Raw genomic sequence first — 1,153,433 nt, 5'->3', positions numbered from 1 at the left:
TTTGGAAATGATCAGAGGCAAGAGCCCCTTTGGATTGACAGATTTGTAAAAGATGGATTTCCATCTCCTTTCTACACCCTGCCAGTCTAGAGGAGGATCTCCCAGGCTGCATAGAGCAGGGTGGGCGTCAGTGTCAGAATGGCTGCCAGCCCTGAGTTTTCAAGGCTTGCTTGCTTTCAATAATCACCTAGTTAAATTGTTTTGTTTTGTATTTTTTTTTAAAAAAAAAAAAAACCATATAGCTTCTTTGGGGATTATGAATAAACTAGCTTTTGTATCTATCATTTTAAAGTGTATATGAGGAGGTTGTTATGATTAGAGAAAGGCCCCCTCCATGAGGAGCTTTCACCAGTTGATATAGTTCCACGTTGCCTACCAAGGACCAAAGCCTGCCTAGGACCCCCTTTTTAAACACCTGAAACTCAGCAGGGAAACACAGACACAGAGTGTCTGGAGGGCAAAGGTCATACACTGGTGAGTTGTGGTGTTAGCCACTGTTGACACACAATCATGGGACTTGAACCAAGAGGTCTTCTCTTGCTGCTTAATACGGTTCACATACGACCTTCAAGGGAAGCTTTAGCCTGGGCCTGTCTGAGGCTTATGAAAAGTCCTATTCTGGGAAGTCCTCAGGCAAGACAGGACACTGGTCACCCCATCTGAAGTACTTGGTTTATACTGTTTGTACCTCTCTTGGACAGTTCTGCAAAACCATCTCTATCTAGACTTACCATTAATTAGATAGGGGGTGACACATCTTGAGATCCCCTACATACAGCTTAGCATCATGTCCTCAATTTACCTTTCCAGAGACCTGGAACTGGCTGAACAGTAGGCTATTCTCTCTCAGACTCCAATCATTTTGTGCCCTGTGTAATAGTCTCAGATGTCTGAAAGCCCCTGTTCTGCAAATTAAGATTCTCCCTTGACTTTCACAGGCCCTTTTAAGTCCACCAGTTGGGCTGGCCTGTGATTAAATCATCTTTGTAATTACATTTTATTTGCATTTCTAATGTACAATTTGCATGTCAATTGCTTATGCCCAAATCGTATTGGCTCCTTTTATCCATATTATCTGGAAGTGGGGGTGGGATGGGGATGGGGGACTGACTTCTTGTTCTGACCTTGTCATTTATGTATGTGTTTTTGTTTTCTAAAGGATGGAGATAGTATGCTGGGTTGAATTGTGTTCTTTGAAAATTATTCAGTGAGGCCTTAACCTCCAGTACCCCAGAATGTAGCCTTATTTGGAAATAAGTTAATTGAAAACACAATTGGTTAAGTTAGGATCAGGCTATTCTCTTCCAGCTCAAATTCATCATCTTGAATGAAGGTGCACACCTAGCTCAAAATGGCATCCTCCTTATGAAAAAGGAACTCTGAAGATGGACACACATACAGAGAGACTGCCTGGGAAGACTTGGGTCAATAAGTCAAAAAACTATCAGAAGATTGTCCCCTAAGGCAGTGAGAGAGAAATCACAATAAAAGATCATTTTTTAATACCCACAAAGGCAGAATGGCCCTCCTAGAGCCTTGAGCTTGTATTTTCAGTTTTCAGATTGAGACTTCTATGCACAAATGATTTCCGCTAAGCCATTCTGTTGCAATATTATTAATATATAATAACATTATATATTAACTATACATATTAATTACATAGTAACATTGATTATATAATCATAACACTTGTTGGGAGCATGAAGGTCCTTGTGCCCACAGATATCCAGGGAACCCAGTAATATTAACCACACAGGATTGTTCTTTCAAAGGGAAAATATATAGCCTGTTTTTCCAGAAAGCTAGGAGTCAGATGTGATTAATAGCCTAGCAATCTGTGTTATCTGTTGGGCCAGGCCACATCAAGCTCCTACAACCAGGACCAGAGGTGGCTAGTAATCTTAATGACCCTTACAGCCAGGGTCTCCCCCAAATTCCCACAACTAGGGCTGGAGATACCTAACTGTTGTAATGACCCTTACCTTATCTGTATACCCAACCACAAGAGTTTTCTCCAACCACAACCAGGAGCAGAGAAGGCTAATAGCCCAAATGACATCTATGCTACCTATATGGACAGATCCTTCCCTGGACCCGTAAGCAAGTACAGATAGCCTATCCGTAGAACCCATCTTCTTGGAAGAAATGACATGGACCCTGAGTTGAGGTTGAATAATGACGCTTCCTTGTGCACAAAGGATTGTGTTACACCAGGAAACATTTTTTTCCCAAAATTGTACTGTGTCTTAAATATGCTTACAATAAACCACCTGGTATGAGACTCTTTAGAAGTCTCTATCCAGGCTGAGGAAGTAAACCTGACCTGCGTTTTCATTCTCTTCATTCATCTCTTCGAAGTTTGCTTCCCTGCCTGACACCTGTGAAGGAGACCCCCTCAAACACTGACTTCAGAAGACTTTCCTGATGAATAAACAATTAAGGGTTTTAGTTTTTTTGTTTTTTGCTTTTGTTTTGTTTTGTTTTTGTAGATGTGAAAGTATCTGGTGGTACTTAGGAATCATTGATGGATAATGGGGAAAATAGTAGAGGGATCAGTGGGTTGTCAGAATAACTGACTATGATGGCTAATCTTGATTGACAGCTAGATTGGAGACTTGTAAAGCACACTGGATATGTCTCTGAGGGTGATTTCAGACAACACTAAAGGGTAAAGACTTGTCGTATTGTAAGTGACATAGTCATCTTGTAGGTTGGGGGTCAGCTGCAACACAAGAAAAAATGAAAAAGTTCTCAGCCATCCCTGCCTCACCCTCACCCCACCTCCTGCTTCTCTTCTTTTTAGACACCAAGTTTTGAACTGCTCTTTCAGCACACCCTCCCAACCAAAATGGTCGGCGACCATGAGCTCAAATAAAGCTTTCCTCTTTCAAACTGTTTCTCTTGGGCATTTGTCACAGCCAAAGAAACTGTAATACCCAACCAGATAGTGGTGGTGAATGCCTTTAATCCCTGCACTTGGGAGGCAGAGAGATATGGATCTCTGTGTTCGAGGTCAGCTTGATCTGCAGATGGAGTTCCAGGACAGCCAGAGTTACACAGGCTAAACCCAGTCTTAACACTCCACACTGCACAACCCCTACCCCCCAAAAAAATTAAGAAAAAAGAAAAGTCTAACACCCAGAATGAGGAGTCAGACTCTTCTCTGCTCTAATCTATATGACAACTGCAAATCACATCAAACTTTCTTCTCTTTGATCCTCATTTCATCCCAAATAAATGGACTTAGTAGTAAAACTCAGTAAGATGACTGAATAAGAGAAGGGAGGGAAGCACAATGGGCAGCCGTGTAACCTGGATCCACGTAGCCTTTACCTTGCATCACAGAAGGCACTAAATATAAACCCTGTCTTTCAGTTTCCTCACCTTTCTTCTGGCTGTCATCTGAGACCTAGAGCAGAGAGAGTTGACAGATTGGATTGGGGTTGGGGTCTTGCCATCTCTTTGCTGGGGAACAGGGGCCATTCAAACCACCTCCTCCCGTTATTGCTCACAAACATTCCTAATTCAGAGCAAGTTCCTTGCTGGTTTTCCTAAAGACTAACAGCAGAGCTGACTCCAGTAGTTCTTAGTTTAAAGTCTCATTCTTTTGTTTTGCATAAGAAACTATTTGATAGCTATAATTATTCCCGTAAACCCAATTATTTTCACAGAAATTAAATATGTCTGTAGTTGTATTTCAATTGGATCAATGTATTTGCTACACTATCACAACCACTTTTCCCCCTTTCCATGTTGAAGAAAGGAACGATGAAGTGCCAGATTGCAGAGTTGAGGTTTTGGTTAAAATTTACTGTGAGCAGGCAAATTTGGTTTTGAAAAAGCATAGGATTGAACTAATTCCACCCAGGAAGACTCACAATTCCAATTACCATTCAACCATCCTCCAAGATTGAGCATATGCTCATTGAAATATTTGCTTGAAAATGAGAATCTACAGCCTTAAACTATGAATGCCCTTTACCCAATGACTCTATTTATAGACATTCATCTTAAGGAAATACTCAAGTGCACAGTAATGTAATGATTTGCATAGCAAGCGTATTCTGCAGAGATTATTTATAGTTATTCTTTTTAGCAAAATCTTAAATTTCAATAATAGACAATTAATTCAGTGAAATATGGCTCATCTCTATAATTACACAGGGCTGGTGACCATTTAGCTGAGGCTTCCCTGCCACATTATGAAAGCCCAGTGAGTTACAGCAGCAGATTCGTGAGTAATTTGCCATCTCTCCATCTCTGCCCATCTTCCTCTGTTTTCTACTGTGTCCTGTGTTACAATGGACTCCATGGTATGGAATTACCTGGAAGGAGCAACGAGCTAACAGAAAAATGAAGGCTTCCAAGGGACATTCCCTGTCTTAGTAGTAAAACTGAGTAAGATGACTGAATAAGAGAAGGCGGGGAAGCACAACAGGCAAGTTCCTTGCTGTTCCTTGGCTTAGCTTTTTTCACTCACTTGTATCTCATCAATCAAGTCGAATCTGCTTCCAGTGTGGGTATTTAATCACCAGGAGGAATTGTGCTGAGATTTTGTTGGAAATCTTAGAAATAGAATTTCAACCAACCCTCCTTTTTAAAAAAAGTTTGATGAATGTTCTCCTAAAAATGCATCCACATTATACCTGTAAAGCACACCTCAAAGGACCCAGGAACTGTCTGCTAATGACTATGTATGCTGTGTACACGGAAGCATGGTACTCTTGCATGTATGTTCTTAAAATGTTGTTAACAATTGGTCATCATCCCGGAACAGAATTTTTTAATCTTGACACGTTGGACCAAATAATTCTAGGTTGTGGTCAGCTGATCTCAACAATTTAAGATGTTATCCATTGTTCCTGATTTCTGCCTGTGAATGCCAGTTTCTCCCTTATAGTTGAAGCAGCCAAACTATGTCATAGCCAAATGCTGTGTAGGAGATGATATTTTCCCAGGGAGAAATCATTCCACTAGGTTTTTTTTTTTTTTTTTTTTTTTTTTTTTTTTTTTTGTAGTTGCATTGTGTTTTCTCAACTTAGAAAAACTGAGGCTAATTCTCCCCAGAATCTTCTTCCTTGGATGGTACCAGGTTACAAATGGGCATGAGATTTGGGATTTTGGATGAAGCTCCCATTGGTTGTGCTCTGAGTTTGTTCAGTGCAGAATACAAAGTACCATGACAAACCAAACCATGCTCATTGTTGTTGGTTATGGGCTTACCTTGTAGACATGTGTGGCACACAAACGTAGCTCCTAATATCTATTCCTTATCCAAGAACTCAGTCATGTGTAAAGTGCACCATATTTATTTCTCAATCACTGGTCTAGCTGTCTCTTCATGCTCAGCAGAAGATGCAGAGCCCACAGCTTGCATGGGTGGCGTTGTGAGCCCCCATGACTGAATAAGTTCTAGTCATCATCTAAATGAATGCTTTAGTCTATGTCATTAATGGCAGTATTCCTTCAAATACACCCACAAGTGGGAATTTCAGGCTATAGCAACATTTTGGAAGAATACCAGGAGACTTCCCAACATTTATTCGTCTGTAGATAATCTAGGACAAACTTGGTGTCTCCTCTCTTGTCAAAGGCTGCTTTAGAGCTGGGTAGAATGAAGTAAGCCTAAGCCAATGAGATGTAAGAAGAGGTTTGCTTATTGTTCTTGAAAATAAGGGGTCAGTCCGTCCCTATGCCACTCACAGTAAGTACAAACTTGTGTCCTTTCCGTTCGTGCTGGTAGTTATCATGTGACAATGTGAAGAAATAGCTTTAGGATAAAACAAGGTCAAAAGAGGACAGAACTCAGCCCCGGAAATGTCTGCATTGTAGAATCAGTCATCCCTGACGTTTTCCTGGTTGCTTGAGATAATCAAATTTCCTTTTGCATAAGATAACAACTGTCCCTTGGTTTAAGCCAGTCTGGCTGAAATTGTTATATTCTTTAATTAATTTATTATTTGTATTTGTTTCGGGGCATGTGAGTGTGGGTGTATGCATGCCATGATACACATGTGCAAGTCAGGGGACACTTCTTGAAAACTGCTCCCCTACCATCTTACAGGTCCTGGAGACTGTATTCAGGTTATCAGGTCCATGCACAAGTGCCTTTACCCACAGAGCCATCTTGCTGGTTCTTGTTATAGTTTTGAAGTAACTTTAGAGTCTGATTTAGACCCTGGAAGAAAATCATAATTACATATTAAATGTGTCTTATATGCATATACATATTAAAGATGATTTGTCTTGATTACTCTGAGATGAATCTATTCATTTTTCAACTGTACTAGATGGTGCCTACTCATCCCAGAATTATAAGGTTGATTGGTCTTACTTTGCTATCTGAAAAGTAAGAAAGAGAGGCCAGCCAGGTCTGCCTGAGCTTATTCAGTTCCTAACTTATAATGCTTCTGAGTTAAAAGTGAAAGCCACAGAAAACTCAGCAGAAGTGTTGCTGAGGTAAATATTGTTTTTTCCACTAGGGCCAGGAGCTATCCATAGTCCTGGGCCACCATGGGAACAAGCATTCAATAATAGAGGTAGCCAGTGAAAAACCTTCTTAGGAAATTCAGGGAATTCTCCTACCTGTGTCTAGGCTCTTTGAGAGTCTACATTCTTGCATACAGAGTGGGTATGCCCATATTTGGCTTTTCAGGCTAGGAGAAGGAAGGTTGGAATGGCAAAGACACAGAGGGGCTACTGCTGACAAAGCATGCCTGTCTCCGAGATGAGTGAGGTGGTGAGGAGACGAAATCCTGGCTGGATTTTATCTTCATTTGCTCTGTCTGCCCAGAACATTTACACTGGGACACAATGGTCACGGCCCTCAACAGTGGCCTGATCAAGAATCTCAGAGTCAGACAAAGCCTTGCACTTTAGTAGAAAGTAGGTATGGAATGCAAAGTCTTATTGTCTTCTCAATCAAGTGAGAATAACAGCTCTCAGCACGCATGGTCCATGGCAGAAACTAAGTAAGGACTTTTTTTTCCCTGTCTTCTCTTCCACCTTACTGGCTTCAGCTGACCTGTTCAGCCCATTACTTCTTCCTTATAGCCATTGATCAGATAAGTCTTTAGTTTAGCTAGAAGGCCAATGCTATCTGAAACTGCTCACACTCTTGAAAAATGAATGCACTCATATCAGGAAAGGCCTGTGGTCCAGTTCCTGGAGAAACTATGAATACTTCATAACTCTCTAGGTAGAGGGAGAGACACAGGCTTCTGTAGGTCCCTTGATCTGGAGGGTATCCCACGACGATCTCCCGGCTGGGGACTGTCTCCGCTACTGTCTCCACGCTGCCTCGGGCCTGCATCACCACTGTCTGTAGGTCTCCGGCCCGGCCTGATGCGGGAGTTCTGAGCCAAAGGACACAGAATGTGAGCAAGAGGGGAGATTGCCGCTGTGCTGCACCTGTCTCTCCACGATGAGCCGGTCCATGCCTGGGCTGGGCCGATAAAAAGCCAGCTAGCTGGCAAGGAGGCAGCTTGGTGTCCCAGGCAGGTTCCAGGAGAGCAGAGCTCTCCCCAAGTGTTACAGCTCTTGTGACAGAAACTCTCGGACACCAGGATGATTCTTGAGCGCTTTACTTCCCCTAAATAGAGCCCTTATATACAGTTTCAGGGTGGGTTAGGGTCTGGCAGCAGATAATGCTTGTTGGCTTGGTCTGAGAGCTTGGAGATACCTGATCTGCATGTGGGAGAGCCTGAGGCACTGTTCCTCGAGACTGATGGTCATAGACCTCTCTGTGGGAGGGGTTGTTGGAGGACTGATGCTAAATGAAAAGAACCAGGGCCTGGGAGCAGAGCTGAACTCCTGCCTTCCAATAAAATTCCCGGGTTCTAAGCTCAAGCTCGACCAAGCACCCAGCTGCTTCTCACAGCCCACTGCCCCACAGGCTGCCATGTCAGGATGTCTCATTCTCAAGGAAGAAACAGAGCAATGGGGAGAGCTTCCTTCCCATGCATCACCTGTGCCTTTCCCATGGTTTCATGCCATGCCTGACTCAGACACCTAAGCCTTATGTTTCAACCCTGGTCATACCAATGATTGTCAAGTTCACTCACAGACTAATGGCTTTAAAGAAGTATAATACACACATGGCTGTGATCCAGCAGCCCTGGGCTTAATCCCGCTCTTGTGTTGATTAACTGTGTGACTTCAGATAAACCATTTCAGCTCAGTTTCCTTCAGCACCTAATTGGGGGATTATCTCACACTGATTCAGATCCAGTATCATCTTCAGGCAGAGGTAAAATGAGAACATTATGATAAGTGCCCTCCTCTGGCCCGTTTTAAAGATTCAACATCTTTTAGACCAGATAATCCCACGAAAGCCTCAGTTTCCTCCAGAGCCAGATGAGTGTGCTAACCCACATGGCTGAGGCGGAGCCTATATTTAGCTAATTGAATATCATTATGTGCTTTGAAACTGTCCCTGCATTTCAATAAACCTGTTTCTTATTAAGAAAAAAAATGTATATAATCATTCGAAAATGCACTGTACGAAAGCAGCTGCCTTAAGAATATTTCTGCAGAGACACTAATTGTTTGGGAGTTGGGATACATGTTTGCCACTTGAGAAAAGAAGCAAAAAAAGAGAGAGATGAGAGATACAAATATATTGACAGATGAAAAAGAACAAATGTTTTTGTTGCGTGCAGCTCACAGAGGTGTCACAGGCACCAAATTATGACATAACTGCTGGGGTAATAGCTACAGCTGCTGCCTTTGTAAAGTGATCCACAACACCCCACTTAATGGCCACAGCAATGTGTCCACGTCACTTCATACAATGAGGATGGCCTAGTCCTGTGCCACATGAGCTCTGAGCCAAACATGTCACAGCAGCAGGACTAGGCTCAAATAATCAAGGGGGGGAAAAAAAATTCCTGTGCAACATACCAAAATCCCTCTTAAATAAAGCAAGCATGCGAATCTGCCAGTGGACAGGGAAGTTCCTTGATGAATTGTCAAGCAAGGGCACAGGGTAAACATTCCAAATGTTGCCCAAGTTTCCACGGGGTCATAAACCACTAGTGGGAAATTGGATTTTGGTGAACAAGGAAGATGCAGCTGGGCTTGATGCATTCACCCACGTCCTCATTCATTTGTCCCACAAATATTTCTTGTGTGCCAGGCATGGGGCATGCACAGAAATAGCGCAGAGAGCCCAGCAAGGGAGGCAGACACTGAACAAATAAAAGAACAACTACTTCATTGCAAACGTAAAAACGTCTTTGACAAAGAACTGGCTGCTACAAATGTACATTACATAGTATATTTTCTCTTTGAAAGCAGGCTGAAATATACAAGCCTGCAACCACTGTATGCTTACTTTGAATAATAACAAGAGACTCAGGAGCTTGTACCCAGAAAGCTAGGAGTTCCACTGAGGATTTCTAAAACTCATCTTTTAATGATGCATTTGATAGCATGTTCCTGTCATTGGGTATTCAGAGTGTGTCAAGGAAAATGCCAAAACCGTCTTCTCCTCGATTCAGCAAGCCATACAAGCTAAAGGTAATTGTAGATAAGGTAGGAAATCCCTTTCAATATAGACTAGTGCACATACCTCTGTATTAGAGAAGGTTCATGGCTAAGACCATGAGCTCTAAGACCATCCAATCTGGGTTCAAGTTGGTTTTTATCACTCCCTAGCTACAGAAGACAACTTGCCCAAACTCTCTGAGCTACCACTATAAGGTGAAAATGACTCTATCAGTTCCCTTGCAGGTCATTGTAAAGATGCCGTAATTAGGTACAAGTGAAGCTTCAAACAGCATCAGAGTCATACTAAATGCTATGGGAGTGCTTTTGTCCCTGCTAGCCTTATTAGTGGGCCCTACATCTTATTATTCCTCCAGCTAAAATATTGTGACCTAAGTACTCATTTTTTTTTTATTATCTGGAAAACACACACACATCCTTGTCTTCAATCTCAGATCTCTTCTGCTTCTAGATAAGAAAATCTCTTGACACTTGTACTTTTGATTGGTCAAATTTTTCTGGTACCAAAGGTACCTTGGGATATTGTGTAAGTGTCATTTACCTGGTTGAAGAGGTAAACTCAAACAGGAGACTACACCAGCTAGACCTTGCCCCATTTCTTAGCCATGGGGTAACTTTCAAAGAAGAGAAACTGTGGAAAGGTCAAGTATGAACATATGCATCCTTTGTCCCTGAGGACTAAACTGTCCTCAGGTGCATTAAGCATCCAAACTGAAAAGGTAACCCTCAGAAAGTCAGAGAGGTGGTCAGTTATTTGGCCCTTAGCTTTTCTTGTTCATGGGAGCTCAAGAGCATCTTTGGCATCTTGAAGGCATTTAAAAGAGCCAGTAAGTAGATTTCTGGGATGTGGGTAGAGTCCGTTTTGCTGAGTTTGCTGATTTGTGTATTCTCCAGATCCTCTAAACAAGCAGGCTGTGAATGAAAACAACTCTAAAGATGGTTAATTGTGTATGCAGTAAATATAGTTTATTCCTGAAGAAACAGTTTACCACTTAGTCACTGGGGGGACAGAACTGGGAGATCGAGGGTTAGGTCCAAGGAAATTTCGTTCAAGTACTCAAAGGGCAAATAGAAGCAACGTTAGTTTTGCTTGCTTTTCGTAAATCCACACTCTCCCCCAACCCCTGCATGTCCTTCTGCACTGTTGCAACGAACTCTTCCCAACAAGAACATCTTACAGCTTGTCAGCTGGTTAGCTATTTTTCAACATTGTTTCTAAAGCTGACCTCTGACCTCCTGGCAACCCTACAAAATGAGTGGGTAGATTCGTCACCTGCTCAAGGAAAATTCCAGGAAGAAGTGATTAGCTGAAAAATGGGGGGATAACTACGCTCTATTCAGACTCAAGTTCTCCAATGCCTTGCAATTTCCCTTCCAAGTACATGAGCCCTGGGAGAGTCTGCTATGTCTTGTGACTCAGCAGGAAGCCTCCAGTGGGAACCAGCAGCAAGCAAAAACTGTTTCCCACCCATGTGCTGCATGCTAATATTCACCTTTCTCTTTCATCACTTTTGCTCTTGGCTGCCTAAAACAAAGGCACGCATGCCCAGCAGCCTCCTACTTCCCTATGGCTGAGATGCCTGCTTCTTGCGTATCAGTGATGGTATAAATTACCTCTAACTGGTATTCTGGAGATGGTGCCAGCTGTTTTCCATTGGGGATCGGAGACTTGTCTTACAAAACACCGCCTTCGCCCCTTTCCGGCACTTGTTTAGAAAATATCTGATTGGCTGTGCTCCCTCTGTTTTAGAATACTGTACACTGGATGCTTTCCTAGTTTTCCTTTGATAATACAATTGATGTGAGATAGCTGTTACTCCGATTAAGGGAAGGTTGATAATTTCCTTTACAAGAATGAAAAAAAAAAAAAAAAAAAACTTACAGGAAGTGGTGTCTTTTTCCAGTAAAACAGAACACCCTGAGCACTGTGGATAGACTAGACCACCAGAGAGAGAAAAGCAAGACAGGTCACTCTGCCCTCTGCATTTGCCTTCCAAGACCACATTCTGTTGTAGAGATAACGTTCCTTGCTGTGATTGTCTGCCATGACCCAAATTCATCCCAGGGTTAGGAAACTGGGGTCTTGTTTGCTGTGAGTCAAATTCTATAGCAACCGTTTCTCATGCAGATCCAGCATAAGACTGTCTACACCTGCCCAATTGGACCAGAATACCCTGGGCGGCACAAACACAGCTCTTAGCATAACAAGAGGCAGAAGCATCAGAGGGAGCAGGCATGGCACCCTTCCACATAATCTCATGTCCACTCAAAGCAGGGCGTTTCTCATTACAGTATTATGAAATGGGAATCTTTTCTCTCTTATGAATAATAAATAGAAGCCTGGAAACTAGAAGACTATGATAGGATTCTGCCAGTGGAGCTGACATTTAGAGAGCAGAAGTAGCAGAAGCAAAATTATTTTTTAAAAAATCAGTATGCTTTGTGAAACTTTCCATATTTTTAATTCACTTGCAACAGATAATTAGCTCATATATTTAAATTGGCCTGCTGAATTTTATTCAGCGATTTTTAAAGAGATCGCAGGCTATTTTATTTGTGCATTAGTTAAGCTGCTCTACAGTATACATAGACAACCCCCAACCCCCACAACTCTGGTGTCTCCTTAAGAGACTGCTTAGGGCTCCATTGCTTGGCAAATGATCCAGATAGCGTTCTCTCAATGCAGACGCATCATTTTTCCAGCAAATTTTAAACTTATTTGAAGGAAGAGAGGGGGCGGGGATGTGGTTGAAAGATAAGGGGTCAAGGGGACGTGCTGCGGAATGCAGAATTTTTGTTAACCGGGCTCAGATAGAAAGTGGGTGGTGGTTTAAGGTGCCTGAGCTGAGCAAGAGAGACAGAGGACTTTCTGGGCGGGAACTCTATTAGGAATAGAGCATCCTGAGATCATTGGAAGCAGCGATCTGCCCTTACTATCCAGTTTCAAACTCAGTGCTTTATTTAACTTAAACCATAGCATCTTTGTAGGGGAAGAGAGAAAGGTAAATTTCTTCAGCTCGCTTGATTTGCTTATCTGAGCTCTTCGGGTGGGAAAGGGTCCTTCTCCCTGAGGTGTGAGGCTTGCTTTGCAGTGTTGCCTTTGGTTAAGGGGTGCAGGGAACCAATCCTGGGGAGTCACAGACACTGTCCATCGTTTTATTCTTATCCAGGCCCCTTTCTTTCTCATTCCCACCTCTTCCCTTTTCCCCATCAACTATCTGGGCCTTATTTTCAGGGCTTTTTGCTCTGCCGCCCTAAGCCGGCTTGCTGCCTGGCCTTTCTTTTACTTTCGGGTCACTGTTTCCAGAGCCCCTCCCCTTCCGCGTCCCTTCCCCCACCGCATGACTGCCTTGCCTGACACATTTTAGCAGGCCGAGCACATCGTGAGGATGTCTGTATTAAGGGAGGGAGGGCAAGATTGTTTACTTTCTCAGAAGGCTAAACATCTCAGCTGGGAGTCCTTGACTGTGTGCTTAAGGACACAGACAGAAAGTTCAAAGGGCAGCCGAGAGTGCTCCTGCCACTGTGATTTGCATCTGAGTTCAATTCAACTCTGCTTTAAAGGATCTCATTTGAATACACAGTACATTAGCGCCATCCCTGCTTCCTCTCCAATATGGGAAATACATTCATAGCTCAGTAACCTCTCCCCTGTCTAGTCCAGACAGCTGGGGAGAGGGTGGGCAAGGGGATCCAACAACTGCAGAGAAATTGTATTTCAAATGAATGTCTTGTCATCAGCTGCCTATGTATCCCTCAGCTGCACTCCAGGAAGAGATTTGCATATTTTTTCCCTAATGGAAATACATATAGGATGAAGATTTTGTTTTGTCCATTTAAAAATATTGCTTTGCCCCGTTTGCTTGAGGGATTTCTAAATTCGTGATTGGAAGAAATGACTTTCTAGACTTAGGAAACTCAGAAGAATTTAGATGGCATGTCTGCCATTATCACCCATGTGAAGAATTCCGAGTAGAAATTGCCTCCAGAATAGTTTCCTGCAAAAATTAATAAGTAGATTTATAATGTAAGGATACATGAATGTAGCTATGTGAAGGACCACTGATCTAAACCGAATCAGCCTGCAGAGAGCCCTAAATTATGCAGAAGGCTGAAATGACATTACTCAAATTGTCTATTCCCTTTCTTTCCCATCTTCATGGGGATTCATATATGCTTGGGGATCACTGTATGTTTTCTTAACTCCTTGTTTGCATTTTAGTTTGGGAGAGGTTCGCCAAAGACTAGTGTGTATGAGAAGCGTTATTATACAGATGTTTAAAACCTACATAGTCATTTCCAAATTAATGACTTAGTAATAATTAATAATAATAATAACAGTACACTAACACTATTAATCCTCTAAGAACAAACAGGACAGATCTTGTATATGAAATCTAGCCTTTTAGATATTAGTGAATTGAAAGTGGGCACCTTAAGAGACTAAAGTATTCTTTTGTCTTTTAATTTCTTTGTTTTCAATACTGGTATATATTCTTAATTCTGTTTCACTACAACACTCTTGTAGTATATATAGTAGTTGCTATTAAAACCTGTAGCATCTTCTACTGACAATTGTCAAGTGTAACTTTTATCATCTGAGGGAAGATTTGACTTTTGTAAATAGTTAACTATCTGAAACCAAGATAATTAGCCAACAGCAGCTAAGGTTTAGTAAGACCTCCCACAACGTAGCTACAGCAATGTGAAATGCGTTCTGAACTTAGTTGATTTCCTGCTGTAAGCCACTAAATATGTAGAAATTCATACTGTATCTCATACAATCCACACAATCCTCTTTGTCCTTAATTAAGTGTAGGCTTAGAAAAATTTTTTAGAAGTTACAAAATCTAATCACTCAGTTGTGGAAAATAAAAAATAATGAAATTTTACTTACTATTCTTGACTATAGAAGTTTAAGTAATTCAGTTTTTATTTAAGTACTACTACTACTGGGATTATGTGGATAGTATGGTGTGTGTGTGTGTGTGAGAGAGAGAGAGAGAGAGAGAGAGAGAGAGAGAGAGAGAGAGAAAGGAAGGGGGAGCGAGAGACCGCACAAACATGTGAGTACCTCAGTGTATATGGTAGCCAGTATGATTATGTATATGCTCACAGGATATATTTACAGCATTTCTTCTTAGCTTTCAACTAATTCCCTTACTTTGAGACCATCTCTTCTACCTGATATGAAGTTGTTAAAAATCATAGGTATGAAGCCCTATAGCCATGTTGAGAGGCTGACATCTTCCTCTGGAGATGTCAATGGATCATTGGTGCCATATGAGGCATGGTATAACAACACAGTTGTCCCCTGGTGAATTTGCAGGTGGCACCTAAGCAATTTTTCAATATTAATCTGTTAGCAGAAGAAGTTGAAAACTAATGCTTTCTGCAGGCATTCTTCATGAACTGGGGTGCCAAGAAATCTTGTCTATAAAGAAAAACTAGTAATACTACAGAAAGCATGAACACTGATAAAAATCAAATAAGAGAATTCCCTGTGGGCAATGATTAGCTCACACGTGGTGGAGGGCATGGGATCCTGTTGGGCTGTGTTGTTTCCATGGCTCCGAAGAGACTGGAGCTCAGGATGCTTGACTGAGTTCACTCCACACCTGGCTGGGCAAGCGCTGCAGGGACCCCGCCTGCGTGTGGAGAGGCACACAGGGAGATCTCAGTCTGAGGTCCCGTGGGGGGCAGAGCTCTTGGATGGGAACCCTTGCACAAGAAGGCTTGCAGGGATCTCGACTGGTTTCAGACTCCTGGGCTCCTGGGTGCTGCTGAAAGCTGCGGAAAGAGTTGAGACTGGAGGAGTGCAGGCTGGACCTGCCGGCAAGCAGAGAAGAGCAAGAGGGAGAGCTCCAGAGGTGCCCCACAGGGTGAGAGACTCTTGGTTACCTTACTCACTTGGCAGGTTCAGCTATCTTGGTTGAATAGGAGGTCCCCGTGGCTGGAACGCAGAGAAATCCTCCACAAGAGATTAGATGATGGCTTGATAGTTGAGACCTTCTCCACAGTTCCCCACGGTGGGCCCCAAAAACTCGAGGAAGTCCAGGGTTCTAAAAGGCTCTTTTTTCTTGGCTGATGGTAGATGAATCTGGATGCGCCCCCACTTAGGTCAGGGTGGGCTTCACTTAAATAGGGAGGGAGAAGGAAGAAGGGCCTAGGGGTCTGGGAAAAAGAATACGTAATTGGCTACGCCCTCTAGGCTTTAGGTAACTCATTAATATGGAAATCTCTCCGGGGCTGAGGCCTGTAGTTACACCTTCTACCTGTGCTCTTTGGGAGGGGCTGCATTGTCCTACATGACTGAACTGCACAGGTTAATGGAGATCTTTGCCATTGTCGGGAGCCTGGATTCTGGGAGTGCATCGGAATAGATGCCCGTCCCTCACAAGCAATGGACACCTGTTGGGTCTCCCGGCTACTTCCAGCCAGTGCTTCTACCAAAACCCAAGTCATCCTATCACGGTCCCACACTCACTTAGAAGTAGCTCCCTCATTACCTAGGCTACAAGATGAAAATGCTAGCTGTGAGTGGAGACACTAGGATCAGTACCGCATCCTCAGACTCACCCTTATCCTCCAGCTCATCCAGTGTCACACGCTATGGCCTCTCCTACCACAGACATACATGCCTTTTGCAAGTCCTTCTGCATAGAAGGCCCTTCACACGCTACCTCTTTCCCTACTCCATCTTAGACTCCCAACCGCTGGATCTAAAAATAGTCTGTCTGATTTTTGAGATCAGTTTCCAGAGCATTCTTCTGAAAGAGCCTTTGCCTGGCTTTTTTCTATCCCAAATGTTATTCTCTTGTTTCTCTGTGCAGTCTTACACTTTATAAATATTTGCATCTCACTGTCTCCACTGTCCTAGTTTTCCCAACATAATACTTTTATTGATTGTTTGGGAATCTCACATAATACACCCCAATCACACTCACTTTCAGTCCTCCCAGGTCTGCCCTCCACTCTTGTTATACTCCTCCAAATAAAACAGGAAAAAAGAAAAGAAAAGAAAAGAAAAGAAAACAAAACAACAACAAAAAAAAAAAAAAAAAAAAAAAAAAAAAAACCTTCTAGGAAACACAAGTTCAATTTGTGTTGCCCATATACTCATATGATCAAATCCCCACTGGCCAGCCCCTTAAAAACAAAACAACAAAAAACCTGAATCCTTCCCCACCCACACCCGGCCAGAAGCCACCAATTAGAGAGAGCCACACTTCATACATATCACAATTTTTAAGAATTTTCTTAGATGGCTTCCTGTCTACGCTGTTACTTTTTTGGGTGGGGTGCTTTCTTATAATGAGTCAAGCATATGAATCATATGAAGGCAAGAACCCCATCTGTCATCTTTGAATGTCTAGCTGCCCAATTACTGATCTGTACCAGATGCTGTCAGAGGTAGACCGTGGATATGTTGATAAATGTAGAAAGAAGTGAACTGGAACTATAAAACGATTTTGTTTACTTGCATTTTAATTATATTGTCTTTTGCTTCCCTAGAAGGCTAAGCACATGTCACATACAGGAGAGTAACTTAAAACTGTTCTGCCAGGACATTTATACATGAGTGGTGAGTTCTTTCTGATTGAGAACCTTAATAGTAAATGGAAATGTTATTTCCCTCCACCCCTCTGTTTCATCTATTTTTTTTTTAATATGACTGGACAAGGTTTTGCACTGGGTTAAAAGCTCACAAACTGTTTGAGATAGGGCAAACATCAGCTTTGTTGTTGTTGTTGTTGTTGACTAGTGTACACACAGCATCTGACTACAGCCAGCAACATGTGTGACGATAGAGAAAAAAAGAAGGGAGCAAAAACAGAAGGAAGGAAGACTAATAACATGTTTTAAATGTTTTTTTTTCCATATATTTAATAATGTGTGTGAGTGTATGTGTGTCTGTGTGTGTGTGTATGTGTCTGTGTGTGTCTGTGTCTGTGTGTGTCTGTGTGTGTACGTGAATGCCATGAATGCATTTGCCCACTGGGACTGGAAGAGATTCTCAGATCCTCTAGAACTGTATTTATAGGCTATTGTGAACTGCCTGACTTGGGTACTGAGACCCAAACTCAGGTCCTCTACAAGAGCATAATATACTCTTTACTTCTGAGATATTTTTCCAGCCCCAACGACAATTTTTTAAATTACTTGTGAAATACTATTTACCCTCTTAAGTAAATTACACACAGCCAAACCACAGGTAAGTATGAACACACTCAGTGAGATATCAGTGAGATCAAGTGTGGTTCATCGCTCACTATCCATCATCCCTTATCAATGTGTTGGTGAAGGTCATAGCTTAGTTGTTGGTATTAGGTCATAATATAACCACTATGGATGACGGCTCTTTACTTCCAACATGGCTCCCATTCTTGAAGACACTACCCTGGAATTGATGCTTTGATGTTGATTTCCAAGGCTTTTTTAGTTACTAAGTCTGAGTAACAGTCAACTCTGAAGTTTGCCTTTCTTCTTGGAGGACATAGAGTTCAATAATGTTACTTCTGTTACTCTGACAATAGCTGGCTTATTCATAGCTGTTTTCATACACAGCCTTGTAACACAGGAGCAGTGGGATTCCAACAGAGCTATGTATTTGTGAAAGAGCTTTCTGCTCTCAAAATATCTTCCACTTTTGTACCAGACTGGTATGACATTCCTTGGAACATATACCTACAAAGGATATCTTTGAGGTTGAGACCATCCTCTTCACTGATACTCTTTAATCTATAATTGTTCCTACCTCACTTTTCGATTCTATATTGGCTTTGGAGCAAAGATTTGAAAGTGGAAACTGCTCAATAAAATGTCACCACTAGACTTTTTTTTTTTTCAATTAAGAAGTTTGTGGCAACTACAGGCACATTAAATCATGAAAAAGAATAATGTAAGTCTTAAGCTATGAAAGCAATGTGGAAGAAAATATATTCTAAAAGCCTTAATTTTACAATCAACTCTGTCCTCGAGAAGCAAAGGGGCTTGTCTAAAATCACATGTGAAAGCTAAGAAAAACAAAAAACAAAAATAAAAGGCTGCCAGTCATTTTTCCAGGCTGTGTCCTTACTATATACTATGTAGGGAAACATAGGTAAGTGTAAATAGTATATGGCATATTCACAGATGAGTCTAAGGTCACATTCTTCTTATTCCTTACACTGAAGAGACTTAAGGTAAGAGCTGAAAATACTTTCAAGTGGTAGAGTCAAGCCTTTGAATCTACTTGATTTTCCATTCTGGGATTTATTTACAACCTTTGGAAAATGGACTTCTGATCTTCGGTGTTCTTTTCCCTGAAAAAAAAAAAATGTTGCCTATGTCAGACAGCTAGTTTGGAAATAATGGTATATACCACTTGCATGTACATGTGCATAATGAGTACCCAAGAGAGTATACTTAAACACCATTAACATGGGTGGATTCAGCTCAGTATATGTCTCCAACAGATCAGGAGAGCAAAAATAAATAAATAAATAAATAAATAAATAAATAAATAAATAAATAAATGCAGTAAATGAGTGCATGGGTTAGTGTGAGCATGGGTAAAGTGCTATGAATTTGGGGGTCCCTTGGTCAGCCTCAGCTCCCACATGACTTTCGTACTGTGAGCATCTCCTAAGCCCCAGGAGAGCTATAAAGTATGTGCTTGTTATACATTATGTCCTTTAAATAGAAGCCAGCTAGTTCATCTGGCACACACATGAAGAAGCACCAATCTCCTCTAATGTAAGAAAAACTCAAGAAGTTCAGCCTATGAAAAGCTGTGAGTTTGATCCTCTGTTGTATTTTTGCTTGAGGTTTTGTTTGTTTTGCTTCCAGCATGGATTTCTAAGATATTAAGGAAAATTTTGACGAAACATTACTTTCACCTCAAGCTCTGGCTTAATGTTTTAATTCCTCTATTAGATACCATGACACTTTAAATACCATGATTGTCAACACCATCATCATTAACATCATCTGCTCTAATGGCTTGTCACAAATGCCTTCCTCTGGCATTGTGCTCAGATTTCCTCCTAAAGACCAAACTTAGAAAATCTGTCTTCTTTGCACACCATGTGGTTAGAACCATCCCCAGAACATCTTTTTGGGAGATACGGCAGGTCTCCCAGACCCTCTCAGGAGATCCCTCAGCACAAACTTACTGTTTCCTTTCAGGGTCCTAGGTCATTCTCCCAGGGATAAATAGATGGAGGAACTTTCTTTATATACAGAATTTAAGAGAGAAAAGAAACAAATGCTCAGCAATTTCAGAATGGCCGTACTTCAGAAATTTGCAAAAATCTATAGTAAATCAAAATAAAAAATACTAAGTAGGATTCTGGACTATCGGTGTGAGGTGATTGGCTAGCCTGTCTTGCCACCATGCTTCCCTGCTGTGATAGACTGTATCCACTCTGCAGCTGTTCCATCACCAATTCAGTGGAACCATTGCAAGCACCTACTATGTGCCAGCTCTCTGATGTCACCAGGGATTCCAGGGTGAATAGGACAGGTTCTGACTAAAAAAGCCAACCTTTCATTAAATTGTGAGCCAAAGTCTACAGACCAGTAACCTTGAAAAATAGGATACATGCTATGTAAATAAGTCATTCGAATAACTGTCATGTGGTATCTGCTCTGAGGATGGAGAAAACATCCACATGTTTGAGTCTTAAAAATATATGTATTTCTAACATTTTATATATTATAATTATATATATATATATATATATATATATATATACACATATATCATATACATGCACATATACACATACATGGTCATACATATATACCATATACATATACATCATATACATATACTACATATACCAATATCTATACATAAATACATATATATTTATATTTAAAGTAAATAGATGGTTCAGAGGTAAAAGCACCTGCTGTATAAACCTGGTGACTTGAGTCACCAATTTCTAAAACTTGTTTTCGGACATCTGCCTGTGCTTGATGACATGCCACCTCCCACTAGTAATACATTAATATTTTTTGAAAAATATAAATGCTCAATAAAAGTAAGATAAGTTTTTCTGACCGCTGTTGAATCAGCTCCCATATAGCTAGTTGTGCCATTGGCTTTGCCTTCTTCAAAATGTACCTCACAAACACCCAGCCCCTCAGAGCCCCTCAAGAGACAGTAGAAACACAGCCCAGCTTAAATTTCCACTTATTCTACAAACCAAATTATATATGCCAAGCACAACTGTAAGCACAAGCTGTATCACAGTGAATAATCAGAGAAACACTGCGCCTCCATGAAGATTGCATTTAAGTGTGAGAAACAGGCAACAAATAAGAGATTAAAAAACAACAGTTTTAGACCTGTTAAAAAAAAAGGAAAACACAGGCCTCAAAGGGTAGTTTGAATAACTGAGGCTATAAGTAGGGTAGTCAGGCAGTGATGGTCTCCCAAAGAATGTACCCACTGAACAGACTTGAAAGATCACGGAGGCAATGGATTACCTGGAGGGAAACAGTATGCAAAGATTAGCCAGGGAAGGGACAAGATGATGATTTTTTTTCCAAGACAGGCCACAAAAAATAGCATTTTCAAAGTCAGGGCAGATGAGTTCTTGAGATTGAATGTGTGGGCCCATGCCTGGCAGCATAGGCAGTAAAAATAGAAACCCCAATAAAGAGGGAAAGAAGGAAAGAGGGAAAGAGGGAAAGAGGGAAAGCCTGAGTTTGAGCGGATGGTTCCATAGCTGTAAAGAAAAAGGAAAGTTTGGTGGGTGGCCAAAAGTGTCAGCATTGGAAATTCATTCTTAGGAAGAGCACGAGTTGGATTCTTGGAAGAAAATGTTTCCATATGGAAGTGATAACACTGACAGGAATTGGGAAAGAGTGCAAGGCACCACTGAGTTTGGAGAAAACAGGAACTTATTTTTTTTTTCTTCTCTTCTTGGTGATTAGAAAGCAGATGTCAGGCCAAAGGATAAAACAGATAACTCCTGATTTACACTTGGGTTTCATTACAAGAAAACCATTCACTGTTCCAGTGACTAAGAGCACTTTTTCTCACCTTATAACACTGGCCACAGATCATGGTATAGAGTAATGGGGCATGTAATCCAATCTGAACATCTCAAACCTTATAGAAACAAACTGGCAAACAAAGGCATAGCTGTGTCTGTCGCTCAAGATTAGTAAACTGGCAAATGCTGAATTCTGAACATATGGATGATAACAGCACAACAGATACACAGCTATTGTTTCAGACTTCTTGATATGATGAGACTGTAGCATCCTTCTGATAATTAGCCTTTCTTCCGCTGCTTTCCAGTCAAGAAATACCCACTTGCATGCTACCAAAAACAGTAATGTAGGTACATGAAAGGTGTTGGGTTCTACCATATGTTCACACAAACAAACATTTACTCCACATCATTTCATAAGAAAATGGTCAACTTTCCAGATACAAGTGTTGGTCTCCAGCTTGGTCAAAGATTTGGAAGATATTTACAGCAGCAGTGGTGCTACCTAGCAGAGACAAGCTGGCCTCAGCCCCAGCTAGTCAGTAGGAGGGACCAGCAGGAACTCCAGAAGTTCTCAGCTGTGCCTCTCAGTGAATCAAATATCAGTGAAGATTCAAGATCCATAAGCATTGCACAGGTAGCGCTCCTTGGGAATCCCAAGATCTGTTTATACTCTCCAAACATTGTGTGTCCTCCATGTGCCTTGCCTCAGCACATGTTTTGTCTCAGCACAGGTCTGGCCTCAACATGTGCATTCAATCAGTCCATGAAAGTGGCAAGAAACTGCAGACAGCACATCACCAGAAGTGTTTTGGTGTATTTCTCTCTATAGTGTCCTGACAAATGCAACTCAACTACATAATGTAAGGTGGACCAATACATGTGTGTTGTTAGCAAAGAATCCTTCACCACCTGTCCTTTCACATGCTTGCTTTAGCAGAACATCCCCTCTCCCGTGTCTGCTTCAGGAAATGTTCCTTCACGAGTCTGCCTTAGCTTTTCACCTGTGTCCACTTCAGGAAAACATGCCTTCACGTGTTTGCCCCAGCAAAACACCATCTAACACAACTGACTCTCCAAAGAACCCATAAGTTTCTACTTTAATGGACGTTATGAAATGACAATACGAAAATCCTGCCAGCAATTAGCTGTCTGCCAGTACAGAATTAACAACTGAAAATTCAAAGACACACTTTAATACAATGTAAAAAAAAGTCACCCCAACAACCTCTTCTATTTCTCTTAACAACCATAACTAATAGAAGCCAATACCCCACACACACATAATAAATACATATATATTATATTATATTATATTATATTATATTATATTATATTATAGTGACTAACCTTTTCTCATAAAGGTCCTAGCCAAATAACCATATGCCTCATTTCACAGATTATAGAAGGTGGAAGTTTTTCTAAATGTTTCACCCCTGCATGACATAAAACCAAAAATTTTCCTGCCTCTAATAATAGTCTCTTCATGTCATGAGCACCCTATGTCAGAAAGATAAGATGGACGGAGTTGTGTTTGTACAATGTCAGAAATTCATTGCATAGAAGCATATTGGTTACTTTTTTTTTTATTACTGTCATAAAACACCATGACCAAGGCAACTCATAGAAGGAAGGGTGTATTTGTGCTTAGATTCCAGAGGAACAGAGTCCTTCACCATTATGGCGGGGAAGTATGGCAGCAGGCAGGCAAGGTTCTGGAACAGCTGAGAGCTCATATCTGCAACTAAAAACAAGGACCAGGGAATGGAATGTGTTTGAACCCTCAAAGCTCACCCTCAGTAACATAGGTCCTCCAATAAAGCCACATCTCCTAACCATATCCAAACATCACCACCAACTGGGGTCCAAGTATGCAGACATCTGGGCTTGTAGGTGGCATTATCCCTATTGAAACCACCACAAACAGTAAACTCATACCCCATAGCATGTTAATTGGCTGTAAGCTACCAAGTAATCCTGATTTTACTTGATGGTATGGCCATTGGCAGTCATGCGTTTTTTTTTATTTCAGTCTTAATTACCAACAGTGACTCTCAGACCATACATTATGCTTCACATGATAATTTATGTGTGTGTGCTACAAATGGCCTGGAAAGTGATAAAGAGGCTAGAGAATTCAGAAAAGCTGTCCTGGAGACAGAGTGCCTCAGAAAAAGCCTGTGAGGCATAAGAAAGGAAGTCTCATGGATCTCAGGTACAAAGTTATCTGGACGCTGTGTTGCCAAGTACCACGTCTTGATGGCAGGATATTCTGCAGGTCAGTTTGAATAATCTGGCAATTGTGAGAAACAGCACACAAACTGGATCTCAGGAATGAAAGTCAGACTCCTTCTCTGTGGCAATTTTCCTAACTGAAACTCTTGACAGGCAACTGAGTGAGGGGCCAGCGTGCCCAGTATGTCAGTCTTGGGAAGCTCTTTCCTTAAGAGTCACAAATTTGGGGTTTGTGCCTCATGTGATAATAAGCTCACATGTCTGATGTTTCTTATGTGATTTGATCTATACAGAAGTGTCATTGTTGACACAAATACATTATTTATTAGTTTGTGCCCCCGGTAAGATTGTGTTGTTTACTTATGTAAACAAGATGTAGTAGTCATTCTTGCTTGACAGGCATTCAAAATAAAGTAACTTGGGTCAAGATGTTTGCTTTACAAAATGGAATCATTCAAAACTAAACACAAACTGAAAGCTGCTATTCTATAGAACATAGCATAATTGTGAGTAGGCCTGACCTGTTCCCTTCACTTTATAACCTACTGGTTAGTCACTAATCCAATGTTATATATTAGTCCCCTGATTTTCCGGAATATAATAAAAAATAAACCAAAAATGTTATCTGGAGCAGTCAACTTCCCAGCCTACAGTGACTTTAAGAAAAACCTTATTTCCAACACAGCCAGTATGGAGTGCATGCCAGTTGGTGTCTCCCTGATGGCTGTGTTGTGTTGCATCCCTGGCTTCCAAGACTGCTAAGTTGGGGCCATAAGGACTAGAGAACCACACTGGACATTTTAGGGAGAGTCAGAAAATGGGGTAGTCCTCAATCCTCTGTTACATAGCTCCACCCTAACTGTATGAGATGTTGGGAAACATTATAGAGTACAGAGTTGCAGGGTCAGAATATGCAGTTTCTGCAACATATATTCTAAGAGTAACAATTCTAAGAATATCCACAAAACATATCTAAAGTTTTGTGTGATTTACTTTATCATTATCTCTCCATTTTCTCAATTATGAGATGAGCGTCATTTATCATAATAGGAAATGGTAGGTGTTTTGCTGTAGAGTGGTGTCAGTTTGCTTCTGTGATGCTGTGATAAAACACTGGTCAAAACAAATTGGGGGAGGAAAGGGTTTATTTGGCTTATAGGCTCAAAGTCCATCATCAAGGGAAGCCAGAGCAGACAGAACTCGAAGCTGAAACCTGGAGACAGGCACTGAAGCAGAGGCTACCGAGGAAGTCTGCTTATTGGCTTGCTCTCCATGGCTTACTTGCTCAGCCTGCTTTCTTGTACAACTCAATACTATCTGCCAAAGGGATGGCACCACTCAGAGTGTGCTGGGCCCTCCCACATCACCATTAACCAAGAAAGTTTCACATAGACATACCCACAGGCCAGTCAGGGGAGGCTATTCCTCAACTGAGATTGCCTTTTCCTAAATCACTCTAGTTTGTGTCAAGTTTACAAATAAACAATGCAAGCACTATCCACTGAGCGTAACAGCCATCATGATTCTCTAACAACCCTCTTCGCCTGCTTCTCCTGTGAGGGGCCCTCAACAGTCAGCAGGCCTGGTCTCCAGGAGCTCTTCCAAGTTGTCACAGCTGAAAGTGTTAATGGCTAGCACACATGGCTTGATTTGGTTGCCTACTAAAGAAGCAACTGGGACAAAGATTTCATTTCATGTAACTGACTTGGGAGGGACCCCCAGAAATACAATAAAGTGGGGGGGGGAATTGAGGCAAGGGAGAAAGGCAAGGAAACGAAAGATGGGTTAATAACTAATTTATCACTGTGGGCAGCTGGAAGTTTCTGGCAACTTTTAGGACACAGTGATAGGAGCATTTTATAACCATTCCGTAAGGGACTGGATATTTATCCAAAAACATCTGTCGCCGAATAGTGAAGATTCTTTCATGGTCTTTGTCCTCCAACACATTGTCTGGCTTCATACACAGAAAGTGTACCAGAGACCAGGCGACAGAAGTATGATGGCATTTGAATAGCTGGGAACTATCTAAAGGGGAGCTCTGCCAGGGGAGTGGAGACAGACAGGAGTGCAGTCAAAAGTATGGCTCCCATGTTAAAAACTATTCCCTTTAAAGTCTTTGAGTCCCTGAGACCCTGTATCTATGCTTCTTAATTGTCACCTCTTTTTTAAATTATCAATAGCTCCTAAAGATTCAAACATTTGCAGATTTTAGTTTCTCACAAGGAGGGAAAGCACTGTTTATTGGGGTCTTCTCTAACCACCCAGCTCCTTGTTTGGTATCTCTGTGTACTAGGTGCTACCTTACATTTCCTTCTTGAGACATACACAGATATACATGTATTATTCATGGTTGTGTTGGTCGTGCTGAGAGTTGAGCCTAGAGCTGCTTGCATGGTAGACTAGAGCTTGACTACTGAGCTACATCACAGTCTGCCTTTTACTCTTTATTTTGTGACAGCATCTCACTATGTTGCCCAGACTGACACTGAACCCAAATCTGTAGCTTGGACTGACCTTAAACTTGCAGTTCGTTTCCTTCTGCTCCCAAGGATCTGGAGACCAGGCCTGGACCATGTGTTCCAGTTTAGGCTATATTTTTAAAGTAGAAAATTCTCCTTATTTGACAGGAAAGTATGAAAAGACCCAGCATGCCTTAAGAAAAGCAAGGGACTTTTTCCAAAGCCAAACAGGTGGCTCTACTCAAGGTGGAGGCAGGGCTGAAAGCAGAGCAACAATCTAAGCATGATAGACAGAGGGCCAGGAGGACTCAGGAGGAGTCCCAATGCAACTGGGGAGGAAGGAGTCTTCTCCACAGAGAGAACACTCAGAAACCAGCCAGGCCAGGGTGAACAAGGGTTGTGTAGTGAAAGTGGAAAGATGCCCTTGGAAAGATGCCCTCACATAGAAATGCTGTCTTCTTCAGTTCCCTTATAAGAGTCAGTTGAGTTACAGAACAAGAATGAAGCCCAGTGTTGAAAGCCTGGGTTACAGAAGAGAGTAGAGTTGCTAACCTTTTATACATTTTCTTCATCCTTCCATCTCAGTTAGTCCTTTCCATTTGTCATCTTCATTATATCTTTGACTTATTTCTCTTTGCTTTGTTGTTTTTGGCTTAAAATATATCCCTGGGTTAGAGTTCCTTTTTTTATTCTGAATTAAAAGTTAGAATCTCCATAACTCAAACAACAACATTTTGGCAGAAAGTTAGCAGAAACATATGGGCTTCAGCATTCTGATGCCCAGACTGGCTTCTGCCAAAACATTTCTTTGCTGTCATATAGATAGCAGCAATGTTTGGGGCTGTTGGGGAATCAAACACAGCTCAGGCTAGGCAGGGCTGCCTGCCTCCAGCCCTGTGTTAACGAGGGACTTCCCAGCCCTGGGCCCGAGAGTTTCCAGGAGTGGCAGGCAAGTCAGGCAGCATCTGTTTTATACTGCTTGTGCACCAGGCAGTGTCCCTTCACTCCAGACAATGACCGGATGGCTGGGGACAGGAGTGAGAAAGCACTGGTCAGAATCCAAGCTGGAAATCGTTCTCTCCTGGAGAGAGTGCTCAGTAGTTAGGAGCTCATAATGTTCTTGCTGAGTTCAATTCCCACCCAGCACCTCTAGTTCCATGGGATTCAACATTCTCTTCTGGATTCCATGGGTTCTTGCAGTCACATGTACATATACTCTTACAAGGAATGCACACACATATGTACACATGGATGGACACACACATATACTTTTTTTTTAAAAAAAAAGAGGCAATTTAATGTTGAATTATTTGCATAAGTCATAGAAAAACTCAGTATCAGTTAGGAGACAAACAGAACTCAGGTCTTAGGTAGGTCAGAAATTCAGTAGAGCCTTAGATGGAGGAAAAAGGAAAGAGAAAGGCACAGTGGAGGTCAAAACATGGTGGGTTCATTTAGGGAGATCTGGAGCTGGAGAAGAGACACTTCCCAGTCAGCCAGGGAGGGGGAAGACTTGTGCTGGCTTTCTTACTCACAGATTCCGAATCTCTCATCAAATGAATCAGAAGAGAGTAGACAGGGGATCCTAGAATGTCGGCCTGCTGTACACAGCTGAACAGGAAAAAGTTGGGATGGATCTAAAAGCAAATAAGCGGGCATGGGATGGCAAGACTCAGTAGCATGGATTGACGACCGCCCCAACCTGCGATTTAAAGCAGGTACATTTGAATCTCCACCAATTTTCCTTGAGCCAACTCAGTACTGAAGTGTTGGCAAATACGAGACAGGTACTGAACTATGTGGCTAAGTATCTCATATTATAGCATCCTCATTCCATCTGGTATACCCTGATGAGCCCACTAAGCCTGTGAGAAAGCAGATGCGTGAAGATGTGAGATGTTTGTTCCTGATAATGGTAGAATCATTAAGGCATCCCGGTTTAGCCATGAGCACTTTCAGAATCACTAGCTGCAGCTCCACTCAGCACAGCCTTGGTCCCAAGTCCTACATATCACCCCTAATGCTCTGCTGCGTCCTGTCGCTGGGGTCCTGGCTCCCTCGACGACTTCCCATTGGCAGAGGGTTCTGAGCTTCTCACTGTAAATTAGAAGGTTTTTTTTTTTTTTTTTTTTTTTTTTTTTTTTTTTTTTTTTTTTTTTCTCTCAAAAGCTATTTCTAGGGCTCTCCTAGGCTGCAACTGTGTGTCTTGTTTCTTCTGTTTCCGGGCTACTGTTTTTTGTTGTTGTTTTATAGAGTTTTCATTGTTGGCTCTCTCCTTCCTTATAGAAAGGCACATGGTACATGTCTGGGCAGGGGTAGAGAGGGTGGGTATTCACTTTTTCCATTTGCTAGTTTGAAAGCTACATTGTTTTGTTGTTATTTACTTATACCAAGGATTTCTCCTCAGATAGTCAACTTCAGTTATAATTTTAAATGATACATCAGTAACTACCTAGCAATTCAAAACCCTTAGGTATCGATGATAATGATGGGTGATTTTTATTTATAGGCAGCTGAGAGTCTAAAAGTCAATTATGACTAAGATGGCAAGAAGGGCCAGGGCGTGAAGCAGAGGTTAGCTCCCTGGGCAGAAGCTGTCTCCCATTTTCAGCGTGTGGCCAGGAGGATTTCATTCTGAAATAAACTGGGTCTATAAAGGTCATAGGAGAAGGAGTACCATCTACAAGGAGCAGTCTACAGTCCAGTGTCTACAGCCTCAGAGACAGGAAGTCAGATGACAAGGACTGGGGTGATCACAGAACATCATATGTAGAAATAACACGAGGACTGTTTATATGTGGTGAAATCAAGCCACAGAGCAGCAAGGAGTTGGGATGTTACATTAGGTCAGAAATAAGCAGGAGGAAGTAGAAGAGCCAGTAGCAGCCATCATAGCTCAGTGTAAAAGCCCATTCAACTCCGTTTTTTTGAGAAAAAGCTCCATTTTGTGTGGGACATGACCAGGGCAAAACTCCATTTCCAGGAAGATAACCTAAACATCCTGTTTGTCAGGTGGTTTTGCCTCTGTGTTTGGTTCCTGCAGATTTCACCAGAATTGCAATTTTAAAAATATGAACTTGCTGACTCGTATGGAAATTCTCCAAACTTGCTGTAACCACAATAAATACCCCGCACCCCTAGACTCCAGGCTCTCACTTCTGACCCACTGTGATGGTGATGGTGAGAGTTCTTGCTCGGGAGCTTGTAATAAAGATCCTTGTGTGGTTGCATCAGAATTAGCTCTTCGGTGGTGTTCAGGGTCCCTGTGACTTGGACATAACACTCAGCACTCAAGAGATGTCCCCGTTTACTCATATCTCAAACGGGCAATGAACATGGACCTAGTGCCCGTTCCTATTTCCTCCACACATGCAGAGAAGTGCAGCTTGGTCTTCATGTGGGTCCCCCCAACAACTGGAGTGGAGGCTGTCCCTGACTTTGTTGCCTGCCTGTAGATCTTATTCCCTTAACTAGGCTGCCTTGTCCAGTTTGGGGGAGAGAATACACCTAGTCCTGCAGTGACCTGATGTGCCAGGGTGAGTTAGTACCAGTGTGTGTGTGTGTGTGTGTGTGTGTGTGTGTGAGTGTGTGTCCATTCTCAGATGAGAAGGGGAAGGAGGCATGGGGAGTATGTGAGGGGAGACTGGGAGGAGGGAGGGAGGGGCTGTGATCCTATATAAAGTGAATACATTAATTAATTAACTAATGAAAAGAAAAAGGTATTTCCGGCTTAAAACAACAATAATAAAACAGGCAAAAATCAGATCAGAGAGGCTGGGGAGGCTAAAGCCACATTGTGCTTGCCTCTACAGGCCACCTTGTCACTGGGAAGGACAACAATAAACACCTAATTACAGCAAAGCACAGTAAAGAGCACAGCATGAACTTATGGGGACATAAAAAGAACCATCTCATCCCCCCCCCGCCCCCAAAGACACAGCACAAAAGAAGGTTCTTAGGTGGAAGGCATGGGGCTCTTTCCCGAGAATGCAAATGAACCATAAGAAATAGTTCAGAGATGAACTAGGGTCTACCTTCTAAAAGAGTTAGATACCACATTAAAAGACACATTTTCTCTTCTCCAATGCCAGTAGGATGCCCTTTAGAGTTTTGAATAGGAGGGGCACATGAACAATGTGGATTTTTAGAGTGGCCTTCCTAACACTATGACAGATGAGGGATGGGAGAGGAATTGTGCTGGAGGCAGGAGCGAAGTTAGTGGATTCTTCCTGCCAATAAACAGGCAGGAAATGGGGACTATCTAGAAAGAAATGAATAAAAAGAATGTCAGAATTAAGACAGACTATTTGGAAGCCCAATGTTGATGCCTGAGAGCCTTCCAAATTCCTGTTGTTCTGCAAATAAGGTGGTATAACATGTAGGGCCAGTCCTGGGCAGTGGTGTTGGAGCTGTGGCAAACGTCAGGTGGAGACAGTGCTGCCTTCAAGTAAATATTAGGGTAATCATCAGTATCAATTTGGATCAAGGAATGACATAGAAATGTCACCACCTAGGGAAGACACTGGGGATAAAAGACTAAGGTCAAAAGTCTGGAGAACTCCAATAACCAAAGAGATGGGAGACCTGCACAGGAAGCCAGAGAGAAAAGAGAAAAGCCAGCGTCTGGGAGAGAGGACAGATGATTGGCAGGACTTCAGTTCACAATATAAAAATGTTTCTCGTGAGGTAAGAGTTAAAGTACTCCATCGATTCTGGTAACTAGGGGGTCACTGGTAATTTTTTTTTCCTAATTTATTCTGCATTAGTGGGAATTGAGCTGTGTGACCTTGAACAAGTAATTTAATAACAATCGCTACTTCACAGAGCTGTTATGAAAGGTCTGTGGTCTCTGCCCATCAGACAGGCCCTCTCTGGAATTTACTTCTGGATGTTTCTGTGCTTTAGTATGCATTCAAATACATGACCTTGGAGAAAAGATCATCGTTTCAACAGATGGTGTGGGGACAGCTAGACCACCACCATTCTTTTACAAAAGGATAAGGATGGCACTCAGTGGTAGAATGTTTACTTATAATATATGATTAGATTGACATACTGGAGGAAAAATATGTGCTAGATCTTATATCCTTCTCAAGAATTAACTCAAAGACTAAAATATAAAAGCAAACTGATAAAAAAAAAAACAGAGGATAACATAGGAGAAATAGGAGAAAACCTATAGAATAGATTATGGGGTTGACTTCTTATTTTAAAATTTTAATTACATTGTGTGATTTCGTATGTGTGTGTGCTCCAGTGTGTGTGTGCCTGCATGTGTATGTGCTCCTGTGTGTGAGGTGTGTGAGGTGTGTGTGTGTGTGTGTGTGTGTGTGTGTGTGTGCTTGAATGCCCTGTGAGCTAGCTTCCACCAAAGAATTTTAGGAGATCACAAACATTTAATCTATGGAAATAAGAAAATGAACAACTTAATTTAAAATGCACACTTGGACTAAAAAGACACCTCAGCAAGGAAGACTCACACGTGGTAAGCATGGAAACAATGATCAACGATGTATATCATTAGAGACTTGCAAGTGAATATAGTGAGAGAGTGCCTCACATGTACAAAAGCACTCTAGTGTGGGAGAGGACATTGCTATGTGAATGCAAGTTGAAAGACAGTTTGGTAGTTTTTCACAAAACTTTACAGTGCAATCTGACAGTTCTTTTTTTGTTGTTGTTGTTTTTGTTTTTTTTGTTTTTGTTTTTTCGAAACAGGGTTTCTCTGTGTAGCCCTTGGCTGGCCTGGAACTCACTCTGTAGACCAGGCTGGCCTCGAACTTAGAAATCCGCCTGCCTCTGCCTCCCAAGTGCTGGGATTAAAGGCGTGCGCCACCACTGCCCGGCCCGACAGTTCTTGAAAGAAGCAGCCCCTGGCTTCTCAGCCTGAATCAGCTGGAAACTTATGTGTGTATGAAATTGGTATATCAATGCTTACATCAGCTTTAATTATTGATTTTTTATTTTTACTTATTGTCATTGTAACGAGGGAGAACCAAGAACATGCCATTGGGTATCATTCATATGTCAATAGGCAAATAACTGTGATAAGTTCAACCAACAGATTTGGACTTAATGTCTGTATTACTCAGGGTTCTCTAGAGTCACAGAACTTATGGTAGTCTCTATATAGTAAGGGAATTTGTTGATGACTTACAGTCTGTAGTCCAACTCCCCAACAGTGGTCAGCAGCAGCTGTGAATGGAAGTCCAAGGATTTGCAGTTACTCAGTCCCACAAGGCAAGCAGGCCAAGAATGAGTCTTCCTACTTCCAATGTCCTTATGTAGGTCTCCAGCAGAAGGTGTGGTAAAGATTAAAAATGTGTAGCACCAAGCCTGGATCTGGGACTTACTTTGTCCCAGATAACCTTGAACTCAGAGATCTCCTTGCCTTAGTCTCCTGGGATTCATAGCCACTATGCCTCAAGATCTCCAAGCCAAGATCCAGGTCAGAAACTTGCATCTCCCAGCCTCATGATCAGGATCACAGGTGAGCCTTCCAATTCTGGATTGTAGTTCATTCCAGATATAGTCAAGTTGACAACCAGGAAAAGCCACTATAATGCCCAAATAAATGAGATATCGAGTCATAACACAACCAAGAGGAGATGTAAATGTATATTGCCAAGGGAACAAAATTTGTCTTAAAGAAAAACCAAGACTCAGTACCAAAATGAATGATGGGATTTGGTGGACAATAATGTTTCAATAGGGGTGTGTTAATTATTTAAAAAAAAAAAAGTACCCATGTTAGGCAGTTTTTTTGTCATTGTGACAAAATTCCTGAGAAAATCCACTTAAATAAAATTAACTTTAAAAAAAAATCACCAAGATTTATCTTGGCCTTTGTTTTTAAAAGATTTGGCTCATGGATTCTTTCATGCTGTTGCATTTGGGGTGTGGTGAGATAGTGCATTGTGGCAGGGAGATCAGGAAGGCTGAAAAGCAGGAAGAGAGTGCAAGGGATCCCCTTCTAGGCCACCCGCTAATGACTACACGTCCTTTCTCCAGGCCATTCCTCCTGAGAGTCCCACAAGTTCCAATGGTAAAATGGGCTGGAGACCAAGTCTTCAGCACAGGGGCTTTGACAGACATTTAAGACCAAATCATGACAGTACCACTTTGGTATACATGTTGATAGTGTAAAAGGCTGTGGATGTGTGTGTGTGTGTGTGTGTGTGTGTGTGTGTGTGTTTTCAGAAATTCAGAGTATGTGGAAACTCCCCGAACCTTCTGCTCAATTTTACTGAGGTCCTAAAATATCTCTAAAAATAATTCTATTAAAATATGTCTTCATTAAAGTTAATTTTTAATTTTAATTCTGGGAATAATGCACTGTAAAGATCTCCACCCCCACTGGAGGTATCTAGAAACCTAGATAGCATATGTCACATTTGGGACCATTCCTCTAAGCACTTTGCTAAATGATTCGGAGAGCTGATAGTTTTGCACATGTCCAGCACTTTCCCCCACAAAGTTAGGGAATGCAATCCCTTTATGGGTTGGTAAATCTAATAAAACTCTGAGTAAGGCAATGGAGTTCACTGCCTCTCCTGCCTTTCAGCACTATAGCCAGTGCTAAAAAACTGGATATAACTGGATATAGACCAGAAAGATGTAGAATTCATCTTGTTTGCATATAATATTACTGTGTACATAGTCAAAAGGAACCCATGATCTATCAAAACAATCTATTTGAATCATCAAATTTACCTATAGATTAATATAATCTATACCAAAATCCCAGCAAGATTTACTTATGCAAATTGACAACATGATTTTAGATTTTACATGGAAGTGTAGAGGACTTAGATTGGCCAAGGCAATCTCACAGGTGAAGGTATTAGTATTTGCTCTGTCAATTTTTTTAAGACTTTGCCCCTGAAACTATACAAAACTATACAATTGAAACAGTATGCTGTCTAGGATATGGAATACAAAGGAAGTTTTAGAAACAGATCCTCACTTAATTTTCAACAAAGACCCAAAGCATTTCCAAAAAACAAAAAAACAAAAAAAGGAAGGTTTTTACCATAAGCAATGCTGAAACAACACAATGTGCTCTATAGGGGCAAAGTAAACCCTGACCACTAACTCATACATATAAATTAACCTGGGCTGGATCATGAGCATACAGGGAAGAAGATAATCTCTCAAAAAGTTTCTAGAGAAAAGTATCCGTGACCTTGAGGTGAAGAAAGATTTCACAGGGAGAATGCAAAAGACACTAACCACAAAAATTATAATTGGACTTCATCAAAATTTAAAACTTCTCATCAAAAAGACATGTTTAAGAAAGTGAAAATATAAGCCTTAGGCTAAGAGATAATATTTGCAATACATATATCTGACAAAGGATTAATATCCTGAGTATATAATGAACTATAAACCAATAAGGAAAGGACAAAAATCATAATAAGACAATAGACAAGGTTGTTAATAGACATTTCATGAGATAAGATATCCACCTAGTCAACGATATATGAAAAGGCACCCAGCAGCAGGAGTCTTTAGGAACTGAAAAGTAGAAGCTGTTGCATATGCACAGAAATCACTAACATGCTTAAGCCTTGGATGAACTTGAGCACTGATCGAGACTGTGGTATGGAGGGTGTGGTTGCCAGAGGTATAAAATGACTGTTTGAAGAACCTCTTTGGTACTCCCTGGTAAAGGTAAACCCATGCCTTTCCTATGACCAGAGATACTTTTCCTAGCTGAATACCTAAAATATATACGAGGGCATACATGTGCACAAAAGATTTGCTCAAAGATGTCCAAAGAAGCATCATTCACAATCTCTCCAAACTCAACTCAGCCTACACAGCTTTTAGTAAGAGTTCACATAAACATGTTTTGGTGCACCCATGCATTGGGATGCCATGCCAGAAAAAAAAACTATGTAATATAACCTAGATGAATCTCAAAACATCATAGTGAGTAAAATAAGATCCAAAAGTTGGTGCTTCCATTTTGGTAAGAAGAGAGAGAGAGAGAGAGAGAGAGAGAGAGAGAGAGAGAGAGAGAGAGAGAGAAGACAAGCCATGTTGATATATAGTGATAGAATTAAGATGGTGGCACCTAGGGGCAAGTCAATGGCTGGCAAGGGCATGAGAAAAGTGTTTCCATCTGTGTCAGAACGTCTAGAACTCTTTCCCTTTTCTCTCTCACATATATATATGTATATGTATATGTATATGTATATGTATATGTATATGTATATGTATATGTATATGTATATGTATGTATATGTGTGTGTGTGTGTGTGTGTGTTTATATATGTATGTGCTGGGTAATGTATACATGTATTGGTACATTACTTACTATTCCATAAATATGTACACTTTCTTCTTCATATACCAATTAAAAACAAATTCAATTAGACATACCCCATCAAGTTATACAATTAAGTTTTTTTAATATATGCAAATTTTAACAAATAAAGACTCTAAAAGACCCATCTATTTCTTGGTGATAGAATGCTTAAGGTGAAATAACTGTCTTTTATATTGGGGGAGAATATCCTGGCACACCCCAGACAACAGCATCCATGTAAACACTACCCATGAGGGAACACCTTGGGGTTTCATTAAGATTCCTTTCTCACTCTGTGCTTGTGTGTTTGAGGGCATTTGGAGCAATGGTTATTTCTTGCTTGTTATATCTTCTTACCATGATAATGCTAATATGTTTGGCCAGCGTATTGTTCTTTAGAATACAGTAACACAGCCCTGAGACACACTGCGAGTGGATGAGCACTGTTGTCATGCCCTGGTGAGCTGGAACTCCTCTTATTCTCCCTCATGACAGGGACAGAAAAGAATGTATCTACCAGTCACCTGTGTTCCAAGTACCAAAGACTGTTTTCTTCTGTTTTGGCAAAGACACCTTATACATCTGGTACAGAAGGGGAACCTAGGAACTTCACACCCTAAAGTTTACCATAGTTCATGACCCTTCCACTCACCCAAATCCAGCGGCAGCATCTCAATTCTCTTTTGTTTACACGTTCCTCTTTCATTTGTAAGGACCTTTGTGTCTCCATTGAGCCAAGTAAATAAAATAAAATAAAATAAAATAACTCTATCTTATGGGCTGATGGTTAGTTCTATCTGTGATTTTAATTTTCTGTTGTAAAGTAACCTCACATTCTTGGAAGTAGGGCAGGAGCATTTTCAGGAGCTCTTACTCTGCTTACCACACTTCTGTTAACTTACTGCAACATTGCAAATCTGCAAAATCAGGTCATGAGTAAGTGTTCTGCCAACTTTAAGTAAAGCTATTCCACTAATACATTTATGTTCTGGAAAAAGTTTCACCAAGAGCGTAGGGCTAGAGATCCATTATAGTCATTGTGAGATGGCCTAGGGTGAGATGCCCTTTCTCACCTGCCTTTCACATTTGCATGCACGTTTTGGTTCTCTTTATTTACAAGTATCACCTGTAATCCAATACTCAGTAGCCCTTGAAAGATTCACTTTCTCCACGGTGATCTAGCAAATGACCTTCATTTTTTTGGGAGTGAGCTAGGGAAATGCTGTCCCTACATTCCTGTAGCATCATAGTAGAGTTATTCTCTCTCTCTCTCTCTCTCTCTCTCTCTCTCTCTCTCTCTCTCTCTCTTTCTTTCTCTCTCTCTTTATTTTTTTCAGAGACAGTGTTTCTCTGTGTAGCCCTGGCTGTCTTGGAACTCACTCTGTAGAACAGGCTGGCCTTGAACTCAGAAATCCGCCTGCCTCTGCCTTCCAAGTGCTGGGATTAAAGGCGTGCACCACCACTGCCCGGCTCATAGTAGAGTTCTTCAAAGGCAAACAGCCTTCTCTTCAATTGATGTGCTCTGAATCTGAAAGCAGTGTGAGAGATCACGATTTTCCAATATAGCATTAGATCCCAACATTTTGCTTGCCTCCAATTGGTTCTCTTTAGTTGTGTAAGTAAAACATTACCATCATCAGGCGCCCCAAATCCTTACTGCAAGTATGCCATAGAAATGCCATGGTCTATTAGATGCCTTAACAGACTTCCGCAGGTCAAGGGTTTCTTATTGTCATATCAGCTATGCTACCCATTATGGAAATTATATTCAACTTGTTTCTGATGGCTAAGTGCCACCCACTGGCCTCTTGCATGGCAGAATTTTTTCATGCCATTGATACTAAGGAGCCAAGGTCTATAACAACCTCCCATTACACCTCCTGGCCCATAAATGACAACCACCATTACTTTCCATCATTTTTACCATGTTAGTGAAGGGATCTCCTCTGGGTTCTCATAGGGAACAGAGCCGAGCTTTTAAATGTAATGTTATAAATCCATTTAAATATCTCTGATCCTTTTGGCCCTTTTCTTAATACTCTGCTAAGAGAGTTCTGGCTTCTCCAGTTTATATACTGGAGGCCTCCAGAAAATGGTAGGCTTGAGAATTAAGGACCTATCTGTGTAGCACATTAGGCTTGTCTCCAAAAGTCCTTGCCAGGATTTTGTATCTTGCCTGCACTCATATCAATGCTTTTCAGTATCTAACCTTATAATCAACTTTCACAGCAGTCTCAAGTTATGTGTCTAGTCATTTTGTCCTAAAACATATTGGGATATACTAAAAACAAAACTCTTGGAAAATAGTCTTTACTTACATAGTATGGAGAATGCTTAATATTTAACACTATGCTAGGTACTGGTACTAATTTTTCAGTACAGAAGAGTGTAGACCAAGACTTGGCAAATAAAATCCCATGGAAGGCCACCGAAAACAGTTGTAAAATTGAGCCACACCCATTTGTTTATGTATGGTTTAAAACAGCTTTCATAAGACCGTGGCAGAGTCAAGTAGTAGCCACAGGTAGAATTTACTACAAACACTATAAAGTCTCCTTCAAAAGGAGTTTGCTAATATCTACTCTAACTCAATCTGTCCCATTAGAACTTTCTGAAGTGAAAAGAGACATTCCACGATTTGCACCATCTAACATAAGAGCCACTGGCCACATGCACTTCATAACTACTTTAAATTCAGCTACTGAGACCAGAGAAAAGTCCTTTTTTATTCTATTTCATTGTAGTTGATTTATAGTTGCACATAGCTAATAGCCCAGAAGCAATAAAAAGACAAACTGAAGAACAGAGATCTCAGGGAGAACATTCGTCATCCCTGGATAGTTGTGGTCTCCCAGAAATGGAGGTTTACTTTTCAGTAGTCAGTGGGAGAGGACCAGCCTTTGTGTTCCACAGGGCTCAGGAATGTCTTTGGTCATGATAGTGTTCATGGATATCCAGCCAGAGGATCTCATCCTAGGTATCTGGGTCCTAATTTCAGCATAGGAGCCACTGGAGCTGAGAATTCAGCTTCCCATTAAACTCAGATTGAATCTTGGGACTGGTTTTCATCCTATCTTTCTAAATGCAGATGAAGTTGTCTTTGAATTCCACCACTGAGGAGTCATCACTATAGAACACTCTGTAGTGATAGGATACTGATTTAACACTTACGTTCCTCGTTCTTGTGGACACTAACAATTGCCAGTTAATCTGGCATTAAAGCCTTTAATTACCCCTGTTGCATATCTTTCAAATATCAGGTCTACTGTCTAAAGCAGTACATCTTCTTCCACATGTTCTCCATCTCCATCAGCCACAGATCAGGTAACGCATGCCCTACCAGCGATAAACATTGCCATATGCACTAGTACTGGAGCTGTCCCATCTCTCTAGTCGCCATCCAATTCTGAATGTATGCTGCCTGCTGTCACTATTGGATCAACGTCCTTAAATTCTCTCAGAAGCAGATCCTGACACAGAGATTTGACTTCATGTGATATATATTGGGAGATGATTCTAGGGAGGAAGATGGTTGAGGGAGTAGCAAGGGAAGATAGAAAAAGATCAGAAGGCAATGATAATAATTGTTTTAGAAGTGTATAAACAAACACATTGCCGTAGAGGAAATTGGTGCTCAAGTCTACAGAATATCCTGGAACATATGGGGTACAACTCAGACTGGTCTTGCTGTAGTTCCAGTGTGTCAGTACACTGGTGCTGTGAATAATGTGGATTAAAATGGTGGAGATGGTACTTATATTTTAAAATATATTATTATTAAAATTATTATTAAAATATATTATTATTATATATTTAAAATGGTACTTATATTTTCATATTCAGGAGTGGTGAGTCTTGAGATGATATTGGCAAAGCATAGACAGTGCCTACTATAACATTAAGAACATAAAACCAAATGAATATGAATCCATTATGGTATTCTGTTAAAGGAGGCCAAACCAATAAAAGATCAAACTAACACACACACACACACACACACACACACACAGCACCTCCCCTTTGGTCACCACAAGAAATAACTTGCTTGTAATATCTCACTCTGACAATTGACAGTTCTGGAGGCAATATTTAACTTAACTTTTCTATAATGATGTACTTACTATAGGGTAAGGGATTAATTCACGTTAGTGAAAGGAAGGTCTTCCTTAAAGAAAAAAAAAAGATCATTTTCCACCATCATTTTTTAAGGCTGAAATAACATGAAGTCTCTGATTTACTTGAGTAGACTTCAGAATGAAAAACGGAATAAGCAGAACACTGGAGAGGAAATTTCAGTGTTGAATCTGAATGGACCACTGTATGAATCTCACCATAGTTTTCTATCTTGGTTATATTTTTGAAATTTTTAGGGAGTTCTTTTTTTTCTTCCCCACTTTAGAACCATTATTGCCCTTGGGTTGTATGCACATTCTTATAATTCTGATTGTCTATTATTAAGATAAACAGACTATTAAATGATACAATTAAATTGCAGGTGACAGCATTTTCTCCTAGGTTGGAACTTCCAAATCATAGTTTCAGTTTCTGATTGGCTCTTATCATCTCCCTTGAATTTCCCTAATGAATTGATGCATGAATATGCTCACCAGAACTTCTTTTGCAATCATATGTCTGTACATACCACATAGTATTGTTGTGGGAATTTTTTTTTTTTTAAATAAAGGCATACCTGTTTCCTGTGGCACACAGGAAAGACACTGAGTGAAGACAATGTTTTAAATTTAAAAAATAATTATTTTCAGATTTGATATATACAGAGATGTGCTAAGATGGGTTTTGGGGGGCAGGGGGAAATATCCTTTAGGACCAGCCACCCATAGGAAGAGAAGCTGAAACAGGAGAGCCAAGGCTGCTTACAGGACAAAGAGGATTCTTCCTTTTATAACTTTAGAGGGGACGGGTCTCTGAGTCTAACAACTTAGCAAAGGTACTAGGCAGAATAAAACCATAATTTGAGTTGCCTTGGGCTGGGAAGGGAGAGAAGCTGCAGAGTGGGTGGGGCTAATTCTTTCTAAAAGGGCAGCATCTGCGACTCAACTGATTTGCTGCCATGTTCTCCTCCTCTTTCCAAACCTAATCAAGAAAAGATCCTTTCCATTGTCATGGAGTGTAAATATAGAACCTGACTTACTTAGAATTAAGTTAACTCAGCACATAAAGCAGGTAGCTTAGTAAGTGGACAAAGGGGTACAAGGTCCTGGGAGCAGGGAGCACCGGGTGCCTAAATATTGCCGTTGAGATAGTATGGACATGAAATGATATTCCATTTTACAATAGTTTGTGAGTACAAATGAGCCTTTCTGGATGGCATCTGTGGCCAGTCTCGTTTCCTTCTCACAGAAGAGGCTCAATAAGCTTCAAGCATGGATCCCACCTCAAGCGACTCAAAAATGGCAGAGCTGGGACTGGACTCTGATCCATGAAGTCTCCATAGCACAAATGAGGCTTGGCTGCCTGGGTGTCGGCACCAGAGAATGGGAGGGCAGCAGAGTAAGGATTTACCAAAGGGCTAGGAGTAGGAAGCTTTTCTCCTTCACAAGTAGGCCTTTAGTATAGTTTAGGGTGTCTGTATTTGTTCACACCATATTTACTTTGAAGCAAGGATAAGCCTTTTAGGGCTTAGAAAGGCTCAATGTTCAATTCCCAAATAATTCTCATTGTAGAACTAATAGAATAGTAAAGACTGAGTGTGTTTAATATTTATTTAGTTAGTTATGCATTGCATATGTGTGTATTCATATATGCATGTTTGGGCACACACATGTTATGATATATGAGTGCATCGGTAGAAGTTAGAGGACAGCTTCAGCTGTGGCTACTTTGTGCTTTGTTCTGAGATGGAGAGTCTTGGCGTATGCTATGTGCTCCAGGCCAGCTAGCCAGTAGTCTCTGCCACCCACCTTGCCACGAGAAGACTGGGATTACAGACCAGGGCTATCACATCTGGTTTTGAATATATTCTTGGAATTTGAGCTCAAATTTGAACTTGGAATTTGAACTCAGGTCTTTAACCTTACAAGCCAAATACTTTACTCAGTGAGATACCTCTGAAGTTCCAAGATTTTTTTTTTAACCCTAAGGTAAAAACACAATGAGATTTTTGTTTCAAGTGTTTTAAGGTGCAGTGTTAAAATAACTACAAGGGAAGGGGTATTGTTCAGTAACAGAGCAAGTGCTTAGCTGTTAACTACAAGTGTGCTCTGGTCATTGAAAATCTAGTATCATTTTCTTCTACTGCTTATATGATATTGAACCTTTTCCGTTGAAAAACTGTTGCTGACTACGCCTGCTCCAGAAGTTGGAATCAGTGTGGTGTAATGATAAACAGTAGACTATCATTACATTCTTTTTGTGTATGAAACACTCATTGAAAAAGGAAAAATCCTTATACGCTTTTCTTATTTTGTAAGTAAAACAGTGTTGTGGTTTTAATATTTCCAACTTCAAGAAAAGGAATGCTTGCTTCAGACAGACATGCCCAGTAATTTCCCCAGAACCTCACTCACCTGCATCCCATCCCCCCCCCACACACCCAGGCATACATACACACATAGGTAACAATAATAATTAAGAAGAGGGGTCAATAATTTGAGAGGGAGTCACGGGAATGCAGGATTAAGAGGGATAGAGAAAGGGGTGGAAATGGTGTGGATACAGCACTCATGTATGAAAGCAAGGAAAGAAAATAAAATGGACAGTGAATTCTTTCACCTCCCCGATCTTCAGTATGCAGCACAGTTGATAGCTATGCAGGTCTTCATTCAAACTTTGATTTTGCAGCATTTACAGGGCCTTTTCACATACTTCATCTCACTGAAACTTCACGACAGCAGTATTCAATTATAATGTGAGATTGGGGAAATTGTTTCCCAGTGAACTTTAATAACCTCCCCACAAAAGGGAGCTACCATGACTGACTACCTTCTATTCACAATTTTTTTTTTTTCCAAATTGATTCACTGTGACCTCTGTGCTCAAGTCATATAGCAAAGAGCAGACTGGGCTGTGGAGAATCAATCCCAAATCTGCTTCTAGTTCGGTTCTATCAGCTGCAGCCTTAGCTAAACACAAAACATTTGCATGGGTGACAGATAAAAAAGAAAGGGTCTCCTGAAACACCTAAAAGGTGCTTCCTCCAGTTCGCTAACAAAGAAACACGTTGGGCTAGCCAGGCTACGCTGTTAGACTATTGAGTCTACATGAAGGTGAATTACGGGTGTCTCCTCTCCTCTAAGTAGGTAGACAGAGGCTTATGCTGATAATGACTAGATGTAAAGTAGCAGCTATTTAAGGAATAGAAGAAAGCAGGCATCCCCTCACTTCCCCACCCCCACTCCCACAGCCTGGCCTAACAGCACTGGTTAATTACTGGGTTCTTTATTTTAAGAGATTTTAAAGCTTCAATCTTGAAATCAAGACATGGAGAGAAGAGTGCTAGAGTGAGGTTGGTGTCTTAGGTGAATCTGGTTTCCATATTTCCACCCTAGACTAATGGAAAGATAACAGCTTTGATTCTGAAGAGTGAAATCACTGTTATCTGTTGAATTGGTTTGTATTTAATGAACTGTTTATTTTGGCCAAGAGGTTGCTGCCAGGGACCCATTAGGATGCCAAAGACTGACTATGATTTTATTTCTCTCCCAGGACAAACTGAAGGGCCATTAACATTTTTCCAGTCTTCACTCAATTTCCAATTCATGGGGAAAAAAATCGCTAGGTAAATAGGCTGTGTTTCCCATTGTGACTTGAACATATGATGCTAGTGTTTCCTCTTAAGCTCTCTGGCCTCATCCCTGAACAGAGGAAGGAGTGGTACAGGCGGTATCATTTCCACAGAAACAAAGAAACAGGAACAAGTCTCTGGCTCCTTTTTCTGAGCAAAATGCAAAGTGATTTGGAGTACTGTGACCTAGCTTGAAGGGATGTAATGGTCCTGATAGTGATTCATGTCTTCACAAAACAAACAGCTATCTCTCTAACCCCTCATGGATTACACGGGACCTCCTCCACTGAGCTGCCTCTGGGAGCTGGCTTTGATGAGGAGACCCTGGCAGCCAGTCTGAGAGAGAAAAGAACATTCTGGGAATTTTAAGTGCTTTGGATCAGCGTTTGTCATGTACAATTGATGTTCATTTATATTTCACTAGCCAAAATCTAATGCTGCCCAAAATTGGGAAAGAAATATTTCAAATACTAATCAGGCTCAATCCGGCTTTAATGTAAAAAATGAGCTGTCCTACCTCTTTCGGTCTTGGTCTCAGAAGGGAGATTTAATACTTCCTGACAGTGCTTTAAATACTTGCCTGTGCAGACTTCAATGAATCCACAATAATTATATCAGTTAAACCAGCTCGGGGTTTCCAAAGCTGTTGCAAGCTTAGGGTACTTTGGAGTGCCTTATCACGGCCTTCATCCTTTGATAAGTTTAGTAGAGAAAGGACCACCGTACAGATGGATCACCACTTAACCATTTAACCCCTCTACCTGCTAATTATTGCTTCTGCTGTTGTTTTTTTGATCTATTCATCCCGAGGCCTATAGTCTCCCAATCCTCCCCCACACCCATACCCAGCCTTTCTAGGAAGTTTAATTACCACTCTGGGAGCCATGTGCTATTCCCAGCAGAGAGCTTCAAGGAGGGTATAGTGGATTTTAATTCTCAGAAGATCAAACCCCGAAGACGTCAGCAGATTATCATTAAGAACTGGCTTAATATTTAGTATCTAAATAAGCCTTTTATAGGCATACAGGATATTTGTTATTTTTAAAAAGAAAGGAGAAAAGAAATTATCTTTGTTTTACAGATGGGAAAAATCAAATATGAAGTTGACATCTTTTCTATTGAAGGGGGGAAATACAGTGAAGTGGTGGTTTCTATGGGTAGAAATTAATTCCATCTATCTCTCACCACGCCTTCAAGAATATTAAATAATTTTTGTGTAGCTTTGGCTTCAGTGTGTGCATTTTTAGTGAATTAAACTCTCCATTAAAGAAATCTCGATAATCTCTGCTGTAGTTTGAATAGTTTGTTTCCTATAAAATTCACATCGAAATTTAATTCCCATGTGAGATACTAAGATGCAATACCAGGTATGACCTATAATAGGTGATTAGGGGGATACACTCATGAATGGATCAATCCATTTGTACAGTTAATGGATTGATGAGAGATTCTCTTGAGAGAGAATCTGCTATAAAAGCCAGTTTGACTAGGTCTCCAGTGAGCTCCCCATTCGTGACATATGATCTCCACTGCCTCAAGACTCTGCCAGGCAGAGACTGTCACTAACTGTAGCCCTTCAGCCTCAGACCAGGCTCAAAAGTCAAAGTAAAACACTTTTATTTATAAATGACCTACTCCATGGTACTGAGTTATTAATGGCAGAAAATGGAGTAATGTATGCTGGGTTGAAAGTATTCAGACTCCACCGCTACAGCGACTTAACAAACACACGAGGACGGTTAGGAATGAGTTTCCATCAGAAGTCCAGCCAAGATGCACCAACCATATTTGCAAAGAGCCCTAAAGAAAAATTAGGAATGATCCAATTTCCTTCAGTGTATGGGTGTGCAGGTGTTCAGCCTTGCCCTCTGAGAAGTATGATGTGTGACATGTTTTGTAGCTAAACATCTCCTATAATCTCATTCTGGGTGTTGGTTCCCAACAGGACATATTACTTTGAGAGGCTGTGGAAAGCTTATGAAAGTGATATTGGGCTAGGAGAAGTTATCCACTGAACATGGATCCTTGGGACACAGTATTCATTTCCCCGTCCTGTCAGGCTCTTTTGCTTCTGGTTGGCCACAACATGAACATCTCTTTTCTACAATACATTTTGGTCTCTATGACCTTCTTGCCCCACGTGTATAGGGCCAAGCAGCCATGGATAAATTCTGGTCAAATTGTGAGCTAAAAAAAAAAAAAAAAAACCCTGTTCTTCATTAAGTTCTCGTAGATTTGTAGAAAAATAACCAATTCAGAGTGTGCTGAAACAGAGGCGTGGGGACTGTGGATGTAAAGTATTCTTCAGATGTTGACTATCTACTGAATCTGCCAGTCAGGACCTTAGTTTTTCTGAAAATCTTAGTAGTGCCACTACCATCTAGTTATCACATTTGATAATTCTTTGCCTTTTCATTGTTTCTTTTGTAAATTAAAAGCTATGGAGTTAATGCTAATTAATAAAAAAGTGAAATTATCAAAGAGAATTATTGGTTATGAAATCAATGCAAGCCTGAAAAACACAGTCATTGTGGAGTCAAAATAGAGGAAGGATGATAAGATATGGCTTGCTGTGAACTTCTTAGCCTACATTTATTGTGTTTTCCTCTTAGTTTTCTTTTTTAAACCATTTTATTGATTTTGTAAATTTTATAACATATACCCCATTCCCCCTCATCTCCTTGTCCTTCCATATCCACCTTCCATCCTTGTAACCTTCTCCCAAAAGAAAACAAACAAACAAACAAACAAACAAACAAACTTATTTTACTGATAACAAATATGTTTTACTGATAATAAATATATCTTATTGACATTCTGTGGGTCTCTGGGTTCATCTCATTGACACACCATGGTGTGTCAAGGTGTGTCACAGAATATACCCTTTTGTCCAAATAGTTTTTCTTGCAAATGGTCAGAGGTCTGGACTCTGGCTTCTACTACACTATCAGTCCTAGGTCCTCACTGGGACCCTTCTCAGATAGCCTGTTGTTGCCCTGTGTCATGGAGATCCTGCAGCTTCGGTTCTGGAGGAACAGCCTCTTCACATGCTCCAGTAGATCATATAGATAGGGTAGATGTTGGGGTGGGCCAACCCAAAGCCCTGGGTCTAGGCCTGGGTGGTAGGTGAACTGATGTGCTCAACAGCTCTTCATGTTTATGCCATTGGGGCCAGCTCTCCAGCACCCTCATCACCTGGGCCAGATGTCCAGAAATGCCTAGGCAAGGGATGGGGCCAACTCATTCATTCATATGCCCTCAGGGCCAGCTCACCCACACTGTCCAGGTGAGGGGGCAGAGACAGCTTTCCCTAGATCTAGCATGCTACCAGGGCAAGGTGGGAGCTGCTCTACAGAGTGCTACAACAGATGAGGGATGGAGCCATCTCTGTATAGCTCTCACACATCAACATAACCCCAAGCAGCAGCCCAGACCGGTGACATCTGCATGACTTTGGCGGTAAAAGACACCCTCATCCCCTCACTGCTGTAGGATCACTGACCCAGACATGGCACTCAGCAACAGCATGGCCCAGGGTCTCACCACAGCCTCAGGTGGCATCACAGGCTACTCGCATCAGGCTGATCCTCCCTACTTTCAAGTCTCCAGTTCTACCTCTCTTCACTGTACACACACCTTTCTGCTTCTTTTTCTCTTCCATCTCTCTAACACTTACTTGTTCATCTTAGTGGTGCCTGGAGCCTGTGGGTCTCTGGGGTCATCTCAGGGGTGCTATACCCTGCCTGAGCTGCTTGGCACTGGGCTGAGATTGTCTCCCTTCTTAGTTTTCTAATAACATTATTATTTTGCTTTTACTTCCTATGGATCCCCAACTTTCACCATTTGATGCTGTTTTTTTTTTAATCCTGCCCTTTTTGATTAACACACTGTTCAAGACAGACATCAGTAACTAAATTTGCTGTTTTTACTCAAGTGAAAACACTCGATATTAGTAGGCTGAGAAGTGCTCACCTCTTAAAGCAATAGCTTGGACACTTTTGGGGATTAATGCCAAGATTGGATGCTATAATAGTAAGAGTTTCAAATTTGCAAGTCATAAGATAAAAGGCTTACTTCTCATTTTGCATTTTATTAATGCATAGCCTACTTAATAGGATGTCTGCCATTTAAACCTCCCCTACAGTTTATAGAGAGTATAAAATTACATAAATGTTAGTTTGCTTAAACTACATTATAAGACTGCTCATTTGTCCTGGCCAAAAACACATACTCTAAGTGTCGTCAGTAAGCTTTCCAATTATAAACTTCTCCTTCCAGAGGTGCTTAGACTAGCTCAACCTCCCAAGAACATCAGAGGGTTCCTAATTAGCATAAATCATGTTAAAATAGATTTTCAATGGTAAAATTAATGGTTTGCCAAGTTGCATTAGTGATGCTACATGTGGAACTTATCAGGTGAAATGTGCTAGCTGTACAGTCTAGACTCTCCTTCTGCTTCTATGACTCAGAGTCATATAGACCATCCTGTAAACTTTGCACCTTTCAGCAAGTTGTCTGGAGGCTGCTTTCTGGACCAAACTGAGTTTGGTCATTGATTGAGTTATCAGTCCCCTAGGGCTGTGGTGGCTCCTCTAAGGTTAGTTGAAGACAGCCTCTAGAATTTGGTCATATGAATCTCAAGTCACTGTAGGTATCAATTGTTAGAATATCTAACGACCTAGAGATAGAATACCATCAAACGTGTAGAATAGATTGTACACACTGGATTGTGCTTGGTTTCTATTAAATTTTCAATATTTGCCTCTTCTGAAGCCAGATTTGCTTGGGGATTTAATTTTAATATAAACTAACAAAAGAGGTTATAGGGAGAGTTGACACTCATTGCCCATCTCCAATTACTGGTGATTACTGTTATTTGAAAAAGTTCATTACTACTCTTCATTCAGCACTTAATCTCTCTTTAGCCTTATCCCATATAAATAAATATATTTGTAGATATATGTTATAAACTCTCACAGGAATTTTTAATTGGAAAAGGAACAGGCTAAGGAAAAAGGAACAGAACTTGTTTTGGAAAACTCAGGCTGCCCAGGGATAGAGAAAAGAGCAGGCATTTTATTGAGTTCTTGGAGCGATATAGAAACATCTCTTTCTCTGGGTTTAAGGTGACTTTCTCATGTAAAATACAGATTAATGGGCAGTTTGTCTTTGGGGATATTCTGGCATTATCTTGTACCTGTTGAGTTTTTCCTTGTAATGATAAGAGATAGGCACAATCCTTACATGATTGAAGGAAGGAGAGAAACTGTCCCTTGATTGTCCTGATTACTATTTTACTTCCCTCTTGAGGATCTCTTCCTCCTTAAGAGGGAGAAGGTTCAACTTTCAGAACTGCTCCACAGCTGAATTGGGACTGTTCCAGCAACCTATTGGAGGAATGGGAATCCTTAAACATCTGATTGATTGGGAAGAAGCCTAATGCCATGGGCTCTCTCTTGCCCATTCCACATATTCTTTTTTTTTTTTAAAATGTATATGGATGTGTTTGCCTGCATGTATGTCTGTGCACTGTGTGTATGCATACCTGGTACCCACAAAAGCCAGAAGACAACAGAGCTCCTGGAACTGAATCGATAGATGGTTGTAAGATTGTGTGGATACCAAGAGTTGAACCCAGGTCTCCTGGAAGAACAGACAGTGCTCTTAATGGATGAGCTATCTTTCAGCCCCACTCCACTCCAGATATTGTTAATGGATCCTGTTATTAATTTTTAGATGATGCTAGACATAGATCTCTATATAACAGGTTCTGAGTGAATCTGTGTGATTCAACACATTTACATGTCTTACCAACATTAGCAATCAAATTAGGACCTTACAGCTTGATCTGACAAGTGCTTGCTTTTTCTCTTCTGGGGTTCTGAAGCTGTTAGGGCTTCTTCAATCCCCACAGGGGAACTGAAGATTCTATAAAATTTTGAGTATATCCTGCTAACTTTTTTCCATGAGCCAGAATCAAGCCATTTGTAAAGACCCATAAAAATAAAACACAGATATAGACAGCTGGGATATGTCATTGATAAGATTATGATAATGACAATGATGAATAAAATTTCCACATGGAAAAACCTTGGGTTCTCTTTGCAAGTACAGAACATCATATTCAATAATGGTAAAGGAACATTGGCATAAACCAATAAGGATGTTTTCCGCATCTAATAAACTTGAGTTAGGCATTCCAAAGCTCAGCAGTTCTATCAGATCACCAAGATCTATTGAATTGTACTTCACCATCTCTCAGTGGGTCTCATCCTCATTCTTTCAAGATGGCTGTAGTAGTTCTAGGTGAATAGTGGGGAAGGAGAGTGGGAAAATAGCTTTTGCAAAGTAAGGTTTTGCCCTTTTACTCTTAAAAAAAAACATTATTTAAAAAATAAATCCACTTATTTTGGACAGAATTTTGGCATCTCCTACTTTCATGGAAATTAGGAAGAAGTAGTTTTAGACAGATAGTTTACCATCTCAAGCAAAATGGAATCCTGACATTAAGCAAGAAGAAAATGGATATTGACAAGCAGCTATTATTGTTTGTCATATATATATATATATATATATATATATATATATATGCGCTAATCTCTTTTTCAGATAACTTACATGCCTAAGATATCTGCCTTTGTATAGTAACATCTATATATATAATAAAAATGAGTACTAAAGACTTTTAATAACCTGTTTTAAAAAGAGAGCAGTCAGACACTGTGGTGCATGGTGCATGCCTGTAATGATAATTCTTGAATTAATGCAATTTCAATGATTGAAGCAAGAAAATTATATATTTAGATCATTCTGCTACACATACTGAAATTCTATAAGAGAGAGGAAGAAGCAGTAAAGGAACAGGAAGGGGGGAGAGGAAGGGAGAGAGAAAGAGGGAGAGAAAGAAAGAAAAGAAGAAAGAAAATGACATTCATGACATTCATGATTTAAATCCAAGTAAGTTTGAGTAACATCATTAATAATGATGATGATAAAATATGTAATAGTAATAACTAATAATAATAAACATATGATCAACAGTGGTCAAATGCTTACCTTGGGTTAGATATTTCTCGAGGTACTTTATGTTTATTGATTCACTTCTGTTCAGAAACTTTCTGAGGAAGGTGTTTTTATATTCTTCATTTATCAGGCAAGAAGACCAAAGTTTGGATAAACTAAGAAACTCATTAAAGTTACATGAGTTATAGAAGTTAACCTCGTCTGAGCCTAATTCTATGTGACTCCTTGGCTCCTGAGTACTCTACTCCACAGCTTTTGTAAAAATCACCTGCTCAAACCGTATGCATTCTCATCAACAACGAGCAAGCCAGTGGCCAAATACCCACACGGCAGCTGTCTCTGGCCATTATAACAAAAGTATCAGACTGAGCAATTTGTACATAGTAGAAACTTACTTCTCACTACTTTGGAGGCTGAGAGTTTCAGGTTCAAGGTCCCCACAGGTTCTGTGTCTGGGGAAGATAACATTTTCTTCCTTCAGGATGGTACCACTGCTTGCAGCTTTGCCTGGCAGAAGGGATGGAAGAAAAGAGCTAGTTTATTTGAACTCTCTTAAAATAATAATGGTCTCTTCAATGAGAGTAGATTTCTCATGGTCTGATGACCTTCCAGGGCCCCAGTGCCAACACCATTACCTTAAGAGTTAAGTTTTGGTGTATAATTTTTATTCTGGATGAGGGCAAGATACAGCCCTCAAACCAGAAAAACATCTGACCAGTACTGCAAATTAAAAGAAAAAAATTAGTGAGACATGGGGCTGTGAATAATTTATGAAATGAGAACATGAACAGTGCCTAGCTGGTGTCTACTTTGTGTGGAATAGGGACTTGACATTTTTCTATGACACCAAGGCCTCTTTGCTTAGATCCCTTCATAGTCCTGGGTAAATCACAAGGACGTACCTATTAGAGAAGAGAAACCCTGCTTACTGCCTATGGACTGGCCATGCTCCCATTGTCTTTACTAAAGGGACCCTTATTTTGCTAATGCCAACATTAGACTCAGTAACAACAACTCAACTTTACAAACTTTTTTGGAGGTATAGCATGACCACGAAGCAAAGAGCTGATCAAGAGCATGTAACCAAACCCAGAGTTCAGTTGAAGCTACCTGCAAAGCAATGATTAGTTTCCCCAAAGAAACAAGCTTTTCCCCTCTTTGGCAGCATGAGTACTAAAATTTGAATGATACAGAAGAGATTCGGTATGGCCCCCATGGAAGAATGTAAATTTATGAAGTGTTCCATATTTTGTGCATTTCCTGGAGGTTGTTCAACACTTAGCTGATTAATCCCAAGTACAAAATGCTATATCCAAATGCAGTCTGTGGCAGCCAAGATTGAAATGATGTTTTCACTGTGGAAGCCGGGGGTGGGAGGATGTCAAAAAGCTCACGCGTTTGCCTCTTTCATTCTCTCAGCTCAGCCTGGAATGGGATTGTGATATGCAGGTGGGTAGCAAGTGTCATGAAAGTGAAGGTTATGGTATCAGGTTTAGCATAAAACAGTAGAAAGGCAATCAAAGTGAGTCACTGTTAGAACTGTGCAGCCTCCACACTGGCCTCAGCTGGTTTATCTTTGCACTTACAATGAGTCATGAAAAATAAACTCTATTTAGGTAAGTCGCTATGGTTACCATATCACTGTTGCATGGAGCTGAAAATTCCCAGTGATAGATGGCCGTGTCCCCTACAATTAGGCTAATTTTAGAAGAGTCATGTTCAGCACAGGGCACATCATTGTCGTGTCCCAGCGTCCACTGTACAAAGGACCAAGCTGATGTTTGGTTTAGAGATAATGGATTTATGGCGCTGGTATCGCACCCTAAGGGCTTCTACACTGTTAGGTAACAGCAAATCTTGCCTTCCAGGCTGGGTGTTTACACCCCTACTGCATTAAACCTTAGCTTTAATGCAATTATAATGTAGACTTTAAATAGAAATGCCTCGTGCAAATGATGTGTGTATAAACATTTCTTTTAGAAAAACAGAGCAAATAATCTCACGCTTCCCAACTTCATTTTGGGTGTAACCCCAAGTTTCTCGTAGATTGTCTTTTGAACAACACCTCTTTTCCCTGAATTTGGCCCAAATTTTGTCTTGCTCAAAATTTATGTGGTTTGAAAAAGCTTCCTGGGAAGAGTTGTCATGAGTGATTCTGCTCCCAGGAAGAAAGGAACTTACAGGGAGAGACCCGACCATCTCCTGTTCACAGGGTTTCCACTCAGTCCATGGCCATCTCTTTAGCCTCACAAATAGATCTGCATTTTTTAATTAGGATTTTCATTGAAAGCTAAGTCTTTTCACGGCATGCTCTTAGAATAAAGTCATAATCATCTCTACTGCACATTTATTATGTATATACATATATATACACACTGCATACATATTTATATATAACATTAGGCTTGTTGCTATAGAAACGATTACAGTACTAACAAATTAAGCATTGTGGCTTCACTGTAGTAAGAAACAAGAAATTCAAATGAAACACCAAGCAGTTGTTTAAGCACCAAAAGCTCTAGTAATTAAATACATCGAGACAATACAGAAAACCACAAATAATATTTAGGAGCCCTTTCCAGCATGAAAGTCGGCTTTGATGTTGTTTTCCTTTCCATGGCAGCAACAACCTACATCTTTATAAGTTAAGTTTGGCGCTGGGTTAAGAAGTCTCTATGTGCTGCACTAGAGCCTTGCACACCTATGATCTCAGCTCTCACTGTAAGCAGGCCCACCTCCCACAGTCAGAGAGAAGGATTTCACAACGCTTTATATTAATCAAAAGGAGGACTTTTTAAAAAAGAAAGCTCAAACGGTGAAGTTGCCCTAACATCCCGGTTTCATTCAGACAACATGTAGAAGCTACCCCTGGGGTTTTGAATATATTAACATTCTTTCACAATTAACCCTAATGGGACCAGTGCAGCTCTTCCCCCCAGCTTCTAGATTCAAAGCTGCAAAATGCATACATAGAGCTTAAATAGATCTCATTATATCAGCGACGCCAAATCTCTCCTCTTTATAGACAGAGAACTGTACCTCTTTCTCTGTCATGCAACACGAAAGTAGGAGCATACACAAGGATGACATAGATTTGACAAAAAATTAATGATTTGTACATCACTTTAATGCTTCAAATCTGCAATTCATGTATGCTAATTAGTTCATAATGGGCTGTTGAAGAACAGAATTGTCATCCTGCTGTTTCCCAGGTTTCTGGGAGCTCCCATGCAGCACAGCCTTGCTAGCATTGGTTTCTGGATCTTGGGCTGTAACATGGAAGATCTATGATAGCATTTCCTCCCCTTCCACCCCCCACCCCCACCCCCCCACACACAATTGTTTCCTGGATATGGTGCTTTAATCTATCAGAGTTATGATGGCATATCTCAAATAAGTGGTTCCTGGGTGCCGCAATACATCCTGGGAGCCACGGCATAGCGTCACTAAATCTAGATGATTGATTTCTGGATTTTAGGCTGTCAGGCTATACCTCAGAGGGCAGCTGTCAGCTTCTGAAATGTATGGAGTTGTATTATGCAGCACATTTTTGAGAATTCATCACAACTTTTAAAAATATTATTTACAGATAAAAATGGCTGTAATATTCAGAGAGGGAAAACAGAGTGGATGACAAAGAACAGCTCTTTCCTTACTGTACGACCATGTAGATGTCCCTATTTCAAGTGATTCAGTCGTCAGTCTTCTTGTCTGTTCTCAAGACAGAGACAAAGGCTGTCACAGTGTCAGGAGTCTGAGCTGTTTCACAGATCAGGGGAACACCAGTGCTTGCTAGATTTGAAAGCATGCTGCAGTTTATATTGGGAAGCAAACTGATTTTCCGTGATGCAGTGATACGGGCTTGATCTGATGTGGTCTTTATATCACACCTGCTCATCTGGAAACTCCAGCTGCCGCGCATGTGCAGAGGGAGGACCACACAAAGAACAGGCATCAAATTCGCTAACAGCTTAGGGAAAAGAATCTGATGGCTGAAATTCTTGTGCTGAAAATTTTTATATGGAAAAATATAGATGAGAGATCATCCGAGAAAAACTGAGCCAAGCCGGGGGTGGGAGGCTAGTCGAGTTGTTGAAAGATATTTGATATTGCCAGTAGTCATTTTACAAGCAGAGAGAGCAGAGATAAGATTGAAGGGAGTCTGGAAGTGCTTTAATCAGTAAGAATTTAGTTGCAATGTTTATTTAAAGTCTGTAAGCAAGCGTGGAGGAAGAGCTATTAATCATTATTGGTGTTTTTTAAAAGCTGAATGGACGCAAGGTGCTTTTTAAATGATTTGCCTTTCAAGACATAAAATGGTATTCCAACCTACAGTCCGTACATGGCTCTCCAACTGGAAAATGTACAGTCGATGTAATTGATAACATTTTCTAATTTATATTTGTTTTGCTCTAATTTTTCTTTCTAAAACCAAGTCTGATGTAGCTCAGTATTGCCCAGAACTTTCTAGGTAGTTGAGGTTAGCTTAAATTTCTGATCTTCCAGCCTCTACCTCTCAATTGCTGGGATTCTGACTAACACTTGAACCATATTTTCTTGTGAGGGAACTGAAGCCGCAAACTTGAGGCTCTATGCAATGGTTGGGTTAATCAAAGTAAGAGATTAAAATTGTGTCTTGGTAAACATTTAGGACTGTGATGTTGACTTATTTGGTCAGCTTAGATTCTGGAGAAAGTGTCAGACTATTTTCTAGAGAAATAGTAGCATTTTACATCACATAGCAGCTTGGGAGCAGCTTGCTTCCTTCATATTTTCACCCATACTTAATGTGTCCAGTCCTTTTACTTTAGATGTTTATTAATAATACATATGCTGTCTTGCCTGTTGAGGTTTTAACTTGAGTTTCCCTTATAACTATTTATTATTTATCATTTTATATATTCTTTATCACTATCTTAATATTTATATAAATATATATTTATATATTATTTATCACTATTGTTAATCATTTATTAATTCAGTGTTGTGTTCATATCATGCTACCTGCTCTTTTCGTTCAAAGCTGTTGCTCATTTCGATCTGCTGTTCTTTCTTGTTATTGATTTCTGAGTTATTTATATATTAAGGAAATGTGTTCTATCAGATATACAATCCTCCAGATCTGAGTCTTTAATTACATTGACTTACCATCTTTTTGGAGACAGGGTCTTGCTATGTGGTCCTGGCTGTTCTAGATCTCACTCTGTAGATCAAGGTGACCTTGAATTCATGAAAATCTGCCTGCCTCAGCCTCCTGAATGTCAGGATTAAAGGCGTGCACCACCATGCCAAGCTAGTATTATTTTTTTGAAGGAAAGAAAGTCTTAATTTTATTCTATGTTTACCTATATATCTACACTTATATCCTTACAGGTGGTATCTGCAAAATTCCAGGACTCCTACAAATAACAAAATCTGAAGGTTCTCAAGTTCCTATATAAAATGGCGTAGCACTTATACATAACCTGGGCTTATCCTCATTCATGCAATACATCAGCTCTAAGTTACTTAGAACATCTAATACAATGTAAGTGTAATTCTTGTAATTCTTGTCAGTTGGCTGTTTTGTGTGAGCTAGGTACACACTACCATGTTTCTGATTCCAGGTTGGTTAACTCTGAGGATATGGTATTCATAGACTCAGATTGCCTACTGTGTTTTCTGCTGTTTTCATTCCCTCATCATTCTCAGCTCATCTGCAGATTTTTCTTTATCCTACATTGACTTTGCTCCTCATTTTTTGCATCCTACAGTGGAGGCTGAGAGCCTGACCAGAAATGAAATCATCTGTGTATACAAAGACTTTATATACACACATACTCATAGATGCTGTGCTTTGAGCTTTGAGTGGCCAGACCTGGAACCCACCCACATGCTCATCCACAGGTGAGTAAATACATACATTGTGATATATGTGTCCAACTGTTCAGTCTTAGAAATAGAAGTGTTAGATGGGTGATGCATGTACATCTGAAAGTCATTCCACTGGTGGAAGAAGCCCAGCAAAAAGAGGACACACTGTATGATGTTATTCCTATGAAAGGGCAGGAAATACAAGGTAATTCTACGGTGATACAATGCAGATTATCAGAGTAGGAGAATGAAGTGGGAGAAAAGGAGAAATTTAGAAGGCACCAGCAAGCTGTGGGTGGCGATTGAGATGCCAACTCACTTGATTGGACTGAGTGTTTCATGAACGTGCACATATCTTAAAATGATTGTATTTTGAAAATTAATGTATACAGTTTATACAAGTTGATTATATCTCAAAAACACTATTAAAGTCTTCTCCTTATCATGTTCAGAGTCCTTGACTGCTGTGTCCAGAGTTCCCCATGACTGAATAATAATATAGAACAAGAAAGCTTTGTGTAAGATAGACTTCCCCCAGCAACTGTCTTATTCAGTTTCTAAGACACAGTCCCTCACTCTACTATCGCACCTTATTATAATAGTGCATAGCTTGTTTGCCAAGAAGGATGGAATGAGTGTAAAACTTTGGATACTAAGTTCAAGAGAAGAAAGCTGTAATGTTGTCAGAGCTAAAGTTTAGTAAGGGAAGAAAGACCCACCTGGTTCTTAGCTCAACAAGATTGTCATTACAAAATGACAGAAGAACAAAAAATATTTGCAATACATATATTTGACTCGTCTCTAGATTATACAAAGATTATTTGAAACTTGTTAGTAAGGAGGAAAATGCCCACAATTAAATATTCATATGTATGTATGCATGTATGTATGTATGTGTATAGTTATCTTTAGATATATCCATTCATATACTTACATGAATGCACAATAAGCCCATTCAAAAATACTTACCATCAGAGAAAAACAAACTAAAAACTACACTATACACTGAGACTAATAGACCCCCAGAAGGTTGCTGAAATTAAAAATAATAATAACAGCACAAAATCTCGGAGAGAATATTGATATTCAGAATTTTAATACATTGCTAGAGGGATTTTTAAAATGTTCATATCACTTTCAAAAGTTCTTTTAAGTGTTTCTTTTAAGAGTTAAGCATACAGCTGTGCAGAGGTGATATACGCCTTCAATGCCAGCAATTGGAAGACAGAGGCAGGCAAATCTCTGAGTTTGAGTTAAGCATGGTCTACAGAGTGAGTTCCAGGACAACCAGGACTACACAGAGAAAGCCTGTCTCAAAAGAAAAAGAAAGAAAAAGAAAAAGAAAGAGAGGTAAAGAAAAGAAGAGTTAGGCATATATGATCCCTAGGACCCAACAATTTCTCTTTGGAGTGCAAACTCAAGTGAATTGAAAGAACATGCCAACGCAAATATATGAATATTTGTTGTAGTTTTATTCAAGATTGCCCACAACTAAAAACTTTCTCTTCCCCTTTGGGAACACCCCCCATTATTTGCATTACTTGTGTGTCTGAGGTCTGAAGTTGTCCCTCAGCTCTGATGCTTTGCTCATTTGATTGTTTAAGTTTTGAAAAGCAATTCTCTCTGGGTTTTGTTTTATGCAGCTCCTATTACTATATATTCAAAATTACAGGTCTTTGTTTTCCATTATATAATATACTCTCTCCCTCTAAGAAAGTAGTTTACACTGCTAGAAGGGCCATTGGGTCTTTTAATGTTGTTCATAACTCCAAACATCATGAGCCATCTTTCTTCTTGTTTTTGAACTTATGAATACTGTTATTTTTAAAGTCGTGTTTATGAACTTTATGTCTGTATACTGAGTTTCAATTGATTGATTTTCCCCTCATTATAAGTTACACTTTCTTGCTTCAAATGGTAATTCTTTTAAGTTCAGAATAAATGTTTGACACCATGAATTTTATATTTGAGAGTAAATGTTGAACCCTTGTAAATATTCTTGAGCATGAATAAAGAATGCATTTGAACTATGGTCTGAACTTGCTTCTGATGACTGTTGCATGGAACCAGAGAAGCCTTTCTTCTAGAGGATACTTGCTTTCAACACTGCAGCCAAACCCATCTGCAAATTCTACCTCGTGTCCAATAGTGAGGTTCCCACAGGCTGGTGGAAACAGGGAATTCCTGGGTCTCTGGGAATACTTGATATGAGTTTTTCTAGTCTTTTCAGAGTTTTCCCCTCTAGACTTGTATAGTGTATATTCAAATATGTGCCAAAGTCATCTGCAGAGAAGAGTAAACCATGAAGGACTAGAGTTGAGACCCTCAGTTTATCTCTGTTCTCTCTTCCATAACCTCTAGCTCCACAAACATCGTTCTCTTTCCCACTCTCAGAGGCCACTGCACAATCATTCCCTTCTGCATCATAGCCAGAGACTGTCTAGGCAATGAATGTATTACAGGACCCATTGCCTCTGTCTCCCGTACATCCAAGCTCGCTGCTTTTCACTGCATGGTGCTCAAAATACTCACAATTTGCATCAAATCTTGTGTCAAATTTTGCTTATTTCAGAAATAACACAGTATTTGTTGTTCTAAGGTGCTATTAATTTAGAAAGAAATGGGAAGCTTGCAAATAATCCTTGGGTAAAAGATTTGGATATAAGATTGAGAGAAAAGAGAAAGAAGATTTAAGTATAGTACCAGCCAAAACCTTTTTGTTTGAAAACAGAAAATGTTTTTATTCTAGACAAAAGACTGTGCCCTGTGCCTGTGAACAATGCTGAATCCTGATCACAGAAACTTGGAATGCATTACCTTCCAGGGCAAAAGTGACTTTGCAGATTGACCTAAATATTGAATCATTGTAGACTATTGGGCGGATCCAGCAGAATCACTATGCTCCTTATAAGAGAAAGGTGGAGGAGGCAATGTCAGAGACGTGAACAGAGGATTGACCATGTAAATTGCCATTTTGCTACAAGACTAAGAGTTCTTGAAAAGCATATGAGAATGATGGTGGACTCATAGGCTGGTGTGGACCCAGAAACCAAGAACTGAAGGCAACACCAAGAGGCTGGAAAATGAAAACCAAAACCCAAAAATATGTTCCCTCACAGCTTCCAGAAGGAAAATATCTCTGTTAAAATCTTAAAGCCCTACCAAGACTCAATTTAGATATTAAAACTTCAGAACTGTGTGAAAAGATAAGGTTATGTTTTTAAAATTATTATTCTCTCACATATCACATCCTAACAGCGAGCGGTTTTCCTTCCCTCCTCTTCTCCCAGTCCTTCCCTTCCACCACCCCTCTTCCCCTGATCCACTCCACCTCTGTTTCTTTTCAGAAAAATGGCAGGCCCCATAGGGATATCAACCAAATATGGCATATCAAGTTACAATAAGACTAGGTACAAACACTCATATTAAGGCTGGATAAGGCAACCCAGTAGAAAGAAAAGGGTCCCCAAAGCAGACAAAAGAGTCAGAGCCAGCCCCTGCTCCCACTGTTAGGAGTCCCACAAAACATCAAGCTGTACAACCATAACATATATGCAGAGGACCTAGGTCAGACACAATACAGCTACCCTGATTATTGATTTAGTCTCTGTGAGCCCTGATTAGCTGATTCTGTGGGTTTTCTTGTGGTGTCCTTGACCCCTCTGGCTCTAATTCTTCATCTTCTGCAGGATTTCCTGAGCTCTGCTAGTGTTTGGCTGTGGGTCTCTGCATCTGCTCCCATCAGGTGTTAGATGACACCTCTCTGAGGATGATAATGCTAGGCTCCTGTCTACAAGTATAGCCAGAATATCATTAGGATTAAGGTTATGTTTTTGAGATTCCTTAGTGACACTGTTATGACAGTGATTAGATGCTAGCACAGCTAGTGGTTAGAAGGGCTTCCTTTAGCTCCTGTGTCAGCAAGAAGGTGGACAGGTAGTAAAGTTTTCATCTGCAGGCTTCCTTGCACACTACTGGATGTCATTTACTGTATGAAGGACTAAACTCCAAATGTGTTCCACTTTCTGTTAACCTCTCTTCATATACTAAATTGACTGCAATGAAGGGCAGCTCTTAGCCAGGTACTTATAGCAACACTGGTACCTGTGATGTCTTCAGCCCTCACCTGCCTCCAGAGGAATGCAGATTACACAAGGGCTAAAAGAAAGAAATGGATCTACATATCTAAGGTTAGTTATCACTATTTTCAGCATCAAAACCTTCCTTAAGAACATTTGTCTCTTCTTCATACATTTGTATTTAGAAATGTGGGCACATTGGCTACTTTTGTTACTGTGTTAAAACATCAGGACCCAAGGTGACTTCCAGAAAAGTTTATTTGGGCCTACAATTCCAGAGGGAGAGACTCACCAATGGTGGGAGAGAGTAGGCAGCCAACAGCTGGAGCAGGAAGTTGAGAGGTCACATCTCAACCACACATAGGAAACAGAGCATGAACTAGAACAAGGGGAGGCTATAAACTTTCAAAGCCCTCCCACAAGTGATGTACTTCCTCCAGCAAGGCTTCATATTCTGAAAATTCCATAATGTCCCCAGACAACAGCATCAACCGGGGATCAAGTGTTCTGATACCTGAACCTGTTGAAGGACAGATAGTTCTCATTTTAACTACCATAAAAGGTAATAATATTCAAAATAAGGGATTCTTTATATTTCACATTCTTGGCCTTAGTTTATTTCTAGTTGCTTTCCATCATTTAAAACAACTGAATAGTATTTATTCTATTATTAATAATTGAATTATCGACTTTTTATCATGATTCCTGGATACCTTTCCTATGAGTTAGTTTCAACCTATGAGTTAGTTTTTCATTACTGCAACAAAACACCTGAGGATAGGAACATAAAGCAAGGCAGATTCCTCTTGGCTCATGTCTCCAAAGGTTTCAATTTGTGTTTCTTTTTGCTTTGGGCTTGAGGTGAGGCTGTAGTAAATATTAAACAGCCAGCGCCTGCAGCTTCTTCCCCGCCTTAGATCATTGAGTCCCTGATAAAAAGCACACACACAGCCTTTATATTTTAAAATATGCCTTAGGCAGCACAATAACTGGGCAGCTACCTACCTTCATGCTGTTAGAATCCATTTTGCTATCGATAACACTGAATTATTACTTACTATTCACTATGTTTCATCCGGGCTGCTCTTAGCTCCAACTGGCCAACCCATAGGGCCACATTTTCTTTACTCCTACCCCATGGTGGATCTCTCTCTCTTCCTCCTGCATGTTCTTCTTCCATGGTGGCTTTTTCTTTCCTCCCCTCCTCATGGCCTCCTTGTCTAGGTTCAATACCCCACCTATTTCTTTTCTGCCTAACTATTAGCTGTTGGCATCTTTCTTCACCAATCACAATGAACTAGGAGTAGGGTCACTCAGTGTCTTAGGTATGGACTCTTTGGGACTTCTTTGGGGCAAACATTTTTAGGGGCCTCAAATTAGCATTAGAATACAAGCAGTATTAGGCTAACACACTACATAAGGCAGAATAAGAAAGGGAAGAAAGAAGGAAGGGGAGACAAGAGGGGAGAAAAAGAATGAGGGAGACAGATTGGAGAGATGGCTCAGTGATTAAGAGCACTGACTGCTCTTCCAGAGAACATGAGTTCAATTCCCAGCAACCACATGGTAGCTCACAACCATCTGTATTGGGATCTGATGCCCTTTTCTGATGTGTCTGAAGACAGCTATAGTGTATTTAAATACATAAAATAAATTAATCTTTAAAAAAAAAGAATGAGGGAGACAAAATAGAGAAGAGTGGTGGAAAGAGATAAGGGAAGGAAAAGAAAGCATCGAGGAGAGACAAGGACTTGAGGTATCTCTTTCAACTGTGTGTCCCCACTGATGATTCCTCCAAGGAGAGTCCTCCCTAAGAGCTCATTTGAATATGACCTCATCCATGGGCTAATCCACAGATCATGAGTCATTATGCAGTCAAGTCTCAGTAGTACCACTACCTAGGGACCAAGCTCTCAGTACTTGAGTCTTTTATGGCCATCAATGATCCAAACCACAACATTGAAGTTAAGTCATAACCATTCTTTATTGGTGAAAGTTTCTTAATAACACAGATAAACTGTTTGTATGAAATGCTCAAGTACACCCAGGTCCTCCATAGGGGATCAGCATCATGGAGATAAAATGCAGAGATCTGAACATCCTCCTGCTGGGCCCGGTGGGAGAAGAGCTGTGGGGAGATGGTTGTCTCTGAGCAAAGACAAGCAAGGAGCTGATCTGCACACGCATTGTGGTATAGGAGAGCTTTGCTCCTAGCTAACAGAAGGGCATATTGTTGGGGTAATTACAGCTCACTTGGCCTTTCCATGAGAAATAAGTAATGCTGCACAGCCTTCCCTGTCTCAGCATTGAGCTGCAAGTGCAGGCCAGGCAGAGTAGAGACAGCAGGCTTCTTTGTTTTCTATTTTAGTTTTCTTTTCATTTTCTCATCTTTTACCCCCTTTTCTTCTTTGCCTTCATAAAGCTCTTAATAAACAAGTCAAGACAAGATTTCCAGACAGACTAGCTGAGGCAAGATGTTGAGCAGCAGAATTAGGTTTAAGGAGTCCTAGGTTAGTTTGCTTAGTGGTATCCTGTTTACAAGATGGAGAAAACATACTCACTGTAATTGTGTCTGTATAGGAGCACAAACCCAATTTCTTCTAAATACCAGATACTCATTTTGTTCTTTATGAACAAATGGCATCAAAGAATAGAGCTTCCTTTTCTACATTTTTGCTTCACTCAATTGTAAGAATTCATTCATATATCTAAGAAATTTTTCACTTTGACACATATTAAGTATGAAGGGTTTTTTTGTTTGTTTGTTTCTCAAGTGTGTGCATATGCTCCTTTCATGTGTGCACATGCCCCTTTCACGACTCTTTTCTATATCCTAATTTGGCATATTCTCAAAATAACAAAATAAATGTTACTTGTATGGCAGAGTGACATTGTTTTTTGTTTGTTTGTTTGTCATGCTATCATTTATCTATCACAAAGCAGATATCAGGTTCTGCATTATAGAGCTACCAATGAAATAGTGGTGTTGAGGCTGGCAAAAGAGTTTGAAGAAATCGGGCTTGCAGAAGTGCTGGGGAAAACCTTCCTCCCTGGAGGGTGCAAACTGATTACATAAACTGTCAACCAGGTGAGAGCTCTTCGGAAGGGGAGCAGCATTCCTGAGAGTTTCCTGCTGGGTGTATGAGGATTAGGCAAGGAGAGTTCAACTCAGGAAAACCCAGCAGACAGAATTGGTGAATAACTGCATCACTTGTCAGGTAGTTTCTTAGAATAATTCTGACTTCTGAATGGAAAATCCAGGTATTAAGGTTGTTCCATCCTAAATAATAGTTGCAAAACAAGATTCAGCCTACAACTTGGGAATGAAAACAAAACAGCAACAAAATGTTATAAAATCAAAAGCATCTATACATACATGCCTCAATTCCCATACTTTATCTAGCAAACTAATTATTACATGTATACAAAGTGTCTGTGAGATATTCAGCTACCAGTGGTTAGCACAGACACTCCATATCTGTTGAGAACCACACTGGTCCCTCCGTGTTCAGGCGCCAAAAATGTTGGGACCTAGGCAGGCCCACTTTGGGCGGCCTAAAATGTTGAGGTCCTCTCCCCTCCATGCTTGGAGGCCACTGTATCCTGGCCCAAGCTGCCGCTCCAGTCCGTGGGTCGGGGTTCAGCAAGAGAGAGAGTGAAGACAGACTAGAAGAATGGAGACCAGAGTGTGTTTCAATCCTGTTTATTCTTCAGTCTCTCTTCCTAGTCCAAGTCCCAAGTCTAGCTGTACTCTCTAAAGAGTCTCCCTAAAGAGTATATCTCTCTGCTGTCTGCCTCTGCCTTTTATATGTCTCACTTCTAAGCCATGCCTCTAAGTTACACCTTTAATCAATCATGCCCTTAGGTCTTGTCTCTAAATCTGATCTCTAAGTCACACTCTTAAGTTCACACCTTTACTCTCACACACCCAAGGAAAGTCCTGGGCATCTAAAGCAAGATGATATCAGAGTGTGCTCAGCTGTTGTAGGCTATTGTAATACAAGTCTCATGTCAGGGTATATGGCTCAAGATGGCTGCAAAGCTGATAGCCACTTTCTGCTAAAAGTCGGCTCCCAACACATATCCTTCACAGAGTTGAAAATTTGGCCGAAGAAAGGTACATTAGGGTGGTGGTGTGGTAACGTACAACATTCTGGTTCGGAGCATGTGAATTTGTGACCTGACTCTGAAGATATGGTAATTAAAAAGCTTGAGACTAAGATATCTTGGGGGTAACCAAGAGTTCAGTATAATCACGTGTCCTTTTATATGAGGAAGACAAGAGGCTTGAAGTCAGAGATGAAGTGATGATGAAGCTAACATTGGAGGAGAACACTGCTCTGTAGTTGGTTTTGAAGACAGTGAAAAGGGTCAGGAGCCAGTGGAAGTAGGTGACCTTCTACAGTGGGAAAAGTAAGAAAACAGATCACCCTCTGGAACCCACAGACGAAGCAGAGATCTGAACCAGGCCACCACTGCAACAGGAGAGTCAAAGAAGAACAGATTCCAGGTGACTCTGTACACACCCAGCTTTTTAGATTTTTAGAGAAAGGCAGTCATTGAAGGATTGTATAAATGGTTGTTTTGTGGAGAATGCATTTGAGGAAGAAGAAGAAGGAGAAGGAGAAAGGAGGAAGATGAGGAGGAGGAAGAGAAGAAGAAGAAGAAGAAGAAGAAGGAGAAGCAGGACAAGAAGAAGAAGTAGAAGACGAAGGAGAAGAAGAAGAAGAAGCTAGAAGAAGCAGCAGCTAGAAGAAGCAGCTAGAAGAAACAGCAGCTAGAAGAAGAAGAAGCAACTAGAAGAATCTGATTAGCAGGTGATAATTGTGCAGATGTACACAAGACAGTGAAAAACAGGTTCAGGTCTCAAGGTAGCATTCACAGAACCCAGTCATTGGTTGCTTGGCTGATCCCATGATTGTTCTTAATTAATGATGAGAGGGCACTTCTCAATGTTAGACCATTTGTCTAAAAAGTATGGGCTTTGAGCCACATCCCTTGATGAAATAAATGCTTCTTGGTGTCTATTACAGGGTTGTATCATAATATATATCAGCTCTGGGGTATATCTACTTTGGGGCTAGCATGAAGAGTCTTGCTATGAGTATTCCTATAGCACTGTCATTATGAACCTATAATTTCATTTCTCTTGGATAAATACCTCTGAATGAAATTGCTGGATCCCAGAGGAGGTGGGTATATTTAACTTAAGAAACTGCCATGCTGCTTCACAAAGTGATGGTCTGATTCAGACTCTCCTTGGTGATGGCCTAGACAATGCAGATGGCAAGACAGTTAGTATATTTCTTTTCCCTTAAACCAAGGAACTACATGCCCATTTTCTTATCCCGCTCTATATTTAGTGTGTCAGACAAGAGGGGAAAGCAGGTTACTGTCCACTGAGCAGACTCTCTGGGACTTAGATACTTTAGGGAAGGAGGTAGACTCAAACATTCCTTGAATTGTCATTAACTCTAGGGGATGTTTTCCTTACATGCTTATATAGATGGTATTTACCAAATCAAGTCATAAGATAAAAGCAAACATTCGTACCTCAGGTGATATTTATTCTTAGACAATTTTAAAGTTTTTTAGATTTATTTATGTATTTATGAGTGTTTTTGCCTGCCTGTATGTATATGTGCCACATGTATGCCTGGTGTCGACCTAGGACAGAAGAGGGCATCAGAAGTCCTAGGTCAACACTGGCATGCATGTGAACTGCCATGTAGGTGCTGGGAATCAAACCCCAGTCCTCCACAAGAGCAGCAAATGCTAGTAACTACAAGCCACGGCTCCAGCCCCTTCTCTTAGATCATCTGAGATGAGGATTTGAGGCCTTAAGCTTAACAAATGATCATTCTTTTCCCAGCCTTCCCAGAAGATTTGTCTGAAACCACAGGGTACCATAGTTCTGAATACTCTCCCTTTCAGGTCTGTTCCACCCATGCCTTAGCCTCCAGTGTGCAAGTTCAGACAAGCTTCCCCCTTCTTACCACTAAGGAGAATCCTTCCTGTTATCCCTCAGATCCCCTCTCTAAAAGAGAAAGTGTCCTTGTAAGGGATAAAACATGAAGTGGGACTTTGGAAAGCTGGAAAAGTACCAACCAGAAAAGACCCCAGAACCAACGGCTTCATCCAGGACTCTGTCAATCCAGGATGTACAGCCACTGGCTACACAACCTATGTTCACCTACCTAGCAGAGCAAGGAAGGAAGTACCAGAGCAGTAAACCAGATAATGCACAGGATGCTCTAAGGTCAGCAGACTTAGGAAGGAGACACTTAGGAGGACAAGAGACCCATGGTCCTGAGCAACTTTGTGACTTTGGCTTTGACAAACACTGGGAGATGGATATAGGAGGGGTTCCTAATGCCTTGGTGAGTTAAAATTCACTCCTCCCTTGAGGACTCTTCCTTTGGGGGAACAACAAATTTCCATGTTTAAGAAAAGGGGAATATGGGTTTAAGGGTAGATCCTTCCAAACACATGTCTACAGGAACTTGTGAGTGTGATTTTGTTTTTAAAAAGTGGTCTCTTTGGCTATAATTAAGCTAAAAGTCTCAGGATGAGATCATCCTTCATTATGTAGGCGAGTCTTAAATTCAGTGACCAGTATCTCTGTAAGAGCCAGTAAAGGAACAGGAAGCCACAAGAAGATGGAAACAGAGACTGGAGTTCTATATGCACAAGCCAAAGAAGCCTGAGATACCAGAAGCTGGAGCGATAAAAAAAGGTTCTTCTTAGTTTGGGGAGAAAAAAAGTTTCAGTTGGCATCTTCCCTTCTGATTTCTGAGTTCAGAAGAGTGACCATTATCTGTGCTGCCTTGAAGTTGTGCCACATAGTGATATTTATTCCACAGCCTAGAAAACCAATATAGAATAGAAACTATTGATAAATATGGCAGATAAATATCATTTTTGTTCAATAAGTCTAGAGGTGGGGCCCAGGCAGTGAATATATTTAGAGATGTAGAAAGATGGACCTAGCATGAGTGGGCAAAGTTCCAGGCAAGTGCCATAGAGAACAATTTAAGGGCAGAAAACAAAAAGGCAAAATTGTATATGGGGCATCATATTGTGGAACCACTCCTGAGGCGGCCCCAAGATGGCATCTACACAGTGCTTCATACCACACACCTATCCTGGTCTGAAACAAGACCCAGCCAGAGATGGGGAGGCAACTACACTCCCCTCTGTCTCTTGCAGGTCCCATAAGTACATGTGACTTCTTCCTTCACTTCAGGCTCATTACTAGTAGGGGAATTTAGAATTTAGTTCTTTTAATCATTTTTCTTATTATTTTTCATTCTGTGTTTTAGTTGTCCCATATTTCTTCACTCCTGTCATACAGCCCCTTGGTTATACATTTTTCTTGTCACTTGCTTTAGAAAAACAGAACTAAACCGCATAATTAGCATTGCTTATATGAAGGATGTGACTTAGGGAGGGAACGTTGCTATTAATTGCTGACTCACTTGTAAGCATCTTTGAATCATTTGTACATAGTGCATTTCTGCTGGCCCGGGGGCCCTTCATGAGGTCCAGTGAAGCTCTGTTGTCAGAACATGGGTGACTCAGTCATGACTGTGCCACAGAAATCTAGGTGTGGGGTGTGTGTCTAAAGCCATGGCCACAGTAGACAAGAGCTCTATAGAGAAACACCTAATGTGTATTGTACAGAGAAGTCAACTCAGTTCTCTCTATACATTATGTCTTTAGGGGGTCCGTGCCAGCATTTTAAAGGGGGAACTGTTTACTTCTAAAAGACAGTGGCTCTATAATATAATAGAGAATTTCTTCATCAATGGCATTCCATGTTTCAGGGAGATTTTCTTCTGTAGAGTCCAAGGAGAAAAATGCCTCCTATGCTTGGTTTTTGACTTGCACGCCAGGTTTTAGGGAATGGATTTGATAGATTAAGCTCAAGTTTTAACTTGGGGATTGAATGGGCAAAGTTGGTACAAAGGGGATGGTGAGACAGTGAATTTTACATGTAGATATTCTGTGTTTATATGTACAAATGATCTCTGGCTTTATCTCTTGGTCTAGATGGTAGTAAGGATATTAGAAGGCTCTTCTGAGAAAGCATGATGTGTAGGTAGCAGCCATATAGTAACTGTTTACAAAATAGATAATTGTCAATACAACTGGAGTGGGAATTTATACACTGGGGATAAAAATCCACTCTTCTTTTCTCCCCTTTAAATTACTTGTGAATTTTACAGTTTAAGCAAAACCAAGCTGAAGTCATATGGCAGACCTAAGTTCTTCATCTGAAACCTTCTTGGTCCATGGGAGACACATGACTATGACCATGGGACCAGCCTAGGATTGTGGGACTCTTGGCTGTAATTTGAAGTATAGCAAGTAGTGCCCAGACTTTCCAGATTCATGTGTAGCTGACTTCTGAAAGTGTCCCTGCACCCATCCTAGACCCTCCTAGGGCCTGGAATAGCCTAACCTTGCAGATGCTCCAGTCCTGAGGGAAACCTTTAGCATCCCAGTCCTGTGGCTTTCAGGGTCTAGTGGATCAAATGTTATACCTTCTGGGTTCAAATCTCAAGCCATCACTTGCTAGAAGTATGTTCCCAGAGCTGAGAAGGCCAGATAAAATGTTGGATGTCTGGTTACATTTGAATTTCAAGTAAACAAATAATTTTAACTCAAGTATAATACAGATGTGACATAACAATACTTGGTTTGTTTTTTTTAAAAAAATATATAAACATGTGACATGTGAAACACATTCACTAGAGGACCATCTATTGCTATCAGAAATTCAACTTTAATAGGAATTCTTTATTTTTATTTGCCATACTGGTGATTCTATTTTGTACTTTTAATCTTTCTGGGCCTCATCTTCTTTATTTGAAAAATGAAAGCGCGCGCGCACACACACACACGCACACACACACGAATTCTTAATCTATCTCACAGAATTGTTACACAGATCCAAGAGTTTATAAAGTGCTTAAAACAGAACTTGGCAGATAACAAATGTGAATAAATAACTGTTAAATAAAATAAAAGAACAACCCACCTAATCATCTTTTCAAGCTGCCTATACATGCAGTACATTGACAATTGTAGGTGCTGTCTTGCAAAAGTGCAAGTTTCCAGAGTAAGAGGTTGACTTCTCTCTCCAACATAGTGATTTCAACTACCTCCTGACTCCTCTTTCTCCAAGCAGCCTCCAAATTACCCTCTACTATTCCCATAGTCATTTTGCTGTTACTTTAGATAATTACCTATGTGTGCCTCAATCCCATCCCTTCCATTGACTCAATGCTTTTGCAGAATAGAGTTTACTTTAGCAAAGACTAGATAAAGGGAATGGGAGGGTAGGACCTCAGCTGCATTCTTCCTCCACCTGATCAACTGTGATGTCCTACCCTTGTCTTTTGGATAAAACTCAGGTCCCAACCCATCAGTCTCCTTCCACAAACAAATACACATGCACAAGAAGGTGATGTTGAACAAAATGTCCACAGGCCAATTCCTTCCTCTCCTCTACATGTTCTTACAAGGAGGTGGGTGGTGTGGTGAGCAGGAAAGTACATGCAGTAGGATGGATGCCTTCTATCCCCTCTCAGGACATTATTCCCCACCGACATCTCTTCAAGCAAGATGGGCACTCAGATTCTCTCTGATCTCATTAGCATGTGCTATACTATAGGGTCTTCTGAATGATTCTCAAGGTTTCATGGGTCTGGACCATGTGTTAGGTTTGGGGGTCATGGGACTTCAGGAATAGACTCTTTCAGTCTTTCCTAAGAGTGAAAATCTGAAGCCAAGAAAACATCACATTGAATCAAAAACAGAAGCCAAGAGGGCTGATAGACAGTAAAGCAGGTGCCGCACCCTTACTGTGTGACCAAGCTGTGTCACAGGTTAGATTATAATAGGGCACAGCCAAGACTAAAGGGTAGTTCAGTGCACAGTAAAGAAGAACAAAGACATCTGTCAGCTACCAAGTTTTTCAAAAGATTAGAGAAAATACTCAGGTTCAAGTTCTAGAGAAGTCAAATGAGCAATGGTTTCACTGATCTTCTTCTGCTTAGTCATGTCTCTCAACCCTGAAAAACTCTTTCAGCATCACTCCTCAGTTGGAAAAGTAGAGATTTTTATGCTAGTTATCTCATTACTCTAACAAAGTATCTGGCAAAAGCAACTCAAGGAAAGACAGTTTTATTTTGACTCATAGTTTCACAGGGTCTTAGTCCATTGTAGTGGGAAAGTATGGTGCAGTGAGTCTATCTGTGGCAGAGAGAGGTACAGTGGTGACTGCTCATATGGTAGCAGACCAGAAAGCAGAGAATGGAACCAAAAGTGAGTTTAACCTCAAAGAACCATCCCTAGTAACCTGCTTCTACAAGCCAGGCTGTTAAACCTGAGTTTGTAGGAAACGGGTTTACAACTTCAAAAACCAGCATCAGTAGTATTGAACCAAGCATCAAAATATGAACAGTAAATAAACTTTTGATTCAAGCCATGAAAAACCTCTTAGAAAACTGATCTAAGCTTCAGGTGCCATTAAATAGTCTAGTGGGTGGCAGAGTATCTACCCCCTGACCCAGAACCCGTAGTGTCACTGACAGTACTTCATAAAGAAGAAATGCTCTCTCAGCCTGGTCTCCCTGAGCTGTAGATATACTCTATAACTGTCCTCCAGTTATCAACTGCTGCATAACAAACACTCCCAAACCTAGAAACTCAGAAACAATAAATGTTTCTTTGTAGGTGGTATCAGATGTGCAGACATCTGCAGGCTATACTAAAGTACTGAGCTGTTTGGGGGGCTCAGTCCTCCTCTAATTTGAATCTCTATGTGTAATTCCTGGGACTGCCTCCTTGGGTGGTGTAGTTCCAAAAGTCATATTCCCTTAGTAAGAGTCCCAAGATATGGGACTAGAAACATTGAGTCAGAACAAGGACGGTCCCAGCACCATTACATCAACGTTATCCAATTGGTTACAATAGTTATAGAGCCTGACCAGAACCAACAGGAGAGAGCTTACACAACTGCCCCAATTCCTGTAGTTCGTTAGGAATCAGTAGAATGTAGATGAGGGCCAATGAGATACACTTGACACAAAAAGACTGGAGACCTGAATGCCATCCCTTAAGCCCATGTGGTAGAAGGAGAAAAACAACATAGATTGTCCTATAACTTCCACAACTTGTGTTGTGGTACATGTATACACACACAAACACCAAATAAATCATTTCTTTAAATATGATTGGAGTCTTTGTAATGATCTTAAAGCAATACTTTGTCTCAGGAATCCTTTTTTAATTAAATATGGATTTATTGAGTACTTTTTAAAACATTCAATGCACTATGAGGACTGTGTGTGTGTATATAGGAGGCTTGTCTCTACTTGTACTTAAGTTCACAGTTGAACAAACAGAATGGATATGTAAATTCTAGTGAAAAGCATTACATAAATATTTGTCATTTAATTGGAAGAAAAAGACTGAATACAAAGCAAAACTTTTTTTAAGCTACAGAATTGCAGGGAAGGTTCATGAAAAATTGCTAAGAATGTTCTTTACACATTATAAACCACTTTGAAAATAAACAATAGTGCTCATTGGTGCTTCTCCTTGGAAGTCAATTTCATTTCTCCAGCCCACAATTTCTTTTATTTTAAAAATCAATCTCTCTCTCTCTCTCTCTCTCTCTCTCTCTCTCTCTCTCTCTCTCTCTCTCTCTCTCTCTCTCTCTCTGTGTGTGTGTCTTGGGGGGACATTTACATGTGCAAGTGTAGGTGCCCACAGAGTCCAGAAGACAATATCACAGGTGATTGTGAGCTAAGTGCTATATGTAGACTTAGATTTTTCAAACCCTACTTTCCTTTATTTATGGTTTCTTAATGCTTGAACCTCCCTTCTAGCTCACCACCCACCCATGGTAGGGGAAAAGAAAGGTTAATAGGAAACAGGGCTTGTGAACTTGTTAAGAAATAGTTGTTCTGGGGCAATTCCAATGTTCATTGTCAGCAGCACAGTCCACAAGCAAAACACCTAACACGAATCAGCAGAGCAGCTCATTCCAGAAGAAACTTCAAGGCTCTGTCAATTGCCACAAGTCCAAGGAAGCAGCAAGATACAGCCAGAACACCACCAGAAGTTCTTTGGTGTGTCTCTGTCTATAAAGTACACAAGCAAAGATCAGTGAAGAAAGCAAGAAGAACCATTGCAAGAGCATCCTTAGCAAAAACCAGTGTTAGCAAAGCCCAATGAAAAACCAACATGGAGTTGCAAGGTAAACCAATGCAAGAGATTTGTCCACTGTATGTTGGGTTATACTTTCACTCTTTGCAGACATCACAGGTGTCTCAAGCATCTACTCCAGCAGAACATCACATGCCCTTTCACTAGGCAACTCCCAGAAAAACACCACATGTCTGCTTCTGCAAAATGTACTCTCATAAGACAGTTTCCAGAAAAACATCAAATGACACAACTGAGTCTCTAACTAAACCAGAAATTCCTACTTCAGATGTAATACTTGAAACTGAACTTGGAATCTTTGAAGGAAAAGCACACCTTTTTAAATTATTTTTTTTTAATTAACTGTTTTACTTGTTTACATTTCAAATGCCATCCCCCTTCCTGGTCTCCCCATCTAAAACCCCCTACCTCTTTTTCTAAAACCCCTTCCCCCTTTTCTCTAAGAGGGTTCTCCTCCACTCACCCACCCACCCACTTCTGCCTCACCCTTCTAGCAACCCCCATTGCTGGGGCATCAAGCCTCCACAGGACCAAGCACCTCCTCTCCCACTGATGCCAGATGAGGCAGTCTTTTGTTACATATGTAGTGGGAGTCATGAACCAGCTTGTTTATACTCTTTGGTTGGTGGTTTAGTTCCTGGGAGCTCTGAGGGGTCCAATTAGTTGATACTATTCTTCTTATGGGGTTGCAATCCCCGTCAGCTTGCTTGGCTCTTTCCCAAGTCTTCTATTGTGGTCCCTGGGCTCAGTCCAGTGTGTGGCTGTGAGTATCTGCATCTGTCTTAGTCAGGTGCTGGCAGGGACTGTCAGAGGACATAACAGGCTCCTGTCTGCAAGTTCATCTTGGCATCAGCAATAGTGTTGGGGTTTGGTGTCTATGGATGGAAAGGATCACATGACGTGGCAGTCTCTGGATGGTCTTTCCTTCAGCCTCTGCTCCAGTTTTGTCCTTGCATTTCCTTTAGACATGGACAATTCTGGGTTAAAATTTTTTTAGATGAGTGGGTGGCCCCATCTCTCCTCTAGGGGCCATGTCTATCTATTGGAGGTAGTCTTTTCAGGTTCTATCTTTCTGACTCTGGGTTTTTCAGCTAATGCTATCCCCATTGGATCCTGAAAGCCTCTCACATCCTTAACATATGGATCTGTCTAGTGGTTCCTCAAGTACCCCATATCCCCACTGCTACTTATCTCCATTCATTCTCCTGGCCCTCAGGACTTCTCTCCTGTATCTTCTCATACCTGGTCCTGCCTCTCTTTTATCCTCTCCCTCCCTTCTCCATCCCAGGTTCCTCCCTCTCTCTGCCTCCTGTGAGTATTTTGTTCCCCATTCTAAATGGATCTGAAGCATCCACACTTTGACCTTCCTTCTTGTTTGGCTTCATATGATCTTTGAGTTGTATCATGGGTATTGTGACCTTTTGGGCTAATATCCACTTATCACCACATATGTCTTTTTAGGTGTGGGTTATCTTACTTGAGATGATATTTTCTGGTTCCATCCATTTGACTACAAAGTTTGTGAAGTCATAGTTTTTAGTAGCTGAGTAGTATTTCATTATGTAAATGTACCACATTTTCTGTATCCATCTTTCCATTGAGGGATATCTAGGTTGTTTCCAGCTTCTGGATATTATAAATAAGGCTGCTATGAACATAGTAGGGCATGTGTCCTTGTTATATGTTGGAGCATCTTTAGGGTAGTGGTATAGCTCGGTCTTCAGGTAGAACTATTTTCAATTTTCTGAGGAACTGTCAGATTGTTTTACAAAGTGGTTGTATCAGCTCACAATCCCACCAGCAATGGAGGAGTGTTTCTCTTTTCGAAACATCTTTGCCAGCACCTGCTGTCACCTGAGTTTTTGTTCTTAACCATTCTAATTGCTGTAAGGTGGAATCTCAGGGTCTTTTGATTTACATTTCCCTGATTACTAAGGGTGTTGAACATTTTTAAGGTGTTTCTTGGTCATTTGAGTTTCCTCAGTTGAGAATTCTTTGTTTAGCTCTGTTCGCCATTTTGGGTTATTTGGTTTACTCGAGTCTAACTTCTTGAGTTCTTTATTTATTTTGGATATTAGTTCTCTATCAGATGTTGGGTTGATAAAGATCTTTTCCCAATATGTAGATTGCTGTTTGGTCCTTTGCCTTACAGAAGCTTTTCAGTTTCATGAGCTCTCATTTGTCAATTGTTGATCTTAGAGCTTGAGCCATTGGTGTTCTGTTCAGAAAATTTTCCCCTGTGCTGATGTGTTCAAAGTTCTTTCCCACTTTTTCTTCTATTAAATTCCACGTATCTGGTTTTATGTGGAGGTTCTTGATCCACTTGGACTTGAGCTTTGTACAAAGAGATAAGAATGGATCAATTTAAATTCTTCTACATGCAGACCACCAGTTGAACCAGCATCATTTGTTGAAAATGCTGTCCTTTTTCCACTGGATGGTTTTAGCTCCTTTGTCAAAGATTAAGTGACCATAGGTGTGTGGGTTCATTTCTGGGTCTTCAATTCTATTCCATTGATCTTCCTGCCTGTCTCTGTACCAATACCATGCAGTTTTTATCACTATTGCTCTGTAGTACAGCTTGAGGTCAGGATGGTGATTCCCCAAGAAGTTCTTTTATTGTGGAGAACTGTTCTGCTATCCTGAGTTTTATGTTATTCCAGATGAAGTTGAAAGTTGCTCTTTCTATTTCTGAAAAATTGAGTTGGAATTTCAATCAAGATTGCATTGAATCTATAGATTACTTTTGGTAAGATGGACATTTTTACTATGTTAATTTTACCAATCCATGAGCATGGGAGATCTTTCCATCTTCTGAGGTCTTCTTCGATTTCTTCCCTCAGAGACTTGAAGTTCTTGTCATATGCATCTTTCACTTGCTTGGTTAGAATTACGCCAAGACATTTTATATTATTTGTGACTACTGAGAAGGTTGTTGTCTCCCTAATTTTTTTCTCAGCCTGTTTATCCTCTGTGTAGAGGATGGCTACTGATTTGTTTGACTTAATTTTATATCCAGCCACTTTGCTGAAATTGCTTATCAGGTGTAGAATTTCTCCGGTAGAATTTTTGGAGTTGCTTATGTATATACTATTATATCATCTGCAAATAGTGATACCTTGACTTCTTCCTTTCTAATTTGTATCCCTTTGACCTCCTTTTGTTGTCTAATTGCTCTATCTAGAACTTTGAGTACTATATTGAATAAATAGGGAGAGAGTGGGCAGCATTGTCTTATCCCTGCTTTTAGTGGGATTGCTTCAAATTTCTCTCCATTTAATTTGATGTTGGCTGTTGGTTTACTGTATATTGCTTTTATTATGTTTAGGTATATGCTAATATAGGATACCTCCAATTTCTTTATTAAGGTACTCAGTGCTAAGAAATTTCCTCTTAGCACTGCTTTCTTTGTGTTCCATAAGTTTAGGTATGCTATGCCTTCATTTTCCTTGAATTCTAGAAAGCCTTTAAATTTTTTATTCCTTCTTTGACCAAGCTATCACTGAGTAAGAGAGTAATTTAGTTTCCAAGAGTATGTGGGCTTTCTGTTGTTTTTGTTGTTACTTGGTTTTTGTCATAAAATATCTTGGTTTCTCCATCTATGATGCTTGAGAGTTTTGTTGGGCATAGTAGCCTGGGCAGGCATTTGTGTTCCCTTAGAGTCTGCACAAAATCTCTCCAAGATCTTCTGGCTTTTAGTGTCTCTGTTGAGAAGTCTGGTGTAATTCTGGTAGATCTGCCTTTACATTGCTACTTGACCCTTTTCCCTTACCACTTTTAATATTCTTTCTTTGTTCAGTGTATTTAGTGTTTTGATTATTATGTGACAGAAGAAATTTCTTTTTTGATCCAATCTATTCGGAATTCTGTAGGCTTCTTGTATGTTTGTGAGCAACTCTTTCTTCAGGTTAGGGAAGTTTTCTACTATGATTTTGTTGAACATGTTTCCTGGCCGTTTGCATTGGGAATCTTCTCTTTTTTCTATTCCTATTATTCTTAGGTTTGGTCTTTTCATTGTGTCCTGAAGTTTCTAGATTTTTGAAGTTGGTAGCTTTTTGATTTTTGCATTTCCTTTGACTATTGTGTCAATGTTTTCTATGGTATTTTCTACACCTGAAATTCTCTCTTCTATCTCTTGTATTCTATTGGTGATGCTTGTATCTGTAACTTCTGATCTTTTTCTGACGTTTTCTATCTCCAGGGCTGTCTCCCTTTGTGATTTCTTTATGGTTTCTATTTCCATTTTTAGATTCCAGATGTTTTTGTTCAATTGCTTCACCTGTTTTATTGTGCTTTTTTGTATTTCTTTAAGGGATTTATGTGTTTCCTCTTTATGGGCTTCTAGCTGTTTACCTGTATTCTCTTGTATTTCTTTAAGAGAATTATTTATGTTCTCCTTAATGTCCTCTATCATCTTTTTGAAATGGGATTTTAGGTCAGAATCTTGTTGGAGGTCAGACCCTGGAGTAACCAAAAAAAGGAGCTATGAGCTGAGGTATGCATATAGTCTTTCCAACCCAGAAAAGCAATACCAGATTCACTCCCAGAGCCCCTAGAAGAAACACACTCCTCTGGACCTGATCTACAGCATTGTAAAATAAGAAACCTGTGCTGTTTTTGCCCACTAACTTTTTGCTCAATTGTGATTAAAGCAGTAGAAACTAGTGCAAGGATGCTGGAGTTCTACTGCTGTTGATAATCTTAAAGCCAGCAATTCTTGTGTGTCATTGAAAAACCCTACTTTCAGCCCTAGGATGCTGTGTCAGTGTGTGGTTTTGATGACAATGAGGTGGCTCTGAGTGACAGCTTCAATCCTGACACCATGATTCTTTTTCTTTAGGTTTCCAAGCAACACTTTCAGACATCAAAACAATGCTAACTATGTATTTATATTTTATGACTTGTTTTTGAGCATTTTCATCAATATTTTATCATGGAGTTATGAGTTTTTCTTTAGTTATATATTTTGTAAGGCTCTTAGCATGCTTGAATATGACTTTCTTATATGTTGGGGCTTTTTTTGTTTTTGTTTTTTGGAGTCAAAGTTTTTATGTGTAGGAAACCTGACTGTCCTGGAATTCTCTTCATACACCAGGCTGACATTACACTCACAGAGATCCACCTACCACTGCTGGGATTGAAGGCTTGTGCTACCATGCCCAATTTTGTGTTGAGACCATTTTGAAATTATATTCTCCCAAAGTTGTAGCAGGTAAAGAGGAGAAGTACATAACATTCCTGAACTATGATAGCTCATGTGTGAAACACACTTTATAGTTTGCATAGTATTTTGTTAGTCTCATCCTACTTTGTTCTAGCAACATCTCGGTGAGCAAAATAGTAGACTTGGGTTCAGATGATTTAGGGAGAGACATAGAAAGTAAGACAGAGCCATAATCACACAGGCCTCTGGATTATATAGTACAAACTCATCAGAGAGACTGTTTCAGTTTTTTTTTTTCCCTACTGTTGTAATAAATGCCCTAAGAAAAAGCAAAATTCTACTTATGGTACCAATTTCTATTGTGCCTTTTTTTTTTTTTGATAAAATACTCCGACACCACCCCCAAGTAATAACAAAAACACACAAACAAACAAAACCACTAGGAGATAAAAAGTTTACTTACTTTGTAATTTCAAGTTATAGTCCATCTTTGCAGGGAGGTCAAGGCACAAACCCAAGGTACCTAGTCATGCTACATCCACAGTCAAGAGTGGAAAGAAATAAATACAGCTGTACATCATATCCAGCAAGTTTTCTCTACTCCAGCATAGCACAGGGCCCCAAATCATGCAATGCTAATTCTCACTTTCAGGCTGGTTCTTACCATTCCAATTAAGTCAATCAAAATCTTCCCTAACTAGCAAGGCCACGGGCCAAGCTGATTGACACTTCACTGAAACACTCTTCACAGGTTATGCTAAAATTTAAAACAAAACAAAAAACCAAATGGAAGACCAACTTCAAAACTGCAAGGATATACCTATTTGGGTAACAAAGATTTGCCTTTCTCTTTACTTTGTTTCTTCACTTTCTGCCCATTTGGGACATAAAGATCTAATGTTCTAAGTACAAAAATCCATGAAGCACATTTTTCAGTTCATCATTGGAAGTTCACATTTGAGTCTTTCCTGTTTCATTAAACCGTGTCTATTCTTACAATCAAAACCAAGACAGTAAATGCTAAGTTAAAACAAATTACTACAAATGGTAGTAAATGCTAAGTTAAAACAAATTATCAATAGGAGCAATGAACCTTAAGGACTCTAGGATGTGAATGAGGATTGTGAAGTGAAGGGATATGACTTCACAACCATATAAAGCTCACTTTTCATTTAGTAAGTCCAAACCTCTATATTGCTTAATATAAACAATGACCATGGGCTTTCAGTACACTCCCTTAGAAGGGACTCTGTTGTAGTTTGATCTTTTGTTGCTGTAAAAAGCTCCACGATCAAAAGTAGGTTGGGGAGGGAAGGGTTTATTTCAGCTTACACTTCTGGGTCATAGTCCATCTGACAAGTAGTCAGGGCAGGAACTCAAACAAAAACTGAAACAGAAACCACAGAGGAGTTTCTTACTGACTCCCTCTCAGCTCATTTAGCCCAGACCCACCTGCCTAGGTGTGCTTCTGCCCACAGGGAGATGGATCCTACTCCACCAATTATCAATAAGAAATGCCCCCACACATACATGCCCAGGCCAATCAGATCTAGACAATTCAACTGAAGTATCTTCTTCCCGGTTAGCCTAAGGTTGTATCAAGTTGACAATAAAAACTAATCAGGGAAGAATCTGAATTTAAGGTGTTTTTGTTTGCTTGCTTGCTTGCTTGTTTTGGGAATGAAAGAAAATTAATGCTGATGATACTTGGAAATGTTGGTCGCAATGTTTGTTTTTTCATATCACCCTTGGGAACAATCATGGAAAATTAATTAATAAATGCCTGAAATGAAATGGCAAAAAGTCTGAAGGACTCTAAGCAGCCTATCACTAAAAATTAAGAGACTTAAAGACATTGTCACCAAAAGAACTAGGTAGCATTGAATAATAGGGCCAATGACAACTCACTCACTCCGTGATGCTTGCTCCTTGACCCAGCGGAACTCCAACTTCAGAGTTCTGTGACGTCAAATTCTAGCATTCTCAGAGCTAAAATGAGATGCTTAAGAGCACCTGGAATAAATCAGATATCTATCCAGATAGCTGAATTTTTTTTTTTAAAAAATCAAAATTAATTCTAAAACTAGCTTTCCATAAGTTATTAAAAAATGAATTTGACATACAATACAGAAAATTTCCACTCCTAACAGTAAATGAAGATAGGATACCTACCAGTAAATCTGACAATAATGTGCAGGACCTTAGTCAATAAAATTAAAATCTACTGAAGGGTGACCTGAATAAATGGAGGGTTGTGCACTGTTCCTGGATGCAAGTCATTAAATTGTTAGATTTTGATTCTTCCTAAATTAATCCATAAATTCAACATTATCCTAATCAAAATTCTACTCATTTTCATGGAACCTAACAAGCATGCTTTAAAATTTACATGGAAGTAAGTAGGGACAAAAATAACTAAGACATGAGCAAAAAAGACCAAAGAGGTATTGCTTGGACAGATTGGGAACCATACTATTAATCTATAACAATCAAATGGTGTGATTTTTGCGCATAAAACTATTTTTGAAATCCGTGAGACAGCAGGGCTACAGAAAGAAACTCAAGTATGGATTGGAGTTTAGTACATGACAAAGAAGGGATTAAGCCTTGTAAATTGTGACTATTTTCTGTAGTAAATCCCAGTCATCTGAATCAATTAGCAAATGATTTTCTTCACATAACTAGAAGTAGAGCGGTTTAAGGCCTGGGTTGAGCAAAATCTTGGGTGATCTTTTCTTCCTTTGGCTTTTCAGTCTCATCTTCATGCACAGCGGTACTTACACATCAGGCTTCTGCCTCTAGTCTACTTTTTGTCGAAGAACAAGGAGGAGGTGGTATGTTTGGCAAGCAGGACCTCTCAAGAAATCAAAGCAGGACTAAGATTTCCACTTCCAGTTCAATGGTCAGAACTGTCATTCCATCCCTCAAGCCTCAAGAAAGGATGGGGTTGGGTGAAGCTGTGGAGGTGCTAATCCAAGCATAGGAAAGCATAGTTCTGTAGTGGTATAGGGTCAAGAAACCTATGACACAACTTGGTGACTATTGAATTCGGGAAAGTTAATGAGTATAGATTTTTAAGGGTTGTTAACCCAACATCTCCAAAAGTATGTAAAACAATGTATGTCTTAATTTGTTCAATGTGGTCATTCTTCAGTATATACATATTCTAACAACATTCTATATAGTAACAAATGTATTTAACTTTTATTTAAGCAAAAACAAAATACTAAAAGTAAATGAAACTTTGTGCAGAATTTTGCTCAACACATTGGCACAAATAAAGTAGCAAGTTTGTCTTCTCCATCAAAAAGAAATGGAACTAAGCTGGGTGAGCACTAAGCAGCATTCAGTCCAGAGGACCAGCTTCATGGGTGTGATGTCAATATAGTCATAAGGGACTTTATGGTTGGTTGAATTCCGTCCTAGGGATTTCCTAAAAATCTTAGTCCTTTATCATTGAAAGTTTTGTAATTAGAGGTAGTGAAGCCATGGAACAAATATATGATCAGAAGAGAAAAGTACAACATAATGTTCCATTTTAATGCATTATTCATGATGCTCTGTTTGCATAGAATGCTGGTGGGTTCTTGGTGGAGGGAAGTCAGTGAGATTTAAAGCCAGTTGCATCTAGATCTGAGTGGATGTGAACACTGGCAACCTTGAGAGACTTTGCTTCCTTTTCAAACCAGAACTTATTTTTTATTATCTTAGGGTTCTATTGCTGTAAAGAGACACTATGATCATGGCAACTCTTATAAAGGAAAACATCTAATTGGGAGCTGGCTTACAGTTCAGAGGTTTAGTCTATTGTCATCAAGGCAAGAAGCATATCAGCATCCAGGCAGACATGGTGCTAGAGGGGTAGCTGAGAGTACTACATCCAGATCGGCAGGCATCAGGAAGAGAGAGAGTGAGCAACTGGACTGAGGTTGAGCTTCTGAACCTTCAAATCCCACCCCTAGTGACACACGTCTTCCAACAAGACCACACCTATTCCAACAAGAACACACCTTCTAATCATGCCATACCTTATGTACTTATGCACCATTCAAACCACTACACTTACCGGCTTCCCCTTTCCTTGTTCTAAATTCTAAGGTTCTTTTTTTTTAAATTTTTAATAATCATTCCATTCATTTACATCTCAAAGGATATCCCGGTTACCCCCTCCACCAAATCCCCCATCCCATGATATCCCACTTCCCAGTTACTCTCCTCCACAAACCCCACATCCCACATCTGCCCTCCCCCTCCCTTTTGCCTATATGAAAGTGCTCCCCCACCTACCCACACTCTCCTGCCCCACTGCTCCAGGATCCCTCTACTCTGGGGCATCAAACCTCCCCCTCCCAGGACTAAGGGCCTCTCCGCCTGTTGCTGTTGGGTAAGGCCATTCTCTGCTACATATGTATCTGGAGCCAAAGATCCCTTGGTTGGTGGTCTAGACCACTCTTGGGCATATACCCAAAAGATGCTCCAACATATAACAAGGACACATGCTTCACTATGTTCATAGTAGCCTTATTTATAATAGCCAGAGGTTGGAAACAACCCAGATGTCCCTTAACAGAAAAATGGGTACAGAAAATGTGGTACATATACACAATGGAGTACTAAAAACAATGACTTCATGAAATCCACAGGCAAATTAATGGAACTAGAAAATATCACTCACATGGAAGAACAGGGACAAAAAAATAGAACAGAGACTGAAGGAAGGGCCAACTCGGGAATGGCCCCACCTGTGGATACAGCATGCCTGCAGACAGCAAACCCAACACTGTTGCTGTGGTCAAGAGGCGATTACTGACAGGAACCAAGTGTGGCAGTTCCTGGGGAGGTCAGGCCAGCAACTGACCAATGCAGAGGCAGATGCTTGGAGCCAACCATCAGGCTGAACTCAGGGAACCTGGTAGGGAAACTGGCAGAAGGACTGGAGGAGCAGAGGGGGACTGTAACCCCATTGGAAGAACAATATAGGCTGGCCTGACCAGAGACTAAGGTTCTTCTATTATAATCTGAAGTGGAAACTTAAGGGCTCTTTGGAAGTTCAGTTGAAAGGTATTTTGCTGGGGCAAAAATGTGAAGGAAGATTTCACTGAAGCAGACACAGTTGAAAGGATGTGCTGAAGCAAGCACCTGAAAGGACATATGACGAAGGATTCTTCACTAAGAACATACATGTAGTGATATATACATTATATCATTAATATACTGTAGCAGTAAATTAATTAAACCACTTTGGCTTCAGGTGGGTCACATGTGTGCTCTTCAGCTACCCAAGAGCTCTCTGGATTCCCAAATGAAAGACACACATATACCAGCTAATTTTGATATGCCTTGATTAGCTCAATGATTGGGCACTTCTAAAACCTCCCTGAGGCTTGTAAATACTCCCCTTCAGTATTCCTGAGTTAATTTTTTAAAAATCTATATTTGATCTCTGCTAACCCAGACTCAATTGAGAAAGTGGCCCTAGGGGATTCTTACATGCTGGTGGACCTTTAAGTTTCATCTTTCTGCTTTGCTGTCATGGTGATTTGTTGGGAGCCAAGTCCTAGCAGAATGCAGCTATCATCTTTGCAGACATCTCAGGCCATATACCCTGACAAGAGACTTGTTTTTCAACAGCCTACAACAGCTGAGCACACTCTGATAAACATCTTGTTTTTCTCACATATCTTGTTTTGTTGTTTAGTGCCCCCAGCTGCAAGGTGCACGTGGTAAAGTGTCTCCAGCTGTGTTCCCCTGCTTGTCCACGGATGCAAGGCACATGGTAAAATGTATATGTACCCATGATTTCCTTTCACTAAATGAGACTTGAACAGACTCTCTGTCTTGTCTCCATTCTTCTCATCTCTTGCCCCTTCATCCCTATTGTCTTTCTAGACCCTATTGACTGACCCCTGCGGATCGGGTCATCTGGCCCCAAATGTGGGGCAGTATGGATCAGCATGGGCTGGGACAGTGATTCTCTGTCTTTCCCTCTCCTTCAGTTCCTTGTCCTCATAATCTAAAAGTCCCACTCTATCTTCCTGCTCAGCCATTGGTTGTATAGCAATTTTTTATTATCCATTGAAGTCAGCTGGAGGCAGGAACCCTGAGGTCTGGAAGCACAGCTTTTGGGAGCTGAAATAAGACAGCATTAGAACCAATTCCCAACACTGGTCTGCCTCACATTGCATAGTTGAGCTGCATTTATTGGCACTTCATAGAGAGAAACACACCAAAAACCTTTTGGTGGTGTGCTGCAGTTTCTTGCCACTTCTGCAGACTTGGGCTGATTGGCAGAGAGATGTCAGCTGAGACAGATACACGTGCTGAGGCAAGTCCCAGGCTGAGGCACATAATAATTGGAGAGAGTATAAAAAAGACTCGATGAACAGTGATGGAGTCTGAGCTTGGCTTGCTTACAGAGCTAGCTGTGAACACTTGTGGGTCTTGAGTCTTCGATGATCTTCACTGAGAGAGGTACAGCTGAGAACTTCTAACATTACTCCTGGTCCCTCTTGCTGCCTTGCTGAGGCTGAGGCCTGGCTGTCTCTGCTAGATAGTACCACCACTGCTTTCCCATGCATGTTTGCTTTCCCAACTCTGCCAAACATGTAGACTGAGCTGCAGCTGTGAGCCTGTGAACTGAACTGCTGATTTCCAGACAGCAGAGACAGAAGTTAATCCAAAGAATCTTCCTAAACAGATCCATTTCCCCCAGTATCCTTTCTTTCCACTACATCTGGTGGGTGGTGGACTACAAGGAATGTTAAAGTGTTTAAGAACTATCATTAACAGTAGCTTTTGAAAAAATTAAAGTTACAATAATCCCATAAAGGTAGTATAAAGATAAGACAACCCCAATTCAATATTTCTCATCAGCAATCTATAAGTAAAGAGAGGTGGCAAAATGTTAATATATCAAAATGTGAGGTTAAAAGGGCAGATGAGATTAGTGATGGCACATCTGGATAGCAGTGTGAGGTCCCACGTTCAATCCCCAGTGCCCAAGTCAACCCAAACAAAATTAAACAACTGAGTTAACTTTATATAGGGCTTCTACTCCTTTGGTGAGAATGAAACATATCTGAATATAGAAGCTCTACCATATAGATTGTGTACTTAACAATGATTCTACATATAACATAAAGTTACAAGCATGCCTAGGACCATGCATATGATCAAAAAGGAATTGAGAGGACCCTCAGTTCTCCCTTTTGGCTAAAGCAATGCCTAACAAATAAGTAGCTAACCATAAATCTATCCCCAAAGACTATAATAATGTACAAAACCCCAGATATCTATGCTAAAGCATCAAACATACAAACAGGCATAACAGAAGCCACCAAAGAGAGGAAGAAATGTTGAGAAATAATGGCTGAAAAATACCCAAGTTTGATGCAAATAGTAATGTATACATCTAATATGCTCAATAAATCCCATGGAGAGAAAACTGAGATTCTAAAGTAGACACGGTGCAGTTAACCTATATGAATGCAAAAGAAAAGGAGAAGAAAATGAAGGTAGTTACTCTTCACATGCAAGGGGCCTTTAACAAAACTGAGTTTTAAAAATCAGAAACCAGAAAGGTTTCTAAAATAGTGGGAAAAGATTAATTCATCAAAAGTTTTGTAACAAACAAAACATTTTTTAACTATTTCTTTTATTTTCAAGAGTATACCATAATTATATCATTTCTCCCTTCCCTTCCCATCCTACAGAATCTACCACATATCCCTCCTTGCTTGCTCTCAAATTTATGGCCTCTTCTTTCATTAATTGGTGTTACAAACATATTTGTAATACATACATGTACATATATGTAGATACATACATTCCTAAATGCATAAATACAACCTGCTCAGTCTGTATAATGTTACCTGTATGTATGTATGTTATCAGGGCTGACCATTTGGTTATCAGATAACCAATTGGTGTGCTCTACCCTGGAGAAGACTATGTCTCCCGCTCTCAGCATTCCTTAGTTGCCTGTTCTTTATGTAGGGTTGAGCTCTCATGGTCTCAACCCTGTGCACGTCAACATGTCTATTGTTGTTGTCCTTGTTCAGTTCATGTTTATGTAGTCATGCTGGTAAGAATCTATGACAACCATAGAAGATAATGTCACAGAAAACTCCCTAATCCTCAGGGTCTTTCTGTCCTCTCCTCTACAGTGATCTCTGAGCCTTAGGTGCAAGAGTTGTTTTGTATATAAATCCATTGGGACTGGACCTCACAAGGCTGCATTTTAATTAGTCATTGGTTTGAGTAATGATTCCTGTCTGTTGCAAAGAAGAGTTTCCTTGATGAAGAATGAGGACTACACTTAACTGTGGGTATAAAGACAACTAATTAGTCTATAGTTAGGGAACTTGCTGGTTTAATAAAGTGGTGGTTCTAGGTTCTTCTCCAAGATCCTTGCCTTCACCAGCCCTGGGTAGTTGGCTAGATTTCTGGCACCAGGCATGATTTCCCTCTTGTTGAGTAGGTATTAAGTCCAATCAGAGAACTGTTGGTTAATACCAAGGTATATGTATCACTATTGCAGCCTTATTGTGCCATGCTGGTCATTGTTGTTCTTCATAGGCATTATAGCTGGGTAAGACTATTATTTCCCTCCTTTGGAAGCTCACCTGGTGCCTTCTGGTACCATACAGGGTAGTCCTTGGGGAGAAGGCCTTCAGGTTACTTCCAGCTCAAGGGCCTCTGTCTCCTGTGTCTGAAGAGCATGGTGTCTTCTACAGTAGAGATTTACCTTCCACCTCTAGGAGGAATTAAGGGAAATAGTAATAACCTATCATGTCTTGGGAATCTCAAGGACAATTCTGATTAACAACTCATAAGAGGGGTCTCATGCCTAGTTTTGGGGTTTGTTAGATGGTCTTTAACTTTTGGAGGGAGCATTGTCAGCCCAGAAGGGAGGTTTTCATAAAAAAGGCATAAGGAAGCACACTGTCAAATATCTACCTAAAAAATTCCTACAAAACAATTTTTAAAAATATTTTTGTTTATTTTGTGTGTACAGGTGTTTTGTCTGCATGTATGTTGTGTACCACATGAATTCAGTGCCCATGGAGGATACAAGAGGATGTCAGAGTTTTTAGAATTGCAGATTCACATGGTTGTTAGCTGCCATGTGGGTGCTAAAAACTGAATTTAGGTCCATCCTCTGTGAGAACAATAATGTAATAGAAGTCCCAGACTAAAAACCAACAACAAGGCATGGGTGTCAAGCTGGACCAGTCATTGGTTGGCCATTCTCCCAATTTCTGCTCCATCTTTACCTCTGCACATTTTGTAGGCAGAGAAGATTGTAGGTTTTGTGGCTGAGTTGGTATCCCAGTGCCTCCATTGCAAGTCTTGCCTGATTATGAGAGATGGGCAGTTCAGGCTCCATGTCTCCAATTGTTAGGAGTCTTAGCTAGGGTCACCCTCAGATTCCTAGGAGTTGCCATTGCCTTAGGTTTCTAGCTTATCCCAGAGATGGCTCCCAACCCCCAGTATTCCAGTTGTCTCTCCCTCCATCCTTACCCCACTGGATCCCTCCTGTTCCCATTGCCATCCCTATCCCCCATCTCCACCCCCATCCTCACTCCCATCCCACCTCTCATACCCTATCTAGTCCCCTCCCTCCCTCTACCCACAATATCTTTTCTATTTTCCCTTCTCAGTGAGCTTCATGTGAATCCCACATCCAACCCCCCAACCCTCCTTGTTACTTAGGTTCTTTGAGTCTTCATGTGGGACTCCTAAGAGCAGAAACAGAGGCTGTCTCTGACTATGTTGCCTGCCTTTGGGACCCTTTCTCTTAGGGCTTCAATAGGAAAAGATGCACTTAGTCTTACTACAACTTGATATGCCAAGGTTGGTTGCTATCTATGGGAGGCTTCCTCTTTTCTGAAGAGAAAGGAAGGAGGCGTGGATTGCAGGGGGTGGGGACTGGGAGGGGAAATTGCAATTGGGATGTAATTAATTAATTAATTAAAGATGTTAATTGTAGCTCTAAAGGCAACAGCTAAGAAAATAATCCCAAAATATATAGCAAAAAAAATGACAAGAAAATTTAAATGATACAAAGATAATATCCACTCAACACAGAAGAAAATTATGAAGGAACAGAGGAACAAAGAGACATGATGTACATGGAGAACAGTTGAAAAATGGTGGGTATAAGTCTTAATTTACCAATAATGTGTGCAAACACATAATCATTTCAATCAAAAAGCAATGATCAACAAAATGTGTTTTGAAAATAGCATGATTTAACTATATGCTGTCTACTAGAAATAGACTTTAGATTATGACATATGAAAGGTTTAACGTAAATGAATAAAAAATATGCCAGACAACATTAGTATAAAGCATCAGTAGCATGGTTATGGTCCCACCAGACTACACTTGAAGTAAGTAAGTAAATAAGTAAAGTTACAAGAAAGTATTTTACACTGATAAAGTCATAAAAGAACCATTTAATGAAGACTATATAATAATTAAAACCATACAGATGTGATGTGTGCCAAAAATAGATAAAACAAAACCTTGCAGAACTGAAAGGAAGAAATATACAATTTAGTAATAATAATAGAAGATTTCAATATACCACTTATGATAATGGATGGGGCAACTTGACAAATAACAAGAAAATAGAACACTTGACTAAACTTATAAAAGCTAGTCCTAACGAGGACTATAGGTCAGCTGACACAAAGCACTGTCGTTCTTAAGTGCTCAGGGAACAATCTTCAAAACAGAGCATACAGGCATTCATAGAACAAGCATCAGTGAACTTTACAGAGAATGTTCATCAGTTGCCATGAAACGAAATCAGAAACAAACATAGAAACTGGAGAAATTCACAAACATATGAAAATAATTGTTGTGTTCTACGAAACGAACAGATCAAAGAGAAAAACAACTACAAGGAAAATTAGAAAAATAGTTTCAGATTAACAGTAAAGAAAATATACCCAGATTTGTGTGATGCAGCAAAGGGCTTGAAAACCTTCATTTACCTGAATTGTTTGAAACTTCAAAAATGCATCAAGAGATAATTTGGGGGAAACTATTCCAATTTTCTTCCCTTTTGAAATTAAGAAAAAAGTATGTGTACATGTATGCCAGTATGGGGAAATATGCATGTGAGTGCAGGTCCCAGTGGAGGCCACCAGAGGGCATGGGATCTCCATGAATGGGAGTTACATGTAGTTATCTGTCTTATATGGATGCCAGAACCCAAACTCTGGTCTTAAGCAATGTGTTCTTAATCTCAGAGCCATTTCTCCAACCCATCTAATATTCTTCTTAATTGCTTCAAGAAACTCAGAAGTCCTCAAAAGCTGAGAACATTTCCCAGCCATATAAGTAACCACCAGGGACTCAATAAAGCCCACATCCAAATTCCTGTATTGTGAGAGCCATCAATATTCCTTAAAATAACAACGACAACAAACAGAAAAACAAACAAAAATAAACCTTCACATTTCTCAACAAACAATGTTCCTTTACTGCCACAAACTACAGTTACAAATTTATTTTATCAAATCCACCAGAACGTTAGCTCATAAAGTGTGAGAACTTTCTCTTAGTTCTCAGGAAGCATTGCCATGGTGCTTTGAATAGCTAATTATGAAAACACATTAGGCATCCATTACATTAAAGGCATCAGGCAGTAGAGATAAATGTCGAATAAGGAATTTTCTCTTCCACTGAGGAGGCAAGTCACAGTCTAATAGATGCTCAATAAATTCTTCACTGATTAAGTAAATGGATTGTGAACCAGAACAGGATAGTCTGTCTAGTTAACAGTACTGCAAGGATTTAGTTAAATACTCTAAAAGTCATATTTAAACTTGTAACTTGTAGTGAAAGCTAATCAGACACTGACATTTCTGGCTGTATATAGAAATCACTGATGGCCACCAGCAATGTTCATTCTTTTTTTTTTTTCAGAACAAATATTCAGAAATCACATTAAATACAACTTTAAACCCCTGCCCCTGGTAGTTTTCTACTGACGAGTGAGATCAAGTGTTTTCAAGTTCATGGAAACATGAACGTAAAAGAGATTGTAGTAATCTAGATAGATTCAGTCCCATAGATTTATGTGTTTGAATGCTTGGCCCAAGGGGAGTTGCATTATTAGGTATGGCCTTGTTGGGGTGGGTGTGGCTTTGTTGGAGGGAGTACGTCACTGTGGAGGCAGGCTGTGAGGATGTTCAAGCTATGCCTAGTATAGCACACAGTGTTAACAGTCTCCCCCTTGCCGCCTGTGGATCACAATGAAGAACTCTGAGCTCCCTCTTCAACACCATGTCTGCCTGAACTCTGTCATGCTTCCTGACGATAGTGGACTAAACCTCTGAAACCATAAGCCAGCCCCAATTAAATATTGTTCTTTATAAGTGTTGCCTTAATCATGCTCTCTGTTCACAGCAATGAAACCCTAAGACAGGGTTTATTATTCTACATAATGATAACAGCAGCAAAAAACCACTTCTGTAGTTTGTAAGGTAATTTCAGTGATGGACATATGCACATGTAGGAAGAAATTTATAGAAAACAAATCACTCCGTGGGAGAGATGAATCGAGTTCACATCTTTTCAAACATCAGTGGGAACTAGAGCTTTCTTATCTCTGTACATGAATGCACTCACGCACGCACGCACACACACACACACACACACACACACACACACACACCATTCTAGCAGAAGGAGTTGTGTATTGCATAGCTGGGAAACAAATGGTTTTGCTTCTCTGTGGTTTGTGATTAGGATGCTCCAATGAGATGCAGCTTTGAGAAGACCCCGTACATCATCTCTGCCTCTCGATGCTTCGTGAACCTCTCTGTTTAAAAAAAGAGGAAAAACTCAGAGGCAGAAATTGAAGGCTGGAGAAAAGGGTCCAAGAACCAATGCTTCATGTGGACAAGGCCTCAAGTTACTAAATTCAGATTATTTTCAAGTCTTTTTGTTCAAGTTTAACTTATATTTATTTTACGTGTATGAGTGGTTGCCTGCATGAATGTGTGTGTGTACCACATTCATTTAATGCCTACAGAGGACAAAAGAGGACAATGAGCCTCCCAGAGCTGGAGTCAGAGGCAGTTGTAAGCATCCCTGTGGATGAAGGGACCCAAACCCAGGTCCTCTGTAAGAACAGAGTATGCTGTAACAACTCAGTCACCTCTCAAGTTCTATCAAACCTCAAGCTTGTTCATGCTGAACAGGTTTCATGTCAACCTGGCACTCTAAAGTCCTCTGAAAGGAGGGAATCTCAATGAAGACAGTGCCTCCGTAAGATCTGGCAGTGCATAAGCCTGTCAGGCCTTTAACTAATTAGTGATTGATGGGGGAGGGCCACGCCACTGTGAATGATGCCGTCCCTGGGCTGGTGGTCCTGGGTTCTATAAAAAAGCAGGCTGAGTAAGTTGTAAGAAACAAGCCAGTAAGGACCACTCTTCTGTGGCCTCTGCCTCAGCTCCTGCCTTCAGGCTCCTGCCCTGTGTGAGCTCCTTTCCTGACTTCTGATGATGATGAAAAATGATATTGAAGCATAAGCCAAATAAACTATTTCCTCCCCAAGTTGCTTTTTGGTCATGGTGTTACATCACAGCAATAGAAACTCTAACAAAGATACTGTTTTAATTAGGAATGTAGCAGTTTTATTGCGAAGTTAAAAAAAATAATAAAACTTCCAAATATTTTAGCATGTTACAATAGCATGTTGTTTTCATTCATGAAACATATCTATCTGAGGTTGGCACAAATTTCTGCGCTGTGTGGTCAGATTTCTAGCTTGTGGAATGTCTGCTGACACTAGGTCAAGTTCTGCTAGCCCCATGTGGGAGGAAAGAATGTAGCCAGTAGTTCTCAATCTGTGGGTCGGGACCCCTTTGGGTATGAACAACTGTTTCACACCGGTCAAATAACAGATAATCTGCATATCATATATTTACATTATAAATCACAACAGTGGTAACATTATAGTTATGAAGTATCAACAAAAAGAATGTTATGGTTGGGGGTCACCACAACATGAGGAACTGTCTTCAAGGGTCACGCATTAGGAAGGTTGGGAACCTTGGGTCTGGAGGATCTCGCTCCTGAAATTCCATGACCCAACCCAAGGAGATCAGATCAGTTCTGATCACAACTTACCGAACAGAACTAGTCCCGTGACCCAGTGACTTCAAGGTCGCGAAGAGCCATCCTCTTGTGAGCCAGAAAGGCAGAAATCTTCAGTGAACAACATGCCCTTGGCGATAAGCAAGGTGAAAGCCCAGGCAGAACAGAAATCCCTGCAGCTTTGGTGGCTCTTTGCCTCAGCGTCATTAAAGCTGCAGCAGTAAATGTTTAACCCCTGCTATGTGCCCAGGCCCAAATCACCATGCTGCAGATACTGATCGGATCATTTTGTGATTTTGCTCGCTCCTGTCAATTCATACCATTCTTTCTCTATCAGGAGGCAGTTCAGAATCAGGGTTTTGGGCTCGGCTGATTGCAGAGCCCACCATGCAGATGAGCTGGGGCTGAATAATCAGCTCAAGTGGAAACTGCAGGAGCAGTCATTTGCGAATAGACTTTCTACAGTGGAATATGGCGTTTAATGTGATTTGAAGTTTAATGCGTGCAAAACGGGGTTGCAAGTGCGAACACCTTGAGGGGGCAGATAGAGGTAGCAGAATTGTCTGAAGAGACCAGCTGTATGTAAGAAGGCAGAGAGCACTGGGTGCAAAGTTGAACTCAGAGCATGGTCCCCACTGGTGCAATATCTCCTCCGGAGATATTCTTATGTAAAATCTTGGATTTGAATTTTCGTCCTTCGCCCCCACACCCCCGCCACCCCAAAAGAAAAATACATTTTTAAAAATCATGTCATAAACTTAAAATTACACCTTATGAACCAAATAAAGCGTCTCCATAAAGCGAAGTTCCGCCCACAGGCTACCAATTTGCACCCTCTGCTGAAAAGGTTTGAGTTATTAACGTCGCTCCCATGGGGCTGATTATTCCTGCCAAGCGTGGTACTCACGCTTCAGGTAGCTGCCACAGGGTTAAGACAGAAGGTTACAGGCTGTGAGCAGGGATGCTCTGCTGCGTTTGGATTACCGAAATAGATGAAAGCAGAGTGTAAAGCTTGCCTCCATGAACAAACACCTTCCAGAGAAACATCACTAACAAAGTGAAAGGCGCTTTTTTTTTCTAACGTCTAGTATCTCTCTCTAAACACCGGGCATTGAGGAAACGTACAGACAGGCAGCGCTCATCACCAAATCTCAGCTCCCCAGACCCCAGAGCCATGGTTTTGTCCCAGTCAACAGACTTCTTCATGGTTTCGCCTCAGCAATGTGTGAATAAAGCTTAGTGGCTTCAGACTACAGACTTTCGTGGCCAAACCCACATGTTATGGTTCCAATCTAAAAATCTAAAATCTACAGGCTCATTTTGAACCTTTGAGCTCTATCTGGTTGACCTTACTTGGGGAGATGGTGGGACTCCAGGAGGTGTAGCCTGGAACCCTGGAACGGTAGAAGTGGGGCGCTACAGCAAGGCCTTGGAAGCTTACAGCCTGGGTCTTGATCCAGCTTGATGCTCCCACTGCTATGTATGAGACAGTGCCCTTTGCAGTACATCACTATGACAGACTGAAACCTCCAAAATCAGAAGCCAAACTAAACCATTTCTTATGTCCTTTCTCCCAGATATTTTTGGGCATGGTTATGCACATTTTTGTTAATACACACCTTTCTACTAGCTATGTGACTATAGGCAAGTTACTCTATTTCTCTCTGGTTCCATTTCTTTAAGGAAAAAAAACACGGTAGCATTTTAATTAATTAGCTAATTAATTAATTTCATGTGTGTGGGAGAAGGCACTCACATGCCACCACATGCCTGTGGAGGTTGGAGGACAACCTAGGGGAGTCTATTCTTTGCTTCCCTCATGTGGAAGGCAGGGATGGAACGCAAGTCATTAGCACTGGTGGCCAAGGACCCACCCTTGGCCACCGAGCCATCTCACCTACCCATTCACAGTATGGTGACTAAGTTTGCCAGGAGGATGGAAGGCGCCAATCATCTGAGTGGAGAGCACTGCGCCGTGACTGGCAGCATGCAAACATTCAGAAATATTTTAAATTGTTCCCTAACACTTTCTTATGAACTCGGAGAACTCCTGTGGTGTTTATTCTTCGCTAAGAGAAAACATTTTCGTCCTTTCCACAGCAGACTCTGCCCCCCTGACAGCTATTGTTTGAGCATCACGCCATGTCTTTTGAAGCAGAGGAATGTCCTTCAGCAGCAGGCTTACTTTGCCAGGATGGCTCTTCCATTGCTCGGGACTTTCACTTCTATTTTACACTAAAGGCCAGTCCTTGGGGCACCCAGATTTTCCCACACCTCATTCCTCAGGAGACACCTGAAAATCCACTTGAGTGCTGCAGACAAATCATTGAGCGCGCAGCAAACAGTAATTCCTTTACAGGGGCCTCTGGAGACCTGTGGCATTTTGACCATCTGCAGTCATGGAAACGACAGATGAAGTGCAGGGGCCTTCGGAATGCTTTTAACTTGTGCTTCCAGAGGCTGTGACTGCTAATTGCTTCTCACTAGGCCTTTCCACAGTCTTTTTTAGAGAAAATTTGAGCTGGGCACTTTCCCTTACCCCTTAATGTTGGCACGCAAAGCTGGAATGTTGTGTGTGCCTTTCAGGAATTCTTAAAAGGAAGGTGGTACCAATGGCTCCGACTTTTCCTCTATCATAATACTTTGTTGGAGGTATGGTGGTTGGAGCTTCAGTAGCCTGTGAAACACATAGTAGCAATTCTGAAAGTCTAAGCTGAGAAAACACAGAGTCTTGCTCAGAAAATTCACAGAATTTCCCCCTTTCAAACACATATGCATTCTTTATGAATTCTTTAAGCTTTCATATATTTGAACCAAATAACACAATGCAACAGGGTATATTTAGTAGCAGATATAATATTCAAATCACTTTCTACTAAGCCAGATGGCCGTTGGTAAAAATGTAAAATAATGTTACTCATCTCAATAATTTCTTATTTAGTAAAATATAATTTTTTTGGTAAATCTATTATTGTTTCCATGCAATGGGTGCAAATTATTTTTAAGTGAATTAAACAAACATGCAAAAAATTCTCAGTTTCCATTTCTAATGTGTAAACTACATAAGGGAATGTTCTTTGTTGGGTAGGCTTGGTGATTTTTAAGGTAGGGAGAGCGTAAAATGAGCATAAAATCTAAAACCTTGAAAAGCAGCCTTCCCCCATACTCTAGAAACGAAGAGTTGGGGTACAGGGTACAAAAGGGTCCCATTAACCTCAACATTTTTCCTATGTGAAAATTCTAAGCTTTTATATGCAAGCCACCACCCTTAGGGTGTTCTGTAATATTAAACTAGACTACCCCTTTTAACAGATACTTTCCTGCCTTCTGTGAATTGCAATGAGGTCAGGCTAAGAACAAACAAAAACAATTAGAAGTTGAAGCTGTTTCCTGAGCCTCCCTCAGCTGAGGGCATCAATTTACACTGAAGTGTCTTCCCTGTCCCTTTTATGCCTGGACTGTCACAGAGGTCTCAATGGAGGCCATGCTGAGACCATTGCTAGTTAGCTCTTCCTGACTCCATACCTAGTTTTAAGGGGACAGAAGGGACTCTAGTGAGCTGTTCTGGTGCAGCCAGGGTAGCAGTTGGAGGTTCTTGTGTTTCTGAAAATTCAGCCCTGTCACTTGGCTACCAGGAGCCTCTTGGCAGAGCGCCCAAATGGAGCTGTGGGGAGTGGGCGGAGAGGGGCCATGTCGATGGGAAAGCCGGGCCCCTTGTCTCCTAGGCACCGCCTGTGTTTCCTGCATCACAAAAGATGCACTAGGATCCCAGCAGCTGATCACTGCCAGGAAGTAAGGGGCAGATTCTAGGGCTGTGGGAAAGGCAGGGGGCAGCCAATGGAACGCCTTCAATTCTCACCACAATCCTAGGGAGGATTTGAAGACAATAGCAAGAGCTTCCTGTGAGATGAAACCCACTTTCTGTACTTGCAACATGAGACAATGGGAAGCCATAGAAACCACACACAACACAGCAGAAGATGCCATCAAAGGCACTATGCACCTGTCAGGGGATGAACCTGCCAAGTGTAAAATCCAGTTTGCTTCTCAATCAAAACCTGGTTTTGTGTTAATTGCTCAACAAAGGTAATATGTGTATGACCCAATATGCAAGACTATTTTAAAGTTCCTCACTTTCAGCTACAAGCCTTCTGAGAACAATATGACTGTGTACCTCCTTATAAGACTCACCTTAAAATATATCACGTGACCATTGATCGTCCTCCAGTGAAGACTTCCTCTTTATATTTTTATAAAGAAATGACTGCCTCTACACTTCACTGCCGCACCTTCCAAACCTTCCCGCTCTCATACTGCGACAGGACAGAGCAACCTTGCGACTGGAGTCTCTCCATCCTTGTTTTGTCAAAGGAAAGAATTTTGTTGAGAAATGCAAGCAATTTGGGCAGAAGTTTCCTTATCAGTGCAAAGCACATATTCCTAAGAGAGATTGTCCTCTCAGGTTCTGCATTATAGATTTGAAAGGTGTTTTTGTAGATATTTGTGAGGTGAGTAGCATGTTTGTGGGGTCAGCTAATACTTGTCCTATCCAAAATCGTACTACCCATGGGCAAGTCGGCCTGCATTGTGTAAGAAACCTATCTGAACAAGCCATGAGGAACAAGCCAGTAAACAACATTCTCCATTCTCTGCTTCAGTTCCTGCCTCCAAGTTCCTGTCTTGAGTTTTTGCCTTGGCTTCCTTCAATGATACACTGAACTGTAAGACAAAAGAAACCTCCTCTTCTTTCCTCAAGTGACTTTTGATCATGGTTTTTATCAGAGTTAAAACAAAACAAAAAAACCAGTGAAGTAAAGTAAGACACACCTAACAAATCCCTCCCGCAGGTCCTAAGGTGTCTAGGACACAGGTGGCAAATATTTAGGCAAAATATATGTGTGTCAACAAGGGAAGAAGGGGAAGGGTAACCTCCAGCAAAGGGCAGGGAGTTGCATGAACTGTATTACAAGTTCTTCATTGAGCTCATCTTTTATATCTACATCTATCTCTTCCCTTTTTCAAAAAAAAAAAAAAATAAGAATTAACTCTGTGCCAGAGTGAAGTATCTTGGCCTAAGATCATGAAGACACAGAAATAAATTAAAAGGAGAGAGTACTCTCGAGCTACTGCTTGCTGAACTGGTCCTTGGTCCTTCTGGATGAGAAAGCACTCTCAGAGGCAACTCCTTTTACTGCTAGACTTTCAGATATGTGCATAGTTAAATGTGTTGATCTCAATGGTTGTAGTTGAACCTGGCAGATATTAGTAACCATGCTTCAGGCTAGATAAAATCTGATACTAAATCAGAGTAGCCACTGGGCAAAGGTGGAAGCTATTTTTTTATATTCGCAAAATCAAGCAAAAATAGCTACTTATTGTAGTTATATCATCAACTATTATAGCTTGTAGCTTTGTAGAGTTTTTTTTTAGTTATCAACTGATATTATAGAATGATTCTGTGACAAAAATTCATATCTTTTGACTATGGTAACTTTGAAAGAGTCTTAGTGCAGTTCAGAATTTATTTCTATAGAAATATAATAAATTTGAATAATTAACCCTTGACCGCAGTAAGGTCATGATGAGGCTAGGCTATGACTGTTATGAGGAGGGTGACATTCCAGCTGTTCTGACATTAGTGTTTACAGTGCTGATATGTACGGCAGGCTGTTGTCAGCTGCCTATTCACCCACTCTCTCTGTAGGTGAGCTCCCAGGACATTGGCTCAGCTTGCTTTCAAACAACTTCTGTACAATAGCAGCTGCTCACAAGAGAACCAGTGTGGGCAACACAGGGTGACTGGAGCAAAGTCTCAAAGGGGTCCAAGAATAAGAGGAAAACAAAAGCAGTGTTGTCTTCAACCAGTCGTTGGAGAAAGGCCAGAAGGTGGTATTCAAAAGGATACAGGCCATCCAGGATGCTGGAGAAAGCTGTGGAATACTCAGGAGGTAGCAATGAGAGATACCTCAATGAATGGTTGCCTAGGAAACCAGCAGTGATGGGGGAGCCACCTCCTATGGCACTATTAAGGAAATCCATTGCCATCCCTGGGTCAAAGAGTGGCAAACAAGGGGTTGTTTCTAGAACTCTGAGAAAGTCTCTGTGGCTTGAGGTAGAAGCTGAAGCTGTACTACTGTGACAGGTGACCTAACAGGTGACTAACTCTCCTCCATATGCTTTCTGCTTGTTGAGCCTAAGGTGAAGATGGAGACTGAAGTGTACAACTGATGAGTCCAGGCACAGGCAGAGATGGTTAGCATGAAAAATGGCATTCAGAAGTGCTGAGAGATGTTCTCACAACTCCTGTTGGGAAGGGTGCTGAAAGCAAAGGGCAAGCCAGGCAGAGGAAAGAACACAGGCCAAGACAAAAAGCAGTCTCACAGCTTGGAAATTGCTGAATGCATGTGCATACCCCCCACCCCCCTTTAATTTTAGTTTCTTGGAGGTAGCAATGAGGTCGGACCCATCTTGACACAAGGGAAAATATTCTGGTGAAATATGTAATGGTAGGTATTCAATGACTGGTTCATAGACAGGCTAAACTGCATTTGTGTTCTTCTATCAGAGAAACTTAGCCCTATTAGAAATAGCTGTGACTATAGGATGAAGAGATCCAAAGGTCAATTACAAAAGTGTGTGTGAGTGTGAGTGTGTGTGTGTGTGTGTGTGTGTGTGTATCTTTGTGAGCCTAGGTGTACACATGTGGAGGCCAGAGCATCCAAATATCTTCCTCTATCTTTTTTTTCCCCTGGTGCCTTGAGACAGGATGTATCAGCAAACAGGAAGCTCCCTGTTTTAGTTAGGCTGGCTGCCTAGCAAGCTCTTGGGTCTCTATCCCTTATTGCTGAGTTACAGGCACTAGCAGCCATGCCTGATTTTTATGTGAGCACTGGGGATTTGAACTTGAGTCCCTATGCTGGCAGAGCAAGTCGTTATCACCAATGAACCAACTCCATGGCCCCAAATAAAGGTATATGAAGTGATTTCAAATCTGCTCTGTGTGGATCTTTGGTTGTTATAGAACATCTTTAAGGAGTTAACATACTAATAGCTTTGATATGCACTAATTAAGTAATGACAAAAAGTTATTCTGAATTTACATCTATTTATAATTTATTAATGAAAGCATCTGCATTCATTCAAAATAGCTGTATGTATTACATGGTAATCATCGGATGCTTGGAGTCCATATGAATCTCAGAACTCTTTACAATAATTCTATAGTTAAAAGGCTCCAATTAATTATAAATGACAGATACTCTAGTTGGATTAGCATGAGCAAAAAGAGAGAGAGAGAGAATTAATTAATTAAGTAAGTAAGTTCAAGAGGTGGCACTGCTTTAAAATAAGGACTGAACTACTAGCCATTCAGATGGTGTCACCAGATCCATACATTTTTGCTCTTTCCTCTGCCTGCTGTCCCTCCAGGGGTTTCTCCTATAGGTAGGAGAGATGATTCCCAGTAACTGTGGAGAAGCTGTGTTCTCAAGCTACTGATCCAGGAACAAAAGCGGCCTCTTCCTGCCCAGTACTGACACTTCTCCTGCCTCTGGTTCGAAATGGCCCTGATCCATTCCAAAGTTCATTCCCAAGTAGTAACTAGGGAGAAAAACACTTGATTGGTCAATGAAGGTCACATGACAACTATATTAGCGAGGGTAGAGGTGAGGTAAATAATTAGAAATGGACAATTCAGAAAAGGCAAGATGCTGGCCACGTTAACAAGCTGCAAGTGGGTCCTGTTGCGATCCAGAGACTGCAAACAATAGTCTTCCTTCCCCTTCTTTTTCCTTGAGTCATTCATATATATTTCTTGGGTTGGAATAAACAGAACTGTAAAGCCTATGTGAGTCTTATAATCCGTTATGTAGTTGCTGTTTGCAGTGCTTACATATTCTTCCAAAAATAATAGACACATTATAACCAATGCTTTACCTGTCCAGCATACATCATTTGGTAAATATTTAGGTGATTATGAATATGAGTCCTTAAGTGATTTTTGTTTTTATTTTGCAATATCTAAGATTTAATTCTAAAACAATGAATAACATTTGCAACAACTAAAAAGAAACAACCATGCCTACAATTATCTGTTGATGTTACTGTTGTTGCAGACAAAATAATTCAATTTGTATAGAGGAATAAGGTGATCTTTATGTCTACTTTTAATAACTTTATGATTTTAAAAGAACTCTTAATTGTTCATAAAATATTGAAGAGATTATTTTAATAATTATTATTTTAATAAAATTATTTTAAATAATTTTAATAATAATTGTGCTTCATTTTTATCATAGTTATGAGGAAGTTTTAGAACAAGGTGATTCCTTACAACTATGGACTGAATATTTTGATTATAAGTTATAGTATTTTAATTTTAATGCCTTAATATATTTTTTGAATTTATAGAAAAGACTGTGTGGCTGACCTTTTTAATATTCTGTTTTCTCATTGGCTACCAGCCCCAACCTTTCTTCTAGATTCCTAGCAATTGTTTGAGGAGGAGGAAGAGTGGAAATGCCAGCCAGTCAGAAACCAGAATATTGAAAAGGTTAACATCCTACAGTTTTCAGCTATAATTCATAAAGACATTAAACTTCCAATATTTCATCTCAGAACCAAGATTGTAATGAGAGCAGAAAATGGCACAACACTAATTCATCTTCATGACAAATATTGTAATGAGAAAGGAAATACCGAAACTACAAATATTTGGTCACTGTTTTAAAACTATCGTATGTTCTTTATAACACCATGAGAGTAAATTTATACTTCCTAAAGTTGAGTCTGCGCACTAAATACTTATCGCCTTTTAAATTAATAAGGTTTTTTAGGAACGTCTTGCAATTAGGCTTAATCCTCCCGACACCTACTAATGTCACCAGGTTAGAGTAAATAAATATAAAAAGATTTTTATTACTGAAATATGAATGAGCTGAAACTTTATTTGGGGTAATGCTTCACTGTCATTAAGGTAGTAGATATGGTTACAATTTTCTTGCATGTTAAAGTGAATTATTCCTTTATGACTTTGATGTCAGTGGTAGCCCTCAAATAAAGTGGGGTTCTTCTGTGATGTTCTTCCACGTGTTGGCACTGTCATTGTACCAGTATTAGGAGCAGAAATGAGGTCTCAGGGACTCAGATGTGGAGTGCTCTCAGGCAGTGAATCTAATACCAAGCAGGAAAAGTGTAGGAGACAAGGTAAAGGAAACTCTAGCTGCATCTTGGCACCTGTGTCTGCTGGCAGTCAGAACAAACACTTGTGGTTAAACATCCCTGAAATTTCAGTTAGGTTGTTCCCAATATATCAGAAAGGAAGGTACAGGAAATTCTCCCCACACACATACTTATGAAGGGTCTGCAATCTCAAAAGAGGTACAACATGATTTAAGAGTAAAAAAAGTGTCATCAAAAGTGTTACCTTACTCCATGAATATCTTACTCACCTCTTAAATATTCATAAAACTTCTTGAAACTTCCACAATGCAGCCTTGCATAATGGCGTTTGCCTTTAATCTCAGCCCTCAGGAGTCTGAGACAGGTGGATCTTTACAAATCTGAGGCCAGCCTGATGTACATGGAGAGTTCTAGGACAGCCAGGGCTACACAGTGAAATGAGTGACAACACTCCCTACCTGGAGTTCATGTAAAGGTCGAAGGAGAGAACCAATCCACAGGTTGTCCACTGACCTCTCTCCCCCATAAAAATAATGCAAACAATTACATATATAAAGTTGACAACACAGAATGCACTTGGCTGTTCCCTGCCTTGGGGAGCCCATTCCAGTCTTTCTTGTGAGTATTCACTTGGTTAAATAGACTTTTGCTCTCACTGTCCATGCCTCTTGACTAAATTTTTTTTTCCTTCCGATAGATAAAAAGAGCCACCTCATAATGAATCCATTTAAATCAGGTAAAAAGCCTCACGGGCACTCAACATAATTATATATTTTCACTTTTGCTACTTTTTGCATGTGCCTGTGGGAAGTGGGAAGCAGGAAAACCAGAGTCTTGCAGAGATGCTGACACCAGCTAGGATGGTTTGATGGGAGAGAGAATTTGTAGAAGTATCAACAGAAAGAGAAAAAAAATACAGCCAGAGAGACCAGGAACAGCAGAAATTCAGTGTACCCTTGAGACAAAAGGGCAAAGAGAGATAAACTGCCACCAGGTCCAGAAGAGCTGAAGTTCTGGCTAAGGAGCAGACAGTAGGAGTCACAGTCAGTTAGGGGTAAATCTGCAGCAGAAGCATTGAGAGCAGGCAAGGAATGACAGTATGGAGCTCAGTCTGTCTGCCAAAGAAGCCTAGTTGAGCCAGGCACCAGGTCAACTTCCTCAGCCCAGAGCAGGATAGAGAAGGGAATGGAAGGGCAGGTTTACAGATGAATGATAAGAAACAATGTTACCAGTAGTTTGAAGGAGTGTTACTGGAGGCCATATTTAAAGACTCTCATAGCAGAAAGAGATAAGAATGGATGGGGCAAGAATTAAGAGGCAGAGTTGGAGGTGGCAGAAAAGGTAAACCAGTGTACCCTGAGATACTGTAGAAGTCTGACAAAGCCTTTCTCTTAGCAAATCATTAGCATGAGGTCCTTAAATGATGTTACAAAAGTAATAAACCTATTAAGCCCATCAGAGAACAGACTGTATAGAGAATCTTCTAGAATGTGAAGTGGGAGGTGATGCTGACAGAATGTGAACCACCACCCCTTACCCCCCCCCAGTTGTTTCTCAAAGCAACAACAAATACCCCTCCCCCCCCCCATGCCATTCCATGCTCTTTGCTTTTCAACCAGATCTTGGTACAGAGGGATCCAACTAGGGTGTTGAGTGACTACTTAACAAGAGTGTGATCACTGTCTGCCTTTTCCCATAGCTTATTTACTACTAACACATATCATCTTGTGATGTTAATGAGTGCCTTGCACCCACTGGATCTTGGAGTGCTTTATGAACTAGGAATGCAGGAGTAGCTGAAACAGAGCTCTCTCTGGGGTGGAATAAGACAGCTGTTCGCCTTGCAGAAACGCTGTACAACAGCGTGAGTGGAAATCAGGGAAGGGTGCTCAATCTAATTGAAACTGCAAGAAGAATTTAAACTGATGGACTAATTGCTGAGACTGGCATGTATTTAAAGCAGAGCTTGATCTACTCCTTTCGCTGCTTTCTGGCAGCGAGTGGCACATCAGCATCAGCTTAGTTCCAGTGAAAAGACTCTGTTGCTGCCATTTAAGAGATGAAGAATCTGAACTCAGGGGAACAAAGTGTACTTAAGAAATGGGATTGTATTGCTTGCCTTTTGAGTTTCTGGTTGCTATTTATCCTTTGAGTCAGTCACATTGAAATCAGAACATCCAGCTACAAATTAGTGTGAGAGAAAGGGCACACCCATGGTGTGCACGTATTTTGCAGAAATCGGGCTACCCTGGGAAGGTCGCCATGTGATCATGACTCAACTTGACTCTCCCTAGTTTGGGAACTCAGTCAAGTTACAAGAGCTGGTGGTGACAGAGATGCACCACATTTTCATGCCTTTAAGAAGCAGTAGATCAAGAGTCAATGAAACTTAAACTGATTAGTTTGCAGCAGGTTCCTTTTGCCTAACACTTCCTTCATGCTGGAATGTCACATTAATTGGTTCTTAATTGAACAATGTGCTTCCAATTTGCAAAACCCAGCAGTGTATAAAACAAAAAATGCCAGACTCTTGCTCTGTGGAATAGAAAGTCATATGGGCAGAGATGAAATGCTTAAGGATTAAACTCTTAGCCAGCTTGGAAGTTGATACAAACATTCACAGGGTCTTGTATGGCGTGGCTCTTGAGTTTTTAGATTTACAATGAAGGCAGATTAACACCACATATTTGGAAGACAACACAACTCTGAATCGAGAGACAATGAAAACTTCCCCAGCTCCTTGACTTCTGAAAATTGCTAAATGTGGCTGTGTTTTGTATATAGTTAATTATCCATTTCCTCTTCAAATACATAACCTGATCTTAATTTATATTCTTCAAACAAGACACTTTAGATGGTAGTTGGTTAAATCCTAGACAGGAAAGTTTCTTTCTTTTTTTTCTGCAATTAAATATAGGCCAAAGGGTCTACTTTCCACATGAAATTAAAAACCTGTTTGTTCTTGTTCTCTCTCTTCTCTCTCTGGAAAAGTTCCATGTACAGGCAAGTTCATTTGTCTGTTTTGATGGAATCTTAAGTACAGTCTGCATTCTAAATTCATGCCCAAAATTCAGAGATAGAAGGAAAGATGGTTTTTTGCAACATAAAGAATATGTCATGTTTCTGAGCTCCGCTTCCCCACTTATCTTGTGGTGTTTGTGATGGACAGAGGTAAGTGGATGTCTTTACATCAGGATACTGAAAGCTTGATTTCTATTTTCCTTCAGATGTATCTGTTTCATGCTTGCTTATCTCACAAGTGGAAGATAGGCTTTTTTTAATTGTGTGCCCAAACACGGAACATTCATCAAAGTTGGGCTGTTTCTTCCTCTTGCATCAGATGTAGAAATTACAGTCTGTCTCCTCCTTGCATCATAAAATATGGTCCCATGTAGCACTTGGTAATTGATATAGCAATAGACAGATAGTTACTGCTGCTTCTTCCAGGGATGACCTGATCCCATGGTTACTATAAAAGTAGATAGAAAGGAAGAGAAAAATCTGTGAGGCATGCCATTTTAACCACAGCATCTCTGATTATACAGCAAAGCATGATGGTAGTAACATATTTTGGATTATAATGCATTGATTGAGATTGTGATAAAAATACCCTTTATATCAACAATAAATCAGAACACGTATTGCTTCTCATTAATAAAGAGTCTTTGTGGAATTGCCTCTTTTGAAGATAGATTCTGGAATAAAGGTCAACCAGAGGTGTGGGTAAGAAAAACATGGGGCTGTCAAGCTATGGTGCTCTGGCAAACCCCAATCGTGAAGGCCTCTGCCTCTCAAACCTTGTGACAAGTTACCATGCTGACACTCTGATCACATGTCATCATGCTAATTATCCACATTCCCTCAGCTTCCATCCTTTCTGCTTTAACAAGACCTCCTTAAATATCCCTGGGACTGAACCTGGCATCAGAGCAAATATGGCAGCAGTACTTCCAAAAAAGATAAATGTTTCCCTGGGCATAAACTCAATAATAAACGAAACATTTGACAAAGAAGAATGCCTTTGGAAGCCCTGCTCAATTTCTCTAAGAAATTGACACTGTAAAATACAGAAGCAAAGTCCGGATAATGACAGCTATGAAAAGCTCTTGTAAGAAAAGTAATCAGGCCTGGGTCAGTTGGTCTCTTCTTTCATGGTCTCTTACCTGGACAGTTGGCAAAACCTGACTCATGAGATATTTTTCAACATGAATGACAAATAGTCAGTAGCACAAAGGACTGCTCAGTGGGAACACCTAAAGGAAGGATGAAAGGTGGGACAGAGTCTTCACTGTGAGGGGACTATTCATGGCATAAGGAATAGTAAAACGTGCAGGACTTTTGGCATAGTTGCTTGTCCAGGAAGAATTCTATCACTATTTTATGCAAATGGCTTAGCTCAGCTTAACTCTGCAGTTACATGAAACCATGGCATTTGTATCTGAGCTGCATTGGGAAAATGAAGAGGATCCAAAGATCCCTAGTTGGGTGACTTTTTCCATGCCCCAGTGTTAAACTTGTAAGACAGAAGTACACAACATCAGGTAAAAATTGTTACTATTCAATCTAGAAATCTACTCAATCCAGTCATTAATTTAGAAACCCTTCCTTTCATACTCACATTGGCACACTCTGTCTTGGCTACATCAAGTGATTATCACTGTGCTGTCCCCGATGAACACATCACATACGTGTCACTTGCTGCAATGAGGACATTGAGTTTGACAAAATTAGAACAAAGAATGAAGGCTCTCTTAGGAGGACTACAGCACTAGTGACAGAAAACAAAAGGAAGTAAAAGGACATCTCATGGGAGCTGGTGGCATTTGAGCCAGACCTAAAGGCTGTGGGATATTTGCACTTGAAAAGATGAAATATGCCGGGCGTGGTGGCGCACGCCTTTAATCCCAGCACTTGGGAGGCAGAGGCAGGCGGATTTCTGAGTTCGAGGCCAGCCTGGTCTACAGAGTGAGTTCCAGGACGGCCAGGACTACGCAGAGAAACCCTGTCTCGAAAAACCAAAAAAAAAAAAAAAAAAAAAAAAAAAAAAATTCATAATGCACAATGAAGAGGGTGTTTGATGGAATGTTTGGAGGGCTTGGGCCACAGTGAGCATTTCTGTGTGTGAATGAGAAGGTTGTTAACTGTCCACCTTTAACATTTATAAAGAGTTTATGGGGACTAAAGGCCTAGATTGATAGTCTAGTTCTGTCACTCATCAGCTGGTTAACCTTGGGGAATCACCCAAACCCTGTATCTCAGTTATTTCTGCTAAAAAAAAAAAAAAATGGGGTAATTATAGTTCCTACCACAGAAATGAATCATAAGAATTCAATAAATTCATTTATCACTGCATAGAATAGGGCCTAGAATATAGTTGGTGCCCAGTGAATATATTTCTATTATTATTCTCACATAATGCTATGGAGATAAGTGTTCATATGCTTCAGAAACTATGCCAGAGTCTGGCAAAGTTAGCAGTCACAGCAAGTCCCCTGCCTCAGTACATAACTTCAATACCTTGTGTTTCATCCACAGCACAGTGGTTCCCAAGTAAAGAGAATGTCACACACACACACACACACACACACACACACACACCTTTGCTTAAAGCCTTTTTAGTTATTATTTAGGTTGTAGTCTGGCAGCTGGTGGGTAAAGGTCAATCATGCTGCTAGATGTTTTTCTTTCTAATGCTGGGAAAAGCCCCCCAAACAAAGAAACACTCAGCCCAGAATCTCAAGAGGGCTGAGGCTGGGGACCTTGGTTCAGGGCTGTCTCTTGAAGGTATGTTTAGGTTTAAATTCTTCAGAAAAGATTCTTTTCTGAACACAACACTTTACAGAAAACAATGCAAACAAAGCAAAGGTGTAGGGGCAGGGGAGAAAAGGAAGGGGTTGAAAGGTGTTGAGATTTTTTTTCCTCCTGAAAAGAATGCCCATCTACATGAAAAATAAAAGCACATGCTGAAATATGGAGGAAAAAGGAATCAGCCTGCAAAGGCAAAACAAAACAAAACTCAAAAACAGCAATAAAAACCCATCCACAATGAACAAGTGACCAGATCAATCAATAAGTAGCATTTATCAGGTGTGTCCAGTGTTTTTATATGACATAGTTCAAACTTGAAAACAGCTCAATACATTCTTTTATGTCAAAAAAAAAATTATGCAGTTTTTGTGTTAGGCCACATTTGTAGCTACTCTTGGCTGCACATGGCCTAAGAGTTACAGGTTAAGTGTCGTCCGTAGAACTTTAAAGCTCTTCTCTCTCTCTCTCTCTCTCTCTCTCTCTCTCTCTCTCTCTCTCTCTCTCTCTCTCTCTCTCCCTTCCTTCCCCCCACCCCAGAGTCAAGAAGAAGTAAACTTATCTACCTAACTATTGGATGTGCTTGGACAAATGTGTCCCTCTTCGCTACTCAGTCATCATTCAACCTTTAAATATTACTTATTCCATTGATTGTGCTGTGATGACGTTTGTTTGTTCTCTTTACACGGCCAATAAAATCAGGTACAAAGACCCATTAGTTTCTACTATAAATAATCAAAGACATTAAATACTTCATTGTTTAAATTAGTCACTGCAGTTTACCCAGAAGAAATCTAGTCAAAGTGGTGGTTTTATGGCTTCTGTGGGCCGCTCTCATCTTCCACAGTCTCAGTGCTATAACTCAGTTTCCAAGTGCACTAAGTCTGTTGTGAAGTCCAGGCCTTCACAGTGCCATCTTGGTGAGTAGATGGACCTTGTTGATGTGTTACAAATGTGAAGTCATCTAATAAAAGCTGCTATGTACGTACAGTCTGGCATTTCTGAGTCATAGCAGGCAGTCCAGAAAAACATCTTGCTGTTCATCTCCCACCACCAGTCCTGTCTCTCCTGCTGGAAATGTACTGTAGCTGGACACTAATCACAATAAGAGCTGTAAAAGCAGCGTGGGTGTAATGCTTTCCCAGGTAGGAAACACATTGAAGTACATTACCTTACTGTGTTTCCATACACATACATCCCCCTTCTCAGAAGGCAAACTGGGTTTGGGTCTTAATTTACAGTGGTCCTGAAAGATAAAGTTATAGGCCTCCAATTTGGTCCACGTATAACTTAAGATTCTTAATCAGCTGGCAATTTTTAAACATGATAATTGTAACCTTCGATTTTAACTAAAAATGGATCTTTCAAGCTGTCCTAGTCAAAGCAAGTCGAGGACTTGGTGGAGTCAAGTGAAAGCTGCACCACCATCACCACCTTCACACACACACACACACACACACACACACACACACACACACACACACAGAGTCATCCTTTTCCAGTTGGCAACATCCCTTTCACCCAGCAGCTTTTCTCATTCCAGTTATCCCCTGCTTCTCCAGGTATCTTAGTCAGTTCTCTTTCCTGTGAAGAGACACCATGACCACAGCCACTAAAGAAAAACATTTAATTGAGACTGGTTTACAATTTATGAGGTTTAGTGCATTATCATCATGGTGGGAAGCATAGCACCACATGGGCAGACATGGTGCTGGAGAAGTAGCTGAGAGTTCTACATCTTGATCTACAGGAAGAAACAATACCATGCTTCCCCTGGTTTGAGATAAGAGACTTCAAAGTCCACCCCCCCCCCCAGTGACCTACTACCTCCTACAAAGCCACACTCACTCAAACAAGGCCACATCTCCTGATAGTGCATTTTCTATGGGCCAAGAACTCAAACACATGAGTCTATAGGGGTCATTCATATTCAAACCACCTCACCAGGCTTTTGAATTTATTATATATGATCTATAGCACACTAGAAAAGGGAGAGAAGATTTGTAGAGATTGTTGCCTTTAACTGCCATCCTCTGTCAGCGCTCCTGAAATTGTACTACCCAGCGTGTCATTATTCTTAGCACTTTCCCAACCTTCCACCTACGCAAGACAGTAAGACTTTCTAAGAGATCCTTGTATGAGAAGCGTCCTTGATAGCTAATATAAACTCACATTTACTCTTCAAAAAAATCGTCCTGGGTAGTATCTGAACTTTAAATCCTCTAAAAGGAGAAGAAACTCTGTATTTGAAATAGAAATTGCTAGAATAAAGAAGTGAGAAAACATTTAGATAATCTCGTCTGGGTGTGTGATAAGTCATAGCAAGATCTGTCTTTCCATTATCTCCAAGTTGGGAGCCACCTGTTTGTCTTGACTGTCTGACGGTTGGAATGAGAAGCTGAGTTTAATTAACGTCCATGTGTGGGAGGAAGATGCTGTGTAACAGCAGTTAGATTATTAATGGACTCCTATATTGAAGTGTTCACATTTTTGAAAGGCTAATTACAATATAATTTTAGTTTTAAAATATTGCTTTGCCAAGGGTGGGAGTTATGTCATGTATTATTAACTGCTAGTCTTTCCTTTCCAATCTTGAGGGAAATACTAGTTTGATTATGATGCTTGTTAATATGAAGTTGTTTTCCTCATTTTCATATTTGATATGTTAAACTCTCAGAAAAGAAAAATATGCCTCACAATTGTAAGATGCAAGAAGTTATGGTGAAATGTCCTTGCTTTTTCCTGAAACTTCCTAGGAAGAAAGTTGAATGATGTATATGGTTTTGGTAAGTCAGGTTTCATGATTTTCTGTGCTGCTTGAGGCCCTATGATCTTGTCAACATCTAATTCCAACATTTCCAGGAAAAAAATTAAACATTCTAATGAGCTAATTCTGGAATCCATTCTAGGCTTACATGGGTATAGATGCATAACTGGGGTGCTAGTTGATTGGAATGAGAATCACATGGTTTTTAGATTCAACAACCTAATTTAGAATTCTTGTGTCCAAAGCTTGTGTTTACAGCATATTCCAAGCTGAAATCAACACACATGTCTTCTACTCACAGGGCTTCCAGTGAAGCATCATGGTCATTTCAGTGACATTTCAGTTTTACCAAAGCAAAAAGAATGAAACTACAGAAGAGAAAATGAATACTGGGTGATTAGCATTTTCTCTGCACTGCAAAGGGTCTCAAAGAGAGCTGTCACTAAAGCTGCACTTGTTCAAAGCAGCCTTCCACTGTACCAGGGCTACTCCTGTAGCTGTGACCAGCAAGAGCTGTCATCTACTTCAGAGCTACCCAGGAGCCCTGGCAACTCTCTGTGCACCCCTAGGCCAGCATTGCAGTAGCCTTCTGCACACCATCCAATGACACAAGTCTCCATTTCCTACTCTTAAGTGGTGCTGCACTTGTTTATCTTAACCATTCTTCCTTAAGAAAATGCTAGAATAAGAAAGAAAGACCTTGGATGCCTAAAATAACAGTTTTCAACCTGTGGGTCACAACCATAAGGAACCACATTTTCAATTTGGAACCCCCAAGCATAAATGTATTTTTTGTTGCTATTTCCTAAGTGTAATTTTGCTATTGAGCATTGATTGTCTCAGTTCCCAGGACCACTGAAAATATGTATTTTCCAATGGTCATGACCCACAGGTTGAGAATTGCTGCACTAGAAGATGACCAGTTTCTCAAGCTAATTATCGCATTTGCCTAAATGCACATTTTGTCCTGCCATGTGAATAGGAAGATTGACATGTGCAGTGCCCAGCAATGAGCTCAAATCCTGCCAATTAATCCCTGTGTAGTGAGTTCTACCAAGTCCTATCACTGGGATCTAAAGAGGGCCCCATAGAATTCAAAAGAACAAGAGGGAATTTCCTAACTTGCTCAAGACTAAGGGGGCTTCTGTATGTATCTGAGCCTGTTGGAGAGGACCATTCTGTTTTCTCCTCGTCCCTAACATGCTCAGATGATACAGTTCATCACTTCCTCCACCACCAAGAGCTAGTGAATAGTAAGTACTTCATGGCACATCTTTCCTACAAGCTTACCCTGGATTTTGGCTGTAAGCCTGAGAGGTACAATCTTGAATGCTACAATCTCAAATGGTGACATGGTGACGTCCTGAAAGAGCAAAACGGCAGAAGTCTCAGATCCCAAAGGATTCCTGAAAGTATAACTCTAGGAAAAAGAAACCATTTAAAAATTCTTTAAAAGGCACTTTGTGAAGATATGGCAAGCGAACGGTTGCATGTTTCCTGCCTGCTGTAGTTTTGGCATAGAACCACAGTAAGAGAAGCAGTTTGTTTCTCTCTCTCTCTCTCTTTCTCTCTCTCTCTCTCTCTCATTCTTCTTGTGAGATTGTTTTGATCTTCGGCTACCTTTTCAGCTTTGTGGGAAACCTTCTCTTCAAAGGAGGTGCCTAGCACTGTTACCAACAAGACAGAGCCTCAAATCCCTGTGCATTCATTGGGAATTTCAACGCTCTTGTAGTCAAGAGGTCTGATGTGGAGGCCATTTTATCTAAGTATGGCAAAACTCTGAGTTGCTCTATGCATAACAGCTTTGGCTTTGCCCTGTAAGTTAACAAAGGAAATGTCTAGGCGTCTGTAACTGGAGAAGTTGGCAGAATGATTGCTGGCCAGGTTTTAATTATTAATCTGGCTTCAGAGCAAAAGTGAACCTAGAGGAAGCAGGTGGGAAATAATCTGTGGTGGAGACATACACAACGCCTAAGTCAGTACCAGAACACCCTTCCCTGTTCCTTCTACTCAGGTCCTCTTTTGACATGGACTATGACTTTTGTGGTGGTTTGAATAGGAATAGCCCCATAGACTAATGTGTTTGAATGCTTGGCCCATATGAAGTGGCACTATTAGGAGGCGTGGCCTTGTTGAAGTGGGTGTGGCCTTGTTGGTGGAAGTGTGTCACTGTGATGCAGGATAATGAAAACCTGGTACGTTTGCACAGAGGAAGTTTATTCATCTGTAAAAGAAAAACAAAATTGCAAAATTTGTAGGTGAATGTATGAAAATGGAAAAAACTATACGGAATGAGGTAATTGAGTCACAGAAAAACAAGTGTCTCATGTTCTCTACTTCATGTGTGGGTCTTGTCTTTGAATCTCTAATTTTATGTGTTCAACTTGGAGAACCAGTAGAAGCTAGGAGACAAGGAAATGACCTTTGTACTTTAAGGAAATGACCTAGTACTTTAAAGGAGGGGGAGAGTAGAAGGCAGGTGACATCAAGGTGGAGAAGAGAAAATCTTGAGCAGCAATCAAAAGGAAGAAATGACAGACAAGGAGGTAAGGTGGTAACCACAATGAGAAGTATATGAAAAGGCATATGGGCATCTACTACTACTACCATGTGACAGAATCTCAAAATATAATTTCTACTTAAAGGAAAAATATTGAAGGGAGCTGCCCTGCACACCTGAGAAGATGCATGAAGAATATTTGGGTTATCAAACAAAACTCAGGTGCTTGAGAGATTGTTCAGTGGTTGAAGTTACTGGCTGGTTTTCAAAGGGACCTAGATTTGATTCCCAGCACCAACATGGTGCCTTATAACCATGCATAACTTCAGTTCCAGGGGATCTGGTTCTCTCTTCTGGTTTCTGTAGGTACCAACGATGCACACAGTCCACAGATATACATACAGTCACTTATGTGCAAAAAATAATAAATAATAAATATTAAACATAAAAACAAAACCCTCAGTGGGATGCCTTCTTTGAGTTATTAGTCAGGGAGGCCCCAGGAGCTTCCCCAGATAACACAGGCTCTTGTTATCCCTACCAGTTGCCCATTGGAACTAGAAGATAAGACTTAATACTGAGGCCACCACATACCTTGTATACAAAGAAATTTATGTGGAAATGAGGTGGAAGCTTCCCTATACTAGTTAGCTTTCACAGTCCTGAAAGTTGCTGTGTAGGCTGCCAGGGGAGAAAAGACATCAACTGTCTCACTCAGCTATGAATCCTATGGTAGGCCCACTTATGCAATAATAGCACTGTTAGTGGGAACAAATAACACACATACGACTACACTTGAAGGCATATTTATACATACACACATATTTGCAAGCATGAACACTCAGGTATGCTAATGAGGGCCACAAAAATAGAGCAGCTATGAGCACAACCATGCAACCCATGTCTGTGTAGAAATATAGCCAAGGGACCATTGGGATAAGTCCTGGAATATAAAAGCCAGTTAGTTAAGACTTCTGAAGTCCAAGAAAGCAAGGAAAACTGTTACCATGCTCAGAAAAAAACAATCTACCATCAGTACTTGTTTGTTCTGGGCCTCGGCAGAATGGATGGTACCTGCCCAAACAGGGAGATGACTCTCGACCTGGCTCACTGGGATTCACACTATTCCCTCTGGAAAGACTCTGGCAGACTGATCTTCCCCCAAATCCTTTACTAGGATCCCAGGGCTTTATTCTGCCCTCTGTGAAGCTGAGCATGTACTCGGCCCTCTTCAGATTTGGGGTTCTACTTCTCTAACTCAGCTGCTATTTTTTCTTCCATGTTTTCTTTTACTTTTCTTGCTGAAAATTGCACGTTTTAGAATTTCAACATTTAAAATTTTATGTCTTTGTTTATTTATATCTATCTATTCAATCTTACTCTTTCAAAATAGGGTTTCCCTATGTAGCTCTGGCTGTCCTGGAACTTACTCTGTAGACCAGGCAGGCCTTGAGCTCAGAGATCTGCTTGCCCTTGCCTCCCCAGTGCTGGGAATAAAGCTGTACACCACCACCGCCCAGCTTGAACATTTGAATTTTTAATCTTTTGAAATTTAGAACTTGGAAATTGTAGACTTTACGAAATCTGGTCTTCTGAAGTTTCAGCATTTAGAATTTTGTCTTTTTGGTTTATCATCGGTACCGTATTGTCCCAACCAAAGCCTCTCAACACTTACTAACACTCTCTAACTCATGGCTGTGGGTCAGCATCCTGCCCTTGTATATTGCCACTTGTCATAACTGGGAATCTGAGACTCTGGAGCCATCAATTTCAGTTGCTCAATTGCTGAGAGTCAGAAAGGAATACTCCAAGAATGCTCATCCTATCTGCAGCACTAAGAGATCACAGAAGAATAGAGAAAGGGAAAAATCAATGTAGAACTCGAAAGAATTCCCCAAATATATGATGAGCCTCTGCTCTGGTTCTGGTCAGCCTTAAGAAGGTCTACAGTTAGCTAGAGTAAAGGTGGGCATTTGAAAGACAAGACTGACAGCTGGCTCAGAGAGATATGGAAGTCAGGATTTTGTATACCACAGGTGATAGAAAGAAAGTATAGCACTTGGCTCTCTTAGCCTGAGATGCCTGTGAGCCAATAAAGTGAGAAAGCTTGAGATAAAGGTTTCTTTGGAATTTTAGAGTTGCAGGGTTTTGACCAATGGTTCTCAACCTTCCTAATGCCGTGACCCTTTAATGCAGTTCTAATGCTATGGTGACTCCCAACCATAAAATTATTTGCTTGCTACGTTGTAACTGCAATTTTGCTTTAGTTAGGAAGTTTAATGCAAAAATATGATTTGCCAGATATATAATATGCAATGCTCAAAGGGGTAATGACCTATAGGTTAAGAACTGCTGGTTTGGAGGAAGAGAAAGCAAGGGTGAGATAAAAAGTCTTCTAAAGGCACCCTAGTTTTCAGTATGCCCCATTTTAACTCAGACTGCAAATTCTTTAAAATAAAGCTCCACAGTGGCAAAAACCTGACATTTGAGGTTCCCACAGACAACGTACCCCATACTTCAGGATTGTAGAGCATCTCATAAAGCATCCATCATCCAAAGCCCCTTTGTTCTGAGGGCAGGAATGCTCAAGATGAGCTTGAAGCCTTGCAACACCTATGGACCCTGGCACTACAGAAACAGGTGGTCTGGTTCTTCCTCTATCTCTCAAATTGAAGATCAATGAGTCTTTTGACATCATTGGTCCTGTCATTCCCAATCCTACTCCTATCTAGTGCAGTTTAGACCCCTACTTAACCTGCCTTGAGGAACTGTGATGTATTAACTATCCCTGGTAAGGGCCAAGGATATAGGGAAGCTTTGGGATACCAGCTTGCATATCAGAATGATATGTTCATCTTCTGGCTACTGTTTCTTGGTATAATCTTTGCCTGACATCGATAGCACAAAATCTATCTTCCCCGAGGCTATACTTGGTTGCCAGAATATGTGGAGTTGCTAGGTGATATCCTTCAACATGTAGAATGCATGGGGGAGCCATGGCCTCCCTCATTTGGCACAGCTCTGAATTAGTATTGAGCCAGGTGGTTCAGGTCAGAAGATAAGAGTCCTAGCTCCGGGTGCAGAGGTGTGGATGTTTGGCTGAGTGTAAAAGAGATGAGGTTAAAGAGATACGAGCTGTATATCAGTTACACATCACTGTGCCCTCTGGAACACCTACCTGCTCAGAAGACACTTCTGTGAGCTCAGATTCCCCTTTCAGTGCTGCTGGGCCTTTTGTGATTAATTTCCCTGTAGGCTCCTGCTTTGCCTGTCCCCCCACCCCCACCACTTTAACTGGAGGCTTCTGTGCTTTTTAAAAATTCTGCCGACTTTTTATTAGATCTTTCCCCATAGTGCTTTTAAAACCAATTTTCTTTCTTTTATTATTCTCCATCCGACACATTTATTTATTTATTTATTTACCTACTTATTTGTAAACAGAGTTTCATATAGCATGAGTTGGCTTTGAGCTTGTTATGTAGACAAAGATGGCCTTGAATTCCTGATTCTCTTGTCTCTGTTTCTTGGAGGCTAGGATTATAGATATGTACCACCATGACAGGTTGCCAGTTTACACATGAACCCATGTATTGAATTATTATATAAACTCTACAAATATATGCAATTATTATGTATACCGAGTGTATGTATTATGTATACAGACTATATGTATGTATGTATGTTTGTATGCATGCATGCATGTATCCAAGTTCAGGTGATTCTCAGGGCTCCCCTGTCCTTCTTCAGGTGCTTGGCCATCTCTTCTACCCAGTCCTTACCACCTCTAAATATTTTAATGTTCAGACTGATATACTCATTCTTTTACTGAAAAATTCTAAATTTTATTTGTGCACATATCCATACAGAGTATGCTTCAATTTACTAAGATCTTGACTTTCCTCTAGTTCAATTATTTTTGCATGCTTAGATAAAATAAATCTTTAAATAAGATTCTACTATGACACACCCACAATATTGTTCTAAGAACAAACATGCCTTTAATCCCAGCCCTTGGGAGTCAGAGGCAGGTGGATTTCTGAGTTTGAGGCCAGCCTGGTCTACAGAGTGAGTTCCAGGACAGCCAGGGCTACACAGAGAAACCCTGTCTCGGAAAAAAAAAAAAAAAAAAAAAAAAAAAAAAAAAAAAAAAAAAAAAAAAAAGACAACAACAAAAAACAAAAAAACAAAACAAGACAAAAGAGCAAACAAACAAAAACCCAAAAAGCTGTCAGACCTCTAGGTAAAAAACAAATATATATGTATCTGAAGAATCGAACAGCTGATGGTTTTAAAACCAGCATTTGTGGATGTGACACACAGTAGGCTGTCCCTTATCTTCTGATAGCCATCTAGCCACAGTGTCACTCCCTACTACTGTTTTTCTTCACTCACTGTGTGTACTTGCAAGAGTGTAGTGCATTCTCCCAGAGTACTGCTAATGAAGAACCATGTGTATGTGTTGGAGTTCAGATGAATACATCCACCCCCTTCACTATTTACTGTTTGTTTCACCAAGTTCTCACTGACCGGCTGGCACATATGCACCCTCCAAGGATTCTGTGGCTTGATTTAGTTTTGTAGGCTCTTATTTGTATGCACGACACCACCACTGTATATTATAGGGGCAGGGCTATGGCTTCTATAAATTATGAAATCGCCTGCAAAGCCTGATTGCCTGTTAGTGAATGTGAGCTCCCTCAACATTAATCCACACCAGGCTGCAGTCAACAAAGTCCTGGCGCAGAGCCAGGCACCGGCACTGGCTCACTTCTGCCTGCAAGTCAGGTTCGCTGAGTTCGACAAGTGTGGAAGATAGATCACAGAGCAGGGGACATCGCTCTAGTAGGATGCAGAGGACAAGGGTGACTTTAGTCTGAAGAAACCCAAGAGAGACTCAGCAGAATATCTTCAAGTGGACCTTGACAAATGAGAAGCAGAAACAAAGGCAGATCTTTCTGGCGTGGTGCAATGAGAGAGAGAATGGAGAGACACCATGAAAGGGAAGCAAGAGGTAAAGCACTGCCAGGCCTAGGAAGCATAGGATTCTGGGAGATTGAAACTGGCTGATTAAGGACAGTGTGGTGTGTGCATCCGACCCAAGAGTGGTGTGTGGTTGCATTCATGTGCATGCATTTTGTGGATGAACAGAAAACGCCTATCAGGAGTGAGGTCAACTTCTCTCCACAGTTAACCCATTTGTCATTACTTTTGAAGTCCTTCATAAATCTTAGGATTATGTTTTAAGTTTGTTATAGACATAGTGCCTAGCTTTTGCTTAAATTAAGTATAATAGTACTGAAATATATAGAGACATTAAGATCAAATGCATGGTCCACATGCCCATATCCTCCACTCTATCCCTTCTATGGAGCCACTGAAAACTATATGATCAGTAGAGTTTTCTGTGGACCTCCTTTGAAGAATTCCCCAAAGACCTCTTTGTTCTCTTTCTCCAACAAAAATGGTGTGAGTTAGGCCAGGGGCTGTATTTACTTACCAGGATCCCAAGCTGTTTTTCCTATAGTTCAACTCCCATTCAAAAGAGCCCCAGTGACTCCCCCAGTGTGTGCAGCCCCTCATCCTCAGCCATATTCCATACTGACACTTCCATGACGGAAGCCTGCTTCGGACATTCATCTCAACCATTCACTCTTGGCTCTGCCAAGAACATTGCTCTGTCTGGCATACCAGGCTATGCCTCAGCCACCAATCCCTCTGCACTCTTCTTGTCTTTTCACACCCTGATGCCCATCTTTCTCCCTGCATCCTTCGGGAACATCTATACTTCCCAACCCAGTAGCTCTCTCCTACTCCAGATGAACAGGGAGACACATGATTTATCACTTAGTATTTTTTTTAATTCTTTTGTTTATCTTACCTCTTTCCATTAGAGGAAAACCTCTTCAGCAGGGAGAGCTTGCTTTGAGGGCTGTTTGGCCCCATAGAAGGCAGCATTGGGTTGAATACTGTGGGGAAGGAAAAACTTTGTGAATAAATGCACAGGACATGGTCAGACATACAGAGCTTCACTTTTACTTAAGAACTTTTCTCACCGTTATTTGGTATATAGGGCTGATTCTTTGAGGGGGGGATTGTTTTATTATCCTATAATCATTTCCTTTTATGTGGTCATTAAAATAGAGGTGGAATTACCTCCAGGGCAAGGTAACTACCAGTCCTGGCAGATTAACTACACCTTTCCTTTCACATATAAGAGTTTTTTTTTTTTTTTTTTTAAATGTGGCTTGGGAATTTGGAAAGATACTCTCACCCTTAAAATTTTTTTTTTTAATTAAAAAAAATCTAGCTGCTGGAGGCATAACAGGTAATTAAATCCTACCTAAGATTTGAGGTCCCCTTGATTTTAACCTTAAACATTTAGCCCAAATGCCATTTTAACAAATCATGAAATGCACTTTTTTTTTTTTCTCATTTTAGGGTAGAAAAAAAAAAAAAAAAGCCAAGCAAAGGGTAAATGTACTGGTGTATAACAGATGGAGGCCAGGCTCCTACATAGATTTTCAACATTAAGACAGAACAAATGGCCTGCAAGATTACAAAGAAAACAAATTCAGAGCAGTAACCTTTTGAGAACTGCCAAATTGCTGGAGAGATGAAAATGGGGCTGCATTTGAGAAATTATGCAGTGTTGTGCCTTCTGGGAGACATGTACAGCACAGAGGGGTCTATGTGTTTTCTTTCCAGACTCTATTTTTAATATTCACAGTGACACCCAATGAAACAACTCAGACTATATGTAGAACATCCAGTAAATGGTAAACGGTAGTGGTGGGAAGAGGTTGGGGAGGAGGATGATGGAAATAGAGGCTCTGGTGAACCAAGTATATTTTTGAAATATCAAACAGACACATTCAGCCTGGATGCTGAAGATCACTAAGCGGGGTGAGAAGAAAATGGAAAATTTGCCCAGAAAAAGTCTGAGAGAAATCACAGCAAATGGCAGGCTGAGTTCTCAGTACTGTAAAAGAAGGGGATATATCAAAGAAAATGTCTTTCTGCATATCACAAAAACAGCAACATTCCAGCATATGCTGATATTTCACTTTTTCATTTGGCGGGCCATTTGCGGCTGGCTGTAGGCGGGGCTGCTTTCTATGCGTCTCTCAGCCAAGTATGTTGAATGCTCAGGCTATTTTTCCTGACCTTGTGTGCATTTACTTTTCCTTCCTTCCTCGGGCATCTTGGCCTGGTGTTTGCCGTCAGATGGTGTTCCCAGGCAGCTCCACACAGGGTCATGTTAGAGACACATCATAGAATTCCATTTAGAAGAAACATCTATTTCTGAAATGCTTTCCCTTGTTTCTTTCCTTTGTTTTGTCATACACAGGAGAGCAAGCTGACGACAGTATAAGTAGCATAAAACTAACAAAGAAGCAAACAGTGTCGCCAGTGAAGTCTCAATTCTAACATTTATAAGTTTTAGAGGCTTGAAAACATACATGTACACACAGACACACACAGACAGACATGCATATACAGGCACATACACACACCCATGTACACACATATATACCACATACATAGACACACACATGGGCACACAACACACACATGCACATATACACATGCACATATACACATGCACATACACACATGCATATACATACATGTACACCACATACATACATATATATATATATATATATATATATATATATATATATATACACATACATACATACATACACATACATAGACACATATGGGCACACTCATGTATGTATACACATGTACACATACCCCCCCCATATACACACACACTTCCCTCTAAGGTTTCTATAAGGGTTTTTATTATTTTAGAGGCTTTTTTTATTTTCAGAATCATTTTTTCCTATTCATATATTTCTACATTCAGATAACACTCCAGACTTATTTGATGTTCTGTGTTTTAGCAGACCATAGCTTATTTAACTGTTTTTCTTTTGTATTACAGTTATTATCCAATTTCCATTACTATCTATACCAACCTAATTCTCAACCTCTTTGTTGCAACCCTTTTGAGGTCAAACAACCCTTTCATCACAGGGTTACCTAAGACCATCAGAAAACACAGATATTTACATCAGGATCCATAACAGTAGTGAAATTACAGTTATTAAGTAATAATAAAAATAATTTTATGATTGAGGTTTTGAAATAATTAAAGTTACAAAATATAACTAGACCATTTATCCAAAATTGCTTGGAATTTGTTGATGGAAAGAGAGGTGAAATTACAAATGTTTAACAATTGCTTTGCAAGTAATTAAAATATTTAGTAGTTTGAAAGGATCAAAAAATCAGAACGAAACCCTCACTAATCTGGACAAATCAGAACTTAGAAGCCACCAATAAGAACACATTGATTAGCATCAAGGAAATGTATATTAATGCTACATTAGGATTATGCCTAATCCTTGTCAGAATGGCTATCATTAAAATGACCTAAGACTCTTGGATACACACCTAATGGGCTCTAAGTGAACATACCACAAAGATGCTTGCACATCCATGTTTACTGTGGTGTTATTTACCATAGCCAAATTATATAATCAGCTTAGTGTTTGTCAATAAATGAATGAACTCGCTGGGGAGATGGCTCACTGGGCAAGAGTGCTTGCTCTGAAGGCATGAGGATCTGAGTTCTCATCTCCAGCACCCACATGAAAAGCTGAACATGGTTGTATTTATGTGTATCCCCATTATTGAGGGGCAGAGATAGGTAGATACTGTATACTGAAAGCAGACTGGGTGGCCTGCCTAACTGAAACAATAATCAAACAACACACACACACACACACACACACACACACACACACACACACGGGAGAGAGAGAGAGAGAGAGAGAGAGAGAGAGAGAGAGAGAGAGAGCGTTAAGTGAAGTAAGCCAACCCCAGAAAGATAAATATTACAATTTTTTTCTAATTTGTGATCCTAGAATTTTTTTAAGAGACATGAAACCATTAATGTATATAAGTTTTATGGGAATAGAGGAAAATTGAAGAAAGGATGGAATGAAAGAGAAGGAGGTAAAGAAGGGGAAATACAGTGAACACGTATGATACACTTGAGGAAATTCTTTTTCTAGAACCCAACACTTCATGTAATGAACATATACCAATAAAGAAATTTAGAAATAAACAACAATTGAACAGAAGAAATGCTCAAAGGATTGTATGGAGAAACTAGATCTTTTATACACTGTGGGTGGGACAATAAATCAATGAAGATTCCTCAAAAAATAAAAGCAAAAACTAAAAACTTACTGATCATATGATCCTGCTGTATCACTCCTGGATGTATACACAAAGCTCGCCCTGTCAGCACTCCACAGAGAGACATGATTACTGACTGTTCACTGCAGCACTATATACAACAACCAAGGTTGAGAAACACATAGATACGCATTAACAGATTAACCAACAGATAAAGGAAACCTGGCATATATATTCAATGGAGTTTTATTCAAACATAAGGAAGAATAAAGCTATGTCATTTCCAGGAAAACAAATCAGATTGAAGATCTCCGTATGAAGCAAATTAAGTTAAATGCAGAAAGACTATGGTGCATGCTTTATGTGAAATTCAGAGTACACACGCACACACACACACACGCACACACACACACACGCACACACACACACACACACACACACACACACAAACACACCATGAAAATAGACTACTGGGAAAGAAGAAAGGGACTAGAGAGAGGATGGAGAGATGTGCAGGAGACAGTACTGGTGATTGAATAAGGTCCAAGTACTTGATATGCTTGAATAGAAATGTCACTACAAACTCCACTGCTTTGTACAAGGAATACACACTAGGACTGTCACAATCTCGTTCTTGAGTTTGTACTAATAATGAGAGTAATGCCAGAGATAAGCAAAGTTAAGGTTGTTGGAGAGATTTCAAATTGAGTGATTAATTGTAGGAACCACAAAATAAATATCAATTCAAACAGGACCTTTACAATATGAACTGCTTTTGCGAAAATATGAGGATGTCAGTGACCACCGCCCACACACATTACAATAAATATTGAGATACTGGGAAATCCCTAGATGCTGGAGAGGACTGCCATTGTCTAGGCACAGCCGCAGCATCAGGGTATCAGCAGAGCATTCATGAATGAAAAGATGCACCCACTGTTATTAACAGAATTCCACCACAGCAAGTACACATTCCATGCTATTGTTTCTCTCAAAGGAATAATTTCAAGTCATCTCTTTGACCATGTCCCTATTATTCTTCTACCTTCTAACTAGTCTTATACCAAATTTCAATTGCATGGCCTGAGCTGAGGTGGCTCAGTAGGTGATAGTACCTGTTGCCAAACCTGCAGACCTGGTTTCTATCCCCAGGATCTGCATGATAGAGGGAGAGAATGGCTTCCTGATCTCCTCCCACATGCACTTAAAATAAATGAGATACCAGTTACTTCTTCTTACGAGTCATGTGCCACTGACCATGATGCTCAGAAAAACAAAGAATAAGAGAGGCACTCATATGAGTCATACCAGCATAGTCCAGAGATATATAATGTAAAGAACGGGGTGGCTTTCGTTCACTAACCCCAACTTCTCTCTTATATTCATGCTTTTTGAGTTTTAAATGTTGTGTGTGTGCTCTGGAGGTATGGAGAAGTGAGCATAAATGCCCTGGTGCTCATGTGGAGGTCGGAGGGCGAATTTGTGGAATTGGTTCTCTCATTTCACCTTTATACAGATTCTAGGGATCTAACTCAGGTCCTCCAGGCTTGTGTGGCAACCTTCACCAGCTGGACTGTCTCACTGGCCAGGTATACCATATGAAAACCAGGGGAAGACTTTGGATTCCCTGGAACTGGAGTTACAGGTCATTGGGAGATGCCAGATGGACAATGAGAACCAATCCTGTGGTCCTCTGCAAGAGCAACAAGTACTCTTAACCCTGGAGTTAACATATTGAAAGAGAAGCACATGCTAACATTGTGGGATCCTCCGCCTAAGCCAAGAAAAAGGGCAACTAGAAAAGGAATGTGAGAAGCAATGTTTGGAGTCCCAGTTAATCATGTGGAAGGAGTGTCCCACTAATTAGTGTTTGCAAGCACATCATCCACAAGTAGCAGGCTGGATATACAAAAGCAGGGGCAGCCTGTTCCAGTTCCGGCATTACCATGCACTGGTGAATTCCGGAAATCGCACAACCCATTTGGCCCCGTTTATTCACTTACAAAATGAGATAATGAAAATGACACTGGCCTCATAGATAACAAAATTAAGTGAACATATACAAACCTTTAGAACAAACTGCTTCACACACAAGGACTCCAAGAGATGAAAATAAGAAAAGCTGGTAGAATGTGACAAACACATAGTAAGTACTCTGCAAATGCTAGCGATGCCTTCTTGGTGGTGTTAACCCTAACATGCTTCTGCTCTGATGACAAAGTGGTGAGCATGCACTTCCGGTTAGAAAGCATCATCCTTTGTAGGTTTACCTAATGGAACAAGACATGTGATCTAAGGGAATGGCAATTCAGTTTAAGAAGGTGCTTTGATTCTTCAAAACAAAACAAAATCTTCTGGTGTGTGCATCATTTTTTTGAGCTTGATTAGTGAGTGTTGTTCTTTCTGACTGACATGCTGGCGTTGGACAAAGGTGAGTCCGCCAAGATGCGTCATCTATGTACAGGTTTTGCAGATGATAAACTAGGAGCAAGTAGCAAACATGTCCTGGAGGAACTTACTCATGAAATGGAACCTGTTGCGTTCACATGAGAAAATCTTTACCAAGGCAAAAGGAGGTGACTTGGTTACTTAGTGTCTAAATCCTGCAGGTTATAACACTTGCAGACTGACATAAGGCTGATGCCACACAATATTGTCTTTCACACTGAGAACCAGATAAACATAGTGATGCACAGACCTGAAGCCTTCCTATTGGCATTAGCTGTAGCCTAAGAGAACTGTTTATTCCAGTAAATATATTATAGCCACAAAAATGCATATTGCTTTTTGCTCTATTAATACCATTTAAATAATTTATTTTGTGCATTATATATTATGTTCAATGAGTTGCAATAATTTGACAAGCATGGCAGTATGAATATATAGCAAGCACTCCATGGGTTGCCACAGCCCACTGAAAGGTCACTGAGTCTACTGGAGAGGTGCTGGGAACAATGAGGGATCATTTCAGAGACTCTTGTTGCGAACCCCCACTGGGCACTGTTTCTCCTGGTCTTATTAGTTTAAAATTTAATAATATTTCACAATTCATTGCTTTTACAAGAAGCTCCCACTTAAAAAGTTTCTCTATTATAATTCTTTTCTTTCTCCTCCTCCCCCTCTTCCCCCTCCTCCCCCTCCTCCTCCCCCTCCTCCCCCTCCTCCTCCTCCTTCACTGAATGCTATTGTTTGAGAGCAAATGGCAGGACAATAACATTGAAGCTAGGTTAAAGCTGCCAGACAGACTCCAGAAAAAGTGTTGAGTATTAACCCTGTTCTTCAATGAGCCTGGACCCAATTGTAGGTAATCAAAATCAGATCAAGGGGCTGAGGATATGTCATGATCCAAGGAGCCAAGGTACTGTTCTTATTGCATGTAAAGCAAGACCTGGCATTCTTCCAATCCGTTAAAGACAGCTGGCAGATCTCCCATGACTAGTTCTCCCTCCAAGCTAAACATCAGTAAGTCAATTATCCTTTTAGGAGATGGTTTTTAGGTTCTATCTGGGATTTGGTAAGATATACCTAGAAAATTCTCTGAGAAGGCTTAGTTTTAATCTCCAAATATGGCTCCCATGTTTTAAGTTATCTTGAGTTTGTTCAAGATCATGCAAGTAGTGTTGTGGATTCTTAAACCAATACAGGGCACTACAATCTTTAATACAGAGTCACCAAACACGGGGTCTTCCAAAATGGCTGTAGGAGTTCCCAGTGTTGACAGGTGACTGCTTTTCAACCACAGGGTTCTTAGAAAGGGACCCATGCCCTCGTGCAACATGCACAAGTCAAATTTCCCCAGGGACCTGCCATTCTGCGAATACAGCAGTGACTTGGGAGCACTTGTTAAAGCTGTCAGAATACAACAATTAAATTTGGAGGGTCATAAAAATAGGAAAATATATAACTGACAACACCTGTTTCCTTTTCAGAGCACATATAGCAAAATTCTGTTCATTCTTATGTCTGACATGAGGGCATAAGTAAACAAGAAGCAGGGCTTGTTAACTGAAGGAATTACTATAATGAAGTTTGAGTACAAAGCTGCATCATTCATAATTTTACACTTAAATGAAGTGCATTCCTGTTCACGCTTAGAAGGACATAGATTTTCCTTATGCCAGACACATCAGATATAATTGTCAAATACCAATAACCTTGTTGACAACAACACAGAAGAAGGCTGGATGAGTCTGAAAGCTTTTTTATTATCATGAGCATGAAGATTTGGCAAATAACATTGTTGCTTCATTATGTAGGTACCTAGGTGTGGGATAAATGATCAACACTTCTTAAAGTGCTACTGGAGGTAACAGCCACAAAAAAGAACATATGAATTCTCAGAAAGGTAAATATTCATGTCTCAGGGTTAAGATTTATGATCTAAAGAATATTAGATTATACAACAAACATTAGCTTAGTGAACCCAGGCATAGCTTGACAAAATTCACTATGGTGTATGCATTGTGACACACACAATATAGAATGTTATGATGAAGTTTTTACTAAAAACAGTGTGTGCTTAGTAATCTTTGCATCTTTAAGTCATTTGCAGATGTAATAATTTTAAATATTAATTCAAATTAATGTAATAAAAAAAATAACACCAGACTAGAAACACCAGGATTCTCTGATGCCACAGTCATGACTGCATAAAGCATGTGTGATGCGTGGATCCCATCAGTCTATGCTGCTTCTTCATAATAAATAATAAATAGCCTTTCTCAGCCACCTCTACATTCTTACTCAGTTTCTCCTATGGCAAATGACTTCTTGAAATTTTAATTTCAAGTGTGGTTATCAAAAATGTAGCAAAGATGTGCAATGGTTACTGTGTTACCCTAAACAGTCTCTAAGTCCGTGTCCTTCAAAGTACAGTTCTAGCCTACTTATATCAGTTATTTTGTTTTTGTTTTTGCTTTTCGAGACAGGGTTTTACTGTGTAGCTTTGGCTGTCCTGGAACACACTTGGTAGACTGGCCTTGAACTTACAAAGGTCCACATGCCTCTGCCTCCCTAGTGCTGGGATTAAAGGTGTGCACCACCACCATCCAGCTCACATCAAAGTTCTTAAAGCCTTTGTAAAGTCTCATGAAATCAGATATCTCCAGTCTGAGAATGGGATCTGGGTAGGTGTTCTCAAGGAGTCTTCAAAGTGTTAGTTCTGCATACTGGATTTAAAAAAATATTCCTAGATAAGTTTACACATGTATATAATGTATTTTGATTGTATCTTCCCCCTCTTTTCTTTCAACTTTTCTTGGATCTCACCATCACCACATTCATCTTCCAACCCTATTTCTCTTTTTCCTCCTCTCTTCTTCCTCATCTTCCTCTTCTTTCCCCTCTTCCTCTTTCTCTTTTTGTTGTTGGTGTTGGTGTTGTTGTTTATACAATACTGAATCCAGTTAGTGCTGCCTATGTGTACATGGGTGTAAGGCCATCTGCTGGAACATGGGCAACCTTTGATGGCTAATACCTTTAAAGAAAATTCTTCACCCCTCAGAAGGTGTCAACCACTAAGAGGTCCTTAGCTAAGGGTGAAACCTTGTGAGTCCCTCTCACATCTATGTTGATTCCACTGGTTAGCTTTGTCTTGTGCAGGGAATACAGATGTGATGGGTTTTCGAGTGCAATGGTCCTATCGTGTTCCAGAAGATAGTGTTTCTCAGCAGTCTTCCTGATGACCAATTGTTTTGCACTAAACCATAAAGGAATTCGCCCTGAAAGGAATTCACTTGAGCCATTCGAGACCCGTACTGGTATAATGCAAATATCTTCTGGCTTCCCAATTAGAATGATTTGGCAGAACTTTAAAGCCACAAAAATTATGTCTGAACATCCCCTCTGAGCCCAATTTTGTTAGCCTAAATTAAGGTCCATGTAGTACTAATTTCTAGTGTTCTCATATTCTAATCAATAAGTAGTAGGACAGATAGATGTTCAGAAAAGCATCCATCAACTATGTTATCCGAAGGTAGAAACAACTCAGAGTACATCAATAATAAATAAATGGATGAGCAACACACAGTTTATGCTGATAATAGAATATTAATTCAACCACAAAAAGGAGTGAAATTGTAATATGGGCTATGGTATGGATGAACTTAAAAATACAATGTTAGGTGAAATAAGCCATACACAAAAGGAGGAAAACTGTGATTTCACTTATGTAAATTATCTATAGCTACCAAACAGAAAGGAAAATACCAGAGCTGGAGATGTGGAGATTAGTGGCTAAGAATGCATGCGGTTCCTCCATAGGACGAGAGTTTGGTTCTCAACACCCACAGTGAGTAGCTCATAATCACCCATTATTCTAGTTCCGGGGGATCTGATGTCTCTAATCTCTGCAGACACCTGTACTCATCTACTTGTGCATAACACACACATGCATAATTAAAAAATAAAGTAGTCTTTAGAATACATATCTTTAGAAAACACAGTTATCATTGGCCCAGGCAGTTTCCTCTCTCATCACCTCCTGCCATAACTTCAAATAAAGTGACACCCAATTCCCTGAACACATCATTTGGATCCATACACCCATGTTTTTTCCCACATGCTGTTCTTCCTTTCTGCAAAGTAATCTCCCTTGCCAAGGATGCTTGCCAAGTTCCATCTCATCCTTGGAGGCTGGGGTGTCAATCCTGCTCGTGCAGTACAGTCGCTTGAAGAGGCTTTAAGAAATCAATATGTGGCACCTTCCTAGGCCAGTGAGGTTAGACTGTCTTAGAGGTGAGAATGTGGCAACTGCCATCTTTTTAGTGGCTGTGCAGTGGTAATGATGTGATGTGTGTGCTTGAGAATGACATCTTTGCTTGCTGCTTGAGTGATCAGTTGGCCCACAATCGTGTCATCATCTGGGAACTTAGATATCCCAAGTCTAGGGACTCACCTCCTGCTGCATTGGTTACCAGACCAGTAGGTAATTAGTTTGTTCAGAAGAATTTGAAGAACACTCTTAAGCCTTCTCCCAGGATCCTCTCTGAGCCACAGTCATCAGGAGTATGTTCTTGCATTAAAACAAATCTCTGGAGGTGGGGTTAAGGCTTGGTTAGTAACAAAGTTGGATTGCAAATGCTGGGACCTGAGTTCAATCCCTGGAACTCACATACAAAGTTTAGCATGGTGGCACACACACTTTTAATCCCAGCACTGTGGAAGTGGAGCCTGCAGATCTCTGGTGTTCAGTGACTAGCCATCCCCACCCACTAGGTCTGCTCTAGGCCAGTGAGATACCTGCCTCAAAACAAGTAACAAGGTGACCAGTGTCTGAGAAATGACACAGGGTTTTATTTTCCCACTAGGCTACACACAGACACATACAGACATACACATGCACACACTGAACACACCCCATCTCACCTCCACACACGGAGGACATTTGTGTCATATTTTAATAGAGTTTTGAGAATCTCAAGTTGGAAATAAGGCTTTTTTTTCCCCCTCTAATACCTTGCTGGGCAATAAATTCTCATAATTTCTTGAATTATATTAACTTTGAACAGCAAAAAGTCACCTTATGATTAGCATTTCAAAGCAAAAAAATAATGCATGGCTATCATAAAATAACCTTTTTGAGGAACACATTTATGTCAAGATCTTCATGCTTGACATGCCCAGTCCCAGACAGCCTCACTGGCTGATTCTAGTCATAAAGTCCCTGGAGCTCAGACATGAGAAGGGAGTTGGTTGCCCAGCTGGTACCCAGAGGACTGGATCCTTCTGTCTTGTCTTATAGCCAGCTTCACTGAACTTCTTAGTGTCCCCTCTCTCTGCCTTGTTTGTTGTTCTAGCCATTTCTTTCTCTCTGCCAGGGAAAGTTCGCCTTGCTCTGCCCCCATCGCTCCTCCTTCCTTCTATGACTCCACTTCCTCTCCTCTGGTGACTTACCTTAGCTATCAACACAAATTGAAGTACATCCTCACCCTTTGTCATACAGGTCAAATGTATTTACTCTTCTAAAGTTCACTTTCTTTGTTTTGTCCAGTCTTTTACAGGTACTTGAGGGTTTTGATCATCCTCTACTAATAGGTCTTGAAGCGGGGTGCAGGTTAAAATGTAACTTGAAAGTTTAAAAATAGTATATTTTGCCAGGTATGGTGAAGCACACCTTTAATTCCAGCACTCAGAGGAGGCAGAGGCAGGTGGAGCTCTGTAAGATCTAGGTCAGCGTGGTCTACCAGGGCAAGTTCCAGGACAGCCAGGGCTACAGAGATAAACACTGTCTCGAAAAGCAAGAAATCAATCAATCAAACAAACAATATTGTGGGTTTGTTCCTCTTTGGATTTATTTTGTGGAAAACAGGTTTTAAATGGAAATCAAGTGTTATTGTTGGACAGTTGGTATGTAATTGTAAACTTTGTCCTTCTTTGTCCTGAATGGAACATAGCCCTGAGCTTTGATTTCCCCTTTTGTCTCTGTGTGTCCAACAGCAAGACTAGAGGAACCATGGGGATCTAAGGAGAACCATCTCTTCCTGTCACCTGGATTCTCTGTATACTCATTTATGTTTTCTGAAACTATAGCAAAGTATATGTCCAGTTTACAAGTACATAATTTTCTTTTGAAAGTATATATATAATCAAAACTTTCTAAGAATAAACAATGGTAATATTAACCTAAGCAAAATTTCAAGACTGAAAAACTCCAAATTTAATATAGAACAATAATTCCTTTACTGAACTAGAATTTGAACAGAAAAAAAAAAAATAGCCCTGTGTTACATAGCCTGGTACACACAAGCAAAGATTACCACATTATTTTATGATAGCACTGTGAAGCCAACCAGAATAAACTTACTTCATGGTTGTGCATCCACAACATCAAAATAACAAACTGGGATGACAATTCTACCCCAAGCAGTAAGAGAAGTGCCGCAAAATGTTCCCTTTCAGGTGTCTCCTCAGCAGCCCTTCTCCTTCACAACCATATCCCACTGTGAAGAGCTAGCCTCCATGGTTTGGGAAATCACTTGCCGGATGTGTCTAGAACGTTCCTTGTTGAGCTCCACAAATTCCTCAGGCTCATGTGTTCTTGTTATGGCTGCCAAGTCCTTCTGGCAGTCATATTAAAAACATCACCACATTCATCTCCTTTAGAAGCAAGTATATGTGCTCGTTAGACCCACAGTGGATAAAATAGGTTTCCTCTCCTGCTTATTCTTCCCCTTCTACTCCAGGTTTGAATAGAGAGGATGTAAACCAGGGCTATAGCAACCACGACTCTCTGCACAGTAGAGCAGGTTATACACTACATAAGAGTGTTGCATCCCAAGGGAACACCATTCCCATTTCAGCTATTGGAGTTCGTATGCTCATTTTGACATTTTTCCAGCAGCAAGGAGTCTTGCTGCTCTGAACTCAATATATTATGACACTTTTCTGACTAATAGAGTCAAAGTACATTGAGGAAAGAAAGCCATATCTAAGTGACATCTATGGGCCACATAGACTGTCATTGGTCCTAAAGGCAGCCTGTTTGATGACAAGCATGAGGGGAATCTGAGCAATGCCACTTTGCTGGGAGAAGGATGAAGCCATGCAGTATGAGGAAATGTCTACACATCCACAAACAGTGGTGTCCAGTGGGATTCTCACTTCAGTCATTACCTGCAGAAACCTGACCATACACACAGGAGCATGTTCTAAGACTTGATAGCAGAATTTTTCTTGTAGATCACAGTGAGAGAATTCTTTAACTTAGAATCATCTGAAAGAACTGTTCAAATGTTACTATTTTTTTTTCCTGAAGTGACCAACTGAACAAAGCTAGTCTATGAGAAGTTATTCTCTGATCCTTGAAAGATGGCCCAGCCAGTGAAGTGCTTGCTGTGACAGTGTGGAGAAATGGGTTCAGATCCTCTGTATCACTATAAGAATTTGGCTGGGACCAGCAGAACACTCATAGTCCCATGACTGATGGTAGAGACAGGTGGCGCCTGAAGCTTCCTTGTCTACTAGTCTCAATGAATTGATGAACTCCAGGTTCACTGAGAGACCTTGTCTAAAGAAAACATAAGGTCAAGAAATAGTGAAGAAGACATCCAACATAGGCCTTGGCCATCCATACACACATACACACACACACACACACACACACACACACACACACACACACTTGTCTTTACAGGCACAAATGTGTGCACACAAACATAAGCCTGTACATACACATATACCCCTCCCCAAAACTTATAATTTTTTTTTGTTTTGTTTTGTTTTTGTTTTTTCGAGACAGGGTTTCTCTGTGTAGCCCTGGCTGTCCTGGAACTCATTCTGTAGACCAGGTTGGCCTCGAACTCAGAAATCCACCTGCCTCTGCCTCCCAAGTGCTGGGATTAAAGGCGTGCTCCACCACCGCCCGGCCTTAAAGTTATTCTTAGCATGTCAATCTACATAGACAAAGCCTCGGAAGAAAAGGGAGCTTATAGAAACCATAGCTGGGAAGAAATGTGGGTCATATATTGTCAACAGATTTATTGAAGGCTAACAGGAATGCGAGGAGTGGGAATTAGAGGAAAGTACCTTTTGGAGTGCTATGAATAGATATTAGTAAATCTTAGGATTTAACAAATTATGCAAGAGAACTTAGCCTGATGGGGTAAGGATGCTGTTACTGGTAAAGCGATTAAAAATGAGCATGAAATTTATCTCTCTCTTTCAATGATGGGCATATAATGCCATCCTTTAGATAGCAAAATAAAGGAAGTCTCCAATTAAATCTCTGATAAGAAACTGAGCAACACTGTGTGCTTCAAGTTCTTTTTATAATTATAGTCTCAGAGCTTTCCTAGACATATTGTTTGTGCTCAGTTGCATGTAATAGCCAGAGTTTACCAGGTGAATGCAATTCAGTTGCGGGATTGCAAGCTTCCTGTGCTGTAATAGTTCTCATAATAATAACTGCATATTTCTAGAGGGCTTTGCTTGAAAATCAAGTTCAGAGAATTCTCTCATTGTTCTTACTATTTGTGAGGTAAGTGCAGTGCCAATGTTGTGCATGGGAAAACAAAATCTTTCTAATGTATTGCAAAGGCAAGCCACTTCTTCCAACCTTTACTTACCAATACTATACACTTGCTGGCAGAGCCAAGTGAGCTCTGCATATCCTGGCATCATTGAAAAGCTTATTTTAAAATGCCATATGTTGCTATGATTCATGCTGTGTTTTTAATGATTATTGCACATGCAAGCAAAATGCTATATTAGTTTTATATTCATGTAATTCCTGATTATCACAAACACATGTGATGAGAGACAGGAACAGTATTAGGGTGCCAGAGATGCAAAGAATAGCAAAAAGGCTCACCAATCTAGAGTCTCATTTTTACACCCAATTGAACTTATGTCATTCAAGACAAATGGTAGCATTTACCTTTCAATTTAATAAGTATTAGATGGGGCTCCTAGAAGGACCTGCTCTGCAAAGAATCAAACCCAAGAGCCCACCTCTGACCCATCCTTAAAGAATTTATGGTGGTTTTTCAAAGAGCTGTGAGATAAATAAGAAATAATCAATGGCATATAAGAATCATGAGGGGCTGGAGAGATGGCTCAGTGGTTAAGAGCCCTGACTGCTCTTCTGGAGGTCCTGAGTTCAATTCTCAGCAACCACACGGTGGCTCACAACCATCTGTAATGGGATCCTATGCCCTCTTCTGGTGTGTCTGAAGACAGCTACAGTGTACTGATATACATAAAATAAATACATAATTCTTTTTTTTAAAAAAATAAAGAATTGTGAGTATTTTAAAGAGGCATCCAGGAGTTGTTCTCAAATGTAGCATACATTAGAATTTCTAGGAGGTCTTGTTAAAACACAGGTTCCTGGGGTTTGCCTGGTTTCTCATCCAGTGGGTCTAATATGAAGCCCAAGAATGGTCAGTTTCCACAACTTCCTGGGTGATGCTAATTGCTCTTGGTTCCTAGGACATGCTGAGAACTGCTTTAATGGACAGTAAGGATTAAATACATAGGGAGTGCAAGTGCTGGGCCCCAATCCTGTCTGTTCCTTGTTGGCTGTTAAACTTTGAACAAGACAACTTCTCCTAATTGCCTCAGCCTATTTACCTATAAACAGGAAGCAGTATCAGAGTTTACCCTGTGTGCTGTTGTATGAATTAGTACTTGTAGAGCATTGGTACAGTGTCTGGCACACAGGGAGGGTTAACCAGTCATGATGTTTTCTATTACCAGTTCCCAAATACCAGTCTTAAACCAGAAGTGCCACAAAAATCACACACTACACACACACACACACACACACACACACACACACACACATGCTCACGCACTCATGCACAGGTGACCAGGACTATTATATATAAGAATTATATTTAAATATATAAAATATAAAGCTTTAAAATGTCCTTTTGAGGGGACAAGTTAGCTTTACCACGAGAGAATATTCTCCCAATTTTTCGTTGCTGAAATACCCCGAGGCCTCTAAGAACCATGGTGTTAGGGATGGACAGTCATTTACTTCGGTGATCCACAGAACCATAATTGTTACCTTCTTCTACTAGTATTTGGAGGTAATAGGGGGTGTGATAATAGAGCAGAAGTGAGTTAGGATGGAGCTTCAAGAAAATCACCGTAGGCATGCCGTCTAGAGTCTAGTACTGGGAGCACTGTGGATCTCAGGAGAGCTCCAGAGCTCGGTAAGGGTGTAACTCATGTGTGGGAAGTGCCGCCACTGTGGGAAGGGGTAAATAGGGCCACACACAGGAATGAAGCACAGCTGCATTTGACCCAACACAGAGGAATAAGAAGTGCCTGGTGTCCCTTGTTCTCCCCTAATTGGTGGGTATATGATGTATTATCATCACCCACACTGTTATTACAACTGTCAGGCACATTATCTTTAGACCCAATCTGAGAATTTGGGGATGAATCAACCCCAATCCTGACCACTTGATTGATTTTGCTTTTTAAATAGAAGTTTCAAGATGAGTCAGAATTTAAAGCTCAAAAATCTATCTAGCTCTGACAGGGCAGGAAATGCACACTGTCCTCCAGGCTTTGGGGATAGGTCCTGAGTAGCAGCCCTATATCCTTCTCTTCACCACATTGGCCCAGGTCCTGTCACCAGGCTTAGCATACTTTTGCCCTGTATATTTCTCAAAGATAAACTTGAATATTCCTGTCAATAGTTTGGCATGGTTTTGTTAGCCTTAAGCATCCACTTTCTCATGTTATTAAAGTAGAAAAATAATTCCGAACATTTTGAAGAAGTATCTTAGGGACTATTCAAACATTTTTTGAGTTGGCTTCAAGAATCAGGACATTAAGACAATGGTGCAATTCAGGAGCAAATTGGAGCTAGGAAAATCCTGGTGTTAACCAACAGGTAATAGCTAACTGTTTTGATGATTCAGTACTGCTGTGTTGAGCACAGACAGAAATGGTGACCCAAATAAACCACAGAAGAACCTTCCTCAAGGTCGACACAGTTTCAGAAATTAACAAAGGCCTTGTCTTTCTGAAGGGCATCCTGGAAGGAGAACCTGACTGTGCATCATTTATTTGGGAGGTGACCCTAGAAAGCACAGTGACAGTATGATGTGAGAAGGGGAGGCCAACACAAGAAGATTGGAGCAATAGATCACTGGTACCCAGTCCTTCTCAGATCACATAAGCTGTGAGGAACACAGACCAGAAATGTCCCCTCATAGATCTTAGATTTCCATCTAGCATGGGATGAGAGACCACAGAGTGTGCATCAGAGAAGCAAATGTCAGGCCTGACCGCCAGCCCCCAGAACTCAGGGCAAGATTTGGGCTGGACCCACATCTCTGTTACTCTTTTCCTTGCCAATGACTGAGTGGGTCGAAGATACTAAGGTAGACCTCCTCTTGGAGATGAAGGACTGGTTGACCCATAAAGGTAAACCATAGCCTCTGTGACACATCCAACAAATCCCTTTTTCTTTACTTCCCTGAGGTGAGTCTTGTGTCTGAAGGCCCTCCTCACTCTTTTAACCACTGACTTATTTCCTTGAGTACAACAATTCCTCCCCCCCACCCACACACACCTTGTCTCTGTTTAATATCCTTCTTGTGTGTGCTTCTCAGAGAACCCAAACTAACAGCTCCATTGCCATCTATTACTTCTTGATGGATGGTACTCATTGGGCATAATCCTCTGCACATCAGTGTGACCCATGAACTGGTGCTATCAGCTTCCAGGAATAGCACCAGATGAAGAGAAGCTGGGGCTTCTATGAGGAAATTGTTCTTTGGTGGCTCCTGATAAGCATACAGAGTGATGATAGTGACAATGTCTATGACTTGGAGCCAAGTGTATAAACAGACTGTTGAGCTCTATGACTATGTCCAGAAATAAAGGAGGACCCTGGACAATGATGCTCTCAGGTTTCTGGCAGGAAAAGTAAACATTTTATATTATTATAGTTACTTTGATTTTTCCTTTCCTAGTGATCTGAATAAACAAAAAGATCTTATTTACTTTCACAGCACATCCTAATTTGATTGGTTCTTACGGATTAAGAGGTGAATCCTTTCATGTTCAGACCATGTACATATTCCAGCAACATCAAGATGTGAAGATTCGCTGAATAGAGCCTCTGAGTCCTGAGTCCTAAAATAGCTATCTGATCATGTTATTTCCCTTTCTACTCAGCATCCTGAGGACAAAGCACTGTATAAATAGGTGAGGTGCTGAGAGTTGGATTCCTTATGTACTCATAAACATTACTAGAATGATATAATTATGTGAAGGCACTATTTTAAACTATAGAGGGCAAAATGGAGTTATTCTGAATTCTTTTCAACCTGGTATTTACTGGTTCACATGGGCCTTGGGTCAAGGTAAGTCGTCAGATGCAGGAGACCTGGGAAGAAAAAAGCTCCCTAGGCTCTGTTTAGTATATGGTAGTGTATGTCTTCTGAATGTATGCCTCACGCTATTAGCTTACTTTAAATACAATTTAAAGCTTCTATGATATTTAGATGAAGAAAGCAGTCCTCACCTATTGAGAAAACATTGTCTTCCATATGTTAGATGATACACCATTTGTTGTGATTCCAGCATCCCTAAATATGCTACATGTATTCATAATTTAATAAAGTCAGTCTATTGCCTGTGGGATATTATAGTGCAATTTTCAAGTGTACCATTAAGAATACAGCTGATCTATTTGACAGCCGACTTAACTGCAAATGCAGAGAAATTATTGACGCTGCATGATAAAAATGAAGAAATGTGAAACCTTAAGAAAAATGGAGAATCTAATTTAAAAGAATGGAAAAGGCAGAGATAAAATCAGGACAGTGAGTGATCCAGCAGCATGCACTAATATATCTTTTGTACTTTCTCTTCTTAAACTGAATAATAGAGGTAGGTCAGAATTTGCATTGGTGTGAATCACACAGATGAAGGGATAAGAAGAAGGAGACACATATATTATCTGGTCAATTTTAACAGATACAGTTCTATTGCTCAGTGGTTCATCTGTCTTTTCTGTGCTAGAGTTGAACAAAGGTGACCCCCAGAACTCGTTACAAGGTCTTGTTATTTGAGAAATATTTTAGTGTGTGTGTGTGTGTGTGTGTGTGTTTCCTCAAGACAGTCTCAAAGATTAATGTCTAAAATAAGCTCAGCTGTTGAAAAATTGTTAAGATACCATCACAAAAGTAATTCAACATGTCCTCGATGCTTTTAATTCATGTGTTGAAATTCTAATCTGCAGCACACTTGAGAGAGAGCAACAGTGCCCAGGTTTCCAGAGGATGTGTTTTAGCTAACAATTTTAAATTCCTTTCCACCTTAGGAAATTAAATTAGTCTTTACAAGAATTCAACAAGCATCTTCCTTCTCCTCCTTATCCCAAGGAATATACTTGAAACAAGTAAAAATATTTTAAATATCACAGGTCTCTTAGAACAATAGAGTATTAGCAAAGCAAAGAAAAAAAAAACAAAACAAAAAAAAACAAAAAGGCGTGTGTGAAAGAGAAAGTGTGTGTGCACTTACATGTGCACAGGCATGTAAATGTTTTGACTACCCTGGGGGCTCTAAAAGACTATGTCTGTGCACACTACCCTTCATTTATTTATCTCATCTGTCTTACCACCAAAATCCTTTGTTCTTATATTGAATATAATTCCTAGCACATGGTAGGGACTCAATAAAATCTGTTGACTGAATGAATAATCACATATAAATAAACATAAATCTTTTTCTTTACTCTTGTGTATACTCGCCTAGGATTTATTCGCTGGCTGAAGGCGATAATGTGTCTAACTGATGGCTTGCCTGTGGATATGCAAAACTGCTTCCCACCCCAGGAAACAGTATGAAAACAAGAAGTGAAGGTATGCCTGGGTGTTTGGGTACTGGATCCTTTCTTTGTACGCACGATACATTTCAGAGACAGGTGGTAAAGAAACAAAAGAATTGTGTTTCCATAGTTCTGAGATTGGAACACTTACTACAGAGTGTAAACGGATAACCCTTCAAAATTCATAGAACTAATTCAGTACACTGAATTCATCAGATATTTAGAGTAGTATAATGCTTCCTAAAAGAAAAAAAAAAAGACAGCTTAGGTGCTATGTTGTGAATATTTAATTAGACATATTGTTGTAGCATCAGAATGTTGTAGTAAGCCACCATGTGCTCTTTTGGAATAATACATTGATAATGAGATTGGGTACCCCAATGGAATTTCAAAATTTTGTAGATGTCTATGGAAACTGTCAACTTAGACTCCCAAAATGAAAACTGAGGCCTTGTCTCTTCAGATCATATATTCTGACCTAAAAACAGATGTACTGGCCATGTATGTGCCAAGTTGAAATAGGTGGGCATATTTGGGGGATTTGTACAATGCAAGAACTTTTGTTTTGAATATGAATGAGTGAGCATCACACAAGGTGTTAGGAGATGATAAAAGAGGGGGTGCAGGAGGCATTCTACCTCCACCCAGGGCTGTGAAAATGCTCCCCAGGAGTTTTTTAATAGTAGATGCATTACATTGTGCATTTGAGAAAACACTGAGAACTGTAGAACCCAAGGAATGTACCCTAAAATAGACCATGCACTCCAGTTAATAATCATGTAGTATTATGGGCTCAACAATTATAGTAGACTTTCTATATGAAGAAAAAAACATTGTCAATAGAGAAAACTGGAAGAGAGAGTAGGAATATATGTACAATAATGTTATCGTGTGTACATATGTACAATCTGTACTGTCTGTTCAATTCTCTCAACATGCAGAGATGCTTCAAATATAGTCTTCTAATGAAAAAACTAAAAGCAAACACCCTAAGTTAACTTAAAAATCTGTAAGCTGACTATAGGTGAAATGTCTTATCATTGTTGTACCTGAGAGTGCTGGTGGAGAAAGCTGACTTTCCTGTTTTATTTTGTCATTGTATTTGGCTTTTCTTTGATTTTAGAGACAGGGTCTCCATCATATAGCTCAGGTTGACCTGGACTCAAAATTCTCCTGACTTATAGGTGTGTCTGCTACACCTGAATATAGTACATGAACAGTGCTTCACAGGCTAGCAAGATGGTTCAGCAATTAAAAGCACTCCCCACACAAGCCTGGTAACTTGAGTTTGAGTCCCAGAGCCTATGGTGAAAAGAACTGACTTCTCAAAGTTGTCCTCTGACTTTCACATATGTGCCCTGGAATATACTGTGCCTACACACACACACACACACACACACACACACACACAGACACACACACACACACACACACACACACCCTTGCATGTTCTCTCTTTCTCTCTCTTCCACATACAGACTCTCTCTCTCTCTCTCTCTCTCTCTCTCTCTCTCTCTCTTACACACACACACACACACACACAAACACACACATGTACACACACATGCATGCACACACACATTCTCACACATACAAACATGCACACACCATACACACACAATGATAACAACAACAAAAAAAATATTTTCCTCCTTCCAGATCCTTACTATAGAAGATGGCTTCAGAATGCTTAAACTGACTCATGCTACCATCAAAAAGGGGTCCACTCATTTTGTATCTTAGGTTTTCTAATAACCAAATATGAAAACCATGTGCTCACATTCTATGTCATATGACACAATCTCTGGGAAGGTAAACAGTAGGCCATAGGTCATCATAATACACCAAAATTTAGGAGCCTATGTGATTTGGAGGAAATCAAGGCGATGATCCAGATCAGCCCCTTTTTCTTAGCTGAGAAAAAACGAAGGCTCACACATCCAACTTCTGTGCCATGAAAAGCCCTATGGAAGCATTAGCCTTTGGTCAGGTTATAGACATTCTTGAGCTGTTTCCTGAGCAACCGATTAATATTTAACTTGTGAATACTGTGGGGTTCTTAGGGAATTGCTTTTCTCTCTTTTATTTGGCTGCAAGAAAACTCAGTACCTAAGTTGTAACCCATTTCCAGGAAGTTTATAGGTGACCTTTACTCCTGACTAATCTTGCTTTCTTCCTGAGCTATGCAGGGTTTTGACTCATTGCTTCTTACTGTATCAGATGTAAGGTAGATTACTTTAAAGAGTCCTGCTCCCAGTCCACCCTCTAACTTCTCTCCAATCAAGTGGGCAGAAATATGTGATTTTTGGTAAAATACTGAAGGAAAAGGTGTTGGAATGGAGATATTGCAGAATGATGCTTCGTATGCCTCCTAAAGAAACCAGAGGTGCCTGCTCTTCTCCGTCCACACAAGACCACTGTTACAGTATTTCAGGGAACAAGATCAGAATGGTATATAGCCTACCTGAAAAAATAGGCACTTCTTTCAAAATTAAATGCACTTTCTCTTGGGTAGGAGAAAAAAAAATCCATGGTAAGTGAAGAGAGATTTCTCCCGGCTTTTATTTTTCCTGTAATTTGCATTTAAGCCCTGGTTACTATCTAATGTGAAGATGACCATGGCGGTTCCATTTGTTTAAGATATCAATACTTTATTGTCACAGGAGGAGCCATGAGGACTTGAGTGCAGAGCAGGAATCCCACAATGCAGTCTTTACTGTTATCATGGCTTCCACGTGCCCTTCTCATTCAGCCGCTCTCATTAAAGGAACACTATCTTTAGCACAGGGATCCACTTGACATTGACAAGGACAGGCTCAGTAGCAAATGGGCCAAAACTATGAATAGGGGATTCACAGCAGAGTAAAATCCAATGACAGCAGACATAAAAAGAAGCTCAAAATGACAAACAAGCCAGACAAAAGCAAATTCAAGTAACAATGAAAAATTGGGCATTGGTTTGACACACACAAGCAAACAAACACAAACAAAACAAAAGGTTCATTACACCTGGGGCAAAAGAGTTCTCTTATGTATTGCAAAGTGTGAATGAGAACTCTGGGCAGGATGTGATTAAATAGCATCTTAGTCATAAGCCAACACCAAAGCCCCTTTGTGTATGGGGATGTGTTTACTATGTATGTGTTTAAGTGTATGTGATCATGGAAAGACACATGGAGGATGAACTGCTGACATGGATAACTGTGGAGGTCAGGGTAACTAAAGAAGATCCAGGAGGAAGGAATGTGGGGATCTAAAACCTGAGGGAAATCCATCACACTAAAATCAGCAAGTGCTACCTGAACACATTTTGAAATTATGTATAATTCTAGATAAATAAACAAAACTGAAATACACGCATTTCAACAGGTTCATTGTCTGTGTGTACTGGGAAATGACTAGGGCAGAGAAGTCATTTCTCTGCTGATTAATCTTAAGCAGAGATGTGTCCCAGAAAATTGATCAAACTTCATCCCGTGCAAGGGTAATGGTACGGGCCTTCACTTGAATTACCCATAAGCAACATGAAAAGCAGTAAGTCCCTCTAGGATCAAGTTGAGAACAAGGGCGAAGGACATGACTAACCCAGGCCACTAGGATAACACTTCCCAGCACCAACACTCCCAAATGGCTTCTCCTGCCAGTGACCTGAAATTATAAATGATCTCCAGGTCATGCAACCAAATCTCTGCTATATAGGCTACCAGAACTTTGCTGAATGTTAGCACTGTGTCCTGTTTGGACCACTTAGGACTTCCTTTTGACCAATCATAATTGTGTTTCATGAAGCCAAGTAGGTTCTCCTCTGAAGAGTCAAGGTAGAAAAAGTTACCTTCACTGCCCTTTCTTTCTCTGAATCAAAGATTTGGAAAGGCTGCTCCCCTGGCATGTTTTCCAGCCTCTACCAATGCTGGCTATTGCCTGAGAAGTACTCTACTGGGAACAAGCTTCTCAACTCAGGATCTCCAGAAGAAAACTGGGCTCTCTGCCACACTGATTTGTCCAGATAGTACAATGGGAACTGTGCCTCTGTTTCCATGAATACAGCCCACCTAAGAGAGCAGAGTACATAGTATTGATCTTCCTTCTCAGAAGCACACTGTTAGCTTGGTTTGAAGTTGTGATCAATTCCTGTTATTTCTGAATTAACTGTCTCATATTAGGAATTGAACTTGTGCAAAAGATTTTAGCTGTTTAGAACAGTAACTGCCTTAAAATTTTTTTCCTATTGATTTTGATGTAAGATTCCAGAGTGTTATGATCATTTCATATGTCAATTGTATTTTTATGTGTCCTGTGAGCTGCTATATTTTTGCAGAAGAAATTACTCCAAATCTTAACAGCTTAAATTAACAATTGACATTTAAAGTGTCACACAGTTATAAGGAATTTGTCATCAACCCAGCTAGGTTGTTCTGATTCAGCTTCTTTTACGAGGCCGTGACCAAGACATTATTCAAAAGGTTAATCTTGCTACAGTCACTCTGGGATGGGATATGTGCCTCCCTGGTTACTTAGTCATGATAGTTAAATTGGTGCTAGTTGCTGTCAGAGACATCAGGTCTTGTGGATCTCTTCTGGAATTCCACTGAGATCCCCCCACACAAGGGGTGGCTTTCAACTGGTGCTGAGCCAAGAAGAGCACAGGAGAAACAGCCATGCATCAGTTCCTCAAGAATGTGGGAGAGATGGGAATTGCCTCTATCTTTTGTGGGAAGAGATGTTTAAAAAAACGATCGACATATTTTAAAATCACAGTAGCTGATTTAGATACAGGGTAAAAATAGAAGTAAAAATTATCACAGAACAGTCGGGGTTTTGAATCCTACCTCTGCTGCTTACTGTCTTTGTAATTTTGGAATATTTATCAATCATTCTGAGCCTCTTTCTTGAACTGATACAAGATGATATGAAGAATGTTTCCCTTGTGAGGTCACAGCAGCAGTGAAATTGGGTGAAATGTAAGGGTAATAGGTGCTCATTAAACTGGTATATATTTTCACTCAGTTGACTCATATAAAGAGATGCTATAAGAACAGAACCCTGTTCTTTATACCAAACACCTTATCGTGGAAAGCCATTGACAGAATAAGCAATACAATTTTGTCTGTCTATGGTTGAAGATCAGGAATAAACAGACGAGAAACCTGGTTATCAACACCAAAGGAATAAGAATCAGGCAAAAGGCACACATTGAATTTATATACTAAGCAAAGTTTATATATATATATTAAGTAATTTATATTTAGATCTTACATGTTCTTTAAGTTTTCTCACTGGAAATTATCTTCAAAAGAATATTAGAAACACATCCATGTTCTTTACACATGTCAGGAGTATATTAAGGTGAATTTTTTTTTTTTAAAGAAATGGTGTGCCCTTGTCTTTGGAATCCACTGAAGCGCATAAATGATGATGTCGTCTTCTGGTTATATGAAGCATTTGGTACATTAACTTTATAGTATTTTTAATGTGGAAAAATATAAAGAAAGACATCTAATGAAATAAGTTTATAATTGAATTTTGTTGTCAAAATGAAGAGAGGGGAAGAGATAGGCTATGGCTTGTTTTTCTAGCTCCCACTTCATGCTTGGGATTTTTCTAGTCTCCCTTTAAGTAGGAACTAATCCTTAGTATACTTCAGGACACAAACACTATCTCTAGTTCCATTTTACAGAAGGAGAAGCTAAGCTACAAAATCCAAGTATGTCTCAATTTCCTGAGAAGTTAGAATTTGGAGCCTCATTGGAAATGTGTGTTTTCTACTGCTATGTTAACTGCGAGACTATGATAATGGCAGACACTGGGAAATAATTTTGTGTGTTCCTAGCTACTTTACAAATGAAAATGACGGCAATAACTCTTACATGCTCTGCAATATCCAACCTTACAGGCCATTACCCCATGGTTTAATAGGGAAAAAAAAAGAGTTCTACCATGAGATTTATGGAGGTTTTCTTAAGACTATGAAAAGACATCTTGTGTTCCAACCTTTGTGAAAGTGCATTTACTTTCTTCTGTGCAAGACTGATTTTAAGAGTGTCCCAACCATCTTGGGAGTTTGAGAGAGGCCTGTCAGCTGCCATGCCAGCATCCTACACTGTCTTTTATTTATTTCTGGCTCAGCATTTACTGTGGTAACAGATCATCAGGTACTCATGACAATATTTGGCAGTTCACAGTTCAAGACAGCAATGTTCTCTGAGTGATGGGGTTTACAGTATCTGCATGCTTATGATTATAAAATTGTGCATGGGCCAAGGAGAGAAAATAACCCAGCAGATTATAATTCAGTGCACCCATTAGAGGATCAGCATGAGATGCCATCAGGAGCAGAGGAATTCATCAACTTCATAGGCACCCAAGCAGCATTAAAAGCTTTAACTTTACCAGAAATGTAACAAGTAATAAAAACAGACAAGACTTGAAATGGTCTAATGGACCCAGTTCCAATGTGGCAGAAGATTAACAACGCTAAATTCTCCAGCATAGAAACATCCCCCAACATTCAGTAAGCAGTTCCTTCAAAGTCAGGGCCTGCAAGTACAAATATTTGTGTCAGCATAAATACATTTCTGGGTTGGACATGTATTAAAACACACTTTGGTCTATGTAGTCAGCCTGAGTTCATAGTCTTCAAACGTGTGTTTGAGCTCTAAACTAGTGCAGTTTGCTTTGCTACTCTGTAGTAATCCTTCTACACTTGTCAAGTCTTTACTGTCTATTGATGAAAATACTTTGTTCTTTTTGTAGTCATGCTTGTATTTAGCAGTGCCTATCTCAGTCTTCTAGAACATTAATTTTTTAAAAATTTTATCAGAATGAGTTTGAGATATACAGAAACATATGAAAATGACATGAGATTCTATTTTCTTCATTAACTAATATTACAATATATTCAGTACATTTGAAGCCCTGGGTTTTTTCTCAAGTGCAATTTATCTTCAACAATAATTTCTCTGCTGGGTTGTGGTTTCTCATTCTTAGTGCTCATCTAATATGTAGAGTGTGTGTGTGTGGGGGTGCTGGTGCATGTATTCACTGCGTCTGTGTTAAATGTCTATCTCCATAAAACATGTATTATTATTTGTATGTTTTAAATTTTCATATGACTAGAGTCATTTGCAAGTATGACAAATTTACCATCGCTTGCATATGTCTGATTTTTATGTGTGCTAATACATGTCCATGTAAAGGCCTGAAGAATCTTCCTCACTCTCCACCCTACTCACTGAGCAAGATCTCTCAGTTGAGCTCAGGGGTCACTGATGTGACCAGTCTAGCCACTCATCTAGCCCTGGGGACCCTCTGCCTCTATTTTCCAAGCACTAGAATTATGCTATACCCATATGGCCTTTATGGTTCATGGAATCAGAACTCTAATCCACATACCTGCATGGCAAGTGCTTTGCCAACATTTTCCCAGTACTCAAAGGTTACTTTTACAACATTTTCAACAGTGTTTTTATAAAATCCATCTACGTTCATATCCTGGGCTCTAGTGCACATCTTCATCACTGTTTAACACTACATGATGCTACTACAATTTGTCTATCTGTTCACCTAAAGATCTTGCCTACACAATTGTTTTCATTATATATAAACTACAAGCAATTTTAAGAGTGTTTCTATGTGTATATTAAAACTGTTGAGAGAAGGGAGCATGTGTGTATTTATAGCAAGTATTTGCTCATGGAAGAGTCATATATATATATATATATATATATATATATATATATATATATACTGTTTGCCATTCAATATTGTAGCTATATCACTTATTTTACTGAATAGATGGAATTATCACTGTAGGAATATGCTATTAAAATTTAAGGCATAAATAAAATAGGCCGTAGTTAGATTCATTGTCTTACTGTTATTATTGTTTGTTCCATAAAAGTAATATACATGTCAAAATTAGTAGCTGTCATTGCCTTGTTCTTCTATGTGTTCTTAGCAGCAGATTTGTTGCTTCATTGTACCCATTGAACAGTCACAGTGTTTTTCATGAAAAAATAGAATTAAAGCATTGTTAGACACATTTCTATCGACTAAAGATCGCTCTGAAAGGGAAGATGTGCTCTCCGTGACATATACCTTAACAGAGAAAATAACACGAAATATAAGGGAATAAACAAAATCCTGTGAAGGAAAAACAAAAAAGACAGAGTCAAGCTGCATTTGCAGGCTGACTATACTTCATTTTTGTATGTCAATCATTGGCAGTTGTTTGTTTGTTTTTTTTTTTTTAAAATACTTTAATATGATAACTGACAACAGTATTGCAATATGCCTTTGCTTAGGTATTTCAAAGTTAAAACAGTGCTTTTTGCAGGTGGTAAAGACAAAGAATAATCATAATTCTAATTCATAGTAAATAACCTAAACAAGTACAGTATGGTTGAAGCATAGCTCCATAGACAACAATGATTCTTCCTCAACAAGTTACTCACCTAAACTAAAATTCCGTTTTAAATCAGTAGATGAAGTGCATGCTGTCTCACAATGCCTCTGGGTATACAAAGAAAAAAATTGAAAGCAAGGGTGGGCAACCCAGTTTCCACACTGCTTGTTCTTGCTGCATTTGTTTCCTATATTTTTTTCTCAATAAAGTTGTGTTCCTCTACATGCAAAACAATTTTATTACAAAAGTAACACATGAACATTTTGAAAACTTGTGCAACTCCCACAAAATTACAAATAAATAAAAACTTCACTACTAATCTTATTTGTCACATATAACTGCTATTGATGTTTTAGCAAATGAACAATTTATCAGGGTATATAAATTCAATTTAAACAAAGAAACCTATATTAGAGATTTTGTGAACTTTACCACATGATATATATTGTATATATTTTCCACAGCATATATATTATGTAGGTAGGCCATAATTTACTCACCATAATATCAGGTTTAAAACTTTGTTTATAGTTTTTTTAAAAGGTTATCAGCAATGTCACAGTAAGCATTATGATTGATAAGCATTTCTTAGTATCCATAATGATTCATTCAGCTAGCATAATTTGCCCACAGTCAGATGCTACACCTATGTATGTTTTTGTGTGCTGTCAAGATGTTTCTCAAAGACATTTTACTCATTTTCACCCTCCTTATAACAGCTTGAGACATAGTATTTCCTCAAACAATAGCTCATACAATCCATTAAGGATTGGAAGTCTTCTCTATCCCTTGTCCCCACACCCACGCAACCTCTTGGTGGCTGTCTGCTATGATTGCTCCTGGTATTGATAATTATGCTTCCTTTATCTGAGAATCCTCAGAAATACTTTTTCTCTGTTCCTATACTATTGTCTAGGTTAACTCTAAGAAGAGAATAAAAATAGATACAGAAAAGTTAACTCTCCACTCAACCATGAAGTGTGTGACTGAACTCAGCAAAAACTAAATCTGCTTGATTGAATATAATCAAGATCAACTAATCTCCAGTTGAGCCAAAAAGTTAAGAATAAGAAATTGTTGGAGTTTGGACCACTTTGGAAGATAATTTATTATGTAGTAAATAGATAAATGTTATGTCCACAATACTGTTCTCTCCACCTAGCTTACTATTGAAGTTTCAGTACAAATTTACAGAATATAGAGCCGGAGAGATCATTTTACTCAGTGATCACTTTACTCAGCAAGTAAAGTGCAGGCCTTGCATGAATGAAGACTTGAGTTTGGATCTTCAATAATCACATAACAGACTGAGAGCAACAACATATGCCTTTTTTTTTTTTTTTTTAACCTCTGGAGAGGCAGATCCTTGAGCCTTCTGGTAGCACATGCAGCTGGAACAGTAAGCTTCAGCTTCAGTGAGAAAGTCCAATCTCAAAAATTATAGTGGATAACAATTGAGGAGGACACCAAACATTGACCTCTGGCCCACACATTTTTGCACATACATGCACATGTGCTCATACCAATGCAAATATGTACTTATACCATTCACGCATACACACACACGCATACAGACACATACATATATACATTCATATAATAACACAAATAATTATAGATTATAAGATATGTGAATTATACTTCCTCATTTATTCTTTTTTAAGATTTATTTATTTATTAAAGATTTATTTATTTAGTTTTATGTATATGAGTGTACTATAGCTGTCTTCAGACACACCAGAAGAGGGCATCAGGTCCCATTACTACTGGGCCTGTGGCAGCAGGTGGGGGATTAGAAACGCAACTAAACTGAGGGCACATTTAGAGTGTTGAGCAAATAATAAATGGAAGGGCACGCTACACACTAGCTGCAGGAGGCTTAGAAGAGCCTAGCCATTGTGCTACAAAGCATACTAAAAAATAATCTAATATGTGCATGTGTGTCTTTCCTCTGTTGATCTAGGGAACCAAGATGGTGGCTGGTAGTGCTGCATTCCCAGAGCTTAAAGTGGGGTAGTAGAAACTCCACGCTACATAGGTGTGATTGTATTCTGATGAATTTTCATCTTAGAATTCATCATGACCTCTTTGCCAGAAATGTTTATGGCCGACATGTTTAACAACTTAGTCAATGACTAACAACTTCTCCACCAGTGCCCACAAAAGTGCTGAAATTTGGTACTTCTGTTAGATAGAATGGTAAAGGTATTATATATGTATGCACATACACATGCACTCTGAGTACATGTGTATACGTGTGTGTGTGTGTGTGTTTCAATGACTATGTGTGTATACTAAGATTTCATAGATTAGGAAGTGACAAAGATCCATCTTGTTCAATTTCTTTTGAAAATTGTAGCTACCAGGAAACCTCAGTGAAAAACAAAAACAAAAGGCTCATAATATATCTCCCTGAAAGCAATCATGAGTCAAAGGCCTACTGCTGCAAAGAAGATGATGGTTGAAAAACATATAAATGGCTGCTGGTCAGTCATGAAAACAGAAAATAACTGAGGAGAATCCATCGAAATAGCTGTGGTGTGAAAATGAGAATTTCCCAACTTGGTTCACAAAGAAGAGATTTGAAATGAAAAGTCATGAATGTATGAATGAACGAATGAATGAATGAGCGATTTAGGAGGTGCTTAAGAAACTAATGTCAAGCCAACTGTAACTCAGTAAAAGTTAATTGAGATGAGGCCCCACCCTTGTGGAACTCATGAGTCTGTGGAGAAATAACAGGTAATTATGATAAAGTGTGGGCAGAGTGACAAGGGCATTCAGAAGAGGTCTTGGAGAAAAGACAGGAAACTGGCAAATCAGTTTTCTCTAGTGCATCAAAGGTACTGTATGCCTCTGTGTGTTTTATTAATAATAATTATTAACACTATTGTCGTCCAGTTACTGTGGCAATTAAGTGCAATCATTATATTGCCATCTCCTTTTGAGTTAATGATTACAGATTACCCTCCCCAGCATGGGCATTAGGGCGCAATCATGGTGTGATGAATATTTGTTAAATTAAAGCTTTTAGGAAAGAAAATGCTCACTTTGATTTTCAAGAAGTTGGAAATTATGATTCAAGATGGCAAGTAATCAAGTCTGCTAATCTACGGTCATATTCTACATTTTTGAGGCTTTATTGGGTGTATATGATGTGCTTGTTGGCAGTTTGGGGGTGAGTCAAATCTGAGTTTGTGTTTCCATTTCAGCCATTATACCACATTATCTTGGGCTCTAGGTAAGTGACTTAACCCCCTATGAAAATGTGTACAAGATGATGTTTGTAGGGTTTAGAGCATTGGTCCTACAGCAAGTGTTCCAGGATAAGCCCTGGTTTTCCAGAGGAACATGAGAGTGGGTGTAGGATATCTGGGAGGTAATCACAAAGAGCTCAAGGGAGAGAGTAGCAGAAGGAAGGGGCAGAAGGGGTTAAAACCCAAAGCAACATGCAGATAGATAGGTTACTACTGCTGGAGAGACGTGGGTCTCAGCTCCCTCCTACAAAGTTGCAATGTAAAACCTCAGGGTAGTTTCATTAAGTGAAAAGAAAGTGGGCATGCTCATGTACCAACTTGTCAGTTTCACTGACTGAGAGATGTTCCTGCAGGGTTTTAAACCCACAGCTCTTCCAGGCTGTTATTCAAGAGAAAAGTGAACTTTCATGGCTCTGGAAGAAGTTAACAGATCCTGCCAAACCTCCAAATACCCTCTCGCCTTTTTTCTGTGTACTAGTGCAAGAATAAAGTCTACAGAGGATCCTTTACAAATAAATGCAACAAATGATTTTTGGTTGGATATAATAATTTATTTTTAAAACACATTTATAAAATTCATTTGGATAATCAAAAAGTTGAAAATATAGTCAATATATTAGGTAATATTAGAGAACAATTCCATTTCTTGAATCTGACATAAAACTGTTTTTGCAAAGTCAGGGACCAAACCCAAGCCTCACTTCTGCTAGGCAAGTGCTCGACGACTGAGCTACACACACACCCTTAACAAAAAGGAACAGCACAGGATGACTTTCTTGAGTGTGATAAAGAACTTTGGCTACTTAGAGAAAGACCTTTATTTTTAGCAACTACATACTGATACATACATGGATAATGCTTACAACTTCATTTCAAATGTTTAACAATCACACACACACACACACACAGAGAGAGAGGGAGAGAGAGAAACAGGCAGGTAGGCAGACGGACAGACAGACAAAAGGGAGGAATATAGGCAGAGACAGAAAATAAATAGCAAAATTCAACAGTCTAGGTAAAGATATGCAGGTGTTCACAGTAGAAAGTTCTAGAAGTCTGAGTATGGATGTGGGTAATAGCTTAATGACCTTTGCACTATTCCGTGTAGCTAGACTACATTGGACTCTGTCCCCAAACTCTTATTATGAGCTTTTATCAGTCTATATAGCCTATCTTTGATATCACATGTAGTCAATCTATAAAACTCATCTTTATGGAAGATGTGACATGTGCTTTACAAAGAGTTTTGATATCTTAGGCTTTGTTTATACATGGAATTGAGTTTTTATCAGCAGATTTTTTTTTCACCAAATTGTGTTGTGCTTCAATATGCCTAACATAAACTTCATGGTGAGATTTCAGAAGTTTGAACCAACACTGTCTTCTTTGTCCTGTTGAACCAAACTATTTCCATGACTTCTGCAGATAGTTACTATGCTAGCCATAGTGGTCACAGAGAACCTAAGTCCTGCATACTTGTGTGCATATGCACGCACATGTGTGTGTCTGTGTCTGTGTGTGTGTGTGTGTGTGTGTGTGCGCGCGCGCGCACGCGTGTGTGCCCATGCATGTGTCTCCATATGTATGTCTTTGTGTGTGTGGATACATATGTGTGTGTTCAGGCCAGATGATAACCTTGGATGTTGTTTCTTATATGATCTTTCTTTTCTTTTCTTTTTTAGATAGGCTCTTTCATTTAGCCTGGAACTCATCGAGTAGGCCAGGCTGGCTGGTCGGTGATCCCCAGGAATCCACCCATTTACTCCTATCCGGAGTTTTGATTAATACAAGTGCAATCATGCCAATTTGTAAAAATATGGTTTCTGAGTATTGAATTCAAGTCCTCAAGCTTACAAGGCAAGCATGTCTGCAACTTAGCTATCTGCCCAACCTGCATTATATTTTACTTTTTATATAGAGGCTTTAAGTTTTTCAAAGAGAGTAGGAATTCATTTAAAATAAAAGAGGGAGTTCATTTCCACGGGGTTAATCTGCTGCGAGGATTAGCTGATAGCTTCAGGAAGAACAATGTATTTTGTGGCTGAGGGTAAGGACTTCCTTCAAGCTGCCTGGGCACCCTTTGCATTTTCTAATCACTGCTAGGGGAGTCTTGTTCAAGAGACTTAGGTTTTTACCTGCTAACCAGGGCTACTGAAAATCTTATTGTTATGAAACTGTTCTGAGGATAAGTGGGATGATGTATACACAGCATGGAGAATGGTACCAGAAAAATACATAAGCAATGTTCATCATCATTCTCCTCACTAGCAACACCACATCCTAATCTTTTCTAAAGTTCTCAGTTCAGGCGGTAAATGTTCTGATCACACTATCCCCTTATGACAGTGCTCAGATCTATTAAATAGATGTATACAAACACAGTAGCACTTCAAATCTGATGCTGTTATTTTGTCTTTATTTTTACTTTACTCTGTCTATCTAGGTCAGAAACCTGACAGTGCTAAATGAGGCAGCAGGCAGGAATCCAGTAAGAATATAAAGTATGGTTGAATCCAGCACTAGGCATGAGAAAAGGGATGGTTTCCCAGCGAATCAGAGAATAAGGTGCTAGCCATAAGGCATCAGATCCTGGGCCAATCTGGAGATGCTGGGCCATTGAGCAAAACCTAGGCATATGTCGAAGGAGAAAATGTGGGGCTTAGTTACTAGAAAGCAAGAAACTTAATGGCTCATGAAGAGCTGGAACAGAAAAATTTCTGAGGAAGTTTGCAAATGTTTTACCCTTGTCATGCTGAGGAAGCACTTAACCTAGAAGCCAGTATATGAAGCAAGAGCCCTCAAGCCCTAAGCTGGCTTTCAGTTTGGGCTAACCACTCATTGGAGAAGACAAATTCAAGTTCGCTTTCTCTCTTTTTTTTCTTTCATTTTGTTTGTGTGGTGAGCATGTATGTGATCAGACAGACCTATGGATGTGCTTGCATCCGGAGGCTAGAGATGATGCACATCCCCCTGCACATTATTTACTGGGGTCAGGTCCTTGCAGAATTTGGGGCTTGCTGGATGAGTCAATGTAGCTGGCTTGGTTGTTCTTGGGGCCCCTTCTCTCATAGGCAGGCCTCCACACCTGTGGAACTTTTCATGTCTATGCTGGAGATATACACAAAACACTTGTGCGACAAGCACTTTATACACAGAGCCATCTCCCCAGCCCCAAAATTCATTGTTTAAGCCTGAGTTTCCTTGTTCATGAAAATGGGCCTCAATGTTGAGAATCTTTAAAAAAAAAAAAAAAAAAAATCTGTCAAAACAGAACCCAGGTTAAGCACACTGACTCTGGAATTGGACAGCACTGGTTTCATTCCGTGTAATAATGGGTGACTTATTTGCCCATGTAGATGAATTGGGTCCTAGAAGTAGTCTCTTAAAAGAAGTAAAACATTCTCATTTAATAGCTAATGGCAGAATAATCCTATGTGATATTTAGGATTGGGATTAACAGAAACTCATTAGAACATCCCAGATAGCAGCTATCAATATGAAAGCATATTTCATGTCAATGAGCAAGAAGTCCATGAATGTCAACCCAGAAGTTGTGTGGCCTTGTATTCTTGTGAGGACTGAAAGGTTTCCTTTCTGGTCATTTTGTAATGGTCCCCATGGGTCGCGATGCAATGGTGAGAATGTTATCTTTATTATGAGTAGGAAACTAAAAAACCAGGAGACCTATTAAAACCTTCAATAACAGCTTTTCTTCAGACTGTTATTATTTTGGAATTCTTTATATGATTGTTATTAATGTTCCAATAATTTTGCAAGTGAGAATTAGATAGTATTGGCACCTTAAATTTACACTATTGATAATAACAACCAGGGCGGTTATTATAAAAACCTATTTCCATTAAGTTCCATTAAGAATTTTCTCACACCCCAGACACCAAAGGATAGAGAAATAAGTGTCATTCTGGCATCTCATTTCCCAATTCATAATAATGTGCAAAAGTGGATTATGTCCCCAAATGACTGAGAAGCCATGGTTTGGTTGATAAACTGAAGATGACACAGAAGAGAGGGTAAAGCAACCATAGGCCTTTTAATATCTAAGAACAGTACATTTTAATAGCACAAAATGGAAATCAATTTCAATGCCACATGAAGAAAATATATGTTAGAATTAAATGCTCCTAAAATGTTTACACTCTACTTTGACTCTAAAAGATGAGAAACATTAAGAACATGTGACAAATATATGTTAAAAAAAATAAACAAGAACCCATTCTGAAATAATGCATTTTCTAATTGACACCACACAGCCCAACATAATACAGACACCATCATAAACTAGAGAACTCAGAAATAGACTATAGAGTTATGTCCCCAGATACAATTTTTCAAAGGTGACCAAAGACAAAATGCATATATTCCATTTCCCTTCTCTCAAGCCCCATTTACTGTTATGTTTAACTCTTCATAGGAGGCTGCAATTGGAGGAAGGGACCCGGTGTTTCTTTTTCTTTCAATAACTTCAAGCCTGTGTTAGCCATGTACCACTTATGTTTCAGAGATGTTAAATCCCAATGCCAAAACTTGTGTGGAAAAATGCTGATGTATCCATGTAAACCAGATTTCAAGCTAGAAGACTGACAACAGAAGTTTCCAGAGAGTAATACATCCCTAGACTTTTTAGAATCCTATTGGAATTTCTTAACTTGCAACCCTCATGATCTAATTCTTTTGCATGCTTAATAATTCCTCCTCCATCTCTGCTCCTCTATGAGCTGGCTGAGCACACTTTGAATATTCTCAGGAAGCCACTCCCTCTGAGTCCTGCCATCTACCTGGCAAGACACTAACACCCTATTCACAGAACAACAGGAAGGCAGGGAAACATCAGCATAATTAAATAATGCCATCAGCCTCTGAAGTGTACTCCCAACTGTGCCTCTCCACAGGAAAGAGGTTTAAATATAGATCACCCAGGGGTCTCCTGTGCAAAGCTCACCTCTTCTTCCTTGCATTCCATCAGAGGAACTAAAATAGGCTGCAATTGGAAGAAGGGACCCGGTTGGTTGTTTCTTTCTCTTTCAATAACTTCAAGTCTATGTTAGCCAGGTACCACTTATGTTTCAGAGATTGAGCCAAAACTTGTGTGGAAAGATGCATAGACATTAGTTGAATAGTGAGTCTAATCACCTATAGGAGTCAGTATTTGATTTCTGCCTTGAGAAACAAGGAAGTTATTGTTTGACCCCATGTTAAATTCTCCCCAGTATAACTTCAGGTTCCCCTTTCTGTCACCTAGGAGCCATCTGAACATTGTCACAGCAGACTACAGCTTGAGCATTTTCTAGGGGGCAGATTTTTCAGTCTGTGTATGTGTGCTTGCACACGTGTGTGAATGTGTGTGTGTGTGTTAATTTTTCCCCAGAATCCTGTCTAGGTTGGTCAGACAATGAGCCCAGAGATAGATTATCTGTCTCCCCATTGCTGGGACTCCAGGCATGTGTTCTCTGTCTTGCTTTTAAACCTATGAGTTCTTTGGATCAAACTCAGGTCCTCAAGCTTGCACACAGGAACCTTATGGGTTAAACTGTCTCCTCCCCTTATTTTTTAAAATGCTTTGTGTCTTAGTGTCTATAGATGGTTTTTCTGCCTTTCCCTCTGTTTAATTCTTCTTACCAACTCTTCCTTCTTTTCTTCTCTGCTTTTGCCTTTCTCACTGCTTTATCTCTACAGAGTTCATTTTAGGATAGGTCATGTGGTCAGGGTTATTTTATAGAAAAGGAGCAGAGAGACATGCTCCTAAGGAGGAAGCAGTTTCCAGCTTGTTTCACTTTCTTTCCTTACACTGAGAAGTAATTGAAGTATCAGTCTGGGTTCTGTCAGGAAACAGATGGAAACTCCACAGGGGTGACTGAATAGAGTTGAGTGAAGGACTGTATACAAAGGCATAGGTATGGTCTCACAAACTAGAGCTGCTGCCATGAATGTCCTTAGCCTACAGAGGCCAAAGGAAGGAGAATAAGTCTAGTTGTAGAGGAGCTACAGTCTTTGTAACACAGGCAAAGTCAAACTAGAATGACCCAAAGCTAAAACAGTAAGTCTAACTTTTGGGTCTAACACTGGCCAACAGAGGACTGAGAAGCTGGTCCACCCAGGAGATGGGAACTACAGAGGATAGTTCAGGAGGGCATATATATGTGATAACCTGAGGCTTTACCAAGTTGACCTGGGCATATATGGCAGCCATTGCATAAATGATGGGAGGACAAATGCAACATCAGTGTTTTTAGTTGCAGTTAATTTATTGTTCTGAATTTCAAAGAACACTTTGTCTTCAAAGGGCGTGTTCACTCCTACCATTGGCACCAGGGACAAATGAACCAACCTTGAAGTGCTTACATTGCTTTGTCTATGGTTGTGTCTTGATGTCTATATAGTTGTTAGTTTAATGGTTTAGATGCAGTTGAAATGTTTGGTTTCCTTTTATTTTGGGGGCTTGATATTGAAAGGCTGGTAGATGTCAGGCTTCATGCTAGTGGTGAGAGATAGATCTGTCTCTTCTTGAAGTGCATTCACAATTTGTTCTAGGTTTTAAATGATTTCCCTGGAGAGAAAGAGATTCTGCCTGGTCCCGCTGAAAGCTATTGCTCCAACTCAGGGTTCAATTTAAGGTCTGTAGTGAACTTAGGGAGCTGGGCACACCTAATTCATACTTTTGGACTCTGCTGTGACCCTTACTGAGTTTCCAGCACTTTATCTCATGACTGGCTTAATGTCAACTGATTCGATATATGGAAACATCTTGCCAAAAGCAAATGCAGTTATTGCAGTCTCATCTTAATCTCTGGCAGAGACTGATAGCAGATTGTTTTATTTTGTTTTGCTTCCTGTGTTTCCAGTTTGTGGAAGACTTAGGCTATCTCTCTGCTGAGGCTGTGGCTTACTGGTTCAAAAAGAACATGGGGCTTCCATCCAGATCAGAGTTCTGAAACTTGGCCCTCTCACAGATTGGCTTTTGGCTATCAGACAAGTCATTTAGTTTTTCTGAGCTCCCAATTCTTCATCTCTCAAGCCAGAATACTAATACTAGCAGAGAAAGGCTGTAATGTGGATTAAATGATGGGATAGGTTTTGAAATGATTCCAAAGCCCTTAGTTATTGTTACACAACTTAGCAGGTAAATTCTCTGATTCATCCAAATATTTTGCTTCTGGAAATTTGGATATAGAAAAAGATTGAGTTAATTTTAGTTTTTACTTCACATGCTTGGCATCATGCTGAAATAATCATAAGAATATTTTTTGAATTTTCTATGTAACCATATTTCACTGTAAGTGTATGTGTGTGTGTAAGGATTATTTCTTTGAGTTTGTCTGAACTTAGCCTCTCTTTTTGATGAATCCAGCTATTACTTAGCCACAGGCTTCCCTGTCTAGATTCTATTCTTCTCACACTGTTAACAGAGGGGTTTGCTGCAGGATGCCTCTATAATAGGCCTCTTTTCTTGCAAATTTCTCCAGAGACAATGCTTTTGGTTTGAGTATTAAGGCATGATTCCTGGGCTTGTACTTCTAGCTGTGTGACCTTGAGAAAGTATTTGATTTCTTTTAGTCTTCGTGTCTTCATCTGTAAAGTAGAATGCACTGTTGGCTATTTTTCCTCCCACTTTCTATCTCCAGCCTCAAAGTCTATACTTCACAACACACACACACAGACACACAGACACAGACACACACACACACACACACACACACACACACACACACAGACACACACACACACACACACAGAGAGAGAGAGAGAGAGAGAGAGAGAGAGAGAGAGAGAGAGAGAGAGAGAGAGAGAGACTCCTCTTTTGTTTTCTCTACCCTGGGAATCCAATCCCTACTGAGAGTATTAGTGAAACTAAGGGAGTTCAGATTGTAGAAGAGAGAGTTTGGAGTATTCTCTAATTCTTATCCTACCATTCCACACAACAAAGCTGTTTGTAGCCACAGTCCTCCCCAAACCACCTGCCTTACTGCAGCCCTTCCTTCATGGTGCTAGTAATAGAAGGAATTTGGGGAAATCTCTTCCCATTGCTCCCCTGATCCTCCCTAGTGGTCGAAGAGCTCTGATATCTATATCTCTCTATCCATCCCTAGTAGTCCTTTACCCCACCCACACACTACAGCTAGTCCCTTTCCTACATTGTCCTCATGCTTATATCTGCATATGCTTCTGCATTCCACTGGGGCCATGAATGCAGCAGAGGTTTAATAACAGGTATTTCCAGAACTGTCCATTGAAGCCTAAGCAAATGATATGGGTAGGGGTACCTGGAACCAGGAATAAGACATGAAAGCTCAATGAATATCAGCCATTGTCACCCCACCCTCCTCCCATCTTCAAGCCTCAGTTTTCTGGCGTTCTTTCCATCCTCGGCCTAGAAATCAGCCCACAGATCCCTTACTTACCTCAGTTCCTGCTCTCACTACCACTCAAGCCCAGCTTCCAGGATCCAGGCTTCCAACTTTTTGATCATAGGGAATCAGGAAAAAAAATCAAATATTATTAGAAACAGTTAATTTACACTATTAAACAAAACCAATCTAAAGAAATTACTCCCACACAATTGCAAATACATTGAGTGATCATATCATTAACTCCCATTCATGAATTATAGCTTCCGCATATGTGTTCAGTGGAATAATTAGTGGAGAAATAGATGGAAAACTAATTGTTAACCTCTTAACAGGAGATGCATACTCAATAAATCATAAGGGAAGAAACAGACAGAGATAATAACATGGACTAGCCAAGGGGATGATTTTCAGCGTGTCTGATTAATTGAGGAGGCTCATAAAATGCCAACAGAATTCACTTTTTGTAACAGTGACTTCATGTTTTCTGTTTTTTTTGAGAAATTGATAAGCAAATATAAACTCCCATTTGACAATGTAAAGTCTGTCTTTAAGAGTTAGTATATAGTAGAGGATAGGGCAGTCAGTGGAGTGTTTGCCTAGTAAATATGAGAACTTGAGTTTGAATCTAGGGAATCACATTTTAGAAGGTCAGGTAAGGTGGTGTGTGCTTGTAATCCCATTGTTCGAAAGACATGACAAGTGGATCCCTTGGGTCATCCAGTGTAGCTTACTAGGAGAATTCTAGACCAGCAAGAGATGCTGCTTTGTTGTTGTTGTTGTGTTTGTGTGTTGTTTTCTTTTTAAAGTGAACCAGTGTCTTCAACAATAGAATCACTATTATCTAATTCTAGTGGGCAGCCAAGACGAAGGTAAGGTTTCAAGAGATAGAGAAAGCAAGCTGAAATGGAGCTGGTAGCTTCCTCTAGGCTGGCCAGCTTTCCTGGTGTAGAAGGGACTATGTGGGCTATGGGGGGAGATAGGTATCAGTGATTTTACCCAGCTGTGAACTCTAGGAACCACAATGCCAACCTGCCAGGCAACAGTGGTGCAACAAGTATAGGGCAACCAAGTACCCTTGGGTTGGGATTAGAGGCTCTCACACTGTAGAAGAAATTCTATTATTGTAAACCTCACTAAAAACCCATGACTGGGAGGTCATAGACCCTAAAAAGTCATTACTGTTCATTAGCCAAACTGACATGACACAAAACAGTGTTTTATATCTCATTTTGTACTTATTTCTATATACAAATGCTACTCTTATCCCTAAGAAGAGAGGCTTCTCTTTGTAGTGACTGAGTACAGAGACTTGCAGCTGTTAAATAAAAAATTGCTTAAAAGTGACAGTGTTTAGCCCTAAACAGGACACTTTTACTACCTGGTCTAAGGTCAGGGAACATTGTAGAAGAGAGAGTAGCAAGAATACATGAGGCAGAAGGTAGAGAGTAAAGTTGTAAATGCCCTTTAGGGCATGACACAATCACCTTAAACATCTCATAGAAGCTGCAATTGCTTATACTGGGCCTGTACAAGAATGGGCCTGTCAACAATCATGGAACAGAGTGAGTATAATTGGTCCCCTACCACTCTTTGCTGAACCATTAGTGACTGATACATTTCTGGAGGAGGCATAGTCATTGACTATTGTGTACCAAATACTGGGCCCATCAGAAACTAATAGATAATATAAACCCATGAACACAAAGACAGTTATGACTAATATCAGGAATCACAAAACAAAATGAATAGGCACGAATATGGAATGGGGGCCATAGGGAGGAAGGGGGACATAATATATTACACACATGCATAAAATGTCAATGAACTAATTTAATCAGTTTACAAAGGACTAAAATTAATGATGCTCCTGCAAAACCAACCAGGTTGATTCCCGACTTCAGCATGCACCTTTCCATACACTCACATGCACATAAACATATATATACACACCAAAAAATGTTAGTGAGAACAAGTTTGACATGTTGTAGAGCCAAACAAACTATTTTTTGTAAAGCAAAGATTAAATGTTTCTGAGTAAGATTATTTGAAAATATAGAGGTATATGCATTCAGGGGTAAGTCCCTAGAAGCTGAAGCATTTTGACACTGTACTAATCTAAGACGGGTTAAGAAAGTAAAACCCCTGTTGCTCAGAGATCAGGGAGTAGAAGCTTCCAACCATACAGCCAGGGTGTATCAGCTAGGAGCCACAGGCAATAGGATGCATGTAGAGATACAAAAGGAGATTTGCAAAAAATATAAAATTGGCTTATGCAATTTGATATGTTTTGTAAAGCATGGTATGATGCAGTGGAAAGGGATAACTTAGCAGCATACATGAGACATCCCATCCTGAGGTATCAGCCATATGATGGCTTTAGTATAAAATAAAGTTTATTTGGGGGCATGGAAAGGGGAGTTGAGAAGGGAGTAGAGGCAGAGAAAGAGAGGGAGAGTGTGAGAAGGACAGAGAGAGAGAGAGAGAAAGAGAGAGAGAGAGAGAGAAAGGAGGGAGGAAAGAGCACAGAGGAGAGAGGGAACAGATAGGAGAGAGGAGAAAAGAGGGAGCACAGAGGAGAGAGGAGAGAGGAGAGAGGAGAAAGAAAAGAAGAGGCCAGTCTGGAACATGTGTTGGGAAGGGGGGTTCAGGAGCAAAGCAAGGCCAGAGAAAGAGAGAGATCAGAGAGAAAGAAAAGAATCAGAGAGAAAAGGGTCAGAGAGCATTAGAGAGGCCAAACAGTCCTTTTATAGCAAGCCTGTCTGTTGCTAGGTAACTATTGAGCAGAGAGCCTAGAAGAATGTTAACATGCTAACACAATTACAAATATCAAGGGTTTCGAAAATCTGCTACCTAGAATCTGGATATTGCTTCCAAGTTTTAAGGTCTAAGTCTTAGAGGTTAGTTGAGTAATTCACAATCTGAGACCTAAAGGTTAATGTCTATGGGGATGAATCCGAGGATCTGAAGCTCTGAGGACTAGGGAAAGATGGATGTCTCAGATTAGGAAGGAAAGTTGGCTTGCTTTTCCTGCACCTTTTACTTCATTAGAGTTTTAGACAAATTGGATGATGACCACCCACAATCATGAAAGCAAATATTTTTCATCCTTGATTCAAGACATACCCAGAAATTATTTTTTATTACTGGAGTTGTTTGCTCTTATTGTTTTTTCAGTATTGGAAATAAAACCCAGTGGCTCGCATATGCTGTGATGGGGCTCTACCTCTGAGCCATATGCCTGCTCCCCCCCCCCCCTTTTTTTTTTTTCTATTTGTAAGACAAGTTTTGGACCTTGCGATTTAAGTTCAAACATAGGTTAGCTCCTCTGAGCTCGGAGCAAAATGAAGGGCTCCCTTTTCTTAGTGGGCTTCCTCTACTCTGTCTGATCTGGGGAACTCAACCCCCAATCTTCTACCCGAGGAATGTCACATAGTCCTTGGCAAAACCTACAAGTTCAACTTCCTCTCCCTCCAACCCATAAGAACCTGCCCAGCAAGTACCTGGGGTTTCTGAAATGCCTCTCCATGCAAATGAGGCATTCCCAGTAACTCTAGCCAATAAATTTTACATTCACCCTGAAAACCCCTTCCCACTTTTCAAGGTTCATATAGCCCTTGGTCACTCCAAATAAAGTGTATGAGCTCCAGCTGTTTCACTGAAGATTATCTTAGAGAGCTGTTTCATTGAATACTGTCTAAACGTGTCATACACAACACTAAAATCCTTGGGGAAGGTCTTCCTCAGAGAAGGTATCCTCCCCAACCTTACCCCCACCCCAACTCACCCCCAGCCAGATCAAGATCCTGCAGACTCCTCTCATTCTGGACTCTGCTTCATCCTTCCAGCCTCATGTGCACCTGGACACCCTGAGAAAATAGAGAACCCAGAACCACGGCTGGTCCCCAACAAACATACCATAGACAGAGTCTTACTGTGTTGTCCAGGCTATTTTCAGATTTGCAAACTTTATTGAGACTCATGAGGAGCTAGTATTATAGGCCTCTACTGTTAGATGTCTGCCCACAGCTTAGAATAGACCACACCAGATCAAATGGTTTGGGGGGGGGGGCAGTTATTCAGGAGATAGGGCAAAGGTGGGAGAGGGGAGAGAAGTAGAAGAACATGAAAGAAGAGAGAGAAGAGAGAGGAAGAAGAGAAGTAGAGGCCAGCCATGACCACTTGGAGAGAGGGGGAAGGGAAGGGGGAAGGGGGGAGGGGACAGAGAGAAGCCAGAGGCAAGAGATCAAGAGAGAGAGGAGGGGGCAAGCAGCCCCTTTTATAGTAGGCCAGGTCTACCTGGCTGTTGTCAGGTAACTGTGGGGAGGAACATACCTGGCTGTAGCCAGGTAACTGTGGAGGTGGAGTTTAGACAGAATACTAACATCCCCTCATTTTGGTTTAATTAAAAAAGAAAAATTAGAAAAAGGTGATGGTGAAGCAGGAATGGGGTTGTTGTGATATCTGGCTACTTCCTGCTGGCATTGGGGTGACATGTCTCTAGGGGGAACCTAGAAGAATGTGTATGGAGGATGTTTGTCCAGTCTTAGGAGAGTTGGCTGTTTCCTGCTGTCTAGATGGAGCCATCTGAGGACAGGTCAGAAAGAACAGGTCCAGTAGAAGCATCTGTGTGTGTGATAGGAGATGGAGCATCTGGAGGTTGCTTCTCTGGAGCTGTTTTGGATGTGCCTGGACTTGACAAGATGTAGGGAATAAGATTAAGTACATTTGGGAGAAAGAAACTTTTTTCTAAGATGTACATTTGAAAACCAGAGGGATCCCACCCTTTGGAATAGGTAGTAAGTGGGAACGTTAGGCAGATGTACTTATCTGAATGGAGTCTATTTGGTTTGTGGGAGGTAGATTTGAGTGGGTTTCCTATAGCTTATAAGTTTATAAAAGAGATAACAGCATGAGTTAATAACATGAGCAGTCTTTAAGATGAACTTTTGCTGGATTGTATAGTGGAATGTTTTATTAGAGTTAGGCAAGTTTATAGGAACTCAGATAATATTAGGACAGTGGCATAGCAAGAAGAGGAAATATTGAAGCATTTAATTGATGGTAATTGAATTAGGTAATGTGGTAACAGATATTATCTGTGAAAGCTTAGTTGTCAATGTAGTCAGAAGTCTGAAAGAGTAAATAATCTACCAGTTATATATTATTTTATTATTTTAAAAAATGACAGAGTCCACTAGCCAACAGTTCCCATGGTCTCCATAGTCTCTTGGGCAAAGCCAGTTTGGCTTCCAAGTGCAGAAGACACAGGGCTTTTTCTCTGTGGAATGGATACACGTGACATGAGAAATGATTTACCTTGATTTAGCCAAGTCATTTGACTCAGGGCATCCAGTTTGGTCTACTGCGTTTGTTAGTATATCATCACATACAATCCAGGTTGTATCTTCTAGGTGTCCAAGTCTTCTGAAACCATCTTTGGTCAACTGTTAGAGGCTTTGGGAATTCTGTCAGCCATAAACTTAAATATATTATTAGCAGACTTCTGACAAGATTGAGAGCCATAAGGTTTGGTTGTAACTGAATAGAATTTAATAGCAGTAGTAAAAATCTATTAAGACAGGATAGAAAGAGGTCTTAAGTAACTTTGGCAGGTTGTATAGGCAGAGAAAAGCACATTTTTGTACTAGCAAAGAAGCATTTGGCTAGAAACAGAATAAGAAGGCTGGCAACAGTGGCATAGGATCATATGGCTGGTGAGTTGAGGTTGTAGGCCACAGGTCATGACCTGGGATTGTGCTGTGGGCCTGCAGCTGAGGGCATAGGTGCTGCAGGTCAAGTCCAGGTGGCAGCAGGGCAGGACTTCCTACTAGCAGCTGGAAGTCACTGCCCAGTGCCTCTGGTGGCTAGAGTCTGCGGTGGGTAAGGAAAAGCAAATGTGTTCTGTATCACATCAACGTTCATGTTAGCTGTTCTTGTGGTGGAAGGCATCGCTAGCAATCACTTTATAGGTCCCGGGCAGAGAGGGAGAGAGAGAGAGCCTCCCTCAAGTGCGTGAGCAGCCAAGCCCTTTGAACAGGTGGTTGTGCACATGGAGAAGCAAGTCTCAGAGTGGGTCCCTTGCAGGGTGCAAGGAGCAGACCCAGAGAAGAGCAAAGGAACACAGAGGAGAAGGGAGCAAGCTGGGTCCCGGACATGGTGCTTCAGGCAAACCCACTGAACTAAATGTTTGCAGCTGGCTGCAAATGAAGGAGGAGCAGGGGAAAAGGCCTACATTAGCAGGATGACCCCTGGGGGAGACACGCTAAGGACTAGAGCTTGGAGCCTGTGCTCCTGCGAGAGAATAGTCTGTCCAGGCCTGGCCTGGGGTACTCAGCTCTGAGAAAGAAATTCTCTCAAGAGGAGAGGGGAAGGGTCTCACCCAAGGGGAGAAGTCCTAGAACGAGGGTCAGAAAAGAACAGGGTTAGCTTTGAGCTCAAGAAATCTTTCCTGGGACCATGTGGATGGTTATTCTGACCAGTGGGAGATGGCTAAAAGAACCTGGGGTGGAGAACAGGCAGAACACAGAGGTATTAAAGTGAAGGTAGATGAAGGCTTGGATATAGGAAACCTCTTTCCACTTACCAGACTGCTGGCAGTATGTATGAAGACCCTTTAAAATGATTGGGTCTAGCGTGCCATTAGGTGGCTATTTTGAACCATTATCTAGAGGGTACTGAATCCAGACCTTATTGCAGAGGTGTATCAGTTTGGAAGGCTCAAATCAGGCATTAATTTTAGAAATTTGAGGTTTTTCAGGAGACAACCCAGTGGGGTGTCTTGGGGTACAGTCAAAGACAATGTATTGCCCATTGGGTGACAGGGAGCTGTTACCAAACTATTCATATCACATCCCAAAGAAGAGTCGGTGAGGAATCAGGCAGGCAGCCTAGATATCAGGTCATCACAAGAATATCTAGGTGCCCCGGCTGTCGAACTCCTGGAGATTGCCAGAAAGCAGTTCAACCTGGTACCAGGATTTTCCTGTTGCAAGACCTTTGGGGGGGTGGTGGTCTGTGAACTGCTTTTGAGGAAGGAAGTCACCCAACAGCCAAAGTCCTAAGTCATAGGTCATCCAGGAGGCCAGTCATATGGACTGGGTCATTGAAACGTCAACCCCTCAGCCCAGGAAAGGTAGGCCAGAAGCTATCTGGGCATTTAAGGCCCCTCCTGCTAATTGGAAGCTCCTTACCAATCAATATGCTGGTGTGTGTTTGAGGGCTTATGCAGTCTGGTATCAGGAAATGTGGAACCATGAGTGTTGGGAGCTGACTTTAAGCAGAAAAAAAGCAGCTAGAAAGCAACTATCAACTTTGCAGCCATCTGGAACCATACACCCTGATAGAGACTTGTTTTTCAATAGCCTACAACAGCTGAAGCACACTCTGATAAATATCTTGTTTATCCCACATAGCTTGTTTTGCTGTTTAGTGACCCCAGCTGCATGGTCACATGGTAAAATGTTTTCACCTGTGTTCCCCTGCTTGTGCTTATAAATACCCAGGATTTCCTTGTAAGGGTGTGGGTTAGTAGTAGTAGGTGTAGTGGTGTGTGTGTGGTGGTCAGTAGGAGGTGTGAATATAGTCTGTGGGAGACAGTAAAGGAGACTTGACTATAGATCCTCTGGTTTGTTTCCATTCTTTGTGTCTCTCCCCCTTCTTTCCCCCAGTCTCTCTCTCTCTTGCTAAACCCCGACTGCAGAACAGAGTGGGCTGTTACATGTGAGGTCTGTGTAGGCCTGTCTGGCTGACTAGCCCAAGTGGCAGAGCACCACGTGGGGGACGACAGTGGCACTGCTCACATGGTGGAAGTTCTGTGAGCCTCGCCAAGGTGGGTGGAGTTGGTCTGCAGCAGTGGTGGAAATTCACGTGATCGGTGATGGCAGATAGCAGCAGATAGAGTCCACATGGTGTAGCAGTAGTGGCAGGGTGTAGTGGCAGGCCACAGCAGCCAGAGGCTGTGGCATCCGACAGCAATGCACCCTGTGGGGAGGAGCATACCTGGCTGTTGCCAGGTAACTGTGGGGGTGGAGTTTAGACAGAATACTAACATCTACCACTATGCCTACCTCAGCTATATCTTACCAGCTATCTTGGCAGCCAGCCTTTAAGGTAGTGAAATTGACACATAAAATTATCTGATATGTATAGATATTTTCTCAAATCACTGAAGTATCAGCACGAGGCATAATCAGAGTTCACAGAAGACTTTATTAGCCACCAAATTAGAACCATATCCAGAACTACAAAGCAGGATCCCAAAGAGTTCTTCAGAAAAAGAGTTGTCCGGTCTGATCCTCATTGACAAACTATAACTCAGAAGAGGTGTGTGTGTGTGTGTGTGTGTGTGTGTGTGTGTGTGTGTGTGTGTGTTCTGAGGCATATCTGAGAGAGGGCTCTTAGAAATGGTTCTCAGAATTTGGTGATGGTGGACATGATTTCTCAATAGAGAGTATGATAAAAACACCGTGCAGCACCATCCTTGCTGCTCTGCAGTACTGTTTTATATAATCTCAACAAGATTTATTATGTAGTAGATGGATTAATTCCCATTTCCTTGGGATGGCAATGATGTAAAAACTAGGTCAGAGCAATATAACTTTAAGGTCATGAGACAGGCTAGGCTGACTCCATGATAGGCTTCAAATTGGCAGTTCAGAAGACTTGGCCTAAATCTCTGTTTCTAAGAAGTGGGTTTAAGTCCAGGCAAGTCCAGGTAAGTCCTGGTCTCAGAAGCTGTCCTGCCACCTGGCCTGAGGCAAGGACAATGGGTTAGCAGTAGTTTCCAGACTTCCCCAGTAATAGTTTCCAGCCCCTGAAACAACAGCAAAGCAATGGTTTTGGAATGTCCCTAGAGATAGAGCCAAGGATTAAGACAGAAGTCACCTACCCCTCCCTGGAATTCCCCTAATGTGCTTTCACTTTGAGATCACTTCTGGAGGTCTTTATCTTGGTAATAGGAGACCCCAGAATGATGGTCTTCTGCAGAATAAAATGCTCTTTGCTTTTGGATACTATTTGAGCCTGGAATATCACTTTTTGGCGAATTATAGACCCTTACAGTGGCACAGAGACAAGAGATGGTCATTAATTTTGTTGCCCTCATAAACAACAGTGCATTTTAAATCTGCAATCTATTTACAGAGTATAAACTGGGTAGAAAAAAAAGAGTTAATGAAAAAGAAAATCAGTGGGGTAGGAGGCTAGAGATTGAGAGGCAGAGTCAAGGTCAAAGAGAAGTGGAAACAAGTGGAAGAAGGAATTGAAGGGGTAGAGGAATCCTGGCTGGAGGGGAATTTCAGGAACAAAGAGTTTTGAGAGTGAGCTGATTGAAATGACAGGCGGCTCAAGTGTGCAGATGAATGAACAAGGATTTAAGGTCAAGCTACATTGAAGGCCACTAGCAATTCAGAAACTCAGGAAATATATGGCAAGCCAGTGAATGATTGTAGTGAAGTATCTGTTGTTAATCATGTCAGCAACACTCTTCTTCAAGCCTTCTCTTCTTCATAGCTTTCTCACTCCCAGCCTAGTTTCTGAATGTCTCCTAGAGAGAACAGGATGGTTATCACCATGCCACTGGGTCTCTTGGAAATCTGTGGTGTTTAAATCTATTCACACTTAGAAATCTACAGGTGACACTAGACAGTCCCCACTCTTCTACTCATAATAGATTGTTCTTTTATTTCTTTGTGTTAGGTATCATCATGTTGCTCAGGCTGGCCTGGAAGTTGGGGTGATCCTCCTGCCTCTACCTGAGCAGTGTTTTTCAAACTTAAAAGTATACACTGCTCATGTTGCTGCCATTCATCTCAATACACAATCATAGCACCAACCTCATAAAATCGAAAATCAATTGGAAGGAATTTCTTTTAAAATCTTATATTTTTATAGCCCCTTATAAGTGGGACCACAGGCTAGTCATTTCATTCATCCTTACCTCTTTCTGTTATAGGTTTCATCTAGTCTTCTGACTTTCACAAATAATTGTATCTGCTTTTCTACTAGCTCTGTCTCTTACATCTGTAAATGTAAGTCTACTTCGCTGTAAAATGAATATTCTTTTGCCAAAGGTCACTTAAACTGCCACTAAGTCTTGTTCTTTTATCAACAGCTCCACTTGATGAATCTTTGCTTTATTAACTCACTACCAACCAACATTTGCTCTTGCAGTTCACTGAGACATGTAGCAGAGATAACAATAAAATCTGGTTTATGTATCTACCCGAACGTATCCCCCTAAAGAATGTCACGAGCTCATCTACCACACTGAGTTCTCATGGCTCTCATCTGTATTAGGTTTGACTACCACAGCATTCCTCATTGGAATCCTCCCCCACAGAAGCCTCAGAGAATGTTGACATTCTTGTCCAGCTATTCATTGGCTTACGGTTTTCTCCTCTCCTCCTTCCTCTCCACCTTTAAATATTCATACTCTCCAGTATCTATCTTTAGTCCTCTCCTGTTCCTGTTTTATACATTTATTTATTATATCAAGTCTCATGTACTGTTTAATACCCGTGATTCTAGAACCTTCATTTCATCTGAGTCTCTCCCGGGAGCCAACTTCTCAGTTGCCTACTACATATTTACATTTACCTGCCCTATAAACACCAAAGAGTCTTTTCATATGTGATTAGGTAAAGGATTTTGCAATAGAAAGATTATGCTGCATGATATAGGGAGAAGCAAGGCAGTCATTACTGGTCTATATGCACACCATCCCAGAGTATTTGTAGTGTAGATCTGGCTACAGTTCAGGACCTTCCTGTCACTCAGTGTACAAATTAGACATTGTACTTCTTTGTCCAACAATTTTTTTAAACTTTTTTTAATTTTTTAAAATTTATTTTTTGATAAAATACTTTTTCAGACTAACTCAGGTTGACTTGGGAACTTACTATTTAACCCAGGCTAACCTTGAACTTGTACTAAACCTGCTTTAGCCTCCAGAAATCTAGGATTATAGATGTGGGCCATCATCTCAGCTCTTCATACCATGTGCCAGTTTCCAGAGTCTGAGATGAATACACATTCCCTTGACTCCTCTCTAGCCTCTCTTCCCCTCCAGAACCACCATTTCTTCCTCCAGCCTGCTTTGCTACATTACATATTTAGGCTGTTTGGACAGTTTGATAACGTTGGAGACGGAGGGCTCAAAGGGATGGACACATCTAAAGGCTTCTGGCTACAGCTTGACTACTGCATTTTTATGAAAGACCTTGAAGTGTCAATAAAACGTTATATTGAGTAGACCTGTTAGTAAGACTTCTTCATTTGGAAATGGCCATATGACAACATTCATTTCAGCATCATATATGATATTAATGAATTAATCATGATATTAATGAATTAATAAGTTAATTCATATTACCTTAAATCTTAAAGTCATAACATAAATGTTAATTTAAAAACTCTCTTTACATAAATCTTAGTGTGGCCAAAGATGGACATCTAGACAGCCATTTAGGAATGGTGCTTTACATATCCTATTTGGTGTTGTGGGGAAATGCTCACAGTATCTTCTTAAATATAAAAAGCAAAATTCACAATTCTCCTATAGTATGTGATTAGTAGAATATTTGGATGACAGAATTTTGAGTTATTTTTAACTTTATTACACTAACCTACTTTTATAGATTTAAAATGTTTTTTTCATACATTAACAAATATTGCCTTTATAAGCAAGTTAGAGCCAGCCAATACAGTTTTTCTTAAAAAAGAATAATAAAGAAATTATGCTGATTAATCTGCTTGCCTTTCATTTCCTGTCTTCCCTGTGGAATGCTGTCTGCCATGGAGAACATCTCCAGGACTTACATTGCCCATGGATTCAAGCTGTGTTTGGCCTAAGAGGCTTTGATAGGAATAGAGAATTAGAGAACAGAAAAGTTGGGCAATCTTCACCAACCAGTCTAGTATATTTATCTCAGGAACTTCACAGCCTGGCATGGATATTCAGATTCTATGAAAGTTCCTGGCCACAGCTCTGCCTTTCTCCAAGTTCTGCCATTCTTCTTCTGTCTTCTTGCCTCCCTAGGGTACTGCTTAGTTGGCTTCTGGTGTACTAATCTCTGAATGCTACTCCTTGTTGGCTCCTTCTTCTCACTCCTGCAAATGGTCCCCTCATATAAACTCTTCTCAGTTAAGTTTTGAGTATGTCTGCCTCCCATCTGGTCTTTGGCTGGTGTGAGGTTTCAGAGTTTGTAGCAGTAGCAGTATGGCAGAAGCAGATGGTTGGTGTTTAAAGAGCCAAAAGCCTTGACTTCCCTGGAGATATTTCTTTTATTTATTTATTTATTTTCTCAGGAAAAGCCATGGTCTAGGTGGGCTAGTGTAAGATAGGAGATGTTGAGTTTACAGTATCCTGAATATAAATACTTGTAGTTTTGTGGCCTCTAGTGAGGCATTTAGAGTGCAGACTCCCAATTTAGAAGAGCTAATCACCCAGGTTTACAGTTGCAGAAGTAAACACATAGAAAGTGTTCACAGGGGCTGTGCCATTACTGCCTAGGAGTTGCTTTGGGTCCAGAGCACAGCTTCACAGAGCATCTTGCTACTCCCCCAGCACTGGGTGGCTTTCCTTGGAGATTAGACTTCAGCTCCTGCTTCTTGACTCTGTTCAAACTGGATACCAAGCCCTCATTCTCAGCCAGCACCACCCATTCATTGTTCCTATGGCAGACATTGATATCCTGCCTTAGTTTTCTGTCTGTGTTTTAAGTCAGATGACAAACACACCTTTATAAATAGCTTCCCCAAAAGTGGAAAAGCCATGAAATTCATGTCATCATTGGTCAAAGAGATTAAAGCAGTAGAACCTTCCATGTACAGTGTACCTTTCCCAAGAACTCTACACTGCCTTTTATTTGAGTGTGAGTTTCTCCTCTCACAGCAAGGACCAGGGAAACAGTCCAAAGTCAAAGAATGTACCTTCAGCCAGATTCAGGTTCCATATTACTCCAAGGTGGAAGTAATATTTTTCTTGGCCAGAAAGTCCCGGGAATCTGCTTTAGGTGTACAGTGCCCGTCTCAGCCCCTTCACTTTCTTACACACAACAGAATGGCACTATTGTCCAGAGGGACTTTCAGAGACTCTGTCAGTTAGGCAATCCTAGAAGCCACCCTAGGTGTCAGCCCAGAGACCATTTTCATTGTTGCCAAGTCAAGTCTTATGGGACTGGCTCTAAGAGCCCACTAAATTCACAAAAATATAAATAGAAATCAGATATTAGTTTTTATAACCAATAAAAACATAGGTTTTATTATTAGTATATTAAGATGAGTAAATGGAGGCCCAGAAAGGTTGAGCCACATACCCGACATCCCACAGGTAGTGAGGGGCAGAACCCAGCCGAGAACCTAGGTATCCAGCTCATGGCCTGGGCCTTCCACAGACGCTTCAGGCTTCAAAACACCGCTTACACTAGATGTTCATGAAGTGGTATTTGATCATGCGTTTCCTCCCTGAGGCAAACAGATGGAAATGCAACCTACAGTCAAGATTACTTGGTGAATATTAAGTACAAACAAAAAGGAATTAGTGTTTCTTAATGAAGAGTTCTTCAGCTAAGAGGGCTTGAGAGATTCTCCCCCCCACTGAGGAAAGCACTAGTCAGCGGTGACTAGAATTTTCTGATGAAGCTGATAGAACAGGTTCTGGTCCTTTCTTCCTCATTCTGCCACTCGGAGGATTTTCCATTAACCCTTTGCCTCCTCCTTGGTCATAATGTCACTATCTGTGGCCATGGTTTTAAATATGCTAACTGCAAGCACTGACTGCAACAGCACTCTAATCTCTTGATTATCTGGAAGCTCATTAGCCAGACTTCCCTGAAGGGGGCTTCTGCTTTAGCTTTCAACTGTTCTGGGCTCAGCCTTTTGTGTTAATTTTGCTTAGTTTAACTATAAACTCTGAGGTACTTTATCAAACTTCTTATGGATCTTCAAAGTCAGACTTAACCCCCCTGTTGATCTCTGAGGAGGGCAGGCAAGCAGGATAGGGGGATGCCTTCAGGTTAACAATTGTCTATCAAGTTCCTGGAATTTAGAGCCCTAATATGATATTTTATTCCAATTGTTTTATTCAAAGCTACCTAAAATCAACTATTCAAGGATTTTTCTCTTATATTTTCTTTCTTTTTTTAAAAAAAAAAGCTTTATTATACATAAACATTGCAAACTTAAAAGACAAACAGAACCCCAAACTACATCATACACAGAAACTAACCAGAGCCAAAGACTTTACAACGCAATGAATTTCTATACAGTGAGAGCAGCCATTTGTCACAGAAACGGTGGAGCTTCAAATGGGACTTCTACTTTCACTATTGAATGTGTTTGCAAGCGCTTGTCTACTACTAAACAAAAAATCCACAACAGAGTTAAAACTGGAAAAACCATTCTCCTCTTATCTTCTTCTGTGACTCATGTCATTACCTGCCCTCTGTCCTTCCTCATCCCCTGATAGTTAACTTTCCTTGTTCTCTTTGCTATATGTCATACTGTACCCACATATACATGCATTTTTACACACACACACACACACACACACACACACACACACCTGGCTAAATTCAGCATATGAGGGAGAATATGTGGAATATGTGTTTTGATAATTTGAAAATGATTCCTGGAGTCGCTTGGGAGCAGTGGGTATTATTCAAACGCTGGAGCTCTTCTGAACCAGAGAAAACCTAGACAGAAGCAATATGGCCACGAAAAGAGTGGTGCCTTTAAAAATGAGTCTGGTGCTGTTGTGAGGTATTAAGTCTACTGTTTAAAAACAATGCTCAGGAAAGAAACTGGAAATTGAGATCTGACTTGTCACATCTTTCTTCCCAACACCAGTTTGGACTTAGGAACGCAGACTTTAGATTCCCCAAAGTACCTTTTCAAAATTTATGGCATTCAAAACCTGCTCCAAAGTCTGAGACTGCTGGGATATTCTTTTCTGTGAAATATGCTGAGCATGCTAACGGTATTGCATTAGCTACTTGTCAATCGCTGTGATGAACACGATGATCACAGTAAGTATAAACAAGTGCTTGGGGCTGCAGAGAGAGCCCAGCTCTTCCAGAGGTAGCAAGTTCAAATCCCAGCAACCACATGATGGCTCACAACCATCTGTAATGAAATCTGATCTCTCCTTCTGGTATGTAGGTGTTCATACAGACACAAAAGTCATATACATAAATAAATCTCTTTTTAAAAAGTGTGTGATTGGTCATATGGCTTCAGTGGGTTAGAGTCCATGGGGGCAGAGTGAAGGCATAGGGGCAGGAATAGCTCAGGGCTCACATCTCAATCCACAGGCCAGAGGCAGAGAGTGCAATGGAAACAGCACAGTCCTCTTGAAACCTCAGAGTTTACCTTCAGTGAACCTTCTAATCCTTTCAAACAGTTCCACCAATGGGGAACAAGTATTCAAACACAGGAGCCTATGGGGGCCATTCTCACTCAAGCCTATATACAATATATAACACACTATATAACACACAACAGTGCGAAAATTACAGCCGTTTTATGGAAAATAATGGAAATGCCAAGCAGACTAGAAAAGCAGCAGTTTTAAGTTGACATGCTTATTCTAATATCCAGAAGACATTTGTATTAAAGCTTGGTTAATCCAAAATATAAGAACCCATCTCAAGTGAATAAGGAAATTATTTCAAGGAAGCCCTAGCTATTCTTAATAGTCTAGTAAAGAATTGTAGTGTCTAACTGGTTCACCAGTAATAAAAGGCTTTACTATCTAATGAAAGTCATGTGTATTGAGAGATTAAAGCTGTCCCAGAGAGACTCAGGAAACCATTGTCTCTAAAATAAGCCTAATGGATGGAAACAAGTCTAGGCTAGGTAAAACCAATAAGAAGGGAAGTTTCCAGTCCACACTACTGCACACACTGATGTGGTCTTTATGGTAAGTGTGTCACCTTAGGTCTGCTCTTGATTTTTGTTATAATGTAGATACAATAAGGTGAAAATAAAAATATTATATATGAAAAAATATATAACACATTACTTAGGGCCCTCTTGCTCCAGTCTCTACCTTTATTTGCTGTTGTAATAAATATGTAATCTCATTTGGGGGTTTCTACTCTGCCCTAGATCATTCAGTTCCCAGATAAAAGGCAGAGCTTTTATATTTAAAATGAGCCTTTAAAGCACTAGAACTGGGCAGCTATCTACTCTCTAAGCTGGTGTATCTACTTCCCTATCAACAACCCCTAGATCTAACTTGCCATGTTCCATCTGGGCTGCTCTTTACTCAGTCTGGCCACCCCTCAAGGCCAATTCTCATGATAGCTCATTTCCCCCATGGAGTCCTCTCCTCTCTCCACATTCTCTCTTCTCCCCCTGTGGTCTTCCTCAGACCTCAAGCCTGGGAACAGAAACTCTACCTACCTCTCTTCTGCCCAGCTCTAGGCTGTCAGCATATTTATTCAACAATAGTTTTACATTAAGGAGCAATGTCGCATAGTATCACTTGTATGTGAGGAATCTCTCATCCCTGAGGCAACCAGGGCCAGTAATTAGTATTACAATACATAGCAACAGACCACACCTCAACAACCTGCCTCAGTTGCTGCTCTAGGAGTTCATTGGACCCTCTACCTCTATCTTACAGTGGATTTGACCAGTGAAATGCATGTGTAGATCAGCTGTGGCTGAGTACCAGGCTGGCTCGTCCATTCTCTGAGCTCCCTTACTGTCTCTACAGACTGGCTGCCTCTTTATCTTTAACGTGTCAGGCAGTCATTTCAATGTCATGCTACAGCTGGTTTCCATACAACTACCCATACCTGTAAATAGTTCCTTGATTAAAGTTTAAATTCTTAAGAGTGTAAGTGGGTCATATGATTCAGACTAGAAACCTGACTGCTAAAAATATCAAAGCTAAAAAATGTTCATGTTGACCCCTGCCTGGGACTGGCATCCCAGGTAGGAAGAGAACCCAAGACAATCACCAACCATTCTGGTGCCCCAGAGCCCCAGGAAAGGAGTGAGCCCTAGCCAACCACCTATCTGGAGCCATGGGTCCTATACAGAGAGCTAGCCTGAGATGACCACCAGTCTGGGGCTGCTCAGGCCTGGGTAGGTAGAACATACCCTAGATGGCTCCTGCCAGTTCCACACTTGCCAGGGAGAGGAATGAACCAGACACAAGATGACCCAAGGTGCCATGGAGTAGACAGGGAGCTAGCATGAGATAACCACCAGTCTGATAACTTAAAGGCCCAGGTAAGTATACTACCCACACAGGAGATGAACCCTGCCCATGTCACACTGCATGGGTAGGGCATAGCACTCCTGAGACCATCACAGATACTCAGAAACCCTGGGTACTGCTAAGAGGAACAAGTAAGTGGTAGGAAAATGAAAGAGAAAGAGAAGCAGAAGGATGTGGGCACAATGAAGAGAGGCAGAACTGGAGACTCAAAGGTGGTTGGGAAACAGCCTGATGGGAGTAACTGGTGATGCCACATGGAAACATGGTGGGGTCCTGGCCTGTTCTGCTACTGAGGCCATGTCTAAGTCCATGGCCCTGCATCAATGAAAGTCTGTTACTACCAAAGGGCTGCCATCCTGGATCATGTTGATGTCTGAGGGCTATGCAGAAATGGTCCTAATTGTGTGAGAGCAGGAGAGCTGCCTCTGCCCCTTGACAGCTGCAGTACAGCTCCCTCCCCCAATACATAGCCCAGGAAGCACAGTAGAGCTGGCCCTGGTTGCAAGAGTTGTGGATGAGGGTGCGAGAGTGGTAGTGCTGGCCCCGTCATTTATCTCCTGTGTGGTGGCATGGCTGAGGGAGAGATACCCTCTCCCTTTCATCTCTTGCAACCTGCAACAGTTGGGAGAGCTGGCTATGAGGTGCTGAAAGCAGGAGAGTTGTTCCTGCCCCCCACTGGCTGCAGCACTCAGGAGTCCAGGCCTGAACCTTTTCTGGGCAGCTGTGAACATGGGAGAGATGGCTTTGTAACTTGCTGGCTGTATAGCAACATGGGCAAGGGAGAGATGCGCTTTTCTACTCTTTGCCCTTGCCACCTATGGCAGGTGGAAGAGCTGTCCTTGGGGTATGGTCATGGGAGTAAAAGAATTGTCCCTGTCCCTTACTGGCTGCAACACTTGGGAGAGTGGGCCCTAAACCTCACCTTGGCAGCACAGTAGAGCTGACCCTGATAGTCTGAGTAGATGAACTGGCCCATGTACATGAGAGTGCAGGAGAAAGGCAAAGCTGGCTTTGCCCATGGTTGGCTGCAGCAGGGCTGGAGAACTCCTCCAGTGGTGTGGGTATCAGAGACCTGGTGGGCTTACCAGATGATTGGCCCAGATCCAGGGCTTTGAATTGGCCCACCCTAACATCTACCATATCAATGAATTGCTGGAGCATGTGCTGGGGCTAGTTTTACAAATCCAAAAAACTGCAGGATGTCCATGACATAAGGTAACAACAGGATATTGAAGGAGAGTACTAGTAAGGTTCAGTACTGATAGTATAGCAGAAGCCAGAGGCCTCAAACTAGATCAATGACTCATTACAATGAACACTTGCAAGTAAAGAAGTGTGGACAAAAGGGTATACTGAGAGCTACACTGTGACACACTTCCACAACAAGATTTTTTTCTTTTGGGGAAGAGGTTGCCGGGGTGGAGAGTACAAGGGGAGGGGGAGATGAGTGCGATTGGGGTGCATGACATGAAATTCACAATAAACAACTAAAAAGATTTTTAAAAAAGAAAAGAAAATATCCATGTTAGGTTAGGTCATGTGTAAGAAGTAATCTTGAAATTTAGGCAGCTTTGCATATTCATGTTGATTTAGGTAGAAAAATGTAAAGGATGGTTTCCTCACGATATTATATTTTTACACATAGAGAGGCAAAGAGGAAAACGTATCAGAGTAAGAGGTATAGCCTTGAAGAATGAATCCATTGTCCAGCTATCTTAACCAGTTTAAGAAAAGAGTCAAAATGTTGGCTAGAGAAGCATATTTTATAGAGTTCTCACAATTAGAGCCTTGAAGACAAAATTATAGAAGCTTTCATTGTGTTCAGCAAAATAGCTAAACCAAAAAAAGTTTGAGAGAAAGAGTTTACTGTGATTGCCAGTCTACAACTTTGATGTAAATTATAGTCTTCGTCATAAAATAAGCACCATCCTCATCTGCTATCTCACATCACTCAAAATGTCCAGTGGATAATTCTCGAAGGGAAGAGCCTGAAGAAGTTAAAACTCTTCTTTGTCATCATATTTCAGAAGGATTATCATCTCATAGGAACAGAGATGTTCTTGAATTTTTTACCAACAGTAGTATAAAATTTTACATGAACTTCCTCTCTGGCTGTATTTTGAGAATCTCAGTCTTGAATGGAAACTTCAGAAGAAATAAAACAGTATTGCTTCTTTGGACTCTAGAAATCCAAAATTGAGCACATAATAGTCACTTCATAAATATTTGTTGATAAACTATTTCCTCTGTGATTCCTTTGGTTCAGTTTGTAAAGCTGTAGAGAAACTACAGTCATGAATGGACATACATTTGAGTGAGAGCAAATATGTGGACCCTGTTGAAGGACTAGTTGAATTAGCATCTCATGCTCTGGAACAGCAGTTCTCAACCTGTGGGTCATGACCCCTTTGGTGGGTGAATGACACTTTCACATGGGTCACATATCAGATACCCTGCATATCAAATATTTACATTATAATTCATAACACTAACAAATTACTGTTCTGAAGTAGTAATGAAATAATGTTATGGTTGGGGCACCACAACATGAGGAACTATATTAAAGAGTAACAGCATTAGAAAGGTTGAGAACCACTGCTCTAGACAAAGAGAGTGAAGAAAATTTTCTTCCTAATAATAAGTGATCTACAGCTTATTTTTTTTTTTATTTACTGCATTTTTGGCAAAAAAACAAACAAACAAACAAACAGTAGTTTGCTTCAAGGTTACTCTTTGGAAGTCTTATGAGATATGCTGTCTATATAAAACCCACTCATATTTTTTTACATTTGCATTTATCTATTTTTGGGCATGTGTGTGAGTACACATTGACACACCTGCATGTAGTGGTCAGAGGACAACTTGTGGGAGTCCATTCTCTCCTTCTCCTATGTAAATTCCAGGGTTTGAATTCAGATCATCGGGTTTGATGCCTTTACTCATCAGCTTCTCTAGCCAGCTCTCTATTCACATTCTTTATTTCATATTCTGGAGATGGGAGATCACTGTAAGAAAGTTGTAATAAGTATGTATAGTAACAATGGTGTACACTCTTGAAGGAAAAATACTAATTAAATCAAGCTTCCTGCTGGTATTGTAATAATAAAGCACTTATAATTAATGTACATACAAAGCAAAATGAATGGCTTTCTCAAATAATTTTATACAAAGAAATTATAGCATTAAACTCAGTCTTTTAAAGCTTCCATCATGAATTCATGGGTTATTATATAAAATTATAGCATATAAAATAAATGAAATATTATCTGATAGGACTGTACTTGGGTAATTTCTGTATTCAATATTAATAGGATTTTTTTCTGGATTTTCTGCTTATAGTACTATGCAATCATAGCTAAACAAAATGATTAATTTGGATTTGATGATTGAGAGTAGGAATTTTTTTATTTCTTAAATGATTATGGAAATTAATGGTTATTTTGGCAATCAAGGAAAAAGCTTGTAAATGTAGAAGTACTTTCTCCTGAGAAAAGCATCAGCTTAGCCTATGCTGTTAAAAAAATTCACTTTTCTGAATATATCAATTTGAATTGGAAATATTATGTGTGCTTTTCCTAAATTCTACATAATACTGAGACTTAATATTTCTATGAATTCCTGTAAAAGATTACTGACCTTAGGACTAGTATTACGTTTGGTCTCAAATATTCCCCTGTCATTGTCATTTTGAACTGGAATCCAGCCAGATTAGAAAGCAAGGCAAACTAGTGACTAGTGGACGATACCTCTCTCCCCACTCCATCTTCCCTACCTTCTTCTTTTTTCCTATTGATTCCTCCTTTCCACTCCCCCTTTCTTGTATTTTCCAGCCTTCCTCTTCTTTGGCAGCCCCTCCTCTGACCATGTTCCCAGTTTACAACAGTAGAGCCCACTATGGATTCAGTTTGTGCCTTGGCAACCCCACTTAAGAGTTCTCCTGGCTATGTTCTTCTATCTAGCTGGCCTTGAAGACAGAAACAGCTTCCTGCTGTGCTTCCGTCTATTTGCATTTCCATATTCCCTTTGACCTGTCAGATCTTTCACCATCAGTGTAATTAATTTTTTATATTCAGATTCCTCTGCTTGAGATATGGTATGTTTCTCAGTTCATTTGGATCTGAATCCTAAGACTCTTCCCTCTCTTCCCTACATCTCCTTTATGAAATCACAGAATATTAAAAACTGGGCGAGCAATAGTGACATAGTCTGATGGATTAGGTAAACTTGTATAAAGGCAGGGAACAGTTTACAAATATACATACAATTCAGGCTCGCATATATTTCTCCAATTCCATCTTGTGGATTTTTGACAACATCTGCTCACTTTCTATTTCCTGTGTTCTTATATGAAGCTGTCAAACTAAGTGATGTTAAGGCATGTTTTCTGTACATTATTTCTTTGCTCAAGCATATATAAGATTTCTCTTTGGTATATAAGAGCAAAGTCCTTACTCTGGTTCTCACAGCCCTTCCTCTGTCATTTCCCTTTTCCCATAACTTCCTAACCTTATGGCCTATGTTATGTTCCAACACAGACTATCTGGTCCTGCCAAATCATCTTGCTTTCTATTCTTAACATTCAATTTCCTGTTTTGTGCTTTGAGTCTTCTTTAGGGCAGTACCACCCTTTCCTGTCTTATCTTTGACGCTGAGGATGCTTAATGCAGAATAAGAATACCAACTTGTCATTCACAATCATCATCACCCACTCTTCTGACTTTCTTCGAGAGAGTAGCCCAAGCACAGTTTATTGCCTCTTCATTTTAAACTGCTTTGAATAATCTCTTATTGTCTGTTAAGTCAGACTCTAAATGGTCCCTAAATCAAATATCCAGTTTTCAGACTCCCCTTCGAGTCACAGATTTTGTTTCTACAGCTCATTGTAAACTTTATGTGGTTCCCGTACAGGTATCCAACTTATAATGTCCCAGTAGAAATTCTCATTCTCCACCACCCTCAGATCTCCCTATTTTTCAAGATGCCCTTTTAAAAAAGTTCTCCCAATTAGTTGCCTGAATTAGAAAATGGGTGATTTTTCTCTTTCCTCCAAATCTTACTTTACTCGGTTTATTGTAAATTCTGGATGATCTCACAATCCATCCTTCCTGTTCATCTATACTACCTTAGTCTTTGAGGAAAAGCTGCTGTAGACCATCTTGTCAATCTCATTTCTTTTATGTGGTTCCTTAATGATCCAGGAACCAAAATGATTGTATTGAATTAAATAAAGTAAGGACTTTGGGACTTATCTTGGATATATTCGCTGCTCTTTTCTTCTAGATTCTTCCTGCCACCATTCACCTGAATGGTTTCTTTTACCACATTGTTCTCTCCCATGCACTTTGTTGTTCGGACCTTTCATTATGCCGCATTGCATCCTACAATGTCTTGTTCGTTTGGGTAGTCAATTATTATTTGTCTTTGCCACTGGAGCCAAAGCTCCATAATCACCTTGAGTACAGTTGATTGTAAGTGTTGAATGAATAGCATTGCATAAAGGAATGAATGGCATAAGGAATGGAATAAACAGGGTTTTTTGTCTGTCTCCTAGGTTTTCTGCATTCCACCAAGCACTAATCTGAGTATGTCATTGACCTGCTGGAAATACTTTCATATTTTCCCAGTTTTTATATTAGTCATTTTAACACCCAGCTAGTCTTTTCAAGAACTGCAATTGTGTGAGAATGAAAGTGCAGAATGTCAAGCTGAAATTGAAACTGTAGGCATAGGCAGAAGAATGAGCTCTTTATCAGCATAGCCTTGCTCGTGATGGTGAAGAACCCATTGTTTTAACAAGAAAGCTATGAGCGCACTAGACTGTGAGCCAGACAGTCTGGGCTCAGAGTGAGTTTGGACCTCATCTATGCACCAGAATACTGTGGGTTAGGTAATTTCACTAGCTCTCAATTTCCCTATCTACAAAACAAGAATGTAGCAAATAAATTCAAGGCTCTTTTCAGTTCTATCTTTTTATAGTTCTCAGGTAATAGAGAATTATTGCAGGATTCATTTGTGAGCATCAGACAAAATAATGAATAGACTGTGGGGAAGTACAGTACAGATCTGATTATTAGTTTTGCTGTGAGCCTGGTGCCAGAGTTATTTCTGTTTGAGCTTTGGAAATTGTTGAGGGCAGTGGTGATGTATATGAATTGAAATATCAGGTGTGCTATTTCTCTGTAGAAGAGGTATTTCAATACTCATGAAAATAAATAATAAGCTGGGCAGGGTGGTGCATTCTAGTAATCCCCAGTGCTCTGGATGTAGAGGCAGAAGGATCAGTCACTCGAGGTCATTGTCAGCCTGGCTAACAGGAGACATTGTCTCAAGAAGAAAGGAGTAAATAAGCAGTAAAGAAATCTTGGTTCTCAAAGTGGAAAAAAAGGTGAGGTAGGATGATATTGTTTGTCTACTATGTTCTAGAAACCTTACTCATGTTATACACTATAGTTAGATTATCACTACATTTGACCCAGTGGGACAGTACCCCTGGACTACAATCACATAGCAGGAAATCTGAAACATAGTTCAACACAGCTCTAGTCTACTATCTCTGCTTGACTCCCAATTACACACAGATACAACCAAGGCCCAATCTCACATCTCTCTATCCTCTGCTGATAGCGGAAACACCAGCCAACTTCAATGCCATGTAGAACAACAAAAATGACCCACAGATGGAGTTCTTCAAGAAAGCAAGCATAGTCGAAGTGAGAATTTGTGTGGTACATTACCTTAGTTTACATCCTCGGATAACTGAGCTTGTGTGAGAGCATCCCTGACCCCTGTAATTAGATCATTCTCACCAACTTCCAATCAAGAGGTCAAGTGGTTGGAGGATTTGGTGCATGTGTCCAGTGGACAGCATTCATGGTTCCTAAGAAGCTTCACAGAAGATCATATGCTAAGGAAAGACATTTAATGATAACCAACTCTCAGCACAACATCTTCACAACACTGCCCTTGCTTTCACTTAACTTATTTTAATTTAAAGAGAAAGCATTCCATGATCCATGATCTTTTGAAATAAGAGAGGTAAAAGAAAATCTTAGTGTTTACAGAGTAGAATTCAGTCTAAAGAAGGGTAGTTGAGCTATATCCTTTGTGGAGGTTTTTGATCTGTTTACAGTTTATGTATGATGATGGACTGTCAGAAAAGCTGGCTGTTCCCAATGAGAGTAGTTCACTTTCCTCAAAATGTACAGGGCTTCTATTCCTACTTTCAGGAGAGCTTCAGAAACTTTCAGCAGAGATACAGTCAATGTACCAACACTGAGTCGTGCAGAAACAGAAAATTTGAGTAGAACGGAAAATCTAAAAAGTACAATTGAATAAGCAACAAAAAGCTTCCTACTAAAGAGAAGCAAGACCACACTGTTGAACTTTAGCAAACATCTATGGAAGAATTTACACCAGTTCTTCCCAAATTACTTCAAATAATTGAAGAAGACAAAATTCTTCCAAATGAATTCTGTGACATTAATATTACTTAGATACTAAACAATGACCCAATCAGTAAAATGTAGTTATATACCAACATTCTTGATAAATATAGATGCAGAAATCATCAATAAAATATTGCCAATCCACATCCAGTAGTACATTTATAACCAAGTAGAACTCATTTTGCTGATACAAGAATGGTTCAGTATATAGAAATAACAAATATGACATAATACGCCAACAGAATGAACAAAAATAGCATTTTAGTAGACACAGAAAATGCATTTGACAAAATTCAACTTTTTTTTTCATGATAAAAATAAACAATATGGAAAGACCAGAAACCTAAAGGGCTATTATAGGGAGTAGTTCTGATGCTTTGATTGGGAATTTGTGGGTGAATATTGAAGGTCCTCTTCCCCAGTTGGTTCTTAATTGATCAATAAAGATGCCAGTGGCTAATGGCTGGGTATAAGAGGCAGGACTTCCAGGTTCTTGTAGGCAGGCTAGAAAATGTAGGAGGAGGAAAGGGAATTTGACATGCTTCTGAGGGAGGGAGAGAGAACCATCAGACATGTGAGATCTCAGGTAGAGTGGCCATTGGCTGCTTTCCCAATTGGACCTGGGGTAGCATGCAGGAGATTAGAAACACAACTAAGCTGAGAGCAGATTTAAGGTGCTGAGCAGGAGAAGGTAACCAGGCAACTAAGTTGAGGGATGATTTAGAGTGTTGAGCAAGGAGTAAAGAGAAGGGCACGCTAGCTGAGGGAGGCTTGGAAAAGCCCAGCCACTGAGCAGTAAGGCAGATTAAAAATGAGCAAGTGTGTGTGTGTGTGTGTGTGTGTGTGTGTGTGTGTGTGTCTCATCCTCAGATCCAAGGGAATCAGGGCTGTGACTGGTAGAACAGTCTGCCTGGAGCTTAAAGCAGGGTAGTAGAAACTATATGCTACAGGCTATAGAGAAAGTCTATAGTTAAAGCATATTAAATAGAGGAAGCATGAAACCTTTCTTTCTAAGATCGAGGATGCTCGCTTATATTCAACATATACCAGAACTCCTACATAGAGCCATTAGGCAAGACAAAGGAACAATGGCCACTCAGACTGGAGAGGGCAAGTGTGCTCCTTAGTTTTTGTCAACTTGACACAAGCCAATGTCACCTGGGAAGAGGGACCTCAGTTAAGAAAAATCCTCTATCAGATTGACTGATGTCAATTCTGTGGGAGCGTTTTCTTGATTGAGGATTAATCCGCAGCACTCAGCCCATTGTGAGAGGTGCTACCCCAGGAAAGGCGGTCCTGGGTTGTATTAAAGTAAGCTTAACAAGCATAGGAAAACAAGCCAGAAAGCAGCATTCCTCTATAGCCTCTGCTTCAGTTCTTTCCGCCAGGTCCTGTCTTGGTTCCCCTCAGGCTGTAAGCTGGAACTTTCCTTCCCAAGCTGTTTTAGGTTATGGTGTTTATTACTAGGAACGTAAGTCAAATTGTCACTGTTCATAGGTAACCTGATCTTATATGTAGAAAATCCAAGATACCACCAGAAAACTATTAAAAAAAAAACATTAAATGAATTTAGTAGTGTCTTAGGACACAGAGTCATCATACAAAGATCAGTATCATTTTTAAAAACTGGTAGCAGATAATTTGACAAGTCAAGGGAGGGATTCAATTTAGAAGTGCTGCTAAAGATTATATAGAATGCATTTAGTCAGAAAGATGAAAGCTCTTCATGAGAAAACTAGTTTGATAAAGAATTTGAAGAGGACACACACACCCATAAGCAGAAAAGCAAACTGTGTTTTTGTGTTAGAAGAACAAATCCCATAAAGACACCCATAGAATAACCAAAACAGCAGGCTAGTGACATAAAAACAGATATGTAGACCAGTGGGACAGAAATAAACTCAAACATGCTCTGTCAACTTAATTTTGACAGCTAAGATCAGCCATTAGCAAAGGGCTGTGTCCTCAACAAATGGTGCTTGAAAAAGTAGATGTTCATTTGCAGAAAGATAAAACTAGACCTGTATTTCTACCTGTAAGGAGGAGGCCCTTAACAGGACTTACTCCATCTTGTAATAGGAAAGAAAACAAGTTTTGGAGTGAAGTTGTTTTGAAGTGCTGTAATAACCAGAAGTTGTTTGGAAACTTTATGAATCAAAATATTTGTGCACAAAAACAAGTTGTTTTGAATAAGTGTGATAGCCAGCTGTAATGAAGTCAGAACCCAGTGATAAACAGATGTGAATGGTTATCGGCTGCCCACGTCAGCAGTGATGTCAAATCAAGCATAAAAAGAGGAGCCCAACTGGAGCACACCATCACACACTGGTAGCCATGACTGCCTAAAGTGATCCTCCGACCAAGCCTCCTCAACACCCGATCTTTGAGATTCCACAACTGAGAGACCAACAGCATCAGTGACGCCTCCACCTTCGCAGTCAAGCACAGACATTGCAGTCAAGCACCCTATGAGGTTACATTAGCTGGAAGCTGTAGTCCTCGACCACCTTCCCGGACTCCGGACCAGAAACCGAAACCATCATAAAGACTCAGGTCGTATAACCCATGAATGAATGATGTACTTGTTGCTATGCTTATTTCTTTGGTAATAATCAACTTATTATTTGTGTTTGATAGAAACGATACGTGGAATGAATAAGAAATGTGGCAATACCTTGTTGTGGCAATAGCTTTAGCATTGGTGATAATATATTGTTTGCTGTGCATCATTAAAGAGCAATTGAATGTTAAACCGTCCGTCTCTGGTGTACTCTCTTCCCTCTCTTGGAGCTGATAATCTCATGGTCAATCCAGCATACGATCCCTGAGTGGAGAAGGATCTGTCGCTCCTCTCCCCTCGAGGATACTAAAACCTCACCGTGACCTGTTCGAGACAGGTCAGTTTAAAAAAAAAAAAATCAGTCAGTTTAAACTGATTAAAGATTTTGTGCTAAAGAACTATAAAGCAACTAGAAAAAAAACCAAAACAAAACAAAAACCAACCAACCAACCAAAAACAAAACCAATAGAGGACATTCTTCAAGATACTGGAACTGGGAGGGTTTACTTGAATAAGAGCACAAAGCACAGGTATGAAGAAGCAGGGCTGGTACATGGGCTCACATCTAATCAGCTTCTGCACAGCAAGCATCAGAAGAAAGATACTACCTACGAAGTGCTGGAGAGTGTTACAGACATTCTCTCTCTTTAGGAGTGAATAGATGGCATTTATGAGGAACTGAAAGAAAAAACCATTAATGGCAAAACCAACCCCCAGGCCCCAGACCCATGGATGATGGATGTCAATAGACAGCTCTCAAGAGAAGATATACAAACACTTAACATAATTATGAAAGAAACACAGCATTACTTGTTATCAGTAATGCAAATGTAAAGCACTTCACTTCAGGAAAAATGGTTACATTGACAACAAAAAGTAGCACTGTTGATGAGGACATGAGGGAGAGGAAACACTGGAATATCATGGGGACTGGAAACCACAGTGGAATTTCTACCTAATCCTATTGGCCCCTACCACCCTACCTGGCAAATATTCAAGGGATCCAAGTCAGTAGCCAAAGAAACTGTGCTCCTCTGCATCCTACAGCGTCAAGCCGAGACAGAGGATCTATGTGACACAGGGAAGTACGACTATCTCCAGTTCAATGAGTTTTCTATGATAAATACTGTTATAATGGATTCCTTGAAAGCCAGAAAGTATTTTTTTTTTTTTTTTTGGTCTTAATAGAATAAAAAATCGAGATGAATTACTGGTCAACTATAGATTAACAATTACTATTGTTTAGTCAATGTGCACTGCTGTTCTGGCTCCACCTCCCTGCCCCTGTTGGCCACTATCGAAGTCTGGTGGATCTTGAGAGGGCAAGTGGTACAGGAATGGCCAGGGGCAGAAGAGACCTTAAGCGGAGATGAGCCTGCTGAGAACAGACTCATGGGAGACAGCTCGTTTAATGGGGGTGGGTAACAAAGGTACCTGAACCTTTGAGGGGTGAGTAGGGGCTTTGGAGGTGAGTGAATATTACTGGCTGGGCCCAGGGTGCTAAGGATGCCTCATTTGCATAAGGAGGAATTCCAGGTGCTGCATGACATAATCTTATAATGGGAAAGGAAGGTTAACCTGACTACTAGGCTATGTGACTTCCTCTGGGGTAAAGGTAGGGGTTCTGGGCTACCTCTACTGGGTTATACAGGGCAGGGAGGGGGCAGTCCTACTCCTGCCAATCTCAGGATGAAAGACCTGCTTCAACCTCATTCTTGTTCTGGGCCAGGACCCTATAGCTCCATTGCTCCCCAGCCCCACAGTACCCCTTATGGTACCTGACATTTTCATCACACCTCCTAGAGTCTTGGCAGTTCAATAATAGTGGCCAGTGTGATTGCCTACTGAACTATTGGGAAACAAATGGGAAAATCTCACAACATAGGCAATGTTAATCCACCCAGCAGGCAAAAACAAGATAATGGAACCCAGGTCTAGACTCCTTCAGCATTACTCAATCAAGGCAAATTATTTATTGTCTCCTGCCTAGGAAGCCCACAGGGCATGAAATATTGATTTAGGTGTTTGTGGGGCATGGATGACTGTGTAGCTCTTCTTAATATATGATGAATTGTTTCTATGTGTGCTGTTATGAGGCTGAAAAGCAAATTAAATATGGTTATTTAATAAACATGAAATATAAACACTAAGCCCTATTTTCAGTTACTAGTATGGGGTCGTGACAGTACACTGGCTGTACTGCTCCAATCCGAGTGTAGCTGCAGGCTTCTCTTGTCTAATGCAGGCACGGAGTCTGCTGCATTCCATAAGACCTGCTTCTAATCTGTGAGTGGGATAGGGTGAGTCTGTATGTTCTTCATAGCTAACTTTGGGAATCTCAAAGCCAGGAAGGTGAAGGCTCTGGGTACCAGAGGAGAACTTATAGTAGGCTGTAAAAGCCTGGTCCACTGGTCCACTGGAGTAGAAGACCAGTTTGGGGACATGCTGAAGGACAGGGGAGCATGGAGGAAGAAGCATGTGCTTGTTTCTCAGCTGAGAATCTTTGCTTTGTGCCTTTCCAAACATCCATACAATTCTCAGTATACTGTGAGGTCACTCATTAATGCCTGGCTTTCGCATTCGCTTGATTTTTACTATCTCCTCTGGAAGACACAGCAGAGAAATGCCTGTGAGCCCACTTCCCTGCGAATAGAGACAACACTAGCAGTGCAGTTAATAGCTGGAGACAGTCCCTGAAGATACACTTCGTGGTCCTGCCTCCAACCTTGCCTCAGAGGGTTGCTCAATGGATCTTTTGTTTGGTTTTATGACAAAAATGATTCTGTCTTTGGTTTACCTAAATCAGTGTGTTAGATTCGCAATCGAACTAGACTGTCTACTGTGTGTTTCTTCCAAGTTGACTCAGTTTACAAGACCCTCTTTGTGGCCATTGACATGGAATAAGGTGCTTGCCTGGAACATAATCAACATATATTAAATATATATTTAATATGTATATTAAATATATATTTAATATGTATTTAACATATATATTAAATATATGAGCTTAAATTGATCAGAACTCCCAAATCTATAATTTAAGACCAAATCGTCTCAAGCATCTATGTCAATTTAAGTTGACATTGGAGTAACTAGATCCCTGGCGACCTTATTGGATGCACTACATTGCTATAAAAACTGCCAAGAGCCACTAGAAATTTAGAGAGGAGGACCCGCGCTCTCTGCACTGTCATCAGCTCCGTGACCCGCACAGTTTCTCAACACCAGTCTGTTTTGTTTTTGAATCCATCAGCGCTGAGGATCAAGTCCATGACTGGAGGGAAAAGTTCTAGACTGAACTACACCCAGCAGGCCAAGCACTATTCTTTCTGCATAGGATAGGGGGAAAGGATTTATCTTCCAGCTCAAAGGGGGCTGTTTACTTAAGAATTAAGCATACAGATGTTACTTGTTGGCCAGAACTTCTCCCCATACCTTGTGTTCAATTGTTCAAGGATAGGAACCTGCGAAATCATGACTCAAGGATGTTCTTTTCTTCATCAAATGTACAAAGGGAGTCCCCCTTCAAAAGGAGAGGTGTAAACTTTAACACCCTATCATATTTGGACTTCGGGTGTGATCTTTGGTGGAAAACTTGGCACCTGCAAAGTGGCCTCAGCTTACCTAGTTCTCTTGTGGCTCCAGGGGTAGCTGCGAAAGCTCTGCCCTCAGTCTCACCTCTCAATACCTCAGTTCTCCGGATATTTTAGAAGGAGTGGCAAGAAGCACCTGCTCCAGAGCTACCCTTGAACCTTCGCTCCAACTCTCATTTTAAGGGAGTTGCTCGGCCAGTTTCCTATCTATTCCAAGTGTGCTTTATGAGATCCGGTTTCAATTCCCCTGTGGTAGCTCCCAGATCCCGTTACAATTCCCGGAGCTCCACGTGCGCGTGAGGAAGAGAGAGAACCAAGTGTGGGCAACAGGCTATCCAAGTTCTAGTTACCGGGGCAACCCCGGGCCCGGTGCAACGCCTCGGAACGCTCTGTGGCCCGCGAGCGCGGCGGCCCCTTTAAGAGCCGGGCCCAGGCTGGCCCGCGGGTCGAGGGAGTCCAGAGCGCCGCGCGCGTTGGAGGAGTTGGGAGCCGGCGCAAAAGTTTCCTCCCAACTCTGGCCCCGCGCGCCGCCGCCGCCGCCCACTCCAGCCCGGGGCCTGGGGCCGGCCCTGCCACGGTCGCCAGGGCCACCGCCAGAGGCAGGGCCGGGCTGGGCCGCACCCGCAGTTTCACTTTGGCGCGTGGAGCCTCCGTCTGCTCCCGGCCGACCCTCCGCGTCCCCGCGTCCGCGTTCCCGCCCTCGGCCTCCTGTGGGGCTGCGGGCAGCAGCCGTGGGTCCCAGCCCCGGAGGCACGCGTGGGTCAGCGTCGTGTCCTCCCCAAGTCCCCGGACGGAGGGGCTGCGCCCGGGGGCCAGGCACCTGTTCGGCCCGGCCCAGCGCGGGAGCCCAGGGCCAGGATGAAAGTGACAGTGTGCTTCGGGAGGACCAGCATCGTGGTGCCTTGCAAGGACGGCCAGCTGCGCGTCCACGAGCTCACCCAGCAGGCGCTGCAGCGGTACCTGAAGACCCGGGACCAGGTGAGGGGCGCCGCAGGGGCGGGCGTGGGGCGCGACTGTCGCGGGGCTCTCTTAGTTTGTGTCCTAGGCCACGCACCTGCCCAGCGCCTTGGACCAGGTGGCGCTTTTTATGGGGCTCACGTCACCCCCAGCGGCTGGTGAGCGCTGCCTGCAGCCACAACTTTCACAGGCTAATTTAAGGGACCCAATTGGCCCTGTCTTGCCATTCAGAGTCTTGAGAAGAAATGGCGGCATCCCACTCACTTGAGGGGTCCCTACACCTCCGCCATCTGAGGCCTACTCCCAAGTCCACACACCCACTCTGTTCTGTAAGACAGCCCCAGGTGTTTGAGTAGCAGGGCTCCAGAACCTACTTGCAGGGACACTGTGACATTACCCGCCATGCTCACCTGAAGTGTTATTTCTGATCCTCTAAGTCCCGCCCTAAGGAGGCTCCTTGGAGTTAGAGCATTCATTGATTGGCTCAAGAAACACCTCGAAAGTTATGTCTATTGGCGCTTTTAGAGTTCTCAGTTTGATGGAAGATTTTCCAGTGACCTGGACAGGAGGAGCTCCAGTGGGGATGCTGCCCTTATACCAGCTAGTGCACTAGGGTGTTTTCAGCTGAATGCCGCAGTTTCTATGAGTCATAGCCAATGAGAATGGTTCTGTTGGGTTCTAGGTTACTCCCAAAATAAGGATGACCCACCGTTCTGCTGCTCAAGTTTGGATTAAGTAAAAGTCATAAGCTAGCACACAAATGGCAGGACTCCAGCACTCTTGTCAAGTGTCTGGGTGACTTGTGGGAGCTCTGTTTTCTTCTATGGAACCTCTAAATGAACGTTCTGAAAAGCACCTTTAAATTTGTTTCAGTTCTTACATGGCCTGTTTTGTATGCTTCAACTTCCTCTCAAACAGATAAGCTACAAATTCTTGCTTTAGTAGACAACAGTTCTTTTAATATTTGTTCACATGATGCATGTTGTAAACTATAGTCAACAACTTGGTCCAATCTTGAGATGAAAAACTGTAATGTTAATGTCATATATGTTATCTAAAGTATAGAAATCACTTTTCTTTTTCCAAGTACATAGTTTAAAAGTTTAAACTACATATATTCATTTACTGTGTGTGTGGAGGGTGCACATATAGTGCTGTGCTTATGTGGAGGTCAGAGGACGCCTTGCCCAAGTTGATGTCATGTGGATGAAGATCAACATAGGTCTTCAGGCTTGGCGGCAAGAACCATTACCCACTGAGCCGTTTTGCTACCCCGACGTGTTTAATTTCGAGATTTAAAGAATACCTATAACTCTATACTTCACTTTAGAATTAGTGCACAGAAGAAATACTTTTGATGGGTACATGTGTATTTTACTTTGAACAGTCAAGAATTGGAGGTTAGAGAGATGGCTCAGCAATTGAGAGTGCCATGTGGCTGGAGGACCAGCACCCACATCTGGTGGCCCACATATACCCTTAATCCAACTCTGAAAGGAGCCAGTCTAAAAGCACCTGCACTCATGTGTGCATCTGTGTGTGTACATCCCCACACCAAAAAAGAAGGGGATGGGAAGAGAGTGGAGTGGAAGTCCTAAAGAATTACATATACTCCCTAGATTGTATTCTTCACAACAGAAGTGAAGTAGGGGAACGACTGAAGATACATATAAGTCAAGGTATGAGTCTAACCCTATGAGGGTTTTGTTTAGGTTTGTTTTTTGCTATTGCTACATTGGTGTGCTGCTTATTTTGTACGATTCAGTTAAAAATTGGGATTTGACCAAGTAAACCGTTATCTTTGAAATCGTATTTCACTGGCTTGTGAAAATCGATTAAGGTTAGCAGTAACAATGTAATCTACACAAATTATTAAAGTAGATTTTATGGAAGAATTGTTTACTGAGATGATAGATTTATCTTTTAACTCATTAGCAATAATGTATGTCCTCAAATCTTATACATTGAGAAATTTACTGTAAGTGTAGAAATATGTTGTACAGAGGTAATCTACAAGCATATAAATAATCATTAGAAAATAACCACTGATCTTTAATGGATTGTAGTTAGACCTTAAAAAAGGTGTTAAAAAGCCATTGCTACTCTGAACTGGAAGCATAATTTATATCATAGAACTCAGTGTAATTGCTTCGATCAGGTTACTGTTATTTCAGGATATTACATTTTTCTGTGTTTGCATTTATATATTAGTAAATGTGACATTTAAAGGTCACCCAAAGCTTATGAAATCTTTCTCATTTTTGAGTTTTAAAATTTCAATTTATGTAGAAAATAATGTTTTTCTCTTCTCTAAATATTCAATTCTTTCATTTTAAGGAATAACATAAGAATAAAACTTAACTAATAGTTAGTGGTAAGAATATAATTCGAAATGTCAAGAAACACTGAAAAATTCTATGCATTTATCCATTGGATTTAAAAATAATGGAGGGAGAAGAGTAATATCAAAATACAATCTGTATAACAATTTGTGATGAATTCACTTTCTATAAGCTAGGAAGAGAGATTTAAAGGGCTCATTTTTTTTTTTCTGGATAGCATGCTTAAGCCCTGTTCCCAATAATGACAGCTAATATGTACCATGCTTACTCCATGCACTATGCTAGTAGTTTTCCATGTGTTATGTGACTTCTCACCTCAACATCAAGGCCTAGACTTCCCTATTTTACCAATAGACACATACGGCATAGAGATTACTAGGGAACTGTGGAATTGCGCTTGAACCCAGGGGCTACATTTCTTGGTTCTTACTCCTAGCATTAATCACATAGCCTCCTATTTTGCTATTTGCTCATCTTTTCCAGTTTGTTTTTATAAGATGTTTTTTGATAGCTACTCTAACAAAACATCAAGAAATTTTATTTTTCTTATAGAGCAGATAGGACCCAGGGTCTCTTGCATGCTAATGGAGTGTTCTAACCCTGAGCCATACCCCTTGCTGCAATGCAGTGGTCACATTCCTCCTCATTGATTCTTCTATGGAACAAGTCCACATGTTATGGGGAGAGGTTCTATTTATGAAGCAAATCCTACTGAGGTTGCAGACCATCTATGAAAGATGCTCCTCAGCCTAATGACAAACAAAAGATGGGCACAATCTTTTACAGATCCAGCTGGAGGGAGATGCAATGGAAGAGAAACCTGGTGGGAACATGAGTTTCTTCCAGAGTTCTGAATAATCTAGACTGGAGAGAGGCTTTAAGGCAGGATGGAAGTTGTAGTTTCTAAGGGACAAAGGGTGACTGGAGCCCAAGGAGGCCCTTCTAGATGTTGTACCCAGCATTACAGAAGGAACAGCAAAGCAAGCTGGAATTTGTGGTATGTTGGAACCAGCTGAGTCAACAAAGATAAGGCCAGAAGTAGGTGAGATGCTGAAAGAACAGAAGGAGCTTTGGGGGAAGGCTTTCATTATGCTCTGAACTTGGGAGCATTGAGTTTCCTGTTTCTACTGGGTAACTCCTACTCTGAAGTTGAAATTGATGGAGAGGATAGAATTATGGGATGGCTTATCTTTGGATCCTGGTACTATATCAGTGTCTTGGGTACTAAATCCAATTTAGTGAAGTAGTTTGCAGAGGTGATTGTCTCCTTAAGCAGTCAAGGTGTGGCTCAGTGAGTAATTAGTTAAATTTATCTTCAAAATTACATGTCACAGGTGAATGGATAACTGAACAGTAACCTGTAAGGCTGTCAACCCTGGCTGAATATCACTTCTGATTTTTACATTTAGCATTTTAAACAAGACAGGTATCTTAATTTTTTTGCCAAGATTTTAATGATTTGAGTGTGGCGTGAACCTTGGGCACAGGTATTGTGAAGAGCACCCCAATGCCTAGACTAATCTATCACTAATCTCTTGGAGCTGGTGAACTCAAGACACTGTGTTATAGATGTCTGTAGATAAACTTTAATTACAGCAAGGCAGCTTTCCTTCTGTCTCCACCCAGAATAAATTCTTCTCCTAGAAGATACTCGTTATTAAGGTCAACATATATGCATATGCTTGGTGAGTTGAATGAGTTGAAATGAATAAAACACCGTAGAACAAGGACAAAGAGTGGTGTGTGGTGAGGAGTTGAATTAAATAGACAGTTGGGTAGTGGGCATGTTGGGATTTTTTTTCTATGTATCTCCCTGTATATATGAATAACCCTTGTAAATCAAGGTAACTTTAGTAGGCTTTTCAAAATGAATTTTCTTTTTCTGTACTTAGACATTTTGAATAATTTGTTCTCTAAGTTAACATTTTCCCAGAGCTAGAAAGTTAGATAAGACTAATTCCATCCTCTGATTAATTGTGGCATCAGGATCTAAGTGAATTTATACAATCATGAGATCTGCAGTAACATTGTGTGACCAGCCTAGAGGAATGGCGAGAACACTTGAATTTCTGAACTTTTCTGCCTTTGATGCCTTTTTGTCTGAATTGATCTTATGGTTCTTGGATACACAGATTAGTCTCAGTCTGAATTGGTAAAGCATTTTCTAATTTGCAGGGTCTGATTTACTTGTGGTTTCTAACTTGTGTTCAGTTCCCTCCTTCTCTGATATGTGGATATGTGATATTCCAGAGAGGCTGCCTCATCAGCAGGGCACATGCTCTCAGTTAGCTTGGGTCCTACAAACAGGGCTTGGGGACTTCTATGAAGTTCCTCTTAGGGTTATATTTTCTTATTGGGAAAGAATTTTGAGATTTCCTGTACAATTCCAGATTTCTGTCTTCTCTTAGAGCAAACCAATAGAATTTCTGATAACACTGGGCTTTGCTTTTCCACCAGGCAGCCACCAGTTAGCAAACAGATACCCGTGTTCTCTTTAGAAGGAATTACTAATGCTCCAGGTTTTATTGCCATCTAGCCAATTGTAAGGCTCAGTTGTTATTATCATGCTTAAATATTTGTTTTTATTTTTGTTTATTTAAAACTTTGTACTATATCTTAATTTACTGTATACCCATACATGTATATGTATGTATGTGTATATGCATGGGTGCACATGTACCGCAGTACGTGTACTGTAAAAGTCAGAAGACCACATCCAGGGATTGATAGGCATGTGGGTTTTGTCTATGGGCTTTCTCATCCTTAACCATCTTTCTTCCTCATCTTTATCTATTTCCCATGTCCCTCTGTATCTTTTTTTTCTCTGTCTCTTCCCCTCTCTCAACACACACACACACACACACACACACACACACACACACCCCTCCTTTGTGTGTTAACTAGGGACTTTCCTATTCAGCTCATTAGTACTCATCTAATCACTGTGTGTGTGTATGTGTGTGTGTGTGTGAGAGAGAGAGAGAGAGAGAGAGAGAGAGAGAGAGAGAGAGAGAGAGAGAGAGAGAGAGACTGAGCTACAATCCCAGTTTGAAACACCCAGTGCTGAGTTCAGAAGGCTTAAATTAATCAGTGAAATATTCATTCTCAAGCTTTTTGTACCATAGATCCCCTGTGAGGAACTTGGGCAAATGGTAATGTCAGATTTTTATGAGACTGTTTTCCAAAGGGATTGATAGTTAATGTCTCAGAAATCTGTTGTTAATTAGAGCTTTAGACTTCCCTTGGAAAGTCTAAAGCAGGGCGGCCCAATAGAAATTTTGGGGGTTGTGGATGTTGTATATTTGTGTCTAATAGGGTCTTTCTAGGGCCATATGACTATAAAATACTTGCAATGTAGCTAGTGGAACTGGGAAACATGATTTTAAATGTTTATCAGCATTCAGTAGCCTCATGTGACATAACCAAGCAGACAGCTAAAGTTCCATGTTCCTTGGATGTTATCCCTGTGCTGTTTGAAAAACATGGTCAAAAGCTTAGAAGGCAAGTGTCCAAACCTCGCTGGTCTTACAGATGTGTCTGCTGCCTCATTCTGATGAGAATTGTACCATGAGGAAGGATTTACCTAACGAGGAAGAATCTTCACTTGCTCTTGGGTAATACCTGGTGGTAGATGAAGCTATGTATACTTTATTTCAGGTAACAGGTAATCCTGGGGCAGTAAGAAGCAATGAACAAAACATTTGGATCATTTTCACTGAAAGTTAGATCTTCCCTGCATTGAATACTTCCCATAGCTATTCTTAATAGGTATTGGCTATTCTCAATCCCTTGGCCTACCCCCTCTCCTTCCTGTTAACCTTAGTTTGCTACAGGACTGAGCTAGGAGAACTCCTCCTCTCTGTTTATCCCATGACAAGATCTTCCAGCCACATGGCTCCAGCCTCAACCCCTTTCTGCCTCTTTGATGTTTTTCATGTGGATGTTGGGTGACGTCACACACTGAATGCATGCCAGTCTGAATTTCCAATTTTCTGTTCATATTCATCTCTCCCATCGTTTAACCCAGTTGTTAAAGGACCATGCCACCTTCCCAGCTATGCCAGGCAGGAATTGTCTTCCTCGTTAGTTCTTTTCCTCTAATGACCATATCCTCTAGTGACATACCTGCAAGTTCAAGTGGCCAACCTGTAAGTTCTTTTGACTCTGACATCATAGAATACTCAGAATCTGATCTCTCTTTTCTATCATTCTTTTAGCATACTGATACTTGCTTTATATTTTTATTTTAATCTCTCTCTCTCTCTCTCTCTCTCTCTCTCTCTCTCTCTCTCTCTTTCTTTCTTTCTTTCTCGTGTGTGTGTTTCATCAGGATCCATCCATTTTATCTTTTGAGATAGGCCTCTTATTAGACTCTGGGCCTTGCTCATCAGGCTAGGCTGGCTGACCAATGAGCTTCCCTTTCTGCACTGGCATTACAAACATACATCTCTACATATACCTTTTATGTGTGGGTTCTGGGGATCAAACTCAAGTTCTCCCACTTGCTTGTGTCAAACACTTTTTACCAGCTGAGCTATTACTCCAGCTCTTATTTTTTTTTATAGTTTGCCATGTCACTACTGTAGCACCCTCTTCATTCTAAAGCTAAGCTCGTCATTTATAATTTTTTTTTCAGATTGGGCCAGTGTTTTATTTCAGTTTCATTGATGGCTTCCATGTCTCTCAGACAGCCTATAGGGTACTATGTGGCCTGGGTATCAATGCAGAAGAAATGCACTAGCACAGCAGGTATAAGATTGCTATTCTCAGAGGACTTGCTTGCAAAGTTGACCTTTGGCTTATATCTAGGCCCTTAGATTTGTGGAGTGGTCTCAACTGTTCACTGCAGAAATGGCCTAGTGGCTAAGATTATATAAAACTGTGCAGAATGCCTAGTCTTTGTTTTTTAAGTGGGGTATGTGTGCTGGAATTTTCAAATATGTTAAAGCAGAGGTTGTCTTTATGCTCAGCTCAATAGAGCCTTGAGTAATGAATGTCATTGGTAGTCAACACTTCATACATGTATGGTGAATTCCATGTTCATATTCATCTCTCCCATCGTTTAACCCAGTTGTTAAAGGACCATGCCACCTTTCCAGCTATGCCAGCCAGGAATTGTCTTCCTCGTTAGTTCTTTTCCTCTAATGACCATAGCCTCTAGTGACATACCTGCAAGTTCAAGTGGCCAACCTGTAAGTTCTTTAGTTACTGAAGGCACATCATCTCCATTGGAAAATCTTTGCAGCTTGCCCCTAGGCTCCTTCTGACTTCTTACTTTTTCTTTTGCTAATTTTTCTCAGTGTTCCTCACTGGTAAATCATAAGCATGTGTGTGACAACATGTGGAGTCCTTTTTGTGAATCACGGAACCTGGACATGCTGTGGACTCTGACATACATTCTTGTATTTCTCCATCACCATCCTCTATCACTTATCCATTTTTTACTCCGCCCCAGCTACACTGATCTTTTTACATGTTGCCAAGCTTTCCAGACAATCTTCCCCCTCAGGTGCTGCTTTCTCTGAAATACTTTCTCTTGGTTCCATATCTGTCTACTTTCATATTCACACAATTTCCCTTTGGGTCTATACAGAAAACTTCATTCCTTCCTATTCTATTTACCAAATGTATTATCTATTTGCAATGGAATATTCAGTTTGTAAGGCCCCCATAAAGGGAGGACCTCACCCAAGCCTCAGGAATTTGCGGCCACCCATTAACTCATAACACACCTAACTTGATGCAATCAGCAAGAGGTATATTTTGATCAACATGTTGAGGTCAAGACCTGAAGCCCACGCAGGGGCAATGGGGTTTGACCCCTGGGCTTTGGAGACAGAATTTAAAGCCAAAAATCACAACTGGGGGGGGGACAACCCAGGGGGAGTGAAGGACAGTTATTGGAAAGCACCTGTGGAAAGTACCAGCCCATTATTCAGTTTGTGACAGGGTCCAAGGAACAGTCATGGGGAACATTTTGTATAGGCTATTCTCTAAGAGCCTATTCGTAACCAACCATCTATCTTGTGGTCAGCCAAGTTCCTGAAACACAGAGCTCACGACCAAGCTGACCTGCACTCTTGGTTCTGCTCAGTCTGCTAGGAGTTTTTGAAAAATTTTAACCCTTTCAAGTTTAATAAATAGAAACCCTTGTCTATTTCATTCATTGCTGACCCTCCTATCTCCTAGAAGAATGCCAGGCACATAGCAAGCTGTTCATAAATTGTTTGATTTGTTGTTTTAGCATGGATCCATTACTATCCATTGTAGTTACCTCCTTCTTGATTTCCAATGCCCAAATACTCCAAAGCATAATTTGGTAGAGTAAAAATTTGGACCAAGCACATAATAAAGATCTGGTGTGATTGTTTTTTAGGTCTTGGATATTTAGGATTGTGTCTTCATTCATGTACTTAATTGCTTTGGCTAAGTAGATTGAGTAGCTGGCTGCTACTCACCTGCCTGGCTAATATGTCTTTGGCCTTGGTTCTTGTTACCCACTGAGTTTCTTGCATTTTTCTATGTAGTTATTCTCAAAACCTGATTATTCTTACAAGTTTTTCCTTATGATCTATATAGCAAAATGGCAACTGAAGGCTACAAGGAAACAATAGGTGGAAGCAATAGGGTATTCATAAAGCTTAAGCCTTCAATAGGCATATTCTTACTTCTGTACACTATCAGTTAAAGCAAATCATAGGTCCTGCCTCAAATCAAGAGAGAGAATTGCATCAGGAGCTAAATACTAGGACACATGCTCCATCAGATTGTTGTCACACCATATGATGATGGAGATGTGAGGATGAAGAGATATGAGGATCAGTTAGTCTTTCTGCCTGTATAAAATTTGCAGCCAGATTTGTCTGCCTAGAAACGGTATAGTTGAATGCTCATTGGAAGGGAAGATATTAAAGCTGCTTGGAAGGACGATGAAGAGGCAGCAAAATGGTTGAGGGAGTTATGAAAACTTGAGGGAAGGCCATGGAAGAAGTTTATTGTAAAAAGCTAACTTGGGCCAGGTTGTGAAAGACCTTAGGGACTGCCCTGAAGGATTCTAATGCTTTCACTTATCTTCTATATTAGAAATTTACACATATTTTACTTAATCTAATCAGTCTAAACTATTTGTTTGAGCTTAAAGTATGGCACTGTGATGCTTCAGTTTGGCAGTGATACTTGATGCAATCTAGAGTCACCTGGGTAGAGTCAGTCTCAGTGAAGGATTATGTAGCTTAGTTTAGTCCTTGGTCATATCTGTAGGGAATTATCTCGATTATGTTACTTGGAGTGGGAAGAACTGTTCTGACTGGGGAGGTGGGCACCGTTCTCTGGAAGGCATCTTAGATTGTATAGTAGTAGAGAAAGCGAGCTGAGTGCAGCCATGCATGTGGTAATTCATTGCTCTCTGCACTTGATCTTGGATGTAAGTAATGTGATTAGCTGCTTCAAGCTCATCCATCTTGTCTTCCCCTGCAATGATGGTGTATAACTTGAAATTGGGGATAAACCCTTCATCCCTTAAGTTGTTTTGTCAGGGTATGTTTTATCACAGCAACAGGAAATTAAACAGAAACAGGGGCTTTCAGATAATTATATAATGAATTAAATATCTGTGTTAAGAGTATATCACATGATTCGTTACATAGGTTTTCACACTTTCCCTAGATAAGCTATTCTCAATAAGGCCATCAAGACCTGGTAGCTAAAACTCAGGTAATTTTTAGTTCCTATTGATGATGCCCCACCCTTTCAGACTCCCCTTTAATTACATAGGATTTTGAAATTTTAATTTAGCCTTCATAGATACCCACCTTCTTACATGCTGCTGCCCACAAAACATTGTTCTCAGTCTCATTTATGCCATTACTTTACCTGATCACAAATATATACTTCTAGCTCTGAGGTTATTTTACACCTAACATCTCCATGTCTCCAGACTTTGATGAGTGTGCCACATTCAGTAGAAATCCATGCTCATCTCCAGGAATCTGCCCGCCACCAATCTGCTTTGTCCTGTTGTTCTACACGTGGTTTCATGGTTTACCTGCTTGGACTCTTCAGAAACCTTGAAATCTTTCATTTCAGGATGTATTAAACTCTTTCATCTTATATCATATGTTCATTGATTGCCATGTTCCTTTAGAGTGTGCCTCTTGGATTTGCTTTCTCTGCCATTCCATTTCACATTTCTTCTGTGGTTAATAACAACAGACCATTAACCATTCCCTCTATTTCTAGCCGCTCCTAAGCCCTTTAATCATTCTCCACCGAGGACTTTATTGTACAAAGTTAATGACCTCAGCAGCTCTGTTAGCAGTTTTTAATGGTTCTCTACTTTTCAGTAAATACTGACCATTCTGTCTACAGCCTTTTCTTTTCTAGGCCCCCCTCCTGCTGTTTTCCTTTTTGCTGTCACATGTCTGACTTTCCAGAACTTCCCATATTTATGATTTAATTTAGTAAAAAACCCAGATTCAGAGCAAGTTATGTCACTAAGGGATTCTCCTCCTGGGTGAAAGGATGTGGGTGCTGGTTCACACAATCCTTACTCACTGCTGCTTTTGCCTTCAGAGTTCCCCACAGAGCCTCTACCTGATGCCAAGTGATGAACACAGTCTCTGGAAACACTCTTGGAGGCTTGAGGCTTGGCTGTGTATTAGCGGACCTCACTTCTACTGGAAAGACTGGCCATGGGTACTGGGTGTGAGGGACATCCAGTATGGCTGTAGTTTGTAGCTAGGCAGGCTGTGCAGCATGCCTACTGTCTTTTTGGCTTTTCTTGCTCCCTTGTGGGTGAGACAAGAACAGGGAGTGTGTCTTGCTTATTTTCCTGTCTCTACATTTAGCACAGTATCTGATGCACAGAATGGACACTAAAAATGCTTACTATATTATACCAACCTTTACATTTCTTTCTTTTATAAAAGTGAGGTGACCTTGTCGTCAGCATAGTGTTTATAAGTTTGGAATTGTTATATGTAGTAGCCTTTTCCCCCCTGAAGTCCAAATGCAACTTTTCTCTTGATTATCTTCAAATGCCTCATCATATCCGCATTTGCTGTAGGCAGTCGTTTAGTGGCCCATTATATCTGCTGCACTGATTATCTTAAATAACAGCTTTCCATTCTCACAGGTTGACTCACTTCTCTGAGTTTTGAGGCTGAATGCTTTGCAGTTCTGATTTCTAGTGAAGCAACATTATAATGATTTTTCTTCACAAACACAGGTGTAATGCAATCTCATATTCAAGCAATGTTTGATTTTCAGCATTGTATCCATTAATTTCATGTTGATTTTTTGGAATGATACTAAATTTCATCAGTTTTGATGGTTTATCTTCAACAGGCATGATATCCTTGAGAGTTGCTAAAATTAGGTCTGTCTCCTGTTGCTGGGCTCAGCCAGCTTTCTGATTGCAGGACTCTCACTTTGTATTTCGCTATGATGCAATTGCTGGGTATCAAGAGACAGGCTGGTTAGAAAGGTTTTACTCTCAATTTGGTCTCTATCAGATTCAGTGCCAAGCATTGTTCAGATAAGAAAAGCCAATGCTGCTTTTTTTTCTTCTTCTCCTAGGTTAGGGTATTAAACTTCCATGGTGGTCTGGGACCAAGTTAGTGTGGAAGCAGTTGACAGAAGGGTACCTTCAAGTCTTGGCTTATCTCTCAGCAAGAAGTGAGGAGCCATGCTTAGAGCTGCCTCATTGCCTGGTTTGGAGTAGAATGAAAGGCTATAGGGAATTGCAACCATAGATGCTTATATTGGTATGACAGATATAAGTCATTATTCTTTCATAGCAGTATGAACCCTAGAAATGGTGACCTCTAAACAATAATGGGACCTGGCCTGCTTCTGCTGAGGACTGGAGAGTTATGGGGTCTGTACCTTTAGAATGAAGGGAAATAACTGTCATCTCTTAAGCCTGTATAATATAAAAGCTGTGTATTCACAAGGCCTCTGTTAGGTCTCCATGTAGGAGACGCTCAGTGACAGTGGGTTAGGAGAAGTCAAGAGAGAGAACATTGGGTCACACAAAAATATTTTGTGCTTGAGATAAAGGTTGATACAAGCCCTGGAAAGTTAATGGAAAGAAAGACCAGAGCCAGGAGTGTAAATAAAGAGTATTCTGTATGATTTAGGGGCTGGAGGAGTAGTGGGCAGAGGGAACTTGGCTTTGAGCAAAGGAAGTAGGGAGTTGAACATTTTTTGCTCTGGGAGCCTAAGGATTTTGAGGGATGATGAATACTTGGGCAGGGGAACAAAATGGAAAGATTACATGGGTAGCCTCCTCTGTCCCAGGGGAGTGTTTTTCTTTTTGAGATGGGATATCACTGTAGTCCACTGGCTTTGAAGTCATGACAGTCTTCCTGACTCAAACTCTTGGGTGCTCAGAATATAGGTATATATTACCTCCTGAAGAGGTGGGAATTTCTTGTTTGTTTTGGAGAAGTAGGAAAGAGGCCATTTTCTTAGGATGCTTGCCTGAGGGAGTAGTAAGCACTAGGCAGTACACAACCACGAGTCCTTTGTTGTGACCAGCAAAAGAGGAATCCACCCTTCTGTGCTGTGGATGGTTAGCTCTTTGGCTTACTTTTCTGTACTGATAGCTCTGGACTTGAGGAAGGAGCTGACACTGTGAGGGTAGAGGGGAAAGGGAGGGGGAAGACTGGCTCAGGTCTGGCCGTGGGAGTCCAGCTGAGTAGAAGTGACAGGTGAGCAGGTAAGATTTGATGCTCAGAGGAAGTGTGGAGTTCCCTGCTTCCCTGCATGTGGTCAGGGCAGCATGGGTGGACCTGGAGAGAAAACAGTCTTTCACACACTCAGGATTCAAAGACTTCCAGTGTGTGCACCTGTGCTGTAACCTGTGGGGCTGGAGGCACACAGATAAGAAAGATGTGGTTGGTGACCTTAAAGAGCCCTCTGTGTTGAGGAAAGGGAGACGGTTTATGAGAGCCAGCCTGAGATTGTAAATCACAGGCTCATAAAAATGCCAGTCTTGTGTATTTCTGTTTGGTATCATATTAGAGTGTTGCTTCAAGGTTGAGATTTGAGTACAGACGTGGGAAAAAGCAAAGTGGTATCCAGAAACAAAAATTATTAGATTAAGTTACTGGATATATAAACTGTTTTAGTGGCTTTCAGACTCTATCTAGTCTCAGTGACTGGAAAGCCTGGTCTCCACCTTTCTCCAGTTCTATCTCCAGCACAGGGGCTAGTCAGCTTGGGCCCTTGTCCTTTGACTTTTTACTGGGGTCAGCTATTAAAGAGAATCCAGCAAGAGAACAAAGGTCAGGATTCTCCCTCCCTGCCAGTTTACTGGGGGATGAGCCTGTCCTTTTCTTAAAGGCCATAGTTCATGTCAGGCCACTCACAGCTTGTCCCCTATGTATCATCTGTGTTCCTCAATATCCTTGGGTCCAAGACAATGGCAAGGGTTCACCACTATTCTGCATACTATCTCCTGAGAACTGATATCTGTGATCTCTGGCAACCTTTGTAAATTATTTCTTTGTTAAACTTCTAAGTGCCTAGTTTGAGAAAATCATCTGTTTTCTGCTAGAATTTGGACAGATGATCACATAAGAAGTAATGCGTTCCTTCAAGACTCAGTACTCACACCATCTACACCCACATGAGACAAAAAATAAGTTCCCTTACTATAAATTATACTGTTTGGTTTTTATTCTCTTTTGTTTGTTTGTTTGGTTTTGTTTCACTTAAATAGAAAAGTAGTTGGTAAATACATATTAAATCGATCCTACTGCATACTAATTGGTTAGGACATGTAGTTTAAAAGCCAGTAGATTCTTAACGTTTGATGTTTAGGTACATTAAATGGATCATCAGGCCAGCTGATTAGAAATTCTCACAGCTTTTAGTTCTAATTGTTTATAGATTAAATTGTTATGCTGGAGTTAAAATTTTAAAATGAAGTATTGAAATTATTTTCTCCATGGATTTTAATGCCAGTCCTTTATATTTAGAGGGGATACCTGTCTTCTGTGACATAGAAAGTGCTAGCATATGAACTATGAGCCATCTTAGCCAGTGCCCATATGGCTTGATAAACTCTTGGAGAAACTGAGTTCTCCTTGTCATCTCTGATCTCTTTTGTGTCACAGTAATAGTGATAGTGATAGTGATAGTGATAGTGATAGTAATAGTGATAGTAATAGTGATAGTAATAGTAACAACATTTTCAATGTTAGGTCTGGATTACTTCACCGTGTAGCAGAGAGTTAAGGAAACGTGAGCTAGCACTGACTTAGTTCCCTTGCTGCTCAGAAGAGGGAGAACCCAAAAAGGCTGGAATGGCTAAATGTGAGAACTGGATGGAGTTAGGATAGATGGAGTGTCTGTGTCTGAGATAAGAGGGAAGAGGAGGGAGTGCTGCCTGTGCTTCAGACTGCTGCTCCTAAATTCCCTTCACACTCACAAAGAGTATTTATGCGAAATATTTCAACTTACAAATAGAAATTAAGACAGAAATTAAAATTATACTTAATTGGGTTCAAATGACTCCATTATAAGTTAATCTCTCTCTCTCTTTAAAAATAAAAATAACTACTATCAGAATACAAAAAGACACTCAGAAGTATGGTCTGAGGTAACTTTTTTTTTTTTTTTTTTTTTTTTTTTTTTTTTTTTTTTTTTGCCTTTGATGTCTGGATTATTTTCATATATGCTTCTCACTCAATCCATTCAGTACGCTTCAGTTGAAATGTATGAAGCAAGTCCAGCCTCACAGCTCCATGTAGCTGGGGAAGAAGGGTGCATTGTAAAGGCATCCTCACATAATTAGACCAAGGATTTTTGTAGTAATTGATACTTTGATTTCTCATTCTAAAAACAAATATATGCAAGTTTATACAAGCCACAACTTTCCCAGACTGTTTTTGTTCAAAGTTTATGAACCTTCAAATGTCAAAATGAGGTTGCAAACTCATCTAGAGGCTTCACTGGAAAGACTGGCGCTCATGAAAGCCCTTGGCAGAACTCATTCCTGCAGCTGCAGAGCTGAGGGCCCTGGCTTCTGATGGCTTCAAGTTGGAGGCCAGCCTTAGTGTCAGAGGCCATCTTCCTTTCCTGGAGGCCACCTGTGTTTTCCTGTCATGCAGGCTCTCCCAACCCAACTCTTTTCTTCATCTTTAGAACTATTTGGCTAGCAGGATGGAATGTTAGCCAATAACAACCAAACTTAAAAGTTAGTTGCAGTATGGAACTGGAAATCATTGGAGGGTTATTTTCGTATTTTATTACAGTCCAGTACTATATATTATTATTTGATTAGATCTCTCTATATGTGGATTGTTTCATCGCCTATATTATTTGTACAACATAATAGTTTTCTTTGTGGTATTTTCATGCAAGTATGTAAGTACATATATGTGGTATTTTCACACATATTTACCTCATATATACACTTTTCCATACTTCCCCTTCACATTGGTCCCCTTGGTAGCCCCCATTTGGTTATCCCTCCTTCTAGTAAGATTTGCTCTTTTCTCTGTTTATCTTCATCTTCCATATACAGAATTCATATTCGTGTCTTCTCTGGCACTAGAACAGTGCTCAGCAATTTATCTATTTATTTATACCCGTGTTTATCAGGGGTGTTTTTCCTCCTTTGACTCTAACAAAGAAAGGCTTTGTTAGACATAGTTGTCTAGGTTGATAGTGCTGCTCTCTCAGGGCTCGAAGTATATAATTTCTAGTCTTCTTGGTTTGCAGTGCTTGTGCAAAGGAAGCTACTATTCTGATGAGTTTGCCTGTATTTGTAACACAGTGTATTTCTCCTGAAGCCTTCACTATTAACTTTGTCCTGCAGTCTTAGCACTGTAGCTATAATGTGATATAGAGAGGCTTGTCTCCCGCCATGTGTGTGTGGCATCCTAATGGCCTCTGGGACTAGATGTTCATCTTGTTCCCAGCACTTGGACCATTTTCTGTGACTATTTTGTTTGGTGTATTTTCTCTGGGTTTAGCTTATGCTTTATCTCTTTTTCTGTACTCCTAACTCACAAGTTGTTTTTGAATGTCATTCCAGAAGCTTGTGTGCTCCACTTACACTGTATTATTTTTACTGCTGTATGTATGAATGAATATCATAATTTGTCTGCTTCCCTACAAGCCTTGGTGTTCTGACTTTCAATCCAGAATATTGGTGAAGCTTTTGATTTAGTTCTGTTTTTTTTTTTTAACTTGCTGAGATTTTAATTTGCAAAATTTCAATTTGAGTTTTTGTTTATTCAGAATTCCATCTATCCATTGAGTTGAGTTCTTTTACATCCAGCATTGCGTTCCTTATTCAGTATGCTCCTCATTTGTATCCTCATAGGGTATTGATCTGTATCCACTCATTTTTTTCTCATTTTTGTAGTTATTCTTTTAAGTTCTCTGTAATTCCATCCATTCTTTACCATAATCATTTACTGGGAAATGGGTGCCTGTTGGAAAAATCATTTTGCTTTTATATTTGTGTGTGTGTGTGTTTCTGCATTGGAATTTGTTCATTTGAGGCCAAGTGCTGACTAAGAGTTTTAATTTCCTGGATTCTTTTAGTTGACAGAGATGCTGGCAAGGCTGAGGTGCAGGTTCTAGAATTTGGATGTAGCCAACTAAGTGCCCGCACACACTCATGGCATAAGTGGATTCCCAGTATCACTGAGAAGAGAACTAACTACAGTAGCAGCTGTAAGAATAGTAACCTTCCATGGAAGTCAGTAATAATCAATTAAAAATAGTTAATAACACTATAATAATAACACTATAATAACAGCAGAGAAAAAAGTGAGGATAATACTGAGTAAACTAAGAAGATATTGAGGACTAAGGACAGGAGTAGCAAAAAAGGAAGAAGGACACTAGAAAAAGAGACAATGGTGAAGGGGAGAAAAACATGAAAGAGGGGAATAGACAAAGACAGAGAAGATACAACTAGATGTAAACAGTGATTTCTATTGCTGCACAAGTCGGTTTACTAATACCTTAACTCTCATTGGCCTGTACACCATGTTTATTTAACAACAACAGAAATGATGAGTAACAATCCTGAAGATGAGGATGGGAAGGTTTGTCTTTAGCCAAAATCCCATGTAGGACAGACAACAGTAAATAGGAATAAAATGTAGTTTTCTCACAATGGAAATACTGTAAGTCTGTTCTTAAGCTTTCTTAATATTTGAGATAATCCTGATGAGAGGGTGCATATCAGTTTCCTAATTAAGATTTCTTTGAAGCAACAATTACAATTATTTAGAAGATTGAAAACGTATGGTTTAAATCTCAGCTGGCTTTTGGGGCATTCTATGAAGAATATGATTAGACAAGAAGCAGGAAATTGGTCTCCATTGAATTATTTGATCAGAGGAGATGATTGGAATTTTACTAATGAACATTTGCTTTCAAAGTTAGGCACATCATTTTATACTTTATAACTCTAACACACTATTATTTACAATGGCACACTAAAAATACGAAAAATGCACCAAGAAGATTTAATTTTTTTCTCATCATCTGTCCGTTGAACCCTGAGAGTGATAGATCTGAATTTTAACGACAGACAATGTGAGGGGCTGCCTTCTTTGTGTGCATTCACAGTTTACATATTTGGGTGTTCTTGTAAAGAGAAATTCTAACACTGTCTAAGTGTCTGCAAGTATGTAACTCATATCTGCTATCTTTTTAAAAGAAGCTAAGGGTTGTGATCACTTATCTTGTGACTATGTAGATATCTTACAACAGCACTGTATTTGTATAGTATAAATGTTTGCATAATATTGTATGTATATCATCGATGTGCAGGTTGGAATTACATGAGAAGATACATCGCACACAAGTGTAATAATTAATTGAATGACAGACACACATGTGATTACTGTCTGGAGATGTGACTGTGTCACTGTATTAACATCTATAGCAGGTATTCTTGCATGGTGCTGCCTGGCATTTTTGGTTCTGTTTTAGTAGATAGTGTTATGATACATTAGTATATGACTATGTAGATAAGTGTTTTTAAAGAGACATTTTAGTCTTAATTTCTGTTTTCTTTAACATCAGGAAGTATACAATTGTGGATTTTGTTTTGAATTGTTCTATGTAGTTACAATGAAGGTCAGTTAGGTCAGTTGGAGTGGCAGGGTGAGTGACATGAAAGAAGACTTCCCATTTGTATTAATAGAGGGTTTTCATGAGAACACATGTCTGCATTTGGCCATTGCTTTGGTAGCATCAAGGGTTAAACATCATCAAGATGGCACCAAATATAGACCTCTTCCTCAGTATTTCTTATTCTGACTCCTATTAGGAATTAAAATATTGGTTTGAGATTCTTAAAGGGTGTATTGTGGTGTTTAACATGGAATCCAGCATGATATAATAGTATTGCTGGAGACTTGTCGGGTGAGCCAAATATTGAGATCTTTTCTTAGAAGGAAAAACCTAAAAAGAGAGGAGATCTTCTAGATGAAATCTGTGGAGGCATGAAGTATGCAGAAAACAGTAAGCTCAATTCAGTGAGCAAGCAAGCATGTTGTCCTCTGGGGCCTATCTTGCTGCAGCTGGCATAGGCAAAGGTTAAAGGATTTTGCTATGTTTATGAAGGAGGGACCTTAAAGTCTCTAATGAAGGTGGTCTGTGCCTCACCTTCAAAAGTTGATGCCAATTTTAGAATTGATTAAATACATTGTTTTGAGCTTCCTGCTTACTTAATATGACAAACTTGAGCAGGCAGAATGAAACTTGTCAGTTTATCATGATTTCTGTGAGGATGGACTGAGGGGCTCAATCTCGGAGAAGAGAGAGTTGAATGACATTGTGATTTGGGGACCTCTACAGGATATTGGGAGTCTTGATTGGCTGGGCAGGAAGAGTAACTAGGAAAATGTCACCTAAGAGAAGGCTTTCAGATATATCACAGGGGCCCACAGAAAAGATGTGCTCAACATAGGAAAGCCAACTATTGAATAAATAAGCTGCCAAACTGAGCAAGCTTTGTACAACCTGCTGGTGTTAGTTCTGGCTTCTGTAAATTCCGCTTCTGTGACTTAGGCAGCAGGTATGACAGAAGGGCCACCGACATTCATTGCCTTTGCTGGCATAGGCAAAGAGCAGAAGTTAGGTAGACCTTGAAACTTCTGGGGAGAGCACTGGGCTTTGTCCTTGGAACCTGAGGCATTGCCCCAGCTTCTCTATGAATAAGAACTAGCTCTGGAGGTGCGGACAAGGTTCTTGAACTCTTAAGACCTAGGAATAGACACGCTTATCTCAAAGGTTCCTCCTCCCCAGCCATAAAAATGTTTTATATTGCCAGATTTATTACTTTCAAGTATTCATTCTAAGTGCTAACTTCCACCAGCTGCCAAGGAGTAGCCTTTCAGGGGCCTATTATGATGAAGTATGATAGATGGATGATTCATTTATAATTAACTGTGTGTGTCTCCATACAAATAACCTTGAGCTCCAAGCTTCTCATCAAAGCTTTTCTCCCTTACATAGGCTTACACACCTAGAATTTTGTTTGCAGCTTTAATTTATTTGGAAAATAAAGTTTGTATTATCTCAGTCTCACCAAAAGTTTATTATATCACCAAAAGGAAAATGCTTTACTTTGTTTAGTGGTTTGTTTTCACTCCACCACAGCATTTTAAGTAGCAGAATGTATGCTTAAATGTAAACTATATACAACTGGATGAGCAAGTAACCAGAGAAGTACTTAATTCACAGTAAGTTATTATGAACTGTGAAATATTATAACATGACCTAAATAAAGGGTTAGGATACTACTGTCCTATGGTTATTAGTCCTGTCCTATGTGAGCTGTGTCTGTGGTTGTGTGGATCTATGCAAGATGCAAGGATGGGCAGAGTGTTACGTGGTTGGTGTTAGGGTGAAGTAGGAGGGAAGGAACTGTGGAGAAATGCTTCTCAGAATACAGGGAGCCCTCGATTCTAGGAACAGTGTCCCTGGTGCTCTCAGATCTTAACCCAGAAAGTGAGTTGGTGGTTACAGTGAGAAGTCTCTCTGTCACTGTAAAGGGAGGCTGCTGTTTGACCTGTGCTGTAAGGCACTGCATCAAAGTCCAGTTAAGAGATAATTTGATGTTGATCAATTATAAATATTCGTACAAGCACAGTAAGTATATGTTCCCCTCCCCCTTACAGTTTGTTAGGTATTCTGCTCTCTGAAGAGATGGGCTGCACATGAAGATGCTACACAGATCCACTTACGTTTGAATAACTAAAATGCTTAGAGTTAGCTACTCTTTCACAGAGTCAGTATTCAGTCAGTTGGCAAATGTGTCTGAGACCTTGGAGCTGTAATAAGGATGGTAGTTGCTGCCCTCTTGGAGGAAGTTTAATTCTGACATACATGCCATTTAAAAAGGATCTTGTCAAGGAATGGCCTTGGAAATGAATGCCCACTGTGGGCTTTCTGAAGACCATCCACAGTAGATGAAGCAGGGACTCCTTTGCTTCATTAAGTTACTGGCTCAGAAGAGTCACAGAAACCAAATGTCAAATGGATGACCAAGGACAGCCTAAGGAGGCTGGCTAGTAGCTATGCTATTCCAGTCAGTTTATGCTTCCATTTCCAGTTCAAGGCATCCTGCTTCAAATAGGATGTTGTAATGAGAGGTTAAGGACATTGTAAAATAAGTCTGCTCTCCACACCACGAGGTCTCCATCCCTCCTCTTCTATACTGGTTTTCACTCACGATATATTTACTACTGGAATGACTTTTCTGTGGTGGAGATAACCATAATGATAATGGTAGCAGCAGTGGATTGATAGGACCTAACCTCCACAGAGCATACTGAACTTTAGGCAGTTTGTATGCATGATCTCATCTGATGCCTTGTGACAGGGTGGAGGGGTGCCGTCATTCTCTCCTTCCAGACTAATGATGTCATTAAGACTCAGGGAGGTTAGATGACTCTCCCAGGTCTGTCTGTAGTAGAGGAAGAGATGGTCACTTATCTGATCTTTTTTCTGTGTATGTGTGTGTGTGTGTGTGTGTGTGGATGTGTCGACAACCTCTGTTCTTGTCACCTGCCAGCTGATACAGGCTTTAGTTTATGGTAAATACTTGCTAAATAGAAGCTTCCACTCTGAAGGGCACTCATGGGCCCTGGTTTCTCCTTGTCCTGTTGGCATGCTGTCAGTACCTCTCCAACCCTTGGGTACTGAGGCATGACCGTGCAGGTCACGGTTTGTCCTTCAGCCTCTTTCTCTGCCTTTTACATTGTCATCCTTGGCTCTTTGTTTCTGCAGCTCAGCACTCTACTCAGCTTCTGCCCTTGGGCATCACTGTCTTCCTGATATTCCTGCCACTGTGGATGATCCCTAGGCCTTCCCTGTTCACTGCAGCTCTTCCCAGAACAGGGTTAGTTCCTCTCTTTATCCCTCTAGAGTCTCTTGTAAAGTTACCTGCTGTTGCAATGTCAGCTTCAAAGGGTTAGCCAACTGGGCATTTACATTATTTAAATTGCTCACTCATTTAGTAGCAGAAACCCTTTTTGGTAGATGTGTGGGCCCAAGACTGTTGTTATCTTGTTCTCAGGGTCGTTTTGCTATTGTATAAAGCATGACATCAGAAAAGTGCATTATTGCACAAGTGATTGTTGACTGCAAGCAAAATACCTTATTATTCTCCCAAATCTTTATTTCTATCTATATGCTGTCTTTTCCTGAAGGAATAATGCTAAAGTTCTCTAGGAAGCTGAGCTAGCAATACTTTGTAATTTACTGATACTATTTACTTAAACATTTATATTTTGTGTTTTTAAATTTAGTGGTTTTTAAAGAATTCCAAAAGAAAAATTGAACCTTCTGCTATCATATTGAAATAAGATTCATAAGAGAATAAGGGTCTCAGTTTTAGATTCCACCATGTATGGATAATACGTTGTTATAGACAGACAGATAGATGCAGTGGTTCTTTGTGTGGGCTTTATAGAGTATTGCTTAGATGTAAATAAATAGTCTTCCTTAATGTATACCCACTGTTTCTTTTTGTGTGATACGGAGCTATGGTGTTTGTATGAAAGAGTAAGAGATGCAATTCTGAAATCGTCAGACATTGTTGGCTGTATACTAGCAGCCCACATGTCTTCATGCCCCCAGTTCTTAAGAAGATTATGAATTGGTCTGGCTGTGAAGTAAGTCCTCAGAACCTGCTTAGAGTTCAATACTGACTTTTTCAGGAGACACTTTTTAGAAAATCTCAGTAGTTCTTTCCATTTGTTTATTTTTGTTGGAAGTTTTTTGTTCAAGCCTCTAGACTATGGAGGGCATTCTACTCTGCTTTAGTTACTAGATTTTCATGGATGACCATTCACTTGCTGATGTTGAACATCATTATAATGGTTACTCAATCAGAAGGAGGCTCAGCAATTTCCTATGAACTGGCTTTTAAGTCTGAGTCACCAAATATGACATCTAAGACAGTCATGCACATGACTTCATTATAATATATATATGTACATATATATATATATATACATACATATATATATATATATATATATATATATATATACACACACACACAGATTTGGAAGTTATGAAATGGGGAGCATACTTGTTCTTAGTTTTAAAGACATTTATGTTACAGTTGTGGTAAATTCTTAAAATAGTAATTACATCTTGTTTGATAAATTCTAGATATAAAACCACTGCCATGAAAACATTTACATACTACCATACAGAGCCTAAAAGTTATTTAAATAGTTTGGAAACTGGTATATTTGGCTACCTTTTTAGTTCAGGGAAATATAAATTATTCATCCCCTGACACTGATGCTAAACAAGCAATTTCAATTTATACTTCCAATTTAGACTCAGGTATTTTTCTTTTTCTCTTCTTTCCTTTTCTCTTTCTCTTTCTTTTCTTTCCTCCTCCTCCTCCTCCTCCTCCTCCTCCTCCTCCTCCTCCTCCTCCTCCTCCTCCTCCTCCTCCTCCCTTTTGAGTAAGATGGATGTACTCTGCAAATGTTTTGTGTGCTGCCATCTCTGCTGGGGACACAGTCACCTGCCTGCATCTCTCCAGGCTCAGCTATGGGGCTTACCAGAGTTTCGCACACCAGGTCTTACTGAGAATATGTGTTATTCTAATAACTTTTTCATGCATAGATCAGTCTCTGGTCTTCAGTTGTTTCTGGGGCAGCAGACTATCATCTTTTCTGGTTCCTTAGTGTAAAGGTCTGTAGAACTTCAAGCCTATTATTCATGTTCCCTGACTTGATCTTTTGGGTTGTCCGAACCTTGCTATGGGAAACCTTGGTATGTAGATCTTGAATTCTAAATATTGACTCTGCTACTCAAATATTGCACTCCTTAAATTTGAATGTCCACAAATTTAAATTTAAATTACACAGTCCAGATTAAAGACCTATTTCTTAAAGCTGAGTGTCATGGCTCATGCTTGTGCTCTCAACACTCAGGAGGCAGAGGCAGGCAGATCTGTGTGTTCAAAACTAAATTGTGCTACATAGCAAGCACAAGGACAGCTGGGTTTGCATAGTAAAACCTGTTATAAAGAAAGAAAGGAAGAAAAGGAAGAGAAAAAAAGCCAACCAAACAAACATAAATCTTATTTCTGAGACACCCTGTACTTGTATCCCCCATTCTCATTTTAGAGTCACTTAAGATGCGTCTAGATTCTAGTTTATACCTCTGTACTGACACTATCTAGCCTTTGGTCTGATTTTTAATTTTTTCTTTAAAAAAGATTTGGCTCTTACTAAAGTTAGATGTAGTAGCTTTAAGGTACTCTGAAGAGAATTACTTGCATCCCACCAGCAGCTAGGGCACCTTTGAAGACACAGGCCAGCCTTAATTTGTACCACATGAAGTTGTAGTAGATCCCCTGGAGCAATAAATTGGCTTGAATGTGTCGCTGTGTGATCTGAGGGAGAAAGGGTGGGCACAGGTAATGGTGGCTAGTGTCAAATCCACTTTTGATATGGTGTTATGTCTTGTAAACCAGTGTCTACCTGGATATGATTATATCAAACCTCTTTTCAAATGAAAAGTTCTTCACATATGAAGCTGATGTTATTTGCCTGTGGTTTATAACATGTCAGTAGTAGGTGTGTGTGTCTGTGTCTGTGTGTATATGCACATGCTTGCATATGTGTGGATGTATATAAATAGGTTAGATGATATAACATGCCACCTTTTCACAGTATACATATTTAGTTTCTATACCCCACCCCAAACCTGTTGGGTTTCTCAGGGATGGTTGGTGTTTGTGTCACCTGTAAGCTCCCACTTGCTTCTCTCACAGTGTATTTGGGATGTGGCTGTAGTCATTGGTCATGGATCATGACAACAATAAAAAAATACAGCTATGTTTGTTGGACACTTCTGTGCCAGGAATTCGGTGGCATTTTTAATGTCTAGTTTTCATTTCTTCTGAGCTAGAGCATTGACTTCCCATCATAATTTTGACACAATCATTTTAAAATAGGAAGTACATATTGGAAAATACATATTTAGATTATTAATCATACCCTTTCTTGGGTTTGGGTGCATATATTGATCAGCATGTATTGTTTTTATTTTTAATAGGGAAATATAAATTACGTATTAAAATATCCTTAAAATTCAAGCTACCTCTAGCAAATACTTTTGATCCAATGTGGCAGACTCTTACTATAGTATATGGCCTTATTCATACTGCTAATGATTGCTAAGTAGCGGATGAGGAAATCAAGACACAAATGGCTTACAGATGGGACACTGGTAGCAGCCAGCACTTACTGTACAGAAGACAGTTGTAAGGTTCATCTCTGCTAGCTGTTTTAAGCCTCTGTGATCACCATTGTTTTATAGGTAAAATGGGGTTCAGAGCTTATGCATGTAGTCAGCTGACAAGGGCAGATCTATGCTTCAGCCTCATATCCAGCTGTGTATTGCACTCTGGAGTAGGATATAGATTTAAATTGCTTCCTACTATTATAAAATATTCTCATTTTTAGATGATGATAAAAGAGTGATTTATTTAGGTTAGTGACCACTGTTTGGTGTTGGTTTCACCCTCTAAGACACTGAAGTGTCTAAAGTCATTTTTGCTTCTCATGAGGGATGAAACGGTCCTTTTGGTATATTAGAGAATGAGGGTAACCAAAAATCATCCTACAGTAAATTCTGCCTGTGGCCATGTTCTGAATAGTGTTGAGACCAAGAAACTATAATTTGGAGTACTTTGAACATTTTTAAGTTATGCCAATGCTTTATACTAAACAGTGAAAAGGAAATGGATTAGAGGTGTTACTATATTTGTTTAGAGAAGACCTTGTATTTGCACACTCTGCTCTGTAGGCTGGATTCATTTAATTTTAAATACTGTGCGTGGGGAGTACTCAGAACATCATGTAAATTCCAGGCAGAAAGAGCTTTCAGTTATTAAGGGGACATATCTTTAAGTCCATTCCTATAGCTGGGTTTGATGTACTGTGTAGAGCTGTGTCTGGGCTTCTGTGTGGTGAATATGTCTTTGTGTATAATACTTTCGTGTGAGTGGGCTATTAGAATTACCTCATAGGAGATGACTTCTGCCAGAATTGAGAACACAGCAGGTAATGTAGTCACAGGAGAGGTACAAGCATGAGTAATTCGTATCTCGTGAGAAAGATGTAAGCTGGTTTATGATGATGATGTAATATTTGGGTGCTTGATTTATCACCCCCATCTCCAAAGTGCAAAATCCCAGTAACTAAGCAGGTTATAAAAATTCAGAGTGTGTCTTGGAAGTCTGGTCTTCTCCTAAAGTAGGCAAAAGTGTTACCTTTGTTCTGAGATGTAGCTGCTTGTAGATGTTTCCAAATATTAAAGTCAAGAGTGTGACCTGTGTTCCTTACGGCAGAAAGTTTCCAGATGCTTATTCCACAGCAAAACAGAGCACACAAGTGTCATCATGAAGTAGGTACAAGAAGGTGATGCAAGGGAGTGCTGAGGTAAGGAAGAACACCAAAGGAGGTAGTCTTTGAACAGCAGCTCATTTGAAGAGAACCTTGGGGGGCTTCAAGTGTGATTCCATCATCAGTGCAGCAGCAATAGTCATGGTTGACTTATTGATTACCCCTATACAATGTCAGCCAGAGAGACTTTAGGATGAAGTCAGGTTCTTCTTATACTTATAACCTCCACAGATAGATAGCTTGGTCCAAGAAGGTTCCCGCCTGTCCATGGCTACAGGCCTCAGGCACCTCTCAGGCCTCAGAGCAGCACATATCGGCTTGATGTGTCCCCTGTGACCAGGGAGAACTATGAGCTTAATGGGCAAGGCAAATGAATCCCCGTGAGACATGCTCTTCTCCAACAGCGCATCAGAATCAAGCCACTTTGGAGTCTATGGCTTTGGATTAGCTGTGCGAATGTAAGAGCTGCTGCCCCTGTAGACACCATGTTGAGGAGGCAGCGTTCTTTATTGCCTATAATAACCTAAATTATTTGATTCTTAGTTCTTCAAGATTTTTCTAGCTTTCTCTCCAGTTCTCTTCATTGTGAATTCAAAGATAGGATTTGATTGGAAAAGTAATATTCTAATAAATAGCATGCATTAAAAAACCATTATTTGTGTATTTGACCTATTACTCAGAGGATCCATTCTATACCTTCCTCGGGAAGGCTTATATTCTAGATAGGAGATAAAAAACAAACATGGGAATGAAATATGGAGGAAGATATGACAATCAAAGACAGACAGTAGAAGACAAAGTTTATGAGGCAGGTAGAGAGGAGATGGTAGGACACAGCCCTGAGCTGAGTCTTTTCTGCATTTTGTCCCTCCATGTCAGTGATTCTTCTTCTCTCTTTCACAGTGGGCATGCCAGGAAGCCTAGCAGATGGTTACTACCTCTCTGCTTTCTTTTTAAGGAATATTTTCTTCCTTGTCATTCCTGTCCCCATCAAACCTCTAGTTCCAGTATTTCTGATATGAATTTTCCTCATGCCTTCTTTATTATCCCTTTCTTTTTCTTGTCATCTGACTTTACTCTTCCTTTTATCTGTTATGTTGGTGGCCAGAAACATGGAAGGCTGAAGAATTGTATAGGAAAATATGTAGTACAAAAATAAAATACAGATGATTACATTCAGGTGAAAGACCATTTATATGCTTATCTAAGGTCCAAAGTGCACCTATGTTATAAGTGTCATTTTGGAGCACTTGCTTTATTAAAAATATGCTATATTGGTATTGTTCACACCTGACCTCATTAATTAGAGAATATGACAGGGTTGTTAAGTCTTTGTAAAAGGGTTCTTCTATAAGAGAGGCTGTGGCCTTGCCAACCCTATAATAGCAATTTGTGTGACACACAGAGAAAATCAGATTGTTGGAAAGAGGAGTCAAGAGAATAAAAGAAGTATAAATTTGGAAGCACAATTATAATTTGTGAAAGTATATTTTTATATCTTGTGGAAAACAGGTGACATCTCTACCATAATTTAAAAGTCACCAAAGTATTTCATTTCCCATTGGAAAGCTTTCTTTCCTTTGTTAACTACTGGATTGCAGAGTAGAGATCAGAGTCCCCAAGCCTATGAGAATCAGTCTAACAGATATGTCATATTACATCTTATCAAATGATTGAGTGTTTGGACCTCAAACATTCACTTAATAGGTTAGAAACAGAAGGAGGCTGCCCATTAGTTTCCTGAACACTGACTTGGAGAACTGTGGAATCTACTTCTGGGCTTGCTCTACAGGAAGTCACTTAATTCTTCTGAAAGGGATTTTAGCTGTTGCCTTGCATTTCTAAGTAAATTATGTGTTCTCATTCTGCCTCCTTTAACATTTTATTCCGGTCATTAAGGCCTTGCTGTGTCCTTGTTATGTGTTGATGAATGTTTCCTAATTGCCCTACAACTAAAATTTGAACTTGAGTGGATATGTAGATTTTTATTTATTTATTTTATAAAACCTCAAAGGAGAAAGGCAAAATGGTGGAGAAAAGGAAAGCCAGGAGAGAAGTGTGGTGAACAGGAAGGAGGTACAGTATGGGGGACACAGTCTGCCAGGTGACTTGTATGGATTTACTGTATATCTCAGAGCTTTTAGAGTCTCCCAGTAGGTATTTTATGAAAATGTGATGCTATTTTAATATTACTTGTGTTTTAAAGATGCAAAGGCTGAAGCATAAAAATGTTTATTATTTTGCCCAAGGATACATGGGTAAGAAGTTGGAGATTGACTTTGAAGCCAGGCAATTGGTTTTATCCTATAAACTCACTACCTGAGCTCTAATTTTGGATTTGGCTACTCCAGCCCCACCTTGCAATTTCCTGGTTGCCTGAAACTTCTTTCCACATTGTATGTGTATTTCATGCCAGGCTGTAGTGTACGTTTGTAGAGAACTTTAAGGTTATGTGTGTACATACATGGTTTGGCTAGTAGAAGCTTGGTGACAATTGCTTCTGAGCCCTTCCAGTTTAGGACCCAAGGAATAAGTGGCAAGGGCAGACTATAGTTTCAACTCTTCCTTATTGCCTCTGAGTTTGAGGCACCTCTGACATATTGAGAGATTTGAAAATTATTTCAACAGAGCCAACTCAGCTAGGAGATTATCAAGCTAGCCTCCTGCTAGCTCAGATGATTTCAGAAGATTATGAAATATGAAGTATTCTATAAATATCCCAGAGAGAAAGTTTATTCCATAAATGTTTGTGTTTTGCCAAGGGCAGCCCTTGTTGTTGGTATGCTTATGTGTATACACAAATGGATAAGAACGGTTTCCCCTGTGATGTGAGAGAATGTTGCTAAGCACCCCGATTCCCTCTTAGGCTAAAGTAAGATTTATCTAATAAGTTTCTCTCTTGGTATTAGTATTTTCTTGACTATTAAGAAAGAGGAGAAACATTGTTGAGTAAAGAAGGTAGGCTATAATGTCTTTTAATTTTTTCCTGTGATTTCTGGATCTCCCACAAGTCACAATGGTAGGACATATCCAGACTCTTAGGCCTCTCACCCACAGCAGAGCAGGGCATGTAGTTGTGAATGTCCTTGATAGCCTGAGTCTGGTCCGGATTGTAAAGGGCCCTCCCTTTGCTTTTACTGCCTCCATAACTAGCCACGTCCTGCCTACAGTTGATCAGGGTCTCTATTTGTAGAGAAGCATTTAACAAAGATAGCTGAATGGGTACCATTTGCTTCTTAAAAATAACAATGCAAATCTGTGACATTCACTAGTATGGGCTGAAGACCACCTCACTGAGAATCCTCTGAGGTACTTATTTAATAATGGTTTTAGTACATCTGTTTGCACTGAGTTATAATTACAGAGCAACTGTTTTGTGGCTTTCATGTGTGTAATGAAAAGCAGCAGTGTATCTGTACTAAACCCTTTAACCTTGTTTAGATGGTGGTCCACAGGACTTTTTTTTTTTTTTTTTTTTTTTTAAACTCAGTGGTCTGTTGCTGCCAGTGAGGTGAGTCATTGGTGAGCTGTTCGGGGAGTGATTGTTGAGGGTGTCCTAGATAGGGATTTAGGAGAGGTGAGTCCTCAGAGCAAGAAAAGGCTGTAGGATGGGAACAGATTTCAGGAGTTAGATTCAAGACAGGTGCTTTGTGCTGAAGAAACTGAATTCAGGAATTCTGAGAGCAGTGGGGAGAGGACAAACTCATGTAGATGAAAGACAGAAACAGCAGAAAACTCAGTGAGAGAGGAATGCAGGGATGGTTAAAGGGTCAGATCGTGTACCAGGAGCTTTAGGAAGTCATTAATCACAGGCCTTTTCTTAAGCTTTGTTACACAGCTTGGCAGTCCGGCTACTGGTAATCTGATCAACTGAGTGCTTAGACACTGAGCACAGTGAGTTACTTGGACTGAGTGCATATATTCCTTATAATAAAAGAATAAGATAAGAATAAGCTTGGAGGAGAACAGTAAAGAATTTGCTAAAAACAAACTGAACTTATTCCTGCAACCATACCTATTCCTACTCTAAACCTATTGATCTAGAGAATTCTAGAAAACACAAGAACACACCAACACATACTTTAGAATTTTAATTCAATATTTACCAGACCAACTATAAATTAGGACCACTGCAGCAATGTCTGTCTGTCTGTCTGTCTGTCTGTCTGATGTCTGTCTGTCTGTCTATCTATCTATCTATCTATCTATCTATCTATCTATCTATCTGTTGGGAGCAGACTTTAATAGAAAGCGGCTAAATCAGCTTTGCAGCCATCTGGAACCATATACCCTGATGAAAGACTTGGTTTTCAAAAGCCTACAACAGCTGAAGCACACTCTGTTAAATATATTGTTTATCCCACATAGCTTGTTTTGCTGTTTAGTGACCTCAGCTGTATGGTGCACGTAGCATGAGTTCATGGGCTCCTGGCAGGGTTTATAAGCTGCGCCCAGGAAGGGATCGCGGGCTCGCCATCTTGACTACCAACTGCTAAGCATCCTGAGTAAACTGCTGTGAGAAGGAACCGGTTGTTCCGTGTCTTAATTCCTGCTGGTCAGGGTTGGCGCAGCACATCTATCTATCTGTCTGTCTGTCTGTCTGTCTGTCTGTCTATCTATCTATCTATCCATCCATCCATCCATCCATCTACCTACCTATCTACCTGTTTTGATGATGCCTAGATTCTACTGCAGTGCATTTGATATAATTGCTCTGGGATATGGTAGGGAGGATTAGGGTTTCAACATGTTTTTCTGTTTTATTTTTTGGGTGGGTGGGTGGGGGGTTGGGAATCCTTTATTATAAAGCTAAGGGAATCCAGGTCTGGAGAGGTTGTAAATTTTTCCAGAGTGAATTTGTATAGTTGTACAAACAGAATTGAATGAACCACCATCTCCTGATTCTTAGCTCAATGTGCAAACAAAGGAAATTTATCACTGGGCATTGTTGGCACAAGTCCAAATGATGCAAGTCTCGGGAAGGCAGACTCCTCAGGTAGCCCCCTAAAGACCAGCAGTGGGAAGTGGCTGTATTATCCTTAGTACTGGAGTGGTGACAGCTGTGGGGTTGTTTCTAGATACCTGAAGTTGGAGTTATTGTGGACTAAGGTGGAATCAACATAGGAAGCTGGAGATGGTGCTTGAAGCACAGGGGAAGGAGGAGAAATCCCTTTGCTTTTCTGCTCTTTCGTTAAGTTCTCTGATTGCTACCAGTACTTCCTATTTTACAGACCATTTAGAAAGAGTTACTGTTTTGGAGCAGGGAAGGACAGAGGAAGAAAGGAGAACAAAGTAGTGGGTGATTAGCGTTTGGTCTTTATAATGCCTGAGTTTTGTGTTTTAATGTTTTCAGAAGGGATGGTTAGACTGCAGTTTTTCAGTAAATCCTATGGTGCTGCTATAGCAAAAGAACACAAGTTGAGACATAAAGATTTAATTTTGACAGTTTGAGAAGCTGGGCAGTCCAAGATCCAAGATATATATGTATTTGGCTGACTGGTGGCCTTGTATCCTGTGAAAGAGAGGGGCTGCATGTTTTTTCATGGCAGAAGGCAGAAGTGCAAATAGCTAAAACCTGTAAGAGATTTTCATGAAGACTTTAATCCCATTCTTGAGGGCAGAGTGTTCTTGAATTAGAGCCTCATGAAAGCCCCTGCCTCTTTCTAGATCTCTTTCTCATTAGGTGTCAGCACTTAAAGTTGGGGGTTGGTGTTCAGTTCAGAACAAGGAGGGAGTACTCTGTTTATGAAGACTAGTTATATTAAAATGGACAACTTCCTATGCATTGGAATAAGTTGTGTGACTGAAAGGCTTATAGACCACTTTAATATAGGTGTGTAGTGTGTACCCTTGCTAATATCTTCTTTTTCTGATAATCAAGGGCTATATTTTTCAATTTATATGCTTACATTTTTATGACCTTTATATTTAAGATATGTATAAGTTTTTAAAGACCCATTAGTAATCTCTGTACTAAGTCTGAAACGGTTGCTCCATTGAGGAGTAGTTACTTTCTAGACATATGACCCAAAGCCGAACAGGCTGTGTGTACAAGTGAGATGGCAGGCCTTATTTCACTATCATGGAAGGTAAGTTTTTTCTTTTGAAAAGAAAATTGGAATTAAAATGTAGTGTTTTATTTATTCTGCCTAATGGCCAAGCGCTTTGCCCCCCGGCAGAGCAGAGTCTTGCTGTCCTGCTGTTCTCACAGTAGCTCCCTGTAGAGCACAGCATTCTTAAGACTTGGATAATGAGTCTGATGTCATCAAGGGAGCTTTATTAAAATAAATATTCTACCATATTTCCTTCCTAAGAGCACCCTGATTAATTCCATCGCAAATACTTACCTGACACTTTTTTTTTTCATCAGTAGAGGTAGCAAAGAGACTTCATTCAGCTAGTGACATTGACCAAGGGTGCTTTGAACAGTGTTCTGTTCTGACACCCACTCTGGTGTTTGCTAATTTGTTATCTGAAGACCTTTGTCTAACTTAGCCTATCACATCTTCTGTGAGAGTAATTAAATACTAATGCTTGTCCTCGTTTTGAGGCTGTAGCTACTTAAATAATAAGAGATTAAATGTTGCCTCAAGGCTGTAGAGTAGGGCTAGATTTGGTTCCTAATATCTAGCTTTGCATTTGACTTGCCAGCCACAGGTGCCAGTACTGGAGTTCCATCTGTATTTTCATTCTGCAGCTCATGCTAACATTCATAACCAAAGAGAACATGAAGTCTGGATGATGTGGGCATATGGCTCAGAGGTTAAGAGTACTGGCTGCTCTTCTAGAGGATATGAGTTCAATTCCCAGCACCAACATAACAGCTTACAACCAACCATCTGTATCTCTAGTCCCAGGAAATCTGATACCCTCTTCCAGCTTCTTCAGGTACTGTATCCATGTAGTGCACAGACACACATGAAGAAAAAGACCCATCTACATGAAAATGAAGAAATAATAAAAAATAAAATAGAACTCTGTGACTTTTCAGTTGACTCACAAAGATGGATATGCTGTTTATTATGCTTCTATTCTCCATTAGTTGACTGTACTATATTGAGTGTTTGAGCTATTTTATATTTTACCATGTCACAATAACTATTAATATGAAATACTAAATATAATAACTCTCAAACTTTAAGTGTCTTATGTCATTACCTAATATTGAAAATATATGAGTAAAACTAATAATGGTTATTTTCATTCTGTTGTTACCATCTAGCAAAGGAATTATTATCCAGGAAATGTAGTATTCAAGGTGTGAGGTAATGACCCCCAACTAGGTCCTCTAGATTATCTGAATGCAAATCATAAACAAAATAGAAATGAATCAGCAGTAAGCTAATGTCTCTTCACATTTTATAAATTGTGTGTGCGTGTGCAAGTGTGCATATGTGCTTGTGTCTATGTGTGTGTGTACTCACACTCATGCATATATATTTTTGGAGGTGAGCCATGGGGATTGGCGAGGACATGCACATGAGATAAAAAAGACTTGGCATATATGGGAACCAGAAATCTTCTTATAAGAGAGGTGTTTAAAGGATAAATCTCTTCTACAGGACATAAGGACAATAAAAAGCTATTTTATAATGGCCAATTCTGCTCAGATTACTGCATTATTTAAAACTCAAAGAAATTTTAATTTTTCTTAATTTTCTATTTCCCATCTACATTAATTAGTTTTAGGGGGCCACAATTATTCACTGCCCATAGATAAATAGAATTTTTTTGGATATTTTATTTACATTACAGATGCCATCCCCTTTCCCCATTCCCCCCCCCCCGCCCCTAGAAAACCCCTATCCCATGCCCCCTTTTCCTTTTTGCATTTATACACTTTTTAAAAATGTTAATCAAAGGCTTTATAAGTTTGGTAATGCTCAATCAGAAGTGTAACCCAATACCCAACCTAGATATATCAACTATCTTTGACTGATGGAGACACGTGAACATCTGCCTCAATACCCCCCCCCCCCCCTTTCTCTCTCTCTCTCTCATCACCTAGCTTCTCCTGTCCTCCTCCTCTCGGTACTCCTCCCACCTTAGCTCCTCCTACATATCACCCTTCCTGTTAAAATAAAACTTTTCTCTTAAAATACAATTAGAGCATAATTATGCCAATTTGTACCAGTGAGGTACAAGATAGTCCTAATACCCAGTCCATCATTTTGTTGAATAACCAGAACATCTGTCATCTCTCCTAACTAAAACATTTAGTTCTGAACCTGGCTTTTTCCTTGGCTTTAGAATGAATGTCAGCTGAAAACCATCCACTCAAATCTTTTCTCTCAAGGTAAATAGCCAGGATTGGCTATGAGAGTATAAGTTTTCAACCCCATCAGAAATCCAGAATGGCTGAGTTAACTAAAATTATGAGAAGCACAAAGTGTAGCTTCTAAACCTTAGCTAATTTATAGATACTGTTCAACACCTGGACACTGCCTATACTACAAAACGTTGGAGCATCTGATCTTCAGCCTTCTGGCCCAGGATCATCTGACAGACCTTAGTACTGCAGAATTATTAAGGGCCAATTACTCTGTCTAGGCAGATATAATTAGTCGACTATTCTGCAAGTGTGTCCTTTTTTGGACAGTAATTTTTCTGTAGATGGAAAGAGGCAATTCTTGCCTAGTGGCTGTCTCACCACAACTGGAGTAACTCCAAAGATGCTCAGATAAATAGAACTATTGATAGACACTTTTACTTTAGCACTGTTCTATAACTGAAATATAAAGAAATTTGGATTGCTTTATGAGGATATTTAAATATAAGAAATAGTTTTTTTATGTTTTGATTGAAAGGCACTTCATTCATTCTAAGTTCCTTCTGTAAAGCTTTTGATTACTAAAATTAGGTCCATTCAGCTCAAACATGTCTTGTTTTGTTCCCAGAAAGAAGAGGAGTCCATGGACCATTGGCATTTTATTTGTACAAGTTCCTTTCCTAACCCTCTAAAGGAGGTTATGTATTAGGATTGCCATGGGATAGAACAGAGACACCATAACAACTCATGGCATCTGATGTCAGAAACCACACCACTTGCTCATTCACTGTTGAGTCGACCCACTATAGTGAGTGGTCCCTGACCTCTTGGCCATGTCTGTTTTAGATTCTTTTATGAAGAAAGATAGAAACAGTGTGCTAACATCACAGGAACTCCCTTACATGTAGCAAGATAAAGGCTGGCTGTTATAACACTCTCTTTTCTTTGTTTCTAATATAAAGAATGATAAGTTCCCGGTGACAAGGTGACCTGTGAATATCATGCAAGGCTGAAGCATAGGAGCTGCTCTTGGGAAAGGTTCTTGCTATAATGTATCACTGGATTTTCCAACTGTTTGAGAGGAAATATTTTAATTGAACTTTTGTCCTGTTTTACAGATTTAGAGACGGAAATTTGCTAATTTCATTTACTTTTTGTAATGTAAGGTGTTCTGTATCTTTAAATGAAGTCTTATCCTAGATTGAAATGTACCTTTCTTTTCTGCTAGTATTCAGAACACTTTTCTTAAACTGAAACTCTATGCCACCACCCCAATCCCTAGGTTGAGAATAGTCCCTAGGAAATTTTTTTCTATCAATAATAGTGTTAAATTAGAAGATTATTAGCATCCACTTCATGGCCATGCAGAAGTCTTTGAAATTTGTTTTCTGTAGCATGAAGAAGAGGCTAAGGCAGTGTACTTCAATCTGGAAATCTCCAGTTTCTTTGACATCCCCCTAACATGTGGATTGTACATGGCTCATGGTCTTGACTTTCTTTTTCTTCTCAAACTTTTTAGGATGCCACATTCCACAAGTATAACATGTAGTAGAAATGGTTAATTTTGAACTATATTAAGACCTGAACAGCATTTATATGGAAAGCTTATTAGTATGCTTAAGGGTGACCCATCCATGTGAGACCAGTAGAGGCTGAGGAGAATATTCTGTGCTAAGGAGTGATATGTGTTGATAGTTGGAGTGACACTGCACATTCATGTGGAATAAGTAGGGCAGCATTCGAGTGGCTTCTGATTTGGCCGAGGAGGGAAAGGCATGAATTGTCAGAGGCAGAGTGGTTTGGAAATCATCAAAGAGTAGAAGGAAGTTGAACTTAACCTTGACTACAGATGGGAACTAAGGCTTGTGTGGGCATAGGTGTTAGAGTAGATGGTTTGTAAGGAAACTGAGCAGATCTGTGTTGTATCATAGGAGTAAGAAGATAGAAAAATCAGATAACAAGAGGCTTCAAACTTTGCTATGCTGACCTTGAACTTGAGTTGGAGTCACTGGAGAGCCAGTGTAGGCTTTCAGGGCACTGGTGTGATAAGATACAGATAGTGTATATTTTGCCGTTACCCATTTTAAACTGCTTAGACTATCCTGCAATGGGAAAAAAGAGAAAACTTCAAAGACTGAATATCATTATTACACAAAATTCTTGACAATAAAACCATACTTGGTTGATCCAAAGAGTTCTAGTTTAGAGTGTATTGAGCAGTACGGAAAGAGTCAACGTAAAGATCAAAGGGATTATTACGTATGGAGATGATCAAGGTTTGGAATCTATAGTGACTTGGACACTTGACTTTAGGCATCAAGGACTATGTTGGACTCTCTGACAAAATCAGAGAATTTATTTGGTTTCATATTTCAGAATTGAGATGTGGAAATTTACTAGATAATTCATATATTTTATTTTTCACGCAAAACTATACATGAGAGCTGTCAAGTCCAAAGAAAACTCTACTTATCTGAATTCCAAAAGCCTGAAGGGACATATAGCTCTTGGTGGGCCTATTAACATATGAAAGCACATGCCGACCTCCATGCTCCTCATATCACAAGTACCAGTTAAACAAATATAAGTCAGACACCTTAGTTCTCACTTCCTCCCCTACCCTAAGCTCCCTCAGATCCCACCCCCCCAATCAACCCATTCTCTATAACTCTGCTGTTTCCACTATGTTTTTGCTCTCTTTTATTCTCTCCTTGTCTTTTCCTCCACTCTGTCTCTCTCTCTCTCTCCTCCCTCTCCTCCCTCTTCTCTTCTCTTCTCTTCTCTTCTCTTCTCTTTTCTCTTCTCTTGTCTTGTCTCTTCTCTCTCCCTCCCTCCCTCCCTCCCCCCTCTCTCTTCTCTCCTCTGGTCCTGCTTCTATCATGGCCAGATCTTGGCTCTGGACTCATCTAGATGCCTTGGAGCTGTTGTGTTGGTTATGTCCTCAGTGTATTCAGTATTTACCCTTAAGATTAACATTGGGATAAAATAAAGATAGGAACATAACAGTCAAATCAAGCTCCAAAGGCAAAACTTTTGATAAGTACAAGGTAGTGGTGTTTCTAAAGGAAGTGTGATATTAGCCAAGGCAGAACTGAATCCAGTGTGATATAGAACATGGTCTTGTTCTCCAGCTCTGCTAGTTTGGCTGTGGGAACTGGATCATCTGCCCTCTTTCTCATGTCACTTTCCTCTCAGCATTGCTTTTAAGTTTTGTGTTCTGTTTTCATAACCTGAAACTCCTCTCAGCATTGCTTTTAAGTTCTGTACATTCTGGAATTAAATACTTTCCAAAATTTATATAAGAATGTTGTCAATTTCCCACTACATCTCAGGCACTATATTGTGGCTTTGGTAGTGTAGGGGACAAGAGCCAGTGGTGTCTTAGTGATCTCAGGATGTAGAGGGAGATGCAGGTCAGCATAGATGGAATAATGGAGGCCTCTGTGCAGAGAAGGACCTCATGTCTTATCCTCTGTACGAGTAGACAGTAGCTGAATATCAGGGAGAGGTTTCTCAAGGGGCTCCTAGCTGGGTTTCTGAGTAGCAAACAGCACATAAGAGTGAGGCCATGAAGGTTCTTAAGAAGTATATTTAATCATTCTGTTTCCTGTCATATAGATTTGCATTATAAAGAACTTCTGCCAAGCATATCTATCTTTGGCAATTTCTCTAGGAGAGTAAGGGAGCCTGACAGAATTGGATCCTGGGAGAAAGAGGGATGACTAAAACCAGGGCTCTTCCAGACAGTATGCATAGGGCAACCATGTAACTTATTACTCAGACTGGGGCTAGAGGACTTCTGTTAAAAATTAAGCCTGGATATTCTGGAGGCTCTGGACCTTTCATTGCCAGCAACAGAGATAATGTTCTGCTGTGGTTGTAGTATGTCAAAGCTACTCTTGACCCTAAGTTGTCCTTTAAACAGTTGTCTGTAGTTCCCTGTTTGAAAGAGCCACAGGATCCAATTCTGCAGAGTAGTAAACCTGAGAGAATTTTGGACTGGGTGTAGAGCTCAGGTAGAGATCCTCTTATATCCTGCAGCAGAATAGTATCATTCTGAGTGAGTGGTAGTGGCATGGGGGATGGGTGTGTAGCAAACATCTACATGATTTCTGATTCATCAGTTAAGGTTTGGGGCACAGGGCTGATGGAGGAGTGGTGATGGGAATCCTAATTCTGCTCTGCCTTGATTCATTTCTATCCTGATCAAGACTCTTCCTCGGCTCATTTTCCATATGTGAAATAGGAAGCAGAGTGGACTTGTGCTTAGTGAGGAGATACCTTCAGCATTTCTGATGTCTATACCAAATGTGCTGTAGTTAGAGGGCTTACCCAGCATGCACTTCTCATTGTCCTGGTGGTAGCAGACATGAGTTGAATGTACCAGGACAACTAGCGTGGGCCAACCTGAGGGTTTGCAGATGCCCATTCTTTGTATACTCACAAGGTGGGAAACAGAAATTGGGAGACAAACTTGCTGCTAGTAAAGGCACTACAACTACAATGTAGTCATGTTAATAAATAAATCTTTAAAAAGGCACTAATCCCGCCCTGAAGGCTCTGTCCTCCTGACCTGGTTAACCTCCTAATGCTAACCTCTTAGGGGTTGGAGTTTTGACATTTGAATTCTACATAAATGCAACCATAAAGTCACAACAGTGATGTAAAAGTTTTAGGGAATGCTGGTAAGTTGTCATGTAAATGCATCTTTTTACCTTTGTGCATCCATGGGTATTGGTGTAATGGGTCTGTCTGTCAACGAAGGAGCTTGCAGGTGAAATTTAGACTCTCATGGCTGGAATAGGAACAAGGGACTGGGAACTTGTGGTAAAGGACCTCTTTGTGACTGTTTTCTGCAGCAACAGAGATGGCATGATTTACAGCCAGAAGAATACAGCCTCTCTAGGAAAATGTTTATGCTTGCAAGGATTTCTTCTTAGAAGGAGTAGGAGTCAGTCTCTGAAATAAACTATCCAAGGCTAAAGGTCTCTCTCTATGTGTTGAAGTTAGTTAAAATATCCAACTTTATTTCTAGAAAGGATGGTATTTGTATATTTGTATATATTTATTCATGTGTAATATATACCTGAGCATTGAATGAAAGAATGAAAGCAAGACAGTATTTTCAACTTACATGTGACTTATAATAATAACAGGGTCTTGCTTTATAGGTAGTGAGGTTCTTTCTATTGTTTCTATTGTTTCTTCAGTATTTATAATAAATTTAATATCTCAAGTTGGGATGCAGTAACTTAAAAAGAGCAAACCCACAGTTTTAATAATAAGCACAGTTTGATTGCCTACTTTATCTTTTGGATTAAAATGAATGCTACAATTTTTGTGTGTTTAATACCTAAGAAACTCTGTTTCATTTTCATCTTCAACTATAAAAAGTATTACTTCAAGTAGGCACACTCAGTTTATCCTGGTAAATAATCTAATTCTAAGTATATGTTTGTTATGAAGCTATCTTTCAGAATACACCAAATGGAAGGAGAGGGAAGCTGATTGTCTTTTATTATGGGGCTGACAGAATGTTTATTAATGGCCATGGATTTGAAACGAGCATCTTACTAAATGGAAGTCTTTGGCCGACCTCTGACCCCCTTTGTTGCAAAGGTTTGCGAACAGATAATACGATAGAATACCAGCGTTTTTCCAGATGGCTGCATGCCTGAAGCTCCTTTATGTCTAGCTGTCATTCAAATATGAATGCCCAGTGATTATAAGTGTCTCTTTCTCTTTTCTGGACTGAAATGAAACCTTTTATGCATTGTGTGTTAAAACAGATTAACTGTTTGGCTCATCAGTAGGGAAATTATAACAATAGCTGCCAACTCGATGGCATAGTAAAAGAATGTCCTTTGGGGCTCTGGGGCAAATGGTGTGTCCAAGTGTCAGGCTTGCAAAGAACAGATGAGTTATAGAATAATTATTTTGCATTTTAATTTTATAACTATGTCTGGACCAGAATAGTCATATGTTTTTATAAGCATGCAACATTTGAATCAATTTTTATTAAACACACACACACACACACACACACACACACACACATATATATATATATATAATGGCTCATCAGTAATTTCTTTAAGTACCACTATGCAAGTAGAGTTAAAGTGCTGTGCATATATATATATAGTGTGTGTGTGTGTGTTTAATGAGATAATTGCTATGTGATATTTTCTACCTTTCATTGTGCTACAGTTTTAAATCTGTTTTACAGCTTTTAAATCTGTATGTTTCCTGAGGTTTCTATAACAGATCTGTTAAATGCCATTTCTCTAATCCTACTAATGTGGTTTTGTAGTTTGAAAAGCAACTAAAGATGGACAATTATCCTTTAAGCCTGGTTGAAGTGCAGACCTGCCTGGAGGGCAGAAAGGATCTGGTGACCCTTCTATGACCTTTGTGGTGACAGGGCAAGGGGTAGAGGGGTCAGCCACATTCATGTTATGGAACCAGGGTACTTTACAAAATGTTGGATAGAGTTACACACCCTGCAGGGAGCTGTAATTTGATTTTCCATTTTTCTGCCAATCCATGAAATGAATAAAGTACAACTTCTAATGACCAAGAGGAAGAAAAAGAACATCTCCATGTCCAGTGTTCCACGCCTACTTAACACGATGGTGATATGTATTGTGCATTTCAATAAAGCTACAAGACACTGAGTTTTTCCCTCATAGATGTGATACATTTCTGAGAACATTGATATGCTAGCTCTGATTTGAGCATTATGTAATTTATACAATTTATATATGCTTTGAAAATAAATAATACTAATTTATAAGCATATGTGCTTTTATATGTAAATTGAAAACGACAATTTGAAATAATCATTTTAAATAAAAGCGATTTTGTTGTGATGACAGCTCATGAAGCAGCATCCATGGAGGCCACCATGAATTTTTTTCCTTAATGACAATTGTATTTTCAAAAAGATAAAATCAACTTTATATAAGATAATCAGCTATTCTACTTCTTCAGTGTTTTAGGGTACATTCTCTATTTAAGTTTTTGTTTTGTGTCCACACTCTCCTCATGAGTATATGACCAGTTTAGTTTTGAAGCAGTTTCACTGAGATAAACTTTACAAACCATAAAATTTACTAATTCAACTTTGATCATTCTATTTTATTTACTTTTATTTTAGTGTTTTGAGGCAAGGTCTTCCTTATGTAGTCAATTCTGGTTTTGATATTGTCTGTTTGAGACAATATCTTGGTATATAGCCTAGGTTAGCCTCAAACTTGAAGTTCTCCTGCCTTAGCCTCTCTAATGCTGAGGTTATACACATGTGCTCCCTTACCTGGCGCACATTCATTTTAAACCAGTTTCAGCAATGTGTAGTCTGTCTACAGAGTTATATCTGTCACTACAGTCAACTGTTGGGTGTTTCACCACATCACAGAGAAATACTAACTTCTTTTAGCAACTGTCCCCTCATTTCTGTTGCCCAGAGCAACCAGTGGTCTACCTTGTTTGTGTGTGTATTGTAGACTTTTCAAATATTTGAGTCATATGCTTGTTTGTGATTAGCTTATTTCATTTGACATATTCTCACGGTTTACCCATATTGTAGCTTGTATCACTATTTCAAATGTTCTGAAAACATTTCTACATAGACCAAGACTGCATAAACTTTCTACTTGCAACATAGTTTTTCCTGTATGCTTATGCAACTTTACCTATATAAATTAGACATTTACTACTAATAATTATAAGTTTATTTTAAAATACTTTGGTATAAATATAAGTTAACCATTTATTAAAGTTAAAATCAGATTTGCATATTTATGAGATAGATGTGTGATCGGGATGTGGGTGATAGCTGACTTCCTTCCCCAGTATAGGTGAAATATTGAGTGTAATACCAAAATGTTGCAAGACAACAAAAAGTCCTGGATAAAGTGTCTTTAACCTAGCTTTAAAGCAGTTGAAAGCATTAATGTTTTATGTAAGCAGATGGTTAATGTTTAAAAGAAAACTATAGAATCTGAGGCTGCTGTTTTTGATGATGACAAATGTGCTTAAGATCCAAGTAGTGCGAGGCTCTACAGTGTAGACAAACGCTAAAGGTTAGCAGTGTGTGTGCGAGAAGTGGGCAGGGAACAATGCAACACATACTATATAAATGCTTTCTGCTTACACTTGATGGTTTAGGCATTCCAACGTTATGCTCCAAATTTTCTCTTAGTTTGCAGAGTCTGAATTTCTCAGAGACAAGCTAAGCCCCTTAAATTTAAATATGGCTGATATCTTGGCAAAGATTACAGACTGAATGTGCAGCTGATCATAATTTTTTTTATGTTTTAATATTTATTTACTTTTGTGTTTTTGAGACAGCATCTCTCTATGTATTTCTGACTGTCCTGGAACTATCTATGTATATCAGACTGGCCTCGAACTCACAGAGATTTTCCTGCATCTGCCTCTAGAGTTCTGGAATTAAAGGTAATAATTTTTTGCTAGGAAAATACTGAGTAGAATAAGAAAGCTGAAGAATCAGGTAGAACAAAGGAAGATCTCATTTCTACCTCACCAACAGGTTCAAACTAAACCTTAAGTCTCCTATCTGGACTCTTCCCTGTTATCCTGTTTCTAACACACTTTTCTACCTCCTGATTCTCTTTCCCTTCTCTCCCTTGTATTAGTCACAATCATAATATGCTCAGACTTTCATGGTGGCATCTGAATGTTTTAGTATGATATAAACTTTACCGAAAACATTTGACTTGATGAGTTATACATTTATAATTTATAATTTCTTGATTTTGAAACTTCATCAATACTAATGTTATGGTGATCATAGCACTCCAATGTAGCACATAGTGGTCCAATTCATACTTGCTCTCTGAAATCAAAGCCCAGAGGTGAGTAAGTAAAAAGCAGTCTGAGATTAAGGACTTGTAAAGCAGATAATAGGTCAGAGCAATTTGTATGGTTATTTCCTTGATACCTCTAGGTGAGGTAGGATGCTAGTGCCAAGTGATTCAGAACTTGACTCAGGCATGCACAGCTCAATCACTAAACCATTGATTTGTTCTTTCATTCATTATCATGACATCTTGAGCATTTTAGCACATACTGTATTGATCTTCTATAGTGATCTTTTATAGTGTTTGATAAGAAATAGGTAATGTATGGTACCTATTGAGTCTACAAACATGTGTTCTCATTGTAATAATGAAGAATTAAGATAGTCATCACTCTGAGGAAGATTTGAAAGAAATTCAGAGAGGTGAACACCACGTGTTCAGGATCAGGATTGTACTGTGACTTAGAAGCGTTTAGTGAGGCAGATGCTATGATCGCTCATCTAGATGAGCAAGTAAGAAGTTATTTTGCCCAAGATCAAACATAACAGCCTGTGGTAGAGCTTCCATGCCTCTGCTCTGAATGGTTATTATCTGTGCTTGAGGCTCCAGTGTTGAACTACTGCTAAGCAGCCATAGTTTCACATCGCTCCTTCACTGAGCACTGTGCACATGCTTATAAAACGCTAGTGACCGATTGCTCTGTCTCTCGTCTCTAGCTATTTTATTATCTGAGCTACCAAAGTCGTGTAAATTCTTTGGAGAAAGAAGTCACAAAACAAAGTACCTTTCCTTTTGTTCATATTTTAATTCCTGCATTGCAAATAGCAGAAAATTAGGAAACAAAGGTGTTGGCTATGATGAGTTTTAGAAAGTAGGGTGACAGGTGTTTCCCTCCTTGTATCTTACTATCAGTAAATCTCAAAATCTCAGTTTTTTTACTTAGGGTCATGAGTCTACCTTATAAATATAGCTCCTTCTAAGAGGTTAGTTGTGTGCAAGATTGTTCTTTGGTTCATAGGATAGTCAGATGTGACATCAATTCAGAAATTCTTGTTTGGTTTTAGTTTGTCTGCATAGACTAAGAATATTTCTGTAGAGAAGTTCACTCAGAAGGTTTGACACCTTGCACAGGCTCTACAGGAGAATAAAGGAGTTTCCTGGGACAGCTCCTGTTTTCACCACACTGCCTGAGTGGCAGAGGGGCAGTTCCCTGACCACATTGCTGATGGAGGATCTCATGAAGGAAGTATTGAGAGACCTAAAGCCGAGGTGGAGTTTGGGAAGCCCGTAAGGAGTGTTGGCACTGCAGGAAAGAATTGATGGCTCCACTCTTCTTCCCGTCTTCATGTTGTTCCACCATGGGCCAGGACTGATGATAACAGGGTGCTGTCAGTACTAGTGACAGGAATCGAGAAGGCACGTAAGGAAGAAGCTGGGTGGAGAAAAACCTTTAGGTAAGCATATCAAATGTTGTTAACTGTCTTGTAAGAGATGGGAGTTCTATCATTTACCCAAATTAAACTGTCATTGTGGGAGGTCATTTCAGTTGTCATCAAGGTTGTTATCCTTTCCTCCTGTGGAGATGAAAATACAATCAAGTTTATTTGTGCAAAGAGAGTTGTGCAGATAAAATGAGAGACTATTTCCTCCTCCTCCTCCTCCTCCTCCTCCTCCTCCTCCTCCTCCTCCTCCTCCTCCTCCTCCTCTTTTTCTTCTTCCTCCTCCTCCTCTTCCTCCTCCTCTTCCTCCTCTTTTTCTTCCTCCTCTTCCTCCTCTTTTTCTTCTTCCTCCTCCTCCTCTTCCTCCTCTTTTTCTTCTTCTTCCTCCTCCTCTTCATCCTCTTTCTCTTCTTCCTCCTCATCCTCCTCTTCTGTCTTGCTTCATGTCAAATTAGGGCACTAGTCAAAGTAGAAACTTAGAATTTCAAAGTAAATGAGAGAATGTTGTGCTTTTGATCTTAGCTGGAGTTCTCAAGTGAAGCAAAGAAGTGGGATTTTGTTCATTTAGCAAACTTTTTTTCTGTACCCCTCCCCCCTTTTTGAGTAACTGATTAGTTGCAGGTGCGAGGCTAGATGCTCCAAGTGAGACATGCACTTTTCTGTCACGCAGCTCGCTGACAGACTGCTGGGCAGAACGACAATGACGAAAAACAATAGAGCACTCTAATGAGTCTTGTGATAAGTTTTTTGATAGAGAATGAATTTAATAAATAATTATACTCAGAATTATGAAATGAGATAAACGAATATAATGCCTTGTGTTATTGTCTAAAAACCATGATTGCCTCCTATTTTTCTTTGAGAATTCTTTTTATTGTAGAAAATATTCAAGCTTACACAAATGTAGTCAGAATATATTATGATCCCCTTTCTCCACAAATCTCCATCATTCAGCTTCTGAATCACCAACCATGGTCAGTGTGGCTTTGCTTTTTTTCTTTTAATCTCTGCTTTTCTAATGATTTTGTTGCCTGTTTTCTTTTTTCAGATTCTGAGCATTTCATAGTGAACAGGGCTTTCTTTGTGACATGGGGCTATGTTGAACATTGTTTAATTTTTTGTACTTATATATTTATATCTAGTGTATGAATATATGTGTGTGCATGCATGTGGGGTGTGTGTGTGTGTGTGTGTGTGTGTGTGTGTGTGTGTATAAAGAGACTACTCTGGAGCTGGAATTACATGTTGTTGTGTGCCACCTGTTCTGCGTTCTGGGAAGCTAGTTCAGATCTTCTTTAAGACGAGAAGTGCTCTTAACTACTAACCCATCTCTTCAGAAAATAATCCTGAGCATCATTTTCCAAGTAATTTTTATCCTTTTTATTAGGACAATCTGAAAGAGAATGCATGAATGTGGCTATGTCTTGAATTGTTGAACAGAAAGACCATATGAGATGGAAACTCAGTTTGGGTTCAAGTTTGAATCACACTGCTCATAAAGATGCTGGCTTCTGTTAGTACGGTGGAAAATGTGTGGAATGTAGGGTGAGGTGAAAAGAAAAGGGAAGAGAAAAAACTCTTCATTATGTGTAAATATCAAATTATCTCTAAATATAATTCAGCTTAGTTAAGCTTAGTAAGAAAAACAATTGGAGTAAACATTTCTGTCCATGATACATACATGTATGTGTGCATGTGTATAAAGGCAGCAGCCTCAGGCTTTTAAGGAAGTGAACTGATTGCAGAATTGGATGTAGGAAATAAACCTGCCTAATCTATTGGCTCTGTCTTTGACATGCTCACAGTGTGCGATGAGAACATTGTATTCCATGGTACTGTGTCATGCTCCTAGTTCATGTCTGAAAATGGAATAATTTTCCTCTTGTAGCAGGAGCCGAGGTGGATTCTTTCTGGGCTAGATCTGACACATTCATCCTATAGAACAAGTGAGGGCTGCTATGAATCAGTCCTGACTAATGCACACAGTTGTGTTCACAGTTTACTGCTGAGAGCCCCCTGTGAGATGCTATGATTGCCTTATTCCAGGCAGAACAGTGGCAACCAGGGGAAAGCAGTGCAAGTGGTGTTAGCCCAAGAATATCAAGGGAAGGCAGTTGTTTGCATAGGATTATACTGCTAACATTTGAATGTGCTCTGCAAACTCATTTCAGTTCTTAAACATCTCTGTTAGAAGCTCTGGGAGCAGGCAGTTTTGACCATCTTTACTTACAGACAGCCCAGTCAGTGGGGCAGCTGGGCCTGGTGCTGCCATTTTCAAGTATGGCTAACTCTGTGGTATTATTAGTACAAATGACCCCGGGGATGTCTCCAAAATCAACCTTTGCAGAGCATGCTTTCTGGATTGCTGGAGTTTTGAGGGCTTTGGAAAGGTGTTTGATGAGAAGGTGTTTGGGAGAGTGGGTGGAAGTCAAATATGTCCTCCAGCAATAGAACCTCTGTTGGGAGCCGACTCCTAGCAGAAAGCGGCTATCATCTTTGCAGCCATCTCGAGCCATATACCCTGACAAGAGACTTGTTTTCAACAGCCTACAACACCTGAGCACACACTGATAAACATCCTGTTTATCCCACAAATCTTGTTTTGCTGTTTAGTGACTCCAGCTGCAAGGCGCAAGTGATACCCACGCCTACAAGACACGTGGCAAATCGTATAAATACCCTGATTTCCTTTCAATAAACTAGACTAGGGACTTGAAGACACGCCCTGTCTTGTCTCCATTCTTGGCATCTCTTGTCCCTCCATCCCCACTCTCTCTTGCTAGACCCTGTTGTCTGATCCCCTAGGACAAGAACATTTAGCCCCAAAGTGTGGGGCAGAACTTTCTGCAACAAACCTCCTTGCTTTTGTTTACTCAGAGGAAGTGGTTGTTGTGCCCTCCTCATTGATCACACCTACTAATGTCCTGTGTCATTGCTATGGATAAAAGTCCTCTGCCGACTATCTGCAGATTACTAGCTTTCCAGAGCATGAGCATTTAGCAGTTAGGACTATGAAGTTAAAAGTGAGGCTCAGGTACGAGCTATAGCTTCTGTCTCTTAAGCACATTCCTTTGCTGTTATCTGAAGCAGGGACAAGTTTACAACTTGATGATCTGGACTTTATATTTTTTTAGCTTTTCAGTTTCCTGACTTGATTTTTAGTCTGTTCATTTAATAAAGTAAAAATAAAATACCTTTCCTATATGTAAGTTAGAAATTATAAGATAGAATTTTATTATCATACGGAAAATCTGCAAGGAGCCTGGCTGCATTCACACATCAGTTTCTCCTATGGCTGTGCAACAGGTGACATCATTATCCTGCAGTCTCAACTCCCTCGCCTATAGTGGGGTAACTAGAGTGTTTGTGTAATAGGCCATTAGAAGAACTTGCTGAAACAGCATTTATTAAATGCTTGGAGTAATACCTGCATAAATAATTGTTGTAAGAGCCAAGTTAAATATCATCACCTTTTTCAACTATCATGGATCAATGATGGATTTCTTATAAGATTATGGACCTAGGGCATGATAATGAAATTGAAAGATTCTCATCTCTTGGTACTTCCAGTGTATCTTTACAATGGTTAGCGACGTTTAGCTACACAAGTACTTGCTATTGCATCACGGCTGATTACAGTCCTCAGTCTAGTCATATGACTCTATCTTTATAGCTCGGAAGCAATAGGCTGTACCATATGGTGTCAATATGTAGTAGGTCAGACCACAGAGAAATATGTAAGTACATTTTACAGTGTTTCCACAACAAGGAAATTTGCCACTGGCTGACTCATTTCTTAGAATGTATCTCCACTGTGAGTGATTCATGTGTACAACGTTACATCATTGTGTGTACATATCACTTTGTTTAAATGGTACCCCATTAGGTATTTAGGTTATTACACATTTTTCACAATGGCAAGTATTTCTGTTTTAAAGACTTTTTCCCAAGTTTTTAAAGTATTCCTAATATTTTTTCTATGATTAACTTCTTAAATTGCCATTTCTGGCTGCATGGTATGTGTATGCTTTAAAGACGTTGTTATCGTTTAAGTAGACAACTCGGCAAGTGATCCAAAGTTGCTCCCACCCATGTTTTAGGAATATTTTAATTTTTGCAATATGGAGAATATGAAGACTTCCACACTTTAAAAAGCATTACTATCATAATAAAGTTAATTTCAGTTGCAGGATGGATTGGTCATTTTTATTTCTGTTTTGGTTATTTCTATTTAAAATTGGAATGTATAGACTATTTTCTTTGTGTAAATACTTGGTTTAAACCACTTTTGTTTTATTTCCTACCCCAGCTCTGCTTTGCTCCTACTGTTTTCTTCTAACTGTCTCATTTGCTGTGTTTGCTATATTTGTTTTATTATCCAAATTAAATCTCTCTACCTCTTACGTTTTCTTCCATCTACATTATAGTGTAACAAAGGTGAATATTTATAAACTACCACAACTAAAACATCCATAGCATCTTTAACAAAACAAGAAGTGGACAGGGGAGTCAGCTTAGTATTGGAAATTATGCTTAGTATGCTTGAAGCCCTGTGTTCAGTCCCTAAACACATGTGCCCCTGGTACAGCATAAGAAATTAAGTGGAGTTTATCAAGAAAAGAAATACCTTGCATTTTATGTTTTTGTCCTTGAGCTGAAGTAATAAGATTTATTTTAAGCTTATATTTAATCAAAGAGGGTACTTTTGTTATGCTGACTGATATATTCTATTTTTTTCTCGCATTTTGACTAACCTCTCTTTTGATTTACTTGCAACACTTGAGTCTTCCTCTTCAATCATCTGGGCTTATAGAAGATAGTATTTTTCTCTCTGAGTGTACATCTATTTATTATGAACTTTAGGTCTTTGTGTGTCAGTCAGTTGGTTAAGAATAGAGTACAGAGTCTTCTTTGAGGACTGGTCTTTAAGCACCGTTCCAGCATATAGACCTGACGACCTGTACTTTATGATAATGGAAGTAAAACATTACATGCATTGAATCTTCTCATGCATATAACCTCGTTTTCTACTCCATTTATTTGATAATTGTTTCATCATTTGAGATTCAATTTGTAATAGCAATGAACACTCTTTAATATTTTTCTAATAAGGATTAGTTGGAGAGGTTAATATGGTCAGAAATTTAAAGAAGCTCAGAGTCATCTTAATGAGTGTCAGGTAATTAACCTACATGAATAGATTAAAGAAATCGAGCGGGTACGCTGATGGGTTTTCCTTTCAAGTTCAAATTTAGAACATCATCTTTGCAGTGGTTAGGTCTTGCACATTAGATGGTGATTGCTATATTGTTTCTTAATATATAAAAGGCTTAATTGTGGAACCTTATTAGAATTCCTCATCAAATTTGATTAATGGAAGAATGATTATGATGTGTGATATGAATTTTGAATTCTTAGTTACAAATTATATTTTTAAGATAAATAGACTCCCTTAAATGAATTTATTTGTGAACTAATCATCAGTGATTAAATATATAGGTCTCTTGTTACTAGAAGAAATCATAATGTCAAATTTTAGTGTTCATGAACTTTTTAAACAGGCCTAAGAAAATAGAGAGTAGATGAATGTGAGAATTCCAACCTTAGGGTCTTGTGTTGTTCAAACTAGCTGAAAGCCCATCAATGTCTGTGGCCACTCTAAGTCACAAGGGCATGATCTGTAAATTCCAAGTGGCATGCAGGCAAAACTTCAGGAATTTATTCAAACATCTGAGTTTATCTTTTCCTTGAGGAATTCTAGATTATTGGAGAGGTTTATCCATATTTAACTATTGCAGTGAAGCTAGCATGACTATTGGTTTTGCTCGCCTGTGTAGTTAGTTAGTGATCTTATCCTCAAAAAATATTAGTAGTTTTAGACCAGGAACAGCTCAAACCAGAGTTATTCTGGTTTGATGACCTCACTAAAGGGCAGGTGGCACCATTTTGGAGAATTAGACCAAATCTGGATTTGTATCACAGCTCTGCCACTTGGCATTGACTCTTTGACACTAGTACTTGTTTTGTGCAATGACATCACCGACTACCTCTTTCACCTGTGCCCACTAAATAAGACATTTGTGAAAACACATCATCCTGCTACTTGATACAAATACCAGATTCTCTGTATGCATTTTACATGAAATTTTCATCACTCCTACATAAGTCTCATCTAAGCTGAGTGAACTCATTTTGATTGTGACTTTTAGTATTAAAAATTTCATCTTACTTAAAGTCTGTCTTAGTTACTATTCTGTTGTGAAAAGACACCAATGCCAAGGCAACTTATAAATGAAATCACTTAATTGGGTCTTGCTTACAGTTTCTGAGGGTAAGTCCATGCTCATCCTGGCAGGGACCGTGGCGGCAGACAGGCAGGCATGCTGCTGAAGCAGTAGCTCGGAGCTTGTGTTATGATCTGCAAGACAGAAGCAGAGAGAGAGAGAGAGGGTTGGGACTGGGCCTGGAATGGGCTTTTGATACCTCAAAGCCCACACCTAGTGATGCAGCTTCTCCAACAGGACGGCATCTCCTAAGCCTTCCTGAGCAGCCCACAGATGGGAATGAAGCATTGAAGTCTGTGAGTCTATGAGGGCCATTCTCACTCAAACCACCCAAGTGCCCAAGGACCCTAGTAAATAACAGCATAAAGAAGCATGATGAAAATTTGACTGGTACTGAGTTCGAGGGAAGGCAAAGTGTTATTGTTAGATCTGCACGTACATGTCTTAATCTGTGGTTAATCAAAATGCCAAGTTATGTCAGAGTGTGGGCGGTGATGTGCATTATAGCTTGTGTCTTCATTCTATTGCCACAGACTACAGCATGGCCTTTAATCAATGAAAGTATTCAAGAGACTAAATAGTATAAAAGAGACTAAGTCAGTATATTATGTCCTCTTTCAGTGTGCTAAGCTCTATGCTGATTGCTGGTGTGGGGGGAAGTGAAGTATGTAACATTGCAGTAGTCCTTATCTCTCTTGCTATGGTCAGAAGACAGCACATTACACAGTATGGTTGATATTCCAAGTAATGTTTTGTCATTTAGATTTTAAAAAATAGATTCAATAAAGAACTGTTTCAATTTGTCATATTAGTGGACACGGTTATTTCCTTAGCAGATAGTCAATAAATATTTTTAATCAAGCTCTAGAAGGAGGATAATTGCTCTAAACTCCTACCACATTTAGATTACACTAGATACTAGGTATATCATCGCCTAATGACAATACATTTGCTTCTCTGAATTCTAGAGCTGTTTGTTACTTCATTTTAGGTTCTCTTGTTTATTCTTTGAAGAAGTCTATGAAAGTTCCTGTTTAGTATAGGAACAGGAAAGTACAGATGGAATAGTCTGTAAATCAGAAAAGTTAAAAATACTGTATTCTTATCACATATCCTGAGGCAACTAATTTAATTTTCTTTTATGCCTTTTTGACTTCTGTTTTATTAAATTTTCAGTCTGTCAGCATCGTGGAGAATTTTCTTAATTTTTCTGGATTGACTTTGTGATAGCATGCTTCATATTAAAGACAGTATTTTAGCTGTGGTTGAAATAATTTATAGGTTGTCATTAATTCCTCAGTAGTATTTCAGAAACCTTCTTAAAACTTTGCTTACTGCTTATTGTTTGTCTGTTTCTTGGTTGGGGCAAGGTAAGTGCTAGGCAGGAAGCTAAAGTCTCATAGAGAATTGTTCACCTCCCTGAGGACTATGTGAGACCAAGAATGAAAGCTTGGCAAACTGAATCTACCAATTTTGATGTTATTTTTCCTAAATTAGGACATAGGATATTTTTTCATATCTTTATAATCATGTTAGGAAAAAAGGAGAATCTTTCCTGTCAACTACAACCTCATGAAAAACTGCACTTCCACACTGCATTTGGTTTACTCTGGTCATAAAATGCATTTGGCAGAGGGAATGAGAAGACCAGTAAAAGCATGTGCACTATCACATAAACCTGATGGGACTGTCTGGAGAAGTCTTCAAACTACACAGAGTGCTTCAGATTTTCACTTTAGGAAAGAATTTTCTATCTTTGAAGGGTTGTCCCCCTGGATGCTTACATAAGACTAGTTAGTATGTTCTGTGTTGAATCCTTTGGGAAATCCCCCTTATTCATCCTCTACTGACTGACACATACTGGGTAGGTACTGTTTGCTCTGGAGTGGAGTAATTTCATCATTTCTATGTAGGCTTGAGCAGCTGAGGCAGAGGAGACAACCGTTGAGATGATGATGTCTATCATTAATGGCTTCATCTTCTAATCTTTGAATGTTAACAGTTAGGAAAGCATGTGTGTAAAGAGTATGATGACCAGCTCTCCTGTGTCTCTGATATCCTGTTTGTCCTCTCCACATAGAACTGAACAGTGGGTCTGAGGTTATTAACATGCTTTAGATTCTGTTCCTCAGTGTTGTTTTATTTTTGTCTTAGAATAAAGTTTTAGTGTGGTAGCTCAGTAACAAAATACAGTCTCAGAACTGACATATGTCCTGTCATGCAAATTAAACTTTTAAATAATTGCCCTTATATATGTTGAAGGAAGAAATATGCATCTGAATATATATTCAGCAGTTTCCCTAAACTATTTTGAGATTAAAAAAAAATCAGTATGTATTTAAAATAATTTGGGGCCAAAATGATTTATATATGCAAGTCATTTCCAATGTCTTTTAAAAAAGAACTTCTATTTCAGGCCTGTCTTTCTCATGTAGTGACAAGATTATCTCTGTTTTGGAGAACCAAGCCAAAACATTTTCTTTTCTCTTCTGAGTGCCTCTTTTCAAAGTCTGTTGGTATATTTTCTGCTCATAAAACAGTAAAAATTCATGTAGCTGTAGATCAATGGCTTCCAAGACTGGTTCCCCATTAAAATTACCCAACTGCTATTTCCAATGACTAGTTTGGAACTACTGGAGCCCCACTAGTTTAGTGGGGCTCAGAACCATGGCAACTTAAAAAATTCCTCAGGCTGTTTGATGGCAGCCAGAATACCGAGCAAAGGGGTAGTAGGAGACACATGACAGTGTAAGTCTTTTGCATGCTACTTATTTTGTGGTGAATTATCCCCCTTGGTTGCTTTTTTATTGTTGGGGTATGAGTAGGAGTCAAAGGTTGACTGCAAAGTAGTGTTTGGCCATTCTTCTAACCATGAAGTGTCAACTAGGGTCATTTGGTAGCTCTTCTGTAGCATCCATGATCAATTAATTCAAATGCTTGGCACTTTGGTAGTGACAGCTGGAAGGTGGGTCCAGTTAGGGACCTAGATTGGGGATATATTTGACAAAGCTCCTTCCCAAGACATTTATTTGTCATTTACATGGTAACTTGTGATTCCTAGAGACTCCAGGGGAATTAGGCACCAGTTACCGTAAGGCTTCTTACAACCTGGAGTTGGAAGCCTTGAACTTTGCTTCTACAATGATTGCTGGTACAGGAGGTCTGAAGGACAGCCTTGATGCCAGCAGAGGGGTAGTTATTTGTGAGAGGAATAGAAAAGAACTTGCAGCTGATTTTAAACTTCCACTCACTGAAGGAAAAAGGCCTGCTGCTAGAACCACATCACAACTTTCTGAACAGTTGATTCATGGGTTAAGTTTCCTAGTATAGAAGCTCATTGTCTTTTACTTGATTACTTTCAGAACTCTCTAAAATTGTGTCTGCCTACGTACCAAGCTTCTTTTCTTTGACCTGCATTTTTGAAGTGCAATGGTGGTTATGGAATTATTCTCTAAAACTATAGATGAAACTGATCCACCCCTTTTATGAAAGACTCTTAGTGTCATAAAGTTCTTTGTGTGAAAGTATGGCACTGTGATTATTACTTGTGTTGGTTTGAATGAGAACGGCCCCCTTAGGCTCATCTATTTGGATGCTTGGTTCCCCGTTGATGAACTATTTAGGAAGGATTAGGAAATGTGGCTTTGTTGGAGGCGGTGTGCTAGTGGGGGGAGACTGTTTTCATGCCAGATCCATTCTCACTTTCTTGCTTTTTCTATCATGTGGATCAGATGTTAGCTCTCAGCTATTGCTCCAACATCATTTCTGCCTGCCTGCTGCCATGCAGGAATAATGACCACAGACTAACCCTTCAAACCATAAGCAAGCCCCCAATTAAATGATTTTCTTTTATAAGTTGCCTTGGTCATGGTGTCTCCTCATAGCAATAGAAGAATAACTAAGATACCCCCACAGACTCCAGAGAGACAGTTTGGGCTCAAGCCTTGGTGCTGCTACTTTCTTGTGTGGCAGCCGTAGGCAGTGCACTCTCTCCATATCTTTCACCATATGTAAATGAGAATTACCTATTTCAGTGGGTGGTTCTGAGAATCAAATGTATAAGGGTTTGGTTTTTGTTTTTGTTTTTCGAGACAGGGTTTCTCTGTGTAGTCCTGGCTGTCCTGGAACTCACTCTGTAGACCAGGCTGGCCTCGAACTCAGAAATCCACCTGCCTCTGCCTCCCAAGTGCTGGGATTAAAGGCGTGCACCACCACAGCCCGGCTCAAATGTATAATCTACAGAAAAGGTCCCTAGAATATGCTGCAACACTGGTTGTAGATATTGTTCTTGTTAAAGTTTTGTGGGATGGTGTAGAATTCATAGCCTGTTGTCATGCCAGTTGTACCTCAGAATTCCAGGCTCATTTGCCATGACTGCTCTTGTACTCATGCTACAGCCTCACTCTGCTGTCTTCCATGTTCTCTGGATATTTGTGGTCATCCTTTATTTACACTGGTTCCTCTCTGTGGAAGTAGACTCCTCTCTCTGCCAGTCTAGGAAGTGCTGTTATCTCAAAGTATGTTAGAGAAGTCTGCATTTGGGGAATTTCCATAAGGCCAAATTTTGTCCCTTAAAACCCACTATATGTATTTTGTCAGGACAATATGTTGTGTCTGGCTTTGAGTTTCCCATACATACAGCATGGTGCTCACATGTTGACGCTGAGCATTAGTCACAGTACAGGGTAGGCAAGGCTAAGCTGTGCCCCACGTACATCTGCAAACCTCAGTGGCTCCTGTAGCAGCAACTTCTCAGTTCTGCTTTCTCAGCTATGAATTCACGGTGAGCTAGCAGGAGAAGCTGATCATTTGCTCACTGGGGCCTGTGGCTGGTGACGGATCCATCTAAAACCCTGCTTTCATGTAACAGCTGCAGAGAGAAGTAATAGGAATGCATGCTTCGGCTCTTACAAAACACACAGACGAAGGCCCATGTTACTTTAGTTCCCCTGTCATTAGTCAGATAGATAAATGGTCATACTTGATGTTTGAATGGGTGAAAAAATATGATCCTCTCATGCTATCAGCCACACAGAATCAACTATTTATGAACAACATCTAGTGGCTACTGCAGATGACTCTCTGGTCTCATTAACTATTCCCATAAGATGCATTTTGGTTAATAGGTCCACACTGCTGTAAAGTTTGCACCTGTGGGCACCTCGTTAAGTTGTAACATTCAATTCAGCTGAGACCATAGATCCTTTTTTATGGCCCATTTGGAGGCATGACTGTTCAACTCCAGGAAAACAAGTCATAATCATGCAGTGAGCAATCACATCTGTGTGAGTATGTGGTTTTGTTCTTAGAAATAGTGATGCTCTCAGATTTCTCATCTTTTCATGTTTGTAATGCAAAAATACATGGCTTTTGTGTCAGTAACATCCCATTTGTGTAAGGTAATAAAGTAAATGCTGGGGAGTAAGAGATAAGATATGATACTACATCAGAGCTATCATTGAGTGAGTGTGAAATGGAGGCCTGGGTGAGGGCACTGAGATTATGACTTAGCCAAACAGCGTGTTGAATAATTTAAAGTAATAGTGATCATGGTCAGTTTGAAAGTTATCCAATATGCATATGATAATCTTGAGTGTCTCAGCTTAAGACAGTAAACAAAAGGAAATGACAGAATACACTTCCTATATATGAAAGATTCAGCTAACTTAGTATAAGAATTCGGGAGATCTTTGTTTTATGGAATAACCTGTATCTAGGGTCATGACAGAATCATGACATTGTGAGTTCTAAGAAATAAAGTATAGACATCTGTGATGGTTTGAATGAAAATGGCTCTCAAAGGCTCATAGAGAGTGGCACTATTAGGAGGTGTGGCCTTGTGGGAGTAGGTGTGGTTTGTTAGAGGAAGTATGTCACTGGAAGTGGACTTTGAGGTTTCAAATGCTCAGACGAGGCCCAGTGTCACTCTCTCTTCCTGCTGCCTGCCAATCCAGATGTAGAACTCTGAGGTACCTCTCCAGCCTCATATCTACCCACATAGTGCCATGCTTCTCACCATGATGAGATTGACCTATAAACGGTAAGCCAGCCATGTTTTCCTTTATAAGTGTTGCTGTGGTCATGGTGTCTCTTAATAATAAATCCTAACTAAGATGACATTTATGGATATACAGGAGATATGGGCTTAGTGTGGGAATGAGTAGCTTGTCATTGATACATGGCAAATAGAAGATGCAAAGTAATTAGCGATTGAATGTGTTAGCAAAGTAAGGCTTATGCTAATTTTCTTATGTTGGCAATATATATATATGTTATATATATATATATATATATAGTTGTATGTACATAATGTGGGAGTGGGAACAGGCATGCCATGATACATTGTGAAAGTCAGATGACCACTCTATAAAGTCAGTTTTCTCCTTCTGATTTTGCATGGGATCTGAGTATCTAGCTTTCTAGCAAGTCTTTTAGCCACAGAGCCATTTGGCAGGCCAACATGATATATTTAAATGGATCTTGCAAAGGATGTAATCAGTGCTTATTCTATCTCCTTGTCTCTTTTCTATAGTGTGAAGGAATGATTCAGAGGTTAATAAGGGTCGGCAAGTTGTTAATAAAAGCACCCATACAATGGGAACAAAGATTAGGGAGTCAATAAAGGAGAGTGGATGGTTCTAACTCTCCAGGGAGCTCCAGTTAGGATATAGTCTGCATTCCTAACAGAAACTTCTTTGAAAGGATTTCAGATGGGCTCTTTCTTAAACATACATAGGGTTCCATTCTGTGGACAGTTTAGGCGAGTGGGCAAGGATGGCTGGAAGAGTCGACCAGTGAGTATGAACAATAATCCTGTTACAGCTGTGATGATTTTCGAAGGATTTGGATTCTTTTGGCAATGTTGACATTTTCAAACCATCTGCCTAGAACCCTACGCATGTGTACCCTGTGTTGTGTTTAATTTGTTTATGGGACTGCTGCTTCAGAATCCTGATAGAGAAAGCAAGTAAAGGTGTAAAACCTGGCTTATAGGTAGCAATAGCTTCTTAGTAAGTGACTGTGGTGATAAGGGGAGATACGTCAGTGGCTTGGTCGGCAAATGGTTTTTAGTCTTAGGCAGCTGCATGTACTTGGGGATTCTAACAGTGTTTGCTCTAATTCAGTATTAAATATTGTAAGGGCCAAAGAGAGTTCATAGCAGAGCATATTTGCTTGGGAAAGGTTTCATGGCTCTCCACTGTCTGTTGTATGTTTTTGTCTTCAGAACTTTCACACTGGCTTTTTTTCCCCAGGACAGAGATATTTGCTCCTTCCCACACATCTCTCCCTGCTGTGTGTGGGTGGCTGTGTATCTCCACTGGAAGGGGACAGAGTCTGAAGCCAAATGGAATGTTTCTGAATTGGCTGATTCTTACTCTGTGAGGGCTATGGCCTGTACGGAGGTGGGGCTATGGTGCTGTGGGGCTGTGGTACACGCGTGGGCATGGGTCCTGTTGGGCTGATTTGTGGATCTCATGTGGCAAAATGCATGCTGTCCATTGCAGGGAAACCTGTTGGGTCACTGGCCATCTCTAGCCAGTGCTCAACCAGAAACCATGCTCCTTTCACAGTCTTACAGGATGCAATGTGCCCCAAGATCTTGAACTGGTTGGTTGGTAACACAAATTAATTCACTGGCCCAGGAGACCTTTGGGAATGCTGGTCACATTTATTGGTAAGAATCTGAATTACCCAGGAAATAGTGTTTTCCCTTTGTATCTGGGGAATTTATTCTAGATCTTCCCAGAGACACACAAATCTGTGGATATTTAAATCTTTCATAAATAGGTAGTATGTGCATAGGATCTATATCCTGTGGTATGCTGAAAATCATCTTGATTTCTTATTTTCCTGAATACTGTGGAAGCATTTGCAGATTGTTACATTATTTAGGAAATAATCATAGGGGAAAAGGTCTATCTATATTCAGTAAAACACATACTTTGAGTGTTTTGATCTGTTTTTGGCTAAATCCATGGATGCTCAACTCAGATTCACAGGACAACTCTGCTCACAGGAGTAATGGGTTTGGTGGGGTCAAGATCTTTGCTTCTCTCTGCTTTTTCTGTTCTACATATACACAAACAGTGCTTGCCTGTTTGTGTGGTAGTAGACATGCTGGGAAGAGTGAAAGATTCTCAAAATATTTTATGACAACTTCGTACATATAGGCATGCGTGTGCGTGCACACACACATGTATGTGAATTAAGGATGTTCTGTAGATGTTCTCTATAGGGCTAAGCACTCAACAGTGCTTTGACCAGTCATGAAGCTCAATGCTGTGGGCAAGGAGTGAGTTTGAAAGCCTGATTCAAAAATGAATGTATGGGACTATATATACTTTCTATTATCCAACGTTTGTCATTGCAAATCATTAGTGATTGCAATTTTATTGCCATGGGCTGCCTTAGGATTCTACTGTTATGATAAAACACTCTGACCAATAGCAACTTATTGAGTGAAGGGTATATTTCACCTTAGAAGTCCATCACTGAGGGAGGCGAGGACAGGAACTTAGGGCAGTAACTGGTGCCAGAAATGGAGTAGAAGCCTTGGAGGAGTGCTGCTTACTGACCTGCTCTTCATGACTTTCTCAACTTGCTTTGTTATACAACTCAGAACCACCAGCCCAGAGGTGGTATTATCTATGATGGTTTGGGCCTTCCCATATAAATCACTAAGTGAGAAAATGACCTATAGGCTTGACCACAGGTCAGTCTTATAGAGGCATTTTCTCAATTATGGTTCCCTCTTCTCAAATGATTTTAGCTTGTATTGATTTGAGAAAAACAAACAAAAAGCCCAAAACAATAACAACAGCAGCAGCAGCAGCAGCAGCAGCAACAACAACAAAAACAATGACAACAACAATAAAAACAACAGAATCACCCAGGACATGGATCTTCAAGTAATATAGTTATTGCTTTAGAGTTACTGCACTTTTAGTGTATGCTAGTCAAAAGTTGTAAATCCAATCACACTTTATTTAAGTTTGAAGGTATTTTGTTCTCTATTACGCTTTTGGATCTTTATAGTCACACACAATTTATATGCACACACATGCATATTTATATACTTACATACCTATAGCTATATTCTGAATTGTTTGGCATGGGAACATGGCATCTTGGCAGGATTAAACAGCCACATTGAAGGATTTTCCAACTGGACCTTTTTGTTTGACAAAACAGTTCACAGTTCTCAGTGATTAGTCAAGCAGTTTGCTGGCATAGTTTTGCTTCTTGTCCTTGCAGAGACTCCTGATATCTCAGAGTGCTTCACTCAAAACTTCTCTCCAGACAGTATGGGAAACAGCATTTTTCTATCTCAGAGGATTCTGAGAATAAAGTGGCCTGTTGGTCACACCCATCGTTGCTGCCACTCAGCTGTCATTTGTGTAGCAGCATCTCTGTCATGTAAAATTCAGTTTATAAATGCTTCAAAAAAGTTTGAGCATTTAAAGACCTCAAAGATATTTTACAAATTATACTTTACATGGTTTTTAAAAAGCTACATTTTCTGTTCCTTCAAACTGCCTCCTCAACGCCATCTCTCCAGCAGCAGTCAGTGGGTAGGTAGAATAACACCTTGTTGACAGAATAATTCTGTCACAGGGCAGGAAGGTCTGCAGCAAGAGCTCTCTTTATCATACTTTGATGTTTTGTAAAACAACAGAATGAAATTCTCATTTTGGTACCAGTCCTGCTAAGGCAATGGTTAGCTCAGCAGGAGCCCAAATACAAGGATTTAAAGGGACGATATGGATATGGGAGTTTGCTCTTGGGTCAGGTGACCAGTAACTCTGTCATTCCCATGCTTGTACTCTCCCATGCAACCAATTTCTAAACATCTTATTAAGATTTGATACATGGTTCAAACTGACATTTTCAACCCCGTCTGAGAAAGTGGGGAGCCTTGTTATGAATAATGCTGTACAAAGTAGCAGCCTAGGATGGTCACCTTTCATGTTGCTTTCAGTTCTAATGCAGTGTTCCATGCCACTTTAGCTAAAATGTTACTTTGGAAGACCAAGGTCATTGGGAAACTGTCTTATGATGTGTAAATGAAAACAGAGAAGGGTTTAAAGTTGTGCTGCTCTCTTCATTTCATTTGTAATGTTTCTACCCTCTAGATATCCAGCTGGACTGGGATTATGTCTGTATATCTACTAAAAAACAAAATGAAGAAATATTGCATCTGTCCTACATTTCTATGTTAATATATAACAATATCTATAACTATTTAAAATGTCCTGAAAGCATATCTAGTACGAATTTCCTTCATTTGTGCAGTTATCCGTGACAATTGTGATTTTTCTTGAAATATGAGGTCTTCTATTTTCTCTTTACTTTCAGGAGTGTGCAGAAAAACAGCTCCTATTAGATGCAGGAGGTGATCAGCTAGTGAGATGCTGTGTTGCTCATTTGTAGGGAAATGCAAACTATGCTTGGCAGGTGTTTGCTTTCATAAAAAAAACCATGGTGATCTGAGTTTTTCTGCAGTCAGCTCCAGCAACAGGCTGTATGTTCCAACAGCATGGTCTGTATGCTGTAGATGTGGGACCCTGGTGACATAAAATTTATTTACAGAAAAGCATTATATATATATATATATATATATATATATATATATAATATTTTTTCTCATATATTGGTTCCTTAGTCAATAAATGTGTATGATCGCTGGATTTCCTTGCAAATGTATAGTTTTCTTAATAAATGCATTGCTTTTATGAAGTGGTATATGCATTCCTGTGCTTATTCATTTTGTGATTTGTCATAATTTTATTTTTTCTTACTTTGAAACAATTGAACATAATGATGTATATTATGCTCTTAAACCAATGCCAGCGACTCCATGCTGCTCGCTTCCTCCTCAGAGAAAACCTCCTTCAACTTCCTTAGGTGTTTGTTCTCCTGTATGAGCGACCTTCTTGATCACATCCTATATTGCTTGATATAAAATTCAGGCATTTAAACTTGTTCTATTATAGTTAAGAATTTAGTACCTTTTAACTTCTTCCTCCCAGGCCTCACTTTCTGTTCCTCTCTTTATTTCTCTGCTTAAAAATTATCATTTTGAGAAGTCGACATTTGACCTAAATTTATGCTAGTTTGATGGTAAAGGCTGATTAAAGCTGATCACAAAATTATAAATGTCTTTGTTGTGTTAATTTCATAATGTATTTCTATACATGCATTTAAAACATAGCTGGTAGTTTTCTGGGAAGGAAAGTTTCTTTGAATATAGGTTTTTGGCATTTATGTCCTAAGATGTCAGGGTTTGTGTGTGTGTGTGTGTGTGTGTGTGTGTGTGTGTGTGTGTGTGTTTACTAAGACTTGAGTCATAGCATCTGAAAGTTAGGTGGAAGGCTTTCAGCATGTTGAAAGCAATGTCTGTTGTTCAGAAGACCTTTTTACCTCTATATCCTGAATCCTTTCCATTTTTTCTCCAGTTACCTGAACTTTCATGATGTATGTAGATTATTAAGACTTTTATAATGTTGTGCAGCTTGAAAATTTATAAGAGCTTTAAATGTGTAGACCTATCTTGTTTGGAGAGACATCCTTTCTCTCTATGTCTGCTCAGTACGTATAACTTTCAGGCTGGCCATTTGTTGATTATTCCAAATTGTATTTTACACTGAAGTTCTCTTCTATTTTTTCCTTCATCTCCTCCCCGTTTTCTTCTTTTTGTGCTACTTTATTCTAATATTTTTGTGAGGTATTTTCATGTTTATATTAACTGTTTATTGGTCTGTATTTCTTCCTCCACTTTTAGGTTTCTAAGTCCCTCATTATTCCTCAGGTTGTTTCCTTATTTTAAGTACTGTCTGGTCTTTCTGAGAATATATTTGTTAGACCTTTAGGTCTTGTGACAATTTCCTGTTATTGGCACTCTTCTCCCACAGTGCTGTTTAGTTTCAGTTTATGTTGGTCTCTGACTTCCATGTTACAGAATTTCTAAGAATGTCTGTTGTACTGAGCCCACGGTTACTTCAGTGGATCCTTGTCTGGTCTGACTGGCTGTAGATGCTTCTCCCTTAGGGCTCTTCTACCTTTCCCTCATTCCTTCACAGTGTATATTTTCCTTTAAGTGTAGAAAGGAAATCTTGCCCACATAGATGCCCAGCAGTCATTAAAAACAAGCATGCTATTTTAATATATTTTAAAATAAATGACATTTTTTGATACTATGCCCAAACCTAACAAATGGTCCTTGAAGGTTAGTTGAAGACTAGAGCACACAGTCCAATCTCATGACTTTTCATATTTTATTACATCATAACCCACAAACCTTTTGAAGTTGACTTTTTACCTGTTTATGGTCTGAAACACTTAGTAACATACATCGGTCATTTTGAAGATACTAGCTGACTGAATCTGAAACTGTTACAGAATTTTGAAAGATCACATTTATTTAGTCATCATCAATCTTATCAGGGAAACCCTTGAAGACTGAGAACATGTCACTCTCATGGTAAGTGACAGAGTGTCTCCAAACTCTAACTTTTGCATGAAAGTGAAAATTTTATCATTAACAGTAAGCATTCAGTTGTCATCCTCGATGTGAAGGGATCACCATGTTCTCACTTTCATAGCAATTATCTGTCAAATACCTAAGTATGCATAATGGTTGTTTTTCTGTCAGTCAATATCTAAAGTAAAAGTGGTCATGAAAAAGCCACTAGATCAGTTTGTCAACAGTATGCATCTTTCCCTTGAAGATAACTGACTTTGTCTTCATAAAAAGAGTTTATATGTAAACCTAACTTCATCACACAGAGTATTAAAATGATGTAAAATCAAACACTGAGCTTTAGTAAAACTAATTATTTTAATGCTTTGTCAAGATCTTTAAGTGAAGGCATATTTATATAATAAAATGGCCATTTTCAAAATTTAATTCTAACTGCATTATAGATGTATTATAGACTTAGATGTAAATGCTAAACTGTAAAACTTTAAGCAGAAAACCTAAAACACCTTTGGCATGTCAGAGACCATTTTTAGATATACTGTCAATGATACGAACCATGTAGTAAATATTCCATAACCTAGTCTTTCTTTATTTCATATTTACTTACATCATTATCAATTTTATCAGGAAAACTCTTGAAAAATGAGAAAGTTTCATACATATGACAGATGATATTTTTGGCCAAACTTGCATGAAAGTGAAAATTTTATCATTAACAACAAACATTCAGTTGTCATTCTTGAAGTGAATTCTGTAAGATTGTACTTTCACAGTTTACTTAATTTTTTTGAGATAGGGTCTCATGTGGCCCAGGCTGAGCTCAAATTCTTATGTTGATGAGGGTGGCCTTGAACTCCTCACTTGGTTCTACCTTCTAAGTTCTAGAATTATATTTACATATACAAACTCTTAGAGTTCATCTAAATTAAACAGTTCTGCCTTGAGGGTCTCTGTGATTTTGAGGCCAGCCTGGTCTATAAAGTGAGTTCTAGGACAGCCAAGACCACACAGAGAAACCTTGTTTTGAAAAACAAAACAAACAAAATTTCTGCCTTTAAAAATATGTTGAGAAGTGTATGAATATAATATAAAGACTGGAATAAGGGCTTCCCCTAAAAATTTTAAATGACATTTTATTTATTTATAGTGTATGGAGAGAGATGGGGGTACACTTTTGTTGTAGAAGTTGCAGAAGTTGAAGGATAATTTGCAACTAACAAAATTGACTTTCTTCTTTAACCCTGCATCCCAGACTGTCAGGATCACTCAATGGCTTGGAATAAATGCTCTCAAAGAAAACATTTTATAAAGACTTTTACCCAAAACTTATAAGTAACTCTGAAAAATCACAAGGAAACTAATGAATAACTTGACTAATGAGCCACATATCTACAAACAATTCACTGAAGAATACATACATATGACAAATAAATGTATGAGAGGATGTCTCTTATCCTGGGTCGTCATCATTAAGAAAATACAAATCAAAGCTTCAAAGACACACTGGTACACACTAGTCCAAAACAAACTCCAACAATACCCAATACTGGCGAGGGAGGGTGTGGACTGACCTCCAGTTTGTTACTGAAAGGTATGAAACTAGATTAACCACTTAGGAAGACGACTGGGTATTTTCTTCTAAAACTAACAATACCTTTTCAATAAAGTCAGTAATTACATTTTTTTCACTAGTTACTCAGAGTTGAAAAATATGTCCACCTAAAAGTCTGAACATGCATCTGCAAGTGTAACTTATTGACAGAGCCCTTACTTAGAATGGTGAAGGCTCTGGTTTCAGTTTCCAATCTGTAAAGTTCCTATTTAAAAACAACAACAACAACAACAACAACACACACACACACAATCACATAATCTCTTCATGAGTATTAATAGTAGTTACAGCCATAATTACTAAAATACTGAAGCAGCCATATGTCCCTCAGTGTGTGGCTGGATAAATAAATAGCAGACTGTTAGACAATGAGATGTCATTACATACTAGAAGATATACTCTTTTGAGCAGGGACTATGACTTGCTGTGTAAGTGTGAGGACCTGAATTCAGATGTACAGCAGTCATGTAAAAGATAGGTGTGGTGTTGCTCATCTATAACCTGATTTCCTGGCAGGAAGATACAGGAGGATCCCTGGAGCCCACTTGCCAGTGATCCTAGAAAAAATCCAATGAATGCCAATAAGGAAGAGATACTTTCTCAAAAAATCAGTTGGACGGTGATTGAGGAAGATACCAGATATAAACCTTTAGTCTGTATACACATATGTACACACATGAACACATATGTACCATACATACACAGAGAAAATCAGAACATGAGCTCTCAAGAGAGCAAGAGACACAGGTCCTCCATGGCCAGAGAGATTATGGAAGAAATCTGAATACATATCACCAAGTATAAGCAGTCGATCTTAAAGGACAGCATGCTTTACTTAGTCTGCTCTGTGCTGTTCTGGAGAATAAAAAAACCACGTTGCCCGAATCAGTGGAGTTGGGCACAGACAGAGCACCAGACCTTTGGGTCATTGAAAATGTTCCACCTAACACTATGGCAGTAGATGTATGCCATTGTATTTTTGCTCAGACTCATTGGATGTACACCAAAAGTGAATTCATGGGTTTTAGAGGATGATGAGGACATCATGAAGGTTGATCATTTGTAACTAATGCATCAGAAGATCTTGATAACTGGGGTATGTGTGTGTGATAATGCATCAGAAGATCTTGATAACTGGGGTATGTGTGTGTGATGAGAAGTATGTGGCCAATCTCAGTACTTTGTTCTTTATATCAGAAGAGTTCTTAAAATGTTTCAAAAATTGATTAAAAAGAAAACTCAAAGCACTTACAATGCAAGGACTTCCAGTTTAGTTTTATGACTCCTACTGCCTACCTTCCTGGTAAGGTGCCAGCAGCCTCCCTATTTTTACCTTATATCTTATTTCTTTCCCTTAAGAAAATCATGGCAAGTTTTCTAATTGTGGCCTTTCAGAATTCTCAACTGTGCCATCCTCTGTTAAGTGCTGCAGCATCCTTCTAGAGGACTGTGGGCTCTCATGCTGGAGATGAACTCATTCTACCTTGCTAGCCTTTTGTGGAAACAAGCTGGTCTCATACTAGCACCTTTTATTTTGTTTCATCCCAATTCTCCTAGACCTCCTTCAGCTGGTGGCTGGCTGCACATGTCCTCAAATCACAGCAGCAATGATGGCATGTCTTTTTCTTCCTGGTGACTCATCTTTGAAACACTGTTCAAGTGCCACCTGTTTTCTGGTCAAAATGCAGACATTCCCCCTTGGATAGTGTCGTCTAGGTCTTTGCGGGGAGATGTGCAGGCTAGTATGAGATCAATGTGAGCCAAGCATCTTAAATGAGTTTTTACTAGGACTGGCCTTACTTCTTCAAATGTCCCTTACCTACTGTCTAAGGACAAAGGATAGAGTAGTTTTTCATCTGCTTACTAAAATATTTCTTGTCTTCACTATAATGCTTGCCTTTCTGGACCATATTTGTTATTCACTTTACATCCCAATCACTGTCCTCCTTCCTGGTCACTCCCTCCCAAGTCCTTCCCACATCTCCCTCTCCTTCTCTTTTGAGACAGGGGAGGCCCCTCCCTCCCCTGAGTATCCTTCCGGCATGCAATGGAGAATCACAGTGGTCTGGCTTGCACACTATCACTATTTGGGTGACTGTGGCAATTTGTGTACATTCTGTCTTTATAGAAAGGTACTTTATTAAAGTTGTAGTAATGACTTAAACCAATGAATTAACATAGTTAAAATGTGTATAGAGTGCTAGAGACCCCCATAGTGGACACAACTATATCTAGAATGATGAGGATAACATATCTGAAAGTAGAGATGGGGAACCTATTTCATACAGAAGTGCCTTTGGATGAAATCTCTCCCTCTCTCTTCCCCTCTCTTCCTCTCTCTCTCTCTCTCTCTCTCTCTCTCTCTCTCTCTCTCTCTCTCTCTCCCTCCCTCCCTCCCTCCCTCCCTCCCTCCGTCTGTCTATCTGTGTGACTTTCTCTGGATGTGTATGTTTTGTTCATGTATGTGTACATGTGTGTCAGTGTACATGCATATGTTTGGAAGCCAGAGGTCCACTATAGCTGTTTTTCTCAATCATGCCCTCCATTATTTTTGAGACTGAGTTTCTCCCCGAGTTTGGAGCTCTTTGATGCTGCTCAACTGATTGGCCAGTGAGCTCTGGGAATTTACTTGTTCCCATGTGGGCATTTCAAATGGACTTTACTGGCCTTTATGCAGATCATGGGGATCCAAATTCAGGTTCTCATGCTGTGTGCCAGACATTTTACTTGCCGAGCCACCTCACCAGTCCTAAGGAGTCTTTTTTAATAAGTCAACTTCTTTTTAAATTAGGTTAAGAATAAGACAAATAGGGTCAGTGCCTTGCTTAGACATGATTGTAGAAGCTTCCCTATACAGCAAACGAGAAAAAATAGAGACTCACAGTAGACATTAATGCAGAGAGTGAGAAAACTTGTAATATTTAGCCCTAAATGGGATGTGTTCATCAAATCCCTCCTGTTAGGGCTCAGAGAACCCTGCAGAAGAGGAGACAGAAAGAGTGTAAGAGGTAGAGGGGGTAGAAGACACCAAGAAGGCAAGGTCATCTAAATCAGTAGAACCAATGCACGTAGGAATTCATAGAGACTGAGGGAGCAAGCAAAAGGTCTGCACCAGATAGGGTCCTAGAGCTAGAAGGAGGAGTGGATACACGCCTTCATTCTTAACTCACAACAGTCTCCAAATGATAACCACATGCAAATAAAAATTTAGTTTTCCCCAGGGGTGTTTCACTGGGGAAACAAACTACTCTTAAGAGGGCAGGCATGCCCAGTAATTGATGGCCAGTCGTGAATGGGCTCAGTGCGTCTTTGGAGGGTTTTTGTCTCATAATGTTGTGTTAGGACTGTCTTTCTGTCTCTCTCATTATTTATTCATATTTATTTTCTCTCCTTCGTTACTTTATGTATTTTTTGTGTATATATATTATGGTTTCCAGTTTTGTGGTTTTAAGGGATTCCAGAGTGTATGAACGAAAGGGTTTCTGTGTCTATGCCTGTTTCTTATTCCTTTCAGGGGGCTCTTTTTCTTCTGTTTGTTTGTTTTGTTCTATTCCAACATGCTTGTTTTTATTTATCTTTTTATATTACATTTTATTATCCCTTAGAAACCCATTTTCTGATGAGAGTGAGAAAGGAGGTGGTCCAGATGGGTGGGATGAAGTTGGGAGAAATAAAAGTAAGGGAAACCATGATCAGGTTATATTAAATGAGAAAAAGTACTTTCAACAAAGGAAAAATTAAAAAAATGGTCATGTAAAGTTTCATTTCCTTTCTGGAACATATTGGAGTATTTTCTACATTGAAGGTAGCCAGTGACACTGACACTTGACCTAGAAGAGTCTCCTGGAGTGAATGACAACACACAAGAAATGGAACAGAGCCTTTAGTTTTATCTCAAAGTTCTTGTGCTGCAGACTGCAGATTTGTATTTAATTCCTACCCATATGGCTTAGAGCACTTTGAGGACCTGATTTTCTTTGCTGCTTTATTGCACTTTTGAAATTATTGTTTCTTATTTTGTGTTCTGAAGTAGTTACACTGTAAATACTTTTCTCAAATAAAGAATTCACTTGGTTTTCTCTACTTCCACTCCACATTAGCTCCCTGTTTTCTTTCCCAGAACCCCTATGGGTTTGGTCACTGCCTGTGCCTCACTTTACTTTACAATAAGCCTCTGCCTTTCTTCTTTCTGTCTTCTTGTTGGGATGTGGCTCTTCATCAGGGTTGCAATGCTGAGAATGGAGAAGGTCAGCACTTGAGCACCCCTTTGCATTCCATGTGAGTGCTGTTCGATGGCCTCACTGCATGACCAGGGCTGAGTTCATGTCTTCAGCTTCTTAATGTAAGCAGAGAGATGTTCCCCAGAGAATTAGTTGTCAGGCATTTCATTATCAGCAGCTCCCAGTGGCAGATACAGACCTGTCCTCTGCTTTGCAAAAGTACAAAATGTCTTGAGAATATCTCAAATATGTCACTATTATCAAACAGTTGTATTTATAGTATCCTTCTTCACAGAGTGAGTGACATGACAAAGACATGAGCAAAGAGCACTTTACGTCATGACGTCATGACTCACTGTTAGAGAGGAATATACCAAAATTCTCAAATTTGGTTGTATTGCTTTGTTTCCATGTGAAATGCAAACTACTACCAGAGTGTGACTTCTGGACATTCATTTTTAAGGTTGTTTGAACCAAACTTATTGCCACATCAATCATGCACTGCAAAAGCAATATGCCATCCCCTTAAAATTTATCTACCTTTGAAGTCCTTAAGTTGATGATAAAAGCAATAAAACTCAATCACGCTTGATATACTTACTACCTTATAGAGATAGTTGGATTTTTCTTAGTATCAGAAACTACTGTTGAGTTGCTTAATGAGTTAATAAAGCATGGGACTTAGTACTTTGTACTACAAATAGTTTTCTTGTTAGGGAAAGGTTTTAACATAAAAATTCTTTATTATAATATGATTTATGTCAAAGAAAAGTAAATGTTTGATGTATACAGTTTGTGTTTGGAGCTAAGTATGCACTGAAACCCACATAGCTGTCAATGACATAAGTATATCCACCACTTCTCTTGCCTTTTCTTTCTATTTTTTTAAAATAAGAATACGTACAGTAAGGGGTTCCTCTTTAGCAATGTAGAATTGTTTGCTATGTAGACATCATGCTGTAAATTCATCTCAAGGACTTATTCATCTTACAAAAGCGAAACTTTGTACCTGACTATCACTTCCTCCCTTATCGCTGGCAACAGTCATTCTAATATCTCTTATGACTATACTAAAAATAACCATCCATTGCTTGTAGTCATTGCAAAGTTCCCAGGGTAGCCAGCAGTACTGTGTGTGCTGTCCTGCTCGGTGGAGGTAATACACAGATTGATTGCTTGTGGGCATTCAATTAAGTGTGGCTTTAAAATTAGCCTGCAAAGATAATGTGCTTTGATTTTCCATTAGATTAATTTGGTACAGGGTTTTTATGTGATAATTACCTTAGTGTACAATTATATTTATCAATTGTTTTCCCTGAGATTCATCAGGATTCTTAAAGGTGAATTTTATTTTAGACCCTCAGGTTTTTGTTTATTGTTTATTCATTTTTTTTGGTGCTAGAGTCATTTCTGACTATTCACAGAGAAAGGGAAACTTGACTAAACTCCCTCAGAGCTGCCAGCAACAGAACTTCACAACAACTTATTTACTTGTGTTTCAATTTGCCTATCACTCCATGTCCTGGGGACAAACCGAACACCAGAGATCATAGAGCAGCTATCTGACTATGTGACAGGCTTTCTGGACTTCTGTAAACTGTGACTCTTGCACTTGTTACACACTCCCTGCTCTGTATTCTGGAACACCGAGCAGGGCACATCATGTGATTGCCAGGTAAATCCAAAACTAGGCGTCTAGGGGCTAAACTGCTTCTGATGTTGACCATTCATCCATCTACTACGGTGAACATTTTTGTCCAGTCATCCCCATGTAATTTCTCAGGGTTGATGTTCTTACTATATCCCAGACATCATTTGACATGGAACAAATCTTAGATTTCCCTTGGTCAGTGTTGTTCAACATGACCAGTTGTTGATGTTTTTTTTGTTCAACCCCACAGTTTTCACTACTTAGATGAGGAGGAAGCAGTGTATAAATATAAACTTCACTCTTGTTTGTCAGTATTAGCTCTCTTCCATTGCACATGCTCCTTGTTAGTAATATATGATAAGAATTTCTGGAAGCCAGAGAATTTGGTCATTCTGTAAGAACAAACTGTCACAACTGAGGAAGGGAAGCTGGAGAGAAGCAGAGAATTGTCTTTCATTTGGGCTTAATGCTCGATTTGCTGAAGGCTGCTGGACATACCTCATGAACCTGTGCGCATGGTTGGTTGAACTCTTTTTTCACTTTCAAAGGCATCTGATCCTCCTCTAGTGTGGAAGATACTTGCCCTCCTGCAGAAGCCTGGCAGAATGTACCTTGAACTCTTAAATAGGTTCATAACTTCTGGAGTCACACACTTCATCTCGTCACCTGCTTACCTCTGTTCTGTTTACACTCATTTATTCTGCCTCTTTGCCCTTCCATTGTCTCTTTTAAAATAGCAGCAGCAACAACATAAAACTGGGCATCTATAGCACTGTGGTACAGAGAGAATGAAAGTGCACATGCTGTACCCATCCATTCTGACAGGTTAAGTACTTGCAGCAGGAAAAAACTGTCCTTTGCCTTGTTAGCAGTTCTGATAAAGAAGTAGCCAAACATTTTTTTTGTTACTGATAAAGAAGTAGACAAACAGGAGACCTGGATAAGAAGACTTAAAGCTTTCAGAGACAATAAAACTCTAGGCCTATGAGATAGCTTTGCAGGTAAAGGCACCTGCTATCAAGCCTAATGATCCATGTTCAATACCTAGCACCCACACAACAGAAAGAGAAAAACCAGTTACTATAAGTTGTCCTCTGACCTTCACATGCCTTTCCTGGTGTTTATGCCCTATGCAGTCAAATAAATAAATGCATACAAAGAATTTCAGTATCCAGAAACAGGCCCAAGGTAATACAAGTTATTTTCATGTAGTTATCCAATGGCTTGACAGCATGGATTCTTTCTTACTTATGCTAACTGTTCAGTGTAAGGTTGGTAGGTGCCGTATTGACTGTTACCTGACTCCTACTTGTCATCAGACTGAGGTCTCAGACTGATAGAGCTCCACATTAGCATAACTTTCACCAACACCAAGCAAAGGAAGAGTACCCTGTAAATGATTTAGCCTCTCTGAAATGGTGCAGACCAGTAGTCACATATATTATCCCTATTCAAGATTTATTGGCCTGAGTAAGTCACAGCACTGTGTTGTAAATTCTGATGTTTCATAAGTAGCTGGACTGTGTGCCTGGAAGGAGCAGACCATGAATTTTAGTGAACAGTGCTGGCATTGGCTGGAGCTGATGTGCTGCGATAACTCTGGGTTGTATAGAAAGTACAGAAGATGTTCCAGACAACTCTGAACCAAGAGGCTATTATATATAAAAGTTCGAATTATATACTAAATTCTGCATGACTGACTGTGACACAGGGGCTTTTTAGTCTAGAAGGTTCAGTGGAAAATAAGTTCACCTGGCAATGGAGGCTTGCTATGCAAGGATCTTTATTTTAGTATTCTGAAATTAGTAAGTGAATGGAGAAAGGAGTATACAGAATTTGAGGAAATTTTGTAGTTTATTCTGAATGCCATTTTGCTTGAGATGCCTTCATCTGTATTTATAACAAATTATACACAAAGGGCATTTTTGATAATTTATAAATGTGAGTATTGTGGCTTTAAAGTCACTTTTGTGTTCTGTATATTTAAAAGGAATTGCAAACTTGTATCACCTTGTGTTTGGGTTATGTTTGGGGATGGGAGTGGTGGTGGTGGCAGGGTTTGAAATGACTTCAAAGGTTGCTAGCACAAACATTCAATACGTATTTAAATGAGTGAGTTGTAAAAGGTATCAATACTACAGTGTGAAAGGTGTGGTATCAAAAGTTAGCTCAAGAAATATTGACACTTAAAGGGACTATTAGTCACCAAAAAGTTGAGTTAGAAGAACAGCATCTAATTCAATGAAGGCATCTATGGAAGAGGTGTCTGTTTGCCTTTGTGCTAAGTCAGTTCCACTTAAGTCCTTGCTTACACATTCTCTCCCAAGCCTTGAGTCCTGGTGCTAGTCTTACCTTGGTCATGATGATGCTTCTAATGTTTCTAGTCTTAGTAATCAACTGATGCTCTCCATTTGTCTTATACAAAACCTTTTGAAAGAATATTTTCTTCAATGCAGTAGTCTTACCTATTTTTAATCTGTAATATTACCCCTCTATAGTTTATAAACACAGAAAATATTTCACTTTCTAGTTAGGTTTTGAACTGTGATAAACATGTGTAGATGCCTCTGATCTAGTATTTCTGTGAGTCTCCATTGTTTCAGGCTTGGGTTTTGGTTAATTTTAGGGTGAATGGGTTCAGCATACACTGCAGTAAGTATGGTGGTATATTTACTGCCTTTCCCTGTTTTGGTGCTACAGTATGTAACTGGACGTTGTCCGCTTTGTAAGTTCCTCTTTATTCTGTCCTTCTCCACTGTTTTTGACCCTTTCAACCCCTAACACTAGATAGGAGAGGAAAAGAAGGACAGAGGAGAATGGAGGTAATGTTATTGTTAGACTACTCCCTGCTAATTAAGGGCATCGAGTGTCTTGGGCAAGTTCATTATTTCTTCTTCCTCCTCCTCCTCCTCTGTTTGTGCACCACTAATTAACAAACCATGGCCAATAACAATCTACAGCCTCCAACCAACAACCTACCAACCACTGCCTCTCAGGGACCCTAACACTTATATACCCTCTCAAAATTTCCAGAATTCTAAACATCACATAATCACAGAAACTATCTGCAGCTGGCAAAATCATGCCCCTGCATGGGGCAAGTCATCGTCAGCCGTAGTGGACAATCTGAAGCAGCCCCATATCCCACACCTGGGATTAAATGAAAACATATTTGTATTTCTGAGTTTTTTAAAGAAACTAAAATTCTCTTTACAATGGTATATCTCTTTCAGCTACTTAGGTGGGGATTTTCAAAGATAGTAGATTATAGATTGCTGTCCAAAGAAGATATACAGGTGGCTAAAATTGTGTGTAAGTGGTTCTCATCAAAACCATAAAGAGATATTGTCTTACAGCTATTAAAAGGCTATTGTCACCAAAACAAAATAGTCAAGGTGATAGAAATTCTTAAATGTTGTTGGTGAGACTGTTTGATAGTATAGCCACCATGGAAATGTTATAGTAGCAAATATTAAAAATATCAGAATTATTATAAATTCCTCTTCTAAGTGTGTAGCCAAAGGAATTTAGATGAAGATCCTGAAGCGGCATTTGCATTCCTATGCTCATTCTAGCATCATTTGGAAGGAACAGCTTCAGTAACAGCCAGATGTTTCTTTTCTCTTTTCCGCGTGATGATTATAGACTGTAATTCTTTTAATCACTTACCTGTTATAGGATATTTTGCTTGTGCCTAGCTTTTGCTCAGCACAACACATGGTTATGAACAACCACAGATTAACCCTCAGGCAAGGAGAAGTGGCCATTGCTGTAGGGAAGAATATAGCCTGCTATTGGTGGGGGCACTTTTGCATTACAAAATAACCCCATCAGAATCAGAGCTGGCGACCTCTCACAAACCATATCCCAAGTTACAGAATCACATACTTTTCTAATTACTGCCCCACTTTAACTGAGAACAGTACCAACGACTGCTATTTAAATTTATGTTCGTCCATTGCATGATGAAGCTTGTGTTTGGTTTCCATCAACTTAAGGTCTGCGGATGATTGAGAAATGATCATCTTTCAGGGTATCCATACAGATGCTTAGATTGCATGCATTTGGAGCTGGGAAATGTCATCTTTCCATTTTTTTCCTTGTGGGTTTTCATCTAGAGATACTAGCAATAACCAAGCAGTATAATTATTGTACTAGCTTTCCCACAACTGTTCCAAAGTTTTGCATGTAGAGTCACTAAATTCCTTGCTCTTCACAAAGGGTGAATTATGTATAACAAATGCACGTATATAGTTCTTATATAGTTCATGGACTCTTCAGTCTATGTTGGAAGACCAAAGAAGTTGGGTTCTGATGCCAGTGAAGGGTTGGCAGTATCAAGAGTTGTTTCCCTGTATGATATAAGGAAATTTGTCTGTAACATAAAGAACATCTCTTTTTGTGGAAGTATGTAGGTTTCCTAAGAGGTCACTTACAGCAGTTTTCATCTTATGTTTTTTATTTGTTGTTATGTTTTGCTATTTCAATGATTGCATATATGTTTAAAAATTATAAAAGATAATTTGAGATTGATTTGGGTAGATATTCAAAATTTGATATTTTAGTTATCACACATTAGAAAAACTTAGTTTTATGTTTATGAGGTAAATGACAACTTTAATATCTGTCTCATGAATAATTGATAATTATTTCCTAGAAAATTACTTTTACTTTTGCTTTATAAGTCACCATCAGAAGTAGTAATCCTCTTGATAGACAATTTGAGAGAGTTTGATTAAATATCTCTTTTTGTTTAAGACATTCTCATGGAAATGGAGAAAAACCTGCCATCATATTATGTTTATCAAATGAGTTATTTGATGAGTATCCCCACCAAATTAAAAGTAAGTATAATTATAATTGTTTCTGCTTTTTCAGGGGACTTGTTTCCAAGACCTCCTTAAGGATACTCAAGGCCCTCCTATACAATGGCATAACATTTGCATATTATCTACATACTCCCTCTTGTTCACCTTGAGTCATCAGAAGACCACATGTGACTTTACAGAATAAACACAGTGCCATTGCTAAGTGTATAGTTGAATTATGTTGTTTGAAAATTAGTGGTAAGAAAAAGACTTGTGCTTACTCAATGCAGAAGCTCCATTTCTCTTTTCAGAATATCTATCTCTGGTCCACATTCTGTAGGATTCTTAGGGTTGTAGAATTCATAGTTTTGGGAAACTGAAGGTATATTTCTTTATTAAGTCATAACCTTCTTTTCTTTTCATGATCCAATTAGCTGATAAATGTGTGTAACTCTCATTCTCACTTGGCTGGCATGGGAATAAAGTTTTCCCTAATAACACTTTCTGTTGACATGATGCTGTTTGAAGTACCTGAAGCCAAGGGATGTGGATGTCCACATACTTTCTTTCTTTAGCGACAAGTAGGAGGTAAATATAACTAAAAATTTTCTTTCTCCATATTTTAGAAATAGGTCTGGGCGAAAAGCAAGCCTGTTAGAAATGTGAAACTCTGGAAGAAAACTTAGCAATTTTGGAATAAATGAAACTATTTTCTTCTTTGTATTTTGAATTATTACATTCTAGTCTTCCAAAGTTTTAATAAGTCTGACTTCTTTTTAGTGAAGTGCAGTGTGTCTGGGTTCTATTGTCTAGCCTCCCCAACCTTATACTTTAGGAAGATAAAAATCTACTCTCCTGCAACATTTACTGTGAAATTTTGCAAAAGCAGAGTGAAGGTAACGTGTTAGAGAAATACCTTTATGTTCAACACTTAGTTTCTACCAATGTATTTGTATTTTGTTATATTTTAAATTATTACCAAATGGTTTTTATTATGATCATTAGGTATACATCAACATTTTCATATTTAATTTTATTAGTAATAGAATGCACATTTTTTGTTATATTAACTAAGTTTTGACAAATCTACACACCTTTTTACCTTACTTCTATCAAGGGGAGAGCATTGCTGTTACTCCAGAGACCCGACATCTCCCTTCACACACGTTTACCTGTTCCTGATGCTCACATTAAAGGCACCTTGCAGGGCACACTGTTCACTGCTTCTTTCACTGAACTAATGCCTTTTGATTGTTCCCTGCCATCACATGCATTTGTATTATCTTTCCCCTTTATTGACAGGTAGCATTTTCTTCATGACTATGCTGTAGTTGATTTCTTCCTGTTGGAGAGGACCAGAGATTCCACACTTTTAATCCTAAGAGGCTATTTTTTATGATTTGGTTATGATTTATGTTAATCACTCATTTTTATGTAGTTATTTCCTAACATGTAATAAATTAACTATTACATATATGTTTATAGTCTATACTATTGTGCCTATGCATTAGTTGTTTTGAATGAAATTCTGTAACCTTTAACTGGTAACCACCCTTCTAAAGACAGGGATGTTTGTACCCGGCTTCACACTTCCCCTTCCCATCCAAGGAAGTTCATCTGTGGTAATGCCACTGGGAAGTGTGTAGATGGTCCTGTAAACCAACTTCTAAATTCTGCTCATTTGCTTTTACTGTAGGAAAATAATGTAAGTCGTCTTTATATTATGAAATAATTTTGTTGTGACAATTCATGGTGATGTTTGGGGCTGAGAGATTAGCCAATATTGTAGGTACAATTTCTCACGTGCTATAAGGAAAATCTATAAATGCCTAAATTTACAGGAATGAAAACGGATAGTTTTTTGGAAATTTTAATGATTTAAATTGTTTTCTGCTGAGTCTTTCTATAATATCAAAGTCATTTTATTAGCCACTACTCATGGACTAGGCGACCATTGTTTAAAACTTCAAATAAGTTGTGGGGCACATGTATTCTCAGCGTTTGCATGGTTGAGCCAGGAGTATCAGGAGTTCAAGGCCAGCCTGATTATATGAGTTCTAATGAGACTCTTCTCTTTAAAAACAACAACAATAACAACAAAAAACCAACAACAAGAACAACAGCAGCAACAACAAGTGAATTGTAATGTCTATGTGACAGTTGAAGTTAGGGAAAGTTGAACTTATAAAATGTATTAAATCATGAAAGTGTTATGAATAATGGAGGCTCATGTTTTCAGTCCAGAAGGATCAATTCATTTTTTGGAGCAGAGCTATAGAATATAGTTCTGTAATTTAAAAGTTTGGTCATGTTAACTATACACAGGAACATAATGGCACATAGTATCTTGACATCCCAATTCGGACACACTTGCCTAGAGAAAAAAGAAATGTATGATTGAAAAATCATGTTTCTCATGTGACAGGCTGGGGAGCATTCTCTGGGGTGCAGTAGTCAGAGGGTTACATGATCAATGTGTTTGGGCATTTATCTCATCAATGACATATGCTCACTAGTAAAGTCTGGGGTAGATGCAATTGGGAAATGGTCACTCCATTTGCTCCAACAAGGCATATGTGTCCTAGTGCCTGAACTTACTTCCAAAAAGGTGTCCTGGAATAGATTACCTTCAACTCCTTTACAGAGGAAAAAAAATCAATGATTCAGCTGCTCAAAGAGAGGAGTAAATTTGAAATCTCATTGAAAATGTTTAGTGAAGATAATTGTGTCAAAAATTTTGACTTTCTAAGAATTAGAAATTTGTCCTGATTCCTACATGTTTGGGATTTCTGCATATCATACCTGATGTGGGCTTTGCTGTTCCTTTAAACAAAAAAAAAATATTTTTTTGTTTTAAATTTTTCTCTGGAAAGGAGATAACTAATATATCTAGTATTTTTATTTTTGATTGTGAGCCTAGCCTTTAATGGCTCAGTCATCTCTCCTGCCCTCATCTAATATTTTTAATGAAATGATATAGTCCTTTTCCTGTTCAGGAAGTATTTAATAAAGACCCCAAACTGTTTCTGATATGTATGTGTATGGGGGTGTTACAGACAGATCTCAGGAGCTGGGATGGAGGCCTGGCTCTGCCACCACTCCCATTATTTGATGCCTTGTCATGTAAAGTGGGGGTGATTATGAGCCTCTTCCCAGGCTTCTTATGGAAGATAATATTTATGAAACACTGTATAAATTATGAATGTATCATAATAGACATCATTTCCCCAGCTTATTAAAAGATAATGAGATCATCTGTGAGCCACTGGACTTTGATTAGTTTCTTTCCTTAAGATTTGTTTACTCTTGTTAGGCACATTTTCCTTTTTGTTAAGCTGCAAAGATGGCCTTTCTAATTATCTTCTTTAGTTGATCTCCTCTGTAGTTCAATGTATATAAGTGTTTTGAGGTAGACACTCTCTAGATTAAATATTTGTTTGGCTTAAGGATTAATTAACTATGCTTATATTAATTTGATCACTAAAAATCATAGGACAGATCAAAGTATGATGGACATTTAAACACTTTCCCTCAGTGTCATAGAGGACTGGTGCCTATAGACTTTCTTCTCTAAGGATGTGAATGTTTCATTTATATTATACATGAAAACTAATATTTCCCTTTGAAATTATGTAGGACATAATTTCAGAGTGCTGACTTTATAACTTGGAGACATATGGCAAGTGGTTGTCAAGTTAGCTAGAGGATGCCATGTTGGCAATTGGCATTTCTAGGTTTGTTATCATCCTTCTTTGCCATGTAGGCCTTTCTTAGCTGACTCTGAAAGCCTGGGCAACTTTAGTGTGAATGTTAATGTATTTGAGCTCTAATTATAAAAATGAGCCAGTTTTTTCTACCTCTCTCTCCTTACACATTTCTGACCTCCACCTTTAGACGTCCCATTTCTATTACTCTCCTACTCCCCTGTGTACTTGGCAGTCTGAATTTAGCCTTCTCTCTGTTCTCATAGCCTCAGGTTAACCTAGCTTGGGCTTCCTCCTGTGACAAAGATAATGTGGTAAAATCATACGTTAAAGTGGTTAAAGTGTTAACATTGCATTCTGTCCTTCTCAGAAAGTTTTAGGAACCTTTTGTAGGTCTTTTCTATAGAGCCAGGGCTTTCAAATCAATTTCACAATAGCTCTATCTGTACATTCATAGTGTTCTATACACCCTTCTGTCCTGATCACTACCCTTCCTCTTAAGGCCTCTCACAGCCCCAAAGCAGCAAAATGGGGTTTTATGGCAGATGGTGTCCTTACATGGAAGTGAGATTGTTTCTCTTCCCTGAGTGTTTCTTGTATGAAGGGAAACTGTGGTGTAAATTCTACCATTCTTTCAAACCACAATTACTCTTCTTCCTGTTGCTTTATCCCCAGCAGTTCTTTGTGGGTTTCCTAGAGTACATTTGCTTAGATTTATTTTAACTCTTATGCTTCTGTATAATCAAGAGTTTATTGGAAGAATTATGTGTGTTTGGTCATTGGATTTACAATTAACATTGAAAGATTTTAATAATGTTGTCTGTTGTCACATTAAAATGTACTAATAGTTTTTAAAGATATATTATTCAAAGTTAAATCCATCCCCAAGTTATTGCACTTCTGTCCTAATTGTATGTCTTCAAGATTTAATATAACCCCAATTTTAATATAACTCTTGATTTAATATAGGAATCAGCTTGATGAACATATAATATCCAAGATATATTGATAACATGCTTTATTATTCACTGTTATTTGACATATACTGAATTCTAATATGTACACTATCATAAATATGGAAAATGCCTTTTTGAACATAGATTTTAAAACTTAAAGTTAGAAGAGAATCCTAGAAGTTAAATAACCAGGCTAAAGTAATACTTTCTGTATAAGTTTTTTATTCCTGATTTTTAACAGTTCATGCAGTGAACAAATTAGTCACTACTTCCTTTATTAGGCAGTCTTCTCACACCTCTCTACATAGTCAGGGCATTTCTTTGTTGTAGCTTTATTGAATAGGCCCCCAAAGCTGGAACAGTTAAGGCTTTTTTTTTTTTTTTTGAAACTTTTTGGTTCTGTGAAAACAGAAACCCATATTGCTGCTGTGGGGGCCTAGAAGGGTTCAGAGGAGATGGGGCTATAAGAGGTCTTAAGATGGAAGGGTGCAAGATTAATTAATTTTCTAGGTTTTGCTGATATCACCCTGAGTACCAGTGTCCTATGTTAAAGGGTAAGCCTGTGACAAGATGTTTAAAAAAAACGATAGCTAAATTTTTGGTAACCAAGAAAAATGTACATAAACAATGAAATGTACCCTGAAGGCTTATAAGGAAGGGTGTGAGTCTGGAGCTTTGCTGTGGGTACTGTAACTGGGTTGGCTAGTTAGGAAGCTAAGGCAAATCTGGCAGGTGTGAAAATAGATGTTTACACTTCTGTGGAAAATCAGTGAAGAGCCTACATTGCTCAGCAACTGCCAAGTTTATTGAGGTGATTTAGAGACGCTGTCTACTGCCCTGTGTAATAGTCATTGGTGCCGCAGTTGGCTAAATGAATGTGCTTCTTTCTGTGCTGAGAAAGAACCAAAGAGCTGTGATCTCTCACTGTGTCATGGTGAGGTGACTTTCACATACTGAGGGTATAGCACACTGTATGTTTAAGTTGGTTTTAGCAAGATGTAATTTTGTTATCTGGAGTGAACTTTGCTGTGGTATTGCATTTAGCTACTCATGACCACAGAAAGCACATTTATAGAGTCTGAATAAAGCAGACATAATGAACATTACACTAAGCCATTTTATGACTGTCCATTGGTTATGCCACTGGCAAGTTTGCTGAGTTTTTTTCCCTTCAATAGTAATTGTACATCATGGTTGGCACTTTTCATGTTCTCATATAGCACTCACCCTGTAAGGAGATGGAAATGAAAACATGTGGCTCATAACAAGTCATTTTTACAGAAATTTAGACTCCTTTGGGAATCATCACAGCATCCTTTAATTCTCCACTGCACTTTCCCCTTCTTTACATCTGCAGAGTTAGTCTCCATGGCCAAGCATTCATCCCTAGCATGCATGGTTGTTACCATATGTACTTGGCCAGTGTCTTTTAATTCTTCTGTTCCTTTATGATTAGTAAATTATAAATGTCCATAATCACAGCAAATGAAAGCCTATTTTCCCTGGCAGATTGGTGCCAGTACCACTGAACTACACTCAACATTGGGCAGATACCCTGAAAAACCATTATAGGCCCCAGAGGTTTTGGTAGAAATCAGAAGGCAACATCTCGAATGTAGATTTGTAATTCAGGTTTATAAGGGGAACTGGCACAGAAAATAAAATTCAAATAGTCCAGGTGTTCTGGAATACAGTTTTTATGAATGGAACTTCTAGAAACGTATGTTTTAAAAATTATTTATTTAAGAATTATTTTATTTATTATGTATGTGTCTGTTTGGGTGTGTTATGTATATTTATCTGCTTATTCATAGCTGTGTGTACCTGTGTGCACATAAAGGCCATACGAGGGTGTTAGATCTTTGAGCTGGAATTATAGGCATGTATAGGTTGCCTGGCGTGTTCTATGGGTCTAGAGTCTGAGCTCCCACCCTCTCGATTATTCAGTTAGAGTACTTAACTGCACAGCAGTCTCTCTTGCTCTGTTGCTTTTTCACTTCATCACATATTCTATCATCAGACACCTGCTGACAGATCAACAGCACAAGGGAGAGAACCTGTTGATGTCACCTGATCTAGTGCTTGAATTAATTTCTTTTTTTCTTTTTTTTCTTTATTTCTTTCTTTCTTTATTTATTTCTTTTTTTTTTTTTTTTTTTCAAGACAGGGTCTCTCTGTATAGCCTTGGCTGTCCTGGAACTCACTCTGTAGACCAGGCTGGCCTCGAACTCAGAAATCTGCCTTTCTCTGCCTCCCAAGTGCTGGGATCAAAGGCGTGCGCCACCACCGCCTGGCTAGTGCTTGAATTTCTAAGAAATCAGCACCTATTGTACCACAAAAGAAATCTGATGTTTAATAAAATTCCTTTTGAGATGGTAGCACTTTGTAGAACCTGAAAAAGGAAAACTTGATATCAAGAATATTAAAAAATATTTTGTTTAGAAGAAAGGGGAAATTATAAAACTATCTCAGGAAAAAGTATCCTTGCAATTGATAGGAATATACTTTGCCTTGTGTCTTTGTAGAGTTATTTCTAGCCAAGGCTGGAATTAATCCTGTGGACAGAATGCATGTGTACAGGACTAGGCTCAGTCTGTTTGATCTTCAGAATTCTCCTGTTTCACATGTGTCTTAGAAAGCTGAGGTAGTTCTTTCTGAGCTTCCTTTACTGAGAATTCTGTGATGCACTGCTCTCTGCCTTAGAATACTTAGGTCACAACTATTTGACAGTCTAAGAACACAAGAGTAGCCTCAAAAGAGTAATGACATCAGGATGTCAGCAGTGGTAAACATGGTGCTTGGATGGGATTTTTCAGGTCATTGCCTCAGATAGAAATTGGCCAGACTGTTGTGTGAAGTGGAAATTTCTGGTTGTGTCATTTGATATGTTCATGAAGATGAAAACACACAAAAGATGAATTGAATTTTAATATGTACTAATTTGTTTGTAAAAGGAAGTCTATGTGTGGAAAGGTAAAATTTTGTGAATGTACTGACTCTCCCTGATGCTTAACTATACACACGATACACAGTTGACAAGAACAGTTGAGCTGCATGTCTTTGCTGTATATCCTGGTGATACCTTTTCACTTGTGTTCACAAAATAGGGTTTGAGTCCAGGGTCTAGGACACACTAGACAAGTGCTCCACCAATAAGCCACTTTAGTCAGCCCCTCATGATACTTTATGAAATTTTTTAAATAATAAGAGAACAAATGAATTTTTGGTTGTGTCTGTTGGTGGTGTTTTCCTTGGGAACAGCTGCTCAGGCAAAGCTGTTACCAACTACAATTTCAAGTCTTGGGTGTCTTAGTCAAGATTTACACAGATGTGCTGGGCTTGTGCTCCTTAAGAGGATTCTAGAGAAGTTTTATTTCATAATAAAGCCCTGATAATGTAAATGGAGAACAGTCACTCTGGGTCAGTTTGCAAATCATCCACACTGTGTCAGTCAGGATGAGCGTAAAGAGACAGATTGTCTACATTTGCATCACTGTATTAAACAAACACTGAGGGGTAACTGCAGGCTCTCAGTTACAAAATGTGTAATACCTCAAGTACAATAGTTTATTAGAAAAACAATAGTAAAATGTGTTCAATTCATGTGCCACACAGAATTTACTTGACTTGATTATGGCTTATTTGGTAACTACAGTTATTCAGGAGGGGCATTCACACAACTCTGTTTTCTTCCTCAAGTGGTTCACTAATTATGTGAAGGACAAAACTGTTTTCAGCCTCCTGAGATCCTCCAGAACTAGCCTATAATTTACTTACTATAACCTGCTAAGTCATTTTTCTGAACATGAGAACTCTGGACATTTTTAAAAATTTATATTTTGAGATCATAATATATTCTTGAATTTCTCCCTTCTCTTTCTTCCCCCAAACCCTCCTATATACCCATCTTAGATCCCTTTCAAATTCATGGCTTTTCTCATTAGTTTTGGTTACATATATGCAAATATATGTATATAAATATATATGCCTAAATATAACCTGCTCAGTCCTTACAATGTTACTTTTATTATTTGTATTTTCAGAGCTGATCATTTGATACTGAGTAATGAATTGGTGTGATCATACATATATGCATATAAATATATATCATCAGGATTAGTCACTTCTACTGAAGTCTTTTTCTTTATTCTAGATGAAGAGAGGGCTCTGAATTTACAATTGGTCTTCCTTGTTTTTCTTCACTGTCTGAAGAATGTTCAGTCATTTGTTTTAGTTTTACACATTTTTTTGAGCTGTACATGTACATAAATGAAAAATTATGTTTGGAGCTTCATTCAACAATATATTGGAAGCTGAGCCTGGAGATACAATGTTATAGGCCTACAATCATAGCTACTCTGGAGGCTGAGGCAGGAGGGTGATGAGTTCAAAGTCTGTCTGGATAACTTCTTGAGACTCTGAAAGTAAAATTATAAAAAGAAGAACAAATAGCTTATTAGGGGAATGCTTGCTAGGATGCCTGAGGCCCTTGGGACAACACTGAAGGGGAAAAAAGCTTAAAATGTACTCAAATCTGTTTGAGATTCATCCATGATACAGCATGGAGCTTTAATTGTTACAGAATCCTTCATGTCAATATACCAAATTTTATGTATTTTTCTTGATGACTATTAGTGATGTATCTAGGTTGAGGCTTTTATGGCCAGGGGCTCATGGACAAAATGTACTTTTACAAGTATTCTAGTATAAAATACCATCCTTTCATGTACAGATGGGTAGATTGTAACATCAGACTCATTTTCAAGCATTGGGTTTTAAATTTGGGGAAAAGTGATGATGACAGTTGTACTAACTCCCCGTAAAAGCTCACTTATTGGCAAATCTGCACACGTATTTGCTCAGGTTCTCAGTTGAAAAACTTGTGCAAAATAGATTGGTCTTTTTATTGTTTTTGTCTGTGGGACACTATGGTGGGAGTTCTGTTTTTGAAAGTTCAGCATCCTTTTTATACATTTTTATACATTTGACAGCAATACTTTATTGATATGAAAACGATCTTATAAAATACCCTTAAGGAAGGTGAGCCCATGCTCAGGTTTCTGTTTCTTGCTTAGTTTGTGGCTGTTTATTCATTCTGTCCTTTATAGCAGGCCAGGTGAATGAAAGAGTAATGGTGCTTAAGCAGACAGGATTAGTCCCTAACTTTGAAGTGCAATCATAAATAAGGATAAGCTACACAAGGAATGTGTGCTTCTGCTGTGGAGTGTGCGTCAGTGAGGAGGCCTGAATGCTGTGCTGGGTACCTCTGGTTAGCATCTGACTGAGGAGTTGGTGGGGGGTAAGCAATGTGGTGACATTGGCTAATTCTGCCTCATCAGCTGGCTGGAGGGGATGGCCTTTCTACAGACTGGAAACCTTTGTACCATGATGGTTAGGATGTTATGGCTGTGTATTGTAGTATTGTATATCCATACATTGAGTTGTTTGGTTTTTTTTTTTTTTTTTTTTTCTGTAAAATTGAGTAATGGGGCATTTACTTTAAAAAGTATCTCTGTGACTGGGATTTTAGAAGGCACCTCCTGAGGGAAGAGATTTTTTTTTTAAGTGAGACATTAGTATTTTTGTATATTCTTCCCTTTTGAATTTTTATTTTGATAGAGAACTACCATTTGAATAGGAATAAATCTTTAATTTCATGTTTATCTGTGGGCACAGTGCCAGTTTATTGGTGGGCAGGAGTTCACCATTTTATTTTGTTCCCTAAATGACTTAATTTCTAAAATGGTATATTTATCTCTAGTGGACTAAACTGATCTCTTGGAAGCCTGTGACACCAGAGGATCTTAAACCCCAAAGTGAGGTGGCAACTTTCTGGGAAACAGCACCCCTTCCCCTAGAAACCATTAGATTTGGGGTTTTTACTTTGGCTTATACACAAAATGGCACTTGCCAGAAAGTATGAGCAACTGTCGTGACTTTAGAGACTTGTCATTTGGTTTGCTGGAACTACATATCTCCTGCGGTGATCCTGCCATTAGATTGTGCTGTAGCCACATCCCTGGTCCAGTTATTGCCATGCTTTCCCTTTTGTAGAGCTCTGGCTTAAGCAATGCCTTTGTTGAAGGCTGTAGATCACTCAGTGCTTCTGTCACTCGTTAGTGCTGCCTTGAGTCATGTAATAATACTGTCTGAGCTTCCACATAGTAGCTGTGGTCTTTTCTGTTCTTCAGACTCCTGCTGCTCTCTGCCCAACTGTGCTTGTTGTTCAGGGCAAGATCACGTTTCTGTAACCTGCATTCCTCACTACATTTGTCTCTTACTGTGAAACGAGAAGGCAAATCATTTGGCTTTGCTCAAGTTTTAAGCAGTTTTTCTTTATTGATAATTAAGACATTTTCTGTATTTATACTTGCTGGCTTCCTTTCAACATGTGCTAAGCATCTCATGCTACCCCTACATTATCATCTCCATCTGAATCTTTGGAGGCAATGGTGAATGTGACAAGGTATTTGAGTTGTTCGCAGCACAGGACATAGTGTGCTTAGGTATAGCATGACATGGTTAGCATTAGCTATATAGACATGCACGATGGGGGATGGGGATACTACAAAGTTACAAAGACTCAGATCGTTGCATTCACCTGCATTGCCTAATAGAGTACCACACATTCCAGCATGCAGTCATGAGTGTTTACTGTTGTCCGTCTGCCTATAGTTAGCTGGGGAGGGGGGGGGTATTCTGGGTTTGACTGTATTTGCCACTTGTTAATTTAGTTTGTCTCTGCAGTCCTTGTCTAGGTTCTTTCATTAGCATTGGGGAATATAGCAAGCTGTAGGATGCTGTATTGGTCATATTTCTATTGCCGTGATAAAATTCTATAAGCCATGTAACTTATAAAAGAAAGGGTTGGATTGGGTATATTATGTCAGAGGGCTTGAGTTCCTGATGGGAGAATTAGGGCAAGGAGGTGCGAGGCAGGGGCATCATCAGCTGAGTTCTCACATCTTGATCCACAAGCAGGAAGCCAAGAGTACCCTGGGGATGGCATGAGTCTTTTGAAGCCCCCACTGACATACATCCTCCAACATAGGTATACCTCCCAATGCTTCTCTAACACTTTTACCAACTGGGTACCAGGTATTCAAACATAAGAGCCTATGGTGGCCATTCTCATTCAATACCCCCAGGCTTAAAAAGGGACTCAGAGGAATTGTTTTTCCCTGGTGATTCATTTTCCTCCAGCATGCTGCCATGGCTTTTTCTTAGGGTAAAGCAAATTAGCAAGGAACAATTAGAAGTAAAAGCCATCACTCTCTAGGCTCAAAAACTGGGCATAGAAGAGGAAAATACAATGTTACAATCAACTATCAGACTAGATAGAAAATTACATTTGAATTAGGAGTTTGACATGTAAGTAACCAAACCTTGTGAGAAAGAAAAGTGGGCAGAAATACAGTATGAGCTACTTTAGTTGCAGGTTGCTCCTGGTGTAGTGCTCCCAGTACTCTGTTAGTCTTAATGCTTTAGATAGTAGGTCGATCCCTCATTAAGAGAGACCTAGCCAGTTGTCAGATCATGTTATCAGCTGAAGTGGAGTAGTTGAGTCAGGTCTCCTTTCCCCATGACATTCCTCTCTCCATCTGCACTACCCATTCCAATTTTACATTATTGAAAGGTAGGTATGCTTCCAGAACTATTTCCCAGTTTTACCTGCCTTCTATAATGTAAATATTATGTCTTAGCATTCCTTACTGTGGACTCATCAGAGAGGCTTGTGCAAATATTGAGGGCAGAACCTAACTCCCATGGGCTGCCTTCTCTTGTTGAAGATTTTATGAGTTTTAAATAATTTAGAATGTAGCATCCCTTGGGGTGTGCCAATTGGACATTAGTACTTTTGTGTTGTAGATAGTTATAAAGCCCTGAGGTCACAGTGTACTATCATTAGTTATTTTAAAACTGCATCTTCTGGGGACCAAGGAATCAAGGGATTATAGTGGACCCAGAGTGAGTTATAGGTCATACTGTTTGACCCCAAAATTTCATCCCACTGACTCATTACCTGTTTTTTTCCTCTCTCTCTAGAAATATAGCAAGATCTGGAGCAGACACAGGAAACTACTTGTGTTTTTTGATATTACACACTTGCTTACATATAACCATATATTAAGATTTGGGATTCATAACTTTCTTGCTGCTGGAGAACAATGAAAAAATGAGGTAGAACTACATTAATTTCTCCAAGGCTATGTGGTTAGTTGTTCTATTTTATTTTATTTAGCATGGATTTTTTTTGATTGTACACTTTCAAGTGATCATATAAAAGCATAATGAGACTCTGTTTGTCCAATGCATATTTGCTTGAAGACTATACTCATAACAAGAAGAGTATATGAACCACCTTTCTTCATCTTATTTGTTCAAAGCTGAAAATCAGAGTCTTCCCTGTAGCTAAGCACATATTTTTCTGCTGAGTAGACACTCATCTCTCTATAAGTCATGTTGATAGTAGTTTTTCTTTATTTAATTATTTAATTTTGGTGTGTGTATATGTATGTGTGTGTGTGTGTATGTGTGTGTATTTGGTGTAGACAGATAAGTAATGATGGTTGTACTCAGTAAGGCTTAAAGTGCTCTTCAAAATACTACTTAATATTAAAAATTTAAACCTTTTGTTGATATGTATATATACTTGATTATCATATTTGTAATGTTTTATGGGTACTTAATTGTTTACTGATACCCTCTGGGTTTGAAGCTCTGTGTTAGCTGCTGTGGATAATAGGCAGGTGACTATGGCATGCCCTAGATGTATCAGGTCAAGAAAGACAAATTGTACAGCTCCCATAAAGGGCTCTACTAGGGCAGATCATATTTCTGATTACTATGTGTCATTAATTTTCATTTTGCATTTGGGATATGTGAGAAGTTTATACTATGACCTTTACTTAAAAGGCATTCTGAATATTGAAAGTTATGAGGGAAACAGAAAGCTTCATCTTGGACACTTGCAGTCAAAGCATTACATGTACCAGGTAAAGGGAAGTGACAGAACGTTAGGAATGAGCAGCAAATACAGTGTTTCTTCTACTTTCTCATAGATGTACCATCTTGGTTGGATTCCACAGATACTCTCATAAATGTGTGGCAATTGGCTGTACATTTTGGAGATACTTCTGGGGCTTAGTGAATAAGATAACCTGAGAAAGGGGCTCTGGAGACAACTGTCTTTATCATTTTCAGACATACATATCTCTTGAAAAATTCTGTTGATTATTCTTTTGTTTTTTTACTTTTTTTTTTTTACTTACCTCAAAGCTGAGGATTGGTAGAATGCCAAATTTTTATAATTCTAACACAGTTACTTAACATATAGATGCTATTTTCATCATTAGATAGATTTCCAGAAATTATGGGTAATGTTCTTATGGGTCTCAAGTCATTTCTATTCATTTGTCTGTATCTCCTTCCTTCCTTCCTTCCTTCCTTCCTTCCTTCCTTCCTTCCTTCCTTCCTTCCTTCCCCATCCCTTTCTTCCATCTATTTCTCCATCTGTTTTTCTTTCTTCCTTCCCTTCCCTCCTTCCCTCCCTCGCCCCATCCTTCCTTCCTTTCTTTCTTTCTTTCTTTCTTTCTTTCTTTCTTTCTTTCTTTCTTTCATCTATCTGAATCCAACAGAGGTCATTGCTGTGGTAATAACTTTTTAAAAAGTACCTCTTGTCTTTGAAGAAACTCAATTTTTGACAAACCTTGCAGCCAAGTTAATAATATGCCTTGAGATCATTTAAAACTCTGGTCTCAATCTGCTTTCCTGCTGTGTACTCAACCCATTAAAGTTTAACCTGCCCTTAGGAAGACAGTAACCAGCTTTACTATACCTTGCACTTCTCATGTAATCAGCTTTTTACAGACTAAGATTAATGCACACCTTTCATCTTTAAGTATTTACCCTTCCCCAGAATAAATGTGTGTGTGTGTGTGTCTGTGTGTGTGTGTGTGTGTGTGTGTGTGTGTGAGAGAGAGAGAGAGAGAGAGAATGAATGAATCATATATCAAGGCCACTCAGGGCCACTAAAATGTTATCATTGTGGAGTTTTGGTCCACTTTTGACAGATGGCTGATTTCTATGTAGATTTCTCATCTTTATTATCCTAGGCAGTGCAAATACTACAATTGAAAGGGTCAGATGTGATTTGCAACACAGTCTGTGCTTTTCAACATGTATGTGGTAGTGTCTGAAAGCATTTAATCACCATCTTAAACACTTTCATACATTATTCAACAGCGGCTTCAAAATGACATGAATCTGTCTTTATAAACAATGGGCACTATTTACCAAGAAGATTATAGTATGGCTATGTAGGGGCAAGCCATAGTTTATTTTTACACTGAACGCAAATTGACCATGGGTACTGCGCAATGTGATCTTGCATTAATGCTATTCTTTCTAAGGTTTCAGTCTCTGTAAGAGATTCAGAGCAACATGACCACAGAGGAAAGCCTCCACAGATAACTTAGCCTTAGAGGTATGCCTGAGCTGAGAAGGCGAGGTGAAGGAACTGTTGATAACCCTGAGTGAGAACTGGAGAGTGTGCCTCCTTCTTTGCTGCCTCCCTTGGGAAGAAGCAATTCAAAATATTTGTTGAGCATTGGGCCATCTCCTGCCTCAGGCCTCCATGTCTCGAGGTTTTCTCCTGCAGTCACCACTTTCTGTTTTAACCATGTTACTATTGCAATTAGCCATTATCTTGCAACTGCTCTTTGAAACTTCCTAGGAAATCAACAGTCAGATTCATTTAGTTTCCCTTTCTTATCACAGCTATTAAACATAAAACCAAAATTACTTATTGCTTATCTGTAGTTTCCCAGGAGGATATGGTATGTTGTGTGGACGACTGATGAAAATATATAACATAGGGAATCATACACCTTTAAAAAAGGATGCTAACTTACTGGCGTGTCAATATTATCTTTGGAAACAGTTCAGCTAATATAGAATAAAGTATTGGTGGACAATGCCAAATCTTGCTAAGCACTGATCTGGGTTTTGCCAGGTTGTAGAGTTGCATTTCTAAAGTGACTCTGGAACTAAATTTTAATCTTTTAAACAAGTTGCTACTTTAATTGCCTAATTTTTTAACTCCCTTCTCCTGTGAAGTTTTTCTTTGTATTTCATGTTTTGAAGAATATAGCATGAATTGCTGCAATAATAGCAATTGTGTTTCTTGTAATCCTGGAAAGGTGTTGCCAAAAATCTAGTATAATGTATCTTTCTATAACTTTAATTTTACAGGACTAATGAGTGAATTTATAGATCAGGTAATAGGCTTTGTGAGTTGAGCCCACTATGAAGCCATTAACTTCCAATGTATGTTTACCTAATATACATTTATGCCAGACCTGGCACTTGCATATCTGGCATGTAGGTAGGTATTGATGTTCTACCCAGGGAGAAGCACAGGCCTATTGCACCATGATTCCTCTGGGTTGGGACTCCCTTTAAATCATATTTGTAATCCATAAGCTGCTTTCTTCATAGCAACAGCAATTATTTCCAAATAAATGGGGACCTTTGGTTTTTCTGCTGCCATGCCTATTTGTTGTGGTGTCTCTAAGGAGCAGGTGTTAATTCTCCTTTCACCTCACCCTCAGAAGCATGCCTCTGCAGAGATTACCCAGTGATATGATTCATGCTGGGTGGAGTTTGCTTTCCACAATCCTTACCCTCTTCCAACCTCTAATTCTTGGTGAAGTACTGAGAAGGTTCTGCTCTTGTAGGCTATAGAGTCTCCTCAGATCAGAGGAATGATCACAAACTCTCACCTAGTTTCCCTTGAATAATCCTTAAGTAAAACCCTTAGTAGTCAGAGTACCTCTTGCTTAGATTCAGCTGTGATAACAAAGAAACATTTCTTCTTCATGTTGAATGTAGAAATTAAAAAAATAACTGTATATTCTTATAGAGTTCTTTAATGTGTAATTTAGTGGAAAACATCTAAATTCTCAACCTTTCTCTCTTTAGTTTGTTGTATATGATATTTTGGTTCATTTATATTTCAAACAGTTGGACCTCACACAAACATGTAGTAGGAAAAAAAGAGTCATTTTAATAGCATATTTAAGTAATAGAGAATTACTTTAACAGCACCCAAAGTGGACAAGGGCTGCTTTCAAAAGACATTTTTGGAGGGCCTAAAAAATATCAAAAATAATATCAAAATAATAATTTTTGTGCCCCATTATAATAAAATACAATGCTCTGTCTTCCATTCTGGATTCATCCTTTACCTGTATGAAATTTTGTGATATCATATATTTAGTAAATTTATAGATGCATCTCTCTCAGATAATTACACATCGTATGTCATCAGAATTATCTCACTCCTTCTAAAACTAACCATATTACCAGAAAGGTCTTTAAATATTTGGGAAATACAACACTCACTGAAGTAAATATAAGTTCTTCAGAATTCTAGTTTTCTTTGGTAAGCTGCAAATTTCTTACTTGTAATAAACATTATAATTTGATTTCCTTTAGGAGATGGTCTTTATCTTCAAGAGCATTTCATTCAAATACCAAAGTTTAGAATGATAGTAGTTGTCAGTCATTTGTTCAAGAAGAAGTAGCATGGCCTTCAAACAGCAGAGAGTTCTCAAAGAACAATTGTACAGGTCTTTTCTTTTGAGAACCATCTTGTATCAGGTACTTTATGTATACTTCCTGGTCTGTCACACAGAACAGTAAAAAGATGTAACTCCAAGGGTGGAGGTTTAATAAGCTTTATAGTCCTATTGCCTCAAGAGAACGCTTCGTTGTTGTTGTTCTCCTTGTCCAGAGCTAGGAAGCAGCTGGTGGTGTGAGTGTCAGCACAGTGTGGTGGTGTTGACAGCACAGTGCCAGCCTCCAAAGGAGAGCACAGTAAATAAAGTGAATATCAATTATTGTGGCCTTTTAAGTGCCCTGAGAAGATCTGGAGACTCTCAAGACCCAGTTGAACAACTGTGAGAACTGTTGTTCATGCTCTGAATCCCTCCATCTCCCTGTGACCAACACTGAGAACTGTTGGTCATGCTCTGAATCCCTCCATCTCCCTGTGACCAACACTGAGAACTGTTGGTCATGCTCTGAATCCCTCCATCTCACTGTTAGTTTTATCCCCATACTACACAACATCATGCTTACTTGGAAGGATGGTTATGCTGATTTCCCTCTTCTTCAAACCTCAAAAGTAAGCAAATTGATACCTGTGTGTTTGTTATTTACTTATTTACTTACTTATTTACTTTTAAATATTTATCATTAAGAACAGGTCAGCTTTTTCCCCCCAATACTTAACTCTACTGGCTGCTGTGTTCTCTGCATTGTTCCCACTTATGGGAGGCCTCAGGGGACTCATACATTCCCTCTCATATCTCTCTGCCTGTCTTGGCATGTTGTTACAGTCAGATTTCTAGGCTGCCATAGCTTTTGCTTAGTTGTGCATTGACATCTTTTCTGAGTTGTAATGTTTTCTTGATGAGAATGTTTTTCTATTTTTTATTATTATTTTGCCAGTACTTAAGGGTATTTTCTGAATTTGGATTATTTGCCTTGCATGCAAGAAGCCTTGATCTTGATGATGAACACACACACACACACACACACGCACGCACGCACGCACGCACGCACATGCACACCCCCCCCCACATAGGTACACACAAAGAGAGAGAGAAAGAGAGAGAGAGAGAAAGAGAGAGAGAGTGAAAAAGAGAGAGAGAGAAAAAATGAAAATGAGTATGAATAAATCTACCAAATTTACTAATTCACACTTCTGGAAGCTAAACTCATATCTGTTTTACAGATTTTATCAAATGAAAAAAATTATTTTATTTGTTTAATTGGTCTTGACTCCAAAAATATAAACATGCTGTCGAAGGGAGCAAGAGAGATAGCTCAGTGGTTCAGAGCACTTCTGCTCTTGCAGAGGACCAGATTTGATTCCTAACACCCACACTGCAGCTCATGACCATTAGTTATTCCAGCGTCAGGGGATCTGATGCCCTCTTCTGGCCTCTGTGGGCCCTAGGCACATGTGTTGTAGATTGATACACATGCAGACAAAGCACTCATACACATTTTAAAAAATAAAATAAAAATACTTAAGAAAATTTTAGTGAAGACAGATTCATTGGGTTAGAAATATTTGATACATGGCCTTGGCCTTGCAAACTTGAGGCTTGATTTTCTTTGACTTTCTCTGAGACATACTGTCTCCTCTACTTCTCACATCTCTGCAAGGGTATTCGTATTGTTTATCTGTAGACAGCGTGATGGATAGCAATTTTTTGAAATCATCACAATTTATAAATTTGGTAATTAGGCACTTACTGATTCTATCATATATAGTTGCATTATTTTAGAATAAAATTGTGCCCTTGTGATTCATAAAAGTGTTTTTCTGGCATGTGTGTGCTGCCACGATTGTGAAACACATATTTTAAGTGTGCATGTAATGGATAGCAGATGAGAAACAAATGCAAGAAATCTTTTTTCAATATCCAAACATGACAGCAAATAAACTTGTTTTGCTCAACGAATAGGATCCTTAATTGGATGGAATTTTTATTTCATTCTTGATCTGAGGCTAATATTGTGGTTTGGATGTATTCTAACCCCATTATTGTCTAATAGCTTACTTACACAATGGTTAGACATGAGAGTAGATATGCTTTATTTTGAAATATTTGTTCTTAATTCAAATATCAAAAGTAAATGACAAGGGCCATCTGCGAAGAATGAACTGAATATGAACCGAAGCACCTGTTGCTTGTTCCTTTGTGTTACAATCCTTTCCTGTAATGCAGCAATATCTAGGTGCTTTCTATCCTTAGCATGAGTCATGTTTGTCTGTAGTAAGTGCGCTATAGAGTGATTGTCTGCAAGCAACAGAAATAAAATTTGTGCCCACTGGGGCATGAATATCCACCCATCTTCCTTCCAAGTCGGTTCTTTGTCATTATGAGTCTCACCTATTGGTACTTGATCTTCCTGTTGTCATAAGGTTGTGAATGGGAGTGGGTCCTGGAAAAGCAGTTACCAAGAAATGATATTTCTTATTTCCACATTTAAAAATTGATCTTGGGTTTTAAGGAAGTTTCCTTATAAGCACATTTGGCTCTGGTCAAATCTATCCTAAAACAGGCAATAGCTTTTGAGGACTTGGTCTCATTAGTGGGGTGTTTTCCTTTGGCTATGCTTCCTGATTATAGTTTTCTATTAGGGATGTGAATGTCAGGGAGCAGAAGTGGTAAGAATTTCTCTCCGGTGCTCATTAGTGAATATACACAGGAAGGGAAGCATGGGCAGTCTCAGGAATGGCCACTCCCTTCTACTTCTTTCATTTCTTATCATTTTTTAAAAAATTTATTTATTGTGCATTAGCTTAAAAAACTCTGCTCTTAATGGGAACTTTGGCAAATGTAAATATTTGATGCAAGTATTATCTTTGTTCAGTTTTAGCAAATCCATTGCCCCCCTGAAGACTGCCAAGGTAAAGTTTTGGAATGTTAAGATTTGGATGATTGGCTTCTTAGAATCCTGCAATATGTTAATCATGTTTATATGTTTGGGACTATGGTTTCCTTGATACATATTTTGTACTTTAGTCTTTAAAAATTCTTTAGAAAGAACAAAATGCCTCCATTTTAGGCTTCTTAAAAATGACTCTCTCTCTCTCTCACACACACACACACACACACACACACACACACACACACACACACACACACACACATTGGTATAAGAAGTGCTGGCATAGTCTTGAAGAAGGAACAGTCAGTGTTTTTTCAACCATATGAAAGAAAGTGTCTTAGCCTGGCAATGTCCAGCCCACCAGCTGTTTGGCTCTTGTTTAAAGGGCTACATGGCTCAGCCAGAGCAACAAAGATGCTCTTCTGGCAATGCTCTTCTGTGCCATCTGGTTCAGGGCTGTGGCCTCACACCCAAATGCAGATTTCCTTGTTTTAGATGAGTGAGCCACATTCCTTAACTCCTAGATGAAGAGCTCAGCATGTGACTCATTCTGTTTTACACAGATATTCAGTACCAGTTCACTAGGAAAATTGTGCTCCCATCTCTGCCACTAACCTGAGTGCTCAGGGAGTATGGTTAATCTGGCTTCACTGTCCTCATCTAAGGAATAAAGTAGATGGAAGGCTTCAATGAAATAGTCTATGATCTCTAGCTGGTAAATTTCACATGTGTTCCCACACGGAAGCTATGTTGAAAAGAAGTGGAAATTATGAGGATGAATAAGTAGAGCATTGGCATTGATTACTTCCAAAGTTTTAGAAATCTCAAATGGCATCCTGGCTCTATCTCGAGCAATATATGTAAGCTTACAAACTAAGAGTTCTTATGTCCTCACAGAATGTAAAGCTGGCCCATAACTTCTAATGGGAAGAAGACTGAGCGATTACTACTGCCACTGATATGGCTTTCCTTAAATTTTACATGAATTTTAACCAATCTTCTCAATATGAGTAAAATGATAGCCATGAGATAAGAGCTACATGATATGATTTTTAAAAATGTGTATGTGCATGCATGAGTGTGGGACCAAGTGTGTTATGCTATGCTTGTGGAGGTCAGGACAACTCTCAAGAGTCAGTTCTCTCTTTCCACCATGAGTCCAGCAGTCAACTTCAGACTAAAGGCTTTACCTCCTTCTTATAGACCCATATTGTGATAATCTTAAAATGTGGAAATCATTACTCATGTGTTAGGATCAATTTGCCTTTTAAATACTGTTTTGCGATCTCTTAGTATTGGAAACATACAAAGTTGATGAGGGCATCTCTTTACACTTAAGGGAGAGGAAATTCAGCTAATAAGGGCAAGTAAAATATAAAAGTAGACAAATATGGGGAATGTGATAAAAGAAATTAATATTGACTGGAGAACTTAGGATAATACTCCACACAAAGTGTTATATGAGTTGTCTTTGTAGAGATTTGGCTAGTGTTAGGACTATAACAGTTAACAATCAATTTAGCCATGTAGCCAAGGAAGAAGGACTGTTAGGACACAGCACATAGGATATGATGCACCTATGGAGTAGACATGGAACATAGGGAGAAAGACTATAGGTGCCTATTATAGTGTATACAAAGGTCAGAGGCTACTGTGCTTAGTGGAATAGCTGACACAGTAAAGAAAATTGAGACATAGAATGGATAGTGGACAGCCTTTTTGTGGGCTTGAGGGAGAGATGATGATGATGAAGATATAGATGAATCCTGGAATTATGGCTTATACAACTGGAAAAATATTGCCATATATCAGGAAAAGTAATGTCTCTGTGTTAGGAGGAAGGCCCTATCTGGACATTTTTGTTGAGATCCTGTAGGGTAGAGTTCATTAATAAGGCTCAGTAGATACACCTTTGATAGCCAAAGGTACTTTGATATGAAACATGAAGGCATGGATCTGGATGAGCTTATCATGGAGAAAGATATATATGAAAGGTATCTAAGATTCAATGTATATTGCAAGAGATGGCTCTAAAATAAAAGCAGAAGCTACAGATTGGCCATAGAGACTATGAACTTGGCATATGCAGTTAGTGCTGTGAGTATGACAGGAAGTGGTATACACACCAGGTAGAGAACGATGTACTCAAGCTAGAGAGTGAATGAAGATGATGAAAGCTAGCTAGGTAACAGCTTAAAATATTGGCAACTGTCTCTGCTTAGAGTCTGTTTTGATTTGCATGTAACACTGGCTCCCAGCTCCTGGGAGTGAATGTTTTGTCCTGATCTGGTAATGTTATTTTGAGAGCTTGTAGAAGCTTTGGGTCTGTGGCTGAGATAGTAGAAAGTGATACCAACTTCCAGATCCAAATGTACTGTTTTCTGCTGCCTGTGATGTGACCTCCTGCCTCCACCTCACAGGGCCATGCCTTCCCTGCCATTGTGCACTGACATCCACTGAAACCAATAGCCAAAATAAACTCTATACCTTAACTTTGTCATGCATTCTTTCACAGCACTGAGAAAAAAAAAAAAAACATATAATGACTAGACAGAAGTCTTCATAAAAGCCGGGACTACATTTTATTCTTAACTACTATCACCTAAGTAAGATCTATGGATATAATGGAACCAATAAATCTTGAAAGATGCTTTGATACTTGTTGTTTTACTTTAAATTTTCTTAGATATGATTTATAAATTGCCATGCCATAGGTCTACCTTCTCCTTAAGTTTTTTTCTTACACTTTTATCTACATCATTGCATGAAGTACTTGAAGGCATCTTAAATTTATCATTTTTTGCCTTTCTGTTCTTTCACCATGGTTTCATATTTGTTATAGATTTTAACAAATATCCCTTTTCATGAGAGAGGAGGATGGAGCAGGGGAAGGGGATGGTGGGAGGAAGATGAGGGGAAGTCGGGGAGAGTGATAGAATGGACCATTTATCTGCAGCCCTGTTCTTTATGGGTTGTTACTATTATAGTGAATGCAGTGGCTTAATAGACTCCTCTGCAACCTTTCAGTTGTGCATTCAGATGCAGGCTTATCATGTGTTCATACTACAGAAGACTAGAAAACTTTGGGATTACTTGGGGTATTTTTACAAATTGTAAAATTTTGCATTCTGGCTTTTTCTCATGTAAAAGGATAATGAATCTTTTTAGAGACAAGTAAAATGATGTTTAATGAGGTGAGTTTAAAGAGAGCTAAAACTTCAGTTATTACCTTATAGAAAAAGAAAGAAAACAGGTAGTTAGTCATTTGATGATGAAGTTGTATATCCATCCTAGAAGGAGGTAGATGAAATCATGGAAGGTTTCTTTGAAGCTGGAAAATCTTATGCACTATAGCATCAATCTAGTCACTTTCCCACCTAAGAGAGCTGATTGAACAAGGAATGGAGTCTGATTTCCACTGATGAACATGACACTGTGGGAGACACAGCCAAGGATCTGCTGATGTCCTCTCATGCCAGCCTCACTGGCCTTTGTCAATTGTCAGCCCTTCTAGTTGATTGATGCCTCTATGTTTTAGGTTACAAGCTGTGGTTAAATAAAATTTGATTTTCTTTTGAATGCTTTTTAACTCAATGATTTAAAGCCTTATTTTAATTATAATATTCTATATTTCAATGTCTCTTGAACTATTTAAAATAAATAATTTTCTTGGGTAGAATTTTCTGGAATATCAGTGGAAAAATTGAATTTGATTTCATATTTTATGAATGTTGGACTTCTAAATTAATATTAAACTTTTAAGTCTGCTTAAAGGCTCAAAAGTTTATTTTATTTTTTATTATCATGGTGTGCATGCCAGGTGGGAGTGTGGGACAAGACAACTTCAGGATTTATTTTTCTGATTTCCCAGTGGGTTCCTGAGAATGAACTCAGGTCATCAAGCTTATTTGGCATGCGCTTTTATCTGGTGAGCCATCTTGTTTGCCTAATATGAAAAATTTAAAGATACATTCTAAGTTTCATCTTCAAGCTTGATATATAAAGCTTTGTCACTGCCAGCATTACTAGAATATTTAAATTGGATGGTTATTTTCTGTAGACTTGACACAGTCAACTGAATTTAGAATCACTAGGAAAGTCTCGATGAAGGATTAGAAAGTTTGTTCTGGCTTGTAAGCATGCTACGGGGAGTATATTGGTATTATTCATTGAGTTGGGAGGACTTGTCCTCTGTAAGTGGCATCATTCCCCAGGCAGGAATCCTGAACTATGCAAGCTGAGTACACTATACATGCATTCATTCTCTCTCTGCTCTTTATTGTGTATTTATATCTATGTTCATATCTATATCCATATCCATATCCATATCTATCTCTATCTTTTTCTTCCAGTTGCCTTGACTTTTCCAAAATGATGGTCTATTACCTGAAATTGTGAGCCAAATACACTTTTTTCTTTCTTAAGTTGTTCTTATTGATGTGGTTTATTACAACAGGAAATAAAATTGTGACAACCATCTAAATAATTGGTTTTCACTCATATTTAATAGAAAATGATTATAGCTGTTAAAATATCTTTTCAAAAAAAATCCCCAGGGAAATATGTTACATTTGATCTCATAAGTATGTCCAAGTCCCAGCCCTTAGCACCTCTGTACGTGTTCTGTTCAGTAGCAAATGAGAAAATAACTTCCAGAATTCTAGTAGATGATTATGAGGTAGGAAGATTGCTTTACTTAACCTGGTTGGATACAATTTCAACACAAGTACCTTCCTGTGAGAACCAGGCTGCATGAAGGAAGGTCAGATTTGATTTGCCACTGATGACTGTGAAGAGAAAGGGAAGGCATGAGGCAAGGAATGTGGGCAGTGTCTAAAACTTGTAAAAGCTATTAGATTGTCCTCTGAGGCCTCCAATAAGGAGTTTACTTCTGTTCACCATCATTTTAATCTTACCCGTCCTTGGTTTCTGCCAGCAGAACTAGTAGATAATACTAGCTTGTAACCTGTGATAGTTTAGGCCTCTAAGTTTGTAAGTAATTTATTACAGGAGTGGCAGGAAATGAGTATAAACCTTTAGTGCTAGTTGTATTTGGCTACCATTGCTGCTGCTTGTTTTCTCAGTGACAGGAGTCTGTCTTTTTTTTCTTAAGAAAAATTAACATAATTTTACTTTTCGTGGTAAAAGAAAACCATAATTGCTCTCATAAAGAGTATTTCTTACCTAAACAAAACTGGGCATATTTTATTTTATTTGTGTGTAACTATATAGATTTTGGTGAATCAATAGATTATAAAAGTGAATGTTTGGGGCTGGAGAAATGAATCAGTGGGGAAGAGCATTAACTGTTCTTCTAGAGGACCAGGGTTCAATTTCCAGCACAAAGGGCAACTCAAAACTACCTGTCACTCCGTTTTTTCGGTGTGCACCAGACATGCATGTAAGTGGTGCACAGACCAACATGCTGACAAAATAACCACATAAAACAAAACAAAAATTGGTTGTTTGGATTATTCATATATTTTGATCCTAAGATAAACTCTTATAGATAGCATATTAAAAGTAAACTAACATAGTTATGACTAAAGAGTCATTGACAGAAAAGAGAGGGAGGAATCGGGACCTGAATGATGCATTGGATGACAAAATTATTTATCTTCAAGCATATTTATATAGTGTTCTAGCATAAAGGAACACTCTTTAATTGGTATATTAGTGTCAGTACTCTCTATTGGTTTTCAACATTTGGAATCAAATTGCAGTGAGAGTATAGTCATCATTACAGAAAAGAATGTAAATGTTTGCAACTTGGATGATAGATTCAGAAGAAAAAGGTCAAAAGGATAGGGTTAAGGATGTAACATGCATTTTTTTTTCTTTTTTTCTAAAGAATAAAGAGATTGTCATTAAATGATAAAGTCTCAATTCTAAGTTATTCATTAAAGATTTAAGTATTCATTCACAGAATACTTTAGGAACCTTGGACAGGAGGATGGAAAGGTTGTAGAGCCCTGAATTCACTAACATCCTGGCTGATACTTCATATGGTCAAAATACTGTTTCTGAAGTTATTATATTCAGACAACAAGACCTTCATATTTACAAAGATATTACTATTCAACAAGATTAAAGAAGATATGTAAAATAATTGTCTCTATCATATGATGAAATCATCTTTCTGTTTTATTTACTTTTTAAAATCAACACAAGACTCATACATGGCTTATATCAGGACTGTCAAACTTTTTTGTAAAGAGACAAATAGGAATAGTTTGGTCTCTATTACAGCTATTTTCTGTAGAAATGGAAATATAGCTGTACTGTATACTTGAGTAATTGAGCTTGGATGTGCTGCAGTATACAGGGATCAACAAGAACAGCCCTTCCTCCACCATATCTAGGGAGAGATGACTCTCAACCCTTTACATAAAAGTTATTTTCTACTTAATCCTAAAGAACAGTGAACCAAGGATACTAGTGTGCTTTTATTTCTAAATAAGAATCTGTTTTCTTTTAATCCATCAATTTTGGACATTATCTATAGTTTCCATTCTATTAAGGTGGTTAGAAGAACTAGCTTTCTGACCTTTCACCCATTTAACAGTCCCTGTGGTTCCTACTGGATTATTAGAATATTTATTCAAATATACACTCTGTGCTTTCAGTCATGTTCACTCTTGAGCTAGTAATTGGTTGATTTCTATCTTGTGCAAATTTTTGATTTCTCTGGAGCTTATAGTATCTTTTATTTGATTAGTTTCCCTGGAATCTCATTCTTTCTTTTTTTATCCCTCATGGTTATATAAAATGACTATCAATAAAGTATCCACAGAGTTAAAGCCTAAAAATCTATGGATATGAGGTTTTATCTTAGAGCGTGCCATTGTCCTGATGTGATCAGAAGTGAGTTCATGCAGAAGGCCTGCATGGCCAGCATGTCATCATGTATTTGAGAATTTCTGGCCTTCACTGTGTGTTCCTCTGTAGGCCTATGCTTAACCCCTGTTTGTACCCCATCTCTTGGAGTCAAGACTTGGTTCTGGTTCACCTTCTCCATAGAGTTGACTTCTTGAATCCTGACAGATGAGACAGGCGGGATGTAGAGATTCCAGTATTCCTTCAAGGAATTTTCAATAAGTTTAGTTCATCCTTTTAATCCCTCACCTCTACTTTCTATGAAACTTAGTCTCTCTGGTCTTTGTAGGAATGATTGGTTTTTATTTTGTGGTGCCTAACCTGTCTACAGGCAGTTGGGTTTGACATTTCTGAGAGGTGATTAACTTTCTTGTTTTTCCTTTTCTGACACATTGTACTGTGAGTTACTCATATCTTCTGCTGTCATAAAAATGGACTTTGAGTTCTGTATTGCTCTTCTCCTTCTCATTCTATTGTTTGGATATGATTTTCAGAGAAGCAGCGAAATAAGCAGGATCTCTATAGTCTATCCAGTAGAGTTCATTAGGAGATGTATTAAAATAATTTTGTAATGATTTTCAAAACAAAAAGAATTTATCTTTTAGTATAAGGTAAAACTGAAACAACCCAATCAAAAAATGGGGAATAGAACTAAACCGAGAATTCACAACAGAGGAATCTTGAATGGCTAAGAAGCACTTAAAGAAAAGAAATGTTCAAAGTCCTTAGTGATCAGAGAAATGCAAGTCAAAATGACCCTGAGATTCTACCTTAAACCAATCAGAATGGCTAAGGTCAAAACCTCAGGTAACAGCACATGTTGGTGAGGATGTGGAGAAAGGAACACTCCTCTCTTGCTGGTGGGATTGCAAACTGGTACAACCTCTCTGGAAATCAATCTGGAGGTTCATCAGAAAATTGGAAATAGTTCTACCTGAAGACCCAGCCATACCACTCTTGAGAATATACCTAAAAGATGCCCCATCATGCCACAGGAGCATGTATTCTACTATGCTCATAGTGGCCTTGTTTGTGATAGCCAGAAGATGGAAACAACCTAGATGTCCCATGACAGAAGAATGGATACTGAAAATGTGGTTTATTTACACAATGGAATACTATTCAGCTATTAAGAACAAGGACATCCTGAGTTTTGCAAGAAAATGGATGGAACTAGAAAATATCATCCTGATTGAGGTAACTCAGACCCAAAAGGAAAAGCATGGTATGTACTCACAAATAAGTGGATATTAGCCAATAAAAAAAGTATGGAATACAGTCCACAGAACTTAAAAATGTCAACAAGCTGAAGGGTCCAAATGAGGATGCCTCAGTCTTACTTGGGAAGGAGAAGAAAGCAATCACAAGTGGGGAGCAAGGGAGTGTCCTGGGAGGGAAAGTGGACAGGGGTAGGAGGGAAATTTGAATCTGATCTGGTATTGGGTGAGGGAAAAGGACTGAAGCCCTGAGGATCAGCAGAAAGAATGGAAACAGTCAACTTTGGGAAGTAGGAGGTTAGGGGTCTCTCTAGAATTCACCAGAGACCTGGAAGGTGAGAGACTCTCAAGACTCCAAGGGAGGGACCTTAAGTAAAATGCTGAACAGTAGGAAGAGTGAAGTTATAGAGCCCACGTCCAACAGGAAGACAGGAAGACAGGGTATCAAGTGAGGGAGGGGGTTGCCATCCCATAGTCAAAATTCTGACCCATAATTGTTCCTGTCTGAAAGAACTGCAGGGATGGAAATGGAGAGGAGCCTGAGGAAAAGAAGGTCCAGTGACAGGCCCAAAGTGGGATCCAGCTCAAGGGGAAGTCCCAAGGCCTGACACTATTACTGAGGCTATGGAGCACTCACAAAAAGGGACCTATCATGACTTCATTCCAAAAGACCCAACAAGCAGCTGAAAGAGTCAGATGCAGATATTTACACCCAATCAATGAATAGAAGCTGTTGACCCCTTTGATTGAACTAGGGAAAAGCTAGAAGAAGCTGAAGAGGAGGGCGACCCTGTAGGAGGACCAGCAGTCTCAACTATCCTGGACCCCCGAGATCTCTCAAACACTGGACCACCAACCAGGCAGCATACACCAGCTGATATGAAGCTCCCAACACATTTTACATTTTACAGCAGAGGACTGCTGGGTCTGGGTTCAGTCGAAAAAGATGCACCTAACTCTAACTCTCAAGAGACTGGAGGCCCCAGGGAGTTTAGAGGTCACGTGGGGTGGGGGTCAGGGATGGGGAGGAGGTATGGGATGTGGAGCAGTTGGAGGGTGGACCATGAGGGGAATAAAATCTGGAGTTTAAAATAAATTAAAATTTTTTTCTATAATCATCCCAGCTTTTTTGTATTGATTGCATATATTGCTTAATATGTATAATATAGATGATATATGCAAAGAATACTGTGATATAAACCCCCCCCCCTTTTTTTGTTTTTTCCAGACAGGATTTTTCTGTGTATCCCTGGCTGTCCTGGAACTCACTCTGTAGACCAGGCTGACCTCCAACTCAGAAATCTGCCTGCCTCTGCCTCCCAAGTGCTGGGATTAAGGCGTGTGCCACCACTGCCCGGCGTGATATAACTATTAAGATTTATTTTCCTGTACATTGTCTTTTTCTAAAGTTTTCGCTATCTTTCCTAATAAGGCATAATTTGTGGTCTTATTTTTTGTTATTTGCCTCCTTCCAATTAGCATTTCTCTACAGAATTTTCTCCCCTCTGTAGTGGCTTAATGATATAATGACAATATAGCAATGTGGTGACTTATATAATAATATTAGCTAATACTATGGTTATCTTGGTCTACATTATTGTATCCAGTGACTAAAGGTGGATGGCCACTTTCCCCAGTGATCCTGGAACCATTGTGCATTGTGGTTGCCTGCCAGATTGTTTTTTTATTTTTCTATAGCAAACATATTTTATTTAAGTTCAATGTCATGTCCATAGATGTAACTTTAATAAATGGTTGCAATAATATTTTAGTAGTTTTTTTCAATCTCCCTCCCTTTCTTCTTCCTTCCCTCCCTCCCTCCCTCCCTCCCTCCCTCCCTCCCTCCCTCTCTCCTGCTCTCCTGCTCTCTCTCTCTCTCTCACTCTCTCTCTTTCTCTCTCTCTCTCTGTGTGTGTGTGTGTGTGTATGTATGTAGGTGTATACATATGCTTGCTTAGGTTTGCACATGAGAAGCAAGCAGTCTAAGGACCACATTGTCTGTCTTTTGATCACAGAGATTGTTTTCCTTTCAGTCTGAATTTGGCATAGGAAAACTTGTTCTGCATCTGGATAATTTTCTTAACATGCTTTGCTCATACCTCTTTGGCTTTCCTTCTCAGGCTTCCCAGGTATTTAGCTCTCTTTACCCTTCCAAATGCTCTGTTCTGAGGTCTGGCAAAGGGTGATAGATAAGGTCTTGCCAATGTTGATAGGAAGGTAAGGAGAAGGCTGTGCTTCATTCTGGGTTCACTACAGTACAGCACAAGTCAAAAATACCTCTGCCCTCTGGACACTGAGACTAAGAAGCTGAAAGTAAAACTCCACATGTAGATAAATCATGAGTGCCTGTGGGCAGATATGTCATGAATTATTCTCAGTCATGCAGGGATTGAATATAGTGTCCCTATTCTATGTGGATTGTAGAGTCTGGATTTCATTCTCTGTTTTTAAAGCTGTGTATTTTTCACTAGAAGCTTTCATTTTGGTGAGTTTGCTAGAATACTCTTATGAGACAAGCCATGTATCAGCAGTTTGGAAAGACACATCGGTAATTCCTTTCTTTTACCATCCTTGGGGTATTTTCATCTAACAGATAACCTATTTTAGTACACTGAGTGATGGTGTCCAATTTGCAGATTTTTTTTTTTTTTTTTTTTTGCTCATTTTACAGAGTAAAATTCTTACTGAGTTTGCTAGAGTGCTAGAGTGCAGTCAGTGAAGAGGTGTTCACTACTCTGGTGTTCTCACAGTTTCACATGTAAGCGAGCCCGTCCTCCCACTCATGAGGGTTTCTTATGTGAGCTTTAATTTCTGGTTCATGTATGTGTGGGATTGGCCTTGGCCTTAGCCGTGACTCAGTAGACTGGAATCCTCTTCACAGGTCTGTCATTGACTTGCATCAGATGTCACCCTATCAGTTTCCCTCTTGGCCTCTGTTGCTGCTTCTATTGTTGTCATAAAACACCATGACAAAAATCAGCTTGGAAAGGAAAGAGTTGATTTTGCTTCCTCATCACTTCTGCATCCTAGCCCATCATCTAATGAAGTCAGGCAGGAGTTTGAGGCAGGAGCTGATGCAGAGGTTATTGAGGGGTGCTGCTTACTGGCTTGCCCCTCATGGTTTGCTCAGCCTGCTATCTTATAGTTCCCAGGACCACCAGCTCTGTGGTGCTACCACCCACATTGAGATGAGCTCTTCAGTAACAATCAAGAAAATATACCACAGGTGGGTTCTACTATTTCAATCATCAATCAAGAAAATGTACTATAGACTGGCCTACAGGCCAATTGGTTAGAGATGTTTTCTCAATCTGAGTTTCCTTTTCCCAAATAGCTTGTGTCAAGGTGATGCAAAGTAGATAGTGCACCCCCATGTTCAAAAGTACAATGCCCATTCCCACTTTTCTCACCCTTTTCTGTTCTTCCCTAAGTTGCGTAATTTGCTTGTGATGTTTAATAGTTGTGGTCTCCCCTTACTTTTTTTAAGCTTCATTTAGCCCAAGAACTAGTTTTTCTCACCCTGTTTTATTCATAGATGTCAAGATCCTCACATGTACTTACTGCATTCCTGGAACCCCCTTTGTGTGGTGCAGAGTGCTTGCCATTCTTTCATGCTTCCAGTGACAGTATGAAAAGCTCTAGGTCATGCTACCTGAGCTTGCACAAGGTATAGAGAGATGGCTTTCTGCACAGTTCCCTCATGCTGTTGGCCTGTTAGCTCTCTTCTGTTTTCTCTATGATAAGTACACAGGATCAGACATAGGTTTGGGGCTGGAATAAGGGAGTGAAGGGGATGATTGAGATTTCTGAATCAAAGAAGCCCGTGTTCTAGTTTGGGGAGTTGGAAACGTAAAAGTGACCAGGTAAGGAAAGGAGAATAACTGCTCTTAGGGTGCCGGCTGTAGACTGGGAAGTGTCTGAGAATGGATGGTTGAACTCAGCTCTACCTGCTCCCTCTTCTGTGCTTGTTGGTCCCCCTTAGCTATACCTGTGAACAGTCTGGAACATTCTAGGGAAATGACCTTGTCCCAGGAGAAATAAGCTAACAGTAGCAAGCAATGTTATCCTTAATACAGACAACCCTCACTTTCTTTATTGATGGCGTGCTAAAAAGATTGTTTATAAACAGAGTTCAAGAGGCTAAAAGTTGGGATTTGTTTGTTTGTCTTCAGTTAACCTACTGTATAACACAGTCAGAACTACCTCTGCTGTTACAGAGGAAAGCTCTGTATTCTAGGTTTTAATCTCTCCAGAGCTGTGGGTATAAAGCTGTTTCCAAATAGAAAGCCAGAGGCCTGGGCTGTTGCCTATTGAATGTTTTAAACCATCGTATTCATTAGTGTGTACAGAGATACAAACACATGTGGGAAGCAGTATCATTCAAAGGTATTCTTTGGAGTTAGTGTATGAAGTTGTTATTCCCAGATCAGAAACTTTGTGTTTAAGTGGCTACCTGAAATAAACTATGAGTTGTATGGATTTGTATCTTCAAATTCATTGTTAAAATTCATTATTGATCAGATACTCTTTAGGGTTTTATGTTGGGTGCACTATTTTAAAACTTACTCTTCTCTTCCTTTCATTGGTGGGATGGCTGCTTTCATTCCATGGCTATAGACTTCACATTCCTCTGGACCACACACGTTTCTAAAACTTGGCACTCATAGCTCTGGACTATAAAACTTCATTGGAAACAAACAATGGGAACCATGTTTTTTTTTTTGTTTTTTAAGAATCAGCTGTTTTCTTTCAAATTATTTTGAGTTGTTGATTTTCAGTGTTAGTAAGTTAGTAATGTTTTAAAAACTGTTCCTATTGGAAATAAAAAGTGTATTAATTAAATACATATGAATTTTGTTAATTTCAGATGTTCTAGGTTTGAATTTTGTTTTATAACTTTGGCTTTAAGATTACACTGTATTTAAACTTGTTGGCTTATAGAAAACCCATACATTTATGTGTTGAGAATGACCGTCTTTTCAGGATCTATAGGGAAAGGCATTTCAGAATTCTTATGAAGATTCTGAATGCGTATGAAGTTATGGGGAGTAGATTTGTAAATAATTAGAAATGTTCTTTATTTTACAAAAATGTGCCATCTATATATTTAGATCTCTAATTCCTCACATATGCTTAGGTTAATCACAGATAAAACAAAACTATTCAGCAACAGTATAAAACTCCTGATTTTATTAATATAAAGTTGAATTTAAAAAAGACATGAAATAGTTGATATTTTTCTTAATATTTACTGAATATATGAACTAAAATACAAATTATATATCTTGAATTTTAAAGCATTTTCCTTTCTAATTAAAAATAAAATAAGAAAAACTTATTTTATGAGATAAGATAAGGTTCCCCGGAATTGTTATTGTTATATTGAAATCATTTTTGTTTAAAATTATATATCACAAGGTAACGCCTACCATTTCTGTGGCTTAAACCTTGTGTATTCTATATTCCTGTTAGGTGAGAGGCTAGAAGGGCCTTTTAATGTTCAGTAGCCAGTGATTCCTACGTTTTGAACTGAGGAATTTATTAGTTGAATTTTGCAAGCCTGTAGCTGCAGGGGGATGATTTGGTTCTTCTAGAGTGAGAAACAATCACATATAAAATGAATCTCTAACCAGCAAAATTCTCAAATTCTCTTAAATTTGTATATAGATTAATGAAATTTTAGGGCTTTTAGTAAGACACTTGAATAACTGACAGATTGACAATTTTGAAGTATGTTGTGCTTCCAGATTTCCTCCTTAAAGATACACTTGTGAGTCTGCCGTTAGCCTGATCTACTGAATCCATTAGATTTTTATTACAGAGATTGCTTATTTCAAGAAATTTCTCTAACTGTGGATTCAAAGCCCTTTCTGGTGTTTTAGGAGCTGTAGGGATGAAAATTGGAAGAGATATTGATTCACACATATCCTCTCACACCCCCCCCCTTTTACTCTGTTCTCCACCATAATCCCAACAATCTGGTGCACATCTGAACAAAATGATGAGTAATATCCTCCAATCCTGGATAAAGGGAATTACAATCTTTGTCTTATTGAGAGAAAGTGTGTTTTCAATACGGCATCTCCTTCAGGGATATTCAGAAGTAATTTTAGTAAGCATTTCCGCCTTACCTATCCTGTAAACACCCAGAGCCTCATAAAGCTACTTTTATTTTCAAAATAACAAAGTATTTCCCTTTTTGTCTTCTAATTTAAGTGAACTTTGTTCAGCTTGTTCATTATAAATGTATTTACAGGCTTTTAATCACCATGATTACTGTCATGTTCGCTGGTTAGTGATCGTTTCTTAAAATTTCTTAAAATTTGACAAAATATTTTAAGTGTAGTGTGGCCATATCATCACCTGCTTAGACTGGTCCTTGCTGTATTCTGGAAATAGTACTAATGTCGTAGTCTGAGACAGTACAGTAGCTATAATCATTTTAACAGATTTATTTAAAGGATGGCTCATTTAAGTGTTTTGTTGTCTGATCTAGCTTTGTATATGCTAGGTATCTGAGGGACCTGGTGGTCAGTGAGCCACATGTTTTGTTGGTAGGATCACCGAGCCTTCCATCTTCCACAATGTCTACATTCCTATGGTTTGTTTAAGATTCTTTTCCTGGAAATTTAAACTGCCATTCTGAACAGCCTTCTGATTTTTATTTTTTTAATCAGCAGAAGTGTAATCTGTGAAGGGATCCATTAAATATGTCATTTGAAAAAAGAAGGCACAGTTTTGAAGCACAAAAAATTGTTTATATTTTATTCAGATCTCTTAGAAATGTAGCACACCTGTAGGAAAATGTACAAGTAAATGAAGAGTAACACAGAGATCAAAAAAATAGCATGTGGTCCATGAAGCCCCTTGTTTCTCTTTTCACGACTGTCCTTCAGCTTGTTTTGTGTTGCGAAATAATTATGACAACCTTGAACATACTGTGCATAAAATCATACAGAAGCACTTTCAAAAAGTGATTTGCCTACATCTGCATGGCCCTATTTTGTGTTGATCATTCATGCTGTTGAATGAGCTTGTGGTTTGTCATTCTTGCTCATGTATAGGAATCCTTTGAAGTGCATCCTGCTATCTGTTCTGCTGTGAGGAGTATTGGCTTTACATCTTGAGTTTTAAGAGCAGGAATAGTTCTGCTCAGAGCCTGAATACATGGCTTTTGACAACTTTGTATTCTCATTTTGGTTTGAGAAATAGAATGGCTAAAGTAATTGGTAATTTTATGTGATGGCTGATTTTAATTCTTTATATTATTTATTTAGTTTGGGTGTTTGAGACAGGGTCTCTACATGATTCAAGCTATCTTGGAACTCACTATCTGTAGCAGGAAGGCCTTGAACTCAAAGATCTGCCTGCTTCTGTCTCCCAAATTCTGAGATAAAAGGCATGTGCCAACCATTCCTGGCTGATTTTAAATTTCAACCTGATATACTTTAGGAGCTTGGAAAGAAGTTTGGAAAGAAGTTTCAGTGATGGATTATCTAGATTAGGTTGGCCTGTGTTCATGCCTGGATTCTCTTAATTGGCTTATTTGAGAGGGATGACCCACCCTGAAAGTGGACCATGGTATTTCCTGGGCTGAGCCCTGCATTAAATGAAGAGAACAAACTGGGCACTGGCATGCATGGCTTGGCTCATGCTTCTCTGCCCTTGACTAGGGATGTGATGTGACTGATTCTGACTGCCTGGAATTCCCTACAATGGTGGATTGTCACCTGGAATTGTGAGCAAGATTATTTCTCTCTCAAATTGCCTTTGCAGGGTATTTTATCACAATGGTAGGCAACAAAACTAAGCCAGTGTATGTTCAGCTTAATGGAACATTTATGTTTATATGCCACCTTTCCAGGGTAACTACACATGGGCACTTCAATGGGCTATACTTCTAGTAGTTCTGTTTCCTCAGATTCCAGACCTTAACCCTAACTTTGCCTAATTTGAGCAAAATTATCTTAGTTTTTTTCCTAGTTTATGAGAGTTTTATTTATTTTGTCCTAAAGTTTTATAATCTTAAGCAGAAATGTGTTGACATATAAGTTAGAATAATTTTAACATTTGATTTTTGATGTTATTATAAATGTTATTTAAATGTTTTGATACTATTATAAATACTATCATTAAAAATTCTGATGTTATTATAAATGCTATAATAAATATTTTTATATTTAATTATTTTTCCTTTACTGATTTTTTTGGTAACTGGTTTTCAATTTTGCTACAATATTTAAAGAATATTTTTATTAATTTTTCAAGAATTTTATTCACTGTATTTTGGTCATATTTATCTTCTCCCATCTCCTTTCAAATCCATCCTCCATTCCATACATACTTAACTTCCTGTCCTCATTCATTTTTTTTAAAGTGTATTTTGTCAAATCAGTGCTGTTAATGTCATCTTGGGTATGTGGCCATCCTCTGGAGCATGTTAGATCTACTAGGGCACACACTGTTAAAGAAAACGAATTTTCCTCCCCAACAATTGCCAGTAACCAACACATGGGACATCTATATCATGCAACCTCCTCCCAAGGCTCAGAAGATCACTGCTACAATATTTTGTTCTGAATCGTTGGGATATCTGAAAATTCTTTTTCTGAATTCATTGGGGGTGATCATTAGGGTTATACTAACTTTTACATATTAGTTATCTAAATGACCATGGTTGATATTTACATTTTTTTTTTTTTACTTTCATCTCTGTCTTTATTTTTTTTCTTTGTTTGTTTTTTTGTTTTTCTTATTGGATATTTTATTTACATTTCAGATGCCATCCCCTTTTCCCATTTCCCTTCCCTAGAAAACCCCTATCCCATACCCCCTTCTCCTTTTTGCTTTTATACAATGTTTTTAATGTTAACCAATGACTTTATAAATTTGGTAATGCTCAATATCAATCAGAAGTGTAACCTAATACCCAACCTAGATATATCAACTATCTTTGACTGGCGGAGGCATGTGAACATCTGTCTCCATGTCTGGCCCCCATCAGTCTTTATCTCTCATCACCTAGCTCCTCCTCTCCTTCTCCTCCTTCTCTCCTTACTCCTGCTCTCCGTACTCCTCCCACCTTAGCTCCTCCTACATATTACCCTTCCTGTTAAAATAAAACTTTTCTCTCAAAATACAGTTAGAGCATAACTATACCAATTTATGTCAGTAAGGTGCAAGATAGACCTAAGTTGACTAAGCAGAACCTCTGTCATCTCTCCTAAATAAAAGACTTAGTTCTGAACCTGGCTTTTTTTTTTCTTGGCTTTAGAATGAATGTCAGCTGAAAACCATCCTCTCAAATCTTTTCTCTCAAAATAAATAGCAAGGATTGGCTATGAGACCATAAGTTTTCAACCCCATCAGAAATCCAGAATGACTGAGTTAACTGAAATTATGGGAAGCACAAAGCATAGCTTCTAAATCATAGCCAATTTATAGAGACGGCTGAACACCTGGACAGTCCTTATACTACAGAACATTGGAGCATCTGATCTTCAGCCTTCTGGCCCAGGATCATCTGACAGACCTAGTGATGCAGAATTATTAAGGGCTGATTACTCTGTATTAGCAGATATAATCAGTCGACTATTCTGCAAGTGTGTCCTTTTCTGGACAGTGATTTGTCTGTGGATGAAAAGAGGCAATTCTTGCCTAGTGGCTGACTCACCACAATTGGAATAACTCCAAAGATGCTCAATTTCTTCTTAGAATCCAAGACAGGAAGCTGTCAGGAGCAGACAGGTCTCCAATCAAAATGAACATTAATACAGAAATGTTTATAATGTCAATTCTGTGGATTTCTGATGTTTTGAAAACCAACTATTTATGTAAGGCAATCTGAACTGTTTGTCTGTTAACTCCTCTCAGCTATTTCTAAAGAAAATTTAGAAAACACCCTAACAATAAACTCAAAGCCACGAATTTGCTATAGGCCCTTAACTCACAGGCTAACCATCTCAAAAAAGTTAAAAAAATTAAAGAAGGCCTGGGCCTAAGCCTTGTATTCCTAAATGTGTTATACAGGCGCAATGCCTATGATAGTAACAGTATTCATCTCACTTTCATTTTAATAAGAAGCTCGTACCAATAAAAACCTTAAATTTGAAATCAAAGTAAATTTTGTACCATTTAAGAAATTATAACTTCATCTTAATAACAATTATACATATTTCTACCAGTAGGTTATGGCTGTGCAATAAATCCTAGCTAATCCTCCCTGTTCCACCAAAACCACTACTTTTCCCTAGAAAGACAGCCCAATATTAACCACCTCAGTCCTCAAGCCCAGGGAATAGGGGCGCCGACTCTTCATTAACTTGTTCAAGCTGATTATGGGTGTTGAGATATTAGAAGAGGGGTTGGGGGAAGAGTAAATTGATAAGCCTCTGACACTGTGTCTTCACTGCATCCAGCTAGAATTCCAGGACATCAGAGATTTGAGCAGGTCTGCTCAGCTTGCCGGATGAGTAGATACACCAAGGCTATGTATTCTGCAATATACAATTCTCAAAACAAATTTTAGTATCAAGATAATTGTTTGTTTGAATTCTGGAATCTAGTCTTCTAGCGGCCTGCCTCTGTCATGTCTAATCCATATAATTCTGGGAGTTTCTATGAGGGTGTACTCCCACCATCCTCCCATTTTTGCCTTCCTGCTCTCAAATTTCCCAACATCAGGGAATCCAAACTTTCGGGCACCTAGGCCCTCCACTTCCACTGATGCCTAACCCCTTACCCCATTCCCCTACTCCAATTACTATGAGGGTGTGCTCCCACCATCCTCTCATTCCTGCCTCCCTGCTCTTGCAATTCCCCAACACTAGGGAATCCAAACTTTCGGGTACCAAGGCTGTCCACTTCCACTGATGCCTGGCAAGGCCACCCTCAACTACCTATACAGGTGGAGCCATGAGTCCCCCTCCCCTTTGTGTTCTCGGGCTGGAGATTTTAGAATGGCTACTCCAGATTGTTTCTTAGGACCATTTGCTTGAAAAATTGTTTTCCAGCCTTTTACTCTAAGGTATAGTCTATCTTTGCACTGAGGTGGGTTTCCTGTATGCAGCAAAATGCTGGGTCCTGTTTATGTATCCAGTCCATTAGCCTGACATTTACATTTTTTAAAACTCTTAAATTACGATAATAAATCCTATCTGATAAGATATGATTTTTATTTAAATCACTGAATTTGATTTTAATGTATTTAAGGCTTTTCCATATGTATCCAGGAGATAAAAACTACAATGAAGCCAATTAGTGACTGCTGGGAGTCACCTCTCCCAGGGATGAGCCACCTTGTTCGTTGTCCAGTGAAGAATGATGAGCCCTGAAACCATGTGCATACATATGTAGTTTTTGCATACACATACATACATACTTACTTACATATGTAGCAATAATCAAAGAAAAAGGCTATCAACTTGAGAATTGGGAGGCATGGATGGGGTTTGAGGGAGTATAACTGGGAAGGGCTGGAAGGAGGAGAGGGAATAATATCAATTAAAAAAATACAAATTTAATGAGTTTAGTGAATGTCCCATGAGCACTTGTCAAAATGTGTTTTCTGAGCTGTTTTGGTTTCATTATAATAGAAAATCATTTGATGTTATTATATATAAAATAAAGAATTGGGTTTAATATGTTAATTGTATTTAAACAATTCTCTGAGTTTTCTCATCTTCTATGAGGAGTTTCCAACTTTGCATGTATTGTGCATGGTATGATCTTTCTGTCCCTTGGCAGGATGTTCACTGCAGCAATGCTGTTGAGTATATACAGGGTAAGGGGCCTTATCTTCTTGCTGGATTGAATCTTTACACTAATGAAAAATCCTTCGCTGTCTTTAGTAACAATTCTTCCCTAGTGTCTCTTGTGCCTGATACTAGTAAGACTGTATCTCTTTTGATAAGATTATAGAATTTTGAGCTGAAAGTACGATCACTGAAGTACTTACTCACATGCTTCCTGTTTTTATAATGTGAGATTAAGTGTCTTGTTACATTCACCAGGTATTACTTTGAACCCATAATGAAACCCATTGCACCTTCATATTTGTGAATTCTTCAGAAGCATAGTGTATGAATATTGAGTCAGCACTGTCATTCTATTTGGCTTTCTTCTGAAGTTTGCAGTTGGATAATTTATTCTGGGAAAATAAAGGCATGCTTAGAAGGCAATTAGGGATGAATTACAACACAACACCCTTTGTATGCACTACTGCCTTGTGGATCACAGGATCTTCATATGCTCCACTTTTTTTTGTGCCTGAGCTCTACCCTGACAGATGTCAGTGCTTGGAGCCTGGGCTGCCTTCCTAAGCTTACATGGACCTGGTTTCTGGTTTCTCTTGCTCTGGGTTCATCCTCCTTCCCAGACCTGTCCCACCCTTTCTTTTCCCTGAGTGCCCTGCAAAGCAGCTTTCTCTCATCTGGCCTTTGAATGGAGAGGAGAATGACCTCAAAATGTTATGCTAGAAGTGCTGTTTTTGTATATATACATTTTCATAATTCTCCTCCCAATTTCTGATTCCCCAAACTCACTCTCTATACTTTCTTTACACAGTTGTCCAATTCCTGCATTCTCATGACTAGGAATTCTGTTTAAAAGCTTTTCCCACTTGCCTCTCTCACTTCTGTTCAGACAAACTGAAACAATGAATTTGGGGCCTTCTGTTAGTACCCACTGTCTCCTCTAGACTTTGACCTCTGCAATAGTACCTGGTACAAAAGACCTTGGAGCCGCCCTGGTTACTAAGGGTGGGTCGGCTGAAGTCCAGTGCAATAACTTTAGTCTATGCACGTATATTCAAATGGGGAAAGACCCATTTCTCCACCTGAGTCCTATGCAATTGTTTCTTGTAAAGTCGTTCTAAAACATACATTCTTTAAAAGATGCTTTTAAAATTGTCATACAAACATATATACTGAGTATATAACCTCATACATTTTCTACATATAAAGAAAAACATTTGATTCTTGTGTTTATGGAGTTGCTGACCTTGAATAAGGCAGTTCACTTCTGTTGCCTTATCTGTAAAATGGACTAATAAGTATTTTAGGAGGATAGTTGAGGCTAGATGAGTTAATCATATAAAACACCTGGTAACTATAGTGCCTAGCCACCAGTAACTGTGGCATTAAAACAGTGAAATTTCATTTGTGAATTCATGCCATGAAATCTGAAAAGTTCCACAAAGAGAATTTTGTTTCTTTTCTTTATTTTTCATTAACTTTAACCCTACAGTTGGCTTTGCATTCCATGGCTATGATAGTTCCAGTGACAATTTAAGCCACCAGAAGCCCAGGTGCATTGCTGAGCTTTGTCAGTAACACAGAGTTCAGGTTCAGTGTGGTCCTTCAGTTACTGGCTTTTCATTTGGGGCTTTTCTCCTTCAAACTTCATGTCACTGCAAACGGTTTTCTTTTCTTCTATTTCTAAGTCTTGACTTAGAGACCTGCATGTATCTCCTATATTTTGTTCCCTGGAACAATTTTCCAGAATTTCAGCACCTGGCTTGCCAATCTACTGCTGTAGGCATTGCACATTGGAAATTATAGGTCTTTTATTCTTAGATTAATATAGTTTTTAAAGCCTAAGTCAAATTTTATGTCATATATCCCCAGTGAACGTTCTTTATTAATGTCAATACATGTTTAAAACAATTTCTGTATTTGATTATTTTACTATCTTGTTCCTTTAATTAATATTTTTATCCAAGTTTCTCAAATTTATCCCTGTAGACTGTCTTATTTTAGTTTCAAATTCCAGGAAGATTTACATTAACTGTGTATTATTCGAAGTAAAGAAAGTACAACATATAATATGTTGGTTTTCATTACTTTAATGATCCCTGGAGGATAGATAATAAGATTTATTGGATTGCAAAATGAGCACATGCACAGAACTATTTTAAAATACTATTTATATTTGTTACAGATACATGTACTACATGAATGTAAACTAAATGTCATGATCATGAAAAAACTACATTAAAGTGACTCAAGGGATCAATTGTGAACCATGTGTGAATCTTTTTATATTTGATTGGTTTTTTCTGATGGTAATAAAACCATGCAAACAAAATACAAAACGTTGACTGCAATGTAATGGTTGAAATGTTGACATTCATAAAAGGGTCAGAGTGAATTACGATGGCTGTTGGCTGCTAATTCTGAATCCATACTCTTAAAGTGATCTATGGAAAGCAGAGATGAATGCCAGAGACAGACCCATGTTTGCTACGTTCCTGTTTATTGATTCTCCCACCTTGAATGTATTAAGTACTCACCTGAGACTGCTGTTTTATGGCTTGCCTGTTTTTCCCCAGGGTTAGATGTGGGAGCAGACAAGCTTACTCCTTTTTTTTTTTTTTTAAATTGTGTGTGTGTGTGTGTGTGTGTGTGTGTGTGTTAAAGAGAGATACATACAAAGTGAGGCGAGAGAGGCAGACAGAGAGAGAGAATGCTTGCCATGACACAGGTGTAGTCAGAAGACAGTTTCAGAATACAGTTCCCTCCTTTTACCATGTAAACATGGTAAAACTACCATGTTTACCATGTTACCATGAGCAGAACTAGGTTGTAACGCTTGCACAGCAAATGCTTTTACCTGATTGCCCCCCTCAGCAGCCTCATTTTTCTGTTGTTGTTGTGTATGTGTAAAATGACTGAATCAATGTGGGATAGTGATCTAAAATTGCATCTTTTCATTAAAAGTTCGGTACTATTTTTTCACATTGTTTTTGTTAAATGATAACAGATATATCCAACTACTTGAAAAATCTCAATTTATATCTATCCTCTCTCCATCAGTTGAAGTGTGTTAGTCCTATGTTTTGGTTTCCTGCTGGCCTTAGATTCTGTAACAGTTTCCATGGAAGGAGCACTGTGTGACTTTGCACCCTCTTCCTGCTGCCATTTGTCAGCCATTTTTGTTTTAATGATAAGAAATCCTACTTAATGGTTTTTTGCTTGTTTGATTGTTGTTGTTTAAATTTTTTCTTATTTTAAATCAGAACTTAGCTTTTTTTTTTTTTTGTATACCTCTCGCAAGAAGTAAGGTATACAAAAAAAAGGTATACTCGCAAGAAGTGTCTGGTAGTTGCTAAGGATGATTGTCTAGTTATGGGTTATATGGCCTACTCTTACAAACTGAACCCAAGGGAAAAGAAACCAATAGTCTTCTTTTAAGTAGTACTATTTAAAGAGACACTTTCAGAATGCTTCCCTTTTTACAATTATGGCACACTGGTTAGTTGTTGTTAACAACACAAACTAGAGACATCTAAGAAGAAGGAACCTTAACTGAGGATTGTTTAGATGAGATTGGCAGGTCTGGAGGGCATTTGAATGATTGCTAATTGAAGTCGGTTGGCCCAGCTCACTGTGCTCACTGCTAGTCTGGACAGATGTGCATGGGCTGTATAAGAAAGGTAGCTGCCTCTTCAATTCTATTCCACTGACCTTCTTGCCTGTCTCTGTACCAATACCATGCAGTTTTTATCACTATTGGTCTGTAGTACAGGTTGAAGTCAGGGATGGTGATTCCCCCAGATGTTCTTTTATTGTTGAGAATTTGAAAATTGTTCTTTCTACCTCTGAATAATTGAGTTGCAATTTTGATGGGGATTGTATTGGATCTGTAGATTGCTTTTGGCAAGATGGCCATTTTTACTATATTATTCCTGCCAATCCATGAGCATGGGAGATCTTTCCATCTTCTGAGATCTTCTTCAATTTCTTTCTTCAGAGACTTGAAGTTCTTGTCATACAGATCTTTCACTTGCTTGGTTAGATTCACACCAAGGTATTTTATATTATTTGTGACTATTGTGAAGAGTGTCATTTCCCTAATTTCTTTCTCAGCCTGTTTATCCTTTGAGTACAGGAAGGCTTTTTTTTTTTGAGATTTGTTTGAGTTAATTTTATATCCAACCACTTTGCTGAAGTTGTTTATCATATTTAGGAGTTCTCTGGTGGAAGTTTTGGGGTTACTTAAGTATATTACCATATCATCTAACAATAGTAATATTTGACTTTTTCCTTTCCTATTTGTATCCCTTTGACCTCCTTTTGTTGTCTAATTGCTCTGGCTAAGACTTTAAGTACTATATTGAATAGGTAGGGAGAGTGGGCAGCCTGGAGGAGGGGCTGTCTGGAGGCTGCTCTACCTGGGGATCCAGCCCATGTGCAGTCATCATATGTAGGCATGGTCGTGGATACCAGGATGTGCATGCTGACTGGAGCCTGATATATCTGTCTCCTGAGAGGCTCTGCCAGAGGCAGATGCTTGCAGCTAACCATTGATCATGGGGTCCCCAAAGGAGGAGGTAGAGAGAAGACTAAAGGGGCTGAAGTCTCTTCATTGGAAGAGTGACAACACCAACCAACCAGAGCTTCCAGGGTCTAAACCGCCAGCCTGAGGACATGCTTGGAGGGACCCATGGCTCCAGCTGTATATGCAGTGGAGGATGGCAGTGTCAGGCATTGGTAGGAGAGGAGGTCCTTGGTCCTGTGAAGGCTGGATGCCCCATGCCCCAGTGTGTGGAAATTCGAGGGCAGGAAGGGGGGAGTGGGTGGATAGGTGGGGGCACATTCTCATAGAAGTAGCAGGAGGGGGACGGGATAAGAGGTTTCTGGGGAAGGGAATGGGGAAAGGGGATAACATCTGAAATGTAAATAAATAAAATATTCAATTTAAAAAAGAAAGAAAGAAGAGAGAGAGAGAGAGAGAGAGAGAGAGAGGGGAGAGAGAGAGAGAGAGAGAGAGAGAGAGAGAGAGAGAGGGAGAGAGGTAGCTGCTTGTAAGTAGAGGAGCAAGCCAGTGAGCAGCATTCTTTCTTGACCTTGGCTTGCCTCCAGGTTCCTACCCCAGCTTCTCTAGATGATGAAGGCCTGTAAACCAGCTAAACTTTTCACTGTTCTAGGTTGCTTTTTGTCAAAGTCTATCATAGCAACAACAAGCAAACTAGACCACATAAGTATATTTCAACAATATAATATTTTTTAAAAAATCAACTTAGTGCAGTTAATTAACTTGGACTTTTTCCCTAAGCAGGCTGTATAAAACAGTTTCCTGGGTGGTGTGCCTAGGTGGAGAAGAGTGTTGGTTGTGGCCTAGCTGTATTAGTTTTTAACCTCTGCAGGTTTCTAGGGATCTGAAGTAGTCAGGTAGTATTGTATTGTGTTTACAGATCCGGAGTACTCTGTCTGGAGTCTGACTTTCTGCATTTAGCTTATTATTGCTAACACAATTGCTTTGAGCTGGCCCAAGTCTCTGGTTATGGGTTTGAGATATAGGTATTCTGTGCTTTGCTTAACTGACTGTGTTCTTACCGCTCATAACTTTGGCTTCTCATCTGGGCAGTGGAGGTAGGTATCTAATAAGTCATTAGCTTTTACACTGACAATCCTAGAATAGAAGCAAATGAAAGTCTTATTCTTCCTGGAATTGCCCTTCAGATACTCTATCTAAAAAATAACATAATTTTGAGATGGTTTAAGCTTAGGCAAGGAGAATTGCTTCAGATTTTTAAGTCTATCATTGAATTCTTTCATGCTGCATTGTTGTAAAGTTGTGTACTTAGGCCTCACCTCAGTCAACCTCCATATGGATGTCTTAAAGATTATTATTTGCTAGCAAGCCCAAGCTTTTCACCAGGGGTCACAGGGAAAGCTGTATTGCAGTCATTTCTATTAGCTTTTGTAAACTCACAATTGTATTCTGTGGGTTCTGTTAGCTCCTACTCTTAATAAAGATTCATTTGATAAGGCTTAAAGCTTCATCCTAGGAGGATTTTCATCTCTTTTTAGAAACTGGAATTTGTTACTTTACCAAGTTTTTCTTTTTTTCTTAGCTTAATGCCTTCTAAGAATCATAGAACCAAAGTTAGTTTTAGCTTGGCTATTCGTTAAGATCTCTACTGATACTTGAATTCACTTCATTCATTGGTTCATATTCTTTCCTCATTGCTAGCATTCTTTATTTTCTTTTTCTGGAATAGGCAGTACACAAATAATTGAAATAGCTAATATCATCATTGCATTTAATATCAGGCTGTTGTGTTTTAAACTAAGCATTTAAAAATAATTGTTGGAAATAATCTAAATCATAAGCTCAGTTTAGAAAATGCCATATTACTCTGGGCACAGCTACCCAGAGACTAGCATGTTGGGAGACCTGGGAACAGAGCTGGAGCTTTGCTCTGGGTTCCATTAGAGTGCTGAAGCTGAGGAGGCACACTGAGCATGGAAAGTTAAAAAGGCAAGGGATTTGTGTGGTGACCCCTTCCACACCCCCAATTCCACTATGATTTGCTGAAGTTATAGCTGGGAGAGTTTATATTACAGATTTAACTATCTAAAGTTGAGGAAATACTGTCACAATTATTCTGTAGAGTACTTTGGCATTACTTAAGTTGGGAGATGTTTTTCAAGTTAGTAGTTCATTTTTTGCATAGTAATTTAATTTCAGAAAAATGTATTAGATGGGTAGTCCTCAAGTTAAACAGTGTAAAAGTGGCAATTATTTATACAAAAGACCGTTGCTTTGTGTTAAAAATTTTATTGGTATTCCAACTTGACACAAACCTAGATATATGTAAGAAGAGAGACTTTTGATAGAGAAAAATGCCTCTGGCCTGTAGGGAAGCCAGTAGTACTTTTTCTTGATTATTGATTATTATAGGAGAGCCCCACTCACTGAGGGTACCTAACTCCTGGGCAGGTAGTACTGAGTGCCATAAGAAAGCAGGCTGAGCAAGTTATGGGGAGCATGCCAGTAAGCAGCACTCCTTCACAGTCTGCTTCCATTCCTGCTTCCAGATTCCTGTCCTGTTTCAGTTCCTGCCTTGACTCCCTTCAGTGACTGATTGTGTCCTGAGAGTTGTGAGACAAAATAAACAGTTTACTCCTCACATTGGTTGTGGCCATGGTATTTTATCACAGCAATAGAAACCATATCCATGACAATCATTATACCATATCTTTATTGAGATTAATTATCTTTCTTAAAATGTATCTTACTTTGGTAGAAATAGATTGACTCATCAGATTTACTTGTTCCACCACAGGATCCTGGATACTGGGTGAAGATTCATCACTTAGAATACACAGATGGAGGAATCCTGGATCCGGATGATGTCTTAGCAGATGTTGTTGAAGACAAAGATAAGGTAGATGACTCTGAACACTTTCTTCATTTTCCTAAACCAAGCAGCATATTTTCAAACCATCCGATTTCTTAACAAACTTGTATGTCAGTTATTATTAAAAGATACCATCTGTTTCGTTTTCACCTGGACAGCTCATAAATCAAAGTTCTTCATCAGATGTTTGCCTGAAATTTGTTGAAGTTTGGAAACTTGTTGTGGTGGCCTAATTAGCAGACTCTTCATTCTCAAGAGTTCCCAATACATCTCAATAAATTAGTGTCAGCTACAGAAGCTGTTGGAGCTGCTGCTGCTGTTGGCTCTAGAGTTTATTCCAGACAGTTGCTAAATATTCATCTTAATGCCTGAGGTTGGAATGTGTTTTGTGTTTTACACTGGATAATATAGTGAGGTATGGATGACTCATGAAGAGCTATGGTACAGATTTTTCTCAGAATAGATGGCACACTATATATATTCTGTGTATATATGTCTTTCATGCTAATCCTCACCCTGAAACAGAAGAAAAGCATTACACTTAGTGTGTTGAGTATTTAGGAAACTTTAAAACTATTCTGTTAATTATTTGGGAATAATTCATCACAAATGTAGCAGTTTAATGGAATTTTGCTTCTTCCTACTTTGATAAGGTATAAAAGGAAATTATACCATGACAATATCCTGGATTATTGCCATTGAAACACACTGTTTAATATGAACTGTGTTGTCCTCAGAAATGGAACTGCTGCCAAGATTTCTTCTCTATACCTTAGAACTGTTTATAGTAGGTTAATTTTTATTTGTGGTCTCTCTCTCTCTCTCTCTCTCTCTCTCTCTCTCTCTCTCTCTCTCTCTCTCTCGTGTGTGTGTGTTCAAACTTACATTAATCTTTGCAACATAGTTTTGTATTTGTATGTCTTTTGACACTTGGCTTGACTTACTTTATATGGTAGCCAGCCACTTGATAAGCAAATTGTGTTTCTAAGTAGATTGTCAGCTCCTAGACTTTCCTCCTTTGTGTGTGTGTGGTTTTTTTTTTTTTGTTGTTGTTGTTGTTGTTTTGTCTTGTTCTGTTTTTGTTTTGTTTTGTTTTGTTTTTTGTTTTTTGAGACAAGGTTTCTCTATATAGCCCCAGCTGTCCTGGAACTCACTCTGTAGAGCAGGCTGTCCTCGAATTCAGAAATCTACAGGCCTCTGCCTCCCAAGTGCTGGGATTAAACACATGCACCACCACTGCCTGGCTCTCCTCTGTGTTTTTTATGTTAAGATATCTGGTAAAGCATTTAATGACAGTTCTTTTGTTGTGGTTTCATTTTAGCTAGTTTGGTTGGCCATAAGATCAAGAGATTATTCCATCTCTGCCTTCAGAGTGCTGAGTTTACAGCCTGAGCCACAGTGCATAGCTACAGAGTATTTTATGATTTTCCCCTTATAACACCAAATGATGGCCATTCACTTGCCTTTTCCCAGTTCACTTTCTGCTTCTTCCCTGGGAGTTTCTTCCTTTGAGATAGTTGAGATATTTGGTTTGATTTTTAACAATGAAGGCAGCATGCATCTGAAGTTCTACTGCCAGTGTGTTCATACAAAAAAAAAAAGAAAGAAAGAAAGAAAGAAAGAAAGAAAAAACAAAACAAGAAAATGCTACATTTAAGAAAGGACAGAAGAAATCAGCTCATCCTGGCCTTCTTCCAAATCCCATTTCTGGAAGGGAAATTCTGTTAACAATACCTGCGGAGATCTGTCCAATGCAGCACTTTCCAATGATGCATTCTTTCAACTGTTTCTGCAAAGCTTTTTCAAATTGTAGCTTGTATCTTAGCCACAGAAAGAGCCTTATTATGTGTGTCTTTTTAAATGGGACTTAACACCATTATTAAATAAGGAGACAAGGAGACAATCAGTTAAAACCCTAGCAGAGGATCCATATATGTTAGCTACAGCTTCAGCTTTCCTCTTAATGCACTTTCATGCCTCTCCATGAAGCCTGCCATTGTTCTGTACAATCGATAAGGATTTGCACTTTTCATGTTGCCTGAAGAAGAATCACTCTATTTTCTTCCTTTTGTTAAAAAAGGGGAAAATCAGTGAAAAAGAAAACTTTCTTATTTTTCCCGGAAGCACAGCCCACCAAACTCGTTTCTCTTACTTTTAGTCAATTCACAGTAAGTAGTAATTTCAGCTGATGGTTTGTGATGTCCTGTGGCATATCAAACCTGCCCAAGAAGGCTGGAGGCACAGTTGGGCTTTTATGTGTAAATGACTTGGTAACTCCTTATTCACAGATAGAATATGGACAGACAACAGGCACAGAGAAGATTGGGTGGATGTGAAGAATCATGCTCAAGTCATAACACTTGCATTCCTGGAATAGGCTACCTGCAGGGGAACTGGCAACAAGGGCTATAGACAGCCTGGAACCAAGTAATGAAGCATCCAAGAGTCCAACAACAATTTCAACTTAAAAGCAGTGTTAGCTATAATCACTTTGCTTATGGAAAATAAGTTCAATAAAGACTAGAAACTAGAAGTGGAATGGTGTGATGTAAAATTGGAAAAAACTCTAATTGATTTACTTAGTTTGATAAAGAGGTGACTTCTAAATCCCATGGTCTTGTTACTCAATATTAAATTTTTAAAACAGTAACTCACATTGTGAATTCTTGGCATGGTTAAAGAAGACAACTACAATATAAAAATATGTAAATATGAAAGTACATAACTTTTATGAAAATTGAATTGCTTCTATAACCATACATACAAATGTATATACCCTAACCCTAATCCCTAACCTCTAACCCCTAACCCTAACCTAACCCTAACACACACACACACAGACACACACACACACACAGACACACACACAGACACACATAATAGTATACCAATACAGAAAATTATAGCTAGGTTTTACAGATGGGAAGGGATAAGCTTGGAGGCAGGCCAGGAGTTCTTGGCTTGGACAACTAGGCATTGACCCTTGAATGCCATGTGCTGTCTTGCATTCAAGTACTACACAATCAGCTCAGCTTTATCTCTTGTGTTTGGTATAGGTGCTTGTTAGACATAGTATAAGATTTTTGTCTGCCTTATCCGCAAGTTCAACAATTCGTTCAACAACAAAATGTTAGTGTAGAGTTAGTGTAAAAGAGTTATGTGCTAAATGTCCCTTGCTCTCCTTTAATATTATGATACTATTATTACTATATTTTTACATGCATGTCTTGATTTAAGTACTAAATTGTTTGAGATTAAGTAATGAAACACCAAAGAAACTAACTTGATGTACACTTTAATAGCTTTATACAAATCTTATGAAATTTGTTTTAAAGTTATTTAAATTGCTCAAAATAGTTTTATTAGAAGATACTTGGTTAATATGACACAACATTTGGATCAACATATTATTATGTGAGAAATGAATATTATGAATAGAAAATGCCAGCAGGACTAAATTTAGAATGAGAACACACTGTCTGCTAACATACTCAGCATTCGGGGATCTCATATCATATTCAAAGAGAGACTGGTGTGCACAGAGAATGAACTAGTGACCTAAAGCCAGACACACTGCCTCATTGCTTTCTGAGAGCACTCTTTTGCCCTCTAGTGGACGGCACAGTCACTTAGAAGCCAGTTCAGAAAACAATTTGAAATTTGACACTCCTACAGTTAGACTTTTTAGTCTCAATCCCAGATCTGAAGTGGATAGTAAAGTGAGAGTACATATCTGTGCTCTCTGAGTTTTTTTTAAATACATATCTGTGCTCTCTGAAGTTTTTATGAATGGCTAAGGACATTCTTTACATTCATAGACCTTGTTTATGTTTTTGGATTTCTCAACTTCCTTTTACTGACTGAAAAGTTGATGGCTCATGTATTAAGATATGTGTGACTTTAGAGTATGATTAGACAATTCCTGGTGTATGTTGTGTTTTGCTTGGGAAGTGTTGATGCTATATTAATCCTTTTTTAAAGATCCTGAATTATTATAATTTTTTTACAATCCTGAGTTATTTTTGAACACTTAGTGGTACTTCTACCTTAACATAAAGTATTGTATATTTTCTTAAATAATAATATAGTGAATTTAATTCTGAAAGTTTTACATTTTGAGGGAATCTTGAAGTTATGAAGTGCCTAGAGGTTTGAACAGTGCTTCAGAAAGAAATGCAAAAGCTTGTACAGAAGGAAAGAAAGACTTTTGCTTATGAAGGACCATGGTACATGTTTTAAGATGACTTTCTGCCTATAGAGTAATAAAATTATAGAATTTTAGATCCAGAGTATAATAATCCTATGGGCTAACTTTAACATCTTCCTAAACAGGAAGTATCTGAACCCAGGAAGTCTCTTGGACTCCATGTCTATGGCTGGTTTCTTTCCGGAGTCCATTTTTGCATTTCCTCTTTGGCATTCTGATCAAAGCTGCTGTTGCAGGCAAACTTCTGCCACAGACTTGCCCTGTGTTCTCTTGTCTCTCCTGTCAATAGAATATCCTTCTTCTAGTCTTTAAGATTTGAACACATCAGGTTTTTTCAAAATTTTAATCATATGAGCACAGTTTATTTTTTAAAATATTTTTCATATATTTATCTCCGTCTTTGCATTTCCAGAGATAACAATTTTAATAAATAAAATTCCAGACTAAAGTTGTGGCAACTGTTAGGGAATGATTTTCTCATGTTTAGTTGGCTTCTTAGCTCTAAACTGTGTCAACCCATTGGCTAAGAGATTGGATTCTGAACACATTTAGCTCTTTTCTTGGCTTTTTTACCTGCATGGCTTTCAGCAACTTAGCACCTTTCTTTGTGTCATGGCTTTCTCATGGGTAATTGAAGCTAAAAAATGCAGTAATCTTATGTTGTATTATATCATGTGTGATAAATAATCTAGCCACAATTTAAAGCCAAATACTCAGGACAGTAACTGTTAGGTGCTATTATGTTACATTGCATATTATATTTAGCATATAACTATCAAAGTAAAAAAATTGGATTTGCATTATTTTAAATGTATTGCTTAAAGCATATCCCATCTAGGAATGTGGTTTGCAATCTGTATTTACAGATTCTGAATTTCTGAATTCAACCTGCTGTGAATCAGAAGTACTCAGAAAAGAATTTGAGAGAGCATCACTTGACTTTACTTGTGTTTGCCTCATGGTGCCATACTGAATGTGTACGGATGAGGTAGGGTGTACGCAGACCCACCTCACAGGTCCTCAGTCTCTCTCCAACATTTGTTCTACTGTTGTTACCTGGAAGGCTAGGATAGTTGTCCCTGCTGTTGAGATGCACTGGCTTTACCTTCCCTTGGCATTATCACATGAGCAATACAATAGCTGCTTATGTAATAGTTATGGTCTCTTAGCTATGCTTAGTAATGTGCCTATGATTTAAAGTACACAGAAGCTATATATGACTCATGTGCAACTTCTTGTCCTGTTAGTGATGCAGGCATCTATCCATAGAAGTTGGGGTCTGAGGGCATCCTGGGACCAGCCCGTGTGAATGCTAATGGGCATCTGTACTGAATGAAGTGCAAGTCTCATAATCATAGGTTTTATTATGAGTTCCTGGAATACCTGCCTCCCCTAGCCATCTGAAGCATTATAAACGGCAACAGTAAGAAGGCTGTGGTTTCTTTCTTACATGTACCTCCTACCTGTTCCATATTTCCAGTGTTTTACTTGTTTAGTATTCCTGTTGATCCTTGTGTCTGGGCTCTGATAAGTTAGGATCATATATATATGTGTATATATATATATACACATATATATATATGTATATATATATGAATCATATATATATATCATATATATACGATCATATATATATACATATATATATATATATGTATATTCATGTATATATATGTATATATATATGAATGATATATATGTATATATATACACACATACATATATACACATACAAATATATATGTATATATACATATACACACATATATACTATTATATATATAATAGTGTATAGTATATAATATAGTGTATATTATATATAATTATATAATGTTTTGTCCATTGCTTGTTTCCAGTACCTGTAACTGTGCCTAGCCCTTTCTTATTATTCAGATAATTATAGAAAGAGTGAAGAAAGACTTTCCAATGTTAAATAATTTAATAACTCAGAATTTCAACTTTCTCACTGCTAAAAATTAGAGTGGCAAACAGTCTTAGTATCACAGGGAAATATAGAAGTTATGTATAAAAATTCAGTGAAAACATTAAAGGAGTATACACATATGAAGGATATGCTTGTATCACTTCCTTATTTTTTATTGATCTTTCAATATCCAGGATAAACTATTTTTTAATAGTCAATGTTTTGAGATCACCTCAATCCCAAGTGGCTTTTGGAACACTATAACTTCATATACATAATTAATAACTTAATATAAGCATTAATATTTGATCCTTGGTGTTTTGAAATTCTTAGGATATTATTATTTAGCTTACTTTCTAAAGCCTTAGTTTTGTCTCCTTAATTCCTTGTCTGCTTGCTTAGAACTGTGATGGTTTTTAAGTTAATTTTTAGCACCTTTACTTTGTATGGGTTTTGTTGCTGTTGTTGTTGATGATGTTTTGTTCTCTTGATTGGATCTCAATATGTAGTCCAGGTTGATATCTATATCTATATCTATATCTCAACCTGGACGACATATTGAGTCCAGAAATAAATATATATATACTAGGCTGGTCTTGAACTTATAGATATTTATTTGCCTCTGCTTCCTAAGTACTGAGACCAAAGGAATTTGCACCACACCATGTTTATACTTTGGTTTTAATAAACGTCTTTGGTTTTAGTCACTGATAAAGTTGAAACTAAAATTGAGAGTTTCTAATTCTCTACCTTTCTCTTCTAGGAAACTATATTGTCGCTTTAAATATTGTAGTGGGAAGCAGTGTGCAGGCATGTACCAAGCCCAGAGGAGCACTCTTCGCTAATAGTTTTGTGACCTTACTATGTCAAAGATAAATGGTTTTGAAAGATAGTAACTACAGCTACTGTAATCCTGATGATGCCTAAGTTAAATATGGAGTCCCTCATGCCTTCTGCAATTTATTTGGTTGACAACTATAGCATGTATGTATATGTACAAGTGAATGAGAGGCAAGGGAGGATCCTTGTGCAGAAGCATGTGGGTGTCTAAATGCTCTGATTCAGCCTGGTCATTGCTCATGTCAGTGAAACAAGAGTTTCCTCAGAGGCCAGAAGAAATCGTCAGGCCTGATAGTGCTGCTCATGCAGCTGCTTACTGTAGTACAGCAAAAACTAAATAAAAATGTTTGCAAGAATTCAAGTTTGACAAGGAAATAATCGAGTCACATTTGAGATCACAATAATGCTTTCTTTAGAGCCAAAAAGCAACTCAGAGAAAAAGTCAAGGAATCTACCCTTCACCTTATAGTGTGCTTTTAGCTATACGTTGTCTTGCTGGACACTGACCTACAAACATCTCACATTAGTTTCTCTTGAAGCTGTCTCCATAAGTAATATATCTGTGCCAGGATTAAGGGTCAATCAGTCTTTACAGAAACTCGTATGTTATGCAAGTTACAAATTTCAGTTGCACTATACTGTTTTAAATTACATCAAATAGAAGACTACAGGGTTTACAATACTTCCTCTTTTAAAAATACAAATACTTTCAGGTGCTAATTGGTAACCCATCAATTATACATTAATTAGATTGTGTTCCATTAACACCTAGCTGGATTTAACCTCATCAAAGCAAGAAGACTGGAAATTGGTAGAATGGTTCTAGGTTTTTCTTGATATTCTAGCATTCCTTCTTTACAAACTGTCTCTCTTATTAGGTCAACTATCACTGTCCCTACTGCACTGAACCGGGAGAAGGCCCAAGAGAAATGAAACAGTTTCTTTTAGGATATGTTGAGCCAAAGAAATCACTTTGTTCTTAGCAGCTCTATAAGTATTTATAGACACATTTCCTTGTAGACTAGAAGGGACTTGCCATGGTGATGCGAGCAAATTAAGTCATTTAGGAACTTGAGAGAGGCTTAGAAGGAAGGCTGCCTGTGTCAAAGGACCTCAGTCTCCTATCAAGGAGGAGTCAGAGTAGAGAAAGAAAGGATAGGATGCTCTCCTTAGAAACTGAAAGAGTAGGAAGAAATACTGTCAGTGTCACAGTCAAACAGGATGCTGCATACAGTGGTGGAAGGACAGTGCCTTTTGCTTTTGATGACTCATAATCTTGAAAAGTGTGTGTGTGAGTAAGGGTGTGTGTGTATGTGTGCATGTGTGCTACTTAATGAATAAAAGTAGGTTTTAAGAAATGGGCAGATGTGGTGCTTTTAAGAGGTGCCGAGTAGGAGAGGCATAAAGGATAACATCTGTTTTAGGAAAGAAGAGACCTCAAGGAATATATTAGGAAGTTATTAAAACAAGGCAGCTAAACACACTAAACCCACTGATCCAAGGAGGATCAGAGTGTCCTGAAACAGGCCAAAGAGGATGCTGTTCAATGGTGACAAATTCCTCATGGAGCCTAGCAAGCTGTCCACTTTTTTTTTGGAAGTTTCACAAAGAGGTGTGAGCTGTGTACCAGTCTAATGGGAGCATCATATGGTAGGCTTTCTACTTGACTGTGCTGGTTCTTTTGTTCCTAGGGCTTCGATATTCTCTATTATTAATAAGCTGCACTGAGACATACAGGCATTAAAGGCTGCCCTTGCAATTGAGCTAATATTTGTAACACTTCTATGAGGTACTTGTTTCAAATTTTGTATAAATGCCTTAATTTATAAATATATTTTAATAAGCAAGAATATTCAGTTCTCTTAGTCTCTTACATTATAGTTGTTTGAAGCTCTCTTAAGTGTATGATTTTTTTTCTTAAGAAGAGAGTATGTCTTTTTCATTATAGGAATCTAGACTCTTCACCTAGGGAATCATGACTCGATTTCTGAACTTAATACTGACAGTTTGAACATTTCAGTTTCTCTCTTTAGATTTCCTTCTTTGATGTTACCAATCAGTTTTGAAAGATCAAGTGACATTCCCTAAGCAATAAAGAAGAAAACCCTACTGTATAGACTTCAATTGGAGGAAAACAGCACAAAAGCAAGTTCAGTTACAATGCCTTTAATAATGTCAGCCTAAAGCATGTTATAGCTCAAATACAGGTATTTGTGCAATCTTAACTATAAGCTAATTAGAATGATTGAAAAAGAGTCTGATATAAGATGATTTTTCACAGCCAGAATCTCAGAAATATCTATACACACAAAACTTGAAGAATCTCATAGCTCTTAGTGGCTAATAGTGTTAGAACTTGCGGCTTCTAGACTGACAGCTTAGTGTGGCCACTGCATTCAATCTAAGAGGAAGCTGGTATATGATGGTATTATGCGATTTTCTAAATAGGTCACCTTTTAAATGGAAATTATACCAAGCCTGCGGTTGGCTTATGTGAAAATGAAAGTGTGTACTCCTGGTGATGATGAACAAAGGCAGGAGACATCTTAGTGCAGAACCTCAAAGCAAATGTCTCAGAAATGTCTTTGTGTGGCTCAGACTTCATTTAGACTGGTGGTTCTCAATCTGTGGGTAGCGACCCCTAGGGGAGATTAGAGGATCCTTTCACAGGGATTACGGAAAACCATCAGAAAATGTATATATGATGGAACCACAAAATAATCGTATGGTTGGGAGTCACTACAACATGAAGATCTGTATTAAAGAGTTGTAGCACTAGAAAGGATGGGAACCACTGCCTAGGGCCCTTGTTTCTTCTGGGGACCAGCTTTGCAACTACATTTCAAGATTTTCATAGTAGAAATGGGTTGTGCTTCCCCCGCCCTCACTTCTAGTCCTTCTCCTAAGTGGTTTAAGGTCTCCACTCTTGAGGGGAAAATGCTACAGTAGCCTTGATTAGGGTTCCATTGAGGTATTAAAGAAATATTATTTTCTCCTAGTGAAAAGAATGATATTTATTTCTGACCTTGAGTGAGGTCATAACATTTCTGTCTGTGTGTGTATGTGTACACATACATGTATATACATTTGCATGCTAGGTTCTGCTTGTAAAAGGAGCAGGTGTTTCTTCTCTTTCTCATTTCAGGTGGCCTTACTAAGAATTATATTTTACAGATCTATCCATTTTATTGAAAATTTCATTTTTCTCTATAGCTGAGTAAATTCTATTGTGTGTATGTGCCACATAATCATTATTCATTCAACAGTTGATAGACATCTAGAGTAGTTTTTTCTTGCTCTTGTGAATTGAGCAAGAGCACGTGCAGGTATATCTGTGGCAGGATATGAAGTCCTTTGGGTGTGTGTCCAGGGGTGTTATAGTTTGTCCATTTGAAGAAAGAACAATCTGGATCACCAGTGGTTGCTAATTAGTGCAGTCATTACAGAAACCAGTGTAGATTTTTATAAAAACAAAACTAAAACTATCTTTTTACCCAACTATACCTATGGGGTCCGTTCCCTGGACTTTGAAACTTCTATTTTAACATAGGTAAGATATTGGTGACTAACCTCAAACTGTTGAGATTTCTCTTTAAGTAGATTCAATCTTATTTATATGAAGAAACTGGAGACTGTTGGAAGCAAACAGTTTTTTCTTTAAAATAAACATTAAAAAAGCAAAAGTAAAGTACCTTAGTAATTTGCCAGAACCCAAAGGGATAGATGACAGTTTCACAATCTCTCTCCCTCCATTTGAGATGGCGACAGTTTTGGTGTTCCAGTGTCCCCTCAAAGGTGAGCATTTTGATTGATTGATTGATTGATTGATCATCTTAGAAAGGAGGACCCTTGACTTAATGGTTCTTTCTCTTACTATTTAGCTATGGAATCACGATGAAAAGTTGAGAGAAGAGATATCACAATGTCCCTGGTGTAGCAAGGGCAATTCAGGAGCTCCCAGGGAACAGTTGGCCCTGGATAGGGTGATTATAGAAAATTTCCTGTCTTCCAAGGAAGTGGGAAGGCAAATTCTTTAGACACTGAGAATATTTGTGTTTGTGTGTGACATAGTCAATGTGTCTCATACCCAAGTAATGTAAAAATATGTTATCCCATCTTACTATGACATCAAAATCATAATTGTTTTTTTTTATGAAGTGGCTACATAACAGTTAAACCTATGGTTCTTTGGAGTAGCTACAGAACTTCTTTTTTTTTTTTCCTCAAGGACAAAGTTTAATTTGGAACTGAGGTCAAGTGGATGAGACACCAGAAGAATTTGAAAAAATACCATGTAAATATTGAGGTGGGTAGATGGACTTGACTAGTGAGAAGAAGTAATTTTCAGATTCAATGACTTGATGTTTGACTATTTTTAAAGTGCTGTGATGAACATCAAGAAGTAACAGGGAATAATGTGCATGAGACAGTGATAGAAAAACGATAGGGTGGTGTTTCTTTAGGGAGACCTGATGGCAGTGGCATAAAGAAACCACACAAACGTCTCTTTCCCAAATAAGAACTTCTCTTTAAGTAAGTTAGGCATTCAGTTGTAATAACTGAACATAATAAAGGAAATATCCTCTGGTCAACAGAGACTTTAACCTGAAATAAACCGCGTGATCATATATAGTGAACACAAAAAACAACCCTACTTAGACAAATTAACTTTAAATATTAGAGTTGTATACACATTTTTATGTGTATAGATTGAAACATTGCAATTTTCCTACTTTAGTATTATAAATTAATATTCAAATAGAATTTTTAAAATCTTGAAGGTAGTATTCTTTAAACCTTTTCTTTTTTTTTTTTCTTAAACCTTTTCTATTGTTGGAAGTTGGAAGCTGAAAATGAATACCAGATTGATTGAAAAGAGTATTTGGCCAAAACATATTGCCTGATAAGTTTAATTTAACACACTGCTTTGGGGTTTCTAAACTAAATATTTCCCTCTTAAATGGAGAAATGTTTTTTTGTATGCAAGTACAGTATCTGATAGCCTAAGGTTGTCTATAGTAAATATGGGTAATTTAAGATTTAGACTGTTTTTTTAAATGTAGAACGTAGTTTTGAACAGTGAGAATGATTATGGAAATACGTTGGGTACTATTTTGACAGTAGTGTACTTCATAAGAAATAAACACTGCAAAGGCTTTAAAATTAGCCAGTGTCTCCATATAAGGAGAGGAATGCAATGCTGGATTGAGTTTTTGACACACAATCTTTTATTATGACATTAAGTTGATTAATATCTCAGCCAAATCATTGTTTTAAAATATCTTCGTTCTCTGTCCATTAGATGTGGAGCAGAAAGCACACATAAAAGCTGGCATCTGCATCGTGCTCCTGACCATTTACTTTGGGGCAATGCCAGTATCTTGGTTATAGTGTTTATAGTCTGAATAACTTAGGAATTCATCTCAGGCAAAACAGTTACAAAGCTGTCCTGCTGGAGCCAAACTGCACATGGAACATTGAATAACTTGTTAAGAATAATTGTGAAATGCCAGGGCTTTTGAGCAAAAGGTGCTTATCTAATTTTTTTCCTTTCTTTTTTTTTAACTTTAAAAATACTGTAAAATTATTACTTATTAAATGCCAAAATGCTTTAAATGTAAAACAATATAAAAGTGACTACTCAGCTCATCTAATGAAGCCCAGCAAAAGTAATCATTACCCAAAGATGGATATATAAATTTCTTTTATGTGCATAATGAAGTAAGTACATACATAATTAAATTAATACAATTTTTGAATTAACATAATTTTGTCATTGTTTATATTCAGATTTTATTACATACTATTTGTTGGTTTGTTTAGGGTGTGTGTATGTGTGTGTGTGTGTGTGTGCATGCCACATCATGCCTGTGGAGGTCAGAAGACATCTTGTTGAGGGAGTTGATTCTTTCCTTACCATGTAGGGCCTGGGGACTGAATCAACCATCAGGTTTGGTGATGAGCAGTCTTTGCCTGCTGACCATCTTGATGGCTTGTATCTATTGTTTGAAAGATGCTTTCATATATATACATTGCATTTCATTTCTGGTTAAAATGTTAGCATCCTTTGCTTTCTATTATGAAGACTTAATGTTATTTTTGAGAGTAGGATATTGGAGGGGTGTGAGGTGTTAGGGGGACAGCAGAGAGTGGCTGTGGTATGAATGGTTCCGTCCATGTATGAAATTAGAATAAATAAAACTCACCAAAGTGTAAATAAAAGTTTAAAAAACTTATAGGAAAGTACTTTTTTAATGTTGTTATTTTAGGCACTTTAAATTTGGCATGGACTCCTATCAAAACCCCAGTTAAATGAGGATAGAGGTGGTCACGCTGGGCAGGGATTGGATAGTTCTGATCACTGTTCTGATGCTTGGTAGAACAAATCCCATTTCTTCTACAGCATCATTAGTAAAATGTTAGCTATAGTTGCTTTTATAACATTTTCCCTTGAAATGCATGTGAGAGATTTAAAAGCAAACCTAACTTTATTTAATCTTGAAAATCTATTTTGTATAAAGGTGATTTTGTACACTTAATTTTTCCTTTAGTAATGACACAGTTTAAATCTCTTTTTACCTATATTTGTTATTTAATATAGTATTTTTAATTATCTGAGAGTTCATATAGTGGTCGTATTTACCCCTGCCCACTCCTCTCAGGGCCCCTCCCATTTTCTCAACTGCATGTCAATTGCATCATCATTTTCCTAATCTGAAAAGCCATGTGCAGGACACAACCTCCTCTGAAGTAGTAGTTTTAAAATGTATTTGTTGAGAATTTCATATATGTATACAATATATTTTTATTCCTGAGTCCAATTAGTGCCGTCCATGTGTGCATGGACATAGGGCTATGTACTGGAGCATGGGCAACTAGCACATCCCAAAGAAATCCCAGTCTCCTCCCTGAGCAGACACCAGCTGCCTGTGCCTTCTCTCTCACGATGCATATCGGTCCTCAGAAAGGGGTTGTTGACTGGCTTGATCTTGTGAGGGGCTTGTGTAGGCAGCCTGAGCTGTGCTGCTCATGGGGACTACAGCCCCGTTATGTTTTGAGGATAATGTTCTGAATCATGACTGAGTGTATGTAGAATGATACAGGTACTTCTTGTGAAAGAGATGGGAGGAGGGAAATGTCGGGCCGGGTGACCAAATACGTGACATCTAATTTATTTCTGTTGCCTTATGCTCTTGAAGAAAATTTTAATGTTATGAATTTCTTTACTTTTATGAATGTTTTAATTTCTGTAGAGTTGCCATGCATTATTCAAGATTATAAAATGATTTGAATTTCAGGAGCAGACAGATTTTCTGATGAGGATTTCAAGCTGTGTAATTATGAAACCCATATAGGTTAAAAGTTCAGAACTCGTTAGCTTAATCATTTTAAAAATAACCAATTTATAAGTGTGGCATTTCATTTTAGAGGGGCACAATTACAATATATCTGACTAGAGAACCCCTAGATCCTGCCTCATAGAGAGAATGTTCATCCTGCACACTGCACAGCTCATTCTATAACATTACATAATTTATAAAGGAAATCCATATTTTATGGAGGTAAATTGGATGTCATAATGTGAGGCAAACTTCTAGTAATCTCTTTAACACTTTTGTTGGCTCCTTAAAAACTCAAGGAAGTTAACGGAAGAGTGCAAGTATCAAAATGGCCTGCTGGAGCCAGCTGCATGTGTCCGAGTAGACAGTGGTCCTCTGGAGCCAGCTGCATGTGTCTGAGTGGACAGTGGTCCTCTGGAGCCAGCTGCATGTGTCCGAGAAGACAATGGCCTGCTGGAGCCAGCTGCATGTGTCCGAGCGGACAGTGGTCCTCTGGAGCCAGCTGCATGTGTCTGAGTGGACAGTGGTCCTCTGGAGCCAGCTGCATGTGTCCGAGAAGACAATGGCCTGCTGGAGCCAGCTGCATGTGTCCGAGCGGACAGTGGTCCTCTGGAGCCAGCTGCATGTGTCCGAGCAGACAATGGCCTGCTGGAGCCAGCTGCATGTGTCCGAGCGGACAGTGGTCCTCTAGAGCCAGCTGCATGTGTCCGAGCGGACAGTGGTCCTCTGGAGCCAGCTGCATGTGTCCAAGCGGACAGTGGCCTGCTGGAGCCAGCTGCATGTGTCCGAGCAGACAGTTCAGGAAATGACTTGTAAAGCACAGGTGTCTCTGACTGAATATGAGGAAATGAATGGTCAGACCTGAAGAGCTTGTTGGTAAAGGGGTGTTTGCCTACAATGTAGCAAAGTAGACACAGCATAAAGTTTACCATCAGCTACGTGTAGGGTAAGTCTGTGACTCAGTAGTATTAAATTTGTCCCCTGTTTTGACCCCAGTACTTCTGTCCATCTCCAGAACCTCTCACCACAAGAATATGCTTACAACTTGAGGTGAGCAGTGCAGCTGTCACCAAAGATGTTTAGATTACTAGAGATGCTTAGAAACTTTAAAGCTTTTGAACTTTCAAACCATGTAAAAATAAACTTTGAAATTATAGCTGAAGTTACTTCAGGTGAAGCCCATGACAGCCACCTTGCAGTGGAAACTCTTGCCTAGCCTTGTCAATCGGGGCATGCTATGTTTCTATGAGACCTGTTTCTATGAGATGTGATGATATTGAAAGGAAAACTGTATTCAGGTGAAAACAACCTTCATAAAGAATCGTTTGTGGTGATTAAAAATGCAACAATCATCAAACGGTTAAAGATGAAAAATAGAATGTGGTATTTATGAGAATTTTGACTGGCATGAAGGTTTAATGCATATTACCTTGCTTTGTTAATCAGCGTGATTGAGATGCACGTGTCTGTTAAATAGAACTTGCTCTTGGCTTTTGGTTATCAGAGATTTCACATTTATCTTCCCTTCATTTGAATGCTACATAAACCTCTCTGAACCTGAGGGGGTCACTCTTTTTTTTCTCTCTCAGTGTACTCTAGTTAGGTATGGAGAATAGTTTTTTTCTAATGCTTGGAGAATGATAACAAAAAGGAATCTTTTTATTGGTTCATTTCATGCTTGGTGAGATTCCAACTGTCAAAACATTATAAAAATTTGAACCCAGAGGCACATTTCATCACCAGAGTACTAATTACTGCAGAGAACCAGAGCGAGTCATTATGTAGCAGTATTTATTAATGCTGCCCAATTTTAATGTTTCTTTGGACCAGAGACACTTAAATAAAAGGTTAAGCTGTTTTGGCATAAAAGTAGGAGGAGAATCTGCACAGTTCATGAAACACCACAAAATGCAGTGCAGGAAGGTGGAGTTAATTGACAACTATGCGTTTACTTATACCACAACTGAACATTGTGTTTCTAGGGCTGAGCATGGAGGACAGATGCTATACTGGGTTTGTGCCCATACTATTTAAACACTGGCTATGAGGGAGGCCCTGGTGAGAGGAAGACCTCGGGGTACAAGTGGCTCTCTTCATGAAGAACAACATCAGCAGTCATGTGGGAAGTATGGGTCTTAGGATCAAGGTGGAATCTAATCCTCAGTCTCCAAAAGGTAGAAAAATAAGTTGTTGTGCGCGCCTCCCGTGTCCCCTCCGCCCGTGGAAGAGAGACACGTGAGACAGTATTCGGGTATCACCACAGTGAGGCTTTAATCTGCATCAGCAGACATGAAAGACCGCGGAAGGGCCAAAGACAGGAAGAGGCACAGCTTAAATACACCCTAGAGTGACGTGTTCACTTCTGATTGGCTGTTCACTCATTACCCATAATACGCCCCGGGATGGGCAGTGACTTTTGGCGCGCTTTTGCCTTTTTGCACCTGCGCAGTTAGTTATTTACTTGTGGAGGACACGATGTCCGCGCCATCTTGGAATGGCGGATACTGACACGCTCACTGCGGTTCCCAACAATAAGTCTCCTTTTGTACCTGGATAATTCTTTGGAGAGGAAAGGGGGGAAAGTGTGTGCTTGAGGACATTGGTGCTTTCAAGTACTTACAGGAGAGTCTTCTGAAGACATGACAGTTGAGAATGATAGGAAGTGAAGGGCATTTGAAATGTTCGTCACACACATATACTTTATGCATGTACTTTATTATATGAAATGTTATAAGTATTAAATGAATTTATACTATATAAATAAAATATTAAATGTAATAAAATTATGCTTATTAGATGCTTATTAGCACCTTTCATGTATAAAGCACTAAGTAGGTGGTAGACTAGGAACGAACAAAGATGAACGATGTGACTCTTCATAGAAGGATGGTAAAATCCAGTGCCAATCATTGGATTTTCCTAGTGTAGCTGAACTGCAGAGTCTTGCTGCTTTATCTTTTCCTTCTTTCTTCAGCCTTCAGCGCTGAATGTTTTACTATAGGGGCGCAATGTGCAGTGAGTTCTCAGAAAACCTCAGGCAGAGTGCATGATCAGGGAATGCAGTCAGAAGACAAGACTTTAAATACTTTTTGAAAAGCATACTATCGAAGAAAATGAGCTACTAGCCTTGGTAGGTATTTGTAAAGGCAACACTTTCTTTAAAAGTAGAGGACTGTCCGCTGGATTTGAGAAGAGAATGAAGACAGTGGAGAGGCAGAGCTGCCGTGCTGATGTGCTGATGAGATGGGCGAGAGGGGAAACCAGAAAGTCTGTGGCCTGGGCCTTCATCAGCACCAGTGCGCAGTGTCAACTTTGCAAACAGTTGAGTGACTTAAAAATTTTCTTCAAAGATAAGAGAAAATGATTGTGCTAAGTGGATGAAGAACGATTACAAGATGGAGAGAAATCTGGAATCTTAGAAGGAAAGGGCAACTTCCCAAGATAAAAATGACAGAAGCAGAAAGACAAGCTCCTAGAGACAGATTGTTCAAGAATTTGAGATTTCTGAAAAAAAAAATTTTAGGAAGGTAATAGTTACATCTCCTATGTACTAAGTGATGTACCACATATGGTGTGGGGCAATACCCCTGTGACCACAGACATTAATTTTTCCAGGCACAACATTAATATTTATTCTTAGTAGAATAGAGATGATAAATAGCCTCTAGTCAGTACAGTTTTTGCCAAACTAATGAAGAGAAAAAATGGGGAAAAAATATCTCGACTAGGTTTTTGGAGAACACTGGATGTTAGGATGATGGATAAGGGAGTGTCGACCTGTGCAATTTGCTTTCTCTGTTTCTGTTTGCAGGGATAATGGAGATAGATCAAGGTACTTAAGGTTTGAAAAACAGAAGGCTGCTTTGAGCAGGGAACACATAGGTTTGTGTTGTCTGCGATGGCTGTGTGTGTCCTTACTGATCACGAGCATGGTTCTCTGTGTCTCTTTGTACCCTTTCCATACTGTGAACACATGCTCTGATCACCTACATCCTGAAAGAAAGAACATCCAAAAACTGCCCTGAGAACAGTGGTGCATAATTGTTTTTGTTGTTACTGATCAGACTATGTTCTGGTGGTACTAAGAAATTTAAAGTGTAAGACAAAAATATGGCTCAAATCTAGGACTAAGGAAAGAAAGAAGTAACTAAAGTTTACATAGGAGAAAGTTTGAAGAAACCCCCATTATATCTCTATTACTGTATACTTATATTTATTTATAATGATATATAATATATGATTTTTCTAAAAAATAACACCATTCTTATATATTTTGTTTATGTATTTATCACATAGTGGTATGCCTAGAATTACTTACTAGGTGGTAGATAACTATATAAATTAATTTTATGAATTATAATTTTTAATTATAATAATTAGTTATTATAATTATGAACTATCTTTATGACTAAGTGCATGAATTATTAAATTGCTGTATATGTCTATATATGAAAACTTTTAGAATATGTTTTTCAGACTCATTTATGATGCTCCGTTTTTATTATTGATATATTCTCATATATACAAGACTTCTAAATCAATGAGGATTTGTTCTAACTGACCTCACATAATCTCAAGTGAACAAAATATCAATGCTAAGAAAGGGCCCTAATAGGAAATTTAAAAAATGGTAATGGGAAATGTTACACAGTATCATGCTGTAATTTTTTAGTTTTATATTTACTTTCACTATTGAATACTGTGCTCTAGCAAGCAGGGTCACGGAAGCTTGTAGTGGGAGTCTGAGGGATGGAGGAGACAGTATGCAGGATCATTTGGGGACCTGATTCCCCCTAGTCAGCATTTTCCTGATTATTTTCATGGCATGATCAGAATGGGATCTAATCCTCAGTTTTCAAAATGTAGAAAAATAAGTCTCCTTTTGTACCTGGAAAATTCTTTTTGAATATGTAAAAAGAAAAAAATTTAATTATAGACTAAATTTTATCTATATACCTGTATCTTTTATACAAATGATTTGTGACTATGGAAAGATTAAATACCTTTTATTTGAGGAAAATAACATGTTAGATATCATTTATGTTAAATATTTTTCTCATTAAACATTGGAAATGATATTCTACCATTGAAATTTAGACACAGATAAAGATATATCAGGCATGGCATTTTTTAAATATGATCATTACATCTCTGAAGTTATGTAGTATCTTGACTTACACAAGAATTTCTGAAATTGCTGTTTTTCTAAGAAATCTATATATTAATCATCTGAGATAATCTAGTTTGTGCATCTATTTCCAGGTATTTGTTTTAAAATCAAATGTAAATTCTTCTTAGAATGGGATCCGAGCAAGTTTCTATGATGAAGTGTTTCCTCATGGGGGTAGCATGTCCTTTATATCTCTAGTGTGGTTTTAGATTAGAAAATACAAATCCTTGCATCCTGGTAATTTCTCTCAAGAGGCTATCATCAAAATATCAGATCCATGTACAGTAGTACTATAAAATATTTTAAAGCGTTTTCTGTATGTTTGTATTTGTACTATTGAATAATAAAGGGAATAGTCTGGACTTCTGTGGTGTTATGAGAACAAATAAAGTTAAACAAAATCTTCTGATAGCTGAGATTTTCTGACACAGCTGTGCACGTGGTTGTAGAAGGAGGGTAAAGGTCAATGTAAAATGGAAACCAGATGTGAAGATATTCAATGCATTCTTTTCACTCTATTTGGTTATTCTTGAAGAGAAAAACCCATTTCCAGCAGGGTTAGCCAGGTCTGAAATTTTGGGATAGCCTAATTGTTCTGGGACAGAGATTTGATAGGAAAAGGTAAGACCATTTAGGGCTGGTGTTATACCATGTGCACACCCAATAAAATATTTTACTGGAAAAGTATTTTATGAAAGAAAAATATGAGCAAAGGGGAGGGTGTAAGTTCAGTTTTAGCTACTGTGAACTTTCTATGTGTCCTTGACCCACATGTGTGCTTTCTATTGACATTTTCTCATGTTACACGTGAACATGTGGGTATTTTCTTAGTCTGAAGCTCTGTCTGGTTCTGTCTGAGGCTCACTACCTTTGAACTCAGTGGAGGCGCACTGTTTGCTTAGTGTCTGGTGAGGCAGAGGGCTTCTCTGTGATAGTATCCAAGAGATGAGGTATTCAGTTACTGCATGTCTGTCTACATACTACATGTATGTCTACATATGTCTACATACACTAGGTCCCAATTGTGTCCAATTCAACTACAATGCATCTTAGTACAATTTCCTGATTGGAATACTCAGAGAATTATAGGCTAAATCATTACTCCCAGGGTCACATTACTTTTGCAGGCTCATAATTTTATATTTGCCTCAGGATTAATAACCTGCTAATAACTGTGGGATTATTAACTTAAAAGTATTTAAAATTTTTAGTGATTAAATAATAATAGAAATGTATTTTAAAAAAAATCTCAACTTTAAAAAAATTGAACAGGCTAAAGAAGTTATAATAATTAAATATTATTCATGTTAAAAAGTTAAAAACAGTCCTATTCAAAGAATATTTAAAAATTAAAATTGTCTATAGTTTTGACTTTCAAAGTGATCTATTTATTTGTACTTTTTTATTGTTAATGCATCAGGGTCTACAGGTATAGCTTATTTTGTTAAAAAACAAAAACAAAAAAAAACAACCCCCCCAAAAAACTCCCCCACAAAACAAAACAAAACAAAACAAACAACCCACTTGGTGTTCAAGCATCAGGACTTTAGTTAAGATCCCTAGTACCCAAATAAAAAAAGTCAACTGTGTGGTGCATGCCAGTAACCTTGGTGCTGGGAGATATGACAGGATGATCATGACACCTCACTGTCCCCTCAATGTAGCAAAATCTGTGAGCCCCATGCACTGTTAACAGATTCTGTTTCAAAGAATAAGGTGGAAAGTAAAAGAGAAAGACATCCCAACATTAACCTTTGGGCTCCATGGGTATTGTATAGTAGGTGCACCTGCACACATATGTATACTTGCAAACAGTATATACACATGCAGTTGAGGATGCGCACGTGCGCACGCACACACACACACATTGAAAACAGCTTGCTTTCTAAACTTGTAGATTCTGATTATGGATTTCCTCCCTCTACTCATCCCAGCAGACTCCCTTCATTTTTTAAGGTGACCTTAAAAGGTTCATTAGGATAGGATATATTTGGAAAGAAATTGCTTTACTGGAAAGATGTTTGGTTTAAGTCGTGAGGAAGAGCAGTAAGACAAAGTAATTTGTCACATGAATATCCTTATAGAATGGTGAATAACTGAATTTATTTTTAAATTTAAAAATGGGGACTTTTAAACATCATGAAATAATTTTAATTGTTCTCAAATGTTTTCAAATATTCTATAAAACTAAAGGATTATATTAAAAATTTATATTATATTATATTAAAATTTATATTAAAAATTTCTTAAGGAAAGAAATTGCAGTTTTGAAATTTTAGAAATGCATGGTTTCATCTAAAGTAGGTAAGGAATTCATCTTTCACCTTATGAAATGTGGAAAGGAGGAAACATAGGGATGGGAGCTTTAAGAGGGAAGAAGCTGTGTGGAGGATCAAATGGGGGAGAAGACCTACAGAAATAAAGCTTTGTTTGAAGTTACTGCAGTGAAAAAAAAACCTGAAAATAATAAAAATTGATTAAAGAAGCTTCTAGTTGATTAACAGATGCTGTTTAAGGTGATATAGCTATATTTAGAGACATACATACATACACACATTTAAACAGTCTCTCTATGGGTGTCTATCTTTTCTTATATATACCTATATTTATATATCTCTGCCTGCCTGTCTGTCTGCCTGCCTGTCTGTCTGTCTGCCTGCCTGTCCGTCTGTTTTATCTTTTCTCTGCTGTCATAGTAAAATACACTTGAGCCAAATGTAAAAGAAGTCATGTGAGATATAATCTACTGAAACATTACACTAAAGGATGTTCAGAAGAGACTTTGCAGGGATTTTGATGATGAAAAGGACAAAGCTTCTAAATTAGAGGAGTTTCTCTGCAACTATTATAAGTCCCTTTTATGTAGTTACAGAGTCAGGAGAATTATTTCTCTATACTTTTCAATCTAACATCCTGAGTGTGATAGGTTTTCCCAGTTTACTTGAATCAGTATGACTGGTTCCTCAGATTTCTTTGGGGCTGTAAGTAAAGTGATGTTATTATATTTGTGGTCTGATAACTTGGCTTGTGCAACTATTTGCTAATAATGATCTAAACACCTTCATGCCTTTGATTATACACTTTTCCTCATATTTGCAAAATCTAATAATGCTTGATTTTTTCCCTACAAAGAACTTTTATAAAATGATTGAGAGCTTTAAAGAGGACTCTAGATGGGTTTTCATTGCTTGTTCATTAGTGCATTGTGTATATGTAAATTATATGTTGAGCTTCATATAAAAGGTTGTGAAATTTTGCTAATCAGGTTTATACTACTAGTATTTAAGTTACTAAAATTATATGCATGTAATGGATATGTCTGATCTCTCTATTATACATTATAACTGTATGTGAAACTGCAATTATATTAGTTATGTGAAAATAAAAGGTTAAGAATGTATGTGCTGGTGTCATTCTTAGAATACTTGTATTGTCTCATCTGTTCTTCTAAAACTCATTGAAACAAGTGCTGTTTCCATTTTACAGGTGAGAAAATAGAGGTGAAAGGGGGTTAAGTAACTCCCAGGTTCTGATGGTTAGAAAGAGGATAACTGGGGTTTAGCTGAGGCAATCTGACTCCAGAGTCTGAGTTCATAGTGCCTGCAACTTGGGTAACACAGCCAGACCTGAACTTATGTGGCCAGTGAAGAAACTCAACTCTCCCTGGTCTGCATTCTATGACAATTTCTAGTTGAGCAATAAATAACCTATGATTCTTACATAGTATTTATATATTAATTACTAAAATTATGCTCATTAAAATTAGTATTAATAAGTTGTTTATAGCTTTATTATTTAAAGATGATTTGAAACGTCTGGTATAATCATTTTCATATGACTTTAATGTTTAGTCTTAGTTTACTATTACCAGGAACCTGTTAGACTTTCTGATATTAACTACAAATTAGAGGCAAATAGCCTAGAAATTACATTCAGAAGCAATTTCTGCATTTCCTTCTTTTAAGGCTCTAACTCCTCAGCTCTAGTCCATCTTCAAAGGTGGAATAAAACCTCCTTCATGATGTGAACCATAGAGTATGCAGATTAAGATTACTGGCATGGGAAAAGTGAAACAACCAGAAAAGACAGAAGGCTTTCTTGTCATTAGTAACTCTCTAAAGGAAGAACAGCCTCACAGTACTTTTTATTGATATGGACAAAGAAGACAGTACTCATTTAAAAGTATCTGTCACTTTCGTTATGTACTGAATAATCCATATATAGGGAAGTCATTTAATGGGATTGATCTACACAGTGATGGAATAAAGAAAAGAAATAGTGATGTGAGTTTGATATTCAGGTTAAAAATGAGCATAATATGTTTATTTCTAGAGTGTGTTTTTCCATTCCTACCAGTCTTCTTTCATATATGCATAGTCTCAAAGATATGTTATCATATCCTATAGTGTAGATAGTTTGGAGCTCTACATGCATTTTATTATGTTTAGTCTCCGAAGTTCCTTTGTGTTTTTTTTTTGTTTGTTTATTTATTTGTTTGTTTGAGACAGAGTTTCTTCATGTAGCCCTGGTTGTCCTAGAACTTGCTCTATAGACCAGACTGGCCTCAAACTCAAAGATCTACTTGTCACTGCCTGTCAAGTGCTGGGATAAGAGTTATGCACCACCACTGCCAGGCCTCATTTTTGTTTTAATTGATAATTGTGATGGTTAAATTGGTACCCTGACATAATCTAGGAGATGATGGAAAGCAGAGCCTTTGAGAATGCCTGTGGGTGATTATTTTAATTACATTAATTAGGATGGGAGGATATACCCACTATAGGCAGCACCATCCCCTAGGCTTAGGCTTCGGCAATGTATAAGAGTTGAGAAAGTGAGCTAAGCTCTAGCATGTGTGAATTCATTTATTTATCTTAAATATGGATGTGAGATGACTATCTCTGTAAGTTCTTGCTTTCTTGACTTCCTGGCAACAATGGCACTAACTTGGAATTTATAAGCTGAGTAAACCTTTTCTCCTTAAGTTGCTTTTGCCAAGGTATTTTATCACAGTAAAGGAAGGCAAAACTAGGACAATTGTTTTTAATTTCATCCACATACATATACATAAGTAAGTTTCATTACTTTCATTGCTCTAGTGGGTCTATAATAAGACTTACTGATCTTGGTTTTGTTTTTCTTTCAAAGGGAATTTGGATTATATGTAATTTTTTTACATGTGAATATGTATTTTGTTCAAGCACATAAGCAAGCAGCACACATAGAAGAATAAGAGGAAGCATGCTGTGGTATTTATTGACATATGTACTATCTTTGTTAATAAGATAAAGCCAAACTGGTGTTTGAAGTCAGTGCACTGTTTCCCATTGCCTACATAGTTTTACTAATATTTTATAGTAAAATATATACAATGTAGAATTTATAATTTTGAGTGTACAGTTCATCCATGTTCATTCATGTTGTTATGCACCCATCTCCACCATCTATTTTGGGATCCTTTCTTTTTTTTTTTCTCTAACAGGTTCCTTGTGTCTAAACACAATAATTTCCCATTCTATCTATAAAATTTATTTATTTACTTTGGCCCTGTCACTCTGACCATTCTAGGCACCTCACATAATTGGAATCAAACAATATTAGCATTAGTTTATTTCACTTAGCTCCTGTCATTAAGACTCATTCACTTGTTCTGTTTGTCAGAATAATTATTTATTTCTTTTCCATTCCTTAGTTTAAAGGTTGAAATATGTTCTTCTTTATGTGCAACACCACATTTTGCTCGTTACTCATGCATTGATGTTGTTTGAAGATTGTCTTGTATTTTCCTCAGTGTATCCCTGGAGTCAGCTCTTTGTCTGAAAGTCAATATCCTTTTTATTGGTAGCTTTTGTAAAAGTCTTAGTGTTGTCCCATGTCTGTCACTGGTGACCTGGTATTGTTGATGGAACTGCTCTGTGTACAGATATGAGAAATACCCTGACCCCAACACATATGCATATGCATATTTGTATTTGACTTTTATAATTGCTCCCCTGCATCATCTGTTAAACTTCACTGTCATAGATGTGATTCTAGTCCAGTATTTTGAAGTTAATTCTGTTTCTCCTACTCTTCTTATTTACAGTAGAATTTTCAGAGAAGGAAAAGCTGGTTATTAGCCACTCAGGATCCAAGGCAGACATGCTCAACCATTAGCACTAAGCTCACCAACCCACTGGGGAAACCCTCCTCCATTCTCATTCTTATTTGGCCTCTCTAGTGAATGACTGGAAGAGGTCTAAAGTTTAGAGCCTGAAAGCTGGCTGGAAGCAAAGAATCACTTTGTCATATTTTGTTCATAGTATATGTTACTTTACTTTTCCAAGCCTTATTTTAATGATGGTTCTTAAACACTTTAACCTCTCTTGTAGCCCACTACTCACCATAGGTAGTGGGGGAAAAAGAATATGGGGGAAGAGGACTTGTTTACAAAGGGTTTCTGTCATTTGTCACCATATTGCCCTCACAAAAATATCCTGAGTGGTGTGTCATTGCTGCCATTCTTTAGAAAACAATACTTGGTCTGCTTCTGCATTAAGAAAATTATTTTATAAAATACAAATATTTTGTGAGGTGCACATAAGAACTACAAGTTACTTCCAAACACTCAGCTTACATCTACTCATCTCGGTGCTATCAAATCATCAGAAAGGAAAACCTTGCTAACTGAATTCTTCCCTCAATTAACAAACACACAGAGGACCTTGGATGACCTCCTAGTGACTCCTCAGGCTGCGCTTGCTAATCACCTTGCTTGTGGGGTTTCCATTCATTCTCCAGCTCGACAATCACTATAGTGATTCGTTATAATTTTCATTTGAGGCTATACAACAGCAATGATATTGCATTTAATGGCTGAATGGCTTCCATGTTACAATTAGAGATATCCTGAGCAATGAAAGATGACAAATTGCCCTTTTAAAAGCAAAATTGCAGGACCACTGCAAAGATTCATATTGAGAAGGCTTACCAACAAGGCATCTGCAAGTGAGATGAAGTATTCATTAATAGTTGCTGCTAAGATGTTTGAATTAAGGTGTTGTGGGTTTTGAAAGAAGTGTTCTTAGAAATATCTACATTCAGAGATCAAGAGTAAAGAAGTGTTCTGAGATAATAAAATAATTAAGATAGATTAGAAGTTACCACCTAATAGTTTTAATAAATGTCTCTAATAAGGACTTTGTGTGTAATCCAAATAACATTTAATTTTCTATAACACTGACAAATTTTAACATCAGACTTCTTTGTAAATTAATTAAAAAACAGTTTTATTTTTTAAAGAGGGTGTGTTCTTTTTCCTGTAGATTTCACCAGACAAGAATTTTAGTTGTAAATTTTTAAAATCTGCTTTTTAAGCCATTTCAGCATATTCAACTCTTTTTTAAAGCAGATGCTGTTTTTCTTTTTGCTGCTGCTGACTATGAAATTGAGTATTTCTGGCACTTGATTAATTAAATCATAAATTGTAACCCAGACTACTTTGTTTTGTAACCAAACTTCTGTACAAAACATATGGGAAGACCTTACTCATGCTCCCTGGTATGAAGTTTGGAAGATATTTTAAATAAGATAGTCTTTGAAAGAGGGAAGCTTTGGGAATGTTCTGTTCTTTGCAGCCTAATTAAGGCACTCCGATAACTCTTTTGTCTCCTTTGATTAGTTCCCAAGAGCTCAATGGATTAAATTCAAAGTCATAGGTCTTCTGTACATGGCCTCAGCAGCATTTCCTAAAGTACTTTCTGTCATGGTCTCCACCACAGCTGACTCCCCTAACCTGTAATACTATTAAGAGCTGCCTTTGATTCTTTCCATGGGACCCTGCTGCTCATAGCTGATCTCTTATATGGCTGCATACAGCCATCCTCTGTGAATCTGCCCCTGATACAGTCCATTCCTCTGAACACCATTCTACACCACACTGATATAATTGCAGCCTATTGTAGTTTGGTAACCATCAAACTATTCCACCAGTGCAATAGTCTTTAGAGGGGATTAGAAGGAATTGGCATACCAAATTATGGACTCCATTGTAACAAAAGCAAGATATATCAACATCAGGAAAACATAGATTTACATGTGTAATAAACATTCCGAAGATTTCTTAGATTTGCCAATATTTGAAGATTGCTCAATTTGTAGTCATAATGACTACTTTAACAATGGAGGCCAGTTCTTAATTGTATGTTCCTATCTTAGAGTTTCATATTTATTCACAAGGTGATCAATAAATGCTTTAAGAATAAGTATTAAGTGAGATGTGGAGCCCTATTCTATACTTAAGAGATAATCACTGTCTGAAACTTGGTTAATGTTAACCTGCCTATATTTGATACTGAGTTAAGGCTGTAGTCCTTCATGTTCAAAGTGTTACTCACAAGCCAGTAACAAGAACATCACCCAGAAATATGGAAACACAGATGCTACTCTGAATCCACCATGTCAGAATCTCTGTCCTAAAAAGAACCCAAGTGACTGGTATAGTCATTGAAGTTTAAGAAGGACTGACTTAGATGGCTGGCGTGATGATACTTTTGTTTAGTGTAATGGGTGGGATTTTAGTCCATTAGACAAGGAGGAAGAGACTCCTTGATAAGAGCATAAACTTCAATCATTAAAAGGTGTACTTTGAGAAGCTGAGTTCTTTTGGGGAGGAATGGAGATGGGCTATTATATAAAGCTAGGTTACACTCTGAAAAAAGCATGAATAAATTTCCCCACTATGTTTTTATATTGTGATACATGTCCACATTTTCTCCCATGTTTGTCACAGTGGACTTGGTATACTTCTTTCTCAGAGTTGCATTGAGCTAGCTGATAGCCATTGCAGGTTAAATAAGGTGATCTGAGGTTTAGTAGTATAAAGTAAATATCTTTTTATAAGGCCCAAACCTTATTTAATTCTGTACTTGAAATAAATTCAGATGTACCTGAGACTTGAGTATACAGATCCAAGACACTGGTTTAATATTACAATGCCTCTGACTTCTTCAAGCCCAATCAGGATACACGAGTCATTAAAAATTATTAATGACTTCCATAGGGTTTTGTTCTTAATTAAATCTTACATGATAAGAAAAAAAAAAAACTTTCCAAGTCTACTTCACCATATCTGCAAACCCTTACCCCATCTTCTTTCCCATCTGTGGTATTTCTTTTCTCTCAGATTTGTGTAAGTCTGATTGAGGAAGAAAGGAAGAATGGTGCAGGGAGTAGGAAATAGGCAGCAGTTTAAATATGTCCGTGCTGCCACATGGGCATTGAGAAGAGTGATAATTCCGCTATGGACTGAAAGCAGATGGGCAGGTAGCCAGCGAGGCAAACTGGGAGCCAGATGGAGGACTCGGGGTAATGAGAGCATCGGGAGAGATGACTACGGTGGTGAAGTGGCAGAGATGCCATGTGCTCCAGGTTCAGAATGAGCAGTACCACAGATGTGGCTGCTTGTATGTCTGTCAGTCACTGACAACTAGAGACACATCTTCAGTTCATAGGTTAGTGTTCTGTGTGCTCCATGGCCAGGGTGATTGATGTTTGTGATGACACTTTTGCTGAATCATCTCAGGCAGAGCAAATTTGCATGTTTGCACATCTTGTAATGTTATATGAGAACTCTTTAGTTTGACTTCATGTATAAAGTCTTAAGTATTATACTTTTTAGACATGCAAAGGCAGAAAGGCAGCACCATCTTTTTGTCTCTGTCCCTGTTTCTTTGTCTCTGTTCCTCTGTCTCTGAGTCTCTCTCTCGGTACAGGGGTTGTCTTTTTTTTTTTTTTTTTTTTCTTCACTTAGTGGCATTTTCTTCCTCCCTTTGAGTAGTTGCTACTGTTTACTGACCTTCCCACAGACTGCATTTTCATGACACACAGTGTTCAACATCCTTCACACAGAAGGAGAACATGACTCTCCTTGGTTTGTCTCTATCAGCCAAATAAGTTCTCAGTTACGTTTGGAATATGGACATTCCTGGTCAACTGTATTAGTTTTGTTAAATCATATGATGTGTATATCTGATCTGCTCATGAATATGCATTGATGAATTAGGCACTAAGGAATGTGTATGGGGTATGTGTATAGCATGTGTGTATATCATTTGACTTAATCATGATTACTCATGGTATGTTCATTTAAACAACAGTTATAAAGTTTACTCTGATTAAGACATTTTGGTTAGGTATATAGCCATGAATAAAATATAGATTGGAAACTTTTTTTGGTCCAGTAGAGAGACAATAGTTAATTAACTGAGAGAGTTCACTAACAGCTTTAAAAGGGGTCTATTTATAGTCTCATCTTATACTGTTGATCTCCATTCTTAATATCTGGCTTTATTTTTAAGACATGTTTCTAATGAATCTTCTAAAAGGCACATCTATGGATTACTTTAGTTGGAAGAAGTCTGTTATAATAGTTATAATGGAGCAATTATTTCATAGCAAGCAAAGCTAATGGAGAATACATGTAGACTGTGGGATGTTTTCAAAGCCTCGTGGATTAACAAATAGTTGAGGAATTAAGGCCAAGTGCCTTCAAATGCTCGTCTGTTCGTATTTTAAATTAAAGCTCTTATTTGAAGACAGAGAAATATGAGTGATGAAAATCTTTGATCATCTTATTAGTAGATATCTTTAAAGTGTAAATTAACTGCTAATTTAATTCACTGTAATGCTGTGTGAAATAATGTGTTTTTACTTAAAAACTTGTAATTTTGATAAAAAATATGCAGAGTTTTAATGACATCTAACCTTCTGGTTACTTCATTTTCTTTCCTTTTTCTTACAGTTATTGCATGTTAGCAAACTTAATTTAGGGAAGTATTTGACTCATTATTTTCAATTATACTGAAATAATAACTAAGAAAACCAGAGGTGGTATATTGACTTTTTATTTTAATGTACTTTCAAATAAGTAAAAACTTACCTTTTTATAGGGGTAGTTATATGGAATAAGTAGTCATCTGACCTTTTTTTCTATATAAAATAACAGATAACAAGAATATTTAAGAATGATTCTGTAGTCGTAAATAAGTCCTAATGCTGAATCCACTCATATAGCCCCTCTTTTTCTCCCTTAATAAGTACTAAAATGCAGTGTATGTTATTATGTATTGCCTCCAAAAGTTCCTTTTATTCTAGATTTTACTTTTTCTTGGTCAGTTTCTATCTTATTCTGTACAAGAGTTTATAAAGATTTCTGTGTTTACAATCAGATTAATTGCTGCTTGTCTTAATTGTGCTAATTTAAAACTAATACATATTTCTTTCTTAAAATTTTAAACTTATGTGAGCAGCAATAAAAATGCATGCGTTGTTTTCTTGGAGCTGGTTGATAACTAACACAATACTGCTAATCATGGTCCATTGTCATGTGGACATTCCCAGTGTTCTTGACAATTCTTCCCATTTTCCTATTCATGTCTGTGAGGTGGTTTTCTTTGCATTTGGCTTGTAAAATGTTGCATAATAAGATGTGTGTCTTTTAAATTTTAAATGTGATAAAAATGGCCCAGAGTAAAATAGTGAAATCGAGGTAAAAACTACATATTCTAATAGTGACTGAACATATCAGCTAATCAGAAAAAAGGTCCCATTCAGTAACTTGCATTATTGACAAGGAATCAGGTAGTTCATGACTGCAAAGGAAAAACAATGAATTAACTTTTTTGTTCTTAGTAAGTTATTGATGGAGAACAAGAAGCTGAAGTGAAACTTGAAACAGGAAAAAACAAACAAACAAGCAAACACATTGTCTATTAACCTTGATCAGACAATCCTGACAGAAGACAATAGAACTGAAACCTCATCTGGGGCCCCAAGTCAATGGCAAGCAATTGGTGTATTTTAGTCTTATCTTTTAGATAAGATTTGCATATATATATATATATATATATATATATATAATTTTCTTATATTGTTTTGCCTTCACAGAGGACAAATAACTGGCTGAAAGAAGTTAAAACTTATGGTTTTATATAATATAGAAGTCTGAGAAGAAGATAGCATTAGAAATAGAAGCCAGTATCCTAATTTTAGATGCCTTTATCATTACTATATTATGTGTTAGTTATAATTCCTAGTTACTACTATTATTTAATAAATTCATGTTTACAATGTATCAAAACAGGCTTTGGCTCTCTACCCAGCTTGAGTTCTACAACCTCTAGACAGTATGCCACACTAGGCATACTTGAGTCAGAATCAGCAGCCCAGTCTGCCTGAAAGTATGTAGCTGCAAGGGAGGCTATGAACAAAATGATAGTTCCTAACTATAGTCAAGTGCACAGCTAAAACTTTGTTGGTTTCATTAATATTAAACCAGAATAGAAACTTGGAGGATAATGATTTCTGCTTACAATTAAAATTTGGCACACATGTATAATCTGCATATTGAATGTCTCCCAAACATCCATGTATTAAAGCTATGGTACTTTAATGTAATTTGTAGAAACTTTAGAATACAAGGCCTAATACTCATGAGATGAGTATTTTTTCCTATACTGCACATTTTTGTTACAATACAACACCATCACATAAAAAGGAACCCCCCCCCCCAAAAAAAAAAGGTTTTGGTTTGAAACCTTTAGAGGCAGAAACCAAAATAAACTTTCCTCTGCATAAATATTTTATTATGGTAACAAATTCTGTGATTCATGCTAAAAATGGTTTAGTATAAATTAACAGCAAAGAGAAGGTAGAAATGGAGCAGGAAACTATTTAGCATCAAGTTAGAAATACCTGCAGCAGGCACGTATTAAATAAAGCTTCTAAGAGTCAGGTAGTGTCTCAAGGGAGTTAAAAATGGAGGACTTATTACAGAGACTGAAAGGGCTGCTATGAGGGGCATCTCTCTTGGTTGTTGTCATATAGAAAAATATAGTACCTTTTAGATCTGTTTAGACAGTTACATTTTACTAGAAATGTGAGTCGACTTTAACACAAACCTAAGCTGACTATAAAGTAACACCTCTCATTTACAGTTCTATCTCTGAATCTATGTATGACATAGAACTTACAATGCAAAGAGAATATTTTATTGGTATCAAAACTAATTTTCACTAAAATTCATCGTAGCATTTAAAAACATTAAAAAGGAAATTCATTAAAGTTGACAAACACATTTTGACAACTGTAATGTTTTAATTATTTGGAGTAAAATATGTAGCATTGTATTAATTCTACATTGTTGGTAGTCCTTGTAAAATTCTTGTTGTAGATGATACTTTGATATTTGACCACTGTTCATTGGGACTTTGAGCTATGTGTGACTCTCTTCTTTCCATCCACTGTATTAACAGCTCCATAAGAACTACTTCTGGGTGCAGAGTGACTGCCAACTCTAGGGAACCACACTGACATTTCTACTATCTTACACAAGCACACAAAGAACAAATATGTCTTCCATTGTCTGGATATTAGCATTTAAATCCTATGGCATTAGTTGAAATTGGAGAAACAGATGTACTTCCAATATCATTATTTTCTCAATTGTATAAATTAAGTAGGTTTAAATAATCTTTAAATCCTATGAGAAATTATTAGAACTTATATTTACTTGGTAGAAAGTTAATTCTTTTGCTTTGTTGGTTAAGACATTGTTTTATGAAGTGGAAATTGTCATGAGTAATAGCACAAAATAAAATTTTAAGAATGTCTAATTTGCATCTTGGGAGTAATGTAATCTAGTCATATTTGGCTGACAAATGTTTTCTCAGTGACAACTTCTTGTGCAATAGTACTAACTTGTGCTATAATTTAAACACAGGAGGCTCTCAGATGCTTTCTTGGATAGTCATGTTGTTTATCATGTCCTTTGGAAACATTTTTCTCTATGTGAAGGCAGCATCATTGGCTTCCATGTCTGTGATGCTTGATGAGCAAGGAGCCCAAATCAGTGCAGGTTGATGGAGGCTTTAACCCACAGGTCAGTTATTGGAATACCTTGCTTTTTGTAATATTTTTCATTCATCTATTGTAAATGGTATTATTTTGGGTCTTAATAAAGATGGAGAAATAGCAACACTTCCATGAACTCTGAAATTGTGCACACTAACAGGCTTATGATGCACTAACTATGTGATGGTCAGTTGAAGCATCCTTTGAATGTGGACAGAAAACTGTCTAGCTGCTTCTTGGTTACTTGAGAATGTACAGACTTCATGATGTCCACTTCCCCTGTTTCTTTTTATTCTGTTTGGTTGAAACTAGTGGGTCAAGGAGAGCCCTTGGGAATTAGCACTGAAATAGGAGGTATTCACCAAAATGTGACAATTGGAATACGAAATTTCTTGTTTAAATTTTTAACATTTTTCCTATTTATGATAAGTGAATAGTTGGTATTTTTCACTTAATCATTTAGCCAATTCTTAAAATGCAAGAACATACTTCTTGTATCAGCTACTTTAATTTTCTTGAAAGAATTTTTAGTTATAGATTAATCATTTTACATTACAAAATCTTTTAGCATATTTTCATAGTAGAATCTGAGTTGATTCATTTTACACTAACTCAGCTGGTGTTAATTATTGGCTTTGCTTATGAAACTTTTATTAATATAAGTATAATCCATTTGTGAAGAATTTATATGCTGCTCTGAATCAATCAAATATCATCCCATTTGTCCATCATTATCAGATTTTCATGATTTTACAGTTTTAGAAAATGAGTTAGATTAAGTTATATTTCTGAGTAAAGTGAAAATTTTGATATACATTCATATATTTTCAAGTTTTCTAAAGGACAAGCAGGAAGATGTTGCCATTTGGTTTGATAGATTTTTTTCATCCTCCACTATACCAGGCAAAAAATTCTTATCATTTTATGTTTTGAGGACTGTACTTTTATGCCAAATTTAGCCTTTATACAGAACTGTATGGTTTGAGGCTACTTTTTTCTACTAAGGGAAATCACAGGTGGTCTTGTCTTTAATGCTATCAGTGATGTGTGAACATCAGTCATGGTAAAGAGTGGTCCATGAAAAGCAGCTCGCTGGATAAGTGCATGAAGCAGCAAGAGGCAATGTTGAGGTATAGGGTGGTAATCATGGTGGAAACCAGCCGAGGTGACCATGAACCACACTGACCAGCTAAAACGCTGCAAAGGAGGCTAACATAACATGATTGACGTGTTAATGTGACCTGAGAACCAATTCCAAATTTCTTCAGGCAAGAAATACTGGTTTTGTTTTGGTTTTTTTTTCCTATGCAAGAAACAAATTTGCTGATATTGAGTTCGTATATGCCTTCTGGGCACAAAACAAGAACATGAAAAATGTTGTTCTTAAAATTACCAACCTTATGGCTAATGCTTTTTTTAATACTGGTCTCATTATTTTCTGCTCCTGGTGAGAAACCCCACATGTGTTACTTTCGTTGGAGTCCGTGGCAGTGCCTTTGATAATCCAAAGCACTTTTCATTATATGTTGCCTTCATTCTCCTCAAAAGAGCAGCAGCTATAGTTGTTTTTATTAAGAAAATTCTGATTGGCAATCATTCATATTTTTCAAGTACTGTTGCTAATCAAAATCCTAATATTTAGCTTCTTTTCATCTCTTTTGCATTTTAGCTTGCCTTTTCCTAAGAAGACACTGACAAGTAATTAATATGATGTTTTAAAAACACAATTGTTTCTAAATGTTATGGCTGATTCGTGCTGAAGTCTTTTATGGATTCCAGGCCCCTCATGGAGCAATCGTCAGTAATGTATTCACAGCAAGAATGTACTTTAGAATTAATTATTTGTGTCATTCATTCAGGTATTCCCTAACTATAAATTATTGCTTTCTTAGTCAGTATAAATTTGATTTTCACTGTTTAGGGTGACCTCTGTCATCACTGAATAGTTAAAATTTCCTTCCAGGAATTCCCCCGATTGTCTAAAACATTTGGGGTTGCATAATAGACATGCAGTATATCTTGGCGAGGTGGTCCTTAGATAATCAGGCTATTAATTATTTATGAAGTAATTGTGTGGAACTAGAATAGGATAAGATATAAATTAACAGAAAATACTGTCCTGTCTTCAAATTGTTCATGATCCTGTTATGGAGACTAGCTGTACTTGGAAGTCCATTTGTGTCTGAATAAGTTTCATAGGTCATTTATGCTGTAGGAGAGGAAGAAAGCAGATGGTGGGTGTGTGATAGCAAGAGAAGAAGGCACAGAGCTCTGGGCCTCATCAAGTCTATTTACAGTTACTCGATTTGTAGCTTCTAGGTAGGACAAGGAGAAATTTTAAGTAGGAAAATAGCAAGAAATCATAAATAATAGAGCAGATATATGAGTGACAGGAATTTCTGTATTGAATTAGAGTAGGATTTTTAAAATATTATAGTTGATTAATTATAAGAAAAGGCAAAGAAATCTAGAATTTTTCCCCTTGGAGGCTTCCATCTTCTGTTTGAATGATGGCTTTTGGAATAATCAATTAAAAAAAAAAAAAACTGATTCCTCCCTAGGAAAGAGAATTCCTGTAGGAAACAAGGATTTCAAACTTTGGTTATAACCCTTTGCTATGTAATTTTAATAAGAATGTGACCTTTAACATAAAGAATTGCCTACCTACCACTAACTAACAGGGTATTAACTTAAACCATATTTCCAGTTCTGTCCCTGGCTCATCCACATTCATCCATGATTTCCTGTATTTTCAAGATAGCAGCTGAGATGCTGCAGTATGTTTTAGGCTCTGGAGCAAAGGCTGATAAACTTATGGCCAGTTAACCTGCTGCTATTATCTCATTGTCTTTTCTCTGGCAGCAGAACACTCAGAGAAAACAAACTAGCTCCTTCTATTGTCCATGTTAGTGGCAGTTTTCAAACCGTATTGTTTTTGCTAAGCCCAGATTTTTTCTTACCCAATGAACTCTTAGTTGATGGTCTTATCTACCTCATAGAAACAACAAGACAACACAACCAAAGACCAGAGCCTGAGAAGTGTTCTCAGTTCCTCACTCAGTGTGTTGCTCCACTGTCCTCAGAGAAGCTTCTTTCAGTGAATGATAATTTAACAGGACCCACAACTGGACAATGTACCTTGAGTGAGACACTTTGAAGTGCTCTTTCCTAAATGGGATGTCTTTATCAAACATTGCTCTCAAGGCTCAGGGATCAGTGCAGAAGTGGAGGCAGAACAATTGTAAGAACAAAAGGTGGTGGATGACTTCAAGGAAGCAGTGTCTTCAAAACCTAACATGTGAACTGATAGAGACTGTGACAGCACACACAGGGCTTGCACAGGTTCAGCCAGACAGGATCCAGCATTGAACAGAGGAGCTGGATCCAAAGTCCCACTTCTAAGGATGCTGTGTGCAATTAATACCTGCTAGGAAGGGGAAAGCCAGTTTCCTCCAGTGGAGTGTCAGTGTTTATATCAGCCACACTCCAGGTCTGACCCCAAGTGTAGGAGTATTTGGCCAACATTAAAGGGACCATATGGCTTGTTTGTTTTGGTGGTTGTTTGTTTTGTTTGTTTGTTTGTTTCTTGGTTATTTTTGTGACTTTTGATCTCTTTCTTTTTTTATTTCTTAATTTTTAATTTTTTTATTTTGAGAGAGAGCATGCAGTCGGGTTGATATGAGTATGTAAAGGATCTGAGAGGAGTTGAAGCAAAGAAAGAATATGATAAAATATATTTTATAAGGAATTTTGTGGAAAAACACTCATACACATAACAGAAAAATTAAAGTCTAAATAAAGTAAAAGAATATAGAGTCTGAGATGCTTCTTTCTGTGCAGTCACAGGTAACTCAAGCCTGAGAGAAAGCCTCTGTGATTATCTTTTGAGAATACGTACCACATGAAGGTGGTGATACCATAGTCATGCCAATGTTACTTTGTTATTTCACTGTCTTCATTGCGTGGGACCATAAAAAGCAACCTCTCATTGCCAGGCTTTCCACCATTGACCCTTGCATCTTTTTCAGAATTGCCCCTTGGCAATATAAAGAGACTAGCAATATCCTGGTGTTATTGTTTTGAAGAACTAGGCATTGACTCTAAGGCTTCACACATGTTAGATAAGTGTTCTATCCCATGGCTACATCTCCAGCCCTGTTTTACTTTTTGTTTTGAGAGAGAATCTTACTAAGTAGCCTAGATTGTGTTTGAAGTCATCTGTGGTGGAGGCAAGCCTTAAACTTGTCATCCCAGGTCTTCAGCCTCCCGAGTGGCTCTCATTACAGGCCCGTGTCATCAGAATTTAGAGAGATTTACCCCTCTTCTCCAGTTCCCTCTCTCCTGTCTTCTTTGGTTCTGTTGGCTTATTTGAAACAGAGTCTTTTACTCTTCAGGCTAGATGGCCTCAAACTCTTGGCAGTCTTTGAGCTTCTCCTTTTCCACATGCTGGTGTCACATGCCTGTGACCCCAGAGGTGATATGTCCCTAGAGATTTCTTAACACTTACCCTGGCCCAATAGTTTCTCCTCAAGGAGCAAAATGTGCTTCCTGGGGTGCTTACTACTTTCTTCCCTAGAATCTCATTTGCATAATGCTAATCAGCCTGTTAAGTTATAATACACAATACTCCACATCTTGATGGATGCGTGAGGTGGAGTTTGAATGGTATAATCTTGAAATATGACCCCTCCTAAGAATTTTCTGTATCTCAGGATATTAATGGGTGTGGGGAATGATTAGCTCACATGTGGGTGTGGGCATGGATCTTTACTGAGTGGTGTTGATTCCCCCCCTCCCAATCCCCCACATCTGTCAGAGCTTAGTGGCTGGAATGAGACTCAGAGTGGCAGAAGCAGGAATTTGACTGAATTGGTTCCTTGAGGCACCAGGTGGCTATGTCGGGGTCCCACACTGCTTGTGGAGTTCTCGTTCAGTCTGAAGTTCCGTGGGTGTGGCAGGGCTCTCGAGTGTGCTCGGAGGCCAGTGGTCTCTATTGGGGCTCCCAGACGCCTCTGAGGGGCCACAGACAAACAAAGACGCAAGAAAAATGAAGGGGAAGAGGGATGCCTGGACCGTGCCAGTGGGAAAGGAATTCTTTGGTTACTCGCTTGGCTGAAGAGGCAGGCCTCTGTGGTGAAACACAGAGGGGCTCTCCACAGGAGATTAGACATGGCTTGGTAGTTGAGACCTTCTCTGTGTTTCTCCCACGGCGGGCCCCCAAAAGAAGAAGTCCATGGGTTTTACAGGTTTCGTTTTCATGATGAATGGTAGTTGAATCTGGATGCTGCCCCCCTTAGGTCAGGGCAAAACTATGTCATTCACAAGTCTCAGATTGCTGCAAGACCTCACAATGGAAGAGTGCTTAGCTTTGTTCCTTACACTTATGTGATCCACCCTCCCCCCAAAAGTTATTGAGTAGACAGATGAACAGAGTTAAAACAAAGTCAGTAATAAAGGCTGCTATCTCTCAGAAGAAAAACAATTGTGTGGTCATATTCAAAAAGGCTCTCCCCAGACAATAAAGGGTGTCTTCTCTGTGTCAAACAAACATTGAACAGTTCAGTCTCAGCTGCCACCAAGAGTTTCTACATTAGTTGGCACCTTTGTGCACCTTTGGGGGTGTGTATAAAGGAGAGTGGTACAGCTATGTAATTGCTAAGCTGGAGAGCCCGGCATCTCTTTGTGCCATTTGGTGCTATAGAGGATGGCAAGTTCTACTTTATTGTGAGTTTTCCTTCTTCATGGCTATAATTTAACAGGAATTCAAATCAGACTTCCCACAGACTTCAATGACTCTAATCTGATGAGTGATATGGAATTAAGATAAGAGACTGGAAGTCAGCAAGGAGGCAAGGACATTGATGCGCTGTAGGGCATTTTGAAAGGTGTTGTTTGGTTATAGCATGATGTACTGTATGAGCCCTGTCCATCATCCCTCGTGACGTCTGCTCATCATCCCTTTACAGTTTTCCCTGGCTTATGGAAGACCATTAAGATGTCATTGATACTCCAGTCCTTTCTTGTTGACCCAGATATTGTTTTTCTACTTGGTGCATCTTACCTCATCATGGTTTCCACAGATTAGTATATAATGCTTCATTTTCACTTATTAAATTTACTTAAGATCAAACAAAAGCTTTATCGATGATTGAATCTTCCAGTTATACATGTCTCTCTATGGTCTACCACTGTCTATGATTAAAATAAAAATGAAGTTGGATGGCCCTTGACTAATATAAGAGCAATGGTTTCTCCAATGAGTTACATATTAATGATAGATTTATAAATTATTACATGTTTAGTTTTCACTCTCATGTGACTTAGGTTATATAAAATCAATCTAGAATCTTTGGGGTTTCATCTGTGGTCATAAAGTATAGATGCATGAGATAACTACTCCCTGGGTTATCTTGGAAATGCATTTAATAAAAATCTTAGAGGTGCTCTAAACAGAAGCACCTGGAATTGACCGAATCCAGATTACACTCATGAGAAATGTGATTGAATTTTTTAATCAAATAAAATTCAGAGTTTTTTAAAACTTATAACTTTATAACATTACGTTGTCTATATTTAGGCCAACTGTATAATTATTTGTGGTCTAGATAAAAATTACATTATTTTTATTTTTATTTTTTCGAGTTCTTGGACAGTGTGATGTGGGAGCCTCTTCCATGCAGATTGGTTGCAGTTAACTACAGCAGCCTCCTTAGATGTGAGCATCTGCTGTGGCTTTCCTGATGCTGATGTCCTCCTCAGCACCTTGTTACCTTTTTCTTTATGTTAGCAAAGAACTCACTGAGCCACAGGCCTTTCTGATCTCCACTTCCAGCAAGGTGGCTCGATTTCCAGGGGAGTAATTTACCTGTGAGCCACTCTCCTGTCTTTATCCAGAAAATGTTTGCTGTTTGTAAGGAATTGCTTTCAGAAACACACACACCAAGAACAACAACTTTGAGTTTTCATAGCTGAAAACATACAACCTGAGGTAAAGCTAAGCAATCATTGCCTTTCCTTATGTGCCCTACGCTCCATTGCTGTCCGCAGAAGCCATGGGAGGGATGCAGCCTGGCTTCAGAAAGCTAATGTTCAGATAGCACTGCTTCAAGGGAGAGTGAATGAATAAGCAAAAGCAGGAAGATGACCCGAGCAGGAGCTGAAATATTAAACGGCAGTGTTTTATCCAAGCTGTGGTCTTCTGCGTGTGTCTCTATTGCTCTGATATGAAATATTTTGCTACTGGGTAGCAAAGTATTAGTAGACTATTAATTTGTTACCTTTTTATTTGGTTGAAGGTTTTAATAGTCGCCAAAGAAAGAAGTAAGGGTACTTTCTTTCTTCCTTCCCAGCCTCCTTCTCTTCCAGGTAGAAGCTTGAGACTATACTTGGTTTAGATAAAACTGCGTCTTTTTAGAAATACCTGTTTTAATTATGGATACCTGTACTAAATTGATATTACTATTAATATATAGATGACATCTTCCCACACCAGAGCAAGACTCTTTGGAGGATAGAATATTGGAGACAATGCCTGGTTTGATACAGAAGTAGGGTTTTTATTTTGTTTTGTTTTGTCTTGTTTTGTTTTATGTAGAAGCACCTAAATTCTGCCTTTTCGCCAGACTTTACAACAAGGAAACAAAGTCTCCTCACAGTGAGCCACTCTATCTTGGTCCTAGGATACCACCTGACACCATGATACCAGGCTCAATAATTATTATTTTCATTCATGAGAAGTATTTATATAACACCACTCAAATGAGATCATCTCAAAAGTCAACAGAAGTCCACTGGATGGAGGCCTTGGAATTGGAACATTAAAGACAAATAGATTATAACATTGAATATATATATATATATATATATATATATATATATATATATATATATATATAACAATGCCATTATAGTCTGTATCTAAAGTCATAGAAAAAAGCAAAATGGAACTGCAACAATGTATTTTAGTGAAATAGCTAAAATTAAAATGAATGACTAAAATAATAATAATAATGTGAAGTAGGGAATTACCTGTACTACTAGGCAGTTCAGAATGGTCCAATCACTTTGGATAAATTATTTTTCTTTTCCCTTTTCCCTTTTTTTCCCTTTTCCCTTTTCTTTTTTCTTTTCCTCCTCCTCCTCCTCCTCCTCCTTCTCCTCCTCCTCCTCCTCCTCCTCCTCCTCCTCCTCCTTCTCCTCCTTCTTCTTTTTTTTTGGTACATGGCCTTATTATACATCTCAAGGTGGCTTTAAGCTTAACATTTTCTACATTAACATTTTGAGTTCTGTCATTGCTAGACATTGATAGTCTATGATTTAACATATGTGTTTATTCAGTAGTTCTACTATTAATCCACAGATAATTGTTCACACAGAAGCAATAAAACACAGTTACAGGATACAAAGATGTAAATATTATTGTGATATTATAATAACTTTAAATAAATTTAAATAACTTCTGTCCACTGGCTATTAAATAAAAATGAGTAAATGTGTGATACACAGTGGTGATGGCCTCATAACTGTATATCTGTGCCAGAGGTCACCATTTACCATTGGACTCAGTAAGAACTTTATGCATGCTAATTAGCCATTAATTGAATGCTTTAAACATATGACCATGGTAGATATGAGGGAAGAAAGATTTGGGGTACATTTTAAAAGAACAGAAGTTCACAAAACAAAAGAAACTTTTAGCAGTTTACCAGCTAATAAATTGAAGAAGATTTTACAAGTTTGCCATCTTCAAAATCTTTAAAGTAGTAGGTGATACAATCTGTAGCTTTCAGTGACCAAGGGGTACCACCTGAGGGGTAATCGGAAAGAAAGATAATCATGTTATAGGCTACTGGAGGCATTCTCTGGATAAAATGTTTCCTTCCCATGGTACCCATGCCTTACCAGCAGTGTGTGTTACCAGCAGTAGGCAGCTTGATACATATGTATCTTGCTTTGAGTTCCTCTGTTATGTTTATGTCCAGAGTTTTAACTTGAGTCTAAACTCAAGCAAGATATAAATTTATGCTTCAGTTTACAGAAATATAAGAGTAGAGGAACATGTTTAGTCATACAGCAAATTAATGATTAACTATATCCTTAAAAGAGAACGTTCTCCAAGATAATTAGGCTGGACTTGTCAAAATGTTATATAATAAACCAAAAACAAAACTAAGAAAATTAGGGAGACTTCTTTAGATTTGAAGTCCTGATTGAATGGGGGGCGAGCAAGGGCATTGGATTCTGGTAGGTAGAAAAGGAGCAAGTGACATCTTGGGACACATGCAAGTGGGTAACAACCTGGATCTTGTGTTGGACAAAAGCATTTCATTGTTTTTAACCTAATGTCATTCTGAAAAGACTGTCCTTATGTCCAGGAGAGGTATAATGGGGTCTCATGCTCTCTGCTCTCACTTTGGTTAAGAAGCAGAAAACAATAAACATTTGCCCATAGATAAAGCATCAAGGGCAGAATATTAATTGTTAAATCTAGGCAAAAGATATATGAACATTTATTTTTAATTTTTTCCCTTAATGTCATGCTAAAAACTGTTGTGATACAAAGTAGAAGACCTACATTTGTACTGTTGTGAAAAGGTCATTTCTGGACAGCATTCAAGCACCTCTATAACATTCAATTTGTTTACAAGGTGACCACTTAATAAGGCATGGTCTTTATTTCTTTTATATTCCAAATATGTCCTCAGCTGTAAAATGGAGGATGTGATAGAAAGGAAGGGAAGGGATCTGTAGGTATTCTAATCTTCTGTTAAAAAAAAAAAGGTCAGCTGACATTTTAATTAAGATTAATTTAAATAGAAAAAACATAGCTAGTTTAAACACAAAATTAAAACTTTCATTCTTATTTTTAATGTAGATCCAAGAAGATAAGGATATAGACTAATTTGTTAGATTTACACAGCTGAATAATGTATTTCCATAAACTTAGCTTCTAAAAAAAAAGCAGTTTTTTGCAGTGTCCTGTAGGTTAGCAGACTGGGCAGATAGAACTGTGTTTGTATTTGGACTGCAAAGGGCTAAAAATTTGAGTCAAGCTGGGCAAGAGACTTCAGAAGAGACCAACTTTGCAGAGGTAAGCACACTAGAGAAGTAGTTTTGTAATCATAGAAACATCTTTTTTAAAAGAAAGTATTTTGTGTTCTTAAAATCAATACAAATAATAATTGTCTTTAATTTATAACCCAGTCCCTTAGTTTTACTTCTCTGTCACAGTTGTTTAAATTGTATATTATATCATACTATGTATAACTTTCCTGTGGCAATTTCAGTTCTTTATACCTATTTCCAGATCAGTCCAGGTGGCATAAAACAAATAGCATTTCCAAGACTATGGGATTCTGAGGCAGAGAGAGTCAGGATGCTTTGCCTCTGCCTGGTGACACCTGCAGCCTCAGCTGAGAGGTGTACCCTTCTGGGATGATCATAGCATCTGAGACCTTGACTTCTTCTGAGGCATCTTTACTGTCCTGGCTATGTCTAGGTAGGGTGACTAACAGGCTAGGCTCAACTGGAGCAGTCACCACCATGTCTATACATGATATGTCTTGGGCTTCCTTGTAGCATGGAGACTTCAGGCTACTCTAATTTTATACATGACAGCTCAAGGCTCCTGATGGAAAAGAGATATTGACCTCCAGATTTTTTATTGTGTGTAAGGTGGAGCATGTCCTCAAACACAATATTCCATGTTTGACAGTTGACATTTTACGTATCTGTCTTAGGTTTGCACTGATATTCTAAGTTACAGTTTCATCTACAGAGGAAAAGATGTCTTTTAAGTCATGAAATTGAGGCACTTGGTTGGGTTGAAAAACATATTATTCATAGCTAACTAGTATTTTTTTCTTCATTTCAAAATAATTGACATCAGTTTGAATAATGCATTGTTTTACTTTAGGCACATTGTAATATAATGAAATATAGCAGGATTTCTGTGTTGCTGTGTCATTGATAATGAACCACTGGAAATCTGTAAGGCAAGCAACAGCCAAGGAGTTAAGAGAAGCTGCTAAGATGAGAGGATAATGGCATTTGTTAATTTTCTTTTGGCTTTGACAAAATAAACAAAATCAAGTTAAGGAAGCTGAGTTCCTCTTCACTCTGTTTGAGGGTACAATACACTGTAACACGGAAACCCTGGGGTAGGAACATGAAGCAGCAGATATGCATAGAGAGAGAAGCAGAGCTGGGGTGGGCAGCTGATCCTCCAGTGTTCATTCTCTGTTATTCAGTCCGGGTGCCAGCCTGCAAACTGGTATTGCTGACATCCTACTAGTGTCTCTCTACCTCCATTAAACCTACCAGTGACACCTTTCACAAGACATGCCCAGAGATTTATTTCCCAGGTGAATTTATGTCCTATTAAGTTGACAATGATGGTTAACTACCACAATGAACCTTTTAAAGGAAAAAAAAAGGTAAATAAGATTTATTATTTACTTATTCGGTTGATTTGTTTTATGTTTTGAGCTGGAGTCACATGTAGCCCAAGATGGACTCAAACTGGCCGTTTAGAAAATGACCTTGCACTACTGATCCTCTGACCTCTACTTCCCAAGGGCTGAGACCATTTGCATGTACTGCCCTGCCAGGCTTAATGAGGCTTTATAAAATCCAATTATATTTGCCCTGTTGTTGGCATTTACACTGAGAGAGAAGAACTTGCTGTTGCCTGAAATAAAATCTGATGGTGCTCATTCCGATTTGTTCTCTTACTGGGGCCATCTTTGCAAACTTCTTGAACCAGCAGGAGAGTGTTAAGTATACCCTGACAATTCTCTCTTCACAGAACTTATTTTTAGATCAGAATTCAGTGCTTCCTCAGCTTCCTAGTATTTTGTTTAAATGCAGAGCCCCATGGTATTCTCCTGGTGCTTCGAGTTTATTAAGATTGTGTTTGGTCTTTAATGGTTTAAGTGAGATAGTCTTAAATAATCTAGGTTGGTCCTTTATGCCCTACAGAAAACACCACCACTTTGTTTATACTTTATGTATTGTTAGTGTTTAAATATAGCAAAGTTTTACATATGGATCCTAGCATTGTGAGACAGGGTATAAATTCAGTTTAGGGGTCTGTCCTCTGGAGGTGTAAGCTGTCTAACCTGGAACAATAGGATTAAGTGGCCCTGATAGTGAAGTCCAGTGTGTCTGTGAAAGCTACATGTATATAACCAGGGAATATGTTATGAAGAGATTTTCTTAGGTCCTGCTATATACGTACTGACTTGAGAGCATTGAAGCTAGTGTCTAGCCACCTGCTTATTCTACAAGCTCCTCACAGGATTGTGATACATGCCAAGTCTGTGAATCTATTTCTAAGACTTTGCTTTTGTTCCAAAACTTGCAGTATATACATTATACTTTCTTGTCCTTTCAAGTAAGTAAAACTTATTTATAGTGGACAATTTTTAACATCTATTAGATATGAATGATATATGTAGATATATGGCATGTACATGTGTCCATATTCTATATTAATTTATATCAGAATTGTCTTTGTGTCTGTCTCCACCAGACACTCACATTGAAATGTAGAAACTCATATATCAGTGAAGAAGTGATATATATATCAGTGAGAAGAGAAGAATTAGCACATAGGGAGGAGCTCAGCTCATAGCTTGACCTGGCATTCCAGTACTCAGCAACATCTGGGAAACTTTGTGGACCAGCATGAAAGATGACCCATGGTGTGCATTTATTCAGAGCTGTTCCTTTCAAGGACTGGGGAAGGTTAGAGCAATCTCCTCTTTTCCTGAGTCCTTTAAAAGCTACTCCTGTTGCCTTCAGCCTGGTGTAAATTTGCTCCTACAGTAAAATTAGATGACTCCTCTGATGATCATGCACTTGTCACCACATCGATTTGCATGGGCACAAACTTGACTCTAAAAGGATTCTCCTGTTGAAAGGTACAAACAACTCTATTTCTCTTTGTTGAACTGCATGGTGATTGGATGTTATTGTAATAGACAAGGGGTGGTTGTGCTTTTACTGTGCTATGGAGGAGTTCTGTAAAGGGACGTCAATTGCTTCCTCAAGAAGAGTATTCACGTCCTTCAACGATCAAAATATTTCATATACATTGTTTCCACTGACAAAGCCTCTTTGAGCCCTTGCTTTGTGGGAATGCTACACTTCTTGTTCAGCTGTAGCCTGACAAGCATCTTGGCATGGAGTAAGTTCACTCTAATTCATTTCTTTACTTTCAAAATCTTCTTTAAAGTGTAATCTTTAGTTTAGTCTGATACATTTATAACAGGTACCTGCTAAATATTAGTTAAGTTATTGATACTGGCTTTGATACATATTTAATATTTTTCTAAAAGAGCTATTTCTGTATCAGACTGACTTTGCCCTTGCTCTGGTTTGATTTTTTGTATAACATTTTGGTGGTTAAATATGAATCTGCTTTTTGAAATTCTTGATTGTACATATATTTTTAAGTTGATCTTTATTTTATGGGTTTTTCCTATAAGATTTTCACTTAATTTTGTCTGGGAAAGATTTAAAACAGGCTGTAACCTTAGATAGACTATATTAATTAATATATCTTGAAAATGAACTATTATAAGAACATATTCCATGGCATTTCTGAGTAAGCATGCACATGGAAGGAGAAATTTGTGTGCCATAATGCTTTAATGGTACAAAAAAATGAAAGAACTTGCTGGGTCTCTACTAGCTGACATGTTTTGGCTTCTGACTTACTACTGTTTCTCCTCCACAGAGCTTCCGTCTCTTTAGTTTCCTCACATTGTAACTTCACCATGTTAGTGATAGTTACTCTCATGGTTACTACACCCTGATGGTCCCTGCAAAAAGCTGAGACTCCTCCTGGCTGCTGAGACCCATAAGGGGAGAGGCAGCAGTGAGAAAGCTTCTTTGCAGAAACTGAGAATTTTTTCTTCTTCAATGATAACAACTTGGACTGTTTTGAGCAAACCTGACTTCAGAGTCCAACATTAACCAATGATCAACAGTCAGAATTTCATAGTCTCCTGAGTCCAAATGAAGACCTGTGGGGAGGCTGAGTGAATCCATTTCCTGTCTGCTCAGTGAGTCTCTGTCTTACAGTTGCTTTCAGTACAGATGGCTGAGTAGGAGAGAGCTTCCATAACTTCCCTCCAGCTCAAGGCCTTTTCTATTCAAGCTGGACCAAAGCAAGCAAAGAAAAAAAAAAAAAAAAAAAAAAAAAAAGAACATATTTTTTGTTGATGACACTTTTAATATTGTATCAGATTTTCCTAAAGTAATTGCCAGTTTAAAAAAATGGAAAGCTATTTATTTTTCAGGGTGCAAAGACAAATGAATGGTTTTTTTATTGGTTATTTTGTTTATTTACATTTCAATTGTCTTCCTTCCTGTTTTCCCCTCTGCAAACCCCATCCAATCCCCCCTCTGCCTGCAAAAATGAGGGTGCTCCCTCACTCACCCACGCACCCACTCCCACCTCACTACCCTTCATCCCCCTACTCAGGGGCATTGAACCTCCACAGGACCAAGGGCCTCCTTTCCCACTGATGCCAGATAAGGCCATCCTCTGCTACATATGGAGCTGGAGCCATGGGTCCCTTCATATGCACTCTTTGGTTGATGGTTTAGTCCCTGGGAGCTCTGGGGGTGTCTTGTTGGTTGTTATTGTTGTTCTTCCTATGGGGTTGCAAACCCCTTCAACTCCTTCAGTCTTTCCCCTAACTCTTCCATTGCAGTCCCAGTGCTCAGTCCAGTGGTTGGTTGTGAATATCCACATCTGTATTGGTTAAGTGCTGGCAGAGACTCTCAGTGTTCCTGTCAGCAAGTGCTTCTTGGCATTGGCAATAGTGTCTGGGTTTGGAGTCTGCAGGTTAAGATGGATCCCTAGGTGGGGCAGTCTCTGGATGGCCTTTCCTTCCGTTTCTGCTCTACTCTTTGTCCCTGCATTTCCTTTAGACAGGAACAATTCTGGCTTAAATTTTTTGAGGTGAGTGGGTGGCTCCATCTCTCAACTGGAGGCCTTGCCTATCCACTGAATATTGGTCTTTACAGGTTCTATCTTCCGTTTGTTGGGTATTTTGGCTAATGTCATCCCTATTGGGTCCTGGGAACCTCTTAGGTACCTGGCATCTGGGACTTTCTAGTGGCTACCCCAGTTCCCCCACTACTACACACCTCTATTCAATTTCTTGACCATCTGTACTTCTCCCCCATTTCCTCTCATACCTGATCTTGCCCACTTTCCCTCCCCCTCTTTTCTCTCTCCTCAATCCCTCCCATCCTCTACCTCTCCCAGTTTTCCCCTTCTTCTAAGTTGAACTGAAGCATCCACACTTTGGTCTTCCTTCTGCTTGAGCTTTATATGGTCAAGCAGTTGTATCTTGAGTATTCTGAGCTTTTGGGCTAATAGCCACTTATCAGTGAGTACATACCATGTGTGTTCTTTTGTGATTGGGTTACCCTACTCAGGTTGGTATTTTTTAGTTGTATCTATTTGCCTGTGAATTTCATGAAGTCATTGTTTTTAATAGCTATGTACACTGTGTAAATGTACCACGTTTTTTGTATCTATTCTATTGAGGGACATCTGGGTTCTTTCCAGCTTCTGGCTGTTATAAAGAAGGCTTCTATGAACATAGTGGAGCATGTGTCCTTGTTATATGTTGGAGCATCTTTTGGTATATGCCCAGGAGTAGTATAGCTAGGTCCTCAGGTAGAACTATTTCCAATATTCCTAGGGATTGCCAGACTGATTTCCAAAATGGTTTTTACCAGTTTGCAATCCCACCAGCAATGGAGGTGTGTTCCTCTTTCTCTACGTCCTCGCCAGCATCTATTGTTGTCTTAGTTTTTGATCTTAGCCATTCTGACTGTGTGAGGTGGAATCTCAGGGTTGTTTGATTTGAATTTCCCTGATGACTAAGAACACTGAACATTTCTTTAAGTGCTTTTCAGCCATTCGAGATTTCTCAGGTGAGAATTCTTTGTTTAGCTTTGTACCCCATTTTTAATAGGGTCATTTGGTTCTCTGGAGTTTAAGTCCTTGTAAAGTCTGGGAGGAAGCAGCTGAAAGGTTGAGAGGGAGAATGTATCACTATGAATGTGAATCTTGAATGGCTGAAATAAAACCAAGAGAAATAGAAGATAAAGACCTCTAGGTCCAGTCTCATCTAACCTTGGACTATATTGAAGAGATACATTGTTTCCTGAACAGTGCTGTATTAGTATGGCTGTCCTGGATCGGAACTTTAGAAACTTCCTGAGTAGGAGAAAGATTGCCATCTGACACTAGGACTATGTAAGATTCTGGAAGAACACTGGAGTTAATGGTAAGCTTATGAGTGAATGAACTTCTGAGGTAAGATTGAAGTTAAAAATCTGGGATTTTTACCAAGATTTCTACTGTGATCCATTTTATCCAAATTGTACATTCATTTTAAGGGTTGCAAAGGCATACTATGCTCTTTAACAGAAAATTCAAGGGAAAGTCATTGAAGAATGATGGCTGTCAAGAGAGAGAATACAATTGTGTGACATGGGTCCCTAGTCTGAGAGGGGGTTGATGAAGACAGGGAGGATCATCATTCTAAAAACCATAAATGCTTCAAAGAAGTTCAGGTCTCTATTCCAAACTCCCATTTAGGACACAGAGGTGCAGTCCAGGGGTTGGGTTTCTATATAAGCTGATGTCAGAGGTGAGTCCATGTTATTCCAGGATCTAGATTGTTGCACTAACATGTACCCTGGTGGGGAAGATGACAGAACTTGCCTTTCAGACAAGGTCCACTGGACATGGTCCACTGGACATGGCTAGCAGTAGCTGTTTTCATGGCCATCTGTTCTATGCCAAGTACTGTTATCAATTTTCCATACAATAGTTCTAATAATTATAATACTCCTTCAAGGCAGGTGCAGTAACGTCAACTTTCGTTTGGAAGAATGATGAGCACATCAGTGAATTATCTCAGACCATTCCCTTCGGAAACACCAGGCGTGGAGTGCACACTCACATATGGAGTGTCTCCTTCTAAGCTCTATCAACACTTAACTTTTCCTGAGGGCAGTTGTCACTTCCATGAACCCATCCTCTACCTCTCTCTGTTCTCCCTCCTCTCAGGCTATGCTTTTCTTCATTTTTTAACAGGGACTTAAACATGAAATAAAAATTAGGAAAAAATTTACGAAAGTAACTCTGTCTGAAGGGGCTCCCCCTGGAAAGCATCCAGATATCCTTACAAAGACTCTAGAAAAGATGAGCCTGTAGAGGCTTTTGACTCTGATACACATGGGTGCAAGAGAGAGTCGCTGCCTTCACTTTTCATATTCTAAATGAAAAAAGGTTTGAAATTTCCCAGACTTCCATGTACCCCAACCCCCTGAGCATGGTTAACTTGTGGCACAATCTGTAGTTGGATTGTGGAGAGGATGCCATTGTTCTGAGCTTGGCGTCTTGTGTGATCTGATGAAGTTGCTCACTTCCTTGTCCCTCAGACCACTCACTTGTGCATTGACTCTCATGAAATCACTCCGAGGATCCAGGGAGATGACACAATTAGGGCCCGGGTTCTTGCTCATCCTGTGTGCTTGCAGCCTGGAGCTGACTTCTCACAGGTGAGAATAGCTGGACCATCTCATGCCTCATTTATAGGATCGAGAGAAGCCTGCAGATAGAGGCCTATGGGCCATGTATATGAATGGCAAGAAGTTATGGTTTATGTTTAATCAGCGTCATTGTTTAATTGTATGACTTTAGGACAGAGGTTCTGAAGACATCCTAGCCATTGGAATCATGTAAAACTTTTTAAGATGCAGGGTGCTGGGCTTTCATGAGACTATTCTGTGCTGTGGAGCAAGGCCTGGGGGCACAATTCCATGTTCCCAAGTGATTCTGAGTGCTAGCTGCTGGTCATAGTTCACACTTTGAGATTCATCATTCAAAAGTCAGGATGTCAGATATAATTGCAAGATAACATAAAATATTAATGTTATTTGTCTAAAATAGGAGAAAACCTGATATTTGTTTTAAAAAGTTTTCCAAATAGGTATATATTTGAAATATATGTGTACACATACACACACACACACACACACACACACACACATTCTTATGGGTAAGCTAATGATTGACGGTGGGTGCTAAGGTAAATCTGGTAGGACTTTTTCACTTTGTTCCTAGAGTTTTATAATTTTGTATTTGACTCAACCCCTTCTCTCTGATCATATCAAGAGTGAATTTTATATAATCTATTCAAGTTTACAATTAATTGAAATTTGGGGACTTTAAAAAATTCCCCCAAATGATCTTTTTTTTTATTGGATATTTTATTTACATTTCAGATGTTATCCCCTTACCCCATTCCCCACCTTGGCCCAGGAACCCCCTATCCCATTCCCCTTCCTCTTGCTTCTATGAAGGTGTGCCCCCAACCACACCCCTACTCCCACCTCTCCACCCTTGAATTCCCCCACACTGGGCATCCAGCCTTCATGGGACCAAGGACCTCCTCTCCCACCTATGCCCAACAAGGCCATCCTCCTCTACATATACAGCTTGAGTCATGGGTTCCTCCTTATGTGCTCCTAGGCTGATGGTTTAGACCCTGGGGAGCTCTGGCTGGTTGGTATTGTTGCTCTCCTCATGGGGCCACAAACCCTTTCAGCTTTTTCAGTCTTCTCTCTCACTCCTCCATTGGGAACCCCAGGATCAGTTCAAATGATCTTTTAAGTATTTGAACTGCAAAAGTGCAACAGTTGGAGAACCTACTGCCCAGGGCTATTGGAATAAAAGCGACTTTCTATAAAATTGTGGCTAACATTTTAAAACAATGAGTTCTGAGGTCACTTTAGTGTCACTTTAATGAGTTCATTTTAATGTCTTTATCCCACGAGTATAGAATGTGTTCCATACGACTTTTTGTGTCTTAGAAGAAAAATGCTGGTATATTGTTCTTACAGTCTTTCAAGGTACTACTCTCTAGGAGTGCTGCATGTATTTTTCTGTTTTCATTTTTAGGATATCACAAAATAATACAAAGGAAATCTTTCTTGTTCCCTGATATTCCAGTTTATGGAGAAGATGAGTGAGCACACAGATGGTTAAGCATTCTGTTTTGCCAGCTTCTCCCAACTTAGAGAGTCCAAGGAAATGATACAATAAAAATATAAATTGGGCTTAATCTTTTCTTTGTTCAAAATTTATTTATTTAGCTATAGAAAACTTACTGCAAATAAAGAAGAGGAATATCATTTAAAAAAATTTTTTTTGTTCCAGTATAAGTGAGAATGTATTTTGAACAAATAACTCCAAGAACCTCAGGTTTAGTAGTATTTTGGTTTCTTTAAAACACATAGATATTATCAGAGTATGTTTTTGTTTTAATCCCAGGTAAGGCTGGTTCAGATTGTCCATAGCAGCTAACTATGATTTGCCTCATGCTCTAGCAGGGCATGATTTTGCAGGCTGCAGATAGTTTCTTCCTGTGTGTGACATTTGGAATTCTGAGGACTCTTCAAAAGGGTATGTAAATGCCAGAGCCCCAAGAGGCAGTGTGGATTGTTGGTTGTTTGCTGTTGTTTGAAGTTTGTTAAGTAGTCATGTGCAAGGAAGAAACAACCAAGAGAAAAATAAATTAGATATTCTAACAGTGGAAATCAAACTTGTCTCAAGGAATCAGCAGGAAGCAGTCTAATGATAGCTCCGCCCCCTTTCACCTCTATCCTTGTTTCTCTCCTATGTAGTGTTAGGGGTTGAAATGGTGGGAGAGGGATGGAGAATGGTTGAAGACAAAAGAACCCACAAAGTACCAAAAGTCTGCTGACACTCAGGCTGTTATCAGAGAAAAACATGTGGGCAAACAGTGCTGGATAAGAGCCTCAGAGACTTTCTATGCAAACACAAACAGTGGTAGACAGTGCAAGAACTAAGTATTAATTTGTGTCCAACAGATCATTTCACCTGAAATGCTGATGGATCTTGGTGGTTTTTTTCCTTTTTAGACATTGTTGTAATGTCTAATGAGATAAAATTCTACATGTGGAAAATATTAAAGTAATTAAAAACATTTGGCTTTTTTGCATATATTTTCTAAAATTAACTCTCATGTTAGCACTCATCTGTCTCATCTCTAATTGGGTTGAAATGTGTGAAAGAAAAAGTGCTTTGATATGGAACTATTTTTTGTATGTCTTGACTATGATATGCACAAAGGAACCAATATGTAGATGGAGCTCTGAAAAAGTTTCTGCTGTCTGTGTCTTTCCATGGGTGGCACAAAATTTGATAAATTTGCTACATCTTAGTAGAGCTTAAAATTCAAAGAGGATATGCCACAATCAGATTCTAAAGGCGTGGTCTCTCTTATTTCTCTAAAACGTGCACTGTATATCTAATTTTCTAATAAGGAAGGGGGTTGTCTGTGATTTGCTTTTCTGTGGGCAAAGAACTGCTACTACTACTGCCTCATTTCAGTTTCCTATAACTGACTAGTTTTGAGTTACTTTAAAATTATTTTAATTGGGAAAATGATTTTTGTATACTATCCATATCCTGGTAAAGTAATGCAATTTGAGTAATTTTTAGAAAATCTTTACATTAAAAGTAATTGTAAACCATTCTTATTTTGTATTTTCACAATAGGCAAACATTTAGTGTACTGACAGCTCTTAACCACTTTTTGAATGCCAAGTTTTACATAAAAACAAGGTTATATTGTGTGCCTGTGGAAGAAGCTAATATTCGTTTCTTTCCTCTCAATTTTGAATTTTATTGAAATTATAATCATCTGTCAGCAGAAGGAGAAGGGACCTTAATAAAAGGAATACCAGAGTTTTATTTGTAAACAAAAACAAAAGTCCTGGTTTTAGTTTGTTTTTGAGTTGTGGTATTTGTGGTCTTCACTAATCACTATTGCTGAAATCTGGGATGATTCTAGTCTCCAGGATGGCAACTGGGCCATAATCAATGTTGACTGTGTCCTGAAGCACATATAATCTGAGGAGGGTATACTTTTCATGAGAAAATAAAACAAAAACAATTAGCATTGGACATTCATAAAACTTCTAAGAGGAAATATTAGTTTCACTCTAAGAACCCCCAAATGGTTTTAGTAGGAAAGTCTTAAATTAAATAGTTGCCCACTTCAAGGTGAAAGAAGGGAACCTCAGTTCTACCTGTGGGTGTGACGGGACCAAAGTTCCCATACTCTTGGCCAGGGTTTCAGCCCCCAGCCAACTGACAAGCAGTGTTATTTTCCAGTAGAGATTCTACTTCATCTTCATTCCTTATGTTCAAAGCATCTCTTTATAAGTTGATGCTTTCAAATGAGGCACTGAATACTTAGATATTCAATAAATAAGAATAGTTTAGTTGGTAGGTTATGAGCTGAGCAAATGCAGCAAGGCCAAAGTTGTTGATACTTTAGAGTACCTCAGTGTAGATGTGACTAGCCTTTCATTGAGGTTTCCCATGTTTTACTACAGAACCAGCAAGAAAGCATCTCACTCATATTATTCTAGTTAGTCTCTGACTCACAACCAAGGTCCTAGCCACACTGCACACTGTTCATCCTACCTGGATAGTTCAAGGGTTAATTTCTATGTTGCTAACCCCATTTCAGGTTGTCACAATAGGTATTTGCAATAAAGGCAAAAGAAGGGTTATGTTAAAAAGTACAGAATTTAGAATTTGCAATTTTAATTTCTTACTTGTGTGTATGCATGCATGCACATTCTTGAGCATGTGTCACAGAACTTTATAGAAGTCAGACCACATTTGAAGGCAGTGGTCTGCCTTCAGTGGATTTTCATGTATGGGGATTAGGTTGTCAGTCTCAGTGGCAAGCATCCCCACCCACTGAGCTACCTCCCTGGTGCTGAATTATGTTTAAAAGTGTGAAGTTTAGAGATTGGCCTACTTGCCTTGAGCTTAAGTAGGCCAGGTACCACAGGAAAACTGTCCTGTCCAAAGCCAGTGTTTCTTCCTCTAATGATTAAGGACTGTAAGCATGGGATTCTTGGTATAGTGCCGGGCATAGAGCAGCCTTCTGCACTATGGACCCATACCTGAAGCTGTTGCTTAGTCATTGATCCAAATTTATACTGTGCCCCTCAGTTATGATGGCAACTTTAGTGAACAGAAGAGGTGTTTAAATTAATTTGAATATTCTCCCTTGTCTGAATTTTAAAACTGTGGAGACCAACCAATTTTTATTTTGATTTACATATCAGTAAGCTTAGAGCTAAATTCATTATTCAGTTGCATAGTCTGCCCAATTCAAATCTTGGAATAGCTACAGTGTTTTCTTTAGTTAAATCCTAGTCTCTTTGATCCTTTAATTTCTAATTTTATTCTATCTCAATCTATAAATCACTGCCATACTTTTGGCATGAATCTGAATTATATCAAATGCTCTTCCTCTGATTCTCGACTAATCTGTATTATGTTCAGTTGCTTTCACTATGAATCTGAGCTATTTCCCTCATGGGATTTTCCTAGACCTAAATGGAAGCATGGGCAGTCCTCAAAAGTACTCATAGTGTGCTATGCACACAGTATGCACATAAAGAGCCTATTTTGTGCCACTTTTTTTTTTTTTTAAGCTTCTTTGCTTTTTTTGTGGTTTGTTTGGGGGCAGGAGTTTGCTGTGGCACTCCTGTTGATCTGGACTATATATATATGTCAGGGTGGCTTCAAACTTGCAGTGAGCTTCTGCCATCCACACAGTATGGTGGTAGGGATCAACCATCATCTGTCTGTAACACCAGCTTGCAGAGCAAAATGCAGGTCTGTGTCTGGTTGAAAGAGATATATTTGACATTTTGTTAAATTTTTAGGTAAGTTTAAGTAAAACTAAAAATGCTATCCAGTATTTAAAGCACTAACCTGCATGGTGTACAAATTGGTCCCATCAAGCACCAAGAAAGTGACTTGCTTTCCAGTTTGTCAATTATAATCAAGAGAAAAATTACCATTAAGTGAGACTTTAGTTCTTCTTTACAGTGAAAAATGTTCACTAAAAGATATTCATGTCATAATTTTATTGTCTAAGATTTTATAAGCTTTGAATTGTTGCCCTTTTAAAGAATTATCTTAAAATTTTCTTCCACACTATAGCTAGGTGGCCCCAAAAACCTGTTGAACGTTTTCTACCAGTATGTGGTATTGTGCATGATTCATGAATTGAAAATAGGATGTTCTATGAAACTGAAGATGATAATATTATATGAGGGCATTAGGAAAAAATTGTAAGACTACACTGAAGCATCTATTATTTCTACAAGGTATTGGTGCTGTCCAGGGGTGTGTGGTTAATAAGACCCAGAGATCTGTTACTGATATTTGCATAGAAGCCCCTTCTACAGCACTGGCCTGACTCTATGATTGTTGTACAAAAGTGTTAACCTCTTCATGACTTGATTTTCTCATTTGTAAACTGAGAGTTCAGCTAAGTGGATTGCTTATACTCCATTTATGTATACTAGTCTTTAATTTTGTCCTCAGAAAATAACACAAAGTAAAATGCTTTATTTAAAACCAGATGATATTATAGTATGAAGAATTGGTCTCTGGATGAGTGTGTGTGTGTGTGTGTGTGTGTGTGTGTGTGTGTGTGTGTGTGTGTGTATGTACTGGTGAGGAAGAAAAGAAAGAGTTCTGTGTAATGTGAGTTATACTTGGGCATCAAGTGGAGTTTCTTTCTTCCTGTAGAACTTTACTTCATTTTGTATGAGAGATTTAGTGAGGATACAATCACCACTGACAAACTTTCAACCCACAGTGCAGATATCTTTATGCCTACTGTGTCTTTCTGCTTACCAGAGTGCTAGGCCTATGGTTGTGCTCAAAGGCTCTGAGAAAGAATACCACTAAGAGATAATTTGTTTATTTTGATTGAAAAGTGATTTGAGATCATCAAAATGGGATTTTTGGACTTCTGCACTCTACCAGGGTGCTTAAATGTACCAGAGTTGGTGGGAAGGAAAGGCTTAACACATCTTTGTTCACATTAATCCACAAATAATTTGAGATGCTTAACTATTAATCATGAGAGAAAAAAGCATATATAATCATGACTGATTGTAAGGTGAAGTCATTCCCACAGAGGGAATTTAGAGGCCATCTTGCCAATGGATGCTGTCTCTCAATAGTCATGAGAATTTGAACAAATCACTGAATTCCTTTGTTCCCTCTGATGCAAAGTAAGTGTAGTAACTGGGCCTATTTTATAAGTCTAGTGTAAAAGTAAGTTCATTGATAAATGGGGAACACTTGTAATAGTGCCTGAAATTCAGCAAGTTCTATGAAGGAGTTAGTTATCAAGCCCCATTGTAACTTTTATTCAACTATTATTGAATCCTATTTTTAGTATCAAGAATATATATATAAGGTATAAATAAGTGATAGTTGTAAAAACTGTATTAGTAACAGCAGAAATTTTGGGGAAGAATCTTTTATCAGGGCCTGGATGCATGGTTAGTGGTTCAGAGTGCTGTCTGCTCTTTGGAAAGATCTGGGTTTTATTCTCCAAACCCACATGGTGGGTCACAAGCATCTGTAACTCCAGTTCCTGGGATCTGAAACCCTCTTCTGGCCTCCACATGCACCAGGCACACACACACACTTACAGGCACAGATATGCAGACAAAATACTCATAAACAAAAAAGAAAATTAAGCCAATGTCTGATTTTAGGGACCCAGTAGTTTCATTTTGACTTTACTGATCTAGGTAAGTTTCATCTACCTCATGATCTGAGACAGCTGCTGTCACTATTTTGAGTCTGTCAAGACCAGGATAAAAGAAAGGGGAGGCAAGGCTTCCCTTCAAGCACAGAGGTTGTACAAGACCATAGGATTGTGTTGTTTACCATAATTTTGTGGATTAGCAGAGATTCAAAGTGGGACAGAATATGCACTGAGCAACCGCTAGGCTGATTTGATTACACCAGGGTCATGGGTTTCTTATTGATGAGTAGTGAGTGAATATTGGAAAACAACCAGCATGTAACCACAATATCATTATATTCTAAAGACTGGGTTCCTCGGTTTTCCCAATTATGTTTCAGGTCCTTTGCCAAAACATTTTGTGCTATTTGCATGTGATTTACATGTTTAAATATTCAATGTCTGTCATAGCTTTTGTGTTATTTTAATTCCCATGTGTGTGTGTGCGCACACACACACACAAATGGAATGATGTCTCTGAAGTGATTAATTAAATGGTAAAAAGTAGAATTAACATATTAGCCTCAGAACTGTGGTTCAGGTAGTGAGTTTAAATTGATGTAAGTGGGTGTAGACTCTGCTAGTGTCTCAATTTAGTGGGAGCCTCTGAATATTGAAAATGTGTGAACAGCAGTGCACAGCAGTGTTCCAGGCATTCCTGGGATGGGGACCCATTGGTTCTGAATCACCTGTTATGAAACTGTCACAATAAGTCTTTCCAATAGGAAATTGATTATCTTTCTTTTTTCCCCTAAATGTAGAGATTGAAACCTTAGAGACATCATTCAGAATTCAATCTTGTATGTGACAGAAGTCACACTACTTTACTGAGAAGCTTGTCAACCAGTCCAAACACTAGTGAGAAATGGTCCTTGAGGGGAAGTAGATTAATTACTGTCAAACCTGTGGTGAGATGACACCTACTACACAGTAGTGACCACAGGGTGAAGACATAGTCTCTGCTTGGTGGGCAAATGTTTTCTTCCCAGTGGGGTAGGAGAACCAAAGTGTTGAGGCAGAGTTATATTTTCATTTATTTAAGACATATTTTCAGGATCAATCTCTATTCATGAGTTCTTTCAAAAATGAAAATAATGAAACCATTGCTGTTAAGACAGAAATAGCTCTTCTCTAATAGAACTTATATTTTAATAAGGCCAAAATGTTTAATATTAACATTGCTAATCGCCTGATATCTTAAGTGATAGGGTGAAAGGAGACTGTTTGGTCAGGATTTGTTGAGAGCTGTGGTAGCTTGCTTTGTGTGGAATGCTTGTCCATCTTCATCCTGGAACAGCTGCATACTGCCCCTTGCTTATAAATCAGGAAGGAAGGAAGGAGTGATCAGGAAAGATTTAAATTGCAGTCACTAAGCTTGTGGCTTAGTGTTTTAGGTAGAGAAACCCAGCACTGCATCCCCCATCCCAGGAGTGCTAGCTGGCTGGCCAGTTGCAGATTCCAGTGGATCTGAAATGCAGAATGAATGCGCTGCAGGTTCCCTTATATATGTTCTCCAAAGAGGCTTGCTAGCTTCACTGTGAAGTTCAATGTCTTAAATTGGATGAAAGCAGAACGTTTAAAAATTAGTCCAAAGGCTGCAGCAGAGTGTAGAAATACATGTATTGATGTTGAAATAAATTGTCAGTTGTTTTTCACATGATGGATTTTAAATGGAACTACATATAAATGTGAACTATATCCACCATTTCTAGGTCTATATTGTTACAGGTATCCTTCTGTCTCAGAAGTCTACTTAATTCTTATTGCTATTCTCAAGGTCCCAATAATAGGAAGGAAGGACTTTTAAACTAAAGGAAAGGAAGTAATGCAACACACAAAGTGGACGGGGCGATCTAGTCTTTAGTTGTGTCAGGTATGGATATCATAGGTTACAAGCAGCAGACGTGACTCTCACTGACATGAAACTATTATTTAGTTGGAAACCTTTTAACTTTTTGTATAATTTTGATATTCATAATTTTTCTAATGTGTGTGTGTGTGTGCGCGCATGTGTGCATGTGTGTGTGTGTGTATTGGTGATTGGTAAGTATTTCTCTGAACCCTTAAGGTGGAGAACTATGGCTTCAGGCAGAGGAGCAAACAGAAAAAGCATAAAAAGTACCATGTAAACCCTGAGCAAACCCAGAGTTGGGTATGTGATACTTCAGAGCAGTGGGCAGGTATGGATGCTGCTGAAAGACTCAAGGTGATAACTTACGTACTACAAGACTTCATCATTGACTGCGTCACTAACTGCTTACGAACATAGCTAGTTAGGAAAGCAGCTGGGGTTGTGCCTCTGCTCTGTGTCCTTCCATTGACACTAGTCCATCTTCAAGTAGCCTTCCATAGCTGGGGTGCTTGGTTTCACACCATGTGCTGGTTGTTCTGGAGCTACTGCAATTGCCTTTTCTCTCTAACCAGACTGATCTTTAAACCTTGTCATCCAGGCACCAAATTGAGGCATTCCAAGAGCCCAGCCTCAAAGCCTAAGTTCTGGATCATTAATGCCCCCTGGTCATGTGGCCACTCCACTAGAGTCAGTGTGACAGTATGTAGAGTTCACTGCACAAAGGTATCAGTCCTTAGGATGGGCTTCATTAGAACTATCATGAATGCTTTCTACCATAGAGTGTAAAGAACAGAGCCTTGATCAAAATGTGTATTTATATACCTGCTCACATCTGAAGGAACTGGTATCTTGAAAAACTGGCTAAGCTTACACCATGATGGTTTGAATTACTCTAAACATGAGAATCTGAATGCTGTAAAGTTCCATCTCTCAACTGGCTGCTCAGTATATTTCCTTGGGTGAACTGAAAATTTCATATTATGTATGTTGCATTATATTTCAAGAAAATTAAATGAGGATTCCTAGGGACTATCAAAGGCACAGGTGTATATTCGGCCCTTTGATCAGATCCCAATGTGTCATTAAGGCTGGTGATGATTACTTTAGAAGCATTGCTGGTGAACTTGGTAATGGTCGCCTTTCCTAACAGTCTTGTTTTCTTGCAAAATTCTTTTCCAGATTATTGTTTACAATTACAGATATTCAAATGTTTTCTGTGAACTTAACTATATATTTGATTTCTCGTTGGGAAGCAAAATCCTATATGACATTTAATCCTTTCTGTTTAAGTATCATTTCTGACATACTCATAAAAATATATAAATTACTAGCAGGGCATATAGCTTGTACACTTAAATTTCAGTAGCTATGCCTTATTACATATAAAATATGTCTTTTGGCATATTTTATATTCCTATGGTACTTTATAAACATACCTTTTCTTCTATATTCTAATCCTCACTGCATTTTAATCCTTTTTTTACTTTAATTTGGGACCCCATCATCTCTTGTATGACCCACAGGAATCACCAATTTAACCAACTTGACATGTGCAGGTTTTTTGGTTTTTGTTTTTGTTTTTTTCAGAAGGTACACCTGGGAGATTGCCTGTAACTCTTAGAATGATAAACTTCCATCACCTGGGAACAGATCAGGACAGTTCTGTTCATCTTTTTGAGTTGAAGTATCCAATCTAATAAAAATACCCTGTGATACTACTTTGAAAACAGACAGCATTCTAAACAATGCAGCTAAGTAGTCTGTATTAAATCTTGCATTTACTTGTTTGTCTGTCTGTCTGTTTGTTTGTTGTGTGTGTGATGTGAGGAGATGGGTAGATGCATGTTCCATGGTGCATATGTCCAGGCTGGAGAACCACTTTGTTGTGTTGATTCTCTCCTTCAGCCTTTATGTGAGTTCTAGGGTTTGAACTCAGAGTACAAGGTTTGTGTATTAAGTGCGTTTAGTCACTGAGCCATTTTGTCAGGTCACACATATTTGTAAACTGTTTGTAAATGATGTTTGTATGATATTTTCCAATTCAGTAACTTACATGGCATTTGAAAATTATATGAATCTGTATTAGAAAACATGACATGGGCTAACAGTGTTTTAGTAGAGTGTTAGAAACCCTGTGTTTGATCCTCAGACTTAAATAAGTCCAGGTGTGTTTGTATAGGCCTGTAATCATAGAAGTAAGGAAATTGCGAGGGTGAAGGTTATCTTTATATGTGTTAAGTTTGAGACCAGCCTGAGCTACATGAAACCCTGTCTTAAAATGAAAGTATTATGAAGTCTGTGTACATGGAATTAATATCTCTTTTTTGAGCTATAATGAAAGACTTTGTTTGGACTGATTTTTTGAGGATTTCCCTTTGTGTGCAAGCAATCAAATAAATGACTAATAAGAACATTTCCTGTGAATATTTAGAAAATTCAGAAGAAATTGAAGCTTATTCTGTGAAAAAGTGGTGTGGAACAGTATATTATTATACTGTCATTAAAAAATCATGACTTTATGAATTACATTTCATTTCTAGCCCTGTAGTTTTTTCTTTTAATATATTGGAACTGTTTTATTAATAAGGGAATTTCAACTTTGTTGGAAACTTTTACTTTGGGCAAATAAAATTTCCCTAGTTCCTGACCAAACTAATCTCTCTCTTATAAACCCTGCTATTGTTGAGAATGATGGAAGATAAGGGTGAGTCCATAATCCTTTAAGGCACGGGAATAATTACTGTATTGGGGTATACCTATAGGAGAATTTTACTTTTAATGGATGAAAGAATGTCATGGATTGTAAAACAATTCTCCATTACACATGTGCACCATTCATTTCATGTAGGTAAAGTCAGAGTTTTAGAATGGAATCATGAGACTGAAGGTATCCTATAACTTTCTTTACATTAAGAGGTCCTTCCTATGTTTTGAGGTCACTTTATTTTACCTGTTAGAATCAAGCTTCTACCTAACCACAAAATTTATCAACTACGTATTATACTACACATTTTCATATTTTCTTTCATGTAACCTTAAAGGACCCTTAAAGTATTATTGTTATACTTTCTGGTTTATAAGAGGAAGCTTCCTACAGAATGGGTAAGTTGGCCAAGGCACCCAACATATAGTACGCAAAACCACTCTGCAGCCTGCAATTATTGAACAACCAACAGTAGCTTCTTGAGCTTGAATTTTGGCCAATAGATCAGTTCTAAGGAATTTATCTTAGTATTCTGTTGTCTTATGTGATTCTTTTTTTTTGAGTTCAAGATGTTCTAGTAGGTAAAATAGAGACAAACTCTGTATTATGTATTATGTTCTTATTGGAGTAATAGCATCTTCTTAGAATAATGATTTTTGTATGTATGTATTTTAAATTTGTGTAGTGTGTGTGCTTGTGTGTGTTGGTATGTGTTTGAAGTTGTGTTCACACCAAGGCTAGAGGACAACCTCAGGTGTAGTCATTTACCTTGTCTCTGCCTGTTAGGTACTGGCATTACAAGTGTACACTACACACCCAGCATTTTTATGTGGATTTTGAGAATTGAACACCTGTCTTCATACTTGCCAGGCAAGAGCCTATTGACTGAGCTATCTGCCAGCCTAAGAATTATAATGCTTTGTTCACTCAAAAGCACAGTATCCAGGTTACATGCTGAAAAAGTAGCCACCAGGATAAACTCACCCAAGCTGAGAGCTGAGGCAGCTTTTCAAAGTGGTAAATCCTTAAGATTGGACTGTTTTTCAGAGAGAATTCATTTGTGTGGTTAGTTCCTAAGGTGGCTAGAGTCTCATATTTATTAAGCCAATTCATAGCTTTAATGATGGAAGCTACATTTACACCTAAGAGCCCCCAAAGAGACTTTTATTGCCTTCTTTAACATGTAATGCTTTGTCAAGATGTGTTAAATTACTTCACCACAGTTTAGACCATATACAAAGTTTTGCTGGAGAATCTGAATGCTTATCTGGTGTCTATATTCAATTAAAGGAAGTACACTAAACTCAACTTTAATGAAAGACTATGTCAAGTTTTGTCTTGATTAATCAAGATTTATCTCACAAGTAAATAACTGCAAGCTTTGTTTTAGATTTTCTGATGGTTTGAAGCATACACATATAATATGGCATAGCTGTAATATACACAGATCTATTGTTCTAATGTCATGATATGTTCGTGAGACAGATTATATCTTGAGTCTTGTTTTAAGATGCACTGACTTAGTAGTCTCTTATGCTCCTGCTGTGGGTGTTGTTACTGTTTTTAATATCTGAGGGAAGCTTGTCCTCTCATCTCTGATCCCCTAATTTTCTTTGATTTTTCAGTCAGATAATGCATATATATTAAACAATAAAGGTTTTCTGAAACCAGATCAAATAAATTTGCAGAAACTCAAGAAGCAGATCTTACATTATGGTAGAAGTAAATTTAAAATGAAGCCTGTCTCATCTGTAGGTAAATATTAGCATTAGATTAAGAATAAGATGTACATTGATTTGTTTTCTTTGTTTCCAAAGCAACAATGGAGCTTAGGTTTCAGTTTATTTCTTTGAAATTTCCAGTCAGGTAATGAAGTTTCATATTGTTTTGTGTGTGAGGTACTTTCTTCACTGTGCTGATGGGGGCAGGGGACATAGGAATCCAATCCTCCTCTTGGTTGACAATGGTTTCTTGCATAGCTGTTGTCTTCTTTATTGTATAACCTGACAGAACTGTGTGATTTCTTCCTAAATATTCGTTTCTTTGTTCCACCTACCAGACCCATCATGAATTGTAAATTACTCAGTGTGGATAGCACAGGTACTGTCCTAGCAACTACATTTGATAAGGACAAACCAAAAGCAAAAGTGTGCTCTACACAAATGAAGCGCTCTCTCTCTCTCTCTCTCTCTCTCTCTCTCTCTCTCTCTCTCTCCCTCTCCCTCTCCCTCTCCCTCTCCCTCTCCCTCTCCCTCTCCCTCTCCCTCTCCCTCCTCCCTCTCTCTCTCTGTCTCACACACACGCACACACATGCACTCTTACACACACACACACACACACACACACACACAGGTTGCCTTGTATTTGTTCATTTGATTTAGTTTTACAGATTAAAGTTTTGACTCAATCCAAATATTTTGTGCCAATGCATTTTTCAGGTCTGACACATCGACAACTTAGCCTGAATAAATTGTCTTCCTGGCTGGATTAACAAGAGACCCAAATCTCTTAAAAATCTAGGAGTTACACTTTTCCAAACAAGAACTAAAGTGATTTCCATTGAACAGGGAAAAAAAAATGTATCTTAAAAGAAGCAAAACTGATTTAGAAAAGATTGTAGAAATTTATAAACTTATTTCTTAAAGGTGATAAATAATACATTTTTACTTTCAACACTAGACTAATTGATGTACAACCTATACTTTTCCTAAAAGATATTTCAAGAGCACATAATTCCACATGAAGACCACCAATGAATATTTAGAGCATGTCAGGGATAACATTCTGGCTTCAGTATCAAGTCCACAGAGTAATCTTGTTCAACACAAGTGTATTTTTATTATGAAATGATAATATGTATTGATTGATTAGATCAACTTTTCTTCTATGGTTTGGATGATTTGATGTGTGTGTATGTGTTAAATTGTTAATTTGTATTTCTAATATTTGGGACTAGACAGATATATGTCATCTCGTTGTTATACCTGTCTTTAGTAAATTTATACCCCAGGAGTATAATGCTCTTAGACTCACTTTAACTTTCACAATGTTTTTCTTTAATTGACCCAGAGAGTCCAACGAAAAATTGGGGAAAGTTTGTCTTATGTAGAAAAGCAAATTTGGTTGCTGTGGCACATAACTGAATCAATCCAGAGACAGCAAAATTGTTTCTGGTTACTGTGTCAGAGACATCAGTGCACAGTCACTTGGTATAATGGCTGTGAACCTGTGGTAAGGCAGAGCATTATGGCAGAGAGGGTACCTTCCTGCAGAACTAGTGACCACATGGCAGCCAGGAAGCAGGGGAAGACCAGAAGCATTGGGGGCAGTTGGCAGGCATGGCTGGGTGACCTGCTTCTCCAAACTCTCTTAAACTTTCACTGCCTTCCTATATTGCCTTCAAATTATGAATCTATTAATGGATTAGTCTGTTGATGAAATCTTATTATCCATCCCCTTTTCAACAATTCCTCTAGCAGGAAATACCAAGCCTTCAACACATGGTTTTTGAGAGGAAAGACATTTCATATTCCAAGTGCAGCACAAATCATGCATTGAAAGTTTATCTGCATCATCTTCTAAGTAACAGAGAGTGTGTGGTGGTTTGAATAGGTATGGTCCCATAGATACATGTGTTTAAATGCTTGGCCATACAGACTAGCACTATTAGGAGGTGTGGCCTTGGTAGAGGAAGTGGTCACTGCCATAATAATGGGCTAAATCCCTGAAACTGTAAGCCAGCCCCAATTAAGTGTTTTCTTTTATAAGAATTGCCATAGTCATAATGTCTCTTATAGCAATAAAACCCTAACTAAGACATAATGAGACTTACATGGTGACATTCTATCCACTACATCATTTTGAAGGAGCAAACTGCAATCATGTTAACTTGGGGAAGTACCTTCTCTGCAGTATTTAGATTTCCTTGCTGTGTGGGAAGAAAGTACCCTTTCCCTTTGAATGGATGGTGATTGTGTAGAGATTATGATTATGGTTGCTAGGGCAAACATTAGAGTCACATATGTACTTGCTTGGAAGAAAAATACTAAGCGCCAGATGAGACCTTCTAAACTGGAAATTCATTGGAGTGAATATTCACAGTCTTTCAGGGTTAAACATCAGCATGTTAAAGTTTAAAAAAGTCTTCAGCATGACTCGGAGGACAGTTTTTATGGTATCTAGAACTTAAGTGTTAGTGGAATGTTGAATCAGCACTACAGGATAAATAATGAAGTGGGGTGGTGTCCATCTTCAAGTGTGCATTTGTGTGTGTGTGTGTGTGTGTAAGCAGGAGAGAGAGAGAGGAAGAGAGTGAAAGTGAGAGAGAGTGAAAGATAAAGCGAGATGGATTTTAATTAGTTTGATCACATGAGCATTGCTGGTACTAGAGTTATTCACTAGAGCATGAACAAATTATTAGTTGCTACAACATTGAGGAAAATTAGATTACCTTCTCCAAGCAATCATCAACTGTCAATGATCTCTCATAAACATGTCTGACATCAATGATAAGCTGTTGACTGGCCCAGACTTATACAGGGTTGAACATACAATATTCATTTACTTTTTGTTCATTGACAAGTTATAGGTCTGCTTTAACCACCGACCACTGCAATAAGGAGTTTTTCTGATGGAGGAAGAGAGCTGCTCTAGTTATGTGCATAAATATGTGTATTTAGAAGGCATGTTGACAGCATGGCCGTGCAGCTAAACAACAGTACTAGGTTCTCTCTTAGGGTCTATCACCTTCCAGCCACAGGCTCATCACCATGTTTACTGTACTAAGCATGAGTTCCTTCTTCTGGAGTTTGACTCAAATCTAATAAAAAAGGTGCTGAATTACCCAATTACATTTATGGCACTGTCACCAGTGGGAACATATTGCCTGGAAAAGTTGGTATAGTAGTTTTAAGGGTTTATAGCTCAGTAACACTTGTAATAACTTCTCTAGCCCAGCAGTCTTCATCTCACCTTCCAATACTATATATTATAGACAGGGAGAAAGTGTCAAAGTTGGATGTATATCTAGCAATCTAATCCTCTGATGTCTTCAGCAGCAGAAATTTTCCCATTAGTTCTGGTGGGCATCTAAGACCAATGCTGATAGTGTACTTTATGTGGGGGATTTTATTGAGAGAGAGTGTTGACTTTTGGTGATATCCTGAGGAATACAAAGTGTTTGGAGGCATCTCTGGCCTCTACTCAATGGATACCAATTATCAATACTTTCAGACATTGCCACATATCCTCTAGAAGATCGGTTTTCCTGGACTCATAGTTACTGTTTTTTCATATTATTTAAGATTTCTAGTAATTTTCCAGAGACAGGGTTTCTTAAAAAGCACATCTAATAAATGACATTATTATGAATTTATTATCAGCAGCCAAGTGAGGTAGATGCATGGAAGAGCAATCTCTGCATTAACATATTTTCAAAGTGCCCTTTCTTTGGTTTGCAGCAAAATCATCTTCTTCTCCTTCCTCCTTCCTCGTTTTTCTTTCCTCTTCTTCTGTTGTTGTTGGTGGTGATCTTCCTCTTCCTCCTCTTCCTCCTCTTCCTCCTCTTCCTCCTCTTCCTCTTCCTCCTCCTCCTCCTGTCATATGTGACTGGAAGCATTCTGGCCTGCTGTTTCTTGCTTTTGAATACCTTCTTTGTGACTTTGATATAAGCATGAGCCACACTTTGCACAGAATGTATTTACCATGTTCCCTTTTAGAACTGTCACCTAATACTGAGAATATTCAGATCAGAATATATATATATATATATATATATATATATATATATATATATATATATATATTTGAACATGATCAGGAATTCATAGTGTCCCCTCATGCTTGTTCTAAAATGAATATATTTGTTCTGTGGATTAAAATCTTCACACCCATGGGAGCACTACTTTGTAAATAACCTCTGTGTTCTCCTTAGCTGCTGTAGATAAGATACCTTTATCCATTCTTTTATCTTGATTGTACTTATTGGCTTTGTGCTCACTGAAAGGAGAACCCATTATGTTTGGATACATTATCCATATATTTGGATGTCTGTGACTTCCTTGCCAATGTTTGTGATGACTTTGGGGAGGACAATGAGGGCTTTGGGAATAGGCTGTTTTTACTCTGTTACCTTGGGAGTAGTTCAGTATATAGAGTGTCACCAGGGACTCATAATAATAGTGGGTCTAGCCTATCAGGGGCTGAGATGCCCAGAAGGCAGACAATAGCCACACAAATAGCTCAGAGGGATGACTATATTTCATGTCTTCTGTCTACCTTGATGAGTTGGTAGTCCTAAAATCCCAAGATGAGGTCCCAAAATAATGAAGTCTACCAAAAAAATCCTGGAAACACCCCTCCACAGCCCCCCAAATGATGCAATCTGGGCATCTTGATTGGGATGTTTTCTCTGCCAGTTAAAGAACTTAAAGGCAGCTGGGCAGTGGTGGTGGTGCACGCCTTTAATCCCAGCACTTGGGAGGCAGAGGCAGGTGGATTTCTGAGTTTGAGGCCAGCCTGGTCTACAGAGTGAGTTCCAGGACAGCTAGGACTACACAGAGAAACCCTGTTTCAAACAAAACAAAACAAACAAAAAAAAAAACTAAAAGGAAAATTCTGAAGCGCAACAAGTACCAGCAGAGAAATCTCATATACCACAGACAGAATTAGCAATTTTAAAAAGTGTTTATTGGGGGCGAGGAAACACACATCCAGCAGACAGATAAAAAGACCCTTTATGAAGCAGAGCAGGGACTAGGGTAGTCAAGAAATATTATTTTCTCATTCTTACAAAGCCTTCTCTTAGCTATGAGACCATGACCCCTTTATACCGATAGTTCTTGACTGTAAAAAAATGAGGAAATTATGGTCTCTGGATTGATTCCATAGGGTCCAAGCCTTCACAATTTTAGAAATCTATCAGTTTTATTATTTCTTTAAGACAGCTTATTTTGGTTTTACTATTATATCCCCCTTTACTATGCAATAAGGGAAAATAGCCTGAAAGAATCTCCATTTAATTTTTTTTTTGTTGTTTAAGAGCTGTGGGAAATAGACTTTTAGTGGAACATTCTTCAGATGCCCCTAGGCTGCAAACTAATAATGGAGGAAGCAGCCCAGATCCTCACATCACCTATAGGCCTGCTGAAGACACTTGACAAGTCAGTGAAAATATTCAGTGGCACTTGATGTGTTGAAGTATGAATCCAAGTGTAATATAAGCCACTTATACCTCATTGAACTTGTGAGAGAGTACAATTGGTATAGCCATCAAATGCTAGTACAATTGGTATAGCCATCAAATGCTCGTGAAGCAAGCAGCTAATATTGATGGTTCCCTGTACTCATTGGGATGTTTTGAAAATAAATGAAATGTAAAATTCTAGTCTCAATTAAAACGTGTATGTTTGTGTTGTGCTTTATCTTACAAACTACTCTATATATTTATTAAATAGTATTGAGAACAGTAGCTAGACAGTAATTATGATTATTTGGGAAGGGAAAGACAGTCAAGAGGTCTACTTTATGTGATCAAAGTCTCACCAATCCTATATATCATTGACCAGTTTATCTATTTTAATTAGTCCTGCGTACTTACCCTTCCTAAATCTAATTTTGTGTTATAAAAAGGAATAACTGCTCAGTATTAAGAATTCATGATTATAGAGGCACATAATATGGCAACTAAAGGCCCAAGGTCATTGCTTTGAAGTTAGTTGTATGTTTCTTCCTGTTTTCTACATTGCCCTTTTAAAATATCAGTGCATTGCTTCTTTAAAGTGCAGTAGTTACTGTTTATTTCACATTATGTTCATTATGAATACTTTTATTTTTGACCAATTAGGCTAAACTGTGTTGTCAGAATTTTGAGTTTATCTTAATATTCAGAAGACTGAAGTTGCCATTTCAAAACCATCAAGAATCTGGTATTTGTATCAAAGCACTCACAGTTTAAAAGCTTCGAGGTTGGCAGGCAGAAGTGTGGCCTTCTTGCCTCAATAAAGCTCTGAATTAAAACAAACAAATAAAAAAACAAAAAACTTAGCAACTAATCAACACACTGATTTGTTTCTGAAATATATGAAACAGAAATGTGCCTTATGAAAAATGGTATATACTGTATTTTTGGATTCTAATAAGAGATGTATAAGTAAATGTTTTTAGAGCTGATTTTGATTTTAAGTTCATGGCAATATTACTATAGAGAATGATGTGCAGGAATGTTCTATGTTACTGATTTTATTCCCATGATATGGCTGTGGCATTTGAAAGTGGGTTGGGTTACCTCTCTCAAAAAATCCCCTCTCATTAAGCTCGGTAACAGATATGGCATGTCAATTAGCAGATTTGCAAAGCATGCAAGTGAGAGATTTGTGCAGAAATTTCTATGCCTGACCATTTGAAGAAAGCGCTCCACTCAGATGTGCATGTAGCTTCTGGATCTTGGCAGAACCAGCTTGCACCTACTCTCCTCACACCGCCCCTCCCACCTGCCTTTGCCCTGATCGGCACTTATTTCCCTGTTAAAGGTCCCTGTACTTGTTTTGCCATTGACCAAGATATGTTTAGAAAAAAAAATTAATCTCTTATGCAGTTTTGGAAAACAGCAGCCTGAGCTGTTCTTTTCCTAACAAATAACTTGCAGATTGTCGTGTTTCTCTTGGGAAAGGGAAAAACGTCCAATCAGACCAGAATTGAAATGATATAAATTAGGCTCATTGTTTAGCAAATCGCTGGCTTTAGGTAAGAATTGTAGATAAGAATAGCCTGGGCCCTCTCAAGGATCAGAGCAGGCATGTGTGCCTGCAGGAAGAAACCAGGCCTTTGTTAGGATCCTTTCTGCAATGGCTATTAAAGTAATTACAGTAATTTATAGATTTTTCCCCCTTCCATTTCAAAATGGGTTCCATTTTTCCTCTTTTGTCTTGAGATCCTCAGTTGAAAATGTCTGTGTGTGAGCATGTGCCCGTAGCACTGTATTGCCTGTGGATCATCTGCCTCCAAGCTGATGAGGTGTGATGCTCACAGAAGTCTAGAGATGGTTTGGCAGCTCTGCAGACAGGAAACACTGGTCCTTGGAGATGCTAAGAGAATTATACTGTATAATCATGTACCTTAATGGTTAATTATGATTTTCTGTGAAGGCATTAAAAATTTTTGTGTTTGATTAAAGATACACTATTTGTGATGTCTTACAACATACCCCTTCAGAACAATGAAATTTTGTGGTTATACTTTGTTATAGTTTTATGTCAGGGATGCCTGGGTATAAAAACTATAATACTTTATGCCTCTTCCTTCAGGGAACTTTAAAAGTCTATTGACTGCTGTAGTTCCATGTGCTCATGATGTAAGATGTAATTTTAGTATGCAAGGAAAAAAAAGGATTTTAAGCAGCCCCCTTTTCTATATTAGATGTTTGATAAAGTAACTTTAAAGATTAGAAATACCAAGCATTCCTTTTAAACTTTTATGATTATTTTCCTTGTCTTCACCTGAACAAAGCAAATTAGTAAGGGTGACTTTCTAAAAAGTTCAAATTGATATAGAGACAGAACAATTTCTCAGTTTGTCCTGGAATCATTTAATGATTATGAGCATAATGATTGATTACATATAACTTAGTTTTGAATTATGCCCAATGAGATATTTGCCCATAGAAGAATATTTCCCAAGGCCTAGATTATGGGCCTCTATTTACCTTCCTTGAATGAAGTCAGTACTGAAAGAGTTAAGGTTTCCTTCTTCTGTAGATCAAGCTTTGTAACCACAGTACCCAATTTCCTGTTATTTGCTTATGCCTGGTAAAGTGGGAAATTTCTTGTTTGGAAAAATGTATTTATTCACAGACATAGTTATAATTTATATTAAGAGTGTTAAGATTGTGAGGTGTGATTAACTATTTGAGTTTTTTAAGGCTTATGATTTATAACCAGTTTGTATTTTATTTTCCAGGCAGCTTATGTTCTCAACAGCCAATCAAGTTTAATGTGAAGAGAGTAGAATGCACTTTATATTTCACATTTTCATAAGGGATCAGTTGCCAAGCACATTCTCCTGAAAGCAGAGGCAAATAAGATTTAGGATAAATAATAGAAAAGTTAAATGTAAATTAGAGAAACTTCACTATCTCTGCACATTATAGTAATATTGAATTTTATAAAGGATATGAATGGTGTATTGTGACTATTCCCATTGAAACACAGCAAAGATATTGTTGCATTTTGAATGATTTACATGAAAATAAAATGTATTATAGCTGTTTCTAAGAACTCTTGCAAATAAAGATGGGTGTGTGCTAGCTAACTGGAGGACTTTCTGCTATTTAGAGGAAATATAACTTAATATATAATCTGTGCAAACCATTGCCTTTTCTTTCATAGTTCTCTGCTGTTCCTTGTGTTCATCATGAAGAGGGAATTCCACTGTTTGGTGCTGTGTATACATAATGGTTAAGGAAGTTATCTTAGCTCTGGGAGAATCTGCAATATATGACAGGGTCAGATTTATCAGAGATAAATTTAAAATAACATTCTGAAATGCTACAAGAAGATAGAGGGTAACTGACTTTTTGATGAAATTAAAGCATTTAATTATTGATATTTTAAAACTTTTTCCCATACTTTCCAAAATTGATTCTTTATGAATTTCACATCATGAAATTCACAAACAATCCCATTCATTTTCCAGTCCTTCCATATCTGCCCTCCATTTCCTCCAAAAGAAAGTGGAAAACAAAGTCTTTCCATGGAAGCTTCAGTGTATCATGGTGTGTCTCTTAATACTCTTGTTCAGACAGCCTTGCTTTCCAATGTTTATTGCAGTGAGTCATTGGTCTGGTTTGATGCCTTTGACTTCTGGTGCACTATCAATACTGGATCTTCCCCTGGACTCCGTATAAATACTCTGATGTTGCTCTGATTTGTGGAAGTTCTACAGCTTTGGTTCAGCAGGACAGGCTCTATCACATGCTCCAGTTCATAGATGGGGTAAATGTTGGGGTAGGCCAACTCAAAGCCCCATATCTGGGTCTGAATAGTAGCTGAGTTGGTCAGCTTGCCAGCTCTCCACTGGGACTTCAGTCCAGACCAAGAAGATACACATGGCCTTTGGTGGTGACATGGGCAGTGACCATTGACACAGACCCCTCCTGCAGAAGATCCACATACAACATGGATCCAAATAGCACCATGGCCTCGGATTGCAGAGCAGGCTTCACATCAAACTGCTCCTCACTGCCTTTTCTCTTCATAGTGTCCAAACCCCTCTTGCTCCTCTTTCTCCCCCTTCCCTCCACCACATACTTATTCATTTCAGTAATGCCTGCCCTGGTTAGTGCAGATACAGATAACTTTAAAGTAAAGAAGTGCTTATTAATTATTTTTGCTATACTTTGAAATGTGTCCATGTGCTTTCCCACACAGAACTTAATTCTGGATGCAGGTTATTAATGAGGCCATGCTACCCACCAAATCTATTAGAGTTTCTCTAAGTTTTTAAAACTTTTTCTTCCTGGTGTTATATTATATATTTACACACATGCATGTGCACACGAGCGTGCATACACACATACTCAACCCCACATATATAATTCTGCTTTCTTCTTGGGAATGCAAATTCTATCATCTTAATAATGGCCTCTTCTGGTTTCTCAGTATCAATTTTGACAAATATTGGCTGATATTATTGTTTATAAAATACATATTCATACTAAAATTGACAGGAACCATATTTTCAAACAGATGTTAAGGACATAATTGGAACACAGGCAGGAGGGAGTGTGTGTTTGTTGTCTATCCTGAAGCCAATTCGCCCCTTGCTGCCCGAGCATCCTGTCTCTCATGACTCCTTCCCACTCTTGCTCCAATGCTCCACTTTACATTTTAATTGCTTGTTTCTGAAAGTCTCCTCTTAGAAAAACACATTATGATTTGGAACATGTAAAATATGAAGAATATCTTCACATAAGCATGGCTATGAAAATGTTGTGATGTTCCATGGTGAACATTTAAAAATCCTCCTACCACAAAACTCGCTCAACACATATATTTCCTGTCTTATTGTTTCGACTTCAGTATTAATCTTTCATCATTTACACTGGGAATTAGAGGATCTTTCCAATAAAAGTTGTATATTTCTAGACAGTTTCAAATATCAGTAACTCTTGCAGTTCACAACAATATTTTAGGAAGTATTTCAACATGTGCTCTCTAGGGACTAAACATGACAAAGTTTATCCCCATAGCAGGTAACTCCTTTTCATGTTGTCAACAGAAATGTGAACCATGTGAATTTCTGTAATCCCTAAACTGAGAACTTCTCAAATCTGCCTAATTTATTAGCGATAATTTAGTTGGTGCTCTTAAAAATCCATTGGTGAATATAACATGGTTGCCAATGCTGATTTAAAAAACTAAGCTTCACACGTGAATTGAGAGCAGTGAGGTATACTGAAAAAGCAGCTGCAGCAACAGCAGCAATAAACAACACACACAAACAAGCAAGACACCTTTTGGCCATCAGAACTTAAAGGGCCAAACTCAGACAGCTTTATAAAAGTTCTACTCTTTGATGAAGTCTTATCTATTAAATCCTGAGCCTCATGGATATAGCTAATACTAATATTGTCAATAACAAGAATTATTGAATGCTCATATGACAGAAAGGATCTCAAAACTTAACATAGTGTTATCCTTGTCTAATGTTCACAATATTTTATCAAGAAAATCTTCATAACATTATTTTGGGAGGAGGAAATGAAGATGTAAGGTTACTTAAGTTGTATTTGGTTAATTAACTTAGTGGAAGTCCTCAGGATTTTAATGTAGGAATGTGTAAGCCTCAACTCAGGATCTCAATCAAAGAAAACATGTGATTTATCTGAGGCTTTTATCATAGTGATAAACTCATTTCCCATCACGGGGTGGGCGGGTCCTCATAGTCTAAAGTCTGCAAGCCTCTGTTCATGACACAATTTAAAGCCTTCGGTATGGGTCTCTGCTTGCTTAGCTATCTATTGGTTATTTCCGAGGGCTTCAGTTTCTGGCAGATGCCCTCAATGCATATACTCTGTTAGCACCCTGTCATCTAAGGAGAGAAATCAAGTAAGCAACATGGCTAAATTAGTAAGACTAATTGTGTTATATAAAATCTTCCTGGCTAGCACATTTTTCTTCTCTTAGAAGAGGTGTAATGACAGCATTTTCTCAGAAGCCCAAATGATGGAGTGCAAAGAATTCTTCAACTCTTTCCTCAGAGATTTACTAATCATTCACTGTTTATGTCAGCAGAGACTCTGGACTATCTGAGGCTGGTCAGCTAGAATATACAAGTAACCACATATGTTGTCCAATGATCTCCTAATACACAATTCTGTCCTTAATTGAATTCTTCTTTAAGAAATATTCTTGAATGATGTAGACCCTTGAGAAATTGTGCTGAAATGCTGAAACAGTTCTTCATAGGACAGTAGCTGTTGCTGGTGTTCATGAGCTTTGGGACTTGCACGGTGATTTAGCACAGTAGCTGAAATCCAGGAGAGCTTGCAAAAGAGGTTGGTAGGATGACAAGCATTAATTAAGGTCTGCAGTATGTAGGTGATATATTGAAAAATAGATTCTGGGTGAGACTTTTGGCATCAGAGGTAAGGCAATAGAATAGCTTCTTCCTTACATGTGACTTCAGAATAGATGGTTAGTGATAGAATGCCTTTAGCATTTATCTGGTAGTCTCATTACCAATTGTGTTATCTTACTATGCTATCTAGTTCTTAAGCAGGTATGAAGCCATTTCTCAGAAATAGATGTGTATGTAATATTATGCTTCCTTTTCTAAACTGAAATGCCTCCATCACAAAACATACTCATACAATTCTGCCTTTTGTATAATAAAACTTGCCTAGTCCTCTACAGTGAGCATGAGGATGGGCAGTTAGCTATTTCTTGCCTGGAATTGAACAGATGAAGCTCAGGTCCACAGAGGTTGAAATTCAAGTTGATCCAAAAGTGGTAGATAGAGTTAGAAATTTAGGGTGTGTGATCATGGTCAACAATAACTTCATTTATATTCTCCTCATGTGTGTGGGTTGGGAGGAAATAGGATTCCTAGCTCAGGAGAGCCATATGATTATGGCTGGCCTATGTCCTGAGATTCCACTCAGGAGTTGGGATAGTGAAGGAGGTAAAATAAGAGTGATATAATGTAAAAAAAAAAAAGCAAAGATGATAGTATCTCTGTGAACTTGAGAAGTCAGTTAGAAAACCCCTAGTGAGTCTTACATTTTGGGCTCTAGCCAGCAGCTTTGCCAACAGAGATGATAAATAAAACCAGTGATACATCTGTACCTGTTGTTGAACAATCAATGTTGAAACTTATATAGACAAAGAAGTCAATGTCCTGAACAATAACTGTAAATGAACTGTTCAGAATTTTACCACTTTACCCACAAGTGATTAAAGATATTTGCTTAGAAAACATTTGGAAAAGTAAATAGCTCTGCTTTTATTCTCTGGAGCCAGAACTCAACTCAACACTTAATATATGGTCCCCATACTGGTGCTCAGACCTCATTACAGGCTAAGTCACTGTGGCATACTCTGCCCTGAGTGTTGGTGAGAGAAGGCAAAGGGGAAATGAATGGAAAGAGACACCTGGCTAATAGGAATTTAAAGGAAGGCTAAAACCCCGTCTATTTCCACAACCTTGAGATTATCCTTTTCTTCCCATAAAGTTCACTTTCTATGGTTTTTACCGAAATGTGGCTCATAAGCTATTTCTTGCTAAGTTTGATGTTAGCAATGGGAATTAATTCTGTTGATAACTGGTTGCCGTTGAATGTATTTAGAAAAGAATCACCATGTATAGCATAGAGAGTGAACTCAAATTGACAAAGGTACAGATATGTGCAGCATTGAGGACAAGTACTGCTAAAGATTATGGCAGAGGCAGTGCCTGGGAGAACAGCCAGGAGTTTGGGGTAAAATGTTAAAAATGGGTAAAATATTGGGTGGATCTGATATTTCCAGTGTGATTGAATGCTCCCAGAAAAGAGAAAAATCAATATGATGTCTTCAGATCTCACCCACTTACAACTCTTAGCCAAACCCTATTTATTCTAAAATTTGGAATGGCTCTTATTACTGACACTAGGACATTGCGTTAGTCCAAACTTTCTCAGTCTTCACTGCTGCAGAATCAACTGCTCTATGTATCTTCTATTCCTTTTTTCTTTTTTCTCCTTTGGACAGTTGTGTCACATGTCTTTCTGGATATGTTCACGTTCCTCTTTCTATGTAAAAACCAAATTTGTTTTTAAAGATAAGATCTAACTATATAGCCCAGGTTGTCATAAGGCTGGTTTTGAATCCTCAGTGGCACTCCTTCCTCTGAGTCCCACATGCCGACTGCTAATTCTGTTACAATGCTATTTTTGTTATCATGCCCAAACAAAATCCAAATTATAACCTACAAAAAAAAAGCCTTCTAATTTGAAGCCCACTGACCTCTTTATCCACATTTATAGATTCTTTCCCCTGTGGTCAGTCGGTCAGATGTTCTGTCTTCAGTGCAGGGAGTCCAGCTCTCTCCAAAGTACACATTTTGAATATATCTTCTTCTTGCTGAAGATGTTTAACCTGCCCTCATTGTGGAGCCAATCCTTTGTCTGCTTCACGGCACTTATTATTAACTGTATCCCTAGCAATGCTTTTCTTGACAACCGTGAGCAATATTGCTCTTTTTCTTCTATTTATTTGCTCCCTTAAAAATTATTTGTTTAAAAATTTGTTTTTTCATAGGAGCATAACTATCATTACCTTTTAAATTGCTAACTCCTTGGTGCCATGTTGGATGCTGGTTTTAATGCTTTGATTCAATCAGGAATGTGCATGCTGAAATTCTAAAGGTTTTTGATTGATCAATAAGGATGCAAATGGCTAATAGCTGTGTAGGGGCCAGGACACTTAGAGTTGTGCAGGCTAGAATGAGAGAGGAACAGGAGAGAATCGCCATGACTCATGGTAGAAGGATGGGACACAGAAGCAGCAGGAAATAAAGCCAACTGATCATGTGAGACTTCCCCAGTTGGGCCTGGGATAGAATAGTAAGGTCTAGGAGTGCCCAGCCTTTGAGGTAGCCACAGCATTTTAAAAATAAGCTAATATATACATGTCTTTCATTTGCGGATCTAAAAATAGCTCCTGGACAGGTGCACATGTGATCTCTCAAGAGCCAAAGTGATGTAGCAAAAACTCCAGCTAGAGTGTCATGTGCCTGGTACATCACAATTGTCTTCTCCCAGTCTGATAGGAAACTTTCTATGATGTTTTTATTATATTTTTATTTTTAAGATTATATTATACTTACATAATTTCATACTACTTTTTAAGTACCTCCCAAGTACCACCCTCCTTTTCTCTTTCATATTAGTGGTCTTCTTTTTTTAAATTGTTGTTGTTGTTGGTGTGTGTGTGTGTGTGTGTGTGTATGTGTGTGTGCGCGTGCGTACACATGTGTGTGTGTGTTAGTGTGTGTGTGAGAGAGACATATATATAGAGAGAGACAGAGACAGAGAGACAGAGAGACAGACTGAGAAGGGAGCAAGGCAGGGAGAGAAAATACAATCTGATCTGCTTAGTCATTATATATATATATGTTTTCAGAGATAATTTGGTATAGAATAACAAATTCATGTGCTCTTCCCCTAGAAAAGATTATTTTTCCCACTTAGTTCACTTAGTTCTTTGTCTAGGGTTGAGACCTCATAAGCTTCTTTTATTTGCATATTAGAAAGTCTATTTGATCAGTTCATGTTTGGATAACATTGCTAATAAGACTTCATGAATGCAGCATCTATAACATTTTTAGGAGACACAATCACACATCAAACTTCCTACTGCCCTGGCTTTTACAGTCTTTCTGCCCCACTTCTGCAATAATTCATGAACTTTAGATGTAGGCGTTGTAAATTTATTACTTGGGACTGGGTTCTATAACTCTACCATTTAATTGGTTGAGGTTTTATGTAATGGTCTCTTGTCTATTGCAAACATATTTTTTTTCATAATGAATGAGAACTGCACTTATCTATGGGTATAAGGATAAGTGTTTAGAATGTAGTTGGGGATTATGCTTTTTTAGTAAAGTGGCAGTTGTAGGTTCTCTGCCTAATTCCATGACTTAACTAAGTTTGCATAGTTGGCTAGTTTTCCAGTCCCTGACATGGTTTTGCTCTTATTGAGCAGGTCTTAAGTTCAATTGGGGAGCTGTTAGTTATCCCCAAGGTATGTGTGTCACTACTGCAGCCCTAGATTTATGATGCCATGCTGGCCATAGTTGTTATTCCTAGGCAGCATAGCTAGATAGGCCTATTGTTCCCACCCCCTTGGAAGATTGCATGGAATCTTCTGGTACCATGAAAGCTAGCATGCTACCATGGAGGAGACATGGTAGGTCAGATCCAACTCAACTCCTTTGGATCCTGTGTCTGAAGTACATGGTACCTTCAGCAATAAGAACTTACCTTCTACCTCAAGGAGACAAACAAGTGCAATAACAATAACCTGTAAATGAAGTGAGGGCTTCTTATTCCTGGTGTTGGGATTTCTGTTAGGTACCTTCTAGGAGGACATTGTTAACCCAACTTGGGAAATTTTATTTAAAAAACATATATGCATATACTTAGTTACATATATTTATTATAGGTAATTTTTAGCTAGATAATTAATAGTATGATTCCTCATGGCTTTAAAAAATATCTTTACTGTTATTTTATTCTCTACCCTTCTTGATCTGTATTTATCTCCCTTTTCTCCCTAATTGAAGCCACATTCCTTATCGCCCTTTCACAATTATTTAATAAATTAATCCAGATTTAATAAATGACACCTTTGACAGTACTGATGTGTCATATGGTTATCGGATATTTGGTAACTTCTTTTAGCTAGCAGTGTCTTCTCTTAATGAAACAAATATACTAGAGAGAGGCATGTTTTTCTTTTTTTCTTCTCATGTTGCAATGAATTTTGTTAATAGGTCTATATATATTTTAAATACATTTATATATATATATATATATATATATATATATTCTATCTGTAGTATCTTATTAATTAAAGATACAAAAGAAAAATCAAATATATATTGAAAGTTATAAGGTAAATTGTTCATATTCTTTTGTATTTACTTTTATATTAACTCTATCATTAATTTGTCAGTTTATTGTGTGATGCAGTGCATTGAAGTCATAGTCACTCTGTTACCCTTTCCTCTCCCAATCCCCCTAACACACTTCAACTATGTCTCTTCCTACTGTTCTTTCTTGATATGTATCTGTGTAGTCAGCCACTGCTCTAGTGTATTCACGGTTGCAACAACCAAGTCATATCCATAGGAGAGCATTGCACAGAAGACCTTCTCATCCTCTACCCTTTTCAATCTTTCCAACCCTACTTCCACACTGCTCCTTGAGCCTTGCTCCTGGTGGTGATAAAGATGTGCCATTTACAGCTGAGGTCTGAACAGTCACTCATTCTCAATACATTGACCAGTTAGGAGTCTACGAATCAGCATTAACCATTGCCCTCTATAAAAAGAAACTTCTCTGATTAAAGCTGGAGCTGCTCATATACATAAACATATACATGCATACATACACTCTATCTATCTATCTATATGGTCAAAATAAGGTAGTCAAATATGGCACCATTCTGATGGCATGGCACAGAAGTATAGCTCAGAAGCTCAAAAGACAAATTCAACATGCCTAGGACTCTGACTTTTCTTATTTCCTGCCAATTGTCATATTTAATAACCATGGCACTTAATGAGAACACTATTAAGTATTGTATGGAATGACTTTAAGCAAAGTCAGGTCTAATGTATTTTCTCAAATGAAAGAGGGCAAGATGTGAATTTTATACAAAAAGCAGCATTGAATGCATCTGCTTGAGCTGTTTAGCAGAGGCTTCATTTTGATAGTGTGGCTGTATTTCCCAAGCAAAGAATTCCTCATTTTCTCTGCTGTGAGACCCCCAAGGAGACATTTATATTACTAATTCCAGATTTGCAAACCTGCATTTTAAAATTTAGCTTTCTTTGTATTCCATGTCTCTCTGGGAGGTGTTCAGTACATTGAATCCTGTTCCTTTACCTCCTGCTAAGGATCTGAGTCCTTTCTCTAATTAATCATTAAGTGTTGTCAGTCTATCATGATGTGGCTAATTATCAGAGAAGAGTGTGTGTATTTCAGCCAGTCATGACCCTTTCCTGGGTAACTATAGAAACCTTAGTAGCACTGGTTATTAAAAACGTTATAAAGTTTGTTTTTAAAAGCATTTTTAGTCTTTCATAGTTATGGGGAAATAATTGGTTATCATCTAGAAAGAATGGGAAGCTAGCACAAAACTAAGATTTTTAAATAATTTATGCATAGTAAAAATGTGTCCTAAATAATTTATAAATAACAGAAATGTGTTCTATAAAATATTTCTGACTGCTACTAAAATGAACCCTTGCCCCAGACCTCCAGCTTCATATGTTACAGGGATCTCCCACAATCTCATTTCCCCCAAATATGGAAAATTCTTCTAATACAAGCCTGGGGAGACTCCTAATAATCTATTTGGCACAGCGATATCAGAGTGTGGGGAATTTGCCCCTCTGGATACAAAACAGCAGTGTTCCGGGTTTGTGCGTACTGGTGTTCACCTGCAGACAATGTTGACAGTGCAAAGTGTCATTGGTGCATTCTACAGCCAGGGCTCTACAAAGAAGGGATTAGAAGAAAAACGTCTTTTTTTCTTCCTATTCTGAGCAATCCATCTGAGTCAGAAGGAGGGATGATCTTTTATTGTACCTTTTAATACGAAGCTCTGGCAAGGATTCCATCCAGAATGGCAGTGCCCATCAATGTGGAAATGAAAATTGGCTGCGTTTTTCAGGATGTTCCATATCCTACATCACTCAGAGAGCAGATGACATCCCTTTTGCAGGAGGCAGTGCTTCAAGTAAGCTTTCCGCATTCACTGGCAGAGCAATGTTAGTGGTATGTAATTGTAGTGGTTTTTTTTTTCCTGTTACATGTGACCAGTTTATTTATAGATCACAGTCTTCATGGATATTTTTTCTCCTGTACTCATTTTCTTTGAATCAGAATATGGTGACTAGAATTTGAGTCTTTTTCTAGTTTAATGCCAGATTCTTAGAAACTCATTATACTAGATTGAATGATATTAAACCAAATGTACATAATATACAAATGCAAATACTTGAAGCAGAATCATCATAATGCAAAATGTAAATTTAAGGTTCAATTTAACTCTGTTTTAAAGTATTGCAATAATATAGTATTGTAAACATCTACATTTAACTGTTTTATCTTCTCATTTATCATATACAAGGTTAATTCTTAACATGTGTTTATTTCCATAATTGACTACATCATAGAATAAAAGTGAGTTTTAATGTTGTCATTTACTTTTCTGATGAAAACATAAAGGTTTTAGCCATAGGGACTTTGGTTACAAGTCTAGTCAATATAAAACAATGGAGACAATCCCTTTTCATTGCTGATCTTCTACAAAAAGTTAAATTCAAACTACCATTTGACCTGAATACAAGTAGTTCCAGTAATTAATGAATTATTGGTGTGAAGAAAAGATGCTTTAAAAAGTTTTGACCATATACTAAAGTCCAGTAAGATAGTTCAGTTGGTAAACCTAACTCAAGTCTCATATTTGCTCATTAGTAATATATTTGTTGGTCATAGAAAGCACTTAATAGACTGTTTGGTTGCTAATATGATGACATTATGAATTGCTTTACTTAAAATCTTTCACTGAGTATTAATAGCTTTTGCAGTTTTTTATAACCAGACTCATTTTTAATATTTACTCCTTTTTAATACTGTAAGTTTGCAGGCTAAAAATGCTGTTGAAAGTTTGCTTGATGTGAAACAATGAAAATTAAATCTTGTACTAAAACAGCTGAAGTCACAAGTCTTGTGAACTAAGAGGTGTGAGACTCAGTATGGAGAGTATAATATCACTGGTTTCCCGTATGCAGAAACGCAGTTCAACCTAATTATCCAAGGATCTTCTGGTTCTCTGTCATGTTACAGCTGTGCCATTCCCTTTGTCTCTTGAATAACTGTATTCTACACTGCGTATGCATGAGAGAATGTTTTCTCTTATTAGTAAATCACTGAAGAATTCCATTCCTTGTTAAAAAGATACGGTTTGCAAAATAGACGTTAAGATACTCTCGGTTGTTAATCTGCTTGACAAAGTCACATCAATTTATAAAATATTTTAGATCAGCCATTTAAAAATGAAATTCTATGTAACTAAAACTATTGGTAATATTTTTAAGTGTATTTTTCCAAGGAAGTTAGGCAATTAAGCAATGCATTATTTTTGCAATTCTGGTAGTGTTTTAATTTTTGTTTAATTTTCATATTATTGGTTTCTGGTTATTTCCATTTCAACTGACAAGAAGAAGCCCAGCTTTTCTTGATTTCTGACTTGTTTTCACATTCAAAGAGTACTTGCCCTTGAAAATTTCTGAGTCACTTACCTATTGTAGTATTTTCCTTTAGTCCAGTAGGACAGTGTCTGTCTCACAGACTTCATTTTTTCATGCTGAGCTGATGTCAGTAAAATAGTTTGAACTGATTTAGCAACTTGATGTGCTTCTCACTGGCTTCTCTGTGCTCTTTTTACAAAGGAGTCATTGAGAGCGACATCATGCTTGTAACACTATAGATAAAAACCGGCCTCGTGGAGAGAATCTGGAATAGCTGTAAGCCCATATTAGTCAGATTGTATTTGTGTGAGTCTTCTCTTTCTGGTGTTCAGACAGCTTCCTTTCTTCTGTGGCCTCTTTGGCCTCTTCCCTCTGTGCTACAAAAAGAAAAGATCTTCACTGACTCTGACTCTTATAAAGGCCTCACCCCATAGTCATTGGGTCCCACCATTATGATGTCATCTATCTTAAATCTCTATTGCCATGCCTCCAAATACCACTGGGACTTTTTGAACTACACAGTTGAGAGTTGAGCCTGTATCATGATGCTATGCCTGATAGTCACCTTCAGTCTATGTTACAGATTGCAAACCTAGGATGCAAGGCAGGAGTGTCTACCTGTATAGATGTGATTAGCTTACCTAGAGTCCATATCCTCACCTAGTAATGAGCTATTTTGCTTCGAAAAAGTAGTGATGCTCTTAGAACTTTTCATACTAACTTAGCAACTGTTTTAAAAATGTAGCTCTTATGTCCAACTCAATTTGATGCCAAATAGTGATTGTCACTCTAGGAGCTTTTGTACTTTTTGTCCTCTGACTAGAAGCATGTAACTTGGATTAAGGGACCAGTGACCACAAAATTGAGTCATTCTACAGAGTTTACTTGACAAATCCAACTTTCAACCTTGTAGCAACCAATTCTTCAGTTACTATAATCATAAAAGTCTAAGAGTTAATGGTGATCCCTCATGAAGTAAGTGTCAAAACAAATACAAGGATAGAGTATTCTTTGAATATGCTGACAGCATGAGCAGGCTTACCTACTGTTTATGCCAAGAGAAATTGTGTTTCTACAAGCATAATCAGATTTTACTGACAACTTTCCATCAATGTAATGGAAACTGATGATTTCTTAACAGTTGTCATTCTTTGCCATCAATAATACCTTTTTCTGCCTTTTTCCTCCTAAAATTTGTTTGAATGCTGTTGACATCAGAGCAATCTGCCCCCTCTTCATCTCTGCAGCATAGGTTGTCGTTAGCCACATCTTTGAATGCTACATGGAATTTAGTGGCAGGAGTTTCTCAGATGGGTCAGGCTGTCTTACCTCTACTCTTTTTTATAGTACTAGTGTTGTTTACATTGGTAACTCAGTAAGTCATGTCTCCTTTGTTGTTTTTATATAGCTTGATACATTAAAGCTAGATAGATATTCTTGCAGTGCTGCATTAAATATGCAAAAAAATTAAGTAATATTTGCATTTATTAGGCTCTTATTGTTATGAAGTTATTCCTATCAATTTCTTCACCTAGAACATCAGAAGACTTTTTATCAGTTACTTGATTCTAATAGTTCATTGCCTGACATGCAGCAAGCACCTAATATGTATGCGTATGTTTACATTGAATTAATTATTAGGCTCTATTTATTTTTATTCCCTTTTTTATGAACTGTTTCAACTATTGGTTTGATATCAAGAGACTTTACTGGGTGGTGTTAATATGTCAAAATATTGTAGAACTAAAATGAAAATTGCTACTTTTTAATTTGGGGCTTAGCCTGAATTATATGGGAGGGTGTTTAAAAAACAAAAAACAAAATGGTGACAGACACTTGCCTGATTCTAATGGAATTTTACCTTCAGGAAATTAAGGGATATAGTTTTCTAAGACCTGATTTGTTATTCCTTTCTATTCTGGGATATGCTTTGCTTAGATTCTGTTTCCTTCTATAAAACATGTCCCAGTCAAACAATGTGTGACTCTCCTGTGCTATGAAGCTTTGAATTTGCCACTTTTGTTTGCTATTGTTCTTTTTGTGAATTACTGGAACTTAGAGATTCTGTGACCTGTCTGCCCTTCAGCCTCCACACAGTGGCCTGAATTTACTGTCATTTCCTTCGATGGCAATAAGCTAAACAGTTGAAAAATCACCACATTGCAGGGTACCTGAGGAGGTCACTGGAACTTACTCTAGCTAATAAGTTTTGTGTCCTATCCGTTTTCTCTTGTCACTATTCCTCAGTACTCCTGATGACTTCATAACAAATATGAACTTTTTAAACTCAAGAAATAATGTACATTGATGTTTTTTTAGCAAGCAAACAACAGAACCCCACAACTAAAACAAGAGTTATCTTAGAGATGGTCCATGACAGTCTGAGCAACACAATGAACAACTACATCCATCATAACAGCACTCAGCATACCAGATCCTGGAAAAATTACAAGTGTTTGCTCTCATTCTCAGTGCAATAAAGACAAAAAATCAATAAAACTAAAACCCATGTGCCAGACATGCACTTGAAGATGATTGTGACTTAGAGAGTAGCTTGGTTCTCTGGGCACATATGATGTTAGTGTTTTATTTTTTTAGAGTTGACATCAACTAAACACACCTGGGCTTCTCACTTGTTAATGGAGCTCTTTGCATCTTTTCATCAAAGTTGAAGGAAAAATTCATTTTTATGGCACTCTATGAGTTACTGAATGCATCTTTTCAAGTCCATACTATGATGGAGTTAGGAACAAGGCTTTCCCACTCCAGAGCACTGCGATTCCTCATCCTTAGGTACAACTTCTCCAGGGGCTGTTTGATTTGCTGCCTCTGGGCTGATTCTACCAGGAATGCACCTTGTGCTGTATTTCACTTTGTATCCACCCTTCTTGCTTATTAGATAACTCCAGCTTTTCTCAGGTTGTTGTATATTAGAATTTCCTCCCTAAACAGTGTTATGTATTGATGCACAGACATTGAGGGGTGGTACATTTCCATCCCAGTTGTGAAATTACGTTTGGTAAATCTACACTCTCACCAGAACCATTACCATTAGAGGGACAGTTGTGAAGGCAACTTGTAACTGCCTCCTGGGTTTTATCCAATTATATTTACAGCCTCTTCCTAAGTAGAAATTTTACAGTTTATAAATGCTAGCAAGATACAAGAAAGAGTAGCCCTTACTTGTCCTTGACCATAGGATGGAAAGGGTTTTGATGTTTTGTTCTGTCTTGCTTTGTTTTTAGTGTGTATGTGGGTATCTAGACAGTTCAAATTCACACACTAGGATCTTGACCCAGCAATGCATTTTTAAATTGGTAAACATTATGCCTCTTGTACCAAAAAAATTATTCATATTTTATTTTATGAATATATGACTGCATGTCTGTGTGCATTATACATGTGTTTCATGTATGTGGAAGCCAGAAGAGGGACCTGAGGTGACTGGCAGCTGACACCCAAACCAAAGGCCTCTCCAAGGGCAACAGTTGCTTTGCACCACTGAGCCAACTCATCTAGCCCAGCTTTACCACTTTTAAGTTGAAAATACAGTTTTCGACTGCCATTAAAGGAAAAGGGGTTTGGGGAAGATGCCCAGTACCAATGTTACAGGATGAATATGTAGGTAGTGGCATTCTCAGTTCTCTGTGCCCTTCCCATTGACTATAGGTAGATAGCCTATCCTGTGCCTTGGCAGAATGTCACTATTGAACTGGATTTGTGCATTGATTTCCTAGCTTGAGCTCCTTGTGGCATTATGAATATCATCTTTGAACTTCAATGATAGTGTCTGGTCGAGCTAGATGTTTAATCCATGTTTCATGAATAAATTTGCCTCTATAATAACTCTTGACTGATTTGCTTGTCAGATCCACTAGTAGCCATCTTTTATAATGGGCATGTTATGAGAATCTTGTGTACTAGCTGAATTCCTAGTTACATTTTATTAGGAGTGCTTACTCTGGAGAAAGCATACATATTAAAGGACTCTGTTACATATCATTGAGATGGTGACTGAGGTAGGCTTAGATTTATTGATGAGAAGTCCAGCCTCTCAGCAGCCTGACCATATACCAAAGCATAATCCATAGGATGAGTCCTTCCTTAAAACCATGTGTTATTGCTCATGTGACAAGTTACTTATTACTCTGAGAGTGATTTTTTTGTCATAGTATAATTATTAATCTGTCTTGGACTCATTGGATCCATCAGAAAACATTTAGATGTAGAAGCTATTTTCTCCTTGTACAACAATTTTGGCCCCAATATTTTTAGCTTAAATTTATTTTTAAATTTCCTACAAGGCCACAAAATTATACATATTGATGTATTCTCATGTGATATCTAAACATACATATATGTTGCTTGATATTTAAACAAAAATAGACATGTCTGAGGAGATTAAGCGGCTTTTAATAGATTTTGGATGCCCCATCATTTTTGACAGCAAAAAAAGTTTTAAATGATTGCATGATATATGAGTTTTCAATAAGTAGTCCTTTTGGTTAGCTCCACGTGTTCCACTGATGGTTAGATGAAGACCGTTGGAAGGGTCTGCATACTAGTTTTGTTGTTAAAGATAATGGCATAAAATTGTGAATATAAAGATATTATAAGAAGGATGAAAATATATAAATTATGATGTAAGTTATAAATATAGGAAAGTATATATATTTTATGATATTAAAGAATATAATGCACTTCATACAATCTTTTTCTGTTACTTAGTATAGTGTTATATATATGGCATGATTGTTCTAAAGGACATTTTTTCTATTAACTGTGTCCCATCTATTTTAATATTTACTTTAGAATTTAGTCAGTATATTCACCTTCATTTTTTTCCCAATGGTTCTGTTAAGTAAATGTCATACTTATATTGCTGTGTGAGTGATGTGTGTGTGTGTGCTTATGCTAGTATAATTGTTTTATTTTGAGACTATATTAATATTTGGGATAAAATATTAGAAATAAAACATCCTTATTAAAATCAGATGCTTTATGGTCCTTAAATGACCTAATGTAGGGAAAGGCTTTCAAGTTACATACAGGAAATAACTCTATTATTTAGAGCTGTGACATCATGAAGATTAAGAATTGGTGACCATCAACTTTCTACATACTTGGGAGCTCGTAGATCATCTACATTTCTTGATCACAACTTTCAGCTCCACTCCAGGATTTTGAATTGGTTGATTGTGACTAGAATCAATTAGGCAGTACTGTTCTAAAAGCTTCCACAATTCTTTGGAGGCGTAGAGTTCTGCTTAACATCTTAAGAATGTTTAATTTTAGAGTCATTTCTATTTAAAGAACTGGAATCATGTCCCTGATTTTGACAATTCCACAAAGTCTTTTAGCCATGGGATGAATCTTTGTGTTAGGAATAACATGATCTGCAGACAAGGTTCAGGAAAGCGACATGGACCAAGTGTCATCTAAGAAGTCCTCGGGATGTTGTATTTGTGACTCAGCTGCAGGGACTGAGTGGGCTCTCCTGTGTGAGCTGACATTCCCTATTCCCAACTCATTCACCATCGTGTCTGCCACTGTAGAAGCTCAGAGGAAGAAGAACTGTCCAAAAGCCTTAAAGAGAGAAAAGTCCTTTCAAGCCAAGGCTCTAAATTGACAGGTTTTATTTTAATTTAGTCTTTGTCCATATTCTGAGGGGTTGAGCAAATGGGACATTATTCTTCACTTTTAGGTTTAAGTCCAAGTATAAAAGAGAATGTTTGCCCTTCCTCTATTAAACAGTCTTCTATAGCCACTCAAGGGTTCAGAGCAGTTTTGATGATATGGATGCTGGGTCCCACAACAATAAGATCTGTTTGCCCTTTGGTCAGAATTAAAGGTTCATCGTAATTTACCTTAGTTTTAAATTCAGTCCTCCTTTTTCTAAGTACAGTTTCCCATCCACAGTATCTTATAATTTTATCAGTCTCCTCTTTAGACTCATGACTGAGCTGCCAATCCTAAGAACAAGCTCATGGCAGTAGTAAGAAGTATTGACTGAAGATAGTTGATATATCTAGGTTGGGTACTAGGTTACACTTCTGATTGAGCATTACCAAACTTATAAAGCCTTTGATTAACATTTTCAAATAATTGTATGAAAGCAAAAAGGAAAAGGGGGCATGGGATAGGGCTTTTCTAGGGAGGGGAAATGGGTAAAGGGGAAGGCATCTGAAATGTAAATAAAATATCCAATAAAAAAATAAAATATAAGAATTTTTTTTAAAAGTAGTATTGACTGATTTGTGGATGAATGTCTAAACCGTGCCTATTTTGATTTGGTTTGATTATTTAGTTTTCATTTATGACATGGTCTGATATGTTGTCCAGTTTTGTCTGTCCAGGTAATTGTCCTTCTGTTGCCTCCCAGAGAGGTGGGACTGCAGATATATGCCTCCATGTCCTTCTAAGCCTCACTCCTTGCCTTGCTTTTCAGAGGAGTAGTTTTGATGAACCAGAGTTTGTGGAAGTAGAACAGATTCGTGGGGCTTTTCTTGTGGATTGTAAGGCTAACTTTATAACTGAAGAAAGCTTGACTCAGATTCACTGGCCAATCTGCAGTGAGTTGTTCAAGTTCAGTGAAGTCTGAACTGTGCATCCAGCATTCTGATTACTATTTATTAACTTGCTGTTTTAGAATTGCTTCTCTTGTATAGCATAAAGCTTGTGCCAATTATCAGAATTTTTTACCCTAGACCAAAGCCATTATTTTCATAACATTTTCTGAATACCTTTTTTTTTTTTTTTACCAGTTTTGAGTATAGAGTTGAAATGCTTAAATGCTTATGAACTTGATTTTAATTACTTCATTTACTATACCACATAACTTCTGCCCTTTAGAGCTGAAAATCTCACCCTTTGTTCTTGGGTGCTTTTAAAGGATTTTTAATGTTCATAATCTTTGGTAGTGCCTTACTGTATCTAAAATTTATTTTTATGTTGTATATGGGATTATGGGTTCAGGAGAAACAAGAGACTCTATCTTTTTTTAAATAATTTATTCATTTATTTTTACTGCACATGCGTTGGTGTTTTGCCTGCATGTATGTCTGAGTGTGAGGGTGCCGAATCTTGGAGTTACAGACAGTTGTGAGCTGCCATGTGGTTGCTGGGATTTGAACTCAGGACCTCTGGAAGAGCAGTCAGTGCTCTTAACCGCTGAGCCATCTCTCCAGCCCCCGAGACTCTATCTTTTACATTTAACGAAAAGTTCTTTGAAGATAATGCCCTTGTGAAATCTGATAATGAAAGTTGGAAGGGTGTTAAAAATCTAATTTAGAAAGACTTCTCCAATTTGGTAAATAGAAAAATTTTGAATACTGAATCTGGTAGCAAATATACATTTATTAGTCTTTTGATTGTTATGGATATGTGCTGAACTTTATGGGTGAAAGCACAAATATCAGAACATATTGTATTTCTACAATCTTACCTTTCTTAAAATACTTAAAATATTATCCCTTTAGATCTACTTCACCGTTTTTGCCTGTTAAAGAATTCAGCAATAATGGTTTTAAGGTTGAAATCTTTAAACAAATCACTGGGACAAGGACCTTTGGACTTTTCAGAATCATACTGTGTTGACTGAGGAGCAGTAATATATACTCTTTCTGTTCAAGGGGCTGTGTGATAAAGCAAAGCTGGCAAGGCTTAAGTTCCATTTGGAAATAATGTTGATTTTTTTTTTTTAAGAGCTAGGGATCTAGAGAAGCTAAAGAAGTAGAAGGAAAAAAAAAAGAAAAAAAAAAGAAAGCTCTTGGCATTTTAGACTTCCCAGCATATAATTGCATATTCTGCGTTCATTGCAATCTTTCTACTCAAGACACCACTAAAACCTTGTATTTCATAAATTGCATGTAAAATGTAACTACAGCCTATATGAAAGTTAGATATTTCTAAAGTGACTAATTAGAAAGTGCTATGGCTTCTAATGTAGAGAGTTTACAACATGGTTTGCACTTATTCTTTTAGAAAGGCATGTGCACAAGGTGCTTGGTTACTTCCTATGTCTCTCTTACTCTGGCTTACTGATGATGATGAAGATGACGAAGACAACGATGACGACAAGAACAATGTAGTTTTGAGGGTTTTGTTTAGATTCTTTCATCACTAAGATCTGTAGCATATCACAGACAGCTGGTGGCTAGCAGCCTTTCTGACATTCTTCGAGAGTTCATTTTGGTTTTATATTTCCCTGATTGTCATATGCACGAATAAAAAAGGAAAAAGGAGGATCAGTTTTTGTTTAATCCAAGATGATCAAAAGAAGTCCCCAATAACAGTGCAGGCTGATTTTGACAGTGACGGGTATTTGCAAGATATATGAGCCTTATTCTATTTTACGTTTTCTTTCTCATTCTTTTTTCTCTTTGATGTAACAAAGTTTTAGTTTTATTCAGAATACTTCATTCATATTTTAGACCACTATTCCCTTGCTCCTCCGTCATGAGAAGAAGCCCCCAAATGTCTATTACCCACTTTGATTAAAAAACAAAATCTTTCTTTCTCTGTAAATAGCCATTTTACCTGGTCACCAATGATTTTTGGTTTTGTTTCACTGCTTGCATTTTGTGTGAGTGCTGCAGTTCCATGGTTATGGATCTGAGCAGTAGCTCAAGAGAGTACAGTTCAAATAAACCCCACGGGTGGTTGTCTTTCAGAGATTCACACTTTCCATGCTTACTACCCACATATTTACTTAACATTCTTTCCTTTCCTCCTTTTATCATCACACATGTCAAAATCTATTCTGGATGCTGCATATTTCATTATTATTGCATTGGTGAATATTTAGATGTAGCAGGAGGAAGTAAGAGTTTTCTGGTACTTTATTATAAGGCTTTGGGAACATCCTTGATTTGTCAAATTGCAAACTGGTATGTTTAAAAGCGACAGAACTTATTCCAGACTTGGAAAATAGAAAGGATCCTGAGTCATTAGTAAATAAGGGCTGTGGGTTAGTAGATATGGATTAAAGCATCCAGGGCACTTTGGTTATTATTACTACTTTTCTGTTAGCTTGGGCTTTCTTTCTTGTATACACTTTTAAAGATTCATGTGTATGTGTATGTTTGTGGCTTTATTCAGGTATAGATTTGCTCATGGGGCCAGAAAAAGGTGTTAGGGCTTTGTAGCTGAGACTGGTGCTGGGATCTGAACTGTTTCTCAGAGCAGTAAGAACTTTAAAATCCTAAGTCATCTCTCTGCCCCTTCCCCACCTGTTAAAAACTGAATTAGTTTTGATGTGAAATCTTAAGTTTCATGTTATGGTGACATACTATTACTTATTTGTATTTGCAAAATAAATGAGAGTTGGTGGTTTAAATGATGACTGTCCCCCATTACCCCCAATTCTCTGGTGTTAGCCTCCAGTTGGTGCTGTTTGCTAAAACTTAGTAGGTCACCATGGGTGGGACAGTGTGAAAACGCATGATATTTCAAGTCTACTCTCAGCTTCCTTCTTGTGATCTGAGATATGAGTGAGCACTCAGCTCTCATGTTCTAGTTCCAGCCACTGTGTCTGTTGCCTGTTATCCTCAACCACTAGGGACCCTAATCCTCTGAAACTGTAAGCCCAACATAACTCTTCTATAAGTTGCTTGGGTCCAAATGTTGTGTCACACTAATAGAGACCCTAACTTAGATACTATTGTAACCTGTTTGCTCACATTTACTATTTGTGACTCTGTTATGAAGGTGATGCCATCCTTTGTTCATTGTGAATGTGTTTAGCTCTTTGTGCTTAAGGTCTACAGTAGTATGTTGTTGATGGTCCATGCATCAATTGACTTTCAGGACCAGCATGAGATGAGAGATTTGTAGCATTTGCTTATTACCATGGTGAAAATACTTTGGCTACAGACAGTTCCAACCTACTTGTGTGATGTTTCTAGGAAGAAGACTGGATCGTGTGTGCAGATAACCATATAAATAACTTCAAATGAGGATGACAATAAGATGCAGTCAAATATTTAGAAACCGTTTAAAGTTCTTACTAGAATTGTTTTTTAACAATTCACTGAATTATAATTTTACATAATTAGGTGGTTAATATTAGGTAGGCTTTAGCAGTCTTTCCAGAAAAAATGCCTGAAATCAAACAGCAGGCTGTCCCAAGCTTGCCCATGCCAGCTTTGCACACAGTTGGAGATGTATTATGGCACTGAATCTGTACCTGGCGTCTGTTTCCTTGATTATTGTCCTTGCCTTGCAACATGGTGATGTTTATTTCTAGACATACTCTCATTCTCGCCATCATCATCATTTTTAATAAACAGCTTAAGTTTGATAGAATGCTTGTTTTATATAAGAGCTTAAAAATTGTTATTTATTGTTCCTGTGTAAAAAGAATAGTGAATACAAGTTATGGGAAGAAAATAGATTAAACCCATGGAAGCTGCAAAAAATGTCTTAGCAGTTAAGATCATGTGCTAGTCTTGTGGAGGACCAGTGTTTGGTTCCCACATCTCATGCTGTCCTGTTCATAGCCACCTCCAACTCCTGGGGCTCTAACACACTTTTATTGACTCCTTGAGCTCGACTATTCATGTGCATATATCCACATAAAGACATGCACATACACATATAATTAAAAATAATAAAAATAATGTTTATAGAAACAATCAAAATGTAAACATTTAACAATAACAAGGTTAAAATTCTATATATGTGCAAGTTAAGAAAAATGATGTCCCATTTTATTATTTGTTTAATAATACCTCTGACTGATGAGCTAACATGACTTGCTTCAGTCTTTCAAGTTCCACTTTCAATGTTTGAATCAATAAGGTGGTGGTTGCTTCAGATAATTTGCATGTGAGGTTTTTCTTTGCCACAGCACATAGGAAAGCTGTGTTTATCATATTGTTATAAACCAAAGTAACTTCAGAGAACAAGGGCCTTTTCCATACTCCATACAAAATGGACTCCAAGCCAGTGGGCACTGACTTGTGAAGGGAAGGAAGTCTCAAGAGCCCAGTCTAGGCTGACAATAGATACTGGGTTGCCACTTGACACCATGACTTATAAGTTTCTTTTCTCTTAGGAACAAAGAATAATACTTGGAAACAACCTAAGCTTTTTTTTCCGAGGCAGACATTCTATGATCTGACTTTTCTATGTTTAGGTTAGTAGAGTGTGCTAGCTGAGCGTACCCAAAAATGCATTTCCTGAATTCCATTCTAGAGCTGTCAAAGATACAAGGACAATAAGCATCAGCTCACTAAAGATCCTTCCTCTAAGAAATGTGAAGAATGGGCTGGTGGAGAGTCTCAGCAGGTACAGGCATGTAGCCTCCAGCAGGACCTTCATTCTGCAGAATCCCCATGGGAGGAGAGAAGCAACTACTATAAATTGTCCTCACACAGCCACAGGAAGCCTGTGTCATTTGTGGGCCTACAGTGTACACACATTCAAAATAAACAAATTTAATAATAATGTTGAAAAATGTTTAAAATGCCTTTAGACATATTCACAAGTTATTCCTTTGCCCTCTGTTTTCAGGTAGAGATCCCATATAATACACGGCTTGGCTGATCTTTACCTTGATCGTGAAGAGAAAGTCAAATTTCACAAGTCTTTGTTAGCAACCATGAGTGGTATTTATTTCCCATTCCTTTACATCTATGATGTTTTATTCATTTTGAATAGAACATCATCATTTCTGAGCAGCCTCTAAGAAAAAATAGGGCATAAGCCATCAACTACTTAAGTGCAAAGAAATGTTAATAGAGACAGTATTATTTGTACATAATGTCTTCTCTGCTTCTCAGTATGCTGGTGGTAAGCCTTGCTGCTATTCGTACTTTTTATCTCTGTGTTTGTTTGTTTCTTTGTTTGTTTTTACTTCTTTGCATATATATAAAAGAAGTTAATGACTTCTTTTTATTTAGTTAATATTGTTAATATGTTTGTGCATGTATACACACATACACTCACACAAGCATGTATACAACTGCTGAGTCTGTTTCTTGTTGTTTGGATGTATATATATACTTAGAGCTCATTACTTGTGGTTGGGTAACCTACCCTTGGAGAAGAATCATTCTCTATTTTTTATAACTTTCTTTTTTGAGTGCAATATTGTGATATGGCTTAGTGGTTCAATTAAGTAGCTACTGGTGCCTGAATTTTCATGGGAAATCATGTTGCTAGGGGGTGTTCTATAGCAAACTATTGGGATTCCATCCTATCACCATGATGTGGAAGAGGAACAGTGGTACCCCAGGCCACAGAAAGAAATTTCACCATCCTGAAGCCTCTGGAACTGATAATTGGCTTTGGAGCTGAGTGCTCACAGAATCCCTGTTAACCTTATGACTGTCTCAGCAGCCCATGCAGGTGGGTGACTTTGTATCCACAGTCAGTGATGCACAGAAAACTTGAGTATGGGTGAAAAATCCGCCAGAGCCCTGCCAGAGACTAACTTAGTCTAATAACTCTGCAGGCAGAACTAGATGCATATCTCCTGGTCTACTCTAGATTCAGTCAATTTGATAATTAAGTACTGCCCCCTACACAGGCCTTGTGAAGCTCAAAGAACTTATAGTTAGTATATGAATATTGCTGGTCCAGGGACGTTAGTTTCTGTCCCGACAATAAGTTCTATCTGCATCTGGCTATGATATATGCAGATATTTGCAATGTGCTTTTAATATTCTTTTAAACTAGTTATTAGATTAAGAACTTTATAATGTAGAAGCTGAAGCTTTCTTAAAAAATAAACTAGTTGCATATTATTAATAATTAAAAACTTTCATGGAGTTATAGCATATAGGACAATTTTTCTCAATTATAAATAATTTTGTTACAAGAGTCCAGGGAAAGCATTCTACTCCGTTTTATATTTAAATGCATTACTGAAATAAATTCTTACTTTATTGATAAGTTTATTGCTTGAAAGAAAATTTAACCAGATTAAAATACAAAACAAAACAAAGTATTTTATGCCATATGTGCTATAAGTTTCCTGTTTCTTTTGTTGTTACTGTATTGTGTTACTTTAATAAAGGGAAGTTATTAAATGATTTTACCCAAAATATTAACCTGTGACTAATACTAGCTTACAGGGAAGTTATATTAAAAGTGGTATAAAGAAGAAAAGCTGTCACTCACCTCCTAGGTCTCTGATACTTCCTGAGGTTCCTCTCACATCCACCCTCCAAGGCTGCTTATCTCTATCCATTCTCTTGGCCCTCTATACTTTTCTCCTGCATACCCATACCTAATCACATTCTCTTTTTCCATATCCCCTCCCCTCTCCCACCCAGTTTCCTCCTTCCTTCTGCTTCCCACGATTATTCTTTCTGCTTGTTACACTTCTTACAGTCTGTGGGTTGTGTTCTACATATTCTGTACTTTTTGGCTAATAGCCACTAATCAGTGAGTACATACTATATATGTACTTTTGGGTCTGAGTTACCTCACTCAGGATGATATTTTCTAGTTCCATCCATTTGCCTGCAAAATTCATGATGTCCTCATTTTTTTATAGCTTAACATGATTCCATCATGTTAATAAACCACATTCATTATTTCTCTATTCATTTCTGTATTTCATTTCTGTATTCATTCTTCAGTTGAGGGACATCTGTGTTGTTTTTAGCTTCTAGTTATTATAAATAAGGCTGCTATAAACATGGTGGAGCATGTGACCTTGTGGTAATATGGAGCTTCTTTGGAATATATGCCCAAGAGTGGTGTAGCTGGGTCCTCGGGTAGAACTATTTCCAATTTTCTGAGGAACCTGCAGATTGATTTCCAGAGTGGTTGTACCAGCTTGTAATTCTACCAGCAGTGGAGGAATATTTGTCTTGCTCCACATCCTCGCCAGCATGTGCTGTCACTTGAGTTTTTTATCTTAGCCATTCTGATTGGTGTGAGGTGGAATCTCAGGGTCATTTTGATTTCTGATGACTAAGGGTGTTGAACAATTCTTTAGATGCTTCTCGGCCATTCGATATTCCCCAGTTGAGAATTCTTTGTTGAGCTCTGTACCCCATGTTTTAATAGGGCTATTTGGTTCTCTGGAGTCTAACTTTTTGAGTTCTTTATATATTTTGGATATTAGTCCTCTGTCAGATGTGGGGTTAGTGAAGATTTTTTCTAATCTGTAGGTTGCTGATTTGTCCTACTGAAGGTGTTCTTTGCCTTACAGAAGCTTTTCAGTTTCATGAGGTCCCATTTATCAGTTGTTGATCTTAGAGCCTGAGCCATTGGTGTTCTGTTCAGAAAATTTCCCCCTGTGCCAATGAGTTTGAGGCTCTTTTCCACTTTCTGTTCTATTAGATTCAGTGCATCTGGTTTTATGTTGAGGTCCTTTATCCATTTTGACTTGAGCTTTCTGCAGGGTAATAAATATGGATCTATCTTCATTCTCCTACATACAGACTGCCAGTGAGACCAGCACCATTTATTAAAGAAGCTTTCTTTTTTCCACTGTATGGTTTTGGCTTCTTTGTCAAAGATCAAGTGTTCATAAATGTGTGGATTTACTTTTGGGTCTTAAATTCTATTATATTGATCTACATGTCTGTCTCTTTACAATACCATGTAGTTTTTATCATTATTGCTTTGTAGTACAACTTGCGGTCTAGGATGGTGATTCCCCTGGAAGTTCTTTCATTGTTGAGGATTGTTTTGCCTATCCTGTGTTTTTTGTTTTTCCATATGAAGTTGAGAATTACTCTTTTCATGTCTGTGAAGAATTGTGTTAGAATTTTGATGCGGATTTCATTGAATATGTAGATTACTTTTGGTCAGATGGCCATTTTTACTATGTTAATCCTGCTGATCCATGAGCATGGGAGATCATTCCATCATCTGAGGTCTTCTTCAGTTTTTTTCTTCAGGGACTTGAAATTCTTGTCATACAGATCCTTCACTTGCTTGGTAAGAGTTACACCAAGGCATTTTATACTGTTTGTGGCTATTATGAAGAGTATTGTTTCCCTAATTTCTTGCTCAGCCTGTTTATCATTTGTGTAAAGGAAGGCTATTAATTTTATATCTGGCCACTTTGCTGAAGTTGTTTATCAGCTGTAGGAGTTCTGTGGTAGAATTTTGGGGCTCACTTTCTGTGGTAGAATTTTGGGACTCACTTATGCATGCATATTATCATATAATCTGGAAATAGTGATACTTTAACTTCTTCCTTTCCAAATTGTATCTACTTGATCTCCTTTTGTTGTCTAGTTACTCTGGCTAGAACTTCAAGTACTATATTGAATAGATATGTGGAGAACAGGCAATTTTGTCTTGTCCTGGACTTTAGTGGATTGCTTCTAGTTTCTCTCCATTTAATTTGATGTTGGCTGTTGATTTGCTATATGTTGTTTTTATTATGTTTAGGTTTGAGACATGAATTCCTGATCTCTCTAAGACTTTTAATATAAAGTGGTGTTGTGCCATGAATTCCTGATCTATCCAAGACTTTTAATATAAAGTGGTGTTGTATTTTGTTGAAGGCTTTTTCAGTATCTCATGAGATGATCACGTGGCTTTTTTCCTTGAGTTATATAGTGTATTACATTGAGGGACTTTTCATATATTGAACCAGCCCTGCATCCCTGGGATGAAGCCTACTTGATAGTGGTTGAATGATGTTTTTGATGTGTTCTTGGATTCAGTTTGTGAGAATTTCATTGAGTATTTTTGCATTGATATTCATAAGCAAGATTGGCCTGAAGTTCTCTTTCTTTTTGGAGCTGCATGGTTTAGGTATCAGAGTAACTGTGGCTTGTGAATTAGCCACTGTTTCTTCTGTTTCTGTTTCATGTAATAGTTTGAGGAGTATTGATATTAGCTCTTCTTTTGAAGATCTGGTAGAAATTTGCACTAAAGCCATCTGACTCTGGCCATTCTTTTTTTGGGGGGGGGGTTGTTTTGGTTTTTTTTGTTTGTTTGTTTGTTTTTTGTTTTTTTTTTTTTTTTTCGAGACAGGGGTTTCTTTGTGTAGCCCTGGCTGTCCTGGAACTCACTCTGTAGACCAGGCTGGCCTCCAACTCAGAAATCCACCTGCCTCTGCCTTCCAAGTACTGGGATTAAAGGCGTGTACCACCACTGCCTGGCTGGGGGGGGGGAAGGTTTTTGATGACTATTTCTCTTTCCTTAGGGGTTATAGGACTGTTTAGATAGTTTACCTGATCTTGATTTAACTTTGATACATAGTATCTTTCTAGAAAGCCATCGGTTTCATCTAGATTTTCCAGTTTTGTAGAGTATAGAATTTTGTAGTGGGTTCTGATGATATTTTGAATTACCTCAATTTCTGTTGTTATATCTCCCTTTTCATTTCTGATTTTGTTAATTTCGATACTGTCTCTGTGCCAAGGTTTATTCATCTTGTTGATTTTATCAAAGAACCACCTCTTGGTTTTGTTAATGGGGGTGAGCATAGCCAAAATGCCCAAAACTGGGGAGAGGGAAGTACAAAAGTCCACCTCCAGTGGATAGTTAGTGCCTCAAGTGGAGGGACAGGTTACTAACCCACAGTCAAAATTTCTGAACCAGAACTGTTGTTGTCTAAAAGAACTGCAGAGAGAAAAATGGAGAACAGACTGAAGGAAAGGTGGTCCAATGACTAGCCTAGCTTGGAATCTATCTCATAGGAGGATACCAAGGCCTGACACTATTATTGATGGTATGATGTACTTACACATGGGAGCCTGGCATGGGTGTTTTATGAGAAGCCCTACCAGCAGCTGACTGAGACAGAAGCATATATTTACACCCAACCATTGAACTGAAGTCAGGGACCCCTATGGTTGAATTAGGAGACAGACTGAAGAAGCCGAAGGGAAGAGCAGCCCCATAGGAAGACCAGCAGTCAACTAACCCAGACCCCAGGGAGCTCCCAGAAATGGAGCCACCATTCATGAACATACATAGGCCAGCAGAAGGTCCTGGCACAAATAAAGCCTAGTTTGTCCTCAGTGGGAGAAGATGTGCTTAATCCTTGAAAGACTTGAGGCCTCAGGGAAGGGAGAGGCTAGGTTGGGGGGAGCACCCTCTTGGAGGGAAATGGGAAGAGAAATGGGATGAGGAATTGTGGGAGAGGAGACTGAAAAGGGGTTGCAAATACTAGAATGTAAATAAAAAAAAAGAAGGAAAGCTGGTTAAGTAAATGCAATAAAAATTAATATATAAGTATATATATTTGTAAGTTAACTTTTTACTTGTTAAACAAATTTCATATTACATTTTAAGGTCTAATAAATTTTAAAACTTTAAGATGATGTTTGATTCAAAATTCATATTTCTATATCAACTGGTGATAATAATAATAACTTATTATAATTTTGAGAAATGACATTGGCTCAATGAGAGAAGAACTGTTCTGTGTAACTTCAAGCCATTCTTGTTTAGGCAATTTAAAAAGATAAGAAGGTCATTCACTGTAAAATTAAGATAGCTCTGGTTTCTGGTTTGGTCTACATTGAATGTGGTTTTCCTGGTTCAGATCTATAGTATTAAAGGGAATGAAGCTGCCTGTGCACATGCTGGCTTACTGACTTTGTGAGTCGTGTCCTGTCATGTCACCTTTACATCCACGTTATGCATCTGTATTCATCGGGCTCTGCCTATGGTTCTCTGAGCTCCTTGTTGGGTAAAGGTGGAATCTTTGTGTCTGATGCTGTTATAGAATATTTTGAAGTATTTAGCATAAATCAACCATTTTATTACTCTTGCCCGTTATGTCTCATTCTTTTGGCCTGTAGATAATCTGTGTTGGAGTCTTGATTTTATTTCCCACAGTATCTAAGACAGTGTTTTGGGCAAATACTAGAAAGAAAAGTTGTCTTGCAGACTTTTAAGAAGATCTGCACCCCATGGTGTGCAATGGGTGCTGTGTGAGGTAGATATTAGGGCCTGCAAGGTTTGCAATGGAGGAGTTGGAAACATTCCTGAAAGGCAACTGGGTGGCGTGCACTCAGTCTGTTATCTGGAATGTAATACCTGTATTTAGTCTAAGTGAGTAGAAATATTTGCTTTGCTGCCAACTTTATGATTTACAGTTGTAGGTGGTTAGATTCCTATTTTATTACAATTGAGATTTTTTCATCCCCCACCCCCTTTAAGCTGTCAAGAAATCAACTTAACAACTTTATTAATTAAAGCTGAAGTCTAAAATTATGTTAGTATGTACCATAGTTCTGGTTCTTGTCTTTTACTTCTTCTACTTGAATTGATTACCTTCTAAATATACTGACTAATTTTTGCCTTTGCTATTAGTTTTTCTATATATTTCCCTCCAAGTTAAACCATGTATTGAAAACTTCCAACTCTGAATAACTACACTATTTTTTCTTTACTCTGTTCTTTAACTTCTCTTTATGTTTGTGTTTATTCATCCCATTGATGCTCAAGTCTGTCTTTAATTGATGCCAATCAGTGAACACTCCAAACTGATTTGATAACAGTTTGATTTTATAACCTAAAAAATCTTGTTAACTGTATGATCAAGCGTGTAAAGTGTCCTTTAGGTTATGAGCTCCCATCATAGAGCAAAACAGATTTGTTGAATTTGAATGGAGCAACACAGTAGCTGCAGCATCCTCACACCCACAGTCCACAGGGAGCTTTCAATCCCTGAACCTTGAATGGGCTGAGACACTCTCTTCCAGCCCCAAACTGCCTTCACCTCTATCAGTAAAGCCTGCTGTCTCCATGACCCTTGCCCCTCTGTTTCTATAATGCTTCCTATTGTTTCTTTGGGGAACAGTTACTTTGGAAATACTGTTTTTGTTGGTGTGGGGTTTTTGTTGTTGTTGTTTACTGAATATTTGAAAAGATGTCTATACGACTGTCATCAGAATGAAGATAATGATTTTATCTGTTTTCCCCAGTATGGTGATGAGCTATTTGTGAACCATTCTCTCATATATCAGGTTTCTCATTCACTCTGCTGTGACCACTGTTCCATATTTTGCAGATTCTGTACTCGTATATAAGTAGAAGCACATAGCTTTTGTGTCCTCCTTCCTGGGCTCAGTTTAATTATTTTGATGGTACAGTGTGCATACTTCATTTTATTTTTATGTCTGAGTAGTATTCCTTGTATTGACATACCTTTACCTATTGATGGTCATTTATTTGATACCATTGATTTGCATGCTTCTAGGTCTTTACACTTAATGCTGCTCTAAACCTTTGTGCAAAAGCCCTTTGATTAAGGATATGTTTCTACTGCATCAGTGCAAATACCTGGCAGTAAATAACTGTATCACATACCAAGTCTGAACTGAAACTAAGACTGTTTCCAGATATGGCTATCAATTGACTCTCCAGGATAGCATTTGAGATCCAAATTTTATTCTTTATCTTTACCAGCATTTAATGTGGTTAATATTTTTAGTCTTTGTGACTTAAATTGTGGGTTACAATTGTAAGCCTTCATTATGAGAGTGGGGAGCACCTTCTTATATAATTTTTTTGACATTCATGTAGGCTTTGGCTGAAGTTTTCACCCATTTATTTCATTGGTTGTTTCATACTGAATTTCTATAGTTCTTTACATACTGTGGGCACAAATCATTCTTTGCCATATTACTTGGCAGTATTTCAGGCTGTAACTTATATTTTTATTTTCTTAAATATGTGACACAAAGAATGGAATCGCTGTTTTTTATTAAAATCAATTTCCTTTTTGAATTTCAGATCATGCTTTTGACATTATATTTAAGAAATATTTACTTCAGATTTTAGGTTGTATAATTAAATCAGTAATCTGTTTTAAATAGATATCTCTCTCTTTCTAACTATCTATCTATCTATCTATCTATCTATCATCTATCTATCATCTATCTATCTGTCTATCAATCATCTATCTATGTATCTATCTAAAAAGAAAGTGACATAAGTTAAAGTCAATTTTAAATTTTTTTTTTAATATTTACCTCACATATATGGGTGTTTTCCTTCATGTCTGACTATATCATGCACATACAGTGTAGTACCGTCAGAGGGCAAAATGAAACCATCACATCTCCTGGAAGTAGAATGATGGCTGTGAGCCACCATGTGAGTGACAGAAATCAAGTCTGATTCTCTGGAAAGGCAGCCAGTATTCTTAGTCTTGACTGTTAAGCCATTTCTCTAGTCCCTCATGTCTTTTTTTTTTTTTAATACAATCTTTGTTTATTTTGACATACTTTTTATAAAATAATATCTTTTCAATAATGCATTGCCTTTGACACATTTTTTTTTTGTAAAATTTCTGTGGTATTGTAGATTTTTTTACATTTCAAAGTATTAGCTTATTAATTTCTGCAAAGGAGCTTTTAAAAATTTTGATGGGATTATGTTAGTCCATTGTAGGGGGAATTTACATCATCTTATTCACAAAGAATAAGTATTTCTCCAGCTTTGAAATCTTCCTCTAAGACTTTCAGAGTCTTGTGATTTTACTATATCAATCTTTAATATCACTTGCTTGATAGGTGCTAATGTTGCTTATAATTTTAAATTTGAGTATTAATGTTACTGTTTTAAAAGATCAAGTCTGAATATTATATCAGCTTTTGGAAATACAATTTTATGATGATTATGCAGCCATGGACAAATGGTGTTCAATTAACTATATATCAGCAATATGCTACTGTCTATATGTATATATAAATATTGTGCTAAATATGGGATTTTTATTGCATTTTCTGTCTTTTTTGCCTCCTAAAGCATAAAGAGTTTTATTTACTTTTTCATTATCAAAATGATTTTATTTGCTTTTCTTGATTTCTCTGGTTAAACTCTCCATTTCAGAAGTTGAACTGAAGTATCGTGAGTGAATACTTTAAGAGGAAACTATCTTACCATTAAAGCTACCAGCTCTGGGCTTTCTGTATATCTCTTTGCTATTGGAGAATGGCTCCTTCTATTTCCAGGTTTCTGACCTTGGGCTCTTTTCTGAGCTTCTCACTGTAGTAATCCAGTGGACTTGGGTGTGTTTTCTTTGTCCTTATCTAATCCTGGGGTATCACTGTTTGGTGCTAAGAGCAGGGATACACATTAGACACGTTAAGTGACCTTTTCTGTTGTGATTATTGTATGATTTTCTTTCCTGTTGGTAAGATGATAAGTTATAATAATTAACTTCTTAATGCTAAATTATTCTCCATTGAAAATGGATATTGTGGTTCAGTGTCCTTTCTGTGGATTCCTGGATCAAATTTGTAAAATTAAAATTTTGTTTAGGAGGGCTAGAGAAATGGTTCAGTGGTTAAGAGCACTGGCTGCTCTTCCAGAGGTCCTGAATTCAATCCCCAGCAAACGAAAAGTGGCTCACAACCATCTGTAATGAGATCCCATGCCGTCACCTGGTGTGTCCTAAGACAGCAACAGTGTACTCATATACATTAAATAAATAAATAAATAAATCTTAAAAATATTTTGTTTAGGGACTTTTGTTTATTTTTTGCTTTTTGTTGTTGTTGTTCTTAAGGTTGTCTAATCAGCCAGGTTTCCCCCTAAACTCATTTTGAAACACCTCTTAGTTCTCTTTCTAAAGGATCTGACTCAGATTTCTTATCATTACTCTTTCATTGTGTGGGCCTTGAATTTTTTTCTAACCAAGTTTTTTTCTCTTTAATTAAATTCTAATTGGAAATATATTATTTATTGTTTTCATATTAAGTAACATTGATAGTTTGTATAGTTCATAAAAATTGTATATTTAATTTGAATTATTGATCATTCTGGCACAAAGTTTTGAATAATAGTTTCTTGTTCTGTTTGTAATCTATAAGTCCTACCATTCTATTAGTTCTTCTGTATTTCTATTGATAATTTTGAATTAATTTGGGTTTTCTCTCTTTTTTTGTTTTTGATCAATCTGTTAAGAAAGTTGTATCTTAAATATAAACTCAAAATAATCAACTTTTGGTTTAATTGATTTTTTCTGAGTTATTTCTGTATCTGGTTCATTGATTCCCACTTTGTACTTTATTGTTTCCATTATTATACATTGTGTCACTAATTTTCAATTCCTTGGCTGTTTTCTTAAGTTTGAAGCTGGGGTGATTAATTTTGTGGCCTGTCTTTATTTCTAGTATAGACATTTATCCAGTGCTATTAATTCACTTGAGTGTTGCTCAAACAGCATCCTTCCAAATTTTGATAGTTTGATTGATTTTGACTCAATTCAGTGTACTTAGTATTTTTATATCTTAATTGAATCTGAATTATTTAGAAGTATATTGTTACCCCCAAAATTATATTATTTGTAGCTCTTTCATTAGTGATTTTTAAGTCAGAGAGTATAATTTGTATCATTTAAATGCTTTTCAGTTTATTGAGAGTTATGTATATTTTGCTATCATTGGATAAATGATTCTGTAGATAGCAAATAGATTAAGTTGGTTGATAATGTTTTCTAACTATGTTTTTAAGAATGGATGTGGTGTTTTGTTCTGTTTTGTTGTTTTGATGACACTCTGCATGTTGTATGAGCTATTGCAATGGGCCCTGCAGTCCTTTACTGTGGGTTTGCTCATTTCTATCACACTATGTAATAACTATGCCATCAGTTGTAGAGCTCAGCTACTGGGCGCATGGAGTTTCCAAATACAATGTTTATGTACATTTGGTGATCTAACTCCTTTTCATGACAAAATGCTCTTGAAAGTGTGGGTAACAACTCATTGTTTGATGGTTACTTTATCTGAGTGGGCATAAGAAAGTTTGCTGTTATTTGACTGGTGCTGGCACAACCTGTCCCTTCATCCTTCTTTTAAGTTCTCTCTGCACACATATGTGATGAGTTTCATGTGGGTAGCACACAGCAGGGTCTGCCAGTGGCTGCTTTTCTCTGGGACATTTAAGCTGTTTTCATTTCATGTTATTTGCTCGTTATCTTCCAGTGCAACAGGTAAGAGTGAGCCATACTTGCCCATGCTTTACCCTTGTGTTCCTCTGCATCATGTTTTCAGAGTAGTTCTGCTGCTTGTAGTTCTTCATCTTGTAGCTAACACATGTCTCCTGGTGCTTTTATTTTGTCTTTTAAAAAGTCTTAAGTTGTATACAGAAGCTTAGATTAAGTATAACTCTTCTTTTAGCACCCTCAAAATGTCATCTCTGAAGTTCTCCTCACTTGCACTGTTAGTAAAGGGGTGGTGCCATCTCTGCCCCAATGTCTTTGTTTTCCCCTGACTCCTTTCTAGATTCTGAACAAATCTGACCATTGTGCCAAAATACACCAGAGAACAATAGAAGAGTAGTAGCATTTATTTTGGCATATAGTTTCTTAGATTTGAGTCTGCAGTCTGTGAGCATGCTAATTTTCGTTCCATGATGAGACTGAATCAAGAGACAGAACATAGGCAATGGGTACTTATCTTACAAAGGAGAGGAAACTGAGAATTAGGCAGTGACTGGGACCAGGCATAATGTTCCAAGACAAACTCCTTTTGTCTCTAGCTGGGCCCCATCCACAGTGTTCTAAATACCTCCCAAAATTGAACCATTAGCTGTTGATTATCAAATATAGTCAGTCTGTCTATCTATCTATCTATCTATCTATCTATCTATCTATCTATCCATGTAAATATATTCTATTCTTAAGTTTTTAAATAACACATAAAAGATAACCATGCTCACTGTTTAAGTGCTGATTCTAATGAGTTTTCAGTGCTTAGTGCACACACATTGCTTACTTATGTCCTTATTGTAAGTCATATTTTTCTTACACTGAGTGTACTTGGTATTTTTTTAAACTAGGTACCAGCCTTTGCTGTTTCTATCTTACTGGATGATAGATATAGTTTATTTTAACTTTATATCATGTGTATGTATCTTTTGCCTGCATGTATATCTGTGCATCACATGCTTGGCTGGTGCTGCCAGAAGTTGAAGTTGGATCCCTTAGAACTGGAATTCTAGATGGCTGGGCTCTACCCTCTGAGTGCTGAGGAACCCAGTTCCTCTAGAAGAACATCCAGTGTCAGTCTCTCCAGTCCCAGGATTTAATTTATTCCTGTTAATATTGTGTATTTTTATTCTGTGACATACCTACATTTCTTAGAAATAGTTCAGTCCTTCCAAGTGTTTAGGAATTTGTACATTGGCACCAGAGAATCACGTAGGCTGAGTTAAATGTCTCCTGTTCCTGAGCCGTGACCTGGCTGTGAACTATCTAAGCGTAATCAGTCAGGACTTCTCAGTCAGCCCCTTGAGAAGTAAAGCTATTCCTAAGTGTTCTTGGCAGTGTGTCTGCTGATGCAGCGATTTCCATTCTCCCAGGTAGTTTACCATAGGTATTTGCCAATTAATACTTAGCTGAGTATATGGGTCTCTGCTTTGAAGGCCTCTTGAGTCATTTCTGGAGCTGTATCCTGAGTCCTGTGACTCTGCCCACCTTGGGCTCTTTTCTGAGCTTCATTTCTCTCTGTAGTAATCCAGTGGACTTGGGTCTGTTTTCTTTTTCCTTATCTAATCCTGGAAAGAAGGCAAGTAAGCTAAAGGAATTCCAGGCTCTGGTTTTTTTTGTTTTTTTTTTTTTTATCTTCTTGACCATTATTCTTGGTTTTCTGATGTATATTTTTCAACATTTTGTCTGCATTTTTCTTTTGCTTGTTTATTTGTTTTTTTTTTCTTATTTTCATTGTTGATGTTCCCAGAAATACATCTATAAGTTGCTACTACTTTTTGACTGGAGCAAATGTTTGGGAGCTAGGAATACAGTTTAGTGGTAGAATCTATGCTTAGCATGGCAAAGCCCCTGGATATTTACTTTATTGATACAGAGCTGCTCAATAGCATGAGTTCCTTTTGACTAAGAATAGTTCTTAAGATAGATGTCTATCTCCTTGGCATTCCTTATTCTCTGGAGTGATTGTGAAAAGGTTTATGTGACAGAGGCATTGAAGTGACGATAAGTACAAAAAAAGTGGACTTGCAGTGGTTCACTAATAGTCATCGCATTGGAAAAAGGTCCACAAAAGAAGGGAAGAGGCATGAATCCTTGCCCTGGCTGGTGTATCAGGAGAGAGTGAACTTGGGACGCAATTGAAGATATTTTTGCCTTCCTTACATAGCAGTAAGTGGAAATGTTGGTTTAATAAGGCTATAAGTATACATGGATGTAGATTTTCATTATTCACACTCAGTTTTTATTTTGAAGATTTTAGGTTTATGGTAACTCAAAATATTTATTTTTAAAACAAAGATTATTAAAGCATTAGATTTTTTAGCCATCCAGAATACAGCAGTAACTTATTTTTATATTGGTCTGAAAGTGTTACTGTAATTTCAATGATTCCTTTGGGATGATCATACAGTAATTACAATTTTAAGTAGTTCACGTGTCTTAAAATGTTATCATTGCATATATTAGTGCTATTCAAAATGCAGTTGTAAAAAAGAAATACAAGGAAATTATTAAATAATTATCAGGATGAAGTTGAGTTAATAGGTGTGACATCCAATTATAACTTGCCCCAAGAGATATATTGAGTGAAGGTTGAACATATCCGCCTCAGCTAAGGCCAATACTTATGAGAACTTAGACTAAGCAGTGCTTATAATGAGGAAGGAAGTCTTTGTTCATACCTTCTGTTATTAACATCTTCATAGAACTTTTATCTGTAGATTGAACTGTCAATTTGGAAATGACTCTCCTTTTTAAAACCAAGACATTTCCATGGGAGAGTGTGTAGAAGACATTTTGAATGTCTTAAGTAATCTAGCATGAGAGGACAAAGACAAGTAAAAGAGACGAGAGTAATTGTAGCAGGCACATCAGTGTGAGCTCATGGTTAGTTCAATATAGATGGAGATATGTACATATCAATATATAAGGATAAACATTTCCATATATACACATGTCTGTACATTCACTTTCTAATACATAATTATGAATAGTATTTTCTGAGTGCCTAGATGTCCCTAGAAGGAGCCACACTACGATAGCAACAAATAAGCATCATTAGTTCTCTAATATTAGTTTCAAATCTTCAAGACTTCTATGATAGGAATGAACTGTTGAGTAAATAAATAAGTGATAAATATATTTTTATGCAGAAGAATTTCAAATTATTTATGTAGTTTCTCTGCTGTCAAAATGGTGAAACTTATTTCCTTGCTCACTGAGTACAAGCTATGCATAGTGAGTATCCTATGGGAAGAGCATGTAGGAAGGGCAGCCAGAGAGCTTCCAAGTGGAGCCAACACATTCCTATCAGGTGGTCAAGGTCAACATTTACAGTGATAAATCACCATGATAAGACATGACTTTGATAGTTGTAGTTACTACTGTGATTTCCCCAAACCTATAAACCTTGTCTGATTATAACAAAATTTAAGACATAGTCCAGAATAAAGGATATTCTATAAAATGCCTGACCAGTGCTCCTTAGAGCAGGCAAGGTCATCAAATGTGAGACCATCAGACAAGCTGTCACAGCCAAGGGAGCCAGTAGAGGTGGGGTTCAGGATTAGGAACAAAGTCTTGAAGAAAACCTGAGAACATAAATACAAATTTTGTTAATAATATTATACCAATATTTTAAATTAATTTTGACAGTTATACAATTCTCATGCCAGAAGTTAATAGCAGGGGAATGTGGCAATCTTGATAGTATCAGTAACCACTTTATAAGGAAACAAAACAGATGGAGCACACAAATGAATTTTGAAAGTTCAAATCAAATAAGTTTCCTTTAGCTCATTTATATCTATATAGTAAACATGTTTCTTGGATTGTTACACAACTTGTCCCCAGTTATTCTGGATTGAATGTGACTCCCATTGATGGCATTGAATAAATACCAAGAGATGAGAAATAGAGAAAACATAGTCAGCTCATTAAATGTGTCCCATGCTGTGTAATGGGGAGCATATTTTCCCCTAATCCCTTTCATTAAAAATGGGATCTTGAAGCAGTAGGGCCGCCTTTCAGAAAATCACTGTGCCACAGTGGAACTGCTTATTTGAAATGGCCTATGCATATTATGACTTTATCTTTAGGGTCAAAATATCAGTTAGTACATGTGGATAAAGTCTAACCTTCCGCTCTAGCTCTACCTAATCCTGTTCACATTTGCCTTCGGGACCGTCACTTCTGAAGGAACAGCCACCAGTCTTCACAGCTGTGGCTGGACTTCAGCTGTTTGTAGTTTTTATATTCATCTCAGTTCTTGTGCCATGAAATGCCATTTTCTTTGAAATTTTGTTATAGGACAATGGATGTCTTGTGCTCATATTTTAAGTGCTGATTATCAAACATAAAGAATTCTGTAATTCATGAGTAGTTGAATTTTTTTAAAGGTATGCATTAAGGCAAGAAGTTTAAGAGCCATTGTGGGTTGTTGCTTATTGTTTTACGAAAAAAATGAACATTGGAACTTATTTTATAACATGTAACAGTAAACACAGAGATGAAGAATATGATTTACTTATTCATGTTACTTATAGCCTGGTAGCTACATACATAAATATAATTAAATGCAGGATTAAAAATAATCTGAGCAATAGAATACTGATTTTTTAAGAAAAGCGTAGCTATGAGTCAAGACTCTGAATCCTGTTTACTGTGACTATAATTTCTTGTGTCTTTAATATTGAAGAAAACTAAGACATAGAAGAACAGTGGAGTTGATTAAAAATTACAAAGAGGAAATAAATACAATGAAAAAATTGAAATGGAGGAATGATGTTGTAGGATCAGCTTTCCTGGGGCTAAAGCATTTTGCTAGTTATCTGGCAAAGTACAAGTGTATTGAGCCAAAGTAGTGTACAGCTCTATTGTCTTCCCCTCGCTCCACTCTGTTCTTCATATCTACCCAGGTGCTTGGAAACTCCGCCTTCTGGTTCCCAGATGCATTGGGCCAATTGGAGACTTCCAGAAGGAGCCAAAAGAAAAGGGTTATCTTAACAAACATTTTCAAGAGTCACCTATTACAGCTGTAATATAAAATTGATTAAATATTGATAACACCCTTTTCTCTTAGAAACTAAATTATTTTATCCATCTGCTTAGTTCCACCTATGTGTATGAAAAACTCGTGAAAATTAAGGTTTTCTTTCACTTTGCTTTTACTAACTTGAACATTCTCTTTATTACCATTAGTTCTGCTGCGGGGACGCTCTCTGGCTTTCCTAGTGGTTGACTCCTGTGTCTGCTCTTTAATCAGATAAAAACTTAAAACTGTAGCTATCTGGGTAGAAAATGTAACTAAAGCCATGGTCCCTGTTAATAGATGCGGTGACACTATGTATTAAACCCATGTTAGCAATGACAGCATCCTTCCTTATTTACAGTTTTCTAAAAATCAGTTCAGTGGTAGAAATGCATGAAATTATAACACACAGGGAATTTCTTACAATAAGAAGAGAAGCCAGTGACAGAGGTGAGGATTTGTTCATGTATTACATGAGAATATTAATTTAATTGGTTTTCTTTAAGGCTTTTGTAAAAACGGCAGTGATAGTTACAGAAGAGGGAAGATGGCTCATGCTTAGTTAAAGAGATCTGGCCTTCTCTTTTGTTAATGAATGGCTTCAAAGCTGAAATTTGCATTAAGAACATTAATGTAATAATTTTAAAAGTACCCATTAGTCTGACACTTTTAGGATAACAAAACTAAATTCTAATGAGGTAGACACTTGCAGAAGTACTATGGGGGATATTGGAGGGGAAAAATAGTCTGCTCACAATAAAAATACGCTTTTTGCTTTAAAAAATCTGTCAAAATGAATTTCAAGTACTTCAAAAATACATGTTAAATATGCTGTACTACAGTTTTGAAACAGATTAAAATTATATGCAAATTAACACAAATCACATGACTTCAAGATTGTTTTGAAGAGCTATCTTCATTGCCTACAGTAAATGGCTGCTAAATGAATGGATGTAGAAATATCTGACTGGCTGGTTGAATGAATGAATGAATCAGTTATTCACTGTGAATGTTGTTACTTTTTTTCCTCTGGCAGAGGGCTAATTTTTGATCATATTCATGGGATGTGGAAGGTTGCAACTTCAAGCTTAGTCTAATCAATCCCATTCAACCCAGCAGAGACCATCTGCTTCTGGTCCAGCATAAGCTTCCTAGGCTGTCAGCGTATCTGAGCCCCAGAGAGAGGATGCCATTTTCCCAGTCCTTATCCATTCACAGGAATACACATAAATCAAGCCCCTACAGGAAACAGGCACTGTTACCACTGATCTCTATATGGTCACTGTGCTTATCACCACACTCTCTTGAAATCTCTTTTTGCACTGGATTCTGCCATATTTCATTTTCTGGCTTTTCCTTTCACTTCTGCAAACTCTGCTTCCTTTTCAATCTCTTTTTCCTACCTTGCCCCAGGAGTTCCCTGAGGCTCCTTTTTACCCTCTGTTCTTTCTCTGCTCCAGCTATGCTCAACCTCAGCCATGATCACAACCTCTGGGGTGAGGCCCGGAGCATGAGCAAAAGTTTAAAGCTGTGTAAGTAATTCAGATGCACAGCTAGAGTTCAGAGCTATTTTTTTACACTGTAGCCTGGGGAATTGTTTGTGTCTCAAAACTTCACTTGTGTCTCTGCTGATTAGTGTCACACACTGGCTCCTGTCACTTACAGACCTAGTCTCTGTGCTGACTAACCAAGAAGGTATTTCCATTTTGAAATGTCATCTTAGAATATCTTTGCCTTCTGATTTTTTATTTATTATTTACAATCTCCAAATTTTAATCTTTGACCTTCTTAATGTTTGGTTCGGACTCTGTTATTATACACATGGCCAATTCCTTCTATGATAAAGTTAATATTTTTTTCTTTTTTTCTCCAACTGTCTTTAGCTATCTATGTTTTATATAAATTAAAAATTCTTATTAGGAAATATAAAAGCTTTTAAAGACTCAGTTCAGTTTTTTTTTTACACAGTACATTTTAGCATTTGTAGAAAGGCCTATGCATTCAAATTTCTGTATAAACCCTTCCCCAACCTCTCAAAACTATGGTTCTCTTTTCTTTCTTAGTCTTATTGCTAATATGAAGCATTGAATCACAGAATTATTTTGTTGAAGTTTTGCTATTATCTACCAGAGAGAATCCTGACTGACTGTCTTGATCTGTGCCTCTGACTATGTACTAGTGAATTCGTACTAGCAGTTTTCCTTTTATCACTGATATTTTAATGAATTAAGAAAATCAGTGATACGTGAGTTATCTGTTATAGCACCAATGTAAGAAATATTCAAAGCAGATACGACCTATCTTATACAATATCTTCTAAATATGCAGTCATCCAACATCTACTGAAGGACTGTAATATGTTGAGAATTTACTCTATTACCTAATTACATTGTTATGTAAAATTATATTATCTCAATCTCAAGATGAGAAGACCCAGGTCATAAATATTAATCAACTCCCTTTTTGTTATAGGCATGACTATAATTCCGTTTGCATAGTCAGAGTTCAAATCTGGTGCTTTGTATTCCTGACTTTGTAAATTCTTGGCATCTGAGTGTATTTTAAAATTTTATTAGTATCTTGTTTAACTGAAACGCAGTGAACAAGATAGGTAGTTATGTAGGTAAATAAATTAAGCTGGAGAAAGATTTATCAGCTTTACCTCCAAAAGACCTCTTAAACCCACCTCTATTTAAAGTCACTGTAGCCCAAACAATGTAGCCTTGAATAGTAAAGTTATTTAAGTAATAGCTTGTTTATAGGGCTTATGCTAAGAAATATTTAAAAGCTAATCAAGCTTTGAAAAGTAGATTGATTAACACACTGTCTTTCAGTAGTTCTTCTCAAGAACTGGGGGAGGGAAGCTAAGATAGAATTGAAAAATGACAATGAACAATTAACAGCATTAGAGTCTTTATTAACACAGTATATGATCTTCAAAGAAACCCGTTTATGGACCTGGATTTAGACTCTGACATAAGAAAATTCAGTTAATGTTGGTCAAGATTATTTCCTTACAAAGGGAGGATGAGTTTCCCCAGCATTCTCTCAGATCTTAAACAAGGCCAGTGTTCTCAGGATGAGTTGTCCTGATGGGACTTAACTTTCCATATGAGTCTTAGGGCACAAACAGTCAAAGCTGCGTCCATCTTCACTGGCTGGAAAAGGATTTAGCCCAAGAAAGGGCACACATATGTCCTAATTGGGAATAGCTGAGTGAATAGACTTGAAAAAATATTTTTAAACCTCTGTTTATTGTAATTTACGTGTTATGCTATAACATAACTGCTTTTATTACCTAAAGAACTGGGCAAATGGATTGTTTATACTATTTCTTTTATTAATTGAATAATAGACTTTAGCTGGAAAGTCACCTTTCTTTGAACTCCCCTTCATTTTAGAAATTTATCTCTCAAGCTTTGTTTTCTGGGATGCTATTTTATTTAAAATTTTACTTAAACTTTGTAATGAATAGGGATTGGACTTCAAAGGGTAATATAATTTTACTCTTCTAACTATGTTGCTGAGATCAAACGCATTGAGAAGTGACCTAGGTGGCCATTCTGAGTAATTGGAGTAGAAGAACAGATTCTCATTATTGCATCTGAAAATGAGGACAACACTCTTTAACTCTCACATTTATATAAAAACTCCATTCACGTGTCCATAATTAGGAACTAACATAGAGACACTTCATTACTTTTATAAGTTTTCTCAGGAAAAAAACTCCTCATATTTAAGCCAACTGAGTAGAAATATTTAAATGAAATGTAAAGAAAAAGTCAAAATGATGATGTTCCAAGATACGCAAGAACAGAGTTTGATTACAATTAGAGGGAAACAGATTTTCTCCACTCTCAAAACATGTCTAGTGAATATATTTGGTTTATTTTTGGATGGATTTGGCAGCTGAAGAATGAAGTGCCTTTTAGACAAAAGATTTCTCAGTGCAGTGGCTCATCAGTATTTCCACTTTGGGTTAACGGGATTGTCTTATTTGAAAGGGGAACTACTCAACCAGAGTGTATTATATGAATTTTATGAAAGAAATTTCTAGATTTTGCTTTGATGCAATAGAAATAGTTGTCCTGTGTCCCATATGTTTTGGTATTGGGACTGTGATGACTTAGGGATGGAGATATATACATACATACAAACACCACATATACACACACACAGACACACACACACAAACAGCACGCACATATGCGCATGTATAAATGGTAGGTAGTTATTTAGGTAAATCAGTTAAGCTGGAGAAAGGTCATAGATTTACCAACCCTAGCTTCAAAAGTTCTCTTAAGCTCACCTCTATTTATGGCCACTGTAGCCCAAGCAGTGTAGCCTGGAATACCACAGTTATTTAAGTAATACCTTGTTTAAAGGGCTTATGCTAAAAAGTACTTGAAAGCCATTCAAGGTTTCTAAAAGTAGATTGACTAGCATGCTGTCTTTCAGTAGTTCTCATAAGATCCTAAACTGGGGGGAGAGAAGCTGACACAGAATTGAAAGAAATGGCTAAATACAGAAAACAGCATTAGAGTCTGAATCAGCACAGTGTATACATGTAGACATGAGCAAAAATATTTACTATTTTTTCTTATTTTAAAGTGAGCATGTGATATTATAGAATTATCACAGTGGATGTTTAAACTATATTTTCATATAATGTTTCAACATCCAATGTCGGTTTTATGCTTAGAACCAGTTGTAATGACAGTTGATATTTCTGTAGAGACAAGAATTTTAACTGTTTGGATCTGGGATCTTGAAGGAATGTTTAATCCCCTTACAGCACTCACCTGCCGGTGTAGTTGCTACATTTCACTGCAGAAAGAATGAACTCACACAACTAGGACAAAAGCACACATGAGTAATTTCCTGCCGCACACAGGAGTAGCTGTGTGTGAGAAGGTACAGCTGAAGGGACAGGTGACCAATGACAGAGATGAGCTAAGCTAAAAAGAGTAACTGGATTCTATGTTGTGTGTGAAGCCACACAGAGTCATCCAAGTTTGTGGTCCAACCTGATCATATCCCAGAAGTTGTTTTATAGTCTGTTTAGTGCACCTACTTTACAATGACATCTCCAACTAATAGTAATTAGTTGCTTAAAAATAAAAGCCCCTCTTGCACAGCACAGTATGCTGGTGCTTTGAAGGAAAGATGAACACCTGCTCCCTACCATTAGAGAACTAATATCCTCTGAAGCCAAAAACTATACAGATGTAAGTTGCCATTATTACTGTTGTAAACGACAAAAAGAATGTTCTAAGCAGGCAATTAAACACAAGAAGAAGATTTATATCACCAAGATGCCCTCAAACTCTATCCTGTTGCTAAACTATGCTTTCATTTATTGTGAAAAATAATTGACTGCAAATCTCACGCCTTCATAGGGTTCAATCACCAACAGTTTTGTTTCCTGGTTGGCATATCTTAACAGCTAGAGCTTCTTCAGGACTGTTTTCTGGAACTGTATTGGTGTGGCTTGACCTAACCAGTGCTTACCCCTTCTGTATGTGTGAACGTTCTGAATGATTTACTTGTAACAAAATAGGGTCACCTTGCCAAGCATGATGGTACATGCTTAAATCCAAGCAGTTGGGAGGTAAAGCAGGGAGATCCAGCCTTGTCTATGTATCAAGCTGCAGGACAGCTAAAGCAACATAATGAGGCCCTGTGTCAAGTGAAAAAAAATAGGGACTTCAACACAACTCATGAGTGCTCAGAGTTCTGCTCTGCCTGAGGTCTTTATCCTATTTCCATGATAAAAGACCTTGACAAATGCAACTTAAGGGAGAAAGTTTATTTTGGCTTGAATTCAAGTCAACTATATAAATTACATATAGTCAATTATGGCAAGAAAATAACAGCAAGAGGGTCTTGAGGCAGCTGATCATATCATACACACATTCATTCAAACAACAGCAATTTGACACTTTTGTTCAGCTCGCTTCCAGGACCCCAGGACTCCAGCCCGGAGAATGGTATTATTGCCCACAGAAAATGGGGCTTCCACCTCAATTAACCTAATTAGGAAAGTTTCTTATATGCATACACAGAAGCTAAGTTAACATGAGATATTACCTCTTATGGGCCTACGTGCTCGTCTTCTGGATTAGCTTTTGAGAATCATTGATAACCATCATACCTGCTTCTCCATATTAATCCCTGACACTCTGTCCCTACCTTAGTTCACTGACTACCATATCTGCTTAATGAAGCCACTGATGAATGTTTTACCCGTTTCAGCTCCCCAGATAATGACCACTACAGTCCTTGACCTTCTAAATCAAAGCCCTTCTCTCTACACGAGTAACCTGTAGACCATTTTCCTCTATGTTGCTCTTATTGTTTATATGTTTATCAGCATTTCTTTATCTGTTCAGAGAATCTTTTATCTTTCCAAGAAAATTTGTCATTTTTGTTTCCTGCTTTACACAGGATCCAGCAGCAAATAGACAGTCAGTAAATAGTAACTTCTTTTGAGAAGGGAGGGATGTGAAGGGAAGTTCTAAAGAAGCTAGAAGTAAATCCTTATTTTTAAACAATTTAAAGATTAAAGCAAATGTATATTACATCCAGTTAGAATCTTGTAGAGAAACTGGCTTATACATACACTGACCAGAATGTTTTTGGTGCAAGTAATACTGTGTCAACTGACCATTAAAAATGTAATCAGAAATATATATTAAATATAGTATTTAATACATATACAATGTTAAATATAAATATGTTAAATATTTTATATAAATACATATTGATATGTAGGTATATAATAAAATTATTTTGAGTAGCATATACATGCTTATTAATTACTGCCCTTATTAGCAATGCAAGACAGTGGATTAAGAGGGCAACACTTCCAAAACAGATATTTTTGTGAATTAGCAGGCCAGAAGTAGCAAAGGCAGATAAGAGGTAGAACATTAAAAACAAAAGGAAATATTCCAAACGTGTCTTCCCCCAATTCAGTAGCACCGTTTATTAAACCTACAGCTATCAAATCACTTTATGCCATCCAGGGCCTGAAAAAGGCACCTGCACTTCATGAATTGATGAGCAATTGTTTTTAGTCCTGATTCTAAGTACCCTGTTGATTGCAGCAGTGTGATGGGGATGAAAAGCACAAGGTTCAGAGCTAGAACACCTGGATCTCAGGCCCAGTGTCACCACTTACCTTGTTCATTAGATCTGGAGCAAGTCACTTAACCCCAAGGAAGGTGATTTCATTTGTGAAATGGTACCCTGCGGGATTCTTGCATGAATCAAATAAGGTAATTACAGGAAATCTCTTAGAACTGGATGCAATGCTAAAAGGAACTCTTAGGAGTTAGGGATTCAGCTTTGTCTCTGCGTAGTGCACACTGCACACAATGGGGGATGCAGATGCCCCTGGGATCTTGGATGCAGATCTGGGCACACAAGCACAACGAAGATGTGGGGTGATACAGAAACCCTCATGATGTAGATGGGAGACGTCACAGTGTGACAATACCAGTGGGAAGGAGACTCCTGCAGATGCATCAGTGACACATTTGTAGTAAGAGATCCTATGTAATGCAGACTTCAAAAGGGAGGTGATACCCATTGTGTCTCATAGACTCTGCTCATTCCATGGATCCTGGCTTGTCCCAACTCTCCTCCTGCCCTTTTACCTTCCTCCTCATTGCATTCATGTGTTTATCCTGGCCTCCTCTCCTTTGTTTGTGCTGGGACAGCAGAATGATAGATGAAAAATGTAATATGTGATGTAATGAGTGAGAAAATTGAGTTCGGAAATACAATATTCTTATTTCTGACACACACACACACACACACTCCTTAAAATATTTTGAAAAACAATAATCAAACTATCTGAAAGCAAGGTATAAGAAATATATGTGTTGATATATTTTGAAATTAGCATTTAGAATTTCTATTCACAGTTTTATGGAAAATAATTTTGGGCTTGTTGGAATAAGTATAGTAGTATATAGAGAATTTGTAATGAAACGAACTGTATTAAATCATATATTTTACTATGTTGGACAGAATATTTTTGTGCATAAGAAATTAGAGTTTTATATCTCTGCAATTTAATTATAAATATAATTATATTTATAAATTAGAGGGTTTTGTATTTTAGAAATGAGAACATTACATTTTTGTTAATCAGAAATACAATTACAGAAAATCTATCTAGTAAATATCTCAAGGACCACTTATAATAGAAAAAAACAATTATATGTATGCCCACAATATTTTAAGTTTTTGCAGAGGGCAACAGGATTATATAAGACATTGAAAGTATTAGCAAATAGACTTGTGCCCATACTTGTACAGCAAAGACATGTGAAGAAAATACATTTGGAAATTGAAGTATATGTAACTTTTTTACTAATAATTTTGTAAAAGTATTATATATGTATGTAGTGCATCCTGGTTACAATCCTACACTCTTTTCCCCTTGATCCTTTGCTATTTTGTCCCCCCCCCCTTCCTTAAAAGTATCATTCCCACATTCATGATTTTTTTTTTTTTTTTGGTTATGTGTTTCACATAAGTGTAATCAGGGGAGACAGTGGAACTGTGGATTTGGAACCATCCATCAGAGCCTGGCAGGATCACTAGCAGGTACACAACTAGGAACAATGAATCCCTCTCCCAGAATCGGCCACTTGCCAATAGTCAGCTATAGATAGTAGCACATTATGAACCTCTTCCTCATCTTCAGCCCTTGCTCAAATGCTGTGTGGGCCTGACTTACCAACCCCCGTATGTTGATGTGAAACATACTTCCTATTTTTTCCTCTAGCAGTTTTAGAAACATTTTGGCATATTTATTACTTTTTATGCTATAGAAAAACCTTAAAATCACAAGTAATTCTATGCCCTTTGAAATTCAAGGCTTCTAAAGCATTCCTCCTCTGATTTTATATTAGGCATTTGATACCCAGTGAGATGTTTCACCTTCAATAGCATGAGGTATTTAATTAGCATCCAGTGGTGTATGATTGGACTCCCCGGTGTGACATAGTTTCATATGAATTATTATAATGCAGTATACATTCTAGTGATAATGAAGTTATTCAGTAAGGTTCTGTGATCATTAGGACTGTATCCGAATCTTCACTTTCCCTCTAATTTTAGATGATAGATTGTTTAAATTTTACTTTTACAAGATACCTCATCTTTAAGATAACCCCATAATGATTCAACAAGAGCCATATCTGTAACAGTTTACCTTTCCTGCTTTCTCTCCCCTCCCTCCTTTTCTCTCTCTAACTTTTTCACATTCTCATGTTCAAGGTATGTGGGAAGAGGTGCTATGATCAAGAGGAAGAATGATAATCCCAAGAATAGATAATCAGAGTACGACTGTGTACACTCAGGAAATGTGCTGAGAATTCTAGAAGTTACAAATTGGAAAGGGAAGTGCTTGTCATGATAGGGTTAGCTTGTGAAGAGGCCTATTTCATGTAACCATCAATATTATGATTCTCCTAAAAGAGTGCTTACATAGTTTTCCTAAAAGCAAATCCCTTCCCTTTGACTCTGTATTCTCCTCTGTTCCCCAAATCACACATTAATGGAGTGAAAGGATAAGACCTTGCTTTTCTTTCTCTATATCAGAACATAAACAAGTTACCACATTTAATAGCAGTACAATTAAAATGCCAGTTATTTAGGTCAAAGAAAATATATCTGAATAACTGAAGGTCCAACATGAAAGGAAAAAAAAAGAAAAAGAAAAAGAAACAGGTAGAAGATTTAGCGCATTCTGAGTTCCAAATTTTTTGTAGTCCCTAGAGAAATGACTTAATGGTATTTACAGTAAAATGTTTTCCTAATGAAAGTTTTTTGTATGAAACACCTTCTTTCTCATAAAATGGGGGATGTCTTTACACCTAGTTTGCACCCTTTCCTTAGACATTTGATATGTAATGGAGTGTCACCTTCACTATGAGTGTTTCCTCCACTGCAGATGAGTGTCCCCTCCATTGCAGCTGAGTGTCCCCTTCACTGCAGCCGAGTGTCCCCTTTATACAGCAAAGTTCCAGTGTGTCCTCCCCCCCCCAACATTTATCTTTCTATAGAAGAAAAGAGCTGTCCAAGTGTAACTAGGAAATGAAAAGATACGTTTAACAGGAACATGACGAAGTCAGAGCTGAAAGCAAGGAACTTTGGGAGGTCTTTGTCCAACTCCTTGTCATGGGCAAAATTTGTCTGAGCAAAAACGTCCACTGTTTTCTTTTCAGTTGTACTTACTGATAAGGCAGAAGAATGTTGATAATGTACTTTAACTCATCCACAAATACAACAGGCAGCCTTCTAGAGTGGAGTCTGGTTAACTCTGGAGCCTGTGCAGCTGAGACAGCCACTATTTAGTATTTGGATGGTGTTCATTTCTGAATATACATTTGTTCAAATACATACAGATTTTATGTTGTATCAAAAAAACTGTCTTTACTTTATGATGAGGACAGATTTCCTCTGGTTTATTTCTCCATTTCAGTTGGTTTGTTTTCTATTTCTATTCTACTGTGTTCTTTCATTTCCTAGTTACACTTGGTCAGCTCTTTCCTTCTCTAGACGGACAAATGCTGGTGGGAAACACACTAGAACTTTACAGCTCCCAAACACTAGCAGAAGAGAACATTTTAGCCTCAGGGGTATTCACAAGGAGGAAGTCATATAAAAGGTACCTGCCAAAGTTGTCACAACTAGTGCAGAGGCAAGAAGAGCATATGCAGACAAAAGAGAGAGTCTGTCATCCTGACACTGGCCTGACTTTTCAGTCAAAGTTAGGTGGTACATGCCACCGCTTCTTTGTTAGATACTTTTATTTCTCTAGTATGGCTTTTAAATAGATCCTTATGTAAAATACATATTATTGGTATTATGTCACAGGTAAAACCAGGTGCAGTTTTATAAACATGAGTTCTTAATATCAATATAAAGTTAGGAGTTAAATCTAAAATAATGAAAGATATTTTTGCATAGTCAGATTATGTAAAATAAAATCCAAACTTGGGTGTGGATGAGTCTCAATCAATAACATAATTCAGGTTGGTAATACCATAGAAAATGTAACATCTGTTTTACAAAATAAATTTTGGAAAATCTTCAAATAAACTAAAGTCACCTAGAAAAACACTAACTTTTCTATTTTGGCTCACTGATGGCAAGATTGATTACGTGGAAAGGTTCTGAGTTTGTGGGTTTGTGTGTGAGTTTGCTTATAAGTATGTGCGTGTATGTGTGTTTATGTTCATTTGCATGCTTGTGTGGGTACATAATAGCAATTATTTTCCAATGTTGATTTTTAAAGCCATTCTCTAAACTCTCTAGCATCTAAGACTGAGTATATTAAAACTCTCTGGAGGCTACTGACATAGGTGTGTGGGGATAGTGGGAAGAAGAGAAATGAAGACGATCACACGGAATTTATATGCTGCAGAACTAAGATGGTCCCAGCTGCTTTCATTTCCTTTAAAGATTAATGCTTTCTCAAATGAAGGGAATTAAGTGTCTCTAAGAAAGAGAAGCAATATATTGACAGCATCTGGTATGAAGAATTATTATTAAAGATAGGGGGATCAGGCCAGAGGAAAAGGATGGAGCTGGAGAATCTAATCATTAAACTTGTTTAAACGCACCTGAAAAGTTATATGGCTTTTCCCATTTAAATTTACCTTTGAACACCTCTATAGAGAAGGGCTTCTGTGACAGCTGACTACTCTTCCTGAACAAAGGTCTGGAAATGATGATTTTTGAAACAGTGTATCTTGTAACTTCAGTGTAGTTTAGATCTTTGTTTAAGGCACACTTCTGAGGAAGGAGGTATGCTAGGCAGCCAGATGGCATCCTGCTTGGAGAGGGTTCACTGGCAAATTCTGCCATAGTGGCACTAAACAGTCCTTCACAGACAAGCCATTTCCTCAGTAAGGGTTGTTCTCCTGGAATGAAAGCAGGTCATTGGACTGTGTTTCTTGGTATTTTCTTTGGCTGTAGAAGGGTGAGAACTATGGATCAAACTTAAATCCCTCCCTCCATCACCTGGAGGGAGAGTTTATTGGCAATTTCTGCTTCTGACTAGGCATCATGCAATATTTCCGCTGGCAGTGGTCCTGTGCCCGCTCTTGAAAATCATTGCACAAGTACAAATTTGCAGGTATTTGCTGTAGCATCAGTTGAGCAGTAAGCTTCCAGCTCGATAGATGTGCAGACAACCCTCCATTGATGATTAGATATTGTTCCAAGCCTTCACCTTCAAATATTTGTTGAGCTCCATGCTGAAGTACAGTATGTATGCACTATAAAATATGTATACAGAATTCAGTTTTCTTTTGTTAACTTGTTCAGTTTTTAAAACCCAGTCCATGATTGTATCTGAATATCAGTCAGAAGTTTTGACTCTTTGCCCCATGGCAAAATGCTACGCTTGTTTGCAAAGTGCTATTTTTCTTCCTTTGTAATTCATATATGGTATTCTGAGGCTTATAAAATTCTTTATAATGTTACAAAGGATATTTGATTTTTAAATTGTTTTCTGACATGTCAGCCTCCACTTCTTGCCACAGTAACTCCTTTAATCACAACTTTGTGTGTTTGTGCAATGGCAGGCACAAAGACAGTGGAAGGCCTGTAGTTATGTCAAATGTCTTTTAGGAACTCATGGGCTGGGAACAGAACTGTTGGTGACTGGGAAGATTGCAGTGACCCATGGCAGGTACCCAGGAGCAAGCTTGTGATCATACTTCATTGCAAATGAGCCTTTCCCAGAAAACCCCTTGCTGCACATGCACTTAATTGTGTTTAATCTAAGCAAGTATTGAGCAATTGTGTAAACATTTCTGCATAAAAGTCATGTAATGTTTTTAGAGTAGTGAGATGATCTTAGTAACATAAGTGAATCTCAGGTAGGAAAAAGCAAAAAAAGCAAAAAAACATTTGAGAGGCTTCTTAAGAGCATGGCTTATAGCCATCTAAGATCAATTAGTTTAAAGTAGAAAGATGTTAAATGTAATTTTAATGCATTTTAATTCACATAGAAATGCAACTATGAAATTTGAAGTATTCTCAGCAACATGTCATTTCAATTAGTTGTGCTATTTTACTAAATTCAAGGGAGAACTATGAAGTTAACTGTGAGTGTGTGAGTGACAGGGCTGTGCTACACACTGTATACTTTCCATCCCTGTAGGCTTTACAAGTGTGTAGTTCTCCACAGTGGCAGGAGGTGGCAAATTGTTACAGAAGTATGCAGTTATCTTGATGATGCCTGAACCTGCTCACTTGGTGTGACCAACCTCTTAATTCTGTTTTATCTCACACATACAAAATTCTAAGGCATTTGTTTTCAGTAAAATGTTGAACAACTGGTAAATTTTATTTTATTTAAAAATTTATTGACATGCTACATTACTGGCTTGCCCTCTTAGGTATTTTCTGAAATATGGTGAAGCTGTTACTTTTCTATATGGCTTTACTAGAGTTTGGCCCCCATGCCTTTCCTCTTCTCACTGTAGGCCATGTTTCTAGGTGTAGGGGTTTCATGTCTCTTCCCTCCACCTCCCAGGAGGGCTGTTAGCTGCTGCACCTGGCTCTTTACATTGTTTCCAGGTTCTGAGCTCAGTTTCTTTCAGGCTTACATGGAAAGTGACATTACCCACTGACCATCTCTGTCCCTAGGACTGAGACAAAGCCTTTCTATTATGGCAAATTAAGAGGCAGATGTACATACCAACAAAGAAAAAGAGGCCATGGAATTGAAAGAGAGTGAGGAGGGGTATATGGGAAGGTTTGTAGGGAGGAAAAGGAAAAGACAGGTGATCTAATTATGTGATAATATTTAAAAATCAAAAGTATAACTTTTGGCCTTATACTTGAATGCTAAGTATCTATTTACAGAAATGGATATTACAAAATATTATAGGTAAAAGAAAAAAGAACAATTGCTGGTTATTCCTACAGAATGATAATATTCTGCTCCCAGTCTTCCAGTGTGTGGTTCTATTTGGAAACAGGAGGTAATTGAGGTAAAACGAAGTAGTAAGAGTGGGGCCCTGGTAAGATGGGGTTAGTGGCCTTGTCATCAGAGATGCCAGTGATCTGCCTTTCTCTTCTGCATGTGCTTTACTTGTCTTTTCCCTACCCACACAGGCACCAAGAGTATTAAATCTGCCGCAGAAAAGAGACAGAATGTTCCCAGTGCAGTGCTGGCTGACTACATGCTAGCCAGCCAGGCTGGAATCTAGATCTTGGGCTTCTAGCCTCTGTGATAAAGTAAATGTCTGTTCTTTGGGCCTTCGAGTCCATGAGAGTTTTCATGGCAGCCTGAGCTAAGGCAAACATTAAAATGTTTAATATTTTATGACAGTCATATTGTAGAATATAAGACAGTAGTTAAAGATGGCACTAAGGCTTTATGCACAGGCATTATTTCTTACCCATTTCCTCTATGTCCCTTTGGGTGAATGCATTTTCTCTTTGTTGATAGGAAATAATTCTTGCACCACCGATTCTGGCGGCCTGAAATGTGTTCAGTTTTCTTAAGCACAGAGCATGTGCCTAGGCCAGCTTCCTTCCCTTTTCATCTTGTTGCTTCAGGAGAATAAACTGCAGGGACTTACATTCTGGGATCAGTTCTATTGTATATAATAGTCATACTTTAAGGTTGTCATTTTTATTATAAGAGCCACCACCAGAAAGATTAAGAAATACACCATCATCCCATGGCTATGCCTCTATATTAGATAGTGCTTATATATGTTTGTGAGAATTTTCAGTATCTTTTTCCTTCTTTTTCTTTCCTTTCTTTTTTAAATTTACCTTTTTGCTTTACAGTGTGTTTTTAATTCAATCATATTGATAAGAGTATCTGTTGATCATCTATTCTCACTATTATCTAGCAGTGGTTTCTACAATACTTTGACGGAACGCTACTGTGTGGAGTGTTTTAGTTACATATCACTGTATATCAAATATTCACCACTGATGCAAAATTAAAAGATGAAACAGAATCCTTAAAAAACAGCTGAGTACTTTAGCATGCATAACTTGAGTAGTCTCAAACAATGTGTGTTCTATGATAAGTCTATTTCACCTCTGTATTTATAGGTTTGTCACAGCAGATACCAGGCTTTAAGTAGACAACAACAGCACATTGAAGAAAAAAGCGATTCCATTGTTCATTTTTATCTAAAACATCTCCTTTGCCTACTCAGTCACAGTGTAGGTATGTTCTTCTCTGGCTGTCTTAGGATCTACTGATCTACTCTTTCTTTCCTCCTAGGGTTTTACTCTTCCATGTACACATGGCATCTTTGTCTTTAATTTGTGTTTCTTAAGGTTTGTTAGCTATGAAATACATTTTGTAATAATTCAGGAAAACTTACTATAATTTAAATTAAATTTGTTTCACCATTCTTTCAGGCACACCAAATAGGTATAAATCTATCATCTATAATTTTTAATCATATATTTTTCTGACCCCTAACTCTGAATTTCTGTATTTTATTTTTTAAAATATAGTTTTGCTTTATTATTTTTTCAGTAGTGTCTAAAATATAATTAATCTACTTATTTTATTTTTAAGTTCTATTATTTTTATTGATCTCCTTAAGGCATGCTTGGTCATATGTATTCATTCTTATATATCATTTTTCAGTCTTTTCTTTCTTTTCTATTCTAGTCACTGCTTAGTTGCTGTGAAGAAACACTATGATTAAGGCAACTTTTATAAAGGAAAGCATGTAGCTGAGTGCTAGCTTATAGTTTCAGAAGCTTAGTCCACTATCATCAGAAGTAGCTGAGAGCTATATCTAGATCCATAGCATCAGGCAGAGAGAGATTGGGTCTGGCTTGGCATCTCAGTGCCCAAAGCTCATTCGTAGTGATACACTTCCTCCAATAAGGCCATGGCTCCTAATCCTTCTCAATAGTTCACCAACTGGAGACTAAGCACTCAATATTGGAAGCTATGAAGTCAACCTCATTCAAACCACTACATTTTCTTTTTAAATTTAATTTGTGTTTGAGTGTTTTTATACATGATTGTGTGTCATTCCTGCGCCTGGTGCCCTTGGATGTCAGTAGAGGACATCAGAGCTCTTGGAACTGGAGTTACAGATTTTGAGCCACTAAAACCTGGGTCCTCTGCAAGAAAAATGCTTTGAATCATTAGGCCATCTATCTCTCTAGCACACCCACCCATATATTTCTGTAAAAACACAAAACCAGCTGATTTTACAATATCTTCTTGAAACATGGAAATTCTTTTAAGAGTTGTTTCTGCACTGTTCTTTCTTGGGCACAGTACCTTCTGAGGTTTATTATTTTCTTAGGTTGCAGAAGTTAAGGAAGAATTAATACATATGTAACCCTGTCTTCCCGCAGTTTCACCTCTTGCCAACATCAAAATATTCGGGTGTACTTTTTGGTTTCTCCTGTAGTAGTTAAATTTCTCAACACTTGCTTAGAGAATATGGTTATCTGTTATATCTTAGCTCTTTCTGGCTCTCTACTACAAATTTTTATAATATACCTTTAGTATGCTATAGAGGTTATGTCTTTTCTTCCACACTCATTATAGGTGGGTAATGTCAAGATTACAAAATTTTGTCAAGTAGTCTCAGAGTAAAAGCTGGCCTGCAAGAGCTAACTCTCCAGTCCCTCTTCTACTTTGATTACAGTCGGTGCTTCATCTGATTTGACTCGTGACTTTAGTCTTTAATGGAACTGTTATCTGGCTTTATAAGTCCTTCACTGAGCACTGCTTTGATTGTGCCAGAAGCCAAAGATTGCAGCTCATCATTAACAACTCTTAAAAATCCATCTCTAACGTTCTTTTCAAAGTCCTTGGTGAGATTCTCTGCTGTTTTGTAATTGATCTCATGATTGTATCATGTAAATGCTTTGATTTGGAAGTTGTTGCTATATGAATCGACTTTATGAGAATTCCTGCAATACATCATTTTGGGGAGGAGGGTGTCAGAAATGTAAAGTTATTGGTGATTGGAAAAAGACATCCACTAAGATTTAAGAGTCAAATTTGGGATCTATTAACCTTGACAGAATAATTAGAATGCTGTCATTTTCAAGCAGATGGAAAAATGAATGCTCCATAGGACACCCAGGACACTCAGGATCTCCAGAGAACTGCAATTACTTCTAATTCATAAATTACTGTATGTGTATTCTTCACAACTAGACACTCTTGGTAAATATGTTTGTAATCAGGCTTCTGAAGGCAACACTCTGCCTTGCTGTTTCAGCACGTGCCTGGGCCTAATGACCTTCTTGCAACCTTTTAAATGAGTGTAGTTTGCAATGCTGAATTTTAACTAGTATAAGATGCATCTTGCATTTGGGAAATAGTGAAGTCCTGGTGTCTCTGCAGTCTAACGTCTGAACCTTTTTATGAAATTTAAATTTTAGTGCAATGTCATCATCTTCAAGTATCAACTTCCAGCATCCTTTAAAATCAGTATTCCCACACATTAAGTTTTTTACAGCCGTCCGATTAATGGAAGGTTAGAGACACATTGCTTATCATTTGTAGGTATGGAAAGAAGAAAATAATATTTTTTAAAATGATACAATCTTTTTAAAAAAACGTCCCAATAGTATCCATTAATTTATGGGTAGAAGTTGAGTTTAATACCACATAAAGACTTCTATTTCAGCTGAATAAAATAGTCATAAACACTAAGAGTAAAATAAATTTAAATAGAGTTCTTTATAGAAAGGTAAGGAAATGTTTAATGTTTTGCACAAGAGAGAAAGAAATAGTACCTCATGAATGAAGTATGAGAAAACCATCTTCTAGCTATTCATTAGCTTGGAATAAGATGTGTGCACATACACCTATGAGTGTCTTTTTTTGTAATGAGACGTGTGCACATATACTTATGAATGGCCTTCTTTATAACGAGAAATTTACTCATATGTCTATGAATGGCCATGGACACTTACAATACTTTTGGGTTGTTCTGTTTGTCCTGGTCTCACATGACAGTCAGTCTTTTCAAACAACTTGCTTGAGTCACCCTGGCAGAAGCTCAGTATTTGGTGTTTGTGACATGTCACTTGAAGCATAGCTTTTATTTTTTCTTCATTTTGCTTCACTGAAAACACTATGTGGTATGAGATTTACTGGTATGATATTCCTGTATTTTTTTTTTTTTTTGCTTGTCGTTTACTGATTTTCCTACCATAAGTAAATATAAGTAAACCTGAAGATCTGTTGAAAATATTTTTTAGTTATTTTTTGAGACTTTCATACATGAGTAATTTATTTCTGTCATTCCTGTCCCACATTCTTCCCCTTCCAGCCACTTCTTTGACTGTCCCCTCCAACCCTTTTTCAACTTCATGGTTTCTTTCTTAAATTGTTATTATTGTTGCACATCACACATACACACACACACACACACACACACACACACACACACACGTATGTATATATCCTGAACCCAATTATTGTTGCTCACATGTATATGTATTTAGGGAGGACCACTTGGGATTAGATAACCAGTCTTCCACTAGATAGGGAGTTATTGAAGTCATGGAGTCACAATAATATTTGCTGAAAGTAAGCCTTTCTGTGGCAGCTGAGTGTTTCTACTTATTGTAATTGGGACCTATAGGTTTTGAGGCATGAACCTGGGTGAACTTTCTCCATCAGTCAGAGTGTGTATTTAAGTACATATTAATGGGCTGGGATCGAAGGAAGCAGGTGGCATGCCTCTACCGATCTGCCATTAGTGAGATTGCTGATACATGAGTGTTGTGTCACGAGCTCAAGGCATTCGTTACACTATATTGCATCATTTGCTTCAATGGGCAGAGGCAAGGTTTGTTTTCAGAGTCTCTGATTCCTACTTAGAGCTGCTACTTTTTCATGCTTTATTGAACAATTCAAGCATGGAATGTGGAAGTTCAGGGCTACAGGACTGCCTATAGTTTGCATGCTTCCCAAGCCAGGGCAGGGTATGTGTTAATGTACCTTTTATGGTTTTACATAATGTCTTACAGTGTTCTACACATGGTATATGCTGTCTTCTTATTGGTGGCTTGATTATTATGACTCTTGCACAAATTGTACTGAATGCTGTACACAGAATCACATTGTTTCCATCTGGTGAACTAGGAGACAGCAGTGCAGAAGTACTCCTATGAAAATAATTGTGTGTGTGGGGGGGGTGTTCTATAACCCCTTTGTTTTCAAGTAATTTCTGGGTATTTCTATACATGGTCTACCCCATTTTAGCTCCTGAATAAAGAGTTGGTATTTTTATTAACAAGCTGCAAGCCTAATCTGGGAAAGTTCTGAGCTATTCTAACCTAACTAGCCTGTGAATACCAGACAAATGCCCCATCACTTGCATATCTGGTCCTACCCTGGCTCACTCTGGTCCATGTGTGTCCTCAAGTCTGCTCTGTCAACATGACTACATGGCAAATCCTCCTGATATCTCCAGATGGCCTCTCTACCATCCCTCTTGTGGTCCTTTTCTACTCTTTGTCTCTTTCTAGGAACCCCTCACTGGATGCAGATGCCCCACGTTCTCTGTCCTCTCCTGCCCAGTCATAGGGTGAACAGTTCTTTAGTGACTAATCAGAGATGATGGAAAACAATTTTTACATAACATTGAGACCAGAGATACTTGTGTATGCTATATTTAGCACTGCAATTTCTAGATCCTGGCATAGATATCAGCATCTGAATACACATTGCAAAACCATCTCCCAACATATTCCTGATTTCCTGACTTCTGAACTAAAGAATTTAAAGAAGGCTTGTGTTTAGTTACTAATTTAAACTTACTTTGTTAAGTTTACTTAGGAACTAATCTTAGAGCAGGGAGAATGTTCCCAAGGTCAGAAAAAAATGTGTTAAGATGAATTTTTACAGCAAGATGGACATTTTTACTATATTAATCCTGCCAATCCATGAGCATGGGAGATCTGTTCATCATCTGAGATCTTTGATTTCTTTCTTCAAAGACTTGAAGTTCTTGTCATACAGATATTTCACTTGCTTTATTAGAGTCACACAAAAGGCTGGAAAAAAATTTTCTAAGCAAATGGTCCCAAGAAAAAAAAGCTGAAGTGGCCATTCTAGTATCTAATAAAATGGACTTTCAACCAAAACTTATCAATAAAGATAAGGAAGGGCACTTCATACTCATCAGAAAAATCTACCAAGATGAACTCTCCATTCTGAACATCTATGCTCCAAATGCAGGGCACCCACATTCAAAAAGAAACTTTACTAAAGCTCAAAGCACACATTGTACCTCACACAATAATAGTGGGACAAGAATAGTGTACAAGAATTTGCCATCAAACACTTTTTGCTTTCTGCTCTTTGACACCATTGCCTGTTCTCTGTTTTTATATGTAAAATGTTTTACCCATCCTCATGGATATCAAATCACTCACATAATTTCATTGAATATTACTTTGTGCTAAGTGTAACTTGACAAATATATTTGGATACTATTAAGAGTCTGTGAGGATTTACTATAGATTTGGCAATGTTTAGTTGGAGATTACAGTACCATGTCAAACCTCCATAACAACAAACTAGTAAAAAGATTTGGAATTAAAACAGAGACCACCTCCACCCTAGGGACTTAGAAAAGCCCTGTTGGATGTCATAATCTGGGCTGAGTGTTCAGTAACTATGTAGTGCTGGCCAGATGGAGCCTGATGTGTGAAACCAGAGACATGATGGCAGGCAGGGTCAGACATTTGTGGCCAAGGGCTCTACAAGCTACAGTCATCATTTGGTCTCCATTCAGTTCTCTGCCTGCACTGCATGGGGATAAATCTGACTTAAGGAAGCTGGCAATGAGAGCCACTACTGGAATGCTTTCATACACAGGCTCAGCCACAAAAGGACATGCTGACAACCATAACAAATAACCAAATGAGTGATGAATGAACTCTGCTGAGGAGCAAAGAAATAAAACAGTTTGAGGATATGTCCAATCATATTTTTTTTCATAACTGGGAACTCAGTACTTTTTACACATGAAGCATGGTGCTGAATGCTAAGGAAGATGATACTGCTCAATCTAAGATAAGAATCACATTTTAATGAGTCCCTAACCAAGTAAATGTGACTCCAAGGTTTAGTAAATGCAAGGTAGATGAAGTACAGGATTCCAAGGAGTTGGATGGGGCAGTTTTAATTAAGTATAAGCAGAGAGCCAGTTAGCATTTCCAAGGAAAAAAAAAGCTTTGTTGAGCCTGAAAACAGAAAATGGTAGAACCTTCTCAGGAGTGAGATGTTAAGATGCTGAAATGGAATAGAGCTAAGCTTCAAAGACCCCAAGAAAACAAGAATGAGGAATAGAAAGAACAGAACAACTGTTACACAAGGAGGTTCAGAGGATGGTGGAAGGCATTTGGAGGGTTCAGTGAATTAATTAGTAAATTGAAAGAAGTGAGGAAGCAGCTCATGACTGTTTTCTGTGTCTGTGTGGAATTAACACAGGTCAGTAGGAGCCTGGGAACTTCAGTTTTCCTGACTTCAGTGCAGTCGGGATGTGAGTGGAGTGATGACACTTTTACACTAAGAGGACAAGTTAGAACTCATCACATTTCCTTTCTAGATATAGAATCACATAGCTTTAGTCCCAGCACTGAAGAAGCAGAGGCTGATAGAGCTCTGTGAAGCCAGTCTGGTCTACGTAGCAAATTCCCTATAGCCAAGGCTACAAAATAAGACCTTGTCTCAAATCAACAAGAACAAGAACAACAGATCCGAGATTAATGACAGTCTTCCCTGAAGTAAGGAAGAAAGCAGGAATCAGAAGATTGTAGATAATCTGAAAGACATCAATAACAAAACAGACAGATGTACCTGTAATTTAGGATGATGGAGGACTGTCATGATGATGATGGGCTGGACCACTGTTTCCATCTAAGACAAATGGAAGTGTTTCTAATGACTACTCCACCCTCATCCAGCATGACACTGGATACATAGCATACATCCAGCAGCTTCAAGAGTGATAGGCATCTTGGACCACAATACTCAGTTTCTCTTGTGCAAACCTTATTTTGTAATTAAATTCAAAAGAGGCTAAATTTGAAAAAGAGGAATATTATTCTGAAAAGTGTCAACCTAACATTTCAGATCTAGTCAAATAGACACACAGCAATGTATCTGTGGTGCTACAATCAGGTACTTTATTTCAGCAAGTTTTTACTTACCTTTCCTTTTAAATCTCAGAAAAGCTATTCTATCCATTACTAGTCACTGCTAGAGAGTTTTCAATAATATCCATTTTGCATGGTAAACTTCCAACATTTCTTCTTAAGTTCCTTCAGTTAATGGCATTGTCAGGATTCACAGCAACACCTTCTACTGGTTAATGAGTAAAAACCATGCATTTCTTGAGAGACCCTCCTGCTTTTTTTTTTTTTTTTTTTTTTTTTTGAGAATGTAGACTATTAGGTTCTGGTTAGCTACTGGTATTTTATGCAGTCAAACTATATGAAGAAAATGTAGTAAAAATGTCTTTCTTCACTCATTGCTAAGTTCATGGATGGGACGAAACAAAAAGATCCATGAACAAACTGGAAGTATATAAGTATATATCATTTATGTATGCTTGACGCAGTAGCCTGATAAGGACATAAAACCTCAAAGAAACAGGGAAACTTAAGTGTTTTCTCTGCTGAGTGTGCTCAAGAACTATATTATATGTTTGTGGAGAACTATAACTGGACAGATGCTGTAAAGCAAAGCTAGTGGTCCAGGGGAGTGGATAACCTATGAGAGAGCTGATCATCTCTCAGCAGCCATTCACTGTCTGTCATACTTCATACAGGTCTTGGACCTGGTAGTATTTCCCTTGTCCCCAATAGCATGTCAATTGCTGTCATTATGCAGGTTTTGTTTAGGTAATTATGTTGTTGATATTTCATGACTACCCCTTTCCTGCCACGTCTAAAAGACATTCTTGAGCAGCAGGGGACCTGGTCCTCTGATTCTTAGAAATTCTCTAAGTTTTTTCCCTGAGTCTTGTTCTGTAGATATATATCAGTTGGAGCTGAGTACCTCATAGTCTCCCATTCCCTGCCTTTGACCAATGTGAATCTCTGTAATAATAGTCTTTATCTGTTGCACAAAGAAGCATCCCTGATGAGTGGCAGACCTCCATTTGTCAGCCCGAGTCTGTGCAGGAGCTGCATGACCACAGCTATCCTGGGAATACACTCTGGTGTATGCACTTCATTAGGAACTTTCTTAATTCTAAAATTCACTGAGTTGTAATAAAAACATTTCATTTTTCTCTTACATTTCTTTACTTATTCTCATATCCCTTCATGTATGCATTAGTGTGGACATACATACCAAGGCACAAGTGTGGAGGTCAGCGAAAAACTTGTGAGAGTGGGTTTTCTCCTATTATATGGGTCCCAGAGATTGCACTGACGTTGCCAATCTTGGAGGCAAGGACTAAGCCATCTCACTAGCCGTTTAATATAAAATTGGATGTGTGACTTGAATACTGTTCTTAAATGGGTTATCTTCTAAATGATATATTTTGAGGCAAAAAAAAAAGTGACACTAAAAAACAAGGCTTAATACTTTTTTTTTTTATCCAAGTAGGCACAATAGAGATAATGACAATTGTTTAAATGTACTTAGTGATCTTCCTATACCAAGTATATACTGTTCCATTGTGAATAGAAATCTGGAATATAAATGTTAGAAGCTTTTGAGTATATATGTTTTACAGTCAAAATACATGTTAAAAATTTAGAGACTGATTTTAAATATATATACCTCCATATCCCTGGGTCAAGATATGTGGTTTACAAAGCTAACAAATTTAAAAGAACTGCATAGAGTAATACATTAAGAGCATTGTCCACCCATATAAAGATCGCATCTTCCTTTGGAGAAAATTACCAAGATAATGGAATACTGCTAGATGCTGCTGCTTAAAATAAGAATATTTTCTGGCATCTGGGAAGGCCAGTCAATTCTTCTGTGTGAACTTGATTCCACACACTCTGTTAAATGCTAATTTAATTTTGATACTGTGATAGTGAAGGCTTTCACAATTCATGGTACTTGCCTATCCTGGGATTTCTGATGAGTGATTGGGAATAAAAAGGGGCCTCCCTTCCAGGCTGGCAGTGATGGAGACATAAAATAAATCCCAGTAGTCACAACTCTAGAAAGAAAAGAGCCCGGGAGCATAATCCCACGAAAAGCCTGGCACTTCTTTGCTTTAAGGAATTTCCTGGTGGCCTTAGGGAGACATTAATGGAAGTCTTTAGGCTTAACCTCCCTAGGAGACTCTTCTGCAGCCCTGTTGTTGCTACTTTAAAGTCGGAATTTTAAGTAGATTACAATGAAGAACAGTGCAGAGCAGCATAAAGTTAACATTATACCCTTAATAACACTCAACTGAATTAGTCATTTCTGCCTGAAGTTAGCTTTTAAAATAACCGGGATTAACTGAAGAAATAAGGATTGTTTTTTCCCCTTTTTTTTCTTTATCTGAAAAATAATTCATTATAATTGAGCAAACCATATAAAACCAAAAATAGGAAACACAGGTCTACAAACGTATCATATTAGCAGTTGATTATATTACTGTTCTATAGCTGTCTAATAATCTATTCTAATAGGAAAAAAATTGAAGGTAGTTACTTAGTTCAAACTGTAATCTTTTGCAGTCCTTAGAGCTAGTCTTGCTAAAGGCCAGTGTTGGGGATGATGGCCAAGATTAGTTATGCAGAAAGGGGTTGTTTTGAGTGTTCTCAGCTCTCCTGTGGTAAAAGAGCCCTTTAAACAACACACAGGCTTATGGCCTGGGCTAGCCACAGAGGCTGGCAGATGGCCTTCAGGATAGAGACTGCTGGCAGATGGTGTAGATTATTTGAGCAACAAAGACACTTTGGCTACCAATGCTAAGCCTTGGAAAGAAAGAAGACAACTTCTCTGGCACTGCCAGCTTGTATTCAGAAAATGTTTTGGCAGAATGGAGACCTATGAAAAGATTCTCAGTTGTTAACTACAAGGAAAGAGGCAAGATTTTGTTAAGTTTCTTAAGTGTGCTCCTAGAGGTGTGATTGGAATCTGCTGTGTAAAAGCCCTGAGAGATCATGGACCAGTCCTCCGGCTGGACTGTTTGCACACTTTTGTTTTGTCTTTTGTGATGGAAAGGATAGAACTTCAAAACTTTATTTAAAAGAAGTTTTCTATATTTTTCTGTTTACAGTATAACAAACAAACAAACAAACAGTGTATTGATGGCTGAGTTTCCCTGGCATCATATAGTTAGACACAGCTTTACATTGTGGGGATGAAGTGTGGTTCAGTGTCTTTCCTCAGAATTCAGCATGCTACAGTGCTATACAGTGAAGTCAGGTTTTGTCATGCGATGCTGAGATTTTACTGGCGAAAGGTGCATATTCAAGACTCATTATATTCTGTGGGCCTATAGCCATAATTATGGGTATTCTATTTAGTTTCTTTAGCCCATGATGCTGCTTTAACAAAGAATCTTTATTTTCTAATGATTCTGTAGGTTTAAGGTAACTACAAATTTTTATTCGTTGCTTTTTCATGTGCTTCTAATATATTTCCCTCAAATGTTTCTTTGTTAGATGACTTGTTTTTAAACTTAATTAATTTAGTTTTCACCTACAAGTAGTTCTGGAAACTAGAGTTTATAAAGTTGCTCAGAAAAAATACATGAAGAACAGTGTTATCAAAAATAAATCAAAATGTTCAAATGGCATTTACAGTAGATAAACATTGACTTTATTTCCCATTATAATAGTAAAGGCTGAAGCTGCATCTCTGCTCCCTTCTAGAGTTAGCTGCCATTTGTGTCACTCTGTTTAATAAGACTCACTTCCTCATTTGTTCTTATTTTATGATATAGACATATAAATGGCCAGGATTGCCAACGGAGTTTATTTTTGTCTTTATTTAGAACTTGAGATTTATTCTTAATTGTTTTTTGCAATATACAAGGGTATAAAATTTTTTGTAAAATGTTATTATGGTATATATCTTAGGCTATACAGACATACACATACTATTTTGTGTATTTTACCCCTTTAAAAATTTGAAAACACAATTATTTAATTTACTTAATATATATAAACTTGAAAATAATAAAAAAGTAGATATACATTACCAGACATGAAAAAATACTATGTATACTGTATTTATTTTGTATGTATGTGTGTATGTATGTATGTATGTATGTATACGTGTAGTGCCTATGGCGGTCAGAAGAAGGCTTCGTATTTCCCTAGAACTGGAGTTATGCATGTCAGACTCCATGTGGGAGCTGAGAACTGAATCTGGGTCTTTTGCAAGAGCAGCAAGTGTTGTTACCCACTCTCTGTCTCTCCTCAATTCAATATTTTCTTAATAATTATTTTCTTTAGTTCATTGAATATAATAATTTTGGTATCCCTGAAAACACAGAGATTTTCAGATTTAATTGAAAATGCTATTAAATTGATAAGTGAGATATATTCACAAGAGTATCATTGTAATTGCCTCTGAGCCATCAAAATCACATAATATTGATTATTTAGCTTCAGGAATGTCTTTTCTTAGAGTGTCTCTAGTCCTATGTTACATGTGTTTCTTTCAGATTTAATGATCCAGATTTTCATAAACTAGTGAACATTAGAGGAACCTGACTAGAGAAAGACGCCAACAGTAGCAAGATGCCAACAGTGGCAAGATGCCAACAAAAGCAGAGATAGCAATCAAAAAGGACCCACAAAAACCAGGGTGGAGGACATTATAAGAGGAAAATAAATATAGCATAAAATAATTGTGACATTTGAAATTTTCTTTGGGCTAGAAGGAGAATGGTTAATAAGGTAGACTGATCTTGCAGAGGACCTGAGGTGGGTCCCAGCACCCACATTAGATAGCTCACAACTGTCTATAAATAAAGCTCTGAGCACCCAGCACCCTCTTTTAGCCTCTGTGGGCACTGTAATCGTGTGCATTTATATACGCTCAGGTATACATAGCTAAAATAATATCCTAAGCAAATGCTCAATCAATAGATAAAAGCATTAGGACTTAAAGGATAAATGTTAATGGTATACTTTTCTTGGAACACTTTGTATGTTGAGACCTTCAGATGGGCCAGTTGTACAATGGATAATCACTAAGACCTATTTAGAGACTTTTAGGTCATGTTACAGTATTAAATACAATATCTAAATAATATGATTAGCTTTTTTAAATCAATAATTTGCTGAAGTTGTAAATTGTAGTTGCAATCCTTGCTTAGCCTATGCCCTCATGGTCCCCCTCTGATGTCTCTCCCAGAGATACTATTCTCAGGACCACTTGATCCCTAAGCCAGGAAACTCTCCTTCCTTCTAAGCCTGTGGAAACTCACATTACTTTGTCAACTTGGACCATGTATTTTTTTTTCACCTACCAGAGAGAGACAGAGTGAGAGACAGAGTTGGCTTTTAAATGTCTTTCATTAATCTATAAATATTTTCATGATACTCCAAGTATTTGTTAAGAGTTAGCTTGATTGAAAACCCTGGTTTATTATGTATTTCCTGTTTTATTCCACATTAACAAACATGCTTGATATCCCATGCAGTTTCCACTTGTGTGTCTTGTGGTAGCTGTTTCAGCCAGGTGCATTCTACAGTGTGTAGTGTATCAAAGATGATTTCTGTTTGTCTTTTCTTTTCTTCTTTTGTAAAGCCACAGTTCCTTTCCTTCTATTCCTAAGAACGTCTCCTGAGGATGTTTTTCTCTGTGCTGGTGACCACAGCTCTTCTTCATCACCCCCGTTTGTGCCTTTGCCATTTTCTTCCTTTACCATTGAGACTAGGTTTAAGCCGGTTTGCCGTGCAGCAAGAGACACAGCATTTTATTCTCTCGGCGAATTCTCAGTTCAGGTATCTCCAGCCATACCTGACTTTCAGGGCCATCACTCTCAACACCCTCTGTCACCTTTCTTTCTGGACAAGATTTGTAATTCTTCCACAGGACCATGATGTCCCTGCTTGCATCAGACTGGGCTTTTGGATGTACAAAGCTTTCACTCTCATTATCAGACTATAGTTGGTATAAACAGCCATTTCCATCTGTTTTCCCAGAGAAGCATAGTTTAACATTGTCAGTTATAGGAGTTAATATATTTGTCATGTGAATTCAATAAACTTTCCTAGCCTGTTAACGAATCTGTAGTAATCACTACTTACATTTAGACTTGTTCCTCTGAAAATATGAATTCTAGGTGCTAGTAACTGATCTGTAAATTATTCACAGCTTTGAGAACAGCTTTTGGCTATAGGACTAGAAAGGTATACTGAGGGGAATAGGCATGTAGACATTCATAGAATTTGTAGTCCCTTGAAGACAAGGTTTTAGCATGTAACCCAAGAAGAATAATCCTTTATCAGCCACTAGCTTTACCCATGTGCACAGCTTTTCGGATTAAGCAAAACCTTGTCTTGTCTTGTCTTTTCTTTTTGTCTTTCTGTCTTTCTGTCTTTCTTTCTTTCTTTCTTTCTTTCTTTCTTTCTTTCTTTCTTTCTTTCTTTCTTTCTGTTTTTTTGTTTTGTATTGTTTTTGTTTTTGTTTTTTGAGACAGGGTTTCTCTGTGTAGCCCTGGCTGCCCTGGAACTCACTTTGTAGACCAGGGTGACTTCGAACTCAGAAATCTGCCTGCCTCTGCGTCCCAAGTGTTGGGATTAAAAGTGTGCACCACCACTGCCCAGCAGCAAAACCTTTTCATATCATGTCTACTAAAAGTGCAAATCTGAATTTTATGAAAATTGAAGCAAATCAGGGTATTACTGTTATAAGTCTTGCTACTCCCTACTATTTATAGCACCCAATAAATATTAAGTGGAAGATTCCAATTTCTGCTGTCACCCTCTTTTTTGATTTTCCATGGGCTCTTCCTTTCATCTTGATAGTGTTTCAGTGTGGGAATTGTCTGGCAGCAAATGGTTTGCTGTTCTCTCTCTATGCCTGTACTTTCCCATATCCGGGGTCACGTTCAACTTCTGTCTTGGCTTCTGCAAGTAGCTCCAGATCCTTCATACTTCCTTTCCTTGACATATCGTTCTGCGGAAGTCGGAGGTAGCTTTATGTTGTGTCCCATTTTGTGTTTTCATGATTAAACATTGTAGCTAGATCTGTTGGCTTTGGGTAAACTATAAAGATCTTCCTAAGACTTGAAAGGTCTTAGTTAGATGATACCATTCTACAAACTGCTGTAATTTATCTTGGGCCAGGACCCCTTCTGATGCAGTATGCTCTCCCTTTCCTGCCTTTACTTCTAGAACCTCTGATTTTTTTTCTGGTAATGGAACTTATACTCCGGCTGTGTCTTTCTTTAGGGCTCTCTGATATTATGTTTTCTTGGAAGCTACAACTTTCTGAGTTAAAATATTAGTACAAAGTCCTTCTTTCTATTCAAAGAAGTCTTTCCTGGCCATCCTGCCTAATGTAGTTCTAATAGTAGAGTCATGGCATTCCTCATGTGTTCAGGATCACCTTGGCATCCTGCATAGCCCCAAAGTTTTTTGATATGCTCAGCATATCATAAACAGTACTGTTTTATTTCACTCTTAAGTAATTAGTTGTTTGGTGGGAGAAGAATGGTTCCTATGAAGCAGCCTAGGAAGCATATGCTGGTTCCTTATTCTCTTTGGCTATGAATTATTATCATTGTTAAATGGGATTATTCATGAAACAGGAAGAGTTGGGCATGTAGCTAATACTTAATATGCGAGTTCTCTTTGCTTTGTTTCTTTAAATTCCTAATCCATAGGTACAATATATATGCAAGTGTGTGTGTGTGTGTGTGTGTGTGTGTGTGTGTGTATACCTATTTTAATAATCATGTAATAATTATTTACTAAAATGTTTATTCGGCACAAGTTTGGTTAGGTCCACCATTTTCTTGGAGCTGAAATTAGAACAGATTAAGAATAGAACAATACAGCAACTATTAACAGAGATGCTTTTGGATTATATTCTCTGGTGAGTCAGAATTTGAGATGTAGGTGTGTAAACTTTTGTTTGTGTATGCATATATGCAAATACCTACCTATATGTATATAAAAATGTATTTTCTATAGCTAGAGATCATTAATATTTATATATATGAAAATTATCCTATAAATAATCCAGGGTCATAATCATTTGAGATAGTTTATCATTAAAAGCAGAATTCTTGGCCTTGTCAAAACAGTGGTGCTCCACAAGTTGGAAACAGACTTGTTGACTTTTATAAACCATAAATTCAAATTACTGAAAGCCTGAAATTTTGATTTAATTATTTTTATATTTTGACACTGACAAATAAGAATGTTTTCAGGATTACGCACATGCATACAAATACATGCACACAAATAGATGCCCTTCTAACCACCCTTCCACTTTCAAGCTGGAGGGTTACATTTCTGCATTGTTTGGCAGTCTTTTGTGTGTCTTGTGGTCTGAACATTGGACTGAATCACCTTTCAGGGAGATAAGTGGAAATAAGTTTGCACACAACATGGCTGCTTTCCCCCTCAGCACCATTACAACATGCTTAATGGGCTGTAATAGTACTTTTATTATCTTATAACTTCAGCTCCCTTAACGTGTTTGAAGGTCTTTAAAATGCACCTTTGAGCATTGTTTTGTGTACATTGTGTCCCTTGAATAAATAATATACCCCTATTGACTTTTTAATTTTGGAATTTGATAACAGTAATGAAAAAGAAATCCCTGACCATTTTATATGTTTTGACACTTCATTTCCCATAGTGTCTTTTCCTTCCCAGGGATGCAAGTAACAGACATTTATTTCTTTTGAATGGATGTTCCTGCATTGTTTAAAAACTAATAATTCTAAAACCACTCTATTAATTTTTAATTGTTTCCCTGTTTTATTGTTGTAAGCCAGAATGGAACTGACTGAAACATTCCAGCTGGCCTACACTCTCCTTTGCCTTCAAAACCATAGGAAATGAAGGGCCATCCTAGGCAGCCAATCGTCTTATGCACTAGATCTTAGAGACTGATGGGGTTGGGTCTGTGGGCTGAACTGTCCTAGATGTCATTCTGCTTGAAGCATTGGGCATTTTGGAAAATGTTCCTCCATCTCATTCTCTTCTGGGGTATTTGGCAGACTTATATGATGACCTCATGAAGACCCAGGGGAGTCATGGGTCGTTTTCCATGACTTTGGCCAAATAGGGCCTCCAGTTGGGAATTAACTACCAATAAATCTATTTTGTTGAGCAAAAGGTCAAATGAAGCTATCTATAAACAACATATTATTTATTAGGGTTTGAGGGAGACCCAGTACTTTAAAGGCTTATTTCATTTTACCTTCGCAACAATTCTCCTAGATTAATATTAGTGCCATCATTTTCTTCACTTTATAAATGAGGAGACAGGTTTATGGGATTAAATAATTTACACACAGTGTCAGTGCCTGTAAATAGCAATGGTATGGTAGAAGGCTGAGGTACATAATGCATGAGGCTTAAAAACTGCCTGCCATCATGCCATGGTCATGGGATTTCAGCCTGTTTTTCTTTATGACTACTAGTAGTAATTGATCTGAGAACCCTGGAATTCTGAGAATTTTATATTACTTTCAAAACACCGTGTTCAGGGTCAGTCACTTCAGCAACTTCCAGAGAGATCTTTTATTGAATATCATAACAATACCAACTTTATCATAGTTTGAAATTTATACACAATCATGAATGGAGCTCATTTATACCTGATAATTTATAGTTTTTTGCTTCTTGATATAGGGAAGGTTACCTGTCACAGCAAGTGTGGCAGGCTAGGGGATTTTGGCTAATCTTTCTGGGTTCTGCCTTTATTCATGATGGTGAGCTCTCATCATAAGAACTCAATAGAAAAATAGTTGGCAGTGTTTAAAGCCAGCAACAGAAGGTCAGACAATGTGCCTACCAAATTTGTACCTTACTACTAGAGCAATCAAATAATGCTTTACTCTGCCTGATGACTACCATGCACACCTTGTGGGCTACTTGACATGTCTGTTGGTTTTCTTTGTAAGAGTTGTTGCTGCTACTGCTTGCCTAGATCTACATGATTGAATATGATTTGTGAGACCACGAGAGGCTATGTGATATGATTTGCATGGGGTTCTATCACCTGAATAGAGAGGGGTTCTTTCTCTCTCTGATTCCTTTCATTGCTTTCCAAAGTTATGTAGAAACTATACTGGGACCATGTTGAAGAGTCTTGTTTATACTCTAGGGCTGACATGGGCAGAAGTTACCTTTGCCTTCTGCCCTTTGCTAATAACTTTGAAGAGTGCAGAATTTTCAGTGGAACGGTGATTCTGATTTTGCTGAGATAATTTAGGCCACTAGCAATTTCTCTCCCTCCCCATATATAATTTGGAACCTTAAGGCTGAGTAGATTTGTCTGCACAGAAACTATATTTAGGAGTGTCTAAAACATAAGACAACAAAATAGTCTGGTAACTTCTTTGATGCAGTATGAGATCTTCTGTTTAATGTAGGGAGTTTGTTTATATTGGCTGTGATTCTTTTTATCCAGTCATGTAACATTGGAGTGAGCATAGAGGCGATTAACATTTTTCTTCCCTAGGATCAAAGAAGTCTGAAAATAGTGAGAATAACAAAACATGTGTAGATATTGAATCTTATTTCTACCCTGAACTTCTAGTCCCTTCCTGCTATACAAACAAGTATTGAAATATTTAAAGGTGTGTGTCTGTGAGTGTATAGGTGTGTGAGTGTGTGTGTGTGTTTGTGTGTGATTGCGAGTTTGTCTGTATGTGAGTGTGTAGGTGTGTGAGCGTGTGTGCCTATGTGTGTATGTGTGATATTCTCAATATAAACACCAGGCTGTGTTCTTGTTTCCATGAGGGCTATAAATGACTAGTCTCCCTTTGTCCCTTTTTCTATTCTATTCGCCATTGCTCAGCAGGATATGTACTGATAAGACTAAAGCTCAGATGAGAGTAGGTGCCCAGCCCTCCACCTCACCTTTCCAGCTCTTCCCACAGTTTCCTAGCCATGCTGTTGGAACAAGGCTTTTGGTTTCTGTCGGTGGCATCTTGTCATTTCTCTTTGTTTCCCTATTTCTTGTTCTCACTTGCAAGTCCCCTCAAATGAGCACCTTGGCTGGGGTGGCAGAGAAAGCCCTCTTACTTTGGGAAGCAAGGAAGTTAAGTATGTTGTTAGGCTCTGAGCCAAGTAAAGTGTAAAGCATGACAATTAACTGGATAACTACCAAAACACCTCTTACTGTAACTATAATTCAGAGCATCCCTAGATGTAGTTAAAAGATGGTGCTGCTTAATTCATCTGAATGCTTCTCAGGTTTTTCCTGGATGCATCTACAGGGCTAGCACAGTAGGCTTTGGCATACATAGTAGGACAGGGAAGGGCTGACATTCTGGAAAGACCTAGCCTAGAACTAGAATTTTGATCCTCTTATTAAGCCAGGAGGTATGTGGTCCTAACTCTGTCCCACATATGAGGGTACTGTAGGGATTTGGAACCACAGCCATCCTGGTTGGTGGAGTCATTTGGAGTCATTTGCTAAGTCTTGGGGGTTAACTGTAAGTTGAAGCATTTTCAAGAACAACAAACCAGGCAGCATGCTTCTGTGCTGTATGAGAGCAATGTGGAGCTACACTCCAGCTAAGGAAAAGGATGTCCAAAATGAATGTCTCAAAGGAAGGAAGGAAGGATGAAAATACAATGATTTCTTAATAGTTAACTGGAATCTACTTAAACTGAATTAAATATCCATTTGGGTTTTTGTTGTTACAGGGATTATGGGTGTTTGTTTTGATCTTTTCAACATCAAATGACATTTAGAGAAATGTAAAATTGACTTTCTACTATTAAAACATTTAAAAATGTTTAAAAACATTGTAATGAAACACAGGAATTATGTTGTTGTTTCATTTCATACTATCAGCTGTAAATCCCAATGCTCTATGTGCTGATACAGAATCTAATGGGAATTGACTTGGGTAAATTCTCTTTGGTAAGTATATATGCTTCCACTGTGTCTTAATTTTAGGCCCATGGTTACTTTCCTAGCTAATCATTTAATATCCTACTGTTTATTTTTGTATTTTCAGATTAAAGATGTATTTGTAGGTTTTTCATGAATTGTAATTATATTTTAAATTAGACCCCTTTAGAGCAATTTGTAAGACTTTCTGTTTGATTTACTGTAGGCTGTAAACAATGCAAAACAAGCCATTGTTCAAATTACAAAACACTAACCATGGCACATTTCTGTAACATCTCCTGGTTCATCCCATCACTTTCACTTTAAGAAGGTACTTTTTGGTTTTCTTGGGCTCCAGGCAGAACTCAGTGCTTAAAACAATGCGTGAGGCGGAATAACATTTCAATTGGAAGAAAATGTTCAGTTTGAATCCCGCCTCACATTATGGGTCCTATTTTTAAAAAATGAGATGCTAAAAAGGCAAGGAATGATGACAGGAGTGATTTCTTTATTTAGAAAAATCAACTGTCAATTAACTAATGAGTATTCTTTTTAATCAGTGTTAATTGACAAATTCCCTGCACTCACAAACTTCCTACTTGTGTAGTTTCTTGTTGGCCTGTCCTGATTTCCCTCCTCTTTCTGTTCACCCTGTAGGGTGTAATTCTATATTCCCTGAGTTCCGTCTGCTGGAGCTAGATGGAGCTACAAGATCTTCTGTAAATGCATACGATGCCTTCCTGTGGTGTTGGGAGACAAATGCCACTGAAAAGCCTTCTTGCCCTTTCCTTTCCAAGAGTGTGTAGACTTTTAACACAGTCATTAAAATGGACATATAATTGCAGTTCTATAATTATTTGTTTCAGAGCTGCTCAAAAAAGTTGAAAATGAAAATGAAAATTCTCCAGACCTAAACAAATCCAGAAAATTCTGTTGACTTCAAACCAGGTTAAATATTTTGTCATTAGAACTGCAGTTATTTTTGTTCTTTTTTTCAAACAGTAAAATTGTCTCAGATATCTAGACAACACAGCAAATTATCAAAAAGGAATGCATGGCAATTATTTCACAATCACCTGCAAAATTTTATACATATACATTATGATAGGTAGATATGGTTAGGTACATAATATCCATACAGCACATATATGTAACAATATGGAAAATGTATCTCAAAGATTCAAAAGTTGTGCCTGGAAGGTTTCGGTTAGAACGTGCAGGAAGACAGCATTCACTTTGCCTGTCTAGGGATGTTCCTTCCTCTAGTCTCTTTATGAGTCTTATACATGCCTTCAGAATACTTTGAGAGGAAATGCCATTATTGGTTTTGTGGATGGTTGTTTTCCTTCCCTCCCCAGCTCTGTACTAAGCCAGCTAACAGCATTGGTCCTTTGTCTTTCCATGTGTTTGAATTTTGTGGAATATGCCCAGACTGATGTCACCCTGCTTACTATCTGTTAGGACAGCTGGTAAAGGTCATATACTGACTTTGAGGAGGTCATTGTACTAACTTTGTAGGAATTTTGTAATTATGTACTGGATAAACAGAGATCTCTCACTCAGAAGACCTAGTGGATGAAGCACGGATAAGGAGCGTGTATCCACAAGCCGACACGCTTCAGAGCCCAGCTCTCACTGAAGCTGGTCTGCTTTTGCTTCACACACAATTTGACTGGGCTTCATGCTTTAACTTTTTCCCTAAAGAACACTTGGATGCCATTCCATCCGTGCAGCAATAAAATGCAGTTACAAGCTGTTAGACCCATTTTAGCAGACAAGGAAACTGGTGCAGAGGGCCAAGGCCCCTGGTCTGAGATCATGCAGCTAGGAAAGAGAGGAACTGTGTTTTCATCTGATTCTCAGATCTGTGTTTCTATTCATTCTTCACTCTTCAGAATATCTTACTACCTATACTCAGTGCATTTTCTTTCCTCTTTTAAAATTTCAATTATTTGTTTACTTATTTATTTACTTATTAGTGTGTGTGTGTGTGTGTTTGTGTGTGTGTGTGTGTGTGTGCATGGTCATGAAAGAAGACAAGCTGTTGGAGTTGGATCCTGGAGCTCAAACTCAGATTACCAGGTTTGGGCAATCAGTGCCTTAACCAAGTGAGCCATTTCTCTAGCCCTCAGAGTCCATTCTCCAGCACCTAGTTCATTCCAGATCCACTTTAAATCATTAAGCAGTGTACCCCTCTCTGTAAGTTACTGTTCAAGCAGGAGCCTCAGACCCACCAACAGTCATCCTCTGTTTCTAGGCATCATTTTTAAATGTTGTATAATGTTATGTCTTCTGTCTCTATCTACAATGGGCTTCAGGAGGGCACATATGCTCCTGGTGTTACCTTCCCAAATGTTCTCTTGGGGAAGTTTGGTTCACAGAGATATTCTTGATCCATTTAAAAGAGCTTTTGTTTAATTTAGGTTGGTTTTTATCAGTGTGTGGAACCCAGGTGCTTTACCACCAACCCATCACTCTCATTACAATTTGTACAAAGTTGATCACATCTTACTGGAAGTATACAAAAAGGGGATTGATTCTGACAGTTTTAAAGTGAGATTTAAAAAGGGGTGCCTTACATAAGCCACAGAGCACATCTTTAGCTTGTGGGTACCTCATTCACTAAGGACTCCCCTGAAGAGTGACCAGGAAATACTTGTCCAGAGAGAATCTGAAGATTCTCTCTGTCCAGAGGGTATCACTGGGGGTTGAGTGACCAGCTATAGTGTCTTCAAAGCCCTTGACAGGGTCTTCATTTAGTTTTTAGGACTATTCTTTCATTGGCCTCCAAAACTTTCTGAGGCCTAAAGTGAAGAGGAAAGTGCCCTCTCGCTTGGGGATAATTGCAGAAGGGCTGGTTGTAAGACACTGGCTTCAGTCTCAGAGGCAGTGGGTACTTTCCTGTCTCTTGTCAGGCAGAGCTTGTGAATGGAAACTGGAACAAAGTTTACTAAATAATTACATTAAAGACATTAAATGTAGCTTCAGCTGTTCGTCTCTTGACATACAATAACCCAGGGGATCTTTCACAGAGCCTTCTTTAAATACACAATAGCTACAGCTGAATCCAGTTGGTAAATGTTGCTTGCATCTAGTTTAAATGCAAATATTTTCTAAAAGTAGACTTATAGAACATTTTGTGGTGTAAACCAATTTTTTTTCCTTCTGCTTTTCATTGTGAAATTCGAAATGTGTTTCTGTAGATGAAGTATTCGTTGAATGAGTGAAGAGTTCTGCTTTCATGCAGGAAACTTACTGTTGGTTCTCTGTCTCATCCCACTTAAGGTCACACTAAGGCTTAACAGGCTTAATGGGTTACTGCCAGGCTAGCCCATCCATTTGACTTGCTTAGATCCTTCCGCAAGCTTCAACTTTGCCTCAGGGGAGCTGTTTCCTCATCTCTGGGTTGATCCTGCTCTCAAGGCCAGCGGCCTCTGGACACTCAGAGTCTGATTTCTCTCTGTGGTCCTCCCTCATGTCCTGTTCTTATTAAAATTTAAATTGTATTAAAATTTGTATTACCAGTAGAGGCCTCTGCCTGACATTGTCTGAAGACTAAAATGAAATGTCCTTAATTTGCAGACCCAAATATGAAAACCGAAGCTTGTGACTATAGACATTCTGCAGAGTGAGTTTATTTAAGGGAAACAGACTACACTCAGCTCTATCACCCACGATGCCTGCTTTCGTGAAGGCTCAATATACACCGAGTTTCTGAATTGACAGAATAAATAGTGGTCTTTTTTTTTTTTTTTTTAATTCCCTGAGAGGCAGGGACAGCAGTAGAGCATACACTTAGTAATGGGATAACTGGAGTCACTGTGCAGACAGAAAAGCTTCGTGCTGCCACCCATGCCTTGAAAATACTAAGTGTCAGTTCAGAGGCGCCAGTTAGGAGCCCTCCCCTGCCGCTTTGTTCATCTCAGTGAGAGTTACCCTGGCTACAGCAATTTAACTATGGCATGTTTGTTCTTAGAAGCGAGTAACTTCCTCAGACTGAGCATATTAAATTAGTTTCAATTTCCTGCCGAAATTTATAGACAGGTTGTAAATGAAAAAGCTGCCTCTGCTCTTCGTTATCACTGTGCATTATAGTTGTTTTAAATAAAAATGTTATTTAGTTGCACCTACTGTCAGATATAAAACTACAGAGGCACCCATCAATGGTTCTGTTGGCACCATAAAGAAAATGTCATGTGCCAGCACACCTGGCTCTGTGTTACAGCATAGAGTTAGTGTTGCAAGGTGACTTTGATATGTCAGAAAAGCTAATTACGCCCCATCAAAGGACTGAAGAAATTGCCTTTTTTAATGAAAAGTTTTTATAGGCACTGACAACGATCTTAGGCAAAGCAGTAAAACTTAGGTATATAATTATATAAATTCTTTAAATTCTTATTAGACTTTGTTAATTGACATGTTACTGTCCACTAATACAGAAAAAAAATGTTGAACATAAAAACTAAAACAGAGGTTAAGGCTACAGAAACAGTGAATTCTTAAATTGACTCTCTCTATTCTTCCTCCAAATATAGTCTCAACTTGTCCTGATATAAATTTGTTGAAATCATAACTGTGTATCTGTTCTGTTTGTATGTGTATGTATGTGTGTCTACATGTGTGCCATAGCACGCATAATTAGGTCAAAGTCTAACTTGTTGAAGTCAATTTTTGCCTTCTATAGTCTTACAATTGAACTCAGGTCGTCAGACTTGGTGGCAAACACTGTTACTCACTGAGTCATCTTTTGTTGACATGATTTATGATCATGTATGTTATTTTATGTTATCATAAGACTATAACAAATGTTATTAAAAATTACCTCTTAATAACATATATACATATTACAATAAAAATAAATTTCTTCCAATGGTGATTTATTGGTCACATCTCTTCTTATTTCTACTAATATATTCATATGTATATATGTATATTATTATATGTACATATACATGTACATATATATTTATGTGTGTGTATATATATATATATATGTTTGTCTATGTGTCTATGGCATATGCATACCCATATGTGAATTAATATTTATTTTTTATGAGGAGCCATATCCAGGAGAAACATGAAGTGAGTCCTGCTGTTCGTTATACCAGGATTAAGAGCAGAACTTTTATTGTTAGCTTTGACAGAATGTATGTGATTATTAGTGATGTCTTTTTTAGAAAATTGCAAATTACAGGAATGCTACTCAGGAAGAAAGAAATGAAGCATGCAGTAGTTATTTAGGGTTTACAAGATTGACAACGATTCTCCCCCCTTGCAGAAGGTTCAGTACTTAGAGCAGAAAGCTGTAATTGTTGGTTGCTTTGGATGCCCTTAGCTATTTGGGATGTGGAAAAATGTATGCTATAAATGTTTTACTCCTATAATTGTCGTCACTTCAGAAATGGTTCAATTATAAGTGCTTTGTAGGAAAGATGTACAAAGAAGTGATTTATAGCAGCATTCTCTGATGACGGCAGTTCAGTTTTTAAGTGTAAAAGTATAAAAGAAGTAAACCCATTTTTTTGTTACTAAATGTTGCCTAGGCCCCTGAATTCCTCTGCATCAGCATCTCAGACATTGGCTTAAAAGAAAGCCATGACAGAACACTCTGCAGAGTGGTTGACTTCTGATGCTTGAGTAAGGGAACTTCTCAAAGTGCTTAAGGCCATTGGGATCAAGGTGAACCTTTATGCAGTTGTCTGAGGCAGATCCATTGAGCTTTGTGAGTACGGAAGTTGATTTCTTGTGCTACTTTTTATCTTACGATCAATGACACTGGGAAAACCACCTTGCCTCTTAGAGGTCTAGGGATGATGCAATCAACATCAGCACCACTTAGCTTCTATAGCACTACCATGCTATTTAGGGAATAAGTATTAGACTGATGTCTTGTAGGTTATTTCCACAGCCATATGCTTTAATGGTTTGTGAGTATAGTACAGGATTCCCTGGTAATTCTCTCAGGTTTCCATTGCATCCTTTTGTCAACCTAACAAAGTTTGTCAATTATCATCATTAAAAGATTGGGGAATTGGGTTTTGGATTCGTGGCAATATGCTTGTTGTATACTTTCTTGTGCCTAATCAATTTGTGTACTACAGCTCATAGCTTAATTGTGAAATTAGGTTTGTAGAGCCTGAATATCACTGGGCTTATGCTTTCTGCCAAGGCTAGGTTGACTGGCCAACCAAAACCAGGTGCCAGACTCCCATCAGTTTGAAACAAATGGGCTATAACTGATCACTAGTGGAATTTGTATGGAAAAGAAAGGCGGGGCTCCTTCACTTTGATTGTTTTATTAAGTGTGAAATAGCCACACATCTTTTATATTGATCAGACAAAGTGTGACTGTTCTAAGGGATACGTTCCTTTGATGTCCTTGGATTGTGCTTCTTGAAAGGAAAAGATTTGATCTGTGATTTTCTTTTCCAGACTGCCAACTTTTAATACATGGAGATTGCTCTACCAAATGACCCTCTTTTCTGAAAGAAGGCTTGCAGTGTTTTCAGAGGGGCTGTCATTGCTCATGCAAAGAAAGGTTTGCTAGAGACTCCAAGACATTTGTGCCTTAGCATTGTTTAGCGTGTTGGACTTTATCAGTTGCTTGCCATCTGTTTTCACTGGTTGCTAGCAAATTTCATGTGTGTGTATGTTATATTACATATTATATATGAGATTATATATGTTGTATATGTGTGTCATACATATAGAGAGCGAGGACAGGGAAGACAGTGGTCAAGTACATAAACAGTTTGAATACAGCTGAGTGTGCCAAAGGATTGTTATCACCTAGAAAGATGTAACTTACATGGAGTTGCACACAAATGACTTTCCCATGGACAGGATATCTGGTCTAACTACTTTAAAAAATTGCATAACCCTACAGGGAGCCCTGGCTAACTAATGCAATAATTATCTAGGAGTGGAGCCAACATCCTGTGATTATATTAGAACAAACATGCTGCAGCATTTTGGCTGATGTATGTTTCTTTGCATCTTGATTCAATATTTTATTAAGGAAAAATTGGAGAAGCCTTCTAAAGAAAGTCATTGGAGTTACCTGTGGTATAAGGTTAGGATGTTTCTATAAATTTTTTTTCATCTTAAAAAATAATTTAAAACAATTGAGGTCTACTTCATAGTTAAACAGAGACACATATGTGTTATAGGAAAATATGACTTTGAATGTTAACTTTTTGCTTCTTAATTGAAAAATTTCTATTATTATTATTTAAGCTTGCCAATATGGTGAGCACTTTTGTTTAGTTGGTCATTCCATATGTGCATAGCTGTCTGTTTGTGTATTTGTGGAACAGATTAGCACCTCGACATCTATAAGTTGATAAATTTTATTTTGGCAGCTATTTCTTCACAGATGGTCTTATATTCTATACATAATTTTGTTGATACATTGACAAGATTGGACAATGAGAAATATTTAAACTGTCTTTTTTCTATATTCTATTTATCTCCCCACACCCACCATTGTTATCTCCAGTGGTTGAGGAAATCAGTTGCTTTAACCTGTGTGCCTTAATCTGTAAGATGAGAAGTGTTGAACTTTATAGACTGGCTTGACAGTGGCTTTGTGTCCCTGTGAAGTCTCTTTTGAAAAGAGAAATTCCCGGTGGCTTCCAAGCAAGATGAATGAAAGAAATTCTGGGACTGTGTGTATTTGACACAAGGGCCTTGTCTCTGGGCAGTGGGAAGGGAAGAATGGATTGCCTTTGCATGCACTCACTACTGGATTAGGAGACCTAAGGTTCCAGGGCATTCTTAGTTGTTCCTGTCTCTCTTCCTCTCCCAAAGCTTTGAAGGACACTTTTGTTCTATCCTCTTCTTCTGGAAAATATAACTCCAATGAGACTTCTCCATCACCTGTCAGTGTTTGAGTTATTTTATGAGCAGTTATTATTGTCTAGTATAGTGTTGCATTTCTTTAAATATTTTTTCTAGGTGTTGTCTCCCATGAGGAAAAGAATCAGATAAACCTGCTGTAATCCTCCTAATATTCAGAATGACTGGAAAATTATAAAATGTCTGAAGAATGCCTTAGCACAAGTATTGTTTGGTTTTTGGCAAAGAGTGCCTACAAATCTTTTTCTTTAGACTGCCTCTGTTTACCTCACTTCCTTAGTCTTCATGTAGGAAGGCTTGCATGTTAGTAACTGTCCATGTAGAAGGGAACACACTGATCTCACAAGTTCCAAGCTGGGGGCTCTGCCTGGGGAACTTTGAAAATCACTGTTTATTATATTGGCATCAAAACATAGAGTTTTGAAGTAGTAGGAAAATAGATTTAAATCTACTCTCAACTGAGAACTACATAGCTAGCTTTAATGTCTCATTTTGCTTTATTGTGTAAAGAGAGTCTGTGGAACCAGCCCTGTACATAATCTCTTCTTCGTTTTGGTTTGGTCCTTACCAGGGAAGTATCTGAGAAGATTGAAAATCTTATATGTGGCAGAGATCCAATAACTACTGAAAAATATCACATCACCAACATCTCTGTCTGCTCCTTCTCATCTTCCTCACTAACAGTGATTCTTATCCATAAATGTGTATCTTCTAAAATACTCTCAAGTCCTATTTAATCCCTTGTTGTTTCTGTATGGACAGCAATGCATGTTCTGTATTCATATAGATGACCTACATTTTCTTTGGGGAAACAAGATAATCACTAAGCCTTCCATCTCTCCTAAGGCTTGAAAAATAAGAGAAGTTGGTTCTGACCTTGTTTTGAACAATGTGGAGACCATAAATAATAACAATGTTGTTATACATATGTATCTGTTACTGTAACAATAATCTGAGATAATCAATATAAATAGAGAGAAAGTTGAACTTTAGAGCCTGAGGTGGAGCAAAGCTGCTCACCTCAGGTCAGCCCAGAAGTAAACATAAAGAGAAGGGAGAGGCCTAGTCCTAAAGCTCCTTCAAGGACACATTCCATAAGGCCTCCTGCTATGTCTCATCTTTTAGTTTTCACTAACTTTCAGTGCCAACTTGGTGCTGAGCCTTTAACACATGGGCTTTTTGGTGGGGGGGGGGGATTCCAGATGCAAAAATTTTAGTATATTTCAAAAAAATATATGAGAGAATTTTTAAAGTTTCAGAGCAAAGAAATGGCAAATGTTTGAGGGTATAGATATGCCTTTCCCGATTTGAACATCACACAGTGTTGGTGTTATCAGAACATCACATGTTCTTATACATATGTACAGTTTTAAGTGTTAGTTTCAGAAAGTTTAAAAGTGAGGTTTCTTGCCCTAGGCAGTTGCAGATTGAAGACATTTGAAAGTCCACTTAATCTTAGAAAATCATTGCAAATGAGATTATTACTAATGAGGGAAGAACCAATGAGGTGAAAAATATTAATAGATCATAACTACTTTTGAAATGCAGCTGTTGAAATGAATGAAACACACATACCATACTAAGGAAATGTGAAGTGAAAGTTTAATAATTTGAGTTCTTTCTAGAAGAATGAGGACTTTGTAAGCATCAGAGGAATGTTATTTAAAATATACAGACTTTTCCCAATGAAGTTGTAATACTATAAATAGAAAAGGAAAATTCCTTCTTCAAACCTGTGCATATTTTTAAAGTAATAGGGCTATGTATATGTGGAAGCAGATGTATTTTCTCAGAAAGAAGTGTTTATTGAACACTGTTTATTCTGGTCTTGGCCCATGTTTGTTCCATCCTCACAAAAGTCCCATGAGGTAGAATTTATTGTTTATATTTTAAAAATAAGATAACAGTCACTGTTAGCAAGTTGGGACATCATTGAGATATTCATTCTTATTGATGCTGTTCCTGACCTGCAGCTATGAATGAGCTCCGTTGCCTTGTCTCTGACTGTTGAGTAATCGGGGAGAGGCAGAGCTAGACTCACGGCCCAGATATTGTTGGGAATTGTAGCAGATTGAAAATCACTCCTGCCCTCAAGGAGAACAGAACACAACTGACTGTTGGAACTTAGCAACTGAGCTCCATAAAGGACATGGAGACTAGAAAGGTTGGCGAATCTGATTATTCTTTTACAGGACATATTATAGCAAGGCCCATGTATCTAATTAGTTTCATCTGTGTCTGATCTTAAAGTTAAAAATCTGTGGAGCATCAACTATGCCAGAACTGTAGTTTCACATCTCCAGTGGAGTTTAGCAAGCTCTGTGGCTTTCCAGGAAATGGCTGTGGGAGAGACCTTACAGAGCTCCTCCCAACTGCCTGCCATGTGCTGAAACAGCTTTTCAGCGCTCTCACTACCACCACGCCCACTTCACGTCACCCTCCCTTCAGTTTCTAAGTGGTCTTAGGATACCCTTGGCCGCCTGCAGAGAGGAACTGCATTGCAAACTCAGTTTTTCATAACTTGGTTTTGTCCACAGTCTGGAAAGCCTTAATGTTGTTTATAAAACCTACACAACATTACCTATATAATCAGTTCGTTGCAGACTGGCTAGGGCAGCTGAAGTGAAATGCTCTCTGAGGCTGAAGGATGCTCTGAGATGAGGACACTTATATATTCTTGTCCTTTGAGGCATTATAGACAGTTGGTTTGTTTAACTTTGGGGTGGCATACAACCCACAAACTGAACCAATGATCAAAGAATTTCTTACTTTGAGTCTTTAGCTGAGCTGTGCTTGCCTTCTGTCTCCCCAGAGGCCTATGAGGGAACAAAGCTGCTTGGGCTGTTCCATAAACAAGATACAAAATTAGGTTGTATGTTCTCAACCCATTTTATGAATTCTCATCATAGATCCTGCCATCCACCACAGAATAAGCATGTGTCTCCATATTATGGAACATCAAGAGAATTGTTACCATCACTCTTACTCCCATGCCCCTTGTTAGAATTGGAAACTCTTAGATCTCATTTACAGACATTCTGAGCATGGCTTGACTGGGCTCTGGCTCTCAGGCATTGAGCCTGCCCACTTCTCTCATTCCTGACTGTTCTGATTAATGGCCTTCAGACCAAATGCTGGTTTTTAACAAAAGAAAACACTCAATATTAAGAAAGGCCAGCTTGGTTCTGCTATGTGTACAGGATATAGCCATTAAAAGTATTTGAGATTGATGTGTATACTGCATATAAAATCAAGCAAATAAATATAATCAGTAATATTTCTACACTGCTGAGTGAGCTCTATAAAATCAGTTCATTGCAGACTAGCTGCCACAGCTAAAGAGAAATGTTCTCTGAGGCTGGAGAATGCTCTGAGATGCAGACACTTATATATTCTTGTCCTTTGAGGAATTGTAGACAGTTGGTCTGTTAAACATCGGGTGGCGTACAAAGGCAATGTATCCTAGATGAGGCTTTAGCCTAATGACTGTGACTGCCTAACAGTCACTACTGGTGTCTGGCAGGCAGTTGAGGTATTTCCAGAGGCCCATAGGGTACAGATCACCATTATGCATCAAATCCATTGGAGCTGAGTGGCATTATTTTTCCAATCCAGTTTTCAGTTCCATCTGTTCGAGAATAGGTAAACTGAATCTCTTCCTTTGTTTTGTTTAGAGAAAGTTATCTGTTCAATTTAGATGAATAGTAATTGGATTATATTACTATAATTCATTTATTAACAGAGCATTAGAATCCACAGTGGTGTGTTTCCATCTTAGAACCCACAAATTACCAATTAAACACAATCTTCTACTCTAAAACAATGTGATTATTTTTATTTAAGCCTATTTTAGAGGCTGAGTCACTCGCCGCCTGCATATATCTTTGTTTAAAATGCATTAGTGAAGTATTACTGAAGCTTGAGACATTACTTGTTTATGTGCAATTTGTGCAGGAAACTGGTGCTAGCTCTTCATCTAGATGATACCCCAGTCACCCCTGGGATGGCCTTTCTGCATGCAAGCTACTTATACCAACTTTTAAATACAAGACAGTTAAAGATCTACAAAATAATACATGCAAAATTACTTCATTTGATAATGACTGAATTGCAAATCAAAAGAATACACAATTGCAGTATATGAGAATCTAGTTTCTTTGGGTTTAACTCTGTGTATAGGCCACTGTTCTATATAGGGTTCCATTTTATATTCTCAGACACTGTGGCAGATTACAATTATTCTCTTGTTTTCAAGGAGAATATAATGTAACTGGATATGAAAGGAACACACATAGGAAAACTAATTAGAAATATGAGACCCTAAAGGAAAAATAAGGCAAGGCAGTGTATGTGACACGACAAAAGTAGGGGTAGCCATTGGGTTCAGTGATGGAAAGTGACGGTGGGGCACATAGCATAGTTGAGTAGCTAGAAAATTTTCCACTGAGGATGTGAATGTGCCAGATGTGAGGAGTGTTTGAGAACTCATGAGTACTCAGAGCCCAAAATTCTGCTTGGGGCGATGGCATGGGAAGAGCAGGGAGAACAGTGACACGGGCGAGAGGGAAAGCCAAAGTCAGTGATGGACAGAGCAAGCACTGGCTTTTCAGGAAGGCGGGTCTTACATGTGTTGAAAACCACTTTTCTAGGTAGGGCAGACATTATGTAAGGGAGTGTAATTTGGTCCACAACAGTAAAGCTGAGGAGAGCAAACTGGAAAGGGACCCAGCAGAGTTGTTGGGTGGTGATGTTGAGTAGGAGGTGTGATGGACCAGGGTGTCTAGAAGAGAAACAGAGGAAAGATACGGTCGAGGCCTTGGTGGTAGTTTCAGAGAGAACATGAAGCAGGTGTGGAATAAACAGGAAGATAGTTGAGAGACTCTAATAAGTCATGATAGAAACTCATGAGGTATCTGGGAGAACAGTAAGGAAACAAATGAAGGTTAGGAGTGAGAACATGCAGGTACTTTATGACGCTTTGAGGCTGGTAGATTCTATAGCATAAAATAAGAAATGAACTCACTAGTTTATTTCCAAGATAGTAAAACCTATGGAAGAAGATCATGCCAGTGAGAGCAGACAGTGCATGATACATCTCTAGACTCTCAGAGATCAGCACCTCTGCTTCCAGAAATGTCCCCCTGTTTAGGACAGTCCCGAGTCAGCCATGTTTCTCTTGCCTCCCAGTTACTGTAGATTTGCTTTTTAGAAGCTTCTGCTTTTCAGAACTCTGTAGCCCAGAGCTGAACACACCAGGGCTATTGTTCTACATTCTTTCTACCAACAAAGTTTGGCAGAAAGTTTCTTTTAAAGTTTTCATTTCTTCTTTATCATTTAACATTTCCTATGTTCCTAAGAACGAAACATGTAAGGGATTATACAGACTGATGAGTACCAAGTAGGGCAATTGCTGCTCTTTCTACCCCTCCAGGAGATGATGGGGATGTTTGCTGCCTCCTTTCATGATCAACACAAATGCATATCATGCAGGGGCCAGAGCACAACAGCAATGTGTATATTTTGTCTAAACATAGCCAGGGAACATCAAGGCAAGCAGAGCATGGGCACCCTGTGACTTGTAGTATCCATGAAGTCATTAGTCAATGTGACTGTTCAAGGCCACACAGATGGAAATATCATTCTGTTGTTTTACAAAGAAATACAATAGAAAGGAATATAATGAACAATTTGATCAGAATGTGAGTATCTGTTTACTAAAGGTCATCCCTCATGTCTAATGATTTCCAGTAGGGAGCTGGCCTGGCCAGGCATACCTGCAATAGTCGGTCATTCACAGCATCAGAATTCTGAAGCTTTTCCCAACCAACCCACTTCTGATCCCACAGAGTCAGCAGAGGTGGTGGAGGAGAGTTGAAGATGCTAGAACTCTAACATTAACACAGCTGAAAATCACTTTTCATGAGCAAACACATTGATTTCCTAACAGCCACACTCTGGCTTGGTGGGAAACATTTGGATCAGTTAACCCAGACTGCTGATCCTAAAGCCTTCTGGATCATGTGAATTTTTTTCTTCCTGTGGAAAGAAGTTCACACTGTATTCTCCTGAAGGTTCAATTTTGCCCTTCTATGTTCTCTGGTATGGTTTTTACTGCAGTTGAACCATACCAGACTGACTCTGCTGCCGCTACTTTTGCCTGTGCAGGTGGGCAAACTCAATCCACACACCTCCCAGCTGCCAGTCTAGACCTCTGCCTCCTGTGGTGGCACGGGATTATGCAGGCAGGTGGAACATTGTTCAGAACTGTGTAGTAGCTGGTACTTCACAGTTGTGAATGAGATGTTTAATTGGAAGGTAACACTACCCAGGCCAGCAGAATTTGGAGAACTCTTCTACTTTCCCTCAATAGGAAAAAACAGTTTTTAACTTGCAGTCAATATCTTTTGTTTGCTTCCTTCCTTACTCATCCAATGCAGGGAACATCTCAACTGATAGATGGAATGTGTGTACAGTAGACACATATTAAGCTCATTGGGTCAAATCTAAAGAATTTTAATGGGTTTTCCATGATTAGGGCACTGTCAGTGATTTTATCCTGTAATTATAGTCTGAGAATTCAGCTATAAACGAAATTAGCTGAAGAAAACCGGAAGACATGCCCAACTAAGGAGGACAGTAGAATCTGCTATGTGTATGGCCTCAGGCCTGCTAGCTGCAGTGAATCAGGTGTGTGTCCCTGCTCACCCTAGCACCCATCTCAGTCCCCTCCTTCACTGTTATTAAGGGATAGTGCTCTTTAATGCTGCCATCAGAGTATCTTTGCTCTTAGAGGACTTTGTTTTGGGTTAAGGATGTTGTGTTATATGGGAAACAATGTGACATTGATTCTTTTCAACAGGCAAGAGATATTATCTCTTGCCATCTTCCCTGGCCTCCACCGGGGTATTCTGTGAATCTGTATCTAATTACCTGTGCAGCTAATTACCTCTTCCATGTTAAGTGGCTGCAGTAATCTCATTTCCCTTTCAAGTCCATTTTATAGCATCAGACTGTATTATATTCCCCCTTCTAATGGCTGCTGACAAAATTACAGCATTACCACCCAGGACTGATGAGAAGTCAGCAGGCCCATGACACAGTTGCTCCTTGTGAGTTTTCTGTTGAGTCCTTTGCCTTTTTATAGTGTGCTATTAAATACCTATAGATCCGAATCATCTCTGCATGGCTCCATTTGTTTGATTAGCATTGTGATACTGTGACAAGACACTATATCAGTAGTAATCGATCTGATTAGCATGGAGATGATATGAACACAGATTGTATTGATGTTTAATAGTACAGGCATCCAGGTGCCGTAAACATTATAGATGTTTTTGTATGCTGTGTGCAAGGTCTCTGTAATGAAGACAGCAACCACAGCAGATTTTAGAGCTCCATGATTTATTTTCTGCCAAGTGCCACACTGAGTCCTGAATAGTATATAGCACTCCTGTGCTGGAGCCTGCACAAAATGTTTTAATCAGTGTTCAAAATAACGCAAATATTTTCAGCGGACAGACTCTAATATTGCTTTATTAAGAGATGCTTTCACAGTGCAGTAAAAAGCACCTATGGTCTCATTACAACCCAGCCACATGCTTCTAGGAACTATATCCCCAGGTTACCTTATCATTGTAACACATCCCATCTTCTTTCAAAGTCTGATGGAATTTTGTGTGACTCATCTTTCTGTCCGCACCATGTAGTCAAGTTTAAAGTGGAGCTATCATGTCCACTTCACTTGCGTTAACTGTTTTTGCTAGAGAGTGTATATTGATGGGCTCTAACATGGGAAGGGGGAATCAGCCAGACACCATGTGGAAACTGTCCCTTGACAGCCAGTGAAGAACAGGAGGGAGTTTCTGTCAAGGAGTGTTTTGTGTCTGTTGAGAGAAGCCTTTGCTGGGCTATAGGAAGAGAAGAAATTTCTAGAAATAGGTCTGCGTCCATATCAGTTACTGATTCTCATGTATGTAGATATAAACATATGACTTTTTGTCTTTTTGCTTTACAAACTATTCCCAAGGTGAGGTTAAAGGGGGAAAGTAAGCAGAGGTTAAAAATTATACCAGTTTTATGTAGCTTTGTAGACTTCTTGGTTTGGGGGGTTTTTGTGTGTTTTTTTTGTTTGTTTGTTTTTTTACTTTTTTTTCTTTCTTCTTCTTTTTTTAATTGTTTAGATTAGATTGTAAACTTGTTGTGGTGGCATACACCTTTAATCCCAGCATTCAGGAGGCAGGTAGATTTCTGAATTCCAGGTATGCCTGATCTACAGAGTGAGTTTCAGGGCAGCACAGCTACACAGAGAAACTGGATCTCAAAACAAAACAAAAACAAACAAACAAATAAATAAAACCTACACAAAAAGCTCCAACCAAATCATTAAGTGAATAGATACATAGATAAGTACATAAATACATAGATGCATAGATAGATAGAAAGATATAGATGATAGATAGATCGACTTACAGATAGATGATAGATGGATTATATATATGCATTTGCACTTACATTTGCATATGTATAATCTCAATTTAAACACATGCATTGTACATGTGTATATCTATGATTACACCTATATGTGCATATTGTTTCATCTCAATCCTCCCTCTGCCTCTCTTCTCTATTCCTCCCTGTATGTGCACCATTTCCATCTGGTATAGTAATGCAATTACTTGGGTTACATTGATGTTCTCATCACCCATCTCTCCAGGTTCAAGGCATATAGTTTCCTACTATCTTGACTATTCTTTACTATTTTTTCCACTGGTATATCAGGGATATGACCTTTAGTTAGGCAGTAGTAGGTTCCAGATCTTTCTGATGTCTAAGTTATTTTTAAGTATAGAGACAAGCTTGACAGGCAAAAGAATGACAAAGAAGATCTGGAAGAAAGAAGGGGATGTTCTAACAGCCTAAGGAGGAGCAGATTTTAAACAGAGAAGGGAGGGCTGACCATGAAAGATGAGGGTGTAGCAGTAACAGTTGGAAGATCTAATGGGACCAAGGTAACTGAATGATAGCTGTTTGTAGGATGGATCAATTAAGCAAGCAAGACCCAATTTGTACTCTCTGGAAGAAATAACATGTGCTATATAATTAAATTTTTTCTACAAGTTACATTAAAATATAAAAACAAATAGTCCAAATTGCTTATGATAATTACAAAACATTAATTTATGGTCATTCTAAAATTCATTGAGAAGATGTGTTCCTTTTCATATTGATTCTTGAAGATCTACGTGGGTTTTATGTCTACCTACAGTAGTCATGGTACATGTCCAACAGCCATGTGTGGCTAGTAGCTGCCAGAATGCATAGTTTAGCTCTTGAGACTTTTCTTCAGAAAATTATAGAAAAAAAATGTCGGTTCCAGAGTAAACTAGAATGTTTTAACAAATCATACAATTTTAAGGATATACAAGTTTGAATTCTAAATGAATGAGAAGCCAAGGTTCCATAATTAATTTGTTGCACTTATATGATCATATCAATAAAAACTTTAAATTAAAATCTGGCTGTGTTCCATTTGAAGAGACTAAGATTTTATCTCAAACTCCATTTCAGATTAAAAAAATGCTAATTGCCATTTTTGACTGTGTGGTTAGAAGTAAAAATTAAAATGGATTTAATGTTATTTATAAAGTGTTGGGTGATTTAAAGGGCATTAAGGTTTTTTTGATGAATTATACATGTTGGTACTCAAAGATTAATGGCATCCTTTGAAAAGGATGTGTGTATTCTATCTGAATCCGTTGAAATGGCAGTAATGGAATTGCATGTTTGCAAGGTAGTATGTTATGTGGACATTTCCTTTAAACAAACAGTTTGAGGTGATGAAAAGCAGAAAAAGTGAGTGCAAAGCAGAGGGAGGGATATGTGGTAGCAAGGTATTTGGAGGGTTGGGGAAAGATGGCTGTCAGCATGTGATGGTCACAGGCCCCTTTTGTTTTCTTTTTAACCAACATTGTTGTCAATATGCATGTCAAGCACCTTTGCCTGAATTGTCTCTTCACTGAAAAGACAGCTGGACTAAACATTATAGTCACAGAAAGTTGTAACACTCTGAGATAAAGAACTGGAATTTTCTATCACATTATAAACATTGAATACAAAAGTTTTCATCTAATATTGAAAAACTGTTTAAACTTCCAAGTACTTGGCAGCCATTCCTGGTGGGACATGTTGGTATTTTATAGGTGCTTCAAGTAATTACACAGAAATTACCCTTGTCAGGCTTCTTTCTTTCTTTGATATAAAATATATTTATAAAAACACATAGGTAAAATGAAGGAAGATGATGTAAATAGCATCTTTCAAATAACAATAATTAATATGTCTGGCTAATAAAAGAAAATGTTAAAAGAATCAGTTATGGAGAATTAAAGTGACTTTATTTTTAAGAGAAAATGAAACTATCTAAGTTAAAAACATTTTATACAAATTAGTAAGTTTTGGAATAAAATGACTGAAGAGATCATTACCAACAATGTTTTAGAGAAATGTAAAGAGGAGAATGTGAACACACATTCATGCTGGCTCAGATGAAGACATGCCTTGAATGAGTTTTTCATTTAAACAAAGAAAATAAGGGATCAGAAGGTGCTAGGTCATGTGATTAAAGCAGGTTATTTTTTTCTTTTAAAAATTGTAGATGAAATCCTTTTTAAATAATGATTTTAAATGTCTTTGCAATTTTAAACCAATGCATTTGTATGAAACTAATTAATCATGTTTTTATAGTTAGACATGTCTTCAGAGTTTAACATTTCTTGGGGTTTTAAAAAAATTCTGAATGTAATTGATAATTCTTGAAAACACTATGTTATAACTCAGGAAAGTTAGTCATCTATCCTATAAATCAATATGAAATAAATACTATGTATTATTGTGAAATCTTGAATTTACACTTATTCTATAAGTATTAATAATATAACAATATTTTATAACAGGCTAAGGAAGTATATTACTGTTATATTTTGTTCTTAGCCTAAATATTGCTATTTATAGAAACAAACATTCAAATCTAGTAAATATTTAAAGAAAATCATTAATATCAACTTTATAACATTATGTCTTATCCTCCAAATATTTTATACTTCTTGACAAATTTATTTATAGATTGAACTTAGATTTTCATGTAAACTCACTTTTTTCCTGATAGCCAATTTAGTGGAGGAATCAAAAGCCTGTCTGAATGGAAATAATCAATAGGAGAGGTGTTAAAACTATATTAGAGCTGGACAAGTTGGTTATACCTTTATTCTCAACACTCAGGAGGCAGAAGTGGGTGGGTGGGTATGAGTTCTAGGTCAGCCTGTTCTACATAGCCAACTTCAGGATGGTTAAGGCCATAGAGACCTTGTTCCAAAGGGGAAAATAACTACAGCAAAAACCAAACTGAAACAAACAAACAAACAAACAAACAAACAAAAAAGGAAATGAATGAAAAAATCTTTAGTGAAAACTCACAAGTGGTCAGAGTGCAGAGAGTAAAAGTCTATGGAATATTCAGCCATAAATGGAGCATCTATATCACACTCCCTTCCCACGGGGCTCATAGAACATTGCAGAGGGGTTGGGAAGATCATAAGAATCCAAGAGCAGGGAGGAATGCTGTAAAACAATGTCATCATAACAGTTCACAAGGTCTGCACAAGATGAAGCAAATCAACATTCAGTGAGAGAGGGGAACACAAGGCTCCACTTTTAGCAGAGGAGCTAGTGCAGACCAGTGCCTGCTGAGGACAGAGAGCCAATTTTCTTCAAGGTTATGGCTCCTGGTAAGTTGATCTTGCCCTAAAACAAAGCCTAAGCCCATGCATATATGCTAGGTGCTAATTGAACTCAGTGTATTATTAGTAAACAAATGCTGAAGAGTTAAAAGGGGTGTGGACAGTGGATGGAAGAATATGATGGAAGTCTGGGGTAAATACATCCAAAATACACATGTACAGATCTGACATGCCCCAAGGAAAAATATCAAATATTTTCGAACTACTTCAGGTAACAGAAGTGTTTTCTTGCTAATGGGGCCACTTGACAGTAATATTAATCTTGGTAATATATATCAGGAGTTTTATAGCGAAGAGTAACACTGCTGTTACCAGTGTGTTGTGACTACTCCTGCAAATCAAGTTTGAGAGTATATTATTGTATATGAATTTTCTTCTCCATGGGCACGCTGCTACTGTGCCACTCTGGCTGCCTACAACAGTTTGCTGCTGCTTCACTTTTGACACTGCCTTTTGAATAGATAGTTGTTTCTTCTGTGAAATTGGACCATTGTGAAATAATAACCAGTATTGCTATTAAAATTGTGCTTTGAGTAGCTAGCAAACAATTAAGAAAGGCAGAACTAGGCTTGCTAAAGGAGGTTAGGTAGATGCCTACAGAGAAAGGACTATTGCAATGAACAAATAGAAACTTGGGGGTGTGATTTTGGCCTCCACAGTGGATCTGAGTGTTCATTAATTAATGCTGGTGTACTGTTCAGGTGAGGAAGGGAAGCTCGGGCCTGTGGAGTCAGGTACAGGTACATGAACTAGAATTAGCAGCACAGTTGTAATGCTTGCATCTTGACCATGTCTGTCCCATCTATCTTAACTCTCCTTACATATAAATAGTACAAAGTTGACTCTTAGATCCAACCAGGCTGTAGATTTGAGAGGACACATTGAAAGCATTTATGTGCAGCTTCATGTGTTCCCAAAACATCATGAGAGTTTAGTAAATATTAGTCGTGCATAATCATCAATGTTTTTATTATTATTATTATTATTAATGCTTGTATTTGGTAAGAGAGACTAATGGCAGACAGCTTGACACGAAGTTACTGTGGACATATCTAAGACACTATTAGTAATTTTTTATAGAAGTTAAAAATATTTGTTCTTCCAGGTACAGCACATTAGATAAAGTTTTATAATGCTGTAGTCTTCCACTCAGAACATCTGAGACCGAAGCCGACCCTGTTGGTTCGTAAGCCATGCAATTAGCCAGACTTTACCTCTTTTATACATGTAAAAATTGCATGCATATGATTTGAAGCCCTTAGAAATGAAACTAGGAAGCACTCTGTTCCTCTAACCACAGCCATGATTCAGACAATTACATATGGAAAGTATTTAAGAAAAGCCATCTGAATTGAACAAACACAGACTATTTTCTTGACATTGTGTCCTGGACAATGCAGTATAAAAACAGTTTGCAGAGTGTTGAATTCATTCCAGTTATTGCAGGCTATCTAGGGATGGCTTAGAACATACAGAAGGATGTACAAAGGTCATGCGGCAATATTATAACATTTTACATAAGAGACATAAGTAACAGCAGATTTTGTGAGGTTCCAAACCAAAAGCTCCTATGATACTGAGGGAAGCTTGCACTATTAATATCTAATTGCACATATAAAGGCAGAAATTTAATAGATTTCTAACAAGTAAAGAATAATTAAGAAAAATTATTATACCTCAATACTAACATATATACAATGTCATAGTCATGTTTTTAAAACATTTGTCATATTACATATGTTTTATATTTTAACATAAAGATTTATAGCAGTGGCTCTCAACCAGTGGATGTGACCCCTTGGGGAAGGTCAAATGACTCTTTCACGGGGGTCATGTAAGATTATCAGAAAACATAGATATTTGTTTACATTATGATTCATAACAATAGCAAAATTACAGTTATAAAGTAGCAATGAAGATAATTTTATAGTTGGAGCTCACCACCACATAAGGAACTATATTACAGGATCTCAGAGTAAGGAAGGTTGAGAAGCACTGGTTTATAAGGTTTTCACAAGTTTGTTAAAGGTTAGTCTATTCAGCTTTACTCTTAAGCATAACTATTAGATTTATCAGAGTTCTTAGATGTTTAAAGAAGTCAAACTGAGGTTTCTATTTTACAAGTAGTTTCTCATTTAAATCCTAGGGAAATGATCCTGAATCTAAGAATTAATAGATAAGACCCTGTATATTCTATTTTCCTAGAATGGGGATATTTTTAAAAACATTGTGGTATTATCAGTGTATTTATACTAATAATGGCAAGGTGAGAAACAATCCCCTTAATATAAGCATTGTTATTAATATTTTATGTTATTTTAAGTCATATCAAAGGGATCAAATTAAGACTGAGATCAGTTCCAAGATGCATGGTGGGAATGTATGAAGAGAATATTGACCACTGCTTTCAGCATGATAATTGAAATGTTGTGGTAGTCACTCAAACTGTATCCAGGAATGGAGAGCAAAAGACTGCTAACATCCCTTTCAAGTCACAAACGCTTGAGATCTAAGAGATCTTCGATTAATCAACCAGAAAAATGTTTCTATAGATAATGAAACTCTAAATGAGGGACTTGATTAAGTAAAAAACAAAAACAAAAAAGACAAAAAAGAACATTATCAGTTTGAAATGATGTAAAGTTGTAGGAATGAGAATAAGTGGTAAATAGCCTCAGAACGCTATAGAGGTGCTTAATGTCATGGGATTTTATGTGTAAGCAAGGGTGAGGTGATACACTGTATGTTGATTGTATTGTATTTTTCAATAAAAAACATTAAAGGAAAGAAAAGCGAAAAGACCCTTGTCATCTAACCTCAATTCAGAAGCATATTTCAAGCAGTCTTTAATTCATTAATTCGTGTTTCACAATAAAAATGTGTGAATGCTAAGATATATAAGAGGTTCTGTACAATTACTAACTGATCAGTGTTCTTCACCTATGGAGTTAGAAATAAAACTCTACACTTGAGTTGTAAACATGGGTTATAAGACCCAGTGATAATGTTTGCATGGATAGATATTTTCAAATTATATAGACAAGCTCCTACGTGTTCCTGCAGCAGTCTCTCAGACAATCCTTTAAAGGGAATACCATTTCCTATCTCCCTCATTGAGAACGTAGATATGTCTTACTTACTTGCAGTCCATTTGGACCAGGTGAGGACATCTCACCACTGATGTCTTTAGCTCCCTGAGTTCCATGGCTTGTGTCTATTTGTACAGTGGGTGTAGGAGGTGATTTATGATTGGAAGGTTGAGGGTCCTGAGTGACAGTTCTACCACAAAAGCTAGAGAGATCTTTGTGGTCCTGTTCCATTCCTCTTATCTTAGAGACCTGAATAGACATGCTGGTAAAGACACTTGGAGAAATTTAAGTTTATAAACAAGAAGCAATCCGTTGAATTTAGTAGGTTTTCCTTTTTACCCAATAACAGAAATATAAATGAGAAGACAGGGTGACCAAAGTTTATCATCACAGTATCAAGGTTCTAAGGACATTACATGGATTTCTGCCCATCTGTAAGTTCCAACTCAGGCCTTATGATAATGCCATTTGCTACATTTAAATGTATTTTGTTTTATGTAATCACAGATTAGCTAAAATCATTATAATAGACTAAAACTGGACCAGTGAGATGGCTTATCCCATAAAGCGATTGCCTTCAGACCTGTATATGTATGTCCTATACCATATAAATTAATGAATGGCTGGAAACCCTACTGACTTGCCTTTTTCAAGTCTAACAACGTTGTTCATATCAATAACTTCTTGACGTTGTGAGTCACATTACCCAAGGCCACTCTAAATGCTGTCAGAGACACCATCCTAATTACTTCACAGTTTTTCTGTCCTTTAATTTCCTGGTTTCCTTATATTGATCTTTAATAAAATGAAGAGTTAATATGATTCCCAGTGTCTGCATCTCTTCCACTTTACCTTTTCATTAAAAAAGGCAATCACTGGAGTGGCCTTTTATATGTAAATTTGATTGTGCCTCTAACCATCATTTAGTTGTACAGAAGCTAAAGCTTTAAAGAACTATGGCAGATGGAAATTTACAGGGCTGTATTTTCAGTTTCTGTAGCACATTTCTTGCTATCAGGTGGCCAAGTTCTATGCAATGTGGAGGTTATTCATTACACTGTCCGTGGATAATTACACACACACTCTGTATACCATTTGTAATTTCTCTGTGCTAAAGCATTCTATTTACTGTTGAAGTTACATGAAAGAAAATCATTGATCTACACTGCACATGAGGGTGGGAATCTTCCCTTTAGACAATATTGCACCACTGCAATAAAATAGACATCTTTTTCTTATTGCTATTTATATTTTTATTTATTTTGCAAATAAGTATTTGGTACTTTAAGTTCAATAGTATGTTCAATTTTTAAGAAGATTTTCTTGCTTGCTTTGGTGAAACCATTTTAATATTTTTCTCATAATCTAGATGATTTACCCATTTAAATTGTTTTATTGTTATTAAACTAGTGGCAATAGAACATTTATTTTCTTGTTGTTGGTAAGCATGCTGATTTAAATATTGTTTTTTCCCATTTTTATTTTTATTGAACATGTTCTTTGACCATTTCATACTATGGCCACCTCCATCTCCACTCTCTCCTGCTGTCCTCCAACTTCTATCAATGTTCCCTTCTCTGTTGCTGTTGTCTTTTGTGTGTTTTATGACCCAGTGGGTTAATCAGGATTATCTGCATGCCCATGGGTTTAAAACTGTCTATTAAGGCCTGATGGGCTCACCTGTTGGTACTGGCTTTAAACCAGAAACCCCTTCCACATGTGTCCATTTTAACTACACTATTATGGAACCTTAGCAATAGACCTGATGTTTGCTTCTAAGAATGGAAAATGTAACTGGTTGAGTGTACATTCTAAGACACCACTAACCTTGGAGTTACTGCCCACCCTGCCCCCTTTATGTCTCTTTCAAAATGCCTTGTCAAGTATATATGGACCATGGTACCCGGAAAATTTTAATCTCATATTAACACTTCTATTTTGTTCTCATTTATTAGAATCAAGTTTTATGTTATCAGAGTTTATGTGTGTGTATATACATATGACAATATCTTTAACATCAACTCATTATTTAGAGATCTTTAAATGCGACAGTGTCTAAGCCAAGATTTCAATGTTAAATATATTACTTTTTATTTTTTAAATGCCACCCCATTTGATGACAGTTTTAAATGTTCCATGTTATTTATCTTCTGAACATTTATGATATTCATTACTGGTATATGGCCCACACATGTGAAGCTAAAAAAAATCATGGGAATTTTAAAAAAACTTTGCTCTAAGCTTGTGTATATGTGTCACTGAACCACCATGGATGTAATTTGCAGCCTGTATATTTTGCCAAAAGGCTAGAGAAGGAGTGTAGCACAGTGAGAAGTGCATGTTTTGTTTTTTAATGAGACAAACTTAGCATTGACTCCTGGCTTCTCATTTTCTCCATGTCCCTTAGAAAGATCCTATAAACCCTGAATTGCTGCATAATTGTGGGAGAATTCTTAGAAATAGTATAAAGAAACCCTATTATATACCAGTACTTAAATTTTTCTTCTTCCCTCACTGTCCCTGGTTGAGAGTGGGGATAAAGGTGAGCATGGTGCCAGAGCTATCTAAGGATGTGGCAAGCATGATGTTTCTAGCAGCCACAATTAAGCTGTGTTGAAGAGTGGATATTCAGGATGGGCCGTGAGGGCAGATAGGACCATGGTGGGATAGGAGGAAGGAACTGAACAGCAGGATTTCCACCATCTCTCACTGGGCTCTACTAGTGTTGCTTATGCATCAAGACCACTCTCTCCCTCTGCATGCTCAGGAGTCTAAATAGACTTCATAGGTTTTAGTTTGTCCTAAACTTTCTATTGAAAAAAAAAATGACTTCGACATTTATAGGAAAAGTATTTGAATATCCAAATATAAACATGCTTTATTATGTGTAGCTATTGAAAAACTTCATACATATGTGGTAATCCTTTGAGAGAGGGGTGTTACTTTCCAGGATGGTTTCTGAGGTGTGTTTCCTCAGGTTTGCAGAGGCGGAAAGCTCTGTTGCAGAAGGCAGGCTGTCTGTCCCCACATAGTGGGACAATTCCAGGAGCACATTAAACAGAAGAGGAGAGGGTGCTGAAATGAGATTTTATAGTTCTCCTTCCTTAGAATACAGGAAATGAATGGAGTCAGAGTATGACTTCAGCTGAATAATAGGAAAAAATACTGGAGCCCTTGTGTGGTAGTAGCAGCCACCTAGCAGTTTTTAACAGCTTAAAATATGACAGGAAATGAAGGGCATTTCAGTCAGTGGTGGGAGAAAGAAAGAGGGTGACAAATGTGAGCCTAAGCAGGGGTTCCAAGGAGGAGGCAAGAGCTAGGACTCATTCCAGAAGAAAGTCACACCAGGGGAAGAAGCTGGGGCAGTCAGGAGCCCCAGCTGCCTGGTGAAGGCTTCCTCATCACAGTAGTACCAGAGTAGTATGTTTCATTCCTTACCTGGACTGGGGACCTGGCTAAGTACCTCATGACTAAACTTACCATTTATTTGAAATGTGCTATTTGAAATATTGTATTGCTTCAATGTCTGCAGAATTCTTTGGAACAGAAAGGGAGAAAGGAGCCTGTTCCTTTCTTCTCAGTACATGGTTCTAGAGTTGGTGACCCATTGACTCCTCTCATTTAGACATAGACTTTCCGTGCCTTGGGGTAGTGTTCCTAGCCCCATTTTTACTTTCAAAATGAAAATGACAGAACCTTGTAGTCTCTCTTCTTCTTGTGTGTCTATGCATGCATGCATGCATGCATGCATGTGTGTGTGTGCATTTGTGAGTCTGTGTGTATATGTGTGTATGTCTGTGTCTGTGTGTGTCTGTGTGTGTCTGTGTGTACAAATTCATGGAAAATGGAAGAACTTCTCCCATGCCAATTGTTGATCTGGGAAGCTGACCTTGTTAACCAGAAAACACATGGTGTTTTCATTGTTATTGTAATTATTCCTTTTGCTCAGTGTGGCATCCAGGCTATAATTGTGGTGCCCTTGCTGAATGTTGGTAGTTTGGAAACCATTGTTCTGCTTAATAACCAAAGTTTGGCAGTTGTATTAGCTGTCTGACTAGTATTATAAAAGGAGGTAATTCAGCATGTACTGTCACCATGGAGGAACCTTGTTTTGTAAGTTGTTACCCAATTGTGTTTTCTTCAGTATTTATTGATATTAAACATTTTACATTGCATCTTCAGTTGGGTTGGTTAACCAAATCATTTGAATTGGGGCTCTAGGGTGGTACCTTGGAAACCTCATGATATTTATAAGCTAAAATGGAGGAACAAAGATGACACTTTGAAAAATTGAAAGTTTTAAAGCTTTCTGATAACTAAGAATGTATCTGTGGAAGACATAATGAGGTCCATTACAGGTCATTTGTATAGTGTGAATGTTGGTTTCTTTAAAAACACAGAAATGTTATGTGACTACATTTTTGTTTTAATCCCGGGTACAGGATATGGGACTGCTTCAGATTGTCCTCAATCTATGGTTTATCTCATGCTCTGGCAGAAGTGTGATTTTGCCAGCTGAAGACAGTTTTATGTTTGGAATTCTGGGGACTTTAAGGAGCATATGTAAATGCTAGGGCCCTAAAAGATGGTTGAAAGTTGTTGGTTGCTGTTGGTTGCAGTTTATTAAGTAGTTGTTCAGAAAAAAGAAAGAAAGAAACAAATAAAGAACTTAGATATCCTGACAGTGAGGACCCAACTTGCCCTTAATCAGCAGGAAGTAGACTAAGAAGACAGACACCTCTTTTCCCTCTAACCTACTTTCTCTCCTATCTAGTGTTGGGTGGTTGGAAGGGTGGAATAAGCGTTGGAAGGAAGGTGGGTAAAAGAACCCAGTAAAGTAGCCAAAAGTCCAGCTACACATCTGGAGCCACAGGACTATGATTGTAGATTTTGGCTTCAGAAGCTTTGGTTAGGTATACCTGTAACTTTTATGTTTTGTTTGAAATGTAAATCACGTTATGCCATAAAAATCTTTCTGGTAGAGAATTCCTAGGGCAGTTAATTTCTCTAAAGCACCTGCTACTAAAGCAGAAGAATTTTTCTTTCAGCAAATTTAACTGTGTCACTCTTGGTCATAGAGGAGAGATAATTTGGGATCAACTTGACTCAATGTCTTGTCAATTAAGCCTTTTATTGATATTGTGGGACTATATTGACTTATACTTTCCTCATACTTGTTTCTTTAAATAATTTTAACAGTTTTTCTTTTGTTTTTGACTATCATTGTACTCAAATAATATTACTCTGTTACTAGCTTGTTCATCTTAGTGAACTAAGGCATTACCTAGATCCCGTTCCAAACAGGTAAAACAGGTGAGTCTCTTTCTCTAGGTTTTTAGTTTTATGATATAATAATTTCTAAGGAAATTCAGACTGATGAATATTTGTTAAGACTTCTTAACCATTGAATCATAACAAAAATTTGATGTATAAGGAAATTTAAATCAATGTAAGTGTAATTATCATACTTGAAAAATGAAACTGAATTCCATAGAAGTGACTTTTTCAAGTTCTCACTAAAAGCAAGTAGAAGAAATTGAACTGAATTAAACAAAAATTGAATATTGAATGAGCCACTTCTATGACCACAGTTCTTCTATACTAGACTTTCAGGGTAATACAACATTAGCAATATGTTTAACCTTGTCTTCCAAGAGAGCGTAAAAATTTTGTTAAAATGGCTCCTGAAGATTTACATTGATGAAAAATCATCAAAGAAATCCCTTTTTATTTACTCACACAAGTTAGTTGAGCTATCTATAATGTTCTACAAATACAAAAAGTCCAAGAAATATAAAACAAGGCAAGAGGCTAGGCAAGGTGCCAAAGGCTTAAAATAGAAAATATTATATTATAACCTAAATTCTGTTGGTCTTACTGCAATCAGTCAAATGAATTTAATGCATGTCAAATGAATTTAAAAGAGTAGCTGAGACAGAGATGACTGTTGCTCTTTCCTGTAGGTTTACTGGACAAGGGATATTCATTAAGGTAGTGTATTTGACTTGAGTAAAGTATAGTAAGAAAATAACTAGTAGACTCTAATAAAAACATGTGACCTGGATAGAAGCATCCATGGATGACATAGTTGCAGTCTGTGTCACTGTGTCCTTCAGTAGAACGTCACTCTGTTGCACGGGAGTAAATGAGAACGAACGGGAGTTTTTACTACCAGCAAATGGGGGATGTTTAAACCCTATGCAGTTCCTTAAAATACAACGATGAACACTCATACATTTACCTCATAATTACAAATTGGAAAGTGGCAACACCATGGTGGGGCACACCTTTAATCCCACAACTTGAGGGCAGAAGCAGGTTGATATCTGAATTCAAGGCCAGCTTGGTGTACAGAGCAAGTTCCAAGACAGCTAGAGCCACATAGTGAAACTCTGTCTCAATAAAATAAAATAATTGTTAAAGTTGTTTGCCTATGCCATTAAAGCTGGAAATATATGTCATGAATATAGAAAAACCATGGTCAGGCATCTATTCTACACAAAGGAAATTTTATAAAGACACCCAGTTTTATAAATATGCCCCCAGATGTATATTACTGCGTCCTTGTTAGTAATATTTTAATAAGTGTCATCTCAATAATTTGTAGAATTATTTGTTCTCTATGCTGTGTGCTTGTTCTTTATCCCTCACAAAAATAAGTTGAATCTTTAAATGTGTCCACCATAAATGTAAATCTAGTACGCATTGCTAAGGAACAAGACTCTGAAGCTAGATTACTATATGTGATCCTTGAGCTTCTCCCCTTCATATCTCTCTGACATAAAGGAATGCAGGCTAATGCATGGCCTTTGTGTATGTAGTGTACAAGAGTGTGTCACCTCCAAAGTTGATGGAATTCATTAGCAGTGGTGATTAACAGGCTTGGTGTGAGGTTGCTCATGCTCCAAAGTCTGGGGATGAACATTTGTTAACTTTACATAATTATGCATTGTAATATGAATATGTGTGATTTTTGCTTTTAGGATCATCATTTTGTTGTTCATTATTCTGATATATGAATGAATTATAATTAACATCATATTTTTTTCTTCTTGTGCTGCCTAATTGTTTATTTTTGATGTTTACTTGTGATGGTTAATTGTTAACTTGATTGTTAACTTGACTTTATTGAGAAATGACTAGAATACTCAGCCATTCCTCTGGGTATGTCTCATATGGCATTTCAGGGTGATGAAAGTATAGGGTATTCTACCCCTGTGAGGGGCACCATCCAAAATCTCTGAGCCAAGCTGGGTAAAATAAAAAAAAATGGAGAGCAGTTTGCATAGTCATTCTTCAGCTGTTTGCTCTCTGTGATGTAAGCTACTGTGCTTCATCACAACCTCCATGCCAGGATGAACTGATTCCTCAGGACTGTGAGCCAAAATAACCTTTCCTCATGTGAATCCTTCATTACCTGGCAAAACTAACACATTGCAAGGCATCTAGAATCTTTAAGACTTCTTTCCTTGTGTAACAGAAGGGCTTGGGTATTTAAAATAGAATTGACAAATGGCATCTGTAAAACGTCCAAAGAGAAGAGAGCTATCTGAGCTGTAATGATCTCCTCTTGGATGGGAATGAGATTGAAGGTGGCCGAGCATCAATCAGAGTAGATGACTAGATGGTCCTGGGCAGGAAGATTGTGAACTTCTAGAATCACACCAATGAGGCATTATGTATAGACTGTTTGCAGAAAAAATGAATGGAGAATAAGTGAGAAAAATGTTTTAACAGTTGCCTATGATGGAAGGGAACTGGTTGGACAGTAGTCATGGTCAGATAATTTGAAGAGAAGCAAGCTTGCCAAGGGCTTTAAGGCTTGTTGTTTGTATCCTAGAAAACAAACAGGGAATTTTTATTTTGTTCTTAAATATAATACACAGATTTAGAATATTTTAAAAACCAGATCTTGGTGATTACTATTGTATTTTGTTTTAGAACAGAATTTTTGTTAGAGGAATAAAGGACATGTATCTGAAGAAGAACGTTTGGGAGTCAAGAAGTATGTTAGATCAGGAAAAAAAAAAAAGACTGGTACTTTTTTTGTTTTGTTTTGTTTTTTCATTTTTTGGTTCGAGACAGGGTTTCTTTGTGTAGCCTTGGCTGTCCTGGAACTCACTCTGTAGACCAGGCTGGCCTCGAACTCAGAAATCCGCCTGCCTCTGCCTCCCAAGTGCTGGGATTAAAGGCGTGTGCCACCCCTGCCCGGCTAAACCTGGTACTTTTAACCTTATACTTTTTAAGCTATTGGAGTAGTAGTCTGAAGGAGAGAAAAAGCAATTAAATATCAGCAGGAAATTTTAAAAAGAAAATAAAAATACTTTGATAAATCAGAATGTCCTTAAGATGTTTAGCTCCCAAGAGGCATATTAATATTTTCTCTGTGCCCATGAATAAAATATTTTTTCAATTAAGAAAAGGGTTTGCAAAAGGAATATACAACTAATAGTTTGTCAACAGTTTTAATAGCAATACTATACAGTACTTAAGGCTTCTCATTGTTTTATGGAGTATTTGCATTCACATTTTGTTGTTTATTTCTGTCTATAAGCTTTTAATCATCAAGCTTATACACTCCAGTAGCCCGTGACTTAGTGAGAGAGAAAGCCACAGGAGCTGTGGGATGGAGCATTTCAGCTGACTGTGGAAATGGAGGGAGTAGACCCTCAAGTGGTTCCATGCTAAGAAGAAAGCCTAAACAATCCATTTTAATCTCATATGTGAACCATCCAGCCTGGCCAGCTCCACTGCAATAGTGACTTTACCTACCTACAAGGAAATACGGAAAACAGCAACGGCCAAAAACCATGATAGTGCTGTATGTTTCAGTCCATGTGTCACTTTCAGAGTCAAAAACTCATCAGTTCAATTCCCAAAACAAGAGAACACCTTCTATTTATTGGCTGAATTTACAAGTAGTTTTCCTTTCATCAGTGAAGATTCTGACCAAGATTTGGTGGTGGGGTGAGAAACCTTCTCTTTTGTCTGCCATCATACTCCGTACCTTTCCATGATCCATTAAGGATGCATTTCAACTCCTGGTAGGGTATATGGGCTGCTTGCCAAGTCCAACAAAGTTCACAACTAAATAAAAAAAAAAAAAAAAAAGCATTTCTCAGCATACATCAATAATCTACTTGAAGAATTAAAATTGAAAATCTATTACTACTGAAAGTAGTAATAGATGAATTCATTTGCTTGACAGTGATAATTATTTCACATTTATACCCTGCTAAACATATTATATACCTTAAATGTGTACACTCTTTAGGTCTCCAGTGAGTGTGTATGTGTGTGCGTGCGCGTGTACGTCTGTATGTGTGTGTGTGTGTGTGCTCGTGTGTGTGTGTGTGTGTATGTGTGCGTGTGTGTGTGTGTGTATGTGTTTATGTGTGTGTGCGTGCGCGCGTGTGTGTGTGTGTGTGTGTGTATGTGTGTGTGTGTGTGTGCACGTGTGTGTGTGTGTGTGTATTTGTGTGTGTGTGTGTGCACGTGTGTGTGTGTGTGTGCACGCGTGTATGTGTGTGTGTGTGTGTGTGCGTGTGTGTTTATGTGTGCGCGCGCGCGTGTGTGTGTGTGTGTGTGTGTGTATGTGTGTGTGTGTGTGCGCACGTGTGTGTGTGTGTGTATGTGTGTGTGTGTGTGTGTGCACGCGTGTATGTGTGTGTGTGTGTGTGTGTGTGTGGTATGGCAGGAGAGGAGGACAGAGGTTGACTTTGGATATTTTCTTTTATCTTTCCACAGTACCTTTTAGACAGAGTTTCTTGGTGACTCTAGAGTTCGGTGAGAGTAGCTGATGAATGATCTTCAGAGATCCTACTGCCTCTGGTTTTCTGGTAGTTGTATTATAATGTGTATCACATAGATGAATTTTTATATGGGTCCTAGGACCCCAACTTACATCCTATTGTTTTGTTCTGCAGATACTTTTCCCACTAAGCCATCTTCCTAGGCTTTAAATTTATATAATTTTTATATGTCAGTTATATATACAACAAAATTGGAGGAAAAACTAAAACCATAATAACATATCAAATATATTTAAGTGGCATCTTAAATCTTTACACACATAATACTTTAAAAATAAAAGCGGGATGAACATTAAGAAGTGATTCCATTTCTTAATTTATATTTTTGGGGTCAAATTTATTGAAGCATTTAATCACTTTTTCATATTTTTTAATCTTCTACACATTGCTTTAAAAGACTAACTTATAAGAAGATTTAAAAAGCCATTTCAAATGTTTTTGCCTTTAAAATAGAGCTACCATCTGATTCAATGATCATACTACTGGCTGTTTATCCAAAGAAATTGAAATCACCATGTTAAAAATATGCCTCCCCTTCTATGTTTATTACAGTTCTGTTCCTACTGGCGATGAATTGGGAACAACTCAGGGGCCATCAGCTGAAGAATAGATAAAGAAACCATGGTGTATCTACACAGTGGAAAATTACTCACTCTCAAAAAAACAAATTCTTCCCACCTTGCACAACAGGGATGTAACTGGGGTCATGTTTTAAGGGAAATGCCCAAGATACTTCTGTGCTTTCTACATAGAATGTCATGACTTCACCCACACTGGGCATTTTTAGAAGTTGATTTCCTGGTAGTTGAGAATAGAATAGTGATTACCAGAGGCTGAGGAGAGTAAAGGTTGGAGGTGGAAGGTGACCACAGGTTGCTCTGTGGATATATTTTACAGTCAAAAGAAAGATGTTGTTTCCATGTGTCACTGCACAGTGGGGTGACCAGGAGTAAACATGTATAGTATGTAATTGATACAAGAAAGTTCTTTAAATCTTCTTATTATAGAGAAAGGACAAATATGAAGAACGTCACATAATATGTATACATATTGGGAACCTTATAAATATGCATTAATTTTGTGTCAATTAAAATTTCTTTAAAAGACACTGACAAGATAAACTGACTTTAAATTTGAATTTGTCATTATATTAAATATTCATAGTTCATGTGTATTTCTCCCTTGATTTTCATAGTGTGTTTGCATTGCAAGAAGGTATCTTTTATCAAAATGTATACTTTAGCAATTGTTTCACCAAATTCTAAACATATAAGTGTTAAATGCATTTTAAGAGAGATGCCCATGTAGAACAAGAACAATTAAAACTTTGATGTTGTCAGATACTTGAAGTGTCTTTGCTATTTAATATTGGCAAGTCCATCAAATTACTAAGCAGACATGGGAGGAAAGTTTAACTATTTCCTCTAGAATAGCTAACATACACACGCATGCATGCGCTCACACACACACACACACACACACACACACACACACACACTAAGATTAGTGAGGCTTGTTTGAGGCTTTTTAAATGTTTCTCTAACATCCTTTTAGATTCTATTTTATTTTAGGTATTATGTGTTCTCCAGCATCGTCTCAGTCCCTTTTATAGTTTTATTTTAGGCCTTGTTTGTTCCCCTCTTTTTGCATGTATCAGGATCTCTCCAGTTCACCTGGCTAATCTGAATACTAACCATAACAAATGGGTGTTTGGAAGCATTAGACTGATGACTTTCAAAGGGGCTATTATCATTTATCATGGAAATGAATTCAGCCCACTGATGGTAATTTAGTTGACAGGTAAAATGAGCATCATATGTTTATAAAATGAATTTTTCAAATGTTTAACTTTCTCAAAATAATATTTTCTAAAGATGCAGTATTACATTTAATACTGTGTTCACAGGAAAGACTTTAGCTCATCACTCTGCCTGACAGTCATAGAGCACTGACAGTTTTTATGTTAGTTCCTGGATTTGTTATCAAGAGAACAACCTAAAAAGGGCTGCATTTATAGTGAACCTGGTGACAGAGGGTTCAGTCATCATGGCAGGAACATGACTGAACATAGCAGTGCTCACCAGGGCAGTCATGAAGCAGAGAGGAAGGGGAAACAGGAAGGAGCTAGGACAAAATAAAGCTTCCCAAGCATTCTGCCACAGCAACTTACCCTCTCCAACAACGGCCCACCTTGTGCCTTTTACTACTTCCCAATAATGATCATGTTATTAAGGTCACAAATTTATCCATTCATTAGTCAGAGTGCTAGAGGTCTAACTGTTAAAAGACTCAACAGACACCCCAAAGGTGTGGGCTTTATAGAATCATATGGATATGTTCGACTGGGGGAGCTAGCCTGGAGCAAGAATGAGATTGATACATACCCCCAAACACAAGTACCATAGGAGTTAGGACCACCCTCTCCCTGATCTTAGCCTATAAGCTCCAGGGCAAACCCACCTCTGAGGACAGTCACTGAGTCTTTGGCCAAATTACAGGGTCAAATTTCTCTCTCCTAATTCAGAATTCCTCTTCATGTAAATGAAGTATTCCCAGCACCTCAGCCCCAACCAGTAATGTACACTCACCCTGAAAACTCCTACCCACTCCTCAAGGTTGATACAGCCCTTGTTTGTCTTGCTGAAGCTATTCCTGAAAGTCATTCCAGGAAGTCATTCTCATGACCATCCAAACCCTGCCAGCCCACTTATTTCTCTCACCCTCGTGGGCTGGTGGTGGATGACCTCTGAAGAAGGGGAAACACACAGAATCACATTCTCTGGGCTTGAATTTCTCTGGCCTTATTGCTTTAGAGTTATCTTTCTTCTAATGGTCACACTAACCTTCTGATTATCGAGAATTTTATGAGATAATCCATTTGCAAGTGCTCAGAACCAGGGCTGTTTAGTTTCCAAACTGTCAACTGTGATAAACAAGAACACTGCAGAAAACACAGAGGGGCACTGAAAAATAATCATTAGTAACAATTACTAATAATTATGGTTATAATCAGTTGGAAATATAATTTTGTTCAACTTATAGGTTTCATTTTTTCAAGTATGTAGAAGGTGTTAGAACATAAATCATTCAGACCTACCCACACTTATGGAATAAAACTGTTGGTTATATAATATGGCCTAAAGATAACCATGAAAAAGCTATAAAGACACAGATCTCCATGAATCCAAAAAGTTTGGGACTTCCAGCTCCAAGTTAGACTGTATCGAACACACAGTGTAGCTTGCACACAGTGAGGACAGACCCTAACTTTTGTTGGTGGTGATTATTAGAAAGTGGGAAGCCTTTTTCTGAAGTGTAGCTAAATCCCTCAACTATGTTTTAATCTTTTGTTCTATTTAATTATAGCCAACATGAGAATGAAAGAATAAAAGGGAAAAAGAAAATGTCCTTAGGAATTGGACTGAGTAGAAGGGTAGAAACAAATCCTCTTTAGATTTCTTCCTCCAATGAAACCAGTCTGGAAAAAAATATGACCTAGTTCTGCCTAGGTCAGAAACAGATGGGCAGAAAAAAGGCAGGAAACCCAGTAAGATAGAAAGGGTGACAGGAGAGAAACAGCCTGAGGCTGGGTTGAGGATCAGCCTGAGTTGTATTTAGCTGAGGGGGCCAAATATACCTCATGGAGGTGGCAGCTCCAATGGGCCTTGGATGCTTAGTTGTTGTAGCTTTAGCTCATAGCTACGGAAGTCTAAAAGGCAATGCAACCCTCACACAAGGCAATATTCCACCAAGAAGAGCCACACAGCCAGGAAAGATAAGGGAGAGAAACACCTGTGCAATTGCAGCTTCCCACTCTGTTTTCCAGTCTTGTTTTATGTAAATAGTACTGCTGACAGTATGTTCCTTTACAGTGTTTCTCAGTGCATGGTCAGGGGAAATAGCCACATTTGGAAAACCCTAGATTAACAGAAGGAGAAAATATTGCCTGCTAATTCCATTTAAATATCCCTATATGAATTTATATTCTTAAATTTTGAGTTGTGAGCCTACCATTTAATGACCGAGCCATCTCTCCATCCTGTGAATTTATATTCCTTTGGTTTCCTTGTCGCAGCCATTTTACTCCTGAGTTAAATTATGCTACTTTCTTTTCATGATATATTCTGTAAATGACCTAATTAATAAAATTCATTTTAATTTTAAAAATTTATTTTCTTTACAAAAACTTCTTCTTCCCAAATGAAACTACTTCATTTTAAGTTTAGGATTAATTTTTATTAATTTTTATTATTCCTTTGGTCATAATTACAACCCTCTACTTTGTTATGCATCATTTGAAGACATTTTAATATTATGGTTATTTCAATAATTATTTACTATTTAGTATTATAATTATTATTATATTATTAGTATTATAATTTCATATATACATTAAAAGGTAAGCTAAATTATGTAAAATTTCCAGAATTATGCAGGAGGAAATGTCACTAAAATTGCACTAAATAAAATGTGGTTTCTCTCATGGAAATAGCTACCAATAAATGTAAGAATACTGTGAACTTAATATTCAAAGACTCTCATGTTTGAAAATGTGTTAACTGACACTTCCTTAAGACTCCATTTTCAGAGATTTTTGGAAAGTCTTTAATTAATACTCAAGATACCATATTCACTAGGTTTTTCTGTGGTTTCATTCTCACTGATGCATATTAATGACATCAGACAAATAAAGTGCCTTTCATAATTGCTTGTCTCAAAGCATTGTAAAAATCAAATATGGAATAATTAAAAATTCATTTGTGGTTTGTGGCCATGAATTTGATTGTTGCAAGGTTGAGCGCTGGGCCCATAGTGTCCTTGATGGGACCCTATGGTTGGTTAAAAGTCCAGTAGCTGCCCTCCTCATGCTCGTAGATCTCGCAGTCAGAGGAGAGGAGAGTGGTTTGAAATGCTGTGTGATCACAATTAGCTGAGAAGAGAAGCTCTTAGGGTAACTGGGGAAGCAAAGACAGTTGACTGTTATTTTCTAAGATAAACACTGTGGTCATGCTTACATACTTTCAGTATCCATGGAAGACACTTTACAGATGTAAAAATACTTTATCAATTTGTGAGACAGAAAACCTTACTTGTATGGCCATATCACTTTTGAGAAACATACTGGGGATATCGGTCAGAAGGGCCAGTGCTTGCCTGGCATGCAGGGAACCTTGGACTTAATCCTCAGCGAGTTGGAAGTCAGCCAGAGATGTCTGTATCTCAAAGACAAAAAATTACATAAGAGACAGATGATTACATGGAGCTTTCTAGATTACTCCTACTAGTCACACCCTACTAAATTCTGTTTGTACCTAGGAGACATTGTGGTACATCCAAGGAATAGTAAAGAGATTATCTGAAAACGTGTAATATTTCAAAATTTCCTTGGTTAATTTAAGAAGGACCGAAGTAAGAGCAACCCTGTTTCTATGGAAGCATATTACACTTAAAATAAATTGGGGATTTATTAAAATTCACATTATTTTTCCATATATATAATTGTATTTTGTGTGATTAAAAAATTTCTGTTTGCATAATTGCATTTTGTATGATAAATAATCCAGAAAAAATAATTTTAAAAGCTAAATTAGAAAATGTTTTCACCATCTAAATCGTAAATGTTTTTCCAATAAAAAGATTCTATGTGGAGAGATTGTAATTACAACTAATTTATCCATTTGTCCATGGAGTTCTTTTAATGAGTGAGAATATCACATGTTCTCATTTGTAATTTTAGACCATATACATTAATAAACCTTTTAATATATTGTTAGGACTTATGATGTTGTTACTATTTTCTCTACTTTGATCATATTGTCTTAGGGTTACTATTGCTATGATAAAACAATAGACAAAAAGCAGGTTGGGGAGGAAAGGGTTTATTTGGCTTACACTACTATATTACTATTCATTATCAAAGGATGTCAGGACAGGAACATAAACAGGCCAGAAACCTGGAGACAGTTGCTGATGCAGAGGCCATGGAGGAGTAATACTTACTGGCTTGCTCCTCATGACTTGCTCAGTCTGCTTTCCTATAGAACCCAGGACAATTAGCCCAGTGATGCCACCACCCACAATGGGCTGGGCCCTTCTCCGTTGATCACTAATTAAGAAAATGCCCTACAGGGTTGCTACAGTCAGATCATATGTAGTCCTTTTATAAATTAAGGTTCTCTCCTCTTGAATGATTTGTTTGTGTCAAGTTAACATAAAGTTATCCAGCACACATATGCACCAAATTGTATTTTATTCATTTACTTGGTAACTTTTATTTGCAGCCAATGATTCTTTGACCATTTTTCTAGATATATAGGATGCAATGAATAATATAATAAATAGAGAAAATTCTTTTTCTCTTCCTTTTCACATCTTACCAGAGAAGTGCACTCTCTAACATTAGAAAAGTAAATATAGAATATGTCACATGGTGGAGAGACTAAGTATGGGGAGAGCAAAGAAAGAAAGAATAGCCATTTAAAACAAACTTAAAAGGGAAATACCTACTAAAGGATACTGATCAAAGCCTGAGATATAGTTCAGAGTTGGTGGGCGGGCTAATACTATAGATCCTGGCTGATAGCCTGAGAAATTAGGGTTTTATTGTTGGAGCCGTTCCAAAGGCATGTGGGAGTAACCTAGGGGCTATGGAAGGGTCGCTTCCATTTGTGGTGTTTAGAACTGATAGGTTGGATGTGTGACACTAGAGTAAAAGAGATGAAGGGTGACGCTATTACTTTGTGTTGATCAAGATGAGCCGATGAGTTGGTTTCCTGTGCTGGAAGCTGTGAACATGGTGAATGGTGGGAGTCTGCTTCAGATGCTTGCAGTAGAGGTCTTGACTGAGATATAAACTTGAGAGTTCTATTTCTTAGTAATCTGGGAATTGAACCACCATGCTTACACTGTTTCTGATGTGGATCAGAAGGCCATAGCTGAGATGTAGCCAGTTACAGGTATTTCAGTTTCAGTCAGAACATTTCATTTGCTATTCAAATAGAAACTAATTGTTTTAGCATCTGAAAACCCATTGGGGATTATAGTGATAGTGATTTGTGCAAGCTGGCTAATACAAGGTATTATTCTCCTTAATGGTGAACTTGGACAATGGGACTGACAGAGATTGTATTTTCATTCTCTTAATCCAATTAAATATTAGAATTTGCAGTTTGAATAATGAAAACATTTTTCTTAGATTAGTTTACAAGTTCTTTGCCTTACTGGCTAAAGAAATTAAAATAAAGTTTGTAGAATTAGAAAAAGCTTCTAGTGCTATGTATATATAGCCTGTTGTGTTTTGCTTTCTTTTGTTTTGTTTTTAGTTAAAATTTGATTAACATTCTGGCACAGGGAACGAGTTTTCGTAAATCAAGGTAAGCAGAAAGAGATAAATACCTAAATGGTGGAATAAAATGGAAAATGTGCACTTTGGAACTTCTCCTTTGAAAATGTTCCTAAGGAAAGTTGCGATCTGCCAGCTTGTTTATTAATCACTATAGTTCATCATGCTCTCACCTGAGGGAAGCACTTCCTTCTAGGCTTTTCTTGAAATTCTGCAGTTTTTTTTTTTTTTTTTTTTTTTTTTTTACTTTGTCTTTTGCTGAAGTAGAAATCACACACATTAAAAGATAATGTAGATGCTTCACAATCTGACATGAGCTTTCTGAAGTATGTGGTGATTTGCCCGCTCTCCTGATTCAGTTCTCTTTCAGGGTTTTCAGTATGTTCTGCTTCATCACCAAATGCTTAAGAGCTTCCCCACGTGCCTACGTCTGCTTCCTGAGTTACTGGTCCTTGGGAGCTATCCAAGCCATGTTAGGCTCCATCTTTTTATGAAAGTATACTCATTTCAATTTTATTGGAAAATTTCCTATATACTGTAAAGTTGTAATGATGATTGTGTGAAGTCTCCTTTCCTGGACACCCAGGCTTCACAGTTAACACATCACTACTTTGTATTTGTCACATATCTATTCATGTATTTCTTTCACCATCTTTTAATCTCTTATTTTTAAATGCATTTCCAAGTAATTGAAGCCATCAATACACATCGCCCGGAAACAATTTACCTACATGTGTATAACATTACCTGGAGTTCTGTATTGTTTATGGATCTTTCTAGAGTAAAATTTACATACTATAAAGTATAAAATATCTCAAGGGACTCATTGGAAGAGTTTGACAAATGTATATGTCTGTATCATGCTGAGCCATATAGAGACAAGAAGAATTGCCACCACCTCAGAAGATCATTTCCCCAATCACCCTCGAAGGTCTGGCAGCCGCTATACTTTTAGAGCTTGCTACCATGGATTGGTTTTCCCTGGCTTCAAAATTCATATAAGCGAAGCACTGTAGTATGTATTGGAGTAAGGCTTTGTTCTCTCAGCATGCTATTTCCTGACATTTGCTTTGTTGGCTGTGTTTGTAGTGAGTACCTTTTTAATGCTGGCCAATAGTCAACTATATAGAAGTACTACACAGAACATATATGGTATGTTAGTAGGCACCTCAGATGCCACCAGTTTGGCATTATTAATAAAGCAGTATGACTTCGTACTTTAAAAATACAGCATTTTTTTCCCAAAATAATTATCTTTTTTTCCCCAAAGGTATGTTATTAGATCTTATTTTCAGAAATCATATATATATATATATATATATATATATATATATATATATGATATATATATATATGATATATATATCAATGCTTGAAAAAAGCAACAAAACATATACAACATAAGTTCTTGTTTTTAAAATCCCTGCCAATAGCTCATTGGTACAACACTTACCCAGCATGACTGAGGCTATAGGTTTAGTTCCCAGGACAAAAGCACATTAATTAATGTTGCTGGGCTGGAGGGATGACTTGGTGATTAAGAACACTGCTCAATCATGAAAACTGGAGTTCAGATCCTGGCACACAAGTTGAATGGCTCATGAGTACATGTCATTCCAAGTCTAAGGGATCCAACGTTCTCTTCTGGCCTTTGTGGACACTCACACACGCATGTGTACATACAGTCACACAAATGTACACATACAGAAACAGACAGAAGTCCTATTTTTTTTTTATAAAGAAAAGTTTGCTTGACTAGTTAAGCTAAAAGCTCTGAGCGCCCTCTGGCCTTCTTCAGCTGCCACTTATTTTTCTAGGTCTTCTGTTTAGATGAGCACAAAATTGTTTCTGCAGACTATATTCTTTGATCACCTCTGTTCCCATAATCCTGGTATGAGGGGGAAAAGTGTCCTGTTTTCCAACATAGAGTAAGAAAGCTCTTCTTGGAACTATCTGAAAGAGCACCAGCAAGTCACAGCTTAACTCTGTGTCTAGTGCCCCCTTCAGGTTAGAACACAACAAAACCAAAGGTTCAGGCTTGCCTTTCTTCAGTGATTGGAAGCCATCTGCAGATGCGTATGTGGGGCCTCACATTTCTTAGTGCTGGGCTGTTGTACCTCTCTGTAACCACTTTGTACCAGAAGAAACCTGATGGGCTTTTGTGCTTTCCTTCTTAGAAACTTCTAAAAGCATAGCTTGGAGGTCATACTGAGCTGTTCTTTTGTTTAAATACCCTCAACACCTCAAAGCTAAGACCATCAAATGTCTTGAGGTTTTACAACTGTAAATATCAAGCCCGGAAAGAGGCTCATAAATGAAAATGGAATATGCATTATATATCCAGTTATAACAAATTCCTTTCAAAGGACTCTGTGTTACAGAGCAGATTAGTGTGTGTAATTAAAAGCAAGTCCAAGCACCCAGCTTCTGTCTCTTCTTTCTCTTGCTTGTGTTTTCCACTAATATTGCAGAGCCGTTTTATTTACTCAAGCAGATTGACAAGATTATAAATGAGAGCTGTGTGTGGAAGCCTCTAATTTTTCATAAGTAAATGAATTAATTTATCATTGCTGCGGTGTTTTATTGCTGTCTCCATGCCAGGCTGCCCTGCTCCTCTCTTCTCCCCCTTTGCCTCCTAAACACTGGATCCATGTCATCCTGTTTGACAGGTTTCTGATTCCCCTGTCAGATGCAATTTGGTGCTAATCACATTTCCTTTGCTCAGTGTCAATGATACAAGCCATGCATAATATCCCTGTATGTCCACTCACTCACTTGCAGTGCAGCTGGAATATCTCGGGCATTAATCTGATAGAATGCCACATTGAAATGCAAAAATGATGCTTGAGCAGTGAGATAATATGGCCAGGCAGATGTGCAGTGGATAAGTGAGAGTCGGCTGGTGATCTTTCCTAAGCTTTGATGAATTTTATTTCATTTCTGAATATCTCTTTACAAACCCAAGACTATGTAATCAGTGCTGGTTCACTAGACCTTCAGTGTTTTTAATAGCATCCATTCGTTGTCCATGTATGAAGGAATGAGGGTTCTTTTTCCATTAAAATGGAAGCTATAGGTTGTTACTTCTAATGTTGAAGAATGCTGCTAAGTTCATGTACTCTATCAAACACAGAAGAGAAGCTAACAACCTGAAGAATGCTGTATACAGAACAATAAGCCATTTTCTGGTAAAGTGGGGTCACAAACAATAAACCTCCAGTAAGATAATCTCAGATAGAGTCAAAGCAAGGGAGATTTCAGTAGATCTGCAAAGAAGGGGGCTGCTTCCCATCTAGGTGGTTGCTTAGACAGGGAGATGAGGTACAGAAGAGGCATGAGGAGGAGGAAGAAGAAGTAGGAAAGAGAATGATAAAGCAAATCAGCTTTATATAGGCCATTGTTTGTTTGGGGAAGTAGCAGTTTTCTGTTGTGGAAATAAGACCAGAACAGCAGTTTAGAAGCATCTGAGAAAAGTCTTCATCATGTGGACAGAAAGGATTTCTTTATTTTTTTTTTTCACATGTGTATGGGATTTGCAAGAGCCACAGCAGGCAAATGGAGCTCACAGGACAGTTGAGGGAGCTGGTCCTCCTTTTCCTTCAACCATGTGGGTTCTAAGAATTGAATTCAAGTTATTAGGCTTGGCAGTAGGTACCTTTATCCTCTTAGCTGTCTCACTGGCCTCAAAGGGATATAATTAAAGCAGAGATGTGCCATGGTTATATCTAAAACTTAGAATGAGAATTTTGCCAATAGTATGAAGAGAAGAGTGAAATGAGACATCAAAGGGTGCACAGTTTCCAACATGGCAGGTGGGGGATGAGGACAGTTGCCATGCAGATAGAAGGGATGAGTAATGTGTATAAACCATTTACTAGTTAAAACCTGAGCCTTGGATGAAGGTATGGCAGGCTGAGGAAGTAGCATAGGGAAAGGAAAAGGAGGAAACAAGGTACTTCCCATGTTTCTCTGCGAAGTGGGTTATGGATTGTGCTGCCTTCTAAGTGAGCTGAAGAACAGCAGATGTATGGTTAGTGTGAAGAAATGCTGACTATCGGGTCTTGTAAGTATCCAGTTACAATAATAGAGTGACCAGAGTAGAATATATTGAGTGGTCATTTTTTAAAGTGTATAGTCAATAGAAGGAATTATTGGGACACTTGTAGTTACCTCAGAAGAGTATATATACAGCAGAGAGAGGCATGTAAATCACAGGGCTAAGGTTCTATTTACTTCAGTACTTGATATTATAAATGTTATTCAGGTGGCTGGAGGAATGGCTCAGTGGTTAAGAGCATGGACTGCTCTTCCAAAGGTCCTGAGTTCAATTCCCAGTAACCACATGGTGGCTCACAACCATCTATAATGGGCTCTTATGCCCTCTTCTGGTGTGTATGAAGAGAATGACTGTGTACTCAAATACATTAAATAAATAGATCTAAAAAAAAATTTAAAAAAAAATAAATGTTATTCAATCAATAGTTATTTAAAGTAGAAGAAACAAGAATTTAGACAATATCTATATGATTGTCTAGTACTCAGTGAGATAAATTTTCTGATTATTGTGAAAAAGTTTAATTGCATTTATTTATGTATTTATGTGTATACACATGCATATGTATGTATGTATGTGTATTTATGTATGCTTGCATGTATGTGTGTGGATATGTGTGGATATATACCATGGAGTGTATGTAGAGGTCAAAGGACACTGTTTAAGCCAGTTTTCTCCTTCTACTATGTGTTCCTGGATCAAAATCAGGTAATCAAGCTTCTTGGCAAGTACCTGTAGCCATGGAGTAAGTTCACTGGCCCAAATAATTTTCTTATATTAAGCAAATTTTAAATGTTACACTCATTAAATATAAAAATATTTATTTAATTTTCAATATTTTTACTGGAAATATGGCACTTTGAATGATTTTTTTTAAATTGATTACATCCCATATGCACTTATGTAAATTGATTTGCCTATTAAATTTGATATATTAAAATTTATGTAAAGTAAAAACAAGTTTCTTTAATGTTTATTCACTAAGTAGTTATAAACCTAAGCTAAATATTAATAGGTTTGAAATTTTTAAATTAAATTTTATTTTAAATATCTAGTTACTCACTGAAAACATATATTTATATATTTTATGTATAAAGTACATATATGCAAATTGCATAGGTTATATGCCAACACATATAAGACATATTAAAATTTCTTTATGGAGGTGAATGTTACAAAAGTAATGTCTTAAAAAGGCTCCTGGTAGAGATGTGCAGCCTTCAGAAAGCTCATCTCCTACACCTCATCCCACTACAGGGAGAGGGGGGAGTGTACGGTTTGCCTAGGCAATGAAACATAATTCCCACTGAAGGGAAGGCTATTCAGGAACAGTCTGAAACAAAGCATCCTGACAGTGTGACATTGCCAAGAATGCTGGTAGATACTTAGAATTTGTTTGGTCTGAGCCTGTGGAGAATTTCAAACAATCCTCAAATAAGAAAGCACTAATTTTATAAGTGATGCTTTTTTATTTGTCTGCTTGCTGGTACAGGAGTTAAAGATAGAGTCTCATGAATACAAGGCAGAACCTCTGTGACTGAGCTTCGTTCCTAGCCCCACCCCTCTTTATTTTTTTAGTTGTCTTTTCTGATTTAGAGATATTGTTTCGCTAAGTTACCCAGACTGGCCTTGAACTCATCCTGTAGCCTAGATAGGCTTTAGATTTTAAATTTATAATCTTCTTGCTTAAACCTTCTAAGTTGTTCTGATAAACAGGCCTGTGTCACCAGTAACAGTTTCTGTTATATTTTAACATTGGGATAGAGAAGTTTGGTCTGGAGAAGAGAATCAAGTAGGCTTTCTCTCTTTCAGAGGGCCTGCACTCAATTCCCAGCACCCCCATCAGCTTAATATGTCTTATCAGGCCTGGAATTGCAGCTCCAGGGGATCTGATGGATTCCTGGCCTCTGCTGGCATGCTCAAACAGATAGCATACACTCAACACATGCAAGTATGAAAATAAATAGATATACAAATAAATATTAAAATAAAAGTAGAATGGGAAAGCTAATAGCATATACATTTATATTAAGTGATTCTATGTATTAGAAGTCTATAAAAATAACTAGCACTTCCTGAAGTTAATTTTGAACAAACAAACAATCAAACAAAACCCTGTTCTTTAAGACTGGGCTGTTTTTTAAAATACCTCCTGAAAATCTTTGAGAGAACAATCATTCAGAGGTGTCACCTGTGCACTCAATTTTATAACAGAAACACTGGGTTTATTTATTTATTTATTTGAAATCACTGTTTCTGGTTTGGAGAAGCTTTAAATTTAATGAAAAAGTTACCACACACACAAATCTGAAACTATTCACAAACTAAAATAAGTGAGAATGGAATGCAAAGGGGATGTGTAAGTGTTGGATGGAATTCACAGTGATGAAATAATCAGCCGGTGAGGTTAATAAAAGACAACTTCCCAGAAACTGAGTATGGAGCAGGATTTTCAATGAAGAGAACAGTGTAAATTGAAACAGAATGAAGAAACTATGCCAAACATGAGTGAGTGTGTGCACGTGAGTGTGTGTACGTGTGTGTGTGTGTGTGTGTGTGTGTGTAAACATAAAGGAAAGGATGCAGTCACAAGACCAGTAATAGGTTTTCTCTGAGCACATAGGAGATCATGGAAAGAAATGAAAAGGACAGCGTGGGGCTGCTCACTGTGTAAATTATCTAGCAAGAGATATTGGGTCTGAAGGGGGACTTTTATAAGATGTCTTCTGGTGACAATGTTACTTATAAAGAAAGAAATCGATATTGATTATTTTTTGAATACATTATTTACCTTTGCAGTTGTGATGGAAGCAAAGCCTCCAGCCCCCCCCCCCCCCCCGCAGATCCCTTTGACATTTAGCAGTCATGTGATTTGACATGATAATTACAACAGTTACAATTCTTTGTCTCCAAATAACAAGAGTAACTCTACCTCAAACAAGAAATTTATTGGAAAAACATGATGGCTCATAAGATCTAAAGAACTCAGAGCATGGGGAGTGGAGCACTGGGCAGGAGTCAAGGCCGGGTGACAAAGTAAGATGGCTGTTGGAGAAGTAATCATTTCAGGAGGTTATTCTGCACCAAGTAGAAGCCAGGCTTGACTTGTCCTTGTGGAACTTGAGTGAGGTCTAAAATCCCAAGATTTAGAATGCACTGGTCAAGCTTAGGTCTTACTAGACCTCTAAACAGACCAGACTATAAGTATTTTCTTCCACTTTCTTGTAGCCCCCTTTCTCCTTGTTTTGTTTTGTTTGAGACAGGGCTTCTCTATGTAGCCCTGGGAATCCTGGAACTCACTCTGTAGACTAGACTGGCATCCTAACTCAGAGATTCCAGAGATCTCTCTGCTTCTGCACCTCTCTGCCTCTCTCTCTCTCTCTCTCTCTCTCTCTCTCTCTCTCTCTCTCTCTCTCTCTCTCTCTCTCTCTGCCTCTGCCTCTGCCTCTGCCTCTGCCTCTGCCTCTGCCTCTGCCTCTGCCTCTGCCTCTGCCTCTGCCTCTGCCTCTGCCTCTGCCTCTGCCTCTGCCTCTGCCTCTGCCTCTGCCTCTGCCTCTGCCTCTGCCTCTGCCTCTCTAGTGCTGTGATTAAAAGTACCTATCACTAATGCCCATGTAGTGTTTTGCACCTTTAGTTAATGAACATGAAGCATCTGAATTTGTCACCCAGGCTACCAGTCCAGAAAAGAAGCTAGAAAAAATCAGGGAGCTGCTAGCAATGGCTCTTATCCTGCTGGGTATTAATAAAGGTGTCTTCTGTTACCTTTGGTCACTTAGTACTGGACAATAGCAGTTGATCTTAAGAGTCTGTAGGGTCCAAACAGCCTTTTCTGTCTATTCAAACACTTGTTGGATTTGTGAAGTCACTTCAAAAGATGCCCTAGGCGGAAATAGTTCTCCAAGGAAAATAGAGCACCCTTTAAAGTTAAGGGTAGAACCTGCATAGTACTAATTAAGTCTCATTCCAATCATGGTAATGAAGCTGCTAGGGGCCTCACAGTCAGGAGTCCTCACATAGTGGGGTGCCATGCTGAGCTCCAGCAGAATCTACTAACAGCAACTCAGCTTGATTTGTGACAGCTTTTCCTCTTTTCTGTCTAGAACAAGCAGGACTTAGAGTGGTTCTGCAGTTCCTTAAGTTTCTAATCTGTTTCCTACAAATAGCCAACCCTCTCAGTGCTACACAAAAACCTATAACCCAAGGATAAGCAAGAGACTGTTAAATAACCAGTTAAATATCATATTTGGAAGCTAGTTTTACAATTACATACACTGTCAATTTTTTTGATACTTTTAAAATATTCTTAACAGAATTTTAGGTGGTGTACCTATTCCTCTTCAGAATAGAAAAAAAAAAACACGTAATTTTTTGTGATACTGAAAGCATTCATAATTATAGGTTGTTTAATGAACCAAATGTTCAGATATCTTAAGAGTTTGCCTGGTGAACTCTTAATCACCAAATAGATTGTTAGTGGAGACAGGGCTTTGGGTGGTCATGAGATCAGCAGAGCAGAGTTCCCATAAATGGAATGAAATATCCCTCTGGGAGTGACCCCACTACCATGTGGATACAGAAAGTAGACCATAAGCCAGAAAGAAGGCTTCGCCAGACGGCAAAACTACCAGCACTCTGGTGTTAGACTTCTCAGTCTCTTGAACTGTGAGAAATAACTTTAGCTGATTATGAGTGTATTACTTCTGCTTTTTAATAATCTTTGTAATCTATTATAAAACTCTGGCTAGATATACATACATATGTAGATATACAGATAACATAATATCCACATTGTTATAGACACATGAGAAATAAAAGCACCTCTGTCATCCATTACTACAAAAATTTTATGAAAAAAATTAGCATAAAATTATATGACTTAAACTGAGAAGCACTAATTTACTACTCGAGTCTATGTGCTTTCTAGACTGTTCTGGCATACTTGTGTTTCTGTTGGTCTAGGCTCTGCTCTGTGTTGAGGACTACTTGTCTGTTAGATGGTTTGAGGCAGTTTTGGGCAGAACGCTATGCTCTTACTCTTGTGGGCTCTTTTAACAGCAGTGTAGCCATGTTCCTCCAGCAGTGTCAGTTTCTCTGAATATCTGGATTTGAAACTGCCAATATCAGTGCTACCATACTCTAGGGACAGAAGTAGAGAAAGAAATGCCATCTTTTATGGCACTTAAATTCCTTTATCAAATCAAAGGGCAGAAGGACAGCTTACAACAAACATGTGAAAAAATGTACATGCTTATAACTCTGAGATAATTTCATCATGTAGTTGGTGTTTAAGAAAGATGAATATGGTTCTTTAAATATTTATGATCCCCATAGACTTGTGATTGAAAGCTTGGCCATAGGGAATAGCACTATTTGGAGGTATGGCCGTGTTGGAGTAGGTGTGGCCTTGTTGGAGGAAGTGTGTCACTGTGGAAGCAGATTTTGAAGTTATTATCCGCTCAGGCTCTGCCTAGTCACACTGTCTCCTCCTGGCTGCCTGCAGATCAAGATGTAGACCTCTCAGCTCTTTCTCCAGCTCCGTGTCTGCCTGGATACTGCTATGCTTCCCATCATGATGGTAATGGATTAAACTTCTGAAACTGTAAGCCAGCCTCAATTAAGTGTTTTCCTTTACAAGAGTTACCACAGTCATGGTTTCTCTTCACAGCAATAAATCCCTAAGACAGTGGGGTTCTCACTCATTTGAGGGTATCAGACATTTTTTTCTAGAAAGACAGTTCACAGTCTATAGTCAGTATAGCTTAAGTAACATGGTTAGATGAAAATCTCGTACAAAACGGGACAAATGAAGATAACTTACCCTAACATTATTATGGATGGAGTTTGAACAAACTGACTCAGCAGATTACATAAACTTATTCCTAATATTTTTCTGTAAATAATTTGCCAACAAAATATCACCATGAATGTCGTTAAGAAGCTATACTATTGTTTCTGAAACCTAGCAGTCTAAATATTTTATCGAGTAGTCTAATAATCTGCTAATGGGCACAATAACTGTTAATTGACATTGAATCCTAAAGCTCCCTAGTTAATCTACGCTTTGGACTTGCCAATATTAGTGATTAAAAATTGGATCCATGAAACTCATTTGTTGTGATGTCACATTAAAGGAAAATTTAATATTGTTATGTTATAGTTGGCTAAATGCAATTAATATATTGATGATAAAGTGAGTTAGAAATGACTGATGGCAAGTTTTTAATTACAAATATGAAAAAATTCTCTTCTGTCCTTAAACTTTACAAGGAATTTTCCATTCTAGTAATAAGAGGGTAGCCATCAGTCTTTGAAGAGTAATCAGTAAGTGTGAATTAAATGAAAATTTAATTTACTAGATCATCCAAAATTCACTGAAATATTTATATAAATGTTTTGGTTCCTTGGAATCTTGGCAAAAGTGAAAACAAATATTGTTTCATAATGAAAAAAAGTATTCTTTTTATAATTTAAAAGGACATTCTTTTCTGGTTTGTGTGTTTCATTCACTCAGACAGTAATATCTCCCTGTCTTCAACTATAGCCCTAGTTCCATTTATATAAAGCATCTTTTGACTTTCACCTATTATAAGTTATAACTTACATTAAGTTGTATTCTTACATAAGAGCTTAGGGATATTATGATTATTTTACTTTTCCCATTGGGAAAAAAGAAAATCAACAACATTTCTAACCTTTGAAGGGCTTTAGGTACTACAGATCTGATTCATCTTCCAGACCCACAGTCTCTGGCCCAGTGACTGAATAATTTAGTTAAATCCTATTTGGACTTAGTTACTCCTAAATCAATAAAGATGCACTAAGTTAGGTTCAAGAGGCAAGGAAAACCAATATGGTTGATGAATTTCTAAAAAGGAGCATAACCATGTATAGGAAGGACACTTATGAATGCATGATTCTTAGATATAATCACCACTTGCTGGTTTCACTGTTATTATAATATATAAACAGTCTTAAATGGCACAGCTTCAAGAATCTCACGGTATTCCTTGTTGTAGAGATACAGCTTGAAGGATGGATGTATTGAGTATCCTTTCACCTGGATGTGCAACTTTGGTATCTAGTCTTGTCTATTTAAGCTGGAAGACTGGCTTCTTCTACAGTATCCATAGAACTTTTTGTAAACCCAGGCTTTCAGTGAATTGTGATGGGATGGCATTTCAGTTTCAATAGAGAGCATTCATGTAGAAATTGTTCATTTGGGCACTTTCAATGTCCCTTTAAAAAAATTAGAGCTTGGTTACATTTCAGATGTGGACTGTAAGTCTCTTGCCGTTCTCTATTCTTTAATGGTGGTATCATTGCCTCCTTCTTCCGTCCATAAAACCAACTTGATGTTCTCAATTTCCCACTTTCCCTTCGTGAAATAGTTCCACTTAAATTTCTCTCCAGATTTGTCAGTAATGGTCTCTGAGTTTTATGTTTGCTTGCTAGTTTGTTTTAAAGATAAAGTTACTGTGCTGGCCAGCCTATCTTCAAAGTAGGGATACCACCTACCTCAGTTTCCTGGGTGCTTAGATTCCACACATTGGCTAGTGTGTATGACGTCTTTTTAGATTTATTCTTAAGGTATTTCTCTCATGAGTAGCTACTGCTCCATTGTAAGGAAGGGGAGATGGAGTTATGCCTTGACTTTTGGTCATCCTGTATGTGGTCATCTCAGCCTTGACTGTAGTAGCTATTTCTGTGTGTGGTCATCTCAGGGTTTTCTGAAATGTGTTTGGCAAGTGAAACACCAAATAAATAATATTTCTTTGTACAAATAGCAGCAAATAGGAATTTGAAATAATTTGGTCAATAGAGAATATATTCCTTACTAACCTGAAATTCTCTAGAGATACATAAACATATAAAGAGTTAGATAATAGTGTTTAATACTATTAGATAATACTGTTAAATAGTGTCTATTTAACAGTAGGAAGAGAGGAAGGATGTTTATCATAGAAAACAGATTCAGTGAACTCAATGGAAGCCGTCTGTAATTATCCCCAAATTACTGTGATTCAACCTGGGTTCCCATATGTACACCAGTCAATGACAACTTGTTTAGAATGGCTGCATATCCTGTATCTGTATCTATCAACCCAGATGAACTCCAAGTTGGTGACAGCATTCTTGTGCCCACTTTATTGGGGTTGTAAGAAAAAAAAATTGATTGCAGACTATCTTATGTTAGTATAGAACCAAATGTCTTAAATCTTGAATAGCGAAGTTCAAGAACCTGTGAACCACTAAGTGACCCCTGGCTCATACCTGTTAGGAAAAGCTTGATTGGAAGACCAGTTGTGGTAAGATGTCTGCAAAGACAGTGTTGCAGATACAACAAATGTTCTCATTATGAACGTTAACATAATGTGGAGGCCTCTGTGCACACTTCACATATCTGCCTGCAACTAAATTACTTTGCAAGCTGTAGATAAATGAAACCTACCCAGGGACTCTCAAGGAGTACGATACCAACTGATGAAAACTGGATGGATGTAGGGATCCAAAGCCACGATTAATTTACATTTGATTTTAATTGATGACACTCCGATAGATCTGAGAAACTTTAATTAAGAAATAAAAGTGTAGGCAGATTAGAATATTGGTAATTGGAAATAGAGGAGACTTAACTAATGAAGTGTGGCTTTATTAAATGTTTTGTTCATTTTCTAGAAAATGCTTATGTAGGACTTATTAACAGTTATCTTGAAACTAATATTTGGAGGATTTAGGTTCCTTTCTTAGAAACATGAACTGTGATAGAAATAATGATGGCGACTGCAAACCCTAGATTGCTCTTAATGCTGTTGTTCAGGGGTTGCTAAGCTGCAGAGTGTATTAGAAGCTGTCAGAGTTCATCCTTTAGTGGCTTAGGTTCAAGCCTACATTTAATAAATGGCTCTGCGTCATGTGCTTTCCAATGCTGCTGTTCACATCTCTCACCTCTGCTCAGCATCTCACTTGAAGCTACTTTGCTTCTCTCTCTGCCTCTAATATGACTGTCTAAAATAAGTCTCAAAAGCAACACAGATCGTAATTTACAGCATTACCTTTGCCATGGTGGATTACTTTCTTTTATAATTGTAGCTTACACAAAAACCTACTTGCTAGTTCTGTATAATCAGAATAATCATACCTTGTATTTATGTGGTCTTTCTTTTGTGACCTCAAAGCACTTTTATAGGCACTCATGTTAATTGTTACAGAATTCCTAGTATAAGGCAGATAGATGAAAAAAGAGAGGCTTAAGTGTAACCAGGTTAAATGACTCGTTTTAGGTAAAGCCATAATGAGTGACACCTCTGGGAAAGAAGCCAGGCCTCCTGATTATGAACCATTTCTCCATCTTCAGAATCACTTTGTCTCCAAATTTTTTACTTATGACATCTGTTTCCATCCTTGCCATGCCGTTAATTAAACAACATCATTTTATTATAAGATTAGCTAAGAGGAAGGTATACAGCCTGAGCATATAGAAGTACATTTAGTGCACTGTCGAGGCAAGAAAAGGAGGTCTTTAAGGTAACAACATGTAGATTTGTTTTAATGGATTGTGGTTTTTGAATCAGTTTTGATAGGTTGTGAGGTTCTAGGGGTTCATGTTTTTGCCAACCTTGTAATTTTGAAATATGCATATATCTTAAAGTGTCTATTTTGAAAATAGTATCCAATAAAGCAAAACATGATAGGGTTTGGTTGTTATCAAACTATACTCAATAAAGTGTCCACTAATTAGTAAATGCCTCTTTTTAGTCAACTATTAAAATTTATATATTCTTATTAAAATATAGATGAAATTATTACTTAGTCTCAGTGCTGTTTTTATTTTGATGAATGTTTTCTGCCCTTTTTTATATGGAATGTGGTACAGGATCTCCTGTGTGGCCATCTTGTTTTTCTGAATCAATGAATTCTGGCTAGGATAAGGTGTGTGTGTGTGTGTGTGTGTGTGTGTGTCTGTCTGTCTGTCTGTCTGTCTATATTAAGTATACTTCATGGAAGACAAAAGACTTGAAAGGTATATCCATCAAAATTTTCCCATGATATTTGGTTCCAATATATATTTGTAACTCATTGATTTAATAATAGAAGGGGCTGATTCAATTGTTCTGACCACAGATTTATTGACAATGAAGTATAACTTGGTGACCAGTAGATCTTATTATTTTTGCCCTCTTGCCCTCATTTAGAAAGACTCATTTGTTTTATGTTGCTTAATTATAACTTGATATTCTGTCCTCAGTCACCTTCATCCAGTTTCACTGCCTTCCCCTTCTGGTCCACATTCACTATTTTATGCTCCCGTTTTCTTCACATTTTCTTTACCTGTAAGATCACCTGATCATCTGTGTTAGTTTTCTGAGCATGGATTAGGATTTCAGGTTTAATTTTGTCTTTTCCTTAAGGAGCTTTGGTTGTTGCTCTGACTGTCCGTGGTGCTGGATGTGACTAATGTGGCTGCAGTAGAAATCAGCTCTTCCTTGTCCTCACCCACGTCATCCAGAGCACAGAATCCACAGTGAGCTGCTGACTTCACTGGAGCCTCTAACTTCTTTATTTTAAAATAGCAGGACAACTATAGTGGATTTGGCCATTCCATAATTATAAACAGAAAATCGTATCTGATTTGGAAGTTTATTCTGAGATCTTTTTTAAAAATTGTATTTCATTAATGTAGCAATTAAAGTAGTTTCTATTTAATAATAGTTAAGGATGCATTGTACACTAAATTTTATGGATGCCTTAAGTGTTACTAAATATATACAGAGTAGATTATTGCTGAATATATTCTTGAAACCTGTGCAGGACACTATTTAATCACCTTGTTTCCCAGGGGCTCCTGTGGGATCTGGCTGATAGCTTTTTAGATGTCTAGCCTGAAGTTCCAGGACACACAGCTGTCTTCTGTGGCTGACACATTGTTTCCTGCATTGCCTCTGAGCTCTCTTCCCCAATATCCCTGATGGGCTTCTTGCAATGTGGTCACTGGAATTACTGGTGATTTCTCTGCCCATCACTATCAACAGTATCTGAAGATGTGCTCTTGTGTGCTTTTCTTCATACCTAGTTTTTAAACAATGCATTGCTTATACATAGAATGATAGGGCTCAACCATTACAGAGCATCTGTAAAATACCAGGTTATTACTTTCTTCTCATCCCCCTACCCTGATGCTAGATTTTATTTAGATAGCAGTCTCATTACAGATGGTTTAAGAACATTAAATAGTAACACAAATGAAATAAAATGTTGTTGGTCTTCAACATCATAGCCAACAATACCATATTTGCCAATGATCTCCCCAATATAAAACCATATCCACACTCAGTGGTCACCAAACCACTCACTGTATCTTCCTTAATTGTAAACTGATTGAAGCTACTTTAGCACTTTGAATTAATTTTTTCATGCTCTGAATAGCTGTAGGAGTTTAGCATGGATTGGGGGAACCATTTCGGCCTTGGCATAGTGCCAAAAGGTTGGCAGTTGGGGCCTTCAGCAAGGCATGTGGTGGTCACGAGCTCTGGAATCTTATCCAGGAAGTAACAGATGAAAGTGGCCAAGGTCCAAGGTAAAAAGTTGTCAGAATGTTACTTTTTTTATTCATAGACTTTGAAGTGTGTATTCTGCATCGTACCATGTCTTCTTCTTCATTTTAAAAATAGTGCAGTTAATAAGAAGGTGAAAATGTCCTTCTTTTTAAAATTATAATAGGATGGTGAAAATGTCCTTCTTTTTAAAATGATAAATATTTAAATTTAGGTCCTAACGTAAGTAGCTAATAAAGCCTAGGTCTTCTTTGTAATTATACAAAGCCATTTTATGAGTCTTACCCTTGATGGATGGTTAGGGAGGCAAAGTGTTCACAATGCAGGGTTTTGAAGGAAAAATTTAAGGAGTACAAAGGAATTATGCCTAGTGACCAGAAATGTGTCTGTTGTCTGTCCAGATTGCTTAAACTTGAGAGAGAGAGAGAGAGAGAGAGAGAGAGAGAGAGAGAGAGAGAGAGACAGACAGACTAATTGAAGGGGCAGAGAGCCTATGAATGTCACTTTTCTACAAAATTGTCATTCATCCACTAGTTCTCTATCGCTCTTGGAAGTTACAGAAGCCATAAGTGTTCTCTGGCCTCTTGTGGGCCAGTAAGGGCTGGCCCTGCTCACTCCCATCCTGCGGTGCTCATCTGACAAAGATCTCAGGCAAACTTGTGAAGAATAAGTGAACTTCCAGCTGGTGCTCATGAACTCTATAGATTTGGATAGTTTGTCATGCCTAGAGAATTAAAACTGAACCTAGCTCTAAAACATGATTGCATGTTCACATGATGGACAGCCTGAACTTTATGCAAAACACCATTAATGCCATCTTTAATGCTCATTATGAAAATTAATATTACTCTGCATGAATGTCTCGAAATGCTCTGCCTGTTTCTGTCACCACTGCAGAATTTCCCTTTATTTCTTACTTGTCTCCCAAGTTAACTAGACCTCATTCTGATGCATGATTTAAACATGTAAGTTCTATAAGATACTAATAAGTTCCCAACCAAATTTGATTCCCCACATGGAGAATTTGTGTAAGTATCATATTTTTTAGGTCCCTCATGTAAGATGTGGTCATTGCCTGATTCTTTCCCCCCAAGTGCAAGTTTTTAAAGGCATGATATATTGTTTACAAGAAGCAGCAGAATTGCTATTCAGAGACATTGCTATAGACTAGATAGCTGGGAGACAAGTGGTAGAATTTAGCATGCTGCTTGGCAGTATTTATATTCATGTCTCTGCTTCAAAATCTAGGAAATAGCAGGGTAATGAAGATTACACTGTAAAAACTCTATTCTAGTAGCCAAACAACTTAACGGTATTTAAATCATTTCAGAAATTGAAATATCTATTGCAACAAGATTTTATCCGTTTTTGTCTTTGGATAAGATACTAAGATGGGATTCTGAAAGTCATGTGTAACTTAACAGCTTGTGTACATGGGCTCAGTAATGTATTCCTTATGGCGTCTTTAGAAAGCAAGGGAAGGGTGTAGTTTCAGCATTATTCACATGTAAGATTTAAGTGAAATGTTATAAATAGAATCTTGTAGCTTATTGACAGTGACAAAGAACTTCTTCAGGGAAGCCCTGCCATTCATTGGAAATTTACAAAACATGAAAGTAACTTGCTACTTTTTGTCATGCCATCATTTCTAAACCAGCATGCTTTTCCCAGGCTGCTCGGGTCCCAAATGCCCATCAGCTGCTATTACAACCTGGTTTTCCAGTATTCATGATAAGAGTGTAACTATTTTACCTCATAAACAAGTAGAAACTGAAATATCAACCTTTTTTTTCTTTTTTTTTTTTTTTTTCTTTTCCAGAGCTCAAAAAGGCAAGCATTGCTTTTACACAGATCCTATGGAAAACACCAAAGGAGGGAGGGCTAACCAGCCTCTGTGGGGAGCTTACCAGACTCCATGGGCGGTTTTAATTCACAGCATGGTGTCCTTGTGAGGCAATAAGGGAAGATTGATGCTTCAAAGAACAGTTCATAGTGTTCAGTGTCTCTTACAGGTTCATCACCAGGCCAGCTGTAGGACAAAGCATTCTGCCTCCTCTCTCAGACTTGTTACTACATGTTCCTGTAAAGTACAGCCCGGTTTCCTTTCTAAGAAATGTGATAGGTTGTGATCTGAGAGTTGTGCAGGCCAGTTGAAAAGTAGTGACAGTTTTCTAGGGGGTGCACTGGGATCTCTAACCTGTAGCAGTGACAGATGACAGCAAAGTGACAGCAGAATGTGGGTTGTTCCATGATTTTAATTAAGTAACTTGAGAGTTGGTTTTCTTTTTCATACTATGTTGTTTTGTCTGGAAGTTTCCAGAACTGATTCCATGGTTCACATCCATGAATATCATTACAGTGATAGTCATTAGAGGCTACTTTGAGATTCAGAAAGATATTATCAGCAAGGCTAAGATGGCATCAGGTGGGAGTTTGGGAAACAGCTAATGTTTGAAGACATAAGTACATAGAACCCTTCATGACTAGATCATTTTCTAAAGGTGTAGAAATTAATCAGTAGGCCTGAGCTGCTGATAACTGTTAGGCGGCAAGTTAGCACAACGGCCATGTGTTCAGGAAGGTTCCCAGCTGCATTCAGGGTATATAACTCAATTATACATGGATGCTATGTAACAGTGTCTCAAGGAATCAGCCTCAAGGAATGTGTAACAGAGCAAAATAACCTCGTGGCGAAAAAAAATATGGAATAGCTCTAACACACCATACCAAATTAATCACCTCAAATAGTTGATCGAGTAGCAATTGTGTAGTGTCACACATTGTATTCAGTTAAGGAGGGAATTGAAAACTAACACCTTAGTCATTGATAAGCCTTAGGATTCCTATGTCTTTATTTCTAGAAGTTTGTCTTTGGTATGGAAGTCTATATTCCATAATATAGAGTGCATAGTGGGTGAATTAAAATCCATCCAGACTTGCAATTGGAAGGAAGAGTAAAGATTAAATATTCTAATTTACGGAAAAAGCAAACATACACACTCTTATAACTTTGTTTCTACCAATAACGATAGATAAAATATTATAATGCTTTAATTTATTAAGATAATAATTAATGCCCAGAGAAATTAATTACCTGCGCGGTTATTAGCATAAAACAGCTAATGCCCACATGGTTGGTGAGGTTTTGTTTTCGCCATTTAGACTTTCTAGAAGGACAAGATTTATTACAGCTGCACCTTTCCTACGGAAATCAGGTTTTCGAAATGGGTAAATTAAAGCTCATTGTAAATCGCTGAAGGTAATATTGGAGTCCTTTGTACTTCAGGGCTTCCAAAGTGGGTCTTTTAACCTTTGATTCCATTTAAAGGAAATTTTCTGGAAAGATTTATTCCCCACCCCATCAGTGGCATTTTAGACTCAATAGATGATGAGTGGGGACGGCGGAGAGTGTTGGGGAAATAATGTGCTCTTCCTGAACTGAATCCCATCGGTTATTCTAGAGTTCTCCTTACCCGCACTTCCTGCATCTATATATTTTTAAAACTTGCACTCTGGAGGATGTTCTAAATGTCAAATATAACACTGGACTATCTACTGTGACAGAACTTTAATGACTGCCTCTAGATGTCTATCAATAGGTTGATTTTGTTTGGTTCTCATTCAATTAATACTCTGTTGTTTATTTATTTATTTTTTGCTAATTTTAGGTACTATCTAAATACTCAAGGAAAAACACAAAGTAGTTAATCAGTAATTATTCCTTTGCACAGTTGAACTATGCCAAATTTTTAACACGCAGCTCAGTCTTTAACAAGCAAAGCAGTTGGGAGGCATGTATTGGGAGCTAGTTGCTGAAGCAGGCACTGAGGTTGAAATGGCTTCCTGTTGTGGTTTGTTCATGCTGACTATCTCTGGAAATGTAACTTTTACTTTTTCTGTTTTTGTTGCTACGCTGCATTAAGATGTCAGGCCAAGGTATTTTTTTTTTCTTTTCTCTCTCTCTCTGTTTTGATATTTCATTTGAGAACCAATATTTCAAATATGTAGTGATTTAGTACAAATTCCTTAGTTCCAGTCAGATAAATAAACACACCAGATTCTGTGTGCTGATTTATTGATAGTCCTCTGAGGGATCACAGGCCCTTTTTTGAGAACATCTGAATTATTTCTGAATTCAGAATTTTACTGACATTTTCCCCAAGAGAGCACCGGAATAGGAGGAAAGTCTTCTCCCCTCTCCACAGACTTGGATGTCTTGCCGACACTTTTAACTTTTTCTTCTAAAGGTCAGAATTTTCGGAAAGAAAAAGAAGACAAGAATCAAGAACAGGCTGGTCACCAGTGACTTATGGGGAATAATCCAGTGACCCACAGTGATGAGATTCAAGACTGGTAGAAAAGGTTCAGCCTGCAGAGAAAAATTCTTCCCTTATTCTCAGGGAGTGACTTTGGAGTTTCTGCTAATCCAAGTCTAAATCCTTTACTTTCAAAGAAAACATTTTGTGTAAATCTTCCTCCTTTAGAATTCCCTTCGGCATTATAAAAATATGTTTTAGAGATTTCTACAGATCTGTATGGCTTCTCTCCGCTTTTCTCAAACCCGAACATTTCTTAAAAATGAAGGTCAGTTGAAGATTCCCTCTATCAACACATACTTCTTGTGACCTTGGACAAGAAGCTTATAGGTTCTAGATGCACTGGCTGTTTCAGAAGATCCCAGCAACATGACCATTTTGTGCCTGGGACTGTGAGGCTCAGTGCAGCCTTCACTGTACCTGAGCTGGACTGTGCTCTTCAGCCTGGTGCCCCGTGTGCTAAAGTATGAGTTGTGTGTCTTAGTTGGGATTTCTATTGCTATGAACAGACACTATAACCATGGCAATTCTTTTAAAGGAAAACATTTATCTGGGACTGGCTTACAGTTTCAGAGGTTTAGTCTATTATCATCATGGCAGGAAGCCTGGCAGCACACAGGCAGACATGGTGCAAGAGAAGGAACCAAGAGTTCTACATCTAGACCAGGAATGGCGTCCACTGGGCCTGGTTTAGACATTTGAAACCCAAAAACCCATCCCCAGTGACACACTTCCTCCTACAAAGCCACACCTATTCTAACAAGGCCATGTCCCCCAATGCCACTCACTTCCTGGATCATTCTCATTCAAACTATTCACATTCTGGAAGCAGCACATAGAGTTCTGTGCCTCAAGAGAACGAACCAGGATCACCTATGGAAGGGTCCTTGAGTTTGCCAGTTTGGAATTTCATGCATTCTTTTCATTGTACTGCACATTAGTGAAATGTTCGGGGGCCATTAAAGAACATGAAATAGGCTGGTTCTGACACATGCATGGAAATTCTTCAAAGGGGGAAAGGAGCCACACATTCAACATCCTAAAACCTAAAGAAAATTAAGCAAAGAAGTGCTTATATGCCAGCTTTTATAAGACAAGAAGGAAACTAGACAATGAAACCAGAGAGGCTGCTCTGAGCATAAGAGAGGGAGTGAAAGACTCTACATAGCACAGTCAAATGGGACAACAGCAGTGGCACCACACAGCTAAAACCCAACTTTGGATGGAAATATTGGAGGAGGAAGCAGAATGCTTTTCACTGTTGTCCTCTGAAGAGAGGCTGTGCAGAAAGGGCTCCATGAAGGCAAGGGGGAGATTTTCTGTAGAGGGAGTGACTACCCCGGAGGCTTCTTCCAGGCCAAGAAGGCAAAGAGAGGTACACTTCAATAACAGGCAATTCATCAGGCTGCCAAGGAACAGCTTCCCACGCTGGCTGCTTATGAGATTGTGAGCTGATCCACCAATCCCACCTCCTTGCCACAGCCTCATTGAAGTGTCTGAGGAATACCTCGGATCTAGTCTGGTGGTTTCGATGAGCAACCAAAGCAACTTCTGGCTGATACTCCATTGCCTAATCAGCTAAATTTTTTTGTGTTATGCTTTGGAAATATAAGTCTTTGTTCTATTGTAAACATTTGGCACTCACTATTTTTTTAAACTAAAAATAGCCAAGAGCTTTATAATTTTTTTTTTTTAAAAAGCAAGTATTGTTTTGGAAAGTCCACATTTCCCAAGGTAATGTTGTACTATCTATCTGACATCACCAGTTGCAGCTGCCAACATCTTTCTCTTCCATAGCCAACCTTTTCCTTTATGTCTCCTACCCCTAAAAACACTTCTTGTGGGGTGATGCTTCAGTTATCTAAGACTGTAACTGAAGGAAAAGACTTCATAGGCTGTGCATGTCAGAAAACCCAAATATCAAGTTCCCAAAATAGGTATTTGTGTCTTTTAATACATACACTAGCTGAGGTGGTGTAGGAATGCTGGATACAGGAGACCATCTTGATACAATGTCTTTCATATAAATTTAGTCCAAAAAATGGGTAGCTTTCTTTGAAGACTTATTCTTAGGAACAAAGGTTTAGAAATTATAAGCATGGGTTATGTCAAATATTCAGAAATAGGCCCATGAGTCAGGAAACTCCTGGACATCTACTTCCTGTCTCTCTCCTCTCTGTTGGGTTGGGTTCTATTTCATTTCTACACAGCCTCCAGGAGCCTATATTCTAAATGTAACCAACAAGCTGGTTGGCATTGCACAGAGTTTACAGTTTGCTGTCCTTCTCTTGGTGTGCAGGCTGTTTTGTTTGTTTCCTGTCTTGAAGTGCTTCCCAGAACTTTAACTTTCTGAAATTATGCTAGCCAGGGCTCAGCTACAATGCTGTTTTCCCTCTATGCCTTGTGCATAGAGGATGTGATGTATAAGGTGAATCATGTACCTGTTTCCAGCCTTTGGACCATGCCTATATTCTGTCCATAGCAACCTGTATATTCATCTATTCTTTAGTTTCCTGTCTTGAAAGGATCTTGAGATGGTTCTTTAAGTCTTAATAAATATGTAGCATATACAGCAAAGTAATGTTCCTCAGCCAAAGAGATTTGAACATTTTACCCACATTCGCACTGAAAGCATATGAAGACAACTGACTGCTTTCACCCACACTCGAGGCTGGAGTGCCTGCTGTAATTCAGTACCAACTTTTATGTTCTGCTCTGCTTCCCATTAGCTCTCCTTTCTTTCTTTGTGTCTATAAAGTTTTAACTTTTTCAATTTTTTGTATAATCAACTCTACCCTGGAAATTCCATATTTCACCATTTTATAAATTTTACATAATTATGATGAACATTTAACTAACCTTTTTTTTCTACATATGAGGATCTTCTAAACCTCTAATTTTGCTAGTTGACTGGCTCCTGAATCATGTCATTATTATTAATATCTTAATCATCGTTCTCTAAAGAAATAGAATAAGAAGGAAGATGTTTATGTATGTACATCCATGTGTATTTGTGTGTGTATGTTGTATATTTGTGTATATTATTTGTGTGTCTGTGTACAGAGAGATGGATGGATAGATAACTATGGATAGATAGATAGATAGATAGATTAGATAGATAAATGACAGATATAAGAAGAGATTGGTTTATACAATTTTCAGGTCTCAAATCCCAAGATTTTCATCTAGGATGCTAGAGGTACAGAATAGTCAGTGTGTGGCTCTAGTACAAGCCCGAAGGCCTGAGGATAAAGGTGGCAAATATATAGATTCCAGCTTTCTTATAGCCAGAAAACTTGAGACCTAAAAAGCATGTTTCATCTGAGGCTAAAAGGTGCCAAAAGATGAATGTTCTGTCACATAATTACAGAAGAAAATTGCTGTTTCTGAATCTGATTTCTTATTCTCTTTAGGTTTTGGTAGCTTAGAAAATCTCTGGCTGGGGAGGTCAATGTGCTTTACTCAGTCTTTTCAGTCAAGTATTAATCTTGAAACAATTCATGAACATACTCAATAATATACTTTACTAAATGGATACCATGTAATCTACTCAAATTGACACATGAGGTGACTCATCCCAGAGTCATTGGCCAAATTGTTGGTTAAGGAAGGAATTTTTTTACCTTTTATAGTTGTGTAGTAATGAATTATAGTCCTCTTATTTAATTGTGCAGTATAGTCTCATTTGACAACCAAATTTTATTTATATTGGTACAGAGTAGAAAGGACCTGATAGATTCTAGTTGGACATAGAGGAGTCTCAACTGAGATTATGATAGTGATTTTGCAAATCAGTGAATAAGTGAATCATATCACATGCTGAGCATAGTTCAAGGCAGAATTAGTAAGAACTGTGGAGCATGGAAGACTCTGAATCTGCTTAAAAGTATGTGAATTATTTTTGCTTTGTTAAAGCTGTCAACCTGAGCCTGGGTTAAGAGAACAAGATGTATTTGATCTTTTAACATTAGGGTATAAAGTTATTTGCAGTGTTCATGGTCAAGAACTACTCAGTAGGACTACAGAAAATTATGAAAAAAAAAAACCTCACCATGTTTAAAGTAAATTTGCATCTTCATGTTGAGTTGGGTTTATAGCCATCTTGGGGACCATGCATATATGGAAACATCCCATTATTTAGTTTCATAATTAACTTACACATAATTTTTTAAACTTATTTCCAGACCCCCAGTTATTAGTTAGACTAGATGGTTAATCTTTTAATCTCTGTATATATTTTTATTTGCCTGTTAAGTTCGAAAGGTTCTGAAATGTCACCTTGGCTGATTGAAGTAGACCTGATGTAAGCTCTAACAATAAATAATGTGTGACTCTTAGAAATGACATAACTTGCCTTCTGCTGATGATATAATGAAGGTCTATTGTGTTGTGAATATAAAGAGAAAAATAATCATATTTTGTACAAAAAAACTGCTTTGTACTATAAGGTGCTTCATTCTGTTGTAACGTGAGCAAATCTCCTCAGAATTAAGAATCAAGGTCCCTACAGAAGGTGCAGAGCCTATATCTTGACCATACGTTCATTTGAGGAATTGAAGAATGTTTCTTGTTGTAGAGTAGGATACTTTGCTGAACATGTGTGTTGATCTTTCTTGTTCAAAGGCCTTTCATATAGTCTCAAACCTTCAAACTATAATTTAAAGCTAGACAGCCTCTGAGGATTTATAGAGTCATTTTCCCTTTGGCTAAAGCCCTAGATGGTCACAGACCACTAGATTTAAAAAGGCAGCCGAACCTGTCCAAAGACCAACATAAATTTTCACAGCCAGAGAAAATGGTGCCTGCTTATTAAATTAGTGAGAATATAGTATTTGGCAGCTACTAGTAAATGATGTTTCCTCCTTCAGTTGAAAGCAAGACTATTAGAGTCGTGTGATGCCTGACTCACATTTGTCAGGTTTAGCTACATTAATTGAGAGCAATTTGCATGTTTCATCACGTGCTTACTGTACACTTCCATTTGGATGTTTCTAGATAAATGGCCTCACCTTTGCCAAAGGTCCCCTGTTATGAACACATTTAAAACAATTTCCCCCAGCATCCAGAGACTAATCATGACTGGACATGGAAAGGAGATGAAGAAGGTGGGTAGATGGGACGGAGGGAGTGAGGGAAAAGATGGGGACAGACTTGTCTCAGAATGTTCTGCAATACTTCACTGTTTGTCATGATTTTTTCCAAGTCTATTGTTGAGCATGTACCTCAGGGTGCCTGTTTCACAGTCTACTTGGCTCAGAAATTTACAGAAGTTGTTCATTTTGGTCCAATAAAAACAGATTGTGTGTGTGTGTGTTTGTGTGTGTGTGTGTGTCCACACGTGCATATGTATGTGTGAGTATTTGTGTTTCCTTCTATGGAGCCATTTTCATTGACTTCAAGGATTTATGAAGAAAATGTAAAAATGTGTTTATTTTTAGCTGATCCTGGTATTCTTCCATGTCTTACAGAAACTTTTCCAAGTCTTTAATTTATTTGTTTTATCTTTGCCTATAAAAGAAAACTAAAGTACAGGTTGGAAGCTCTCTGAGGCTGACTAACTGTAGAAGCCTCCGACCATTTTCTGAGAGAGCACTGCATAGCTTTTCCAGCCAGGGTGGACATCTCTTCCAACTTCAGAGATGCTCTTATGAAATAATAGAGTTGAAAACAGGTTATATTTGGAGCTATATTATTATTAGCTGACTTTTCTGTGTTTCTAGTGAAAGGGAAGTTATTACCCCTAATCTCTATATTAATATCCCATGAGCAGAAGCTTGAGGTTCCAAATGAAGGAGGGTTCTGATTAGTGTCTAATCACTTTCTTGTCCAGTGAAACCAACATTCATGATTGTCTTCTCCTTGTCTATGTGATTTGAAGGTGTGCCTATGAATAGAGCACTATATATCTCTGTGTTTGATGAATTTGTGTACTATTGCTGGCTAAAAATTCTTTCAAATACTGTTCTCGACTGGGAGTTATTTATTTTTTAAAGTTAAATTTGTGTTGTTTTTTTTTTTTTTTTTTTTAACCAGAATGTTAGTAAATTCATTTACTAAATGGATGCTGGGAAGCACTGTTTAGAGTCTATATATTGTCCAGGAAACATATTAAATTGTGTCCTGAAAGTTGAATAAGATGTTGGTTCATAAAGATGATGCTGAGGATGGTGGCAATAAGCGTTTATAATGATAGCTAGTATTAAAGGGACACTTTCTGTGGGTGACTCTACTAAGCCATACATCATGTAACATATCACCCTTTGATTTAGGCACAAAATAATGAGTTGCTGAAAGGTGACTCATGCCTCCTGCTTTATCATTTACTGGCTATGTGAACTGTCTTATTTCTTAGCTCTCCCTGTTTCATTTTATAGAAATTGTTGTAAATACCTTCTGGTGGATGAATGGTAACATCATATGACAGATGCATATGTAAACAAAGACTCAAAGTTAGCTACTGTCATTCTCATTATTTTTTACATGAAGCAGCAGAAGCTAGGGGATGCTTAGTAACTTTCCTACAATGAGAGGGTGAAGCAAGCTAAAATTTGCCCTGAGATACTCAAGCACTGAGATCTAGATTCCCTGCCCCTGAGAGTTCTAGGAAATAGTCCTGGTAGATGCCAAGGCTTGGGGGTATTGAGTGGTAAAGGGTGGAAGGCAGTACTATAAATAAATGAAACTGTATTCCTAAGTTCATATGATACTGAATTTGAGTTTGAATGACTTGTTTAGGAACTATCCTAGAGACTAGCCTTTACATTTAAGTTTGAAACAAAACATCCCAGAATTCCCCTTTTATTCAAACAGTATTGTAATCCGGTGCAACATTTTCAGTGACTAAATATAATCAGACATGCAAATGGAAGACTAGAGTGTTTTCTGCCGAGATCTCAAAGGGTGTTTATATTGAAGATCTTTTTACAAGCCTCATCCCAGATCTCAGAACTGTTGCTTTCTCTACTCTTGCTTCTCTCTGCCCTGTACTTGTTTGATTCAAAGATTCTAACTTCACTGCAGTCAACTGAGGCTATAAATAGATATGGTAACCCAGCCACACTGATGGAATTTTCCATAACCAGTAGCCAGAATTCCTCTCCTTGTTGGGAGATTAATAAAGAAAGCCAAATTGCAAAGAAGGATTGGTTGGGAGAGCAGAAGAGTGTGCAATCGCATAGTTCATACAGGGAGGACATCATGGGCAGGTGTCCTGTGCAGTTGCTCAGGCTTCTATGCCCAAGCAAGCTTCACACTTGCCTTAATCCTCTACTGCTAACTGCCTTAAACTTCTTAACGTATTTGAACCTGGATTCTACATATTTCTGATGCCCTTGTCCTTAGATGTTATGTCCTCAGCACTTGATCCATGGATTTAACAATGTGTTACATGATCTGGCATGTAGCTATCACCTGTTTCACAGAAAATTATATTCATTGGCTGAAACTGAAGCTTTGTTATTCAATGAAGTGGATCCCTTCTATTTCACAGCACTTGAAATGGAACTGAAGCTAGGATACATCCTACTGAATTCTCCTTTTATTTTTATCTCTCAACTCAGTGTCACATTATCCTGTTAGGTCATATTGTCAGATCACAATGATTCTGGGTATACATGTTATAGTTCTCTTTCTGCACTTACAATCAAATCAGTAGTTGTTAATAGATTATATATACAGGAATTCATGTTTTCTGATTTGAGGGGTGAAGAAGCAACCTGTATATTACCTACATTTTGCATATCAAATTAATATTAACTTTGAAATTTATGGGAGACTAGAACGAAGTGGTAGACAGATTTGTTAATAAAACCAAAGCATTTCTATAAAACAGAGAAATTTGGCTTAAGCCCCAGTGGCCAGGCCCAGTTTCATCTAATCAGCAATGCAAAGACTTGGATGAGAGTTAAGGCCACAGGAGCCAATAGGCTTTTCCAGAAGTTATGATTCTTAGTAATTCAAAGTATTGGAATCTATTCACATAGGACAGCTGCATCAATAAGGGCTACAGCCTGGAAGCAGTTGCAGAAGGAATGCTAAATGTTATTAAATGCCCCACCTCAGGAGACACAAACAACTAACAAAAAAGATCTTCTACGAACTCAAAGATTTTTGAAATGAATTTTGTGGGCATCTTTGATGCATTTCAAGAGTATGCTGTGTGTAATTTCAGCTTAACAAATTTATAGAAAATAGTGGCAAACATTTGGATTAGGTCATCATTAAAATATCAGAATTCTGTGTGTGCAGGTCTTCCTTGTAATGCCCTTTATCCATCTGTATTTGTTTAGAATCTGAATGTATGATCTAAAAACCAAAGGCCCATCAATCAAATCGTTTCCCACCTGCTCACTCTTAAGGGACCATCAAAGTCATAAATTAAATGAAACCAACATTGTTTTAGTGCTTGACCATCATAAAATATTACTGGTTCCAGGTGAGTGGCTATTTACAAGGGACCTTTGAAGATTTAATGGGGATATTTAGTGAATAGAATGCCATGTAATGAAAATATGTAGATCATAAACAAAATTAAAAGGTAAACCAGCAAAGAAACATAAATTCACAAATATAAAAAAACTAAATAAAAATTCTATATGCATATTAATAAAAATGAGAAAGGATAAAGGGTATGGACAGATATTCCACTGCAAAAAATAAAAATAGCTCATAGTTATTTTTAATACCCATAGTAATCAAATAATTTAACTTTAAATAACATATAATTTCATCTGTAAAATGAGTAGTGATTGAAAATGGTATCACTCAATATCACCCAGTACAGGTACAGTGTAAAAACAGCCAGTACTTTCATATGTCTAGGATGGGAAAATAGCTAAATTATCTATGATATGCTTGAATACATTATGAAATATTCAGTCACAAATTCTGTTCATTTTTATAGATTATAATTAGAGAAAATTACTCATAAGAAAATTCTAATTGAAAATATCAGAATAAAATCCACGACTGATGCAGCAATGAATTATGTCATGGTATTACACTTGTGCGCGCGCACACACACACACACACACACACACACACACACACAAACAGGTGCAGCTAAAGTAAATGCAGGAGAGACCACTCTACCATTGATCCTTGTGAAGTTTGTTTTATTTTTGCTATGTCTAAAACACTCATACCTATTACCCAATTTTCGAGGAAATTGAGAGACTGTAATGTCAGGTATTGTTGCCTGTATATTTTTCCTCTTTGCTTAGAAACTATAGAAGCCACAAGTTGCGAAGTTCAACTTTTGCCAAAGTGGCCTTTGAGTTTGAAATATTCCCATGTGGACTGATGTTAGAAAGTCATCACTGCTGGTGGTCCTGCAGCATGACTCCAGGGATCTATCCCTAGCATCAGAGATGTTCCTTTATTTGCCATTAAGTATAGACAGTACATTTCAGTCTTAGAACTGGATCATGGTTTCTGTGCCTGTATAATATATTTTAGAACCTTCCAATTTACTACTACCTTTCAAAGACTACCATTGTGGAAGTAGATACAGAACCCAATATGCAACTACTGTTAGGGATAACAAACCACCTGTGACCGAGAGAGAGGCAGGGCTCCAGCCTGGTTGTCTGCGGCCCCAATTAGTGAGGCCTCATTCAACGTGAGTTTGATACACCCACAATCATAATTACAAATTGTGACATTTAGATGTTCCCTAAGTCAACAGCCATCCCAGCAGGGCTAGCCACGTCATCACCAGCAAAGGAGATGGAGGGCAATTAGAAGCTAGAGGAAAGGTTAGCTCCACTCAGACACAAGGAGTCCAGCAGCCAAACCCACCTGCAAATACAGTGTTAATTTGTTTAAATATCAGCTTCAAAGGCTTGTCACCCATGACAAGGAATGCCTGAGTCCATCTGGAATAAGAGGGAGAAGTGCCTCCTCGCCCCCCAGGCAGGCTCATGCTGACCTTTTCCATCTCTACCAGTAGCTCAGAAACGGTAGAGAGGGTAGAGAGGGTAGAACATCATCGGTAGAGAGGTAGAACATGAAACGGTAGAGAGGGTAGAACATCATCGGACCTGGATGTGTCATGATGCCAGTCAGCCAGTACTTGGGCAAATGTGCTAAAATATACACGCTAAAGAGTCAGTTCCCTGACTCTGTTGAACCTGTTGAAACACAGTATCAATTCATCACCAGTTGATTTTTAGGAGTTGTGACCATCTCTGTTTGGACTATGATCACTGCCTTGTCTGCCTAGAGGAATCCCAGGCCTAAGATACAGGGTTACAAAAAGGGCACAGAAAGCTGCCAAAATCTGTGTGTTTGGATACTAGGATGACAGACCTGGGGACAGGTATGCTCACTGCACCTGCCTCAGGCTAGCACTGAGCTATTTTCCTAGGATATTCCTAGTGGTGATGAGAATGTTCATTCACACAGCTCAAGTGTGTGTAAGGCATTTCTTAGATATGTCTGAGGATGTTGTAAGAATTCATTGGTTTTTATTCCCCCTAGGAGCTCTCAATTTATTGTCTTTAGAAGGTTCTGGGTTTGCCATAATTTTCTATAGAGGTTTATTTAAGAGTTGCTGGGTTGTCTTAAAGGCAGATGTTTCTTTTTTTCCCCCATTTTACAAAATTGGCTGCTGTATTTGTAGCCAAGTCTCATGAATTAAAATACTTGTCAAAATAAATGAATAGTATGTTTGTTATATTCATGACTTAAAATCACATTTGATTGCCTACTCATTAATCCAAAAACTTAAGCAATACACTGAGCATCGCAGTCATTAGGGAAATAAAGCTGAGTTCTCCTAACAGTCAGATGGTACAGGGAACACTGCACAGTTGTGCTTGTTTCTAAACTGGGCATGTGGTTGGACAAATTAGTTTTACCATTTCATAAAATTTGCTCTAGAAGAAAATCCAATACATAGATGCAGTCTATCAGGAAACAGAATTGGAACCATGATTTACTAAGTAAATTTTAGATGGAAAATGGTAAAATTCAATTTCCTCCTGAACCTCAAGGATGGACAGAGGCTGTTTTGCACACATGGTTGTGAGGGTGACCTAAGTGTTGAGAAGTCAGAACTGATGGAGCTGGTGTGTGCAGGAGAGAGAACAAAGCCTGTACTTGAGGTATTGTTCTCCCTCAGGGATTCGGGAGAGAACACTGATCAGTCCTCTGCCTGGGTGGTATTTTTCCATGCACAAAGCAGTGCAGTAGGAGTTCAGAATATGATGTCCAATTATGCTTCACCCCATTCTCTCACGTCTAAGTGTGTTTCATGAATACTAAATGTCTGACTATGGAAAGCAGTCCTAGCCACTAAGGGCTACAGTGGTAGCAGCCATGATGTCATCGGCAGAATGGCATCTTATAGTGTGCATTTGTCTCTGCTCTGACCTTTTCTGCCCACACTGCTTTCTTTTCCTTGTTTCTGTGAGCTAACCTGCATTCTCCTAAGAGACGTTCTTTCTGTTTTTTTTTTTGTAAATCAAAGTCTTCATTAAGTCTATTTTAGTGGTGTGACTCATGTTTTTAAGCTGAGTATCTATATTTAGATAGAAGCAGGTAAATGAAGATCCTCTGCTACATGACAGGTGGGCAAAGAGGCATGGACACAGTGTCGCAGGAAAACCAGAAAGTCTATAAAAGGCTCTGTAGTGAAAAATTCTAAATAGGCTACCATGAATTTGAAGCTGAACTGTGACCATACTCAGATCTGGTGACAGAAAGACCACTGCCACAGTATCTCTAGCATTGTGTTTAAATGCTAAAGGCTAGGATGGAAGGGTCATAGCTGTGGAGGCCCTTCTGAAGGTTAGAAGGCTAGGGTCGTGGCAGTGTCCTGTTCGACTGTAATGGAATGGTCCCTACACAGAGAACTCAGCCTATAGTTCTGCTTCTCCCAAGAGGGCTGTGCTCCACCTTGGCAATGAACTTTCTGAGGGCATATGTTTCTGAGACAGTGTTAATTTTATGTATTAGGTTAGCCAGAGAATACTCATTTTAGAATGCTATACAAAATAAAGCTAAGACAGCTGAACAATACTGAATCTGATCATTGCTTATATTGTAAATGCATGAGACACCTTCTAATTATGAGATGATTTTCCATGTACTATTTTCATTTCAAATGTTACATAGAGTCCTTTCAAAGTATGTGTATCTGTGTGTGTGTGTATCTGTGCATTTCCAACATGACACCATATTTCATGTCTTCATTTCTAATACTATATGCTTTCTGAAGACCTTCAAAGCCCTAGAGATTGAAAAAGATTGAGGAACTATGCAGTGCTCTATTGGGTAAATGGCAAGTGAAGCCAGCCAGTGGATTGGGATCATCTTTGAGAATTTTCTAGCTTTTTAAACTCAAGGACTTTGTCTTTCAGTTTTTTTGTATATCTGGTATTGTTAATATATTTGGTTCTGGAGCAAAAGAAATATTATTATTTCTTTTATTATAATTTTTATAATATTATAATTTCATTTTATAATATATGATATTTATATAATAACAATTATTATCATTATCATCATTATCATTATTATTATCATTATTATTATTATTATATGAGCAAATATATTGAGTTTTAAATTTTCTTGACATCTGTGTTGTCCTGGTGATGCTTGGTTTTTTTTTTTTTTTTTTTTTTTTGGTTTTGAATCTGCATCCACACACTTTCCCCATAGCTATGCCCCAGTTACCCCTGGATTAAGATTTTATGGTTGCTGCTTGGCCTCCCTGGGAGTCAGGATTCCCTTGTGCAGATTAAACATGAGTTGTGAATGCTGTGTAATAAATGGTGAGCTGTTTTCAAAAAGGAAGTTAAAAAATGCAGGGAAAACAAATTCAAGATTTGCTCAAACTTGTCAAGTGGTTACATACCACTTTAAAATTTTAATTCAAGTCATTCAGAGGAAGAAAATAATTCAATCTAATGTGTTTAACATATACCTGACTTCTTAGCAGCTTGCTACATAATTAAAGGAGGTAAGTGTATTTGGGGTTGAAATATGGATGGCTTCTCAATAGGCGTATTTCTTGTTATGGGACAATTTACACTGAAGCTCTTTCAAATGTGATAAGGATGAATAGCGCTCTTAAGCACAGCTAAAGAAATCATGTTATTTTTCTTTCACTTGAAGCTTAAAGCTACGAAGTTTAGGAAGGCCCCAGTTATGAATTTTCAGTTTGAGAAGGAAATGGAAATAGGATTGTCTCATTTACTGAGTGCAGATTGACATATTTGGCAAGGAAGCCATTTAGTACTGAGTCTGTGGGTACTAAGCTCGGTGCTCCTGTCTGAGGAGACACTACTGTGGAGCTGCTAAAGTCTAAGATGGGATGCAATGGTTTGAGATGTCAAGATGCTATAGAGAAGAACCTATTTTGAAACCTTTGTTCAAGTGGCATCAAATCAGCAGTTGTCTCTTAGTTCCAAGCAGAAGCCTGGATTTCAGTTTGATGCCAGCTGTCTTCAGGCCCCACTCACTGGCCATGTTGTGCTACCTTGACTTGTAAGTTCACAGTCTTGCTTAGAACTAATTGCATGTATTAAGATTTGAGATGAATGAGTCCAAACTTGTGTTATCGGATTCTGTTCTTTGTCTTTTAATTTTACTGTACAGTTTCTGGCTACATGGAATATGTAGAAAATAGTAAATGTGGCAATTTGTTAAGTTCAACACTTTAACCCAAAGAGCTCAGTATGGAAATTAAGCCTTTCTTTATATTAGTTCATTAGTTCATTTGACATGTAATTAAAATAGAATCACATGTTTCTTCATGCAATTACTAATAAAAATGCCTTTATAAGTACAGTTTATTATAGTCTGTGAGCATTTGGCTGGTTCTTTTTCATTCTCTACACAGGCTAAAGATAATAACATCAGATTATAAAAATACAGGCTATAAAAGTGACAGAATGTGCAGGTTGACAAGAGAATAAACCCCAGGATGAGTACTGAGGGAATCTGCAGTCGAAGCACTTGGTGGCTTTATTGTTAAAATGTTTACTTGTCAGTGTAGAAACTACAGACATCACTAAGGCACTTGGAGTTATGGCCATATGGAAGCAGTATACAAACTGTGCAGGGCTGGGCAGAGCAGCAGCCTTGCACCTCTACGGGTTGGATGTTCTTGTGTGATGAAAAGTAAGGAGAATAAAAAGAAGAATCAGAATTGCCCATTTGATGTGTTTGATCTTGGCAGTGCCTGTGTTCCTCTGTCAATACTGTGATGAACAGATTAAAGAGAACAGCAAAGAGAATGCAGGATGCGGATAAACAAGTCAAGTGGGACTCAGTCTGCAGGCCAGCAAATGATCTCTGTGTAAAGAAAGAAAAATTAAATGTAACCATCAATGTGTTCCAGATGCCATGCTATGTGCTCGGGATGCTGGGAATATTAGCAAGTCAATTAATATTGTCTCCTCACCCAGAAACACACATACCTTACTGGTTGGTGAGGAAGCAACATCTAACTGGTCATCATAGCCATTTGGTTCAAATATGAAAGCAGATCTGAGCCCATGGGTAATAGTGCTGGAATAAAATTGCCTTTTGATCATATCTGTTATTTAGGGGTGTAGTATGAATTATACCAAGTTGTTTTATTTGAGTCTTTGTGTTTACTATTGTTGACTTTTTCATTCTCTTTATCCCTACAAAGGACAAAATAAGTACAAGGCAGAAATAATCTCTACACTAAAGTCTCATTATTTCCATAGAGACTCTCAGATAATCATTTTAGATGTCTCAGGGAAAGGGACACTGTACTTTCCAAAACTTAGCCCTAATCATTAAATTTAGAACAACACTCATATTAGCAATTAAATCTGCCTTAAGAATAAGACTTTACATATAACATAGCAAGTTGCAATTTTCTTCTGTTTTCTTGACTTTTTTTTGTTTAGAATATATTATATTCTTGAGAGGTATACTACACCTGACTCCTCAAACAGTGATACAGAAACCATATAATCAAATACAGCTTCCAAAACTTATGCTTTGTGACTCTATATGAGGTCCTGTATCTAAATGTGGGAGGTAACAAAAATGGCAACATTAGAAGGTTCTCTAACATACAGTGACCAAAAGTTAAACCTAAATCAAGTGCACTGATTTAGTGAAATCAGGTGGTTTCTTGTAGTGCCTTCCTATAATGTACTCTGTGACATGAGTTCAGCCTTTGTGCTGAACACATCATGTCATGTGCACTCTGGCCTGGACATGGCATCCAAAGTGGTGCATGGAACACAAGCAAAAGCCACCTAAGACACCTTGGCTCATATTTGTGTGTTATAGGTTGCTGTGTTTTTTAGTATACATACAAAGATTTCTGCTCTAATAAAACCACAAAGATTTAGTTGTGGAAAACACACCCATTTGAGATGATATTTTCTAGTTCCATCCATCTGCCTGCAAGTCTTATAATATCCATGTTTTAATAGATGAGTAGTGTCACATTATGTAGAAGTACCACATTTTTTTAAAAAATGTATTCTCAAATTTAGGGACATCTAGGTTGTTTCAAGTTTCTGGCTATTACAATTAAAGCTGCTATGAACATAATTGATCCTATTCCATGGATGAACCTGTTTTTATCCCAATACCATATAGGTTTTTATTACTATTGCTCTGTAGTACAGCTTGAAATCAGGGAAGGTCATACTCAGATTGTTTTAACTGTCCTGAATTTTTAATTTTTTTACTTAAGAAGTTGGTTTTTCCAGGTCTATGAAGAATTGCATTATAATTTTGGTGATAATTGCACTGAATCTGTAGATTGCTTTTGGTAAGATAGACATTTTTACTGTTAATCCTACCCATCCATGACCATGGGAGATCTTTCCATCTTCTGATATCTTTGTTATTTTGTTTCTTCAGAGTCTAGAAGTTCTTGTCACACAGGTCTTTAAGTCCTTGGTCAGAGATATGTCAAAATATTTTGTATTATTTGTGGCTATTGTGAAGGCTGTTTTCCCTGAATTTCTTTCTCAACCCATTTTTTATTTGTATAAAGGGTGACTATAGATTTTTTTCAGTTAATTTTTTATTCAGCCACTTAACTGAAGGTGTTTACCAGCTATATGAGTTCTCTGATAGAATTTTGGGGGTCACTTATATATACTATCATATCATCTGTAGATATACTTTGACTTCTCCCTTTCCTATTTGTGTCCTGTTGATCTCCTTTAATTGTCTAATTGCTCTAGCTATAAGTTCAAGTATTATATAGAAGAGATAGGGAGAGAGTGAACAGTTTTTCTTATTCTGATTTTTGTATAATTGCTTTAAGTTTCTCTCCATTTATGTGGATGTGGGCTTTCTGTAAATTACCTTTATTGTGTTTAGATATGAGACTTGTATCTCTGATCTCCCCAAAACTTTTATTATTAAGGGATGTTGGAATTTGTCAAAGGCTTTTTCAACATCTAATGAGATGATCATGTAGGTTATTTTTCTTTCAGTTTGTTTATATTGCGAATTTCATTGATGGATTTTCATATATTGAACCAGCCCTGCAATCCCTATTGTGAAGCCTATTTGATCATGGCAGATGATGCTTTTATGTGTTCTAGGATTCAATTTGCAAATATTTTATTGAGCATTTTTGCATCAATATTCACAAGGGAAATTCATCTAAAATATTCTCTCTCTCTTTCTCTCTCTCTCTCTCTCTCTCTCTCTCTCTCTCTCTCTCTCTGCTTTTTTTCTCCCTTTGGTATTGAGTCTTTGTATAGTTTAGGTATCAGGGTGACTATGGCCTTATAGAGTGAGATTAGCAATGTTCCTTCGATTTCTACTTTGTGGAATACTTTGAGGCATATTGGAATTTTCTCTTCTTTGAAAGTATAGTAGAATTGTGCATTAAAACCATCTGGCCCAAAGCTTCTTTTGGTTGGAAGACTTTTAATGAATGCTTCTATTTCCTTAGGGGTTATAGGATTATTCAGATAGTTTACCTGATCTTGATTTTGGTTTGGTAATTGGTATCTATCTAGAAAATCATCCATTTCATTTGAATTTTCTAATTTTGTGGAGTACATGCTTTTAAAGTAAGACATAAACAATTCTTTGTATTTTCTCAGTGTTCTGTTATATCCCCCTTTTCATTTCTGATCTTGTTAATTTTGATACTGTCTCTCTGCCTTTTAGTTAGTTTGGCTAAGGGTTTTTCTATCTTGTTGATTTTCTCAAAGAAACAGCTCATGGTTTCATTATTTCTTTGTATTTTTCTCTTTGTTTCAAGCTTATTGATTTCATCCCTTAGTTTGATATCTCCTCTTGTGCATGTTCATTTATTTCTATTCTAGAGATTTCAGGTTTGTTGTTAAGCTGCTCATGGGAGATCTCTCCAATTTCCTTATGAAGGCATTTAGTGCTATGAATTTTCCTCTTAACACTACTTTCATTGTATCCCATTAGTTTGTGTCTGTTGTGCCTCCATTTTCTTCAAATTCTAGAAAGTCTTTGATTACTTTCTTTATTTCTTCTCTGACCCAGTGGTCATTGAATACAAAGCTGTTAATTTTCCATGAGGTCATAGGCTTTTTGTTGTTGAAATGCAGCTTTAATCATGGTGGTGGTCTGATTAGAGATACAAAGGGTTATTTAAATTTTCTTGTATGTGTTGAGACTTGCTTTGCAACTGAGAATATAGTCATCTTTGGAGAAGGTTTCCTAGGGTGCTGAGAAGAAGGTATATTCTTTTTTGTTTGGGTGAAATGTTCTAAAGTATTTGTTAGATCCATTTGCTTCATAACATCTGTTTGTTTCATTATTTCTCTATTATGTTTCTGTCTCTAGGATATGTACATTGGTGAGAGAGTGGTGTTGAAGTCTCCCACTACAAATCAGTAGGGTTTAGTGTGATACTTAATCTTTAGTAATGTTTCCTTTATGAATGTGGGTGCTCTTCCATTTCAGCATAAGCACTCATAATTGAGATGTCATCTTGGTGAATTTTTCTTTTGATGAGTGTGAAGTGTCCTTCTTCATCTATTTTGATTAATTTTGGTTGAAAGTTTATTTTATTAAAGATTAAAATTGTCTACTCCATCTTGTTTCTTGGGTCCATTTGCTTGAAAAACTTTTCCCCAGCCCTCGACTATGAGGTAATGTCTATCATTGTTGCTGAGGTGTGTTTCTTGTATACAGCAGAATGATGGGTCTTGTTTTGTATCCATTCTGTTAGCCTGTGTCTTTTTATTGGGGATTTTAGTTCATTGATGTTAAAAGATCTTAATTTACCAATAACTGTTAATTTCTATTATTTTGATGGTGCTGGAAGTGTGTGTGTGTGTGTGTGTTCCTTCTTTTGGTTTTGGTGGTATTTTCTGTGTTTTCTTGGGTGTAGTTATCCTCCTTGTTTTGAAGTTTTTCCTTCTACTATCTTTTGTAGGACTGGATTTGTGGATCAATAGTGTTTAAACTTGATTTTGTTTTAAAATATCTTGTTTTCTCTATATATGTTGATTAAAAATTTTGCTGGATATTGTAGTCTGGGCTGACATTTGTTCCTCTTGGTGTCTTAAACATGTCTGCCCAGGCCCTTATACCTTTTAGAGTCTGTTGAAAAATCAGATGTAATTCTGATAGATATGCCTTTATTTGCTACTGTACCTTTTCCCCAGTCTAGCTTTTAATATTCTTTTTTGTTCTATACATTTAGTGTTTTGATTATTATGTGGTTGGAGAGTTTTTTGTTTTTTTTTTTTCTGGTATAATCTATTTGGTGTTCTGTAGGTTTCTTGTATGTTTATAGGCATCTCTTTATGTTGGGAAAGTTTTCTATGGTTTTGTTGAAAATATTTTCATGGAGATGGAAGGCTTCTACTTTTATTCCTATTGTTCTTGGGTTTGGTCATAGCATCCAAGATTTTTTGAATGTTTTGTGTCAGGAACTTTTTAGATTTAACGTTTTCTTTAAGTCAATTATGATATTTTGATTTCTTCAAAAGCATCCTCTATGCCTGAGATTCTCTCTTCCATTTCCTCTATTCTGTTGGTGATGTATACATCTGTAGTTCTTCTTCTTTTTCCTAAATTTTTCATCTACAGGATTGCCTCAGTGTGTGTTTTCTTTATTGTTTCCATTTCCATTTTCAGATCTCGATCAGCTGTATTTATTCCCTTCACCAATTTGATTGCATTTCCTGTGTTTCTTTAAGGGATTTATTCATTTCCTCTATGAAGTCTTTTATCATCTTTATTAGATTGGATTTAAGGTCATCCTTTTGTGCTTCAGCTGTGTTTGAATATCCAAGGGCTTGCTGTAGTGGTATGGGACTTGCTGGGTAATTATGGTACCATATTGCCCTGGCTCTTCTTGCTTGTGTTCTTACACTGACCTTTAGCCATCTGGTTGTCCCTGGTGTTTCCTGGTGTTCCATGGATGGTCCTGATGCCAACAGGACTCCTCAGAGAGTCAGGCAGAGCCTAGGGCCTGATGATGGAGCTCAGGGAACAACATGCCACTCACCTCTGCTGACTGGGCCTCAGGTGGAACTGGATGTTCCTAGCACCCAGTAGAACTTTTAGAAAGAGGGCAGTCCTGTAAATGGAACTTAGGGGACAGAATACAGCTCACCTCTGCTGTGTCTCCCTCAGGTAGAGCCTAGGGGCAGGGGATAGTCAGGGCAGAATTTAACCTTGGTACTCCTGGGGCCAAACATGGCTTCTCAGGAGGGAAGGTGATAGAGCTCAGGGGGCCAATTTAATTCTTTATGTAAAAATAAACAACTTATGTATCTCATTAGTAACTAAAATTGCTTCATTCTCAATAAAGCATATGTATTTTAAAGAAATATATTAAAATAAATTCTTCCATCATGAGTTAATTGATATGTATAAATAACACTTTTATATACCTATGTGCCTACAGACAAAAGTTTCCCATTCAGAAGTGGTACTAGTAAAAAAAAAAAAAGATTGGGAAGGCCTGCAGTAAATAGCACTTTGATAAAGCACAGAGTTTGTGATTCCATAAGTAGAACAAAGCTGGCCCTTTACTTTGAGATGATGGCATGCTGCTTCAGTCTGTGTCTCTGCTTGCTCAGATTTACTCACATCTGTTCTTAAGATACTTTGGGTGGATAGTACATACCTCCACATTGAATAGTGCCTCCACACTGAAAAGTCCATGCCTCCACATTGAATGGGATGTCAGAAGAAAGTTCTCAAGGGAGTACTTAAGACCAAACTGCTACTGCTGTCCACCTAACTTTCCACCCTGCACACATATTTTAAACAAATATATATATATATATATATATATATATATATATATATATATATGCATTTTCTTACCTAAGAAATATTTTTAAGAGATAGCAACATGGGCTAGTGAGCAAAAGGTAAAGGAATGTGCCTTGCAAGTCTGATCTGAATTCATAGATTGATCGATATATCCTATGGAAACGATGAAAGGACAGAACTGACTCTACATAGGTTTTTTTAATCTCCACACAACACAAGCCACACAACACATTTGCACACATGTGTTCCCTTCACATTAAGAAATTTAAGATATTTTAGATTTTGAATATATAAATTTAAAATTGATGCATCAGATTTTAGCAGATTTTTTACCTTATCATTCACTGCAGTTATTCAGTAAATACTTGTGTTGTATTTATTGTTCTGACTCATTAAATACTTGTGTTGTATTTATTGTTCTGACTCATGTATCTTGAAAGCCACTGTCCTCTTGAAGTTTCAAGACTGATAAAGTAAGAATAGATAGTCAAGAATTTAGAAAAATGAGAAAATATAAATCATTGAGACTGTCCTAAATCCTCTAAGGAAGTCATAAAGGTAGGTTGGAAAAAGCCTGGCATTAAAGTAGAGATGTTGGAAGTTTATAATAAGCTTTGTAAGATGCAGTGGGTAACTATTCCAGGAAGATAACAGAACAGCCAGCAAGTTAGGTACAAACTGTTAGTCTAGCTTCATACAGTCCTGGGGACAAGAGAGAATACAATTCAAACATGTGGTCAGGAGCATAACAGGCCCTGGAACCTCAGAGCCTATAGCAAAAGTGTGTGCTTCCTCCATGTGAGGTGAGAAGGCACATGAGCATAGGACAGGCATGATCTCAGCATTCTCAAGATGTTCATTAATGTTGAGTTATTCACTCCACTAAAGGAAAGATGTCTAGGTAGAAAGAGAACAGCAAGAAGTCCCTTGTGGCAAATCTGGGAACTAGCTCCACATTGCTGATAGCAATGGTAATGAGAGCTGGGAAAAACCTGTTTGTCTGTTTGTTTGTTTTTTGTCATTGAGTCTTTGAGAAATTGACCATGTGTGGCTATAGGGGAGACAAAAGGTGAAGAATTGCTACACAGCTTTTGGCCTGACAATTGCTCTTAGTTTTGATATAAATGAGTATGGAAAGAAATTTGAAGGACTTTGTCGTATAGTTTTGGAGAGAATGGGCAGTTGATCACGTGAGCCTGAAGCTTGGTCAAAAAGTCTGATAAGTGTGGAATTTATTTGCCTGTACTATATATAGGTAAGTAGGAAACATGTGAGGCCATACCCAAATGTAGACATAGATCACTTAGCATCCTCAGAGATCAGACAAGGTAGTAAAGAGGAATAAGTGAAGAGAAATATAATTGAACACCTAGAGAATTGAAGGGGACACCTAGCCACTGTGATGTTTTCAAAACCACATGAGGAGGAGGCAGAGTGTGACAAAATGATCAGCAGCATCCTAACCTCAAGCAGGGAATTAGCCTGGATGTGGTTTTGACCTTCATAAGAGCAGATTCAGAATCAGAACCTCTCCAGAGTCTTCACAGTTTACTATACAGTGTCAAGAAATGGTGTGGTTCCTGTTTTCATAAATCTTCCTGTTTTTCCCAAGAAGGATTTTAGTTCTGTTGGGTAGATGAATTAATAACATTTCTGTGTACTGGCCTTCCTAAATCTATCTGGAAATTAGATGGCTAAAGACAGAAATCTGTGAGGGCAGAAGTTTGGGTTATAATCAGGCATGCAAACAGATCCCCTGAGCTTATGGGTATTTGAAAATGTCATGGCTACACTTGGTAACATGAGAACAATGGCACCACAGAAGGAGAACAGAAGGCATGCTGGCAGAGCATATGAGCAGAGAGAAGACATCAAGTGAAATATTTTGTATATGCATTTTGCACAGTTTGGGTTATAGTAGCCTCTAAAGTAACTTTGTGAAAATTTTAATGTGAAAATTTTAAATACATTTTTTTCTTCCAAATCTGACCTTTCTCTCTGGAAAGAGGTAACTCTGTATGTTTTAAGTGGAGGATGCAGGCAGCCTCTTCTATATGCTAGATACTGTCAAGCCAATATCTCTTCTGTTGAGAGAACAGCCGTAGTAGTTGATGGTAACCACTGTACCTCTCTTCGTAACAGGGTTTTCCTGAAACTCTGATACCTAGTAATGTTGATGTCTTGGTGAATCAAGTGATTTAGTTAACAAGGACCTCCAGCCTGTGATTTAAATGACTAACCAGTTTGAAAGCAAGTGTAAGTCTGTGTGCATGGTGGCTGTTGAGATAGAGACCAGCTGGTAGAGGCCCTCATCATCTGGTTCTACTGGGCTACTGATTTTTTTTGTTTGTTTGTTTTGTTTTTTGACATCAGAAAGTGGTTCTGGCTCTGTTCTTTCCAGGAGTAGTCTTTGTTTCATCAGTTGATCCAGATGAGGCTCTGCTGTGATAAATCCTGTCAAATATGAGACTAGGAGACAGAGTAAGCAATTAATTAACTGAAGAGATCATTCAATGTGAAGTCATCCAGATCCCACACTTATCATCTACAAAACAGCCATGTAATGCTGTATCTCCAAATAATGGAATTCAGTTGGCTTTTGTTTTGTTTATTTTGTTCTGCTTTGGTTTTTGTTTTTCTTTCTTTTTTTTTTAAAGAACATGGCATGCCCCAACTAGAGCCATTCTTTAATTTATCATTGATTTCCATAGTTTTCAAGGAGCTAAAATTCTGGGCTGAAAACTATTGATCCCATCACTAGAGACTGTTTGGTCCATAACCATTGCAAACAGAATCTCCAAAAAACTGTGTTTTTCCATTAGATGCGTGGTGTAGTAGTATAACTGTAGATTTTGTAAGGTTTTCTCAGTACAATGTATACGTAATAGCAATGTTTTTATAGAATAAGTATATATAATGATTTCTATTATGAGATACCAATTTTAACCTTTTTATTATATTTCTGATTGATGTTCTTTTTTTTAATCTATAATATTTAAAGCACATGGATGATATTCAAAGTTAAGGATGAAGGAAGCCTGAAAATAAGATACTACTTCTACGTAAAACTGCTCACAGTACCAATTCAATATCCCACTGCCTGGTTGATGAGCATGTCAGAATGAACATTCAGAATATATGTGAATTCGCAATATGCAAAATTGAAATTATAATTATCATAATTATGGCATAGAAGTCATGAAGAAAATAATTCAACCACATTTTAAAATTTTATTTTATTTTCTATGTTAAAATTGAAAATGTAAAACCTTTCATTTTAGCCAGATTATTACAAAGATCTAGTTTTGCTGATTATTTTTATACTAGAATAATCTTTCATTATTAATCTATTTAAGTCATATCTCAAGTCAGTTCATCAGTGCTAGCAATTAAAGATAGAAGATGCATGTGCTCAATTTCAAGAATTAAAATAATGCCTTGGGAGTAAGCATTTCTTTTCTGTGGTGAATGGATTGTTGGGTTTTCCAATTAAAAAAGTCTCCATACTGGAAATGAGTAGACAATTATGAAGATTATTTTTGAATAGCCAATTTACATATTCCTAATTGTGTTCATTTCTTTTGAAAAATGAAGATTGGTTACCCCTGCATTTTTGTTATTAATACTATTGCCAACAAGTTTCTTCTATGAATGGGGCTTTGAGTGCCTTTCTGGATAAATGTCTGAATCATAAGTAGACTTGACTTATTTAATGAATGAAAAATATCCAAAGATTTACTAGCAGTTTTCAAAATTATATACACTGTATTTCTTTGGATTGACAGTAGCAACCAAGAGCTGCCTCCTGAATTTGCATTTGGCCTTTGCTACCTTAGCCAACAAGTAACATTTAAAATTCTTTTATACGAGTACAGTCTCCTGCCATAAGCACAGCAGTCTGCCTTCTCTGTACTACAGTGCCATAGTGTCATGTGATTAGGAGAACATGTTGAATTTTTTGTGAAGAATGACTGGAAAATAACATTTCAGATTTTTTATATTAAAGATATATAAATATGTTCAAGGAAATGAGAATAGATATGCAGTTGGGAGTAATTAAGTAACTAACTGATGTTAGTGTCAGTGGACTTAGCATTCACTGGGCTTAAACCAGTCTATGAGTTCCATTATGAAGAAAAAAAATGATACCAAAGACATGTATAACAATGGGATGCTTGGGGCAGATAGGATTTATAACTATGAACATTCTTTATATTTGCAAGCATGTGTGGATTTCGATTGTGTTAGAAAGACAGATGCATAAGGAAATGCCTTACCCCTTTGTGACTGGAATATACATTTCTATAATGTATTCTGTTGTTCAGCTTTTGTGTATTAAACTTTTCTTTTTGTGACCTAGGAGCAGATACCTTTTAGGCATATTGGTTAAAGTCATAAGTGAGGCTATGTGTATAGCTCTGGGTATACACCTAGCATGGGTGAAGGTGTAAGTTAAATCCTTTGCAGGACAGAGAAACAGAGACAGTGAGAGACACAGTGAGAGATACAGAGACAATGAGAGAGACAGAGACTTACACTGAGACTGACAGAGAGACAGAGACACGGTGAAGGCATTCATGAGGAAAGAGGTTAAGAGGCAGCCATTTCATTCCTGTAATGAAACCTGGCCCAAACTGACTAGTTCAAGAATAGACAAAGAGCAAACCATTAATCATGTTCTGTTGCTGTGATTGTGGGGGTTGTATTACTGCAGATTTAAGGGTCTTGACATAATAATATTAAAACTTCCAAGATTTTTTTAAGGCGACATTTGCTTTAAGACCAAGTAAAGATCACAATCAACTAGACACAGTGTCTCTGTGATAAGCATGTCCTACAAAGTAATTAATGTTGTTGGACTTGTTTGCAGCTGATTGCTGTGTTTGACGAACAAGAGCCACTCCAAAAGATTGAGAGCCCCAGTGGAAACCCAGTGGATCAGCAGAGCCCAGAAGCTTTCGAGACAGAAGTGGCTGCCCAACTGGCTGCATTTAAACCAATCGGAGGGGAAATCATAGTAACCCCTTCTGCTCTGAAGTTAGGTAAGTGGATTTTCCAGATGATGCCTTCCACCGGGTTGCATATTGCATCAACTTACTGCCTTTCTTTTCTGTGAAATTCATCATATTAATATTGTTATTTATAAAGATATCTGGTTTGTCACCTAAGTTATTTTTCTAAGGCTCTTTTCTGCTGCTGGAACTCAGGTAAGGAGATGCAGTTTTCATCTTGAACTGACAGTGACTCCCAATTGCATGCCCAAGAACAATTACACTGGGAGTCAGACTGTGAGGAATGCGGCTTGTCTGTTTCCGAGAAGAATCACTGTTTTTATAAAGTTTGTCATTTGGAAAAAGCTAAGGATTACCTAGGAATCCACACTAGAGATAAGGTTCCATTTCTGTCTTAGTCATCCTGGTTTTCTTCACATATTTGGTAGACATTGGAGAAAACAGTTGGGGAGTTAGTTTTGAAATTTGAAATCTCCTGATTTTTGTTTTCCAAAAAGGAGAACAGTTTACCTGGTGGTTTTATCCAGAATTCTTTGGCTTAATATTTGTTTCAAAAGTATAGGAAAGGAAAATAAGCATTCTTCTGAAATTTCTGCCAAATCATGTATCTGTTCTTGTGGATACTTTTTAGAAATAAGTTGAGGTCCATCTAATAACATGTCACTTTCCACAACCCACTAATTGTCAGTGTTTAAAGTATATTCTGTTTGGGTCAATTGTGAACATAATAATCTGAGTGAACTTATTTAGACTAATTCTCATGTCACAGACACAATCCCCACTTCTCAAAATGAATAAATTTTTTCTTAATGTTGAGCATGCACTTAAATTTGTAAAAACTTAGCTAGCAAGAAGGTTGGGCTGATAAAACTCCTGTAATCACAATGACCAGAGGTATATCCCTAGGACCCACAAGGTGGAAGGAGAAAACCAACTCCTTCAAGTTGTCCTCTGATTTCCACTGGTATATCTTAGAATGCATGCACAAATGTACACACACACATACACACACACACACACACACACACACACACACACACACACATCAATAGGAAATATTTAAATTGTAAAAATAATCTTTCCCCTTCACTTGAAGTTCAATATTTGTTGTTGGCATCTATGTTAATATACGTTTTTAATTGCAGGACTCAGGACTTAGTGGCAGGCAGATATCTGTGAGATCAAAGCCAGTCTGTCTACCTAGTGAGTTCCAGGACAGCCAAAGCTACATAGTGAGATGTTGTTTCAAAAAATAAAATAAAATTACTGTTAAATTTATTATATATAGCTGAACCAAATAACCTTGTTTGGTCTTGATTTTCTGAAAAGCTTCTGTAGTATCTCTTTTAAAACAAACCAAATGGAAATTAATGACCTATGGTCTTTATAATTTCCCTGCATATTTTGGAATCAAAGCTCACAAAGCAGTCTGCATAGATAGTGAAGGGCTGGTTGGCGGCTGCTCCTCTTCTGGAGCCAGGCTTGTGGCTTCAGCAACCTTGCAGCCCCATCGCTCATTTGCATAATGGATGCCTTTTTATCCATTATGCAAATGGTATGAGAGGAAAATTAGGCAATAAGGGAAGACGAAAAGAGAAAATTGCTCTTGCTTGTTTTAATATTCTATTTATAAGCAAGTGCTGTGGGCTTCAAAAGACAGACTCAGGGTATCCCTGCCTTGGGAAGCCTGTTTCCACCTTTCTCTTGTGGGTTTCTCAGGGCAGAAAGCTTGCTTCCCTTTTTTATTTCACACCTTCTTTTGTTGGACCATCTGATCAAAATAAATAGTAGTGTTGAATCCAAGAAGAAAACCCAACTCACATTCTCTTTTTTTCAAAGTAGATTCTTTTTTATTTGTAAAAGACTTACTTTATTTTTATTCGTTTGTGTTTGTGTGTTTGTGTGTGTTATATTAGAGGCTAGAATAGGATGTTGAATTTCTTAGAGCTATAGGCTCACAGCCGTGAGCCACTGGATAAGGACATGGAAACCAAAATCAAGTCTACTACATAAAAACTTTCTTAACCTCTGAGCCATCTCTTATGAGCCCCTCTTTATTTGAAACTGACTTTTTTCATTAGATGGGAATAAAAATAATATTGTTTATTCAATAGAGTCCTTATCAGTCACTACTGTAAAGAGACTATATTGAGTGATTTCAACACTTACTTCTTTATTGGTCAAATTTTTTTAAGAATGAATGTTGTTTAGTCATGTTTTCATATTCTCTTTCTCCACAGATGAGGAGTTGGGACAGAGTTTAGTATCTCATCCAAGTCACACACTGAGTAGGTGGCAGAACCAGGATGTGAACTCTTGCTGGCTCAAATGTTAGGAACCAGTTCACTGTACTATTTCTAAGATGCTGTTCATAGAATAAATTATTGTTAAGACTTTCTTGGAGATTACTTTGAGGATATGAACTGAAGCACAAAAAAGGCTGAACATTTAAACTCACACATTCAATGTCATTGAGTTTAATGATGTCATAGATTAAAAATGACAGAAGCTAGCATTTTTTCATGTTGCTTGTTTTCTATAACAAAACAATTGACAAGAAGATTAGACATTTGGCCATAGTGAGCTAACAGTTAGGAAGCAGAGGCCTGTCTTCTAGGCATTTCCAAATCTGGTTAAGTTGACAGTGAAGACCAACTGTCACACATAACTTCTTAATTGAAACAACTTTAGAGAAATGGTTGTCTTTCAAATACTTTATTTTAGTTATAAAAAAAATCCTCAGAGTTTTATTCTGATAGAGAAGTTAAATACATAACACGAGTTCTGTCTCCACCCATTCCGTTTTCCTATTGGTGTTCTTACAATAGGAGGTAGTCTATACTGCATCAGCATGGGGCTGGGCAGTACATATCAGTGGCTCTTCTGGGCTGTGACTGCATTATGTTTTGAGGTGCACCCCAGCTTCTTCTTGTGTCAACCCAGGGAGGGGCTTGCCAGAAGAGAAATAGCACATCTGTTCCAGGAGCTTATCATGATGGATTCTTAGACAATGCCAGACTTGGAGCCTTAGGCCTTCATGGGCTCTTGCCCTGTGAGGCCTTCATCTCTGATCACATTTCATGGTTGCTTATCCTACCTGCAAGCCACTGTGAGCCATTTATTATTTAGCAATTTCTTTCAATTGTCTATGTGTTTGTTTAAATCCTGCTTCCTTTTCCTGACTCTCTTCTTTGCTTTTGTTTGTCTGATAAGCTCTCATGTGCTAGTTCTCTCTAATCTCAAATGCTTAAATTCTGTCTAAATCTTTGAGACAATGCTATATGCAAATGTACAGCAAGTAACTCCCAGTTTTTCACTCAATGAAAATATTGCTCTAACCTAAAAAGGTATGCAATTCCAAGTCTTATAAACTAATTGTGTGTGTGTGTGTGTGTGTGTGTGTGTACATTTATACTTAATTTGCAAGCTAGGTTTTAAACCAAAGGGCAATAACATAATTCTAATGTCATTTATCTAAATTATTTCTACCATGAATTTTTTTTTTTACTTGATTCTATAATGGCTAAGTAACTGGCCCAGTCTCAGTTCTAACAAATTACTAATTGACTATTATCTTTTATCACATCCTAGAAATAGCTAACACAACAGTCTACTTAGAAAAAAATCTGGGGATGAAACAGCAGGTAGAATTGTAGAGAGTTATAGAATCTACTTGGACTTCAAAGTTGTCTTGTTCAAGAATTTTCAACCCCCACAAATAGACCAACAGACTCAGCTAACCTGGACCCTTGGGGGCTCCCAGAGACTGAATCACCAATCAAAGAGCATATAAGGGCTGGAACCGAGACCCTCTTGTCATACAGCTTGGTCTTCATGTGGAGCCTCCAACTACTAGAGCTAACACTGAATCTGTTGCCTGCATGTGTATTCTGTTCTCCTAACTGAGTTGCCTTGTCTGGCCTCAGTGGGAGTAGATGTGCCTAGTCTTGCAGTAACTTGAGGTGCCAGGGTAGGTTAGTACCCACGGGGGCCTTCCCCTTCACAAAAGTGAAGGGGAGAAGGAAATGGGGAGGAGCCATGGGGGGGCTGTGATAGGGATGTAAAGTTAATAAATTTATTATTATTATTATTATTATTATTATTATTATTATTAAAGTAAATTAGTTGGAAAAAACTTTAGAGCCTGTTAGTACTTGTAAACAATTTCAGTGATTTGAAAAATTTGTGATTCTAGTTAACAATAACATTGTTGGTTGCTTACATTCTGGATGCTATTGCATTCTCCAACTCTCCAAAGTAGAGTTAGGTAAAAGGGAAGACAGGACTATAGGATTTTGTGAATAGATAGTAAGCAGAGTCCAGAAGCTTCTTAGAGGTCCCATAGCAAGGAGCTCTCCTCTATTGTTAGGAATTATGCACCCCTTAGAATAAATGTTATAAATACAGTTACATAGGCTTTTAGAATTAGCAGTTGTCTAAGTGACTGACACTACTTTACAAATGAATATGTGAAAACTTCAGTTCCTTGTGTGCTCTGAAGCTGAATGACTAGTTGGTTTAAAACTGCAATTAGAATTGGGTCTCTAACACCACACCTCTACATTTATGTGACATTTTTTAATGAACTGTATATTTCAATTATCCATGCCCTTTAAATACTCGATATGATAATAATAACACTTCATATCCTTTGGAATTGAGATAAAGTATAAATTAATAAAGAGATACTATGAATAATTATAAATTTAAAGCTAATGAAGGAACCAAGACTAGAAAGTTGAGGTGCCTCAAGTTGCTTTTTATTATGTTGCTGGCTATTGTCCTCTCACTTCATACATGCCGTGTGCTCTGTGTGTGTGTGTGTGTGTGTGTGTGTGTGTGTGTGTGTAGAGGGGAAGAGAGAAAGAAAGAGAGAGAGAGAGAGAGAGAGAGAGAGAGAGAGAGAGAGAGAGAGAGATTACATCAAGTCAGTATGTGAATGGAATCACGACAATACTTTTACTACAATGTAGGCATCTCTACATCTCTGCTGACACGTCATGTTTAGGGTCAAACTGAGGGCTTTCACTTTGAAGTTAGAAGAATAAGAGTCTTCTACCTTTTCTATGACTGTTCTTTATATCACCTTTTTGGTCAGTGGGCCCTGATACTCTGTTCTCCAAAATACATTGTATAGCTTCTTGGGACTTGGGAAAAAGTGACCTGGAGCTGGTACAAGTCCTGAGTTCCAGGTGTGTGTTCACACCCATTTAACTTGTCTCTCTAATGATTACAGCTTTCTACACAAAAGCAGATGAGGCCCCATCTGGATAAAAGCAAACATTTTAAATGAAGAACCCACAGATTGCTCCTGGTTATGTTACCATTATCTTCAGCTTCTCATCTATAATCGAAGCCTTTATTTTGCTTCTGAGAGCTGTTATTGTCTTTGGAGTATTTCACTGACACCTCACATCTCTGTGTCCCTGTCACTTTCCATCTCATGACCCCAATTAATCAGGAGTTTTATTTTGTGTCTTTTGATAATTTTCTCAGTACTTGATTGAAATTTGCAATTTGGAGTTCAAGCTTACATGAGAAGATAGTCCTTTAGTTATAAATTATTTTAGCAATGCAATTTAAATAGTGTTTCAGGATAAAATGTACTTTGGATTTGCCTGTTGCCACTCCTGTGACCTGTGTTACCTAGATGTAAAGAAATCTGATTAAAGTTGGGAGTTGAATTAATACTAGCTTTATTCTCTCTCCTTTAAACTTTGAAGATGAGGTAGTTTCTGTTGTGAGTGAGTTTTATTTCTGTGACATGAAAGGTGCCCTGGATGCTTTATTGTTTCCATGTGTGTTTGTGCTTCTTCAAAACAGAAATGGAAATTATGATTATATGTTTGCTATAATAGAATGATTTTCAAAACAGCCATTTCTCTCTTCTTTATTTTCTTTCAGTAGTTCTCAGAAAACACTGTGTAGCGCTGGATTATTGTTGGAAATCCCTACTATTTTCTATCTGAGTTTGAGTAATTCAGGGCACAAAGCAACATATGGGAACATTTTTCTCAGTTCTTAAGGAAACCAAATCCCGTTATGGCCCTGATCTTCGGGAAAACATAACGAAGAGGGAACCTTACTCTTTTAATTACGCTGTAGTGTGTAAGTAGCTGCTGTGCCCATAATGTGAGTTTAAGCCTTGGCATCTGATCCTAGACAAACACATTCACACCACACACATAGCAGAACTGAAGCTCATGGTTGGCTTGGGCTCCTGATGAAGCCTTTGAATCCCCACTACAAAGCACTTAAGCCTGTGAGGGCTCCTTGTTGCTAGAAGTTCTCTCCTGTAGGCTGGAAATCAAGAGTTAAAATTGCTGCAGAACTGAGGTCATTTGCTTGGGTGAATCCATAAGTCATAATTTGGTCATTGAGTTTCCTCCTATTTGTTTCTTTTGAGGCTGATTATTCAAAAGTTAGCAGCTATAGAAGGGCTTTTCTTTCTTTTCTTTTTTTCTTCCCTGGGAGCCTGGTATTTTTGCCCTGTGCAAGCCAGATGAATGATGCTGTAATTAGCTATGGTGACCTTGTTAGGCTATCATCCATCAGTCATGGCCACATAGTCAACAAAATGTGTGCTGCTTTTCTGGTATGATGGTAACTAAATCAGGACTGAGGAGCTGACAGCCTGTCTAACTAATTCTGGGCACCATTCTTCTTTTGCTATTGTTATTTTGGTTTTTATTTTAGTTTTTGTTTTCAGAATAGGTGAAATGTTGCCTGGGGTGAGAGGGGTTGGAAAGAGGCAGGGAGCAGGGACTAACAGGTTATTCACTAAAATATCTAAAATGTTTGTTGGAAATTTGCCAGATCCTACTAGTCAATTGAAAGAATCAAGTCAATACTAAGGCAGCCTAATCCTAAGAAATACTAAACACTAATTACTGCACAGGAGTAATTTTTGTTTGTATTCAGCTAAGCACAAAGCTGAATACTTTGCATATGGCTTGTACTTTGAATATGCAATTTAAAATACAACTAGCATTGCTTCTCTCACAGAGGAATGTTGGGTGTGTTCAGACTTCTACCCAAGCTGAGTCCCTACCTCTCTAGGAGTTTAACATGATGAGGTTTGCCTAAAAAACAGTCTTTATTCTTATAAATGGATTTTAGATAAGATATTGCTTATTAAATGATGTAATGGTATATTTTGGAAAGAATTTATGACCACCATATAAACTTCTCTTTTTATCTCTTTTATATTCATTTAGACTTAGATCTTAGTCTCATTTTTATTTTTCTGACTTATCTTTAGCTATCCTTTATCTCCTTTCCTTATTTTTGTACAGTATACTTGTATATATTTGTTTCACTAGTAGATGGTTTCATTTAACACCTAAGAGAATGCTGTTTGGTATATGCTAAATAGAAAATTGTTTGTACATGGCTTACATTTCACAAAACTATAAAAGAGTACCTAAAACACAGGCTTTTATACTTGGTCATTTCTAGGCGTATTTCGTAAGTTGATTATGTGACCTCTAAAAAACCAGTTTATCACCTCCCCTTTGGCCTCTTACCAATGCTGGACCCACACTGAGATGGAGCCTGCAGATCCTCTAATAAACAAACGGAATGAAAGGTCACCTTTCCCACTGTTCACTTGATATTAGACCCCTGGGTTTTAAGCCTCTTTTGCAGATTGCTTTTAATAGTAAGGGCAGTGAAGCCACATTTGCAAAGGCCTGGTCCCTAAGTACTGAAAAATATTCTCAGTGACTCTGTCATATTTTGCTTTGTTGAGCACCCTGGACCAATGATAAAAGTGATTTGTGATTTATAATTTTAATGGAAGGAAGAAATGATAAAAGGAAATATGTATGTGTGAGTTCTCCTCCTTCCTTTATTTTAACCCCAGTCTCCTTCCTTGGGAGCTCTGCAGCTCTGCTCAGTTCTAGCTATCGTAAGAAGCCAAGACAGTGCAGGCAGAGTTCCTTTGCTTTGGGAGCCTGCATTTAGCTTGACGATTACAATATGCTGTTAAACTACTTTATTATCCAGTCCTTTTCTCGAACAAGCATTCTGAACCACACAACTCAGATTTTGAAACATACCTTTTGTAGATATGTGTGTATTTGTGGTTTTCTCATTGCCCCTAGCCACAGTATCATAATCTACCTGATTTTCTCCTGCCATTTATATTTGGAGAATCTTGCTTGAAATTGTAAAAAAGCTTAAAATATGATAAAGCTTTTTTATGGATATTATAAAACAAGGCTTAGCCATTTGTATTTTTGTGTGTGTGTGTGTGTGTGTGTGTGTGTGTGTGTGTGTTTCCTCCATCTGCCCAGATGGGCAAAGATAAAAAAAAAAAAAAAACACTAATTTAATTATTTACAGAAGATCCATCTTAAGGACAAGTCACTCAGAGCTGGACACGCTTTCATGCCTGGCTCAGGACTTTCTCATTTGCTTTGACTGATAAAGCTATATGATGAATTATACTTCAGTATGTACACATTTGGTGATTTCCTTTCATGCTCTATTAGACATATTTCTAAAATACTGATGCGGCCCAATGAAAGTAAGAAATCCTGAAACAAGTTGATCTGCTGGTACTCACATGCACAGCAATAAGAACACCGCCTTTCCTGAGCCATGGCTGCATCAGGGAGTTGTCTCTCTTTTGTTTACCCTTTAACATTCAGTAGATAGAACACAGGACATCCTAGCTATTGCTGCCACAGCTTGTCACTTTGTCTTGGAACCATGCATTCATATGATGGAATACAAACAATGTCCCTCAGTCTGTCAAGGCATTGGCTTAATGAGAACATTTTACAAGGTATCAGAAAGTACCAATGCCTTACAAAAACATACTAGGATGATTCTGCTTACTAATCTGTGTGACTATTAAATGATATGAATTCCTCAGACCTCTACAGATGGAAGAGGTCTAGAACCTTGTTTCTATGTATAAAATTAGAGAAGAGGGAAGATACGATACATCTTATTCTCCTTGGTTTAGATGGACTACATAGCTATGGTGACTTAAAGGATGTGATCACGGAAACTGAGTAAGCATTTTGTATCACCCGGACTCATGCAAAATTACGACACTTCTGTTTCGGCTCTTAGATAATGTTGTCTAGGAGAAGCTGTGACTTTAATGCCCATATTTCTAAAAACTATGGGAGAAATGTTATCTCTGTCCTTTTAATGTACAACTTCTACTTTAAAAAGTAGCCTAGCCGTGCAAAGCTAGGTAGGTGGTTTGCTGTCATCTGCTGCTGGAAAACTATGAAGATCAATTAAACTTCACTTGTGTTTGTAAAATAAATAGACTTTCTACCCCAGAGATATGAATGCATGAGGCAAGCTCCTTCCTTTAGTCACAGTTCAGGAATAATGTCCTTTGACCTTGTGACTTTAGTTTGGTGTTGTAGTTAACTGCCCTTTTAGTAGGGGGCTCAGCATCTGCACAGCTAACATCTGCTCTTTGGAGAAGGCTAGGCTTAAGAATGTAACTATGGAAATCAGTGTATTGGGTGTCCATGCTAGAAAAAAAATGATGGCATGCCTGTCACCAGCTTCAGTTAATCAATAATTATTTATTGATGTCTCAGGAGATGAAAAGCATTATGCAAGGCTACCAGAGGAATATAAAATAACACAGTCATGAACTCCTTCCCAAGCAGCTTGCGATCTCTTTGACAGAAAATAAATTACTGTGTGATTCTCTTAACTTAGTTACAATTCCATTTTTATAATTTGTTGCTGTTCTAATAGAGAGGCTACAATTACCAAACCTTATAGGTGAAAAACGACTTTGCCTTGTAAGTTAGTTCAGATGCTCATGAGCTCCTCACAAGCCTGCTATTCGTCATGAACATGGCCTCCCCACAGCTTGGTTAATCGTTTTGACTTTTATTTGGCTCTCAGTTCCTAGTAAAGCAAAATAAGTTTTCAGTCTGTGTGTAGTTCCTCTGTCTTTGGTTTGGACAGTGGGCTATCTTAAAAACACCTCAGACCCCCAAGTCTTCCCATTGTATCCCATAATGCCCTTTGCTGCCCAAGGAGATCTCTCAGGATTTAATGGATTGATGGATGACTATCTGTTTTTCCTTTATCCATGTCTCCATTCATCCCTCTCCCTGAAGACAGACACTCCAGGCCAATATGCTTTTTTATTTCTAAACAACAAATACAGAGAGCATGTTGTTCCACTGGTGAACTCAGCAGGTAAACTTCTTGTAAGAATTACTTGTGCCTGAACAGAAAGAAGTCTAAGACCCACTGTTTCTCCCCTTCTCTGAGGATTTCCTAAATTGCTGGCTGGCCTTTTCCTTTCCACAGGTTTATGATACGTTACCCTGATTTATGTGTGAGACCCAGACATGTTTAAGTAAATTCATTTCTGCCTCACTCTTCTTTTAACTCAAAGCACTACTCTCTGGTTGTGAACTGTAGTGGATGTGATTACCGCCTCTTTAAAATTTATTACATTTTGGGCTGAAGAGGAGCATCATGGGAGATTTTCTTTGAGAAGATCAATGAATAGGTTTTGTGACTTTATGCTTTCTATAACAATCAAAATTAAATTTATCAAAATCAAAATTTAAAACATTAGGGATTTATCAAGTACAAGCAAAACAGCTCCATGAGTAACACATTGGCTGTGTAAGCTTGGGGGGGCCTGCATTTGGATGCACAGCATCAACCTAAAGTGGTTGTCTGTAATCTCGGCAGTCCAGTGGCAGTATGGGAAATACAGGAACATTTTCAGAAGCTTGTGGGCCATGCTAGCCTGGCACATGCACAATGAAGAGACCCTGATTCAAACAAGATGAAGACTAGTGCCTAAGGTTTTTAATCTAGCCTGCACATATTTTCCTTGGCACATGTATGCCCATTTTCATACACAAATATGTACACATGTGCCACAGCATCTGCCATACACATAGAACTTTTCAAGAATTGGTTTTCTCCAGAAGCACTTTCTTGACTGCCTTACTGCCCTATTTTAACAATAATGTTTAGCATATGTTTGATAGTACTCACTGAGTTGGTATCCTGATATTCTGCCATGTCAGCAAGGCAAAGTTCCTAGAGGCTGGCAAGATTCTTTTCTATAATTCATGTATCCACACTCAGAACCCAAAATATTTTACATTTTCCATATAAGGCAGTAATGAAACAATTAGGAATAAAGAAGTATTGAAATCATAGTACATACTTACTCCACAGTAGTAGGGCATTGAAATTAAAATCATAAACCCCAAAGCAAGTCTGACTAAATATGATTGTGCCCCCTACATGCTGTGGGAATTCAGGGAAGTCACTTAACCTCACTGTGTTTGTTACCCATGAACGGTAATGACCTGATTGTGTTATTGTGAGCAACAAGTGAGGGCATTTGCATGTATGCTTAGACTAGATCCTGTGAGGTAAGCAGTAGCAGAAAACTGTTAGACATTATTTTCATCAGATTTATTGGTTATTTTGAATTAAATCTCTTCACATTTATGCAAACATCTTTTCTTCTGATCCTGTCTTTTTTTTCTTATTTCCCATTTTCAATTTTCCCATCCATGAAACCATATTCTAAATATTTATATTCGGGCCTTTTATCACTTCCTTTAAGCCATGAATTTAAATCTTTGGTGTGCCTTTTCCTCAAGCACACATATTAGGTAAAATAGTTTCTCGAAGACAAAGCAGTAGCCAGGACATTAATCAGAATGGTGTGTGCTGTGGCTGCTGGGTTTGTGCAATACCTTCCAGCGTGTGTTTAGAGATTTGCAGGAGAGCAATTGCTGAGAGCCTTTTGATCTTTATTTAACTCCAATATTTACCCAATCCTTACTTAGCATACACTTTTTAAGACTTTTCCTCCACTGCTGTAATGTGTGGCTCTGGTCAGCTCCGAACATAACTTTAGAGCTCCCCTTAAACTCACTCTATTCTCAAGACACTCAAATAGTAGAAAGCCTCAATGGCCAGTCCACACAGATGCTAGCTTGCTACTTACCTAGCAATCCTATGAAATCCTGTGCCAACAAATTTTCTTGCAGTATTGTGAAAATGCTAGCTCCCATTTCACACTGACACCAACTTATTCCAGTACAGAGTATTCGAGATAAAACTGTGAGAGTTTAATTAAGTAGAAAATGCCTCAAAACATTTTCCAATTATGTATTTTGAAATGAGTAAGAAATTGTATTGGTGCAACTAAATGATAAAAAAAAAAACAGTTCACTGTTATTTTTTAAATCTACAAATTTACTTGGGGACTCAATTGGTACAGAATTGACAAGACAGGAACTGGCTACTGCATAAGAGGAAAATCGATCTGTTTTTAAAATTAGAATATATGTTGTATGACTTGTCTTTCTCTTTGTTTGTTTTTACTAAAGGGGAGAATTCTAGATTGCATATGTCCAAAGAGGAGAATTGATATAATTACCAAAATGTAGAAAAATTGAAAATGTTTGTCCCAAGGTATATAGATAATTGCATTAGTTTTTGTCATGTTTTGCTTAGATTATTTGGATAACTGCCTCCATTATCCACCAGATCTAATGTAAGTAGGCACAGCTTGAATTTTTGTGGGAGGCTGTTACAGATACTTTCTTAGCAGAGTCATTAAAACTCAAATGATTGATTCTATATAACTTTGGTATATAGCCAGTGCAATTGGGATTGTGCAACTGGTAGTGGAGCCTCATGTATTTCACACATGAGGTAAGAATTTCCTTATTTGGTAGTTGTATTCTGAAATAATTTTTGATTATTAAGCCCTTAAGATATGTTTGTTTACCTTTTTGGTTATAATTAACTGAGCATATTATTTGGAATAACACTCCAATTTTAAAATTGAGATCATAATATATAATTCCCCAAAAGTCTTCATGAGTGTGGTATTGGCTACTTTACTTATCACCATGATCAAATATCTAACTTTATGCATCGTTAAGGAATGAATAATTTATTTAGGTCCATAGTTTGAGATGATACAGTTCATCATTGCAGAGAAGGTTGGGACAGGATTTTGCTTGCATTTCATCTGCACTCAAGAAACAGAGAGAGATGAATGCAGATGCTCTTCAAGCTTTCTCTTGTGTGTTTCCCCTCTTCTCCACAATTAAGTCTAAGCCACAGCCTGTGAAATGCTGCCACTGTGTTTAGAGAAGGTCTCCATGCATAAGTTCATCTTCTTTGGAAATGCATTCTCAGACATGCCTAGACATGTGTCTTCCAGGAGTTTCTAAATCTATTCAATATGGCAATGAATATTAAAAGTTTGTTATCTATGTTGATTGGGAAAGGAGAGCACACTAGAGAATTTTCCTTAAAGAAATTGTAATGTTACATTATCAAATTCAATGAATGGGCTAGGTTGATAATTCACAGAGAATAATTCAATTTATGTGAAGAAAATTTAAAGCATATGTTAAGTAACTAAACCAGTGTCATCCAAAATTTCAAGATTTGAGAAAATTTTCATCTCATTTGTAATTTAGTAGTTAAATTGGCAAAAAAAATAAAAGCTGTATTTTTTAAAAGACTTGACTTGAATTATTTGACAAGTATTAATAGATTTTTGTTAAATATATTTGTAATAGTCAGGATTTTTCAATGTTCTCATTAGTCAATTGAAAATAATTAACACACTTTTCATATGAGTGGATGGATTTATTCTACTACTTTATCACTGAATTTTTTAGAGTTTCATATTGAGGTTAAAATTGAATTTGGCAAACTGGCTTTGTGGAATTTTAAAGTTGGAGCAATATCAGCCAGGGTTCCTAGGAACATACTTTTATTTCTCTATAATGAAAATGGCATTAGTATTAAAGGTAAGTTGATGTGTTTTAGCTAAGCTAAAGGGGATACCACTATTGTAAGTTATAGTTCATCTGGAGAAGCACTTAATTTAGCATCAAAGAATGCCCTGGGCCTGAGGTTTAGAAGTGGTGCCCACTCCTTTTATAAGACACAAATATTATGATTAAAATGAAAAAGACTATTTGAGTACTGCATGTGGGATACCTTAATCCCAACCTCTTGCCAGTCCCAGTACTTAAATAAGGAGGTAACAATGTGGATCTGTACTGTAAGATCCTCGAGTGACCACTGAGCTGTGTTAGGCAGGAGTAAAGCAGGAGATGGAGACACCATCTTGGGAAATAACAACCTTTCACCACACATCTGCTCCCACTCCTGATGTTCTCACAGTGTCTAAATTCATTACTCACTGCAGCTCTACAGGCATGGCCCTGTGCATCTGTGTTGTGTGTCGAGAACCTATCTGGGTCTTTTGCCCTCTCAAATGTTTCCTTACTATGTCTCCCTCATAGTCCATTTCCCCCTTCCTCTTATTATATCAAGTCCTTACCTCTTTCTTTCAATTCTTTTTTCTTGCAATTCTTCCTTTTTTACCATCTTTTTCTACTTTTCTGCCTCTGAATTATTTTGTCGTTAGAAACCAAACTATAAAATCACCTATCTGCTGGTGCCCATCTTTCTGAGAAATGTACTCTGTGTTATGTTGGACCGAGATTGGAAACTTAGATGATGAATATCAAAAGGGAGGATATTCTTTGTGTCATAGAAGAATTTTTGAAAAATGAGTAATAAATATAGAATGTGTATAATTACAATGCCATGATAACATGTGTAGTTCACAAAGATGTGGCCTGAAGAAAAAAAGAAGTGTGCCTTTGTGTCATTTTCCTGAACCACAGACATACACACAGATTTTGCCCAAATGGTCAGAGGGTCTTGCTTAGGCTATGTTGAGCAGCGAACTCCCAACCTGGCTTCAGTGGCAGAAGGCACTCCTATGCCAATGTAATTATATGTGAAGTCACACGGTAGCCTCATGAAGAATCTGAAATACCTGACAAGAGTTTTGAAACTGAAGAAGGAAACTAGGAGTGAGAGATCTCGATTAGTAGCAAAGGGCTTATCTCAGGATCTCTGTGAAGGTGTCAGACCTGCTGCTACATCTGCTGCCTTTGGAGGTAACATCTGTCAACCAAATAGAACTAGTTTCTCTCAGCTACCTTGCTTTGCCAGGTGCCAATGCTGGCTGACAGGATACCTCACAGCATACAGAGAAATACTCTATCCGGTGTTTCACAAATGCATGGGTAATAAAAGAATCAAAATAAACTGCCAAAACAGCCTTCCTTAAAACACGTCTATGGAACAAGACAGTGTTATGGGCAGAGCAAATCAAGACTCTGTGTGATTTATTTCAGCATTGGCAACTATTAATTTGTAATGATCATCACTTTCCCTCCATTAAATCACAGGCTTGCCTTGAGCTCTCCCATCAAGTTTTGCAATACATCACATTAGATGTAAAGGCCAGTATGACAGCCACTCTGATGGTGACTTTTGCTTTTTGTGGGGCTCATGTCCTTCCTAGGAAGAAACTATTCCACAATTAGCTATTACCTTAAGCACATTTATATTTCTGAAACATGCAAATGACTGTACATTGTGGGTGCATATCAGTACTCTGAAAAGACTCTTACATTGCCTAGGTGAAGGCGCTCTGTATTTCTCAGTCTGTTCTGGGGAGGATTAAAAATCTTGGACAAAAAAAAAAAAAAAAAAACCCTCCTAATATGATAGGAGCCAGAAGAATCAGTGTGATCAGAATGACCTTTTCAACAGATAATTTGACAGACACTTGATGGACAGCATTCTTCCATCTCTCAGCCAACCTTTTATCTCCTTGCCATAAAATGAAGGAATGAAATTTTAACTCAAGAGATAAGATTCTCAATAGTCATTTGTTGCATATCTCCCTCGGTGCAGTTCCTCAAAATTTGAAAGCTCCCTTTTTTTTTTTCAAGGTATTTTTCATTACCTGGAGAAAATGTTTCCTTTAGGGAGATATTCTAAAACAATAGTACAGGTGCTGAATCAAATTTCCCAGGTGTGTATGGGACTCTGTGGTTCCTTAATACCATTGGCTTGGTGTATTAAATGGTACTCTTGTGTCCAATAAGACTCAAGTCAACTTTCAAAGGTGCCTTTTCTTATACTATGAGAGTAGCTTTGACTTTGACAAAAAATGTGGACTGTGGAGCACCCAGTTAAAGCATCCTGAGGAAAAATAAAATAAAATTAAAGCATTTACTGGTGAAATGAAGGCAATCAATTTGCAAATAAATGTGTTTTTAAAATGTAGCCCTGGGGTGACATGCAAATTCAGAAGACTAATATTTTCTCTGGGAAAAGGGTATTTTCTCTTGAATTCTGAAAATGGCACCAGAATTGAAATGTTTGTTGATTGGTAACATATATACTTTCATTAAGAATGTTTTTGTAGTATTAGCTTTGTCAAAATATAAAAAAAGATTTTATGTAGTTCAGTGACACAAATTATAAGGGTGTACATTGTTATTTATATGTTTCTCAAAGTGTCTGCTTTCTACAATGTTTGCATCTGGGCTCTGGGACATTGTCATTTTTGAGTACTGTTCTATCTTTATCCCCTGGTAGAGTGACTGGTATAGAGCAGTTGGTCAATAAATATACACTCAATGTATGCATGATTGCATTGAAGTAAAAATAGCCTCCACATGGATTTTCATCTGTTTCTTTACAATTTGTCTTCAGTATTTTATACAGGAGCCTTTTGGTTAGCTTTTTTAGATTGGGATTCAATTTTATGTCACTACTTTTACACAACACTAAATACTAAGCATATGCCAAGAAATTTAGATACTGGATTTGTCAGTTCATCTGGGGAGGTGTTTAATTCCATTATTTTTTCCTCTGGGAGTTCACTATGTTCTTCCAGCTGACGAGGAGAATCCAAAAGGTGACATATATACCTGAGAAAGAAGAAGGGTTATTGAAGTATAAAAGGATAATCCGCAGAGAGACACTTAGATTAGATGTTGTCATAAAGAGGGAAGGAACAGGAGGAAGAGAATGCCCTGAGGTCAGATTAGGGTCTGCTACCTGTCAGAGGACAAGGAACAGGGTCTTTCATCTCTCAGAGGAGGAGGAAGACCCCAAAATCCTTAAAAGCAAAAGCGAACAAACAAACAACAACAAAAACAAACACCAGCTGACCCATGGAAAAGGAGATATAGAGTTGTGTAAGCAGAAGACAGTAATTGGTACATGTCACTCTCTGCCATCTTACAGCTTAAATTGGTTATGGACTCGAATCCCACAGGAGGAATAAATGATCAGTGCCTTTGTTTCCTCAGAATTGAATTTATTCCTGAAAATGATGCACATGACAGGAAAAAAGCAAGCAATAGCAAAATATTTTATGTGTAAAGGCAAGGGGACATGGGTTACAAGAAGAATTGGGACATGCTCTCTAACCCTAATGAAAAACTTGGGAGAGGAGGTTCAGGGAAGTTTTCTTATATCAAGTAAAACATTGTCTGTGGTCTTGGACATGGAAATAATAGTCCAGACAAAGTCAGTAGTGTTGCATGTTGAGGGAAATGAAGACAGCAGTGTGTGACTACAACAGAGAGCCAGAGGGGGTGGGATCTGGGGAGAAGTCTGAGGACAGATAGCTTGAAAGTAGGAGGGAATTGATCTGAGAGTTAGAATGGCCAACTTATGGATGGAGTTATGACACCTTCCTAGAAGCTATTGAGACATGTTTATATCTCAAATGTCAGCCAAATGCAAGTCTCTGCTAAAATTGCACCTTGGGTGTGAAAAGTGGCAGTTATGTGAGCATCTTTTTCCCATACTTTCATCAGCGTGGACATTACTGTTGCTTTTGAAGTCCCAAGTGTGCCCTTTGCAAATCCCTGTTTCCTTTTCCTAGGAGAGCAATTCCTTCACTTTTCTTTATACTTATACCATCTAGTGTTGTATTTCTGAGGATTATATGGTTCATAGTTTTATAAAATTTATTTGAACCTTAAGAACAGAATTATATTCCATGGACATTGTTTTACAAGAGAATCACCTCCATATTACCTGTTATGCTAGCATATGTTGCTGGCACTCATGTGTTTCACTGCTGTAAGTTTTACACTTTACTAGAGATGTACAGATGCATGCATTCCAAGGTTTTGCCTCATATTGATTTGTGTTAGTCGGATTTCTGTTGCTAGAACAAAGATTCCTGATCCAAACAGCTTAAAAGATGGGAGATTTATTTTGGAGCGTAGTGTCATTCCATGGTCAACTGTCTCAATTAATCCCTGACCTGGATTGAGACAGAATGTTGTGTGGTACATGGTGGAACAAAACCACTGCACCATTATGGTTACTATGGAGAAAGAGAGGAGTTTGGGGACAAGAACAAAATGCACCTTTAAAGGCCATAGTCTTCTACTTCTTCCATGAACAATCCACTTATGATGCTTCCATCACTTCCTGATAGGACCACACTTGCAGGTGACCCAAACACATTAGCATGTCATTCAGGAAAATTAATTTAGATATGAATCATAATAATTTAAAAATGTTCTTCCCTATATGTTGGTAACATGTTTAACAGTTTTCTCTAGGAGATAACCCTAGAAATGAAACCATTGTTTCATAGAATATCTTTCTTTCAAATGTATTAGATAGTGTAAAATTGCTTCTCACTGTAATTTTACTAATTTTTTTAAACCAGTAGGTGTAAAATAGGATTCCAGATGTTCTACATGGTCAGCAAAATTTAATGGAGCTATATTTTAAATTTTTGCACTTTATAGATATGAAATATTCCATTGTGCTTGGGCTTAAACATAGTAAATGTAGTCATTGACCATGCAGATTAGCTTGTCTGTGATATTCCTCTTAAGACTCTTGGCCACCTTTGCACATTTCCTTCCTGACTTATAGGAATTCTTTACATGTTTGAAATATTAACTATTTGTGGTTGGTGTACACTGCACATGTCTTCTCTGGCTTGGTAATTCATCTCTTTACTTCTATGTATCTTTCTATGAACAGAATTCTAAGCTTCAGTAGAGTCAAACATATTTCTTCTCTTTACGTTTGGAAATTTCATTTTTCTAGAGGTAATCAATTCTTCTTTTAGATAATTTAGGGCTGGGCTGTTGCTCAGTTAGTGGTGTACCAGCCTAGAATGCACAGAGCTTTGGATGGACTGACCAGGACATTGAGGTGTACACCTAATTCTAACACTCTGAAGTCAGGAGGGTGGAAAATTCATGTGCAGCTATATGGTAAATTTGGAACCAGCCTGAGATACAAAACTCTGCCTCAAAAACATATTATAACTTTGTCTCTTTAAACTTTTGACTTTATCCACAGATATCAGGGTCCATCATTTCCTCCTTAAGAGAGGTTACTTCCAGGTACCATTTATTATAAAGTCTGATTTCTCCACCAGTTTACAGAGCTATTTCTGTCAAATTCAAATTTCTTAATATTTCTGTGCCTGTTTCTGGATGCTCTAAATTATTTCATTTGTCATTCTGTCTCTGCGTATGCTAATGCTATGCTCACTTAATTACTGCAGCTCTGTAATAGTCTGAGGTATCTGTCACTGCAGGTCCCCTCTACTGTTCATCTACTTTAGGAATGGTTGGGTTATTCTTCACCCTTTGTTCTTCCACTTTTAGAACGAGCCTGTTGAATTTGATGGAAATGAAGGCGAATCAAAATTTCCTTGGGACAGTGACATCCCCACAATTGCAAATCTTCATACAAAGTACTATGTCTAAACTTTTTTTCTTCTGTTCTCTCATTTTCAATAAGGGGTGTATTCATTTGAAACTGTTTCACATTTCCCAATTTTTGTTGCTATTGTAAACAATACTTATTTAGTTTGACTATATTCTTTATTGGCATATGGAAGTCAATTTGTCTGTGTGTGTGTGTGTGTGTGTGTGTGTGTGTGTGTGTGTGTGTGTGTGTGTCTGTGTGTGCTTGTTCACATGTATGCTGGGGACTGAACTCAGGCCTTCATACATGTTAGGTTAGTGCTCTACCACTGGCCTTCCCTTCATACAGAGTATGCATTTGATTGTGTTTTTAAATGATTACTTTTAATGAGTCTGTTCTTCCTGCATATAGATTTGTGCACAGCATTCATTTAGGACTCATGGAGAGCAGAACAGATTGTTGAATCTCCCAGAACTGGCATTACAGATAGTTGTTAGCCAACATGAGAGTGATTGTAAGTAGACCTGAATCTTCTGCAAGAGGAGCAAATGCTCTTAACCTGTGAGCCATCGCTTCAGCCCCAGAAACAAACATTTCCTAAAGCATATTGAATTTCTGCTAGTGATTTTATACAAACATTCATGCCATACATGACTATTTATTTAAGCCTTTTGAACTACTTTATATTTTGTTAATCTTTATAGCTAGCTTTCTTGCCTGAGGATGCTAGAGCTCCAGTGTGAAGCAGAGGATATTGGATGCAGCTGACTCTACTGAGTATCTTAGTAAGAATCTGCTCAACACTTTTCAACTTCAGTTGTGATTTGGCTATGTATTTACACATTGTGTATGTAGAATTCTCATTGTTTTATGCCTGTATGTTACTTTGATATTTATAATTAATAGCTTGCAACATGGCTATGTACATTGCAACACACTGAAATACTAGAAGTATCTTATTATTCTGGGTCAGGGTTGAGAAGTTGATTGTATTCTCCTTTTCCTGTGATGAATTTTTGTAGGATCACTTGCTGTCCCCACTTCTGTCCAAGCACAGCAGTCTTAACACAGGGAGGCAAGAAGAGAGGTTCCAGGAGCAATGAGAAATGCCAGAAGGCTTTCAGACTGAGGAAGTTTCTGTTAATTTCTAGTCACTAGTATTTTGGGCACGATTAAAATTTTTTGCTTTATATTTTTATCTCTATATTTACTGAGATGATTAAATTTTTTCTGCTATCATATACTAATGTGATAAATTATTTTAATTTTAATTTTTACAAAACTTGCATTCCTGAGGTAATGCCCAGTTGTCAATAGTGTTGCAGTTTTAAGCATTGCTGGACTCCTTTTGCTGATTCTATCGTTCCCTGGGAGCATGGTCTCTGGGTTTTAGGTTTCTTCTTTCTTTATGCTACATATATGTGTGTGTGTGTGTGTGTGTGTATGTGTGTGTGTGTGTGTGTGTGTGTGTACATATATATGTGTGTATATATATATGTATACACATATATATGTGTATATATATGTGTGTGTATATATATATATTGGATATTTTATTTACATTTCAAATGTTATCCCCTTACCCCATACCCTCCCCCACTCAGGAACCCCCCCATCCCACCCCTCTCCTCCTGCTTCTATGAGGATATGCCTCCAACTACTCCCCCCCCCATCCCCACCTCCCCACCCTCAAATTTCCCCCCACTTGGTGTTCAGACTTCATAGGACCAAGGACCTCCTCCCCTACCTATGACTGACACTGTCATCCTCCCCTACATATACAGCTGGAGCCATGGGTTCATCCCTATGTGCTCCCAGGCTGGTGGTTTAGACCCTGGGGATCTCTGGTAGGTTGGTATTGTTGTTCTCCTCATGGGGCCACAAACCCTTTCAGCTCCTTCAGTCTTCTCTCTAACTCCTCCATTGGGAACTCCATGATCAGTTCAACAGTTAGCTGTGAGCATCTGCCTCTATATATGTCAGGCTCTGGCAGACCTCTAAGGAGACAGATATATCAGGCTTCTGTCAGCATGCACTTCCTGGCATCCACATCAGCGTTTACCTTCAGTGACTGCACATGGGATGGATAACCAGGTAGAATGGTCTCCAGAGGGCCTCTCCTTCAGTTTCTGTCCCACACTTTGTCTCCATATTTGCTCCCTTGAGTATTTTGTTACTCTTTCTAAGAAGGACTGAAGCACCCACACTTGGTCTTCCCTCTTCATGAGATTTATGTGGTATGTGAGTTGAATCTTGGGTATTTCAAGCTTCAGGGGAATCACCATCCCTGACATCAAACTGTACTACAGAGCAGTAGTAATAAAAACTGCATGGTATTAGTACAGAGACAAGCAGGAAGCTCAATGGAATAGAATTGAAGATCCAGAAGTGAACTCACACACCTATGGTCACTTGAACTTTGACAGAGGAGCTAAACACGTCCAGTGGATAAAGGACAGAATTTCCAACAAATGGTGCTGGTTCAACTGGAGGGCAGCATGTAGAAGAATGCAAATTGATCCATTCTTATCTCCTTGTACAAAGCTCAAGTCCAAGTGGATAAAGGACCTTCACATAAAACCAGATACACTGAAACTAATAGAAGAGAAGGTGGGGAAGACCCTCGAATACCTAGGCACAGGGGGAAAGTTCCTGAACAGAACACCAATGGCTTATGCTCTAAGATCAATAATTGACAAATGGGACCTCATAAAATTGCAAAGCTTCTGTAAGGTAAAGGACACTGTAAATAGGACAAAGCGGCAACCAACAGATTGAGAAAAGATCTTTACCAATCCTACATCTGATAGACGGCTAATATCTAATATATACAAAGAACTCAAGAAACTAGACTCCAGACAACCAAATTAAACCCTGCTTAAAATGGGGTACAGAGCTAAACAAAGAATTCTCAACTGAGGTATTTCAAATGGCCGAGAAGTGCCTAAAGACATGCTCAACATCCTTAGTCATCAGGGAAATGCAAATCAAAACAACCCTGAGATTCCACCTCACACCAGTCAGAATGGCTAAAATCAAAAACTCAGGTGATAGTAGATGCTGGTGAGGATGTGGAGAAAGAGGAACACTCCTCCATTGTTGGTGGTATTGCAAGCCTGTACAACAACTCTGGAAATCAATCTGGCGGTTCCTCAGAAAATTGGACATATCATTACCTGAGGACTCAGCTATTCCACTCCTGGGCATATACCCAGAAGATGCTCCAACATATAACAAGGACATATGCTCCACTATGTTCATAGCAACCTTATTTATAATAGTCAGAAGCTGGAAAGAACCCAGATGTCCTTCAGCAGAGGAATGGATACAAAAATTGTGGTATATTTACACAATGGACTATTACTCAGCTATTAAAAACAATGAATTCGAGAAATTCTTAGGTAAATGGATGGAACTAGAAAATATCATCCTGAGTGAGGTAATTCAATCACAAAAGAATACACATGGTGTTCACTCACTGATAATTGAATATTGTTTCTTTATTCTTCTCTTATACATCCTGACTACAGCCTACCTTCCCTCTTCTCCTCCCAGTACTTTCCTGTTTCCTGTCTCCCATCATCCACTGGTTTTCTACTTCCCTTCAGAATAGAGCATGCCTCCAAGTGATAGCAACTGAACAGGGCATAATTAGATGCAATAAGACTTGATGTAAACCCTTATATCAAGGCTGAAAGGGGTGAGAGGATATGGAGCCTGAGCTGGCCATCTTCTGTAACCAGGATAGGTGCCCAGAGATGGGACTAGGACACCAACCAACACACAACATTCCCTGCTTGTAAGATGCACTAGATCTCTGTTTTTTGTTTGGTTGGTTGGTTGGGTTCTTTTCAGTAAGATTATTCAATAATGCCCAGTATTGAGTTTAGTTGGAAGGTTTTCCATTTACCTTGTTGTAAGGTTAGTTCTAGCATTCAGCATAATCAGAAGTATAGTCAGGAATGTTGTTAGTTATAAGATATGTGTGTCTTCAATTCTATTTCATTGATTGATGTGTCTGTCTCTGTACTAATACCATGGCAGTTTTTAATCACTATTGCTCTATAGTATAGCTTGAGGTCAGGGATGGTGATTCCCTCAGAAGGTCTTATATTGTTAAGAATTTCTTTTTCACTATTCTGGGTGTTTTGCTTTTCCAGATAAATTTGAGAATTGCTCTTTCCATGTATTTGAAGAATTGTGTTGCGATGTTGATGGGTATTGTGCTGATTCTATAGATTGGCTTTGGTAGGATGGCCATTTTTACTGTTAATTCTGTCAATCTATGAACCTAGGAAATCTCTCCATTTTCTGAGATCTTCAATTTCTTTCTTGAGAGACTTGAAGTTATAGTCATAAAAATCTTTTACTTGTTTGTTAGAGTTACCCCCAAGGTATTTTATATAATTTGTGGCAATTGTAAAGCAAGTTGTTTCCCTAATTTCTTTCTCATCCTGGTTATCATTTGTATAAAGGAAGGCTACTGGTTTATTTGAGTTAATTTTATATCCAGCCATGTTGTTGAAGTTGTTTATCAGCTATAGAAGATATCTGGTAGAATTTTGAGGGTTGCTTATGTATACAAGCATATCATCTGTAAATAGGAATACCTTTACTTCTTCTTTGCTAATTTGTATTCCTTTGATCACTATTTGTTGTCTTATTGTTCTAACTAGAACTTTGAGTACTATATTTAATAGTTTTGGGGAGCGTGGGCATCCTTGTCTTGTCTCTGATTTTAATGGGACTGCTTCAAGTATTTCTCCATTTAATTTGATACTGGCTGTTGATTTGCAGTAATTTGCTTTTATTATGTTTAGGTATGAGCCTTGAATTCCTGATCTCTCCAATACTTTTAACGAGATGGGGTGTTGTATTTTGTCAAATGCTTTTTCAGCATCTAAGGAAATGATCATGTGACTTTTTTGAGTTTGTTTATATAGTGGATTATGTTAATGGACTTTCATATATTGAACCAATCCTGCATTTCTGGAATGAAGCCTATTTAATAGATAGTGATGATGGTTTTGATGTGCTCTTGGATTTGGCTTGCAAGAATTTTATTGAGTATTTTTTTATTGATATTCATAAGTAAAATTGATATGAGGTTCTCTTTTTTTGCATTCTTGTGTGGTTTAGGTATCAGAGTAATTGTAGCTTCGTAGAATGAATTAGGTAGTGTTCCTTCTATTTCTAATTTATGGAATAGTTTGAGGAATATTGATATTAGGTCTTCTTTGAAGGTCTGGTAGAATTCTACACTAAAGCCATCTGACCATGGACTTTGTTTGATTGGGAAGTTTTTAATGACTTTTTCTATTTCCTTAGGGGATATGGGACTGTTTAGATGTTTACTTGCTCTTGTTTTACCTTTGGTGTGTGGTATCTGTCTAGAAAATTATCCATTTCAACTAGATTTTCCAGTTTTGTTGAGTGTAAGCTTTTGTAGTGGGACCTGATGATTTTTTTAATTTCCTCAGTTTCTGTTGTTATGTCTTTCTTTTCATTTCTGATTTTGTTAATTTGGATACTGCCTCTGGGCCCTTTAGTTAGTTTGGCTTAGGGTTTATCTATCTTGTCGATTCTGTCTAAGAACTTTTAGGTTTATTGATTCTTTGTATAGTTCTTTTTGTTTCTATTTGGTTGATCTCAGCTGTGAGGTTGACTATTTCCTACCTTCTACTCCTTTTGGATGTGTTTGCTTTTTTTTGCTCTAGAGCTCTCAGGTGTGCTATCAAGTTGTTAGTATAAGATCTCTCCAATATCTTTACCAAGGCACTTAGTGCTATGAATTTTCCTCTTAGCACTGTTTTCATTGTGACTCATAAGTTTGGGTATGTTGTCTCATCATTTTCATTGAATTACAGGAAGTCTTTAATTTCTTTCTTTATTTCTTCCCTGACCAAGTTATCACTGAGTAGATAGTTGTTCAGTTTCTATGTGTATGTGGGCTTTCTGTTGTTTTTATTGTTATTGAAGACCAGCCTTAGGCCATGGTGATCTGAAAGGAAGCGTGGAATTATTTCATTGTTCTTGTATTGGTTGAGACTTCTTTTGTGACCAATTATATGGTCAATTTTGGAGAAGGTACCACAAGGTGATTAGAAGAAGGTGTATTCTTTTTTTAGGGTGAAATGTTCTGTAGACATCTGTTAAATCCATTTGGTTCATAATCTCCATTAGTTTCACTGTATCTCTGTCTAGTTTCTGTTTCAATGACCTGTCCAAGAACTTAAAAAAATGTTCAAAGTCCTTAGTGATCAGGAAAATGCAAATCAAAACAACCCTGAGTTTCCACCTTCCAATCAGAATTCCAATCAGAAACCCTGAGTTTCCAATCAGAATGGCTGCTATCAAAACCTCAGGTGACAGCACATGTGATAGAAGATGTGGAGAAAGAGGAATACTCTTCCACTGTTGGTGGGATTACAAACTGGTACAACCACTCTGGAAATCAATCTGGAGATTGCTCAGAAAATTGTAAACAGATGTACCTGAAGACCCAGCTATACCACTCTTAGGCGTATACCCAAAAAGAAACCCCACCATGCCACGAGGGCATGTGTTCCAATATGTTCATAGCAGCCTTGTTTGTGATAGCCAAAAGCTGGAAACAACCCAGATGTCCAACAACAGAATAATATATACAGAAAATGTGGTTCATTTACACAATGGAATACTACTCAGCTATTAAGAATGAGGACATTCTGAGTTTTGCAGGCAAATGGATGGAACTAGAAAATATTTTGAGTGAGTTAACTCAGACCCAAAAGGATATGCATGGTATGTACTCACTAATAAGTGGATATTAGCCAAATAAGTACAGAATAGCCAGGATACAATCCATAGAACTCAAAAAGGTTAACAAGCTGAAGAGCACAAGTGACGATGCCTCAATCCCACTTGGGAGGGAGAAGAAAGCAGTTTCAGGAGGGAGGGGGGAGGAATATGGGTGGGAAAGGTGACAGAGAGTGGAAGATGGGAACATGATCAGGTATTGGGTGGGGAGAACAGGACTGAAGCCCTGTGGGCCAGCAGAAAGAATGGAAACAGACAACTTTGGAGTTAGGATTTGGTGGGACTCTCTAGAATGTTCCAGAGACCTGGATGGAGGTGAGAGACACCCAGGACTCAAAGGGAGGAACCTTAGATGAAGTGCCCTATAGTGGGGAGAGGGAACTTATAGGACCATCCTCCAGTAGAAAGACAGGACATCAAGTGAGGGATGCGATTGCTATCCCACAGTCAAAAACGCTGACACATAATTGTTCCCTTCTGAAAAAGCTTCAGGAAAAGGAGACAAGCCTGAGGAAAAAGAAATCCAGCAACAGGCCCAAATTGGGATCCAGCTCAAGGGGAGGCCCCAAGCCCTAACACTATTACTGAAGCTATGGGGTGCTCACAAAAAGGGACATACCATGACTGCCCTCCGATAGACTCAACAAGCAGCTGAAAGAGTCAAATGCAGATATGTATGCCCAACCAATGGACAGAAGCTACTGACACCTGTGGTTGAATTAGTCCATTAGCACTTTCCAAAAGTCTCCAGTCCTGAAAGGGGAGTCTTTAGAATCCATATGCCTTCACTCACATCAATCCTACAGCGTGCTGGAGAACTCCAAGGGATGGGGAAGATGACTGATGTTGCCCTGTCAATGAGAAGGATACTTGGAAATGTGACTCTGATTCCCTTAATACCTCACTTTAAGAAATGAGAACATTCAGGAACATTTTTCCATAGTATGTACAAAGTAACCCACTACAGAATATACAGAGAAATGATTAAAAGTTGATCTTTGAACTTTGAAGTTATTCATTTTTTTCTCCCCTAATAAGTCCAAATGCACCACACCTGTTCTATCTACTAGAGCTGAGAACGTTTCTCTGTGATGTTTAAAGTTAATTCCAGAGTCCCAATGCCACTGATAATCATTCTCCTCTTCCCCATACAGTAAAGTGATTGCTCTCCTTAATTGCTATTATATTAACAAGGAAGCCTTTGGAAGTGAAGTACTCTCAGCTGAAGGATAGTATTGTAAGAGGGAAAAGTAAAGTGGTATTGAGAACTAACCAATTTACTTCAGTGAATTCAATATATCTTCAGAAGCACAGGCACATGGTACCTGAACTTTTCTAGTGATAAGGGAAAAGTTTGGTAAGCATTCAGAACAGAGAAACTACAAGGTTCTACTGCATTCACAAAACACTGTTCAGGAAAAATTTTCTATTTGCTTATGGTTTACAAGGGAAGTATACATTTTGAGCTCTTTCTACAGCTTTTCAGAATTGTTATCAATGAGAAATATAGGCGATGATCGTTTCAAAATTTTTTCCTATATTTCTTGTGCCTTTGTGGAAACACTCCGGCACTCTGTGTTAGTTACTTAAACTTTACTGAACGATATCATATAAATCATTGTCTGACCAGAGCAGATGCTGTAGAGGTGTCAGAGAAAGGCCAGCATTAACAACACTGCCTCCCTGGCACCAGGAAGAACCACCTCACAGTTTGGTTTCACTGCTTTAGGATTGTAAAACTGTGCTTTTAGAATGGCTGTGGCCTTGTGTTCTAGACCCTCTGAGTGGCTTAGGTGTCGCATATAAAAGCTGTTGTTGATGTTAATTAAACCTGTGTCATCTTTGGTGGAGTAGGTGAGGTGGTTCATGTTAGAGGATTAACTTCGCTTTCTCTGCTTTTGCTTAATTAGATTTCCTAAAACTTCCATGGGTGTTCTACTACAAACACTTCAATGTCTGAGTACAGGACATCATGGTTCTTCATGTAAAAACTTTTAAAAAGATGGGTGAAATAGCCTACTTCAAAATTGTACATTTTTGTAGTCAGACATATAAAAGATATTTGAGAAACATTGATATTCCTATGGTTACATGCTTCATTTAAACTTATTTATCAGTGAGAACAGCATTGTCCTATAATCATGGGAGGTGGTTGTTATTATTATTATTATTATTATTATTATTATTATTATTATTATTATTTTCTTTGCACAGATTGCCTGGGTCTCCCAGCCACATGGTTTGAGATTCTGACTTTTCAAAGCTCTGCATGATACTGTCATTAGAGGTGTTTTCCTTGAGTCATTTTATGTAGAACAATAGCTGTACACAGAGGTTTGGTTTTGTTCTCAGCATATGTTTGTAGCTTCTGCTTCATTATTTTACTTCTTATACTGCTTCACAGATGCTTATTTACAACTGTGGGAGCAAAGCCCAGGTGCAGTAACCATGCTAGATGCTTTTGCATTGTTAATCTATCATTAAGTTTGAGTTGGCTGAACTTCCATATCTTAATGACAAAATTCAACAGAATTGTTTTCCTTTTCTAATAGTCCATTGTAGATCCAGGTAACTTGACAGAACAGTGACTGCCACATTGTTACTCTGATCTAGGGAGACAATACTTTTATTTGGTTGTCTTGGGGCAACTTCTCAGGATGGTGCTACAAAGCTACTCAACACTGGATCAGAAATACACTGTGTAGTGTTGGTGTTTCTTCACTATGGTAAGGGATTTTGTTGTTGTTGTTGTTGTTGTTGTTGTTGTTGTTGTTGTTGTTGTTGTTGTGGCAGTGGTGTGTCAGAGTAGTGGATTTCTTTAGCCATAGTTCAAGCATGTTAAGTGGGAACATTTGTGTTTTTTTTACCTGATATATAAAAAGTATACAGACTAGTGGGGGTACCACTGATACTTCAATATCCATATAATATATAAATCGTTAGACACATCTAGTGCCTCATACAGGTATCATATTTTATAACAATAACATTTGAAAGCTTTTCTTTGAGTTTTTTGAGATATGCATTATGTTATTGTTACTAACAGTGTCCTCCTGTCAAACAGAATATTAGAACTTCTTATTCATATCTAACTACAACTGAGTTGAAGATTAGTTTAACTTTGAAGTTGACACAGCATATACTCACCTGGGAAAACAGAGTCAATGAAGGATTGTAGAGATTAGGTTGATTTGTGGACTTTCTTACCCGCTTTAATTAATATGGAAAAACAAAGCCTAACATCATCCCTTCGGCGTGGGTTGTGAAGTACTTAAGAGGAGAAAAATCAGCTGGGAAAGCTAGTGCATTCACTTCACTCTGTTCTTTGATTGTGCTGTGCTGTGACTAGCTGTTTGACTTGCCTTGACTTCCCTACAGTAATAGACTACCTTACATGGATGGTGAAATGAACCCATTTCTCTCCCCAAAATTACTTTCTCTTAGTGTATTTTGTCATAGCAACAGAAATGAAATAAAAATATCCAACAATCAACACTTATCAATGAGAAAAGTAGAATAGCACAATGCGTTCTTCCCAGGTACCAGGAATAAGAGTGTGCATTATCTGGCACACAACACAGTCTGTCTTTCTCTAAGACTTGTATTGGTTAAAAGTTGTATCAGGCTGATGTTAACTTATTAAAGTAATGAGGGAAATCCCAACTGTTAAGTGACAACTTGAGGAATACTCTTCTGTATTTCACATCTGGTAATTAATGAAAGCCAAGGCAAAAGCAGAATGAATTAAAATTTAATTGGACCCCCTCATGGATTAAGTTTCATAAGAAACCTTGAGAACCTCTCCCTAAACAAAAATAGTTTTACCCCACTTCCCAAGATAAGGCCTTATTAGTAACACTCATATTACACTTGTGAATATTTTAAAAAAGAAATTGCCCCTCGGTGCCCCCATAGAGCTTTTACTATCATATGATAAACAATGTCTATAGGTGGAAGTGTATGTTCCTATCCAAGGTGCCAGTTCTCTCAAGCAACTCTGACCTTCATGTAGTCTATAAACCATACTTATTGAATAGATTCTAAACCTAAATAAGTGATAGCCTGGCTCAGACAGCTCAGACAGGCCGCACCACTGAATATCTTAGGCTCTACACTGCTTTCCAGCCCAGTCCCCATAATATTTCTTAATAGTAAACATTCTCTGTCTTCATTCATTTCCTACCTCTTCTAATACCTACCCATCTTCCCTGCCAGTGACTGCCTTATATGAGGGTGAACATTTCCCTTTTCTCTTAGTTGAGGTCTCTTTTTATAGACCTGCCTTTGTCCATGACAATGATACATTGACCTACTTCTTACCTCCTACCACACCCACCTCAGTAACCTCATCCTAACTCTACTCAATCTAAGAGACAATGTAAATGTGCTGTCTTATACCCCTGCAGTCCTATTGGACTAACAATGGGGTGCTGAAGGAGCTATTTGGTATGTGATGGCTCTAGGGGAGATTCTGGTTTCTTGCCTTTCCCAACTTGTAGAGACAGCTTGTATTCCTTCAGATTAGGGCCTTTTTATCTTCAAATGCAGGAGTAATTGCTAGAGCTATTTTCCTGCATTGTCTCTATGTTATTGGCTCCCCTTCTTCCCTCTTTCACATTTAAGGTAAGGGTACCTGGGTTACAGCACTTTGGACAAGACTATATATATAGTCCATCACATTCTTCCTGTCTTAGGGTCAGCTGATGTAAATCATTGTTTAATCTACCCAGATAATCTCCATTTACCATGTAAGTAACAGTGTATTCACAGGCTCTAGGGCTTATGATTTAGGGGTTCAGGGCAATGTAATTCTGCTTCCCAAAGTAGATTCCAGGCCTTCAATATCAAATCCCTGTCCCTCCGCTCACATTAGCCATCTTATATTTTCATAGCCTTAGTTCTCTCGTTACTTCATAGCCTTAACCCTTTTGTTGTCTCAAAGCCTTAGACCTCTTGTTGTCTCATAGCCTTAATCCTCTTGTTGTCTCATAGCCTTAGACCTCTTGTTGTCTCATAGCCTTAGACCTCTTGTCTCATAGCCTTAACCCTTTTGTTGTCTCAAAGCCTTAGCCTTCTTGTTGCTTCATAGCCTTAGCCCTCTTATTGTCTCCTAGCCTTAGTCCTCTTGTCTCATATCCTTAGACCTCTTGTTGTCACAGGCTTAACTCTTGCTTCATGGCCTTAACTCTGTTTTCTCATATTTACTCCCACTACATTGCCTCACAGGCCTCCTTGTTGCTGCTCACAAATGACTCATTACCTTTTGTCTTTGTCACAGACCTATATCACTAACTATCTCACCCACCATTTAACCTGTTCCTCAGAAATCACCTTGCCACCTAGCCACATTTAAAACTGTCATCTAGACTCTGTTTTTATACTCTTGTCTTGTGTAAAAGTTCAAGAGCTCAGCTTTCCATTGGCTTTGCTTTTGTGGCATCCCCAATACCATGACTATTTTTTAGCACATAGCATACCAGTGATAAACAATCGTGGAAGGAGTACAATTTTGAGAGAGTTATAAATTACCATTTAATAAATAAAATCAGTTGTGTTCATCAACTCTTTCCCAAGCCTTCATGATGTAAACATGTTGTATATTGTGTCTTGTTTATTGGGGTCTTTTAAAGTGGCTCATTTGTGAAATAGTTTATAGTAGACCATTAATATTGTATATTAAAGGAATATCCAAACTAGAATCCCAGGAGGAAGGCATGAGACTTTCTCCTTTTATCATCTATACTGGACTTCAGAAACAGAGTTAAGGAGAATCCTAGGCAATTTCATAGTGAGGCTATCTCAGGGGTTGGGCACTGAAAGAGCTATATCCTTATTAAGACCCAGGATATCACTGGTTTTCCTCTTGGAATCGCCCCCATTAGGGATTCAGCCCTGGGGGCTCTTTTGTTCATCTCATGGAGAAAGCTAGGGCAGAGAATATTTAATCACATCCATATTGTCAGTGGGAATGATGAGATATGGCTTGCATGTTCTGGCTCCAGCTTCTGTAGTAGCTCTCCCTCTGAGTGGGTAAATTGAAGAGTGAGGATTTGGGAGGGTAGATGTTATTATTTTTTTAAAGGTTGTGTTATAAAAGTAAATGAAATCTATATTTTATCATTTCAATTCAGGCCCTAAGCATGCACAGTAGTTACCTTTCATGAAATGTTCTCTCAGTAATGCTGTTTCAGTGGGCTCTGTAATGAAGCTCTGATTTGCATTGCTATTCTGAGAACTTTCTGACAATGCTGAGGGAATGTGAAGGCAGAAGGAAATGAACTGATAGGTATGCATGTCCATTGTGAGAAATGGTGAGGTGTCAAAGCAATGATGGCACAGCCATAATAGTTTCACAAATTAAATTAAGATGCATGTGGCAAATAAATATCACATTTCTCTTTATTATTCCTCCAAATTCATGAGGACAACTATTAGGATTAAAAACAGAAATTGGCTACTGTGTACCTCGGCCTAAATAAGATGTGCTGTTCTTGGCTTCCATCAGATGTGCCCTTGACATTCCTGGTGCATGAACTTCAGCATTTGTTCTCTGTTTGATAAACTCAGGAGTCTTGGTGCTGCTCTCTTCTCTCCTTCCTGGGGTAAAATTTCCGTTGAGAGCTGGTCTAAGTCATTTAAACCTCACTGACTTGCTGTGTAGTCCTCTGTATTTAAGTTCAGTTCTTTCATAGCCAAGATTTGGTCTGCCCCATCCAACTCCTCTTTTTTTATTCTTTGTTTCTTTCCCTATTAACCTTTTCTTTCTTTTTTTCTTTTTGTATTTATTGTCAGACTATTAAGAATATTATTGGTGAAATTTTTCAAAGTAGGAAAGGCCATAAAACAGCCTTGCTAACATTAGGCAGTCGTCTTCTTTCTCCTCACATGCTTTGTTTATTGTTGTTTGATGATTTGAGTTGGGTCTTATTTTATAGCCTAGGCTAGCCTCAAACACATCATATTTAATCACCTCTTCCCTACTGCTTAGATTATGGAAATACATCATCATCTATATCTGGCAAAATTTAAGCTTACAAGAAAAAGAGAGAATATGTCTCTTTCTTTCTGTAAAATGAAGATAAAAATACATCCCAGGGGTTGGGGTCAGTGAGTGAGATGTGGCACAAATGCCAATGGAGTGAAGAAAGAGTAGCATTGACTTGGTCTGAGGGCATCAAGCTGCAAATGCTATCCCTTTTTTGTACCTGTTAAAAAATAGTAGATAATATGAGGTAATATGCGCTTACTGTAGGAGAATTTCAAGTAAAATCAACAACCCAAAGAAGAGAATAACTGTTACTATTATCTATGTTTACAACCAGAAGTCTAAGCACACTGTTTTGAATTTTTTCAGTGTTGCTGCAGGTCAGGTACAAGGTGTTGTGAATACCAGGCAAATGCTCTGCCACGAGCTTGTAGCCATTTCACAATGTTAAATTTTTAAATGCCACAAATGTTAACGTTACCTTAACCTATGAATATGAATGCCTGTGAATAACCCAAATGTCTCTGTTTCCTCAAAGAAGAATGTTACATCAAAGTAGAACTGAGTGTATATCTCTATCATTAAGATGTGACATGCATCTTCTCTAACCTGCTTTATATAAAAACTTTTTGCAACTATCATACTGTGTTCCAGGCACTGGCTTTTATTTAACTTACTGCCTTAGAAGTTTACTTTTTTCTACTTTATCTCCGTTATTTCGACTAGTCATTATGTCGCCTGGACAATTACTTTGATTTCTGAAATGTATGTCATGTCCTTTATCCTTGATTGTCACAGTAGCTATGCAGGCTGCTTTGAAGCCACAGTGATCTTTATCACCCTCTCTGACACAGAATTGTTATCTCTTACTCTGGGACTAATTGCTACATGAATCACATGAAGTGGCATAGCTAGAGTATTGTCACTAGTTCGTAATTCCTCATCTTCCCATCCTTTTCTTGTCCAGTGACGTCTGTACTTTTTCCCACATCTTTAATTTACTAGACATTTCTGTCCTGTACTGTGTTGGGAAATTGTTGCATTTTCTCTGTCTCTTTTATTTTTGTATATTTAGTCTAGGGATGTATAAAGTTGCTTTACATTTATCATTCAGCTTTACTAAGTTTGATAATAGAATAGGTAAATATAAAACATGAAAACTAAAAATGGGCTTTTCAAAAAATATCTGTCTTCAGTCTGTAATAGTGTAAAAGGCCTGTGGACAGAAGGCAGAAAAAGGTACAGTTCATAATTTGTAATGACCAAATAACAAGTTTGATCTGGAGACATGACTACCAGAAGCCTGAAACTTTCTAGCTAGAACTGATAATTCTTATGGGTACCATCTTTTCTACCAAAAATGGGAGGAGTATAAAACAGCTGTAGCAGTCCTTCACTGACGAGCATACTGTTAGTGTTTGTTGATTAGACAAACACAGAGAAAGTTGCCCAAATTTCCTTAATACTATCATTTGTCTCCAGATCTGAAGCCCCATCTCGTCCTTAGAAAGCCTGGGGTTGACTGTGGCATGGGAGGCACCATTCTGTCTTCTAATTTCATTTACTTGTTGTTACAGGATTGGTCATATGTTTTAAAGGCACCACGGTTTTGCTATGTATAAGTTCGAAATCACCGTGCCTGTATGGTGTTTTTATTTTGTTTTGTGAAGGGGAGAAATTTGTGTTCAGATCTTTCAGCTCAGTATTTACCTCTACACATATGAAGGACATTTTTATTTTCTTCTCTCTGTTTGCTTTGTATCTTTTCCAACATGTTTTTATCTACAAATTTGAAGTTTAATCAATAGACAATAGAAAAAAACCCAAAAAGGCCAATACTAGTTCAAAGGTGTAATGAAAATGTGTAGTATTCCTCCAAACTGCTTGTCAAGAAAGTTACTCACTATTTTTTGTTGTACTGGCCTATTTCCTTTGGGTGCTTCTTTTTTCCATTTCTAATCACAATTCCTTAAAAATGGAGGAAGACTATTTACAACCTCTGAAAGTAAGTGCCCTTAGCTTATACCCAGCACAGTATAAAGTAGATTCAATCCCTACTATATGTGCAATCCACATGTGTATATTAGTGTATGTTTACATGAGTGTGTATTCACAGTCTATAGCACACTAGAATCCATTCCCTTTCTTCACCACCATCTTGTACAAAGTTTGGCAATCCACACAAATCAAAGAAACATTTAAGTTTGAAATTTCCAACAGAAATATAAACAAGTCCAAGGGACAGTGAGGATATTTCTGCACAATCTGTTCTTTCCCCATCCTCCCGGCCCTCCCCATGTCATTCTCCAAGTTACAATGTTTGTTCCCTTGTCAGTGTCCAGCCACAATACTGAGAATTTTCTTTACGTTTCTCCAATATTGGGCCCTCCATTACTGAATACTCATATATTCTCATTCCTAGTTTTATTCCTTCAGTTTTGTGAAGCAAACTTTTCAGTAGCTTTCATAAAAATAGGTTACATGAGAGAAAAATATGTCATTCTGTCTTCACACTTCCGTTTATAGTTTGGCTGTTTTAGCTAATTCTAGGCTGGAGATCTTTGCTCCTCATCAAGGAGTGATGGATTTTCCTTCCAGGCCTCATGGATGCTCTCTTCCTCCTGTCTCATTCCATATGCTGCAAATGTGAAAATTTCTTTCACTCCAAAATGCTTTACAACCCTCCTTACCCAAGTGTTCTAGCAATTTTGCAGTGTACATATTATCATAGCTATGCAGTTTCAGTGTGGATATGCATAGAATAACATGCTTTGGGGCCTGTGACTCAATATCATCATATATTTTTATATCATCTACATAACTTGTAAATTCCCTCTTCAGAATCTTTTTTTCTTTTATTTTAGAGGTTTGCCTCAATTGCCTGTTATCCATACCAGTCTGTTCATATCTGAGAAAAATTCCTGATGATTTCAGGTATCTCAAGTATGAGTTTTGGCGTGGTATGGAAGTGGTATTCCCCTTGATCTGTATTTCAGTGAAAACACACAAAGTTGTTTTCTATAAGTTATATGTAGTTATCTACAAAGTACTCAAAACTCTAGAGATTTAAAAGAAAACCCTTTAATGAATTTTTCTTTTTGGTTTGGTTTGTTTTTGTTTTTGTTGTTGTTGTTGTTTTGGTAGCAGCAATGCAATGCCAAAAATGGATTAATGAATGGCTCAAGATTTCTCTCAAGAGTCTATTGAAGCAATGGGCTGAATGTGTCTTAAGCCTGGGCCAAGGATTCAAACTCAAAACCCAAGAAAATGTTGTGGATCTTTAGTTCCTCATTACCACGTTATACCTATGGGGCCACTAAAAGTCTGTCAGCTGAGTTTCCCCAGAACAGGATACTCAGCATGCTGCAAAAACAGCAATGCAGCCCATAGCTTAATATCCAAAGAGACATACCAGGATGTTATCTATCATACGTTATTTATCACACATATCAACCCTGGCCCTGTGTAGAAAATAACTCCAACCTATCAACCCTGGAGGTGGGATTATGAAGAACACAGTGTTAGAAGTAGACTCTGGTGAATTGTTTGTGTGTTTATAAGTAGCTTCCACAAAGAAATGTCCCTTGACTATCTTTGCCTGAAGTATTAAGAATATATATTAAAATTCTGGGAGTCCAGCTTGAGAGAGAGGAAGGAAGTTGTATTCGCCAGCATTCAGACATTGACTTAGTTCTTCAGTTCCCTCCTGCAGTGCTTCCTGCCCACGCTCTCCAGTATCCATGCCCTCTTAGAGCCATTGGGGCACACAGATTCTGCAGGAACATACAGACTGCTAGAAGGAAATGCAATGACCTCCACCATGGCATCTTAGAGGTTTTCTATCAATCCTTCAGCCAGTAATGCTTCATGGGTCTTCTAAGTCACCTTGTTTTTCTGACTTATAGGCTTGGTTGTATCTCTAGATCCTGGGTGGCCCCCAAACCTTACCTAGCGTCAGGCTCCATCTTTGTGGTTAAAAAAAAATATGGTAAACCCCTCTATTTTACCTTTTCAATATTTTGTCTATATCACTGTCTGCTGTGGTTTTCACTCTAGTTTTTAATCTTTTGGAAGGTTTAACTTCAGTCTGAATGACATGACTGGATTCCTGTGTTGGCCTACTACTTAGTATGTTTCCATTTTCTCTGCTTGCACAATCTCAATATATATCTTGTTAATGCTTTTCCCAAAGTGTATTTGGGAGGAGGAAGGCAGAATGTTAACAGAGAAGTCAGTTTATCCTGCCCAAAGCTTTGAGAAGAGGATAGAATGGATTTTGCTTTCTGCAACTCCTTTGGTATCCAGCCACTTTGGAATGTGCGTTTAGAAGAAGGAAAGTGCAGATGTTCAGGACTATAATGTCTAGAGTTAACTATAGAGATTTGGGTATTATCTTGGACTATTCTTTAAAGTGCCACTCACAGCAAACACTGTCTTATACAACCATGTTAACAAATAGCATTTTAACTGCACCAGTAACTTAAGTATAGCTGTATTCATTTGTATAAAACTAACAGTGCTGGAATCTTGAAAAGAAAAGTCATATATAAGTTGGAAATTTTTTCCACCATTCTTCATGGTTAAGCCCCTGCCGCCCTTCCATAGATGATCCACTACATTGCTAGATCTCAGACACCCAGGAACTGTTCCTGACCATCCATGTAAAATCCCTTCCAAAATACAGCTAGCTCTTCGAAAGCCAATACTCCCCTGCCTCCCAGCAGAAAGCAGATATAAATCAGATAGTGAGTTTTCAGTTGTTTTGCTGATGGACATCAAATGAACCTAATATTGATTCTTGCTCACATACATCTCCTACCCACCCAGACCATCTCTGCCTTTCCTGTCTTGATTTCAGCATGGGTTTCCAACCCAGTGTGTATCCATATCAGTAGGTGGCAGTTCTTCTGTGGCTTTCCTAGAAGGTAGAATGCACCCCAGATTTCATTTACCTCATTGTTTTTTTCTTGGAATTCCACTGTAAGTTTGTCTTTTCTTCCTCTGACTCCTTCTGTTCCTATTTCCTTTTCTAGAATTCATAATTGACAGTGGTAGCTTAATTATTCAAATAAGCATCTCTAGAGTAGTAAAGTTATTTTCTCCTCAGACTCTCTTATATATAAATGTCCATTGGGGCTGCCTGATTTGCAGCAGGAGAAAGTAACTTCTCTTTGTCCTTATGTGTCCTTGCTTAATCTCAGCATCACTGACATTTGTGCTGAAGACCACTATTGTGGCATGACAGTCCTGTGCAACTAGGAATAAAGAACACAGGGCAGGAGACTTAGCTGGCTGTATTATTTACATTCTGTGTAGTTGTAACAGAACCCCTGACAGAATCAATCTAAGGCAAGGGAAATGGAGGAGTGTTCAGTTCTGGATCAGACCTCAAAAGGTGCAGTCCATCATGACAGGGAAATGACAGAGTCATGATGGCTGATCTCACAGTGGTTATTAACCAGGAAGCAGAAAGACCAGACCTGGAAGTCTGGAAGTGGATGTTAATCCCAAAAATCTTGCCTCTAATGACTGAGGTCCTTAAGCAAGGGGGATAGTAGCCCCCAAAGGCTTGCTCCCAATAAATGAGATCCTTCAGCCAAGTCCTATCTCTTGAGAGTTACACAACCTCCTAGACAGCACCACTAGCTAGGTACCAAGTGTTCCAGTTTTTGGCCTATGCAAAGATATCTCTTATTTAAACTATAACTATTTCCATACACTAGATACTAGTAATACCCACACAAAAGCTACAACCAAAATGTGTTGGCCACTATCATATGTCCTAGAAGTTAGGATACAGATATGGAATCCCCCTGATATAATCAAACTGACCTTAAGAAATGATCTGAGCTTGCCTGTCAATCATTGTGGGTGGGAGTGGGACAGAGAGAGAAGAATAATGAATCTAAAACAATCTTGCTGAAAGATACAGAAGAGAGTAAGAGAGGGAGAAAAAAAGACTTCTTCTTGAGAGGTGATTGACAGCTCTGTGACTCAGTAGCTGCCAGTCTGTGGTCAGCATCAAAGGTTGAAAAACATTTTAAATGAGCAACTGCCAAGGCACCACTGGGCCAGGGGCAGAGCTCCTGTGGGGCAGTGGGAAGAGACATGACCTGTACTGTCAGAGTCATGGACCCATAGTTGATAGAAGTAAGCAGTGAACAATTTAGACACTTTGAGAACCATGTCACCCTACTGTGAAACCTGCAGGCCGAGGAACATTTCATCTGTCACTTTCTCTCTCAGTACTGTCTGTGTCTCTAAATTACCCTTTCTGATAGTCAGGCTGCAGACTCATTGATTTCAAGTGTCGTTCTAATCAACTTCCATCCTGGAATTTGGAAAGGGCTCAGGACAGCCTTTGGATATTCTCACCAGCATGCTGGGGGCTTTAAATAAAGTCAAAGTAAGACTCAAACTGTATCATAAAATAAAAATAAAAATAGTTCTTTTTTCATTCCATCGCTAATACCTAATGTCCTTTTCAAATAATACTGTAACACCAGAAATTCCCCGACTTTCGACTTACCCATAGCCACTTTAACGTCTCTGCAGGCGCAAGTCAATTTCTGTCATTCTGCATTTGTGATTCCGATGTCTGACTGTCACACATGTGGTTATTAAAGTCCACAGGGTAGAAGTTTATCCTTATCTGTAGGTCTCAGATAAAGAGCATGAGGAGGGGTTGCAGCAAAGAAAGTGAAATCTTAGTTCCAACCAGGGTCCCCTGGCGTGCAGGCTGAGGAGATGGCCCTGAGTAACACCGCTTGTTATATACTTTAAGGCTTTAACAAATGATGTTTCTGGTAGAGACCTTCACCATTCTACTCGTGTGTGCACACACTTAGAATTATGTTGGTTTTGTTTTGTTTTGTTGTTTTTTAAGTCACCTATTTATTGGATTTGCACTGAATGATATTTCTGAGGCAGGAAGGTGCTGGGCTTGGCATACTGGATACATCAGGGAGATGCAGTCCCTATGCTAGTTTTGCTCATAGCTTGATGGAGACACAGAACTTAACGTGATTAGCTGCAAGGTTGGGAAAGTGCAGGAGAGGCAAAGTATTGCGTATATCAAATGATGGGAAAGACCTCTCTGCAAAGGAACAACAGCCTTTTAAACAGAAACATTGTCACTGTTATGGTGTCCTATAGGCTCAGATGTCTCCTATTTCTGTTTATCATGAACAGTTCACTGTGTATCTATATTTTAACACCTTATAGTGTACTGCCTTATTAATTTGTAAAGTTCCTTGGCTAAGTAGAGGCTGAGTTTGTTGAGCATAAGATTGTGTCTTAACTGTTTTAATGTAATCTAGTTGAGCATCAAAACAGGTAGATGTTGACAAATATTGAAGGATGCAAGTGAACAGTTGAAGTGAGTAAATCAGTCAATGAATGAATTGAAAGATGCCATAATGCTTTTGTTGTCTCCTTTGTTCTTTGTATCTATAATTCTGCACCCCATAATGAGAACCTGTTGCATCTGCTTGACTTCTTAGTCCAAGTGAGGTGGTGTTTTCTCTTCACTCTTTCTATTGGACCATACATGCCCAGGATCAAGCATGCTGTCTGTCACAGAGCTGTCAAGAAATGATGAAAAATAGACAAAATAACAGAGAGAGAGAGAGAGAGAGAGAGAGAGAGAGAGAGAGAGAGAGAGAGAGAGAGAGAGAGATTGATTGATTCCCTGAAGGTGAGCCTTTCTATCTAAACCTGCTTGCCAATCATTACATCTTTGCCTCTCTACTGAGAGTGTTGCTCTGGTTCATCTGAGTTCCCTACTCCAAACAATCACACCTAACTTCATTTCCCTGGAAATGAAAAATAATGATTGTAATGTCTAAAATAAAGTTGTCTCTGTCAAGCCAACACTGTCTCATTAACACTAAGATAATACTCTTTTCTTTCATTTCTCAGCATGCTGTCCTCCTCTACAGAATTTAAGTTATCTCTTAAAGTAGACAATCATTACAGATGCCTTAACTATGCGTTATCTATAAATAGCAACATGAGGTGATTTCTTACCAAGGAAATTTTGTGTAGTTATTCAACATTTAAATCAAATGAAAATGTTGTAATTCTGTTTTTCATGGAAACAAGAATCTCAGCAAATTATAAAGGACTCCAGGGCTCCTAGAATGTTCTCCAAGGTGCTGCTGGAACCAAACAGTGCCTGCCTGACTACTTAGCTTACTCCCTCTGGCTTCTTTAAGCATCGCCACCATACACATTGATGTGTAGAATGTGCATCCTGTGTTGCTGAGCTTCAGACTTTCCCTGTAGCCTACTTTCGTTCTTGCATGGCTAAATTGTGTTCTTGAAAAGTTCAAATCATGTAGGTAAGCAAATGAGATGATCTATGAACGATAGAACAAAACATGCATTATTGACTTCAAGGTCATTCCTGTAGCCACTGTAGGAGTATGGAGAAACGAGTAAGTACTAGAGACAAGAGAGGCACTAGACTAATTTATGGTGGTTTGGGGAATTATGATGAGTTACAGAGAGTAAGTAGTAAATAGAGAAAATGTTTCAACTAATCCTACATTAATATTTAGCCAAAAGCTTATGGTATATCAGAAAGCTCTGGTAATAAATAGGGAGCCCATATGAACCTAGCTTGAATTATAAAATCAACCTGAAAATGTCATGCCACCCTTTTAGATTCCACATTCTGGAGGCTATACCCACTGTTAATGATTGGGAGTCATAAACGTATGTAAGGTCGCTTGAAAAGATAGTTTACAGCTAACTATATTATAGCCATATAACTATATTATAGTTTTTTGAAATACTTTTTTTGTGAATTGTGTGAATATACTTGAGTGAATTTATCTCCATAGCTCTTAACTCACAAGAATAATTAATAATACTTATTATTTAATGAGGAGGTATAGCAATGTTAATGTATTTGCTAAGAGTTACATATATTCTCCTAAGTGTGGCACAGAGGATTTGATTTCAGGTCTCTCTTAACAGTCTGCTCCAAGAATGCAGACTTGGAAAACCACTTAGACACTGGCTTGTGCAATTATTGTTAATTTTATGAAGAGGATTGAAGCAATGCTTATTACTGTGGACTTCTCACAAATCATTCACTGACTTGAAGTGAATGCCTCACTTCAAGATAGCTGATCCTGGGGTGCTGCTTCTAGAAACACATGGGTGTCTTTTCAAGAGATATAAACCTTATTATGACGTGGGATGAGTATGGAAATCCTTTGATCATTTGATATTCTAAGTAAAAAAGGCTGGCTTACTTTCAGAGACAAAACATGCAACTGTATTAATTTCCTCAAAGTTAAATAGGCTCCAAGGTCAAACTTCATGAAAAGCAGTTGTGGGGAAAATGTCAGCTTCAGGAAGTGGGCTCAGAGGCAGCCTGCTTGGGAAGTCTACTCAGGAGACCAAATCCTGGGGTCCAAGGTTACTCATTGCAAAGAAAATTAAACAAAAGCAATTGATTATTCATAAGGGATATTTTCATTAAGGTTGGGCAGCCTGATGAATTGTTCTACCCACTGAAAGTGTTTTCCTATCTAAATATCCTTGATTAGGTGTTTAGGAGCAAGCTTCTTCTCATCCCAAACAGACCTGTGCAAATAATCTGTGAATTCTTCCTCTCCTGTTTCCTACCTCCCAATCCTGCTCTCTCCTCTCCAGGGAGGCTGCATCTAGAAGCCCCTGTGATGAGAAAGAAGGGAGAGAATAAGTAACGGAGTTAAGCAGGCCTGACTACTTACACTCTTACCCTCTGCTCCCTGTGACCTTTGAATGTTTGCCAAGTTTCATCTGAGGGTCTCAGATTCCTCCTTTGTGAAGCTAACAGTCACATCTATATTAACCGAGGTCTGGGAATTGGCAGTTTGTCTACAAAGTACATAAAGGTGTGTCTAGCAATGATTATGCAATAGCAGGTTGCAAATGCTTATGTGTGCAGGGGCCATTCCATGGCAGACAGCACCATGTTCACTCCCAGATGTATGCCAGGCTCCATTGTGGCTGGACATATCATGTTATGCCAGGAAAGATGTATATGTCATTCAGTGAAGAAAAATATTTCCTAAACTTCAGTTCAATCCCAACCCTTGCTTGGGAAGATCCATCCAGGCTATTTTGGCAAGCTGGCTTGCTCATCTGGCACTTTTCTGGCCAAGGCTGTTTGAGAAGAAGGATGGACCCATCTGTTATGATTGTTTTCTTTCTTTCTCCTTTTCTTTTTTGTTTTCCTTGTAGAGTAGCATTTCTTGAGCTTTAATTGTGAGTTCCATCTGCTAAAGCCTCATGTGTATGGACTGTTTTCAGCTTCCAAAAGCCTCTGCCCTCATCTGGATTGTTCTCTTTTGAATGACACCAGTATTTTGCCTGTCTTTGCTCAGCGGGCATAACACAGGGTCTTTAATTTACAGAGTCTTCCTTTCCTATTTCATCTAAGCCAGTGATTTGGTAACCTCTTAAATTCTTGATAGCCTAAATGAAGCAGTCTCAGCCACTGGCATGCTATGCTAATCCAGGCCTTCTCACTGGGGGACGGATGCTCAGGAAGACAGGGCCATTGACATAAACAGTGAGGTCAAAAGGAGAACTGACAAGAGGAACAGATAAGTGTAATTTACTACACAGATAGTATATAGGCAGGAGTGATACTCCCTCATTACAGATAAGCAGCCTGTTTTCTTCTTTGGAAATCAATGCATTTTAATAATACCACAAGATTAAGTTTACTCCTCAGGTGTACCTTCTTCCGGTGTTTATTGAATGTAAGCTGTTGCCAGGCACTGCAGTCAGCTCCTAGTGTAAACAGAAGCATCTGGGATCTTTTAAGGCATCCTGGGCTGGCGTTATAAAAAGGTGTGATGTATGCAGGCACATAGAGTCTTCCATTTTACCCACAGCACCCCTCTTTGTAATGACCATCCAGTCTGAAATGTGATTTCTACATTCAGGAAGGATAGAAGTAAGGGACCTACTCACTGTATGAATATGGCAGAATCTCAGAGCCTTGGTTGAAAGTAACATACTGTACTCAGTGTATAGCTAATGCGTATGCTGCTTAATCAAATATCCATAAAACATTACTTTGTTCTGTTTCATTTATGTGTAGTATTTTGCCTGGCCATTGAGTTGTGCCGGTCAAGCCATTTACATTATAAGCTCTCCCCTACAATAACTGCAGCCCAAAGAAGCTGGGCACTCAGTATTCATGAATGGTTCTAGTTTACTAAACAGCTTAATGAGATATACTTGCTATTTGAAATATACAGTTCAGTGGGATTTAATATATTGTGAGATTTATGAAATGGCCATTACAATTATCTCTAAAACATTTTAACAGGAAATCTAAAGAAATGGTATTTCTCTTAGCTTGTCCCCCATCAAGTACTAATTTACTCTTAGGCTCTAGCATCTGCTTGTTCAGGACATGTCATGCAAATAAACTCATATAATTCATGACCTTTTCTGACTACCCTTGTTCACTTAACTTAAGAGCATTGACCATTTGTTGTACATGTTGATATTTCATTTTTTATTATTGATAAATCATAAGTTTAAACATAACCATCTTTTTATCCATATATCAGTTAAGGTACATTAGCCAGTTTTGACCACTTTTTAGCTGTTAAAATAGTGATGTTGCAAAGATTTATACACAGATTTTTTTTATGGATCCTGTTTTCTCTCATACATATGCATACACACAAACACACACACACACACACGAGAATGGAATGGAGTTGCCGTTTCACAAGGCAACTCTGCATTCAGTCGCTTGAGGAACTGGCATGCTGTTACTACAGCTTGGCACCACTTTAGCTTCAGTGAACTAACTCAGAGCCAGTCTTTCCATAGCTCTACCAGCAATTGTTACCATCTGCTATTCTAGCAGAAAGGAAGATACTACAGCTTTTTAACTCAGAATAGCATGAATGATTCTTGAAAGAAAAGTATTCAAGCAACACAAACAGAGACTTAGGGAAAGGCACAAAAGAGAGTGAGAAGGACATCAGACAGACATGTCAGAGTCTGAATTAGTTAGGAACCGTTCAAGAGAATAGATCTTAGCAGTCAGGATGAGTCTGCAGAGGTGCCCATTGTCTTCATTATAGCTGAGACACAGCATTAAGGTGTTCAACTGAGTAGTGTTCACAGGAAAGTCTGGGTGTGATTACAGATTACTCATCACCTGCACCCAGTTCTGGGAGTCCTCTTCAGTCTAATGAGAGTGGTTGGTGTAACCTTTATGTCACACCTTTACTGTTACTACTGTTGTATACATCCATTACCTATAATAGTTTTCTGCCTCTGCCATTGATTTTATAATTCACTTTATATTCAGTGGCTTCCATTTTCCATGTATCTAGATTCTGCTCTCAAGGATGATAGGTGGCATCAGGTCCTTGGGGCTACAGACAGAGTCAACAGAATCCTCTTCACTCTTGCATAGCACTTAGGAGATCCGTATTACTCTCCTGGTACTGGGTGACAAAATTATAACAGACTGGTTGTATTATTTTATATGTGGTTTCAAGTATCCCAGTGCATTCCTTGAGGAGAAGGAATGGGTTTATATTACTTAATGTTACCTATAAAACCAGAAATAGAACCAGTATACAGTACACAGTTGTTGAATTAAATTAAAGAGTTCTGTTTCTACATTTCTCTTAGAATTTCACAAATGAAGACACGTTCTCACTGGCATTTAGGGAAAAACCCACCATTCTCATGAATTCACTAGTATAAAAGGGAAGTGATTAATTCAATGCAGAATTTCATAAATGAGGACAGATTCTCACTGGCATTTTGAAAACAAAAAGACAAATCACTGCCATTCTTATGAATTCACTAGTACAAAAAGAAAAATAACTAATTTTATGTTTTTAAATTAAAATTAAGTTTTTGTCTAGATCAGTGTATATTGAAAATTATAGTAGTTTATATTTCTTGTAATCTATGCATGGAAATGTGTTGCATATAGGAGATTTATCTCGGAAATCTTTTATTTGTACAGTCAAAATTAGCTGAATATATTGACTTCAGTTGCCACTTTCCTTCCAGAGTTAAAGGAAAGGCTCACTGGGCGAGATGCTTCCCTTAAGAGCTTCACTGTGGGGCTGCCCCTGGGGTTAGCCTTCTGCAGCATTGTATTCCACTTCTGTCCCTAAACCCTCAACCTGAAATCAGAGATGGGCAAAGTCAAGCAAACAAGGCAAAGGTTAATACGAACAGCCTAATGGTAAACAGGTGGGAGCCATCAGCCTGAAGCAGGGTCCCCTGGAGGCCATCCCTTCAGAGATCCATAACCACTTGAACTGGAAATTTGACCAGGAAGAAATCCCTCAGTGGCCTCGTTTTTGGAGCACCTTAGCTGAAAGGTTGGCAGAGTTCAGAGGGAGGTGATAGGAGATGACGGGACAGTAGGGCACAGACAGCTCATTTACTTCTGCATTGCCTCCAATTTTTAAACCTTGTGTCACAAAGGAGGCAGATGTGAGCAGTTTCAAGTGCCTATCTACAACAGCGAAGTAGTTCAGAGAAGCAGAGTTGCCTATAGTCAGGAAGAGAATAGTCACGCCAGCTGAACTTCAGGTTTCTATCTCTCTTGAAGCATGAGCAGTTGAAAGGGAGAATAAATTATCCAGGCAGATCTATGGTGATTTAGTTTATTGTAGGCAGTAAGCAAGTTATTTATTATGGTGTTTTCCTGCATCTGCTCATGCTCTGAGTCCATAGATCCTTGTGACTCACATCCTAAATCTTCACTTCTTAGCAGCCCTCAGACTACTACTGGGAGGGATCACTTAAAGAACTGACCACACCCTGGAAGCAGCATGGGTTGTGGTTTGGAAAGTAGGAGAGGGCACTGCTTATTGAGCAGGAATTAGATTGAAAGTATTGTCTTGTATACTTTGGTACAATTTCTTGCTGACTTTTCAGTGACCTTGTCTGTCTGTCTGTCTGTCTTTTCTTTCTTTCTCTCTTTCTTTTTGTTTTATAATAACAAGAAACTGGAGCTCTAGTAAGTTAAAAGACTGCCCTAGTTAATTCATCAAGTAAATACCAAAAGCAAAAGGACCATAATCTTTTGACTCTACAGCACATATTTATTTTCATTTATTTTTTTCATATTTACTGTAGTATGTTCCTCTACTGTAAGATCACCATACCTAGTCAATTGTCTTTTACTATTTCACAAAACTAAAACAGAAAAGGATATCTAACCCATCAAAAATTAATTTTTCAAACAAATAATTTATAATTTCCTTATTTGCAAAATGTATTTCTTTTAGTCACTTCTTTTTTTCACTGATTTGGATTAATAAGTAAAAATGATAAAAATAATTATGGGTAAAAATTCTGTTTAAATCAGTTATATTTTAAATGTAAAATTATGATATCACAAAAGTAAATATAAATATATATATATATATATATATATATATATATATATAAAGAGAGAGAGAGAGACAGAGAGAGTCTAATATTACCTGTACATGTTGCTTTTTATACACGATTTTATGAGAAACTAATGTTTTCTTAAACCAACTATACATAGCTTCTGTGACTGGATTCTAACAGAACTTAGAATTTTCCAAATAGCATTAAATTAGAAATTGCCTTCATTCAAAATTTCCTGAAAATGATCTTTAGAAATGTATTTCAAATTTATTATAGCTAAACCAATTTAAAGTGAATTTTAGTGGGCTAGCCAAAATAGATTTCGAATTGATTTTTTTCAGTAAAATATGCAATGCTCCTTTAAATACATTTGTCTGCAATATTGCTCTTTTTCTCTGTTTAGCAATGAACTTTTCTAAAAGACTTCTATTTCAGGTTTTAATTAAATTACAATAGAATTAGCTTCTTACAGCTTCCAAGGTGGATGGAGAATGTAAAATCAGGATTCTACACTGGGCTGACTTCAAGTCAGCATTGTGCCTGAAGCCGCCCTGTAGAATCAAATGCATGTCTTAGTCAATAACCTGTTTCCAAGCTGCCTTCTTCAGTATGATCATTTGTTAAGCAATATAACATGCACAGTTGTAAGAAACCAGAATGGTGTTTGTTTGTGCCCTTCCCCCACACATAAGGCAACTAGGCAGGCTGTGTAGCAGACAACATTTATTCAAGGCATTTTTCAACATCTTTCTCTTTTGCTCGCTTCTTGTTAGCTACAAAGATACATACTGTGCCAGGCTCTAAGCTGGTTGCAACAGCTATTTATTTAGATTGTGTGAACTGGAGCTGAACTTGAACCCAATTAATAGCAACTGAACTTGAACAAACTGATATGAAATCATTACAGGCTCAGTTCCCTGGTCCATTATCCCTGAAGAGATCATCCGACAGCACTCCAGGTGCCTTTTCTATGCCAAATCTTGGTGCAATGCCCAATCAGAAGGTGTCGGGGGATTAGAAGTTCGGTTGCATCGGAGTTAGCTCATTACCACTTTTGCGATCGCTTTCACAGAGAGGAGAGGTGGTGATCCCACTGGGCGGGATTGCAGGGAAGGCTTTGTTTTCAACACCATCTGGCACATGGTTGGCACTCATTAACACAGCACAATGTCGATTAAAATAATAATTGTACACGGCAGCAATGCTGCTTCCATAGGTCCCCACCTTTGGCCTCCCAGCAAAGAAGTGGAAGAAAGGCAGGCTGAGCAGGAACTGCCTGTGATAATGGCGGTCTCTCTGTTGGAGCATCCTCAGTGCACATACTTTCCTCAGATCAGCTTCTGTAGTTTTGCTTTTGTGCTTTTATTTTTAGTAGAAGTGGCCTTTATTTGGAGGGGAGGTAGTAGAGCTTGGACAGGACATACCCTGTTCTCAATTCCCAAAGAATCTGGTGATGGAACTCCGGCCATGGCTTGAAGCCCTCTTTCATACAGCAGTCAGGAAATGTTTGCTTAAAAGAGATTGTATACAGCATGTCTGCTGCACAGTTGAGTTAAATACAATGAAAGCTTTTAGGCTTTGCCTTGCTGTAAGATGCATTAATAGCATCTTACAAGTGCTGAGTTGTGATGTCACTGTCCATTCTATTAAAAAAAAAATAAAAAAAAAAAAAACAAAACAAAAAAAAACAGATGTGGATTGTGTGAGCATCGCCAGGACTTTTGTTTGGTCTCAGGGTTCTTACTCTGAACTCTTTAGTATGTAGGGATAGGAGTTTAGGCTTTTCAAGGTATCTGCTTGGATTTGAGTCTTATTTCCCACCATATGATAGGCCAGGACAAACACATAAGCTTCCTTTAGTCTCCCTTTCTTTAGCAGCACAATGGGGTCCATCTTCATTTTTAGGATAGTTGTGAAGACTGACAAACACAGAGCCCATTTTCACTAAGACTTGTGCATGGTGAGCTTCTGATGAGTGTTGCCATTGACCATGTAGACATCAACATGGTTTTCCACATGGGTTAATTCTCCCTCAGAAACATGCCTCATATTTGTTTAATTTTCATCTTAGGATGATGAATTTATGGCTCTGATAATGGAAGTAAATGTTAAGCATAAGTTTGTTCAGTATGCTTGTCAATTCATTCTTGCAAGATATTAGCATTTAATCCCTTGCCCTAAACCAAGGTCAGAAGAAACCAGGTGGTTAGATGGCTCACAGTCTGCAAGATGGTCCAACAGGTAGACTTGACACCCGGCAACCTGAAGCTCTAGCTCTGAGTCTCCCATGGTAGAAGGAAAGAACAGACTCTACCAAGTGCCCATTGACCTTCACACATAGACCATGGCCTATTCACCCTTCTACACATACACACAAGAAGTAAATAAGTGTAACAAGTTTATTAAGAACCACTTGATATGGATAATTTCCATATATTTTATGTATATGTATGTGTATGCATATATGTATATGTATCCATAACACATACATGGCATATGTTTGCAGAAAAGACTGTTCATATCGTAAACAAGAAAAATAGTTGTATATCAACACCATCAGTATATGTTATATTCAATAATCATGGGGTTTTATCTGGTTGTGTAACCATAAATAGCATGCCCTCTGGCAACCTAGTGATGTGTGCCTGTGATACTAAATGTAACCAGGTTTTGCTTTGTTTTGCCTTTTTATTGTTTCCGATTTGGTTTTTGGAAACACCTTCCAGAAACCGGCTTTCTGCAACAGTGTTCAAGTATATTTCATCCCACCAAGAGATAATCACAGACATTTTAGATGATGAAGGAAGATTAAATGCATCCGTTTAACTAGCAGTACTAAAAGGCCTGCATCTTTGTATTGTTACTGTTTATCTTCTTTCTAGCAGTGGAATATTGAGCTCCCTCAGGCTGTGATTCAGGTATTAATGCTGAGTCGAGGTCAGGCAAGAGTGTGTTCAGTCTGCAACACTTAGATAGCAAAGGCAAACTGCTCATGGCTATTAGTCAGGAGGCTCTGTGTGCCAGTGATTGCATGCTGGTGGCTCATAATCAGGGTGATTCACAGCTACCTGAAATGGGCCATTGCGCTTGTGTTTTCCTTTTAGGCTGCTGTCATTGCCAAAAATGCTAGCCTTTCTTCTACAGATCTGCCCAAACGACAAGTGGATGGTGCCCTTTGGCATGCTGGGTGACTCGTTGCTAACACAGTAGACAGCTGTTATTTTCTTGGAGAAATTGCATCTCATAGTGAATTCTTGGAAGAATAATTACCTCTCTCTCTCTCTCTCTCTCTCTCTCTCTCTCTCTCTCTCTCTCTCTCACACACACACACACACACACACACACACACACACGGGGGGGGGGAGCTCCTCTAGGACATATTTCTGTGTCTAAATTCTGGACAGAATTTGTGCCACAGGTTTCTCCTGAGCAGTTTAGTTCACAGATCCTCTGTCTTGGTTTAACCATGCAGAATTTGAAAATCAGAAGGTATAGGCTGTTTTCTTATGTCTTCTGTGTACAGTGTTCTATGTTCCTGCTAAATGGTCATATAAAAGCCACAGGCCTGTGATTTAATGTCAGGCAGATTCTAAAGTACACGCCCTACCTTGACCATGGGTTCCTGTCCTCCAGCACACTGACCCGCTGTGCCTGATCTTGTAAATTGGGTCAGCATTCTACATTTCGCTTTCTTGGTTATGGCTCTATACACTGATTCAGATGCACCAGTATTTTTGCCTGGTTCTTCAACCTGCACTGATCTCAACTCTTATAGCTGTGGTTAGAGAGGACAACACAGAGAAGATTGATGGACTCTCTGCTCTCAAGTAGCTTTCTTCCAGCTGCTAGAAATTACATATGTGAGCAGGGACACAGAAAGATTTTCAGTGGTGGCACTGCAGAAAAAAAGAAAAACAATAAAACAGGACAATGGAGGAGGGGACTAGCAGAGTCCCACTCTGAACAGATAAAGAACTGTGGAGAAACACTGTAGACAGGATCAACTAGTTCTTCCACACAAAAGCAGTCTGAGTGAATTCAGAAAAATCCATAGTTCCAAACAAGGTGAGGAAATCAGGAATGGAAACAAGAAAGGCAGCCAGAGAGAACAAAGCCAGATCCTAAGGGCAAAGTTTTAGATATGATTTTATAAGACATTTAATCAGTTCACAAATACAAACTATGTGTAGTCCAGATGAACAAGGAGGTGGTGCAATATTTTGTACTGGTTACTCAGTTACCATCACTCTTCATTGATGTTCTGAGGTATGTATGTGCATCTGTAGTAATGATATTACTTTCTCTTACCTATCTCCAAGTAGATTGTACAATATTTTATCTTCACCATACCAAGCACTGGGTCTTCAAAACCTGTTCACACTATAACTGAACACTGACACTGTGATTAACCTAGTCATTTTCCTCACTCCTCACCCCAGACATTTCTATCCTACTTTCTGCTCCTGTGATTGAACTTATGTAAATTGTACACACAAGGGATGAACCATGATGTCATCTTTGCCTTTCTTTGTGTGGCTTATTTCACTTAGTGTAGTTCCCTTAGATTGATTTATCCATGTGGTTACACATGGCAGAATTTCCTCTTGTGGCTGAATAATATCTGTACATTATATTTTCTTCATTAATTCATCCATCAAACCTAGACTATCTCCATTGTAGTTACTGTAATAATGTTGGAAGGAGCACGAGAGTGCAAATATTTCTTTGCGATATTGAGTCAGGTTTCCTTGCATATATAATAAAGTTGAGTTGCTGGATTGATTATATGGTAATTATTAATTCTCATATTTTAAATTTTGGGTAATGTCCATACTACTATACATAATGTATATAATCAATTTTCATCTCTACTCTGCATAAGGATTTCTGGATCTCCATATCCTCCCCAGAGCCAACATATTGTAGCCATTATTCTTTTTGTAACAGCCATTTTAACATGTACGAAGTGACTTTACATTGTCATTATTGTTTGTACTTCCCTGTTAGTTACTAGGATAATGTTAGTTAACATGATTTTATGTACCTCTTGGTCATTTGTTTACCTTTGTAGAAAAATGAGGTAGTCTCTCCTCTGCTCTTCTTCAACCATGTTATCTATTTCTATTATGTTCCTTGGTGTTTTTTGCTTTGTTTTATTATGTTTGTTTGTTTCTTTTTTGAGATACGAGGGAACAAACCCTGAGTCTGTACAAGCTAGACAATTGTTCTACTACTGTGTTAAACCTTCACCTTGAGTTTTGTTATTGGATTATATGTATCTTAAACATTTTGACCACTAATTACTAATCAAATATTTAGTTGCAAATACTTTTTCAGCCTATAGGTGACCCCTTCATGTTCCATTTTGCTTTGTCATGGAGAAGGTTTAAGTCTGACCTGTACCTCTTTTGTTCCCGTTCTTTGTCTTTATGTGTCAGCTCTTAAAATCACTGCCAACATCATCATAAATGCATACTTACCCATATTCCCATTAACAACTTTAACCTTTCCAATGCTACACTTTCAGCTAATTTTTGTATCTTGTTAATTATTTAATTACTTTGTTCCTTTTGAAGTTTGTTATTTGGTTGGGTTTTGCTTACTTATTTTGTTATAAGTAATCCAATGACCTTGAACTCATTCTGTACCAGATCAGAGAAGGCCATAAAAAATACACATCATTTTCACAAGAGAAAATCCTGAAAAATTTTTTTGAGAGAGGGTCCTGTGTATCTCAGGCTGTCCTCAACTTCACTGGGTAGATGAAGGTATTCTTTCATTTCTGATGTCCCTGCCTCTGTCCACTGAGTTAAGTGCTAGCATTACATATATGCATCAGCATACCCTGTTCATGTGGCCCTATTATATACCAGAAAAATACCCTACCAACTAGTCTATACCTCCATCCTGAAATTCTATATCCCCATTATCAATAACTAATCAAGCATAGTCACTATTAGTACTTATATATGATATAATATATATCCTAGCCAAAGCAATTGGGTAAAAGAAAAAAAAAAGAAAGAAATGGTTTCCAAATTAGAAAATAATAAATCTGTGTTCTCTGGTCATAGCTAACATACCTTTTAATGTAGAAAACCTCAAGTAGTCTACCAATAAACTCTTAATTATTAACTCAATAAAGTTTCAGGACATAAAATCACATATGTGCTAAAATAAAAATCTAATCAATAAACATTTCTACTTCCAATGGTTCCAGAAAGAGTAAAATATCAATAAAGTACATAGAACTTTGGGACATCTTAAGAGGAGTTGATTCTGTTTTATTAGAGATATTCAAAATGAAGATTTGAAGCAGGAACTTGTTGAAATCAGATTTATATCTTTGTTTCAACCTGTGTGGTTGATGTGTTATCTCTCCTTTCACTGTATTGATATAGTTCACTCATACATTCACAAATATATATGTACATGGTTGCCTTGTTTTTGCTGTAATAAAACATGGGCCAGTTTTGTTTATGATATTAAAACCTTTTTCTGCTGTCCACCATCACTTATCTCCAGCTATACTTTCTTTAACTTCAACCTTTCCATTTCCGGGGCATCTTGTTGCCTGGTACCTATCACCATCTTTTCCTCGACTTGTCCTGTAAGCCTCTTTTTATGCTATAAATGAAGGTTTTCTTATATATTCTTACATAATATTCATGTAAATTTCTTTTGGTGCCTATATCAGTTCCTTGAACATAGTGGATGGATGGATGGATGGATGGATGGATGGATAGATATGTGTAAAATACAATATCCACTGTCCTATATAGTCACCTCCAATTTCTATAGCTATAGTTTTTCTTGCTCTTACAGAATTTTCTGTGACTTCATAGATATCTCTAGTGACATCATCGTACATATTATCTCTATCCTTGGAACCTTTGAAGGTCAAAGACTGTCATAGTAATCTTTGTTTTCCCAGTAATTAACACATTTCCTAGCAACTTAGCAGATTTCCAGTAAATGCCTAGGGAAAATAAATGTTAATCAGGACAGTAAATCTCCAAACGCAGAAAGGCTGTGGAGTATTGGACTGAATCTTGGACTAGGTATGTTTCCTTAAGTTGATGGTGATCTCTAGAGACTTCCTACCCAGTTTCCTATTGCAAAGCAGCTGTCGAGAATCCTCCAGGGAAGCTGCTCCTGAACTTCTCTTTTCTTTCTATTCTGTCATCTTTCCTGTATCATCCGTGCATTAGAATGCTAAGCCTCTTAGTTTATGTTCAAGATTCACAAATGGGTTGTGACTCAATTTTGAGAAACCCGCTATTAGGAGGAAGAGGTTTCACTGCAGTAAAATGCAAAGAAAACAGCCTAGACTCTCCTTGGAATCTGGGAGGATTCTGGCTATGTGTTATATGTACAATAAAGAAGTCATAGTGACTATGTAGTATATAAATGTAACAAACTATCAGACAGATGCAGTCATGAGATTGTTTAGCAAGGTTACTTTCCAATGTAAAATTGAAATTTTTGCTATAAAGTTGTTGGAGGCAAGTCCGCGAATCTTCTACCTTATTTATATATAACACTGCAAATATTTTAAGCAATTGTTTTGTGTTCCTTCTAAAATGAAACTGTGGGCCCAGTGAGATACAAGGATCCTTACATTTTCTTTGCCAATATGTTGACATAAATATTGCTGTTAAGCATGCACAAATAGCAGAACTATTTCAGTCTTTTTATCTCTTTAAAACTAATTTAAATCTGAGCATTAAAAGACTGCTTGATACCATATGTTTGTTTTAGATAGGAAACGAAATCTATTCTAAACATGAGGGCTTATGAAATCTGTATTCTAAACATAAGAGCTTATAAAATCAGAATATAGGGTACAAGCCACAGCAAATTGTTTCATGGTCATTAATTCCTCACATCCTAGTATACCCCTTTCTCGTGTGACTTTGTAACTCCCTTCTGTCCTCCTAGAGGGTCTTTTATCCTCACCCCAGATAAAATGTGTTGCTCATGTGCTTTGTTGGGTAGTAAATATTTTTGTAGTATGTAAATCTAGTTTGGAATTGCTGAGTTTTCTCTTTGAAGACTGTTTAAAGGCGTCTTCTGAGTGTGACCAGTGGCTATGGATAAGGGGCATTGGGAGACTTGGTACAAATATGAAACTTTAAGTACACATAGAAAGATTTTCACAAGCTAAAACAACATCCTCCATATGACCCACTTCATTGTGTACATGAAAATAATCTATAGAGAAGCATTACTGGCATGGCTGCTATCTCTGCTTCTTTTATTTGGAGAGCCATGTGTCATCCCTGTGGTGTGTGTATGTGTGTGTGTGTGTGTGTGTGTGTGTGTGTGTGTGTGTGTGTGTGTATGTGTATGTACCTGCACATGCACTTGTGCACCTTGATCTCTAGATGGGACAGGTACCATGGGAAAACAATTCCCACAGAACTCAGTGCTTCCTATAGAGCTCATAAGGATACCTCCTCCTTTCCTCTGATGGTCCTTATTGAAAGAAGCACTGCATGTTGGGTTTTTCTTTGTTTGTTTTGTTTTTTATTTCCAGGTCTGTGCCAACAAGACCTGAAAAATGAAATTGTGCTCCTTTGTCTCAAATTAAAGGACATCTCAGAAACCATTTGACAATGGTTGTCTGATGTACACTGTTGTACAAAAGTTGTCTGATGTAGACACTGGCTTCTTGTGAGCACCTTCAGTTTGATGTTTGTCATAGGTAGTGGGCCGGTGATGTCAGGGTTTGTCATCAGGCTCCCTTTCATCTCTGTAGATCTGCTATAATGTGTTACTTCATGACTTCTTAATTATATGGGCTTTTCCATGTTCTTCTGTTATAGTAAGCACTGACCTAGCACCATACAGTTCTCAGAAGCTGTGACATAGAAAAATAATAGACTGATGCCATAAGCTAGATAGGAGAGGTGTTGCTACAACCTCAATAGACATCTTCTGAATCACTTCGGTTTTCCTAACACCTATGGGAAAAACAGTAATAAAAATGTTCTTGTTCTGAGAATGATATTCTTTAAAATACCTTTAATTGTTCCAGTCATTTAGTTATTTAAAATGTTTATATTTAATACAAATCCAACTATTCTCCTGACTCTCAAAAATTCATCTGTGGATAATATTTTAATTTCTAACTGAATTGCTACCCTGTAATTCAGCATTAGTAGACATTCTTATGTCCAAATGTCTTCCCCTTAAAAGTTAGATCTCTAATAATGCTAATATCAGTAGTTTGTTTCTTCCTGAGTTGTATAAGTTGTGAAACCAGGTTTTGTACCTGTGGCCTTTGCACTTTGGTGCACATTGAATTTGAGGTGCTATTACATGGAAAGGCAATAATGATCTGTGTGCATCATTGCCTCTCTCTGCCACTGGGTGAATTAGTCAGCTGGGGTAATGTTCTGCAGCCTGGGTAATGGAGCTATTTAGTAGCAAAACAGCAGCCATATGAAACATCTGGGTGGTCTTGCAGAGTCCTTTAAAGTATATTAGATTTCATTTGTCTAATATGAGGTCACAAAGACTTGGACAGCTGGGTCATTTTGACATCATGGACAAAATATGACCTCTTCCTACTGGTCAGATGTATTCAGTAAAAGTGCCTGATGTTAAAGCTGAGCTGTGAGCTCCAGGAGCAGATATGAGTCAACAAATGAAGTCTCAAACCATGGTCACAAGTGTTGGAAATATCTCCATGGAGCAAAGAACCTGATTTCTCCTCTGGTCCTTTCAATAGATGTGTTCCCTGCTGAAGAGGCATGGGATACGTGTTTTTCTTCATTGAGCCACAGTTGATAAGCCTTGTTTAGAATTTTAAGCGTTGTTAAGCAGAAACTGTACCATCTATATTAACAGAAGAGAGTCTCTGAGGGGCCTTTGCTTTGCTACCACACAGTAGGCAACATGTGGACATACAGGCAGGAGAATAAAACCAAATTTTGAGTGTCTCCTAGAGGTAACAATGGCTCCATACCTCACTACTTCCTCTAGTTTTGTCAGGGAACCAAATGATCCAGTAAAATGTAATGATGAAAGGTTTTAAATGCAGCTGGTAAATCTTATATAGATTTGTGCCCAGGACACCTAGAATTGACTCAGGGATGTATCTATCTCATTTATGAAGGACTTGGTGATTTGAACTTAGTGCTCAAGGTAGCCAGTAACTGTTAGCAGGTACAGGTCAATGATCTAAGAGCATGGCTTATGTCTCCTTTATCTTCCCATGAAGATTCAGTGACATAATTTTTAGAAGGTGTTGTTAACTTACCGGGTGCTCTAGCCTAAAGTTTAAGATATATGAATTGTTCCATAAGACTTCGCTGTGGGCCAGCATCATTGTGTTGAGGAGTTATCCCAAATATGCTCTACTCTGAGTCAAGCAATCACCCCAAGACCATCTGCTTCTCTGAACATGGATCCATGTTCATTTCAGGGTGTTTGCAAGGGAATTATTAAATAAACCACAAAGATAACAACTCCTCCATGACTTCCTCAGCTGAAATGTTCATAAGGTACCAATTCCTTTCCAAAAATTATTTTAATCAGTGCCTAAAACGATGGTAGGCAATGTCTCATGTTAGAACATCACTGTTGTTTCAACTGGAAAAATTCCAACCTTTACATAAATAGTTTATCTGCTATTGTTCTTCTAATCACCCCTTAGACTTCTCAATTAGTTAGTTGGCTCCTAGTCATTGAGTCCATGTTTTTCCTCCAGCTGAGCAAATTGATATCCATGCCTGGATACCTGCTGCTACCCTCTAAACTAAAGTACCATTCTGCTTGCTACAAATATACTTCATACCATTGTGCTGTCTTTTGTTTAATCTATTTGACATAAGCTAAATATGAAAAGAAAAACTCTCAATTATCCCAATTAATATAATGTCCCTACCACATTGACCTACAGGCAACACTGTGAGGGATATTTTTGATTAATAATTAAATAGGGAGGGCCCATCCACTGTGGGTATCCCACCTTGGACAAGTAGTCCTGAGTTATAAAAGAATGTGAGATGAGCAACCCATGGGGAGCAAACTGGTATGCAGCATCTCTCCATGGCCTCTGCTTCAGTTCCTACCTCCAGGGCTCTGCCTTGAGTTTCTGCCCTGACTTCGGTCAGAGATAGAGCAGAGATTGAGAACTATAAGCTGAAATAAACCCTTTTTTTCCGCCCCAAGTTTCTTTTTCTCATGGTGTTTTATCACAGCAGTAGAAACTCTAACTAAAACGACTGTATCATTTTATGCATCTTCTTCATTTCAAATACCATTTAAAATTCAGTTGTTCCAAAGAATCTTTGCAAGTAAACTCAAGTATCATCTCTCTAGCTTTTTCATGGGTAACCATAAATCTTACGAATATAAATTTACCTCATAAATATCTAGCATCTGAGACTATAAATTATAGGAACCTGAAAGACCTAACTGCATGGCAATGGCTTCTGTCATAAAGCACAGTAATTGACAAGACTTTAGTCAGTATCCAAGAGTCTCCACCTGAGCTGTTTAACATGGGTGTTGATGTCACATTCCTGTTGATTTGCCATTAAGTCACATGGGTGATAACACATGCAGCACTGGTGTAAATGGTGTTTGTTTTAAAATAAACATTGATGCTAAAGAAAAAAGTGTTGGGTGAAGGGAAACAAATCTGACAGTAGCAATTTGTTTACTTATGGGGGCTCGAATACTTTTTGTTCTTAAAAAGATCCCTCTTTAAAGACATTTTAGAGTCCAGAAATTTTGGATTGGAAGCTTTATCACTGGGCCTGTATCTCTATTTGGCATGCATCCTATTAAGTGTCCATTTTGCTAGGTGCTTCAGAGTTTTAGATAGCCAGTAAGGAGTTAGCAATGTAGTCTTGCCTCATCTCCTCTACTTGCCTTTTCCTTTCCTTTCTTTTCTTTTCTTTTTTTTCTTTTCTTTTCTCTTTTCTTGTCTCTCTCTCTTTTTTGTATTCTTGGCTTAAATTTTTATAATTACACTTAAGTGTTTGTATCAATTCACTTGTTTTTTTTTTATTTTCTGTTTTCCTCTTTTCATGTATCTCTGGACACATCTTTGTTATTTTACAATTGATGTGAAAAGACTCCATGTCTGATGTCAAAGTGCTCTTTAGATCTCCAACTCCTTTTATTCTTGTTGGTAGATCTGGCATTCAGCAGTAACAAACTTCATTCTGGGAGGCTGGTTTCCACTCCCTGTTAGCAGCTTTTCTCATCAGTGTCCCATGGGTCTGACATCTCTAACAACTTGGGGTATCCAAGGCAACTTCAACTTTACGGATTCTTGTTTTATTGTGTGAGATTCACACAAGACCTTCTGGGCTCCTACAAAGGGCTTAGGTCACATGCCCAGATCTGCCCTCTGTAGCACTCTAGACTCTAGTTGATTCCACTCCACTGCTGCTACTGTTCTTGGTGATCATCTCATGGTACTGGCATCTTCAGTTCTCTGGAGTCTTCCGTTGCAACCAGGCTTCACCAATAGCCTCTCATAGCTTCCACTCATGGTGCCAAGCCTCAACCTCTTTACATGACCCCTTTAGTCCTGGATTGTCAATTACAACCGAGGCTGCACCTGTAACAATAGCCTTTCCTGGCCTCTCCCAGTGCCAAGTCACAGCTGCTCTCATGACCCCTTTATGCTTTTCAAACTAATATCAACTGAGTGATTTTTGTACATTACCAAGTCCAGCTACAGCATGAGGTACAACCTTGGATATCTCTGGAACACAGATTCTTCGTGCTCTCAGAAAACACTTCCCAGAAGATTTCACCTCAGTGATGCTGGTCTCTTCTTAGTCACCACTAATTTCTTAGCTCCAGCTAACCACCATCAGTTGTCCCAGTAATCTCTTCTATTCTTGACTCTAAAGCCAGAACCACAAGGTTGAAGCTGGTGAGTTCTGATGCTTGCTGGGGCTAGAACATGTCCCCCTTGTTCTATTAAACCATCACTAGCTTTCTGTTTTTTAACTTCTTTACTGCCTAAGCTTGGCTGTCCTGGAACTTGCTCTGTAGTTGACCTTAAACTCAGAGGCTCTGTCTCCTGAATGCTGGGATTAAAGGTGTGTACCACCATGCCTGGACTTACGCTTTTCTTCAACTAGAATTTGCTCTGTTCCAGACAGACTGGCCTTGAAATCAGAAATCTGCTGGCTTTTGTCTCCTGGAATTAAAGGAGTGTGCCACCAGGCCAGGGCCTAAGCTTTTCATGGCCACTATTCCTCAATATCTGGATCAAAAACCTATGTCTTCCAGCCTCAAGATCCGGACCAAAAGTATGCCCTCCATTTTTAGGTTGTAATTCATTCCAAATTAAAACTCCAAATGTAAACAACAACCAGGTAATAATACCTAACACAACATAACTATTGCTTGTTTAACTGCATAGACAAACAATAAGCTTAGCTGGGTGGAATCTTTCCTTGGGATTACCACTCCCCTGATTTGTTTATCTCCTTGAACAAAGGATTCAGCTCCATTTCATTCCCAGTACTCCTTTGCTATTTAAACCAAACATATTATATTTTTCCGTTCTGAGCTTGCTAAACTTGATCAAAACACTCTTCATAAGAGTAAGCCAGCAGGAATAGTCTAGGCTGGGCTTTTTGAGACTTCCTTTGTCAATATAATTAATCTGATATTCTTTACCTTATAGTTAGCCTCAGGTAGTAGGCTCTTTAGACAAGGGCAAAATGCAGCCACATTTTTTTTTTTTTTTTTTTTTACCAAAATACCACAAAAATCATCTCTAGGCCACATACTATCATTCTTCTCTGAAACTTCTTGGGCCAGGTCTGCACAATTTAAGTCCCACTTAAAGCATTGCACTGCTTTCCAAATCCAAAGTCTCAAAAGTCTACATTCTTCCAAACAAAATCATGGTCAGATCTATCACAGAAATACCCCAGTTCCTGGTACCAACTTCTCTCTTGGTTAGGATTTTCATTACTGTGAAGAGACACCATGATCAAGGTGACTCGTATAAAGGACAATATTTTCATCAAGGTGAGAAGCACAACAGGGTCCAGATATCCATGGCTCTGGAGAAGGAGCTGAGAATTCTACATCTTGTTCTGAAGGCAAGCATAAGACTGACCTCCATCAGCTAGGAGTGTGTGAGTGTGTGTGTGTGTGGGGGGGGGGTCTCTCAAAGCCAACACCCACAGTAACACTCTTCCTCTAACAAGGCTACACCTCCTAACATTGCCACTCCCTGGTTCAAGCATATTCAAACCACTATACTTGGCCACTCCAGTGTCAACCAATAGAAGGAAAGATATAAGAAGACATTGAAAATTAAAATCTCACACAGATGAATTAGACAAAATCATATAACCACATGACTCTGTTACAAAGATTTCTCTTTGATCTTTTAGGGACCTCATGCACATGAGGTCCTGAAGTTCTGGTATCTGAATATTGCAGAGAGTAGAATTGGTTTATTACTGTTGGGAACAGACCTGGAAATGGTGACAGGATTATATCAGATTACCATCTGATGTAATATTAGATGATGATTATTTAACATCAGAGGACATGGGGCAGTTTGAGGCAGTTATGGGTGGTCCTGTTCAGCGCTTAGCACATGACAGAGAACTCAGCATGCAGCGTAACTGGGAGGAGCGTTGGGGAAGCCCCTGCAGTCCTTGAAAACCAGAACAAAGAATTGAAGATCAACTACTGAAGTTATATTTGCCCTGTTGATTTAGTAGCCTTGATGATTTCGTAGATTTTATTTGAACTTATTAACTAATGTATCTTTATTTATGATTTTTGGTTTATGTCTTTTTAAGAGTGTTTACTTTTCAAACACCAGGACTTTTGTTTGCCTTGAAAATACTCTGGTTGACACTTTTGACCTAATCTATGATTGGAATTTGGAATTAACTGCCCTTATATAGAATGAGCAGATGAATACATAAAGTACTTTAAATAATTTTAAAAGACATAAATTTGTATATGTCAAGCAGATGGAATGTGGAAACTTCTGTAGTTGAAAGTGCCCAGACACTCAGGAATGTTGACAGCACACATGATATTGAAGGCACTGCCATCTTCAGATATACGTGTTAGTCCCAGTCAGTCTTCCAAACGCCTCCTGTGTTTTAACAGCAACAGCATTGCAACTGAAGCAGCTTTCCCACCTCCCAAACAGGCTTGAGCTTCGAGTCCCTTCTTATCCATTGTGGGGCCAGGAGGGATTCTGTGAATTGCTTGTGTTTGTTCCATCATGTATTGAACAAGTATAATCTTTGTAGTCAGAAATGAGAGATAAATGGCCCTAAATGTTAGTCATATTACACTTCTTCTCCCCTTTATAGTGATACTGGGAGTCTCCTTCCTAATGGAGTGATATTTAAGACTGAAGTTTCTAGCCTACCTAAAATCGGCCTTCATTTCTCTTGTGTGGTTTTTCCATCACAGAGTCTGTCTGAAAGCACATCACAGCTGCTGCATTCATCACAGGCCAGGCTCCAGGGCGGGTCAGTCACTCCTGAGGAGAAAGCGATCTCAGCTCAGTACTCAGCCATAAATTGTGCAGCTATTGATATCATTACCAATTTTTTATGGGTCTCCAGGTATCAGTGCTGTGGAGTTTGTTAGCCATAAGTTGAACAGCCCTTTCTGAGGCTCGTAAAAGTGCACACACAAAGATACCTAGTTGTCTCCAAAATAAATGATGTACTGCTTATACTGGGCTTCTTTCAGTAAAGTTTTGACAGGACGGGTAGGAATACGGGCAAGGCATGTAAATCACCTGCCAATAGACGCACCCCAGTATAGTGATGTGCAGGACACTGTGGGCAAATGTCTGCCTCATCCATACTGTATTTGCCCTCATTCCTTTTGTTTGTGTCTTTCAAACTCTTTCTCCTCTTCTTGAGATTAAAATAATTACTAATATTTTGAACCTATCTCATTTCCTGACTTCTATCCTCCTACCTACCAAGGGGATATGACCTACACTCACAAAATCACAAAATTAAAAATATTATAGAAATTCAACTTCTTTGGACTTCAGTTTCTCCATTGGCTATATAAATCATAGTGCTATCTATTTGTAACCAAGAACAGGACTTTGAAGAAGCTACCCAAATGCCAACCTGTTCATTTAATGCTGAGGTGATTGTAGCGAGGGAATGGATTCCAGGGGCTATACAATGCTACAGTAACCATTCAAAGGCAGGTTTCCTGAGCTTTATCCTTTTGAACCAAACTTCTGAAGGACAAACTCATATTTTAAGAGCAGATACATTCAGCACATTTGAAAGCCCTAGATAATGTCAATGTAACATTCTCGGTAGAGTACCTGTGGAGTCAGCTAAGGAAATGCAGTGTACAGATACCAAGATGCTGCCCATGTTGACTGACTGGCAATCCTGACTCTGTAATTTTTCCCATTTCTTTTACTATTTTTAAGGTTACAAATTTTCCTACCATTTGCAATTCCAATCATGGCAAATGTGAGAGACACACCAATTTAAAGGTATTTCTTATATTTAGGATTTTCCCCTATTTATTTTATCGTATCATAACAGGAATATTAGAATTTCTTTCCTTGTCTGTAAACTGCAAATGTTTCTTTTGGCAATTTTAATGAAACTGCAGGAACTAATTTTTCAGAATAGAAGTAACTAAAGACTCAGAACAGGCAGTGCTTACTGCCCGCTGTACACTTGTGGCCTATCATGGCAGTCTTTCCTTTCTCTTCTCTCCCACCACATGTTCTCCAAATTCTTCTGAGGTTTCACTAACAGCTCATGGTTCTGCTTGCCTTTCAATAGAGGATTCTAGAATAGTCTTGGATCCTTGTTCCTTAGCTTGTGAAAGGGACCCACACATGGCGCATGCCCTTTGCTCACGTCACATTGTCTCTGCCCTTTATTCTGTGCCCCAACATGATTTTCAATGACAACTCATTCTCATCTTTGTATATTGCCTGCATTGAAAATTCACCTTTGCATTTGGAAGCACACAGAAGCATTTCAGATTAAAATCAAATCATTAGGAGCAAATAGCCATTGCTCTTCCCCATGTGAGACACTGAAGGTTCACAGTTGTCCACCGTGTTCATGCTCATTAGAATGGAGTTATAGTTAGTTGCCAGAATCCTCCATTTTCTCCATCTTCTCCCAATTCCTGCCTCTGGCTGAAGACATTCTATTGAGCATCTTGGCATTGCCCCCCCTGCCTCCCAAGCAGGAGACCATCTTGTTCTTACAGAATGTCATGTCTGCACATTCACTGAAGCGGCCTAAGCATGAAACCTCACTAGTACTGACAAGCTGCCCTTCTGGCTTTGCTCCGGAGGATCATTAACCATCTTTAAATAAATAAATTGCTGTTGCTACTCCCTGCACAATTTACAACATGTGTCCTTGTGACTTGATGTGAGACTCATGTTTAAAACTCTTGTTTGTTTTCTCTGCTGCCAAGAGCTTCCTGTTATGATTCCTCTGATGCTTGATTTCCTTCTGTAATGGCCTGTCCTTCAAAGCCCTCCAGGTTCAATAGTAAATGACAGGACTTATCATTTAAGCAACTCCATCCAAAATAATCTTCAGATGTAAAACCTCTCTCTCTCTCTCTCTCTCTCTCTCTCTCTCTCTCTCTCTCTCTCTCTCTGTGTGTGTGTGTCTTTCTCTCTCAGTCTCTCTCTCTCTCTGTCTCTCTCTGCATTCTTACACACATATATAGAAAATATTCCCCACTTTCCATTCATGTTGCCTTCATACCATGCATGGTCCCTTAGTATAATAATTTGAGCTTTTAACCCATTGTTGCTTCTTTTAAAATTCTTTTTACAAAATGACTTAGGGACATTTAATGGGGGTGTTGCATGTTTAACTGCACCTCCTTTGTACACTAGTTTCACCATCATTAAACTGGTAATTGTTTAATAACTAGAAAATGTAACATCATTCATAGATGCCTAAAAACCAATTACACTTTTTTCCTCCCACAAGCATGGCATGTCTTTCAGGGCTCTCCAAATTCAGTATTAAATGACATCACTTATCATGAAAGCAAGCTCCATCCAAACATAGCCTGTGCTAACTGGCTCAGCCATCTTATATTTTGAAGACAGATGTCTTTCGTGAATATTTAACTTTTCTTTAGAGTGAAGCTTGGAGCACCCGTTGCCCCTACCCCAGTGGGAACTAAGCTTAATTAACAAGATCCTCTTTCATAGGAACATAACCACAGTCAGCTATGTATTCCATCATTGCTTCTTTTTGTTCCATATAGCATAGCGGGTTCCCATGGCCCCAGCTTATCTAGGTACACAATGGAGATTTACATAGTCCATGGCATGTGTGTACATTGCTATGCATTCTCCTGTTATCGCTATGTTGCCCACTTGTTATGGTTACCTACCTGTATATACACTGATACCCGATGGCATGTTCCTTATGCCCCATGTTTTCTTCTATGAAAAGTAAGCCAGAGTACTGTGGTTGTTCAGCTGGCTGCCAAGGCCTCCACCCACTGCATTGCTCCCATTGCACAGTTTAGTCTCAGATATTTAACTGTAGAGATAAGCATCATGCAATGTACCTTATCTTATCACTTTTGCCTTTACTGGCTTTTATACTCTGACTGCAAGGAGTCATGCTATCTATGAATTCTTGAGCTGAACTGAATACTTTTGCCTCTAAACTCTAAGAACCTCTAATTTAAGGTAGAAAATAATGGTTAGAAATTTTCCTGACTTCTGAGGGCCCTTTCTACTCCATCTTTAAAAAAAATACTTTCAATTCTAATTTTAAGGTTATACATTATTACTGTAGAATTACATTTTGCTAGTATTCATTTATATAATATTCCCTAAAAGTGAATTTGATCTTACAATCTTCTGGATAATCTAACATCATTAACAGCAAACATAAAGGGACTTCTCTTCCTTTGTGGAGAAGCTGAGGAGAGCAGAGTAATCTTCCTGTCTGAGGAATACACAATGGTCAGCCGTGCATTCTACATGCTTTAGTATCTCCTCCTTTCCCATCAGCTCCTTCAAGTTTTTATCACCGTGTTTTCAAGGGAGAGATTATGACAGAACAGTTTACTTTCAGTGTACCAGTCATATGACTTTCAAAGCCATTGCCTCATCCACTGGACCAGTGACGGCAGTTAGCAGTCTTAGCATCTGTAAGCTGTAGTGAGGTTACAAGGTCCTTCAGCACATGTGCATGTTTATTCCCTCCCCTCCCCACAAGGAAAAGAAACAGGCAGAGCCCCTCCCTCTGATTTAGTGTGCTTGAATTGTGAAGTGTGACTTTCGCTCTACTGTGTTCACAGATTGGCCTAAGCATTAACCCATCTCCTTGTTTGCCTCTACTGAACACAAGGATGTTCTCTCTGGCTTCGAGTGGCAAGTCAGACCCTCCTTGACAGAAGTCTGCTAATAGGGGTTGGCAGTTTGAAAAGTAATACAAGGAGGGTTAGTTTAAAACTGAGATAACAGTTCATATTTTGAGATGCTCATTATTAATTCCAGTATGAAATGATTTGCACTTGTTATTAACACATTAAGACAGCCAAGGAAAAATTAGAAGGTGACTCAACAGGAGACATTCAAATGTGGAAGGTAAAATAAAAAAAAAATAACCACAGAGGGAAACTTTTTCCTAATGATCTGAGTCCACATTTAAGAAAGATCCAACCATTTTAAAGGTTGATTAGTTGTTTGGGAGGGTATATTTATCAATTAAATTTGTTTTCAACAGATACATAAAAATATGAAGGCATACATAATAATGGAGTACCATACATGAATTGTTTGAATGTTCTAAATAGTCAATATAGTCGAATAAACTGAATTGTCATCTCTTGAGAAATATGTGACAATGTTATGGCATGTCGAAGGCATAAAGCTGAGCACGTATTTCAAGAGCACCTTTAGTAATTTAGCATTTTATCATAAAGCAGTAGATAAACTGCAATGAGGCATAGGTTCATATCCTCAAGTTTGAAGAGAAGCTATTTTCTATGGCTTGAGAAAAGACATTTATAATCTAAGAAAAAGCATATGGCACACATTCTGACCTGTGTGTGTATTTCTGTAAATCTGTGTGAATGTATCTGTTTGTATCTGTGTATGTGTATATGTATGTACATGTGTGTGGTACCAATATGTGTGACTATATGTGTGTATACATACATGTGCATATGTATGTGTATATGTATGTATATATGAAGTGTGCATGTGTTCATATGTTGTATATCATGTGTGTATGTGTTTGTATGTGTATGTGTGTGCACATATGTATGTAGGCATGTATGTATATAACTCAGCTGAAAAGTCATAATAATTAAAAAATAAAATTTTTTGAGATTGTTGATCACTATTCCTTTTCTCTGCTACATCATCACCTTGTTTTTGACAGTGAGGAAATAGCATGGTGAACCAGAACTCCCTGTTTCCTATTCATTTTTTTTCCCATTTGAGATTATTAAATTGTAGCACATTCACTTTATTAAATACTAGAAAGGAATTGAGAGTTTCAAGGCAGGTGTCTCTTTTCCTGTTCTCCGAGTTTCTTTGGGACTTCAATTATCATGAGCTGTTTCTGAGAACAGTGCATCCAGACCAACTCTTCTCTTAGTGCTACTGATCATTTAGGGGATTACCTGGAAGAAGTTTACCTAAAGTCAACTGAAGAATGAGAAAATTGATATGAGCCTGAGTTTTAAGGAAATTGTTGAGAACTGCTCTAGCACACGCTTGGGGGCCAGGATGTCAGAGACTGCTCTATCAATGTTGGAACCCACACTGCCCCAAGCTGCTCCAGTCTGCAGGTCGGGGTTCAGCAAGAGAGAGAGCAAGGATGGATGCGAACAATGAAGACCAGACAGAGTGTGATTCAATGCCATTTATTCTTCAGTCTCTCTTCTTCTCTCCAAGTCCCTAGTTCCTAGTACCAAGTCTCAGGTCCTAATCCTAGTTCCAGTTGCTAGTCTCTTTCCCAGTTCCAAGTTCTTTCTCCAAGTGCTAAGTGCCTAGCCCAAGTTCTCTTTCCAAATCTCAAGTGTCTAATAATTTCTTCTGTCTGCCTCTCGCCTTTTGTAAGTCTCACTTCTAAGCCACACCTTTAAGTCATGCCTTTAAGTCATGCCCTTAGGTCTTATCTCTAAATCACACCTTTAAGTCATGCCCTTAAGTCTCGGCTCTAAATCTCACCTTTAAGTCTCACACACCCAAGGGAAGATCCTGGGTGTCTAAAACAAGATGGTATCAGAGTGTGCTCAGCTGTTGTAGGCTATTGTAAATAAGTCTCTTGTCAGGGTATATAGCTCAAGATGGCTGCAAGGATGATAGCTGCCTTCTGCTCCCCACTTTCCTTCTAGTCTAGTTTATCTTTTAAGTTTCATTGAAGAAGAAATTGCCAACTGTATAGCTGAACCATTGTTTATAACACTGTGGAGATGGAGGAAGTAAAGTCTAATGTGGTGCTGTTTCTATTAAGTAAGGAGAAAGAAGGGAAGTAGGAGGGATTGCTAGTGCATTTGGTCACAGTGTTTCTATCTTGAACAGCAGCACATCAACACACTGTGGAAAGTTTTGTCTTCAAGAAAGTAGGAGAAAAAGGTTACAAAGTATTAGTGACTCTGTGTTGTGTAAAGAAAAAATGTTGTAGCACATATGAAATCTATTTGATAAATAACTTAAGGCAACACTGAAAATGTTCCTTCACGCTGAAACAGAGATTGCAGTTTTAGGATTATTTTCAGAATATTGATAAATGAGAAACTGCATTCAACTCCTTCTCACTCTTTCCCCCAAAGCATGCAAATAAAAAGCTTAATTTTTTCTGTGAGAGAGATTGTTAAACCATAGGCACGTTTTTTTTCTTTACATTCCTTTCTCCAATTTTGTATGAAGCAAATGATTCCAGGCCTAATTGCAGTGAGTGTGTATGGTTGGTTTGCTAGCTCTGGTGAGGTTGAATTGCATTTGAACTTTCTAATAGTATGTTTGTTTGTTTGTTTGTTTTTCAGAATTTAATAACTGACTAAAATATTTGATAATGGGAGCTTTTATTAAATTAAAATAAATGGCGATATATTTTTAGAAGAACTAACTTATTTTTATCAGTTTTGTCTACTTTGAGGGAAAGGGACAGAATGGAAGCAATCCCTTGTATTCTTATATAGACATTAATGCTATAAGCTCAGAGCATAATCTCATTCAGTGTGGATCATTGTTCAGAAGGTTTGGGACGCATCACATGGCAGTAATAACTATGCTTCTTGGTCTACAGAATAACAAATTACATTCAATGTTTTTGAACTTCTTCATCAGTCTTGTGCATAAATTAGTCTTTAAATTTCCACATGATTCTTAGAACAGTTCTTAGATTGCCCACTGCCCAATCTCACATCACCTAACACATCTGTTAAATGCAATGGTCTGGTTTTCAAATGCAGGTAGGAAAAGTGAGGGTTGAAAGACTGTATGTGTATGTATATGCATGCTGTTCTACCTAGAGGTGCCCAGAGAGCATCGGGTGGGCGCATTTACAAGCATCCTTAGAAACAGAATGGTAAGACATGAAAGCCTGTTATAAACCCTTTTAATTAAAACACATTGTGCCATATATTCTCCTCTCCATGGGTTTCGTCTGACCTCTCACCTCTTCCTTTGTCCTTCAGGCACTCCACTGCTGGTTAGGAGAAGCAGTGACCCAGCACCAGGGCCCCATGCTGATGCCCAGCCAAGCGCTGCAAGCTTGAGTGGCCAGAGCTTGAAACCTGTTGTTCTGGTAGGTATCTTACCATCCGAATCTCTGTGAGGGATCAAAGGCCTTGCCCACCCACTCCAAAGAGCTGATAATGAGATGCAGACCTTTTGATAAATGCAGGATAGTGATTATAACAATAGATAGCACGGTTTAATAGTAGGATACAGTTAGTGATGGCCATTACTTACATAATGCTGATTGTCTGTCAAACCCTCATTTAAACTTCTACATGTAAGTAAGGACAAGTCTCTATTCTCTGATTTTCTGATAAAGTGTGAGACAGGGAGAGATTCAGGACATACAGCTATTGTTCAGTGATGTAGGAGATTCAGAACTGAACCAAATGGTCTGGCTCCAAAGACTCTGTTTCCAGCCAGCATATGACCTTGCCGCACGCCTGCTGCCATTCTCCTTCAGAATGTCAGAGGGTACTTTCAGTGATTCAATGCAGTGCTTTGTACAGCAGAATGACAGTGACTGTTGATACAGTTTTGGCTCCCAATACCATGAATATATGAGGCCAACACTGGCTTTCTAGAATTCAGCATTGAAACTGGAGAAACTTAAACTACATAAGAAAAAAATGCTAATGAGACAACATATTTGTAACTGCTATTTTTATGACTGATAAGTAAGAAATTACTTCCAGGTCACAGGAAGGTATTTTCCATCTATCCACATAGACTGTAGATCCGATTCTTTAAATTCTCAGTTGCTTTGAAGAACTGTAATGGCGGTTTATCCCACCCCCCCAAATAATCTGCAAGTTAATTGTTGGTTAATGACCATACATGTCATCACTTAGCATGACACTCAATAATGTAACCATATTTAAACTCTCCGAAAAGCCCTTCCCTGTCTCATTACGAGCCTCACTATTTAGAGCACTTTATGAAAAATGTATATCCAGGTGACAAATGAACTAAGACAATTTTTACAATTTGGTATAATTTTGTTTTCAAGAACCATTGCCAAAGATTATAAAGTAGGAGCTGCTATGCTGTATTATTGACTATTTACCAGGTGATAGGTTTTTTTTCCCAATTTGTATACAATTTTTCCTAAAAGTAGTGCCTTTAAAACATTTTAGATATGTTTTCTCATTATCCTATTTAAAGCTTTAGGTTCTGGAAAGATGGCTTAGTCCTTAAGAGCACCTTCCCTTTTAAATATGTATTTTTTATTATTTCTTTTAATTTTTTAATATTATAATTACATCCTTTTTTCCCTTTCTTCCCTCCAAACCTCCTATATGCCTTTCTTTATTCTCCTTCAAATTCATGGTCATCTTTTTAAAATTGTTATATTCACATACATACATACAGATATGCATACATACATATACATATATACGCATACTTACATATATGTATATATGTGTATGTGTTTCCAAATATAGCCTGTTCAGTCTGTATAATATTACTTTTATATATGTGTATGTTTTCCAAGCTGACTATTCAGTATTAAATAGCCAATACATACATATATGCATTTATACATACATACATATACGTATATACACATACTTACATATATGTGTATATGTGTGTGTGTTTCCAAATATAGCCTGGTCAGTCTGTATAATATTACTTTTATATATGTGTATGTTTTCCAAGCTGACCATTCAGTATTAAATAGCCAATCATTGTGCTCGTCCTTGGGGAAGACTCTTTCTGCTGCATTCAGCATTCTTTGGTTGCCTATAGTACTTTTTGTAGGGTTGAGACCTCATGGTCCCCCTCACACACTCCCCCCATGCATGTCTCTCGATTTAGTCTGTGTGTAGCTCAAGTTTAGACATCATGTTGGAGAGCACCTACTTTCTTGCAGAGGACTCTCATTGGGAACTCCAGCTCCTGGAAATTGGGTGCTCTCTTTTGGCCTCTGCAGCACTTCACTCATGTGCCTAAATCAAGACGCATAGAACATAATTAAAAATAAAAATGAAATAAAATCTTTTAAAGACTTGGCTCTTTAGGGAAGCAGATTTACTAAAACATTAATAAAAATTGGGTATATCTGGTCTACTTGATTGATGGGTACAACAAAAGCCAGTGTTTGATGTTTTATGGAGTTTTTGTTTGTTTGTCTTTATTTCATTTTAAATATGCGGTGATTGAGACCAGGTTAAGTCTAAATATATTGAATTGGGAAAAGGAATAATATAAGTATAAGAAAATTTACATAAACAAGAGTAAGTACAATTTAATGCATATTTTATGATATCTATGTACCCTAAAATGAGTCTACCTGATTAATGTTGCCACTGTTTGCAAGCAGAAAGATCTTCCCACACCTATTTCTGTCTGTATCACATAGACTCAATGCTTAGAACAATCGAAATAACGTAAATAGTTCCTTGTTTTCGAGAAAATTCGGTCTCCCATCTTTCTAATACCTTTATCCAAATATGACCTCAGGGAATTCTGAGGCAGGGCATGTGGTTTGGTGACATAGTATTACTAGCAGAGATTTGTATTCTAATTTCAGGGGAAAAAAATACTGCCACTCAAAATGTTTGTACCTTGCCTTTATGTAAGTAATGTGGCTTAAGTGTTGGTATGTCAGAAGTAGAAAGGCAAACCCACACTTTTCCTTCCTCATAGTGGGCTATGTGCATGATGAGTTTACCTGAGATTTGAAGGATGTGGTCTTTGCCTTGGAACAGGACAGAAGCACTCAGGTTTTCCTTGCTTTATTTATTATTTATTTATTATTTATACAATAATCTCTGCTACTTGTGTAATTCCTAATGCACCAGGGACACACACTGTGTCATGCTTTTCTTCATCTAGAGCCAAGTAAATGGAAAACTCTCAGTGTATGCATGCTTTGGATCTAGAAATGAAAGATACATGTAAACCTAGTGGGAATGAATACTACAGCAGTTTTCATTAATAATTAACCCAGCCCAGCCATTCTACCCATTACATACTGCCATGCCCCCAAATTCTTTTCTTTTTTATAATATGTATTTAGTCTCCCTAAGTCAAGAAACAAATACATTAATTGTCATGCCATAAGATCTATAGACAGAATTATTGAGTAAAGATTCTTGAGAGGGTGTCCATTTTCACTTAGAAGAAAGGCATTGCTTTTGTGTGTGTCATAGTCTTATTAAGTAATTTTTTGTTGAACTTGTGTTCAAATACATTTGCAATCATGTGTTAAATAAACTATATATTAAATTATTTTAATTACTTTTTATTTCTAAATGTGGTCAATAGAAAACTATAAATTATACTTATGGTTCTATATGCATTTATATTGAATAGTGTTCCTGGAGACAGAAGTAAAATCAGGTGTAAATTAGTAAAATGATCTGAGAGCCCAGGAGGAGGGGGTCTCTGAGCCCTATGTTTCTTTTGGGTGTCAGTTCAGGAGGCATCCTGGCTCCTTTCTGTGGTCCAGTGCAGTGCATTCACTAACTCTACAGACATTCAGGTACAGATATAAATTATAGTGTCCTGTACGGGTGCATGTAGTTGCTGTCAGTATTTGCTCAGTGATAAGGGAGGGGAAGCATGGGTAAAAACAGCGCCACTGATCTTACCTGGGAGCACACAGTTGTTTCTTCATGACTAAGGCCATAGGAGTCCAGGAAGTCTGTACTGGTGACTCGTGCTCTTTTTCATGGCTCAGATAGCATAGTTATACTGAAAGTGTCACTAGGAGCAACTTGATTCCTCTGACTGGATAAGTTCTGGTGTGAATAGGGAATGTATGATAATGTTCCCCTTGCCATAAGCAATGTGAGAAACAATTGCTTTAAAGATAAATGTTCTGTTACTTCTCCTTCTGATATTCAGTGGGATGGGGGACAATTAAAATTATCACTTGCTAAAAAGTGTTCTCATGTAAGTAATTCACAGACAGCAGTACAAGTGGTTTATTCCCAGGAAAGTTAGTCATAACCTGCACCATAAGAATCTAAGAAATAAATACTTGACACATTTGACTGTGTTGAAGTACTGCCTTTAAAACCACTGTTGATGATAGTTATTTTAAACTGGACTTTATTAGACCCACTGTAGTTAAAATTGTTTCACTGATGCCCAGAAATGTGCACTTTGGAAAGGTTAGAAAATTTGCATCTTTGTTGAATTATTTCAAATTGGTTATTTCAGATGTACACTCACGGGCATGTTGGACTTCAAGACAGCACCAAATTAGAAAATTTAAATTTGCTGCAAGTTTCAAATTCTGAGTGCTGAAAACCCTCCAAATTTCACTTTGTTACTTAGAGTACCATCAGATAAACAGCATGAAGATTTGTTTCTCTGCCTTCTCTTCTACCAGCATAGTATAGCTATTAATGTTCAAGCAGCAATAGCTATTCATCTTCCAAGACAGTAGCAACCCTCATTCTTCTAAAACTTTTGTACTGAAGAAAGAGAACCCTGGGGACAGGATATTAGAGTAAGAGTTTTCTTTCAAGAAGCCTTACCTTCCTTCCCTTGATTGCAACCTGGTGTTCTCCTTTGGCTTAAGGGCATGCCATAAATCTGAGCGCCTTGAAATCAATGTTCCTGAATTTGCAAATGGAAGTCTAAACACATGTGATATTCCCCCCTTAATATCCGGTTAACTAATATAGGTGTTTGTGTTTTAATGACTGTTTGCATCTTGCATTCAATTCTTAACTCACATGGATCCTGCAGAGTGAGTAAATTAAAAAGTAGATTTCTGGAATGTATATGGTTGTTCTCTGAGAATAAAGATGCTCTAAACTTGTTACTTAAATGTTTTTATTACAAAAAAATAGTGTGTGTGGTGTGTGTGTGTGTGTGTGTGTGTGTGTGTGTGTTCATTTGTGGCCTTTAGAAGTTGATTTCTATTATTATATAAATTTTATTTTCAAAATTATGTGATCAGTTTGGGTGCTTGTTAAAGTCCAAGGCAATGCCTGGGTATGGGTATCAGGGGTGTGATATCTCTCTGGCGTTTTAGTATAAGGTGGGCAAGGGACTCATCACTCTCTACAGTTTAGAAGGAGAGCAAGAGATTAAGATGAGAAGCCTCATTTTTGAGAGTTAAATAATACAGGGAACCAATTCCTTGACTCCACAGACTATCTCTGCGTAAGAGGCAGAGAGGTTCACCCTCTGCCTGCAAAGGTCAGTAACTAAGACTATTCCAGTCTATTATCATCTTTCTTACCTACCATGTAGAGATACATGCAGGATTTTAAGATGAATATTTTTCATTTTTGCTCCTAGAGCCACATATACCTGTTTATTCAATAGCAACACAATTGTTCGATACTATCCAGTTAAGATTAGGGAAGAACTGAGGGCTGGCTCTGAAGGACGCCCTCAGAAATACTTCCGGTTGTCAGGAATGTTCTACTGGAGGATAGGTAGAAACCCAACCAGGTTTTAGAGTTTTGGATGTTTCATTGGCCAAGATCCTGCAGGCGGTACTGGTAAGGAGAAATATTTCCAGTGAGTAGCAGCATTTTTCTTGCCTAGGGATGAAGAAATGTCTTATTGGATGATATATCTCTTTCTGAGCATGTCATGTATATCAAAACTATTATGGATGTTTCCCCCAGATTAAACGGTCTCAAATCCATGAACAAAATCATTTGAGATATTACAATTAAAGTGTAATAGCTTGTCTGTTAGGTTTAAAATCAGAAGGCAATTGGTTGTGGGCTGCTGACCATATAGGCAAATCAGCTAACCATGATCTGCCTGTCTCTCTTGGTGATTATTCTAAGTCTGCACTTAATAAGGAAAATACAAGTGAGTTTATGCCAAAATTCAACTTAAGATTTAGTAAAATCTTAACAGTTTGGATGAACAAATGTTAATTTCTCTCCATTAGATATTACATCTTTACAGCTATAGAAGTTCAGACTGGATGACTGCTGAGGGATATCTGAAGGAAGGTGATAGCCACTGTAGTTCAGCCAGGAGAGTTGGGTGCTGTTCAACCAAAGAGAATTGCTTGTAACATACAATTGTATTATTTAGAGATACTGAATCCTACAAAAGGTTTCTCTTTCATTCTTTCCTTTTTTTCTGACAGTGATTTAATAATAGTCCTGTTGTTTGTAACTCCAGCTGTTCACGCTGTGTGCTGATAAGACCAGAGCTTGAAGACACATTGCAGCAATGGTTTTCATATGGCTTTGTTTTAAGAGATAAAGCTGCCAACCAGTATTTCAGGAAGCCAGATGTTTACTAAGTTTGGCAAGTTTAGGCAGCTTTGTTTCTAAAACATTGTGCTTAGAGACTTAGGTTCAGGTAGGGGAAGTGAGGAGCCTGGTTTATTCTGCAGCAGTTTTTCACTGCAGTTTTGCAGAAGTTGATTTAAACAAACAAACAAACAAACAAACAGCTTATCTGAATGTCCACAGCATAATACACCAGGAACCCTGGAAAATGTGACCCCTGTATAGGCCCACGTTTCTGCATCACTTATCCTGAGTCTAGTTTAGAACTGAAAAACAAAAAGAAAATTCACTATTCCAAGTCTTCTTTAGAAGTGAAAAGAAGTAACCATCTTTGTTGTTTTCAAGCAGGCTCTAAGCATAATATAAACTGAATGCATTGTGCTTTCATATGACATTTTAGAAATCCAGCCTTGTGCTGCAAACCATTAGGAAACCTTTAGACATTGCTCTTCTCCTAGGGAAGCATAGAGCCTGGTTAAGACAGACACCAAAGCAACTAAACAGCCCTATCAACCTAAGCATATATCAGATTACCAGAAGCTACATCTCAACCATCAGTATACCTGTTCTTTCCCTATACCTGCACTTTGGTTCTCAGCCTGAGTTTAGGTTTCCTTAAACCCTGAAGGAAGTGGCCATGTCTGGTGTCTCTGTTTTCCTGCAGTGTAACTGCCAGTTAGCATATTGCAAAGGCTGCAAGCACTTCAGTGGCCAGAGCTGGTATTCTCTTATTTGTGTTCAAGTCCCCAGGCATAGTGCCTGGCACATGGTAGAGCATCAGAGATGTATGAGGCTTAAAACTTTCCTTTCTGAGATGAATAAGGCAAAGTTCATTCAACAACCTTCAAGCAGCTTTAGCTCATGTTTTAAGTGTGTAATTGTGTATGTGTGCATATCTGTATTGCATACACACACATATATGAATGAATTGGATTAAGAAAGGGCCTGCCTTTCTTTATGAAAGGGCACACTGTTCTCTACCTGAAATAGCTTCAGTTGGGTTCTGAAAGTCAGTGAAATGTCCAAGCACGACTACTCTGCTGCATATTTAACTGAGAGCTGGTGGGTGAGAGCAGCACTTTGGCTGCTCAGACATTTCATTTTAGAATTTAAACAATGAGCTGGTTCAGAGAATTAGTAAAAATTATAGGGAGAGAACAAGCCATTATTATTCTGCTCATGAATTGTTATAGAGGCTAATTTTACAAGTAAACCGTGAAGAAAAACAGAATAGAAATTAATTCCAACATAGTAGATTCACTTATTTGGACTTCTTTTTCTGTCAACCAAATTGTGAATTCTATACTATAAATGTAGCAAGCTCATCAGTCATAATGTTACACTCTTCTAATAGCTGTGTGCAAAGACTTCAAAAACACCTCTGATTTTAATTTTGGGTTTGTTTCTTATTCCCCTGCATTTAAGATGTTCCTTTCCAGCACTTCTTTTATTCCATCTCTTCTTACTAGTGTTTTCTAGTTTTGACTGATGTAGGAGAAAATAAAAATGCTTCTAGCTAATGGATGGAACTAGAAAATATCATCCTGAGTGAGGTTACCCAATCACAAAAGAACACACATGGTAAGTACTCACTGATAAGTGGATATTAGCCCAAAAGCTTGCAATACCCAAGATACAACTCACAGACCACATGAAGCTCATGAAGAAGGAAGACCAAGTGTGGGTGCTTCTGTCCTTCTTAGAAGGAGTAACAAAATACTCATGAGAGCAAGTATGGAGACAAAGTGTGGGACAGAAACTGAAAGAGGTAGATGCTGATGTGGATGCTAGGAAGTGCATGCTGACAGGAGCCTGATATAGCTGTCTCCGTATACAGAGGCAGTTGCTCACAGCTAACCATTGAACTGATCATGGGGTTCCCAATGGGAGTTAGAGAGAAGACTGAAGGAGCTGAAAGGGTTTGCGGCCCCATGGGGAGAGCAACAATACCAACCAACCAGAGCTCCCAGGGTCTAAACTACCAGCCTCTAGCACACAGGGAGGAACCCATGGCTTCAGCTTTATTTGTAGGGGAAGATGGCCTTGTCAGGCATAGGTGGGAGAAAAGATCCTTGGTCCCATGAAGGCTGGATGCCCCAGTGTGGGAGAATTGGAGGTGGGAGTGGATGGGTGGGTGGGGGCACATCCTTATAGAAGCAGGAGGAGGGGGTGGGATAGAAGGTTTCTGAAGGGGGAAATGGGGAAAGGGGATGACATCTGAAATATAAAAAAATTGAAAATTATAAAATATTAAAAATAAATAAAATACTTCTGGTACATGAGTTAATTAGAGTATGGGAGACAAAGTGTGTCAAAATGTTACTGTAGTGCTCTGCTCAGATCCAGTTTTGACAGCATCGCTGAAGTTTATTTAGCTGAGTAGCTTTTCTGAAGATCAAGATCCCATACTCTGAATGGCTAGTACTAACCTTGGAAGAACGGATCATTTGTGAATGATTCTTTCCTAAAATGTGTGTAACTAAAAAAAAATTTTAAAAATAAAATAAATAAGAAAGCTACATAAACTCCAATTGCTACTATCCATTTAAACTTCATACTAATGGTTTGTAGGATTCTGGTAGGAGTTTTTAACCTTGGTGAGAATAGATACAATTTTAAATTTTATTCTAATGTCCTATGAATGTCTATGCATTCATAGAACAGCAGTGAAGTTTTTCATCTAAGATACTAGTTTTCTGTGTGTTTGCCAAGTAAATAATAAAGACGAACATTTAAAATAAAAGGCTGAATATCCATAGAGAGGCAGTATCATAACATGGTATTTATACAAACCCAAACACACATCAATCCATTCAATAAGCCCTCTGCCTTTAAAAATCTCATGTCTAAACCCAAGTAGGTAGGTATGTCCAAGATTAGAGTCAAGGTTGAAAACTGTGTGTTGTTGTTGTTGGTTGTCATTGTTGTTGTTCTCGTCCGTGAGGAGCTTCTGGGCTTCAGACAATTGATAAACATACATGGTGGAGACTGAAAGGGTTAACAAATGTTCTCCCTTGGGAAGCATCAGGATCCCAGCTTCTGAAAGGAATACAACTTTCTCTTCAGATGAGGCTCTTTTTCTCCCTCTGGAAACATACACCCTCCAGAAGTGTGTGTTTCATTCTGACCTCTGCTTACAAAGCAGAGTTAGTCAGAATGACAGTGGACAGACATTAAACAAGACTTGTCTTTCTTAGGAGGGAGTCTCTTTCCTAATATCCCTGTGCCATAAAGTTGAATTTTGATGTAGATGAATCACTTTTTAAAAGCCGCTACTGTGTGTGTTTTACACTTGTGGAAACGTGTAACATCCTCACAAGCAGCGTGTGGCTTGTCACAGTGCAGCTTTTGATGTCTGATTAGATGATCATGGAGACATCTGGAGTGAGTTAGGTTTGAAATGACTGTTGGGAACCAATGCAGGCCCCAAAGCCTTCAGACAGAGTCAGGCTTTATTATTTTTTTTTTTCCTAAATCACAAGTTTTTTGATCTTTAACTTATTTTTTTGAGCCTTCTCTCCAGACAGACCTCCATACTTTTAAAGTAAAGATGGATGAATGGCATTTGTTGAAAAAAAGAAATAATAAAGGGTTATTGCCGTGGGAAGAAACCAGCAGCTAATGCATCCAAAGTCAGAACTGACTAACTTATTACAGAGACTGATGTCTGTGTTACCTCTGTCTTTAATTTCACTCACTGCCAATCAAACCAACCTTCTCTATGTTAACATATAGATAAAATGTATTTGATTTTAGCTCCATTCTTACAATGATCCAAAGAAAAGCAAGCAGACAGGGATGCAGCTGATACTGGTTAGATTACAAGTCAGCTGTGTGTGCAAAGCACTCATTGAAAGGTTACTCATTAATACGGCAAATTGGATTTAAATGATCTCAAAATATGAGCATTGCATAGAGCTGTGTCATTTCCAGAGAAGTCCTTTACCCCACATGTTTGGGATTAGAAGTGTTTGGAATTTGGAATAATTCTGGATGTTGAAATATTTTCATATATACTATCTTAAGAACTAGGCCTAAATTTGTTTTCTAAGCACCTCAGATACACAACCTGGGGCAATTGTATACCACATTTAGATAATCTGATTTTTTGTTGTAGCCTACTCACAGGAATTGAGGGAAGAGTTTTTCTATTTGGGTTATCAGATTAGAGGAGCTCAGTCAATAAAACACAGCTCTTTATGAATTCATGAGTGAGACTATTATTTATCTATAATAAATGGGTAGGTAAACACACAAATACATACACACCACATGATCTTTTGCCTTAAAATCACTTTTCAGAGCCTCCAAAATGTCATGTTACATTTCTTATTATGACCACCTATGAAAACTCCTTTCCTTCTGAGGTTGTGGAAAGATGGGTGTGGTCTTTGTCAGCTGAAGCATTTCAGCTGCAGGTCAGGGTTTTAAGTACATTCACAGCCATGCCTCTATCATCACTTCCTCATATGCAAAAGTTTACACTAAGGTTCTTGATATAGCTTTTTGTAGGCTTATCTAGGATTTTCTACTAAGCATTAATTCTAGAAAACAGACATAAAGAACCCCATGTTTACCATCTTCTGTTTTCCATACACACTTCTTTCCCAATACCCTGGCTCAACTATTGTCTGAATGGCCAATATTGATTTCTCTTTTCTCCTCACATTTGCTTCTAGATTCACTTCTCTGACTAGACCAGTTCTTGCCCACCCCCTGTCTCTCATGATTCCCTCCACCCCATGTTACTTGTCTTGTTCATTACTTCCACTGAGAATCTTCCTTGCTATGCCCCGAGTGCCCTCTGATTTACTGAATTTCTTACATATTTAGAACATAATCCTGTAGCTAAAGAACAATGGTACTTAGAAAAGGTTTGCAGAAAGATTGAAATACATTTTGAGGACGCATCTATTTAAATTCCACTTTAGTTGCATTGAATTGACCTGCATTCTATTTCTGCCAACAAGAGACCATGTATTATCATCCCCAGGTACTGTGGAGAGGGGTTTCTCTTACTCAATACCAAGTTCAAACCTGGTGTAGAAACTATACTATGAAGGAACTCCTTGATATACAATGGTATTACAATTCAATTAACCCATAATGAATTGAAGATATTTGAGGGTAAAGTTTACCTAATATACTGAACTTCAGAACTTGATAGTTTAGTCCAGTCTGCTTTAAACATGCTCAAAGATTTACATGAGCCTACATGAGTTATGTATCACAAATCCAATAACAAATTGGTGAGTATTCCATGTATTTTGTTGGATGGCTATAATCCCACAAAACGTTTACAACACAGTGGAACAGAAAGTGTTGGTTGTTTTCCTGTAGTTGTGCAGTTGATGGAGCTAGAGCTTGCCACCCTTGCCCAAGAAACAACCACGACATGGGTCTCTAGGAATAAAGTACAAAGGTTTCTGTCAAATACTTTTCTCTTTCACAAAGTCAGATATAAAAATTCTGATTGGACATTTCATAAGTTGAGAGCATCTGTATCCCTTAGTTTATTACTCCACTCACAAAGGAGTCAGGTTGATTGCCTTGATTTTACAGATGAAGCATCTGAGGCTGAGACAGGATAGCACATTTGCTTGAGCAGTACCGCTGACAGCCAGCAACAGTAGGATCTGCCTTCAACTTGTGTTCATCTGAGCTACAGGAATTTTACAAAACTTCTGCCAGCCAACAAGTGGCCATGAATAGCATCTTCAGGTCTTAGGGGGAAGAGTTTAATATTTAGATAATATGTTACCTTAGAAGCACCGCTTGCCTCCACATGATACAGCCATGGGTTAAATGTTTTGGGAAATCTTCATTGGAAGCTGCCTTCAAAGCCAGGTATCATCCGTTAAAAAAAAAAAAAAAAAAAAAAAACAAAAAAAAAACAAAAAAAAAACTGTATTTTTATTATTCTATAGTTACACTTCATTTTTCTACCAAAAATGGTATTGTTCTGGCCAAAGCTTGTATTGTAGAGCTAGTCTCAAATGACTTGACTGTTTACACAGTTCGGATACCCCTGAGAAGTTCTAACCACCACAAAAGCATGTGATACAGACGTTAAACACATTTATGGAAAAAACGACTCAGCTGTACTTTCAGCAGAAGCGTTTTATTGCCATTCTTTGTTTATGGAATTGTCTGGTGGTTAAGACAAGTAGGTTTGCTCCCTGACTCATCCACTGGCTCACTGTCAGGCGAAGCAAGGATAATTTTGTACTCTATCTGGAAGGAAAAGATTGTCTTCCATCTTGGTCACAGTGGATTCGCAAGGTTAATGCCTTTTATCTTGAGTGCAGCATTTTACAGACTGTGGGTGTTTAATATATGTTAATAACAGTGATAATAATGAATGTTGATAATTAAAGGTCTTTTATAATTACTAAATTTCTAATGTGTGTTAAATATAATTAAAGGGAAATTATTTAAATTAATATGCATGCCTACCAAAACTAGAGCTAGCCACAGCTTTTATTTTTAGCATCTTAAATAGCATCATGAATGTCAATCCAGGATTAAGAAATCCAGTGATAATGGCAGTTCCACTAGGGTCATGTATAGAGGGAGAACCCATGTCTGATTTGGGTCTAGAAATGAAAAAAACATCTTTCTAAGCTGAGAAGCATAGTGAATGGGAAGCCACCAGGGACATTTGCAGTTGGAACTTCGCCACATAAAGCTGGGCATGCAACATCATTGCTAGATTTTTCTCTCTGAGATTGCTATTCATGTATTCTACACAAGGAGGGGAAAGGCTTTTATGGGAATAGGGTACCATCCCCCTTCCCTCATAAAAAAGGAAACAAAGGCATTGGAAGAAGTAGTTGAGATGCAGTAATAATAAATAATGACCCTGGGATTTAGTGTGGAGCATGGTTCCCCAAATTCGGATGAATCTATGTCGCATAGGATTATTGCTCCGTAACATGTTGGTGTGGCAGGGAAGACATCCTGAGAGGAGCAGCATTCATATGGTTAAGAGCCTGTATGCTCAGGGTGAGGGCTTGATGCAAATGGAGTCCTAGAGCTTCCAGCAGACTGATCTTCCTGGCACCTTCCCTTATTTTGGTTTTACTTTTCTCATCCGCAAACTTCATGTTATAATTACAGTTGCATCAGGGCATTGGCTTAGGAAACAAATGAAGTATCATCGGCAAAATTGTTAGAATGCATGGTATATTTGTTGGATATGTTATGTACATGAAAGGGATGGAGATTCTAGGATAAAATAGACAATAGAGGTAATTAGAGAGTTACACTGTCTTAAAGCTGAACTTAATCAGGCTTGATTTTACTTAAGCTAGGAATAGCACACGTCTAGAAAAAAAATACCAATTTCTGAAGTCACTCATTGAGTGCATGTTGAGTATTTTTGTTTATAAGGGTCTTTACAAACTCTAGTCATTTGAAGACGAAAGGTACCTACCTGAAGTTCAGGACTTACAGCAATATTGGAGCTGCCTCCATGAATCCAGCCTCACTTTTTTTTTTTTTTTTTTTTTTAATGTTAAACAATGATTTTCTTCATTGTAAACATTTAAGTGGAAAACCTAAGACGAAGAAGCTGGGTAGAAGGATTCTTTAGCAATACAATGGTTTCTAATGATCCTAACCCATGGCCCATCAAATTCCACAGCTCTCCACAAGTTCTCTGCCCTTCTGAACTTACCTGAGTTGTGCCTCTTAGTCCATCTGGAGTAGCCTACTGGGTTTGTCTGTGGCACAGATACCTTCTCTGCAAAGACAAGGCTAAGGTCTTTCTCCTTTCTAATGCTTGGACATCCACAGCACAAGTATACTTCTTTTGGGGGAATCTTTTGAGGACATATGCAATATGTTTGTTGAAATTATGATGGAATATGCCCTTAGAGGACATCAGCATTTAATGTGGCACCAAGTATCAGAGGTTAGTCTCCAGTCAGACAGCAATGTTAGTTCCCTGCTTAGGCAGGTCCCTACTTCAGGAAGGCTCTGCAGTGTTCACAGACAGAACCAACTGTCTCATGTTTACTTCCTACTGTGGGTCAAGCTCTTTCCTTTCAGTGGGAGTGGCTGGTCAAGAGTAGTCAGACCATATCCTCTGTGTGTGTTTGTGTGGAAGTGTACTGAGGCTACAGGGTATTTTTTTACCTCCATAGTTCAGCACTTAGTATGTGGCAGGTATTTTCTAAGTAATAACTGTCTGAATGACTGAATGGATGACAAAAACAACCAGCTGATCATCACAAGAGAAGGAGTGGGAAACAGAACAAGTTTCCAGATTCTAACATGATTATAAATTTGTAGAGAAAAGCCTTTAAAGTCAGCATTTAAATAAAAAAGGAAGGGTTTTGGAAGCAATGTAAACATTAGTTTTGCTCTGGCTTCTGTGCCTTTAGTTTTAATTAGAATACAAAAATAATAGGTTTCATTAGGATGCATTCGCTCCTGTATATCATGTATTGTTCATATTTATTACCCTCCCTAGTTCCATGCTTCTAACCTGAGCAGCCTCTTGTAACCTGTTCCCCTACCCAAATAGTGCATCTTTCTACTTCTATGTGATACACATTCCAGTGTCCTCATTAAGAGAAAACATGGAAGATTTGTCTTTCTGGAATTGGCGGATGTAGATGATCTCCATTTCTACTCATTTTGATAAAATGACATAATTTCATTTTAATATGTTTAAAGAAAACTCCACTAGTCATATATACCTATATTTCTTTTTCTGTTCTTCTACTGACCAACATCTAGACTGATTCCATCCCTTGGCTAGTCTCAATAACGCTACCATAAACATGGGTTGGCCGATGTATCTGTGATGTTCTGACTTACATTTCTTCAGGTTTTACACCCAGCAGTCATATAACTTAAACATATGGTAGATCTATTTTGAATTTTTGCATAAACTTCCATATGGATTTCTATAGTAGCCACTAATTTACATTCCCAAGACAATATATGAGTCTCCCTTTCCCTCTCTTTTTTCCAGAATTTAGCTTTTGCATACAATAATTGGGAACACTGAAGCAGATACATATGTGTAAATATATATGTGCATATTTGAGTATACATTTTTTCAGATTTTTAGTCTTACTGATATTTATACTTTCACATTTTTTAGCCTTTTAATAAATTCTTACCTGTCATGACCTGTGCTCCTAGTGCTTATACCTCCATTGTCTCATCGGTCGCTTTGTGTTGCATTCATTAATTTGTGTTTTATCCACTTGTATCATTGTTCAAACTGTTTATTTGCGAATGTAGGGCTAGAGCAAGAGGGAGAAGGGAAGGGGGTTAAAAGAAGAAAATGTCATAGAAAACTTTCAAGTCATGCTCTGACAACTACCCACTCATTAGGTGACTTTTCAACACTGTCTGCAACTTGGTTCATCTTGCAGTTCTCTATGCAGGCTTCCTCTGCAGTCTATGTCAGCTTCGGTGACTATACATACCTTTATCTTCTTGATAAGACTGTCCACAAGCATGGGGTCAGCTATAAACTCTATCGTACCTGAGCTGGACTCTGATTTAATCCTTGCTATGGAGGCAAGTTCTTTTGGCAAGCCACTGGATGTTACACCAGACCTTCCTACTTTAGCTTCTTCCTTTGATTCAGGAAGTGAGTCTTTTCACCTCTCTTTGTTTGCAATAACTTAATGTCTTGATATATTTGCTGGCTTGTGGCATATGCAGAATTCTTATTTGTTTTCTCAAGATAGCCATTCTTATGGGGCTAATATAGAATCTCAATATACTCTTGGTCTTCATTTCTCTGATATGTAATGATTTTTAACATGTATTTATTGGCCATTTGGATTTCTTTTGAGAACTGTCTATTCAGTTTATTTGCCCATTTATTGACTGAATAATTTGCTTTTTTGTTCAGTTTTGTAGTTTTTCATAGCTTTTATGATTCACATTTAAATTATGACAAATGTACTCTAAGAACTCTAGCATGAATTTATTTATTTATATTCAATATAAACAGGCATGGCTTTCTAAGGGGTTTCTTTGCTCAAGGAAAATCTATGAAAAACTAAAAAGGGGGATTTGAACTAATTCTTGTGGGGATAATTTTCTTTTCAGAAATGCTAAGACTTCAAGGATGACTGGAAGGACAAGAGGCCAAATCATGAAGAAATACATTTTAGCTGAAAAACAGAAAGTGATACATAGTAAAGACAGCAATATGAGAAGATAGTGTGGTTTCCCAGATAGTTATAAGTCCTTAAGTCTTCTTCACAGAATAAGACACAGGCGCCAAATCTTGGCCAGTCATCGGCAGCATATACAGGACTTCAACTTAGAGCTAGATGTAGAATCATTAAAGACTTTTAACAGAGATGCTGAAGCCTCAAATCTGCAAGGACCAAAGGGACAGATAGCAAAACTGGAGTTTATTATGATGAGGATTCCTTTGTCCATGTAAACTGTAGCATTGATTGAGTAGTAGTTCCAAACCATCAATCTCGATACATACTTTGCCTCTGTTACTATCTTAAGTAACTTCAATATTTTTTTTTTACCTAGTCCTAGAGAAACTTTGCAGAGTGGTTAGAATTTAACTGCTTTTTATTTTATTGATAAGGAAGTGAGGTGTGGGGCATGAAGAAATGAAGTAGATGCACAGATCTTTGGGCTGAGGTATTGCTCACTGGGAGAAAACTCGCTGAGCATATTGGAGGCATTGTGTTCCGTCCCAGTCACACACACACACACACACACACACACACACACACACACACACACAGGAGAGGACAGGGGTGAGTAGGAAGGATATACAAATGACAACTCCCTGCTTTACACACAGGTAGTCAGGTAGATGAATGTTCTACCATCTGACATACAGATCATTTTATAAACAAAGGTGCTTAGAAATCAAAGAAACTACTCTCCATTTTCATTTGATAACCTTGTAGGCAATTTCTGTACATAGGAATAAAGCAAATCAGAGGCAAAACATTGCAGGCAGGCCCAATGGAGCTCAAGTCACAGAAAACAAACACAAGTAACATTTTCAGAACTCTTTTATTTTCAAGATACAAATACACAATTTAGAAGAATTCAGTAAAAAAAATGAGGCATTTTTAAAATTTGTTTCACTTTCATTTGGGGTTTTGTTGTTTGTCTTATTGGCTCATATTTGGCTGCTTTTCTTCAGCTCTAGCAAAGGGAGGAAGGGAAGCAGACACCTGACCTGTGATGCTGGTGGAAGAACAGTAGCTCCTAGATGGATAAGGCTGGGCAGCTCTTCCTGTGCACACATACCCAGAGCCAGAGGCAGGCATGAGTACTCAACAGTGGCATGAATGAATGCTGCAAATTCAGAAAAGAATTTGATAATGGGCAGGTGAAGGGAGCGTCAAGCTAAAGCATGGCTTCTTGTGGGCCTTCAAGGAAAGCCAAACCATTGATAAGCATGGAGAATCAGAGAGCAAATTCTTGGCCACGAGGTGGCTAAGCATAATTATGTATTCTGGCAGAGTAGAATTGTAAAATTGCTGTTTTTCAAAGAGGCATGGAAAAACCTCTTCCTACAAAGCAAAGGGAACTTAAGAGAACACAAGACTGTGCTGTAACCCAGTCGGTTGAATCACAGTTTTAAAGAAGAGGGTCCAAAGAATCTGCGTCTTGAAATACGTTCTCCTTGTGGGAAATTTATAAGACATAAGAGCATGGTGCAAAATCAAGATATAAAGAATGACTGAGCCCAACTGTGAACAAGCTGCTTGGAAACAGGGCAGGCTCAATTATCTTTGTGTTGGTTTATCTATAACCCCAGGAGTAGCAGTTTTGTGTATACATTTGCAAATGTTGCAGATAGAGTAAAAAAAAGGGATATATTTAACAAATTAATAAATAAACCTGGAGTTACAAAAAAAAACAAGTTATCAGTATCATTTTGTGTGAAATTACACAGCTGTAAAAATCAGACACCAAACCCAACCCTCCAAATAGAAAGATGCAAAGAAGACAGGAAAATTCTGTTTAAGATAAAAGCAATGAAACACTAATGATTTTCATATCATATGATAATTTCCTGACATTAAAGAAGTCTCAACATGATGTATGACTTAAACCACAGACATATATCTTTATTTATTCCCATTCAATAAATCATATTTATCAGCAGCCACATTTTGGGGGTGGACAAACTCTCAACAACAACAAAGCAAACAAACCATTATCCTAGGAAAAGGGCCATGTCTCAGGCTGCAGAAGCAGTATTGCAGGACACAGACTCCCTCGGGTTTGGAAGAGTTCATCACTCTCAAGTTACTGACATTTTCCAAACGCAGGCATAGATTAAGTCCCACTACCCTGCCATGCAGAGTCCATTCATGTCAGTCTGCTCTCATTCAGCCGAGGCACTAATCTTAATCTGATTGTGTTGGCTGAACAAACAGTCCTTTCAGCATTTCACTGTCTGGCAGGAGTCCCAACGTTTGGTAGTAATATCCAGCATGAAGAGAATTTTTTTCTGGTACTGATCTTAAGGTACTTGGTTTTTCCAAGAATGCCTGCCATATTCCAGCTCTCCTGAAAGGCTGTGCTGATGGAAGAGTTAGTGAAGGGCCAACCCCTCCAGTACAAGTGACTCTGGTACTTGTCCCTGCATTTATACACAGGGTTCAACACCAGAAGCCATGTTCCTGTCCGTTCACACAAGAGAGAACCGCCTTCCCATCTAAGCTGAGAAACGGAAGTATGTGGCCTTGGAGAGTATGTGGCTATTTCATTACCAGGCAGAGTTTTTGCATCTGCGAGATAGGAACTAGGATGAGCCTGATCCTGGGCAAGCTGACAGAACTCCAAGTGGGTACAGCATATTGAGGATCATCAGTGATCTTTATTCTGTCTATAACAGGCCTCTACTTACCTTGTTACTTCTAAGTGTCCCTTCTAGTTCCAAATCATCTTATTTAAATAACTTATTTTCAGTTTTGTTTCTTGATTGTTTTTCAAGATAGGGTTTCTCTGTTGTCTTCTTGGCTGTCCTAGTACTAGCTCAGTAGACCAGGTTAGGCTCTAACTCAGAGAGAGTCACCAAGCTCTGCCTCCCTAGGGCAAAGATTAAAGGTGTGCACCCCCACTGGTAGGCTTTATTTCAGTTTTTTATTGTCTTTCTTAGAGTATCTATGTATGGTACTGGGGTTTGAACCTAGGGTATACCTCATCCTAGGTAAGCTATCTACCACCCAACTGTTTTGACAGCCTTCTCCCTCCATGTCTATTTTAAGACAAGGTTGTACAGGCTGACCTTAAATCCTCAGACTCCAGAGTGCTGAACTTACAGGCTTGCAGGAACCCTGTTAGCTCATTATGTCTTTCAGGTGGCAAAATTATAGGAGAAGGTTAAAAGTGGCTAGCAGTGGCTTTCAGTAAGTGAAATGTAGCTTACAAACTCAGGCCTCTAACAGGAAGAGAAAGAAGACAAAATAGGCTCAAGAGAAGGGCAACACACAGCCACCACACACAACAGTTCCAGTACTACTGCTGTAGAAGCTGAGGCAGGAGAATTGTGAGTTGCAGGCCAATGTTGGCTGCAAGATGAGCAATACATCCAAATTGCCAGGGGTGGGGAGAGCCAGGAAGGGGAGGAAGGAAGAAGGAAGGTAGGCTGGTTGGTTGTCTTGCTTCACTGTTGCATTTTCTTAATCTTGTTTTGAATTCTAGACTTTTTCATTGTCAGTCTCACAGACCTTGGCGATGCCATTTCTAATCTGTTATCTTTTATCTTTTATTTTTATCATATTTTATTTTTATTATATATATATTTTTAAGTTATGAGCTTCTCTTACCATGCTTTATGTATTTGAAGAAATGATTTTTTCATAAGTCATAATATTTCCCAATATTATTTTTATGTTAATGTTTTCAACTTTAGCCTTTACCTGTTTTTTTTTTTCTTGTGTTTTTAGGGATTTTGTTTTTATTTTTCTGTGAGTTTTAGATTTGAGTAATCACTTGCTGTAGTGCCATTTAAAATATTTAATATATGTTTATTATATGTTATCCCTGACTCCTTAGCAGGGAGATACCCCTTACCACTGTGTTGTGGCTTTTCGATACTCTTCCTCAACCCCAGTGTGTTTTGTGTTTCTATTGTCATTCTTGCCCTTCCTGTACCTGAATTTAATAATTTGCTAATACTAATCTTGAGATGTTGTCATGTATACCATTGAACTAGCTTTATATAGTTTTGATCATAATATCTTTACTCATTCTTGAAGAATTTTATGCATGTATACAATTTATTTTAAGCACACTCATCCCCTTATTACCTCACTGTAGATTGTTGTCTGTATGCAGGTGAGGTCAAGTGAAATGTAAGACTAGAGCCTGCAATTGGGCAATGGAAAAGGAAGGCAGGGTTGAGAGTTTTGAGAGAGAGAAAGAGAACAGAAGGAAGAAGGACAGAGAAAGATGGAGGAAGAAGACGACCTGGATCCACGTGCCTTGAAATAGCCACAAGTAGCATATGACTATCATAGAAGAACAAGAGAATAATATAAAGCAATTTATTCAATCTAGGTGGGCAATTTCTATCAATATTAATTGAGTTTTGAGTTCTTTGAACATTTGGGGGATTGAGAATTTACTGTTATATATCTAACTGATAAATTACAAGCCTCTGGAGTTTACACAGGGCTCAGAGTTTCGAGCCAATCTTGGCAGACTAGCCACAGAGGGCAGATGACTAGGAATATGAGCGATTCGGAGGCAAGTGAACCACAGAAAATTGGGCAGACTACCACTTGGGTACAGCTATGGGGACAGGGAGACCACCATTGCTGGTGCATAGCCGGTGATAGCGTGGATTTTTTTTTTTAATAATTACACGCAACACCTCACTCCCATGCTTACTAGATCACCTCTACATCCCTCCCAACTTCATGTCCTCTTTAACAATCCATTCAGTCTTATCATTTCTGTCCATATGCATTCATTGGAGTATGGCCAACCTACCATTGACCACATCCCAATTGAAAACATACTCTCCTTCCTCCCATATCACCCATTAACTATTGGTAGCTTCTGAGCTAGGAGTGGGAGGTTGTGTGACCCTCTCCCAGCCATGATGGAGAGTTGACTAGTTTGACCTAGTTGACAGGTATTGTGTTGAAAACCACAGCTGCTGTGAGTTCATGAATCTAATGGTCTTCTCATCTCCAGAAGGCATTGTTTCACCCCAGTTCTTCCCAAACCTTAGCTCTAAAATCCTTAAGCTGTAGGCCTGGGTATATGCTATAGTAGGTGTTTCATTTATGATTGAGCACTCCAAAGACACTAATTCTCTCTGAACAGGTTTGATTTCTCTAGTTGCCCTTGTTTGAATTTAATATTAAAGACCTTGTCTCATAGGCTGTAGATAAACACAGAATTGGAGAATAAGCCATCTGTGTTTCTTCCACTCTCTGAAACAATCCAAGTTCAGGCCAGTGTTCCCTGTTCTGTGAGCACGCCTGTTCAGTCTGGAACTGTGTATATGTCAGTTGTTTATATAGAAGGGGGACATATGAAAATTAATTGTTTTGACTAGATACAATTTGATATGTTCCCAATTTTTTAAAATGTCTACTTTCTATATTAAATATTCTAATTGATCAGTATACCCTTACATTATTAAAACAATCTCTGCTTTATTATAACCCTGTTCTCCCTCAGGTCCTCCATATGGCTAATTGGTACATCTGTTTTGAGTTTCTCCTTCTCAATCAATCTTAATGAAGATGTGTGTATATGATTAGATCTTTCAATTTGTTTTCAATGACACTTATTTTATTGGTACCCTTTGTTCTTACTTTTAGTTTATTTCCTTCTCTAGATAGAGAAAATGTGAGGTTTAATTTTTCCTTTGACCATTTGTAGCTTATATCCAGAACCCATTTGAAGCTTCTTTATACTCAAAGTCTCTAACAAATTAACAACAACTACTGTACATGCCAGCGGTGGGTGTCATTGGCTTTGCCAGGACATGCAAGAACAGAGCAAGTAGGAAACAGTCCTACCCCTGCCAATTGCAGGATGAGATTTGGGGGTTTTAGAAATGTCTAGACTTCAGTCTTGCTCTAGACTGCCTCCCAGCCAATGGCTTTGTGGCCCCACCACAGAGTGTTTCATGGAGATGTGAAATATTGATGTGTTTTCTTTGGTTCCTTCTTGGGCAGACTTGAACCATCAGAAATGCAGTGGCTTCACTCATAATTGCTCACACACCTGGGGTTTGCTCAGTGCAACATCCCTCTCAAGTCTCAGAATTCTTGCCATGAAAGTTAGTTTTTACAAATGGCCCTTGCTTTCTGGACTAGAAAGATATCCCCAGGTTACTTTACAGCTTTTGTTCTTTAAACATGATATCTGTCTTCTAATATTTAAGAAAAAGGATAGCAGACACTGAAATTGAGCAGCACGTACGTACCATTTTCTGAGAACACCTCACATCTACATTATTTTCTCACTAGACATAGAGAACACATGAATATATGTATTTAGAATCTTGAGTTCAAATCAATATCTGTAATTCAGCTTTTAGTGTTTAGAATTAAATTTCTTTGATTTTTTTAATTGCTTTACCTCAACCCTGAAAGTCTTGATTGCTATTAACTCTATCATGATTACTTATTTGATTTATTCTGCAGTTCTTGAAGTTTTGAAATAGCAGTATTGCCACCAGCAACAAAAGTCCCCCAATAGCAGTATTACGGTCAAAAGTTATTTGAATAAACCTTTTTGCCTGGTGACTTGGTGATTTATTGTATATGTGTGGACATTCTTATGAATTTTTAAATAAATTTTTGCTACCCAGAACCTATCTTGCCAGAATGTCAACACTTAACATCCTGCTGATTTGCTAGAACTCTCACACTTGTCTCTAGTTTAAGTTTTATCTTTTTTAAAAAAAAAAAGTTTTAAAAGGTGTTCATTAACATTTTAGATCACTGGTTAATTATGCTCATCATCTAGGTTGAGGAATTTTTGTGTTTATGTCATTTTGCATAAACTTACTTTCTTACATGAGAATTATACTCCTAGCTATTTCTATGAACATATATTACACATACACAACACTAAAATGTTAGAGTTTCTGAATATTTTAATGTTCTCAAATTTCTAGACAACAGCCTAATTTGGCAGTGAAATTTAGGTGACCATCTATTTTCTTCTAAAGCCCTGAAAAAATTGTTTCTATTATCTGGGATACTTGTCATTGATAGACACCTCATTCCTATCCTGTGGTGGAGTAGTTATACTTTTTTCTTAGTCTTGATGCGTTTTCTTTACAATGTGTTTGTTTATTGGGCATTTTAGATAACATTTATCTGGTAGCCTGAATACAGTGATTCATGGCCACTTCCTCTGTCTTCTCCTGGTGGTTCTGCTAGACCTTCGTAGGCACCTCCCAACCTCTCCTCTCAGAGTTCATCGTGGGCTCCACAAACTGCTCTGTGATCTCATTTGGTTGTCAGGTCTGCTGTACTCTTTATCCCATGGCTCAGGCAACCTTTCCTTTCAGTTTCTTCTTTTTACAGCTTAAATTTCCCCCTATATTTAGACAAATATTTTGCTATCAATTTACTACATATTTATATTTTTTAATAAAGGAAGTAAGCAACCAGTTTATTCTCTGTTATAGAATGGATACTGTATATTATAAATATAAAGCAAAGTGTTTTTAATTGTGTAAAATATCTGTATTTCTATATTTATTTATTTATTTTAAATGTAAGTTGTGACTTAATTCATATTTCCCTTTCTTGTAAGTTTAATTGATTAATCTTGTTATGAAGAAATTATATAGCTTAATATTATATTTGTGACCCTAATAACTCATTAGTATAAAATAATTTAAGAATCTATATTAAAAGAGTACTTATATTATTATCAAGTTTGTACTTGGATTTAATAATTTATTCAGGACACTGATTAATGTATAGGAAGAAATTGACTTCAAGTCAACAGATTATAACTATAATATAATTTAGCTAAGATTGTTTAAAGTTTAAATATTATGTCGTGTTTTATAGAAATAAGTAGGAAAATGTGAAGGGAGTGAATGAATTCCTGAGTAATATATGTTGTTGACATCAGCATAGCTATGTCATATGTGCCAGTGATTCAGCCCCCTTAGAGTAGCCAAGCCTTGGGTGAGGTGTAGAGGGATGGCAAAGCTGTCTTTGGTTCTTCATACAAATGCTGACACCATGTGCAGGAAACATCCATCATAGCTTTCTACCCCTGATTGTTTATGGCTTGAAGACTTCTCGACTATAGAGACTGCTCTTACCAAGATTAGCTAGACGTGCAGCCTTGTACAGCAGTGTATGCAACAATCTCACCTCCTGGTTATCTGTTTTCATTAACCCCACCTCCCTGCTCAAGTGTATACAATAAACACACTGAGGTTCTGTGGTGCTACAGCCTCTAAGAGCCCAATCTGCCTGGTTCCAGCTTCTTGTGTGTCTTTTCTTCATTCCTTCACTACCTTAGTCAGACCTGGAACTGTGCGGGCATGGCAAGAATTGGACATAGTAAGAAAGAAAATAGTGTCTTATAATTAGTATTTAAAAGTTCTGCATAACATTTGCATTGACTGTGTTTTAAAATTAAGTTATTCTAATTCTATTAGCTAACAGTGATGAGGCAGGCTTTTGAAAAGTTGCACTGAGTCAGATAGATTAGATGCTCCCTTTTGATATGCTTAGTGTATAGTGTGTATGACTGATAGAAATTAATTTAAGGGAGGTGTAGTGATTTCCCCAAGTCCTTTTTAAAACCTTGAGATATATTATTAAATGTCATAAACTCTGTCCATGACTTTAAAGCAAATAGTATCAGCATTAATAAAAGTAATAGAAAATAAAGGTTATGAGTTACTTTGCTGTTATTGCTATTCTTCTCATTACTAGTCTAAGATTCCAGAGCTGAGAAAGTAGTATTTTTATAAACAGAAGTCTGCCATTTAAAAAATTAAGTATAAAAATAAGCCATTCTCTCATTCCCTTCCAGTGTATGCATTTTTCCAGTAAGTCAGAACATGTTCTCTTAAAACACCACCATCTTTTTGTCTGTGTTATTCTTTATAAATAATATTGTTTGTAGTGATACCCAGCTGTGCTAAATTTTGAAAAGATGTCAAAAATCTTGTCTTTTCTTACTTTGAAGTAAGAAATAAAGATAGGACTAAAATAAAATTAAAAGGAGCTTAGGAAACATTTCATCTCATGCTATTTTTTGAAAGAAAAAAAATCATCCAAATGTATAGAGTAACCTTGTGTCTTGGTAGTAAATCTGTAGACATTATTAAATCAATCTAAATTGAGTTAGTGTATATGTGGTAGGCAGAAACTGGTGGAAATTAGTTTATCTTCCCCAGACTCTTTCTGTTTTCTTTGTACAAAGCAGGATAAGCTGGTTTTTAGACCTGATTAGGTTTCTTTGTTGCTTCTCCCCCCCCCCCCTTCTGTACAAGGGCACAGATTGTCCATATTCTCTTTAATTCACACCAAGTATTAGAGCAGGAAATCATTAAAGAGCCCTAAGCACATGTGTAACATCTGTAACTATTATTAAAGAGATACATTGAATAGGAAATCTGGACCACCTCCAAGTAAGGAATTTGAACAAATATCCCTAGTGCTTTTGATTTTCAATGACTATAAACAGTGCGTTGAAGCTATAGGAGTTTATCCTCATACTGTACGTACGTGTAAACCATGTGACCTACAGCCATTCCTCTTTAGTTTAACAAGGTCTGTGGATAATGCATTGCAATGCCATCATGGAAACAGTTGCATGGCTAATCTTTGTGGACAGTTTAAGAGATGTTTGTAATAAAGTATCGATTGTTTTTTTCCTTGGGTAAAGGTTATATATTTGGTGGTTTGTTAGTATCATTTCTAAGCTGCATTCAGAGTATTTGTATCAAAACATTGCTCACTTAGGACTTTGCAAAAATAATTGTGTCCATATGCAAATTTTCTAAATTAAATCAGCACATGGATTAAAACAGGTTCTTAAAGGATATTCAGTCCTCTGACGTTTCAGCTAAGATTTACAAATATAATTATAAATATAAATATCAAGGATTTCTAAACTATTTGGGCCCCTTACAGCTGCTAATTTGATGAGAATTGTCTCGGCCTGTGCAGAGGACTGAAAAGCAGCACTTACCAATGGTTTCCTTATTTGCCTAAGCTGTGCTAGACTGTGCCTTTGCTGTGTGTCCCACTCAGGATGAAGGGCAACCTAGCTTCATGGAACTGCTGCTGACTTCAGAGTTCCTCTGAATCATTCTTTGTGACAGTATGCCAGTCAGGTGAGGTCTTAGTAATGGATCTCTGATGAATCAAAGATGCTCATGAAAATTCAATACTTCTTGGGCCAGTAAGACCCCATCCCTTACAAACCTGACAAGCTGAGTTGAAGAGTCCCCAAGTTATCTTTTAAAGCTCTGCATGCCCTGGGGCATATGCACCAGCACAGATATCAAACTAACATACAAAGTGTTTAAAAAAGACTCGACTTTCATGGTTTCTTAGCAGGGTCCTCTTCTTCAATGCCTATCACCAAACCTACAAATGTTCAGAGCATGAATTTGCTTCAAGCAGTAAAAGGAAATACTAAAAGAACTAGACTGCCCAGTGTTACACACACACACACACACACACACACACACACACACACACACACACACAGAGAGAGAGAGAGAGAGAGAGAGAGAGAGAGAGAGAGAGAGAGAGAGAATGAGAGAATGAGGGTTAATAATAAGTCTTCCACAGTGACATGTTTTCCTAAGTCATTTAGACAAATGTTATTCTACATCAAAATATAATTAAATGATACATTATCAGTTTAAATTGCATTTTTGGTTCATTGTATCAGAATAATTATGATTTATGTGATGCTGGCTGCTTTTATAATTATTAAGTGTTGTGTGCTCATTGAATGTTTTCAACATTGTTCTTGTGCCTAAAGGCAAAAATTACAGTGGATATCATTTTTATGTCAAACTCATTAATAAATATTTTTTTCATTTTGACTCCTGAAGAAAGGGGACCAGATAGGGTAGCCTCTGTATACCATGATGGTTTACACTTCACTGTGGATTACAGGAAGTATTGTTCATAATATAGTACGACCACTCTGATAGCCATGTTCATATTTTACATTAATTTCACAATCAAGATATATAAAAGCATTTAGAAAGGTGAGGATTTTAATAAACTTAACACTAGAAACACTTAAAACTAGAACACTAGAAAATTTGCTACTATCATACTTTTGTTATATATTTGGTTAGATATCCACTGTCTCAATGCAGAGGTGAACATACATGATGCCTTAATGATATGCCTCTAGATAAAAAGAAAATGCTTAAAATTTATGTAAAGAAATTTCACTCAATGTGTTTAATTTGCCCCCCAAAACAAATGAAAACCCTAAACCATGTACTAAGTAATATTTAAGTAGACATGAAAAATCAAAGTTCAAAGTTTAAAATCTCCTTTAAAAAGAAGAAATCTAACCCTTTGTAGTGGAGAAGGATTACAGAGTTTTGTTTTCCTATATTTACTACTTCTGTGTAAAAATTAAATTTTAATAGACATTTATTTTTGTACAACATTAAAAATAACCAAGACAATATGTGTAACATTTTAACATTTATCTGGATCGCTAAAATTAAATATTTTTCATAAACATATATTTTGGATTTTGGGTTTTTTGTTTGTTTGTTTGTTTGTTTGTGATTTGTTTGAGACAGGGTTTCTTTGTGTAGCCCTAGCTGTCCTGAAACTGACTCTGTAGACCAAACTGGCCTAAAACTAAGAGAAATCCACCTGTCTCCGCCTCCACTCTGCCTCTGCCTCCTCCTCTGTCCCCAGCTCTGCCCCTGTCCCCACCTCACCCCTGCCACAGTGTCCTCTGCCTCTGCCTCTGCCTCCTCTGCCCATGTTTCTGCCTCTGCAGTGCTACGACTAAAGGCATGCACCATCACCAAAAAGATATATTTTGGATTTTATTGTGATATTTGAACTATGGGTCAGATTTTAATCACAGTTCATTTTTCATATTTGAAAAAACAGAAGTATTTATAAAATACTCCATGATTATGAACAACTGCCTATAATTTTTAAGGCCATGAAATTATATAAGTATTTTCATATGAAAAACTTTAGTTATTCAGATAATTATCTTTGAGCATCATAGAGATTGGGTTTCAAAGATGTCCTGCATCTTTGCTATGTGAGAATTGTGCTTTTGACATGTGTCTCATGTAACTTTATGCACTGAATGGTTCCATTTATAATTGACTTGTAAGGTTCTGAAAATGAAGAATTGAAGAAGTTAATTTAAAAAAATCAATACCAAGCAATATAAATAACTAAAGTTATCTGAAAATTTTAAGAGCCCAGTCTACAGTTCAAGCTTAAAGCTGTCTGGTTAAATATAATCTCAGCTGATGAATCTTATCATATATAATTAGATCCATGCAACTAACAAAATAACTGAGCTTAGTCAAAAGTATTGGTCACCAGTGCATGAAACAGCCCCATTAATTGGCTGTTGACTTCAAGAATGTCTAAAACTTCTGGCTAATGAATTTTATCTTGCAATGCTAATTACCCTTGCCATACGTAGGAACCTATCTTAGTGGAATACAGACTGAATCCCATATCATTATGGGTTCAATTAATATTATAAATATTAACATACTTTGGGACTTCTCAAACCAAACGCTACAGATTTCTAGTTCTTTAGACCAAATCTTAAACATCTCCATTCTGCTTGTGTTCCTACAAGAAATTGATACACAACCCCAGAAACACAGGTGTATACAATAGTTATAAAATCAAAACTATACTGATAAAAACATTAAAATAATTCTTTAATATGCATATAATTTCAATTTTGCATGCTGTGTGAAATAGATGACTCATTTATTTTTATTTAAAAATGACATCTTTGTTTAATGCCTTATATTGCAGGACATAGAATATGTTAAGTAGTTTTTGGAGTTTATTTTTTTAATTTTTAAAAGATTTATTATATATATATATATATATATATATATATATATATATTATTGCTCTCTTCAGACACACCAGAAGAGTGCATTAGATCCCATTATAGATGGTTGTGATCCACCATGTGGTTGCTGGAAATTGAACTCAGGACCTCTGGAAGCCAGTGCTCTTAACTGCTGAGCCATCTCTCCAGCCCTTGTTTTTATTTTTTAATCATGATGAATGTGCTATTTCATATGAATTTATAGTGTAAGATGTAAGTATATTTTAGAATATGCTGGAAATTCTAACCTAGTTACAAGATAAAAATTCACCGAATCAATTTTTATGAAACTCAAATAAGTAACTCAAGTTGTGATTTGAAATATCAAACATTCTAACACAATATAATCTGAAAATATTCTGATTTAATACCTGCTAGGGACAAAGCAGGGAACTATTAATCCTTTGTTTACTGTGCTTAAAATGTTATTTATGAGAGCCGAAAACATCATACACACAGTAAAATGCTGTGACCTTCATAGTGGATAATAATTTTTAATCTTCAGGCAGTGTGGATAGACACTGCATGGTCAAGGGAATGGACAGTGAGCATGTTTTATCTTCAAAAACCAGTCTATAGTGACTTGCAACAGGCCAGCAGTACAACACAGGCCAGATATGCTAGAAACAGCTCAGGTTCATTATCTATTTGATGTTGGATTAAGCTTTTCATTGCACAATGACAAATATTTTTACAATTGGAATTTTTTTGCAACCCCCACATCCATTGCTTGACACACTACTTAGGACACTGGGGTTTAGATAAATATTCTTCAGTAAAAGAATCCCAGTGCTTTGGAGGTGGAAGCAAAAAGATTGTGAGTTTGACGCCAGCCTAGACTACATGGGAAACAGTGTGTGCATTATTTTATTTAACTTGAATTAATATTTCCAAAATTATTTAAATGTAGGACTCCCATTTTAAATATCATCTAATAAAAGCATTATACAACATAATCTTTGGGTTACAAATCATTAATCACAATAAAATTCTTTTTTTCTGTGTTTTTTTAATTTATTTTTATTGGATATTATATTTACAATTCAGATTTTATCCCCTTAACCCCATTCTCCCCACCACCCAGGGACCTCCTATCCCATCCCCCCTCCTCATGCTGCTATGAGAATGTGCCCCCACCTACCCCCCCACTCCCACCTCCCTACCCTCAAATTTCCCCCTACTCAATGTTCATTCTTCATGGGACCAAGAATCTCCTCTCCCACCTATGCCTGACAAGGCCTTCCTCCCCTTCATGTACAGATGGAGTCATGGGTCCCTCCCTATGTGCTCCCAAGCTGGTGGTTTAGACCTTGGGGAGCTCTGGTTGGTTGGTATTGTTGCTCTCCTCATGGGGCCACAAACCCTTTCTGCTCCTTCAGTCTTCTCTCTAATTTCTCCATTGGGAGACCCTTGATCAGATCAGTGGTTAGCTGTGTGCATCGGTCTCTGTGTCAGCCTTTAGCAGACCTCTAAGGAGACAGCTATATCAGGCTCTTGTCAGCATTCACTTCCTGCCATCCACATCAGTGTCTACCTTTGGTGACTGTACATGGGATGGATACCCAGGTAGAATGGTCTCCAGATGATCCTCCTTCAGTTTCTGTCCTACACTTTGTTTTCATATTTGCTCCCTTGAGTATTTTTGTTACTCCTTCTAAGTAGGACACTTGGTCTTTCTTCTTCATGAGCTTCATGTAGTCTGATAAAATTCTACTCTTAAGTGTAATCTGCCAAGCTTTAAATTTAAAAATAAAACAAATATCTGGGAAGGGTAAACAAATATTGTTGTTTCTGAAAAATAATCTAAAACCATTGTGCCTGAAAGAATGTAAGAACCCAAAAGCTTAGCTTACTTGAGTACTTAACAGAACAACATATCTTAGTCTAGATTGAGCTTTCAATTGAAGGTATGGATGGCTTCCCTGAGAGCTCTCAAGGTCTTTATCTTAGCAATGAACTTCTGCATCTTTTATTTCTCATTTTAAAGAATGAGGGTATAGAAATAGAATATGGGTAATGCTTTAGTCAGCCCCATTTTACATGACACCATCTTAGTATCTCACTCCTATCTAGACTGAAGTACACAGACCTGACTTGTGCAGCCAGTGGCTATTTAACATCATCCAGCTCTGCCAATGACTCCTTTTACCCTAAGAACTCAGAGATGAAGAATCATCTTCATTTCCTCCTATGTCTCATTCTTAATGAAACATTCTGTGTTTTCTATTTAAAGAGAAACCAGGTCCATGGTCTCAGAGAGAATGGGTAGAGAAATGGCTGAGGGAGTACAGCAATAAAGACTCCTTTGGTACTGTATGATTATAGAAAAACACTCATGAAAGAATAGCACTCATTTGGGAGACTGTCTACTTGGAAACCAACACTACTAAATATTGAGCATCTTTAATCTGCAAATCCAAAATCCAAAATATGAAACCTGGAATATTCTTGAGCACTCACGATATAGGACATATAGAAAATTCTACACTGTGATCTTCATTTCAAACATAACTTACTTGAATTGGTGCATAAATTTATTCCCGGCTATGTGTAAGGTTATTATGAAACATAAATACATTTAAACACTGGTCCCATGTCTTAAGATACAACAGTACATATGTGCTAATAACTATTCAAAATCTCAAAGAAATTTCAAAGTCAGAAATGTCTCTACTACCAAGCATTGTAGAGAAAGGTAATTCAACCTATAATTACTGTCATGGCTTCTATTTTCTATGTAAAAATATAAAAGACAGTTGGCTGTGTGAATTTCTGTGTTAGGAGTGGAAATGTATGTAAAGGAATGAGACATAAGTCAACTTGCTGCAATGTCACATATAACAGAAAGCAGTTATTTGCAATTGTTACAAGTTTAACTCAATTCATCATTAAAATTCTTGCCACAGATCCTTGGTTTGATAATCAGAAATGACATCATTGTGATCTTAATACCAAGAAATCAGTTAGCGTGGGTGTCATATTCATGACTTTCCCACAAGACAATAAAGATAATTAAAAGTGAAGTGTTGTTTATTTATTAAAAGGTGTTTTTGCATGGTTAAATGTTTAACCAAAGCTAATTAGGAGCTGAGAGCATCTTGGTTGACCTGGGACAATCATCACTCAGATTACCTCCTCATAGTGTGATGATGAACTCAGTGATTTCAGTTCACTTATCATGATTCCTTTATCATTTTCTGCAGCATTTTTCATCTAAAGTTTGGTAGCATGTATTCTACATAATAGTGACTATCATTATATAACAGTTCCATACAGGTGCATAATGCATTTCAATCATCTTTTCTACCTAGCCATTACCCTCTCTATCTCCTCCCTCACGCCAGTTAATTTCCTCTTCTTTTCATCTAGCTTTCTATTTTTTGTCTTTTATTTTCATTCTTCATATTTTTTTTACTAATTTACAAATTTATTCTGAGTTTGTGAGGAAAGAATATTTATTCCTTTATTATAAAGATGAGTCAGAAGGCTACTTTTATTTCCTTATAAATCCCAGCCTCTTGCCATACCAATAATAATATTTAATCTGTTATAGTTCATAAAACTATTCTAACCAAGGTAGAAATTAATTTAAAATTAGATTATTTTGCTTACATCTACAGTATTTTATCCATAAAATGACTGTGTTGACTATAAAACACACTTATAATCTTTCTTCCTTAGGATCTAGATTGACCTATGAGGCTGAATCAGAAAAGGTCACACATGGTTCTACCTGATGCACTAAGAACTTTGCTCTGGTGGAAGCCAGTTGCCATGTAAGAAGCCCAATAGTGTGAATCCACTAAATCTGAAAGGCCATGTAGACAGTCAAATCACAGCCAGAGCATTTCTCCCCGCCCCCAGCATGCATTGCTACTACCCATTGTGCAGACACTCTTCACTGCAGTAAGTAAAGGTTTCACAACTGCATGAGTTTGAAGCTTACTCCACAACTTATCTGCGACCCCAAGTAAGATTGCAGGCCTTAGTGTATGCTTAGGATATCTAAGGTTTTCTAGTTCTGATTATTCTACCTAAAAATCAACAATTTGCTAGTAAGCTTAGCACAGTGATCTGAGGAACTCAGAAAAGTTCATCTCAGAGCCTTTTATTAACCACCACAGTCACATTTTTAACTACAGCTATAGTCTTTGTCCCTCCTGAAAACGAAAAAGATTTTAAGAGTAATCCTAAAGTCAGCTCCCCCACCACCACCTTCTAACCAGTGCTAATCGATTGTGGGCTACCATTCCTGGGGAGACATGAATAAATGTCTACTCACCTCAGATAGGGAACTGATGTCAGACCAAAGTACAGATTGTACCAAAGCCCAACTTAGTGAACCAATAAATTTTATTGGATTACTTAGAATAGTAGTTCTCAGCCTGTTTCTGTGACCCATTAATACATTCCCTCATGTTGCAGTGGCCCCAACCATAAAATTATTTTATTGATACTTAATAACTATAGTTTTGCTGGTGTTGTAAATCATAATATAAATATATAATATGTAGAATTTGTGACCCCACCCCAAGGGGTTGCAGCACACAGGTCAACAACCACAGACTTAGAATATGTATGTGGGATTACCTACAGGGCAGAAATAATTCAAAGACAGTGGCATCACTAAAGCCAGCCCCAGAACAGGTGATAGCTCACAGAACCTGGAAAGCTGGTGCACACTCCACAACATGCAAGGAGCTAAACACATCTGAGAATGAGCTTTCTTGATAGCTCAGTTTGTCTGAGCCTCTTTCAGGCAGCATGGCTGGTCCAGTTCGTCCAGGCACTTTGGGCTTGTCTTTACTCCTTTCTGGCTGTTTGTGGTGTCTGTGCTCTCCCAGGCTGCTTGGTTGGTCTTTGTGTCTTCCAAGCTGCTTGTCTGATCTGTTTCTTCCAGGTGGTTTGGTCTGACTCTCTTCTAAGCAGCTCAACTTTACTTAGCAGTCTTTACTATTTTACATACTGTTTATATGCCATTTGCTAAATGGATACATAGACCATCTAAAACTTTTTTAAAAAATATTATTTCCTTCATTTTAAACATGGTATATGTGTATAATGACTCAAATTAGGTTTTGTTTTATGGGTAAACATCTTTCCACATATGTCTTGGCCATTCAAGTGTTTATTTGGTTCCCTTGTTTATGTTTTTGACGGATGTGTTCTAGCGACTTCCTTTTTCATCAATTTTTAGATACTCCTCATATCCATTTAACAAAACCCTGTATTGTAGAAGTCTATACCTTGCTTTGTTATTTTTGTTTACTTTCTTTGTAATAGCTTTGATAAATAGTTTTTATTAATGTAGTCCAAATTATCAACATTTTCCTTATGGCTAATACTTTTGTGTCTTATTTAATATTTTTTTCTATGCCCAAATTGTGACCATCGTTTGTTGCTTTTGAGACCTTTATTCATTTTAAGCATATGTTCTACCTATGAGGGTTTTGTGGCATAAAATAAGGCTTCTCTGTCATTTTTTCATCTACCCATTGCCTTTTACTTCATTAAAACAGAAATCTTATGTTTTTCTTATTGAATATTTTATTTACACTTCAGATGCCATCCCCTTTTCCCATCTCCCCCCTTAGAAAACTTCTATCCCATGCCCACTTTTCCTTTTTTGCATTTATACACTTTTTTAAAATGTTAATCAAAGGCTTTATAAGTTTGGTATTGTTCAATCTGAGGTGTAACCCACTACCCAACCTAGATAGATCAACTATCTTTGACTGGTGGAGACACGTGAACATCTGTCTCGATATCCCCGCTCTCTTTCTCTCTCATCACCTAGCTTCTCCTTTCCTTCTTCTCCCCGTCTCCTTACTCCTTCTCTTCCTCTCGGTACTCCCCCCACCTTAGCTCCGCCTACATATCACCCTTCCTGTTAAAATAAAACTTTTCTCTCAAAATACAATTAGAGCATAATTATGCTAATTTGTACCAGTGAGGTACAAGATAGTCCTAATACCCAGTCCATTATTGTGTTGACTAACCAGAACCTTTGTCATCTATCCTAACTAAAACACTTAGTTCTGAACCTGGCTTTTTCCTTGGCTTTAGAATGAATGTCAGCTGAAAACCATCCACTCAAATCTTTTCTCTCAAGGTAAATAGCCAGGATTGGCTATGAGACTATAAGTTTTCAGCCCTGTCAGAAATCCAGAATGACTGAGTTAACTACAATTGTGGGAAGCAGTTGTAACCCTCATTTCTAGTCTTCAAGCCTGATCTTTTCTCCCTTTCTGTTTTTTTTTTTGTTTTGTTTTTTGTTTTTGTGTTTGTTTTTGTTTTTTTTTTGTTTTTTTTTTTTTGTTTTGTTTTTGTTTTTGTCCTTAAAGTATTGGCTATGACCTAATGTATCCTGTTAGAGAGAAGTTTTAAAAGAAGATACCTGTCATTCAGTTTTTTACCTTCAAATACTGTTAGTGCTAGATATTCTCACAGATCAATTTCTTCTGGTGTGTTAAAGAAGGTTCCTTCTATACCTAACATTCTAAGTTTTAGTAAGAAATTCTGTTAAATTTTATCAAATGCCTTTCTGTTTGGATGTTTTTTGCCATTCTAACAAAGTAAGTTGCACTGATGGACGTCTATCCCAGACCCAGTGCGTGCTGCTCCAGTCTGCCCCACGTTTGGGAGCTAAGATGTTCCGGACCTCGCTGCCCCATGCTTAGGGGCTAAGTGTCACAGCCCACACTACTCCACGCTGCCCCACGTTTTGGGGCCAAGTGACCAGTCCGTTGGGTCAGTCAACAGGGTCTAGCAAGAGAGAGAGTGGGGACGGAGGGGCGAGAGACTTGAAGAATGGAAACAAGACAGGGTGTGTGATCAAGTCCCATTTAGTGAAAGGAAATCCTGGGTATATATAAGCATAAGCAGGGGACCACAGCTGAAGACACTTTACCACATGTGCCTTGCAGCTGGGGGCACTAAATAACAAAACAAGATATGTGGGAAAAACAAGATGTTTATCAGAGTGTGCTCAGCTATTGTGGGCTGTTGAAAAATAAGTCTCTTGTCAGGGTATATGGCCTGAGATTGTTGCAAAGATGATAGCCACTTTCTGCTAGGACTTGGCTTCCAACAGATGTCTTCATGCCAAATCTGTCTTACATTTCAGATATGTATCCATTTGATTAAGATATATTATCCCATGTGCATATTGCTAGATTTAATTTACTACTATGCTATTTTTTGTATACATGTTCATGAGGGATGTTGGGCTATGATTTCCTTTCTGAGATAATATCTGTATATGACATTGGTATCATTCCAATGCTGGTCTCATCAAGGAGTTGACTATGTTCTCTATTTCTGAAATAGCTTTTGTAGCCCTAGTTTAATTGATTTCTCAAATGTTTGAGGTACTGTAATCTGGACCTGGTATTCTTTTTATAGCAAGATTGATAATTATAAATTCAATTTCTTTGGATAATACAGAGCCCATTAGTACCTCCATTTTATTGGGTCATTATTGGTAATTACTGTCATTCAAGAAATTGAAACATTTTATCTGGGTGGTCGAATATACTCCTGGCATATATAATATCTCTCCTTTACTATCTGTGTGGTTTCTACTGCTATGTGATGTACTGGCATATGATGTGTATCTGACACTGGTAATCTATATCTTTTCTCTTGTTTCCTAAATTGTGTAGTTAAGAAAATCTGCTCTTGATTCCATTACTTTTTCTTTAGTATATATCCGTTCTCCACCACTTTGGCCTCCATTTTTATTTTTACATTTCCTTTTTACTTGCTTTTAATTTTTCAAAAGTTGTGGCTTAGATATTTCACTTAAGAGAAATTAATATAAATATCTTCAGACATTTGCCACATTTGCTTGAATGGAAAATTTATTCCTGGATTTCTTCTAAGAGAACTTAAAAATCATCAATAAGATATATAATTAGAGGGTAAGTTAAACCAAAATTAAAATATGCCTATTAATGAAAAAAGGCGAAAACCTCCACAGACTTGTGAAATAGTATTCTCTGATGTTCAGAGGACTCATATCCCCATCAGCAAAACAGATTTTCCACAGGTCTGGGGAGATGGCTCAATAAGTGATGCCTGGCCATGCCAATTTGACCCCCTGATTCCAAATCCCTAGAACCTACATAAAGCCTTTGTGGTAGCAGGCATTTGTTATCCCAGGGCTTCTACATTAAGACCAAAGTCAAACAAAGACAGGAGAATGGGCAGAAACTTGAGCGCCAGTGAGCCTGGCATATGTTATTAGTAACCAAGAAGAAACCAGCTACAGGGCAGGTCCTCTGACCTTCATAAATAAACTGAGGAACATCCGAAGTATGTGTAGGCAAGCACATGCACGCACTCACACACTTACACACACACACAAACACACACACACACACACACACCCCTCATACCAATACACACACACCCCTCATACCAATACACACACACATCACATCCCAACACACACATGTCATATCCCAACAGACACAAACACACATTCCATCATATACATACATGTCAAACACACATCACACACAAACACACACACACCATGGTCACAGTCTCATAAAAAAAAAAAAAAAGGAGGTAGAAAAGAAGACCCTGAAAGTTACCGTGCTGAGTTTTGTAATTCCCAAGTGAGATATGGATAAAATAAAGTACTCTCTGTGTGAGCTGATTTCATTACAGAAGTCGATGTCATGATTTCAGCAATAGCTGTATCTTCTATTTCATTAGTTTCTTATTTTATATTTGTGTTTCTCACCATTTTTATGCTTACCCTTTAATTTCCAGGACTTTTTTTTTTGACACTTTGCACGTTTATTGAAGTTTCTAAACATATGCCAAAGTAGACTAGCAAAAGAAACAGCAGGCAGTGGGGAGCAAGCTTCTGCCCCTAGTGCAAGTAATTCAACCTACTCCCCCTCACTTTAATTTGCCTTCATATTGCAATCCTCTTCCTTGAATCATGACATTTACATGTAAATCCCTCGGTGTGCGTCCTGAAAAATAGGAGCTCAAGCAGAATCACCATGCAGACATCACAAACCGCAATTAATCAAGCATTAAATACCAGCTAATACCCTCCCTGTTACACCTTACTCAAATATCTACGTTTGCTTTCAGTCAGATGGAAACTGTTAAACTGCCTGTTCTAATGTTTAGTGTTCTTTATAATTCTCTTTGCTCAACTTTTCTTTCCTAATTTAAGCCCTTGAATTTGGGGAAAACCAGCCATTTTTTTCCTGACTTTGTCAGAGGGCAGCCTTGTGAAATCATTAGCTTACTTCTTCATTTCCTGTAGAAGATCTAGAACTGGAGATTACATTTGGAATTTTATACACTTAAAAACATTTTCCCTTTTTTTCTTTTTTGGCTTTTTTTGACTCAAGCCTAAGAGGTCCTCATGTTAAGACGTGAGGTCCTTACCGAGGGTTCAGCTGAGGCCACTGGATGGCCCTTTCTTCATAAAACCCTTATCTTTCTCCCCTTGATGTTTCTTAGAATTTATGTTTTATACTCTTCGTCATGCAGCCCAAACTCTTTCTAAATTGCCATCTTGTTCTTTCATATATAAGTTATTTACATAATATTCTATAATTAGATTTGTTTATCAGTATGTATATAGATTACTCTGAGTTTCAATATCGATTTTTATTTAAATACACCAAGGTCAGAACATGTATAATTTTAGTGGTTATTCATTTTTTATTTTCTCATACATCAACTTTCCTTACATTTTTTTTCTCCTTTGTTCCTTATATATTTTTGATTGCATAGAAAAATGTCAGATACCAATTCCAATATCCTTTCTATTAAGTGTTCCTATTATTCTATTCAAAGACAGAGGCCACCAATTATTGAGAACTATGGGTTAAACTACCCATTATGATACTAGATTTGCAGATCTCCTCCTAGTCATGGCCCCTCCCCCGTGTTATCCCCAGACTGTGCTGTTAGGATCAGGGGTGATAATTTTATCTTTCTCTCTGTTGCACATTTGCCTTTACATAATTGAAGTCCATTTCGCTCACTCATTATATTTTATTTATTATTTTATCTGATAGTAATATAGATATACATTTTTTCTTTTATTATTTTTTGGGGGTGTAGGAGTTTTTTTGTTTGGTTTGGTTTTTGTTTGCTTGTTTTGTTTTGTTTTTAACTTTATGTCATTGGTTTATCTTGTGGCTCTTTGACTTCAAACCTCATTGTCATGATTTTATGGAAAATGTCATTACTCTTCCATTATAAAAGAAATCTCTTTCTTTGAAAAGATTATTGTTGGATTTTACATTTTTAGTTTGAGAAATGGCTTTTAATTCTTTCATTCTAAACAATGGAAAATCTGTGGAATGTTTTTTTTTTTTCCTAAAAAAAGAACATGTTCTTATTCAAACAAGATCCATTTAAACACAAGTTAGGTAGAATTATTTTTAGATAAAATAGCTTTTGTCATTACAAAGCATCATTGCATACTAGAGTATAAATGATCTATGGTGTTACTGTTTCATGTTTAACTCACTGCTTTGTTCTTGTTGTATGTGGGATCAAACCCAACCCTTGGCTCTGCCAGGCAAACTCTCTAGCACTTGAGCCACATCAGCCCCAGAACCAAGTTTATTATTTTAAATAAAAGTCTACATTTATCTTTCATTTTGTCCTCTTGACAGTTGTGTATTTTAAACTCTAACTGCTGGCTTTCAAATCCTTTATACATTCTCCTTAAGGCTGTCATCATTTAAAATAGTTTATATTTTCCTATTAAATTATTGATCCTACAGCCTCTATCCTTATCTTTATATTTAGCATATATTTATGTATACATTTCATTTATCCTGCTAAATGGTGCACTTTCCATAGTCAATCTAGAAATAAAATCTAGGAATAACTGGATCTCCCTAGGAATATCCCATTATATGCTATGTTTTTTTAAATGATAGGAATTTTTATCATATTGGTACTCTATATGAAAGGATATGTTATGGAGGAAGCTTTATAACGTGATCATAAATGTCTAGTGCAGAAGAAGGAACTGACACAGTGCTGAGAGAGAGAGAAGTCAACCTTCTTGCTTTCCGGAACTTGCAGGGCTGCTGCTGCTGTTTTAGTCACTGGCTTTATTACTCTCTGAGCAGATTACTATCCCTCGGCATAGATTCCGGCCCTTCATGTGATGGAGAGCTGGCCTAATTAATTATGGCATTTCTAATCTCACTTAATTTGCTGTTTTAGTGAAGACTTCAATATGCCCTACTGTTTTTCCCCCAGGTGACAGTAAATATTACAGAAATAATACACTTCAGAAAATAGGTATTGAAGTACAGCTCTTTGGAAAGCTCCGTAATGCAGGTATAGACACACAGAGGAATGCTCTGTGTGAGGGATCTTGGAGACTCGCTAAGATGCTCGTTGAGTATGAGAGATAAGGACCAAATGCACATATGGAGCGGTCACAGGGGCCTCTCTGTGTTTCCTGAGAGGCCAGGTATCCTGTACACGTAGCTCTGGGTGGTTGGAGTTACTTTCCTTCCAATCCTGTCCTTTGGCTGTGGCTTGATATCTATCGTTGAGAATAATATTTGAGTTATATCTCAACAAGTAAATCTCTCTTTTAAAATAATGTATTCCTTACTCTTTTGTAAATTTTCTAAGTGAATTTGAGGAAGGGGATGGAGTCCTAAAATATGAAGGGAAGGTTTAGTCTGCATACAGTAGAGAGTGTGTTTCACTTATAAGAGAAAGACAATTGAGGAGCTACTCCTCAGCCCCTGGGTGAATGAGGTCTAAAAGTCCCTGGGTGAATGGCTCACCAATGATGTTGTACCTTTTCTCTTTATCCAGAACCAGTAAGAACTAGGGGATGGATTACACTGTGCAATTTAGGGAATGCAGCAATTCAAAACCACATGCTAAGCTACTAAGCCATCCCTTCTGGCACATTGTAGAGTTTGGTGTTGCAAATATAGCAGATAATTGAAATTTAGATCTTAGATATGGGCATTGTTGGCAACTCTCCTCTAGCTTCTCTGCCTAGAGTCTTACAAGGGAATTTAACGGTTCATAGTAATACAATTGCTGCCAAAATTAATTAAGCATTTTAATTTTTCCGGTTTGTCTCATGTTTTTAAAACTCTTCTTTGATGAGAAAAGTATTAATAATTTTTTAAAAAGAAAATATTTAGCTTAAAAACACATGCAAGCTGAAACTGGAAGATAGTCTGTATTTTGGGAAATAGATCGGGGTTCCCTTTTCGTTTCTTTAATTTCAGCTTTAAAAAATCTTGTTCTGCTAATTTAAACCGTCACCCTTCTTTGTCCAGTATGTAAAATGTAATGTATAAATTTGCTGCTTGATTTCTTCATTTTATATTAGTTGTCCTGATTTATATCAGGTTAAGGGCTATGAACTTGACTTTTTATACTGTTTCTGGACTCTTTGTTTTTTGGGTTTTGTTGTTGTTGTTGTTTGCTTGCTTGCTTGTTTGTTTGTTTAACTCATCAAGCATGATGATATTTATTTAATACTTATTTATTTACAGATAAAAATAGTAAAATGTTTACTAGGCCTCTACATGTCATAAAACCTACTTTCATGATTAGATCCAGTAATGTAGAAAATTCAGTTTGGAATAATTTTTTTAAGATATTACATTATTGAAAATAGAAAACAAGGTGAAAGGCTTTGAAGCAGCATGATGTGTAAGGGATAGCAACCTGGAATGGATGTTCTATTCATCAGTGTTCATAGCAGACCTTTCAAATAGCCAAATATGCTCAATAGCATCATTCAGAAAACAACTCTCAGGTGTGCCGCAACCCTGACTACCAGAGCTCCTCAAGGTAGAAAGAAACAGAGCAACTCCATTATCATTCCACACAGATGTCATTTACTGACCAGAATTAATACACAGAAACTTCTGAAAATGCAACTTCAAATATGACAGCAGAAAATATGGGGGAAAGCAGGGTTAAGCTAATTATTCCAGTCCAGAGCAGCACTAAAGTTGGAGCTATTTTTATGCAAAGGCATTCATATGAATGTGATTCAGAACCTGGCATCGGGTCCTGAAGAGATTCAGCTGCAAACAAAGTGACTACTGAGTTTGTGCCTTCACAAAGGTATGGCTTGGGCTGTTTGCCAGTCTTTACAGTAAGGCCTGCACACTGGGAAGTTATCACTAATACCTTATTGGAGACCAAAGATAATTGCTGAAGCATAGTCTGTGATGCATTTGACAATCGTACAGTAAGTGCCTTTTGAAGGAAAAATTAAAATGTGACAGGTATGAGCTTACATGAGGAAATCAATTAAGATAAGACAAGAAGTCTAGATGTAAGGGTACATGGGGAATTGAATTATTCAGGTGAATGAAATGGAAATAAATAGTTTTGTATATTGCTTTGTAAAATAATGAGTGAAATGTGATAAACTGGTTTTGGAAAAAGACTGAATTGCTTTGAAAAATAATGAGGAAAACAGTTTTGCTAACACCCCAATTTCATACCACTTGGGCCCTCAACATGTGAATGCAGAGACAGAGACTGAGGTGCAGTGGAACAGCACATGTGCTGGTCTAGCTTATGTGAGACCTTGGGTCCAGTCCATGAGTCTGAAAAAACACGGAGTGGGTGACACAGAATGAAAGATGTATGCTAATTACAAATTAACTCTCTCCAATTTTATTATTTTTAATGCAAAAGTCTAAGAACACAGTACAATAAATTCATATCATATCAATAAAAGATTTATTGACTAATAATCTTTCCATTGTAAATTTGTGTCTGTTTTCTTAGCATTTTTATGTTAATACAGATTTCCAGGAATCATCACTAACTTCACGAAGCAAATCACTCAGAATAGTGCAAAAACCACAGCCACCCTTAACCTCAGTGCTGAATACTCGTGCCTAGAAACAAACACTCATCACAAAGCTGACCATGGCTGTGTCTCCCTGGAATGTCAGTTCTGGGAGACAGACAGAAGTGGATCACTGGGGCTTGGTGTCTGGCCACCCTAGTAGCTTACTTGATGAGCTCCGCTCTAGCAAGAGATGATGCCTCAGCCAACCAACAGTAGCAACAACAATAAAATGATATGGATGGTATCTGACAATTAATAGCTGCAGCTGGCCTCTGATGTGCAGACACACCTACACATGTTTAGATACATTTGCATCTGCAGACTCACACATATGCACATTCACAAAAATGAGTATGCTTTATTATTATATAAGTGATTTAATAGTTCTTCAAAAGATCATCTCCCAGAAAAAAAAAACAAAAACCAACCAAACAAACAAACAAAAAAAAAAACCAATCCATTAAGTTATATAAATTGACAATTCTTGCATCTTGGTATCATTCCCTCCTGCTGCCAAATACTGAAATGTCAGTCGGCTCAGGTTGCCCTTATAAGTGACAAAGTCACTGATTTTGTTTTGTTTTGTTTTGTTTTGTTTTGTTTTGTTTTGTTTTGTTTGTATAGCTGAGTGCACTCAACTACTATGAAGTAATGAAAAGTAAAGAGAGGATTTTTCTGTCATCATGTACTTTAAAACCTCTCACTGTCAGAGCATGCACTTCTCTGTAACCCTGAAGGTTAGGTAAAGCTGTGGGGTCACAGTCCTGATTAGATTTTGACCATGTCTGGAAGATGCTGCTGTGGTAGGGATCTTAACATTACTGGAATAAAATGAAATCTCTATTTCATCAGATCAAAGGAAAAGGAATTATTTTTTTTTTTAATTTGAGGACCTATTTTGTTGTGTCATGTGGCATTATGTAGGTGATCTCTTGCTGATTTGAAAATTATTTTTTTCGAAATTTTAATCCATATCTTGCTATTGTTCTTACTATTCATTAAAATGTGTTTTAGGAAATATTCAGGTATTTAGAACTATAGCAAACTGACATTTAACCAAGTGAATAATTATCCTTTCTCTTTGGCTTGATTTTTTTTCCATGAAGTTAAGGAAAAAGCATAGGAGCCTGTGTTTCTCTGATAGGACTATGATATGTTTGACTACCCAACCAGATGGCAAGTTGTGTAGGTTGGATTTTTTATTCATTTGTTCAATGACGATTACATGAGTATTCACTGGGACTGCAGGGATGACTTGGTGGCTAAGAGGATGCCCTTTTGCAGAAAAGCCTAGTTCAGCTCCCAGCACTCATGTCAGACAAGCTGACAGCTGTCTATATCTCTAGCTCCTGGTGATCCAATACCACTGGCCTCAGAGGTTCCCTATCCTCACATGAAGGCACACTCGCTCACTCACACACTTAAAATATTTTATAAAGATAAATATGAACTATTAACTAAGCTGATAAAACTCAAGTATTTTCAGGTGGCTTCATTTTGTCAGAATTCATGAGCTGGAAGCCACACCCATCTTTAGGGAGATTTGTTGAATGCTGACCCTGGTCAAGGGAGTCAGAGAGGTTGGTTTGGAGACATTCTACTTGATGATGAAGTACATTGTAATTTCATTTCACTCTCCACTTTTCATTGCTTAAATTTTCCTAACCTACAGAATTGCCTTCTAATGATGCCCATTTAGTAACTGTAGGTGAGACTCAAGAATTCATCTAGAAATGACATGTAAATTAGATCATCATTGTCTGATAGAAGCAATTCAAAAAATGTGAATTAAGGAATCTAATCACAGTCTGCTTTACTACACATTTCTAACAATTGCCTGGGTCTGGACGCAGAGAAAGCTTTAAGCATTAGAGGCCAAAGTTTTCCTCTCTAAACAAAGTAGCCAATCAATGAAGTAGTGAAGAATGGGGAACCGTGAGTTCCCATGAATGTGCATCTGAAGTTTGGTGTATACTGGATGTAAACCTGAGGACAAATATATAGGATATATAGTGATTTTACCATCATGCAACCTAACTAATGCTGGGAACTGCCTAGGTGGGAGTCATACATTTAGTAAGATATGGAATTGGCAAAGAGGTTTTAAAAGGGTATTCATACTGTGCCTCTCTCCTGTGTGGCAGTACTAACAAGCAAGTGAGTGACAGAGTCATGGAATTCCTGCTCACATCCACTCAGGCCATTTGTTTGCAAGATCCACTGCTTGCTGTTCGAATATTTACCACGTTACTGTCACCCTTCAAGGCTGCATGTGAAATATGTATTACTACTTCTCTTCTACCAGGTTCTTACATGCCTGCCAAAGACATGCAATTAGACTAGCAGTTAAGGGTCACTGCGTAGTTTGTGGGGTCATCACAGATGTATATGTTGGGAAAGCCCTGTAATCATGTACAGAATCCTGACTGTGCCTGTGTGCATCTTCATTGCAAGAAGAAACACCCCTGTCACATTGAGGGCTTCTTTGGGAACCCATGCCTTCATGGCTTCTGATGGAGTTTACCTCTGGAGTTTGTGACATGGAGGGCTCCTAGAAAAAGCAGGTTGTTAGGTCAAGCTGTGAGATCTCTGAGCAAGTAGAAATAACTGCTATGATATGAGGTGAGGTGCTGATAAAGCTGAAGTTAAAATAGGGGTGCAGGACTAATCTGGAGGTGACGGGATGATAATGTGAATATGGAGGGAATGGGAAGGTGAGGTGATCAGATCCCATTCGAGGAAACCACTACAGTTAGCAGTTGAGGAAAAAGTCAGCTGCTATGTCCACTACACACTGCTGCTGCTGTGTGCCCACTGCAGAGTCCATTTTCACTTGGCTCTAGAGACCACAGAACCCTTGAAAGAAGTCTTGTGAGAATTTCTGGACACTCTTGAGAAAAGTCATGAGGTAGTGTGGAGACCTTTGGAAGCTGAGGAGACCCTGAAAGGTGGCAGCTTGTGGGGAGAAAAGGGGAGAAAACAAGGGAAAGTAAATACTGTCAGTGTTTTCCTTTGCCCACAATTGACTATATTGATCAGACAGCACCGGAAGCTTGAAACAGTCATGAAAAGAAATTCGAAATGAGCTTTACTACAACAGTGAAGCTACATTCTGCTGGCCACTTCTGGTCTCATGTCCCGACCCCCTTCCAGAAGCTCCCTCAGGTTCTGGATCAGGAGGCTGCTGTATAGTGACTTCCTTCCCCAGCTGGCAGCAGTCTGCTGAACTAGGCATCTGGCAGCTGTGGGACTTAGGTGACTTTAAATATTACTTTAACTACATTTTATAAATAATGAAAGTCATTTTAAAATACATTACAATAAATAAAATATAAGATCATATATAAAGAACCATAACTAGCCAGGTACAAATCAGTGCATTCTCTTTTACTTCAACTGTTTCAATCCATAAATAAAGATCAGATTTCAACTGTGCTTTAAGCTCTCTTACCAGCCATGCCTCTGGCAATGGTGCCAGCTAGCTTGCAGCTGTGAGTGCTAAGGCAGTGACATCTTCCTTTCTGAATCCTCCCCGTAGAGTATAATATTCTGAACACCCAGGTTCTTAGTACTATGCACATCATAAATATTTTCTTTTATTGAAAGCTACCTGAGAGTCTTTAAGGAAAAAAAAATATTTCTACCAAGTCAGTGCACCTCTCAAGTGGAATATTTACTGCACTTCAGGCCTCTGCCAAGTGACAGGGTCACAAAGACAGATGTGACACATTCTGTACCTCAAGGATTTCAGAACAAAGCAAGACAGGCAGGCTTGTGAGGATGTTAGTGCCTTCCCCAGGCCAGTGCCATATAGAGTTCTCCCAGGGCTGGGCAGATGGAGGATGAGGAGGTTGGTGAGAGAAACTCCTGTGCAGTGTGTTCAGAGAGAGAATGGCCCAAACAGCGGGAGGTACGAGAAAGTACGGAAGAACGTTTGTCAACATTTGTTAGGCCAGGCAGTTCTCTATAGCATTTGTATCTAGATATTGGTGTAGACTCCATGCCAGGACACACTACAGAGGAAGCAGTGCCCTCTGCGGGCTGATAATTCAGCTCTGTATAACTCAAGCATAAGATCTTTTCAGTAGATCAATGAGGGCCCCACAATGGAAAGAATAAAAGTAGCCTGACTCTGGGACTGTAGTTCGTAGCATGGCCTTTGGTGGTCATGTAGCTCAAGGTAGAGCACTTGGTGCCCGCGGCTTAGTCCTCAGTATTGCCACGAAATATAAATGCAAATGCATGCTGATTGCGTCTGGGATCACTGTATCTTTTGGTCTTGTTTACAGCTACTTTTACAGGATGTCTCTCAACTCTCCATTGGATTTTTGTTTGCTTTTGGTGGGAAAACAACCTCATCTTCTGCCTGCTAGAGCTCAGAGATCTGCACTTTATCTCAAGCTGTGGGTATACTATCGATATGGGATCCCAAGGTGGTGGAGGCTATGGTCCACCCACTTCTTCCCTCCTTACCTTTCCTGTTGTCCCTCACTCAGCCAATGCAATTCTGGAGATTGTCTCAAGAGCATCTCTTTTTGTCTGAGAAAATCCTGCTTAAATTGTTTTGTTTTGGTTGTTGTTATTGTTGCTTTCAGTAGATCTTACAAACTGGTGAACTCTTTTTGAAACCAGGGACTTCCAAAAGAGGTGACACAAAAACTGCAAGAATGATAGATTGAAAGGCAAAATGATTGTGTGGCAGGACACACGAGGTCACGGGAAAGGAACAAGTGTGTGCGGTAGGAGAGGGGAACTCTGAGCCTCATGAAAACAGATTAAAAGGCTTACAGATTGTAGGCACCCAGAATATACTTCAAGTATCCTTATTCATGAACTATGATGGCTTATAGATTTAATTATATATAAAATAAGAAGACGAGCTTTGTAACATAAACTTGATTCTTTAAGTTGGAGAATTTTGAAAACTATACTGCTGGATAGGAGGGATGCAGATCTGGATGATGTTATGGCTCCTCCTTCTCCTCCTCACCAGCTTCTTCCTCTCCACCCTACCTCCTTTGGGTGCTGAAGGAAGTATAGAACATATCTTTAGCTTGGAAGCTGGGACAGCACATTTTCATGGTGCAGGCTATTGTGCAGAGGTCAGCAGGAAAGTCAGTTTGTGGCTCTGTGGATGAAGAGTGTACGGAACAGAAAGTTTTTTAATGATGTGTTGCTCTTTTATCTTGGGTCACTCCTAAGCAACCCTTGAATTTGCATAGCTTTGCCCCAACATATAAAGTGCATTTGCTACATCAAGACCTGACTGAAATACATTTCACTCAGCAAAATAAAAATGATTAGGGTAGAGCTTTATTTTTTCATTTGCTGAATGTGTCTTACTTCTCCAAACTTTTTAATACCCACCAGCTTCAGGTGACATTGGGTAATTGCAGCCAAAGTGTTAGGATCATCGAATTGTCCATTTAGCCATGCCTAGACTTGAAATATTTGAAAATAATGTTCATCATAAAGGGACAGAGTAAGTGAAAGAAAGGCTAATATTTACAACCTGGTAGCAGCAGGTATTGGGAGTGGAGGCACTTCCCGTGAGTACAGGTACTTTATGAGCCGAGGCAGAGCCTCAACAGTAAACATTATCTTGGCTCATCTGAGCATTGGGTGTAAGCAGTTTTCATAAATATAATGATATGGAAAAACCTGTAGAAACTTCGCTGAAACCAGATGGAGCAAAAGAATCCAATTATAAATTGAAATGGTGAACATGAGTATGTCTGTCTTTGTCTTACATTTAAATATATATGTTGTTTCTCCTTCTGTGTTTGGCACTTTTGAAAATGCTATTTGACTGTGAGAAATGAGTGAGCATTATAGGAGGTTAAGGAATTGCTTTGCTGAACTTCTGAACTTTGACAGCTCTAGAGGATGCAAAGCAGGTGGTACTTGAACATCTGTGACTGAGCATCTCAGGAGCAGTGGGATGGCTTTCACTGAAGACTGACGGAGCAGATGAGGTGCTGACTTTGAAATCAATGAAGGTTTTAACTTTTGACGACTGGACCAGATAGTCTAACTCAGATCTTCCAAAATAGAATTCAAGGCTGGGCGGTGGTAGCACATGCCTTTAATCCCAGCACTTGGGAGGCAGAGGCAGGCGGATTTCTGAGTTCGAGGCCAGCCTGGTCTACAGAGTGAGTTCCAGGACAGCCAGCGCTACACAGAAAAACCCTGTCTCGAAAATCCAAAACACAAAACAAAACAAAAAAACAAAATAGAATTCAGGTGTCTCCCTAGCCTCACTTTGAGCTCATAGAAATATTTTGACAAATGGTATTATGTTTATTTAGGACAATTTATAAATATTTACCTATGCAAGTAACAGAAACCAACCCTAGCTAAACTGACCCAAAACCTCATCAAGTAATGTATGTAAAGAATATGCATATTTAAGGATTTCGCTTTTTAAATTCCCTTTGACTTCTTAAACATAATTTAGATTCCTGGGAAATACTAATAATGATCTCTCATTGTGCTTATTATTCGCAGTGTGAGAAAAGATGAGGTCACTAAAACAAAATTAAAAAAAAAAAAGAAAAGGAGCGAACCATGGTAAAGACTAAGAATTTTAGTTTGCATTCAAATATTCTTCCTACTGTAGATTTGTTCCTAAAATTCCATGGAAATGAATATGGTAAGAGAATAGAGAAGAATAGCCAAAGGAAGGGAGAGTTTGGGGATCAAGAAAACATGTATTTAAATTACTCTTGTATGTGTGTTTGCTCAGTTGAGGCTTAACTTACTGCATCTCGCAGCTTCCCCATGTACTCCACAAAAACATTTTGTATTCAGAATGAATCAGGGAAGTGTCCCAGCCCTTTTACAGATGAAGACAATGAGGCCTGAGCTCTTGTGTCTGTTCCCTAGGTAAATTAGCTATGGCGTTTAAGCTGGGACTCTAGACTGTCTGAGACCAGCGCCACATCCCACCGCTGTACACTGGTTTTTCCTGATAGGATGACTACTCTTTAGTGTCAACTAGATTAGATTTAGAGTTTCCTGGGAGACACACCTTCAGAAACACCTCAAAAACACCACCAGAGAGGTGTGTCTCCTAGCTGATTCTAAATCCAGTCGGGTTGACAATGTGACGGGGAGTAATCATCATAATAGGTATGGCTAATACGTTTGCATTCGGTCACAAATCTAAATTTTAGAAGGCAGTGGTCTTAATCATGATTTTTGCACCATGACTTCATCTGGGAAAATAGAATGCCAAGAAATCAGCCAGGTGTGGTGGCTCACATCTTGAATTCCAGCACTGTGGAGACAGGCAGGTGGACCTTGGTGACTTAGAGGCCATCTGGGTCTACAAAGAGTTCCAGGACATCCAGAGTGACACAGAGAAACTATGTAGCAAAAATCAATAAAACAAGCCAAGAAATTACCCAAAGATGTACTGAATATACATCTAGTTACTTGCGAAATATCTTGAGGTCAAGAAAAGCCACACACATTTATTTAAATGTGTATTTATTTAAATATGTGTTTATTTAAATATGTGTGTGTTTGTTTCTTTGTTTATGTGTTTGCTCAGCCAGTGTTTCTAAGACATGGTTGCATATCTTTGTTAGTAGCTTTGGAAGGTAGTAGAATCCACGGTGCAAGCTACAGCTTGGTGGGTAAGCATGGTCTAGCTGGGTCAGCATTCCTTAAGTATTCACCAATACACCCAAAGAGCTTTGCTTGGAGACTTGAGAATCCTGAAACATGGCTTTGCCATTACCATAGCATGTAAGAGGGGAGAGTCATTCTGCCATTTTGGGTCTCTATTTCCTTAAGTAAAAAGTGACTGGACTAAGCTAGCACCATCCTTTCACGGGTTGATTAGCATTGTTTATGATTTTACCTGAAGAGATTAGACCTACACTACTCTCAGACTCCTCCTATGTGTTTCCTGGCAACATCAGATGTTTGTAACAAAACCCCTCAGGCTCTGCCTATACCTGTTGCTCCAACTTTAGGGTAGGGCCCAGAAATGCGTGTTTCCTCAAGGCCTTAGATGGTTCTGATCCATGTTAGTTTACATGTTACAATAGAATAAAAGAGAAAAAATATAACTTAGTTGACTAGTAATTTAGCATTGAAAAATGTTTTCTTAGTGTCTAGATACATGGATATGATACAATCGTGTACATGTGGGTAGGAAAAGCTTTGCCTGTTGAGTTGCTGAGACTGAAGCACTTAGGGATGGGTTCATGGAATCAACAGAGACTTCCACAGCAAGCACTGCCTGCAACAGGAAGAGCATGTATTAGGTAGAGTTTGTGGAACAATGCCTGACTACTGAAATGCATGTTAATTCCAAGTGTGTGCATAGCAAATGCAGTTTGTTTTTACTTTAGCAAGATATTTTTGTTCTAAAAAGTAAAAACAAATATTCTGAAATTATGCCCAGAATTTTAATCTGAAAATTTACATTATGTTTATGTATGAGCACCAGGCACATAGCCTCCCGTTCAAATTTTCACTGGATAAATGTTGCTCTTACTCTCATTCTAAAATTCATGCGTGATTTCAGAAGAAACTTGTGGCTGGCTTTTCAGAATGCAAATCTTCTTTTAAAATGCACTGGAGGTTTTGAAACATAACTCAGTTGTAGTTCAAGTTTTACGGGCAAATGGTTAAAAATATAGAGGGGGACAACAAGACCATGTAGCCTACTCCATGTAGAAGTCATAGAGAAGTGAGTGTGGAAAAAAAAAAAACTTGCTATAGCTTTCACCTTAGAAATGAGAAAACAAACTATAAAACTGTTTTGTAGTTATAGCCAACCAGGCAGACACAGTGAGAATTTAGGTAGCCTTTATTCTGACTTTTTTTTTTTCTCATCAAGAGTGAGATGCCTGTCTTAGCGGCACTTCATAGTGAATAATGTACTCTCTGCTGCATGGAATCAGCGACTTGTACAAACTGTGAACTACCGAGCAATAGCCTGGTGCTGACATGTGATGACCCCTGAAGAGAAGGTTGCCCTCCAGGTGCCCGGCCCCTCTCTGGCATCCTGTGAGCACTTGCTGTAGTTAGCACCAGTGGTAACGAAATGTAAACACCTTTACTTTCCAGCTGCTGCTAATTGGTTTGGGAATATTTGTGTAAGTGTTGATTTTTAAAGCTAAAAATAGCATAGTGCTGTTTAAATCCGACACATCCTGGCTGTCATTAATGCTCCCATGATCCTGAAAGGGTTGCTAAAAATGTTCACTCTTTTTAAAATGTAGTAATTAAGCTTGTCTTTTCATGAGGGCCACATACATGTCACCATGATGCGATAGAAGCCATAAAGGATATCCTTAGAGTAGCCAGGCACAGTCCCTGGGAAGGAAAGAGTTGTAATGTGGGAAACAGACAGGCTTTACAGTCGCACCCCACTTCACATCTCCTGCCGTTCATCTTCACCCCCAATTTTAATATAGCAGTAAAAATAGAAGTTGCAATGATTTTATTTTAAAAATTAAATATAGACCCCCCCACCCCAAGCATTCTACTTCTATTTCTAGATGCAAGTTTTAGGATTTTTAAATCACATAATTAATATTTCTCTGCTCTGGTTAAGAACTGTGGAGGCTGTTTAGCAACCATTATGCTGAGCCTTTAGTTCTCCACAATCAAGAGTTATTTTTGTCCCTCTCCTCCCAAATTTAAAAGTCAAAATTTTACAGATTTTTCTTCAAGTTATTTAAGTACGCTATAGAGGGCAAATTCTCATTTTCATTTTTAGATAGGTGTGAGTTCGTGATTTTTCATTTCATCATGTAATATACTGAAGGAAAAGCTAACGTGTGCCTTAATCATTTGTGCCAATAATTTTGAAGTTTGAGGGTAAAATGATTTTGTATAACCCAATAAGATACAGCTGTCTTTGCCCTAAGTTTTGAGGCACTGCAATGCCAGAGTCAATTTGGAGTTGGCTTTATGTCTTCGTGGACTGCCTCCAGCATCTGCCTTCCTGCCTCATCCCCAGAGAATAGTAAAGGGTTTTGTTATTGTAGTATACAGAAGTGATTTTGGCAAGTTACAAACACTGCCTGTTAGCTAAGATGATATACCTATAGCTTCTTTCTCTTTATGAAAGTTGTAGCAAGGCAAAAGGTTTTTGATGCTACTTTTCAAACAACTGTCTAAGACATAAAGCCTGTGGATATGCATTTATTTCTTGCAAATGACACCATCATTTGAGCAAAGATTGTAGCTTAACAGAATGGAAAAAAAAACTGTACCTATTATATATCTGACATAGGGTTAGTATTTATAACATATTTAAAAAGTAGAAAAACCTGAAACTTCTAAAAACAACCCAATTTAAAAGGAGTGTCTAGAACTTAGCAGAGAATTCTCATCAAAACACAAATGTGTATGAAACACTTAAAAGCCATTCAACAACCTTAGCTGTCAGGAAAATGCAAGGTTGAAAACACTTGGATTTTCATGATTAACCCAATCACAATGGCTAAGACTAATAAGACAAATTGACAGCTCATGATGGGGAAAATATGGAGAAGGGAGGACATTTATTCATTATTACTGGGAGTGTGAACTGGTACAGCCACTTTGAGATTCCATAGGGGAGTTCTCAAAAACCTAAAAATAAATCTACCACAAATTCTAGATATATATAATTAACTCTCGAACATGTACCAAAAAGACTCCACACAATCCTTTAGAGATACTTGTTCATCCATATTCGTTGTTGTTCTATTCATAATACCCAGAAATTAAAACCACCCTAGATGTATAGTGGCTAATAAATAGATAGTGAAAATGTGGTTCATTTATACCCAGGAATACAAATCAGGTGTTAAGAGACTTTCAGGTTAAATGAATGACTCTAAATAACAATCATCTTGGAAGAAGTAGCCCAAAGCCAGAAAGACAAACATTGCATGTTTTCTCTTAGATGTGACTATTATCTTTTAAGCTTTAGATATGTGTTTCATTGGAATTTATTTTATGTTTAATGATTTGTGAGTATGAATGTGGGAATGTGTGTGCATGAATACAAGTGTACATAATTCTAGAAGAGGGTATCAGATCCCAGGAGCTCAAATTACAGGCAGTTGTGAGTCGTCAGACACTAGTGCTGGGAATTTACCTTGGGTCCTCTATGAAAGCAGCAGGCATTCATAGTTGCCAAGCATGTGTCCAGCAGGATGTGTGTTCTCTTTAAGTGTGTAGTTGTTGACATGATCATGCTCAAAATATACCCAGTTCAGAATTTGCCTTGATCAGATTATCACATTCCAACTGGCTCTGTATTAATTTAAAATTGTAATTGACATTTCCAAATATATAACACATTGAGTATAGTGTTGACATAAATAAAACCTTTATTTGTCACTAACTAAAACTAGGTGGAAAACTCCTTAACCTCTAATAAGTTAGCTAGAGCCAGAAAGTATATTCTTTTCCTGCCATAGTTAGGGATCAATAACAAACTTGCACATGGAAGAGGGAGATCCAACAATATAGAGCTAAAACCTTGTACCAAATACTCCTTTTTCTTGGCATTATGATGTGTAGATAAAGTGTGTTCTCTATCAAATACTCAGTGTAGGTGGAAGCTGACAGACATGCTGGATCTGAAATTGCTATAGACACAAAAGAGACTCAGAATATTGATCCCGTATGGAAAAAGAAAATAATTCTGGAAGAACTTCACATCATGATTTCAAAACTTACCGAAAGTCTAAGGTGGACTGAACTGTATGTGGCTGACATGAGATAGTTATAGTTAAATGAACAAAATTGGAAAATCAGACTAGTAATGAATGATATAATCCTTCATATCTGCAGATGTTCCAGCTAAGCCGAAGCTCAGTGGGATGGACACCTCAGCTACATGATTGTAGTTTCAGTTCTGCAGACATCTCATCTCCAACCCCACATCTCAGAAACTAGAAGAAATCATGCACTATTTAATTTTAATCCATAACATTTTGTGGTAATTTTAAAAACAATATAGTAGGCTCTGACTGTATCTGAGAAACACAAACAAGGCTCACTGTCTTATAAACAGATAAAAAGTCAATGATTTAGGCAGAAATAGGCACATGACATGCATGACCCTTGCAGGTTCAAGAATTCTGTTACATCTTTCTTTCTAGGTATTTTTTTTAACTTGCTCAATCTTGCCTTGTTGGTTTTGTCTGATCTTACCAAGCCTTTCCTAAGGATAATATGAACATTAAAACTTTCAGATATTGTCTTTTTACAGGTGCTTTCCACTCAACTATTACGGATTCTTAAACTTATAGATTGTCCTTCCTTTTATTTGTCTGTGTGGAAACCAGAAAATTGAATTAAGAAAAATGTCTCTTAGAAAAACACATGTACCAGTTTGAAATGTTGCTAACCATTAAAAATGCAACACATTTTAAATAGTTTAGGGGACGAGAGAAACGACTTAGAGGTTAAAACACTTTTTGCTCTTGCAGAGAGGACCTGCGTTTGATTACCAGCATCCACTTGGTGGCTCAAGGTCATACCTCCAGTTCCAGGAGAGCCAATGCCAATCAGAAGCACTAGATACAGACAGGGAAGCGAAGCACTCACACACACAATAAAATTATAATGAATAAATTTAATAAATAAATGTTAAAAGTAAACCAGGAGAACTGGGCATGGCAGCAGTGAATGCCTTTAACTTTAACATCGAAGAGACAGAGATGGATCTCTAGTTTTGAGACCAGCCTGGTCTATAAAGCAAGTTCTAGGACAGCCAGGCAACAAACATCTTCTTCATTTTTGTCTTACATTTCACTGTGCCGTGAAAGTACCAGCATGTAGAAATCATTGAAACTCCTTTCTCATTGCTTAGCACTGGAGACTTCTTTTAGTATTATTTTTCCCAAAATGTGTTTAAAACACAATACCCCAACCTAAGGCTGAGTGGCAGCAGCAAGTTAAGCTATGTATCACCCACAGTTAACATATCGCCTTGTGCAAGTGGCCCATTTGAGTGTTTCAGAAACCAAAGAAGAGAGGAGGGCACAGGAAAGCACTGAGGACAGTAACAGCTGTTTCCAGTCTCAGACAAAATGGGAGCCAACTGTCTGTGTCCAGAGAGACACTGTTTCCTCTCTCAGTTGAAATGTTTTGTTCAAAGCTTCCATTCTGTATGTGCAGACCCACAACCTGTGACTTTGCTTCATTCCAGGATTCCTCCCAGAACGTGGAAAACAGTGGAGTTATGAACGGTGAAGAGACAGGGCTCCTTATGTTTCACAAAACGAGTGACGAACTGAGGTATGAAGATAGGACGGTCTTATTTATCTAAATTTGACATCATTCTATTTAATGGACTCTAGTTTTAATTTTATAGGATATGCTAAGAACAGTAGAACTGTGTAATAAAGTACAATCCAATTCAAACATCCATTCCTTATTCCTTTCTCCCATTTTGTACATAAGCTACAAGAACTTTCATGAAAACCATACCTGTACAAATACTGAAGGCTGCATCAAATCAAAAACCATACCTGTACAAATACTGATACTCTTCTGCATCAGGATTTTGTTCATTTCTTTTTCATTTTTATTTTTATGCATTCTATTGTATTACTGTCCTTCATTCTCCTCCCTCTAGCCTCTCCCAAGTCACCTTCTTGCTACATCCAATATGCCCCACCTCAAACTGATAGCTTCCTCCTCTTTCATAATTGTTGATAAGTGCACCCACGTGCATGTATATGTGTATCTATGCACAAATATATGAATACAGCAGGCAGAGTCATTTTTTTGCTGTCCAGGTGTGTGGTTTCAAGGCTAACTGCTCTGTAATGAATAGCCATTGAAGGCTCTCATCCCTCAGAAAAGCCAATTCTTCCTCTCTCAGCAAAGACTGCCTGTAGTTCCTTATCTATTAATAATGCCAAGTGTTATGGTCTCATTTGTGCAGCCATTTCTAGGGGAGATGGTTTTACAGGAGACTTCTCCATATTCTAGCCCCACAGGTCTCTACCTTCTCTTCCTTATGGTCCTTGGAACCGTCCTGTAGATGTCTGAGTCATAGATATGGAGCTGTGCTGTAGATGTATGCACTGGGTCTGACTCCTCACAATTAGTTAATCTCTCCATTGTGTCTGGTTGTAGCTCTCTACAGTAGTCTCCATTTACTGCCCAGAAAAGCTTCTTTGGTGAGAGAACGGTAGCTACAACTATATGTGAGCATAAGAACATGATCAAGAGTACAGTGGGAATTATGCTGGATTAGCAAAGTGGCTGGTAAATTCTAGTCCAAGGTCTGTGCCCTCACTACTCCAGAGAATTTGGCTAGATTTCTAATGGCAGGGCTGATTTCCCTCCTGGGCAACCAGGATTTTAGTTTTTTTTTTCTTTGCCCTGCAGTTTATAGAGCTCTTCAGAGTTCTTTGGTTTTGAGTGTTTTGCTTTGCTTCTAGCTCTGAGTACTTCTATAGGTTGTATTTATACAATCTTACAGTATTTCACCTGACGCTTGGGAAATGAATTCGCTTCATCATCCAGGATTGTTCCTATCATTAGGAAAAATGAAGTCAACTATTCCTCTCCTTAGTACTGATGTCTAATGTCACAACCATAGGCACTGCCTGGATACAAGCCTTATCTCTACTCACCCATCTCTCCTTGTCTACAAAATGGAAGTAATAAAGTTGGGCTATGGTTCAGTTTGGAAGAGTGTTTGCTCAACATGCACAAAGCTCTGAGTTCATTCAATCCTCAGAACCATGGAAGCCAAGAGTCATAGTTCACACCTATAGTTCCAGCACTTTACGTGAGAGATGGAGCCAGGAGAATCAGACACTTGGTATTATCCTCCACTACACAGTTGTGTTCAAGTCCAGCCTTCAGTACAGAAAATGTAACTCAAAGAGAGAGAGAGACAGAGACAGAGACAGAGACAGAGAGGCAGAGAGAGAGACACACACATGCTCAGAATGTTGGTATTAGAGTTTTTGTATTACAGTTTTAACTGTTTACACTTTTGAACAGAGTGAGCCTTGTATCTGACGCTATCGCTACTATTATTGTCAGCCTTTTCTTCTTTGTTGCATGCTTATTATCCCAAACAAAATACTTTGGATCAGAAGTATTTCAGAGTTTAGTTTTGTTTTGTTTGTTGTTTATTTTTTTATTTTTGTATTATATAAGTAGACAATACTAGTTGTGTATGCCAAATTAAAAAAGAAAGAAAAGAAATGAGAGAAAAGAAAAAGAAAAAATGAAAGACAAACAAAAAACCTAAGATCCTGCAAGATGCAGGTCCCTCTGAGCAGTATGTCAGTGCTCAAAAAGTTTCATATAGTGGACCACTTTGTGTTTGGGAATTTTTAGATTGGATAGGATGACCTTGTATAGTTTTCATTATTATCATTATTTTCAAAAAGTTGTTTCAATTTAGTATAAAGACTAAATTAGCATTTCTCCAGCAGCAAATGTAGCAATGGAAAGTGCTGTCGTAGCTACACTCATATGTTCACAGCATTCTCTCCTTAAGTCCGTTCCCTAGTATGTGCCAGTCAGTTTTCATAAACCAGCTACTTTGTTCTGAAAGGGTAACCACCCTTTATCAAGTGACCATGTAGACTCTCTTCAGCTTTATGATTTTCAGCCATATGGCCATAATTACAGTTCATTAGGGATTTTTATTAATGACTTGTATAATAGTAAGCATTCATACAAGAACATTTCTGGGGCATTCACTTTTTAGAAGCTGGTATGCTTATTCTTGTGTAGCCACAATAAATAGACTGTTTCTGTTGTATTTGAGTTTAATTTTTAATTTAAATTTTTTAATATTATCTTTGGCAAACATTTCCCACTATGTTGTATGGACACCCATCATAAGGTATACAGTTGTTTGCTTTATTTTATTTTATTTTTAGCTTCAGGAGAAAATTCATTCAGGTTTTTTTGGTTATAAGTAAGTGAGAGAAATATCAGGTAATTGAGAGAAGTTTAATGGATCATGGATGATTTCTTAAAATATATGATCATTATATAAATTTTCAAAACAGACCTTTTTATGTGTCTCATTGTTGCCTTTAGTAGGACAAGAAACTAGTATTCAGAACAACTTACAACTAGACGTGCAGCTCATCGATGGTCTACCTCTCTGACCTATAAATCCACTGATTCCAGCATGGCTTATGCATATCATTTGAATCCTTGGTTTGATTTCGTGCCATAGAACCTGCACAGGGAAACATGTGGTGACAGGTATAGCTGGATTCTGTGCAAAGCAAACTCAGAATATATAGTGTGAATGCAAAATCCCAGAGCCTGCAGACTGTGTTGTCACAGGACCAGAATGCCTCCATGAATTGGTGGGAGCTGAAGAGCACCTCCTCATCTGAGCCTCGGTGTTGGCTGAGTTGCTCCTATGTGTGCACTGAGCTCTGGCCACAGCTGTCATGAGGTCATGAGTGTACTCTCCATATCTTGTCTAGAAACCAGCATTCCACAGCCCCTGTCTTCATCACCAGCTCCAGCATTCTTTCTGCCCCCATCCCCAACTCAATAGTATTCCCTGAGGCTGGGTTGAGAAAAGTTGTTGGTGAAAATGTTCAGTCTAGGACTGACTACTCAGTATCTTATTCTTATGTATCTATCCATTGACTACCTCCCACTGGGAATGGCGCAGGATTCAGGGGAGAGCTGCTTATCTGATGGAGATTGAGAGCAGCCTTTAATGAGAACCTATTGGCAAGTGGTAGCTTCAGAAAAGAGAGACTCACTATTTTTAGGGTGTGCCACTGGCTCCACACCTATACACAAATAGACAACAGTAATTAGACTTAGAGCATTATCAGAAAAGAAAGAAAGACAGACAAACAGACATGAAGTAGAGAGAAGAAAAAGTTGATGAGGATGGGGGTGAGTATGATCATATCACATACATCATATTAATGTATGATATTCTAGAGAATAAAATATTTTTAAAATACCCCTATACTCAGAGAAGATAAGTGAGGACAGTCTTTATGGTATGAAATGTTCAGCTCCAGGGGGAAGCTTGCAGTCTGTACTTGTTTACGTGGTAAAGGTGATTAGAAAGACAGAGTTAGAAGCAGCTTACAGTGGATGGATGTGGTCAGCATCCTCATGTGGAAGGAAGTCCTGACAGACCATAAAGCTTGGCAGAAGAGTAAGACTTTAGACTTATTTCCTTACAGGTAGCACAGAAGCTAAGTAGAGTCCACGTCTGTTACATGGCATGGTCATTGCTTCAGGCTCTGTCATCTCTCAGCTAAGCTATTGCAATAACTTACCATCTCCCCTCTCCAGTGTGGACCTCTAGCTATTCTCAAATTGAGTCTATGAATAAGGACTGAGTGAAATATTCTAAACGAAATTACTTAGTGTTTCTTTCAAAACCCTTTGAGTTAGATGAGGTCTAGTTTGAACACTGCCTTTTCACCTTGCTACCTGTGTATTATTAGACTAATTGCTGAACATCTTTAAAATATTTTCTTCATATGGAAAATGACTTTTATGATCACATAGATTCTGTAAAGATTAATTAAGGTACATTAGAGGCAGCTGACTTACTACACTGTTAAATGAAAGGCTGAATAATTACTAATTGCTATTGCTAGTCTACTAGTCATTATTACACATATTATACTTCATTGTAACTCTGTATTATTCCAAACAAGACTGAATCAAAAGCATTTTTGGCACCCAGTACAAGCCTTGGAATATAAGAAGAGCGTATCCGTTAAGTGATTGACTTACTGGATAAAAAAGCAAAATTGCTCAATGAATCATCAGCATAGCTATGAATTTGAAAGCTGGTAAAAGGATGTTTTTTAACTAGTCTTATAATATGTATGTCCTGTGACTAATCAGTCCTCTCATCTTGATCATAAAATACAATGAAATAGAGGGCTCCATTTGAGTCATTTCCCTAAAACACTTAGAGGACCTCTTTGAATAGCCAGCAATAAGTACAGAACACCTTTCGTTCTCCTGACTCCTTTGACATTTCTGACCTCACCTTGTTGCTCAGCTCCCATCTCCCAAGGTTACTTTTCCTAGACTTGCCTATTTTTCATCATGTTTTATCTTTGCTTCTTTGTCCATAACAGCCATCCAAAAGACAAGTAATTTGCAGAGTCTAATTCAAAATGTATTGACATTGCTCTGAAGATTTCATGCTCCATTCATAAATAAGTGTTTAAGCCTATATTTCCTTGATGCAAGACGGTTGCAACAATTTACTAATATGTCTCAAATACCTGACTTTCACTCATCTTTTATCTTTTTAGTTGCTCCCACATATAACTACCAGGTAATTCCTTCTAAATCACAGCAATTATCACAGTGCTCCTAGTAACAATACCTTGAGTGTCCACTTTCTAAATATAAATGCACCAAACCCATTACCATTCAAAATATAAATGCACCAAACCCAGGTTTACCCAATTTCATAAAATACATACAACTAGATGTTAAAGCTTAAATTTGTCATAACACAGTAAGAATAGATGACTTCAATACCCAATTTTCACCCACCGATAGGCCACCCAGTCAAAAAGTAAACAGAGAAAGACTAGAGTCAAATGTCCTAACAGACCAAATGAACCTAACAGATATCTAAAGAATGTTTTACCCAAACACTGCAGAATACACTTTCTTCTTCTTCTCAATATTTAATTAGAGTTTCTTGATTGGTTAATTTTTATGGCACTTTTCCATAGCAGTGATTGAGTTTATGATAATTGAATTAAAATTATTAGAATTCAGACAGATTAGTTAATAGTACACCTACCATCAAACTAGGAGATTTATCAATCAATGCATTTGTACCCACAAGATGTTTCTACATGGAGTAGAATTCAGGGTCATCTGCAAAACCTTCTTTGAGATTTTTCTCTGAGTCCATACTGTTTGTATCAGTTATGGTGGGTCTGCAGCTCATTCATGTCTTCAGACCATTTGGTAAGGCCTTTTATCTTTCCTCTTTGTGTAAGCAATATAGTGAATGAATATATCCCTTGCTCATACAGTGTTTAATATTAAGTTTTACAAAGAAAATCAACGAGAAACAATTATAATAGATTATTCTGTTTATTCTCTTAGAAAATGCTAATAATCAAACTAGGTCTGACAACATGGTCCTATAATCCAGAAACTGGGGAAGGAAGATCACTAGTTCAAGGCCAACCTAGGAAACAGTAAAAAGTCCATCTCAAAAAGAAAAGAGATTCTTATAGTCATACTAATAGCGAAAAGTTACCAATCCCATGATTGATATATACATGATTGATCAGATACATATGTGTGATGTGTGGGTTATTTTTGCCTTAAAAGTAACATCTCTTTTGGGAAGGGGGAGTCCCAAATTTCAACATCCTCATTACAGAAATGAGGAAATCTAAGGCTTGGCATCTTGGTTTAAATGACTGACATCTTGGTTTAAATGACAATGGACTCACAGTCACCCTTAGGGGAAATATAGAAAAATATTGTCCCCTGTCCATAATCCTTTTTCTCCAGTTGAGACACTATTGAATACTATTAATGTTGTAAATTCTATTCATTTGTCTTGGGAGAAGGAATCAGACCTACAGACACCTGTAGCACACATTGTGTCAGCTGCCTGAAGCTTCAGTTCTTCTTTATCAATAGAAACCAATTGAAGTTCTTAGGATCTAGCTCTGGCAGAACGGCTATCCATGATGACAGTCTTATCTTTATCCACTGATCTGTAGCCTTTTCTATCGTGAGCTCTTCAACTGGCAATGGCTGTTCCAGTGATTATTGAGTCAGCACTGTCACATGGACCTTAGGGTACTGAGAGAGCATGGAATTGTTGACCTGATGTGTGTGAGCATCTTCCAGAAAAACTGCTTTGATCTTAGGGACTCTGATCACTTCTCCATGCTGGCATCCTTACCTCACCCGGGTCACATGGTTTGTTTTACATTCCACTTCTAGAATGCCCTTTCTACCTTGTATTATATACTTTTCATTCTTGGTCCACCTTATCACTCACATGACCTGACTTCTGTACTGTCCTCCGAACTTGAACAACTGCTCTCCAAATCCAAATTTCCCTTGGGTTTATCTAAACAAATAACATTAGCAACATATTCACATCTTCATATAAATCTTACCATTGAGGGTGTATACATACAGACATTTCTAGACAACATCATCAAATACTTATAAAATTGCCATGATTCTACTTTTGCAATCAATAAAAATATGTGAACTTATCTGTGTCACATCATATTTCAGATGTCTTTCTTTGAAACAACTTATGGGCCACATTTTATAAAGTTAGGGCAGGATCCATGTATGAAAAGATCTGAATGTTGCCTTTATTAATCAGATCTTATTATCTGTGAATATTTGCATATTTATTAGTTTATAAAATTGCAAGTCCACTTTGTTTGAAATTTTTTTGAATGATAACCTTTCTTGAGTACTTTTAAAAGGTTGTTAAGAATCTTAGTTGAAGAATTATGACTGTTGTGTATAAAGGAAAATTAAAAGTTTACCATGAAATATAGAAAAATGTCATTTTATATAGAAATGATTTTTTAAACAGCATCTCCATGTTTTAGTAGTTTTGAATAAGACAAAATAAAACATAAGACTTTCTTAGTTGTATATAAAAATGTAAGCTTAATAATTACTAAAATAGTATTATACATAGAATTTATTATGTTTTACAAGAGAGGTTTTGAGTAGACTTAAAGAAATATTTATAAAATAGAAAAAAGAAATGAATTCCATGGAAGCCAGGATCTATAAAAGCCATTTATGAGTTGAAATCTTTAAGTCTGCCCTAGACTAAACACTAATATTTTATAGCTTCTACATTAAGTGTGGGTGATGTCCCATTGCATAGGGATACTTGATACATTTGTCAGAAGAGGGTTGTGAGGGTGAGCAAAACAAAGAATTATAAAGAGAAAGATAATCATCTTTTAGTGGTTAAAAAAGAGTTTAGTCTCAGTTTCTAAAGTTTTCAAGTATCGCTGGAGTTGGTCTTAAATTTAATTGTAAATCCATTCTATGAAAATAACTGTATCAGATCATTAAAATCTACACAAGTTTCTGTGCCCAGCAACTGCTTTTCATTCAAGACTTACTGCACATTAGTATCTTCAGATCTATCTGTGCTCATACCCTTATGCATCACTCATAAAGAAACAAGTCCTTATGCTCCGTGTCATAGAGCTCACGGTTGTTTGCTTTGTGATTTTATTGAAGATCTCTTCTATAGCCTGCTTGACTGAACAAGTTGAATGTATCAGTAAGATCTGAGAGCTCATTTGAAACTTATTATTGGTTTTGAAATTGAATCATTTCCCTGAAATGCTAGAAACTGTCTTGCCTTTATTTTATTATTTTAGTTCTTACTGATAATATGCTTGCAAGGAAAAGATGCTAACAATAAACCTAATCTACTGACTAGCATATGTGTTTTATGTGTGTGTGTGTGTGTGTGTACATATATATATATATATATATATATATTTTTTTAGATTGCTGATAATTTTAAAAATAATTAATGTACGGTGAATTCATCACTTTGTTTTTTTAATGCTTTTTTCAACTTTCTTAGCCAGGACCCAAATTTTTACCATTTTCAATTTGAAGCAGAAGAGTATCTGAAACAACCATGACCCTTTATTTGACATCTTGTTCCAGGTCATCTTGGCATGAATGGAAAACAATAGGAACATGTTTACAATCTCCATGAAGGTGGTGCTTGCTTCAACTTATCATTTCCTCTGGCAATTTAGTGTCTCTCTCTCTGGGATTAAAGGAGCCAATAATTGCTCATAGTTATTATTTTTCGTCTTTACAAACACTTCTTAGTTCTACTGTTATGATCCGTAGGCTTCCAGTGCATTGTGCATTTCAGTCATACACACTCCCATTAGTGCTTCTCGCTCATCCTTTCCTTAATCTGAGCTAGGTTAGGCGGGTCAGACTTTCTATTTCTTTCTATAATACGTTTTCTCTGGTTTTTGCAACCTCTCTTTCTGCCTTAAAGATAGAAATAAATAAATAAACAGGAAGGTGAAAACTTGGAATTGTTCCATTGATTCCAACTGATGCAAGCTTTGATTTAGATTGCTTTGAACATGCCCAACTGTGTTACCAATTGTAGCTTCCCTGGCATTATAAACTGTAATCCAGTGCTTTTTCTAATAAATATTTTTATTCCATGTTTTCCCTTTTCTGGGGAGAAAACCCTAACTTCAAGCCTAAATGTAGCTAGAGTTATTTCTTTGTGTTTGTGGTCTGTACAGTCGTTTTCAAGAGAGTCTCATTAGGGAGAGATTTGTTCTGTGAAACTCTATCTCTGTTGATTTCTGCAGATTAAATGGGAAGCTGGTTTAGCAGTGAGTTAGTTCTTTTCTAACTTTCAGTTTTCCAGAAAGGTTCAAATTGGAAATTAGGGAGTCTTTAACATGTTTCTTTTGTGGCTCATCTGCACACACCAGCAAGCCCTACACTCCTGTGCTCTAAATCACAGTCACGGCAGTTGATAAAGTCAGAGAGGGCATCATGATGAGTCAATGTATCTCGTCTGGTTTTTACCTAAGACTTATTTGTGTTTCTGTTTTGCTCTGCCTCAGTGATATGACGAGAGCCGTGGAGATTTCTGGGGAAGGAGACCCCCTGGGAATCCATGTGGTGCCCTTCTTTTCATCCCTGAGTGGACGGTAAGCAGTTTTCCTTGTTTCAGAAGCATGTGTCAGTGAAAACCCTGACAAGCGCCTATTCCAGGAAAGAGTTAAGTGGAAATCTGCATATTCAGATGGACTCCTTAAGTAATACTTTGGTTGGGATCATGCTTTAGAAACAAACTAAAATCATTTATTTCTAGGATGCAGAGAAAAATAAAAGAAAAAAATCATCCCAATTTCCCTACTTACAATTAATTATGAAGTACTTTCTTGGAGCATCCTTGAGAGTGAAGAATAGTAAACAGGCTTCTTGGCAAAGATTTTAACATATTGTTAGACAAATGTCATAACTGAGTGTTTTTTAGCATTATAAAATAATCTTCAATGAATGAAGATAGTAATTACAAATTCTTCATACATACATAGATACACATATACAAATAATAAGTATGTATGTTCTAGTAGCTTATTGGCCACACACAGTGATTCAGTTATTGAAAAATTTTATTTTATTGTTATTGTTTTTTCTGAGATATAGTTCTGGTCACTGAAGACTATTCATTTTATCCTCTTAGAATTTTAAAGACATTTGCTGATAAATCCATACTGGCAAATGCTAACTTAGATTGTGTTAGTGTTTTTTGAAATCCACATCCACCCGGTTATAAAATCTGGTTTGCTGATGAGAATGAAAATGTGTGTGCCACAGAGCTGGCATAATGCTAGGCTAATGACCTTACGGAACTGCTGGTAAGTGCGGGCCACCTTCAACAAGATGGCTGCCTATAGCACTCCCTGGGTCCTAACAAGGTTTCCCAGAACCCTTGAGGAAAATCAGCTTTTCACTAACAGGGCATGATTATAACCAATAGCCTAAATCCACTTTCTTAAGTGATCATTGAAAGGTAAGAACATTTTATTTTAGATCAATATATCAAGGATCAGAAAAGCCCATTGATTTATTTTTTCTGCCCTCATAGTCCCTCAAAACTGTGATCTCTGACTTGTTCTCATTCCACTGCTCTTTCTAAAACCACAATTTCCCCAAAGGTTATATAGTATTAATTTACTGGCTCTGGATATTTACTCAATCCAGTTGGCCGTATCAAAGGACAAGCAGCTTCAGTCATGATATTTGGGTTGGCACCGTCTTTCGCAGGTAGCCATCTGCTACCTGTAATTGCAAAGACATCACCTTATTTTTCTCCCATATAACATCTGATGCCAAGCTCCTGCTGGAATGAACGGTCTCTAAAGAGAAATGAACCGAAAAGCCAGTGGCTCTTATTGTCTGGTTTCCTGTGTGTGTTAATAAGTGTGTTTATATATGTTATGGGTTACAGCAAAGGACAGACCAGGGTTGTTTTTGACAGACAAGGTGAGTATTTATTCAGTTCCCGGGAGAAATCCTAATGGCTTTTGGCAGAAGTGTGCTGATGATAGAGCTTTGTGAAATACCAGAGTTTTTAAATTACCAGGCCCTTTAGTTTAATGAACCTGGAATAGAACATAGGCTCTTTGCAATTCTCCAAAATAAAATTTAAAAAAAAATCCACAGTGACAGTCACCATCCTTCATTTTCAATAGCTGAGAAAAGAAGCTGGCCCTCTAGATGGGAAGTCACCTTCTCTCACTTCAAGTAAGGGCAATAGACCAGACTGTATTGATTTCCCTGTTTTTCTGTGGGGTTCTGATTTCTACAACAAGTGCAGAAGAGGGGTGGAAAGAGAATTTGACTTGGCCTCAAAGGAATTAATCCCAGTGTCCTCTTCACATAACCTCCAGCCAGTCCCCTAAACGCATTTGTAGTGACAATAGACTTTCTACCAAGGTTATAGGGATTACGTGACATTTAAAAAAAATGTGATATCTCCTTGTAAAGCTCACAACCCATGAATGCATAAATTGTCAGTATGATGATTATTTTGGATAAAATAGAAACAGCCTGACTTAAAATGAGGTTTCATTATAAGTTCATTGTCAACTGTACAGTAACTTGAAGAAGTGGTTCTATTATATATTTTTAGTATCTACTACTGTTATAGAAAGGACATTTAATTAAAACATACATTAAAAATCATGTGGAAGTGGAGACACGAGCCAATAAAAGTTAAGAAGTAATGAGTCCAGGCTGAAACAGCACTCTTAACTCAAGCCATGTGTCCTGACAGAGCTGCCTATAGAGCATGTCAGACAAGTGTCTGCCTTCATGCTGCCATCTGGTCTCACTGTGTGAGCACGGGGCTTGCTTAGGTCACAGTGGTATGCTTAGCTCTTAATTTCCTTCCATTTATTAGTTTGTCTCATTATTTTAAATTAGAATTTACATTTAATTTTTTACTAAGACTACTGTAATTGGTTTTGCTGCCAGTGTTTTGTTTTTTCATTAAAAAAAAAAAAAAAAAAAAAAAAATGACTGCCACACCTGTTACTGAATGAGAAACTTACTCTGGCTACTGTATCAGCTGAAGTCCATACGAATTCATTAGATAAAGGAGCAGGGGATGCTGAACACAGCTTGTGTTGAGGGCCATTGGCTTTCTCATTTTTGTTGTTTTGAGGTTCTTTGGGTTTGTTTTTGTTTTTTAAGGAAAGAAAATAAGCACAAAACACTAAGTCCTTTTAAACAAGCTGACAAAATTGTTAATTTTATGTCAATTAAATTTTAAAAAATTAAAAATAATTTTTTCACCAAAAATACACTTCTATTTCATAACAAAGATAGTTAAACAGCTAAAGGTGAAATAGACAGGAAGAGATTGAGAATGTGAGGAGAGGAGAATTTTAGTGATTACTGGTGAGCTAGCAAGATGGTGAAGCCTCAGGATTCAGTGGGAGTACAGGGTTGGACAAAGATTGGGTGCTAGAGTCTTAAGGAATGATTCCATGAGCAAGAAATAGTTGTTGCTCCTCTTAACCTGCTGGGCTACGGAATTTTTAGCATCCTTTAACACTGCCGATGAACTGGCTAGTCTTATCCTGTGATTTCATCACAGTATTAGTTGTTAGGTCTGATAAGTTTTTATCTCAAGGCAGCTATCACCACCAGTAAGTAAAAGTAGATAGTGGTTTAAACGCCTGCCCACAGTGGTAGAGATGACATCATACTGCAGGGAATTTACTCCTTCCAAATAATAGGGAGGGCAGGACTGGATGTGTTTGTTGCTGGGGACCAAACTAATGAAATCAGTCAGTTTTACATTTTACCAAAATTACCTCTGACACACAGGTTTTACAGTTGGGCTTATTCTGTCAATAAATTTTTCACGGAAAGTTAGGTTATTTAGATCAGTGAGGTTCACATAGCATGCTCCAGCTGTAATATGCTAGCTAAATTGCAACCCAGTGGCCCGAAAGAATTAATTCATCTCCCAAAATGTGAAATTAAATCCTAGGGAGTAACATTACATGACTGATGATGTACTGAATTAAATTAAAGGAAGACTTGAATGCTTGTTAAAAAAATATCACTTACATAAACTGGTTTATAACCACACGTGAGCCTTCTAATGGATCATGTTATGGGGGAGCCACCGTAACAAGACTCTAAACTGTGAACCATCAGAGAGCAGTTTAATTTAGGAGAGAGCAGGATTTTGATCTAATCCCCCTTTTTTTCATATCAAAGAGTTTCACTTTATGACTGTACCAAGAAAGGAAGTTCCTGTTATATGTTTGGTTAATTTAGTAAAGTTCTGGAATTCCAGGATAAAAGCTGAGACCCTGCCCATCTTTGCCCAGATGACCTGGAGCCCTTCCTTACAGTAGCTGGTGTGACTACAACTAGCCCAGCAGCAGCACACTCTGATCAGTTAACATTCTGAAGGAGGGATCCCAGTACCACTGTGAGCACCCTGCCCACTGATACCCCTGGAGGTCTGTGTGCTCATTAATGAGCTGAGGCGGGAGCCAGAGGCTCCATTTTGTGGCCACTCCAAACAGGCAAGCCACTTTCTCCTGTGCTTTCATTACAGGGTGCCCTTTTTGCATGGCTGACCTTTTTATTCACATATAAAATCTGCTCATATTTTATTTAGATTTGAAATTTAACACAAAGGGACTATGTAATATAGCACACAAGACTTTCTTCAAAAGAGAGTGACTGAATAGAATAATCAAGCAGACAGGGAACATGGAGGCAGTAGTTTCTTCACTTCCAGCAGATTCCTATGGAAGCTGATCACTGCATCTCCGTGTGACACCCAGGGAGGCCTGTACCATGCCACAAAGATAAAGGACTTCACCAAAGTGAGGAATGACTAAAGTCTGGAAAGGTTTCATTTCCTGTGGTAGATTTAGTTTTGGTTTTATGAGAGTAATAAAGTTTGCATATGGAAACACACATATACACATGTGCATATACAGCCTGCATGTGAATACCAGAACCTGTGTCCACAAGATTCTCAATCACAGCAGGTGCCACCAACTGTGGACTAGAAATATCAATGAAATCTTCTATTGGTACTGAGTATATACAGATGATTATGTGTTATAATTCCCTAAACATTACATCAGCTGTTCAAATAGCATTTGCATTGCACTGGATTTTGTGGGCAATCTAGAGATAATTAAAACATATAGAAGGATGCAAATAGCATGACATTTTTCATAAAGGATTTGAGCATTCATCGTGTTTGGTCCCCAAAGGGATCCTGGAAACCTCCATGGATATGGAAGAACTGTAGAGGAAACGTAACAATTGTTTGGTATGTTTCCTTTAAATTTTCTTTCATTTTCAGTCACTCTTCCTTCTTACTCTGAACAAGTTTCAGAGCTCTGACAGCCTCTGGGTACCTCTCTGAGTCTTCGGTCTGCGGTGGTCCTTGCCTGAACTATCAGATTAGGCTCAATGATGACACATGAAGATCCCTCCCAATGCCGCAAGCCTCCCACACAGTCTTAGAGTTTAAATCCTGTGGTGCCTTTATATGGTATCCAAGCTTGGAACTTTTACTCTACTGTATTTACATAGGTGTGGTTCTCCAACTTCAGTTGGCTCTCCTGAGGATGGAGAAAACCTCTGGCAGAGACTTGATTCAGAGGCACATGGATATTCCTTATGGATAATAGGGTTTGAGTTGAAATGTTCATTTACTTTTTAAAATGCAAAGTGCTAGAACATATAATAAGACTGTGAAACAGTCCTCTCCCATTAACAGCCCCAAGTTTCTATGTTACCACTTAAGCAGACTTCCCTACAGTTAACTATGATGCCTCTAGTCAAATTTCTTGTCTTGGGTAGTATATTCTTTATTAATCTGTACTGATCTTTTCTAAGATCAAGGCAAACAAAGAAATGGGTTGATATTTATGTCAAGGATATTTGTCTTCAGGTAGAGGGGTGTGTGTGTATGTGTGTGTGTGCGCGCACACATGTGTCTTGTGTGTGAGTGTCTAGTGTATGATTGTGTGTGAATTTGAATGGTGAACCGTTTGGCTGAATAGAAATATACAGTGTTTAGTAAACAGAAACCGACTGAGTAGCTGCAGAAGGCGCAACAATAAGTACACTGATACTCAGATGTTTTATTTCAACCTAAATGTTTCACTTAGGATCCTAGGACTCTTCATCCGAGGCATTGAAGAAAACAGCAGGTGCAAGCAGGAGGGACTATTTCAGGAAAATGAATGCATTGTAAAAATCAACAATGTGGAACTCCTGGACAAAACTTTTGCTCAGTAAGCATGTTTTTATTGACTTTTTTGATCTCTTGAATATTTATAATCATTACTGAACTCATAATGATCAAAATCATAGGTGGAATGGCAAGCCAAATCCCTTTAAGTGACCCCTGACCATCCATTTCTGAAGGCATTTGATGTTTTAACATACTAAGAGGTGGCCAACACATGTGCCTGATGTCTGTAGGGAGGCTGGGCCATAGAATGCAGCAAGCCTTCCTGCCTGGGTGTCTTTCTGACCATCCATGAATGGAGGGGTTTGTTTCTCTTAGTCTATGGGTCAGTTAGTCTGGTATTTACTGGGTCTTTTCACAGACAGTTAATTCAGCTTATTAATTAACATCCTTGATGTCAGTATCCCTTAAACTGTAAAATCCTGTGGGTAGTGCCAATGAGGTCTCAGCAAATAATAGAAACAAATTGTAAAAATTAAAATGTTCTACCTCAAGAAATCATCTTTCTGAATGTGGAAAATATGGGGAATACATGTTTCTACACAGGAGATGAAATAGGTAGAATGCACTAGACCTCTAGATATGCATACATACATATATACATACATACATTCATACATACATACACACACATATATATTGATGTACATTGCAATTTGGCAGGACTTCTAAATTAGGAAGTTAGGTGCTGATAATCTTCACTGACAGTCAACATCCTATCTTGCTTCTGAGCCAGACTGTTTATACACAGCATCTCTTAGGCTACTACTTTCCAATAGTGGGGGCTAATGGTTGCTGGAAGAAGGCAGTAGTCACTGCTGCTGCTTAGGGGTAGAATGAAATGACATCTTCCTAAAGCAATCAATCTGTTCAACTATTGTTGACTGAATTATGATAATTAATAATAATTATGTTATTTGCATATTTTGCTGTCCTGTTTTGCAAAGGCTAGGCATTTTGATGATCTCTGTTTTATAAAAGTAGAAACGGATTCATAAAATGTTAGCATTGAGTCAAAACCAACTTGGAGTCAAGTAAAAACAACCTATCAATAACCTGATTTAAAAATGAGAAGGATTTAAGTTTGCTTTTAATATGTGTTTTAGTACTTCTAGATAGATTTTCATATTTAAAAACACTTGAAAGCTAAGAGTTGTCTGCTTAGTTCTTTAGTCGCTCTGAGGTCCCACTAGTTAGCAGAGTCATACCATAGAGATTTACTGCCTCCTGTACTTATGAAACCAGGCTGCTCTGCTTGTCCCCATACCTGGGTCCCTCAGAAAGTGCTATGTCAGAACACTGTATGAATCTGTTTGTTCACTCATCCAAGGGCTCAAGATGTCTTCCGTCAAGCAATGAAATCTCCCAGTGTGGTCCTCCATGTGCTTCTGCCTCAAAACCGTGAACAATATGAAAAATCAGTCATTGGACCACTGAACATTTTTGGCAGCAATGACGGGGCCTCGAGAACAAAGGCACCACCTCCTGCCTGTGGGAAGCCAGGACTAAAGGCAGTAAATCTAACAAGAGCAAACAGTCCTGAAGGAGAAGAGTCAGCTTCCCCGCAGCAAAGCAAGAGCCCCCGAGTTCCAAGACTAGGAAGAAAACCTTCCTCTCCCTCACTCTCTCCTCTTATGGGGTTCGGCAGCAAGAAAAATGCAAAAAAAATTAAGATTGACCTAAAGAAAGGTAATTATTAAATTATGCTTAATAGTGCTCTATTATTGTACCATGTAAAACTGGTTAAGAGAAATGCATTAAGGTTAATTTACTTAATTCTCTTTTTATTTCATTGTATCAAAGAATATATTTGAGTGTATACTTGGATAACTTACATTCTTAAAACTGTAGTACTTTCTTCATCTTTTCTCCTGCAATGTTGTGAGGATTCGAGACAAGAAGACAGTGACAAGCCTGAGGAATAGAGAGAGTCAGTGCAGACTTGATAAAAAGCCACACAGCATTACCTGGCTGCTCAACATTGAGTAGGCATGAGGTTAATTATCCTCACTGTGAGTGTAAGTCAGGGATTTTTTTTAAAGCATCCTTTAGGCCAGTTCAACAATATGGCCTCTGACTCTCTTGAATAGTTTTATATCAGTACAAGGTTTACTCTTCACAAAGACAACAGATAATGATTATTAATTAAAGATTCAATATAATATTTCTTCAAGATAGTCATACTTTCAAAACTGCATTAAACCTTTCTTAATCTGTTTTTTTGTCCATTTTCAGCACAAAGCAGTTATTCTGGGCCATGTGTATACATGCATGTGACTACAGCATTACACACATGCCCATGTACACATTATTGCATGCTCCTGGTTATTCTGAATTCTGCCTGATATTCCATCATCCCATTATAACTTTCTCAAGTCCTATGGTTTTTAAGCCAACTCAAAGACTTTAATAGGGTTTTCCCACTGAACTAATAATTTAATGACCACCAAAAAACTTTTAAATATTATTTGTGAATTTCAGAAACAAGTAACATGTATCTTTCATTAGAATGTAGAAAATATTCTGAGACAATTTCTCCGATCAAAATTTTATTTACTTACAAAAAACTTATCCTTGGAATAAAGTGGGTTGAGAAGAAGGCACAGAGTTTTATATACTTGTTTGTAAATACATTATAAATTAGCTGTGTCCAAATGCATTATTATGTACCAATAACCCAGCTATGTACATGAATTAGGTACTTTGACTGTAGAGAGATGAATCAGGCACAGAGTCATGAGAAGATGTCCTAAAGAAGGGAGCTGATCGAATGGGTGCACTGCCTCTGCCTAAATGTGAAAGCTATAACAGACACTCCTTAATAGACAAATGGTTTTAGAAAGGAAGAAAGAAAAAGTACAGTTTTAGCTGAGGTTTTCAGCCAGGGCAATTTGTATACTGGAAATGTCATTGGTTGAAATTCAAATTTTAAGTAGATGAGGATATTTGATAATGGCAGGGTCTGGATTGAAGGAGAAACAGCAAAGTTTGAACTATTCAGGAAAGAGGGAGAGGCACAGAGACATAGAAGGATGGAGAGGTGAGAGAAGACAAATGAACCAAACAGATGCTAACTCCATTCTACAATGAGATGATAATAACTGTGACTCATAGATCTGATTGAGGTAAGGATAACAGGAGAAACTATCCCACTACAGATCCCTGGGCATCAGGTGTGCTTATGTGTGAGCACAGTGGTGTGAATTCTAGGTTGATAGTCATGGTGGGATGAGGGAGATATGAAAATAAAGATATTAAAAATAAAGAGAGAATTAATTTCTGAAAGTGATAATTAGAAAGCATCAAAGGTTGTTAAGAAATAAGGTCATGTATGGAAAAACTTAACTGGTGATGGCCATAGGAACGTAAGTCTATCAACTTCCTAAAGTTTTAAAAAGGGATATGAAATGGGAAAGCTTGGTTTGGGCTCATGATTTTGGAAGATTTGGTCCAGGGCTTGTTTGCACATTGCTTCTGGACCTATGACAAAGCAGTGTAGCATGAGGAGAATGTATGATATATCAGGGCTCCTGAAGCCCAGAAGCAAAGAGAGAGATAAATGAGGGCCAACAGGGCCATAACTCCTTTTATGGAATGCCCCTAATGACCTAGCATCCTTCTATTAAGCCCCATACCCTATAGTAGGATATACCCTACTATATCCCAGGGTGCTACAGGCTGGAGAGTATGGTCTTTGCAGGAATCTTATCCAAACAGCAGTACTTTATTTATGATAGACGCTTCAAGAAACACTAGCAATAAAGTACAGATTATTTAGTGTTGAGAAGTCTACATATATCTTTGGACAGTAGAAGGAAGAAGTTGGAGATTGAAGAAAACTGGAAGGGGACAGGAAGACCTGGGGAACAAAACAGTAACTAATGCAGTAAAAGCAATGAGGACACATTTCAAGGTCTGAGTCACAAACTACTCAGTTGATGGAGAGACCCACAAAATCCCAAAAGGGAGGTCACCTGCTTGGGAAGGAACATGAAGTCAGGAGATAGATTACAGTAGAATCAATATTCTGGGCATATGGATGACATGTGCTGTCTTCTAGAACCTGAGTAAACAAAAGTATTATGTATATATAGTGGATCCTAATTTCACTTTGATCTACCATTGCCTGTTAGGAACTGTAATCTTTATTTAAAATGGAAAAACTGAAGCTTATGTAAAATTTACAGGACTGTAAATAATTTACTTTGTATTTTTTTATATAAACTAGGTAGAGTTTACTAAAGGAGTGAGTGTAATGTTACCCATGTTTAAGGTGACAGTGCATTTTTCTGGTCTTGCCTTCTAGGCCCGGAAGGACTTGGTTTCACTGTGGTAACTAGAGATTCTTCTATACATGGTCCTGGTCCCATTTTTGTAAAAAACATCTTACCAAAGGGAGCAGCAGTAAAGGATGGCCGCCTACAATCAGGGGACAGAATTTTAGAGGTAAGAATTGAAGTTAATTTATGCAGTAAGACATTTGTTTATAGTTAAGTAAATAAATATATGTTTGCATTAGTTGCTGTCCCTTGTTGGTCCCAGTATCACCCCCAAATACTAACAACTGAAGATGTCCAACTCCTATATGTTAACTGGTATTGCATTTGCAAATAAATGATACCTTAAATTATCACTTAGTTCAGACTGAATAGGTTATAGTTAGGAATTTCATGCATAAATTAGAGAAATAGAGAAAGGGATAGAGAGAGATAGAGTAGATGATATAGACCTAGACAGACAATGACATCGACATCAACGTAGATACAGACATAGACATAGATGACATAGACATAGATATAGCTGTGATGATGCCCAATACAGATCCCTGGTTATAATGTGTGTTTATGTGGGAGGATAGTGATGTGAATTCTAGGTTGATGACATGGTAGGATGAGAAATATATAAAAATTAAGATATTTAAAATGAAGGAAAAGGGGGCTGGAAAGATGGCTCAGAGGTTCAGATCACTGGCTGCTCTTCCAGAGGTCCTGAGTTAAATTCCCAGCAACCACATAGTGGCTTACAACTGTCTGTAATGGGCCCGGATGCCCTCTTCTGGTGTGTTTAAACACAGAGACAGTATGCTCACATACATAAAATAAATAAATAAATATTTTTTAAATGTAGAGTTAATTTCTGAAAATGATAATTAGAAAGTATCAAGATTAATAAGTTAAAAGGTCATGTATTGAAAGACTTACTGGTGACAGTCATAGGAAAGTATGTCTGTCATCCTCCTAAAGCTTCTTCAACAGAATAACTATTTATGTGGCATATATATGCATATATTCTGTCTTGTTTTAAAAAATGATGAAAAGAAAGTTTGCTTATATTCAGTACAAATGCAGCTTTTTCAGTATTTTTATCTGAAGTTGATTACATTTCTACTGTTTAATTCACAGATATTGAGGGCTGACTATATATTAATGTTTAATTTTAATATAACATATTGAAAATTATTACTGTAGACAAGATAATGACTTCAATTATAAAACTGGTTAATGAAGAGCCTAACTGTGCATGTCCCAAGAAGGTCAGAAATGTGATTCTCAATAATACCTTTTAAAAAAATATCCTTCTTCCTTTAGCCAGTGATATGTGATTTAATCTAGGAATTTGATAAATACTGAGCTGGGGCTATCAATTTCAGAATCTTGTACAAGTCTTCACAGTAGTTTCTTCAAAACTTCAAAGGGTTTCCTATTGATACTGCCACACCAAAATTGGTATTTCTTGTACTGACCCAGGAACAGAGATGCTGAGCTGGTTTGGCATAGAGAAGTATTTAGAATACTCCAAATATGAGGCTTTTCTCTCCCGTGTATTTATGTCCAGTAATATCCTCCTCTTTATAAGGAGCTCTGGTCAGTCGACCTGGAGAGAAACCTTGTTTGAAGCTGGCTGGTTTTAAATCTCCTGTGGCATGAAAAGATGCTTTCAAAACTTCGTGCCTGAGAATACACATTGTGGGAACATTTTAGCATTCCATGTAGTTCTAGATCACAAAGGATGCTCAGATTGACAAACAAGGCTCTGAGCTGACTTCCAATAACCTATGGTAACATGCTGATAGCGCTTTTCCAGACAAAAAGAACATTTAGGATTTCACCAAAACATGTATATTTCCAGGATAATTTGCCATATGATACTTCTGCCTAGCATTTTGCAATCCACTTCGTACCTACTTGATGAATTAATTTCTCGCACTTTTCAGTCTTATTTTTTTTTCCTTTGTGAAAATGTGATGACTTAGGGAAAATGCAAATACAAAATAATTTAATGATTGAATTTCTCTAGTATCAAAATTAGGATAGCCATTGTATTATTGAAAATGTGTGTGCTTGTCCATGTGTTTAGTATTATCTTTTTATAGCTTCATTGCATTTATTCCATACTTAATTCATAATATAAGTTGTTAAAAAAAAACAACAACAAAAAAACACTTAGGAGCTGAGTTGTATATAGTAACACATGTCTACAATATCAGCACTTAAGAGCTCTGCCAGAAATATCTAAGTTCAGGGACAGCCTTGGCTACACAATACCCTAGGCTACATAACAATCAATACCTGTCTCACATAAGCGGGGGAAAGGGTGATGGGAAATGTCCTAACTGTGATGTGAATATGATTCTACTCATTAGGTAAATGGCAGGGATGTCACAGGAAGAACCCAGGAAGAACTCGTGGCCATGCTGAGGAGCACCAAGCAAGGAGAGACGGTATCACTAGTCATTGCCCGCCAAGACGGGAGCTTCCTACCCCGAGAGCTGGTAATGTCCACACCTCTGTCTCTTTGAGCTTTTAATCCTCTGTGATGTTGTGAAGTTTCCACAGGAAAGATTCAGAGCTAAAATTTAAAGCTAGCATCAACATATGAGAGAAAACATGTGACATTTGTTTTTCTGGATTATCTCACTCAAGATGATACTGTGTGATGTTTTTATTTATTTATAAGTTTCATTCATTTTCCTGAAATTTTCATAATTTTGTTTTTCTTAACAGATGACTAATATTCTATTGTACAAATACCCTACGTGTTCATTACCTATTCAACAGTTGGTAGACATCTAGACTGTCCACACATCGTGGATATTTTGACTAGAGCATCAGTTAATATAGATGGGCAGGGTTCTCTGTAGTAGTATATAGAGTCCTTTGAGTATATGCCCAAGAGTGATATAGCTGGATCATATAATAGATTTTTTTCTATCTTTTAAAGGAAGCTCTGATGTCAGTAGTGTCTGTAACAGTTTTCACTCCCAACAACCATGAATAAATACCCCTGTTTGTCCATATACATTCCAGATTTACTGTCAATTTTTTATGTTGGTCATTCTGATTGTAGGAGTTGCTGACTATTGGGGCTACATAGACCCACAGACATTACAGAGAACTGCCATTACTATTGGCTAACCTCCAGAACCTGGCAGTAAGACCCTGTTACTAAAGATGGCATATACTTGAGTGACAGAATATGGGAAAATCAATTTGGTAGTAACTAGGCTGTTCTACTGACTAGCTCCCATATCTCTAGAAGGTGCTCTGCATGCTGCCAGAGGAGCACAGCAATCAGCAGTCCGCCCTGTCTGTGATCCTGTGAGCTGTAACAGTGAATGACCTTGCAAAATACACTCTCTGGTGAATGGTTTAGGAGTAACCAAAGACTTTCTGATTAGACTAAGTTCTGATCCACAAGAAGGAATACAGACCTGATACTGTTAGAACCTGTTTGTTCATAAAAACCCTAGGGGAAATTTTACTACTGTTATTCTACTAAATGGGCATAGTATTAAACTGCTAATAGTTTATTGCTATACCCATAGATTAGTGTCTCTCTCAACTCACATCAAGAAGCTGCTTCTTGTAGCAGATGATGATTAACACAGAGAGCTATAACTGTTCAGCATCCAGAGAATAAGAGACTTCAGAGTCCTCAGCTCCTAATGGAACATTTGTGTCACACACCTCCTTGACCACTCAGGGTACATTGCAGAAGATAAGGGCAGAACGATTATATGAGTCAGAATCACTGGGTGATTACAACCAGACAGTGTTTTTGGAACAAAACAGAACAGTTACTAATACAGGAGTTACAACAGCATGCACAAGACCTATATGAGTTAAAGCCAGACAAAATTCTCTCATGAAGTGGTGAGTGGGCAGGAAATTTTACCTGTAGCTGAATTGCCAACTGGTGGCTTCTGGGAGAAGGAGAATACGTTTTATTTAAGGGTGTGATCACAGTAGGACAAACATGATCCAGGAGTTAGCCCTATAGCCAAGAGTATTTAGAGCAACAGAAATTAGAGTTGTTGGACCTTTAAAGAAGAAGAGGAGGAGAAGGAGGAGGTGGTGGAAGATGAAGAGGAGAGAAAGGACAAAGAGAAGAGGAGACGTGAAGATGAAGAAAGGAAGTTGGATAGTTAGGGAGTAGAGGGGTAGACGTGAGGAATTCTAGAAAAGGATGATTAAAATATATAAAATTCTCTTTTTAGTCAGAGAGATGTAAGTTATATAAAAATAACAAGCTATTTTTTGCCTTTTTTTTAGTTTTCTAAGTCTGTTGTGAATCTTTTTGTTTAGTTTGGTTTTAGGAGTAGATATGTATATAAGACATTTGAGTCTAAGCATATAACATTTAATGTGAAGCTACACAGTCATTCTGAATGCCTTTCTAACCGGATCAGTACTTAGTAAGTTACATAGACTTTGGGTCTGGTTAATTGTAGTATGTGATGGTTTTTTATGTTTTTTACAATAAAGTATGTAAAATTAATTTTAAAATAATTTTTAAGAATTATTAAAATATCACTTAAAAATAAGTGAATAGAAATAAAAATACAGGAAAGAATTTAAAGTGAACACAAGCCTCATAAAGGGATCTGTAGAGTATGCTAGTTACACTGAGCAAAAAAACTGAGCCTCTTCTGAGTTCCAAGTAAGGGGCCATAAGAAGAGACTTTCAAGTCACTAAAAATGAATCTCCTCCTACCCAGAAACTACTTTTCTAGTAATTTTTTCTAAATTGAAGATCAAAGATGCATAAAATTTATGTACATTGACTTTTCCCTCATATAGCACAGTAACATGTTTGATGCTGTACAATTCAAAGTTGTTAGTTAGATAAATAACAAGATATTTCATCACAAAAATATAAGTACTTGAAGTGATGTTATTGAAGAATTATTTGTAATTTGAGAAAATCTATAGCATGATACTAATTGAGATTTAGAGCACACAATTCTACATGGAACATTACCAAATTATTTTAAAGCCTTGAAACATAATTGTAAAGAAATACACCTAAAACGTTGGGGGTTTTAATATGTTAACCATGAGTACATTTTAATTTATTGAAATAGTTTGCTTTTAGGATGATTATAGGAAATTTAAAAGGACTTTTATACCCAACAACAACAAGAAAATGTAATAAAGGACTCTGTGTATCTTTTGTTTTCAAATTTTATATCCTCTGGATCTGTAATGAATGATTGGGGACATATGTAGGTGACAGGAGGGTGCCACGGGGGTGTGAGCAATCGGTGAGATTGAGTTGGGAGATCAGTGGCTATCTGGGAGGCAGTTTAGAGATAACATCAAATATGTGAAGTGATATTATATGGATTGAAATATAAACATACTGCCTTTCTTTATACCATTAATCTGTTAATCATCACAACCATCAGTTCAACAAATCACCTACTACCTTTTCAGAACAAAGTTGGAGATTCTAGGAGAGCAAACATAATTAAAACTCGTTTACTGCTCAAATTGAGCTCTGCCCATAGCAAGTGGTTGAATGAAAGTAATGTTATAAGAACGTTTCAACTGCACAAATATACAAGGAGGAAATTGATTACTTAGCATATTTAAATCCAGCCCGCTTCATCTTCTATTAAAAGTATTGAACACATAAGATGCATGGCTCTGTGAGTAAAGGCACTTGCTGCCAAACCTGATGACCTGACCCAGGATCCACATGAAGGAAAGAGAACCAGCTCTTGCAACTTGTCTTCTAATCACTTGTTTCTTGGCAAGGAACTGCCCCATAACACACAAACAAGCCCCCCCCCCACACACACACACATACACACACACACACATACACACACACACACATGCACAACTATGTCTCTGCACTCTGACTCAACTATTATGTGTGTTGCACACATATCTGAGTATATAGCCTTCCTGAATCACAGCTCTTAACAGCTCTTACCTAGAAATGCTCCTTATATCATCCACTGGTCCCTCCTCCTTCATTCTGAGGTTTGGTTTTTTTTTTTTTTTTTTTTTTTTTTTTTTTTTTTTTTTTTTTTTACAAGGAATTTCCACTCTATACTACTGTTTAGTCCCCTTGCCTGCTACAGATTGTAGGAAGATCTCTGCTATTTTGTCCCTTTACCTGCTACACATTGTAGAAAGATCTACAGAAAGAGAGAGAGAGAGAGAGAGAGAGAGAGAGAGAGAGAGAGAGAGAGAGAGACAGGCAGAAGGAAAGTATAAGCCTTAAGGATCTGAGCCTTGCTCCAGGCCCTCTCCTCTTCTCCATTTTCAAAGTCAGACCTGAACTGCTGCCTCGTCTTCTCCCAGAAGATCCGCCTCTCCCAAGAGAGATGAAGAAGACCAAAGTCCAAATATTGTCCTCTGAAACATAGAGGGTTTTTCAATCTTTTATTTATCCCCAAGATTCCTCTAGGAGGGTCAAAGTTGAAAAGAAACAATAAAAAGAGTTATTGTGTATATGAACACTTGAAGTCTGTTTTCTTATCATTCACTCCTCAGGATGACAGAGATGAAAATTATCCTAAAGCCTCAGGGAGACTATGCTCATATTTCAGAAAAAAAGGAAGATTTGTCCTTTCATTGAACTATGATTCTGGAAGGAATAAAACTCTATGTTAAAGGAAGACATTCCAACCATCCCTTATTGTAAGAGAACCCAAGTGACAAAGCTCTCACTGGTTGCTTAAATCCCCAGAATCCTCCATTACTATCTCATAACTCTTTCAGCCCCCTCCCATATATCCTCTGGAATTCCTGACTCCAAGGCTAATACCATGTTCTAAAAGCTTTTCTTCTCTTTTTCCCCTAGGCAAAAAGCAAAGAAATATGTACTTTTGAGTTTGCAATTCAAAAGATTTTTTTTTTTAAAAATTTAAAAAAATAAAAAACCAATTACACATGTAATTTGAATTGAATAATATAATTCTTAAAAATTCAAATAAGTTTGCCTCTGAATTTCTAAACTAAAAGCATAGTTGCATAACACATTCAAGTTCCCCCAAAGAAACGGGAAGAGGGATGGAGGCTTCCTCACAACTGGAGTAGTCTCTGGAGTCCATAACTCCTCCAATTCCATTTCTGTATCAACCACTTCTCTGTGTGACTGGGAGCTGTCCAGATCCCTCTGAGGTTATTCTTCTAAACTGGATGAGGTTTTTGTGAGGATTAAAAGAGGTAATACATACAAAGCTCTTGGAATCATCTCTGGCCATCTATAAGTTCTCAGTATCATTAGCTCAAATTGTTTTTTCTGGAGCATTCCTTCCTTGCTAGGAATGTGAATAGTATATTCCTCTATAGCTATAATCTCCAAGGGGTTGGCTAAGAAAAACCACCCCCTTTGAACAGTGTAGCTTTTCTATTCACTATTCTAAGATCCAAAATAATAAAGACCAAACAGAATTTTATAGCCCATCAGATCTATAAGGGAGACAGTGTCTGTGCAGTATTTTGCTCTCATTTAATAGACTTTAGTAAAATTCGATTTCTGTTCCAGAATTACATCATAGACTGAGCCCACCAGGGAACATATTAAATTAATTGTATAACTATGAGATTATAAATGAAAATAAATTATTTGTTCTCATTGTTTTTATCTTATTCAGAACATGGAGGACATATGGTTAGTATTAATTCTCTTAAAGCTATCTGGCAAGTATCTAGAGTCTCAATATTTGACAATGAAATATCCAAATATATGGTACACTTTAGTAATCATAGCAAAGAAATGACTGGGTGTATGTTTGTGGAATGTTGGGGGGTGGGTGCTAGTAAGTACCCATTTTATAGGAACCCAGAATCTTTGTTTGGAAGAAACAAATAGGTTTTTGTTGTTGTTGTTTGTTTTGTTTTGTTTTTGTTTTTGTTTTTCCCCAGCACTAAGGAGCAAGAAGCCTACAGGAAGTTTAAAAAGAGTTCATATTCACATGTATAAGGCTCTCTCAATAGGAATTACCTGATTGCATCATATACACTGGACTCTGAAAGACCGAACTGAGGAGTGTGCTGGGTGATACAGCTTCATGATTCCTTTCTACTCTAGAAGTTGCTGTCCCTTTCCTCTCTTCTGCCCTGACATGATTGATGCACACCTTTGGCTCTCCACTGAGAGCCTGAGGAATGGGAAGGCCAAAACTTCCTGCTTTTGTCTTTCCTAGCTTCTTTGAAGAAAACAAACTGTTTATTTTTTCTTGTTCTGGGGAACGTTTTCTCTCCTTGACTAAGTCAGGCTGCTTTGTGAGAGCTCTAGCCCTTCTGTCTGGCCTGTCTTCTGGCAGCTAAATTGTCCTTATTTCTTGTTATCTTTAGCCTCTTGGAGAGTCTTAATGCTTATAGCCAGAGGAGCATTTGGTCAGCAGGTCTACAGGAAGTGTCAATATAGGACTGTCTCTAAAATGTGATGCTCTGTCATTCTGAATGTCTCAGCATCCATTTCCTGATCATTTCTCTTAACCTGACACCAGAGAGTATCCTGCTGAACTTATTAAGTGTGTACCTTCTTGCCTTTCTCTTGAGTAATTATTTAGTGTCACAAGTTTTGTGGCATGGATAGCCAGCCTTTCTGTATATTTCAAGCTGCACTGACAATCCCATAAAAGGAATTTGTGTAGTAACATCACAAGGATTTAGCTGTTCCTAGTATCCTTATCAAAATGACTGCTTCAAAAGCTATCCTTCCAGAATCTAGAGTGAAATACATTTTGATGTCTTCACCCCTTGATGGGATAAGTGTGTATTTAAGAGGCATCTACATAAAAAACATTTTCCCAGCAGATACTTTGGGATTGGTGTTGGGGATAGACTGGACAAAGGGACTACTATGTCTGCATCTCAACTCAGAATGAGTTCTGTGCAGCTTGATTGGCTGTGAGTCTGTTCTATTAAAGATGTGGCCACAAGTTATTTTTTCACCCTTGGCCCTTGAAATTCTTTTTTATTTACGTTTTTCTTACACAAAGAATAAGATCAGGGAGTCCTTCTATTGAGAAAAGACTCGAAGAACCAAAGAGTTTCTCATATTGCTGATCTAGTGTCTGTCCCTATGGCTATGATAAAACAATGACCAAAAGCAGCATGGAGAAGAAAGGGTTTGTTTTAACTTTTACAGGCTATAGCCTATCACTGAGGGAGGCCAAGGCAAGAGCTTATAGTTCAGACCACCAACAATCTCTGCTTACAAGCTTGCCCTGCTACCTTTTTTTTTTATATAGCCCTGATCCTGGCACCACTCACAGTGGGCTGAGCCTTCCTTCATTAAATAGCATCCAAAATAATGGCATGCCAACAGGCTAATCCGATGGAGTCCAATGCTCTCCATTTCCAAGTAAGGCGAGGTTTGTGATAAAAACTAATCAGCACCATTGAGAGGACAAGAGAGGGAAGAGAGAAACAGAGAGAGAGAGAGAGAGAGAGAGAGAGAGAGAGAGAGAGAGAGAGAGAGAGAGAAGGGGGAGGGAGGGAGGAAGGGAAGGAGGGAAAGAGGAAGGGAGGGGGAGATACAGAGAGAGAGACAGAGACCGAGAGCAGACAGACAGACAGACAGACAGACAGACAGACAGAGACAGGGAGACACAGAAAAAGACTCTGAGTTATTTTCCTCATATGAACATGTATGTGTACTATTTGGATGTCTTCCTTCATTTATTAGTGAGGAAAGAACATTCTGCTCTTTCTTTGTTAATCTCTTTAACATTTCATTTTCTGACTTGCTGCCTTGTCTTTAAATTATCCTGAAAATCACAGCCACCCTGGTGGGTAAAACGAGCTGAGAAACTTTCAAATGTGTTTATAATTTCTACCTGCCACATTTGGCTGCTCTTAAATGCTGGCCTGTGTAAGTGGGATTAACTGTATTCAAGCAAGTTTCTCCCACACTGCATGATTGAGAACCAAAACGTAGCGATGTTTGTCATGCAGACTTGACCTTCACTAAGGAGCATTGCTTTGGTGAAGCACAAATGGTCTGCATATATGTGGAGGTACCGTCAGCTGTGGTGTGGCTTCATGTCTCAAGGCTACCACAGCTCCCTGTGCCTGTGACCTCATCTCAGCAAGTGAGATGTGACTCCAAGTTCTCCAGGATTAGCTTGTTATTAGATGGGGAAAAAAATAATAGCACCTTCAATTGTCAAATTATTTAACATCATAAATCACGGAAGAATTTTGGTATGAAATCTTAGATGAACTTCATTTAACTGATATATCATATTATTCCCCTTGGCTATTTGATTCAAATGATTCCATGCTTAATTAACCAAGGTACTTAAGGAAGAAAGGATATTATAGAGGCTGTTTGTGAATAAGTAGCAGAAATTGAAAGATAATTTCAAAATAATTTTATAATAAATCAAAGTTTAAGAGTTTGGGTTTGCAATTAAAATTATTATGCAAAATCATACATTGCTGCACTCTATAGATTCTCAAAATAAAAATCTCTAAATGATTTAAGATAGAGTTTGTGGTGGCAGTTTCTACCTAAGCTTTCTGCAAAATTTCCGTTCATTCTTACTTTATTTCTATTCAGCTAATATGTGTTGGTTTTTTTAAATTGGATTTTCTTTTATGATTTCATACATATAGAATGATCTTTAATCAAAATCCCTTCATTGTCCTCTCTTTTCCTGTTCAAGCTCCTACCAAATCCCTTCTTTCTGGGTCTCCCTCCTCTTTTCCTGTCTTTTTATATATGTGTGACATGCTGCATTGAACCATGGTTGTCTGTGTGAGGGAGATTAGCATTTGGAAGGCCTTTGCTTGTGGAGGCAGAGTGTTCTACTGGCTATACCAGGGAAATCCTGTTAAGCCTCTGGGATATGAACTCCAGAACTGAGTCCTGTCTTCAAGGACTTTCTAGTCCATAAAGAAGAGTTACCAGTGAAACAAATGATATAAATGAAGTATTACCAGAACTCCAGGAATGTTCTAGATCAAGAAAAACTTCATGAGCATGATAGCATTTGAGATGGGTCTTGATGAACATGTAGGATTTTGAAATGCAAAGCAAGACAACAGAAGGGTATACTGTAGTCAGTCACTCAAAGATTGGAATATAAAAAAAAAAGATACCTATGCAAGAAGAAAAAAAAAAAAGATTGGGAAGTACCAAATCCATCAAGCAGCTTTTAGACACCCCAACAGAATATTTTCTTGAGCATGGGGCTAAGAATGAAAATGTCATTTGGGATAATTTTGAAAGGGAAAAGAAATGTTGGGATACTTACTGAGAACCTCTTGTAAAAGTACATTTCTCCATCAGACTCTGAGAATTATAGAGAAATGGCCATTAAAATCCACATTTAATGGCCGGGCGGTGGTGGCGCACGCCTTTAATCCCAGCACTTGGGAGGCAGAGGCAGGTGGATTTCTGAGTTCAAGGCCAGCCTGTTCTACAGAGTGAGTTCCAGGACAGCCAGGGCTACACAGAGAAACCCTGTTTCGAAAAACAAAAAACCAAAAAACCAAACCAAAACAAAAAAATCCACATTTAAGAGTCTTATGGACTAGATGCTAAGTCCTACTTTGTGCTCGTATACAACCTTTGGTACCTGTGTTTTCACATTTGTCAAGTGAGGATCAAAACACCATGTAGCTTGTAGGGTTGATGTAAGAACGACCTAAGCACAGCTGCTAACGTGCACTGAGTGCCAACTACTGCTCACCGCAGTTGGTGTTTCCTGTGTCTACAGCACAGTTCAGTGTTTATAGCTGTGTGAGTAAATGACGTGTTTCCGATGTGCAGATCACATCTTATCTGTGATGGATACTTTTAAAACAAATCAAAACATACACGGGGATCTCCTTGTGTTTTGAACAGAAAGACTCACAAACTACAGCAGCAATAGCATGAGACTGTATGAATTGGTCAGCTATTTTGAATGTAAATAACTTTCTCCATAGGTTATAAAGATACTTGTATAATCCAGTTGTAAAATCATGAAGACATGACAGTACCTGTATTTGTAAATGGTAGAGACAATGAGAAAATATTTCTAAATGCTTCAACAATAGCTACAGCAAGTTTGTTAGAACATTGGTTCCCAAGAGAGGTCTCAGGGGGCCTAGGGTAACAGTAATCACTCAGGGAATTGACAGAACTGCAGATGCTGTTTCTTCCAGACCTGCTGAGTCAGAGACTTCAAGAGGTTGGACACAGTGCTTTATTCAACACTCTTCTGATGATTTCAGTGTTCACTCAACCTACAGAATGGTTGGAAACTAGCTTTGTGGGAAAGAACAAAGAAAGGAAGTGATTAGGAGAACCCAGTGGCTGGAGCTGGTAAGCTTCAACAGCCAAAGTCCAGATTCCACTTCCGTATTCTGTGACCAATTTCAAGTTCTCTGAAAAAATATTCTGTGAAAATTCCAAGCCCAATTGAGTTGTGCCTGTTTGGCCACAAGCCCCTCATCCTGGCAAAGGGCCAGTGGTTAGGGCAATCCAGTTACCCAACTCAATTACACCTGATCCATTTAGGCAAACTCAATTGTACTTGACTTCAAGCCCAACTCGACTGTGTGTTTAAATTTCCACATTCAATTGGATTGTGCTCAGAATTTGTTACATGCCACCTTGTAACTTGTAGACTCAGACACAGCCGAAGGGAAGTGTTTTGGAGACTCTGGGTTTTTTGGTATCTGCTTGTTCTACTTAATTCTCCCTGTCTCTCTGTCTGCTTCATCAGATGCTGCAAAGTAAGCAACATCCCATTGCCTCTGTGTAGCCACCATGTTCCACTGCTCTTCTGTTAACAGTGCTCAGAATCAGATGTTGCCAGGTTCTTGTTTTCTTATTCAGGAAATTGGGATAAAAGCCCATACAGGTTTGTAAAAGTAACAATGATATTTTTTATTTAAAGCAAAGCAGTAGAAAAGATCAGATTTCATTCCAGGGGAGCAGGAACTACAGAAGTGAAAATACTAAGGAGCCCCAGTTATAGCACTTCCTTTTGTGGACTTCAAGAGAAGGAGAAGTTTTGATTACTTAAGGGTGTGGTGAGAATGATTCTTGGTTTTGATTGGTGAGTCAGGTTATATAATTGTTTTCTGTTGCATGTGTCACTCCCTTCCTATAATGCATGTGATGTTAATCATATGCATGCCCAATTATACATAGACATATGATGGTGTCTTAGTTACGGTTTCACTGCTGTGAAGAGACATCATGACCAAGGCAACACTTACAAAAAATGAAACATTTAATTGGGGCTGGCTTACAGTTTCAGAAGTTCACTCGATTATCATTTTGGCAAGAAACGTGGCAGCATGCAGACAGACATGGTGCTCCATGAGCCAAGAGTTCCACATCTTGATCTGAAGACAACAGAAGACTGTGTCAATGAGCGTGGCTTGAGCATACATAAGATGTCAAAGCATGCTTCCACAATGACACACTTCCTCCAACAAGGCCACATCTATTCCAAGAAGGCCATAATAGTGCCACTCTCTATGGGCAAAACACTAAAACACATGTCTATGGGGGCCATACCTGTTCAAACCACCATAGATAGTATATTGGAGATTTTTTCCTAAAGTTCACTTGAGGATGGTTTTATCTTACTGCATATGCACCACAGCTTTCAGGCTGGATAATAACCCACCCACCCCCAAACACACACACACCCTTTACCAAATCAGAACTACTTGTAAGTAAGATCTCTTTTGCAGAGATAAATGTACCTATTTTGGCTCCACTCTGGGGTTCATCTCTGCCAGCCTTTTGAATGGGCTCAACAATCATGAGGCTAAGGGATTAATAGTCATTTGCTACTCTCTGGGAAGCACTTATACCTGAAAGAATGTTTCTCAACCCTGTCAGCAAAGTCTAGGTTTGATAAAATTGATGATGATAAATGTTCTGGTTTAGCTCATTGAAACAGAGGGAGAGAGTACTGGTCATTGTCCCTGAGCTGGTGGCTTCCAGGTGTCAGAATGTAAATGCTTAATGGCTTTTCCCACAAGGCTGCCTTTGTTGGAGATTGAGCACGGTGGAAGCAGAAGTGCCTTGTGGCCTTGTGCTGTAGAGATCTCAAGGCACTTCAGCGTGCTGGGACCTCTAATTAACATGTTCTTCCAAAGCTAACAAGGAAGAGCTGTGAGTTTCAGTCCTGCTTTCATAGTGCAGATGTTATGTCTTGTTAGTGGCTACTACCACCGTGATTAGGCTTTATGAGTCTAGAAAAGGAACAGATATTTCCTAAAATACATATTTAAACAGCTCTAAAAAAGGTAATGTATTGACCAACAACCCCCTATGTCCCCTTCGTCATCTAGTTAGCCAAATGTTACCAGTAATTTATACCAGCTGTTGCTATGGAGCAGCTGCATGAGAAGTTGGACACAGAACTCTGGGGATGATCTTGATTTCCTTAATTGCCTCCCTGTCTGTGATCAGTGTGCTCAGGAAGGTAGATCTGGTGTAAGATAAGAAAATGTGTTCATTGTGTAAAGGCTTTTTGACAATTAGGGGAAGAAAGTGTGGTCTTAATTGATCATGGCTGATTTTTCCAGCTGTTGCTGGGTAAACAGCACACATGTGAAGCTGCCACTGCAGTCCATGTCACTGGGAAAGTGTACTTAGAGATTTCTCAACATGCTTCATCAGCTGCATTTCCCAGGAGACCGTGTCATCTTTATCAGCAGAGAATACCATCTTAAGATCACTGGCATTTTTTTTCCTAAGGTCTGATAAAACAAAGATAGACACTTAAATAACAATCTGTTGCCACTTACCTCTTCCCGTGCCCCATCCCTGAAGATTCTCTGGGCAATGACTTTTAAATATGCTCTCATTATTTTTAATGAGTGTGCAGACACGGGACACATAATGCAACAGTAGATAGGTGCCCTTTCTCTGAACTTGTCACATATAATAAAACATCGCAGAGGTTAAGATGCATTTTCCTTTAAGATATTATAATTATTTAAATCAAGACACCCATGTACAATTCATATACTATTCAGTTATTGTTGCTGCCTAAGTGAGACTCTACTGAATTCCTAGTTCTTTTTTAAAAAAAAAAAAAAAGTGTTTCATTACAGATGTTAAAAAAAAAAAAAGACAAAAGAACACTTAATACTGTTATGTCTCTTTAAGTTTACCATTCTTTAAAATCTGCCCTGGATGGCAGGATATTCAATTATAAAGGAGTTCAATTATGTTTCCTGGCCACTTATTGAGTTATATGAAGGACTTTTATCACCTAGTCTTTCGGTAATTAATTCTTTACATTTCTTAGAGGCTTAGGGCCCGAGGAAGGATTGCTTAAGAACTTGAGATGCTATTTCAATTTTATGATCGTTTTTATTTCTTTCTCTTTTGCCTTTCTGTCTTCTTTCTTTCTTTCTTTCTTTCTTCCTTTCTTTTTTGCTCTATGATGCAAATACCACTGTGTATGTTATCTCTCAGTTACTGAATATATTCATATCCAGGATGGAGGATGTAGCTAAGTGCTCTACTGGTTGGACACAAGGCCCTGGATTAAATCCCTTGTACCACAGAAGCACAAAAGTAGAGTATATTACAATGACAGGGAGTGACAATGAAAACAGTGGTAGCAGGAGAGAAAACAACCTCACTTCCCAGGATAGCCCCATTGCTGAGGATTCATTCTCTGGCTATGGGTGCTTCCATGTGTGAGTATTTGTTGAGTATTTGCACTGGAGAGTTTTATGTCAACTTGACACAAGCTGGAGTCATTGGAGATGTGGGAGAGCTCAATTGACAAAATACTTCTGTAAGATCCAGCTATAAAGCATTTTCTTAATTAGGGATTGGTGTGGGGGAGAGTCTAGATCATTGTGAGTGGAGTTATCCCTGGGCTGGTGGTCCTAGATTCTATAAGAAAGCAGGCTGAGCAAGTTGTGGGGAGCAAGCCAGTAACCAGCACCCTCCATGGCCTCTGCATCAGCTACTGCCTGCAGGTTCCTGTCCTGTTTGAGTTCCTGTCTTGACTTCCTTCAATGATAGACTACTATGTGGAAGCCAAATAAATCCTTTTCTTCTCATCTTACTTTTAGTCATGATGTTTCATCACAACAACAGAAACCTTAGCCCAAACAGTGACTATGGGAGCTGGTGGTTCTGGATCTTGGGATTGTCTGACTTTGCATTCCTGGATGAGTTACTCACCTTCAGCCTGACCTGCAGGCTGTCCCTCTTTCCAGTAGCTGTGCTTTTTATCTTTTAGACATTTGACTTCTCACTAGAGAAAGAAAATAAATGCACTCAATTTAACATGGAAAGAAAACAAGCCAAAATGACCAAACAGAAAAATATCTAATCAGAATATCTACTTCATGGTTACTTTTACTCCACACTTTTCTTCCATGATGTTCAAAGAGAAGTTGACATTCATGAAGACTGTCTTCTTGAACCTCTATTTTCTTCGAGAGATAATGGGACTCATGCAATGGCATCGTCTGAACTCCTATGATTCTGTGTTAACCTGATAGAATGCTTACTGAACGGTTGTTTCTGGTACATACGGTGCCATGCACTGGGTATTCAAAAACATGCTAAAACACGATGCCCTGAATTCCATTAGCTAACACATGCTAATTTCTGTTGGAGAAGTGAATCCAAACAGGCCTCTCATCTGTGGGGAAAGCTCACAGAAGGGAAATAGTTGCACCAATTCAGAGTAGAATTTGAGATATCAACAGCAAAGAAGGTTCTAGATAAAAGGATGCAAAGCCCTTTAAAGCTCAAGAGACTGCCATAGTCAAAAAATTTTCAAATCATGAAAGATTACACTTTTGAGACAGGACCCTGAATAGATTCAAAGTATAAGGAGAAAGGAGACTTTGGGGAAGTGGAAGAGCACAAGACATGGACAGCGGAGGAAAAACTGAAATAAGAACAACTGAAATATGAGGCAGAGCAGGGAGAAACAACTTCAGGAATTAACTTTGCTGTTATGATACTTTTCCTAAAACTACACAGAAAGCTAATGTAACTTTGTCATGCAGCTGCATTCAGCTGTGTCATCAGGAAAGCCCTTCCCAATGAGCTCCCTTTCATGTCTGTCCTACCTGTGAGCTCTTGGGTATTACAACCTTGTTTTTCCTTGTGAAGTGTTCTGATCTTCCAGACTAGGCAAATCATTACATAGCATTCTCAGGAAACTGACTAGAAAAGACACAGCATTAGTAAGAACTAGAGTGGTGCTTGCCGGGATCCTCTGGACACTACCAGGGAGTATTGTGATTATGTTAATTAAGGTTAGAAGGTTCACTTTAAATGTGAAAGCATCATTCTATGGCCTGGGGTCCTGTACTAAGTAAAAAGGAGAAAGTGAGCTGATCACCAGCACCCATCCCTCTCCATACCTGCCTTAATGTAATGTGACCAGCCACACCAAGCTCCTAGCACCACTGACTTCCTGATGTGATTAGTTGGACCTCACACTATGAGCCAGGATAAGCTGTTTCTCCTGAGAGGCATTTTGTTTTATATGGGGGGGTAAGGGGGGGGAGGTTTAACAAGAAACAAGAAGTGAGAATCTGCTGCCCACTGAGTGGAGTTTCTGGCTTACTCTCTTAGACAGAGCAAGTCTCAAGACCAGAAAAGGGGCCAGGCATAGAGAAACAGATTCTCAATATGGATGGAAATGGCCCCAAAGTCATATTTCCAAGAGCTATTTCACTGGGGGCTAATATGGTCATACTTTACTATATCGTGGCCCAGAAATGCCCCTAATGCTTAGCTTCCATTCAAAAAATATTTGGTGTGTATACTAGTAGGAAATTCAAAATTGATAAAACATGCTTCTTTCTCCTAAATTGTTCAACAAAATTTTAACTCTATGGATTCTTGACATAGGCAAATACCCTCTCACAATGTCAATCACCGATGCCCCTAAAGAGGCATACATATCCCATTTCTCCAACCTTTGATATTCACTCTGTGAGACAATCGCACTCTGAACTGGGATAAAGCCATAGTAGTTCAACTGTGCCCATTAATTATAAGCAAATAATACTAACATTATTAAATTAAAGTGATATGACAGTAAACAAGCAAAATGAACTTTCTTATCTATAAAAGGAGATTGGAGTAAATGGTCTCCTGAGATTCTTCCTCCTTCTGAACACTACTCTTTGAACTTCTGTGCATGATATCTTGGCCTATACTCAGTTCAGACAGGTCCTGAATTATGAATGATCTATAGATATGAATGGGCAGCAGGAATCCTTCTCTGCCTGTGTTTTTGTTTCACACTTCCGCATACCTAGGGAGCACTTGACCCACAGACTGCTATCTCATAAGTAAGTGGAGAGCTAGCAAATGGCCAGCAGTTATCTTTCTCATGTCTATGTCATTGACCTTCTTCCATGACAGCACTAGTTGCCATAGTGATAGGTACAGAGGGAGCCCCTCCTTTGGTCATCTCCTGATGTCACTGCCTCTGCGGCTACCATAAAGAACTTGACTTCCACAGCCAGCGTGCAAGTACAGGGGGGGTCCTTTTTTTCTGGCTTTTCCTTCTTTTCTGAGCTGGAATGTTGATGAATTTCCCTAGATATTCAGTACAATTCCTTTATAGAATAAAAATGATCTCACATTGGCTGGTATGTTTGAAGCACAATAGAGTCCTGTAGGCAAAATGCATTCCATATAAAATTTACTATTATTTCTTTTGAAGAAAAAAAAAAATCTTCAAGTTGCAAGGACCAAGTTTACAAGAAAACTAAGTGTTCAGTGTGCTTTCTAATGAAGAATCACTGTGCCATGTCCACAGCCACCAATTGTTTAAAGCTTGTCCCCTTTCCACATAAGGAAAATGACTAGACTATAAATATTCTTCATTAAGGTTTAAGTCATCTTTAATACTAAAAAGCTCTGTTTTCTGGATTGTTCTATTAGAAAACTGTGTGTGTTCAACTCTGGTGACTTGTTGAGAATTTGGCAGATACTTTCACTGTAATCATAAACACAAGACCCCTCAGCTCTTCTTCATACTAGACAAGCTGTAAATAAATTATATAAATAAATATTAATGCAATTATTAACTGGATAATTTTATGTGCTGTGTAGGCATGCAAAAATATTAAACAAAGATGAAGGCTGTTGATTTGTTGGTGCAGGCTTGCTCTACATAACAGTGACTTACTCTCTATGTCATGGAGATGCAAGGACTCTAGATCGAGCCTTGTCTCCAGTTGCATAACTGAGTGTGATTGTAAATAAATAAGTAATTTTTCACACTGGCAAAGTTAATAACATGTCACTATTATTTGTGCACTTCTGCAACAGACACCAAATACTGTTTATCCTGGCTGAGAGGAAAATAAAGACAAAAGCCTCCTCTCCCTAGTGGCTAGTCTGATGCTCAAATCCTGGCCTTCACTCCCACCTAGAAATGGTTTCCTCTTTAACCTGTAAGAGTTCCTTAAAGAAAAGAATCGCTCTCACATGTAAATGCCTCTTTTCCTTCTTAAACCTTTGAAATATAACCCAAAGATTGTGTTGCTTCTTCTCTCAGCTCTCGATGGCTCTCAGGGGAGTTGGCCTCTCTTATCAGGAACTCCCAGCCAGGCAGGGGGCAGCCAGCATATGGAAAGGCCAGGGCAGAGAAATGGTCAAGGTCATTGGGCAGGTAGTGAAAGGCCCCTCACTGTGTTAAACAAATGCAGCTTCCTTCCTGGCTTCCGGGTGGAATGATTTTGTTTTTCACTTCACTGCTGGTCTGAGAACAATCGGGATGCATAAGGCCATTCTCCTCCGGAGGAGATGTGCATTCGATTATCATAAATCCAAGAATCAAAAGTGCTGTGGTCAATGAGAACTGGCGTTCTAGGGTGAAATAAGAGGTTTAATTGAAAGTGTTGTCCCAGGGGAGACAGATGATTGAGCGCAGTATTGAGAAAATGTTAATTACCACTGTTCAAAGAATGAAGAAAATAAAAGAAAGATCATTTGTTTTAAGTTTTCCTTTCTATTTCTTTTCAAGAGAATGGGAGCAATTTTTCTAGTGAGGTTTGCTCATGTGCAATGTTGAAGCACAGGAAGCCTTTCTTAGAAAGTTAAGGCTGAATTTTTATGCAGTTGTATACTATTAAATGACAGCTTAAGATATGTGTGTGTGTGTGTATAATATACACCTATATTTATATACGTAAATATGGAATGTCTCACAGTATAGCAAATTACTAAATAATGTATAAATTACTCTTTGGATATACACCTCAGATTTATTTTATTCCTTATTATTAGTGTGTAAGTTCTTTCTCCTCCCACTTATAGGAAAAAAACTGAGGAGGCACATAAACATCCATTAGTTTCAGTAATCACTACTTTATATGTACTACTAAGATATTGGGGTTTTTCTATGTCACTCATATTCATTTAGCAACTGCCATCCTTTTGATATTGCTAAAATTCAGGGGCCCTGCACCTGGAGAGAAGAGGCTGGGGAATCAACAGCAACCTTAACAAGAAAACAACCAACCAGGTGTCTCTCTCTTACCTGTTTTATTTTAACTTTTAACATATTTGAGTTATGATTCAGATCCTTCTTTCAAGCCCCATAACTATAAAAATTGTTCTGGACTATCTGTACCTGTGACTAATGGTTTAAATGACAAGGACCCAGAGAGACTGAATAAGAAGAGTATTGATTTAGTTCACACATCCAAGCTGGTGCCCCAGTAAAAATAAATATGTCAAAGCAATTTTTAATTTGTTTTCAGTTTTATTTAGAGGGAATGTTCACTGGCCGAATTCAAACTTTTGAAATCAACTATCAAGGTATTGATGTAGATATAGTCATGTCTGATTATAAAATTTTACCTTGATGGGTTTAATTTAAGGGGAGTGGTTGCCAAATGGTATCAGTTGTCACAGTAGTGTAGATATAAATAGCAGATTTGCTTCATCCCATATCAAAACATAGGAGAGGCTATGATTGATCAGATGAAGAAAAAGAAATATGTCACCATCTTGGAAACTTCTGCAGGCTGTTTCCTTGCATAAGTCCGCCCTTCCTTGCCATCAGAGGGTAAGCAGTCATCATTATGCTGAACATTATTACAGCAATGAGGGAAGGGCAGTCACTCAGTGTGCTGCAGACATCCCAAAACATTACTAATATTCCAAGATACCAACTGGCCACGAGGATAGTGTTAATAGTAATTCCTGTACAAAGAAACTACCAGCTTCTAAAATTGTTTTAATTTCAGTGCTGAAACTTAATTAACATACTTTTAAAAAATTCTTTTTAACAAAATGTAGCTTGGTATACAGAAAAAGAAACCAAAGAGTATCTATCAGCAATGCTACATTCGATCTGCTTGTCCTTTGGCATGTATTTGATAGATATTAGTGGCATAAACATAAGTGATCCTTGTGGCCCTTCCGATCCTCAAAGATTTATACGAAGAATTACATGTCCTGTGATTAGTGCTATACTCTAGTTGAATATAAAGTACTCTAACAACTTAGGTGAGCATATAACCACAGAGAGACCACAGTTAAGATGGGCTTTGGATGGGTCTCAGTGTATAGCCAGTTCTCAAAATTCAGTGAGGGGAGAACATGTATTTTAGTCAGAGACAATCTCCTATAAAACATAAGAGAAGGTATTTGTAACAAGTGAATGATTTCTATTCTAAAAGACATGCCAGAAAGTTCAGTTTAGAAATGTTAAAAAAGCTGTTTTTATAGATAAGATACAAGATATGGCTTTCACATTCTGTGCCCTTTGATACCATTATTTCCAAGGAGCAGTGTGGCAGAGAAATGTCAACAATATTGATGAAGCAATCCCACAACAAATATGTATTAGATGCATGTCCTCTCAGATACTAAATGGATTCAAAGTTTGAATTAAATATAATCTCTGTTCTTGATTAGCTCACAGTGGCATAGCAGAGTTAAAGTGGACAACATGGCAAGTCATTATAAGAATAGGAGGAAGCTGATGAGAACCATAGGAATGAGAACGGTAAATTGGACAAAGGAGTACGGGATTCATCTACTGATCAGATTTCAGTTTGTCAAAGATTTAGTCAAGATGTTGAGACACAAAGTACTTGGAAATAAGCATGAAAAAAATCTTTATTCTATCACATTTTCAGAGCCAAATTCTTTTTAGTTGATAATACTTTCTATGATAAGTCCATACATACATGAGAATTTTTTCTCATGTATGGTTTATGACATAGCCCAAAACCTGTAGGTCTAGTCCATCAAGGAAGCTCTTGACTGACAACATATATTCACTAATTATGCTTTGATGAAGCTTCCTTTGAAGTGCATCTGAGGTTAAAATAGTTTGAATTACTTTTAGAAGCTTAATTCCTTAGGCTTGAATTCAATTGAGACAGTTCTTATGCAGTCTGTAAGCAATCTGTGAGCCTATGTTGGAAAATGCAGTTACCTTAATTCATGAAGGAAAGGAGTCCTGCCCGACCTCCATTTAGCAAAATATTGATTGGAATTATTCTGAACTTTCAAAAATGTTCACATTTAAACGCTGATTTTACCAGAATTAAAGTAATAAAAAGTTATTTCCTCACCCTTGTCTTGCTTTCATATACATATTATAGCAAGGAAGAAGGGACTTTTGAAGTTGAGTACCAAGGGAAAGCATTACAAAGTGAAAGGTAGTGCCTAGTTTAAGCCATCTAAGTAGAGCTGCATCCCTCTGACCAGTTGTCCCTTCAGGAACACAAAGGTCATGAAGGAGATCACCGTGATTTCTTCATCATGAGAAAATAGCACAGGATCACTAGCCAGTTCTGTTGAGACAACAGAAAGTATCACTGTGTCAGTGATGGCATGATCCAGGAAGAGAAATATAAACCCTGTGTTTTAATCATTGGCCCTTGGCAAGATCTATGCATTAAAACAATGGCATCCAGTTGGTGAGTGTAATTCAAGTATTCACATTCATATGGTAGCTTTATATTGCTACACCCTTGTTGAGATCTCAGTATCATTAGAGAGTCTGTTTCCCTACTGTAGTATGTGAACTTAACCATGTCAATGTATTTGGCCATTTGATGTGAGCAGATGTTATGTGACCAAATACTTGAAAAACACTTTGACTTTTGCTGTCTGTCTTGTAACATCTGATCAACAAGATTCAGGTACCCAGTGGTCTGAGGAATGTGAGGACGTGAGTGATTGGGACATGGGGAGCATATACATGCCTCATCAGTAGCTGAGAGGCAAACATATAGTACACCGGAGCCCAGCCTGTGCTAATTAAACTCCAGTCAACCTGTAGAAATACAAACCATAAGTATGCAGTTTACTGTGTGTAACAACCCACCTTAGGGATCATTTTGTCACACGTTATTTTTTGGAGTGACTGGTAGATTCACTTACTTTCCTTCATCAATCAGCTCTGGGTAGATTCCCTTCTACCTTCAATTTATCTGTCACATAATAAACAATAGAAAGAGGTATTCACATTTTAATTTGGATGAATTCTCATCATCTATAGGACCTAAATGACTTCTTATTTTATAGTCACTTTTGTCTAACAATTAATTTAAACAGAGTAATTGATTTAATTATTAAGATAAAGGGCAAATTATATGTCTATCTGCAAATGGCATATTACATATACTAAGAACATTTTCATTACAATAGTAAACATCACTATGAATTTTAAATGGCTGTTACCCACTGAGATTCCTCCATCCCTGTTTGGAATTTAGAATTATTTATCATTAGTAGCAGACTAACAGGATTGGTTTCCCGCTGGAGTCACATTAGATGCAGCTCAGACAACAAAAAAAAAACACAGGGTAAAAATGCTTGTGTTTTTATCATTTATCTTACAACCATTAACCAATTGGCAAAATTGCCATTTCTCTACTTCTCCTCAAGTTTTTCCTTCTTTCTTAATTTTTGAGGATTTAATTTGCAAATTGTACCCCTTTAAAGGCCATACTAGTACTCTTACTACATTGTGTTAGAATTAACGTGTATTATTTTCTGACCTAAAAATGAGTATTTACTAGGTCAGTTGTAGAAAATAAGGGAAAGTAAGATGCATTTCTATCTTGAAAATTCTTGAGTTGGGGGGAAAGACTGTAGTATCTTTTTTTAGAACCATTATACCCTAAATAATGGTGCATGTGCTCGGAATGAGGGCTGCTCTATAGATGGCCCTCGTGCTTAGACTCTAATGGGGGAAGATGCCATTCAGTAGCCATTATACCTCTTAAGAGTTCAATGAAAGTAACCTGTAATTTGTTGTCTTTAACTATAATGGAAACTTCCCTATCCAAAACTCAGGAGGGGGAGTGAGATAGAGGAAGGAATAGAAGGAGGGAGGGAAGGAGGAAGGGGAGGAGGGTTAGGGAGAGAGAGAAATGTTGCAGTTATAGGGAATTAAACTCAACTCCCCTTTCCCTTCAGAAATGACTTCTAAACACTAAGAGCTTCAGGCTCTGTGTCTTTTCTGTGTGACATATTTGCTTCTGTGGCACTCTTTGCTTGACACTCATGCTCATTGAAACGGCTTTGACTTAGGGTTTTACTGATGTGAACAGATACCGTGACCAAGGTAACTTTTATAATGACAACATGTAATTGAGGCTGGCTTACAGGTTCAGAGGTTCAGTCCATTATCATTAAGGTGGGAACGTGGCAGCATCCAGGCAGGCATGGTGTAGGAGAAGTTGAGAGTTCTACATCTTCATCTGAAGGCTGTGATCAGAATACTGGCTTCCAGGCAGCTAGGATGAGGGTCTTAAAGCCCATACCCACAGTGACACCCCTACTTCAACAGGGCCTCACCTAGCAGTACCACTTCCTGGGCTGAGCATATAAAACCATCACAGGCTTTGTTCACAAATCATCATAAAGAAAGAATGGCAGCAAAAGCATTAACCACAGTGCTCAGAGGCATCTGAGGCCTTGCTGGTAACCTGTAAGATTTTCCCCTCTGGAGATGTTTTGTTCTCCCACCAGCCACTGTACTTACCATTCCCTAATACAGAATTTCCTGAATGTATGATAGAGAATATTTCTTTTAAACATTCTCTATGCAATGATATACTCTATGATGGTATAAGGAAAGGCTTGTCCTTTGACTAAAATACAAGATGGGAGAGGAGAAATCTATCCAGAATTAGAAGTGAATGTTCCTGTCAGTTAATTGTTGCTATGAAAGTGTTCCATAATTTTTCCCAAATTGTGTGTGTACAGTCAAACATTTATTTGTGACTCACATATCTGCAGGTTAGCTGGATTTTGATTGGTCTAGCCTGGGCTCAGATAAGCTTTCTTTCAAGCTATGGATGTGTACCAGTATTCTGTATATCTCCCATAATCCTCGGACCACAGGTTGCATGTGTATCACATGAGAGCTTCAGTCTAGCAGTGGTGGTGCTCACCTTTAATCCTAGCACTTTGAAGGCAGAGGCAGGCAGATCTCTCTGAGTTCAAGGCCAGTCTATTCTATAGAGTGAGTTCAAAGAGCCAGAGCTACAGAATAAAACCCTGTCTCGAAACAAACAATCACAAGGGGAGATGAATTCCTCCCACTCAAAGCCTCTAAATATATACTGATTAAAAGGCTTTCATAAATCTCATGATATCTTTTTCCAGAATAATCTTTATCAGAGAAATTCCCCAGGTTCTCCTGCATTCACTGACAGAACCAGGGGAAGTTTTAGAGGGAGTCTGATTGGTTTAGCTAGTTGCCTTAATTGAGCACAACCTGAGGCCAGAGATACCTCCTCAAGAATGACAAACATCCTGCATACTTAGATATCCAAGGGATGCTCCATGTCAGTCAGGAAGCATTTCTGCTTCCCAATCGATAGGCAGAACGTGAGTAGAAAGAGGCAGGTGCTATACCTAGTGTGCTCATCCCTGTTTGATGTTGTTTTATGTTCACCTCAGCCTTGATACTGAACCATCTTCTCAAGATGGTTAACCTGGAACCAAGGATTTCTGATCCAATCATATTGGAAATAAGTCACCTAAGAACCCAACCCACCTAAATGGACTTCTCTGTCTAGGATTACAATTCCTTTTGTAGGTCACTGAATTGTTATGTTGTACATTTGTTCTTCCATCTTCCATTCATAAAAATGTATGTATTCTTGGAACAGCAAGGTGGGTCAGTTGTAAAGTCACTTGCACTGGCCTGGGCACCTGAATTTGATCCTGACCCACTAAGAGTGGAAAGAGAGAACCAGTTCCAAAGAATTTTCTTCTGACTTCCACATTGACATATACACCACTCCTCCTACCACACACAATATATCTCTTCCACACAAAATAATACATTAGAAAAACTTTAGTATGTACTCTTGCATTTCAACCAGGGAATTATTGCTTATTAAGTATTTATGGCATTTTGATTATAAAGTTTTCCTAATCCACTGGGGTGTTTATTTATTTGCTTATTTGTTTGTTTTGAGATACAGTCTCACTATGTCGATCTGAATTGCCTGAAATGTTCTATCTAGGCAATTCTAGCTTTGAAGTCACAGAGATTTGCCAGTGCTGAGTACTAGAATAAAAGGTGTCCACCCTCATACTGAGCTTTCTAATCTACTTTTATAACATGAAAAATAAATGCAAAACAGAAAGACCCACTATTTCTCAATATTAACAGAGACAAGTACTAATTTAAAAAATCTAGCTATCTGAATTCTAAAACACCAACATATATATGTTCTCTGACATAAAATATTTATTCATTTCATTTTTATTAGTCATTTTAATACAAATAAAACAAGTACTATATATATACATATATATGTATATATATATTGATAGTATATATATTGATAGTATGCTGCTGAGGTTCTAATTTCTTTTACTGTTTTTCAGATTTCTTTGTTTTAAAAGGAGGAGATCGCTGTAGTTGTTTTGTTTCTTTGAGACAGAATCTCATGTAGTCCAGGTTTTTCTGGAAGTAGCTTAGGATCCTTCAGCCTCCTGCGTCCAAGCACTAGGATTACAAAGTAGAATTCCAAGTAGAAATGTTTGCCTGATTTGGTTTTCCTGGTGGTTTGTATGCTTTGACCCAACATTACATTAAAGGTCATTTTATATGGCACAGGCAGTGAAGAGTGGCCATTTCCTGACATTTGTTTCTGAATATTAGTTTAACCTTCTACTAACCAAAATCTGATTTTTGTTTTTGTTTGTTTGGTTGGTTGGTGTTTAGCATATCATGTAGCTAGCAGCTCTTGCTTTTGCCAGTTTTCTTATCCTCCCAGCTTTTAGTGGGAAGGGATGCATTTAAACAAATAAGAAAAAAAATCTTAAATATAAATAATTTCTATAGCTTTCTTCATCTATGTCAGTGATAAAAAATTAACTAATATGGATAACTATGAACTTCAAGAGATCAAAATAAAACATAAATTTAAAATAGACACTGGTAAGCTAACTATAATCTACATTTGTTTTTCCTTCCATTGAGAGTCCATACCAGCATTGCCTACATTTTTCTCTGAGACTTTTTCCTACTTATGCTAACATTGACTTGTCTTGTTTGTTTTTTATGATCGAAAACATGGCATTAAATTTTCAGTTATTTCTAGGCAAGTAAGCACATAGTTCAGAGCCATGAAAACATGCACACAAGTAACATCACACAGAAAGAGACTAGGTTATTTTAAGGAATATATATGTACACACATATGCATATATGCATGCAATAACAATTAGTCAGGAAAAAAAAGGCCATGAATTTGAAGGAGAGCAGTGGGGGTATATTAGGAGGATTTGGAGGGAGGAAAGGAAGGGAGAGACATTATAATAGACTCTCCAAAAAAAGAAAAAAATGGAAAAAAAAAACCAAACCAAACAAACAACAGCAAATCCTCATTATAACCTCTGATTCTTCATTGAAATTAGTATATTACTCAGAGGTAGAAACCATTTTAAAGGGGTTTTCATTTGCCCATGTGTAGATCAACAAGTGTTCTGACATCTGTCCATGCATTGGCAGGTACTGTAAAAAGAAAAGACATTTGCCATTTATTTAAATGACATCCAAAGGCCACAGCTTACCTGACTTGTGCCTGCTCATCTCACAGCCTTTTCATTTCTTTATTTTCTGAAAAGACAATCAAAACTAAAATGGCTCCCTACTGCTGGGAAGAGTCTCTGCTCCCATGGCAGGAGGATACTCACATTTTTAATTTTATATAATCCAATTGACCAAAACCCTTTTAGCCTTAAAATAGTTACCTAAGGCTTTTTCCGAGGATTAATAATGAGAATTAAAACAAAATCGGAAAACTAAGTGTCTTGCAGGTGTCCTGTTTCTTTGCTGTGGTGAAATTTTGTTTATTATTACAAACGCTTTATCCCTTGAATTCTTTAGAATTAACTTAGGAAAAAGTTAACATTGGTTAAGCGTATTATAAAATATTCTGGCAGAAATGCCAGGTATGGCTTTTTGCTTTAGATATAAAAATAATGTTCATTCTTTTCTTTAAACCCTTTGTCTGAGTTTTTGTAACTGACAAAATGATTGCATGTGAAACATAATTCTTGCATAAAGTAAGCTGCTTACAACACAGGCTAATTACACATCTGGGAGGCAAGGCAAAGACATCCAGAGCTTGCTCCTGCTGAGCCCCAAGCACAGCATTTAATGAAATGAGGGCCATAAAAGGTTCAGCATGGATGCTTTCAGGTCTGACCTGGGCTTCTGGGAAATTGAGCATTGGCCCTGTGGGCTGCTGCATTCCCCCAGGATTTGAAAGGCTGGGTTATTACCACTTGCATGCGTGAATCAAGCACTACTTTGCAATATAGGACATTTGTGAGTCTGGAGATGGCCCCATTTGGAACACTCTTAAACTAATAACATGGATGCCTCCCTGCCCATCCATCTTCCTGCTGCTCTTTTTTCCTTTCACAACAAGCAATTACTTTTGCTGTTTGTTTTGTAGAGGGGGTTAGTGTGTACAGGAAGGTCTGTGCAGACACTCCTGGTTCCCATATTCTGTTCTTAAACATATCCTTCCTCTTCACATAGCAAAGATGAACAGAAAGGCCTCCGTATTGCTCATAAAAGTTTGACCAAGTATATGTTTTGTAAACTGGCTGTTTTGCAGTCTGTGGTGTTTAGTGCATAGTGAATGCTTGAGAGAAGATTATTGAATAACTTTGGTTTACAAGTCACTCTCGTCATTCATGCTGGAGTCACCCGAGCTCTTCTCTGAATTCTAAATGCAACAAGTTATTCCGTTTGTGGTGTGTGAGTGTGTGTGTGTATATCTGCTGTTTGTTTCCATTCTATATATACTCTGATATTTTACACATATCATTTTTATGATATAGTATATATAAATAATATTACAGAAAATAAAAATAAATAGAAAAGTATACTTCTTGAATAGTAACTTCATTCAAGGAATGAAATATTTGCCATTTTACATGGCCATCCAGTATGATATGTAGATCTCTGTATAGATGTGACGTGTTATCAGAACTTGAATATAACTTATGAAAAGGCTAGGGTTATAAGTGGGTGTGCTAAAGCATTAAAATACCTTTTCAATTTGGTTAAAACTTTATTTGCCATTTGTTTTTGCATTTGCTTTTTTCTTTCTTTAATAAAAATAATTCCCATATATACATGGATGAAGTGATTTCCAAAATGAAAACTATTATATATTATTGGGTTATAGATTTAATCTAGTACAGTGTAATCAGTTTAAAAGATCAAGATTTAATAGAATAGCATAGAAAACACGAAAATGAGTTGGACTCTTGGCAAGTATTGTCTCATAAAACGATCTGTAGCTATGTGTGCTGCGTGCACATGTGTGTGTGTACATATTTGAATGTAGATGGATAGACCAGTAGATTAATGGATGCAGATAGATGAATAGATAATAAAGCTTTGGGTACTAGATCACAGTGCTTCCAAACTTTGGGAAAGGTACCATGACTATTGCTCTTTGTGATGGTCACTTGTAGTCTGAGATAACTGATTTAAAAATGTGAATCCAGGGCTGGAGAGATGAATCAGCAATTAAGAGCACTGACTGCTCTTCTAGAGGTCCCTTGTTCAATTCCCAACAGCTACATGGTGGCTCACAACCATCTGTAATAGGCTCCAACATTCTCTTCTGTTGTGTCTGAAGACAGCAACAGTATACTCATATACATAAAATAAATAAATCTTAAAAAATTAAAAACTGTGAATGCATATATACAAAATGTACATACTATATATAACAGAGAATCAAATAATGTATATAATAAACCTAAGAATATCTACTATATATAGTTTTAATAGGGTAGGTGTGTGTGTATCTGTGTTTGTGTGTAAATGCATTCTATTAAAGGTTTCTTTTCTACTTCCATAGTTAGTATTATAATGATATAGTAAATAGTCTTATAACTTCATAATTCTTTTAAAAACATATTCCTTTTGTAATATTCCTTTCATAATATTATAAAACAGAATGAAAAGAAAATAGCAGCACATAATAGTAGTAAATAATCTACTCTAGTGATAGTAGATAATGCAATTTTTTAATTTCCAGCAAGATAAATTGGGACATGCAGCTAAGTAGGCAGCAGATGGGGTGATATATATGGTACAGAATGGCTATAACACAATTGAAGCATGCTGGGCACAAAGTTTACCTTCATGTTTTGTCAATACAATTATATGAATAATTTAATAAATAAAATTACGAAGTAGCAAATGTATTAGTGTAGTTGTATGGACTGTACTTGATAGTCACATATTTGGATCTTAGATTCTTATGTAAGTAAAATGAATCATTTGGGGGTTGTATCAATTAATGTTTTATTGCCTATCATCACTCCTGATCTGTTCATTTACAGATATTGTATATCTGCCTCTGGAAGTTAGCAACCCTGTAGCCATAAACATAGCCAAGAGCATGATGTACTGTACTAGTAGTCTGTTTTAACCAAATGTTGGTTGTGAGCTTGAAGACTGAAGAGCCTGCCCAGTTTGCAGGGTGTTTGCTGTCTTGAGACTTGGGGACATATTAGTAATAACAATGTAACCAGCAACTTCTGTTATGCTTTCTAGATCCAGGCATTTTTTAATATGCCTACATTTGGTAATATTAATTCAAGGCCAGTGATTTCTCAACTGGATGGAATTTTACCCTAGATGACATATGACAATGCCTGAGGCATTTCTCATTCACAGCTGGTGCAGAAACAGCAGTACTGAGGCTACAGGGCTGTGATTAACTACACTGCATTGGAGAGTCCACAGCACAAATGCCTGTCGTGCCAAGGTTGTGGAGGCCCAAGCTGAAGACTCTGTATGACTGGCACCTAGTAGGTGCTGGGATGTTGGGTTTAGGGATGCATAGTGGGGCATTTTAAGTATCTATCCCAGCCTACCCCTGGGAATATTGAGGACTTCGTGTCCCTAGGAGTGATATCTACTGACAAGCTATAAGAAATAATAAGGAAGCAAATTAAAAGTGTGTTTCACAAGTGTCTCTTGCTATGCCTGTGGTTTTGGTGTGGAGTTGCAGGTTTCTGTAGGAGGAAAAGACAGGGGTCCTCCTGACACAAGTTGGAGGAACTCCTGCAAAAAGACAGCAAGCCAGGGATCATCTGTAGTCTGGATGTGACATTGTCCCTAGGTTGGTCCCATCTCGGATGTCCTTCATTAAAGATACTGATGAGTACTTTGCTCACCTCCCCATCTGCTGCAGAACGTTGCCTGACAAGGTTTGAGTTTAATTTTCAGAGTTGCTGTTCGAACCAGGATTATTGATAGGAGACATTCAGTATATTGATTTTTTTCCCTTTGTACATTAGGTAAAGGAACATTTCTTTCTAAGAGAGGAAATGGCTGTGTTAACTACTGTAATGGCTTCCTTCACCATTGGGAATTTGCCATTATTAGAAACCCCTAATTATGACTTGAGTCCGTTACAGTGTAACAAAGATGGGAAGTATATCTGTAGTTGGCACAGACTATAAATTCTGTATCATATTACTTTCATTATAGAAATTAATGTTGAAATGTCCTGTGACTACGTCACATCATGGTGGGTCACAAATCTGGAACACAAGTATGTATAGTGGCATAGTAGTAAAAATTAGGCTGCCAGGCATGCAACTCACACTTATATCCAGATGTATAATCCAGCACTTATGAGGCGGAGGCAGGAAGAGCGCCATGATTTTGATGCTTGCATGGGATTTGGAATAAAAACCCATTGTTTCAGAAAAAGAAAAGAGAAACAACAAGATTTAAAAAGAGATGAAATCAAACCCAAAAGCATACAGCAAAACAGTGATTAGTAGAGGATGAGAAGACTCAAAAGGTATTGGTCAAATGGTACAAAGTTTCAGAGCTCATAGGAATCAACTAGGGATCATTGCACTACTTGAATGGTGATTATAACTCATATTGATGTATGGTATTCTTAAAATTCAATGAGAACAGGTGTTAAGAGGTATTACTCCCACACCCCGCAAAAAATAGGTATCTGGGGTAATACTCAATAATTCAATGTTTATGTGTGCATGTATGTATTTATGTTGTGTATGTCTGTATGTACACTTGGATGTGCTGCAATTCTGGATTCATGCAGCCAAACCCAGCTTTTACATGGATGCTGAGGATTTTAACTCATGTCTTCTTGCTTGGGCGGCAAACACTTTTTCCTTCGTACCATCTTCCCAGCCTTTTAGACATATTTTAATGTGTAATATGCACCATAAGTATAGACAACATTTGTCATTGAATAACCAATTTACAACATAGTTCACATCATCTTTAATCACAGATCATGGATAAGTTTCAGTGCTTTCACTAAAATGACTACAGGATATTAGACAACATAGACATGTAATAAATAGCTCAGGACCTTTTGCTAAAAATAGATAAGAGTCTGAGCCAGGAGTCATGCTGCTTGGGCATCCCAAGCTTCTGTATTTACAAGTCTTGTGATCTGTTAGCACAGTACCTGGCAGCGATGCACTGTGATCTCTTCATCTGTAAACTGGCCCTAATAATAAAGAAACCTTTAGGATCATAGTGAAGCTAAGTGCTTCAGCACGTGTCAAGTACTTGGAGCGGGTCAATAGTCTCATCATCAGCCTCTGGTTTGTTGTTTCTATTGTGTTTCTGCCCTCCCCCCACCCCTGTCAGGGAGTTAACTTTGAAATGAAAAGGTGACTATGATTCTGCATGATCACTATTTTGCTTCCACACTTACATAACAAATTGAAGGTATTAGAGTAAAACAATAATAACTGTCAATCTTACTAATCAAATATAGTTGTCAAATGCAAACTTCTTGATCATAAAATAAATGACTTGAATATACCGTCATATACAACATGGTATCCCAAGCTGTTTTGGTATATGTACTGACACTGAACACTTGCCACAGGAACTCAAGTATTCCAGGATTGTATTCATCAGCTCCTTTCCCATTCTTAAACAATGTATAACTGGATTTCTAAAGCAGTTAAGTTTTTTTCTTTGATCATTTTCTCTAAGTAGTACCAAAAGAACTTTCAAGTCTTACGTCCTAAAATGTTCACAACTTATAGTGAAAACAATTGTCCTTTAATTGTAGTTTAATTCTGTATTTCTTCATTAGACTTAAATTAACCCAATCCCAGAGAGGCTCAAAATCATAAATGACTGTAAAATGTTATGGATTCTAAATTAGGAATATTGGAGGACAAAAGTCAAGGCTAGCTGCTTACATTCGCTGCTGTGCTCTGGCGTTTCAACGAGGGACTGGAATAGTACAAAGGTATTGGTAAAGAATGCCAATCCTCTTATCAATTAGGAGGAAAAGAAAAATAACAACAAAAGAAAAACAACCAGGGGATTGGAACTTTGATTCCAGAAATGGAATTTGCTTCTAGGCTAATACAATGAGTTAGCATGCACACGCGCACATACACACACATGTACACACACACACACACACACACACACATGTACACACGCACACACATGTGCACACACATGTACACACACACACACATATGCAAACACATATGCTTTCATGGGGGGGGGGAAGAGAGAGAGAGAGAGAGAGAGAGAGAGAGAGAGAGAGAGAGAGAGGAGGGAGAGAGAGAAACCTACCTACCATAGATTTATTAAATTAGGCAATGCAGTGTCGTTTCTTTGAACAACCTTTTGTCAGAATCATTCCAATAACCCTCATATACAAAAAAAAAAAAGCAACTGAAAGAATCATTTCTTTACACGTTAAATGTGGGTTCTTGTCTTTTTTGTTAGGGGTTGAAAATGTCAGGTCAGTGGCTCTGGCTATGATCAGATCCCTTAATCCTGTTTTAATTATGGGTTCATTGCTACTTCTGATTTTATACGAATTGGAGACTGACATCCAGACACTTATGATGATGTTTTAAATACTCAATTTTTCAAAGGAGTCACCTCAAAGTGACCTTAAGATGAGAGTCTCTAGACATAATTACAGAGAGGAAGTAACTGCCAGCCTAGACTGAGTGGATGGTTTTCAGGAATATCTCATTTTCAAATTTTCCAGTTAAGCACTGTGGCCCTTTCACATTCCTGCAAGCTTGAAGAGGTGCAGGAGGGGCACTTAGGCACTTGTCACGTGCATAGCACGTGCTCATTCTCACAACTGCATAACTGAAATCCCTCTGTACCAAATATGACTAGCCACATACTTCTCCCAGGAGAGCTGGCCCATAAGCCTGCCCTTTGCCACCATGCTCTGTCTGTTTGGAGACTAGTTTGCTCATGGATTGGTGCCATTTGTCATGGAGGACATGAATATTTATTACGCATAATTACCTTTTATTGCAACCTAGGAGCTTATTTATCTTTAGGGGGCTCCGATCTACAAAGAGAGAAGCTTAAAGCATGATTTCTGATAAGATGAAATAAAATTCAATGATAGCCATTAAAAATGTTTCTCTAACTTTAAAATGAATTTTTTTCTGTGCTCTGTCCCCTATTGATAATCTTCATCACTACTATGGTTTCCGTGCTAAATTATTTAAATGTAGTATTTCTCCAAAACTTTCACAAATTTCTATGTATTAAGACATCTATGAGATGGACATGTTGAGAATGAATAATGTCTAAGAATATTCTGAAACCTGACATTTGTTGAGTTTAGCATCCAGCCTGTTTAATTATTTAAAATAGCCTACTGTGTTTCCAAGTGTCTACAGAATGTTTAAAGTTTTACAGTTTTAGCCTTCTGAAGTGGTCTTTTTTTCTTGACCATTACCAAATTCTATCCCCAGGGAGCATATTGTTGTGTGGTAGATATGCTGGTTGCATGTTACAGAGAATAGGGGGTGGGTAGCCTCTCTTTGGCAGAAATATAACTCTTAGAGGTCTAGCCACCTCATCTTGCCAATTGCACCAGCTTTAGGTTATATGAGAAAGTGAACTGATAATCAACCCTCCTCTCTTCACTCTTCCCAACAGAAAGGAGAACCTGATTGTTATGCACTCTCCCTGGAGTCAAGTGAGCAGCTCACCTTGGAGATCCCCCTGAATGATTCTGGCTCTGCTGGCCTTGGGGTTAGCCTAAAAGGGAATAAATCTCGAGAAACTGGGACTGACTTGGGGATTTTTATCAAATCCATCATCCATGGAGGTGCTGCTTTCAAGGTAAGGGTGTTATGTTGGCCTGGATGCTGGTACTTGGGGCTGGGGCTGTGGTGCTTGGAAGCCCACATAGAGGCAATCTCTAAAGGATGGGAATCAATGATGCTTTCCTGCTACAGCCTGCAAGTGTGTATGTGGACTGAACTGATCTAGGCACTAGTTCCTTATGTTTGTACTTTCTAAGATCTGAAAGTCATCATTGAATAGTATTCTTTAATTATTCCATTAACAGTCCTCTGAATTTATAACTTAGCAGAGTATCACCTGTAACTATATAATGAGAAAAAGGAAACTAGAAATGAATTGACATGAAGGCAGCAAATGGAAAAATCGTGCTTGCAAAAAATGCAAGCTTAGTAGATTCTCAGAATGACTGTAGAATAAAGTTCATTCTTCATATACCTGAAGATAACCACAGTGCCCAGAATGTGGATTCCCCTTTAAGCACTCAGTAAGCTTATACAACTGCAGAAAGGAGAGAAGATTCTGATCCTATTCTTTCACGTTGGGGTGGCCTGTGAGACCAAAGTTGATAGGATGGTCTAAGAGTTGGCTGGATTGCCTGTGTTCAAATCCAGTGCTACCACTGCTTGGTGAAGCTGTGGACACGGATATTGGCTAGTTATCTCTCATTTTCTCATCTGCAGAACCTAATCCATAGGGCCTCAGGGATTAAGTAATTAATGCACACAGCAGGCTGAGAGAAGGAAAGTGATTGTAAAAAGGGACAGCATGTTTGTGTCCCAGATCACCATTGACTCATGCTATGTAATGATATGCCAGAGTTGGAGTCATACCTTCATTTCTCTCTTCCTGTATAAACATAAGCAAATTACTCTTCCAAACCGGCCCCGATTCCTCACTTAGGAAGTCAGTAAAGTTTGTAGCGCTTATGAACTAGTGCTATGCTTTAAGATACAATACACATAGAGCAGCAGCTCTCAACTTTAGTTTGCAACCCCTTTGTGGGGTTGCATTTCAGATCTCCTGCATATCAGATACATTTACATTACGATTCACAACAGCAGCAAAATTATAGCCATGAAGCAGCAACAAAATAATTTTCTGGTTGGGGGTCACCACAACATGAGGAACTGTATTCAAGAGTTGCAGCATTGCGAAGGTTGAGAACCTTCGTAACCAAGTCTTTGGCTTGGTGTCTAACAATGCCTCTAATGAATGTTAACCATTGCAAACGAATGTTAACTATGTGTATCCCCTCATACCAAGCCTGAGAAGACCTACTTAGATCTTATGAGAATAGTCAGGTCTTAGAATTCTTACTTTAAGGAAATGCTATTTTTCTATGTCCCCCACTTCCACCTTTTCTTCAACTTAAACACTAAGCTGATGTCTTCTTCCTTGGAGCATGGGGCTTGCACTATAGATAGGCAATTCTTTAATTTAATCTCCAGTTCAGTTAGCTTGTGTCACATCATCAATAATCATAAAGGTTCAGTGATTTAATCAATAAGCTTTTATTTTGTTCATGCAGGGCAGCTACTGGTGGTGGTAGAGGCTCTGGTGCAGGCTGAGTGTTTTCTTTCACATTGTAGGTCTACAGGTATAATATGTTTTGCATATTTTACTAAGCCTTTGGCATTAGGCTAACAGATATCAGAGAGCTAATAGCCATGGGAGACGCCTTACAGTGGTTGGACTCTGAAGGGGCGCACTGTCACGCCACACATACAAAACTGGTCAGTGTAGTTACAAGACGGAATCCAAGGCCACAGTGAAACTGGGAGAAGTGTGGGTGTGGAGGTCCGTAAAGCAATGGGATCTGTGAGTGAATCTAAAATACCTCTGATGTGTCTCAAATAAGATAACCAGGATGGGTGTGGAAACCGTTATAATTATGGCTTTACGTATGCTAGGCCCCATGAGAAGTATTTCCAATGGAATCTTTAATTTTATTTATTTTCACATTTTTATTATGTCATTTTATCAAAGGAGGGATTTACATGACAGTGATTTCAAGGCTCCACTCTCATGAGATAACCTAGACTTGCTGAATACAAAATTGGACTCATAGCCTGTGCTACACTGTTTTAGAGCAAACAATTTCAGACCATCTAATTGTGTAGCTGCAATCAGAGGCTACTCTCGGGGAGTTTTCCATTATGCTCACCCTTCTTAGCAAAGCTGTCCAAGTGCCTGCTTTGTTTAAGGACAGGCACTATGCTTGTGGACACCCCCATGCTGTTATTCTTCTCATTGCTAATGTCAGCTCCTATTGCAGAATTTATTCAGAGTAAAAGTGAGCCGGAGATGACTTCTTGGAAATTAAAAGCAGACATCTTTGCTTTCGCTTTTGTTTTTTAAATAGGCAATAACTTCAGCTCCGGCAGATATTGGTGTGTCATTTAATATGGGAATCTGTTTGTGTAAGTGAGCAATTCCTTACCTAAGCAGTTTCTAATAGTCCTATTTCTTGCAGAGAGATTTCACTTTACATTTATGTAAATTTTCTCCTGACATGGGTCTGCTGAGTCAGACCGTCACACCATTGAAAACTACTGGACAGCATATTTATAGCTGTTCTTAAACAGTACGAGGCATCAATCATGAATTTAGCCTTGTTGTGAATGGTTGGTACCCATTTGTCTTGTTTACCTTGTTCACTGTGCAGAATACAGGCCTGAGCTTTGTTCACAAGAATAAAAAAAAAAAAAAAACTAGTAAAGACTAAGGAAATTGTACTTTTTTTTTTTTCCTGCTAGTCCAACAATCCACTGTTACTCATCAGAAAATTGTCACCTGTTCCATGAATCTGGATTATGTCTTACAAAAATTGTTTGGAGACTTTGTTCCTGTCCTGGTTGGAGAGAAACAAATGTAGCAGACTGTCACGTCCCTGGGGCAGGGGAGACGAGCACTGGGGACACCCATGTTAGCATCTGGCCCTAGGATTTTACCTGAAATCAACAAAGAAGTTTTTTTTTTGTTTTTTGTTTTTTATTGGAGCAATCTTTGTCTCCCAGCCCTTCATACCACTAATTGGTTCTCAAGGTGTTTTCCCCTTAAGGGAAGGTGGATTGCTGAAAACTAAACTACTTTGAAAAGTATGACCAAATTCTTCCTGTGGATTCCAAGTGCTATGTTCTCCTGAGAGTGTCTGTTGATATAAACAAAGGCAGACCAGCTACTGCCAGATGTAACGTCTCAGAATGACTCTGATTCTAATTGAGGACCTTTTGTCTCTTCTCTCACCTACCAGGCTACTGCTTTCAAGCCTCTCTTGTTTCCTCTTTGAGTTATTTTTAATAAAAAGGCAAACTTCTATTTGCTTCTAAATGCATGCAGCTATTCGGGTGTTCGGGAAACAAGCAAGAACTTGAGCTGTTTTCAGGGCAAGTTGAATTGCAGGTCTACCATATTCAAAATTCTCCAACTACTTAACTAACTTGGAACATTTAATATACAATGTAAGAAATGACACCCAAGAAAATATAGGGGGAAATAAAGAGACTGAGAAGTGATTGCAGAACCTGGTGTCAGATTCTGGTCTCCACACACACATCTACACAGCAGACATGCGCAGGCATACTGGAGCTCCGTATTTTTGTTGTATGCATACATGCAGTACTAACACAGACACACACACACACACCCATACACACATACCCATATGGGTGCAAGGGAAATAACACCCAGAAATGCAGTCTCTGTGGGTCCTTGCAGAACCCTCTGAAGCCTCACTGTGAGCTATCACATCATTCACAACGTGCATGGACCACACCAGAACCAGGCTACCTCTGAGAACCAATGCCAGTATCCTTCCACAGTGCACCTGTTGCAGGCTTCTAATTTTATTTTAGTTTCTGTCATTCTTCCTGGGCATTGTACCAAAGGATACTGTAACTGCTTCTAGAAACAAAGTATCCCGACTATAAGAATATATGTTAGTTTCTCTACAGACAGGAACCATAACTAGGATAAAATTAGGATGTCCTTGAGGATTTTCTCTTCAAATTCATTTTTGGTGGTTGAAACTTCAAGTACAATGTGCTGTTGCTGCTATTAAATGGGAAGAAATATCAGTTCTGCATTTGGAAAAATATCCCTTTTTTTCAAATCTATGTCAATACCTGACTTTGTATTTTCTCCGAGGTCACACAGGCAAAGTCTCTACAGTCACTTTGAAGAATTTATATTCTTAATCACTTGCTAAATATTTTCAAGTTCAATGACATTCCTCTGCTTTGCTTTTAATGAACTATATTATATAAAATTCGATATATTTTTGTTATTAACTTTATATTTATTGCTTATACGTACTTAGGCTGCTTTTTTTCTGAAATAATTTTTAGAAAATATAATTTTTTTTATAAATTTAGGGAGTTATAATCATTACCATAAGCATGAGAATTGCATGCAATACATCACACAAGTTCTGGCTTCTACTTTGTACATTTGAATGTGCTGATGTTAGGAGTGGAAGATACACTATTGAAGCCCGGAAATAATAAGATAAAAATTCAAATTCAAGAGCTTTTTAAATTTTATTTTATTATTATTATTTCTAAGGGAAACAAATGTCATGTATCAGGTAGATGGATTATTTAAGGACTCATAAACAGAGAGAATGCATTTAAGAATGTTACTCTGTACAAAAATAATTTAGCCCAGTGTGTGCTTAATAAATACTACTTGATGATGGTGAAATTAAGTATAAGAAAAATGCCTAGCATAGCTAATTGCAAATGTACGCACCCAGAATGTGAAACAGACATTATTTAAGTAACTTGATTCTGTGTGCTCAAGAAATTTGGGCTGATTCTTCTCAAAGGTGTAGAATTTCATAGAGTCTTTACTATTTCAGACTGGATATGAGAGTTTTAAGTAGTACAAGTATTCACAACAGTCACTTTCAAATGATTAAGATGAATTTAGGGATAGACCATGCATATGAGCAGCAGATCTGGAAGTAAGGACCAAGTATGAGGTCTCTACCTAATGGGGAACATTTAGTGGTATCATACTCTCTTAACAGAGTCGGCCCAGAGCACCCAGCCTGAGTAATTTTCACCTCTATTTCTGCCAGTATCTATAAATCATGTGGCATATCTATAATTAATGAATCTAAAGGAAGATAAAAGGGACAGCTTTTAAAGGAACACTAATGTTAAATGATTTCTTCAACCCTCCATTTTTCTTAAAACTGATACATTTCCTACCAGCAGGAGGACTTTGAGGGATCACTAGTAGTTGGTGGCATTCTAACTTGTACCTCTGACAGAGATCTAGGCAATCTGGTTGTGAACAACTACATTGTATACAAATTCGGCTCTACAAACTGAGCACTGATGAGTGGTCCCCAAATAAACCAAGAAAATTGTAATCAATGTACATAGTAAGAATTTTATGGCTTTATGTTTAATAAAATTAAAAAGGATATCACTAGCCAAAAATATAAGGAAAATACTAATGAGTCACTTTTCTTTTAAGGCCTTGAAACTCTTAGCAGGCATTAATTCATGCCATTCTTTGTGCATTTATACATCAGGACTTAACAGAAAGGTTGTATGCTGTACTTTCTAACATTCTACCATCTTGTGTCAGCCTCCATTATTGCTTTGCTGCCAATCTTTATCACTTCTGACTTTTTTATGTGTGCAAATATAAATAAAAAGTGCATTTGGTTTGTCAAGAACAAGGTTTGAAACTCTATCATCTCAGTGTCCATTAGGGTACCATGGATCGCCCTAAGCATAAAAGCATGTATGTTGTCAGTCTTAAGGAAAAAAGGCAATCTATACAAATTGATCTATCATGATGATGGTGCTTTGGATCTAAAATTAGTACCTATTTTTAAAATAGTTTATAATTTAAATGCCCTTCCAAAAATCCCCCCCTCCAGGGGCGTGGGTGCAGCTTGTAGCTAGTAAGCCCTTTTAGAGGAGAGGCCTGATGGAAGGTTTAAATTCACTGAGAGTGTACCTTAAAGGGGATGTGGAACCTGGCCCTCTCTTGTTGTCTTTTTGCTTTCCCACATATTCAGGCCATATTGTGTTGTCTCTCCATTGGCACAACTGCTCCTGGAACAAAACCTGAACACAGTTAATTTAGTGTCCTTAGCTTCCTAGGATCAACTAGTTCATGTAAATTATGTGTAGATGTCGAGAGGGAACAAAAGATGAGAACACCAGTTGAGTACCTCAGGTAATTCTGATTGCCCAAAACTAATATACATACTTGCCCCCACCCCAGAAAAAAGAAACCCAAAAGCATAGAGAAGAAGAAAGTAAATACAATAAAGTTTCAATGGGAAAGATCTCTGAGATTCTTATCTGTTTATGCATTCATGCAGAATATTCCTGATTCATGTATAACACATATGCCTTAACCAGCTTTCTTAATCTGCTTTTCTAGGCCAAAGTAAATTAAGAGTACAAAATCCAGAAGGAGATAGGAAGGGATGGAAAGGGAGTTGGGATGACAGGAAACAGGAAAATGTAAAACAAGCACTACAGAATGTTATTACCATGCTATAGCCCAGTGACTACTTCTGAGACTCTAAGTCAGGCCAGCTCAATTTCTTGCTGTGAAAACGGTAAGAATGGCTACAGGAGGCTGTGAGTCACTTCCAGCATTCTAATGTATGTCCCATATAGGTCCAGGAGCTTTACACAAAAAGGATTAGGCTATATTTTGAAAGCATTATATCAAAATGATTTTGTATGTCCCTATGCTCCGAAGAAGATCTGTTTAGTTCCCTTAGAAACATTTCCAAATATTGTAGATGCTGGGACTTTATCGGCTTGCTCCCCACAAGTGGTGTGGAGTTCCAGTGATAACTGAATTCTACCCATTGAACAGTTTACAAATAGCTGAGTAAGTGAAGATGGGGCCAGTCGACAAAACGTAACAAAGCCAGCCTTGGCTCATCAATTCTTCTTAGGTGCAGTTTATAAATTAAATGATTTCTTCATTATAGATGAAACTTACACCAGTCCCCATGTACCTGACTAAAAGATTCTTTTCAAGTGACTCAATTTAACAAGCACTTCTTTAGCCTCTAGAGTAAGTTAGGCAATCTATAATAAATTGGAGACACAGAATAAATCTCTTCATTCTATAATCTAGGAAGCTAAGGATACTAAATTAACTGTGTGAGAATCTGATTCCATGAGGGTAGCATGAGACAAATAGCCATAGGAACAGGAAAGCTGGGAAAAGGAGGAGTTAGTTGCACTGGAGAATAACTGTTAGAGCAAGATGGCTGCCAAGCCTGGCTGGAGAGAATAGGGAGCTAGCTATCAAATATAATTCATGCAAGGGAATTTTGGGAAGGAGGAAGGATGTGGACAAAGTCACATACATGAAGAAGGGCTCTCATTGGGAAGGATATCCCTCTTCCTTCAGGTTAAATGTGTTAGGACAGGTGATGTAAACTGAAAATATTTCACATGGGTAAGGGAGTATAAAGTGAACACTGCAGGCATCCAGTGTGGTCCAAACTGCTTGTTTGCTCATGTCCTTTCAAAGTTACTTTAAATGATAACAAACTGGAACCAGTTTTTTACACTGATGTATCTTATGTTTTGTTTTCAAAACTGCAATAGGTAGATATTGTCATGGAGTAGTTTTAGAACTTTTAAAAGGATTCATTTGGGAACAGTGTCTTGCTAATCAAGTGCCACCTTGGCTGGAGTATCCACTGCTCCAGGGAATGTATACTGTAAAGTCTTACTTTGAGGCTTGGGCTATGGGTGTTGATAATATCCCAGGAGGCCTTACCAAGGGACCTACTAGAAACATGCAGAGGCAGGAGCCAACATCTGGTCACGATTAATCCTCTCAACACCCTACACTAATGTGTATTGGCCTTGGGCCATAGCCAACTCTTCCTGGGAAAGCCGGCTTTCATGCTTCTGGAATATTCTGCACAGCCCCACTCTTTACCTGGACTTTCTTAGTTTCTCCTTTGCATCACTACAGTTTTACATGGAGGATCTTTATAAAAACAGACCAACAGAAGTGCACCGAGCCACGTAATGCCACCAGGTCAGAACAGAGGAAGTACTCAAGAGTTGAGCACCAGGAGCTGAGCCAGGAGGTCACAGGATGCCCTGGAAGTCATTGAAGTACTGTGGGAGGCACGTGAAATGTCCTGCAACACATATGGCAGCCCCTCATTACAAAGTATTATCTGATCCAAATGTGCAACTGTGGAGAAACCCTGGTGTACATTTGCTTTGAAGAGACTCGGATTCATAGCTTTTACTAGATGCTCAGAGAGGTCCAAGAACCCATAAAGCTTAAGGAATATTAGCAAAGGGCCTGGAAACAACACCAGAGTGACCCAGACCTGGTTCAGCTCTGGTCATAGAACATGACTAGTAACAATTAATCCAACCCCTCTCAGACTCAAGTTCTTCTTTTAAGAAACAGTGTTATCATAAGGTTTCAATTATCTTATGCATTTAGAGAGGTTAAGCATAACATCTACACAGAAGAAACTTTTTAAATGTTTTATCAATATTTTAGTACCCTTAATCATTTCTAGAAATATGATTTAGGAATCAAACTAGTATACAAGATCACATACATACCTATCCTTATCACTGGAAGACTGAGGCAGTAGGATTGCTGTGAATTTGAGGCCATATTGGGCTACAGAGTATTCAAATCAGCCTGTTCTACAAACCAAAACCCTGTCTTTAAAAAAAAAAAAAAAAAAAAAAAAAAAAAAAAGAAGAGATTATAAGAACTGGCTATGCTATGTCTCTTTTGAAATCAATTAATGAAATTGATCTCTGTCTTTACATCCCTGTATAGGAGGAAGTAGTATTGGGTCATTTGAAGAATGATTAGAAGAATTCATACAAAATGCTTCCACAGATATTCTTGCAGAAGGGAGATGTAATACTCCTGCATCTTGTTTCTGAGCCCTTGATCCCTCCTTTTATGATAAGTGGTCAGGACTGATGACTTTCTAAGCCATCCCATCACAGGCTAGAGAAAGACTTACATCTCATACACGCTTTTCATGTCTCCACTAAGGTATCCTTAGGAAGCCACTGTTTGTCTGTACGCTCTGTTAGTCCCATCTCCTCAACATTATTCTGCTGATAAGAAAATAGAAAAGAAAGATTTTCTTTGTCTTGTAAACTATTTAGTTATTATTGTTACTATAAACACACGTGCATATGATGTTTGTATATGTGAGCACACATGCCATGACACATGTGTGGAGGCCAGAAGACAGCTTTGTGGAGTCAGTTCTCTCCTTGCACCTTTGTGGGTTTCAGGAACCAAACTTTTATCACCAGGCTTACATGGTAAGTACTTTTACCCTCTGAGCCATCTTGCAAACCCAAGGTTTATTTCTTTGAAAAGTATAAGCATGGCCCAGATTCTGATGCAGGAAGCTTCCTAAATGACTCAGGTATTTGTATTCACTTATATAAAGTTGTAGGATTTTATTCTCATGCCCAAATAATTATCTGAACATAATATTAATAAGAAAGTGTCATAGAAAACTAACATCTTTGGTGAAAGTTATTTCAAAGTGAAAAGATATGCATGCTCTTGAGGGATATGTTTGAGTTTGAGTAGCTAATTCTTTCTTCAAGCAACTTCATGATAGGAGGTGTTTAATAGAAGACATCTGCCAGTTTGCTTGGGCATTTCTTTACTTTTCCTGTGACCATTTATTCTGTATATGTCCCTAGATTTCAAACTCTGATCTCTTTCTGCAGATACCGGTGGCATATTTTCTTCACTGGTTATGAAAGTCTTTTCTTGAAACAGTAGTCTTCTGGAGTGAGTCACTATTGTTCATGTAGCTAGATCACCTTGGTGATTTCAGGACATGGGCTGTTGGTTCTATTCCTTTCCAACTTTGGTCTTAACCAGCTGAGCCAGTCTGAATATATATGGAAGTGCCTTCTCTTAATAGGTGTTAGATAAATGATGTCTTCTTGGAGCATTATATTATTCATCTGTAAATGGAAGAGGTTAGACAAGATGACCTCTGAGGACCTTTCTAAGCACAAAGCTCTATGATAGTAGTCTAAATGTTAAGACAATATGGTCTTCCTGGCATTACCGTTAATGAAATTACCCATCATTTATCTTATGAGCAAGAAGCACATACCAATAGCAACAGGACAGCCACTCCTGCAAACGAGAGTGTGTGGGCTTTTTATTGTGCCCACAACTCTCTAGTGGCATATGTGATAAATGTGACTGTCTCAGAAAAAAAATTCCAGAGGCTCTGGGGGGTGGCTCACCTGACCTGTCGTCTTGTTTTGGACTTCACTGTAGTAAACACATCCTACTTGAATGTTTTAGAGATGGCTGAGCCCTGGGGTGTGGCTAGAAACAAAGTTATGTTAGTAGCTGTTGGTACAAGCTTTTATAGACAATTGTTTTCTTCTCACGTTTTCCCTCTCATTAAATTCTTTCTCAGGTTCCTCCAGTTTTTATTGTTCCTCTTCCTGCCATGGTAGATGAGGTATCCTCCCAGCTGACAGACCTCTACAGACCTTAACAGTGCCTCATTTCCTGTTAACAGTGCCAGTATCCATGCCCCATGTCCCACTCTTCTCTGTCCTCATCCTCAAAAATCTGCATATCAGCTGCCAACTACATTAGGAGAATTTTAGTGACAAGATTCAACCCACTGGTCCTCCTCTCATATGACAAATTAGGACAGATCCAGCTGTGCTTCATTTCATATGACTAAACCATTAAGGCTGTGGTTGTTTTACCCATCTCGCCATTTCACGGAGGCTTAATCCTATTCTTCTGTATGTCTGATTCACAATTGGATAGCAGAAGAGAGATTTCTTTCTTGGCAAATCAGGGTAAAGGTTAAGTGAAGTTCCAAAGCCAGAGGGAGGAGGCATTAAGTTCCCATGAGGCAGGCAGGCCTCTGAACAGTTACACATTCTTTATTGATCCCATTGTTTTGCTGTTCTCAATGCTGCTCTCAAGTGAACATGCACTCTTTTGTATGGCCTGCTTAATCCTATGTGACTCTCTCTTTCCTTCTCTTTCTCTGTTTACTAGGGAACAATTCCTCTGACCATCTGCCCTTGTATTGGTTGAAGGCCATCAACTAGCCCACAGGTTTTCTCTCTGAGGCTCAATGCTGGCTTCCCTTCTTAGCTGTGTGTCTGTTTTGATCATTTCTCAGGGAGGTTTCTTTCTTCACTTCTGCATTTCATTCTGCTCATTTGAACTTCCATCCCAGGTACCTTTTACTGCAAGAACTCTTTTCCATTTAGCTAAGCAACACATAACTGTAGACAAGAGAAAGTGAGCCCAATAGGAGAGAGAGCTGATGGGTCAAAGTTTATAAAACTTAAGCTTGCGTGAGTCTTATCTGACATGTTATCATGATCCTAGGCAAGTTATAGTTATACTTCCATTATTATTTATTTTTGTGGACTTTTTTTTAAAAAAGTGAATCCCCTAACTTATTGGGTCTGTGAGCATCACTGAAGGTTGTTAATGAAAGAAGTCTCCGGAAAAGTAAAACTATGTATCTTATTGTTATTTCTGTTAAACGTATTTGCATCAGCACCAGGACAGGATTCCTAATTGTGTCTGAACCTTGTGGCTGAGTGTCAAGTAGCATAGGATAGCCACCAGTCTGCAAACATTGTAAGCACCGTTCTCCCCCAGTCTTCCTAGAGAGAGGAAGCACTGTGGTCTGCCCAAGTTATCTTCCTAAAGAACGGCTCTCCCAGTTTATCAGCCACAACTAGATATGTTAGCTGATGGAAGGCTTCTGGCTGCAGATGACTTCCGAATGAATTGCCTTACATGATGGGAAGAGGAGTCAGGCTGACTCTCCAAATATCAGGGTTCCTAGTGCTTAATGGTGAATGGTGTCTCTTCTAGGAGATGCTGGACAAAAGTGTTTATTAGCCTGAACATCCCAGGAAAAAGCTTGATAATTCTCTTTGTCAAACTTTCCTGCTAGAAGTATTAGGGCAAATTGGTTCTTCATTATACATATCTGTGTTCTGCAGAACAGTGCATAAGTAAGTAAGTGGATGAGCTGTGCTTTGGGTTAGAGAAAGTTATATGAGGAATTTGTTCACTCTATTCATAGAGTTAGCAGTAATATCTAGGAGACACATTATGCTGTGAAGCACAGAGTTTTCAAGCATGTCTCTCTGTGGCTGAAAATGCAAACCCTGCTTTTGAGAGATGACTACCACTTTTGTTTCTTAACCTCTGTTCCTTGAGTCCCAACATGATCTTTGCCAGAGCAAATGGAAAAAGTATGTTAGATTCATATGCTTGCTAGACAGAGACTTAAGTAAGAAACATCACAAATGTCTCAGTTATTGCATCTTGGGACTGTCTACAAATAATTCCTTTCACGCAGATCATTGCTGTTCATGCTTGTGACTGCTTGAAAAGCCCCAGAACCTCTGCCTCCCATTTAAAATAGATCATTCCTAAAAGTTAAGGGTTACATTTAAATCTTTCCATTTCATACCTGAAATGTTCCTCCAAACAGCTTTCCACCATCACCATGCTTCCTGGTCTCACACTGTATTCTCCCCTCTGCCTCAGGATGGCCGTCTCCGAATGAATGACCAACTGATTGCTGTTAACGGAGAAACACTTTTGGGAAAGTCCAACCATGAAGCCATGGAAACATTGAGGAGGTCCATGTCCATGGAAGGAAACATCCGGGGCATGATCCAGTTGGTGATTCTGAGGAGACCAGAGAGACCACTGGAGGTAATACCATTTTTGACTTTTCTAAAAGTCTCTCAAAGAGCCTCCAAAATATATATTCTGTGACTTATATGGTAGATTGACATTTATTGAGTCCATACTTGGGAATATATACCACAGACAGACTCTGGTTGATATATGAAAGAAAGAGGTGCTTGTATATTTTAGATACAATAAAAACACTTGAAATATACATTTAAAATAAATCATTTATCAAATATCACAAGTTTATGTTTACCAGGGCCTATGCTCAGAAATTGGTAGGCTTCTAGACTTCTTTAACAAAGCATCTTTCTCAATAAAATTTTGGTGGCATATTAAGGTCCGTACCTTAGAGGGTTCCTGATTGGATGGATATATACAATATATACAGTGTTTATTATAGAAGTTATTGTGACATAATCAAATCTCTATATTCTCCCTATAAACTACACTTAGATAATGCAGCCCTGGAGTGTAACTAAGTTGAAGTTTGATCTGTTGAGCAAACTTTGTGCTTCATTTTATTAAATAAGTAGAAGTCCTATCTCTTTTTAAATATTTGATCACAATTTTTAAATGTCAGAAAAATATCCACTTACATATGAGCCTTGTGTATAAAATAGATCTTAAATGCTGATATACCTGAACATTACATTTACACAAAATTATAAATAAAATTGGCTTAAAACAGTATTTCATATTCCACATGAAATATTAAGTATTAAATATTTCTAAAACTATTTTAGGACAAATGAGTAAGTTCATAAAAATTAACAAAAATATCAACATATCATGTATCATCATATTAGGATAGTCTCTAAGGCCAAGATATGTTTCAGTATTATAGCTGAATATAAAGTAAGAGTATATATACTTACAAAACTAATATCAAATATTAGCTTCAGTAGTAAGTTCAACCAAAATTTAAAAATGAAAAAGTATCAAAATGAAATGTATTTCAGTGGAGATCCTGTATTATACATGGATTACTTGAGTTGAAAATCCTCAATCTGCTATTTTCTGACCATGAAAATATAGCTTATGTGAGTGCTCGAAGTACAGAAGACAGATACAGGGACCTGCTCTATCCACTGTTAAAGTTTCATTTCTCCCAATGTGATAGGCTTCTAATAAATATTACTAGATGAATAGAAAGCCACATGTAAGACCTACTTGCTCTGCCAGAGGGTTCTTGAGTTGTGAAGTGACAGAGTATTTTCCTGTGTTGTATTATCAGCTATTGGGGAAGAGTAACTGTACCTTTTATGCTCCTTTGTACATAACCTTGTAGATGTTAAATAAATGTAAATTGGCCAATTACTGGAGACTATATATAATGAATGAGCTTGTTTTCCACATGTGCATCTGCTTAAGTGACAGAGTCTTCATGAATATTTAATGGCCTTCACTTATGTACATAGTTGAATGCCCCATCTACTGCTTTCTAACATGAGAGAAGGCCCTGTCTGGTGCCATTTGGTCCTTCCTATAGAGCCTGGGATGCAAGGAACCCACTTACTGAACAGTAAATTGAAGGGCAGCATAGGGGAGGTCTCAGTCGGCCCTTCTTATACATATGCACACTAGAACTTCCTTTAATATCCCCTTTAACAAAGATGCCTCAACCAAGAGCAAAGGAAGAAAAAGACTGCCAGAGCGCCATGTTCATGCAGAAGACAAAGACAAAAAGAGTAAAGAACAAGTGTTTCTTATAAACTGTGAGACATCTGTACCTTTCCTCTTCCCTTATCCTCCTCTCTCTGTAAAACACATGAATGGCAGTGGATGGGTGTGATATCCCAGCTCCTGTAGTCTGAGGACTTTGCTGTGAACATTCTCATCTATAGTTCCACGGTCTAGAGAAGACTGGGAATGACATCATCCCATCAGAAGAAAGTATTGAGTTTCAATTCCTTACTCATCCTCACACATGTCTTGTTAATATAGTTCACCAGGGGATCAATCAGGAATAGGAACTGTTACAAAAAGCAAGTTTTATGAGGACATTTAAACAAGATCCATTTTCTTTCCCTAATATTTACATGCTGTCCATGGGGAATGAGCAGGCACTTGACTCTTACCTATTGAGAATCCTTGTGGTAGCCATGAAGATTAAAGAGTATTTTTCCCTATAAAGACAGAAGCCTAATGTACAGCTTATCTTTATTAAATTTCAAGAAAATCAGCTACCTTATCTCCTGACTCTTCTGCACTGTGTCATGCGCATGCTATGCACAGTGTATGCTGTGCACACCTGCTTTTCCATCTATCCCCACAGAGCAGCAAGTGCCCTCTGGTCCATAGAAAAGCATCCATAGCCCAGAGGAAGTCTATGCACTGCTCAGACATCAGGGTGAATCAATTAGTTAGATTTGGCAAGAATGCCAACATAATTGCTGAAACATTATACTGATGTTGAAAAGAAATGAAGGCACTGCTTAAGAAAAGTCAAAATATAAAGTTGTTGTTTTTTTCCCCCACATTAGCCAGTTGTACAAGATAGGTAAACAGTTTTGATGAGAACCTCAGGAAGAATACATAATGAGCCTGTGATTGAATCAGAGTCATTTTGAACAGAAGCATGTTTTTCAAAGGATGAGCTTCAGGTTGAATTGCGATTCTGTTTGTGCCTAGAGACTTGGTATTTAAAAATGGGTTATGACCTGGTTTTGTTTTTCCCTTTTCCAAAACATTTTTTTCCTCCCTGCTGCAGCTCATCTTCACAGAGGCAGAACATGTTTAAAAATCCATTATATTTTTTATTGGCTGGGACACTAATGGAGGCCTCCACGACAGCTCTATTTTACAGGCTGGATGCTTTAATTAGGCCGGTTACTGATCAGTTGTTGGGACATTGATTGTGTCATTTATCAAAGAGCTAGGAAAGCAGAAAAAATTGTTTTTGTTCTTGTTGTTATTGTTAAGTGAAAACAGGAGGCAATGCAAAGCAAGTCCCAACCTTCCTGCCTGCAGGGACTCCAGCTTTACCCTAGGAGCCACTGGGCTCCTCCTGTACCTGCTTCTGCTGGACTAGCAGTACAGCAGCCAAGGGTACTGTGGTAGGTGTGCAAGCACTGCTAGAAGCCCTCACAGGAAGCTAATAGCCCTGTGCAACCAGAAACATTTTAATTATTTAGGATATAGAATAGAAGTGAATGCTTCAAATATTTTGTTTAGCTAGATACTGAATTTTTCGGGAACTAAAGAAAACGTAATGTATTGTTTTAGCCAAGAATTTTCCTGGAGGAGAGAGCTTGGGGAGTAGGTCTGTGTTTGCAACATGTGCCTCTCACAAATGGCCAAGGGAAGAGCTACAGAATGACTTCCAAATCATCTATTTCCCTGAAATCTGTTAGGAAGGCAAATAGTAGGAACAAGGAGCAAAAGAAGGCTCACTGTGCCAGTCTCCTTTAAAACATCACTGAGCTCTCTGTCACCGGCTGCCCCCTGTTACCTCTTCAGCACCTGGAGATGATGGTGTGTCGGGTGTTATTCTGGATACAGCAGTTTGCAGAAAACTGTGAATGTGTTTGCAGACTGTCAGAATGCAAACAGGAAAGGAAAATATAGAAGGAAAAAAAGACTCTAGGGAGAACCACTGTCTGGTCTTGTCATGGCCATTTACTTTAGCATCTGGCCAAAGGCCTGGGGTCCACAGTGGGACACAACCATGACATTCTGGTGACAAATACTGCTTTGGTTCTGACTTGTCCTAGAGCATATGCACTTAGCTGGGGAGAGAGAGAGTGGCAGAGGGAGAGAGGAGCCAGCTGGTTGGCAGAAAAACACCCTTGGCATGAACTGTATTCTCATATTGACACTGCCACAAGCTGTACTCCCAGATGGAAGAGAATTTGAAAGAAGGCAGTTGTAAGTGGGGGAAAGAATAATAAAGTTAATCCTCTTTTGTGTTGGCTATCAGCACTCATAATCCTTAACACTACATTGTCCGTGCTGTTTATTTCGTATGGAAAGATGTTTGATCTGATAGGTTATTTTGATTCTCCACTATTGAAGATGCTTGAGACTTGCAAGATGATTCAGACAAGGACCCGTCTTGCACTCTGCTTCAATTGTTCAAATTAGAATGTATTTTCAAAATGTAACTTTTGTTTCTGTCCCTTAGGAGCTTTCAGAATGTGGAGCACTTTCCAGACCATGCTTTGAGAACTGTCAAGAAGCTCTGAGCACCTCCAGAAAAAATGATAGCAGTATATTATATCCGTTTGGCACCTATAGTCCACAAGATAAAAGGAAAGGTAAACACTATCCATTTTCATTCTCTTCAAATAGAGCACAAAACCACACACACACACACACACACACACACAAAGGCTTTTCCCTGAGAAGGAGGAAAAGGTATCAGGGACAAAGGGAAGGTAATTAGGCAAAGTGTAGAGACTTTGGCTTTCAGAGTCATAAGCACTGAGGGGTGGGTGAGAGCACTGACTCAGAACCTGTCAATCAGATTCCTGGCAAAGCCTCCAGTTTAAGTGACAGTTTCTGTGCTTGCTGCCCCAAACATGAGGATTGAACATAAAACAAACCATGACTGGAGAATTGAAGATGGCAAACTGTGAGGGTTTGGAAGATCTTTTTAGTCATTGAGAGTTACCAAGTCACTTTAAAATGGCATGGATTTACATGAACCCACAAAATGGTCATGATATGACTCCAAGCTTTGCGCTTGGTTCTGAGATGAATGTGATAAGTAGTGGGATAGCATAGCTTGGGGCCTTCAGCGTAGCAGCTGGACTGTTTGCAGTGTCTTATAACGCCTCTTATTACTGGGATGGATCACATTTCAAGTAGACGCCTGGGTTTTCGCATTGTTCTTTTAAGCTTATACTCTGGGTCATCAAGAAACTTGCTTTATCTCCCTGTATCTGCTTTCTTTAATAGCTTTTACTTTTTATATTGCAAAAGCAATACATACATATTCATTTTTGAAATTTTAGAGGAAAGCATTAAAAAAATTTAATATTACTCATCCCTCTATCTATCATAGCACCTAATCAATAACATTTTATGTAGATCTTTCAAGTCTTCTCTCCATGCAAATATGTATACATAAAATGAAATGTGCTATAGGTAATTTCTAAGAATTTTTTTCAATGTTAACACATGATGAATATTTTATGTATCACTAAACATTCTATAGCCTGGTAAGCAGGGGTGGCATGGTCTTCTGTTCAGTGGAGATAATAAGCATTATACCCTCAGTCCTGTATTTGGAGCCATTTAAGATGTCACCGAACTATAATAACACAGGAACAAGTCCTGAACTCTGATGGTATATCTGGATGGGCTTGTAAATCTGAGATTGCTTGAACAATAAACTATTTCCTCTGAATAGGATGTTGAGGTTGGGAATTTCTCTTAAAGTTTTCCATTTAAAGTATTTGTTGTTTGTTAGCTACTGTGTTAAGCAATTTACATTTGAATTCAAAGGGGGCCATATTATTAGCCCGATTTTACAGGTGGAGAAACAGAAGACCTGTGAAAATAAATAATTTACCTAAGACTATGTTCATCTGATACCCATAGAGCTGGATTCAATTCCTGTCCCTGGCTTTGGTTCTCTCAGCAACAGCAAAAGCCCTGCCTTGTATCTGTCCCTTGGAACCAATGAAGTCTTTCTGTATGATCCTAAGAATGCCTATGAAATGTGGACTTTGCCTTGTAGCCAGATAAAAAGAATCATTCAGTATATATTGGCTTACCTTAAGTAAATTATGAGTTCTTGACAATTCTTAGACTTAGAATTCCACTATCATGAAAGCAGGGCAGGAACAGAATTTCTCTGCAGAACACAGGAAGATCCTTGGAACTTTGTTTTGTATCTGCAATGAAAGTAATGAGTGTTTTGAGCACAAGGGACTGCAGATAATCTCTGCGAAGACTTTTGCATATTCCCTTCCTTCTAAGACATAAATTTGGATAGAACAGCTTTCATTTCAATGAAAGGAAAACAACAAACAAATAGAAAAAATGAGTCAGCAACATGCCAGATTCCTGCTTCATTTCCAACCCCAACTCTCCAAGTTAGCATGAAAATCCCAGCTCTTTTAAGACCTTACCCATCTGTGCTAGAGAATTTCTGGTAATGCCCACTGTGGAGTGATGTTATACTCCAAGACAATAATGGAGGGGAGGGCGTATCTCAGAGGCTTGCTGTTAAGCCTCTTAGATAAAGCATTGTTTACTTGAAGAGAGTAAAGCCTATCTTACTATTAGGTCCCGGTGTGTTTGTACTACATCACCAGATTGCCACAGTTTGGCTTCTCATAGCATGGAATTATTACACTTTCAGTTAGAAGCTGGGCAACAGGCTTTTTCTTCATGTAAGCCAACTGAAGTAGAAAGTTTAAGAACATTCTAGAATTAAAGTAGCACCATGCTGCCTTCTTCATGTTCACTGTCTCTCCTTAAGTCTTAACATTTTGCACTTTGAGAAATTCCAAGAGGCCCTGAGTTTCTGAGGCAGGGAAGGTGCTACATGCCATAGGTACTTGTGAACTATGACAATGGCCTTAACAGAACTAACTTATGAGGGCCTCTTTTAGGAGAACATGATTAACTTGACAAAAGAGAGAAGCTGTGCCAGCCAAAACATTACTTTTTCTCTTTCCCCCTTTCCTTTTTTTTTTGTATGTTTAAGACTCCAGTGTTGATATACTGTGTTCTGTCTACTTTTGTAATAATAGTTAAAAACTACCCACAGTTGCTCAGCATTTTATTTTTTTTTCTTCAAGCTGTTATGCAGAAAAGAAATCTTTAGGATAACATTTGTAAAATTACAACATCAGAAAATTCACATTTGTGTTGGAAAATTGTTAGCCAAGACTCCTGGGGAAGGAAGGAGCATGGCACTTCAGGACAGCAAGGTGGCCAGAGGCTATGTCCCTGGGGCTTTCTGTAAGCTGGTTAGGCATCTGAATAGCCATAAGGTATACCAACACTGTTTTCTGGAAACACATGTTGATGGATGGAGCCTAGTCACAATCTTCCTCTAGCTGTTGCCTTTCTCTTCCTGCCCTCTTTACCTTTACCCTCCTGACCCGTGTTGTTTACAAGTTCAGCTCAGGTGACAGTTAGTCACCCATTGGCCAAATCCTTCCAGTCGCCCACTATGTTAGGCCTTTTCTCCCTACCTCAAATCAGACATTTCCATTTTGCACCCTGCCCCAGTATATCCATATTCCCTGGAGGGTTCCAAAGAAATAATAAAATTCGCCCAATGTTTATCCCTGTCAGAGCCAGAGTGGCTCCATCCCTCTATGGCAGAAGGCAGTGTTGATAGGAAATTGAATTTTCCTTCTCAGTTGGACTAATGTTGATTGAATACCTTTATGGTGTCAAACGCTATCAGGAAAGCAGATGTGTACAATATTGCAACACTGTCATTATCCTCTGAATACTTTAAGTCTGGAGCTAGAAAGATGGTTCAGCCATTAAAATCACTGGCTGCTCTTCCAAAGAACCTTAATTCAATTTCCAGCACCCACATATCAGGTTATAACTCTCTGTACCTCCAGTTCCAGAGGATATGAACCCTCTTCTAGCTTCCGAGGCCACAGATATAAATTCACCAAAACAAGACAACAAATTTAAAAAATAAAGAAAAAGAAGAAATAAAAAAGAGTCTAAGGCAGGGTCATCAAACTCTACACTTTGCCATTGAAGTACCACTGTTGTTTCAGTGCACAAACAAATGGATATGGATATTTTCAACAAAACTTTATTTAAAGGCCAAATTATGGTCTAATTTCAGACCATGGCCATAGCTTTCTTACCCTATTTAAACTCATGATTTCTTTTATCCATCTCTCAACCGGTTTTGATTTTATGGACTCTAGAAAACAACAACAACAAAAAAAAAACCCAAAATGTAGTAATTAAAGAAGCCACTTAGCCAACAATAACTTAGTAACAAGAACATACATTGTCAATATTCACAAGTTATGTATGTGTATATGGGTGTGTATCAGGAGTGTACCTCATGCAGTCAGGGTTAGGGTTCAGGGTAAAATTCAGAAGTATTATTGGTATGAGATTAAAATTCTACTCTTGCATACCTGATACAAAACTTAACAGACATTTCAGGGTCAAGAGAACAAAGTCCGTACAGGATCTGAGTATGTTGCACACAGAGTCAACCAATGTGATATTTACCTCTGCTCCTATCACTACACTAAAAAATACAGTTGGGACCTAGGAATGCAGTAAAAGTTAAAGTAATGGCTATGATAAGAGTCTAAAGAACCTAAGAGGAGGCTTCAGAGCAGATAACAGAGAAGGCATGAGAGAAGTTAGCTTCAGTCTCATTAGAAAAATGTTGATAAATAGGTTATAGCTTAATAGGTCAATAAATATCTGTCTTCACAAAAATAGAATGTGATAGATGTGATATTACTACTAATGCATAAACCTAAACGTTAGTGGGTAAAGGCAGACATCATAGACTATGGCAGCTTAATGGAAGAAGAATGCTCTGTGTTGTGATTAGGGCACAGACAGAGACTCACTCCAAAAACCTGGCATGGGCTTTTGGGAGATATTTAGGGGAAATAGGGGTGGGGTGAACACAAGATGAATACTCTCAAAACAGGCAATGATACCATAGCAACTTACATCCCATTTGCAAGACTGAGTCTAGGACAGGAAGGGCTGGGAAATGGTGCACAGATGTTTGCTGAGTAAACATTATTCCCTTGTTATAAAAGCAGTTGGAACCTAGGTGACAGTGAAGACTTCATAGAGGAGGTGGAATTTCACGTGAGCTTTGGAAACAGGGTAAGACTCTTACAGATAAGACAGATGTTCCAATCATTATCAGCTGAGATAGCTAAGTCCAGGGCTGCACTCGGGACACAGCATTTGAGCTTGAGTGGCTAAGATGAAGGTGAAGTCAGCTGCTAAGGGTATAGACTTTTGTTCTGTAAAGTTAATCTGAACTAACAAGTGAGCAGCTTACATCTGCGTTTACCATGGAGATGGCCTAAGATGGACTAAGAGACTACAGATAAAAATATCCTGGCCAGTGGAAGAGAGGACTCTTCTTATTAATAGGTTAGACTTTTCACTTCGTATCTGCAAGTAAGTCTCTGTCTGTCTGCTACCACTTTGCCAGTGGTGGAGGTCCAGGGAACATTGTTGGCCACCTTTGCTTATCCTGTTTTGTTACTCCAGACACCTACCTGATTGGCCAGGTTTTCTGTTTCCACACTCATTCCTAGGAGCTTGTCACCTCTGCTTCCAACCCCTCCATTCCACGATATTTCCATGAGCAGAGTTGGAGCAGTCCCTTGTTGGGTGTATTTGGTAGAGTTTTCTATAGAACCAGAACAAACAGTAATATTTTAGATAGATAGATAGATAGATAGATAGATAGATAGATAGATAGATAAGAGGAAGATAGATAATAAAGAAGTCCCCAACATTATTGTGAAGACTGACAAACCACAAGATCTTTTGGATGAATCAACAAGTTGAGACCCAGCAGAACTGTGCAGAGTTCTAGTCTAAATCTAATGACTAGAACTAGTAAATCTAATGGTACAATTCTCATCCATAAGCCACCAGGCCTGAAAACACAGATGAGCTAATATTTCAATTTAAGTGAAAAGCCAAAATAAGGCCATAAACCAGTTTGAAGATACCCAAGACGAGGGATTCTCTCCTATTCAGGAAAACATGGCTTTGTTCTACATAAGCCTTCAAGATGACATAAGAACCATGTACCAAGGCTGGAGAGACTATCACTTGTCAGGTTTGAAGAGAACCCAGGTTTGATTCTCAGGCCCATGTGGTGCTTCAAAACTACTCATAACTTCATTTCCAGGATATCCAACATCTTCTGATCTCTGAAAGCATTAGGCATACATGTGATGCACAAATATACATACAGGCAAAACCCTCACCATAAAGCTAAAAAAAAAAAATCTTAATAAAACCTTTTTAAGAGTCGAATGTCACAGAAATGACAATCTTCGGGATCTAGTTTACTGATTGAAGAGTGCAGCTCATTCTGAGCAATTCCTAAAACTCCCAGAGGGCCATGCAGATGCCACTACACTTAGCAGATACACAGGTAGGTGCTCTTGCAACCTATAATTCTTGAGGACAGAAAAATTTGTTTCTTCTAACCTTCAGGGAAAAATCAGGCCCACAATATATCAAATATCTCACTTGATTAGATAAACAGTAGAATTTACCTTTTATAGCATAATAGCATTTTATATGTTATGGTAGCACTTTATTTGTAGGAGTCATTGTACTGCCTGATTTACTCCACCTCCTCTTCTATCACAGGCTCTACATTCTAGTTTATATTGTTTGTTGTTGTCCTTGTTTGTTTTGTACTTGTTTTGTTTGTTTGTTTTTTAAACAGAGTTTCTCTAAGGAGTTCTGGCTGTTTTCCCAAGTACTTGAATTAAAGGTGTGTGTGTGCCCTCATGCCTGGTCTTTATGTTGCCATTTTATTTTATTTTGTGGTACATGATGTAAGAGACAGGATTTTGTGCATGTTAGGCAGAGGTTATTCAACTCAGCTCCATCTCCTACCACAGGGAAGATATTCATAACATCATTTTCTATATTTAAAGTTTGAGGATTGGAGAAGTTGGGTGATGGTCTCCTACAGGATAGTAGGAGCCAAATACTGAAAAAAGGAAATTCTACTACAAACAGAAACAAAACAAGACAAAAAAAAATCGCAAAAGCCTTTGTTTTAACTAGAACAACTAACTTTGTTCTTTTTACCCATAATAAATTTTGTCATTGTATTAAAGGAAAAAACTGCTCAGAATGAACAATATGACCCACAGGATTTCATCAGAACTCTCTTCTGTTGGTAATAGTGATGGCCAGGGTACATGTCATTTTTCCACTACCAAATAGCCTGTAGAAGAGTGCCACATTTTACCAAGTAGAAAAACCAAACTTCAGACTCCTATCTTTGGCTTCCAAGCTCTCCCTATGGTACAGATAGAAAAAGTGGATCTTTCCCTCCTGCTGTGTCTAAACACTGAAAAGTACCCCAGGTCTCAAGACATTTTCTTCAGTACTTTTCCCCACTCAGATAAATGCCTAAATTATAATTCAGAGTATTTATTATAGAGTTACAGTTTCAAAAAAGTTAGTGTATAAAAGAAATGTTTTATGAGTCTCCTACAAATCAGGGACATTGATAAGCAATGAGCTTTCCCAGGTAGCGAAAGGTCATGGGGATGAGTAGATTTATTTGCTATAATGGTCAGTGAGCAGGTCACCCACATAGACACGTGTTAGGAGGCACAGGTCATCTCAGCCAGGGAACATTCATGTGACTCCTTCCATTCCAGGTGAAGGCCTATTGATTTCAAAGTTGGTTTATGTGAGAGAGATGGACTGAAATACAAGTAAGCCCTGGCTTCTTCTCCCTCTGGTTTACTACAGCTTCATTTGTTCCTTGTTTTATAGACCTATTGCTTCCCAGTGATGGGTGGGCCGAGAATGAAGTACCACCATCCCCACCACCACATCCTAGTCTGGAATGGGGCCTTGAAGATTTCAGTCACAGGTATCGATAAAATGATATATCATAAATGTTCCCTGTTATAGGTTTTTCTGGGAAAACTCAGCAACCTTATTTTAACTCTATTTCTTTGCAGAATGGAAATCTCATAGTCTCCATTTTTCCTCCCCAGTGAAAGGTTTTTTGTGACTAAGAGCTTGCATTGTTCATAACTGGCTTACTGGAATTTTTTGAGATTCATCTTATATAATTAACATCACTAAGAAAATAGCTTGTTTTCTCTTACAAGTTTGTAGACCAGAGTAGCAGAACTTAAAAAACAAACAAACAAAAAACAAAAAACCCCCCAAACCAACCAACCAACCAACAAACAAACAAACAAAAATTATCTTACATAGGAATGTGCAAAGTAAAACCTAGGAAGCACAAAGTCTCAAGTTTTCTTTTTTCTTTACTTTGTAATTGGCAAACCCGAAAGGAATTTTAAAAATAGATGCTCCAAGAAAGTTAATGGAAGCTAAAAATTAAAGCAGCACCATATAATCTAAAATATTGAAAAGGGTACCCAATATTATAGCCACTCTGTAATAGAAACTAGAAAATCAATAACTTTTAGACTCACACAGGCACAAAAGCGGAAGATTTACTAAGCATACATACTATTTAACTAGGGGAATTCATAGATTTTGTTCTTCTGATGAGTTTTAAAAATCATTAAATTGTCTCTTTGCTATTTTCTGTATTTATTATGGCTGTTAAAAAACTGTGTATTTTATTCCATTCTGTTTCCCATGATAACCCTGTGAAATTTCTTCATTTTTCTTACACTAACGCTGGTGTCATTTCTATTATGCTTTTTAATACAATGGGCTAAAAATAAGGCTACACAAGAGTATAGCCAACTCTATCACAGGAAAGCCTGCCTATGTTGAACTGCATCTGATTTTAGATTTTGAAATCAGTTATTTTTCTCAAAACATCATCATGAAGAACATTGGGAATCACAATGTGCTAGGCCAATACCAGTAGGGATTTAAAAAAAAAAAAAAAAAAAAAAAAAGAACATAGAATGTAGTTAGTTTTGTTCATTCTTTACATTGTCTGTCTTGATCCTAAATCTAAAATGAGTTTGATGACGTACAAAAACCAATATTCTACACGGTTTCATTCACTCTACTTTACAGTTTCTTCTGTGTATGCTGTACTATTCCATCAAGGTAGCACAAAGATGAATTCAGTAGAAAATGGATTGGCAGAACCCTAAGCAAAAGCAACATTGCTAGAGATATCCTGGGACCTGACCTTGAATGAAGTACAGAGCCACAGTAATAAAACAAAAACAAACAAAGCAAATAGTGTTTATACCAAAACAAATACATCAAAGAATAGAAGAGAGGACACCAAAATAAACCACAAATACACGGGCACCTAATTTTGACAAACGCATAGAGAACACACACTAAAAAAAAGTCTATTCTACAAAAAACTCGATGTGAAAACTTTTCTTTGACATAGATAGAGTCCACTAAAGAAAGCCACAACCAGTCGAAATACAGAGTTGTGGAGCCCAGTCCCAATGGGTACATCTGCAAAAAACTCTTGCAACTCAGGAACATTGTGGACTAGGAGGCAGGAAGATTGTAAGAGCCAGAGGATTGGGGAGTCTGCTCTGAGATTCTGTCTCCAGCAACATCAGAAGCTACACCCATAAAGTCTCACCAACAGGGCTGCCCAAACATGAACTGGACAAGGATGACATCAATGACCTAGCCAAAGTGGATGAAGAAAACATCCAAAAGCCTTCAACCCTACACAAAGGCAACTGAAGAAAGCCGGGACTGGGAGAAGTGGGCTTTCCTAGGGAAGAGCACACCAATTGGTTGTGCAGTGCCAACCAGTTAGCCCTGAAAACGTACATATAAGTTACATTATATGAACCTAATAGGCTATATGAAGGAATATGTGTGTGTGTGTGTGTGCAGATAAGTGCATGTAAAACCAATTATTGAAAAAAAATGAGGCCATGGATTTGAAGGAGAGTGGAAAGTGGTGTGTGAGTGGGTTTGAAGAGAGGAAAGAGAAAGTTGAAATTATGTAATTAATTCATAATTTCAAATTAAGGAAATGCTTTCAAAAATTTCATAGAACCACAGAGACAAAGATAGGAAAATAAAATTCAAACTATGATACGACCCAGCTATACCAGTCCTGGCCATATACCAAAAGAATTCTATTCTGCTACAGAGATACTTGCAAATCCATGTATATTGCTGTACCATTCACAATAGCAATGGAATGTAACCAACATGGATACCCATCTACAAGAAAATAGATGATGAAATTATACACACACACACACGTGTGTGTGTGTGTGTATATATATATATATATATATATGTATATGTATATATGAATGAATATATGCATGTTACTCAGCTATTCAGAAGACAAAGTAAGGAAACTTGCAGGATTATGGCTTGAAAGGGAAAGTACACTAAGAGAGGTGACCCAAACCACAAAAACAAAACTCCCACATTCTCTCATAATCAGATGGTAATTTTTAAAGCTTGTATGTATATAAATAAAAGATTGCTTTGTAAGAGTACATATAGACTACAAAACCATAGAGGTAACCTAAAGAGGGAGTAGAGGTATTGAGAGAGGGACAGTCACAACAGGTCACATGTGACAGGCAAATGGAAGAGGCTATGGAGTAGGGTAGTCCATGTGGTGAGGACGGAGTAAGGAAAAGAGAAAAATAATGAAAAATTCTTGTTGGAAAAATGCCATGAGAAAACCTAACTCCTTGTAGACTAATAGAGAAAAGCTTTCTAAGTTAAAGAAAAAATATTTTTTTTATCTTAAGATTAGACACACAGTTAATTAGGAGGGAGAGGTCAGTACAAAATGTCCTGGGAGACCAGAAGACTGAACCCCAACTCTGTCTGCAAGATAAAGGACAAAGAGTAGATTCATGGCAAATGAGGGGGCCCATGAAGCAGAGAAGCAGCAGAAGAAAAACCTCGGTGGGAGAGGGAAGAGTTCTGTGTTCAATGTAGCCAAAACTTTGATATCTGGGGGAAGAATCCATGGCAGCTGCTCTGCCATGTTCCATGAGTACCTTGATTCTCTGGAAACCAGTGGAGCAGCATTGGATGTTTCAACACCAGGGATGAGTGTCAAACCCTGAGCAATTTCATGTATAGATGGGGAAACTATAGCCCAGGGGACTTGTTAGACATGAGAATCTAAGAGAAAGGACAAATTATATAGAAGGAAAGGACAGAGACATTTCTGAGGTGGATAAAACAAGTCTTAATGCTTTGCAACTCTCTCCCTCCTCCTGGGAACCTGTGACCTGTACCATCCTGCAAGCTATGTGTTGCCTAGGTGACCAGTAGCAGTGGGATTTGGATGTGTGAGGAATGACTGGAAGGGAGCCAGAGAAGTTGAACAAGGAAGGCTGCCTCCACCCCCAACACCTTTCAAATCAAACATGGAAAAGCTCTCTCCACAAGGGAAATGTATGCTTTCAGAGGTCAAGTCTTCCTTTATACAAGAAAAGATCTCTAGTATAGAGAAGGGAGAGTAGAGTTGATCAAATTTAATGTATATTCTTTAAAACAACATGAAATGAGAACTTACTTCTGTTATAGCAATGATAATGCATAAGAGAGAAATTTAAAATCTGTATGAATAATAACAAAATATATGGGAAATGTAGTTTTTGCTATAAAGTCTGGATGAGTGACTAAAGCCAAACAATAACAGAATATGTTGAGTAGCTGTGCTGGCTAGTTTTTGTCAACTGACACAAGCTAGAGTTATTTAGGAGAGACTGTCAATTCAGGAGATGCTATCATAAGATTGGCCTGTAGGCAAGTCTGTGGAGGTATTTTCTTGATATGGGAGGGCACAGATAACTGTGGATGGGGCTACCCCTGGGCAGGCAGTTCAAGATGCTATAAGAAATCAGACTGAAGCCACTGGGAGCAGGTCAGTAAGCAGCATTTCTCCCTTGTTTCTATACCAGCTCCTTGTATGATAGACTATATGCTGTAAAATGCAATTAACCATTTCTTTTTTTCTAAAAATTGTTTTTGCTCATGTGTTTTATCATAGCAATAAAACCCTAACTAAGATAATATTGTTAGCAATTTAGACAATAGTTGGTTATTCCTTCATTATTCATATCCCCTGATACTATCACACAAGGCTTAGATCCTGTGATGCTGCAAGCAATTTTCTTGGCCAATCTTCCAAATCTTTCTCTTTGTCTTTTATTTTCAGAGAGTTCTCCTTGAGCATCCACTCCTGACTCCTATGTCTTTCATATTCCTGGTTTCTTATAATTTTCAGGACAGCGGCATATGTTTCTTGCTGCCCTTATTTATTCATTATGCAGCATAATTTGACAAGAGTATCATTTCTATTTGAGAGATTCCCTGGTTGTTCATGCTGAAAACACGGCCTTTATCTAGGACATGTCTTTGGCCTGCTGTCAGCTTCCAGCTTCCCACAGCCTCCACTGCAGTCCACTCAGCCATGAGCACATGCTAACTTCCTTCAAAATTAAAATATGTCATATTTTATACTTAATCATTTTGTCACCCTGACTCCAAATGCATTCGATATGTAACATAAAATTACAAACAATTCAACCCACCTAACTTACATGGCTAAAATATTTTCACATTAACTGATTCAATGCTACACTCATTACTTCAGTGTGCTAGCTGCTGACGTTGGCTCTAACCCCATCGTGTCTTGCATTACCCTCATGTCTCACCTTAAATATCTGCAGGTCTGACTTCAGTTTTCTTTTGCATTTCCAGTTCATAAGATGGCAATAGGGATCCTTCTAATGATCATTTCAAACTGTGCATTTAGACACATTTGAAATAATGGTAACAGATGTATATAACATCAAATTAATGGATGTAATCAGACATATGTATGTACGGGGTAAATGATTTGCAACATTCATATGTACAGTACAGCTTTCATTTATCCTATTTTCCTCAATTATATCCTAATATTTTTATAAAAATAGATTTGTTTTGTCTGAGCAGATCCTAACTTGATACTCAATCATATGTCTCCACCATACTATTTGTAAGATTATTTCCCAAAAGTTTAGATGCCTTGAGCTCTTATTCTTGGCATGCCAGTCACTGAAAAGATAATCTAAGAGGCTGAACTGGCTTAACCAATACACTCAGCAGTTGGGTAGTCTGCTATGAGCAGAGGGCATTAAATGCAGTGAAATCTTTGTTTTGAAGAGGAATATTCATATTGGCCATAAACATCTTCCCTGAAGGCTGTTATTAAAATATGCAGCATAATCTTTGATCAGCTACTTGGTTTTCTTTTCTTTCACCACAACCAATACTCTGTTGAAGCAAAAGCAAATCTAAAATGCAAGTTACTTAGAAAACTGATCAGACCTTCAATTTAGAAGGAAAAGACTTTAATATTTATATATTCAAACCAGTATTTTAATTCCAGCTTGTGACTCGGCTTTAGGGTTTGCTCTTAAGCAGCTGTGTGACCTAAGACCACCAGTCCCCTTCTTTGAGCCTCAGACTCTTATCTAAGAGATGGATGACTCTTAATTCCTTCTGTCTCTTCTTTGAATCTGTCAAGATCAATGTCCTGCTGACATTAAACCTGCATCATCACACAAGATCAAACCATAAAGTCTTCTGTGCAAATCAAGGATGAATAACATATGTAAAGACACATGCTATCACAGTACCAAAGCACAAGGTAGCTCTTGATCTCAGTGGCATCTCTGAATTCTGTAAAATTAAAAGGAGAAATCTGAATACTTCCATTTGACCATACTGGCATCAGTAACACTAAATGAGTCATGGATTCCTGGGCACAATTGGCTTTCTCTGGCATCACTGGACATGTCTATAACACTTTCTCCATTGGCAATGTACCCAGATACGAAGAAAGAAACCCCAAGAGTCTGTGTAACAATAAAGAGTAAACTCAAATTTTCTACATAGTTTTCATGGAAATTAGTATACTGTTTGCATTGGAGAGAATCCTGAGCCTTCATTCTGTAACCACCTTAGCACACAGAAATGCAGCTTACTGATATTAAAATATGACAATCATTGAGTTCTTACTGTGTGGTAGGCTCTATTCTCACTATTTTGCATATTCAAATTTGTTAAAACTTTTACAATGGCCTTACAGAGTGATTCTCTTACTGCGCACTTTATAGATGAGGAGACTGAAGCCTAAGGGTGTACAATATAATTATATTCCTTTTATGTAAAAGGACATTGTGGTACAATGACTTGCTTGAGTCACACATCTAACAAGTTGCAGTCAGGATGTAAACTGGCCCTTTGTGTTCTATCACCCTGACTCTTGATTAATGTACTGTGGTACTTCTCAGGAGATGTTCTATTTCTACCCACTGGGTTATAATAGTATAGATTCATTTATTTGTTCATAAGGATAATTATTTCACAATAATGACAGGGAATATTAAATATCAATGACAAATTTAAAAAAATTAAACGTGGCTACTGTATTTAGTTTAAAAGTTGAGATTGTTCTCTGTATTTTAGAGGAATCCTCGTTCAAGGTTAAAGTAATTGTTGCTGTTTGTTGTTTAAAATGTCTGACCTCAATTCTTTCAGACTGTCTAAGGATTCAGATTTGTCACCCAGTCTGAGTTTAGGACAGAAATCATGCTGAGATGAGCTGCTAATATACATGTTAGCAAACCCGAGTACAAAGGAGAAAGCAGTTGCAACTTAATTTATGGAAAGTGCATACTTCTTTCTAAACAAAAGTAAGCCATTATCTGAAATCTCTTTATATAATCCTTTGTACTGGATCCCCAAACAAAATAGAGTATTCAGTAGAAGCAACATTCTCTAGATTGACCCCAAGTACTAAGAAATCCATAAAGGGCATTTAATGTATTTGTGTCTAAATTGTCAACTGTGCTGTTCCTATGGCTTTCTTTTGGTGTTATTGATGGACAGACTCTGCTTGCATTAACATTACTCTTTGAAGATCACCAAAAAAGGTAAAACTCAGTCTTCTGCAACCATCAGTCATTCAAGATGGTTTTCTTTATGGAGATATCCCTTTCACTGCTCTTTAAAAGGGCCCACTTATCCCATAGGAATCTCTTAGCCCACTTTGGGCTGGGCTAGTATCTAGCAACATCCTTTGAAGTCTTGGGCTTGCTGAGTACCCCTCAGCCACCTGAGGTGTATATGATACAGCAGGATCCTAATTAGAAAAAACCACTGGAAGAACAAAAGACGCTATTAACCAAAACACAATAGTTAAATTATATTGCAGGATAACATACATAGGCCAGAACTGTTACATTCCATAAAAGAAGTCTGAGGATCAAGAATGGGTTTAAAATACGTGGCTGCACAGATACTTACACCCAACCAATGGTCTGAAGTCAGGGACCCCTGTGGTTGAATTAGGGAAAAGCTGGAAGAAGTTGAAGAGGAGGGCAACCCCACAGGAAGACCAGCAGTCTCAACAAATCCAGACCCCCGAGATCTCTCAGACACTGAGCCACCAACCAAGCAGCCTACACTAGCTGGTCTGAGGCCCCTGACACATATACAGCAGAGAACTGCCTGGTCTGGCCTCAGTGAGAGAAGACACACCTAATTCTCGAGAGACTTGAGGCCCTAGGAAATGGGGAGGCTTTGCAGAGTGTGGGGGTTGTAGGGGTCAGGACATCCTCTTGGAGATGGGGGAGGAGGAATGGGATGAGGAACTGTCAGAGGGCAGAACGAGAGGGGGGAATGACTGTACTGTAAAAAAAGATGAAAGATAGTAAAACAATACATGTCTATAGGATGAAGAAAAATGATGAGGGAATGTATGCAGTGTGAGAACTATGTATCCATATCCATTCATAGTCTTCCTCCCTCCCCGTCTCTTAGTCTAAACCCAAATATAACATCCTCTTTCCATAGCTCTGGAGTGGATTCCACAGGATATTTCCCAGATCAACATGTCAACTTCAGAGTTGTGACACCAGCCAGGCAGCCCGAATCGATTAACCTGAAAGCCTCCAAGAGCATGGACCTTGGTAAGTAATGGGGAGATGCATCAGGTCAGTTGTCCAGTCTCTACCCATCTAAATTTCAAAAGCAGTCCAGTTTTTGTCTCTTCAACTTCAGAAGCTGTTCAGTCTATCTCTCCAGTCACACATAGTTAATCACACATGTAATTATGATTAACGTGCTTCAACAGGAAAGAGAGTTGTTAGTTTTATGAAGTAGTCCACATAATTCTCTCCCTCTGTAGCTGGGAAAGAAAAAAAAACAAACAAACAACTAATTCTGGAAAACTTGAATGGCACAAAAAACGAAAAACAAACAAACAAAAAAAAAACCTTTAGCTCGCCCGCCTTTGCATTTGTGTACTGGTTCCAGTTTGCATATATCGTAGCATAGCTGTTGTTTGGCCTAGGAAGAAAGTTGAAACAAATGGTGTTCCCCATTGGTTTTGTCAACTAAATATCCCCCAAATCCTAAGACATTAGAGAGGGAGCAGTGTCTTGGATCTGTTGCATTGACTAAACAGCATAGGATTTGTTGGCTTCAAGGGAAGACCTAGGACTCTGGCAACAGTGTAGAGCAGAGCACAAGGCTGTAAGGCTTTTCAGACACTGAGGTACATTGTTCCCATCCTCTGGGAGTTACAGAGTGTAGCATACACTCGGAGAAAAATATTCATTTTATCTTGAGTGTTCAGGGGCCAACCTCTGCAAGTGTTTTTTTTTTTTTTTTTCTTGAGGCGTATTACATATATCATTAACATTAACAAGGAAACAGAATTATCAAAACTGCAAGCTCTACCCAATGGTCTGATAAATAGGTCTTATCTGTTGCTCATTTACAGAAGCTCAGGAAAATGTTCAATCACAATGAAACAAGGGAAATTGATTCCATTTTCTATAAATTAACTAAATCGTTGAAAAGCATTTGCTCTAATAGCCTATAGTGTGAGACAGACAGAAAAGCTCAACAAGGAGGCTGCCACGAGCACTGCTCATAAGAGGACCTGCTCGAGAGCAAACCTGTGACAAACCAAAAGGCTAATGTGACAGTGACATCTGTGACTACTAATAATTTAAGGAGCAATTCATTTTCTTGAAGTGCTTGATAAACATTTCCTGTTCTGTCTTGCCAGTTTCTCTATAAATAAGATGAATGGATAAAAACGGCTCTTAAATTTGGGGAGGAAAATATATTGCTGTTTTCCTCATTTAATTAAAAAAATAAGTGGCTAGCATTATAATTCTAAAATCTGTGCCAGAGATAAAATTAGTATATCATCCATTTTTGGAGAGAAAAAAATAGTCTACATAATTATTAAACCTCAGTCATGTACAAAAGTATTAATTTTTTTTATCATATTTGCCCCCCATCCTCAGCTCCTTCCAAATTCACCCTACTCACTATTTTTTTTTTAACATCAAGTCCAAGTAGTCCTATCTTTCCCATATATTCCTGAGGCTATGGCTTTCCACTGGAGGGTGGTTGACTCACCAGAGGCTATACTCTTAAACAAAAACGTACTTTCTCCATTTCACTTGCTAATACTGCCTCAGCTAATGGTGAGACTCCATGCTTACCTCCTTTCTCCATGTTGGTCTTTGGTCTGGCTTGAGCTTGCAAGGGTCAGGCGCATGCTATCCCTGTCAGTTCATAGTAGACACAGTTTCCTTGTCATTGCTGCCTCTGGCTCTTGTACTCCTTTAGTCCCCTCTTCTGTAATGATCTTGGGAACAGGGGCATAATATGGATGTCCCATAAGGGCTGGGGATTCTGGAGTCACTCTTTCTCTATACCTTAATTATTTGTCTGTCTCCATGTTAATTGTCATCTACTATATGAATAGAAGCTTCTCTGATGAATGTTGAGGGATGTGATGCTATAATTAATGCTGACACTTTATTTTTGAGAAAACTTTCTCTTTCAAATGGAATCTTATTTATGAAATATGTATTATTATGAAATTTCATTATGAAATATGAAATATTATGAAATATCATGGTTTTATTAGTCATGATAGTTATACTCTAATGAAAATGGTAATAATCATGTTTGTTCAATTTATTCAAAAATCCATGGGGTATTTTGTTTAAAGAGCTAAGTTCTAAGAAAAAAAGAAAAGAAAAAGAAAAAAAAAGAACTACATGGTTTAAAATGTACTGTTCCAAAGTGACTTAGTTGGATGCTATCAAACCTTTTTATTTCAGTAGTTGTCAAAGTTGAGCCCCTTCTGAGATGTATGAGCTTAAGGCTAAGAGAGTTCCATAGTAGGCTGTATAGGACCATCTTGGTCCTTATCCACAGAGAAAAAGTTGAGTGAACTGAGCTTCCTAAATGTGTTGTCTTTCACACTGAGTAAACCCTGCGATGCTCTAGTGCTGAGCACTTGGCGGTGTCTACTCTTTGATTACAGAAGTCGGGTGTTGTTTGCGGCTTAAAGTACCATTGAGAACTCTTGATTGTATGTGTGTATATACATATGTACATATATATATATATGTGTGTGTGTGTGTGTGTGTGTGTGTGTGTGTGTTGGTAATGATAATGTTTAAGGAAATAATGCTCTCAGCAGGATAAAACACAACTTCAAAAGTTAAAAACTAATAATAAAGCCTAGGGCTGGAAATGTGCTTCATCTGGTACAGTACTTCCCTGGCATGCACAGGGCCCTGGATTTAATTCTCATTTTTAAAAACATCTACAATATTAAGACAGAATACTCATATAATATTTTCTTAACCTGGAAAAAGCATCAGCTTCATATGGCTAAAAATAAAGACATAAAAGGATAAATGTTCATATTTATTTATTGAGTGATGACTTTAGACTGGCTAGTTCTCTTGTCAAAAACTTTCCATGACCTAAGTGTGGTGGTAGATGCTTAAGACACGTATAACTCCAGCCACTTGGGTAGATGAGGCAAGAGGAGGTTGATTTAAGGCCAGCTGGAACTGTGTAGCCCAAACTGTCTTTTTAAATATCTATAGGAATCTTCAAAGGGTCATGGGCACCATCTCTGTGTCATGCTTGGTACTGCGTCAAACCATAACCGTAACTTCTAATTGAATCCTTTTTCAGATGTTGAGATGAATTTTTAAAGGTAAAATGCCAGTTACTCATTTTTACTTATTTACCATTTTTCCTTATATTTTTTCCAAAGACAGGCAAAGTCTTATGAAAACTTCAGCCTCCACCTCCCCACCCCCTCCCCCAGTCACCAGGCACACTCAGGGCTGACATACAAATGTCCCTGCCTGATGTGCTGTGCACTTTGCTCAGCCATCATGCACATGATCCTGCCACATGTACACTGGAATCATTGCATAGTTATGTAGTACTGAATGAAAGACTCTCTTGATTTACACTTTGCTTTTCTCTTTCTCATTTAATTGGAACTTGAACTTGACAGAAGGTTTTATTTCATGTATCTTTCTTTTGGCCCATTTTTATCTTCTTATTTGAATTCATTTATTTGTCCTTTGCCAGAATGTCATTTGTTTCTTTTTATTTTATTTTTTTTTTAAGAATAGTATTGTAGTGTTGTAAATTGTTAGTTGTGTTTTCCCTTTGATCTTAGTATCATTTACCATAAAGCATGGTTTCATGGGACTGATGCAAGTACTCAGTCAATAAAGTGTGTGCTGTAAAACCATGAGGACCTGAGCCTAGAGTCCTAGTACTCACCTTAAAAGCAGAAGAAGTGAGTATGCTTTGTAATGTAGGAAAAGGGAAGTCACACAGCAAGACCTTCAGGAGTTTGCTGGATAGCCAGTTCAACCAACAAGAGACTCCAGGTACAGTGAGAGACCCTGTCTCAAATCTAAGGTGCAAAGTGATTGAGACCATCGCTATGGTTAAACTCTGGCTCCTTCACAGAGATGTAGCCAGCCACCCTCCCTGCAACACATGCACAGAGAAACACAGGCACAGTTTAGATCCATTGCATACAACCCCTTTTTGTCTTCCTTTGGTTTGGTTTGGTTTGGTTTGGTTTGGTTTGGTTCTGGGTTTTGGTGTCCTATTTATCTCATTTATTTTTTTCAAGTGGCTTTTGGGAAAATGATTAATAATATATTTTTATGCATAGTATATGAATATTTCTAAAGAAAAAATAAAAACTTAATATATTATTTAACCTTTCCTATTAATTTGGAATGCAACCTTGTTAGATACTAGACTCCTTTACAATTATACATGGGTGGGTTTATAGCCATGCTGGTTTATTAACATATAAATCTGCCCTGCACAAGGTGCCACCCTACATAAATCATCATGCTATTACTCTGAATTTTAGTTACTTATAGGATAACTTTCTTCCGATTTATCTTTTTAAGTAGAAAACTAGATTTTCTTTTCAAATTAAATTACTTTGGCTCATCGAATGCATTGACTCTCCCATGAACATTAGAATCAAATAATTAAAGTGAGTTTAAAGATTTGATAGAAATGTTTCCTCATTGTACGTGTGTATGGGTGTGTGTGGGGTGTTTGTCTGTGTGTAAATGGTATTTATAGGTTCCTGAGAGAACCACTTTATCAGGCTAAAATAGCTTCTTTGTAATCCTAGTTTCCTAAACTTTTTCATTAGTCCCTTTATTCTTTAAATCAAGAACCAGTATTGAATTTTATTAAGGAATTTGTAAGGATCTATGTGGAGTGACAGTATATATTTTTCTTTGTTAATAAACTAAATGCAAGCTAATTAGTAGCTTTTACACAATTAATCTCTGATTCCTTTTGAATAGCTGTTTTCTCTTAACTTGTAAAGTTCATTTGGTTAACTATAGTCTTACGCGTGAAATTTCCCCAGAACAGTTTCAGTATGGCTATACTGTAAAGCATAATGCAAAAATTGCCAGCAGTTTTAATTGGTATTCTTAATTTCTGTGGAACTAGTCTAGATTTGGGGAGGCCATTTTTGTTTCAATATTTATTAGATATCTTTGGAGCATGCATGTGGTCATGTTTAAGACAGATCAATGATGATTAAAATAATAAGTGCAAGAAATTTATTTTTAAGCAATTGGCTGTAACTATACTTATTCAAAGGCTGGGGTGCAATTTAAGGGACTGTGTAGATACTTTGGGGTTTTCCAGAAAATCAATCTTTCTCTACTAATTGCAGACTTTCCTCTATTTATTTAAATTACCAGAATTACTATGTTCCGTCTGGATCCCTTTAATTTGTTCATAATTGAGCTTGTGTGGGTGTTGAGTTGGAAGCCCTCAGAAGCTGAATAACACAGCTGCCTTTTTGGCCTTTGGCATAGGGTTTCCCCCCCAAGAGCTGCCCTTATTGGCAGGATGCCAGGGAACTACATTCAAAGACTTTTTGATGAGGCATAAAAATCTTTAATTTCCAGGCTTGGTGTTTTATGACCCCATAATAGTGTTTAAGAATTAGTCTCAATTATTTAAGGGACAGCACTTCAGGATTTTGGCCCCTTTGTTGACCTAATCTATAGCCCCATTCAAAGTCAAGTTTAAAATGCTGTTTCTCACAAGATTTTTTTAAAAAGAAATTTGTATCCTGCTTCCATTTGGGCTCCGACTCCTGTTTCAGATGGCGTCTGTAACACAGGGTGAGAGGACGAAGGGCAGTGCAGCTGAGGAACCCTGAGCAGCTGTCTGCCTCTGCTCAATGGGAGGAAATGAGACGACAGTGGTGCACGAGGCGGCCAGATGAAACTGTAGGAAGTTTTCTGACAATGAAGGTTGTTAATATCACATATTTTCTGGTCTCCTTTTGCAGACTGCATGTGTCTTGCATAACTTTCTCCATACTCAGAAGATAGGCTGATTGTCTTTGAGGATCTGCTAGTCAGCAGTTTTGTTCTTTGTTAGTAGCTTCTAGTTTTTAAATTTAGGGGATGTTTGTAGACACACAGTTGTTGTAAGCTATACACAACTTGATTTTCTGTACCTATAAAGGCAAACATTAGAGAAGTATTTTGAATAGAACTCTTTTGTAGGTTTGGGTTATTCCTCTCAGAAATTGTCACCTTTCATATGAGATCAAAGATGGAAATGAAATAAGTAAATTAGCCCCACTTTTCTACTTTGTTTTTAATGTTATTTTTGTAATGGTATATTTCATTTTTTTATTTTTGTATATAGAATATGACAAATACCCTGAAGACTGAATACAAAAATTGTAAAATTATACATTCTGATTTCATACTAGTTTATTAATATGTTATATATTGATGTATTTTAACATAAAATTAATCCTGTGGATTTTCTTTATTATTCTCATCAATAAATAATTCCTTTGAAGATGGTAAAAGCTCAACCAAAGTTGCTATTTTAGCACCAAGTCTAATGTTAAAATAACAAACAAATCTGGTTGGTAAATAGAAATTAATGCTAACTCCAAAAGATAGTGTTTACTCACCTTCTCAGTTAGTCCAGGGAGTGATCAGGAAGAAACACTAGGTGAGCTAGATTTGTACCTTATCAAGGCAGAACTAGACAATTGGTCACTGGTGAACAAATGCTTACTGAGTACCCACTATTTGCCATACTACATTAAACCCCAGGAACCAGTATGTGATGGGAGATGTGGTGACTGTTTCTATATTAAAACAGGAAAGGAATGCCCTGGAGTTAAGGATAGGCTTCCAAAGGAACTTTTGGTGTAATCTAGGAATGAGTATGATGGCCCATTGTTAAGGATTCCTAACAGGTATCAGGTGGAGAGCAGAGCCACTGGGTTTCTGTGTTAGTTTTCTTTAAGTATATAGAAGGATCGTGCCCCAGCTGGAAAAGTAGGGCTGTCTGAATATGGAAGTGAAAAGAATTGTTATTCTTGTGCTCTAAATGGACCATCATTATAAGCCAGCTATCTTAGATTGCTAGAATTCATCAAGAGTAGTGGCCATTAACAACCTGCATAGGATGTATGAAATAACCAGGGCCTCTTTTCCATGTTAGAATTTATAAATGGACAAGTCATGGAAGTACTATATGTAATATTGACCTTCAATATGTTTCTGTTTGCTTTCTGAGTGAGATCAATGAGTCAAGTTATATACTGAGGTACAGGTATACCATTAGAATGTGCGTTCCTGAAATTTACCAATTAGATGTTCATTATCACCCTAAGGAAGTTAAATAGCAAGTCCCATAAGACTCTGCGCTTGGAGCTTCTTATTTGTCCAAAAACAAACAAAACAAAACAAAAATAAAACACCTCAGCAAAAGGTGTAATCATTAGGTAGTTAAGTTCCCATTAGCCAAGAACAAGGCACCCATTTGAATAACTGCATTTCACAATGTCAGAATAAAGGATTTTGAAAGTTTTCAGTACAAGGAAATTATATATTTTGAAGAGATTTTAAATACTTGGGGACTCTGATAGAACCTGGCTATGTGTAACTTGGAGGAAGACAATCTAGAATGGAATGGAAACACCGATTTTACAAAACAGGTTGTCCCAGAAAATGGGCATTCTGTTGGGCTGACATAATGTTCATGAAAACTGGGCCCCAGAGTTGTGACAATAGAATTAAGGCTAGTGAGACGGTTCAGTTAAAAATGTTTCCAAAAAGCCTGGTAACATGAGCTTGATCCTAGAAAGCCGTGCTGGAAAGGGAAAACCATCTCCTGCAAGTTATCCTCTGACCGCTGCATGCACACTGACATGTGTGCCCACACTCACATATTATACATGCCCACACTCACATATTATACATACTGTTTCAGTTAGGCGTTCCATTTCTGTGAAGAGACACCATGACCACAGCAACTCTTATAAAGGAAACCATTTAGTTATTTAATTGGGGCTGGCTTACAGCTTCAGAGGTTTAGTCCATTGTCATCATGATGGGATGCATGGCAGCATACAGGCAGTCATGGTACTGGTTGAAAATTCTACCTGGTGATCCTTAGGCAGCAGAAGGAGGCCATGTACCACACTGGGCATACCCTGGGCATCCTAATATTGCCGCTTCCTATGAGCCATGCATTCAAATACAGGAGTCATTGGGGGCCATTCCTACTCAAACCACCACACATTCAAATAACAAAAAGAAAGTATCTACCCAACGAGCACTTACTGGATACTTATCATAAGCAAAACAATAAATATCCAAGTAAATAACAGGATGTGTTTATTCTGTTTAGATCAATAGATAGTAAAGTTGTATATAGTGAATAAACAAGAACATTTCAGATAGAGATAACTTCCTGAAGCCACATTCAAATCTGGCCTGAACTGAGTGAAGTAGAAGCTCTCTAAGACAGAGTGATGAAAGATAAGGTATTCTCTTGAAGGCAGGTTGGTGAAAGTGCAATTGTCCTAGTGTAAGACTCAAGATTCCGCATGGTAACCTCTGTGATGATGCCCTGTGCCTTTAGCTGCTTTCCTGACGCAGCTGTTTCTGTATGAACTTGTTATGTTATCAGATCAAGTAACACAACTGCTTTACTATAGTGCACACATACAAGATTTCATTTAATTGAATACAATATTTTAATAGGCACCATGACAATATAAAATGGATCCAGATACTGTAGAGGGGCCCAGAAACCATGTCCAATGAAAACCGGTTAAAAGACATAAAGATACAACACCTGGAGGAGGAGGTTTCTCAGCTCAGAGAAGCTCTGCTTAGGTACTCTCCTACTTGTTACTGAAAAATCCAAATTTGTACATTGGTGCACACCCTAGGTATATCGAGCAATAGCAGCCACACTGTAAGGCACAACAAGCTTAAAAACTTTGGACATAGGATAGTGTGTCTCACCCTTTCTAATGCTGTGACCCTTTAATACAACTCCTCATGTTGTGATGACCCCCAACAATAAAATTATTTTAATTCACAACTGTAATTTTGCTGCTATTAAAAATCTTACTATGGATATCTGTGTTTTCTGATGGTCTTAGGTAACCCCTGTGAAAGGGTCATTTAATTCCTAAAGAGGTTGCCACCCCTAGGTTGAGAACCACTGATCTAGGGAGATGTTACTGATGGAAAACTGACTCCTGCTTTTTTTATGCTTGGTATGAAGGGAAAGTAATGTAAATTAAAACAACCCATAAAGACTGAGAAAAGGATGAAACTTTAGACATGGTGGGAAAGGAACCAACCTTGGAATTATTTTTTAGTAAGTAAGAAATACAGATTCTCTTTCTGTGCAAGGGGTTTTGTTGTAATTGTTGCCCAGGCTAACCATGAGCTTACTGTGTTGGGCAGATAAACCTCAAATGTGTGACCCTGTAACCTCAGCCTTGAGTAGCTGAGATTTTAAGGCCATGACAGCACACTTGGCTTATATGCCATAGTGTGCTTATGTGGTTAAAACAAACATCCAAGCTGTAATTATGACTGACGTAGAAGCAAGTGGAGTTTGCAGAAAGCACATGGCAGCACTTAGGCACCAGAAACAGAGAAACCAGTAAAGAAACAAAAGTTGTTCCCCACAGTTCAGAGTGCCTCCACCCTAACCAGTCCATTTGAGAACATTAGGAAAATCGGAATTGGTCTAGCTAAAATCATAAAAAGAATTAAGTTCCAAATAATTGCTACATTTTAAAATGAGTCTTAGATTATTCTTAATATTAGCTGAATTTCAGGGATCCTCTTCCTGCATCTATGGCTAGCTCATTGTTCTCAGTAGTGCAACATGCAGGCCTGGTTCAAAAGCAGATTGGTTCCCATTTGACTCGGAGACTTTGTGTAGGAGTAGCTCTCTATTAAGGGTATAAGTCTCTCCCTCTATGTTCCTGTGTAACTTTTCCTCAGCTTCTGTGGAGACCCACAGAAACATTTTCCTTTCCTTTCCGTTCCGTTCCTTTCCTGTCCTGTCCTGTCCTGTCCTTTCCTTTCTTTTTTGACAAAGTTTCATTATACAGCCCTGGCTGTCCTAGAACTCCCTGTATAGGTCAGGCTGGCCTCACACTCAGAGATCCATCTTGCTTCTCCCTCCTGAGTGTAGGGATTAAAGGTGTGCACTTTTGCCTCAGAAACAGATTTTCAAGGTGAATTGGCTAAGTTCATTGGAAATGATTCCTGTAGTATAGAAATTATACTTCCATACTGACTTATGTTTCTAGAATTTTCTGAGGTTTGGCTCATTCCATCCTCCCCTTTTCAGACTCTTTCCAATGCATACATGCTCACAAATGGCCTTAATCACACTCGCTCTCATTTATCCTCCTTTGAGAGAGGGAATCACTTGTGTTTTGAATAATCATGTTTCTTCCCTTTAAAGAAAACAACAGCCTTTGAAATAAGAACAATCTGTCACATAAAAAAACTTAACCCAGTGCCTATAGCACAGGAAATCGTCAGTGATGTTCTTTAGTAATGTTAGCAGTTGTGGAAGAAGTAATATTACTAGGATAACTAACAAGGAGCCACTCAATTACAATCTCCTAACAATTGGTGACTGACTTTTAAATTACTGTACAAATAAATTCTCTCCAAATAGGTATTATGTAATGTTACATTTTTTCCTGCAGAAGACACAAAGAGAACAATAAAGTTTGGACATATTTATTACTGAATCTTCACTAGTGAAATTTTGCAATTTCCATCCATGATGACATTTATGAAGCTGATCTGTGTATAGAAGAACTTGATTTATAACATGATGGAAAATCTTGATGGATAGGGAAACTACTTTATTCTTTAAAACTGAAATATTCAGCAGTCACACCTAAAGCTTAGCACCCAAATTGCTTTCTTGTACCTGTACCGTTAATTGAGCTCTTCTGTAGGATTCTAATCCTTTTAACTAAGCCAAATATGAACCTTATATTGCTTGCTTTTGTTTCTTAAGTCATTGTTCATATTTAAATGCAACCCCATGTTCATTTAAAAAGAACTTTTGTATGAATATGAAAATATCTCCATAAGAAATGAAGCTAAAACAGCTGCTCAAAAAATAGAACAAAGCACTGAAATTCTCCTTGGAATTACAGGCCAAATCTATTTCAGTTGTTTTGAAATATCTCTCATTGGTTGAACCTATTGTAATTAACATGTAGCTAAATATCACATAAAATGTGTGATATAATAAGTACATATTAAATGAACTTTGGCAAGTTTTTAATTATCCCTTCTGAAAAGGATCTTGAATGATGAAGACTGACCCAGAAAACACTTCAGGCTTAGATTAAAGCACTAGTAAGGAGAGACAACCATTCCACTTTTAGATGAAGTAGTTGTAGTGTGTTATTAAAGTGTAAAGACTTTAATCTTGCATAACTCTATTCTCATCTCTATGTACATGTTCTCCTCAGGAGTGAAATGATTATTACAGCATTGTACGTTTCTGTAAGTTGTTGACCAGATGTAGTAAAATGTTATGCTCTTGATCCAAATTATTGGTTCCCTCATGAAAAGCACTTTTTCCTGTTGACAGTACATAAAAGGCTCTGGTTGTTACCAGTTGCCCCCTTTTTCTGCCGCCTTTATAGACTTAAAAGGAGTATTTTACTTTTTAAATTATTTTAAAGATAAAAATATATCTTTCATATATTTTGTTCTAGGTTTTCTTTTGTGAACCATCTGAACTTTGAGCAGGAATTCTGTATGAAAGAATTCTATGTGAAATATCACTTTTTGCAAGTAAAATGTTACTCTACATTACAAGGTCATATTTTAGCCATCGCTCACAGGGGGAAGCAGATATTTCACTAAGGTATTTGTTCCAAACTATATATTAATCAATATGTTTATATCTTTCATTAAATGATTAGAAAAAAAATTAAAATGATCCAGAATTAGAGTCAAATTTAGACCATTTTATGATTCTAAAAACTTTTTCATCTCTTAAATCAATTAATCTTTTAAAGAATAATTTGGTTTTAATTCTTATCAGAACACTTGAGCTCTTCACTGGGATGCCACATGCTGTATTCTTGGTGCTGAAGGATACATAGCAGTAGCGTGCATCCCCAAAGATGCATACCCTCCCCTCATAAGATGAAAAAGTCATCTAATGCTTGCAAATATGATTTCATTTTACATGAAAATGATTTATCCATCTGTTTTTCATTCATTCATTCATTAAGTAAATATATATGTGATACTCCCTCTATGTTAAATACAGTCCTAAATAATGTAGACATGTCACTAACAATACACAACAGTATCTTATATCTATAACGTAAGTTTTTGTTAATATTATTTTGGGTTTTTTTTTAGTAGAAATATTCACATGGGTAATATTTGAGAGATTGGGTGTATAAATGGTAATAATTCAGTAAGTGAATAAACATATTGAAAAGAGATCAAGCATGACACATATAGCACTCCAATTTGTAGAAAGAGGAGACATGACTATAAAGGCTAATATATCAGTACACACCTGGTTGCCAGTGTTCATAAGGAATGGTGTCTAGCAACTCTATTCAATATGTAAAAATTAAGCTGAAAATTAAAAAAGAGATCATATTGGAAATTGACTAATCAGGAGTGATGGTTTTAAGTGAACCGGGAATAAGCTATCGACCCTCTGTTGATCCTGGAATTGATTGGCATAATCCCCAGTCCCCAAGCACTTCAGGACTGTCTTGAACATACTGAGAGAAGGTGAAGGTCCAAGCTTAAGATACCTTAATAGTAAAACAGGCATAGACCAAGGAATTGGAAAGCATTTAGCTCATTTTCAGCACTTAAGAAAAGGTATCATCACACAAAAATTGGATGAAAACTAAATTACCTTGGAGATTTTTAAATCTTAGCTCAATAAATCAGTATATCTGAGGTAAATAACCCCAGTGCTTTCTCTCCAACCAAGCAAATTAGAAGAAAGCCTACTGGTCAGGCCCTCTTGCTGTAGGTTCAGAGTGTAATCTTACCAAAGACAGAGGCACATGTCTGTGGATATAAATGTTCCCCAAATTTAATTTAAATAAAGAGTGTGTTGATGTATACACATAACGTAGCAGGCTGAGACAGGAGGATGACAAGTTCAAGACCAGCCTAAACCACATAGTGAAAGATTTTGGTTGGTTGGTTTGGGTATTTGTTTATTTGTTTTGCTATGTGTGTGCGTGTGCATTCCTGTGTGCACATACATATGTGCGCAGGTATGAGCTCGTGCATGTGCATATGTGATGGCAGGATCTTCCTACACCAATCTCAAACCCAGTCATTCTTCTGCTCTCATCTTCTAAGTACTGGCCTCCCAGGCATGTGCCACTCACATACAACTTAAAAATGAAAAGACTTTCTTAACACGATTTCAATGATGGGTGCTGAATGATGGAAAAATGGGAAATGCTTATTTAAAGTTAACTGTGTGTACGCTAGGTGTGTTTACCTTCACTGTCATGGTGACCAAAATAATTGAGAAAAGGGAGGGAGGTCTTATGTGGGCCCTCAGTGTCATTCAGTATACCATGGCATTGGGAGACTATGACAGAAGCTACTCATGGTGGACAGAGAGAGAGAGACAGAGAGACTAAAGGTGGTTTTGGGACAAGATACCCACAAGGATCTGGGCCTAGTAATCTTATTCTAGCTAAGCTCTACTCCTACCTCGTAAAGGTTCTAGAAACTCCCAAAATGATCAGCTCCTAGAGAGACAAAGCATTCAATACATGAACTTTTTTGTGAAACACTTCATACCAAAACCATAGCTCCAGGTCGCAAGAGATTCCATGAGTGTCAAGATAAAATCAGCAAAGCAGTTCCTAAACTCACTGGATCTGAGACAAACACAGCATCTCATAGGTCTGTTGCTCGCTCTAAAGACAGTCCTGGTGAGGAGCAAGGAAAAGTGTGTTTGCTGCATTTAAAAGGGACATATGTACAAAGCAGAGTGCAGAATTTCCAGGGAAACTGGGATAAAGAGTGGTGCTGTGTAGAGGGCATAGGCAGAGAGGGATTTCCAGGCAAAAGAGTGTGCAGTGTGCACGGATGAATGAACTGCTGAGCAGCACGAGTAAGTACAGCTGTGGGAAAGCATGAATTAACCATGGCCTTGACAACATAATGTGACTAAGTGTCCTGCCATGTGCTTCTGAAGGAGCAGTATGTGTGTGGCAGGATAACTATAGGACAATGACACCCATGGTCCTGAAACACAGACTTTACCTATGGTAAGACGATCCAATTCTTCAGCCATAGTATTCAAACCCCAAAGTCCGTTTATCCAGACTATGAAAAAGAAAAGGTGTAACAGCGCTATAGTGACTATACAGTCATGTTCGAGGCACATAGCATTTGGGAATTGATTGGTGTATGCCAGATAGTCTTTGGTACAGAATCATGCTACCACAAGAAATGCCAGACACTGGCCACTTACAAAGTTAAAAGGTATTTATATTGCTGACATTGTTGGTGGGTCCTATTGACTGAGGAGAGTGACAGGAAATAATAATGGGAGATACGTCATAGTGAATTGTCACATCTCCAGATGGAACAGAGATCATGTCAAACCTACAGTTCTCTTTAAGTCCCCGTGTTATTAGGACCTTCTTCTAATCCATAGAGACACCCACAGCATCTCAAAATACTACCATCCTATGTTTAAGCCTTTGAAAGTAGAGACATTTATGGACTCATCATAAATAAGGCTATCAAAGTGTGAAGAGAGTGGGTTATATATAGTGACCCAGCAAGAATTCGAACTCAGACTTATTTAAGTGTGATGGCTAGGTCCCAAGTTATTTTTACTTTCTATTTAAATCGAAACTTATGGATCTTCCAGTCTTACTTCTAATAACAGGAGACTGAGACCTATGTTTTGTTATTTCCCATCTAAATCCCTTCCTCCATTCAGGACCTGTTCAAATGTGTCTGTCCTTGGAGACTATCCCATCCCCCCAGATCTTTCTTTGAGTCCCTGAAGCAGTTACCATTGATATCACTGATTTTAGCACAGTATTATACTCTTTGGAAACCTACCAAATGAGAATTTTTTTTCTGTCTCCAATTGGATTACAAGCCCCTCCAGGGTCATACCTAATGATTCTTGGGCACTTCTGCTCCCCATTTTGTGTGCATGTGTGCCAACTACATATGAGATGGATGGTTGAATGAATATGGTTAGAGCAATCTGGCTGCAGTCTCGGGAACCCCATTAATCTCCATCATTGATTTGGCTGATCTTACTGTGTAGGCAGATTCTCTTCTCCTAACATCAAAAGATTAAATGAATAAAAGTACAAACAAATGATTAAATGAGAAGCAAATCAAAGGGTGAACAAATGTTTGGATTGTGTTGCAAAAAGGAATCGAGATAAAGACATTCTAGGAAGGAAGGTGCAGAATGTAACACCATGCACCAAGCAAGCTCGTTCACTCACCCGAACAAGTTAGGGATTTTGTTTTGTTTTGTTTTGTTTTGTTTGCACTTGAAAGTGAGGAAGCTTTAAAATAAGGAAGGAATGAAGGAAGGAAGAGAAAGAAAGCAAGAAAGGAACAAAGGAAAGAAAACATTTGAGGAAAGAATCAAACCCAGGAAATATAGAAGACCAAAACCTTCAATTTCATTAAACAGAGAAGAATGGAAGCAGTTGTTTAGAATTTGAAGAAAAGGGCTGTGTGCTTTATTTTCTAATTGGAGGAATCTATGAATAAATTAGGCAATCACTTGACATAATTGATTTAGATCATGTGAATTCGCTTGCTCTGCAAGAGAGGGTAAATTAGATCAAATTGTCTGTGCCTCTCCTAGTCTTCTGTGTCTCTCTGGCATTCTTTTTTCTTTTGTACTATTCTACATCTTTATTTCCCTTTCTCAAAGTATTTTTAAATTTTAGGATACACACACACACACACACATATAGATATATATACATATATATATATACACACACACACATATATATATGTATATATATACACATATATATTCTAACTCTTAATTTTAATTTACAAAGGGTTTTTCCTTTTGATTGTAGAATTAGATTTGATTATATTTCCATAATAATAAATCTGTGTTTCTTATTTATGAATCCTATTTTCATCTTCCATAAATCTGTTTATACAAGAATAACATAGTGTGCACAAACCTAGTGCCACGGGAATTATATTCAAAACATGCTCGAACTGCTTGCTTTTACCTGAAGCAACATGAAATTGAATTACATTAGAAAAGAGCAATTTGGGTGCATGTCAGCTGTAGCAAATATCACAGAAGCTGAATATTTAGAGATTTTGTTCACCTTGGGTCAGACAGTATTAGTTGCTTGACAAATATCTCAAAATAGTACCAAAAGAGAAAGAGGAGGCAGGGATTCCAAGTCAAGGAACACAGTTGATTCAAAACACACTGAAAATATCCTAAATGGTTTAAATGCATGATACTGGCTCACCATTATAGCTTCAAATGCATGCAGATTTCTATTCACAAAGTAATTTTTTATTTAGATTTCATCAAAGAACTTAGTAATGCAAGTGTAATCTATTTATTGCAATCTCATATGCTAAACAACCAAGGAACATCAGAAGCCCCTGCGTGCACATGACCCAATTTGTATAGAGTCCAACATAGCTACTTGCTGTTCAGGGAGTGGGAGTTAACTCTTAAATGGCTAAATTAGCTAGCCTTTTAAATATCTAAATCTATACACCTTTAAGAAACAGGACTTACTTAAAGGAATTATTGATGACCAAATCATAACTCAATGTTGTTATATTGAAAATGTGGTAAAAAAAAAAATTTAAGGACAAGAATTTCTCAGAAAGGTTATTGCATTTGTCTGACCCTTTCCTGGTGAAACAGCCTCTATGCTTCGCCATTAATGGACTAGAAACTGTATCACTAACAGCTTATACCCCTACATTATTATTCATGGTGTCATTAGATATGTTCTAGAAGGCTCATCTCAAAAAAAAAAAATCCGTAATACAAGTTAAGCATTCCATGTTTAAAATCTAAATTCCTAAGTGTTCTTAAAATTGAAGGCTTTTTGAGTATCAATCTGATGCCACATGAAAAATTCTCTGTTTGCCCTTATGTGCAGAATGTATAGATAGGCTAGTCACAGTGGGTTTCTATACTACATTTAAGGTATGTATGAGACATGAATAGATCTTTGCCTATACTTGGGTCTTGTCCACAAGAAACCCTGTCATGTTTTTGCAAATTATCTAAAAGTCAAAAATGTTTGAACTTAGAAGCACTCCTGGTTTATACCTTTGGGTTATGAAAACTTAACCTGTATTTAGGAGACATATTTGTGCCTCATAAATTCTTGGCTCAGTGAGTAAAGGCATTTGCTGTCAGAGCCCGGTGACTATGAATTCAATCCCCAGAATTCATATAATACTGAAAGGAGAGCACTAATTCCACAAAACTGTCCTCTGATCTACACATGTGTGTCATAGCACATGCGCGTGCGCGCGCGCGCACACACACACACACACACACACAGTTAACTTTAGGGCTTTATGTGCTGCCTCTCCATTTCACAGCACACAACCTCTCATTTAAATAAAATGCACAAAATTCTGCACTCACTCTAGTGAACTCATGTTAAAGAGAAGCAGTTATAAATGATGGCTTTTAGGGTGAAGAAAAATCAACCATGGATTATATGTAAAACTGAGAGATGATAATAATGGTTTAATATAACACATTTTTTCTTTTTTCCTATTAATTTATTTACTTTATATCCCTATTGGAAACCCCTTCTCCTTCCATTGCCCTCTTACATAACCCCTCCCTCATTTTTCCTCCCATTCTCTTCTGAAAAGTAGGTGGTGCCCCTTGGGTCCCAACGCACCCTGGCACTTCAAGTCACTGCAGGACGAGGATTGAAACAGATGCAGAGACCTACTGCCAAATATTAGATTGAGCTCAGGAAGTCTTATGGAAGAGTTGGGGAAGAATTGAGAGCCCAGTGGTGATAGAGACTCTAGAAGAAAATCAACAGGTTCAACTAATCTGGACCCTTGGGGGGCTCCCAGAGACTGAACCAACAACCAAAGAGCAAGTGTGGGCTGGACCTAGGATCCCTGCACAAATGTAACAGATATGCAGATGGTCTTCATGTGCCCCACCCCCAACAACTGGAGCAGGGACTGTTCCTGACCTGTTGCCTGCCTGTGGATCTTATTCCCTTAACTAGACTGCTTTGTCTGGCTTCAGTAGGAAAGGATGTGCATTGTTCTTTTTTTAATTTAACAAAATTCTGAGACATTAAATGACTAGAAAATATCAACATTCCTGCTTTAGAACTATATTTTACTTTGTGTGTATGTGTGTGTCTGTGTTTGTATGTATCATGTTTGTGTTTGTATGATGTGTATATGTATCATGTGTGTTTGTATGATGTGTGAATGTGTGTGTTCATATTTGCAATTTGAGTGGGAAGCTAAGTGCATGCCATAGCACATGTTTGGAGGTCAGAAGACATGTTTGTGGATTCTTTTCTTTTCTTCCAACTTTACTTGGATTCCTGGGATCTACCTCAGGCTGTAAAGCTTGCCATAGGAAGAACTTTTACCTACTGGACCATATTATCAGTCCCAACTTTCTTTTTTTGTTTGTTTGTTTGTTTTATTTTGAGAAGAAAATTTTCTAACAGAAAGCCACAATTGCTGTTGAGTTTTAAATTTTAAAATGCAAGTGGAAAGCAGTATAAATCTCTAGTGTTAAATACCAAGATTATTTTATGGTGTGGCAGATGCTCTACATAGTCATTCACGTTAGAAGTCCTGCTAAGATAAACGCAATAGAGCTGTCATCCACAGGGACAATGACATAGCTCTGAGTGTTCAGAGCTGATGCTCTCCACACAGCAGTGACCCCCCAGTTCCAGGTCTCATGCTCTACAGTAGCAAACCAGAACTTCCCTCAAAACTGACAACATTCATTCTTTAATTTGCTCACTGCTAGCCAGTGTTCAATGTTCTTGAATTGTGTTGGGGTGGTATTTCAATAGTCACCCCCTGTTATCCAAGAGTTTTTCATTGTTGATACAAGTAAATAAATAATTGTAAAATACATGGCAAAAGAATACCACTCATAAGATATGAAGGTGTCTTATGAATTACTGGAAAATAATTGTTTGAAGGAAAATTGTAAAACTATTTGACAATTTAAAACAGAAGAAAAATTTTATTAATGAATACATATAAACTCTATTCAAATTGATAAATAATTAATGAAATTGATATATTATATACTGGCAAAGTTGATCAGTGGTAAACTTTATTGTGGCCTATTTTTGATGCATGTTTCTTAGATTATGATTATATATAGTACCTTCATATTTTTTAAAATCTCTACTTAGCAATTCTGTCTTTAGGAATCAACTTATAAGTACTAAACATATACATGCATAAAACTCCTAACCAGGCCAAGATCTTAGTAACATATGAGCAATTTTTTTTTTACTATATTGAACCAGAGGTGTTCATGAAGTTATAGGATTTTAAAATCAGTAGACTATGGTGTAACCAATGAAAGCTTTTCACTATTTAACAAGCTATACAAGGTAAAATGATAACATTCCAACATTAAATGTGTTATATACAAGTATATTGATGATGAGTGTACCTCTGTGTATGTACGTATATATGAGAGAAGAGAATAGAGAAAGGTGCAAAGAGAAAAGGAAATAAATTGGGCAAAATGTTAAACATCATGATTTTTCTTGTAAAAATTGCATGGATAGTTTTATTAGTTTTACATCCTTTATATTTCTAGACTTTACCAAAAGTGTGCATTAAATCTGTAACATAAAAGAATGGGGGTGTCTAACTACAAAAAAGGTGTATTGGGTATATTAATTGAATTCATTTTGTTCTGAGCTGTTACTTGTGAGTGGGTGATAAAACTATTTATAGGGCAGAGCAATGTTTTTAAAGAGATTGCAACTTCATTCAAGTTACTCTTTATACACTCAGCTGGTATTAGCCCACAAGCACACTCTACTGCAGAGCCCACAGAACATTCCCTGGAAGGGTAACTAACACTTGTACATGTAAAATGAAATCTGCATAAAGCCAACTCTGTGGGCCAATAGCACTGTCAAGAGACCTAGGTTCCCTCCCATCTCTGTCATTCTTCACTTCTTGCCTTTCCCCTCATATTTGTCATTTTGTAGTGTCCAGATGGCTCCTACTGCTTCAGCAATCATATCCATGTCCTGGTCAAAAATAAATAAATAATAAAGTAGCAGAAAGCAAACAGTGTGTCAGCTTGCTACATTTAATCCAGTGTTGTCTAAGAATGGCTGCCTAGAAAACAAGCAAATCCCTATTTGTACTGTCAGAACTAACATATGTTATGTGCCCCATGCCCCAGTAAGGATGTAAGGTCAATGGCATTGTTGGTGGTGGTGTGTCAGTCACCCTACAATGTATGCCACAGTTGCCAGCATGTTTCTGAGCTTCTGGCCACCATATGTACGTAACCATAAATATGCACGATTCTTCTCATGAACTCTGCAGAACTCCTGAGTCCTCTTGGGTCTTAGTCTTCAGAGAAAATCATTCCAGCCCTGTGGTTAAAAGAACTATAGAGTCAGTAGAAAATGGTAGAGAGAATCTTCACCCACAGTCAAAGTCAAAGTTCAACCAATGTCATTAGACAGAGGCCAAGGATAAGCAGTCAGAGTTCCTTAGGAGAATGATGACAGCATTTTCAAATTAGAGGATACAGTGAAAGAAGCCCTGGAGAAGGAAGACATTCTAGTGGGCAGGCAACGGCAGATGACTCTGCCTGTCAATGACTCTAACTTTCAGCTTTATACTTATATGCCCTTAATTGTTGAAATAATTCTTCTGATCAAAGTACCAAGGACTTTCCCTTTTAATTTGTTTATTTGTCACCATGGACACAAGGCATAGAGCCTGTAAGCTACACACACACACACACACACACTACACCCCAGAAAAAAATTAGGTGCAACCAAAGTTATTGATTCTAATATAAAATAAAACCTCAAATTTGAAAATCTTGCCAGAATTAGCAATTGTTACACTTAGAGTTCATTTTAAACATTGTTACTCTCACTGTTTATTTGAGGAATTAAAAAAAAAAGATTGTTTAAAAAGTTGGTCAACCCTAATCTAAATAATTTTTAATAAATATACGTTTCAGATTTTTGCAGCAACATTTTCTTTGGTGTAGATAGAAAAGAAAAGAAGGAGGGAGAGAGACATAGAACACAGTCACAACCAACTGCTTTCTCTTCCCCTTCCTTGGTCAGCAGTCTCCAGTTCACCAAGGAAACCACTGATCTAAGGAAAATGATGGAGAATTTACTGCCTATGAGATTACTTTGGACTCTGGGTCTTGCAATTGTCTGGTTTTCGATTTTATGTTTTCTATTAGCTCAACCTTATCCTGGATGTTTCATATACCTCGATGCTTCACCCAAAAGATAGTGGATATTTAATATGTATCTGCAACTGCCTATTCTGCAAAAGGAGCCTGATTTAAGTGAGTTCATCTAATAGATCGGCATAAAATACCACATGAGTTCACTAGAGTGTGTGCAGAATTTTGTGCATCCTATTTAAGTGAGTGGTTGTGTGCTGTGAAATGGAGAGGCAGCACATAAAGCCCCAAAGTTAATAACCTCTAATAAACAATGAGGCTGGATGACAACTTTTCAAAATCTATTACACACTAGTAGCCCCCGTTCTGCACAGTTTGCATATTAAACAGATGATAGTAGGTTCTGGGCAGAAATATAGACAGCATTATATACTTCGATGCATGCCAGAAAAGAAATCTTTTGATAGCATTTACTGTAGCCAAGAACAGAAGCAGCTATACAAGCCCCAGCCAGAAACCAGGTGCCAAACTTAATTCATGCAAAAAAAAAAATGGGTTGGCATCTTATAAGGTTGGTTAGCTCTCAGGGAAAGGACTGTGGAAATCCCGGGTAGCTGGGTTCTGAGGTCTATGGGTTACAGTGCCCTGCTGGGCTAGCTAGTTCACTTTCTTCTTAGCAGCTCAATGAGTAATCAGACTAAATCCCAGGCAAGCATCTCACAATACACATACAAAAGCACCTGGCTTGGTTTTCAGTCAGGTCAGCCTGGCACATGCCTTGGCTACAGCAAGCTCACTTGTCAGATCTGTAGGAAACACACAGTCTGGTGTGGTAATAACACTGAACAAGAGGTCCGGGATTCAAAAATATCTGAATATGGAAAACTGGTGAGCCACAGTAGAGAAGATTAGCTTCAATAGGAATACATGTAAATTCCTGTATGGATAAAAGGAAGCAAGTGCCTCCTGTCTCATTCCTATCAAATTTCTTTTCTATGCTGCAGCCTGGGCGGTCTTTTTAAAAACAGAAATCAGATCATGCCCCATCTTTGCTTTTTTAAAAAATCCATTCCTCTGAGAATAAAGATGAATCTCATCCATCAGTGTGTTTTGAAGTCTTCCATGGCTGGCCTCTTCCTTTCTCTATACCTGCTCTCCCATGAATCCCCCTGTCTTGCTGAATGCCCTGGCCATAAATAAGAGCTCCATGTCTTCATGTAGAACCTGACGGGGGCCTTTCATATTTCCTCTACAAAATACCCTCACCTTTGCCTAGACATCTTCAAAAATAAAAAAAGCCAGATCCATAGGCTTAACTTATTTCATTACCTACTTTCAATTTGATCATACATTTTTTTATATTTAACAAATATCCACTGAATACCTACTGAGCATTAGATCCTGTTCAATGTTCTGTGTATAAAACAGAGGTATATAAAGTCTGTATTTTTTCATGGCCATTAGATTTAGTGCTGAAGGATTTGATGAAACCTGGAACAAGAGTAGATGATAATCATGGAGAGTGGGCACTGAAAGGCTCAACTTTATGCAGAGTGGCCAGAGAGGGCCTCTCTGATGAGGACATATGTGTTCAGATATGATTGAAAGGAACTGACCTGAGTGACTGTCCAATAAAATAACAGTGTAGCCAGAGAAACGAGCATGTTCCAAAGCTCTGGAGAGGGATGTGCAGTGAACTGGGTGGAGCATAGAGCTGCAGGAAGGCCATATACTAATGCACAGATAAGCTGAATAAAGGTGGAGAGGTGACAGTGACCAGCCTAGGCAGGGCTAAAAAGCTGGGGTAAACCTTTGAGTTCTTGTCTGCATGTATTAATTGAAAAATGTTAGAAGGCTTTGGGCCAGGAATAATCATGAAACCATTTTTCTCATTTAGTTTAGAAAGAATTAAGGTAGATGCCATGTTGAATATAAACTATATAGAGTGTAGAATCCCTAAGATGAGTTAGGAGTTAATACATCGGTGAAAAATGGAGCTAACCACATAGGTTTGCTATCACTTACCACATGATTTGTGATATATATATATATATATATATATATATATATATATATATATATATTCAAAACAGTAGCAGAGCAGGGAGCAAGCTGCCTTGCTGATTTCCTCAATTCTAGTCTGTAGCATGTGACTTCATAAGATTGGTTCTTCATAGATGTATTTTAGATAAAGACCTAGTTTAATTGCAGTTAATATAAAAAGGACCCCAGGGTTTAATGTGACTGTACAGTTGATCAGCCAGCAATAGCTCTGTTTGGCTGCCAAGTGAGCTAATGCTGTCTTAGGTTGTACTAAAGAGCTTGGGGGTAGGGACGAGTAGAAGGCAGACATGAATCTGAGGCAATATTGTGTGGCTTCTGCTGCATTTCAAACAGTAGCCCTCATCCTATACCAGTTCCTGCTTTCAAGGCATGGTATCTTTCAGTTAAAATACAGCATACTGGATTCATCTGTGCTTCTCCCTGTGGCTTCATCCACATATCCACACAAATTATCTGAGATTTAACCGAGACTTTTCTCTGATTTCTCATGAACAGCAGCCCATATACTTCCTGATAAGATTTTCAAAATTTTCGAGACACACATCTTATGATACTCCAACTTATATGAGAGTATCAGTGGTCATTTTGTTACTCTTCTTCCTCTGGGTTACATCACTTATGCCGTGTTTTAACCATCAAATTTAGTATCTTCTAGGTATGGGGATGTAACCCAGTTGTTAGAGTCAGCCACGCAACTCTGAGTTTGATTGCTAGTGCCACATAAACTGTGGCGATAATGCATACCAGAAATCCAGCCCATTGTTATTTTTAGGTGGCACCAAGTACTCAGCCACATAGCTTATTATGAAAGTCTACTTTAGGAAATAGTGAATTCTAGAAATATGTAGTCTTTCCAAATACAATAGAAAAATCTTACCTCTATGTCTCACATAGTATCAAGAATTTATGTAGCCAGGCAGGAGTGGCACACGCCTTTAATCCCAGCACTTGGGAGGTAGAAGCAGGCAGATTTCTGAGTTTGAGGCCAGCCTGGTCTACAGAGTGAGTTCCAGAACAGCCAGGGCTATACAGAGAAACCCTGTCTCAAAAAACAAAAACAAAAAAAATGAAAACAAAAAAGAATTTATGCTCTGAAGTCAGGAGTCATTCTGCTTTCAGTTTTCTGTTTATAAAATTCAAAACATAACCCTCCTTAGGCTCCATTCTCTCCTCTATAAAATAAAATGACAATGCCCATTCAGACTTTTCCTAATAATTAAATAATTAAATAATATTATATGTGTTGAGATGCTTACGATTCCTGTAACTTAAGTTTGTAAATGTATTCATCATCTGCCTCTGTATACTTCCTAAAGGATGAACTAGATGAATGGAAATGTTTTTCAATAATAGAATGAGAAATGTTTTTCATTGCTCAATAGTGAATGGTGGCTGGATGTTGTGTGACTTGTGCCCTTAATTTTGGAGTTGAAATGAGTATCATCTTCAAGTAATTGAAAATATTTAAAAAATCTAGAATTGATGGGAGTTTTTATATTTTGGATAAAATCAAGAGTTCAGTGCTGGCAAATGCCAGGAATACACAGAGTAAGTCGATTTCTATACGGCAGTGGTTCTCAACCTGCGGGTGCCGACTCATTTGGAGGTATAACGACCCTTTCACAGGGGTCATCTAAGACCACTGGAAAACAGATATTTACTTTCTGATTCATAACAGCAGCAAAATTACAGTTATGACGTAGCAACAAAAGTAATTTTATGGTTGAGGTCACCACAATGTGAGGAACTGTATTACAGGGTCACAGCGTCGGAAAGTTTGAGAACCACTGCTCTAAGAATCTCATATCTGATGTAGATTGGATTAAACAAATAAAGCAGGGACTCCATAGCCCTCGTATTTGTTGAGGACCGCACTAGTCCCACGTTGGGGTGGCCAAAATTAATGTCTCGGCCTGAACAAAATGTTGAGGCCCGGGCCGACCCACGTTTGGGCGGCCACTGTATCCCGGCCCAAGCTGCCGCTCCGGTCTTCAGGTCGGGGGTTCAGCAAGAGCGAGGCCAGATTTTACCTAATGTCTGATGTGTATGAATCTCTCTCTCTCGTCTGATGTCTCCCTAATGTCTTCTCTCTGCTGTGTCTCCCTAATGTCTGAATTCTGATCTGTTCTGTCTCTGCCTTTTATATGTCTCACTTCTAAGCCACGCCTCTAAGTTACACCTTTAATCATGCCTTTAGGTCTTGTCTCTAACCCTGATCTCTATAATTTCACACACCTTTAATCTCAAGGTATCTAAACCAAGATTATCGGAGTGTTCTCAGCTGTTGTAGGCTATTGTAATTTAAATCTCATGTCAGGGTATATGGCTCAAGATGGCTGCAAAGCTGATAGCCGCTTTCTGCTAAAAGTTGGCCCCCAACACGTATTAAAGACATATCTAAACTACAACTTTTTAGCACATGATGATGAGAAAATGTTCTTTTCCCCCGTTAAGGTGTCCTAAACATTATCTTTTGTAAACTTGAAAGCGGTACCTATGTTTGGAAGCAAATCTAATGTGTTCCTGGTTAGGAAAGACTGAGGTGGAAGAAGGCTCAAGGAGGAGAAGATTCCAATGAGGAATTAGCCTGGGAAGAGGAATAGTAACGATGCATGTGGATTGTGAGGCAGTTCCCTAAAACATAAACATAAAACATACTGAGAAGTGAATGCTGCTGTATTAGATTTACTAAATGATGAGTGAAATGAAGTATTAAGAGTAAGGTGGAAGATTTAAATCTTGAAAGAGATTGTGGTTTCTCCAGGCAGTAGAATATTAGTGAAGAACTGAGGTACAAAGAAAAATGACAGAAATGATATTTCCATCAGTGTGAATTAATCAGTGGTATGCGTGGTAGACTAGGCAAGTGGAGGTAAGCCAAGGGTAAGTTGATGCCAACTATACAAGTTCTACCATAGTTATTGAAAGTCTGAGTCAAGAGATGAGGATCTTTGGAAGACTTGGACAGCCGGCCTCTGTAACTATTGGTCACAGAGACAACATATGACCAGTTCTGAATCTAGACAGTCACCAGCTCAGATGCATTCTCTCTGTGCTTCAGCACTTAGAGTAGCCAAGCAAACCCCACCTGTTCTCACCATTGTTTTATAGCACCCCTGTGTATGGCAGAAGTGGGGTGATAATACAAATTCTTAGTCAGGAAGCAGGGTCTCAGCTCAGCATGCTCTGTACTTGGCTTTTGATTGTAATTACTGACATGGCTTTGATGGTATTAGCTCTGGGGGGTTAAGGTGGTTTAATATATAAGGACAGTGGTGTTTTAGTATATTAAGTATATTAAATTATTTTTAAAGCTTAATTCATCGAAATCAATAAGTATCACACTGTAGACCATTATCCTGGTCTCACCATGACTTTTGGTAGTTGAGATAAGAAGCTGGAGCTGAGAATCTAGGAAAAGAAGGGTGGTTGGGGTATATAGAACAGAATATCAGAGTGGTGAGAAGAGACAGAGTCCAGCTACATTTGCAGTCTCTCCACAATGTTGGAGAGTGTCATACTTAGAGGGTGCATGCAAAGGAACTATCAAGTCAGCTCAAAGTGACTCCCAAAACAGTGTGGAGAGCTCATACAGACTTGGAAATGTTTTCTGTTCTCAAAGCCCATGTAGTCATAGACATGTGCATAAGGATGCTATTGTGAAGACAGCAAGGTCTCATCTGCCTAGATTAATACAGCTGTGGCACTGCTAAAAACAATCTTAAAATAAAAGTCCAGAAGGATCAATTCTCCCCAAGCAACATAACTGTGTCCTGTGGGTGTCTTTTAAATTATAAAAATAATATCAAGCATCCAACAATATAAAATTTATACTATCCAGCATCCACAAAAGATCAATACACATACAAGGAAATACAAAACCATGAATATAATGAGAAAATAAACAATTAAATCCACAGCTGACATAGATGTTAGAATTAGCAGACAAGGCCTTTAAAATTTATGAGCATTTGTTTATAAATTTAAAAAAGCATAGATTCAACCTATTAAAACAAATGAAAAATATGTCTATGAAGATATTGATAAATAGTACATATGAAAAGACAAATGTAGCTTCCATAGGTTCAGTTTCTCTTCTGCTATGCCATTGACTGGATCTAACTTCATATTCAGCATTGCAGAAAAAAAGATGGGCTTAATAGGAGACATCAAAGGACTTAAAAACTGAAACAAGATGCAAAATAACTCCAAAATGCTAGTGACTACAGGACAGTGTCTGGTGACTTAATGAGCTCATGGTTAAATTCGCCAAACAAGAGAAAGAGCTATATAAAAAGCCCAAGGAACAAAATTTGTTTCCAAATAGAATTAAAATTACAAACTTAAGATCTCAATAAGGAAGCACATGTCATGCATAAATAAATAAAGAAGAAAGTGATTCCAAGACTCACTGTAATCCAGCTGCTCACATCAGAGAATATGAGGATCACCAATCTGCTAAAAGAAAATCCAGCCTTTCACCAAACTAGAATTCATTTCCCACAAAAACTACCATTCAGAATCAAATGGCAAAACAAATGATTTTCTAGACATACAAAACCTGAAAGAATTCATTGACACTTTCTTTCTTTTTCTTTTATTTTCTTTCTTTTTTTTTTGTTTTGTTTTTCACTCACATTATTTCATTATTTATTTATTTATTAATCTATGAGGGCGCTCCTCCACCCACTCACCCACTCCCACCTCACCCCTCTAGCATTCCCCCTATGCTTGGTCATCAAGCCTTCACAGGACAAAGAGCCTCCCCTCCCATTGATGCCAGATAAGGCCATCCTCTGCTGCATATGTATCTGGAGCCATGGGTCCCTCCATGTGTACTCTTTGGTTGGTGCTTTAGTCCCTGGGAGCTCTAGGTGGTCAGGTTTGTTACGAACCCCCCACGCTTGGGCACCAAACTGTTGCGCTTACTGGAGCCCGATGTTGGACGCCAAACTGTTGCAGCCCGTACTGCCCGTTCCGGTCCGAGGGTCAGGGTCTAGCGAGAGAGAGAGTGGGGATAAAGGGGAAGAGACGCGAAGAATGGAGACAAGACAGAGATTCTGATCAAGTCTCGTTTATTGAAGGGAATTCTGAGCTATTTATAGGCTTTTGCCACGTGCCTTGTAGGCGCGTGGATACCACGTGCCTTGCAGGTGTTGATATGACGTAAGCCTTACAGGCGTCTATAGCGTGGACAGCACATGCACCGCAATGCCTTGCAGGCGTGGATAGCACATGCGCCTTATAAGCATGTATGGTGTAGATAGCACGTGGACAGCACGTGAACTGCATTGCCTTGCAGGCGTGACTACCACGTGCACCTTGCAGCTGGGGCCAGTAAACAGCAACACAAAATATGTGGGATATCAGAGTGTGCTTCAGCTGTTGTAGGCTATTGAAAACCAAATCTTTCGTCAGGGTATATGGTTCCAGATGGCTGCAAAGTTGATCTAGCCGCTTTCTGCTAAAGTCGGCTCCCAACAAGGTTAGTTGATATTGTTGTTCTTCCTATGGGGTTGCAATCCCCTTCAGCTCCTTCAGTCATTTTCCTTAGCTCTACCATTGGAGTTCCTGGGCTCAGTCCAAGGGCGGGCTGGGAGCTACCAAGTTTCTTATATGAAATATTGAAGTTGAGCCTCTTAGGGTAAAGAAATGATACCATATAGAATGAAAACATTTGATAAGAACAATAAAATGATAATTCATTGACATAATTGGTGAATATAAAACAAAAACATGAATATTTTGAGGATGGAGAAGGAGAGTTCACTATGCATTTTAGTGATATTGAACAGATATTAAACCAATATTATGAGCAATAATTTTGACAACTAAGATTGTGACATTTTTGAAAGAGTCAAACTATCAGGCATTTACAAGAAATCAAGAGTCTGAGTAGCTCTGTAGCTCTTAAAGAAATGTAATTGTGGTGGAGTGGTTTCTCTGACAGAACCTCCAGCCCTGATGGCTTTCTGTGAAGTCAAATGCTTGATAAGATGATAGCAATTCTGAAGAAATTTCAGATAAGTAAAGAAGGAATAATTCTTCAGCTCAATTCCTGAAGTCAGCTTTTCTATGATACAAATATAAGATATAGACACTATCAAATAAATAAATAAATAAATAAATAGAATGCAATAGACTCATAACCTTCATAAATTGCCACAGAATCCTTTTTAGAATTTTGAAAAATTGTAAAATGTTCGGCTAGAAATTATAGCCAACAATATGTTTATAAAACAGCATATCATGTCTAAGTGGGGTTACCTGAGGAATGAAGTGTTAGTCTTTAATATAAGTCACCTACAAACAGGCTGAAAAATAAAAAATATACCAGTGACTTCAGGAAAAAATTGACATTATCTAATGAACAATATAAATTCAATTAAATTCATATTGTATAACTATATATAAGCAAAAGAATCACAAAAATACAAAATTCAATATTGTGCTCAACTCTGACCAGGCTGGATACCTAGAGAACAACTATGAAGCTTAAAAAACAAAACATGTATTCCAGGATTGTAGGGTGTGTGAAATAATGATTAATAAAAAGAGAGAGAAATTGCCCATTTGAAAAATCAAGGAAGGCTTGTAAGAGGACTTGAGAGGAGGAAAGGCAGAAATGTAATTACATTATAATCTCAAATGTAAAAAAGTAAAAAAGTGGGAGCTAGTGAGATGGGTCAGCAGTTAAGAGCACTGACTCTTCTTCCAATGGTTCTGAGTTCAATTCCCAGCAACCACATGGTGGCTCACAACCATCTGTAATGGGATCCAATGCCCTCTTCTGGTGTGTCTGAAGACAGCAACCATGTACTCACATACATAAAATAAATAATTATTTTTAAAGTAAAAAAATGACAGCCATCATAAAATAATAATTAAAACATATCAAAAATAATTACATAGTTTATATATAGACTTTTGCTGTACATTATTGCTATATGCCTGTCATACTTTTTAGTTCTCCCATATTTAATAAAAGCAAATTTTAAGCCTACTGTTTTTGTTGTATGTTTCTGCATATCCTGTAACAGAGAAGATTTATTTATTCTGCACAGCTTGAGAAAATTCTGACATTTGCATATTGAAAGGAAAGCTTATTGTACCAAGTCTTCAGAGTTTTAGAAATATAGTGTGTTGGAAGTATAATGTGCTATTTTCTATAAGCAGAGAGAACTGCTATTTCAAGTGTCATATCCTGTGACAAACAAGTGTGATTAGTGCCAATAAGCCATATATAGGAACCAGAACCCCAGGGATCAGTCACATCAGATTCAGCTCTAAAGAAAGACAAGAGTGTGACCAGCTTACCAATCATTCACTTTTCTGTAATTCTTCCATTCACTACAGAAAATATAAGAATTTATGTTTATTCTAAACAGTTCTATCCTGTTTTGGCCTAGTGTAATCCATACCAGAATTAGATTCCAATCATCTTCTCCTATCCTTCCTTGCCAGAAGTTTGTCTGCAGATTGTGCCATAAGAATTTCACAGAATGTATCTGCATTATGGTGTGTGTGTGTGTGTGTGTGTGTGTGTGTGTGTGTGTGTGTGTGTAAAGAATGAGAGAGAGACGGGTAGAGAGAAAGAATGAATATACCACAATGAACAACTGCTTCATTCATTAATTTACAAGTGTTTGATGAATAGACAAATCCAAAATGCTGTCCTTTCTTTATGATTACAGTTATTTCCCTCACTAAGTAAATATTCATGAGTACATATAAGATGCTAGGTCTGATTCTTGGTGATGGAAAAACAGGACATCTTGCCTATTAAAGGTATTTATAGTATAGTGTGAATTAGATACACAAGTAGGATAATTGCGAATTATTTTTGTCCCCAAACTCAGCTTGAAGTAGACATAGTGTTTGAAGAATATTCATCAAAGTAGGGAATGGTGGGTTTTACTATATGGATCCAACAGCAGATACTATTTGCACATCATATTGATACATCAAGTTGCAGGACCTATTGGAAATATCTTGGGGACTTACTGGAGTAATACAGGCAGAAATGGCAATAATATCGGAATCACAGTTATAATTAGAAGTTCTATGACAAGGAGTTTGTTTTTCACCTAGTCTCATCCTATGAAGAATGATTTACATTTTACCTATGAATTCATTATTTAAAAAACAAAACAACAATAAAAAAAAATCCAGCTCAGTAATTAGTTCCCCCTTCTCCTGTATTAGCATCACAATCCAAGTATGGGCAAGCTTCTGGCTGGAGTGCCTCCTCCTTCCATGCTGGCTCCGCCCTGCCCTGTGGGCAAAGGTGTCCTGTGCTAAGATTCATCTGTGAGCTCCTTAGATCAGTGGCTTTATGAACCCTGTGTCTTTCTGCATCCTCGTGGTTCCGGAGCACTCCCTTCCTTCTTTTTAAACACACTTTATTCTATGGTACATTTGGATTTCTGTATTAGGCCACAAGTGTCATCTTCTGATTATTTTGAGAAAACTAGTGTGTATTCAATAAATTCAAACCTACTGAATTTAAAAGGGATTTTCTTTCAGTATTTTTAATGACTTAAAAACAATAATAGGAAAATATGAAAATTAAGTTTTTTCATCGTATGGTTTAAGATTTCTAAAGTTTATAGAGGGAGAAAGACTTTTTGAAGATCTCACTGAAGAGTTAAGAATGTACGGAAAGTCTAATACGACTGAGGGATATGAGCCTCTGTTTTTATCCTGTATCACCATGGAATAACAATATAGCATAATATTGGAAGAAAAACTTGGTCTGCTAAGCTTGATTAACTTATTGTCTGAGCAGGAATGTATCCTCTGTTTTGGTAGGCTTCTAAGAGACAGTGTAATGACCATGGGCACCTCTTGCTGGCTCTATAACCTCCTTTTCAGCAAAAACCTTGTTTTAGTTTGTGGGTGTATGTTTATGTGGGTATATGTGTGCATATATATGTGTATATATGAATGTGCATGTATGTGTATATGTGACACGTGTATGTGTATATGTGCATGTGTCTGTGGATATGTGTATGTGTGTATATCTATGTGCATGTGTATGTATATATACAAGTGTGTGTGTTCTTCTGTATATATGTGTGTTTATGTGTGTGTTTCAGAACATGCAATAACTTTTCAACACATTAAAATTCCAAAAAGCTGAAAACTCAAGAAAGTCTGTTCAGAGAAATGATATGCCAAATAGTCACTGACATAAGAAAACACTATAAATTAAGGCAGTAATAGTTCATGGTTGCTGAGAAGGGAACTTAATTTACAACTAGAATCAGGTTTACATTCCTTAGAAATTCTGGAAATCCATCACTGGCACAGAAATTGATCTGCTAAAGGAGAGGAAAATTGATTCCTAATATTGGCAATTACATCAATTTTAAGTTTTGATGAGACAACTCTTGGAAACAAATTTATTAACCACACAGGAATTACTTGCTACTCTAGAAAATGATCTAAAGAGTAGTATTTATAGCCTCATTTGAAGAAATATCTTCATTATGGCAGACAACAGCTCCAGGATTGTTGTCTCAATTATGTTAAAGATATTAAGATAAAAAAGTAAGTGAAACCAGGCTATCTGTATAAAAAGCAAGCACAACATCATATTTTAGAGTGTTTCTTTTGCCTCAAAGTATCTCCCTATGAAGGAGTGGGAATCTGAACACATTTGCATATTCCCATTCAAGACATGCTGTTGGCATTCTCAAAAAGAATAAGTGTAGCTGATGGCAATTTTTATCTGAAGAGATTTGTGCATGTTAGCAATATACCATATCCTGTCAGCTAAGAAGAGCATATGGGGCCCATTAACTCACCAAATCTGCCACTGTTCTGCAAATTTTTATTAAGCAAGTGAAGTCCCTAATAGTCACTTATGTTATAGAATGCGTGTCAAATGCTATCAATAAGCAAGGGGATTGTTTTCCCCTAGTGAGAAGGCATTTGAAGTGTGTAAGAAGGCTTGACAAAAGAATAAAACACTTTAAGCAAGCACTGTATTAATAAAAATGCACCCTACTGGGAGCCAACATGCATGCATATTATGTGCACTTTAATGTCTGCTGCTTACAAGTTTGGAGAATGCCATCTTGATCATAGATTTTTTTTCCCTCCATATTTTCCTTCTCTGAATTCTAACAATGAACCTGGTGGAAATTAAGTGAAAAGAAAAATGCTGTGTGTTTGTGCTTTCTTAAAATGTGTGTTCTCAGTGGTTGGACACTCTCCATAGACTTAGACTTCAAAGACTTAGCAAGAATTAGAAATGTAGACCACCATGAGTTCCCCATGTTCCCCATGTAAGCTGAGGACACAATAGGAAATTAGCAAACATTCAAACCAAATAGTGTCCTTTTTATTAAGCACCTGTGGTGATCAAGCCAAATAGTGTTCATCGATCTTGTGTTGAGTGTCAGGAAACAAGTTAGTATAGCAATCATATTAGCTAAATAAAGCAAGAGAAATCTCAAAAAAAAGGCAACTCCATGATCTCTCCTAGCTGTTAATAATGGCTACAAGTAAGAACAGTAGTGGTAGTGCAAATGCCTTTGAATTACACCTTCAAAAGGATCCAACATTTCATTCATATCCCTTCAATTGCTAGAATATTCCTCAAATATACCTAAGAGCAAATAGTTGCAGTCCTTGTGTAAAACTGAAGGTTAAGGAAGCCAACACAGTGAACTCCAGAAACTTTATAAAGAAATGTAAAGCAACCTTCCATCAGAACCAGAATGTAAAGCCATAAGGGTCTTCCTCCATCAGCACCCCATTTTTTGCTGTCTTGAAATAGAAGACCTTCCTTGCATGAGGCCCATTTCATTTTCAGTTTCTTATACAAGCCTTTTGTTTAAAAGTGTAGACCTATTGTAAACCATGTTGCTACCATTTCAGTCTCTGCACTATCTCAATATAATGCAATGAAACAACTACACTTAAGCTCCAGTCCCAAGAGATAACTAATAGTTGCTCTAAGGTGATGTGGGTTATAAAGGAAGTTGGGTATTAATTATAATACTTGCCATTTAAAAAATTGGTGGTGTGTGTAATTTTACCTCATTTTCTCATTTGCCACTGTTATTCAAATTGCTTCCCAGCACTAAGCATGTGCATAAAAGATGATTGTTCCAAATTTAACCTTTTAAATAAAATGTGTTCTATTAATTAAGTCATTATTGCACCCTCTCTTTTCCATTATGTTTGTTCATTTGCCGTTGATCCTAAAGATAGGCATCTGTGCCAGAGAATATTTTGGAGAAAGACCCCTAATTTTTGTGCCTGTCACCCACTTGGATTTTCCACACTGTTTTTTAAAATAGTTTATTTTAGTGTTCTGAAGAATTTCAACTTGTCAATTAAGATAATGATAAGTATTCCCACTTGGGATAATAGTCATTATTCAGCCAAAAAGTTAAAAAGTTCCTTAAAACCTAGTATGCCTAGGAAAGTTGCACTATTTAGATTTAAAAAAAAAAAGACAAATTAGGCAGAAGTGACCCTTTGCTCACCTGTATTTTCAGTGCACCTCTTCCAAAAGCAAAACAAGTCATATACAGTGCATCTGGAGTGCATCATTCAGATAAAAAAGCCCCTACTGCTCTGCCTAAGTCCGATGTGTTCTCAGTTATTTTTTCTATATCTCTTTACAGTCCTAGGAAAGTACAGTCACCAACACCATTGCCACCAAATCCACCTCTCACAACTCTCAACAACCTCGCTATCAAAGCCATACCTAGATCTGGGCTGAGTAATTTTTAATGATTTTTTTTAAGCTCCCATAATTTCCTATGTGCTGCTTGTCCCCTTGTTCTTAGCATAAAGTTAGGGAGCTATTAGTCAGGTAGTTACTTTCATGGTAACAGTGGCAGTTGAGCCACACCTGTTCAGTTACCACCACTCGCATTGCTGCCTTTCTGTGAAGTTCTCATTAATAATGACCATAGCTAAGGTTTTCTAGGTGCCCACTGAGTGATCTTCCAAGCATTTAGCATGTACTTACTTTATGTGTACTTACTTCTATCTTTACCACAAACCAGTGCAGTGCCAATGCCTCCCTCACTTTATAGTTATGAACTGAAGCACACAAAGTTAAAATGACTCTTAGGTCACTTATGAAAATTCCTTTTGAAACTTTTGAACTTAAGTTTCTAAGCTGGATTCCTAACTCTCAAAATGACTTCTTTTATGATAAGTGAGAATAAATAATTTAGGTTGAATACATTTGAATTTAAATTTCCAGCATGCTAAATTATAAATTTAATTATTGTCTTAGTTCAGGTTTAACTGCTGTGAACAGACACCATGACCAAGGCAACTCTGGTAAGGGATAGCATTTAATTGGGGCTAGCTTACAGGTTCAGAGGTTCAGTTCATTATCACCAGAGGACAAAGTATGACAGCACATGATGCTGGGAAAGGAGCTTAGAGTTCTTTATCTTCATCCAAAGGAAGCCAGGAGCAGACTTTCCTCAGGCAGCTGGGAGGAGGGCCTCAAAGTCCACCCCATCCAACAGTGCCACTCCTTGAACGAAGCATATTCAAACCACCACAACTATAAAAATGTATTTTATAAATTGTTATTTTTTAATACTATATTATATAATATATAAATATTATAGATATATAATATTTGCATATTGTATAATTATATATTTATATATTATAAAATATATCATTATAAAATTATAGCCAACATCATTTATATTGATTTGCAGAAAATTTTTTTTAGAGAATCTTTCTGTTTAGTCTAAGGCAGGTTTAAACTTGTCCAAATAATTTTGCCTCTGTCTCCAATATTCTACTATTACAACAATAGGCCTTTTACCTAGCCCAGATTTCTATCTAATATCATAAACTCAAATAAAAAGAATACTGGATTTCTAGTATATAATCATTTAAAATGTTTTCCTGTACTTAATTTGTGTCATTGTTTGTTTTTAAAATTTCTCAGCTAACAATTTTCTGTGATTGTCACTTATACAGAGGAGCAGCTAAAACTGTCATTTCACCTCTGTTGCTTCTGCTGATATGAGAAGCAAACCACTGTCTTTGTACGAGACTTGAAAATTATGATGCTTGTCTTCCCAGAGTATTGTGAAGGTTAAAATAATTAAATAAATTTAAAATACATAGAATCTGTGTATTACAGGTACTCAGTAATACCAACTACTGCTGTTATTTAAATTATCAGGATAATTGAATTGTAGTATTTTTCTACTTAAACTGTAGATTCTACTGTGCATAGTTTTTGAGACAACAAGGAAAAGAACTTGACTATCAGTACCTGATAAATATTATTGGACTTTACCACTCAACTGTAAATACAACTAAAAGTATGACAAGATCCTTACACGGTCAAGAACAGGATCCTCATACGCAAACAGTGCTGTTAGTTCCAACATAAAGAGATAGTCAAGAAAAGATGGCAGGGGAGTGGTTGATTATGTTAATATGACTGAAGTTATGGGCACAGGGAAAAGATAGACTCCTTGGTCAAGATGGAGGTGGTCTTCCTGTTTTGCAAGCGTCCCTTATCTTGTGTCAATCCTTGAGCACCAGTGGGCTATTGACCAGCATGGACATTAGTAAATGGTGAATAAAGGTGCAGCAGTTTGAGGGCCAGTGTGGTCATCCTCAGAGAGTTGCTTAAGAATATATTCATGGAACATATTGATTAGTGGTTTTCATATACTGTCTTTCCCTGATATTAATATCAGTTTAACAGTAACCCTCTGTGACACAGTGGGAATCCTTTCTGTGTTCTCTGTTAGTGCTTTTGTAGAATCCATATTATTTATTTAAATGTTTAATAAAAATTTACATGTGATGTCACCAAGTCCTTGAGTAGTTTTTGATGGAAAATTTTATATACAAACTTATTTTAAAATTCAACTATTAGGCCATGTATATGGTGTATTTCTTTGTTTTAAAGCTTTACTAACCTGAGCCCTTTCAGAGGTTTTTTTTTTTTTTCCCCATTGCTTGACAGCTGTGTAAATTCTGACCTAATTCTTCCACACTATTGATGCATGATCCGTCATCATTTTTAAGTGAACTGTCTGCTTGCCACTTCAACTGCTGGGAGTGGGCATCATTTTCATCTCTGTGTGAACTTCAAATGTTTTCTTTCTATTTAGCATTGGTTTTCTAGGTCTTAGGGATATGGAGGGAGGGAATCGTCTCTGATGATATCAGAAAAAATTGTAAGCTGGTTCCATGCTCTATAAACTCATATGCATTGGCTTCTCTGAATATCTTGTAGCATCCTTTATTGCAAGGGACATCACTGGATTCTGTCCTGGATCGTTTTTCTGCACGATCTCCAGGAAGCTGTCTAGACTGAAAGCTGGGGCTGTCATAGCATTGACTATATTTGTTTTCCATCCTTATAAGTCTGTCCTCTGTGACCTAATGTCTACTTTGTTGAATACTATTATTACAAATTTTGTCCTTTCTATATTAGGAAAATATAAATCTTTCCCTTTTCTCTATTTTGACCAGATATAGAAGTCTGGTCCTTGTGTCTTGAATATGTACATATTTATTGCTTTAATGCTCAAGGAGCTTTATTATCTATTACAGGTCCTTAGGACATTGAATTTAATTCTTCTCTTACAGACATCAAAGAAAGAACCCAGTTAAAAGAACTACAAGTAATGACACTTTTTAAATAAGTGTTACATTCATAGAAGGCCTAATACACATAGCTCTTCATAGTTGACTATAAAATGCCTGTGGACACAATTGAGGCACCCCAGGACAGGCTGGAAGAAAACAAATCTCAAATCTTTGCCAATAAAGGATTTAATTTGTTGTGAATTTACATTAATGTATTGTTTTAAAATGTCGGATTTACAAGCAGGTCCTAATCCTTGTCTCTTTTATTTCTTCTCCTCAGTGCCAGATGAAAGCAAAGTTCAGTCATTGGCTGATCGTAGATCAGGTAAGAAATTCCTTGTAACTGGCTTTCTCTTCCTGGAAATCACTGGCTGCATTTGGATCCTGTTTCTGTGCACCAGCCAGTGAAAGGCTTTCTAATTAATACATGAGATGTCTCTGTCTTCCACAAAGATGAATTATCGCTTGGCTTTGTGCATAATGGCATAATACATGCTGACTCAAAATGTTTGAGAGAAGAAAGGTTTCCAAATCATCATAAAACCCAAAGTCTTAAACCTATGTGCTAGATGAACACTTTCAAGAAACAAAAAGTTAGAAAGGAGAAGCTAAGAAAGTTTGGAAATTTTTCCTACATGAATTGCATATTAAAACTGGGGGACAGAGAATATATATATAAAAAATATGTGATTATTTCTCAGGAAAAAAAATAAAAATAGATGGGTAATGTTGCCTGTCACCAGAAGGGACTGTGCCAGAGATGGCTGTATTCTTCTTCTTCCTCTCAAATGAACTCCCATGCTGTTCTCTGAGAAGTCGCCTAGGTCTTAGTCTATTCCAATGAGGCACTTTTGTGGACCAATCCCAAGCCTTCCCTTCTCTTGCTAGTGGCCTCCCTTCTCTCAGCATCATCAACACACATTATTTGCAAATGCATAAAATTAATAAGATACCAAACACTACAGTAACGCCCTACTTCTAGGAGTGCTTCATTTTGTAGAAAAATATCCATTTGACTCAGGCCTGCGACTCTACAGAGGGCTCTGGGTGGTTGGCATTCCTCCAATGCTGAAACAAAGAATTCTCCCCATTGCTGTGTTTGTGTGCCAATTACCTTTACAGCAGGAAGTGATCTTGATGCCTCGTTAATTTTGTCATGTTCCAGGGCAGAACGAGATTATGATATTTTTTTCTTTTTCTCCTTTTCTAGATTTTCTAGTGACTGCAGCAGAGAACAGCTCGCAGGTTCAAACTCTTGGGCTTCTCTTCACTTTCTCCCTAATAAAGAGCCCAAGTAGTTAGACACTAGGAACAAAAAACACATTGTGGTTTATTAAGAATGTTTATAAATTGGATTTGTGAAAATGAGCAAATAATAAGCTTTCTGGCTATTGCCACAACTTGCAATCTTATTTTAATTTCAGCTTTCAAAAAAAATCACTTCTTGATGGTAATCAAAACTTACTGTCACTCTTTCAGCCGAGAATATCATCTTAGCTTATTGCTATAATAAAAATGTTGGCTTTTATCTAATGTGGAATAAATATTTATGAAGAACTACTCTACACAACTTGAAATAATAACCTTGCAGATTTTCAGAAAATTCAAAATTGGCAGAATTTCATAGCTGGCAGTCCACATGACAACTTCACCTCAGGCAGCAGATGGAAGTAGTACAAGCAAGCTTTATTCTATATGAAGCATAGTGTTAAAATGCACTAAATGACATAAAGATATGTTTCTAATATATCATCACTCCAACTATCATTGACCTTATATCTCGATAACTTCTAAACAATCACTATATCATATAGTTTATTGTTGGGCATCTGTGGAATCTATGTGGAATGGAAAAAAATTCAACTTGATTATACCTGATTCAGTTTGATTATATTTGAGCTGTGAGGCATCAACCAATTAAAGATTAAGGCAGATAAGATATTTGATAACTTTACAGCAAACATGACATAAGTGAAGAGGGTAAAAAAAAACACCTATAATTACCAAGTGATGTGTTACAGGAACAGGTGCATCCTATACAACATTAGAGATAGTCGTGATAAAGTACAGAGCTTCATTAGAGAAAAATATCTGGCAAAGTTTACGAATGTTCATGTTCCAAGAATGGACCCTCTACCAGTTTTCTACATGTGTGTTTTTGAAAAATAACCTTAAATATGGTTTTCTTCAAGCACTCATCTCTCATATATAAACTCAGCTCCCATATGTATTCTGTATTCATTTAGAGCAGGGGTTCTTAGCCTGTAGGTCACAACCCCTTAGTGGATCATATCATATATCCCATGCATCAGATATTTATGTTATGATTCAAACCAGTAGCAAAATTACAGTTGTGAAGTGGCAATGAAAAGAATTTTATGATTGGTATTCACCACAACCTGAGAAACATGTTTCATGGCTGCAGCATTAGGAAAGCTGAGAACCACTGATGTAGAGGGATTTCTCATAGGATGTTGGTGATAGAGGTGATGGTGTTATGCGAGCAACAGAAGATTAAGGGTTCCTTTAATTCTGACAATTTCTCTCAGTTAAGTCACTTAAAATTTTACAGCAAATAGATTATATATAGCCAGACAGGTAATTGACAAAGGACAGACAGACAGACAGATAGATAGATAGATACATAAGTAGAGATAGATAGATAGATAGATAGATAGATACATACATACATACATACATTCATACATAGACAGAGATCATAGATATAGAGATACAGAGATTGATGGAGGATAGGTATATACAAAAATAGATGGATGGATAAATAGACTGATAGATAATAAATAGAAAATCTGTAATGTCAAAATTCTATGGGCACTCAGTAGGTTATTGTCTGGCTATATGTTACCTTATAAGGGATCATGATCATACTTCTGCCAATGTTCAAATAATCCCTCAAAGTTTTCTTAAAATATGATTTTTTTCCTTCCCCAAATCCTATCTTTGGACTACTTAAGTAATAGATCAGTATCTTTTTGGCTAAGAAGAGAAGCTTTTTCTTTAATTCCAGCAATGTGGACAGCTTTAACATTATCCAAGACTATCAGGAAGTTAAAGTAAATTAAATTGTACCTGCTGACTTAAATCTACCATCCATCTTATTTGGGAGGATATTCAACATTTAATAAATTCATCCGAGTTAAGCTTTCTTCTGAGTCAGCTACTTAGTGAGTAGAGAGCCATTTGTGCCAACTTCCATCTGCTGGTCTGGCTTGGGTGCATCCCAATTTTGTGACAAGATTTTTGGCACCTTTTCTTTGGCTTAATCTTTAAGTGGTTGATGCTTCGGGGCTAAAATCACATCAAAGGCCCAGGTAAGATAAATCTTTCTATAATTTCTGGCTCTAAATGGTGATTCCCTTCACCCCTTGTGGAATCCACACACTATTCTTGAGATTCCCATAACAACTACATTCCATTGCATTATTACCTCAGTGAGACTTTTAATCTTTTGGGATAGTCTCCATACAAGGGAGATCTTTATGTCTACAGAATGGTAAGGCCCACTCAGAAAAGTCAGAAATAAAATAGCTTTTGTTTCTTTCCTTTTAAAAAAGCAGCACAAGTTCTAGTGAGCCTTGAAAAATAATTTCATGTCTTTCTATATCTCAGGAATTGAACAATGTTCACACACTAGAAATGCAAGGCAGAAAAAATATATTTAACCCAGAAAACTAATTTTATTGATATTTTTTTATTTTTTACAATTAAAACATTATATTATTATTCCCTTCCATCACCATCCCCTTGCTTTCTCAAATAAATGTTCCCACTTTCTTTAATTGTTTAGTGTGTGTGTGTGTGAGTGTGTGTGTGTGTGTGTGTGTGTGTGTTTAGAAACACAACTATAACCCACTCAGCCTATATCAAGTTACTTGTATATATATGATTTCGATAATGGCTACTTGGTATTAAGTAACCAGTTTTAAGATAACTTCAGTATTCTGAAGAAAGCTTAGAATTCAGAGAAAGTAAAATCAACTTAGCACTTGATATTTTTTTTTTAAATTATACTTAAGAGCAATAAAGGCTATCTGAGAGCTATGTATTTCTTGCTTTCCCTGTTTTTATACTAAATCTCAACCAATAGTTCAGTATTCCTCTTGTTACTTGTTTGAAAGGGCTTATAAATTTTGCTTCCTTTTTTTTCCCTACTGTGTCGTCGTTTTCTTCTGCTGTTTTGATTTACTGCTCGGAGCTGTTTTAATATGTATTGACTGTCTGCAGGGATCTTTGCTGACCCAGCTCTTTAGGATGATGCAGTACTGAGAGAGCCAGTGAGTTCTTCTTTACGAGCTCTGACATATTAATTAGCAAAATGGACTAAAGAGCTTTCCGATTTCTGCTTTAATTTCTTATATTCTCAAACACCTGTCTATATAGCTGTAAAGCAGGCAAATCTGTGAGAGTAGTGAGTAGTGTTGAGCAGGAAGCACAGACCTTCTGTGAATCAAGTTTATCAGTTAAGGAACACATGCTTATTAGCAACTGAGGTGGATCTCTGCGTGCCATGAAGTTTAGTGGATTTGCTGACACAGTTGATTGGTGTAGAAATTAAAACTCTGGGCATTTAAACTTGATCTCCCAGATGGTCACTGTTGTCTCAGGAAATGACCCTAGGTACTTGCTGTGGCGAAATTCATGTTTTCTTAGAATGTTCCTAACATCCCGATGGGCCCAAGAACTGAGAATAGTGGAGAATATAGCTTCTCGGATCCCATTCTATTGAGAAGACATTGGGGCACTTAAAAGGGAACACATATTCCAGACTAATAATCTCCTGAAGATGAGGGACAGACATCTCAATGTAATCATTTTGCCTTTGTATCCCATCATGAAAATATGCATGTTTATATGTATATGAATGAGTGGCTCAGATTGAGAGATATAGGAAAGATAAAATGTGTGTGCATTGACTATAAATTATGTTAAATATATATTTACAAAGCTCAAAAGTTAATATGGAAGTTCTTACTTTAGCAGTGAGTATAATCTTCAGACATAGATTTTTTTTCAAGTGTAACCTAAGAAGTTTCTGGCTCTTTGTAAAAGAATTGAGCTTTTAAGGTGGGTAAGTTGGTACAAACCTATAATCCCAGCATTCAGAATACAGTGGTTAGAAGACTATGAGTTCAAATTCAGCCTTGACTAGGAGTAAGTTTCAGGCTACCCTGAGCTACACAGTGAGATCTTGTTTCAAACAAACAAAAAAGTGTCAATAAATAAATAAAAGCCTTTAAAAGCAAAAGTAGACTAGACAGAAACTCCACTACAAAGAAAATTTACTCAGTGGGATTTCTTAAGTTTGTCTTTATTTTCACTTTTTACAGAATTGAAATTAGCATGTATTATTTGAACAATATGTCAAACCATGGCAGTCTCTCATGTTTGATTCTCCCAGTTGGGTTCAAGCTATTTATGACTTTTTGTGACTTCTGTGGATGAGGAAATGAAAAAACCAGTGTCAGTGGTTGTAGGGCTTGACCTTCAATTCTGTTCTCAGTTTTGGAGACACACGGTGAGTATCCGTTCATGTACTGGGAAGCTTGCTGTTTCTCATGAGCTTATGTTGGTTAAAAATGGTATAAGATACAACAAACATATACACTTCCCTCTGTCTCCAACTTCAGTTTACATGTAAAAAGGATTTGGAAATTATCATCAGAAAATTAGCAACATGTATATGTCACCTACAAACTTGATTATCAAGCAGCATTCTCTATGCTATAAACAATTACTGAATACTGTGGCCTCTAAAGTTTGATGAATCAGACAGAATTAGAAACAGTTATTTCCAACCAGTCCTTTTCGTATGATTTAAATATAAAGCAGGTCTAGGCATCTCTAAATTTCCAAAGTAAATATGGGTATTCTTAAAAATTAAATTTCAAAATAAATTATTTTGATCCCTTTCATGTGTATTCAATGTCTCTGTATTAGTTACTTTCTGTTGACATAATAAACATCATGACCAAAAACAAGGTACGAATACAAGAGTTTATTTTGACTTATGGCTCCAGAGCTAGAATCCATAATAACAGAAAAGCATGGTATAAGTGAGAAGAGGAAGCTAGGTGATCACATTATATCTGCACACAGGAAGCATCAAGAACAAGCAGAAAGTGAGGTCATGCTATGAACTTTCACACCCCATCCCCAGTGATATAATTCTTCCAGCAAAGATCTGCCCCATATAGGGTCTATAACCCCTCAAAGAAAATTACCAATGGGGACCAAGTGTTCAGATACATGAGCCTATAGGGACATTCTCATTCTTCCTTCTGTGCTAGAAATACCAAGGGAAATAAGACATCATTCTGCCTTAGAGAAACCATCTTGAAGTTTAAACATCTATTAGATGTGAATTCCGTGCATTCTCACTGAGGAAATCTCCCAGAGCAGTAGCACATGGGTTCTTGGCATGGGGAATGGCTGTTGTGTTCTGGAGGAGACGGTGGAAGCTCAAGAGAGCAGATTTAGAAAGGGGACGACAAGTTAAGTCACTGAGGGATGTGTAAATAGGAAGCATCGAGGTGTATACAAGGAATTATAGGCACTTGCGAGTGGACACAGGAGGAGCAACAGCATTCCAGCCAAGAGAGTAGGCAGAAATTCAATCATGGAAAGTCCTGCTCAGCCAAAGGTGTATTCAATTTTATCATACCTGCTGTGCAGAGGTTATAGGAGGAAAGATCTTTTTATATTCTGGTAATACCAATCAGGTGGCTTGGAAAACAATAAGTGGTTAGAAATGGAAAGAAGAGAGAAGTAGATAATAATGACTTGAGATATGTCTCTATTTAAAAGTAAACCTTGAAGATACGTGAAACAGAATCTGTATGCTTGTATGCATCGTCAGTCATCTATCCCTTCCACTATGTTGCATAAGAAAAGCAGAAGTAAACATTTACCTCTTAATTGTGCATGTGCAGGCAACCTGCGCCTTTCTGATTTCAGCGGCACAGGTTAGCATCAACCCATGAGTTTCGGCCAGGTATCATTTATGTGCCTCTAATCTTCTGGGAATCAGTAGCTTCCTGTGCTGCTCTACACCTTTCACAATGAAAGTAATAAGAGAGAACTAGTTGAGAGAAAGAAATAAATCTATAAGTTAAAATGCTAGAGACTTCTTTTAAGTGACTGGGGTACGGGTGGGGGACACAGGATAAATGGGAAGAGATGGAGTGTTTCAACCTGAAAGGAACTGTGAAGGGGACAAACTGTACACTCCAGTAGAGGAACAGTGCATGGAAAGTGGAAATGAAAAATAAGGAGGACACAGAACCTCTGGCCAGCCCCAATCATCACAGTTCAAATGAGAAACTTGATTGAGAGGGCTAAAGGGAGACACGATTCTGAGTGGTAAGCTAGACTCCAATTAAGACCAAGAGGCAAGAGAATTTCAGGATGAGATTGAAATTGAACAGCAGTTTAACAGCCATGGAAAGGCTCAAGAAGGTAAGTGTGAGAAGCAGGAGAAAGGCAGGGGGTGAGCCACACTGAAGATGGAGGGTGCTGCAAGACTCCTAGCCAAGAAAATGCTGACCAGTATCTCTGTAGCTTGGCACTGACAAGATGGGAGTAATGATGGGCCTGGGTTGTTTAGATGGCTCTGCAGTTACCAAGAGAGCTGGCCCTAACTTGTCTTGTAAAGAAAGTAAAGATTAATCTCAACTTGAGACTCAGTGATGACCAGAATGGGTCATTCTTTATTGTGATTTTCCCTATCTGATGAAAGAGGAGATCAAGAATTTGCACAATTAGTTCTGGGAATGTGGCTCAGTGTTTAAAATGTTCGTTATGAAAGTATGAGAATCAGGATTAGCTCCTTAGAACTCAGGTAACAGCCATGCGAGCACAGTAACCCACCTTTAATCTGAGCCAGAAATACTAGACCTTCAGAGGCAAAGATGAAAGTACTTTGGGGTAAACTAGCTAAATTTAGCCCAAACAGCAAGTTTAGGTTTTCAGGAGAGATACCACCTCAGAAAATAAGGTAGAAAGAGAGAGATGGAGGATAACACTCAAGATCAACATTTGATTCACACATAAAAGCACACACATCCACATACATAACATGTATTATCTTCATACATTCAAGAATACATACATATGTTCACACACATACCCCACATCACGTACATGGAAGAAATGAGAGAATTTTCAAAGTGAAATGGTCGCAATGTAGGAAAATGCTACAGTTTTCACTAGACATATAAATTGAAGGGTGACGTTAGCTGGAGTTAGTTTTAGTAGACTGTGTCAGGGGCAGGGCAGGGGAGGGAACAAGCATACCAGAAAGTACCTCGAGTATGAACAAGAGGTGAGAGAGGCTTAAGTGACATTTCTAGAAAGTTCAGAGGAAAATACATGATCTTTCTAAAAGGGCAACAGAAAATGGAGGTGTGCCTAGAGAATATAGGAAAATGTGTTTTTTACTGGTTTGTTTCGGGTTCTATTAATGAAACACTCTAAACTATGTGTATGAGCTGAGAGAAGAAAAAATGGGAGAAGAGAAACAGGAAAGAGGCTGTTATTACAGGTAGACTTAAGAGGATGTTTCTTTAGCAGGTGCTTTGTGAGAGTCATCTGCAGTGTGTTTCATGATGTAGGCACAAGGTGTGAGGACTTAAGGTTGTTTATTATGTCTATTTTGCGATGTCAAGTCAGTACATCTGACCCTATAGGACTGGCAAGCCCATGGCCAAGATAATCAGAAACACCATAGGTAACAGCTAACCCATGAAAGAATTGGGGTATTAGTCATTGAAAAAAAATAGATAGGTGGCTAAAAACATACATTTGAAGCTGGTTGTGGTTGCATATGCCTGCAATTCTAGTACACAAGATAGAGACTGAAAGATTGCCATAAGTTTGAGGAAAGCCTGGAATATACAGTGAGACTCTGTCTCGAAAATTTTTTTAAAAAACACAAATATATACATACACATATATAATTCTTATATATGTAATATAAATTATAAACATATATGTAATTCTTATTTATATATTAAATATACATTATACAGGCACAGATCCATACCAACAAAAATATTCCACATTCAATGGATGGCAGAAAAACTGCCATTACTCAAAGCAAAGGGTCTGTTAGCACTTGTAATTATATCTCCAGTTCTCAACTTGTGGATAACAGAACATGAGAACATAACTTTCTTCTTGTACAACCTGCTTATTCCCAAGAATGGACTAAGGCTCCAAGAAAATTATCTTGTGAAAGGGCTAGCTCCTTGGACAGAACTGAGCCTCAGACTGAGCCCCTTGCTGTGGAGACTTGATTTTTGCCAATGTGGACAGCTTGGTGATCTCAGTTACCTTTGAAATCCTCTAAATTTCCTCAAACCCAGAATGAACAGTAAAAAGATAGAAGTATTTGGCACAGAATTTGTGATATTTTCTTTAATATTCTATTAGCAAACTCCCCTGGAGTGGAATATGCTTCTAAGCACAAGAAATCTGGAGTTTGCTTGAAGTTTGCAGACTTCGGATCAGCTGTTCATACGTGACCTTTTCACTTTGATCCTGTATTTTATTTGTCTCTCATAAATGCACAGAAAAAATTATTCCTGAATCTCTAATGAAGTTGTTCATATAGTCGATTTATGTATTTCCCCTTTACCTTGATATATTGATCTACATTATAAGATTCTCATAAGCAGATTTTATTATCCTGTTCCTTTCATTATTCAGAATTTGACATTCTATCTTTGAAAACAAAATTTACTGTTTAAAAGTATTCATATTTTTAAAAATTTAAAAGCACTGTCTTAAAAGCTGATTTAGACATTTTAGAGTTTTCAAAGTTTTTGAACTGTTAAAGTTAGTGAAAAATAATTCCAAAAAGACAGGCATATATGTTGAATTCCTCAAGGCTTCATCAGCTGTGGGAATGCCTTGTATGTTTAGCAAGTAGTGATTTGAAACCAACAATTCCAAATGTATTTCTAAATGCCAGAGTGAACACACACATTTAAGAAAATGACGTGAGATGGCCGCATGAGAGTTGACAAGCCCCAAGTGAGCACCTGATGTCAGGACTTCATGAGCTTTCTGCACCCATCTTTACACGGGCTCTGCTACTGCATGAGGAAGTACTCCGAGCAGAGGCACTTAGCACATGGACAGTAATGTTTTTATCAGTGTGTGCACAATTTGAGCATTGTTCTATCTTTTCCCTTTCATGTTTAGCTCGAGGCTGCCTTCAGTAAACTCTTTGCAATGAGCTATTAAAAACAGGATGTTTTGGACTTTATGCCCCTAGCTTTGAACAGCAGCAGTTCACTGTGAAGAACAGATAGAAAGAAGCAGAGACCCATCAGTCTCTATTGAATTGTTTTAGGACTTTTACATTGGAAGTTCAAAGTTACGATCACTCTTCAATGATGAAGTATTTTCTATGTAAATCAGTTGTGGAAAAAACTATACTTGCCCAGGCAGTGGTGGCGCACGCCTTTAATCCCAGCACTTGGGAGGCAGAGGCAGGCGGATTTCTGAGTTCGAGGCCAGCCTGGTCTACAGAGTGAGTTCCAGGACAGCCAGGACTACACAGAGAAACCCTGTCTCAAAAACAAAACAAAACAAAACAAAACAAAAAAACAACAAACAAAAAACTAAACTAAGCAACTAAGACTCTCTAACTCCAGTGACACAGAAAGATGATGGACTGCCAACTTTGTATCTCAAACATTTATGAAAATTTTATTCACTCTGTATTAACTAATGAAGATACAAATATCTACAGCCCAGTCCTAAAGCTTAGTTTTCTCAGCTGAAATTGGGCAAATTGTTATACTGAAAATTCAAATTTAAAGTTCAGCCAGGGAAATATGAAAATGAGCTCAGACATAGGAATGTACCAACTCCACTGAATAATAATAAAGATGCTTTAAATTTTATTTTTATACATTTTATGTAGAGGCATAATATTGTCAACTAATAGTTAAAATATTTTATAATGCATATATTTTAACAGTTATGACTTTTTATTAGATAAATTGGGATATACATGGGTTTCATAATTGAAGTAAGCTCTTTCCATGAGGATAGGAAGCATCCAGACATACCTATTTCAAGGAAGAATTCTGATTCCTTCAAAATTTTGTTCCTGCAGCTATAAATATTTTTGCTAAGTCCACATCACCATGCTATGCCTATACTGTCCCAGGCCCATCTTTTGCCAGCATCACTCTCTGACCTACACAATGACCTCGCCATCTGCACTAGTTAGGACTTATCTTGTTCAGCTACATTTGTCTCCGAATTCTGGTTTTGTCTCTTATTGCCCCACAACCTATTCTGACAAGCCAATGATACATCAGGGTTCTGGCAAGTCTTTCATCAGGTGTGACTAATTCCTAGAGAAGCTCACAGAACTCAGGGAAACATATGACTTACATTACAGAGGACACAGTTGAAGCAGCCAGATTGGGAGGGGTGCATGGACAGATCTGAGGAGTTGAGACTCCCTGCCTCTCTCTATGTGCTCTCTGAGCTCTGGGGCTTATGATTGGCAGCCTGGGTGTTCTTTAATAGCTGTGCCTGGGTGTTTTTAATGGATGCCTCTTTCCATAGGCACAGCAGGTCACCTCATTGGCCACGGATGATCACCTCAGACTTTAGCACCTCTCTCCTCTTCAGATTTAGGATGAGCACTAACAGTTTGAACTATGCAGAGAATACCTAAAAGTTGTGTGTCATTTCATGATAATACAGGAGGACCCACCATTTAAATATCCAATGTGTTTTAGGAGCAGAATACCAAGAAATGAACTAAAAACCCAAAGTATGCTTATTGTACACACTCTAAAACACTATAGAGTACCACTCCTTCAAGAAATGTTCAGATAGTCAGAGTTCACATGGGGACCAGCAAACATGATGTGTAGAGGAACCAACAGAGAGAGAGAGAGAGAGAGAGAGAGAGAGAGAGAGAGAGAGAGAGAGAGGGGAGAGGAGAGGAGAGGAGAGGAGAGGAGAGGAGAGGAGAGGAGAGGAGAGGAGAGGAGAGGAGAGGAGAGGAGAAGAGAAGAGAAGAGAAGAGAAGAGAAGAGAAGAGAAGAGAAGAGAAGAGAAGAGAAGAGAAGAGGAGAAGCAGTTTCTAGGAAGCAAATGAAATTCTCAGTCCTTGAACTATAGAGGAAACCAGTGTAGGGTCAGAAGTATTTGCAGAAAAAGAATGAAAAAAGGCTTAACTATGACACACACACTCCCATTTGTGGGTTACTCGGGGGAGTGGGGGGGAGCTATAATGAAAAACGTGCTTAGAGAATATTAAAAACCCTGACAATTTTGGTCTCCCAGGGGGCAGGAACTAAGTCCTTGTAATATATTTAATAGTGTGCTTTTGTGGTGCTGTGTATAAAAGGGATCTTTTTTAGTGGTCCGTGATGCCCAACTGCATCCAATAAAAAGCAGACTTAACAATAAGAGAGGCTGATAGTAAATATGTCAAAATTAAACAGAAAACTTTAAACAACCTAGATTACTTCTAAACCAAGTAAATGCAAAATCATCCATACCTTACAGTTAATCAGAAGCCTTAAGTCCTCACAAAGCAACTTACAAACTCTCCCCATCAAAATGAGGCCAAGCCACTGAAAATGCCCTGCCTCATAGAAGCCCCATATTAATCAAGTTTTTTTTTTTAATCCATGCATTTTTAAAGTAGGGAAGCCAAACCACAACTGCAAAAAATAATAATAATATGGCAGATAGTTTTGTAAAAATATCATGATTTACCATTAGTAAGTGAATTGTCAAGGCATTCAGAAAAATTGGCCTCAAAATGGTGATGGAGCTGTTTTACTTCCTGTACTAACGGGCCTCAAGAGAAAATACAGCCAGCAGTTGATTTAGTAGTCTGGCCATCCAAGACTCATCTTAAATGGTTTACACCAGGAAATATATTTTACTCTTTTAAAAGTACATATTTGTATTAATTCATATTAAGAAAATACTGTTTTTCCATCTACAGAACTATTAATGTCTTTATACAAAAAGCACGTTGGGGGCTGGAAAAATAGCTCAGGGGATAAAATGCTTACTCTGTAAGCATAAGGACCTGAGTCTGGATCCTCATAAACCACAAAAAGGTGGGTCCACTTGTACCTGCCTGTAGCCCGAGCTGTGGGTTGGTGCTGAGAGGCATTGGGATTGCTACCAAACCTATGTGGCCAAAATGGTGAGCTCCAGACTCATCAAAACCCAGTTTCAACAAAGTGAGGTCAAGAAAAAAAAGCAATTGACCAAAGGAAAAAAAATCCCACAAAATAGAAAACCTCAATAAACAATCTGCCTTCCACATGTGCATACACAGGAGAACACATGTGCACATATGCACATAAACATACACAGCACACATGCACATGTTATTTTAAGAAAAATTGACACAATAAAACAGTATACTATGTAGGCATGGCAATGAAAATAAATCATAGTGTAAGCTGATAAATTGAGAAATTTATCTTTCTGAGGTACTGTGTCTGATAACTAATGTTCTCATGAGCTATACCATGCCCTGGAAACACGCTTGAAAAACCAGTGCGTCCACTCTGAGAGCATCATGCTACCTAAGACTAACATACTTGAAGAGGTAATACGGTGATCTACTCTATTCTTCCCAGCCGGTGCAGTGTGCTTCCTCACCACCCACCTCACCGCTCTGCAGTTCCTGAACGAAAGACACACATGCACAGCCTTAGTTTTAATATCCCTAAACAATGGCCAGGCTACTCCCTAACTCCGTGTGGCTAACACACACTACCCTCTGATATTCTTGAATTAATACTTACTAAATTTATATTTCATCTTTCCTGCCCTGGACCCTGCTGGGTAGCCCTCCTGAAGCCACTTTCTCTGGCTTTTATGTGATTATTACTCTGTCTTCTGTAGCTCTCCTGCCTAATCTCCGAGCTTCCCCAACATGGAGGTACTGCTTTTCCCTTTCTCCTGTGTTTCTTGCCCAGGAATCTTAAAAGTCCTGCCTCTGTCTTTTTGTCCAGCCATTGGCCACTGGCTACTTTATTTCTCGACCTGAGCCGAGTGGGGTATAAACCCTCAATGTAGACCTGCTGGTTCCCTTGTGATTTGGGGAGCAGAATTAATTAACACAAATAGCATTAAAACCAACCCACAACACATACTGGGTTCCCTTTCCTACTGATATAATTGAGCACTGCCTTTTTTACCGAAAGGTCTATGACTCTTCATATTGTTTGCTGTCTCACTGCAGGACATTGCACTAGAGGCAAAACTGTTCCAGCATTCTCTTGCTTTCCACATGGGCCTCAAAAGTCATACCAGTTCCACAGACAGCCTGGAATTTATGTGTCCTTGAGTATGCCCATTCATGCCCCAGAAGGTCACAGTGACACCATGGGATATTCCCCATCATGGACCAAACCACTCTGATCTGAAGAACTCAAAAATAGAGTCTCTTAACAACCTCACATTCCTTGTTCTGTAGGCATGGTCTACAGAGGAGAGAAGGGAAATTAAAAACCATGGGTCAAACAGTGGTCTTCAGTTGCTTCAAATGTTCTTGTGGTTCCCATCCCTTACATGAGCCAGATGCTTTACTGGGGTCCCACAAGCATTCTTCTACTCTGCCTTCCTCTACAAGGCTGTCCTACTTCCTCCTCTTAGGGGGACTTGACTACCCTTATTTTTCCAGCAGACTACTTGTTCTCTCAGTAAGACCTTTACTTCTCATTTCTTCTGGGAGTGGATTCCCTCTGATTCTGTTCCCTAGTCAAATATGCTTTTCTCAGTGATCTTTCCTGATGCCACCTTCTAAAAGGAACACCCATAAGACCTCGGTCCCTATTACCTCTCTCATCTATTTTCTTATGCAGTCTTTTGCAAAATGTGTCACTGACAGGTTTGGAATTTACAGACAACTTTTGAGAGTTGGTTTTCATAACCATGAGTTCTAGAGTCAAACTCAGGTTCTCAGGCTTGTGCTGTAAGCACTTTTGTGTGCTGAGCCAACTCACTGGCCCTTTTCCTGAAGCGGTTTATTTTCAAACTTTCCATGCCCTTATGCTTTAGTGTGTGTGTGTGTGTTTGTGTGTGTGTGTGTGTGTGTGTGTGTGTGTGTGTGTGTATGTATGTGTGTGTGTTGTCTTGACAATTTTCAAACTTTCCATGCCCTTATGCTTTAGTGTGTGTGTGTGTGTATGTGTGTGTGTGTGTTGTCTTGACAAGTAGCTGTGTTTTGTTTTAATACAATGTAGATTATAGTTACTGTAATTGCTAGTATACTTAAATTTGTATTTATCATCTTGTTTTCTATTTGAAATACTTTCAATGACTCTTTTTCTACTTCCTTACATTTTTATCTCATTTTTTACACACACACACACACATTTAAAAGCTCAACAATCTGAGTACATTATACTCACATTAAATCTAGCAGTTCATGTATAATGCTACCTCTTATAATTTTAAGATTTTCTACTTTGTTTCTGTATTTCTTGATCCAACAGGTTTTATATTAATTTTGCTAATTTTTACCTTCAATATTTGTTCAATTTTATCCAAATACTTAACATTTTTTCATAATTCTATGGCTCTCAGACTCACCCTCTGGGTCCTTTTTATTCTTCTGAAATATGCCTTCTTGCTCTCTTAATGATGGTATAGCAATAGAACTCTTCTGTTTTGCAGAAAATGCCTTTCTCTTGACACATTGTTTTCCTGGCTATTTAATGTTAGGATGAAAACATGCTGAACACGTTAGTGGCTTTTTTTGTTGTTGTTCTTTCTGTTTTGTTTTTTGTTTTTTAAACTGGCTTCTGGCTTCTACTGTGAAAGCTCAGCCTTCGGTCTTAGTGCTCTCTGTCACTACGATCAGTCTCTTCTCCCTTCATATTTTAAATTCTATTCATTTTTGACATTCACTTTTAATAATCTGTAAAACTTGATGAGATTTCTTTGTCAATCCTCTTGGTATACAACCAAGAAGGTCAACAACATACATCCAATTACATATATTAAAATGTTCTATCATTTAGAGCAAATTATGTCTTCTAATATTTTTTCATGTCCTTTTTCTTTCTATCCTTGTGGAATATCTACTGCATTCATCAGAGTATCTGGTATATATGTCTGAGACCACAGTAAATAATGCCCATTAAACCCCTGTTCATATTTTCTTTAATTCTTTGACTCGATAGTTCATTGTGAATAACTCCTCCAAACTTATTTTCTAGGCTTATTTTAAAGTTTAAGGTTCTTTCATGCTTCTTGCTGATATTCTCATGTTGCTTCCAAAATACAAAAGTGACCTGCCCTCATACCAACTTTCTTTATAATGTGGATGTCCATTATTAGTTGGCCCTTGTGTATAAGAAGCATAGGTGCCCATTTTTGGTTGATTCTTATGTGTGAAAGCATAGATGTCCATCCCTGGTTGGTTCTTTCTTTCTTTCTTTCTTTCTTTCTTTCTTTCTTTCTTTCTTTCTTTTTTTTTGGGGGGGGGGGTTTGTTTGTTTTTTTTTTCAAGACAGGGTTTCTCTGTGTGGCCCTGGCTGTCCTGGAACTCACTCTGTAGACCAGGCTGGCCTCGAACTCAGAAATCTGGCTGCCTCTGCCTCCTGAGTGCTGGAATTAAAGGCGTGCACCACTGCCCAGTGGTTGGTTCTTTTATATTAGAAGAATGAAGAAACTAACTTGCATTTACCTTTGTTTTTCCCACATGGTATAATTACTTATTCTAGGGAAAATATAAGATGTTATTACCTTGGGATAACTTCCAAGTCATTTTCTAGTTGTTTGAAATAAAATAAACTTAACCGACTGCCTTACTAGGTCAGCTAAATGGCTGGAAATTCTCAAAGAAACATGGTGAGGTGATTGTCACTGTTTCGTTGTTTTCCCTTTTAAGAGCCAGCCCCCTTTGCTATGAAAAGCATATGCAGGATATTGGGTTTTTCCAGCTACCCTTCTGCTAAGACTTTAGGCCTCTGAGGAATCACTGCTTTGATTCACCTACTTTTGACCTAATTGTCAGATCCTCCACAATTCCCCCATCTCTCCCCACTTCATATCCCTACTCCCAACAGTCACCAGAAAGGCAATCTTAAATTCTAAGTATGGACATTTTCCACCATTCGCTCCTGGGGTTTTCACTTGTTTGATTCTGTTTGTCAAAGGCCAGGCTTAAGGATTTCCTTTAATCTTTTTTGAGTAGAACAATGCATTTAAATGCATACTTGTTTTTATTTAACCAGAATCTATTTATATTTTATCATCAGATCTTTAAGATGTGACTTACTATTGGAGGTGAAAGTATGAATCCATTATTTCTCGAGTGAATGAGTGCATGATTTTCTTTTATAAAGTGCTAGCTTCAAATAAGGCTCTTGGTTTGATGTGGATAAGAACATACCTGATAACAGGCATGGCTGTTTCACTGGCTTCAACTCACATTTCACATGCAAAATTCATCTTAACATACTTTGTGGAAAATTATGGAAATCCATAGGGCATGGGAACAAAGCAGTGAGTGGTGGTTATAATACCCTGAGAAAGTTAGAAATGGAAAATTCTGTTTACTAAAAAAACTACACAATAAAAAGTTGTAGTTATATTTGTAGTTACAAGCTATGGTTTATTCTCTGTCTAGAGATGCTCAGTGATTCATTGTTATAGGAAGAAATAAAATAGGGCTCACAGAGGAGCTTTTATCGGATTATAAGTTGCCCTGTCATAAAGTGGGGGAAGGAAGACAAGGCTTATCTGGTTATTTGTTATTGCTGCTTATATGGCCCAGATATTAATCAGATCAGATATTAATCAGGGTTCCTTTTGAACCTCAGGGATGTTCTTCAGATTGGGTCCTTGTGACCACACTCAAAGAGTGGTGGGTGAGAAGGCTGTTTGATAAGTCCTTTAGGTACTGAACTGAGTCTGAGACAGTGCTGGGCATGGGTACTTGTACTTCTCATCTTTGTGACAAATGTTCTTTGAATATGTGTGTGTATGTGTGTGTGTACATTTAATTAGAGGCCAGAGAAAACAATTACATGGTGAATGTCATTCCTCAGGTGCTGTCTGCCTTTTGTGGACTAGGAGTGTCTTAATTAGTGTTTTACTGCTGTGAACTGACACCATGACCATGGCAACTCTTTTTTTTTTTTTTTTTTTTTTTTTTTTTATGTGGATGAACAATGGGTCTAACTTTAGTCTTAGAGCAGGCTATTCCTTATTGACTAGTTTACAATGCCACAGTTTTTTCTTTTGTTTTTAAATATATGCAGATCCACGTGTCTTAGTTGGGTTCCTATTGCTTTAACAGAACACTGTGATCAAAGCAACTTGAGGAGGAAAGGATATATTTTATCTTATAACTCACTGAAGGAAGTCAGGGCAAGAACTAAAGGAGGAACCTGGAGGCAGGAGTCGAGACAAGAGCCATGGAGGAGTACAGTATACTCACTGCCAAGGCAACTCTTATAAGGACATTTAATTAGGGCTGGCTTACAATGTTCAGTCCATTATCATCAAGGCAAGAGCATGGCAGCATCCAGGCAGACATGGTGCAGGAGGAGCTGAGAGTTCTACATCTTCATCTGAAGGCTGCTAGTGGAAGACTGACTTCCAGGAAGCTAGAATGAGGCTGTTAAAGCCACACTGTGGGCATGGGTCCTGTTGGGCTGAGTTGTGGATCCTATGAGTCTGCCATGGCTCAGGGAGGCAGAATCATGGGAATTTGATTGAGTTTACTCCATGCAGCGGGCTGACGCTGGGCTATGAGAAGCTGCAGGGCTCTGCCCGGGTATGGAGATGTCTCAGCCCTGCCCCCCCCCCTCCCCCCAGGCAGAGCTCTTGGGTCGGAGGTCTCCAGGCCTAAGTGGCTAGATGGAAACCAGCTTGTTTCTGTCCTTGGGCTCCCAAGCACCGTTGGGAAGCTGCAGAAGTACTGAGATGGGCAGCATAAGGGCTGGACCAGCCCACAGCCAAGAGGGGCCAGAGGGAGACACTCTGCAGCGCCCTGTGGGGTGAAGACTTTTGGTTACAGTGACTTGCTTGGCTGGGTCATGGCTGGCTCGGCTAGCTCACTTGAGTTGGAGGGCCTCTGTGTCTGGAACACAAAGAAGTCCTCCAAGGGAGATTAGGCACCGGCTTATTAGTTGAAAGCCCTCTCCATGGTTCTCCACAGTGGGCCCCAAAGACAAGAGGGAGTCCATGGTTTTAAAAAGTTTATTACCATGGTGGAAGCAGCTGTATCCCCCTGCTCTCAGGGTGGGCCTGAGGTTAAATATATTTTGCAGGGAGGAGGGTCTGGGAAGGAATGTTTAATTGGCTACGCCCTCTGACCTTTAGGTATCTCATTAATATGGAGATCTCTTGAGGTTCTGAGGCCTGTCGTCATACCCTCTATCTATGCTACCTGTGCTACATGACCTAAGGCCACAAACCTTTCTTTGAGAGGGGCTGTGGATAAGTGAAAGGAACCAGGGCCTAGAAGCAAGGTCATTAGGGTATTATTCGGGGTTCAAAGCCTGTGCTTGACCAGGTACCCAGCTGCCTCTCACAGCCCACTGTCCCACAACCGACCATGACACACCTACTCCAAGGCCACAGCTACTCCAACAGGGCAAAACCTTCCAATAGTGCCAGTCCCCGGGCCAAGCATATACAAGCCATACCAAGAGGTTAGCCAAGTTCTCTCATTATCCCAGAATAGGACAAGCAGGCTATGCTAGCTGAGCAGCAAGCCCCAAGGATCAGCTTGTCTCTGTCTCGCCAGCACTGGAATTACGAGCATTCTCTACCACACCACCTCCCTTTAATCTGTCCATAATGCAGAAATCCCGATGATCTTCAATTTTTCATACTGAATTGTCAGTCACTTAAGATTTGTGTTGCCACAATGTAAGTGATGAGCCAGGAGACTAAGTTGGGATCTTGGACAAAGACCATTCGTGTCACACAGCTGAAGAGCTACCTTTGTACCAGGAGGCCAAGAGGTTGAGGGACTAGCCATGCCAGTCCTCTGGAAATACAACTTCAGTCAGCTAGAGTTGAATAGATGGTGTGCTAATTGCCTATTGTGGCTGAAGAAGTCAGTGGGCTTTTATTGTTTTTCTCCATTCTTTGTGCTTTGTTTCCCATGAATTTCTGGGCATACTATCTAGAGCTGGCATTGCAGACACAATAGCATGGGCTCCAAGGAGGTCTTGATATTGGATTTTTTCCCAGATTACACATCTGCCCCTCTAGCCTAAATTTCAGGGCATATGGCTGTGACAGAGGGGGCAGGTTAGAAATCATCCCTGTGTTGCTTCCAAAGTGTAAAAGGAAGGGGAATCCTTCATATGACCACAAGGCTGTTACTTTGGTGTTTAAAGGGTGTGGTTTCTGTGGTGTGAATTGTTAGTGAGTTAAGATGCACACAGCATACTGCAATCATAGGGTCTTCCTAACTAGAAAGAATGCACAGTGCAAAACAAAAACAAAAAAAAAACAAATAAATACCCAAATTCTGATTATTAGGAATGCATTTAAAATGTTTAGCAACATCTAAAATAAGGGACAATTTAAAGAGACAGTCCATTTGTTGTTGTACAGCATGTTCTTTGTCATATATTTTTCCTTATAAATTACACTTTTATATGCAAATATTTATTGGAGCAGTCTGGTTATTTAAAAAAGTACCACCCATTGGCTTTCCTTGTGAAACTGCAAGTAATCAAAATTCAGAATATGGAACATAATGCACAGGTCACAGAGGGCTTACTTGAGGTCCAAGATAATGCTGTGGGAATGATTCTTTCTGAATCTGGAGAAGTCAAAAGGATGAAAAGAGATGACGGCAAAGCAGACTTTAGAGATGGTGTTTCCTTTTAAAGCTAATCTGTCTCATTCTGAACCCATACCAACCTTTTCTTACTTCATTCAGACTTTTATGTTCCGTCTTTACCCTCCTCAATTCCATTGACTCCTTTCTTTAACTGGAGGAGAAATACTTAAAAGGAGATGCTAGATCAGAAACTGAGGAACTGTAGAATCCAGCTGAAACTCCAACCTGAGGATGCTCGTAAGAGCTGACAGAGCTATGTCCTGCCTGCTATGTGTTCCTTGCTAAGGACTTTGCTTTGGTCATTTAAGAAGCAGACAGAATGATCACCTCAAATGAAAATCAGACTACATTGTTTCCCTTACTGAGAGGTCTTCATTGTGGAACAAACAGATGAAGGAAGGAAGGAAGGAAGGAAGGAAGGAAGGAAGGAAGGAAGGAAGGAAGGAAGGAAGGAAGGAAGGAAAAGGAAGGGAGGAGGGAGGGAAGGAGGGAGGGAGAGAAGGAGGGAGGGAGGGAGGGAGGGAGGGAGGGAGGGAGGGAGGAGGGAAGGGCATTCTATTACACTTTTTATCATTTAGAGAATTAAAATGGTTTATAAATCTAAACAATACAGTTAAAACCATAAAACTTATAGAAAACAAAAGACAAAATGTAGTGTCAGTGGGTTAAGCTAAACAGTTTAAAAAAACAAAAATATGAAATATAAGAGAAAAACTATTTAATTTTAAATGGTTTCTGTTTGTTACATTTATTGCCTTATACACATATATGGTGTGTGTGTATGTTTGTGTCTGTTTTGTGCATGTGTTTGTGTGTATGTGTTTGTGTATTTGTGTGTGTGTATCTGTGCGTTTGTGGGTGTGTGTTTGTACATGGGTATGTGCGTGTGTGTGTGTGTATGTGTGTGTGTGTGGCTGAATTCAAACATCAGTCTGGCTCAGTGCTTGTTCTTTAAGCAACACTTCTTAGATATGGAAAGAAAAATCAGACTGAAAATATTTGAAAAATATATATTCAGCAAAGGATCTGTATATAGAATACCAAATTAGTCTAAGATACTTCTAATTTTTTAAAAACACTCAAGGTATCTCATAAAGTAATGAGTTGGTCTGTTTTGCAATTAGCTGATTCACTCATTTGCTTTATTTTGTTTTGTCTTTTGTCTTTTGTTTTTCATTTGTTTGTTTGTTTGTTTGTTTGACTGTAACATGGTTTTGCCACATATTCCTTGCAAATCTAGCAGTCACTGGGTAGCCCAGGCTAGCCTTGAACTTACAGTAATCCTCCTGTTTCAGTATCCAAACTGCTAGCATTACAGATGCATAGCTCCATGCCTAGCTGAGCCATTTTCAAACAAGTGTAATTAGAAGTTGAAGAAAACAGAGTGAATAAGAGAGAAACAAGGAATGTATTGTTGAGAATGTTAGAGACAAAACCATAGAGCTTGATAGTGCATTACCTAAACCGTGTTTTACTCCTGCATGTCTGTGTGCTCACATTTCTGTGTGGGCGCCATAGAAGCTACAGAGGATGTCAGATCACCTCGACCTGTAATTTCAGAGTTGTGGCTCCCTTGGTGGGTACAGGTGGAAGGAACAGAGCTCTGGTGCTCTGCAAGAGCAGAGTTCAGTTCACTGCTGACCATCTCTCCAACCCCATAATGCATTGCGATTGAAGACAATTGATGGGATTTAGAAGAAGGCTCAGAATCTAGGCAACACTATCAGAGCAAAATTAAAACCTGCAGAGAAGTCAGACTGAGAGGAAGAGGCCTTTGAAAACATGAGCTGGGGACTCCAGAAGCCAGTTGAGCCTGGTGACATAGACTAAGAAGCTGTCTGCACGGAGGTGGTAGCTGAATCTTGGATTTGTCCATAAGATTGCACAGATTAAATTAAGTAATAATTTTTGGAAGGAGCTAGCAGTCATTAATTCATTTGGTTAACTAAAAGCCTGATATGAAAGCAGAGACAGTTACTAGAGTTAATGACCAGTCTCATTTTTGCTATTATCATGTTCAGTAGCTTGAAACAACTAGAGGTTTTCTTCCTCTGAAAATTAACAGCTGTGTGGAAGTAGAGATCTTAGCAGATATAAAATTGGTACCAAGTTTAATCAACTTGTGTATTTATAGGAGATCTTACACTCACAAATGAGACATTTGTTCATTTTGTAAATATTTGGGAAATCTAAGCACATAGATGTCATTGTTCATTAAAATTTCTGCTATTTTCTTTTCATTTTAATTTGTGTTTGTTTTGATTATATTTTTAGAACAAGTCTCCTTGTATAGCCCTGAATGGCCTTAAAATTTACATGTAAACCATGCTGGTCTCAAAGTCACAGCAATCCTCCTGCATCTGAATGCTGAAATTCTAGATATATACCAGCATTCTTGGCTTCAGTATAATCTTACATATTATTTTTTAAATTCAAGTTATAAAAATATAGTTATCTATCTACTATGATATATTGACAAAAGAGCTTATTTTTCATGTTTTTCTTTATAAATTAGTAGATACATTTTCTTATTACCTGAAAATATGTTCATATACTTACATATTTAATCACTTCATTTTATCTGTTACTTGAACTAGCAATACATATTATGTATACAAAATCATAAATTTGGGTTTGCATACCCCTTATATTTCTTAATAGTGAAGCTAAATTTCTGTTAAAAGCATGTTAAGCTCAGTTGTTCTCAGGCTCATAAGAAACTACCACAAACAGGAAGAAAGTTGGAGTACTGGAGGTTACCTGAGGATGAAAGAACACGCCACATTTTAGCGCTGAAGCAGTTGACTCCTGGTATTAGCCTCAGTGCTATGGACTTAAAGTTCATTACATTATTGTGTGTAAGATGGATTTACAGAAAGCATAGATAGAGAGAAGACATCTATGCATATGCTTAAACTGTCTGTTTATGCTCTGCCACTGGGAAAGGATGGGATGGGAAACAGAAGGAATGTACCTTCAAGATGACATAGCTGAGCATCAGTATGGAAATGTTAGTAACAACGTGGGATGTTGACCCAACAGTGATATGAGGGGTCCATCCATGCCTTTCATCCTTCTCTGAGTTCCGATGAACAGAAACCATTTTTTTACTAGCTTTCTACCTACAAATGAGAAGAGTTTCCAGTATGTTTTGGATCAGGGTAGAATCACAGATGCTATTTTTAAGAAGTTTTATTGTTTGTTTTGTTTTGGGGAGGCAGTGTTGACTTTATGTTGTGTTTTAGATTTATTTATTTTACTGAGTGTGGAGAGGACAGAAGAGGTCATAAGATACTCTGGAACTGGACGTATGGATTGCGGTGGGCTAAGATATAGGTGCTGGAAGTTGAACCCAAGTTCTCCTCAAAGACCAGCTAGTGCTCTTAACCAGCATCTCCTCAGCCCCTAGGTACTTTTTGTTTGCCTCGTTCAGTATTGCTGCTGATACATTGTAGCTTCACTTAGGAGATGTTCAGTGTAAGAGTCATTTTAATATAGTTTTGGTTTAGTCATAAAACAAAGGGAAAACAGTCATTAGAGAAATAGTGAAAAACAAGATTTTTTTTATTGTTAACATGAATATACCACTCTTTTCCACATTAGATATTTATTAAGTCCAAGTACAAGTCATATATTAACTAGCCTAAGCTACAGATTATTCAGATCTCTGGATTTTCTAAAAGTCAGTTTTATTAGATGCACACCATTTTAAATTAAATGGACTATCAACTAGAGCTCACAAATCCCTTTGTTTACACAGAATTTTATCATCGTGGTCTTTATTTTGATAAAAAAAAAAAAAACAAACACCTTGAGAAGAGGCTTTTAAAGTTTTATTACAAGTAGCTTGAACCTTTGATAAGGCATTCAAAAGACTTGCCAGGATAAGTGAAGAAAATTTACATGTTTCTTTATTATGTGATTATGCTACAAGATCTTTGAAAATACATAGCTTCTTATCCAAATACACTTTGCCTTTCATATGAACACTTCAAGAGATAAACAGTAATTTTGATTTCTGATCAATAACAGTGGTTATTGATTTCATGTTTCTCGGATACACTGAATGGGATACTTCAGGGAGTAAAACCTCTACCTAAATGCTGGCCACTGAAATAGAATTTGGCAACTTTTTACTGGACATGGATGTTTTATGGAACCCAAAATAAAAAGTAAAGTAAAAGAAAACCTTCTTATCCATTTAAAAATGAAGTGGCATTTTAAGAAATAATCTAAGATGTCAACCCTATACTATATACAAAAGTATGAATTCTGTTTTCTAACCCCTTATGGTACATAAACATATATCAAAAGTGTAACTATGGGGCCCCATTGGGAGTTACAAAAGATGAATGCTCACTAATTGCTCTACTAGCACATGAGCTAGAGGGACTGTGAGTGTGAGACGTTTTTGATGACTCAACCACAGTAAGCCCACAATGGCAGTGCAGTTACTGTGGTTCCTGCTGCTTGGGTCTATCTCATCACATGCTCGCTCACCTTGCTGCTTTTCTTCTCTCTTCCTATTTCAAGGAGCAGGATTTCAGCTCAAACAGATTTAAGCTACCTTTCCTCTTCATAATTCAAAATAAAATCTCTTCAATACTTGGTCTTCTCTCAGCCATTATCATCAAAGGAGAAAAGAAGTGATGGAAAATGGCCATGTTCACTTTGTCGATGCATAGATCTGAGACATGTTTTCTGAGTCAGGTTAGAGGGTATAGGTGGGTTTTTGGAAAAACATGTAATTTTTACAGCTTGTTCTTGAACTGCACCTAAAGGTAAAGCTATTAACAGCATTTCAACAAGAATCTTGTCATCAATCTTAATGGCATTAACAAAGGCAAAAGCATTCCTTCCATAAACTTTAGGGTATCTACACTTGTATTTCCAGATGTCTGTTTCTTTTCTATTCATTTCTGGTTTGAACTAAAACTCTGCCTCATCTAATCTATTTTGAAATTACAGTTGTATTTATGATGGGTTTATAAACTTTCTCTTCTTGTTATATTTGGAAGAAATTGCTCTGAACCCCACTTTCTTTTTTTTTTTTTTTTTTTTTTTTTTTTTTTTTTTTATAATGATCCCATGCAGTGTCTCCATCTCAGCCAGCACTGATAGCAACACACCTTTCAGGTGTGTCTGTGTGTGTGTGTGTGAACCACGAAAGAGTGATCTCTGGTTCTTATGTGAGATACCACGAGGATAAGATAATATTTTAACATAGGCAGGGTATTGTTTTCAGAATGGGTAAAAGTTATACAATGTAACAGTTGAGACAAGTCATTTATAAATATAAACTCTGAAACAGACAGTGCCAGATTGTGTAACAGAGAAGAGGGCATTGAGGCTTAGAGACAGGCATGGTCAGCGGGAGCTACGCTCATCAAGGAGGGATTTGGCTTGAGCTTGGATGGATTGGATGGATTTGGATCACTATAGAAAAGATAGGGGAGCATTCTAGACAACAGGGACAGCAAAGCGAGTTCAAAGGCACACATGCCATGCAAATGTCACAGTATGCTCTAATTTTAATGATTCTGCTGTCCTATGAGGTAACTTTGCTCTCATTGTAATTTACATCAGCTGCACTCAGTCCAGTTTAGTAGCTGGCTTCCTGTAGAGAGAAGAAAGACAGAAGGCTAAATGTTGAGTAAATACATCAGACAAATGATAACAGTAAATAAAAATATATAAAATTTGAGGGTCTTGCTATTGTAAACATATTCTTTCATCCGGGCCTTGGCTTTAAGAAGATAGGATTCTTAGGGCATCATAAAGAACCTCAGACATTCAAGATAAGTAATCTAATCTCTAAACCAGAGGAAGTATGGTTTTCTTAATACTGTAATAAAAAAAGGGCTGCTGCCATATTTTATATGGCACCAAGTCTGTTGGTTATTAATCAAACTTTTCTAAAGCTAGACTGCCGTCCGGCTCTCATCCCAGGGCCTTTAGTGAGTAAGTCCCTGCGAGCATAGCTATCATTCACCCACATGCCTTTTCCAGTGAAAAGGAATGCTGACACCGGAATGCTTCAGTGTAGACTGCAAGAACTCATTAATACTGTGCCAAAGAGAGAAGTGCTGACCATCAGGGATTCAATGACAAAGTAAACCAGGAGCTGTGTGTCACAGGGTCCCGTGACAAACATGCCTTAGTATAAGCACAGAAACAGACCACGTAAACTCTATTCCTGTGATTGGCCCCTGAAAACACCCCTCTCTGACATGTTAGTAGAAAAATGAGTATCAACTTGGAAATGAAACGGACTCTGACACTGAACAAAAGAAATGTAGCGGCTCAGGGCAAGGGCTATGAAAGAGGCTCTCTGCAGCCTCAGGGTCCAGAATACCACATAAGATACAGCGTTTTTCTGGATGTTAAAAATATACTGAGAAGGTACAGGAGAGAAAATTGAGTTTAAAACCACATAAACAAGAGCTTTGAAATGGGGTAGGGAGTACCCTAATGTAATTGCTGTCAGGAGCATGTAAATTGCAGAAAGTAAAAGGAAAAGAAAGAAAGAAATATTTAATTTTTTTTACTTCTAAACTTTTTCACCAGACCAAAGTAAGGGGCAGGGGAATGAAACAAGAGAGAGAGAAAGAGGGGGGGAGGGGCGATCACCTCATTTGAGCAAGTTCTCTAATGAGGTGATATCTTAGAAAAGGTTTTATACTAGGATGGAATTCCTAAACTGGAAGAAACTATTCTAATCTTGAATAGAAGATATACTCAAGTACAAACTATCAAGCAAGTGTTAATTAGAGAAATATACCTCATCTATGTTCCAAAACCCTCTGAAGCCAGAACACCTAGTGTTAACTCTGTAAATGAGGGCATTGAGATTTTGAAGTTTATAGTAAAAAATTCTAGATTTGAAACTATGTTACAAATACACATGTTGTTTAAAACTCTTAGATTTGTATATCTGACTTCAGATAGAGTAAGTTTTTATCCAAACAGAAACCTAATTTTACCATAAATTTTTGGTCAAGTTCTCAATGATTAAAAGTTTCTTAGGTATCTTAAAACATTTTGGTAGTTAATCCTTTGATAACAATGACATACTCATAATTAAATAGAATAGTTATAAATTGTTCCCAATTTCAACTTAGAAATATATTATATTACTGTAGAAGTTCATGAATTGAGAGAGAGAGAGAGAGAGAGAGAGAGAGAGAGAGAGAGAGAGAGAGAGAGAGAGAGAGAGATCAGGAACTTGTTAGTATTTCCAAGAAATTTTATGTCCAGGAATTTATATTGATTGATTTTTTCAAGTACTCCCAGGACAAATGAGCCCCTAAGTCTCAATAATCACACACTCTTACCAATCAAACAAGCATGCATTACTGGTGACAAGGTACAATTAGTGATTTTCCACCAAACTGGAATGGTCATTTTAGGCATCAGAAATAACATGAGCTGGACTTAGGCCCTCCACACATATGATGTGCACCTCAGTCTTCATGTGGGTCCCAAACAATGGAGCTGGGGCTATCCCAAAAGCTGTTGCCTGCCCATGGGATATGTTCTAGCTAGATTGCCTTGTCTGGCCGCAGTGGGATAGGATGTGCCTAGCCCATCAGAGACTTGATGTGCCAGGGTGGGGTGATACCTAGGGGACCCCACCATCTCAGAGGAGAAGGGGAGTTGAGATGGGGGTAGGATTGTGGGAGGGAATGACTGGGATGGGAACAGTGAAAGGAATGTAAAGTGCATAAATTTAAAAAAAAAATCAACTCACTTGCAAGAACAAATTGAAAGCTAAGTGGCACTTAGCAACTTGAGCAAGCCTGGGAATATGAACATTCTAGAGACCTCCGCATGCTTCTCCACTATTGGGAAGTGCCATAGACATTATTTTCTAAGAATTTCTCTTTACATGTTTACTAATATCCTGTTCACCAATATCAGAATAAAGGGTACATTTTCCCTTCAAGTGGAATAAATAATTACTCCAGTCTTAAGGGCCATCTTCTGAATCCACAAACAATAATGGTCTAAATAGAGTAGTAAATTAATTTGTGACATTTATGTCAGTTGGGTATGCATAGGTTATAAGCAGCAGAAAGCCCTACTATTGGTAACATAAAGAGATTAGAATGCACATTTCTTCTATAATATCGATAGTTGTTCCATAGGTATCTAGAAAGAGTCACTAGTTATCTGGGAGGAAGAAGAATAGAGTCACTGGGTATTAGATTATTTTTTCCTCTGGACTTATTTCTCTCATTTATCATATGATGCTCTGAGCATACACATATAAGCTAAGACCTTTCCACAAAAAGCTGCACTTGGTGCCCACAATTGGTTCCTTGCTGTTTTAGCTTTTTCATATTGCTGAGACAAAGGACCCAACTGAAACACTTAAGAGAAGAAAGCTTCCTTAGGACTGATAGCTTCAAAGGGACTTGAGCCCATGATGGGATGGGAAATAGAAGAGAAGCCCTGTGGAAGTCAAGGGTACAGTAAACCATCCTCACACAGTGTGGCACAAGAAGCAGTGATTAGATAGAAACAGGGGCAGATATGACTTTAACCGGGACTTATATCCTAATGTCTTCATGGCCTTCAAAATAACTTCACAAACTGGAACCAAGTATTCAAAACATGGAATTGTAAGAGACATTCCAGATTCACACCATGGGGATTGACAATCCTAGCAGCAAAGACTAAGGCACTTTGTTTTCTTGCTTCTATTCAGGTAGAAGAATTAAAAAGAAGGAGGATATTGAGGTCTTTGGAATTAGGGTGGGTTAACCAACTAACACTGACCTCTATGACACATACACAATAATAATAATAATAGTAATACATGTTAGCATTGGTATAAACTTTAATGTCCATTATATCTTTTCCTGTTTCTGTAGCAGTATTCACCAAGCTTATCTATAGCTGGATTACTTTACTAAAGAGTTTCTGTATATTCCCAATAAGCAAAGAAGAAGCTTAGTCCCAAGGATTTCAAAAGGTGAATTTTGTTCAGGGCACACTTCCTGCAAAATAATTCAAAATCATGCCTTAGCACGTTGTGAGATTGCTGCAGGCCCTCCAGTCACCTGAGAATATATGAGAGGTTTCCAGCATTTGCTGCTGTGGGTGAATACAAAGTGTTCTTTCAGCTCTTGTTTGGAGGAATTCATCCACTAAGAAAAGTGACTTCATTTTACTGTTAGTCATTCCTAAGTATGCAAGTATAACACATGTACAAGCATGGTTAAATTTCTCATTTACATGCCACATAACATGTACAATACACATATGCATAATTTCCTTCCAAAGTAAAAATAGCCACTCTCAGAAACCATGTCAACTTTCACTTGCTAATATCATTTTGATATTTGTAAATAACATCATTCTCCAATGTCATTGCTTACTTTCCCCTTCACAGTCCCCAGACACAGCCCAGGATATGCAGACTGCAAACTCCTGGTGTCAGCATCTACTGATGCCACCATATTATTTTTGAAAGGCAATGTCAGGCTTCAAGTCACATTATCTTAAATTCCCTACATGTCAATATCATAATTAGGTTTTGCAGTATGATTATGGTTTTCATTGCCACTACATTTGATAAATAAAAGGCAAAGTTGAAATCCAGTAAAATCAGCCTGGTCTCTCAGAATTAAAGACAGCATGTACATTTACCACCTGGTCAAACATTTTCTTAGTCCTATGTCAGATAAAATCCCTATCATTTTCATAATCATATCCATATGTGATAAATAAGTAAAAATAGTTGCTTAACAGTTGTTAAAATGTATGGTATTTAATATATTTACCCAAAGACCATAAAATGTATTAGTCATCTTTTAATAATTGTAAAGCATTTGGCTATGAGTTTAGCTAGTAGATGACAGTGGTTTTACCAGAGAGGATTGCTTTCCTTAGCTGTCAAAAGGAATGACGCCACCGAAGCCGCATTTGTATTGCCACGTAATTGCACCATGAAGGCACAATGGTGTCTCTTGACATCCTGTTCCTCTACCCAGAACATGTAGCTCCAAATTTCATGTTACTAAAATGGCTGTTCCCTCTCTCTGAGTCAGCCAGGGGATTAGAGGATACAGGAAGGGCAAGGGATATAAACCCATCAGGTGTTCCGCCCTTGTGTCTGCAAAAAGGAATTTTCCAGAAATATAATCTCCAAGGGTGCTTGCCCATTTGACTATCCAAACCTATAACATGGTATGGATAATCCGTAACATGTTGGATTATCCAAACCCAACACAGATAAACAGAGATAAAGATGTTTTTTAACTCATTACACTGCTTCACCAAACAAAATCAAGACTTTTGTTAGGAAAATAAAATGAAAAGGGAATTTGGATAGACAAGTTAGCCATGACAGATGTGTGAGCTAACTCAGAATTTCTCCCCTTTGTTTTGTCTTAGTTCCTCCCCCTGAATTTAACTTAAAATGCCTGAAGTAATTGGAAATCACATAGTTTCACAATGTAGACACTGAAAATTAGCTGTAAACCAGTTCAGTGTTCTCTGAGCAGCAACTAACACATACATTGCAGGAATTTAATGAATATTAAATTAAATTGTGTTGATTGCTTCAATGTTTTCCCTTAACCTAAATTTTCACTTTAACAGTTTCAACTAACTTTCCATTACATAGAAGCTCCTCTCAGTTACCAAAGTGTGAGCATTCTGAATTCATTACCATGGGAATGTAGCTGTGACTTATCTGCATGGTCACCCAGAGGATGGCGTTCACTCTTTTATTAATAGAAGGTGAACTTCCTCTGGCTAAGCAATGCCAGAGAGGAACAAATATGAGTTCCCTGTGACCAGTCAGGTCAGTCTCCATGGAGGGCCTTTCATTTTGTTGGCCCAGATTCCTTCCACAAAAGGTATAAAGCACATAGGCCATTATATAAGGGAGCATCTACCAGGGAGCCCGTGCTCTCATTTTACAATGAATCAAAACAAGAACTATTGAGTAAAATATAAAGTGGATTTGTCTAAGAGTTTGCTAACTCCTCTTAAATTAAGTCTTAATGTCGTGTTTAAATGTTGTGATATTGTACTGTGAGCACACTCCATTTGTTTACTCTACTTACATCAGTCAGTACATGTTCATTAATCATATGCCTATTAAATTCTACTGTGTGGTATAAAAAACACTCAGTTCACAGCCAATGCTTATGCTGTAGTCTGAAGCTGGGATAACTAACATTGTTAATACACTGAGAAAAGAATTCCACTGTTATAACCTACTTTTGGGTCCAGTGAGGTTGTTCAGAGGGTAAAGGTGCTTCCTGCCAAGTCTGAGGACTGGAGTTCAATCCCCAAAGCCCGTGTAGAAGAATAAAGCTACCTCTGCAAAACTTTTTCATGCTCGTCATACCATCTCCGCGTGCACACATGCACATTCATACGTGCACGCACACACACAGATCTCATTTTAAATTTGTGTCACTAACAGGCCCACTAAGCTATGCAGAAGGGAAAGGTGGCAGGAGTTCTGCAGATAGCATATGAGTTGTATGAATAGTGCCTAGGGGTTGAATACTATGCAACCACTTGTGTATGTGTAGTTATTCTGATCCCTTTTTTGAACATCTGAGGAGTAACTCAAATGAGTATTATCTCGGATCATCTATATTTGAACAACTACCATTTAATTAACAAATTTTCCCTCCCACATGAATTAGATTTTAGATAAGTTAACATTGTGTTTAGTTTTCACAAATATTTTAATGTTTTAGGAAATCTGTGTCTTTTTTTTCTTAACTAGAAGAGAAAGGAGACTGGGAAAATGATATATTCATATCTTTTTGCCATAGTGTGTTGACATTAGCACATAGTTCATACTTTAGACCAGGGAATTTTGTAGGCAAAATTGGTTGGCTGACTGCACTCCCTGGAAGATAAAGGAAACACTACATTCTTCAAGAACTTCTGGGGACTTGTGGTACAGTAGTCTTAATGTTACAAAGGGAAAGCCTATAGTCTTGCTTTTAGCCTGAGCTAGCCACTGTGAAGCAAGGCCAGGCTCCTCATCACTTCCCCTCTCATTGTGCTCCTTCCTTTACACATGCTTTCTTAACAGTCACTTTTGCTTAACTTCTCTCTAAAATCATTTGGAAGTCTGTGTTGGTGTCATTTTTATTTTCCTGTCAGTTATCAATTCCAGTGTCTGTTTTCAACCAGCAATGTGGAGTTCATCATGCAACTTTTAAGGCCTCTTGAGAACACTTCTACCTTCACGGAGAACCTTCTTCTCCTGGCTCCTTAACAAGCTCTCTGTGACAGGCACATCTTAGCATGCCGTCCGCATTTTAAAGTTCTCAAAAATGTACGGTAAAACACAGAATTGTCGCTTCACAAAATGTTCTTTCGTCTGACAATTCTCATGTAATCACTCTTGATTTTCATCCTCTTTCATTAGAGAGGGCCACGAGGCTTCAAAACTCTCAGCTGTATTTTCTTCTTGTTTCTGGGTTCCCGACAGCTTGTGTACTTTTTGCATGTGTGTTTAAGCCTAAGAGAAGGAACATGAGAACTGTTTACAGAGTGCAGGGTGACTGCAGTGGGTCTGAGAAGAACGTGAATGATGAACGACAGATTCTTACAAGGGCCACTGTCCAGCTTCTTTCCATTCCCCATTGAAAAGGAGGGGTCCCTTGAATTTTACAGATTAGAGAAAACTTTTCATCTAGCATGGCCTGAAAGTAAAATGAACAGTTTGTGTAGAGAGAAGGAAAGTAATGGAAAAAGAAATCAAGTCTGTGAAATGAACACTGAAATGAGGTCATGAAATACAAGTTCATGAGCTTTACTTGAAGTTTTTAAAAGCAGTAAAAGTTAGGGCTGCCTGCTCCTTTAGCTCTCCCAACAAACACGCTGGCTTCAGAGCACCACAAAAAGCAGGAGGATCTATTGTTTTAACCTTGGGCTCTCTGTTTTGTCCATTGAACATAGCTGTCGATTATAAACTTCATTTGGTACCGGAATAAGACGAGAGGGTTTAGCCAGTATCGTTTCATATCAGTACAGCTGTTCAGATGTGAACTCACACTACACTAATGGTTATGGGCATGCTGTTGTCAGTGATGGAGAGCAGACACTACGGTGGATCTCAGGAGTATTCATGATCTCCTTATTCTTTAGTCTGAGCAACATACTAAGAGAAACAGCTCAGGCAACTAAGGGTGCTACCTTTATCAAGGTTTTCTCTTTCTCCTGAAAATGTATAACATGGAATATATATATATATATATATATATATATATATATATATATGAATATATGGGAATATATAAATAAATCTATAATAACATAAATAAATCTATATATTTATGAATCCATAAATTTATAAAAATATATTATATATAAATATATAAACATATTCATATATGTTATCTAAATGCTGATACAAGGAAGTAATGGTTGAAAGCATTTGGTGTAGTAGAAATGGAGAAGGGAGCATCTAGCTGCCTCCTCTGTTTTTGATCCCTTTGTAGTGAGCCAGCAGGTATTGCGTGCTAGGACGTCCTTGGCAGACAACCCAGGGAGAAAATGCATCCTCTGAAAAATCCTCTGACTCTGGAAGACCTCCCTTCCTTGATATTTATGCTACAATTGCGGTATTTTCCTTCTCTTATTCATCCTTGGTAGATAGAAGGAAAAATAGACCCATGAAAAGCTTCCATAAGAAAAGGCTTTCTGAAAGAATTCTAAAGAAAACAAAGGAGCCCAGCATGCACAACTGTGGAGGACTTGAGGGAAAAAGAAATCTGACAGTAAGGACAAGGCGGTTGAGAGTAAGGGGCGGCATGCAGCTGGCCGGTGGAACTGTTCAAGAACATTGGTTCTGCGGCAGTCAGAATGCAGAGTGTGCCTTGCAGCCAGTCCATCAATACCATCACAGAAGCTTGTGTGCGTGAACTCTATTAGACGAGAAGCCCGGGGGACTCTGACCATTACATAACTTGCTGCCCCAATGGAGGGACCTCTAGATGAGTCGCTAACTGCATGGACCTTCTGTCAGACTGACACCGTTTGAAGGCTGATTCCACAGTTGGCTCTTATGTGACCTTTACCAGCTCTAGGCCTTGGCTTCTTTGCCATAAACTTACAGATAATAACATGTCAGTCTCAGGTGAATGCATGGAGCAATTGAGGTAGCACATCTAGCAACTTGTGACACTGAGGTCGGCCTCATACATGTTAGTTATTAGTCTGGAGTGACCCACATATTTTCAGCAACTGGGATTCACATCTGTAAGAATCCAAGCCATCAGTAAGAATCAAGAAAGATGAATCTTCTAGCTTAAGGTCAGGAAGACTCAATCAAAAGACAAATTCCTGATTGTCTACTTTGCTAGGCATCGAGATGAAGGTGACCACGATACATCCCTGCCTTCAAACAGCTTAAGTTTTAGTAAGAAAGGCTGATATATAACTAGCAATGTATAAAAAGGAATGCTAGAACTACTGTATTTTGTGGGTTTTAGTTATGAAAACTGGAAGCAAAATACTTGGGTTCAAATTTTAGCTCAATTGCTTATGAGCTGTGTAGACTTGGCAGGACATTTAAGCTTTCTCTGCCCACATTTCTTGCATAGGATGACAGTTGTAGCAGCACTTGTAACCAAGAGTTGTAGGAAAGATTGCACTCATGAATATCCTGAGGTACTGGTTACCTGATACATGCTAGTCATCACTATGGTATGGTAATGGATTGAGCAATCAACCTGCTTTCTGTTTTTCTCTTTTTTTTCTGACTAAAACTGGTGAGGAACGGTTTCCTGGAGAAAATGTGTCTAAGGAAATGCATACCAGGTTGCCAGTGACTAGGAGAGGAGAGAATCTTAGGGAGTCTTAGAGATAGAATATGCAGAGACTCAGAGGAGAAGCTGAACTAAGAACAGTGTATGTATGCAGAGCACAGGAAGAGGAGAGGCTGGAGGGACAAAAGAGCCTCAAGGACTTTGTGAGCCATCCTTGGGAGTTTGTACTGTTTTCCCCAAAACAATTACCAAAAGGGAGCCCTGGAAGCGTAATTTAATCATTTGATCAACAACCCTTGACACAGATGCCAGGACAAGAAAGAAAATAAGGATTGTATGTAACGTAACTAAAGGCTAAACCCTAGAGAAGGCTTATTTTGGGAGACAGGAAACAACAGCACTGGAAGAAGAAACTGGGAAGATGCAGGCATAGTTTGAGAAGAGCCAGGTAGCACAGTGGTCAGCTGCAAAGGGAGGATAGGATTTCACATACGAGGGGTGAAGCAGAGGTACCCAGTGTTGTACAGAGATCAAACAAAATAAGGACCAGAGAAGGTTGTTGGTTCTGGCAGTTAGGAGGCATTCGGTGACCTTGGAGCATTAGGGAAGTCTCAGGGCTCAAACCAGATGGCAAAGAACACAGATACTAAGGAGAAAGCACATCTTTGTGATAACACCACCAGCTTCCCCAACTGGACAGCAGAGCAGGATGGAAGTAGGAAGGCTCACAGGAGAAAGCCAAAGATGATGTCTGAAGAAGGAGTTGCTGGGCTCAGCGAATGGAGAGTGTGTGGCTGATAGGCTAAGATAGGTCCTTGGACATGACGAAGCTGCAGCAGGAGCCATCTTCACGCTGAGAAAAGAAAAAGCCACTAAAAATGTTTAGGATATGAGGAGGAGAGGAACTGCATAGAAACGGAAGAGTTGTTAGGTTTGGAAACTGCTGTGGGGCAGGCTTTAGAAACCATTGAGAAATGACCCACACAACTGCTAAGCAGCCCTTCAGACTGAGCCGGGCCTCTTGCACATCAAATGATTTTTCTAAAATCTCCAGCCATAGAATAACCCATCTTCTTCCTCATCAAACATCCCCTTAATTCTAGTCTAGAATTCAGGAAGCTAGCAAACTTTGTAAAATAATTATTTGTTCTCAAGTGTCTTTAATTAAACTCACTCAGCCCTCAAATTCAACTCTGGGTTACAGAAAAACTGTCCAGTAAGTGGTATTGTGACCACTTTGGAATCCCTCATTTCCTTTGTAGTCCAACACCAGAGGCTACAGTTTCTATAAACTGCAGTTGCTAGAACAGTACCTACCTGTCTTTCCGCCATTCATTGCTTTGGACATGATCTAACTGAAGAAGGGCTAGTTGTTTTGTGTATCTAATCTGACACCAGTTTTTCTCTCTGTTTTCTACATTTCAGTTGATTCTCTTGTGATCATGTATATTTGCCACAATTCCCCAATGATGTCATTAACATGTCATTGTATCCATATAGCAAGTGAAATGATGACTTACCAGTTGGAATGGAATTTCTGTTTAAATGAGATGCTTGTATTTATGAAATTTGGACCTTGGAATTGCCTGCATTTAGTTTCATAATCTAGGACTCTGGAAATCTCTCTGTGTCTTCAAGTCAGGCAGGACACCCTCTGAGGATGAGGTCAGTTCCATCTCAGTCCAGGCCTCTGCTCTTATACCAGGAGCCTAGACTTGAGAAATAGTTTCCATATTCAAATAGTAACAAACCAAAGCAGTGCATTCTGGGAAGTATCCTCTCCAGTGTTTTTGACCACAACTCTATGTCCCTAAACTGCACTATTATCCCCAGTGGGAAGCCAGAGCGCACAGCTCCAAGCTCCAGAAAATAAGTGTCTCCATTTTGCCTGCACTCTCCTTATTTCTGATCACTTATTTTTATTCTGGGGTCATACTTTGTACTGAAGCACAGACAGCACAAATGCATTTAAATTTCTGAGCCATAAGCTATTAGAGAGAGGCAAAGAGTTCCTTTGTGTTAGGATTTCTTCTCAGGGACAAATGTCAGCGGCCTCTTTTCGACATAATAGCTCTTATATAATACCTGTCAGGAACAAAGATGGCTTCAGGACAGAATATAATCACGACTCCTCCCCATGCATGAACTTGGAAACAGAAAAGTAACATCAACAGATTAACAAACTAGTTGTCACCAAAAAAGCAAATGCTATTTCTGTGCCTCAGATAATTTTAAGTGACAGAGGGAAAAAAATCAAAGTGATAAACCTGGTTTGACCTGTTTTCAATTTTCCATAATTTTTTTCTTCTTAATTCAGTCCACAGTTTTCCTGGTGTTTGTTTAGACTTGTGGTTTTATTTATAGTTGCAAATGGTTTAACTTTCATTGTAAAATCTAGACTAAGTTTCATAGTTGAGCATGGGAGAAAGGAATTATTAAAAAACAGTTTCCCCCCCCCCTTTTCCTAGAGCATGACAATGGGTTTCAGAAGTTATTGGATCCCAGTTTTGTTTCATACCAAGCATCAGAAAGCCTGTTGTAGGCCCCTGCCCACAATCACTTGCCTTATGTATTTTTGCAGCAATCTCCAAGTGGCTCCCAGATAAAGTGAGCACATTGTTAATTACCCAGAGCCTTAATGTGTCCTGTAATTGCCACTTGGGCTAGCCAACTTTTGATACTTGTCTTAGGTAGGATTTGTTAAGAGCTAAAGAAGCAAGATCTTGATAGATGTGGAACAAACCAAATAAATACAGTATTTTATGTTCTTTTAATTTGGGGCCAAGTGGATTTGGATGAAGTGTTTATTTAGTTTGCTGGCTGTTTCAAGATGCTGTGGGGTATTGATTCCTTTTATTACTAGCAGCCATTTAACTTGACCTCTTCTGGGTCCAGAATTTTAAAAGCCATAAATTTTAACTTTACTTATGAGCCACGGCTGAAACGCTGTGAAAGCCTTTTTATTAGTTGATCTCCACCAGTCTCGCTGCTCCTCTGTCACCGCCGGCAACAGTATTTAGGGCTTCTTAAATCAGAGGAGTGGTTGGGCTGCTGCAGCCAGTGGGAGGAAGGGATGGGCAAAGTGGACCCATAAACAATATGGACGGTATAGGGATCAAGGATGACACTGACAGACATAGGACAGAAGGGGCACACCCGAGGAGAGAACAGATCAGGTTGGTTATGTGGGAAAAACATTTACTTAGGTTCATGGGTATGGAATACTGTGTGTGAGTGGGAATCAGAATACCATGTGACCAAAGAGCGAAGTGGACCATGAGACCAACTCCAGGAACTTTTACACATTCTCTGACCATTATGTCCTGAGGTTTCAGGTACACTGTTTATCTCTGAAAGGATAATACACAAACAAGTCTAATGTTCCCTCTGGGCTACTGTGGAAAACCACATAGTGTGTATTGTAGATGACTAGCGCAGTAGCTAAGATAACTTAGTCCAGCGTGCCATGCCTCACTATTTGAAGATGTCCCCACCAGTCCTCTGAGGGCAGGTGACTATTTTGTCTTAACAAGAAAATCAAAACTTTTCTTTTTTCATTTTTCAAATAACCCAGTAATGAACTTCCAGGCCACAGAGTATGTACTTAAAAGGCCCTATTTTTCTGTGTAGTAAAGAGGAAAAGGAAAAGTCCATAAACGACTACTCTTGAAATGCATATGAGTATGTGAGAATGTTTGTCATGGGGTTAAGAACAAATGAAATTAATTCTCCTTGCAAGGCTCCAGCTTTAACCCCCGTACACCAGTAGCTTCAGCACACCAGCACGCTAGCACGCCAGCATGCCAGGGCACTGTAGAGAAATTCCCCATCCATCTTGTAATCATCAAAGATGTTTGTTTAAACAAATTTTCTTTTCTTGACCCCTAGACCTCTTTTTATTTGATCATGCAGCAAAACTCTAATATGGAATTAGTGAAGTTATACAAGCAAAGAATTATCTTTGAGCACGAGAGAGAGAGAGAGAGAGAGAGAGAGAGAGAGAGAGAGAGAGAGAAGCTAAGAGAGAAATGGGAAAACTCACACTGAAATAATTTATGTAAAAATATGTGTAATAAAGAAATGCTAAGAATAAAGATCGCCCTTCAAGCTTCATTGTGCTTTGCTTTGTAGAGGATCATAACCCAAATATAACGACTGGACATGGCTTTTCTCTTTACTTCACCTTCTAGATCTCCCCACTTTCATTTCTAATGACAAATTTTAAGGTATCCCAGTGACTTGGATAACAAAATAAAGCACTTGGGTTTGTTCTGTTTTGTTCTGTTTTGTTTTGTTTTTGCTGTTAAGCTATTTTCCCAACTCTCCCAACTCATGTTTCATAATCCTAAGCAAGGACAGACTTCCTTCATGATTGTGATACAGTGAAGGTTAACACAACATCAGAATTTTACCTTTTTTCTGTGACCCTTCCCCCAAAAATTGTTGCATCAGTTGAAATAATTATCATCGAGAAACAAACTGCAGCATATGTTTGTGAGGGTGTGGGGCTTGGGGGCAAAGGAATCCTTGTTTCTGGCTGGTGAGATATAAATTAATCAAATCATGATAGAAATCACTGTGTATGAAGATTTCTTACAATATTAAAACTACAACAAGCACATGATCCAGCTATACCAATCTGGGGTATGTTCCCCAAAGCATCAAACTCAGCTTACAGGAGCCCTTGCAGGCCTGTGTCTATCATGGTGCTGTTCACAGTAGCCAAGCCGAGAAACAGTTTAGGTGACCATCAGTGGATGCGTGGAGAAGGAAGTGCAGTGTTTATTTATAATATAATTTTATTTGGGCATAAAAAAGGGTGAAATGAAATGGTTCACAAGGAAATGGTTGGGCTGGAGATCATTGTGTTAAGCAGGAGAGCCCAGACTCATGAAGGTGATTATCCTGTATTTTTCTCAAAAGAAAATTCTTTTAAAAGAAAGAAGGGCATGGAAGTTAAGGAGGAATATTAGGAATAAAGAAGTGATAAAGAGAAGAAAGGGTGTCAGAAAGTAATAGAAGAGATGACTGTCATTAAAATATAATCTATACATTCATAAAACTCTCACAGAGCAGCCTGTTACATTGTCCAACTAATATAATGTAACATAATTTAAAAGCTACCTGACCTCACTTAGATATAGGTCCCACATTGCTGAAATCACGTTTTTCTTTCCATACAAAGCCCAGTGCCCTCAGACTCGAGAGACTTGTGCCAAGCACCAAACCAGGAATTTCTTATTAGTTTAGTTCTTGTTAACTAACTAAACAGCAATAAAGGGTTTACACTGTTCTCTTTCCCACAGCCTGACCTGAACGAAAATACACTTGGACATTTATTTTAACCTACATTGCTGTCTGATAGATATTCTATACTGTGCCTTTTAAAACAAGCACTCATCTGATTTCAAAATCTACAATTTTATTTGTAGTGGGTTATATATCACATAAATTCTACTGTTGTATTTTTAAATGGACAGTTGAGCAGTGTCACATATTTTGGACTGTGGGGCCTCCAACTTCAAACTTAACCAGATAGGAGGATAATTCCCTCTTCCCAGCAGGTACCCTGCCCTTCCTACCCTCAGCAGCTGCTCCCACATGATGATCTTCATGGAGTGTTCCTCTGCACCCACAAGAAGGAGAGCAGTCCTTACCGTGGGGAAGTTTCTCAGATTTCTAGAAAAACTTTCTGTAAGGTTGGGCTGTCATGGTGTGAATTAAAAGGTTATGTCAGAGGTTAAGCTATGCAATTAAATCAAGAAAGCAGCGTATTCAAGTAGCTGACATTAACTATGGAGGAGACAGGATTAGATATAGTTAGTCACATACAAACTGCAGAAAATGAACAAAAGGGGAAAAGGTATTTCACCAACCACCTTCCTTGAAAGAAAATCGTTCCATCCCAGACCTCTAATTTCTCAGCCTAATTTTGTTACTTCACTGGGCTCATTATCCTTGCCAGATATGAACGAAGCAACTGATGCATTGTGACGGGTTGTTTTTGTTTTTCAGCTTTAAAAAATATTCCCTCCCTCCCTAAATAATTATCTGCAAATTAACCTTTTCCCTTACTGGAATATTGTGGGAATAGAATAGAGACCATACAAATTCGTACGCAAGACTCTTCAGGCAAGAGATAAATTCTTTGGGGCCACAAGGGGACCATTTATTAAATGGCTGCAACAGTCCACTAAATGGGCCCCTTTTGACCTGAAAGAGTTAATGCTCTATTGAAAGTGTCTGAATTGTCCCCAGTTTTACTCCCTTGGAAGGCTCTGACCCATTAATGGCAGTAATAATAATAATAGAAAACAATCCTGCTCTGCCTCCATTACTCTGCCACCGCTAATGGTATCCTAATGTTTTCTATTCTTTAAGTGTAACTGAAAACTGACATTTGGCCCAGCTAAAATTTCCAATGTAGTATGTTTTTTCATTATCATTTTTACACACCATGCAGGATGCTGAGTAAGGAATAAGGCAGAAGCTTATAATTGGTCTTTTAAATCATCATAAACATTTATTTTTCCCCCCATGGCTATTTCCAGTGCCAATAACTCAGCTATTCGATGATGGAGGGAACTATTTAATGATGCATCACAAGCCCCTTCTAAAATTCTTATCCAGAACGAGTCAGAGGCTACACAAACAAGGCCCATTGTTTGTTCAGAAGTTGATTTTAAAATAATAAAAATAGCTGCTTCAGAGTATCAGCAATGAACCAAGTGTCTGTCTCTCTCTCTCTCTCTCTCTCTCTCTCTCTCTCTCTCTCTCTCTCTCTCTCTGTGTGTGTGTGTGTGTATGTGTGTGTATACATGTATGCTTTTTAGAAAAGCTTTGTATGTTTTGTTTATAATTTCTGTCAATAATTAGAAAGAAAAACATGGCGCAGAAATGGGGTTCCTGTATTGGAAAGCTGTATCTATAAAACAGGGGGAAATGTCAGTGTCCACTCGGAGAGGATGCTGAGAGGGTGTGCAGCTTTCAAGATTCAAAGTAAAGATTAGTCCTTGTCTTTGCTGTAGAGCTAAAACGAAGACCAGTTTGGAGTCCTTGTGTAGTGTGTGTTCAGTATTAGGTGAATCCCAACTGAAATATTGTGTTCTTACAAAGCCTGTGCGTGGCTCATTGTCCTCAGGAAGAGACAGGTGTGTCTGTGTCACTGTGTTTGGGCCCAGGGTTACGGACTTTAATCTATATTGCCAATGGAATTCATCATAAGCCAGCTCATCTGGCAGTTATAGTCCCTTCTACTTTCCTTCCCTTCCTTTCCATCAACCTCATCTAAGCATCTCATCTCAACCATAGATCTGTCTTCTCACTACCAAGAATACAATTCAGTGGTCAAAGTACTATCTTGCTGGCCCTATCTATGACAGGCTGCTGTTCTCATACTCTCCTACTTTGTCCCCCAGGTATCTGTGATGCTGCCTCTGTTTAGAGTCCTTTTCAACCTGCAATTATCTTCTGCCCATATACCTTCCATATCTTGAAATATATATATATATATATATATATATATATATATATATTGAAATATATATATATATATATATATATATATATATATATATATATATTTGGTTTTTGCATTTTCAACTCTTCTGTAGGTTATTGTTTTCCTGGGATCAAGTGTTCTCTTTGACTTGTTAAGTCCAGTGCTAGTAATTGATGCCAACAATAGAAAATTTCATGCACCCATTAACAGCAACATACAGGAGTTGAGAAAGTTTATTTTACAACATTTCTGTATGTGTAATACCTCATCTCATCATTAAAAATATCTACAGAATTAGCTTCACTATTTTCTTAGATATGTACTGAGTTATTTAACCAGGTTGTGCCCACATTTTATTAGCCATAAAATAATAATAATAATAATAATAATGTAATTTGGAGGGATTGACATATGTAAAATCATATAGAATAAATATAACACAAGTAGCCACTATGATTTTTTATCAATATCATCAATATCATTATTTTTTTATTATTCCACCATATAGATCAAGAAACTGAAGTCCACAGAAGGTAAACTACTAAGGTTCTAAGTCTTCTAATTCCAGGTCTACATTAAAGGTTAATCCTGCATCAAACTCTTTGTCGTTAAGCATACTGTGCTGATTTAATTCACATTTCTTTATAGTAAATTTATAGGAGATTCCTAACCCTCCTGTCCAGTAGTACTGATATAGCCTGAACTCTACATATATAGGTGCTTTCTCACTGTAAGGCACTTGAAAGACACCCACTAAGAACTAAGGGAAGTCTGCACTCCAGCCTCACCAAGTGACACACTCTGGGTTTACTTTTCCATCGCCACAACCTAGAGTGACACCTCTAATTCGCATGATCATAGGACGTTTTCAAAGTCCTTGTTAATGGTAGCAAGAACTATTTCTTTTTGTATCAATAGTGTGTCTGTACATACTTCTTGTTACCTAGAGAATGGTCCTTTCTCTTTACAGAGGTAGTAGGCTCAACAGATCAATTTAATAAAACCCTTAGTGTTAGGACATTTTTCTCTCACAAAACCCATAAGACTGAAGATTAATTTGCCCATGAAAACTTAGTGCCAAATGCTCTTTTCTCTGTACTCAGTTGTCCATTGACAACAATGTTCCTATTCTACAAGTACCTAGCAAACCTAAGGAGATACTTTGCTGATAGAATCAAGTGTAATATGGATGACAAGTAGAGAAGAAAGTGGGACCCGATTGCAAAGTAGCTTCTGCAAAGAAGCTGATTTACTGACTAATGCACTAGAACATCACAGGGCTTCAATATCATCTCTTGCAATTCTGCTTCTTTCCTTTCTGCTTTATTGTTATGGAAACCAAGACAGATGACAACAGTTACAGCTTCATATTCCTGATAACCCCTAGAAAATATGACTCTTTCTTGGTCATGGTACTAGAGTTGACCTTGACTCTTACTAACCAGAACTAAGAAGAGGGTAGAATCCACTGACTAATCATGCCTAGAACACAAATACACTGGATGAGAGATAAGGAGGTAGAGTACCTACATCAAGGAAAGCCAGGATGCTCATTCCAGGAAGAAGGTTATGCAGGATAGGAAACAAAAAAGGATGTCAGCATCAGAGGGGCCAAGGCAGGGAGGGAAGTTGAGGCTAACTGGAGTCTTGCATTACACTTCCAGTTTCTCCAGAAGCTTTGCTGAGATGAAGTAAAGTAGTAATTTCCTGGACTCTGCCCCGTCCCTATAATCCAGCTAGGATTTCAGAACAAGAAAGGTTGATCATAGACTTCCCCAAGAGGGAAGTTATTAATAGAAATGTCACCTTCTTATAACCTCTCTTCCCGCTGGCAAGGACTCTTCAGGCTGAGTTATACAGAAATTCCAGCATCTTGTCAGATTCCACAACAACATTAGTGGGACTTCCTTTTCATATTTGTCACCTCATTTATTTTGTGTGTCCCCACATTATTAGTTTTACTGCCCATTAATCATTATATATAACAAAATACAGTTAAAATATGCCTTGGAGGCAGCAAGAATGGGTCTGAACATGACAGTCATAACTAAGCCAGGGTCGGTAAACATCTAATTTGTTCACTCAGGGACACACAAACATGAGCACCTCTTGCCCCTCATATGGTCCAGAACATTTCTGCTGCCTTCCTCATCTTGTTCAGAGAATGCACTATACAAAATTGTTCACTGGTAAGGTGGTGGAGTAGCCAGACCAAAAGTATTCTTAAAGAAAATATGCAAGTCTGAGGTTGAAACTGTACAAAGACACAGTTTACTAAGAATGACTTTCAGTCTATGATACAGCACTCTTTAATTTATCTTTAATTTATCTTCTGTACTCCTTTCATATTTATTGCCTTTGCTCAAAATACCAGTATTATCAGAGCACTGCTTTGAGAAAAAAAAATAATGGCTTCGGACTGCCTCCTAACCTAGGTGGCATCTTCATGGTGGATTTGAGCTTATTTTGGTCTTCTACTCACCTGCCGGTATTCATTGTCCATCCCTCCATGTGAGCTTTCATCCAGGAGGTGTGTCTCTACTTTTCTTCATGCATTTCTCCCTTTGCAGAGAGCCTATCCACCTCAGAAGTTGTGTTTTTATTTAATTATATGTTCAATTCCTCTTCAAAGACAAAAGCAATTCATTCTGGAAGCTTTATCTAGGAATTCAGATCATACTGCACTTTCTGATATCCAGATGACCTCAGCATTTAGCCCCTATGTGAACATCAGCATTCTTAGAATATTGTCCATACTTAGAATATTGTCCATACATACATTTATTGTCTGTTGACCTAAAAATTCCATGATCTTTTCCTGTTACTAATTTTGTTGATTGTTTATAAGTTGATTTGAGGGGGAAAGTCATTTATCTGATGAAAGAAGCTAAGTAGGCCTTTATGTATTCCCAGGCAGTTATTCTCACCAAATAGTGTTAGCTTTTGACTTCTTTAGAAATACTGTTTAGGCTGTTACTAGGAATAAAGAAAATAGAAAATAATGTGAAAATTGCTAAAGAATCTTAGATAGAAAAAAATGAAAGGTTTTGATACAGAGTGAAAATTTAAAGGTCCCAGTGCCTCTGGCCTATATTATATAGATAAGAAAGCAGAAAAACCCCTAGTGTAATGTTGGTTTTACAGACACCATCACATGAATGCAAATTTTTCTCATTAAAGGAGACATACTGGTGAGAGGTGACATTTGTTGCTTATTTACTGTGCCTCAAACCATGTTCACAATTCTGTATGATGTAATCTTCCAAATCCTATAATGGCTGAGCTGTACTCTGTCTGTAACTTACGAGGGAACGAAGGTACAAAAAGGAAAGCACCACAGTAACAAACTAGTACCTGGGAAGACCTGAATGTCAGTGGTTTGATGCTGGTACTGTGTGAGTAATAGCCACTGCTTTAAAGTGCCAATTGTTATTGGATGTCACAATTAGTGAGAGTATAACATGTCTCTCATTGATATTATGACTTAAGAGAAATCCAGGATTTCATACAGTTTTGTTTTGTTTAAATTTGGAGACTTCATTTCTAACAAATGGGACTAGAAAGCAATGCTGTTCTGATATCCAGCAAAATAGACTTTATACCAATTAGTAAGAGATTTTTGAAGATCACTTCATGTTGATTAGGGGAACAATCTATCAAAAGGAAATAACAATCCCAAACATGTATACACCATGCATTGATACAACCAATTTAATAATACACCTCCTGGATGTAAAGAAACAGATTAACCTGAACGCAATAATAATGAGTGGCTTTGATAACTCACTTTTACCATTAGGAAGCATATATGATCAAAATCTAGAGGAAAAGCTAAATTAAATGAGACTATAGACAGACTTAACCAACATCTACTGAATATTCCATCCAAATACTGCAGAATGTGTGTTCTTCTCAGCAGTTCATACCATTTTCTTTAAAACAGATCATATAGTAGAACCTAAAATGGATCTTAATGAATACAAGAAATTGAAATGATTCCCCACACTCTCTCAGATCACAGTAGAATAAAGTTAGAAACTAACAGCAAGACAAAGCAAATACATAAAATATGCAAACTCACAGAGGTTGAAAAGCTCATGGTGGAATGACACTTGGGCCTTTAAATAAATCAAGATGGAAATGCATTAAAATCCCTGCAATTAAATACAAATGAAAATACAATATACCAAAACCTTTGTTAAGAAATGAAAGAATCCTAAGAAATTTACTTCTCTAAGGTCCTACATTTAAAAAAAAAAGAGTAATCTCAAATAAAGAATTAATGATGTATTTTATTGTCTTAAAAAACAGTACCATGACAAACTTAAAATCAGTAAATGAAAAGAAATAATAAAGATCTAGTAGATATTAAGGACGTGAAAATAAAACAATTGACACAAAGAAACAATGAAATGAAGAATTGGTTCATTGAAAAAACAAATATGAACAATAAATCTTCAGCCAACCTAAAAGGAAAAAAGGCACAAATAAATAAAATTAGAGATGATAATGGAGATATTATAATAGATACCAACAAAATTTAGAAAATAATTCAGATATACCTTAAAACTTTATATTTTTATATATCCCAATAGTTTTTATAAAAATAAAAAGTAATAATTCTAAAGATCAAATAGGCGCACACGAACTCTGGCTATCCAAAGCAAAACAAGAGGAACAAAAAGAAAAATACTGAAGGTATCATCATACCTGAGATCAAGTTATACTAAGGACCCATAGCTATAAAAAAGACCATAGTATTCATAGTCCTCACACAGAAACAGACATATAGATCAATGGCATAGAGGACACATATGTATACCCATGAAGGCACAGCCACAGGATTATTGACAAAGGTGCCAAAACTACACATTGAAGAAAATGTTGCATTAAAAATTGGACATCCACAATTAGAAAGGTGAAATTAATTCTTACCTCTCACTCTGTACAAAGGTCTGTTCCAAATGAAAAAAGACCTTAATGTAAGGTCTTTTTGAAACTCTGAAGCAATTAGAAGAAAATTATTGGAGACATAGACATAGGTGAGGACTTTCTGAAAAGAACTCTGGTAGCACAGGAAATAAAACAATGCCAACAACTGGCAAATGAGAATACATTAAATCAGAATGCATCTTACAGTAAAGACCGCAGCTAGGGAGAGGCAGCATGTAGAATGGGAGAAAACCTTCACTAGCTACACATCTAACCAAAGAGCATACAAGAAGTATAGAATGTGCAAAGACATCAACAACTAAATGCTAAGAAGTCAGATAACCCAATCAATGCTCTTCAAAAACAGAATAGATACTTTCCAAAAGAAGAGTCATCAATGACTGAAAATATATAAAACATTGCAAAGTCCTCACAGAAATGCAAATTAAAACTACAATGAGATGTCTTCTCTCCCCCAGTCAGAATGACAGTCATTAGAAGCTAACCTCAATGCTGGTGAGGATTCGAGAGACGGGAACCCTTCAAATCGCTGGTGGAAAGATAAATTAGTGAAAAATCAATACAGAGATTCCTTAGAAGACTAAAGATAGAGCTGTCCTGTGCCATGGCTGGCTCTACCATTGCTAGGTATTCATGTGAGGACTGCTAAGTGAGGTTAAGTGAGTATAGCACAGACTATACCGCATAGCAATGTTTATTGCAGTTCTGTTCACCATAGCTGTATATGGGACCACCCTACATGCTTATCAGCAGAAGAGTAAAGAAAGCATGGCATATGTATATAATCAAACTTCATTCTAGCATAAAGGAGAACAAATTATCTCAGTATGAGAATGTATATTTATGCATTAATGATCATATTTAGTGAACTAAGTCAAAATCAGAAAGATAATTATCCCCCATTTTCCATCACCTATGAACCCTAGATTTTACATACATACATGAAATCATATGTATATGCGATATATATTTTGGCAGTAGAAACAAAACTGTCCACGGAAGCAAAAGGGACTAACTAGAGGTTTGAGGGGAGAAAAAAAGACAGGCACAGAAGTTTTGGGTGTTATGGTCAAAGTATATTACATACTTATTCGGAATTAACCTTACCAGTCTCAGTACTATATACTATGAGTACATGTCCAAGCATTGGAGAGTGTCTAGTGCTCTCAGATAGATAGCTCTTTGGGGAATCCTGTGCTGTCAGTTTGTGTGTGTTCAGTTTGCTGTGTACCTGGAATTGAACATGTCTTCTTTATAAAGCATCACAGAAAGTGGGAAGAACCTTAGCTCCAGGGGAGTCCAGGTCAAGCCTGCCTCAAGTAGCACTTAAGCAGGCTGGCTGAGTCTTGGGGTTCGAATGTCTTTGTCTGCACTCTCAGAGGACTTGATGAGAAATTGGAAGAGAGCCAAGTGGTGGTTCTGACATTTAGGAACCATAGTACAAGTACAGCACAAATGCCATTGGAAATCCCCCACATTTACCATAGGTTAGATTGATATTCTTGCTGTTTTAAGCAGATAAAAGTTTTTTAAATCAAAACTCAGATAAAAGGTACCTTGTGTTTAAGATTGGTGACAGTACTTACCATGCATGTGTTATATCAGGAAAATGGACACATGTGCTAAGATTTGCCACAGTTTCAGAATTTACTGATTAACAGCAAAGTTACAGGATACAGCGGTTTCGGGGTGGCAGTTGTCCTAGTATTTCTCTTCCCTTGGTCATCTTGGCCAAGGTAAACACAGGTTCTTTTATTCCCATGTTAATTACTAATATTAGCTCTCAGGTTACACATACTCCTTCGTGTATGTGTGTGTGTGTGAGTGTGTGTGTGTGTGTGTGTGTGTGTGTGTGTGTGTAGATTACTGAGTGACTCCAGAGAGTTAAGAGGCAAAGAGTTTGGAAAAGCCAAAGTTGGAAAGTCAATAGGGATATGAGCGTATGGCTGAGGTGAGTGCTGATGACACAGTGGACTCCAGCTGAGCCACAGCTGTAGCTGTGACCCCATGGGTCACTAGTTTGAGAGATAAGTTCCACAGGTGAGTTCAGGTATAGTGAGTGAGCAGAACCAGGTTCTGCTAAAAGAATAGACAGATAGGTATGGCAGGGTCCAGACAGATGTGTACAGGGAAAAGGTATTTCCATCATGTGAGGGCATATTGGGAAAACACTCATATATGGACTAGAAAGTGGGCCTTCTTCACCTAATACCAAATGGAACAACTCCTTGACCTTAAACTCCCAGGCTACAGAGCTGTGAGAAACTCCCATTATTCATAAGCTACCTAGATTTTATGTTGTTATTATTATAGAAGCCCATATAGAAGCCTATGCTAACTAGAAAATATGTGACTCTTGAAGCCCAAGACGTGTTTAGGTGCTTACAGCCTGACACTGGCAGACCCCACCGCTCACTGGAGAACACTCGTATGGACAGTTACCCTTCCTTTCCCCTTCCCTCTCTCTGATTCACATCAGGAACTGGCCTATGATTCCTGTGAAATCAATGGGGCACGATGTGGTCTTTTTGTAAGAACTTGGTAAACTGCAGTGTATCTGGGAATGCTGGTTCTCAGTGCACTGCTTCTGCATTTATCTTAGGAGCACACATACCTGAGTCACAGAGGACAAAGTAAACATCTCTGGCTGGCTGGCTTCATTTGGGCTTCACATTTTAGCATTAAATTGATATCTCACTGAAAGAAATCCTATAGAGAACTCAGGATTCATGCTGGCACAAAACTAAAAACTCTCACTTTCCACTTCTATGGAAAACAGTAAACAAGATTCCGAGGAGCTAATTTTTTCAATTATATTCAATTAAGTATAAAAGGCAGAGGAATGTTTTTACGTATAAAAAATGTTTAACCCTTAAAACTACAGATACAGGTACCCTCAATGGAACATCGACAATACATGCTTCCTCCCAAGGCTCCAGGATCATTATAGAAAAGGGGGTGAAAAGACTGTACCAGACAGAGGTGGTAGATGACTACCAGCAAACAGTGTCTTCCTGATACAGTGGAGCAGTTGTACCTGTAAATGTCTTATGGTTATGACAGCGTATGTAATACCTGCTCAGTCTCAAGGCAGACTAAATCCTAGCATGGAGAGAGGAGGTGGGAATGATGTCTCGCCCCAGCCATGGAGCTATTGGCAATCAATAGCTGTTGGGAGAAGAAGAGTCAGTTTTCTGTAAGAGCATAGCCCCTGGTAAGTCAGCCAGGCCCCAGTAATAGGCCACATCTCCAAGAACATATGGGCATCATAAATAGGATTGGGGGGTATTAGGTGGGCAGCTAGAGGGTTGGTGGATCTGGGAGGAGTTGGGGTATGAATGAATTAATCCAAAAACTCCTCCTGAAATTCAGAAAGAACTCATCAAAAATTAAGCATACAAAAAAATACAGATACCTAGCATATATGTAAAGTACTTTTTGTGAGGATACCTTTCATAAATCAGTTGCGTATATTAGACTTCTTTATATTATGCTTTGACAGTAATGTGGTATACAATTCACATAAAGACACAACACACTCAATAATATTAAGCACAAGAAAGATGTGCAGCTGAAGCAGCCAAACAAAAGAGTAAAAAAATATAGGAAAAATTCACTGAAGCTTCCTGCGTTCAGAGTGGAAAGCCCATCACTGAGATATACAAGGAGGGGCTGGAAGACAAAGCTGTTCTCCTGGTGGTGATAAAAATACAACTGAAGTGCACATTAAGTAGAAATGGTAGAAACGGTTACTGTTACGAAGAAAGAAGGTAAGTGTAGGAATGACTAGGGTAAAAAGAAAGGCAAGACACAGAGATGAGCAATTACAGGTGGGGCGGGAGATATTAAATCGTTGAAAGCGACAGAAAAGAGCCAGGGTTGTGCTAAGAAAGAGCAGATGCTGGATGGGGCTCAGAGGAAATGAAGCGTTAGAAGGTGCTTCTTCAGATAGAAAACCTCCCAGCACTGAACAAGGACATCAGTGTGTCTTAGTCCCCTGCCCCCACTGTGGGTTCTTCTATTCCTATATCAATTATTGACTGAGTACTTCTCTGGGCTGATGATACACCATCAACGAGGCTAAGAAAAGTAGAGGTGTTCACAGGTCCAGTTTCATATATAGAAAATAGCAGTTTGTTTGAACCCTCAAATGAGTCCTTTTATTTTCCCCTGCTTTAAAAGTAAAGAAATATTTTCTTAAAACAATAACATTATCTTTTTCAGAGATCAATACTGGTTTCTTAATTTTGTAACATGTTCTTTTTATATGCAATATGTGTAAATATACTATATACATACATACATACATACATACAAGTGTGTATATATTTAAAATTCAGGAAAGCTTACAGAAGGGAAATGAAAACATTAAAACAATCCAGTATATATTAAAAAAAGAGGTTGTTGTATCCTTTAGTTGCCTTATCAGGTACAGTTTTAGATAGACAGAGAGACAGACACATTAGACTAGACAGACAGGCAGACAGACAGACATTTAATAAATTGGCTCCTTTCAATTGAATCATAGTTTACATGTCTAATATGCAAATAGAAAAAATGTGACATTAAGTAAGTGTAATGAGTTAGCTATTCATTAGATTTGCTGGGTATAATTTGAGTAAAAAAAAAAAAAAAACCCTAACAAGCAAAAAACAAAACAAAACAAAATTATACTATAGCCTAAGATCTTGACTCTTGACATAAAAGAAGGAATTTGTGGGAAAAACATTTCAAGTATATAGCAACCCTTAGCAAACATTACAAGACACTTGGAGGGCTGTATGAATCCTCTGAATCCTCATAATCAAAGGGTATTTGTTCACATAATCTTCCCATATTTTCTCTGGATATTTTCACTTTGAAACAGACAATGTTTGAGAGAGGGTAGAAGAGATTATGCAAATGGAGGAATCGTAATGAGAAGTTTACTATTGAACATTTGGATATGAGTTTCAAGAAATGATAAAAGAAGCCAGGATTTATGCAACTAAAAAAACTAACCCTGCTCCCACAGAACTTGGAAATTGCCAGTAAGAGTACTGAGACCGCATGACAGCAGATAATGCAAAGCTAGATTGCATTATGCCCCATGGTAATGAATAGGGAGCAGGCCACTGATAAGCTCGGAATGATGATCAATATTTGGAATACTGAGATAGGCAAGAAGGTAATTAGGCCCATTATGGACACAGTTAGCACAGATAACATAATTTGGGAAATTATACATTTGGAGATTATGGAGAATTTTTTCAAGGCTAATGGGTCTTCAATGATATCTATTAAAGCACATAAGATGTTTTGCCTCTAGGGAACCCACTTTAAAAAAAAACCAAGTACACAAAAATTTCAGTAAATGTAGTCTAAAATGAAAGATAAAGTAAAATGTATTGGGGAGTAAGTGGTTGTGATTTCCTACTTGGAATTTATAATAATTTTTCATTTGAAGAGTTTTAAGGCTATTAATTTCACATCACAGCTCCCCATGAAGCCAGGAAAGTGTTTCTCAGTGTTTGCCCAAGTTCATTGCTCATAATAATGTAAGGCCAAATTGGTAATGATAGCAAGCCATCTTGACAAATGTTTGGCTTCCTCCAATTTCATGTTGAGACTCCTGGAAAACATGGTAATTTTGATCCTGTTCCTAATGTCCTACAGGACACAACCTCTTTATTTTAGGAAGAACTCGAACTTTATTCTCGCTAAGTACTTTCAGGGTCCTTGATGTTGTAAGAATCTTCAAATTGCAGACACTCTCAGCCTTCCCTTCCATTCCAGCCCCATCCCTTTGTTTCATCCCAGATATCTGGCAGAGACTCTCAATGAGCACAAGGCTAGGACTCAGGTGGGTGATTTTCACTGTCCATCCAGTCCTCCATTACAATCTCTCCATCCTCTCCCTTAGCCCCTGATAGCAGCCCACTAGCCGGAGCCCATCTTCCCACCTCAACCCCATTCACCAGGACTGCAGCTCTTGGCACAGACCCACAGTCCCCCTAGCCTCCTCATCTCGGTCTCTCCAGATTCTTCTATGTCTTATGTCAGCCTATTTGCAGGAGCCCATCTTCCCACCACACCTCCAACTCCATGGGTACCCTGCCTCTTGGTGTGGACAGGATTCACCTCTTTGCAACAGAACCTTTCCAGATTTGCTTCTAACCCATCTCTATTCATCTCTGCCGTACACTGACCTCCTAAAAACTCTCTACTATGGAAGTTGTTCTCGCCACACCTTTCTAAGATCTAGAGAGGCAACAAAGACAAGATACCAAATTAATATATTTTTATTGGTTTTGTATATGTATGTGTGTATATATATGTATGTAAGTAATCACTGGATATATATTTTATACCTATAAAACATATAAACATTAATATAATGTTAATTGTTTCACCCTCAACAAGGGGTAAAAGCAACTTACCATGTATCTAAAAGTGAATATCTTCTCAAATAATTTCTTATTTTTAATAAAAATGCATTAGAAGCAGTTTCATCAATAATGGAAAACCCAATTACTGGTATTCTGGATTAGGCATTCTTTTATTGTGTGATTTTAATGCTTGAGTGGGAAGTTTAAACATTGCCAATGAAATCTCAGACTAATTAAATGATTATAGCCTAAGGGGCAGGGCAAGCAAGACTCTACTATTAATCTTACTAACAATATCTACTCTATGTACAGATGAACATATAGACCTATTTCAAAAGGCAAAATAAAAGGAGTTGTTTGTTAAATGGTGAATTTTGAGCTGGCCACATGACTCAATGGGTAAGATGTTGACCATAGCTACACACTCACATGCATACACCGTGCTTATGAAAAGTCTGGTTATCTTATGATTTTTAAAAATAAATGGAAATTTCGTATGAAGTCTTTCATCTTGTGGTTGCATTTAAGAATGCATTGGTGCTGTGAACCAACATAATTACACTAGGCTAAAATTAATTTGAGAGACAGAGAGAGAGAGAGAGAGAGAGAGAGAGAGAGAGAGAGAGAGAGAACACAGGGATAACAATTGCATAATTACCGTAAATACTTAATGGTGACCAACCATGTGCCAAAGATTGTTCTGAAAATGTCTTATCCTTCTTTAACATATGAGGAAACAGAGGCACAGAGAAATGAATAATTCAGGGTCACAGATCTAGTATGGATGCTTGAGTCTCCTACAGCCTTTCTCTAATGTTCACCACTGACCACATCTCTCTGGACAGTTCTAGCTGCTGTTGTCCAAATCACCTGCCTTTCAGAAGCCAGTAGCCAGTTTTAACTACCAGCCAGGTACAGGAATCAGAAACTGAGGCCTGAATCCCAGTAGTGTCCTGGGAAGGTACTCAAACTCATACTGTGTATTGGCCTGGGGCTCTCTACCTAGCAACCTAGGGTAAGGATTTCTCCATGTTTTAAGAATCTGTTTAGAAATGGTAACCTTCCACCTAGTCATTAAAACTTGTACCTTACAGCGCTGGATAAAGAGTGCATCCAATGCCTTGACCCCACCACAGCACTGGATAAAAAGGGTACTCACCACCACTATCTACATGTTCCTCTAGCTCTACCCTAAGCCTGGACTGAGTATTTCTCTGGGCTGAGTGTACATATTTGGCCTAGGGAGTGGTACTATTAGAAGGTGTGGCCCTGCTGGAGTAGGTGTGGCCTTGTTAGAGTAGGTGTGTCACTGTGGGTATGGGCTTTAAGACCCTCATCCTAGCAGCCTGGAAGCCAGTATTCTGGTAAGAGTCTTCAAATAAAGATGTAGAACTCTCAGCTCCTCCTGCACCATGCCTGCCTGGATGTCGCCATGTTCCCACCTTGACGATAACGGACTGAACCTCTGAACCTGTAAGCTATAAGAGTTGCCTTGGTCATGGTGTCTGTTCACAGCAGTAAAACCCTAAGACATTTAAGGTTGTACCATCAGCAAGGACAAGAAAGGTTAGGTGGCATTCACAGGTTCAGTTTCCTTGGTAAGAACGTTTGGCACTTCTTAGATGATTTGACCTCCAAATGAGTACTTTAACTCTCCTATACACTTCCATAATAAAGAAATTCCAAGTGCCTTTGTGCCCCTGATTGCTGCACCTGCACTGTACTTGAGAACTGCTGATGACTTCCTATAAGCAAGTGGTTAGTGTAACAGAAACTGAACTATAGAGGCAATTCTTCAGGGACCTCTATGTCACTTCTTTATGGGAAAAATGACAGCACAACATATATATATATATATATATATATATATATATATATATGATTGGTTAAGTTTGTTACTTCACTATGATATACATATTATACATGTTATACATATTCATGTATGTATACTCATACATGTATATAATATATAATATAATATATATAATATATATAATATAATATATAATTGATATACAATATATATTATATTCAGATTACTCTCCCATCCTCTCTTCTATATTACCCCATCCCTATAAACTTCCTCTCATACCTACCAGTTTCTTTCCCAATAATGACACTTAGTTTTTTTATGACCTGTTTAAATTAACCAAGCCTCTCTGTATGACTACTGTGCCAGAACTATCCACCAGAGTCTAGTCAGGTTATCAGTGGGCACAAAACAGAAGGGCTCTACTTCCCCCTTTATTGATCTCTCAATAACGAACAGCTCAGCAATAAGAGGTAATGCCCCTGGTCCATCCTTGTTAACACCTAGTGCATACATCCATAGCTGCTGGGAGGTCATGAGTAAACTGGCTGTGCCTTGCCCAGAAGATGCCACATTCACAGACCTTACTCATAACAGTTACACCACCCCACCCTGCTGTTTCCTGGGCCTTACTTGATATAATGTGGCTGTCTTATGTACTCTTATACACCCATCCATTTTGATGGCTATCTCTGGTTTTGATTTGAAGTTGTTTTGATTCTGTATTTTTCTGGAAGAAGGTGAGTGAATGTGTTCAAGAATATTTTATTATAACACCCAAGGATTATTTTTATTAAGTGAAATCTTTCTTTTAACATTCTTTATAATTGTATCATTTCCTTCAGGATGTCCATGTGTGTCAAGTTTATCTTTGTGAGAGAACAGAAAGTTCATTAAAGCACAGAGATCATGGCCACCTGGTAGAGAAGTCTGAAAAATGAAAACTTTGCTCTAAAGGTTGGCATTTGCAACTAGCTCAAACTGGCCTGGAAATCACCAAACACTCAACCACAAATTACTTCTCTGAATACTCAAATGAGACAAACAAGTGTTCAAATCTGGACAAGGTCCATCCCATGACGAATAACACCTGGTATCCATAGATCACTGCTCAGACAATTCCTTATAATCGGCCACAGCCTCTATCACTTCAGCCATAAAGGAAAACGTGAAGAGTCATCATATTTGAGGATGACTTCAATGGGTCTGAATAGCTGAGGTTTTGATTTTGATAAATTGCTCATTTTCTATTACTTCTTCAAGGAGACCTCTACCTTTATAGGGAGCCTGGGAAAAATATCATCTGTGTGTGTAAATGGTGAGACAAGAAATAGAATGGGAACTATCTCATCCTGAAAGCTGTAAAACTTCCTGCACATTGTCAGCCTAAACCGAAACTAATGAGGTAGCAGAAGGGAAGGGAGATTGAGGGAACAATCCATCCTTCTCCACAAAATCTCTTCCTGCTAGGGTACTTCCCTCCAAGTGTTTCATTTGGGACTTAATTTGGAGTTAGATGCTCAGCAACTGACACCTCCCTGCCCTGGCAACTTTGACCTAGTGTGAAAGAATACATAAGGGCCTAGTGCAGATTTATAGCAAGGTCTCCTAACTCCAGGAGGTCCATTCTGGTCTATTTGTAGCACCTGTACATCCTTAGAAGGACCTTACTGGTTTGAGGACTCTTCTAGCTAACATCAGTGTTTCTTCCGTTTCTTCCTTCTGTTTACTCCTAGGAATAAATAGAATTCTTGTTGTTCCCCTAGAGGAGAAAACCCTGGGGCCCAAATTTAAAGTCTAGAACTCAAACTTCTCTTTTTATTTTAATTTTACTATGTGTCTTAGGGTCTAATGGTACCCAGCGTCACTTGCAGTTTCTCATTTAGGGCATGGGCACATACACATAGAAACAGGCACACACACACAGACACAGGCACACAGACACAGGCACAGACACACACACGCACACACACACACATACATGCACGCATGCATGCATGCACACACATATGCATGTACACACACATGCACACATGCATGCACACACATATATATATGCATGTGTGTGTGCACACACACACACACACACGCAAATTAATTTCCAACTCATATCAATCCTACAAAGTCCATGACTCTCTTATGTCCAATTCTCTTAGAATCAGTAACTGTGTATTTGTTCTTCCTCAGAAATGCTTGCTGAGATGTAGGTGGGCTCCTTTTACATAACATGCCTCATATCTCAGATGATTATTCACTTTCAAGTTCCCTAGAATTTATTGGTAAAGGTTGATGCGAATGCTTACAGTTTGGGCTCTAATATAATCTCCCGAGTGGCAATTAATAAATAAAAGATGGCTGCTGTTGTTGACAGAGAATCTAGGCTTATTCAGTTAGCTCTTTCCTTCATGTTTTTACCAAATTTCACGCCAGATATCCCTGGAGGTTGATGCTAAACAATATTTTCTGTAAATTCTAAAGCTTTTACTGTTGTCTCAATATTCCCAAACCTCTGTGTTGTCTTTTGTTTTCCTTGTCAGAAATGATCTTACTTGATTCTTTTTTTTTTTTTATCTCACCTTCTTGCTATACATGGAGGGAGTGCCTTTTTCTGGATTTAACAGTAACAGCCTTAGTATTTATGCTTGCAAATAGCACCTGCAATTTGTCCCTGAATTTTCTTGTATTTTTCTTGGTCTCTGCTCAGTTTCCTTTATTGACTATGCACTGTCATCTATAAAATGTGGTGTTTATTGTCATTGTGTGTATTGTTCACAGTGTGAGGTTGCCTCCTGTAAGTTAATGATGAAACCATGAAGTAATATCTTATTTTTGCAGTGTGCTGGCTTGACCTGGTGGGCTCCGGGGCTCATCTAGACTAAGGCTTTCTTTATTTGGAGATGAGGAAAATGCAGGTCAGCTTAAGAATCCTGACCACAATCAAGTAGCGGGCAGGTACAGAACACATCCTGAGGTTGTAATGTCCGTGGTACAGAACAGAAAGGCTGCAGTTGGAATGCCTCTGCTCAGTGCAGTGGGGATGTGAAGTATGTAACTAACATATTTCCTATCTTTTCTTATCTACAAATGCTAACAAAGGCCAGGGATTTAGTTTGGTAATAGACCATTTGCTTAGCATACCTAAGACTTAAATTTGATTCCCTAGCTCCCAAAGGATGCCTTAGTACCAATGCCACAAGTGAAAGGATTATAGTAAGTTAGTATCAGTAAAAGGCAGGGAGGTGCTTGGCACACTACAAGAATTCTGTACATTGTTAGTCATTATTACAATTCTTTACATATTCCAGCGAAGGTGGAAGTATGTGCTGCTAACCAACTTTCTGTGGCTGTTGCACACATTAGACTTATCACTGCTGCCTGGCCTTGTCTTATATCCCTTATAGTACACAGTGAGAAGCTAGAGTCACATCTGTGGTGGCATCAGAAGTAGAAATAAAAACAGGGATAGCAATATTAAGAGGTAGAGGTATTTGCCGAGCCTTAGAGTGTTGCTGTGCACTGAAGTACACATTCACAGACACGATGCTCTCTACACGCTCATGCCACATCTGTGAACAAGCTGCACAGTCATTATTTTCAGAAACATGGTGCATACTTTTCATGACCATAGTCTCCCTGGTAACTGGAGGGGAACAGCTAGGCCTTACTAGAACAGCGTGAATGCAGAAACAAAAGCCTTAATGGAATTATTTCTATCTTGTAAGTAACCATTTGGCTACTAATATTCCATCCCTTAATCTTGTTATTGATAATAAGGAGATTGGCAAGAGTGGAGGTCGAGAAATGGAGGGGAGGGAAGCAAGCTTTGGGCAAGAGAGACTGTACAAGAAGATGTCTATGGTAAAAGATAGGCCCTTAAAGCTCTCTTATGTTTTACTTCTCTGTGAAATAATTGTCTATTATATTAAAAGGAGGCTCCTTTTCTGCATTCCAAATGGAACTAAAGTTGGAATATTGTCACTAAGAAAAGTTCTTTTCTTGCTTATTTTACTTTATTCACAGAATAAATAAACTTCATTCACCATGCACTCATTGTCTCTAGGATAATGTAGAGAATTTGGATATGAAAATTCTAATCACTGATGGTCCTTGATTTCCAGGCCAATCAAATAAACAACTCTGGCAGTAGTAACAGGTCCAGCAGATGAGATGGCTCTGATCAGTACTATGGGAAAGCATTTATTGTGTTAGATGGATTATGAGTCTTGGTGCCTCAGCCTGGGAAGCAGAGGCAGGCAGATCTCTGTGAGTTTGAGGCCAGTCTGTTCTACATAGAGTTTGTGTGTCTCTCTGACCATATCTGTGTATGTGGATGTATGTCCTCTCAAGCATATAATCTATAGATAGTAACTAATTTAGTGACTTTTTAAGTTCACTTGTATGTATACCTACATGTGCATATATACATATAAAGTTCCCTGTGTAAAACAAATTTAAATACTGTCATCTAAAAACTTACCACAGCTGTAGAAAAAGAAACTGGGGTTCAGAGATGGCAGCCTACTCGCCCAAGATGACCAAAGATAATGGCAAAGCTGGAATTCAACTACCAATGTTTACTGACTTTAACTCTGTCTTTTCTAAACTTCCCAAACAGAATTGTTCTCAGAACACTGAGTCTTTCCACCATAGCACACTACTCTATCATGGAAAAAGCTGACCTTTCACCTTTAATCTTCCAGATTCTCCAGGCAAAGATTTTGGTCCAACTTTGGGTCTGAAAAAGTCTAGTTCCTTGGAGAGCCTACAGACTGCTGTGGCTGAAGTCAGGAAGAATGATCTGCCCTTCCACAGGCCCAGACCACACATGGTGCGAGGCCGGGGCTGCAATGAGAGCTTCCGAGCAGCAATTGACAAATCTTACGATGGGCCAGAAGAGGCAGAAGCTGGTAGGGCCATATGCACCCTTAAGTGGGTTTTTCATCTCATTATCTTCTGCATATTATAAGCGAAAATGTGCACTTAACTACTGAAAAAACTGATTTAAGGATCACAATTATATTTTTGATATTAAAAGTAATTCATTTTCCTGGTATGTTTTGCCCTTTGGCTTAAGGAACATTGGATTGGAGGATGCAATGTGCAATTTATTTCACAGCACAAACTGAAAAAAAAAATCTCTTTCACTCTTTTAGAAGGACCAACTGTCATTTACCCTTAGGGCAGGAGCACTAAGCATGCATTTCTTGGCATTCTTATGTGAATCATTAAAAGCAACATCAACCAGAGGCCTGACTGCATTAATTGTGTAGGAGCGGTGGGTTATATTTATACTCAAAAACCTCTTTTGGAAAGAAACTTACCCTGTTTGTTTCCCAGCATGTGGGCTTTCTGAACTGATCAAGGTTAACAAGCTAGCTTTCAGAGAGATTACTGCTTTAGCACATTGCAAGCCTTTTGTGCTACCGGCTAGCAAACAATGTGGCCCACTCCTAGCCTCAGATCTTGCTTGGAGTACCCAGGACTGAGAAATCCTATCTTCAAAGGGTACAAGTAGCCACGTGGGTCAGTAGCACATGAAGTACTTGCATTCCTTCTGTATTTTACATTTTGACGTATTTTAGATATACTAGCGGTAAGTTCCCCTGACCACGGGCATTGATTTTTCTCTCTACAGATGGTCTGTCTGATAAGAGCTCTCGCTCGGGCCACGCACCTCTGAATTGTGAGTCTGCCCCTCAGGGAACCCCCGAGCTAGATGATGTAGAAAATAAAACCAAGAACGTCAAAAAAACAAAAGAGAAGGAGAAGAAAAAAGGAAAGGGCAAGCTGAAAGTCAAGGAAAAAAAGCAGAAGGAGGAACATGAGGACGCAGAGAGGAAAATGAAGAGGAAGGGCTTTGGCGCCATGCTAAGGTAAGGACCTGCTTCGAAGACACTTGACGTTGTTTCTCCTGGCTAAACGATGCCATTGTGTGTGCTCAGGAAAAGGTTCAAAGTTTCTCTCATCTTCAGCTATATTCATAAAAATAAAGACGTTCATAAAAATCAAGGATATAACTGTATTTTGTGTGTGTGAAGAAGGCACAAAAAGCCTTTTGAGTGTCCCCTGAAGCTTGTGTTGATGAATTGCAACTGTCATAAAACTTGTCAAAAAAAGGCCAACACTTAGTATAGCATAGGGAGTGTGTCTCAGGTCCCCAACATAGTAGCTGTCACCTACAAAGGCGCTGAGTCACACTAGCGATGTACCTGGGATTGGGGCTGTAGGATCCTGGCCTTGACCTATGATCTCTCTTGTCTCAACCATAGGTTTCCTACATCTTTTCTCCCCTCCTTTCATACTGAGGCTAACACCATACCTTTCTGAGGGCCCTGCAGGATGGGAGATATGGGAGAGAAGATGTCACATACAGTGGATTCGGTGGCTCAGAGCACTGAGCACATAGTCAGAACACAATTTGGTTTCTCTCATATAGCCATCCAAAACCCACTCTGTTGAAACTGTCTCCTCTACATTTTGGTATCCTAGTACTGTGGCTGATTTCTGGTCATTTGCTCAGAGGTTTGCACAACTACTTCATATAAACCAAAATATATCTTTTTCCTGGGCGTAACTCCCTTGTCTGTGGACCATGTGCAGGGGAAGGGCACTGAAAAATGTTTTAACTTGTTTAGGTGGTACAAACTGACCATCAGGTGTTGTTTATGAGCGAGCACCTTTCTGAGTTATTCAGGAAGCCCTTTACTCTACCAATTGCTGCTGGTGTAGAACACTTTCACAGCTGACTACCTAAAGGTTGCTTGCACTTAGCCCCTGACCTCAGTGAACCTAGAGTCTCCTTACCCAAACTAGTTGACTTCTTATATAAAGACAGAGAAAGTGTTAACCTATATAACAGCAGGGACAACAGCATCTACCCCCAACATCTTGGAGAAGGCTATAACTATATAGTACCTGCAGAAGCATCTACCTGGCCTGCTACAATCACCAATCTCTTACTCCTTCAAACCACTCCAGGGCAGCTTGTTTACACTGCTCTCCCTTCCCATCTGCCTATGACATGGCCTTGCTTCCTAAGACTCCTCCAAAGTGACTCAGGCATCAGCTTGCCTTGATACCTAGAAGGACCTGCCAGACTCTCTCAACATTCCCCTGTGCTTATTGTGTTAGGGCAGAAGATCAGAAAATGTTTGCTCATCACACAGTAGACAGGTTTATGAAATCACTTCCTAATTCTCAGAGGATTTTCGTGTAGCTTGTGTCTAGGGTACGGGACATAAGGTAGAGGTACCCATTTCATTACTCCATTACTATACCTCCCTATCAGATCTATCCATCTCCATCCTTTTTGCTATGAAGGACAGATGATATGTGAAAATTTAACTATACAGTGTAAGACATTTAGAATATCTATGTCTTAAAAGTGCTGGGATACAGGATACTAGTTGTTTTCAATGTCAAATCTTCAACTGATATTTTTAAATATAAAAGAAAATTATTTTATTCCATCTTTTCCTTCCTTTTCTTCGTGTGTGTGTGTGTGTGTGTGTGTGTGTGTGTGGACTCTCACGCACTCATGCATGTGCCTTAGGAACTGGAAAGCAACATTTAAGGGACACGAATAGTGTAGATAGCTCTGAACCAACCTATTGCATATCCATTCTTCAAACAGTGCTACCCCAGTATGCTCCTCAAAATTTTTTTGTTTGGGGCAGGGGGAGGTAAGACAAGATTTCTCTGTGAAGCTCTACTTATCCTTGCTCTGATGATAGCCCATCTGGCCTAAAAGTCACAGAGATCTATCATAAAACATCATGACCAATATAACTTATAAAAGAAAGTGTTTAAATAAACTTCAAATGGCTAGGGTCCATGATAGTAGTACAAAGGCATAGTGATGGAAAGTGCAAAGAACTCACATATTAAAACTACAATCAGAAAGCAGAGAGAACACTAAAAATGGCAGGGTTCTTTTGAAACCTCAAAGGCAACCTCCAGGTACACACTTCTTCCAACAAGGCCATACCTCCTAATCCTTCTTAAACAGTTCTACCAGCTACAAAGCATTCAAACATGTGAATCTAAAGGGGGCATTCTTATTCAATTCTGGACATTACCTTTGCAGGTATGAAATTATTTGACTGGAAATTATTTGACTATCAAAGAATAATATTTCAAATTTAAAGATCAAACCTTATGTTACTAATTTGTGAATGCGGCCATATCTCACCTACAGAAGAAAGACACTTGGATTCCTAAGCAGAAGGTGTGGGCTTTATAAATAGCAAAAGGATGAAGAAACCAAAAACAAGGAACACAAAGTGGATTGGCCATGATTAACAGCTTTCTTCCAGAGTTATAGAAGAAGAGACTTCCTTACCATGGTGTCTCAGGGTGACAGGATCTTTTCTGATCTTTGAACATTCTGATATTTTGAAACTTGCCCATGTGTAAGTTTAGTTTGATCATGTAGTACCTAGCACAAGTACCACATTCTGCTTTTAGCCTTCTAACAGTACTCTACATGACCTGTAGTCTAGTGACTCTCAGTGAGACACATCTTTCTGCTGGCCCTGAGATAAGGCAGTTGTCCTGAGTTTCTTCAGAGAGCCAAGTGTAATCTCAGGGTCTTACAGGCAGAAATGGAAGGCATGAGAAGCAAACATGGTAGAAAATAATGCAGCATTATTGCTGTGAAAATAGAGGGCCGTGAACACGAGGCAAGGAATATGGGCGGCCTGCATAAGCAGCGAAGGAGAAGGAGATGGCTTCCCAATGGCCAGCCCCTGAATTTTCGCCCATATGCATTTGTTATTCAAGCCCCTAAGATTGTACTAATTGCTTACAGTATCAACGGAAACCAGCACAGTCATTATCGTAAGTATTATTACTGCTTTTACAATGTCACAGTAATTTATAAGGGCAAGTTTCCTTTTTAGGGTATTAAAGAAAAGTGATAAAAAATGATTTAGCCACAATAATCTGTAAGTATGAAAACTACCAAAGATTCACAGGGCCTGTTTCTGAGACTGTCACCAAGTTAAACACTGACTGTATTTTCTGTTACATGGGTAGCTCCGTGTACTTATTGCCCACAAGACAAGACCAGCCCTTCCTTTTCCCAATACGCTGTCTGTCTCCACACAGTGGGAGCCACAGGCCCTGGATCCTCTAGGCATACAGCACCCCGCCTTTTGTTCCCTTTCACTGTACTAACAAAGTTAAGAACTGAGAGGTGATGTTGGATTTTTATCTTTGGTATAAAAATAGCAACTGTTTTCCATAGCCTTTTGCATCTGCGTTGGTGAGCATATTGGAGCTGCTGCTACACGCACGCTCTCAGCAACAGAGAACACAAAAGCTGTTACCATTAGCCAACAGATTTTGCTTTAATTCTCATCTGTTACTCACATGCTATTGACTTAGTTTCTTTCTTATTTAAAAAAGATTGATTGCTCTAAGGTTCTCTTAGAATTAGATGTGACTTAAATATGCATTATTTTCCCCATTGTCTGCCCTGCTCAAATGCATTCCTGAACACAGGCTCTGCCAGTAGTGTCTGCAGTTACTCCATGGTTAGTGACACCTGGCCAAGGAGGGTCAGTGGGGCCTTTAATCCTGCCCCCTTTCCTCATTCTGCAACTGTGATGTGTTAGCAGTGGCCTTCCTTATTCTTGCTACTAAAGAGCCAAGTGTTTTTACTGTGCTTATAATAGCCATTCCAAACATGTTGGTGATAAAGCAGAAAAACTCAGGTTATTTTTTAATTTCATCCACCCCTTGTTCCTACTAAAAAAGTTTTGGGAGGTATGTCCCATTCCGTCTTTCTACCCAGTGTCTAGTTTGCATGTTGTTATAATTTGCTGACTTTAAATTATCTCTTTGCATGAGTCAAGTCTCGCTCTTACAAGGTCCATAAGTTATGTGAGAAATGCTCAACTCCAGAACTGTCCAACTTTGGCAGTTACCTTATAAACTCTGTTTACTTGCTGCTGGGGGAGACCTTTGATGGCTTTGCTGTTAATCGTCTGCTGCAGAACATTTTGATACAGACGTCAGAAAGACAATGTGCAGATCCTTTTCACACTACCATCTTTTAGTGTTATCAGCTCATCCAAGGGTTCTTTTGCTTGAGATGGAAAATACTAGGAGGCAAATGACAACATCTGAGCAAGGCTTTACTTTGACTTGTTCTTGAGCACAGGAAGATGGCATGCAGGATAGGGTACCAGGGATGCTCTGAGCAAAACTCATACAGACAGAAAAGGCAGGTGCATGCTGGCACACAGGAGGCTGCTGAGGAGGTCAAGATTTCTGCATATGCTTTTCAGTGCTCTGCTTTTGGCTCACTGATAATCCGCACATGCACATAGGATTCATCAGCTCCCTGCTCATTAAAGATGTCAGGTGTGTTTGCTGCCACCAATACAGGAAGCTCATATGCCTGGTACCTTCTGGCCTGCATTTTCAAGGCTGGAAGGAAAGCTTTGGGTGGGGTCAAGCCATCAACTCCTGTACCTGGCCAACAGTGGAAACTGTTTTACCGAAAGCAGCTTGCATTCAGAAAAAAAAAAAAAAAAAAAAAACCTTGGTGTGAGATTCAGGATCCCCACTGATCCATCGTCACCCAGAGTGTAAAAGCCAGTGATCACCCCTTGATTTCTTGGTTGTTTAATAATCTTGTCAGTCTCTTGTAGTCCTTAAATGAAATTCCTCATGTTTCAAACCAGTCCCTTTATATAAGTTTCTGCTGTCTTCTCTTAAGAGTCTAAGTCACTCTTCAAAACCCATGAACTGTCAAATTGTTCTGGACACAGAATGAAAGGCTTGAAGTGGTAGAAGTTCATTTTCTTTTCATGTGTCTGTGTTTGTGAGTATCTCTCTGTGTGTGTATGTGTGTGTGTGTGTGTATGTGTGTGTCTGTGTGTCTGTGTCTATCTATATTTGTGTACACATACATGTAGTCATGTTGAACTACATGGTGTGTGTGCATATACATTATGTGTGGGGGTTCACATATAGGATCCAGATGTTGATGCCCAGTGTATTCTTGCTTGCTTTCCATCTCATTTTTTTTTCTTGAAACAGTGTCTGTCGTTGATCACGGAACTTACCAACTCAGCTACACTGAACACCCCACATCTCAGGGATCCTCATCTTGTGCACTCTAGCACTGTGATTCTAGGTGTGTGCCCCATTGTTTCTGTTCATGTCGGTGCTAGGGATCTGAACTAATTACTCATGCTTGAATAGCCCACAGCATACTAAGCCCATCTCCCTAGCTGATTAAGTTCATTTTTCTCTACCTTTTCTAGGCTTTTGTCCTAAAGAAATTATGTCTAGTTATCTCCTTCCCAATTGACTATCAAAGTGTTAGGAAGGTTTTTAAGTTTGTCTGCTTTTAAATTTTGTTTGCCCATATTCATTTGATTAATAACATTTATTGACTGCTCCATCTTTGCCAAATACATTAATAATCATTCTTTTGTTTACTCAACAATATTTTTTAAAGTCCTATCTTTGCATCAGGTATTGTCCTGGGAAATGGATAGCGAGCAGTGAAACCCCAGCTACTATGGTACTTTCCCATCATAATAAAAAAAGAAAAAGTCAAAGATAAATATGGGTTTTGCCTTCTGTGTTTAGTACAAAACAAGGAAAATGTCACATCAACATACAAGCTGTTTTTAACTATGAAGGACCCAGGAAACAAAGGGACATTCTCCAAGAGAGCTCTGGTAAAGAGCAGCGCCTGCTGGACTCACATGATTCTTAAAGAGGAAACAAGCCGTGGCTCCTACAGGGTTTACATCCCCCAAATGGTGAGAGAATAGGGAATACATGCCTGATCCCGAGAAGTAGAGAGGATTGCTGACTACAGTAGGTGCTGTGGGGAAACTACAGAGGGGCTGGAATCCTCTCACACTGCAGCTGTCTGCGGCCTAACAGACTGTGTCCCCCAAGCTTCATGAGATCTTCAGCAGATAGATTATCGGTACAATGTACACTGACACAGATGGCAACTCACTTTTCTTCTTTCCTTTTTATTCTCTGTAGCATAGAAATCTAAGGGTTTTCTGTAAACAAATTTCACACCTATAACAAAAAGCAGTGTGTAGAGTTCAAAAAACTATCTGTCCAGAATGCAAAGCCCTGCCACAGCTGAGTTAGACATTTGAAGAGGAGTGGTCTGGAGTGGAAGAGGAGACATTGATTTCAAGCTCAATGTATTAGCCCTACTCTTGCTGATCCAGCAGTTGGTTGTTCTGTAATATTTCTTCTTCACTCAGCTTCAGATATTGCTCAGTTTTTTTTCCTTTATTTTTTTAAGAATTATACATTATAAAACAAAAATATTTTTAAAACCCTTAGAAACATCAACTTTTCATACCTAAGTTTTGCCTACACTATGGGACATACTTTGTTCATTCCACTGTGAAATATATTATGTGTTTTATTTAACTAGGAGCATGCTATAGAGAGGAGCCATGATGTATATGTCTTAGAGGACTGCCAGACACACTGCCCCCATGCTATTTCTGCACAAACAATTACACAATTACTACTATCACCAGGCTCATGCTGAACCTAATTAAAACCTGTCCCTTGCAGACTCCCTGGCCTTCACCAATCCCTCATAGCCTCTCCATGCTGTTGTGATATTTCAGTGGAGTACTTTATATAAGTAAGCAAGCTGTCTGTGGAATGCCTAACTTGATAGGTACTAATGCTTGTTGTGTATTTAAACCTACCAAATTATCACATGCATTTATTATATACAACATGTTCTGATAGATGAAACCATTATGAAGTAGTAATACACACTAACACATGTATAACTTCATACTTACCTTTTCTGTGTCTATGAAGACACTACTCTCAGAGTTGCTAGTCTTTCCTACTTGAAGTTGTGTATCCGTGAGCAACAATATCCAAACCCTCACACTGCCTTGCTTCTGGTAACAACCATTTCTCTCTGTTTCTGTAAATTACAATCTTTTTTACTTCACTTGCAAGTGAGATCTCCATAGTGCTTATCCTTCTGTGTGTGGTATAGTCATGTAAGAATGTTTCCCAGGTTTATTCATGTTATCTCTGTCAAGGCACACAACAAACACAGCTCTCACCTCAAAAGGAAAGAATTTATTCTATTGCCAAATCCGATTTACCCAGATCTGGAAAATGCAAAGCTACATTACTTCAGGTTCTATGTTTCCATGTAGAAGCCATGTTATGAAAGTCATAATCAAAGCAATTTTAAAATAGAGTGGTAGGTATATAAAAGAAGCCATTATAGCAAGTTGGGGAATCTTCTATAGACCTAAGATGCTATATGATACCATGCTTAGCTTTGAGTTGATAGAATCTGGTGATCTAATAGGTTAAAAAATTCCAAAAGGTTTTATCTATTAGTCATAAAATGTTAATTCTAACACAGAAGTGGGCAAAGAATGACTATATGGGGGTCTAAAGCTAGCTTGAGCTAAGGTATAGCTAGACACTAGACCTGCAACATTCTAACCTGTCCACATCAATGTAATTTGAGTCCTTTTTCCAAGAATGTTAAACAGTAGCATGTGTGTATATGTATGTATGTATGTATATGTGTGAATATGTGCAAGTATATTACATTTCCTTTGTCCACTTATCATTTGTATATCATTTGATATGTAGTTTATCAGCCTTTGCTATTGTGAACAGTATTACAATAATCATGGAAGTGTAGATTTGATTTTGATGTACTCCTTTCATTGCGTTTAAATATATTTCCAGAAGTGGAATTTCTACCTTGATATCATATGGTAATTATAGTTTCTGTGTTGTGATAAATCTCCATAATGTCTTCCACAATATCTGAATAACTTCTGTTTCCACCAATAGCATGTAAGGCTTCACTTTTCTCCATATTCTCGCTAGTAATGGTTTCTGTCGTTTATGTATTTTTTCAGTTGAGATGAAGACTCACTATACACATACACTATACACACGATCCTCCTGCCTTAGTCTCCCAAGTGTTAGGACTGAAAGTACGTGCCACCATTCATTGCTACTATTCTTTTTTGATAATCATACCTGAGATGATATCTTTTGGGGGTTTGGATTTGCATTTCACACGTTGTTTCTCCACCTGTTGCCCACTTGTGGGTCTTCCTTTATGAAATTATAGGCTTCTCTCCCATTTCCTCCCTTTGGATTTACTCCAGACAAACCCTTTGTCTCAAGCTAGACATACTCAGAGCCCACAAACTTTCCCTTCCACTGCTTCATTTCCCCTGAATTGCTGTTTTGTAATTCAAATGGGCATGGCGCTTCTTCTCTCTTACCTGAACAGTTTGCATAATAAACTATAGGAAGAAATGCCATCTCTCAAATCATTTGCTCATTTATATTTCATATGCTCTGGGTCACCCCTTTCCAAGTGTAACTGTGAACTGTTTTCAAGCTTTACTTAACCACTGGGTAGAAGACAAAACTTTCCATTGCTGAATACAAATCAAGAGTAGACTCACCCAAAGGCTTGTTTTGCTTTCTTACCTTTCTTTGTAAATACAGTCTCAGTGTCTCAGTGCAGTACGCAGATGGGTTTGGGCTCAGATATTTCTTAGTACATGGCTGCTCTGATGTTGTCCATCAAGATACATTTTGACTTGATTTTTAAATTGGGTTAGAGAGAGATGGAATACTCAAGTCACCAGGGACATGGCATGTGTGCTATATTTGTCCTCTCAGCTTGATCCTGTAATGGCTGTTACAGGTCTCATGTACAATAAATGTAATGTGGCCACAGCCTGTCATTACCCCTTTCCAGATAGTGGCTGTAAACATCTGGGTAGCCCTTCAGCTTTATGAGCATGAAGGGCAGCCCTGCTAATGCAGCCAGTCCAATGAAATTTTAACAGGCATCTCCCCAAAGGCAAAAGGGCAAGCCATAGGCTAGAGTTTAGGTGCTTTGTTTCATGAGGTTCAAGCCATTTGAAACATGAAATCTCAAATGAAAAATAAAGGCCAAAGTACTTAATTTGGCTTCAAGTTAGATACAGTAATACATTGAGAGCACTTTTCTGATCAGGATAAAGTAGCTGCATATATTGCGCCTGTAAGAAGTATGATTATAGAAAAAAAAACAGTGTATTGTGATCAGCTACTTACTATAAATGCAGCCATCCATTGTACTCCATGACTGTCCCTGATTGCAAGGGAAAGAAAGGGATATTAACTCCCATCAGCATAGAAGAAAGGTCAGGTTTTGTCCCTTTGTAATGGGACTTTCTCTCCTAAATATAGCCTTAACTATTTACTCTGGAAGGCTGGAGAAATAGCTCGGTTGTTTAGAGTCTGTTATTGTTCCTGCAGAAGACCCAAGTTCAAGTGCTAGTACCTAAATCCAGTAGTTCACAACCCATCTAACTCTAACTTCTGGAGATCTCACACTCCTCTGGAGTTTGTGAGCACCAGCACACACACACACACACACACACACACACACACACACACACACACACAGGAGCGCGCGCACCTAAAAATAAGTCTTTAAAAATTATTTATTTTTCACAAAATGAATCATAAATATTTTGTTTCTTCATTTTGTTAATTTGTCATTTTTTCAAATTAAGTCGAACCTTAATTTCTTTAATATTTTTAAATTCAAGTATGTGGGAGAACGCCATAACCATCTTCTTTTCTTTTCGTCATTACTCCTGCAGGTCTCAGCTGCAATGCACTGTTTATGAACAGTGTGGAGCTTGTAATGGAATTGCAAACTAGAGGCAGTAACATACAGATATTGACTTCCATTAGACCCAGTGGTGTGATAGCTGATAACAATTATTCAGTTTCATCTTATACATCTGAGTTTTTGTTAGTCTGCACCTGAGCACAAGAGGGGAAAATTAGCACCACAATGTGGGCGCATGGTGGGCATGAGGATTTAAAGAAGTATACAAGAGATAGAAAGGACAGCAATATCTACAAGGATACTCACTAAAATGCCTCGGTTTATTGCTTAACTAGAAGAAGAACCTGAGACAGAAGGGCTACTCATCATCTGGGCGGGGCACAAAGACAAATGAGATGCTGGGGTTCCCAGTGGGCAGGCTTGTTTGTTCTATGGATTTAATAATTTTTTTCAGCTCTCAAGCATGTCTGCAAATGTTTGTTTATCCCTCTGTTTTCTGAGGATGTGTTCATGGAAGGATGAGGGCCCTGTATAGAGTTAATTAATATGAAAATCGATGGCTACCTTTTTTTCAAAGTGATCGCTGCTCGTTGTCCCTTCCTACTCCTTGTAATCTTGATTATCCTGCAGCTCCTGTTCTCTGCTGCCCAAAGCAGTAGGTGACTTGATTTTCTCATACTTATCACAGTAAAAGTGGTCACATAGGGTGTCAACCAAAAGGCTTATTTGTTTAATTAGGGTTCCTTCTGCTCTTAATATGCCTGCCCAACTCCCATTACGTTAATGCAAATTACATAACAGTGCTGAAGGAGAATACACCACTTTATCTCATTCTGGGATAATGAGGTTTAGATTTGTTAACAGATCAGGACAAAAGTCCAGTGGTTTAACTTTTGGAGCAATTGATATGCTAAAAGGAACTTGCACAGGCACTCAAATGGAAGGTACACAATCATAAATAAATGCCATTAGCATTTAAGATGAAATATAATCATTAAAGATGCTAGATTAATAAAATGCAGACAATTTTCTGATGGACTTATTTGCATACTCATATTAAGTAACTAATAAAGCATACTAACAACAGTTTTATCTGTATATGCAAACACTTGTAAGTTCCTAGTGGGGATGGATTTGCCTAATAGGCCTTGTCCCATGTCCAGCACAATGTCATGTCCTTGTGGGATGTTTACTTAATACGATTAGAGAATGACATGTTAAGATTTAATAGTTTGCCTAGGGTAGCATGGAATCAGATCTTTGATTAGCACCTTTTATCTGAAAACTTCAATGTAATTTACTAATGTCCATCTTCCATGTGCATGGGCAATGAGGGTGGCGCATAGTAGATTTCCTTGCAGATAATTGCAGCATAAGGCTGTTTGCCTAAAGCCACAGTTCAAACTGATATTGACACTAAGACCCTTCCTTCATCCCTATCATTGTGTTGACCTCCAAAATGTCCTGGACAACCACCATTTATTTACTATTGCCATCTATTGGATTTCCAATTGGATTGGTGTCTGCAGGTGACACCAAAGTAGTAATTTTATAACATGAGCCAATCAGTTCATAATTAAGGGAAAGGCCCAACTCTGGAGCACAATAACTGTGACTGTTTGGCTCATAAAACAAGAAAAAAGACTTCCCAGACCAATTAAAAACAGATAGAAGATACATTACTTAAATTGGAAAATAGATAGGAGATGTATAAACACTATTTGACTATAATAGCCACCAAGGCCTTGGACACAATCCAATTTGTTTCTTAAACTATTGGCTACTTTCAACCTCAGCTTCAACAAGTCTAAAATCTAATTGGTAATCTACCCATGGAAGTCACCAGCTGACTTTCCTAATTATGTTTGATGCAATACTAGGAATCCCATGACATCTGGGATATGTCCTCCCTCCGCATCGTCACCCTCCCACCAGACAATTCCACTGATACGTGAAAAGTACTGCCTTGCACTCTCAGGTGTTCTATGCGATTGCCCCTCCTCTTATTGTAATTCCATTGGTTGCTCTGAACTACATTGTTTTAGTACCAACCTGGCCAATTGGCCTGCATTTCTCCTTCCTTCATTTCAGTTCATCCTAACACGACTACCATCAGCAATTACTTAATAAACACCTCTATATTGAAATGTAATATAATATGGTGGCAGAGAGAAGATCTTTGGAGATTCCACTTAGACACAAATCTCAGCTCAGCTTGTTTCTTTTTCTTTCTTTTTAAAAATTTTTTTATTGGATATTTTATTTATTTACAATACAGATGTCATCCCCTTTCCCATTCTCCTCCCTAGAACCCTTATTCTATCCCCCTTACTCCTTTATGCTTTTATACCATTTTAATTACATGCATGTATTAAGGTCGGTTCTAGGTTGAGGGTCTAGCAATACAATGGATGCAAATAGTCAAGGAACAAGCAAGACAAAAAACACAAATAGTCAAAGAAAAAGCAAGGCATTAAACCAATTATGTGAACACTCCCATGATCACTGTTTCTAAGGGCTTATCAGGATGACCAGAGTATCTGAGCCTACTTCCCTGTCCTAGCCCAAGGTCATTTTCATGTCTGAAGCCTACTTTTTTGTTCTAGCCTAAAATTTAGATTCCTTCCTGAAATTACTTCTTTGTTCTAGCCTAATATTTAGATTCCTTCCTGAAATTACTTCTTTGTTCTAGCCTAACGTCAGATTCTTGCCTGAAGCCCACTTCCTTGACCTTGGCCAATGTCATATCCCTGCCAAGCAGCCTATTTCCTTGTCCTTGGCCCATGTCAGATTCTTGCCAATCAGCCCCCAAAGCTCTCTACCTCTCCCCATTTTTTTAATTTCATAAACAAGACTGAGCCTGTCTTAGGTTGTTCTGCCAAGAATGCCTTCCTTACCCATCATGGAATATACATTATCAAAAGCAATGCATTTCTGTCTTAGCTTGGCTCTGTACAGAATCTTATCTGTCCTTGGCTTGTCAGCCTGTTAATTTAATAACTCTGTCTGGGGTTCCATTTTTAGGTTCAAAGGCATATAGAGCTTGATCATGCTAGCCCTTTTTGTCCTGGGAATACTTTTATTCCTGCCCATTGTGTTAAAGCTTTTCTTTAACAACATCAACATGTTGTCAGATTGTTTCTAAATATAGGTCTTTGTTAAGGATTCTATCTGAATCTGAAATGTGCCATTTGGTCCCCAGTCTATAGTAATGTTCTGAAGGCTGTGGAGCCTTTCTTCACAAGGTAGGACTTCGCTGGTGGAACTAGGTCTCTAGGGGAGATCTTTGCATGTGATGCTTCCTACTGGTCCAGGCCCACTATGATGGAGGGGCACACATGGTCCCACAATCCATGCCAGAGCAGACTGAAATCTTTCCAAAGGCATAGGATAAAATAAATTTTTCCTCTTTTAAATTGCTTTACTTGCCTTTTTTTTTTCATAATACGAAGAGTAATTTCAACCTCAGCTTAACCACTGTGTCATTAGCCTCTCCTGTGAAGTCATAGTAGAATTTACCTAACAGAGTTGTTGTAGAATAAATGAGATAATATATGAAAAAGGAATTCACACTAACAAGTTCTTAAAATAAAATCTATTTGAAATATTTTGCCATGGATATTGCTGTCTTAAAGTCTGCAGCATTGCAGAACTGCCTATCAAGCCTACTCAAATGTTGCATTCTTAATTTCATCATTGGAAATTTGAATTTATTGTGTTGCATACAGAACTCTGTTTTGGGACCTCTGGTGCAACACAGTGGGAACCCACGGTCTTCATTTGAAAATGAATGACTCTTATAAAGCCCACTCTTTAACTGACACCCGGTGCCCTCTATCTTCTTGACCAAATTTGTGTATCAGCACATTTTACTTTTACTTTCTATAATCTCTCCACTCTAACCAGATTAATTCACTCTGCAGAGAGCTTGCAGGAGCCGTCAGATGGCACCTTTTCTTAAGAAGCTCTTATTCAGCTTTCCCTGATTCTTCCAGGCTTTGACAGCCTCCCTCTAGCCACTTTTATGAATCTGTATTTCTTTTTTTTTTTTCTTTTTTTTAATTGGATATTTTCTTTATTTACATTTCAAATGTTATCCCTTTTCCTGGTTTCCCCTCCAGAAACCCCCTGTCCCATCTCCCACTCCCCCTGCTTCTATGAGGGTGCTCACCCACCCACTCCTGCCTCTCTTCCTGGCATTCCTCTACACTGGGGCATTGAGCCTTTACAGGACCAAGGACCCCTCTCATCCCAGTGATGCCTGACAAGGCCATCCTTTGCTACATATGCAGCTGGAGCCATGGGTCACTCCATGTGTACTCCATGGTTGGTGGTTTAGTCCCAAGGAGCTCTGGGTGAGTCTGATTGGTTGATATTGTTCTTGAGCCTTCATTTCTCTCCCATCAAGATTCCTTGTCAGTGTCAGTATTTTTTCCTTCAGTTCTTTGCATGGCTTGGCTCAGTTTTTTATTTCAGCTTCCTATGTCTGCCTCAGACATGGGGGATGGATTCTTTTAAGCAAAGGACCATCTCCTCATAGTGCTTTTCATTCTGTTGTCTTTTAATAAGCTTTTCCTAGTTGATTCGCCGGCTTGTGTATTGTGCTAATTGGAGTAGACTTATTTGGATATTGCTGTGTTGTGCCCTTTAGTCATCCTGGAGAATAATATTGGAAATTATGAAAACAGGAGTTCTGAAATGATAAAGTGAGTAAAATGTACTGGGAATTATCTTTATTTTTTTTAATTTGTCTTTGAAGAAAAGGTTGAAAGATGAGTTAACTAGCAAGAGTAACCAGCTGTTCCACATTCCCACTGAGGGCAGTGGTAGAAAAAAAAAATGAGTCAAAATTGCTTTGGATGAAAATGAGGTTAGATACAACAAAGAAGATGGTTGTTACAAAGTGGATGAGGTTTCTGAACAGGTTGTAGGACTGGTGTCCACCAAGTCTGCAAGGGAATAAGGAAAGATATCCATCTAAAATTTGAAAAAATATCTATCAGTTCATTACTGGAATATCTATTAAATACTACTCTAGGGAAACACAAGAAAAAAATATACAACATGATCGCTACGCTTAAATTCGTGATCTAATTAGGATGACCTATAAATAGGAAATTATTAGCAATGAAATAGGATTTAGAATTCAGAGCTAAATTTTGAGGTTAGAGCCATAGTTCTGTTCCATATTCCAAAGTATACCCTTGAGCACCTCCCTACTTCTGCGATAGATATTCCAGGGCAGATTTTAACAAGTGCATTTTCAGTGTCTCCTCACAAAATAAGCTGTCAAGTAGAATGGATTGATCTCCGAGATCTTCTGAAATGGTATAGTCAATATTATTGAAAGAGACTTTGCTAAGTACACAGCAAGCATATTGTGTGTTTAAAACCTGATGTTCATTGTTGTGACCAGTTCTTTCATTAATTCAGAAAATAATGGTTTGCTTGATAAATATCATTCTAAGATCTTGGTTGGAAAGTACCAAAGTGGATAAGTCAGGTGTGTTACCATTCCCTTCAAAACCCAGAGTCTGCAGTCTTTCTTCAAAGTGTGCAAAGCATGGAGAGTCTATTATTAAAAAGCTATATTATCTACAGAGCCCCCTTCAGAATCCCTGAATCTATGAACTTATTAGACTACGTGTAGCATACCTGGTGAACATATTAAGTAGGTGCATATCTAGATGTCTAACTTCAGACATTTTCCACTGCCAGAGAGGTGCCTACCCTTATCCACTTGCATCAATTTTATCAAATACCCTATGGCCATCTATGGCTTAGCCATTAGCCAAAAGTGATTACTAGAGTGATATATCTGTGGGCCAAAAGAGAGAAGGATTAGTTGGGGAGGGGGAAGCTAACTTTACAGGTTGAAATGAGCAGGAACTGAGGAAAGTCACCTCCTATATGTATTAATATTTAAATTGCCATAATTGGAGCTATTGATTCTCTGTGTGTCCTTTGGTCTAAATAACGATGAATAACTTACATCAGTTTTTAGGATTAAAGAGTCCTCGTCTAGGAAGCATTTCATGTTAAGCAAAGCCAGGAAGTGGATCCCTTTCATCTTCACCTCCATACAATCTTTGCTCTCTCACCTCTGTTTTCTACTTTGGGCTAATATGCTACTCTAATGCCATAAAAATGTCTTTAAAAGGAAAAGAATAAAACTAAAACCTCATTTTAAATATTATGTTAATAATTTTACATTCTGAATTATAAGTAAAAATATAAACCTAGAAAAGTAAATGGTACCAAAGCAAATGTGAAAAGAGTCAGTCTCTTCTGTTACCATTTTTTTCTGGTCTTGACCTTGACCACTATCTATTCTACTAAGACTTTCCATACACCCAAAACATCCACATAGCTCTGTAAATCAAAGTAGAAATGTCTCTGTAGACATTGACTAGCACTCCCTGGCCCACAGAAGAATCCTCACACACATCATACAGTTCAGAACTTAGGAAAAAGAGAGCTGAAGGGTCTGTTGGCCAGATAATGGTTGCAACTTTGATTGCAGACAGAATCACCAGTGAACAGTAAAAACCCTAATTCTGGAGCTTTTAGTGTTAGTTCCTCCCATTGATAGGTTTCTGCTCCCCCAGGGACTATAATTTTCCACTTTAAATTTGAACTCTAGTCAATGGATAGTAAAAAAAAAAAAAAAAATCAATGTCATAGATTTGTCCTGCTTTCCTTGTGCCTCCTGGAATTTTCAGAGTGTGGGAAGGGATGGCTTTTTTATGATAAAAACAGACAGTAAAGTGGAAAGGTGGCTTTGACCAGTGTCTTGGAACTTTGACCCACACTGTCAGTCTATTCCAGACTATCAATGTCATCTCACTATCCCTGTCTCTGCATATCTTCATTTTCTTCAGAAAGAAGAAACTTTTTAGAAGCATTAAATATGCAATGATATGATTGTTCTTCTACATCTGGACAAGACTTTAGCAAGCTAATTACTTGTTACCAAAAAAATTTTTTCCTCTATATTTTGCTTTCTCCTTAATTTTGATTTTTTTAAAATTATACTTTGTTTCTTTATAGTTTAACATTGGCAGGGGGCAGGGAGGTAGGAGGAAAAGCCCACAAAATCCACAAAACCAAATAATAATAATAATAATAATAATAATAATAATAATAATAATAATAATAAAAATTTATGAGCTGCTTCTTAGATTGTGAAAAATATATAAAGGCACCAAAGACTTATTGTGAGAAATTCCAGCATGGAAACACAGTAAGCTGTCCTCATTTTAAAGACTGATCATGCCACCTGTCCTGGGAATTGCTTCTGTGGGTGCAGTCTGGGCATCTTCCCAGTAACAAGCTTCATGCAAAGTCATTGGCTGGGCTTGGTCACCTCAGACTTTTGTTGGATACAGTTTAGATTCTCTTGGTATTTCCTCTTCGTTTTTAAATTGCTAACAAACCAAAACAAAAACTCTATGTTAGGCAACTTAACACTCTCTCATTACCTCTGCCTTCTGTGTAACTTGTCATGGGTAGAACCCTGCTGTTCAGTTCCCATGGTCCTGATCTTCTGAACTTAGAACAGAGATTGATTCTTAATGGTCTCACCTCTGCTTGTACTCAGCTTGATTCAGTGTCTGGAAGTCCTACTGTAGAAGTGAATCATGCTAAGAAAGTGATGTGAATAACATTGAATCAAACCATAAGCTACCATCTCTCTGTTGTCTTTACCCCGGGATCCACCTGGTGGTAGTGCTTAGCACACTCCCTCCCACCAAAAACAACCATGTCTTGTTAGACTAGAATGTAAGAACTTGGTTAATTCCAACCAGTTACCTCAGAAGCCATGTGTCCAGCATTATAGGACCTTTTACCTTGAAGCTGATGTTTCCTACCAGATGTTTAGATGCTCTTCGGCCCTTTGCACTTTTTACAACCATAGTCTGTCTATAGCTGACAGAATAATCCTGAACAGAGAGGTCTGGGTTGCCTGGCTGACATCTGTTCTTAAGCCTCTGTGCTATTATGTGTCTTGTTTGTAAAGTCCATCTAATCCCCTTCACAATGGTTTTATATAGTCTGAGGAATATCCAGCACCAAGTATGCTATTGCTCACTGCCTTTTTCAGAGTATACACTCAGAGTTCACAGAATATGGGTAGAGTCACTCATTTCTGAGAAGTCCTATTCACTTACAAATCCTTTCATTTGCTGATGTGACATATAGATGACTTTTTTTTTTTTACCTAAGACTTTTGAAAACTCAAGTATTAGTACCAAAGAAATAAATCAACCCTGGAAGAACTATATACATTTGACAGCAGGGTCTCTCTTAATTTTAGAAGTATGGTTAAAATGTGCTCATAAAACTCTGTTCCTTAGTTTTGCATTTCAAGTGTTAAGTTTTAAATCTAACTTTCAGTCATGTATTATTCCATAAGAGCCATATCAACATAGAGAGATAGTGATAGGTTATGGGATGTGATGGAAATTCTAATAGGCTGTTTAACAATAATATGGCAGGCAGATTCCATTTTAATCAGCATTGTCATTAACAGCTATCAATAGCAAAGATAAGATGTTCTTGTCTTTTCAAATTATGATTTATAGCTGGTACAGCAATCACTCTGAAGTATATTTATTTTACAATATAGACATTGATTAAATGCATGTGGCATCTCAAATACAGTTGACATTTTAAGTCAAAATTATTACAGACACATAAACCATTCATTTAAGCTGTTGCTGTAACAATGTGTCTCTGCTGGTAGTTAATGGAACAAAGTCTGACTGCGCCAGTATTCCATCAAGTTGCTTCTGTTGACTAGTGCACACAGACCAAGGGGAAGTTGCTTCCTCTGGACAGTCAGACCATGTCACTCTATCTTGTGGACAGTCTCTAAAAAGAAAAGTAGCCCCTTAAATACCTAAATACTCTAGGTCTCTCAAACTACATCTCTTCCTAGGATAAAACTTTTTTTAATTGTTAAAGATTCTCACCCATAGTTCTCCCTCCATTCTCTGAAAATCTTGCCTCCTAGCCTAGCAGTCTGCTCAGTGAGTAGGTCTTGAATAATTGATGCTGGCTGTAGCTGATGCGTTAATGTAATTTAGGGACGATGGTTTTGTAATTTATATTGCTGCTTGTTGTCAATATAACAGGGACTTACACAACACAGAGCATTTGAGTATTGATGGTTCTCTTAGAAGACTGAAGCCAATAGTAACTGTGTCTAGGATCATTCTTCTAGACCATACCTGTGAATTATTTGATCTCATTCTGACATATTTTAACTTCTGTATTTAAATCTAAAACATTTTATTAAAAAACAACATTAGATTTAGAGAAAATGTTACAAAAAGGCGTGTGTGTGTGTGTGTGTGTGTGTGTGTGTATCCCTCCATGCCTTGTTTCTTCATAATTTCAGAGAAGTTGCAAATATGGAACCCTTTATTCTTTGTTGGACTCTGAAGCCAAAGCTGCATCACTGTGATATTTTATCTCATACACTAGGAAAATGAAGAGCAGACCTAAATTCTACCTTAAGATATCAAAATTAGACATTACAAAGGAAGCAAGGTGTTGACTTTAGTCAGGTATAATTTCAGTGGAAAGTAGGATGTGTTATTATTTTAGTTTTGTAGACCTAGATGATCACTATTTAATCTAAAGGCTAAATGAAGTCAGCACTGACTTTAGAAAAATGAGAGTACGTTTCCAAGTGTGGGGTGAATTTCTTAGTGACTGAAGCTTCAAAAGCAAGACCTCTGTAAATAGGTGCAAACATGTCATCCTTGGGATATGGCCTCATTAACCAGTGAATTTAGTGTAATGTGCTTGAGTGTGATGGTGAATGGGAAAATGTCCTGCTTATTATTATCATCATTATTAAAATTATACTGCAGAATCCTCCTTGGAAATCTAATATCTTTCACTCAGACATTTTTTTTTTGCTTCAAATGATTTATTGATAAGCCTGCAGAAAGGGCTGGGAAGCCATATGGGTCTCTGATTACCTGAGGCCTCTTCTTCTCAGTTCCTGTTCCTTTGAAAGCAAAAATGTGCAAAGATAAATTCACTGAGTTGGTCACTGTGGAATTAAGTTCATCCAAGACATTTGTAATTTGTCTGATCAGAAAAAGAGCTGCAGGAAAATAGTCTTTGCTTACATCTGTTAGGTATTCAGAGTACCTTCTGTTGTTGGGAAATACAGCAGGGCACCTTATATTAGTGGGGAGCATGTCAGATCATGCTCTGTGTCTTGAAAAAAAATGGAATGAAGTAATTTAGGGTAGGTATACCTGGTGGTGTGGGGACAGAAATCTGTTGAGAATCAGCTCTTAAATAAATCTCTAAATTAACCAAAGATTCATTCCAGCTTTTAAAGAAAACAGGCGAGGGGGTAACATGCATGTATCATATGCCTGTCCCTAAATTATGTGAGCCCAAATGACCACAGGTTGTTTTTTTTTCCATTTTACTAACCCTTGATAGTTCAACTCCAGATGAGACAAAATTCTTGAGCTAGTGTCAGCCATCTGAATTCCTTTCTCTCACAGTGTCAAGGTTTAATTAGTCACAGCATATGAAATCTGCTCTGCTCTGGGAAGTTGAAATGTCCTTGAATGTCTAAGCCTCAAATACCCTCCAAGTTAAGGATAGTACTTTTTATGAGGCACTTTAAAACTTTTATCTAAAAGGAGGTGTATGTATGGTAATGGTGGTGGTGGTAGTGGTGATGGTGGTGATTGTGGTGATGGTGGTGTGGGGATGTGTGTGGGGGGTGTATGAGTGGTGTCTATGGTGTGTGCTGTATGCATGTGTGTGTGGTGTGTATGTGTACATATGGACATGTGTGTGTATGAATGTAGTGTGTGTGTATGTGCATGTATACGTGTGTATGTGCAGACACACAGGTATATATGTATGTGTTTTTGTTCACACAGACACCCTCTGGCTCTCACATACCCACATTTACACACATACTCATACATAAACATATTTTAGAATGAAATTTAGTTTGTCTTAACAGGATCTATAAGTAAAGAGTTTAGAACAGTTCTCTGCTTGAAACTAGCATCTGTGGGGACATTATCATCCTCTCCCTGACAAGAAGAAAGTACTTATTTGGGCTTTCTTACTCCTTTCACTAATATCCCCACAGTGAGTTCTGAGGGATATCACCTTTGTCATGGGGAAAGGAATGTAAGCAGCTACAGAAGAAATAACAAGACAGTTCATCTCAAACCTTCATATACCATATGCCTTCTTCTCAGGTCAAGTCCTCATTTATCTATGAGTACAGCCATGAAATCACATAGCAAGGTACTTAGTAAGGATGCTATCTTTTCTAGACTTTCTACATCCTTGATAAACTCACCAAATGAAAGCCAAATGTTTAGACGCTTTTGTTTACCTTGGCTTTGCTGAATATGTCCAAGTCTGAGGTTTTGTTTGTTTGTTTGTTTGTTTGTTTTTACCTTTATCGTCAACTATTACAATATAGGCCAATGCAGTTTCCTTTTTGGGTAACTCCTGAGTTTCCTTCCCTAGGATGATGCTACATGATTCTTTCATTGTGTTAATTATGCTAGACCTAGGCTGTGATGTCAAATCTGGACATTAGATTTACTCTATTGTATTTCATGTTCTGAACAAATATTTTGTTTGGGACTTACACATCTATACAACAAATTATTCTATTGAATGTAATATTTATACACTTAAAAATCTTTAACATGCAAGTATCTAAAATAAAAAGTGTCTGTGCTGCCAAGTGTGGTAGGAGCTGCCTATAATCCAGCCCTCAGAAGATGAACGCAGGAAGGTGAGTGTGAAACCAGCCCGAGCTACACAGCAAGTTCAAGTATAACTTGAGCTACATAGAAAGTCACTGTCTCAATAAACACAGTGTTAGGCACTGGCACAGCATATAAAGACTGGTTATGACACCCCCGAACACCAAAGAAGTGGTTATATAAAATATGTAGAATTTGCCTGTATAATTTTGATGTTATAAACAAATACTTTAGGCTTAGTCTTCCTGAGTACTTGGGATTTTTATTAATTAATTAATTTATTTATTCACTTTACATCTCAACTGAACACCCCCATCCCTTTTCCCCTCCTAGTCCCACCCTAACAAATTCCTCCTGCCATTGTTTCCTCCCTTTCTGCTCAGAGAAAGGGAAACCTTGCTTCTAAACACCCCACCCTGGGACATCCGGTCACAGTAGGTGTAAGCGCATCCTCTTCCACTGAGGCCCAACCAAGTAGTCCAGTTAGGGGAAGGGAATCCAATGGCAGGGAACCAAGTTAGAGACAGCCTTCTCTCTATATGAAGACTAAACTATACATCCGCTACAAATGCGTAGGAGCTAGGGTACCTGCTTTCATTTTTAACTAGTGCTTAAGACCACAAGAGTGTCCTATGTCATAACAATTAGTATTGAGCAAGTATTAGCAATTTTCTCTCTTTTTCTTTTAAAGTTGAGCAGTTAGAAGTTTAAGGACAATTGTAGTTTAATGTAGCAGCTTTTCTTTTTAAATTAATAATAGTCATCAGTTCAGTAGTGGCACATGCCTTTAATTCCAGCATGTGAGGGCCAGCCTGGTCTACACAGTGAGTTCCAGGAGAGCCAGAGCACCGTCTTGGAAAACCAAAGGAAAAAAATCAGTAACACTAAAAACAAATGGTTTCCTTTCTATTTTTCTACTTCTCCCTCCTTGACTGTAATCATCTTCTGGGTCCTGCCATCTGGGCTCTCAAGTTATTCCACTAAGCTTTCGGATTGTTGCTTCTGGTTCTTTATCCAGTTATTCCCTGGACCTCTTACCAGACTTCTTTTCTTCCTTGACCTTTCTCTGCCTTCTGGAAAAGTCAACTGTAAGAACGAGTCCTCAAGCAACCTTTCAGTCCTTACTCACGAACTTCATTAAGTGATTTTCCCAAATGTCCACAGGTACCCCAATCTCAGGTGTGGTGGTATAATATAGTATAGTAGTCAACTGCTTGTTGACTATTTTGAAGGATCCAGGTAATCAATAGCCTGAGGTATCCACTTTTCCCTCACTAGCGGAAGCCAGTTGGTGCCTAGGTCCACAAATTATTCTTATTTATGTTTTTATTTATATTTGTATATTATTATTTTTAAAGGTAAATAAAATTTTATTTCTCCATCTTTACTGAATTTCTTATTTTAGATTTTTTTTATTTTTCTCAAATTAAAGCAGTGGCCTTCTTAGTAGTCTTGATTTGTCTCTTCCACTAATAATAATGCTACTGTTTAATTGCTCTAATAATATGATTTTCTGACAACTTTCTTTTGCAAACTTTTCAGTGTCCTCACAAGTTTAAATTTCTGAGATGTTATTCTGTACTCCATGTTTATTTTGTCCTGCAACCATAGATAAGAATAAACCATGTAAACACTGAGTCAGTTGGAGTTTATTGGATTTTTTTTTCCAATACCTTACAAGTAAAGTAAGCCTTCAACCTTTCAGTTCCCCTAGCCACTCAGGAATGCTAATGCTAGTGATCCCCTGTCGCGCCCCGCTTGTCCAGCAAGGAAGACGCGACAAACCGGATTCTTCTCAACAGCCTTTATTGGAAGCGCTCTTTTAGGTTTCTGGGAGAGACTAACTGGAATGCTCAGAATGGGCTACTTATATACCCCCAGCCCTGGGCGTGGCAAAGCACATGGAGGTGTCCGATTGGTCAATTTGCAATGACTCATTAGCATACTCATTAGCATACCCCGCCCGGGCGGGGTGATTGGCCAGGTTCGTGGTACCCTAGTTGTACCTTATTTGCATGCCCCGTTTGGGAGGGGCTGGAGTCAAGTTCCTAAATGCACTGCGCATGCGCAGTGCACTGCGCATGCGCAGTGCACTGATGGTTTTCCCTGAAAGCCTTGAGTCAGCCGCCATCTTGGAGTCACCTCAGCGGCTGACGGGCGAACGTCAGCCCGTCAGCCGCTTTTGAGGTTGCGGCGCTGCTTCTCTCGGCTGGCAGCCACAGCCGCTTTTAGTCTGTGGCGCCGAGAGAAAAAACGGGCAGCCGCCTTGAGTCGGCGGCTGCACCGTAAGAAAAAACAGGTAGCTGCTTTGAAGTGGCGGCAGTTCCGCCGCTTTTAGCAGCTTTGAATCGGCCCGCTTTTCAAGCTGACGTGACAGACCTGCGGTGCCTTCCAGCCGTCAGGTCTGTCAGGTCAGCTTCCTACATCTCCCCCTTTTTTGTTTTATTTGCAAACCCTGAGTCATAGAACGGGTACACGATAGTTGCCCTATGAGTATAGTTGTACAGTGAGGGAAAGCAGAGGCCTGATCCCCTGTGCAAGATGAGATATTGTAATGGGTTTCTTCTCTTGAATACTCCCCATACCCATCTCGATGCCTTTTGACGGGGAAAGGGAGCCTTCACCCTGGGGCGCCACCAGGAGAGGAGGTTTTTGGCATCAAACCTTTATGCAATCAGGCATACTTTCGGGAAATCTATCCATACTCGTGGAACATTCCCTGTCGAGTACCCACTCGCAAACACCTCAAACTGCCAGTAGAGTACTCCTTAAGGGCTCGTATCTATGAAACCCGCTCATATTTCCTTCAGGGTTGCTAGCCAAACATGGGGAGATTCACCATTCTCGAGGGCGGCTAAGGCTTGGTAGACTACGGTTTTGTGCCTGGCATGATCTCTCCTTAGTCTGCATAGAAGCCATATGCAAAAGACACAACCGGCCAACATCATGGCTCCCCAAACCAGGACTCCCGCCCACTCTTTAAAGAAGGAAAAGGCATTGGCCATCCAGGATGTGAGGTCACTGAGGGAGAGAGGCTGCAGTCTGGTCCCGTTCAGCTGGGCAACCTGGACAAACAATCTGGTCACCATCTCTTCTGCTTGCAACGACCAGTTGCCTCGCAGGTATTCTGACAGCATCCTAGATTGATTGATAGACTGAGAAAAGTTAGTTTGTAGGGGGGTGACACAGAGGCCTCTCATGGAGTACACACAGGAGGCCTGAATGACTTTGAATAGTTCCTCTACTTGGTTTTGGACTATATCAATGCGTTGGTTAGCCAGTAGTATTCCAGAGGTAAGATGGGCATTAATCTCTCTCTCGGTAGTCAGTGCAGTAGCTGTCTGCTCTACTATGGAATTGACTGTCTCTGCCGTCTGTACTTGAGAGGTCATAGCGACCGCAGCAGTTGTGGCCGCGGCAGCAGCTATTACAACAGCAGTTACTATCGCTGCTGTGATACCAAAATCACGCTTCTGGCGCAACAGGGTAAGTATTGGAAATTGTTCAGGATCAGCTTCGACAGGGACGGGTACAAAGGTTGGTAACTGCACCACCAGAGCTGTGGTACTTGTCCCATCCCAGCACTCAGATATCAAGCAGGCAACCCCAGAGGCATTGCAACTTAGCACTACCCCTGAGGAGTTAGTCAGAATGAAGAAAAAGGGGGGCTTCACACAAACGGGAGCCTCTGCATAAGAAAGATTCTGTAATTGCCCCTTAATCTTGATATCTGACAAACTCACATTGGGGTGCCTGATGGCAGTAATGTTAACCAATGAGAAATTGCCCCCTCTCAACCTAGAGAATGGGGTGAGAGAAGTAAAGGCTGACTTGTTATTAGAGAGTAGCCATTGATACCAGGGCCAGATGTTACCTAGCCTGGATGGAATCCTTAAGTTATTGGTATACTTTGCTTTAAACAACGGGGGGCTAAATTCAAACCCAGAAGATATCTGAGTGTGCCGGTGATCGGGACTCTGGCAAGGAGAGAAATCGGGGGGAAACTCTTGGTATGGTGGACAAATAGGCAGGATTTTACGCTTAGTGGACTTGGCTTGGGTGGAATTACCATTAGAGGGTATAACTAAATATTGCGACATAAGAAAGGTGGTGATATTGAGGGAGGCACTAGAATTATCAAAGCTAAGGCCGGAGCTCAGCTTTGATAGAGCTGCGTGTAATACTCCGGTGCTTGTTCCCCCTATATCTATGGGATCTAGCCAATTCACCAAATACCGGGATGCTAGAAAAATGCATGGAGCAACATTCCTATTAAAGGTGAAACATAAGGTGCCTGCCAAGGTGTAATTAGTGGCTGTATATCTTGCAGGGGCCTCCTGAGTGGGAATAGTGCAGGGCATATCTTGGTCACAAGAGGTGGAGAAAAAGGTGGGCAGAACTGGGGAATTGCTATGAATGGGCATGGGAACCGGCCAGGTTTTGGCTATTGCCCATAGTTGAATGGCTAATCCCTGGGTTACCATCAGCAGTAGACTCATCATCTGGATCATCACGTATGTCTTCCGCATCGTTCTGGTCCTGGGGTGATTCAATACGTCTAGTGAGGCGTTCAGGGACCCAAATCGGATCTTCCTGGTCCTGTGGAAAAACACAGACAGCTCCCCTGGATCTGGAAATAACCGGATCCGGACCATGCCATGAGCCTGTTAAGACATCCTTCCATTTTACTTCTTGCTTAACAGTTGGGGTGGACAGTGAATGCCTGTCGGCCGCTGAGCGTCCGTCCGAATCCAATGTCAAAAAATTTAGAGTGAAGAGGGCTAAAGAAAGTTGATCTTTTGGGGAGTGCCCATGAGCTACTCCCCCTTTTTGTTTTATTAGCAGTTCCTTTAGTGTGCGATGGGCACGTTCCACAATACCCTGACCTTGAGGGTTGTAGGGTAAACCAGTGATATGTTTCACCTTCATGTGTTGGCAAAATGTGGCGAAAGGCCTAGATGCATAGGCCGGTCCATTGTCCGTTTTAATGACATCGGGCTTTCCCCATGCCGCCCAAGCCGCAAGGCAATGGCTTATCACATTGCGGACTTTTTCCCCACTTAGGGGAGAGGCATAGACGATGCCTGAACATGTATCTATGGAAAGGTGGACATACTTAAGAGTCCCAAAGCGGGATATGTGGGTAACATCCATTTGCCACAGTTTGAGAGGCAACAAGCCTCTAGGGTTAATGCCGGTATGAGGCGGATGAAGAAACTGTGCACAATCTGGACAATTGGTTACAATATCTCTAGCTGCTGCTCGTGGCAAGCGAAACATATGGCGGAGTGTGGTGGATGGTACATGAAACTGCTTATGAAAAGCAGAGGCTTTAGTAATTGCATCCGTGTGGAAGACAAATTCCATGCGGGTGGCTGCATCCACCAGAGCATTGCGCTCTGTCATGGGACCTGGCAGCATAGTATGGGCTCTCATATGTTGGACGAAAAACTTATTTTCCCTTAGCCAAATAAGCTTCTGGATTTGTTGGAGAAGGTGGCAAACAGGACTATTTGACTTAATAGGTCCTGCAAGTTCCAAAGAAGCTACAGCATTAACTACGTACCTGGAGTCTGATACCAAATTAAATGGACCAGGGAAGGTTTGAAAGACTACCAACACAATTTGGCACTCCACGAGTTGTGGAGTTCCAGGGGTAAACTGAATTTGTACTGGGGGTTCAGAGCCAACAACGTAACTGCCAACTCCTGTTTTGGAGCCATCCGTGTATATATCCACTGCCTCAGGTATAGGTAATGAGGCTGTAACCTTTGGAAATATAATGGGGTGATTGGTAAAAAACTGCAGGATAGGGCTCTTGGGGAAATGATTATCAAAATCCCCATCAAAGCTACATCTGAGAATAGTCCAATCATCTATCACAGCACACAAAGTTTGTATCTGCTGACTAGTGTAAGGGGTAATAATCCTCATTGGAGGCACACCGAAGTGTGCCAAGCACGATTTAAGGCCCATTAAAGCTAACTGTGCGATGACTGTGGGATAGTGTTCCACAGTTTTACTAGGAGAAACATGAGGATGTATCCATAATAGGGGGCCCTCCTGCCATAGTACCGCAGTAGGTTGTCTTAGTGTCCGTAAAATACATAAAAGGATGGTATGCACATCGCGGATGCGAGTAACTTGTGCCTTACTTAGAGCAGTTTCTACCCTTTGCAGGGCTAACCTAGCATCTGGTGTGAGGCTCCTGGGGGAGGTCAGGTGAGGATCCCCTTTCAAGATGTCAAACAAGGGAACCAACTCATGATTGGGGATCTTTAAATAGGGTCTAATCCAATTGATATCTCCTAACAATTGTTGAAAATCATTTAGCGTACGTAAATGATCTTTTCTGATATTTATTTTTTGAGGTCTAATGTCCCTGGGAGATATTACTGCTCCCAGGAATCGTCCTACCGTTTCTGTCTGTACCTTCTCTGGAGCCACATATAATTGTGCTTTCTTCAATCGTTTAATCAATGCTGCATAAGCAGAATCCAACTGGTCTCTGGTGGGAGCGGCCAGTAAAATGTCATCCATGTAATGACAAACTCTAATCTCTGGGAAGGTCTGCCTAATTGGCAGCAAAGCTCGCCCTACATACAGCTGACACATAGTAGGACTATTGGCCATTCCTTGTGGTAGTACCCGCCATTGGTAGCGGGCATCAGGTTCTTCATTGTTTATTGCGGGGACAGTAAAAGCAAACCGCTCGCAATCGGCGGGGGCCAATGGTATAGAAAAGAAACAATCCTTAATGTCAATTATAAAGATAGGCCATTCCTTTGGTAGACTAGAAAGTAAAGGAAGGCCTCGTTGAATGGGGCCCATAGGTTGCATCTGGGCGTTGATGGCCCGCAAATCATGTAACAATCTCCATTTACCTGATTTCTTTCTTATTACAAAGATTGGAGTGTTCCAGGGGGATTGGGATGGTTCTATATGTCCTGCCTCTAATTGTTCTTGCACTAAGGCTCTTGCCACCTGTAACTTTTCTAAAGGCAATGGCCACTGAGGGACCCACACTGGGTCCCCCGTTTTCCAAGTGATAGGTGTACCTCCCTCAGTGGCCCCTAAGAAAAACCCAGCCCAGTCCTATCATGTTTGGGAAGTGTAGTTATCACATCTGGGCTGCCTTGCAGATTCTTTCCCAGTCCCTTGCCTGGCCTATAGCCCATGCCCTGCATCATATTTTGTGATTGAGCAGAGTAATCATTTGTGAGTTTCATGCCTAATTGTACTAGTACGTCTCTTCCCCACAAGGTGACCGGGAGGTCCAGAACATACGGAGTAAACCTTCCTGTTTTCCCTTCCTGGTTTTTCCACACTAGCTCCTTAGAGCTCATCATGGGGGAGGATTCATAGCCTAATCCCCGGATGTTTTGGGCAGACCTCTGGGTCGGCCATTTGGCAGGCCAGTCATGGGCAGATATGATGCTACGATCTGCCCCAGTGTCCAACAGTCCCAAAAAAGATCGACCTTCTACCCATAGTGTCATCATAGGACGATCTTGTAATTCTAAAGAAAGATAGGCAAAGCGAGACCCGGTAGACCCGAGCCCACTATTACCTCTAGTCTTGTTATGGGATGGAAAATAGCTATGCAAACTGGGCAGTAGTAACAACTGAGCTATCCTATCTCCTGGGGAAATAGCCGTAATTCCTTTTGGAGAGGAGGCCAATATTTTGACCTTCCCCGTATAGTCTGCATCTACGACTCCTGGAACGATCTGTAATCCCCTCAGAGCTGAGGATGATCGTCCTAAAAGTAAGCCTACAGTGTCTTTGGGCAATGGTCCTGAAAAATCAGACTCTATAGGCTGCACTCCCATTTGCGGTGTCAGCACGATTCTAATGGTGGCACTGAGGTCCAGTCCTGCAGAACCCGGAGTGGCCCTCCTTGGTTCCGAGGGGCTTGCAGAGATGGACTCTGAATGGCCCCATATATTTGCGGGCCCTGGGGTCGTGGGCCCTTCTGCCCGTTTTTTGGACAAACACCACCATAGTTGTTACGTAGGGGACGTCCATTAATATCTCTGAAGGAGCGACATTCTTTTGCCCAATGATTCCCCTTCTTACATCTGGGACAAGGCCCAGGGCCCTGTCCGTGTTGTCCCGCACTGTTACTCCTCTGGGGGCACTGTCTTTTGAAGTGTCCAGACTTCCCACAAATAAAGCAGGTTTTGGCTCTCTCTATTCCTTTTGTAGCTTGTAGGACAGCAGCTGCTAATCCTGCATTGGACAAAGGGCCTCCTATTTCCCTGCATGCCTTCATCCATGCCTGCAATCCTTTAGCCTTCCATGGAGTGATAGCATTCCTACATTCCTTCGTACACTGCTCATAGACAAGCTGTTCTATCAATGGCATGGCTGTATCTGGGTCACCAAAAATCCTCTCTGCTGCCTCTATCATTCTTGCCACGAAGTCAGAAAATGGCTCTGTGGGCCCCTGGATGACCTTTGTTAGGTTTCCTGATACCTCTCCTCTGTTGGGCAGGGACCTCCATGCCTTTATGGCCATGGCGTTAATCTGGTTGTAAACTGGTATGGGATAACCTGTCTGATTTGCGGCCCATTGACCCTGACCCATTAACATGTCAAAGGACCAGGCATCTTGGCCATCAATTTGGTTGGCCCGAGCCTGGCTTTGAGCGTACTCGATATACAGGGCCTTCCAGTTCAAATACTGACCCATAGTTAAGCAGGCTTTGACTGTGCTCATCCAATCGGATGGGGTCATAGCACGCAAGGTTAGTCTTTCCAACAATGCCTGAGTAAAAGATGCATTAACCCCATACGCCTGGACGGACTCAGCCAAGGCCTTTAGTTGCTTAAACTCTAAAGGCTCATAAAATCTCTGCCGATTATCATCCTCAAAAATAGGAAAGGCCCCCGCTGCCTCCTTCCACGTCTGAGGGAAAGAAGATCCCTTTTTCCCATCTTTTCTCCCCTCTTCCTGTTTCTTTCTTGAAAGAGTCATTGATCTCATTTCGGCTAGGAACTCCTTCAGCTCCTCGTCCCTTTTGTCTAACTTATCCTCTTCCTGTTTATCCTTGGCCTTACTGATGTTTCCCCGACCAAAATCACATCTTTTTTGTCTATACTTAGCGGCTCCCCTTTCCAGCTCTGCTTCTTCCTCAGAAGCTAACCCGGACTCATCTGAAGTTTCTAATTCTTTCAAAGAGGGGTAAATCCCTCTGGATCCCTCTACCCTTTTCTCCTTTTTATCCTTTTCAGGTCGTTTAGACCTGTCTTTGGCTATGCTAGCTTTTCCCTTTTCTTTATCTTTGTACCCCTTATCCTCTTTTTTCTCCTTAAAGGCCCTTTCCTCTTCTGACATGCTCTCCTGATGCTCTTGAAGCAATTTCTGTCCTGCTTTCACACCCTCAACACATCTTTTATCCTCCAAGCAGGCACGTATTATGCGCCAAAGAGGCCTCACCCCAGGTTTCACTGACCCTTCCTCAGCCTCCTTATCAAGCTCTCGACCCAATTTCTCCCATGAGCTAATGGTTAGAGACCCTGTGAGCGCAAACCATGGGGCTACTCGCTCTATCTCACGTAGAAATCCCTCTAGGATTCTTCTTTTTATATCAAGGTGTCGTTGCTCAAGGAGCTCTTGCAACGCACTCAAGAATTGGCTGGATTGAGTATTCCCCATGTTACTCACTTAGCTATGTGAGGTTTACACACGGGTGGACAGGTGGAGTGGCCTAACCCCGTCTGTCCTAATCAAAAATTGGGCTTATATTGTCCCGTTCCCTCAGGAACTTTCCCTTGGGCTAACTGCCGCTAGAACTGCCTCTTTTCTGAGGTCTTCTGAGGTGCCTCTTTACCGAGGTCTTTCTGAATCTGCAGATTTTCGAATCCTCTCTTTCTGAGGACCTTTTATCCCATTTGATCAGGGAACTTACCGGTACCGCCGCTTCTCAGGGTGAAGAGTTCTGAATTCGCGAGAATTTCTCCTCGGGTCCCCCGTTCTCAGATGCCTTCTTTTTTCTTTCTTCTGTCCCGGATTTCTTCTTTCTTCTTTCTTCTTTCTTCTTTTCTTCTGTCTTCTTTTCTTCTTTTCTTCTTTTCTTCTTTTCTTCTTTTCTTCTTTTCTTCTTTTCTTCTTCCCGGGTTTCGGCACCACTTTGTCGCGCCCCGCTTGTCCAGCAAGGAAGACGCGACAAACCGGATTCTTCTCAACAGCCTTTATTGGAAGCGCTCTTTTAGGTTTCTGGGAGAGACTAACTGGAATGCTCAGAATGGGCTACTTATATACCCCCAGCCCTGGGCGTGGCAAAGCACATGGAGGTGTCCGATTGGTCAATTTGCAATGACTCATTAGCATACTCATTAGCATACCCCGCCCGGGCGGGGTGATTGGCCAGGTTCGTGGTACCCTAGTTGTACCTTATTTGCATGCCCCGTTTGGGAGGGGCTGGAGTCAAGTTCCTAAATGCACTGCGCATGCGCAGTGCACTGCGCATGCGCAGTGCACTGATGGTTTTCCCTGAAAGCCTTGAGTCAGCCGCCATCTTGGAGTCACCTCAGCGGCTGACGGGCGAACGTCAGCCCGTCAGCCGCTTTTGAGGTTGCGGCGCTGCTTCTCTCGGCTGGCAGCCACAGCCGCTTTTAGTCTGTGGCGCCGAGAGAAAAAACGGGCAGCCGCCTTGAGTCGGCGGCTGCACCGTAAGAAAAAACAGGTAGCTGCTTTGAAGTGGCGGCAGTTCCGCCGCTTTTAGCAGCTTTGAATCGGCCCGCTTTTCAAGCTGACGTGACAGACCTGCGGTGCCTTCCAGCCGTCAGGTCTGTCAGGTCAGCTTCCTACAATCCCCTATTTGGAAAACCTTGCTGGCATATCTCTCTCTCTCTCTCTCTCTCTCTCTCTCTCTCTCTCTCTCTCTCTCTCTCTTTTCAGATTTAATGCTGGTAAGATAGGCAACTGATATAATTCCATGATATTGAATAGTTACACATCCTGTACTGGGACAAAAGATTGTCTTGTCCCACTCTGAAGCCATCTGGCTAGAGAGAGGGTTGTTGAATCTCATAGCCCATTATTTTAATTTACTTATAATTAGAAGAGGAAATAAACACAAACACATGATCTCATCTTAGACCCCATTGCCTGTGTCACTTAATGTGAGAAATCACATTCTAGAATACGAAGCTCTAAATCTCAGGAACAGGACCGTGACCATTACCTAATTTGTTGATTTGCATGTGAAGTATGTTATTCCCAGTAGGCAGTGAAAGTAACTTGGCATGTCACTGCATAGCTCTGAGGGATAACTCATGTTAGTCCCTACTGCTGTAACAAAATAGATTTGGCCCTTATTATAGCTCCTATTTGGAAATTACTACTAAAAACTGTATGTTAGAGATATGAGTATTCGTAGAGAAGCCATGCCACCACGTCTTAATGGCATTTTATATTCTACCAATATACTTAGCCACAACTTCCTGAACTGCATAAGCAAAAGCAAACAAAAATCATATTCCATTAGAGGCACAATATGACAATTGAATTTTAAGGGTGAACTCCTGGCATCCATTGAAAGAATTGGCTCCAACCCCAGGGACAGGGTTAATCTTTTTAGGTCATCATTGTGTGGGAAGTAAAGGATGCTACAAGCAAGTGAGACAAGAAACGTCAAAGCTCTGCTCCTGGGAGCTTCAGTGATGGTGCTCTCCAGCAGTGGTCTTGCCAAGGCCACTTTTTATTCAATTGAGAAGAAACACAGGATCTTATCTTGCTAAAGCAAATTGAAAAGAAATTACAAACAATCTTAGCAGGCTGGGGCCTGGCATAATTAAATCATGTTGCATTCAGTCTTGTATTTTAATAATTCCCTAAAGTATCTGGCCAAATCTATGCAGAGGAATATTAAATACCCTAATGTTGAGAATATTTACTGGAACAACCACCTGGTTTTGAAATGGGCTCTTCATTAGGGGAAATAATTAATACATTCTGTACAGTAGTAAATACTTAGATAACTATCATGTAGGAAGACACAATAAAAATCAATATTAATCAGAGCCAACAAATGCTTCCAGTAAAGGCCAAAACCCTCAAGCCCTAGGTGTTCTCTTTATTGCCTATTTATTTATTTAGAGTAAAACATTCCTTATTTCTGATGCCAAATGATGCTCTAATTTTAAATCTTTAACTTTTTGATATCTTCCTCTCATCATTAGAACCTCCTTGTCTCTGTGTCATCATAAGGAGAACATGAACATTCTTCTGAAGATCTTCATTCAGTCTCTATATCACTGCTAATTTCTTACTTGGGCGACCCACAATGAAGCTGAGGGCAACACTTACCGGTTCTCTGATCTTTCCCACACTTCTTCCACAACTCAAATATCCATTCCAAAATGTGTACCTGTGTACTTCATCACTGTATTACTACACTACACTGTATTACTGGCCCATCATTTCAGCAAATAAGGACACTCCCACGCCTAATCTTATGAAAAACTAAAACCCTTTATAAGTTGTAGGGTAGTGATGACAGTTAACGCCTTCATATTATAATGTTCACTACAATATAGGTACTGATGCTCTTATGAATTCTTTAAATAACCTTATTTACATGACATTTTCAACCCTATGAAATAGACATTATTAATACACCACTTACTAATTTTGAAACTAAGATATAGAAAGTTGGTTTGTCTATGAGCAGAATTGTGGCCCTAGCCATCTGGCTACTTCATACTCCTTCCTATACCTCTCTGTACACTGCTTGGCTTTTAGCTAGCCAGGCAGGAAAGGCTGGACAACTAAAACCTTCTCAGCTCCTTCATTTCTTAATTCATGAAGAGAGAGGGGATAGAACATTAAGCCCTCCATCCCCAGGTGCTGTGGAGAATTAAATGATACAGCACATACATAGGGTTGACCGCTAAGTGATGGATAATATTAGCTATGCTGCCTATTGGTTTTCCAAGTAGTTTCTCTGTGATTAGTGCAAGTTACACAAAGGAGTATGTTAGTGAGAGGCATAACTCAGTGCCAGAAAGTTCACCCAAGGCCCCAGATCGTCTATGGAGCTTTACATTTAGAAACAATGAATTCTAGCATGGCCTTTTTCTCAGAAACACTTGGACGGGGATCACCCACACTTACAATTCCCTAGGGGGTCAGAGAAAAAGCAATTATAATAAGAATGGATTAAATGCCTATTGTAGCAATTGTACTGCTAAATTAGAAAGTCTCAAAAATATATAGAATGATCCATAGAATATTATAAGTTGTCAAAACCTCCAATATTTCCAAATCATATACTGCAGGAAGCAAGGGGGAAAACACCCATTTAATCCTCTCCAGTGCTTCTGCCTGGTTTTCTCTTTATTACATTATGAGATTAAGCCAGTATCATTATCTCTTATTGTCACCTTAGTCATCTAAGCCTTAGATGCTGCTAATGTAATGGTAATAACTGCTATAATTTGCACTTTTCAGTTGTATTAGACCTTGATTCTCTTTTCCTAACAACCTTCTATATCCATCACTGATTTTTCTTGTAGATAATAAGCAACTTAATGGTTTTTATGAATGGGTAATGCATTGATGTGAACTTATCAGAGCACTAAAATCAACATGAAAAGATCCTTATAGGAACAACAACAGAAATAGCAATGTTAAAGTATCTTAGATATTAAACATCAAATCTGTTTGTCATTTTGAAACAAGCACTGAAAATTTTGCAGTATGAATCCTGTTAGTTCACAAGCATTTTTTTTTTAACTTTACTATATTTCAAATTCAGGCCTCCATTTTAAAATAGAGAAAAATGCTAATTGCCTGATTTGATTTGTACCCTGTATACATGTCTTGGAATACCACACTACCCACAAATATGCCCAATTATTATTCATAGATTAGAAGAAAAGAATCAACATATTTATAAGTAGGACCACTCTAGAGTTACTATCCCATAGAATGTTGCTCCATTTTCTGTCCCTGAAAACTGTACAGAATCAGGTTTTATATGAGGTTCTTGAAGGGACTGTTTCACACGTACTCTAAAAGGCTTTGTTTTCTTTAACCAATTGGCCTCTAGAGATCCATCCTGTGTTAGGAGTGTGGAGTGTCTCAACAGGCCATGGAATCAGGCATCTTTCCTTGAATATCTTAAATGTGTTTCTACTACCAACCAAACTCGTGCTGATCTGCCTCCTGTAGAACTTAATCTTCACCACAGAACCCTACAAAGCTGTGTTGTGTTTCTCCTCTCCCTTGCCTTTTTCCTTGCATGTCATTCATCCACATAATAAATACTTGTTGAGTACCAACTATGCACAAACACTGGGCACCATGATGAATGGGATGTAGTGCTGCCCTCAGAGAACTTAAAATATAGTCATTTGTCAAGGCTGCCTTACCTCGTCAGTTATTTTTCTTTTATGAGTCTATGTTTTATACAAAGCAAAGGGTATAAATTAAAATAATTTTATTTTCTGTATGCATTTCACCTACCTAGAAGGTACTTGAGGCATCTCTAGTTGAATGAGTGATGTGGCTCACCATCAGGGAAGAATGATGTTGGGGAGTATTAACCATCTCCTAATGAAGAAGTCACACCTAGGAGGAAAGTGTTAGACATTACATCATTCCACTAGGGTAGTTTCTGAGCTTGGCTTTGAAAAGAGATACAATAGATCATCTCATTGCATTCCACGCAGAGCTCTTGAAAGGGAATTCCAGCTATGGTCTGTCTTTGTCCATATGGATTATGACTCCATGAGAGTTAGATCAAACAGACTTTCAAATAAATGTTAGGAGGTGACATGCAGTGAACTGGAGTACAGAGGCAGAACTAAGTATACTTTTCATTGGAGTATGTCCTTCCAATTTGGAGAAACAAGTATGAGAAATAATCTATGGAATGCAAATATTTGTGTTTAAAGTAGGATTCAAGGTATCGTAATATTTCTAGCCTGAAATTTTTTGATCTAAGCTTCTTGCTCTGATTAACCCAGAAAAGAGCAGGGTGCAGGCTAAAGTTCCCCAGCACATGTAAGGTTATCATCATTTGCTGGCACCAAGTAGAGTTCCAGGACACATATCTTTGGAGCTATCTTATGATCCTTAGTTTTCATTTGAAGGACCATGGTTCCAACTTACAATAGGCAACTGGCCAAGGTTTTTTTGTTTTAAAATAAACCCATGAGATCCACAGGGAAGTGGGATTAGAAGTGGGACAATCCTGAAAACTGGATTTATTAGTATTTGAGCTGTACTCTCAAGATACCCTCAAACATAAACAATTATAAAATTTGAACATTAATTTCTAAACTTAATTCAGTTGCTGAGCTGTTCAAGGTCAACATAGTTTTATAAAATGAGGATGATTCATGGACAAACCTAGACCAAAGAAGTGACTTCCCTTGACTCATGTTTGATTGTTACTGTCACTCTTCCTCTAAGGTGGGAGGGATGAAGATGGGGACAGATAGCATTAGCAAAGCATGTAGCCTCTTATGCTTCTATTCTATTTATATACACATATGTAGACATGTGCATATACAAGTTTACATACACATGCATATAAGCAAATATACACAAAGACTGTATGCACATGTGGCCAGTGTGCACATAGTCACACATGCATGAACACATCTATTTTACATACACATGCTCACACAGCATGTCTGATAGATAAGACCTCAGTGCTCCTGACCTCATACACAGTGAGCAACAGCCATTCTCAATTTCTTGGTCATAAACTGACACAATGGCCTAACCCAAGCTGTGATGGAGGATATGCTGCCCACTCTGCCCATCTTCTCTGCTGTCGAGAGTCTGTGGTCAAGATAATCCTGTGGGCTCCCTCTGTCAGCCTGCACCTCAGCCTTCAAACGTTAGTGGACACTGCATGTGGGCATCATTCTTGCACTGCCCCAGCTTCTGTACAGAACTGTGTATGTATATGCTGAGACTAACTTCCTCACGTGAACGTTGCAGCTATAGCAATCTGTACTCACACTCTGCCTTTCTCCATCATTCCTGAAGTGAGCTTGAAGGCCCAGCAAGAGATGTTAATGTGGACGACTCCCACTAGTTGAATATTCTCCCCTCCACCCTGGTCCCTTGCATGGGCAAAAATGAAAGAAGGAAATGGGTAAAGAAGAAGGGATAGAAAATGAAAGAGAACTGGGAAAAGAGAAGGTGGAAGGAAAAAGAAAGATGTTTGTGTCCCCCAGGCCCCCCATCTTCTCTCACTCCGTCTTTCAATACACTCATTCCAGTGGAATTTAAAACTACTAAGAGAGCAGAGGTATGAGTCTGTAACTCAAGAGAGAGGGGCATCAAGGATTTCAAGGCTGAGGAATTAAGGCCTACCTGGGCTACAGAGCCAACCTGGGTAACTAGAGAGAGTTATCTCAAAATAATAAAAGGAAGGAATCAGAGGGAAGGAGAGGAAGGAAAGAAGGAAAAAAGATAGGAAGAAAAGAAAGAGGAAGGGAGGGAGGAAGCAAGGAGCAGGGAGGCAGCAAGGAGTTAGGTCAGGGTTAGCAAGCATACTTAGCTAGCATGCAGGAGGCCATGGGTTTGTTCCCCAGTGTGGGAGGGTGGAGAGAATAGAAAGAAATCCTGGGGCTCTGGGGTGGGGTTAGAAGCTGGAGTTATCCAGGAGCCTGAAAGCACTGAAGATATAGCATGAAAGGGGGATTTTAAACATGACAATTTTTTCTGATTTTATATTGCAATTATAATACTTTAAATACAGTAAACATAGGATGTTTTAGCTGTCATTTTACTCCTTTCTGCATTTATGTGGTTGACATACTTTTCTGATTCTCCCTATGACCCACCCAGTGCAAGAAGAATGTTTCTGCCCACTTTTTGCAGCTGAAGGAACAGAGGCATGGAAAATGGAAGTAATTTGTTTCTTAGCTATTTAGCACAGCACAGTTCTCCTTTAGTTTTAATTTTTATTTAAAAATCATGAGTAACAATGAGCTAAAAATGTGGATTGAAATTGTAAAATCAAACAAAAATGTTCATTTCACAGAAAACTTTTGCAGAAGCACATATTACAGCAGAAAAAGGGGTGGGGGAGGGGAAAGAAGAGAGGGAAAAGAGGAGAAGGGGGAGAAAAACTTGTCATTTGAGCAGGTGACAAAACAAAACAAAACAAAACCTAAAGAAGCCACAGGGGGAGTTCTCAATATGGTAACTATAGGACATGTGACCTCTCAGCCTTTGGGATCTGGCAGGTCTCAATCAAAGCCCTGGAAATAAAAGCTACACACTGGAGCCTGAGAGTTTAGCATGAAACAAAAATGTAGAAAATGTCCATTTTCCTGATTTTATGTTGCAATTATAGTATCTTAAATGGGGTAAATAAAGCATGTCATTTTTAAAAGTCATTTTTACTCATTTCTTGGTTTCCTAGGGTATGTAAGAGAGAATTTAAAATCAGTGTGTGTTCTGCATAATCAACTACAGATTTTCAGCCTAGGCTCCTGATAAAGGGCTTTAGATCCCTCCCAGGGAAACAGAGGCAGGGCCATAGCTGGTTCCCTAGTCCCCTGCCCTTCAGTCCTACTGGACTCCTTAATCTGCAACCAAAATGCTTCAAAGTCTAGTCTCCAAGTATTCCCTATGCGCTCTAAAGACAAAGGAGCACATACTGTCTGTCCACTGTCACTAAATGCCATGTACTGACAGGAGAAGGTGACCAGACCTATTACTGCCTACACGGCAGTGTTATTCTGGTATGTGGGGAGTTCATTAAAGGTTTATTTGGAAGTGAAATTGTACCCCTCTCCTGAAGTTGCAGATACATATTTGTGAAAGAGAATGTCTTTTAAGTGTTCCTAATTGATAGCATGGAGGCAGAGTTACAGATGGTCTTTATTAGGAATCCTTTTTCTTCTGGAAAATGTAGACCTCTTCCCCCTACCCCCTTAGCAACAGCGATCGAAGGATGATTGAACGGTCTCTTGTGGAAAAATGTATTTACCTATGTGAAGATCGGTTTCAACTCAGCACATTCTTCTTGTGAGCACATTCTACTGGTGAACTAACCTGTAACCTCTCAGGGTGTTGACATCTCTTCAGCTCATAACTCTGTGTGTGTGTGTGTGTGTGTGTGTGTGTGTGTGTGTGTGTGTGTGTGTGTGTGCAGTGTGCACATGGGTGCACTGTGTGCACATGCAAATTGATGGTTACATGTATTTTTTATGAGCTCAGAATTCAGAAGCTAACTTAGAGTAAAAGCCTTTGGAAGGATCTCTTTTTAATTTAATTTTCTTAAAAATATTAAGCCTGCTTGATTATCGAACATATATGTTCACATCCAAAAAAAAAATTGCACATGGTCACATACCTGGGCACAAGATGAACTCAGCACAAAGGTGATAGAATTGTACAGAGGAAAGAAAACACAAACAGGAGAATGCTGGTTTCCTTGCCACTAATTACGACCCAAGATAACAATGTGATAGCAAGGGGTGTTTGTGTGTGTTGTTGTCAGAGCCTACGTGCAGGGACCTTAGGTAGAGTGCAGTATTCTAGTTACAAAACTGTCTCTAATTTTTGAAGCCTTGCAATTTTTCTTCCTTCCTTCTATCTGGTCCTCAAAAACAAAAACAAACAAACAAACAAACAAAAACAACCTGTTGATCTTGCCCTAAAACATTTGCATGTCCCACGGAAAAGGGGTTGCACTTGTATGCTAAAGCTTGCTTATCACTAGTTCAATCCTTTCTGCAGCCTGTGAAATGTTACTCCATAGATCATACCACAGTGACGGATGCACTGTAAGTGAGAACAAACTAGATCAAATAATTTCTTCCTCATGTATCTTTTACCCCTGGCAGATGTGCATACTTGGTGATATAACCTAATTGACACACACCTCCCTCAAACATGGGCTTTATTCAGTTCTCCATGATCAAAAAAGTAACCATTCTGTCTTGAAGTTACAGCTGAAAAGTTGATTTTTACCATCCTTTTAAAGGCTAGAAGATCAGACATTTCAGAGAAGCAGCCTACAGCTTAAGTCTCTCCTCCTTTATTTCTCTCAACTTCTTTCTCTTCTTCCCTTTTTTCTTTCTATCCTTCAGTTCCTCTTTCCAAAAACACCAATAGTACAAGATGCAATGGGTTCAAGAGATAAAACTATGAAGCCCCATAGGATTTGCAGTCTGCATAATTTGCTTCTTATCTGAATATAAGCATGAACAGTCCTGCCAATAAGTCAATCCGAGGCTCATACCTGCCTTACCTTTGGAACATGGTGAAGTTGTAGGTATGGACAGAAAGACCATACATGCTCACTGTCTTTCATTTGCTCCACTATGATGTCTACAAGGCCCTGCCCCCTGGACACGGTATTAGGTTCAGTATTCTCCTGCATGTTACTGTTCTCTTGAACTAGGGTGTGTTCAGCATAGAACACAGTCTTAAGTCCTGCATGGTCTATGGATCTGGAGTGCTCGTGTCCTGCCCAGGTACAGAAAGCAGCCTCACAAGGAGAGATGGCACTGGCATTGTTAAATGCCATTACAAGTCCAGGATCTCTAACATGAAGTGACTCCATACCTGAGTCCTGTCACTTCTGGGGAGGGGTGGAGGGGGGAGGCACATTTGTAACTAGTTCTTCCAAAGATATATCTGTGGTTTTATAAAGCATAGTCAACAAAAACATGGTCACTATCAGAATATGTACTAGGACGTGATCCCCCAAATTTCATCTTCCATCTAAGATGAGGTCCTTAGATGTCATTGGTTAGAACTATTTTTTAAGAACTAGTGTGCACAATTTTAGATAGTCTCACATGTGTGAGGATCTTTGTGAAATCCAGAATTATCATCAGACCATTTGGCTGTTGTCTTTCATTTGTGATCCCAAGGCTAGGTTATCTCTTGAGCCATTCCCTGAAAGCCTATGCACAACCTGCTCAGCAGGAGCACGTCCATTGCTAGTCCCTTTACTGGACCTGAGCTCTCTGATCTTGTTTTCCCAAAAATATGGTACCCAATGGCCAAGCATTGGCAGACTGAACAGTACTTAGATTTCTTTGTCCTCTGTACCTGAATCTAACTTCCTCTTAAGTGGATAATCTGTACAAGATTACTGTTCTTTTATTCTCACGTAGGATACAGTTGGGTCTAGTTGCAAACTTCCTTAACCTGATGACTTTGGCACGCATTCATTCACCATTCTAGAAGCCTATCCATTCACATTTTCTAGATACATATTATTCCATAGAAATATTTGCTGATGAATGTAAATCAACAAACTCAACTCCATGTCCTTAATGACTGGATTTCTGGTAGGAAAAGTAAGTAATAACCAGGAGATTGTCCTGTAGTCCGTAATGGCCATTAGGAAGAGGATGAATAAATAAAGATTCTAAATCCTTAGCTAGGATAACCACCTAAGAAAACAGGGTTATACTAGATACAAAAGTAGGGCCAGCTTGCTCCTCAGGCAGCTGCCACCTCTCTAAGGAGTATTTTTATGTCTAGCTCCTTCTTCAGTGGAACATTTTTTTCTTTTCCTGTCTATTGTTGATTGTTTTTTTTAAACTAACCTAATGGTTTCTAATTTAACCTAACACAGTGTGTGTGTGAATGTGTGTGCCTGTGTGTGTGATATGCATGGTCATGTAGATGTGTACATATTTACTTGCTTTCTGATACATGTGTACATGGTACTTGGGCATATGGAGACCAAAAGTCCATGTTGGATGTCCTCAATCACTGTCCACTTTATTTGTTTTTTATTTTTTTATTTACCTCTATTTTCATTTATTTATCTGAATATAATATTTTCATTCATTCTTTGAGTTCATACATGTATACAATATGTTTTGATTATATCCATACTACTTCCCCTCACAAACCCTTCACAGATGCATCTTCAGCCAATTTCTTGTCTTGTTGTGCTGCCTATATATGTACATATTCGTGGGTATAGGGCCACCTGAGGGAGTTTAAGGGGCCTACCTACCAGAGGCCACATCTCTGAAAAAAAGTGGCTTTCCCTTTCTAAGTACACTACCAACTGACAACATGGCAGCTTTGAGTTCATGAACACACAACTGTGTCATTTCTAGAAGGCACTGTTTCTCATCAGTCTTCCATAGCCTCCTTCTCTTAGCATCTTTTTATCCTTTCTTCCACAATGTTTCCTGAGTGCTGGAGGTGGATGCGCCTTAGGGCTGAGCTCGCTGCAGTCAGTCACTTGCTCTCTGCACTTTGACCAATCGTGCGTCTCTAAATTAACCTCTGCAGAAAGAAGCTTCTCTCACAAGGGCTGACAGCTGCAGTACTTCATACATAAGTAAGCATTTTAAAAAGTTTGGCACAGTGTCTATTTTGCAAAATAATAGTAGTGCCTTGCCCCCCAGAATCTAGTATCACCCTGTCCACAGGCTCTTTGCAGTATGAAACATGATTCTTTCCTGAGAAGAAGGCCTGAAATCCGATCAGAGAACTCTTAGTTAACTCCATAACAAACATGCCACTATTAAAGCAATCAACATTTCTTGCCAGGGCGTTCATCATCATACCTTCCTGGACTCACAGCAAGGGGAGGCTCCTGATGACTTTTCTCCTCCAACTTAACTCTTCATGTCATGTGAAAAAAAAATGTGTGGTGTCTTCAGCAGTATAGTCCCTTAGCATGATCTACCCACCTCATTAACTTAGATACTGAACCTAGAGATGGTTGGTTAGGCTAAGCCAGCTGGCCAACGAGCTCCGAAGTTCCACTGTCTCCACCTCCTCAGCATTAAGATTGTAGAGATGTACATGGCTCCACCAGGCTGTACAAGAAATCTGGGATCCAAACTCAGGTTTTCATCTTGTATGGTAAACATTTTATCCACAAAGCTGTGTTTCTAGTTTTCCAAAATCACTTTTTAAAAAACTCTTGTTTAGTTTCCCTGTGATTACATCAGTCTTGGCCCAGACTATTCAAATATAAAAGAAATCAAACCACAAGCATGGTTCACAGCACAAACACCAGAAGCCTTTCAGCAAAGCAGCTTAGTGAAAACAGACCTGTGCAGAAGTGTCTTCGAGTCTAGAAGCTCATTAAGTAATTCTGAATGTGATCCCCAATGTCAGCATGCCCTGCCTTCTATATGCTTCTATGTGTTTTGTTTCTGAGTGAGTCAAGATTCTTCCTTATTCCTAAGGTGAGATATTTCTATTGGGTAGAAAGTATTTGCACTTTGAAAAATGTTTTTCAAAGCCGTTAATGATTTCATAGACTGAAAATCATTTGTCAGGTAGAGTGTTGTTAAAGTTGAAATGCCTGTTTATCTGCTCTGTGTTCTTGACTATTTTGGAGTTGTAGATTTTTTTTAAGTCACCCTGATAAGACCACTACTACTTAAAGGTCTTTGGGGAATCTCCATTGTCAATGTTTCATTTATGGGCCCAATTTTTAACATATGATCACTTGAAAAGTTTCTGCTATTACTTTCCATTTTTTGTTGGTGCTTAAATAATATGCAATTAAAAACAAACAAACAAAAACCCTTCCATTTGTAAATGAACTTTAGGCACTGTGCTAAAAAAAAAACAAAACAAAACAAAAATTAAAAACAGCCAGGTTATGACATTCTAGTTCATATACTTGAGATATAATTATCAAAAGAGTGTCTGGCTCTCCCCATGCCTCAAATAACAAAGGGCTCTGTGGAGGAGTTTTTGGCATCTTATACATAGTGAGGAGATTGGGGATCTCCCTCCACACATTATAGCATCCTTCTACAGAACTGTAAAGAAGGCTCTGCTGTAGAGACTTGATCTTAAATCCTAACACTTCTCCCAGTCTGGGTTTACAGATGCTGTACACTTTGGGTTGCTTTCCAGCTTTCTATCTGTTCCCATTCTTGGATATTAGTTTTCATTCCCAATTAAATTGTTAAACTCCAGTTACATGGAAAATGTTGCCATGGGAAAACTTAAATTTATTTACATCATAGCCATTTCTGGCAATAACAGTGATATATAATGTAATGTTTCAAGGTTTCTCATGTCATAATTTAAACAGCCTTGACTTTCACTGGGATTAAGCAACCTACTCGGAATAATCCATTTCACAATTTTGTATTTCCGTATTATCATAGAGCTAATCAGTTCATAGTAATTATTACTCCTGCCTAATTCACAAGAATTCTAAAAGGTTGTATCATATAATATTCTACCATGGAATGTGCCTCTGATAAGGAACCAGCCATGAGAAATCCTATCCAAGTGGGAATGGAGTCCTCCAGCCCCACCTTCCTAAGCAACTGATCTTTGTGAAACTATAGTGCATTTCCAGATAGCTTTGTGTCCCTAAGGACACAGGGTAGAGCTATGCAGCTGAACCAGCAATGGGCCTTTTCTTTATTTTGATTATTGCACAAGGAAGCAGCCGTAACAAATTGAACAGGTGTTCCTGGAAGAATAATTCTGGAAAGAATCCAAGGGTTGAGGGGACCAGGATACAATTTAATTAATGGTCTAGTGAAATGTGTACTACTCCAGACAGTGTATCTCTGATAGCTTCTGCCACACTGTAAAATTTGGGAAATTAACTTGAATTTCATTGAATGTGATTTTGTTCTAAATGCTGTAGTGAAATAATTCAATCTGAAGTATCTCTTAAAAATAATAATAAATTTATATAAGACAGTTTGAATTTGAACATCACTTCACTCTCCAAGAGATACATTAAAGCCAGCATTAATCTCTTACTACCGAAGAAAATAAAACCTTTGTGGTAGCAGAGCCACCAACTTAGAACTTCTTGAAATAGATCAGATGTAATATTTTTGAAGCAAGATCTGAAAACATAAAGCTGTGAGTTCATTAATCTTATTAGCATTGTAGAAGTTCACCAAAAAAAGTTAATTTATGGGTTTTAGGTAGTATCTGAGATGGTTGGGCCTTTGAGTTATAGTACTTTGCCTTGGGACGTGTGTTCTGTGGAACTAGGTAGAAAGCACCTCAGATTCATTTAATTAACATTTTCTAATTGGCTTTAGCCAGTTCCCTCAAATGGTTCACATGCAATTTAAAATCGAGAGGTATTGGTTTGGTTCAATGCAAAGCTAATTTTAGTCAGTGGTCTGGCAGGGCTGCCAAAAAAAGTGAGTGAGCACACAATCACACGGGTCCTGAGGGAGGTGACAGTGACCCTTGTGCTTGGCTCCGAACAGGCCATACTGTTAACTGACATAGAGAAGGCAAGCAGCAAACCATGATAGCTAGGTCCAAAGGACTACTTCTTGGAGGTCTGCTGGAGAAGACTACTACTGATAAGCAGATGTGTCTTGCTAAATGTGAAGCCGGACTCAGAAACAAATGCATGTGTCTTGAAATGAATTTCCCTTTGGCCCCAAGTTGACAGTATCCTTGGAGGTCTTCAAGTAGAGACCAAGAAGCTATTGACTACAAAGCTGCCTGCTGCATGCTCTCCAAACACCCTGTGATACTTTTGAAGCTTGTCACAATCCTGTTATGTTCTTATCATCCCCAGTTTAAAAACTATTCTTTGTCCCATCTGGAAAAGGGGCCTTGTCTGCTTGACTCTCTGCTTATCCCCACCCTGAACCCCTCCCCGCCACAAGCACAGGATCACGGAAAATGTTTTTGATATGGATAAAAGAAGACTAAGGGGGGAGGGGAACCGAAACCACATATTTATTATTATGCTCAGATAAATTTTACCAACTGTCTTAGGCAATCTTGTAGGCATTAGAAAGGTGTGGGTGCATAAAACGAATTACTGTTCCAGCTTTAAGCCTAACAAGTTCCAAGAACTACTAAGCAGGTCAGACATGAAAAGAACAAAAAGCTGGCTGTCTTTACGAGAATAATGCATCCTTGAAGAACTGAATGTCTTTAAAATCTCTCTAAGACTAGCCAGACCAACAAGAAACATTTCGAAGTTGAAATGAAATAAAGACCTCACTTCTTTATCTTAAAACCACCTTGGATCTGAAGTTAAATCTCTTCAGGTGCGATAAAGCTGGTGGAAAACTCAGACAAATTATTAAAACTCCAGAGACTGCAAGACCCCAAATAGGAACAATATGAGAAGGGGCAAAGTATACAGCTGAATTACTGGAGAATTTCTGAGACTCGACTCTGATCTGATTGTTAGTATTTTATTTTTGTGATTACTGTTGATTATAGCAAGGTTTTCTTACTAAAATTTCCGCATACAATATCAAAACTATTTTTTTAACTAAAAAAATTTACCTGAAATACATCATTTTGCCTGACTCACCATGTTCTTTGAACCTTTCTCCATCCTGGCACCAACTTTTTCCTCTTATTGCTAAGCATTCTTATTTTATAGTACAAGTTGGTGGGAAAAAGAAAGAAAGAAGAAAAAAAAAAAAAACCTCAGGCTTCATTTTATAGAAAATTGCTTTCCCCAATCTTTTCTGGAATCTCCTTTGTCTGTTACCCAGGCAATATCTATATTATTACTTTGTCCTCAAAAGCTTTTACCAATTTGCCAACACAAGATGACTAAATCTCTTTTCTTTTATCTGGTTTTTCATTAGGAGGGAAACTCCCCAAATTCATTTCTCTCAGCTTTTTCTCACTGCTAATCCCCATGTGTCTCAAGTGTATTTATAATAAATACCCTCATTATGAGTAAGGGCATTCAGTTTTCTGTACTGCTTCAATTTCTAATGAAAGCAATGCCAAATGACCAAGTACCCGTCCCCCACAGGAAAGCCTTCCCATGGAATGTGGAATATCTTCTAATTGCCCTCAATGAATCAGCTTCGTTCTTGCTCTTATCTCTGGCACCTTCCCCGGCTTTCTGCTGATAGCCACTAACATGCAGGCCAAGCATGAAGGGATAAAGACGGTGTGACTCTCAAAAAGCCAGCCGGAGAGTGAAGTTTGTGAGCTGTTTCGATCCTTTACTTTCATGGTTCTGACATGATTTATCTTAACCAATTTGCCTTCAGACATGGTTTGCTATCTTTACTTCAAACATATAACTCTGGATCCGCCAGGGCCGCTTGGACTCTTTCAATTGTCTCTCCTGCCTTACACATAGGTCCTGTGTCGAAACATCTTGTATTAATCAGCCCTCGGTGGTAACTTTAAGCAAGCAGTATAAGCACTTTCTCTGACCATCTGTAAAATTAAGTAGTAACTACAAAGCAACTGACACATTCCTTATAAAAGCATGGGCCAGCCACCCTGGCCTGGCTCGCAGCTGTGGCAAACAGCATGCTTGTGTCTGTCTCCTGACCGTGTGTTTTCTTTTCTGTCCTTCTGCTCCCACCTTCCCTACCACCCCCATACCTTCCCTTTCTCTCCTTAAACAATTCCCCTCTACCCTTACCCCCAGGCCTGACCCCACTCCTCACACCTGATCTGGCTTCATATAATACAGGATGTTTTAATATACCATGTACATGGAAGAAAACGGAAATTGGAATTGCCAACTATGAACTCGCTCTCTTCAGTGGGGGAAGAAGCTGAGCCCACAGCAAGGAGGCTGTGTTCTTTGTGGTGGCAGCAGAGTGGTTGGGGGTTAGGGAAATAACATTTAAGGAACAAAAGCTTCTAGCAGATATATGTTTGATCTTTGAGTGGTGTTGCTGCTGGCCCTTATACATTTTTAACATGAGATACTAAGAAATATAATCATTGGAAGTGGGAAGTGTTAGCCAGTTTTCATTTTGCTTTTTGTTTTGTTTTTGTTTTTTGAGACAGGGTTTCTCTGTGTAGTCCTGGCTGTCCTGGAACTCACTCTGTAGACCAGGCTGGCCTCGAACTCAGAAATCCACCTGCCTCTGCCTCCCAAGTGCTGGGATTAAAGGCGTGCACCACCACTGCCCAGCTCATTTTGCTTTCTTTAAAATCACATTTTATTTATTTGTTTTGTGTGGCTGTGGGAAGAGTGGCTCGTGTACCATGGCATGCATGCCATATGAAGAGGCCAATGGAGTCACTCTGAGGAGTCCTATGGATCCTGGGCATCAAACTCAGATAATTAATCCTGCCAGCAGAAATGATTACTAATATTAATGGGATGAAGGAGAGACACAAACTCAGATTAAACAAGGACCTACTGTGGGCATTCTGAAGTGAAGAAAGAGAGAAATGGGCACGGCCCCTGGGAGAATGATGAGTTAGTGGAATGACTTAGTCCTGCCCTCCACTCACCCACTGAAATTATACATTTATTTAACCTAAGTTTTATATGACTCGGTAACTTTAGAAATGCAGTCTCGCATAAGAAACCATATGCATTTTATGCTGTTTGATCAAAGGTGGATGGTCATAGGGAAGAATGATGTGGCCAAAGGAATTTGAATTGAGGGCAATAAATGGGGGAATGCAAGGCATGTCTAGATTCATCCGTGTCCCTGTGTCTTCAGTGAAAGCATCCCTTCACTTTAGGGACACAGTGAGCATCTCCTATAACCTACCACAGCAGAAAGGCAATGATTTCGGTATGTCTTACTTCAGGAGAGAAAGGCAAGAGAAGATCAGAGGTCAGAGAGACCTTCCTGCTTCAGCTATTTTCTTGGGTGGCAACATGCCATATACTGGAGTATAGTGTCTCAGATTCTACTAATTAAATATTTTATTTTTTATGTAGCTGAGTGTTCTGTCTTTCTGCATGTCTGGATGGCAGAAGAGGGCATCAGACCCCACTACACATCATTGTGAGCCACCATGTGGTTGCTGGGGATTGAACTCAGGACCTTTAGGAGAACAATCAGTGCTCTTAACCACTGATATCTCTCCAGCCTCCCAACTGAATATTTCTGAAAGAAGTTAGAACCTTCTTGTATGTACCAAGTGTTTCTGTCTCTGTCTCTCTTTTCCCCTTTTTCTCTCCTTCCAACCCTTCACATCACCTCCTTCTCTCCTTTTCCTGCCCCCTCCCTCCCTTCTTCCCTCCCTTCATTCTCAGGAGCTTAGAGAAATCAAACCAGAAAAGCTTAAGAGCACGGTAGAAAATGGGGGCTGAACTGAAACAGGGGTCAATGAAAATATGGGGTCCCTGGCCCAGCATACTGCTTCCCGGAGAGAAATTCTTCTCTAGAGCAGATAAGCAATCAGAGGCGTGAGCAAAGCACATGAGTAGTGGGAGCGGACCCAATGTTATATATACGGACTCCAGCCATTCAGATGATAGTGACACTCATTTCTAATAAGAGCCACCCATGCAGGGAAAAAAAGTCTACTAAGCCTTGTAGGAACACACGTTTGTAAATTAAAAAGTAGTTATAGATGGCTAGATATTTGAGGAAATCTCACATGAAATAGAAGAAAACTAAAAATAAATATGTTAAAGAAAAGAAGTCTAGACTATAGCTCAGCTAGAGTCCCTGCTTAGCTCTGGGTTCAGTACCCAGCAGTGCAAAAATAACAGTAGTAATAATTACAGTGTTATCAGAAAGAAATGTTATCTTTGAAACAAGAACTACAGTCTATAAGAAAAGAACATTGTGAATCAATAAAAAAAATTAATAGGATTAAAGATAGAGTGTAGAAAACAGGAGAGATGGGAGAACTGTGCACAGTGGAGTGCTAGAGACATGTCAAGGTCCTTAGGAGATATTCCCAAGACGGCCAACTTCTGATAGGCAATTGGTATCAGAGGGTAGAAAACGGAATATAGTTTCTAAGCATCAAGAATAAAGGAAAGATTCTAAAATTGCTTTAGAAAGAAAAGACAAATGATGGATCACATTAAAAGACTCAAGAATAAACATAGTGTTAGAACTCTCAAGTAGTACTAGAAACAAGAAGCCAGTGGTGAAATGGCTTCCAACTCTGTGAGAACAGTTTTCACCTTAGAATCATTTGAGACCAAATACCAATGACATAGAAAGGTTGTCTAGATGTAAAGTATCAAAATTTCTCCTACAGGGATGTGAAAGCACCAGGAGTGAAAGCACTAGGACAAAGAGGGCCCTACGAGCATCTGTATGCAGTGGCAATAGTTGTACATGCTCAAGAAGAATGAGTCTGTAAATATGAAAATGATACCAACTTCATGTCTCAGGGTTTCCATTGCTGTGCTAAAATACTATGACCAAAAAGCAGTTTGGTGAGGGAAGGGTTTACTTCATTTTACATGTTATGTAGTCCTCATCCAGGGAACTCAGGGAAGGACTAATGCAGGGGCTTGGTAGGCTTTTCTTCCATAGCTTCAGGCTGCTATTTTTTTTTTTTTTTTATAGCATCCAAGTCCATCAGCTCAAGAGTGGCACCACTCATGGGGAGCTGTGCCCTCATGTATAAGCCACCAATCAAGAAAATACCTCACAGGCTTGCCCACAGGGGACTCCAGGAGGGGCATTACCACAATTGAGGTTCCCTCTTCCCAAATGATTCTAGTTTATGGCAAGTTGACTTAAAAATGAGCCAGTTCACTTTAGGTAGAACCAACTATTCATTTCAGAGCAGAAAAATGCACAGGAAAAATTATGGACTCTGCAGTGAGCAGTGTGCAGCGGGTGAAACAAAGCATCATGTTCAATAGCGACATTAGAAAAGTTGTGGAACAGCCTCACACTGGGCAGCAGACACAGGGGAGACACACTGGACATCTCTGTCTGTCTGTCTGTCTGTCTGTCTGTCTGTCTCTCTCTCTGTGTGTGTGTGTGTGTATCTCTGTCTCTCTGTCTCTGTTTCTCTCTGTGTATTTCTCTCTCTCTCTCTCTCTCTCTCTCTCTCTCTCTCTCTCTCTCTCTCTCTCTGCCTGTTGTGGTCAGACACTAATAGTTAAACTGTACTACTTAATATTGTCATTTAACAGTTCATTCTGTAGAGGTACAGGTATCATCTGAACAGTTTCAACACTGCTTCCTCTGTGAGCAGGCCTTAGAAAGGGATGGAGACATATTGCCTTTAGAAAATTCTAACTTTCAAATTATGAGTTAATGGCATGTGATATTTTGATGAAGTGATTCTGTTTCAAAATATTGTCTTAAATCTTATATTCAAAACCTAATTGCAGATTCCTGGGCTTTGATAGAGATATAGTCTATCTAATGATATGGCCAGGCCAACACGTGTTCCCTCTGGCCTTCTGTAGCCTCTACCTTGCCCCTTGCCTCCTCTGCAGCGAACGTATTGTGATCAAGTCGGTCACTTGACTTGTTACAGGGTTAAGAAAGAGGATGATAAGACTATATTTCTTCCTTTCTCCAGAGCAGAACAAATAAAAAAGAACACAATGACTTTGCTCCCCAGCTGTTCTAAGCTCCCTTATTATCTGCTAGGATGTTTGCATTTTCCTCCGGAGAACACACTGCAAGATTGCCATCTCTGTTTGGTACACAAGCCAGCCTTCCTGTGATGTCTTTGTGTAGGGTGTTTTATAATTGACTGGGCTGGCTGCAGCTATTTCTTCTCCAGATGGCTGTCCCTGACTGTATCCTCACACTCTTGGACTTCTCCATACTTTCTGCCTCTATGCACCATGAGGACTGTCTGCTGAGTACTTCACTACCCTCACACCCTTCCGCTCACACACCCAGGCCTGCTTCCTTGTAAATAAACAGCATCCTGGTGGCTCACACTCAGCCAGTGGCCTGCGGTGACTCCTGTGTATTTTTCTACTGTGGCCAAACGTAGTGAATACATTTCCCTTTTGTATTTATGCAAGTGGGTTTTCTTCAACACATTTGCTTCTACTTACTTTCATTAGATTTCATAATCCTTATTCAAAAACATTTCCCTCAGTGGGTCAAAGTAGGTTTTAAATTTCTTACTGCTGGAAAAGGTGCTGGTTACCGGTCTGACCTGTCATAATTATCACACTTTACAATATTGCTATTTTGTACTTCAAAACATTGGTTGAAACTATATAGACTCCAGAATGACTCTCCAGTAGGTGTCCTAAGATTAGCAGTGAGCTATCGAAAAAGACAGTTTAAAATACATACAAGCCTCAAGTAAAGTCACTACTTAATGTTAACCAACCTGTCTACATAAGAGCACTCAGGACAGGGAGAGCACTGCTGTTTGTTACCGTGCTGCCCCTGGAACTCCGGACATCTGGAAGAGGACACGTTATAATTTTGAGAGGACCAGAGTCAAAAGGGAAAGTGGGTCTGGGATTCGATAACTCAGAAGAGGCTCTTTTCCTTGGACCTCTTCATACAAATAGCATGGAAGTACTACCTTGAGGGAGATAGTTTTGTCAGATTCACACTAAGCTGAGAAACAAGCTAAATGTTTTACATTTCACTTAATATCCTGGCAAACATGGTACTCTTTAAGTTATTTGTCACTCACTATCTTCTTACATTAAAATAATGCTGGCTCCCCAGCCTGGTACCAATTTGTGCAATGTTATTTTTTAGAGCAAAGGTTGGTTCCAAAGGTGGTAATGTGAGATGAAACATCAGTATTTGCCAGTTGCTACCCATGGGAAACAGCAACTGAGACAAAGAAGAAAACCAAGGTCTGCTGATGAAGAGGCACCTTGGAGGAAGCAGGATGAGCCTGGCAGAGTCTTCTACCACAAGACAAATCTACAAAGTCTTGGCTGGCACAAAAGGAACTCCAGGGCAAAGCTGTAGGCTACAGGAGCCCATGGTGAGCAGAAACACCACCACCAGACACTGATCAGAGGAGCAGGCTCAAGAGAGCAACCTAGCAACAAGAGCCAAGGAAGATGCTGAGAACACTGCGAGATGAGGTTAGGCATGTCTGCACTCTCTGAAAGTGAGTGGCAAGTCATTCCATGGATTAATAACGCAAACTATGCATTTCCCTGCCTCTGCCTCAAACATTCTCCTTACCACTGATGGAGGAGTGATGGTTTGACTACCCTTCTCTTTCTATCTTCCAAGCCTCACGAATATATGAAAAAGTCACTGCTGTGTCAAAATCAGGAATATGAAGGTCTCAGTTCTTCAGATAGCTCTCACATGCTGATGGAAGAAATAAGACCAAATATGGAAGACAGTCAGAAGTAAACTAGAAATGGTGATGCAGCCAGGTGGTGGCAGCGCACACCTTTTATCCCACCACTGGGAGGCAGAAACAGGCAGATCACTGTGAATTAGAGCCCAGCCTAATCTACAAAGTGAGTTCCAGGACAGCCAAAGCTATACAGAGAAACCATCTCTCAAAATTAAAAAAAAAAAAAAAAGAAAAACAAAATCAAAGGAAGGAAGGAAGGGAGGGAGGGAGGGAAGGAGGGAGGGAGGAAGGAAGGAAGGGAGGAAGGGAGGAAGGGAAAGGAAAAGAATTGGTGACCCTCCCTAATTATAAAAGAACACTAGACTAAAGACTAAAGAACCACATGAGCCAAGATTACCTAAAACATGGCTTTCACATTCATGCAAAATTATGATATTTTCCTGACTCAAAATCATTAGCCCCTAGACCTTTGAAAATAATGGGAAGGATAGATTGTGAGCTTCGGTCGTCCAGAATAATCTTTGGTTTTGAGAAACATGCATCTAATGTTTAGTTTTCCTAACACTGAGTCTTGCTCTTCACTACTGTCAGTTAACTGGCTGACTGTAACAGTTAGGGAGACTCTTATTTTAGAGAGGGTTAGACACAAAACAGTGAAAAGCAAACAGTGATAGTAATAAACATTCTTAGATGATGACCCCAAAGGACATGTTGAATTCTGGGAAATCAAAGCAAATTGAAAAGGGGAGTTCAGGTAAAGTAGGGGAATGCCTATGGAGATAGAGGTAATCTTAGAATTGTGATTGTGTATGTATTGCCCCATTACCCACTCACTGCATTGAAGAGCTAATGTGTTTATTATGACATTCGCCAAATGATAGCTATCCCTGTACTGCTGGCCTCTGCATTCTTTATTAATAATGATGCCTAGAGTTTGGGGGCAGAAACATAGAATAAAAATATGGAAAAATCTGCTAAAAATAAGAGATACTTATTTTACACTGTTACATTAGCTGTTTGTTTAAAAAATGTTAAAAATACTGCATGTACCATGTATGTTAAAAAAAAAAAAAAAAAAAAAAAAACACTACTTAAATCTTACAAGGAGAACTCAGAAAATGTGAAGGGGAAGCCAGTCTGGCCTGAACTGCCTTCCTGTGTTCTACACATCTACAAGCAACAGATAGGTCTTCCATAGGCAGATGACAAATAGCATCCAATTTATTTCTTCTTGTCAATCTATTGGTTTTCAAATCATATTGTGTAAAGAAACCTGCTTCTCCACATGACCCAACTCTTCACTGCAAGATAAGATTTTTAAAACCTAAACTTAAATTTTTTTAAATGTGAGTATTAATTATTCATTTGTATTTAAGAATTTCTTCATTAGCATTTTCCAGAGATAAGAATTGAAGGTATAATTAACCTTTGAAATGAAAACTGAGGCTTAATTAAGACTAGATAGCACTCCAATGCCTGACATCTTCCCGATCATGGAATAAAATATTATGAAAGATATGTTTTGGTCCCAAAGGAGGGAAATAGATTTCTCCCTCTCTCTTCCTCTCTCTCTCTCTCTCTCTCTCTCTCTCTCTCTCTCTCTCTCTCTCTTTCTCTCTCTCCCCTCCCTCCCTCTCTCCCTCCCTTTCTTCCTCCCTCCCCCTCTGTTTCTGTCTCCCCTCCCTCCTTCCCTCCCTCTTTTTCTCCCTCCCTCCCTCTCTCTTTCTCTTTCTCTCTCTCAGAAGACAAAAGAATAAATGCCAGTGTATCCCACCGGACTTTATTTGGGACTTTATTTGATTACATCACTGATGGTGTACAGACCTGTTTGAATTCAGTTTCTCAAGCTATGAGCACAAACACAGTCTGCCAAAAGTACCCAGGCCAAAAGTACCCAAGCAGCAGTGGGCTTTGACTGACATAATGTCTCTAGTCTGATGGCTCAGCTGGCCCTCCTTAGTTCTATGCCAACAACTGGAGGTTCCTTGGATTGGCTCAGTAGTCCTTGCGTGCCACTGTAGCATCAGAAAGACCTGTGGCTCTGCATTGGCTCATGCAGATTTGGATGTGTGTTGAGGGCACTTCACAGGCAAACATGTGTTGAGCATTATTTTGTGAGTGTCGACTTTGAAGGGCTTCCCAGGTATATAGAGAATTTGGTATGATGAGGAGATGAATTCAGTTCAGGGTCCTCAATCTTATTGCCAATCTTTTTCAATAAGAAACCATCTCCTTGGTTTGCACATCTGTGTTTGATAATGGGAGAGAATGTCTTTGATTAGACTTTCAGAGTAATCACTCAAAGGCAACTTTCTCCTCGGCTTTGCTGCATCTCATAAAGTTAGATTTTGCACATTAGTGATGCACTTGATTGCGCTGAAATAATATTGGCTTTATGAGAGAGTATAATCTTGTTCAAAATATAACTCCCTCTTCCTCCCCAAAGTGCTGCTATTTTTGTGCCAGGTTCCCCTCCACCACGATGTTTATGAGCATTTCCCAAAATACTATTTTCTTTGCCTTTATTGTCTTTTTATAACCTTTAATCATGGTTTTTTAAAAAATGGTACCTTAATAGCCAGAGGCAAAAGCACAAGTGGTCTTCTCTAAATCTTTTTTTTTTATTAATTTATTTTTTTATAACCCTAACAGTTTAGAACAGAAAATGGCCTTGAGATTTTCCCCTAAAATACTTGCCTAAGGAGCTGGAGCAATGGCTCAGCAGTTAACAGCACTGGCTGCTCTTGTAGAGAAGCCAGGTTTAGTTCCCAACACCCATATGACAGCTCACAACTGTCTGTACTCCAGTCCTAAGGGAGCCAATGCCCTCATCTGGCCTCCCCAGGCACCAGGCATGCACGTGGTACACAGACATACATGCAAGCAAAACATCTATACACACAGAATAAGATATAAAAGGCTAAAAAAAAAATACGTTAAGTTTTCCACAATAATTTTTTAATATTTCTAAGAATGAAAATCTCTGACCTCATGTGAAAAGATACATACTATCCATGTTTGTTTACTTTCTGTCTAGCATGTAGAAAATTTCTCTCTCATTTAGAAAACTATGCTCTTGATCTTTCTCTTTTTCTCATTATTTATTTACATGGTCACCCATGCCAAAAATTAAGCATTTTGCCTCATTTGGCACTTAGTACTGTTTTTAAATTGTACAATTTATAAATTAAATTCATGCTAAAAACAATGTTCCTAAAATTTGTAGTCTTGATTTAGTCTTCAGGGTTTTGTCTTTAAACTGAAAAAAAAAAATCCTATTTATCTGTTTTCAAATGGTGACAATATCCTGGGATAATTTAAAATGTACTGTTGACATGACAACTGCTGGTGAGACAGTGATTATTAAATCATTGTTCCCTCTCTTTGCTTTCCACCCCACTGATGATATAAAATAATATACCTATGGCACCCATGGTTTTAATGATGTCATCCCTCCGGCTATGGTATCAGTTATCTTGTTTCCTTGTCTATTCGTGTAAATAAGTTGAACTTAGACCATGTCCTCTGGGAAGAAATGGGGCATATTCAGAAACCTGCAAAAGGAGGCTAAGTGCCGGGGGCTTCACCATCTGTGCCTGGTGTTTAGTTCCTGGGATCCTGTGCAGTTTGGACTACAGGGAGACAGAAAAAGAAAAAAATAAAAACCTACAGCAGAGACTAGGGAGCTTTCAAGAAATGAGAACCCATGTCCTCTGCCATCTCTGGAAATAACAACCAAAAGGCTGCTGAAAATAGGATGGTGCTTACACAGTCCTGGGAAGAGTGCCGTTGCGGGAGTGAGAATGGCATAAAGGAGGTTGGGCATGACCAATGCATGCTATATGCATGGATGGAAATCCCATATTGCACCCATTAATATGTACAATTAACATGCATTAACTTAAACAGTCCAAAGAAAAACAAAGACTTGAGAATGCAGCTGACCAAATAATGAAGGCTCCCCAGAAGGGATTTCTGAGATCCTCTGTGCAGTAGCTACACACCAGGAGCTCCAGCGCACGAGCAAGTGGAAGGGGGTAGGGAGATACTCCCTTTTCAGTGATGCATTCTGGTTCTTTCTCTGGTTTGAATTCTAATTTAGAACATAGAGTTGCTCAATGAGGAAGCTAGGTTGCTGGCCTCTCCCAAGGTCATTAAATTAAGTGAAATGTAGGGCAGAAACAAAAGAACATGTTCGTTTTTTAGAGACCAGAGTCTTCCCTTCAAGGGCATGATGGCTTCTGCTGCTGTGTTTGTTTATATTGCAGCCCAAAGTCTTCCTGTCGAACTGCCTGCCTCCCAGGTGTGCATCTATTGCTGAGCTGAAGAAATACAACCAAAGCCAACTGTTTAAAAGAAAACCACTCTTTATGGAGTAGCAGGGCTCTTTCATAGCCTGAAATAGATGTAAAGGACATAGGGATGAATGGTCCTGCAGCTGACGGAATCTGTTCGCTTTGCTCTCATTACAGATATCCACGAGGGCCTGAGATCTCAAGTGTACATAGAGATGGAGACGTAATTGAGCTTGATACTTTTGTAGGGTCGGCATATTATAGGTTTCCCTTATAATGATAACAGAGTCTTACATCAAGTGGAGGAGGAGTGTATATTTAAACCATGTGTGAAGGAGGAAAAGAAGAAATAGGAGAGCTTTCCTTTGTGGTGTGCAGTTATAGATTGTCTTTTGTGGATGGATATTTATTTCAGATTTTTGTGGTTTTCTGTGTCCTGAATTCTAGGGACGCTTGTAAATTGGTTTCAGATGGTAGCTGGTAAACCTGAAGGGCTCAATTTTTAAGGTAATTAACTTCACAGTTCTAGGAGAGATCCATGCCAGCCACATTATGAAGTAACCTTTTATTTAGTTATCTGGAGATTATTAAATTGGTTGGTACTTGTAGGTAAGCAGAATGTTTGCTTTGATTTGCCTCGGTAGCTCCTGCAGTTAAATATTTCACAAGAACATAAGAGTAGCCATTTTAGATCACATATACAAGTAATGTTTAGCCTCTGTTGTGGTACTAAGTACACGTCAAGTTTTTGTGATATAAAGTGTCAAGGAGCACACAGCCCTGATTCCCCACAGCCTGGGGTTTTCCTCCCCACCTCCAATCTTCACACCCCAGGCATGCTCCTAACTCTCTGTAGCCATGAGCCATCCTCTTTTCCTTTTCAACTTCTGACTAGTTCTCACAGCTGCTGGTTTGTCTGGTTTTATTACTCTCATGAAAACCAGTACACATTTCATCATCAAATTGAAAGAACACCATTCCAGTAACGTGCACAGCCTTGGCTATAAAACACAAAGGAAGAAATCAGTTGTCATCTTTCTATTTTTCAGAAGTCGCCCAAAACACATTAAGGCAAACATCACAATAGACTCTGCTGAACTATTAAAAATAAAAATAAAATAAATAAGATGGGATTTGGCTGGACTAATGTCCTTTGGGGATTTACCTAGAGATGTCCCTGATTCGTTACTTTGTCAACCCTGTGCTACCACTTGGCCATAATGTGCTCCACAAATCACCAGGGAGAGAAAGTAAAGCACCAAAGGAAGACATGCAAAGGGAAAAGTACAAATGTAGCTCTGGACAAACACCAGGTTTATTATCACTTAACCAAAAAGCCTACTTTGAAGATATCGCCAGCCTAAGTCCTACATTGGGCACGCTGCCCACCTTTCTGCTCAATCCATGAGCAGTCTTGTGGAATAAGATCTCACAGCACACTGTCATACTCTATCTACTTGGCATCCCTGCCCCCGCCCCCAGTTGAGCTTGGTGTGTAGAGATTGGGTCTTCATTCCACTAACGGGAAGCACAAATTATGGGATGTTCTGGGTATATGATAACTTCCTCAAAGAGATGGCCTATCTTTGTAAGTCAAGAACACAAGGTTGCAACTTAATACAGATCAGGGGCCCTTTCTGTCAAAAAAGAAAGCTAAATGAAATAAAAATAATTTTAGAATTGTCAAATGCTATGATGGGAACTTTTTGTTGTGTGGACGAGACTAGGGCCTCCATGGAGAGATGACGCTGTCTACCTATCATCAGACAAGTGGGCATTAAAATCAAATGACTGACTTATAGCTTGGTGGGTTTTTTTCCACTCCAAATTGATGGCTTCTCATAGCATACTAGTATTTTAGAAATAAAACACATAACCAAAAATACCAAAATAGTATCTTACATTCATAAAGAACTTTAGAGGATGCTAAGTGCTATAATAAACACCATCTCATTGACTTCAATGTTATCTCAACAAGGCTATGAAGGGAATAGAGTTCTTGTTGAACATGCCAGGAAGCTGGCTTACAAGGAGCTAAGTGAATCAGTCCCTTTAGAATTTATTTCTTCGTGAAGGTTCTTTCTCGTTCAAGCTGCCTTCTGGTGCTACGAGAGGAAAGGATGTTTCCAAAGATGGTACATCTGAGGAACTATAGAGATTTCCCATCCAAAAAATACCATCACCGGGCAATGGCTAGGTGTTAAATGGTGCTTGTCCTGCACTCCACTGGCACGTAATCATAGATCAAAACTTAGGGGTTTTGGACAGAGCCATGGAAAGCGCTGCCTCAACAGTGAGACGGCTGCTCTCTAACCGTGCGAAGAGCATGTGTGATTCGAAGCCACCCAAGAGCTTGATAGTGAGCGTGTCTTGTTTCCCTACTAAGTCATTTACCCATTCACCAGAAATTCAGACTAGCATGTGATGTCCAGTGGAGGCTCCGGGCAAGCCATGGCTATCTATTCTTGCACGGTGCCCAAGAGTCACTTCCCTTTCTGACCCCTTATAAAGATTCCTTTTCCAAACTTCATATTATGCCTTGGCTATATTTAGATATAGCTTGACTAATAATAATAATAACAACAATAACAATAATAATAGAATTTCAAATTTACAAATATTTGCATTTTATACATTTGACGATATAACTTAAGACAATCATGAGAAAATATTTATGAGATTAGTTTAAAGTTGACTCGGTCCCTTGTTGAGAAGATCTGCTGGGTGTACACAAAAGGACATCCTTCCCCTAAGAGTAAACAAGCAATTTGAGGAGGTAGTTTCTCTTCCCCAGGCTCAAACTATAAATATTATGTTTCTTCTCAGAGTAATAATTATATGGCTGCTTTCCATCACTGGGACACTATGGTCCTTTCTTTTCTAGACTTCTAGAATTTTGAATTTGAACCAACATATGTTTATTCACTCTTTCATTAACAAAACAAAGAGAAGTATTGAGTACCCATGAAACAGAAGGTACTGGGAGTGAGGAGGGGGAGGTTCACGTTTTAGTACTTAATCATGGTGTACAAGCAGTTCCCAGGGGTTCTCAGACACACATGCTCATGTTTGCTGGTGATGCTGATGTACTTGAAGACAGGAATATATCTTACACACTTTGGATTGGGTGTTGGGCACAGAATAGACTGCATGAAAACTTCTTGAGTGGGATGCATTTAGAAGATAAATTATAGCCTGGTTCATAAGCACTAAGAAACAAAGAGATGACCAAACATGGTAACACATGCCTGTATCCAATACTGAAGTAGGAAAGGCAGGCGGATTGCCTGGGCTACATAGCAACACCATGTCTGGAAAAGCGAGTGGGAGGGGAGCAGACGGATATTTCACTGGGTAAAGTACCTGCCATGCCAGCTTGACACCCTGAGTTCAAATCCTCAGAATTCCTGTAAAAGCCAGATACAGAAACACATGCACAATCCCAGCAAGCACCTACAGCAGTGATTCTCAACCTTCCTAATGCTGCGACCCTTTAACACAGTTCCTTGTGTTGTGTTGATTCCCAAACATAAAATTATCGCTTTGCTACATCATAACTGTAATTTTGCTACTGTTGTGAATTGTAATGCAAATATTTGACATGCTGGATGGCTGATATGTGACCCATAGGTTGAGAACCACTGACCTACATGGGGGTGAGAGGTAGAGGCAAAAAACTTACCAGGAGCTTGGGAGGCAGCTAGCCTGCCATGTGTTACAGTAACAAGACAGACACTGTCTCAGTGGCAAAGACGCATGATACCCAGACTTATCCCCTACCTCCACATACATGTTGTGCCATGTGTGTTCCTATAATCTCCCACATGAGAACACATAAACACATGTGTGCATAAGATTTTTTTGAAGGAGAGGGAGAAAAAGGGAGAAAAAGAAAGAAAGAAAGAAGAAAGAAAGAAAGAAAGAAAGAAAGAAAGAAAGAAAGAAAGAAGGAAGGAAAAAAACAAAAAAGAAAAGAAAGACAGAGGAGGGAGGGGAAAGGGTCAGAAGAGGAAGGGTAGCCAAGGGTCCAGGTGTGTGCTGATGAAGGTATGTGAATTTGCATAGATGAAGGAAGCCAGAAGATTAATACCATACAGCCTAGGATAGGAGAAAGGAGACAGACATAGTCTTCTCATTAAACAATGGAAAATAGAAGTTTATAAAGCAAAAGCTTCTAAAGTTTACAAGGAAGTCTTCATCCGAGAAAATCAAAGCATGCGTAAGAGACTCCTGGAAAAGTCAACGGTAGTTTGTGATAGTGCAGAAGGCTCTAATGTCACCAGGGAGGAGGACATGGCCTCTCCAGGAGCTGCTGGAACGAAGGAGCAGACAATCAGGGCTTAATATTTGCCAAAGGCATAAGAAAAGCCATAGATAACACTACCTTTAGGGGAATCCAAATAACTACTTGTCAGGGTGCTCATGTACTGACTCCCCAAGCCACCTTGAGAAAGAGAAAGATCTTCACATCCTGGCCCCACTGGCCAGTCTTTTAGGACACAGAAGCTAGTTTGGTAGGTCTTAGTCCTTTTCTGTCCTTAGCAACTTCCCTGCTTATTTCTCTCTCCTTAGTTTCTAGAAGCCATCAACTTTAAATGCAGTATCCTGCTGTTTTCAAAGTGCCTCTCTTCCTCTCTCTCCCCACCCCACTCCTTTAAAGGTTTGACTTTGGTCTGGGTCCTCTTCGCCTTTCACCTCTCCCAGAGTGAATTTATTGCAGCCCAGCAGCCAGGAAAAGTTCCTTCAGTGAGACGGACTGAGATTCATTTGGGCCCACACTTGGACTCTTAGAAAGCTGCTAGGTGAGCCCTTGTAGTTTTATCGCCTCTCTGGGGCTTTGGGTCCTTCCTAATCTGTTGTTTTGTGGCTTAGTCAGAAGATCATTCTCCTTGATAGGAAAGAGAGGAGCATTTGGAATGCTAATGGTCGCTGTTGTCTGTCCTGTCATCTGCTAATACTGTAATATCTGCCCCCAGGGGGTATGAATCATGCCTCCTGCTCACTCTAAACATACGTTAACAATTCCTTTTATTGTCTTCCGAATTTTTTTTTCTCAAGCTTCAGCTCACTCTCAGATTTAACCCCTCCTAACACAACTGGTTTCATCCAGTCCTTTTGTGTTGGTTTTGGATTATAGGCTGATTGTGGTTCATACTTTCCTGTTTCATCATCACCCCACCCCCAATCCTTACCGTCCCAGGCACTGCAATCTAGCTCACCTGTGTAGCCTCCGCTCCTGCCTCAGATTTTACTGTTCGATGTCTGTCTTCTCTCTCCCTGTCTCTCTTACAGTGTCTTATCTCTTCCTTGCTTTTCTGTTTTATTTGCTTAGACTCTCATCTTGGAGCTGTCTTGTTCTTTTCTCTGAGATCGCAGAGATTTGTCTCTCCCAGATCGTGGGAAGTGCAGCTTGTAGACAGCTTGCTTTTAACATTTCAGGCCTTTGGGAGAACTGTGGGCTGAATGGGGAAGACAAGCTTAGTAGGTTTGGCATGTTTGGGAATGGCTCTATGCAGGATCGCTTTCCCAGACTTTCTCCCAGTATTACCATCATTAACTTTGCTTTATTGGTTCAGAAAAAAAAAAAAAAAAAAAAAAAAAAAAAAAAAAAAACCTCCCTCTCACCAATGCCTCCAATTTGTGAATGGTTAAATGGCCAAGCTTAAAAGTTCACCTTCCTGCTTTTAGAGAATGCAACTTTAGAAAACTAAATACTGGCATATGTTGTCTTCACAATATAACATGCAACACGTAAGAACAATGGTGTCCATGCTCTCTGGGTGGCGGGGTCCTCTGCCACACATTTCCGTTGTAATATACCACCTAATTTGCTTTGGTGTCTTCTGGCTGAGTGTGAACAATACTTCTTTTCTTACTCATGGCCCTATGATACTTGTCTACTGAAAATCTATTTAATGGCCTCTTTCTAATTCTTTTCTGTTCCACATTTACTTAAGGTGTTTGAGATATATCCATAATTAAAGTTATTTAGTAGCAATGTTCTATGCTGCAAAGGAACCAACCTAAGGCCTTGCACATGCCAGCCAAGCTAGCTCTCACTAAGCTACACTGTCTGCCTTTAAACAGACAGATTTAATTTAAAAATAGTATGCTGTTCCAAACTAGGGTCATCAGAATGTCTTCATTTCTTTTTTTTTTTTTTTGATTCAGCATTGTTTTTAATTCCAAGTCTACATAATTCCATGTCAGTCTTACTTGTTCCTTTAATTTTACTTTATATGTGTATCTGCTCTATTTTATTTCTATAGCCCCAAATGATAGGCACCTATTTAGCTTCCAAACGTCCTTAACACACACTGCCATTAAGAAACATCCTTCTGTATACTTTGTAAAGGTCCTGAGGAAATTTCTCTGGCTTGGACTCATAGGGACTAGAGACAAAATGAATTTTTAAATTTATTTTATTTTATTTTATTATTTTGATCCTGTCAGGTTATATGTCAAAAGTAAATTCTAATGTGAGCATTTTCAATGCCCAAAGTCTTCACCAATACTTAGTATCATTCATCTTTCCAATTTTCATCATTCTACTTGTATATTAAGCTCTATTTCATGTACTTTTATATGGATTTCTTTCATTACCAGTGTGTTTTGTGTATTCGTATTGGCTTGTTGTAAGTCTTGGAAGTTCCTAATGTATTTATTATTTGTTTATCTTGTACATCTTCTTTCAGATTTTTTTATTCTGTTGATTTTTTTCCTCATCAGTTTGCAGTATCATCAAATATGTCCATGGTATACCTAAGTACAAGATACTTCATTCTGCAGCAGTCAGGCTTTCCATATGATTGTTAGTAGACATGCTCACTGGTTGTGTGGTAGCCTCCTGAGAAATAGTTTTTTTTACCTCTAAGTCATAAAAATATTCCCCTATATTTTCTTCTCTAATTCACAAAAATCTTTCCCTATATTCTCTTACCTTTGTTTTATTTAGTGTGTGTGATCTGTGTACACGCACATGTGTATACACTCATAAGCATACAAAGCAATGTTGATGAAGATCAGAGAACAGCTTTGAAAAGTCAGCTCTCTCCTCGCACTATGGGATTTGGGTATTAAACTCAGGTATTCAGGCTTTCTGTCCAAGTATCTTAGTAACTTTAGTTTTGTTGTTGTTTTTGGATTTTTTTAGTGGTATATGTGATAACTATGCCTTTTTAAATATGTCTTATGTGCCTTCCTTATTAAGGATACAGGGAAGGGAGAAAGTCTCACAGGAAGTAAACACACAAACCCAACTGCAGTGTAATTTATCCATGTAAGTAAGTTATTAATTGCTAAGCATAACTGGGCACTTGGTTTCCTTGTCTACACATACATTTTTCTCTGCACATTGTCTTTCACAGTATATTTGGAAAGCTACTTTAAAGTCAGAGTTCAACCAATGAGAATGGGTGATGGAGGGAAAATCTACATCATGCATGGGACTGGGAAGTAGAGATACACTTACCTGCAGAATAGGAAAAAAAGCTGTCAGGTCACCCAGGCACTCTTTCTGTGCACAGTGATGGAGATGCCCAGGCAATCCCTTCTTCACCCACTCCCCCTCTATCCCCACCCTATATAGGGTTTAGCAGAATACCTCTGAAGCATCCTCTCTTTTCATTTATCAATACCATTGATCAAACCTAAACCCTCTTCTTACATTCAAGCCATGCCTTGATTCAATTTCTAGAGCCTGAATTTCATCTTGATCCTTAAGATAACATCTTCAGATAGGCATGTTTTCTGAAGCAGTCTCTTTTCAAAGATTCTTGTTACAAAAATACTGACAGCAATGAGAAAAAGTCACTGATGAATCCGATACTTAATATCAATTGTTTTCCTGGCTTGACACTCAAAATTGAGTCCCAGCATTAAATATAGGTATTATTATACAATTAATGTCAGACGAAAACAATAGCCTGCTTTATTTTCATTTTTTTTTGTGTTTCCATTGTACTTACAGCTATTTATTTCTGTTGTTCAATCATAACTTACTTTGACTTCATGTTCAATAGGTTCTGCAACAAATTTACAGTTAAATAGCATCCCATGTCTCCCGTCAATCGGTCATCCAGCTCTAACCCAGGTAAACAGACAATGACAGAGTAAGTGGAGCAGAGAATGCGCATTCCCTTCCCCTGAGAGCATCTCAAGACATGGCTCACAGCTGAAAAAAATGCCCAGCTCTTCCCCATTGTGTTAGTTATAGATTTTATTATTCTTTAAAAACAGACCACCTACAGTGATTTAAAAGTTTAAAGATATATACACAAGTGTAGATTTCAATCGTCTTGAACCATGTGACTTACCTCTTACTGTTGATAGATTAAAAACAGAAACCCTCACTATTTACACATCCACACTTGAGTCTTTCAATCTTGAAGGGCTGGATATAGAAAATTATGATTTTGATGAGTAATCACTTTGAACAGTATACACTTAGAGTTTATAGCTAGGCACTTTATCTCCAGACCTAAAACACGGATTTTCTGATCATGATCCCATAGAGCTTCATCTGAAGAACCAATACTAGAGTTCTGGGAGTGATCCACAGGAACTTTCTATATTTTTTTAATGTGAAAGTCAAGGATTCATCTAGATCTACATCCTATCTTTTAAAGTCCTTTACTCTGGGCTCACTTTCTTAAGAAAAATGCCAGAGAGAGTTATCCAATGTCCAGAATGTTGGTATCAAGGCACATTCTGAATAAAATTCCCATGTTTTCTGCTCAGAAGGAATCTGTATGGTCTGGGATCTTACTAAGCGGCATTCAGTACACATATATGTATTTCACATGTTCTCTGTAAAGGTAAAAGGAAAGGATTCATGATCAGCTTATCATCCCACAAAAAGTTACTGTTTGTTTGCACTTTTTCTTTGACAACTTTTTTTCCTGGTTGATAATAACAGGATTACAGAAACAAAAGTTGGTAAATAGAACCTCTCTTCTTGGTCATTGTCTTAGTTAGGGTTTTACTGCTGTGAACAAACACCATGATCAAGGTAAGTCTTATAAAAGACAACATTTAATTGGGGCTGGCTTACAGGTTCAGAGTTTCAATCCTGTATCATCAAGGCATGGAAACATCCAAGCTGACATGGTCCAGGAGGATCTGAGAGTTCTATATCTTCATCTGAAGGCTGCTAATGGAAGACTGACTTCCAGATAGTTAGAATGAGGGTCTTAAGACCACATCCACAGTAACACACCTACTCCAACAAGACCACACGTTCTAATCCTGCCACTCCCTGGGCTGAGCATATACAAACCACCACAGTCTGGAAGCCAGTGTTGGCCTTCATGCTTCATGATGGTGACACCTAGGTAGTGGCACTGCCAAGCACCTTGTCTTATTTCAATATGCTAGCCTCATTTGTAAATGTATGCTCTCCAAGTGACCTAGTAAATATAACAGAACTATTTCTTTCCTTTTAATTGTCTCAGTACCTGTGAGTTCCATGTTTGCTCTTAGCTTATCAAAGTGCGCAACTTCATTATTAGTTCATACTAGCTAACTCTGTGTGGCACGAATTCTGTCAGATTGGTAAGAAGAGTTATTACAGAGCTTTGGCACTGAAGAAGTGGAGAGCATGGAGACTTAATGACTGCTTGCTATTACAGAGCACTGAAAAGAAAGTTCAGTTCTCTAAACCTGAACCTTCCCACCTCACCTCTGCACTGCATTCCTGATGATGGAGCTGTTCTCTTAGAAAAGGCCAATTCCCAACTCCTGGCCAACCTAGATTGCCTGTCCATGAAGTGGATGTTGATCCAATGAGAACACTGGAGCATCTGTAGCCCTCCCTAAAGCTGTGATGCCTCAGTTCCCCTAAGAATATACTTGTGGCAGCAGAGCACTTCAGGAAGGGTATTCTGTGTTCTCTGCCAGCTCAAGCACAGGAAGCCAGCAGCAGCTAACAATGTAACATTCATTATGCTATGAGATTATCTTAAATCCAGATGGGACCACAGAGACTGGCAACCAGGAAAAAATAACAGAATCAAAAAGCCATCAAACTTCCAGAACACGAGACTGTCCCCAGATCCAACAACTCCAGTGGGATATCTGGATAGGAAGATAGGGCTACAGGAGGGTGTATAGTTGAGAAGAATGGGTCTTTCCAATTAATTTCACAGATTTCCTTAAACTGATTTCTATTTCACAGGTTCTTCCAAAACAAGAAAGCACTCTCTCTATAGATAGATAGATAGATAGATAGATAGATAGATAGATATCTCTCTCTATATATATATACATATATATCGTATACATCATCATATACATCATATATATATATATATATATATATATATATATATATATATATGACAACAACAAAGGAAACACAGCAAATTTAAAAATTTAGTGCAGTGCCTGACACTGTAAATCTGCAGAAAATTTTAGCTAAAATATCTATTTGCAAGAAGCAAGGCAGAGTGATGCATATGACTAAGACCAGGCACGGAAATTAGATTTCACCCTTGGACAAACATACATGCTAAAGCTAAGAAGCAAAATGCTCTTTTCTGAGGAGTCTTTTCCTCTCCTCTCTGCTATCTGTGGTGTAAACATAGGGTGGACACCAGGGACTCATAGTAGCCTCAAGAAAACCAGCCACAGCAGCATCACAAGGGAAGAAAGTATACTTTTGATTTGACCTTTGACTACCGTCCAGGACTCCCAACACTGGTAGACATTCACTACTAAATCAACTACACGTCAGTCCAAACACCAAGATTCTGAAATCCCTGAAGTTGGTGATTTCCGGTATAAACTCCTAGAGAACAATTCACTCTCAGGATCTCCTCCTTGAATCTCTTTTTGTTGGGCATGACGTAAATAAGAGACCTGGCATTCCCCAGTGTGCTGTTTTCTTTGTTCCCTATTGGAGCTCAGAAATGACATCTGAGTCCTCCTCATTGCTGGTGACAAACAGCATTTGTTTTGCATTTTGATGCAGTCAGCTTCTCAGGTGCCTGCCTGTCAAACAAGGTTGGAGTGGGCTGGTAAATTCCCTGACTTTAATCCTCTCCATCTTTTATTTGTGTGCAAGCTTAAGGCATTAGTCCTCTCAAGATCACAAAGACTCATTTTGCTCACAACTCTTGAATATCATATTACAAGACAAAGTATGATTTTTATTGTCAACTGGAGGATGCTTAACTGGAGAGCAGTGATGCCTCAAGAGGGGCCTCAAATTCCCTTCACACTTAACACTGGTAACAAACACACTTGACAGCTAGGTAAGAATGTCAAGTGGCTATGGCTACAATGGCCAAGGTTGCAATTAGTATAATTACAATGCCTAGTGACATGGAGTAATTTTGTGAGAAGGATGACTGGTTGCTCACGCCAGTCATAGTTTGCCTTCTCACTAGAGGCATTCTGCAGACAATCCACACTGACTTGTCAGGTTGTACAGGTTTGAATCACTTTATAGACATAGACTCTTCTTTCTTATTACATCCAGGACTGATTTTCTCAAGTATTTCTTTTTTTCTTCTCCAGTCTATGGGGGTTAGGGAGAACCAAGATCATTTACATAATACTTATCTTAATGATAGCTGGCTTCCATTAATATATCTTCTTTAAGGACTTAATCTTTGTGCCCAGGAATGTTAGAGACAATAGCAGGCATTTATCTTTATAGAGGGAAAAAGCATTCCAAACAAAATATGTTGATACCCATGTCATTTATTATTTTCCCCTTATTAATCACTCTGATATATTTATAATGGGTTAAGATGAATAAATTAATAAACTCTAGTTGAAGAACAATACCATTTGACATGTGAGACTCATGGGATGCCTATGTAATGCTGTTTGAAACAAAGTCTTTCCAATTGTTTCAAAGAAAAGAGGAGTAAAAATGACTCATACTGAATGAGCCAGCAGCAGTTGACCCTTACACCCAGTGTAAGGAAGTCAGTGGCAAAATCAGGCAAAGCATCTGTCCATTCATCCATCTGTCCATTCACCCTCCTTCCTGCTGTCTTTGTCTATGCTGGACCCTCTGTGGAGGGTTTAACCTTCTGTTTTTTTTATTATTATATTAAATATAGGAAACATTAAAGTTAGTTTTATATTTATAGCTATTCACACACTGAAAGAAAAGTGAATGTCACCCATGAATTTCTCTTCTGGAATGCTACAACTTTATATTTTTTCTGAATACCCTCCATTAGTGAGTAATTAGAGGCTGACTGACCTAAATTTGTTGTGTGGTACTTCAATAGGCAGAACTGAACAGTCCTAATTCACACATAACGACAGTCTCATGTTTTGTCCTCTCCGTGGTTGTTATAGCAGCTTAGATTTCCGAAATGTCCTTTTCTAATGAGCTGAGAAGATTCTGTAATTTTCTATATTTTTCCTGTGGAGACCCAGAGAAATAGAAATGTCACATCATGGCTGAGAAACAGAGCACATGCCAGAACACCACTCTCTTCACTTGCAGGTCATTGTTTTATCTAATCATGCTCTCTGCCTTTCAGATGACATATGACACTCAAGTCTGTCTCCTCTCTACCCTAAATTTACCTTTTTTGCCCTGCACTGTGACTGGACCTCAGGAGACAGAAACAGCCAGGATATCCTGTGCTCAAACACAACTGTGTGAATTCCATAACCTCTGGAGTTTTGGCTCCTCACGTAGGAAACAAGGTGGCCCCAAGGCCACACACTTTCCTGCTAATAAGTGAATGGTGTTTTATGACCAGGGATGTTGGCAGCACTGTAGTGAGCTTTTAGTTCTTTTGTGAATCCTCTCAGGAAGTGAGCAGAACCATTCCATAAGGGACTGGGAAGCTATGGGAAAACCAGATTACACAAGGCAGCTTGAGGTCCATCTTTCTTTATCTACCAACAAGTCTTCACCCTTATAATGTTTCTTTGGGATAAAAACAGTATTCTAGGAGTGGTAGACACCTCAGATTTTATGCCTTGCATTCTCATTTATGATTTTTCAGAACTCTGTATAACTTGTAAAATATGTAGGATGTTAAAAGGAGCAGTAGCAAAAAATAAATATAGCTTGAAAATTAATCATTTAACATCAATGGTCTTAAGTTGGAGATGACAGGGTTACTTAGTTAGGAAAAGTAAGCACCAACAGGTAGTGCAGAAATTCTCTGCTGCTGCTGTCTGTGTGCTGAATTATCCTGATGGGCTCGGAGTGAACAGAAATCAGTTTAAACTAAAGCACGATTTAAGTGAGATAAAAGAAAGAATTTCCTGACAATATAGTTCTTAAACCCTGGAATGGGTCATCAAGAGCACTTTTGGAATCCCCTTATCTTTGGGACCTTTAAAAACATCAAGATTCCCGTCTGTCTAGAATGGCTGAGAACAGGCGCCCCACCGGCCCCTTCTGATTAGATTATCTTTTACGTTTCTTTCCAGCCTATGATAAACAAAGGGACCTGGAAGTACCAGTGAAGGCCAGAGTGTAAACATTATAGCAAGCCCACCATCCTCCTACCTGTGAGCAGCTGACACTGTGGGGTAGCTGGTCCTCAGACCCGCATAGAGGGTTGAGTTCATGGTTCTCCAAGAAGCATGACTTCAAACAGCTCTACTGACAGTATAGAGCTCTTGAGTTTATGTGGTCAAGTCTGTTGATCCTTTCATTTAACTTTTTAAATTTTAAATTTTTTTAAACTTTTATAGTTGAAATTTCAGTGTTACAAAATGATTTATAAATGATAAAGATGGCCACTGTGGTGTTTGTTGCCTGCCGTTAGTGACAAAAATGGAAAGCTTGTAAATACTCAGCATAAGAATGATACCGTGTAATAGAATTGCTAATATTCTGTAATTTTGAAGACCATTTAATTACCTAGAGAAATGCTTTCACTGAGGGAGAAGGATATTAGGATAGCTAATATCCATGGTATGGTTTATAATGTCTTCATCTGAGAACATAAAAGAATGAGAATGGGACAGACCAATACTACCAGCAGGCTACAAAAGGTAGAATAACAAGAGATTTTTATATTTTTATACTGCTACTGTTTATAGCTGTAATTTTTATTGTATATGAGAATATGTTATGTTATCAGATTTTAAGTTAAAAAGTGAAATAAATTCAAATCTAAAATGAATTATCTCATCCCGAGAGTTAAAACTCTAGCCTAACTTTTCATTCTCTCCATAATATTTCTTTCTGAAAGAATGTCTGTTGTGTATGTGTGCATGTATATGTGTGTACATATGTACTGTGTGTGTGACAGAAAGAGAGAGAGAGACAGAGAGACAGAGAGAGACCCTGAGTGTGTCTTTGCTTTCTACCTTGCTTAAGACAGAGCCCCTTGTCATTCACCATTGCATAAACCAGGCTAGCTGGTTTCTGAGCTTCTTCCAGGCTCTCCTGTCTCTGCCTCTCACCTTTCCTTAGAAGAGAAGGCATGACAGGGGTCCCGCTGTGACTCTATGTTGGTTCTGGGGGTCAGTGTTGAACCAGAAGCACTTTACCTAAAGACCTATCTCTCTAGCCTCCTCCCAAATAACATATCCGTAGAATAGAACACTCGTAGACCTGTTACTGTCCTTGGAGAGGCACTGTGTCTATTTTGTAATTCAAAGTATATACCAGTTCTCACTGTGGGGGAGTTGAATGAAAAACCCCAAGCTCTTATATTAAAAACTTCTCCTAACTCTCCCCTGTGACAGGTCTCCCTCCTGCCTCAGAATCAGTCACAAGCCAGGATGCTTTCTTGCCGACATTCAGTCCTCTCTCCTGCCAAAGCACTCTTAAAATGTGATCTCCGATGTTGTTAAGTTTGATGGGAATCTTGCATGTTTCAAGTGTAGATAGTGCTTTATCTACTCAACACTTGCTCTCTCTTCTGTGACTACAAGAAAGATTGGGTGGCTTAAAACCACGGCAGAGCATACAGTCAGTCCCTGTACCTCCAATGGTGCAATGTGTGTGGCCTATGTTAAAAATGACCATGAATAAATTGTGAGCTTGTGTTTCAGTCCACGTCTAGCCCTACCCAAATCCGTGGCTGTGGTTTACCACACTCTTCTACTTACTCCCCTGATTCAGGCAGTTACTACCTCTCTGGAGCTTGCATTCTGGGCTCCTGCCTGGGTTTCTGCACCCATCTATTTTTGGGCTCTGTAGTCCAGCCAGCTACAACAGTTATCCCCCAACCCCACCTAGCACCTGCTGGCCATAACCATCCTTATCGGTGTCTGCATTACTCGCCGCATGAGGTATAAGATCTTTCCTTGTTTCTGCTGTTAACATGTTTGAACTGTACAGATTAGTGGGGTTCATTGATATTTCTGTAAGATTTGGTTAGGTGATCTCTGAGTCCCCACCTCCTGTTTATTCTCCAGTTGTGGATTTTCCTTCTTCAACCTGGAACTATCCTTTGAAATTGGCAGAAGAAAACTTTTTCTTTCCATTTTTCAGAACCCAGATCATATTCCCAATTCTACTCCATCCTAGGAAGGATTCTTCTGTTTATTAAGGTCCCAGTACTTCCACATTCCCCATTTTTGACAATCCCAATACATATTCATTTGTTAATGTCTCCATGAGTGACAACAAGCTCTTTAGAGACTTAACTTTTGCTGTCCACCATACTTTGTGCATAATCTAGCAGATTAACTAACAAATAAAACTCTTCTGTTGAATTAGCACATGGACTAATAAAGTGACCTAGTATAAGACAAAAGGTATGTTTTAAAATAAACAGGGAGACATGTACATAGTTTAAAAAGAATAACATTATTATATCAGAGATATTCCTGGCCATGATTATTGTAATACTAGCTACAAAACCCAAGAAATAGAATCAATCTGGACGTCAGTCGACAAACAGAAGGAAAAATGTGGTATTTATACAGTGGAGCTGTAAAAGTAAATAAAATTATGTCATTTATAACCACATGAATGAGCATAGAGGATATTCTGTGTGAACTAAGTCAAGCACAGAAAACAAAGGCCATGTGACTGCATTCATAAGTGCACTGAAAACACTAATCTTATGGGGAAAAAAAGGGGATGAGGGTGGAGTGCCAAATGGTGATTATGAGGAGGTGGCACAATGCTGGTCAGTGGACATATCACAGTCGTACAGTAGTGTCAGAGGCTGTGTGCACCATGATGACTGTAGTCTTGATGACCTACTATATTCTTCAAGAATTCTGACAGGGTACACATTAAGTCCTCTTTACCACAAAAAATGGTAACTGTTAATTAGCTAGATATAGCAGCCTGCAGTGTCTGCATTCTGCAAAACACCAGGCTGTACACAATGGGTAAGCTTAATCTGCCAATTAGTTGAAGGCTAAAAAACAAAAAACAAGTCATGGTTGAGCTCTAGCTATTAGCTCACAGAAGATCACACCACATTTCTTCCCTTGGCCTGGGATCCCTCCTGGAGATTTTGTCCCTAGAGCCACTACCTGCTGGCCTGCTCCCAAGAACATCTTTTTTCAGTGCCCCAAGGAAATGCTTTCAGAATGACATGGGGACCCTTGCAAACAAAGGAAGGGTCTCCTGAGAGAAAAGGGTGGAAGATCCTTAGTCATTTCCCCTTGCTCTTTATCTGTCTTAATGATGTGTGATGCCTACAACAGCTACAAGTCGTTTTCTGGAAGAGCAGCTCCCAGATTAATCAATTCTGTTTAAAATGAGAGGTCACTACCAGGCAAGCAAGTCCCACCAAGTATGAGGGATCTAACTCCCCCTCTGCTGCAGCCACTGTCACAGGAAGAAGAACTCTGAGTGTGCTAACAGTTCTGGGCAGGGGGATGGATGTAATCAAAGAGTGAACAACTACAGTGACATTTTCAGACAGTTAGACACTATTTCTCTATGTTGCCATTTGGTGAACACATGCCCTGGACCAGCATAGGAAATGGGTGCCATTCTGGAGGACAGGAAGAGCAGCTGTATAGAGTGGGGGCAGCCAGGGTAAAGGCAGCAATGTTCCTCCCTGACTGTATAGCTCACCTCCAGGAAGCACAGTTGCCAGGAGGAAACAACTCATCCTGTTGTTCTCCCTACACCTACTGAGAATTGCTGTTAGATTGAGGAGGGGAACTTACAACTTGAAAGCTGAATTTAAGCTGTTACTTACGAATTTCTAAAAGTACGGACAGATGACAGTGGCACTTTTCACTTCATGAGAAAGAATGCTTCAAGTGTCATCCCATTTACTTACTGAAGTCTGCTTCTGGAGTGGGTGGTAAGGTGATGTTTGCATTGAGTGTGGGCGCCAGCCACTTAAAAAATAATTATGCCTGTGTGTGGTTTGCTCTTTGTTGCTTCTGGCTGTGGGTGGTCCGTGGTCCATATTTTTATGTATGGCATTTCAACTTCAGTGCCACTAGTGGGGGCAGTGTGGACACCTTGCAAGTCAGCAACCACCACTCGGTAGCACTAAGTCCACGATATCCCTAGTCGCAGATCGGCCTTCATCCTTATAACGAAGTCGTCATAGAGAGCAGGAATCTGTGCAATTGTTTTTACAGCTCAGCTTTTTTAAGAAAAATGAATATTCTGCCTTAATTGGTCTAACATGTAGTCATTTAGAAGAAGCAGTGAAGTCACAAACAGTCAGCCTTCATCTCAGTGTGGTATATTTTTGTTTAGTTTATAACCAGCTCTAGGGATTGAACCCAGGGCCTCATGTGTAGTAAGCACAGACTCTACAATTGAGTTGTATACTCACTACATACAAATAAGTATGCAGACATGTTCTATACAAGGGCACTGAATTTGCTAAACACAATGGTAGACAGACTGCCAAGTTTTAAACTTAATATCCAGAGGCCCAATGCACTGACCTCAGTGTTTATGTCTCCTGACTCTTAGCAGTGTGGTACAAGATTAGGAAATTAACATCAGAGAGTAGAGATTTTTCTGACCTGTGTGCATGCCTGTCCACTCTCCCATGCGCATGTGGAGAAAATAACTTCTGGTCCAAGCACCAGCCTTTGGCTTCTTTTCTTTGAGGATCCTGGAGTTTGTTTTCTCAAATGCTTAACCTTCCATGGGTGCGATGCATTCCTAAGATGTAATCTGGAGCTCTTTTATGTAGTTCGCTTGACAAGGTATACACATCCATGATGTTCACATGTGTTGCATGTAATTTTAATAACACTCTTCCTCCTTTGACCGGAACTGTGGAACATGCTCCCAGCTTAGCTCTGGATCTATTGAAACCAACCCCCAACCCAGGAAAGCCAGGAGTTGCTGTCAGAGCTCCACCAGCTACCTCTTACTCTCAGCTAGCTTCGCCAAGCTGCCATCAACTGCCTGGTCTTCTCTCTTTCTCCTGCCCACCTTAGCTCTGTGGAAGAAAAACACTAAACAGCTTTATTATTTTAAAACTAGCTAGATCACACAATTGTTGGGCACTGAAATCTCCTGCCCTAACCTTATCAGCTAACCTATTTCATCCATCCTCCAGTGGCGGCCATTTCCAGCCACCCAAGATCTTACATGATTGTTACATGCCTCTCATTCCAAAGCATGGCAGAAAGACCTCCTCTTTCCCTGTGTCTCTTCTCTTCCTCCTGGAACCCTTGACCCTTTCCCCATCAATTGGCTTCTGCCTTCTTTATTGACCAAATCAAGAACCAATTAGGGAAATAGCACCTCTCTTTACATACATTTGCAGTTTTGCAACTATAACCATCATCATTCCCTAAAGAAACCAAGGACCCCTTAGTCATTCTTTATTTCCCTGATTCTTTTCTCAGCCCCCAATGATAACTAATCTACTTCTTGCATCTATATAAATGCCTAGTCTGTACATCTCACATGCCTACAACTATATAGCATTTGACTTTTATGACTTCTTTTACTTAGCATATTGTTTCAAGGTCTGTCCATGGTTTAACAGCTTTATATATAGAGAGAGGCAGACATATGTATATTAGATATATACATGTATATAGAAGTAATATATATGTATGTATATCAATATGTATCAGTATTTCATTCTGTCTTATTGGCAGGTATCCCACTGCGTGCAGTTAGTATTTGTCAGTCAGTTGATACACATTTGTTATGGTTGTACTTTGTGTCTACTATGAATAATAATGTAAATTTGCACACCAATTTTCTGAGTGGATGTATGTTTTTATTTTGTTGTATATAAAGCCTGAGTGTTCTGTTTAACATCTTGAAGAGCTACATGGCTGTTGCCCACCATGCCCTGTGCCTTCTGACCTCGCCACCAGCATGGATTCAGGTTCCCTGCTGTCTGCATCCTTGCCAAGCTTGGTCGTTGCCTTCCTTCGAGATCAGAACCATCCTGGTTACATGTGAAGCAGTATCACGGGGTGGTTTTTATTTGCATTTATCTCATGTCTAAATCTTGGATTTTTATTTCTTATCCTTATTGGAAATTTGTGTATCTTCTTTGGTGAAATGGCTCTTCATATCCCAGTTCTTTGATTTTTAAGACATGATTTTCTAAATGGCTTCATTTAACAATAAGAGACCAGGAACATGGCAGGGGCAGGATAGAGCTGAGCTCTTCTGAAGTATCTTCCTTCTCGCTCTTCTTGTATATTGTATGACAGTGCATATTTCCTAAACACACTAGCTGCTTTTTCATTAATATAGCCACAATACAAATATCTTTGGAAAAGCAAGGAGAAAAAAAAATATCCTATACTCCACAATTCATAGCTACAAAGCAACTTTAATTTAATTATATTCCCATTAGCAGTGCTAATTTCATATAAACCCTGCTTTCTGACTCTATGGAATAAGATGAAAACACAAACAGTTTTTGACATCTTTATAGTCTTTGCTTCCAGTATTTTTAAGAGCTGCATAATATTCTAAGCAGGGGCAATAGAATGCTACAAAGTACTTCCAGGTGACAGTCTATGTAGAAAGACTGATTAAGATTATAATGAAGAGAAGAAAATTAGCAGAAAGGCTTTGGAGTAGAATCCTTTCTAGGTTCTCAAAGTCTATACAGTCCATTATGCAAGAACATAAAGTGATGGAGCACAGGTGATTAACAGTTTTCTTCAATATTCAGATAATTTTATCAATATGATAAATTCAATGTCACATAAAAATTTAATGGCCTGTTATGCTAATTAGGCAGAGGTAGTAAATGTTGACACATGTAACCCCATAATGTGGTTAGAGATGCTTTCCCACAGCTACACAGAATGCTCCAGGTTGGCTTGCAATGCTGAAAAGCATCAGTAATACAGATTCTACTTTCCTGGGTCGTTGTCTTCCCCACAAAGAACTGCTTGCACATGTGTATTAAAAGCATTTCTTTATACACAGTGGGAAAAATATGTGAAACAAAGTGTACAGAACATGGATAATTTAGAAAAGTGTCTGGATTTCAAGAGCCATGAAGACAAGAGCCTTGGTCATTCACCCCCCTTGAGTGTCAGGAAGCAAGACTGAAGAACTGGGTTGGGGGCCTCGGGGCAGAGCCTTAGAGGCCAGAGTCAGGAGCAGGCACTTGTTTCTCGAAGCAGTAGGAAGTCAGAGGAGCATGTCAGCAAGGTGTCATGTCCATGAGCAGGCAAGTTACAACTGCTTGGAATGAAGAAGGACCAAACTAGGAGAGAGACCTGGAGCAGGGACAGAAGAGAATAGAGGCCAGAAGTCCCTGGCAACAGTAAGTAACTGAGAGAGAAAGAACTCCCAAGTTTGAATTTAGGATATTGATTATACACTGTGCTATGTGTCAGATTCACAAGGAGTCAGCTGGAAATGGAGGACAAAAGTCACTCATGACCTCAGTAAGGGAAGACTTAGGAAAGTTCACAAAATGAAACCAGACATTTGGAATAAGCACTCCTGGAATACTCCCTGTGGGTTGGGCACTTTCCCAAGAACGTTACCATCTATTATCTCATTTAACTTTCCATAGACCTTTGATACATTTTCTATAATTATCTCCACTTCAAGATGAGAAACCACAGTTGGAGGACTGAGTAATGTAGAAGGCCACCAGATAATCAGAGACAGCTGCAGATCAAAGCAGGCAGAGGCCACAGCCCCAGCACAGCCTCACCCCACTAAGTAATGGGTAGATGAGTACTCGGGAGCTGAGCAAACAGAAGAGGCAAGTGTTGACGTCCCTTCCAAGCTTTGGTGGGGCGACACCCAAGGAAGGACCGGAAATATCTGGGCAGTGGTGAGGTCTGAGGAGGGAATGGGGGTCCAGGCACACCAGTAGTAGCAGTCACTGCTGACATGAGGTACTGCTGCCCAGTGAAGAGAGGGGCTATGGGTATACAGTTTGAAACTGGCCAAAAACTGGGGATCTGTAAATGAAATCAGGAAAATGTACATGAAAGCATAGAATTATAAGGAAAATCGCCCTGGGCAGTTCCAAGGCAGCAGAAAATAAAGCAGAGGCTGGATCTAAGAGAGGAGGAGAGGAGGGCCTAGGGGGAGAAGGGCGAAGAATACCTGTCTACAGGAGCGAAGGACAGTGGGAAACTTCCAAAAGCATGCAAAGGGGTTTGGGGGCTTTGTTTGTTTTTCCTGTATCTTTTTGTTTTGTTTTGGTTTCTAATGAAACTGGAAAACAATCTCTTTAAATAGAAAACTAAGGGCAGAAAAATGCTGGAAAAACCTTCAGGCCCAAATACTCCCTAGTCCACCAAGAGTGAGAACAGCCACTGATGTTGACAGAACGCTAACCTGATGCCTTGTCCTACGAAAGGCCTGGGTAACAGGAAGAAAACACAGTCTCTTCTAGAAAAACCAGACTTTCGTTAAAATGTAGCTTAAAAAGTGTTTTTGCCAAGAGGAGTTTCCAGAGCGCAGAGTGACCAGTCCACTTGCATGGTGTGTCTGTCTGTGATCACCTCCACTCACGTGCTCCCCCTGAGCCTTCTGGGAACACACAGACTCCCATTCAGCACTCTTGACTTTTGAAATTCTGGCTTAAAGTTAGGATAGGCCCTAGGGTCATTTTCCCATTGAGCTTTTTGTAACCATAGAAGCCTGGACAATACTACCCATGGGTTATAATTGCCATGATTAGGACCTAGGTCAAAGGAAGAATAGAGAAGTGAGGACGAGCAGTGGGCAGGGGAAACCGAGTCACAAAGAACTGGAAGGTATTCTCCAGGCCTGTGTGCTGAAGGAATGAGATATTGCGCCTCTGACTGCACAAGCCCAGGGTGCTAGAGAAGAGTTATCACCTCAGCCAGCTCCAGCTGTCCTGTGGGCTTCCTACCTTGGCTTTCACAAAGTACATTAAGAGTCCACAGAATTTGGGGTCCTTTTACTTAGGTTTTATATTAAGTCCAGGAATCATAATGGTGTCATCTAACTTTAGAGTTAAAATATGCCCAGAAATCAGCTCCCTACTCCTCCAACTTGAAAACCGTTCACATCTGCTGGCAGACAACAGAATCCTCCGGTGTAAGCCAGGATTAGAGAGGAAGAGCACAGGCACATGCAGGATTAGCAGATCTTGCAATGCCCTGGGACAGAAAGTTCAAATCCTCTGACACCCATTATATCCTTCCACCATGGCATATCCTCCTGCCTACGTAAACCACTGGTCCTAAGGTTCCGATTCGACCAAGAGATTTGAACTAACTGGATACTTTGGTCCTTGTACCTGGGTATCTGTAGTCAGCTGCCTCCCTAAAAAGAAGAGAAAGAAAGAAATATTCCTTTCTTTGTTGCTGTTTCACACAAGAAGGTCACATACTGCTGGGCTCCAGTCCTGCATTACCATGGGAAACCTTTAGGTCTTGAAACAGATGCTACAAAAATATATCTGAGGGGCAGGGGGCGGGCAGCTAAGAAGGGGGTGTGAAAGGACCAAGCACTGATTCTCATAGACGCTGATTGAAAATTTGTAGTGAATTTGAAGCATATGAGCAGTGGTTGTTCTCGAAGGCTCCACAATTCAGCAAGTTCACTACACATCCACCGAACCACCTCTGGTTTTGCTTCAAATCCCTGCCACCTCCAAAAATGTTGGATGCAGTCAAACACATGGCTATGATTTATAGGCACTGTACTGACAGACATACAGCCCCCCCCCCCCCTCGGCTTCATGGGCTTGGCCTCCAGTGAACCTGAGCATTTGAAAAACATTATTAAGTGAGATCTATGCCCGTGCACTGAGTCTGAAGGGTTGGATTCAGAAAGAAACTGTGCTCTGTGGTTACAGAGAAGCATAGTGTTAGAGTTTGATTTTTAACAGGCATAAGAGAAAATGACAGCAACAGTTTTATATTGCTATTTTATAATATAACTCAGTAAGTGGCTTCTATATTATCTCAGATCCCTTCATAACATTGCTTTAATTCTTTACCTACAGTACATGATCCTAATAATTAACATAGGAAAAAATGGCAGCCTCCTAGAACCCTATGATGATACAAGTTAGCAGATATTAGAGTGAAATGCCAATCTACTCCAATCCTCTTATTTAAAAATTATGTCTGGGTGTGCATTTGCCTATGGCATATCATATACAGAAGACTAAAAATTAAATTTTCAAAATGACAACTTCTGTTAAGCGTTGCCTTTCTTCAATCCTTACTACTCAAAATCTAGTTATGCAAAACAGATCTGCTAATTACAGATGGCCTGAAGTAGAAATTTCCTTGAATGGCTGTGTTCTGAGTACCAAGTGTCCAAGTGTCTGAGGAACAAAAGACACCGGGTCACAGCTTGTGTAAGTATACACTGGATCCTTCAGCACCCCCCATTTTTGCTGAGGACTTTTTGGGTTGGTCCATAAGGCTGTAGAATTATTTTGTTTCTCCCAGGTACAGCCCAGGAACAATCATTTTTCTAAAGATGATTTAGTTGATTTTTTTTAAATTACAAAAACAAAGATATTAGTTCCAGGATTTCACTCTCTGGGTTTTGTTGGCTACAGACCACCTTCACAGATAGAGCTTGGAGACAAAGATGATATCGATATTGATATAGACTAACCTGTACATGGACACCCACATATTTACTGACTCTACCATTAGTCCAGGTTGATACCTTTGATTTGAATCAAACACCATCGTAGTCATTCTGGCTTTCCTTTTTTCTTGTTTGATCTTCTTCATGATTCTGTGGGAAGGTTAATTCTCTTTTATAATATATTTCCTGATTTGTTCAGGGTCAACATATTCCAAAATTATTTCACAATTGATAGCCCGTAATCTTGTACTAAACAGGGAACATTATTAATGTATACTTCTTGTTGCCTTTAGGCCTATCATGTCTAGTCAGAGCACTGCTTTTTAATGTTTCAGTTAGGACTTTCTTTCCCACAGCCATTCCGTATCGCTGTTAGTTATTTGCAAGATATTTAATTATAGCTGTATTCCTATTTGCTTCCCACATACACATACATCCCATGGATTAATTTTAATACATACAGTAAATACTCTTTGTTGTATATAGCCCCATGGGTTTTGACAAGTGCAAAGAGTCATGTATCTATAGTCATGCTATGAAAGATCTCCATAACCCCAAATACCCTTCCACAGTCCTTGCCTCTAGTGAGTGTCTCTATCCTTTTATCTCTCCCAGTGTCATAGATGGATGGTCAAGGGCTCTGGTTTCTTTCATTAACCACATACATCAGAGCTTCTTCTCTGTTGTTTCGTGAGTAGCATCCTCTGCATGGTCATTTTGTTTATCCCTTATCACATGCTCTGTGATCCTTGCCTATACCTCTCATGTTTGCGTTCCTGAAATTGCCCACTGGATTGATGTTTGTTTGACCACTCATTGGGACTCTGAATTTGTGGCTTCTTTCAGCACAGTGTATACCTCGATTCAGCTTATTTACTCTGGGTATCTGCTACAACCGTCATCCTTCCAGATTCCAAGGAGGATGATGGTCACCTCTTAATTATCTGTGGTAAGATTGACAGAGAGACTATGAATAATTGACGTCTTTGCATAATCCACAAGTTTTATGATAGCGACTTCTTCTTCCCCCAAGTACTTAAAGGTAACAAAATTGACTCCTTTTAAGTTTTATATCCCTTCCCTTCCTTTCCTTTCCTCTGGTAGCAGCACTAATGAGTCCTCAGGTGGCTATAAAACTGGAAAGACAGAGAACAAGGGAGGCAGTGGCTGTGGGTAATCTACATAGTAGTTGAAAAGCTCTGACTCCCAGAGAATTGATTACACACTAGTAAACCAGACAAAGGATGGATTATGAGTCTTTATATATGACCTTGGCACTGGATTGGTGTGTGTTGGATTCATTCATGAGACTCCAAAATTGTGATTTAAAAGTATTTTTTAATCATTCTTTACCTCAGAAAACTTCTCACCTCATCTACCCAAAATAAATAATAAATAAATAAATAAATACTTCCCCCAATGAGAAATATTAGCCTCCAGCTCTATTCCCATCTGTCTATGAGTATCTCACTACAAACCTCAGGTAAATTTGTGGTAGAGACTCTTAAGTATTAAAGCAGGGATTGGTACCTTCCACTCATGGACAGGCACCATGGATAGTCTCTAGGGAATCTAAGACCTACTAGAAGGTACTAATGTAAGCATACTTCCCAGGAGAGTGAACAAGAACTTCAATACAACTTACAAAATGTAAAATTAACAGAATTAAGACCTATAACCAGCAAGACCAACTGTAGCCACTCTAACACCAACATTATAACTCTGGAGCCCCACTCTCCTCTATCATACATTCTTAGGGCTCTTCTGTCAGGGTCCAGAGGCTTCACCACACTGTGAGTCTTTTGAAGGAAAGAGTTATACCTCATTATTCTTTCAGCTCTTAATGCAGAACATCTTATATAATAAACACTTGATAAATATTTCTTGAGTTAATTCTTTTTAGGCAACTGATAGGACTTTGTAGTCTATTGAGTCAACAACAACAACAAAAAATTGATTTCCTTGTGTTGCTTATGAGGTAAATAATTTAATCAGCATGTGGAAATTCATAAAGCATTGTCATATATCAGATAATGAGCTGATAAATCACCTATATGCTAATGAGTATATGCAACATTTTTATAGTTGTTTTATGACCGCAGCTTGAATCATCCTTTCCTACTTGGCTACAGATTGTTGAACAATGAATCCTTTGCCCTCTCTGTTGATGACCTCAGGGAACATGAATTTGGCTAACTTTAAAACTCATTGAGCAGGATGGATGAAATAGTGACAAAATGTTTTATTTCAGAGCGCTAAGTCTAAACTACACAACTGTATTATATAGAATTGATATGATCCTGGTTTAGCTGACCTTTAAATTTTTATGAAATAATTTTCTGAAACAAGTATTATTAGTGATTTGTGTGTCTGGATTTTTATAAATGAATACTTGATTTGAGCTTTGAATCATTGTGCGATTCTGCCTCATCTAAAAAGTACCCAACAATTATAGCTCATGTGACTATCTGTTTAACATCATGGGTATCATGAAAGTTGCTCATCTTTCTTCAGTATGTGTTGATCTGACATCTCTATTTTCTAGCCCTAGTGGAAGCAAGTAAATATTTGTCCATGAATTCTGAGAGTATTATACTTAAAATAACTAAATTAATTAAAATATACATGTGTTAATACATTGACACTTAAACACACAACACTTGCAAACTAGAGTCCTTCAGATTCAATTTGGGTCACAGATCACTTACATTTGGTCCACAGTCTATTATTTTCAAAGAAAATCTGAACAAAATTAAAATTCAAAACATTCTACAAAAGTAAGCCAATTTTGCTAACTTTATTTTCCCCATATTTTTGAAGCTGGTAGAAATAACTGGCTCATGTAAATCTTAAAAACTTGCTGGAATTTCTACCACACTTTCATATTTTCTCAAAAATACTTCTAAAACTCTAGATTTACAGTTCTCTGGTATCATAAAATCTGGACTAATGTCCTTTCTCGTCTTTCACCTGTGAAAATGTTGCTGTTAGCCCACATGTGTTCAACAAAGCTGGCATTGAGTTGCTTTTCTGGGGCAAATGATGGATTTATGCTGCTCTGCCCACAGATTCTTGGTGAGTGCCCTTTTGACCACTGGCACGCATTTGTAAAACTGTCTGGGACTGGGAATAGAGGCTGTGGTTATGGAGTCAGTCCAAGTTAACTGGTCCACACAAGGGAGTCAACCCATGACCTTGACCCCATTACCACAGTGTTCTAACCAATTGAGCTAAATAATCAAGGAATTGTTTCTTGGTGGGCTGATCTGATCAGATGGCATATAATTAGGGCCTGCCTGCAGACAAGGGTGAGATGTCAGTAAAAGAGACCTTAAGATAATGGGAAAGTTATCAAGCACTCCCTTTAGGTTCCATGCTATAGTTGGCCCAGTAGGCACTCAATTGGACTTTGTCATTATAACTAAGTCTATTTCTGGGTAGTTAGGGCTTTTTTTAAAGAAGAAGAAGAAGAAGAAGAAGAAGAAGAAGAAGAAGAAGAAGAAGAAGAAGAAGAAGAAGAAGAAGAAGAAGAAGAGGAGGAGGAGGAGGAGGAGGAGGAGGAGGAGGAGGAGGAGGAGGAGGAGGAGGAGGAGGAGGAGGAGGAGGAGGAGGAGGAGGAGGAGGAGGAGGAGGAGGAGGACTTTATGGAAAGGGTTCCTTTTCAAGGCTTCAGAATTCCAGTTTAATAATTGGTGGCATATGTACAAACCACTGTGAAACAAAGCTGAGAGAGAGGCCTTTGGAATGAATCAGAGTATTCAAGTCTTTGTTCTTCGTTTGGTCCCAAATATCAGTGTGTCCTTAGGTGGGTTACTTGACTCTCTGCTTTTGGGAGATTAGATATACTGTCAAGGAACCTTGCAGGTCTGGGAGTTTGTTTGTTTGTTTGTTTGTTTTACATAACTCCGCAAAATTTGGAACCACTAAAAATTTTTGCACACAAATCTCTGACACCTAAAATTTCAAGTGGAATATTTTCACTGAGGCATATAATTAAATAAACATGATATTAAAAAGCATCTGTTGAAAATTTTTTATTTGAGGTGGTTGGAAAAATGGCTCCGAAGTTAGGAGCACTGACTGCTCTGGCAGAAGACCTGAGTTTGGTTCTTAGAATACACACAGTGGCTCATAACAGTCTGTAACTTCCTTTCCAGTGAATCTAACACCCTCTCCTGGCCTAGAGAGGCACCAATCATGCATATGGTCATAGAGTCAAATGAATCTTTAAAAATTATTTTTTATATATAGTGATACCTGCATAAAATCAATATAATATGTCGATTTCTCAAAGAAACCCAATATAGATCCAATACATATGTACATATATAAATAAATAAGCTATACTTTTGTTTGTTGTATGCTGGGTTCTTAATGGCATTTTATATTTTGAGTTGCTTATGAAATTACCTTAAACTTTTTATCTTATAAAATAGTCATTGTTTTTCGAGAGATTGGTGTTTCTGTTTGGAGTTAAGGCTCATGTACCTCCTGTTCTGATTTGGGCTTCATGACTCTAGGCCTTTTAGAACCATTCTCCTCTTGTTAACCTGATACATTTATGAAACAAGTCTGCTCAGAATTCCACTACCAGATTGTACATTTTGCTGGTTCTTTCTCTGTTCCTTTTTCACTAATACTCTCAAATCTTACTTTTACAGAACTGAGATAATGGTGGATTTATTGTTCTTTTATCCAAACTGACTCTTCCATCACTGAATTGACTGGATTAGCGAGCATCCAGAGCTCAGTAGGACAGGTCCTAGACAGAGGTAGGATCAGTGTAAAATGAATGACGCCAGCTTAGTCACACTTGAAAAAAATATATTGGCTTGGCTTTCCAAATAACCTTCCAAAATGAGAAGCACAAATACCGTGGGCTCCCACAGAATCAAATATGACTAATGTTTGTGAATAAGATTACCTATTGGAAGTCTATTTGATATTAGGTGGGGAAGTTTAGAAAAACTACAAACATGGGAGACCAGAAGCATTAAATCCAAACCTAATAATACAGGTTGTAGATGCTCCACTTAACAGTTGTTCTTCCAGCCATCATCTGAGTGACCTTGCCAGTGTGGCCTGCACTGGCCATCAAGAGCCATTCAGAAACTAAGGCAAATGGAGTATAAAGTCCTCTGCCACCTGCATAAGCACATAGGTGGGCGAAAGGTGTGTTTCTTACTACCATCCTTTTATGTGATAAGGTTACAAATAGGTCTGATGTTTTAAAAATAGACCCAGAAGTAAAGGATTGAAGAGATAGAAAGTAACCCATGTTTTAAATATATATATATATATATATATATATATATATATACATATACATATACATATACATATACATATACATATACATATATATATATATATATATATATATGCTGTAACCCCTTGGGATGTTTCACTCTCGGCTCGGACCTCTGGTTTACTTAATTACATGCTTTATTAGACTGGGCATGTCACCACAAATCCATGCCATTTCTACCACAGCTTTCTTTTGTCATTCTCTGAGCACACAGGCAGCCATTTTGTACTGTAGAACAACATCAGGAATCTGCAGGAATTATTCATCTGTGGTATTGAAGAAAGGAAAAATTAGCCATTGCTGCAGGAAGGGGAGGGACAAGAAAACATACTTACAAAGCAGAATAGTAGTTTCACAGTCTAGTGGACAAGCAAATAGAAGCCTGATGCTTGGGACAGACTATAAATCAATCTCTGGTTCTGCTGGCCAAATTGTAAATCATCACCGTGCTAAGCCACTAAGCATTTCCAGGCGAAAGCACACTTTTGTGATTGTGCATCATTTGCAATTCTTTGTGAAGTACTGGTGATTGCAAAACTTTGTCAGAAATGCAGTTGTCATTGTTACCTAGTCCTTGGTATAGATTCTTTAGTGATGTTTCATGGGTGGGGAACAGAAGTATATCTATTGTTATAAAATTAGAATCACATAGAAAATCTATTCCTATGGAAAATTATTGTCTGCGGCCCTCTGGACAAAGAGAAATATTATCGATCTCTTGATGGGCCTTCAGTCATTGCCATTCTGGACCACATTCCTTCATCATGGGACCTGGAGAAGGCCCACAATACTTGTTGTACCGATTAATTTGTGAATTATTTAATGGTTGGAATATTCACTCTTTATATCCCCTCATAGATACTAAATCTCTCAGCTCACAGTGAAACTATGGCAATTATGGAGATGGGTGTTTTGTAAACTTTGAAAAATGGATTGAGAGAGGCTGGAGAAATGGCTCAGTGGTTAAGAGCACTGGCTGTTCATCCAGAGGATTGGGATTCAATTCCCAGCAACCACGTGGTGTTTTGCAACCATCAGTAACTCTAGTTCCAAGGGATCTGACATCCTTTTCTGGCCTCCATGGAATAGTTTGCCTGTGGTACACAGACATACATGCATGGAAATACTCAGACACATAAAATATAATTAAACTTTTTTAAAAACAGGGGGCTGGAGAGGTGGCTCAGTGGTTAAAAGCACTGGCTGCTCTTCCAGAGGTTCTGAGTTCAATTCCCAGCAACCACATGGTGGCTCACAACCATCTGTAATGGGATCTGATGCCCTCTTCTGGTGTACTTTTTACAAAATGAATGGGGAATCTAACATTAAAAATTTTTAAATGATAATTTATTGCTTTATAAACTAAGTTAGGGCATTTAAAACATTTACCCCATTCTCCCAAAAGCCCCTTCCTTATAAAAGAGTACAGAGAGCAGGATTTTGGGTTACTGACAAAGTGTGAAATCTAAAAATAAATACAAGCTAGACAGCACAGTATCAGCCTCATGCCACACATACATATTTGAAACCTAAGTTTGAGGGGACTCTAGTATTGCCAAAATCAAAAACCAAAGGTACTTGTGTGAGATTGGTTGTGAGTTATTTCTATAGATGATATCTCTCACTTTAATCATCTTTAATGAGGGTTTTGGTTTTAAATTCATGCTACACTTTGGCCTACCATTTCTGAAATAGGAGTATTTGGAGAACAAGGAAGTGCTGGTCCTCATGACCTCTACCTTGCAGAGACTTTGTGCCCCCATGGTACAAAGACAGCCAGGTAGTCACTACTTTTAGGAGATATGCAAATGTTTGGCCCGTCTTGTCTTGTTGAGGCTGAAGACATGGTAATTGTAGTCAGCTCGCTGTTATATCTAAAGTAACTTAGGTAGAGAATTGTGGTTTCTGGGGATGTCTTTGACACTGAAAGCTTGAAGATTGGTTGGTTGAGTTAGGGTGAGCCCTTTGATCCTTCTTTTGAAATAGAGAATGTGGAAAAAATGATATAAGTAAGATCTTCCTTGATAGCCTGACCCACCTTCTACTATGTGCACATTACTTGGGAAGACAGCAGGAACCATGTTTAACCAATTCACTTACATTCCCTGCACCTCGTGGAAGACCTGGAAAAAAGAGGTACTTACTCCTCATGTGTTTGTTGAATGAAACAACAGAACTGTGTTTTCTTTACTTCCCAAACCCTTTAGGATTTTCTTGTGAAAGACCAGCCCCATTCCTTGAGTAGCTCATGTGAGAAGAGTGGGCGAAATAGTGCCCTATTTTGTACATGGTGGTTCATATCAGCAAGAGCCTTCCTCATCTCCACTCTTCCTTCTTGAATCCATTCTCCACCCAGTCCTGACTAAAGATAAATATACCTACATAAGCTTGTTTGGTCAGCAAAACATTATTGCTCTCATCAAGGAGATAACTAGGAGTTCTAATGAATGGTGATCTCTCAGAAAATGGCCACAATAATTCTACAATATTCAAAATTGTCTTTTCTTCTCAGAATAAAAGTAGCATTTTAAAGGAAAGTTAAGGAGCGCTTTCACCCTTTAAGAAAAGTTTCAAACTTAGTATCACCTATTACGATGCAGCATAATCACTCTTCCCATTGTGTGAGGCTCTCCCCAGCTCTATCCTGCATTAATTACTTAGCTTCCTTTGTATTTATATAATAAATGTGAGACAAAAAAATCTACATAATCTTAGATTTTTTTATGGCACAATGGAAAAGTTTCCCTCCTCCAGGATGGGAAGGGAAATCTGAAATGTTCTCATTGTCTTTTCAAAGAAGGTTTTATATATTAAAAGGAAGAGGGATATGAAAATTCTCATATGTGCCATGTAGAAGGTTTAGAAGATACAGAACATAAAAGAATATTAGATGAGCAATAGTTAACATTGTATGTTCTTAATTTTAAACTTCAGATAAATATGATTTCAGTTTTCACCTAATGCACTAATTCTTTACACTCGACCAATTAATTCCATAGGCTAGAGAAAAGATGCTAATTTGGGCATCAAAGTGATAATTTCTTTTTGTTTAATCAGAGTTATAAAGTCAAATTTTACTCCCATTACATTGGGTCTGGAGCCCATCACCATTTCTTTTTCATGTGAAGAAAAGCTACCCTTCTTCTCTTAGCATCTGAAGACAGAGCGACAACTCTCAGGATGCTCTTTAAAATGGTCTTTCATGAAGTCATTGTCAGGGAGCACAGGCATCCAAGCTACCTTTTTCAAATTGTCCATTTGTTCTTTACTCCCAAGTTAGGCACTGTCATCTTTTCTTTCTAACAGGAAATCATAGGCAAATTATATCCATGTTAATTTGTGCTGTTGGACACTTGGTTGTGTTTACATTTGATATAAGGCTTACGGACAAACCCCTAGCTTTTGTAAACCTTTGTAAGCATTCCTCCCAAAATGTAGGTTCTTTGACAAGAGTTAGCCTTTCTCTTCCCAGGCAGTTGGCTGAGCTGAGCTGACCCCACAGGCCTGTGCCTGGCAGCTTCACAGTCCTTTCCGTCTGCAGGATGAACCTGTGGTCAGAGTGCACTGCACTTGAACAGGTTGGGCCTGGGAAGGCTAGCATGGGTGAGAAACCACTGGCAGCTAACAGAGAAAGGTTACAGATCAGGTAGGACTGGCTCTCAAAACAGGTGTTCTTTCCTGAGTTTTGGGTTTGGCAAAGGAAGTAGAGAAAGTGGAAGGAAGGCAAAAGAAAGAGCATAATCACACACGTGAAAATAGACTATCTACTGTTGAGAGACATCTGACTTCCTGCCACATGGCATGCTTGAATTAGGGTTAGGGTTTGGGGAACAGGCTACCCGAGGAGTGGACTTACTCAAGTGATCTTCAGAGAAGCCCTGAGATTCAATTAAAAATTAGGAAAAGGAAGAATACATCTGCACACTCCACCACTTTAAAATAAGTAAACATTTAATAAACAGAAAAGCCTTTCTAACTATTAAGAGAACATTAAAATGCAAAAAAGATCTATTTCTTTAATGCACTCCTTTAATGTTAAATGTATTTCCCAGAAATCATAAGTGTTTAGTCTGAGTCACTGAGGCTCCTGCCTACCATGTCTTGAAACCAGTGAGAATGTATAAAAGCAATTAATCAAAGTTCACCGTGCTCCCAAAGAGCATTTGCTTCTGGAAAGCACAGAGAAAGAGAGCAGCTAAAGCCCAGGGTGGCAGTGACAGCTAATAAGCTTTGTAGAGTCCCTCGGTGAATCTGAAGATCAGACCTTATTAGTATCTTTATCTTTCCTGCTCGTTCATTCATGTTCATTTTCATTTCATTTTAATTTCTGGCCTCCTTCTCATAAATCTCTCTTTTTCTCCTTTTATTTAACCTTTAAGTGCTGAGTTAATAACCTCGGAGTCTAGCTTGCATTCGTTACAAAACCGATCAGCAACAGTACTAACGTGCGGTTGACACGGCCCTTCACTGGTTCCTAGTAATCAGTCTTCCCCAGGCTCTGGTTGTGTTTGTGTTCAGGAATGTTGGGTATTGGTGATATGTGTTTGCTTTGCTCCCTGACTTTAGGATTTTCTTAATGTATTCAGTGTTTCCAAACACGTTGCCTTTTCTAGCCCCTCAAAATGGGGAAAGCAAATTAGCTCAAGGGTTCCCAGCAGCTGAAGCCTGAGCCCTGAGAGAGACTCTGCCCAGCAGCTGTCTGATCCACTTAGACAGCAATCTTACAGTGGTGAAAGACCTCCCTGGTTTTTTAAGCCTAAAAATAAACAACAACATATTTGGGATCCGAAGATTCCCTGCCCTGGAATGAAAGGTTGCTGTGCTGCTCTCCTTTCCTCCTGCCCCATTTAACAGACACATCCCTGAAGTGAGTGACACCTCAGAGAAAAAGTAGCCCCTTAAGCTTAGGGGTGGGACTTAGCCTTGAGGGTAGAAGTAAATGTATTCATGGACTTAAAAGTGTTTGTTGTTTTAACACAACTTGTCAACCTCTTAGAAACCTAAGCTTACCTGAGAGGAATGTCTAAACATCTCTAGAGTTAACATTTTGATTTCAAATCTTAATTTCAAGATTTCTATTGCCCTGCTATCTTAAGATTAATAAAGGAGATGTGCTTGTGTCCGTGCCTGTAGGATCTCTATGGATGCCATCCTATTGTCTCTCCTTCCCCAATGCTGAGATTGTGAGCATGCTCCACCACACCTACCTGGTGTGTATGTAGGTGCTAGAGATTTATATTCAGGTTCCTATGCTTGAATGGCAGGCACTTTAACAACTGAGCCATCTTCCCAACTCAAGAAAGATTTTAAGATTGTTTTTCTTTAGCTATTAAAATATCAACTCAGTCAGCTTTTACTTGTGTTGACATCTTAGAAAACTAATCCCTACCTATTTTTGCATGGCATCAACTAGACTAATAGACTTTAAATACAGTCTTTATGTTCTGAAAAGCATTCTGGGATTAATAGTATTTCACCTTCCTCGTCAGAGTCAGAGGAATTAGTAACATATCTTAGTCTGCTTTTCATTGCTGTAACAAAAAATACTCAAGGCTAGATAATTTCTAAAGAATGAGATTTCTTTAGATTACAGTTTGGGGGAACCAAAAGCATGCCAATGGCATGCAGTTGGTCTTGTACTGTGTCATATCATAGAAAGAGAAATGGGAAGTGGTGTGAATGTGGGGAGAAAGAAAGAGCAGATACAGACCATCCTCTGTAACAGTCTATTATCATGGCAATTTGTTCAATCCCTTGAGGCCCATCCTTTCCACAAGAGACATAACCACTCTTAAAAAGGTCTGTAGTCTGTTCATGAAATGGTACCTCAGTGACCTAATTACCTCCTTGCACTAGCTACACCACTTCCAAAGGATCCCACCAACTCTAAACACTAACACAGTGGGAAGTATGTCCGAGCATCTGAATCTTTGTGGGACAAACCATGTCCCATCAACAACCCCATCACAGCGGTGTCTATCCATGGGAAGCCCAAATCAAATTCCAATATTTTCTTTTTAATCGAGATTGCCTTGTAACAAATAAAAGAATGAAGCCATTCACTGTTCTTTTCATAATATTAACATAAAAGTAGGTAATGACTCCTAGGTGGTCAAAACAATAGGGGTGGGGACTAATTGGTCAATTTTCACTGAATTTTTATCAGATTCATTAACTCTCCAGAACAATGGAAATGATGTGAGCTAAATGAGCTAAGACCTTTGTGACATAAATTTTAGAGGGAAGCAATAGCTGAAGTGCACAAAACCATGTGCGATTATAATACATTGGAGTTTTCATCAGCATATACATATGCTAATTTAGAGCACGTTTTGGACTACATCAGACAACAGAAACCTTTTATGGGTGGTGGATTTCAGAGTAGACTATGGAGATAGTAGTCAAAGGCCCATGAACTTCTTTGCCCCCATTCTTAGCTTGAGCTTTTTCAAACTGTATAATTTATAAAATGAAGTGAAAATGTCATGCATAGTTTGAAAACAGCTAGTTATGTGGTAGAGAGACTGTTATACAAATTCAGAAAACATAATGATTGTGAAGTTTGTGTTTTAAACATCTGACATTGATCCATGAGTTTCTATTTGTAATATGGATGACCAGCTTCTGTAACCTTTTCTTAAACACCATTGGTGCCCACAAATATCTCCTTATTGCAGCAGGAAAAAGCCATATATTTTTGGCTCCTTTTCGGTTCATAATTGTATCTAGCTGAAGACAAGAGTGTCTGAATATTGTTCTTGGGTAACTTTTAGTCTTCGTTTGGGAGTACCACCATGGTTTATGTGGTCAGTAGAAGCACAAGACAGTAACTATATAAACTACTCAATAAGTTCTAGGAGAAAAATTATGGACAGAACTTGGCAGTGTTTATACATGAATTAAATGAGAGAGGAGACATGGAGAATACCAGGGTGAGAGCCATACCCACTGTGAACATAATCCATTGTTCAGGTGTGCAGAGTCTGGGAAGAATTTGAAAGTTTCCATTATCTAGAAGCCATGAGGAAAGAACTAGCGACAGAGATAACTACCAAAACCCATATTATAATTGTCACTCTACAGGAAACAAGGTACTAACTGTTATTCAGTGAGCTGTGTTGAGAAAGGGTAGCTATTTTCCTGACAGGTGATATTGGTTGGTCACTCCCTTTGCAAAGTAGAAGGCATGTCCAGGCTGTGATCCATGGACCACATCAGACCAGGATAGCTAGGAATGAGGACCAACCCACTGACAGCATTTATGTCACCATGTCAGAGTTAGGACTCTCCTGGGTGTGATGTATAGTGGGTGCTCATCCACGAACAGATGTGTGGATATGTGCTTCTAACATTACCACGTTCTACTTTGCCACATGGATTTTTGGAAGTTCCCTATCCAGGCAAAATAGCAGCATTCAATAGGTCTCGCCACATTGTTTTCCCATGATTCTTTCTGATGTTTTTCCTCTCTACTGTATAATTTATTTAAATTTCATCAAGGATTTATATTTTATGGATTAAAACCCCATTTCTCTCATACCCATTATGTCCTAAATGATAAATTACCTCTGAACACCTCTGCCTATTCATTCTTAATTCTGTAATCAGATCCACTTCTCCAACTGTTGCTTTTTGAGGCTCCTCCCTCATCCTAGGCCTCATCTTTCCGGGGCACCTTTATATTTCTGCTGTCTCCGCCTACCAAGAATGCTAATTCTCACCCACCAATGCGAGCAACAACACTGGGCACAACAGACAAAATGGAGTCGAGCCCATGTGACATTCATGGATGGTTGAACGGCCGAATCAAATATGGTCTGTGAATATTATTTTACCTTTGTTTATTTATTTTAAGAAGTTCTATTACATTTATCCATTTGTGTGTACATGGGTGTATGTTTGTATATGTGTGTAATTATGTGACGCCCACATATGTGTAAGTCAGAGGACAAATTATAGAAGTGAAAACTCTTATTCTGTCATGTGAGTCCCAGGGCTTGAACTCAGGTCGTCAAGCTTTGTGGCAAGAACCTTCACCAGCTGAGCAATCTCACTAGCCCTATTTGGCATTTAAAGGGAGTGAGATTCTCTTGCATTCTACAATACAGATGAGCCTTAAGGAACTTATGCACACTGAAGTAAGACACACACAAAAGGACAATTATAATATGACCTTGCTTCTATGTAGTACCTAAAATCATCATGAGTCATGTTCATAGACACAGAATATAAGGTAGTCACCACAAACTGGAAGAGAAAATGGAGCATTGTCACTCCTGAATGGAGAGTTTCACTTTGAATAGTAGAAAATTGGAGGGAGGGAGGTGGGAACAGTAGCCCAACAAAACACTTGTACTTAGTGTGTACTCAGAAACAGTGGAGGTGAAGTGCCTACTGTAAAGCGAGAGGAAAAGCAATAAAGGAAAAGCTATTCTCGTCTCTTCTCCATCTCCAACTTGCCCTTCCTCTGTTTCTTCCTTTCTCTTTTGTTTCCTACAAGCAAGCCAAATTTCCCCACTATGAATCCAATTGAAAATTCCTCCCACATCCTCCTCCTCCTCCACGTGAGCTCCCGCCCTGACACCTCAGCTTCCTGAGATTTCTGTTCAGGCTCTCAATGCTATAACCTACTCTGGAGATCTTGTCCACCTCACTCGTGCTCACAGTTTTCCACTGTCCCTTTCCCAGGCTGGGATCACCCGTCAGTTGACACCTCATTGGACTGCTAAATAGCATCCCCAACTGTTGACTGTGTTCTCCCCTGCAGTTGGTGCATATACTTTTACAGACACACTTTCAAGATAGTCTTCCTTTGTCTGTTTATTAAAAATCCATTCATCTGTCTCTATCCTCTATAAAATCTTTAGATGCTACAAGTCCTCAGACTTGGTACTGGGACTGTGACTGGGGCTGTTGGTTGAGGCTTCTTGACAGTGTACCAAGAACATGTTTAGGACTAGCAATGTGACTCAGTATGTAAAGTGCTTGCCACCGAGCCTGAGGACTTGAGTTTAACCCCCAGACCCTATAGGGTCAAAAGGGAAACCCAGCTCCCACACACTGTCCTCTGACCTCTCTGCATGCATATTATGCACTTACACCCTACACATCAATATGTATAGGCATACACTAGATTTTAAAAATAAATATAGAGGAAACAAACCCAATTTGAACTTGGACTTTCACTCCCTCTCCATTGCCTTGCCAGTTCCAAGTCACTGTCTTCTCTCAGTGCCCACTTCTCTAGCCAAGCCACACACTAACTCATTTGCTTGCTTGGCTGTTGTCCTGTCACTTTTTACTTCATCAACCAGGGTGGTCTTTTGAAGATACCCCTCACAGATTGCCACTTCTGTTCAAAAGGATGTGGCAGCTCCTCTGTATCCCCTCCACTACCTCTTTCAGTCCACTGTTTTTCTCACCAGTGTCTGTGCCTCTTGTTACTAAAGAATGCCCTCCCCTGGCTCTAGTACTCCACTCCAGGCTCCTCTCACTCCTTCTGCCCTCACCATTCTACCCACATCTCTTGAGAGTGAGTCTCAGCTCCAGCCACCCTTTGTACTGACCGGAAAGGACCATGCCTCCCTGCCTCACAGTCTCTGTGTATGCTACTTCTACCACATCCAGGACTTTCCTTCTGTTCTGCTTACTAAGCATCTTAAATGTATATTCTCAGATAAATAGAATTTCTGCACTTGGGCATGTTCTAGCTGAGCAAGTCCCTATCGGCATCTCCCCTACCACCCCTCTAACACGCTTCATAGCTTTGGATTGTCCACTTGAACTTGCTCTATGAAAGCCCCCTCTCTTAGGATGCCATCTCCCTGTGGTTAGTGAGTGTTTTGTATCACAGACTGATATGAACCTATAGTAAATGTTTATAATAGTATCTCACACATAGTAGGTGCATAATAAATATTTTACAGGAATAAATGAAAGGAAGGAATGTAGAAACAGGAAAGGGGAGAAAAAGGAAGAAATAACAGAAAAGGAAAGAAAAAAAGAAAAGGAAAGAAAGTAAGGGAGGGAGAGACTGAAGTCTCTCACAAAGCTGTTCCATGTAACCTCTAAAGAAATGAGCAGGGTCAGTTGTTTGAAGCAAACTTATTCATGAAAATGTAAATTTGAACAAAGAATATGTTGAAAGGTGATTTTTCCACTTTACAAAATGATCCATCATGGGATTCTTTAAACAGACTACCTGGGTACACATAAAATAAAATTTTATTGATCGAAACCATATGTGCTCAGAATTTTTCAGCTAAGAGTCTTTTATACAAAGCCAGGCTAACCTATAAGCAGTTTTCTTGACGCACCTGGCCCACAATGGCCAACTCTCAGATTTCTAAGGCAACATATATAGAAGCTGGGAATGCAAGGGCTGTTCCAAACCTCCAGCATGCAAAGCAGCGATCCCAGCCAGTCCAGCACCTCATGACTCTTCTCACAAAGTAGCTAAAGGACAGATGAACATCACAAACTCTTCTTTCTGTGTCCCGGATAAGATGCTGTGAAATGGCCTCCCACAGGGATGCTGTGGAAAGGAAATAGCAAATTGATGCTTTCCTCCTCACTGGCTCAAGGCCTGCTGTTCCCTCTGTCACTGAAGACAGAATCATGTGACTGCAGAGCTGGAAAGAGAAATCAGCATAGGTAAAATGCAGCTCACCTTGTGGGTTTTGGTTTCTTCACTTAGACAAGGTAGGGACCTTATCAGGCCCACCCACCCCATCCACTGGGAACCAGGGTGATCTATAAACCTTCACTCTCGTGAAGGATTGTTGCAGCTATGTCTGCCTTTCGTCTTGAGTAGAAAACTTAAAGAGAATGGACTTTAAATGAAATATGTATAATTGTGGAACTGGCTCATTTAATGGGCAGTTCTTGATAAGAAAAAAAAAGAAAAGGAAAGAAAATACTTTGCAGAAGTTAAAACTAACAGTAAAACATACTTGGTTGTGGTGGGAACCAAGCAGGCTATTATGAACTGCCAATTGAGTGAAATAGTTTAGATACCAAAGAAAAACCGTGCCTGGGGTGTGGTGAGAACCAGGAAGGTAAACAGGGACCAGGTTACTTTTACCCTTCAAACACAAGGCTGCTTTTATCTCAGAAAATGTGAAAGCTCCAAATTTTTAATAAAATACAGGATGTGGGTGGAGGGGAGCAAGCTTATAGTTTTGGCAACATTCTGCTCTCATTGACTTGCCAAGGCATCTTTTCTACCCTAGCTCCCCAAAGTTTTGAATTTTTCTGTCCAAATGTTATTATATTCAATAGCATCTCGACAGAAGAATTCTTTATCTACGTGATGTACGAAGATACTAAGTTCTCCTGTGAATTCATTTAGAGTAAGAATGATCCCTTAGCCTCTTCTGAGTACTGTCTAGAAAGCTACAGAATCTATTCATGGAAATCTTATTTAGATGTCTCCTGCTCTGTAGGTTACAGTGAGGTCTTGAATATATCAGCAAATCTGAATTACATATAAAAGTTGACGTTCTTATGTTTTTGTCTGCATTTTTTTGCTTAGTTTCCTAGCTACTTCTATAAATGATACCAGGTCATCCCTTCAGTGAAGAACATGAATTAATTGAGAAATGGAACAGAATAGGAAGAAAGAGAGGGAATGAAAATATAGAGAATTAGTCAGTGGAGCGCTGAGCCACAAATGGGACATCTATCTCACACTACCTCCATAAGGTCAGGGAATATCATGGAAGAAGAGGCAGAACCATTGTAAAAGCCACAGCTGAGCAGGATAGAGTGAGACAGCATCTTCTGAGAAAAACTGGACCACTGAGCTCATGCACTGACAGCAGTTATGGCTGCCTACATAAGACCTGAACAAAATCAAGACAGTCAGTGTTCTAGTGTGAAGGGGCAGGGCTCTGTAAGCCTGAACTCCTTCCTGAGGACTTGAATCTATGGACAGTTGATGGCTTCTAGGGGAGAAACAGTTTTCTGTAAGTGTGGCTCCTGGTTGGTTGGCCACCCTCCAATGGATTGCCACCTCTGAGTATATGAACAGCACAAATTAGTTTCAGTGACTTATAAGAAAGTAAGTGTGTAAGAGTAATTTTTATTTTCCTGAGTGATTGTTGTCTCTGGGGCTTACTGCCCCACTCTGCTAACCTGGCCCTAGCCCTAGAAGCTTTTAGCCTCTGTACAATCATATCTAGGCCTAGAATGTTTTCAGCCTCTAAGACTTAACTGCTGAATAAGTTCACTCCTTCTAGTTCTTTCTGATCTCTGGCTGACTGATTCAATCTAGCTTCTCTGAGTTTCTTACTGAATGGCTCTGCTTGGCCTCATATGGACTTTGGCAATAGTTCTAATCTTCTGACTCCTTCTCATTCTCTGGTCTGTTCCATCTTCACCTGTGTCTAGCTTGTTTTCTCTGAGACAAGACTCTGTAAAACTGTCCCAGTAAACCTGCCTCCTTCTTCTCTGTACTGCCCTTATGTAGCTTCTTTTTCCTCTCTCTTGAGAGTTATACAGACCCTATTTTGTCAACTCTTTCTCTGAGTTGTCACTTTGTCTGACACTCAACTAGACATCACTTTCAAACATGCATGCTTCCTTCTACAAACTAACTTTGTCTTCACTGTTTGTTATTAAAGGTATCTGCTAAGGGCTGAGACACACCAGAGAGAGAGAGAGAGAGAGAGAGAGAGAGAGAGAGAGAGAGAGAGAGAGAGAGAATGAAGCTCAATGGTGGGGATGTAGGGGATCTGGAAAAAGTTAGAAGAGGCAGTTGGGAGTAAATATGATCAAATTCATTGTATAAAGTACAAAAGTGTGTGTGTGTGTGTGTGTGTGTGTGTGTGAGAGAGAGAGAGAGAGAGAGAGAGAGAGAGAGAGAGAGAGAGAGAGCGCTTAGAGCTAACTAATTAAACTAAGGCTGACAAATGACCAAAGTCTCAGGAAGAACTGACATGGCAAGAAAATTATAATAGTAGATGAGTGTGGCTAAGGGGAGTTTGTGAGAAAAGACTGGTTAACTAAACTTGTAAGTTGAAAAGTAGGGAGAAGAACCAAGACTGTTTCTGCAGACTATCCCATGCTGGCAGCAGGCTTAACCTGAGCCATGAGCCTCCCAACTGTTATGTTCCATTACTCTTTGTTAACAACATCTTCCATGACCGAGACACAGTCTAAGAGGAATTCCAAAGAAAACATAAAAAAGAGCTCATTTTGTGAGTTTTTAAAAAATTAATATTCTAGTTGGAGAGAATATAAGTCCACCTTCAAATTTTGTCACATCTTCACATAAAGAGATTCTGTCAGGATCTCTTTGTGTGTATATCAGGAGGGAAGGGGAAGAAAGCTAACCCAAGTACAACTTAGTTGTAAAAATCCCCAAGTTGTAAATAGGTAGATAGATGGATGGATAGATGAATGGTTGGATGGATGGATAGATAGATAGACAGACACATACTATATGGTATATAGACATACCAGGTAGATAGACAGATGGACAACCAGACAGACACATACTATATGGGAGCTAAAATATATGGTTAAAATTTGCTAGTATTTAATAAAAGGGGGAATAAATACTTAAAGGTTTAGAAGAACCCATGTGCATTGTGGAGAGACTTTCCTCTTGATCACTTCATTCATGTCACCTGACATTAAGGACAGGAGAGGTCCAGTAATAGTTCAGCCACAGCCACAGCCTGATTTCATTTCAAATGTGCTGGTTTCATTTTTCTACATATGCTGAGGAAATGTGATGCTCTTGTAATATACCATGGTTGCTGCTATGTACATTTAGCTACAGATGGAACAGATGTGCTAAACACACTAACTTAGAGCAAGTAGGGAATTGGAGGCTGTATTGTAGGATAAATGTGACCTGGAAGAATGAGAATAGCACACCGTGTTGACAAGTTCTAGTCCCAGGCCTGGACAGAACCAGTGGGTATTGTATGTCAATGCACCCCACACTGTGCCCCATTTCCCTTAGAGCTTTTGAGTCAAAGGAACACATTAAAATGAGACTTCACTAAGGTTCTTTGTTACCTATAATTACATAATCTCATGTATTTTACCTTAAAATGGCAATGGACTGCAGTTCTGGGGCAGTCTCATTAGAAAATTGTTCAGTTTTTAGTCACAAATGAATGATAATCATTCTGGTTTTTAATTCCTCATTGAATTAATAGTCAAAATGATTCACTTTTAATCACATAGTGTTATTCCTGATACAAAATAAGCATGTGAATAAAAAGAGGAAGGAAAGGAGAGAAAGGATTTAGCAACTGTGTTATTTTTCTGCTTTTGTAATCTTATTTTACTTCTGATGTATGCCAGTGTTCTTGTGTTATTTAGAATAAAGAATCGTAGCAGGTTAAGTACATGTCATCCGTATCTTACATTTGCCAAAAGAAAAGTCTGAATTGTGAACTTTGTCCTTGCCTTCTAGATTTGGAAAGAAGAAAGATGACAAGGTCGGGAAGGCCGAGCAGAAAGGTACGCAGAAGTCCGGGCACCCGGGAGAAGAAGGGCTGGAAAGAATGAAAGAAGAAAGGGAGAGGTAAGGAACACTCAGAGCTCTCCCTTTATGGACCACAGAATCTGAGTTTAAGTTACCAACTTCCACTAATCAACCAGAGGCATTTTAGTTTAAGAAGCATACCAGAGAACCAGGGCCTCCCTGACAAAGCAATCCACCTTGCCAGTGAACCTTCATCATATTTATAAGAAGAAATCTTAGCTGCGTCTTCATCTTGTCAGAACCTATAGTCCCATTCTGTGTCTCTCCTGGTTCTGACTCCTTCGGTGCATATTTTCCCATGACTTAACGAATGATATTTTTCCTCTGCTAATCCAAAGGTCATTTTGATATTGATGTCTAGAACTCTCAAATTCCCCTAGTCTGTTCCTCATTTTTGACAGCCTGCTACATGCCTTTCCTAATTATATTCTGCTAACTCCATTTGGTCATGTAATTTGAGTACATGTCCCCTGTCCTCCATTTTTCATAAGCTACTGTCTTTTATTAGGCTATCAGCAAGCTGAAAACATGCTGCCCATCTGCAGAAGGGCCAGTTTCAAAGACAACAGTAATGGCAGTTCGTGAGGGACAAGTGCTCCTGCTGGGGGAGCATCATGTTCCACTGAGACAAGAGGTCCTTCATATACCTTTGATGTTAACTCTCCTACATAAATGTAAAACTGTCTGATTTTAAAACATGCAATTGAATACTCCTATGTCTTCTGAAAATTCTTTACCTTCTGAACAAAATGAACCTCAGAGAAAGACTAAAATAAGACAGGACTAGATCTAATTTTATGTATTTGTGATTTCTCAGGGGAACTCAAATGTATCTAGTTTTTCACTTGTTATTAGCTAAGTTTATTCTCATGGGTTTGTTTGTTTGTTTGTTTATTTGTTTTAGTGTCCATTCTTGTATCTTATTACTGTAGCATATGTACTAAGAAAAACACAGCTGTTCATTGTGTTTTCTAGCACACAGCAGTCTAACGTATCTCTGGTTAACCTTTTACACCATCTTGTACACAATTTTGATTGAGAAGGCTGGCTTTACCAATAAAAGGGGGAGATGCTATTTAGTTCTTTCTCATTTCTAAGAAGTTGAAAACTCTGCTTCCAGGGTCACCAGAAAAATTAAAAGGAAATTAAGTGTTCTACATTGACATTGATTATTACCTGACAGAGAGCTCCCTTAAAGACAAGAAAAGTTCACCTCATCGTAGGCCAGGATGCAGAAATCCTGCAATGTAAATGTAACTCTGGCACAGACTTTAATGCATGCACTGGCAGAGACAGCTGCACTGTGAGCCTGCATCATAGACCTCTGCAGGTCCCCTGACTTCATTTATTGAGACTGTCCCCATGCCTCATCTTTGGGAATCTGAGCTGTTTTCAAGAATGCAGACTGGACATTTTTTGCAGTTCATTGCTTGCTTGAGACAGGGGTAAAATATCCCAGTAGCAAGTGGACTGTGTGCCAGCTAGAAAATTGATAACTCATAAAATAAGGTGGGCTGCCTTTAGCAAGAGTTCATTTCCTTTCTGGTTTTGCCTTTAGGAAGCAGGTGCCTGAGGGAGTTTTGTGCTTAAAGACAAAGCTGTAAATTTGCCTCAGCTGACTATATGGGCTTCAGGTCCAATATTCTTAAAATATGTCTGGTGAAAATATTGAAAGGGCTGTACTATTAGGCTGCACTTACGGCACCCTGCACACATGAACACATAAAACAGATCCGATATGAGTTTCCTTCAGATAACCATGTCTCAATCAGGTGCTGAAGAACAAGTTGATGGAGCTGATTTTAGGGTTAGGTGCTATAGAATTAATGGCCAAGGCATTTCAACACTCACAGATTGAGGACCATGGAGGGTGGAGATGGAGGCTGAACATGTGCTGTTGTTCCCAACCCTGGAGTACTGGTTTTTTGGCTGTTCATCATCCATAGGAAACCAATTTACAGCTCTCATGGACCTCAGCAAGTGTGCCACTCTTTATGGAGAGTTGCCATGGAGGACAAATGAAAGTAGAAAATATTGATAAATGTTATTATTGTCCCTTTTGCTTAATATAATCAAAATCTGTTTCCTTGAAATGAGTCTAACTATCCTATTGCTTACTAATTCTGCTTTTTTTCATTAGCCATTTTCAAAAAAAAAAAAACAGTAAAAGAAGTATATAGTGTATAACATTAAAGATAACAGTTACCACAACCAATTTTTAAGCTTTCAGGAATTTTGTGAGCTAGTCTGGCCATTAGGTCTTTGAAATGAGTGCACCAATATTATAAATTACTTTTAAAATGGATTTTTTTGAGAAGCCAGTTTACTAACATACTAATGAAAGTCTAAATCAATTTCCTTCGTTATATAACCAAAAAGATATTACCAAAATACAGATAGGAAAAAAATAAATATATATGGTTTAAACCATAAAATATGGCTTGTGGATCACCTGTATCCAACTGATTCACTAGAAGGGTTTGCTAAAAATGAAGATCCCTGAGCCCACCTCACTCTGAAGAGTCTAAATCTTGGGAGCTGCCATCCTGGAATCATTGTTTATTCAATAGATAAATCTGAGGTGACTCCTCAGTTTCCTCAAACCTGAGAAACACTATCTTGGAGGAATAGGATGCAGCTAGGACATCAGGTCTTCTTATTTTATGAAAAATGATACCCAGAAAGTTTTCCTATTAAGACCGAGAGGCCTAAACTACAAATACCATCACCTTTCTTCATGAGCCCTCTCTGAAGCATCCTACCTAGCTGATGTGCTGTTCCATGACGTGTGAAGCATCCCTCTCAGCGCACCCAGCCCAGGATGAGTCATAGGCTCCAGAGCTGTAGTTCTCAACCTTCCTAATGCTATAGCCCTTTAATACAGTTCCTTATGTTGTACTGATCCCCAACCATTACATTATTTCATTGCTACTTCATAACTATAATTGTGATACTGTTATGAATAATAATGTAAATATCCATGTTTCTGGTGGTCGTAGGGGACCCCTATGAAAGAGTCAGTCAATCCCCCAAAGGGTCATGACCCACAGGTTGAGAATAGCTACTCTAGACCTGTACCACAGGGATTTAAAAAGGTCATAAACTCATGAAAAATATTTTGGGATATATAAAATAAATAATTCTATAATAATTACATAGCCATTATTAATAGTTTTGTAATCTGCTTTCTATGCATACTTTGGAAAACTTGATGCCCATGCTGCAGAGATAGCATAGTTCTATTCTCACATTGCAATCTTCCAATACTTCTCCATGCCATTTGTGTTTTTAAAACATGTCACCTTGATCACTGCTGGCTACTCTGTCTGATTAGAATACATATGTTATTTGTCTTCTATTAGTGAACAGTTATCTGCCAACGTATTTTTTACTGTTCCAGATAAAACTTTGATTGGCATCATTAGCTACAAAGTCCTTATAGATTACCTCTGAAATTACACAATTCTTGTGGAAGCTTCAATGTCTTTATTCTATCTTTGTCCTATTATTAATCTAACCCTTTGTTCTAAACTTCAGGATGATATGATTCCCTTTCCACTTATTTGCCATGTTATTTTTCTTATTAGTCATATCTTTCTATAAATTAGCCACTATCTAATTCCTGATATAGGAGTGATTAGTGTTGTATGTAAATACTTCACCTCTAACTATACCATGAAAATGTTAACGAAACCATATAATAGGTAGAATAGCTCATAGGAACACAGAATCTGTAATGCAATGTCAGTGGGAAGAGGAGGAAGTTTAGAATGTGTAGAGACATTTCTGACTGTCGTTACTGCAAAGGGATGGGAGAGGAGGAGCTTTTACTGTCTTTTACTGGGTAGAAATCTCTAAACATCCTACAATCTACAAGACTTTCTTCCCCTGCAAGAATAAATTATTCAATCCAAATGTCAATAGTGCAGGGTTGAGACCCTTTCTAATCACAGGAATTTACAAAGTGTATGAGAAACTTTCTGAATATTAGTAATTAATTGAATTATCTCATAGTATCCTGTAGATAATGCAGAGAAACACTCAGTTTGCCAGATGACATAACTCTGAAAGGATTACTAGTTGTGTGAGAAAATGTGCCTAAACATTACCAATGAACATTGCATCTATATAAGCATGCAAGAATAGTCTTTCTTGAACATTTATTTTAATGCTGTCCTGCTGAGAACTAACATTAGTGATGGTGGCCTGCTGATCAGCCATGAGTGCCAAGCATTGAAGAGGTTGACAAGTGTATGTGCTGGCAGAGGCATCTGGAACAATGGGGAAAATCAAACATAAAGAAGTTAATAGGAATAAATGTAAAGTCTTTCAGTTGGGCCCAGGAATGAGCTGTACAAACACAGGATGTGGAAGGTTTGACTTAATACCGAATATATGAATTTTTTGCCTGATGGTTTTAGTTGAGGGTAAGTGTAGCATGAGTCAACATGGGGGATGTGCCTGCCAAAACTTAATCCATTCTAGGCTGCATTACTGGAAGTTCATGTACAAAATGAAGAAACAATAATTCCTATTTTACACGGCTCACATCACACCTGGTATAGCCCAAGACTTTGTCTCGCATAGAAAATGGGACATTCTACACTGCAGTCTGCATTTCTGAAAAGCACTGGAGGACCTGGGGAGGCTGAGCTGGGACTTTAGCTGGCTTCAGATACAAGAGAGAATATATTTATTTACAACATCATTTTCATCCTATTTTACTTGAAGATACTAGTAGAGCATTAAGAGAGGCATTCTTTAGCTTAATAAAAAAGAAGCACCCTAAACATTAGAGTGTACTATGAAACTGAGCTTGTTGACACTTGAAATGTCTAATAAGAAACCAATGACTAGATTTAGAAAAGATTAGTTCATCAAGTAAATATTAGAATTTTATTAACCTCAATCACTGATGTATTCCTTCCATGTCTTAATTATATGCACACATATTCAGATAAACAAAATATCAGTTCTTGCAAATCAAATACGCCAAGCCATATACCAGCTAAAATAATTGCAAGCATCATTAGTACTACAGTCTCTTTATATGATCTCTAGGGTATCTTCCAGATGTTAGACTCAGAAATATCCAAGTACAGAAGAATTCACACTGAACTTCTCGAGCAAGCTGTCCTGAACTTGCCAAAGCACTGACTCATGTAGTGTATATAACACTCTTCTTGGTGTATGCAAGGCCAAGTTTTTCACTCATGATTGTGTAGTGGGATTTTCTCAACCCCTATTCGATTTCCTGAGTTTATGATGTGTCCCCTTTTGACCCAAGTCAAACGGTCCATGGCAATGAAACCCTGCATTAAATAAACTCATCATTTTTGTTCATGCTTCAGTGAAATGGGCCATAATAAAACATTAGTTTCAAAGGTCTTTATTCACTGCTAGATGATGAACTCAATATAATATGCAAAGATTATTTGTCCTGACTAAATTAAATTAGCATTTCCCACACATTCAGATTATGTAAATTAGTATCATGAACTGACAGCAAGACTATTTTAACATGTCATTAATTTTAGTTGTTTAATTCCAAGAACTAAGTTTGTGATCTTTTCCAAAGTGTGAATTTTTAAAAGTCTTAGGCCTGTAATGTACTGCAATACTTGTCTTCTTAGTACCTTCTCAAGACAGATAGAGAAAGGCTAGAGAAAAATACACCCACCCCCCCACACACACACACACACTCTTTACTTAGGATTATTATATTGACTGACATATCTCCATTGACACCAAAGACTGATTTCCATTAAAGTCCCATATTATTGACCCAGAAATGAAAATTCACTAAATGCAACCTCTTACTGAAACTAAAACAAAAAAAAATTGTTAATAACATAAAATTTAGTTATTCCAAGACCCTCCATCCCACTTATACCACATTAAGGCTTGCTTTGTAGGGAGACCATTTGTCACATTAATTAAACACCACATGTGCGGATCATATTAAAACCTGAGTGGATAACTGAAGACACTGGGGGACCACCATGTGTCCAGCTTTAGCACTGAGAGGCCTGAAAACATATGGGGCTTGTTCTCAACCACAGACCTGGACAGAATGCCAGTGAGGGTGAAGCTAAGATTGAGGAAAATTAATCAGTCTCGGTGTCTGAATTCAAGATTCTTGGTTTTCTTTCCTTTCAGAATGCCTTCCAAGAACAGCAGAGATTTCTCCCTCACCTTATCGGCTGGGCTGCTTGTCTTCCCTTAGTTTGAATCAATACATGTGTTTTTGATATTTGGCAAACCAAGATTTAATTATGCAGCTGCAAATTCCCCACATAAATGAAATGTATCTTAGAGATAGAAAAACATTCAGAAACCATTTTATAGAGAATTCAAGTGGGTGAAAATCTATTCCCAACCTCTTCCTATTTGATTTAATTATGGAGGACTTTTATGTTACTGGAAATTGGAATGAAAACTAGAATAAGAGTACAATTTTTACAACATTTGTTCATATATTTTTTGTAAAAAATAAGATAGATGCACAGCATAGACAAAGAAGGTATTACACTGTAAATTAATATTTTAGCTGTAACTCACATACTGATTGCACGCTGAATCCCACACAGAGCAACAAATGAATTGACAGGGTTTTGTCATTATTTTACTCTAAAAAGAAGTACATGTTTTATTAAAGAAACCAGAAGGTTGATTTCTTTAATTTGCCAAGTGACTCTTGATAATTAATTATTTACTGAACTTAATCTTTGGCACAATTTAAACTGTTGAAAACACCCATGTTTTGGCATGGTTACATACAAATGATTAATTCAGCATGGTTTGACTTGTCAATGAATACCCCTGTCTTTTGCAGTAGAATTTGCCGGGTCCCGTGGTTTGGGCAAAATAAAATGTTGGACTTATTCCCAGTTTTAATAGTCCCAATTTATTATTACCACTGAACCCTGATCAGATCATGGACTGGATTAGATCCCAGTTTTTCAAAATACCCCAATTTATGACTCCTTTAGAATCCTGTTTTTTTTTTTTTTTTTTTTTTTTTAAGTATATTTGAATGGGACTTTGGTTGGCTAGAAAGACCAGGTTAATTACTTGTAGATTCTTATTAGATCATCCCACTCTGGAAGTTAAGAAAAACATTACTAGATAGCGCTTCTCAGGACAAAGTTGTGTTCTCCTTTTACGCTGACAGAAGGAAGTTATCAGGTTGCTGGTTTTCATAGTACTAAGTGTCTTCAGTGACTGGGAAGAGGTTTTGTTGTATGGCATTGATTACAGTTGTGCTACAGTAGAGAGTAAAAACGGAGGTGACACACAGACGATAGCGGTGTGGGTATAGCTCACAATCACCTTTTATTCAATGACAGTCTGTCAGGATTACCCCTAGTTTACAGGGGCAAAGTGTAAAACCCAGGGGCAACGTAGGTGGCTTGATGTAATACCTGTACTTTCATCTGATCACTGTAACACATATCTTCTTAGAAATGCTGATGGTCACCCACAAAACTTGGCGCATTTCAATATCCTTATAGACAAGTGATGGGCACACCCACATCCACTCGCCACGCCAGCATTTTTTATGAGCCAAAATCCTTTTATGGAATTTGAATCAATGTTAGAGGTGCTGTATTAGCAACCACTTGTCAGCTGAGCTGGATTAATACATAAAATGAATCACTGGACTGGCACGCGTTCCAACAGTCATTTAGGGAAGCATCTATAAAGCATACCTCTTGAGCCTTGTTTTAAAAGAATACTTCTGTATGGATATATCCTGAAGTAGCATAGCACATTAGTATATGCAATAGTAGCACTGTGGAAATCCATTCTAAAGAAGACTCTAAACTATTCAGAGTGATTCTCAGAAATGTTTAGAATATATGATCTAATTTTTAAAATGGGAAAGGATTCGGTTGATACAGGACATTGGTTTTAATATACACATATTAGATAAAATATATTTCTATTATCAGAAAAGTGTTAACTCACTAAATTTTATGTCAATAGAGAGGTATGTTTTAGTTTAGACTGTGTCTAGCAGTAGAACATTTTCTGTGAAAGCTTTGGGGAGTATAACTGTTAGAAAACCATTCGAAGACTAGAATTTACATCTAAGCAGCCAATGTTATTTTTTTTTTATGGTAGGGAATAAACCACTCTTAGGGATGTATTCATATTGTCCCTCCCACCCAATTTCTTACCTCGAAATGAAATGGCAGTAACAAGTATCTTACTTGGGGAAAATGCTTTTTAATTGCTAAGATTTTTAGAAGAATTTTTTCTCCAAATTAAGAAATAAGTAAAAGGTTAATGATTCCAGAACATTTACTGTAGACCTATTTGGAACTAGACACTGTGGTAGCAAACTTAATTTACTAAAAGTACTCTAAATATGCAGATGTATCAAATTTTTAGAGATCAAAGAACATTCTAGAGTGCTGTCTCATCATCTTTTCCTATTTGGACACATTTTATATTGTATCCTGCTTTGGAAAGCCTCCATGACAACACATCTACTCTACAAAGCAAGGTCAGGTATTGTTCACATCATTGGCAAGTTTTCCTGGTTGAAAGACTGTTCAGCTTATTGTCTCCCAGAACCTGCCTCCCCACACCCCACCAGCACATCCTTTAAGTAGAAACTATGGTCTAGACCTGAGATTATAATAAGAAAATGTGAATATAGTTTTTCCACATTTTTTAAGAAACCTAAAATCTCTGGGTGCCCTCTACTTGGGGTGTTTTTACCTTCAAGGTGTCATAACACTTCCTAGTTGTCATAGTTTGGACAGGTGCTGTTGGACTTTATGAAGTAGGAAGGACACTTCTCAACATCCTTCAATGTGGGGGTTGGGGGGTAACCCTCTTCAACAAAAGTAATTATCCAGCTCAAGATGTCAGTTGCACCAAGGTTGAGAAGCCATATGGAAAATAAATAGATAATATATAGATGTTTAATATAGAAGAAATGTAGATACCTCTGCAGTTGAACCTGAGAGTGTATGTTTTGAAAGCGCTTTCCAAGTGATTTTTTGATTATAGCCACATTTCTAACCAAATCAACCTACCTGTGGCCTAGAGGACACATATGGCCAAAGGAAAGATTACGAGGCCCACGAGTGGGCGGGGCGTTGGTGATAGACCTGACTCTGTATACACACACAGCCATAGTACCAAACTGCTACAAGCTTTAAGATTCTCATCTGGTAAATGAGAAATCTGTCTCTCTGATTGTCAGGAAAACGAAAAGTAGTGTTTATGAAGCAAGCACCTGGTTCACTCTAGGCACTCGGTGTTATTTCCCGACCTGCTTTGGGGATAAAAGCTCCCACTTACCCACTCAGTAGCCTTTGGAGCCTGGAATGCTCTGAGCCTCGCCATCTGTGAAAGTTACTGAATTGGATCCTGTTACAATGAAGAAGGCCAACTTGAGTGCAGACTTCGCCCAGCTGGGAGTGATGCCAGATACTTCCATTCAAGAAGCATCACCTCATTTCTTATTGATCACCGGTTGTAGCGAGCTTGGCATAGGGGCGGCAGCACAGTAGCGAGGGAGTGTGGTCGGCAGCCAGAGCTTGGCAGCGTGGAAACAAATGCATGGAGAAGGGACACAAACGGTGGTAGTTGTTGCCAGCTCCTCCAAGTTCACAGGGTGTGTAGCTGCAGGAAACACATGTAACCACAGCCATTAAACCCATAAACCCTCCCATTTGCATTTCGCTTATATGTGTAGCATTATGAGACACTGGTTAACTCTGGTCTGCTAACATTTTGGAACTCGTCTTTGGTGGAAATGGAATCCACATGATAGTTTACCCCAGTTCCATTCTCTCTCACCCATCTAACTTTTACCCCTCTACAATTTTACCATGCATTTAAAGTGGCTTCAGAATATTTTTTTTAAAAAATAACAATCTGACTCCTTTTCCAGACTCAAATTTTCCTTTTGCTACCTGCCTTGTCCCTCTGGCATCTGAGAAAGGAGGAGGATGGGGTCCTTTGCGCTATGGTTTACAGGGTTACTTCACTAACAGGTCACTTTTAAGCAACAGTAATAATAATGGGTTGTTTAGAAAAACATTTTATATATGCATGCTCCTGGAGGAACTTAACACCTATATAATTATTTGTCAAGTTGTGGCTTTTTTAAAGGTTTTTTTTTTTTTTCCCCAATGTATATGAGTATATATCCTGAATGGATGCCAGTGTGCCATGTGCATACATGCCCAGAAGGCACCAGATCTTCTGTAACTTGAGCTACAGATGGCCTTCAGCTGTCACATAGGTGCTGGGAATTAAACCCAGGTCCTCTGGAAGAACATCCAGTGTTCTCACCCAGTGAGCCATCTCTGCAGACCCAAGTCATAATTTATTAAAACAGAGATACAGATTAAGCTGACTAGGTCCACAATAACAGTTAAGTGTTCCTTAGCTGAAATGTTTGGGTCCAGATGTGTTACAGATGCTGGAGTTCTCTGGGCTTTGGACTATTCATAACATTACCAGTTAAGCATTCCTAGTCTGCAAATATGAAATGTTCCAAAATTCAAAGGAGTTATGAACATCCTGTGAGCCTACAAAAACAGTTTGGATTTGAGATCACTTTGGATTTTATGTTAGAGATGCTCTACTTGCCTTCCCCTAAAGCTTTCAATGTCTGCCTAATGAAACAGCCCATCCACGTTGGCTTGATATGTCTGTGATGGCATCCTGACTTCATAATCAAAATTTCTATTCCTGAACCATGTAAGTTTATGCTTTTTGATAATTTATAACCCCAGGAAACCTAAATTCTTTCTCCATCTTTCTCTCCTTTCCTTTCTTCTCCCATCTCCCTCTCCCTTACCCCCTCCTATCCTTCTTCCTGAAGGAACAAGAAAAGGATGAAAAAGTTTCAGAAAAATATGTATAGCCTTGCAGTTGGTGTAAGGAAGAGACAGGCTTAAAACCAGAATTGTCTAATACTGGTGTTCATTGTCATTCAAGGCAAGCTCATAGCTCACTGAACATCCCATTCTTTTAGGGTGGCATCTCATCATTGTAGCAGTATTGAGCTTCAGAGTTCCTATAAAATTCATATGATAGAGCACCTAGAACTGTGCTTGAGCTTTGCATGCAGCTGGCACACATTGTTATTGTCAACATTGCCTTTTCTATGCATGGTTGTAATTTCAAGTATACCTTATCTGTTACTAAATTTCAATTGCCCTGGGGTTAGGACCATATCTTAGTCATTCTTTTAATTCTGTCACTATCTAATACACTATATTGCACAGGATAAACAAGAAATGGTTATCAGATGGATGGATGAATGGATGGATGGATGGATGGATGGATGGATGGATGGATGAAAAGATATAAAACCATCCTATTACCCTAACTCTACTTTTCAAGTGAATAATTGATTATAATGAGCTCAGATATAGAATACGCTGAACAAATGTTAGACAAAGCCATCTAGTTTAGGGAAGTAAGAGTCTGCAGAGGCTATGAAATTCAAGAGACACAAGTTCTTTGGTAGTTGGTAGTAGTTCAGTGGAACTAACTCAGTGAGGCATAGTGGCCAGTCTATTAGGACTGTCTATTGCTAAACCAGGTCCTCAAAGACAAGACTCAAAGAAAAGTAAATGAAACCTGCCTACTTTATAAACTAGTAAAATGCCGTTGGATCAGAGAGCCATCTTTGTGGCTTTGTTCTGTTGTTTTGTTTTAGTTTTTGCTTGTTTAAACTGGACTCTTGACCCCATCCTCTTTCACTTGCTTAGATGCAACCAGTTGATATTTCTCTCATGAACATTCATTTCAATATTTTGACGTGAAATACTGCTTTTGAATTTGATGGTATGGAAGAGAAAGAGAAACACTGTCCTTGGCTTAATCTCTGTCAAAGAAGGATGGCACCGTGGTATATATTGAGCCGAACGTGTCTGGATTTATGCCACCAGTGAGCAAACATGAATAACTGAGACAGTAGTGTAGTAAGCCCATCCCATAGAGCCGCTGTCTCAGGGAGGCAGTACTACAGAGCTCCAAGCACAAACATGGCAGACAATATTAGCACTGAAGTAGAGTCTTTATCTTCTAAATTATTCCTTATTGTGTCCCTTCCTGCAAATTGCAAGCCCTGGCTGCCTTAAAAGTAGAAAAGGGTATCAGAATTTTAATGCTGCTCATATAATTTTAAAAATACATGAAATATTAATAATCAATGGGAACATAGTAACCATGTAGCAAAGTAAATTGCTAAAAATCTTGCCTATTTTTGAAAGCATGATACGTTGTTTAGAAATTGCACCGACTAGCACCAGTTTGAAAAAGCAAATAGAGGAGTTGATGAGAACTAGCTTAGACAAATCATATTTAAAATAATAATGAATTTCATTATTGACAGAATCAACAGCTAATTAAAAGTACTATCAGGGAAGATATAAAAGATGGCAAATTGCCAATACAGATTGACACCAAGGTCACTGACATAATTGATATTTGCTGAATACCTAAGATGCTTTGCAATCTCTAATTGAAGCTGGGATAGCCTGAGAAACTTCCAAGTGTAGGGACATATTCTCTCTCTCTCTCTCTCTTTCTCCCACATACACACACATGTAATTATATGATATTTTCAGAAACACACACATAAATATGTGATATTTTCAGAACAAATCATGCATCTTTTCAAGAAAGTATATGTTTTCAGCTGAACAACCATCAAAGATATTTTAATGGGCTCACTTTGTTTAAGAAAAAATTCACTGCATCATGATAATGTATGATGAAATTCATATGTCTTTGATCTGGCTGTACTGGGTGCAATAAACTCAAGATGGATAATTTATGAGTTGGACATTCAAATTTTAGAGTTTCATTTTGTAAAAAATGCATATTGAAATAGGATCTGCAATAAACAGATGATTAAATATTCTGCCTTTTTAAGAAAAGGAACATACCTTTAATGAAATGTGTCATTATTATGGTTTACTACTTTTGATAATATTAAATACAAAATAATTGTATACCTGTGCAAGATGTTTTAAATACATCAAACTAAAAGATTGATACCATAATTTTTCCAGTTGTGTTGCCAAAAAATATAAATTTTCCCTAGGAGTTTCAAAGGATGGACAAGCATAGCCTGACAGAGAAATGTATAATGTAAAAACAAGATTGTTTTACAAAATAAATCGTACAGAATTGGGTAGTTAAATCTTGAGAAAACATAACTCTTCATTTTTCCAGCAAACAAACTTCATTTTTCCAGCCAACAAAACAAGAGTTCATGCTAAACCACACCTTGCCTAAAATTTGGCTGTAATACAAGGTAAAAATAGATGCTTCTGTGTGTTCTATAGACTCTTGTCTGCCATCTCAGCTCTTGGGAGGCAGAAGCAGGGAGATCATAGACTTGTTACCAGCCTGGGCCATACAACAAGACTTTGTTTTGAAAAAAAAAAAAAGAAATTCCAATACCACTCATGATGAGTTCATACCACATAATGAAATAAGAAGAAATAAATACAATATAATAAAGATGATCATGTGACCCATGTAGGTAATTTTAGACATTTGCATGCATGCTGTTCTCATTCAAATAAGTTTGAGATTCTCTGAGTTCAGAAAATGTTTTTTAAAGTTAAATGAAAAACAAATACACTAATGGAATCTAAGGTCTCAAAGAACTGTGTAATATGTTTTAGCACATAGGAATCAGGCAGGGACTGGAAGGGAAACATGTGTGATGTGTTTTATGCCTTTTGCAAAGCATTTGAAAACATATAACATCATAGTTATGACTACGATTATATTTAAACCTTCATTTTACATTGCCTGCTAAGCAGAAATTTCTAATGAAGGAATATGAAGAACTGTTTCAAGCATAGCCTAAGAAGTTATTATATTTTAGTTTAGTATGATATTCTGAGGACATCATTTTAGTCTGAAGAGCTCTTGACTCTGAAAGTCTTTCTTTTTGTAAGAACATTTTTTTTTTTTTTTTTTTTTTTGTGCTGAGGCTATGAGTGTGGCAGATGAGCATCTGGCGTGGAAGTAAATTTGGTAATATTCTGAAGTCAGCACAGCAGGCTGGCTCAGACACGAAAGACAGTACACTAAGAAAGGTAATATATGAACCATGGGTACATTACAAAATTGGTGAAGTGCCCACTGAGGTTCAAATACTATAAAGGATGCTTTAGAATCAAATTTTGTTTATTCTGCTTGTATTGATGATTAGGAAGAGTTTAAGTAACCCAAAAAAATATCTCCAATCCTAGGTGAATTTCACTTTCTATGTTATCTTTGCTGCATACATACATTTATTTATTGGCTTGATTATTTATTTGTATATTTTGTGTATGCATGTGCATGTGAAACATGACATGTGTATGCCATTGCATGTATGTAGAAGGTACATTCTCTCTGTGTACCATGTGGGTCCCAGGAAGCACATTCAGGTCATCAGACTTGGCAGCAAAAGTATTTACCTGCAGAGCCCTCTCAGTGGCCCCTAAATGAACACCTAAATATAACACTCCTTAGATAAAGACTTTTCAAGATAAAGAAACAAGTGAGACCTTACTTATTTTCAGGGTCTGCCCAAGAGGAGAAAAAGGTAATGCAAGTGATTCTCTTCAGATATTAAAAGTGAGGTGTGTGGTGTATGGTTTATGGCCCGCATCTCTTTACACGATCTCTAGCATAGTTTCCTGCCTCACTCCAACGGGCTGGAACCTTGCTTGGAGGATCATCCCAGCCCCTCTCACCTTCTGCTGTAGTACAACAGTGTTTCTAGACCTGCCATGTGCAGGGCAGGAGTGCCATTCATGCAAGGGCCGTCGTCTAAAGGAGCTCACTAGCTCCTGAGGCTTTATACTGAGTCCCCAGTGGATCTGTGTTCATTTCGGTCTAGCAAGGCATGTCTTTCTAACCAGCAACTCACCTTTGATACCATCATGTATTCTCTTATTCTCCTAAATCCCCTTTCCTTTTCTCATTTATTTTTGTTTTTGCATTTCTCATAGGAAAGATTATCTTTAGTTTGTCATTTCTGGTGAATCACTCACAGTTTATCTCTAAAAGCATGTAAGAAAAATTGGAAGTTGAGAATGCAACTCAGTGATGGAACAAGGCCGCATTTTCAGTATCCAATAATGAGAAGGGAAGAGAGAGGATGGGGAACAAGGGAGGGAAGAAATGAGGAAGAGACCGAAAAAAGGAAAATGGAAGGAAAAAGGAAGGAAGGAGGAAAGGGAAGGAGGGAGGGAAGAAGGAAAGAAGGAAGGAAATAAAATTATTTTTAAAATTCAGTATTTTGGTCATCTAGAGAACTAATATATATATTTTAGGCCCCTGAAAATTTTTTACCCTGAGCCATCTTATCATGATTTTGAATTTAAGGTTAAATTGAAGTTTTGTGTGTGTGTGTGTGTGTGTGTGTGTAATTATGTGTGTGTGTATATATATATATATATATATATATATATATTCTTAATATACACACACATATATGTATGTGTGTATGTGTGTGTATATATATATTAAAGCCCAAGGATTTTAATATCTGATTTCCTGCTATGAATCACTTGCAATGTTTATGTTAGTTTTGGCCTAAACTCTTCAGTAATTCAATATGATACTGTTAATTGTCAACTTGACAAAAATCTAGAATCATCTTACAGATGGGCCTCTGAGCATGCCACGTGGAGGGGGTGTGGATAACTTGATTCTGTTAAGTGAGATGGTAAGACCTGCCCGCCATTCCCTACATAGGACACGCTAGACGATGGTGCAGAGAAAGCCAGCTGAGCATACATGTATTCACCCATTGCTTCCTGCTTCTCTATTGTGGATGCAATGCAATGAGCTGTGCCAGGACCTGCTGCTGTGACTTCAAACACAGTGATGGAATAGACTCTTGAGGCAAACATTAATTGAGCAGCTAGCCATTTGGGGTAAATAGCAAGGTAAATAAAGCATAAGCTTTTTCCTCAAGTTCATGGCTAAGAGAAAGGATAGAACACAAAGAATTTCATAATGGTAAAGCTAAATCGCAATGCATTCTGCAATAGTATAAAATTGTTATATGATCACAGAGAAGGCAGCCACAAAAAATAAAATAAAAATAGAGACATAGCTGGGACAATAGAACAAACCCTCTTTATCATCCAGTATTTCTAGGCACTTACAACAAACTCATTAAATTCAATTATAAAGTACAACTTAACTGTGCAGCAAATTAAAAGAGATTTTTTTTAAAAAATTTAAGTTCTTAATCCCATCAATAATACATGATATTTGTGCTAACTAGAGAGCAATTTAAGACTTGGGGAAATTTTTATTTGAAATCTAAGGGATTTTCTAAGCCATCAGAGTGTTTCTGTATGGTTTCTCTAAAGTTGGCAGGATGCAGTTGAGAAGCTTAGAGCAAAGCTTTCAGGAAAAAATAGTAGTTATCTGAGTCAAGTAAGTGAGCATGGGTTATAAAATATATTTCTGAAGATTTTTTTCGTAAATCATGTAGAGAATGTAATTTACCTGTAAACTACAATTTTAGTACTTTGCAAAGCTCTATTTAGAATAGATCTAAATATAGATGTAGATACAGGTAGAAAGGTTGGTTATGTGTCATCTAATCATATATTATACCATGTTACATATGCATGGTGTTGTTAGAACATAATCAAAGACATAGCAGACAAAATAAGCTCTAATAACAATTAAGTATAATTAAATGAAGAAGCCAACTAGGGTGACCAGGAGTCAACTTATTTTGCCTCACACATTGTCATAAGTTTAAGGATCCTGACTAGTCTACCCGAAAGTGTGCTTTCATAGTGAATACCCTTCACACATACTTTAACTTTTTCTAATTAACAGCTACACCCAGACTTCATTAATCTGAACTCAATTAACCAGATTACATATTATGATGGTTTGACTTACGTCTTTCAGTCTTACAGTATTGCGAAGGCAATAGATGGTCTCTAGAAAACAAACCGTGGCTTTAGCTTTTTTGCTGAGACCCCCCTATGTGGTGCAATCAGTCCTCCTTTGAGTGCCTCGACAGTGGCGGCCAGCCACAGCTCTCAGTGTGCCATTCTTCTCCAGCACCAGCAACCAGTACTCGGCAGTGCTTTGTGCTGCTAAGCTATGATGTTCAGTGGGTTCGGAATATTTGCCACCAAGCATTCAACTTACTGCAGTTTGACATGTGCTAGGTTGATCAGGATGTAACCTGAGAGTAAGTCAAAGAGCATTATCAATTTATCATTGCTTCAATCATTAGACCAGAAAGGGAAAGGAATAAGATCTGTTCCCCAGTGCAAAGCACATGGTGGACACTCGGGAAATGGATCAAGATGATGGAGTCTGCAGCTGATGTCCAGTTCCATTGTCTGCTCAGCATCCCAAGTAGTGTAAAGTGAGAGTGAGAGCTGGAGATACACAATGTGGCCTTCCAAAAAGGTCTGCTCTGCCGCGTGGTGAAAAAAAAAAAAATCTCCTCAGTGAGTTCCATTAAGGCAAGTTAAAGGATTAATATATTTTAGAAAGATCTGCAGCCAAGAGATTCAAACCAAAAGCATTTACTGCTTTACTCTCTATCAAGCAGAAAATTCAATTAACCACCCCACACCTGGTCCCCTGAGCATTCTGGCCAACTCAAGCCGTGTAGCATTTATTAAAAGTATCTGTGCTCTGCCTAAGGTTCTAAGTAAAACTGTGAAGGAGATGAAAGAAGCCGAGTATACACTTTTAGGAGGGACTGGTTGTTTTAGCATGTGAAGTCTGCCTAAGTGTCTCTCTTACTACTACCCCCCTTTACCTGCATCAAACCTGTGTGACGCTATTGTTACTGGCGACAACTGGCACTAATGTTCCAGAGCACGCTTAAAACAGTTTTTATTGTGTTTAAGTGTATTTAGTCTTCTCCCTCTGAGTTTGGTGCTATTATAGTTTTCATGTACAAATGAGAGAGGTTACATGATTTGCTCATAGACACAAAATTAGAAGAGAGCTTGGTTTCCATGCGGTCTGACCCTCTTACCCCATCCTGTCTCTCCATTTCTGAAGCAGCAGGGTTTGCATATCTGTCTGCAGCTGTGGTCTCCTCTGCAGAAAGCTGGGCTTCAGCGGCACTGCATGGGTGAGGATGATGCCTCCCATGAAGATCTTAAAGCAGAAATATAAATGTAAATTTTGCTCATTAAAACCATAATTAATTTATTGAAAGTGAATTGTTATTATTTCAGGGACGAATGCATATCAGAATGTGCTGATTATTTTAATGAACCAAGAGCCTCTTCTGGGATCCTTCCAGGGCATTATTTGCAAGCAGGTCACTGCAGATTTTCTGAGGGGGGAATAAAAGGATTGCTGTTCATTTTCAAGTTTTGCTTTATTAAAAATGCAAAGAGAAATACGTGCTGTATAATGTGTTTGGAGGGAGGCTAAGGAGACATCTTTGTTTAGAAAATGATCTGACAGCCTCTCTTAAACCCACAGTTCTCCTCCCAGGATTGGGTTTCTGGTGTCACAGACGTGAGCATCAGAGGTAGCTTGTATAGCCATGGTACCCAGTCATGGCCTCACTCGAACTGTTAGGATTACCATGGAATGTTCATTCAGTCCTTTCCTCATACCTTGTCTTCAAAGTCAGTTATGCTGAGAAGGTGTCCTCCAGACCAATTCCTTCTGCAGGCTCTGCCCCCCTGCCTTTTAGTTGACCTCCTGTGTTTCTTTCTGCTTGTATTCCCCTTCTCTATTTTGGAACTACTTCTCCAGTCTCTTCTTGATCTGCTGTATCAGATCAAGACTCATCTTCCCTCAGTTCCCATTACCACCTTCCAGGCACTGTGCTATACTTAGACATTCTATCAAGAGGTAAGGTAAATGGTGCCTCTGCTTATATGGTAAGTAAGGGAAGTCAAGTATAAATGCATAATGTGGATAAACAGAGCCATGTGATTGGCAGCAGTTGGACTTGGCATGGGCTACCACAAAGAGACTCAGATTCATTCTCAATATGACAGTCACAAACGGGGATGAAATAGCAGCAAGTACCCATCAAGCTTGGGCCACAGAGGACACATGATTGGAGCTTAATAATTAAGTAAAGAAGTGCTATTAACTGAAGTCACAGAGGAGACAAGTGACGGTCACAGCAAGGAGCTAAGCTCTTATGTAAGTGATGGAGGAAGACTGGAAGGTTTTTAAGCATAGTGGTACTTAATAAGAGATCCATTCAAGCTGCTGTTTAAACATGGATTCTCCTTGAATTGAGAGAGCTAACCACACATCTCTTCCCTTTACAACATGTATGTCTTTGCTGATATTAGGTCGGACCTAAATGAGCTCTAAATATCAGGTAGAGATTAAAGGGATCAAGGGAAGTAAAGGATGTTTACCTACATTTTAAAATCCAGACCTTGGCAGTACTATGCTAATTACCACAATAAACAAGGCCAGGCCTTCCTTCAGGCAACACTTGACAGACACATTTACAATTTACAGTTCTAGGAAGAGGTGAACCTATCTTTTTCCAGTAGTATGAGATGTCCTGTGTTAGATACAACAAAATCTAACCAAGGACCACATCATAGACTAAGGATTAAGGAAGCAGCTTGTTTGGGCTTTGATTTGTGCTTAAATGGGAATTCTCACATCCACTGCTGGTCTCTAGGTTTTTTAATAGTCAATAAAGAGCCAATGGCTAGTCAGGGGGACAGAGGCATGACTTTTAAGATTCCCTGGAAAGAAACACAGGAGGGAGGGAGGGAGGGAGAGAGAGAGAGAGAAAGAGAGAGAGAGAGAGGGGAGAGAGGAGAGGAGAAAGGAGGGGAGAGGGGAGGGTGGAGGGGGAGGGGGGAGGGGGGAGGGGGAGAGGGGAGGGGGGAGAGTGGAGAGGGGAGAGGGGAGAGGGGAGAGGGGAGGGGGGGGGGGGGGAGGGGGAGAGGGGAGAGGGGGGAGGGGAGAGGGGAGAGGGGAGAGGGGAGAGGGGAGAGGGGAGAGGGGAGAGGGGAGAGGGGAGAGGGGAGAGGGGAGAGGGGAGAGGAGGGAGAGAGGAGAGAAAAAGAGATGGGATTCTGCCATGAGAGGAGCATGGCTGGACCATGCTGTGAAGGAGCAGGAGGGTGACAAGGGAAAGCGGGCCCCATGGGAGGGCTGCCCAGAAGGAAACAGGGCAGCAAAGATAAAATACAGATTTAGAAAGTGTTAACTCAGGAATATTGGAGGGTAGTATGTGCTAGTGCGGGGAGGTTTGGGAGTGCCCAGCCATTGAGCTAGTTAAAGCAGATTAAATATAAAGGTTGCATGTGCATGTCTTTCATGTGTGAACCCAGAGCTCTTGGGCAGGTGCAGAGCCCACTGGGAGTGACCCTTTAAATATTTGCCACAATAGCAGCTGAGTAAAGGAACCCTAGATGGGTAGAACTAAGAACCAGCACTCAAAAGCATCTGCCTAGCACACCATCACTTGGACTTGTATATAAATCAGAAATTAGATCTCCTGACCAGATATCCACCACATCCACCAAAATGACAACATACCCTTTTTTGACTTCTCACTACCATCTGCATGTACTATAAGGTCTTTTACTACACCTCCTTTACACCCCATACACTCCAGTGTACTTGAATATTTCTCCTTCAGTCATTGGAAATGAATGGGTTCATTCCTTGTTTCTTAATTGCCAGTCAACTCTCTGGGAGAGCTGCTGTGGACAGCAGGGATTGTCTGGATTAGCTTGCTAGATTGTCTCTGATGGGGGACACTGGTGACGTACTCAGTATACGCTTGTGTCACCAAGAGGGAAATTCAATGGTTGGGCTGCTCCCTTTAAGCTTAGACCCCTCTTAACAGAGACTGGCGTTATCCCGTCAGAAGTAAGTTTATGAACTTGATGGCATACCCACTTCTTCTCCCATCTGACACTTGAGTGTTCCTTGTCCTCTTCATCCAGGCTAGCACAATTCCTAACATGTAGTAAATACTAGATAAGGACTAGATTTAGCAAAATGGGTCAAAGTGTACCACATGTTTATGGGGTGTGCCAGTATAGTTTCTCGAAGACAAAAGTCACACTTCAAATGACAATTCCTAAGAAGAGCCTCAGAAAATATTGTGGTTGAATAAAATATTTTCCTCACCTATTTAAAATCTCCTGTATAAATAGGACAGACAGGAAAAGACTATACACCCTGTTTCTTTTCACGCTTCCTGCAAACGGGAAGACTGGCTTTTCTTAATGAGGAGTCCTTCACCTGTGAACTGGGTACAAATGTCAGGTGTTGAGAGTCTGGATCTCTACCGACTTGGCTACTGGCAAGTTGTCTAGCTGAAACAGGCTTGCAAGCCTGTATGCTACCTCACAGCACAGGAAACAGAAGACCATACGCTGGGTGGATGACCACATTCTCATGCTTCAGCACATTTTTGCATGAGTAAGCACTTAACAACAAAGGTCAGAACATGGCCACAAGAGCCCCACCAGGTGTGAAATTCCAGGTGACAAAATAGAAGGAAAGGGAGGCTTACAGAGAAAGGAGAGGATATGAAGCTAGTTTCCTCTTATTCTCTGTAATTTTCCTGTTTCCTCTCCAGGAAGTTTGTGTAGACCTCAGTATCCCAGACAGTCAACAGGAGGGGTTTATCCTCATTCTTTTCCATATGATGGCATTACCACCATGTCAAAGATCTCTCATTTGTTTTTCAAATAGAACCCTTGGCAGTCCCTAGGACTAAAAAGTGCTATGCCTCAGGGAAAAAAATGTAATATAAAAGAAAAGAAACACCTTATTTTCCTGCTGCTTCTCAGAGTGCTACAAATAGAGGCCACACACAAATAGGGAGATTATGAAGAATAGAGACCATTTCTTGCCACACACAAATGTCAATGACAATAAGAATAAACCGCATCAACAAGTTATGAATTTTCTTCAGCTGGCAGAGCTTGCTCAAGGGCAGGGTCTTATAGCTCTTTCTTCAGTGTTGCTTTGGCCAGCAGCCTGGGAGCGTCTTTTAATGTCATCAGTACTTAATGATACCATTTGTGGGTTACTATCTACAGGATTTCTATAAGGGGAGCACGCATTATTAGAGAATATTATAAGAAGACTGCAGGCTGTTTCTCTCTACCTCCATCCCTCTTTGGGGCTAATTTTCCAAGGAAAGCTAAAGATGTTTACTAAGCATTTCTGGGAAATTTATCCACATTATGAGAATACAAATTACAGGAACTCGATGCATTAGCAATGGAGAAAGTTTAATGGGTCTGGGAAAGGTATAAATTTAGGGAAAATGTAAATTGCCGTAAGGGGAGAGCCCTCACTGCATAGCAGTTCTTTTGAGGTGGTAGTATTTAGTACCCATATGAAGGAGTAAAGAATCTTGCCATTTGACATTGAAAAAGAAAAAGATAACTGTTAGAAATTGTCAGTGACTATCAATCATGATTGTAGAATATGCAATCAGCTCCATCAAATAGATAACAACATTCCCCATGGGAAGTTTGGCTGGGCCATCTAGGATATAGAAATCCTTTCTGTTATCTCATCTTGGCAAAGAACCAGTTAAACGACCTAGACCCTTGTGAGTTAGAATGTTTTCAGGTCATGTCTAACTTGACCAGCTTCTCAAACGTTTGTTTTGCCTGGTTTCATGACCATTTCACAATTGGGAGGGTTGGGGGTATGTCCTCAGCTTTGGGAGCTTTGGGAGCTTTGGGAACACTGAGATATTTCAAGAATAATACCTGGAGCTGGCATCATGTGATATCAGTGGCACTCAGAGCAAAAGCTTGACTCCCTAGAATGTCTTGAAGTCAGATATGGTTGTGTACATACCTGCAACCCCACCTTTGTGGGGAACAGAGACAAGAGGACAGCTGATGCTTGCTGGCCACCAGGCTAGCTCCAGGTTCAGCAAAAGACTGTGTTTCAAATGAATTAAGATCCACAGCGATAGAGAAGAACACCTTGCCATCCTTTAATCTCCCCACATGCATGCACATGCACATAGGTGTGCACATATGCCTCCTTCCCTGCTTCCCCTCTCAAATGGTATCTAAATGGTATACTACATTTTGCAAAGCAAGAAAAATCCAATGTGTTGTTTGTGTGTGCAGAGGGAAACCATGATGAAAAGATCTATGTATGAAATTCTATTAACTATGTTAATTAATTTGCATTTGAGTATTGTAGAAACATTAGGTGGCTTTGATAGAAATTTATTTATTTATTTATTATAAGAAGAGTAATCAATTATCCCATCAATTGATTTTACCATATTAGGTCTGGTTTAGGCTAGCAAGAGAAATGAATGGTACAAAAGGAGATCGTTTGGAAAATAATTATAGAGGTCCTGGCAAGACTTAGAAAACAGTGAAAATGTAATGCCATTAAAGCAGCTTTGTACAAAAGATAAAACATTGATCACAAAGACTGTATTTGCTGGTCAGTATAATAATAATTTTAATAATAATAATCAAAAGCTGTAATTCTTGACCAGGTTATAGCTTGCAGCTCTGAAACCATATTGATAAGGAAATGCTGAAGAAACCTGGCCTGTTCTCTGGAAGAAAGGATAATTGTAGCGACCTAATTGCAGCCTCTATTGTGAGAGCTGAATGATAGCAAGCAAATTATCCCCACTGTCAAAAGAGAAAGCAGTGCAGCAGGTACTTTATAGTTTCTTTTCATGGCACTACTGCTTGCCCATGTCCCTCCCCTGCAACCCTTCCCTGACCTCTAGTTCTGTCACGCTGTAAGTAGCAAGCCAGCTTGACGCCTCTCTACTCCTCTCCATTCGTTTACCCCCACACAATAGCAGCAAAGAAAATGTCACCCCTAAAACTCCTTTGCACTGGTCAGACAGTCAAACCTGCACCTCAGGACGTTAACCAGGAATAGTTTGAAAGTACTGAAGTCCTATGAAGGTATGGAAGAGCAGGTATGAATGAGGGATATCATTCGGCGATGTTTTAGCTGAAGTCATAAAAGGCAAATGGGAGACATAGAAAAAAAATAAGGGACTTGGATCACAATGTATTCATATCACCATTATACAAAGCTCTTTGAAAAATCAAAAGGGAAAATGCCCAGTAATCTGATGGAAAAATCAGCCAATGATATGGACAGCTCACGGAAGAGGAAATGAAAATGGCCCCTAAATATATGAAAAGATACTCAGCACCACATAATAAGAGTCGGGCTAATTAAAACCTCATGGAAACGTGACTTCTCACCTGGCTTATCAAATTTCACAGAGTTCGACAATGCGCTCTGATGATGAGACCAGGGAAACAGCTGTCCTCTCACAATGCAGCTGGCAATGCAAAACAGAGGGCTGTGGAAGGAAACTTATTACAATCTAGAAAAAGTATACATGTGCTATGCTTTAACCCAGGAGTCCTATGAACTCATCCCAAAGCTGCGGCAGGAAAACACAGACTGGCTTTTGCAGAGAATTTTCCCTCGTGGCATCATTTGCTCAGACGTACTTATTGTCGTGGTGCTTGACCTTCATGCTCTGCAAATATTGCATTTTTATTTTGCAAACTGAAGTTTTGTGGCAACCCAGGTAGAGCAAGTGTGCTGGTAGCATTTGTCTAACAGTTCTGTGGCCATTAGCATTGTTAGCAGAGAAGGTTTTTAGAGAAAATGCTACTGTACACACAGTAGACTACATTACAGGGTAAACAGAACTTTTATATGCACTGGAAAGCAGGAGACTTCATGAGTCACACGATGGTGATTATTTTACTTTACTGCTGTGGTCAGAAAATGAACCCACAGTATCTCTGAGGTATGTCTGTACTAGCAAAAACACTACAGATACCCACATAACCAAGAATGTATGACTCGTTAAATAAGCAAAACATAGCCACAGGGTGGACTACTATGAAGTTTTTGTTTTAAAGAAACAAATTTCCACTGGCTCAAATGAAGTACTCCTCTGAATAGCTATGTAAAAAAGCAAAGTGTAGAAATACATTGTATCCCAGCTTTTGTATAACAAAGGAAGGATATAAATATATAAACAAAACACAAGTATACTTACACTATCCTAGGTAGACAAGATAGAGGACAGCTACATAATTTATTTTGTTCTTTTTAATTTAAAAAAATACATTTAAGGCTGAGGAGATGGCTCAGTGGGCAAAGGGCTTGCTGTACAAACACGAGGACTGGAGTTCAGATTCCCTGCACCCAAGTAAAAGCCTGGCCTGGCAGCATGCATCCGTATTCTCAGCACTATCATGGCAAGGGGGAGGGGTGTAGAAGCAAGCTGGTCTCTGGAGCTCAGCATTCTAGCAGTCAAATAATCAGTGAGCTCCAGCTCCAGCAAGAGACCAGATCTCAAAAAATAAGGTGAACGGGGCATGGAGGAGTATACCTTTAATGCCAGCACTTAGGAGACAGAGGCAGGTGTTTTGAGTTCAAGATCAGTCTGGTCTACATAGTGACTTCCAGGACAGCCAGACATATGTGTTAAGACCCTGTCTCATAAGTGCAGTATGATAAAAAAAAAAATACCCAATATCATCTTCTATACACATAATACATACATACACACATACATACATGTACATGAATACTGAATAAACATATACATATGCTTTACATATTTAGCAATAAAAGTCAAAGGAAAAGGAAAATAATCTCTAACCTAACTAAAACAAATTGGTTGGATAACCACCTAGGAAAAGTAATTGAATGATATTAGAAACAGTTTTGACTATACGTAGCATGATAGGCTAACAGAAAATAGGGCCAAAATAACAGCATAAGTTTTAATGGCCTAGCGGTAATTGCTATAGTCTAAAGGTTTGAGCACACACTCCCAACCCAACAACAATCATATACTGAAACCTAATTGCTAGTTTGATATTACTAGGGGTGGGACTCTGAGGAGATGATTGTGTAATAAGGGGAAAAAAACATTAAAAAATAGATCAGTCCCCTTAGAAGAAACACTGAAGCTGCCTTGCCTTTTCTGTAAGACATGGGACACAGTAAGAGGCCAGCAGCCTACATCTGCAAACAGGATCCTCCCTGACCCTGCTAGCACCCAGATCTCCAACTGAAACCCACAGACCTATGGGAATTATGTCTCTGTTATCGATAAGCCAACTCATCTAACACCATAATGTTAGATTGAGAAAATGATGTGTTATTATTTTAACTATATATCTATTTAAAATTGCCTATATTATAATACAAATATAAATTTATCAATATAAAGAATCAAGATATTTTATTTTAAAAAGAATATGTAGGAATTTATTTACAATTAAGATTTCTGCACTGTTAATTTTCGATCAGAATTATTAGCTCAAATATGAAGAATTTTCAAAACTGTGTGCTTCCAAAAACAATGGAAATCAGTATGAAGATGCCTCACAAAACTAAAAATAGACCAATCATATGATAAAGTTACATCCCTCTCTTGGGTCTACACTCACAGGGATCCAAATCAGCATACCACCAAGAAATACTTACAAATACATATTTATAACAGAACTACTCACAATAACTATGCAATGGAACTGGCTTAGATGTGCATCACCAGATGAATGAATAAAGCATGCCATGTATACATGATGGATATTTACTCAGCCATATAAAATCATGTCACTTGCAAAGAAGTAGATTAAAGTGGAGATAATCATGTTAAGTAAAATAAGCCAGACTCAGAAACGCATCACATGCTCTTTCTTGTATATATAAACTAGGCTTCATAATAATAATAATGAAACATACATGTGCACATGTATGCATATATATATATATATATACACATATATATGACATGAATGTAGAAGGTAACCTATTTGGGAGGAGGAAAAGTTATTAAGGGAACTTAAAAGGGCACAAGAAAGAAGGTTGGAAGGAAGAATTAAAAATTAATATCTTGTCATCTCATATAGACAGTTAGATATTGTGTATATAAACACACATACAATCCTGATCTCATTGAATTAAGAGTATGTCAATAAAATCTAAATTTGCTGAGTGAAAATTTCTCTTATAGAAAAATTGTGTATATGTTAGTGTACACACATGGACATGTCGTGAAGGCAGAGGGGAGACTGTTAGCAAGGAGGAAGGGCACAAGAGATGGGTGGCAAACAGAGACAAAACAGAGGGCTATACAGGTATGAAAATGTCATTAGGTAGTCGTCACTTTGTATGCTTGCTCTAGTAAAATGATAGTAATAAATAAAAAGAAATACAGACTTCCCAGCTGCAGCTATAGAAAATTCTTGGCAGTGAGCAAGCCTAAACCCAGAATGTAGAGTCATCCACCATTCCTTACACAAGAAAAGGGCACATGGGTAACAACTTCTCCATATAAGACCAGGAAGTTTGGTGTAAACCTGAGGCTACCTGCTTGCCAAATAGCAGCAAAGAAGCTATTGAAAGTAAATGGGTCCAGACGTAAGGACAAAGTGGCTGATTCAGAGCCATTTCTGTTAACTATGGGTAAACTGTGCAACACAGGGAGTGAGGGATGCCCCGGATCAAAACCCTAAACACATTGTGTTTATGTATCATGGACTTAAATAAAAGTCTACAATAATTTCACAACCCCTGGAATGGAAGAGTCAAAACAAAAAATCTCCAATAATTGATTTGTTCCCATTAGAAGTATCTCAGTCACTAACATCTTAATCTGGAAATTAACAATTAAAAAATAAAGAAAGAATGAGCATATTGATTTGCCTGCATGGAGAGAGCTTCACTAAAACCAAAAGCCCAGCACGGTTGAGGGCAAGGTTTTCTTATGGAAAAATTCAAGGTGGTAAATATAAAGAAATAGCAGCTTTCCCAGTGACCATTTTACAACTTGTCATGAAACAATTCAGCAAACTCATTAATGATTAAATGAAAAGGTGATCTCAAAACTGCCCAATGAACTTCAGTTTTATCCCTTAACATTGCTAAAGTAAGACAACCAGACATTACATGCATTTTTATGTGATACAACTTAAAGTGCATCACTGGGATGTTATTTATTCTATAGCAAAAACTTCATGAATTGGCATTATAACAATACTGAGTTATCTTCAGTGTCACTGTTATCTATCAATTTTTCACACTTAGTATATCTAAATATAATTGATTTTGATATTCAATTTATATCCTATTATAGAAGTAAATAAAACTATAATTTATGAAAATATTATAATGTTAAAATATATACTCTGAAGAGCATATTAAACAGAGTAGCCTTCCTAGCAGGATTGGGGAAGGAGAAAATAAAATATTTCAACTCAATAAGCAGGAAGAATGAGTTGTTCATAAGCCACTTATGTAGGGAAAGCCTGGGTTATTATCCAGAGGTTTAGTAGTCTCACTGTTGCACAGAAGTGGAGCCACATGTTTATTCTGAGGGAAGGAAGACAAGCCAATAACTCAATCTGGCAAAAACAGCCTTTAGAAATAAGCTTATAGAAAACATATTTTTACTCACTCAAGAAATGCTGCTCCAATGCATTCTTCTTGGGGAGTACACATTCTCAAGAAGCCTTGGGGATAAGGCCTTGTGGGTCTTATACCCAAGTCTGAGTATCTTAGTAGATTAAATACTCAGTTATTTGAATGAGAGTGGACCACAATAGGTTAGCGTTCTCTCTCTCTCTCTCTCTCTCTCTCTCTCTCTCTCTCTCTCTCTCTCTCTCTCTCTCTCTCTCTCTCGTGTTGTTTCAACATGTAAGCTCCCACCTATCTATCAAGTCTGCCTGCCACCATGGTTCTCCATGGACCAACCCTCTGAAACTCTCAACAAGCCCCCAATTAACTCCTTCTTCTATAAGCTTCTTTGCTCATAGTGCCTCATTAGAGCAATGAAAGCTACGTAAGACATTTGCAAAGGTAGGATCAAATAAGAATCAGACAGAATGAGCTTTTACAATATAGGGTTGATTCAGCTACAGCGATGGAAGTTAAGCATGAAGCTAGCCTTGTTATGGGACACTTAGCTTTTCTCACCTGCTTTTTAAATAGCAGGATTCTTCCAGTGGAGGAAAGATGCAGAAGTGAGACAGATGTGGCTGTGGCAAGGTGTGTGCACACAGAGACTGCTGTTTGGTTATAGTTGAGAATGTCTCTCAAGACTTCATGTGTTGGACATTCAGTCCTCAGCATGACAGCATGGCATGGTGGATACCTATGGGAATAAATCCCTAAGTAAAATGGGGTCATGACCCTGGAAGAAATTGTGAAACTCCAGCCTTTCTGGCCTCCCATTTCTATATGTGGTCTCTCTGACATATGTTCCTACCAACACTGCCTGAAATGATGTATCCATAGGAACCCACATCAAAACCAATGCCATGCACTTAGACTTTGAGCATCTCAACTCAGAGCTATGCAGGTCTCTCTTTTCTACTGACAGAAATGAACTAACAAGGAAAACATCTGTATTACTTGCAAATACTGATGCTCTGTAAGAATGTCTTATCTGAGGCTTTGTTTTCTAAAACATCTGTGTCTTTGTTTAATTTTATAATAAAAAGCAATAAAAGGTTTAAGATAAAAATTAAGAATATTTAAGTTTACCAACATTTTTTAAAATATTAAGCACAGATGTCAGACAAATCTTGTTTGCCCACAGCCTTTCATTTTGTAGAGAGCAATAGCTCAAAAAAGTAAGTTTCCACATCACATTTGTAGCCAAATATTGAGTAAATACTGCACATCTTTGCCCATTCATACGTGTCCCTCTCTCTAGTTAAAGTACCTAATAACTTCCATAATTTATATCAAGTTCCCTCAAAATTCAGGCCACATGGCTGCCCATATGATTCTTACCTTCAGTCCCTAGGAATGACAGGCTCTTACCCCATGTACACAGTAGCTGTCTTTGCTCTTACACTTACATCTACCCTGTAGGTGAACCAAGGACCAGATCTGGCTCTGTTCTTCTCTCTAATACACAGTGTAACCACAACTGAATGCATAAACAGACATGAATTAGCAGAAAAGAAACCCTCCAACACACTGAGGTAGTCTGTAGTCCAGTTAGGGGACACAGTGTGAAGAGTGAACCAATAGACAGTGTTCATTCTGTTTTGCTTTTACAGTCTTATTCCAATATGTATAAATGGGGTGATGTTCTTCAGTCAGAACATAGGGCATGCTAGAGTATAAACACAACACATGGAAGCAGCCTGGTTTGGGTACCCACCCACCACTCCTCTACGAAAGGAAGCCATGTAGCAGCAATCATGAGCAAAATCCTACAAGGCTTATATAATAGAAATGCTCACAAAATTGGGCTAGGTAAATGCTGTTATACTTGTTTATTTATAACTTCCAATTTTTATTATGAAATGAAACAAATGTACAGAAATCTACACAAAAAATAATGCATTAAAGAAATTCGTAACTGTATGATAATTCAGATAACTGCAAAATTTATCAAACCTACATATTGAAGACAAGAGAAAACATGGAGGCCACTGTGGGACTCTGATTGACAAGTGTAGTCCTCTACTAGCGGATATGAGAGTTCAGTCTTTGACTGATGGAGATTGAGGACTCTTGGTAGAATTGAGCTGAAGGAACCAAACACAACTTCAACGAATACTAATTTGTCATAACTGAGCTGACAGGTGAATCACAAAAATATACATTTTGCTGCAATGATAAACAGGGTCCATTGGTTCAGAAAGTATTCTCTTGGTTTTAGTTCTAAGTTTTGATATATTATAACATAGTGGTTAGATACATTTGTATATTCAAGGTAATTAAGTTATCATAAATGTATATAAAAAATTCTAATACATATAATATGCAAAGGCAACACTAAGGTACATTTCTAGAAATAGCCACATTCTGACTATTTTATATATGCTGCCAGGCAATTCCATGCAAGAGTGTCAGTGTGTAATTTACAAGTATCTCATATGCACACAGGTCCACTGATACCTAACTTCCTTTTAGAATATGGATATCGTTATGCTATGAATATTGATGGCTGTTTTGGAAGGCTACAAAACATTTTAGGGGTGGATCTTTGCTGGAAGAAATATTTGTGTGACTAATTAAATATATTTCACATCCTACAAATGCTTGAAATTTAAATTGGAATGCTTATTAAAATATCATTTTTAAGTAACATAATATTAATGTAAGGTCAACAGTAGCTTTAATTCTATGTGTTTTCCTAAAATAACTTTCTTTCCCACTTTGCTGTGTAACTGTCCTGGGAGTTTATTTTCTATGGTTTTTAATCTGGGGTGGGGCGGGGTGGAGCAGGTTACCCTTTCAGCAGATGAACCTGCTCCTGGATGAGCTTGCCTCAGTGCTGGCTTTTGTTCTGATGAGTCTGGATTTACTCCTTCACCTTCCTTTTCTTTTTCTCCCTACTTTGTTTCCATGAAATTTCCTCATAGACAGGAGACTACTCACAGGGCATTCAGCTCTGCCAACCATGATTCCCCATTCTGAAGTCGGGTTTTCATAAGGAACATGGTCTCAGGGTTCTTTCGTATCTTCAGAATCTCTTCTACCAAGTAAAGTCATGCTTACTATGCTCCTTCAGATTTTCTTCCTTACTTCAGGGAAGTATGTGCCCAGATAGAAATGAAAACATGTATTAACTCTAGGCATAATCCCTATTTTAGGCTGAGTCTCAACTTCATTGCAGGCCATGGGATTGTAGCCATTTCTCATGCCACTGAAGATTAATTTTCTTCCCCACTCCTTGATCATGTGATGTTTCAGTGAGAATAGTGAGCTAGCCATACTTTCACCCAGTCATTTATTATAATCCATCAGAGATCCCCTGATCTGACTGAGAATGCAGAGGAAAGATGCAAGGATAGTGTTGTGGCAGCCTTTTGGGGTTTTATGTCACCTTGACAAAAACTAGAGTTATTTTGGAAGAGGGAAACTTAATTAAGAAAATGTCCTCACCAGTTGGCCTGTGGGCAAGCCCCTGATCCATGTTCTTAAATGACATGTAATATGGGAAGGGCTAGTGATTTTGGATGCTATAAGAAAGCAAACAGAGTAAGCCCAGAAGAGGTAGCCAGTAAGCAACACTCTCCCTATGGCCTCTGCTTCAGCTCCTGCCTCCAGGTCCCTGCCTTAACTTTCCTAGATGTCAGGCTATAAGCTGTAAAATAAATAACATAACACAGCAAAACAAAACAAACAACTGACAAAAAAAATTCTTTTCTCCCCAAATTGTTTTGGGTCATGGAGTTTTATCACTGCAGTAAAATCTTAACTAAGACATGTGGGATATGGCAACACACTGAAATCTCTTTGTTTAATCTGACTAATATACTTCAATAAAACTTTCTGGAGTTGGGGAATTAGTTCACATCTTCATTGTCAGAACAGAAGCCACTGGCTACATGGAGCTCTTAATCACTTGAATACATTTATAAGACTGAAAAAACTGTTTTGTTATAGTTCAATTAATTCAAATTTAAATTTATAGGGCCACACAGCAAATAGCTACCACATTAGGCAGCAGAGCTAAGCAATATAAAACATGAATATTACACACTGTCACCAAGGAAATGGAGATAAAAAGGGACATCCATGAAATGTGACAGAGGAGACACTGCTATTTTCAAAGAGAGAAAAGAGAGGTTTCAATAAGTCAAAGGTAGTGTGCTCAGGAGAATGGAGAAGCAAGTGGTATCATGAACTGAAAAGGTTTTTAGGCTATCCTGGAAATCAGATGTTTTAACAGGTTGAGTTTCCGGTGGTAAGAAGGCCCCCTGGTAGAAACAATTAGAATTTTCAAACTGAATGGGTGGAGGCGGATCAAAGCAAGATAGGTGAAATATTTTTCTTTGACACTATCTTGAGAGAGTCTTTTCATCTTCTATGCACCCCCTTCCTAAGACTGCCTTGTCCTCCCCCACATGGAGGGACCCTGATATATGGCATAATAATGATGGTACAGAGAAATTACTATTTCACCTACTGGGTGATTAATATGAAATTAGTTGCTGCAACCCTCAGTAGTGTGGAAGAGATAGCGGAAGAATTTAGTTTTGTTTTAACAGAGAAAAATACCCGTTTCAATACTTCTTGGCATACACGGAAAACTTTTTCATCTAAACCTCTCTATACACTTAGCAAACTTAGTTAATGAGAAAACTTCAAAGAATGAGGAGATGAAATACGAAACACAGATTCCAGCATTCTATCTCTGCTATTTTAGAAAAGCCAGGCGTGGTGCTTGCCCCTTCCATTAATACACAAGTGTAGTCCCATGTGGCAGCTAGGAGGTATTTACTATCATCTACTAACTAATTTTTCTCAAGGCATTTCACTTATGAGGGAGAAGAAGAGAGGAAACATTCACTCCAACCCTTTGACTTTCCCTGATATCTTTTGCCTTATTAACAATGGAAATCCATTCCTGTCCTTGCCATACAGGAAACATTCTCTGATAAACCATCCCTTGAAAAGAAAAATGATAAATCTTAGCATACTCCCCATTTTAGGTGGAGTCTCAAATTTCAATGGAGCAGGTTATCTCCTTTATCAGAAATTATTCAAAACAAGCATCCATGAATCTGGGACTAACATGCATTGAAAGGGGATGGGCCCTTAATGGGTGCCCTACTGTGTAATCTTCTTTTCATCTTAATTCAGAATTCCTTGAGGACTCAAACTGCCTTGTGCAAAAATATAAATCCTTCCAATTATTTATATGTCAGGTACATTTTTAGCCTAGTCAAACAGATACACAATAATGTATTCTGAAATTTATTTTCATCTGTTTTGACCCAGAGATGCTGCCTTCTTATCCTGTGCCATCTTCTGTCTTATTTTCTTGCTTTTCTTTCCCTTGCTCAATTTCTTCTCATTTCTACTGAAAAAAAAAAAAAAAAAAAACAACCTAAAATACAAACACTTGGACAGCATTTGTCACAAGGAAAAAAATAAAGAACTTTGAAAGATCATGGCTTCTAAAGAGTTTGACAAAGGGTTTGATGTTTGGAAAATGAAAATAGCTGCCACATTCAAAAAAACAACTGTTTTTGTTTGAACAGACGTTGCTGGGAGACTTTAAGTTTTGTTTATAACTGTTCCAGGCCTTCTGTCTGTGTCTCCAGGCAAACACAGAGCTTTCACTGCTAGCGGTAGCTCTCTTATGTTCTCTGAGTCCTGGACTTCAGCTTTGAATCCATTCTCCCTTAAGGAAGACTCAGGCTTTAGATACCTGAGTCAGGATCATCTTAGTCTCTCATCCCATCCACTTTACATCTTCTCAAGGGTAAATGGTTCAAGGGTCTCCTGAAACCACCCACAGTACCACTGCCCAATAGAACATCCTAGGGCACTTTCTATCTTAATGTATTAGTGGGAGCTGAAGAGAACCAAGCTAATGCTCTCTGGATAAATTCTCAGAATTCAGGTGGGTACAGAATCCACCTAAGTGTATTATCTGCTGCATCCCCAGAAGGCTACATATTGTCACTGGCTAGCGGTAACATTCTGTACTGTCACCTAAAGCTTTGGCTATGGAATTCTGCCAGTAATGGAGTTTAATCCACTTATATGTGCCAATTCATCTCTGTCACAAGCCTATTAATTTCTTCATTAGTTTACTCTGTCCCCAGCCCTTGTACAATGAGGCACACTGATCCCCATTTGTGTAACAACAACAAAAAAAAAGACTTTGAGTCTCTTATAAATTACCCTCAATTCTCCTGTTTTTAGTGACCAGACATTTTCTGTATTTCTTCTTTGTACTTAAATTATTTTTTTCAAATTCTTTTTCAGAAGGATACATGGAAATTCTGGAGTACTAAAGAGGGAAGTTATAGTAAAGTGTAAGATTCTGGTGGGTGCTTTACTTTCCCATGTAGCCTTGTCCCAAGAAAAACCTCATGGTATATCTCTTTTGAGGTATACTATTGCCACAAGCACAGCTCCTTTGTAGGGAGGGACAGCTATCCGCCCAATCATCAGTAGGAGATATGTCAAAAATACCTATAGCATTGCTATCAAAGTGAAGACTCTGTGACAAATAAAGATCATGGATTTAAAATTAATCCTCTTATGCTGTTGTCATTTCTGCATGGTGTGATCCTGAGGAAACAGTGAGTGACAGCTAAGTGGCTAGCAAGAGTTAACACTGATTCAGGAGACAACTTCATCAGATCAGCATAAGAAATTCACATTAGTCTATGCTATCTCTTTTATATTTTTCAGGATTGAAACAAAACATCAGGAGCTAAGGGAAAAGCAGGCAAGAGGCCTTGTTGAGTATGCCACTGTGATGACTGGACCAGTACATGATATGGACGATGATGAAATAGACCCCAATTATGCCAGAGTGAACCACTTTCGGGAACCATGCGCATCAGCAAATGTCTTTAGATCTCCATCTCCCCCTCGAGCTGGACCACTTGGCTACCCTCGGGATGGACGTCCACTGTCTCCAGACCACTTAGAGGGTCTCTATGCCAAGGTCAACAAGCCATATCATCCACCAGCCCTAGCTGACAGGTAATATAACTGAGTGAAAGATGAATGCAGTTTTAACATCTCTACTGCTGAAGCAGATAAAAATGTATCCGTCCCTCGATCTATTAAAACCACTATGACATGATGCCCTAGACAAGTGTTGCACTTTGACCTACCAGTAAGGTATCAGTCATCAAAAATAAAACAATAGCTGGTTATAAGGTGACATTAATGGATGGTGACAGTACAGCACATGGTACAACAGGGAACAATTTTTTGCAGGAATACAGTGGCAAAGAACTAATGAAAGCTTATATTGTCTTTTCTCCTAAGATCTCTATTGTAAGACCCTTATTCAAGAAGATGGCGTGGAACCTGGAAGTGTGGAGTCAGAAAAGGGAAAATGGCTTCCGAGTAGGTGTAATTGAAGTAGGACTGTAGATAGCTATGGAGAAAAATAAGATTGGGGAAACTAAACTGTCTAGCTATTCACTGATGAGCAGGGGCAGAAAATGAGGTAATCTTGGTCCTAGCAGTTTGATGAAGTAGAGGAAGATAGGAGGTGACCTGTAGCTTTAGCAGCCAGGGAAAGAGATATTGGGAGCATCTGTCTGAAGCAAGTAAGGAACAGGATAATTCCAACCCCACTTCTTACCAAAAGAAAAATGCCCTGTGTCGGGAAAGGCTGCTCTAAAGGAGCTTCAATCCAAATGCATGACTGGGTGACCTTGGAGTCCCACATTCCAGGAGTGGGTTGATGGACCTCGATCTAACTTGACTGCTACTGCTTGGAATGTGGAGGGCGGGGGTGGGGGGGGAGAGGTGAAGATGAAGGTGTGAGAAGCTCTCATTCTAGATGAAAGAAAAACTCATTCTCCAGATTTCTTTGGGTTCTGACGAGCATCCGGTCCCTAGCAGTAGCCAGCATTTGTGTGATAGCATGATATATTGCATATGTTTACCATTTACACATTTCCCCAGCTGGGTGATATTATGCACTTTCAATTAGGTTGGGGAGAGGAAGGGGAATCATGGCATTTTTATGCAGACTGTAAAGTGTAGCTTCACAAGACTGATTACCTTTCAGAACCTTTCCAATAACCAAGTGGGAAGCAAGGAGCAATTTTTAATCCTTACTGTCAAGCTTCCAGGTTGATAATATTAAAGAAAGATGGTCAAGATTTTCGTTAGAACAAAATGAAAATATAAATTCCTATGACTGTGTGGTACGGCCATCATAAGTAAATTGCTAATTCCAAGGATTGATTAAGAGTTGGCCTTTTTCTCTCCAGCCGTCACATAGGGTTGAATTTTATCATGTAAATAATAATACTATACTTGAGTCTATTCTAGGTTAAAGCATAGTCAATCTTCCTTCCTCTAAGTCAGAAAGGGCTTCACAGCAATACTCTTTGCATATGTCTGATAGAACACCAGCACCCAAGACTATATTTCTCAGACTTTCCCAAGCTGGTATGTCCCAATGCTAATTCCATGAGAATAAATGTGAACTTTTCTGCAAGAAGAGATTTATAGCAAACCCACAGGCTGAATTAAACCACAGAAACAGGTTTTACTTTTCATGTGGTCTTTTTTTTTCCCCTGTTGTGTTAATATGCATTCTTGGTCTCCAAGAATACTAAACAAACAGAACTCATCATGCCTACAATATTTGTCACCTAAAGTTTATTTTATCCATATTTTTTAAGACCTTGGATTGTTCCAATTCCTATCTCTGTAACAAAATCCATGAAATTAACAACTCAAAAAAAAGAAATCTTCATGTCCAGAGTTTTCCAGGTCTCAGGCCATGCCATCTATAGCTGCTCATCCCAACCGTTTCTGGGCTCCACATCATAATGCAGAGAATGTGTTTGGGGGAAAACTACTCATCTAATGACAGCAAGAAGCATAGAAAGTCACAGGGAAAGGACCAGGGACATAATTGACCCTACAAAATCATGCCCTTTGGCTAATATTGATTGTGTACTTGACAGGGTCTCAAATCTGAGTTTATGTATAAGGGAGTTTCTCTATCAGGTTATCAGCATCATCAAGTATTTCATGAGCCAGAATCCCATATTGAATAAAAAGGGGGGGCAAGCTGAACAATAGTATTTATCTCTCTGTGCTTCCATGCTTCCTCATAACATGACCAGATGTTTCAATTTCTGCTGTCATGATTTCTCCATCATAATAGACTGTACCCGAGAACTGTGAGCCAAAATAAACTCTCCCCTCACTTAAGTTGCTTCTTGTCAAGTATTTGGTCACAGAGAGGGGAAGAATAACAAATGTTCCCCTAGACCCTTACTTCCTCAAACGTGACTCGATTTTTGAATAGCTATGACCTTATCAACAGATGAACCCACTGACAAAGTTGCCATCTCTCTGTGGTCCCAGCTATAAACACAGCTGCACTGAGATCAATCTCTCAATACTGAATCAATAGGGGAAATGTTTAGATCTAAACCATGATATTCATATACATGATATTCTAAGTTAATTTTACCCATGTAGGTAGACCGGGAAAGAAATTTTGTTAGATAATGTTAAAGACTGCCACTATAAAATGCTGCCAGAAATTATTTATTTATTGCACAACCCAGACATCTATATGAGTAATAGAATCTTAATTTTGGCTTTTGCCTCTTTGTGATAATAAGTGCTCCAAATCATCCTTCTGCAGAGTTTTAGACAGCTGTTAAATTTTTGGATAGCAGATCAAAGAGTAACTCTTTTACCCAGAATTGTCTTGATTCTGCTCTTATCTTTAATTATATTTAAAGACTGTGCAGTTCCTTTTCCTTGAAGTCTTAAAGCAAGCGATTTTTGCCTTGATGCACAGTAAACACTAGATAATGATAGCTATTATCATCATGGTTACTGTTATGACCACTTGTACTGTTCTGTATCTGTGAAATTCTGGGCCCGTGTAAATCTAAGATTTCCTTTAGATAGTATTCCAAGCAGTGTCTCAAAGCAGCCACTCTAAGTTCTAAATCTACCATATTTTACAGTGAAGGGTATATCATTTAGCCAGTCATCTGTTCAATCATTCTTCATTCAATAAGCATTTATCTGGCATCTAATATTCTATATACTGTAGAAAGTTCTAGGGAAGATGGGAGGGTGATTATGACATGTCCATAAGGACAAGAGGACCTCCTTTTCTAATCAATAGAAAGCCAAGACATGTGGACATGGAGGATTGTAATATTCTGTAATTAGCAGTGAAAGCTTTTTTCCCCTTGTTTGGGCTACACACAAAAGGCTTCTTAAAGCAGGAAGCAGGGTATGGTAGAGCTGGCCGTGAAAGATTCTTAGGCATCGATTAGGTACAACAAGACAACTCTTTTCCCTCACAAAATAATTATGTGAGAAGGCCAAGTTGCTAGAAAGAGCTTGCATTTGAGGAAGTTCAGAAATACTCAGAACATGGCATGTAAGCAGGAAGGAAAGCGGTGGGAAGAGAGGCTGCATCACACATTGAAGTCACTGTGTGAGTAAACAGGTCATGTCTCACGATGATGCTTCCTGGTTGATAGAAACTGATGACAAGCATCCTGCGGCTCTCTAACTTGGGCTTCAGAAATCTGAGTGATGGCATATGTGCAGTGATGATGTATGTCACAATCCTGTGGCCAGGGTCATACCTGTGTCCAAAGGTCCAAAGAATGAAGCCTATAAAGAGAATGTAGCCACTAAAAGGTCATTGGTAACTTAAGAGAGGACAGTGTCAGTGGGTTATAAGGAGCAGAGGAGAACTTCTAATAAGAATTGCTTTGGAGGTGAGAATGTTGAGAGTGAGTCTAGAGATAATAAGAAATCAGGGTCGTTAGATGGGAAACACTGCATCTTTGAAGTTACATCTAGATTGGTGATTCAGAACTAACAAAGTCACCTCATGACAGTGCTGTAGAAACTAAGCTCAGAGAATGTGAGTAACTTGCCTAAGATTGGGACTTCATCCTAGACCTCTCTGTACCATTCTTTTCCCTAACCCAACCTGTTACTCAGACACACCTTCTCCCTTCCTGGTACAGTATACAGAGAAGGTGGCTTAGTTTGTGCTCTTAACATGTTAGTGGCATATTAAACCATGACTTCTGGTGTGGGGGCTGATTTGGGTCCAGTTCTTTTCCACTACGTGGCCTTCAGGAAAATAACTTTCCCAAGATGCCATGTTGTATCTTTATGAAAGCAATGTGACAAATACTTATAGAGCATCTACCAAGGGCCAGCACTGGTGGTTAGTCCTAAGTTCATCAGGGAATGAGGGAAAATGGAATATTCCCCTCATAAAGGGTTGCTATATGTTATGAGATATGTAGATCTTCCAAAGACGGTGATTGGTTCCTGGTAGTTCCTGGAGCTGGACTGTGGGGTTAGTGAATGGGGTGAAGCATAGGTGAAGGTCAAAGTGAGAGGAAGTGTAGCAAGTGAGGGCAGGGCTTTGTAAACTCCAGCCACAACTCAGTCACACTCAAGATTTTTATGTGACCCACAAGTATATAAGTAATAAAATACATATATAATGAAACACTTGCTAATACTGTATTATGATGATTCTTTACGTGTAATTTTACCAGGCATTAAAAATGGAAGCAGATTTCCATGCTAATGGGATGAATACTTGTTTATTTTACATAAAAATTTAAGTCCTGGCTGAATATTTGATACTGTAGGACATAAAGCATCTTCAACATTTTTTCAGAGTTGATCAATACTTTGATTTTATAATCGTCAATGCTGAGAGTACCACTTCATATAAATGCATAATACAAAATGACAGAAGTATGCTTAGGGCCCCTTTCAAAACCATTGGAAATCTGTGCTCATCACAGGCCAGAATTCATGTAATGATTTTTTTTTTTCAGTGAAATTCAAGTCAGGAACTCTAACATCAATTTTCCAAATCAAACATTCTAACAAAGTATGGTTGAAAGATACATGAATTTGATATTTACATGCTGAGAACTAGAGGTAGGAAAACAATAAAAGTCTTAGTTTCCAATAGTCACATAGGCACAGTAAGAATGTTACACTCTTTAACATACAGTAGTCTCAAATCTGAGCCAAGGTGTCGTGTTCATTGTACATGACACATGCAGTGCAGAGTAAAGTGTTTTTGTTATGTGTTCTGGGCCCGGGCTTCAGTGAAGTTGCAAGGGAGAATACTGGCAAAAAAAAAACAAAACAAAACAACAAAAAAAAAAACACAAAACACCATGAATTAATTATGTGGTCATTGTGCATCCAGAGACTTTATATTGTTGGCAAATTTTTGCAACACTTATATTCATTTATGTCCTCTTATGGGGTTGTAATTCACAGTTTAAAAAACTGGTCAGAAAGAAAGAAATCAATGGCCAGAGATAAAATACGAAGAGCGACAGTGAGGCGAGATGACTAAGCCGTGTTCACTAGGATGAGGCATTTATCCTCATCATGAGAGAGATTAAGGGGCAGCTGTGGGAAGAAGGGCTTGCTTAGGATTGGTTCTTGAGGTGTAGTCACAGAATCCCATAAACTGACCAATGGCAGAGCATCCTCACCTTTCTACAAGATGGAGGCCTGATACCATGATGTCTCAAGTGCTAAGATGGTTAAAAAAAATTACCTTTTAAATTACGTTTTTCGCCAGGTGGTGGTGGCGCACGCCTTTAATCCCAGCACTTGGGAGGCAGAGGCAGGCGGATTTCTGAGTTCAAGGCCAGCCTGGTCTGCAGAGTGAGTTCCAGGACAGCCAGGGCTATACAGAGAAATCCTGTCTCGAAAAACCAAAAATAAATAAATAAATAAATAAATAAATAAATAAATAAAATAAAATAAAAAATAAAAAATTACGTTTTTCTCTCTTTAAAAATATATCTCTTCATAGATCTATGTACAAGGGTACAGAAGGTATGGCACATCACCCCAGGGCCACTGGACAATCATTTTCTAATGATAAACTTTTCCAGCTATTTCAGTCCTGTTTCGTGTTTGTTTCCTGGATACACCCAAGTCTATTGACTTTATGCTCACTGTGTTAATCATGGTGTGCACAAGTGGACACTGTCTTCCAGGTGTATCAGAATTCAAAAGATTTTGTATTCCTGGGGCTTAATATTTTATATTTACTGATATGACCTAAACTCATCCATCAGCTACAGTTTCTAGCTTATGTTATACTTTTTATCTAAAGCTTCTAAGCTTTCTCACTTGCTATACTGTTATACTGTTATAATAAACACTATAGTAGAAATTTTCTTCAGCTTCCATCCAGAAGGGATGTCGGGGCAGGAATCCACTCAGGAACTTGAAAATAAGAACGGAACCAGAGGCATGGAAGAATCTGACTACTGGCTTGCTTTTCCTGTCTTACTTAGCCTGCTCTTCTATACAACCCAGAACCACCTGTCCAGTACAGACCTGCCCACAGTGGGCGGGATTCTTCCACATCAATCAGTAGTAATGACAGTACCCCCATAGACTAACCAAAAGGCCAATATTATTAAAGTATTTTCTCAATTAACTTCCCCTCTTCTCATTTGCCTCTAACTTGAATCAAGTTAACAAAACAGTATCCAGTACAATTGTCAAGCTATGTATTAGTGAATCTTGTATTTTTAAATTGGAGGATATTCTTTGTATCCAAGGTAAAAATATGTTTGTTAGGAATTAAAACCAGGCATCATGACACACACCTGCAATCCTAATAGGTCCAATGCTGAGGTGGGAGAATCGTATGTTAGAGTTTAGGCTTGGTTTGGGTTAGAGTTAGTGATACTCTATCTTACAAACCACCCCCCTCCCCCAATGTAATTGTTACATTTAGCCCATTGTTATCATCCATAAAGACAAAGACTTATTATCTAAAATATTAGCTGTGCTTCAAGGGCTTAGTTTTATCACTCTCATATTTAATCATTGTGACTCATGTATGTCATTGATAAGATCATTGATCAGTGTCAAATATAATTTTTGCAATTCAGTACTTGAGACCTCCATCAATCTGCCCTCTGTGGGATCTTCACTTGGCTATTAATTTAGTTGACTGGTATCTAGTTTACATTCTCCATTCCAACAGAAACACTGTAAAACCTCTGACTTATTTTGAGGTTCCTCATGTTTGTTAAGAGTCACTCCATTTACCATCTCATAACCTGGCCAAGAAAGGAAGCCATGTGTTCTTAGTGAATCCTAAAGTAATTACTTTCTCTAACAGAAAATCCAAATAATGTATACACCTAGAGTGAATTATAAGATTTAATGTGGTCCAATAATACTGGACTCTTTGTATTTGCTTACAAGATGTTTATTGACTAACATATGACAACTAGGAATTAAAGTGGCAAATAGCAGTGAACGCCCCAACAATCCAGGTAAGTGGCCTTACTGCTCCAGTATGTAATTACAGGAGCTTGTAGAATCTTTTATTGAGCATCTGCTACATTCTGAAGCTCATATAAGGAAGTTGAAAAGCAGTATCAATCCTCAAGAAACCCAGTTTAATGGCTAGATCTATTTCATGCACAACAACAACAAAATCACAGTGCAGTAGTAGAGTTATAAATAGAATCCATTGTGAAAATCTTTAAATTGTAAGTGCATTCAATTTTGGAAAGACACTAGGCTTTGGGGCCTTGTGACATTGGTTCAAATGGATTAATTTTTCAAAAACTTAAGTTTTAGAGCTGTAAAATGAAGAGAAGGTATCTGCTATAGCCAGTGAATTGTCTGTGACTTAAGTGAAATAAGTCCTGCCTCAATAAACATCAACTGTAAATCTTCAGGAAAGCTTTCTCACGATAACATTGACCATATAGCATGTTAGGCTCTATACTGAGAAGGTCAGTAAATTAAATATGACTGTTTACAAAGGTTCTTATTGTATTTTGCTGTTGACCCTTGAAGTCATGCGTTTCAGAACCTGATTGATTCCACCTGTCCCATGACCACATGATTTTAAAAGTTAATCCTACATTCAACTGTAACTCTTGCTGGGATATTATAATCACCAGAACCAAAAAGGCAGAAACAGGAAAGGAGGTGAGAGGATAATGTGCAAAACAACTGAAAAACATCCAGATTCTGTGGGACTTGTCATATCATCTGCATAAATGAATAATGGACTTGTTAAACAGTGGGATACTTAGGTAATTATACTTCTCAATCCATAGCTCATTAGATATTCCTAAGCTAGTAACCAGAATGAAGGTTATCTTCTTTCCATGTCTCTAGAATGTCCACATCCACCTGCTGGGCTAGCCCAATTTCCATGGACCCCAAAAGAGCTGTCAATAACACAGTATGTGAAATAAGATTTTTTGACTACAAAACAGAAAACCCAATGGATACATTTATATGTTTCCCATTAAGAACTTCATGTAGCCCTGGCCTCTTCAAGTGGCTTCCATTCATCTTCCTCCTTGCCCTTGATTTTGGGAGGACCTGAGGCTGTGGGTGTACCTTCCTTACATTATAATTTTAAGATAGTCTCATGTCTACTCTCTGGGGAGAAAAATTTGAAAGGGTTGAATAGCCAGCAAAATACACTATGCAAGGTGATCACTTTATAAAAAATTTTCCAGAAGTCTCCAATAACTTCACATTGACAAAAATTAAAGGTTCCCTTCCTCTTGCAAGAGAATGTGAAAGTCTAGCGTTTCATCTTTCCAGCAAATGAATTCAAAGGAGCAAAAAAGGAGTTCCAAGTGGCTCTTAAAGATCACTCCATGGAATCCATCACAATTACACCAACTCCAGATGACTTCTTTCTTTCCCACTTTCCCCTCCCTCTAATAATGCAAAAGTTACAGATGACAGGTACATAGCACTTAGGTCAAGGATATTCATATTAGCATCCTGTGGGAGGTTATTCTTACTAGGAGATTCCCTTCCCTCTCTAATTGCTGAGGCAGAAATATTTCAGTCTGAACAACCTCTGATATTACTTAACTAAAGCACTTGGTTAGTTGTCTTCTCAGTTTTCACACTCACTGAAAAGTTTGTTTGGGGGAATTTTCCGAGAACAGTAAAGACAGATATGAAAGATATTACCAGACAAGCTCCACAGCCAGGTGGGAACAGCTGGGAGGGAACAGATCATGTGCTTCTGGGGCAATGCAGGATAATTGATATCTCTTGTCACAACAGTGCATTAATTGCAGAGATTCCGCATTTCACTAAGTCGTGCTGTCACAGACAGCTCACATGAGACTGATGTTTGTTCCCAGTCTCCTCCCTAGTGATTTTTCCAGTTAATTTTATTTCAGTTTCATGGTATTTTAGATCTTTCTTCTGACTCATACCTCTATGGAACCTGTGTGTGGGATCAGAACAGTGAATACAGTGATTTCTTAGAGATGTGGGGTTTCCTTTCTTTCTTCCTTTCTTTTAGTTCTGCAAACAGAACCAAAGCCATCTCATTTCACTTCAGGAATCCCGGTGATAAATGCTATTTCCATGGAGACAACTCGTCTGAATGAAGCAATCAGATTTTCCCCCTCAGAACATAATGCCATCAATGGTTAAGTGACTTTTAAAAAATAATGGGAACTTTCCTAATGAAAGAATCTCTATGGCCAGATCAGTGCCGAGTAACGGCTATACCATTAACTCTCCTCTCCTCTACCCCTTCTCTATTTAAAATGTGATGTTCTCATTAATTTCCCCCATGTTCTGAGGGTCCTGCTCTTGGGACAGTTTTCCTAATAAAAGACAGACTAAATTATCATTTTCAGGGTTAAAGACATCGACAGCCTTCTAAGGAGGAGGGCTGGTACACAATGACTGTCTATCCTCAGACCACCTCCCACCCTAACCCCAAATAAATAAGCATTCCTGAGGGACACTATACCCTGATTGTTAAAAACTATTGTGTATTCATTCACATACATTTTTTTCAAACAAATGACTTGAACTTCAGAATCTATTCATCTAGCTAAGTCTATTTACTCAGAGGAGGTAGAGGGATATGTATAGGCTATTCTCAGTTAAACACAAAACAACACAAATAGAAAAGCTCCTGTCTGGTAGGAAGATGGTGCCAACTGTATATAAAGAACAGCTATGTTCTTCCTCAGCTACTGGATGCCCCTCCTTACATCTTTCTCTCTCTCTTTCTTTCTTTCTTTCTTTCTTTCTTTCTTTCTTTCTTTCTTTCATCCATCCATTCACTCATTCATTCCATAAATCCTGAGATGCCTGTTATATACTAAACACTGGGTTCAAGATTGTAGAAATACAGAAGTGTATCCTTTCCCAGCATAGCCAGGCTGATGCAGATCTACAGCAGTTCCTGAAAGCCTCTTGTGACCTGTGGTTTGCATTCATCTACTAGGCTAAGCCACATACCTTTTCATTACACAATCTTTGCTGATGCTAAGGGCAGATCTCAAAGTGCCCTCTTTACAATTTCTGTATTTAATGCAATGTGTAATCAAGAATAGGCCATTGTTAGGTCAATTACTTTCCTGTATTTATCTTTTCAAACAATAAATAATCAGTGGGATGAGAGGGGGCAGTAAAAGATAGTTTTAATGCTAGCACTCATAAATATCCAACATCTTAAAGAGACGTTTTAATATTTATATGTGGTGGAATACTTTCCCTCTAGAGAGAGCATGGCTGAGGGCTGATATGAACCCATGCAAAAGCAAATCAGTAGCCTTCCTTTATATAAATGATAAGTGAACTGAGAAAGAAATTAGGGCAACAACACCTTTCACAATAGCCACAAATTATATAAAATATCTTGGTGTAGCTCTAACCAAGCAAGTAAAAGTGTGATTTCTTTTGTAAAATCATTAAGGTATACAGTATTCCCAAGTTATTCCACTGTTCAGTCAATCCTGTGCAAGTCTTGTGATTCCCTCCAGTGTGCCCAGCACTCAGTCTCTCTCTTCTTAGGTTCCTAATACCTGTGTGGCATGCCTAAGAAGGAAACTTTTTGATGTATACTCTGTGTAGTTTCTGTGTCAAGTTAGTAGAGGACCTCTCCTGATCCATGCTTATCCTTCAGCAAAAGCCTGACCTCCTTATACCATAGTAATATTTCTGTCTGTTAGATTCCTCATGAAAGTCCCAAGACCAGAAGACATGGTTCAGGTTGCACACACTGGATGCTAGAAGCCAAAAGGAATAGCTGTGCTCTAGGAAAGGTTATTCTTAAAGTCAGACGTGGAACAGGAAGAGCTTACTGGAGCTTACCTGAGATCCCTGGAAGTGTGCTGTAGTAGCAGTGGGCATCATATTAATGTAACTTCTGTCCATTGGTTTTACTTCTCAGTTTTTGGGCCAGGACATGGACAAGCACTGGCAGGAAAGGAAACCTATGCATAAGAAGATGAACATAGACTCTGAAGCTGAAACTTCTTATGTTTCAAGGACTGGCTCAGCTATTATTCATTATCGTTATCTAACTTTAAAAACAAAATTACTTACCTTCTGTCTCTTGAGTTTTCTATCTATAAATGGGTATAAAACAGTACCTACAGGAGAATTCTGTTCCTAGGGTTTAGATGTGTTTGCATATGTAAGTAAGAAATAGCATTGTGTGGTTAATAAGCAGCGTCCTTATATGTAGTAATTCCTAAGAATTTGTACCATCCTGTCATTAAAATTATTATTGATTCCATAGATACTAGCACGATGACAGATGCCTATAGTCACAGCATTTGGGAAGCTAGGCACAACAGTCATGAGTTTGAGGCCCCATAGAGCTACACAGCGAGAAATTTTCTAAAAATACTATTTGTTAATTCCCTTGTTTGTCCTTAATAGTGAATTAAAGTTGGGTGAAGAAGTATATTATTTCTTTCACTGTTTTTCTCCAATTAATGTATCTTGTATAATTCTAGAAAAATATCAAAGAGGAAAATTGATATTGGTTCTAAGCCATGTGATGTCTATCTGTGTAACCACTTCTGCAGTCATGATGCAGAACCATTTCTATCACCACAAAGAGATCACTCACAGTCCCCGTTATAGTCAGATACCCTTCCCCCATCCCTGTCTCTCGGCCATCACCAATCTATTTCACATCTCTATAACTGTGCCCTAAGTAGCATAGTTTAGAACTAGAATCAGGTAAATGGACAAGAATATGACCTTCTGAGACTCTTTTCAAACAGTATCTACCCTTGTTGTTGTCATTGTCAAAAGGTTTTAACTTTGTGTTGTTGGGTAGCAGACCATGATAAAAATGTACCATAATTCCCTTAGCCATTCACCTATTGAGAGACATTTTGAAGGTGTTCATATTGTGGCTACTAAAGAAGGGGAAGAATTACTCCCTTCTGGCTTTATGTGAACATAAACTCTATTTTTTCCATTCCTCTATGTAGACTTTTTATTCCCTTTTCTTGCCTTATTGCACAGGCTGTAACTTTCATGACCATGTTGAACAGCAATGGAAAGACTGAAGACTCTTGCTTTTTTTTTTTTTATCATACAGAGAAAACATTCTGGCTTTCACATTTGAAGTATTAGCTGCAGTGATTTTGTTGGCATCTTTATTATGTTGTAGAAGTTCTCCTTAAATCCCTAGTTTTCTGATAGTTATTGTAAGCCAATGTTTTACCAGGTGATCCTCTACTTCAATTTATATAATCATGTGATTTTCTTCTCTAGCTTGTTAATATGCTGATTATATTTAATCTTTCTCAAACACAGAACCAACTGTAATTAAATAAATTCACTAGTTTTTTGGCATATAATTATTGCCATATTTTAGTATTTGCTGGTATTTTGAAAAACTTTTGTGCTCCTAAGTCATATTGATTACTGGTCTACAGGTTTCTGTATGTTATCTTTAATTTCGATATGGGGTGAGAACAGATTCACTGGATAAGTAGGGAAATGGCACACACTTCTCTTTTCCTGGAAGAGTGAATAGAAGTGGCATTAATTCTTCTTTAAACCATTGCTAGATCTCTCTAGTAAAACTGTCAGATACCTAACATTTCTTCTTTAGGAGGTTTTTAATTATAAATTCAAAGAGCTTCATAATTGTAAGTGTGTTCAAATTATGTTGTATCGTGTGAATTATGGTAGTTTTAATCTTTCTAGGAGTTGATCCATGTTTTAAAACAAAACTACATTATAGAGTTATCTGTAATATCTTTCTTATCCTAATGACAGGGTATTGTCTAATTGTCTTCTGAGGCAAGCATGTTACAGACTAACTGTCCCCAAAGCTGCTCATCACCTGTTAATCTACAGGGTCACTGGTGTTATCCTGTTTCCTTCTTGATATTTAAAACCTGTGTTTTTCTCTTTTTGTCACTTTCTGTTGTTTTGTTTTGTTTGGAAACTTAACAATGTTAATGACTTTTCAAAGGACCAACTACTTTTTTCCCTCATTCTTTCTCTGGTTCTAATTTCATTGATTTCCCCTTTTTATTATTTCCTTCATTCTGTTTTGCTTTTATCTATTTATGTGTCTCTTCTTTCTAGTTTCTCTAACGTGAAACTGAGAATACTGATTTAAGACTTTCTTATCTAATGTAAAAATTTATTTTAAATTCTCCCCTCATCCCTGCTTTAGGAATATTGGATGCATTTTAATACACTGTTTATTTGAAGTTTATCATAGCTTTTGAGCTTACTTTAAGGACTTTTCTTTGCCCTGTGAGTTATTTAGATATCTGCGATTTGGTTTTAGGGATTTCTCTATTATCTTATGGTTGGCCACTCATTTTACCCCACTGTGAATGTACTCTCCACCCTACAACTGTAAATTTATTTGTTTCTTTGGTTTGATCCATGGGAAGATTCTAACATTTCTAAGCTATGATTCCATTATTTATAAATATGGATGTGTACATGTGTGCACATATGTGTGTTCATGTGTGTATTGTGTGCATATGGACACGTGTGCACATGTGTACATATGTATCTATGTGTGTGGATGTGTTGTGGATGTGTGTGCATTTGGATATGGATGTGTGTGCATGTGGCTGTGTACATGTGGGTACATATATGTGTGCATGTGTATTGTATATATACATTGTGTGCGTATGGACATGTGTACATATGTATGTGTGTGTATGTGTATGTTACACAGATAAACGTGCACTATTTAAACCTGGTAGGATGTATATAGTCCCATAAATCTATAGCTTAATGTCCTTATTAGCTTTGGAAAATTGATGATGTCTCTGCAAATGCTCTTTCTTTTTCTCTATCTCACCCCTTACCTCAAAAATCTAATGAAATAAAAATTAGAATTTTCTGTTCTGTTTTCTTTTCATTTTCACATGGCTTTCTGCCTGGTTTTTGTTGTTTTGCTTGAAATGGTTATTCTCTGGTGAAATTCTATTATTGTCCTTTTTCTTATTTATACTAATTATAGTTATTTTAAGGATCATGTGTAATACAATTTCTCCCTTCCATCTCTCCACACCTTCTCACATACTCCTTCCTACTTCCCTTCAAATTCATGTCCATTTTCACTGTTATTGCATGCATATATCTATGTGTATATACAATTATATTCCTAAATATAGCCTGTTGAATGCATATAATGTTACTTAGATGTATTTCACTTGTATGTATGTTTTCAGGGCTGATCATATGTCACTACATAGCCAACTGGTATAGCTTTCCTTGGTGAAAACCACCTCTCTCAGCTTTTCTCAGTTATGTACAGTTCTTAGTACAGTGTTAAGGCCATGTGATTATAGATTTTCCTCACATAGCAATAATTTCACTACCATCAACTAGTTAGCTAGGTTTTCATTAGTAACCATTGTGTCCCTCTTGTTGAACAGGTCTTGAGTCCAATTAGAGAGCTGTTGGTCACAGCCAAAATATTCATGCAACCATTGCACCATAGGGTTATGGTGCCATATTGGTCATTGATGTGGTTCAGTGGCTGGTTCAGACTATTAGTAGTCTTTTTTTAAAAAAAAAAATTCATGCCCTCTTCTAGAACCATGAAATCTATTTGAGGGTATATAGTCTAACATTCATAAGATGTATCCTATCTAGGCCCCTACCTAGAAATATAGGTTTGTTACAGAGGTCTTTCTTCCTTAGAAGGTTTTGAATTCTGGCTTCTATTTCCAAATCCACAAGAATGCCAAGAACTCTGCTCAGCTCAAAGTATCTTAGTCACTGCACTCTGACCATTTTCTTAGCATTTGATTCTGTGCCATCTGTGAATTAGCAAATGACTTGTAGAGAAAAGTGCCACAGAATTTTTGGATCCAGTTCAATATGCTTACCTATGTACTCTTCAAAAATCAATGTTGGCCTCTGGGGTCCTGAGCATATTGGGAATTCTCCAAAGCCTTCAAGTGGTTTTGTTCTTTGTTGTTTTACTCAGGTTTCCTCAACTTTTCTGGTTATTCTCACAAAAATAAGAATAAAACAAGCCCTTTCACCATTACAAAAAAAAAAAAAAAAAGGAAATTCCCTGTCTCTCTTTAATACTAAGTGATAGTAGCATCAATGTTAGAAAACCTTGATATTAAAGAATTGAAAGAAAGTTGGGGAGAAGGTTTAGTCAGTAAGTTATTGCCATGCAAACACAAAAACCTGAGTTTTCATATTTACAAATGCAAGTATATTGGTCCATATTTTTGATCCTAACAGTAGGGAGACAAAGGCAAACAGATCTCTGAAGCTTCTGGCCAGCTAGCCTAGTCTACTGGACAAGATCTGGGCTAAAGGGAGAAACTAAAAAAAAAATAATAATAATAAGGTGGCTGATTTACCACTTTTTTTTTCTTCCCAGCAGCCAACCCTCACCCTGAAGGTCTAACTTTGCAGTTTTAGCAAATAAAAGAAAGGTTTGAAATCCCATCATTGCTATCTCAGGACCAATGGGAAGGCTTTCCAGCTACTCACTGCAAATGTTGATTTCTATTCCTTTTTAAGAGGAATCTTTGACATATTACCTGGACCTTTCTCTATAGAAGAAAGTACAAAGAGAAATTCAATAAGTCCACCATGCTGACAGACGCCAAAGAGCCATCACAGGTATATCTTATGCCGATGCAATGGATAACAAGAATCAGAAACCACAAACTGAGAATGCTACACAAGATCAAACCATCAGGGCTTTTAAGGAAGCAGAAAAAGCTAAGCAGTCCTCAAAAACAACACAATGGCTGCTGCTCAGGCTTTGCAAAGGAGGCTTATGTTTCAGTGAATCCTGTTAGTAATCAGTCTGCTGTCTTCTCTTGAAGCCCATGTCTTGGTTTTCTCCCAGAAAGAATCACATATGCAGTGTCTCTTAACTCTAGCCCCTTCTTGTCTAGCTCTGAGTTTCCTGCCATTGCATCCCACTCACTGCAGCTTTGCTCCTGCCTCTCCTGCCATGAAAGCCGAGGTTAGGAAAAGGGGTCAAGAGTTCTATACATCAATTTTCCTAGTAATTTATATGAGTAAAATCCGAAGGACTCCAAGGAAGATAAGCAAAGCAAAGCAAAATAGATCTGTGCATGCGTGTGTGTGTGTGTGTGTGTGTGTGTGTGTGTGTGTGTGTGTGTTCGCACATGCATGTGTGTCTGTCTGTCTGTGGTGTGTATGTCTCTGTATGAGTCTGTGTCTCTGTGTGTTTGGGTAGGATGGGGCATACAGTGCCAAATTGCTAGAGTGAACTTGGTTACAGATTAGAGTCTCAGAGACAATTTTTTATGAGTCTGTGTGATTTCCAAGGCTCAAAACTTATCCACTGGAAAAACATAAAAGATGTAAAGCAGAAGACTTCAGTAGTAATTTACAGATCATTTGACTCTAAATGCAGCTTTGAGGATATGCAGTTCATAAAATTTCCTTTTGAATCTTTTTTTTTTTTTTTTTTTTTTTTTTTTTTTGGACACTATTTCTCCAAACTTAGTTATCTCAGGTAAAGGATTTCCAGAATATGCTTACGCGTGGGATTGGAGATCTAGGAACACAATAGGAATAGTGATGGAGGAGGTAGTGGTGGTGATGAAGATGATGATGATGATGACGACGACGACGATGACAATGCTAGTGGTGGCCACGCTGATGACAATTGCTAATAGAATTCATTGAATATTGTGTGTTTTCCCAGTGTTGAGACATCTTACATGTATCACATTGTCTCTTGAGAAAAGTGTAAGTACTCACCATTTCTCAAGTTTATTACCTTTCTTATAGTGTTTAGTGACATGAGATTTAAAACAGAGAATAAATTCTTTACTTAATACTATCGCCAGCACTTCTGTGAGTTTTGGCTGTGTAGTGAACATATTTGAGCCTCTTCAACACTAGGAAGAAGGTATACCTGAATCTTGAGTTATCCTTGGAGGCTAGTTAATTAAGCTAGTTAATGCATGTTAGACTCGTAACACTGGGGCAGGCTCATACTGACCTCTTGGAAAGATGTAGTCGTCTTGTCCCTCCTGGCTTCTCTACTGCTGTGGTTTAAGATGCTCTGCCCTAGACTACTTAGGTGGACATTGTAGGAAACAAAGATATATATATGGGATCACAGAAAACACTGAAGAAATGTGTTACACTAACTTACTCCCCTGGCTAAGGCTCAGGAAACATGATTCCATGACACTTACTTGAGTTTATAATATTTACTAAAGCAGTACTTGTATTTACTCAGTATATATTCATTCAGTAAAATGAGGATGCAGTCCTTACCATAACAGAACTTGGGATCTTCTAGAGGAGACAAATATTAAATACTTAATTATACCCATACATTGAGTATTAGCAAGGAGTGGCTTAGGATGTTGTAAACATTTTTATATTATTGGTAGTGATTAAGAAAGTGACACTTAAAGTTAAATCTGGGAGATTTTTAGTGATTAGTAATTTGGTGACAAAATGAGCACACGAGGCATCTCAGCAGAAGAGCCAGCCCATCAGGGAGGCCCTGGTGTGGAAACAGTGTGGCACATGCAGAAGCAAAGTCCTGATACAAGAAGGGAAGTTTAGCGCTTGAGTGAGTTGGCCTACGGAGTATTTCCCTTCAGCAAACCAAGAGATGTATGCAAGGACAAGTCACGTTTCACAAGGCTTCCTACTTACTTCAGCATCTCAAGCTAACCATCACCTTCAAGTTACCTGGGAACCTGAACCTTCTTGCTCCCAAGTTTTAAGCTATCTCCTTCCCATCACTCATTCTCATGGCTATCGGGTTCCTTATTAATCTGCCAAGTTCTGGTTTCTATGGTTGAGGGTCACCTCTATTCGGTCAAGTATTCTCAAACTCAAAGAGTGCACGCAAAACCCTGGGTCCCTTCACTGAGAGTTTCTGATTAGTTTTGAAATTAGCCCCTCAAATCTACATTTCCAACAAGCTGCCAAATGATGCCCATGCTGCTGGTATGGTGTCCATTGGCAAAGCACACAACTAAGGCATCTTTCGCCCTTCTGCAGTTTAACCATCACAGTGAACTTGCTTGATTCTGAGGAAATGTTTAGGGAGGGTCAAAAGAGAAACTACCAAAATCCAGACTTAACTGTGCTCGCTGCTCCACAAGCACAAGGAAAAGAACTCTGTGTGTGGGTTCTCCTTACCTCAAACTTCTTCCCAGTGTTTAGCTCAGTAGGTATCAAGTACATGTCCATCAAACGAATTATCAGTGAAGGAACTACAAATGGATCAAGCTTAGTGATTACGGAAGTAGGTTTTCTCCATTATTCTTTTGGAAAGCTCTTCTGATTCCTTTCAGGCCAAGAAGCCAAAAAAAAAAAAAAAAATGAAAAACAAAATTATTGTCATTCCCCTGGCAGCCCTAGAAATTGCAGAGTCAAGATCTGCTTGCATTTTAAGTACTTATTTGGCTTGGAAACTGAAATGCTAACAGGATTACAAAATGCCGAGTTTGCTGAGTTTCGGTTTGTTTATGCTCATGCTTGGTTCAAAGTCCAATCAGTACATTTCTGTTTCTAATTGCAGTTTTAATTTTTTTCTTTTTGCCACCTGCACAGGCATTCTCAGCTGAAACTAGCTTTAGCAATTTCCACAGGTATAATGTAATGGAATGAGACTCTTACCCACTCACGTGTCACCTACCCCAGTATCTAATGAATTCAACATTTCTCTACCTCAGTTCACATTATGATTCAGAAAGCAGCCTGCTATCTTCCCCCATTTTCACTCTCACAATGTTGTAAAACATTCTTAATAGACAACTGTCCTCAATCCAGGCACGTTGACTAGAGGGTACCACATGATTTTGATTCTATTGATTCTAGATTCTTTATTTACATCCATAGAATCTCTGGATGTGGATAAGACAAAAAGAAGCTGTCTTAGGGTTTCTATTGCTCTGATGAAACACCATGGCCAAAAAGCAAGTTGTGAAGGACAGGGTTTGGGGTTTTTTTGGGGGGGGGTTGGGGGGGGGGCTTCTTACACTTCTACATTGCTGTTCACCACTGAAGGAAGTCAGAACAGGAACTAAAACAGGACAAGATCCTGGAAGCAGGAGCTGAGGCAGAGGCCACAGAATCCCAAAGATGTGGACTCTAATGCCAACAAAGGAATGCATATGCTGACAACATGAGGGCAAGCAGGTACAGAATAAACATCTCCCATCTTCTTACATTGTCCTTATCGAAGCCTGCAGCAGAAGGTATGGCCCAGATTAAGGTGTGCCTCACGATCCAGATGAAAAGTGTGTCACTCCACCTCAAAATCCAAACCAAAAGCCTGTGTCTTCCAGCCTCAAGATCCAAATCAAAGGTGTGTTGTCTTCCTGCCTCAAGATCCAGATCACCAGTAGCTCAGTAGTAGAGCATTTGTCTACAGGCAGAAGACCCTGGATTTACCCAAAGCCCCCGTCCAAACAAACAAACAAAGAATAACTCTTGCTTTTAATATAAAAACAAGAACATTTGAACAATAGGTCCGAACAGCATTACACTATGGATCTACCAATGGAGCCGGCCATCCTAAGGTCATTCATTCTCTACGTTTGACCAGTTTGGCTTTACTGTAATGGTTCCTATCTGCTACAAAAGAAGCTCCTTTGGTGAAAGGTGAGACGTGCACTTACTGTGGGGATAAGAATAAGTATTTAGAATATAATTAGAAATTACCTTGCTTTAGGAAAACGGTGGTTGTTTGTTCTCCTCTAAGGTCTGTGACCTTCTATGTGTATATGTGCTCTGGGTAGTTGGCTAGGCTTAAAGAGTGTGGTGTCATCAGAAAGGTGATCTTATTTTCAAGTTCTGGAAGAAAACCAAAGGCAATGGCTATATGGTTTGGGTCTATTGTACCCCCTGCCCAACAACTCAAAGGGAGGTTTTCCATGCCTGGCTTGGTCTTTTGTTAGATAGTCTATGGCTCTTAGGTGGAATATTATTACCATGTTTGACATAAATCATCAAAAATTACTCATACATTTGTATTTTTAAGTAAGCTTATAAAATATCAACCTATGGCATTTTTAAATATCCTTGGTGTTGTATCTCTTTTTTTCATTCAGTGTGTAGATTTACTTATACACATATGTTTAAAATGTATTTTACAGTAAACTTATAAAATATATGATTCCTGTGGCTTTTTCAAATATGTTTAGCAACCTTTCTTTTACTCCCTCTGCACTATCTTCCCTTCTGTCTCCCCATTAGAAGCCTTCCCTGTTTGTTTTATCTGTCTTCTTTCATAGCACCTGTCCCCTTCCATCCCATCTCTAGAATACCGCCCCTCTTGGTCCTTCCCTTCCTTCCTGGCTTCTGTGCTTACTTTAAGTTATCTACTCCACTCTACAGATTCTGAGCTCGGATCCATAAATAAGAGAGAACATGCAGCATTTGTTTTTCTGAGTCTGGTTACATCGCTCAGTGTATTTCCTAGTTCTATCTATTTACCTGCAAATTTCATGATTTCCTTTTCTCTACCACTCAAGAGAATGTTGTTGTGTATATGTATATATGTGTACATTTCTTAGTTATTTATTCATTAGCTGTAGAATATTTAGGTTGTCTCCATTTCCTATTATGAGGACAGTGGCAAACACTATGACTGAGCAATATCTGTAGAGCAAGATGTCAAGTCCTTTGGAGACAGGCTAATAAGTGGGTCTTATGGTACATCTCCCTTTAGCCTTGTGAAGAGTCTCTACAATTATCTCCATGGTGACTGCATCAGTTTGCACTTCCATCAACAGTAAATCAGAGTCCCCTCTCCCTCATCCTTTATCTTAGACATTCTATGGGGGGGGGGGGGTTAAGAGGAAATCCCAAAGGATTTTAATTGCCAAGAAGAATGAACACTTTTAAATATATTTCATAGCCATTTTTATTTATTTTGAAAACTCCATTAAGATCCATAGCTCATTTTTTTTAAACAAGACTTTTGTTTTCCTGATATTTTACATATTCTGGGTATTAATCATCTATCAGATATATATCCCTAGCAAAGATTGTCTCACTCTGTGAGTTTCTTCTTTATTTGACCAATTTCCTTTGGTGTACAGCAATTTTCAGTTTTATGAGGTCTCTAGGAGCTAGAAAGATAGCTCAGTGTTTGCGAGTACTTCTGCTCTTCCAGAAGAGCAGAATTCAGATCCCAACACTCATGTAACTCCATCAAGTAGATTGGACATACTCTTCTGGCCTCCTCAATAGCCACCCACCCTCCACCCCATCCCCCAATTCCCACACCTCCTCTCCACCCTCACCCGGATACACACATATACACAGAAGTAAAAAAGAAAATGAGTTCATTTGGGCAAGGGACTCAACTGAGGCAAGGGAAGATTCCATTTGTGTCATCACTGGGCAGCCCCCATGGCCATGGCCCTGCCAGACACTGTTTGGAGACCTTTGAAAAGGAAGAATAATGTGAGTTAACATTTCGCTGCACATTAATTCTTAAAAAAAAAAAAAAAAAAAAAAAAAAAAAAAAAAAAAAAAAAGCTGTAGTTTAATTTTAAATGCTAATATGCATATGGTTAATTAAGAAGCCAAAATTGGCTATAAGCTTGGTGAGCACTAGGCGCAGGGGGGGCGAGATCATTACACTTCTGCTCATGGTTAGCTATTTGTGAACCAGCTGATAATGTGCAAAATTAAGATTTCGTAAGTGGCATTTTAAATGAATGGTTAATGGCTGAAGATTAATTAAACAGTCAGAGTTACTGAAGAAAAGCTGTTAAAAAAATTATGTTTATAGGCCAGTCACTTGCACACTGAAACAGAAATCCTGATAGTGATGGCCTTTGTGTTTACCAAGAACATTTTAAAGAAGTGGACTTTATCAGGAGAGAAGCCCTGCCCGCTCCACACTCAGGGAGCTGTGGCAGTAGCCTCAGGGATATTCCTTTGAAGGAAATGTTGTCATGTAGGAAGATAGACTAGAAAATGTTTTTATTGAGGGAATCTTCACTGAAACCTTCATGGCAGGTAACCAGGCATATTTTATTTCCTACCTGCATGCTGCACAGTTATGAGTTACAGTAGGCAGAACCCATGGGATTTATAAGAAGCCTCTGTAATGCTGGGAACAGACACGGAATTGCCCTGTGTTGTTTTCAGCCCAAGCTGGTCCTTCTTAAGTCTCCAATTCTTGGTGCTAGGAACATGGGTTTTATGCGTCTGGCTCTACCCTAGGCTGATTCATTGGGGATCCATTTTCCTTTGTATTCAGTGTTATACTGTGCGCATAGAAGATGCTGTAAGAGTATTTTTAAAAATTACTTGTCATAGCTTAACTCAATAAATATTGGACAAACAAATAATGAGTTACTTAGAGGTTGGTGATTAGGACCTCAAAGACTCCTTTAAGTTCTCCTCCCTCCATCCAGCAAATGGCTAGTATTCTATACTGACCCATATTAATGCCTCTTGTGAAATGCCTGTGTCCCAGCCTCAGAGGCAACACAACCTACAGGAGGAGAGGCAGAGATACAAATGATTAAATCCCAGTGGTGGCAAATACAACTGCAAGCAGCCAGAGAGTGGAATGAGAAATCAATCTCAGGGTGGGAGAATCCAGAGTCTATTTACCTCTAAACTGCAAGGAAGTTGGTTCTGCCCAATGACAAAGGATTAGCATTAAGGTATACTTAACTTTTTGATTTTGTTTAGGTCAGTTTCCTGTTTCTAAGCATAAGACCCAAATCACCCAGTCCAGGTAGCTAATGTGTCCTATTCAAAAGTTCCCTAGAGATAGAAATCCTGGGTCTTCTCCTGGCAGAGCTCATACCAGAGTTTAACTCCTTCCAAGCTAAGAAGTTAATTCATTTTCTTTTCTTCAGCCATTTTTTGGGGTTGTTCAACTGGTGACACACCTATGAGCATGAAACCACTCAAAATCCGGGATTCATGGACAAGGCCACACCTGTCTGTTCTGAGTTCAACATACCTTACAGAAGTGAAGCTCTGAGCTGCATGTCATCATTGGCATGATTTTATTATGTCTCCTCCCAAATAGATGGAACATTTTCTTCATGACCTAAAAGGAAAAACAATGATAGATTTTATCCTGTTTTAGAAGTTGTTTTCTCATGTTTTGCTCTGTGTATTTAAGATAAATACAACTGTCGTTGTAACTCAGAAAGCAAAGTTGTGCCACAATGTGCATGAAGAGATCAAAGGCCAACTTGCAGGAGCCACTTTTTTCCTTCCACTATGTGGGTCCCCATGCTCGGTCACAGCGCCTTTGCCAGCTAAACCTTTATTAGCTTACCCAAAAATGCAAATGAGAAAGATGAGATGCAGAGAGTGGGGGCTGGCCCAGTGTAGTAGGCAGACTAGACTGTAGCCAGTTATACTGACTTCAGAGCCTCAACACTTAACCACTGTCCATGGGGACTTTTGCGCTCCTTTGAAAAATTCTCTCTTATTATCTAGAGTCTTTTCTTCCTTATGTATAAAGAGCCCCTCCCCTGGAGAACAAAAACCACATAGACACACAAAAAAAACCTTTCCCTGTGTAAAGTAATAGCACTCTGCTGCATAATATCCCCCAGGTCAGCTTTTGCTACAATTACAGGCAGCTGAGTGGCAAATACATCCTGCTTTCAGAGATGCAGTCGAGGTTCACTTTAGAAAAACTGATAATTCAAAGCTTTTCCAATCTCGTAAAAATAGAATGATGCAAAGGGAAAGAAAATAGGTACTTCTTAGAGAAAGGAAGCCTGCCCCTCGAAGGCTGGGAGCAAACCCTCCTGTCTGCCAATCCTGGAAGCATCTGGGGAGCCGTGATGTTCAATAATTGCAGCTAAAAGCTGCATTAATTGACCAGTGACAGGTTGAAAGCTGCCTCCAGCTGGCACCCCTGCACCCCATGCTCTTTTCATGGGCCAAGAGGGAGGCAGAAGGTGGTGGGCCTCCATGGGGTTTTCCACACAGGACTTAAACAGCTGGAACAAGGAAGTCTGCTTCTGAGGAAGGTGCTTAGCTACCCAGTGAGCCTCTTCCTACCTGATGGATTCAGACCACCTGGGGATTGTTTTCAGGAGACTGTGATCCCAGGCCTGACCAAGTTCTGCATGTCTAATAAACACCAGGTGACATTGCTGCCCAGGGGTTCCAACCACTGCAAGGCAAATCTTAGCTGATACTCATTTTCAAAACCATTCAAAATAAATGTGCAGCAAATTTAGTTCTAACCTTCCAAGTGTCAGCTGTCATTCCTTCCTGTCAAGGAGAAGGCAAGCGACCTCATTTCAGTACAAACTCGATGTTCCTGGGGCTGTCGGATTCTGCTTCCTGAAAGAAAAGGCAAGCCTTCTCTTGCCTTCTTTGTGTTTACTGCTGGCATCTGCATGGGTGTCTACACAGACCTGAGGCTGCACTGTCAGGCTCTTGCACCTCAGCAACATGCTCTGTCTCCACAGTTGAATAGGTCAAAATTTGAATTTCTTCCTCAAACCTCTAGAAGCCTACCCAGAGAAGTTTTATGAATATAACTCATCTCTTTTTTCATCACACCTCATTCAAACAAAACTCTCGCTGGCTTTGTTTATTGCATCATTTGATTTAGCATTACATTAGAATAATGTACTTTGCCCTAATTTTGTGACTTGGTATTATTTAAAGTAAATACTAACTCAGCTTCTCCAAATAAATAGAATCATTCTCATTGGCTTACATTTGAAACAATCGCAGGGCCTCTGTCTAAACTATTTTTCCCCCATAGGTTTTGTTAAATGCCAAGGTTGTAGATTGAAATATTTGGTTCTTTCTTAAACAGCAACAAAATAACACCACTAAAACCGTTGGTTTCCTAATGAAAAGAGAGAACATGATGCTTTTTGGTGTTTTGGTTTTTCTTCTTTGTGGCTGAGATTGCAGATCAGTGTGCTGATCATCACCACTGAGTTACAGTTAATGAGCCTTCCTTCTGTGGATGAAACGTTCAAACTCTAGATCGGAGCCACTCCACTCAGACTGTGAGCTTGTCTGCCTTCAGACCAGGCCTCACTTGAAATACAACATAAACCACATTTGTAATGTAATATTTTAATACTCTCTCTTTTTTAAAATAGCTGAGTAATTTTATAATATATTTTATCTAAACCAATATATGCAAGTTATATTTTCAAGATATATTCAAAGCTGTTTCAAAACCATGTTATATTCATTTTTACATACATATTTATATGTTGGGTTCACAAAGCCTAGTATGTGTTTTAGGCCTATATCACACCTAAGGACTCATTCTGATTCCAGGAAACAGGTCATTGCCAGCCCTATCTTGTCCCTGTAGAGAGAAATGGCCCCACCTCAAGTGCCTTTTCCTGCATGAAGTTCTTCATTAAAATGCTTCTCAAAGTATATTTCTCCTAGTTCTCAGGCTAAAATTCCTTCTAGTCTCTCAATTTATTATGTCAACGTTTGCAGTACAACTCAAGACTGTTGTTCTTACACATATCATGATGCCATGTTTTCCCTGTGTCTTCTGTCTGTGGGTTGAGTCCCTATGCTACTCAGGGCCTGGTTCTGATGTACTCCTCATTTGTGATGGTAATGGTGACTCCAACCAAAGAAGGATCATGATGATTAGAATCAACTGTTACTTGCTTCTGCTCAGATTTCCCAGCAAGCACTGTACCTTACTTCTGGTTCTAGTACAATTCTTAAATTAGATATCCAATAACTCAGTATATTGGGCGGAAGAGATGCCAAACAACTCCACTCTTAGCTGCACTAATGTCAAGATGTTACCACCTGCTGCCTCTAAACTAATCATTTCCTCCCAGCTAACCTAATTTCTTGCCAGTTGCCTGGGCTCTCATTTGCTTATTCTTCATGTCCGTAATCCCAGGGGTTAGTTACTCTTGATTCTCAGTATCAAGGCAACATATCCCGTTCTTATTTTGCCAGAAAACACTTCCTATCCAAGTTCTCCTAGATGAAGGACTTCCCCAGGTCACAGTAGGTAACAGTTCCTCCATCAAAGCTGTGAGTCAAAAGCTTCCTGAGGAATAAAGGTAGTATTTACTGTTCAAAAGCTACACTCAGCCAGGTCTGATGGTGCATCAAAAGAAAGTGCTTTTCTTAGCAACTATATCATCTAAATCTTATTCCCACACTTTGTATTTGTTACTAATTCTTGCTAACCCTCTCAAAGCAACCACCTCTACTGCCACCTTCCAGAGAATTGGATTTGCCATAAGCATTAAGCATAGTGTTCTTTAGATTTTTATATAATTTGCTTTCTTCATTTTTAAAGTTTTGACCATCACTTGCTCTTCTCCAGCATCTGGGCACATAACCCATTATGTATACTTTCTCGGTATCGCTGTCCGAGCTTCGACAGCCATGCCTTTTAGCTCTCAGCACCCAGGCTGTGATGTGGAAGCCCTAGCAACATAGATGAATTTAAAGTGTGTTGGGCTGTGTATTTTTTTCCTTTTCTCACTATTCTTTTCTGCCTCTCTTATGTGTTCCCTTGACAGAGATGTCAGATGAGTCACTTAATGTCTCACTGCATCTTCCCTTGTCTACAAAGACAGAGGGGTGTGACTAAGTGATTCCAGAATTTCTTCTAGCTCCAAAATTATATGGTTCTGCAATTCTTTAATGGAAGCAAAATACAAGTTCAGGTTGCTCTGCCTTTGCTCTGGTGCTCTATAGTGTCAAAGCATCCCCGCCCAGCAGTAGCCCATCCTCCCTGCCTCTTCTTCAAAGTGCCTTCAACATTTTTTTTTTAGTAGATGTTTAATGTCATTGCCACTTCCAACCCATCTAGTGCTCAGTGAGCTTCACTTTTATGGCTGTCTTCACACCTCTGTGTTGACTTCTTTGTTAACTCTAGTACCCATGAACTCACTCCCAAATTCCCTGTGCTCACCCCAGCAGGTGACTTTATTGTCACTTTAGCTGTCCAAAATTAGGCTATTTGCCGGGAAATCTCCCCAAACTCATACATGAAAATATCTTTCATTCACTTCTGCCATCCTCTCTATGTGGCCTGAAACCTGGATGATAAGATTTCCCAGAAACTTTAGGAGATGTATATGTACATATATGTGTACAGATACATACATGGTTTTGGCTGCAACTTTGTGCCTTGTTCTAATTAATATCAAAAATTGTAGTTACACTAATATGAATTTCATTTGCTTTTAGAGAAAAATGTTTTTTAAAAATATTAAAGTACATTTCTTTCATGTGATAATAATGTCAAAACCTATCAAGTAAGGACAAGAATTGTGAAATAAAGAAATATAGACAGTCTTTGTGGATATTTTCAGGGAAGCCCCATTCTCTTCTTAGGGCCTCCAGCCTAGAACCTGAGCATCTATTAAAATATAATGAAGTTTCAAACAGACATATCCCCTACCACCATCCCCTACCCTCTAGGAGTTTATTTATAGGAGTCTTTGTGTGGTATGGGGTAAGGAAAAAAATACATAGTTTGGGTTTATAACTGACATTATGAAAACTTGTATATAGTGTGTAATAGAACAACAAAAAACTCTGAAATAGCACCACAGCCTGTGATAGACAGGTAGCCATGAAAGAATTCTTTCAAACAAAGTCTGTTACGACTTTTCAATCCCAGGACCGATGCGTATCAGCCATCAGGAGGGAGAATTGATCCTTGTAGTCTGACATTTGACAAGCTTCGGATTGTGTCCTTCTTCACGTTCTTTAATTCCAACACCATAAATGGTACTCAGCTTTGTCTTTATAGGGCAATCCATGTCAGGGTTTGCTGTCAAAGTGAGTTCTGAATATTAGGAACCACTAGAAAATCTCAGGTTTATCCATGACTCCATGGTCAGATTACTACTGGTCTAGCTGTTTCCAGTCAGTTTTCTGTGAGTAGAGCTGCTTTTTTTATATTAATATTTCCATCTCTTTTTAAGTTACTGTATGCATGTTTTAAAGTTAAAACCATTGGTTTGTTTAAGCATGGTTGCTCATACCTGTAATCTAACAATTTGAGGCTGAGGAAAAATAATTACAAGAGCTTCAAGCCAGTATAGGCAGTTTGGGGGGGGGAGAGAGAGAGAGAGAGAGAGAGAGAGAGAGACATTACCAATGAAAGCCCACCTTTATTTTCTATATTTAAAAAAATAATAGCATGAGGAACTCACTAAAAAATACCTATTAACTGGACAAAACCACATTCGAAAGCAGCTTTTTGTATTGCCCATTCATGTGCCATGTGACATGAAACTATTTTGATTGGGACTGTCACAGATAATTTCTACACATAAAATGCACCTAGGGACAGCTTTCAAATGGAGTTGTCACTTTTTGTTTAGCAGGCAGGAGATACTCTATTGTTGTCAAACCCTCTTTACAAAAGCATCGCTAATACAGTGATGCACTGTCCTGGAGAAGGGGGATCGTCATTCTGCCTGATGGGAACAGAAGGAGCAAGGCTGCTTGATGTCAGGGCTCCCTGAGCTTGAGGGCTCCTTTGTCTACTTCAGACACCTCTGTAGCCAGCAATGTTTTCACAGTCTTGGAATTGGATTTCTTTTTTCTGTGCTGGTTTTAGAAAACTGTAAAAAGATTAATGTAGATTGATATTTTCTGAAGCATAGGTTAGTAAAGCCACATGAATTTGTGTTACCTACTCAACACATGAAGTCATGGAAAGTTAAGAAAACAACCCTGAACTGTCTCTAGATTTACACCCACATACACACAGCACACACAAATGTATGCAAATGCTCACACATATATGTACATGTGTGTGTGCGCACGCACATACAAACATGCACACACACAAGAACACATGCACACTTTCTCTTTACTGACTTTCAAGGATGTCCTGGTTTTCTTCAGATTGGAATTAGTAAAATAATTTAGTTCAGTTTTATCCCATGGTAAAAGCAGGCAGTGTTTCTCTTTAGAGTTCATAGGAGTCATTACACTGAGTTTTATGGTAATAAGAAACATCTTAAATTGCATGTAACAGGTGGTTCTGTATAATAGATGGCTAGATAATACATATTTCAAGGTAGGGGCTAAGGAATCCTGTTGGTTTCTGTGTATTTTCTCTCTTAAGATGTTTCATTCCCAAGAAAGAATATTTTCTTCTTAAATTTTATTTTGTATTTAACAACCAGAAACAGAAGCGAATTAGGACAAAGCAGTATGCCCAGAGGACCAAAATGGTCCTCACAGCTGCCAGGTTCTGCAGAATGCCGCATGGTCATCAGGCCTGGGTGTGAATAACAGCTGAGAAAGCAGGTACTATTTCTCCACCCGAGCCTAACAACACAAAAGTGGTACCCATGGAACACAAGGGACAGAAATGACTAGAAAAACAAACACCTACTTGGATGGCAGAGGTGTGTTGATAACTAATAACCTGGGTCGGGGGAGAAAAATAAGAAAGAAAAAAAAAATAATGACCAAAACCAAAAACAGAGATGCTCTATTGCTGGTGAAAGCTTGGAATGATCAGCTTTATTATTATATTATAATCATATATTATAATTATATACCAGAAACTCCTTTGAAGCTCGGAAGTATGAGCTCTGGACTAGGAATTCTCTCATGTAGCCCACGAAATTTCCCTACCATATTTTTCCTGTGCCATCCCCCACCCACCGTAGTCATCAACCATGATCATTTTCAACCATTAAGCCTCCTCTCCCATTGATGAAGAGGGGTCACTTCCACAAATTTAACACATTACCCCATGCAGTCTTATGCTTTGCAAACCACGACTTAATTCTTAGTATATCAGTTATGAGAAACACAGGCAAACTTAAAATTCTATTTATGAGTCAGACAAGGAACAAGGTAATGAGATTCTGTGTTATGGAAGCTGTCACATCTTGTCTCAGCCCTGTTGTGTCTAAATGTTCACTCCCTTATTAAGCTCCATTAGGGAATTTTACAATAGCAAATTGTTTATCTGCTCCTGGTTTTCTGCTGCCTGACAGTCGGGCACGTTTCACTCATTAATGTCGGTGATATCGTACACTGTTAGGAATAAAAATCAGCAGGAAAGTAGTGGGCACTGACTCCTTCCCTGTGTGTCATAATATTAGCTTCTATGTTGATCTTGTTTAAAAGTTGTGGTCCAGCCTCATATGCTTTTCTTTGTTAAAATTTAAGTGATTTCCACCCCACACTACCAAATGTTACATTTGTAAACTTAACCTTCCACCTCCCTTAAATTCTCCATGATGTAATTTCCTTGAGGTGTTAGATTTAAAGTAATTTAAATGTACAACTTTGTTTATGAGTTACAAAATGCTCTCATCTGAGTGTTCCGTTTCATTTATACCACAATCTGGTAATGGGAGAAAACAAGGGGCTGAATCTAGTAGAAGAAAAACCTATCAAAGGACCACTTAACAAATGCCACATTCCTACCTTAGCCTGACCAGCTCTAATAATATGCACATGGGTATGTTTTGTTATTTAAAGATAGATTGAAGCAGGCTTGCTATGTAGCCCATTCTAAACTTGAACTCATAATCCTCCTGCCTCAACACCCTGGGTACTGAGATAATAGGCCGGCTAGACTACCATGTTCCCTTATACTTTTTCTCAATTTTTTTTCTGAGTAGTTGAAAGCAAATTTGAAAGAGAATCAAAATCAAGAATTACTTTGTGAGTTGTCAAATGCTTACATTTTAGAATATTTTCATCCAGTTTGTGTTATTTCCCCATGTATACACAAATATATCATTTGTATGTATATGTGTATGCATGTGTCTGAGATAGGAAAACTCTTGTGTAAACTAACCCATGTAATAATTACACCTATTTAAGTTTACCGTCTTGCCTTTGTTGCTATTCTATAGGCTAATCATTTGAAACTCACAATATTGTATACGACATTTCTATAACTGTACTATAACCATTGTAGACTCTCTGATAAGCATGTATTTAAAACACATTGCCACACAGCTTGAAACATATTGCTAACAATTTTCTAGAAAACAACAAAAGAAGAAATGCTTCAACCAACAATGCAGAAGAGTACTTCCGTAACCCCATTTGTGGTAACTCGAGGATTCCCACTTTCTGACCTGTAAAACTTCGTTAATTTAATTGATCAAAAGTACTATCATGTTGTTTTACTTTGAACTTCTGAATTTACCAGTAAGGTTAAGAGTTACTATAGAAACACATGCTTTTCATAGTTACCACTGGAAGTTCTTATTGTGCCTCAGTGTCCATTATCAGGGAGGATGGATTCTGGAGTACATTTCTCTTTTGCCCCCTTCAACAGATCTATGTGAATTTATCAAGATGTATTAGGATGCAGGTTTTCATAACCTTCTTGACAGAAAGAGTGAGTGATGGCACACCTGGGCCTTTTATGTACTGAAAGCCAGATCTGCTTAGGTCTTGTTTAATTGACTCACCCTTCCCTCCAATAGAATAGCATCCTTCTGAGCAGTGTATTAAAAAAAATAAGTAGATACTGAGAGAAATGTCACTTCAGGGTCTGGACATTGCTATGACAACCCACCCTCCATCTATCACCATTCTCATCAGCGTGCACTGCACGGAGACCCCTTTGCAATGTTTAATCTGAAAATTTTAATATTAAATATCTATTTGACATTGAAAGCTCACACCTTATTTGCTATTGTCAGGCTTAGTTGATAGACAGCTAAGTCAGTCTCTTTTTATAGTCCATTTCTGAAATGAAACCATAAATTTTGAAGCTGGGCTTCATCATTGCAGAGAAAAGCTTTTCTAGCCTATTGTTGAAATATAACATTTTACAGGATTTATGAGGTCCAGATTCAGGAAGATCATTTGCCAAGCACTTAAGGCTGCTTTTGCTGCCCTTTGCTTTTCTTCCCCCTTGAAAATACACACAGGGAGGGGAAAGCCATTAGAAAAGAAAAATTATCAAGAACATACCATATTCAGTACAAATGTCCTCCATTTAAGGGAAGAGGAAAGTCCCGTGCTTTGAGCATGGAGAGTGTTGACTGCACAAGGCTGTCTTTGGTGATGGGCAATTCTGTTGACATCTGTAAATGAGTGTTCATGACATCTGTCTTGGTAGTAAGTGAAAAACCTTTGGTTGAGAGCAGTGTTTGCATTCATGAGTAGAACAAAAGTCTGCACCACTGCACTTCTAGGATTCTTTGAAGTCCTGTGATATGAGAGCTCTCTGATTTGGTCATAATCCATTTAGCTTGTTTTATTGCTGTTAATTTTACACAGGGAAATAGATTCTCTGAAACTTGTGATCACAGTAGCTGTCAAGTGGTTGAAAATGAAGAAAACCACCAGACAGTGGCAGATGTATTAAACACTCTGGAATTACTAAATTAATGTAGCTCTTTGTCTTTGAAAGGTTTCATGTCCAAGGACTGGATTTAAAGTAAAAGACAGAAGGAACAATCCTCAATTAGCTATTGCTTCATCCAGACGCTGCATCATTGCAGTGTGTGGAGGGTGAGCCACCAGCACACCTAGGGAGATCTCATATTGGCTTATTTTGACTGCAAATGACTTAAAATTTAACATTTTTCCCTAACAAATGCACTAGCTAGAAGGGTAAAGTTCTCTTTTTAATTTTTTTTCTCTAAAAGAACTACCATGTAAAGCCATATTAAGTAGGCTTCTCACTCCATTTGTTTTCCATCACTATCCTTAATGCATGAGCTTCTGCTACCCTTTGAAACTATAAACAGCAGCAGTGAGGATGGAAAGTTGTGATGCTCTGTCTGTCAGATCCCTCTCCAGTCTCAACATCATCTCTCTCTACGGCACCTCCCTGTGCCTGATAATCTTCCTCTGATTTTTTTCTTTATTTTTCTTTTCTCTTTTCTTAAGCATGGATGAATTTCAGATTATCTTTTATATTCAAAATACAATGTACAAAGGACTTTAAAAACAAAGTGTTGGTTCCCACTCAAACCAGCTGGTTTTCCCATGAGACATGAGAATAATTTATCGAACGCCTTAACAGCAATTTCACCAGTTTGAAGGCTTAGCTCCCAACCATGTTGTTTGTCTTTCTTGGGTTTCATTTTGTTTGTCTGTTTGTTTGTTTTTGGACCAAAGACAATTAATCTTTACCTTGGGTATGCTGGCAATGTAAGGAAAACATCTGTTATTTGCGGCAATGCTGTTTTCAAATGTCTTTATATTTATGGGTGGATTCCAACTTGGTTCTGTGTGAAAGTGCACTTCAAAGAAAACTCACTAACTATACCTCTGGCTTTGTGGTGTTCAAATCGCAGGGTTTGAGCTTTAGCACGAAGCCTGATGTAGGTCTTGGTCGTGAACTCGGCAAATGTTTGCTTTTGTTCTTTAACTGTGATTCCCTTTATGTACAAGAAGGAATGCGCTCCGGGTTATTGTGTAATTAGTTATCTCAGATTCTTAGGAGTGGATAAGTGCGCCAACTCGGAATCTGACTTGTATATTTTATAGCAACTCTGAATATTCTCTTTGGTACAGAGCAGAGGGTGTGTGTGCAGAATCGTGGCTGCTGAATCTTTTATAGCTGCTCTCCCTTTGCCATTCTAGTGGCTGTCTGCTACAAAATTTGAGCCATACCTCAACTGTACAAATCCTCTTTTCATGTTCAGTTGCCCTGAAGTATACAGTTGTGAGATACATCTAAATGTCTCCTGTGAAGATTTGGAGGCTCTGGTTTAACAAAAGCAGTAAAATGGCTACTGCACAAAAGCTAGTGTAGAGGTAAACAGATGTCTTTTCTTGTCTGGGGACTCCTTTCCTGTGAAAACAGAAACAACAGAAATGAAATCACATGATTTTTGGCTTCCTTCTTATTCTTGTGTCTAGGGAAGCAAAGGGGACAGAATTCAATTTTATGGTCCCTAAGATTTCAGTATAGAGCGTTCCAGTACAGGAAACGGTATCCAGCTCAGCCTCTGCATTACCATGGCTGAGACTGAGTGTTTGCAGGGTAGGAGAATTCAGGAACTCTAGCATGAAGGAGAGATTGGGCCTGGGAAGCCCAGCTCACGACCCCAAGCCCTTCACAGGACTTCAAGATCTCCATGCTCAACAGTGCTCTGCTGCTTTTATAACTAGCCTACAGAGAACTAACTCACAAATAGTTGAATGTCTTCTTGAGGCTTCTCGGTTGCTCTGAAAACCTATCCTTTGAGTTTTTCCCCCATGGCCCCTTAGTCTGTTTGTCCAACCAATTCTTCTTAAAATAGTAATTAAATTACTTCAAAGTATGAATTGCTGGATTGTAAACTAACTCAAAGCATCCATCAGGTGGGTGGGTTAAATGGTTTTCCAATACTTCTTGTGGACTGACGTCAAGGTGATGGACAAACCCACTTCTTCACATCACAACTCATTCTTTTGCTCGGAACTGAGCTTGACCAAACAATAGAGACTGCTTCTGCTTTTCCAGGATATGGAGATTTCCATTCGGCAGTTCTCCCCAACCCTGCCTGAGGCTTCAGCTACCTCTGCAGAGTGCTAGAAAGTGATATGCTTATTAGACAACTTTATTAATCAGAGTAGAGTGCTGTTTGGCAGTGAGATCCTAATGAGGATGAGGAACTAAATTTAACTCCGAGATAAAGGTCGGCCAGTGTTGCTAGCTTGCTTTCTCTATAGCTGTGAGCTTGGACAATCTCACAGTTTCCAGACAGTTTCATCAAGGCTTGTGCATGCTATATTTAGTATGACATAGCACAGAAAAGGTTTCCCATAACATCATTTTAGTACACACGTATATTCCACAAGTATTAATAAGCAAAGCACATTACTGCTTGGCTAGACAATTCTTATGGGAGCTGATGGCACCAAAAATGTTATAGCAATTGCTGCCTGAGATAGGAGGCCATAAGAACATACCACAGCAGAGAGAACTTCCAAAAACTGTAGAGAAATTTCTTTAAATGGTAAAATAGCTATGCAGTCTGTGGAAATGGCAGAGTGGCTTGCAGTAAGCCTTGAGGTATGCACAGTAGTGTTCCACTTATGCACCTAGGGATGAAAAACAGTAACAAAAGGACAGCACTCCCAGGCTGGTGCTCAACGTGCTATTGAGTAGTTGTGGCCCTCTGTGTCTCCCACATATACCCCCCCTAGCCTCCCTCATTCTTAAAACCAAGGTCAATCCTGCCTACTTCAACATCACCGCACACTGTCTTAAATGGCTCTCTTAATTTCAACTTTCCACATAACTTTTACTAATGTGTTAAAGGTATTTCAGGCGTGGAGACTCTGTGCCAAGTTTTATAGAAGATACCAGAATGATCCAATGCCTTGCAACCCTTACCCACTACTGAGGGGTAGACCAAGATTAAAAATATATAAAACATGTGAATGATTACAATACCACAGAAAGGAGGGAAAGAGCCATAAGATTAGTGCCAAGTACTGTGAGGATTCCAGAGTAGAATGAAAAGGAATTTCTACCAGCAATGGGCTAGGGACAGACCTCATGCTTGGAACCAAATGCACATGAATCTACTTCTCTCCATCTTTTTGGGTACCACTTGGCCCATTCACCTTCTTCTCCATTGTACACCTAATTCTATTCTGTATTTTAGACTTTGAGAAATGGTTTTCTCATTGAATACAATACCCTCCATTCTGCATTCCAAAGAAAATACAGAATTGTGTCCTAAAGTTTTAATTTTATCCATGTTGCTTCCTGACTTAAAACCTGTTGTCAGCACATTCTCCTTGAAGTAAGATTGAGAAATCTGACACGTGGAGCCAACTGACTCCAGCCCCATCCTGTGGAAGGCCTGGGTTCAGAGACTGGAGAAATAGGGGTGGAAGAGACTTTGAAGAGGGGTTTGTTTTTTAAAATCCAGCCTGCAGAGGTCAGCGAGGGCATTTTAGCAGTTGTAAAGATACAACGAGCTTGCTGCCAGTAGAGATGATGAGGCTGAGATGACAGATGATGAAAGGCCAGAGCCAAGGATTGCTTTTGAAAAGTCTGGTCAAGGGAGAAGGAAGAGAGAATAGCCGGAGAGAGGATTGGGTCTCCAGAACACAAGCCTTTCACAAAGAGCTTTTTATTGCTCCTAAGAGAAGGCAGCATAGTGTCTCTGTCCTTTGCAGGACAGCTTGAGTCAGTACCTGAGCTGACCAGGGTAGTGAAAGATGCTTCATTACCATAACAACAGAATGTAGGACTGACCTCTCCAGGCAGTCCCACCTTCCCAAGCCTATGGACAGAAAGAGAAGAAAACAGCTACTTGGATGACACCCTCATTTGGATGAGAGTGGAAAGCACTGACGTCATCAAGCTGTTGCCTTTATATAAAGAGAACCAAGACTTATTTCTCCACTGACAAGGATTTGTAGCACTCAGCAGCTGTTTGAGGTTTTATTTTACTTTTTTTTTTTTTTAAGGCTGCCTCCACCCCCTCCTTCAGTCTTCTCTGGACTTACATCTGTCCTCCCAGCTGTGAGCCTCTGAATCCCAGGGTGCAAAACCCAGGGAGACAAGTGGGGAGAGTGTACAAATAATAATTATGTGCTGCTTAAGTCTAAATCTCAGGCCATTGTGTGTCCACGGGCAAGAGCCTTCTGATTCAAGTGTGTGCTTCTGTTTCGCTTTCAGTGTCTGTCTGTAAACCTTGATGGTATTAAGCACGTGTTTTAATAAATATTTTGTTTGCTGTATCCCCATTAATATTCATAGGGAATGGAGCACTTTGGGCTTTGTGATTTTCTAATAAACATTGATGGTGTTACTAGTTTGTACTGAGTATTCAGTATGCTCCATCAAAATGGCAGCTCTAATTAGGTTCCTTGAATTAGCTAATGGATTTTGAGAAAGATAGCTTAGAAAGCTCTTACAGCTGTCCAAGATATCCCTGCCATGGCAGAAAGACAAAAGGCCCCTGGAAGCTACAGGCTTCAGAGCTTTAGAAATGCAGCTGACAGTTAAAAAGATAAATTGCATTCATATTTTTCCAGTGAAAGTCCTAATACTGAATTAATGTTATTCCTGTAGCGAGCATCCATTAGGAAACTCATTTTATTATAAGGATGCATTTTGACCATTAGCTCTCTTTCTTTAGCCCCTCTCCCACCCCTCCCTCTTCTCTCTCCAATTCCCTAGATATTTTGGATGTGGTATTTAAAAGCTGCTCTGAGGAAGAGGAAATGATTCTTTTGGGGGGCAGGTTATAAATTTAAGAACTCTCTTAGATATACAATAAGGATTCAACTTTTAAAGTAAGTCAAGTAATATAAAAAGAAATAACACGGTGATTCAATTTAAGCCCGGTGGCTTAGATTTTATGTGGAATTCGAAGAGAATTTGAGTTAGGAGGCAATGGGCTTATTTATACTTGGATAAGAGATGATTTCATTGTAGACTAGGAAGCCTCTAATAAAGTGTGCTACTTCCTTCTTCCATGCTAATATCCAGTACACCAAATAATGCAGAGCCATCCAACTCGGCCTTCCTGTTTGCATCCTCAGCATGGATGTTTCTCAACAAATAATGAATGAATGGCATTTGAATGGCTATGTTGTCTCTTCAAGTACACAGACAAACGTTGTTTCAGATTAGTTAACAATAAAATGCACAGCAAAATGTGCAACAGACACGATCTTCTGAAAGTTCCTTTTGGCTATGTGTGCACTTGTTAGCTCTTTAACGGGCTAGCTCTTTTCCGCTCAGAAAATTAATACCTGGTCCTTTCTCCTCTTAAAAGTTTCATTTCTCTGATAACATGGTGGATCCTTTAGAGAAATGTTACCTGAGTCGTTAACTCCCAACTCTCCATTCCATCTTCATCATTCGCATCTCTGTGCTTCTTCTGTTTCCTCTGGCTGGCTTGCCTTTTGGCCTTTTCCCCACCTAGTTAGTAATTTTACCAAACAAGGGGCGGGTCTGCAGAAGGAAAATGAACCTCAAGTCAATTAATTGGGATATTATTTATAGCTCTGGGAAAAATGCTTTTGGGAAAGAAAATAACATTGCTGGTTTAAATGACATTTTAAAAAAAAGAAATTATCTTTTGTATTTACTTTATCATACTCTTCCTAACCACCCATTTCTACAGATAATTGAGAGCTGACAAAAAGGTGGTGGTTAATACGACTGTTGGAACTAGCTAGGGAAGAAATATAGTGTCGTTATATCATATAGATGACAGCTTGGAAAGCTGCTTTGCTCAATGATAAAAACAAAGCAAACATACTCATATTGCTATTTGAATAAATATTCATATATATGTATATATATGTATATATGAATACATATATTCATATATATGAATATACATACACACATGTATATATATGCATATATTTTATATATATATATATATATATATATATATATATATATATTTCACTCAACGTTCCTCTCACATGACTTCACCATAATAAATGGTAAAGGCTATACCTGACATCATGTTTATGGACACACTGGCTACTGTCACTGGATCGACAGACTACTAAAAGCTGAGGCAAGCATGGCTTTTGTTCATTGTACTGTGAGCTCCTGAGTTCCATGGGTGGCAGCATAGTGTCTAGTTTTCCTTCTTCTTTGGTATCTGCTGACTCACCCACTTTTCGTGTCTATGTGGCTGCTGCACACTCCTCCCTGGCAGATCTTCAGCAGCACCCTCACCTCCCCTGAATGGGGCAGTAGCTATTTGTTAATTAAGATCCTATGACTGCCTTTCCTTTAAAATGCCATGGAAAAGAAAAGTCCTTGTCAATCCCTAACAAAGTGGTTTCATTTGTTTTGTTTTGTGTTGCTTTAACTTTCTGACCCATGATTTGGCAGCCAGTACCTTTCCTCTAATGGGAAATTTGTCACTGTATTAATGGTGCATCAACCATCATCGCCAATTCATGCCAGATAAACAAAATTCTGCTCATAGAAAATCTTGAATGTTTCAGTGCCCCTCCCATTGTCTTATTCCTCAGTGGTCCTCGGGTACAACATCCAATCATTTGGGAGATGGGCGGGAGTAGAGGCTGAGTTTTGTCTTTGATGTGGCTGGCTGTTAAGTTTGAATCTGTGTATACATACGCACATACACAGAAAAATCACAAAATACAAGAAAACCCCATATAGGTCAAAGGTTCATCTTGCAGGTCCATTTTTCCAGGATGACGTTGGTATACGTTCTGTTATGATGCTGCTGCTGTGCTGCTTGAAAGTCCCCCTGTCTCATTCAGAAGGATGAGTAAGAGATGTTCAAATCCTTCATTTCCCACAGTTCCCCATATACTCCCACTCGGCCGTGACAAGCAGTGTTCCCTTCCCTGTAGCTTCCCCTTTGCACGTTCCATTCCCTCCTCTTCCATGTCCACCCTCTTGGTCATGCCCATATCTCCTTCTTTCCACCTCAAGTGGAGTTAATCACATCATCTGTAGAGCTGCTTGAGGACTTCGCTACATGCCATGATATTTCCTCATGATAACTGCCACATACTATCATTATTTGTTTATGTCCTCACTGGACTGTGAAGTCCCCGAGGACTTGATCTGAATCCTCCCTCAGAGACAGAGGCATGGCCCTGCTGGAGAAAAAGGAAAGTTCAAGTGAATGTCGTGGTCAGAAAAGAGCTAGTCACTAGAGAGATCCTGTAAGGGAAGCCTAGGGCCCAAGTTTGATGTCTATTAACTATTTTCCATTCCATGATGAAAACGAGATTGGTGATTCTCTGTCAAGGATTTGCAAGAACTAGAACATCTTTTAACAAATGAAATGATCTATAGACCATGGTAGTACTAACTATTCGAAGTCCTATAATCCCTGAGGTCAGAAGGTCAACAGAGAACACCTGTGTACCCAAGAGCACCTTCCATCCTGAAAAATGAGAGTTGGGGGATCTTAGACCCATTGTCCTTTGGACCATAAGTAGATCTTACTTCTTATGCAACTCTCTGAATTCCAGAATCTATTTTGATTGGGTGGTTGCTCTAAGCATATTTAAAACTGCAGAAGGCCTCAGGATTTAAGCATTCAGATGTAAAAGAAATTAAATCAATTCAGATGCTCTCAAAACAAGTTATTAGTAAGTTCTTCATCTGGTGGACCTAGTTGTTTTACCAGTAATCATATCATTATCCTGCAAGTGGAATTACCTGTTTATTAGACTGTGAGATTCCACACCATATATAATCGTTAAGATCTTTCCCATGGTCACATAGCAGTAGCACAATCATCACTTCTGTGTGGTTACATAATTTGTTATGTGGGCTCTTTATAGACACTAAGGTAAAGACTATGTTACACACACACACACACACACACACACACACACACATATGCATATACATACATATAGTGCTTTGATTCCTGACATCTGGAGTAAATCTAAAGCAGAATTTTTAGGTTCTTTCCCTTGAAAAACTTTTTTAGTATACTTGGCTTTGTCACTTTTATTATTTTCCTAAACTCTTCTATTGAAGGAGAAGGTGGGAGACAAGGCTTGGTGTGTAAGAAATTGCAGTTCCAACTGCCTGATGTGCATGCAAACTTCAGAATGTCCTCTCAATTACAAAGTTACCATCCGTGCACTGAATCATTAGAATTTTCTTAACTTTCCCTCAAAGTTGTGTCATCTGTTACAGCTTACTTCCTTGGTATCCGAAGGGGAAGGCCTAGATGTCCAGCTGTTGAGAATCAGTGGGTTGACAGCACTCCATGGTCCCCAAGGAGGAGAGACCATCTCCCTTGTTTCTTCTGAGGAAGAAGGGATTTCACGGAGGCCTAGGAAATTCCCAAGGTTTCATGGCCTGCAGCCCACAAAGGCTTGTTTTCCCAGAATGACCCTGAAAGCTTAATCCACATCTAAATGTCAGATATGTAGTCTTAAAACTCAAGCTGTGTTTGATTTAAGCCTAGAAGGTAATAATTTTATCTTTCAGTTCCTGTAGCTGTTGGTGAGAAGCTCGTTGGGAGGAGTGTATGTGTACATATTATTATTAATTTGCTCAAGTATCGCACACAGCCAAACGTTCTTTCTCCTTGCCTTGTCCTTTGTCACTTAAAGAAGAGGAATGTGAGCTACACACACTTTGTAGGTTTATTTCATTTACCTGTTTATCTAGATCTTGTTCATTTTATTCTGGATCGTAAAATCCTTTGACAAAACTTTTGAGGTGAAGTCACATCTTAAAGTCAGTTTTCAAAAGTCATGATATGCTATAAAATCTGTGACATTTCAAATTAGCCCAGAAAGACACTACAGGAGAGTGCTATATTGTTTCCTACTTCTGCGCTCTCACTGAACCCACCCAGTGTTGTTTCCTTCAGCTCTGCACTAAATATGGCTTCTCCCCTGCCTTCGAAGCAGCTAAACCCATTCACTTACATATACAGGACCATGCCAGACACAGAATGCCAGTCTGAACCCGTGAATCCTGTACATGACAGCACAAAAATCAAGTAATAAAAGGTTGTTAGGAACTGACACCAACGGAGGGAAACTAAGTTAGGTCATATCCAGGGACATTTCAGTGGATGGAAAGTTGGATGAAAACTTATCACTATCAAAATGGCCCAAGTTTCTAGGGTTTTTTTTTTTTTTTTGGTTGTTTGGTTGGTTGGGTTTTTTGTTGTTGTTTTGTTTGTTTTTGTCTAAGTGCCGATAAACTAAATATATCAGTTAGATACAATCTTGAGGCAAGGTGTGTAAGAATATCGGGTCTACCTGGACTACAACACGGGGCATGGCTCATTTATCATCTTAAACAGAAGACACAGCTCCACATTGATCCACATCCATTCTTCTTTACCCCTGTGTATACTTGTTTGGAAAAGACATATAGTAGAAATAAAAAGACAATTTTGCCACCATTCTGTGTGGATTTCTCAAGTATATTTTACAATAGTTCTTTTTTAAAAAGTAAACTGTCATATACATCACTTAGTAAATATTTTATGATCCCTATGTACTTCATATCATTAGTAAAATTGGCAAAATGTCTTGAAGCATTATAGACCATATATATGTATATATACATATATATGTGTATAACTTGAAAGATCTAGTATATATGTGAATTACTTAATACCACAAATATTTTACTATGTGTTTTAGAGGGAATATATATTAATAGTATTCAACTATGAGTAATTCAGTAAATATTTCACAACTAAAACAAAATTGCTTCTGAAATCTGAATACAGCCAACAGCCATTGTATAGAATGAAAAATAATCTCCTGTCACAGGCTTGTAAAGGTGAGTGGAAGCTATGGAAACAACTTATGTTGTTGTTGTTGAATTATAAACCATGTGGCCAGTGCCACTCTGCAGAGTTTCAGGGTGTATATTGAGTCTCAAAGAGGAGACAGAGAATCGTTCTGACCTTAGAGAACAGTCCTGCACGGTCTCGGGTGATAAGGAGTAAGGTAGAGTCATGCCTTTTATCTGAAGATAGGACATCAATCTTGTAACAAATCTCAGTCACAACACTCGAAGGCAAGAGAGAAAGTCACCCATCATGAATCAATATAATCACGTTCAGGTAAATGGGAGCCTAGCTCGTGGCGTGAGTGAAAGTGTTTACCATTATGCAATCAAAAGTGTCATAGGAAGTGTCACTTTGATATGTTCCACCACTATGGCTTGATTCACTGAGGTCAAGGTCCAATTCAGGCTTCCAATTTCCAAGACAAATTTTTAAGCTGCAGAAGTCAGAGGGTCAGTTCATCTAGCTAGGATGGAAGTACCAACACATGGATCTCGAACCAAGCAAGCAGATGCTGGGAGCAGGGTGCTTACTGAGAAAGATTTAAGGTCAAACTCACATTGGCATGGCAAAGTCAGGAGTCCAGTAAGCCAAGGCTTATCACAGTGTTGCATCCAGGTCAAATGCCACCAGCACAGTTGCAGGAAGGGCCAGCATCCAGCCTGAGCTAATATAGCGTCATGTTTTGGGTAGACTTTTCTCTTTCCTATGACCCTCACTTGAACATCAATTCCTCTGAAGCAGGTTTTCAAGTCCCCACCCCCTGTATCTTGGCATACACAGTAGGCTAAAGCAGCACGAGGAACATATACTGAGACACACTTCTCAAAGTTGTATATTCCTATAGAACCTAGGATACTTTCTACCAATTTGTTACATATTTCTCTTAACAAGCCTGACTTCTGTCTCCTGGCTTCCTATAAAGTATACATCCTGAGATCACTGAGGGAAGTAATCTTTGAAGAAAAAAAAAGTTTTTTGAAGAAAAAGAAAAAAGATTGAATTGTTACTAATATAATTTGTCTGGTTTTTGTTTTGTTGTGTTTTGTTTGAGACAATTTTTCTGTGTAGCCCTGGCTGTCCTGAAAAACACTTTGTAGATCAGGCTGGCCTTGAACTCAGAGATCTGCCTGCCTCTACCTCCAGATGCTAGAATTAAAAGCATGAGCCTTTATTTATCTTTTCACTAAGCATAAGAATTAGCCAAGCTTTGCTTGCCTTTTCACTAAGCACATCAGTGTCAATCAAGGAATTTCAGTACAATCATGGTAAACACCAGGTTCTTAATTTCAGAGTAATTGTTTTAATCACAAAACTACCTTAAGTTTGGTAGGTGTCAAATTTCCATGTGATCACAGTGAATTCTTATTGTTTTAGGAAGAACTATTGGCAAAACAAGGGGAAAGGGGGGGAAAATGGAGAATACCATTTTCACCAAAGCTATTAGGATCAGAGCCTGGGTCCTGGCAGCTTTAACAAGCTAGGCTCAGCCAACCATCCTCAACAGGCCAATTAATGAAACAAATAGTTCTAAAAGGCTTGAGGTGGGGGTGGAGAGAAGATTTATTTGATATAGCTAATTGGGGAAAAAAACCAAAGAGGTCTGTCTAGTCATCCCCAAGTCTATTTTTTAAGCCCTGAGCATGAGATTTGGGTTTAAACAGAAGACAAGAAGTACACATAACTAAAAATTCTAGTCAAGGTGTGGTCCTACCTATCACCAGTCTTGCATCCAGGCTCTCCTGAAAAATGGTCTGACAAATTGTCAGATAAATGTGAAATCTCCTTCCAAGGCAAGGTCCCACTGTGACTGGCACTTTTTATCATTCTACCAGCATAACACTCTCGGGAAAATTCCAATTTCTTGGGGCTCATTGTTTTAATAATTTGATAGCCAAAGGGAAGGGCACAAGCATCTCTTTAGAGCATTTTTACTCTGGTGAGGACAGTTATATCAGCATAGATCGTAAGGGAGAAATTGAGAAGAAATCAGAAATGAGAATCCCAAAATGCTTCCCATGGATAGTCAGTTAGGGTCCCCAAATGTCACTGGATGCAAAACCAAAATATCTATGCAATATCAAAATGCTAATGTAAGACTAGGCACTCTTGGGTGGTGGGATAAAATTACATAGTCATAGTTTTCAGTAAATGTTTATATCAAATAATTTTCAGAGCTTGGGGGGGCAAAATGTAATTGGGAGAATTCTATAGAATTAAATCCCCTTAAAATCAAGTATTTATTATTAAGTGTCTTTAGCATTATGGGCACACTATTTAAATGTATTTTCATCATAGAATACTAAATCTATACAGTACTTGTATAAATTCTGTGAGGCCTATAGGGTGTATAAATCTAAATGGAATATTTTTTATTAATGATATGCAATACATACATAAGAATCCCTCAAAATTTTTATTGGGCAGGAATTTTTCTCCAACAGAACATAATAATTGTGTCAATGATAATCTGCCTTAAACAGGATTTTTTTTCTAAATCTTTTGTAAATTTTTAAGTATAGTTAACAAAATGAAACTCTACACAGACAGAACTTGTCCTGCTGTAGCACTGGCTGCTTTTCCACCCAGTGCCTCATTGACAGTCTTTGTCTTGCACGTGGGATCTTAGTCATATATGTTGATTTTCTTCTGCATCCCGTTCAGTTTTACACTAGTTTCCCACATAAGCCTGTTAGTGATATAATATTAATTGCCCAGAAATGTTCGTCTGCAGTCGCTCCAACATCATTCCTTTAATGAATCCAGACTTCATTGCTTGTATTCCTATTACTTTAGCTACTTCTATTTCTATTTTTATAGCAAAGATCTGTGCAAATAAAAGAATATCAAAAGGTATGCCTATAAATGTGCTGTGCTAAATTCCCTCTGTGTTGAAATGCCTGTGAACTGCTGTTCCAAAATGCCTGCTGCATTTTAATGCCTTTCTCCCAAGGCAACATGATATAGAAGAAACAGCTAGAGTTTTACAGGCACACAAAGCCTAGCCCACCACTCTCCACTTATGTTTCTCTACTTCTCTAAGCCTCGGTGTTTGAGTCAGGGGAATGCCAACAACATTATCCTCGCAGATCTAAGTAGAACTGGATAACGAACACAGATCCTGTGCCCTGGGACATCACAGATGCTCCATAAAGCCAGTTTTCTTTCTCCAGCCCCCAGCAGCAAGGACAGAGAAGTATGCTATGCTTAGACTGATACTTATTTCTAAGAAGTACTCCTATTCAGGAGATTATGAGAAAGAATCAGTTTAGATTCAACAAAAAGTATGTAGTGCCTTGGTGTGAAGGTTTTTACATATGATGGTCATTTCTGACTATAAATAACTGAAAAGAAAAGTAAAACCCATTACAACATTAAGCCCTGTCTAGCTCGGCAGTGCTATAAGAAGGGCCTGTTTAAAGATACATCTGCCTTTAAAGGCATAGGCTATGTAATTGACAAGAAATCCTAAATAACACAAATGTCTTTATATATGGCTTGAGTTCACTCAGCATTCTAAGATCATTACTTACATAGTATAGATACCTACATAATATATTACCTACATAATATAGATAGAGCTGGTTTTGTAAGAACAGCCAGACTCACCTGGGTGTGGTCATGCAGAACTATAATCCTTGCCCTAGTTCTGAAACAAACAAGCAAGCAAACACACAGAGGATGCAAACTCTACATTGTTCAGACAATAAATACAGAAAGCCTAACCTTCCAAGTAGCAATGCAGATAGGTGTAAATCATCTAATCCTTTAAGAGGTTTGAATTACATAAGAACTTGATATCACTTCTGAGTATGTCAGCTAGCTTTCCCAGAACTCATGCTACTATGTTCCATAAAAGCAAGCAGATAGACTGATTGGCACCTAGAACCTTCAGGAGTCGAGTCCGGTGTCTTAGCTTTAAAGTCCATGATGTTTGGTGTCTACTAGAGGCCCTAGTCTCTAAGATATAAACAAGATAGAAAAAAAAGAGCTCTATCGTAAGTAGCAAGCTCCAGTCAACAGGAATGTTTGGAATCAGATTCACCTTCTCTGTCATCCATTAGGTGTGAGTCTCTTCTTCATTTCAATGAGCAGAATAACAAAACTTCTCTTTCAGTATTCTTTCCAAACTTTGAGGTATTTTCCAAAGAATTATAAATTCCATTTAAGTGTTCACCCCTATAGTTGGTTAGTAGTTTTCTAAAGTTCTGGCTTGAAAAGGATTCTGAGATTATCTATAGTCCTTCAATTGATTAGTGATGTGCCTTCTGACAGATAATATAAGTAAAAGTTGGTATCAGTATATTTATGGCATGAATTATAATGGTTTATACCATTGCTACAAAGTGCGTACAAATCTAGCATCAAAAAGTTGCTAAATTTGCACAACTCCTACAGAAAATAGAATCAATTGATTGCTATGCTTACAACACTGTAATATGTAACATTTTATTAATTTAGTAATAAACGTGTATTATCTACTGAGAGGAGGAGAGGAGGGGAGCATATATGATTCCTAACTTTAACATAGAAAACACTTGGAAAAAACACACTGCTGTTACTAAATGCAGGAAGAGGTTTAGGGATGGGAAAATAAGATGAAGTATTGAAAGGTAGTCCCAGGTTGTAATAAAAGACTTGTGTTTTATTCCAAATATCATTGTCTTAGAATATTGACACTTGGGAGAAGACATGGCATGTTTTGCATGGAGACCAAACCAGGCCTCTCTTGTTGTTTTACTGGGGCCAGATTTCTTTCCCAGGTAAATAGTCACGCTCCTGTCAGCCGTCAGGGATGGTTTTGAATCCTGAACAGCTGCTTTGATATTCTTGCTCTACTGTCTTATTTGAGAATGGCAATCTGATCAAACCCATATTTTTAAAATTCATATATTTATAGGCATATGGAAGAATAGTTTATAGCCTGCACATGATTTTTTCCACCACAAATAGAAGAATATTGTGGCTTTTGGTCCATTTTTAAAACAGCACCTTTCCAGTCCTTTCTTTCCTTTCTCTGTTTTCCTTTCTTACTGATGACTTCATTCCACTTGAATTCAATGCTTCGGTTTCTTTGGGGTAAACTAATAGATTATGTATGCGGTGTTTGCACCACGTTGATTGAACTCATCTGGTGAGCTTGAATGCTGCTTTCACATCCCCAGAACCAGCAGAAGCCTATGCATGGGATCCAGCCACCACAGTCATCTTGTGTTACTGAGGAGCCCTGGCAGCTCTCAGAGTTGACATGCTCTCGCCACATGTACTCCAGGAAAGCTGCGAGAGCCCTCATTGTCTTTGAGGGTTATCATTTTTTAATTAAAAAATGAGAGAATGGAGAATTAGAACTATTTTCAGAATTTTGACATACATCCTGAAGGAAAATAAAGGTCTGTGCTCTACTGCCCCGCTCCCTCCAGCCCAAACATTTGTCTTATTCTTTTTTTTTAAGATTTACTCTTATTATTTTTCAATTATCTGTGTGCATGTGTATGGAGTACGTGCTTGTGAGTGCAGGTGCCCAAAGAGGCCAGAGGTGATGGACTCCCTGGAGTTATAGGTACCTGTGAACCTCCTGACATGGGTGCTGGAAATCAAACCCAAATCCTCCTAACTGCTGACCCATCTCTCTAACAGGCTCTCTGTCAGGGTGTGCCTTTTTTTTAAAAAAAAATCAAAAGTATTAATTGTTGATTAGTTGCCATCTCTGGTATGCTTATGAAGCCCAGTGGCCAGTGCATACTTGCTGGCAAGAGACCACAGAGCCAACATGTGGTCACGTTCTCTACCACCTTGCCATCAAGTAGAAGACTGTGTCTTGCAAACTTGCTTATTTGCTGCTTTCTTTTTATACCTTTTCAGCATAATCTTCAAATACTTTGATTTGCTTTTAGATAGCTTACCTATTTTATCAGATATCTTAATTACATGTAAAACTCAGCCATAATATGAGGGGGCCTTATGACAGGCAAGGTTCTTCACACCAGGCCCTACCTACCTGTCCAGTCTTTATTCACTCCTCTTTCCACAGTCTCTCCCATATAACTCATAACTGAGAGTATGGTCCTTATCCAAAGCTCAGCTCACCAGCAATTACACTTACTACCTGACATGAGGAAGGGAGAATATATCATCTGATATGTATGGAAGGCAGAACAAAGGCGGTTGGGACCTCTACATGTCCAAATGTACTAACTGGGAAATGAATTCCAAAAGCAAGATTTGCTTGCTTTGTTCTCTTCCTACCTGGACTTGCCTCCTCTCTCCTGCCCAGCCACTGAGTGGCTATGTATCCTAATGCTGCAGCCCTTTAATACAGTCCCTCATGTTGTGGTGACTCCCAACCATAGAATTATTTTGTTGCTACCTCGTAGCTGTAATTTTGCTACTGTTGTGAATCCTAATATAAATATCTGATATGCAGGTGATCTGATGTGTAGTCCTCAAAGGGGCCACAAGGTTGAGAGCCACTAAGCTAAAGTGTCACCTCCTCTATGGAGTCTTCTACCATCACCTCCCATGGCCTGCTCTCACCCTGTGAAAACTTAAGCCCACATGTTCCCATAACCCCTGTGCAGACCACTGTCCTGGGAAGCATCTTCATGGATCCTAGTTTTCTGTAGGTCTTTCTGTCTGCTTCCTCTAAGAATGTGACTCTTCCAGGGAAAGAATGTGAACTGTTCATCTCCAGATCTTAAGGTGAAGTCTAGCACAGTTGGACACTCAATCCTTAAATGAACCAGGAAAGTTCAAAGGCAGCTCAGACCTGTACCCCTGTACTTTTTGCCTCCACCCCATTCTATATTTTAAAGCACAAGTATAACCCTGAGTCTGTTAAAATACTCATAACAAATCAATCCAAACTAAAAAGGGACCACTAGCTACCCAAAGTGGCACTGGGCAAGCTGTAAGTCTCGGGCAGAACCAGTGACTAACACAGAGAGACATGACCCCTGGACAAGGAACTGATTAGAGCATAGAGGTATCATTCACCTTCCCTTACCCCATATTTAACTTGTGACTGTATGACTGTATCTCTCACCTTCTTTCCTTACCTATGATTTATCTTTACTCATATATTAACCTATAACCTTCCAACCCTAACACACACACACACCAAAAGTTCTTGAGTTTCTCTGAAAGGAATGCTGGTCATGTCAGCCAATCATCTGTCACATTCAACCTTCAGATCAAACAACTGGGATTTGATCTCAAATAAGCAATGGCATTTGAAGGAATGAAATACCCATGTTAAAATTTAACCAAGCACTGCATCATAAGAAGAAAAATGGAGAGCATTTTAATTGCTCTAAGAGGTCAGGACATTATCTCACCTTCTCATCCCCAAAGCATTTATTAATCCCAAATCAGACACTGTGACCCTTGGAATTAAATGTGTGTGTGTAATGTCCTTTATTTGCTCATTTTATTACTGATTTCACCATTTTCCTGGTTTAATTACATTGTCAAATTTTTCAAATTTGGATGTCAGGCCCTTTAATAGGGAGAATAAAGGGGGATCTCCGAGGCTGACATATACCATGTGACCATGTCTATTTGTGTGCTACAGTGGACGACCCATGGCTGGAACTACTGACCGAATCCAGAAGCTTCGGAAGGAGTATTACCAGGCTCGGAGAGAAGGGTTCCTTTTGTATGAAGATGAAGACGGAAGAGCACGGCCATCTGACCATGACCTTCGCTGGGTAAGCCCATGCCTGATTCCAATCATAAATTCCTCTCTCCCAAAATAATTCAGAGCAGAAGTACACAGTCAGGTCAAGAAAGTTCTGTGCATATTAGGTTACATTCAGGTTTCTTGAGTTTTATAGATATGAACACTACCCAGACCACAGCCATCTTCTCCCACAGAAGTTGTTTATATAAATCAAACCACACAGCTGTACTTGCTCATTCTCTCTGCTCTCACACTTATTTCCTGTTGGGTACCTCACTGATCTGGGCCAACCAGATGTCAGCTACTTTAAAGAAGATGAAGAATGTTTGTGCACCTTAATCTGTCCTCTCCTTCTCTTAGACCTTAAATAGTAGGCCCAACATTAATAGACTTTGCAATGTAAGATGTCTCTTCTTTAGAAAATGGTAAATAGAAATAAATTTCAGAGGATTATTGTCAAAGATATCAGTTGTTTGTATAGGAGATCTGAGCAATTCATGTTCCCCAAATCTTACCAGGATAATAGAATGGTGTGCCTTGAGATAAGGGAAGTTTTTGTATGAGGATTCACTCTGCTAATTCATTCAGCATTGAAGGAACAGAAAAAATAATGCCAGCACTAGAGGGATACTCTGATTTCTCTGGGTATCACAATTTCCCCTGCCTTGTAAGTCTACCTATAAAATATACTTAACTCATGAGCACCCACAAAATTGCCCAGGGATGGAGCTTAGCATCGGATGATAAGAAAATGTCAGCTACAGTGCCTGCCTTACACCTGGTACTGAATCTGAGTACTAAGTATTGGCTCTTGCCACTGTTAATTGGAACAGAGCTGAGTGTGGTCACTGTAACATCCTGACTGTATCCCATTCTATGTGTCCTTTTGTATGATTGGTGCCTCCTAGCCTACCATCTCCTTGGAAAGACAAGCATATTATAGGAGAGTCTCCTGCTCTTGTTTCACACATGGTTTTGCTCACAAGATCAAGGAGTAGAGAATGTACCTAATTTCCTTAATTTTCACATCACACCTATGATGTCATGAATGACACGTGGATCAAACTTAGTTTCAGCATCTCCACTGTTGTGCAGAACAGTGGCAACTCCTCAGGCCCCTGTCGTAGAATGGAGTTTTAAAACACCAGTAAAGCCAGGGAAGGTACACATATGTGTAATCCCAATACTGAGGAGACAAAGTAGGAGGATCACAAGCTCAAGACCAAGCTCATCTACCTGCTAAGATTGAAACCAGCCTGAGGTGCCTGAGCTCCAGTCTCAAAAACAAAACAAGACAAAACAAAGCAAAGCAAAACAAAAAACAAAACCCCAAACCAACAAAATGTATAAATACATATTAGCAGAAGTACATTGTGCATCTTGGTGACCCAAACCAGTGATGTCAGCCTGTTTACAGAAAGGCATGCCAAGACTATGCAACCAAACCAGTAACTACTTCTGGTTTTTACAGGTATTAGAATTAAATAGAGTGATATTTACAGTTGAGGGACAACGTCTCTTAGATTCTCAATAGTAGAAAAGAACAATTTCTAGGGAATAACAAATGCAGTAATCATTCACCCTGTCTCAAACTTGGTCCTGATTGATTTACTGCCTTAAACGAGAGATGTGAGGTACTCGCTGGGCACAGCTCAGGCTCCCTTAACGAAAACCGGTGATAAAGCAATTGCTGCAATCCTGAGAACAGAACATCATGGCCAACACTCTGATAAGTGTATCAATTCCTATGAGAACAAAAAGAAAGTAATTTCTGAATGACTACCCCTTGTTATTGTGACCTTATTTAAAGATTTATTTACTTTGAGCTGAAAGAATGAAGATGCTAAACCCTGTGAAGCTCCCCAAACCTGATTTGGGGGGTGACCCTTTGGGAACACCCTTTTCTAATGGTTCTCTTTACACTAAACAAACTTGTAACCAAACAATTTAGTGATTGAAGAAGTATCTATTTTAATTTGTGTTTCCCATGCTCTGGTGTATTGAGCTTTGCCAAATGTGACTGATTTTATGTTTCCCAGACAATTTGAGTCTAAGGCATCCCAGAGGGATGCTGGGAACTGCAGTGTCATAAAAGACAAGTGCTCTTTGTGATCGCCTGAGATACTCCAAACTGGGGATTAGAATCTCAGCATCCTTTCCACTCCTTTCCCTATGCCAAAGAAAAACACTGGTACCTTTTGTCTAGGGGAGGCCTGAGAAATTATACCTTTGTCTTGCTCCATTTGGAGAGATCTAGGAGAGCAAGCTTAGGGAGTTAACATTTCATTTCTGCCTCTCAGCCAGACCCAACGAAGCATCTTTCATGAGACTGTAGTGTCTAGCTAGATTATGCTGGTCCTCAGGACCACAGGAGTTCTTGTTAAAGTCAAATCAAGGAACTGGGAGGCAGTGCCACCCGTGATAACTTATAGTTCTCCAGGGAGTCAACAAGCATTCCGAGATTCAGACTGGAAATCAAGTGTTGGTTCCTTCCGCTTCCAGGAATGTCTAAGAAGGCCACGTTTGCTTATAAAACCATAATCATCATGATCATCAGAAATATTTCACAGCTTAGAGGTGCCCCAGTATAGTACGACATTCATGTCAAGAGGCCTAAAGAGTGTCCCCCCAAATCATCCTATTCCAGAGAACTTCTGAGCTGCCAAGAAAAAATCAAGAAAATAAATTACTCTGCAACTATCATCCTCCCTTGCTGTCCTTGGGACCACTCTGCAAATAACAAACCTGCAGATGTTCAAGTCCCTTATTGTAAATGCTGCAGATCTGTATAGAGCCTGCAGGCTTTCTCCTATGTACTTTGGAGAATTTCCAGACTATTGATACTTCCTACTGTAATGTCAATGTTATGTAGATAGTTTCTAATCTTATAATTTGGAGAATAATGATAAGAAATTATATGTGTGTGCGCCCAGTAATATGCATTGGGTGTATACTTATTCATCTATGTTTGTGGGTACACAAGTGTACAGCCACATATACACCTGTGTGTGCATATATATGGAGTCCAGGCATGAATCTCCAGGCTCTGTCCACCTTTATTTTGTTTTGGAGGGTAGGGTCTCCCACTCATCTTGTATCACTTAAACTAGGATGGCTGAATAATAAACCCTAAGGATTTCAACAGTTTCCACCACCCCAACACCGTGATTTTAAGCATTTCCACCATGCCTGGCTCTTTTGTTAATGAATGTTCTAGAAATAGAACCTGGGTTCTCAAGTTAGCAAGGCAAGTATTTTACTAACAGCTATCTCCATAGCTATCCAGATGCATTAACATGCTTCCCCAGTGGTTTCTTGTCTCTATCAATACAGATGCTGTCCAGCTGTACCCTCAAACTAGATTAAAATAGGCCAGAGAGAAAGAAAATATACTCATAGAAGTCTTTAAACCCAAAATGATGAAAACATTTGCTGAAAAGATTTTTAAATGAATATTTTAAAGTATTTTTTATCAATGGGACTGACAACTGTTTATTTTCCTTTGATCCTACACACACTCAGTGTCTTGAGCCTAAGACATCTTTCACAATTTCTTCTTTTTGTATTATTTTTCCATTTTCTCTATCTCCTGCTCAATTTTCATAAATATTTCCTCAATATCAATTTCAATAAATATTCATTTGCTCAGTCTCAGTGGAGGCCAATCACTGGCAGCAAGAATGTGGCATTGTATCCACTTTAGAGGGACTCACAATCTGAGACAGCGCTCCATAGGACAATAGCCTATGTGGGCGGTGCTGTAACCAGCTCCTCTATGGGCTCAGAGGGGACAACTTAATGTATTGGGTCTGCAGTCAGTTGCAGACTAGGTGCTCTGAGAGCTATTTAGGCAATTTGGAGCTTGCCTCAGCCAACATATTTTATTATTCTTTTCTCATGTCAGTGGTATATTTTTTCTCTCCAAACCAAAATAATAATAGCAATAATAACCTGCCTGATTTATTCACTTCATATGTTTTAAAACAAGTGAACACATAAAGATTGTAAGGTTTGTAAATATGGGCCAGAGAGCTGAAAAGTCTTTTCCATCAGCCTTCTTTGTAGCTGTTTTCCCATCCAGGCTCTGAAAAGCTATAAAGAATTGGTCTAGAGAATTTCAATGGCTCCATGTGAAATGGCCTGGTGGGTTTTTATAGGCCCAATTAAGTAAGCAAGATATGCTAGCTGTGAAGTGTTAACATTTGCCAAAAGAAAACATGATACCTGCTATCTGCTGGTATTTTTTATTTTCTCTAAAACTTGTTAAGACTGTCACCGTCCTCTGGCAACAGGCTGCCTTTTTTATTAGCAGATAAAGATTATCTGCTTATTTAATAGCAGCAGGAATATCCTGTAAGTAATTCCGGAAATGGGGTGGCTCTCAAGTTTTCTAAAACTGTTCCTACCTTTATTGTTGCCTCCTTGACAAGCCGCATGTGTGTTCTTATTACTGTCTTTCCCTTTTGAAACTAAGAATGCTTACCTATGAAAGAGTTTGTAGACTCTAGGTGGGAAGAGAACAAGCATGTGTGCATATATGGGGAAATGGTAGGTGACATCACTTAGCTCTGACCTGGCATGTTAGGTTCTACTGTCCTAAAAATACTGGATATCACATCCTTCCAATAAAGGAATTGACTCAGGTACAGTATGGTCACAAACAAAAGAGGTAGCTGTGTTAAAACAAACAAACAAACAACAACAACAAAACTCACTTGAAAAGGTTTTCTCATCCTGTTGGGCTGGTGGTCTAGGAGCCAAGTTGAAGGAAGGAACACGCTCAGCATCCAAACTGCAAAGTGAAAGATAAGCATTTATACTCAGAAGGGAGGAAGAGCATGATGCTGAGGTCACGCTAACTGTCTTAAGACGGAGGCTGAAGGCAAATAGACCATAGGCAAGTGTTCTGTCTAGTCTTCTGTCACCTTGACACAAGCTAGAGTCATTTGCCAAGAGGGAACCTCAAGTGAGGGCATTTGCCTACCAGATTGGCCTGTGGACAAGCCTATGGTTAATTTTCTTGACTGATAATTAGCGTGAGGTACTACTTCACTATGAGTGGTGCTAGCCTTGTGCTGGCCGTCCAGTAAGAACAGAGGATGGATAAGCCGTGGAGACTAAGCCAGCATGTAGCACCCCTCCATGGCCTCTTCATCAGTTCCTACCTACCAGCTTCTACCCTGCTTGAGTTTCTGCCCCAACTTTCCTCAGGATGAACTGTCACCTGGATGTGTGCAATGAATAAATCATTGCTCCCCCTACAGTAGATGTTTTTAGTTAGGGCATTTCATTGCATCTATAAAAATGTAACTAAGACAATAAGCAAATATAAAAACAAACTGAAAATTGTTTTCTAAATATAAGGATGTGATATAAGGGTATGAGCTCTTACTGTCAATGGTCCAGTACCAGAAATGAGACTTACAATGTATTTTCCTCATTTGTTCCCTGAAGGCAACTCATAAAAACCAATTGCACTGCCCAATATGATAACTCATGCCCATAATTGTATTTGAGAGATGGATGCAGGAGGGTCAGAAGGTCAAGGTCATCCTTAATACCCAACAAGTTTGAAACCAGTGTGGCTACATGAAACCCTGTCAATAAATAAATACACAAATATATAAATAAATCCAAATATCCTGAGTGAGTTGTCATGGTTAAATTTCACCTGACAGCCAAAGATGCTAATTTTATTAAAAACAAAAGCCAAGAAAATTAGTATATGTGTATATATATATATATACACATATATATGTATATATATACATATATGTATATATACATGTGTTTATATAATAACCAATAATAACTATATATTTAGATAGATAGATAGATAGATAGATAGATAGATAGATAGAGTGATAAATAGTTATTATTAGTTAACTGACACTTCTATTGCAAAAACTGGAAACCTGATTTCAATTTCTTAACCAAACAGGAAACTGCTGCCCAAAGGCATTATTATTTTCCTCAGGAGTGGCTGTTTCTAGCTTCTCCAGATTGACCACTGGGAGTTTCTCTCTCTTTCTTTTGGCTTCCCAGTTCTCTGTGTAGACACCATTCTCGGGGACAGGTAGTAGAAGCATAGCCATCAGCACCTCCAATTTATCAACTCTGTGGAATGTCTCACACCCAGCAGACCCCAGAATATCCTAAATGGTATTTAGTTAGGTACTTGAGGCTAGATTGACTCAGCCAGAGCCAGTACTCAAAGCTATACTAGTCAGACAAAGCAAGAACAAGGCTAGAAGGCAGAATCAAAAAGTGGAATCCAGCCAACTTGGGGTCCATAAGTAAGGACCCCAAGAGAAATTGAGGTACCATTAACAGAGGGAATGGATGTTGACTACAATCAGGGGTTATCTAAAAATAACTTTAAATATAATTATATAAATTCTATTGTCTTACACTTTTAAACATCTAATAAGTTTATGTATTTTTCCTGTTTATAATTAGAGAGAATGGAGCCATCAACAACCCCAAATTTGCTGTCCTGCTTTGCTACATAAAAAGAAAAAGATACTTTCTTTTGTCTACTAATCTTGCACCTTTGAACTATCCAAGGACTCAAACAATTTTTCTGAGCTATTCATCTGAAATTACCAGACTTGTGGCTTTATAATTACCTGAAGAAAGTGACATTTTGGTTAACCTTAAATCTAAGAGTTAAAGAAGCAATAGAATTCTTTGAAATAACTAAGGGTGCTTGCTTTCTTTACACAGGGCTGCTCATATGTTTTTATAACTGCACTGGCTACTTTTATGTCACCTTGACATGAGCTAGAGTCATTTTTGAAGGAGGAACTTTAACTCAGAAAATGTCCCTACCAAATTGGTTTATGGGAAACTCTGTAGGGGAATTTTCCTGATTAGTGATTAATGTTCCAGGGCCCGGCTCACTATGTACAGAGCCCCCTCCCTGAGCTGTTGGTCCTAGGGGCTGTAAGAACAGTGTGAACAGTCATTAAGAGCAAACAAGTAAATAGATTTCCTCCTCTACAGCTTCTGCTTCAGTTCCCACCTCCAGCTTCCTGCCTTGAGTTCTAGCCCTGACTTCTCCCACCAATACACTGTTACATAGAAGTATAAGAAGTTCCTTTTGGTCATGGTGTTTTATCACAACAATAGAACTGTAACTAAGACAATAACATACTCATTTTTGAGAAGCATATGTTCTTTTATTAAAATCTTGAAGGCATAGAATGGAATTTAAAAAAAAAGAGGCATTAACATTATGTATGCAGAGATAGCTAGCTATCTTTCACCACTACAAAATACCTAAGATGATTAGCTTGTGAAAATAAAAGGGTCACCTGGGTTCACAGAACTGAACTACAGTTCCAGCCATAATCAATGTGGCCCATCATTTTAAGTCTGTGATGAGCCACCACATCATGGTAGAAGACGGGACAGCAAAATGGGTTAGTACATGGCCAGGAAACCAAAGGGAAGTATCAGTGCCTCGGCTACCTCAGTACATTCCAGAGGCACAACCACAGTAACCAAGGAAACTCCCATCAGGCCCCACCTCTCAAAGGTTCGACACCTCCCCTGGAGTATCACCCTAACATATGGGTTTTTCTGGGACAGTCAAGATTCAAGTTCCTTCCAGCGAGTACTCATCACTTGCTTGGTGGGTTAGCTCTCTGGAGCTCCATGCACAGTTCCCATCCCAGTGGTGGACTACATCCACTGATCACTGTTTCCCTCAGAGCCCAAAACAGCTGAACTGAAAAATATAAATGATGTCAAAGCAAGGAAGAGGAGGGGACCTACTGCCTCCATGAGTTAAGTGGCTTTAGCAAGACCTGAACCTTGATTGAACTAGTTATTGGTAAAGCATGAAATGCCAGTTTAATGGCTGGAATTTGCTCACCTGGGTTTCAAGAAGAGATGGAATGCAGATGAAAGGAAGTAAAAGCAATTGAGGATTTTTGTGGTTGGTGGTGGTGGCTTTAACCCTTTATGTTTCTATGTTGCTTTCACAGAAACACACTGTCGTTCAAGCTACATGGGGGGAAAGCTGGGATATATAACATGTGAGTGAATCTCCAGCTTTTGAACCATAGCATCAGTCATCTTGAAAGGAGGCAACATGTTTACAGACAGTCCCCAACACAGAAATAAACTGTGTTGCAGAGACCCATTTAGAAGTTGGCAATTTAGACGTAGACATTGATTTCCCGTAGGGGTAGGGGGAAGATTGGTTGTGGGGTTCCCAAACCAGCATCTAAAATTCCACTGAAACTCAATAACATTATGTTGATCACAGTGCCATTGACTGGAGCAGCAGCAGGGACCGCCAGAGCCAGAGGAAGAGAAGGATGTTTTCCTCCCTCTTTCTCTTCATGTTTGCCATTCTCCCGCCCCTTCCTATAAATGTCTCCCTTGACCTTTAATTGCTCCCAACTTCCTCCATCATGGCTCCCCATTGAAGCTTCACTCTTCCTTCCAAAGTCCAGTGCTCAAATTTACCTCAGCTCCACCCCAGGAAGTTATCATTTTGTCAGTGTTTGCCCCCAGTAGTCCATTCTGACCCATCTAGTTCGTAAAGGAAGTATAGGAGGCAGGATCAGGAGATTGACTGGAACAAGCTGCTCCCACAGTGGTCTGCTGGGTCTGTTCTCTGTCGTTCTGTCACCTCTCCGCCAGCCTGTACTTTCTCTAGAGACTTCTCTTTGTATATAGGGCCCAAGTTCTGTCATGTGGCCCCGTCTGACTGGCTTCCTGTAATCAGTGATCTGACTCTGAAAATGGAACTGATTTCTTCAGTAAACTACTCCTCATATCCTCTAAAGGAAACCCTTTGTTCCTACATCTGCCTTCTGGAGCCCATAGCACCAGTTATTGTATCAGGGGCCATGACTCATCAACCCTGCCTGACCATCTGCTCTGAAAGACAGATACCCTAAACCGCTCTGTCCACTCATCCTGTCTTTCTAACGCAGAAATGGTGAAAGTTGCTTCAGCAGTGCTGATTAGAAATGGAGCAGACAAGCAGAGCATTTAACCAAATATAGATCAGGATCATAAGTGGTTGCCCAAGTTTGCGTCAAGGTTACACCAATTACTAACTGGGGAAGTGTGGGTCATTCTCTACTTCTCTGTCTCTTTAATAATCTGCTGATGGCGCTGTCTCACGTAAGTATGGGATCACGTATATGATTGCATGAGAAGCACTTAGAATGGTATCTGGCATGTACCAAGTTTTCCATAAATGTTTCCAATGGTTTACAGGCCAACGTGTTTAGAAGCCATTCATTCCACTGGCTAGACAACCATGTCTCCCTTAGTCATTATCTTCTGTCTTTAACCTCTGCTCATTCTGGAGTTCTGAGTCATTATACAGTGCACATTGCAGTGTGTAAGGCCTTCCAGCCCCACTCACTGTGCTACCTTGGAGAGACACATGGTGACTTCAGGAGGCAACTGTCAGCTTGGTTAGTAAGCACTATTTTGGCAAATTCCATTGCTCCAAAGGTCAATATCTATTTTCCTCTGTCCCACACATATACCTTTCTTTCTAAGGCCCATTCCTTTCATCTTTGACCGTGGGGCACCCCTAATCTCTTTAACGAGCTTATGCAAAAAAAAATCAAAGGCCAGCAGAAAGTTGACTTTAAGTAGCTTCTGCTTTCAGCTCTGCAAAAACCCCAAAGCAAAGAAATACTAACTGCAGGCTCACCTAAGTAAGAGTTAGCGTGACATACAAAGAGATACATACAAATTATTTTGCTTAATAAATTAAACAATACCAGATTATTGATAACAATGTCATCACTTATTCAATGCCTGCTCAACCCAGTTTTGTAGAGCATACTTCACACATAGATGCTGTAACTCAGACAACTCTAACCCTAGTGTATAAATGATTAGACTTTGCTCCATCACCAGTGACACAATCATTAACAAGGCTGATTTTCAAATGTGGGCTGACTCCCAGAGCAAAGAGATGAAAAGGAGAGCCCCAGCCCCTGGCAGCTCTTTAGATACTTTTTATGTAAGGGGCAGAGAGAAAGAGAAAGATTTCCTGTTTCCCCTGTCTTTAAGCACTCATATTTAAACACTGTCAAAACTGTTTCTCTTCCTCTGCTGAGTGACTCTTCATCACTCCTGATTTGCTTTTGAACCCAACAGGACTGAACCAAAACCCAAGTTTGGTATTATTTTTTCAGTTCCCTTTAAAAGTCTAAACGAAATCATTCTTTTTATGTTGTAATCAAATAAGTTAGCCATCTCCGGGCTCTAACCCAAACCTAAATAGCAAAAAACAGCAGAAAAATGAAAGTTCAGAACCACATTATTTTTCCATAATATGTCAAAAAAAAAAAAAAAAAAAAAAAAAAAACCCTCTCTATGCTACACTTACACTCAAGTGAAAAAAGAACCCTTTCTGCCTCTAATGAGCAATTAATTCCAGTTCAGGATGTCGAGTTTAGAAGAAGTTAAGTTCCCCCAAACCACAGCCGTTTGTGTTGGATCATGCTGAAAACCCAAAATTCCAACTTCTCAATAATAACATTCTTTTCTTCTACTGCAATGGGAGAAATGACCATTTTATGTAATATAGGAGGGACCATAGCAGAAACTCCTATGAATTCCAGATTGCCTAAACAGTTCTCAAAGCTGTTTAAAATCAGTTGGATGTGTTTTGTTTTAACAGAGCTGAAAAGGCCTAAAATAAACTTTGGGTACTAAATTAAAAGGAGAAGATGATGTTTAGAGTAAAAGATATGAAAATCCATCTAACTAGTATTTGCAGCCCTTCAAGTTGACAGCAGTGCAGAACTTGTAGGCCATAGCGTTTTCGTGACAATATGCCACTTGGGTCACAACCGTGGCCATCTTGTTATTTCTTTTAAGAATATGTTGGCGTCATAACCATTCTGAAGTTTTGTAACATTTGGTTTTTATTTAATATCAAGTATTCTGATGTTATGGTGGGAAAAAGAAAATTTATAGAAAGCCTGACTTTTGGATTTGTAGGAAAGACACTGAATCAGAGAAAACCCTGAAGTGATGGCCGTAAGTGCCAGAGCCAATGCTATGGCTAAGGCAATTGCCATTCCCCAAGGGACTACGATGGCTTTTGAATAAAGCTGTGATACACACCAGTATCTGTGACTTCATAGTTCAACCAGGTCTCTCATCCAACACTGTTTCATTGTGAGCCTTGAAATCATAGCACTAATTATATTCATGAATATGTACAAAAGCTGGTACCACTGACTTCTACAGCTAGGCTGACAGGTCACACTTCCCATTCCTTCTAGGAAACGATCCTAAAGAACAGGATATGATGTGGTTACCACAGGTCACTGAGGAGATGTGGTTACCACAGGTCACTGAGCAGTTATTCCCTTTCCTACTTTCAAGACTAGACTTAGGGAAAGTCTGTGAATCTATCTTCAGATGATTTAGCTGATCTGTGTCTTCTCTCATTCACTTGGCTCCATGACTGAGCCAACAAAACCAGAGCAGCACATGTGCAAATCATGCTTCTTGCAATTCTTCCATCCTTTGTTAGTTCTGGTCCCAGGGAACACTGAGTGATGTATGAATGCCTATGAAAACGTGTATCAGGCCCAACAACTGCAGCATCCAAACTTTCCAAAAGCAATGGAACATGCTGTATCTCAGTCTCTCTCTCTCTCTCTCTCTCTCTCTCTCTCTCTCTCTCTCTCTCTCTCTCTCCCTCCCTCCCTCCCGCCCTCTGTCTCTCTCTGTCTCTGTCTCTCTCTCTCTCTGTGTGTATATCTCCCTTTCTCTTCTCTCTTTCCTCTTACCTTCCCCTTTCCCCCCTTCCCTCTGTCACTCTGCTCTCCCTTTCTCTGTCCTTCCTCCTCTATCTCCCTCCCCCTTCCTCACATGTATGTCTCTGTCTCTGTCTGTGTCTATGTATCTGTCTATGTGTATGTGATGTATGTGCACAGAAACATATTAACGCTTTGAAATTTCCCCCTCAGAGAAACAGTAGGAAATGTTGCATGAGAAAGATATTCCCTTTCATGATCTGATGTCTCTTCTCTAATGAACCTTCTGGCTTCCTCTGTAATAATGGATACCCCCAAACCATGTGGAGACATACCCGTTTTTTAGTTTTACCCCCCTATCATCCGTAATTGCCAGAGCTCCAGATTTTTTGCGAGTAGCAAATCTCATTTAGTTTCTTAGAGCTATCAGTTAGTTCTTTTTCCTTCATCTGTTCAGTTGCAGACCCAGCTTCCTGTTTTCTGAGAAATTCCCTTTGCAGTAATTTCTAGGTTTAAATGGTCAGGCAGAATCAATGTTCTATATCTGTGTGTGGTTATGAGAGAATCAGAGATTCACATTCCAGACCAGGAAACCATGGTCTCACGATGAACGTGAAGGATGGCAGGGGGAAAAAATCTTTTAAAATAGTTCTTAAATTGGTGACTAAGGGGAGACGCTATTGCGTCCAGAAGTTTGTGGTTTAGGTGTGGGTTTAGACTGCTTTTGGCATTCCCCAAATTCAGACATAGGAAAACTTTCTCTTTCTAGATGTAGATGCAGATATGTAAAGTTAAAAACTGCAATCCTAAGTTCACATAACTGACAAACAGGGAAAACGAAACACTTTGTTTCAAGCATTCGATATTTCCCTTGATGTGCACCAAAAATCTGAATCTCCTCCCAACAGAATCTCCTAAGGTTTTTCTAGTTTCCTATAAGTTTTTATTTTCAAACTAAGAAGAAAACCTATTAATGTCCTAGCATCATTTAAGGAAAACAATAACCTTCATTTTACTTTTGCCTGTCATTTTAGACCTAGGACTGGAGAACAAATGTCAAGTCTTGTGGTTGCGTAGTTATGTTCACTCATTCGTTCCTTGGGCTTCCATTCAGTGGCAACTTTGCACCAGAAATTTACTTGACTCCAAAGACTCAGAGGTGAATAAGGAGTCCAAGTCAGTGAGAAGGGCAGACAGGAACCATAATTTCAGTTAATGAGATATTTAGGAGTGGTTATACAGGAAGAAATCAGTAAGTAAATGTATAAGATGGGGGGCTAACCAGGAATTAACAAGATAGATTTGCTTTTATCCCTACACGTTCTCCCTTGTGTACTTGGCCTTTCGTTATGTCTGCACTGAGGGCAGTCCTCCTCAAAGCAAACTTGTGCATCTAGCAATTGCCCTCTGCAATTTATGAACAAATATAAAGTAGCTTTTAGCATATGTCCAGTAATGAGACTATTCTGGAATGTCAACCTCTCACTCTGGGGATTTGTACATTTGTGTACATTTGTGTACTGCAGCAGGCCCAGTTAAGGACCTAAGTCAGCCCAAGAGGCTCATTTTTCAAACTGAGTCTCATGGCTTCTTAAATGATCATGGGATCAATTAATTGTACACTGTTGTCATTCCTAGACTATTTGAATAAAATAGAATATATCAGAGAGTGTATACTGTAGTAATTATTGTGATTCTGGGGGGATGTTGTTTCTAACCAAATGCATGTGCACACAGGTACACACACACACACACTACGCACCGCAGACAGGCAGACAAAGAGATAGACAAACAGAGATAGAGATAGGGAGATAGAGAGATCTTTGTCATGATATAAATTATAAGTCTTTTATGAACTATGATTTTAGAAGGCTGAAACCTGCAGTCTAGACGCTAAGTTACCTATATGGTTGTTAATCATTTCATTTAAAAAGACTCACATGGTATTTGTGTCATACTAGGGATTCGGAGAATTTTTATGAATTAAGACTAAATAAATCCTATCTGAAACAGATAATCTATGGCAGAGATGGTTTGTCTGGGGCATGTCTATATATCAATACAAAAGATATATATAAAAAGACAGACGCATACACATGTTTTAAATAAGTTCAGCTCAACAGCCAATGGCTTTGTGTAGCTCTGAAGTCAACAGTGGAAAAGGACAAAGTGTAGCCTGAAGCAATGAGAGACAATGTCAGTATGTATGGCACACTTTCAGCCTGTTTCTTTTCTGGAAAACTACTAGGGTTTTTCTTTGTTATTTAAAATCATCATCATAATACTCCCTGCTCACTCTGAAAAGTTTAGGTAATTAAGACTGGGACCACGCAGCTCAGCAGTTTAAGCACCTATCCAAGCACAAGGACCAGAGTTTAGATCCTGAGAAACCCAAGTAGAACTCTTGGTGACACCTGTAAATCCAATCCTGGTATGCAGAGATTAGCAATCCATAGAGCAAACTGGCTACTCTGGGTTTGACTGAGACAGCCTGCCTCAGTAAAGAATGTAGAAAAGCAGTAGATAATGATTCTCTCATCACCCTACAGTGTCCACATGCTCATGACATGAGCTCACACACATACAAAACATGCATGGACATGCACATCACACATACACACACACACACACACACTCACACACATATATATATATATGCTGGAAACAGGAAAAAGGTTTAAGTAATGATGAAAATTGTAAAATGGAAATAAAAAGCATCCATTGCCTGACCACTAAAGAAATGACAAGTTTGTTTTAAGAACTCTCTTTCCTACCAGTGGACACATATACAAGAATATCACATGTAATAATTAAATTAGAATCATTGTAAATATACTGTCTTCCTTTCTGCTATATTGTAGGCAATTCCCACATAGTTAAATACAAATTTAATATTGAATGCATACTGTGCTCTAGAAAATATATTTGATCTATCAGTTAAATATTTTACCATTATTAGACATTTAAATTGTTTGCATAACTTCTTAAATGTAATAACAAGCTTTATAAATCAATATTTACATACTTATTTTTATCATAAGTCAATATATTATTTATCTTTAAAACTTTGCTGCAGATTATTCAAAATAACCCCAGGGAAGCTGGTCCATTTCCCATGGCTATGGATTTATCATTGGAGTCAATGACTATTTATGGGCTGTTTTTTACACTTTTTATTGCAGCTCCAATATTTTCATTTTTCCTAGACCTTTTCTCTTTGCTAGAAAAGAAGGCTTTTGTTTGTTTTCATTTATTAATTACAACAGTCTAGCCTAATATTGTCTATGCAGACAAGGCTGGCTTGGAACTCAGAAATCTGCCTGCCTCTGCCTCTGCCTCTGCCTCTCCAAGTGGTTGGTTTAAAGGTATACACTGCCATACCTAGCAAGATTGGGAGTTTGTAAGTTCTTTAAAGACTAATTTTCTTCTGTGTATGAATTTCATGTTTTCTTATTCTTTTGGATCTTAACTTCTACACATTCTTCATATAAAAGATATTTAACCATTGTTTGCAAATATTATCTAAATATCTCTTCAACTTAGTCACCAGGCTCTTGGCTTTCTGGTACTTCAGAAGCAAGGGGGCCTTGATTTGAATATGAACAAATCAGCCATTCCTATCAAGTCTTCAAATGGCATCCAAACATCTCTACAGATGAGCATGAGATGTTTCCTCTTCCATTGGGAGAATTCATATAGAGTTCCTAACCTTTCACACCTGTGCATTTTAATCTTCCAAGACAGAGCAAGGGTTGTTGGCATTTTGTTTAGGATTTTGCATCTCATTTGTCAGTGAGATTGGTATCTAGGTTGCTTCTTTCCTTCTAACGTTAGTACTTTTACACAGAAGGGCTCCCTGGCTGTTGTAAAACAATCTCACCGGCTCATCATCTGCTTCTGTGCATTCTAACAGTTTCTGTGATGTAGTAATTACCTCTGTGTAGAGACTGAAAATAGCTCATCCAAAAAAACATCTGTCCTGATGCTTCCTGTGGGTAATTCTCTGACATCATTTTCAACTTTTCCCATAAACAGATTTTTTTCCTTTACCAGATTTTCAAGTGTAGCATCTTTTTTCAGTTAATTTGACTATTTCTTTGAGATTTTTCTGAATTTTATGCATTTTATAGCAGCAGTGTATTATATTTTCTGATGCCTAGTACATCTGTCTCATCTTTATTAACTGTTATTTTCTTTCTTTAAAATCATATATGTAATTTGATCTAGTTTTTGAATTTTTTGTTTCATTTAGCTATAGTAATATTTAGTGATGTAAAGTAAGGTAATGAATTTGAACTTAGTTTTGATATATTTTCTTTCAAGAGGTATTATAGTAGCAATTAGTAAATGTGTTTGCTAATTAGTACATATGTTACATTAGAAAATGTAAAGGCTTTATTTCTCTTGTGATTAAGAGGATTTTATATAATCATTATTTCAGCGTTCAAAGAATCAATTATATTTTAGTATGTTCTTATTACTTGATTGTCACAGAAAGTGCCTCCTGAAAATTCTTCTTTGAGTAATTTACTATGAGTTGATAGAGTGAAGAGCAACTTTTATCACTTAAAAAGTTAGTTAAATAAACAAAAACAATTTTCTTATTAAATAAAAATTAGGTTTTTCTATAAATTATTATTTGCTTACGGGATGCTTGTAACATCCCAGGTAAGTTGTTGGGACTTTATCAAGACTAATGAAGACAAGAAAAGATCTCTGCCTACTGGTACTTGCCTACTAGGAAATGATAAACAGTATATTCAATATCCTTCAATATAGTGAACAAGGACAGCTATTCATCAAAAAAAAAATGTAATACATGATTTTAGGGAAAATAACAAGCAAGGCATCACCATTTTAAATGTAAATATTTTTATTAAAAGCATCTCAGTTTCACAAATTAAGTGTGAGAAGAAATGTGTGTCCTACAACTGAAAAACAGTAAAACAAAATTCTACTAATTATATTGCTATGTGTATTATCATCTTGATCTGTCCCCAGTTTGAGGCACCCCTTCCATTCTCTTCTAAAATATATAATACTGATGTGCAACCAGACACGAATGATTCTCAATTTTAAACACCTCGTTTCCATTTTCTAAGTCTTAATCCATGGACTACATTTCATTTGCTTTTGTTTTCTGATGGTTTCAATCATGCTGTCTTTATTTATTTATTTATTTATTTATTTATTTTTAAAAAGACATTTAGTCTGTTTCTCCTATCAGTCTCAGAAATGAAATCATATCTGTTCGGGTCCTTCTATGACAAAGAATAATGAGGCAAAATGTCTGTATGTTATCACAACTTCCCTTAAAAGTTCTAACCTGTAATATTTTAGATCCAGGCATATGCTGAAAAACACCATGCATCGTTTTTTTTCAACATGTTCTGTGGCATGCATCCTGTCAGCCAGGAGCCCATGGTGCCTTGATGCCATCCTTCCTTGAGTGACATCTCCATTGTGGACCTCTTTCATGTGACTCATCCCTGTGTTAACCTCCTCCTTAGAGCAATTTCATTTCCAGAAAATTATAAAGATATTATTTCTAACCCACTGGAACATGATGATATCCATTATATATAAATCTCAACATGTATGCAATGCCTGGCACTTTGAGGTATAGCAGAGACATTTGTTGAATGAATACCATACCTACTTCTGCAGTTTGGTTTTGTTTTCTGAAAAATTCCATTGTCGTTGTTTTTTCACATCAGCGAAGAAGTCCAAGGCCGGCTGACTTGTTCTGCTTCATAAGTGACCTGTTTCTTCTCCATGGTCACGGGGCTTCTTTCTTTACTTGAGATACCCCATCTGGGTTTCTTCAGAAGCAGGGATGTTGTTCCTTAAAAGAGGGATGTGGTGTTCCCTGCATTCACACCACCTTGCAGGAATGTTTCTAGAAAAGTTCCTTCATACCTAGACAAAAAAAACTACTGGTGGGAACTCACATCTCCTCTTCAGAGCTCGGACAGTTTAAAAGGACAGAGGGTAGAGTATGAAGCAACACCTGGGGGAAATGTACTTCTGTTCAGAGGGCTCCAGCTCTGGTGGAGCGCTCATTACCAAAACCTCCTTTCTGCCAGTATGCTATTTTCATCATGACACCAAGCACACAAGCAAAGTACTTACTTCACAATGCATCAGAGAAGCAGAATGGTTCTCAGATGGGTTCCTAACTCCATGGGCAACAGTCTGTCTATCTATCTGTTTATTATCTATCTAGCTATCCATCCATCCATCTGTCATCCATCTATTCTCTCTCCCTTCTCTTTCCCTTTCTCTCCCTTTCTCCTTTCCTCCCTCTCTCTCCCTCTCTGCACCACTATTACTGATATAGAGAAAGTCCCATGTCAACCTCATCAGTCCCATGACCCCTCTCCAGCCTCACACTGCAAATAAAACATCTCTTTTAACCTTTTTAGCCTGCTGCATTAGAAAGGCTAGCTGCAACCTGATACCAAGGTACCCTCTCAGTGTGGTCCCTGGTACCATTTCTAGCATGCCTGCCTCAGTGTCTAAGGCTGGTGAAAGCTACACCCTGCTTAGATTCTGCTGTAACATACAGCCATGACCTGAGAGATCTGCAGACTGATAACCCATCAAAGCACTTAACTTACCCCACATGAGAAATTCCTCATGGGTTAGACGTTTCAGTGTCTCAGGTCATTCGCTATGCCCATTTTTCTTGTTCACAAGTTGTAGAACAGTTCATAGCTACTGATAGGAATGAAAATACCAAAGCTTTCTCCCACCTACAGAAACCCTCCTAAATTTTGTTCTAAACAATCCTGAAGTATGAATCATAGTATATATGCTTCCAGACCAGTTTCCTTGTTGCAGCACAGGAAGAATTGTCTCTGTAAACTATGATAACAAAGCCACTTTCTGCTTTTATATCAAGTACGACTAAGTTAAAAGCCCACAGAAATTCAGGGAGCTGTGTAGATATCTGGGATTTAGTTTTGTTTTTTTACACTGAAAATGTGGAAAATAATTAACATGTAAGCCTGACCATGTTGCAAATGTAATTTCTTGTACATATGAGGCTTTTGTCGTTTATCTATCAAGCTACATTAATAAAGTTGCTTAAAACTAAAGTCTCCATAGTAGCATCAAGTATTGGTCATATGGCTTCATTAGTTCCTAAACTGGGTCCCAATGCACGTGCTAATCTAATGGCAAAACTGTATTCATGGCAAAACGATATTTGTAGACTAGCAGAAAATCTGTGTTGTAGTTTTAGAATAGAGGATACGAAAGCCAGCATTATTAAAAACTTGTTCTTGTTTCATCTTTCATGTGGAGGACAGCTCCAGCTCAATGAGAATCTCAGCCAAAGGGCTGTGAGCTGCCATCTCAACCCCTACATTTCTACAGATAGAATTATACAGGCTCTAAAGAAGGACTCCAGAATCCTCTTTCCAAAGTCCTATTAGCATCAAACCAGTCCTTCTCTATCTTACCTTCTCCTGTGCTTCTGGCCCCGTACTTTCTAATGAATATCAAACTTCCATGAAAGTGGCTGTTTTCATGTTATGGATTAATATGCAATGCTCTCAGAGGCCCATGTCCTCAAGGCTTGTTTGCTAGCTGATGGGGTCTATAGGGAGCAACTGTGTCCTGAGGGGTCTGAGTTAGTCAGTGGGTTCAATTTATTAATGGATTGGGAGATGAACTATGGAGGGTGGAGCCTACTTGGAGGACTCAGATCACAAGGCATGTTAGGAAGATTGATATCATATCTTGTCCCTACTGAGCTTTGCTTCCAGCAGTACTTGGGTGAACAATTTTCATCTGCCATACCTTCCCTTCATGGTGGTTTTGCCTTGACATAACAATAACAATAGTGTCAGGAGATCGCAGACTGCAAACCATGAAACCATGAGCCAAAATAAATCCTTCATTGTCGCTTTGCATATTCAGAGCCACACATGGGTATCTGTTATGAGGTATATTTCTTGCTACCATGTGAAGCTACTACTATTATGTGTGTGTGTGTGTGTGTGTGTGTGTGTGTGTGTGTGTGTGTATGCCTATAATACATAAATGGGCATTATTGTTACAATATTCCAAGGTAGTTTTACCAAAAGTGGTTGTTCATGACTCACTTTCCTAAACTTTTGGAGTACTCATACCCTGCAGAACTTTGCCAGTAAGAAAGTTTGCAGGGGCTCTTAGGCCTTAATGCCGTAAGTATGATTCTCTTCGTCAATATTCCCATCTTTAACTTCAAAGCAGCATAACAGATGCCACATTCCATGGTGCTTCCTTTTTTGGATCTGGTGAAGAAAATAATGTAAGATGCTGAACTCATTGACATCAAAATGCTTAAAATGTACATGAGTGCCCTTTAACTCCTGCTTAGCCCTTTGCCCTTAATTATTATTGGGTTCTGTACAGTTCCTACTGATGAGGTATGCAACCCTCCGGGTAGTGTGGAGTAAAGAAAGGGGACCAGTTTTTGTCAATAGTGACCACTAACTGTAAAGAAATTTTAAATGACTTTGTACTCATATGTATCTCCTTTTCAAGGTCAGTTTTGTTTGGGGATGCACATGCTTTCCAATGATGAAAAAGTCAGAGGAGAAGTTTCCATTATAAATAAAACAGCACAGGCGTCATTCCATCATTAGAAGCAGCAAGTGTAACTATAATGAAAGTTACCTTGAAGAAATCAGTCCCCAGGATGGCATTCATTTCTTATTGATAAATATGCTTGATGCAATGAAATACAGCTTCTAGAAAGATAATGGAGCAGATAATTAAACAATCTATTTGGAAACATAAACACACACACACACACACACACACACACTGGAGGGAACATTGGTTAGCACAAATCATGTCAGTACCTTCTGTTGAACAGTATCTGGCCTCTGACAAAGGAAAAAACAGAACAGTCATTTTTGACTACAGTGGGGCTTTTGATACTGTGGTACATGACTAGAATCTATAAAGAAGAAAGAAGCTTACTGCTTGCTTCTTTTATATAGGTGGCCAATGGTTGGAGGGGGCTGATAAAACAAGCCATTAACATTTCCATTTCAGTAGACTATGATGATGTCTAATGGTCTTCTCTGAAGTGATAACAGACAAAGACAGTAAAGATACTGTTATCAGCCCCCTTCTGTCATATACAACCTTCTAGAGGTCAGTCAGTAGAGCCACTTACTTTAATAAAATGTCAGGTCAAGAACATCACCTTCGTGTGGTGTCACAATCTCTATCCCAACTGTCTTCCTTCCACTACTCACCCATGAGGCTATTCTCATGGAGAGTACACTCTTCAAACACTGAGGGAATCATAAACATAGCCCTCACCTCTCTCTCTCAGAAAGAGGAAGGTCACAACCCTTCCTTGCTCAGAATGGAAATTCACCCGGATCCAGTCAAATTTCTTCTTCCTCTTGTCTTTACCTAACAAGGTAGGCACTTGATACATAAGAGACAACTTGATTGCTTTTGACAAGATATTCAGCTTAAAGAACAGACAAGCTTTTGTTTTTCTAGAGTCACTTGCAAATAGACAGATTCTAGAATTCCGGCCAGTGGTCTATGTGAGTGATCCAAGAGAGAAACCAGATGGTGAACCCATAAGCCATGCTAGGAGAAAGGTGTATTCACAATGCATATGTCACCTCCTCCACAGAGCCTTGCCCCAGCTGCTCCAGCCTAGTCACCCTTCCCTGTCAGTATTTCTCCTGAACATCTTGTGTGTACCAGGAAGTAAAATACAGATGAATCCTGTCTGCCACCAGATCACAAGTAATCCAAGAAGACCCTATGCATATTTGAATCCTGTTTTACTCAGCCTTACTCTGAGTGTTTTGCTGATCCACAAACACGTGCACCAGGTTGAATTCTTGAATGCCCAAATGGGTAAACTGAGGCATGATCATCTGGCATCCTCCAAAGAGAAGGTGTATGCCTACTGGCAGTTCTGTATAATCACCTCCAATTTCCTCCATGTCAGTGAAGACACAAACTCAAGCACACAAATTAACAAGTGGATAATGGTAGCTGCTAGGTCTGTGCTAATCTTTTCTTACTAATTTGGCTATTCTCTTTGACATCAGTCCAAGTCAATCCCTGACTTGCCAGCAATTACACCTACAGGGTGATCACCTTATTAGGGTATTTTTCTAGAATAAGTCCATTGGTGTTCATGGCTTTTGAAATAATAGATCTTCGTATGTAGGATGATATGGCCTCTCTTGACAGTAAAAAAAAAAAAAAAAAAAAAAAAAAAAAAATTAACTTCCAACATATTTGAATGCAAATGTTATCTTTGTAAGTGGATGACCTGAAAAGAAAGTGTTTCCATAGTAACCTCAGGAAACACATAACTACTTATCATAACTTCTCCTGCAAGAGAGCCCAGCATAGACTAAGGATTTGCTTTGATGTCTGCCCAGGGTGGGGGTAAAAATAGCTGACAGCATTATGTGAGCAAATGGATGGAAAAAATGCACTTTATTTGTAGTTAATTTAGAAAATAAACTTTCATAATGAACTGCTGAAATGCACACAAAACAAGCAGATAATGTGTCAGGGTAATTTTTTCTTAATGTAACTTGTCTGACGTGACAACTGAGGCATCCACTGAAGAGGACAGATTAAGGACGAGTTCTAATGCCAGCTCCTTCCACCTTTCTCCTCGACTCGACTCCTTGTGCTGTATCTGTGTTCCCTGGGAATCACCAGGCCTTTCAACATGCCTACGTTTCCTTTATTATTTTTTCCTCATTTTTTTTAACCTCTGAAAATGTTTTGTAAAAAAGTGCCCTTCAGGAAGTAGGACTCTATCACAGAGAAAGGGACATATTGATTATACTTCACTTTCTCTCCTCACGTGGCTCTTTGAGTTGGTGGCTTTTGGACGTGCCATTAGCTGGAAGTGAGTTTGACATCCACGAGCTGCTATACAGTTATTTCCGCTTTTTCTTACAAGTATAACATCTAGTTAAATAAAGCTTGTCTACACACAGGTTTTCCTAGTTTTTTCTTTTAAAGTTCATTCGAACAGGGAACAGATGCATACAGTTTTGAGGAGTATTTCTTTGAAGCACCATTTTCAAGTCAGCTAACTGACAAGCCCTTGCCCATGGGCTCTGGGGTGGACCTAGAGCAGACGTTCTGGCTACAATTACCCATCTGGCATCCATCTGGTAGCACAAATGAAAGATAATACCAGATCACAGAGAAACTATACCAACTGCCAACTTGGTATAGGCAAGCAAAGGAAGGTGCCACCCAACAGGGCTGCTGCGAATAAGAAATGTTGTCTGCGGGGTATGCATATTTCCATCACGGTGAGAGGTAGAAGGGAACACGGGAGCATATGGAAAAGATATGCAGTACATCCAGCCTACAGCTGCAGCTCATTATGGATTCAGCTGACTTCTCCCCACCAACTGAAGTTGCTGAGAGAGTCTAGAGAAGTGTCCTATCCTCATGTGTAGGAGACCTGATGTTTGCTACCCACAAGGACTCTCAAAGAAGAGTAGGTACCAGCATCTTGAGGTCATTGATTTAATTTTCATGTAACACCATCTTACAGGTTCAATTGTAATAATAGTAAGGACTTGGTAGAGGCTGTAACATGATTTAGAAATTCATTGACTCCTTATTTTCTGGTTTGATTTCCTCCTTTTCTGTTCTGCCTGCTTCCTTCCAAGTACAGTATGCTCTGGTTAGTTCAGTGGCTGAGTTCAGAATCTATTACTGTAATTGCTTGAGATTCACCATCTTGGGAGAGGGGCACTTGAGACTCCTGAGAAGCCAGAGCCATTCAGAGTTTGGCAACGCATCTGCTTGTAGATAATGAGGAGAATAAGAGTCAAGTTTGTATCAAATATCAAATAATATCTTATCTGGTATTATCTTTCATAAGTCAATCCCTTTATTCATAATTGCCTACCAAGTATTTCACTTACAACCCCTAACACACACACACACACACATTTCCCCCCTCTGGATAGGCTATACAGAGACAATGCTGAGCAAATGAAAAATTAACTGAGATAGAAAAAAGGCTGACTATAGAGGCACATACCACCTGTGTAATCACTACTGTCAAATACTTAAGTAGTGCAGGACCAGTGGAGTAGATGAGAGACGGGTTGTTAAAGTTTAAGTGCTATAACCAGAATGGTAAGATTGCAATACCTGCATACAGACTACAGCCTTTTAAAAAAGACTTAATGAAAAAGCTGCCCTGATTCCCAAATCTGTCTGTAACCAGGAGGAGCTAAGTGTGTCTTCTGTGCTATAAGCTTGCTTACTTGCCTCCTTCCAACTCATAGGAGGGATTCAAGATCTTTGACCATAATTTATACTAATTAGTCTTTCCACTTAAATCAAGAGGGAAACTGAAAAGGTGGCCATTGCTGGTCTGCTCCTCATTAGAGATGATTAACAGTTAGGAGAACAAAAACACACCACGGGATTAATGATAAGCAAAGCCACCCAGGGAGAGAAACAGGGAGCCGGAAACCATCTCACTGAGCTGGACAAAGGAAACTGATAGCCTTCACGCTCAAAGGCCCTCAGGTCTAAACAACTCCAAACAGACCTCAGATCCTGCTGAAGTCTAAGCAACCTTGTCAACAAGCTTCCCCTCCCCAACCCAGTCAGCATATCTTCATCTGTGTTTTTCGTGTTTCCAATGGCATTGCATTTATTAAGAAATATTTCGCCCTCTAAATTCAATTCATTAGTTTCCCTTCATGGATAAAAGCAAAAGCATTACTGATGAGAGTGAAATAAGTACAAAGGTAATCAGCCTTGGTAAATTCCAGTCTTGCTCATTGTCACGGAGGCTGTAGACTCCAGCATTCACACAGGGCAGTGAGACCCAGGAGAGGCCCTGGGTATAAAATGTCCTAACACTTCTCCTGGAGCCCTGCTGCTTATATCATTTTATCCTTTCCCAAAGGGAGGCAGAGGGATTAGGGAACATTTAATTGCCTTATAAACTGATTGACAAATTGGTGATCTGATGCATATGGATGACGCTCTGAGTGAAATGTCTCAGAAGCTGCTAGCAGGATCATCAGGAGCCATGATTTGCACACCCTCCGCAGGGTTATTACGGAGAAGCGGAAGGGTAGCTTGATTATTATCTTTCCTTCTTTCTGTTTTTTTCCCCCTTGAACGTTTTCTGCACCTCCAGGGAAATGCATTCTAGCAGCGTGAGCACCACTATTAATCAACACTTGTAGCAATAATCAGAGGGTGAAAAATGGTGACCAGAATCTGCGAATGTACAGGCGTAGCTGTGTCCCAAGCTTTCCTTTGTGATCATGCCTTGGCATTCGAACACAGATAATTTATACGAAATGAATGTTGGCACCTTCAGAGGTGCAAAGATTTATAAAGGCAGTGTTTATATCTTCATCCAGTAAGAAAGAAAGAGAAATTGTTTCTGGTCATGATGAGTAATATTTTAGAGCCTTTAAAAATATACTTGCCATCTTCATGTTTCTTTGTGTTATGTCTCACAAGCTAGGATGTGTCTCCCCACCCTTCCTCCATATGCGCGCCACACACACACACACACACATTAAAACTTGGGTGTCATGAAGGGCAAATGTTATGAGTTTCTGGTTCTACTTTCCCCCCAGAACATCCACCTGGAGAAAGTGTGAAAAATAATCAAAAATTCAAAAATGCATCAATTCCTAGGATCCTTGAGAGGCTCGCCTGATGTTGTTGGCAATACAGGGGGAAATGTGGCTGCAAGTCATTTCAGTGCCAAAATGTTGTTGCTGGCTACACACAGGGAATGATTGTCTACATATAATAGATAGTACTCTGATGGTGATGAAATTATATACAAGTGAAGCTATTTGAAGATGAAACTGGCAATCCTCTGCACAAAGCTATACAGCATCGCACACCATCCTGTGATCAAAAGGGTGAATTCCAAGTGTTGACACATTAAAAAATTTCACCAAAGCTTCAGTGGCTGGGAGCAGGTTTGTTGAAGCCTACAGAAGGCCACGAAGGTGCTAGACTGAATCTTGAAGAATGATAGACCAGGAGCCATGACACTAGCCCCCTTCTCTGAGAATCGCTCCTGTCATTAAAATCAATGCAACTTAATTAAAGCAAATTATACATAGATACATCTATAAATAAGATATTAAAGTGTGCTGCTGAATATGATAATTGCTACGTATTTAGCAATCAGTGTGTGTGTTCTGCTTCTGCCAGGAGGAATTCCTTTCAGTAGAATCAATGGAGCTTTATTAAAAACCATCCAAATTAGAGAGAGAAATGATGAGTGTCATAATAACACAAAATCACTGTTTCAACTTCCATTTCTAAGAAAAGGAAGCAAAATAAGCCCTGCCCACTTTTTTCACTCAAGGAAAATATTAGGCACATTCTCTTTAAGATGTGGATGTTTTGAATTTATAAATTTTAATTTTTACATTTTCTTCTCCCAAAGGAAAGTAGGGGGGGGAAAATAATGATCATAAATAAAACAAGTCAACCCTGAAACTGGAGTGCAGAATGCCCACCAGTCCCAGGGTTGACTTGTTTTATTTCTCATTCCTTCCTGAAAGAAGACAAGCTTGAAACAGAAGTTTGAAATGGGTTGTTTTACTCTTTAACTACCAGATATTTTTGGTATATAAAAATCTTTTTTATGAATGAATAGATTAATGTAGAAAATAAAAGTTTATTTTCAATGTTTTTCACTTCTCTAAATCTCTTAACTCTGTCGCCACTTTTGTTTGTTGTTGATGATGTGGTTTTTATTTTTGTTTTATTGCTATTGTTTGTTTTGTCTGTTTAGAGACAGGATCTCATGTAGCCCAGCTGGCCTTGATCTGACAATGACTTTGAACATTCTCCCTCTAAACACGTAACCCTTCTGTCACTTCCTCTCAAGTGTTGGGATTACAGGTATACACACACTACCATCCTGGCTCACCTAGTCACTTTTTGTCATAAATGAGCATTAATCCCGGAAAAGAAAAGAACACTCTTCAGGCTAATTTGAAAACATAGATTTTAAAAAGCTTTCAGCACTCAATTTAAAACTCAGAAACAGAAAAGAAAAGGTTTGGTTTGCCCTGTGTGACCAGAATTATTCTCAAAGTTACAAAAATAAATATCAAACTAACACAAAGATAAAGATGTCAGTATAAAATGTTCTAAGAGATGGAAAATAGAACAGAGCCAGCCTCCCTTGGTGAACTTTAGTGACAGCATTTACAAAGAACACTTACATTGGATCACTGTCTTTATTGTTTGTCTCTGGAACATGAAGAGCAGAAAAGCAGAAAGGCAGAAGACAGGAGAAGGAACAAGAGACAGCATGTTTCGAAGAGTGATATATAACTATTTCTCTTAACCGTTAGCTTCTTGACTGGTTTCCAGCATCATTCAGGGTAATGGGGAGAGAGAACAGAGCAAGCTCTGGAGTTAGTCCCTGTTTGTGAGCAGAAAAAGACAATAAACAAGTTCAGAGTAAATCCTGGTCTACAGAGAAACATGAAGCTAGGCTAAGAAGCTAGAGCACAAGGAGCTCAGCCACTCTGCTCTAACAGTTCAGGCAGGGCAGGGTCCTGGTCTAACAGTGTGGGCAGGGCAGGGTCCTGGTCTAACAGTGCAGGCAGGGCAGGTTCTTGGGGGCCAGGGAGATGAGCAAGGCATTCCTGGGGAAGGTAGAATCGCAGTATGTAAGACCCAGTAGATAAGTTAGGCAATCTAGAAGATCAGAGAGAGCAAAAGTGTGAGCAAATAAGGCCAGAAGCAGACGCCAAGTGGAAGCTCTGTCAAACTCAAGAGTAAAAGGAAGAACTGGAAAAGCAAAGGAGAAACATAACAAGGAGAGATGGCCTGACCATTCTTACCCATAGTAGTTATCTCTGGTTTTCTAAGCTGCATTTACAATATGGGATAGTTAAGATTTGAAAAAACTATTTAAAAATGGTTAACACTATTTATAGTTATATTCTAAGTTCAGACTTTGGGTAGACAATGATTTTCAGAGCTTAAAACTGTGGCTCATGGGCTCTCCAATCTACAGCAGGGCATATCCAGGTTAGGGGAGAATCCCTCCAAGTATATCTTTTGGCTCCACATCTACCATATAGATGCATTGCCCTATAATTAAATATATCCTTCTCCCTTCTGATGTTACCATGGCAACAAAATGGACTGTCTACCTATAAATAAATAAGCCATTCTTTCTTTATAGCATGTTCCATTCCTTGAGTAACCATTCTCAGAGTTGGTTCCAGCCAACAGAAAGCAAAATGGACCAATGTCAGTCCTCAACTCTATATTTGAGTAACCCAGACAGTCCCAAAGAAGGTGTCATGGTACATTTCAGAACTCTTTGAGGAGTGCTAAGGGTTGTCCATAAGTCTGTTGGATATACAAAGCTGCATGACCAGTGTTTCATATTGTGATCTGTGGGTATTCTAATAAAACTACACAGAGTGTTGGAACCATTTATATTGTATCTTATTTATGTGTGGTATACTGAGAGGTTTGCCTCTAAAATCTGCGAATATTAATGCAATGAGTCTCTTAAATTCACAATATTTAAGTGGAACTGGGTACTTGAAGACAGAATCCAGGAAAAAGTTGGGTTTTGAGGGGTGGCCTTACCCACTTTCTTTATGGATGAGACGATTCATGCTATCCTGATAGGAGGCACTAGCCTTACTATCCTTAGGTGCTAACCAAGCTATTTTTAATGGCGTCTGGCTTCAGTGATTCCTAGAAATATTTAGAAACACTTTTAAGTGTTGGGTCATTTTGGAGGCAGGTATTTACTAAAGCACATTCCCTAGTGCTTTATTCGTCTGACTGTAAACTTGCCACTGGTGCTGTACTGTATTGACCAACAGGATGGGCTGGAGAAATAGTCAGGGAGCGTCCAATAAAGTCATAGCAACAAGCCTAAGGAAACCAGGAGTGGATGTCAAACCCTTTGGTAGCTCACTCTCTTTGTAATTTTTCAGTTTGGTTTCCATTAATACCTGGACAATAAGAGGGGGACCTTTACATTATAAGATTTGAACAGGTATCTGAATTTTCATTGAGTAGGACTGTCAAAGGTAGGAAAGAGAGTATCAGTCATTAGCTGAACTATATATACCATTGAAAATCTGGCGGGGTAATTAGAATTTTGAGTTTTCTAAAAACTGACTCTATTACCTTTTGAAGTGCATGTCCCTATGTTCCCAAGAATGAAATGAGAGAGTCTCTGTTCCTGTTCCTCCCAACACATTGCATTCTTTTGCCCCGACTCACCAGAGTGTCGCTCTTTGAGTTATGGTGTGTTTGATCTCTGTTCCCAAGGAAAGATGGTTCAGATCGCCCTTTGTTTGGATGAGTTGCTCCCAGTGGAAGGCCCTCAAATTGAAAATGATGTCTCCCCTATGAACATTGTAAGTTTAAGTCATTGGTCTTCATCTGGTCAGGGATTCACTTGTGCATTGCTAGTATAATTTATGCAGTTTTGCTGCCTGCAAAGTAAGAGCAAGTTTCACGTGGTCCCTTGGGAAGACGTTCTGAGAGCTGCATCCTTTGGCTGTATTAAGCCAATTGACAGTGAGATGATGCAGCTCACTCTACTTCCTTCCAAGTAACTTGGATTAAAATGGTGTTATTTTCCATACTGAAGTCCAATTACAATGATTGAAGATTTTCATTAATTGGGCCTTTTGGATTTTAAATTTTCTCAGGTCAGTGCCCATAAGCATAGGCTTCAGTAAGATGAACTCTGGGGCATCTAGCAGAAGGTAAATCTGATTTATAGGTGGACATGGCATTACATCTGTCACAAATATGTTATGAATGGGCAGGATACATTTTCTAACATATAAATCAACTCCCCCCTGGGAAATTATCCCTCATCCTAATGGATTACACCATAAAAAGTTCTTTGCAATATCCATCCTAAATTTTCACTTTTCTTAATTTCATTATATTGATGAGTAGAGATCCCTGCATGTTGTTTGGTCGACGTCTGAAGATGTTAGCGGCATTAAGCTGATGTTTGTAAATTACATCACAATTCTCCAGTTGAGACCACAGGACTCATGCAAAGCAATGCTAGATAGTCTACGGAGAAACGACTTTTTAGGCAGCATTGCAAGCTATTCTGGAGCATAAGGAACAGACCTGTAAGGAAGTAGATGAAAAGCTTCTGAAATGTGAGAAAGTATCTGAATGGCACTCAGTGAACATGTCAGGTGTTTAGCTGCCAAAGCTGGAGTTTCATTTCTTTGCTAACAGAAAATGGTTTCAAGTGTTGGATTCTCTCCTCCCTACCCCCATTCTTCTCTTTGTCTTATCTGCCTGCTATTTGTGTCATGGTGTTCCCTTTTGTAGTCTATATCCTCATTTCTCTAGAAGAATGCATCTGAACAGGCATGTCCTTAAACACAGATGCTAAGCTACTTCCTGACTTGGAAACATGAGGACAAGCTGTCTACCTGTCTGCAGGGCTAACTCTGGAATTTCCACTCATGTAAAAAAACCCTACTGATGATGGTAGAGTACAAGAACATAGGACCTGCAGCTGATGTCTGTAAGTGGAGGTGGACTCGCTCTGCCTGTGCACAAAACTGCCCTGCTGTCGTCCTCTCCCCCGTGAGCATGAGGACTGCACACACAATCAATGGTATTTACCTTTAAGCCCAAAGAGTTCCATCATGTTGTCACGCAGTGCCTACTTTGCACTGATTCTATTAAATGCATAAATCATATTAAGCATGGTCTCCTGACTTCATTTGTGGAGCAAATATTCCCACCTGAGTTGAAACATTGTGTCCAGATGCCATCAGCCTCTTAAGGTAGATTAACTAAATTAATCCAAGTCTGTTTTCTGGGGGTACTTGAGCATTATGTGTTTCTCCGCTTGCCTAGGCTACAGCCTGCCTTTAAGATTACTTCTTTTAGTCTCTACTTTAGTCTTTATTTATTGGGCATGTAATGTGTGCCAGAAAAGAAGCATTACAAATAGAAGGGCAGACATAGAAGCCTGGGTGCAGTGGTGCATACTCGTAATCCCAGCACATGAAAGGCAGAAGTAGGGTTGCAAGACATTTGAAGCCAGTGTAGTCTACACAGTGTGTGCCAGGCCAGCAAGGGCTACAGACTGAATCCCTGTGTCAAACCTCCCCCTCCAGAAAGAAGAGCTACAGTATAAATAAGATAGGATTGTTCATTCTCAAAAAGCTTATGATGCAGGAAAGCATGAGGAATTAAAACAAGTCATTAAAACAAAGAATAATCGTTATTAAAGTAGCAATTCCATGGCCTCATCCTCTCCACATCCAATCCTGGTTTTGAAACAGTATCACTGAATGATGTGTGACAAAACTTTCCCTAGGGAGACACAACACCCATGTCTACTCACCCCAGATAGGGAGCCCACAACAGACCAAAGTACAGACACCACCAAAGTCCAACTTGATGAACCAATGAGTTTTATTGGGGTTAACTTACAGGAATATGGGTGAAGGGTTACTTAGAGGAGCAGAAATGACTCAAAGATAGCTGTATTACTAAGGCCCACCCAAACATGGGAGTTAGGGTTAGGGGTTAGGCCTAGGGTCAACGACTAGGGATTGGGAGGGTTAGGGTTAGGAGAGTTATCGTTAGCTGGAAAGCTTTGAGTGACTACACAGTCTGCAGGTAGCTGAACATGCTGGAGAGTGTCCTTCCCCAGTAATTCTGATCTAAACCTCTTCCTGGTAGCTCAGCTCATTTCTTCTTCATCCAGTCATCTAGCCTGGTCCTAGAGTTTTCTTTGGAGCTTTGCTCTTCCCTCAGGCTTCCTTGCAGCTCAGTTTCCTTCCATCTGAAGAGACCACTGGCCTAGTGAATTTGGTCAGTTTCAGGGACTTCCTGAAGCTAATTTGAGTTGTTCACCTCCTTGTTTAAGGAACTTCCTGAAGGATGAAAAGTGTTAATCTTGGTTGAAATTGTTATACAACACTGAAGAATCTTCTAGAAGTTCTATGTCTTAGCTGGAGCTTATTAGAGATTTTATGGAAATAAATCTAGATAGAAGGCAGGGAAGAAATTGCTTTGGGTTATTTTTCTTGCCAGGAGAAAGGCAGGGTGGCTTGACACTGCATCAACAATAAAAGTTGCATTTAACACACAGGTATACTACATAGGATATCGTGTGGTCTACATGGATCACAATGTTTAATCCTCATGATAGCCATCTGAATAAGTCCTAGTATTAATCACAGATAGAAAAGTGAAGCTCGAAAGTTAACTTGATCATGTGGTTACTAAGTGATGTGGGCAGGCTCTGGCCTACACTCCGCACTCCTAAAGATCATCCATGTAGGCCAAAGGCTATTCTCTCAGTTTCATGATAAACTTTCCCAGACTTCCCAATTGTAATTAATTTGAATGGGGTACACTTTAAGAATGGGGGTACTGAACAACACTGCCTTCCTGACCTTTATTGCCAAGCCTTAATTTTTGAAGTGCAAGTTGGTCTTATATTGACCACTCAATGCCTGCTTTTCTCTTCATCAAGGTAACTGTGCCCATCAAGTCTGATGATACAGAAGAATATTATTTTATTGATGCAAAAATCCTTTATGAATGTGGTATCAAATTACACATCACTCATTCTATATTTATGTAGGAAAGAAACAATGAACAGTGCAACTGTTATATTTTTAAAGCAGGACAAATTTTGTAAATCAGTAAGGACCCCTCAGAGAAATTAGGTATGAGCACAGCACTGCCAATTACACAGTCAGATGTCCATGAGTATTTTTCTTCACTCCAAAGCCAGCCTTGACTGGTCACTGTGGCCTCTTGTCAGTGTCTGCCAGAGTCTTCAGAAAGTGGTGGCTTACCCAAGACATGAGCTGTTTTATCTATTTATCAGGAACTATTAAAACACACATAGTATTTTTATATCATTTCTGCCCTAATTATGGAGTGGTTCTCAAACTTTAGTAAGCTTTCTAACACAGTCCCCCATCCAAAGCGTCCCCCACTCCTGTGCTACTGTACAGGGAGGGCAAGGGCGTCAAGCCCAAGTAACACCTTGGCACTCTGCCAGCTAGACTGCACAAAGCCAGTCAAGTGTGAGCGAGCAACTGAGGTGAAGTTCTTCAAAGCCACCTTAGGCAAAGAAGAGTGAGGCTGTGATGTTTCTTTTTACTGTACCGAAAGTGACTTCAGAACAGAGCAGAAAAGGGCACCCAGCAGGCATCTGCTTCTAGCTACACTGTCTTCATTCCTCTCTGTTCAGCTGATAGAGGAAAGTTCAGGAGAGAGCACCTAGAAACTTCATTAGCTGTGAGCTCTGTGTCACGTCTGTCTATCCCGTGTCTGTCCCATATGCCACCATACCCAACACACTCCCCAGTACTTCCCACACCACCCTTGCAGGTCTGCCTCCCCCCCACTACCACCACCATGCTACGCTGTCTCTTGGCTCATGGAAGAAACTTGAACTGACATAAGTTGTTGTTGTTGCTGACTGTTTGCATAGTTGTATATGCTGAGCTGAGTTCTTGATTTCTGTAACAACATCATTTTTAAAATGCTCTGAGTTGTCAGGTTTGAAGTTAGGATTTGCAGCTGGCTCATCACCTCCTCTTGCTGCAAGTTCAGCTTGTATGATTAGCACATAGGTTCCACAGGACCAAGCTTCTGTCCACATCTCCTCACCCTTTTCCTTTTCCTCTTTAAAAAAATATTTTGTCTTACTCTTTTTGTAGATAAATTGTCTAATATATTAATTACATATACATTTCTCCTTTTGGAAGAAGCACATCACGGTTTCGTGCTATCAGACCAGAATGCAGAGGTTTGATTGACACAATCACAGGCCACACAGTGGGCCTTGTGGACAGCTTTTGGAAACTGAAAACAGTGGCCAAGCCAGGCCTGCAGTAATCTCTCTAACCATCCTCCTTTCACTCATTGCCATTATTTTGATTAAAAGGTGTCTAGAAGCCACTGCGGTTTTGCAAGATGCAAAAATTATTGCAGAAACTTCCTCTATTAATGGAAATTATTAGAGGATGGAAATGGTCCTTGAGCAGCAAGAATGGCATTAATTATGCGAAAAGCAGTCCTATCTGGCAGTTGGCAAGCATGCACTATTCTTCAGCGATCTTCCATGGGTCTGTGTGTAGTCAGCATTAGCAACCTAAAAGCTTTTTATTTTGGCAAAGTTTTCATAGCACTTGGACTTCCAGCATCTAGATAAAAGATAATTTGGAAGGAAATTATGTTGGTGAAATTGAAGAATTCAGTAATGAGTTCTGTGTAGATGAATCAATGCCCAATTAAATGATTATATCAAATCTAACTTTAAATGTTGACTTAAAATAATCACATTTTAAAGACTTTGAAACTGAGATGATGTCTGCTTCTAATCAGAAGAATGAAGTCCTTATTTCCTACCCTGGTACAGGAGTAGAGTGTGCTGATGGACTGAAGAATTGGATTAAGAGAGAAAATTTTAGGATAGGAATTACCTGTGTGCTCAGAGCTGGGCTGGACCACAGAAGCAGAGCCCATAATTCCCATTCTCTTCTGCAACTTTTGCCTTTTTCTCATAATCTCCACCTCCCTTCCCTCGGCTGTCTTGTCTGTGTATCAGTGTTCATTGATCTACCTAACTTCTATAGAATCTGTTTTCATGAGCCACTAATGTTCCACTGGGTTTTTGTTGTTGTTGTTGTTTTGTTGTTGTTGTTTTGTTGTTGTTGTTGTTTTGCCTTGAGTATGTATATAGATAGCTGTAGCCACATTTGTTACTCTATTCATTTCATCTATCCAAGTCTTGCTGAGCCTCCACAGCCTTCCTAATACTGGGACCCTTTACTACAGTTTCTTATGTTGAGGTGACCCCACCCCCAACTGTACAATTATTTTTGTTGCTACCTTATATTTTAATTCTGCTACTGTTATAAATCATAATATAAATATCTGTGTTTTCCAATGGTCTTGGGTAACCCCTGTGAAAGGATTGTTCAACTCCCCGGGGGGATCACCACCCACAGGTTGAGGACCACTGTTCTAAATGTTTATGGCATTAATTTGATCAGGGAAAGAACTACCAACACACACACACACACACACACACACACACACACACACACACACACAAATGGGCAGAAAATATGTTCCCAACATCCAGAAAAATTTGTGCTACAATCAAATTATTGAGTGAACAAGATGGAGTTGCAAAGGGAGCTATTGTTGGTTAGTAAAGGCCTTGAATAGCAGACCAAAAGGTTGACAATGTTATGTACTAGTTAGTTTCTCTTTTTAACTACAGAGTTGCTTGTGCATGGTTGTGTTTTGTTTTGTTTTGTTTTTCTAGCTACATTTAACCATAAGAACAACCATTTTCTGAGTCCTTCTGGGTAATTCTTCCTTCCACTTTATCCTATCCTCCTTCATTTTCTTAGGATTTGAACTCATTGGATAGGGGTCAGTTACAAAATAACTTGATAACTATGAATTTAGTGGGAAAGGCCTGACTCTAGCATTAGTGGTCAGATGAATATGACTTTATTAATTAAATAGATACTCTCTAAAGTAGCCATTCAGAGCCATGGTACCATGCCCAGTGTATTAAGTAACCTGTCCATTAGGAAAACTACCCCCACTAGCTTAAATTATTTGGATGGTATACAGATCTGTCACTTATATCAATTACATAATTAAGATACCTGGGAGTTTTAATTAGGACTTCAGAGCCAAGTTGGAATCTGTATAAGAAGGTTTGTAGTTCATTGTTTGTTATTTTTTAATGGATATGGGAAAAAATAAAACTATGTAAATAAAACATGGCATGGAGCAGGGCTCATGAGGGTAAATCCATCTTCAAAACATGTTATTATAGCTGGGGGAGGTGGCTCAGTGGGTAAAGGGCTTGCCCCACAGGCTAAAGACCTGTGTTCAAATCCCCAGAGCCTACAAAAAGCATATATACAAACATGCATGCACATCACATACATGAAGATAAAAGAAACACGTTGGTAGTATCTTTTCTACTATTTAACAAGTTTGGTTCAAAAACCTAACTAGCTGTTATAGAATCTACTAATCCAATCTGTTAGCTTCCTCTGAGGTGATGACTGCTATTTCATTAACTCAATAAGTAATAGTGGTGGTGGGGGGAGAGTTATCTCAGGACCTGAAAACTCAGTGATACAAAAGGAGACATTGTCCCAGCATATATGAAGCTTCCAGTATGAGGTCTTGTATTAATTAATAGACCAGTACCCACTTAGGGATAACCTACAGATTTGTCTATAAACTAGGCTATTTTATAAAACATAGCACCTTATTAAAAATTGTATGAAACAAAAACATGTGCATATATGATTTCCTGCAGCTGTGTAAAATGATTGTTACTAGGCCACTGTTGCTTGTGGTTATAGCTAGGATAATCATGATAAATCAAGTGCTTGCAAATAGCCACCAGTTCGTGTCTCCTTCTTATTTCTCCTTCCAAAGGGATTGGGTCTTTGGTCTTAGTCCTTCATTTGAGAAAAGAAAAAAATTTAAGTATGATACTCCCTGCCCAAAGTATGAGGCAGTGTTGTAAGTTGAATGAATGCTGCCTCTGGAGCCAGACATACCTCCGTTCAAAGCCTGGGGCTCTGCTACTGTCTGAGCCCAGGGCAAGCCTCTCAGTTCCTTACATGTGAATGATGCAGAGGTGGGAAGGCTAACAGACTGTCCTAAAGGCCCCTTTCTTTCTAGTAATGGTACAGGCAGTGACCAGAACTTGTCCACTGACAGAAACTGAAAGAGTCAACATTATGAAGAACGAGCTGAAAGAGCATGTTTCATTTTTATCAATGAAAACATACGAGCTATACTAGAAGATTTGATGAATGGAAACCCTTTATCAGCTGAAGGGAGTAATATAAACTCAGGATCAATAATGTGAATAGGCACCTGATCTAACTTGCTATTTAGATGCATTTTGAGGGTCAACTTTATTTCTTTTTGGATGAGTAAAGGGCCCATCATGGATACTGGGAAATGAAACAGCTAGAAATAAGCAACTTGGATTAAAGACCCAAGAAATAATTTAAATAAAGGTAAGTAAATAAGTGCTACTTAGTATGTACCTAGACTGTTTGAACCCCATTAAATCTCTACACACTGTGCCCTTGGAGAACATAGTACAGGTTGACCAGCTGGTTTCGTACAAAATGCTTTTCTTTATTCTTTTTTACCCTGATCTGTTCATCAGACTTTTGTTCTTTCTACTATGAATTGACATTTCAGCCAAGTGTTTCAATATCTCCATTTGTAGGCAGACAGATGGGGGAAAGGAAATGAGAAATAGTGTCTGGCTCTTTAATTAAAGACACAGAGCCAGAATTTGCTCTTAAAGCTTATTAGCAAGGCACTTATATGGTCATGTATACACACACACATACACACACACACACACACACACACACACACAGGCATGCACACGTGCATCAGAGAGATGGAACCAAATTTGTGAAATTGTATCCACAATCATGGTTTCTATGGTAACTGTATCGTATGCCCAGACACAAACAGAGCTGGCAGGAGATGTCTGAATTATTTTCTGCAAAGACAATCATAACAGAGATAGTTCAGGTCATTAAGGTGCCATGACCCAGGGTACATACAGGGAGTACATGGATAGTGCTAGCATAAGATTTCATGCTTAAATCACAATAAATAGTTTATGGTTTCATAATACAGAACAGATTACAGATTATGTGGCTATCTTTGTCACTTGGCTATAAAATCATAACTACCTATGCAAAAATTCCTGTGCTAATGAGGTGTGCACAGGCAAGGTATATATGGAAACTCCATGCAACAGAACTTTTACAAATTAAACGTATCCAAGATAGCAGAGACTTCAAGAATTTCTGTTTTAACTTGCGATATTTACAAGGGAAAAAAGAAAATGTGGGCACAGGATGGTTAAAAGCTTACTCCAGCGTTATTTTTAAAATAGATTATTTGCTGTATTTTCTAAACTAGCAGATGTTCCGTGCTAGTCTATAAGCTGAGTACCCAGTTATTTGACAAAATTACTGAAATCAAATTAGAGAAAACAAACACTTCAAAAATAATGGTTTGAACGAGTGTGTGTTCCTCTCTGGATAACATCTTTGTGAGTGTGTAGATCAGACGTAATATACTTCCCATTGCAAAGGAGAAACAACTAAATAACCTATTTTGGTTAGCTGATTTTTGTTTAGAGTACTGCACTTAGTTCTCCTCTGAATTTGTAGCACTTTAGCAAAGTGGCATTAAGCTAGAAAATGCTTTACCCCAAGTTTGTAACTTTTTCCAAGTTTTCCTGATGCTGATTCTTGTAAACATCTTCTAGCTAGACCTGTAACAACATAAGAGTCACAGAATGAAAAGAAATGTGCAACAGTGCTCAGCTCTGTCTGTCACTGAACCAACTTAAATGAAAGGCATATTTCCTTAAATAACATCTAAATTACCATACTCTGCATCTTAATCGTAGGATGCATCTGGCCGTGGGAAACTCATTTTTTGGTCATGGATCTAAGTAAGACATGGCTGTAAATGAGGATGTTGTATATAGGTGAATAGGCTATGTTTCAACTTTACACAGCCTTTCAATCACTGTGGCTTTTGAATTCTCTTAAGAAAATTGGCTTATGAAACATCAATTACAATCCTGACAAAAGTGTGTCCTAACCTGCAGGGGCTGGGATGCATTTTAAATTTCAAGCCATTTCCACTTCTCATCATCAGACATTTGCAGAAAATCCTGTGTGGTTTATTCCTTTGCTTTTAATAAATTACTTAAGAAAATGTTAGTGAGGGCATTCTATTTCCTCTCGAATGCTAATCTGCAAATGGGGAGATGGGCAGATCCAATGGCCTCTTTAGGATATTGCTCAGTGAAATTGCTGATTCTAGCAATGCTGGGCCAGAAATACATATGAACTGAGGGAACCCACAATGTAAGCAGCAAGTGCCTCACTTTTGCAGAGAAGAGACTAATAGCTGCTGCTGCTGCTGCTGCTGCTGCTGCTGCTGCTGCTGCTTCTTCTTCTTCTTCTTCTTCTTCTTCTTCTTCTTCTTCTTCTTCTTCTTCTTCTTCTTCTTTTTCTTCTTCTTCCTCTTCCTCCCCCCTCTTCCTCCTCTTCTTCCTCCTCCTCATCCTCTTCTTCCTCTTCCTCCTCCTTCTGCTCTTCCTCCTCCTCTTTATTTTTAAACAAGGCTCTTAATGCTTCAGCCTGCAGCATTGAGTGGATGAAACTTGGAGATTTCCCATGGACTAAAAGCCTCTTGTTTCGGCCTTCCTCCCAGGCCCTGTCACAGGCTTATTCTAGGCTGTCCTAATCCTGCTAGAGAGAACTACCATCTGCCCATGCACCAACAGATGTGCACTTTGTGTTTGAATAAGCACTCAAAAGTTTCACTTCCTGGGCTGGATCAGTCAAAGAAAGATAAATGTGCCCTCAGCCAGGCATGAGTTCTAACAGAACACTGTTGTGTGAAAGGCTAGGTTTCTGTTATGACTTAAATCAAGATTGTTTTTTATCAGCCTTATATTGAGGCCACTATATTAAAACACACACACCACTGCATGATCTCAAGTAAGATAAAGTGCTTAAAAAATTAATTGGATCAAAGCCACTGACCTTATTTTTGTGTGTGCAGTGAGGGAGATTTCCTTATAAGGAGTTCTTCAAGCAGGAATTATTTCTGAGTCTTGTTAAGCAAAAAGCAAACTGAGAAATGAGTTTATAAATGCCTGTGCCTGTTTTCTGTCCCCTCACTACTTCCTCAAGTGGCCTCACTTCCTGAGGACTTAAGAACATCTTAAATGTGGCATCTCCTTGGCAGGCCTCCCTGTGTTATTCCCTACCCTCCAGTACAGCTATTCCAAGAATACTTGTGTCCAGCACACTAATCTATGGCAGTACTGTTTCTAATTGTGATATTAAAAACCAAATTACAGGAGTAGATTAGACAAATTATGATTCATCTGTATAATTCAATATTATATATCCATTAAAATTCACATTTCTGAGATACATTCAATAGCACAGAAAAAGGCCAATAATAAAGTCATATATATATATGTAAATTGAGGTTATTTTTGGAGTGATTTTTTTATAATAATAAATTAAGAAGAAAAAATTAAGTCTATTTTTTAAATAATAAAATACAAACTTAATCCTATCATTTCCATTAATCAACCATTTGTCTTAGAGTGTACTTTTCTCAGTATTCAGTGTATTACTCTACTTAGGAAATGGTAACATCCTTTTGTACTTGAACGAATTAATCCTGTTTTATGAGGATAATAGGATAAGACAGGACAGCAAGTTGTGGGTAGTTTATTGGGAAACTACAGGAATTTTCAACAGAGTCTGGATTCTGTTCCCTATAAATCCTCCCAAGGCTCTCAATAAAGCCAATCACATGCTAACTCTAAAATATATTTTCTTAGACCCTCTACTGATCACTGTCTATGTGCAAAAACAATGTCCACTCTAGTTAAACAGTAATAACTTTTGTATCATAGTAACAAGCTCACATACCATAAGAAATGTTTGACAAGTCCTTGTGTATGTTTTCAGGAGAGCATTCTGAAGCTCTACTTCAGTACAGAGCATCCAAAGAGAGTTGTTGCTTCCACAAGAAGCTTTAGGTTCTAGAGAGTCATGTGTCAGAAGCCACCATGGTTAGGAAGCTACGAGCACCAGGCCTACCCCTGCTGTTTCCGACTCCAAAGCCAACTATGAACAAGTTCAGCCTATCCCAAAGCCAAGCATACCTGAAGGCATTCTTACCAGAATAAACAGTGAGGTGTAGCCGCTGTTTTTATTGCATTCTTCAGATGCCATGCCCTATGTTAAATATCTGGCTGCAAGGACATTCTAAGAAAGGGTTCGTGTGTGTGTGTGTGTGTGTGTGTGTGTGTGTGTGTGTGTATGTATGTATTATTTTGCTTTTATGATTCTGGGCTCTTAGTTAAAGGGAGAACTGACTAAAAAACACCACCACCTCATGTATATCACATATCACGTATATCATGTCTTACTGAAGCTACTAACAACTTTGGTGTTTTGAAGTTATTTTGGACTTTGATTTGTTTCGAGGCAGGTTCTTATACTATATCCTGACTAATGTGAAGATCATTATACAGTCCAGGCTGAACTCAAAATCAGGGTAATCCTTCTGCCTCTGCCTCCAGAATGTTTCCTGAATACTTTTGATACTGCTGCCTTCTCCTTTCTTCATAGAAGTCTTATGTCTTGATCAGTGTGGCAGGGATGTGTGTCAGCACTGATGTGTGGATATTGGTATGGGTGTATATGTGCATGTGTATGAGTACACACACACTTGTCTCTGTGTGTGCAAGTGTAGATGCCAAAGACTAGCAATCAGGCGACTTCTTCAATAGCTCTCCATCTTATTTTTAAGGCAGGGTCTCTTACTGAACCTGGTACTCACCAGTGTACTAGACTGACTATTCAGCAAGACCTGGGGATCCTCCTGTCTGTCTCCTTTGTGCCTGGATTACAGGCATACACTGCTTGTTGGGCTATTTATATGAATACTGGACATCAGATCCTGGTCCTCATAGTTGTAGTGCAAGTATTTTACCAAATGAGCTATCTCCACAGCCCTTTATCTCTTGGCTTCAATGACATCATTCTCTACTGGTTCTGGAACAGCTACTTCTGGTTCAGCTTCACTTGCCTGCCCCATAATGAATGCTTCCAAGAATATTGTGGACAGTCTTCTCTCTTCTTATTGCAGATCCTTTCCTCCTGTTCTTTTGTTATGAACATTTTTTCCTAAGAGTTCAGGCACCTGAGATTCTAGATAATTCTCATTTCTACATCTTTAGTCCAGACATCTCTAAGTTGCAAGCCTTTATGCTCAGTGGTCTATTAGGCCTTTCCCTAATGTCAAATGTCTCAGATATCTTGGTATGTCTAAATGTTCCCATCTCCCAAAATCTTAAGCTTTTCTCATCCTTTTATTGTATTTGATAAAAATTTACTAAGCCAGCATTTTGCTAAATTTACAGACTTGGGCATTAGTCCAGACAGAGCTTTCTCTGTAATCTACAGTCAGTCCTATGTATCTACCTTCTTAACATACTTATATAACTTGTTTCATCCTTTGGAAAATCCCCTAGTTTAGACTCTTATCATCTTTGGTTCAGATGGCCACTGGGAACCTCACAAGTGTAACATGAGGAATCACAGGAACTATAGTGTCCCTGGGAGATAACTTAGAATATCTAGATGACCTACTATTTAGTGGTGACATTTTAGTAATAACAACAGAAGCACAGCCCAGTGAAAGACATAATCAGTAAGCTGGACTCTGTTAAAATGAAAAACTTCTGATCTGAGAAAGACTCTATTGAGGCAATGGATAGACAAGCCACAAACAGTAGAAAATACTTGCAAAAGACACATCTGATGAATGACTATTATGGGAAATCTAAAAGCAAATTGGTAAAACTCAGCAATGCAGAATGGACAATTTCAAATGGTCCAAAGATGTTAACAGACATCTCACCAAAGACACGCAAGTGGCAAACAAGTATATGATATCATAAGTCACTGGGAATGTGCAAATTAAAATGAGATAGTGCTGCTTTTCTGTTAGAATGGCCAAAGCCTGGAATTTAACACCAAAAAAAATGCAAGAACAGTAGCTCTCATTCGGGGTTGAAGCACATGATGGCATAGCCATGCTAGAAGGCAGTTTGGCAGCTTCTTGTAGAACTAAACATAGTCTTAACCATATGATCCAGCAATTGCCCTCCTCAGTATTTACCAAAGGGTGTTAAAACTTCTGTCCATACAAAAACCAGCACACAAATGTTTACAGCAGCTTTGTTCATAATTGGCGAAACTTGGAAGCAACCAAGAAGCCTTTCTGTAGATGAAGGGATAAACAGTGATATACCCAGAAAGAGGGAGATTATTCAGTGCTAAAACAAAATGAGCTATCAAGCTGCAACAACAATGGGGGGAGGGCTTAAAAAAACTGAAGTGCATATTACCAAGTGAAATAAGCCAGTCTAAAAAGGCTACATTGTGTATAATTCTAACTATATGACATTCTGGAAGTTAGAACCATGAAGGCAAAAAAGATCACTGGCTCCCCTGGGAACAGTGAACTTTTAATTTGCATATTCCCAGTGACATATGATGTCATATGTTTGTTGTCAAGAAAGACAGATGAACAGGCAGAGCACAGAGGATTTGAGGGCATTCTAACAGGAAAGCAGCAGTATCCCATTTTAGTTTGTCTGTGTTGGCTGATATATGGCATGTGCTTATCCAAACTCACACAGCGTACAACAGAGAGTCCTGAAAAAAAGAAGAAAAACACAGAGTTAGGGTGGTCATGGTTGTACAGCTGTGGCTGGGGGATGTTGATAATGAGAGAAGTTCATGATATAATGAGCAGGGGTGTAGGAGAAATCTCTGTCCCATCATCCTATTTGATGTAAACCCAAATTTGTCCTATAAAGACTCATTTAAAAGCATTGCAGGGGAAATAGGCTGGGAAGGTGGTTCAGTTGGTAATTGCTTCACACCTAGCAGGGCTAGAGTTTGGATCCTTAGCATCTAGGAGAGTGTCAAACAAGGATGACACATCTAATCTCAGAACCCTGTAGACAGACATAAGGAATCCCTAAAGCAAGCTGCCCAGCTAGACTAACTGAATTAGGTCTCTTAGTGTTCAGACCAGAGACATGCCTCAATCATAAGGTGGGGAGCAGTGGAAGAAGACACTTCCTGTCAATCTCTGTGCTCAACATGCACATGTCTGCACATGCACCAGTACACACATGTGTACCCACATGCATGTACACACGCACACAACACACACACACACACACACACACCATTTCAGGACCAGGGAGATGACTCAGTAAACACCTCCAAGAGTCGAAATACAACTTCAGAATCTATGTGAAACAAGCCAGGTATGACACACACTTGCCCTAGAGACAGCAAGACAGAGACAGAAGAATCTCTGATGATCACTTGCCAGCCAGCCTATAGTCCACTTGGCAAGGTCCAGACCTTTAAGAGAGACCCTATTTGGCTCTCTGCTCCTCCCTGTTCTGGAGATCACCACATCTTCTTGTGCAGTGCCAGCTTCGTCCCTTAGACAAAATGGTGAAGGTCAGTGTAAATGGATTTGGCCGTATTGGGCGCCTGGTTACCAGGGCTGCCTTCTCCTCTGCATCTGGCAAAGTGGAGATTGTTGCCATCAACGACCCCTTCATTGACCTCAACTACATGGTCTACATGTTCCAGTATGACTCCACCCATGGCAAGTTCAACGGCACAGTCAAGGCTGAGAATGGGAAGCTTGTCATCAACGGGAAGCCCATCCCCATCTTCCAGGAGCGAGATCCCGCTAACATCAAATGGGGTGATGCTGGTGCTGAGTATGTCGTGGAGTCTACTGGTGTCTTCACCACCATGGAGAAGGCTGGGGCCCACTTGAAGGGTAAGCCAAAAGGGTCATCATCTCTGCCCCTTCTGCCGATGCCCCCATGTTTGTGATGGGTATGAACCATGAGAAATACGACAAGTCGCTCAAGATTGTCAGCAATGCATCCTGCACCACCAACTGCTTAGCCCCCCTGGCCAAGGTCATCCATGACAACTTTGGCATCGTGGAAGGGCTCATGACCACAATCTATGCCATCACTGCCACTCAGAAGACTGTGGATGGCCCCTCTGGAAAGTTGTGGCGTGATGGCCGTGGGGCTGCCCAGAACATCATCCCTGCATCCACTGGTGCTGCCAAGGCTGTGGGCAAGGTCATCCCAGAGCTGAACGGGAAGCTCACTGGCATGGCCTTCCGTGTTCTTACCCCCAATGTGTCCATTGTGGATCTGACATGCTGCCTGGAGAAACCTGCCAAGTATGATGATATCAAGAAGGTGGTGAAGTAGGCATCTAAGGGCCCACTGAAGAGCATCCTGGGCTACACTGAGGACCAGGTTGTCTCCTGCGACTTCAACAGCAACTCCCACTCTTCCACCCTTGATGCTGGGGCTGGCATTGCTCTCAATGACAACTTTGTAAAGCTCATTTCCTGGTATGACAATGAATAAGGCTACAGCAACAGAGTTGTGGACCTCATGGCCTATATGGAGTAAGACACCCTGGACCGCCCACCCCAGCAAGGACACTGAGAGCAAGAGAGAGGCCCTTGGTTGTTGAGGAGTCCCTGTCCCCAACACTGAGCATCTCCTCACAATTTCCTTCCCAGACCCCATAACAACAGGAGGGGCCTAGGGAGCCCTCCATACTCTCTGAAATACCATCAATAAACATTCACTGCACCCCCCCCCCCCGCAAAAAAGAAGGCACACTATTTTTTAAGGCTCCATTTCTACTTTATCCAAATTTTGACGTCTCTAAAATTTCTGCTGCTACTGCTGCTGCTTATTCTTTCTATTTGGGATGCCTCCTATTGTTCCTCCTTCATTCTTGTCCCCCAGAAAATCTCCTCATTCATATTCAATTGCAGATGAAGCATCAACACCCATCTGAAGCTGTCTTCAACTCTCCCAGGTGCTGCCTCCTTTCCCAGACTTCCATTCTAGCATGATGTCATCAAGGCATAATTGTTTGCAGGTCTGCCTCCTCAAGAGCAAGGACTGCATTTCTTCATCACTTGGAGTGCAATGCCTCGTGTGTTAGGATACAGGAGGTGCTGGGTGATTGCTAACTGCATGACTGCCTTGCACAGAGCTGCAGTGTCAGTAGAGAGGCACATAGAGAGATGCCCAATTGGTGAGCAACAGAATAATCTTTGATGTGCAAGCATCCTTCCTGTCTTGAAATCAGGCCCAAAGTCTGCCTCGTTCATGGGGCTTTCCTTAACACCTTCAGTTTCCATCTGTGCTATAAATGGTAGCATCCTGATGGTACTCCACCAGGCATTTTCACTACATTCCTAATGCTTGCTTCCCAACAAGATAGAAAGATCCTTGAGGATAAGGCTTGTGTCACATCTCCTTGAGTCCAACATGCTTGTTAGACAGCTCCCCAGAAAGCAATAGGCAAGAGGTAATACTCCCTTAGTCACCACAGTATAGACTGCTATCCTCATGAGGCCAGCAGGATAGGGTTTTATTGCTATGAAGAAACACCGTGACCAAGTCAATTCTTATAAAGGAAAACTAGGTCTGGCTTACAGTTTCAGAGGTTTAGTCCATTATCATCACAGCAGGAAGCATGGTAACATGAAGGCAGGCATGGTACTGGAAAAGCCAGAAGAAGACTGTCTTCTAAGCAGCTAGGAGGAAGGTCTCAAAACCCACTCCAACAGTGACCCAAGTCCTCCAACAAGGCCACACTTACTAATAGTGCCACTCCCTAAGCTAAGCATATTCAAACCACTATACCAGCCCAACTCTGGATGGCTATGCTAAAAGTATTAAATTGTAGCTTTAAGGCTAAACAACAGTGATTTGTGAATGTCTTGAACCATGGTAGGGTTCATTAGCATGGTATTCCCCAATATCTGTCATTAATATTCTTCAACCCAATACTGATATTAACATGAATTCTTCCTAAGAAACCACTAAAAAGTAAACAAACCAGTTTTGGGTGTCGTGGTGTAGACCTGTAATCCAAGCACCCAGGAGGTTCATGAGTTCAAGGCCAGTCTGGGATACATAGTGAGATCCTCTCTCAAGCACAAAACAAACCCCATAGACAGGAGTAGCTTGGACTCATGTTTCTATTTTCATTTACTTTGCCTTGCTGTTTATACATGTGTACCTATCTTTCACCTTCCTCATCTCTGGTCTCTCAGGAAACTCGGTAGTGCTGAACACTCAGTCTTTTATTCACAGAACTTGAGTTGTTTTAAGGAAGGAGGAAAAAGGAAGAAGGAAAGGAGAAAGGGAGGAAGGGATGGAGAACAAGGGAAAAGAAAGATAAGAAAAAGAAGAGGAACAAGGAGAAATAATGAGGTTGGAAGGGGGTCAAGTTGCCGGGATACTGAGGAAGCTGGAGGAGGGGCATGGGGGGTGAGTATGATTATGTACATGAAAATATTAAAGATAAAGAACCTTACCACTTCCGTTCCGTATATTGCTGAAATAAAGGTTTTCAGGACCCGCACTGAAAGGCCTCAGGCAATAACTAGATAGCAGAAATTGTTTTATTCTGCCTGCCTGTACAGCTTTGCTTCAAAGCATCTCTCACCACAATACCCCGCCAGCAACACATATGTGTACACCAACACCATACCCAAGATGGGATGGCAGAGATGCATGGAAAACTAAGACTCCTGGTGAGAAGAAAATGGTTTCAGTTGTTGAATACTACTTAGAGAAGTTTCTACGACTGACTTTGACACTGTTTTCTGTTTTCTGGAAAATTCCCCTCCTCTCTACCCAATATCATAGTAGAAGTTTTCTGTTTACGTTTTCCAGGTCCATGGTATGAAGGGCACCGTAGCATAAAAGCAAGCATATGAGTGGCCCACAATAGTATATGTGCTCACATGAGTAAAACACTAGCCAGGGGAAAGTGCTTTTCCCATGCCTATTGTGTATTTATCCTGCTGACTAGTGTGACAGATATGGAAGGATCAGGTGGGAGGCCTTGGTGGTCAGCAAGCCAATACACTATGGGGCACCTACTGGATGGAGTCACTTTGGGACCTCAGAGGCTGAGGGGAAATGGTTCCAGAGAGGTGAGGAGGAAAACATAGGAAGGGGCCAAGACTGCAAAGTCCAATGTTATCTCGACAACAATTCATAGCTTCCAAGTGGCTGTTCATAAGAGACAGAGCCACATGAAGTTCAGGATGTCAGGGATGGCTCTATAGGAGCTGTGCAGTAGACATATAGTTAAAATCAATCCCTGTTAGTACAAAATGGCTCACACTGCCTTTTAAAAGCACAGCCATGAGCATTAAGATGGCTCACGAGAAAAGGCTCTTGCTACCAAACCTGACAACCTGCAATCAGTTGCTGGAGTCCAGGATGGAAGAAGAGAGTAAACTCCCACAATTTGTCCCCCAACCTGTGTACATGCAGCAGGCCTGGTGCAGACACACACCAACACATACATACAATAAATTGTTTAATTTAAACAGAGCCAAGAGGAGCCTCTGGCAATACAGTGATTGAATGTGATGGGGCATCTGAGATAAGGTCCTGGAGACAGAAAGAACCTTCAGCAAAAATATGAGTAACCTTTGAACTTTAGTTAACAGTAATGTCCCAGTATTGATTCATTAATTGTAATAAATGTACCATCCTAAAACAAGAGGATAGTAGCCAGCAACCTAGGCATAGGATATTCGGGAACTTACTCATTGGCTCCGTTTGTCTATAATTTTACATCTGCTTGAAAAACTAACATCAATTTTGCAAAGAAGAGAACATGCTGTGTAGAATATCCCTGGCAACAGAAAGAGGAAGGAGTTGGCCCTTTTTGAAAGAAGGGACTGTTGTCAGGCGCCATGTTTGTAGCGTGATCATCGGGGCCTGTAGCAATGCTGAGTACTTGCTTGCTCTCCCCAAGTTGAAATTTTGGCAGGCGGCTGCAACATTTGTGCACTGATTATAATTTTGAGATGCATTGTCAGTAACCAGGGTATATAATGGATCTTCAACTCTAATTACATTTCTCTCCACAGGTGTCTGGAAAGGCTCCAGATGGGAGCGCACACAACCTCCGCTTTGAGGGGATGGAACGGCAGTATGCATCCTTACCCAGGTAGGAGATAGAGGGGTCTCCCATCCCCAGATCACTCACAAATGAAGCCTTTAGAGATGCCTGTCTGAACTAGAAATCTGGCTTTGAGATGGGGAATATGGTTGAGTTTTGCCTTACTACCGTCTGCTGTGGCCTGGCTGCCATCTTCACATTGTGCTAATAATTGAAACACTTGTGGGTTGTTTTTTAAGGGGAGAGAAATAGTATATCATTACAATTGAACATGTCAGCAAGAATATTGGATACTGAATGGAAATCCTAAGCCATTGCTATAAAAATGGTATTGAACATCCTGCACCAAGCTTAGAGACAATAAAATAGTAAATCCTGTGTCCTAGACGTTTCTGAGAGAAAGAGCAGGCTGGCCTTAACCTTGGAGCTTAGGGTGGGTATTAAAAAGAAGGAGAGAAACTTGAGCCTGGAAGGTGTTTTTAGAATGTGACTGTGTCCTTGAGGCAATACGCAAATATTTCTAAGAGTCACAGACAAGTAGGGGGTAATAGAAAGAAATCCGTGGGAAAAGTTGGCTTGGCCAAACTGACCTAACTTGATCCCCTTAGGCTGTAAGGAGACACCCCTGAAAATGAGATACAATTCGAGAAGGTTGGGGCTGTTACCTGAGAGGTGTGGAGTCCAGTCTTATTAGTCTGCAATCAGGAGCGCATGACAAAGAGGGGACCTTTCCAAGGCTACTTACAGCCAGCTTCCCTGGGAGTCCAATAAACTGAGAGTGTGAGAACTAGCAACTAGCGTGTTCAAAAAGAAACAAAGAAAGGCAAATGCCACACGCCAACCCGAAGTAACTGAGTCTCACCTCAGAAAGGGCAATGGAGAAGGCTTCATGGTCGTCAGATCAGCTGCTGCTGACCCCACTGACTCAGAGACAGTTGCTGTTGAGTGGTCTGTGGGCTCTACTGTGGATGGAGTGACAATCATAATATCCTGAATTTTATGTCAACCACGGCCTAGGTGACCATCTGCTCTTAGAAAAAGTATGATAGGACTGGACAGATGGCTTGCCACACAAGCATCTAGCATAAGGAGTGGAGTTCAGATCCTCTAGTACCCATGTAAACAGTAAGTAGATGTGGTGTCCAACCTGAAATTCCTGCTCTTGTAAGGCAGGGGATCCCTGGAGCAAAGCAGGCTAACTAGACAAACCATAACTACAAGCTCTAGGTTCAATGCACTCCTGAGGCAAGGGATCCCTGGACCAAGCAGGCTAACTAGACTAGCTGTAACCGCAAGCTCTGGTTTCAACTGAGATACCCTACCTCAAAGAGTAAGATAGATCAAGGAAGAAAGACTCCTGATGTCAGCTTTAGGCTTCCACAAGAACATGCACAGATGTCAGATGTACATGTACCCATACAAGTATACACAAATACATACCACATACACACACACACACACACACACACGAAAAAAATCAAGTGTTGATTTTAAAATACAAGAAAACCTTAAATTTAGCAGAGTACCAATGTTTAACATTTTCCCTGGTCTGATGCAGGAAGTATAGACTTTACAAGCTCTGATGCAGCTGTATTTTATATATCTCCCTGTTTCCTTTCTATGTTATCACATAAGGGATTTTCCCCCTTCTTCTACCCCTCCCATCTATGATTAGTTTCCTGCCCCTATTTTTTTCCCTGGCTTAGCATTTTGTTTTCATTTTGAAAAATGGAGTCATTTCCAAACTTCATTTGAAATACAAGGTTTCCGGCTTTCACCGTGGAAGTATATGGAAATTGCAGTTAAGGCATAGAAAGGAGTAGATTCTTAAGGGAAATGGGGAAGGGAAGGGAAAAAAACATTTTAATGTCTTCCTGGCCAGCTTGCATCCTGAGTTTAAAAAAACTGGATATATATATATATATATATATATATATATATATATATATATCAAAACCACAGAAATAACCTTTAAAGCTTTATAAATCTCTCATTCACTAATTCCCGTGTTCTAGTGTTCACCTACTGTATAGAGAAAGCCCTGAGGACATGGAACTGTAGACAGTCCTGGTCTGTCCTTGGGATCCTGTTTGGTAAGCAGGCAAGCAGTAGGCCTTCTCTGCTGCTGCTGCAATGCTCAGGGTAGTAGCAAAGGCCTCTAGGTTTTTAATTCCTGTCTAATTTCCCTAATTGGCCCTGAAAAGCCCAATCATGGCTGACTGCAAACAGGTCTCTTTAGCAATAAACACTGCTGAAGGAGTTTCATGACAAAGACAGTGTGCGGCTGTGTCTGTGGCTCAGGCGCTCTCTGCACAGTGTTTGAATTGGCAAAACCCTGGCAGTTCTGAGACACCAGTGTGGCTGAAAGAGAAGCATCTTAGAAAACAATGTGGCACCAAGTCCCTTCCCAAACACAACGGTAGGAACAATTAGCTGCCGGTGCAGTCAGACCTCCATGGCTGCCTTTCAGATAGAAGTCGCCATGACAGAGCTGAGACAGGTGTGTAAGGCACCAGGATCTTAGTGCGGAATGCACAGACCAGTTTCCATCTTGGGATCCAAAAAAGAAAACACACAGCTCCCTCTCAGGCTGTGTGTACCATCCCGGGAGTCCATGTTTGCCTAGTGAGAAACAGAGACACGTGCCCGGTGGGCCTGTAGGGTGTGCAGATCTAGTTCTGAGGAGAGCCGGTGAAACTGACCTGGTTTTCAACATTCCCACCTAGGTATTATCCTGTCCTCTTAACTGAATCACACCAGCTCGGTGCTCTCTCCCTTTGCCAGGAACGAGGAAAGAGCAGCTATATAGATACCAGGCCCTTCTTTATCACAAAGGCAGGGAGAGTTTAAATATTTATGGAATTAAAATTTTAATTAAAGCTCGGGCTAGGTCTGTCTATAGAAAGTCACTGGTCATCCTTCCAGAGCATCTGGCCTGCCACTGGCTGACTTGGCTCCTAGGTTGTTCATTGAGATGTCAAAAGAGCTTCTAAGGCAAAATCAGGAACCTTCACTTCTATGTCAAATTTGGAAGCCTGGATAGAAAGTGTATCCTCATTTAGGGGCTCATTCCTAAGCTTTTGGGGAACTCCATTATCTTTAAGGCAAACCCAAGCAGGTGGCTGTCAAGCTAAATGACACTACACAAAAATAAAACAGAGCCCTGGCTAGTGCAGGCAAAGACAATTCCTAGCACTGGGTAGTTAGGAGAGTGCCTGAGGCTAAGGGCTAAGCAATGTTAAGTGTTATTGTTAAGCAATGTTAAATCTTCTGCCTCCAAAGGAAAATGACTTTATTTATTTTCTCCTGAGGCTGGTGTTTCTGGAAAGCCTGGTGGCTTGTAATACAACCTCATTAGCAAACCCCAGGCCTTGACTGGGGCCAGTCTTACCAGTCTGTGCAGCCCCCAATTTTCTTTGGTAGTAAACAGTGAAATGAGCATCCCGTTAGTATAGCCTGACACAAATCATTACTCACCTACTCTCTGCAGGTGAGTAGCTGTTTTCTGGGCTGTTCTAACAAGAGAACACCAAGGCACACACTTTCACTAAGGGCCTCGTTTCCATTCCAGCCTACCATCCCCTTCCAATCCTCCCAGGCTCCTTTCTCATTTCACAGGCCCTTCAGCTGTGGGCTGTCTCTGTTCCACCATCTCTTGAGCCTCCATAATTCGCCTGACCCAATCCTGGCCCCCCTGGGATCCCATTATCCTATTCTCTACAGATGGCTCAGTGCATCAGTACCTGATGTTGCCCTTCCAGATCTGTAATCAAGTGTGAGGTCCTAAGAAACAAGCAAGACACTCTGCATCTCATCTGTGGTCCCCTGCACATGGAAGGTGGCTGGAGAAACTCATAAAACCCCTTTTATCATTTCCATTCCAAAATCCACATTAGGCAGCACCAGCTGGACCCCTGCTGCTGGCCAGCATTCCTCTTAATCATGTGATCAGCTCCCTGGGCTCTCCCACAGTGGATGTTCAGACCTTGTTCTACCAAGATGACTAAACATTCCCAAGCAAGGTCTCTAGAGATGACCTCATTTCCTTTCCGTTAGGACCCTGAGGCATCTGACATTAGCCCTGAACTTCTGCTCCCCGCAGCTCTGCCTGCTGTCTTCTCCAGCACACACTTCCCAAAGGGAACGGAGGAGGGTCTAAGCTTGGAGCTGGGCCATGTGTATAGGCCCAGCTTAGTCACTTACCACCTGTGTGGCCTTGGCCAGTGATCCAGTTTGTTCCAGGCTCTGCTTCCTCATCTGCAAATTGGGGGTGACATCAGGTTCTCCATCTAGTGGTGGCAGTGTAAGGATCAAATTCATGACAGTAATGTAATCAGTGAGCAGCCTGACATATTTGAGGGATCCTTTTTTCTGCTTGTTTTTATTTGATCCGTGGGGATGAGATTTTCCTTCCTATAGTGAAGCAAGTTCATTCTCACTGCTGTCTCTGGGACCTGAGAACACTGGCTTTCCTTTTCTGGGCCACATCTCTTTAAGCAGAACCCCCCTTCGGGCTTTCTTCTCCTTGTCTATGATGGTAAATGCAGAGGCTCACCTGCACAGCTCCTAGCCTGTGGAAAATGCAAGGTTAACACCTGCATGTAGATATGCTAAAGGTCCTAATGCAAAATGTGTAGGCTGACACTGGGGAAAGGCCATGAGTCCAGAAAATAGAGAGCAAGATAGCACAACAAACTACTGTGATTGAGCGGAAAGCTGTGCTGAAGGACAGTGTAGGGGACAGTGGGAATCCATATAACAGATCCACAGTGTTGACTTGGATCTAAGCAAGAGGACAGGGCCCATTTCCAACAAGATTTAAGTACAGGTCTAGGATCCTACCCAGGGTAGAAGGCTAAGCATGCAACTCTAGCTGCTCCAGCAGACAATAGGAAAGCAGCACCCCTTTTACTCCTGAGAGGAGCCCCAAATATGTTGCCTAGGTCTGAGCACTGTTGGCTCAGGCCCAGGGGGACAAACATGACTTAGGGCATATAGCTAGGGAGGACAGGGTTATCTCCACATACTTGACTTTGGTCCTCAACTTACAAATGTTGGCTCTATTTCTACAGGTTTCTGACCATGGTCTAGTACTTCTACCTGATTCCACTTACAGCTGTTTCTTTGGTATAAATTCTCTCCTATATATTAAAGGGTTCATTTCTCACCATTGTAATGAAGAATCCAATGGAATGGGTCACCTCCAGACCTCTCTCTTACTGAGGCCCCAGTCACAACTGTCTGCTTCTTACATCCATCTCTTCAGTTCAGGGACAACTCAGAGTCCCTATGCCAAATATAAGCTTCCTCCCTCCTCCCCCTTCCTTCCCTTTATCTTCCATGACATTTGTTCCTCACCTCCTCAGTACCACTCTAAACACTCAGAATTACCGTGTTTGTTGATGTGTTCTGCTCTCATTGGCTGGAATTCCTAGAAGGCACAAACTTTGCCTTACACTACTATTCACACCCATCACTGCATGCAGGACCACACATACAGTGGGCTCTTACTACAGTGGGATAAAGATGAGCATACATTTGTTTTCATTCAAGTAATTTAGGAGAGAGAAATTCTCCAGAGCTTTCTTGACAGTCTGTCTTAAGACTGTTTTCCAATATAGTAAAGATTTCTCCATGAGAACGTCTCTTTTCCCTGGAATCAATACAAGTCCAGACTTCTAAACAGTTAACCCTTCATAGCATTTACTACGTGCCAGGCACCTTTCCTTGCACTTTGCATGTATTGACTGCCTTAATCCTCGCAATACCCCCTTGACTCTATAGCAGCCCTGCTCTTCTGCTCAAGGGCAAGGGCTCTGGGTTAAAGAAAGTAAATTGCCTGAGTTTAAAAGGGAAGTGGCAGAGCTGGGACTAGAACCCATGCCACATACCTACCAGATGGTGGAGTTAACCACTGCAGCTCAATTTTCCTGGCCACAAGTCAGATCCACACACAGTAGTTACAGTACTCCCTTATATTATTTTATCATCTGTTTCACTTCCTCGCTAAACTGTAAGTGCCTTTGAGGACAGGGACTGTGTCTTATTCATCTTTGTATATGACACAGAACATTACTAATATTCAGGTTAAGTAATGCCTTTCAACCATCTCTGTACTGCTGTCATAAAATCAATTCCTTTCCCTCTTCCTGCGGGCCCTTCATTTGAAATATGAACAGTTTAATGTGTAATTGCTAGATGAACATTAAGCAATATACTTTGCCTACCAAAAAGAGAACCCTGTTTTGTTAGAACACTCTTGAGACTGGAAAAAGCAATGTCTGCAAATTGGTACTTTGGTTCTTCAAGATTAAGAGTAATAACTTCTCAAAAGGAAAACTATTATACAAAACCTTTTGGCAGAACGCTGTGTAGAGAGCTGTTATGGAAAAAAAGAACCCTTTTCCCCTGACCAATGGACGACTGCTCCAGCCACATTTGGATTTTGGTCCTGATGTTGCTGTATCCCTTACAACATATGTTATCTGAGAGAAACATATATCTCTGAACATCTCACACAGCTTCCAGCTTGGCTGTGTGATGAGGAGCTGATTTTGGATCAAACAGGCAACTTTAGAAGGGGGAAACAGCTTCTCCTTTCTTCCTGGGAACCCAAAATAAATTCACTTCTAAGTGTGTTGCCAGTGTTTTCAGATTGGATATGATTATATTCCAATCAGTAGAACCCTCCATAAAAGCATATTCCACTGTCTATTCTAGTTGGTTGGTTTGGTCAATTTCGGCTTTCTTGCCTGTGTTTCCTTTGTCTATCCTCAGAAAGACCCTGATCCCAGAGTCATGGCTGTCTGCAAAGGCCTCTGTTCATTGTGACCTATTGCAGCATCATTTTATCTAGGAAGCCTCTAGGTCCCTTCCTGTCATGTCCTTCCATGCTGAAAAGTTCTCCTTTACAACTTTCTTTGACTTCTCCAATTGGCTTCCGATCTGCTTGCTGCTACTGAACTCTCATTGCCAAGCTGGTATTTATTTACCTGTACCTCCACCTCTACCTATACATATATATGCACGTACACACACACACACAAACACACATACACACATATATATGTGTGTGTGTGTATATATATATACACATATATATACATACACACATATATATGCATATATATGCATATATATGTGCATATATATATGCATATATATGTGTGTGTATATTCGTGTGTATGTGTGTGTGTATGTGTGTGTGTGGAGAGAGAGAGAGACAGACAGACAGACAGACAGACAGACAGAATTTGCTATATAGATTGTGTTGACATTCAGGTTCTGCAAGGATTTTCCATCAGAGCTACACTAAGGGTCTTCAGCTGAAAATAATCTAACTCAATGATTCAATTAAAACGAGCAATCAGAACATCATGAACATCTGAGGTGAGGTTGTTCATCTGGGTCTCCAAGCTGCATAGCTAACTATTCTCTGCCATATGCTAGCTTGTCAAATAGCATGCTGTATGGACAGATATGGACTGTTCCTGGCAGTCATGACAGTAGGTAGAAAGTTCTACCAGATTCTGAGGCCCATTCAGCTAAAATTCTGCTTCCCTGAAAGCCTTATTCAGACATTGTGAATCGTGGTCCTTCTCTTGACTTGACACCTTTCTCATGGGACACCTTTATCTGACTGAACTTCCTCACCACCAGAGGCCGGACTGGCAACGATTGCCTCTGCTGATCTGCTGTCTGTGTGGATGCTCAGACACCGCCAACACCTGACTAGAAGGAATCACACACATCTGCCTTTGACAGAGTTAAATGTCTTTTGAAAATCAGGGACACCCTTCTATCCTACCCCACCCACAGCCTGAGCTCACCCATCCTTTCTCCCGAAGTTCACTGGTTTGAAAATCTGGTCCCTGGTCTCCCTTCCCTAGTGAAGTGAACGGCCTGTTTAAATGACCTCTGACACTTCCTCAGTTTTAATGCTCAGGACAAAAATGATGAATTAGCAGCACTTTAATTCTTTGTGAGATGACTATGTGCCCAATGTCAACTCAAACTTCCTGAAAATGCAAAAAGCCCCAGCTTGGAATGTCGCTTTAAGATGCCAAACAGCCGAGATCAAGGGTTAATGCTACTGCCATATCATTTTTATGTCACTTAGTTCCTCGGATAAAAGTCCATTTTAATCAAACTTTTCATCATTTCCTCATAGGCAATATATCCTTGGTGCCAGTTAGAGTATTTGATATTAATTATTCAGTCGAAGGCCTCCATTATGAGTTTAGTTCGAATATTTGTGATTTAAAACATGTTAAGCCCCATTACAGTACTGATGTCCCCAAAGTAATTTTAACTGAATCTTGATGGGCCATATATTAAATTCTATACTTTTTTTTTTTTTTTTTTTTAGCTTTTTGTCTCATTCTCCATAGCAAATTCTAAACTGTTAAGTATTTGTTGGCTAAGTACTTTTTTTAGGGGAAGAGTACGTGCCTGCAAATTCAAGAGTGCCAAATCTGACATTACCTTGGACTTGAAATATGCTAAGCTTGGTACGCTGACTTCCATGTTTTCCCTCTTGTGTATATTTAAAGGCGTGTTAGCATTTACTTCCCGCTTCTCCAGCCAAAAGTAAAGAAGGTTGTTTTGTGCCTAGGCATCTGCTTAATTTAGACTGCTGCTCTCTCGTTTTTCATAGTCCTTGGTAATTCTTGATGTTTTCCTGTTTTATTACCATCCCACCATCTGCCTTCAGAAGCTTGTTGCCCTGGAATTATGGTGGTAAATTTCTTTACAGTACTTCACTGTTGTGTTCAGTGTGTGCACGCTCATTCTGCACCCATTTCCTCCCTGGTGGTTATACACTGCAGCTGTTTGCTGCCGTCCCTTGGCTCACGTTCCTGGGTTTGCCTTATACAGGCATCCTTGTATTAACTTACTGCATGTAGGTCATTAATTCATTCTTGTATCTGATGCAAATATTTTTGCTGTCTGTGTCTTTTAGTTATTTTAGATAAAACATGACATCACTACAACATGTAAGCATCCTGGGCAAAACATTTGCACCTCACCAAATGTGTGGCTGTATTATATTATTCTATAGGAATCATCAACAGTAAAATCATTAGGTATTTTTTCCTCTTTATATGCCAATATCCACATGAAATTATTTCGAAGATCCCATATTTATTCTTGAGCTAATTCATGGTATTTAGAAAGAAAACCAAACTACAAGCAACTGAAGGAGGAGGGGTCAGGTATATAAATGCTTCAAAAACAAGTAAGTCATCTGTGTACTTTCACATGCATGATCTCATTCTGTTCTCTCCAGATAGCTGGCTATCAGTTGCCATGATGTTCTTTTAGTTGATTATTACAAAGTCTTCTTCAAAATAGCAAAAGCAGGACAAGAATCCAAACTCAGCTCTTTCTTCAGATACTTTCCAGACCTTTTTTATTTCTTTTTCCTATACCTAACTGGAGTCGCAGTTGGTTAAAACATCATGCCTTTTTTTTTTCTTTCTGGAGTATAGCTTGCTTATAGAATGGGAGATATCTTAGATCTTTTGAAAAGCACATCCATGAGTTGGGGTATAGCTAAGACACTTGAGGCCATGAGCTCAATCCACAGCAGAGTCCCTGGCACCAAATACTAAATCATTCACTCTAGCATCTTTCCAAAGAAAACGGAAAATGCTGAAACCTCCAGGCTATGAAAAAATAACAAAAGAAAATAGTAGAGAATTTATAAGAAAAAAAAGGATTTTTAGACACTGAATGACATAACTTTTAATCTTATATTCCTATGATGAGCTTTCCCAAGGAAAACTAACTCGACCACATTTTCTTTATTAATCATTAAAGTGTTCATATTGGGAGCAGATAGTGGGATCTGGATGGCTCTAGCTGTACAGAACCTAAGTACTGAGGACCAGGTTCCCAGACCCTAGACTTCCACTTTTCAACACTCTTCTATACTGGGACTTGTAATGCAACATGAGAGACAGAGCCAATACTTGATGAATATCTATTATGTTCTAACTAACGTGGGAGTGCTTTAAACACATTGCTTCATCCAGTTCTTGTAATATCCTGAGGTTTTGGATGAATAAAAATACATTTAAGGATGCCAAACAATATGGTCAAGATTGTGGGTCATTCTGCTTCTTTCTACCTCTGAAGTGCAGGTCTCTGCACTATGTCAAGGTGTCTTGTTCTAGCCTCCCTGAGAACAGTTTGGAGAGACACATTTCATAACCATCTACAATGAGACAGCTCCCCTGGTAGTGAACCAGCCCTAAACTAACACAATATGTAACCTGGGGACAATAAGAAAAACAGGTCCCTGGTAGACATTCAAGATTACTACAAAAAAAGACACCATGAACCATGGAGACCCATTAGCATATGTAGTTGAATACCTACCTCTTCCTGCTGAATTACCTTTGAAACAGTACATTTTGTAAAGACTGCCTCTGTGTTATACAACATAGTTTAAAGTATGTGAAATCAGTTGGTTCTCCTTCAGCAACTCTTGTAGCTAAAAGACAATTCTTAATCCTTTTAGGGTATGGTTCTGGCAGATCCTCGAGGGGTCATGGATGGGATGCAAGTATCAGATCATTGTGGAAGGTTTGCTTCAACTGACTCTGCTACTTCAAATCCAGGGAAAGGGGTATTGGCAGTGGATTACTATGGCAGTGCCACATGAGCCCATCTGTGCCCTTGTTCTCATGTGGCACAGGCCCCATGACCTCAGTCATTATGAGGAAAACACCTTGGTCCAACTCCATCATTTCCAGCAAAGGCAAACATTTGTACTACAAATGGGAAAGGGGCTGGTACAAAAACAACAGCTTCCAAAATGTGCTCTGGCCTATATTCCAAGTCTTCAATTAAGCCTAGACAGAAGTGGCTGGGGCTTGTCCCAGCAGAGCATTGTCCTACACTACAATTAGTACAACTGACCCTTGTGGTTGAATGCAGAATGACATGTTAAGTAGGTGGGAACCTGGCAATTCTCATTGGCCATGCTCCACCAACAGGATGCACTGAGGCATCATTAGTCCCCTTCAAAACTGGCCAGTGCTTAGAAGTAGACAGGGTGGTGACTGCCCAGATAAGGTTTCTGCCTGCTAATTGCCTACATGTAGAGGAGGCAAATGCAGACCCATATCCAGAAATGATAGTGTCTGACAGCCTGGTTTTTTATAAGAAACTAGAAGAAACTGTAATTGTTCTAGCGGGAGTTTAAGATGGAAAACAAGCTATGGTTGAGCTATTTTGAGAAGGCATTTATTTCAGTGAAGTTCTTTTCCTGGAAACATTCATGTAAATCCAGGATGGCGTTTGTCTCCAGCTACTCCAACATTTCCATTCATATGTTGGTGCCTTTGGTGACTTAATGATCTAGATCATGTGACAATCATTTATAGTACTTCTACATCAAAATCAGGTCCACATATAAGATGGAACTTATAGCCAACATACTTTACAAGTAACTTCCGGATGTGCTGCCTGTACTATGGCCAAGACAGTGTGATGGCTGCCTGCTGAGGTCCAGTTACAGACAAGTCACTTATGTTAGCACTCTCAACAGCTTGAATTCCTCAGTCCTTGTGATAGCTCCTTTCATATCCAATTAACGATAGTAACAACAACAATAACAGTAAGTGGGCTGCATGGAACTGTCTATGCATCTTTATCAGCCCAAATAGATGAGCTAGGAAAAGTGTCGACCTCACATTATTCCATCATTCAACAGCTGCCATGGATGACTTGCTAAGTTCAATATGCCCTGTGAGCCCTGAGAGGACCACAGTAAGATCAGGGAGACTTGGTTCCTGTCCCATAGCATTCACGTTCACATGAAGAAGAAAGTAACTAATCAATAAGAAAACAAAATATCACTACTCTGCCTAGTACACAAACAAACAAACAAATACAGACAGACATTATTCAAAAAATATAACATAAATTTGGACCAAATTAAGAGAGGGAATTAGACATGACTTATTTTCTGAAGGAGGTTAAGGAGAAGAATTAGAACATGGCTGGCCATGACAACATGTTCTATGGCTTTGTGGAAGGAGAAGGCTTGACAAACAGAGACTGAGAGAAAGCTGTGTGGCTGGAACAGAGATGGTGAGAACAGAGAAGGAGGGGCAGGAGCCAGATTATGCCTGGACAAATGTGTGCTGCTTATATTTACTCGAAGATTAGTGAGAAGACTCGGGCAAGTTTCAAGTAGCCAGAGGATGGAGTGAGATGTTGCTTTGAAACTTTGTCTAGCTGCAGGGTGAGCGTAGCTTGAGCGAGCCAGGGTGATGCAGGGCATTTGGAAGGGATTTAGAGCACTTCAGGAGAGATGCTGGTGGTACATAAGGGTAGTCGTGCTGATAGCAGAACTGCAAGGGGGTGTGGGGAGACTGACAGCGCAGGATGATGGATCACATGTGGGTGTGGTGGGATAAGTGCATCCAGGTGTCAAGAATAAATCTAGACACACTGCTGGAAGGTAGTGCCATGCCTCGAGGATAAGGCTGTGGGAAGATCCTGAATGTGGGCTGGTGGGTCCGAAGGGTCTTTCATCTCTTCCTATGATGGAGAGAGAGCTTCACAAAGATAGGAAGTAAAGTAGCTGACCAAGGATGCTATGCAATGTATATTCATGAAGACTGAATAAAGCCCCCAGGGCATACCATGGAAGAATGATATGATGAAGAACAGAACCCATACTCAGAATGCAGAAAGAGGCAGGAAGATGGTGGAGAGCCCAGAGGCCTGGGCACCAGCCTGTGGCTATGACATGTCATCACTGTTTATATGGACAGAAAGGCTCATATATCACTGTCTCTGTAATTTCATTCTGGAAATAATATTTTTCTCAAGTAGGAAGAATTGATGACTTAATGTCATCTGGTGTTCTGTGACTAAGCATCACTCTGACCCCATATAGCCTAAGCATGAGGGTCAGAAGGAAGAGTGGCAATTATTTGGCTATCTGCACTGTGCTTATAGAACTGAAGGTCCTTTTTCTCAAGAGCTCTGTACTGAAGTGTGTGTGGGTGAAGAGGCCCAAGTGTTCAATTCACTCTTAAGTGGTTCAGAAAATAGTGTTATATCTATAGACTAAATGTTTATGCACCCTCAAGTGTACATAGAGAGTGAGGAAGAATGGAATCGAATGGAGAGAAAGAATGCATTATAGAGTAAGTGGGGCAAAATGTAAGTGGTGGGCTTGGATACGGGATGCAGAGATGTGTACTACCATAACAACAGTAGCAAAGACCTAAAGTTTCCAGAATTCATTCAGAAGTATCTGTAATAGATGAATGCTGATCTAAGGGAGGAGCATAGCCCTGCTGCTACAGTGAGTGAGCAAGCCTTAGATCCCAGAGTCAGCAGTGAGCTCATGTCCTGATGATCTCCCACGAAGGAACATACACAGTTACAAAGTAGCTTCAGGCTGTCCTGACACCTCCATGTTTATTTCTGAGCTCCCTATGGATTGGTGGTATCCTGAGTGGGACATGCTGAATACCATTTTCATCAGCAGAGCAGCCAGTGGGGGTAGTCCTGGGCAAACCTGAGTTCTCTTCAGTCCACTCAAGGAAAACAATTCATTGAAAGGATGTTAGGGCTTTGTCAAGTTCATTTTCTACTGAGTGCATGACCAGGACATCACTGAAATGGATCTGTATCTCTGAGGTGCTCCTGAGATCACAGGAAGCCTAGAATGTGGAAATTTGACTTTAAGGTACTTAACTCAGACACTCCCATGAATGAAAGATCATGGTTTAAATCTCTTTGGGAACAGTACTTAGCATTGTGGTTATAATGTATGCCCATACAGTAACGTTTTGCATCGATTTTGGTTGACATCTGTGCTACAGTTAATGATGGTAGATAGACACACAAGCATATAACACGAGACCTGAGTTCTAGCCCCAGAAACCACATTAAAAGCCAGGTGTTGCACTGTATCTGTTCAAAGGGAGCAGGGGGAGGAAGATTCATGGGGCTTGCTGGCCAATCAGTCAGCCTTCCCAAGATCCAGATGCCAAAAAGAGCCCTTTATCTTAAAAAGTAAGGCAGAAAACTCCTGAAGAGCAACAGTGAAGTTGTCTTCTGGACACCATATTCTCTGTCTGTTCTCTCTCTCTCTCTCTCTCTCTCTCTCTCTCTCTCTCTCTCCGTCCCTCCCTCCCTCCCTCCCTCCCTCCTTCCCTCCTTCCCTCCCCCCACACATGAACTTGACCAAATGCAGGGTTTCATCTGTGGTCTGGGTCCAGATTCTACAGTCTCACTTCAGTATCAGTTGTTCTGTGGTCCATGTTATTATATCCAGGAAGCCCAGAAATCAGTCATAACCAGTTCAATTAAGATGCTTGATCTCACCCTAGAACAGAAGTATATGGTATAAGTCAAGCAGGCAACAAGATAAAGTCCTAATGTGCAATTGCCAGGTTAAAGAATGTGAATGTCTTTCAAGTCAGTCATATATATTGCTAGAGTGACCTTGAAAAAGGTTGTGCCAAACTCACAAATCCTCTACCCGTACTGATTACAAATCACCTGTTAGAGCTTATGTGAGACCAAGAATAGGTACACATCTTTAATCCTAGCACTCTTGCGGCAAAGGCTGGTGAATCACTATGAGTCTGAGGCTAGCCTGTTCTTCATGGTGAGTTCCAGGACAGCCAAAGCTACATAGTGAGACCCTGTCAAAAAAAAAAAAAAAAAAAAAAAAGTAAGTAAATAAACTTTTGTCAATTTACTAGATTATAAAAACAAACGATTTTCATTTGTAGTTTCTTTACAGTGAGATTAAATCCCCCCCACCCCCAGACAGGATTTCTTTCATAAAGCAGCTCTTCCTCTTGACCCTCTTCTGATGGATCTCTCAGCATTATGAGCATATGGACTTGGGGAACTGACAGGCACGCCCTGCACTCTCTGCAGGATGCATTCCTGCGGTGCTCAGCTCTAGCTCATACTAACTTGAAGTGTACTCCTTAGACACAGCATTTCTATCACTGGAAAGTGCTAGTTGTTCTGTTAGGTCAAGAGAATGATCTACAGTACTCATATTTATGGTTTGTGAATTGTGGTCGTGTTCTGGATTTCACTAATACACCAGCTTGGGGAGAATAAGGCCAAGTCCAGGACAGGAGAAGGGTCGGGGAGTCCACAGTCCGGAAGGGGAAAGCAGAGTTGGGGACCAAGAGGACCCTATCCAGTTGGAAGTGAGTGCTGAGTACTGGCAAGGCTGGAGAAGAAAGAAGGCCTTCTTGGGAGTCTTCATGTTAAGGCTCAGTTTAGGGGAAAGACCTTCCCTGTGGTCATCTTTAATGAAGCACCTCTCTGAGATGATCTTAGTTTGTTTATATTTTTTTACTGGGGGTAGATGTGAGTGCATATGCTTTATTCATGATAAACCAGGGATTATATAATTTTAAGAAAAGGCATGAGAATATCCAGGAAGAGAAGGTTATTGGCTGAAGGTTAAGGCTATTGAGATGCCTCATTAGCATGGAGAGGTGGTTCAGGTGCTACGCTACAATGACTGACTGCCCATGGTCATCCTAGATGAGGATGGTGGTTATGTGCTTCATAGCAGGCATGAAGGCAGCAAGGAATCAGCCCCACTCTTGCCACTTCAAATCCCTTAGATTCCCAGGGTTTGAGCATGTTCCACCTCAGCAGTCCCATGCCCATCTGGTGGCACGATTCACGTGGCCTACATTGAATGAGTGCATTTATTAAATATATAGCAAGCCAGAGAGAAATATTAAATGAATGTAAAGGAGAGAGGAAGGGAAGGATGAACAGAGAGGAAGGAACAGAAGGAGGGAGGAAGGGAAAGAAGGAAGGGGGAAGGGAGAAAGGGATAGTAAACCATCAAATTGTGTATTAACCAGGGAAGTTAAGACAGTCATCTGGCATTTCAGGATGAGCTTTTTCTCCATGACTGAGCTTCCCAGGCTGTATTTCTGGCTTCTCTTTCCCACCGCAGGCTTTTTTTATATCATGGTATAAGCAATGGTAACTTCTGCTGGGGATAGTTTACCTCCTAGTCATTCTCATGGACACAGTGGCTCTTGGGCTGTTTTACTGTTCTTTTTCCTCCCAGTCACATAGTTAGGGGGACAAGCCCATTCCCAGACAAGGGGTCTTGGAGGACACTTGGCATAAATACGCATGGTTCTGAAGTGGTGGGGACCAGTTTCACTTCCAGAGCCACCTTCTCAGTGTGCTCACACAGCACAGGAGAATTTACCAATATAATACACATTAGACTCTTTCAACCCGAAAAGAAGGAGTGCAGTTTTGCTGGAGGCTTTGTCTTGAAAGTGTAGGTGTTAATCTGGCTAAACCCAAAGGATTCCAAAAAGAAAGGGCCTTCATCTGGGGCCTGCATGTGGGTCCAGATTTGTCCACTGATTGATTGCAGAGGCTCACCAGTCTTTCCGAAATTGCACACCAAATGTTTTGTGAGTAGCATTTTGCACATATTCCTAATAGAACTGGCAGGCAAGAGAGTTTTGTGGCCCAACAAGTTGAAGATTTACCAAATGAGAAAATGTACTGTAAAACCTTTCTGAAAAGGGGTCATTTTTTTTTTAAAGTCTCAAATTATGGTTCCAATGTGACTAATACTCTTGTGCAACAGAATTCTAGTGACTTCAAAGAGTATTCAATTTGTAAAATGTTATGAAAACAAAGGTATCCAAACAGTAGCTTATTGGGTTGGAGGCTGCCTTTATTATCAGTATATATATTATCATTTCAGCAAATGACAAAAGTATGGCCCACCTTGCAGTCCTACACAGAAGAATGTGCATATATATCTATTCTGCGCAGAGTCTTGATTAGTTGTTAAACACAGTGAAGACTTCCCGGCAGGTGGGATGACGTCAAACTCTTGCCCGCATGTCCTCCCACAGAAACACCTGTCAGTAGTGCAGAACCAGCTCTAGCATCAAAGGTCAGATTTGTATAGTAATCAGTGCCACGTAAAGAAGGATTCACAGAACTGGAGGTGGCTGAGTAGGTAAAAGGCACGCTGTGCAAGCAGAAGAAAGTCCGTTTGGATCCCTTGTACCCACATAAAAGCCAGGTGTGTTGTGGTTTAGTCCCGTAACCTCATTGCTGGGAACACAAAGACAAGTGGATCCCAGGGACTCGCTGTCAAGCCGGTCTAACCAAAATGGTGAGCTCTTGGTTCAGTGAGAGACTCTGACTCAAAAAGTAAGTGAAAGCAATAAAGGAAGACACCCAAGGTCAGCCTATGGCCTCCACACACACACACACACACACACACACACAGATGATGTCATACACATAACATGCACACACACACACACACAGATGATTACATACACATAACATGCACACAAAACACCAGAAAGAGAAGAAAAGAAAGGGGAAACATAGATTCACACATGCTATCTCCCCAGCTTTAAATAATATTGTAATCTCATCCCCAGAAAGTAGAAAGGGAAGGAGGCATCCATGCGAATGAGCAGGCAGCAAAGTCCATGGGAACAAACATACTGTGTTGATCCCACTGTAAATTATAGCAGCATAAAGCCACAGGAGAACCAAAGAGGAAAATTTAATATTAAACCATAGCTACCCTGCCATAAATAAGTTAGATAAAGAACCCATTTAACATATGTGAGATATTAAAATATATTTATATCCAAACCTGTATTGTGTGTAGTTGCTTATATGCCATTGGCAATATTTTATATCGAAAAGATCAGAGATTTTGGCTGCTGGTAGAAGCCAAATGTATTCTCTTCTTTCTGAAAAGCCAAATACCCTCTAATAAAGGATTAACCAATGGCTCAAAACTGAAGGGCTGATGTATCTTTGCTCATAATATGGATTTGTGACCTTGTCTAGCCTTTTTAAACACCCTCTTTGCCTAGACATGGGATATTAATCAGAGAAAGGGGTTGCATAAAACATCATCCAAATGTGAGATTTCTTGTTTGCATGTGAGTAATTCCACGTGGCTTGGGATGAAGTGGAAGAACCAGAGTGCCACAAGCTGCTCAGTCTCGGGCAAATTAAACTCAATGCTGAAAGAAAGGTATTCTTGCTTAAGAAGTCAAGATGACTGAATGTCAAGCCTTCAGACCCTGCAGTGCAACTGCAGGGCAACCTTGTGTAGTCTCTGAGGGAGCAACCAAAGAAAAGAGCTCAAAGAATCCACAGCTAGAGTAAAACAAAAATAACCAGATGTCCCAGAAGGCTCTCCTGGTATTATGAAGAAGGCTGGGGTAGAAATAGCAGCCTTTGGGTTTTATCAACCTTACTAATAAAAGTCACTTGGCTTTCCATTGAGAAGAGCAGTTGGTACAATATGGAAAGGTTTTAAAGACCATTAATTTCTTGAAATGAAACAGCTGGCCTTATTGGCTATTAAATAATGAGCCAGATTCTCCCCAGTGCCTAAGTCACTCTCTGGTAGTAAATTAGGCATTTAGGGAGGCACATTAACTCTTTAAGAAGATTAGAGTTCGATTTAGGGCACTTTATACATAGCAGGAACTCTATAGGGAATCTGGCTGCAACTAAGCAAAGAAAGGGTAAACACAAGATAAATTAGGATAGCAAGGCTACACCCATAGCTAGTGTTGACTGGTGACTCAGGTAGCATAGGAAATGGAAGAGTTGAGGTGAATGATACTAAATCTATTGTTCTGAGTTTGCATGGGACCATGAGGCAGAGCTGACTCTTCATTAGGTAGACTTTGAGCTAAGTCATGTTTTAGAGTGGCACCGAGCTAGACATTGAAGAGATAATCTTCAGTGTTTCTGGCAGATTGAGGAAGAAGAGGCAAATAAATGATTGCAGTCAGGTAAATTAAGTGCCAAAATGGAATTTAAGGTAGAGGAGTAACACCTAGTACAAGGTGCTAAGGAGTTTACTCTACCCAAAAGGCCTCCATGGTTTGATTATATTTGTGTTGTAGAAAAAGGTTTCTTGATGATTTCGTGGACAATCACCAATTGAAGAAGCAAAAACGAAATGGAGAAAGGCAATATGGAGGTGCTGATGCATTTCCTATGAAAGATGCCAAATGACTTAAAGCTAAGTGAGAAGGCAGAGAAGGAAGAAAGGACTGTACTGAACAGATGGCTACATAGATGTGGTCTTGGAGATAAAGAGTGAAGTCAGAGATTTGACTCTAGAGCTCATGGCTTAGGCAACAGGACGGATGCAGCCATCTGTCTCCTAGTAAAAGTATGGTATTGAGACAGTTGTGAACCTTAGAAGCATGGTGAGATGGCACAGAGAGAACCAGACAGGATCTCTGTAAATCACCTAAGACTCACAAGAGACACGATAAAAAGAATCTGAGATTCATAATATGATATGATTCCTGAAAGTTAAACTGAACCTCTGAAATAGTATCCTGTGCCTTGTTTGGTTTTGTTGTTCTGTTTTGTTTTGTGCTTGAAAGAAGAGATTTCAATGATACATATATCTCTAAATGAGGTTCTGACATTGTTCACCAGTAAGACCATTAAAGGGGTGGAAAAGTAACAAATAGAAATGGTAGTCTCTAGGAGAAGAAAACTTTTTCCCCAGGGAATATCAATAGTTAATAAACCATATATCTGAATATGGGGAAATGTGTGCTCTTTGTGAGAAGTCGAAAATTTCACAGGTTGCAGACTAGACAAATTAACAGTTCTTTCTCTGTCAGCGCTTAAAATCTATCCCACAGCTTCTCTCTATGCTATGAGGTGAACATGCCAACAAATTGGCTTAGATGATCTCTCTGAAAATGTGGAAGAAATTATATATTGGAGAGAAAGAGGGAAATTCTTATATATTAAGAAGTGTTGACAGCCTCACCACAGCATAGCAAAGAAGAAAATGTCCTTAAAGACAAAACACTTGAATTTCAGAAACCACGGTTACACTGTTGTATGCTCTATGCAGCAAAAGTTGCATTTTTTAAAAAAGAAAATTGACATCAAAGTTGCCTAAACCAATAACCCTTGTGGCAGCTTCGTGGTGAGAACCTCATGCTTTAGGAATTTGAAAAGCCTAAAATTAAAAGGGTGGAGAGTTTGTGTGTAGCTTAAAGAGAATTTAGCAAAGACAGGTGACAGGACTAAACCTGTCCCTCAATGGTTCTTGCAAGTCCTCAAGTGTCTCAGTGGCACTTGCACTAGGTTTCCAGGGAGCTGTGGGCTGCCATGGAAGTGGTTATTCACAAGCCCGTTCTAGGTGAGTCTATAGGCTGTACTACAAACTATAGTGAACTCTTACTCCTGTAAAATCATCCCCAAAACAGACCAGAGCCAGGGCTAGTTTGTATCATCGATTCCCAAAGAGACCACTGTGTATTTCTAGTGATGAGCAACACCACTTTCACTTTTTTGTGATGTGTGTGAATGTGGGAGGAGGTACAAGTGCTTATGCAGAAGCCAAAAGTAGACCTTGGGTGTCTTCCTCCATCACAATCTACCTTTTTGTGAGTAGTAAATTCTTACACAATTTCATACTTATACACTATATATATTTAATATGTCGGGGCTGGCTCTGGGGCCCTAAGTTTGGAACTAAGCATCAGAGCCTGGTGAGCTCACCAGGAGGCACATGGCTGGATACTATACTTCCTGACTTCCAGAATCTGCCTATTACCAACATATCAGCAGTATATATTCAGGCTTAATGAGTCCCTTCCCATACCATAGCTGACTGCTAGGGACTACCAACTGCTGTGGACCAAGTACCAGTATGCACAGTTGCTATGAGTTCAAAGTATATCTACCTTCTGGCATGTGCCAGAATCAGTAAAAATTCATGGACTTAGATACAACTTAGTAGTCACAGGTAAAGAGTTTAAGAGTGGTATTTCTTAGACTTAAATGTCTATAATAATATCTTGTTTTCTGTGTCAATAAGGGCTCAAACCAGGGAGGCATCCAAAACTAGGAGCTAGAAGAGAACAGAAAGTACTGAATAGTTCATAAGAAAGATGGCTTACTGAAGGCAGCATTGACAGGCTTAAAAATAGAACCATGGCTCTTATTTAGAAAGGGTCATCATGTCCTTTCTCGGGGACTTAGTTCACAAATATCCGTAGTAGAAGAGGAAAGTCACCATCTACTTCTTAGCCATAACAGAGCCCCGTGATGCATCTTTTCTAAATTCTATTTTGAAGAGACTTAGGAACTGCACAAGAATAAATTAAAACCACAGCAATTCCTTGTAAGCCCCCTGCCCCTATGTGCATACAACCCCATTATCAACATCCCCCAACAGAGTGGTTCAGTGACTATAATTGATAGTGGTACACTGACAACATACTCAGCCAGTTCCTGATTTATGTTAAGGTTCTCTTCCCAACTGTATTCTATGGATTTTTACAATGATGTAGTGATACCTGTCTACCATTGTGATACCATACAGCGGAGTTGCACTATCTTAAAACTTCTCTGTACCCTACTTGTTCATCCCCCACTTACTGCCCCCTAATCTCTGATGACTACTGATCTTTTACTATCTTCACAGGTAGAACTCTGAATACTAACTAGATTTGTATAATATAGAATCTTGTCTGGTTTATATTTCATTTAGCAATATGCATTAATACTTCCTGAATGCTCTCATTGCTTGATCAGTCAAGGTTGACTAGCATTCTGCTGTGTGGCCAAACCAGTTTGTGTAACCATTCATCTATTGAAGGTCATTCTGGTATTAGCCACTTCCAAATTGGGGCAATTAAGAATAAAGCTTCTGTAGATGCCTATATGCAGAGTTTGTGAGACCCTTAGTTCTCAAATCCTTTGGGTAGGCTCACAGGAACATGATCACTAGATCTTATGGTGGGAGCATGCTTATCTTGTAAAAGACCACCATTCCACCTTCCAAAGGGCCCAAACATTTTGTATTTGTACCAGCATTGCAGAGAATTCATTGTTTCACGTCATGGTGTCTGGTGTTACCAGGGGTCTAGATTTGCCCATTATAGTAGGTGTTACAACAGTTTCCATTGTTAGTGGTTAGACCATCTTTTCGTGTTTGTTTGCTATCTGTGTATCTTCTTTTATTTCTGGCTGTTCATAGTTGGTCCCGTTTTTTAAATTTACTTATTTTTTTATGTTTTGGGAGTTCCTTGTACATTTGGATATCAGATGTGCCGTTTGAGAGTATTTTCTCTTAGCCTTCTCTTTCATTTTCTTGACAGTGGCTTTCATACTGCAGAAGTACATTTTTTTTCTTTATTTAACAAACTCCAGCCTATCCATTTTTTTCTTTCCTATATTATGTCTTTGGTGTGTCTAAAAAATCAACACATTGTCTATGATAATCTATGTTTTCTTCTATTTTATCTTCTAGGAGGCTTACAGTCTTTTGATTTGTGTTTATGCCAGTGATCCATTTTGAGCTAATTTTTGTGGCAAGTGTAAGGGCCGGGTTTACATTCAGGTTTGTGTATATGGGCGGCCTTTGCTTTGGCACATTTGGTTTAAAGGTTGTCTTTGTCATGGTATTCCTTTAGTCCTTTGATAAAGTCCAGTTAACTGTTTTTATCATTCAGTTTCTGGATTTTCTGTTCCATTCCACAGAGACCTGCTTGTCTATTCTTTTGCCAGTTCTGTACCATCTTGATTACTCAAAGCTTAGAGTAAATTTTGAAGATCCTCCACATTTGTTCTTTGTCAATATTGTGATGGATATTATTCTAAGCATTTTACCTCTGCATGCAAACTTTATAGTCTGCTTACCAACATCTACGGAGGAACTTTCTGAGGTTTGGATGATATCTTCGCTGCTTTTCTTAGCTGTGATAAATACCCTAAGAAGTGCAACTTAATGGAGAAAGGATTTATTTGGGCTCAAAGTTTAAGGATATGGTCCATTCTGGTTGGAGGAGTCACAGCAGCAGGATCTTGAAGCAACTGGCCTCGTTTCAGCCGCAGTCTACGTCTTCTCGTTACCTTGACAGATGATTCAATGCAGTTAGATCAGGTAAACTTTTGTGTGTTGGGTGGGTGTATATAAATTCCAAATCTTATTTTGGCATCTAGGGTTTAATTAAGACTCATTCATCCAAAGCAAGAGGTTTGTACATCTTATCAATTATATAAGTATATGCACTCAAAGAACCAGACAGCAAGTCTCTCCTCGAATATGCACTTGCCACTTCTCTAAAGTCATATGGTCCATTCCATGCACAAATCCAGGATTGACCTCGATGTCAAGGGAATGAAGACAGACACATGGATACAGATACAGAAAAGCTAGTATCAGCTAGTCTGGGATCTTAGATGAAGAAGCCACAGTACTCCCCTGTAAGCTCTGTGTGTTTATTACATATGGTTGAACAGGGAGGCAGGGTTTTTGGTATACAGGTGAATAAAAAAGACAGGCTTGGATAAGCTTAGTAAAAGCAGTCTCTATAAGGAAGCAGGCTTCATCCTGGAGTAGAAGGCTATGAAGGACATTTTCTGCATCACATTTGCACTTGGACCTAAGGAAGGCTTTGCCACTCTTATAGGGCTGAAACATTGGCCTGAGCATACCCATGTCAACAACATGCATCCACTCAGGATTTTACTTGCTCAGGGTTTCCTCCACTGTCTACAGTCAAGTATCATTCATTTATAAAGAGAATGACATACTGACATTTTTAGCAAAGTTGGTGGAACCAGAAGATACCATGTTAAGTGAAATAAGTCAGACTCAGAAAGACCAGAAGCGCATGTTTTCTCTCATAAAAGAAGATGGAAAATAATTTTTTATACCTGATAACAGAAGCAGGACTAGGATCTCTTATGAAAAATGAAGGGAACCAAATGGAAGTGGGAAGAAAGAATTAACAAAAAAAGAGAGAAGTAAATGTAATCAAAACATGTAAGTGTATATATAGAAATTAAATACATCCACTTGTACAGTTAATATGCATAAACAACTATAAATAAAAGTGAGCATTAAAAACAGTTCAGGAAGGCACATCCATAGTCTTTACAATCATTCTGCCATGTATATAGAAAGTAGTAACTAAATTATTGGCAAAATGCATAGTAGACGTCTGTTAAATATAAATAAAGTATCTATGTCCTTAGTTAGAACAACTAATATAAACTTGAATCATAAGGGGAAGTAATAAATGTTGAATCATAAAACCTAATATTCATGAGATAGTGTCAGAATGGTTTCCAAAGTCCCAAGCTGACCATCTTATATCCATATTCTACTGCTAAATATAACAAGCATATAGCTTAACATGTGCCATCAAAATGTGTACAGTTCTAGCATGGATTCATGAGTTGGCATATACTGTTAAAGTATCTCTCTTTTCTCCTCCCTGCATTTTTAACTCATCTCCACTACTAAAAATGTATACGCTTTGAAAGGTTAAGGACAAGGTCTCAACCTTTAGTGTCTACTCTGCACTTCCTAGCTAAACAGTTTGATATTTGTCTTTAAATTTTGATTATGCCATAAGTAACAGTTAATACTTTAAGAATCTAAGTAATACAATGAATAATTAAGTGGACCAGCAAAGTGTGACTGTGTAAGTGTTCTCGTAAACTCAGGGTATCTACGTTTCTAAGATGTGCTCTTCTTCCTAGAACTGGGATTTTTTTCTTTTATAGACACTTAATTCTCTTCTCAAGATAAAAAATAAGAAATGAGAATTATTTGTAACTACATTTTAGGAATGAAAATAAAGTGTGAATAGGGTGCATATCCAAGTTAAGGAATAGAAATACATAAGGGAGAAAGAATACACTGTATCCTGGTTATAGCTTTTCCTGGCCCCGCTTTTCCTCATCAATAGTGCAAAGGTACCTCTGGGTCACAGGGAGATGAGTGTCCCCTGTGACCCAGAGGTACCTTTGCACTATTGGTTTGAGAATTCGAATAAACAAGCTTTAGGGGTAAAGGTCCTCACATGGGTGGCTTTGTGCCCATAGGGAAGGAAGGCATCTGTGGTTATAAACCAGCAGGCACCAGAGGCCACCAAGGGACTGGGGCTTTGTCTGAATGGATGACAGTTTTAATTTCAGTCTCCGGCAGAGGTGGTATCTAGCCAGCACTACTTCAAACCAATTTTGCAAATCACATTTTGTGGCTGAAAATTGGTTTATTGCACTCGTCCCATTTTGGAGGTCAGACTTCCTTGGTTCGTGGTGGTGTCTTTGCTGAGGTGGGACAGCAGGCAATGATCCTCTTTCTCCTAATTGAAATGACAGCATATTCTATCACAGATTAATTTTAAATTACCCATGTTTCTCTTCTTTAATCAAGATGATAAAAAACAGCACACATAATTTTCTGCAGTATTCTTTTAATTTTTTTCAGACTAATAACAGCTGATTGGCTCTTGACGTTATTACCATGCATGGCAGTTTCATTCCAAGCATGCTAGCTTCAACTGTTTATCATTTTATTCTTAATTATTTTTAAACTTGATTTTGTATCAAAGTGAGTGGGGAATAAGGCTTAAATCATAGACAGTGCTGAGACTCCTTCTTGAACTTAAAAATGATGCTATCCTAAAGAGAATCTGTCCCTGGATTATATCTCAAGCTGAAATAAGGGCCTTCTTACCGGAAGAAATATTTCTTTAAAATGAGTTGCAAGAAGTGCTCATGTGTAAACGTCTACCAATTAGAAATGGCTCCATACCTAAGATGCTTTAATAATGTCAGTTAAGCAGTGTTTTAGCTCATTTTTATAACGCATTCAGGTTTGGTGATTTATACCGAGCATTAAACATAATAAATTTAGATCTTTGTTCAAGTATGAGGTAGAGCATATCTGAATCACCCATTTAGCCAAGTGCCCCTAGGAAGTCCGATCCTACACCATCATTCACGACTGTAATAAAACAGGTTTCTCCTGACTCTCCTTTGCCATCTGTGATGATGGGAATGGCATGTGTGCTGCGACACTGTAACAGGAGGGCATGCTAACATGGCTTCATGGCTCCGACCAAAGGTCCGTAACCAAAGGGCAAGTTGAGGACATACATCAGGGACTTTACTCTCAAATTAGCACCCAACACTATGCTAATGTCTATATTTTTAGCCACACAAGAATTCAAAACGTAAATTTCAGTACCGAGAAGAAAATCCCATTCTACATAAGTAGCAGTTTTAAAAGAATTAATTAATAAATTAAAACACAAATGAGAGCTGGGGGTACAGGTCAGTGGTTAAGAGTGCTACTGCCCAGGCTTAAAGATCAGAGTTCAGGTGTGAGCCATCCTGCCTGCACCTGTAGCCCCTGCACTGAGAGGGGTGGAGACAGGAGAATCACGAGGGTTTGCTGACGGCCACCCTCACCAAAATATGAAAGCTGTAAACTCCATGTTCAGCCAGAGTCTCTACCTTAAAAGAACAAAGCTGAGAATAATAGAGATGAACCCGATGCCTTCCAGTAGCCCCTGAATACACATCAGCAGGTACCCACACACATGCACACACGGTACACGTTCATTCAAAAGACACACAAATGGATCTCTGTTAGGAGCTAAGATCCCCCTCGTCAAACACAGCAGAGAGGTTTAAAGCCTTCACTAGTTCAGCCACTCTGCTGACAATTCTTTCATTCTTCCTTTATTTAATCACGGGAAGGCATGAGACACTAAAATACACTGGGAGAAAAGTATTCCCTTTGATGAAACAATAATTACAATAGCCTTCTGTACAATTATCATGACAAGTTTAATTCTGCTCTGATTCATTCTGAAAGTGACTTGCAACAAGGTTTGAGCTGCAATTTGAGTATAAAACACCTGGATACCTATGTGAATACGCATTGCAATTGAGAAAATGCTCATACCCGGAGTGCTGGGGTGGGGTGGAACATTAATTCTTTCATTTAAAGATGCCTTGGGTTGGAAAGATTGCTCAGTGATCCTTCCAAAGGATCCAAGTTTGGTTCCCAGTACCCAAGTCAGGCAGAACACAACTGCCTGTAACTCCAGTTCCAGGCGATCCAACACTTTCTTCTGGCTTCCATGTGCACCCACAAATATCACACACACACACACACACACACACACACACACACACACACTCTCTCTAAAAAATAAGATGCATAAGTCATCTAAATATATCATGGCATTTTTAGAATGAAAAGAGGGGAGAAGACATTGCCTCCTTTTCTAACACATGAGGTCCTAGGCAGCCTTTGTGAAGTGGGGTTACAGTCGGCATGCACAGTCTGGGTACAGCTCAGATTAGCCAGCCCAAGTCCATCCTCCATGCACTGGGTCTTCAGTCTCTTATAGATTGTTCTCAGCCTATGTCCTGGAATTTGAAGTGTACTTGTCATTGGAATGAAGATGGGTCCTATGAGCAGTGGGTAGGCTAGCCCATTACATCACTGACATAATATCCAGTACAGTGTATCCTTGAGACACTGGCTGACATACCTGTCTTAGTGTGAGCATTCTCTGCAGATAATCAACTTAGGATAATTCATACCCCCTTCCTTGACACACCAGAGCCTAAGAAGAAGAAGTAATGAAAGGAAACAGAAATAGGAAACATTACTTTTAAGAACGCTATTACAATGCTGGTAATTAAAGCAGAAAAATATAAAATTGAATAAGTAATCATGTTTCATTTGTTTTAATAATTGTGCTTGAGAAAGAGCAGGTTCAATCAGAAGGACGAGGAAGTAGCTGGAAGCTGGGTTTGAAGTTCAAAGGGAGCCATCTGGCCTCTGTCCATCTTGACTTTCGTTCCTTTGGGATGTCCTTTTGCTTTAATAATTGGAGAGATTAGTCTGGGTTACAGCTTTTTCCTTATATGTTGGCTATGAAACAGAACCAATGGAGCCAAACACAGAGAGGTTTTTTTGTTTTATTTCTTTGTTTGTTTGCTTGTTTGTTCTTAAGGTACCTGGGAAGGCATATGAGAGGTAGGACAGGGATTTTGGAAAGTGGCATGGCCTCTGATGGCACTGACTGGGGACTTCACAATTGACACAAAGGGAAACTGGGCATGCTCTGCTCTCTTGATAACTGATGTAAGTGAGGTTGAAACCACAAAAGATAAGGTGAGTAGTCTCACCGACAGTCCCCTGTGATAGCTGGGAAAGGGGGTATGAAATGCAGGCCATCTGGGAGGCTGAACTGATCATCACCAGGGTAAAAGCAAAAGGCATGTAGCATGGCTGCTGGGAGGAGATATGGCGATATAATTATAGAGAAACATAACATTTATCTTACTTAGAGTTTTGCTGCTGTGAACAGACACCATGTCCAAGGCAATTCTTATAAGGACAACATTTAATTGGGGGTGGCTTACAGGTTCAGAGGTTCAGTCCATTATCATCAAAGCAGGAACATGCCAGCATCCAGGCAGGCATGGTGCAGAAAGAACTAAGAGTTCTACATCTTCATCTGAAGGCTGCTAGCAGAATACTGACTTCCAGGCAGCTAGGATGAGGGTCTTAAAGCCCACACCCACAGTAACACACCTACTCCAACAAGGCCACACCTATTTCAACAGGTCTACACCTTTTAATACTGCCACTCCCTGGGCCAAGCATATACAAACCATCACATTCCACTCCCTGGCCCCATAGGCTTGTTCAAACATATGAGTCTATGAAGAGCATACCTAAATATAGCATGATGTAAAATACATTTAGTCCAACTTCAAAAATCCCCATAGTCTATAGCAGTCTCAACAATGAAAGTCCAAAGATCAAGGTCTCTTCTGAGATTCATCCAATCACTTAACTGTAATCCCCAAAGCAAAACAGAAACCAGCTGAGCTAACTCCAAACTCTGCATCACCATGTCTGATATCAAAGTAGTCTTCAGATCTCCAACTACTTTTTCATCTTTGTTGGCTGCAACAAAATTCTTTCTCTTGGCCTGGTTCCACTCCCTGTTAGCAGCTTTCCTCAGCAGATAGCCCATGGCTCTGGCATCTCAAACATCTTGGGGCCTCCAAGACAACTTAAGTGTCACAGCTTCTTGTTTCAGTGTCTGGGATTTACACATGATCTTCTGGGCTCCACCAAAGGGCTGGCGTCTCTTCTCCAGCTCTGCCCTCTGTAGCACTCTAAGCTCAGGTTGATCCACTCCACTGATGCTGCTGTTCTTGGTGATCATCTCATGGTACTGGCATCTCCAGTACCCTGGGGTCTTCCACTGCAACTAAGAGGGGGCAGGGAATAGAGAGGTTGGGAGGAAAAGGAGGGGGTCCTAAAAGGGCATGAAAATGGCATCATGCTAATAAGAATTTGGAGAATAAGGATAACAGACAATGTTCGCTGGCTACATGTTATAGGCAAAGCTTCGTTCTAAGCATTGCATATGCTAAGTAGTCTAATTCTCTCTTCAACCTACCAGAGATGTTTCTATCAATTCTTCATTTTATGGCTGAAGAAAGATGACCTCTTGCACTTCTTACTGAATTTTAAGTCAATAACTCCAAATGCAACCAACATGGATCTAATAAAATTATCTAAAGCCATGTTCATTTGAATGAATTGAAATAACCATGGGACAAAGGGCAAGGGATAGGTCTGTCATGGCCAATACCTTCCTAGCACTTTCATTTCCCACTGCCCTTCTCCTGCTGATGCTGCCTTCACAGCAAACTCTACCCCAGCATGCTCCTGCAACCTGTCTAAACAGGTGTTACTCTTGACAATCCTACGACACTGAAAGACATTTCCTTACTATGTATTTAAAGCCCTGTGTTTTTAATATTCCAAAAAGTGTTTAAAGGCTAAACGTGTGAGCATCTGAGTTAAAGAGATGGCTGGGTGGGCAAAGCGTAGGCCTTAGGACCAGAGTCGGGAAACCCAAGGCCCACATAAAGCCAGGCATGTGTGGCAGCCCCTGCAATGCCAGCACTTGGAAGGAACAAACAGGGTACAGGAGCTAGCTAGGCTGACCAGAATTGGTGTGTTCCAGGCTCAGCAAGAGACCTTGCCCCAATAATATAAAGTGGAAAGTGATCAAGGAATTAACTGGACATCAACTGTGTGTGTGTGTGTGTGTGTGTGTGTGCAAAAGTATATACACTGAACATGCAAACATACTCACACACAAATCCACATACAAAATAACAATAAAATCCAAGTAGTCAGTCACTTTTTAAAATAATTCTTTGCAGATCAACACCATCCAATATGTCAGCCAAAGCCATGTGTAGCTAGGAGGTATATGCTGTGACTAACACAAACTGTGGCATTCTTAATACCATTCTCTAAGACTCAGTACCAAGAAAATTGTAAATTATATTGACACCAGGTTAAAATACTAACATTTTGGATATGTTGAGTTAAGCAAAGGATATTTCCGTTAGCTTCTTCTGGTTTACTGTTCTTTTGACTGTGACCATAGAAATATCCAGGTTGTATGTGTGGCTTGTCTTGCTTCCTCTTGTGCAGCACTGCTGGATCCTCTAGGAGAGAGCAGCCAGATGGACATCAGATGCACATACTACTGACGGGTTCTGGTGAGCCACCATTCAGCTGAAAGAAAGATCTAAGGGGGTGTGTTCAACCAAACCTTTTTTTTTTTTGAAGACTATTTTTCTTCCCTTAAATTGTACATAATACCAGGCACACCTGGATTTCCAATAATTGCACCCACAAGTGGCTACATGCAGACACAATTAGGTGCTTGCAACTTGTTTGATGGTGCAGGTGTCTAATTCTGCCCACAAATGGCCATTTGGCAGGCGCCACTCATTGTACACACAGCTGATTATAGGCAGAAAATGGCACCAACCAAAAAGAGTCCAAGGTGACAGGCATGAAATAGGTCTCGGGCAGGTACACAGTCTTGGTAAGACTCTTTCTTTTAGGCTCACCCTTTTCTGTGAGATGCCCACATAGGTGTTGGTGACAGGAGGTATATTTGCAATATAGAGGCTGGAAGATGAAAATGTGTGTATAAGCCCCACCTCACAAAGTAAGTGCTTTCTTGGGATTTTAAATAAATTGGGACACACAAAACCTACATTGTCAACCCAAGTAGCTTTAGAAGTGAATGGAGTCTACCCTGCTAGATCTGGCTATTTGCAATAACAAAAAAATAAAAATAAATAAAAAAAAAATAAAAACAAAAAAACTATGGAATGTATATAAGATGCCCCAGGGACCCCTGGGTAAATGGTAGATTTTAAAGGGTTAATCCAATGTAATGAATCATTTAGTAAGGATGAGAAGGCCAGAGTGGTAGCCTCAGGAAGAATCATGGGCAAGGATTTAAATGTGGAACAGTATGTGAAGGGGGAGCCATGGGGGAGGTCAGCACCCCCAAGTGGAAAGTAATTGATATCCCCAGCTCTGCCTACAGCTGAAACAACAAGGCTGGACATGGAAACACGTTCACTTACACAGATCCTGGTGTCTGAAGGAAATGTGGGGAGACACTTGAACCCTGCCTCCTGGTTGGGGTGGGGATGTCTTGGAACCAGATTTCAGTAGCTTTAGGGATCAGCACTGTTGATCTTAAGAATCAACTCTGGGGCCATCTCAGGTTTGGTGACCATGAAGAATTTTGTTTCTCAGAGCTGACTCTATGTGCCATAACCACAGACCTGTCTGGGCATTGATTTGGGGGCTCTAGAAAGGCTATAAATTCTGTAGCCCATGTTGAGAAATTCCAATCACAGAAGCTTGGCTTTGTTTTTTTAGGACAGAGAAAAGAACTGAGATTTTTTTTTTTCCTAATGAGTGATTGCTCTTAGTCGTGTGTATTTATTTGCAATATAAGTAAACACATGATTTACCCACTGTGACAAATCCTCCTTCTTTCTTGGAGCTTCACATCCTTTTACGTCTCTTCCTTATTTATGATGATAGCTGCCTATTCTTGAATAGCAAAGCTATTGTAATAAATCTCCATAGAAGGCCAATTTTCAGTTCACGTTACTGCAGCCTGCATATGAGGAGGACGGCAGTCTGGAAATACATATTGATTGTCCTTTTTTTAGAGACCCCACGACAAGCTCAGCTCAGGACTTCTTTCATTTTGACTGGACTGCAGCTCAATCTAATGTCAACTTACCATAATTCTTATGAAAGGCTATTATTCTATTATGATTTTTCTCTTTTGTCATCTAATATCCACAGAGGGTTCTGTTGGGGAGAGATTACTAGAGAATTTTCTCTATATCAGATATTCCATCTTCTTCTCTTCCTTACTTCAAGGCTAATGGGAAATGTTCTGTTTCCTATTACTAACCTTTTTCTTATACACTGCCTTGAAATATATATATATATATATATATATATATATATATATATATTATGTAATTTATTTAGGAGGTTGGCATAAAGATAAAAACGATTTAGATTTCACAATTTTATAAATTCCAAGTCACAGTTTTCTTCTGCCTGATGTGTTGGCCTAGAATTAGATGCCTATTTAGTACAGCAATTTGGCTCTGGAAGGGACTATCACGGGTGATGGTTTTTCTATTATCCACAGACAGTTGCAAATTTTCAGTCTGGGTCAAGTGAACCTGTACTTTCTTATTACTTCAAATGTTTTTAACAAGTTGTAAACTTTGATATCAAATGCATGTGGCAGTTACCCAGCTGTGCCCTTCATCCCTCACATTCTGAGTCTCTTCCAAGAAGCCAACACAAAGAGCTTCTTTGCCAACACCTCCATTCTTGGGTCCCAAGAGGAATCCTCACAGGGGTGTGCCTCAGGAGCCACATAGACAACACATTCATCATCGGGCCCCTGGGACTGCCAGGTGCTTGTGGAATCAGGTCCCTAATCTGACACAGATCTAGGTCTCAGAGACCCATCGTGGTGTTGGAATGAGCTACTATGAATTGAAAAATCACAGAAGGCCTTGTTCAAAAGGTAAATGAATGTTCCAACTCTTAAGAATGTTTTTTATTTCTTTATAAACCACAATTATGTTTGTGGTAGAGATTTGGTTTTACTTAATGTTTTCATGAGGGAAAACAAACAAAACAAAACTACTTCAATGGGAAGGATGCAGAAAGTCCATTTTCCCAGCTCCGACTGACCACAGTTTGTGCTAGGGTGCACTGGACCTACATTAAGTTGTCATATTACTCGCGTCTATATTTGGTCAACAACAGTGCCAATGTCTGAAGAGTAATTCTGGGGCTGTCAGGAACTTTGTGTTCTCCAAATTCATGACATGTTCAAAACACAGTTTTCAGTGCCTGCTTGTGGTAGTTGCTTGTGTTGCCATTGACTCTACTTTCAATCTGTGCCCTTCTCCTTCCTCTGTTGTGGAAAGGCTGGGGGACAGTGTGCTTTCAAAGCCTCAGGTTTGGGGCCAATCTTTGCTGTGCTCATTTGTCTGTCTGTTGGGTTGTTGTTGTTGTTGTTGTTGTTGTTTTCGTAATTTGTATTTGTAAAGTCCTCCTCACTGTGAATGTTAACCTTGACAAAGGATAGGGAAATAAGTGGAATCCTACTGTTCATGAAATGAAAGTAGACAGTCAACTACTGTTATCTCTCCTTTTCGGGTCCTCGATTCCCAATTCCCACTTATAGCTATAGCTGGCAGAGAGAGCAACTGCTCCTGTACAGATGGAGTGAGATTAGAGCCAGTTTATGACTGATAAAGCAAAGGCACCAAGGCTTTGAAGACAGGACTTTATCTTTTCACGACTGTGTTCTCAATGTGACATAACACCCAGCACATAGTAGGTATTCAACTAAAATCTTTTTTAAAAGGTAGACTAAAACACAGGGAAGATTATGCAAATAATGGGGAATGTGCCAGAGTTTTTACTAGGAAGGTATCAGAAAGGATGGCTCTCAATTACCCAGTATGTTGAGTGGACATTGTGTTCCTGTAAGTTCTGTGGCCTTTCTAGTTAAGCCATGAAAATTCTTTTATGGAGAGCAAATTCTTTTGGGGAACTTTGTATTTTTGTCATTTAAAAGAGCAGTGTAAAGCAATAGAATAATTGTGACTGAGATGACATGGCATGTTGTCCAAGTTTCAACAGTTTGTGTCTATCCCAAAAAAGATTGCTTCCAAAGCTCAAATTTCTCATTTTTGTTGTGCAGCCAGACCTGGAATTTTAAAACTACATTCAGCAATTTTTATCAAACATGAGTAAGTGGAGTCTTTCCAGACAAATAATGGTATTTTAATATTTTTTTTGTAAAGTTAGGAAATGCTAGTTTTAAGGATTGGCAAAGAAAAAGGACCAAGGAGCAAAGAAGAATTAAAGTCACACTTGTCCTTAATTCTAGATATTCAGATGTACACACACTCACAAATCTCAGAACTAAATGTTTAAAATGCATACACCCACTGTCTGTAAGTCATACTTAGATATTTACTATAAATTTAAAAATATAAGAGAGGTCCGTATTTTCCTGGGTTGTACTGCCAAGCCATGTCATGGTTGGGCTCGAACCCTTGGGGAAATCGCCCTGTTCTGTGGCGCCAACTTGCTTCATGGAAAACTCCCACTCTCAAAGACCCCCAGGAAGCCCTGGCTTTATACCCATTCAAAAACACACAGCAGAGAGAGAGCCCAGGAAAGCTGGCCGCTTTATGCTGCTCCTTTGAAACAAGTTTCCATGTTCTTAAGCAGTGGAACAGTCTGTTTGCCATTCAAATAAACATCAAGAGCCTTAGTACTCTTTTTATAAAGTCAGTATGCCGCAAGATGAGATTACAATCTCATGCAAGTCGGGCTCCTCAGACCTCCGTTCCCACACCAACTTCAGATCCAAGCCCATCTCAAATGGTGAACGTAAACAGAGGCAGCCGGAGATGAGGAACTGATTAAGTCTTTGTGGTTCTCTGACTCAAGAGATGGGTGTACAGAGGAGGTCATTCTTGGAACTTCCTTCCTATTTGTTCTCCTGGTGTGAGCAGGCAGGAATTCTGCTAAGGCAGTTTACCATTACACACCTAAGTGTGACTTACACGCGCACTCCCTTGACTGCCACACACAGAACTGCTTGAAGAACTAGAGTTGGGAGCGTTCATTTTCTTTGAATTAGACCGCCACAGCTGCTCGTGCTGTGCTGGTTAGTCACAGGCCCTCAGTGCCCGGTGAAATGTATCCAGGTACAGAAGCCCTACCAGGCAGCATCATAAACTTCAGGCCTCATTACCCGCCCCAGACAATTTTATCACAACAAAAAGAGGATTATTCTGGGCCTTTTGCTTTCTGCCTTCTCTACCCTGGGGATGGTGGAAGCTGAGATAACATGAGCCACCACAGAGCTTTTATTCTCCTCATGTGGTTTCCAAGGTGAAGGACCATCTGCTCCAAGTAGCTCATTCTATGGTACTTGTATTCATAACCATCGGTACCCTTCTCTACACACAAACAATTAGAAAGTATCATTGCTCTCTGTCTGTATTATGTGCATATTTTTATATACCTAATACAGGAAATGAAATTGACTGGCAAATATAGCTTTTAAATTAGCCCCAGGACAGATTTTCTTCACATCCAGTCTCCTAAGAACTCGAGAAAACTGTTAGCATTTGGTTTCTTCCTCGTCACCCCTTAATTTATTTATTTATTTATTTTTTGCATTAGCTTGTATCTCAAAGCAGCTCATCCATCCCTTGTGAGGGATGCTCACAGCAACCAGTAGATCTCTTTTCTTTTCTTCTCAGCCATTTCACAGCAGAGGGGTTCACCCACTTTACTCTACCAGCAAAGGTCCCAGTTGGGGATTTTTACTTTGACTTGTTTTTATTGGGGTATGTACTCAACTACAAATGACTACAGTGCTCAAGGGAATAAAAAATTCTAACTGGCTAGGTGTGAGTCTCACAGCAGCTCTGCGGTAGAAGATGGTGTGACTCCATCTGAACCACATGAGCTGAAGCAAGGGCTGATTCTCAGAACAACTGGATGCTACCACCAGGATGAAGTAGAACAGACAGGAAAAAGGCAAAAACCAGCAACTTACTAGCATCCTAACTTTGATCACAAGGCAAAGGAAAGGCAGTGTCTAAGAAGATGAAGAGAAGTAGGGCCCATTGTTCACTTAAAACCTTGTCCCAAATTCACAAAAAGGAGGATGGGTACCAACCTTCCTGAATCCTGTCAGACCAGCAGACCCACCCATCATCTATTTCCAGGTCTGATTGTCATCTGACCCACAGTATGTTTCCTCATTGTCTCATGTATCCAGATAATCCTATGTGGAAAAAAAAAAAAAAAAAAGACGAGGGAGGCAGAGCATGTTATGTTTCTTCTGAGACCATACTTGCTGGGTTTTGGGCTGCTGGCCAGCTTTCTTTGGGTTTAGATGTGTGAGCTCAAAGGATCTTGTCTTTTCTCTGTGAATCTGAACAATTGCAATCTCAACTCCATGAGCTACTCTGTAAGCAGTGGTATCAGTGAGGACCCATACATAAGAAGCAATTTGAAACGCACAATATAAGTAGGGAGAAAAAGGAGCAACTGTTTATAGAGTATACTGTGTAGTGTATTTTGTATACATTTCTTAAATGAACATAGTCCATAAATTTTTTGGGAAAGTGGTGATAACTTGCCTCGTTTCCATCTGGAGGAAACAGATTTTTTAAAGAAGAAACAGACTTCAGAGCATACGAAAATATTTGTAAGGCTGGGGAAAAGCATATAAGAAGTTATGGAATAACAAATAAGTAAATAAGAAGTTAGAGCAGAAAGGATGGTAATAAGGATGGCATCCCCTTATTGATCACTTACCAGAACTGGGCACTGTGTTAAGCATTTTACACAATTCCCATTTGGCCCCGCTCGGTGGAAGCAGCCTACCTCAGCACCTCAATTTTATAAACGAGGACACTGAGATGTGCTGTGAGGATGAGTAACTAACCCAGCATCGGATGTTCGTTGCATGGAAACCCAGGTCCATTTGCTTGTAGCCCTTTATTGCATCTTTACATGATCAGAGCAAGGTCTGTGTTGGCAGACAGGACTGCTCAGAGCCACTCAAGGTGGGCTGAGACTGGCTTGAGGTTATGGAAGCAGGAGATCAGGAGAGACACCTGGGAACCAGATTTTTAACAGTCTGATGGTTTTTGGTCCTGAGAGAAATTAAAATCTACACAGTTTGGACCAAAATCTAAGGTCTCAACTGACAGAGAGCAGTGAATTCTGAGGTGGGTCTTTAAGGATCAACAGCAGTTTTCTGTTGCCCCCTGAAGATCCAGCAGCAAATTAAGTCACCTTGCTATGGAGTTAAAAACCCAAGGATGGGATCTCATTGCTTGGATGATGTTGATGGATAGGATGGAAGCTCAGAACATGGACGGGTAACTTACAGTTGGTTAGGGCTTGGTTGGCTACACTGCGATTCTGCATAGCTCATTTTATCCTGCAACCCTGTATACTGACTGTACACACTAACCCATACTTCAGCATTGTTGTTTAAGTCCTTACCAATCTTATTTTACTTTATCTCAGTATCTTACTTTTTCAGGCAAAGTCTAGCTGTGTAGCCAAGGGTGGGCCGGCCCTCCCTGAGACGGGAGCCTTGCCACTAGACACCCTACAGGATGTCAGCTGGGGAAGAAGGGTGCATGTCTTTATTCCAATGAGCAGTCAATTGAAAGAAAGGAGAAACTTTCTTCCCATGAAAGAAGTAACCTAGATAATATTCATTACTAGATACTATGTTGAGTATCTTGTACCAGCTGAGTGGGTTAAAGGAACTCATCATGAACCCCCCCCCCCATTGCTGATGTCATACCAGGAAGTAGATAAATATGACTATTCTATAGAGGAAGAACTTCACTTAAACAGTACAGAGTCTGCATAATGTTAAAGAGTGTTCGTGACCTTACGTGATCATACTGGAGAGCTTTAAATAAAACATGACTGAACTTCCCAGCATTACCACACGGCTAAATAAACTCACCTGAAGGGCCTCTGATTCAGGGAGCAAACCATTGGATGACATTCAGTTTGACAGAACCAAGAACACTTTGCTTGGCCTTTGCCTTTACTCCCCAGAGTTGCCTTTTGATTTCATCCCCAGGATGCTCTTTCTCTGCTTGCCCGAAGCCACCTCGCCCTTACAGGAAAGGCAGTGTCTACACTGGGTTTCCTCTAACTCTTCCTCAGCTTGAGCTTCTGGGCCGCTTTGGTCTCATCTGGCTCCTATCCAGTGGACAATATGACCCTCTGTGATGACTCCTGGGCTCTTTCCTTCCTCGGCTGCTTGGTGATATTTGATGGTTGGTTTGCCACTTCACCATCCAAATAGTAAAATCGCCTGCTAGAGCAGGCTAACACTATGGAATTTACCTGTGCAGATCTAAAAATCACAGAGGAGAGATAAGGGGGAGATTTTTGAGGAAAATTTTTTAAAGGAAGATTTGACTTCTAAAAACAATTCTAACCACCTATTCCTGATAAATGAAAAGGAACCTGAAGCAGGCCAGAGCAGTACATTTAACTTTAGTTATTTTTTTCCCAAGTTGATTTTTCCTATTATTTTTTAAATGTTTTGGTTAGCACCAATTTTTTTTTTTAACCTCAACTGAATAAATTATCAAACAGCTTTAAGACTGCTAAAATTTGTGTGGCTGTTCTTTAGCTTCCAGCTTTGCCAAGTTGTACTTCACTAAACTAGTCTTATATTACTCAACTAAGCGAAGAATTCCCCAATGAGATGTTAGTGAACTGTATGTTGTAAATAAAACAATTAAAGGGCTACTTAGCACATCATCAAACTGCTTAACAACCTGATAACAGTTACCTACATACATTCCTCATAAAAGCATGGAATGAGGAGGTAAATTAGAGCCCACCATCTCAAGAGTGGAACACCTCTGCCCTTTAGTGGAGGTCTGCTATTATCCTGCTGAGAGTGAAGATTAAAAAGAAAAAAATCTACAGTATCACCTCCCATGTTGACCAGGTCGATCATCAGCATGAGGGTTTTCAATGGGGACAGCAAATTCTGACCCAGTCATCCCATTAGGCAAGGCAGGCTTCCCTTCATAATTATTACACAAGAGTAATATAAGATCTTGCATTCATTTTATCCCAACTTTCCTCCAATATGCTTTTATGTATATCATTTCATTTGTTCTTCTGAGAAGAAAAGCACATATTACTTTACAGATTGTGAGACCGGGGCACAGATAAGTGAAGAGGCCCAATCAGGCTTGAGTTTGCAACAGGTCAGGCTGGAAGGCAGCAACATGAGCTGAGGTCATCTTGCAGTAGATCCTGTGTGGTTCTGGTTGGGGTCATGGAATGGTAACCTCCCACAACTCAATGGAGACCACCTATTCTATTGCCTTCACTTTACAGAGCTGAAGATACGGTCTGAGAAAATAAGATGTCTTGTCTGAAATGCCCGGAATATGAGCCACTCTTTGGAGTCACTGTCTGAAGACTAGATGGAAAATATATTTTTTAGTGATTTAAAGTAGACTCAGTCAAGCAGTCAAAATTGCAGTCAACCTCTCAGAAGCCTCACCCTTTACATGAGCAAACATGGGCAGCATATACCTTCAAATGGGAGGTGCAAACTGGACTTGATGGTGTAGGAATATGGAGAGTGAGATTTCATCACATGAAGCAGAAACTTTGCTCCTAAGTTGCACTAGAGGCCTTCGGAAAAATACTGTCAAAAGCAGGAAGTGTTGGAGAAAGACAAAAGCCTCTCCAAGAGCAGAGAGGAGAGAGTAATTCCAGCTGATGGTAGCTCACAGGATGGGAAGTCTTGAATTTCAAAAAAAGCAGGAAAAGTTGAATTTTTACATGAAACACCTTAATTTTTGTGTGAAATCACTTGAATTTCAAATATTAGCAGCCAGCTGGGGAAAAAAAATCAAGCACCACATAGCTCTGTATTCAGTGCGGATGTGTATGCTGGTGTAAAATAGCCCTGCAGGGTGCAGTGTCTATTCTAGGCTTTCTACACAGTGTAGGGAAGACACAGAGGGTCTGTGCCACTCAGATCTAAGGATGAAATTTGTTTGCATTTTATCCTAAGCCTTTGGTCAATACCATTTGACTCTAAGTTACAAATAGAATTTTATTTAAAATGGACTGTGAACTCAAGCAGGACTGGGCACCTCAGTAAGAAGTGATTTTTCTGTTTGTTTTGTCTGGGTCAATTTGCATCACTGTGGGAAGGGAGCAGAGAACTCAGGAATTTACACAGGAGGACTGTGAGGCTCACACCAGCAGAGTCCTCTGGATCATGCTCTACACTGGAGCTTCTCAACCCTCTAATGTTGTAGTGACCTCCAACCATAAAATTACCTTCTTGCTACTTCATAGCTGTAATTTTGCTGTTGTTATAAGTCACAATGTAATTATCTTTATTTTCTGATGGTCTTCGATGACCCCTATGAAAGGGTCATTCAACCTCATAGGGTTGAGACCCGCAGGTTGAAAACTGTTATTCCATACAGTACCTGCCGCTTCTTCTGCCTCTTCTGCTCCCCGTGCATTGACTGGTGGTTACATTGTGAAGTCTCTTAGACAGAGAGTACCTGCCTAAACCATAGGGTCAGACAGACCCATCTCCTCACCAGGCAGTGCATTTGGAAGCTTGAAGGAGGAGCGCTGTCTCTCTAAAGCCCCCAGGACAAGCTGGTGTGGGCGCATGGGAAATAACATTTTATTTGGTAATGACTCTTTAGTTTTAAGTCACTTCAGCATTTACTTTTAATTAATTTCTTTAAATTAGGTAACTCATACTTGTAAATATTTGCTTTCCTGTGATAAGCTTTTATTTAAATTATTAAAGCCACAGTTTCACGACTGACTTTAAGAATTGAGGTTTCCACTGCTCAGACAGAATACATGAAGTATTAAAATCGGGGAGGGGGAAAGGGAGTCGTCTCGTACTGGTACACACACCCACACCAGACATGGCCAGCAGCAAAAGCAGCATTCAAAGCCATAGGAGACGGGATGAGTTTTCAGTTTTCTTTGAATTCTTCAAGGGATAAATCAATAAACCAGGGCATTAGGGAACAAATGTAGGGTGGAATATCATCTGAAGGAGCCCCTTCACAATAAAAGCTTGTCTTGCTGTCTCTTTTTTGAAATACTGTCATCAGTAGCTCTGGACCTACATATTAGTGTTGCTATAGGGCCTGGGGATGGGGTATGGGAGTATGGGGACACTGGAAAAGGGAGAGAAGGATGAGGAAAAGGAGAAGAATGATGAGTTTAGGGTGAGTTCATAGTTTAACAATCAGTTTGGGTGATTGTGAGCTTTGATTTGCTAGCTGTTCCATTTTGCCAGCATCAAAGCAAGGCTGGAGCCTGAAGAAGATAGTCTAATGGACCACACTATATCGGACCATGAAAGGCAGCCTGGTTTCTGGTCGAGCTCAGGCTAGAAACCGCTGGAGACTCCCGGTGATCCTGAGGGGCCCCAGGTGGGACCCTGAATGATCCTAAGGGACAGCAGGCGTTTTGCCACGCCCCCAGACTCCAGGCTCCTGACATGAGGCCGCAGCCCTCCATAGATTTGTGTCTTTCAGTCACATAAGGGCAATGCCCCTACTAGCCCCTCCACAGGTAGAAGGTGTGACCACAAGTCACTTAGCCTCAAGACAGATCTCCATATTAATGAGGTACCTAAAGGCCAGAAGAGCTTAGCCAATTAAGTTTTCCTTCCCAGACCTCCTCCCTGCAAAATGTATTTAACCTCAGGCCCACCCTGAGAAACTGGGGTACAATTCCTCATCTACTTTCCACCATGACAATAAACGTCTTAAAACTATGGACTGTAGGCCGTCGCCTACAGAGCCTCCGTACTCTCCCAAAGAAGACCTCTCTTAAGTTCCCAGCCACAATGACCACCAACTCAAGCAAGCCGGCGACAAGCCGAGGACTCCCCCCACTTTGTTCTCAGCTCCTCCAAGGCTCCCAGCTGGTGCCTGGAGGCCCAAGAGCCTGAGAACCAGCTGGTCCCGGCCACCTTTTGGCCCAGAGATCTCCCCCACCCCCCAGGCAGCTCCAGTGGTCCCCAGGACCTCAGACTGTGCTCTCCCAACCCCAGAGCAGGGTCCTGCAGCTTCACATAGCCTGACTCCTGGGTGGGATGAGTGCAGTCAAATTTCCTGTGTCCTTTGTCCTGCAGCCTAGCCCCATGGTGAGACAGACTCAATCGGGACCCCCACATTAACCCAACAATACTACACAGAAGGAAACAGGAGCAATACATCTCTTTAATAAAAGATGAATTGAAAGTTAAATGTTAGTAATGACATTAATAGCCACTCTTACCAGCCATGTAAAGACCAACCAGAGGATTTAGAAACCTCAACAGGAGGGGGAGGTGAACACAAGTCACCAGTACCTATGAATCATCTTGTTTACTGAAAATCCTTCCAAAAAATGCCCTTTTCCAAAGTGCTAAACTAAATAATGACCTTCTAGACAAGGGGACTGAGTGGAGCCAATAACAGGTGGGCATACAGAACCAGCCATGCATCTCAGAACAGCTTAGAACAGCTAGGAAATGAAGGCCTCCGGGTCAGTGATTCTCAACCTCTGAGTCACAACCCCTTAGGGGTCCTTTTACAGGGGTTACATATCAGATATCCTGCATATCAAATATTTACATTATGATTAATAACAGTAGCAAAATTACAGCTATAAAGAAGCAATGATGTAATTTTATGGTTGTGGATCACTACAACATGAGGAACTGTATCAAAGGGTCAGAGCATTAGGAAGGTTGAGAACCACTAGTTTAGGTCATGGTGAGATACATCATGAAATACAGAGGTTCCGCATCAGAATTAGCATGGAGAGGCTATCACTTACATCATCTCATAGAAACCAGGGGGTGGACGCACTGTTGACCATCAGGGCAACTGTTCAATTAATAATCCTAAATGTTACCTAGCCATGTCTGTAAAAGAATAAGTTTCACAACCTGAATTTCTCCCAGGTGACACTCTGAGTCCAGACTGTACTCCCCCCAAGTCCATGCTCCACTACTTGAAGACTCAGATTACTATTGAGAGAAAGATACTGGATGCTGCTCTCTGGAGAAGCCTGCAAGGAAAGGGAGATAGTGGCAGTACTGGCAGATATTAATATAAAATCCTTGCTTCCCAGACTCAACTGGCATTCCCATGCTCCATTGACCCCTGGTCCACCTATCTTTCAGCTACCTTGTTCCTATTAAAATATGAGCATCCCCATTTATTAAAACAGAAAGTGAGCCTAGAACCTTACCAAACTGTCTATAAACCTTATTTAATTGAATTAATATTAGTAGGTGTAAAAATGGGAGGGGCTCAGAGAATGTTACATATTGAAGTGCATACAAAAATCAACAAGACTTAAAATCTGAGAACAACACATCTAAACCCTGTTACTATTCATACAGTTCCGGGGAAAAGTCAGTGCCTTGCGATAGAAGCCATACTGTGTTCTCACTTGTGAGTTAGTTCACTGTTCTCAGGATTGCTGCTGCGCTGGTGACAGCTAGCCAGCTGTCCTTCAGACTCACAGGAGCACATCGTGTAGTGCTGGGCTATCGAATCGCACTTTTTCAGACGGCTGTGACCTGCTCTGCTTGTCTTCGAGTCCACACTTACTAGTGCTGTTATAATAGACCAGTTGAAACGAGATTCTAAAATCAAACTACAGGAGCAAGCACAGCCAGCCACAGATGTGAGGATGCCTGCCAGAGCAGGATGCTGGGGTGAGTGTGAGTGTGAGTGTACTGGGGGTTTCCCCTGGCCCACTATGTTATTATATCATCCTCCAGAATGGCCACTGCTGGGACTGTGTGTTGTAGGATCCCACAACCACAGTGGGGTTCCTTCAGCCATCCAACGGTGCCCTATCTATCCTGTATCAGAATCCTCAGGGCCAGTAGGAGAAAGGGGTGCTTCACGGGCCCCATCATGTCTGCATGGGTTTAAGTGAATGAAGGTGTTGGTTGAGTAAATTCATCCTTGGGTATTGAAACCAATATTCAATATATTGGATCCTTGAACACAGGTCCTTGCAGGCAGGACCACACAAATATCTGGCTTTCCTAAATGGGACAAGAAAAGTCTACGTTCATACTGTGCCAGCAGCTCAAAGTATCTGAATGGGACTTCACACTTGGAATTCTAGGTGTTTCCTTGGCATCCCACCAGCACTTCCAGAGTGTCTAGCTTCATGAGTTTCCCAAAGCCAAAACATTTGTTGGGAAACTCTTTTGCCTTTTTTTTTTTTTTTTTTTTTTCCATTAGATTCAAGCAAGAGGCTCTGGCTCTGTCTGCCTAGGTGAATCCTGGGCCTGTCCGCTGCCCATGGCTGTCAATCAAGTCATGTAAGGTCTTTGTTCTGCCTTTCCTAGTCTCAAGCCATGGATAATAATGGTGTCTACCCTATCACACTACTATGAGGAGTAAGGAGGTTGACTTGGAAAAACTGCTTGAGATGAGGTTGGTTTGCCTTAGGCACTTGCAAAGGAACTATTCTGCTCAGCTCCTTCTGAATCTTTGCAATTCTAAACCACCATCTGATGCTGGTTACAAAGCCTATGGAGCACAGTGGTGCTGGGCCCAGCACTTAACATTTCTGCTTCTGGATTTCAGAGTAAGATATTTTCGCTTCCAGAATCTTCTTGTGTCCTAATAAAACTGTGACGTGGGTGGAAGCTCTTCCTTCCCCACCACACACACACACACACACACACACACACACACGATGCCAGAAAGCTTTGACTCTGTAAGTGTACTTCTCACCCAGAGTGAGAAGATATGTAATGATTACAGGTGATTTACATCAAACTCCTCAGGCTTTGGCAATTGATGGGATAAGGGAACAATGATTGATACAGGACTCATAACTGACAGTAATTTAGAAATCAGTTAAAGGGATGAGGAGGTAGCTGTGTCGGCAATATGCGAACATCTTCTCCAAGAATGTGTATATGTGTGTATACTTATATATTATACATTATTTAAGTTCAATACACACACATATGTCAAGCAGGGAAAGGTGGCTTTTGTGAATGCTGTGTTTTACCTCAGGAATATCCTATCTACAGGCAGTAACCTTGGGTAGTAGTCCTATAATGATTCTCCTGAGAGGCCAGCTTTTAGAATTCAGGACCTTACAGGCCCCAACCTGTCAGCTCCTTATAAGTCTGCCCTTGGAAAGGAACCATCCTTCCTTGCATGACAATCAGACAAAATCCTCAATGTTTAGATACTGAGATTCCAGGACTGATATAAAGAAAAAGAGGAAAGTGAATTTGTGGCCTAGTTGGTCAAGTTATGATTCCTTTCCTTGGTCCCTATGCTCCTCCTCTGGCTCAAGAGACTATGTGGTAATTATCTCGTAGTGTGTCTCTGAAATGGATTCCAGGGGGTTTGTAGCCATTCAGGACAGCTCTGGATTTCCACAAGAACTCCATGTCCACCTATGCATCTCATGCTGTTCTTTCTAATTGTCCCTGACACGAAACTTTAAACCACTCTCACCCCCTCATAAAGGAGGTTATTTTAGCAGGACCACTCTTAGGTCTGCTAAAACTCCTTGAGTCTGACAAGATGAAGTACTCTTAAGGGCTGTTTTCCATGTCTGTCTGCCTGACTGATATCAGAGCTGAGACTCCCTATACATGTCATTTGTTAGTAAATGACTTCTGTTTGTGGCGGTTGATGAAAGACACCAGCAGACAAATCAAATGAGGGTGATCAGAACAGTATTTGCCTTCTGAACACTCTGTTGTTGCCAGCTCGCCTTCATTTTCTCTGGAAACATTCCCCTGGTGTTACAAAGAGCTAGAAGCATCTGCAGTGACACTTGCCTCTCTTGCCAGTCCTCTGCAAAGAACAGCCAGGGCCCTTCTTCATAACATGATGGAGAACGTGAGTGATGAAAGGGGAGTTTTTTTCCATAATCATTTCTATATGATAGGTCATCAAATGGTCATTATATTTTATGGCTTTGTAAAATCTGCTGAAATCAAAGCTATGTAATATACTTTGCAGAGGGCTCTGCTAATCCAGGCCAACCACATTCGTGCCTGGACCGCGGATGAAGGCCTGGTAACTGGAAACCTGACCCTGAAGGAATTCCAAACACAGGCTAAAAGCATCTCGCTCCACATAGCATGGGCAGCTTAAGAACATATTAGTTTGCACTGGCTTTTTTTTTTTTTTTTTTAACTTTACAAATACTAGTCCCACTCTGTGTGGAACATATGAAGGAGTATAGCTTATCCACAACTTGCCAATGAGGAGGCTTGAACCATATGGCTTGACTCCATTCTAACTCCAAATCTGGTTACAATTAATTATTACTAAGAAGAGAGAAAGAAAGAAAGAAAGAAAGAAAGAAAGAAAGAAAGAAAGAAGAGAGAGAAAGAGAGAGAGAGAGAGAGAGAGAGAAAGAGAGAGAGAGAAGAGGAAAGAAACAAAAGAAAAGAAAAGAAAAGTAAAGAAAAGAACCCATTCAGACAGGGAGGTTTGGTTTGGTTTGGTTTGATTTTGTTTTGTTTTGTTTTAATTGTCTTTGTTTGGGCCACTAACACACACAATATCTTATACAAATTAAGAGGAACAAAAATTTCCACTTCTGAAGTTTATCCAAAACAAAACAAAACAAAACAAAAACTCCACGACATTTGTGTAAGGTAGGCATTGTCCTTGCTTGTCCGTTCCTTGTGGTTTCACACTTTCCACTACAGACCGTATTCCTTTACCTTTGAACTCACCTCTTCATACAGGCTTGTCTCTTAGCTCCTCCCCTCACTCCCCAGCCATGGCTATTCAGTGTCAGTGAGCTCTCTGCATCCTACAAGTAGCTCATTGCATGAGATACGGCCACGACCCTCAACCCTGGGCGTGAGACACGTGCATCATGCTCACTGCTCAGTGCTGTTAGAAGAACCGAAGGCCACAAATATTCCTCAAGTCTTCCCCTCGTCAGAGCAGGTCGTATCCACACCAACTCCTTTGTTCTCTCCGCGCTGGGAGGAAAGGGCACTGAGTTACAGCAGGTGGTAGGCTGGTTTGCATGATCTTAGTTTCTGCCTCTCTCTTGGGCATGTGTGGTTTATATGAAGGTCATGCATCATGTGTGTTTTTGTGGAGAGAAGTGGGTTAGTGCTGGGGCTGAGGGGCGCTGGACCTCACCTTCACCCTGGAACTCAGTGCTTGAAAGCATGCTGATTGTGTGTGAGTTCAGCAATCTTCCTCCAATCCTTTATCTGGAGCCTTTTACTGGACTGTATTTCTAGACATGAATCAAAATGTTCCTACATTACTGTGTTTATGACAGCAATAAAGAAAATTTCCTTGCCAGACAATTGTGAAAGGATTTCTTAACTGGTTTTTAAATATACATAACCTATACCTAGTAAATTCAGTCTATAGTTCACTTTAAAAAAACATTTTAATTAATTCTTTGAGGATTTCATACAATGTGTTTTGAACATATCCACCCCACCAACTCCTCTCATTAGACATCTTCTCCATGTTCTCATCCCCTCCCACCCAGCTTTCAGCTTTCTTCTTCCTCTTCTTCTCCTTTCTTCTTTTCTTTCTTTCTTTCTTTCTTTCTCTCTTTCTTTTTTCTTTTCTGCTCCCCACAGAGTCTAATTTGGGTTGTCCCAACTACTCTGAGGATGAGCCCAGCCCTGCCCCTACTAGGGCTCCTATCATTAAAGAAAGCTGACGCTCCCTGTCCTAGTAGCTTCTCAGGTAGTGGTAGGATTTCATGCCCACCTTGATTCCTCTATGCTGGGACTGGGACTGGCTGGAGCTTGTACAGGTCATGTGTGTGTTGTTGTTGCCACTGTGAGTTCATATGTATATCTGCCCTGTTGTGCCCAGAAGACTCTAATAAACTTTACAGTCTTTCTGTGTTGGACCCAATCCAATACTTAACTCATTCCCTCTTTCTTTCTTTCCTCTGGAAAAACTAGAAATCGGCTTTGCTTCAACCATTGCCCATCTCTGAGTCCCACTGAATCTACTCTTTCCTTGTATTTCTCTGCTGTCCTCCAGCCCCTAACCACATCTAACACCCTTTAGTTACTGTGTACATGTGTGTATTAGTACATTGTATATTAGTTACTGTATACACCTGTGAGACACAAAGCCCCAAGGGAGAGAGAGAGGGCAGAGGCATGAAGAGTCAGTGCCTACTTCCAAGAGGTCCACTCCATGCAGGGTATGAGTACCACAAAGCCAAGACAAAGGCAGAATGGATGACTAAGTAGGGCAACACTAAGGTTGGAGATTGTCTCTGCACGTCTGGTACACAGGCGGGAGGGCTCTCCCTTGCCCTTGCACCTTTCTCTACTCTAGTGATAATATAGTGAGAATAGCATTGTAGGGATTCTGTCCTTCCAATATCACCCCCTGCCCAAGCATGATTGTTTACCAAACAGCATAGCTTCCGTCTTTCTATATATGATGATGGCTGGCATTCAGGGCCTAGCTGACCAGCACAGGTTCTCCTCTCCAGGTCCCTTTTGCTAATGAAAACTAGTGACATGGTAAGGTGTCACAAAGAGAAAGTCCTCTTGGAAGGAATCAATCTATTTGTTACTTTACGTGTAAATAACCTGTGACTTTGTCGGGTTTTTAGAAACAATGGTCAGCATTCATTATTCACACTGTTGCATACATCCATGTGATCTCAAACATACCTGAAATCATTCCTATGAGTTTCCAAGCAAACCTAAATCCTCTGGCTTCCAGAAATGAGTTTACTCACCAGGAAAACAGAAAATTCAACCAAGTTTTCCCTCACAGACTCATTGGGTTTGAATATTTGGTCCCTAGCTGATGATGCACTGTTTGGGGAAGTTGTGAAATCTTTGGTCCATGTGACCTGTCTGAAAGTAAATGGATTGCCTGGGGGTGGGTCTTGAAGGTGATGTCCAGTTCTGGTTCTCTGCTTCTGTGTGAGCAGCTTAGCCACATACTCCAGTTCATGAGGTTATTCCACCTGCTTTCTCCATCCATTAGGATGACTGTTCCTTTTGAAACTGAGAGCCAAAATGAACTTTTCCCCACTGAAGTTGCTCCTATCACATACATCTTGTCTGTGCAGCAGGGGGAGAAAAGTAACTCATAGATGAGGCTTTCCTTTTTTTTTTTTTTCCTACTTAAAAATTGCTTTGTTTTTTAAAGTGTGTGTGTGTGTGTGTGTGTGTGTGTGTGTGACATGAGTGTAACTAGATTCCATGGAGGCAGACTTACAAGAGGACGTTAGCCACTCCATGTGGGTTCTAGGAAAAGAACTCTAATCCCCTACAAGAGCGTCCTTAGCCATTGAGCCATCTCTCTAGACTCCAGAAGTGGTCCTTTTACATATTTATATGAGCGTGTCCCTGTGATAATATTCACAATAATTTAGAAGTTGTTCTGGTGAACGTCTGAAGGAAATGATGGGCTTTAAGGGGGACATGTTATGAACAGCAGCCCTGGGAGTAAAGGGCTCCTGGAGGTCTCTGAACTTTCAATAGTATTTTTACAGGCAATTCATTGTTTTTCTTCTCCCTGAAAAATTACAAACAATAACCCTTATGATGAGTTCTACAGAAAAAGACAATTTCCACGCCACCACTGCTTGACAAAGAGCAGCCCCTCACTTGGTGTCTGCCACATGTAAGCAAACTCCCCAACGTATAATCCACCCCCAGAGAAGCCTTCTGGGAACACGATGCTATCTTGGGGTCACCCTCTCTGCCCTTGGAACCCTCCCTCTCTCCTCTTTGCAGTCAATGCTGGAGAGTCACAGGCTGAGGTGTGGGCGGAAAGATAACCTCCTTTCTTGCCCTGCATGCACACTGTGGAGTCACTCAGGGTTGCAAGTTGCTCAGGGTGGCTTCTATCCCGTCACCACTTGCTCTGGATCATCTCTCCACAACTTAAAAAAAGAGAAAGAGAGAAAACCCCCAAGGACTTCTGTCTTTTATAATGTTCTGTTTTAAAAGGTTGAAATCTTAAGAGAGAGACCAGGACCCAAAAAAAAAAAGTCCAAGGCCTGGAATTTCTCCTTTCTTTCTTTCCATTTTAAACAGGAAACATTCCCACTAAGGGAGTCCAGGGGGAGCGGTGGTTGTATGTTCATTTTAAGGTAGATAATGTTTGTGTGTTGCAAATGTCAGTGATTTATCCCAAGGACGTAAAACGAGCGCAGAGAGACCACATGTTTCACTTCATGCAGAGAAATACCTCTGGTAGCTTTTGAAAGGAAACACAGGTTAAGGATGTTTTTAAAGGGTTTCTGCAATCTCCAGGTGGAGCCAAAGGAAATAGAAATGAGCATAGTGGCTGAAAGAAAAGGTCTTTAATTTTTGTTTTAACAATAAAAGATACAATGAGTGCTGGAAAATTTCTAAATAAAAAATCTAATTGTCAAGGAAAGGAATGGCGAAACCTGGGTCCTTTATTTCGCAGGGCCATGGTGACAGATGACTGGCGATGTATGTCTGCTCTATTTGTCATGGGCAATTTAGCATAGAGCAAAGAGGCCCGGACTGAACAATAACAGCTGATGCTATAAATAACTTGTACGAAAACAGTTTAATTTTTTATCTGAAAACTCTCACTAACGAAATTACCCCCAGATTCATGAATCTATCATTCATTATTACACATAGCAAAATTAGGGCACACGCACACACAGATAAATGTAGATGGAGGATTGTATCGCTCGTCGTTATGGCTGTGTTCACAGGCAGCTCCCCGCATGCTCCCTGAGCTCAGAGCTTGTCAAATCTTCATTGATTTGGGGAATGTTCAGGGCTGTTTTACCATTCAACTCCACAGATTACAGGGTGATTTTGACCCTCATTGACAGTGCCTGATTAACCACAGGCACAGTGTTCTTACAGCCCTGTCATTTCTTTCAAGTATCCAAGCCATTGGAGAGCTTTTCAGTAATCAGTATTGTTTCTGCTTCTCCTTTTAAAAAAAAATCATAGAAAGCAGAGGAATAAAGAAGGGACGGATCTGGTGACGTGGTGAATGGTGCTGGTGAATGTGTGCACAGAAGGTTGATGGGATTTTAAGAGCTGCAAACAGAAGTCATGTGTCTCACCCCAGGCTAGCCAAGATGCCATCATCTGCACATTGTTTCTGTTATGGTGGGCAGATCAGGCAATACTTGTCTTCAGTAGAAAGTTCCAGACAGGCTTGTTTCCCATTAGTGTGTGTTCTGGCCGTGGACCTTTCTGCATGCCTGCCCATTACACGGGGCAACTTGGTATTCGCTACTGACTTTGTGGTAGACTTAATTACTTTTATCACAGTTCCAGGTGGGTAGTTTCCCCAGCCCCAAGTTGAGAGGTCTTTCAGGAACAGTAGAGGGGAAGCGTAGTAATCTATCCACGGGTATGACAGCAGCCACCCAGACTTAGCCAAGGCCACCCACAGCCTTCAGTGAGTACCTCTGCCATCTTGGAGGGAAATTAGTACACTTTATGAGGACTCTGACCTGGATTATTTGTGCTACCATAGCTCACACAGACTGGGGCGCTAACAGTCACAGGCTTAACTGAACTGTAATAAAAGCAAATATATAAAAGGATATAAGCAACATAAGAACGTGTTTCTTCTCATGTCACAATGTGTCCTAAGAAGTCCTGGTTACATAGTGACTTGTGGTGCCAAGGGCCTGAGTTCTTGCATCCTGGTTGCCCTTCCTCGGCCTATGGTTTTCACCTTGAAGTCTAAGATGGCAAAGCAAAGGGTCCTCTCTCCCGGTATTTAAGGGTATACATCATATCTTCTAGTATACCCTTATCCAGGCCGAGGGTGTGGTCACAGCCAACTGCAATCAAGGCAGAAACATGTGCTCTTCAGCTGAGAGTAGCAGCTCCGGAGCTCCTGACACATATCTCTGCTTTTCTTTCTAGGGGAGGCTCGGCAGATCCTGTGGACTACCTGACAGCTTTACCCCGAGGGCGCTACAATGAAAGAGAGCTTCCGTACTACCCAGGGCCTCATCCTGTACATCCCCCAAGAGGGAGCTATCCCCGGCCCCCAGATCTGAGGGTTACAGATCTACGATACCCACAGTACTACCCACCCCCACCAGCCCATCAGCACAAAGGACCCTTCAGACAAGATGTTCCTCCTTCACCACCTCAGCAGCAGCGAGTACCAGTCTACCAGGAGATGGGCAGAGCAGGGCCCCGAGGGGGCAGCCCTGACCAGTACCCCTATCGTAGCCAGGATCCCAGGCAGAAGAATCCCATGACAGCAGCAGTATAGCTGAACATCACAGAGATCTGCCAAGCAAGGAAGACATCCAACACCGTCTTTGCCATTGCTAGAACCTAAGGCCTTCTCCAGGCTAAGGTGTTCCATGGTACAGAGTGGCTCTTGCTCCCTGAAGATGCATGGCCTAACTGCTAATCAGAGGAGAAAAGGGGGACAGGGGTTTGGGGATGCGGATTCAAAAAAGAAGGATGCGGTCACAAAAGTAGTACTTCCTGATACTTGAAAGGCTTGCAGAGTTGATTGATCCAGTGAGAATGACAATTGACTAACAATCAGTGGAGCTACACTATAGTACCCCTGGCTAGCACTACGTACAACCCCACCCCCACCACACACATAGTAGAAGCAATAATATAGAGGTAAAAGTCTCTCTCTGTCAAGCCTAGTCACCCATTCAGAGACTCAGCCCTGTCCTTGGAGGTGTGAGACCTACCGACTGGCAGAGGAGAGGGGCTGCAAATACATATCTTCAAAAGCACAATGATTTCACTGAGAACAAAGCAACCACATACATGACTAGTGACCTCTTGGAAACCTTAGACCCAAAGGAAGACTGTATTTCCTTATTTACAGTCTACCTTGGGTTCCCGGTACTACTTGTTTGATACAGGAGCCTTCGCACTTCCTTGCTTTTGATATAAAAGACAGTAATTTGAATTTGAATGCAGTATTAGTGTCCTGGGAGGATGTGAGCTGGTCAGAGCTTCCAGAAGGGAGTTCATTCCAAGAACCGCAGTGGGCAGATGAAGAAGGTTGATTGGCCCTTGGTCCTTGCTTTCTTCCCTCCCAGTCCCTGGCTTGCTTGCTTGGAGATAGCTCCTTTCAGAGTCCTCCTCAAATGCCTATAATTATTTTAGACTTCCACTTAAAGGGCTGAAGAATACATGTGAGTGGGGTGGGTAAAGAAAACAGAGCCTGCTGGTCAGGCCACACAGAAAGCATGTCCTAGGGATGGGATGTCAGTTCCAGACAGAGTGCCAAACAGTATCCATCTGCCCCTGGGACAGCAAGGAGATGAAAGAGTGTGTGTGTGTGTGTGTGTGTGTGTGTGTGTGTGTGTGTGTGTGTGTGTGTGTTCAAACACATGTGATTACCAGTATGGAGAAGAGAAGATAAAATTGCCTCCTGGATGTTTAATGCGGAAGGAGTCAGGCAGGGGAAGTGAAGGGAGAAGATGGTGAGATTAAATCAGTCTGCATCTGCTCTATCTCATTAACAAATGTCAGGGCAAAGCTAAGGTCTCCACCTGATTTAAAAGAAAAAATGTATTCTGGCTTAAGACGCTGAAAAGCCACCCTTGCTTCCTTTGAGCTTTCTTATATAACACAGCATCTGAAGGTTCCTGTGCTACCCAAACGGGAACACGTGCACAAGACTGAGAAACAGCAGAAACAGCCCTGCGTTCTGGATTTCTCAGCAACGGATACATACTTTAAACTTTTCACATTCCTTCTTCACCCCACCCCTCCAAAAAATCGTTAGTTCAATATAGACATATTTTGGCTGAGAGTAGAATACCACTGACCAACCGGTTTTACTGAATTGTAGTGTTCTAGAATCCATAGAGTAGCCATTTGGCCATTGTTTTTTCTTTTTTTAATTTGAAATATTTTTGTGACCAGGAATGATGCAACTGCTGGTTTGCGATGTAAATAGCGTCATTTGCTGGACTTTTGCAGAGATCGTTATCTCAACCACAATTACTGTGGCCATCTGAATAATAGACTGTCAAGCTGCCTTCTGTCCTCCGCCATCTCTCTTCAGCCAGCAACCTTACATCATACGAAATTTGTTCAGTGGAGTAGAGGATCCCAGGCTCAGCTCAACAAGCTGTTGTGGCTACACTGTACGGTCCGTGGCCACCGTGCTGGAAATGGGCTTTCTTTTGAGCCAAGGAATTTTGAAAGAAAAACATTACAATGAGGTAAAATGCAATTTCGGGGTGGGAGTGGGGGGCATTAAATCAACTCTTGAGCCAAGAACGGTACCACATGCCTAGAATCCCAGTAATCAGGAAGCCAAGACAGGAAGGTTTCCAAGTTCAGGCTAGCCTGGACTATAGGATAAATTTAAGATCATATAACAAGATCTCGTATATTTTTTTAAAATATACTCTTCACTGTGCTCTATATTTTACTCAAGTTTCTGTAAACCATTAATTTTATCCAAGGTACAAGCTTACCCTTGTAAGGAGGCTGGGCCACTTGCAGACTGGCCAGGGGTAGATGACAGTGGCATGCTGCAGAGGGGTTAGTTGACACTTGAGGATGATGTTTCCAGCGCGTTTACCCTGGGTGCACAGCACCTCTACATGCAAGCTTCAGAAAAGCCTCACCAGACCTTGGCTTTGTGTTGTACACAGTCAATGCAATAGTTGCTAATCCTGAGAAGCCCACAGAGGTCCAAAGGTATTATTAAAGAAAACACAAAAATAGATGGTAACAGCTTTCGGTTCTTGCTTAAAGTATAGCACTCACTGCGTCTGATTCTGCCCTAAAGAACTAACATTATATTTGTGACAGAGGCTGCAACAAGCCAAGCAATGGTTAAGAACAGTTGGGGCAGTAAGCTTTATCAGTGCCTGTGTAACATCCCGCCAACTGTCTCCCCTCCACAGTTGTAAGACCATTTTCCAGGGCTCAGGGAAAGCATGTAGTTACCTAGAAGTCCAGGCTATGATCAGCAGGTCCCCAGGAGAAGGGACTAGCTACCAGTATATTTACAGCCTTGGGAAAACTCACTAGGGCATCTCTCTGTAGCTGGGAACGCTAACAGAGAGAAAGGATTTTTTTTTAACAGTAGCTACAAACCTGCTACTGGGCCATCCAGCCTCAGGAGCCCTTGCTTCACCACCTTCTCCACCCCCTTTTTGTATGAATAGAAAGATCTGAGAGAGGAGACCCACTGAAAACCTTTAGTCTCTAGAGAATTCAGCCTTCCACAAGGGAGAAACAGGCCTCACTGGTCCATCACACGCCTCAGCTGAGGCGCCATCCCTGTCGGCTTAATACTGTTTCCCCACAGGGCTAAGTCAGTGGGCAAACAAAGGAACATTTTCTTCAATCATGATTTCGTAGCAAACAAAGCTTAGGAAAAAAAAAATTCCGAAACTCATTATTCTTCAACTTTCAGAACATCTATGTGGAGCCCACAGGACCACATGGAGCAAAGGCCCGATGTATTCAGAAGCATCATAGAGAAGCAGAGCCTCGGAGGCTTTATGAAGCCTCATTTCTGCTACCGACAGAATAAAATTAAAATAAGACCCACTGCCTTGATTTTTTTTTTTTAAGCTAAACCTACCTTATGAAGGAAATCCTCCTGCAACTTCAAGAAGATCAGAGAGCTGTTTTCTCTGTTCCCTGGCCCACAGAGTGACCAAACCTGAAAAGAGTAATTACTTACCCCCTCACTGGAAATCAACTCCATTTGTTTTTTGTTTATTTTCTGTTTAGTGTTTGAGCAATGTTATAGAATTTCAGGTCCATGGAAGAAATTGAAAAGTGGTTGATAAGGGGCAGGGGATGTGTATCTGAAAATTCCCACCAGCACTGAAAACTATGATCCACAGTGAGCAGCGTTCAGCCTGGCATAAAGTTGGGTAGATATCCACTGTTTCCTGGTCCATATGAACAGAAAGTCCAAGTTTTATGCAATTAGGCAGGAGGGTGTTCCATTCAGAAAAGTCCATAATAGTATTTCTCTGCTCTCTCAGATCATACCAACTATTGGAAAGTCACCTTTCCAATAAAAAGGATGAAAAACAGTTGGAGATCTAAAATAAGCCAGTACTCTCACATGCAACTGTGGATTCCAAGTGCTATTCTTCCTCCCTCCTGTCCTTAAATAGTCATGCAGTCGCCCACAGCCTGGCTTTTAAAAGTTGGGTTTGGCTACTGAGCTCAGAATGGGAAGGGAACCATTCCCAAAGACTCTGTAAGCCCATCTCTTGATCTGCTCTTCAGAAAGTGTTCCGTTCCATCTGCAAAGCTATTTACTACTGGAACATAAAACAAAACCTGTTGTTTATATCCTCACTTTCTCTAGTCTTTCCTGTTCTTTTATGATTATCAAGTCATCTGTTCATACGTTATAAAGATAAATTATGTGAAATCATAGTTTGGCATATGGGGATGGAGAGTGAATTCTTTACAAACTTTTTAAGATAATCCCATTTATATCACCGAAGACATTTTGGATGTTATTGTATATGAGTATATAAATTTTTCATGTTTTATTTTGCATTAAAATAAAGCTTTATTCAGTCAGTGAGATTTCAGTATCTGTATTTGTTTGGGAATCTGATGGCAGCAGCAACATCCAATACAATGGTTCTCAACCTTCCTATGCTGCAATCCAGTAATACAGTTCCTCAGGTTGTGGTGATCTCAAACCATAAAATTATTTCGTACTACTCTGTAACTGTAATTTTGCTAGTGTTATGTATCATAATATACATTTTTTTGGAAACAAAAGGTTTGTCAATGGGGTTGACACCCACTGGTTTGACAACCACTGTTCTAATAGTTGAGTAGCTCCAAGAACAGCAACAGGGCAAAGGGGCACCTGTCTGCTGTATGAAGACAAGACTGGAGTGAGAGAAGCTGAACTGCAGTGTGCTCCTGGCACTGACACTAGCTAAGTCCACTGGAACAGTGGACACCCACAGCTTCCCCAGGCCAGAATGACTTAGCTGGCTTTTATGCCTCATGGTTACCCCAAAGAAGAGTCAGGCAGTTTTCTTCGGCTGTAACCTGGTACCTGGGTCCATCTTTGGTTAGATTTTTCTAGCGGCTGAGAAAGTCGTTCTTTTGTGGAGGGATATCAAAGCTGCCCATCATGGTAGCCACGACATCATTCAACACCGATTACCTCTTTAATGCTAGAATTCTAGAATTCAATTCTAGAATCACTCTCACATTATCTACAGAAGGTCATCGTCGACATCGTCAACATCACTATCTCTTGAGAGGTCCCAAGCATATTTTCAGCTCTTTCCATGTTCCTAGCAAGTTCATGGACCTGACAAGTTCAGCCAAGGTTACATTAATCTCCCAGCTGTGTCAGCTCGATGTTTTAACTCACATCTTATTCTGAACAGTCCTGTTTTTTTATCCTGGACAGTAATGACCCACAAGCCCTTTAAACTCATATGCAGGCTCTCTCTAAAAACACTTGTCCTCACAATTCTGTGACAGACAATGGTACTGCCATACCCACAGCCACAAGGCAGAAATCTGGAAGTGGCCATCAACTTTCCATTTAAACTCCACCAGCATGCATGCGCCATATGTAATCTGTAGACTCCGAACAGCAGTCCTCAAGCATGCTCATACTTCCTGGTGCTGTAGGCACCACCCACCCCTAACTCTCTACTCATGGCAGAGGAGGTGAAGGGGAAACATTCTGAAACAGAGAACTGGCCACATCACCAAGCTAGCTGCCACAAAGTCTTTGAGAAAGAATATTGAAAATTGGTAGACATGGATTTAAAACATTGATCAGGTGCTAGCCATTGATTTACTGGGTAACCTTGGGCAAAACACTTATCTCTCTGGCATTTCTAGTGAAATGAACTTCTCTGAATCTCACAGAAGAGCCTGCCATGTGCACCTCCTTACAACACCACTCTCGGGGACAACAGCTTGAGATGGACCAAGTTGAAAATATTCAGGCCACAGGAAATGGATATAAGTGACAGGTTTGGGTGTCTTCTATTCCAGAGACTATGGTATCAAGCATTTATCAGTACACGGTGGTAATGACCATCCAGAAAGGGCTGGCATGATGAATCAGTGGCTAAGAGCACTTGCCCTCAAGCCTGATGACCCAAGTTCAATCCCTGGAACCACAGTGGAAGGAGAAAACCAACCCCCAAATGTTGTTACTGGACTTCCACAGGTGTACCATGGTGTGCATACATGAGCATACATGGATACACACACACACACACACACACACACACACACACACAGGGAAGGATGTACACACAATAAGTAAGTAAATCTTTTTTTTAAAAATCATCACCAAAAATCTAATCCCTTTCCTGCTCATATACATGATGAACACATACAAACTTACATCTCAAAATCTCTCTGTGTCTCTCTACCACTTGCAAGTTCATATTGTAAGTCCCAAGCCTTCCAAAATCAGCCCCCCTTTCCTTCCTCACCTGCTGTTCCTCGTTTTCCATTTGTACTACTATTATTTCAATGTCTTAAATTTAATCTGGGCATACTGTGCTTGTGTCACAGCAATAGGAGCATAGCTGTCCCTGCTTAAATGTACTCAGGTGGAACTGTCCTAGGCCCTAAAGTCCTAGACCAGGCAGCTCTTTCTCTAAAAGCTTTGAAGTTATAGGTGAGACACTGGCTTCATGACATACAGCTCACCCTTTGAAATCAGAGATTCCTAGCAGCTAGGGACCTGATACTGAAGACCACCATTTGCCAGATTTCTTCAGAACTTGGGTTCTTCTACCAGGCCTACTAGCTTTGCAAGGCAGACCAAAGGGATAAAAACAGGACATGAGGGTTAGCCATTCTTTTGCTTCAAACATGGTGACAGAAGCATTGGGTTTTGCTGCAGGAGGACCCAGACCTCAGCTTCATGGGGAACTATGAAGACTATATGGTAGTTATTTATTGGGATAGTATGGATTTTACTTGAGGGAATATCATTTGTGCTTGCACACTGGGGTCTCTAAGTTTCTGGTCATCCCAAGAGCAGCACCCCCATAGGAAGCTAGATGTGTTATCGTGAACTTATTTCTGGAAGCAGTATACAAGACTCACCTCAACAATTCAGCAAACATTGAACTCCCCTTCTGTTTGAACAAGGTACAAGGAATTCAGTTGTCTGCCACTAAACAAACCAAGATATGGCCCGTGTCCCTCCTCCCAGAACAGAGTTGGTAATTCCACACTGTATGTTACCGAGATGCCTTCTGCAGATCCTCAATAAAACTTTTATGACCCGTATTACAGTGATTAGTTTCCAAGTCTGTGTGGCCATCTAAGGTGTACCGTATTTGTAACACATTGCCTGGCTCTGGCTTTATGCTCAAGAATTATTTGTTGAATTCATCTGGATAAAGAAATGAGGTGTGGGGATTCTTTCCCTGAATTGCTGGGCTGCTGACATTCCACCTTGAAGCCTAGACCATAAATCTCCAAGGCCTGTTGTTAAAGTTCGCCTGGCATTATTCTTGAAGTGAAGGGTGTTAGCTCATGTGGGCATGCCGGAGCCTAATTTAAAACACGGAAAAAGGAGTCCAGGCAATTGTAAATGCAAGGGGTAATGCATTATTTAGAGGGTAAAGAGAGACTTAAGTAAAGAGAAAGTGTATTACTTAAAACCGGCTAGGATGGAAATACTTTTAGTCACACACGATTACTATTATTATTGTATAATTCCTGGATTTTAGGAAGCGCTTTGCAATCAGTTACATTACTCTTCCCTTTCAACAGCCATCGATGGTGAGTTGGAACAACTCTCCGACTCTCCACAAAGAAAGTCCTGCATACAATGGTTCTAAAATAAAGATTTAATGAAAGCTGTTTAGACACATCCAAAGAAACTCGAGGTTACTTTGTGTCTTAGAAATTGAAGTTCTCTTTCAGTGGCCATGCTTTTTCTGACTAATTATTGTTTACACTTCATGCTGAATATTTCATGATCACAGTAATTTTGCCGTCTCATGCAGTCAAAGAATATCAGGCTCTTACTTACTTTACATTGGAAGAAACTGAGGGCATCCAGACATCAACATCCTATAAACCTGGGACAGCAAAGGAAGGAGGGAAAGCTGAGTCTATGCTACTTGTCTCCTTATGAGCACTTCCCTTTGTTGTGAACCATGTGCTAGGCTCCTTTACTGTGTCAGTGGGCACTCCTCCAAGTCTCAGTGGAAGACCCTCTGTGACATGGGCCAACACGCTTCACTCCTGTGCTTCCCTTGTCACTGGTCTCACAGAGGTCACTGGTCACAGTTAAAGATGTTACTGCTGTCCCTGTCTCAAGACTCTTGTGTTAGTCACGTTTCTTGCTGCTGTTACAAAAGCAACTTAAAGATAGAAGGATTTT

General features: G+C 38.8%; 1 protein-coding gene and 1 long non-coding RNA gene across 3 annotated transcripts; one reads left to right on the top strand and one right to left on the bottom strand.

Annotated features, from left to right (window-relative positions):
* Positions 1-188,787: 188,787 nt before the first annotated feature.
* Pard3b (par-3 family cell polarity regulator beta) lies at positions 188,788-1,149,620 on the top strand. Of its 2 annotated transcripts, XR_013109510.1 has the most exons (24): positions 188,788-189,329; positions 312,460-312,561; positions 543,524-543,695; positions 614,083-614,192; positions 670,446-670,534; positions 679,873-679,959; positions 685,477-685,602; positions 686,890-687,248; positions 689,866-690,005; positions 692,203-692,331; positions 725,242-725,427; positions 737,968-738,138; positions 742,244-742,376; positions 749,581-749,680; positions 757,615-757,730; positions 795,851-795,895; positions 856,498-856,704; positions 857,433-857,670; positions 959,039-959,149; positions 994,283-994,579; positions 1,044,623-1,044,758; positions 1,093,177-1,093,256; positions 1,144,982-1,147,272; positions 1,148,481-1,149,620. XR_013109510.1 is itself a non-coding variant. In XM_034497678.3 (23 exons), the coding sequence occupies exons 1-23, from the start codon at positions 189,210-189,212 to the stop codon at positions 1,145,337-1,145,339; spliced, it is 3,612 nt and encodes a 1,203-aa protein (XP_034353569.1). In that variant the 5' UTR covers positions 188,788-189,209; the 3' UTR covers positions 1,145,340-1,149,620. The 2 variants fall into 2 exon arrangements, 1 of the variants encoding a protein (XP_034353569.1); XM_034497678.3 differs by having other exon boundaries at positions 1,144,982-1,149,620.
* LOC143441816 (uncharacterized) lies at positions 737,973-744,268 on the bottom strand. The gene is made up of 3 exons (XR_013109511.1): positions 744,198-744,268; positions 743,841-743,960; positions 737,973-738,111 (listed from the first exon to the last, which is right to left on the bottom strand). It is a non-coding gene; the product is annotated as an uncharacterized LOC143441816 (long non-coding RNA).
* Positions 1,149,621-1,153,433: the final 3,813 nt, after the last annotated feature.

Source organism: Arvicanthis niloticus, chromosome 3 (genome assembly GCF_011762505.2).
Source record: "Arvicanthis niloticus isolate mArvNil1 chromosome 3, mArvNil1.pat.X, whole genome shotgun sequence".
Classification (NCBI taxonomy): domain Eukaryota; kingdom Metazoa; phylum Chordata; class Mammalia; order Rodentia; family Muridae; genus Arvicanthis; species Arvicanthis niloticus.
Note: the sequence above shows the minus strand (reverse complement) of the source record. Positions and strands in the feature narration are given on the sequence as shown.

Coding starts and splice junctions, on each gene's coding strand:
- Pard3b (XM_034497678.3), top strand. CDS start 189,210: ATGAAAGTGACAGTGTGCTTCGGGAGGACCAGCATCGTGGTGCCTTGC. Junction 690,006..692,202: donor CAGGGGACAGAATTTTAGAG/GTAAGAATTGAA, acceptor TCTACTCATTAG/GTAAATGGCAGGGATGTCAC. Junction 856,705..857,432: donor GCCAGAAGAGGCAGAAGCTG/GTAGGGCCATAT, acceptor TTCTCTCTACAG/ATGGTCTGTCTGATAAGAGC.